The sequence below is a fragment of the Fusarium proliferatum genome (assembly GCF_900067095.1).
Source record: "Fusarium proliferatum ET1 genome assembly, contig: FPRO_scaffold007, whole genome shotgun sequence".
Taxonomy (NCBI): Eukaryota; Fungi; Ascomycota; class Sordariomycetes; order Hypocreales; family Nectriaceae; genus Fusarium; species Fusarium proliferatum.
In genome coordinates, this window is record NW_022194796.1 from 1,074,818 (window position 1) to 2,141,690 (window position 1,066,873).

At 49.0% G+C, this 1,066,873-nt stretch overlaps 381 protein-coding genes and 10 non-coding genes across 391 annotated transcripts in view; 198 read left to right on the forward strand and 193 right to left on the reverse strand.

Annotated features, from left to right (window-relative positions):
- Positions 1 to 5,545: 5,545 nt before the first annotated feature.
- Positions 5,546 to 6,325, forward strand: FPRO_07849 (uncharacterized protein; the record flags this gene model as incomplete). The annotated part of the gene is made up of 1 exon (XM_031234051.1): positions 5,546 to 6,325. One exon carries the CDS (start codon positions 5,546 to 5,548, stop codon positions 6,323 to 6,325), a length of 780 nt encoding a protein of 259 aa, XP_031083826.1.
- Positions 6,326 to 9,079: 2,754 nt separating this feature from the next.
- Positions 9,080 to 10,951, forward strand: FPRO_07848 (uncharacterized protein; the record flags this gene model as incomplete). The annotated part of the gene is made up of 1 exon (XM_031234052.1): positions 9,080 to 10,951. One exon carries the CDS (start codon positions 9,080 to 9,082, stop codon positions 10,949 to 10,951), a length of 1,872 nt encoding a protein of 623 aa, XP_031083827.1.
- A 1,710-nt stretch (positions 10,952 to 12,661) lies between these two features.
- FPRO_07847 (putative Calcium_related spray protein) lies at positions 12,662 to 14,970 on the reverse strand (the record flags this gene model as incomplete). The annotated part of the gene is made up of 2 exons (XM_031234053.1): positions 12,662 to 12,695; positions 12,749 to 14,970. 2 exons carry the CDS (start codon positions 14,968 to 14,970, stop codon positions 12,662 to 12,664), a joined length of 2,256 nt encoding a protein of 751 aa, XP_031083828.1.
- A 3,362-nt stretch (positions 14,971 to 18,332) lies between these two features.
- On the reverse strand, positions 18,333 to 20,936 carry FPRO_07846 (uncharacterized protein; the record flags this gene model as incomplete). The annotated part of the gene is made up of 1 exon (XM_031234054.1): positions 18,333 to 20,936. The coding sequence occupies one exon, from the start codon at positions 20,934 to 20,936 to the stop codon at positions 18,333 to 18,335; it is 2,604 nt and encodes an 867-aa protein (XP_031083829.1).
- A 2,363-nt stretch (positions 20,937 to 23,299) lies between these two features.
- FPRO_07845 (uncharacterized protein) lies at positions 23,300 to 24,634 on the reverse strand (the record flags this gene model as incomplete). Its single annotated transcript, XM_031234055.1, has 1 exon — positions 23,300 to 24,634. The coding sequence occupies one exon, from the start codon at positions 24,632 to 24,634 to the stop codon at positions 23,300 to 23,302; it is 1,335 nt and encodes a 444-aa protein (XP_031083830.1).
- Positions 24,635 to 26,642: 2,008 nt separating this feature from the next.
- FPRO_07844 (uncharacterized protein) lies at positions 26,643 to 27,519 on the forward strand (the record flags this gene model as incomplete). The annotated part of the gene is made up of 2 exons (XM_031234056.1): positions 26,643 to 26,908; positions 26,961 to 27,519. The coding sequence occupies 2 exons, from the start codon at positions 26,643 to 26,645 to the stop codon at positions 27,517 to 27,519; spliced, it is 825 nt and encodes a 274-aa protein (XP_031083831.1).
- A 1,692-nt stretch (positions 27,520 to 29,211) lies between these two features.
- FPRO_07843 (uncharacterized protein) lies at positions 29,212 to 30,780 on the reverse strand (the record flags this gene model as incomplete). The annotated part of the gene is made up of 3 exons (XM_031234057.1): positions 29,212 to 30,309; positions 30,362 to 30,571; positions 30,616 to 30,780. The coding sequence occupies 3 exons, from the start codon at positions 30,778 to 30,780 to the stop codon at positions 29,212 to 29,214; spliced, it is 1,473 nt and encodes a 490-aa protein (XP_031083832.1).
- A 1,057-nt stretch (positions 30,781 to 31,837) lies between these two features.
- FPRO_07842 (uncharacterized protein) lies at positions 31,838 to 33,015 on the reverse strand (the record flags this gene model as incomplete). Its single annotated transcript, XM_031234058.1, has 3 exons — positions 31,838 to 32,365; positions 32,447 to 32,479; positions 32,530 to 33,015. 3 exons carry the CDS (start codon positions 33,013 to 33,015, stop codon positions 31,838 to 31,840), a joined length of 1,047 nt encoding a protein of 348 aa, XP_031083833.1.
- A 933-nt stretch (positions 33,016 to 33,948) lies between these two features.
- FPRO_07841 (uncharacterized protein) lies at positions 33,949 to 39,287 on the reverse strand (the record flags this gene model as incomplete). Its single annotated transcript, XM_031234059.1, has 5 exons — positions 33,949 to 34,505; positions 34,607 to 34,745; positions 34,798 to 36,411; positions 36,465 to 38,531; positions 38,871 to 39,287. The coding sequence occupies 5 exons, from the start codon at positions 39,285 to 39,287 to the stop codon at positions 33,949 to 33,951; spliced, it is 4,794 nt and encodes a 1,597-aa protein (XP_031083834.1).
- Positions 39,288 to 39,878: 591 nt separating this feature from the next.
- On the forward strand, positions 39,879 to 41,948 carry FPRO_07840 (related to PET56-rRNA (guanosine-2`-O-)-methyltransferase; the record flags this gene model as incomplete). Its single annotated transcript, XM_031234060.1, has 1 exon — positions 39,879 to 41,948. One exon carries the CDS (start codon positions 39,879 to 39,881, stop codon positions 41,946 to 41,948), a length of 2,070 nt encoding a protein of 689 aa, XP_031083835.1.
- Positions 41,949 to 42,772: 824 nt separating this feature from the next.
- On the forward strand, positions 42,773 to 44,111 carry FPRO_07839 (uncharacterized protein; the record flags this gene model as incomplete). The annotated part of the gene is made up of 2 exons (XM_031234062.1): positions 42,773 to 43,346; positions 43,396 to 44,111. 2 exons carry the CDS (start codon positions 42,773 to 42,775, stop codon positions 44,109 to 44,111), a joined length of 1,290 nt encoding a protein of 429 aa, XP_031083836.1.
- Positions 44,112 to 44,367: 256 nt separating this feature from the next.
- On the reverse strand, positions 44,368 to 44,893 carry FPRO_07838 (DUF636 domain protein; the record flags this gene model as incomplete). The annotated part of the gene is made up of 3 exons (XM_031234063.1): positions 44,368 to 44,448; positions 44,501 to 44,712; positions 44,776 to 44,893. The coding sequence occupies 3 exons, from the start codon at positions 44,891 to 44,893 to the stop codon at positions 44,368 to 44,370; spliced, it is 411 nt and encodes a 136-aa protein (XP_031083837.1).
- A 1,581-nt stretch (positions 44,894 to 46,474) lies between these two features.
- Positions 46,475 to 47,962, reverse strand: FPRO_07837 (uncharacterized protein; the record flags this gene model as incomplete). Its single annotated transcript, XM_031234064.1, has 2 exons — positions 46,475 to 47,317; positions 47,363 to 47,962. The coding sequence occupies 2 exons, from the start codon at positions 47,960 to 47,962 to the stop codon at positions 46,475 to 46,477; spliced, it is 1,443 nt and encodes a 480-aa protein (XP_031083838.1).
- Positions 47,963 to 48,847: 885 nt separating this feature from the next.
- On the forward strand, positions 48,848 to 49,354 carry FPRO_07836 (putative multiprotein bridging factor MBF1; the record flags this gene model as incomplete). The annotated part of the gene is made up of 2 exons (XM_031234065.1): positions 48,848 to 49,003; positions 49,052 to 49,354. 2 exons carry the CDS (start codon positions 48,848 to 48,850, stop codon positions 49,352 to 49,354), a joined length of 459 nt encoding a protein of 152 aa, XP_031083839.1.
- Positions 49,355 to 50,202: 848 nt separating this feature from the next.
- On the reverse strand, positions 50,203 to 51,252 carry FPRO_07835 (uncharacterized protein; the record flags this gene model as incomplete). Its single annotated transcript, XM_031234066.1, has 4 exons — positions 50,203 to 50,311; positions 50,372 to 50,610; positions 50,659 to 50,801; positions 50,859 to 51,252. The coding sequence occupies 4 exons, from the start codon at positions 51,250 to 51,252 to the stop codon at positions 50,203 to 50,205; spliced, it is 885 nt and encodes a 294-aa protein (XP_031083840.1).
- Positions 51,253 to 51,631: 379 nt separating this feature from the next.
- On the forward strand, positions 51,632 to 52,365 carry FPRO_07834 (putative RPL42B-ribosomal protein L36a.e; the record flags this gene model as incomplete). The annotated part of the gene is made up of 3 exons (XM_031234067.1): positions 51,632 to 51,634; positions 51,995 to 52,272; positions 52,326 to 52,365. The coding sequence occupies 3 exons, from the start codon at positions 51,632 to 51,634 to the stop codon at positions 52,363 to 52,365; spliced, it is 321 nt and encodes a 106-aa protein (XP_031083841.1).
- Positions 52,366 to 52,703: 338 nt separating this feature from the next.
- FPRO_07833 (uncharacterized protein) lies at positions 52,704 to 53,777 on the reverse strand (the record flags this gene model as incomplete). Its single annotated transcript, XM_031234068.1, has 3 exons — positions 52,704 to 53,314; positions 53,366 to 53,609; positions 53,658 to 53,777. 3 exons carry the CDS (start codon positions 53,775 to 53,777, stop codon positions 52,704 to 52,706), a joined length of 975 nt encoding a protein of 324 aa, XP_031083842.1.
- Positions 53,778 to 54,216: 439 nt separating this feature from the next.
- On the reverse strand, positions 54,217 to 54,960 carry FPRO_07832 (uncharacterized protein; the record flags this gene model as incomplete). The annotated part of the gene is made up of 1 exon (XM_031234069.1): positions 54,217 to 54,960. The coding sequence occupies one exon, from the start codon at positions 54,958 to 54,960 to the stop codon at positions 54,217 to 54,219; it is 744 nt and encodes a 247-aa protein (XP_031083843.1).
- A 659-nt stretch (positions 54,961 to 55,619) lies between these two features.
- Positions 55,620 to 57,191, reverse strand: FPRO_07831 (uncharacterized protein; the record flags this gene model as incomplete). The annotated part of the gene is made up of 4 exons (XM_031234070.1): positions 55,620 to 55,983; positions 56,033 to 56,220; positions 56,270 to 57,072; positions 57,149 to 57,191. The coding sequence occupies 4 exons, from the start codon at positions 57,189 to 57,191 to the stop codon at positions 55,620 to 55,622; spliced, it is 1,398 nt and encodes a 465-aa protein (XP_031083844.1).
- Positions 57,192 to 58,526: 1,335 nt separating this feature from the next.
- On the reverse strand, positions 58,527 to 59,494 carry FPRO_07830 (uncharacterized protein; the record flags this gene model as incomplete). Its single annotated transcript, XM_031234071.1, has 3 exons — positions 58,527 to 58,601; positions 58,651 to 58,943; positions 58,993 to 59,494. 3 exons carry the CDS (start codon positions 59,492 to 59,494, stop codon positions 58,527 to 58,529), a joined length of 870 nt encoding a protein of 289 aa, XP_031083845.1.
- Positions 59,495 to 60,370: 876 nt separating this feature from the next.
- On the forward strand, positions 60,371 to 61,501 carry FPRO_07829 (uncharacterized protein; the record flags this gene model as incomplete). Its single annotated transcript, XM_031234073.1, has 2 exons — positions 60,371 to 60,415; positions 60,467 to 61,501. The coding sequence occupies 2 exons, from the start codon at positions 60,371 to 60,373 to the stop codon at positions 61,499 to 61,501; spliced, it is 1,080 nt and encodes a 359-aa protein (XP_031083846.1).
- A 245-nt stretch (positions 61,502 to 61,746) lies between these two features.
- FPRO_07828 (uncharacterized protein) lies at positions 61,747 to 63,545 on the reverse strand (the record flags this gene model as incomplete). Its single annotated transcript, XM_031234074.1, has 2 exons — positions 61,747 to 63,218; positions 63,269 to 63,545. The coding sequence occupies 2 exons, from the start codon at positions 63,543 to 63,545 to the stop codon at positions 61,747 to 61,749; spliced, it is 1,749 nt and encodes a 582-aa protein (XP_031083847.1).
- Positions 63,546 to 65,640: 2,095 nt separating this feature from the next.
- FPRO_07827 (uncharacterized protein) lies at positions 65,641 to 66,195 on the reverse strand (the record flags this gene model as incomplete). Its single annotated transcript, XM_031234075.1, has 3 exons — positions 65,641 to 65,847; positions 65,900 to 66,004; positions 66,061 to 66,195. 3 exons carry the CDS (start codon positions 66,193 to 66,195, stop codon positions 65,641 to 65,643), a joined length of 447 nt encoding a protein of 148 aa, XP_031083848.1.
- A 1,069-nt stretch (positions 66,196 to 67,264) lies between these two features.
- FPRO_07826 (uncharacterized protein) lies at positions 67,265 to 70,534 on the forward strand (the record flags this gene model as incomplete). The annotated part of the gene is made up of 1 exon (XM_031234076.1): positions 67,265 to 70,534. The coding sequence occupies one exon, from the start codon at positions 67,265 to 67,267 to the stop codon at positions 70,532 to 70,534; it is 3,270 nt and encodes a 1,089-aa protein (XP_031083849.1).
- Positions 70,535 to 72,160: 1,626 nt separating this feature from the next.
- FPRO_07825 (uncharacterized protein) lies at positions 72,161 to 74,316 on the reverse strand (the record flags this gene model as incomplete). Its single annotated transcript, XM_031234077.1, has 3 exons — positions 72,161 to 73,803; positions 73,857 to 74,166; positions 74,236 to 74,316. The coding sequence occupies 3 exons, from the start codon at positions 74,314 to 74,316 to the stop codon at positions 72,161 to 72,163; spliced, it is 2,034 nt and encodes a 677-aa protein (XP_031083850.1).
- A 5,777-nt stretch (positions 74,317 to 80,093) lies between these two features.
- On the forward strand, positions 80,094 to 82,116 carry FPRO_07824 (uncharacterized protein; the record flags this gene model as incomplete). The annotated part of the gene is made up of 5 exons (XM_031234078.1): positions 80,094 to 80,895; positions 80,952 to 81,087; positions 81,139 to 81,245; positions 81,294 to 81,688; positions 81,739 to 82,116. The coding sequence occupies 5 exons, from the start codon at positions 80,094 to 80,096 to the stop codon at positions 82,114 to 82,116; spliced, it is 1,818 nt and encodes a 605-aa protein (XP_031083851.1).
- A 61-nt stretch (positions 82,117 to 82,177) lies between these two features.
- Positions 82,178 to 82,580, reverse strand: FPRO_07823 (uncharacterized protein; the record flags this gene model as incomplete). Its single annotated transcript, XM_031234079.1, has 2 exons — positions 82,178 to 82,396; positions 82,446 to 82,580. The coding sequence occupies 2 exons, from the start codon at positions 82,578 to 82,580 to the stop codon at positions 82,178 to 82,180; spliced, it is 354 nt and encodes a 117-aa protein (XP_031083852.1).
- A 379-nt stretch (positions 82,581 to 82,959) lies between these two features.
- FPRO_07822 (uncharacterized protein) lies at positions 82,960 to 83,427 on the forward strand (the record flags this gene model as incomplete). The annotated part of the gene is made up of 2 exons (XM_031234080.1): positions 82,960 to 83,048; positions 83,133 to 83,427. 2 exons carry the CDS (start codon positions 82,960 to 82,962, stop codon positions 83,425 to 83,427), a joined length of 384 nt encoding a protein of 127 aa, XP_031083853.1.
- A 611-nt stretch (positions 83,428 to 84,038) lies between these two features.
- On the reverse strand, positions 84,039 to 84,499 carry FPRO_07821 (uncharacterized protein; the record flags this gene model as incomplete). Its single annotated transcript, XM_031234081.1, has 3 exons — positions 84,039 to 84,224; positions 84,275 to 84,322; positions 84,380 to 84,499. The coding sequence occupies 3 exons, from the start codon at positions 84,497 to 84,499 to the stop codon at positions 84,039 to 84,041; spliced, it is 354 nt and encodes a 117-aa protein (XP_031083854.1).
- Positions 84,500 to 86,920: 2,421 nt separating this feature from the next.
- On the forward strand, positions 86,921 to 92,297 carry FPRO_07820 (putative kinesin; the record flags this gene model as incomplete). The annotated part of the gene is made up of 2 exons (XM_031234082.1): positions 86,921 to 86,984; positions 87,037 to 92,297. The coding sequence occupies 2 exons, from the start codon at positions 86,921 to 86,923 to the stop codon at positions 92,295 to 92,297; spliced, it is 5,325 nt and encodes a 1,774-aa protein (XP_031083855.1).
- A 3,411-nt stretch (positions 92,298 to 95,708) lies between these two features.
- FPRO_07819 (uncharacterized protein) lies at positions 95,709 to 96,168 on the reverse strand (the record flags this gene model as incomplete). Its single annotated transcript, XM_031234084.1, has 3 exons — positions 95,709 to 95,810; positions 95,866 to 95,978; positions 96,012 to 96,168. 3 exons carry the CDS (start codon positions 96,166 to 96,168, stop codon positions 95,709 to 95,711), a joined length of 372 nt encoding a protein of 123 aa, XP_031083856.1.
- Positions 96,169 to 97,053: 885 nt separating this feature from the next.
- FPRO_07818 (uncharacterized protein) lies at positions 97,054 to 98,382 on the forward strand (the record flags this gene model as incomplete). Its single annotated transcript, XM_031234085.1, has 6 exons — positions 97,054 to 97,149; positions 97,209 to 97,225; positions 97,289 to 97,368; positions 97,421 to 97,688; positions 97,742 to 98,204; positions 98,254 to 98,382. The coding sequence occupies 6 exons, from the start codon at positions 97,054 to 97,056 to the stop codon at positions 98,380 to 98,382; spliced, it is 1,053 nt and encodes a 350-aa protein (XP_031083857.1).
- Positions 98,383 to 98,803: 421 nt separating this feature from the next.
- Positions 98,804 to 99,475, reverse strand: FPRO_07817 (uncharacterized protein; the record flags this gene model as incomplete). Its single annotated transcript, XM_031234086.1, has 1 exon — positions 98,804 to 99,475. One exon carries the CDS (start codon positions 99,473 to 99,475, stop codon positions 98,804 to 98,806), a length of 672 nt encoding a protein of 223 aa, XP_031083858.1.
- A 1,462-nt stretch (positions 99,476 to 100,937) lies between these two features.
- On the forward strand, positions 100,938 to 102,161 carry FPRO_07816 (uncharacterized protein; the record flags this gene model as incomplete). Its single annotated transcript, XM_031234087.1, has 3 exons — positions 100,938 to 101,466; positions 101,524 to 101,966; positions 102,018 to 102,161. 3 exons carry the CDS (start codon positions 100,938 to 100,940, stop codon positions 102,159 to 102,161), a joined length of 1,116 nt encoding a protein of 371 aa, XP_031083859.1.
- Positions 102,162 to 102,732: 571 nt separating this feature from the next.
- Positions 102,733 to 103,044, forward strand: FPRO_07815 (putative cytochrome b5; the record flags this gene model as incomplete). Its single annotated transcript, XM_031234088.1, has 2 exons — positions 102,733 to 102,829; positions 102,887 to 103,044. 2 exons carry the CDS (start codon positions 102,733 to 102,735, stop codon positions 103,042 to 103,044), a joined length of 255 nt encoding a protein of 84 aa, XP_031083860.1.
- Positions 103,045 to 103,566: 522 nt separating this feature from the next.
- On the forward strand, positions 103,567 to 105,183 carry FPRO_07814 (uncharacterized protein; the record flags this gene model as incomplete). Its single annotated transcript, XM_031234089.1, has 3 exons — positions 103,567 to 104,407; positions 104,456 to 104,577; positions 104,644 to 105,183. The coding sequence occupies 3 exons, from the start codon at positions 103,567 to 103,569 to the stop codon at positions 105,181 to 105,183; spliced, it is 1,503 nt and encodes a 500-aa protein (XP_031083861.1).
- Positions 105,184 to 105,698: 515 nt separating this feature from the next.
- FPRO_07813 (uncharacterized protein) lies at positions 105,699 to 106,832 on the reverse strand (the record flags this gene model as incomplete). Its single annotated transcript, XM_031234090.1, has 1 exon — positions 105,699 to 106,832. The coding sequence occupies one exon, from the start codon at positions 106,830 to 106,832 to the stop codon at positions 105,699 to 105,701; it is 1,134 nt and encodes a 377-aa protein (XP_031083862.1).
- Positions 106,833 to 108,877: 2,045 nt separating this feature from the next.
- Positions 108,878 to 109,141, reverse strand: FPRO_07812 (uncharacterized protein; the record flags this gene model as incomplete). The annotated part of the gene is made up of 1 exon (XM_031234091.1): positions 108,878 to 109,141. One exon carries the CDS (start codon positions 109,139 to 109,141, stop codon positions 108,878 to 108,880), a length of 264 nt encoding a protein of 87 aa, XP_031083863.1.
- A 428-nt stretch (positions 109,142 to 109,569) lies between these two features.
- Positions 109,570 to 112,172, reverse strand: FPRO_07811 (putative protein kinase family protein; the record flags this gene model as incomplete). Its single annotated transcript, XM_031234092.1, has 7 exons — positions 109,570 to 110,679; positions 110,726 to 111,020; positions 111,071 to 111,433; positions 111,509 to 111,642; positions 111,691 to 111,801; positions 111,857 to 111,994; positions 112,050 to 112,172. 7 exons carry the CDS (start codon positions 112,170 to 112,172, stop codon positions 109,570 to 109,572), a joined length of 2,274 nt encoding a protein of 757 aa, XP_031083864.1.
- Positions 112,173 to 112,900: 728 nt separating this feature from the next.
- On the reverse strand, positions 112,901 to 113,194 carry FPRO_07810 (uncharacterized protein; the record flags this gene model as incomplete). Its single annotated transcript, XM_031234093.1, has 1 exon — positions 112,901 to 113,194. The coding sequence occupies one exon, from the start codon at positions 113,192 to 113,194 to the stop codon at positions 112,901 to 112,903; it is 294 nt and encodes a 97-aa protein (XP_031083865.1).
- Positions 113,195 to 114,243: 1,049 nt separating this feature from the next.
- Positions 114,244 to 115,818, forward strand: FPRO_07809 (uncharacterized protein; the record flags this gene model as incomplete). Its single annotated transcript, XM_031234095.1, has 1 exon — positions 114,244 to 115,818. One exon carries the CDS (start codon positions 114,244 to 114,246, stop codon positions 115,816 to 115,818), a length of 1,575 nt encoding a protein of 524 aa, XP_031083866.1.
- A 477-nt stretch (positions 115,819 to 116,295) lies between these two features.
- FPRO_07808 (uncharacterized protein) lies at positions 116,296 to 118,859 on the reverse strand (the record flags this gene model as incomplete). The annotated part of the gene is made up of 3 exons (XM_031234096.1): positions 116,296 to 117,823; positions 117,876 to 118,732; positions 118,815 to 118,859. 3 exons carry the CDS (start codon positions 118,857 to 118,859, stop codon positions 116,296 to 116,298), a joined length of 2,430 nt encoding a protein of 809 aa, XP_031083867.1.
- A 417-nt stretch (positions 118,860 to 119,276) lies between these two features.
- On the reverse strand, positions 119,277 to 122,601 carry FPRO_07807 (uncharacterized protein; the record flags this gene model as incomplete). Its single annotated transcript, XM_031234097.1, has 2 exons — positions 119,277 to 120,170; positions 120,217 to 122,601. The coding sequence occupies 2 exons, from the start codon at positions 122,599 to 122,601 to the stop codon at positions 119,277 to 119,279; spliced, it is 3,279 nt and encodes a 1,092-aa protein (XP_031083868.1).
- A 1,282-nt stretch (positions 122,602 to 123,883) lies between these two features.
- FPRO_07806 (putative alcohol dehydrogenase (FDH1)) lies at positions 123,884 to 125,327 on the forward strand (the record flags this gene model as incomplete). Its single annotated transcript, XM_031234098.1, has 5 exons — positions 123,884 to 123,901; positions 124,000 to 124,129; positions 124,214 to 124,349; positions 124,406 to 125,043; positions 125,095 to 125,327. The coding sequence occupies 5 exons, from the start codon at positions 123,884 to 123,886 to the stop codon at positions 125,325 to 125,327; spliced, it is 1,155 nt and encodes a 384-aa protein (XP_031083869.1).
- A 1,144-nt stretch (positions 125,328 to 126,471) lies between these two features.
- On the forward strand, positions 126,472 to 127,714 carry FPRO_07805 (uncharacterized protein; the record flags this gene model as incomplete). Its single annotated transcript, XM_031234099.1, has 2 exons — positions 126,472 to 127,163; positions 127,219 to 127,714. 2 exons carry the CDS (start codon positions 126,472 to 126,474, stop codon positions 127,712 to 127,714), a joined length of 1,188 nt encoding a protein of 395 aa, XP_031083870.1.
- An 834-nt stretch (positions 127,715 to 128,548) lies between these two features.
- Positions 128,549 to 128,823, reverse strand: FPRO_07804 (uncharacterized protein; the record flags this gene model as incomplete). Its single annotated transcript, XM_031234100.1, has 2 exons — positions 128,549 to 128,623; positions 128,680 to 128,823. The coding sequence occupies 2 exons, from the start codon at positions 128,821 to 128,823 to the stop codon at positions 128,549 to 128,551; spliced, it is 219 nt and encodes a 72-aa protein (XP_031083871.1).
- Positions 128,824 to 131,639: 2,816 nt separating this feature from the next.
- On the forward strand, positions 131,640 to 131,721 carry tRNA. The gene is given in 2 exon segments: positions 131,640 to 131,676; positions 131,687 to 131,721. It is a non-coding gene; the product is annotated as a tRNA-His (tRNA).
- A 97-nt stretch (positions 131,722 to 131,818) lies between these two features.
- tRNA lies at positions 131,819 to 131,901 on the forward strand. Its single transcript is given in 2 exon segments — positions 131,819 to 131,855; positions 131,867 to 131,901. It is a non-coding gene; the product is annotated as a tRNA-His (tRNA).
- A 621-nt stretch (positions 131,902 to 132,522) lies between these two features.
- Positions 132,523 to 136,693, forward strand: FPRO_07803 (uncharacterized protein; the record flags this gene model as incomplete). The annotated part of the gene is made up of 3 exons (XM_031234101.1): positions 132,523 to 133,554; positions 133,599 to 134,857; positions 134,905 to 136,693. The coding sequence occupies 3 exons, from the start codon at positions 132,523 to 132,525 to the stop codon at positions 136,691 to 136,693; spliced, it is 4,080 nt and encodes a 1,359-aa protein (XP_031083872.1).
- Positions 136,694 to 139,171: 2,478 nt separating this feature from the next.
- FPRO_07802 (uncharacterized protein) lies at positions 139,172 to 140,191 on the forward strand (the record flags this gene model as incomplete). The annotated part of the gene is made up of 3 exons (XM_031234102.1): positions 139,172 to 139,273; positions 139,318 to 139,930; positions 139,977 to 140,191. 3 exons carry the CDS (start codon positions 139,172 to 139,174, stop codon positions 140,189 to 140,191), a joined length of 930 nt encoding a protein of 309 aa, XP_031083873.1.
- A 953-nt stretch (positions 140,192 to 141,144) lies between these two features.
- FPRO_07801 (uncharacterized protein) lies at positions 141,145 to 143,161 on the forward strand (the record flags this gene model as incomplete). Its single annotated transcript, XM_031234103.1, has 3 exons — positions 141,145 to 141,241; positions 141,297 to 141,513; positions 141,559 to 143,161. 3 exons carry the CDS (start codon positions 141,145 to 141,147, stop codon positions 143,159 to 143,161), a joined length of 1,917 nt encoding a protein of 638 aa, XP_031083874.1.
- A 162-nt stretch (positions 143,162 to 143,323) lies between these two features.
- Positions 143,324 to 143,818, reverse strand: FPRO_07800 (uncharacterized protein; the record flags this gene model as incomplete). The annotated part of the gene is made up of 1 exon (XM_031234104.1): positions 143,324 to 143,818. One exon carries the CDS (start codon positions 143,816 to 143,818, stop codon positions 143,324 to 143,326), a length of 495 nt encoding a protein of 164 aa, XP_031083875.1.
- Positions 143,819 to 145,026: 1,208 nt separating this feature from the next.
- On the forward strand, positions 145,027 to 146,826 carry FPRO_07799 (uncharacterized protein; the record flags this gene model as incomplete). Its single annotated transcript, XM_031234106.1, has 2 exons — positions 145,027 to 145,853; positions 145,899 to 146,826. The coding sequence occupies 2 exons, from the start codon at positions 145,027 to 145,029 to the stop codon at positions 146,824 to 146,826; spliced, it is 1,755 nt and encodes a 584-aa protein (XP_031083876.1).
- Positions 146,827 to 148,758: 1,932 nt separating this feature from the next.
- Positions 148,759 to 149,134, reverse strand: FPRO_07798 (uncharacterized protein; the record flags this gene model as incomplete). Its single annotated transcript, XM_031234107.1, has 2 exons — positions 148,759 to 148,890; positions 148,949 to 149,134. 2 exons carry the CDS (start codon positions 149,132 to 149,134, stop codon positions 148,759 to 148,761), a joined length of 318 nt encoding a protein of 105 aa, XP_031083877.1.
- Positions 149,135 to 152,707: 3,573 nt separating this feature from the next.
- tRNA lies at positions 152,708 to 152,797 on the forward strand. The gene is given in 2 exon segments: positions 152,708 to 152,744; positions 152,763 to 152,797. It is a non-coding gene; the product is annotated as a tRNA-Glu (tRNA).
- A 4,188-nt stretch (positions 152,798 to 156,985) lies between these two features.
- Positions 156,986 to 157,901, reverse strand: FPRO_07796 (putative NADH-ubiquinone oxidoreductase 19.3 kDa subunit, mitochondrial precursor; the record flags this gene model as incomplete). Its single annotated transcript, XM_031234108.1, has 3 exons — positions 156,986 to 157,490; positions 157,580 to 157,754; positions 157,859 to 157,901. 3 exons carry the CDS (start codon positions 157,899 to 157,901, stop codon positions 156,986 to 156,988), a joined length of 723 nt encoding a protein of 240 aa, XP_031083878.1.
- Positions 157,902 to 161,413: 3,512 nt separating this feature from the next.
- On the forward strand, positions 161,414 to 163,096 carry FPRO_07795 (uncharacterized protein; the record flags this gene model as incomplete). The annotated part of the gene is made up of 1 exon (XM_031234109.1): positions 161,414 to 163,096. One exon carries the CDS (start codon positions 161,414 to 161,416, stop codon positions 163,094 to 163,096), a length of 1,683 nt encoding a protein of 560 aa, XP_031083879.1.
- Positions 163,097 to 163,674: 578 nt separating this feature from the next.
- On the reverse strand, positions 163,675 to 165,823 carry FPRO_07794 (uncharacterized protein; the record flags this gene model as incomplete). Its single annotated transcript, XM_031234110.1, has 7 exons — positions 163,675 to 163,932; positions 163,993 to 164,876; positions 164,932 to 165,380; positions 165,439 to 165,579; positions 165,644 to 165,653; positions 165,720 to 165,735; positions 165,794 to 165,823. 7 exons carry the CDS (start codon positions 165,821 to 165,823, stop codon positions 163,675 to 163,677), a joined length of 1,788 nt encoding a protein of 595 aa, XP_031083880.1.
- Positions 165,824 to 166,860: 1,037 nt separating this feature from the next.
- On the forward strand, positions 166,861 to 169,816 carry FPRO_07793 (putative heterogeneous nuclear ribonucleoprotein HRP1; the record flags this gene model as incomplete). Its single annotated transcript, XM_031234111.1, has 5 exons — positions 166,861 to 166,904; positions 166,980 to 167,294; positions 168,448 to 168,488; positions 168,542 to 168,705; positions 168,758 to 169,816. The coding sequence occupies 5 exons, from the start codon at positions 166,861 to 166,863 to the stop codon at positions 169,814 to 169,816; spliced, it is 1,623 nt and encodes a 540-aa protein (XP_031083881.1).
- A 1,022-nt stretch (positions 169,817 to 170,838) lies between these two features.
- Positions 170,839 to 173,665, reverse strand: FPRO_07792 (putative ubiquitin-protein ligase; the record flags this gene model as incomplete). Its single annotated transcript, XM_031234112.1, has 7 exons — positions 170,839 to 170,938; positions 170,992 to 172,996; positions 173,056 to 173,192; positions 173,246 to 173,351; positions 173,404 to 173,442; positions 173,503 to 173,525; positions 173,643 to 173,665. The coding sequence occupies 7 exons, from the start codon at positions 173,663 to 173,665 to the stop codon at positions 170,839 to 170,841; spliced, it is 2,433 nt and encodes an 810-aa protein (XP_031083882.1).
- A 2,945-nt stretch (positions 173,666 to 176,610) lies between these two features.
- FPRO_07791 (putative RRM-type RNA binding protein) lies at positions 176,611 to 177,337 on the reverse strand (the record flags this gene model as incomplete). The annotated part of the gene is made up of 3 exons (XM_031234113.1): positions 176,611 to 176,857; positions 176,910 to 177,166; positions 177,224 to 177,337. The coding sequence occupies 3 exons, from the start codon at positions 177,335 to 177,337 to the stop codon at positions 176,611 to 176,613; spliced, it is 618 nt and encodes a 205-aa protein (XP_031083883.1).
- Positions 177,338 to 178,238: 901 nt separating this feature from the next.
- On the reverse strand, positions 178,239 to 178,970 carry FPRO_07790 (uncharacterized protein; the record flags this gene model as incomplete). Its single annotated transcript, XM_031234114.1, has 1 exon — positions 178,239 to 178,970. One exon carries the CDS (start codon positions 178,968 to 178,970, stop codon positions 178,239 to 178,241), a length of 732 nt encoding a protein of 243 aa, XP_031083884.1.
- An 861-nt stretch (positions 178,971 to 179,831) lies between these two features.
- On the forward strand, positions 179,832 to 183,406 carry FPRO_07789 (putative ATPase component of chromatin remodeling complex (ISW1); the record flags this gene model as incomplete). The annotated part of the gene is made up of 5 exons (XM_031234115.1): positions 179,832 to 179,915; positions 179,983 to 180,147; positions 180,204 to 180,884; positions 180,935 to 183,220; positions 183,272 to 183,406. The coding sequence occupies 5 exons, from the start codon at positions 179,832 to 179,834 to the stop codon at positions 183,404 to 183,406; spliced, it is 3,351 nt and encodes a 1,116-aa protein (XP_031083885.1).
- Positions 183,407 to 183,956: 550 nt separating this feature from the next.
- FPRO_07788 (putative translation initiation factor eIF3 p39 subunit) lies at positions 183,957 to 185,150 on the reverse strand (the record flags this gene model as incomplete). The annotated part of the gene is made up of 3 exons (XM_031234117.1): positions 183,957 to 184,322; positions 184,370 to 184,967; positions 185,101 to 185,150. 3 exons carry the CDS (start codon positions 185,148 to 185,150, stop codon positions 183,957 to 183,959), a joined length of 1,014 nt encoding a protein of 337 aa, XP_031083886.1.
- Positions 185,151 to 187,201: 2,051 nt separating this feature from the next.
- FPRO_07787 (putative C1-tetrahydrofolate synthase) lies at positions 187,202 to 190,239 on the forward strand (the record flags this gene model as incomplete). The annotated part of the gene is made up of 5 exons (XM_031234118.1): positions 187,202 to 187,325; positions 187,385 to 187,405; positions 187,465 to 187,502; positions 187,555 to 190,082; positions 190,131 to 190,239. 5 exons carry the CDS (start codon positions 187,202 to 187,204, stop codon positions 190,237 to 190,239), a joined length of 2,820 nt encoding a protein of 939 aa, XP_031083887.1.
- A 2,034-nt stretch (positions 190,240 to 192,273) lies between these two features.
- On the forward strand, positions 192,274 to 194,625 carry FPRO_07786 (uncharacterized protein; the record flags this gene model as incomplete). The annotated part of the gene is made up of 1 exon (XM_031234119.1): positions 192,274 to 194,625. One exon carries the CDS (start codon positions 192,274 to 192,276, stop codon positions 194,623 to 194,625), a length of 2,352 nt encoding a protein of 783 aa, XP_031083888.1.
- Positions 194,626 to 195,943: 1,318 nt separating this feature from the next.
- Positions 195,944 to 197,185, forward strand: FPRO_07785 (uncharacterized protein; the record flags this gene model as incomplete). The annotated part of the gene is made up of 3 exons (XM_031234120.1): positions 195,944 to 196,129; positions 196,183 to 196,264; positions 196,311 to 197,185. 3 exons carry the CDS (start codon positions 195,944 to 195,946, stop codon positions 197,183 to 197,185), a joined length of 1,143 nt encoding a protein of 380 aa, XP_031083889.1.
- Positions 197,186 to 200,768: 3,583 nt separating this feature from the next.
- FPRO_07784 (Glutamine synthetase) lies at positions 200,769 to 202,449 on the forward strand (the record flags this gene model as incomplete). The annotated part of the gene is made up of 7 exons (XM_031234121.1): positions 200,769 to 200,771; positions 200,827 to 200,949; positions 201,233 to 201,567; positions 201,615 to 201,697; positions 201,798 to 201,884; positions 201,966 to 202,075; positions 202,126 to 202,449. The coding sequence occupies 7 exons, from the start codon at positions 200,769 to 200,771 to the stop codon at positions 202,447 to 202,449; spliced, it is 1,065 nt and encodes a 354-aa protein (XP_031083890.1).
- A 2,727-nt stretch (positions 202,450 to 205,176) lies between these two features.
- Positions 205,177 to 205,973, forward strand: FPRO_07783 (uncharacterized protein; the record flags this gene model as incomplete). Its single annotated transcript, XM_031234122.1, has 2 exons — positions 205,177 to 205,239; positions 205,284 to 205,973. 2 exons carry the CDS (start codon positions 205,177 to 205,179, stop codon positions 205,971 to 205,973), a joined length of 753 nt encoding a protein of 250 aa, XP_031083891.1.
- Positions 205,974 to 207,140: 1,167 nt separating this feature from the next.
- FPRO_07782 (uncharacterized protein) lies at positions 207,141 to 208,159 on the forward strand (the record flags this gene model as incomplete). Its single annotated transcript, XM_031234123.1, has 6 exons — positions 207,141 to 207,269; positions 207,328 to 207,482; positions 207,534 to 207,594; positions 207,649 to 207,762; positions 207,814 to 207,864; positions 207,923 to 208,159. The coding sequence occupies 6 exons, from the start codon at positions 207,141 to 207,143 to the stop codon at positions 208,157 to 208,159; spliced, it is 747 nt and encodes a 248-aa protein (XP_031083892.1).
- Positions 208,160 to 208,589: 430 nt separating this feature from the next.
- Positions 208,590 to 209,311, forward strand: FPRO_07781 (uncharacterized protein; the record flags this gene model as incomplete). The annotated part of the gene is made up of 2 exons (XM_031234124.1): positions 208,590 to 208,741; positions 208,945 to 209,311. The coding sequence occupies 2 exons, from the start codon at positions 208,590 to 208,592 to the stop codon at positions 209,309 to 209,311; spliced, it is 519 nt and encodes a 172-aa protein (XP_031083893.1).
- A 1,426-nt stretch (positions 209,312 to 210,737) lies between these two features.
- FPRO_07780 (uncharacterized protein) lies at positions 210,738 to 211,679 on the forward strand (the record flags this gene model as incomplete). The annotated part of the gene is made up of 1 exon (XM_031234125.1): positions 210,738 to 211,679. One exon carries the CDS (start codon positions 210,738 to 210,740, stop codon positions 211,677 to 211,679), a length of 942 nt encoding a protein of 313 aa, XP_031083894.1.
- A 1,143-nt stretch (positions 211,680 to 212,822) lies between these two features.
- FPRO_07779 (uncharacterized protein) lies at positions 212,823 to 214,944 on the forward strand (the record flags this gene model as incomplete). The annotated part of the gene is made up of 2 exons (XM_031234126.1): positions 212,823 to 213,005; positions 213,049 to 214,944. 2 exons carry the CDS (start codon positions 212,823 to 212,825, stop codon positions 214,942 to 214,944), a joined length of 2,079 nt encoding a protein of 692 aa, XP_031083895.1.
- Positions 214,945 to 215,305: 361 nt separating this feature from the next.
- On the reverse strand, positions 215,306 to 217,539 carry FPRO_07778 (uncharacterized protein; the record flags this gene model as incomplete). Its single annotated transcript, XM_031234128.1, has 5 exons — positions 215,306 to 216,414; positions 216,463 to 216,950; positions 216,997 to 217,181; positions 217,236 to 217,444; positions 217,512 to 217,539. The coding sequence occupies 5 exons, from the start codon at positions 217,537 to 217,539 to the stop codon at positions 215,306 to 215,308; spliced, it is 2,019 nt and encodes a 672-aa protein (XP_031083896.1).
- Positions 217,540 to 220,371: 2,832 nt separating this feature from the next.
- On the forward strand, positions 220,372 to 221,730 carry FPRO_07777 (uncharacterized protein; the record flags this gene model as incomplete). Its single annotated transcript, XM_031234129.1, has 1 exon — positions 220,372 to 221,730. One exon carries the CDS (start codon positions 220,372 to 220,374, stop codon positions 221,728 to 221,730), a length of 1,359 nt encoding a protein of 452 aa, XP_031083897.1.
- A 656-nt stretch (positions 221,731 to 222,386) lies between these two features.
- On the forward strand, positions 222,387 to 223,120 carry FPRO_07776 (uncharacterized protein; the record flags this gene model as incomplete). The annotated part of the gene is made up of 3 exons (XM_031234130.1): positions 222,387 to 222,435; positions 222,523 to 222,887; positions 222,938 to 223,120. The coding sequence occupies 3 exons, from the start codon at positions 222,387 to 222,389 to the stop codon at positions 223,118 to 223,120; spliced, it is 597 nt and encodes a 198-aa protein (XP_031083898.1).
- Positions 223,121 to 223,632: 512 nt separating this feature from the next.
- On the forward strand, positions 223,633 to 224,598 carry FPRO_07775 (uncharacterized protein; the record flags this gene model as incomplete). The annotated part of the gene is made up of 2 exons (XM_031234131.1): positions 223,633 to 224,118; positions 224,164 to 224,598. The coding sequence occupies 2 exons, from the start codon at positions 223,633 to 223,635 to the stop codon at positions 224,596 to 224,598; spliced, it is 921 nt and encodes a 306-aa protein (XP_031083899.1).
- A 208-nt stretch (positions 224,599 to 224,806) lies between these two features.
- On the reverse strand, positions 224,807 to 225,991 carry FPRO_07774 (uncharacterized protein; the record flags this gene model as incomplete). Its single annotated transcript, XM_031234132.1, has 1 exon — positions 224,807 to 225,991. One exon carries the CDS (start codon positions 225,989 to 225,991, stop codon positions 224,807 to 224,809), a length of 1,185 nt encoding a protein of 394 aa, XP_031083900.1.
- Positions 225,992 to 226,867: 876 nt separating this feature from the next.
- On the forward strand, positions 226,868 to 227,888 carry FPRO_07773 (putative SCL1-20S proteasome subunit YC7ALPHA/Y8 (alpha1); the record flags this gene model as incomplete). Its single annotated transcript, XM_031234133.1, has 5 exons — positions 226,868 to 226,874; positions 226,931 to 226,990; positions 227,086 to 227,180; positions 227,233 to 227,445; positions 227,502 to 227,888. 5 exons carry the CDS (start codon positions 226,868 to 226,870, stop codon positions 227,886 to 227,888), a joined length of 762 nt encoding a protein of 253 aa, XP_031083901.1.
- Positions 227,889 to 231,446: 3,558 nt separating this feature from the next.
- FPRO_07772 (uncharacterized protein) lies at positions 231,447 to 232,070 on the forward strand (the record flags this gene model as incomplete). Its single annotated transcript, XM_031234134.1, has 3 exons — positions 231,447 to 231,667; positions 231,725 to 231,890; positions 231,942 to 232,070. The coding sequence occupies 3 exons, from the start codon at positions 231,447 to 231,449 to the stop codon at positions 232,068 to 232,070; spliced, it is 516 nt and encodes a 171-aa protein (XP_031083902.1).
- Positions 232,071 to 232,726: 656 nt separating this feature from the next.
- On the reverse strand, positions 232,727 to 233,335 carry FPRO_07771 (uncharacterized protein; the record flags this gene model as incomplete). The annotated part of the gene is made up of 3 exons (XM_031234135.1): positions 232,727 to 232,791; positions 232,838 to 232,930; positions 233,044 to 233,335. The coding sequence occupies 3 exons, from the start codon at positions 233,333 to 233,335 to the stop codon at positions 232,727 to 232,729; spliced, it is 450 nt and encodes a 149-aa protein (XP_031083903.1).
- A 2,341-nt stretch (positions 233,336 to 235,676) lies between these two features.
- Positions 235,677 to 236,024, forward strand: FPRO_07770 (putative conidiation protein 6 (con-6); the record flags this gene model as incomplete). The annotated part of the gene is made up of 3 exons (XM_031234136.1): positions 235,677 to 235,794; positions 235,841 to 235,901; positions 235,949 to 236,024. 3 exons carry the CDS (start codon positions 235,677 to 235,679, stop codon positions 236,022 to 236,024), a joined length of 255 nt encoding a protein of 84 aa, XP_031083904.1.
- A 423-nt stretch (positions 236,025 to 236,447) lies between these two features.
- Positions 236,448 to 237,565, reverse strand: FPRO_07769 (putative LST8 protein; the record flags this gene model as incomplete). The annotated part of the gene is made up of 4 exons (XM_031234137.1): positions 236,448 to 236,861; positions 236,912 to 237,407; positions 237,466 to 237,487; positions 237,544 to 237,565. 4 exons carry the CDS (start codon positions 237,563 to 237,565, stop codon positions 236,448 to 236,450), a joined length of 954 nt encoding a protein of 317 aa, XP_031083905.1.
- A 3,301-nt stretch (positions 237,566 to 240,866) lies between these two features.
- FPRO_07768 (uncharacterized protein) lies at positions 240,867 to 241,200 on the forward strand (the record flags this gene model as incomplete). Its single annotated transcript, XM_031234139.1, has 2 exons — positions 240,867 to 240,958; positions 241,011 to 241,200. The coding sequence occupies 2 exons, from the start codon at positions 240,867 to 240,869 to the stop codon at positions 241,198 to 241,200; spliced, it is 282 nt and encodes a 93-aa protein (XP_031083906.1).
- Positions 241,201 to 242,061: 861 nt separating this feature from the next.
- FPRO_07767 (putative nitrilase (NIT3)) lies at positions 242,062 to 242,967 on the forward strand (the record flags this gene model as incomplete). The annotated part of the gene is made up of 1 exon (XM_031234140.1): positions 242,062 to 242,967. One exon carries the CDS (start codon positions 242,062 to 242,064, stop codon positions 242,965 to 242,967), a length of 906 nt encoding a protein of 301 aa, XP_031083907.1.
- A 295-nt stretch (positions 242,968 to 243,262) lies between these two features.
- FPRO_07766 (SPE-3 spermidine synthase) lies at positions 243,263 to 244,843 on the reverse strand (the record flags this gene model as incomplete). The annotated part of the gene is made up of 4 exons (XM_031234141.1): positions 243,263 to 243,540; positions 243,869 to 244,402; positions 244,458 to 244,493; positions 244,807 to 244,843. The coding sequence occupies 4 exons, from the start codon at positions 244,841 to 244,843 to the stop codon at positions 243,263 to 243,265; spliced, it is 885 nt and encodes a 294-aa protein (XP_031083908.1).
- Positions 244,844 to 246,214: 1,371 nt separating this feature from the next.
- FPRO_07765 (uncharacterized protein) lies at positions 246,215 to 249,031 on the reverse strand (the record flags this gene model as incomplete). Its single annotated transcript, XM_031234142.1, has 1 exon — positions 246,215 to 249,031. The coding sequence occupies one exon, from the start codon at positions 249,029 to 249,031 to the stop codon at positions 246,215 to 246,217; it is 2,817 nt and encodes a 938-aa protein (XP_031083909.1).
- A 1,990-nt stretch (positions 249,032 to 251,021) lies between these two features.
- Positions 251,022 to 252,725, reverse strand: FPRO_07764 (uncharacterized protein; the record flags this gene model as incomplete). Its single annotated transcript, XM_031234143.1, has 1 exon — positions 251,022 to 252,725. The coding sequence occupies one exon, from the start codon at positions 252,723 to 252,725 to the stop codon at positions 251,022 to 251,024; it is 1,704 nt and encodes a 567-aa protein (XP_031083910.1).
- Positions 252,726 to 253,550: 825 nt separating this feature from the next.
- On the forward strand, positions 253,551 to 253,992 carry FPRO_07763 (uncharacterized protein; the record flags this gene model as incomplete). The annotated part of the gene is made up of 3 exons (XM_031234144.1): positions 253,551 to 253,610; positions 253,771 to 253,815; positions 253,942 to 253,992. The coding sequence occupies 3 exons, from the start codon at positions 253,551 to 253,553 to the stop codon at positions 253,990 to 253,992; spliced, it is 156 nt and encodes a 51-aa protein (XP_031083911.1).
- An 837-nt stretch (positions 253,993 to 254,829) lies between these two features.
- On the reverse strand, positions 254,830 to 255,709 carry FPRO_07762 (putative 60S ribosomal protein L10, cytosolic; the record flags this gene model as incomplete). The annotated part of the gene is made up of 3 exons (XM_031234145.1): positions 254,830 to 255,065; positions 255,118 to 255,502; positions 255,665 to 255,709. The coding sequence occupies 3 exons, from the start codon at positions 255,707 to 255,709 to the stop codon at positions 254,830 to 254,832; spliced, it is 666 nt and encodes a 221-aa protein (XP_031083912.1).
- A 288-nt stretch (positions 255,710 to 255,997) lies between these two features.
- Positions 255,998 to 256,579, forward strand: FPRO_07761 (putative ribosomal protein L30, cytosolic; the record flags this gene model as incomplete). Its single annotated transcript, XM_031234146.1, has 3 exons — positions 255,998 to 256,076; positions 256,136 to 256,290; positions 256,481 to 256,579. 3 exons carry the CDS (start codon positions 255,998 to 256,000, stop codon positions 256,577 to 256,579), a joined length of 333 nt encoding a protein of 110 aa, XP_031083913.1.
- Positions 256,580 to 258,425: 1,846 nt separating this feature from the next.
- Positions 258,426 to 260,348, forward strand: FPRO_07760 (uncharacterized protein; the record flags this gene model as incomplete). The annotated part of the gene is made up of 2 exons (XM_031234147.1): positions 258,426 to 259,026; positions 259,081 to 260,348. 2 exons carry the CDS (start codon positions 258,426 to 258,428, stop codon positions 260,346 to 260,348), a joined length of 1,869 nt encoding a protein of 622 aa, XP_031083914.1.
- A 5,744-nt stretch (positions 260,349 to 266,092) lies between these two features.
- FPRO_07759 (uncharacterized protein) lies at positions 266,093 to 268,669 on the forward strand (the record flags this gene model as incomplete). The annotated part of the gene is made up of 2 exons (XM_031234148.1): positions 266,093 to 267,209; positions 267,264 to 268,669. The coding sequence occupies 2 exons, from the start codon at positions 266,093 to 266,095 to the stop codon at positions 268,667 to 268,669; spliced, it is 2,523 nt and encodes an 840-aa protein (XP_031083915.1).
- A 1,024-nt stretch (positions 268,670 to 269,693) lies between these two features.
- On the forward strand, positions 269,694 to 272,486 carry FPRO_07758 (putative pre-mRNA splicing factor prp1; the record flags this gene model as incomplete). Its single annotated transcript, XM_031234151.1, has 1 exon — positions 269,694 to 272,486. The coding sequence occupies one exon, from the start codon at positions 269,694 to 269,696 to the stop codon at positions 272,484 to 272,486; it is 2,793 nt and encodes a 930-aa protein (XP_031083916.1).
- A 363-nt stretch (positions 272,487 to 272,849) lies between these two features.
- Positions 272,850 to 273,368, reverse strand: FPRO_07757 (uncharacterized protein; the record flags this gene model as incomplete). Its single annotated transcript, XM_031234152.1, has 3 exons — positions 272,850 to 273,020; positions 273,092 to 273,207; positions 273,257 to 273,368. The coding sequence occupies 3 exons, from the start codon at positions 273,366 to 273,368 to the stop codon at positions 272,850 to 272,852; spliced, it is 399 nt and encodes a 132-aa protein (XP_031083917.1).
- A 1,494-nt stretch (positions 273,369 to 274,862) lies between these two features.
- Positions 274,863 to 276,403, forward strand: FPRO_07756 (uncharacterized protein; the record flags this gene model as incomplete). The annotated part of the gene is made up of 4 exons (XM_031234153.1): positions 274,863 to 274,966; positions 275,018 to 275,241; positions 275,293 to 275,466; positions 275,532 to 276,403. 4 exons carry the CDS (start codon positions 274,863 to 274,865, stop codon positions 276,401 to 276,403), a joined length of 1,374 nt encoding a protein of 457 aa, XP_031083918.1.
- Positions 276,404 to 276,827: 424 nt separating this feature from the next.
- On the forward strand, positions 276,828 to 279,368 carry FPRO_07755 (uncharacterized protein; the record flags this gene model as incomplete). Its single annotated transcript, XM_031234154.1, has 1 exon — positions 276,828 to 279,368. One exon carries the CDS (start codon positions 276,828 to 276,830, stop codon positions 279,366 to 279,368), a length of 2,541 nt encoding a protein of 846 aa, XP_031083919.1.
- A 965-nt stretch (positions 279,369 to 280,333) lies between these two features.
- On the reverse strand, positions 280,334 to 282,458 carry FPRO_07754 (putative protein phosphatase 2C; the record flags this gene model as incomplete). The annotated part of the gene is made up of 8 exons (XM_031234155.1): positions 280,334 to 280,578; positions 280,639 to 280,734; positions 280,802 to 281,062; positions 281,115 to 281,321; positions 281,374 to 281,458; positions 281,557 to 281,630; positions 281,743 to 282,037; positions 282,423 to 282,458. The coding sequence occupies 8 exons, from the start codon at positions 282,456 to 282,458 to the stop codon at positions 280,334 to 280,336; spliced, it is 1,299 nt and encodes a 432-aa protein (XP_031083920.1).
- A 2,148-nt stretch (positions 282,459 to 284,606) lies between these two features.
- On the reverse strand, positions 284,607 to 287,318 carry FPRO_07753 (uncharacterized protein; the record flags this gene model as incomplete). The annotated part of the gene is made up of 1 exon (XM_031234156.1): positions 284,607 to 287,318. The coding sequence occupies one exon, from the start codon at positions 287,316 to 287,318 to the stop codon at positions 284,607 to 284,609; it is 2,712 nt and encodes a 903-aa protein (XP_031083921.1).
- A 1,575-nt stretch (positions 287,319 to 288,893) lies between these two features.
- Positions 288,894 to 289,892, forward strand: FPRO_07752 (uncharacterized protein; the record flags this gene model as incomplete). Its single annotated transcript, XM_031234157.1, has 3 exons — positions 288,894 to 289,135; positions 289,274 to 289,441; positions 289,547 to 289,892. The coding sequence occupies 3 exons, from the start codon at positions 288,894 to 288,896 to the stop codon at positions 289,890 to 289,892; spliced, it is 756 nt and encodes a 251-aa protein (XP_031083922.1).
- A 2,415-nt stretch (positions 289,893 to 292,307) lies between these two features.
- FPRO_07751 (uncharacterized protein) lies at positions 292,308 to 293,186 on the forward strand (the record flags this gene model as incomplete). Its single annotated transcript, XM_031234158.1, has 1 exon — positions 292,308 to 293,186. The coding sequence occupies one exon, from the start codon at positions 292,308 to 292,310 to the stop codon at positions 293,184 to 293,186; it is 879 nt and encodes a 292-aa protein (XP_031083923.1).
- A 1,171-nt stretch (positions 293,187 to 294,357) lies between these two features.
- On the reverse strand, positions 294,358 to 296,755 carry FPRO_07750 (uncharacterized protein; the record flags this gene model as incomplete). The annotated part of the gene is made up of 2 exons (XM_031234159.1): positions 294,358 to 296,331; positions 296,387 to 296,755. 2 exons carry the CDS (start codon positions 296,753 to 296,755, stop codon positions 294,358 to 294,360), a joined length of 2,343 nt encoding a protein of 780 aa, XP_031083924.1.
- Positions 296,756 to 297,634: 879 nt separating this feature from the next.
- Positions 297,635 to 299,147, reverse strand: FPRO_07749 (uncharacterized protein; the record flags this gene model as incomplete). The annotated part of the gene is made up of 2 exons (XM_031234160.1): positions 297,635 to 298,135; positions 298,188 to 299,147. The coding sequence occupies 2 exons, from the start codon at positions 299,145 to 299,147 to the stop codon at positions 297,635 to 297,637; spliced, it is 1,461 nt and encodes a 486-aa protein (XP_031083925.1).
- A 1,267-nt stretch (positions 299,148 to 300,414) lies between these two features.
- FPRO_07748 (uncharacterized protein) lies at positions 300,415 to 302,139 on the forward strand (the record flags this gene model as incomplete). Its single annotated transcript, XM_031234162.1, has 1 exon — positions 300,415 to 302,139. The coding sequence occupies one exon, from the start codon at positions 300,415 to 300,417 to the stop codon at positions 302,137 to 302,139; it is 1,725 nt and encodes a 574-aa protein (XP_031083926.1).
- Positions 302,140 to 302,426: 287 nt separating this feature from the next.
- FPRO_07747 (putative NADH-ubiquinone oxidoreductase 24 kDa subunit, mitochondrial precursor) lies at positions 302,427 to 303,462 on the reverse strand (the record flags this gene model as incomplete). Its single annotated transcript, XM_031234163.1, has 3 exons — positions 302,427 to 302,795; positions 302,931 to 303,221; positions 303,340 to 303,462. 3 exons carry the CDS (start codon positions 303,460 to 303,462, stop codon positions 302,427 to 302,429), a joined length of 783 nt encoding a protein of 260 aa, XP_031083927.1.
- Positions 303,463 to 305,460: 1,998 nt separating this feature from the next.
- FPRO_07746 (uncharacterized protein) lies at positions 305,461 to 307,295 on the forward strand (the record flags this gene model as incomplete). The annotated part of the gene is made up of 3 exons (XM_031234164.1): positions 305,461 to 306,063; positions 306,126 to 307,145; positions 307,212 to 307,295. The coding sequence occupies 3 exons, from the start codon at positions 305,461 to 305,463 to the stop codon at positions 307,293 to 307,295; spliced, it is 1,707 nt and encodes a 568-aa protein (XP_031083928.1).
- Positions 307,296 to 307,579: 284 nt separating this feature from the next.
- Positions 307,580 to 309,056, reverse strand: FPRO_07745 (uncharacterized protein; the record flags this gene model as incomplete). The annotated part of the gene is made up of 2 exons (XM_031234165.1): positions 307,580 to 308,749; positions 308,802 to 309,056. 2 exons carry the CDS (start codon positions 309,054 to 309,056, stop codon positions 307,580 to 307,582), a joined length of 1,425 nt encoding a protein of 474 aa, XP_031083929.1.
- Positions 309,057 to 310,199: 1,143 nt separating this feature from the next.
- FPRO_07744 (uncharacterized protein) lies at positions 310,200 to 313,695 on the reverse strand (the record flags this gene model as incomplete). The annotated part of the gene is made up of 3 exons (XM_031234166.1): positions 310,200 to 310,910; positions 310,960 to 311,579; positions 311,814 to 313,695. 3 exons carry the CDS (start codon positions 313,693 to 313,695, stop codon positions 310,200 to 310,202), a joined length of 3,213 nt encoding a protein of 1,070 aa, XP_031083930.1.
- Positions 313,696 to 314,429: 734 nt separating this feature from the next.
- FPRO_07743 (uncharacterized protein) lies at positions 314,430 to 316,366 on the forward strand (the record flags this gene model as incomplete). Its single annotated transcript, XM_031234167.1, is given in 5 exon segments — positions 314,430 to 314,777; positions 315,460 to 315,594; positions 315,754 to 315,847; positions 316,045 to 316,112; positions 316,118 to 316,366. Coding segments are annotated over 5 exon segments (894 nt in total).
- Positions 316,367 to 318,765: 2,399 nt separating this feature from the next.
- On the reverse strand, positions 318,766 to 320,073 carry FPRO_07742 (putative dCMP deaminase; the record flags this gene model as incomplete). The annotated part of the gene is made up of 3 exons (XM_031234168.1): positions 318,766 to 318,810; positions 318,905 to 319,998; positions 320,052 to 320,073. The coding sequence occupies 3 exons, from the start codon at positions 320,071 to 320,073 to the stop codon at positions 318,766 to 318,768; spliced, it is 1,161 nt and encodes a 386-aa protein (XP_031083932.1).
- Positions 320,074 to 321,732: 1,659 nt separating this feature from the next.
- FPRO_07741 (uncharacterized protein) lies at positions 321,733 to 323,961 on the forward strand (the record flags this gene model as incomplete). The annotated part of the gene is made up of 4 exons (XM_031234169.1): positions 321,733 to 321,932; positions 321,977 to 322,100; positions 322,146 to 323,441; positions 323,494 to 323,961. 4 exons carry the CDS (start codon positions 321,733 to 321,735, stop codon positions 323,959 to 323,961), a joined length of 2,088 nt encoding a protein of 695 aa, XP_031083933.1.
- Positions 323,962 to 324,813: 852 nt separating this feature from the next.
- Positions 324,814 to 325,132, reverse strand: FPRO_07740 (uncharacterized protein; the record flags this gene model as incomplete). The annotated part of the gene is made up of 2 exons (XM_031234170.1): positions 324,814 to 324,886; positions 324,945 to 325,132. The coding sequence occupies 2 exons, from the start codon at positions 325,130 to 325,132 to the stop codon at positions 324,814 to 324,816; spliced, it is 261 nt and encodes an 86-aa protein (XP_031083934.1).
- Positions 325,133 to 326,426: 1,294 nt separating this feature from the next.
- Positions 326,427 to 327,227, forward strand: FPRO_07739 (uncharacterized protein; the record flags this gene model as incomplete). The annotated part of the gene is made up of 2 exons (XM_031234171.1): positions 326,427 to 326,756; positions 326,808 to 327,227. 2 exons carry the CDS (start codon positions 326,427 to 326,429, stop codon positions 327,225 to 327,227), a joined length of 750 nt encoding a protein of 249 aa, XP_031083935.1.
- A 2,620-nt stretch (positions 327,228 to 329,847) lies between these two features.
- On the forward strand, positions 329,848 to 330,327 carry FPRO_07738 (putative RIC1 protein; the record flags this gene model as incomplete). Its single annotated transcript, XM_031234173.1, has 3 exons — positions 329,848 to 329,864; positions 330,033 to 330,139; positions 330,278 to 330,327. 3 exons carry the CDS (start codon positions 329,848 to 329,850, stop codon positions 330,325 to 330,327), a joined length of 174 nt encoding a protein of 57 aa, XP_031083936.1.
- Positions 330,328 to 331,486: 1,159 nt separating this feature from the next.
- FPRO_07737 (uncharacterized protein) lies at positions 331,487 to 334,579 on the forward strand (the record flags this gene model as incomplete). Its single annotated transcript, XM_031234174.1, has 1 exon — positions 331,487 to 334,579. One exon carries the CDS (start codon positions 331,487 to 331,489, stop codon positions 334,577 to 334,579), a length of 3,093 nt encoding a protein of 1,030 aa, XP_031083937.1.
- Positions 334,580 to 334,681: 102 nt separating this feature from the next.
- On the reverse strand, positions 334,682 to 335,636 carry FPRO_07736 (uncharacterized protein; the record flags this gene model as incomplete). The annotated part of the gene is made up of 2 exons (XM_031234175.1): positions 334,682 to 334,851; positions 334,898 to 335,636. 2 exons carry the CDS (start codon positions 335,634 to 335,636, stop codon positions 334,682 to 334,684), a joined length of 909 nt encoding a protein of 302 aa, XP_031083938.1.
- Positions 335,637 to 336,400: 764 nt separating this feature from the next.
- Positions 336,401 to 337,007, reverse strand: FPRO_07735 (putative IMP3 (component of the U3 small nucleolar ribonucleoprotein); the record flags this gene model as incomplete). The annotated part of the gene is made up of 2 exons (XM_031234176.1): positions 336,401 to 336,796; positions 336,852 to 337,007. The coding sequence occupies 2 exons, from the start codon at positions 337,005 to 337,007 to the stop codon at positions 336,401 to 336,403; spliced, it is 552 nt and encodes a 183-aa protein (XP_031083939.1).
- A 285-nt stretch (positions 337,008 to 337,292) lies between these two features.
- On the forward strand, positions 337,293 to 337,981 carry FPRO_07734 (uncharacterized protein; the record flags this gene model as incomplete). Its single annotated transcript, XM_031234177.1, has 2 exons — positions 337,293 to 337,739; positions 337,790 to 337,981. The coding sequence occupies 2 exons, from the start codon at positions 337,293 to 337,295 to the stop codon at positions 337,979 to 337,981; spliced, it is 639 nt and encodes a 212-aa protein (XP_031083940.1).
- A 187-nt stretch (positions 337,982 to 338,168) lies between these two features.
- FPRO_07733 (uncharacterized protein) lies at positions 338,169 to 340,598 on the reverse strand (the record flags this gene model as incomplete). Its single annotated transcript, XM_031234178.1, has 2 exons — positions 338,169 to 338,337; positions 338,392 to 340,598. 2 exons carry the CDS (start codon positions 340,596 to 340,598, stop codon positions 338,169 to 338,171), a joined length of 2,376 nt encoding a protein of 791 aa, XP_031083941.1.
- Positions 340,599 to 341,641: 1,043 nt separating this feature from the next.
- FPRO_07732 (uncharacterized protein) lies at positions 341,642 to 342,755 on the forward strand (the record flags this gene model as incomplete). The annotated part of the gene is made up of 2 exons (XM_031234179.1): positions 341,642 to 341,986; positions 342,039 to 342,755. The coding sequence occupies 2 exons, from the start codon at positions 341,642 to 341,644 to the stop codon at positions 342,753 to 342,755; spliced, it is 1,062 nt and encodes a 353-aa protein (XP_031083942.1).
- Positions 342,756 to 343,626: 871 nt separating this feature from the next.
- Positions 343,627 to 345,294, forward strand: FPRO_07731 (uncharacterized protein; the record flags this gene model as incomplete). Its single annotated transcript, XM_031234180.1, has 1 exon — positions 343,627 to 345,294. The coding sequence occupies one exon, from the start codon at positions 343,627 to 343,629 to the stop codon at positions 345,292 to 345,294; it is 1,668 nt and encodes a 555-aa protein (XP_031083943.1).
- A 484-nt stretch (positions 345,295 to 345,778) lies between these two features.
- FPRO_07730 (uncharacterized protein) lies at positions 345,779 to 347,116 on the reverse strand (the record flags this gene model as incomplete). Its single annotated transcript, XM_031234181.1, has 1 exon — positions 345,779 to 347,116. One exon carries the CDS (start codon positions 347,114 to 347,116, stop codon positions 345,779 to 345,781), a length of 1,338 nt encoding a protein of 445 aa, XP_031083944.1.
- Positions 347,117 to 348,421: 1,305 nt separating this feature from the next.
- Positions 348,422 to 349,423, forward strand: FPRO_07729 (uncharacterized protein; the record flags this gene model as incomplete). Its single annotated transcript, XM_031234182.1, has 2 exons — positions 348,422 to 348,923; positions 349,137 to 349,423. The coding sequence occupies 2 exons, from the start codon at positions 348,422 to 348,424 to the stop codon at positions 349,421 to 349,423; spliced, it is 789 nt and encodes a 262-aa protein (XP_031083945.1).
- A 458-nt stretch (positions 349,424 to 349,881) lies between these two features.
- FPRO_07728 (putative SnodProt1 PRECURSOR) lies at positions 349,882 to 350,357 on the reverse strand (the record flags this gene model as incomplete). Its single annotated transcript, XM_031234184.1, has 2 exons — positions 349,882 to 350,240; positions 350,297 to 350,357. 2 exons carry the CDS (start codon positions 350,355 to 350,357, stop codon positions 349,882 to 349,884), a joined length of 420 nt encoding a protein of 139 aa, XP_031083946.1.
- A 2,731-nt stretch (positions 350,358 to 353,088) lies between these two features.
- FPRO_07727 (putative homoserine kinase) lies at positions 353,089 to 354,261 on the forward strand (the record flags this gene model as incomplete). Its single annotated transcript, XM_031234185.1, has 3 exons — positions 353,089 to 353,506; positions 353,557 to 353,855; positions 353,908 to 354,261. 3 exons carry the CDS (start codon positions 353,089 to 353,091, stop codon positions 354,259 to 354,261), a joined length of 1,071 nt encoding a protein of 356 aa, XP_031083947.1.
- Positions 354,262 to 355,272: 1,011 nt separating this feature from the next.
- FPRO_07726 (uncharacterized protein) lies at positions 355,273 to 356,310 on the forward strand (the record flags this gene model as incomplete). Its single annotated transcript, XM_031234186.1, has 2 exons — positions 355,273 to 355,724; positions 355,779 to 356,310. 2 exons carry the CDS (start codon positions 355,273 to 355,275, stop codon positions 356,308 to 356,310), a joined length of 984 nt encoding a protein of 327 aa, XP_031083948.1.
- Positions 356,311 to 356,492: 182 nt separating this feature from the next.
- tRNA lies at positions 356,493 to 356,582 on the forward strand. Its single transcript is given in 2 exon segments — positions 356,493 to 356,528; positions 356,547 to 356,582. It is a non-coding gene; the product is annotated as a tRNA-Ala (tRNA).
- Positions 356,583 to 357,271: 689 nt separating this feature from the next.
- Positions 357,272 to 358,362, forward strand: FPRO_07725 (uncharacterized protein; the record flags this gene model as incomplete). Its single annotated transcript, XM_031234187.1, has 2 exons — positions 357,272 to 357,481; positions 357,535 to 358,362. 2 exons carry the CDS (start codon positions 357,272 to 357,274, stop codon positions 358,360 to 358,362), a joined length of 1,038 nt encoding a protein of 345 aa, XP_031083949.1.
- A 1,583-nt stretch (positions 358,363 to 359,945) lies between these two features.
- On the forward strand, positions 359,946 to 361,131 carry FPRO_07724 (putative SONA; the record flags this gene model as incomplete). Its single annotated transcript, XM_031234188.1, has 3 exons — positions 359,946 to 360,212; positions 360,267 to 360,718; positions 360,774 to 361,131. The coding sequence occupies 3 exons, from the start codon at positions 359,946 to 359,948 to the stop codon at positions 361,129 to 361,131; spliced, it is 1,077 nt and encodes a 358-aa protein (XP_031083950.1).
- Positions 361,132 to 361,751: 620 nt separating this feature from the next.
- FPRO_07723 (uncharacterized protein) lies at positions 361,752 to 362,421 on the reverse strand (the record flags this gene model as incomplete). The annotated part of the gene is made up of 2 exons (XM_031234189.1): positions 361,752 to 362,225; positions 362,287 to 362,421. The coding sequence occupies 2 exons, from the start codon at positions 362,419 to 362,421 to the stop codon at positions 361,752 to 361,754; spliced, it is 609 nt and encodes a 202-aa protein (XP_031083951.1).
- A 4,156-nt stretch (positions 362,422 to 366,577) lies between these two features.
- FPRO_07722 (uncharacterized protein) lies at positions 366,578 to 367,595 on the forward strand (the record flags this gene model as incomplete). The annotated part of the gene is made up of 2 exons (XM_031234190.1): positions 366,578 to 366,623; positions 366,673 to 367,595. 2 exons carry the CDS (start codon positions 366,578 to 366,580, stop codon positions 367,593 to 367,595), a joined length of 969 nt encoding a protein of 322 aa, XP_031083952.1.
- Positions 367,596 to 368,158: 563 nt separating this feature from the next.
- On the reverse strand, positions 368,159 to 374,906 carry FPRO_07721 (uncharacterized protein; the record flags this gene model as incomplete). Its single annotated transcript, XM_031234191.1, has 3 exons — positions 368,159 to 368,176; positions 368,226 to 374,666; positions 374,733 to 374,906. The coding sequence occupies 3 exons, from the start codon at positions 374,904 to 374,906 to the stop codon at positions 368,159 to 368,161; spliced, it is 6,633 nt and encodes a 2,210-aa protein (XP_031083953.1).
- Positions 374,907 to 376,081: 1,175 nt separating this feature from the next.
- Positions 376,082 to 377,895, reverse strand: FPRO_07720 (uncharacterized protein; the record flags this gene model as incomplete). The annotated part of the gene is made up of 3 exons (XM_031234192.1): positions 376,082 to 376,962; positions 377,012 to 377,597; positions 377,743 to 377,895. 3 exons carry the CDS (start codon positions 377,893 to 377,895, stop codon positions 376,082 to 376,084), a joined length of 1,620 nt encoding a protein of 539 aa, XP_031083954.1.
- Positions 377,896 to 380,140: 2,245 nt separating this feature from the next.
- On the forward strand, positions 380,141 to 381,855 carry FPRO_07719 (uncharacterized protein; the record flags this gene model as incomplete). The annotated part of the gene is made up of 4 exons (XM_031234193.1): positions 380,141 to 380,962; positions 381,018 to 381,294; positions 381,360 to 381,468; positions 381,519 to 381,855. The coding sequence occupies 4 exons, from the start codon at positions 380,141 to 380,143 to the stop codon at positions 381,853 to 381,855; spliced, it is 1,545 nt and encodes a 514-aa protein (XP_031083955.1).
- A 2,560-nt stretch (positions 381,856 to 384,415) lies between these two features.
- FPRO_07718 (uncharacterized protein) lies at positions 384,416 to 385,581 on the reverse strand (the record flags this gene model as incomplete). Its single annotated transcript, XM_031234195.1, has 8 exons — positions 384,416 to 384,564; positions 384,617 to 384,743; positions 384,793 to 384,914; positions 384,962 to 384,976; positions 385,039 to 385,052; positions 385,103 to 385,137; positions 385,194 to 385,213; positions 385,527 to 385,581. 8 exons carry the CDS (start codon positions 385,579 to 385,581, stop codon positions 384,416 to 384,418), a joined length of 537 nt encoding a protein of 178 aa, XP_031083956.1.
- Positions 385,582 to 388,873: 3,292 nt separating this feature from the next.
- On the forward strand, positions 388,874 to 390,763 carry FPRO_07717 (uncharacterized protein; the record flags this gene model as incomplete). Its single annotated transcript, XM_031234196.1, has 2 exons — positions 388,874 to 390,464; positions 390,519 to 390,763. The coding sequence occupies 2 exons, from the start codon at positions 388,874 to 388,876 to the stop codon at positions 390,761 to 390,763; spliced, it is 1,836 nt and encodes a 611-aa protein (XP_031083957.1).
- A 688-nt stretch (positions 390,764 to 391,451) lies between these two features.
- FPRO_07716 (uncharacterized protein) lies at positions 391,452 to 392,681 on the forward strand (the record flags this gene model as incomplete). Its single annotated transcript, XM_031234197.1, has 1 exon — positions 391,452 to 392,681. The coding sequence occupies one exon, from the start codon at positions 391,452 to 391,454 to the stop codon at positions 392,679 to 392,681; it is 1,230 nt and encodes a 409-aa protein (XP_031083958.1).
- A 20-nt stretch (positions 392,682 to 392,701) lies between these two features.
- On the reverse strand, positions 392,702 to 394,997 carry FPRO_07715 (uncharacterized protein; the record flags this gene model as incomplete). Its single annotated transcript, XM_031234198.1, has 2 exons — positions 392,702 to 394,470; positions 394,520 to 394,997. 2 exons carry the CDS (start codon positions 394,995 to 394,997, stop codon positions 392,702 to 392,704), a joined length of 2,247 nt encoding a protein of 748 aa, XP_031083959.1.
- Positions 394,998 to 395,575: 578 nt separating this feature from the next.
- FPRO_07714 (uncharacterized protein) lies at positions 395,576 to 397,444 on the forward strand (the record flags this gene model as incomplete). Its single annotated transcript, XM_031234199.1, has 1 exon — positions 395,576 to 397,444. The coding sequence occupies one exon, from the start codon at positions 395,576 to 395,578 to the stop codon at positions 397,442 to 397,444; it is 1,869 nt and encodes a 622-aa protein (XP_031083960.1).
- Positions 397,445 to 397,898: 454 nt separating this feature from the next.
- FPRO_07713 (uncharacterized protein) lies at positions 397,899 to 400,031 on the forward strand (the record flags this gene model as incomplete). The annotated part of the gene is made up of 2 exons (XM_031234200.1): positions 397,899 to 397,986; positions 398,041 to 400,031. 2 exons carry the CDS (start codon positions 397,899 to 397,901, stop codon positions 400,029 to 400,031), a joined length of 2,079 nt encoding a protein of 692 aa, XP_031083961.1.
- A 1,093-nt stretch (positions 400,032 to 401,124) lies between these two features.
- On the forward strand, positions 401,125 to 404,111 carry FPRO_07712 (uncharacterized protein; the record flags this gene model as incomplete). The annotated part of the gene is made up of 5 exons (XM_031234201.1): positions 401,125 to 401,790; positions 401,839 to 402,660; positions 402,711 to 402,817; positions 402,874 to 403,036; positions 403,092 to 404,111. The coding sequence occupies 5 exons, from the start codon at positions 401,125 to 401,127 to the stop codon at positions 404,109 to 404,111; spliced, it is 2,778 nt and encodes a 925-aa protein (XP_031083962.1).
- Positions 404,112 to 404,809: 698 nt separating this feature from the next.
- Positions 404,810 to 405,412, reverse strand: FPRO_07711 (putative ubiquinol--cytochrome-c reductase; the record flags this gene model as incomplete). The annotated part of the gene is made up of 3 exons (XM_031234202.1): positions 404,810 to 404,905; positions 405,028 to 405,190; positions 405,300 to 405,412. 3 exons carry the CDS (start codon positions 405,410 to 405,412, stop codon positions 404,810 to 404,812), a joined length of 372 nt encoding a protein of 123 aa, XP_031083963.1.
- A 1,739-nt stretch (positions 405,413 to 407,151) lies between these two features.
- FPRO_07710 (uncharacterized protein) lies at positions 407,152 to 408,450 on the forward strand (the record flags this gene model as incomplete). The annotated part of the gene is made up of 2 exons (XM_031234203.1): positions 407,152 to 407,608; positions 407,669 to 408,450. 2 exons carry the CDS (start codon positions 407,152 to 407,154, stop codon positions 408,448 to 408,450), a joined length of 1,239 nt encoding a protein of 412 aa, XP_031083964.1.
- A 550-nt stretch (positions 408,451 to 409,000) lies between these two features.
- On the reverse strand, positions 409,001 to 409,377 carry FPRO_07709 (uncharacterized protein; the record flags this gene model as incomplete). The annotated part of the gene is made up of 4 exons (XM_031234204.1): positions 409,001 to 409,057; positions 409,111 to 409,150; positions 409,260 to 409,309; positions 409,366 to 409,377. The coding sequence occupies 4 exons, from the start codon at positions 409,375 to 409,377 to the stop codon at positions 409,001 to 409,003; spliced, it is 159 nt and encodes a 52-aa protein (XP_031083965.1).
- A 595-nt stretch (positions 409,378 to 409,972) lies between these two features.
- FPRO_07708 (uncharacterized protein) lies at positions 409,973 to 410,718 on the forward strand (the record flags this gene model as incomplete). Its single annotated transcript, XM_031234206.1, has 2 exons — positions 409,973 to 410,351; positions 410,402 to 410,718. 2 exons carry the CDS (start codon positions 409,973 to 409,975, stop codon positions 410,716 to 410,718), a joined length of 696 nt encoding a protein of 231 aa, XP_031083966.1.
- A 709-nt stretch (positions 410,719 to 411,427) lies between these two features.
- Positions 411,428 to 412,194, forward strand: FPRO_07707 (putative NADH dehydrogenase (ubiquinone) 29/21K chain precursor; the record flags this gene model as incomplete). Its single annotated transcript, XM_031234207.1, has 3 exons — positions 411,428 to 411,478; positions 411,620 to 412,116; positions 412,170 to 412,194. 3 exons carry the CDS (start codon positions 411,428 to 411,430, stop codon positions 412,192 to 412,194), a joined length of 573 nt encoding a protein of 190 aa, XP_031083967.1.
- A 903-nt stretch (positions 412,195 to 413,097) lies between these two features.
- Positions 413,098 to 413,988, reverse strand: FPRO_07706 (uncharacterized protein; the record flags this gene model as incomplete). Its single annotated transcript, XM_031234208.1, has 2 exons — positions 413,098 to 413,885; positions 413,937 to 413,988. 2 exons carry the CDS (start codon positions 413,986 to 413,988, stop codon positions 413,098 to 413,100), a joined length of 840 nt encoding a protein of 279 aa, XP_031083968.1.
- A 639-nt stretch (positions 413,989 to 414,627) lies between these two features.
- On the forward strand, positions 414,628 to 415,356 carry FPRO_07705 (uncharacterized protein; the record flags this gene model as incomplete). The annotated part of the gene is made up of 2 exons (XM_031234209.1): positions 414,628 to 414,940; positions 414,989 to 415,356. 2 exons carry the CDS (start codon positions 414,628 to 414,630, stop codon positions 415,354 to 415,356), a joined length of 681 nt encoding a protein of 226 aa, XP_031083969.1.
- Positions 415,357 to 415,800: 444 nt separating this feature from the next.
- Positions 415,801 to 417,996, reverse strand: FPRO_07704 (uncharacterized protein; the record flags this gene model as incomplete). Its single annotated transcript, XM_031234210.1, has 1 exon — positions 415,801 to 417,996. One exon carries the CDS (start codon positions 417,994 to 417,996, stop codon positions 415,801 to 415,803), a length of 2,196 nt encoding a protein of 731 aa, XP_031083970.1.
- Positions 417,997 to 418,764: 768 nt separating this feature from the next.
- On the reverse strand, positions 418,765 to 420,234 carry FPRO_07703 (uncharacterized protein; the record flags this gene model as incomplete). The annotated part of the gene is made up of 3 exons (XM_031234211.1): positions 418,765 to 418,852; positions 418,901 to 420,073; positions 420,137 to 420,234. The coding sequence occupies 3 exons, from the start codon at positions 420,232 to 420,234 to the stop codon at positions 418,765 to 418,767; spliced, it is 1,359 nt and encodes a 452-aa protein (XP_031083971.1).
- Positions 420,235 to 422,024: 1,790 nt separating this feature from the next.
- FPRO_07702 (uncharacterized protein) lies at positions 422,025 to 423,672 on the forward strand (the record flags this gene model as incomplete). Its single annotated transcript, XM_031234212.1, has 2 exons — positions 422,025 to 422,823; positions 422,882 to 423,672. 2 exons carry the CDS (start codon positions 422,025 to 422,027, stop codon positions 423,670 to 423,672), a joined length of 1,590 nt encoding a protein of 529 aa, XP_031083972.1.
- Positions 423,673 to 425,193: 1,521 nt separating this feature from the next.
- On the forward strand, positions 425,194 to 426,731 carry FPRO_07701 (uncharacterized protein; the record flags this gene model as incomplete). Its single annotated transcript, XM_031234213.1, has 2 exons — positions 425,194 to 426,523; positions 426,580 to 426,731. The coding sequence occupies 2 exons, from the start codon at positions 425,194 to 425,196 to the stop codon at positions 426,729 to 426,731; spliced, it is 1,482 nt and encodes a 493-aa protein (XP_031083973.1).
- A 1,630-nt stretch (positions 426,732 to 428,361) lies between these two features.
- On the forward strand, positions 428,362 to 428,873 carry FPRO_07700 (uncharacterized protein; the record flags this gene model as incomplete). Its single annotated transcript, XM_031234214.1, has 2 exons — positions 428,362 to 428,679; positions 428,739 to 428,873. The coding sequence occupies 2 exons, from the start codon at positions 428,362 to 428,364 to the stop codon at positions 428,871 to 428,873; spliced, it is 453 nt and encodes a 150-aa protein (XP_031083974.1).
- Positions 428,874 to 429,702: 829 nt separating this feature from the next.
- Positions 429,703 to 430,481, reverse strand: FPRO_07699 (uncharacterized protein; the record flags this gene model as incomplete). The annotated part of the gene is made up of 2 exons (XM_031234215.1): positions 429,703 to 430,118; positions 430,172 to 430,481. 2 exons carry the CDS (start codon positions 430,479 to 430,481, stop codon positions 429,703 to 429,705), a joined length of 726 nt encoding a protein of 241 aa, XP_031083975.1.
- A 530-nt stretch (positions 430,482 to 431,011) lies between these two features.
- FPRO_07698 (putative ubiquinol--cytochrome-c reductase chain VIII) lies at positions 431,012 to 431,734 on the reverse strand (the record flags this gene model as incomplete). The annotated part of the gene is made up of 4 exons (XM_031234217.1): positions 431,012 to 431,069; positions 431,122 to 431,299; positions 431,514 to 431,539; positions 431,682 to 431,734. 4 exons carry the CDS (start codon positions 431,732 to 431,734, stop codon positions 431,012 to 431,014), a joined length of 315 nt encoding a protein of 104 aa, XP_031083976.1.
- A 398-nt stretch (positions 431,735 to 432,132) lies between these two features.
- FPRO_07697 (putative prohibitin PHB1) lies at positions 432,133 to 433,026 on the forward strand (the record flags this gene model as incomplete). Its single annotated transcript, XM_031234218.1, has 2 exons — positions 432,133 to 432,462; positions 432,514 to 433,026. The coding sequence occupies 2 exons, from the start codon at positions 432,133 to 432,135 to the stop codon at positions 433,024 to 433,026; spliced, it is 843 nt and encodes a 280-aa protein (XP_031083977.1).
- A 309-nt stretch (positions 433,027 to 433,335) lies between these two features.
- Positions 433,336 to 435,294, reverse strand: FPRO_07696 (related to REX3-RNA exonuclease, member of the family of 3`-5` exonucleases; the record flags this gene model as incomplete). Its single annotated transcript, XM_031234219.1, has 1 exon — positions 433,336 to 435,294. The coding sequence occupies one exon, from the start codon at positions 435,292 to 435,294 to the stop codon at positions 433,336 to 433,338; it is 1,959 nt and encodes a 652-aa protein (XP_031083978.1).
- A 1,318-nt stretch (positions 435,295 to 436,612) lies between these two features.
- FPRO_07695 (uncharacterized protein) lies at positions 436,613 to 438,080 on the forward strand (the record flags this gene model as incomplete). The annotated part of the gene is made up of 3 exons (XM_031234220.1): positions 436,613 to 436,690; positions 436,752 to 437,051; positions 437,124 to 438,080. 3 exons carry the CDS (start codon positions 436,613 to 436,615, stop codon positions 438,078 to 438,080), a joined length of 1,335 nt encoding a protein of 444 aa, XP_031083979.1.
- Positions 438,081 to 439,204: 1,124 nt separating this feature from the next.
- Positions 439,205 to 439,903, forward strand: FPRO_07694 (related to UPS1 Mitochondrial intermembrane space protein that regulates alternative processing and sorting of Mgm1p and other proteins; the record flags this gene model as incomplete). Its single annotated transcript, XM_031234221.1, has 1 exon — positions 439,205 to 439,903. The coding sequence occupies one exon, from the start codon at positions 439,205 to 439,207 to the stop codon at positions 439,901 to 439,903; it is 699 nt and encodes a 232-aa protein (XP_031083980.1).
- A 2,544-nt stretch (positions 439,904 to 442,447) lies between these two features.
- FPRO_07693 (putative LTP1-protein-tyrosine-phosphatase) lies at positions 442,448 to 443,042 on the forward strand (the record flags this gene model as incomplete). The annotated part of the gene is made up of 3 exons (XM_031234222.1): positions 442,448 to 442,586; positions 442,639 to 442,730; positions 442,785 to 443,042. The coding sequence occupies 3 exons, from the start codon at positions 442,448 to 442,450 to the stop codon at positions 443,040 to 443,042; spliced, it is 489 nt and encodes a 162-aa protein (XP_031083981.1).
- Positions 443,043 to 444,605: 1,563 nt separating this feature from the next.
- FPRO_07692 (MAP kinase) lies at positions 444,606 to 446,158 on the forward strand (the record flags this gene model as incomplete). The annotated part of the gene is made up of 5 exons (XM_031234223.1): positions 444,606 to 444,718; positions 444,838 to 444,970; positions 445,042 to 445,108; positions 445,159 to 445,473; positions 445,530 to 446,158. The coding sequence occupies 5 exons, from the start codon at positions 444,606 to 444,608 to the stop codon at positions 446,156 to 446,158; spliced, it is 1,257 nt and encodes a 418-aa protein (XP_031083982.1).
- Positions 446,159 to 446,556: 398 nt separating this feature from the next.
- On the reverse strand, positions 446,557 to 448,396 carry FPRO_07691 (uncharacterized protein; the record flags this gene model as incomplete). The annotated part of the gene is made up of 5 exons (XM_031234224.1): positions 446,557 to 446,669; positions 446,720 to 446,860; positions 446,912 to 447,568; positions 447,618 to 448,029; positions 448,079 to 448,396. 5 exons carry the CDS (start codon positions 448,394 to 448,396, stop codon positions 446,557 to 446,559), a joined length of 1,641 nt encoding a protein of 546 aa, XP_031083983.1.
- A 1,142-nt stretch (positions 448,397 to 449,538) lies between these two features.
- FPRO_07690 (uncharacterized protein) lies at positions 449,539 to 451,150 on the forward strand (the record flags this gene model as incomplete). The annotated part of the gene is made up of 4 exons (XM_031234225.1): positions 449,539 to 449,658; positions 449,721 to 449,824; positions 449,887 to 450,934; positions 450,992 to 451,150. 4 exons carry the CDS (start codon positions 449,539 to 449,541, stop codon positions 451,148 to 451,150), a joined length of 1,431 nt encoding a protein of 476 aa, XP_031083984.1.
- A 514-nt stretch (positions 451,151 to 451,664) lies between these two features.
- FPRO_07689 (uncharacterized protein) lies at positions 451,665 to 452,467 on the reverse strand (the record flags this gene model as incomplete). The annotated part of the gene is made up of 2 exons (XM_031234226.1): positions 451,665 to 452,281; positions 452,338 to 452,467. 2 exons carry the CDS (start codon positions 452,465 to 452,467, stop codon positions 451,665 to 451,667), a joined length of 747 nt encoding a protein of 248 aa, XP_031083985.1.
- A 2,604-nt stretch (positions 452,468 to 455,071) lies between these two features.
- On the forward strand, positions 455,072 to 455,711 carry FPRO_07688 (putative dynactin Arp1 p25 subunit RO12; the record flags this gene model as incomplete). Its single annotated transcript, XM_031234228.1, has 2 exons — positions 455,072 to 455,110; positions 455,160 to 455,711. 2 exons carry the CDS (start codon positions 455,072 to 455,074, stop codon positions 455,709 to 455,711), a joined length of 591 nt encoding a protein of 196 aa, XP_031083986.1.
- Positions 455,712 to 456,418: 707 nt separating this feature from the next.
- On the forward strand, positions 456,419 to 457,516 carry FPRO_07687 (uncharacterized protein; the record flags this gene model as incomplete). Its single annotated transcript, XM_031234229.1, has 2 exons — positions 456,419 to 456,859; positions 456,905 to 457,516. 2 exons carry the CDS (start codon positions 456,419 to 456,421, stop codon positions 457,514 to 457,516), a joined length of 1,053 nt encoding a protein of 350 aa, XP_031083987.1.
- A 1,612-nt stretch (positions 457,517 to 459,128) lies between these two features.
- Positions 459,129 to 459,683, reverse strand: FPRO_07686 (putative protein involved in intramitochondrial protein sorting; the record flags this gene model as incomplete). The annotated part of the gene is made up of 1 exon (XM_031234230.1): positions 459,129 to 459,683. The coding sequence occupies one exon, from the start codon at positions 459,681 to 459,683 to the stop codon at positions 459,129 to 459,131; it is 555 nt and encodes a 184-aa protein (XP_031083988.1).
- A 1,189-nt stretch (positions 459,684 to 460,872) lies between these two features.
- On the reverse strand, positions 460,873 to 462,385 carry FPRO_07685 (putative methionyl aminopeptidase; the record flags this gene model as incomplete). The annotated part of the gene is made up of 4 exons (XM_031234231.1): positions 460,873 to 460,929; positions 460,980 to 461,066; positions 461,116 to 462,254; positions 462,343 to 462,385. 4 exons carry the CDS (start codon positions 462,383 to 462,385, stop codon positions 460,873 to 460,875), a joined length of 1,326 nt encoding a protein of 441 aa, XP_031083989.1.
- Positions 462,386 to 463,554: 1,169 nt separating this feature from the next.
- Positions 463,555 to 464,731, forward strand: FPRO_07684 (uncharacterized protein; the record flags this gene model as incomplete). The annotated part of the gene is made up of 2 exons (XM_031234232.1): positions 463,555 to 463,992; positions 464,051 to 464,731. The coding sequence occupies 2 exons, from the start codon at positions 463,555 to 463,557 to the stop codon at positions 464,729 to 464,731; spliced, it is 1,119 nt and encodes a 372-aa protein (XP_031083990.1).
- A 215-nt stretch (positions 464,732 to 464,946) lies between these two features.
- On the reverse strand, positions 464,947 to 465,823 carry FPRO_07683 (putative panthothenate kinase/uridine kinase-related protein; the record flags this gene model as incomplete). The annotated part of the gene is made up of 3 exons (XM_031234233.1): positions 464,947 to 465,551; positions 465,600 to 465,629; positions 465,748 to 465,823. 3 exons carry the CDS (start codon positions 465,821 to 465,823, stop codon positions 464,947 to 464,949), a joined length of 711 nt encoding a protein of 236 aa, XP_031083991.1.
- A 630-nt stretch (positions 465,824 to 466,453) lies between these two features.
- FPRO_07682 (uncharacterized protein) lies at positions 466,454 to 466,884 on the forward strand (the record flags this gene model as incomplete). Its single annotated transcript, XM_031234234.1, has 2 exons — positions 466,454 to 466,612; positions 466,663 to 466,884. The coding sequence occupies 2 exons, from the start codon at positions 466,454 to 466,456 to the stop codon at positions 466,882 to 466,884; spliced, it is 381 nt and encodes a 126-aa protein (XP_031083992.1).
- Positions 466,885 to 467,157: 273 nt separating this feature from the next.
- Positions 467,158 to 468,936, reverse strand: FPRO_07681 (uncharacterized protein; the record flags this gene model as incomplete). The annotated part of the gene is made up of 4 exons (XM_031234235.1): positions 467,158 to 468,311; positions 468,369 to 468,457; positions 468,506 to 468,762; positions 468,892 to 468,936. 4 exons carry the CDS (start codon positions 468,934 to 468,936, stop codon positions 467,158 to 467,160), a joined length of 1,545 nt encoding a protein of 514 aa, XP_031083993.1.
- A 1,145-nt stretch (positions 468,937 to 470,081) lies between these two features.
- FPRO_07680 (uncharacterized protein) lies at positions 470,082 to 471,227 on the reverse strand (the record flags this gene model as incomplete). Its single annotated transcript, XM_031234236.1, has 4 exons — positions 470,082 to 470,335; positions 470,389 to 470,718; positions 470,768 to 470,921; positions 470,970 to 471,227. The coding sequence occupies 4 exons, from the start codon at positions 471,225 to 471,227 to the stop codon at positions 470,082 to 470,084; spliced, it is 996 nt and encodes a 331-aa protein (XP_031083994.1).
- Positions 471,228 to 471,947: 720 nt separating this feature from the next.
- Positions 471,948 to 472,038, forward strand: tRNA. The gene is given in 2 exon segments: positions 471,948 to 471,983; positions 472,003 to 472,038. It is a non-coding gene; the product is annotated as a tRNA-Pro (tRNA).
- Positions 472,039 to 472,651: 613 nt separating this feature from the next.
- FPRO_07679 (uncharacterized protein) lies at positions 472,652 to 473,911 on the reverse strand (the record flags this gene model as incomplete). Its single annotated transcript, XM_031234237.1, has 2 exons — positions 472,652 to 473,280; positions 473,383 to 473,911. The coding sequence occupies 2 exons, from the start codon at positions 473,909 to 473,911 to the stop codon at positions 472,652 to 472,654; spliced, it is 1,158 nt and encodes a 385-aa protein (XP_031083995.1).
- Positions 473,912 to 475,197: 1,286 nt separating this feature from the next.
- Positions 475,198 to 476,023, forward strand: FPRO_07678 (uncharacterized protein; the record flags this gene model as incomplete). Its single annotated transcript, XM_031234239.1, has 2 exons — positions 475,198 to 475,328; positions 475,615 to 476,023. The coding sequence occupies 2 exons, from the start codon at positions 475,198 to 475,200 to the stop codon at positions 476,021 to 476,023; spliced, it is 540 nt and encodes a 179-aa protein (XP_031083996.1).
- Positions 476,024 to 478,868: 2,845 nt separating this feature from the next.
- Positions 478,869 to 481,695, forward strand: FPRO_07677 (chitin synthase class I; the record flags this gene model as incomplete). The annotated part of the gene is made up of 3 exons (XM_031234240.1): positions 478,869 to 479,090; positions 479,158 to 480,923; positions 480,972 to 481,695. The coding sequence occupies 3 exons, from the start codon at positions 478,869 to 478,871 to the stop codon at positions 481,693 to 481,695; spliced, it is 2,712 nt and encodes a 903-aa protein (XP_031083997.1).
- A 420-nt stretch (positions 481,696 to 482,115) lies between these two features.
- On the forward strand, positions 482,116 to 482,487 carry FPRO_07676 (uncharacterized protein; the record flags this gene model as incomplete). Its single annotated transcript, XM_031234241.1, has 1 exon — positions 482,116 to 482,487. One exon carries the CDS (start codon positions 482,116 to 482,118, stop codon positions 482,485 to 482,487), a length of 372 nt encoding a protein of 123 aa, XP_031083998.1.
- Positions 482,488 to 482,871: 384 nt separating this feature from the next.
- FPRO_07675 (uncharacterized protein) lies at positions 482,872 to 484,596 on the reverse strand (the record flags this gene model as incomplete). The annotated part of the gene is made up of 1 exon (XM_031234242.1): positions 482,872 to 484,596. One exon carries the CDS (start codon positions 484,594 to 484,596, stop codon positions 482,872 to 482,874), a length of 1,725 nt encoding a protein of 574 aa, XP_031083999.1.
- A 487-nt stretch (positions 484,597 to 485,083) lies between these two features.
- FPRO_07674 (uncharacterized protein) lies at positions 485,084 to 485,734 on the reverse strand (the record flags this gene model as incomplete). Its single annotated transcript, XM_031234243.1, has 1 exon — positions 485,084 to 485,734. One exon carries the CDS (start codon positions 485,732 to 485,734, stop codon positions 485,084 to 485,086), a length of 651 nt encoding a protein of 216 aa, XP_031084000.1.
- A 1,072-nt stretch (positions 485,735 to 486,806) lies between these two features.
- On the reverse strand, positions 486,807 to 486,888 carry tRNA. The gene is given in 2 exon segments: positions 486,807 to 486,841; positions 486,853 to 486,888. It is a non-coding gene; the product is annotated as a tRNA-Gly (tRNA).
- Positions 486,889 to 488,727: 1,839 nt separating this feature from the next.
- Positions 488,728 to 489,570, forward strand: FPRO_07673 (uncharacterized protein; the record flags this gene model as incomplete). The annotated part of the gene is made up of 1 exon (XM_031234244.1): positions 488,728 to 489,570. One exon carries the CDS (start codon positions 488,728 to 488,730, stop codon positions 489,568 to 489,570), a length of 843 nt encoding a protein of 280 aa, XP_031084001.1.
- Positions 489,571 to 490,299: 729 nt separating this feature from the next.
- Positions 490,300 to 492,393, forward strand: FPRO_07672 (uncharacterized protein; the record flags this gene model as incomplete). The annotated part of the gene is made up of 2 exons (XM_031234245.1): positions 490,300 to 490,377; positions 490,444 to 492,393. The coding sequence occupies 2 exons, from the start codon at positions 490,300 to 490,302 to the stop codon at positions 492,391 to 492,393; spliced, it is 2,028 nt and encodes a 675-aa protein (XP_031084002.1).
- A 121-nt stretch (positions 492,394 to 492,514) lies between these two features.
- FPRO_07671 (uncharacterized protein) lies at positions 492,515 to 493,104 on the reverse strand (the record flags this gene model as incomplete). The annotated part of the gene is made up of 2 exons (XM_031234246.1): positions 492,515 to 492,837; positions 492,888 to 493,104. The coding sequence occupies 2 exons, from the start codon at positions 493,102 to 493,104 to the stop codon at positions 492,515 to 492,517; spliced, it is 540 nt and encodes a 179-aa protein (XP_031084003.1).
- Positions 493,105 to 493,529: 425 nt separating this feature from the next.
- Positions 493,530 to 494,569, reverse strand: FPRO_07670 (uncharacterized protein; the record flags this gene model as incomplete). Its single annotated transcript, XM_031234247.1, has 2 exons — positions 493,530 to 493,836; positions 493,890 to 494,569. 2 exons carry the CDS (start codon positions 494,567 to 494,569, stop codon positions 493,530 to 493,532), a joined length of 987 nt encoding a protein of 328 aa, XP_031084004.1.
- Positions 494,570 to 495,040: 471 nt separating this feature from the next.
- On the reverse strand, positions 495,041 to 496,816 carry FPRO_07669 (uncharacterized protein; the record flags this gene model as incomplete). Its single annotated transcript, XM_031234248.1, has 7 exons — positions 495,041 to 495,283; positions 495,332 to 495,407; positions 495,458 to 495,633; positions 495,683 to 495,825; positions 495,879 to 496,304; positions 496,353 to 496,589; positions 496,639 to 496,816. 7 exons carry the CDS (start codon positions 496,814 to 496,816, stop codon positions 495,041 to 495,043), a joined length of 1,479 nt encoding a protein of 492 aa, XP_031084005.1.
- Positions 496,817 to 497,199: 383 nt separating this feature from the next.
- Positions 497,200 to 498,291, forward strand: FPRO_07668 (uncharacterized protein; the record flags this gene model as incomplete). Its single annotated transcript, XM_031234250.1, has 6 exons — positions 497,200 to 497,267; positions 497,324 to 497,797; positions 497,846 to 497,903; positions 497,956 to 498,008; positions 498,059 to 498,181; positions 498,231 to 498,291. The coding sequence occupies 6 exons, from the start codon at positions 497,200 to 497,202 to the stop codon at positions 498,289 to 498,291; spliced, it is 837 nt and encodes a 278-aa protein (XP_031084006.1).
- Positions 498,292 to 498,843: 552 nt separating this feature from the next.
- On the forward strand, positions 498,844 to 501,238 carry FPRO_07667 (uncharacterized protein; the record flags this gene model as incomplete). The annotated part of the gene is made up of 6 exons (XM_031234251.1): positions 498,844 to 498,929; positions 498,985 to 499,515; positions 499,565 to 500,001; positions 500,057 to 500,316; positions 500,364 to 500,720; positions 500,774 to 501,238. 6 exons carry the CDS (start codon positions 498,844 to 498,846, stop codon positions 501,236 to 501,238), a joined length of 2,136 nt encoding a protein of 711 aa, XP_031084007.1.
- A 329-nt stretch (positions 501,239 to 501,567) lies between these two features.
- On the forward strand, positions 501,568 to 502,404 carry FPRO_07666 (uncharacterized protein; the record flags this gene model as incomplete). Its single annotated transcript, XM_031234252.1, has 1 exon — positions 501,568 to 502,404. The coding sequence occupies one exon, from the start codon at positions 501,568 to 501,570 to the stop codon at positions 502,402 to 502,404; it is 837 nt and encodes a 278-aa protein (XP_031084008.1).
- Positions 502,405 to 502,431: 27 nt separating this feature from the next.
- FPRO_07665 (putative beta transducin-like protein) lies at positions 502,432 to 504,063 on the reverse strand (the record flags this gene model as incomplete). The annotated part of the gene is made up of 1 exon (XM_031234253.1): positions 502,432 to 504,063. One exon carries the CDS (start codon positions 504,061 to 504,063, stop codon positions 502,432 to 502,434), a length of 1,632 nt encoding a protein of 543 aa, XP_031084009.1.
- Positions 504,064 to 504,639: 576 nt separating this feature from the next.
- Positions 504,640 to 506,238, forward strand: FPRO_07664 (putative beta-xylosidase; the record flags this gene model as incomplete). The annotated part of the gene is made up of 1 exon (XM_031234254.1): positions 504,640 to 506,238. One exon carries the CDS (start codon positions 504,640 to 504,642, stop codon positions 506,236 to 506,238), a length of 1,599 nt encoding a protein of 532 aa, XP_031084010.1.
- Positions 506,239 to 506,924: 686 nt separating this feature from the next.
- FPRO_07663 (uncharacterized protein) lies at positions 506,925 to 507,212 on the forward strand (the record flags this gene model as incomplete). Its single annotated transcript, XM_031234255.1, has 1 exon — positions 506,925 to 507,212. The coding sequence occupies one exon, from the start codon at positions 506,925 to 506,927 to the stop codon at positions 507,210 to 507,212; it is 288 nt and encodes a 95-aa protein (XP_031084011.1).
- An 801-nt stretch (positions 507,213 to 508,013) lies between these two features.
- On the forward strand, positions 508,014 to 509,625 carry FPRO_07662 (uncharacterized protein; the record flags this gene model as incomplete). Its single annotated transcript, XM_031234256.1, has 2 exons — positions 508,014 to 508,130; positions 508,189 to 509,625. The coding sequence occupies 2 exons, from the start codon at positions 508,014 to 508,016 to the stop codon at positions 509,623 to 509,625; spliced, it is 1,554 nt and encodes a 517-aa protein (XP_031084012.1).
- A 961-nt stretch (positions 509,626 to 510,586) lies between these two features.
- On the reverse strand, positions 510,587 to 510,847 carry FPRO_07661 (uncharacterized protein; the record flags this gene model as incomplete). The annotated part of the gene is made up of 2 exons (XM_031234257.1): positions 510,587 to 510,670; positions 510,716 to 510,847. 2 exons carry the CDS (start codon positions 510,845 to 510,847, stop codon positions 510,587 to 510,589), a joined length of 216 nt encoding a protein of 71 aa, XP_031084013.1.
- Positions 510,848 to 512,091: 1,244 nt separating this feature from the next.
- On the forward strand, positions 512,092 to 513,188 carry FPRO_07660 (uncharacterized protein; the record flags this gene model as incomplete). Its single annotated transcript, XM_031234258.1, has 3 exons — positions 512,092 to 512,667; positions 512,719 to 513,060; positions 513,111 to 513,188. The coding sequence occupies 3 exons, from the start codon at positions 512,092 to 512,094 to the stop codon at positions 513,186 to 513,188; spliced, it is 996 nt and encodes a 331-aa protein (XP_031084014.1).
- Positions 513,189 to 513,452: 264 nt separating this feature from the next.
- On the reverse strand, positions 513,453 to 515,621 carry FPRO_07659 (uncharacterized protein; the record flags this gene model as incomplete). Its single annotated transcript, XM_031234259.1, has 5 exons — positions 513,453 to 513,612; positions 513,665 to 513,790; positions 513,954 to 514,535; positions 514,586 to 514,818; positions 514,866 to 515,621. 5 exons carry the CDS (start codon positions 515,619 to 515,621, stop codon positions 513,453 to 513,455), a joined length of 1,857 nt encoding a protein of 618 aa, XP_031084015.1.
- Positions 515,622 to 518,038: 2,417 nt separating this feature from the next.
- FPRO_07658 (uncharacterized protein) lies at positions 518,039 to 518,952 on the forward strand (the record flags this gene model as incomplete). Its single annotated transcript, XM_031234262.1, has 4 exons — positions 518,039 to 518,213; positions 518,272 to 518,368; positions 518,420 to 518,565; positions 518,621 to 518,952. 4 exons carry the CDS (start codon positions 518,039 to 518,041, stop codon positions 518,950 to 518,952), a joined length of 750 nt encoding a protein of 249 aa, XP_031084016.1.
- A 335-nt stretch (positions 518,953 to 519,287) lies between these two features.
- Positions 519,288 to 523,721, reverse strand: FPRO_07657 (uncharacterized protein; the record flags this gene model as incomplete). Its single annotated transcript, XM_031234263.1, has 2 exons — positions 519,288 to 522,029; positions 522,081 to 523,721. 2 exons carry the CDS (start codon positions 523,719 to 523,721, stop codon positions 519,288 to 519,290), a joined length of 4,383 nt encoding a protein of 1,460 aa, XP_031084017.1.
- A 2,292-nt stretch (positions 523,722 to 526,013) lies between these two features.
- Positions 526,014 to 528,335, forward strand: FPRO_07656 (uncharacterized protein; the record flags this gene model as incomplete). The annotated part of the gene is made up of 5 exons (XM_031234264.1): positions 526,014 to 526,053; positions 526,111 to 526,327; positions 526,378 to 526,763; positions 526,813 to 527,656; positions 527,708 to 528,335. The coding sequence occupies 5 exons, from the start codon at positions 526,014 to 526,016 to the stop codon at positions 528,333 to 528,335; spliced, it is 2,115 nt and encodes a 704-aa protein (XP_031084018.1).
- A 728-nt stretch (positions 528,336 to 529,063) lies between these two features.
- On the forward strand, positions 529,064 to 530,140 carry FPRO_07655 (uncharacterized protein; the record flags this gene model as incomplete). Its single annotated transcript, XM_031234265.1, has 2 exons — positions 529,064 to 529,245; positions 529,309 to 530,140. The coding sequence occupies 2 exons, from the start codon at positions 529,064 to 529,066 to the stop codon at positions 530,138 to 530,140; spliced, it is 1,014 nt and encodes a 337-aa protein (XP_031084019.1).
- A 1,279-nt stretch (positions 530,141 to 531,419) lies between these two features.
- Positions 531,420 to 533,074, reverse strand: FPRO_07654 (putative IDP1-isocitrate dehydrogenase (NADP+), mitochondrial; the record flags this gene model as incomplete). The annotated part of the gene is made up of 3 exons (XM_031234266.1): positions 531,420 to 531,844; positions 531,920 to 532,456; positions 532,648 to 533,074. The coding sequence occupies 3 exons, from the start codon at positions 533,072 to 533,074 to the stop codon at positions 531,420 to 531,422; spliced, it is 1,389 nt and encodes a 462-aa protein (XP_031084020.1).
- Positions 533,075 to 533,529: 455 nt separating this feature from the next.
- On the reverse strand, positions 533,530 to 534,085 carry FPRO_07653 (uncharacterized protein; the record flags this gene model as incomplete). The annotated part of the gene is made up of 2 exons (XM_031234267.1): positions 533,530 to 533,544; positions 533,957 to 534,085. The coding sequence occupies 2 exons, from the start codon at positions 534,083 to 534,085 to the stop codon at positions 533,530 to 533,532; spliced, it is 144 nt and encodes a 47-aa protein (XP_031084021.1).
- A 1,392-nt stretch (positions 534,086 to 535,477) lies between these two features.
- Positions 535,478 to 537,339, reverse strand: FPRO_07652 (uncharacterized protein; the record flags this gene model as incomplete). The annotated part of the gene is made up of 3 exons (XM_031234268.1): positions 535,478 to 536,581; positions 536,637 to 537,227; positions 537,283 to 537,339. 3 exons carry the CDS (start codon positions 537,337 to 537,339, stop codon positions 535,478 to 535,480), a joined length of 1,752 nt encoding a protein of 583 aa, XP_031084022.1.
- A 722-nt stretch (positions 537,340 to 538,061) lies between these two features.
- FPRO_07651 (uncharacterized protein) lies at positions 538,062 to 540,248 on the forward strand (the record flags this gene model as incomplete). The annotated part of the gene is made up of 1 exon (XM_031234269.1): positions 538,062 to 540,248. The coding sequence occupies one exon, from the start codon at positions 538,062 to 538,064 to the stop codon at positions 540,246 to 540,248; it is 2,187 nt and encodes a 728-aa protein (XP_031084023.1).
- A 1,470-nt stretch (positions 540,249 to 541,718) lies between these two features.
- Positions 541,719 to 542,481, reverse strand: FPRO_07650 (uncharacterized protein; the record flags this gene model as incomplete). Its single annotated transcript, XM_031234270.1, has 2 exons — positions 541,719 to 542,118; positions 542,174 to 542,481. 2 exons carry the CDS (start codon positions 542,479 to 542,481, stop codon positions 541,719 to 541,721), a joined length of 708 nt encoding a protein of 235 aa, XP_031084024.1.
- A 3,614-nt stretch (positions 542,482 to 546,095) lies between these two features.
- FPRO_07649 (uncharacterized protein) lies at positions 546,096 to 546,373 on the reverse strand (the record flags this gene model as incomplete). Its single annotated transcript, XM_031234271.1, has 2 exons — positions 546,096 to 546,254; positions 546,308 to 546,373. The coding sequence occupies 2 exons, from the start codon at positions 546,371 to 546,373 to the stop codon at positions 546,096 to 546,098; spliced, it is 225 nt and encodes a 74-aa protein (XP_031084025.1).
- A 908-nt stretch (positions 546,374 to 547,281) lies between these two features.
- Positions 547,282 to 549,328, reverse strand: FPRO_07648 (uncharacterized protein; the record flags this gene model as incomplete). Its single annotated transcript, XM_031234273.1, has 4 exons — positions 547,282 to 547,342; positions 547,395 to 547,902; positions 547,953 to 549,006; positions 549,074 to 549,328. The coding sequence occupies 4 exons, from the start codon at positions 549,326 to 549,328 to the stop codon at positions 547,282 to 547,284; spliced, it is 1,878 nt and encodes a 625-aa protein (XP_031084026.1).
- A 1,017-nt stretch (positions 549,329 to 550,345) lies between these two features.
- Positions 550,346 to 551,095, forward strand: FPRO_07647 (putative DTD1-D-Tyr-tRNA(Tyr) deacylase activity; the record flags this gene model as incomplete). Its single annotated transcript, XM_031234274.1, has 5 exons — positions 550,346 to 550,352; positions 550,432 to 550,610; positions 550,683 to 550,725; positions 550,791 to 550,984; positions 551,075 to 551,095. 5 exons carry the CDS (start codon positions 550,346 to 550,348, stop codon positions 551,093 to 551,095), a joined length of 444 nt encoding a protein of 147 aa, XP_031084027.1.
- A 1,818-nt stretch (positions 551,096 to 552,913) lies between these two features.
- FPRO_07646 (putative CPR6-member of the cyclophilin family) lies at positions 552,914 to 554,089 on the forward strand (the record flags this gene model as incomplete). The annotated part of the gene is made up of 2 exons (XM_031234275.1): positions 552,914 to 553,271; positions 553,329 to 554,089. 2 exons carry the CDS (start codon positions 552,914 to 552,916, stop codon positions 554,087 to 554,089), a joined length of 1,119 nt encoding a protein of 372 aa, XP_031084028.1.
- An 840-nt stretch (positions 554,090 to 554,929) lies between these two features.
- On the reverse strand, positions 554,930 to 558,643 carry FPRO_07645 (uncharacterized protein; the record flags this gene model as incomplete). The annotated part of the gene is made up of 1 exon (XM_031234276.1): positions 554,930 to 558,643. One exon carries the CDS (start codon positions 558,641 to 558,643, stop codon positions 554,930 to 554,932), a length of 3,714 nt encoding a protein of 1,237 aa, XP_031084029.1.
- Positions 558,644 to 563,260: 4,617 nt separating this feature from the next.
- Positions 563,261 to 564,451, reverse strand: FPRO_07644 (uncharacterized protein; the record flags this gene model as incomplete). Its single annotated transcript, XM_031234277.1, has 1 exon — positions 563,261 to 564,451. One exon carries the CDS (start codon positions 564,449 to 564,451, stop codon positions 563,261 to 563,263), a length of 1,191 nt encoding a protein of 396 aa, XP_031084030.1.
- Positions 564,452 to 567,238: 2,787 nt separating this feature from the next.
- On the forward strand, positions 567,239 to 567,859 carry FPRO_07643 (uncharacterized protein; the record flags this gene model as incomplete). The annotated part of the gene is made up of 1 exon (XM_031234278.1): positions 567,239 to 567,859. One exon carries the CDS (start codon positions 567,239 to 567,241, stop codon positions 567,857 to 567,859), a length of 621 nt encoding a protein of 206 aa, XP_031084031.1.
- A 412-nt stretch (positions 567,860 to 568,271) lies between these two features.
- Positions 568,272 to 569,965, reverse strand: FPRO_07642 (uncharacterized protein; the record flags this gene model as incomplete). Its single annotated transcript, XM_031234279.1, has 4 exons — positions 568,272 to 568,833; positions 568,887 to 569,119; positions 569,196 to 569,487; positions 569,637 to 569,965. The coding sequence occupies 4 exons, from the start codon at positions 569,963 to 569,965 to the stop codon at positions 568,272 to 568,274; spliced, it is 1,416 nt and encodes a 471-aa protein (XP_031084032.1).
- Positions 569,966 to 571,772: 1,807 nt separating this feature from the next.
- On the forward strand, positions 571,773 to 572,484 carry FPRO_07641 (uncharacterized protein; the record flags this gene model as incomplete). Its single annotated transcript, XM_031234280.1, has 2 exons — positions 571,773 to 571,866; positions 571,958 to 572,484. 2 exons carry the CDS (start codon positions 571,773 to 571,775, stop codon positions 572,482 to 572,484), a joined length of 621 nt encoding a protein of 206 aa, XP_031084033.1.
- A 3,427-nt stretch (positions 572,485 to 575,911) lies between these two features.
- On the forward strand, positions 575,912 to 578,428 carry FPRO_07640 (uncharacterized protein; the record flags this gene model as incomplete). Its single annotated transcript, XM_031234281.1, has 1 exon — positions 575,912 to 578,428. The coding sequence occupies one exon, from the start codon at positions 575,912 to 575,914 to the stop codon at positions 578,426 to 578,428; it is 2,517 nt and encodes an 838-aa protein (XP_031084034.1).
- Positions 578,429 to 579,647: 1,219 nt separating this feature from the next.
- On the reverse strand, positions 579,648 to 581,379 carry FPRO_07639 (uncharacterized protein; the record flags this gene model as incomplete). Its single annotated transcript, XM_031234282.1, has 3 exons — positions 579,648 to 581,095; positions 581,146 to 581,171; positions 581,225 to 581,379. The coding sequence occupies 3 exons, from the start codon at positions 581,377 to 581,379 to the stop codon at positions 579,648 to 579,650; spliced, it is 1,629 nt and encodes a 542-aa protein (XP_031084035.1).
- Positions 581,380 to 582,395: 1,016 nt separating this feature from the next.
- Positions 582,396 to 582,896, reverse strand: FPRO_07638 (putative 3-demethylubiquinone-9 3-methyltransferase; the record flags this gene model as incomplete). Its single annotated transcript, XM_031234284.1, has 1 exon — positions 582,396 to 582,896. The coding sequence occupies one exon, from the start codon at positions 582,894 to 582,896 to the stop codon at positions 582,396 to 582,398; it is 501 nt and encodes a 166-aa protein (XP_031084036.1).
- A 2,446-nt stretch (positions 582,897 to 585,342) lies between these two features.
- Positions 585,343 to 586,394, forward strand: FPRO_07637 (uncharacterized protein; the record flags this gene model as incomplete). Its single annotated transcript, XM_031234285.1, has 2 exons — positions 585,343 to 585,818; positions 585,872 to 586,394. The coding sequence occupies 2 exons, from the start codon at positions 585,343 to 585,345 to the stop codon at positions 586,392 to 586,394; spliced, it is 999 nt and encodes a 332-aa protein (XP_031084037.1).
- Positions 586,395 to 587,384: 990 nt separating this feature from the next.
- FPRO_07636 (uncharacterized protein) lies at positions 587,385 to 589,844 on the reverse strand (the record flags this gene model as incomplete). Its single annotated transcript, XM_031234286.1, has 4 exons — positions 587,385 to 587,767; positions 587,818 to 589,385; positions 589,451 to 589,662; positions 589,800 to 589,844. 4 exons carry the CDS (start codon positions 589,842 to 589,844, stop codon positions 587,385 to 587,387), a joined length of 2,208 nt encoding a protein of 735 aa, XP_031084038.1.
- A 1,249-nt stretch (positions 589,845 to 591,093) lies between these two features.
- Positions 591,094 to 592,855, forward strand: FPRO_07635 (putative fatty acid transporter FAT2; the record flags this gene model as incomplete). Its single annotated transcript, XM_031234287.1, has 5 exons — positions 591,094 to 591,611; positions 591,661 to 591,685; positions 591,738 to 591,774; positions 591,824 to 592,692; positions 592,757 to 592,855. 5 exons carry the CDS (start codon positions 591,094 to 591,096, stop codon positions 592,853 to 592,855), a joined length of 1,548 nt encoding a protein of 515 aa, XP_031084039.1.
- A 269-nt stretch (positions 592,856 to 593,124) lies between these two features.
- On the reverse strand, positions 593,125 to 593,490 carry FPRO_07634 (uncharacterized protein; the record flags this gene model as incomplete). Its single annotated transcript, XM_031234288.1, has 1 exon — positions 593,125 to 593,490. One exon carries the CDS (start codon positions 593,488 to 593,490, stop codon positions 593,125 to 593,127), a length of 366 nt encoding a protein of 121 aa, XP_031084040.1.
- Positions 593,491 to 594,887: 1,397 nt separating this feature from the next.
- Positions 594,888 to 595,791, reverse strand: FPRO_07633 (uncharacterized protein; the record flags this gene model as incomplete). The annotated part of the gene is made up of 3 exons (XM_031234289.1): positions 594,888 to 595,151; positions 595,209 to 595,488; positions 595,541 to 595,791. 3 exons carry the CDS (start codon positions 595,789 to 595,791, stop codon positions 594,888 to 594,890), a joined length of 795 nt encoding a protein of 264 aa, XP_031084041.1.
- A 1,378-nt stretch (positions 595,792 to 597,169) lies between these two features.
- FPRO_07632 (uncharacterized protein) lies at positions 597,170 to 597,693 on the forward strand (the record flags this gene model as incomplete). The annotated part of the gene is made up of 4 exons (XM_031234290.1): positions 597,170 to 597,270; positions 597,324 to 597,379; positions 597,446 to 597,600; positions 597,652 to 597,693. The coding sequence occupies 4 exons, from the start codon at positions 597,170 to 597,172 to the stop codon at positions 597,691 to 597,693; spliced, it is 354 nt and encodes a 117-aa protein (XP_031084042.1).
- A 373-nt stretch (positions 597,694 to 598,066) lies between these two features.
- On the reverse strand, positions 598,067 to 599,634 carry FPRO_07631 (uncharacterized protein; the record flags this gene model as incomplete). The annotated part of the gene is made up of 5 exons (XM_031234291.1): positions 598,067 to 598,240; positions 598,290 to 598,689; positions 598,736 to 598,902; positions 598,957 to 599,360; positions 599,418 to 599,634. 5 exons carry the CDS (start codon positions 599,632 to 599,634, stop codon positions 598,067 to 598,069), a joined length of 1,362 nt encoding a protein of 453 aa, XP_031084043.1.
- Positions 599,635 to 600,789: 1,155 nt separating this feature from the next.
- FPRO_07630 (putative RPP1A-60S large subunit acidic ribosomal protein a1) lies at positions 600,790 to 601,347 on the forward strand (the record flags this gene model as incomplete). Its single annotated transcript, XM_031234292.1, has 4 exons — positions 600,790 to 600,858; positions 600,948 to 601,025; positions 601,109 to 601,244; positions 601,301 to 601,347. The coding sequence occupies 4 exons, from the start codon at positions 600,790 to 600,792 to the stop codon at positions 601,345 to 601,347; spliced, it is 330 nt and encodes a 109-aa protein (XP_031084044.1).
- A 445-nt stretch (positions 601,348 to 601,792) lies between these two features.
- FPRO_07629 (related to chicken h-caldesmon, Uso1p and YKL201c) lies at positions 601,793 to 602,897 on the reverse strand (the record flags this gene model as incomplete). The annotated part of the gene is made up of 4 exons (XM_031234293.1): positions 601,793 to 602,299; positions 602,349 to 602,499; positions 602,557 to 602,770; positions 602,816 to 602,897. The coding sequence occupies 4 exons, from the start codon at positions 602,895 to 602,897 to the stop codon at positions 601,793 to 601,795; spliced, it is 954 nt and encodes a 317-aa protein (XP_031084045.1).
- A 596-nt stretch (positions 602,898 to 603,493) lies between these two features.
- On the reverse strand, positions 603,494 to 604,243 carry FPRO_07628 (uncharacterized protein; the record flags this gene model as incomplete). The annotated part of the gene is made up of 1 exon (XM_031234295.1): positions 603,494 to 604,243. One exon carries the CDS (start codon positions 604,241 to 604,243, stop codon positions 603,494 to 603,496), a length of 750 nt encoding a protein of 249 aa, XP_031084046.1.
- A 2,246-nt stretch (positions 604,244 to 606,489) lies between these two features.
- Positions 606,490 to 607,681, forward strand: FPRO_07627 (uncharacterized protein; the record flags this gene model as incomplete). The annotated part of the gene is made up of 7 exons (XM_031234296.1): positions 606,490 to 606,529; positions 606,585 to 606,655; positions 606,707 to 606,729; positions 606,788 to 606,846; positions 606,897 to 607,012; positions 607,066 to 607,194; positions 607,247 to 607,681. The coding sequence occupies 7 exons, from the start codon at positions 606,490 to 606,492 to the stop codon at positions 607,679 to 607,681; spliced, it is 873 nt and encodes a 290-aa protein (XP_031084047.1).
- An 847-nt stretch (positions 607,682 to 608,528) lies between these two features.
- Positions 608,529 to 609,771, reverse strand: FPRO_07626 (uncharacterized protein; the record flags this gene model as incomplete). Its single annotated transcript, XM_031234297.1, has 3 exons — positions 608,529 to 609,206; positions 609,260 to 609,538; positions 609,604 to 609,771. The coding sequence occupies 3 exons, from the start codon at positions 609,769 to 609,771 to the stop codon at positions 608,529 to 608,531; spliced, it is 1,125 nt and encodes a 374-aa protein (XP_031084048.1).
- A 1,383-nt stretch (positions 609,772 to 611,154) lies between these two features.
- Positions 611,155 to 612,757, reverse strand: FPRO_07625 (uncharacterized protein; the record flags this gene model as incomplete). Its single annotated transcript, XM_031234298.1, has 2 exons — positions 611,155 to 611,426; positions 611,482 to 612,757. The coding sequence occupies 2 exons, from the start codon at positions 612,755 to 612,757 to the stop codon at positions 611,155 to 611,157; spliced, it is 1,548 nt and encodes a 515-aa protein (XP_031084049.1).
- A 4,612-nt stretch (positions 612,758 to 617,369) lies between these two features.
- FPRO_07624 (uncharacterized protein) lies at positions 617,370 to 618,719 on the forward strand (the record flags this gene model as incomplete). Its single annotated transcript, XM_031234299.1, has 2 exons — positions 617,370 to 617,891; positions 617,943 to 618,719. The coding sequence occupies 2 exons, from the start codon at positions 617,370 to 617,372 to the stop codon at positions 618,717 to 618,719; spliced, it is 1,299 nt and encodes a 432-aa protein (XP_031084050.1).
- Positions 618,720 to 619,573: 854 nt separating this feature from the next.
- FPRO_07623 (uncharacterized protein) lies at positions 619,574 to 620,633 on the forward strand (the record flags this gene model as incomplete). Its single annotated transcript, XM_031234300.1, has 2 exons — positions 619,574 to 620,111; positions 620,158 to 620,633. The coding sequence occupies 2 exons, from the start codon at positions 619,574 to 619,576 to the stop codon at positions 620,631 to 620,633; spliced, it is 1,014 nt and encodes a 337-aa protein (XP_031084051.1).
- Positions 620,634 to 620,664: 31 nt separating this feature from the next.
- Positions 620,665 to 621,463, reverse strand: FPRO_07622 (uncharacterized protein; the record flags this gene model as incomplete). The annotated part of the gene is made up of 2 exons (XM_031234301.1): positions 620,665 to 621,223; positions 621,270 to 621,463. The coding sequence occupies 2 exons, from the start codon at positions 621,461 to 621,463 to the stop codon at positions 620,665 to 620,667; spliced, it is 753 nt and encodes a 250-aa protein (XP_031084052.1).
- Positions 621,464 to 621,792: 329 nt separating this feature from the next.
- Positions 621,793 to 623,838, reverse strand: FPRO_07621 (uncharacterized protein; the record flags this gene model as incomplete). Its single annotated transcript, XM_031234302.1, has 1 exon — positions 621,793 to 623,838. One exon carries the CDS (start codon positions 623,836 to 623,838, stop codon positions 621,793 to 621,795), a length of 2,046 nt encoding a protein of 681 aa, XP_031084053.1.
- A 773-nt stretch (positions 623,839 to 624,611) lies between these two features.
- On the forward strand, positions 624,612 to 626,333 carry FPRO_07620 (uncharacterized protein; the record flags this gene model as incomplete). Its single annotated transcript, XM_031234303.1, has 3 exons — positions 624,612 to 624,622; positions 624,876 to 625,353; positions 625,425 to 626,333. 3 exons carry the CDS (start codon positions 624,612 to 624,614, stop codon positions 626,331 to 626,333), a joined length of 1,398 nt encoding a protein of 465 aa, XP_031084054.1.
- A 2,454-nt stretch (positions 626,334 to 628,787) lies between these two features.
- On the forward strand, positions 628,788 to 633,642 carry FPRO_07619 (uncharacterized protein; the record flags this gene model as incomplete). Its single annotated transcript, XM_031234304.1, has 10 exons — positions 628,788 to 628,925; positions 629,058 to 629,192; positions 629,271 to 629,300; positions 629,353 to 629,417; positions 629,466 to 629,907; positions 629,956 to 630,283; positions 630,338 to 630,831; positions 630,883 to 631,377; positions 631,430 to 631,573; positions 631,621 to 633,642. The coding sequence occupies 10 exons, from the start codon at positions 628,788 to 628,790 to the stop codon at positions 633,640 to 633,642; spliced, it is 4,293 nt and encodes a 1,430-aa protein (XP_031084055.1).
- Positions 633,643 to 633,996: 354 nt separating this feature from the next.
- Positions 633,997 to 634,091, reverse strand: tRNA. Its single transcript has 2 exons — positions 634,054 to 634,091; positions 633,997 to 634,032 (listed from the first exon to the last, which is right to left on the reverse strand). It is a non-coding gene; the product is annotated as a tRNA-Ile (tRNA).
- Positions 634,092 to 635,116: 1,025 nt separating this feature from the next.
- On the reverse strand, positions 635,117 to 636,775 carry FPRO_07618 (uncharacterized protein; the record flags this gene model as incomplete). The annotated part of the gene is made up of 1 exon (XM_031234306.1): positions 635,117 to 636,775. One exon carries the CDS (start codon positions 636,773 to 636,775, stop codon positions 635,117 to 635,119), a length of 1,659 nt encoding a protein of 552 aa, XP_031084056.1.
- Positions 636,776 to 645,716: 8,941 nt separating this feature from the next.
- FPRO_07617 (uncharacterized protein) lies at positions 645,717 to 646,631 on the reverse strand (the record flags this gene model as incomplete). The annotated part of the gene is made up of 1 exon (XM_031234307.1): positions 645,717 to 646,631. One exon carries the CDS (start codon positions 646,629 to 646,631, stop codon positions 645,717 to 645,719), a length of 915 nt encoding a protein of 304 aa, XP_031084057.1.
- Positions 646,632 to 652,168: 5,537 nt separating this feature from the next.
- tRNA lies at positions 652,169 to 652,250 on the forward strand. The gene is given in 2 exon segments: positions 652,169 to 652,204; positions 652,216 to 652,250. It is a non-coding gene; the product is annotated as a tRNA-Gly (tRNA).
- Positions 652,251 to 653,111: 861 nt separating this feature from the next.
- On the reverse strand, positions 653,112 to 655,417 carry FPRO_07616 (putative MBP1-transcription factor, subunit of the MBF factor; the record flags this gene model as incomplete). Its single annotated transcript, XM_031234308.1, has 4 exons — positions 653,112 to 654,694; positions 654,740 to 654,913; positions 654,964 to 655,159; positions 655,343 to 655,417. The coding sequence occupies 4 exons, from the start codon at positions 655,415 to 655,417 to the stop codon at positions 653,112 to 653,114; spliced, it is 2,028 nt and encodes a 675-aa protein (XP_031084058.1).
- A 669-nt stretch (positions 655,418 to 656,086) lies between these two features.
- Positions 656,087 to 657,378, forward strand: FPRO_07615 (putative centractin (ro-4); the record flags this gene model as incomplete). Its single annotated transcript, XM_031234309.1, has 4 exons — positions 656,087 to 656,395; positions 656,444 to 656,899; positions 656,951 to 657,265; positions 657,316 to 657,378. The coding sequence occupies 4 exons, from the start codon at positions 656,087 to 656,089 to the stop codon at positions 657,376 to 657,378; spliced, it is 1,143 nt and encodes a 380-aa protein (XP_031084059.1).
- An 879-nt stretch (positions 657,379 to 658,257) lies between these two features.
- FPRO_07614 (uncharacterized protein) lies at positions 658,258 to 658,680 on the reverse strand (the record flags this gene model as incomplete). Its single annotated transcript, XM_031234310.1, has 1 exon — positions 658,258 to 658,680. One exon carries the CDS (start codon positions 658,678 to 658,680, stop codon positions 658,258 to 658,260), a length of 423 nt encoding a protein of 140 aa, XP_031084060.1.
- Positions 658,681 to 661,126: 2,446 nt separating this feature from the next.
- Positions 661,127 to 662,670, reverse strand: FPRO_07613 (putative DFG5 protein; the record flags this gene model as incomplete). Its single annotated transcript, XM_031234311.1, has 4 exons — positions 661,127 to 661,693; positions 661,743 to 661,987; positions 662,044 to 662,523; positions 662,580 to 662,670. 4 exons carry the CDS (start codon positions 662,668 to 662,670, stop codon positions 661,127 to 661,129), a joined length of 1,383 nt encoding a protein of 460 aa, XP_031084061.1.
- A 972-nt stretch (positions 662,671 to 663,642) lies between these two features.
- FPRO_07612 (uncharacterized protein) lies at positions 663,643 to 664,117 on the forward strand (the record flags this gene model as incomplete). Its single annotated transcript, XM_031234312.1, has 2 exons — positions 663,643 to 663,803; positions 664,063 to 664,117. 2 exons carry the CDS (start codon positions 663,643 to 663,645, stop codon positions 664,115 to 664,117), a joined length of 216 nt encoding a protein of 71 aa, XP_031084062.1.
- Positions 664,118 to 665,673: 1,556 nt separating this feature from the next.
- On the forward strand, positions 665,674 to 666,899 carry FPRO_07611 (uncharacterized protein; the record flags this gene model as incomplete). The annotated part of the gene is made up of 3 exons (XM_031234313.1): positions 665,674 to 665,761; positions 665,809 to 666,396; positions 666,445 to 666,899. The coding sequence occupies 3 exons, from the start codon at positions 665,674 to 665,676 to the stop codon at positions 666,897 to 666,899; spliced, it is 1,131 nt and encodes a 376-aa protein (XP_031084063.1).
- A 2,106-nt stretch (positions 666,900 to 669,005) lies between these two features.
- Positions 669,006 to 671,716, forward strand: FPRO_07610 (uncharacterized protein; the record flags this gene model as incomplete). Its single annotated transcript, XM_031234314.1, has 3 exons — positions 669,006 to 671,223; positions 671,276 to 671,595; positions 671,708 to 671,716. 3 exons carry the CDS (start codon positions 669,006 to 669,008, stop codon positions 671,714 to 671,716), a joined length of 2,547 nt encoding a protein of 848 aa, XP_031084064.1.
- A 1,123-nt stretch (positions 671,717 to 672,839) lies between these two features.
- FPRO_07609 (uncharacterized protein) lies at positions 672,840 to 673,067 on the reverse strand (the record flags this gene model as incomplete). The annotated part of the gene is made up of 1 exon (XM_031234315.1): positions 672,840 to 673,067. The coding sequence occupies one exon, from the start codon at positions 673,065 to 673,067 to the stop codon at positions 672,840 to 672,842; it is 228 nt and encodes a 75-aa protein (XP_031084065.1).
- Positions 673,068 to 673,655: 588 nt separating this feature from the next.
- On the reverse strand, positions 673,656 to 675,003 carry FPRO_07608 (uncharacterized protein; the record flags this gene model as incomplete). Its single annotated transcript, XM_031234317.1, has 3 exons — positions 673,656 to 674,733; positions 674,786 to 674,874; positions 674,926 to 675,003. 3 exons carry the CDS (start codon positions 675,001 to 675,003, stop codon positions 673,656 to 673,658), a joined length of 1,245 nt encoding a protein of 414 aa, XP_031084066.1.
- A 1,240-nt stretch (positions 675,004 to 676,243) lies between these two features.
- On the forward strand, positions 676,244 to 678,862 carry FPRO_07607 (putative pre-mRNA splicing protein PRP2; the record flags this gene model as incomplete). Its single annotated transcript, XM_031234318.1, has 1 exon — positions 676,244 to 678,862. The coding sequence occupies one exon, from the start codon at positions 676,244 to 676,246 to the stop codon at positions 678,860 to 678,862; it is 2,619 nt and encodes an 872-aa protein (XP_031084067.1).
- A 421-nt stretch (positions 678,863 to 679,283) lies between these two features.
- Positions 679,284 to 680,227, reverse strand: FPRO_07606 (uncharacterized protein; the record flags this gene model as incomplete). The annotated part of the gene is made up of 2 exons (XM_031234319.1): positions 679,284 to 679,600; positions 679,648 to 680,227. The coding sequence occupies 2 exons, from the start codon at positions 680,225 to 680,227 to the stop codon at positions 679,284 to 679,286; spliced, it is 897 nt and encodes a 298-aa protein (XP_031084068.1).
- Positions 680,228 to 682,262: 2,035 nt separating this feature from the next.
- FPRO_07605 (uncharacterized protein) lies at positions 682,263 to 684,056 on the forward strand (the record flags this gene model as incomplete). Its single annotated transcript, XM_031234320.1, has 5 exons — positions 682,263 to 682,585; positions 682,638 to 683,029; positions 683,082 to 683,187; positions 683,238 to 683,597; positions 683,651 to 684,056. 5 exons carry the CDS (start codon positions 682,263 to 682,265, stop codon positions 684,054 to 684,056), a joined length of 1,587 nt encoding a protein of 528 aa, XP_031084069.1.
- A 247-nt stretch (positions 684,057 to 684,303) lies between these two features.
- On the reverse strand, positions 684,304 to 686,218 carry FPRO_07604 (uncharacterized protein; the record flags this gene model as incomplete). Its single annotated transcript, XM_031234321.1, has 3 exons — positions 684,304 to 685,375; positions 685,422 to 685,908; positions 685,954 to 686,218. 3 exons carry the CDS (start codon positions 686,216 to 686,218, stop codon positions 684,304 to 684,306), a joined length of 1,824 nt encoding a protein of 607 aa, XP_031084070.1.
- Positions 686,219 to 689,035: 2,817 nt separating this feature from the next.
- FPRO_07603 (uncharacterized protein) lies at positions 689,036 to 689,505 on the forward strand (the record flags this gene model as incomplete). The annotated part of the gene is made up of 2 exons (XM_031234322.1): positions 689,036 to 689,331; positions 689,388 to 689,505. The coding sequence occupies 2 exons, from the start codon at positions 689,036 to 689,038 to the stop codon at positions 689,503 to 689,505; spliced, it is 414 nt and encodes a 137-aa protein (XP_031084071.1).
- Positions 689,506 to 689,653: 148 nt separating this feature from the next.
- FPRO_07602 (uncharacterized protein) lies at positions 689,654 to 690,559 on the reverse strand (the record flags this gene model as incomplete). Its single annotated transcript, XM_031234323.1, has 1 exon — positions 689,654 to 690,559. One exon carries the CDS (start codon positions 690,557 to 690,559, stop codon positions 689,654 to 689,656), a length of 906 nt encoding a protein of 301 aa, XP_031084072.1.
- A 262-nt stretch (positions 690,560 to 690,821) lies between these two features.
- On the reverse strand, positions 690,822 to 691,982 carry FPRO_07601 (uncharacterized protein; the record flags this gene model as incomplete). Its single annotated transcript, XM_031234324.1, has 1 exon — positions 690,822 to 691,982. One exon carries the CDS (start codon positions 691,980 to 691,982, stop codon positions 690,822 to 690,824), a length of 1,161 nt encoding a protein of 386 aa, XP_031084073.1.
- A 723-nt stretch (positions 691,983 to 692,705) lies between these two features.
- Positions 692,706 to 692,985, forward strand: FPRO_07600 (uncharacterized protein; the record flags this gene model as incomplete). The annotated part of the gene is made up of 2 exons (XM_031234325.1): positions 692,706 to 692,754; positions 692,810 to 692,985. The coding sequence occupies 2 exons, from the start codon at positions 692,706 to 692,708 to the stop codon at positions 692,983 to 692,985; spliced, it is 225 nt and encodes a 74-aa protein (XP_031084074.1).
- A 135-nt stretch (positions 692,986 to 693,120) lies between these two features.
- Positions 693,121 to 693,531, forward strand: FPRO_07599 (uncharacterized protein; the record flags this gene model as incomplete). The annotated part of the gene is made up of 3 exons (XM_031234326.1): positions 693,121 to 693,124; positions 693,171 to 693,225; positions 693,276 to 693,531. The coding sequence occupies 3 exons, from the start codon at positions 693,121 to 693,123 to the stop codon at positions 693,529 to 693,531; spliced, it is 315 nt and encodes a 104-aa protein (XP_031084075.1).
- Positions 693,532 to 693,800: 269 nt separating this feature from the next.
- Positions 693,801 to 694,778, reverse strand: FPRO_07598 (uncharacterized protein; the record flags this gene model as incomplete). Its single annotated transcript, XM_031234328.1, has 1 exon — positions 693,801 to 694,778. One exon carries the CDS (start codon positions 694,776 to 694,778, stop codon positions 693,801 to 693,803), a length of 978 nt encoding a protein of 325 aa, XP_031084076.1.
- Positions 694,779 to 698,085: 3,307 nt separating this feature from the next.
- FPRO_07597 (uncharacterized protein) lies at positions 698,086 to 701,547 on the forward strand (the record flags this gene model as incomplete). The annotated part of the gene is made up of 2 exons (XM_031234329.1): positions 698,086 to 700,301; positions 700,347 to 701,547. The coding sequence occupies 2 exons, from the start codon at positions 698,086 to 698,088 to the stop codon at positions 701,545 to 701,547; spliced, it is 3,417 nt and encodes a 1,138-aa protein (XP_031084077.1).
- A 235-nt stretch (positions 701,548 to 701,782) lies between these two features.
- On the reverse strand, positions 701,783 to 702,175 carry FPRO_07596 (uncharacterized protein; the record flags this gene model as incomplete). The annotated part of the gene is made up of 1 exon (XM_031234330.1): positions 701,783 to 702,175. The coding sequence occupies one exon, from the start codon at positions 702,173 to 702,175 to the stop codon at positions 701,783 to 701,785; it is 393 nt and encodes a 130-aa protein (XP_031084078.1).
- Positions 702,176 to 703,615: 1,440 nt separating this feature from the next.
- Positions 703,616 to 705,386, forward strand: FPRO_07595 (putative PHO89-Na+/phosphate co-transporter; the record flags this gene model as incomplete). Its single annotated transcript, XM_031234331.1, has 2 exons — positions 703,616 to 703,691; positions 703,735 to 705,386. The coding sequence occupies 2 exons, from the start codon at positions 703,616 to 703,618 to the stop codon at positions 705,384 to 705,386; spliced, it is 1,728 nt and encodes a 575-aa protein (XP_031084079.1).
- Positions 705,387 to 705,556: 170 nt separating this feature from the next.
- Positions 705,557 to 706,840, reverse strand: FPRO_07594 (uncharacterized protein; the record flags this gene model as incomplete). Its single annotated transcript, XM_031234332.1, has 1 exon — positions 705,557 to 706,840. The coding sequence occupies one exon, from the start codon at positions 706,838 to 706,840 to the stop codon at positions 705,557 to 705,559; it is 1,284 nt and encodes a 427-aa protein (XP_031084080.1).
- A 1,313-nt stretch (positions 706,841 to 708,153) lies between these two features.
- Positions 708,154 to 708,707, forward strand: FPRO_07593 (uncharacterized protein; the record flags this gene model as incomplete). The annotated part of the gene is made up of 2 exons (XM_031234333.1): positions 708,154 to 708,334; positions 708,385 to 708,707. 2 exons carry the CDS (start codon positions 708,154 to 708,156, stop codon positions 708,705 to 708,707), a joined length of 504 nt encoding a protein of 167 aa, XP_031084081.1.
- Positions 708,708 to 713,983: 5,276 nt separating this feature from the next.
- FPRO_07592 (uncharacterized protein) lies at positions 713,984 to 714,191 on the reverse strand (the record flags this gene model as incomplete). The annotated part of the gene is made up of 2 exons (XM_031234334.1): positions 713,984 to 714,043; positions 714,093 to 714,191. The coding sequence occupies 2 exons, from the start codon at positions 714,189 to 714,191 to the stop codon at positions 713,984 to 713,986; spliced, it is 159 nt and encodes a 52-aa protein (XP_031084082.1).
- Positions 714,192 to 715,842: 1,651 nt separating this feature from the next.
- FPRO_07591 (uncharacterized protein) lies at positions 715,843 to 716,358 on the forward strand (the record flags this gene model as incomplete). Its single annotated transcript, XM_031234335.1, has 3 exons — positions 715,843 to 716,002; positions 716,054 to 716,220; positions 716,272 to 716,358. The coding sequence occupies 3 exons, from the start codon at positions 715,843 to 715,845 to the stop codon at positions 716,356 to 716,358; spliced, it is 414 nt and encodes a 137-aa protein (XP_031084083.1).
- Positions 716,359 to 720,338: 3,980 nt separating this feature from the next.
- On the reverse strand, positions 720,339 to 720,543 carry FPRO_07590 (uncharacterized protein; the record flags this gene model as incomplete). The annotated part of the gene is made up of 2 exons (XM_031234336.1): positions 720,339 to 720,440; positions 720,508 to 720,543. The coding sequence occupies 2 exons, from the start codon at positions 720,541 to 720,543 to the stop codon at positions 720,339 to 720,341; spliced, it is 138 nt and encodes a 45-aa protein (XP_031084084.1).
- A 338-nt stretch (positions 720,544 to 720,881) lies between these two features.
- On the forward strand, positions 720,882 to 722,935 carry FPRO_07589 (uncharacterized protein; the record flags this gene model as incomplete). Its single annotated transcript, XM_031234337.1, has 3 exons — positions 720,882 to 721,058; positions 722,093 to 722,311; positions 722,369 to 722,935. 3 exons carry the CDS (start codon positions 720,882 to 720,884, stop codon positions 722,933 to 722,935), a joined length of 963 nt encoding a protein of 320 aa, XP_031084085.1.
- A 538-nt stretch (positions 722,936 to 723,473) lies between these two features.
- On the forward strand, positions 723,474 to 724,509 carry FPRO_07588 (uncharacterized protein; the record flags this gene model as incomplete). Its single annotated transcript, XM_031234339.1, has 5 exons — positions 723,474 to 723,640; positions 723,687 to 723,727; positions 723,814 to 724,191; positions 724,267 to 724,280; positions 724,327 to 724,509. The coding sequence occupies 5 exons, from the start codon at positions 723,474 to 723,476 to the stop codon at positions 724,507 to 724,509; spliced, it is 783 nt and encodes a 260-aa protein (XP_031084086.1).
- A 143-nt stretch (positions 724,510 to 724,652) lies between these two features.
- FPRO_07587 (uncharacterized protein) lies at positions 724,653 to 726,247 on the reverse strand (the record flags this gene model as incomplete). Its single annotated transcript, XM_031234340.1, has 2 exons — positions 724,653 to 725,994; positions 726,045 to 726,247. 2 exons carry the CDS (start codon positions 726,245 to 726,247, stop codon positions 724,653 to 724,655), a joined length of 1,545 nt encoding a protein of 514 aa, XP_031084087.1.
- A 1,633-nt stretch (positions 726,248 to 727,880) lies between these two features.
- On the forward strand, positions 727,881 to 729,625 carry FPRO_07586 (putative endo-1,4-beta-xylanase; the record flags this gene model as incomplete). Its single annotated transcript, XM_031234341.1, has 3 exons — positions 727,881 to 728,208; positions 728,259 to 728,484; positions 728,530 to 729,625. 3 exons carry the CDS (start codon positions 727,881 to 727,883, stop codon positions 729,623 to 729,625), a joined length of 1,650 nt encoding a protein of 549 aa, XP_031084088.1.
- Positions 729,626 to 729,811: 186 nt separating this feature from the next.
- FPRO_07585 (uncharacterized protein) lies at positions 729,812 to 730,232 on the reverse strand (the record flags this gene model as incomplete). The annotated part of the gene is made up of 3 exons (XM_031234342.1): positions 729,812 to 729,838; positions 729,888 to 730,115; positions 730,176 to 730,232. 3 exons carry the CDS (start codon positions 730,230 to 730,232, stop codon positions 729,812 to 729,814), a joined length of 312 nt encoding a protein of 103 aa, XP_031084089.1.
- A 2,227-nt stretch (positions 730,233 to 732,459) lies between these two features.
- On the forward strand, positions 732,460 to 732,876 carry FPRO_07584 (uncharacterized protein; the record flags this gene model as incomplete). The annotated part of the gene is made up of 2 exons (XM_031234343.1): positions 732,460 to 732,684; positions 732,736 to 732,876. The coding sequence occupies 2 exons, from the start codon at positions 732,460 to 732,462 to the stop codon at positions 732,874 to 732,876; spliced, it is 366 nt and encodes a 121-aa protein (XP_031084090.1).
- Positions 732,877 to 733,459: 583 nt separating this feature from the next.
- Positions 733,460 to 733,548, reverse strand: tRNA. Its single transcript is given in 2 exon segments — positions 733,460 to 733,503; positions 733,512 to 733,548. It is a non-coding gene; the product is annotated as a tRNA-Ser (tRNA).
- Positions 733,549 to 733,794: 246 nt separating this feature from the next.
- Positions 733,795 to 734,262, reverse strand: FPRO_07583 (uncharacterized protein; the record flags this gene model as incomplete). Its single annotated transcript, XM_031234344.1, has 2 exons — positions 733,795 to 734,153; positions 734,202 to 734,262. The coding sequence occupies 2 exons, from the start codon at positions 734,260 to 734,262 to the stop codon at positions 733,795 to 733,797; spliced, it is 420 nt and encodes a 139-aa protein (XP_031084091.1).
- Positions 734,263 to 735,574: 1,312 nt separating this feature from the next.
- FPRO_07582 (putative IPP1-inorganic pyrophosphatase, cytoplasmic) lies at positions 735,575 to 736,857 on the forward strand (the record flags this gene model as incomplete). The annotated part of the gene is made up of 7 exons (XM_031234345.1): positions 735,575 to 735,709; positions 735,757 to 735,916; positions 735,972 to 736,155; positions 736,203 to 736,263; positions 736,315 to 736,381; positions 736,427 to 736,488; positions 736,534 to 736,857. The coding sequence occupies 7 exons, from the start codon at positions 735,575 to 735,577 to the stop codon at positions 736,855 to 736,857; spliced, it is 993 nt and encodes a 330-aa protein (XP_031084092.1).
- A 98-nt stretch (positions 736,858 to 736,955) lies between these two features.
- Positions 736,956 to 738,593, reverse strand: FPRO_07581 (uncharacterized protein; the record flags this gene model as incomplete). Its single annotated transcript, XM_031234346.1, has 4 exons — positions 736,956 to 737,098; positions 737,146 to 737,897; positions 737,947 to 738,259; positions 738,359 to 738,593. 4 exons carry the CDS (start codon positions 738,591 to 738,593, stop codon positions 736,956 to 736,958), a joined length of 1,443 nt encoding a protein of 480 aa, XP_031084093.1.
- Positions 738,594 to 739,970: 1,377 nt separating this feature from the next.
- On the reverse strand, positions 739,971 to 741,295 carry FPRO_07580 (uncharacterized protein; the record flags this gene model as incomplete). Its single annotated transcript, XM_031234347.1, has 3 exons — positions 739,971 to 740,653; positions 740,706 to 741,112; positions 741,174 to 741,295. 3 exons carry the CDS (start codon positions 741,293 to 741,295, stop codon positions 739,971 to 739,973), a joined length of 1,212 nt encoding a protein of 403 aa, XP_031084094.1.
- A 2,688-nt stretch (positions 741,296 to 743,983) lies between these two features.
- On the reverse strand, positions 743,984 to 745,404 carry FPRO_07579 (putative protein BTN1; the record flags this gene model as incomplete). The annotated part of the gene is made up of 2 exons (XM_031234348.1): positions 743,984 to 745,212; positions 745,263 to 745,404. The coding sequence occupies 2 exons, from the start codon at positions 745,402 to 745,404 to the stop codon at positions 743,984 to 743,986; spliced, it is 1,371 nt and encodes a 456-aa protein (XP_031084095.1).
- A 386-nt stretch (positions 745,405 to 745,790) lies between these two features.
- FPRO_07578 (uncharacterized protein) lies at positions 745,791 to 746,400 on the reverse strand (the record flags this gene model as incomplete). Its single annotated transcript, XM_031234350.1, has 2 exons — positions 745,791 to 746,121; positions 746,171 to 746,400. 2 exons carry the CDS (start codon positions 746,398 to 746,400, stop codon positions 745,791 to 745,793), a joined length of 561 nt encoding a protein of 186 aa, XP_031084096.1.
- A 633-nt stretch (positions 746,401 to 747,033) lies between these two features.
- On the reverse strand, positions 747,034 to 751,855 carry FPRO_07577 (uncharacterized protein; the record flags this gene model as incomplete). The annotated part of the gene is made up of 6 exons (XM_031234351.1): positions 747,034 to 748,395; positions 748,449 to 748,625; positions 748,674 to 748,745; positions 748,807 to 751,064; positions 751,569 to 751,707; positions 751,760 to 751,855. The coding sequence occupies 6 exons, from the start codon at positions 751,853 to 751,855 to the stop codon at positions 747,034 to 747,036; spliced, it is 4,104 nt and encodes a 1,367-aa protein (XP_031084097.1).
- A 116-nt stretch (positions 751,856 to 751,971) lies between these two features.
- On the forward strand, positions 751,972 to 753,309 carry FPRO_07576 (putative homoserine O-acetyltransferase; the record flags this gene model as incomplete). Its single annotated transcript, XM_031234352.1, has 3 exons — positions 751,972 to 752,014; positions 752,066 to 752,438; positions 752,493 to 753,309. The coding sequence occupies 3 exons, from the start codon at positions 751,972 to 751,974 to the stop codon at positions 753,307 to 753,309; spliced, it is 1,233 nt and encodes a 410-aa protein (XP_031084098.1).
- Positions 753,310 to 753,506: 197 nt separating this feature from the next.
- On the reverse strand, positions 753,507 to 755,226 carry FPRO_07575 (uncharacterized protein; the record flags this gene model as incomplete). Its single annotated transcript, XM_031234353.1, has 4 exons — positions 753,507 to 753,790; positions 753,845 to 754,043; positions 754,109 to 754,672; positions 754,729 to 755,226. 4 exons carry the CDS (start codon positions 755,224 to 755,226, stop codon positions 753,507 to 753,509), a joined length of 1,545 nt encoding a protein of 514 aa, XP_031084099.1.
- Positions 755,227 to 755,784: 558 nt separating this feature from the next.
- On the reverse strand, positions 755,785 to 756,806 carry FPRO_07574 (uncharacterized protein; the record flags this gene model as incomplete). Its single annotated transcript, XM_031234354.1, has 3 exons — positions 755,785 to 755,904; positions 755,960 to 756,423; positions 756,479 to 756,806. 3 exons carry the CDS (start codon positions 756,804 to 756,806, stop codon positions 755,785 to 755,787), a joined length of 912 nt encoding a protein of 303 aa, XP_031084100.1.
- Positions 756,807 to 757,272: 466 nt separating this feature from the next.
- On the forward strand, positions 757,273 to 758,751 carry FPRO_07573 (putative O-acetylhomoserine (thiol)-lyase; the record flags this gene model as incomplete). The annotated part of the gene is made up of 2 exons (XM_031234355.1): positions 757,273 to 757,581; positions 757,636 to 758,751. 2 exons carry the CDS (start codon positions 757,273 to 757,275, stop codon positions 758,749 to 758,751), a joined length of 1,425 nt encoding a protein of 474 aa, XP_031084101.1.
- Positions 758,752 to 759,350: 599 nt separating this feature from the next.
- FPRO_07572 (uncharacterized protein) lies at positions 759,351 to 761,430 on the forward strand (the record flags this gene model as incomplete). The annotated part of the gene is made up of 2 exons (XM_031234356.1): positions 759,351 to 759,402; positions 759,455 to 761,430. 2 exons carry the CDS (start codon positions 759,351 to 759,353, stop codon positions 761,428 to 761,430), a joined length of 2,028 nt encoding a protein of 675 aa, XP_031084102.1.
- An 855-nt stretch (positions 761,431 to 762,285) lies between these two features.
- On the forward strand, positions 762,286 to 763,431 carry FPRO_07571 (uncharacterized protein; the record flags this gene model as incomplete). The annotated part of the gene is made up of 1 exon (XM_031234357.1): positions 762,286 to 763,431. The coding sequence occupies one exon, from the start codon at positions 762,286 to 762,288 to the stop codon at positions 763,429 to 763,431; it is 1,146 nt and encodes a 381-aa protein (XP_031084103.1).
- A 498-nt stretch (positions 763,432 to 763,929) lies between these two features.
- On the reverse strand, positions 763,930 to 764,788 carry FPRO_07570 (uncharacterized protein; the record flags this gene model as incomplete). Its single annotated transcript, XM_031234358.1, has 2 exons — positions 763,930 to 764,633; positions 764,692 to 764,788. 2 exons carry the CDS (start codon positions 764,786 to 764,788, stop codon positions 763,930 to 763,932), a joined length of 801 nt encoding a protein of 266 aa, XP_031084104.1.
- A 1,504-nt stretch (positions 764,789 to 766,292) lies between these two features.
- Positions 766,293 to 767,513, forward strand: FPRO_07569 (uncharacterized protein; the record flags this gene model as incomplete). The annotated part of the gene is made up of 1 exon (XM_031234359.1): positions 766,293 to 767,513. One exon carries the CDS (start codon positions 766,293 to 766,295, stop codon positions 767,511 to 767,513), a length of 1,221 nt encoding a protein of 406 aa, XP_031084105.1.
- A 507-nt stretch (positions 767,514 to 768,020) lies between these two features.
- Positions 768,021 to 769,583, forward strand: FPRO_07568 (putative O-acetylhomoserine (thiol)-lyase; the record flags this gene model as incomplete). The annotated part of the gene is made up of 4 exons (XM_031234361.1): positions 768,021 to 768,293; positions 768,346 to 768,536; positions 768,586 to 769,085; positions 769,147 to 769,583. The coding sequence occupies 4 exons, from the start codon at positions 768,021 to 768,023 to the stop codon at positions 769,581 to 769,583; spliced, it is 1,401 nt and encodes a 466-aa protein (XP_031084106.1).
- Positions 769,584 to 769,719: 136 nt separating this feature from the next.
- Positions 769,720 to 771,114, reverse strand: FPRO_07567 (uncharacterized protein; the record flags this gene model as incomplete). Its single annotated transcript, XM_031234362.1, has 1 exon — positions 769,720 to 771,114. One exon carries the CDS (start codon positions 771,112 to 771,114, stop codon positions 769,720 to 769,722), a length of 1,395 nt encoding a protein of 464 aa, XP_031084107.1.
- Positions 771,115 to 771,586: 472 nt separating this feature from the next.
- Positions 771,587 to 772,708, forward strand: FPRO_07566 (uncharacterized protein; the record flags this gene model as incomplete). Its single annotated transcript, XM_031234363.1, has 3 exons — positions 771,587 to 771,888; positions 771,947 to 772,016; positions 772,079 to 772,708. 3 exons carry the CDS (start codon positions 771,587 to 771,589, stop codon positions 772,706 to 772,708), a joined length of 1,002 nt encoding a protein of 333 aa, XP_031084108.1.
- Positions 772,709 to 773,857: 1,149 nt separating this feature from the next.
- FPRO_07565 (uncharacterized protein) lies at positions 773,858 to 774,436 on the forward strand (the record flags this gene model as incomplete). Its single annotated transcript, XM_031234364.1, has 1 exon — positions 773,858 to 774,436. One exon carries the CDS (start codon positions 773,858 to 773,860, stop codon positions 774,434 to 774,436), a length of 579 nt encoding a protein of 192 aa, XP_031084109.1.
- Positions 774,437 to 774,903: 467 nt separating this feature from the next.
- FPRO_07564 (uncharacterized protein) lies at positions 774,904 to 775,746 on the forward strand (the record flags this gene model as incomplete). Its single annotated transcript, XM_031234365.1, has 2 exons — positions 774,904 to 775,424; positions 775,473 to 775,746. The coding sequence occupies 2 exons, from the start codon at positions 774,904 to 774,906 to the stop codon at positions 775,744 to 775,746; spliced, it is 795 nt and encodes a 264-aa protein (XP_031084110.1).
- Positions 775,747 to 775,931: 185 nt separating this feature from the next.
- Positions 775,932 to 777,335, reverse strand: FPRO_07563 (uncharacterized protein; the record flags this gene model as incomplete). The annotated part of the gene is made up of 2 exons (XM_031234366.1): positions 775,932 to 777,170; positions 777,228 to 777,335. The coding sequence occupies 2 exons, from the start codon at positions 777,333 to 777,335 to the stop codon at positions 775,932 to 775,934; spliced, it is 1,347 nt and encodes a 448-aa protein (XP_031084111.1).
- Positions 777,336 to 777,798: 463 nt separating this feature from the next.
- On the reverse strand, positions 777,799 to 779,026 carry FPRO_07562 (putative MVD1-mevalonate pyrophosphate decarboxylase; the record flags this gene model as incomplete). The annotated part of the gene is made up of 2 exons (XM_031234367.1): positions 777,799 to 778,912; positions 778,965 to 779,026. The coding sequence occupies 2 exons, from the start codon at positions 779,024 to 779,026 to the stop codon at positions 777,799 to 777,801; spliced, it is 1,176 nt and encodes a 391-aa protein (XP_031084112.1).
- Positions 779,027 to 780,576: 1,550 nt separating this feature from the next.
- FPRO_07561 (uncharacterized protein) lies at positions 780,577 to 782,057 on the forward strand (the record flags this gene model as incomplete). Its single annotated transcript, XM_031234368.1, has 2 exons — positions 780,577 to 780,937; positions 780,985 to 782,057. The coding sequence occupies 2 exons, from the start codon at positions 780,577 to 780,579 to the stop codon at positions 782,055 to 782,057; spliced, it is 1,434 nt and encodes a 477-aa protein (XP_031084113.1).
- Positions 782,058 to 782,815: 758 nt separating this feature from the next.
- On the forward strand, positions 782,816 to 784,459 carry FPRO_07560 (uncharacterized protein; the record flags this gene model as incomplete). The annotated part of the gene is made up of 2 exons (XM_031234369.1): positions 782,816 to 784,293; positions 784,342 to 784,459. 2 exons carry the CDS (start codon positions 782,816 to 782,818, stop codon positions 784,457 to 784,459), a joined length of 1,596 nt encoding a protein of 531 aa, XP_031084114.1.
- A 1,187-nt stretch (positions 784,460 to 785,646) lies between these two features.
- Positions 785,647 to 787,047, forward strand: FPRO_07559 (uncharacterized protein; the record flags this gene model as incomplete). The annotated part of the gene is made up of 1 exon (XM_031234370.1): positions 785,647 to 787,047. One exon carries the CDS (start codon positions 785,647 to 785,649, stop codon positions 787,045 to 787,047), a length of 1,401 nt encoding a protein of 466 aa, XP_031084115.1.
- Positions 787,048 to 787,311: 264 nt separating this feature from the next.
- FPRO_07558 (uncharacterized protein) lies at positions 787,312 to 788,271 on the forward strand (the record flags this gene model as incomplete). The annotated part of the gene is made up of 1 exon (XM_031234373.1): positions 787,312 to 788,271. The coding sequence occupies one exon, from the start codon at positions 787,312 to 787,314 to the stop codon at positions 788,269 to 788,271; it is 960 nt and encodes a 319-aa protein (XP_031084116.1).
- Positions 788,272 to 788,409: 138 nt separating this feature from the next.
- On the reverse strand, positions 788,410 to 788,811 carry FPRO_07557 (uncharacterized protein; the record flags this gene model as incomplete). The annotated part of the gene is made up of 1 exon (XM_031234374.1): positions 788,410 to 788,811. The coding sequence occupies one exon, from the start codon at positions 788,809 to 788,811 to the stop codon at positions 788,410 to 788,412; it is 402 nt and encodes a 133-aa protein (XP_031084117.1).
- A 339-nt stretch (positions 788,812 to 789,150) lies between these two features.
- On the reverse strand, positions 789,151 to 790,585 carry FPRO_07556 (uncharacterized protein; the record flags this gene model as incomplete). The annotated part of the gene is made up of 2 exons (XM_031234375.1): positions 789,151 to 790,195; positions 790,248 to 790,585. 2 exons carry the CDS (start codon positions 790,583 to 790,585, stop codon positions 789,151 to 789,153), a joined length of 1,383 nt encoding a protein of 460 aa, XP_031084118.1.
- Positions 790,586 to 792,468: 1,883 nt separating this feature from the next.
- FPRO_07555 (related to 2`-hydroxyisoflavone reductase) lies at positions 792,469 to 793,368 on the reverse strand (the record flags this gene model as incomplete). The annotated part of the gene is made up of 1 exon (XM_031234376.1): positions 792,469 to 793,368. One exon carries the CDS (start codon positions 793,366 to 793,368, stop codon positions 792,469 to 792,471), a length of 900 nt encoding a protein of 299 aa, XP_031084119.1.
- Positions 793,369 to 794,580: 1,212 nt separating this feature from the next.
- Positions 794,581 to 796,653, forward strand: FPRO_07554 (uncharacterized protein; the record flags this gene model as incomplete). Its single annotated transcript, XM_031234377.1, has 4 exons — positions 794,581 to 795,150; positions 795,199 to 795,294; positions 795,344 to 795,507; positions 795,555 to 796,653. The coding sequence occupies 4 exons, from the start codon at positions 794,581 to 794,583 to the stop codon at positions 796,651 to 796,653; spliced, it is 1,929 nt and encodes a 642-aa protein (XP_031084120.1).
- A 396-nt stretch (positions 796,654 to 797,049) lies between these two features.
- On the forward strand, positions 797,050 to 797,742 carry FPRO_07553 (uncharacterized protein; the record flags this gene model as incomplete). The annotated part of the gene is made up of 1 exon (XM_031234378.1): positions 797,050 to 797,742. One exon carries the CDS (start codon positions 797,050 to 797,052, stop codon positions 797,740 to 797,742), a length of 693 nt encoding a protein of 230 aa, XP_031084121.1.
- Positions 797,743 to 797,891: 149 nt separating this feature from the next.
- On the reverse strand, positions 797,892 to 798,494 carry FPRO_07552 (uncharacterized protein; the record flags this gene model as incomplete). The annotated part of the gene is made up of 1 exon (XM_031234379.1): positions 797,892 to 798,494. One exon carries the CDS (start codon positions 798,492 to 798,494, stop codon positions 797,892 to 797,894), a length of 603 nt encoding a protein of 200 aa, XP_031084122.1.
- Positions 798,495 to 798,531: 37 nt separating this feature from the next.
- On the forward strand, positions 798,532 to 799,740 carry FPRO_07551 (uncharacterized protein; the record flags this gene model as incomplete). The annotated part of the gene is made up of 2 exons (XM_031234380.1): positions 798,532 to 799,305; positions 799,363 to 799,740. 2 exons carry the CDS (start codon positions 798,532 to 798,534, stop codon positions 799,738 to 799,740), a joined length of 1,152 nt encoding a protein of 383 aa, XP_031084123.1.
- A 129-nt stretch (positions 799,741 to 799,869) lies between these two features.
- Positions 799,870 to 803,353, reverse strand: FPRO_07550 (uncharacterized protein; the record flags this gene model as incomplete). Its single annotated transcript, XM_031234381.1, has 4 exons — positions 799,870 to 799,905; positions 799,976 to 801,984; positions 802,032 to 803,191; positions 803,241 to 803,353. The coding sequence occupies 4 exons, from the start codon at positions 803,351 to 803,353 to the stop codon at positions 799,870 to 799,872; spliced, it is 3,318 nt and encodes a 1,105-aa protein (XP_031084124.1).
- A 3,127-nt stretch (positions 803,354 to 806,480) lies between these two features.
- On the forward strand, positions 806,481 to 807,857 carry FPRO_07549 (uncharacterized protein; the record flags this gene model as incomplete). The annotated part of the gene is made up of 1 exon (XM_031234382.1): positions 806,481 to 807,857. The coding sequence occupies one exon, from the start codon at positions 806,481 to 806,483 to the stop codon at positions 807,855 to 807,857; it is 1,377 nt and encodes a 458-aa protein (XP_031084125.1).
- A 275-nt stretch (positions 807,858 to 808,132) lies between these two features.
- Positions 808,133 to 811,411, reverse strand: FPRO_07548 (uncharacterized protein; the record flags this gene model as incomplete). The annotated part of the gene is made up of 7 exons (XM_031234384.1): positions 808,133 to 809,105; positions 809,161 to 809,439; positions 809,485 to 809,596; positions 809,653 to 810,288; positions 810,334 to 810,786; positions 810,836 to 811,034; positions 811,085 to 811,411. 7 exons carry the CDS (start codon positions 811,409 to 811,411, stop codon positions 808,133 to 808,135), a joined length of 2,979 nt encoding a protein of 992 aa, XP_031084126.1.
- Positions 811,412 to 811,826: 415 nt separating this feature from the next.
- Positions 811,827 to 815,332, forward strand: FPRO_07547 (uncharacterized protein; the record flags this gene model as incomplete). Its single annotated transcript, XM_031234385.1, has 10 exons — positions 811,827 to 812,074; positions 812,125 to 812,449; positions 812,510 to 813,126; positions 813,179 to 813,510; positions 813,560 to 813,593; positions 813,642 to 813,829; positions 813,888 to 814,788; positions 814,832 to 815,017; positions 815,067 to 815,217; positions 815,264 to 815,332. 10 exons carry the CDS (start codon positions 811,827 to 811,829, stop codon positions 815,330 to 815,332), a joined length of 3,051 nt encoding a protein of 1,016 aa, XP_031084127.1.
- Positions 815,333 to 815,876: 544 nt separating this feature from the next.
- On the forward strand, positions 815,877 to 817,569 carry FPRO_07546 (uncharacterized protein; the record flags this gene model as incomplete). The annotated part of the gene is made up of 5 exons (XM_031234386.1): positions 815,877 to 815,916; positions 815,965 to 816,139; positions 816,193 to 816,470; positions 816,518 to 816,989; positions 817,044 to 817,569. 5 exons carry the CDS (start codon positions 815,877 to 815,879, stop codon positions 817,567 to 817,569), a joined length of 1,491 nt encoding a protein of 496 aa, XP_031084128.1.
- Positions 817,570 to 817,821: 252 nt separating this feature from the next.
- FPRO_07545 (uncharacterized protein) lies at positions 817,822 to 818,204 on the reverse strand (the record flags this gene model as incomplete). Its single annotated transcript, XM_031234387.1, has 2 exons — positions 817,822 to 817,876; positions 817,921 to 818,204. The coding sequence occupies 2 exons, from the start codon at positions 818,202 to 818,204 to the stop codon at positions 817,822 to 817,824; spliced, it is 339 nt and encodes a 112-aa protein (XP_031084129.1).
- A 274-nt stretch (positions 818,205 to 818,478) lies between these two features.
- FPRO_07544 (uncharacterized protein) lies at positions 818,479 to 819,342 on the reverse strand (the record flags this gene model as incomplete). Its single annotated transcript, XM_031234388.1, has 1 exon — positions 818,479 to 819,342. The coding sequence occupies one exon, from the start codon at positions 819,340 to 819,342 to the stop codon at positions 818,479 to 818,481; it is 864 nt and encodes a 287-aa protein (XP_031084130.1).
- A 1,474-nt stretch (positions 819,343 to 820,816) lies between these two features.
- On the reverse strand, positions 820,817 to 821,366 carry FPRO_07543 (uncharacterized protein; the record flags this gene model as incomplete). The annotated part of the gene is made up of 3 exons (XM_031234389.1): positions 820,817 to 820,866; positions 820,919 to 821,093; positions 821,163 to 821,366. 3 exons carry the CDS (start codon positions 821,364 to 821,366, stop codon positions 820,817 to 820,819), a joined length of 429 nt encoding a protein of 142 aa, XP_031084131.1.
- An 890-nt stretch (positions 821,367 to 822,256) lies between these two features.
- On the reverse strand, positions 822,257 to 823,686 carry FPRO_07542 (uncharacterized protein; the record flags this gene model as incomplete). Its single annotated transcript, XM_031234390.1, has 4 exons — positions 822,257 to 822,283; positions 822,550 to 822,773; positions 822,825 to 822,836; positions 822,894 to 823,686. 4 exons carry the CDS (start codon positions 823,684 to 823,686, stop codon positions 822,257 to 822,259), a joined length of 1,056 nt encoding a protein of 351 aa, XP_031084132.1.
- A 970-nt stretch (positions 823,687 to 824,656) lies between these two features.
- FPRO_07541 (uncharacterized protein) lies at positions 824,657 to 825,800 on the forward strand (the record flags this gene model as incomplete). The annotated part of the gene is made up of 2 exons (XM_031234391.1): positions 824,657 to 825,324; positions 825,389 to 825,800. The coding sequence occupies 2 exons, from the start codon at positions 824,657 to 824,659 to the stop codon at positions 825,798 to 825,800; spliced, it is 1,080 nt and encodes a 359-aa protein (XP_031084133.1).
- A 333-nt stretch (positions 825,801 to 826,133) lies between these two features.
- On the reverse strand, positions 826,134 to 826,931 carry FPRO_07540 (uncharacterized protein; the record flags this gene model as incomplete). The annotated part of the gene is made up of 4 exons (XM_031234392.1): positions 826,134 to 826,388; positions 826,523 to 826,608; positions 826,657 to 826,748; positions 826,801 to 826,931. 4 exons carry the CDS (start codon positions 826,929 to 826,931, stop codon positions 826,134 to 826,136), a joined length of 564 nt encoding a protein of 187 aa, XP_031084134.1.
- Positions 826,932 to 829,687: 2,756 nt separating this feature from the next.
- Positions 829,688 to 830,293, reverse strand: FPRO_07539 (uncharacterized protein; the record flags this gene model as incomplete). The annotated part of the gene is made up of 2 exons (XM_031234393.1): positions 829,688 to 830,085; positions 830,137 to 830,293. The coding sequence occupies 2 exons, from the start codon at positions 830,291 to 830,293 to the stop codon at positions 829,688 to 829,690; spliced, it is 555 nt and encodes a 184-aa protein (XP_031084135.1).
- A 1,722-nt stretch (positions 830,294 to 832,015) lies between these two features.
- Positions 832,016 to 836,077, forward strand: FPRO_07538 (uncharacterized protein; the record flags this gene model as incomplete). Its single annotated transcript, XM_031234395.1, has 4 exons — positions 832,016 to 832,979; positions 833,039 to 833,543; positions 833,595 to 835,025; positions 835,084 to 836,077. 4 exons carry the CDS (start codon positions 832,016 to 832,018, stop codon positions 836,075 to 836,077), a joined length of 3,894 nt encoding a protein of 1,297 aa, XP_031084136.1.
- An 852-nt stretch (positions 836,078 to 836,929) lies between these two features.
- FPRO_07537 (uncharacterized protein) lies at positions 836,930 to 837,265 on the reverse strand (the record flags this gene model as incomplete). The annotated part of the gene is made up of 1 exon (XM_031234396.1): positions 836,930 to 837,265. The coding sequence occupies one exon, from the start codon at positions 837,263 to 837,265 to the stop codon at positions 836,930 to 836,932; it is 336 nt and encodes a 111-aa protein (XP_031084137.1).
- A 54-nt stretch (positions 837,266 to 837,319) lies between these two features.
- On the reverse strand, positions 837,320 to 837,694 carry FPRO_07536 (uncharacterized protein; the record flags this gene model as incomplete). Its single annotated transcript, XM_031234397.1, has 1 exon — positions 837,320 to 837,694. One exon carries the CDS (start codon positions 837,692 to 837,694, stop codon positions 837,320 to 837,322), a length of 375 nt encoding a protein of 124 aa, XP_031084138.1.
- Positions 837,695 to 838,484: 790 nt separating this feature from the next.
- Positions 838,485 to 839,053, reverse strand: FPRO_07535 (uncharacterized protein; the record flags this gene model as incomplete). Its single annotated transcript, XM_031234398.1, has 2 exons — positions 838,485 to 838,774; positions 838,819 to 839,053. 2 exons carry the CDS (start codon positions 839,051 to 839,053, stop codon positions 838,485 to 838,487), a joined length of 525 nt encoding a protein of 174 aa, XP_031084139.1.
- A 1,649-nt stretch (positions 839,054 to 840,702) lies between these two features.
- FPRO_07534 (putative benzoate 4-monooxygenase cytochrome P450) lies at positions 840,703 to 842,291 on the forward strand (the record flags this gene model as incomplete). The annotated part of the gene is made up of 2 exons (XM_031234399.1): positions 840,703 to 841,010; positions 841,058 to 842,291. 2 exons carry the CDS (start codon positions 840,703 to 840,705, stop codon positions 842,289 to 842,291), a joined length of 1,542 nt encoding a protein of 513 aa, XP_031084140.1.
- Positions 842,292 to 844,653: 2,362 nt separating this feature from the next.
- Positions 844,654 to 844,809, forward strand: tRNA. The gene is made up of 2 exons: positions 844,654 to 844,690; positions 844,774 to 844,809. It is a non-coding gene; the product is annotated as a tRNA-Tyr (tRNA).
- A 425-nt stretch (positions 844,810 to 845,234) lies between these two features.
- On the reverse strand, positions 845,235 to 846,556 carry FPRO_07533 (uncharacterized protein; the record flags this gene model as incomplete). The annotated part of the gene is made up of 3 exons (XM_031234400.1): positions 845,235 to 845,273; positions 845,321 to 845,662; positions 845,708 to 846,556. 3 exons carry the CDS (start codon positions 846,554 to 846,556, stop codon positions 845,235 to 845,237), a joined length of 1,230 nt encoding a protein of 409 aa, XP_031084141.1.
- An 863-nt stretch (positions 846,557 to 847,419) lies between these two features.
- On the reverse strand, positions 847,420 to 848,387 carry FPRO_07532 (related to aryl-alcohol dehydrogenases; the record flags this gene model as incomplete). The annotated part of the gene is made up of 4 exons (XM_031234401.1): positions 847,420 to 847,749; positions 847,799 to 847,888; positions 847,945 to 848,305; positions 848,362 to 848,387. The coding sequence occupies 4 exons, from the start codon at positions 848,385 to 848,387 to the stop codon at positions 847,420 to 847,422; spliced, it is 807 nt and encodes a 268-aa protein (XP_031084142.1).
- Positions 848,388 to 848,989: 602 nt separating this feature from the next.
- On the forward strand, positions 848,990 to 850,259 carry FPRO_07531 (uncharacterized protein; the record flags this gene model as incomplete). The annotated part of the gene is made up of 6 exons (XM_031234402.1): positions 848,990 to 849,148; positions 849,208 to 849,286; positions 849,348 to 849,488; positions 849,541 to 849,654; positions 849,700 to 849,894; positions 849,964 to 850,259. The coding sequence occupies 6 exons, from the start codon at positions 848,990 to 848,992 to the stop codon at positions 850,257 to 850,259; spliced, it is 984 nt and encodes a 327-aa protein (XP_031084143.1).
- Positions 850,260 to 850,628: 369 nt separating this feature from the next.
- Positions 850,629 to 851,345, forward strand: FPRO_07530 (uncharacterized protein; the record flags this gene model as incomplete). The annotated part of the gene is made up of 2 exons (XM_031234403.1): positions 850,629 to 850,752; positions 850,810 to 851,345. The coding sequence occupies 2 exons, from the start codon at positions 850,629 to 850,631 to the stop codon at positions 851,343 to 851,345; spliced, it is 660 nt and encodes a 219-aa protein (XP_031084144.1).
- A 300-nt stretch (positions 851,346 to 851,645) lies between these two features.
- Positions 851,646 to 853,605, reverse strand: FPRO_07529 (uncharacterized protein; the record flags this gene model as incomplete). Its single annotated transcript, XM_031234404.1, has 4 exons — positions 851,646 to 852,115; positions 852,180 to 852,325; positions 852,377 to 852,726; positions 852,778 to 853,605. The coding sequence occupies 4 exons, from the start codon at positions 853,603 to 853,605 to the stop codon at positions 851,646 to 851,648; spliced, it is 1,794 nt and encodes a 597-aa protein (XP_031084145.1).
- A 368-nt stretch (positions 853,606 to 853,973) lies between these two features.
- Positions 853,974 to 856,675, reverse strand: FPRO_07528 (uncharacterized protein; the record flags this gene model as incomplete). The annotated part of the gene is made up of 2 exons (XM_031234406.1): positions 853,974 to 854,819; positions 854,879 to 856,675. 2 exons carry the CDS (start codon positions 856,673 to 856,675, stop codon positions 853,974 to 853,976), a joined length of 2,643 nt encoding a protein of 880 aa, XP_031084146.1.
- Positions 856,676 to 857,761: 1,086 nt separating this feature from the next.
- On the reverse strand, positions 857,762 to 859,549 carry FPRO_07527 (uncharacterized protein; the record flags this gene model as incomplete). Its single annotated transcript, XM_031234407.1, has 5 exons — positions 857,762 to 858,143; positions 858,195 to 858,799; positions 858,851 to 859,038; positions 859,095 to 859,270; positions 859,329 to 859,549. The coding sequence occupies 5 exons, from the start codon at positions 859,547 to 859,549 to the stop codon at positions 857,762 to 857,764; spliced, it is 1,572 nt and encodes a 523-aa protein (XP_031084147.1).
- A 716-nt stretch (positions 859,550 to 860,265) lies between these two features.
- On the reverse strand, positions 860,266 to 861,136 carry FPRO_07526 (uncharacterized protein; the record flags this gene model as incomplete). The annotated part of the gene is made up of 2 exons (XM_031234408.1): positions 860,266 to 860,855; positions 860,905 to 861,136. The coding sequence occupies 2 exons, from the start codon at positions 861,134 to 861,136 to the stop codon at positions 860,266 to 860,268; spliced, it is 822 nt and encodes a 273-aa protein (XP_031084148.1).
- Positions 861,137 to 861,628: 492 nt separating this feature from the next.
- FPRO_07525 (uncharacterized protein) lies at positions 861,629 to 863,892 on the reverse strand (the record flags this gene model as incomplete). Its single annotated transcript, XM_031234409.1, has 6 exons — positions 861,629 to 862,414; positions 862,461 to 862,744; positions 862,795 to 862,905; positions 862,961 to 863,375; positions 863,422 to 863,587; positions 863,642 to 863,892. The coding sequence occupies 6 exons, from the start codon at positions 863,890 to 863,892 to the stop codon at positions 861,629 to 861,631; spliced, it is 2,013 nt and encodes a 670-aa protein (XP_031084149.1).
- An 890-nt stretch (positions 863,893 to 864,782) lies between these two features.
- Positions 864,783 to 866,952, reverse strand: FPRO_07524 (uncharacterized protein; the record flags this gene model as incomplete). The annotated part of the gene is made up of 5 exons (XM_031234410.1): positions 864,783 to 865,580; positions 865,632 to 866,006; positions 866,058 to 866,187; positions 866,240 to 866,436; positions 866,485 to 866,952. 5 exons carry the CDS (start codon positions 866,950 to 866,952, stop codon positions 864,783 to 864,785), a joined length of 1,968 nt encoding a protein of 655 aa, XP_031084150.1.
- Positions 866,953 to 869,888: 2,936 nt separating this feature from the next.
- FPRO_07523 (uncharacterized protein) lies at positions 869,889 to 871,002 on the forward strand (the record flags this gene model as incomplete). The annotated part of the gene is made up of 2 exons (XM_031234411.1): positions 869,889 to 870,675; positions 870,725 to 871,002. 2 exons carry the CDS (start codon positions 869,889 to 869,891, stop codon positions 871,000 to 871,002), a joined length of 1,065 nt encoding a protein of 354 aa, XP_031084151.1.
- Positions 871,003 to 872,010: 1,008 nt separating this feature from the next.
- On the forward strand, positions 872,011 to 877,794 carry FPRO_07522 (uncharacterized protein; the record flags this gene model as incomplete). Its single annotated transcript, XM_031234412.1, has 8 exons — positions 872,011 to 872,204; positions 872,251 to 873,088; positions 873,197 to 874,902; positions 874,958 to 875,311; positions 875,358 to 875,978; positions 876,030 to 877,188; positions 877,240 to 877,548; positions 877,600 to 877,794. The coding sequence occupies 8 exons, from the start codon at positions 872,011 to 872,013 to the stop codon at positions 877,792 to 877,794; spliced, it is 5,376 nt and encodes a 1,791-aa protein (XP_031084152.1).
- Positions 877,795 to 878,419: 625 nt separating this feature from the next.
- FPRO_07521 (uncharacterized protein) lies at positions 878,420 to 879,784 on the forward strand (the record flags this gene model as incomplete). The annotated part of the gene is made up of 1 exon (XM_031234413.1): positions 878,420 to 879,784. The coding sequence occupies one exon, from the start codon at positions 878,420 to 878,422 to the stop codon at positions 879,782 to 879,784; it is 1,365 nt and encodes a 454-aa protein (XP_031084153.1).
- Positions 879,785 to 880,671: 887 nt separating this feature from the next.
- FPRO_07520 (uncharacterized protein) lies at positions 880,672 to 881,488 on the forward strand (the record flags this gene model as incomplete). Its single annotated transcript, XM_031234414.1, has 4 exons — positions 880,672 to 880,761; positions 880,822 to 880,927; positions 880,973 to 881,413; positions 881,460 to 881,488. 4 exons carry the CDS (start codon positions 880,672 to 880,674, stop codon positions 881,486 to 881,488), a joined length of 666 nt encoding a protein of 221 aa, XP_031084154.1.
- A 304-nt stretch (positions 881,489 to 881,792) lies between these two features.
- On the reverse strand, positions 881,793 to 882,681 carry FPRO_07519 (uncharacterized protein; the record flags this gene model as incomplete). Its single annotated transcript, XM_031234415.1, has 2 exons — positions 881,793 to 882,189; positions 882,239 to 882,681. The coding sequence occupies 2 exons, from the start codon at positions 882,679 to 882,681 to the stop codon at positions 881,793 to 881,795; spliced, it is 840 nt and encodes a 279-aa protein (XP_031084155.1).
- Positions 882,682 to 883,431: 750 nt separating this feature from the next.
- Positions 883,432 to 884,986, forward strand: FPRO_07518 (uncharacterized protein; the record flags this gene model as incomplete). Its single annotated transcript, XM_031234417.1, has 3 exons — positions 883,432 to 883,522; positions 883,606 to 884,583; positions 884,676 to 884,986. 3 exons carry the CDS (start codon positions 883,432 to 883,434, stop codon positions 884,984 to 884,986), a joined length of 1,380 nt encoding a protein of 459 aa, XP_031084156.1.
- A 1,397-nt stretch (positions 884,987 to 886,383) lies between these two features.
- FPRO_07517 (uncharacterized protein) lies at positions 886,384 to 888,164 on the forward strand (the record flags this gene model as incomplete). The annotated part of the gene is made up of 3 exons (XM_031234418.1): positions 886,384 to 886,661; positions 886,714 to 886,951; positions 887,001 to 888,164. 3 exons carry the CDS (start codon positions 886,384 to 886,386, stop codon positions 888,162 to 888,164), a joined length of 1,680 nt encoding a protein of 559 aa, XP_031084157.1.
- A 229-nt stretch (positions 888,165 to 888,393) lies between these two features.
- On the reverse strand, positions 888,394 to 889,569 carry FPRO_07516 (uncharacterized protein; the record flags this gene model as incomplete). Its single annotated transcript, XM_031234419.1, has 1 exon — positions 888,394 to 889,569. One exon carries the CDS (start codon positions 889,567 to 889,569, stop codon positions 888,394 to 888,396), a length of 1,176 nt encoding a protein of 391 aa, XP_031084158.1.
- Positions 889,570 to 889,791: 222 nt separating this feature from the next.
- Positions 889,792 to 892,185, forward strand: FPRO_07515 (uncharacterized protein; the record flags this gene model as incomplete). The annotated part of the gene is made up of 2 exons (XM_031234420.1): positions 889,792 to 890,048; positions 890,109 to 892,185. The coding sequence occupies 2 exons, from the start codon at positions 889,792 to 889,794 to the stop codon at positions 892,183 to 892,185; spliced, it is 2,334 nt and encodes a 777-aa protein (XP_031084159.1).
- Positions 892,186 to 895,618: 3,433 nt separating this feature from the next.
- FPRO_07514 (uncharacterized protein) lies at positions 895,619 to 895,953 on the reverse strand (the record flags this gene model as incomplete). Its single annotated transcript, XM_031234421.1, has 2 exons — positions 895,619 to 895,648; positions 895,708 to 895,953. The coding sequence occupies 2 exons, from the start codon at positions 895,951 to 895,953 to the stop codon at positions 895,619 to 895,621; spliced, it is 276 nt and encodes a 91-aa protein (XP_031084160.1).
- A 4,678-nt stretch (positions 895,954 to 900,631) lies between these two features.
- On the reverse strand, positions 900,632 to 901,024 carry FPRO_07513 (uncharacterized protein; the record flags this gene model as incomplete). Its single annotated transcript, XM_031234422.1, has 1 exon — positions 900,632 to 901,024. The coding sequence occupies one exon, from the start codon at positions 901,022 to 901,024 to the stop codon at positions 900,632 to 900,634; it is 393 nt and encodes a 130-aa protein (XP_031084161.1).
- Positions 901,025 to 902,374: 1,350 nt separating this feature from the next.
- FPRO_07512 (uncharacterized protein) lies at positions 902,375 to 903,595 on the forward strand (the record flags this gene model as incomplete). The annotated part of the gene is made up of 2 exons (XM_031234423.1): positions 902,375 to 902,520; positions 902,584 to 903,595. 2 exons carry the CDS (start codon positions 902,375 to 902,377, stop codon positions 903,593 to 903,595), a joined length of 1,158 nt encoding a protein of 385 aa, XP_031084162.1.
- A 626-nt stretch (positions 903,596 to 904,221) lies between these two features.
- On the reverse strand, positions 904,222 to 909,002 carry FPRO_07511 (uncharacterized protein; the record flags this gene model as incomplete). Its single annotated transcript, XM_031234424.1, has 3 exons — positions 904,222 to 906,615; positions 906,669 to 908,301; positions 908,599 to 909,002. 3 exons carry the CDS (start codon positions 909,000 to 909,002, stop codon positions 904,222 to 904,224), a joined length of 4,431 nt encoding a protein of 1,476 aa, XP_031084163.1.
- A 1,092-nt stretch (positions 909,003 to 910,094) lies between these two features.
- On the forward strand, positions 910,095 to 913,064 carry FPRO_07510 (uncharacterized protein; the record flags this gene model as incomplete). The annotated part of the gene is made up of 2 exons (XM_031234425.1): positions 910,095 to 911,199; positions 911,245 to 913,064. 2 exons carry the CDS (start codon positions 910,095 to 910,097, stop codon positions 913,062 to 913,064), a joined length of 2,925 nt encoding a protein of 974 aa, XP_031084164.1.
- A 263-nt stretch (positions 913,065 to 913,327) lies between these two features.
- Positions 913,328 to 914,746, reverse strand: FPRO_07509 (uncharacterized protein; the record flags this gene model as incomplete). Its single annotated transcript, XM_031234426.1, has 4 exons — positions 913,328 to 914,286; positions 914,340 to 914,503; positions 914,550 to 914,643; positions 914,689 to 914,746. The coding sequence occupies 4 exons, from the start codon at positions 914,744 to 914,746 to the stop codon at positions 913,328 to 913,330; spliced, it is 1,275 nt and encodes a 424-aa protein (XP_031084165.1).
- A 3,553-nt stretch (positions 914,747 to 918,299) lies between these two features.
- FPRO_07508 (uncharacterized protein) lies at positions 918,300 to 918,569 on the reverse strand (the record flags this gene model as incomplete). Its single annotated transcript, XM_031234428.1, has 1 exon — positions 918,300 to 918,569. The coding sequence occupies one exon, from the start codon at positions 918,567 to 918,569 to the stop codon at positions 918,300 to 918,302; it is 270 nt and encodes an 89-aa protein (XP_031084166.1).
- A 6,727-nt stretch (positions 918,570 to 925,296) lies between these two features.
- Positions 925,297 to 927,082, forward strand: FPRO_07507 (related to DAL81-transcriptional activator for allantoin and GABA catabolic genes; the record flags this gene model as incomplete). Its single annotated transcript, XM_031234429.1, has 6 exons — positions 925,297 to 925,778; positions 925,849 to 925,888; positions 925,961 to 926,079; positions 926,132 to 926,460; positions 926,521 to 926,715; positions 926,784 to 927,082. The coding sequence occupies 6 exons, from the start codon at positions 925,297 to 925,299 to the stop codon at positions 927,080 to 927,082; spliced, it is 1,464 nt and encodes a 487-aa protein (XP_031084167.1).
- Positions 927,083 to 927,372: 290 nt separating this feature from the next.
- On the reverse strand, positions 927,373 to 928,941 carry FPRO_07506 (putative Maltose permease; the record flags this gene model as incomplete). Its single annotated transcript, XM_031234430.1, has 1 exon — positions 927,373 to 928,941. The coding sequence occupies one exon, from the start codon at positions 928,939 to 928,941 to the stop codon at positions 927,373 to 927,375; it is 1,569 nt and encodes a 522-aa protein (XP_031084168.1).
- Positions 928,942 to 929,562: 621 nt separating this feature from the next.
- FPRO_07505 (putative maltase) lies at positions 929,563 to 931,269 on the forward strand (the record flags this gene model as incomplete). The annotated part of the gene is made up of 1 exon (XM_031234431.1): positions 929,563 to 931,269. The coding sequence occupies one exon, from the start codon at positions 929,563 to 929,565 to the stop codon at positions 931,267 to 931,269; it is 1,707 nt and encodes a 568-aa protein (XP_031084169.1).
- A 2,477-nt stretch (positions 931,270 to 933,746) lies between these two features.
- On the reverse strand, positions 933,747 to 934,561 carry FPRO_07504 (uncharacterized protein; the record flags this gene model as incomplete). The annotated part of the gene is made up of 2 exons (XM_031234432.1): positions 933,747 to 934,426; positions 934,477 to 934,561. The coding sequence occupies 2 exons, from the start codon at positions 934,559 to 934,561 to the stop codon at positions 933,747 to 933,749; spliced, it is 765 nt and encodes a 254-aa protein (XP_031084170.1).
- A 2,354-nt stretch (positions 934,562 to 936,915) lies between these two features.
- FPRO_07503 (uncharacterized protein) lies at positions 936,916 to 937,384 on the forward strand (the record flags this gene model as incomplete). The annotated part of the gene is made up of 2 exons (XM_031234433.1): positions 936,916 to 937,192; positions 937,251 to 937,384. 2 exons carry the CDS (start codon positions 936,916 to 936,918, stop codon positions 937,382 to 937,384), a joined length of 411 nt encoding a protein of 136 aa, XP_031084171.1.
- A 224-nt stretch (positions 937,385 to 937,608) lies between these two features.
- FPRO_07502 (uncharacterized protein) lies at positions 937,609 to 938,526 on the reverse strand (the record flags this gene model as incomplete). Its single annotated transcript, XM_031234434.1, has 1 exon — positions 937,609 to 938,526. One exon carries the CDS (start codon positions 938,524 to 938,526, stop codon positions 937,609 to 937,611), a length of 918 nt encoding a protein of 305 aa, XP_031084172.1.
- Positions 938,527 to 938,985: 459 nt separating this feature from the next.
- Positions 938,986 to 941,063, reverse strand: FPRO_07501 (uncharacterized protein; the record flags this gene model as incomplete). Its single annotated transcript, XM_031234435.1, has 3 exons — positions 938,986 to 939,578; positions 939,627 to 940,254; positions 940,317 to 941,063. The coding sequence occupies 3 exons, from the start codon at positions 941,061 to 941,063 to the stop codon at positions 938,986 to 938,988; spliced, it is 1,968 nt and encodes a 655-aa protein (XP_031084173.1).
- Positions 941,064 to 943,590: 2,527 nt separating this feature from the next.
- Positions 943,591 to 944,197, reverse strand: FPRO_07500 (uncharacterized protein; the record flags this gene model as incomplete). The annotated part of the gene is made up of 3 exons (XM_031234436.1): positions 943,591 to 943,645; positions 943,775 to 944,034; positions 944,084 to 944,197. The coding sequence occupies 3 exons, from the start codon at positions 944,195 to 944,197 to the stop codon at positions 943,591 to 943,593; spliced, it is 429 nt and encodes a 142-aa protein (XP_031084174.1).
- Positions 944,198 to 952,614: 8,417 nt separating this feature from the next.
- Positions 952,615 to 954,462, forward strand: FPRO_07499 (uncharacterized protein; the record flags this gene model as incomplete). The annotated part of the gene is made up of 2 exons (XM_031234437.1): positions 952,615 to 953,020; positions 953,132 to 954,462. The coding sequence occupies 2 exons, from the start codon at positions 952,615 to 952,617 to the stop codon at positions 954,460 to 954,462; spliced, it is 1,737 nt and encodes a 578-aa protein (XP_031084175.1).
- Positions 954,463 to 956,515: 2,053 nt separating this feature from the next.
- FPRO_07498 (uncharacterized protein) lies at positions 956,516 to 957,077 on the forward strand (the record flags this gene model as incomplete). Its single annotated transcript, XM_031234439.1, has 4 exons — positions 956,516 to 956,594; positions 956,650 to 956,859; positions 956,914 to 957,003; positions 957,052 to 957,077. The coding sequence occupies 4 exons, from the start codon at positions 956,516 to 956,518 to the stop codon at positions 957,075 to 957,077; spliced, it is 405 nt and encodes a 134-aa protein (XP_031084176.1).
- A 9,294-nt stretch (positions 957,078 to 966,371) lies between these two features.
- Positions 966,372 to 970,392, reverse strand: FPRO_07497 (uncharacterized protein; the record flags this gene model as incomplete). The annotated part of the gene is made up of 4 exons (XM_031234440.1): positions 966,372 to 969,757; positions 969,808 to 970,148; positions 970,201 to 970,272; positions 970,340 to 970,392. 4 exons carry the CDS (start codon positions 970,390 to 970,392, stop codon positions 966,372 to 966,374), a joined length of 3,852 nt encoding a protein of 1,283 aa, XP_031084177.1.
- Positions 970,393 to 971,823: 1,431 nt separating this feature from the next.
- On the forward strand, positions 971,824 to 972,462 carry FPRO_07496 (uncharacterized protein; the record flags this gene model as incomplete). The annotated part of the gene is made up of 1 exon (XM_031234441.1): positions 971,824 to 972,462. One exon carries the CDS (start codon positions 971,824 to 971,826, stop codon positions 972,460 to 972,462), a length of 639 nt encoding a protein of 212 aa, XP_031084178.1.
- Positions 972,463 to 972,810: 348 nt separating this feature from the next.
- On the reverse strand, positions 972,811 to 975,737 carry FPRO_07495 (putative F-box/WD-repeat protein; the record flags this gene model as incomplete). The annotated part of the gene is made up of 2 exons (XM_031234442.1): positions 972,811 to 975,473; positions 975,524 to 975,737. 2 exons carry the CDS (start codon positions 975,735 to 975,737, stop codon positions 972,811 to 972,813), a joined length of 2,877 nt encoding a protein of 958 aa, XP_031084179.1.
- A 1,293-nt stretch (positions 975,738 to 977,030) lies between these two features.
- Positions 977,031 to 979,073, reverse strand: FPRO_07494 (uncharacterized protein; the record flags this gene model as incomplete). Its single annotated transcript, XM_031234443.1, has 3 exons — positions 977,031 to 978,301; positions 978,357 to 978,589; positions 978,646 to 979,073. The coding sequence occupies 3 exons, from the start codon at positions 979,071 to 979,073 to the stop codon at positions 977,031 to 977,033; spliced, it is 1,932 nt and encodes a 643-aa protein (XP_031084180.1).
- A 1,177-nt stretch (positions 979,074 to 980,250) lies between these two features.
- On the reverse strand, positions 980,251 to 982,294 carry FPRO_07493 (uncharacterized protein; the record flags this gene model as incomplete). The annotated part of the gene is made up of 3 exons (XM_031234444.1): positions 980,251 to 981,291; positions 981,338 to 981,805; positions 981,860 to 982,294. 3 exons carry the CDS (start codon positions 982,292 to 982,294, stop codon positions 980,251 to 980,253), a joined length of 1,944 nt encoding a protein of 647 aa, XP_031084181.1.
- A 489-nt stretch (positions 982,295 to 982,783) lies between these two features.
- FPRO_07492 (uncharacterized protein) lies at positions 982,784 to 984,251 on the forward strand (the record flags this gene model as incomplete). Its single annotated transcript, XM_031234445.1, has 3 exons — positions 982,784 to 983,033; positions 983,081 to 983,362; positions 983,416 to 984,251. The coding sequence occupies 3 exons, from the start codon at positions 982,784 to 982,786 to the stop codon at positions 984,249 to 984,251; spliced, it is 1,368 nt and encodes a 455-aa protein (XP_031084182.1).
- A 921-nt stretch (positions 984,252 to 985,172) lies between these two features.
- On the forward strand, positions 985,173 to 986,030 carry FPRO_07491 (uncharacterized protein; the record flags this gene model as incomplete). Its single annotated transcript, XM_031234446.1, has 1 exon — positions 985,173 to 986,030. One exon carries the CDS (start codon positions 985,173 to 985,175, stop codon positions 986,028 to 986,030), a length of 858 nt encoding a protein of 285 aa, XP_031084183.1.
- Positions 986,031 to 986,296: 266 nt separating this feature from the next.
- FPRO_07490 (uncharacterized protein) lies at positions 986,297 to 987,442 on the reverse strand (the record flags this gene model as incomplete). Its single annotated transcript, XM_031234447.1, has 3 exons — positions 986,297 to 986,867; positions 986,927 to 987,280; positions 987,333 to 987,442. The coding sequence occupies 3 exons, from the start codon at positions 987,440 to 987,442 to the stop codon at positions 986,297 to 986,299; spliced, it is 1,035 nt and encodes a 344-aa protein (XP_031084184.1).
- A 1,970-nt stretch (positions 987,443 to 989,412) lies between these two features.
- Positions 989,413 to 990,792, forward strand: FPRO_07489 (putative homoaconitase precursor; the record flags this gene model as incomplete). The annotated part of the gene is made up of 4 exons (XM_031234448.1): positions 989,413 to 989,533; positions 989,677 to 990,053; positions 990,090 to 990,486; positions 990,566 to 990,792. 4 exons carry the CDS (start codon positions 989,413 to 989,415, stop codon positions 990,790 to 990,792), a joined length of 1,122 nt encoding a protein of 373 aa, XP_031084185.1.
- A 2,144-nt stretch (positions 990,793 to 992,936) lies between these two features.
- Positions 992,937 to 993,560, forward strand: FPRO_07488 (uncharacterized protein; the record flags this gene model as incomplete). Its single annotated transcript, XM_031234450.1, has 1 exon — positions 992,937 to 993,560. The coding sequence occupies one exon, from the start codon at positions 992,937 to 992,939 to the stop codon at positions 993,558 to 993,560; it is 624 nt and encodes a 207-aa protein (XP_031084186.1).
- A 3,540-nt stretch (positions 993,561 to 997,100) lies between these two features.
- FPRO_07487 (uncharacterized protein) lies at positions 997,101 to 1,000,226 on the forward strand (the record flags this gene model as incomplete). Its single annotated transcript, XM_031234451.1, has 5 exons — positions 997,101 to 997,592; positions 997,644 to 998,186; positions 998,234 to 998,476; positions 998,525 to 998,711; positions 998,758 to 1,000,226. The coding sequence occupies 5 exons, from the start codon at positions 997,101 to 997,103 to the stop codon at positions 1,000,224 to 1,000,226; spliced, it is 2,934 nt and encodes a 977-aa protein (XP_031084187.1).
- Positions 1,000,227 to 1,001,295: 1,069 nt separating this feature from the next.
- FPRO_07486 (uncharacterized protein) lies at positions 1,001,296 to 1,001,648 on the reverse strand (the record flags this gene model as incomplete). The annotated part of the gene is made up of 2 exons (XM_031234452.1): positions 1,001,296 to 1,001,462; positions 1,001,537 to 1,001,648. 2 exons carry the CDS (start codon positions 1,001,646 to 1,001,648, stop codon positions 1,001,296 to 1,001,298), a joined length of 279 nt encoding a protein of 92 aa, XP_031084188.1.
- A 1,105-nt stretch (positions 1,001,649 to 1,002,753) lies between these two features.
- On the forward strand, positions 1,002,754 to 1,003,378 carry FPRO_07485 (uncharacterized protein; the record flags this gene model as incomplete). Its single annotated transcript, XM_031234453.1, has 3 exons — positions 1,002,754 to 1,002,766; positions 1,002,824 to 1,003,127; positions 1,003,183 to 1,003,378. 3 exons carry the CDS (start codon positions 1,002,754 to 1,002,756, stop codon positions 1,003,376 to 1,003,378), a joined length of 513 nt encoding a protein of 170 aa, XP_031084189.1.
- A 280-nt stretch (positions 1,003,379 to 1,003,658) lies between these two features.
- Positions 1,003,659 to 1,005,312, reverse strand: FPRO_07484 (related to structure-specific recognition proteins; the record flags this gene model as incomplete). The annotated part of the gene is made up of 3 exons (XM_031234454.1): positions 1,003,659 to 1,004,806; positions 1,004,857 to 1,005,174; positions 1,005,228 to 1,005,312. 3 exons carry the CDS (start codon positions 1,005,310 to 1,005,312, stop codon positions 1,003,659 to 1,003,661), a joined length of 1,551 nt encoding a protein of 516 aa, XP_031084190.1.
- Positions 1,005,313 to 1,005,717: 405 nt separating this feature from the next.
- On the forward strand, positions 1,005,718 to 1,006,444 carry FPRO_07483 (uncharacterized protein; the record flags this gene model as incomplete). The annotated part of the gene is made up of 4 exons (XM_031234455.1): positions 1,005,718 to 1,005,834; positions 1,005,913 to 1,006,170; positions 1,006,216 to 1,006,274; positions 1,006,324 to 1,006,444. The coding sequence occupies 4 exons, from the start codon at positions 1,005,718 to 1,005,720 to the stop codon at positions 1,006,442 to 1,006,444; spliced, it is 555 nt and encodes a 184-aa protein (XP_031084191.1).
- A 619-nt stretch (positions 1,006,445 to 1,007,063) lies between these two features.
- Positions 1,007,064 to 1,007,807, forward strand: FPRO_07482 (uncharacterized protein; the record flags this gene model as incomplete). The annotated part of the gene is made up of 1 exon (XM_031234456.1): positions 1,007,064 to 1,007,807. The coding sequence occupies one exon, from the start codon at positions 1,007,064 to 1,007,066 to the stop codon at positions 1,007,805 to 1,007,807; it is 744 nt and encodes a 247-aa protein (XP_031084192.1).
- Positions 1,007,808 to 1,008,052: 245 nt separating this feature from the next.
- FPRO_07481 (uncharacterized protein) lies at positions 1,008,053 to 1,008,913 on the forward strand (the record flags this gene model as incomplete). Its single annotated transcript, XM_031234457.1, has 1 exon — positions 1,008,053 to 1,008,913. The coding sequence occupies one exon, from the start codon at positions 1,008,053 to 1,008,055 to the stop codon at positions 1,008,911 to 1,008,913; it is 861 nt and encodes a 286-aa protein (XP_031084193.1).
- A 4,313-nt stretch (positions 1,008,914 to 1,013,226) lies between these two features.
- Positions 1,013,227 to 1,014,444, reverse strand: FPRO_07480 (putative YVH1-protein tyrosine phosphatase; the record flags this gene model as incomplete). Its single annotated transcript, XM_031234458.1, has 2 exons — positions 1,013,227 to 1,014,340; positions 1,014,398 to 1,014,444. The coding sequence occupies 2 exons, from the start codon at positions 1,014,442 to 1,014,444 to the stop codon at positions 1,013,227 to 1,013,229; spliced, it is 1,161 nt and encodes a 386-aa protein (XP_031084194.1).
- Positions 1,014,445 to 1,016,793: 2,349 nt separating this feature from the next.
- Positions 1,016,794 to 1,018,846, reverse strand: FPRO_07479 (uncharacterized protein; the record flags this gene model as incomplete). Its single annotated transcript, XM_031234459.1, has 3 exons — positions 1,016,794 to 1,017,262; positions 1,017,359 to 1,018,363; positions 1,018,458 to 1,018,846. The coding sequence occupies 3 exons, from the start codon at positions 1,018,844 to 1,018,846 to the stop codon at positions 1,016,794 to 1,016,796; spliced, it is 1,863 nt and encodes a 620-aa protein (XP_031084195.1).
- Positions 1,018,847 to 1,030,760: 11,914 nt separating this feature from the next.
- Positions 1,030,761 to 1,031,084, reverse strand: FPRO_07478 (uncharacterized protein; the record flags this gene model as incomplete). Its single annotated transcript, XM_031234461.1, has 1 exon — positions 1,030,761 to 1,031,084. One exon carries the CDS (start codon positions 1,031,082 to 1,031,084, stop codon positions 1,030,761 to 1,030,763), a length of 324 nt encoding a protein of 107 aa, XP_031084196.1.
- Positions 1,031,085 to 1,033,334: 2,250 nt separating this feature from the next.
- FPRO_07477 (uncharacterized protein) lies at positions 1,033,335 to 1,033,646 on the forward strand (the record flags this gene model as incomplete). Its single annotated transcript, XM_031234462.1, has 1 exon — positions 1,033,335 to 1,033,646. One exon carries the CDS (start codon positions 1,033,335 to 1,033,337, stop codon positions 1,033,644 to 1,033,646), a length of 312 nt encoding a protein of 103 aa, XP_031084197.1.
- Positions 1,033,647 to 1,034,595: 949 nt separating this feature from the next.
- FPRO_07476 (uncharacterized protein) lies at positions 1,034,596 to 1,036,345 on the reverse strand (the record flags this gene model as incomplete). Its single annotated transcript, XM_031234463.1, has 4 exons — positions 1,034,596 to 1,035,268; positions 1,035,319 to 1,035,769; positions 1,035,816 to 1,036,190; positions 1,036,255 to 1,036,345. The coding sequence occupies 4 exons, from the start codon at positions 1,036,343 to 1,036,345 to the stop codon at positions 1,034,596 to 1,034,598; spliced, it is 1,590 nt and encodes a 529-aa protein (XP_031084198.1).
- A 1,005-nt stretch (positions 1,036,346 to 1,037,350) lies between these two features.
- FPRO_07475 (uncharacterized protein) lies at positions 1,037,351 to 1,038,420 on the forward strand (the record flags this gene model as incomplete). The annotated part of the gene is made up of 2 exons (XM_031234464.1): positions 1,037,351 to 1,038,255; positions 1,038,306 to 1,038,420. 2 exons carry the CDS (start codon positions 1,037,351 to 1,037,353, stop codon positions 1,038,418 to 1,038,420), a joined length of 1,020 nt encoding a protein of 339 aa, XP_031084199.1.
- A 1,018-nt stretch (positions 1,038,421 to 1,039,438) lies between these two features.
- FPRO_07474 (uncharacterized protein) lies at positions 1,039,439 to 1,039,879 on the reverse strand (the record flags this gene model as incomplete). The annotated part of the gene is made up of 1 exon (XM_031234465.1): positions 1,039,439 to 1,039,879. One exon carries the CDS (start codon positions 1,039,877 to 1,039,879, stop codon positions 1,039,439 to 1,039,441), a length of 441 nt encoding a protein of 146 aa, XP_031084200.1.
- A 1,201-nt stretch (positions 1,039,880 to 1,041,080) lies between these two features.
- FPRO_07473 (uncharacterized protein) lies at positions 1,041,081 to 1,043,856 on the forward strand (the record flags this gene model as incomplete). Its single annotated transcript, XM_031234466.1, has 3 exons — positions 1,041,081 to 1,041,200; positions 1,041,297 to 1,043,603; positions 1,043,653 to 1,043,856. The coding sequence occupies 3 exons, from the start codon at positions 1,041,081 to 1,041,083 to the stop codon at positions 1,043,854 to 1,043,856; spliced, it is 2,631 nt and encodes an 876-aa protein (XP_031084201.1).
- A 454-nt stretch (positions 1,043,857 to 1,044,310) lies between these two features.
- FPRO_07472 (non-ribosomal peptide synthetase) lies at positions 1,044,311 to 1,051,779 on the reverse strand (the record flags this gene model as incomplete). The annotated part of the gene is made up of 2 exons (XM_031234467.1): positions 1,044,311 to 1,049,221; positions 1,049,269 to 1,051,779. The coding sequence occupies 2 exons, from the start codon at positions 1,051,777 to 1,051,779 to the stop codon at positions 1,044,311 to 1,044,313; spliced, it is 7,422 nt and encodes a 2,473-aa protein (XP_031084202.1).
- A 1,337-nt stretch (positions 1,051,780 to 1,053,116) lies between these two features.
- On the reverse strand, positions 1,053,117 to 1,057,342 carry FPRO_07471 (related to SAP190-Sit4p-associated protein; the record flags this gene model as incomplete). Its single annotated transcript, XM_031234468.1, has 4 exons — positions 1,053,117 to 1,053,746; positions 1,054,477 to 1,055,130; positions 1,055,176 to 1,056,624; positions 1,056,677 to 1,057,342. 4 exons carry the CDS (start codon positions 1,057,340 to 1,057,342, stop codon positions 1,053,117 to 1,053,119), a joined length of 3,399 nt encoding a protein of 1,132 aa, XP_031084203.1.
- Positions 1,057,343 to 1,058,996: 1,654 nt separating this feature from the next.
- On the reverse strand, positions 1,058,997 to 1,060,279 carry FPRO_07470 (uncharacterized protein; the record flags this gene model as incomplete). The annotated part of the gene is made up of 3 exons (XM_031234469.1): positions 1,058,997 to 1,059,548; positions 1,059,594 to 1,059,944; positions 1,059,992 to 1,060,279. The coding sequence occupies 3 exons, from the start codon at positions 1,060,277 to 1,060,279 to the stop codon at positions 1,058,997 to 1,058,999; spliced, it is 1,191 nt and encodes a 396-aa protein (XP_031084204.1).
- A 798-nt stretch (positions 1,060,280 to 1,061,077) lies between these two features.
- Positions 1,061,078 to 1,063,444, reverse strand: FPRO_07469 (uncharacterized protein; the record flags this gene model as incomplete). Its single annotated transcript, XM_031234470.1, has 1 exon — positions 1,061,078 to 1,063,444. One exon carries the CDS (start codon positions 1,063,442 to 1,063,444, stop codon positions 1,061,078 to 1,061,080), a length of 2,367 nt encoding a protein of 788 aa, XP_031084205.1.
- A 1,893-nt stretch (positions 1,063,445 to 1,065,337) lies between these two features.
- Positions 1,065,338 to 1,066,873, forward strand: part of FPRO_07468 (uncharacterized protein) — a gene marked incomplete at both ends in the record, with an annotated part of 2,692 nt that continues 1,156 nt past the window's right edge. The window contains one exon of the mRNA XM_031234472.1: positions 1,065,338 to 1,066,873. This exon is cut by the window's right edge and continues 1,074 nt beyond it. Coding sequence (XP_031084206.1) covers positions 1,065,338 to 1,066,873 — 1,536 coding nt within the window.

Sequence of the window (1,066,873 nt, forward strand, 5' to 3'; positions counted from 1 at the left end):
TAAGGGTACCAACTGATGAAATCATCTTGAACCTAAAAGTTAATGGTCAGGGTATTGACCGGCCATACCAGATCTGACAGAGTATCGTGGAAACTGGAGGCACGATCTAAGATCGACACGGTGGAACATGCTGAAGGTTGACTCGCCCAATGACACTGAGATGGTACATGCTTGTGACGTTGATATGGCTCCATGACCCGGGAATATCATGCCCCGGTAGTGGCGTTTGTATCTGATGTGGAAGTTACCTTGTGTTTCTTGTGAACAGTTAAATTTTGGCTGACCTATAACAGGCTGCTTTGCGAAGATATCTCTTTGTCCTTCTACCCTTCTACTATGGCTGAACCACCTCCGGGTGTCCCATGGTGGCACTCCAGGCGCCACAATGCAGTGATTCCTACAAATTGGATGGACGCTCCGTTCCGTTCCGCTTTGTTTTGCAGGACATGCTCTCCTGCGGTAGCTGAAGAAGCACCATGGGCCTTTTTGGTTGACACAACAGCCTGGGGCGATTCAAAGGGACCTATGTATGTCTCTGGTTCTAGAGTGCAGCAAGGATTCTCCAGACGTTTGAACAACATGGCCCTTGCGTCGAACAAACCAACACCACCGTTGATTCCTTACGCCGCTCAACCTCTTGGCCGTTGGCTTCGACATGGCAAGGCGAGGCTGGACCAATACGGCCATAGCTAAACTTACGAGATACCCGAAAGAGAACCAAGGCGTCGTATATGTATTTTAAAGTTTGACTATCGAAAGCACTGTTGGGACCGATGCGTGTCGGAGAGACTTTGTCCCTTACTGACAGGTTTGATAACCGAAGCCCAGACGCCATTTGTGCACAAAGATGGTATTATGGCTGGTGGTGTTTCAATAGCAGCCTAGACGTTCAAGTTCGCCGAACCACTTCTCTGGCGCTGTGGATGTTAAGCTGCGGCTACTGTTGACGATAACGCTTACCAAAGTTTGGGTGCGAGGGCCACTGGAAACAGCTTGTACTAGAGAATTAACACCAGTGTATAGAATGTTAGATCGTATTACAACCTGTCAAATGAACGGCTTTCAGCCTTATGCAGGGACATCCACAAAGGATCAACATCATAGCGCAAAATCCATGTAATCTCCGTCGAGGCGAGAAGCATGCTTTCCCGTGACGTCGAAAGATCAGCACTGTTCTCGCATAAAGGTTTAGCACACCATCACCAGGGTCCAACAATATCGTCTTTGGCCAGAGAGTTCATCTCACAATTCCCCGAAGAATAGAGTAAGCATCTTTCAAGAAATCAAAACGTCACAGGAGTTTCATCGTCAAGATGGCACGCAAGATTCGAAATATCTCCATCAAGCCAGCGATGAATTTTCCCAAAGAAGGCGACTAATATGATATGTCATAAGGATAGCTGATAAGGCTCGTTCAGCAATGTGACCTACCTGCTGCCCAATTTATTCCTCTAAGCCCAGAGGCGTGAATAGTTGTCCTGTTAAGCTGAGGTCCAGGCATGGTTAATAAGAATGGTATAAAAAACCTTTGATAGTTTGACCAATCCTAAATCCAGTAAATTGCCTTCCTTTCCTGAGTCGAGAAATATCATTTTTAGAGTCATCATGGCGATCGAGATGCCAATTCCGAAAGACTTACCGCTCCCCGCTAGATAATAGAGGGATGGCGCTTTTCACAGAAACCAGCTCTCATCGAATAGAAAACTTCTGCAGGGTCTCCGGGTCAAACATTTGCACGGTATTTGCGCCCGCTATACTACAGCCAGGTCTTCCCACGGGCTGCATCGTTATATCAAGTGCTCAACTGATCTCCGCAGAACAGCCTAGCGTCGATATTCATGCCAATAAGCATAGGTGGCCTAGAACTTCCCGAGAGAGATCAGCGGGCTAAAGTGGATAGCAGATCGCAGATGAGTTTCTTCCAGATTAGCTCAAGTGGTTGATAACTTTACTTCCCAGTGCCTCCTTCTAGAGGACAGAAATCATAAGACTGGCCTCCACTAAGATCCAGCTCCCTGCCACCAATCTGATTCTGAAGTTTTGTGTCCCCCCCCCTTGCTTTCATCTTGCGCATCATCCTCCCACCCCTGTCAGACGAACGCCTCTGGTCTTGAGAAGCCTGAAAAATCAATCCTGGGTGAGACATGATCGGGCATCTTAGTCCGTGGGTCAACAGCCCGAAGCGAACTGATTTCCTTTTCCAGATGAATTGTCTAACATGTCTTATTACCGACGTAGGGGAGGAAAGAAAGTTTGGGATCTCGATCCTAAGTGATAAAATGATTTTGGGAACTTAGCATAAGCTTAGAATACCTTTTGCTGAGTTTGTTTCAACACCTTATGTCAAGGTCTGATGTTTTCTGGCTAGCGACCGTACGAGAAGCTAATCTTTTTGGATCTGAGTAACACAAAACCCGTATACCAGTAACCGTGACAGCAGCACGTGGAGTCAGTACGCCAAATCAGGAACATTGATTGCGACAGCGGCCGCTCACTTACTGTCCCTTCAGTTGCGCGAGAGGCCCAGACCTCCAACTCGTTCAGAGAATCGAGGGCGAGAGAATAGCCTAGGCCCTTGCGGGCTCATTCTAAATGTCATCTACTTCATATGTTCTTGATCATTACTAGACAGAATCCTTCGAATCGTTGGCACACCACAATCCGAGCCTTTGGATCGGGTTTGTCTATAACGGCTGCATTACTAACAACGTGGTCCGGAGATGGAGCCTATTGTGCGTATGTCGGTCGACAATACAGTAGGGCTCCAGGACCGTGTCTTTGGATCCGTCCTAGAACGCTGAGACTGGCATTGGTGTCGGTTGGCTCACAAAGGGCAAAAATAGGTCCTGTCGTTCTGGTGCCGAAGAGTGCTTTAGAAACCGCCTCATGCGTTTCGAAATGCTGACCTGCGTAGGCCCCATTTGAACCTATAAGCACGTGTTCGTCTCACCCAACATGCTTTGAGTCGTGTTGTGGAAAATGTCCATCCTTTTGCGGGAAGCTCATCCATATGTAGATATAAACTGATCAGCATACATATACCGGTCGTGATCGGTATCTGGCCATCGCGGTGCATGCAAACAGGGAATCAGCTCCTTCAAGGTGCGGTCAGTTAAGCGTACGATTTGGTACTGCTACAGCATCGGATTGCCAAGTTTGATCCTACTCCGTCACATGCCTTCATGTGATGGCTGATTATCAGCACGCCAATTCTTACATGCAAGTTCATGAGCCAGAGCCACGGATTTGGAACCTAATTAGGCCTCATCAATCCCAATTATTTTGAATTCTGGGAATCTTGCGAAACTTGATAAATAGCTGCTGGGAGGTCGCTGTTCTTCTCCTGACTCATTAATAAACACTCGGCACCGAGACGATTTATGGCTTCGGAGATTCAGCTCACAAGAGTTTAGCGCTGAGTGCTAATGGAAGCCAACAGCCAGGCTCTTCCCTGGTTCTCCGTGTTCAGGGACGTGCTAGAACTTGCGCTAACAGACACTGGATAGCACATCACTGTTTCAGGTAACTTAGTAAGGTTGCTCAAAAAGATAGGTGTTAATGAAAGTTTTCTTCTATTTTTTTATATTTTTTTTTTGAGGTTATCTTGGTTTTTGATCAAAGCGGATGATCTGTTGAGGGAACGGCGGAAGGCTGAAGATCTTGGCGGGGGTGGACCCAAGGAAATGGAAAGATGCGATTGGACGTGGAACCGGGACATTTAGTGTCTGTGTCTGCCCTACGAGGACGATGGATCTGTTGGCTATGCTAGATCGTGAGTTGAAGACGCTGGGTATTGTAGTAATTGTAACTAACAATGTAGCAGACGCCTGAGCACATGGGATCATGGATGTCTGTGCATCTCAGTGCCGTATCATGTATCACGCAGCTGCTGTCAGATAATGTACTGTTTCTGTTGTGGCATACCAGTAGGCGATAAATGCTCACGGCACAAACATTCCAAGACCTTGTCAAGAAAATAGCAACTCTAGCTGCCAGCTTTACCGTATGGAGATATGGTTGAGATGGCCTTGTTGAAACATGATCCGAGTCTCTACGATTGAGAAGTCAGAATCACCAGCCCAAGCCCAAGCAAAGTGACCTGAGCCTGGGGAGCTTAGGACTGGGTGGCACCAGCCTTTGAGATAGTTCAATTACTAGACAACGCCGAGAAATATAATCTTTTCCTGCTGAGATGATGGCGAAGGGGAGACACGGGGTGGTATGGATGGAAACAGCAACAGTTGCAAACACAGGCGGTATTATTAAAGGCTCTCCTTGGGTCGAATCCCGCGTCGTGGTGCAGGCGCTGACGCCAGTGGGCGGTCAGTACTCGAGCTGACAACCCTCAAAGACGGTCAGCCCTTTTTCATGTATGTATGATTTCAGGGGTGAGATTAAGATCGGACTGTGCAGCTATAGTTTGGACTAGGTGGTAAGATCTGCAGTACAATTCATATGTGAACGAATCATATCCACTATTTCCGACAGACTGGACAGTGATATTACCGGACAGACCGATTGACGTTCAGTTGCGAGAGCTGATTCGACTTGATTCGACTTGAGCGTGAACTGCATCGAGGCGTGCAGAGACTCCTGATAGGCTCACCCTTGGCAAAGAGGACATAAACATGGGCTGATGTGCATTTGCATCCATGTCAACCCTCGCCAACAGTGAGAGCGCCAAGGAAGGGCCAAGACTACGATGAGCGAATCGCACTTGTACGAAAGACCGGGGCTCCACTTGCACCGCAACTGGGACCACCCTAGGACACGCTGTCGGGTTTAAAGACCCGGCTGTCGGTACAACCTAGAGCAGTGGAGGAGGCTTGATTGCTCCGGCTGGGCGGTCACTGGACGGGCGTAACACCTACGCCTTCGGTAGAGACATCCATGGATGCAGACAATCTGCCAGAAACAAAGAAATACAGGCATGCATGTTACAATACGTCGACAGCCCGAGCTACATGCAGTACCCAAGGTCGTTTGTCCAGCGGTATCCAACGGGCTGTGCACTCTAATAAAACCCCCTACCATCCTGTCGGATCATTAAGCTGAATCCAGTAAAACATGACCTACCCAGAGTTAGCAACTCAGATAGTCTACTAAACCTCCGCTACCATAACAAGTACTGTACCAAGGCTAACCTTAAGGTACTAAGTCTACTACCACCACCATAGAGTAGTCCGCTCCACTGCCCACCCCAGCAATGAAGCGGCGTCAACGCCGCCTGCTCTTCTAGCGCAGCGAGGATACCTTCATATTACCTGTCCTGCCCTGGTTCCCTTTCCGTCTCTGTTCCCTCTGATCTTCCTTTCATCTATTCCCGTCTTACATCTCGTCTTTCATCTCTCAAGTTCTAGCCACTCTGTCTTCTCTTTCACTCAAACCCCATGGGGCAAGTCATCATCCCCAGCTGCCTCTAGCGATGTGCGAGCCTCACACAGGAAACCAGTGGAGAGACTCGCCTTTAGAGGCACACCAACACCAGCACCAGCACCAGCAGGACATTAATATCACTGCTTCATGCCCAAGTGCGATTACAATAATGCCACCTGAAAATGCGCGAATAGCCCGACAACCATTATCACCCCCGAGTTCACCACCCGCCTCGTCATTGATATCATCATTAACCTCTGGATGCCAATCTACTCGACCTCTTCAATCTCCATCAATTGATGTCCTTGCTTCACAACTTGGGAGCTCTTCTTTGGAACATTTCCATCACGATTCTTCCCGCTCGACTACACGGCTTCCGGAAACCGCTCTATCACTTATTTCATTACCCGACGGTGACTGCATCAATGTACAGTCGATACTCAACCATCAGGGTTCCGACATGGAGCTTGATCCCCACAAAGAAATGAAAACTACGAAATCTCGTAATTGTCATCCGAGAAACGCCCAAGAGCGTTTTGCTTGTGCTTTTGATGGACCTTTCAATCCATTTATGCCCATTACTGTTGATCCGACAACTCTTAGTGAAGGTCCGGGGGATGCCACAAGGTCAATGTACAGGCCCAATGCAAACGGCGGCTTTCAGGTAGATGAAGGATACTGTGAAGACGAGGATGATTTCTCTTGGCTTCAACCACTTGTACCACGAAGGACGACTAGTACACCCGATGGAATTAAGAAGCGCTACGAGCTTGGGTATCGAAGATCCGCTGATGCTGCAAGTCGTTGTCGCAACACCATTCACAGTGTACCTCGAATGCGACGACGCGACAAGAAGAGAAGCAGGCAACCGCAAACCCACTTTACGGCAAGCTCCGTCAGAGGCCGCTCGGATTCACAAACCTCGCAGATGGCTATCTCAACACAGTGAAGGGCCCAAATTCCTGCGGTGCTTTTTCAACATACTTTTCTTAACGGCATACATGGTGGGCGCAGGCTTCATGTTACAGAGTAGTCTTTCAAGGACGACTGACTCACGCATCACGGAGTTATACGGGTGGAGCATTTACAAGAGCGAAGCATCTGCCTTCTGAAACAAGGCCATAGATGACTGGGCAAAGGCGTTGCATTAGTTTTGGGGTCAGACAGCTTGGGACTTTTTTTTGTTTTGTTTTTAGGATCACAGCCTGGAGTTATGGTATCACGACTGGGGATATTTTGTTCTTTCATGGGCCATGTAGTGAAGAGGCGTTCAGGTTTTACATGCTTGGAAGACAGGACCAGCATGGGGCACATTATTATCTGGGGAGCTCATGACCAAAAGGCTCAAAGGTCATGGGCAGGGAAGCAAGACAAGACTGTTGCATAGTATTGTACCATGGACAAAGTCGATATCGGTATTTAGCACTGTTGTACGTTAGTAGAGCACCACACGGCGTCTGGTCTTGAGGAGCAGACGAAACTGTACCCCGTGGGATACCACGAAAGAAATCAAATAAACCGTGTATAATTCACACTGGACAAAGTGTCTGGCAGGGCGTTACTTTTTGTGTGAAGCTCTGAACCCACGAAGAATGGAAGAATGGCAAGAAGCACAAATGAATTGTGGGCCAGACTTCAATCGGACGACTTGTAAACTCTATCGAGCACGGCTGGTGAAGCCATCACCAACTGAGCTGGGCAACTATGATGCCGGCCCCGCAAACCCATGAGCGTCGTCCACTGACAAATCGTCAAGACACGTAAGCAATGTCTAGCGTGGCAGTCGGCAAAGGCGTCTTCATTTCCCACGCATCACAGTGAGGGATCTCTGCCTATCGTATGAGCGACTGTCGCATATGAATCGATTCATCGGTGCCGTCAACAGCCGCGCGCCAGATCAGCGCAAGCCTCTGGAAAGAGGTTCATCGGTCTGTGCTCGCCAATGACGCGGGTAAACGGGGGAGGGAACCAGTTCATCCAGGTACAGCGTGTCCGTAATCTAAGAGGCTTCAGACGAAGCAGAAAATTCATTTGTTTACTATTGAGAGTCATGAGGACTGGGGCGTTGATGAGGCGACGAGCTCAGACAGGCTGAAGGAGCATTCTTGACATGAGACATGAGACATTCACGGAAGAAAGATCCATGATGAAGATGTATTTGTTTTAATTGAATGTGTCGGGTGAGGGCGATGATCGATCGGAGGGGGGGGGGGCACTGAATGACAATCATAGTGGAGGGAAGACGGGCCTAGGGGGCCTAGAGCCTGTCAGATCTGATCAACCCCCCTGTATTGGATGTCATGTCAGATGCAACTATGCAATGCAACCAATTTATTTTGCCCGGGCTGCAAGGTACAGTGCACGAAGCCAGGATCAGGGCCAGGACCAGGGGCACTAGAAAGCAGCCAGGGGCTTTGTTAGTCTGAACGAGAATCAATATCAGAAACTAAAACCAAGATAGATGATGCGATGTGCTGCAAGAGGACGTAATGTGATGCGATGCTCTCGTGGGGAGATCATCGCTGGACGTCATACCGTCAATCTTTTGATCGATTCGAACGAGCTCTTAAACTCTACACTTCTGTACCTGTGTCCAGTGGAAAGCAACGCTCCGCTCATGATTAACCGGCCCAACTCAAACTTTCGCACGCTCTCTTCCCATCAACGCTCTCGTCTCCTCTCTTCTCTCGTCTCCCCTCTCGCCTCTCGCCTTCGCCCTTCCCGCCCATAAATACTAATACTAATGCTAGGCTAACGTAGGTACACCCGTAAACTCTACTTTAGCCCATCCCAGCGCCTCTACCACTTAGTCTTGGGTGGCTTCGGGCGTCCAGAGCATCACCACTTGCCGTCTCAGGAGAGCCGTATCAGTCATGACTCTTCACTCACGCTCAATCATCAACCCATGGCGAATGTGATTGATTTCCTCAAAATTGATTTCAATTATATAAACAAACACATCACTCGTTCGATTAATTAACATTTGCAACACGGAAGAGATCGTCCTCTTTAAATTCCCATTTGGAACAGACAAAGGGGGGTCAATCATCTGTCAATGACACGAGAATCTTTCTCAATGGAATGCTCCCTCATAGCCCCGTGCATTCCTCCCACTGTCGCACTCAAATCGCCCTCATCCAAGTAGCAACCCGACCCAACGGTCTCGTTGCTGCGCCAGAGTGAATTCGTAGTCCTCTCTTTCTTACTCTCATGACCCTGATTCTGATCCTGTTCATCAATATCTTGCTACTATTCTCAGCGCAGACCAACCTTGATTTTTGTCCCTGTGTCTTGCGCGTTTCTCTGGTACCCGTTGCTAGCTTGTCCGTTGCTCCATTGACTTGACTTCGGCCATCTCCACGCCTTGCCAGGTCTCGTTCGCTTACCGGCCGAGTCCCTTGTTGCTCGTCTTGAACTTTGTTTTGCTGCCTCTGACTGGCCCAGGCCTCTCGCCTCTCTTCTCACTATCGCTCAAAGACTCCTCAGGCTCCGGGTCTGGCTCCTTCTTTTCATTCCCTCCGTTGCCATTCTTTTGGCTCTCACCTCATTCATGCCATCAATCTTCACTTCCACTTCGACATCTTCGTCGTCTTCCGTAACTCTCTCAGCCAGCCCTAGGTGACTCGCTTGGCTGACCACGCCTCCATTGCATCCTCGCCCATCAGCTTCAACTACTATTGCAGAACAACAGTCTAGTATCCCAATGGCCTCTTGGACCTTGCCCTATCGGGTTGAAGCTGTCGACCGCGACCCAGGCTTCTACTGGCAGGATATCGACAATGGACCCAACGATGGATCAAACGACTTCTTCGGTCAGTTTCTCAACTTTGATGGCGAAATCCCATCTTCTATGGCCGATCCACACGGTCACAACCCATCAATGCCGGCCCTAGCCAATGGACTTATCCTCGACCATCCCGCCGAGTCTACTGCATCTGCCTCATCAGGCGTTTCAACAACTGAAGATGAGTTCGATTTCTTCTCCTGCAGTTCCCAGGTCGACGCGACAATCCCCTCTCAGCCAGCCTCATCCGCTGTCGCAAGTGCATCGCATGAGGTCGATCCTCGAAGCCTCGCACTTGCGAGTGCCGTTGGACTGACGGACGAAAAGCCTCCCCTGGTACCTCGAGTTTCCATGTCGGACCCAGAACTGCCCCGAGTTGATGGCATTTCACTACACTCTTCACCTGGAAAGCGGGTGCCTATTTCACAACCATCATCGCCAACCCCACCCAACACAATGGCCAGGAAACCCAACAAATTCGTCGAGGCACTCTCATCTACGATTCGTAAAGCCAGTAAACTTCGCAAACCGAAGAAGCTCGTTGCCATAGACCGCCCAGGCTCTCCTACCATGGACAATCCTCCCCGGGCCTTGCGACTGCAGCATCACGAATATAGCAACGGTAATGACGCATTCCCCCCATCGCCGACATGCGGGCCGGATAGCACCAACTTTGTTCATGGGTTTTGTGACGATCCCTTTAGTGAAATTCCTCAGCCGCCTCCAAACAACTCTCTCCGCTTTTTCAGCGCCAACGGAATCCACACACCAGCAGAATCCCCAGGAGTCAAGACTGAACCTGGCCTTTATCATCCCGACATGGCAGGACAGGTTCCTCAGTCAGCTTGGCAGCACCAGCAACACCCGCACTCACACCCTCATCCACACCAGCATCCCCATCCACATCCCCATCCCCATCCCCATCCCCATCCCCATCCTCATCCTCATCCTCATCCTCATCCTCATCCACACCCACAGGCCCATGTTCATCCTAACCCACACCAGCAACCTGTTACTGTTGTGGGCGCTGCACCCGAGACATGGCCCGGGCAAGAGTACATGGCTCAAAATCCTCATCAAAGCGGGTGGTGGGATCTAAATCTTTTAAACCAGAATGGCGAATATGTTGTAGCCGATCCGCAACAGCAGAAAAACGCCAGCCTCAACCTTGCCATGCATGCCCAGCATGCGGAGTTGCCGTACGAGTACCAGATCCACGATCCCAATTCGGCTGGCCTCATGATCCATATGCCACAACCGCGAAACGCCTCGGCTCCTAGTCACGACCTTTCGTTAAACACCCAGACCTACCTCCCTCCACCGCCTATCCCTCCAACATCAGAACGCCATCGTCCGCCACGAGCCCCGTCTTCTGGAGCACGACACTTGTCTTGCTCTCCAATCCGTAAGACACGCCAGCCGTCCATTCCACCCACGCCCGCCACAGCACACTCGCGCCATAGCTCGAATGGGTCCGTCGCATCAGCTCGCAGCGCCTCAGGTCGAGGTATAGTACCGGGGACTCCCACGGCAATGCGCAAGCAACGACGGTCCCGAGATGCAAGCGGCAGCAGTGGAGGTGGCAGCGAGATCGGGTTCGTCAATTTTACTCCCAGCGACGGCGGTCTCTTAATGACAGGTGTCGCGCCGAGCGGCAGTTCTAAGACCAAAGCGCGAAGAGAGCGTGAGGCGATGGAACGGAGGCGACGATTAAGTGAGGCGGCCATGAAAGCGGTGCAAGCAGCAGGTGGTGATGTCGACAAGCTGATGGAACAAGGCTTTGCATTTTAACCCCTCAAATGCAATCCAAATCGGGGCTATTGAATTTTGGTTCCTGGTTCCTGCATGAGGCCACGTATGTGGCTGTCGGGACTTGCCGCAGCGTTTCTCAAATGCGACCTCGCATTTTATGCTATCAATAAACATCTGATGATGCAGAGTTGAAAGAAGGGGTGAGGGGAAGAATATGAAATGGCACGGGAGGACTAAGGAATCAAGTGGCAGGTGTTGGTGTTGGCGGTGAGACAATCCCAATTTGCATCGGAGCTAAAGGAAGGGTGGGCGTTGAAAGGGAACATGGAAAGGGGGTATGGAGGGACCTGGAGCTTTACCTCCACGAGGCTAACAAACATTTATCACGACAACAAACGACATCTATCGCCAACTGCGACAGGCACTGACCTTTTCATTATCATAACTCTCAACGACGGTGTTTCTCAATAATCTTCTATCTCTCTTTTTTCTACCCTCTTAACTTTATCTCAAGCCTTTGCGCACTTCTTTTTGTCGGACTTGAATCGAACACGAGAGATTCTCACTCAGTCTCATCAGTCAATTAACTATATCTAGGTATCTATCTACCTTGGTCATCCCTTTGGCAATTCCTGTCAACAAGTCTTGTGGCTTTCAACGCCTACTAGTCCAGAGACATTCATGGTCTCACAAAATTCCATTTCTTTGAATTTGATCTTTTTTGCCTCGCTTGTTTGCTTGCTTACCTTATATACCATTCGTCATGTACCAATAGTCATACCACAGGACTTAGAGTAGTCTTGTTTTGCCTCTTCCTCACTATATCTTGAAGCCTCTCGTTTAAACGCAAAGCCTTGCTGTTCCGCTCAGATATGAAATAATCATTGTATTTGTACGGATGGTTGGGGAGGCTGGGTATTTGGTGTTTCCCTCTTCAACGTCCGAGGTGTTTCATGGAAGTGTGGATGAGTATTTAAGGCTTTCAATCCCTATGATGGCTGGTTTTGCATCGTCCATACTGAGCACTGAGCTTAGATACATTGGATACAGACAGTCCCCATAGATAATTACTTCCCAGCCAGCCACGGAAGTTCCAGCCACTAGAAAGGCCTTTTTCAATAGATAAATAAAGTAACGCACTTTTCATGGATTGTATTTGCACTTGAACCTCAAGCTGACTTAGGAGGCCATTAGAGGCTACTATGTTTTCCCTGGACAACAATCCGGTTATTGAAATTTTTGTTTTTTGTTTTGGGTATGAGTAATGGGAAGTCAAGCTCCCCACTGCCACAGCTTCTAAGCTGTGGCGTACTACCTCGGATATCGAACGTGAACTGGTGCCTGAGCCATCCCAATCCAGTGAAAAAAGTGCATTCCTCATCCCTTCCCGATACTGTTTATATATACAAAGCAAATACTCGTAAGAGCACTAGGGTTTCGATAATCGCCAACGCCAGGTCTCAACGCAGACGCCATCGTCATGCTTTCGACAAACCATCCAAAAAGAAATTTGAGTAGGACGAAACAAACAAGGAAAAAGAAAACACGGTCTTGGCGTGGTCAATATCGATTAATGGCTCAAGTCGGGAGCTAACTCTCATCATCCATAGCAGAAAATTCGATGTGCTAAGGCTATTGGGCCGGCTCGCTTTTGACTCAAAGCCATCAAACCCGAAGCCTTCGCTGATGATATAGGCCTCGGGTGTAAGCTTGTCATGAGATAAATGGATAGATCCTCAATTACATCGACTAGTGCTCGTATCCAGCACCACGCTGCCAAGGGCTAAAGAGGGGTCAGCATGTGCATCACTCTACTCGTCAATCGTGAAAGCTTACCTCGCATTGTTCTGTGACCTGTAACCGCCTGGGCTACTGTCACCTGCCGACCGTTGTTGAGAGAGATTGGATGTCGACTGTTGGTATGGGTTTGGTGACGCATTGCGGAAAGGGCTTGCCGGTCGCTGTCCGTCCGCAGGGAAAAGGGGCATGGCGGGGTTCACAGGAGACCGGGGAGGAACATCGCCCCGTTGAAATGATGTTTGAGACTGGTTGTTCATCTCCGCCCGCCTTCTCAAACTCTCCGACGACACCGAGTCCTCCTCATCGAGATCGAGGTGCTTGTTGCTATAACCAGCCTTGTCACCTCGGGCAGTAGCGGCAAGAGCATCAAGCTCGGTTGTGGCATTGACCTGGGTTTGAGACTTCATGAACGAGGCACGATCATCGGCCATGAACTGGTATCGTGCATCAGGATTCTTGCGGAAGAAGACCAACGCCGTTGAAACGATAAGCATGAGAAGAAGAATAAGTGCGAACGCAGCATTCAAAACGAACAACACGACACCAACGACACCAACGACAATCTTAGGCAGCCCAAACACATTAGAAAAGATGAGAAGAAAGATGGCGTTAATGAAGTTGATAGCAGCAATCGCGATGTTGAACGAGTTGGTGGGTTTGTCCATCCAGGGTCGAAGAACCGAAGCAGCAATCAAGAAACCGACCTCAATGATAATAAACCCAACTGCCTGTGCTACATCATTCTTCTGAGCCAATGCAACAAACATGGCCTTGACCACAGTGTAGACAAGGACGGGAACAATGAAGTAGTAAGCAGAAGCTCGGAATTGAACGTAGAGGAAACCCCACTTGTTGAGGGCCTGGGGATCCGAGAAGAGGATGTAGGCTGGGTTGCGGTGCATGGCAACAGAACGGCGAGCGATGCGAATGACCTTGCTGGCGCCCCAAGCGAGTGTGAAGGTCATTCCCAAGAGGAAGAAGACAGCGAGAACGACCTCAGCGGGCGAATCCTGTTGAGTGAATTCCCACAAGCAAAGGATGACCATCTGCGGGAAGCCAATGAGTGTCAGACGGAAGAGAATGCCCTTAAGGACAGTCATCCAACCGTTTCGAAATTCCAGAAACTTGTCTGGGGCCATCCACTTCTGACGAACACACAGTTCGCACACGCCCTTGAAAGCAGCAATAGCCAGACATGTGATAACCACAAAGATGCAGAAGAAAGTGAGGCCGGTCATGAACAGGTTGGTGGTTTCAATCCTAGACTTGAAAGCAACTCGCTGAATACCGTACACGATATAAGTGCCGTCCTCGGTTTGGATGTTGGCGCGCTTGGCGAGTGCCCCAGCAGCATGACCGATGGGCTCCGTGATACTTCGAGGCATCATGGCGGCACTACGCTTGAAAAGATCGATACTAGTAGAAGCAGCCTGCAAACTTCGCTTCTGAACCTCAACCGACACTTGACGAACATTGTACAGAATAGACTCGGGTGTGCCGCCGGTTGCTCGTTGATACCACGTAAAAATGTCCTGCATGAAGCCCACGCGGATGATTCCCATTGACCACTGGAAATCCTGAGTCCAAGAGGAAACGATTGGGGGGAGTCCGACGCTGGTGAGACCAAGGATGGCCTGTGCCTGGAAATAGCCAAACAAGGAAAGCGAGTTAGAGGCGACATGAGCAGCAGTGTTGGCGTGACCGACCCCGGAAACAACGGCAGAAGAAATCAGACCGAGGCCAGCAATGATGGCAGTAGCCCACTTGACACCTTTGAGATCAACTGTTTTTCCGTTGGAAAAATCAGCCTCGACGCAAGCGACGCTCTCGCCAGTGCTGGACATGTTGACATAAACACGGACGGTAGCGTCGAGATCGGGGACACTGTAGGCGATTCCGGGTACTTGTTTGAGATTTTCTTTGCCGACTGGCAAGTTGAACTTGAATGGAATTTTTCCGGAAACCATGGGACAGAGACCAGCAAGATTGATTGTACAAGGGTCTACGGTCTGTTGAAGGAACTGGTAGCCGTATGCCGAGAGTCGAATGTCGAAGATAACCTTGCCCTGGATTGATGAGGTTGCCACAGCCTTAACAAAGGCGGAGCCGTTGTTCGGTGTCAGGGCGACGTTGAAGAGCGTAGCCTTGAAACCATTGTCCTTCTGGCAACTGTTGAGCGAGTTGGAGTAAAGAATCTTCTCTCCAGAGACGGGTGAGGCCAGGGCAGCCACTGAGGCGAGAACCGCCAGTGGTTTCATGATACAAGACCACATCGTAACCACGTATCCCAGTGATGATCGGATTCGTTGTCGATCGAGTCGTTTCGTTCGGTCGATAGTTGGTTGTCGTCGTTACAAGTCCAGGGTTGTTGTTGACAGTGCACTTCCAATCCTTCCAATAGTCCAAGATTACTAGTATGAGTCAAAACAAAGCCCACGGCAGAGGTTGTCGACAAAGTATCGGCAATGGCGACGGATTATGGCTTTCCAAAGACGTGGATTTCTTCCAGATTGACTTTGAGTGGACAAATAGCGAGAGTGAGGCCGCGGCAATTGGCGTAGAATTAGGAACGGAGTAAGGCGATAATAAAGAAAGAAGTAAAGTTAATTAGCGAAAGGCCGAGGCGAGAAATCGTCTCCGCGACGAGGCGTGGCTGAAAGAGACAGCGTTTGGTCGTCTCGTCGTCGTCGATATGGGTTGGTTTTTCCCGTTGTCGTGGATGATGAATGAAATGGATTTGTTGTGTGGGGGAAGACGAGAGGGAAAAGGAAGACCAGCGGCAACAACCAAGGGGATGAGTGAGGTGGAAGGGAGAGAGGGAGGGATCGGGAACCTGGGTACCTGTAATGGCAGCGGCAACAGGAAAGCAGGTACGACCTTGCCTGGTCAGCGCTCGTAATAGCGGCAAGTACCTTTACCCAGCGAGTAAATTGATACGTACATAGGTACGTACGCGGTGCAGTCGAAGGGGGCCAGGGGGCGGGTGGCCCTTCACGAGTGCGGTGGAGCGGGGCCTGGAGGGACAGGTTTGGTTTAGCTTGGTCTTGGGCCCTGCGTGTGATGTGTGATAGGGGAGTCGTTTTGGACTTGGACAGAGACACGGCCTTGTCTCTGAAGAACCAGTTCATCTGATGAGGGTTTCCTTTACTTTGCTGGCAGCAATGGTGAAAGTGGTTTGGCAGTACTCAGCCATTGCAAGGGCGAAGCCAAAGGCCAGAAATGATAGGCTTTGTCGTATTCACATCCGTTGCGTCGTATTCAACCATCACACGCGGTGTATCAATGCTAGCACGTCTCAGGCGCATGCCCCCTAGGTCAAGAAAATGGAGGCTGTGCAGGTACTTGGAATGTAGGCCAAGCACTGGGCCAAGTGAAAGTCAATACCACGGGTGCATGCGTGGGTATGGGGTGACGATCTCGTATCGACTCTAACAGTATATACTTTGTGGGTACGCACTTTGTTCCCCATCAGCAACAAGGCCTTACCCCTGGAAGACGAAGTCCCAATTTGTCTGTTCACTCCGTGTACAAAGCGATATGCTATACGTACCGAGGACGGATGTTTCGGGCTGGCTAAAACGTCGATTGAATGAAATGTGAGTGACGACCCATTGTTGCCGTAGATCTTGATGGCGCCGTCACTACTCCGTACAAACGCAATCAATAGATGTTGGCAATCAAGAGGCTGGCTGGGCTGGCTAGCTGGGTAGTTGCTATAGTAGAGGCGGCATCACGCTGCATAAGATAAACAAGGTCAGCAGGCGTTCCTTGGTCTTTCGATGCATGATCCACGGTTTGGGCATTGAAAAACATCAGCGTTTCCGGTTTTTGTGCCATAACCATGCAGTAGTGCAGCTAATCTTTGTGTCAACGACTTCTAGAGGTCGCGCGTGGTTTGTCTTTAGCAGGCTTGTCAACAAAGCCGTCAAAAGCCAAGACCTGGGCGATTTCCCATGCCCTCAGAGCAATACGAACAATAAATGTTGTAACAATAAAGCAGGGCAAAATTATCATGATACGGATGTCACCTCCGGTAACCATGAGCTATCTCGCATTGTTACAGGATGGGTTTAATTAACAGAGGCTTGCACAGCCTCAGGGCCTCCCTCAAGGCAGTCTCTGTAACTTTGCCGATGCCCGAAGGGGTGTGGCCCTTGCTCCAAAGCCTTGCGTATGTATCCTAACTTCGTTCCCTTCAGGTGTGCCAATTCAGGTGTCAGGCTTTTCAACCGGCACCGATTTCAGTAAAGCACGCACAGTGACAGTAATGGCGAGCGAATTGTGATAGTCATGTGTGAAGAGGCTGTGTACTCAAGTGCAGTCGCGTCCTGTCTTGGTTGTTCTTGGGCTAAGATCATGTTTTTCGCGGAAACAGTACTTTCGGCATCTCCGTCTGTCTGCACTGCAGAGAAAATCTTGCATGAATGTAAGGCACTCACTATTAGGCACGGTTGGGGGAATGGGGTCAATATCTGTACTGAGACAGTGAAATTTTGCCCCTACCAGAGTCATATCCCCATCTGCTTCTGAACTCGTCTGAAGAAATGTCAAAATCAAGCTCAGTTTTTGAGTTATCGATAGACTTTGATGAAACCAATCTCAATGATGATGCCAAGACTCGCGTTCTTCTGTCACCTGCAAATCGTCCAGGCTTCACATTGAGTAAGCTCATTGGTACATGAGATTGGCGGGCACCATGATCCTTAAGGGAACACCACGCAAATGGAGGACGACACTCCTGGCAACTGTCTACTAGCTTGGGTCAGCCCCCTATAGTTGGAGAATATCTGACCAGAATTATCAGATGAGTCTCAAACTCGACAACGATGCCAATGACCACAATTGGGTTTAGATGGTCAACGTCCACCGTTCCCACACCATCGTAGTCAGTTTCATTTTAACAGTGGAAATTCTGCTCATCAAACCCAGAGTCGTCTACTCTCTTTCCCCATTGGATATATCACATTCCAGATCTCCAACCACTCACAGCCCCGATATTCAGGGGTACGCATTCCAAAGGCCAATAGTATTTGATGATGTGCCACTATAATGAACGCTGTACGGATACAGAAAGATTGAGATTAAAGAGAAGGAGATCCATTACGCGTGAAAAGGCCAGCATAATCCACTGGGAATGTCACAGGTCTTGTTACTGGACGGCGACACATTTCTCGAACATAAGTGTCAAAAACTACTAATATGGAGCATGGACGCGTCAACTCGAAACCTTCTGACACGAAGATAGTAAGTATGATCGACGCCTATCCATTCAAAATTCATGCCCAGCGCGTGTTAGACCAAAGAGCATTACACTAAGCGAGAATATGAATCGTCCACCATTCCGGTTCATCTTCATCCGAGTCTCATTCCATGTTTCGCTCGTCGCATTCCTAACAAAAGCTATGCCTTTATCTTGACGTCCTGTTTCGAGAGATCCTTAAACTCCAGCGGCATGGGCCTCAAAGAAGAAATGGATAAAACGGAACCATAGAATTCATTGCCAATGCCCAATGTCTAATTTGCCAAAATCCAGCCTTGAACCGTCCAAATGTTGTGTATACCTGTTCAACTATGGCCATACACAGATCTGGCTCCATAATCATAACATATATTGCGCATTCTACAGCACATCCCACTGTGCATTCCACGGATTGTTCATCGTCGTGTAGTCGACACCATGTTTGTAAGAACTAGTCAGTTCCTCCTGGTCCACTCCGCAGTGTGTCTGCCCATCTCTTCCAGTAAACCATCCTAGTCCATACGTCTTACCGTCATCAAGCTTCTTCGCCATCTCTGCGTTGTTTAGCTTCGAGGTTCCCACAAAATTGTACAGCATCTTGCTCTGGTGGATAAAAGCCAGAATTGACGCAATAGTGTTGGGCTGACGCGGCAGGAAAGGATGGCGTCGGCGGAAGAACACCATGTTTGAGACAACAAACATGTAGATCAATATGAATAATGTGGCGCCGAGGGTGATATAGAATGAGCGTATCGTCTCCTGTCCAGAGTTGAGTAATTCACTGTTCTCCTTATCATCCTTCCACTTCCCTTTGTTCATTCCATAGCCTGTGATAAAGCCTTGCCCATCCACCGTTGCAAGGCTGGTTACAAGGATTGTCAGGAATTCAGCCATGACACTACCGAACCCAACAAGAAACACCAGAAAGTGGCCGTTCAAGAGCGCTCGCAGCGGCATATAAGCAAACGGCAGTGCCGTGTAATCAAGGGTGAGAACTTTTGAGTGCGCATGTCGCTTTGAAAGGATATAGTAAGGCTCCATCATACGAACGGATGTCTCCATCGCGCCCCAGCAAAGCTTGAGGATTACAGCCAACGCTGTGACGACCCAGGCAGCCTTGTCTGTGATGATCTGGGCGGGAGTGAAGAGAAACGTTGGGATTAATGCTACGAAGAGGATCAAGCCAATGATGAAAGGGATACATCCCATTGGACGCAGCATCAGGGGATGCGGGTGCTCCGAGAGATGGGTGCCGTCATCCTGTTCACTGTCCGTTTCCACCTTTGTGCTTGTGCCCTCGTAAGGTGCAAGAGAAGAATTTCTCAGCATGTATCGACGACGCTTCAACTTTTGGTGAATGTCTTTATGTTTGGCTGTGTCCATATCTTTAAAGTCCATCAAGACATGGCTCACTACAGCCATGCTGGCAAGACCAGCAATGCCTCTGACATCAGAGAGGAGGCCTGATCGTCGAGTTTGTAAAACATATAGTAAACCGCACCCCATGGCTGCACACAACACCAAAGTAACCGTCAAAAGTCGCGACCAGACCGAGGCCACAAAGATCTCCTTCATGTCATCGGGTTCTTCCATACGCTCCTTGCGGCTCGGTGTGAGTATGATCGACGCAGCTGCACAGGTTGGTACGAGGGAAACGGCAAGTGTTGAGGCGAAAGAAGACAAAGCCACCGCATAGTGGCCAAGCTTGATTGCTCGAAAGGGTCGCCAGAAGCTGTAGCTTGTGACATAGTCGGCATTGATTGACTTGGAAGCCAGAGCACCCTGCTGTCTGGATAGCTGGTAGAAAGCCTCCAGGCGGCGGACTTCGAAGTCTGTAAACTGCCAGAACACGCCAAAAGTAACCGCAACTACTGTCGGTAAAAATTTGATTGCAAAATAGACAAAGGTGTCTATATCTTTAGGTGACCGGAATTTCACTATGGGCTTTTCGTGAAATCGTTGGAAAAGGTATTCCTGCGCAATAGCCAACCCGACCGATATTACAATCAGTAATGTGAGGTAGGGCCATCGCATTGTTGGAGGCTTCCAATTCGGTTGAGGATAGAACACTTCCGTCTTGCCCTCCTTAGTCGGGAACGTTGATCGGCGGAAATCATTAGACGCAACCGTGCTGAGTCCCTCGATGCTGCTCAGGTCGGCGCCTGGTCCCTCCTCTAATATCACCTCAATGACTTCTCCTTTCCGATTAGCTTCGTCCTGTCCTCTTTGTCGGATCGTCTCGAATCGACCAAGATGCTCAGACGGCTTACGGCGCGAAAAGGACCGCGACAGACTCCTCTGAACAGATGGGGTCGACGACAGAAGTTCGGCATCACGCATCTTGACGTCCGCATGAAACCCTTGGCCCAAACCTCCAGTCAACATCCCGCTAGCCTCTTGCGCCTGAAGCTTCTTCACGAAAACCTCATCGTGGGAGGTCATTGGCCCTAGCGCGGCGCTCAAGTCGAAGCCAGGAGACACGTCATCCTCATCCTCCTTTATGGGATCATAACGGCTAGAGTGGCCCATGGGAGCTGCACCACCAAGCAATGACAGATCGTATGCTTCGTCTTCAGTGTTTTCCTCTGGAATGGTTCTTCCGAGAGATGAGCCGTATGCACGCTTAGCTCTAGATGGAAACCTTGAAGGAGGAGGCCCAACTGCAGGCACAGGCGCATACGATCCCCCAGCTCCATTGTAGCCAAATGATGCGGACCATCCAGACCCAGCAACGTACGAATGTCCGTCATATTCTTGTTGGGGGGGACTCGAGTTTCCTGCATAGGAGTCGAGAGACACCATAGATTCGCGGCCGTGGAGCTGAGGGTACGAATTGTCCTCGGAATATACTGTCATGGCAGAGACGCGATGGCTCAGATGTGGTTGGCTTGCTGCGGGCCTTTGTGATGCGGTCACAGAGCCAGTAGGATGATATGGCTGGTAAGTTTGAAAGGGCTCTTCAGCCCGGTCATCTTGGTATGCCATGTTGCGCAGCTCTTTTCATTATTGGGTATTGTTTGTGACTTTAGACAATGGCTCTAAACCTGGGATAGCAGTTCCAGCAGTACGCTATGGTATGGAATATGGATCGATCGCTCGCGGTATGGTGGGCGGGGCACGACGGGCAAAAAGAGGGGCGGTTGATTAGAGAACGAAGGAATTGACGATAGGCACTGATAGTTTGTCGGTTATCGAGGGGGAACGAGAGATACCTAGATAAACGAGAACTGCACAAGGCAGAAGGGATGAGAAGAGAGGATATGATATGGAATGGACAAGCCTCCCCCTTGCTGAGCAACTTCAGCCGTTCAGCCATGAACGGTAATGAACGTCCTATTGACTTAGGTTCCATTAGTACCTAATCCATGGTTACCTACCAACCTTAGATGGGTCAAACTAGCACTGGCTAGGGACGCCTTAGGCTTCCCCGTCCAACCTCTGAGGGGCATGGTTGGGATCGGGCGGATCATTAACCTCTATAAGGCTGGGGCTGGACCTGTTTTCTGGGTCTTCCCCCCACGAAAGAACCATGCGAGATCTCATATTCTGTCCAAGTGCCGTAATAACCCTCTTCGACCTCTGTCTCATGTGCTGTAACACAACGAGATAATTAGGCAGTGCTACTTCTCGAGTCGCTTATTGACCCTCACTCAAGCGCTTGAGAAGTGCCTATCTTTTATGAGCCACTGGAGGCAAAAGTAATCCTTCGTACCCAGGGGCTTTTCCTTTCTTCGATCTAACCTTGGATGCATGGCTGCACTCTCTCTCTTGGATTCGATTCGATCCAAACCCCTGCAGTAATCATGTATCCAATAGACACTTACCATGGGCGGCCTCCGCTCTTGGCTCTCTCAAACAATCTTACTGACTTTCTCGCACAAATACGGATACTGTATCCAAGACATCGAGGTGTCATTCAACTTCAGCTTCAAGCCTCAGAGGCGCAACTAGGTTGAGTCTAGCTAAACAGCCTTGTCATCAGCTACCGGAGATTTCCACAATACCTGTGTTCTTCTTGGCAAAGCTGAAAGGGGCCCTTTCTCTCCCCTCTTGAGCACTGAGGGCATCGGGGAGAAATTGCACAGCTGAGTTGCTTTGTCGCCGATGCTGTAATGCAACCCTACACAATGTATCTTTTTGTGAATCCTCCCTCTCTCCCGCTGTTGTGGTACCTGTCTTGCTCACGGCATGTTACCTCTGTCGCATTCGTTAATGCACAAGCCAGGCTTGGCTTTTGGGTCCCTTCCCCTCCTGCCCTCGTAGTGAGTTGACCGATGCAAGCCACAAGAAGTGCATGCATGACCAGTTGTCTTGAATGGTGGGCTGTCGGCGGCTGTCTGCAGACCCTTGATTTATCGACGACGCTTGTCTAGCTATGGTATAAATAGAACAGATCTGACCAATCATTGCATATTCCATGTAGGTCCTGTACTGCCAGTCTTTGCGCAATGGTGTCTGTAACGAGCTTTAGCGTGGACACCTCTTCTACCTTGTTTTAAGACTCTCAACCCGAGCAGAGAACAACAGCAGAACACTCTTCACTCGGCAGCATTCTTTCCTTGTTTTGGGGCAGTTCTGATATATCACTCGTGATCATAGATTTATCAACCAATAATTGTACAACTAGTGCTCTTCTTCTTCCTCCTCTTCTTCTTTTTATTTTTTAGCTGGACAACCCAAAAATGTGTTTCGCGGAAATCAAATATCCACTATGTAGGGTATATGCACATACCCCTATATGCTCATTCTGTTTGGTATCAAGACAGTTACACGCACAAAGTAAACACTGTCATATACACGCGAGGTTTGCCGTGAACAGACTCGCATGTGAGTATCACGCATGATCTTGTGCATCCATTACAATGCGCTGCACCGGTGCGAGACCCATTGTCTGCCTGTTGATGTGCATTTTGAGCACATTTGAACGTAAAATTGAACCTAATATCCCGATGCCACACCGAATTTACACAGCATCTCACCAGAAGAGCAGATAATTTATCCCTGAAAGATGAGACTATGCTCCAAGGAAATTGTATCTGGAAAAAAGAGAGGGCCGATCTAAGCTGACGAAGATATTCATGCTGGTGTATACCGTTTCCAAAGTTTAACAGGGCGAGCTACGCGGTAAATCAACTGAATCTAAAACAAGAATATCTATTCAGAAAATGAGAACTTGATTCACACCTGAGAGCCCCATCCTCAATTACAAGTTTGTGGTGAGGACTGAACCTGCCTATATGTCCTTGATCCCAAAACCTCCAGTCTATGCAAAACAAAAAATCAATACGCTTCTATCGCTATGCGAACAGAACCAGTAACAAATGTGGCCATATATCCCATGCGCACATCTAGAACATGAGGTACGCTGACATCAATGCAGCCAGCAAAGCTGTCATAGACGCAGCTTGATATGTATGTGGAGCTAGGCTCGCGGTACCGCAACAACTGTCACGGTTGTATGTCACGTTGTTCATCTGCGCAGCAACCTCAAAGACAGAGCCAGGGAAGCCACCGTAATTGTAATAGTCCACGTTGAGAATATTGGGAGCCCGGCCCCAGTCAGAGCGGCAGTTGTTGGCCGCAACACCCAGGCTGCCATAGCCCGTGACGTTATTAGTCTCGTTGAGTAGTGCCACAGCGGGAACCAGAATTTCGGCACCAAAAACGTTGAACTCGGCGTTGAGGTTGTGGTTCATGAGGTATAGGCGGTTCTTCGCTGATTTCTCGCTGAGGTCGGGAGGTCGCTGGACAGTGCAGGGAAAGTCGCGATCCAGGGGATCAAAAGGAGTCTCCCACATCTGTGTAAACTCATCAAGAAGCCAGGGATACTTCTTCTGGTCCGACACGTAGTCGATGAACATGATGACTCGCTTGCCACGAATGATGAGATCTTCCAGAGTGGGCCAGTCTTCAAGGGCCATTGGGAGGTAAGGCGCTTGGTAGACATACTTCAAAATGCCGGTCTCTCTGATGTACGGTACGTAAAGATCGGGATGGGAGTAGTTTCCATTTCCAAGAAGAATAGTGACAACATCGTATGGGTGGTCGTCTACCCACTTTCGTACTCTGGTTAGCCAGTCGGTAATGGGACCCGCGTCAAGAAGATCACAGGTCGAATGGCAAAAGTGTGGTACTGATGAGTTGCTAGGGAACTGGATCTGGGCCTGAAGGAAGCGAATGCCATCATTAAGTTGTGTCTCAACCTCAAGCTCCTGGTTAGAGCCAGAATTACCCGGTCTTACGAAGGGTGAGTTGTGGCAGCCAACCATCGTGATATTGCCGTACTTGCGCTTGCAAAGCTCGACATAATTGTTACAGGGCTGTGTGTTTGTAGGCTTTGCTTTCGTCGTGGTAGTCGAGGTACCATTTGCTGTGGCGGTTCCTGTGCCAGTCTCTGTCAGGTTGCTGGTAATGGTAGTGCTATCTGTGACATCTGTGGGGAAAAGGCCTGTGAGGGTGCTCGTGAGTTGGTCCGATTCGGTGTCGCTGGAGCCCTGCAGTGTGATCTTAGAGGCGTAGGAAGAATATGCGCCTGTGGGAGGACCGGTTTGTCGTGTAATTTTCTGTGTTCGTGTACCTCCAATGAAAGTGAGGTCTGAAGACGCTGATAAATCGACCGTCTGACTTGCTACTTGACTGGAAGTCAAAGCCAGAGCCGCAAGTACTGAGCCCCAGAGCTTCATGACGGAAAACTGATCCTGAAAGAATTTGTGACAGGAGAGAATATCTCTGGTAAGGCGCAGGATAAGTTGGAAGGGCGATAGGAGGGAGCTCGCTAGTTGCAACAAGCTTTACAACTGGAGCTCAAGGTCCACCTATTACAGCCGGGCCCGCGTCGATTTAAGGTGGTACAAGATCAAGGGAGCTTCTGTAGGCAAAGCAGGCCGAAGAAAAAGAAGAAACAAAACCGAGTTGTGCTCTTGATGAGGTAGTAGAACAAGATCCAGCCTAGTGCGATCTGCGACGACTCGCGCAGTCCTGTCCTTGATCCCTGCTCGAGAAACACCAGACCGACCAGTATCAAGAGAGTCCACTTTTGCGAACAACAACAGATCGACGAGAGGAGGTGGGTATGTCACGTATTGTAGGAAGAGAAACCTCAAGCACCAAGTCACTGTAGAGACCAGTGGGAGGATGTGATACGTGCGGTGGTTGGAAAACCTTCTTTTGTGCACTGCCTTGCTTGGCTTTTTAGTCAAGAGTACCTGTCCCAATCTTAGACGAGATTACGAATGAGAAGCGATGAAAAAATGAAGGACCCAAGGAAAAAGGAGAGCGACTGAATGATAGTTGCTTTGTCGCGGCTTGGCAAGAGAGCAGAAATAAAAATAAAAATACCGAACAAACTGGCTAAGGTCAGTAGTAGGTTGGTTGTTAGTGCTTTATTTGATGATGCGGCCTCACCCGCTGTGACATAATGACATGTGTCTATGAATAAACAGTTAGTCCTAACCCTCTTAGCGGTAATAACGGCAGCAATTGACAGTGTCAATTGGCCAATGTTGAGCCGCAAAAATAAACGCACAAGTCATGCAAAGTTTCTGACTGTTTCCGTAGCGCTAAGAGAGTGTCAAATACCCGAAAATCCGAGCGTACTAGGTAGTTACCAAAGCGCTTGTTGTTCACGAAATTTTGCTGGATGGTGTTGAAACGCGTCATCATGTTGGGCCGCAGCTAAGACCCAGCCGGTAACGCGGCACATCACTTCCTTTTCTTCACCTGAGGCTCGGTAGTTTGGGGCTAGAGTAGAAATGGATTGGATTGGATACCAGAAGACAAAAGCGAAAGCCAAGCACCAATAACCTATGATAGTGGCATGGCAAGTCGTAAATCCAAGAACTTCTTCTTAGGCGCATATTCGAAAGGATATCATTCTGCTTGACTTGCTACTTGATATGCACTATACTTAGGCTTTCACCAACTGTATGTATCATAATACGGGCGGCTGTCCAGGCTCTTCATTCAGCTTCAATAGACAAATAGAGATCTATTCGCTCAGCTTTCCCAGGTTCTGCTGCCCCCTTACCCACGGACCCCAGGTAGGTGTGTATAAGCCTTCCCTTTGCCGCTGCATTGTCGCGCCTAGGCTCCCCAGGGGTGCTGTGTTGCAGGGGCATTCCACCAAAAGCACATAAGCTCTCCACTGATGGAGGCCGTCTATCCCTTTTAGGTCAAGGTTTCGGAAGGGCCCACGACCCTTTTGGCGCCTCTTCGATCATGGATTGCATGGATCCATGCCGTCTGGCAAGATCCTTGGAATTGGGATTTTCCCTTCATCATGACGATTGCTCCACCGTCTCTGTGAAAGCCGTCGCTCCTTGCTCGCTCCTCCAAGAACCTTGCAGCTGGCGTTGACCATTTGGCTGGCCCACTTCGCAACGCATTTCTCTACTGCATACTCCGTACAACTTCTTCGTTATCCTGTCGCTACCTTTCTTTTGTTCTCCGGATTACGAAGTCTTTCGTAACCCTATTTGTTTCTTATGTTCTGTTTGTGGACTGTGTTGACATTCAACCGCACACCACTCCGCGATTATCCTTTCCTTTCATCTTTCTTGTTCTGTTCGTTGTTTGTTTCATCGCTGGTATCCTGCAGCACATCACGCAATTAGAAGGCATCACCATCAAACGAAAGAGTCTTTGGATAGCTCACTCCGATACCGCAGTGCCTACCTACCTAGGTACCTCACCATGGCGAACGTGCATAGGCGAAACACGGCCTTTGCTGCTAGCACGCTATACTTTCTATCAATACCCTTCTTGATTCTCGTCATAATCGGCAATACCCATATCAATTCGACATTAAACGACATATACTTCTTTAAGCTTGATGTTTCTCAAGTTATACCGATCTCGGTCGATAATTCGAGACTGCTTAATTCTGTTGCTCGGAGTTTAGGTCTGCATGATTTCTACCAGGTTGGACTATGGAACTTTTGCGAAGGGTACAACGATGAGTATGTTTCCAAGTATCGCCTGTAGCATATGATAGCTAACAACACAACTCAGGGGCGTTACATACTGCTCTAACCCTAAGCAATGGTACTGGTTCAACCCTGTCGAGATTCTTGTGAGCGAACTGCTGGCCGGAGCTCGGATTGCACTCCCTGCTGAGGCCGTCACTGTCCTCAACTTGCTCAAGATAGGCTCTAGAATCATGTATGGATGTTTCATGGCCGGCATATGTATCGACTTTGTCCTTATTCCGCTGAGCCTCCTCGTTATTCGCACCCGTTGGTGGAGTCTGGTTATAACGGTTCTTGCTTTCTTCACAGCGGTTCTTATTTCGCTCGCAGCTATCATTGCAACTGTCATAAGTGTTGCTGCTAAGGTCGCACTCACGGCGCAGGATCAACTCAACATCAAGGCAAACATTGGCATCAAGATGTTTGTCTTCATGTGGCTGGCTGCTATCTTCACCGATGTGGCATTCCTGCTACATGCTGCCATGAGTTGCTGTTGTAGACCTAATAGGGATAAGCCGCAGAGTCCCCAACCAGAGATGAGGGCAGCGCACCCAAGCCTTCGTCATCGAAGAGGGCATAGGTCATCATCACATTCGTCATGAGAAGTTATGCGGATCTAGCTTCAAATTTGAGGCCCTGCTGATGAACAAATTTGGTATGGAAAGAATACCTTTGGCCCAGAATTCCAAGATGGTCCAGAAGCTAGACCTCTTTGAAGTTCTAGGACCCAGGCAATGAAATCAAAAGCCTGCGCGATAACCAGGATTGCGCGCCTATTTAGACTGTTTGGCTCATGGCATTACACAGAGCAGGGAATAATTGCCTAAAGCATGCTCAGTTCAGGTGTATTTCAACTTGAGCACAAGGGATGCATAGTACATAGGATTTCACGGTATAGACGGGCGAGCGAGGCCAGGGAACAGGCCATTCAAAATGAGTGTGTTGGGCTGTTTCCCATGCAGATGACATTCTTCCACGGCGCTAAGGCTTAAATAATAGAATACATACTATGGAGAAAATATAGCGTTGTAATAGTCGTTTCTGGACCCATCTGATCCTTTATCATGTGAAGATTACTTGTTGGTCTCGTTGGAGTGCCTCATAGAACTGTTGACACTACTTTGAGCTCGAGGCACTCAACTTCTAGTTATCATGATAATTGTATTGCAGCACAAAAGTTGACAAACGGATGGCCATGTTTCCCGCACCCGATTATGAAATGATGATACGACCATTGCAAGAACAGGTCTTTACTTGTTTTGCGTTCTGCTAGCACAATTACTCATCCAAGAAACATCAATGGCTTCACACAAGACCAGAAGAAAGTCTACAGTGACTGTCACACCGTTGGCCAATATTTCAGTCATGATGGCCGTATCCTTGCCTTATGCAGTCTAAACAGAACTATACGACATGCCCAAAGCTCGAGCTCATCGATATCCTTGAAAGGAGCGTCGATAGCATTGACTTTAGAATACTTGCTTTTGGAGAGATATTCACAACTGTAAGATGAAACTTGTATTTTTCGCATAGAGGATACTGGGGCGATAGGCAACTATCGGAGAAGCGCTCTCGAGGCACTGCGCACAGAATAAGACTTGAAGACGTCGTAAGAACCAGTGCAAGAAGGGTCAATGAAGGGAAATGGGATGGATGCACGACCTGAGCCTATAGTTCTGTACAAAACTTGCAGACGATGACAAATTGAAACTTCAAGACAGCCAAGAGCTTATCATGCGCAAGATGATGCGTTGCGATCACTACTGTTACCCCAGTGAAGGTATATAGGGCGACAAGATACATAAGAATATTGAAGAAACGACATTCGAGGCCAATGGGAGAATTGGCAAACCAGAAGCGGTATCATAGAGAAGACATGGTAGTTACTTGTCCTACACTCTATGATGGGATCCAGGATACGGAGAAATAAGCATGAATAATAGTGACAAATGGTAAATTGAGCTCAAGACACGTCCTTCAAAGTTGAGAATTCGAACGAAAGGAGGAAGAGATAATCAGGGGCAGAAGACGGAATCCGGGGGTAGGAAACCCCCATCAACTGGTGTTTAACCACGGCCAGTCATCATTTGATTGACTATCTAATGAATACAAAGTAATACGCCGCGCCTTCATCTACCATAACCCTTGCGAGCAGCATTGTCGCCAACTATCAATGAATATGTCGCGTCCAGTGATAAGACAGTGAACTATGTATGGCTAGTTTCAGAATAATAAGCTCATACTACTGACCATGGGTATGGCCGTGTGAACACGCCTGTTTCTGAGCGATCGACTTAGGCAGTTGGTGTGATGCCTGTCATAAGGTCCTCATCTTCTATTAGAGAATCGAAGCCCACTCCAGGATCTGCGGGGTCTTTATCTGCCCGCTTCTGTTCCCTAACAGCGTGTTTCACGTACTCCTTGCTATTACCCAACCGTTCGTTGGCTGCCTTGTACTGGTTTCCAAGACTTTCAATATTATGGTAACGCTGGGCAATCTGCTGGGCAAACTTTGCCTCTGTCATCGCCTCATTGTCGTCGTGGAAGTGCAGATAGAGTTCACCGCCATTGTTGCCCGGCTGTAGCTCGCCTTTTAACAGACCGGAATCAATCATATCTTGAACTAAGCATGTGGTGGCATCGTCGTCTGCGAGGAATTCCCCTGTCTCGGCACTGAGTGTCGAGAGACGCACTTGAGAAATGGACACCCGTACATATATGTCGCAGAGGTTGATGATTTGCCACTTTGGGTACGCCGCCACTACCTCGGAAATCAACGATGAGGTGCCGTCTTCTTCCCAAACCTGTTGGTTGGCCTCAATGTCTGCCTTGAGCTGCGCTGCATTCGTTGTTGTGAACCAAGTGGTAATACTCTTGTACGGCGTACTTAGTGTGGAGAAGGTATTCTTGGATATCGTCGCAGTGTATGATGGAATACTTGGCTCTTTCCCATCCTTGAGTAGCCCGACCAGCAACCATCGCTTATACGCCTCATCCATGACCTTACTGACGCCTTTGTCTTTTGCTGGGTGTGTAATGACGCGCTCGAGAGCCCGGTAGGCTTTGGTCCAGTTTCGTCGTGACATGTAGCATTGCGCCGCAAGGTGATTATACTCCAGGACGGCAGAGCTCTTCACATCCCCAGTAAGACCTGTGTCAACTGAAATGAAGGAAGCGGGATGCAGGCTACTATCACATAAGAGTTTGGCGTCCTTCTGGCCCGCCATACCAGGGTAGAACGTAAGATCGCAATCGAGAACCTTGAGAGCGGGCTCAATCCAGGATGTTGAATAGGCAATCTTGGCCAGTGTAAGATGGGTAGATGTGAACATGCTTCCTGTGGGATCGAGTCGCAGTATAGCAGCAGCCAAAGCCTCTACAGTAACCCTTGTCTAAGTGCAGGAAAGTTAGCGCCTTGCTATGTCATGGAGGGGTGGCGCGTACCGTAAATAGCGTGCCTGCTGCGACGTATTCAAGAAGCTTTCGGAATTCCGAGCCCACATATCGTATCTGGAGAGGGTTGAAGTTGAGAAGGAATCGGAGGATCTCGTCCAAGAGTGTGCTTCGTTCGCCACCATGTGCGGGGTTCGATGTTTGTAGTGAGAGAAGGAGGATGGCTTGAAATGTGATAGAGTCGATCGAGGGGTCAATGTTCTGGGAGTGTTAGCTAGAATTAACAAATATACTGTGAGATTTACTTGTAGGATTTGGCTAGCATTGGTACTGATGACCTCCCGCTGGTTCGCCAACAGCGACGTCAAAGCTGCGACATGATCCCGAATAGCAGCATCATACTTCTTGACGGAATGAGCGGCGGCCTGAGTTGGCGTGAAGGCAGCTAGAACGGCCGCAACGGTGTCCATCATCAGCTGGGCTCTGAATACTCAGGCTGATTCTCAGTGTAGTGGCTGGTTATGTGAAGTGTGGAGTTTGAATTGATGAAACTGTTACACTGATCATCTCCCTATTATGCTCGTCAAAAACTCAGAGTTATGACGAAGAACTTTGTATTGTAAGGCCTCGGTCTGTATTGGGGGACGAAGAATCAGATGATATGAAGTTTGTTGTTGCTCTCCAAGCTCACAGGCAGGCAACACTCATGAGCACAGCTCTCGCATTGGAGGGGTGGTGACGTTGTAGGTCCGGGAATTAGCCGACTGAGCTTATCGTCTAGCGGATCTCGATAAGAAACTGCCCCACTACCACCAAAGGTTAACTCTAGACTAGTAAGTGATGGGTTGGGGATAGCTTCATTTATTTGCCTTACAGTCTGTTCTTCACAATTTTGTTTGCCAGGCAAGAATGAACTGACGGAACTTTTACAGGAATGGATTTTGGTCTAGAAGTCGCTTGGTTCTCTACTACATGCTGTTCTAGCCCACTTGCGCAAACTCCTGTGCTAGACCTGACATCGCACAAGGACTAGTATAGCATGGCAAGGTACAATTTTGACATAAGCGGGACAATAGATACAAATCTAACTTATGTCTCACCTAAATTCTGCCTGAGACCTGACTCGCATGGCCAGCTCACTAAAGCCTATGTGACCCCATCGGAGTGATTTCTCAAGAAGAATGGTTGGTTAATGACAAAAGAACTCAGAGATCATTCAGCTATCTACGAAGCAAGCCTCAACGTAGCGTCTCAGAGATCGCCTTTCAAAGATTATACTAAAGATTGGGTTCGTATCTAATATGAAATGATCAAACAGAAAAGAGAGTAATATCTAAGTTGCTGAACAACACATCGATCGAACAGCCTTAGGGACCGAGCTTCAACAAATTTCCAGCAGGTACATCAAAACAGAGGATTCATTCCCATTGCTTGTCTTTCTAATACATCGACTTTTCAAAAGCCTAGTCGTTGTATTCCTTTTTCTTTGCTCTCGTATATGTAGCTTGTTTGCCCAACACACAATCACTATCGAATATAACGGCCAGCTGAGACCGAAGAGCGGCGAGGCGAAGATCCGTTCCAGTTCTGGACTGCTGGCGAAGCCATGAACCATTCAGTCTCTGACCCTGTCAGTGAGCGCTTCTCAGGTGCCGGAGCAGCAAGTAGTCCCTCGCAAGTCTGAGGGATGCGATTTTTCTTGCTTGATTTCTGATTTCTCTCCGGGCCAATGGGAGCCAGGACTGTCGCGGTCTGAGGGACATCCTCATTTCCATCACCTCGCCACCCAGACTGAAGGATGGCTTGGTTGCTACTGGCAGGCAGGTCTCGATTGCGGTGCTTCTGAAGCTCTTCCTGGTGATCTCGCCACCACTTGGGGAACCCATGAAACAAGCCCAGAGATTGCTGCGTAGCCTTGTCGAAAGGCATCTCGTGTTTGTATTTGCAGCCCTGCTGAGTAAAGGCGCAGGTGCCGTCGTGGATCCATTTGTCACAATAGATCTTGGTTCTGCGTTGCTGAGTAGGTGATGTTGCAACAATACGATCAATTCTGGTCTATAAAATGACGTTAGCCTTGCTCCAGGAAAAGAGAAAAAGCACAAGGGAGGTAGCGAAATACTCCCAGAGGCAGATTACCTGGAGGATATCAGATGCTGGGCCAGTTGGAGCCTATACACTCAGCATCGTTTTACTGTGTGCGGCGTATTCAATCCACGTACCTTAAATGTGACAGGCTGATTCATCCCAGGAACTCCTTGTGGTGGCTTCATGTGCAAGTCCGGAAGCAGTACCATTCCTTGGGCGCTTGTCTGGGTAGCAGGCAGCTCGATGAGGGTTGGAACCATGTCTGCCGGAATCAGTCTTGTGTACAGCCCGTCATGTCGCTTTACACAGTACGCATAGCCGTTGAGGCAATCAGAGATGCTCACAGGCCCGCCGTCGTTGTTGGAAGGAGAGGGATGAGTTGGAGAACTCATAAGCGAGTGCTTAGTACCGGGGACAGCGCTGTTCATGGGGTTTGCAGATGGTTGAGAACCTCTCCAGTTGCCAGATGTCATGCCTCGTGGAGCAGAAAGCTGGGAGACTTGGGTGTTCTGCTGCCAGCCTCCATAAGACACTTGAACAGGATAACCGTTACCGCCAACCACATGGAAGTGATTGTTGGAGGACGGTTGAGAAAGATCCATAGAACTTGGCCGATTCATAATGTTGAGAGCTGAGATGGTGTTGCGATGAAGTTTAAGCCCAGCGATAAACACGAGATCTTTTGACAATGTATTGAAGAGAAGGGTTGTTTCTGATTTGGTGAGAAGCCGAAGGAGGCTAGTTCTTCACCTAGGATGATCGAAGTTAGGAGTGGTATTGGTAGAGACAATCTTTTCCTAGACGATTTAATAAGTGTAGCATCCGATGACTATAAGAAGTCTTGGTCCCAGGAGCATCCACAGACGGCCTATCAAACGGCTAGGAACTGGGACACGGGTAACGGAAGACGGGTTATAACTTCGAGACATGCGCTGGCAAACAGCAAACGGAAGACAGCGTCTATGTTTAACAATACTGTGTGGAAGTCTACCAGGGTGGCTCGAGGACACGGTATAGGCAAGAGGATGGGAACAAGTGCTTAATTCTAGGTGGACGGTCCAAGAGGCTTGACCTTATCTTATACTTGAGAATACGGTCATCAAGCACCATGGCATGTTTGCTTGACGTTGAGGCGTACTCTACAATACACATGCTACGGCTGCGGTTACCTGCAGCGACAGTTTGCCGGCACTGACCTTCAAACACTTGACCTAAAAGATCAGCAAGGCTCATGTGTGCATTGATGAAAGTTTTCATTCAAAAGTCCTTCGTCTGTGCTATGCTGCCTATCATCTTGCCTAGCTATACTGAGGACGTTGGCCGTCTCGCCAGCCTCCAAGGTTGCTTGCTTGTCAGCTGGCCGTCCTCCTTCACTGGGTACCCAGCTCAGCGTGCATGATGCCGCCTGGCATGCAAACAAGCATAAATCAAAATGTCTAGCAAAGCAAAGGGCTTGTTGTTCACCTTTAATTCACACCAAAGGTGGGGGAATTATTGTATCAGCGCGGCTGCTTGCGCTGAGGAACCACGTTTTCTTTATGTCCAAAGTAACATCATTTGTGCTGCGTTCCGCTTTTACCGGTAAGCGACCTTAGACGGTTTAGTAGAACCGCCTTGTATTGTTTCCTGACCTCAGTCTCAGGTTCCGAACGTTGGACCCAATCAAGGGCTACTCTTACTTCGGCTTCTGAGCGGAGGCGAATGTTTCTGTAATCAACTATGTGGCTATTAGGAGCATGAGGTTGGGTGGGAATCACCCGCTCAGGTGGTACAGGGTCTGTAGATTTGCTCTCGTAGAGGTAATTACCCTTGATATATCGGGTGAAGTCAATGGGCATTCCGGTATTTACTGGTCCACTGCCTTGACGGTAGGAGTTTTGCATGGGGTAGCTGGGGGTCGCTGTGCCATTGTCTTGGATACTCCCTTGCTGCTTGGGGTTTTGGGTGTTCCCGATTTGCCACGTTGGCTGCTGCTTTTGCTGTTTGGTGTGGTTGTTTGGTGTTTCTTGCTGGCTCTTGCGACTGGCTTTTTGCTGTTCGCCAATGACTTGCTGCGGTCTGGCGTTACGGGCGTTCGATGCTTGGAGGGTTTGGAGGTCTGCTTCGGTGTCTGTGTTGCAGTCTTGTTAATTTTACCTTTGCGGCTTGAATCTTTCACTGGTGTCGTGGACGGGGTTCTTTGTTTAACAGATGGGATCTTTTGGCGTTTACCTTTTGCCAGTGACGGATCTTCCTCCTCAGACTCTTCTCCAGAGTCACCACCAGCAAAGTCATCAGAGGAGTCTGACGGCTCAGCTTCGGCATCGCCAGGGATAGGGTTATCTAGGACGTTCGTCTTGTAGTTGATAGCCTGTGAGGTGGTCAGCTGTTGATATCTAGAACTTTACAAACCAATAGCCTACCAGTCGACGTCGACCACCGCGACCCAGAACCTCCCGATTTACTTCAGCTTGACGCTGTGCTTCTGCCTCACGTTGAGCCAGAATACGATCCCAGACGCTTGAGTTGATAGCTTCTGGCTCGGCCATCTCTTCGGTAGCAAGTCCAGCGTCGAAGCCGGACTTATCGTTGGACCACACCTTGGTGTAAGAGAACGATGCGCCATCATCAGGTTTGCTTTCTGTGTCGTCTGTTCGATCTAGAAGTGCATCCACAGCAGCAGAATCATAGTGGATAGACTTCTTTTCATAGTCATCGTTAAACAAGGCTTGGGCGCCGTGTTTCAATATTGACTCTAGATCATCACCGGCAAGTTCGTCGTCGTCCATGCTTTCGATCAGAGCATGATCCAAGGCCATCTTCTTCTTACCGATTTGCATAATTCTTTCTTCGACCGAGTCTACAGTCATAAGTTGGAAGCAAAGGACCTTCTTTTTCTGTCCAATACGGTGAGCACGGGACAATGCCTGGATATCCTGGTGTGGGTTGAAATCAGGATCGAGGATGATGACTGTATCTGCAGTAGCAAGATTTATGCCAACACCACCGGCTCGTGTCGAAAGCAGAAACGCAAAGATAGGCGAGTCAGGGGCGTTGAAAGCATCAATGCGGCGTTGTTTTTCCAGACTACTGATACTGCCATCGAGGCGGCGAAAATCGTAGCCTAGGCCACTGAGGAAATCCTCAATGATATTTAGTTGTTGTAAAAACTGGCTGAAGATCAACACGCGATGTCCTCTTTCCTGGAGTTTGGGAAGCATGACTCGGAGAAGTAGGAGCTTGGCCGATGCCTCGATCAGGTTGCGTTGAATTACTGTTTGATCATGGTGACGCTCTTCAATAGCTTCGGAGTACATGAAAGGGTGACAGAGGCATTTCCGCAGCTGCATTAAAATATTGTTGAGAGATCCACGTTCCTTCTTGTTCATCTTGGTGTTGGAGAACATGGCCTTGATGAGCTCTGGATTTTTGGCCATGATACTCTTTGAAAGCTTCTCTTGAATCACAGTCATCGTGACCGGCAGAATGATTTGTGTCATGGGAGGCAAAAATTTGAGAACACCTGCTTTGGTTCGGCGGAGGAAGTATGGTCGAATCTTGTTGTGCAACTTGGGTAGCGTCTCCTTATCAAGAACCGCATACTCTGCGTCCAGTTCTTCGGCATTCTGCTTCTCATCAATGAACTGTAAAAGATTGAACAGCTCCCTCTTGTTGTTCTGGAGTGGTGTGCCAGTAAGTAGAAGTCGAAACGGAATTCGCATTGAGCGAAGGGCGCCATACAAAATGTTCTGGTCGTTCTTCAGGCGCTGGCCCTCGTCAACCACAAGCCCTGCCCAGTTGATAGACTTGAAGAGAGCCTTTGTCGCGGGGTCCTGCGCTGAATCATAGGACATGATCACAACGTGTGCCTTCATGTCAGTAGATCCGTTGGGGAACAGCTCGTACTTGTAAGCAAGTGCCTGTGGTTCTCTCCCGCCATGATAAGCGACCACTCGGAGCTCTGGCACCCATTGCTTGAACTCACGTCGCCAATTCGGACATGTAGCATTTGGAACAACGACAAGAAAAGGCCAGCACTATTGTCATGTCAGTATAATTGCCATCGGCTTCTTAGATGCTGGTGATTTACCTTAGGGCTGTCTTGGACTAATGAAGTCACAAGGCCTACGACTTGGACCGTCTTTCCTAAGCCCATCTCATCTGCGAGAACCACACTGCGACCTGAGTGGTAGTTCCCCAACAACCAATTAACTCCTTCAATCTGGTATCCCATGAGCTTTCCACGTTTGAGGCCGGCAGGTTGCTCTTCCAACTCCTCGAACGGCTCGGCTTTGTAAGCCTTGACTCGTTCTCTGATCTTGTGCTGAGATTCACTCTTGAAGTGTTTGCCCTCAATATACTCGTAGTAAGCCTCCACAAAGGAGGCATAGATATCGCATGCATCCTCTGATGGCGGCGTATCCCACACAACATCGTCGTAGCCAAGACCTTGAAACTTGACAAAGATTTTGCTGACGTTGGCCAAGTTCTCTATTTCGTCTTGTTTTGTCTTTGGTCTTGGGGCCGATGGGTCCAATCTGGCGTTGAGAACTATATCCGGTATAAGAAACTCATCTGGAATAGCCTCTCGCTCGCTGAGTTTCATTAAACCCTGCTCGAGGTCTCTTTTGCCGAAGGAAGTGCGCATCGTGGGCGCTGCTACACCGTACACCCACGCGCCCGGCTTCCAGTCACAGTGAGCATAAGATCGACTTTCCCACTTGATCAGATACTCCTTGTCGTCCTCTCGAACCTCAGTATACATTGGTCGAGGATCTTGCTTGGCAAGCTCTGTTGATACCGGACGCCATGCCACCAGCCGATGAATCTTGTGCCTGGCATTTGCACACTCTTTGCATTGCCAGTCGATGGAATGGTCTTTCAGGCGCTCGGACTTAAGATCTGTTCCGATTGTTCCGCCTCTAGCGCCCGGAAGATGATCAACGTGCCAGCCCCGACGACACAAAGTACATCGGAAGAGGACCGCATCAGCGTTGTTAAGAAGGTCCGGAGGAACCTGAGTGACTGGGTCAACGCCACCGTTCTGTTCACGAAGCTTCTCCTCCTGCCGAGATGTCTTCTTTTCAGAAAAGGCAGCGCAGCTGCGGCCTGGAGACTTGCATGCCTGACACATGCTATACCTGGGAGCACCATCATCCTTCTTATTTAGGACGCCAATGCAGAACCTGCACTGCATGACGAAGTCATCCTGACCGACCTTGGTAACCATATGCTCGCGAGCACTGCGGTATCCCAGGCAATTCTTGTGGTAAGACAATGTGCAGCCCTGACAGTGAATCATTTGGCCCCGTTGTCGTGAGCCTCCGCAGGTGTGGCAGGTATCCATGTGCATCGAAGCAAACTCTGAGTCGGCAGGAAGAGGTTGAAAAACCTCTCTGATTGAGATAATCTTCGGAGCGCCTGGGGCCCTGTCATCGGCAATATAGAAGGAATCCTCATCCATTTGGGCATCATCTCGCATGTTCAGGGTGTTCCTTGTGGCTCTGGAGGAACGTCGAGGTGCTTCAAACTCAATATCTGAGTCAGGGGACTTCTGGCGCAATTGAGACCGAGCCTTTTGTCGCATACTCGCAGTGCTAAGACGTTTTGACTTCTGTCGCGACCTAGTAGGACGACCTTTCCTGGGTGCAAGATCGGAGACAACGATAGGCATGAAATCATCATCTTCCTCGCCTGACGAAACAAGGGGGGCATCTCCGAGCAGTTCATCCTGGTCTTGACTATTGATGCCGTTCTTAAAGGACATACGAGTCAGTTGTCTTGGATGTCGAGTTCTCAACGATCTGGTGGCCCCTAAAGGCTCTGGCTGTAGATCGTCCAGGTCGTCTTCGTCTACCACCGGAGCAGGACTACGGGAAAGTTGCTTGGTGTTCTCTCTAGAGCGAAGGCATCGGGATACGCTTCGAGACGAACGCTTTCTCTGGACGGGCTCTTCGTCATCATCATCCTCCACCTCCTCATCAATGTCCATACGGTCGGAAACAGCAGACTCCTGTCCAGAGTCCCACTCATCGTCCTGCATGTACTTTCGCTTGCGGGCAGACATGTCATCAAGTTCGTGAGGCCATAGGCCTTGGCTGAATCGGGCCAATGCAGCTCTTCCGTTCTCAAGGTTAACGAGTTCAGCTGTAGATATCTTGAGATAAAATTAGTACCATGCGGTGGAAATGAAACAGAAGATTTTGAGAGTGCGTGCAAGTGTGTTGTGGGCAAAGAAACAAAATGTAAAAAAAGCCGTGATGAAGGAGGAGATGCAGCTGTGGGGGCACAATAAAGAAGAATAGGTTTGCGAGGTAGGCAGTGAATAAGGCACATTATAAACAAGAGCTCGCATATTATATTTGCGACCCCAGCTTTGAAGCTGCAGGCTAATAGCTTGAGCGGTCTTCAGGCATATAGATAATAGCGTTTCTAGGCCATGCAGGAAGAGCAGCTTGGCATCTCCTTATGAATTAATGAAAGAATGCCCACCTACCAACTCTTGTCGCCCATCTGTAAACTCAACACGATACTTGATCATGCCACGAGTTGGCGGGAGCTCCCCAGATATGAACTCGACGATATTGCTATGAACGGGCGAGTGCTCCTTACGCTTCTCAATAGGCATTTCCGGTATCGCAACCTCAAACCTGTAGTTAGGCTGAGAAAGTCTGGAGATGCTTGATCCATCTTCTTCGATTTGGTGAATGTCTTGATCCTTATCCTCGCCTCGAGCATTCATATTCCCACGTGCCGTTGGCTGCCGTTCCGTATTCATCTCGGTGTGTGCAGGCAGAGAGCCATTGTTTCCATTGAGGTCCGCCAGAAGCCACTCTAGCGAGCGCTCAATAGCGTTATCATCTTGGTCAATAAGGCCCTGGAGGGGCTCGTAGGGAGAGTTCTCAGTGTCCATCTGGCGGCTGCCGGGCGCGTCGCATTAATCGCAAAGGAGATATTCGTAAATCGGTCGAGACCTGGCGGGGTGGGGTGAATGACCCTTGGGGATACGGTGCCGTTCGTCAGAATCACTAGATATATAAATGGTTTAGTTGAGTTTGACAAGCTGGATCGTAACTTGGTAAGTTTGGCGGCATGGCTGAAGCTTCATGACAGAGAATTTGGTTGCTGCCCTGAGTTGGTCAAGGTTAAATTCATTGGTAACTATCGGGAAACGCGACGATCGCATTCAAACGCGTTAAAGTTATGGCCCAATTAACACTCCCTGGGCCAGGGATTGCAATGGCCCCGCCATAATTAATGCGCTCCCATCGAGTCTCACCGCCCAGCTGAACCAGCTACCTAAGAAGCCCAGTCAATTAACTAGCATGAGAGGGCAGGAAAATAATTTAGCGGGGCCGCTGATAATTATTGAAACTTCCATCTCAGTGTTAACTAGAAGGGATTTTTGAACAAATCGGACTACAACCTGCAATCCGGCAGGCAAGACAACCACATCTAAGAAAAAGGCAATTTATTGTATAGCGATATATAGACACGTTATTCAATGCTTGCCCCTACACAACTGAGGGTTGTTGCTCTAAACCACCCATTGGCAAGGCTTCATCCCGCTACCAGGAGTTTCGCCCCCATCTTTGTTCGAGCAAAAGGTCTCTCAGCCATCATCCGGGGATCGATCAGATCTGAACGAATTCAAAACGGCCCAGACAGCTTCGACACCCGCAATGCCTATAATGATACTGGTCGACGAAAAGCAGGAGGCGAGCGCCTCACTCGTCCTAAAGAGTCCCCCCACCGACCCCGAGACGATTTTTTCGCAAAATTCAGTGCAAGAGCCGTTGACTCCGGTGGCACACGAAATTGGCGTCAGGAACAGAAGCTGAAAAAGAAATTAAGGAAGAAGGAGGAGGAAAAGAAGGAGCGAGAAGACAGAGAAGAATTAGGCATAGGCCGCCGTACCAGGAGGAGACGATTCGCCGATCCTGAAAACGAATTCGGAAATCGCAGCTTCGTACACCGAATGAAGTATGGCGACCTCAAGGAGGTGGCCGACAATTTGAATGTAAAGCAGCCTGTTCGACCGCGACCATTCCCTGAAGCTCAAAAGGAGCGCACGTTTGGTTCCAGAAATGGGGATAATGGTGTTGCACGACACGAACGACGAGAGCCATCAAATGAGAAGTTCGAAAAGTTAAATCAGCAATTCAATCGCTCAATACGACGCCCTGAAGATCCGCAACAAAGTTTTGGCCGGTTCGGCCATCAAGGTCGTCAGTCAAATATCTCTGGTAGATCGTCCAACGATGAATTTAACGGAACACAGCGGAGATTCGATCGTTCACAGCCTAGCGACTTTCGTCATGACAACGCTCGAGAAGACCGACAGAATGACCAAGGACATAGTTCTGTCGATGTTAAGCGCGGAAAGAAGAAGGAGATGATGGCCATGACCCTCGAGTACACTACCGCTGCTTCACAGTTCCTATACGGTCGATCAGTTGTCAAAGCAGCACTGGGGCAGAATCGACGAAAGTTGTATAATCTCTACATCCATGCCAATGAGAACCGAAAGTATAACACGGATACTGTTACCTTGACGCGAATGGCGAAGAAACTCAACGTACCCATCAAAATCGTGCCTCCTGAAGAGCAACGAATCATGGATAAGATGAGCATGGGGCGACCTCACAATGGCTTCGTGCTTGAAGCCTCCCCTCTACCCCAGATCCCTATCAAATCTCTTGGCAAGTTAGAGGAAAGTCCTGGTCGCCTGGGCTTTCACGTGGACCTTGATCACCAAACCAAGGAAGAGGCAACGATCAATGGCACCGACACATTTATTCGTCGGTCCAATGATGTAATGCCCAAGCCTTTTGTCTTGCTGCTCAATGAGATTCTCGACCCGGGAAACTTAGGCGGTATCATCCGCACTGCGAGCTATCTCGGTGTTGACGCCGTCGGTATCACGAACCGGGGATCCTCCACCCTCACACCTGTTGTTCTCAAGTCTGCTGCTGGTGCAGTGGAGGAGGTTTCATTATTCGCGGTGGACGACCCTGTGAGGTTCATCCAAGACTCCCAGAAAGCTGGCTGGAAATCATACGCTGCGGTGGCGCCGCCTGATCGAAAGCTTATTCGAAAGCATGGGAGCAAGTTCGTGTCAACAGATACGATTGAGGCACAAAACCCACTAAACGAACATCCGTGTCTACTAATTCTTGGTAATGAGGGCTATGGACTTTCGAAATCTATCAAGGTTGCTGCCGACTATGAGCTATCAGTACCTCGGTTTGTTCATGGAAGCTGTGTGGATAGTCTGAACGTCAGTGTTGCGGCAGGCCTCTTGTGTCATTCCTTCGTTAAGGAACCTGTGACTGTTGCACCAGAGCCAGTTGAGCCCACGACCAGACTGGCTGATTCGGAGGCCAGTTCTGACGATACAGAGAGCAAGACGATAGCAACGAAGACTGGGGCGAAGCTTATTGAAACTGGAAGTGATAATTCTTCTGAAGAAAAGACTACTGGTGAGGAATATGAGGTTGATGCTGCTACGGAGGCAGACCAAAAACAGCCTGACGATCAAACGCTGGATAAACCTGACGATTTGGTGTTCTAAGAGCATTGGACTAGGCCTGGGTGCCGCTATTGTAATAACTTAGATATGTATAACACGATGGTTGGGTGGCGCTTGGGTGTTAGGCATTGGGAGCATAGAAAATCATGTACAATAACGATGTATACTAGACGAAACACATGTGGAAACAATCTAACTTATTCAAAGTACATACTGGGTAAGCAATTATGGAGAACTTACTGGATCGCTGTCGTCGCTGGAGCACAGAGTACGTCTCATGAGGCTAGCTTGTGAGACCCTGCACGACGTTGTGCGCCACGCCGCCCGCCATCATGACTACTCCTTGGCCATACAGACGACTCTCTTACAACTCTCAGTCTGATACATATAACTTTTAGCGCTACGGACTACGGAGTATTCGTAAGATTGATGTCCTCACTGTAACTTAACCGAGTGCTGGAGCACGCATTTGGACCAGTCTACCTACCTAGGTAGCGATAGAGCCAGCTTGTGGCCCCATCATATCTTCCACCTAACCGTCGCCCAGCCACCCAATTAATTATTTACAAGCTACCTAAAAACGCTGAGTTGTCGCTGTCATTCCCCATCGGCAGCATCATGCTCTGTCTCGTCCAACGTGTACCTTATAACCTGAACAATAGCCCAGTGGCATTTCCGGGCAATCTTTAACCTGTGTCTGGCAACGGCATTTGGCTCGTACTGTGTGGCGGTGTAGGCAAGAATTCATACCACACATCACACATTTATCAGTTCACCGCTGTCGCTTGAAATTCTATGAGCCCAACGAGAGTTCAACGCAAAACAAGTTGAGCCTGAGCTTTCCACAATCTACTCAGTGTCCGGCAATGCGATCCATATCGGCTCTTCTGTTGTGTCTCGCTACATTACTTCCTCCTCAGGCCCTCGCTGAGTCGGGTTCACCAATAGCTATCCGGAAGGTTGCCCCTGGTTCGCACGACAAGCTCCTTAGGGAGCATCTCGCTTTCGCACCACTACATGGTCTTACTCCGCGCGAAGCTGCCGCTGCTGCCATATCATTTCTTGACGAGCAAGATGACAAACTTCTAAGCCTCAATGGCACAGAGCGCTTCTACCGTCCAGCGTTTGCTCCTCACAGTGAAGAGTCCCACGAGAGCCTGCTGCGCCGAGCCGCAGAGGCACTGGCGTTGCTACAGAGGAGGTCGTCTTGTCCTAAGGGGATGAACAGCTGCTCTGACATTGATTCCGAAGTCAAATGCTGCCAAGAGGGAACCTATTGTGTGAATGTTGGCGATACTGTGGCGGGAGGCATCGCCTGCTGCCCTGACGGTGCGTCTTGTGGTGGAGGTGTTGGAGCGTGCCCTGATGGAGCTACGAGTTGCTCTGCAGAACTTGGCGGAGGATGCTGCATTCCAGGATATGTTTGCCAAGGATTGGGCTGTGAGTGAATACTCGCAATGCTTCGCAGACCAATGTTGACTTTAATCAGGCGTCCCAAGTGCTGTTGCTACACAGACGAGAACCGCAACTCAAGATCAAACGACAGTCCGCACAACTTCCCAAGAAACAACTTCAGAGGACTCCACAGTCGAACCTACTACCAAGACGGAAACAGAGGTTGAGACCACGGGAGAACCTACGACGACTTCCGAAGCTGGAACCACAACCGAGTCCGAAACTGAAATTGAGTCTGGGACAGAAGATAGCTCTGTGACCGCGACTCCTACAGCTATAGGCTCGGCCACTGGAATCGCTCCATATCGCCCAACTGGCACCTCGGTAACATCAAGCGACGATGGAGAGATCCAAACAGGCTGTCCCACGGGCTTCTACGGCTGTCTCGCCACTCACGGCGGCGGGTGTTGTCGAACAGGCCGAAACTGTGATGTTCATGATTGCCCTGCTCCTTCGACAACCATCGTCTCAAACGGCGCGACTGTGGTCGTCCTTGCAACCGATGCTCCACCTGCCCCAGGACCCTCATCAACTTGCGCAGATGGCTGGTTCCTTTGTGGTCGAGATGCCGGCCCAGTAGCTGGATGCTGTCCAGACGGATATGATTGCGGCACAGCGAGTTGCTTCACAGCACAGGCCAGTGAAACCGGCCGTGTACAGAAGGAATTTCCCAAGGCCGATTCAGCTGCCTACGAGAATCCCGCTATCACAGTGGTGATGATGGTGGTGCTGTGTGTTGCGCTTGTATGAGGGTGTAGACTTACTATCATGATTTAATGTCGGATGGCTTCTGGGTTTAACGAAAAAGAATTTGCTCGATTCGATCGCACATAGACTATCTAGAAAATGAAATATTAGATAAACTTGCTATAATCACATCAATCCTTATTTTACAGCTTGTGAAGATGCTCGGACTTTTTGTATTTTTGTGAACTATTTTAAGGCACGTAGCCTTTCTTTACAACTCGCTAACTCTTCCTTGTCATATCTATCCAGTGTCATGCGTTTACTCGGGCATGTGGGAAAAGGGTTTAGCAAGGTGCTCCTGGCAGAAGGGCAGCTTGCTGACGGTCCAGATCTCGGTGTCCTGCGGTCAATGTTAGTTACCAGTAGCATCGACATGGGCGATTTATACTCACAGGCTTCAGGTTCTTCTTGATCTCAGTGTCGAGAGTACCGGCCTTGAGCGCAATGATCTCAGGAGCAGCGTCGGGGTCGTGGGCGATGGGAGAGCCGCACTCGGGGCAGAAGAGACGGTGGACAATGTTGCCTGAAGAGCCCTTACTGCCAGAGTAGGTCTTGACGGGGCCGCTGATTGTGAGCTTGTCCTTCTTGACGACAGCCACGAGAGCTAAAGTAATAGATGTCAGCCTGACCTATTCAAGCACCGTTGGCCTGTGGAGCTGGAACGTACAGTAAGTAGAACCACTCTGGCGCTGGCAATCGTCACAGTGATCGTAGCCAACCAGAAGAGGCTCGTCGTCGACCTTGTAGGTGACGGCTTTGCAAAGGCAGTGTCCAGAGAGAGGCATTGTGATTGTTCAAGAGTGTGTTGATAGGATGTTATACGAAGTCGAGGATTGATGTCTGAACTAAAAACTAACGTCTAGAACGGGGAACAGAGAGCTTTTAAAATCTCTAGAGAAGCTCTCGAAAGCTCCATGAGGGGCCATAGCGGGGTAAAGGGAAATCCCGAGCTCTTGTCAGTGATGGGGAGTGTTGGGAGTAACGGTACAGTATGATGAACGAGGACCGGGAATTTGGTGGTGGGGCAGTGATTGGATGACGTTGAGAATGATCTTCAGGTTAACGAAGGATGTGTTGTCGAACTAGGAACGACGGGCGTAGACTGGAGCTGCATGCTTCGACTATTTGTGTACAGCTTTGTGTTGGTAACAAGGCTTGACATGAGCGCTAGCCTATTAAGAGGTGTTGCATCCTTCGTCTGACACTCCCAAATACTCAAATTCTGTCCAAACCATCGTTCAATTCCAGATCCTTAGGTCGTTGGTATACCGTTACCGTTGCGCAGCCATATCCTATTGGCGAGTCCCATCGTCAGCCTTAGTTCATCGGGTCCCCCCTGGCACTCTTACCAAGTGCTGTGTGACGTTGACAGAGATATTTGTCATTCTTCAGGGAGTAGTCTCAATGGAGACAAAGCATGAAGCGGGGCTTCATGCGTGTAGTATTTGGAATTGAGACAATTTGAAATACCCATACCCAACACATGCAGGGGTAAGCTATGGTTATCGTATAGTCGGTGTTGCAATGACATTCTGGCAGTAGACCACTGTCTCTCAAGCAACTCCTAGAGCTTTGAGAAGCTCTTGATTTCAAATTCGAGACAGCAAGCTCACATCAGTGAGAGCTTGATCGGAACGATGATAAGATCCGCGGGGTAGGTGGAGACCCTAACGCCGGGCAGCTTTATGGTTCGTGGTGCTGGTTGGTCAGCGAATGGTCTTAACTCGTCGTGGGTTTATAGCATGTTCTGAAATCGTCTCTCAATCGTATCAATATTGGTTGACCCGGACGTATGGTGTAAGCAGGATGTTGACCCGCGAATAATCGATGACTTTTTGACCCGAATTTCCTATTCTTGGACTCATCAATAAGGGATGGGTGCTTCCCGTACTTTTGTCCATGAAATTATAAGGATCATGAGAAGCTCATGATGGTCTGCGTGATGAGCAATGCTAGCACCCATGAGACACCCACTCTTCCTATGAGCTCCATTATGCCAAGTAGGCTGACACTACTCATAGCAATGCGATCAGCCACAAAGAGGCGGATCACAGACCTCAAATACGCGTTTTTGAGTTCTGCATCTCCTTGTTCAAGAACAAAGGCGTCCATTGATGAAATTCGAAACTCCCGGATATCGACGCCCTTCACTGAGGACGAATGTCCATTTGTAGATGTCAATGGTCTCTCAATCTTATCAGGCCGGCGTCTGAGGTTTTTGATGAGCTGGAAGTGCATATAATCAAGCAGATTGGAAGCATGAATAGGTGGAGAACCCTTCTTCAAAAAAAACCTTTGTCAGCTGCACCGGCTTGTCAGTCCAAAGGGTACAGCTTTCAGCCACCTCGCAGAAGATGGCCTCAGAATCATGCGCATAGTAAACGAAGCGTGAATAGAAAATCGGCATCAACACTTTGATCTTGATCTCGAATAGATTCTCCAGGGCCGCACGTGGAGGGTGAGATAAATGTCTGCTTAGACGCTTCAGCAACTCCCCTTGGCGTGTATAGAATAGTGACAGGGGCGGTCGATCGTTGGACAAGATGCTTCAAGTATTCACGAAATACTTGTTCGAGAATTTTCTCAATCCAATTAGCTGAACGTCCTATACTTTCCTTGTAAGGTTCAGGCCGATACCAGAAATGAAGACTAGGTTTGAAGAAGAGAATGGTTGATTCCATCATGAATCGGGGGAGAATGGCTAGAAGCGAACCGAGCCAGCTTGAGGCGAACCGAACCCTCCCTGAAATGCTTATTTTATAGGGGTCAATAGCCTCGCCTTCGGAGAACAAGTTTGTCAAAACCTTCGGCTGGTCTTTTGACGACGAGAGGGTGATGGAAATATCGAGACCTCGAAATCCTCGCATTCCAGGCCCAGGGGGATCCTTGGCAAGCATAGAGTACGATCCCGTTCGCGAGTTGAAAGGCGATACATGAAATCTCTTTCGCCATGTCGTTCTTATTTGAGCGCACAGAAGTCCTTGGTCGTTCTCGGTCATGTTATGAACATGCTTATCTTCTGCCTGTACTTCTCTCGTGACAAGATAGGGATGCCTTTCCCCGAAGACATTGTTCATCTCCAGGATGATTGCCTGAAAGACCTTGTCTGGTGAGTAAAGGAACCAAAAGGTTGCCGGATTAAAGCGCAAGCCTGGCAACTGTGCGGCAGTCACGAGATAGGCATACGGATACCGCGAGGCATCAATACCCTACGCCTGTCAGTTTGAGTTCGGCTGTGAGATGGCATAACAAACCTCAGACCCCAGATATGCATCCAATTTTCCACGCAAGCCATTGTCGGAGCGTATGCGTTGTAGATGATCAGCCGGACAAACCTTAAACAAGGCTGTCAATCCGGACAATTGTATGAACCAAGACCATGAACTGTGAACATTTGCAAGCATAATGTCATTGGCGTTATCCGAGACCTCTATCGGGATGCCAAGCAGGAGGTATGGATAAGAAAAAGAATGCTTCTGGGGATACAACCTATGGTGAGTTATTCGACCAGGAATCAACAGTCGATGAGCAGTACTAGCAGTAGAGTTGACCCTGCGATTGACAATCCACCTTGAGGCATAGTAACCAACTAGAAATATTCCGCATATTCCAAGGGCGGCATCCGTGGTATACCGTGAGTTGAGGAGGCTTACAAGCGAGGTCATTACAGAAGCATGCTTCCAAGCGACAAAGCCCAGGGTAAACAGAATATCGAGTCTCCTTGCAAGTACAAGATATACCCAAGCTGTAGCCAAGATGGTAAAAAGATCCCACCATCTCTTCAAGAGTACATCAACGAAGTCTGCCGCGAGGACGGCCGATAGAAGCGGCGAGCCATCGAACAAGCCGTCCATAGGCAAGTCAGGGGTCGATGATGCATCTCTGTTTGAACAGCCGCGAAGATGAAAATTCCTCAGCTTCGCAGGTGAGCGATACAAGAGAAAAGGCAAATGCGGACCGAAGTGCCAGAGCCTGAAGGTCTTTTGTTCAAATATCTACGAAGGAAGTCCGAGGTTAAAACCTGTCCATCAAGGTACTGTAGTTAGCATTATGGGATGGACATTTTGTCGACACATGAGCCAGTAAGCAGCTGAGCTGCAAGGACCGTCTGTCATTAGTCATCATATCAAGAACGATAGAATATACGAGTTATCCATAAGGTAGTTTAGTGTGAGATGAACAAGCACGAGAGCACGAGAGCACGTCAGTTTGTCAGGCACGTCAGGGTCCCGCTTCATCGTCATTGAGTCTTTTCGCTCAGTCAGGCCGGACCCATCTTGCATCGTCTTCGTGCTCCGGTCCCTGGCCCGTCTCAAAAAAGGGTTCCCGTCCAGAAAGTCTAGCACCTTCTATGGGCTGAGAAGAGGCGACACATGGGCCACCAGTGGCGGTGCGAATGAAAATTAGCACACAGACGTCTGGCCGCACTGTTATCTCCAGGGCTTGGTAACCAAATCCGAGGCAGCCTTACCACAGGAGTAACAAGGCGCATGCAAGAGGCCACCGATGCACGGTGCCAATTATAGTCCCCCGCCGATTGACTCAGTGACCCAAGGCCAGGCCTAAACCCCTCCGCCCATTCCATCACCATCCCCATAAATTCTTTGTCGCCCAGAACTTCAGCTTGATCTATATTCCATTCTTACATACCCAACAAACACATCTTCCACATCGTCACGCCGAGTCAACCCTCGCTCTAAAACACACGTCTTCCTCTGACAAAATTTCATATCTTCAAAATGGATGACTGGGATACCACCACCAAGATTGGTAGCCGCACCCGTGGCTCTGGCGCCGCCCAGCGAGAGACTGTTGTTCGAGGAAAGGCTGCTCTGAACGCTGCCCAACGAGCTGGCGGCCTCACTACCGAGAAGAAGTACTCTTCTGCCAATGCCGTACGTACAGCCATCGTCTCTCCGTAGCACACACTAACCATTTTGCAGGGTTCCGCACCAGAGGGTCAGCGTATGACAAAGGTCGATCGATCCGACGACATCATCAAGCCCAACACCATCGGCAAGACTGTTGGCGATGTTATCTCCAAGGCTCGTCAGCAAGTTGAGCCCAAGATGACACAGAAGGATCTTGCTACCCGATGCAACACTACCCAGGCTATCGTCGCCGACTTCGAGCGAGGCACTGCCGCCCCCGATCAGAAGGTGCTTGGCGCCATGGAGCGAGTGCTCAATGTCAAGCTGCGAGGTAGCGACATTGGCGCTCCCAAGTTCCCCAACAAGAAGAAATGAGCAATTGCGTCCAATGCTTAGACAAAAGATTTTGTAAGAGGGCTTCAGTGCCGAGTCGAGCGTTAGCGAATGATGATGACATCTTGGTTGGGAAATTCGGGAGTTTCGTGTGGGCCGTCATGATGCTTTATGACATGGGTACATGAGACTTGTTCTCTTTTCATCGCGGGGTTTAGGATTGACGGCATAGAAAGAATGGACGGGCCCTTTTATGATATGGATGCTCTAGTCTCTGAACTTTTGAGCGAGGCAACTTGCCTGCTCATCCGAATAAAATATCCCCTCGTGCATTATGAGCCTGTTTTAACAATACATCCTGTTACTGGGCACGACCAATAAAGCGGGATCCAACAATGCGGACTCGTGTAACAAGTAGTCATCCCTACTTGTGTCTCGTAACGACATTACAGATAATATATGTTTTGGAGACTCAATAGCTAGAGAACACTAGATGTTCATTCGCCTCGTGGCTCCGTCCTTTAGTCAAGGGACCAAAGGAAGGTCTATTGGCAAAAGTGGTCTTCAGACTCAAGCCAATCTTACAATAATAGCTCACCTCATATTCAAGAAACAACCCTCATTCAGAAGGTTAAGAACTACAAGTCCAAAGTGGCTGCATATACCCTTGCCAGCGTCAAATATAATTCTTTACTTCTTTGCAGTAATATGCCCTGATGTATTTTGATAATCCTCGCTTTCCCGTTGTTGCTTTTCTGTGACTTGAACGTGCTGTCGGTTAACATTGGTAAAATACATTCAAGATCTCAATAATCATTGCCAAGGGGGTCCAATCCTCCATGAGTAATGCGCCGGCCATTAATTTCAGCAATTGATACGCCTAGTCTAAATCATGCCGACACCTTGGGGCTATACTTCGTAGCAGCCTTGTCAAAAAGGGCGCTCTTCTCCTCCAAGTCGGCCAAGAATTGATGGTTAGGCTTGATGCCCCTCAATTTCCTAGCAGTACATGTCAGTATAATTCTTGTTTCAAGATTGGAATCAGACAACGGGACTGACTGTGCGAATTCATCGGACTGGTTGCCGGAAATAACATTGAGAACCAGCAGGTTGGCAATCGCGTCGGCGTTATTAGCGTCCTTCTCCAGGGCCTGTTCGAGAGCAGCTTGGGCTTCCTCTGTTCGGCCGAGGTGCAGTTCGCAAACAGCTTGCGAGACAAGACTTCGAACTGACGAGGTCGAGGGAGCTTGGGCGAGCTCCTCAAAGACGTAGAACGCCTGCTGATACTTCTCACCACCCTGTATCTTCTCAGTGAATGTACTTCCCCAAACATGTAGAACACTTACGACTCTTAATCCAACCCAAGACTCGGCCAAGTTGACCAAGAGACTATCTTGCGCCCATCGCCTTGCGGCGGATACTTCCTTGAGAGCGAGGTCGGTTCGGTTTTGTTGCAGATGAATCTGGACGATAAGAGAGACAGCATCGACTGAACAATAGCGGTCAGCGGTATTCTAGGCATCCTCCAACCCCTGGACGATCTTACGGCTTCCCTGGTGTTGAGTGAGAAGAGCAAGAGCCTCTTCAGATTTTCCAGCAGCTTGGAGAACCGTTCCTCCGATAACCTGGACCGTTGTGTTGTCGGCAGCTGAAGAGGCCAGCTTCTCGATCGTCTCCACCGCAGAATCGGCCTTGCCCAAATTGAACTCAGCAAGAGCACCCAGAGCCTGGAGCTCAGGCTGAGAATCGCCCTTCACATCATCGAGAACATCTTCTGCCTGTCCAAGAGCCAATCGAGCTCGGAGGACAAGAATGCGCGCGGGCAGAGCGTTGTCAGGGGAGAAGGAAGAGGTATCAAAGTCAATGACCTCCTGATACTGGCCCTGGTGGAAGTGGTTGTGAATGTTGATTAATTCGCCTTCAGTCGAGTAGGGGTCCATTGTGGTTAACGCTTTGGAAACGTCTTTTGTATGCGGATAACTGTTGTCCCTGAAAACGTCCCTTGAGAACACCTTGGATGCGCTCAAGATCCCGATGGAATGGTGGGGCCGGTCGTAGTCTGTCCTTTCCAGTGTGGGGTGAGATCCACGGTACGTATCTTTATCGTCACCTCACCGAGATGAGGCGCCACTCATGATTGCCCTAGATCTCAGGCGCCTAAGTGTGGCTGATGCAAGCGAGTGCCACACCGCCCGATGGGGCTAGGTAGGGTCGGCTGCCCACAAAGTGAGAAATCACACCAAAACCTCAATTTAGCCAGTCTTTGGAACTTGCATCACCAAACACACCCAAAGAACGGCACCGTACATCGTCGTCAAAATGGTACGTCGCTACAGCCCAAGACCTCACTATCAGCATCAACAATAGCACCATCGTATTGTTGGGGTTGGAATGCCGTTATCTCAAGCTATTCGAATATGCGCGCACCATGACAGTTACTGGGAGAAAGTGGGATGAATTTTCGGGGTAACATGAAGGGGCACGAACTCGAAACGACCACCTCTAACCTCGAACCGACGATACTTCTTGAAGGTGTCACTTTTTCCGCCCTTCAAGCCCTTTCCGACGATTCAATCTTTCTCTCAAACTGTCTTGGGGGCGTGCGACTCGATATGCTGAGATCTGGATAGAGGTCTTGATCCTCGAACAATCACCAGATGGCTAACATTCTGGCTCCTACAGGTCAACATTCCCAAGACCCGCAACACCTACTGCAAGGGCAAGGAGTGCCGCAAGCACACCCAGCACAAGGTCACCCAGTACAAGGCTGGCAAGGCCTCCCTATTCGCCCAGGGTAAGCGCCGATACGACCGCAAGCAGTCCGGTTATGGTGGTCAGACCAAGCCTGTCTTCCACAAGAAGGCTAAGACTACCAAGAAGGTTGTTCTGCGATTGGAGTGTGTCAAGTGCAAGACCAAGCTCCAGCTGGCGCTGAAGCGATGCAAGCACTTCGAGCTTGGGTACGTGACCTCTTGGCTCCATGGACTCTGCAATATACTGACATGGAAAACAGTGGTGACAAGAAGACGAAGGGTGCTGCTCTGGTTTTCTAAGTGCTTTGTGTTTGGGGTCTCAGGGTCACCATTTCTATGCTTACCTCGGCGGCAATTGGGCATCATGGATGGACACAGGCGAAAGGAGGTACACGCTCTCGATTTGAGGCATGTTTCATAGGGAACGAATGAAAAAAAAACTCTCTGTGTTGCACCAACACGAATTTTCTGAAGCAAAGCACAATACAGTGCATTCATGGTGATGAACCATTTTCAACAGTTGAGCCATTACCCCTCAACGTCAAGTAGGATAGGGCCCATGAGTCTTGGTCATGGTTGAGAAAGCTTCCAAAAAGCAACGATGTATCTGTCTATAGATATAAAGCTCTGATACTATTCTAAAATCCTTCTCCCAGCATTATAGTCTTGCCGCCTCCATACCAGAGTGTGCCATTTCGTGCATCCAGTCCTCTCTCATGGCCGACTAGCCACTCGCCAGCATTATACTCGGAGTCAGGATTGTCCCAGACCTCCTTCTCTAGCCATGCATTGACCTCATCAATGGCCTTAACCCAGGCTGCCCTCTTTTCTGGCGTGTCATGGTCATCGTGATTCAGATAGCGTCCAAGCGTGATATGCGCGCTGGGAACTTGATATCTTGACCCAACAACGACGCCGCTTTCCTGCACCTTGTCGTACACGTCTCGACGCAGATGGTGATATGTGTAATCGTCTCCCTGCGTGATCCCCTCTGTAATAACAGGTTCGGTGAGAGGAGGGGATAGTGCTGCTTCGCCTGACGCTGGAAGAAACGAGAGGGCAAAAGCAGACAAATCATAAGAAACCATAGGCTTGACAAGGCGAGACCTGTGACGATATGGGTAGTTCACAATATCAGGGATAGCTGGTCTCAGAGTCGTTACAAAGGCAGCAATCTCTTGGGGCGTTTTGGAGAATGCAACCTCGAGGGTTGTCAAATGCATCCTATGCGAAGGCATGAGCCAAACACCTTTTTAATGGTCAGTATATGTCAGTTGACTATGAAACAAAATCCCCTCACTAGGTGCGGCCTTCATGAGCAACTCATTGACCTTAGAGGCCAAGCGGATAACGTGGTCTGGGGGTCTGGCCCAGATGACCAGGCAGTTCCTATTGTCACGAAATCCCGGCTCTACAGTCGGGTCTTCAAGCCGCAGGAGTGTCTGGTCAATAACCAGTTCCTTGAAGTCAGAGGACAAAAACTTCTCCGCCTGTTGGCCGTTCCTCTTTGTTCGGTGGACAGAGTACAGAGTTTGGACCTCAGCCTGACATTGTAAGTTTGGGCACAACAAGTTTGAATGACAGTCACTTACCGGATCATCATTGCATGCTTTGATCAAGGCGTTGTATGGGTTCTCGCCCGGCTCAAGCTGAATTCCAGAGAGATCCTCCAGCTTGTTGCGAGCCTCTGCAGCTTCAAATTGGGCTGCCATTTTGGCTCAGGATACAACGCAGCTTGTTGTAACTGTCGACTGATTTGCAATATTGCCCGGGATTCTACAGGAATGATAGAATTGATAAACGCATGGCCCTAAGTGCCTTTCTCGTCAAGCTACTTATAAGAACAGTTTAAAAGACATCGTGGGATGATAGGAATGCACGATGACTAAGCTTTTGACAACGTGGTTGTCTATGGATCTGAGAACTATGACTCCGTATTACCATATGTATTATTACAGTCATTATATTGGCCAACCTGAGCTTGTTCGATTCAAGATTAGCTGAAACGTTGAAGCCCAGGGGCTTCGCATCACAATATACAATCCTCGGGTAAATGAAGCATACATTTAAATTGCATGCTCAGCTATCTCTACTCAGCCACTTTCCAGTTACGCATTGTGCCATCCTCAAATATCCCGTGTCTTGGTTTAGCTACAGTTTGGGGGTAACGGTTCCGCCTCGCGGAACGCGTACTTTGATGTCAGGTTCTTGAGAGTCATGCCCCTCAAATGTGACGATCTGACAGTCTTGGATGTCAACGCCAGAGGAGAACTGAACAACCAGGAAATCCAACGTTGTCTCCTTCTTACCAAGAGCTACCATTGGAGCGTGCCATGTTCCAGCCGCATAAGTCACAGCCTGGCGGTCTGTTGCAACAAACGCACGCAACCCCTTCAGATTAGGGAGACCTCTACCGGGTAGCCCCTCTCCACTTGGTACAGGTAGACCATCGTCTTGGGGAGATGGGGGCAGAGATGGGGCCACGATGACCAAGTAGCTTGAAGCGGTAGAGGCGAGTGGAGCAAATGTTTGAGAAGTGAATGGGTGCCGTTCAAGAATGTTGACGGCGAAGTCGTTCTGCGAAGCGTCATCGCTTGCAGGTGCCAAAGTTCTTGCTTCGCAGACGAATTGGCTCATGATCAGCCGGCCATTGCTATTGGGAGCCTGTGAGAGGAGGTCCTGAGGCTTGCTGACATCGGCATAGCGAATTGCTGTTCCTTGATTGGCAGTAGTGCCGTCGTATGGGAGAGAACCACCTTCAGATGCGTGTTTTGATGGAAGAAGGCTTGGTCGTGGGTTGGAGACAACGTCTCCAAACGGCGCGAACTCCTCTTGTGTCAGGGGAACGGCCCCGATACGGAGGCTTAGGTTTCCGACGTTAACTTTAACTGACATGACTGCCGCCTGAGAGTTGTTATGGTGATTCGATGTTGATGTGGGAAACGTCTTGCCGTAGTTGAGTTAATTTTCAGATGACGATAAGTTGTAGTAGAGCATTGCGATCCGAGGTCGGCAATACATCACTCCAACTACAGCACAACGTAAAGCACCCACTCCAAGTGTGACCAAGACACCATTCCTCTGAAAAGTTAGCCACTGAGTTTCCGTCAGGTCAAAAGAGAAAAGAGAGAAAAAAAGAAGAAGAAGCCTAATGCAGTATTACTGCAGCTGCTACGAATGACCTTCAAGTTACCCTAAACCTCAAAGTATCATGATGATTTTCTCTTGCAAAACTTATATATATCGAGGCTCCATTTGACCACGTTCAATGTAAGCTTGAGCTACTAATTTACATCGATTATGTTCTTAGGCGAATACTTTGTATTCGACTAGGGTGTTAAGTCTTTGCTATTCAAATTCCACCTGGTCTTGCCGCCAACAGTGTGTTATTTCCCAATTTCAGGCCAAGCTGACATACCTAGGTAGACAACTAGTCACATCTCACTCTTCATCACCAATGCCGATCACCAATGTTTCGATCACTCATGTTATTCGTTTTATTGCATGAAAGCTAACATAAACGCCAACTCCAGTACCCAAACTCAAAGTATTGATTAGAACTCCCTCGGTCGCTGCTCACGTCCCAGGTTCAACTCTGCCTCGTCATCTTTGTCATTTGATTGCCACGGGGATGGTGATCGCAATGCAGGTGACATCTGGCCAAGTCCGGCCTGGTTCGACGGCGGTTGGTATCCTGGCGGAGGATCGGATGGGTAACCCATGTGTTGCGGAGGAGGTTCCCGCCATGGCGGTGCGCTGTATTGCTGAGGGCCTGCCAGACCAGGGCCACGGGGTCCAAGACGGCGCTTGTCCATGTATCGACGACCATAGATCAAGATGAGGCTGCTTATGCATATGAAAATGATGAGAAGAGCGAGGAGCATGCCAAATTTTCTGTTCAGAGCAAAGGTGAAGCCGCTGATGATGGTTAGTGATGAGCAACCGATGTGTGCATGTAATAACTTACAGGAAGGCGTTCAAAGTGCCTAAGAATAGAATGATACGGCCAACCCAGAGATGAAACTTGCCGTACTTAGTCGGGGCCTGAGTTCTCCTGTACTGAGTATGGTGCATTACTCCTAATCCAAACTGTCCGAGCAATAAGCCAGTGACGACGAATCCAATAATTTGGTGAGGGTCGTCAAAACTTCGAGACTATAACATTCGTCAGTGACAGGCCTCAGAATAACCGGGATGGACTTACTCTTTGGTAATAGAAACTGTTCGCGACACCAATACCGAAACCTGCAAAGACACCCAGAGTCGCAATGGACTGGTTCAGAGCATGCCACTTGACCCAGCCTCCAGACCTCAGCAGAACAACGCCAATTGGCATGAGGAATATGATTGACAAGACCATAAAAACTCCGTGAAGCGGTGATGCCCAGTTTGGCTTGGCCTTCGTCGCGTAGATAAGCTCGGATCCAACATCTTTTGTTGAATCGCTAAGAGATGGCAGCTCGGATTCCCCGTGTGTTCGTTTGATGTCGAGCGAGAAACTGCCATATCCTGCATGATATTTCAAAGGTGCGTCCGTATCGTCACTGTAGTAGTCCTCCTTTGGCCCAAAAGCGAATACGGCCTTGCTGTTGTGATCGTAAACATCGAGGTATCCCTTCTGTCCGCCATGCGATGGCCAACTGCGACACCCACTCTTGCAGCGAATTGTGGCCACCATGTGATCGTCAATAATTCCTGTGGTATTAAGAACTTCGTAATCCATCTCATCCCAATAATAAGGCTCGTAATGGCCGTAGGCGAGTCGCGGGGAGAATGTAACATTGTTGGTGGTCCGGCTCTTGTATACCATGAGGAATAGAGCTCCGGGCATATCCTCGCTTCCAAGACCAACAGCGCCCCAGGATCGATTCTTCTTAACGCGGAGACTGAAGTAGACTTCGGTGTTGGTGTTCTCGCCAATGTCAATCGCAAACGCTACGTCTCCGTCTGGGGAAACGAAGGTGGATTGACCACCTTCATCTTTGGCAAAAGCGACTGGAAAAAGGGCTGCCGAAGAATGCTTGTCAGCAGCAGTAAGAAAAAGATAAAAGACCTCGTCTTTTAGAAGAGAGGGCAAACTTACCTGCTGTCGCAGCCAGGGCATGCCCGAGCTTGCGAAGCAACATTGTATGGGTCTGGGTGTGGGGGAGATATAAGATGATGGAAAGAGAAAACAAAAGAAGGCGAAGAGAGAGGAAGAAAGAAAAGGGAAAAAAAGAAAGAAAGAAAGAAAGCCAGAGATGCCAGAGGAAATCACAAATTGGATGCTTAATTGAACATTTGCTAAGGCTGGTAGGAAGATCAGGGAGACAAAGCCGGAAAAGGAGGCGCGCCACTAAGATGAGGTGTAGGTAGATTTGTAGAGGGGACGGCAAATGATGGAAGTGTGATGTTTATGTCCGCTGGGCTGCCAATAGATAGATGAAGAGTGGATGTGAAATTGCAGGCTCAATCAGGAAAGTTAAGATTCCATTTTGTCTACCTACTTAGGCTGTACAGTAGTCGACATAGGTCTGGCCAAGATATTTACTCAACTACGTGCGTCACAAGCAAAAGCCCAAGTGATTCAGATTCGGCATTCCGACTATGAAAAGGGGCTCTTTGAGACTTTGACGAGGGCTCTGGCATGTCTTGTCTTGGTTCTGTGCAATGCATTATCACGAATCGTGTAGCCTTTCCTCGGATCATGCCCGTTTTGGCACATAGGCAAGTGAAGAACCTCCCGACTCGTATTCTGGGGTATCCATTACATCTTTCTTTGTTTTTGCGGGCCAAGTAAACAAAATGAGGCATCTGACCATTGGGGTTTAGGGGAGGAAAGAAAAGTTAGGACTTTGACCCAAAGCGATAAAAGTGCTTAGGTAAATCTAGCCTAATCTTAGGGCGCTCTTTGCCGAGTTTATTTTTGACACCCTCTAATAAGTCTGGTGTTTTTTTGCTCCCTAAGGGGGGTCCAAAGGATGTAATAGAGTTTGCTTAGGGGATGACTGCGCTAGCCAGGAACATAATCCCTGGATCTTCCCGCTAGCAGCCAAGGTACTTTTAGGCTACCAATCAACAGCTAGCCTTTACATACCGTTTTGCAGTCTTCATCAACAACATAACAACATCATGTCAAAACAACCACGATATGATGACCTCGGCCGAACGGAATTATTCCAAGGTACATATGCCAAAAATTACATTCACGATCCGGGGTTAGACATCTTTTGGGGATTTGAAGGAACTCCTGACATTACAGGAACAGGCAGATGGGGGTTCTCAGTACTGAAGGACGGTACTACTGGAATGGCAACCGGTACCACCAAGCGAATCACACTGATAGTCGATTAGCCCGTCCGACTGTGACTGTTGGATCGCAGTGCGTGAATGTAAGTCATATTAATCTGTAGATAGTTCGGGGGATTTACTGGAAGATGTCTGTGTACATGACTCTTAGTACGGCCTTCGTTTGCGGGAATTCAACTGTGCGATCCTCGTAAACCATTCAGAGATATCTGGGCGTCCATTGCCTCTCCAACGTTAACCCAGTCCAACTGTGCCATTCAATTAGATACAATTTTTTAAGATTTATTCGCCACTTACAAGAACGACATTCGGTCGCCTGCCCCAGCTGCTCTCGCAAAGGTCTACCTGTTTTTGGATAGAATACTCTGAATTCGTCTTCTCTGCATCGGCCTGATTTGGGACGACGACACCCATGATGTCGTAGTTCAACATATGGTTCATAATCCCCATGAGTACGGTTGGATCCCCCTTCTCCGGGCGGTCAACCTTGCAGGTTGGAAACGAGGAGTCGGTTTCACCAAATGGAGTCTCCCAGAAATAGTGGAACTCATCAAGTATGTAGTCAACTTTGCTCACATCCATGTTGAAATCTATAACAGCCAGTAAGCTCAAGAAACGAATCAACAGAACAAGGCATACCCATGAATACAATAAGCCGAGTTCCATCATCAAGTAGCTCTTGCAGAGTTGGCCACTCGTCTCGAGAAACCCTCTTCTTGGGACGAAAGACAAGGTCTTTTAACCCTGCACAACTGAAAGCTTCGTCGAACTTTTCAATCGGTAGGTCATCGACGTTCGTCAGTAGTATCGTCACAACCTCATCTGGGTTCTTCCCGACCCATTCTGATATCTCTTCTAGATAGTTATGCAATGGTCCAGCGTCCAGTTGCCAGCAGTGAGTGTGGCACATCTGTATATTGCCATCCTTGTCTTGTGTCTGAGCCTGCAAGAACCGTACGCCTAAATTGAGTTGTTCTGAGACTGAGATGTATTGGTTGTTAATTGGAAGCTCTCCAACAAAAGCGCTGTTGTGTGTCCCAATGAAAGTGATGTCAGAATATTTTCGCCCGCAGAGTTCATCATGACCATTGCACGCTGCTAAAGCTGCCGTAGCAAACGCTAATATCAATGAAAATCGCATGGCCAAAAAACCAGAAAGGCAGTGTCTGGGGAGACTGCGAGTGAAAGCAGAGCCCTCAGAGAAAGCTTAAGGCTAGGTACTTATGTATATAAAACAATATCCCCACACTCGTACTGACTGACTGCCAGCATGTTGCTTCAAGCCTTCGCAGCCACAAATTATAACAGTAATTCTACCACAAGTTGAATAATACGATCAATAGCTCGACGATTTTAACGTCTGTTTTCGGCACGTTCTTTATGCATCTACTCGTTGTGAGGGCTGGTAGAATGCAACGATGAGATGGCTGGCTCAGAACCCCAGTCGCATAGCTCTCGCCAGGCACACAGCGTTCCTTTGGAGAGCAATGCAAAGAGTAGATGCTCGGTTGGCAATAGCATCTAAGTATATGAAAGATAGGAAGTGATAATTTGATGTTTACTCAAGCCTCACGAGAGATGACTACATTTTGACACCGAAACGGGGATCAACGTCCAAGCCAGACTCTCAATTATTTATAGCGGTTATTGTGTGGAGGTAAGCATATAACAAAGGCATTCAAGATTTATTCTGCTATTCCGTACTAGGTATGTCAGCGAAAGTGCTTGTATGAGTAACTGAAGCTGAAGAGTCGTGGACGCAATGACAAAGAAATGGCTTCGGCTTGTAAGACTCTAGACCCACTCTGACGCACTGGAGCTCGAAACACCAACTAACAATTGCCAGCGCGAGCCTTTGCAAGCTTCCTTACTACGGTACAATCTGGCCACATCAAATAACAACCTACTAACTCGGGTATTCTCAACTTGGTTGATGCCAGAAATTTTCTTGCTCTTTAACGCATTCGCATATAATTCCGAAACTCACTAAACATCTTCCAATGATCCGCTGCCCGCCATGTCTGGCTATTTGTCCATGCTAGGCTGGGCCTTTCTCCCAAATGTATGAGATTCTTTCTCGGAGAATTTGCTTGACCTGCTAACCGCTTCGTAGCTTGCAACAGGATGGCTCCAGTCCATCTATTACGGCTTTACCATTCGCGCCGGCGATCCAAAGCCTGCCCCTGGCTCTGCCCGCTATAATTCGCATCGACGCACCATACATATTCTCGTTGTCGCTGCCTACCTCTGCTACACAATCTTCGAAGCGGACTATGAACAGCGCCGCATATCCTCATACTATGCAGATCTCGGAGTGCCACTCGATGCTGCCGATCGCGAGATCAAGACGCGCTTCCGTCGCTTGGCTGCTATGCACCACCCAGACAAAGCAGGCAAGGACGCTGGCGATTCTGCAGCCTTTTTCATGCACCTCAAGGTTGCTAGTGATACGCTACAAGATACCGCGAAAAGATTTGCATATGAACGCTTCGGACCTGAGATTGCGCGGTGGCAGAAATGCGTTACTATCAGAGATTATGTTACCCGTGGTGTTGTCTCCGGCATCCTGCCTCACTACGTTGTGGCTGCCGCATCAATTTACATTCTGGGCTTATTTGGCTACATGGAGTTTGGCAAATACTATCGGTGGCTAGTCCTGATCGCCCTTTGCGTATTCGAGCTCCATGCCGTAACACGTCCCGACTTCCCACCTTTTGTCAGTGCCATCAACGCCGTCCTCCTCCGATTTACATCTTCGCCACCATATCTACCTTTCCAGATCATCTCTCTCGCCCGGAGACTCACGATCACTTTCTATATTGCTCTCAACCAGATAGGACCTCTCATTGCATTCATGATCACGGGGCCAGAAAAGTCTGAGGAGGACGACGAAAAGGCTCTAAGACAAAGCCTACATCGCCTTGAAATGCTGACAAAGCAACTTGACGGAGATGCTGTAAGACTATTGGATATGGAAATGGCTCCCTTTAAGGGTGACAATGATGCAACGTCCAATCTACAGGGCAAGATGAGGGAGTGGCTTGTACAGAATACTATTAGAGCTGACCCTATGGTTAGAGATGCCATGGGAATGTCACTGAGGAAGAGGAGAGTTGATGCACCGGCAGGTGCGAAAGGTAACAGATAGACAAGCGTTATCAATATCTATTGTAACTTTAAATAAGCACTAGTTAATGTATGCTCTATGCAGACAACTTTATGGACAGCATGAAATACAAAGCACTGCCAAACCCCGTTGTAAATGACATCAGAAATGCAAGTTATACCCAAGACCACTCTTTGACTCCAGGTCGTTAGTATGTGTGTGTTGTAACAAAGGTTGTGCGGTGTCTATTATGCTTGCAGGGCCGCATTTAATTGAAAGTCGAGGACTCAAAGTCGTGAGGCACCTCTTGTCTCGATGGGAATGAGACAAATGCCAATAAAAGCAGACAAAATAAGGACCGCAGACATGATAATAGGTGTAGTAGCACCATCGCCAGGAACGGTAGCGGCAATGATGGGTGCCATGAGGCCAGTAATGCGGTTCAGGAAGCTGGCCACGCCGGTGCCAGCGCCTCGAACAGGAGCAGGGAATATTTCAGGCGTAAAGGCGTACAGAACACCGTACATGATGTTTTGGGCGAAAGCCTCGACACAAGACATTAGTAGTTGGGCAGTTGATGTAGTGCCGTAGAAGACAAAGAGGAAAAGGAACACCGCGGAGAGGAGGGTGGAACTAGCAAGCGTTCCTCGACGACCGAGGAATGGGGACGGGTGATCAACGAGGTATGCAGCGAGAAGAGACCCAGGGACGCCCATGACAGATGCGATGGCGTAGTTGCGGTATGTGTCTGATGAGATGGTATCTGTTTCGGACTGCATGTTATCCGATGCTTCGTTATGTGCACGAGCAAAGTATTGAGGAAGGAAAGCATTGAAAAGAGGATATCCCATGCCGATCGTAGCCCAGCAGAACCAGATCAAAGAAGTTGCCATGCCAAGGGTCTTGTTCTGGAATAGAGGTCGCAGGCGCTCTCCAGAAAATGACTGGAACTTCTCACGGAGGAAACCAATAGTCGATGGAGCAGGAATCTTCTTCTCTGCAACATGAGCTAGATCTTCGCCATCCTCGCAAGCAACCAAGTCGAGAAGCTCTGAAGTAAGCCACGTCTTGGTACCATTACGGTATGCCAGACCATGAATGACAGCCACTGCTTCATGTTGGCGACCCTTGTTAAGAAGGAACTTGGGTGACTCGAAGAGATGAAAGACGAAGAATCGGACAACAAACATGGCGAAAGTAACAATGCCGATGGTGACAATGAAGTATCGCCAACCCTGTTCAACTGGCCAGTTGCCGATAAAGTACCATGCAATCAGAGATGAGACAAGTTGTCCAAAGGGCCACCAGACGGACAGCAGAGTGAGCAAAGCGCTGGAAGCATCAGGGAGGAATTCCAGGAAGAGAGCACCATCAACAGGAAGATTGCCGCCGACGCCGAAACCAAGGGCACTGAAGAAGAAGCAAACACTGCCCCAGCTTTGGGCATAAGCGGACATGATGCCAAAGACACTGGTAATAAGCAAGGTAGTGTTGAAGGCAATGCGACGACCAAGGAAATCGGACCCAATTCCCCAGAAAAAACTCCCAATCGATAGACCGACGAACAGGGCGCTGGTTGTGTATCGAACCGTCTTTTCATCGACACCGAATTCGCCTGATAGAGATGGCAGACAGAGTGACACTCCCTGCATCCAAAGGTTGTCGGCGAACCATCCACATCCACAGAGAACGAATAACTGCCAGTTATAACTGCCCATACCGATATCTCCAATTGCCTTATTCATGAGCTTTGATTTGACTGAAACCCCGTTAGCTCATAAATGCACCAGTCTTAAATGTAGCACTCACTCTCATATGTCGTCCATTGACCTCGTCGCCCTTCTCTCATTTCTTTGCGTAGGCCATCTACCGTATACTCAGCAGCATCACCTTCAAGCATGCCCTCGCGTTCTTCTTTCATCTCCAAATCGTCCATCTCGCCCTCCTCCCGCGTTTCCCCATGGCCGGCGCCCTTCGCTTTAGCCGCTTGGCTGTAAAGATGAGCTTCCTCTAGTGGCACTAACACGCCGATATAGTCATCCACTGACTCGACGTATCCAGAGCCGAGACGCCATGAAATGCGCATTTCAGAAGCTGGTGTTTGCAATAACAAGATGATTATAACTTTAATAGCACAAACATCAAACAAAAATAGGATATTTTCAGATAGACGTGATGCTGCCGCTCACACACGAGAGACAAATTGGATTTGAAAGATTAGATAAACCCGTGGCTTGATGGCTGATGAAAAGAGCTTGAACGGGAAGGATTATAATGGTTTGTTGTTGAGCTGCGTCACTGAGCGGAAGAGCCGATCGTGAGTTCCGGTAGCTTTGTTAGGAGCAGAAACCTGTAAAAGAAAACCCTCGGGCAAAACAAATAAAACAAAGAGTGACCAGAGTGATGATAATGTAAAAATCAACAAAGGAAAACGAGGAATTCAATTGTACAGTTGATGAGAGGGTGAAACAAGGCACAGACTTGGAGATGAGAGGACAAGTCAGTAGGTAGTTAAGGTGGATAGAACCAGCAAATAATATTGGATGTTAAGCCCGAAATAGGAGGCCGTAGGTCCGATTTTTGCTGGGTCCAGGGGCTTGGGAGGCGCTAAAGCTGGGCATCCATCAGCATCATCACCCATCCATCTCCCGTTCTATGGGGGCTTGGCATCAGGACTTGTGTTACCGCCATGATCTTGTATAGCACTCGTAATGTTCCTGATAATAAGGCATTTCTAGAAAACATGGCATTGCGTCTTCCCCCAAGATCACTAATACTGAAGCAGCAACCCAGCAAGTCTCTCTATCTAGGTTCTTTAACTTCTGATAAGGACTGCAATGCAGCTGAATCCTCAAAGCGACCAGTGTTGAAAGAAAGTCTGGATACGGAGTACAGTGGCTGGCTACTAATCACCATTGCCAGGTAGCCAGGCCGCAGCCGACATTGCCATGCTGTAACTTAGAGTTGCTGATCAACTTCATGATACTTGGTTGAAGCGTGAGTGAGCGGGGCGCAGTCATTTACTATTCGAGTTCCAGACCTGATATTTTCTCCTAATCACAGCCGTGGAATTGTTCCAGACTCTTAATATTTAACTGGAATGAGAACTTTGATAGGCGAATGTTGACTGCTAAACTTTGGATTGCAATAAGTTTCTTATCGAGGACAAGCTAGCTCGTCGGGAATAAGGCTTGCGCGTCGATCCGCCCCTTTCGAGATTTGAAACCAAGGACGAGCATGGGGTTTGTTGGTAATGTTAAGCTATCCGTCTAGTCCGTATAGACACAAGAACTCCCGTCTCCAGAAACCATCCGCTCATTAAGCCTATCTACCAGCCGGATTCGAATCTCGAGCTAGCTACAACCCTGCCATGGACTGCATACAAGTTCTAAAAGCGCACAGTTCTCATTCATTAGCGTCGGATGCTCTCCTGAGAGTATTCCCTGTAAGTTAATGGAAGGCTGACGGAGATCTCCTCAACCTCCGAGTGACAAAGCCAAGCGGTGCGAGTTGGACATTGGAAAACTGCGTAGTGCAGTAGTTGGTAAAGCTGCGCTGCCCCATATGATTGCGATAGTCCGAACGGCTGAGCGATAACCCGGTGTGACATACATATTTCCATCTTACAAATAACGTGTTCCCAGTAAGTCATTTCTTGAAGTTTTGCTTGTTCACATCGTCGTATAGGCTCTGTTTCAGATCGGCAAGACTCTTGCTGCAGATAAACCCCCCATGACCCCATGGCTTTACCTTGATAAAGCAGGACCGTTGCCATCAATGTGAATCTTGATTTTGATATATTCCAGTAAAGCTTATCTGCTGCATAACGAGACCAAGTCTTTCGCTATGCTAGATGTTGTAATTAACTTGAGTTACCTTGTTTGCATGGTATTTGTCATCATAGGTCCGATGCGATTATACATTGACCATTCTGGATTTCATGTCCGCTCTATGAGCCTTGATTATATTACTATTCCTCTCGTTACTTTGCTGAAATCTATCATTCTGACATAGAGCCAGAAGGTGATCCCATGCACAAATCACCGATTGGGCCCCACGGGCGTGATGACCGCGACTCCAAAAACTCCATGTGTGGTATACGTAGTGCTAACACAAGCCCTACTCCAGTGCGAAAAGACGTTAGAAAGAAAATTCGATAAGAAAATGCCGGATACGCCGCTCTAGTCCTCTTCCTCACTGGTGGTCTCAATGTTCGCCTTCGGTGACTTCTTTCGCTCTTTCTTAGCCTTGGCAGCTGGAATCAGAGCAGTTTCAGGCTCGTCTGCAACGTCACCCTCAACTACGAGACCCTTGGCGCGAAGAACAGCATTGATCTGTGGAACAGCCTTAAGGAAAGCATTGTACTGCTCGATGGAAAGCGAAATACCCTACTCAACTAATCAGTGAGATGTCCAAGGTGAATGAAACCTCCAGAAATACCTTCTTGCCAGGCAAAGACTTGCCATCCTTATCATAGAATTCGCGAATATTGACAAAGGTTTTCTTGCTGAAGTCTGATACACCAACACGGCGCTTGTTTGAGAGCTGAACACGTCCTATTAGCGCACGAGCCCAACGGTAGATGCTTCGAACTCGCGTACCTCCCAGAATGGATTTCCATCATCATCTTTACCGTCCGACTCAACTGATGTTCCACTCTTGACTCTTTTAGAAACAGTCTCGGGCTCACTGTCAGAATCGGCAGCGCGCTTTTTGGCAGCAGATGTGCGGGCCATTTTGAGAATCGTAAAAGTCTTTTCAAAAGTTGGACACTCTAATACTGTTTCGTTCAGAAGATGTTGAGATGTCTGTCACTTGGCTTGAAAGTTGAGCTTGAACTAGACCTGCCTCCTAGCCTGGAGGAGACGCGATTGGTAGCTACGCGCGATGTGACACCAATGCACGTGATATATCAAGATTGGATCCACTCGGCAAACCACCTCAGGTACGTATTGGATCTTATCATGCGGTCGTAAACTTTCCGGCACGATACCTTGGGCTTGCATGTTTAGGTAGGTTCAGGATTATCCTCTCTCGTCACCTCAGATATTCACTCAAGTTTTCACCATCTTACATCAAGTAAATTAAAGATCGACTGATCACGTCAAGGCGTCCTAGGGTACATAAACCTGGCAAGGGTAATCAAACGAAACAAGACATTACACAAGAAAGATTGGACGCCGTAACTCTGCAGTGGAGATAAATCAGGGGCAGCATTAGACTTTGTTGCCGTTTTTAGTGCACGATGGCAGTTGAAGTCCACTATTTTGTGACACGGACCGCACCAGCATGAACTTGTTACTTCGATCTTGGGTGATAGAAAGATTCGAACAAATTTAGGATGAAATTGGCATGCCCTCTCACAGCGTATTTTATCAAGCTTTCTCTTCAGTTCTTGGTCGCAGCCCTACCCTTGGGTTTAGGGGCCATGACCCCTGAAGACTTGAAGACAAGCAATTCCAATGCTCGGCAATTTGAGGCTAAAAAAGCCCACCTGGCACCTCAGACACGCGACACCAGCTATTGCGCCTGCTGTAATTCGACCACATCCATTACCCCCAGCGTTCCAGACAAATTCCAAACCTTGCATGATTCCTTCATTTCATTCCCTACATTTACCTAGTCTACTGCTTTACTCCTCTTGCTCTCGGTTTCACTTTTCTTCACGTTTCTCATCCAACTCTCTATTTCCATTGGCTATGCTTACGGGAGCTCACCTGGGTTCCAGTGTCTCCTTCTTTCGTTAGGAGAGCCTCAACATCTGGATTGCGTACCGAAACGACCCTAGACAGCTTTCCATTCCCCATGAGTCCAACCGCATTCCCCAACCAAAATGCGCCTCAGCCAGGTGCTTCCTTTACGAACCCGTCAAAGCCGAAGGTTATAGCACTCAATGGATCGCCATTGCCTACACTTTCACAGACACAAGACGACGACAAGCCGCTGTTAACAGATAAGCAATCAGATGCAAATGATCTTGCTAACAAGATGACTGCAACAAACGACGCAATGACCTCTGACAACCCCATTACGAATTCCACGAGAACCGAAACGAGCAATACAAGAACTGCAACTGAAGATGGCACTCCAATTGCAAAAGTCATCCACTTCTTTGCCACAGCGACTTCAGAGTCACTTGCCGGCGTCGCAGTTGGGTTTGCTGCTTTCACATACTTCACTATGGGACGCTTAGGTCTCGTTTTAATCGGCGCCTTGGGCGGAGTTGCCGGATTCATTTCGTGGGAAGCGCGTAACCCAGAGCTCGCCAAAGCTGTGCGACGAGAGCGAGGGATCGACGTTATAGATAGGCTTCTGGAGGCCAAAAACAACCAGACAGGAGAGAAGCGCGAAGACAGCAGCGATGATGAAGAGCCGGCTCTGAAAAATTTCGACGAGTTCCGACCAGAGACCCGTGAGGCACTTGGGGGCCTTGTCGATGCTATTGTCAGGGACTATGTTAAGTGGTGGTACAGTCCGATTGTTCCGACTGACCACTCGTTTCCTTTGGCGTGTCGCAAGACGCTCACATCTTACCTTCTCTCCGTTTCTAGCCACCTGAGCCGAAAGCGGCCTGCGGATGCCTTTCTCGATCTTCTTACCAACTCATCTTCCATTATCATCGTGTTCATGTCCGAGCTCGCATCCGCTTTCTCTGAGCTTCCTCCAGATAGTAGTATGACTGCCGCCGACGCCGTTTACAACTACCTGGCATCCAACCCCGACTGCCATTTGGCCAATCTCTTGAATCAACGTCAGCAAGCGTCAAAATTCAAAATGGTGGCCGAGGACCTTCTTGGTTTCCTGGACCGAAACGCGTACAACTGCGACCCTGCCCGGGTTTTCTTACGTGAGATCCTCGCGAACTCGGTTCTTGAAAAGACACTTCATACCTGCAGTCAAGCAGATTGGATTAATGGATGGATCGTGTATTTGCTAGAAGCTGGCGAACCAAACCTAAATCAGGCTATTGATGTTGGCATGCAGCGAGCCCCGGAATCGAGCGTGGTGGCAACCAACGCCTTCGCGGATTTGGATGGAAATGTCGGAAACGTTGGGATCGCAAAGCCAGGGCGAAGTTCTTTGGAGACAGAAAGGGCTCGGCGCAAGGAACCTCTTGGCCACAAGAAGAAGCTGAGCAAGGCGGAGGAAGAGATGGATGAAGCCATGCAAGAGATGAAACGCATGAACGACATGATTGCGGAAGAAGAAGCACGACGAAAACACGCGTCGGTAGTTTCTTTCCATCATTCACCAAAGGATTTAAACATGGCTGAAAAAAGGTTGTCTGGTGCGCCAGATCTCTCAGCTGCTACGAAACATGATGTGCCTCTCCCATTGGCGACATCAACGGAAGGGTTCTCAAAGAGTGACATCGTCCAAACTCCTGTCACACCTCGATCACCGATGGATTCCTCCAGCCCTGAGTCGTCCCCTCGTCAATCTGACGGAACTCGCTTCACTAGCTTCGATCAAATTGTACCACGAGGACAAGTAGCAGATGAAGGAGAAGAGGATGCCCCTAAGAAAGCTCCTCTGACCCTTCACAATGCCACAATAACTCTCCACGATGATACCCCTGGCGAGCCAAACAGAATTCGCAGCAAACCTAACTGGGACTACTGGGTGCAGGTTGAGCCGTCAGCGACTGCGTATCCTGGATGGATGATCGTACGAAGATACGCAGATTTTGAAACCCTGCATGAAATCCTTAGACGAATTGCCAACATTTCTGGTGCAACTGCTTTCACCGAGCTTCATAAAGACTTGCCGGACTGGAAGCTTCACACTCGTGAATCTCTGCGCGGTGAACTGGAAAGATACCTTCGAGATGCTTGTTGGTACCAGAGCTTAGCTGAAAGCGAAGGCATGAAGCGATTCCTCGAAAAGTCAAAGGGGCATACCCACAGCGAATCTAAAGCAGGCTTTGGATGGGAAACCATGGGTAAGGGTATGTTAGACGCCCTAACATCAGGGCCCAAGGGTGCCATGGAGGGTGGCAAGAGTCTCGTGGGTGGTGTCACTGGAGTTTTTGGAAGTACATTTTCTGGTCTTAGCAGGAAATCTACCCAGTCAGTAGATCTAACTGCTAACTCTAGCCGGCTGTCGATCTCGACACCTCCCAGCCAGCTAAGCGGTGTAAGATCTCCCGTCCGCTCTGCGAGAGATAGCATGGATAGCCAACGCTCGTCTATTGTATCATTGCAGCCAGGGAAAATGCCACCCATGGAGCGTCGTCCTAGTTATCAGTCACAAAGTGAGTCGGATGCGGACATTCGTACCAGCCGTTCGGAATGTAAAGAGTCTGCTTCAGCATCGGCAAGTGCTCTTCCTAGTCGGGAGCATAGCCGTGCACCTAGCCTTGCTCAGCTGCGATCCCCATCAGCTGTTAGCCTCGACTTTACAAAGCTCCCGCCTCCTCCCGATCAGATCCCGGACGACTATGGTTTGCCTGAAGCCAATATTGATAGCCAGAGTGCAAAGGGACAGCAGGACCGCAAGGCCCCCCCGCAAATCCCAACACCTCCCCCTTCAGTGACTGACGGCAAGAGGGCGTCATTGAAGCCTGGTAAACAGTATACCCCTCTGTCAGAGCCCGAGACTCGTGTTGCAGTTGAGCTCCTGTTCGCTGTCATCAACGAGATGTACACCCTGTCATCGGCCTGGAATATTCGACGTACTCTGTTAGCGGCTGCAAAATCCTTCCTCCTGCGTCCTGGCAACCCATCTCTCTTGACTGTACAGTCACTGATTCAGAAATCCGTTATTGATGCCAATACATCGGATTCAGGCATCGCGGAACAGCTTCGCAAGATACGAGAAAATATGATGCCAACAGAGCACGAGCTCGCGGGCTGGCCAGCTGAGCTTACAGCCGATGAGAAGGAGAAGCTCCGCGTCAAAGCCCGCCGACTGCTAATCCAGAGTGGTCTTCCAGCTGCCCTGATGGGTGTCATGGGCCAGGCGGCGACTGGCGAAGCACTTGGCCGAGTCTTTGACTGTCTGCAGATTGAGGAGGTGGCAAGAGGGCTCCTCTTTGGCCTGATCTTACAGGTTGTTCGAATTGTGACGCATTAGAGCGTTGGTACGAGTAATATTTAATGTGATGGGACAACATGAATGGTGTTCGGTGCATTCGGGGGCTGGCTCATCTCACGAAGTGCACGGTGGAGTATACGAATTTGGAAGGGACAGCAACTGGCAACGGAATGGAGCAAAGGAATTGATGGTACTCTTCGTTATTGCACAAGGGGCGAGCATCTTGTAATGATAGATACGCAGACGAGAAAGGCCTAGATGGTCTCCGTCGTTATTAATATGGAACACCCACAGACACGTTAAACTGACTCGAGCCAAGTGCCATCGCACCTGAACGCCAAGAGACTGCAACATGCGTTTCGGTCCAAGCCCCCATTCTACCGTCGTTGAAGTATCCGCGAAGAAAACTCAAAAAGGATCACTCCACGGATAATTCGACCTCCGTATAATCACAACATCGGGAGTGTCCACATTGCGAGCTTTACAAAGAATAGCCCTTGTTTCCGAATGATGCAGATCGTTTTCCGATCATGGTCCTTCACTAATTTCCGACTGGTCCTCTCCACTGCGTGCTCAATGGGGCAATGTTCGGCATATCGCAGATGAACTAGAGGCGTTGTAAACCATATCGTACGATAATTGTCGATGATTGACCGCTCACTTGGTTTGCACGTGGAGAGGGAAAAGAAGACCCGCAGGGAAACAGGGGTTTGGGATGAACGGTATACAGGGGCGGGCGTGGATGACAACAACAGGAATAGAGGCATAAACGATATGTTTGGCGGTAGCCGCGGGCTGCATCACCAAATTACAACATCTACGTACTTATTCGGCCTCGAGAAGCAGTTCCATAGGTCGCTATACGCTTTGGTAATTAATGTCTCGGTCAACTTCTAACATGAGTTAGATTCGAGAAACTGATTGCTTTTGCAGGATGCACGCATGGTTTGTTTGGGCCTCAGTCTGTCACATCTGGCCATCTAAACTATCACATATCATCTTGTTATAGCCGACGATCCTGCAGGCTCAATTTCTAAAACCTAAAGTTGCTTGGCAATTAAAGGCGTATGCATAGTACGTACCATGCATGTCTCCTTGCCATCTTGGTACGGACAACCCCAAAGGCTGCATAATACCCTTGTCTATGCCCACATCTCGCATTGTATCACAAGCCCACAAAGAATCACTTCAATACTACATGCCTCTTTGATCACATCGCGGGTTTCTTCCGTGGTGACGTTAAAGAGGAGAAGATAGGGAGTTACGTTGAAAGCGCCTTGGCAGAAAACATGCCAAGATAATATCATTATGAAGAAACTAAGAGTAGTACTATGGTAGGGCGATATATGCAACAAACTAACAGTGCATTAATACAATAAAGGAAGTGAACTCAGTTCAAGAAAGGAAATACTGTGATAAATGACAGAAGGCTCCAGCTTGCGCCGTATGATGATACATAATAAAACAAGGAATGCATGATATGCTGTTGCAGCCGTAAAATGTCATGAGTAGACGTAGCGCAAATATGCAAAAAAAAAAAAAAATGTAGAAAATGCCGTAGGGGTATCAAAGGATTGTTGTAAATGGTTTGGCCGTGAATCGTTGAAATGCGATACAGTTTTGGCAGGACTATGGTGACAAATATCAGAGATATGCTGAAACTCATCAAGGGCGATAGACAACATTCGTCAGTAGAGGCAGGTCATCTTCGGCCTGTTCGTTTTGTTTGGTGGATGAGGTTGGTGGAGATGCAAGAGGAGAAATGGCACGGCATTCAGAAAAGTCCCGTTTCTTCATTGCGTGTGCCTCTCCGGAAAGTCCGTTCAGTAGCTCGTGGCTTCTCTGACGGTGAAGTTCGATGCGTTTTGTTTCGATCAGGTTGTTTGGGGGCATAGGCTCATATACCGGCTGCTTGCCCATCTTGGTAATTTCATCCTCAACATCGGCTAACAGAGCATAAACATCGTCACCGGCATAGATGCGAATGCTCTCCACGTCAGAGCGATTGAGAGATCCGGTGCTGGTCACGCGTTCAGCGCTTTCTTTCGTAGCCTCTTCCTCGATCACAGGCTGTTCCAGGATCGTACTGGGTACTTGAGCCACAACACGTTGAGGAGAAGGTGAACTGGCAGTACGAGGTGAGATAGCGGTCTCTTTCGAAGGACTCCGAGGTGGGGTTGATATATTGCCAATGCCAGATGAGGATGGGCCACTCACTACGGGCTCACGTGTCATGCTTGGTCCGCCAAGAGGGAGACAAGCAGCTGCAGCAACGTGTTCAAGCAACTTCTGGCGAACACGAGTACGTCTGTTCTCAGCCTGCTCCAGCTTGTTCACCCAGTCGTCAATTGAGGCATCCAGCTCGGTAAGTGCCTCTTCCTGCTTCAGCATAGACTCGTTACTGAACTTGGCCACGCGAGGCGAACGCAGGTACTGGCAAATGCGGGAGTGGAGATTTTTGCGACCCGAGCGAAGGGCAGTGTAAGTACGGCGAAGGTACTCGGTCTTCTCATCCAAATGGCGAAGTTCCTTTGAGAGCGCCTCAACATCTTCGGCCCTCAGAACCTCGAAGCGTCCGACCTGTTCATAAGCTTGCTTCTGAAGCAACGCAAGTTCTGGCATTTCGATTTTCTCTAAAGCCTCCGAATGTTTCACACCAACTGGCAGGTTCTCAAAGGCCTTTTGTTCTGAAGTGATCCTACTCTTCGATTCTGTCCTCTGGATGATCGGTCCGTTATTGGTACGCTGATCACGCCTCTTCCTAGGACGACCTCTGTCCATCACGGAAGATTCTGAGCCACCTCTTCGATGTCCTGCCCGAATTGAATCAACGGGAGGGGTATAACGTCCATCAGAGAGTTGAGGGGATTCAGCTTGAGGCTCCATGAGTGGTGCAGACACTGGGATGGGAGTCGTTGAGCCTGTTGATGCGGACTTTGGTGTTGTAAGATCGGGCATGGAAGAGTTCGGTGTGAAAGAGGTGCAGCTTTGGGGAGATGACTCGCTGGTGCGGCCCCTTCGAAGAGGCTCGTTCTTTACAGGGAAGCAGTTCAACGACTGTTGGCGGCGGAGTAAGGGCGACTGTCCTCCTCGTCTAGGGATGACCAAAGGGGCCAGGTGTCTTGGTGAAGTTGGAGTTGCGCCTCTAGAGCCCGCCTCGGTCTCACCCTTCATCGAAGCCTGAGGGTCGGGGCCCTCGTCATCGCTCGATGCAAAAAGAAAAGTATCGGTAAGATGGTAGTTTCTGGACGAATTGCCAGGTGCGCTGATGGAGCGCTCGTGGAAAGGTGGGCGGCCAGGAATTGTTGCTATGAGGACATTAGTCTAGGATCCAACAACCTTTGCCAAGCGTGCTACTTACGAGAGTCCATTGAAAGCTCCTGAACGGTTGTCATAGGTCCAACTTCAGGCACACTGATCTTGCGTCGTCGAGCCAGGCTGTGTTGATTCAGCCGCTTCTTCAAGCCATTGAGTGTTGTCTGTTGGTTGTCTGTCTTATCACTTGCTGTAATTGAAGGTCCCATGGTTGCCTTGTCCGGGTCTACCGCTTTGCTGCTGTTGAGAACGGGCAATTTCCTCTCCTTTGGAAAAAGTTGATACTTCTTCGACGGATCAGGTTGTTGCATTCTCCAAGTAAATGGTTTCTCCTGTGAAGGTAATGGTGACAATTTCTGAAAAGGAAGCATATGTAAGCTTGGGTTAAATAAGAGGAAAGTGAAACACAGGAAGAACGTTCATACCGAATCGTTGGGTGATTGCGAAGACTGCTTGGTTATATAGGTGGTGTCGATATCGACGAGGCACTTGGCAATATGAGCCATTGCGTCGAAACAATGCTACTAGATCGGGCTGCCACAATGGGAAGTAGGAGGGTGTCAGAGATTAATTGCCACGGCGAGATGGCACTACCGTGGAGATGAGAGCAATAAGCTATAGCATGAAGCACAACAATACTGGTCCGGTTTAAGTGTTTCGGATTCCTGGGACAGATGGTATATAACAGTTCTAGCTGTGGAAGGGATCCCAGACATTGCTTTTGCGCCAAGCTGTGAGCTCTCCGGTTAGCTTTCTTCGTTTGTGGTTGGACATGCACTTAGCGGAGAGCAGCCTCAATCAACCCCTTGTTCTGGACAGTCCATGATGGGAAATCAGGCCCTGGGCCTGAATCCTGGTTAGAACTCATGGCCCCGCCTGCAGGATATGGTGTCACGCCCCCAGACACTAGAGACATCCAGAATAGTTGATATCAGCATGGGATAGGAGCACAAAGAGGTCTGGGGCACGCGGGACCAGGAGCTAAGATGAAGTTGACGAGCAGACGAAGGTCATGGTTCTTTGACGGATGGTCCATGCTCCCCGCAAGGCACAGGACGGCCTAAACTTTCTCAACCGGGCTCGGGGTGGGTTCGCAAAAAGGAATAGATCAACAGGGCCTGTCAGAAATCTGAATTTGTTTTTGTGGCTGCCCACGGTTTTTACTCGACGCCTCGTTCGGCGGTTTTGCTCTTTGGTTGCTCTCCATCACTTCCTGAACTCCCTAGAACTCCTTAGTCAACCCATGTCTCATACTGCCCCTGGACCCAACCTCGGCTACTACGTTAGCGGAACCGGGACAGGGGTGTCTTCTCCACCATGACGGGCAGAGATCAGACCCTAGACGTACTGTGACTAGTTGAGCCGGAGGGTCTTGGCACGCAGCTCCCAAAGCAAAGACGGAAACTTCCCATCAATCATCGTCCACGAGGAAATGAATAACTGTGGCTCGTGCGATTGTCTATCACGGTGATGCAGTTAAGACTAACAAATTCAACAAGCGAGAGGAAAAGAAAAGGAGGGAGAAAATTCCTGATGAATTTATCTCGTCACAAGGGAAAGACGAAAGCCCAAGGCACCAGTCCTTCCAAGTTGGGCAATGGCTTTTTACAAACAGAGACACTCCCGGTGGAAGGCGTGTTTCAGTTTCCATCACGTATCAAATCTGGAAGGAGAGGTCAAAACGGACGGGAGGCACGCCCCACGGGTTAGCGGTGCCGTTGGGTTGCTTCGCTCGACATGTTCTATGGTTACAGCAGATGTCTCCTGGAGGGTAGGGTTTCGAAAATCCAATCTGGCATGAGCCAATTGCAACTATTGCACGAGTAAGCTCAACCTGCACTGCAACTATATCATCATGTTGCTTATCAGAGTTGAAGGCTTCATTATTCATGTTCCCTCACGTGCGGTGCGGATAGTCGACTATCCGATGTACATCATGGACGCGTCTCTGTAGGATAGGGTCCGAATACTACTCTTAGAGTTTTCCAGTTATCTTGTGTCACATATTGCAAAGATGCCGCTACATGCCGTCTTGTTTTCCTAGCGATCATTTTACTGGTAACTATTGCAGAACATGTTTGCCCCCACCATATTAAGATTTTGATAGTCGAGGTTCCTTTGTCCGTCATATAATTGTAGTATGCATATTAGGGATATCACATGAATATGACGACTTGACAAATGATAGTGTTTTTGTCTTGGCTAGAGCACGACTTTCTTTGCTTTTGTTCTCCCTCCAACGGCTACAGGGATACCAACGGTGGCTTTATCCCCGACACAAGGCAACGTTGATCACTTAGACGCAAAATCCGGATGCAACGTCCATTAGAACAAGGGCGAGCAGAGAATTCCCGCTTGATCTACAGAGTCGATCGGCACTGACTGTAGTATTTGAGAATAGAGACCATACTAAAGTGACTTCCGGCCAAGATGAAGACCCTTCGTCCCATCCCTCGGCACTACTTCCATAGGCTTTTGGCAACGTCTCGAAACATGCTGACAAGTGTGGACTGCTGCATATTGCATATTGCATATGATATGTTTCCGGTGTTTCCTAAAGTTTCTGAACTGTATTGTACGTCATTCAATCTTACATAACTAGGTACTTTGCCCTTTTTTGTTCTTTGCTTTTCCCGCTTCGTTTCCTCTTTCCACTGTCCGCCGGAGTTCTCCTTGCAACCCTGGCCGGAATATTTAAATAACCTTACCTATAGTATGTTGTGAACTCGTGTTGCCTCTTGAAACATAACCGATTTTGGAGCTAGTCGACGATTCATTTCGTATCCGGTGCGGGTTGTTTTGGTCATCAGTAGTTTGTAACCATACGTGGCGAATCTCCTACTCCCTTGGTTCATTGATGTTGATCAAGTGGCTGGACATTGATCATTTCCGATAGGCATATCCTTTACTACTGTGTTATCCGGACGACGCTATAAAGGGCAATATTATCGTCCATATAGCTATACAATGGCTTAATATGCCATCTCGAGGGACTGGTCCACTGCACTGCAACATCGTGAAGCTGTTGCACCATCCCCTCACCATGATGGCATGAACCGTCTTTGATCTACGGCGCTGTGCCTTTTTCAACTCTCGTAGCTGAGCTCGCTTATGTTGAGCTGCCAGAAAGCATGGGCCCCTTGTTCTGTCCCGTGCTTGCGGTCGGTCCGGGTTATCCACCCGGTCAAGGGTCAATTAGAACATATCACCCTTGCCGATGGTTTTAGAAGGTCTCAGATCTAGGCACACATCCTCAACGCCGGTGTTTCCAATTGAACCACCCATGTTCGTATAGGTGAATTTTTCCATCAAGGTGAGTGATCGCAAAGCAGAAATGATAGGTGTCTTGAGCCAACAACAGCCAGTATTGGTCTGTGTTCAGACCTCCGGTGTCAGTTTCAGCTGTCACTGGGTGAAGATCATTTGCCTTACTCATTGATCATAGCCATGATTATACTCACTGAAAGATCGTGCTCTCAAGGCAAGTGCAGGACCTGAATGAGACAAATTGACATTGTTCCTTGTTGGGGAAAAGTATCAGCCAACTGGTAGTGTTCTTGTTCACCCGCCTGGGCGGCCCAGTTATTATCTGAAGCATCAATACTGGTCTCGAGGCATTGGGTATTCCCGTCACATCTGCCCTTCAGCTATCCCTGTGCAATAGCACAAGATCCTGCATGTCTGATATGGTTCGTCAGTGATTCAAGCCAAGCCATGAGGCAAACCAGACTCGCCCAGCCCCTCGACATGAAACAAGCTTCAACCTGGCATCCTATTCAGGAACAGATATCTGAACAATCGGGTAAGCACAGCGTCAAATGACAGGGGAGATGGCGTCCATAGACCTTCAGTAGTTGGTCCGGATCTTTCCTACCCATTTGCCCAACCCGTTAAACCTGAACAATTAAGACATCCAGCCGTCTGGGTGACTTTGTGGCGCTTCACTTATGTGCCTAGGGTAGAACACGTGGAAGTGAAAGTTAGGTGCAGCCCTACATGCCAACTTAGATATCGCGGATCATTGACCACATTGTAGTTAGATATCACCTCGTGCACGGCTAGTCGGTTTCATTCTCCTATCTAAGATCTCGGCTACAGATAATTACAATGGGTATTGACTTCGTAGGCAACACCAGGGTATTTACCTATAGATAATACATGCACCAACTCAGTGGTGGGACACCTTCAGGAGTGATCACCAAGGGACAATAGATCTGCTCTATGTTATGATCCTTTGGTGATATCAGAGTAATGATAGTGCAGTTGCAGGCAAAGAAAAATGTTGAACAGATAGCCGCAGTGGACCTATCGGAATGATTCAGCTCGGTCAATGAAGAGCATGTTTCAAACAAGAATGAGGCCTCGTCGTTGGATGAAGTTGCGAGGATCTTCGCTGATCAATCAACCACTTGCAAGTCTTCAACACATACGGAGGCTTGGCAGCGTGGCAACCCTACCTCTTACTATTTCTAAGACCGCTTCATGTAAAAGCCGGTTTCGTCAGGTCAAGACGTTGAGTAGCAATGCCCATGTTGACTCAACTCGATAGCACCCGCATGCTAAGACCAGGGTAGAAGCTACCAAACAGGGCTACCTAGGATAGCTTGCAAGAATCTAAGCCTCCACTGCTTCTGCACGTCCCCTGCATTAAATCAACAGCTGGGATCCCCCACCCGTCAACTCGCACCGTTACCACCGCAGACCCGGCCCAGGCTCGCTTGCGGTTTGGTGGTTTCGTGGGGTGATATTTGCTCCCTCACCATGACGCCTCCTGCAGCAGCGTCAAGTAGTTTGACCGGGAGGATCAACTCCAAAGACTTCTTCAGTGCCGTCATGACGTCCTATACGGAGTGTCCCCAGCACAGCATTGACCTAGAAAGGATTCCGCTATCGCGAGGTGGCAATTTTGATCAAGTGAGCGAAGGCCTTGTTTGTGACAAAGGTTGCAGCCTGCTTGTCTCTCTAGAGACAGAGACTTCCAAAGTATTGTATGGTGAGGGCCTCAGTACCCTTAATGATCCCTTGTCCAAAGTTGGCCAAGGATCATGAAGGGTCCTCAATTTTGCTCCTACTGAAATACCGGTACATCGGAGAACCTGTCATGGCTCGGAGATGACAATATCTGCCCAAATATTACCCACGATATCGTGTCAATTTGACCGTTAGGACAGAAATATTCTCGAAAACCTAGCTCCCATCAACGGCTGGTCTAGCCCGATTAGACCCTAAAGTCGAATTCGTTTTCCAGCTCAGGGGATTCGAATTGAAAAACCATATTAGCTCCCACTCAAGCAAAACACTACTCTTAGCCTTGCCGTCACAGCAGTTGCTCGTTTTATGTATCTATTCTCTAAAACGCTATGTATTTCAGAATAAGGGCGTATAATGATGAGAGCTTCGGACCTATCGTATTCTACACAAGCTTTGGCTGGTGCCCTATCTGCTTTAAGATATAATTAGAACGGATATCAGAGTTTCTCTCTTCCGGACGTTTTCTCTCGCCTCTGACTTCCATGATAGCCCTGTTCAGGTGTGCCAAGCCTGTTACCGAGCCTAAGCCTCCCAATCCCATGGCCCGTAACTGGGGATAAACAGACTGGCTGGCTATACTCCGTAGTTGGTTATAGATATCTGTCGGCATCTTGGGCCACGAATAATAGCACATGATAATGGTAGGAATGCCTTTGTGAAGATAGCCAGGTTTTTCCAATTACAATGAGTATCCGGACTGAATAGTCAGTCGTGAGAGGCATTTCTGGCAGGAAAATCGTGACTTCTACTACAGATCCGGCCTGACATTCCGTGCTATGGGGAATTGGATGTCATGCCAATTCCCGAAGGAGGCCATTTTCGATCATCGATTGCATTACCATAGGTCTGTTGCACGTGACTAGACCTGAAGAACAGTCACACACAGGCATGGCATCACTTGACTCGAAACTGCTCGATCAATTTGTTCCAATTTGGTGTCGTTAACGGACCTAAGGCAGTTCACATACAAAAGTCCCTCTGAGAGAATGCCACTATTTTCATGTTTGATACGCCTTTTGGAAGGTGGTCTACTGCGCGGGCCATCTCACGTGATGTTCTAGAAGAGGAATCTGAATGGAAACGCCTTGTTGTCATACCTCACTGTGCCCACTGGAATAAAGCTGTGTCATTGGCGATTCGACAGACCCTCATGTCGTGGTTCTCGTCACTCAAGAAACCTGCCATTCTGCGAACTTGTCAAGTCAAAACCACCCACAATCGCAATCTAAAACGAACATTCGCAACAGTCAATATGGCGGCCAATCGTGATCCCAGCACCCTCTCCAACTATAGCGCATGGCGAACTCGCCATACGACTGCTAGCTTCAAGATCGACTTTGAGGAAAAGGCGCTCAAGGGCTCGGTTATTCTTCAGCTTGAGTCACAGACCGAGAAAGAGAGTAACGAGATCATTCTTGACTCTCGATATGTGGATATCTCTACCATCCGTATCAATTCAACAGAGTCCAAGTGGGAACTGAAAGAGTATAATGCACCCCTCGGCGCCCCTCTTCATATCCATGTGCCAGGCGGAGTTGCAAAGGGTGAACTGATTGATCTCGCCATTGACCTCAAGACGACGAGCAAATGCACTGCTCTGCAGTGGCTTACTCCTGCCCAGACCTCGAACAAGAAGCATCCGTATATGTTCTCCCAATGCCAGGCTATCAATGCCCGCTCTATTTTCCCGTGTCAAGACACTCCTGATGTGAAATCCACTTTCACTTTCAAGCTCACTTCTTCCCTACCAGTTGTTGCGAGTGGTGTTCCTGTGGGAGACCATAGTGCCACGCCTGGTGAAGAGAAACTCTATGAGTTTGAGCAAAAGGTCCCTATCCCCTCTTATCTCTTCGCCGTAGCTTCCGGCGATATTGCAACTGCGCCTATTGGCCCTCGAAGTATTGTCGCCACAGGTCCCAATGAGCTGGAAGAATGCAAATGGGAGCTGGAGCGTGATATGGAGAAGTTCATGGAAGTGGCAGAGAAGCTCGTTTTCCCCTACAAGTGGGGAGCTTACAACGTACTGGTCTTACCCCCAAGCTTCCCTTATGGAGGTAGGTTTTGCTATGAGTCAAAAGGCAAGAAAATAAATTGACCTATATGACTCTAGGTATGGAGAATCCCATCTATACGTTTGCTACACCTACTATCATCAGTGGTGATCGTCAAAATGTGGACGTCATTGCCCACGAATTGAGCCACAGCTGGAGTGGCAACCTGGTTTCCAATGCCAGTTGGGAACATTTGTAAGTTCAAAATGACCAATCGCCTAAAGTGATGATGCTAATGAGGCTCAGCTGGCTAAATGAGGGTTGGACGATGTACCTTGAGCGTCGTATCCAAGCAGCCATCCACGGTGATGCCGAGTTTGATTTCTCCTCCATCATCGGATGGAAAGCTCTTGGTGCGTAACGCCATATTGCTATTGAGATTTCGGCTGACAATATCACAGAGGATGCTGTGGAGCTCTTCGGTGAGGACCATGAATACACTAAACTTATCATAAAGCACGAGGGGGTCGACCCTGAGGATGTCTATAGTACCGTTGCGTACGAAAAGGGCTTCCACTTCCTCTACTACCTAGAGGGCGTTGTTGGTCGAGAGAACTTTGACAAGTTCATCCCTTTCTACTTTACCAAGTGGTCTGGCAAGTCTCTCGACTCCTTCGAGTTCAAGCAAACCTTCCTTGACTTCTTTAACAACCTCGGGGATGAAAAAATCTCCAAGAATGTTGCCGAGATCAACTGGGAGGAGAAGTTCTACGCGCCCGGTCTACCCCCTAAGCCTGAGTTCGACACTACATTGGCGAACCAGTGCTACGACCTCGCAACTAAGTGGAAAGACGCTGTAAGTATCGCCGTCTATGGTGTAGCATCTCTACGCTAACGTTTTATCAGAACTTTACACCAAGCGCCAAGGATCTTGAGAACTTTACTGCCAACCAGAAACTTGTCTTCTTGGCTGAGGTGCAGCAGTCCGGTGAGCTGAGCGCAGACCGAGCGCGGCTCATGGGGAAAACCTACGATTTCTTATCGTCTAAGAATGTCGAAATTTTGTCAGCATACTATCTAATTGCTCTCAAAGCTCATGATTCTGCCATCTACCAAGACGCCGCCACTCTGCTTGGACGAGTTGGTCGAATGAAGTTTGTGCGCCCTTTGTTCCGCGCCCTCAACAAGGTGGATAGACAGCTGGCATTGCAAACATTCGAGAAGAACAAGGATTTTTACCACCCCATTTGTAAGGGTATGGTCGAGAAGGATCTCGGCCTTTAGATATGTGATTACGGAGAGGCAGTCCCTAGAAACCCACTCCTCACAAAATAAAAGAACATATTCAATTCAGCCATTCTGACTTTGCCATCACTTCACCCCATGTTTGACTCTCTTGACGAACAAATTTCACAGTCGAGTCGACATTGTCAGCCCCGAAATTACCATACAGATGAGGAAAACCGCCCTCCCATCTGATGGAATCAGCAAACTGCTTGAATTCAAGTTTGATGACCCAAAGTGAAGATGATCTAGCAAAGAACAAGCCAGCGGTTTTGGGTACCTGTAAGCTGCATTAGTAAACAATAACACGGCCTACGAAAAGCGCTCACTTGAGTGGATGTGCTCAGATGAACGAAGCCATCATTCTCATCAAGTTCTGATAATGGATGCTCCTTAGGAAAAGGGTCACCAGGCGGCGATGGGACAATTTTGTAAATAAACCTTGGAGGTGACTCAACAGACATTTTGGTAGAATCGACCAGTACGCGACTTGATGAAAAGAAGAGATGTGGTTGAACCCCCACCACAATAACCTAAACACTGGTGATATAGGGTACATGAAGATAGTGCGAATTTACACTGTATTACCCATATCCTTCGAGCAATGACGAAGGTGTAGAAAACTCGCACTGTACATATAGTTTTCCGTGTCCCATTTCACGTGAAGTCAACATCAAAGATAAACTGCATCTTCAACCTCCATTAAATCCCTTCATTACCCCGTATCTTTTATGTCACCAGTAGAGTTGATTGTGAGGGATTTCTTCTGGAGCTGCAGCATAATCACATCTTTCGGGCCTCAAAATCCCCTAGCAAGGCCCCCAGTAGCCACGCGCAACGGGCATGTCGCGGGGCCCAGTTTCTTCTCAGCTTCACTTGCTGTCGAATCTCCCTGCTGTACCTGTCGGTGACAAAGTCAGATTCCTCGGATGGTATGACCGGTGAACACTGTTCCACTCTTTGTGTGCTTACTCACAAATTCATTCACGGTGTATACTGTTGGCTAACCAAGATAGCGTCACTTCTTACTCAACCTCTTCGGCCTGTCTCTTCCTCAGTCATCTTTATCCAAGAGATAGCAATGCCACTGCTGTGGTGGATGTCAGCCTTCTTCTAGAATCCCTCACAGCTGAGCAAACACGTGTCGGCGAGTTTGTCAACGTGATAGGGTATATCACAGAGCAAAAGATGACTCGTGATAAGAAACAACCATACCAAGAGTCGAAACAGGTGTGTGTGCAAGCCATAGTCCTCTGGTCAACTGGTCCCATGGACCTTCAGAAGTACGAAAAGCTTCTCGATTCAAAATGAGTTAGCATAAGGCATGTAGCGCATGCAGCCAACAAACTGTGGGATTATCAGATCCAGCTTTCATTCATCGCTATTTACCTAAACTTGCGCACGATCACACAAGCATGGCAGCATACAACTTAAAATCCGATTGGAACACGAAGACTGCCGGGTCCCGAATATGACGACTCCACTCCTATGCTTTCGTGCAGCTCCAGACCTGCTACATGCCCAAAACAAATGAAATTTGGGCAGTATTTGCACTCATATGGTTTCTGTTGGGTTGGAATCATGCCAGATGGCACCGTGTCTGTGGACAGACATGGCAACCATCATGACACTTGCTTAATTTGACTCAATTGGGTATCTCATCCTCCACATATCTATATTGGGCACCGGACAGCTTCTGCTTCATGGCTATTTGCAGCCTGCAACCCTTCGCTTCACCGCACTCTAGCATTCCAACACAAGTTGCTTCACGGGCCTCAAATTCGGGGGGAGGGGGGATGATGGCTGCAGCTGCCAGCCCTCGATGTGCAGAAAACTCCCCCACAGATATCTGTCAGGCTTCCCTCGGAGCACTGGAGAGGTGGAGAGGTAACACGGTCTTAACTGCTGAGTCATGCTGGGACTCAATCTTCATCCTGCCGGCGTCGGTCGTGGTAACGTCGATGAGAGTCTCTGGACGACCCTCTCGAAACAATGACAGGCTGATGTAACGGTCGTTTCAGCAACTTCTCGGGATTCTGTTGGACCTTGGCTGCGGCCTGTCGATCCCACAGATCTTTCGACTTTCGACAAATATCATCGATTTGTTCCTATCAAATGTCAACCAACCGAGGGCGTTTACAAACCAGCAGCGACCAACATCTGTCAGGCAGGATCCGGGAGTGGTGATGAGGAATCCATCCTCTCCCTACGTTCGAATTCATGAGCAAAGGATAGCCGTTGGGCTAGCTTGACAAAGAGATACCTCCAACGTGTATGGGCGAACTGTAGCCTGGGGTCCTAGATAATACTGGAGTTCTTGAGTGATGACTTTTCTGTGAATGTCTTGATGCGGGATCCAGTATTTGTTCATTGAAGAGGACATGGTCGCACAATCGATTCTACTGAGGAATCTACGAATATCGAGACAGGCTGGGAAGGATAAAGCAGTATGAACTGGGCCAAGGGAGGGTATTTATCCAAATCTGGCACAGCCTGCTAAGTTACAAGATATGGTTACGATGTGCCTGACGGTTAGAGGGTACCTTTCATGCTAATGTATGCGAACCCAAGGTATGTTAATCTGATGCGTGTGACTATGCTCACCGCTCCACAGCATGATATCCCAACACGAATTTGAAGGTCTTCAAGGGGTACCCAGATTTGATTTGCTGCATGTGTTTTTTGTCGCTCCTTGTAACCAGAACAGATACGGCAGGAAACCCCTGCCATACGCCGTGAGCCTTTGAAAGTGAGGCGAATCAGGTGTGGTTGGTCATTGGTGAGCGGTGTCCAGCGTCCGCCCTGCCAGCGTGGCAAATATCAAACGGGTGCATCTGGTGCCAATAACGCCGCGCGGAGGGAGTTCAAAGGACCCTTGTTGAACCCAGACTTTACTACTCCTCGAATACGTGCGTGAATAAGTTAATATGGGGGCTGTGGTGGATGTCCGTAAGGCTGATCACGTCGATGACAGTCATGCTCTATTCAGACGAACCCAGATCTGCGCTTACCACAGCTCAAGCTTTAGACGATCGTGGGACTCATTGGGTGAAGTAAGCGCCATGTGCATCTCTTGATCTAGGGGCAACGGGCACGCAAAGCCACTTGACCAATAAGTCTGCAGGTTGCCGATCCTGTAAGCGACACAGAACCCCGTTCTCTTTCTCGAAACTGTCAAAAACCAAGTAATTTTGATCTTTTTTTCAAAACTTGCTAGCACGACCATGCCGTTGAATTCAGACGATCTCCTGCAAGGCGAACTGCTCTGCTGCAAATGCCAATTGGAGATCTCAAAACCCTTGTCCTAGTCGCAGCGTTGTGATTTGCACTCGAAAACTGGATCTACTACTAACGCCAGAGCCTCTCGAAGCTTCAGTTCATCATTCCTGAATGATGTTGCAGGCGACCGAGCATCAGACACCAATTGCTATCCCCAGTCCCTTAGCCTTGATTTGAAAAGAAGTATCATGAGAAACAGGATGGCTGATCCTGGATTCTGTGAAGCGCCGCGGCGCCTGAAGGATTACGTTACGGCATCCTGGATATGTCTCGAGTTTCTCATTCATTCTGTGGTGACAAGCCGCTTGAGGGATTCTTAGCCAGGCAGACGCATATATGAGTTCGACTGTTCGAAGGCATTTCAAGGATTGCGTTTGCAAACGAGATGTCTCTGAGTAATTTTCATTTCGGTTCATATGCCCCAACTTCCGGAGTAGCGAGGCGAAGAGGTCTTAGTTGCTGGCAATTATCAGGGGAGTATTTGCCAATCAAGACACTTATTAATCTCACGATGAAGAACGCGTTAATCGGCTTTGGCATTATTGACAAAGGGCGCCACAGGGTTCTCAAGTGTTCCATGTTTCTCTCAGAGGCACGCAAGTCCGTTTTCGCCTATATCACTGAATTAAACAGCTAGAGAACCACAACTAACGTTGAAGTTGAACAAGATTCAATGAATGCCATGGCTGGTGCACGGAGGTGATCCACAAATGAAGCGCGGGGAACGGGAGCAGAAGCGAAAGTAAAGGCGGAGGTCAACATTAGGAGCGTGAACTCAAAAGCGAAACGAATCGGGGAGAACATGAAGTCCACGGGTTTCATGAAATTAACACCATCAGACCCATTGGCATTTGAACAGACGCAGCTGTTTCAATGCTGACGAAGACCGGATGATGGCTGGCTTGCGGTTAATGCTCGGCAGTCAGCGTACCCTCCAACAAGATTGGAGCTATCTGTACTTCCACGTGAATCCCACTCCCAGCTTCTTACTAACAACCCCAGATCCCCTGCTCATGCATCAGCTGCCAATCAAAGCACGGGACTCGGACCAAGCAGCTTGCTGCGCGACCTCCGACCGCGCCCACCAAATTTGTTGACAAGCAACCATCGCAAGGTATTCTATTCACTTGTGCTCGACAACGAACAGGCGAGCATTCTTGCAGCTCAGCTCCCAAGAAGGTAGCCCCAGCGAAACGAGCTTTACCCCCCAGCAAGCCCCTGTCGAAACCCTGAATAGCGATACCAAATCCGACACTGTCGTCATTTCTGGATACGTACCTCTTAGCCCGTGCCTCAACGGACGGTGAACCCCCTTACGTAGCGATACCTACCGACGAGACAATGCGCTGAAGTTTCGGACGGCGACTACACCGTGGAGACACATGCTGTTGCAATAAAGTATAAGCTGCCGGTATATATATCGTGTTGGGGACAGTCTTGATCCCTTCCAAATCCCGCGCATTCTCAACAACCAAGCTTTTGTCCAGAGGGGACCGACTTGGGTCCCCTAGACAAATCGCCAGCCATGCCGCCAGCGGGCGGAGGAAATATTAAGGTGGTGGTGAGATGTCGACCTTTCAATAGTAGAGGTAAGTAGCGGGTTTCTTACATAAGAAAAGAGCGGTGCTGAATGGGATGCAGAAATCGAAAGAGGTGCAAAATGTATCGTGGAGATGAAAGGGAACCAGACGGTGGTCACCGCACCTGAAGGGAAAGGCGTGAAAGATGGAGGACCAAAAGCCTTTGCATTCGATCGTTCGTACTGGTCATTCAACAAAGACGACCCCAACTACGCCGGCCAATCGAACCTTTTCGACGACCTGGGACAGCCCCTTCTCGACAATGCATTCCAAGGCTACAACAACTGTATCTTCGCCTATGGCCAAACCGGTTCAGGAAAATCATATTCTATGATGGGCTATGGGAAGGAAATAGGGATCGTTCCCTTGATTTGCCAGGATATGTTCAAAAGGATCGATGAGCTAAAGAAGGATAAAACAACGAAATGCACAGTCGAAGTCTCTTATCTCGAGATCTACAACGAACGTGTCCGAGATCTACTCAACCCATCGACCAAAGGCAACCTCAAAGTCCGAGAACATCCCTCCACAGGTCCCTATGTGGAGGATCTTGCTAAGCTTGCAGTCAACGAATTTCAGGAAATTGAACATCTCATGGATGAAGGAAACAAGGCCCGAACGGTCGCCGCAACCAATATGAACCAAACATCAAGTCGAAGTCACGCCGTTTTCACCCTGATGTTGACACAGAAGAAATACGATGCTGACACAAAGATGGAGATGGAAAAGGTCGCTAAGATCAGTCTGGTGGATTTGGCAGGTTCTGAACGAGCCACATCAACGGGAGCCACTGGCGCGAGGCTGAAAGAGGGCGCTGAGATCAACCGATCCTTGTCGACATTGGGTCGTGTCATTGCTGCTTTGGCTGACCTGTCAACCGGTGGCAAGAAGAAAAAAGGCACTGGTCAAGTACCTTATCGAGACAGTGTCCTGACGTGGTTGTTGAAAGATTCACTAGGTGGTAACAGTATGACAGCAATGATTGCCGCCGTCAGTCCGGCTGATATCAATTTTGATGAAACGCTCAGTACTCTCCGATATGCCGACTCCGCTAAGCGAATCAAGAACCACGCTGTTGTCAACGAGGATGCTAATGCCCGTATGATCAGAGAATTGAAGGAGGAGTTATCGCTATTAAGAAGCAAACTTGGGAATGGTCCTGTTCCTGGTGGAGCTGCTGGGGGTGGACTTGTCACCGGAGAGACTTATCCTGAAGGCACACCCCTAGATCAGCAGATGGTCAGCATCACTGGCTCGGACGGTGTTCTGAAGAAGGTCTCAAAGGCAGAGATCGCGGAACAGCTGAGCCAGAGTGAGAAGCTGCTTACGGATCTAAATCAGACATGGGAGGAGAAACTGTTGAAAACTGAGGAAATTCACAAAGAACGTGAAGCGGCCCTCGAAGAACTTGGTGTCAGTATTGAGAAAGGTTTCGTTGGCCTGCATACGCCGAAGAAGATGCCGCATTTGGTCAACTTGTCCGATGATCCGCTTCTGGCCGAGTGCCTGGTCTACAACCTCAAGCCGGGTACCACAACAGTCGGTAATGTCGATACCAACGCCGATCATCAAGCGAACATCCGACTCAACGGATCCAGGATATTGCACGATCATTGCACTTTTGAAAATGCTCCCGATGGGACAGTGACTCTCACCCCCAGTGAAGGTGCTTCGGTCATGATCAACGGAAAGCGGATCACCGAGCCATCACAGCTTCATTCTGGTTATCGTGTCATTCTGGGTGATTTCCATATTTTCCGATTTAATCACCCTATGGAGGCGAGAGCAGAGCGGGCTGAGGTACCAGAGAGACCACAGAGCTTACTTCGACACTCCATCACAGCTAGTCAGCTCCAGGCACTGGATCGAGGCTCACCCTCACCAAGTCCCCGACCCGGCCACGAAAGATCATTTAGTAGGGTCTCCGAATTTGGCGACATCTCGAGACCAGAGTCTCCATCAATATTCCAGAGAAGTGGCAGGGAATCGGACTGGTCGCTTGCAAGACGAGAAGCCGCTGGTGCAATTCTTGGATCCGATCAAAATCTCACCAGTCTTACTGACGAGGAGCTCAATGCTTTATTTGAGGATGTGCAGAGGGCAAGGGCGGAACGAGTGAATGGTCGCGAGGATGGGGACGATTCGGAGTCTTCTTACCCGATCAGGGATAAGTACCTATCGAACGGCACGATGGATAACTTCTCGTTGGATACCGCTTTGACAATGCCCTCAACTCCAAAACAAGGAGAGCCCGACGATAGATTGAAAGAGGTCCGCGAGGAATTGCAAAACAAATTGGAGAAACAGAAAGAAGAATACCAAGATCAACTAAAGAGCGCTGAGGCTGCTAACGTCGAGATTGAAGAAATCAAACAGGAGAAGGTCAAGATGGAGGCGGCGTTGAAGGAGTTAAAGGAAGACATGCAGAAACAGCTAAACCAACAACGGAAGCAATTCGAAGAGAAAATCGAAAAGATGGATCCCCTTAAGATGCCAAAGAAGAGCCCCACCCTCTCAGAAGAAGAGATTGAGATGGCAAAGAAGACTGTCAAGACTTGGCGAGGCCGACATTTTGTGAAGATGGCTGAGGCGGTGTTGCAAAACGCATCCATTCTCAAAGAAGCTCAGGTCATGAGCCACGAACTTGACGAGCACGTCGTTTTCCAATTTGCGGCGGTAGACGTCGGCCATGTCTTGTGCTCGTCCTATGATATGGTGCTCAATGGACTTACTGGTGAGGGCGATGATGTGGCGCTGGAAGAAGCTCACAAGCCGTGCATTGGCATTCGTGTGGTTGATTATAAGCACAGCGTGGTTCATTTATGGAGTTTGGAGAAACTACATGATCGCGTAAGGCAGATGCGGCAGATGCACCAGTATCTTGACCAGCCGGAATATGCACAGCACCTCAGTCTCGATAACCCGTTTGTTGAGACATGTATGCCGTCATATACTCTTGTGGGTGAGGTTGACGTGCCACTGAAGGCAGTTTTCGAGTGCCGGGTTCAAGATTCCACTCTCGATGTCTTATCGCCTTACACATCACATGTTGTCGGTATCATCAAGCTTTCCCTTGAACCATCACATGCTCGTGCACCAACAAACACCCTCAAGTTCAATGTTGTCATGCACGAGCTCGTGGGGTTTGCTGAACGAGAAGGCACAGAAGTCCACGCACAGCTCTTCATCCCAGGCATTTCTGAGGAGGATGGCATTACCACGACCCAAATGATCAAAGACTTTGATGAGGGACCAATTCGCTTTGAGAGTGTTCATAGCATGAGCATTCCTCTATTTGCCCCCCAAGATGTCACCTTGAGAGTCGCCATCTTCGCCAAGGTCTCCACGATGCATCTGGATAAGCTGCTCAGCTGGGATGACATGCGAGATGCTGTGCCTTTAAGAGAAGATAAAGCCAGAGCATCCCGAATCAATGAATCGCAGTTCTACACCCAAGAGAAGCACGATCTACTCTCCCGGATCCAAATCATGGAATTGAACGAGAATGGCGAATATGGCGCTGTTGAAGTCACACAAACCAGCGAGCTTGACACGGGGACTTTCCAACTTCATCAGGGCTTGCAGCGAAGAATCGGCATTAATATCTCTCACAGTTCTGGCGATGCTCTTCCATGGAGTGGCGTCACTGCTGTTCGCGTTGGAAAGATTAGACTTGTTGATTCGGCTGGGAAGACACCTGACATGGGAGCCAATGAACCTGATATCTCTCTGAAATTGTCCCAGAGCCCGATCTTTCGCGAGAATGCCAACGGTACTAAAAGCCTTACAATCTACGCTCAGTGGGATTCCAGCTTGCACAACTCACTACTGCTTGATCGAGTGACACAGGATAAGTATCGAGTTCAAATGACAATCTCATGGGAGATCAGCTCTGAGAAGCTGGCTGAGCCTATGAAGTTCTCGCAAAAGGTTTGCGTCCAGATTCTGTCAAGAACTTTCGTGCGGCAGACCTCAATGTTCTCGGCACTCTGGCAGAACGTTCGCTTCGTGCGCTCATCGACTGGCATCTTCACTCTTGCCATGCGTCCTGCTCCCGTGAAGAAAGTCGGCGACCTGTGGAGGCTAAATAGCCAGCATGACTACGTCAAAGGCGAGGAAGACCTAACAAGCTGGACACCTCGAGGGGTGTCGCTGGTCAGCGATTTTCTCACGGCTCGTAAGAAGAAAAGACGCGCCGCAGATATGTCAGTCACGGAGTCTGTCTTAGCTAAACTTGGTTTGGACGGAGCAAATACCTTGCCTGAGAAAAAAGAACCCGAGCCTGAACCTTCCCCGGAGCTAAAGCCAATCATTCCAAGCGACGATGACCTGCTTAATGATACACCAGAAACTTCACAGACTCCTTCTCTCGATGACGAGGAGCAACCTCCTGCAGACGAATCTCAACCACAACTCTCCAAGGAAGCACAGCAACCTGAGACGGATTTCTCTAACCCAGAGCAGCCTGAAATAAGAGAGTCCCACGTCGATGAACAGGGCAAGCCTGTCAAAGAAGAGCTAGAGAATGAATATACAGAAGAAGCCACATCGGAGACACCAGAAGCTACGGAAGTCGAGGAAGAAGAAACAATTACTGTGGAAGAGCCACTGCTCAAACCCGAGTATGATGAAGACCAGACCTATCTTTTGACAAAATGCCTGAAGTTATGGAAGAAGTATCCTGATCCATCTAACAATATCCTCAGCCCGACCAACATGGCACCTCCAACAGACGGTCTGATGACAGACGGCCCAGCGCAGCCGACACTTATCGCAACAGTTATCCGAGTACCAAAGAACCCCAAAGTCCTAAAAGGCGGATACCTGATGATTCCGAACAGCGACTCAACTCGTTGGGTCAAAAGATTCGTCGAGCTGCGGCGACCGTACCTTCATTTGCACTCTGCAACTGACGGTGACGAGGTTGGGCTCATAAGTTTGAGGAACTCTCGTATAGACAGTCAGCCTGGGGTATTGGGCCTGCTTCAGGGCCCTGATGATTCTGGAGTGCGAGGTCAGGATGGGGGAACTGATTTCACACCAGGACATCGACGAACTGCTTCGGGCCGTGTTATCTCTACTATATGGACAGGCAGTGGACCTGGTGCCTCATCAGGAGGGCCAGGCCTTCAGCGACTACCAGAGCGGATGCAGTCCGCAGTGTTTGCCATTTATGGGACAGACAACACTTGGCTATTCGCAGCACGGAGCGAGCGTGACAAGATGGACTGGATCTTCCGAATCGATCAAACATACATGTCAAGCAATGACAGCGCCCCCGGAAGTGGGATAGCCAGCCCCTACCCCGGAAGCGATTTCTAGAGCAGGGTGAGCCTGCTTGTAATGAGAGTAATGACTTGCAACGTCCTCTTGGGGAAACGATTTTCTTTGTAACTATTTGATGGTGAATTAGATGAGATGACTTATACCCCCACAGGAGTAGGAGGGCAATCATGTAGATTTGCTTTAAGATTTTGGATACATCTTAGATAAAAGAATCAATTGAGAATCATGGGCGAATCCAAGTGCAATGGCCTATGCCGAGCATGCGACGTTCTGTTATACATACCTGTGTTGTTATCCCTTATCGGCGATTGTGAGGTTACCTATGCTAAGTCAAATACCCAGGAGCTTCAATGGTTCTAAAGCTAGGGAGACCAATGCTGTGAATTAGAGGCTCTATTATGCTCATGCCGTGAAAAAGTCGACATGAAGATCATCAGAGCCAAGGGCAGCTACTAAAGTTCACCTCATATAGATATACAAATATATTGGATCTCTCCTTGTCACAGCCAGATGATGATGCCCACCTACAAGGCATGCAACGATGCAACGGTGTTTCGGCAAAGTAACATGCACAGCACCGCAAGTAGTTGAACTTGCCATGCAGCGCGTATTCAAAGCCGTGTAATTAACTACCTACTTAGTGAGGTTACAAGATACGTAAATCTCAGCAAAATAATGGCGATTTACCCTTGACAACGCATGAATGGCTCGAATGTCTTCCATTTTGTGATTCTAGTGCGGGAGCAGGGACGGAACAGATCATCCCATTCCGCTAACCAATAGGACATCTTCCACAGATAGTTAGAAAGTTGGTCTAAGGCCAGGGATGCCCGGGGAAACGGCTTCGGAGACAAGCAAGGAAGAGTTAGGGGGCTGCCCCAAGAATTTCTTGAGAATTCGGTTTCGGAGGTATAACGCTGGGCATGGGAACTTGCACCGAGATTATCACGTTTTGGGTTTAAGTGCTCATGGCGTCTCTGGGGATGGTATTAGAGAACAAGACTAGGTCACTAAAAGAAAACAAAGTTGTTATGCCTACCTTTGTCCCCTGGGCATCGGAAATGAGCCTACGAATTTGTGATTCTATTCCTATTGGTCGTGACGAAGAGATGTGTTTCCGAGATGCGTATAAGTTGAGTATACTATGTAGTGAAGCCTTGAGTAAGGCGCCTGAGTATTAGTAACGGCCAAGGAGCATACATGATGGTTAGCAATATGACAATGTCTAACGATTGGTTCGGCGATGCCCAGAAGATATCCCCATTCATTGTATATTGGTATCCTGTCATGTGCTGGGCCATTGATTGCTCTGATAGCACTCATTGTAACGACGACGACGGTGATACAGGTGTCGGGACAGATTCCGCAACACAGACATGTGCCGGCGCTGGATAAACATTGGAATTCCTCAAAGCTAATGGAGGCTCCTTTTTGGTCGTGAATGCTACTGCGTATATTTTACCTGTCCAGCAAAGTCTTGTTCACCCAGACCAGTGGATCGTCCCTCCACGTGTGGTCTAGCCGTTCTCGCCAAGGTAAACTTTATCAGAAAGGCCCTTGAACTTGGGCTGACTTACCATTTTATCATTTAGGATTCAGGTCATGGATTTTAAGTGGCGCCCTGAGCTACTGTTACTTTTGTATCTCGATTAATGCCAAAGCGCAGGTTGGATAACAGCCTTGATGTCAACGCGTCCCTAATGTTGAAAGCAAATACAGTTGAACCAGGATGAAGGAAGAAGAGGGCAAAGAAAACCGCCGAAGGTGGAAGTGTTCACGGGACAGGGCCTTATTTGGCCCGCTTATTAATAGCAACTCAACTCAAAATGAAAAATGAGAGAAGAGGTTTCTGAAAGGTGAAGGCAGACCCTAGACTCATGGATCCGCAGAAGCATATCTTCCGGGCCCAACGTTGACAAGGACAAGGAGTGTTTGAGAAGCCAGGTATAGCAGAAGTAATTAAACTTTGCGTACGAAGAAATACGTAAAGAGGTGGCGCCTCTGGCGGTAAAACGTCGACTCTGAGTTGCCAAGTTACGCAACAGCATATGCATGCATACTACGGAGTACCATAAGGATGATGCATTGAGTTTGGAAGAGGCTACTGACTTCACGTCAAAAACTGCAGCTAACAAGTTGACGTGAAACACAGGACGGTGCGATGGGCAGCAGTAAAAGGCCTGTGATGACAAATATTTTAGCTACTGGGAGATGTGTGCCCAGGTAACTTTTTCCAAATCATGGCGTTGATTGTGCTCATGGGCTGTCCCTTATTAGTGAGTTTATCACGGGAGGCAGATTGAGTTTCCACCAGTTTCAGAGTTAGAGCTAACTTTAGTTGCATGACTAAAAGAATCGGGGTCAGAGTAGCCCATACTGAAAAGGGATAAAGTATGTCATCTCATGTTAGATCTTGAACTGAGAGTAATGGGCGATGTGTTTTCAATACAGAACGAAACGGAGACTGTTCTATTGACAAGCTCGTTCTGTGACATCTGTACCTTGACATGCCCAAGGGTAAAGTTTACAGATATTTCTGGCCTTTACCATCCTTGTCATAGGCGCCCAGTCTTTTGACAGTGCCTTATGGAGTACCTAGTCCCAGGAGATTTCCATCACAAAGCGAAAATTGAACTTTAGGTCGTACATCCAATATTGGCAGGTCCTGTCGTGACCTGTGATCTCATCGACTTGTCCCCTATTTCATTGATCAAAAGCATGCATTTCTCATCCACTCCCCACGGATCTCAGAATAAATTACTAATTTCCTCCTATTCAACTCTCCCCTGATAACTACCCCCAGAATCACATCCCATCATAACATCATATCATTTCGTATCACGCATACAAGGAAATTTTCTGGCATGTGTCATCTATTTCGTTGATGTGGCTTGAACCTTTGTTGTGGCTCCTTATGAGCCGCAGTCTTCCAAGTCCATAGGCGTCGACCTAGGCTGAGAATCGACCAACTAATAGGTCCTAGAATGAAGCCTGATGAATTGGCCGAACGCTTCCCTCTTCACAATTCGCACAGGACATTCGGTGGACAACGCTACAACAGAAAGCCCTCTCAAGATACACGTCCACCAACATGACGTACACCAACATGAGAACAAGGATCGTGGCCATTCCCAAGCCGTCGGAAAGACGGTTGGTTGCACCTTGTCCGACCCAGGCCACCGGGTTTTATCCCAGCGCCCGGTCGTTAGGCTTGAGCTAGCCTACCCACGTCGTTGGGACCGCCCGAAGCCCCTTGATGAATGAGAGGGATGAGGGACCAGGGTCTCGACGGGAGTTTGTTTTGCGTACCCGAAGCCATTTGCAGGCTCATCAGAGGAACTACCGTGGCCAATGGCATCTCCTTGCAGAACTTGATACAACGCGAATACCGAAAGTACCTTTGTAAGGGTTTAGTAAACGACGCCAGAAGGTCTTTTCCGTCCTGGCTCAGAGCATTGCAATGAGACCAGCCTTGCTTGTTTCCTCACGTTGTCTCCTCACAACGGTTCCAGAATGCCCGGACCCATTTATCGGAATATTACCAGTGAGCTAAGGGATCGTATATGCGCGTTTGTGTCTAGTGGACAGCCACATAATTGCATACCTTTGCCGACATACCTCTTCCTCTTTTCATATCCAGGTACCGGCGCAGGACCTTGGCGAGTAGTTGGTGAATCAGAGGTAGCAAGCTCCCTAATTCATATAGGGTGCGATGGGCTGTATGTATTACAAACACCACTCAGAATTCACCTTTTTGGATCCCAGTTCCCGACTGGATGGGTCGCCTCTTGAACATGTACAGGCGCTCTAGACCGGGGTAGTCACCACACCAAGACAGCACAACATCCAATGCCAATGACACATCAGCAGCAAGCGCTTGTTCCACTTCCACTTGCAGGCAGTTCATTTGTGGTAGGGCTTTGTGGCTTTGCCAAGAAAGCCGAGAGCTAGATACCCGTCCCAAGCTGCTGGGTCCCAAGCTGCTTGACCCCGTCCTCGTCTCTTGTCTCCATCCTCTTGGTCCCCTTTGCTAAGTTAGCTACTCTGTCTGAATCCACTCTTCAGGCCTCGGTCGCACCAGGTGTTTGGGTCGCTTCCCGTTCCCTTTCAACTGGCCCTTGTCCCTTGCTTTATGCATTGCTCTTCTGGGTTTGGCTCCTTTTCTTCTGGTGTTTCTACAGAGCGGGGATTTCATTCAAGCTTCTTGCCCTTCTCCATTTCCATAACTAGCTTCTATTTCCCGACTCTCCTACCTACTCTAGCTCCTGGTCTCTCTTGACGTCGCTGGTACTACATAGCACTTCTTACTGATGCCGCTCCAAGCGTCCCCCTTAGAGAGACGGGTCAGTAGTTAGTGTCGATCGTCTTTTGCTCCCGTCTTCCCCTCATTGTGCTGCACGATCCACGATACCACCAATAACCTCTCTGTCGAATTGTCTCGTGTTGCTATCCGCGATTACCACCCACGCACATATTCGATTCATGTTACCATTGGATTTTGACTCCGCATCGGTATCCATAATTGACTACCAAGTCGTTAATCAGAACGACTTTAGGACTTTTCAACCTTTGGGACAGTCGGCAGCGCGAAGTCTCAGCATTTCTCAGCTCCAAGTCCAAGTCCGAGAAGCGCAGTTACTCGCAGCATCGGGTTGAGTTGCCCTTTCTCTTCATGATTTCAGCTAAGAGCCGCTTCTGTTCTTTTGCCTGATACTCAGTCCTTGTCATACATAACTGTGACTGCCTTATGGCGCCTGCTGTAATGGCAGCGCAGTCACCAAGTCATGGCAATATGCCTGACTCTTCACCTTCAAGTCTTCACCATTTTCAGTTTACTTTTAACTGTTCCGCTTCAAATTCTGGCGGGACCAGTTTCATTGAGCCGGATGTATGTACTTTTTCTTCTGTACCTCCCATTTAGCTCGAGGGCATGCTGACTTTGTGTAGCCTGATGCTCAAGGCATGTAAGTTGTCGAAGCCCATAGTGCACCTTCACCGTGTTAATCCCGCCTAACAAGAACTATCAGAGACTCTGAATCTCTCACAGACAGCGTACAGAATTTCCCAGAAGAATTTGGGCGAACGTATCATGCCTACCGGGCTGGCTGTAAGCTTTGTCTATTCATTCACCAGCATGCACCACTAATGACGCCTTTTAGCATACGCGTTCCCCAACGACCAACTAGAGCGTGAGCGACTTGATTTACAGAATGAAGCATTAGTAAAACTCTTCGGTGAGCGTCTTTACTTTGCACCACTGTCAAGGAGAGCACCGCCTGTGAATATCCTCGATATTGCTACTGGTACTGGTGACTGGGCAATCAAAATGGGCGACTTGTTTCCGGAAACAGAAGTAGTTGCAACCGACCTTTCACCAATACAGCCTCGAAAAGTGCCCCCGAACGTGAACTTTTACGTCGAAGATTCGTATGTCAACATCCAGGCCTCATATGACCCTTTGGAAACTTACTACCTTCTAGCTCTGAGCCTTGGGATTACTCTCAGCCTTTCGATTACATTCATACCCGTGTCACATCTGGCTGCTGGGCTAGCTTCAAGGAGCAGATTGCGGACCAAGCCTTTCAGACACTGAAGCCAGGAGGGTGGTTCGAGTCGCAGGAATACGATGCCGTTATAATGTCTGATGATGAAACCCTTCCACCGGACGGACCTCTTGCAACATGGTTCCGCGAAATCAATAAAGCTTCAGAATTGATGGGCCGGCCCACCAATGTTGCTGCCCATGTTCGTGAGGCATATGTGCAGGCGGGTTTTGTTGACGTTCAAGAGCGAATCTTCAAAATGCCCATGAATGGCTGGCCAAAGGATGAACGCCTAAAGGAACTTGGGCGCATGTGGGAAAGGAATTTCTTGATGGGCCTCAGCGGCTTCTCTTTCACACTGTTCAACCGCGTCTACGAGAGAACTCCTGCGCAGATTGAGGTAAGTATACTGTCAAGGTTTCTCGGACTTATTTGACTCAAAGTCACAGGTGGCACTGGTTGATGTCCGACGAGAGCTGATCGACACGCGGATTCACGCTTATATACCAATACACGTCATCATTGGCAGGAAGCCATTCCCAGGTGAACGGCCTGTCACACGAGTGCCATTTACATGAAGGGCAAACACTGGGGATTGGAATGAACTACAACCACATATTGAACCTGAATAGTTCAGGAAAGGAGCTGGGCAAACGGTTCAGAAGGACTACTTTTAACACCTATAAACCACCTCACGAACGATGCATAGCGACACATGGGGACGACTTTGGCTTTTCATATCCACGATACCCAATAACGTCGATACGATGCACATGACTAGAATAATGTATTGATAGGGGTTTGGGTACAACATCGTACCGACCTGGACTTTTGATAGCCGCCTGTTTTGAAGCCTTGGAGTCTGTAATTAATGGCAATGAGATTGTCAGACGACATAACACGTTTCCAAAAAAAATGCTACTGAGACGACCCGTTTCGTTTCTTATACAAGTGTCTCCTCTTTCACAAATGTCAGGCCCAATCACTGTCCTCAAGCATTTACTCCGATCTTCTCACGAGCCAGTCCAGTTCGCGGGCTTGCTCTTCGCTGAGTAGTTCACGAATTCCTTGTTGAGTGAGGAATGCATGGTCGTGATATTCAAAGCCAGGAACAACCGTCTCTGAGATCAGCAAGCCCCCAGTTTCCTCCCTCTTTGATTCATGGCCGGTATCTGGCTCGTCGGGCAGCAAGTAACTTGCCTTCCAGACATCGCCTTCAACGATCCATTGTATACGCTCGCCTCGTTCAACCGCATTACCGACGATAAAAGACTCGATGCGCCCATCAGGGTGGATGAGTACATAGCGTCCCCTTCCACGATGCAAAGTATGAATCACACGGCTGCGGTTGCGATGGAAGTTCCCCTGACTATGGCGCGGGGTTAGCAGGTAGTAAATGGTGGTAGAGAGACGTCGTATGTCCGCCCTGTAACCTTCACGAGCAGGGCCCGAAAGAGCTAGAGTCTCGTGGGAGAGAGCTTCGGATGGATACGGTGAAGGAATGGTAGTAGGATTTGTATCGGTTTGACGGAAGTAGCCTCCCTCGATATGAGGCTCCAAGGATAGAGCCTGGATGAGGGACTTTGACTGAGAATTTTCAGGTTCAGATGAAGAGGTGAATAAAGGTTTGATGGTGCCCAAGTCAGGCTCGCCGTTGACGAGTTCGCCCATCTTGTGTTTGGTATCAAATAAAGCAGGCAATCGTTTTGAGAATATGATAGAGGATGAGAATTGTTTCTGGGTTGGCAGCAATTGAAAGATAGACTGCTCCTTTTATACCCCTGAATAGAGAGTGAGCAAGGGACTGATAGCGTAGCGATAGAGCTTACACATTTTACTATAAGACGTTGAATGTATGGTTCGCTGCCGTTGCGCCCACACCAATGTGATGGGATGTTTGATAAGAGGGCCTGCAAAACGGGACCCTCTTGGTGTGATGCAGGATTCAAAACTACTCAAAGAAGCTAGTATCATGTTAGCAAACGATGATGGTGTAAGCCAAAGTCTGACCTCCAGGGAATGATTACGAGCTCAGAACTCAGAGTAGGATAAAGAGGTGCAAAATTGGCGTTTGGGAACTAGCAGGGAGTTTGTCCTGAGGTTAGGTTGCTGAGATGATGTCAGAGTTGCTCTGAAGTGAGCTACCCATGGTGAATATGCTCCATCGCGTGGTGGTCAGGCCAAGCCCGTAGTTTCCGGGTCATACGCCTACAATAACAAGCCGTTGATTGCATACGACAAAGGTTTCTGTGTGATAGCAAAGCTTGAATCTGGATGTCAGCTGTTGGGTTTGTGATGGGGAAGCAAATATGTTAGTGTAGTTCGTGATACTATTCGGAAATCCCAAGCAACAGACACCGGCCACTAGATTAGTACCTTATGAATAAGATCTTCTTGGTGCAGATGAACAATGGTGTGTCAGTCGCTAAGTACTAGGTGCCAGTGATGATCAGACTGGTCTGTTATTCATTGGTAATAACTGCAGAGCTATACGCTTGTGCATTCATGAGTGGATGTTGAGCCCAAGGGTCTCTCGAACGGACAGAAAATTAAGGAGGGCTGCAACAGCTGCCACCAAAGAATACCATAAAAGCGGAGTCTTCCACCTCATGGAAAGAAGTACTTTGACTTCTGTTTTCTTTACTTATCTATGAAAATTTATGAAGTTTGAGGATGAAAATGAAGTAAATATTTCATTGCATATTTCTTTCTTAAAAGCGTCGGTGTAGTACATGCTCTCAGGTTATTGACGCAGGAGGTGCCTCAGCGTTTTTAGCCGGGCCGTCTTTAGAGCAAGACCTTCTTAGTTACTAACCAAAATACATTAGTCTAAAGACCCACTAAACTTATCAAATCTATCCTAAACTTAGGATACCTTAGGTCCCCGATAGCGGGAAGGCTGCAGACTGACCATGACGCAAACCATGCTCTGGAGCGTCTTCTCACCTGTGCAGCTGTGCTGGACCAATAACTATCACGAGACAAAGCAACACAAGCCAGCACACAATCGCCAGCTCTGCGGCGCGCTTGCTTCGTGATATTTGCTCGATCTATCCTTATTTTAAATTGAAGAACGAAATCCGGGGTAGCAGCACGACAATTGACCGAATCACGCCGGCCGCTGAATCCGACAATGACTGCCCCTCGTTTGCTTCAAAAGCCGTCACTGAGCATTAACCGTCCTACCATTTTCCTTATTCATCGCACCGCCATATCCTCTATCCCTCGTCGCAGGACCTTTTCGCAATGCCATTATCGTCCCCAACAACATTCCGAACGAGAACTACAAGAGCGCCTACAAGCTGCGCGACCCCTCGTCCCACATCGCGCTGCGCGCAAGTTCACACAAGCGGGCAGCAGCCGTAATTCGCGTCTCACCGTAATAGCAACCGTCCTCGCTGCAATTGGCTTCTACTTCTACAACTCTCAAACCGTTCCGGTTACAGGCCGTCGAAGATTCAACTTCCTCTCTGATTCCATGGTCGCACGCGCGCATTCGAAAGCAGCTGCACAGGTTATCGAGCAGGTCAGAGCGCAAGGTGGCCATTTTCTATCAGAATGGGATCCAAGGACTATCCTGGTCAGGAGGGTAATGAAGAAGCTAATCCCCGTGAGCGGCATGGCGGACCTCAATTGGGAAATATTCGTGATAGCTGATAATAGTACGTTTTGGCGATCATGTGCAGCGAGACTGTGGGTTTGCTGACCTTTGGCCATAGGAACAGCAAACGCCTTCGTCCTCCCTGGGGGTAAAGTGTTTGTGCATAGTGGTATTATCAACGTCTGCCGCAGTGAGGATGCCCTCGCAGCAGTATTAGGGCACGAGATCGCGCATAATACAGCCTCTCACGCAGCAGAGCGCCTCTCTGCTGCATGGGTAGGAAATCTTACAGCCGGAAGTTTGTTCTTCCTCGCTGGAGCTCTGCCCGGTCTTGCACTCTTTGGACTCTGGAATGTCGTGGGAGGATATTACCTGCAAGATCTACTCTTCTACCTTCCCATGGGTCGAAAGCAGGAGAGCGAGGCAGACTACATCGGCCTAATGATGATGGCCGAAGCATGTTACGACCCACGCGCAGCTTTAGGCTTCTGGCAGCGAATGCATGCGCTTCAGCATGCCAGTGGAGAAGAAGCCCCAGAAATGCTGAGCACTCATCCATCCGTAAGTTTAACACATATTGCTGAGAGAATCGGGCGAACTGACGAGACGTAGAACGAAAATCGGATTGTAAAGATCAGTGAATGGCTGCCAAAGGCTCTTGAGAAGCGAGCGGAGAGTGATTGTCGTGGAACAGCAGCGTTCGCGGACCGATTCCGTGACGCGATCAGAAGACGATCTACTACAGTTGTCGTATAATAAGCAGACCAGCATTTATGAGCCAACGAATAAAGGGTATAGAGCGCCAAAGTCACATCAGAGTACAGAGAAGCGGCATGGTACCAAGGACGTTGAGTTATAGTTTAGAAAGCATTTTCTCGGTTTCTGCAAATCATCAGGAAATATATATCAGCAATCTGTTACAGTGTTAGATAGCTCATCCCTTCAAAGTTGGACTCTAATAAGGCCATCTTGAGTAATAGGTGCCGACGGGACGAACTGGGGCTTCAAATCGAGTGCTTCCTTGTGAAAGTTGACAATTGCTTCCCTGTGATAGGTGCAGACTACCCGGCTTAGTAGCTTTCCTAGCGCACTTCCCCAGCTCCCCCGGTCCCCGGGCTTCTGCAATGGGTGAAGGTACTGCTCGTGACCGTGAACCGAGGCAAGCCCCCACCTGCCGACGGCGCCCCGGAAAGAACTCCTTGTTTCTTTTCCAAGCTCATCAACTCAATTTATTCATTTATCACCTACACTTTCATCTACAGCTCATTCTTTCGTCAACTTCTCATTCCCCTTGTAACTCGACTTTTATAACCACCTACCTTACAAAATGTCCGAGACATATACTACCGCTGAGGTTGGAAAGCACAAGGATGAGGCCAACGGTTTCTGGCTCATTGTTGAGAATGACGTTTACGACGTGACCAGTACGACTACCGAACCCAAACTCGCAGAAACAAATGGAAGCTGACAAACACCCGTAGATTTCATCGACGAACATCCCGGTGGTGCCAAGATCCTGAAGCGCTGGTCTGGAAAGAACGCTACCAAGGCCTTCTGGAAGTACCACAACGAGCATGTCCTGGCAAAGTATGGCAAGGACCTCAAGATTGGCGCTGTCGGCGAGAGCGCCAAGCTATAGAAAGATGCCAACTCTGGGACTCGAAGGCGGCAGCGTGCACTTTTTTCTGATTTGATTTAATTTGATTTTGGCATGGCGCATACCACATGTTGGATTAAGCTACACTATATAGGTGGACTTGTATCGAGTTCAAAGATCTTGGTCTAGAAGCAAGTGGCGGATGGTCATACTGGACATACCAGGCCATTAGAGTAAAGAAATATTCATATAGACCGAGAACTTGCATCCGTCGCGTGCCATCATATAAGTCTCCTTTGAGTCCGGAGGCATCTGCATCGGACTAATCCACCTTCCGAAAGGAGTTGGCCGAGATAATTGTAGGAGTCAACACCATGGCAATCATCGTCTATCGTAGAAGGATCTTGCCGCAAGTTGCGGCTTAAGCGGCGAAGACAAGTGGGGAGGCTTACATGAACGGTGTGAGATAGCGGTAAATTGAGTGACTCATGTTGTTCTTCAGTTAAACAACTTCTCGAGGCATTTATAACATTACCATCATCTTGAACTACATTCTGGGCAAGAATGAGCGACTTATACAATCTCGACCTTCAGCGGACCCGTTTATCCCGCCGCCACGGCCCCGAGCCCGGCTCCGCTCCGGCACCTACTCTCCCCGAGTTATCTGCCATCGAGACCGCTGAAGCCAAGCTCCCTCGGCCTGAATCGGAGGACTACCTTCGAGGTGTCTCACAGGAACATGTTGTACGACACATCATACAGGACATTGTTCCCGCGTGTAACGGCCAGGGCAGTTCGTCCCGTTATTACGGGTTTGTCACCGGTGGTACTCTTCCTATTGCTGAGTGGGCAGACAATGTAGTCTCCCGCCTGGACCAGAATGTCCAGGTTCATCTGCCAGCACAGACAATTGCAACTACCTTGGAGGATGCAGCTTTGGAGATGCTCGTTTCGCTACTGAGACTTGGGGATTGGAAAGGACGGACCTTCACAACTGGGGCTACGGGCAGTAATGTACTTGGACTTGCATGTGGACGCGAAGCCATCTTGGAGAAACGCGGGCAGAGTATCGGTGAGGTCGGCTTGCTTGCGGCCTGTCTTTCTGCTGGCGTCAGGGAGCTCCAGATCCTCACGAGTGCAGGTCACAGCTCCTTGTCCAAGGCAGCGAGTGTCGTCGGCTTCGGACGAGGAGCTGTGAAAGAGCTGAGACTCAGCGATAGCGAGCCATGGAGATTGGACCTCCAGGCTTTGGAAAGAGAACTTCAGAAGAAAGACGCCGCAAGTGTTATTGCATTAAGCGCCGGAGAGGTCAACACCGGGCGATATGCTTTAACGGGGGTTGAAGAGATGCGTAAAGTAAGGGAGTTGGCGGACAAGTATGGAGCTTGGATTCATGTCGATGGAGGTAAGAATCCAACCCTTTTGCAGGATGCCGTTCATTCTAACATCTCAGCCTTCGGTATCTTTGCTCGCGCTCTTCCCGAAGAGGACGACTACAACATTCTTCGTGATCGTGTTGGGGGGATCGAGTTAGCGGACAGTATCACCGTTGACGGGCACAAGCTTCTCAATGTAGTGAGTATTTCATATCATTTCAGCCTGACTTTAACTAGTATTGACTTGGGTCGCTAACTTGATTAGCCCTACGACTGCGGCATGTTCCTCACGCGATCACCTACTATCCTTCAATCCGTCTTCACCAACCCCAATGCAGCATACCTCTCTACGGGAGGGGCGTCCACCATTCCCTCGCCCCTGAATATTGGCCTCGAGAACTCACGGCGGTTCCGTGCCCTTCCCGCATATTCTGTTCTCCTCAGTGAAGGTCGACCAGGTATGGCAAATTTGCTGGCCAATATGACCGCTTTATCCCGCCGAGTCGCTGCGTTCCTGAGGGACTCGGGGCACTACGAGCTACTCCCCGACGACGGTGCTGACTTGAATGAGATCTTCATGATTGTTCTTTTCCGTGCTAAGAATTCCACTCTGAACGATAAGCTAGTTCAGAAGATCAATGAGACCCGGCAGATGTATGTGAGTGGCACAAGCTGGAAGGGAGAGAAGGCTGTGCGAATGGCTGTGTCCAACTGGATGGTGGATGTCGCCAGAGACTTCATGGTGGTGACTTCTATCTTGACTCACGTGGCAGAGGGAAAGGTGTTCGACATTAACAACTGTTGAGTCTGTGGGTTATAGGGGCAAGATCGTTTTTGTTTTTTGGAATGGATAGTTAGCCATAAGTCGACTGTGCCATTCGGACTGGTGATCCTGCAGTTGTCAAGACAAAACATCGCGGTATGGAATAGCTTCACTGGAATGAACTATGAGGCAACAAATGGTGGTTCTACTAAAGTATCTTAAGCCTAGGGAGACCCATAGAGTAAAGTAGTTCGTTGCAGTTACACATGAACCATGTCCTTGGGTAATATACCACTAAACCCATTCTTAATGTGTCTGATCTCCATAAACCCTTACCCAAAAAAAAAACTGGCACCAGATACGTCGTCTGTCCTTCCCATGGATGTCGACGGTCTATTATGCCCCCAGTAGCTGCTACCTATCAGCGTAGGCTCAGTCCCTAGCCAATAAGTTAGTGACGCAGTCAATGATAGCCAGCTGCATTAACTTACACATTGCAGATCTCAGTCGACTTGCCATTTTCTAAGGCAAAGAGGTATCAGTTCAGCGAAGCTGGCTTACTGAGTATCCTCATCCAAGGCATTGTTACCATCGTCAACTGAATGACTGATGCGTGGCTGCAATTTGGCGACAGCTCTCTCGATGACAGTCTTGAAAACGTCGGACTCTTGAAGGGCGCCGAGGACTGCCTGTTTGTATAGTTCCGCCCCATTCTGTATAGAAGCATTGATCTTCGCGGGAATCTCAGCGATGGTCTCATTGAGGCGCTCCTCCATAGCATCGATCTTCGCGGAAGTCTCAGCGATGGTTCCAATGAGGGTTCGTATGTCTGCCTCGATCACCGATTGGGGACCAGAGTCAAGGTCCTGGACCGACTCATTGGAAGTGACGTGCTGGCTGTCAATACCCATTTCATCGCCCGAGAGGTTGCCGTGATCACTGAGGCCTGCCCAGCCGGAGTCAGAGTTGTCAGAGTCGTCAGACACAAGAGAACAGCCAGAGTTAAAATACTGGTCAATCTCACGCTGGAAGACTGAGTCATCGACAGAGTGGCTCTTAACACAAAGATATTTTTTCCCTCTGCGCTCAATAAATTCGCTCTGACGCCCATCATCAAGGTCGTAGTTGTCGTCAACCGAGATGTACATGAGGCGGGATTGGTTCCTCTCATAGATATGAATGGCGAGGCGTAGCCACTTGAGGAATTTTTTGGTGCAGAACATCGAAATGATGTCCTTGTCAGGACTTCCCGTAGGTGGCTTTCGAAAAATGGCCAGAGCAACATATGACAAAAGGACAGGTGCAGAGGGGCACGGGATAAGATTCTTGATGTCTTCAGGGAGATCTTGGCCCTTTCCAGCGATGTCTTTAGCCAGTCTGTCGCAAGCTCTGTAGCCGGTGAACTTGGTAAAAGAGTCTGTCCAAATCAGACGATGATTCTTCATGAGAAGCGTGACAATGGCTTCATGACAGTTTGGAAGTTGTCCAGGGGGGTACCAGTCAGTGACACCAATCTTGTCGTAGATTGCCCGGAGTATTTGTTCGTAGAGTGTCTCCAGAGTTTCTTTATCGAGGTCACCCTCGGAGACCTGGCCAGAGACACCAAAGCGGACGTTCTCAAGGTCAAACGGGGGATCCTTGAAGAGATCTCGGACAGAGCCGTCAGACTCGACCTCAATCGGAGCAGCCATCATGAACCGCGTGCGTAGATATACTGACCGGCCGGCGATTGTTAGTCAAGATAACCAAGAAGCAGCGCGCGGCGCTTGCTTACCTTTGCAATAATATCGCTATCAAAGCCGTAAAGTATGATTTCTCAAGTCTACTGGTTGAAGTTACCGTGCATATAGTGTTGTGCTGGTGAAGAGTTCAGGTTGAAGTAGAGGTGCGGGGTATGGATAAATAGTAATAAATCACACTGGTACTCCTGCTGGCTCAGGGGCAAGTAATTATAAACTCTGGTTTTTCATAGCAAATGCATACAAAATAAGGAGTCTCAAAAACATTGCACTCAAGGCTACAGGTGTTGTCCATTAGACCCACTTAACCGCCGCTGACTTCGAGTTCCTTCGCCATAGCCCTTGGATATACTTGGGTGCACTGTTGTAACAATTCCTGCGGAAATTCAAAGACATTCCAGGTTGGATAAGGGGACGGCAGTGCTCAGGTTTGTCTCCCTTGTTTAGCGACTCGAACGATTTCGTAGCATTGATCAAGTAGTTGCGTACGCGACCTGTGATTCAGATGTATACTCTGTATGCTGCGCTTGACCCGACGTAGATTCCGCGACCCTCTCCGAGGCTGCCAGTGACAGTGTTCAGGCATACACTCAAAAGACAGAAAAGATCATCTACTCGAGGTAGACCCAAGAGACCAGCTGGTTGAAGGTCTCTGCGGTCTAGTAGTGACATAACTTCGGGTGCGATTGATCCGAAAAGGGGTTTTGTAATATCTGATACTTCGAGACGTTCGAACAGCTTCCAGAACCCAGCGGAAAGGGCACGCTATTTGAAGTCTTTTAATCGAATATCAGAAAGTTCTTGTGCCATAGTGTATTTCCACACCCTCTCTAGCATAGACATAACCGTTGACTGAGAGAACTGTTGATCGGCTTTAATATCAGGCAGCGAGATACCAGGCATAAGGAAAGGGGTGATATCCTTAGGGGGCTCTTGTGTAATCTCCAGGAGTCGGGTTACCCGGTATTGTGTAGCACCATCAGTGACTTAGTTTTCTGGGTTGTTATTGTCCACAAGCTTTTCAGTATCTTGTGTAGCTCATCTCTGCACCTCTCTCCAGCATAGGGCCGACTGTCGAGTTGAAGAGTGGGTAAACTTAGGACCTCTATCCTAAATAACAAAAAGACTTAGGTAGACTTAGGTAAGGCCTTGCTAGCCTTTAGACTACTTTAGTTGTTTCTGACACCTAAGCTTGGGTTCTTGAAATTTTCTTGCTCCCTGAGGCCTGGGTCTTTTGTGATTGCTAGGAGCCGGGTTACCTATCGGATACTTGATGACACCATTCATTGACTTCGTCTTCTGGGTCGTCATTGTCTGCAAGCTCTTCGGTATATCTTCTGTAAAATCGATCACTTCGTATACATCAATCAAGTTATCGCCTTCCCCATCAGAGTCAGAATCGGAGGGATGATTGTGTGCTTTGGAAGGAGCCCAAGCTCTGTCTTTATATTGTAAAGACAGGGGGACATAGTGCTTGGGTGCCCTTGATTGAGTAGTAAATATATTTGGTAAATAGCTTTGCTGCTGGCTTTAGTCTATAGCAAAAAAAGAGCAAGGCTGCAGGATTCGAACTCGCGAGCAAAAACGAAGAGTGGCCGAGGGAGGAAGGTTTTTCAGGAGCGGATTTTAGATTCATAGGTTTATAGGTAGATACCACTCGACCACTCTTCGTGGAAGGGTAGAGGATGACTTTGGTATATGTCCTTTCCCCTAGGCATGCCCTTGAAGCAGCAGCAAAAAAGTGACGGTGACTGGTCCTCCAAAAACAAAGAGCCATTGTGCGGGTAGGAATGAATTTCAGGATTCCGAGTTGCAAAATGCTCGAAAAGTCTTGGGAGATATCCCATCGAAAAGTCCGTTAAGTGAGATAGCCCGCGTATTTAGTCGTGCCTGTCTATGGCGGCCGTCATTGGTGCGCAGTTGTGAGGGAAACCCAGTCACTCGTTTAGACATAAAAAGTTCGATCATCGTCCGCCTTCGGTATCATCACATAATCCTTAACCAAATTTCTTCGAGCCGCCCTTTTGAGTCGTCTTTTTATCCGTCTTCTTCTTTCCTTGTCCAAGCAATTCCAGATGTCCTGCGCGCTCACCGAGGAGCGCTTCAGTGCGCGCCGTCATGCCGCTTGTGAATTTCTTGTGCACCTTGTCGACGCTTGCTTTTGTCTTCTTGGGTTTATGCACCTTCGATGCTTGTCGCTTTGAGTGTGTGATCTTGGCTGGGGTTGCTCGACCGAGCTTTTTGACTGTGCCTTGAGCCATTTTGAGGGACGTTGAGATATAATCTGGTGATTGCGCAGGAAGAAGGTTGGCGCGAGATAGTCGAACACTGTTGGGTCTGGTGGGGAAAAATAAAAATCAAGGTGAGCGATTTTAGTGGGGCGCAATGCTCACCGAGGTCAGTATTCGGTCTGGAGTCGGAATATCGATTGACCCTCATCATAAAATAGGGATTAAATGTATTTTTCAATCTCGAACACTTATAGCTAGTATCATGAGTGCTATTAGATGACGGTGTCTATATGTGTCCAACTAAAATATTATGAATGGCTTCAATCAACAATCGACATACCAGTGTATGCTCGAGAATGGTATCCTGATGCTCCCTAACGAAGAGTGGCGGTTATTGCAAAGCGATATTTCATGAAAAGTGTCGACTCCTCAAAACTGATAGACTCTCGAGTCTATCATTACCAGCCATCGCCCCAACCATCATCGTCATCTGTTTCCTTCGGCTTCATATCGATCTTTTTCGCGGCAATTGGCTTCGTAGCCGATTTAGCCGCGGGCTTCTTAGCTGCACTTGATTTTGATAAACCCTTTGGCAAAGCCTTGGTGGGCTTTTTCTGTGATTGGGCAGCCAACCATCCAGCAAAGTCAGGCTCGCCATCATCAAAAGCGGCAGCAGATGCAGTCGTTGTCGTAGACTGTTTGGAGGATTGGCCGGGAGAGTCGAAACTGTCGAAGTCATCGTTCATATCTCCCCATGAGTCTCCAGCATCGTCACCATCGTCGGCAGGTAAAAATGAGTCGGCTACCACACTTGCGGTATGTGAAGAGTTTCGCGAGAGTGTTGCTGGAGGAGATTTGACTGCTTGGCGGTGAAGTGACGAGGCGGTGCTCGTTGCCGGCTTCTTTGGCTCGGAGCTGGGTGAGGGCGTGGGTCCAGGTGAAGCAGCACGGGAGTCTGATTCGGCGTGAATTTCGCCTGCAGCCGCAGAGATTTTGTTCGTAAAGGAAGAGATTGCCCAGCCTGCCCAGCCACCTGGGGTGTTTTCGTTTGGCTGTGGGGTGCTCATCCGTGGAGCTGAGCCATCATTCGTCTGAGGAGGAGGCAAAACGCTTTCAGGCATGGCAGAAGCTGCCTTTTTGATCTTTTGGAGGTATATATCCATAGTACGAGTAGCAGAGTCGCGAACAATCTTCTCCTTATCAATCAAGACAGGAGAGATAACGGGCAAGATCCTGCATGCGCTATCCTCATCAGTGAAGTACTCCGCAGTGGCACCCAAGGCCATTAAGGAAGCATTCCGGGCATGTACAAATGGATCCCTGAGTGATCTAGTGAAGGCTGCAATGAGAACCTTTGAGCGGGACGAAGTACCCAAGTGCTTTGCAATTTTTCCCAAGCAGATAGTTGTATTTGTTCGAATGCCCGGTTGCTCATCATTTGCGGTTCTTGCAAGTTGTTTGAGGAGATCACCATTGATCGTGCGGTCCGAGAGCTTAGTGATGATGACCAAAACAGACTTTAATGTTTGTTCTCGTACCACCGGTGTTACGTCAGTGAAGCCAGTGATCTGTATATGTTAGTCTTGCATTGAAGTAGAGTAACAGAGACTGTACCAATTGTGGAAAGATCTTGTCGTTGACGATCTTCTGTGATAGCTGATCAATCATCAAAGGAAGGCTATCCAATAAGCACACTCGAATAGCTCGATCGGGATTTCCGAATAGGCGAATGATGAAGGGTGTAATCTTTGAATCGAAGTCGTCCTTGGGAAGTTTAGATGCGATTTTGAGAACTACGGATACAGCCCTAGGGCCACCACCACCGAATTCAGCTGACTTCATCAGCTCCGGCATAACCTTTAGCTTGAAGAACTCTTCTGGAAAGTCATCGCTCAGTTCGTCCAGTCCACTGTTCAAATGATTAGCAATTTGGAGGTATAAAAGGAGCTGAAGATGTACCTAAGGAACTCTTCTCGTTCATCTGGCGTCTTGATGTCCAGATTATCGATACCCTCGGTCAGCTTAATGAGAGAACTGTCAAAAAAAGAGCCATTTCGGTTGCCTTGATCAAGGAAAGCTCCCACACTGATTCGGGCCTTCGGGTTCGCGTTACACAGACGCTTATAACTGGACTGCATTGAAGGGGGGATGCTCTTCGTTTGGCCAGCCTGATCAGCTCCATTGTAATCGCCGTTGAAAACTTCAAAGATCAATGTTCCGAGATTAAATGCGTCTACTGCTGTATGGGGATTCTTCTTGATAACATCCCATCCGCCTCGTGCCAACTCTGGAGGAGAGTATCGACCCGCATCAGGTACCAAGCTACCGTATGTCTATATATATGTTAGTCTGATTATACGGGTACCTGTATGGGGACCTCTTGCATATATTATTGACTCATCGTCCTTGAGGCTGCTGAGAACATCAAAGCCGCCGAGCTTCCACTCGCCACTCTCCGAAGTATATATCGATCCAACTTTGATGTTGCCGTGGATCGAGGAAGCGTCTTCGTTGATGAATTTTATGGTGCGCTGTAACATCATTAATATCGATTAAAAGACTAACATAGCAAGCCGTACCGCAACGCTATGCAAGCCCCATTTTATCGTCTCAGGGCTGAGACTCTTTCTTCGAACGTGCCATCGTAGGGGTACTACTCGTTCGGTCGCAATGTAGATATACGTCTCCGTCTGTCAAATGCTATTAGCGGAATGCTCTTAAACCGACCGGCAGTCTTGTAGATACCTCGACCGCATCTAGAAGTTTGATCACGCCTGGGTGCCGTAGTGTTCGGAGCTTCTTTAGGGCATTCTTGGCTAGGGGGAGTTGGGATCGGTTGGTGGTGATATCAAAGGAAAAGATGCTGCAGTTTGAACCATCTTCCTATTCAAAGATTGTCAGCAAGTCCACGTTGTACGCTCTGCGACGTTGAGCTTACCCTCCTGGTACCATTATACAGGGTCCAGATGGACTCATCGATATCAACCTTGTCGCCAAAATTGTATGGAAAGGGAGGGCCTTGCGCGATGGCCGAGGCCACGGCAGATTTGAGAAAGTTCATTCCAGTGCCGCAAAGTCTAGAACTTGTACTGGGACTTGAGCATTTAACACCCTACTTGTCGAGAATCGGCATATGTACAGGTCGGAAATATTGTTGTTTGTACTATGTAGACGAATGATATATTGGTTCCAGAGTCGCAACGTGGTTATTGGCGCTGTATGTCGGGGAGCTCAAGACCCCCGCGCTAGTGCCTGATAAATTTAACAGGGGATGGAGGGGTGTCAGGGTTACCTAATCCATCTGACCATGTAAGAGCCCAGAACATACTGAGCGCCAGCAACATACGAAAGTTCGGGCTTTGAATAGGTCATGGTGTATATATGTAACTCCGTGGGAGCTAACATCCAGGTAGGTTTGATTAATTCGCCACTGACTGGACTGTAGAGGGAACTAGCCCCTGTCATCGAACTCGAAAAGACTTGGACATGAATACAGATTAGGTACATATTTGGGCTGGAACAGTTATCTAAACCAAAGATGAGTGGTTTTGTTAAAAAATCTGAAGAACAATTAGTTGAGGCAAATCAACACGGTACTTGAGTACCTGGATAAATGAATTTTGAGGCGTCTTGTTTGCATCACAAAGAAGATGAAAGAGATATTGGGTTTGGACTTGATCTTTTATCTTTACAGTGCGTTTATGCTCACCAACTGCAGAGTTAGCAGTCTTGAATAAAACCTAGTCTTCACTGAGCTTCTATGAATACAAGCATAAATCGGTTTATTTATCACCTATGCCTTGAGTCAACAGGCAGGCGGAGCAGGATATCTCGCTGGACACGCTCATGGGTGTAAGTTGGCCTGGTTGGCTTGTGGGGCTCCACTGGTAGGCATGGCAGCCGGGGCGGAAGAATTAGTCTTCCAGCTCGGGGCAACTCACCTCGGGAACCTCCCCACCAGGGAGGTCTTCCCGGCGCCTCTGCATCCCATCCTTCATCGTCATCAATGGTTGGGCCAATAGCGAGCCAGTAGCAACAGGACCAGCCCGCAATGAAAGGCGCGAAACCAACGACCACAGTCATACGCCTCTCTGCCTCTGGCGGCTGGAGATCTCTTCCATTCTTTCCCTGATCCTAATCCTATTCTCTATTTGTCCTTTACTACCTGATGTCGGCTGGCTCGTCAACCCATACATAAGCTCAGAACGCACATAGTCACTCCTACTCTTTCAACACAGGACAGCCGTGGGGAACTGTCTCGGACGCGACCTAGCTCCCTTTGCTTCTTTCTACCTACAGTATAACACTGTCCTTTCGCCTCCGTCTACATAATACAAATCATCGACTGCACAGTATTTTCGATTAGCACAACAAGCATAACGCACGGATAGGGCATCAGAACTCTTCTCTGGGTGGTCTCAGACCTCGGTAAGATATTTCGATTTCGTTTTCTCTGTCTTACTTTATGCTCGTTAAATGATGCCTATGGTAAAAGGTCTGACTGAACGGAACCCTTCTGGTTGCGCCATCTTCTCTTCTGACTCTGTCAATAACATTGTTGCCTGAATCAACCCTGTCATTCCATACTGCACCTCAGCTGTAACTGCTCTCCTACATTCTAAGCTTGTTTGTAGAGCGCTGGGGCCGGTTGCCATAGAGTTTCTATTGTCGCACAATGGAGTCTTCTTCCTCGTCTTCGCCACGGATCTTGACCAAAGGCCGCGACAAACAGCAGATTCACTGAATCAACACACCTGTCAGAAAAGATTATGTGCCAACCGATGAGGTGCCTAGCTTGACGGCCATTCAAAACTGAAAAGATCTGATTCGACTTCTTATACAATACTTGCTCAGCATTGCTGATTTAAACGCATATTGCTAACATGACACCTAGGTAATCCTTCATCTACGCGCCTCATGACTCAATCCAGTCGTAAAAGCCTGCGTGTGGTGGATCAGTTCTGCGTTTTGGCCCATCAACGAGGTTCTGAATGACTGCCTCCACACATGTCGGCGGCACTTGTGCCGTTCTCACTTGTGAAAGGATCATTCTGCTTAGTTCCAGGCATTACTGTGATGAACACTCATCATTAGAGCCAACTGCGGCCAGCAGAGATTCCTCTGCTACGAATATGGCCAAGGGCTTCCGACCCGCTAACAGGAATTTTGTTGCTAAAAGAGGTCGAGGCAAATTCGTGTTTACACCTTCACGGCACTTTTCTAGGCATGATGCACCATCCCAAGGCGCCTCTAGTCCGGATACCAGCGCTCCCGTGACACAGTCTCCAAAAACAAATGAGCGAGATGCCCCTCCTTGGTCTTTGGTGCAAGACAAATCCATTGATACAAATGACAGAAACCTTCAATCCGGGCCAGAGAACGGAACCAGCCACGTTGCATCGACACCCGAGTTCGCGCAGATTAAGGCAGCCCAAGATTTAGCGAAAGCTGATAAGGGCTCTTCTACCAACCAGGTAAATTCGCATACTGTAACGAACATCAGGACGCCATTGGCTATGGACTTGCAAGCCGGGACAGAGGAGGTGATAAACCAGCCACTTGGCCTCGATCGTGCCACCAAAAAACTGAGTTCTTGTTCAGATATTGGATCGGCAACGCACCCCACGGAGAATCCCAAAATGGATACGCGTCAAAATGGGCAATTTGTCGATGCAACTGACAGTCAACACTTGGCTGGGACGGCGCAAGCGGCTTCTGAAGGGTCTCCTTCAAACCAAGGGTTTAAGAAGACCGAGCCTTCCCTAGGCCTTGACTCTCAGTCACCCGTTCCTTCCACCGCTCCTGTGAATCATATGCAGTTTACTCCTGAAGACGGTGTCAAATTTAGGTCTTCTCCTCGGACATCCAAGCCAAAGAAGGACAATACACAGAAGAGTTCGGAGCATCATTATCCAGAAACACGAACGAGTTCGAAGGCGAAGCTCTTATCAACTCCCACTAAGCGATCGGCTCCCCTGACAAGTAAAGAGCTCCCAGTCAGGAAACAGAACTTTCAAGGTTCCCTGCCTGAATTCAGCGCCGGAATCGATGATGAGGTGAATATGGCCGATGTTAGTGACATTGACGAGGAAGCAAAGCCGGCCAAACCTGTGCCGCTCTCCTCCCGTGCCAAAGCAGAAGCTCGCAAAAAGAGGCTTTTAGTCGAGTTCGATTCTGAGGCATTCGACTCCCTCATTTATCGACAGTCGAGTTTGCAACCACCCCCGCATGTTACTATATCTTCGCGTATTGTCAAGTACCGCCCAGTTTACGGCGACCAAAAGCCACTTTATCTTCCGGTGAATCCAGCAATCCATCACATGCATAAGCGATCCCGTGCATGGTATAGACAGAAGTGCGATGAAATCAGAGGGCGTCCAAAACGCAAAGAGTGGTTTGGCAAGGTTGTGGAGAGACAACGCTGGTTACAGGCTCTAGAGGTGAAGAAGCAACAGAAAATGAAACAAGCTCAGCAAGACGGGACTACTCCCCCCTACATACCACCAGAACCGCGGGGTGTCAAGCGTATTCTTGACTTCGGTGACTTGCCCGAGGAGGAACTGCCTGAGTACGTGCGGAGTAATCCTGCTTGGTTGAAAGCCTGCGCTTGGTTCAGAGAATGCGAGGATAAGGCGACTGTGCGTCAGCGACATGTCAACAACAAGACCAAAGAGACAGAGAGTTACTTTCAGAGCTTGAACGCTTGATGAATTCACACGATATATGATGACGGTGCATTGCAAACTAGTCAAGGAGACTGTCTTCTTGGGTTTTGACTAGTGCATCTTAGGCAAACGGCCATCTTCGTTCTTGTCAACGAAGGGCAAGTGATTCCAACAATCCAAAAGTATATATATGCCACAGGAGTTCATGGGTTCGAATTCGGAGTTACACAATTAGGAAATTTCCATTTCTTTAAGAAGCAATACAGGTATATTATCAATTGATGACAAAAAGCGTATATATGCATGTGGTTCATTTGTAAATCGTAGGAGTGGCTAGAGAACAGAAACAATTGGTATTGCTGGTATAAACAATCTATCATTCGGCATTTTTCCCCGACCAAAAACGCCCTTTTTCTCCAGCCCAACACATAACTCGGGCATTTTTGGGCATCGCAAGAGGAACCTATCCTGTGGCCCGAAAGTTGTATCTACTAATGCTCAGAAAGGGAGCGGCTCGTCTTATATGCCCTTAGACAGCAGGTTGAGAGCACTGCCAGCAAGAATGAAACCAGCCTGGTCCTTGGTAACCGCGTGTTTAGTGGGAATGAGGATCTCTTCACCGGAGGCCTTAGTGACATGAAGTTGAACATCGCCCTTGCCACCATTCTGGAGCATCTCATACAGACCGACAGTGGCAACCTCGTCGCCAGCGGCGATCTTATCATAGTCAGCCTCGTTCTCAAAGGTCAGAGGTACAACGCCCTGCTTCTTGAGGTTGGTCTCGTGAATACGGGCAAACGATTTTGTCAGAACAACACGGGCACCAAGGTAGCGAGGCTGCAGGGCAGCGTGTTCACGAGCTGAGCCCTCACCATAGTTGTGTTCAGCAACGACAAGCCACTCTTGACCACGTTCCTTCCAGAGTTGGCCAAGCTCAGGGATAGTGTGCTTAGAGCCGTCGAGGTCGTAGGCAGCGTTGACCTCACCGGTCTCCTTGTTGATGGCGGTGTTGAGGGTGTTAGTGCTAATGTTAGGCAGATGGCCCTTGTACTTGAGCCAGGGGCCGGCTGCGGAGATGGTATCTGTCGTACATTTGCCTGTGACCTTGACAAGAACACGGAGGCCAGAGAGATCAGACGAGGGGAAAGGGGCAAAGGGCTCAAGGAAGGCCAGACGCTCAGAAGTGGGAGAGATGGCGATCTTGGTGTTAGGGTCAGGGGCCTGGGATAGTACACCAAGCTCGGTGTTGCCAGACTCGAAAGGAGTCTGGGGACCCTCAAGACCATGAGGAGGAGAGAACATGAAGTCCTTGCCATCAGGTGTCTTGATGCTATCGGTCACAGGGTTGAAGGTAGTGGATCCGGCGAAGGCCATGGCGGTGACGATCTCGGGAGAGGCCAAAAAGTTCATGGTATCAGGATTACCATCATTTCGGCCACGGAAGTTTCGGTTATACGAGGTCAGGATAGCATTGCTTGTGCCCTTCTCAACGCCATCCTGTCGCTTCCACTGACCAATACAGGGACCACAGGCATTTGAGAGAACAATTCCGCCGGCCTCCTGGAATGTCTCAAGGGTACCATCGCGCTCAAGCGTGGCGCGGATCTGTTCACTTCCGGGAGTGATGTAGAAGTCGGCAGCAGGCTTTAGCCCAGCCTTCTTGGCATCCTTAAGCAAACTCTCGACACGGGTCATATCCTCGTAAGAGCTGTTGGTGCAGCTACCAATGAGACCTGCAGAAAGAACCTGGGGCCAGTCCTGTTCCTTCACAACTTCCTTGAACTTGGAGAGTGGTGTGGCCAGATCTGGTGTAAAAGGGCCATTAATGTGAGGTTCGAGAGTCGAAAGATCGATGGTGATGAGTTCGTCGTATTCAGCGCCCTCATCGGCCTTGAATTGCCATCGAGCATCAGGGTCGGAGCTGTTGCTGGCAAAGGTCTCCAGAGCTTCAATGTTCTTGTTGGCCTGAGATCGCCGGGTCGAGTCAAGGTACCTAGCCGAAGCCTTGGTGTAAGGAAAGATAGAGGTTGTGGCACCGACTTCGGCGCTGGATTAAGTCAGTATTTTCCCAGATACCCTGGTTTATAGAACAAACGTACCCCATGTTGCAGATAGTAGCCATGCCGGTTGCGCTCAGGCTTTCGACACCTTCACCAAAATACTCAATGATAGAGCCAGTGCCACCACGGACTGTGAGATGGCCAGCAAGCCGGAGAATGACGTCTTTGGGAGAAGCCCAGTTGCTCAGCTTGCCGACAAGTTGCACGCCCAAAATCTTGGGGGCCTTGAGTTCCCATGGAGCACCGACAAGGGCCTCAACAGCATCTGCACCACCGACGCCAATGGTTATTGTAGAGAGGCCGCCAGCATTGGGGCTGTGAGAGTCGGTACCAAGCATCATCAATCCAGGAAGAGCATAGTTCTCAAGAACGGTCTGGTGGATGATACCAGCGCCAGGAGGCCAAAAGTCCATTCCGTACTTGCGCGCTGCAGACTCAAGGAAGTCAAAAACCTCCTTGTTAGTCTGGATACCAGCAGACAAATCATCCTCAGCACCCTTGGAGCCAACAATCAAGTGGTCACAGTGAATGCTTGCAGGGATTGCAGGCTTGGCGAGGTTGCAGGACATGAACTGAAGAATAGCCATCTGAGCAGAAGCATCCTGCATGTTGACACGGTCGGGCTTGAGGCGCAGATTGGCCTTCCCGCGGATGTTTCGTCCATTGTCGGTGTTGTTCAGCAAGGAGTCCTCGGGGTTGTCGAGATGGCTGTAGAGGATCTTCTCGGCGAGGGTCAGGCGCTGCTTGCCGAGAACTCGACGGACATCGGTGTACTTGGTGTATAGCTTTTCGTAGGTAGGAGGAAGAGGCTTCGCGCTTGAGAAGTTTCTCCTTGTGTTATTAGATACAACGGTGGTTGATCGAATGGCATTAGGACCGGAACGTCGCAAGAGTTGCTATTGCCGCGTGGAAGGGTCAGCTTGTGCATCTATGTTTTCCTGCGGAGAGGCTCTCAATGGATATAATGGTGTAGCTTACCGTCATGGCACCGCCTGAGCGGCTGGCGACCTCCATTGAAACCATGTTGGACTATACACGGCAACAATGAAAGATGACTCTTTTGGTCCTCTCGTTACAGATGTTATTCCCTTAATTTGTGGTGGGGGCGAAGTCGGGGCGGAATTTTTTGGTCAATTGTAAATTGACAAGAGCCGATTGGCGTTAACAACCGATGTCCGGGGATGTGGGGGTCTCCGCCATCCGAACACCGGCGGAGATGGGTCCCATCCATATCATCTGTATAACCTAGGAATAGGACGGGTATGTGTTCAAAAAGTCGGGGTTATAAATCATTGTTTGGATCTAATGCCCATTCTGAGAACATAGGGGCATATAGTACATTCCGCTCATGTCTTGTATTACCAAAGGCGCCTTCCATTCGCCAATCCGGACTCATGTATCAAAGCATCAAAAAGTCATTCTTGTTCAAATACACGCCTTCTAGTAGGCAACGGCACCATCTGCGTCTTCCAGCCACAGTGTCGCCAGGTCCTTTGCCAATCCCAGTCGAAGTTTTCGAAGAACGTCTTCGCCCTTGCTTGTTGCAAGCCAACCCTTCCTCCAGTCCCATCCTCTGTTGACCTTTGTTCCCGCCGAGATCGACTTGTGCAGATGATTCACCAACACGGAGCTTCCGGTCATCATGAAGCTTCCGCCTAGAGAGGCTGTTGATTTGGCCATTAGATCTTGTGGTGTAGAGCCCTTCAGTCCCTGGGCAGATGCCAATACAAGATTGAAGAAATCGTCGCACGCCGAATAGACTCGATCACCAACTGTTTGTAAATCCTCGATGGCTTTGAGCAGAACATCGATCTGGGGGAGTGTGACGATGGCTGGGGATTGTTTAATAAAGACAGTGGCCTCTCCCAGCAGGGCCAGGAGGAAGTCCTCGCTGACTACTGCATCCCGCGTTTCGTCGTAAAGCCCACCACGGATGTTGTCGTCGGAACTGGAAATAACAGCAACTAATGCAGATGCCGCTTGCTTTTTCAATTTGAGGGCCTTTGTAGGCGAAATATTCTCCAAGTCCTCAGCATCGCGGAGCTCGTAAAACTTGCGTAGTGTGGCGTAACCGCTGAGCATTCGGCCAAGCAGTTGAGCTGCTTCAAGATCCTGCTTGGCCCGTTTCTCAAGGGTCTCAGTTCGCTTTCGTAATAGATCCTTGAGGTCCTGGTCTAGATCCTTCTCCGAGGGGTAGACTGTGGACTGGACAAGCGAGTAGCACATTAGTAGATTCAGCACCTCCCGGACCCTGTCTGAACGATGTGAGAGTGCATAGTACCAGAGAGCCTCGCCGTAGCGATGAGACTCCTTGGAAAGGATCTCTGCGAATGTCTGCTTCGGGTTAGTTTAGTTCAGCATTATAATCAAGATTACTAACCTCTGCGGTTTCCTCGGCGTAGTTAATCATGCCAAGGTCATTCAGTATTGTCCAAATCTTGTCCACGGTCCGTCCTGAGTTCTCATTCAACGTAGCAAGGAGATCTCGAAGGAGTTCGCCCACTGTCTCCTCTGATCTCTCGGGCGAATCCATCCGGCCCAACACCTGTATGGCCATTTCCCACCCATCACGCTCTGTTGACAGTTGCTCTATACCTGCCAGTTCCCTAGCATACAGGACAAGAGTTGTGTCTTTGATACCATCCAGTTCATCAGGTCCTGGCTGAGTCACGCCTAGTAGCGCAAGATCGTCCATATCCAGACTATCGGTAGGAAACAGGTTGGGTCCGGTAGGAGCGGGAAGCCATTCGCCTAGAGATGCGACTTCTGCCACAGTACATGCCAGTGGCAATGACCATATTCTCAGGAATCCCAGCACCGCGTTAACGTTTCCTTCAAAAGCGGAGGCTACGGCAACTTCGACGGGGTTTAAAACATTAGGGTTAAGATCTGACTGCACAACCATGTGAAAAGAAGTTGCCAGTCGATCGAAGTAGTCTTCGGAGCCAGCGAAGCGAGATGATGCCCGCAGTAACTGCGATTGTGAAAGTCTCAGGGCCTTATGCCGCTGATTCCCATCATCCCACCACCCAAAAAGGCCTATCGTTGCTTCACACCAATCCTGGGCGACTTCCAGGATGGCCTCATGGTTACCGAGAACGATACCATACACGGTTTGTAAGTTCTCGTAGATATCCCAAGGGATTTGACTTGAGGCCTTCCGAGCCATGGTGGATAGTGATTGTTGTTGGGGTGCAAACTCATCGTCCATCAAATCCTGGATATCCTGTTCCCTTCCTTCGGCGAATAGGGTCATTCGATTCAGAGATCCGCGAGCCTGAATTCGGAAAAGAGTCCAGTTGCTATTCCAGATGTCCCACTCTGATCTTGTACCTGGGCACTGGTCCAGGACTTCGCTAGTGGCTGCGGCAAAGCGTCTGACATTCTCAAGAGCTTTGCCCGTGTACGCATAATCACTTCTAGGTCCTCGGCGAACATTTTGCCAACCAGCTTCTTTCAGTAGATGGGATGCGCTGCCAACATCCCCTCGTAGCAAGGAGCATCGGACAGTCTGCCAGAATAGAGGGTGGCATGCAGGGCTTGGTATGTAGCGGCTGACCTCACGCACCTGATCAGGGTACAGGTTATGGTTCTTATGCATCCAGTCGAACAGGATTTCGGGCAGCGGTGGTGCCTTCTCCTCGTCGGTATTAGTGCCGAAGCGAGTGTGGTGCATTCGAAGTATCAGTTGTGCGACATAGGCGGCTTTCTCAAATGGGTCACTGTTGAGACCAGGACCGATGGTTGCAAAATCTTCTCCTTCTGGTTGTGGCAGTCCATTCATAGTCTTCTTCCATAGTTCAATCAGGCGGAATGTGATGTTAGACAAAGAATTGTCCATCTTCTCAACGTCATCCTCAGGTCCAACTCCCTCTTCGTATAGCCTACATACGAGCTCTTCGGTTTCGAGTATCATATCTGCGGGTTCGACAATTTGCGCATGTTCGTGCTGACTGTAAAGATTTTTGGCAATCGATGCAAAATGGAAACCCTCCTGGCGCCCTGACATGCCAAGATGGGCTGATGTTTGTCTGAAAATGCTTTCTGCTTCTTGGCGCACTCGTTTTGTCGCGGCTGGTGTGTTGAGCATCATGAGGTCGGATTCATCGCCAATCATGGGCTGGCCATAGGGTCGATCGTCGTGTCTCATGTTCAAGAACATATCGGGTTCTTCAGATTCTTCGCGCTCGAAAACATGGTCGTCTTCCTCATAGCTTTCTCTCTCATCTTCCTCACCGGCAATGTCTTGGTCGATATAGCGTTCGATCTCGGCGTCAACTTCGTCATCCTCGAGGCGTTCGTCTGGAGCAGCAGACATGCGAAAAAGATTACCTCGTGGGGGTGGAAGCTCCACATCTCCTTCGGCATCTTGGTCTTCCTCTAGATCCTCATCTTCCTCGTCCGCTGCGCTGAATTGGCGACTCAATCCTGAAGGCTGTCGTCCTCTAATGGATCGACCAAGCGGGTTGCTTGAGGCGCCTGTGCGACCAAAAAGATTTCTTCCAGAGGATGAATTGTTGGACACGCCAAAGCTCAGAGGCTTTGTATCAGTCATGCCACGCATGAAAGAGCTTCCCATGTATGAATCAGACGGGGCACCGGCGGGTGTAAATGAAGCGACTGAAGATGGAGGTGGTCCAGCTGGAGTCGTTGAAGGATTATCGGCAAGAAACGAAAAACCAGTGCCGCGGCCGCTCTTGTCTGGCGTCGATGGCGCTGGGCTTGCTGGAGGACTAGAGTCCGGAACAATAAAGCGAGATGACATTATGCTAGACAGAACTCCTCTGCCTTCGAATTCGGCTAGGCCTTATCGGCGCGTGAATTAATCTGGGTTCTTCGCTCCCTCGATTTGGCTTGCGCTATTTTCGCATGGGATGATCGTATTTAGTGGTGGAATGGATATAAATTGTTAAAGCGGTGTTGAGTTGCAAGCTCCTGTTTGCTTGAGCTGAACGCGCTTGGGATATTTTTTGGAGCTATCGCGATGGGTAACACTAGCCGTTGTTTATCCGACGCGACCCCTGCACATGACATCGGATGGGCTTTCTCTAGTAACTCAACCAAGCCAATAGTTATCGTTCCAGCAAAGTGTGAAAGCTGGTCCGTCATGTTTGTTTCATTGAAGGCTGACTTTCCTGCTCCTTTGTCGCATGTCTGTAGGACTGGTAAGACTTCAAATTAGTCGAATGTTGTGCCCACAAAGGCTGCATGCAGTACTTGAGCTCTTGCAAATCAAGAGGAATCATTAAGCATATATCGAGACAAAACACGAATGCTCGATCACATTTCGAACTGTGGTTTTTCTTGGTATTATGAGCGATAACAAAAGCAGAATGTAAAGAGAGAGCTTCACTGAAGGTGGGTCCAACTTGTTTGATTGATGGAAGTTTTGGAAGGGTCTGAATTGCTTCTTTCCAAATTCTGAAATGCAGTACCAGTAATCTCTTATCTTCATCTTCCCGAGCGTTCGGAACCAAGGCCGCTTTAACCTTTTGCCAAAGATCACGTCAAGTGGGCACGGCGTCAAACGGAAGGTCTTCCGACCCCGTGAAGCCACAAAGAGCTCTCGTCCTGACTCACAGGTGCGGCTTCTCTCCCTAACCGTCGGCCAGATCGGTCTCATCTGCCGAAAGAGTATTCCGTCTTTGGGGCAGTCTGGCTATCTCTGCCAATGCCATCTCAGCACTTCACACCAATGGCGCAGTACCTTGGCATACTCTGCCAATGTCCCCGCACAATGCTCTCACGTAAGGAGAGTCAAATTGGGCGTCATATGCCCAATGAACATTAATCTCATGGCCGAAGCCGCGATTCTTTTCCTATCTTAGTGAATGTGGATTGGAGCTCCAATTGCGGGGTACGTTGTTGCCCACCGGAGTTGCTCGGTGATCGGGATCTGAGTGTGCGGACGGTTTTCCTACTGTTTCTACGTACATAAACAGATTCCCCTTGAAGATTCATCTACCCCTCAAATTGGTTTGTCTGTCTTGTTATTCACTTCTTTCCTTCTTCATCGACAGTCAATTTCATCCTCGTAACACAGAAACATGTCTACCGTGGGCAAGGTATGTGCCTTTCACAAGCTTTACTACCCCTCATCATGCCCAGTGCCCCGCCCTGAACGAGAACCATCATGAAGACGCGTCGCTGATGCCATCACTAGACCATCACCTGTAAGGCCGCCGTCGCCTGGGAGGCCGGCAAGCCTCTGTCCATTGAGGACATTGAAGTTGCTCCTCCCAAGGCCAACGAGGTCCGTATCCAGGTCTACTACACTGGTGTTTGCCACACAGGTATGCTCTACCCATGTCATCGAGCTCCCGTAGCTCTTGAGTCGTGCAAATCTGCTCAAGATTAGTGTGTTAACGTGATTTTAGATGCCTACACTCTCTCCGGTAAGGACCCTGAGGGTGCTTTCCCCATTGTCCTCGGACACGAGGGTGCTGGTATTGTTGAGTCCGTTGGTGAGGGTGTCACCAACGTCAAGCCTGGTGACCACGTTGTTGCCCTTTAGTATGCATTTTTCATACCTTCATCAATCTCGCAAAAGCTAACGTATTCCCGAACAGCACCCCCGAATGCAAGGAGTGCAAGTTCTGCAAGTCAGGAAAGACCAATCTCTGCGGCAAGATCCGAGCCACTCAGGGCAAGGGTCTGATGCCCGATGGTACCTCTCGATTCAAGTGCAAGGGCAAGGATCTGCTTCACTTCATGGGCACTTCCACCTTCTCTCAGTACACCGTCGTCGCCGACATCTCCGTAGTCGCCATCGAGCATGATGCTCCTATGGACCGAACCTGCCTGCTTGGCTGCGGTATCACCACTGGATATGGTGCTGCTACCATTACAGCCAACGTTCAGGAGGGTGACAACGTGGCCGTCTTCGGTGCTGGATGTGTCGGTCTTTCAGTCGTCCAGGGTGCCGCTGCCCGTAAAGCTGGCAAGATCATTGTTGTTGATGTCAACCCCTCCAAGAAGGCCTGGGGTGACAAGTTCGGTGCTACTCACTTCGTGAACCCCACCGAGCTCGGTGACCAATCCATCCAAGACAAGCTCATTGAGATGACTGACGGTGGTTGTGACTACACCTTCGACTGCACTGGCAACGTCGGTGTCATGCGTGCTGCCCTCGAGGCTTGTCACAAGGGTTGGGGTGAGAGCATTGTCATCGGTGTTGCTGCCGCCGGTCAGGAAATTTCCACTCGACGTAAGTTCAGTCCTAACAGCATTGGAATTCGAAGATACTAACTTTCGAAAGCATTCCAACTTGTTACCGGCCGAGTGTGGCGAGGATGCGCATTCGGTGGTGTTAAGGGCCGCTCTCAGCTGAACGACCTGGTCGCCGACTACAAGAAGGGCGATCTCAAGGTCGACGAGTTCATCACCCACCGCAAGACTCTCGGCGAGATCAACAACGCCTTCGAGACGATGAAGCAGGGTGACTGTATCCGTGCCGTCGTCGATATGCAAAAGCTTGAGCCTAAGATTTAATGACCCAAAATGTAGTATAGATGAATGATATCAAAAAAATTTATGTTAAATGGCAAACTGTTCTCTCTGCACCAGAAACCGCTCTTATTATGTGTCAAATTTGAGGACCTTGATAGATAAAGAATGCCCTGTGCGATTGATACAGTGTTATATATGATGCGTACCTGTCACTCCACCACTATTCGCGGCGTACGAGGAACGAGTCTTATGAAGCCTTACAACCTTGCATGATGGTAGAACCAACAACCACTGTCAAAAGTCTGCCAGTTTGATACCGAGTTGAACTACTACGTAGTAAGTTATCCTTAAATTATTTATAAAGCTTTGGTAAATTATGGTCAAAGTCCTTTAGGCGTTTGCTAGGGCCTCGTAATCGTGAGGTTATCTTGACAGGGATATTGAATCATTCTACTAAGGTGACCTATATCTATGGCGATAAAGACTGTGCAGTCGACAGCCGACAAACCTCAGGAAATTGCCAGACGCGACTATTGAATTTTTAAGTACTAAGGGTAAACAGTTCGATGTTAGAGGGCAAGAAACTACCTGGTCTTGCAAGGGGAGGCAAGCAGGCAAGGAACCTTAGGATCTTTATCCTAAGGGATGAAAAGACTTAGGTAAGTTTAGTGTACTTTAGTAGATCTTTAGATCAGATTTTGGCACCGTGTTTTATCAAAAGCTCTATGGTCCCCGAAGTCTAGGTACTCGTACAAAACGGTACCTTGATGGCCGCAATAATTGACTGCTAAAATTGCTAGGCATCTATCTCGCGAAGCTTCAAGCTGCCTACTATGCTTACGTGCCACATGGCAGCTACTTAAGAATCTGCTTTCCGATAATTAAATCTCTTATATTTCCTGTAACACAATATATACTCGAGGCCTAAAATCTCGGGTACCATATGGGCCTACTTAAGACCTAAGCAAGTAAAGAGATTTTCTTCAGATAGTGTTTGCGCTCCAGGCGTGTTTTGAAGAAGCATCACCCTAGACTCTGGGGTATCTCCACAAACGTTAGCACCGTGGGTGGGGACAATCTTTGCAACTCGTGAGATCTCATTTGTCAACCTATGAAAAGGGGACCATGATAAGTCGCGACTTAGAACAATCTACAATTACCAAACGAATCGGACGAAACAAACAAAATGCGCTCATCACGGATATCAAGAGATGCTTCGAAACTATTCGATCATGCGGCGGAGCCTATTTCACCTCCAAGACGACTGACAAGATCTGCACTGGCCAAATTTGCCTTCACCTCAACAGAAGAGTCCAAACACACGCTCGCCGATATCGAAGACAATGGAGGTCCTGCTCGTAAACGAAGGCGTGCCGTAGTGAACAAGACTGAAATTTCGACATCCACCCAAGCTGTAAAGCCTGAAGTGGTCGACGAAGCCCTCGATGATATCCCACCACCCCCAGCAAAAGCGCGACGGGTTCGTAAGCCTGCTCGCAAAGCCTTCGATGCAACAACTGGCGAAACGAAGATGGAACCTCCGTCAGATTGGGAGGCCGTTTATGATACTGTGAGGAAGATGCGGGCACCAGGTGGGCGAGCTTACGGTGCAGCTGTTGACACTATGGGATGCGAACGCCTGGCGGATCGAAACGCGTCTCCAAAAGACCAAAGATTTCACACACTAGTGGCGCTCATGCTGTCGAGTCAGACGAAGGACACGGTGAACGCCGTGGTTATGAAGAAGATGCAAACTGAGCTGCCACCGTTTGAACCTGGGGCGCCCCCAGGACTAAACCTAAATAACATACTGGCAATCGACCCTAAGCTTCTAAACGAGTTCATCTGGGCGGTCGGCTTTCACAACAACAAGACGAAGTTTGTGTCACCCGATCGGTATGGACTGATCGAGATTGGACTGACTGGTTTTCAGGTATATCAAGCAAACAGCTGAGATACTCCGCGATACATGGGATGGCGATATCCCCAACACCATCGAGGGCCTCGTATCGCTACCGGGCGTCGGACCCAAGATGGCTTATCTCTGCATGTCCGTAGCATGGGGTAAACATCTGGGGATTGGTGTTGATGTGCACGTACATCGTATCACAAATCTTTGGGGTTGGCACAAAACGAAGAACCCAGAGGAGACACGAACAACACTTCAGTCATGGCTCCCACAAGATCGATGGCATGAGATCAATCATCTTCTGGTGGGGTTAGGACAGTCGGTGTGTCTTCCTGTCGGTCGCAAGTGCGGTGAATGTGATCTTGGCCATGAAGGACTATGCAAAGCTGCCGATCGAGCAAAGGTGTCTGCCGGACGTCAGCTCAAAGCCGAAAAGGTAGAACCGGAAGCTCAGAGCGATACACTGGTCGAAACGGAGGTTTCACAGAATATTGTAATCAAAGAAGAGGGTGATGTATGATGGGTTCCCAGGCTCTCATGACAGATGAATAACCCCATCCACGGCCCCGCCCCCGGAACCAACCACCCCATAATAATCCCCAGGATCGAGTTGCCTGAAGTCGCTGGCAGTAGTCAATTTGACCACGTATATGAGCGCTTGTGAAGGTTGGCGTTGAGAATTGACAGAAAAGATTGACCTCCAGACGCATTAATACCCATTGATACCCTATTCTACAAAGACAAAGTTATTAGTCTCTTGCTGACACACTTCTGTGGTCCAGCCTAAGCGGCACTATCGTATGCGCGGTCTTGACAGACGCTCACGAGATCAGTCATGGGCCCGATACGATATCGGAGATAAGCCGGTAAAACAACCTAGGCAGGGTCCTCGTGGTTCTCTGAAGTCGTATCGGAGACCAGGCTCGAACAACACGTAATCAAGCCAAGACAACGGATCTTCACTCCATTCTGAGTCAAGTAGTCAAGCAATGTCACCGCCTCTACAGCAGCAGTCGACTGAAACCCGTCGATTGATCGACGAATTCTAAGGATTACCAAATCTCAATGGACACACTTCGCTTTGAGATTGCGATGAAGAAATGAATCAATTCAGAGCCCGCTAAGGGAGGGGACAATGTCCCCTTATCATATCCTGTACGCCAACGCACCCTCAACTATCCGAATAGAAATATACACCGGCGAATAACGCTATGCATCTGATGATGCTGTCTCGGAATCCAATCTCATTATGTCGTGGCCGTCAGAATGCGCATTGCGGACTTTAGGAGTGACGGCAGTCTCCAGTCCGAACCATGATAGATATGTTAGGTGATAATGACTCTCGTTGGTCGATTTACACGCCCCGGATAACCTGGGTTCGTTCCGACTCGAGTTGTGCAGCGTTACGCTCGTGAGACTGCTTCTTGCACTGCATGTGGGTTAGCGGGTCTGCATCCATGGGTTTGTATGAGGTGCTGAACTTACGTCCTCGAGACCGGTACACTTGTGGTCTTCTAGTAGACGGTGCTTGCCGCAGAAATGGCCTTGGCAAAAGGTGCAGTCGCCGACGATCCGTTGAGCGGGCTCACGGCACGAGGCAGCGGTGCAACGGATTCGCTTAGGAGGCATGGCGGTGTTTCTTTGTTGAATTTGTGGAAAAGGTAGACTTCTGAGAGATGAACTGGACAGGTCCTTGGGTCGGTGAGAGTTTATGTTGGAAGCGGTAAGAAGTTGAGCCAAGTAGGCCGTCTTTGTAGGAAGTCGGATGCAGTGACGGCGTTTCGAGAAATGCGTGAAAAGCAAGAACCAAATCAAAGACTCATTCACACAACGACAGTGACAGAAGATGAAGCGATCAAAACAAAACAGGAGTTGGCGGTGGAAAACGAATCTGGTCGGGGCTTTATAAAGAGCGGCGAGGCGAGGCGAGACAAGGCGGCTGATGAATGAATCATGCCTTGGTGGAGCCAGCGGCTGGTCAGTTCGCCTCCAGCTCATCGCTCTCACCACATTCAGGCCGCGGCCATGAGCAGGGGGGAGGTGTGCAAGTTTGATTGTTTACCTTACCTAGTTGAGTCCCATCGTTAAAGAAGCTGTTGTCACACAGTATAAATGCATGTGCAGTAGTCAAGTTTGTCCATCCATGCTCAGTCAGATACATACAGGGACCAAGGCTTGCTTGTTACAGCAGCAATGAACAACGTTGGCCAGCCCGTCGTTTGTTTACACATGCACTGCATATGCACAAGTACGATCCCTCACTTTTTTAGACGGCATATAACACAAACTCACAGACGCATGTGCACCACCAAAGTTTGCTATGCGATTTCCAATTCGATAGGCAATTAGAAGCAAAATGACAAAGACACACAACACAACTGCAGAAGCTCGTGGAAACGCACCCCCCTCCATGTCTCTCCCGTTTTTGGCTTACTGATTATGGGACACCCATTAAATTCAATGGGCCACTTTTACCCGCAGAGGCGCTGGGTTTTGGGGGAACTGGAATGACCAAGCTGGACCCGTCTCTCTTAAATCAACAGCGAGAATAAAGGGTTCTTGTTCGTTCACCGCGAGGCTCCGAAAGCGGGCGGTGGAGGCAATAGAATTGGGCGGGGCTGGCCGTGACTGTGCTGGACTGAACTGGACCCAACTGAGACTTGGGAAAAGGGTCCGGAGCGCGAGAGATGTGACGTCGATCAGGTGGGCTAATAAACTTGGCCTGTCTCGTCTTTTCAACCCGAGGCACATGGAAACACAATTGAGGCCGACGATGACGGCAGATGGGGGAGTGAGTAACTCTCAACTCGGGGCTCTTTCAGTCTTGTTGCAGCCGTGTCGTGTCGTTCGTTGTGTTGCTTCTGTTGCACTGATGAGATATCTATTCTAAACAGAGCGCCAATGGCTTCATCTGATGCACTGCTGCTGCATCTGCATTGCTATAGTGTGCATCCTCGTTCCTCAATTACTCTCATCCAAACGCTTATCGCCGCGCCTGGCGCTCTAGATGCTCATCGCAGTTACTGGGTTGGTCCCCTTGCTTTTCGAGCCTGAGCTTCGTATCCACGAGGTCTAGGCCTACCACGGCCTACGTAACGTGCTACGGTTCTACCGCCTGTGTGCTTCACTGTCTGTGTTTCCGACAAATTCCTGGGGTTCCATGCCGTGGGACCAAGAGGGACTGGGATAAGGGTCCGTACCTTGCGAATGCCCGCTACCCTGCATCTTGAAGGTCTTTTCATCTCCAATCGGTTAACCGAAGGGATTTAAAAACATGGCCTTAATGCATGGGGATCGCCCCCCAACAAGCATGGAGGTTCGCGCTGGCAGTTAGTAACCTAGCGTCCTAGCCACTGCATCATTGGCACAAGTCAGAGCCGGTGTCCGACGAGTCAGGTTTAGCTCGATTGTGTCTTGGGCCATGAATCGAATGGCTCAGCTGTTCTGTAATACCTATCAACAGATCGCTCCAAGCGCTTAGAGGAAGAGGCGGTGGGAGTGTGTTGTCAGTGAATCACTCGATGAGAGACACCATTGAGAACCACGCCTTATCCCAGCAACTCCAATCTCGAGACGTTGGAGATGAGATGAGCGTTTGTAGTAAGCCTCATTAATCAATGAGATTTCACTTCATGCTGATCTCGTGAGTGGGGCACAGACAGTTCCTTCAAGTCTGAAGTTTTCACAAGGAATGACGCCAGACGGATGAATGTATACGTCAACACTACAAAGCCCATCGGTGAGCTCAGATCCGAAGCTCCAATATGCTGTCGTCTTGAATTTTGCAAACTACAATCCTTTCGAGTGCCAGCCATGCCATACATATTGTGTGACTAGTGGCCTGTTTCATGACAATCACAAACTCTGCCTTCAACGGTCGATCAAAGTCTTGTATTGACTTGTCCTTCAGTTTCCACCTACCGGCAGATTGTTAGCTGCATGATATTCTTCCCATTCCGTGACACGTTCGAGCCGTCCGGCGTCCTCCGCATCCCATGTCTCCGGTAATCTGCTCCGTGCGTCTCCGGAGACGCCGGACCCGAGACTCCGGCTGGAATAGTTCTCGCATATGTAACGGCAAAGACATAGAATGAACCTCAGCTGGAGCAGAACCTTTTGCAATACTGTAAAAACTCTATGAAGCTTTCCGGTGTCTCGAAGCTGTTGATAAGCTCGCCGCTAGATTGAGTCAGGATCCGCCACTCCCGATAACTGGGGTTTCTAGTGGTTTCCTCTTCTCTTTAGTAACTACCTATACTTTACAGGTGTCCGGTTTTGGTATTGCCAATATTTCAACTCCATGTGTCTTGGTCATTGGGTTAAAGGAAGCTACTCTTATTCTTTGATCAATTGTTGCCAAGAACGTGGATGAGACCCAAACACCTCAAACCATGCTTAGGGTATAGTGCAATACAATCGACAGGGATTATATCAACTGGAAAATAGCCGTCATCGTATAGGGGTCAGTACATCAGTTTGTGGCTCTTCGAAGCACTGAAAACGCAAGTTCGAGTCTTGCTGACGGCAAAGCTTTTGGCATTTTGCTTGATTTTTGCTTCATCCAATGCTTGCCACTGTATCCATAAACTTCTTTTACGCCTCGTTTCCCAACAAACAACTGAAAGCCGTCATCGTATAGGGGTCAGTACATCAGTTTGTGGCTACTTGAAAGCACTGAAAACGCAAGTTCGAGTCTTGCTGACGGCAAAATCGTGATCAACAATTGATTCATGTGTTTCTTTTTGCATGGGATTGCTCTCCGCCTCATATAGGCTTTAAGGCATTGCTCCTCTTTGTTCATAGGGACATTGCAGGCTTATCAAAGTAAGGTTTCTTGGAATCGTTTAACGGACACAACTTGACCGGGAGTGCAAACCATAATTGCGAATGGCTGTTGTTAAGATTATGGTTGTAAAACTTTGACTCTCTTCCACTCTTTTGGTGTTTTTGTTATCCTCCCCAGCAGTCTGTAGTTGTAAAAACACACTATCAAAGAGAACATTGTACTCAAAAATACCTTACATTGATCTCGGTGAATAACTGTCCTTAAAATTGCCTATTCGGGTGATTGAAGCTATCAATTACCAATCACGCAACGTGGGGTTTGTGACGACATGACAGCGGCCTGAGAGTCTCACCCAAGTAGTTTCAACTTGCACAAAGAGCGATGCATACTTGTTCTGGAGGTCGCTAACTGGAATGTAACTGACCTTTGTCGTTTTTGGCAACATCTATCTCAATCATTAAACGCACACGCACGTTTTGATGCTCTTGAGACCTTCGCTTTAACCCCTCTTCCCCTCACCAACATTCCGAAAGATATCCGCCATGACAGCAACATCACAGCGCGGTATTAGAATCGCTATTGACAGAGGTGGAACTTTCACCGACTGTGTAGGAGAGAGCAATGGGAAGGAAATTATCATCAAGCTTCTGTCCGAAGACCCGGCCAACTACAAGGATGCCCCGCTTGAGGGTATTCGGCGCATCATGAGCCACTTCCTCGGTAGAGATATTCCTCGAGGCGAAGCTTTGGACACTTCTCAGATTGATTCGATCCGGATGGGAACAACTGTCGCCACAAACGCCTTGCTCGAGAGAAAGGGAGAAAAAATCGCCATGGTCGTTACCAAGGGTTTCAAGGACTGCCTGACCATCGGAAATCAGTCGAGGCCCAAAATCTTTGACCTTGCAATTCGGAAGCCCGACGTCTTATATGAGAAAGTTATTGAGATTGACGAGCGGGTTACACTCGAAGATTACGCTGAGGACCCCGAAAGAACGCAAACAGAAGCAGAGGCTCGAGTCGGCACCAAAGAAGCCGAAGGCAAGGCTCTTGTTCGAGGGTTGTCTGGAGAAACAGTCAGAATCCTCAAAAAAGCCGAACAAGAAGACATTCGATCGAAGCTCAAGAGTGTCTACGACCAAGGCATTCGCAGCATTGCTGTTTGTCTGATGCACGGCTACACCTATCCTGACCATGAAGCTCTGATTGGGCGGATAGCTAAGGATATCGGCTTCCAACATATATCACTAAGCCACGAACTCATGCCTATGATAAAACTGGTTTCACGAGCTACATCTGTCTGTGCTGATGCTTACCTCACACCGGCTATCCGCAAGTACATTGATGGCTTCCAGGCTGGGTTTGAAGGCGGCCTTGGAACTCGTAGTGTGAAGGAGGAGAAGGGTGCTAAGGGAGCGAGATGCGAGTTTATGCAGAGTGATGGTGGTCTTGTCGACGTGGAAAAGTTCACAGGACTCAAGGCAATCTTATCAGGCCCTGCAGGGGGTGTCGTGGGATACGCTATCACTTCGTATGATGAAGAAACAAAGACACCGGTCATCGGCTTCGATATGGTGAGTTAAGCGATGCGTTCCAAGCAGCAGACTAACTCGAGTAGGGTGGCACAAGCACTGATGTTTCGAGATATGGCGAAGGCCGTTACGAACATGTGTTCGAGACAACAACTGCTGGCGTTACAATTCAGTCACCGCAACTCGACATCAACACGGTCGCTGCTGGTGGTGGCTCTCGCCTCTTTTTCAGGAATGGACTTTTCGTTGTTGGACCTGAGTCCGCAGGCGCTCATCCAGGTCCTGCGTGTTACCGTAAAGGAGGTCCAGCCACCGTCACAGATGCAAATTTGGTACTTGGCCGCCTACTTCCTGAATTCTTTCCCAAGATTTTTGGAGAGAATGAGGACCAAGGGTTGGATATCGAGGCCAGCCGAAAAGTGCTTCAGGAGCTCGCAGATCAAGTGAACCGGGAGAATAACAAAAACCTGACGGTAGACGAGGTTGCATATGGATTCTTGACCGTGGCTAATGAGACAATGACTCGCCCCATCCGGTCGATTACCGAAGCCAAGGGACACGATTCTTCAAAGCATCGACTTGCAACATTTGGCGGTGCTGGAGGTCAGCACGCTGTCGCCATTGCAGAGTCCCTGGGCATTCAGCAAATCCTGGTTCATCGATATTCTTCAGTTCTTTCCGCATACGGTATGGCTTTAGCAGATGTCGTTGACGAACGACAAGAGCCCGATTCCTTGGTATGGAGGGACGACGACAAGACAGTTGATGAACTGAAGAAGAAAATGGAGAAGCTAAAGGACCAGTCACGAAACTCCCTACAAGATCAAGGCTTCCAAGAAGATGAAATTGCGTTTGAAGAATACCTCAACATGAGATACCGCGGCACTGAGTCAGCCCTCATGATCGTCAGACCGACGCCTGAAGAGGCCAAGGAACATTTCGATGGGAGAGAATGGGATTTTGGCCAAGCCTTTGTGAAGCAGCACCGCTATGAATTCGGTTTCACGCTTGACGAGCGAGACATCATCGTTGATGATGTCCGTGTTCGTGGTATCGGCAAGAGTTTCCGACACCAAGATGATACTGTTGACAAGCAACTCAAGGAACTAAAGCAGCAGAAGGTTTCCGACAAGAAGAAGATTGACAGCCAGCAGGTATACTTTGAGGGTGGTAGGAAGGAAACCCCTATATTCAAACTTGAAGATCTAGATACTGGCGATTCTATCCCTGGACCAGCCATGCTTGCCGATGGTACTCAAACGATCGTTGTAACACCAAAGGCAACCGCGATTATTCTCAAGACTCATGTAGTCATTAATCTGGAGAAAGAGGGGGCAAAGTCCGAGTAAGTCGTCTGTCGACTACAATTTTGTTGTATTCTAATGGATTTAGGTCTGCCAAATCATCTGAGGATCGTGAGGTTGATCCCATCATGCTTAGTATTTTTGGTCATCGATTTATGGCAATCGCTGAGCAGATGGGACGTGCCCTACAAAAGACTAGTGTTAGCACGAATGTCAAAGAGAGACTTGACTTTTCGTGTGCCATTTTCGATGCCACAGGCGGCCTTGTAGCCAACGCTCCTCATCTACCTGTCCATCTTGGTTCGATGTCTACTTGTGTACGACGCCAGGCTGAGATTTGGAAAGGAAGGCTGGAGAAGGGCGATGTCATAATCTCTAATCACCCTTCGTATGGAGGAACTCATCTTCCGGATGTGACCTTATTGATGCCAGCGTTTGATGAGAAGGCAGAAAACATCCTCTTCTACGCTGCGTCTCGAGCTCACCATGCTGATATTGGCGGTATCAGCGCCGGAAGCATGCCCCCTCACTCGCGAGAGCTCTACCAGGAGGGCGCCTCCATCAGAAGTGAGAAGCTTGTGAGTGGTGGCAAGTTCGATGAGAAACGAGTTGTCGAGTTGTTCTATGAAGAACCCGCCAAGTATCCAGGCTGCAGTGGAACCCGTTGTCTGGCTGACAACATCAACGACTTGAGAGCTCAAGTCTCGGCTAATCAAAAGGGAATCTCACTTATTGAGACTCTGATTGCAGAGTATGGCGAGGAGACAGTGCAGTTCTATATGGTTCATATCCAGAACAATGCCGAGCATTGTGTGCGCCGACTACTCAAAGATGTTTACAAGCGATTCAAAGGCAGAGACCTCTCGGCAGTTGACTTTATGGACGACGGTTCTCCCATTCGATTGAAAATCCGCATTGACCCAGAAAAGGGTGAAGCGGAATTTGATTTCTCGGGTACTGGCCCCGAAGTCTACGGAAACATCAACGCCCCCCAGGCCATCACATTCAGTGCTATTATTTACTGTTTGAGATGCTTGATTTCCGAAGACATCCCACTCAACCAAGGATGCTTGAAGCCGATTCATGTCAAGATCCCCCCCAAGTCCATCCTGTCGCCGTCGCCAGGGGCTGCGGTAGTGGGAGGCAATGTCCTTACCAGTCAACGCATCACGGATGTTATTTTCAAAGCATTCCAGGCTTGTGCTGCCAGTCAGGGATGCTGTAACAACTTGACTTTCGGGTTTGGCGGGAACCAAGACGGCGCCGAAGCTGTCAAGGGGTTCGGATACTACGAGACGATTGCTGGCGGAAGTGGTGCGGGTTCTGACTGGGAGGGAACCAGTGGTGTTCACTGTCATATGACAAACACTCGAATCACAGATTCGGAGATTTTCGAACGTCGTTATCCTGTACTTCTCCGTGAGTTCTCTATTCGGTCCGGTTCAGGAGGGCGAGGCCAGCATCGTGGTGGTGACGGCGTCATCCGTGACATTGAGTTCCGGATCCCCCTTCAAGTGTCTATCCTCAGTGAGCGTCGCGTCTATCGCCCATATGGGCTAAATGGTGGTGGCGATGGAGAATGTGGTCTGAACCTATGGGTGCGCAACGTTGAAAAGGCCAACTGGCAGACTTCTCTGAAACAGTTTCACACAAAGGAAGATGCAGGGGAGGTTGAATACGAGGAGCGACGTATCAACATGGGGGCTAAAAACACAGCTGCTATGAAGGCTGGAGATCGTATCATTATCTGCACACCTGGAGGAGGTGCATGGGGAGCTGAGGGGTCTGAGAGTGTGGCTAGAAAGAAGATTGACCATACTGAGGGCTGGAGGAAGGGTAGTGGTAACACGAGGGATGAGACTGCACTCCAGGCTTAGACAGGGCGAAACACGATATTGGTCTGTTGCCTAGCAAAGTGCTTGCCCTGAATGGTTTCAGCTTGGGACTGGAAGAACCGAAGTCGAAGATGGATGAATACAAAATTTCTGTACGTGAGTCTTGCTTGAAACCCCAACTTGTGTAGCCTAGAGATGTCTCAGGCGAAGCCGCCATCGACGACAGAACTGAGCTACCGTTAACTCTAAACACGTCTCACTATGAAAATTTAACCTGAAGGTTAAGACATTCACAGGTCGTTTACTGAGTTGACTCATCACGTAATTGAGATAATGCTGGTCACATTCTTGAGTGTCAAAAAGCTAGCAACGAGTCTTGTTGGCAACTCGGTGAAACCTCGACAAGGCACCCATAGTGCTGTTATGCCGCCCAACTAGTATATGGTTGGGAGATGTAGGTACCCCGGTATTATGATCATTTGCATGCATCCATGGTAGTGTTCATCCTTTCCAAGCTTGATGTTTTACTGATAAAATCTAACAGTTCGGGCCTTACTCAGATAAGGACTTCAAGAAATATACCCGAGTCTTCTCATTTGAAGTTTCAAGCTTCATGTTGGTACCTTAGTGGCTTAGGCGCCTATGTAGAACTTGTGAAAAGTGACTTGATGCATTGATCACCAGGGGAAACCTTTCGGAGGCTCCCAACGACACACATTAACTGTATAGGCAAAATGTAGCGAAACTCACGCATTGCAGCAAAAAGCTTCTTCTGAAGGAAACTGAGGTGGTGAATTGGCTCCCTCTGCATAGAGGTACCTGAAAATTCTGTGTTGCGATGCAGCTTACAACCTCCAACACAAACAATCACACACAGACACACTTGCATATGGCCAATCTCAATCGCAGATTAACCCCGATAGACTGGTACGATAACGGCCGTTTCCGATCAGACCCTTCTGATCGCCAAAAATTACACCATCACTACTGTCTCTCGAAAATGGCTATGCAAGTCACCGGTGCCACACGGCAAGAAGAACGTTAGAATAAGGCTTGTCTTCCACCGAAACAATATCTATAATATCCAATGAATACGCCCAATTGCTCGCCACTCCTATCAACCCCAGTCAGCCCTACGGGGAATAGACATGGATAATGGGGGCTGCTGCATTAGCTCAACCACTGATGGGCCAGGGTCTTGGCCCCCAATCTCCATATGGGCCCTTGGAGTTGTTGATCTACACTCGATACTCTTGCCCCCGAGAGCCAGAGCCTCGCTGCGATCTCACCCTAGAATAGGCTACAGTGTCTTCTGCCTTGCTAGCATCAGTGTAGCCTATCTTCAAGCCAATGACGGCTTGTCCGATGCAGTGATGCAGTGATGCGGATGGGGCGGGCGTTGAACTATATCTGCATGCCGCGAACCATGAATTGCCTCCGCTTCAACTTCACAAGGCATTCTGCGTGCCTTCTAGGCGTGTAATCTATGAGCCGAAGTTGATGTATCGTGCTTAAACACCCTTCCCCATAAGTCCAGGTTAAAGATTGGTCGGTCAACTCCTACCGTGACCTTGACTGACGCAGAGTTATGCACCTCCTTTGTGGCGGAAGCATAGAACAAGGATAGAAGATAAACAATCGATCAGGTGGGTGTTTGTTACTGACCTGTCAGTTTGAGGGTGTTGGAATGCCATGATTAGACATCGAGTTCCCAAGAACGAAACATCCATATCCACCGTGAACCTCAACTCAGCCATGCTACATCAACCAAGCGGACTAGCTCTCGTAAGGCTAACGAGGCAACCAAAAAGCAGCATGTGATCACGATAGGTCTTGTGCTTCAATGTGCACTGCCCTTGTACTCTATGGCTATTGACCAGACAAGTGCTGTGTAGGATCTCAGGGGGATATTTGTCCCTTCTTGTAACTTGATCTGACCAATCCGCGATTGGTAGTTAAAGTTTTCTCACAACTTCTTGGGCCCTTAAACTCGTTAGGCACCCTTATTCAGAGACCCCTGACTTCATACGGCAAAGCAACACCATTCCGGACCTATTACTTGAAGCAGGAATTCAAGTACACCCCACAATTGTGACCAAAAGGAGGTTGAAGATAGCTTTCCAAAGCTATACTGTGTGAGAATACGTGCAGACATTCGTCCGTTACTAACTCCACGGCAAATTATCAGGAGCCAGTAGAGGCTCTTGGTTGGACCTCGAACCGCAGATGTCTTATTCCCTGCTTCTGCCTGTAACCGAGGCCTCTCCGACGAGCCTTGTTCACTGAGTTTACCGTGCAATGCTTGTTGCCGTACTCAGCCATGCATCTGTTTAGACTTGAGGCTCAACTGCACCCCCAATATCTAGAATCAAGAATTCAGACAAGAAGCTATTTAAGCAACGCCAAGTTCTTAAAAGTTTAACCTCAGTCATTCCTTCTCTAGCTCTTTCTCGACTATCTTAACATCTATACACTGTCCTGGAAGACTCTACTGAAGCTGCGTGTAATACTTTCACGACGATGCGAATAGCTATAGCTGGGGGCTCCGGCCTTGGATATCTCCTGGCAAGCCATATATCCAAAGCAGCAAACGCTTATCAAGTTGTTGTTCTCTCACGTTCTGTAAGTATTACACTTATGTGTACACGATGTCTCTAACAACACAGTCACGTCCCGAATATGCAACACTTGATGTTCAAGTCATGGTTGTTGACTACAATGACGAAAATAGCCTAGCATACGCACTTCACGGAGTTAATCTTGTCATCTGCACCTTTTCGGGGGGTGAACAGATCAACCTGATTACTGCAGCTGTCCAAAGCGGTGTACAGTTCTTTGTCCCATCCGAGTTCGAAGGAAGTCTCGAAAAGCGGCCCGAAAACGATCCGCTCGACCCCTTTTCATACTCGTCCCAAACCAGGCAGCATCTCAGACGTTGTGCAAGATCATCCCAGATGAAGTGGACCGTATTCTCCTGCGGTATCTTCATGGAGAGATTTCTCCCCCGGGGGCTCGGAAGTTTGGCCATTGGTTATGGTTCAAACTTAGCCAACGTGGGATCCTACATTCTTGACATGAATACCTATACCGCTGAGTGCGTTGAAAAGAACTCTCGAGGGCATACTGTCCGTGTCTGCATGACATCTGTATATGATGTTGCTCGATTCATCGTTGCCGCCATTGATTTGGGACCTGCGAACTGGCCTCGGGAGTTTACGATGAGAGGAGATCGTCTGTCGCTTCGTGACATTGTTGGGCAGTGCTCAAGAACCCTGAACGGTAAGTTAACAGTCTAAGTATACAATGGTTATGCTAACTCGTTAAGCGGCATTTTCTCTGTCTCAATGGCAAGCTTCGGATATCGCGGGACTTATGAGCGGTTTCTATCAACAGGGAGACTACGCAAAAGTTGCCTTCTATCGGCAACTTCAAGCTACTGTTGAGGGACGTTACGATTTTGGGCATACATCGTTGAATGGTCTCGTCAACATCCAGCCGAGAAGCTTTCGCCAGTGGTTGAGTGACCATTTTACAGGATAAATCCACTATGAGGGTTTCATCTAGGTTCTTAACTATAGGTCAGCAATACAGTCTTTGACTAGGTTGTGTCGATGGACATTCACTTTCTTTAGTTTACAGCTGTGCTGTATGTTGGTACTGGTAGCAACAAGGCAACAAATTAGCGGCTGGTATCGCGGCTTTCATATTTTACTGTTTCTAGGTAGCTAAAAGAACTAAACTCCGCTCTTCACTCTTTACTGCAATTGCCCATAGAACGTTTTGTGGCCTTTATCCTTATTGCTATAGGTCCTGTTTGAGAACGTACTGTATGGAGGAAATACTTATGAGGGACACCAGGCCTGGCATTGGAAGATCCTGTCCGACAAGCGGCCACACCGAGTCTAAAGACTGAGACGCTTGTCTTTATGACTTGATACTGATACCATTATTTGTTCAGAGCAATCCTGGCCGAACTTTGAGGAATGATTTCATGATTTACGACAATCTTTCCCTTAATTACTAAACTTAGTTCCCGTAATGTAGGCTTGCGTTTCCCGTGACAAACTCCGCCTTCTTCCAAGAATATGACCTTGTAGTTAGTCTTTAAGATCGACAACAGGTCCGGGAATAGGTTCATGTGGAGGCTGGAAAGCCAAACCTCGGGACAAGGTATGACCCCAGTCCAGAATGCGGAGAAAACATGCATAATCCCACCAACGATCATGGTTCACATTCCGTTTCTGGCTCTTAGTTCCGCGGTGAAAACACCAGAAGTCCATGAACCCGGAATCTCTTCCGCACGACTTACCCAAAATGGCGGAATACTGGCTCGAGTTGGAGGTCGGACCCCACTGGAGGTCCCCGATGAGATGTAGTCGATGGCTTGTGATTGAATGCTCTGACAAGTGTTAGCAGTGCAGACCAACAGTGATAAAGCAGCCTCGGGCGGGATCCAACATGTTCAAATTTGTCTTCTCTCACCCCGTTCAATCATGGAGGCTTCAGGCGCAGATAAGGGCTTCTTTCAGAAGCCTCCCGTTCTGAACAATCAGTTTCATGATGATGTGACCTTTCAGAGATGCTTTAAGTGTCAGTTTAAGGCCAACTAATATTACTCGAGGCCTGTGCTTACTTGTCTTTGCAGTGTTTCTTCCACATCAAATCGTTCAGCAAGTCCAAGCTGAATTGGCTTCACTTGGAGCTGATGTCCTCTCCGACCAAGTTTTTGCTTGGATCACGGATGCTGAACATAACAAACCCTTCCTTAAAGGATCAGGTCGTGATGTTTTCGGCCAGTGGAAGGGTGATTTAGTCACTGGTGAAGGGTGGCGTGGTCTTCAGAATTTTGGTCTGTCCCGAGGGTAAGACATCTACGTTGTTGACTGATCAGCTATTGACATGTCTAGATTTGTCGCCGCTGGATATGATACTCCATTTGGGGCATTTGCAAGAGCATACCAGTTCATGCGCATACAACTTTGGACGCCATCGTGTGCCAATGTCGGTTGTCCTTCCGCTATGCAGGATGGCGCTGCTCGACTTCTACAAACACACCTTAGTAGCCCAGAACTCGTTGCAAAACTCACAGATGAGCAAAAGAAAGTATTCGAGAACGCTTTCAATCATCTAACCACACGTGATCCACAGAGTGCCTGGACCAGTGGCCAGTGGATGACTGAGCGAACAGGGGGCAGTGATGTGTCGTTGACCGAAACAACAGCAGTGCACATGCCAACTTCTGAAATCCAGCTCGCCTCGAAGGATGAAGATATACCATTAGGACCATGGAGTATCAATGGCTTCAAGTGGTTTTCGTCAGCAACGGACTCAAGAATGACTGTTCTCCTTGCTCGAACATCTAGAGGCGGACTGTCAACCTTTATGGCTCCCATGTACAAGCACGATGCGAGTGCTACCACAGCTACGGGACTTCCGAAAAGCAACGGGGAGCAACTTAATGGAGTTAGGATCCAGCGCTTGAAAAACAAATCAGGCACACAGAGTCTCCCAACAGCTGAACTAGTCCTCCAGGACATGCGAGCATGGCTTGTAGGGCAAGAAGGCCGAGGCATCCAGGAAATCGCAACAATTTTGACCTTGACTCGAGTTCACTCTTCAGTTGCTGCTGTGGGTTATTTAGGAAGAGGACTTGCCATCGCAAGAGCATATGCTCAAGTTCGAGAGGTTGGTGGCGGAAAGGGAACTCGAATGAAGCTCACAGAGAGTTCATTACACATGAGAACCCTTTCAAAGGTATCTTCCGAGTATCGCGGCCTTATGCTTCTTACCATCTTTACATCATATGTCCTTGGAGTTTCGGAGCATGACATGGCGTCAGATGCAAATCTTTCATCTGCGCTAGAGGCGTTGACACCTTCTGCACAACATGCTGCGCCATTGATTCGGGTTCTTACTCAGCTCACAAAAGCTTACGTTTGCAAAGCATCGGTACAACTACTCTTCTCTTGTATGGAGGCGCTCGGTGGTGTTGGGTACCTTGCCAATGAAGAACAAGAGTACCTCAATATCGCCCGCCTCCATCGCGATTGTGCTGTACTGCCTATCTGGGAGGGCACAACAGATGTGTTGAGCACTGACTTCTTGAGGGCTATTAAGCATCCAAAGGCTGGTCAGGACACTCTGAACGCCCTCGAAGACTCCATTAAGAAAGGTACGGCATTTCAAGGAAAGGTATCTTGGCCTGAAGGCTTGAACCCTTTGGACGTTTGGAAGAGCCTGAGGCAGCGTATTGAACGAGAATCGCCGGCAGACTTAATGGGAGATGCTAGGGAAGTTCTCTGGGCTGTGGCAGACTTACTGGTGTCTGTTCTGCTCTATGTTGACGCTGGTAGTGACGGTGATCAAGTGTCACTGGACATTTTCCATCGGTTCTTGGAAGGGAAGAATGTCACTACGAAGCGAGAAAAGGTCTCAGCTCGAGAACAGCTTGCTAAGGACTTCGCAGTTGTGTATGGAGGTACTGGAAACGAGATCTTTGCCAAGCTTTGACAGCACCATTGGCATTAATTTATGGCCGTATCATGTCACTCATCTTTGCGAATCTAGGGCCAACACTATTCTTGTTATATATAAAATGAAAGCTCAAGAGGGATCAAGAATGTTGAACCAAGTGTAAAGAATGGGTATCAAATTGTTGTGCGCCTATCCCCATCAACCCTGCAAACTCTTGCATGTGCCCTTAAAATTCTTCGCCTTCAGTGTAACCTTCTTACACGTCGTAGCATCTGTGTGTTTCTCTCCATACAGAACAGTACCCTTTGCACTCGTAGAAGTCTTTGAGCAGGAGTTGAACGTGCTTCCTCCATCGTGCTGAAGAAGCGTATTGCTGCCACTCTTTTGTAACGTCCATGATTGGAAACCAGGCGTTGGATCGACGCATTTGAGAGCACCGCTTGGGCTGAGAAAGCAAGCGTTGAAGGCGTTGTCTCGAAGGATGTCTTGAGAATTGGACAGATCGATACAGTAGAAGCCGTTGGTTTTGCCGGCATTAAGCAGCAGGTTGCCGTCGCTGTTTTGTTGGACTGTAGCACTAGTTGCCACATCTTGTAACGTGAAGCAGCAATGGCCATCGAAGACAGTATCACGAGGGATAACTGCAGCTGTGGCCATGGAGCACAAGAGAGTGACCAGAGTGGACGACTTCATCTTGAAGTGAAGGGTATGATGGATGATGTGAGCAGTGTAAATTAAGTATAGGACGAACTTGTAATATTATTGAGTCCAGCTCAATTGTTAAAGATAGTAATAGAGAACTCAAACATCGTAGACATCACAAGAATTCCCTCACCTTTTATAATTCTGGAGACCTCATTATCCATCACCCGTCGGGCTCGGCTTCATTAAGGATCAGCAGAAATAAATCCATTCAAAGGCATCCAACCGAATGTGAGAATGCACGTTGGTCGAAGGATTGAGTCAGAAAGGAAGCCACTTGGCTCATGATGGTCAGCAGAAAGTCACATTTATCGTGAAAAGTCGGTCTCTAGAGCTGTGATGTCCCGTGCAGGTGATTCCAAGTGATGGACGTGACGATTTCCATTGGGAGTCTCGGGGTTTCGCGCTATAGGACGAACAAAACTAGGGCCATTCTCAGGAGCGAATGGCTTGTCAGGAACAGCCGCGAACTAATTACCAGAGTGACATTCGACGTGATTGTTGGTGCTATGCCGTTCATGCTCCGAGATGCAAGGCACAAGGTGGGTGACAGGCCAGGGATATCCTTCTTCACCGCAGTATAGAAAGCGGGGATAGCTTCATTTCATGCGTCCAGCCACAGACTGCCAGGGAGAACATCTTGAGGAGAAGATTGGTTGCAGGGAGTCAAGTGTGACGATGCATGGATCCTGGAGGTGATAAAGGTGCGTCTACCTACTGGGAGCTGTGAGACTAGCTCAGCCAATCAGAGGCCGTAAAACGGTTAATCACGCTGCGGGTGGAACGCCTGTACAGTCACGTGAAACAAGATGTCGGTCATCGGCGAAGGCCTTGGAGTGATGCACCGTTTGTTACGCTCAACTCAAAGCGTAACCGTCTGTGCCTCTACGTCACATCCTCTACTCTACATTCAACGCTTCACTTTACCTCTAATAGTGTGTTTTTCTACGTTGATGTGCCATATTCTTCATCAAATCATGTCTCACCACATCTGACGTGTTCTTGTTTTGATCCTTCGTTATCATAAGCAGCTCATCTGACTTCAGCGATCTTCTGCTTAGCACGCTTCCCCGACCTGCCTAATCCACCTACAGTATCCTACCGTTTCACCGCTCGCGGGCGACTTCCAGCTCTAACTTATTCATAAACCTCCACCGAACACTTGAGAGCAACTGCTTCCTCCAATCAATCAAGGAATCATGGCGGACGAACATACCATGTCCAATGAAGAGTGGGAGGAAGTCTCTCAAGACATCCCCTCACTCTCGGACCCCTTCCTTCAGCAATATCTCACAGGCCGAGCAAACCTCATGAGTCAAGAACAAAAGTCTCGCACAGATGCTTCATTCAGAGCCTCTCTTTCACCTATTGCCAAGCGTGCGAGTGACATTGTCGACCGCATCCGCGACCAGGAGAATGACTCCATCTGGACCCCTCAAGTTGAGGAAGAGCTAGCCCAAGCAGGAAACGAGTGCATCTTTCCCGGAATGATGTTCATGCTGGCAAAAGATCGCATGGAGAAGACCAACCTTTGGAAGATTGTTCGACGCATGCCAAAGGGAGCCCTGCTTCATTCTCACATGGATGCCATGGTCAACTTTGACTTTCTCTTTGACGAGCTTCTGAAAATGCCAGGAATGCACATGTGTAGCGACCGACCTCTCAACACTGAAGAATCTCGAGAGGATGCAGTTCCTAGCTTCCGATACAGAACCAAGGCGGACACTGATGGATCTATTTGGGAAGAGAGCTACAAGCCTGATGCTTTTGTGCCACTTCCAAAGGCGGCAGATGAGTTCCCCCATGGTGGACGATCCGGCTTTCTCAAGTGGCTGAAGGGTCGATGCACTCTTTCCGTCACAGACAGCCATGAGCAACACCATGGAGTCGATGCTATTTGGGTCAAGTTTGGGAAGTGTTTCCTCGTGTGCGCCACCATCATTCACTATGAGCCCATGTTCCGTATCTTCCTCCGCGAACTCATGAGGAACCTCAAAGATGATGGTGTCAACTGGGCTGAGCTTCGGTAAGCCATAAGTCAACAATTCCGATCTTGTTCTAACAATCATAGATTCACTTGGCCACTTAACTACTGCCGTGATAAGCAAGAGGAGCCTGAGAAAGACTACATTCACATGTTTGAGGTTCTGCGCGAGGAAATCGATAACTTCAAGAAATCGCCGGAGGGAAAGGGTTTCTGGGGTCTCACCACTATTTGGACCTGCCTGAGAAGCTGGCCGACCCGTCTGATCGTAGAGAACATGGACTGCTGCATCGCTACCAAGATCGCTTTCCCTGACCTCATTGCTGGTTATGATTTGGTTGGACCCGAGGATTTGGGTCGACCCCTTTCTGATCTACTCCCCGAGCTTTTCTGGTTCCGCAAGCAGTGTGCCATGGAAGGCGTCAACCTCCCCTTCTTCTTCCATGCAGGGGAGACACTTGGGGATGGCACTGATACTGATGCCAATTTGTTTGATGCGATCTTGCTTGGCACCCGACGCATCGGCCATGGCTTCAGTCTCTTCAAGCACCCCCTGTTGATCGACATGGTCAAGGAGAAACGGATTCTCATCGAATCGTGCCCCATCTCGAACGAGGTCCTCCGCCTCTGTGGCTCCGTAACAGCCCATCCCCTGCCCGCCCTTTTGGCCCGTGGTGTTCCTTGCAGCCTGTGTAACGATGATCCCGCTATGCTCGGGCAAGACACAGCCGGCATGTCACACGACTTTTGGCAGGCTCTCCAGGGGTGGAAGAACCTTGGTCTTGCAGGCCTTGGCAGTCTCGCGGAGAACAGCGTTAGATGGGCCGCTTTTGAGGATCAGAGCCAGACTGACTGGATCAACGACATCAAACAGGCTAGTCTTGGGACGAATGTCAAGGCCAAGAGAATGCAAGAGTGGCAGATCGAGTGGGAGAAGTTTTGTCTCTGGATTGTTGAGGAGTTTGGAGACGAATTTGGAGATGAAAAGGAGAAAGAAAAGGCCAGTGATGCCTAGACACTTCTTTACGACAAGACCATAGACTAAGATGAAGGGAAATTTGGTGCATATCGGCGTTGCATACTGGTATTTAGGTGCGTTCAACACAGACGGTTGGGGAGTTCAACCATTATCTCCATGGATAGGGGCGTATCAGAGGTGTACTTCATAAAGATCTTGTGCCTAGAAATGTCAATAAGACTAGAGAGTCAACATCACCCACTTTGAGTCGTATTTTCGTGATGGGGATGGTGGCCTTCGTCACGATGCGAGCCCTTTGGTCTCCTACAGCCAATCGTACATCATCGACATTTGAAGATTCCGTGTACAGCGGAGCAAGAAGAGCCACTCCGGATCCTATGAATAAACGTAATACATTAGATTCTAGAGGTGACACAGGAGATTGTGAAAGTGCACAGGAGTTAGCTTTTGTCTGTCATTAATTACATTTCATTTGTATCAAGGTTCAAATATCTACTGGTGAATGGCTTTTTATCTTCGTATTTGGCCCAAGGAATGGGCGGTTCAAAAAATGATTAGGAATAGAGGCACTGCAACATGAACAAGGAATGACAATTTTAGGGCAAGATTTTGATTCAAGTATAGTCTGTAATTCGGAACACCTGTGTAGTCTTCGTGTATCTGTAGTTGGATGATCATCTGTGCTAAATAGTAACCCCTTCCCTTCAACCCCGATCCGATCGATAGACTCGCATGTTTTCTATATCTGTCAACGCCTGGTTGTCTCCAACTTCGGTGTGCTTATCGGCACCAACGACACATGCTTTCTCAACTCCATCATGAGCTATGGTTGATAGTAGAAGCAGTCTACGCGTTTACCTGGGTCTGGATGTGTTTGATGTTGAACTTGATGTACCACTTGGCGTCGGAGTGTGCTTCATGGAGTATCAATTGTCCAGACGCGAGTTCAATTTCCTGTCATGATCTCCCAGCGTTGCGCATCATGTACGGGATCTGGATGTCGCAGCAAGGAACGTCCGATTGATATCAGTTGCCGTCGACAACCCGGAAGAGGCGAATGTGTCGAGCCAGAATCGGTCCGCAGCAACAACTCGTGGTTGTCGATGCAACAAGCACGCGAGTGAAGCTGAACTGGAGATGAAACAAACCAACAGGCTAGAGTTGAAATCACTGAGGGGAAGCACATTAGATATACGAAAGCAAGACAAGACTGCCACGGCGATGACTTACAAACAACGGGCAATTGGTTGGTGAAGATTGAAGGTGCAGCCAAGGAGACACAGTACGTGTCATCAAGAATTCTGCTGGATAAAGGTTTCCATCGCCAGCCGATGCGTAACAGAGATTGTGTTGGTTGACTTGGGCGTCCAGCAACCCGTATTCAGATCCTGGCAATTCAGATATAACATCCGTTCCGTCATAGCCAGCTGAGTCACGTACTCCGAGCCCTTGAGAGTGTTGGCTTGGAATGTAATGAGACAATCAGCGATTGAAAGAAAGAATGCGACTTGGCTGAACAAGACTGTGGGTGTGTGTCTTGCTGACGAAGGAAACGAAGGTCGAGTCCCGATACCGTGAAAGAACGTGCAACCGCAGACTATATCCCGAAGCTGAGCACATCACTCTGTATGACCAACTTGGTATTGGATGCAAGCCTGGGAGAGGGATGTATTTGAGTTTTCGGTAGAACAATGCTGTTCGATCATTCCGACGATGGTCTAATCTCCTTGGTTGAACTTGGCGAGGTTTGTGGGTAATGTTGTGACCAGGAACTCTAAGCTGTATCCAGTCCACCGAAAGCGAAAATGCTAGGATGCCAAAGCATATAGCTCTGTTCGACAGAAGGCAACCTGGTTGTATAAACTCGTGCGAGGGCATTGCACTCAAAACAGTTCAGTCTCTTGTCTCATGGAGAATTGACCAGGATGGCCCAACAGGAGGTTGGTTCCCATGAGTCTCCTAGTCCAACTACCACGATGAAGGAAGCCAGATGATCTGGACATCGATATCTTGAAGAAGAAAGGCATCGTGTCTCCAGACTTCGTTGCTGTTGACTGTGCCCACCATGGTGATGTAGCGCCAGCCATACCGGTTGCTGAGCTACCCGCCTCTGTATCAATCTCACCCAGATTGCGATTTATCTTGTGACAAAACACACCTTGGTGGAAGCTATGGCGAGTCTCGGGATGTAAAGAGCTTGAATTCCATACAAACGATGACAGAGATGAGTTTGTGAAGGGGCGGAGAGGCGGAGGAGGAGGGACGGGAAGGCATAGAAAGTTATGAAAACAGTGGTGGTATTCGATGATCCATACGGTAGCTGTTCGCAGTCGATAATGGTCATAGAAGGCGAAAAGAAAAAAGAAACCCAAACACCAACCCAAAAAGATTAGGGGGCAACGTGGTGATGGACGAGGTACAGTTAAGCGCGTTTCGTCCGACGCGCGCCTCAAACCTGGTGCAAAGTTTATTATTGCATGAGGTATACCAGAGACAATAAGGACGAGTCTCTGGCTCGTGTTGCTTTTTGAGCCAACCAACCAGCAGATTTCATGCTATGCAGTTTATCCTCAGGCTGCCGTAGATACGTAGGTCCGAACTGGGTTTTGTGAAGGGAATTTGTGAAAGGAATACTTTGCTGCTGATCTTGGAAACAAAACGGAAATAGAATTTCCATGTAAAAGAAGGAATGCTTTGTGCGATAACCGCGGTGTGAAAACCGGAACTGGGGAAGAGGTCTTTTTGATGTTGGACTTGATGTTGGGTATAGAGATGGAAAGATAATGCTAATGTGAAGGGAACGGAGTGTTTTTTGTCGCAGGATAGGTGTCTGAAGAATCGACATCTGCTTTAATCTGATCAGATCAAATCCTGAGATATTAGCATTTTGAATGTATTCATCATTGGCTTGGTGTACTTACAAGTTTCTTGCTTGAGCAGGGTGTGTCTCGGTAGAAGAGACATTGGAAAAAGAAAACTCCGCAATTGATGCCAGCACGAAATGCGGTACGCTTGGTTGCGTGCCGGAGGGGACCAGTTTCTTAGGCCCTGTCTTTTACTCAGAAATGAGTGGCGATTACCAGAGGTGACTCTGGCTGGCTTGGGGGGTGCTCAAGGTGAAGAAACGAGATGGGAAAGGAGAGGTGTCAGTGACAGAGAATATTCCGCAGTAGAGTAGCATGAGCTCTGGTTTGTGATACACATTCGAGTCAGTTGCTTCGAGTAATGAACCGTCGGAGCAGATTCTGACTGTTTGGGGGTGCTCAAGGAGGAGAAATCGCTATGGCAAGGGAGGAGGGTTGAGAGGATGTTGGAAAGGGAGAGATATTGAGAGGAAAATAAAAAAAGCTCCGCATTCGATGCCAGCACGAGATGCGGTGCGCTTGATTGCGCGCCAGAGGGGACCAGTTTCTTAGGCCCTGTCTTTTACTCAGAAGTGAGTGGCAATTACCAGAGGCGACTCTGGCTGGCTTAGGGGTTGGCCATGGAACTCATTCTCCTCTTCTTGAGCGACCCCCAACATCACGGGGCAGAGTAGTAACTGTCACTGTTATTTCGAAGCGTCAGAGTCATGTTGTCCTCAGTAAGTCCGGGGCTCGCGTATGGGAACACTGTACTTACCAGGTTGTGGTGATGCTGATGCTGAGGAGAAGGGGAGAGGAGGAGGGAAGGTGGAAGGAAGAGGTCTTATAGCAAGAGAGGCACAGTTTCTCAACTCTGTGCGCACACGAAAAGGGGGTTCGTTTGCCCTAAGGCTGAGGTTGTTGGCCGTGAGTGATTCAATGAACAGTTGTTGGCAGTCGTTGACAGTGCCACAGCACCGCAAGGGTAAGAACTCCAAGAACTTGACATAATACGTGTAGACTTTGGCGGTATCTCATGTGCATAATCTCAATTCTGTTGTTTTCCAGCTAAGGTAGTCTTTGTGGAGTGTAGTAGGTCTTGGCTTACCCCTGAATCACTTTGCTGGCCAATTTCCAATGGCTCTTGAAACTCGGGAAGATATTTTGCAATATCTTGATAATGGCTTACTTCTCGGAAATAAGGCTGTCTATTCTTCGACAAAAAACACTTCAGTGACATATCTAGGCAGTAACATGAGCTCTGTTTGAGAGAACCTTCGGCAGCATAAAGGCGCAGAACTCATGTCATTCCAGGTTGACAAAAGTAGACACATGGTGGTAGGCGTAGGTAAAAAGGATGCCGCCCACGTTTTTTACCGAGAATTCCCTGAGTAATCTACTAATGACACAGTCCCAATAAAACTGGTCTTCATCTTTGCTCTTATGTGGTCCTTCTGCGACCAGTTCTTGATTGCACGGCAGGCGTTGGCTTTCACATTGTCTCTGCTGTAGCTTCAAATCGCTCCCGCACGGATCCAGACGCACACTGCCAGGACCCAGGTTCAAAGGGTCCTTGGAGCTCAATACAAAGTGTTCCATCCGGATAATATGTCAGTCAAAGGCGGCTCCAGTCTGATAATGTGACAGTTGCTCGTGGGGTGAACGCTTAATCTAGACGAAGAGCGAGGGGGCCGAGGCTTTTTGGGCAGTAGTTATGGAAGAACTACAGTCTGGTGGGAAAGATGCTTTCAATGCTCTTGAGCACGTCACGAAAAGCACTACCTTAACTAGCCATAGTGTGTGGCATTAGTTGTTAGTCCCAGTTTTTTGTGAAAACGGACATCGTTGACAGTGAGGATGTGTAACATATCAACGTCAACACAAACCAAGCGAGCTCTTTCTGTAGCAATTAGGGTCGACGTAGCTGGTTGAGTAGGACCAGTGCCACCAAGTTTATCAGCAAAGGGGTCGCGATCGGGTTGCGGTGCTAGTTTGTTCATGTCAAAAAGTAAGAACCCAAACTTCTCGGTCACGGGGCAGAATCAACTCTATTTTGACATCGACTTAACAGGACATAAAATAGCTTAGTCAGGGGTTAAGCCTGTTGTAGGATCATCGCTGTATAATATGTAGGTAGAGTTATACATCTTCGTGGGACATACCAAAGGGGCCATCGTGGCGTCTCTTGCAGGGTTTCCGTCCTTGTCGACTCAGTACATTCGCTAAAGAAAGCTGACCTCTGTCAAGTGTTCTGAACTTCTTGTGTGTGTGTGTGTGTGTGTGTGTGTGTGTGTGTGTGTGTGTTGTCTCTGGCTAATGGCCAGTTGGGGTGATATGTTGGGTGGGAGGGATAGTGGTATGTCCTAACTATCAAAAGATTGATCCATTCAGACCCAAAAAACAAAGAAACTCCAAAGCACACCTTGAATCTCATTCAATATTGCTTCAGTGGTTCCTTTAAGGCAGTCCCAGGCCCCCCAAGGATGTCCCTGAAGCAGTGCTCCTATTCTACCAGTCGGCTGTGTTCATGGGTCGGTCGTCGAGGACTATAAAGGTCCATTCAATGTCCTCAAGTTTGATGGGTTCTCTCATGCTTTTGATAGCGTCATGAAGGGGTTCTGTCTAGGTGTAGCAACTGTTCCCCATGCGCTGCAGGATCATCGGACTTGACTGGTCGTGACAAGTTCATGTCACGTACCCCTGAACTGGCATGGTTTCAAAATATTGTCCTGTGACGAAGTCTCTCAGGTCCAGCTATCTAGTGTCAACAGTGAAGGGCAGGGGAAATGAAAGAGTTCCCAGTGTTCTTGAGCTAGGTAAGATCAGGCAAGCATTCAAATCTAATCTGCTGTAGCACACTTGAATAAGTGACAATCGCCATTGGACTTGAGTATCTAAGCCCAGTCGACAATCAAGCCAGAGTCAGAAGTTGCAGTTTTCATGGCCCCATCCCCAAAACAGTATTGAGCATTGAGTAGAACTGATCATAGACCTCTCGCAGGTTAGCAAACTATGCAATCAGTTCGACTTGAGGACCCGTAATGTGGCCCTTTCTTAACAAAGCCTCATATCGATCCGGTATGGTGTAGTGGCTAACATTTCGCGCTCTCATAACCTGAGAGATCAGTTCCGCGGAGCCCAGGGTTCGATTCCCTGTACCGGAGTCCCTTTTTGCTATTCCTTCCATCCAGATAGCTGTAGTGAATTAATCTTTCTTTCTTGGTTGTCTATTTATCTGGATGCACACACACAGGTGCCATGTGGCTAGACCTTGAGTGTTTATTTATAGCTTGTCTTATTATAGTTATTATATCTTAAAGGCTATAAGAGCCAGTCTTTAGAGTCTGCAAGCTGATTATGGAGCTTTGAAGGAAGCCTGCGAAAGGATGAGTGAGATGTGAAGTTAATGACTGGATGGTTTAAAGAGGGTAAAGAATGAGGTTGAAAGTGATCTCCAAGCGGTGGAGAACAATAGGAGAAATTGATAATAAGTGCCGAAAAATAAATGCAACTTGTGATCTTTCTATTATGCTCTCCTCATATGGGTGGCCAGGAGAGGAGGCTTTGAAGTCGGCCCCTGATGGCCCAGGTTTGCCGCTACGCAAAGGAACTCCATAAGCACAATTCTTCCATTTGTGTTCTATCGGATCCCCGCGAGCCATGCTCGGTTGATATCTACGTTGGCTCCAGGACCTATTAGCCAGAAATATGCGGACACTCGACGTGATTTCAATCAGTAACAGTAAGCAACGAACGCATCCAAAACCAAAGGTTTTATTTGCTTAGCAGAGGATAACTTACTTGAGCGAATCCATCTTCCGTGCAGACACCTTCAATAACGGCCCTGTTTTGTACCTATCTTGAAGAGAAACAACATAACGATGGATCACTTCCCATTTAAGCGACCTGATGTACATCTTGAGAAGAAACCAGATGTGTCTTGCGTGTATACCAGTGAAAATGTTGTCTGCCACGATGGACTTGGCTTTCTCCATGATTAAGCCACCATCTAGCTGTCTTTACGCTTTCCCACCAAGATTACTTACAAGCGTAATTCATCAGATGGACTACTGCAACTGTCTATCTTGAACTTCGTTGTTCCAGTAAGGCACCATCGGAGTTCACCTCCCATTAGAGAGGACCGACAAGACGATGGTGCAGCCCGTAATCGAGGAGATATTGACAGAGCCAACCCCTACGAGGACATAGACCTGGCTGAGGGGGTTTCTGACGATGAAATTTCCGATGAACCACAGGATCCAGTTGTATCAGATCCCTTTGCCCAGAAATGGGTAGCCCGGCTAATATCTGCAACACAAGAGCCGCCAAGAGATATCACCCAATTCCTCATACCAGGTATTACGCTCCCTATAGTCAACTATCACAGCCATGCTCCAGAGAGCGAAGGGTTTCGCAGAGATCCAAGATTTAAAGATGCTCAAGGGAGAGGATTTCAGGGATGAGCGACGAAAGTAGGCTTTATAAAGCTTTTTCGGCATCTTGAGATTTCAGTTTTAATCAAATCACTCCTTGGGTCTATATAGCCAAAAGCTATCTCCTTACTCGGTAGAAAGGGCCTGCCAAAAGTTCATGATGGCTTTCGTCTGTGGGGTGTATATCTTGACTGCTCCCGTCGGTAGGGTATGAGTGTTGTATTGTCTGGTGGGGAATTAAAGAGGATATTAGGATGGTTTTAGGGTACCTACTTTCAAATTTTAGGATAATTTATGATGATATTAGGATACTATCATCTAATGTCATCCTTAAAATAGCAGGGAGACTTCTCCGCAGGAACTGAATGCGGCTTGTTTGAAGCACAGTAAGAGCCTCACAGATAGAGGTACCTATCAGTAGCAATGCCAAATTGCTTGTATCCTGGCTCTCTGCGGTACTAGAATAGATGAGAGCCGGTTTTGAACAACTAAGGGACGAAGAATCTCAGTAGGCATATGACTGAATAGCGCATTTAAATACCATAAACTTCGATACCAGCACAAAGTATATTGCGAGATTGAAGCATATAGCTAGCCAGACTACTGTATTAGATCTATCATATCTAGCTAACTCAAAATCTGTTGGCCTCATTGTCTAGCAAGTCACTTGCCTAGCGAAGAACTTTCATATCTTCTAAGCTGATGCCACCATCTTCAACACTTGGATCGACTGAGACTTTTGATCCAAGAGTTCTATCTCACTGCCGCATTAAAACCGACCAGACTACGTAATATCATTGTGGACCAAACACAACAAATACAGTACCTCCCTTCTCGATGCTTATCGAGCAGTTGGAAGAACATCAGTCACTCATAGAAATCTCCGGCAAGGTCGATTTCACCACAAGGGCCATCACTTGTGAGAATTGTATCCAGCCAGGTCAGTTCAGGGAGAAAAACCTTTGCACATCTTGTTGTGTTCGATGCAAGTGTGGGTATCACGCAAGTCGCCGAATGGGTTAATGCTAGCTGAGCGGTTTTGCTTCTTGAAAAGGAGGCTGGGTCTGTACCTTTTAGTTATTTCTTCATCCATTATGCAGGTAGAGACGAAAGGGTAATAGCATTCTACCAAGTTGAACAACTGCTTGAGGGGGTCCATTGTCGAGAGGATCACTCTGGTCAAGGAGTCCGACCATCGGAAATTCACTATCAATTCAATACCAGAGTACTGAGAGGGATGCTAGTCTGGCGAAGCATTCAAAGATAGCTCATCGCCAATATTCTGGTTCTGATCATCTCGCGCAGCAAAATGCTCGGCACCTATTTCCATTGCTATATTGCTAACAGCCTAAACTTAGGATTAACTTCACTAAACTTTTATCTAGATCCTAAAGTCATCATAAGGATTATCATAAAGATTATCATAAGCCTAGGTTCAGCCCCGGACATTTCTTCCTGTGATAAAAAGGTTTCTCTGCTTCACATCACCACGATCACTTATTATACACCCACACACCCGATATCAATCATGTAGACTGTCATTCTCCCTGCTCGACCATTTCTTGTATCAACCTCCACTCCCCTGATCACCGCCCTGTCCAAGCCTCTTCCACTATAGACCTCAACATCCAAGGTCTCCCCCTGTTGAGATCGTGTACTTACTCCTTGCATGACCAATTCTAAAAGAAATCTCAGAACTGAGAAGCAAGCAAGCCCTCTTTCAGATTTAGGGACCGAGTTAGCCAAGTCCAATCTTGAAACTGAGAAATATTACCTCATAACAGGATCTATGTCAACCTCCCATCTCATCAACATGGTCCGAGACATGGTTGAAGACAGCACTTCTGAGAATCCTTCTCCAGATAAGAAATATCTCATAGATATTTCAGCAAATTCGAAAGACATGATAGCCACATTGCTATCTACACCTTTACGAAATCAACCCAATTCTTACGGAAGAGATGGAGTCAGAGTTATATAGAGCCTATCTTCGAGGGTGGCTGGGACAACTCAACGTATCTTCTTCCTTGCCCCTTCTTCCAGTAAGTACTATCGTCGCTCAAGAACGCGACCTGACAATCGATGGTATCTACAAGGCTTGTAAGGATCGTCTGTACGAACCAAGGCGCGGTTGAGACTCATCGAGTCTCGGACTACAACAAGAGTTACGCCAGAAAGACCGCCTTTTATTAGATCACCAAATGGACGAAGACTAGGGGGAACGAAGAGATGATGGCATAAGAAGAGTAAGACCAGTTAACCAGTTGCATTTCCTTGTTGGAAACTAATTAAGACCAATCTTGCTCCTGTCAGCCAAATGCCATTCAAGACGGAGAAATTCTCACTGCTGATATTGCCATGCTCTGAACCCGGGACCGATCTAGAATTTCATCCTTACACTTCAAAGCTTATGGAACCAGGATACTTGTCGACATAGGATTCTTCTGATAGGACTGCTCACATTAAGGGGGACTCAAATTCCCCTTCTATCAAACTCACTTGATAGTCAAAGCCGACACTTACCAAAAGAGCACGGTCTTAATCAGCGCAGTGGTCGTGGATGGCAGCCCATTCCCTTGAACAATAAGCATTCGGCTTGGTGTATTTAAAAGGTCGCGCTACTCCTTTGAATGACATGTTTGCGTCAGGTATAGACCATCCATAACCACAAAGTGCATTGAAGTTTTTAATGAACTGGGAAGAATGCCTTTGATTCCTTGTCCTCCAGCAAGGAAAGTAAATACTACAAACTTTAACATAGGAGATGGAGCTGCTTAAATTGTACATGCTTCCATGGGCGCCATCTTCCTCAACGACAACCATTCCACTGCATTTCCCTTGAATAGATCCACTGAGAGTACTGCCTTGACGCAATTCGGCTGAATCTGAATCTCTGATCAACTCCTCTGCTCTGAATCCTTACTTTCTGTACCAATGTCGGGTAATGCGAGTGTTCCTCATTTTCCGTTGGAGTTGGAAGATTCCGTACATCAATGCTTCACTCGTAGGAGGACAGCCTGGAACATAGACGTCAACAGGGACTACACGATCGCAGCTTTCTAGGGAGTTAGCCGGACTGTATGAAGGAGGGGGGGAGTTGGGGGACATATCTCGGACGACAGAGTAGCTGTAGTGGTAGTATCCACCACCATTAGCACATGAACCCATGGAAATAACCCAGCGGGGATCAGGCATCTGGTCGTAAACCTGTCGGAGAGCAGGGGCCATCTTGTTTGTGAGAGTTCCAGCAACAATCATGACGTCGGATTGTCGTGGCGAAGCACGGAAAATAATACCGAGGCGATCCTGATCGTATCGGGGGGTGGAGAGGTGCATCATTTCGACGGCACAGCAGGCCAGACCGAAGGTCATGGGCCAAAGGGAGGACTGACGAGCCCAGTTGGTGACGGCATCAAGTGTGGTCCTGTTGAATGGAACAGGTTAGTGCTGGTCCAGTATTTGGGTAACGAAAGCGATTTTCTCGACACAAGTAAAGTTGCAGGATTAACATACAGTGCATACTGCAAGGCACCCTTAGGAGCAACCTCGCTGGGCAGCGGAACCTCTCGGCGAACCTTTCCTACACCAGTTGCGGAATGAGTCTGGAGGGCGCTCGCATCGCGGCGAGAGTTGGTCGTGAAGGCGGCAGCGGTAGTTCGGAAAGGAACAATGGCAGTTTTAGGCTTGACTATTGTGACAAGTGAAGTCAGTAACATGTATTGGCGTCGCGATGATCGAATTCGTTGTTCGAGCTATAAAGCTCGCCTGGCCGGAAGAGTTCAAGGCACGCACCTCGAAGGGCCATTGAAGCCGCGGACCGCGTGGAAGAGAGCATTTCGGGCGAGATAACGATTCGGCAGAGGAGCGAACCTCGATCGCACGATATCAGAGGGCCTGAGGAGGGGAGATTGGCGCGGGCGTGGTTGACGGCGTTGGCGGAGCGAAGCTTTCTTGGTTGATGTTGAATGATTCGCCTCTTTGCTTGCCGGCCTGGAATAAGACAATTCTGATTGGCTGAGATGGGCTGCTGAAAGCCGTGAATTAGCCGACGTGGTGGGGCACCTCTTCTGGCGATAACCTCGGGGACCTGAGTTTAAGAAAGACAGATGTCGAAACTAATTGACTTTTGGAAGTTATTCCTGCGGTGGGAGAGAAGAAAGTTCGAAGAGTTCAGAGCTTTTTTTCGTTGAGATTTTCAATGGGAATCGTTTTGCCTCACGCTCTGTCATTGGGTTCATAAAGTTTCATGCTCCCAAATCCATGACGTTCACATTGCCTCTAGGCCACTTGACGGATAGCAAGCGAGTTCTCTCCAATCGACATGAACTGAAATGAAATTCGGTGTTCCCGCTCCTAAAGCCAGTGGCGAGAACTCGGTGGTCGTTGGTTTGTGTCTTGATTGCGTTGGCAAGGAGATGGGGGATGTTGCTGGCTTAACACTAGATCTTGGCTCGACGACTACTCAGACGTATCAACATGTCAGGGTGGGTTTGAGAAACTGTACGGATAGTTCCATTGTTCTCGCCTATATGTTGGCCTCAGTATGAATTTAGAGGTCTTTGATACAGCTATTGTCATAATCAGTGTTTGCATGACGGTGTCAAAATAGATATTTCAGAAACATCTTAATAGCTAAAAGTTGCCAACCATGGTTGATAATAACTAAGCTGCTGGAGTTGCCGATGATGTCTGGCTGCCCTAGTGTACGGAGAATTTTGATGTGAATATCAAGCTGGGATGTTGGGATATTCAAGAAATTTAAATGAGATTCGGTAGGGAAGTATGAAATGTGCACTCCGGGTCTGATCAACGGGTTGAACACTATACGACTATAAGGCAATATTATTGGTTTCCAAGCTAATATTGTTTATTTCTGTGGGTGTTGCTTCTTGGTTTGTATAACTGTAACTGAGCCTTTAACTTCTTGTCTTGGGTCAAGCATCTGTTAGCTACGATTTTTGATCGACCATCAGTTAAACGGGGAGTAAATAATAATCGTTTCGCTCGTAATCTAAATATACGATAAAAATAAACTAATAAACCTACTCGGAAGATCTTCCCCAGAGTTTCTCTCCCTTACCACGCGAGAAAGGGGTCGTCCGTTGACTACTGGTACAAAGTTTGTGAAAACCAGTTCGTGGTTGGCTCCAGCGATTATACTAAACAAATGAGTTGGCCTGGATCAGTGACAGGGGTCGTCATTTCGGAGCCGGGGATAGCTGCATCTTCAATCACAGGTCGGTTATGCACAAAGCATGTATTGTATCCGTAGGGTCGCAGTGATTTCATTTCAGATCTTTACAATTAAAGGAAGAACCAATTGAGTCTTTCGGTTTCAGGAATCATGTGGGTTCGTTTGTTCGATTTATTTCATGATCCATGTTTGCGGTCTCGGTTGCTGCCAGCATCGACCCGCCGCTCAAGGATTTAACACACGAGGATACATGAAGCGATTTTGCGTCTGTACATATCATGGCTGACCGTAATGACCGTAGCTAGACCCGTAAGTGATTTATTATGTGACAGTTGGTTGATAGTGCACCCTTGAACTGAATGTCGGCTAAGTGACAAGCATTACCAAGGGTAGTTTACTTGGCGTATTGAATGCCAGAATGCTTAACATTAAACCCTGAACACATACTGTACTCCGTACAGACGGGAGTACAGACACCGCACGCAGTGTAGTGCAAAAAGAAGGACATTTTATGGTTACGTTTACACGTTCCTCGTCATCCGCTATTATGTCACTTTGCGTATGCAAATGGACAAAAGTCAGCCACCACGCGCCAAAGCAAAAACTAGACGCGACTAAGTTTATATGCATAAAGGTGTATCCCAGGTAGTCAGTAGTGAAGATGCTGATGTAAGTTAATATCTTATCATCACAATGACAAGATCGATTCTAAGAGATTGACAACACATAAGTAAAAGACTCACAAGAGCGTGGATTCAATTGATAGCTGCTAAAGCCATAAATAGCATTCCAGACTAAAGTCAGTGGATAGAAACCCAGCCTGCGATCACTAACATGGACCCCAAGCCACCCCGCTAATAGCTAGACGCGGGCAAGATAGTAGTTTCCGTTCTGAGACTCTGGTTCCCCCTTTCTGGCTGCAGACTGTCAATTCATCATTTCCTACGGAAGGTGGGCGTCTCTTGAGGATGGGTAGTACTACGTGGAAAGTGTTGTGAGAGACCAAGACTTGAAAAATGGGAATATCCAGAGATAGTTAACAGGTCCAAGGTTTAGGTTAGACTTTGGGTGTTGCTGAATCACATGAAACAACTTAATTATGCTTCTTGACCACGACCTCAAGACCCTCTATACTCACTCCTAAACTGTATACATAAACTGTTCGGTACATGGTACTCCCCTGAAGCGAAGTTCTAACCCACCTGGCTCAGGAAATGTAGCATGATGCATCATCTCTAGAAGCGGACTTCATATGGTGACTAACATGCAGATGATCTGGCTAGAGTTTGAATATCCTGATAAGATACAACTTTGGCCACTCGCCCTAGAACGACAAGAACTAGAGAGAAAGCCTGGCGACGCTCCTGAGTCTCTCTATGTCCCTCGAGCCCCGGTCTCTTCAATTGACAGTACAACGACAAAGCTCCAATACTACCACCCTGGCTTTATAGCACCTTGCTCAAGTTAGCAAACTGCACAGGTGGCTCCGCAAATCTCCAAGTAACTTCTCCACGCTCCAACGCCCCCCTCCACTCAGGACCAATTCTTGGATTTGACTTGCGACTTCCCGGCGATTTCCAGTTTCCACCTCGACAGGGCAGGTACTTGTCCTGGAAATCGTTCCCGTTCCACCTGACCTTTCTCAACACCACAACCTCAACTCACCAATTCTCACGTCACTTGTCTGATCTTACCCTTCTCTACCTTTCCTTTCCTCTTGGTCTCTTCTGTCCAGTCTACTCCTGCTCCTACATCTCTTCCTGCGACAAAAGCCACCGCGATCCCTCGAATCCTTACCAAGAGCAACCTCGATCATATCTTTCTCCGTCGCAAGTCCGAATAATATCCTGCTTAAAAATGCACTCTGGCCACGCTCTCTGAGCTTGCATTCGTTCGTCGATGCTTCGTTTTCCCGCTCCTCCGTGGCGCGCATAGACTCTCCGACTCCTCCGGCTCCTGCATTATCTCACATCATAATCGTATCCGTGGCCATGATGTGGCCTCGGTTCAAACAATGGCTATCGAACTGGCCCTCTCGATTAGTCTTCCGCTACCTCAGCACCCTATTTCTCATATGTTTCGCTATCACCAATTATATATTATGGACCAGCAGCCAGGGCTGGGATGTGACAGAACCCAAGGGCCCAGTCACTATGGGCCCAAAACATCCAATTAAGAAGCTCATGGCAGATGCCCGCGCTCGCCATGAGAGCCTCCTTTTAAAACGAAGCCATGATCTTTATGATGCTGCTGAGCGTTATCGCGCCCGCCGAGGACGGCACCCTCCACCAGGCTTCGATAAGTGGATGGAGGCTGCGCTCGCTTCCAATAGCATTGTGGTTGAGGATTATTTCGATCGTATATACAAGGATCTTGCTCCATATTGGGCGCTTGACGCTCACACCTTAGCCAGGCGTGCATCCGCCTGGCATTGGGTCGTGAAAGTTCGCAATGGCGAGGCTACCGGTGTTGGCGATGCAACCGATCGTGTGCCATGGCTTGAACTATGGACCAATCTCGTCAAAGAGTTTGCAAAGGATTTGCCCGACGTCGACATGCCAATCAACTACATGGATGAACCTCGGCTTCTTGTTCCTTTCGACGAATTATCCAAACTTGTCGATCAAGAACGCGACAATCGGCGCATTGCTCCTATGAAAGAGGTCTTCACAAAATTTAAGACTTTGTCCAAGCTCGACGACGAAAAACCTCAGCCTTACGACCCCTACTGGTACAATAGCTCAGCTAACTATTGGGAACTCGCGCGTGTGACGTGTGACCCCAACACTCCGTCACGCAATGTTCAACAAGTCTCAGACTTTAAGGCTCCTGTTGAATATCCCTCAAATTGGAACCCCGAGTACGCTTATAAAGGTTATGTCAAAAACTGGACTGCTGCTCAGGACCCTTGTTTGCAACCACATCTGCGCCAAATGCACGGGAGCTTTGTTGCGCCTCTCAGTTTGTCTACTTCTACCGAATTGATTCCATTGTTTGGCGGATCCAAGCTTCCCATGAACAACGAGATCCTTATCCCTGGCGCCATGTACCTTACTGCCGACGAATTCTACTCTGGGGGGGAGAAGATGGGTCCAGCATGGCACGCCAAGAAAACCGGCGTTGTTTGGAGAGGTGATGCTTCTGGTGGTGAGCCGAGAGCTGATGTTTGGCATCGTTTCCATCGTCACCGTCTTATCCAGATGCTGAATGGCTCATATGTTGACAGTGTTGAGCGTCAAGGCGTCAAGCCCAAGACATTTCAACTGCCAACTCCTGATCATTACAACAGCACCCATCGCGCCTCCAACACTATTGGTCAATGGTTGATGCAGATCTCTGATTGCGGGTTTAAGCGTCTTCTGTGTGAAAAAGTTGGCTGTGATCCCGTCGCTCCTTATTATCGCGAATTGAAGCATATGACCATGAAGGAGCAGTACCGCTACAAATTTTTGCCTGATACCGACGGCAATTCATTCAGCGCCCGTTTTCGTGGCTTCTTACGTTCCTCGAGCATGCCTCTCAAGGCTACTATCTATGCTGAATGGCATGACGACCGCCTTACTCCATGGGTTCACTTTGTACCCTTCGATAACACTTTCCAGGACCTTTACCCCATCCTCGAATTCTTTACAGATGAAGAAGCCGGCGGAGATACCGCCGCGCGATTTATTGCTGAGAGAGGAAGAGACTGGGCCAGCCAAGTCTTGCGTCGTGAAGATATGCGCCTGTACACTTGGCGTCTCTTGCTTGAGTGGGCTCGAGTCTGCGATGAAGACCGCGAGAAGCTTGGATTCATAAGAGACTTGATAGAGCCCAGAAAGGATTCAATACGGTAAACTGAGTTGAGTCTCGACAGCACATGTTTACAGCACACTGATCCACCACCAAACTGGATGGTTTAGGTGCTCACGTATATATTAATATTCACGGCCTGGCGTTCCGGAGTTGGATTGTTTCTCTTTGAGTGGCTGGATATCTGAGATAATGTGGATGGCATACAGGGCGTTCAAGACGCTTGACTGTCTAAAAACCGTTCTATACCTTGGGAGGTAAAACCATGTAACTGAGGCATACCCCAAAACAAATGATGTTGGATGAATGAAAGATAAGGACGAGATGGAATAGAAAGGGTCCTATAATTCTTAATTCTCGACTGTAGGAAGTTGGGCTAATCCACCCTAGATAATAAATATGATACCAAACCCTATCACAGAGACACATGCTTTGCCGAGTTTGTACAGTCTGGAACCAGATACAAGAGGCAGATGCCGGTCATAGTTTCACATCCTCATTACGATGTCAATATATTGTAGCAATGCCTCATTGCTACAACTCCATGCCACGCCCGTTATGAACCAACTCCAAAAGTCGCTCCCATATGATCATTTAACCTTGTACAAGACAACGGGATTCTTCACAGCTGTAGGTTGGTAACAGGTTCGCGGGCCGGTTGACCTTTGAGGTGTGCGGCAGAACCCTTGAAAAGGGACTGCCAAATGAAGGCTTCACTCAGGAGTAGCTCGATATCCTTCTCCGTCCAATCCTTAGTGGGAAGGCATTGGAGGAACATCATGATCTCCTGAAAGTCCATGCCCAGGAGCTTATCGGACCATTTCACGAGGAAGGCCGCACACACATATAGATGGAACTCGGAAAATCCTTGCTCTTCAGCCTGACAAGTAGTTAGTTTTTTGTTTTTTTTAGAGTTGCCAGCAGATAGGTGTTGACAAACCAAATAAGTGTCCCACATGCGAACTGTGTTTTTGACGCTGATCTCACGCATCAAGAGACAATTCATCCAACGGAAACTAAACTGTATGAATTCAATGCCTTCATTTTCCAAATGCTTGGACAGGTTGCTGTCTATACGTGCTGTTAAATCGCGGAGAGCAGCAACCTGGCGTTGAATCCCCGGTTGCGCCACGATATAGTGGTCCTGGATGCCATCGAGAAGCTTTGTCAGACACCAAAAGGAATCGGCCTCAACAGCGTCTAGCACAGACTTCGGGAGCTGCCCTGGGTCCATCCCAGACTCGATATCAGGATCTCCAATATAAATACCCAAGAAGACTTGCCAAAAAGGCGTTACAAGGTCGTTGATACCCTGCACATAGCCACTGGCAGGATGTCGTACAGCCCATACATAGAGAATGCGCTCAAGTGATCGCTGCGTAGCTTCGTAGCTGTATAGCTCAATATGCGGGTTTGTCCGGGGTACATCGATGCTGATTTGGTGCCAGATGGCCTCATCCAGACCCCTTGTTCGGCCAGCTGGGGCTGTGTTGGCTGCAGTGGTCACGGCGTTCCCTCCTCTCTCAAATGCCTGTCGTACACCATCCAAGTATTCCTTCCGTTTTCTCTCCAAGGTGGCGACCCGGCGCTCACTGTTCGCAGGAAGATAGCTGAGGAGGAGTTGCCAGGTAATGGCGCGCACCTCTTGTGGTACGCCAGACCAGGCGAGTGACCTCAAGTCAGGCAGTGAAATAGTGGAAGCTTGTAACAGCTTCTTGAACTTATTAATACGTGTAATTCGGGAGTTTATGGCATCGGCTTCCTTGGGAGTGGCATTGGCAGGAACCGTGGGATAGTTGATGAGATGCAGAGCGTTCGCGGGGTCTGATAGTCATCGTCAGTACTTTTGCGACAGCGCTTTGAAGTGTGATCAGCAAACCTTTTAAGATTTCTTTATATTGAGGCCGAAGAATCTTCCCCTCACTCTTTTTGGGCATGGGATATGTGGGCGCGGGTCGCTCTATTGCGATGTCGGCACTATTTGAGTATCGTCTCGCTGAGAGAGCATTCGGAGGCCCCTCTGTTGTCGGTGATAATGTACTTGATTCGGCCTTGTTCTGTGTGGCAATGCGCCGTGTTCTCCTCTTCATACTCGACAAACTTGGCAAGCCAAAGTCATCCCCATCATCATCCTCGTAGCCCATCATGTCGTCCTCGTCTGCTTTCCAGTCATCGTTGGTATTGGAGAGAAAGTTGATATAGCTCTTGTATGGAGGTGAGCCATTCTTTCCAGGCGTGGTCTTCGGCGGTGGAGAAGCTTCTTGAATCCGGATCTTAGCTGAAGAAGAAGAAGGAGGTGTTCGTGGTCGAGACGAGTTGGAGAGGTTTCTGGCAATTGACATCAGCAAACAAGAACTAAGCATTGAGCAGGGTCAAGCCAACGAACAAAGAGTCAAACTTGAGCATGTCCGCATGCGAATACGAGGCACCAACAACAAGCCCTGAGCCATGGCCTGTGGGCGATGTGATGTTTCTCTTTGGAGTAGAGCTGTCTCGTGGTGGCGGTCTCCAAAATGGTGATACGGACCTAGTTGTATAAGCTTCAGCGCACAAGCTTGGGGGGATGGAACTCCATATCAGCGAATACATACTCTGATCGGTCTGCCTCAAGCAATCGAGCTTATATCAGCAAGTATTCAACATCTCACGACTCCTAGCTGAACGTACCGACTTGGACCATCTCCTGCGGCGGTGGGGCTGTTAGCAGAGGCGGGCACCATTACGTCGAGTCTCGTGCGTACAGAGCAGAGAGCTTCGACACTGATAGTCATGACTTACAGATTGCGCGGGCTTCTTGCCGCTCCCAGATGACGACCACATGGTTCGCTGAAGAGAAAAAAAGGCCGTGGACAAGAGCCTTGGAAGGTATTTCACATGCTGCGATGTAACGCGACGCAATGATGTTGTGAAGTGCAAGAAAGTCAGTAGGTTTGGGTTGGTTGACCTATTCTACTATGGATCGATCAAACATAATGGAAACGGGCTTAATTAGGCTGCCCTGGCTCAACCACGAGATCACCCCGCAAACAGCACTACATGGCTTGGAAATAGCGGGTTCGGACGGGTTGATAGCGGGGGTGTCCGCTACTTGAGGACTGTGCCTTAACGCTGTGGCCTGAGCTCAGCTGCCCGGCTACGGGGCGGATTTCTCGCCCAACAGGCGGTACCTACGACCTAGCCTTGGTACGGAGTACGAATACTTCGTACAGCCCAGAGCAATTCACCAACGAGCGCATGTGGTTCGAGCCAGATTAACAAAACTTACATTTCCATGGATGTAATACCCAAGGAACAAGGTAGGCTTCTTAACAATGGAGCTTGGAGAGTATGTAGAGGGGAATTTAGGGGTTGTAACAGAGAAGCATGCAATTGTAAGGGCAAGATGCTCTCAAATGGTAGGCAAGAGTTCGATTTTGAATACCATCTTCAAGATCATTACCTATCTTCCAGATCTCAGTGATCCATATTAGCATTCGAGACTCGGGTTCTCGTTTGTTTGTAACTATTGGCGCTGATATTTGATTGGTTCACTTTTGGCTTAGTCAGTAAAGTCAGTTGGGCTTTAGCTCCGCGGCTCGATAGCCTAGCACCTTTCTTCACCTTCATGGTTCAGTCGCCTCCTCGCCCTTTTCTTTGACTCTTGGTTCGACTTAGTTCTCAGTATCAATTGCGCATCTGCTCTCACCTGCCCCTGTTCACCCATTACAGCTTTTTAGTGTCGAGTGCGCGAAACCCGTCGGTGGCTTATTTCGCGCTCCCTCAACTTTCGAACTTGTTATCAGGAACGCGCCAAACCTCAACTGTCGCCATGACTGAGCCCGAGAACTTCGAGGATGATCTCTTCGCCGACCTGTAAGTATCCATCGCAATATAAGCCGCGAGCATAAACACTATATGCGTCTACCTGGGATACTGACTCTTAGACAGCTACGACGACAACGATGCCGCAAAGCCAGCGTCTGCTCCCCCTGCAGCAGCCCCCCCTGCCCCAGAAGTTCAGCCTCCTACTAACATTCACAACAACGACAATGATGACCAGAATGGGATGCAACAACATGAAGAAACTGGAGGCGATGAACACATGGCTCAAGATCAAGATGAAGACGATGATGATGTCGACTTCAATCTCGGTGGAGGAGGAGGATACGGCGGATCTGGTCACACAGGCCAGACTGATATGCATGACGATGCTCCGACACCTCCATACGGAACTGTACACAAGGCGAGTGCCAAAGAAGATGGGTAAGTCTACACTGTTTCTGCATTGTGATTACATTTCTTGAATCCGCTTTTGCGAGAATATCATGGTTCGCCTTGCGTGTTTACAACCCTGAATCCTCATGGCAACTGCCACGTTGCCACGTAGTAGTGGCCATCGGCTTAGCATTTGCATACATTTCGGAAGTTGGCTTGGCTAGAGAGGGTCGTGGTCAAATTAAGGAAAAGAGGTTTTGCTATCAGAGACATCAAACGGCAAAGATTCAGATTGGAAGAGTTACCATTACTCATTCAAGAGGATATGTGGATCAAGAGATATAACCAGTTTGAGGCGAGTCCGCTGCTATTGTCTATGGGCTATGAGAGGAAGAGGAGGATGTCACAATCGGTACTGGGACACGCCCTGTGGACGGACATCCTAGGATGAATCATTCGGCACTAGTCCAGGCGAAAGACACTACTACTTGAGTCTTCCATAGCCCTCAGTCGCAGAGATCTTATTGAACCGACGGGAGTGGTAAACACTCTCGAGTGCTATAGCGAGATTCGCAGCGAATAGCGCTCGAGGCCAGTACCTAGCATGAGACAGAGACAGAGAGAACAGTCAAGACGATAGCACAAGACGAAATTTTATTCGACCAAGCTGATCTGGCATCTCTCATTGCAATGTCTGCGCCATACTTTCGACTGTCATGGCCGTTTGGTCAACGTTTGTCAGCCATGGTCCTTGTTATGTTGGCCTTGATGCATCCACACGCAGGGATCTTACAGAAATTGCCGCCAACATCAAGCAAGCCGAAGAAACGGGAACTTCAGATCAATCGACCTCCCGTTGGGCTGTACCCTTCTCTGCATGCACCCATATTGCCCTGCACGACCCATTTTTTCAAGGATACAAACTCCTTTATCACATTGCAATCACCAAACCGCAGCCATCTGTTTTTATGCTGTATCAGGCATTCAAGTCTCGATCGCCGATTCTTTTCTCTAAGCCAGGGTTAAGCTTTCAGCAAACTATTGATTATTCGCAAACCCTCAGCTCTTTCTAAGCAAGCCACTTCGCCATGAACCTGGGTCCTGTTGTTCTACCAAGCCTAGGAGACCCGTGTTTAACAGCGTTGATATTCAGGATGCATAAACAACTCTAAAATGAAAGTATACTGACATGTTTGTGTAGTAAAATGTTCATCGGCGGTCTCAACTGGGAAACCACCGATCGTAAGTGTCAAACACACGCAGCTCTCCGAACTTGTACTAACGATTTCTGGTAGAATCATTGCGGGATTACTTCTCACAGTTTGGTGAAGTCGTTGAGTGCACAGTCATGAGAGACAGCAGTACCGGCCGGTCGCGAGGTTTTGGTTTTCTGACTTTTAAGGACGCCAAGACAGTCAATATCGTCATGGTCAAGGAGCATTTCCTTGATGGCAAGATCGTAAGTCATATGTCTTAACATGGCCAAACTCACCACTCTAATTGCGTTGCAGATCGACCCGAAACGTGCCATTCCCCGAGACGAACAAGAGAAGACTAGTAAGATCTTCGTCGGAGGCGTCAGTCAGGAAACCACCGATCAAGAATTCAAGGAATACTTTGCACAGTTCGGCCGCGTTGTAGATGCGACTCTTATGATGGACAAAGATACCGGTCGTCCACGAGGATTTGGGTTTGTGACGTTTGAAAATGAAGCCGGCGTTGATGCCTGTATCAACGTGCCACTAGAAATTCATGGAAAACCCATCGAGGTCAAGAAGGCCCAGCCTCGGGGTAACCTTCGAGAAGAGGAAGAGGCATCACGACGCGGCAAGTTCAGAAAGGATGGTGACCAGTCAAGCCAGGGCTCCATGGGCCAACAGATGGGCAACAACGGCATGACACCCCAAGTCATGGCCCAATACTTTCAACGTATGCAACAATACTTTGCTATGATGCAGTCACAAATGGCCATGAGCCGAGGAATGCCCATGAACCCAGCCATGTGGCAGAACATGATGCAGATGCAACAGATGCAACAACAGATGATGGGTCGAGGAGGTGGTGCCAATGCTCAGAACATGATGCAGAACATGAACCCACAGATGATGCAGCAGATGCAACAAATGCAGCAGCAGATGATGCAACAGCAGGGCCAGCAAGGTGGTCAAGATGCTGCTTCCGGTAGTGCTAGTCCCACTGCTTCTGCCAGCGGTGGCGGTGGTCGAGGATACGACAACAACAACTATAATCAGTACCAACAAGCTCAAGGAGGTCGTCGTGGAGGCCGTGGAGGCTACGGCGGGCATGGGGGACATGGAGGTTATGGTATGGCTGGAGGAGGGGGGGCCCCTACTTCATGGGAGGGCATGTACGACGATGTTCCTCAGCCAAACTCCAACCAAGGCTCAGGTGGCTTTAATCGTGCTGGCAGCGCCAGTGCGAACTCTGACCCGCAACACGCACCGCCCGCCAATGCGCCTACGGGACCCAAAAACGCCGGTAAACCTGGAGCTAATTATCGTGGTGGAGGACGGGGTGGAAACCGCGGCTTTCACCCTTACTCACGATAAAGACTCCTCATCAGATTTTGCTCGTAGCAAGAAGGGTTTGGAAGACTGTGGAACGCCTTCCGAATTCCGGCGAAGTGATGGGAAGGAGATGATGGTGTCAACCATGTATAATAATGCGGAACGGTGGTTCATTCCGCATATATTTTGTTTTTCTTTTTTCCCCCGGTATTTTGGTGTCATTGGGCGGCTTTCCAATGCGTTTGTTCATCAAAGATGCAGCCAGGTTTGGCTGATACAAGGGGCCCAAATAGGGGGGGTGGTCGATCTTGCAAGGGCACTGCAATAATTAGAAATCAAATAAGCCCAAAATTGGTCTATTGAGTCATATGTGTACACGCATTCGTTTTCGTAATGTTTACTGGCATAGATAGGCTCTGCCCGGCATGCGAAGGCGTTGGACATTGGTCATGAGACAGTCAAGACAAATACGTTCAGAAAATAAGGTAGCTTAGTAGGTACTAGATAGTGAAAGTGATATATGTGATAAATAGTTGAATGAAGCGCTATAAACCATGTCATTCTTCTTAAAACTTCCAGCCCTTTCATCCTGGCTTCGGTGCTACTACCGACGTCACACGTAATACATAGCAAAGTACAGTTTCTTTTTTTCTCTCTTCGTCTGTCAAGCATCATCACATCCAAGGACTCGTCTATCCCGGCGTATGCCCGGTAATTCCACAATGCCTGCTAATGCTTCCTTACGAAACAGATCACAAGGTGCGTCTGTAATAACGGCAACACTCGAGTTCTGTTAAATCGTCTATTTACTGGGCTGACAGGAAGAAGCAGTTGTCGCATCGCATGTTGAAGGCAAATTAATCCCACCAGCGCCAAACGACCCAGGTCTGTCCACTCTTGGGACTGAAGCAAATACCCAAAAGTTCGTGTATGTTAGCAAGGGTGTTCCCTATGGGGGCAGACAAAAGAAGTCGCTGTCTCGCGGAAACTACAAAACAGGAAAACTGTGTGCAGTTTGGCCCTTTCCAGTTCAATGTCCCTGCTGAAAGTAATATCGTTATCGTCTACTCTTGACCAAAGCCCATAGTTTCCTCAACCGCGATGGTAAGCTTTTGTTGAAGCATTTCTAGACTCTTGTAAGGAGGCAAGTCAAGTCGATTGAAACTGTTGATGAGTCAGTGATTTGTTCTCAGAGTCAATTGTCATAATCAACTTACCATGTGTGCGCCTTTGGCAGATTTGTGATTTCTCCAGCCTTCTCAATTGTAAATCGTCGTGGGCCGTCGCTACCTTGGAGATCCTTGAAGCCATTGACTGGGATTCGAGAAGTACCTGTAGTAAATTGGAGTAAACGGGACTTCTGCTCGCCATCCCATGAGCGTACTGTTGCCCAGAAATTCTGCACGACCTCGTCGGATTCGGTATATCCTCGATAATCGGTGTGCTTCTTCCAGTCGTCGACATCAATTTCGGCAATACCTCCAATCAAAAGCTCCAGCTCGCGCTCATCGAAGACATTAATAAGGTCCTGAGGGATAAGCTCTTGGAACCCTTCCTTGAAAGCTTGGAACTGCTCGGCGATACGTTTCTCGATGCGCCACTTGACCATGAGATCAACGTATTCTTTCTTGTTCTCATTGGTGACATCAATATTGCGGCCATCAGGGATGAGATCCTCGGTAGTCATCACTCCAAATCTCTCGTCTTCGGTCGAGAAAGTCTGCTCAAGAATCCCGCCTGATATATCGTTGTCCAGCATCCACTGCAATGATCGGTGGAAATCGGCGTCCACACCCTCCATATCGGCCAAAGCTACCGCCTTGCCAAGCATCATCTTGTATAAAGCGCCAATAAAGAAGGCGTCCAAAAATCGCCTGTGGAAGATAGCCAAGCCGACAACACGGCCGATGAACTTGAAATAGTTGAGATGCTCCGGGTTGATGCCGGAATGTGGGTTAATCTGAAGAGTGTAATTATCGTGGGCGGAGTATTCGAATAGACAATAGAAGGGGTTGAACATTTCATGGGAGAGAAGGAAAAAGAATTCTCGAGAGAGACCACCGTAATCCAAACCATCTTCGCCATCGAACTTGATCATAAGTCGTTTCTTCAAATCCGTTGCTGACTGGCGTGTGATCTCGGCAAAGGAGTCCTCGAAGATGTGAGATCGTCGCACCTTGATGTGGCATTGTCCACTGAGAATCCGCATGGCTGGCTGTGAGCGGAAGTAGATGAGCTTCCGTCTGAAGTCTCGCTTGTACTGAGGAACATTTTGGTCAAGAGACGATGGTAGTCGAGGATCGTCCCAAGTGGTAGTCTTGGTGTTATGATCAACAAAGTATACTCGAGCAGTGTTTGTCAAGCGCATCTCCCAACCACTAGGCAGAGGACCAAGTTGTGATACGGGTTGCTGCTGAATCTGGCCGTTCGCATTATTCTGACCGCCATACATGCGGATGTATTGTTGACGACGTGGATCTACCCAGGTCGTTGTTCTTGTATTGTGATCAACAAAGTATGGTCGACCTTCTGGGGTCCACCGTTGCTCCCAGCCAGGTGGGAGTTCTCCCGTACCAGGGCTCGTCGCTCCAGTATGCATCACTGCGCCACCATTAGTAGCTGGTGATGCTGATGGCTGGGGCTGCTGGGCGTGCAGCGTCGGTGAATTGGAGCCGGTTCTTTCTTCGGGCAAAGTGCGGTTCTGATGTCTCTGGCGCTCAACCTGGGTAGCTGCTTCTCGATCGTTTCGCTGTTCCTGGGCGCCAGAAGCAGTGGGTCGATTCCAGCTCGTTGTGCGGGTGTTGTGATCAACGTAGTAAGTACGGCCGAGATTGTCTTCTCGGCGCTCCCAGCCAGCCGGTAGTCGCCCCTGGGCATCCTCAAATGGGCTGAGTTGATTGCTTTGTCGAGTTTGTCCGGAAGCATTCGGTCCTGGAGCGCTGGCACCACCAACAGAGTTGATGCTGGATGGACGATGGGCCAGGTTAACTTGCGAGCCGCCCGCGCCATTTGGTCCAGAAAGTGAAGATCCTGGTCGGTTTTCCGGCGGAGGGGCGGAGAGGTTCGAAGCGTTCGACGGGCCGGTGCCGAGAGATGGTCGTGCGGTCGATGCCTGGCTACCGCGGGCTGGTGCACTGAGATTGCAGGACAGGTTAATAATAAGTTTACCGTGGACGACGAGGTTATCGGTTGATTTTTTGAGGTCTCGAGTAAGCATCTGGTCTGAAGCGCATGTCAGAAAGCTCATTCACGTTTTCTGTTATGGGATCAAGTAAACTGACCATCGGCATCTGGGCTCAGCTCAGGGATGACATCTCCAACGCGAATGTTTATGACACCTAGGAAACCCTGGTCCTTCTTCTTAAACTTCTTTTGGTCGAAAACCTGAACTGCAAGAATGCCATCTTCGTTGGTACGACTGATAATCTCGAGTTGGTTAAATTCTTTGTCTAAAGCGGCGGGGTACATTACAAGTCAAAGCTCTCGTTCCAGTATGGGTTTAGAGTTCTTTTGCTGACAGTCGTCGTTTTGGTTTGCTCCCCATTGATGGTCGCAACAGCGAAAGGGTCAGGAAAGCCTGATTCAAGTTAGCGAATAGGCCGAGCGAAGTTTCGGATTCTACTACGTACGGAAAACATCCCTCTTGTACAGGCCATCGGCGGCGATAACTTGAATGATGTCAATATGTCAAGTCGAACGGTGGGGTAGATTGATTAGCTGTAACTCACTGGTAACCCGAAGGTTGGGCCTGCTACAAGGAGCATTAGTACGTTGACCGTAGTAGCAGTGAAGAGGGAAATGGGTAATGGTCAGATTCAAGGTGAAGCTGGACGCGATGCGATGGACGAAAGGCTGGGAATGGACTTACTTAGAATCGGTGCGACTGGTCATGGTGTCACCTCTTGCGCAGCGCAGCGAGGGACTAAGTCACAGCGACGACAATGATAATAATCGATATTTCCGAGGTGAAAAGGTAGGAATAGGTTTGGGGCCAGACAAATGCAATGAAGCCTTGTCGTGGAAGGCGTTCGCGGAACGTGATCAGTGGAGGTTGACGGGTTCACTGAAGAAAGTTGACGACGCTTGGTTTGGGGCAATGGGGGGAGGTTGAGGCTGTGCACGGGCGGCCCAAAGACCCAAGACTGGGAGGCTAAGGCCAAGACACGGACTCCCCGCTTCCAGAGCGAGAACGACAGCGGCCGGAACGGGAAAATCCAGGGTAGGAGTAGTGATCCTGAGGCTGTTGAGAGAAGCACTGCAAGGTTAACCACGTTGCTGTAATGGAGTTGGTAATGTTCGTGAATTAGTAACGATAAACGGTGACAGAGAAATTGACTGATCGCTGCGAACTCTTTTGTGTGGGTTCAGTCTCAATACTCTCTGTCTCGTGGTTAGCGTTGATGGTGCTAGAAGGATAATCAATCGTCCCGACCTGGCGTGGGTAACCTTGGAGCCTTGTAACTCGAGTACGGTTTCATGGGCTGGGGTACAGTCGGTGGGGGTACTCTCCTGATACCTTCGTTCATAGTCCTGCCAACTTGTTTATACAGCTGCTGTGTGCGGTAATCGTGCTACTCAAAGTCCATGCAAATGTAGAATACTACGGCCATACTTAAATCTAGCAGTTTATTAGACACTCCACCAAGCAAACGCAACAAAAGGCAGCTCCCCAAGTGCCCATATTACCAAGATTGGCGGAACCCTCCCAATGGGACGTACTCCATCAGCCAGGAAACAAGAAAGCCTCAATCCTCAAGATAGGGTGCTAAAATTAACCCATCATAATTCCTCATACGCTTTTACTAAGCTTACTGATATACTCTTGTCTCTTAGAATCAAGTCCCCGTGTTTTCTTTCATCCTTGACTAGCCCGTGCTCTTTAATCAACCCTGTATTGTGTATCCGGGCCTTTTAGTGGGCTGCAATGGAGGCCTACAGCTAGACGGCACATTATTACCTTGTGTTAGTGGCTTAAAGTAACCAAGAGAGGTTCTTTTGCCTCCGCTCCTTTGAACCTTTCCTATGAAACCCGCGATCAGAGATGACCGTTCCAGAATCGACATGTGTACTTTGTTCGAAGGTATCTAATCGGTATTGCCTAAATATTGATCTCTCGCACGTTCTAGTCACTTTGCTAGGCTGAGCAATCATTTCAAAGGTGTTCAAGAGCTCCGGAATTTTGTTGCCACTTTGGCTGAGAAATTGTCAAATAATGCTTATGACATCGGCCTTCCTGGGCTGCGGAATCCACGGCTGCGCTTTACGACGTATTTCATACAACCTCGGCAGTAAACAAAGCGACAGTGCCGCTATGGAATCATAATCTCAGTCACCTGTAGGGGTTTGTAAATGGATGTTCTGAGCCTAATTACGGCGTACGGCTTACCGGCACAGCTTTCGTCAGGCATCGGGCGCTTAAGCAGGGTTGGGATGCCTTGCAGCTACGTCGCTGAGTTTGATGCTTGTGCTTCAAGACTGGAAACATGGGAATCAAAAGTCTGCATTTATCAGGACACAATTTGAAACATGCCCCATACACGCATATGCTATAGGATTCAAGATGTGCCTTTATAAATTTCTCCTTTTCTAGATCCGCCCAATCTTACCATTCAGCCGTAACTTAGTAGTTACATTACTTGATCCAGGTGTTTACAGTATTTGCACCTCTGTGGCTGGGCAACTGCTGAGCCACTGGCAAAGCGTCAATGACACCCTTGTTGATTGCGTTGACAACACATATCCTAAACAGCATCTATAAGTTGGAGTCGTCGAGAATGACGACTCATATCCTACCTAGTTAGGGGATGAAAGAAAACACAGGACCTCGATCCTAAATGGTAAGAAGACTTAGGGTAATATAGCCTAAGTTTAGGATGACTTTTGCTAAGTTTATTTTGACACCCTACGGTAAGGTTTGCTGTTTTCTTGCCCCCTAAGGCCTACCTAGCCATGCTAGTATGGGTTTACAATACCAAATTAGGTGGCTGAGCAAGAATATCAGACCTAAGCCTTACTAAAAAACAGATTTAACTACATACATATTAAATAAAACGCCTGTTGCACTACACGATAGTGTGACTACATGCCAAGAGAGCATAAAGTTCGAGCTCTAGGGTAACCGGTGTGATGTTATGGATTGCCCAACGTATTAGCTTATTTAGCTTGGGATCTTCAGTGAGATGTCAGATCTTCCTTTCCATTATGCACCCTGACACTAGATTTGTCCTATTGCAATCACGTATCATTCCCGCCAAATACCCAAACCCTGGCACGAACCGATGTGGGGTGGTACCACGCGGGCGGCCTCACACGCATATGAAGCTCTAAGAGGAACGCGTGGCAACATGTCACTACTCTAAGCCTCCTACGAACCAACATAATCGAAGCTACTTGTAGAATCGGCACCCTAGCTCAGTTACACCTAAAATAGCTGATTAGATTGCGTTCTCGCCCCGAAACATTTCAGGAAGTTCGCACTGAGTTAATGAGAGGAACAGACATTGATGGATTACTGTGATTTTGCTAAGACGAAAGAAACGTCAATACCGGAACTCCTATCCCTCCCCTCGGTGTTCTTGGCTATCTGTGTGTTTTCCTGTTCCCGGATAATCGATAGTATTACACTGTTCCTTCTCTGCTAGTAAAGCACCCTTCTCCTTATTACCATAACCCTAGATTCAAGGAAAAAATGGATGGAAACTGTTCCATCACAGGCCAACATATCCATGCGCGTAGGGGTTGTTTTCAAGCCCGTGAGATTCCTCAACTTCGATCTCGAAAGGCCTAGGTTGCTCAGATCGTCGACCATGTCCCAAGGGCAAAGTGCCTCCCTGCTCCTAGTAGGGGGCGAAACCTCGTCCGCGACCACGGTAGCCACCGCGATAGCCACCACCGCGAGGGAAGCTGCCTCGGCCATGAAAGCCTCGGCCACCACGGAACCCACCGCGACCACGTCCACGGCTCATGCCAGGGACATTGGTGCGCTTAGGGGTCACCTTGATGTTGCGGCCCTTGAAGACACTCTCGTTGAGGACAAGAGCCTGGGCGACCAAGCTCGGCTCAGTGAACTCGACGTAGGCGTAGCTACAGAGCGATATGTTAGCAATGCTCAAAAAGCTCCCGTGTGCCAACATACCCCTTCGGTTGACCTGTGAACTTGTCAAGAAGAATGGTCACTCGGTTGATGGAGCCGCAGCTCTGGAAGTGACTCTGGATATCTTCAGGCGAGGCTGAATAATCGACGTTGCCAACAAAGATACTGCGTGCATCGATGGATTCCTTGTCATCCGCAAGGTCCGCAGATTGCTGCTCCAGAGTTGCTTGCATCTCGCGAAGCTTCTTGGCCTCCTCTTCCATCTCTGCCACGCGGCGCTTCATGGCAGTGATTTCTTCCTAAGGGTGTGGCGTCAGTTTCCTTCTTAAATCCACCTCTTTGCGCGCCTAACACACCTCCTCAGCCCCTGACATTTCAGTTCCTTGCTCATGTTCATTGTCGTGCTCGCGGTCATGATCGATCTCGTGCTCGCCCGTAGGCTTCTCGTCTTGCTTGCCAGAATCCGACATGTTGACTAGTTTGAAGGAAAGCTAGTAGTCTCTTGCGCGTGCGATACTCCTACGTGAATCAGTGTTAGTAAAAGGTTGGGTGGCTGCTGAGATAAGAGAATGAACAAGGCACAATCGTTCAAAACAGTCTTGACATCATTGTATGAAGGGGCAGAATAGTGCAACGATGGATTCCAGAAAGAAGAAGACGAAGAAATATTTACCTTTGTGGAACAAATCTTTCGCGATGCAAGTGGAAGAAGAGAAGTAACAAAAAAGGTATAAAAAAGAAAAGCGCGAAGAGGTTCAAAAGTTCGCGAACGACAAAAATGCACGATTAATGAGGTCAAGGCCGGGGTACGCAGCTACTAACTGTAGGTACCTTTCATCTAGCGCCTGTTCCGAGTCTCGGGCTGCATGAAAGTTCCCTGCAAGCCAGTCCAAAACCAAGCTCTGGTGTTCCTTTGATAAGTTTCGGACCGAAGATAACCCGGCAAAAGAGACGACAATACCTTAGGATTCTACATGTGATTAGGTTAGTAATAGGTACGAAAATCTAGCTGTTTCTCTCTCATCGAATCCAGGAAGTTATAGGGGCTTTCCCATGCCATGATAGAATGACAATTCACATACAGCCATACAAGAAGTTTCGTTGGTTCAGAAGGAAGAGTTAGAGAATCATCATCATCAAATTTATCGTGTTATGAAAAATGTGGCAATCGCCAGACACAAAATGAAAACCAGACACCCCCAAATGCAATCGTTACGTCCTCCAAACGCCGCCCATGCTCTTCGCTAGTCAATGCGTCCGTCTGTAAACATGCCTCGTTCCATCCCATCCATCTAGTACCCAGTGCTCCGAGACAAATATGCTTCATGTTGTGTGTAGAGATAAAGGAAAGGTGATGATCTCGCTGGATAATCAAGCATGTCGGCCACGCTTCCCTCCCTTTTCGAAAGGATCCTTTCCGCTTAGACTGCCGAGATCGAATATTTCCTCAAAGTTCAACTTGCGCTTGCTACCAGCCCGCTGTACCAAATGTCCCGGACCCCTTGGGCAAGACCGACTCGGACCACCCGCAAGCCTAGTTTTCGTTGGTCGTGTGGGAGCAGGCACATCATCGTGAGGTCTTGAGTCAGACAGGTCCAGAGTAGCGATATTCGGGTACGGGTGTGATGACTGGAAGGTGAAGTTGTCTTGAGAAGGGACGACTATCGGTGTAGGCTGCTCGACAACAGGAGGAATACTTGGTGGTGCGGAGTCGGTTCGCACTTGGTTCGCAGGATGAGGAGGGATAACCGTTCGAGTGAGTTCAGGTGACGAGGCTGTTTCAGCTTTGTCGACCTCGTCCTCACTCTCCGTGTTCAGAGAGCTGCTTTCACGCCCATCGAGTCTTTCTGTGGCCCATTTCCGGATCTTCCACCCTTCTCCATCACCCAGACCCATGCCCTCTTTATCCAAGAATTGTAAAAGGTCATCGAGGCAATCCTGATATCCATCGGCACGTGCCTTTGACTGTCCTGCAGCCGAGATCTTGTAGAGCTTGGTCACCGACAGGGCGGCTGCCTTGAAGACATCGAGGAGTTGTTCAGGGCTTTCTTGTTGAGCAGGCTGCTTGCCCATGCTACCAGAGACGCCCCTCATAGGCTCCATCGTGATTAAGCGACGAAGAGATGCGGGAAACTGGAAATGAAGAGTCAGATATGTTTGAACACGTCAAGGGGGAAATCGCCTCACTTGATAGTCAGAGGGAAGTAGTATTGGTATCAGAAGAGGCTCCTAGATCGGAGAGAAAATGCTATGTATTCGCGGTACACCAGAGTCAGACAAGCTGGGTATGTTGCTCCTGAAGAGCTATGATCTCAAAGACAGTTGGGCAAGGTAAAGGTTAGGGTCACGAAGCGTTTGCCCAGGTCATCCACTCGAACGGAGCATGGGCAGAGCCTGATGGACGGCACTAACCGAGGGGTCGGTACCTGTAGATGTGGGGGGGGATTTCAGCCACGTGACCTGATACAACTATCAGAATTGCTTTCCAGCAACTCGCCAGAATCTCTTTCAATGGCGTACTTGTACGAGTATATAAGATAAGATCAACTTAGAATAATCAACCTGGGTGTTTTCAGATTTACAGCGACTTCGTCACACAAGATCAGTAAGACAAAGTGACGTCGTTAAAAGCATCGGAATATCCTTTCTTCCCTTGCAGCATCGTGGGGCCCAATGCCATTTACAAGGGTCTATGCACGCCGCTAGCCCAGATTGGCCCCCTTCGAGGTGACCGTTTAGATTCTACCGGCCAACACCTTCTCAACAGCATTCACACTTTCTTTTCCAATCTTTCAAGCGACGTAACTGTGTTGAATACACCACATACCCCTCAAAATACACTCAAAATACGCGATAACAGCCAACAGACTACTTGAATTGACTTGTGGTTCACATTGCAAGCTATCGAAACGCGTCTTCTGGACGCCAGTCGCGTAAAGAGGTTTATCCTAATCTCGACTCACAATGGCACCTCGCTCTCGAGCCAAAGCTGTCGATACTGACGCGTCTATGTCTGACGCGCAGGAGCATCGGCAAGAAGAAGAGATGGTGAGTTCCCATATTCACAAAATTTTGTTCGTTTGTGGGTGAGAACTTGTGCTGACGGGTTGTTAAGGAAGTTGACGAGACTCCCGACTACACCGATACCGAGAACCCTAGCACTACTGCTAGCAGCGTCGCCGGAGAGCCTACTGGGGATGGCCGTAGGCGCCGCACAGAAGTTAACCAACTTCGTCGTAGCATTTTCGGAAAGAAGCACGATCGGTTGGGCGAATCCAAGGTATGTCGCACTCCAAGAGGAGGGTATGATGCGAAACGATCTAATCGAACCTCTAGGAAGATGACACTATTCGTCGATTTCGATACCTCCTCGGCCTGACCGATCTCTTCCGCCATTTCATTGAAACAAACCCCGACCCCAAGATTCGCGATATCATGACCGAAATCGATCGACAGAATGCTGAATCTGCGCGGGGCAAGAAGGGCGCCGGAAGGCAAGGGGGCGCCACGAGCGAGCGACGTCGACGTACCGAAGCTGAAGAAGACGCCGAACTCTTGAAAGATGAGAAGCACGGCGGCTCCGCTGAGACGGTCTTCCGAGAATCGCCTCCGTTCATCCATGGCACTATGCGAGACTATCAGGTTGCCGGCCTCAATTGGCTGATTTCCCTGCACGAGAATGGTATTTCGGGTATTCTTGCCGATGAAATGGGTCTTGGAAAAACGCTGCAAACTATTTCATTTCTTGGCTACCTGCGACACATCCTTGACATTACTGGACCACACTTGGTCATTGTGCCCAAGTCCACACTAGATAACTGGAAGCGAGAGTTTGCCAAATGGACACCCGAGGTCGATGTTTTGGTGCTTCAGGGTGCCAAAGATGAACGACAGACCCTTATCAACGATCGGCTTGTTGACGAAAAGTTTGATGTTTGCATTACCAGCTACGAAATGGTGCTTCGAGAGAAAGCGCATTTGAAGAAATTTGCTTGGGAATACATCATCATCGACGAAGTATGTAATTTTGAAACAATTGAGAGTTTCATCAGCTAACAATTATCCAGGCGCATCGTATCAAGAACGAAGAATCATCGCTGTCACAGGTTATCCGATTATTCTCCTCCAGAAACCGATTACTTATCACGGGCACACCTTTACAAAACAACCTGCACGAACTCTGGGCCCTTCTGAATTTCTTGCTTCCCGATGTTTTCGGCGACTCTGAAGCATTCGATCAGTGGTTCTCTGGTCAAGACCGCGATCAAGACACGGTCGTACAACAACTACACAAAGTCCTCCGCCCCTTCTTACTGCGCCGCGTGAAGAGCGACGTGGAGAAGAGCCTGTTACCCAAGAAAGAGGTCAATGTTTATCTTGGCATGTCTGAGATGCAGATTAAATGGTACCAGAAGATTCTGGAGAAAGATATTGATGCTGTTAACGGCGCCGGTGGCAAACGAGAGTCAAAGACGCGACTACTCAATATCGTGATGCAGCTTCGAAAATGCTGTAACCACCCCTATCTGTTCGAAGGCGCCGAGCCAGGACCCCCTTACACAACCGATGAGCATTTGATTTACAACGCTGGCAAGATGGCAGTCCTTGACAAGCTCCTCAAGCGGCTCCAGAAGCAGGGAAGCCGCGTTCTCATCTTCTCTCAAATGAGCCGATTATTGGATATTCTCGAAGACTATTGTGTCTTCCGAGAGTACAAATATTGTCGAATCGATGGTGGCACAGCACATGAAGATCGAATTGCTGCCATTGACGAATACAACAAACCTGGCTCGGAGAAATTTGTCTTCCTCCTTACAACGCGTGCCGGTGGTCTGGGCATTAACTTGACAACTGCCGACATTGTTATTCTCTATGACAGTGATTGGAATCCTCAAGCTGATCTTCAGGCCATGGATCGAGCCCATCGTATTGGTCAGACTAAGCAGGTTGTTGTATACAGATTTGTCACAGACAACGCCATCGAAGAAAAGGTTTTGGAGAGAGCTGCCCAGAAGCTACGATTAGACCAACTGGTTATCCAACAAGGCCGTGCCCAACAAGCCGCTAAAGCTGCAGCCAATAAGGATGAGCTTCTTTCCATGATCCAGCACGGTGCTGAGAAGGTCTTTCAGTCCAAGGGACCTACCGGCAATATGGCCTCCAAGGACGGCGAAGTCGGTGATGACGATATCGACGAGATCCTTGCAAAGGGCGAAAACCGAACAAAGGAGCTGAACGCAAAATATGAGAAGCTGGGAATCGACGATTTGCAAAAGTTCACCTCGGAGTCTGCTTACGAATGGAATGGTGAGAACTTTGCCAACACAAAGAAGAACATCAACATGACCTGGATCAACCCGGCCAAGCGAGAGCGAAAGGAACAGTCATACTCGATGGATAAGTACTTCCGACAAACTATGTATCCCAATCCCAAGGCCGATGCTAAGCCAAAGGCACCCCGAGCACCAAAGCAAGTTCCCGTTCATGACTACCAATTTTACCCCCCACGCCTGCGAGATCTCCAAGATAGGGAGACTGCTTACTATCGGAAGGAAATTGGGTATAAGGTCCCTCTACCAGACGGTGAAGAAGAAAATCTTGAAGAGCGAGAGGCCGAAAGAGCCCTTGACCAGCAGGAGATCGACAATGCTACGCCTTTGACTGAGGAAGAGAGGGAGGAAAAAGAGAAGTTGTCGCTACAAGGTTTTGGAGACTGGAACAAACGGGACTTTCAACAGTTTGTCAACGGATCAGGCAAATACGGACGAACTGACTACGAAGGCATCTCCAACGAGATTGACAGCAAGTCAGCCCCAGAAATCAAGGCTTATGCAAAGGTCTTTTGGCAACGCTATACTGAGATCGCCGACTACTCCAAATACATCAAGACTATCGAAGATGGCGAGGAGCGGACTCGCCGTATTGGCCACCATCAAAAGCTTCTCAGAAAGAAGATGCAACAGTATCGAGTCCCTCTGCAGCAGCTCAAGATCAACTATTCTGTGTCGACTACAAACAAGAAGGTTTACACTGAAGAAGAGGACCGATTCCTTTTGGTTCTGCTTGATCGATACGGCATTGATTCGGAAGGTCTTTACGAAAAGATGCGAGACGACATTAGAGAATCACCTCTGTTCCGATTTGACTGGTTCTTTCTCAGTCGAACACCAATTGAGCTGTCTCGTCGATGCACTACTTTGATCACTACTATTGTTAAAGAGTTCGAAGACGTCCCTGCTCGTGGCTCAAACGGAGTGAACGGAAAATCCAAGCGAGAGCCTGATGATGAGAATGACGAAGATAGCATTCTTGGTATGGCGCCCGCAAAGAAGAAGGCCAAAAACGGCGTCAAGGTGAGTCAATAACTAATCTCGTGCATTGTCTATGACTAACATGTTTTGCAGAACAAGGCACTTGATAATGTCAAGTCCGTCAAGTCTAGCAAGAACAGCTCCGCCACTCCATCAAGAGCATCTAGTGTCGCCTCTACCGTATCCGCAGGAGGTTCTGCCAAGGGCAAGAAGGGTAAAAAGAAGTGAGGGAATATGGAATTGCCTTTAGTACGCTGGGTGGGCAAAGGGATAGACTTTTTGGCGTTTGGTTGCTTTGAGGACTTATATGAGAAGCCAATGTGTACGTATTTGCTTAATCTCGCATGGCTGTTTGTACCAGGGGCCAGAAAATGCATCACACGATGCCTCGACAGGTGGGAATACAGGCGTGAGAATGGCTGATAGTACAATGAAGAAAGTTACTTGAGCAGAAGAACCATCTGACTGATTGTCTGCTTGATATCTTCAACTTGACGTGTTGTGAAGTAGCGACTATGATGTTCGTGACTGCATGGTCATAAGGATATCCAAAGTCGTAGAAACGTGATCAATCGTGCATCTCGACCTTTCCTTAAACCCTGGAGAGATGGTAAGAATTACAAGCCCATTTGTCAACCTCTTATCTCCCCTTACACACCCAATTCTTTTTTTCCATCACGTCCAGCTCCCGTTTATTTTTTGCCCCATTTGAACAAAAACATTTATTTGTTTGTCCCCCAAACGCCGTACTATGCAAGCACACAGGAAAAGAACGCATCTACTGCATTCGGTTGATTCGTTCCCTCTCAACCTCGTAGTTGAAGTCGAAGTAGCCCTTGTCGAAGTGGTGAACTCGCACGTATCCGTCCTCTCCGCCGCTGGCGTAGCTCTTGCCTGTAGGGTCGGCAGCGACAGTGTTCAGAGGACCGAAGTGACCTCGCACACGACCAATCTCGTCCTCGAAGATCTTGTGATAGAAGCGAGCCTCGAACTTACCCTGACGGGCAGAAGTTCGGGTAACATCCATAGCGGCCTGACCACCACCGAGGATGACGAATTCCTTCTTGGGGGTGATAGTGGCACTGTTGAGGGGTGTGTCGGCCGTATAGGTCTTGAGGACCTCAAGATCGCGGGCAGAGATGAGCTTAGAAGATTAGTATTTGTCATATGTGATAGTCTGATCTGACATACCTTGGCGGTCTTGTCCTTGCATGCGGTGATAAAGTAGGTACGGTCGGGAGACCACTGGAGATCGACAATGGGCTGGTTGAGTTCATGGACGGGCACGTTGTCGAGGAGATCACCGGTCTTGGCATCGTATCGGCTTACGCTACCATCCTCATGGCCAGCGATGATGTACTTGCTGAGAGCACTCCAGCCCGCAACGGTGGCCTTGCTCTCGTCGCAAACAATAGTGAGAGCCTTCTCGTCGGTCTGCTCAGCGTTGAGATCGGGGTTGATGTCGATGACGACGATGTTGGAGAGGTAACCCATTCGCTTCTCGGTAACTCCCAGCAGCTTGGTGGCATCTTCGTTGAATTCGACTCGCTTGACGGCGGTGGGGAACTCCCAGGTCTTGATGAGACGGCCAGTCTTGACTTCCCAGAGACGGATGGTGTTGTCGGCAGAACCGGAGGCGATCATGGTTGAGGTGGGGTTAACATCGACTGTCCAGATGGCGCCGACATGACCGTGGTAGGTTCCAAGTCGCTCGCCGTTGTGGGAGAACCAGGCGCAGATTTGCTGATCCTTTGCGACGGAGAAGATGAGGTCGCCATCTTTGTTGAATCTGTTGAGCGAGGTTAGTCGAGGGTACCGGCGAAGTTGTTCCCAGGCTTCATAGAGGTACAATATTCTCCCTCCTCTTCCTCATGGCTATAATACAGACAGATGTATAGAGATAGAACACGACTCAGACATACCTGATCTGGGTGAGCGCACGCTCGTGCCCGGCAAGAAGAATGGGCCTCATGTTGTCGATGTCTGGGGGGCACTAGGAGGGGTTGATGGCGGAGGCAGATTCGGAGCGGGTGGTTATATGGCGAGGGCTTTCGCGATGGAATTTTTGGCGGTTGTGCGTTTTGGTGGGGCAAAAATCGAAATCACTTCCCCCGCCTTAGCTGAGCTGTGAGGGGCACATGGCTGATGCCTGATTTGTAGGGAGAGAGGTGTTAAAGTTGAGTTTAACCATGTTTGGCACTGTGATGCCTATTATTGATATGAGTCTAAGAAGAGTCACTGAAGGATTCAAGAGTCATAGTCTGAGTAATTCTTTGATTCATGTCATGGCTCCCATCTAGTCTCATCTCACTTCTCGGCGAATCTCCTGAGGCATCAACAACTTTGGTAGTCTGGAACGAAACCCAGGCGTGCTCTGGCCGGGCCGGGTCATCAATATTTCTATGCTGTAGCCGAATAGACTCTAGCTCAGCTGCAATGGCCACGAATCTAATCGTCCAAGTAGCCCTACTGCTTTTAACAACCTGTCAAAATCCAAAAAAAATTGTCTCTCTGAGGCTCTCAGCGATATCGGTTGATTGGAGTTTGTGGAGGTTGTGTGGCGTATACCTGACTGAACCATAGTGGCCCAAAAGGATACGTATGGGCAGCAAATCACCACACAGTGCTACACATTAAGTTGCTAATTATTTTAAGTGATATAAGTATAAAACTAATTAGTTAAAACAAGACAAGAATCATACTTGTAATACTAGTCTTTAGGTAATATATTTTTTTATACCAATATCTAAATCTTATAAGTTATATAGCTTAGAAGAAGAATAGTAATAAGTGTGCATATATGGGTAACAAAATTTTATTAACACTGTATTTCTGGCAGTGCACTTCGGTCACCTCTGCTCAGAGTCAAGGAGCGACAGCTCAGGTTTAACACCGTGAAGGTAAGATCTGTCGGGTGTGACTAACTACTTTACAGGTAAGGTTCTAGAACTCTGGCCTTTGTCAATCTCAGTATAAGGCCACTCTACCTGTTGGAGGCATCGCCACCAGACCTATTCGATCCCATTGGCCTTGAATGTCCGGTTCGTTGAGAGACAGATTGATGTCCCTTCTTCAAGGCAGGTACTTGAAATCAGATTCTGCGGTAATGCAAAGTCAGTCACGCGAGACCAACTATATGGACTGATTGCAAGTGTTCGAATATGGACGAGTGCAAAGAGGTTCTCAACCGGCTCAATATTCCTTGAAAGACTAAGTCTATCGATTGAGAGACTAAGTCTATCGATTGAGAGACTAAGTCTATCGATTGAGAGACTACGTTGCTGTACAATATTGTGTTATTGCCGTCATCATCACCCAACAACCTTGCTGGCTCGCTTCCTCTCTTTTCTACAACTCTGGCTTAGAGCATTTCCTCACGGAAAGGTTTGCATTGCATTGCATAGATCTACATGTGTATGCTCTCGCCATTGATCCGTCGGACATCAGGAGATTGTTCGGCATTGGGTCTAATACCATACTCATCTACATACAACTAGGGATATAATCATATTACAGTTGATCATGTACGGCGCGGTCCTCCGTTGCGCCGGGTGGCTTGAGTCGAATAGTTCCCGAGTGATCCCGAGACAGCAACCGCATTTGCGGTCTCTATCTTCAACGTTATCGATACCGATATCACGATATGCAACGAGAATAAGCCTTGGACATCAACGGCTGAGCTGCCGATTGTATACGCACCAAGCCGAACCCGCAGTAGAATTAGGCGGGTCCCAGCAAAGTCAGATTCTCACCCACCCACAGGCGTATTTACGCACAAAGTCGCACAGGCAAACTCCCCTTCACACGTGTTCGGTGGTTTCTCCCGTGTCGACCGTGCCTTTCGTGGACGCCGCTATTCGGGCTGCCCCTCCTCACAACCCGACAGCCCACTTCTTATACAGAGACTGCCTCTCAGTCAACAAACGACGAAATAACTTTGCTTCAACTTCTGTTGTCGAGTCTAAGTCTTTGTCTTTCATTAACCCATTCTTACATCAGAAAAGACTCTTTTCCTCGACTACAATGGTTGCTGCAAAGCTCGATGGCAATGCCATTGCCAAGTCAATCCGAGAGAAGCTCTGCGCCGAGGTTACTGAGAAACAGAAGCTCAACCCTAGGTTTAAGCCATGCCTCAAGATTATCCAAGGTATGGCCAAGTTGCTCGTAATACTCTACTTGCTCAACGCTGACTCAATTGTCTCACAGTGGGTGATCGTTCAGACTCCTGTTCGTCACAATCCTGTCCCGCCATCATGAGATCATCTCACCACTAACCCGCGATATAGCTACCTATGTTCGCATGAAGCTCAAGGCTGCAGCAGAGGTGAGTCAAAATGAAATTTTAGCCGCGTGCGTTTACTGACTTATCAAAAAAGGCTGGTATCGACAGCCAACTGCTGCATTACCCTGAGTCTATCACGGAGGCGGAGCTTCTCGATCATATCCGTCAATTCAACCATGATCCTGCCGTTCACGGTATCCTAGTCCAGCTCCCTCTCCCTAAGCACATCTCTGAGTATACTGTCACATCTTTTGTGGCAGATGAGAAGGATGTTGATGGCTTTGGCACCAAGAACATTGGAGAGCTGGCCAAGAGGGGCGGCAAACCTCTTTTCGTGCCCTGCACACCCAAGGGTGTCATGATCCTTCTCAAGGAATCGGGAATTGACCTGAAGGGAAAGAACGCAGTTGTTCTTGGGAGAAGCGACATTGTCGGTAGCCCCGTGAGCTACCTATTGCGAAACGCTGACGCTACTGTCACCGTTCTGCACTCCAAAACGCAAAACATCGAAGAGTACGTCAAGAATGCAGATGTAGTTGTTGCTGCTATTGGGCAGCCTCTGTTCGTCCAGGGCAGCTGGATCAAGCCTGGTGCCGTTGTCATCGACGTCGGAACCAACTTTTTGCCCGATGCCACCAAGAAGTCTGGCCAAAGACTTGTTGGTGATGTCGACTACGCTGCCGCAGTCGAAGTTGCGTCCGCCATCACCCCCGTTCCTGGTGGAGTTGGACCCATGACTGTTGCTATGTTGATGCAGAATGTCGTTGATGCTACAACGTGGTATTTCGAATCTCAGAAGCTTCGAAAGACCATCCCCCTACCCCTGAAACTGGAGGATCCCGTTCCTTCGGATATCGCTGTGTCACGAGCACAAACCCCAAAGGAAATCACACGCATTGCTGCCGAGATCGGCATTGCTCCCCACGAGCTGGAACCTTATGGCGCATACAAGGCCAAGGTTGACCTCGGTCTCCTGCAGCGATTGGAGCACCGTCAGAACGGCCGCTATGTCGTTGTCACTGGCATCACTCCAACACCCCTGGGCGAGGGCAAGTCTACCACAACTATGGGCTTGGCTCAAGCTCTCGGCGCCCACGTTGGACGTTTGACTTTTGCCAACGTTCGACAACCCAGCCAGGGCCCTACCTTTGGTATCAAGGGAGGTGCTGCTGGAGGAGGCTACAGTCAGGTCATCCCTATGGATGAGTTCAACATGCACCTAACTGGTGATATCCATGCTATCACCGCCGCTAACAACTTGTTGGCTGCTGCTATTGAGACTCGGATCTTCCACGAGAATACCCAGAAGGACGGACCTCTGTACAAGCGGCTTGTCCCCACAAAGAACGGCGAGAGGAAATTCGCTCCCGTCATGTTCCGCCGATTGAAGAAGCTCGGAATTGACAAGACCAACCCTGATGAATTGACTGAAGACGAGATTCACCGATTTGCCAGACTGGACATCGACCCCGAGACGATTACGTGGAGACGAGTTCTGGATGTTAATGACCGTCACCTTCGAGGAGTTACAGTTGGAACCGCCCCCACTGAGAAGGGCCAAACCCGAGAGACTGGCTTTGATATCACTGTTGCTAGCGAGTGTATGGCTATCCTGGCACTTAGCAACAGTCTGGCCGAGATGCGTGAGCGTCTGGGTTCAATGGTGGTGGCTACATCACGAAATGGCGACACTGTTACTGCCGATGATATCGGTGCGGGCGGTGCTCTCACTGCTCTTATGAAGGATGCTATCAAGCCCAACCTTATGCAGACACTCGAGGGTACTCCTGTATTTGTCCATGCTGGTCCTTTTGCTAATATCAGCATCGGTCAGAGCTCTATTCTTGCTGACAAGCTCGCTCTGAAGCTTGCCGGTACTGAGCCTGACGAGGACCATGATGAGAAGGCTGGCTTCGTCGTCACCGAAGCTGGTTTCGACTTTACCATGGGTGGTGAACGATTCTTCAACATCAAGTGCCGTACTTCTGGCCTTACTCCTGATGTTGTTGTCGTTGTTGCTACTGTCCGAGCCCTCAAGGTTCACGGTGGTGCACCTCCCATCGCTCCCGGCGCTGCGCTCAGCCCCGTTTACAAGGAGGAGAATGTTGACATTCTGCGTGCTGGTTGCGTGAACCTGAAGAAGCAGATTACTAACGCCAAGTCTTTTGGCATTCCTGTTGTCGTGGCGATCAACAAGTTCTCTACCGACACAGAGGCCGAGATCGCTGTTATTCGTGAGGAGGCCATCTCCGCGGGCGCTGAGGATGCCATCCTTGCTAATCACTGGGCTGAGGGTGGTAAGGGAGCCGTCGACCTGGCTCATGGTGTTATCGCGGCTTCAAAGAAGCCCAAGGACCTGAAGCTGACCTACGATCTGGAGGGTACCGTTCAGGAGCGCCTTGAGGCTATTGGCAAGAAGATGTACGGTGCCGAGAAGGTCGAGTTCAGCGAACTCGCCCAGAAGAAGGTTGACACCTACACCCGCCAAGGATATGGTCATCTACCTATCTGCGTGGCCAAGACACAATACTCTCTGTCCCATGATCCCGACCTGAAGGGTGCTCCTACTGGCTTCACAATCCCCATTCGTGATGTCAGGATGGCTGCCGGAGCAGGATACCTGTAAGCTTATTTACTTTTTTGGACGTAACGTAACTAACAAACTACCAGGTATGCCCTTGCTGCTGATATTCAGACAATTCCTGGTCTGCCAACAGCACCTGGCTATCTCAATGTTGATGTCAATGTCGAGACTGGCGAGATCGAAGGTCTCTTTTAAAACCAAAAGAAATTCTGGTGTAATGGGTTTTGTCGGAAGCGAGGTACACGGGACTGTACACCCTCTACTCAACGTGGGAACGGACGGATGGGAAGGCGAAGCATTAGGGCGTGACATTTCAACATATGGTGCGGGACTGGTTAGCGGATATCATCATATGCCTATTGGCAATTAAATCAAGTTTTTGGTTTGGACTATTTACAAAGTGTCTTGTGTTACCATCGTGTAATGAGTGTCTGTGTCTGAGTTGACTCGACCAGAACATGACAAGCATGTTTATTTCCGTCAATGCGAATGCCATAGCTGAAGAGGGATTCTGCCTTGGCTGGAAAAGCAGTCTCATCATGCATACTACGTGGTAGGCGTCGACGGAATTTGCCATTGTGCATGTTGCATACAGCCACAAAGTTGACTGGTAGGGTCCATCTAATTAATGTCAGGCAAACCGGAATCGGGTGGTTGGCCAGTAACTCTACCACCACAATATCAAGCCTTTTTTTATTAGTGTGAGGGTGAGTGTGACTTGACAGCATCGGCATTTCCCGTTGATATCTCTGGAGGGTCTAGAACTAGTCGAACCATGGGCTCCCGGCATGACGACGTTCCGTGTGGGGGCTGTTGTTGGCCTTGTATCAACTTTATTTGAGCTACGACGCTTGATGAAGTAATGCTCAAAATATGGATGGTTGTGCGCTGAGGGAACGGGAACTCTTCTGCTAAGCCCTTGCGCTACATGAATGAGTTGAACTGCCGAACTCAACCGTCGTAACCTCATTACAGCATCCATGTTACAAAGCAAACATATCACTCAGCTGAGGGTCCTATTACAAGGGGACACAGATTCGCATCTCATCATTGGTCACAAGCAGACAGCCACGAGAAAGCCATGTAAGACTCAGCCCAACTAAACTAGCAATGCGAGAACCAATGGCTCGGCGCCACACCAGGACTAAGAAACGGCACCGTTTGACCCCTTACCGCCCATTGAGGTCATCCTTGCTCTGTGTTAGATGCCGAGTGAGATCAACGCCGGAGGATTAAATCACTGGCCATGTTTCTCCTCTCTGATGGCAGTTTATCAGGTCACAGCCCGGATTGACGCATTCTCCCGTACAGTGTTTTCTCTTGAACTGCGTACAGGTTCGGAGGGTCTAAATTAAGTCGTGGTGCGAGACATTGACCTATTTTCAACTGATCCGTAATAGGCAGCCAATGCGATAGGCTTCTCTGGAATAAGTTAAGTATGATCCAAGAGAGTTAGCATCGAGTATAACTAGATCACGATCCTGTTCCTTGATTCACAGTAAGGTTTTCGTGTTGTTGCAATCCAGTCTCACTTACGAGAGGAACACGAAGAACAGTAAGACCGCCGAGCTTCGCGTATCGATAATTTTCGTATATAATAATGCAATGTAAGCCGTGTCCATGACATCGGATCCACCGAGATGCCTTGCCGGGAGCCTGGCAGCGTGCTTGACGTTCTTGTTCAGTATGATACCCTCAAAATAAGAATAAGCATCTGACGCTTGTCAACACTGCCTCCGGCCTGTGTCATCTCTAGCTCCGCGTTTAGTCCATCCAATACATGCATTTTGTCTGTCAGTTCACGTCGGGTCTCTCCCTCCAAGTTACCAGCAGAGTGGTGCTTCACTTGACCCAGACACTGCCACTCCCACCCTATTGAGGCTATCAGCCCTAAATGATGCAGACCTCTGACATGGATGCTTGACAAGCTTTTCGGCTACTACTAATATTACCTACCAATGAGAGGGGAAACCTTCTTGGAGGCCCTGAGCGTTGATCTGATCTAAACCCTACAGTGTGGGCTTGTCTAGCTCCTGTTGAGGCTACTCTAATTCGAAACTAAACCCAGGCAGCCGACGCCATTCAACCTCATACAAAGATCGTCTGCTCGGCGTTTCTACCGAGATCAGATCCCTTTTTGGCAAATTCCCCAGAGCTGCCAGTTTCTCTTGGCCCCCAGATTTGTCGACATATGGTAACTGATCCTTCAACATTTACACCTCGAGCAAGATGAGCTCCAAACATCCATTGAGACGATCGTGTGCATTTTGTCGGGCGAGAAAGATCAAGTGCTCAAATGAAACCATCTGCGAGGCTTGTCGTAAGCAAGGTGCCGACTGCATCTACGACTTTGAGCCTCCAAGACCAAAGGGTCGGAACTTGAGCTTCGACAGCACAAAGGCCAACAATCATCTACAGGTGCGGAGTGAACATGAACTACCTGACAGTAAGAGAAGGAGATCGTGCTCTGCCAATTCTGCCTCTTCTATGTCTCCTGGCAGAACCCACGAAGATCTTGCCCCGTTGGCAGATGGCGTTGAGAGCCTTGCTGCATCCCTTGAGCAGATGTTTCAGGACAAGTTTTCCCAGTTGATTTTTGGAGAAGTAGGAAAAAACCAGCAGCAGCAAAGCACAGAGGTCAGGTTCACTGGCCTGTTGCCCCTGATTGCCTTTGACCTTGTCGCTTCTGTTGGCCAGAGATATAGCGACTTGGGGTCTCCTCAGTCCAATGAAAGCAACCAATTGATCCGGTCTGGATTATCCAACGATACTTCTACCAACATGTTCGACAATACTTCAGCATATTGTAGCCCTTTGTCTACCTTTAGCCATCGACAGAGAAACCAGCTTATCGACGTCTGGTTCTCCGCACATCCCCTAACATTTCTCATCTCCAAGACTCTGCTGCTTCGAGAAATCCGAGAAGATACCTGTGATGAGATCCTCATGGCTGTGATGCTAGCTGATGCTAGTTTCGTCGTCGGAGAGGAATCGACAGTTGCTCGTGGACATGAACTCCTGCAGTGGGCCAAGACTCAGCTGCAGATGCGGCCCTGCTATCACCCTTCCGAGGACAACGACGCTGTATACTCTGGTGTCCCTACGAGAGTTTATAAAGGGGTTACCACAGCACAGACTTTGGTCTTGCTGGTCTGGAACGCCCTATCTTTCCACGAATTCCGCCGAGCGATCTGTTATATCGAAGTCGCAAGCAAGTTGGTTACCGAGATCAAGGATTGTATGTCGAAGGATGCCTCCCAGCCGAACTCCAGCCGCATAAATGGTGTTGACGTCCTTGATGTCGAGAAAGAAGTTGTCTCCAATCTTTGGTGGACAACATATTCTCTTTACATCTGGACCTCCATCCAAGCAGGAGTGTTGCCCAAAACCACACCGTCAACCTTTGACCTCGAATCTCTGCCCGCGACCTCAGCCTCATCGGTTACCATTCAGCTTGACCTCGTCTCTGAGAACTTCAACACTTTGCAAAAGCAAAAGGGTAACATTCGAGAAATGAGGCCTCTTGCGCAGGTTGTCAGCACTGTTGCATACCTGTTCTCACAAATCTCGGATCAAACTGCATCAAAACATGGCGTTGGTATCTGTAAAGAAGCTATCCGCTCTTTTGGTACTAATACAAACGATCCGAAAGCAAAAGGTCAAGATGATGACAGATTGTGGCAACTTCTTGTCGCCTTCCACCATACCATGATCATTCAGTTCCTCTTCCCCAAGAATGGCTCATTCTACGACCAAGTGGTGGTTCCAGCTGAGACTGTTCATCAATTTTGCGCTTCTGTAGAACAAATCATACAGTCCCTTTCGCCAACTACCAGGCAAATCAATCAAAACTCAGCCTCAACATTCCAGCAACCCCTCTCTAAAGCTCTGTGTACTCTCATGGATACTTGTTCCCGAGCCTTCAACTTGCTTCGGGATAACCTAGGGCTTAGCCTGGATCATAGCTACTTCCGTCCAGAGTGGGATAACCGTCTCTGTTCGTTGGCAAGCTCCTTGTATACAATCAGCAAAGACGAGCGATTCTACCAAGGCACAACCTTGCGCAGTGTGCGGAAGCAGATCAAGTCATGTGCTCGTGCTTTTGGCAGTAATAGCAATACCAACGCGCTTGGGTTGTTGGAACCGAGCATGAACTCTATGCGATCTATGTCGCACTCTCCTCGGAGCCAAGCCAGGCCTCAGAATGGCTTCATCGCGAGTAATGAACCCTTGACAGATATGCCATCGCCCTTTCAGGCTGAAGCTTCTTCGGGGGTATCTTCATCTATGCCATCCTCGTCAGGCTCATCTACTAGTGTGTCAACTCACTCGTTCACCCAGTTTGAGGAGATGAACAAATGGCCAATCAACGAGACTTTTCCCCATGGTATAATGTCTACCAGTATGAACTCTCCCCCAATTGTTCAACAAGGGATGTGGTACTCACAGGCACCCCCTATGGTGAACTTCGAGGCCGCGGGTCCTGTCTCTCTCCAGCATAGCCAGTGGGCTTGGCCACCCACAAGTGGCGAAGAGGCACCATACATGTCTTTCCAAACACTAGATATGGATGAGACCTGAATACGAGTTTTAGGATATCAGTTTCGATATTGGATGAATGTAGTTATGATGATAACGAACAAAACAGAATGAAGCGTGTTATTTGGTTATTGGCGGACTCTAAAATTGGAACTCGCCGCTGGCGGCATCGATGTTTGCTATTGAGCATTGCGTGCGCTGGGTCAGTGTTTTATTATATATTTTAATTAAGTGTCGGGGGGAATTCGAAACTTTGATAAGGTCGCCAGAAGAGCATGTGTGTCATATCTATAGTTCTGTCTACCTTTCGTAATTGATCAATAGTTATCGTCACTAGAGTTCATCCTTATACTTTCGTGACTGTACTAGACAAGAAGTGAAAAACGTATTCCTTATCATACTTACAGATGCTCCATCAACAGATACTTGTTGTTAAAAGAGCTAACATATTAATGAGAATTGAGGTTCCAGCATGAAGAATCTGGTTTAAGTTGATATAGAAGGACAGCCCAAAGACTCAAGATAAATATTTAGGTCAATACTGAAAATACTTTCATGGTATGTCTTCTCCTTATATGATAAAATGTCGTCTTATCGACCTTTCGGCTTCGGATCCGATCGCCCGGGACTCTCGGACCGGAAGACTGGGAATCCACCGAATACTTGCGCAAAAGGGTTATAAGAAATCAACTCAAAAAACGGTGATTGTGAGAGGCTGATAAGATCAAATCCACCCTGAATCAAGCTAGGAAGTAAGGCCTGTATGACAGATAGTATTCCAGCACCATTCTTTAGCCTTATACTTTCCCCTCAGATAAGAACTCCGAGTTTCAGGGTAGCCTCTTTTGGCATGGATCTTTACTCGAGTGCCTATTTACAACTTGATCTGCTTTTCCTCTGGATATCTTTGTGTTAGATACCAGGCCTTCTTCCTGATGCTTTGCTTCCGATTCAAAATTTTGGTGCAACCTCAACCCATCATCTCAAAGAGGGGAAACATGAATGATGTGCTGGTGATGGAAGCCATTACACAGAATCGAGTAGTAGTTGAGAAGTCGATAGAGACCGCTTAGACATAGGTAGCTTGGAAATTCTTGTCTATATAACGCGGCGTCCCCTCTCCTATTCCAAAGCCGGACATTTTATTATTGTCGAGCGACGTTCTTGCTCAAGCTATTACACGTGGTTGTATTTCTCCTTCCACGCCATTATCGCTGACGTCAGCTGACGAGGGTAGGTAGCTTGATGCCAAATTGACTAGCTCTTGCAATTAACCACAAGGAAGCTCAACAACGACAAACCTCAGCTCACTTTTTGCGCCCTGAAACTTCAGTATTCTAAGCGCCCAAGTCCATCAGCCATGAGATTGCTATATGCTCTCCCCGCAACTTGCGCGCTCATCTACCGCGCCAAGAGCAGGAATTCTTTAACGCCCGCTGGCATCTTCGCTGCGACTCTGACAGCTGCCGCACACGCCTACCACCCATGGAATCTTCCATTTGCACTCCTATGCGTATTTTTCCTGGCCGGAACACGCGTAACACACGTAAGTATTTGCGCCCGCTACAAGGGCAAGGGAGATGTCTGACAACGCCCCAGATCAAAGAGGGCATCAAGGCCAACTATACGCTTCGTTCAAAGGGTACATCTGGAGGAGAAGGGCCTAGAACACATGTTCAAGGTAAGCACTTGAAGCCATTCATGAATCAATTGACTGATCTGTCAAGTCCTCGCCAACAGTTTGATGGCCTCTGTCCTCTCCGTCCTCCACGCAAACCAACTACGAAAACGAGAAGCAGCACTCGCCGATCATAATACTCCGGATCCCACGGGATCACTATGCTTTTCATGGGGCGGTGACCTCCTGGTCGTTGGAATCATTGCCAATTATGCGGCCGTCGCGGCCGATACCTTCAGCTCCGAGCTTGGTATCCTGTCTTCAGGACAACCTCGACTGATCACATCACCAACACTCCGAAAGGTGCCTCGCGGAACAAACGGTGGTGTCACCTTGCTAGGTTTAGGTGCAGGTTTGCTGGGGTCAATGATTATTGTCACCGCATCCATGATATTCCTACCGTCCTGTAGTGAGGAGTCATCTCAGACGCCCGCAGGCGGTGCCCCATGGACGATGCTGGAGCGACGCAAGTTCATGGGGTTCATGGTGATCTGGGGTGCTCTTGGCAGTGTCTTGGATAGTTTCTTGGGTGGCCTATTCCAACGGTCAGTCAGGGACGTACGGTCTGGTAAGATTGTCGAGGGAGAAGGAGGCAATCGCGTCCTAGTAGCCGAATCCGGCACGGACGCGGCCGCTCATTCGAATGTCAAGACCGAGATCATGCAGAGCGAAGCAAAAGAGAAGCTTGGTGGTTCCGCTATTGTGGACGATGACGATGCTCATGCTGGTGTCTACGATCATAAAGACAAGCACCGCAAGTCAAGTTTTGGTGATCAGCGACCGTCGCGGGCTATCGAAAACGGGTGGGATCTTCTGGACAACAATGATGTCAATTTCCTCATGGCAGTTACGATGAGCGTTGGCGGCATGGCAGTAGCGAGCTGGTACTGGGACGTGCCCATACAGAGCGTCATGGGTGTGTAGAAACGCAGTTAGCGACGTCATTTTGAGGGTCAAGGCAATTCTTGACCTTGGCCACTTCCTGCCAAGACCAATGAGAATAATGTGATGTAAAGAGCAACTCCCTTTCCCTTCTGGCGCCCTTTGATCCATCACGAGATTTAAACCACCATTACCCGTTGCCACTGGGTGGTGTTGAACTGCGTCAAGACGCACGCAAATGCTGAGTGCTCCAGCTTGGCACGGTCAACCCCCGGTGAAAGTCCGTCACCCCCCGTCAATCACCCCGCCGGGTCTCGGCGTGAATCGCAGCATCTCGGAACGCCAAACCCGGAGTTGACTCCGTGGTGGGTAAACTTTTGAGTCCAATGCGAAATCGGCAGATTTTGATTTCAAAAGCCGGCGCGGTATCTCAACAATTAGACTTAATCTCATTCGCGCAACGAGTTATCTGGACGTGATTCCATCACCCAATTCTCCAGATCTCGGAGGACGGGAGGGTGGGAGCGAAAAAAGCCAAACGATTTACATCCCCCTTCTGGCGATCCAATAGACATGAGGCCTTTAGTGATCGAGATTAATTACTCTTTCTCTTCCAGAGATAGGAAGATATCGACAGAAACCTGGGGTAAGCCCAGAATCGGATCAGTTCCTGTTGCTCATTTAAATGTGTAATAGTCTCAAGCTTGAGTCTGATTGGTCTGGTAATTTTCTAATGAGTCAAAATGGGGATTGCGGGGGGCGGCAGATCTCCATCTCAGCAGTGTGGGAGCCTGGGAGGACATTGAGCAGGAGCATTGCCTCTTTGAGTGACTATTCTGCTATTCTGAGGCAGTAGAAACCTTTGATGAGTTTTGAAAAAGGCAGTACCATTTTAGAAGAGTATGATAAAGTTAGGATGACTCTAGTCTAAGAAAGCAGGCGCAACTGTGGTATTGGGGTTTAGTCATAGTTGCCAAAGTTTCGAGCACTTGCACCTGCGCTGAGATAATATTCTTCCACTCACAGAGTAGGAACGATCTGCATAACTCTGGTGAACCTCACACGAGTCTCTACTGAGAAGAAAATTTCTCCTGGACATCTTCAGACGCGCCCTCTAATCGCTTTGGTGTTATTCTTCCTCTTGGCCTGCCTTATCATTACCATATATTTACTTGAGAGCATGTCAATTAAGTTGTCGGAATATGCATTACCCCTGGCGTCGTCAGGGCCTCTACCAGTATCTTTTCATGGTCTCGTGCGTGTGAGCCCACTGACAAGAACCGTTCGTTGCAGCCAGTCGGATTCAGCTCGGGAATAATTGAACCCTGACACCGGCAGAATGGAGTCCTCCAGTTCTAGCTCAATTATGATTTATCCAAGGAGAAATGGAAGAGGTGAGTAAAATCGACTGACACGACCGGACCGACGCTAACAGTTGACGGCAAAACCCCAGCAATTCAAACATTCAACTCATCGCGTATCCCGAAGCCGGAGACTACAGCCTCTCGATCCAGGACAGGGCAGACCTGGAGAAGTGCCTCAAAGTCTGGAGTGTTCCGAAACCGACATTGCAATTTCGTACAGTCTGGGGAAATGGAAGAAGACCTGAAGATCCGAATTGATGAGCGATTTACACTTCGGTAAGTGATGACATTAGCCAACCAGAGACGAAGATATCTGAAACGGCTTTGAAGCCGTCGGTCGAAACCCAACGTGAGATAACAGGCATTATGCAGAGCATGCCTTGAGCCAATCATGACTCAATGATAAGAACCTGCAAGTTGCTGTCCATCTCGGGTGTGTGGCTTGGGTTCGTTGGGTACGGTATTCTTTTTTGGGGTGGCGTTGGTGACAAGGCTGGGTGTGCTTGGAGAGACACCGACTCGTCGCCGGGCAGCGCTGAGAACGAACCCCAAAAAAGAATCAGTGATTGAAAGCACTACACTCCGGCCGAGGTGTTGCTGCCCATGGTTGGATAACTTAAACAAGAAACAGGGCGTTCTTACCAAAACGAGTATGGTTCGCCTGGGGCTCAGGAAACGATTTGGTAACAGATCAGGGACAAACCGGAACCACCGAGGCTGTCGGGAATTCTGGAGAGTCACAAGCACCAGGCCTTAAGCGGTTCTCAAAATAGCTGGGCTTGGCTCCTGAGCATGGAGTATTTTCGGGACATCCATGGCTCACATCAGAAGGGCTCAGGGCGCAGTCTGGTCCTGGAACGGCTTCTGACGCCTGTGTGCACCTTTGTTGCTTGTGTCCTACAGCATGTGCGAATGTGGGCCAGACGTACCTGGTTACAAGGATTGCACTTGTCCCACCCAACCCCAGAATCTTTGCCCACGAAAGCCGCGGGCACCATCAGATAGCCTCTACTTGAGAGTGGGAGGGACATTTGGGGGTTCAATTTCCTGGGGAAGAAGACGGAGGTGCGACGGGATGCCTTCTTATCTATGGTTTACGGATAAAATACTGACCTACTCAGGGACGATTGCATAAAGCTTTTGAATGCAGGATATACAATTGGTCTGAATTGCCAAAGCTGGGAACACATGGTTTTCACCTTATCTCACCCCCACTATTCCTTATCCGGGCATGCGTACCACATACGCACAACCACACGCGCAATTAACTCAACTTTTAACGTGTTAATGGGCCATTGTTGAGATAAGACTTTGGGTCAATGAGTTTGCTCGTATACTGGACCGCATTTCCTCAATGGAGTCGAGGCTCCGTAAGCGGAGCAAAGCGGTTTATATCCGCCTATTTTCAGATAACTAATTGTCAAAGAACAGATTAAGCCGGCACTGAGCCGAATCGTCATCTCAATCAGCGACCAAACCTCGCCGGCCCGGTGATGATTAGATACGGAGGCTGATGAAAAGCACCGCCTTATGCCGCTGGGGATACCCGCTGAGCGGCTGTGTCAAAAAAGTATGAGTACCTTGCACATACACCGTCTCCGCCGAAGCCGCCCGTTATGTCATACTGTTTTCAGCACTATTACGAGGCGGGAGTACCCTGAAAGTTTCGCTACCACAGCGATACTACCCACTGAAAGAGGCAATGTTGCAATTCAGCCGGCAGCCGGAGAAGCACTCACGAGCTGAAGACTGGTGGTGCAATTATGGAAAATGCGTTCCACTTGTTGAGGTTATTGGCTTCTTCTTGAGTTGCTCCTGAGTACGCAGAGTCCAGTTGCGGTAGGCATGTAGTCTTTCTATAGCATGCACTCGCAACGAAAAGCAGATGATTTATGTCGAAAACAAGTATCTTTCCTGTGCGTGGTGTCTTTTTAAACTATAAACCCACGCCCCCCTCCATAAAGAGGTCGTCTCGACGGCCAATCGAGGATTACATCAAACCCCACTCTGAAAGCCGGTAACATTCACGCCCCTGCATCCGGCCACAGGGAATCCTTATCTTTTGGCGGGCGAGAGCGTCAACCTTTCTTTAGAGGACGGCTCGAATCCGTAAACATAAAACCCTCGACGCCCCGACCTCCCCAGAATTCTTTTTCGATCATCCTACACATATTCATTTGATTGCTTGATACATTTGTATCTCGTTTCGTATTTCCTCACTCGCAATCCGCCTTATTCCCCGTATCACAACCACATTCACAATGGTTCGTCATTATCAACAAGATTCGACGTTATGAAGTCAGCTAACAATATGTACAGGCTACTCCTATCACCTCACGGACGGAGACTCTCCAGAAGTATCTCAAGCTTGATCAGAAGGGTATGATCATGGCTGAGTACGTCTGGGTTGATGCCGATGGTGGCACTCGTTCCAAGTCTCGCGTAAGTCCATACCGATTCTATCTCCCGGCCCCACTCTTGCTCTTCCGATCCGAAACGACGAGGCCGGCCGATCGCCGACCTCCATCAAGTGGCATTGTTTTGAGCCTCGGAAGCGGTGTCGCGCCTGCCTCGTGGAACGATCCTTAAACTTGCGATTAAGCTTGTTTTCCACGATGCGGGGATGCGTGGCCCGATCTCTTGGGCCCACGCTTTCGATACCAGATGGAAGGAGCAAGGGAACAGGAGCGACGTAAATTTTGAACATCAACTTACAAAGTCACAGACATTGCCCGAGAAGGAATATAAGCCCGAGGATCTTCCCGTTTGGAACTTCGATGGTTCTTCCACTAACCAGGCCCCTGGTGACAATTCCGATGTCTACCTCCGTCCCTGCGCCGTCTACCCTGATCCCTTCCGCGGCTCTCCCAACATCATTGTTCTTGCTGAGTGCTGGAACGCCGATGGCACTCCCAACAAATACAACTTCCGTCACGATTGCGTGAAGGTCATGGACACCTACGCCGACGACGAGCCTTGGTTTGGCCTCGAGCAGGAGTATACCCTTCTCGGCTCTGACAACCGACCCTATGGCTGGCCCGCCGGTGGTTTCCCTGCTCCGTAAGTCAATCCCTACATTCTTTTCGCATTGACTAACGATTTCATAGCCAAGGCGAGTACTACTGTGGTGTGGGCACTGGAAAGGTTGTCCAGCGCGATATCGTCGAGGCCCATTACAAAGCCTGTTTGTGTAAGTCACAGCATCAGAAGCTGGGTATCAGACTGTAAAGTTTTGGTGCTATAGCTATCATTTGATCAATGCTTCTCGGTCATATCTAACTCGATTCCAGATGCCGGCATCCAGATATCTGGAACGAACGCCGAGGTCATGCCTGCTCAATGGGAATATCAGGTCGGCCCCTGCACTGGCATTGAAAGTAAGTTTGATGGAGGCCCCACTTAAACTTCGGTATTCCCCACAAATCGCAAGATTCCCGCTAACCACCAAATCTCATCAGTGGGCGACCAGCTTTGGGTTTCACGATTTTTCTTGCACCGCGTCGCTGAGGAATTCGGCGCAAAGGTTTCATTACATCCTAAGCCAATCCAAGGTGATTGGAATGGGGCTGTGGGTATTTCCTTCCCATTTTTTGTTACTCAATGCTAATATCTTTACAGGGTTTGCACTCCAACTTCTCCACGAAGGCTATGCGCGAGGAGGGTGGTATGAAGGTCATCGAAGAGGCTCTGAAGAAGCTCGAGCCCCACCATGTTGAGTGTATTGCTGAGTACGGAGAGGACAACGAACTGCGGTTGACCGGCCGTCACGAGACGGGATCTATCGACAGCTTCTCTTGGGGCGTAGCCAACCGTGGCACAAGTATTCGCGTACCCCGCGAAACTGCGGCCAAGGGCTATGGCTACTTCGAAGATCGTCGCCCTGCTTCTAACGCTGACCCCTACCGTGTTACCAAGGTTCTTCTTCAATTTTCCATGGCTTAGAGCGAGTTTTAGAAGTTTAGCATTCATTCTGATGAAATGGTTCACGGCGCGACGGTTTGGGAAACTATTGATTACATAGATAGCATGAAAGCTTGTCCTGAAGGACAGTAATGACAACCAATCAGTAAAATATTTCTTCAATTCTACCAATACGATTACTGCGAAACAAACAATGTGGCAGATATGTCGTTCAAATTAAGCTTATTTTAAGAACGTGGAGACAAGTCACGTGATATCCTCAGTTTGTTAATCGCCCGCACCTGATGGATATCCGACATCTCTAACTGCTGGAAGGTGCTTCCCATGAACATATGTATTCGGTAGTCCAGCGGTACATCACCAGTGTTGCAGTAGCTCGACTTGGCGCCAGCTACCTAGTTATTGCTTATTTGCCGTTGTTGCGTTGGAGACGCCGGCTGACTGTGGTGGTTATCCTTTGGCTAATTTAGTGAGCAATCGTTTGAGACTTTGTTTCCTTCAACAATATTATGTGGTGGTCTGGGGTATCACATCAACAATACAATGATCTTTCTGAACCCTCTCTTAGTGGCAAGTGGGACCACGCCAAACCCCAATTTACTGAGCAGGAAGGGACACTTGATGTGGATGGACTGGTAAGGAAGGAATAAAAAACAAGAATCATCAAAGATAAACAGCAGCAACGGTGAATGACTCTTAAAATTAGCCACAATTTCAATGATAAGTTGAGCCTGTTGCCATCTTGACCAGCGCACTCAAATCTTTTTCCGACAATTATTTATCCCACGTTTCGTGCAAAGAACAAAACATGATACCGAGAAGAAAACAAAAGGGCAAGAAGGACCAGGCGTCAAGAGCTCGGGTCAACTTGCCAATTCTGCCTCAAAACGTCATCAACAACAACGTACCTTCTCTCGATCATAGCCATGGAATAATTTTAACCCAAAATTTTCATCATATCCAGTTTGACCCCCATTATCCTAGTCAATCATGCAATTTCGATATGTTAGCTGCAAAATCTCACAGATTATCCCCTGAGGACCATTAGTGGCTATCGAAAAACCACACGCTGCCACGAAAATTCCAGATCGAGCGGTTACCTGAAGAGTTGGCGTGACGAATAATAGCAAGCAAGTTTAATACTCGGCATAGCCTCCATAGTGATTCATTTCTGACCATACAACTAGACCACGATAGAATTATTAATGGTAACTACGGACAAGCACGAGCGGCCAGTTGAAACCCTGGTTGTTGCCACCTTTAGAACCATCAATTAATATAAGCGACAGACACGTTGACCTACTGAATTTATCACAGTCATCACAGATCATGTTGAGGGTGAGGGACAATACCCTTCAGAAATGTGAGTGCTGCACACCACAAAACCTAGGATCTGACTTAGCCGTTACCACCACCAGACCTGCATGTGCCCAAGTCAAGGCTCCTCTTCCATTTTCCAACATCATCTTAGACGACTGAGTATAGCCGCGTTGCTTCCTCCAACTACTCAGCCTACTCCGAACCGTTGAAATGTATGCTGGACGGGCATGGGGGCGAGCGGTGGGACCTCCAAGCCCCAAAGACCGTGTAAATCAGGCTCAACCAGTACATATGTTTACAGATGCAACTACTATTACTATACTGCAGCTTGCTCCGGCTACGACGAGCTCGTCTGACGACCTCCCCTTCCTTGGACGTGGCTTCGACATTACAACCAAACCCGGAGGACACCTTCATATACCAAGGTCGGCACTATGAACACGGGACCTCGCCGACTCTGAGGTATGTTTTGAAATGCCGCTATTTTGACCAATAAATAAGATTCTCGCTATCGGACTGAAGAGACACACCAAAATGCTGATATTCGAGCAGATCAGAAACCAAAACAGTCTCGATCAGAAACACACCATGCCACCATACGAGCTACAGTCGACGCCCATGATATCTGTCCTATGATACGAGCATCATTGGCGACAAGGCTAGGTCATCTGCAGTTTTCTCAATTTAGTACTCGTATCAACGACACGAGTAGTGTCTTTATACGTCACAAAGGTGTGAAATATAAGCGAGGCCAGTTGCGTCACTTAGGTCAAGGCTAAAGTGGCAGCTAATATGACATGGAAGTTGCAGGCACGACGTCCAGCAACTGGATCACAACAAATCACATCTCAGGATGATCATTCCCATGGATTGCACATCAATATACGCATATTAACGAGCGCGTCCGTCGTCGTGACAAGCTGTCATCATGGTAGAAGGCATAGGGAAGAGCACAAGGATCCCATCCTGCCGAATCTATCGCGACCTTGGTTGGCTCTATACCCCGGCTCGACTAGTAAGGTTCGCTCTTTATCTTTCTGCCTATTCGTTTGTCATTCTGACATATGCGAGTCTTAGGAGATGCTCTGCGTTACGTCATGGCAGATCAATCATCATCATGTCGCAGGAAAAGAAAGTGGAGGAGAAACCGGCATACCTCGTCTGATCGTCGAATCAAGGATCCCTCTGCGCAAAAACCGGTGCCGCAAATTGATAGGACACATGACTAGGTAGTACACACAAAAAAGCGACACTCCGACGCTCCGCATAGGGACGAATGGTGACACTTGTCCAGATGAAGCAAGAGAGCGCCCAATGGCACCAGAAAGTCTCAGCCATTGGCAAGGGTTGGCGCCTCAAGCGCTCGATTATTCAACATTAACGGCGACAACGCATATCAGATTCGACGGCGTTGAATAGCAGCGAAAGATGAGGTCTAGACGCCAGGCAGTGACCGTAATTCGCAAACGTGACGGCTTTGTTGATACGTCAGTTGGCAGAAAGAGGTAAGGCAATTGTCATCACTTATCGCATAGGTCAAGTGCAATATCACCGTCACCATCCCCGATAACGTCCTGTTGAACGTCGATGTTAATAACCCGGGGTGGAAGGTCGGCCTAACCCCTAGGTACAGGAACTCGCTCTGGCTTATGCGAGTCATCGCGATGTGGGAGTATAGGACTATAAACAGGGAACCGGCAAGACCTACACTTTTATATTACCCTCCGGATTTCTCTTTCGTGGTGCTCGACATCGAGGTCAGCATATACACATGGAGCGGTAGCTTCCCGCCCCTGGACGACGATATGATCCCCATCTGCACCACTAACGTGGAGTGGTACGAGTCTACAGAGAAGGACGTGTGCTTCTGCATCTACAAGTTAGGGAAACACACGACGTTTGAATATCGAGCTCGGGAGGACACCTTTCGCGAGCAAGGCAAGAACTCGCTTGAGGCGTGCGGAACCGCGTACAAGATCTTGAAGAGGCTCTCGCCCGAATTCCTCAACATACTCAACGGCTTCATCCTCAACTTGAAGAGAATAGCCACACATATCGTGCGAAATCTTGGGGCTAATGTTAGAGAAGAAGCCATTGGGCAACAGCAGATCCGGGATGCACTGGAACTTACCCAGCGGGACCGTGACCATTGGGATTTCGGTGTTGAAGACGAAGATGATGAGGAATGGCCCTTAAGCGTGATGAAGTTCTCCTGCCTTGGCTAGATGATCGATCCTATTGGTAAGGTCATGAGCCAGTAGAGCACCGTCATAGACAACGTCAAGAGAGGCGCGTCGAACCTGATAGTCCCGTGGAGGCATTCGAGGGTCGAGATAGACATTTTGTCGAAGCACGTGACAAAAATGGTCAGGATATTGTCGTTTAAGACCTCAGTGTCGCAGGACACGGTGAAAGACATATTGAGCCTGATCTAATAATACAATACGACGTAAATGTCCACGATCAACAAGCGTTTACGTCTATAAGGCCTATGATGATAAATCTGAAAAATAGCTCAAAACCTGAGTGTCAACAACTTGATCCAAAGATGTCACTGTTAAGTCATGCCATCCGTTTTTGACGGTAAACCTCCATCACACCTCCCGTAATGCACATTCTCAAGTGCAAAAAATGGGAAATGACTATATGTAGTACTCACTTCTGAAAATTGAATCGTACGAATATGACTTTCTCAGCATGGTCCAGGCGTTATCTTGAACAATAAAGGGGGAATGACGGCAGCAACTATCATCAGGAAGATGAACAGAATCTATCTATGTAGACTAGAGATTCCGCAAGCTCTTCTCTGTTAGCACTCTTACTGTTGGCAAGGGGCAAGAACTATATAGGCCAAGTCAGTGTCGAAAATGACAATTGACGTCGAATAGCCACTTTAAAGAGGAAGATAACTACAAACCTTGACGCGAGGCTTGCCTGGACGAAATTTAGTAGTGTTCTACTGTTGCTAAGAAACAGGATCGGCTTTCCAATAACATCACAAACTATTTACTAGGTTCTTATCGCGGACCTAAAATGAAGAGTAAGCCTAAATTTATGAATATACAGTCCTAAACTTTAGAAGTGTATAGAAAATGTTGCGTTATCTTTAGGATAACATAGACAAGATTAGCATAAATTTAGACTACCTTAAGCAAGACTGCTAAGCTTCTCACCTGTGTTCAAGCCACGGAAACGCCCCAGTCCAACTGGTCATGAACGAAATAGAACACTTTCAATACATGTGAGCTCGATCATTCGTATAGAATGATAACGACCCAAAAGCTTACGGTTTAATACTGAGTGATATACGCCTCAGCGACCAGCAATTGGCATGCTCCTTCTATCTGAATGCTTTTTCCTAGACCTGGGCCTGGGTAATCAATACATTAAGAATGGCTTGTCTATATATGCATTCCGCAGTACTGGGTCGCTTCGGAATCACTACCTTGACCAGCACGACCAAAACCTGGAGATCCGCAGGAGTGGCGATAACAAACGGCAGCCACAAGATGACCTTGTCCGTAAGTCGGAAATGGGTCGACATCGATCCTAAACTAGGTATGTGCTAAATGTTTCCAGGGTGGTATTCCCTTTTCGCTGGTAGAATCAGCCATAATTGGTCTCCACGGAAGGCCAAGGAACATGGCTTTTCGCCTGAACTTGGTCCCAGGCCAAGCCTCCGACCACTGCTACCAACGGGGCCACCAACGCCTCTTTATGGCCCTCGAGCTCTCGTATGGAATCATTTAATCATGGTTTCAGAACTGCTCCTTACTATTCTCTAGGGAAACCGCCACGTCATCCGGGCGCCCTCGCCGATCGCCACGAGAAGCAGAGGAGGAGGAGGTAAGCTGGAATAAGTTTTGAATTGAAGCTGGATGGCATTCTAATTAATTACAGTACGAGTCCTCTACTAACTGGGAAGGAAATCCCGACTTGTTCGAGTCCACCGCCCCCGAGTCCGCCACTGCTAAGTCAAAGTCTGCGCCACTCAAAGCAGGAAACAATGTCGAGGTATTTAGAATCATCTCCTCTATGGTTCGACAATAGACTCAAGGAATCTAGACGTTGCCCAGTGAGCTTCGTGCTGCTCGGCGTGAAAAACAAAAAGCCATAGTAAGTTGGTGATTACTTTCTAACTGTCTTACCATTACTGACAAGTTAATTCTTATAGAGAACCCCGACAAACACATCTCGTGGCCGTGGTCGTAGTGGTAGCGGTGGTCTTGGCTACCTGCCGACTCCTCGATCAAACGATTCAAACGCGGGCCCCTCAGTATGTTTATATGGAATCGTTTACTGGGTACTTGTTTCATTAATAATTCTGGCCAGAGACTTCCTGATGAGCGCAGCCGGATTAGCAAGAAGTCGAGGAAAGGAGAGCGCTGCGTTTTCGGTAGTTGTAATCTAAACCCTGCTACGGTATGTCCGATATGCTTTCTGTTTTTTCCCCTCTTTACCTATATACTATTAGTGATAGTATAATCGGAGTCAAAAAGTTACTCCTTTTTAACACAAAGATAAAATTACAATGCAAAGTGTCGTGTGTCCTAGCAACTAATAATTAATATGCTCTCCCATTAAGTATTTCTTCGACCTGGTGATGCTGCCCCTGAGTGATGCTCCTCCCTCAGCATGCTCCTTCTGTTTAACAATGCCACCCTGATCAATGCCCCTTCCTTGTGGGTGCTCTTCCCTGGATTTGGGCCTGGGTCATCAAGACACCAAGAATGGCTTGTCTGTCCTGATTTCTCTTCTACAAAGACTGAACAACAACTATTTCTTATTTCTTTTTAAAAAGCCTTCTCTCAAAACAACAAACTGCCCCCCGCACTACTACAATGGCCCCAAACAAGAACAAGAACCACCAGCCCAAAATCCCCGGTACTGTGTCCAACGGAAGCATACGCTTCAACTCTCAGGCGGCAAGCCTTCCTCAGAAACGGGGTCAATCCTTGGTGATTGAACAAAGCTCAGTTACAAAGATTCCAAGGTAAGTAAGAGAAACTTGATGCACCCGGAACATATGGAGCTTCTACAGGTGTATGTTGAGTAACACTACTCCCTGGCACTTTAACTGCACCCCAAGGTTGTCCTGAAAACATCGACACAACTCGGTTTCCCTTTCCCCTATACCCCAGAGCACATAAACACAATGGAAAAAGAAATCAATAAACGGCTCGATAAGCTCGAGAGCTTTGCCATCAATACTAACGCCCTTGCCAAGAACGCTCGAGAGGAGTTCTACAAAGACACCGTCGTCCTTCGCCTTCGCGGTCTGGCACACCAAGTTACCCTCTTCAAGATCCAATCTCTGAACCAAGCCACCATCGCCCAGATCCTCACTGAGGTTCAAGCTACCAACGCTTGCATGGATGGAATGGAAACTCACATGGATGAGATGAGTAACATCATCTCTCAGCGCAAACTCGGCAATGTCCTGGCAGGTCTCAGGTGGGCACGACCTTGGCTTCAGAGAGTCCTCTACGACATCCCCTACAAAATCTTCAGGGGCATTCGGAATGTACCTCTTGGCTTCTACTATCATGCCGTTTGGAGTTAGGCCGCCCTCTGGTGGCTCGTTAAATACTAGTAGTTTGCCTAGCAAGGTCCTATGGCCTCATCTTTCGCCTTCTAGCAATTTCTAGGGTAAGAACCAAAAGAGGGTCGTCTCCGATGGCTTCTCCCAGTGAGCTCAGTCTGGAAGTAGTGGTTTGCTTCATGCGGCATCTGCAACCAGTGCGATTGTTGGCCGTAGTGCGCCAAAAGTGTCTCCCGACGCTACTGTTACTCACGCCCTTTCAAGCGAGGATGAATTTCCAAGCCTCGATATGCGAGAACTCGATGGGGTCGAATTTCAGCAGCTGAACATTCATGTTTTGGGGAAGGCTTCAGTGGTTGGCGAGGATGATGGACCGCCGTTCTGCGAAAGCGAGGTTATCTAATTACTTGGTTCTGATTTTAATGGCCTGGCTAGGGGAGGAAAGAAAACTCGGAGCCTTGCTCCTAAATGATGGAAAGATTTAGGTAACTTGATATAAGCCTAGCCTAAATTTAGTATACACTTAGGATACCTTTTGCTGAGTATATTTTATATTACGGTCTGTTGTTTATGATCAGAAATCCTTTGACACCTCCGTCTCCTCCATCTGCTCCACATCCATCTCCTTCTCTGTCTCCACTTCCATTTCGTCTCCAGCAGGTTGTCCCTGTTCCTTCTTCTTCTTCTTCTGCTCCTTCTTCTTGTCCTTCTTGTCCTTCTTCTTCTTATCAGCCAAGCTGATCCAAGAGACGCAAAGGTCAATCTTGACCTGACTCAATTTAAGCTCATCTTTGAGCTTTTTGGCCTCCTTGGTCTCCTTTTTGGCTTCCTTAGTGGCCTGGTTGGCAGCAGCTACTGCTGCTTCACAAACTGGAAGTCTACCACTGAGGTCGGCAATCTTCTCTTTCAATGGATTGACAACCTAAATAGAAAGAAAGTTAGAAAATATGGTTTCCTAGTAGCACAAATGGTTGAAGACCATTTTGATTCCAGCTTCTTACTAATCAGGAAAGTTAAAGAGCTTACATATTCAACGACCACGTGGGCAAGGGAGATACTCTCTTCGTATAAGGGATTTTTCGAATCTGCACCTGACTCATTATCCTCAGAGTTGTGATGATAGCTTCTAAACTTATGAGAAGTTTTAAGACATTTTAGGGAAGACGATAAAACTTAGGGCCTCGATCCTGAATGATGAAAAGAGTTAGACAAGCTATCAGAAGCTGATGGGCCCTTTAATGAGTTCATTTTTGGCATTCTTTGTGAAGATTTGAAGTTTTGTTGGAGCGTACTTTCAGGATGAGACCCCTGTCCCCCGTGTAAGTGGACTGTGCGAAATAACTTCCAGATAACACTGCCTTTATCTGATGTGGGACCAAACTTTTTTTCTTGATTGCTTCAACCTGGACCCATCATACTCTTCCAGTTGCTCAACCACATTGACAATATGTCTCCCGTTGAAGAAACTGGAGACCTGTTCTCCATCCTCCCAATAAAGATCCCTGGCACACCTTCATACCCAGAGACCGCCATTCACGAAGTTCGTATACGGAAAAATGCACCCAAGATACCTACCGCCAACGACTCACGAAGTGTATTCCTCAAGAACATTCCCGCAGACAGTACAGAACCTCACTTTCGCGCTGTCTTTACACAACTTGTAGGCGCTGGGCGTTTTGAGAGTATTACCTTCGAAGACGAATTACGGACGCTGCTACCTATTGATCCTGCGCAAGCCACAAAAGTTGCAGGGTTTGCGAAAAAGAGGAAACGCGGCGACGTTGAGGCGGAAGAGCGGGAGCGAGAAGAGGAAGCTGCGCAATTACCTCAGATCTGGTCGCGGCGCGTGCAACGGAGCAGCAGCACAGCAATTGTGCTTCTCGCAGACGAGAAGAGTGTGCAACTAGTCCTCAAGGCTATCGCAAAGCTACAAAAGACTAAAAAGTATCCTACGTGGGGTAGCGATCTCTCCGACGACGTCCCCTCGCTCGGCTCATCGTGGATCGCATCGCATCTGCAACTCTCGCGCGTCGACAAGCCAGCCACCCAAAAGGCTGTTCACGCCTTCTTCACTGCATTCAACCGCAAGGAGAAGGAAGCTGTTGAGCTAGCTAAGCGACTGCGCAATGAGCCAGACGAGGATGGTTTCGTTACAGTGACTCGCGGTGGACGGGCCGCTCCCGCCAGCCGAAACGAGGCTGAGGAAGCCAAGCGCAGAATGATCGAGAGGGATACCAAGAAGAAGTCTGAAACCAAGGATTTCTACCGCTTCCAGATGAGGGAACGACGCAAGGCGGAGCAAATGGCCTTGATGAAGAGATTCCAGGAGGATAAGAGAAAGGTGCAAGCGATGCGGGAGAAGAGGGGGAAATTCCGACCAGAGACATGAGATACTTGATAAAGCTCTATTTCATGTAAGTCATGATGCTCTTTTTGTTTGTCTTCATGATGACGTCGCGGGGCCATCGAACATGATGGGGTAGCGAGGCCTTTGGTCTCCCATCTTGGGTGCCGAAAACAACCGCGTTACAATCTTCTCAAATTTGTCTGAGACAAAGCCACTGTTCCATATTCTGTCAGACTCTATCCGTGAACCTCACTAACCAGCCAAGCCGTTTCTAGAGTATGCCAAGCTTGGTCTACACAAAGTTCAAAGACATCCATGTTGACGCACAACTTATACCCGAGTCATTATGGCTTCTCGTATTCTAACCATTACGACTCAACACATCCTGTCATCGCCGCTCGGATCAACACCCTTAAGTCTGATAAGGGTCCAGGAGATGTAAAATTTGCCATGGGCAATATTCGGGCCTTTGGTTTCTACCACGTTTTAACTCTGTCTCGCCTCGGCCAAGAAGCTATCAAGGCGGGGAGGACCTTGTCGGAAGGAGGGGATAGAAAAATAGAACCAGTGCGGCTTCAAAGCCTTGAACATGTTTCAGACTGAGACTTTGAGTTGACAGTGCATGTGCCAGCAGATGTCTGCTTCAACGTCAAGTTGTCCATGGAAACAATGCACAACACCATTCCTGTGACATTTGGCCACTTTCCGACCACATCTTCCCCTCATCCATACCTTGATCAGGCTGTATACTGTAAACATGCCCAATTTCGGCCCATCAACATTGTCTTCGAGGCTTTCTAGTTTAACAGGTGGAACTGTCGACCCAGACAACGACCCTCACCAGAAACTCCAAAACCCTCACTTTTGGCCCAAAAACAGAAAAACCTTGATCATCTGCATTGCCACCTGTCGAGCGCTGTCTTGTCAAAAGGATGACCCTGGCTGGTCTCTCGTTAAGGCCCGCCTCACTTTTGCAGGGATCTCATTGGCGGACGCATTGTTTACTTTGCTCCCCCACATAGCAACCAGCTCTCCCCACCAAAACAATTAAAGGGACCACAAGCTTGTACACTTATACAGGAGAGATAGTACTAGTACCTTTGCGCAGGAAATTGATGAGAAAAAGTCAATCTCTTCAAGATTCGAGGATATGTGTATCAACTTTGGACTCGCTCACCTGTCACAATGATCGATACCGATAATCTTCGTACAGCATCGCTGTATATCAACAATCAGCTTCTATCTAGAGGTTTACTTCGTGATGGCCAGAGTATCGATTTCGCCGGCGCGGCCTTCAATGGCGATGAAGCTGGAGCTACCATGGGACGGATCGTGAGCGTCCTAAACGATCTAATACTCCGACGAGATGTACGTTAGCCCTCATGTGTCTCGATACAACTAACAATCACAGCGTGATGCAGAACATCGCGAATCCCTCTCAACCACCATGCGCACCCTACGCGCCGATAACCTCAAACATACCAACGACATCGCGCGACTCGCAGAGAAACATACCGAGGCCAAGAGGAAGCTGGACATTGCAGAAGCTTCAGAGGCTGCTCTCAAAACGCAAATGAAGTCGGCAGACGCCGCCATACGCGGTTTAAAGGAAGAAGTCGCCCGTACAAAGGGACTGGTCGCCCAGGCACGAGCTGCGTGCGCAACAGACGTCCGTAGACGAGACCGCCAAATCGATACCTTGAAGAAACAGCTCGCCGAAGCTGGACGTGCGCGAGGATCCCGAGCAAACCCCGGCGTGACCTCAATCCTCGTCACAGGCGATGTTGGCGAGGAAAAGTCGACAGGTCGCGGAGGCATCACCGCAGCAGATGACTATGATCTGCGCAACGAAACAAATGCATTCTTGGCCAAACTGGCTCAAAATCTTAGTGAAGAAAACGAAGCTATTCTTTCCGTAATGCGCAAAACGATGCAGCAACTGCGGGACATGAGTGGGTGGAACAACGAGAACCAGGATAACCTTGTTATCCAGCAGCAAGGGTGGCAGGATATGGCTTCGGAGCTGGACTCTGTGCTGGAACACATGCGAACTATCCTAACGAACCCCTCATTCGTGCCAATCGAAGAGGTCATGGTTCGAGAAGAGGAAATCAGCCGCCTCAAGGATGGTTGGGTCAAGATGGAAAGCCGCTGGACTGAGGCAGTTCATCTGATCGATGGTTGGCGGAAGCGTATGGTTGCTAATGGACGGCCGATTTGCGACGAAGAGCTTCAGATGGGACTGCGCCTTAGCCCAGTAAGGGTACGAGATGTAGAGGAGACAAGGCACGCATCTACTCTCAGACTTTCTGCTGTTGCTGAGGAGCCCGAGGATGAGATGGACGTTATCGACTCGCCATGCCCTTCGCGCTGTTCCCCTCGCGTACAACTCGTCCCAGAGTCGGACCCTGAGGATGAAGTTGACCAGGAGAGTGACATCGAATCCGACTACGAAGAAAACATACCAATCGACGACTATGACGTTGAGGAGCCTAATGTGCAGATCCTTCAACAGTCCACAGCGGCTCCCCTCTACCACCCAGACCCAGACTCATCGCCACTACCAGAGCCTCCCCAGCTCAGCCCCTTGAAAGATTCTGCATCAGCCGGAAACCGAGGCTCTCAACCACGCAAACATGGCAAGGGAGATTTCACCACTATTGTGGAGGAAAACACATGGGACCTTGCTGCAGAAGGAGGCTCCATTCCTCTTAGATACGATCAAGAACCTCGCGATCGCGTGTCATCCTCTTCTTCACTCGATGAAGTCCTCCTTGTCAAGTCACCGGAAACTGCCCCCCAGGTTAACGAGATGAAGATGTCTACTCCCCGACGCCAAAGCTCCCACCGCAGTAGCGACGACCAAAGTGAGACCCAAACGTCACCCAACCGTTCCCCTCGTCGAACAGCATCACGTCTCCCCCTCCCACGGAACATCGATCCCGCTCCTCAACAAAGTCCTCTCACTATGGCGACTATTGCCGCCAAGTTGGCCGCTTCAGAGCGCGAGGCTGATGCTGCTCGTGTTCGAGCCAAGCTTCGAGCTGCCCGTGGAACCCGTGGAGTCAAGAAGCCAACCATCACTTCATCTCAGCCAGATCAGGCTACAGAATCTACAAACGAAACCGAAAAGAGAAATGATTTTGAGAATGTCGACCCTGTAAAGAGGGACCCAGTACCGACTGATGATCAGCTGAAGCCTCAAAAACGACGCCGTGAACGCCGAATGAGCAAGAGTGCATCGCGACGGAGAAGCACGTTGAGTCCTTGGGAGCTTGAAAGCTTGATGAATGGAAGCGTACAGTAATGAGAATTTGTCATGATGGGCGGAATCCTGGAAAGCTTACTTGGGCAATATTGGTCTGGCGTTTGGTGCAGAGAAGCGGTAACCCGAGAAGGGATCAAGTTTAATACATTTCTAATGGATGGATTTTATACTTCACGCGAGAACGGTCTGCTTGCAAGTTGTGGAAGAAAACTGTAGATTCATATAAACACAGCTAAAATACCCCCTAACAACATGCCTTTGGTCCCTCAAGTCAGGTCCCTCAGCCAGCAAGTGGAAAAGCAAAAGATAGACTGAAGTAAACAACCGACTCCCTGTCCTTGATTCCGGATCGTAAACTCCAATAAAATTTCGTAAGTCACCGGCGTGTCCTGTGTGTAAATTACAGAGCAGGCGCCGTAGCAATGAGCACCGACATGACAGCAGCTCCTCCAAGCGCGACATACCCCACCGCTTCTGCCATACGACGAAGACGTTTGGTTGGTGGGGGCCCCAATGCTGCAATGTGGCGAGGTCTTGCACTCGGCTGCGCCTTTCGACGGTGCGCCTCTGGGCGAGATTGGCGGTCGTTGGAAACTTGTTCTTCTTCCGGCGTAAGTTGGGAGATTTCATCGGCCTTTCTCTTGGTTGCTGTGGATTCTGGTGCCGGAATCTCCACGGGTTCAGCTGTCTTTGCGGCGACCGGTTTTGCTGGCTCCACGTCTTCGACTGATTTGGCCAGTTCAGGTGCTTCTAGAGCTTCAGCTGGCTGGGCACCACCGTCCTCTGCAGCATCTGCGTCATTCTCTTGGGCCACCACTTTCTCAGTTGTCTCAGTTGTAACTTTGACACCAGATGACTTCTTGCTCTCTTGAAACGCCCAGGCGGATGAGTCGTCCAACTCTGGCTCCACAGAGGTGGTGATTGTTTCGACGTGCTCAGGGGGCGTTGCCAGATATCTAAGACCGGAAGATACCAAGTCGGAATCGCGAGGTTCAATTTCATCTATGGGCGACTGGAGTTCATCTTCTATGTGCACAGGGATTTTGTTTTCCATCCCTGCTCGCGAGAGATAGGGTTCCTGGACTGGTGCCCGACGGACGGGGTCCATGGGTCGAGCTTGGGGTTGTGCGCGGGCAGCTGCAGCATTGGCTTCCCTAGCAGCAAAGAACTCGTACTTTCCATGCTTCCTGCCTACAACCTCAGCGGTAGAGTGTGTGATCGTCTCATGGTTGTATTTGTCAAAGACAGCTTCTGAAATTGGGGGAAGCTTCAGGGACGACGTGCCATTAATCGACATCATTGGAGCAAGGTCTGATTTCCATGTATAGTGGCTCTTGTCCAACTGGGTGAAGTTGGCACTATCAAGTTGTTGAGGAGCATCCCGGGTCTGGGTGCTCACAGGGTTGACCAAGGGCTGCGCATGGGTCTTCTCGGGGCTCATGACAGATGCCATGATAGTAGCCTCGTCAATGTGACCATTCTCTTGAGGAGCAGGTTCCTGATTGTGGACTGGAAAATGGTCAAAATGGTCTAGAGCGCTGTACCCCATGAACATACCTTGCTCTTCTTCAGACTCGTCATGCTCTGCAAAGTCTTCTTCTTCATCGACAATAGAGTCCCCTGCAACGGATGACATTGCATAGTCGACACTCTGACAATCTTCTGAAATGCCACCATCAGAGTCGTCTGTGTCCATAGAGTTTGGCGACAAGTCGTTTTCCGCTACTTCAGGCTCTTCCTCCAGATCAGAGAACTCGTGGCCCAAGACAGAAACAGGCTCTGGTAGCTTGGGGGGAGGTATCTCTAGAATATGAGGACAGTTGTCGAAAGTCTCAGTTCCATTTCTAACATTGGAAAGAGGACACTGATCATCCATTGTCAAGTCGATCGGACCATGACCAAAAGATGAAGTAGCCATTCTAGCAGGGACAAATTTGTTTGTGCGCAATATCTCGTAGCTATTGTTCACTTGGTCTTCGTCACTGATTAGAGATTCGATGTCGCTATCTTCAGGAACGCGGAAGCTATTGCCGCGCAGTTCGGGGCTGGGATAATTAGCAAAAAGACAGGAGACATTGAAAGATGACATACTTGATGGAGCCGTATGTCTGACGGACTATCATAGCGCAAGGGTAGTGTTTATCCTGGGGTCGTTCAATGAAAGCACCAAACTTGAGCTTGTCACCACTGGTCACTTCATGGTTCACGTTCGTTTCGAGGCGGACGTCGTTTTTATAGGTCCCATGGAGAGAACCCGTGTCCTTGATATAAAGTTTCTAAGTGAAGAGTTAACACAGGGTTACTGGAGAGTTTGCCTCCATAAAGCTTACCTGTTTGTCGGCGTCAAGGGTGAAGAGTGCATGTTTTCGAGACATGACTGGTGAATCGAACCAAGTATTACTCTTGGCAGCTTCAAAGGCTCCATTTCTTTTGCTAGTTCGGCCGACCTCGATGGTCGGATTCTTTTTACTCAGAAAGATGCGGCGAGTTGGATATGAGAAGCTGGGCGGGGGGTCGGCGATGGAGAGTGTGATGGCGACTATAAATGTTAGTTATCATCGAGGTTCAGGGAGTATGTTTATTCTGCTGTTTGGGCATCGCCTTACCTTCGTCGCGATACTCGGGTACCGCCATTTTGATTGCTTGTTGATGGCCAAATGACGAGCTCGAGTGAAGATGATAGTGTTTGGTGATTCCTTTGGTTAGTGGTGCACACTGTCTCATATACCTGCGCTGGGCCCACTTCTTGAGGAAGGATGTCAGCAGGGCAAACGCAGACTCGAAAGCGTGCGAGTTAACGAAGGAAGAAAGAGCAAGCCTATTAAATAGGGCTACCCTTTTGGTTCGATAGGAAGGTTGAAAGATAAAAGTTAAAGGTAACACAGATGAAAGGTAAGTGGTGTTGGGAAGCCCGGAAGGTGAATGCAGGCATTGTAAGTACCTTAGCTCCGATAAGTGGCGGGGCTTATCGCTGCCTGCCTTGTGGGCTGCTGTCACCTGTCCCCGTCTGCCTGTTACGGCAGTGGCCTTGCTCTGCTACCCCACTTCGCGGGGTGAAAGGAACCCCGCCGGAACCTTCAGTTGTGGGCTTCTCTGGTAGGTGATCGTGAGTAAGTTGCTCACAATAAAACTCAGAAAGATATAGAATTCCTTCAAGTGTCTTTGGGTATCCTTCAGGTGGAACAAGGTATCACAGCTGATGGTGAAGCAGTATTATCAGTTTCAGGGTCTGGGTTGGATCTAGTGCTCTTAGGTTGGTGTTAATGGCAGCTGTTTCAAGTGGGTCGCACTGTACATTGCCGAAACACCCTGGACCTGAGTATCGAAGCAACTGTTGTGATGAGACACCACTTCACCAACTTAATGAACTACTGATTTCCTTCAAGCAAAGCTGTCAGCCCTCGAAGAAGCTCGTAATCAAATATAACCCAGTGTAAAGGCAGAAAATCGGACCGATGGGAAGATGGCTTGAGTGAAGAGGTCATGGATAAATAGTGTAAGAGTTAATTTGAACTGTGTAAATTGGGCGGACTGCTTTGCTAAGCCCTTCAGCTTGGCACCCGACCCTGGCCTTATCATGCTAGGGAAATGCCAGAAAACTTGGGGCCGTTATCCTGAGTAAATGGAAACACTGAAGAAAGTTTAGTTTATATTAATAGGTCTTTAGACTACTTGTTTTTGGCACCATCATCTTCACTCGAGAGTCTGCGTCTTTATCGGGTACGTACGCGCAATCAAATGGCGGTACCCAAGCATCGTAATCAAGGTACTCGTATTAGGGTCATGCAAGTGGTTGAGCTGGCACGGTGACTAGCATTTTAACTCACTGCCTAAAGAATAGCAACATGGCGTCAGGTGGGAATCTTTCCATTGGTACCAGCGCTATCAGGAGTGGTCGATACGGCGGGTGTGGGTTGGCTTCCAACGCATAAATGTCAGCTTGGTTTTGTTTCAACCCTCCTGGAAAAAATATCAATAGAGTCTGAGCCGCATGGCATTGGATGTTTCTAACATGGTGAGTATACGATTGCACTTTTGCGTAAAGCATAGTACATTGTGTAGCTTAGACTTCAGCTACCAGGTGCTCGTAAATGAGAAGCAGGCAAGGAGGGCATTTTTGTATGGCTCGCACAGAACTCTTCGTGGTTCAGCCAGCCAAGGCAGCAGTAAGGTAGTTGCACAAAGCGATGTTTTCTATCTCGTCTGTGATACTCAATTTATATCAGTGAAGAGCTTCATTATCAGATCTATTACAATCTATTCCTACCTATTGCATCTCCATGCGAGCTCAGTCAAGCCTGGGTTTATGATCATGTTGTCCGTTTGGCTCAAGCCAACAAGCCGCCTCTGCCTAACCCACAGGCACGGGTATCAGTATATCAAATGATTGGCGCTTACCAATATTAAGTGAAACTCTTCGGTTGTTTTCTCGTTTGTCAGATTTCACATTCGCTTTTCCTAACCACATTTGACTTCGGAGGAAGCTGGATCCTTTATCGCACTACTTCTTTAATTGCGAAATTATATTCAGAAGTTTGAACTCAAAGCGCGATTCGACATTGTTCAAGCACCAAGAAAACACTCTGATTAAGATACCAATCAGCAAGGGACTAAGCGAGTTAGATCGATGACGCTGACCGAGACAAGGATTCAAGTGGAGAATAGCTAAGCGGGTGAGTGGGACGTTAGCATCCTTTCCTTGTCCCTTTTCTGGGGAGGCTACCCACTATGCTGTCATTTGAAGTATTGGAACAAACATGTGATATATACTTCGGACCTCAGGAACTATTGACAAGAATGCATGAGATTCCTCAGATGGGAGGTAAGGTAATACCAAGAAGCATCTAGCATGTAGCTCCAAGTAATATTCAAGCCTCTGAGTCACAAACCCCTTAACCGTTGGCTTGCACCTGCATGTTCAAGGCACTTTAAGCTTCACGGCTAATGATTTGCCACTTAAAGTGCTGGAATTTCTCAGCGGCGCCTGATCCATGTTCCACTCAGACTGTTCCACTGTCCACAGGGCTGCTCATACTTCTGGTGCCACGCCACAACCCGGTTCTCGCTGGCTTTAAACAAATATTTATCGCCGTTCGTCCACTTCCTTCTCTTCTCTTTCCTTACTTTGCTCAAATCCAGGTGCAACCATCTTGCTAACACCTATCTCCGAACTCCTCCTATTGTCGCGCGAACTTCCCCATGGACTTTATGCCTCGATACGCCTATAAAGTAACACCAACCTCCGCCTACTACACACACATCAGTCGACCCAGACCCAAAACCATACCCAAGTGACAGAATTTTCAACTAGACGAGGATCACTTGCTGCACAGCTTTTGATCATTTGATCGTTATAAACTTGCCTAGATTCAAATTTTGCAAGTTTTCCTCGTCGATTAACCTCCATACTTTTTGCACATTCTCATTTACAACACCACTTTTGGACTTAACCAAGACTTCAGCAAAATGATGAACCACGCTCGAGTAAAGGCCCTCAAGGGCGACGGAAAGACTACATCAAAGAAAGCCATCAAGTCAGGTCGTGCTTCCGCTGGTTTGACTCCTCGAGGCTCTCCTTTCGCTTCGCTTCTCACGTCACCCGCGCATTCCGCAGCCCCGAGTCGGGCTGCTTCTGACGAGAGTGAAGATGACTTCGAGTACGACGATACCATGAGCATTGCTTCCGGAAGCTCTCTAGTCGACACCAACGAAGATGGCACCAACACATTCGACGCCAAGCAGTTTATGGAAGAACTTCAGGATCGCAAGCACAATAATAGCGATGCCCGAACTCAACTTCTAGAACTCTACATTAAGGTTTTGCGACATCGATTCGCCCCTGCCACCCACGAGTGGCTTGACGATTCGGCCAACGAACTCGCAGAGCTTTTCATTCGTGGCGCTAATCGCGGCATGGAAGCCAGAGAGCGTCTCCTCTATCTTCAGGCATATCTTCTGACTCTTAGTTCCTCAGAGGACGCAAACATTCACGAGCATGCCGAAGGAACACTCAAGCAGATAATTGCCGACGACGACGATGAGGAATGCAAGGCCTTTGGCATTTACGCATTGTGCTTTACTGTGCTTTATGGCGGCGGTGGCGAGACGGAGGCCCTTGAGCTGCTCGACTACCTGTACGCTATTGTTGAGTCTGATGGAGACAATATCGATTCCTATGACAATGGCTTCATTGTTGCGGCTGCTCTTCGAGGTTGGGCCTTTGTTGCTAGCCATGTGGACGACTTTTCATATGCCGCCACCATGGCTTTGGATGGCTTTTACGAACAGCTTGACAGTGTTGATGTTGGTGTTCAAGCTCAGGCCGCTGCCTGCATTGCACTCATTTTCGAGGCGGCGCGCAATCATGAGGAGGAGACAGGGGAATCTTGGGATCTTCCCGTCAACCCAGAGAAGCTCACAGGCCGCATGTCAGAGCTCGCCAAGCAGAGCTCCAAATCTGTTTCAAAGAAGGATCGCCGAGACCTTCGAGATAGCTTGATGAGCGCTATCACCTCACTTGAGAAGGGTGTCGGACCAGGATATTCGTCAGCTGGCTATACACCTCAGAAGGGTGATAAGCGCCCAACCTCCAAGCCCAATGAGGATGGTGTCATTGAATTTGGATACCGTCACAAACTTCGCCTCGGCAACTACGTCGCCGTGATCGATTCGTGGTCACTCTCTTCCAGAATCGACATGATGAGACTTCTTTTTGGAGGACACCTACAAAAGCACATTTTTGACAACCCTGTCGTTGCTGAGTGTCTAAGTGACGCCGACTTTAGCGACCAGGGACCAGTCGCCAAGAAGTCCCCTAAGAAATAAGACAACTACATTGCATTGGGATTTGCGGTTTAGGCGTTTTGTGGGCGTTTTAATACAGACATTATACCTGGGGGATTATTACATGGAGGGTTTGAGAAGGGCATACGTATTTGTCGGTCTTTGACGATATTGTCGGAATAGACGAGTGGATGACTGTGCTAATGTGCTTTTTCTGTCGCACTCTTTCAAGCGGCGATATTTGGTGGGTTTACTTTGCCTTTCATCTTTATCAATACAGCGTTTTCACAGTTATTTGTCATGTGCTTGCTTGGTGATTCGAGTGTTTCAATCTTGTAGTAAAAGAAGAGAATGATATTTTTGGAAGATTTTAGCGCTTTAGGCTCGAAGCCACCACATTAACACCTTGAGGCTTGTTTCTCCCATGAGACATAGTTCAGTTCTTCTCAATAACTTGTATCATATGCATCGTGATATTCTATTGGTCGCTTATCATTTGTTATATCGCAAACTAAGCCACAATTTGATCCCCGCTAAACCCATTAATGAAACTTGGCATCAACCACTCATAAGCTGTAGCACATGAACTGGGCTGTTTTCAAGGCAGGCCACCACAAGGCATCGACATTTCTTCTTCTGTCTACCACATAACCTCAATCTATTTCATTCGAACTCGACGGCAAATTGCAATATACACCATGACGCGAGTCTCGGTATACACTTCGGCCCTGGCGGCTTTTGTAGCTGGTAAGTTTTCCGACATTCTGCCCACAGCACGCGCCTGCAATGACGTATGCGACCGGTTCTAGTTCATCTCGAGTTGACAAACAATAGCCACGGTCATGATAGTAATCCCGATATGGCTCCCTAACTGGGTAACATACTCCGTCACTTCGGCCACCGGCGAGATAGTCGAGAGGCATATCGGCTTACACAAGAGCTGTTCAACGCTGGATGATCCATACTGTCGACCATTTCCCCCCAAAGATCTCTGTCAAGGAGGTGAACGATACTTCTGCTCCATGTGGAGGACCGTTGGGTTTCTAGCATCATTTGCTACTCTGTTATGTTTGGGCGGTTTGGTGACCTTTGTTGTCATCATGTGCGGTGGGAAATACAAGCGCGAGACTGGATGGCCTTTTGCCACTGGCATGCTGACCCTAATTTCTGTTATGGAATTTGCGGCTATTTCTATCGTGGTGAGTTGTTCTGCTACGAAAGTGTTTCGATACAAACTAATCTATGCTAGGCGTACCTTTATGATCATGATGATCAGTTTAATATTCCTGGGTGGTCGCTCGATACGTCGTTCTACCTCAGCACCACCGCGGCAGTTATCTGTCTTCTGACTGCTACTGGTATTGCTTTCTCCGCATACCTTCTCCCCCCCGAGGAGGGATACGATTTCTTGTCGGACCCTCTCGATGCTTAGGAAGTCTACAATAACTAATGCTTGGATTTGTTGGCTGCGTATCTTCTAGTCTGATGTTCTCATGGCAGGTGTTTTGTTTCAAGTAAAGAGTCTCTGGTGTTGGATGTCTGGTACATTTCAAGGTGCTGATCTAGAATAATACAAGGGGCTCTGCTGTAGCTACCTTAAATAGATTTAGTTAATCAATAGATTATTTCGCCTATTGGAAGTGACTAGTACCGTGAGCTATAATCATCACAAGTAACTGTGTCTGTCCATAGTTAACCCCAAACTGTCAGAGTCTACAAACAAGTCAGCTTACAATCCTTCTCCTAGTGGTACAACTGCTGTGTGTGTTGTAATTACCTAGTATAGCCGTATGAGGCATGTGGTGATGCAGGCGGGGTATATGTAGCTCCCCACCTTTGCTCTTTATCAACATCAACTTTATCTCACACAACCTCGGTTCAGATAAAGACAAATCACCTCAAGTTATACCCAAGCACTACTTAACTCTTCGAACCAAAAGCACTATGACTACCAATACCCCAGGACTCTCGCCAGATCAGCTGGAAACCTTCAATCGCGATGGCTACCTCATTCTCCCTGGCGCCCTCTCCAGCTCAACTGTCAAATCTCTACTCGACGAAACTCACAATCTTCTCGAAAGTTTCTCTCTAGATGATCACCCTCTCACACGTTTCTCAACCGGCGAGAAACGTGACCATGTTGGTGACGACTACTTCCTGACTTCAGGTGACAAGATTCGGTTCTTCTTCGAGGAAGACGCTTTTGACGATGATGGAAAACTCACCAAACCCAAGGCTCGTGCTGTCAACAAAATCGGCCATTACCTGCACGCTCTATCCCCTCCATTTGCTCGTCTTCTGGACCACGATACAAGCAAGGTCAGCCCACCTGCTGTGGCACGTAGCCTTGGCTTCAAAGACCCTCGGTGTCTCCAGAGCATGGTCATCTGCAAGCAACCAGAAATAGGAGGCGCCGTACCTCCGCACCAAGTATGTCAAGCTGATGCTGTTTTATGACTGACTAACATCCACCAGGATAGCACTTTCTTGTACACCAACCCTCCATCGGCGGTTGGTTTCTGGTACGCACTTGAGGATGCCACGCTAGAGAATGGATGTCTAAGTTTCCTCCCCGGTTCACATCTCTGGGCACCAGTTGAGAAAAGACTTGTTCGCAAGGCAGGCAATGTGGGCACAGAGATGGTGGACAATGACGGACCAAAGTTCCCTGAAGCAGCAGGCTATGGACAAGCAGCGCCAGGCGGACCACATAAGTATGTCCCTGGAGAAGTCAAGGCTGGCGATCTAGTCCTTATTCACGGCAACCTGTTGCATAAGAGCGAGAAGAACACCAGTCAAAAGGGTCGGATTATTTACACGTTCCATATCATTGAAGGACAAGACAGGGACTATGATGATAAGAATTGGCTTCAGCCACCAAACGAGGGGTTCACCAAGTTGTATGCTTAAATGAATACAATAATCTCTAGATAACATATACTATTGCAACGCTCATTAGAGCCCCTTTTTACGTCCACAGATAAGTATGCCGATAGACATACGTTGAAACATGATGCGTGGGTATGTCGATAAAATTAGTCTGCGAACATGGTTTTACAGTCTATCCGGCTCCATCTTCGTCCTAATCCTGTGTCATCAAAGACGGGTATCATAATCCTCACTCAGAGTCCGATTCATCCTCACTCGAACTGTCGTCAGAGCTCGACTCATCCGAGGAAGACGAGGAATCGCTTGAATCTTCCTCGCCGGGCTGTCGATAAGCTCGTGCCGGGGCCTCATTCTCGGATTCGTCCTCAGACGATGATGAGCTCCCGCTGCTGCTGGTTTCGGAGTTACTATCTGAATCAGAGTCCGAGTCCGACTCGGAACTGCTGGAATCGCTGTCTTCGACATTCACACGGAGCTTTCGTCGACGTTTTCCGGCAACGCCGTCGGTGATCTTCACAGTCTTCTCTGCATCTGGAGTTGATGTGACGTTGTTATCGCTTGCAGTGATGGTCTGTGATGATGCGATGCTGGCCACAGTGTCTTCGCCATCGGAGAGTTCGTCAATGACAAGTTCAGCTCTCATGCGCTTCACAAGTCGGCGAATGATGACATCCTCCTCTTCTGAGTCCGAGAGGTAATCGACCTCGGTGAAGCCCTTTCTCTTAGTTCCCACTGGGTGATTTTCAAGAATTTTAGCAAGAACCTCCTCATATCGTTTTTGAGTAGCCTCAAGGTCTTTGGTTCCCTCAGGGAACACCTTTGCTCCATCCGATTGGTCCTGATCCCTAACCTCGCGAGCATTCTCCAGCAGCCGCATCCTGACAAAGCCCTTCAAGTCTTGGATGTAGTCGTAGAAGGTTTCAATGTCAGAGGCGGGGATTCCATCGGCATCGAAAACGTGCTTGATGAGGTTTGATTGGTGGTTTTTGTTGAACTTCCAGCTATCGCGAGCTGTCTTCCAGAGCCTCAAGTATTCAAGCGCAGGCTTGAGATCAGTAGGGACCTGGGGTTGAGGCTTCTTTGCGGGGCCTTTGCTCTTGGCCTTGCTCTGTTTAATGGGTCTTGATGGTGTCCTGGTAGAGTGGTTGTTGGATGGTGAATCGGCAAAGGTGACTGACTTCTGCCTCTTTAACTGTCCCGGTGCATTCCAACTTGTTGTGGCTTCATCCTGACGTGGTCGCTTAGCAACCTGAGAGGAATTGGAAGGTGGCGGGGCGTCGAATTTTCTCTTTGTACTTGACTGGATGCTTGTGCTTGTACTGCTGGTTGGGTGCCCAAAGCTGGGCTCAGATGCATCAGAAGGCTGCTTGAGCTTCAAGCCCAATTTCTTCCAGGCGGGAGTTTGACCAGACATTGTGAGATGATGTTTGTACAGTTGGTTTGAAGGAGAGGACAGAGAAACAGCAAAAAGAACGTGAACGGACTTCGACTCTCAAAAAGTTGACAACCTGAGATTTGTGTTTTCTTCAACTTCCTCAGATTTGCTGTAGTTGCCAGGGTCCTTGAATTTTCTTCTAGCTGCTGTATTTGCGGTGGATTCTCTGTTGATTTTCAAAAGGCCAATAGCAACAGCGCAAAGTCTAAAGGGGGACTCTGAGTTGTCAATTCTGCAAGTTCCTTTTAGCGCAGCGCAAGTGCAAGGCCGATATGCAATGTCGTGTTGTTGCGGGCCGGATCTCCTGGGTTGTCGAGCAACTTTTTTCTGAGGATCATCATGAGTGGATCCAGAGATGCGATAAGATAAGAAATATGGAGAGCTTGAGCGACAATATTATGTGGAAAGAGCTTCAGGCTGACCGGGAACTGTATCATTCAGACCTCTCCGGAAGGCTAAAATTCTGAATGGTTTTGATTTCATACAGCGCCTTATATAGTTTGAGATCGTAGTATGGTTTTTCGCCCATAAAGAAATCCCAGGCTTCTCTTATGAGAAAGCATCATAGTGTCTGTCTTTTGTGTCACCCTGCCACCCACCACCTTCTGCCTGAGGATTACATAATGCCAGCGAGGCATCAACTCAGCCTTCCCATTGAGCTCCGTTGCCTCACTGTGCTCTAGGCAAGCTCCTGCTAACGCGTCGACTATCTCAACCCACAATAGCTCCCCTCAACCTTCGTAACGTCAACCAACATCTCAAACTCGCCTCATTCAGTACTTGACGAGTTCTTCTTGAGCTTCATCTGCTAAATCTACCCAATCCCGAACCGATAGATAACACAAATCCTCCACAATGTCGGGTATGCTATGCTGCCAATCTGGTCTATGGCATTCTTGCTAACACACAAGCAAACAGCCGGCGCATACGATCGACACATTACCATCTTCGCTGACAATGGTCGGCTGTACCAAGTTGGTATGCGAATCCCGGTCGTCAAGAGCACCGAACCTTACGATTTCTTTGACCGATGACGTTGATGGATACATGATTCAGGACTGACATGAATGCAGAGTACGCCTTTAAGGCGATTACGGCTGCCAACATTATGTCCGTCGGCGTGAGAGGCAAGGACTGTGCTGTTGTTCTGTCTCAGAAGAAGGTCCCCGTACGTTGATAATGTCGGACAATCTCATGATCAGGACTGATGAAGGCAATAGGACAAGCTTATGGACCCCGCCTCTGTCACCCACATCTTCCAGCTCTCTCCCTCGGTCGGATGCGTCATCACAGGATCCATCGCAGATGCCCGGGCTTTTGCTCAAAGGGCTCAGGGCGAAGCAGCAGAATTTCGATACAAATATGGGTATGAGATGCCAGCTGATGCACTAGCCAAGCGTCTTGCCAACATCAGCCAAGTCTACACTCAACGAGTAAGCATATTCTCATCCTCAAAATTGCGACCAACCAAATACTGACCCTACCCCAGGCTTACATGCGACCTTACGGCGTTGCGACCACTCTGATTTCGCTCGACTCCGAATATGGCCCCCAGCTGTTCAAGTGCGACCCTGCTGGATACTACATCGGTTACAAGGGAACTGCGGCAGGCCCGAAGCAACAGGAGGCGCTGAACCACCTTGAGAAGAAGCTCCGTAACAAGGAGCATGCGGAGGGATCTTGGGAGGAGGTTGTTGAGCTGGCCATCACAACACTGAGCACAGTTCTGAGCATGGATTTCAAGAAGGGAGAGATCGAGATCGGTATCGTGGGTGGACCTCGACCTGACGGTGAAGAGGGAACCTACTCGGGATTCCGAACATTGACTGAGGACGAGATTGACGACCGGTTACAAGCTATCGCAGAGAAGGACTGAGCGAGTGGAGAGAATGATATGGAACATGGGATGAAACATATCGGCTGGCCATAGTAAAAGGTCGGTGCACTTTGTCGCGAGGAATCAGAGGTCTGATTCGTGGACTGCAGGGACGACGTTCTGCTCCCAGGAACGCGGGCCATGCAATGTCAATGCAGGGGGGTGGATTATCAAGATTAGAGACTTGGATGCCGTCGTGGGCGTGGGTCCTCGCCAGTGTGTCACTAGCCGTCCTGACCATGTGCAATAGAAACTGATGAGACTTTTCAATTGAGCAAATGACAACAGTCGCGCCTGATGACCCAATTGAGGACGAGTATGCCTCGCACCAAGTTGCTAAGAGCCTACGACGGGCCTAACATATGCCAGTTAGTGGGTCATGGATGCATGAGGTAGTGCAGGTTTGAGAGTTGAGAAAACCAATATTTCTCAATAGTGGATCTATTTCAGACATGAACAAAGGCGCAAGCCTCGCAGCGAAGCCAATTCGATTTGGTGCAAGTTTGTTCTAGCGTGGTTTGTTCTAATTTTGGTCAATGCGCATACCTGTGTCATTTACTTTCTCCAAAACAAGCTCAATTGGTATGATCTCCAAGTCATACGAGGATCTAGAACGTGAATGACAAAAGAGGCTTCTTGACGACTGACTGCAAGTACATATGATTTCCAAGTTTGAATGAATTTGCAAACAGAGCTATCTCGAAATATGCTAGTACCTTCATCACATCCTTGGAAGTGATAATCATATGGGATCAAATATGTCAATGCACAGATTTGAAGGAAACAAGTGGCTGGTAATGAATGATTCTCCTGGCATGGACAAGCTCGTTGACAAGGCTTGTGAAATATGATCTGAAAGTGAAAGCCATCCATCTGGTCGATCGGATCTACTACTACGTCCTTGCAGGGGGCCCTGGTTTACTGGGAAGCTCCTTGGAGTTGATGGCTGGCTACCCATAGTAAGCGCCGATTTGAGCCTCCCAGGGGCGCTGAAAGAAAACAAGCCACGACCAATCCAAAAACAGGGTCAAGTTCTGATGTAGTTAAGTTGTCTACAGAACCAAGGCGCGGGAGCGGGAGCGGGAGCGGGAGCGATTGAAAGTAACCGAGACGGAGGAGTTCATGTTGAGGATGGTATGGGATGGGAGGCGAACGTTGAGAAGGCGAACGGTAGAGAGTTCGTATGTAGATTAGGGCTTTGGTTTGGGTAAGTCAATAACGGTTGAAGAACATGAGGAATGGTGTTGGTTGGGGGAGAGAATGTGAGCGGTCTTCAACGGCGCCATGCAAAGAATAGAGGACATGACGCCACAGCGTGGACCAGGACCAGTTCATTGGATTGTGGATGCTTGATAGTGAGTGAGTGAAGATGCGGTCAACTGACGATTCTGTGCCTCGTGGTTTCGAGCAGAGCCCAATGTTTTGCAATATCTGCGATATGCCTTGTTGAAATGAACCTGGACGAGCTGGAATTGACAAGCCAAGTAAGCAAGCTAGGTGCTAAGTTATTAGATGTGATAGATGCAGCATGCCCTGGGCTGGTCTCAGATCTGACTTGACATGGACTACCACCTTGACCCCCCATGTCAACCATCTGGTAGGCAATCTAGCATTACATTCTGTATCAAACCTGGAAGTAGGTGACAGGAGTCGTCAATCACCCGGGTAAACAACATGAATCATCATCTCGATAACTCCTCATATCGGAATCACCGCTATTGACTCAGCCTTTTGATTTTGTCTTGTGTCGTGTCATGCCCATGTCTTGTAGGGTTACATTCACTTTTCAGACGGCCTCGTGTAGATAGGCTTGACCCTTTACAGCCATCCAGCTCGCCCCGGACAGTTGTGAAAGCTTCATCCGCGCGCCTATTGGCCTCGCTGCCCCGATAGAGCTACAGGGCGTTTCCTATTCGGGAACAACTAGTGAGTGGCTCATGGGTAGCCAGGTAGCTGAGCCGGCGCCAACCCACCACATCCACCTGCGCTATTCAACAACCTACACATTTATTTTTCTCTCGCAACTAATTGCCCATCAAATACTTTGACCGTCTCTTTGCTTACACGCCAAGGCAGGTACTGTATCTCAAGCTTAGCATCTCTCTCATTGCGGAGACTTGTTTCTGACAACCACACCCACCCCTGCAGGAAAGGTGACTGCACGTTTCCTAGCGTATAACGTTAACATACCCGGTGTATTTTTACTTTGTTCTGCTCGGACAAAGATGCTTTTTAGGATGGTTTGGTCCGTCGGAAAAACTGAAGATATGTGAAATTCGCAATGGCTTGAGTCTTGACCTACGCCGCTCTGTCTAAAGACGGAATACGGTATCGTGCTTAAACTACAAGCCGAGCCGAGAAGAAAGAGAAACGCCTCTTTGACGCCTCTCAAGTAGAACATCACGGATCCTCGACCCTATCGGGAGAGGAGAACCTGGTGTAGCTGGACACACACCCATTGATTTCATCCTCACCCTCAACACCATGCCATGCTCATGACGTGCCACACACATACACACTACCTGCCTACCTAGGGCTCTTTACTCTCCGGGCCCTGCAGTACTCTGCATATATCCAGGGGCAGGACAGGGTAAGGAGTAGGGCTGAGGGTAAGGCTTTGGCCTTGTGCTTGGGTTCCATTCGATAGCTTGATGGTTTGCCACCAGCTGGTCCGGGGTCGTCGATGTTTTTGAGCTTGCACTTGAACATGCGCTTGCAAAGGGCCGTCCTGAGTGGAGGCACATCTTGACTCTCTCACTGGTGGCCCAGGATTCTGTCTCAGAAGGCTGGCTTTAATTGCCGAGCCTCTCATGTGTGCGGTAAGGGCTCTTCGACTAGGAAGAGAGAGGGGGTGCTTGATGTCGGGTGGTATCCCCCCTTGGACCTAGTAGCCGTTCGCTTCCCGTTGGTGGAGCATGGCATGCCTTTGGCAAGCTTAGGTCGAGCTGTAGACTGAAGTTAGACTAGATGGAGACTTTTCTGGAGCAAGAGCTTCTTGGAACTCTTCTTGTTGTCTGTGTCTGTTTCTAGTTTCTCGATGGAGTATCTGGGAGGCCTTCGACAACCATCACGATAATACAATACAAAAAGGATGCCCGGTTCTGCTACTTGTTTCGATTGTTCAGTCAATCAAGCAAGCAACCAAGCAACCAAGCATTGAAGAACCGGCTTCTCTCAACTGTTACCAAGTGATCGACATGACAAAGCTCTTATAATATTTCCTTACCTACCATTTTCGTCAACTTTTTCATCACCGACTATTTCACGATTCAAATCGATTTTGCTTTGATTCCAATACATCACGAGTCTATTTCCTAACTCTTCTTCCTTTTTGGCTTTGTTGTCTTCGTGTCCCAGCTAGTCTGATCACCTTGACCTTTCGAAAACAATTCCAACTAAACACTAAGAAATAATGGATGGATGTAAGTTATACCTGGCCAGCTTGGCAGCTACCTACAGTGGTCAATTGGCATCTTTGCACCACCACGGCCCCCCTTAAAGACTCAGAGACACTGACACGTGAACTTGTTATCTCCTACAGTAAACGAGTTCCGCACAATGCGAGTTGCTGAAGTTCTCTCTGATTTCCGAACACTGCAATACTACATAGCTGCTGCTCCTGTCGATCCTGAGGACACTGCAGACTATTACACCGAAGGATGGGCTGCTCTTCGACAATGTGCGCTGGATGGACAACACATTCTGGAATGTGGTGCCGACACCAGCGTGCCAACTCCCCCTGGTGGGGAGCAAGAGCAGATGAAGGCCGAGCTTAAACAGTAGGTCTTCAAGTTGGCTAGACAGGAACTCGGGACAAGATCACTAACACCTTGGAGGGTTCTCCTGGACGCGTACGCGAGACGACACGAGGGTCAGAAGATTTACCTTCGACAAGCGGCGGCTCAACGATGGGTTGAATACAGGAAACAGGTGCTGCAGGGCGGCGTACCAAACTCGAGCAACCAGTCTCAGCTTCGAGCATGCGATCGTCAACTGCGAGCGGTATGATAGCCTTCAATGCTCTAAGCCCTCCCAGACTAACTCTTGCTACAGGAGCTCTCAGCCATCGCCGACGAAGTAATCTACGCCGAGCTCAAGGCCTCGGATGAAGGAATGGGCCGCTGGACGGCAGAAGATCCCAGTCTCCGAAGCGTGCTCCGCTGGCTCCGAGCACGCCGGTGAACGATACGCCAGGGAAACAGAAACAACGAAGCTACCACGTACGATCTAAGATACCCCCAGGACCAATGGTTGTGATGAACGAGAGACGAAGCGAAGAGAACCAAAAAGCAAGCGAACGACGTCTACGCTGATCATGAATACTTTCTTCCTATTACTTCTTTGACGCATACGATTCTTTGACGAACACCCTTGACGACCGGATATTTAAGGGGGAGAGTTGAGGTTTGGGGTTGCGATTTTGCAAAGGATAAACATGTTTGTTATATTTTCTTCATGACCTGATGAGTCATGGTTTGTTTTACTGGACGTAAACGATACACATTTGTGTTGCTTGGGCACACTTTGAGATAGATGGAGAGCATCTCCTGGGTCTTGCAGGACCTTGGTTAGGAGAACGGGGCTGGGCTCCATTAACTGCCTGGAGCAGGACAATAACATAACTATTTACTCTACCTCTTCTCGTACATTCTTTAATAACCTTATATTCACTTTACCACTTACATGCCTCGCCCATGACTGTGGTTCAAGTTTCACCAAATAATTCTTCCAGAAGTGGAGTCTCTTATGCATGTTCCTCCATTGTTTGGTAACCAATCCGAACAAAGTATTTGTTGAATACAAAATCATTGACGTTCAATTACATATAACCTAGTCTATCAACGCTTGCTCTGAACACACAACCCAATTCCAACCAACATAAGAGCCATTCCAGCCGCAGTATCTGAGATGGTCAATACACAGATAGCTGTGAACGAACACAAACTCACCTTTACTGATCACTTTACCATCAACGTACCAATCACCCAGAACGGTAAAGAGGAACGCCAGTGTGTTTACAATGGGCACGGTCAAGCTCAATTCTGGCTGTCGTCATTAGTAACTAACACCTTGGCGTGGCAAAGATTCACTAGACTATCCGCGATCGACACCCCCTGACAACCTTTGACAGGCGAGTTTAGGAAGCACAACTTACCGGCCTGTCCAATAAGCAAGAAGAACCAGATGCTTCCCGTAAGATTAAGAACCAATGGGATTGCGTAGCGAGGGTTCTTCAAAAGGTCAATGACGGCAAAGAACGCTCCGTATAACTTTGACTTCAGCCAGCTAGATTGAACTGATGGGCTCTCGAGCACCGGATGCGTAGGTGGATTATGTGATTGAGCGGCACGACGGATGAAAGGGGTTGTGAAGCCCCACGCGAGGCCGACAAGAACGAAGCTGAGGATATAATTGAAGACTGGTGGCTTCTCGTCTGCAGATGCCATGATGGTGATGATGATGCAACACAAGCTTCCCCTGCGTTCTAGATTTTCAACATCAAGGGATCAAATAGAGGTGTGAACGTAGGCCAGAGAACATGAGGCTCGTGCGTTCGTCAAGAAAGGGCTGATACTAGTCCACGAGGCCTATTAGTCGTCGGGTTGTGATGGTTGTGTGGAGGTTGAGATTGAACCAAGGGCAGAATCTCGCAGGAGATGTGCGTTCTAAAAATATTACTGGAGGCTAAGGCGTCAACGTGGCTGGCGGGTCGTGAACTCAGCCTCGCCCTAGGGAATTTCTGTCCACAAGGACGCTATCCTTACAGGGGGCTGTTAATGGAATCCAGGGGGCTTTGGCCAGCTAGTGTGGCGCTTTCTGGCTCCCCGCATGGTCAGTGCTTTTAGCCGCATTCCCGCGCTGACAAGCGACCCGACCATCCATCATGGACATCTTTTTCTTCACACAGACACATCGCTTATTCTTTTTGGTGCAAGATGCTGTCACCGCTTGCTAGGAACAGCCCACATGTCGTCCCGGCCACTCGGGGCTTCTTGGCGATGACCCCTGTTCAGCTGGACATGGGGACTTAAAGTTCTGATGCGACGTCATCAGGATGTTGGACATGAGGCCTGTGGTTGGCCTCCCTACCTCCCTGTGATCAACATAGGCCCTGTAGGGAGAGACCCAGTTCCGACGATGAGGAATTTCGATAGACGCACTGCCAAGAGCCGCTCAGTGGAGGTCCATTGAGTTTGATTCGCTCCCTTTACCGCGGACACGCCGATGAGCCACTCGTCATATCCAAGATGGATCGACATAACATGTCTCGCTGTCCCACAAGGACGGTTCAGCTATATGCTAGAGCCAGTTAGTGTCTTTACAGTGGTTTCGTCTAAGTTTCGGATCGCCCTAGAAAGCTGGTACGCTCCGTGATTGGCTTCTCGGTCTCGGGACTATTGTCAAGCTCAACGACACAGAAGACATGATTAAGTGATCGTCAATCCGTATGTCGGCTTCAACTTGACCGCATATGCACATAATTCGGCCAGCGCCGGTTGAAATTTTGTATTCATACCTTCGGAATTGTCCGAATCATACCCAACGTCTCAGCTTGCCGATCATGTAGAGTTTCTAATGATCAACCTACCCTTGGCCAACCACAAGACAAATGACAGAATTGATATATCAGTCAAGTTGATCTTGCTTACAGAACATTGTCAGGTTGCGATTGGATCCGTTAATATTAGACATGTTTCTATTCAAGATTGTTCCTCGCCAATACTTCGAGAGTTCAAATTTGGCATAAGACTTAGTGGTCGGTCAATATCTATCAGTTGATCCAATCACCGTAACCCAAGGCTTGAGCAAATTCAAACAACGAATATTCAACCCCTTTCTCTCATTTTTCTCTCACCTCCTCATATGTCGCTCTCCTTATCCAGCGTTTCACGGGACCTCGCAGATTCCTCGTGGCCGGTCCTATTCTTGCGACACGTTCTGATGTCATGATCCGCGTCAATGATTCATTAACTGGCACAGACCGTCTTTTCAACTTTGTTTGCTTTGGAATCCTCACTTAAGCATATTCCTGTGATTTTAGGGAATATTTGTTGTAATTAATGATGAGTGCCTCGCAAATATGAATTGATGCGTCAGAACAGCTTTGCTCAGGAATTGTGGTATTGTTGTTGATATCAACCAATAACTTGCCCTTTTCGAACTTCGCCTGCAATAAGATTGATCTAGACTACCTATACACTTTGCCTCTCATGATCGTGGATGATCTGCAAGGGGACCATTAAAAACTGAAAGTTGGTTGCAACAAGATCGGACTCTACAATGGATCGACCCAATAACTTACTTCCAGGCTCTCCCCATGATGTTTCCAATTGAGATCTCTGATATCGCACACATGTCAGAATGTCACTAATCATGCTTCAACACCATGATCGAGCATTTGTCCGTGACGAGACACTTGCTCAGGGGCAGCCTACACGTCACCACACTACAAATCGTGCCCGTAATAATTTCTCACCAGAAGCAAACAATCCCGTCGGGTATCAGGTCAATATGCAAGCTTCCTTGTGAGAAAGCAGCTTGCCGACAGCAATATCGTAGTAAGAGGGGACTGTATGACACCCCGGCTCATCAATTTTGATGTTTTCAAGTTGATTTTCATCTGGGATCGGCGATGAGAGGCCAAACAAGGACTGAGAAACAGCTATAAGAAGCTCCTGTTGTCCGCTACCAACCCAAGAGTTCTCATCAACACATCGACGACTCTTAAGCAACAGCTACCACAAGACCTCCTATTCTTTACAAATTTCACCACACACTTCCTTCAAAATGACCGATGCTCAGGTTGCCGGCGGCCACAAGGCTACCATCAACAACCCCAACACCTCCGAGGAGGCCAAGGAAAACTCACGCCAGGTTCTCAAGAACGAGTTCAACGGTGGTGATGGTAAGCTCCACGCCTCCCATTATAAGTCCTATTCTGAACCTTACAGTCATGGGCGCTGAGGAAAACAAGGAGAAGAACCCTGGCAATGTTGCTGGTGGTCTCAAGGCGTAAGTTCCAACGTTTCTTAGACTTGACTACCGGCTGATAGCAATAGTACCCTGAACAGCCCCAACGTCTCCGACGAGGCTAAGCAGAATGCCAAGGAGCGTTTTGACAAGGAGGATTTCTAAGAACTGTGAGGCTGCCTGTCTAGCTAGCGACCTTATTACCTACACGAATGTTTTGAAGGCCTTGGAATTTACCAGCGGCATAACTTAAACGTGAGCAATTGAAACTGTAAACAGATTGGATCCCTTTGTGAATACATTGTGTACCAAGATGAAATCATGTAAGATCTGTTTCATCATTCCATATTCGGAGTTGGCCAGCATTATTGCCTCTTCACTGCCACATACTTGATGTCATGCTCCAGGGGCTTGCAATGTGATTTCTGTTGACAAATGGGTGCATTTTACTATCTAGGGCACATGTCCGTATCGAAACTTCAATCCTCAAACAGTAATATCCGAACCTTGTTGAAAATATCGTACCAACGCCATTCTCCCGCCAACCTGGCATGAATCTAGTGATATACCGTGCTCCATATAACCCCTTTATCGTGTTTCTGAGTAATCGTTCAAGGCAACGCAGACAGCCCCTCTGTGATGTCCATTGTATTGTCGGATAATCTGCTGGCTATGCAATTCCCACAATCTCGCATAGTGATCGGAGCAAGCAGTGACCAGGTATGCAGAATCGGCGCTGAAGGCACAATCCCAGACCCAGCGCTGGTGCCCGGTAAGAGTGGCTTCTAAGGGATACGGCTTGGGTTCTAGATCTGTGCTTGGTTCGATGTTCTTCACCTCCCAGATCTTGGCTGTATGGTCTGCACTACAAGTGGCGAGTTTCTTGACGTCTGGGGATAGAAGAATACGGGTGATGTATTCCTTGTGGGCATTGAAGTGTGTTACCGGCACTAACTGTGTGCGATCAAAGCTCTGAATAAGATTCCACACAAATACGTTGCCCTAGCGAAATGATTAGAGATTAATTTCCAGCACCTCTGATTGTTGCTTACAGCATTATTCGCAGCGCATAGCAAGGACCCATCACTAGCGACAGTAACGCTGGAGACTGAGACGTCCTCTTCTGGGATGAGCTCATGGGAACAGTTGTTCTCAGCCAGATCCCACACCCTGACACTTCCAGACCTGTCGCAGCTGATGATCTCACCCTGGTTGGGGTGAATCACCACGTCGTTGGCTGGGCAGCCATGGTTGTAGCTTCGCTGAATGGATCCGGTCCGCGTCTCCCAGATCTTGACGGTCCCGTCCTCAGAGCTAGTTACCATCCATTTCCCCTCGCAGTGGAACGCGACGCCTGTGATATTCCCGGTGTGGCCCTCAAATGTCAACAACGGGTTAGGATTCGTAGACTTGATATCGTACAGCTTGACGGTATGATGGCCAGCGGCGGCAAGGTATCGCTTGTCGGGGGAGATGCAGAGGCGGTTCACCTGGGAATCAGGGTGTTGGATCGTGCGTGAACAGATACCCGACAAGGCCTCCCAGAATCTAAAAGCTGCATGTCAGCCATTTGCGATTACCAGTCGAGAAGCGCATCGGATCGCACCTGATAGTGTGGTCATAGCCAGCTGCGAGGTGAGTTAGCTTGTACTGGAGGATATGTGGATAGCAAAGTCGCATTTACCTGTGCAGAGAATAACAGACATTTTGAAGGCGGAGAATCAATCGCGTATGCTCAGCTCATGGTCTTGATAGTTGTCCCAGGACTTTTCTGTACAGGAAGGTCGAGAAACAAAGGATTCATTAAGTTCCAAGCTCCGATTCCCTACTCGAAGGCCTCCTCCCGTCTCCACCGCGAAGAACGACTCGCAAGGAGACGATATGCAACAACCAAGCTATGCATTTAAACGGTACTATACTGCCTCGCATCCCCCTTCCATACCCAGCTTGAACAACGGGTTCTCTGACATGAACGTCAACACCAAAGTTGATTCTCAAGCATTAAAGAATACTCCAAGTATTACCACGATGCTCTCTCCGTGCTTCCGGCTTGATCCGTGGCAGCGTCTGTAAACTATTATGCCCCAATGTGGACACTTGCAAGTGCATACCACAAAGATCGTGCAGACCAAGTTCAGCCGAACGTCCGAAAAGGCCAGAAATTTCTAGCAGAACCTCGCCAAGCTACTGCGAGACACATACTGTCTAAAAAGGGCGTCATTTGTGCGACGGGCTTTGTCTGTGTAACTGGTCGCACAGGCTCATCGTGATTTCGCTCATGCCATCACCCGTCTCTGCAGCTCGTTCAGCAACACCGCCTGCCCACCGCATAGAGCATTTGCATCAACAACAGCTCCTGACAGGGCAGATGATATGACTGACCCAACCATTTTTGGTCACGTCAACTTGTCATTCTCGCGTGGTCGGGCTGTTGTAACACAGCTACAGGAAAATGGGCGTTATGCTGGAGGGAGTGACGAGAGTCTGATGTTAGAGCAGCTGCAAGTGCAGTAACCGTCTATTGAGCAGCAAGTCTATGTCCGCGGAATCACGATCTCATTCTGTCACTGAGTTGTATATCTGCGTGCACTAACTGGGAGTTATTGCACAGTCTCCAAGGCGAAGAATGTCACCCCTTGCTTGCGTCAATTTCAAACCGACTCTGAATGAATTATCAGATCATTTCACGAAAATATCACCGATGCAGGTCCAACTGTCGTGTGACGGCGTTGGAGGTTCAATATGGCCTGTTGACATCGAGACCTTCGGAAGTTTTGAGACATACACGACATATCCTACGTGACCCTCAAAAGAGGAGGAATTTCTTTCTCTTCACTGTCATCATACTTGAATCATCAGGTCCTGTTGGGACTGACTGCAGACTTCCAAAACAGAACGGAGTCTGGCCGACAGCCCCTGACGGCTCCACCCCCTTCAATAACAGCAAGGACCAAATGCTGGTATGGTTCAGCCGACTTTCATGTTCTCTGAATCAACACATCACCGATCTTGGGGCTGAGATACAATGATAGATACAATCAGAGAGATAAGAAAAACTACTTTTCGAGTCATTGCTTACCTTCTCTGATTGGTGATCGAAAAGTCTCCCGCGTCGAGGTCATCTGACAGTCTTTTGATGAGCTCAGACATCATCGAGTACGAACAAGCATGCCGCGGTGAATGTGCATGGTTTGAGGCTCAGGATAAGAAGTGTCCTGTTCAATCGGCAAAGGTGTCTGCAAGGCCATCTGTGCAACAACCCCAGGCTCAACGTCTCCGACCTTGTTATCTTTGACTATTCTTTTCCTTAGCAATGGATAATGTACCCGTTATCACCCATTAGCAACGATGCGGGATGGATTGGGTGGTCAGACTGTGAATAGTCTCGTCCTTGCAAGATCTTAAGCCGAGCCAAGGCAAGAGACGGCATTGATCGATAAGACAGCCAAGATTGGTCGAGGCTTCTGTTGGCCATGACTTTCCCGATTACAAAGCGCTGGTGTGCAGACACTTGTAGGCTCAACAGAGAAGGGCTGAAGTAGTTGGGGGTAACACAAAGGCAGAGCTAACGAAGAGGTGCATGACTTTGCGTATCGAAAGATCACAGCAAGCTTACTGTTTCCTTCCTTATTTCCAGTCTTGGCTTGACCGATGGATAACATATGTCTTTTGACCGGTCGAGTTATTGATGGGCGTACAAGAGTGGCATGTTGACAACGATGTCGTGGCTGCGTGTACTTGGTTCTGTCTCTTGGAAAACCTTTGGGCTCATTTGATGCAGCAAATAACGACAAACGCGGCTGCCATCAGGAAAGTCGGTCAACTGGTGAACTATGCCAGTTGGAGAGGCCCGACGCTCATCGGGAGGTTGCACCGGATAAGAGGCAGGATGGGCACAACATGATGGCTAAGACTAGGATTCTCTCAGGATCTCGGTTTCATACACCTGCACTATACATCAACGTGATATCAAGATCGCAGGTGATGCGAATATATCGCCTTCTGCATCCCCCTTCCAAACAAGGCTACTAGCTGACTCCCCACGAGACGCGAGCAGTCTGTCGCTCAGAGTCCATATGTGACACCCACCAGATGAGCGCTTTCCAGAATTCCAGCATCTGTTAGGGGTGTTGGGCAAGTAATATGATGGCTGCTGCAACTACTTAGGCATGCACGCAATAGCACAGCTATTTGAGAAATGGCGTCTTTTAATGCCCGCGAAGCTGCATGGGTTCAGCCGAAGTCACAGAGTCCGCTTAACCTGGTTCGTCGCAAAAGCACGGGGTATGAGGCGCAACCTTGCGATCATGCAGCAAACCGTCAGAGCTGGTCAGCATGGATTGTGATTTGCCGGACACCTCCGCAACCGGTCAACAATTCGAGGCATTTTACCTCCATATAAGCACCGACGACGCGGTCCAGGAGGCGCTCTTGGTACAGACCGAAGGAGAGTTGCATGAAGTACAGAAGCCACAAATCGCAGCTATTCGGCCAAGTCTGTGCTGTAGTTCGGGGCCGACAGGAGCTGGTGTAGGGATGTGCGTCTGGAAATGAGGCCCAAACCCAGGACCCCAGATATGTGAATTTGCATCCCGGCTCAGATGAGCGCCGTTGAGTTCGGGCACGAAACAGATTGTCTAGGGATTTGAGCCCGATTAAGGCAACCAAGCATCCTTGACCCGATCGCCATCACAAGACCCGGTTGCAGCCGGCATCTTGACAACGGCTACCAACTCTGACGGACATGTTATGACGCTCCATGTCAATTCACGCCTTCGTCCTGTTTGTGAGGCGGTGTGTTGGTGGCCGTTCTGAACGATGAACATAGCCTCTGTCGCATTGGCTGTCTGATGTATACTATGGCCGAAGCTGATGCTCTCTAGGTTGAGACTATATATGTAGATCGGCCTTCCTGATGTTGCAATGAAAGATTTGGAAAAATAAGAAACTCAACTGACTACCAAACTCAAGCACCACAAACGGCAACAACTCCTGACATCACTTACGATGGCTTCTTCTCTATCCTCCTATGTCTTTGATGATGAAGGCATGACTTGGATTACCTGTGATCTGTGCGCTGGATCCTTCCAACGTGGGTCGTATGTTCACTATCCTCTCTATTGTATCTCAGCTTTACTGACGCTGAAGCAGTGGGTTATGCCAGGCCTGTCATGGAACCAAACTTCGTCGGGTTTCCTACAGCTATCTCGCTACAGGATCCTCCCCTCCCCAGGTTCAGGGAGGCACCACTCCTCCACCTCCTCCTCCGTCCAGAGGTGGCCAGCATGACCGTTCTCACGGAGGCTCAAGTGGTTTCAGTGTCTATGGTCGCCGTTCTTGATCACTCTACCTCATGGCAGACTAAGGTCAGTCTTGCTAAGAAATGTCTTCCAGGACATGTACAAGAGGGGACAGCCGTATCAGGCTACATACAAGTGTGCACACTCAATCGTTTGAGATACCATGTGATTTGCTTTTATTGGTGTGGATATCTATCTATGGAGGGATTTTGGTTATGGCCGGCATTTGTCTGGTGTCACTCGTTTTGAGGCTTGACTTGATTTACTCTGGTCTTTGGTTTGGAGGATGAAGCTGTGCTGCTACAGGAGCAACAATTGGCAGCTAATCTCACTCCTTAATAAATGAACTTTGCTCGAAATATGACATTTGCAGCTGTGCCGATCTGTTTTTTTAAACTCGTATACTCGACATCAAGCCTAGAGCGCCTGGGATAGAACCGATTTGCCAGGGTCGTCGACTGTTGAGTAATTCATATGAGGTTCTGTGTAGCTCATGGGTATCTCCTCATCTTGAGTAACACTGTGGTTCCCCTAAAATAGTCTCTCAAATTATCGTGGCAACAGTAGGCTATTCAATGGTTGTCTCATGGTCAACTCGATCATGAATACAACTTTTGACGAATAGCATCTCCTCCTCTTGCCCCGCGTCATCCCGAGAGCTCTGTACTATTTCGTAATGGACCCCACCCCCACTTCCATTGGATCACATCACTCGTACCCCGATGCCGGCACCAACCCTCATCAATCTTTCCATATCTTTCGCCATCTTGATAACTTGCTGATTTTACTCATAAACGATGCGAACTGTCCTTGGCCGACTCGCACTAACATCTCGATCCTTGACGACCTCAGCATCACCGTTCTCACTATTCCAACGAAGCAGCCCTTCCATCACCCGCAAGATGTCGTCCATCACTGAACCAGTTCTTAAGCAGCGTGTTAAGCTGTCTCTTATCCAACTCGCTTCTGGCTCTGACAAGAAGGCAAACCTCGATAGTGCAGCTTCACACGTCGCCCGAGCAGCTTCTTCGGGCGCAAAGATTGTTGTTCTGCCAGAATGCTTCAACTCGCCTTATGGGACAGATCACTTCCCTCAATACGCAGAGACTCTACAGCCTAGTCCGCCATCTAACGATGCTGCGCCCTCTTATCACGCCCTCTCTGCAATGGCCGCCGATAACAAAGTCTACCTCGTTGGTGGATCAATTCCAGAGTACAGCCCGAATACGAAGAAGTACTACAACACAACTCTCATCTTTGGACCCGACGGTGCCTTGTTAGGTACACATCGCAAGGTGCATCTTTTTGATATCGACATCCCTGGCAAGATCACATTCCGCGAGTCAGATATTCTCAGCCCTGGTAACAAGGTGACACTTGTTGATCTTCCCGAGTACGGCAAGATTGCTGTTGCTATCTGCTACGACGTTCGCTTCCCTGAACTAGCCACCATTGCAGCTCGAAAGGGTGCCTTTGCTCTTATCTATCCTGGTGCTTTCAACACCACAACCGGCCCTCTTCACTGGCAACTGCTCGGTAGAGCTCGAGCTGCCGATAATCAGCTCTATGTGGCTCTCTGTAGTCCCGCACGCGCTGAGACGGGCTACCCTGCTTACGGCCACAGTCTTGTTGCCGACCCAATGGCGCAGGTTCAGGCTGAAGCAGATGAGAAGGAGACCACTGTCGATTGGGAACTCGACCCTGAAAAGATTACAGAAGCGAGAAAGAACATTCCATTGAACACTCAACGAAGGTTTGATGTATACCCTGATGTGAGCGAGGGCAAGATTCAGTTTGAGGAGCCTTGAATCTTGAGACTGCTACCCCTTTGAGCGGTATATGAAAGCCAAGATTGGAATGCATCACGGGACAATGACGGAGGATATATTGAGCGAGGGATCAAAATCCTTTATTTCATGACTCCACTTGCAGTAAAACTCCAGAGTCTTTTCCTTTTTGAACACATATATACCTTTGCGTCCGTGTTAATCTATTCGTGACCGCCTTGGTCATCTTTTTTATATCTCCGTTGATCCCTATCCTACGTAAACTCATAAAAGAACCAGCCATCCTGCCCAAAGATCCTCGACATGGTAAATAGCTTTACTCAAGAGCCTTCTGGGCGAACTTGGGAAGGACGAAGCTGGCCTTGTGGATGTCAGCAGAGTAGTATCGGCACTTGGCGTCCTCCTCCTCCTTGGTCCAGGATCGGAGAGGTGTCTTCACATCGGCCTTGGGGTCCTTGGAGCAGACCATGAAGCCAATCTGACCGGAGGGGTAGGTAGGGATGGTGGTGTAGGCGTACTCGGCGACGGGGAAGATAGCCTGGCAGTCCTTCTTGAGGCGGGTGATGAGGGGGAGGTGAAGCCAGGGGCTCTCGGCTGTAAGCAAGTTAACGAGTTAGTGTAGTCCCAGGAGAAACTGCTATGCAATACTACAATAACATGGCGGATCAGGAACAGCAGAACTGAACGGACGAACGCGGCACACGTTAACCAACAAACGAAATGCATGCTATCGCGGGACTACCGGAAGCAGAGCTGGGAAAGCAGCACTAGCTTCTGGGAGCCCCTAGGAGGGAAGCGGCACCAAAATGTACCCATCGAGGGAGATCCCAGCCACAGCGATCAACTTTGATCCGGGAGGGTTCCCCGATTCTGCCGTTCCTAGGGACGCCAGTTACTCTCCTCAAGAAAATAGGGAACATACAACCTTGAGTAGTAATGACACCGCCCTCACGGAGAGCATCGTGGAGGAGCTGGAAGTAGCTCTTCTGGAAGAGAGCCTCAGCGGGACCATCGGGATCGGATGAGTCAGTGATGATGACGTCGAACTCGTTCTTGTAGTCGTTGAGAAACTTGAAGCCATCGCCAATGTGGGTCTTGGACTTGGGGTGGTCGAAGCCGCAGGCCATGGAGGGGAGGTGCTCCTTGGAGAGGCGGACAACAGCCTCGTCGATGTCGCAGAGGGTGGCCTCTTCAACGCAGTCATGCTTGACGATCTCACGGAGAACACCGCCGTCACCACCGCCAATGACAAGAACCTTCTTGGGGTTGGGGTGGGAGTTGAGGGCGAGGTGGGCGATCATCTCCTGGTAGGAGAACTCGTCACGCTCGGTGCACTGGATAACGTTGTCGAGGACCAGGACGTTGCCGAAGTCGGTGGACTTGAAGATGAGGACATCCTGGTACTTGCTCTTCTCGTGGACGAGGACCTTCTCGACGCGGAGGGTCATGGCATGGCCTATTGGGTAGGGTAAGAATTGAAGGCCGTTTCTGAACGGATTGTATGTGCCTACCGGGCCACATGTCCGAGATCTCTCGGAACCAGCCATCTGAAGAGACTGTTAGCTTTTGCCGACAAGAAATGAAAACTCTGAGGTAATTGGAGTGCATGCGAAGATCTTGGTGTATGGAGGGGAAGCGTGGATTGAAGAGCTGAGACTATCGCCATTGTATAGCGATAAGCTCAAGAATTTGAGCCCGAAATCTTGTAAGAATCAATTATCAATTCATAGGCTTCAATCTTGAGAGAAACCGCCAGGAATTGAGTGACCAGACATGTTCATGATGATCATTATCATGAGAGAGGGGCAGGATAACGTGGGGCAGTAAAAAAAGATAACATGAACAGCAAGAAGAACATACCCTTGATGGTAGGGTGGGTGATCTCCTCAGAAGACATTTTGTTGTTGGAAGAGTAGAAGGAGGAACAAGAAAAGGTTCGACGTGACGTAAATGCAAGCGACGAGCCGAAGGAGGAAGTGGTGATGTTTCGTGGAGGTGAAGAAAAAGGCGGGAGTCTTGACTTTTTAAAAAGGTGCATCCATTCCTGCTTCTGGAGCAACTGGTGTACACGGTTGTACAGGTACCCGCGTCCGCGCCTGCGAATGTAAGAGCTCCCGGACGTAAGTATTAGTGGAGACATAGCCATTGGATGGCTTTAGCGGGTAAAAAATTTGACGCCCACACAGAAACAGAACCAGAACCTGGTGATGGCACTGTCGTTTTTTGGGCATCGATTGGGGCCCCAGATGATTATCAGGCGGTGACTTTCAAGGTTGCTGAGGCATTACTGGGTACCCTAGACAGCTTTGTCTCACTGTAAACGGTGAAATAGACTCATGATACAGCGCATTGGTCGTTTAACCCATGTTGTACTGTTCTTGTACTTGGTCAACGCTAACTAACGGTAAATCTTCTCATTATTCTGCCCAATTGCTGCCATTTTCGGCTTAACCGCGCTGACAGGTACGTCAGTGGGACAGGACAAGAGGCCAAACAGTGCATAGCACAACGTGGGGTGGGTGGTGGAACGATGCTTGGAAGGATAGAGAGAGTTGAATGTCAAAAGTAAAGCTGATTTAACCTCTCTAATTATTTCCTTTTCTGGTAACTTGAGCTTTCACCCCAGCATGGCCCATATTCGAAGCGGGCCATGGAGGTCTCAGTTCTGAGCTAAAGGGCCTATTGGCAGTCCAAATGGGGATATATAGCTACGAGACGCTTCACATTGGTGACTTGAAATATACCTCGGAGAGCAATTGGTAACTGAGTGGATTTATCTCTCGAAATCATTTCCCTGTCTCGTCTCTCATCATAAGGCAGAGCATAAGGGCCATGGGCTCAAATAGGACAATATACATCGCTTGTTTGGTATATGTTCTAACAAGCTCAGACAAAGAGGAGGATGTGAGCTGGTATCGTGGTACAAAAGATCCTTCCCAGATTTACAAACTTTTCCCGCTATCAAGGCACAGTCTTCCAACATCCAGAATCAGAGGACACCCAACTTCATCTGAATAGCATTGACTCATTCAGCCCATAGAATCATACGCCCTTGTTAACCCCCTAAGCGCCATTCACCCCGAACCTTGATTGCAGGAACGCCTCGTAAACCAGAAACTACCCATGAAACGCCAAGCATATAATTATAAACACATAGAATAATGAAAATGCCAGCCATCGGTGGAGATGGACATGTGTACAGAGAGTTGAAAATGGGGCTACCTTCCTGTTGTTTGGCAGCAATCATATATAACGTACTTCGAAAACCTCATGATCTGTTATCGTCATCTTCGTGAATGTGAAACTCGGCCGCGTTGTTATCTGGCCACGCATTTTGTGTACTGGGATACTCAGAAGGCTGGCTGCTGACATTGCTGTCAGGATCAGTCTGGTGAGGATCAACGTTTTCGCCGTCTGAAGCCTCGCGCTGGTCCTCGATCCCAGGCCACGGCTCATCTTCTGGAAGCTGCCAGCCCTGCGAACCTTGCTCTACGAGAGCTTGGTTATGTGTGACGATCTCCATGTCATTCACACTTTCAGCGTCTTCCATGTCTTCGGACCCGCTCTCATAAATCTCGATGTTAAAGTCAGAGTCATCGTCGAAGTCATCCTGGGCGGGAACAGGAGCAGCACTTCCGGCGCGAATAGGTCGTTCTTGGAGAGGAGCGTTGCTGTACGGCGTGGCATAGGCAAAGGGAGTAGTGCCACGCGCTGGTTGGCGATCATGAATTCCAAGAGGCATTGGACTTGGTGAAGCAGTCCATCTGGGTGTAAAACGATGGCTAGGTGATCTTGTGCGGCGACGCTTCATGATAGCCGCCTGGGAGTTGGCATGCAGAGCTGGGGACGAGCGACGGCTCTGTCCATATGACGCAACGCGGCGTCTGCTGAGAGCAGGCGAGGCTTGTATGGGGGCAGACATGGGCATTGAAGAAGTTCTAATGTGAGGTGGGCGAGAGCCCCGTCTGCTGAGCAAAGGCGACTGAGCACGTGTCATTGACGGACTTGCAGATTTAATTGACTGCAAAGCTGGATAAAAGGTCTGTGATGGTGATGATGAGTTTGGTGCCTTGTCAGGTCGCACGCTCATGGAGCTGCTTGCACTTGGTGGCTCATCGAGCTGCTCAACCCAAGACCAGCACTCTTCATAGGGTTTGCCTTCATCTAGTGAGGCTGATGGATCAGGAGCGACCGGGCTCATTTCCCTGAGCATCTGCCACGTCCAGCCCATTTCATAGGCTTGAAAGTCCTGAAGGTAGGCATCAGGATGAGTTACGAACAACCTAGGCTCAGAAGCTCTCATCATGACTTGGCTCAGGAACTGAACATCCCACACAGCTGGAGTCATCATCTCAGCGGGACTGAGGAAGCGTAATCGTGAGTCCTTATGGATTTTGCGAAGAGGGACCCAAGTGGATTGAAGTCCCAAAAAGGATGACGAGCGAGGGTCTGTCGTTTGTGGACGAGAGAAAATGTTCATCTCGCGAAAGAGGTGACCAAAGGCTGCATTCATAGCCATGGTAACACTACGGGCGTCTGAGCCCTTGACAGATATCGTCTTGATTAGACCACGGCTGCGCAATCGTCGATCAATAACGCCTTTGTCTGCGCAAGCTTTAGGCAGAAGCCATTTCGTATCTTGATCCGAGACCATCCAGTCAGGGTAGAGCGACATCTCAGACCGGAGAGTTGCTGTGCTGTGCGTCATGGGTAATTGCGTCCAGTCATCATTGGAGATTTGTGGCTCGTTCTTGAACTGCTGTGCCTCCTGCCACACCTTTTTGAGGGGGAAAGGCAGAAAGACTACTTCGATCTCAAATGGATGATTTGGGGATGGCATCAGCGACTGTAATTGCACCACCTGTGCTTGTAGAGATTGGACCTGACTCCAAAGCTCCTGTGAGTGAGTTGGCCGACTCGTAGTGCTGGTCGATACCGATATCACACTTGCATCATCGCCACGACGAGACGTGACGCTATTGCTGTCGTTGAGAACGCTCTTGTTATCATTGACAAGTTTTTCCACTTCCTCAACGCGACTTTCTAAATCAGTCATACGAATGTCGGCGTGATCATGCTTTTCGTGGCATTCCTCGTGTCCCGCTGCTGTGAATGAGACCGTCTCCAGCCGATCTAAGCGCTGGTCGTGGCCGCTGACAATATCAGATAGATTCTTGAAAGCGCGACGCGAAACAGCGGCACTGAAAGCTGTAGCTCGGGGTTCGGACTGGGTTGGTGTGGTTGCGCGGGGAGTGTCAGGTGGTTTGTAGTCCTGGGAAGTCCACGTAAAAGAGTCAGCTGGTGGCGCCTGGTTCTGAGGCACAGAAGTTGGAGGAACATCCTGGGTATTGGCCTGAGTCGGAGACGGAGGTGTCTCTGCTGTAAGCCCATTGAGTGTGTGGAGTCCCTTTCCTGCAAACGGCCGGAGATATTTGGCTTGGGCGGATGAGGTTGTCGATGCGGTCTGAGAGGCAATCAAACACTGGGCAGGTATTGGTGGGATAGCAGAAGGGCAAGACTGAGACTGAAGAAGGCCACCCCAGCTTAAGGTATCCGGGATTGAGGCAGAAGCACCGAGGTTTTGGCTGGCAGGAATCCGTGAAAATGGGGCGGTATCCACGGATATTCTCTGGTCCGGCAATCTCTGGTCTGGTGTCCTTTGGATGAAAGAAAAGGCTCCTGCATTAAAACTCGAGAAATCCATTCCGGGTATCACAGGGGGCGTCTTGATGGCAATGTCCACTACGGGGCTTAACGGTTCTCTTCCGGTCCTGGGTCTTTCGTTCTCCTGGCCTGGTATACCAACCTCGGGCTGCTGAACATCACGAGATCCCTCCTCATGATAGCAGGCGTGGTGATTGCACATACACCATTGGGATTGATCCGGTACAAGATTGCCAGTTGGGCAACGACTCCAGAACCTCCGGCATCCACATCGGGCTCCATTGGCACCAGGATTTAGGTCCACGAAACCGCAAGCTCCTCCTGGCAAGCTGGGAGTCGGCGCCCTTATCGCGACAGCATCTGTGTATATATCGAAGGCATTTGGGGCGAAGTGAGACGGGTCGAACGGGGTCGTTGCCATTGGAAGCTACACGCGCTCATGTCGCGAGGTTGGGATCGAAAGCTAATGTGTAGATAGACTCCGGAGCCTTCGATGATTGAGGTCCAGGGTTGGGAGGAAACGCTATATAAGAGAAATATATATGGTATGGCAATTGGTCGCTGACAGCCGTGATGATGTGTCAAGGGCCGCAACCAGGCCCAACTGGACAGGGTCGCAGGCAAATCAGCCGCCTAATTTCAATTCATCGCACTATAAGATCAATTAGAAGAGCTGTCCAGGTCGTCGAGGTTGAAAAATATCCAGGCGCAATCTATAAAACCCGGGCGAGGAAATGGAACAGAATCCCAAGGCATGGATGAGACTGACCAAAGCGCGAACAGAGGAGGGAAAGCACACGAGCGCAGATGAGGGAACAGCGCAATATATACGATGGAAGCTCAGGAGACGATGAGAAATCGCAGGCGAACGGGGGGGAGTGGGCGAGAAGCACAGTCGCAAGAGCACGAGGCACAAGATGGAGGGGACTCGAAATGTCTGCCTGCCTATGGAGGAGGGAACAGGGCGAACAAGGCGATTGCTTTTCGAGTGGTTCACGAGATGAGATAGGACAAGAGGGGACGGGGATAGGGAATCATATTCCCCCACAGCAAGACACGCCTCGACGGTGGACACGCGCGAATCCTGTTGATGCGCTATTGCCATAAACGGTAAGTAATCATAGCTGCCTTTACAGTGGAAAATAGACCAGAAATACAATACATCCAACACAACTCAATCGCTCCAATCATGAGCAAAAATAATGAGTTCAAGCTTCGTAGTAAGGGAATTAATTCAGCTTTACCGGCCAGATATTCTTTTAGGTTTTAATAACGATAACCGTTGAAGAACACGAAGCTTCACATCTGCCTCTAACGTCGTCTTGGTTAAAATGCAAGGGAGACACGAAACTTGTTAAAGCGGCACCACTTGTCTCAGAGCGCGCTCCTCGCCAAGTCACTTTCAGAGCTGCCTCTCTTTTGACCCCGCCTAATTAAGTGCTCCCGCCAGTGCACGCTCACTAACAGTGACAAAAGCACAAGGAAGCGCTTCGAGATAAGGATTTTCTAGCCAATAGGGTATTTCCTCACTTGACGAGTCCCGCCTTGCTACGGGAGCGAACGGCGCCTCCCTCTTCTCCCCGTTGGTCTAATTTGAGTCAAATGAACGGTTGGACAATGTGCTCCAGAAAGGAAAAACTCAGTAGTCAAAACACAGTATATCTTGAGGAAAAGGAGTCATAATTGTCAGAACTTTTGATTGAAGAACCATCCTAGGCCCGTTACTGCGTGTGAATGATACGCAGTTCAGGACTTACACCACTTGCAAAGAACCCCTCTGGACTCAGGTACAGGTTGGAGCTGTGTTCACAAAAAATAATACACCCCGTGCAAAGAATTAAAGATGCCTCATTGAGGCAAATTTCGCACGAGGCTGAAAATTCAATTGGCTCTCAGCCTCTCCTGATATTACTTTCTTTTCAAGATTGACGTGATTGTCATGTCCCATTGCGTTCTGATCTCGACTCGTTCAGTGAGGCGATGACTGGGCCCTTCGCCTCGATTAATGGCTGGCTGTGCAACACACCAGAACATTTAGTGACAAAGAAAATACATTCATAGTGAACCAGCATTAGGACGATGGAAGGCAGTTTGTCTGTAAAAGAATGAAGGAATGGTTTGTTTTTTTTTTTTCTTTTTTCGTTTGAAGTGAGTAGGTATTGGGGACCTGCCCAAGGACAAGTCCGTAAAATCATAAAATAAAACTCTATCATGTCCCAGAAAAACTCCAACCATCATCTTTGAATAATTTTCAATAGTGGTGATTTCCTTCGTTTAGAACTTACATCATGTAGTTAGCCTGTAACTGGGCAAATGCTCATTATACTCCTGATGCGACCGTTATAATGCGCCCTTCGTAGCTCATGCGTCAACATCTGTCACACTTTCATCTTCACATACATCAGTTATCGTCACACTTCGCCCCAGCTACCCATCGGACCGTTAGACGCGATTACAGAGCCTGTACCCAGAGATCCACCTATGTCCCAGTAATGTCGAGATGAGACACTACTACGGCGAGCGGATCGTCTGGTGCTCTGACTCGCGCAGCTACTCGGATGCCGAATTGCCACTGGACTTCCGGGCGTTGTAGCTTTGAAAGTTCGGCGTTCGGCGGGAGGTCGCATGCGTGAAACCAGCGGGTGGTGTTGACGGACGCGTGCCAGCTTTGCGGCTGTGTCTTGGCTATTCGACGTAGCCAGATGAGCTGGTGTTGATGGAGCCGGATTGCTGCTTCGTGGCATGAAACGAGAGCGTAGATATCTGAACACCAGTTTCATATCAAGATCTTTCTCCCATTCTTCCTGAGTGAAAGTGTTGCTCATAGGAGTGTCTTGTCGTGATGTTTGTGTTGTTTCGGCCGATGGTTCAGATCTGCCATGAATGTTGATGGGTTGTGATGATGTCTGGATTGTTGGTTTGAACTGTGGGAATGACGCGTGTTCGGGTTCTGTTGGTCGAATGTTGTCTGTGGCGGAATGAGACGAGTTTGACTCTGGGATGATTGGAAGGCCAGCGTAGGGGAGAGGCATCTGCTGGACTCGTGTATAGGTTGAGAATGCGCCAGGATGGTGCGAAATATGGCTGACAAGGGAACCAAGCTCCCTTGACATCCTCTCCAGCATGTCCAACTGCCACTCCTCTCTAGAGGCAAAGTGTCGCGACTCCCACGCCAAGGTTTGGGAGGCGCGGGGTGTTGACGATAGATCTTCATCATCTTCAATTACCGTTTCTCCTAAGAACACTGAAATCGATCGTTCGTCCATTCCCACTACATCTCGCAAGAATCGTCTGGTGACTTTAGAAAAGAACCCCTCTGAATCTGATGATGTTCCAATAGCATCCTCATCGTGCCATGTCATGTTGTCTGATTCTCCATCATACGCAAGGGCCGACGGTACAGAAGGCACATTGGAGGACGGACGTTTCTGAATAGATGCCTGCGAAAGTCGTCTCCTCCTTGTCTCGCGCTGAATCTCACCTAGCAATACTCGACTGTGTTCCAGTCGCCAAGCTTCGATTCTTTGGCGCTTCTCTGCCTCATGAACCTGGTCGTGTTCTACATCGAGCTGCCGCAGATCAAAACTCTCTCTTCGCTGATACTGCCGTCTGGGATTGAATCGTTCGAATTGGTAGATGTGATCTTGTGCTTCGGCCCCCAAGGTGGGCTGGTCAAGGTGGAAGGATCCCAGACCATCGTGGCCGGGAAACACTGGCCCAGATCCCTGCTGTTCGTCTTGTGGCTGATGCTGCACTGCAGATATTGAGCGAAAGCCAGGCAAGTGGCCATCTAGACTATCTAGTTCGGCATCATCCTCTTCATCAAGACCAGATGCTGAGGCAGATTGGCGTGACTCAGCCTCCGATTTCGCAGCCGAGTTCAAGCTGCCCAGATCCCCTACTCGCGATCTCCCAGGAGTTTTCAACGAGTGATCCGTTTCGGTGAGATATGATGTTGTTGTCACGTCAGTGGGCGCGAAGAGCACCCATGTCTGCGACTGTTCTGGTTCACGTTCTTGGGTAATTGGCACCTCTCTCCGGGGGATCTCTTGCTCGTCAACAGGAGCCCGTACGACGCGCTGGACCGACTGTCGAGTCGGCTGATGGAAAGCCATGATTGTTACGCTCGTTGTAACTGTCGTGAAGCGACGATGTTGGCGCCGATAAGGAAATGGCGGACAAGATAAGATGCGTTGATGATGGAAGTGGACCCCCTAGATAACTGTATCCGCCTGTGTCGGGGGGCTGGCGGAGCTGGAGGTGATATGCGGTAAAGTGGAACAAAGCAAGTAGTATATGGATTTGGATACTCGCGGTTGACGACCTCGAGCAGTCCAAGCAGTGAAAAAGATGAAGGTATGAAGTAAAAGACAAGAAGATTCGAAAAACAAGGATGTTGGGGGAAGAAAGGGTTTGTAGTATCACTAAGAGATAGGGAGAAGAGAGGCGGGAGGATTGCAGATGGAACCTTTGGAGGGGCCAGTCAAGCACCTCAGCGCAAAGCGAACTGCACCAAAGGAAGCTAGGCCAGTATCCGTACCTTAGAGGGATGCTACGCTCATGGGCGTCATCTAGACGCTGTAGTCGGGGGTTGATCGGCGGGTGGGGGGGAGACGCTCGCGTGTTCACTTGTCCATCCATCCGCCGTAGCCAGTGAAGCTCAGCTGCCTTTTAGACAGAGAGAAACAAACATGTGCAGTACCCGGAAAGACGGGTAGAAAGTACCACTGCATAATGCTGGGTATCGAATGTTAAGAGTTGAGACGTCTTAAAACTATGCGTTCCCACTCAACAGAGTCCACCCGCATGAGTCGCGAGACGCGGATGGATAAGACAAACCCAAGGCCGCATTAAGACATACAACCCTGATTCTAGCTCTGGCTCTTCTGACGTGGACAGGCGTAGCAATCTTGTTAACGAAGCCCGAACAAACATCCATGATGGAATTTCGGGCCTGCTTATCACTTCATGCCGTGCTGACCGATATTTCAACCGCAGCCGTAAGTTGAAATGTCTAATAAGAAGTCGTACGGTTAATAAACGATTGTTACATTCTTCGAGAAGGAAAAAGGGCCCGGCACATATCCACAGCCAAGATCAGATGCAGGGTGATAAGTTGCTGTCCATCAAAGACAGATCTGAGGTACCTATGAGCTATAGGTACCTAGTCTGCCCGTTGTCCCGCCCAAGGTGACACAGCCGCAGGTGAGGTGCCTTCATGATCCCCCAGGTCCTCACATTCCATTTGTCCAATGCCAGCTTTAGCCAGCCACTTCTCATCTCATACTGCATCTGACTGTGCTAATGGATGCTACTAAACCCGACCTAAAGGAACAGCGCCACACGATAGACACCGACTATCAAGTCTCTCGCTACAACTGAACCAGCCTAGGTACCAAGTAATTTTCACAAAGAAAGAACATACAAGTCCCCAAGCGATGATTAAAGGGCTCCTCACCTCATACAACCTTACGATTCATGTTTCTTCGGCCTAACCAACGGGGCTCCCGCTCGTCCAACGATAACCCCTGGTGTCTTCTGTCAGACTGAGGAAAAAAGGCGTGCGCTACCTGTGACCTTCATGGCGTCAGAAATCACCCAAGTGAAGTCATGTGGTCCGAATCCAAGCGTAGCCATATTACGAGACTGCCCCAACAAGACATTGATGAATGTCTCTGCCAACACTCTTGAAGTACAGTCTTCGATATGCACAATCCCAAGTACCTTGGAATGAGATATAATAAGCAACAAGAAATGGTAGTATTCCTCCTGCATCAAGATTCCCCCAAAGGTAAGCGGGAGTACACCACCATAGTCGGTAGAGAGGTACGAGTGGGGATGCCGACAACACAACCCGCCAATCACCAAGCCAAAACGTGAGAGGAATGCCAGGCTTGAGCTGATCGATAAGCAACTGTCTGACTACGGCAAGCCAAGAAGTGCATGACTTAGAGATCGAGAGGCACATTTCACAGTGTTACGGATCTTAGAAAATCATATCCCGTGCTTAGATAGACCTATCACACTACCTAGTCAAAGTCAGAAATTCTTTGAATGATATCATCAATGATGAGGTGCACGATGAGGGAACACAATTCTGAATGCAAGATTTCAATTTGCCTAACCGGCACCTTTCAACTAGTAGAGTATCGAGAGGTCCTTATTTGACAAGCCATTTTGACGCCAGAAAACCCAGATTCCATCCTGTCCATCATTTCTTTAAGCCTCAGACTTGAAAGCATCGGGGAAGCGGCGGATGTTGCGCTCCAGAGAACCGTGGTTGGAAAGGAACTGGACGTAAGCACCGTCGACCTTGACGCGGCCAGCAGCTTTCTTGTCGAGGTACTCCTCACGTCGGAGAGGGGTGAAGCCCCAGTTCTTGGAGACAATGATCTTTTGTCGGCCAGGGAACTTGTACTGGGATCGTCGGAGAGCCTCGAGGGCGATGGCACGGTCTGGTGGTTGATTAGTAAGATGGTTCAGGGTGGCAAACCGGATTACACATACTGGCATCACGAGTGCGGACGCTCATGAGAATCTGGCCAATGTTGACACGGGCGACAGTGCCGTTGGGCTTACCCCAGGCACCACGCATACCGGTCTGCAGTCTATCGGCACCGGCACAAGACAACATCTTGTTGATACGGACGACGTGGAAGGGGTGGGCGCGGACTCGGAGGTGGAAACCCTCCTTACCGGTGTTCTTGACGAGGTACTTGTTGGCGCAAATACGGGCGGCCTCGAGGGCCTCGGAGCTCAGCTGCTCATACTCGTTGGAAACGAGGTGAATGCAGAGAGGGAAGTCGTCAACATTGGCGCGCTTTCGGCCAAGATCGAAGATTCGGATCTTGGGGTCGGGGACACCACGGTTGAACCGAGACTTGGGGTACGGCTGGAAGAGGAGTCAGTATGATATGATCTTGAGAAGTTGGTGATTCATAATCAGAGAGACCACCCCGCAGAAGCACGGCGCTGGATATTTCGTGACGGAAATGAACCAGCGAGGTCAAAATCACAATATTTCTGGAGATGATTCTAATGAAGAAAAACTCACCTTGTTCTTGCAGTACCGGTAGCAACGAGCAGGACGGCGCGCCATTTTGTCGGAGGTTTTGATGGATATCCGGGGTTGATGGTGTTGGTGTAGGAGAGAGCAGAGCTGCACACAAAGAATGTCCCAAACAGCCTTTGTCGCAATGTCTGCTAATTTGTCAGCGAATGAGGTCAGCGGGTAAATATCGGCTTAGGGCTCTGAACGACAGGAACGTATCGGGCTTAGCGCACTCCACGCACTTGCCTTTCAAAAACCCATGCAACTTTTTCTTCACACATTCAGCTTCCATCAACGAACGTCAAGTCACCGCCAACCCGTCGCCCAACAGTCACAATGGCCCCCCAGAAGAAGAGCAAGAAGGATGCCAACAGCATCAACTCTAAGTTGGCGCTTGTTATGAAGTCTGGAAAGGGTATGCGCAGAGTCCCGAGATACGATCAAAAACGAACTTTGGACTGACAAATTTTGCAGTCACTCTTGGCTACAAGTCTACCCTCAAGAGCCTCCGATCCGGCAAGGCCAAGCTCATCATCATTGCTGGCAACACTCCTCCTCTCCGCAAGTCTGAGCTTGAGTACTACAGCATGCTGTCCAAGGCCCCCATCCACCACTTCTCTGGCAACAACGTAAGTCCCAAATCGCTAGGTCTCTTTACAAATACCGTCATGTTGCGGGAAACTGCAACATGATCCTTCTCGGAAATGTTGGCTTGCTTGACAACATTTCTTGGTCCCAAGAACTTGAGTTCTTGCGGCCTACCCAGAGAAGAAGTCATCCGACTTTGGAGGGTTCATAGGCTTACACGTCCCTCCACAGATTGAGCTCGGTACCGCCTGCGGTAAGCTCTTCCGTTGCTCCACCATGGCCATCCTTGACGCTGGTGACTCCGACATCCTCAGCGACCAGCAGGCTTAAGTGTCTCGCTGATAGAGAATGTATTTTATGGCGTTTGGGGTAAAATGGGTCCAGGGCATTTGAGGATATACCAATCTGAGTAATGAAAAAGCGAAAACTCGTATTGAGAACATGCGATGCAAGAAAGCAGGCAGTTCTCCCCTTGACCTATGTGTCTTGGGCTTCGTTGGACTTGGTATTGATTACCAGTTCAAGCCAATAAAAAATAAAGCTCATGAACATTGTTCCCCGCCAATATTTGTCTTGTCCCTGTGATTGTAACATTAGCTGTCATGCAATTGGATTTGTTAATGCCGCGCTCAGTGTTGCAAAAAAAAAGAGCACTAGTGTACGAAGTCTGTCATCCCGTTGTCAAGGACTCAATACGGAAGCACTCCTCTTCGCCTGTACATATATTTATATCTACTCTTTCGTTGCTCATTATTCTTACCTGAACAAGGTTTCCTAGTTCTTAAGTCAACATGTAATCTTTGTGTCATCCCTGCTCTAGATGCATTAAACCTTCGATGGTAGGATTGCACGGGTTGTTGAGGAGCAACAAGTTGCTGGGAACGCATGACTTTACCAACTTCAAGAGCCACTCAGTTAATTGTAACTCACAAGGTTCAGGCCTCGGACCTGCAGTGACCACACTAACTTTGTGTTGCGATCAGGATTCGAAAGCTCGGGTTAGCTGGCTGTGAGTCAACCACTACGTGGCATACATATAACATGATCAATTTTGGAACATATGCTCTGACGCGGCTCCTATCACTTGCTTCCTGTTGCTCATTCCTGAGCCACTCAAGTGATACATTGACTGGTAATTTATCCAAAACTCAATTGCCAATCTCCCAGTACAATTCTTCCTAATTTCCAGGCGCATCATTAAAGGCACGTTGCCAGAGGCCATGCACATTACGCATGGATCAAGTATGGCCCTGTTGTTTGCGGGAAAACCTCCAGGCACAAGCAAATGTCCCCAATTCCTTCTGGGGAAGATCCGTGGCATTCATTCATAAAAGGGCCCATATAAGGAGCTGTTCCACTCATTGACACGACAGAATAACATTGAACAGCCACACATTACCTCTTACGACGCTACCGCGCCAGCAGTGTTACGGATATAGATTGGCTGCTACAGTATGAGTAAATAATTAAGATTAATTAATGGCTATATGTACATGTGTACCTCGAAACCTTCCTCATGCTCCATACCTTAGGTAAACCATAATAGAGGGAGGGCTGTTGGCAATAGAGTGTGAGTCCCTGCATATCAGGCCAGCCAACACCCGCCAAATCCTTTATCCTCGACTGGCAAGTTTTGCAGCTTCGTCCCTCAAAATCTGCACAACATTCACGTTTCTGCAACAAACCCCAAACTGAAGTCGTTTCTTGAGACTCATCGCTATCAATACAATTATACAGTATGGCACAGTATTTCCTGGCCTGGCGTAGCCTCCACTGTTTCAGCAGTTGAATGCTTGGATGCCCCAGAAATATCGACCTTCTGGACGCCGACGCCACACGCTAAAGTGCAGGCCCCTACCCCGTACCTGGCAACGTCCCTTCTGAGGCGCAGACGGACTGTCCATTACTGTATTGGACAGACGAGACACACTCCTATTTCAGCTTCGACCCTTCTTGTTGGGTTTATTTTCTTTGAATACGTTCCAGATCACCGGGCGAACGTGCAACACAATCGGCCGCAAGCAGAAGACACTACCGCAGATTTAAGCCGTACAATATCTATACTCGACCTCGAACAACCTGGTGTTGCTCTCGCTCCCTTGAGACACCGCCAACTCTTCTTACGCTACATCGCTAAAAGCATACGACCCAACACAGCCCAACCAAACAAAACAATATGTCCGCTGCTACAAAGAAGCCTCCGGCGGGTGGTGTTGGCCGAGTTTCTCATACCGAATCTAATTCTTCAACAAGTCCTTCTCCCTCACGTTCCAACTCTCGATCTACTACTCCTACCAGCAATGGCCATACCCGCACTCGATCGCTACGAACAACTGCGCCTGTGTCGGCCCGTGCTGCTATTGCCAGAAGGGATACTCTGAGTGCTGCTGAATCGGACGCTCGAGCCGAAGCTGCTGCTGCCGTTGAAGATCTTCAGAAGCGCCTAGAGAATGAGGAGAAGTCTTCCCTTCAATACAAGCGTCAGGTCGAGGTTCTCCAGTCCAAACTCGATGAGGCGGTCAAGGAGTCGGCGAAGTTGGAGGAGAAAGCGCACGAATACGAAGAACAAATTGAGACTCTGAGTAACGAGAAGAGGGAGATGACTCGTCAGATGCGTGAGATGGAGTCCATTTACGAAGCGGAACGCAGTTCGATTCTTAAAGAGAAGGAAGAAATGGCCAGCCGAGAAGAGGAGATGCAGGCCATGATCCAGCGGCTCAAGGACAGCCTTGCCCAGCGAAACAACACGGCGGAAGAGAGTCGCCCCTCGAGACAACGTATGTCCACATATTCATTCTCTCTGCCATCTTCCCCGCTCACTGGTTATCCAGATTCTGCCGGCTCATCGCCATCGCTCGAAAACGGCAGCTTCGCACCTCCATCCTCTATACAGCGCAGCGATTCGCGGAATAGCTCGAAACTCATTCTTCAGAAAGATAAGCTCATTGAGTCTCTACGACTGGAACTCGCTGAGGCTCAGATTAAGCTGGTCGAGTCAGAGAACCAGGGTGGCGGTCGCCTACACGAAGTCGAACGACTTCTCATGGAGGCTCGCATGGCGAACGCTCGACTTATGGAGGACAACGAGAGCTACCAGCTGCTTCTACAGGAGCGTACACTCAAGGGTGACTTTGGACAGAACGACTTCAGCTACATGGGCAGCAACTCCAACCAGGATGCCCTGGCTGCACTCGAGGGCAAGGCGGCTGGTTCTAGTCTTGCTGATGAGTTGTCTGAAGCTACTGAGGGGGAATCTGTCTCCGACGGTGACCGCCGTCTTGAAGCCGAGCTGAAGTCCATGAAGGAGCAGAACAAGGCGCTCACACTATATATTAACAAGATTATCGAGCGCCTTCTTCAACATCAGGACTTCGAGTCCATCCTCGACCAGTCGAGCGATTTGAAAAGCCTCCCAGATACCAACAAGGAGCTTCCTCCAGCCCCTGCCGACAAGCAACAGTCTGGGGCAACAATCCTCCAGCGAGCCAAATCCATGGCGGTCGGGCCTACCAAACCGAGGCCTAGGCCAATCTCCGTCATGCAGCCCTCCACCAGCTCAAACCACACCGACCCTGACAAGGCACCTAGTATACCGATCGGGTTATCACGTTCAACCAGTACAAGACGGAATCCACGGCCTCAGAGCGACCAATATACTGGGGCTGCCAGCCTGGTCAGCCAGATGTATCGGGGGCCAGACGGCCCCGTCTCTCCACCACTTGGGACTCCACGGCATTCCCAAACCTTCTTCTCCCCGCCGAACAACTCGGGCAACCCTAACGCGGCCGCCCGGGTGCCTAGCGGAGCCTCGGTGGCCACCTCCGGCAACTTTCCTGGGATGCGGAGTGAGACGTCCAGCTTGAGCGGGGAGTCTGGAGAGTTATCCATGTCCACGCCGCCCTCGCAATCACCACCCCGAACCCACAATGATAGGCACACAACGTCGTTCGCGGGAGGCAAGCCGAGGCCACTTCGACTGGTCCAGGAGAACCAGGAGGCTGTCAAGGAGAATAAGCGAGCCAGTTGGTACTCGCCATTCACCTGGGGGGCCAAGAAGGAGGACCAACAGGTACCGTCTGGCAACCCAATTCCCGAGTAGAGCGGGATACGGCTGTAGGAAGGGTCTGAGACTGGAGAGAAGATGCTACGGAGTGACACAGAATTAATGAGATGTGACGCTTGGATATGTATGTTCATGGGGCATCCTTAGGGACTGATGACTGGTCATGTACGATTTACGTCATTAGATATAGCGGCGTTTGGTTCATGGATTATCGTTGGCTGTATCGACGCCGTCTCGCAAGCAATGGGTGGTGTTTTAAGGATTGTCCTGTTTGTGCTTGGGATAGGTGATGGACAATTCCAAGCTAGTATTGGAGCACATGACTGTTGACGACGAACTGAGAATGGAGGCATGATGTTTCTAGATATAGACTTACGGAAAGCACTCGTATAGCGAGGTTACAATCATGAATATAGTTGACGATATTGGTTTTGCGAATCCAGCGGCCTCTTTATTAATCTTAGATAACTTGGAATAGTGCTCTGTCTTTTCTAGGGCTGGCATTTCAGGGGTATTATAGACATGGATGAATCTACAGCGACACAGCCTGAATGGGAATGTCATATTTGATTCCGTAACTTACCGATTATCGAATCCTGAAGGTTATGGAGTTGCGAATATTTTCCCCATCTTCCTGGCCATCGCTGGCCTCATATGCAATAGAATACTACATACCAAACCTGACCAGCCGCAAGTTGACCGGCTGCTGAATTGTCAAGTTTAGTGAGATGACGTTCCCTATCAGACCCTACATGCATCCTGTACAGAATCAATAGTCCTTCCCATGGCAACTCTACGATGTTACTTAAACGAGCAGATAAGTGTACAAACATGTACAAGTTGCGCGATTTCAGCAAGAGCCATGATGTGTAAAGCAGTCATTCGTAAGCGCGCGCATATACCACGACTGGACAACACAGCATACATATATACTACAGTCCCAGGGGAGTCAGGGTTATTGTGATAAGACGGGACAAGTGGTCCGTGGCACGAGGAACATCCCGTTGACAGCTCAGACGGCGCGACGCGGGATGATCATCTGCGCAGGAACCCGAGGAGGCGATAGGCCGTGTTCATGACATGTCAGCCCTGGGAATGGGGGTAGGTGATACAGAACAAGCAGGACAATGAATCAAAGAAATAGCGCATGTGGAGGGTACGTATTGTTTGTGATTCAGAGGGTGCACTTGGGATTGTGACTGTGATTATCATGATGCGTTATGTTGATGATGATTTGTGGTTGTTATTTGTCCACCACCAACTAGGGTTCAGATTAGCAGCCGACTCTGATCTTACTTCCATTCTCACTAAATCAGCAGAAAGCATCGAAGCCAAGCCGGTTGAGGTGGCCAAGCATTCTATTTGGAGACTGTTTAGCACCAGTTGATGCCTATCAAGGCTGAATCGAGATCCAGCTTTTCTTATTGTAGCATCTCGAAACTTGTATTGTCTGTCTGCGTGAACTTGGCTACCCTCGTGTTACAAACCAGGGTTGGAGACTCTCTGGCAAGTTTTGGGGTGTTGAGGCGAGGCACTTTAGTGAGTGTAAGAGAGAGAGAGACTCAATTCTCTACTCCTTATCGGTAGTTATAGGGTTAATATAAAGGAACTTATAAACATATCAGTGCATACAAGGTCAAGCGCTGGGCCTGCGTTATTAATGAAATTCATCATAAGATAAACTAGAAAGGTGTATGCATTCCCTCCTTCATTTGAGCCAAAGGAGGAAGATAGACAGGAAGTATGTAGTACACAGGCCGTTCATACCCTGTGTCTTCTTGCTTGGCTATATCGATCTTGTTCGCCGTAATTGAGCTTGTTCTGACCAAGACATTGGAATTTGTGGCTTGAGTCTTACCCTGAACTTGAGCATCTGCTGTCCAAGCATGTGGCACACTTGCAACCCTGGTGGAGAAGGATGATACTCGTGTCAGACTGTGAGAGGCTGAGGAGATGAGAATAGTGGCTGTGACTTGAAAGGAGCTGAATACTGACCTACATTATTACCTTTACTGTTTCTTGCTTGCTTTTGGTTTTAGGCAGGAGGTAGTTGACGTAGGTCAGAGTATAGACTTTTACTATGTAGTGAACGGAAGCCGAATCTCAGATCCGAGATACTAACAGCGAAGGTCTTCATCGGCGTCTTGGAAGGGCGAACGGATGGTACCCCTCTCAAGTTACTGTTACTCATCCATGCATGATGAGAGGATGCCGACGCGTGCATTATGTGCATGGCTTTCAGATGATGCTGGTCCATGTATGAGACCGAGGTTCATTGACAGGATCCAGGGTAGTTCGAGTGAGAGGGAGTTTGATGGAGCATGATTAATAATGCAGAGAGACACAAGACTTTGCAGTGATTCCGGATTTAACAGATCCCAGCAACACATATGAATGTGTTTCTCCTATATCGATCAGTCTCAGACCATTCTCAAGGCAAGGGCCGAGGCATTGTTGTCATGCTGAGGCCAGCGACACGGCCCGAGCAAAGAACGTGAACTTGGCATTGTGCAACAACCACATTGGTACCTACATGCCTTGTGACAATATGTAGCAACGTTGGCGATGACCATCTATCTTGCATATTCATCTTCCGGGGAAACATGGCTGACAGCATCAGCGGCATATACTTACATATGTACGGGATAACTGTGTTAACTCCGTCCTTCGCAAGCATCAACCAGGATCTTTCACCCACAACAAAGTGGCTATGTACAAACCTTCAGCATCTGACAGTCCCGGACAATTCTTTCCGGTCCCCGAGTAGCCGAGATAGGCAAGCAGTATTATCAAGATGTGCGGTCAGAGCAGTCACGGGGTTTGAACCGCGATACCCAGAGTATACCTGAAACTGGTATTCAAGAGTCGGTGAGGTATTGTAGTGTCAGTGTACTAGGGCTAGGACCGCCGCCGTGCCTGAGATTTGAGCACAACGAGGGCCTCTAGAAGCGTTCTCCGGTCTCCGGGGGACTTTGATGATTGTTTCCGCCTGGTTTGGCTGGTCGAATGGGGCTTTCTTTTTGCTAGCGGATTTGCCCCGGTCAGAACAGAACGGTCTGCTGGGACAGCGTGTCAGGGGATGACCGGCTCTTGTCATTGGGGGCTTGTCCTACGACGGACCAAAGTCCATGACGTGCAGGCTGAAGATTGGGGCATGTTCAAGGCAGATTCAGATTCGTGTCTACCCAATGCGAATGAGTGAATGAATGTCAAAAAGAGAAGATGATGCAGGCTTGAAGTGTCCACATGATCATGCTGATGAGCCGTGCGGCAACACCACACATAGCATCCCATTGCATCCCACGACCGGCCCACTAAGAACCGTTGCCAACGTGGCTCTGGAAACTCTAGCTATGCTAGCTGCAGTCAACAAGACAAGCCCTCGCTGGGGTGTCACAAACACTGCATCGCATAGTACCCAGGAGTACGGAGCAGCCTATCGTGCAGTGGAGGAATAGGGCTAGAAATGTTGAAAATTTCACTTCTGACCGTCTTTGTAAGGTCCAGGCCCCTTCTCAAGAGCCACTGCTGCTCGTCTTTATAATCTGCGGACCCTGCCGATGCTTCTGTGTTGCCCTGATGATAGTGACATTGTCTGAGAATATCCGAGACGTGAGACTTGGCGTTGTTGCGAAGCTTAGATTTAGACCAGAAACACCGATGATTGAGAATTGGTAGGACTCTTCTATTCTCTGAGTCTCGGTGTAACAAACCTGATGACCTATGAAGAGAAATGGAGCTTTGTAACTGCAATAAGTTAGCTACTCGCCCAAGTCCACTGCCTAGACAAAGAAGCGAAATGGAAGTCCTCTTGCGACGATCTGAGAGCGAGTGGGCAGAGACGACATTTTTGGTGTGTGAGCAATCAGGTACCGGCTACAGGGATGACTTCCGCCAAACAAGGGCTCTCCGCTCTGCTTACGATTGGATCCTTGATGTCGCGCCTGGTGCCAGGAACCGGTTGCAGGGGCTGTTGCAAGTGCGAATTTGAGAGAGACAGTGCTTTGCGGTTGAAGAAAGCATTTTGAGGCTTCAGATGTTGGGTTGAGATATTATAGAGAGATCCAGACAAAGGAAGCTATTCACTAGGGGCAACAATTAGAGTTAATAAGAAGTGGCTAGGTAAGTGCTTTATTCTGACTCCCATCGTCATCATCACCATCGCTCAGCATCACTTGGCTAGCTTGAGCTTGTTAGGCTTACCATGTCTGTCAGGGAAAGCTGTCAACATCGATCGCCTTACTCGAGAGACATGAGCATTTATCACGGCGTTGATCTTTGTGAATCATAATTGATTTTCAGGAACCAGTTCTAATGACCAAGGAGTTGCTGAGAAACAGCCATCAGCCAGCGAGTAGGCTACAACGTTGGAAGGATTATGGAGTATCCTATCCTTCAACTGCGTTAGTCGTTCAGCCCTGCTCTTAGTTATAATGATGTAGAGAGAAGTACAAGTAATATTACTTCACCGTGCATATGACAGTCGTAGAAAACAAACATTTCCATCATATCAATGTCAAAGGCGGCACAATCCGTCAGTCACTTACAGCCCCAAAGCACACCTACTCAGACTCAGTGAGAAGAGGCGGAAGAAGATATCCTTGCCAGGATCCAATAAAATGCAAAGAATTGCGACATTATCGTGGTTGAAAACTCTGAGTAGCTCGTGAGGTTTGCTTTCTTTTTCCGTCTTTTCTTTTCCTGTTGCTCTATGTACGTATGTATGTATGGATGTCAGTATTCTCTGCCCTACGTAAATCAGTGTCAGCTTTAGCACCCGCGCTATCCTCCCTTCAATCTAGACTCGTCCAACCCAACAAGACATTGACTCTGTGTCTCCAGGGCTTTCGTACCAAGACGACCCGACAGATTGTGTCATGCTTCAACGCTAAACGCAACTGACCAATCCAATTGATTTACCCCAGCCAGAACTTGCCCCTACGTGATTCCTTTCTGGTTCTTTTCAGGCCCCATCCCGGGAGCCAGCCCATGTCGCTTATTTTGGGGGGGGGGGGGGGGGGGTCGTTGCTCTTCCGGAAGACTCTCTGAGTGAGCGAAAAAAAAAGAGGACAGGAAAAAAAGGTACTTTGATCTACGTACCCGACTGCGTCAGTAATCGGATTTTTAACCAGGACGACGGGAGTGCGGATATAGGTACGGCCGGGTACAACACCAGCGTCACCTTTTCTCTCACATCCACATCCATCACTTTACGGCCAAGACTACGTCCACCACCATCTTCTCGCCTACACCCACCGTCACTCCCGCCAACCACTACCATCATACTGTACTCACTCACTCAGTTGCTCGCTCGTTCGCTCACCACTACTTACTCTCGACCTCAACACCACCACCACATTTACAACAATAAACGATACATCTCGTCATCGCACCGTTTTCTCTATCCTGTACATGTCGACTGTTTCGCCCTCGTTTAGTTCGATACCCTTCCCACCTGTCTAGTCAATCTGCATCCGCCCTCACCCTTTGTCTGCCCAGCCATATCCCCCCCGTCCGCTTGTGTCGTCTGCCATATACTCAACAGACAGGTGCCAGCAGCCGTCCGGAATAGGTTGGGTTAGCTTCTCTTTGCAGGCTTTCCCTCTTGGACATTCTCGCGGCCCTCGATCTCGGCCATACGCCCATTCTGTTCCAATGACGAACTAACCACAATGATCTATTCTGATATCTGCTTTGCAATTCATTGTCCCTGCTAAGGCCCGTCCCGGTGGTATGCTCGCTAGGCATTCACTCCACCATTCCCACAGGCCACCGTCATCATGGACAAGTCATCTGTCGTCTTAGACGGCACATCTGGCGTCGGTCGTGCGTCTCGTAACGTGACCGACCCATCTGCAACATCATCAAGCGCAACAACAGGCAGTCAGAACTCAAAACAATCCTCTGCCAACAATTCTGTAGGCCCTTCGCCCTTGGCCTCAAGAGATTCTTCCCCCACGCGACGCCCTCGAAGGACTGCTTCAGCAAACCGCTTGCCTGGTAATCGATCTCGAAAAAACAGCCAAACCGATAATAGTCCTTCACGCACGACACGACCAAGCTTGTCCTCCGCTGCCCCATCACGCTCATTGTCTTCGACCAACACTCCAACACTTGCACCTTCCCAAGAACAACAACAACAACAACAGATCCAAGCACCGACCCCACAAAAGCCAGTCTTCAACGCAGAACTTAAAGACAGCCCGCGATGGCCCGTATCGCCCCGCCTGCGATCGCCTCCCCCCCAATTTAGCAACAGACCAGCAATTCCTGCACGTCGCAGCGAGCAGGATCTTCCTTCCATTAGTGTTCAGCGACCTACGCCGTCGCCGCAGCCTATGGAGCAACAAACAATATCAGAGAGCGAGATGGAGGAGTCACAGTATCCATCTGGTATGCGAACTCCAGCTCGCGTAGCGTTGGAAACGGTTCAAGAAGTCAGTTTACCAAACTCACCCAACCCTCCCAACGGGTCGGCCTTGGTGGAAAGGGTGAAGGAAAAGTTATCTAGCACCGACAACTATTCTGATACCGCACTTCCCGATGGACGGGCTCTACGAGCAAAAAACAGCTTGGTTGGTCAAGAGAGTGGTAGCGACACCAGCAACAACAAGGCGGAGACAAGAAGACCGACATCCGTTCCTCCACCAATAATTACTCGGCAGTCTAGTGCCATGTCGAATAAGCAAATGAAGTCGAAGCAGGATGGATCCATACAGACCATGACAGTAGAGACCGAGACCGTTCCAAGCGTGCCACAGGTTGCGCTCACAACCGCCCAGAAAAGTGAAGGCACAAATGGAACTCTAAAGACCAAACAGAGCACGGAGACAATAAAACCGAAAAAGGATAAGAAGAAGGTTACACGCAAACAACCCCCAGTAAATGCAGGGAATGGTGAGCCTGAACTAGTGACACTGACATTGCGGGATGTTGCTAACATCCATCCAGCATCCTCCAAAGCTGATGTTTTTGAGGCAACAATTGCCAGCGCCGTTGACGAAGCAAACACCTCGGATTCTGAAGAGACCTTTGTTTACGACTCTAACCCTCCAGATGGCAATGATCGGGCTGGACGGCGATTTCATTCAAGGACTCCCAGTGCTACATCTATGGCTAGCCAGGCTGATCGACAGAATCTGCGATCTATTTATGGTATTATGGAGAGTGGAGGACCTGCTCATGGACCCAAAAAGACGATGAAATTCGTCAACACTTTTACCAGCAACGGAAACGAGAGCTTAGCAGTCGAAACCGAGGATGGCAAAGGCTCTAACCGCAGTGGTGGCAGTGGGTCAACACGAGGTACGACGAGACACCATCACCACATTGGTCGCTGGGGTAGACAGCCTGGTAACGGCCATGCATCGCTATTTGATAATGAATCCCCATTCCCGAATGCTGCGAGGTCGAAGCTCACTGGACCTAATTCTCGCAATTCCTCTGGTCCACCGAGCCCTCGCAACGCTCACTCCAACGCTCCACGCCATTTTGGACATAAACGTTCTGCGATGCAGATGTCGTCCAGTTACGATATGGATGACACGACAGGAGCAGATGATGAACGTACACCTCTTCTCGGCTCGGTCCGCTCAGGTCGTTCAGGTCGAAACCGGCGTGGGCCGCACAACCTACGACAGGCTGAGTCACAAACTTTTGCAAGACGGTCGTCATACTTAAACCGGTTTGCGGCATGCTTAGTACTTACCATGATGTTCATGCTTGTCATTACCGGCGCTATCGGCTTCATGTTTGCCACTTCGCAGCCGATGACTGGAATCGAAATCACTGCTATTCACAACGTGGTGACCAGCGACCAAGTGTTGATGTTCGATTTGACCGTCAAAGCACACAACCCTAACATCGTCGTCGTCACAATAGACCACGCGAACCTAGAGGTTTTCGCGAAATCTGAATATACAGGAACAGATTCGGACTGGTGGGCTCGACCTTTCCCTCACGGCCCAGATGATATACGCGTGTCAGATGACCCCGAAAACGACCCTCCGCTGGATGATCCCGACCCAGATGACGACCTTCGACCCAATGTTCTTCTGGGACGGATCACAGAATTCGATAGTCCTCTCACCTTCGAGGGCTCTCTGTTCCATCAAGGCACCTCTTCTTCAACTGGAGAGATGCAACTCGAATACCCTCTGAACAATACAGTGGGGGGCTCACGACGTTGGGAGCGAATTTACCAGAACGAATTTGACCTAATCGTTAAGGGCGTGGTTAAATATACTCTTCCGATGAGCGCCCGTATCCGCAGCGCCACTGTATCAGGGAGGAAGGCCGTTAGTCCAAATTCTTCAAATGATCCTTCGAACAGCACCAAGGTTGAACCTTCAAACTAGATGGGAGGCTGCCCCGAGAGAGGCAGAAGCCCTTCTAGCCTTTCTTTTGTCAAGTCACCGTTTGTCTTGTGTATTTTGAGCGTGCATAGCATGTCATATTAGGGAGCAGCGGCGTTGGATGTCAACCTCCATCCACATTATGGCTGAACATGATAGGGACATGGAGCTTCAAGATTTTGTTTCATTGTTTTGTTCATTGGTTTATAGACAGGCTCAACACCTATGCTTCCTGTCCGGTGTTTCTTGGGTTGTTTTCACTCCAAGCCTGACCTGGTGAGCATGTACAAGTTGTGCCGTGTGGTACGGTACACAGTTGCTTGCTGGGAGTAGTCTTCGAGAATGGTTAGGGATGGAGTTATTGCTTTGATTTCGTTTCTCACAACCCATAGAAGGAAAAGCGGCAACTATACGTTGTAATTTTAACGGCTTATGAAACACACAAGAAGAGAAAAGAACGTCAGGCCGACTTGAAGAGGAAGATGTGGATGGGAGCACATAGCAAATGCTTCGTAGTTAAGACGGGTAGAAGAGAGTTATTATATCGTTGAATGCAGAATTCAACAGAAAGCCTGTTACTGTCATGAAAGAAACATATCCATGCAAAATCTATATGAAAGTTATCATCGTGGTTTCTTGGTTACCTAAAGGACATAAGAGGTTAAGACGCTTCCCTAGTTGAAACAGTATCACGGTCCTGACGGAGGTGAAGTCTTATTGTAGATGTTTACAGATGTAAAGCCTTGTGGAATTTTTTATAGTGGCATTTCCTGGGATATCTATAAAATTGATTCTGCCAATGAACGTTTGGCAGAGTCGTTCGTAGAGGGTATCAGATTTCAACGGAAAGTGGCGGACTGTGGAGCCTAGAGCTCTCTGTATAATTTCGACCCGCATTTATGTTTTGGGCTGCTTCCTTTCTCATCTGAGCTCTGCGCGACCTTGATCTTCCCCCTTCAAACCTCGGGATTCGATTCAGTCGACACACTCATTCATTTAATAGAAAGACAAAGGACTCGCCGTCAGAATGTCGGGGCGACGCGATTTCCTCAACCAGGCTGCCCCTGAGAACTATGTCGCTGGTCTCGGACGAGGCGCAACAGGTTTTACGACACGATCCGATCTTGGTCCTGCTCGAGATGGACCCAGCGAGGATCAGATCAAAGAGGCTCTTGCGAAACGTGCCGCTCAGCTGGGTCTTGCGCCGGATAAGAAGGGCAAGGATAAGGAAAAGGATGAAGACGAGGGAGGTGACGAAGAACGATATCAAGATCCTGACAACGAAGTTGGGCTCTTCGCTGGTGGTGTGTACGACAAAGATGATGAAGAGGCCGATAAGATTTGGGAATGGGTAGATGAGAGAATGGACCGAAGAAAAAAGCAGCGTGAAGCACGAGAGCAGGCCGAAAAGGACGAGTACGAACGAAACAACCCGAAAATTCAACAGCAGTTTTCCGATCTAAAGCGAGCTCTGGCGACTGTTACTGACGACGAATGGGCAAACCTACCCGAAGTTGGCGACTTGACAGGCAAGAACCGACGTAGCAAGCAAGCGTTGCGACAACGATTCTATGCTGTTCCCGATAGCGTTATTGCGGCAGCGCGCGACTCGAGCGAGATGGGAACAACAGTTATGGACGAGGGCACTTCTTCCAACGCTGGAGGCAGCGATGCTGCAGATGGTACAATGACCAACTTTGCCAAGATCGGCGCGGCTCGCGACAAGGTGCTCAAGTCCAGATTGGAGCAAGCTGGGAGCGATTCTGCTGCGCCAGGCACATCAACTAGTATCGACCCTCAAGGCTATCTTACTAGCCTCAACAAGATGCAGATGAGTGAAGCGCAAGCTCAAGTCGGAGATATCAACCGTGTTCGCGAGCTTTTGCAGTCTGTTGTCAAGACGAACCCTACAAACGCTCTGGGTTGGATCGCGGCGGCGCGACTCGAGGAGTTGGCAGGCAAGAGTGTAACGGCACGAAAGACGATCGACAAAGGCTGTACACAGTGTCCTAAAAGCGAAGATGCCTGGCTTGAGAACATTCGACTTAACAGCGATTCTCCAAATGCAAAGATTATTGCGCGAAGAGCTATTGAGGCCAACAACACATCAGTCAGACTATGGGTCGAGGCGATGAGGCTAGAGACAATTCCAAGCAACAAGAAGCGAGTTATCCGACAAGCACTCGATCACATCCCAGAATCGGAGGCTCTATGGAAGGAGGCAGTGAACTTGGAGGAAAACTCCGATGATGCCAAGCTGCTCCTAGCCAAGGCCACCGAATTAATTCCTCTCTCTGTGGATCTCTGGCTGGCCTTGGCACGATTGGAGACGCCAGAGAACGCCCAGAAGGTCCTCAACAAGGCTCGAAAGGCCTGTCCTACGTCACACGAAATTTGGATCGCGGCTGCACGGTTACAGGAACAGCTCGGACAGGGCACCAAGGTCAATGTTATCAAGCGTGGTGTCCAGGTTTTGGCGAAGGAGTCTGCGATGCCCAAGCGCGAGGAGTGGATTGCAGAGGCAGAAAGATGCGAAGAGGAGGGTGCCATTATTACCTGTCAAAACATCATTCGGGAGACTCTAGGTTGGAGTTTGGACGAGGATGATGATCGCAAAGACACATGGATGGAAGATGCGAGGGCAAGTATTAACCGAGGCAAATATGAGACTGCCAGGGCCATATACGCCTACGCTCTACGGATATTCGTCAACAGTAGAACGATGTGGATGGCAGCAGCAGACTTGGAAAGGAACCATGGAACCCGAGAGTCTCTGTGGCAAGTGCTGGAGAAGGCTGTGGAGGCGTGCCCCAAGAGCGAGGACCTATGGATGATGCTAGCCAAGGAGAAGTGGCAGGCTGGCGAGGTAGACAATGCTCGTCTCGTTCTCAAGCGTGCCTTCAACCAAAACCCCAACAACGAGGATATTTGGCTTTCCGCTGTTAAGCTAGAGTCAGAGAATGGCAATGGTGAACAAGCCCGGAAGCTTCTGGAGATTGCCCGCGAGAAGGCTCCCACAGATCGTGTATGGATGAAGAGTGTTGTATTTGAACGAGTGTTGGGCAATATCGAGGCTGCTCTAGATCTTGTCCTTCAGGCTCTTCAGTTATTCCCTGCAGCGGCCAAGCTTTGGATGCTCAAGGGACAGATCTATGAGGACCTCGGCAAAACTGGCCAAGCGAGAGAGGCTTATTCCACAGGAGTCAAGGCAGTACCCAAGTCTGTCCCCTTGTGGCTTCTGTATGCCAGACTTGAGGAGCAGGCCGGCCTTACCGTGAAGGCTCGATCGGTGCTTGACCGTGCCCGACTTGCTGTGCCAAAGAATGCTCAGTTGTGGTGCGAGTCAGTACGATTAGAACGTCGAGCAGGTAACACAGCCCAGGCCAAGTCAATGATGGCAAAGGCACAACAAGAAGTCCCCAAGAGTGGTCTCCTTTGGGCAGAACAGATATGGCATCTGGAGCCTAGAACGCAGCGCAAGGCCCGCAGTCTCGAAGCTATCAAGAAGGTGGACAGCGACCCCATCCTGTTTGTGGCTGTGGCGCGCATCTTTTGGGGTGATCGTAAGCTGGAGAAGGCGCAAAACTGGTTCGAGAAGGCTCTTGTGCTGGATAGCGACTATGGCGATTCTTGGGCTTGGTACTACCGGTTCTTGTGTCAACATGGTACGGAAGAGAAGCGGGCAGATGTGGTGACGAAGTGCGTGCTGAATGAACCTCGACACGGCGAGGTATGGCAGACGATTGCGAAGAAGCCCACAAATGCGAGAAAGAGTTGTGAGGAAATCCTGAAGTTGGTGGCTGAAGAATTGGAGCAATAGGGTCGTCTGATATTATAGACTGGCACCTAGGGATCACCAGGGATTATATCGATAAACGGATTGGAGTTCTGGATTTGGTTATATGGAATCAATGAGCTTAGACAGCATTCGAAGCGGTGGATAGTCTTTAAACACCCGCATGTCACCAGAGCATGTACGCCTCCTTGTTGACCGTGATTCATTGCTCTTATACTATCGAATTACGTTGCATGCAGAGACCCAGAGCTATCTCACGGCCAGTCTCATGCTGCTGGGCTATGACCATTCGCCCGCTCAATCCCAAATGTGATACCCCAGGCTCCGACTTTGATTAAATAAGTAATACAGTTGCTTCATCTTGGTTCTTGATTGTTGAGAATTCGCTTATTTGCCGCCACCGAACCAGCTCGAGATACCGCCCTTGGCCTTTGCAGCTTCCGCCTCGACACGGTGGTCGAACTTGTCGACTACTCTCATGGCCTCGGCCTTTGCGTCCTTGGCAACAGACTCGACATTGCTCTTGATGACACCCGCCTGACGGTCGGCTTCGGCAGCCTGCGATTGGGTTAGGACATGACTGCAGCCTACTGGAACACAATTGTAGTGTTTTGGGCAAATAAACGTACGACACTGTCAATCTTGGCACCGGCGGCAGCACCAGCTCCCTTCAGCTCACCCTCAGCATTAGGGGAACGGCCGGGAAGGTGGCTCTTGATATCGGCAGCAACGCTATGGGCGTCACCTGTTGAGACGTTAGTTGAATTATTGGCATTGGGGTCGAGAGCGCATACTCTCGGCCTTTTTCTCAGCAGCTCGTGGGTTGCCGCCAGCGGCGTAGAGGTAGTATCCAATACCAGACACAGCAGCGCCGCCAAGGATGAGAGGAGTGCGAGACTTGGACATGTTGAATGATTTGTAGTTGTTGTTTGCGAAAATGTGTGTTGTTGTGATGTGGGTTGTAGAGAGGGTTGAGTTTGGAGTGACAAGATGCAATGGCGGATGAGGAGATGATGGCCGGGTATTTATCATGAGGGAAAGGAAAGCAAGCTCTTTTCTTCCTTAGGTAAGGTGGTTACCTCGGAACTACCTCATACCTCATAGGTTAGTAGGCACCTGGAGGATTCCCTTGCAAGTCAAGATTACTTGGTAGTGCCCCTCTTCTTCGTCAATCAAATTTCCATGTGCTCATATGCGAACCTGGAAAGGATGGTTGCAAGTACATGACGTAACGAGGGCGGGGAGAACCAATTGCTCGGATCATGAGGTGATGAGTGATGGCTGATGAACTGAATGCGGATACGCACTATGACCTTGGTGAACGGATACTGTTTAATACTGCCTATGAGCTTCAATTGGTGAGTAGACTGCTGCGGTATATATGGTTGCTTGACGGACAAAGCATTATCTATTGTGCTGTTGAAGATGTCATGACACTAGTATTTCTGGTCGTGTAAGTAAGTGCCTAGCTTAATTCATCTTCACTGAAGGTGTGATTATATATATAATCTCTGTGACGATTCTCAGACGCATACCCCAACTGTTTATACTGGCAACAAGGTGTCCTTCAGTTTGCATCTAATTCTTGATGTCGTAATATGATTTACTTCGAGTGACAGAATTGAATCTAGACCTTTTTTGTTTGATCAAACATTCCACGCTAAAGTGATGAGCCGCCGACGGAGCTGCACTCGATGGATTTCCTCCAGGGAACGGCCCCACCGAGAGATGCAAGTACCCGACCTGCCGTAAATCGGCATTACATCATCGAACTTTAGTAGCTTATTCTTCTTGGACCTAGCTTAGTACTAAGGTTAAGCTGTGACGACGATCGATCATGAACAACACGGCTTACTTGTCTATCTATATTTTTCCAATTGAGTAAAACTTTACATTTATTTAGGCCATTAGCTTCGTGTCTATGCTTTCTGCCACTTGTTTTTTTTCCGTCCCTAATCCGAACGAATTGTATTATTAGCTAATGAAACTTCCCACTGGATATTTGCTGCAATAATAGAACATCATTATCAACACGGAAGCTGCCTCAGCTGAACGCCCCGCCACAGCCTCCCAAAGCAGGTTGGAGCCCCTAACAGTCAGTAGTAGCGCCTCCTCTAAGCTCACAACGCCATCATGTCTCTCCTAGCCTGCTTTTTTGGACACTTCACGTTTTTCATCTTTTGCTACAATCACAGCGTTACCTTATTCCAAGTGACACTCTGACCATATAGTGTCAGCTGTCTACATTGTTGTCTGGAGACGAGACGCGGTTGAACAGCCTCCCACGTGCCATCATTCGTTTCAAACACTAAACGTAATTCCTCTCCGTCATCATTAACAACCTGAACAAGCTCTCTCCCATCTGTGACCGGGCAATCAGCCCCGGGCGGCACAGCTGCAATGCTGAGGGTCAAGAGCTCGCGTCGTCCCGCGGGACTCAAGCCTACAGACTACGATCATGAAATTGCCCTAGTCGATCACGACGCCGCCGCGACACCGACAGGGTCAGTTACGCCCGAACCTCATAATATAACAAGATACTCAACAACATCAAGATTGCTGGACCTGGGGGAGGAACACGAGGAGGAGCAACAAGAGAACTGTGGCGAGCAAGATGGCGCCCCAAGGAAACCATCAAGCAATACGCTCAATGCCCACACCAATGAGCATGACGGTTCCCCTACTGAGGGTGAAAGCCAAACCCATACATCATCGAACCACATCGAGAACGGTCAACCTTCAATGCCCCCGCAAACAAGGCCATCCATTGAAGTCCAAGGTCAGTATGACTTGCAATAACGAATCTCAAATTAGCCTGACGTATCAGCAGAACCAACTCCCGACGGCTTTCATGGAGATCATCCACATGTGAAGCCAAAGAAGCCTCATGTTGAGCGCGAGACAGCGATAGACATCCTTTACGAGAATGAAAGGGGTGGGTTTCTCTGCGGCATTCCTCTGTTTTCTTCGCAAGCTCTTGGAGGACTTGATCCACCTGCTTGGAGTAAGTCGTCAAACCTAGAAACACAAGTCACCTTTCTCTAGTAGGCATTGACATTTTTGCTTCAGCCAACGGGTACCATAAAGCTTCACCAAGCAACATCCATAATGCACAAGTTCCTGACCCTACATGGGAATGGGCGTGGCCCGAGTGGCGAATTAACCATCAAAAAGGAGTCGACGAACATGGCTGGGAATATTCCTTCCACTTTTCAAAAAAGTTTTCCTGGCACAGCGGCAAGTGGTGGAATTCGTTTGTTCGAAGACGTGCCTGGATTCGAAAGCGGGTGCGAAAGAGACCGGAGGAAGTGTCTGCCGATCCGCACATGCTCAACACGGATTACTTCACGATACGGCCGGCTACTCACAAATCACCAAAGTCTCGCGCGAGCGTCACTAGCAGTCGTCTCAGTCGCTCGAGTATGAGCCAGATGTCGACCGCGGACGCGGACGAGAAACCTGCCGATATTGACAACGTGGATGACCTCATGCGCGCTCTTCGACAAGCCAGAATAGACCGAGAGAAGCTTGACGCTGTCAATAACTACATGGAACATGCAACGGACCTCCAAAACCTCCAGCACGAGATGCATGAGATAATGTCTTTATTTGTTTTCCAACAATCACGCCGCATATTGCTCAGCAAATTGATGGAGATTCATGACGAGACGACAACTCAGATGAAGAAGACGAACACTTCTGAATTACGAGAGCGAAACCAGGCATTGAAGGATGCAGTCCATCATGCCGACGAAGAGGTTCGCAAGCTAGCCTACTGGAGCGATGTAAAGCAAATGGCCGAGAGCGGCGAGGCGAAAGAGGCAGTCAAAGGAGATAAAGGTTGGGATGAAAGCTGGGAAGGTGTCGACCAGAGCGGCGGCGCTCATCCAATGCAGGAAAAGGCCATGGTCAACGGTAAAAAGAAGGAATCGGAGACATGAGCGAAAACGGTTGTCAAGTTTCAATCTTTTGATAAACAAAGAAACATGGGCGTCTGATGGGAAGCAGACAAGGCGTTGTTGCATTGGTGCAGCTGGAGATTTGATGCTGGTAACTACAAGCTACCTGTTCACTATTGTAATACCTTTATAAGTTTACTTCATACATGATTCTTTGGTTCATCATATTGACAAGGCCTTGTACACGACAAGCCAAGTCGAGAAATGATATTTCGGGTGCCCACGTGATGCAATGGCCGACATCGCGGGTCCATTATCGCGATAACAGATAACGCCCGCCCGCGCCAATCTTTTTTCCGCCATGTTTTGAGACTGCTATACCTGGGTATCTAGTAGCCAAGGACCCAGCTCTCAACGAGTGGCCTCTCGAACAAAGACGCCTTCGACGATGCGTGAATTATAACAAATGTCCCTGGCGATCAAGTCAATATGGCGGGCTCGGTCGCGATGCTCTGCCTTCTCAGGACCTTTTCCGAAATCAAGAGCCCCATTTCCCTCCAGGATATCCAATCCCTACGCTATCCGGCTCGAGTCATCGACACCATATTCTGATGGGACAAACTCAACTGAACCCCCGAAAACAGCCCTTGTAGCCCTTCCTGAAAAGTCTCTCGAAGTGAGCGAACAGCAGCCCGAGCAGGTTATTGCCAACCTAGTTACGGACGATGCTCACGAGTCCCGCAATCGAGTCTTTAAAGATGCGTTCAGGATCGATGCGCTTCGACTGGTTGAAGACAAAGATGCCATGAAGCTCTTTAAACCTGTGATCGGAAAAGCACACCAATATCCAAACGAACAGGCGAACAAGGCAAGCGAACAGGAGCATAGGCGGGACGCACGACGACAGGCTGGCTTAGGTGTGGTCTGGAGCCACTTCGACAAGACCGTTCCGCAATGGATAGAATGTTTTGGGCTAATGAAGCGCATGACACCACAATGGAGCGAGAGAGCCAACATGTCGGCTGTAAGGATCGTCCTACCCAAAACGTGGGATATCGAAGTCAATAACCAGAATCTCGAATATGTCGACTCTGCGACGGGCGTGCTCCAGAAACTGCGGGCAGTCGTGGATCGTAATCCTTCTGCCATTGTTCTTCGTGGAAAGAGCAAGATATTGGTCAAGGTGGCCGACGAGATTGTGAGGCATTGCCAAGACGCTGAAATCTATGAGCTGGGAGAAGTGGCTGCATCGGATTACAAGACGAGGCAGCTGTGGCCAACCATTGAAAATGCGCCAAACGGAGGTGCCTCGCTCCCTGATGACCATAACGACAATATCTGGGTGCACAAAGAGTACCAGCCTCACTCTCTCCATGTGCCATACGAGCAGATCCCACGACCGTCCTTATGGACACATGACAACTTTGAGCACTATATCTCAACGCTGTGCTATGGCAAGGTGCCTCCTCATCTAGCAATCAGGTTCTACGGCCAGAGGCGAGTGAATGGGAGATATATCGATACGGATGGCATCAGGATCAAGCTCATTGTTGATGCTTTTGATGACCCTGCTGCAAAACCATTCATTACTATCCCTGTCTTGAAAATGGCTATTTCCATGATGGCTTTCCGAGGTGGACATCGTGCCTCTGCCAACCATCTCATACAATTGGGAGAGGAATTGGGCATCCCCATGGACACTGATATATACAACATCATGCTTGAAGGCTACGCTCACAAGCGTGATATTGGCTTCTTTTATAGGTTTCTCCGAAGGATGCAGGCGCGCTATCATCACCCCAACATTCGAACATGGCTACTTTTCCTTCGACTGGTCAGGGGTGAGGACGAAAGGAGGCAGGTCATTGTGGCCATGTACCAATTGGGCATGTTCAATCATCAGGCCACGCGTCGCGGGATCGCCGATGTAATGGGCTCTCTTGATGCATATGCTGCTTTCAAAGCTGGAATACCTCTGAAAGGCTTCCTGGACGAGCAGAAGGAACGATATGGTGAGGGCTGGCTAGCGATCGATGGCCTCAACAGTATTGTCACTGAACTACTTCGCTTCCACCGCCCAGAAGATCCTCGAATCGAAGATTGCAAGGAACTGATTAGGATTCATACGGAGTCAGGCCACAGGGTTGAGCTTAAGACCATCAACATCTTCCTCAGCTACGCGGCCAAGTCCAGAGATTGGGATACTGCTCTCTGGGCTATGTCACTCTTCAAGGTCGCCGGCTGCGAGCCTGACCAGGAGACTTATGGTGCTCTCCTGTCACTTGCGGTCAAAACACGCTGCCCGCATGCCCTCGGAACTGTCTACTTCTACGGCGTCCTCCGTCGTCAGCTCAAGAAGGGGTCGAGAGACTTGCTGAGCCAAGTCCTCCTTCGCAAGCACAAAGACCCCTTTTGGGAAAAGCTTGAGCATCAGCCAGGCATCTTCCCCAGACAGGCAATCCCTGATCTTTTGGCCAATAAGATTCCTCGCCTCTGGGTTGTCATGTCCCGAGTCGAGCGTGTCATCCTCGATAAGTGGGCGAGCTATGCTCCCCTTAAACCCCTCGAATATGCGCTCGGACTTTCATATCGCTCCAATGACCTGCCCATGCACTCCCAGATCAAAGCCGGTAAACCCATTCAGGTGCAAGATCTCATCGTCAAGCTTCGCAGAGCTGACGGTCAACCTGGGAAAATCAACGTGCGTCTCAAGGGCCGTTTCGACCCGGCGCATATGATTCAGGGTTGGGATGAGTCTCAGGCAGATGCAAACCATCCGAGCGTACTGCAAGAAGAAGAGGAGCCTGACAGCTGGCCTGATAATGATGATGATGTTGATGATGATACTCCAAAGCTTTTGTCGGCAGGGCCCGAGACGGACCCAAAATCGCCTGGCGGTGGTCAAGATGGTCCTCCTGAAAGGCCAAATTCCACCCTTTCCTCTGAATTTGCTTTGAAGGAGGTCGAGAAGAAGATCAAAGAAGCTCGAAAAAGAGACCAGATTTAAGTCTTGCTGAACTTCTGTGAGAAGCGCCACATACAATCCCCATATTAACAATATCGTATTTTCAGCACCTTGCATCACTCCAGCCTGTATATTACAATTCCTTCTAGGATGCCTACCCATTTTACCTGTACTTTCAAGATCATATTATGATAGAAAATCACGGACATACCATGTACACTAGCAAAAGCACATTTTTCAAGAGGATGGGCAAGACGGAAACCAGAACAACGATAAATAAAAACGAAGCTATCAGAACACCTCAAATCTTTACTTCACACACTAAATTACGGACTGTCTTGCCCTCGAGATCAGTTCATATGTTCACCTACATTACATAAGTGCCAAGTCTGTGAGAGTGCAATGATAGCTCCTGGAGAAATATGGATTGATGTTTCCCAACTCACGTCTGAATAATCGAGCCTACCGTTCAAAAAAACAAAAATGGACCGTCAGTTAGTGTCCTGTATATGCTATACTGCCTCTTGACCCCTCTAAAAGCAATCCAACCATACTCGAGCATATCATCCCAGCGACTGGCATTCGCAACGGAAATTTGGAATGAGACGGATGATCTCATGGCGACGTGAAGAAAATGGGAATCCCATGCGTGCGTAAACATCAAAAAAAGGTTTCTCTCGCTCTTCTTTCTTTCTTTCTCTCTTTCCTTGTATCCGCCTCAGCCCAGAACATGATATCCTTTCCGAGTCTCGCTCTTCTCGTGATGCGCCTCGGCAAGTCGATGAAGAGCGCACGATCCAGATCCAGGTTTGACACCAATACACCGACAAGTTGAGATGCAAGACTTAACAGGAGAATATCACAACCCCCTCTCATGACCACCATCTACCACTTGCCCTTTAAACTTCCCAGAAAGCTGGGATCCGAGAAACATAACCGGAGGTGCAAGGGAGAAGCGACACCTAGGTTGAGTTCAAGCCCGTTACCCCGTAATTTCAGACCACAACCTATTCTTCCTTCTTGATTTCCTGGGCACTGGCCTCCTTCTTCACTTCCTCCGCTGCGTCCTTGTCGGTAGGCTTCGTAACGGTTGCATCGGCGGGTTTCGTATCGGCGGAAGCGTTATCGGCGGCGGCGGCGTCGCCAGGGGCAGTTACAGGAGCGGTGTCCTTCTCGGCGGATGACGGGTTTTTGGTGACCTGGCTGGCGAGGTCTTTGTCTTCGTCGGCGTTGTCAAACATTTCTGTATCATCTGAATCCGTGAGAACCTCAGTGCCATCGCCGAGGAAAATGATCCGGCCTCGGTACCCACCAACTCCAAAGCTTCGTCCCTTGTTTTCAGGATCCATCTCATAGCCACTGTCGCTATCCTCAAAGTTGTGGTGGACTCCAGGTCCTCGGAATTCGGCTACCGATTTCACGTCAGTCTGTGTCCAGACGTCCAATTTAATTCGCAGAGCGGGTATCATCCTTACCGTACTCGGGAGGAGCACATGGGCCATCTCCGTTGGCGACCCGGCGGGCGATCTCCTCGTACCACTCTTCCTTGGTTTTTCCGTTGAGGAAGCCGATGATGACCATGGTCATATTATCGCAGCCAACGCCACCGGTCTCGGAGTTGGAGGCAAGACAGTTGTCCATCATGTTCTCACAAATCTTGTCGAGCTCCTGCTTGGCAGCGATGCCTCGTCGGACGAACTCAACCACGGCTTGAGAGGATTGGCAATCCCAGATACCTATGCTAGTGAGTACTGTTATTCCCTCATCACTCGAGCCGACGTAGCTTACCATCACAAGCAATAACCAGGAATTCATCCTCATCTGTAAGATCATGTTGCTCAACATCGGGGTAGGCTGTGACAATTTGGTTCTCGGGGGACAACTCAGCACTCTTCTTGAATTCAAAATCACCAATAGCACGCGAGAGGGCGAGGTTTCCGTTCACTCGGCCGAAGTCGACAAAGCCACCGGCAGCTGTGATTCGGTTCTTTTCGTCTAGTGTGGATGTCAGTACTATCGCTCGTGTTGCGTGAGTGATGTGACTGACTCTCGAGTTGGGGCTTGTGGTCCTGAGATAGAGGCTTGGCACGACCCTTGATACCAAGAACACCTCTCGAATCACCAGCGTTGGCCTGAATTTACGGGTCAGCTTCTTGCCGTATGTCATCCACCAACGGGATGTGAAGGTGAAAGCCAAAGTGAGGGAAACAATGACGAGGGGCGAACTGACAACATAGAGCTTGTTGCCAGCGATCAAGCTGACACAGGCTGTGCAACCGGAAACCTCTTCTTCGTACTTTGGGTCTGATGTTGGCGAAACATGACACGTTAGCAGTTGTTATTCAAGAAGCCAGGCGACGATTTGTCTATTATCGGGCATGGCGGAGAACGGAAAAGACCAAAAGCTGAGGCATACCGTTGAGAATAGCGCGATCGGTCGCGAGGAAACCGTCCTTCAGACCCTGAGCATAGTCACCAGACTTGAAGGTGTCCTGCTTGAAGATAATGTTGTGAATGTTTTGGCCGGTAAATAGTGCCACCTTGTCACCACCGTGTCCGTCGAAAACACCGAAGAAGGACAGCTTGCTGGAGTGAGACTTGGCTGAGTCGAGGTCGAGTACTGCGGTGTGAGCATCCTCCATACTAATGCGCCAGCCTTGCATGGCCGAAACACCGTAGATGAGGCGCTCATCCTCACCCTTCTCCGAAGTCTGTAGGATAGAAAAGAAGCGTTAGCAGGACTTGCTTGGTCTGACGACAAAGCAGCCAGCGGAAACATCGGGGAAGCGGATATCAGTATGTGAACATGGGCGTGGAAAATAATGATCGCAAGAGCCAAGTTACAAGCCCAAAGCCTCTGGTGGTCGGTGCATATTCCCGACAAGGCTGAGGATATAGGCGCGGCTGGTGAAATTGGTATTCCGTGGGCTCCAGCGCCAGTGCTGGGTGAGGGGCTCATGACTGAGCAAGATTGCCCCTCTCGCGCCAGGTCCGAGTGCTAAATCCCAATGGCCGAATGCAAAACAAAAAAAAGACCGAACAAAGCCGCGCAGATGATCGAGACGAGTACATAAAATTCATAGGCACAAGACGCACCTTTTCGACAACGGGCTCCGATAGAGTCTGACCCATGGCTATAGTTTGTTATGGCCGGTTCGATCGAAAGAAAGCCTAGGCGTTGCTGGGACGAGACAGGACGGCGAGCGGAAGGAGGAGAGAAGAGATGAGGAAGATCGACCGACGAGGGGTTGGCGGGGGGGGGAGAGGGTCGTTTGAAGAGGGGGGATGACGAGATAAGATCTCGCTCGACAAGAGAATTTTAGTTATTTGTTAAGAACAAGAGGTACGAGTATGAGTATGAGTAGTATGAGGAGAAGAAATTATAGCAAAAGCAAAAGGTAGAAAAAGAAGATGAACGGGGTTGACTACGATGCCGGCGCCGGGAGCGTGGTCAAAGGTGGATTCACGCTTTCTGTTGATGCGGAAGAGGGAGATTTCGACGTGCGAGAGATGGATCTGGATGTGTGGATTGTTGAGTTGAGGTTAGGTGAGGTGATGTCGGGCGGGAGGTCGCACCTATGGCGGGGGGGCTAGTGCTGTAGCTAGCTCTACTATCGCTAGGCTTCAGCGGTGGTGATCACCAAATTTGGAGCTCTCCAGGTGAGCGGCTGCCTAACCGTTGCACCCTCGGTCGGCGCCTTTCCCTGAGGTGGTGGATGTTTTTAGCTGGGCTCGACCTGAGGCGCAGGCTTTGAAAATCAGATGAGGCCGGGGTATCGCATATCCTGGATTAATATGGATTTATGCATTCTCTCGGGGAACTATCAAGTGTAGCATCCATCTACGGATATCCGCCTTGCGTATTGCTGAATCTTGTGCTCCTCGAGGCATAATTAGTACCTATCTTAAGGGGGACCTTAGGTACAGCCCAGCTTGATATCAACCAGCATGTGCCAATCAAGGTGTTTTCAACCGTGATATCTCGCTCCTCCATCCCATCTGAAAGGCAAAGAGCTCAACTACTTTGGTCCTAGCACCATTCTAGTCCAAGGCAGGGGCGAATATACTGAACTGTTCCTGTCCCTACATCATCAATCTGGGCTGCTCTTCTGCTAGTTAACCCCTGCTCCCATAGGAATGGGACCGCCACTGACAGCCACGCTTTGTATGAAATAACTCTAGGTGATACAATGACCTCACGTCACTGGCTATGATATATGCATCCATACAAACCATCACCCCATCGATACACTGAATAAGTTGAGCCTTTTTTAAAACCACCCACTGCATGCATGAAAATTACAGTTGAGAGGGGGAAAAAACTTTGCATGAGTATGTCGTGTCGTGTAAGAGTTCCGTCAGCCGCTGGCGCCTAAACAGTCCCCTCTCGTTCGCTCCTTTTTTTTTCACTGTCACGCGTGAAAAAATTCCATGTTCGTCCTCGCCACTTCTAGCCGCGTGTGTTATTCATCTGTGCTACTCTGCCAGCTTTGAGTGGCTGTTGAGAATTACCTGTTCAAGCACCTGATTTGATTTGATCGGATGCTACACATAAGCCTCAGATCAGGTCGCGTGCCCTTCCCTTGATGACGGTCCGGTCCGGCTCCAAAAAATTACAAAACCCAGTTTCTTATCCCCATCCGTGCGTGCTTGAAGTATTGATTGATAGCAGGTAGGGCTGTGCGGTTGTGGCTGATTACTTTTTTGTTAGAGGATGATGCTATCTCTGAGGCTTGAGGTTGAGAGAAATTGCAAACCGTGGAGTCCATCTTTAAGTGAAGGGTTTATGTTATCATGCAGGTAACTCTCAATTTTCAAGAGGGATAGATCTGGAAATTACGCCGTCAATTCTGATGGTACACAATACCTAAAAGACCATAATTGTATATAACATATCTGTATAGCCAACCGTTTAGCTTACCCTAAACCGTTGGCCATTGAGTACCGTTTTCGCCCATCTGTCCTTACAATACAAAATAAATTGGTGTCATTTCGTTGGTCACTTGCCAGTATTAAAGGTATTTAAGATTTCTTATTTATCCAATGAGATCATAATTGTCCTTTGAGGACTTGTGCTACTAATCTAGACCAAACATAATTTTAGAGACCCCATCTACAAAAGAAAAAAACACCTAAATTATCCTTTCCCAAAGAACACGCCAAGGGAGGAAAAAAGAAAAGAAGCAAGAAGAAAAAAATTATCAATATACCAAAACAAATACGAAGCGCCAGGGTATCTCATGCTCCAACATATACATCATCAATACAGGACTTCAACTCTCAGAGAAAGGCATAGCTGCCACCTTCTGACTTGCCTGAATCTTCTCTTCTCCAATTCACAGATGAGTTTCCTGCTGGTTTCGAGTGTCTACTGACAGGAACACTGAGCGGATCGACACTTAAGCGAGACAACTTGCTCATCGAATGCCCCAAGCCTTGCCGTAAAGACGCCAATGATCCCCTGATGCTGTTCTGAGCATCTCCCCATTGACTTGGGGATATCAATTCCGAGCTTGCCCGCTCTCCAGGCTGTGTTCCACAGCGGCTCGAACTCATCACCGTGCTTGGCCGAAGTGGATGGAAAGGCGACTCATCAACTAGCTGGTGATATGATGCACCTGTTCCATCGCGCTGTGGTTCGTACACACGCCAGTTCTCCCCGGACCCAAACGAAGGATCGCTGACATATCCTCTGGGTGCCTCCAAATCATACCATGGTCTGCTACCAGGGCCAACATCCTCTCCCAGTAGTTCCTGGGTGGACAGACGTACTAGCTCCGGTCGTATCAATACTGGAAGGCTCTGAGTTGCCCCCATTGAGGGGCCCTCACTATCACCTACTGAGGCATGAGAACCGAGCCCAGCATCTGGCGCTCGTGTTGGAACCCTAGTCAAGAGCCTTGGACTGGAAAGATGTGAGGAAGCGAAAGCCAATGAGCTTTCATTGCCGCTTGTGTAGTAGTCAGAGCCCTGCTGGAACAATGCTCTTTGCGATTGAATGCTTGGGAGACCATTGAGCGAGGAGTCGGCTGCATCGTTACCCCCCATGAAAGACCTTCGTCTTGCATCCGATAAAAACACTGGTGGTGGTATCAGTTGACTGGTTGACTGCGATAATGTTGAGTTCGATCGTTGGCTCCTCAAAGAGTCACGACTTGGCCGCCCTGCAGTTGTAGTTCCAACTGTGACCCAGGATCTTCTTTCGTCCTCACTGTTAGATGTGCCAAGGGACCGAGATACACTGGTGTTGGAATTCTCAGCGACGAATCTCGGGGGAACAAGAGGTGTCGCCATGAATCCCAATGTTGGAGATGTCATAACCAGCGTCCCCGAATCCATCTCAGAATGGAGCGTCCTGATGGGGTGGCGTTGTTGTTTACCTGCAGCTGCTATAATCTCGACCTTGTCGGCCTCTCGCATTGCCGCTGAGCCCCCGTTAACACGAAGGCTGTCGAGCACGGGCCCGGAGATCTTATGGCGAAACTTGGACGAGAGATATGTTTGTCGTTTGCGGCGGCGGCGAAGGAGACAACAAACAAGCAGCATAGATAGGAATATGACGACCAGAAGAGGCAGAAGAATCGCGAGGAGGAGGGTACCAGTCGTCAGACTCCCATCCGAATCAGACAACTGTACATCAGGCTCTGAAGAGCTTCCGGTGGGCGCGACAGAAGTAGACGTGCCCGTAGATGTTGATGAAGTGCGAGATTGAGTTGTCGACGAGGATGTGGACTCGAACGGTATGACGCTCAAATTTAGAACCTCGGTCTCTGTGTCATCCAAAGTCTTTGACGAAGCTGTCACAGAAATATTTAGATCTCCTGAAGCGGATACTGGGATCTTCCCGGTGATGTTAAAGCCATCAAGCTTTAGCCAATCCTTCTTCGGGTTGGTTGAAATCTGAAGGTCAATGTCCTCAGGGTCCCAGAAATAGGGCCGCAAATCAAGATCGACATCTTTTCCAGCCTCGACCTTGATACCGTCAAAAGTTGAGCGAAACAGAGCAGTCGAGACATTGACAGTGGCGTATATGTTAATTGTGTCTTGGTATGAGTCGCGGAGCGTGATGGTGAAGTTGGTTGAATGATCGCCTTTCCCTGGTATTCCCTCGATATCCCATGTATTCTTGTCCAGCGACAGCCAGTCCGGCATACCATCTGTTGAAATATCAATGTCGTCGATCTTCACAGGTTTATTGTCAAGCTTGATGCCATCTGCTAGCCCGCTATATGCAAGCTTCTTCCCTCTGGTAGTGTTCAGAGTGATGTTGGGGTTGTCAACACTAAGTTTGTGTCTACCCACAATGACAGAGAAGGCAACTGACACGGCAGAAAAGCCAACAATGTCCGAAGCGACAAGCTGGAAGTCAAACGTTTGAGGAGGCTGGATAAGTGACTCGAAAGGAGGTGTCTTGCCACTAAATGTCAATGAGCCAGCATCGAACCTCATCCAAGCAGGTAAGGGACTGCCATCGCCCGAAGTCGCATAATAGTTGATCATATTGGGCTGGTATTCAAATGTGTCGGCATCAAAAGTAAATCTGAGCTCCGTAGAAGGATATGAGATTAGTGATGACGGCGGCGAATAGTCGCCAAAATCTTGAATCTGCTTCAGAAGTGGTGTTTTGAGGGAGGGGCCTTTGTTCCTAGACACGACCAGAGTCGAACTTAGCAACGTTGAGCCAGAATCATCCTTGGCAATGATCTCTACTGTCTGGCCTACCACATCGCCACTGGGAACGGTGTCGTTGGTCGGGATGCCATAAAGACGGCGATCTTTGCTGTCGATAGAAATCCATTTTGGCGCATCTCCGAGCGAGTATGATATTTTGGAGTCTGATCGAAATGTGTAACGAGAGAAGACGTAAGAGAAGGGCTCATCTACCCGGGCTACTGGTGGTAACTGAGAGTTAATCGGGTAGTTGATTGTTGGCTGAGAATTTGTGAGTCCTGAGATAGTGAGAAGGAGAACAGCGAGTATGAAGGAAGCCATCATGGCATGACAATACACTGCTCAGTGTTCAAGTACGAATAGAGTAACATGAAACGCCATCCAGGTGAATAGCAAGTCGCTGAATAGAGTCGAAAGGATGAAGGAAAGAGAAGTGAGAAACAGGAAGGCCGGGAGACAGACGACCGTACGAAGGCATATCGTGAATGACATGATGATGGCTGGCAAGCTGCAGGCTTGAGCTAGAGGAATACTGAGCCCTTCATTCCTGTATAGCTTCTCCACTGAGCCTTTTTGAACCACGGGAGAAAAATTGGTGGTGATAGTCAGTTAAGGGAACGGGTGCTGAATCCATTTCAAGAGGAGGCAAGATGTCTCAGGTTGACTAGAACTTCCCGTGAGATGGAGAGACATTGACGTGTGGTGGGTATAACCAAAGGAACGGTACTCCAGGCTGACACCACTGTAGTCACATTCCTATGGAAGGCCTGGTAGCCCAGAGAGATCGGTGAGACACCGTAGCCACTCGGCATGATGATTATGGAAGACTCGACATGGTGATCATGAAGGTTGACAGGATACTGGCTCCATCGAGCTAAGGGAAAGAAGGCTGGAGAGGGAGAGTCAATAATTAGCAATGGTGTTGTTGAAAGAGCATATATTGGTTATGATATCATATAACGCCTCCCTTGCGCATTTAACTCAGTATGGCCATTGAGTATTGATACTATCATATGAGCCATTCCCTGGGAATCGTCAACCTGATGCAACATGAATCGACCCTTGAATCTATCAGCTTTCAGCTTTCTTAGTAGCAACACTCACTTGAGTGAGGTAGCAGTGGATCACACCCGACTTCTCTTGTTACAGAGCAACTCGGCGAATTTATTTGTGGAGGAGCCCTTATCGAAGCGGAGTACTCCGTATGGGTTTAGGGATAGTTTAGTCGTTATCGCCAGTCCCGCAGAGCCTTTAACGAGCCAATCGCTCAACTATTTCGATGACTCTTTAAGCGGAGGATGGATGTATGTAATAGCGCACCCTTGATCGGCGGCGACGGCCAACAAAAATAAAAGGGTCTATTTGAGTCTGGATCGCACACGTATACAAATGGAAAAAACGTAGTATAATCGGCACCAAGTGGCAGAGGCAAAGAGGAGCAGCCGAGTACCTAGTACCTACCTAGGAAGAGATGCCATAGGTTGATTATAGGCACCTTAGAAGGGAAAAAAGTCTGCAGGTGACACAGGGCAGTTGTGCTTTTCACAGATACTCGATCGAAGGCTATCTTATTCTAGGTTAGCAGGTGCAAGAGGGAGTAGCCTACCTAGTACCTAACCTACCTGGAGGGGCGGAACAACAAAGTCATAGAAAGTTATTCCTCTTGCTTCATTTGAATAGAACAGAACCATCTTCCTCGCTTTATTGCAGGGCAGCGCCTCTCAAGCTCCACTGCATCGGTATCCCTTCGACTTTCAACACTATCCCTTGAGGACAACTTAGGTAGTCTAGTCGTGATAGATCCGACTACTTCGTGCAGTCTATTTTTTCCTTTGACCCCTCAGCAAAAGTCAAGGGACTGAAATCGAGGGCCTGAGCAGCGACAACTCTTTCGCAATGAGCAGTCCGCCGTCGTCCCCTCTGATAGACGCGGTCACCATCAGCGAGGATATCGCTCCATTGCCGTCCTTCAAGGCCAGTGGCGTTGCGACTGTCGATTTCGATGGCGTTCTCTCCAGTCCTCTCAAGGTGCACGAAGATGTGCGATCTGGTTGTGGTGGGCAAACGTGGCCCGCGGGAATGCTTCTCGGCAAGCATATGTTGCGTTACCACAAAGACCGACTTGCTGACGCTCGGATGTGAGTTTCGCGTTCTTTCTTCAACTTCGACACTGCTATCGCATGCATGTGACTTGGACCGGGTCCTTTGTCTTGGTCTGCATAGACAGTGTGAGTATAACCAAAGACGGAGTAGACTTGCTGACTCGTTGGTCGTAGATTGGAACTTGGAGCTGGCGGAGGTCTCATCGGTCTTGCCGTCGCATTAGAATGTCAGCTTCAGAACCAGTTGTTAGTGACGGACCAGCTGGAGATGTATGAGTTGATGAAGCACAACATCGAACTGAACAACCTACAAGACAAAGCCAAGGCGATGGTGCTCAACTGGTACGTGAAATCGACTTTATTTCCATGTGTAACATTCTCCTCTGCCGTACCAATCCCCTGGTTAGATGAGGGTCAGCCACCAAACTGACTGGTCTGTTCATATAGGGGCGAAGACTTGCCAGCTGCCGTGCTAGAGCAAAAGCCAGACGTGATATTGGCTGGCGAATGTGTCTATTTCGAACCTGCTTTCCCTCTGCTGATGTCTACGCTTAAGGCTCTATTAGAGCTTAACCCCGCAGCTGTCGTGTACTTTTGTTTCAAGAAGAGGAGACGCGCGGACATGACCTTTGTCAAAATGGCCAAGAAAGCGTTCAAGGTCGAAGAAATATTCGACGAGGATAGGCCCGTTTTCCAGCGCCAGGGCCTTTTCCTCTTTTCTTTCACCAGCCGCCCAACCACAAGCCAAACCAAGACTACCAGAAAAGAAAGTCAACCTCAACTGTCAAGATGATGAGAAAGGTCAAGGAACGCTTTGTTTACACAGCATCTTTGTTGGCATGCGCCTGAAAACTGTCCATGCATTGTTGAGTCCTGGTGCGGAGACCTGGTGAGGAAACACAGTGATGCTGACCGGACTGCATACTGGTAGTAAGTCTGACCAACAGGACTTCAATGTAACATCGCCAAGGGTTCTTGAGTCGACTCAATGATAGTCCGCCTCAAGTATTGCTCCGAGTATGTGTCGTTATGATGGAGGTATATGGGCCCTCAAACTGTTGACTTTCTCACTGATCCGAGGGTTCGGAATTCGTGGAAGAGAGAATAGAAATGCAGAGCACCCACACCTGCGTTACTGACTATCCTCCGAGCGACATGTGTCTGAGACTTGTCTATTCTTTGTTGCAATACGGAGCACTCCGTAGTAGACACTGTTCAAGCTGGACCAATGAAGTCTGTGCTAGCAAAGAAAACCAAGTCATGGTGGCCTGCATCTTTCTCAAGAAATTTCAAGCACACCGTAACTAAGATTTTCATCACGTCGCATCACAGTGAAAGCGCATATATGTTCACACAGACAACAGAGGAAAGGGATTAATGACTTGGAGCACGACTCAATAAGTGAGAACGTCACGCATGCATTGGCGCCAACATTATGCCGAACGACCCAGCAAAAGAAGGCGGCAAAGAAGACTTTTTATTTCCCTCACACCACCGGGTTTCTGGTACTTTCTCACGCTTCTAGACTTCTAAACTGCTCCTATGTACTGCTGCAAGCCATGTCAGCAAGCCGTTGGGTTGTTGTTGAGTGGATGAGGTGGCACCCAGATTAACGTTGCCCTGAACCTGGGAAGAAATGGGTCTTGTTTCAACTTGGCGGATGGCGCCCTCCACACCTCCCGGATGCACGTTGACTCGTTGAGTGCATTCAAGCCTCTCAAGCCTCTGCGTTTCGGGCCAGGCACAGGCGCCAGCGAACAGGACAACTCAGAGATCGATTTCCTATGCGTGTCCCCCCCCTCCACCAACTTTGGTCCTCTTGTTTTCTCGCTCCCGCCATCGTCAGGCACATATAGACTGTCATTGGCTGCCCCTTAGCCCTGACAAGATCTAACTCGGAAGCTGACGACAGGGCGGCCCCTTGCAGACTGACCAATCACAACATCCTGGGTGAGAAAATATGCCTTGAGTTGGACCACTTGACTGCGTGCATTCTCTGTAAGGGTGGTGAGGGATCTGAAAAATCACGTTGCTCGGTGATATGATTCTGATGATTCCGTTTAAGACCTCTCCAACTTCGCTATACTGGGATGACGCGACCCGCAATGCGTGAGTCGCTATTCCCCGCAGAGCTGTCCTCAGATGAGGCAGCTAGCTGATTGAGGACGGGTTTTGAGGTTCTGTTCTGGACGAGGAGGCTGGCGATCAACTTTGTAGCACAATACGATGAATGCCCTTGATGGTGCCACGGCACCCCTGAAGGGCGGCGACAGGGTTGATTTTGCTTCTCCTTGTCCTCCGCAGGCCTCCTTCTCAGGCTGTGTAGCGCTCTGGCTTTTTTTTACGTAGCTGTTAGGGCAGACCGTTTGCATGGTTCAGGGAAGTGTTTTATGGCTGGCTCCAGCAGATCCCAATGGCCCGGTGAAAACCGCCTGAGGAGCGAAAGAGATGGCAGCCTGCCACGTCCGTGCTGTGGCCCGTTTCGTCTCCACCATCCACCTCAGAACAAGGCCAAGCATGAGAAAAGACTGGCTTGGAATTGGGTGTGTGGGCTATGCTTGTAGGTGGATTTCTTTGGAAAAAACCACGCGTGGCCAGGGCCCCCCCAAAGCGGAACTCCCTCTCAGCTCCCACTACCGGGGATGAATCCGGTACGCCGCCGCCTGCGGTTCTTTTGCCTACAGTTGCGGTACCCTTGACTCACAAGTTCCAGCGGGTTGCTTGCGCACACACACTGCGTTCAGCGCTGGTTATGGATGGCACACCTCCAGTCTTCGGTACCTGGCTAGGAGTAAGGTACTAGTCTAAAGCCAAGTCTTTTTAAGAGCTAGCATAATGAGCCGGCGCCGTCTTTTACGGCGAGGCGTAGTATTAAAGGAAGAGTCGGTTCCTCCCCTTGTTTCGTTTCTTCACCTACGATCTCTTCGAGTTCAAACACCACTCATTCCCACCTGAGCACTGAGCAGGACTCTTTCTCTCTCACGCACACACTCCCTCACACGACGATCAACGTCCATTCCTTCAATTCTTTTTTGAATAGATTCATTCCTGTGGAACAGAATCTAAACCATCCTTTGCCTAGCAATCCATCGCGTCGAGATACCCTTTCGTCTACACACCAGACGCATCACAGCTACAGCCACTCTTTGGTTGAATAACAGAACTCGGAAACAACAACAACAACAACCACCTATATCCATACATCAACATGAAGTCTTTCACTCTTGCTTCCGCCTTCTTCGCCGCTGCGGCTGTTGCTCAGCCCCATGCCAACCCTCATGGAAACCACCACCGCCGTCACCACCAGAACGAGAAGCGCTCTGTTGTCACTGAGGTTGAGTGGGTGACTGAGATCGAGTACGTTACCAAGATGGTCGACGCTACCACCACCGTCTGGGTCCGACCTGAGGCCGAGCCTACTACTGCTCCTCAGCCCGAGACAACTCAGGCCGCCCCCAAGAAGGTTGCCCCCAAGAAGGAGAAGAAGCCTGCTCCTCCTCCTGCCCCTACCACTACTCTGGTCACCAGCGTCTACACTCCTCCTCCTGCTCCTAAGCCCACCACTGAGGCCGAGGCTGCTGCTGAGCCTACCTCTCAGTATGTCGCTCCCGTCGAGCCCACCACCCAGGCTCCTGCCCCTCAGCCCACCACTCAGGCCCCCAAGCCTGTTGTCTCAGCCCCCAAGAAGGAGGCCGAGCCCGAGACTGAGGTTGCTCCCGTTCAGCAGGAGAAGGCTGCCAAGCCTGCCTCCGGCGGTAGCTCCTCCGGCGGTTCTGACACCAAGCACGGTGAGTTCACCTACTATGATATTGGTCAAGGTGCTTGCGGTGAGAACGACACTGGCAAGGATGACTCGATCAACATTGTCGCTCTCTCCCACCTCCTGATGGGCCCGCTCTCCAACAACAATCCCATGTGCGGCAAGACCATCACCATCAAGGCCAACGGCAAGACCTGCCAGGCTACCGTCGCCGATAAGTGTATGGGCTGCGCTATCAACGACATCGATGTCAGCCGAAAGGTCTACGAGGAGATCTGGGGCAGCCTCGACTCTGGCCGCACCGAGGTCGAGTGGTGGTTCAACTAAGCGCCACGCCAAACACGTTTTCTTGAATCATGAAAACAATACGAAGGATACCCTTTTCTTACGACTTGTACTTTTCATGAAGCGGGAATCTCTTCACCCCCGAAGGCGCTGGGGCGTAAGACATAAAAAAGGCACTTGGGTACCACTTGGACCTAGACCTGGAGATTCTGGATTGGGGTGTTTTTGGTTTCTTGGGCGAATCAGCTCCGGTTGACAGTCGTTGACTTCTATGTACATAAACTTTGGATACGCCGTTCGGATAGACAAACAATACAGTACCCTCAATCAGGGACTGCACTTTGGATTACATCACGTTATGTTAAGTGATTTCCCCTCAATTGCTGTGACATGTCGCCTAGAACTGTTTATTTTGAATCTATCCGTAATCTTAGGGCAGATGAAGCGAGTGGGTTTTAATTTGGGATCCTGGCCGTTTGGTCGCTACTCCATGCCTACAATGACCTCGTACTCAGCCAACCCATGTCTTTAACAGGGTCTATTAGCGACCGACTCTAATGAATTCTCGTTTAAGCTGAAACCTGGACATTTAACGATCAACCAACAGAAATGGGGAGCTTGGCTCTGCTAATGAATATCGCTCGGATTCACAATGACGAACTACTGCACTAAAACAGATTCCTTGTCGGTGGTCGATGTCATAGCACGGTAAGTCAATAAAAAGCTGGTATCCAGGGGTGAATGAGAAGGTACTCTGTCTTGGAGCAGTCTAACGAAGTCACTCCCTTCAGCTGTAGTAGGACTTTACTGATGATCTCGCAGTGAGGATTCATGTTAGCAAGGGCTAGAAAGCAGGTAGCGTCGCACGAAGGGATTCCGGCCCCTCTTGAAAAGGAGAAGGGAAGGCAGAAATAGACACAGTTGGCTACTAGTTAATGATTCTACGCCTTACAGAGGCGTTATGAATACGAGCTATCGATACGGGTACAAATATAGGCATTGTCAGACTCTCAACACTCCCGTCCCAGCCGCGCGTATTGTGTATGCGTAACATGCATATGTATGGATACAGGACGTCTATCGTATTGCATTTATCATTTGCGTGTTCTCGTGCTCATCCAAGAAGGCGGCTTGGTACCTGGAGCACCGCCTCCGAAGTCAACCACAAGTCGTAAGTCATGAATTTAGTGGAATGCAGTGTATTCTGAAACCTTCATAGCAGGTTCAACAGTTCCTCCACATAGCGGCGTGTGTCGACGCCGATGCCCTGAGCGAGCTTACCTGCACCCTCCGCGGAATCTGTACGGAAGCCGACGTGATCGCTTGCGCGGCGGATGAGGAAGATTTCCTTGGCAACATCCGGATGTCGGGGATCGGGTCCAGAATATTTCCTCTCTCCGTCATCTTGAGAGGTGTCCTGGTCTGTATCTGGGCCAGGTCCGCCTTCGTGAATTGTAGAGAGATTCCCCGTGGCAGCATCTTCTTGACGGTCGAGCAGACGTGTCCAGACGATCCACCATCCACGGCTGGACTTTTCGGTACGCTCAAGAGCAGTTGAACGAGACCGCGTACCGATGTAGAGATTAACCAGGTGAAGGTGAGTGTTCAGAGCATCAGGACGGGACCATGGTTCCGTATTATCGTAGACTCCTGGTATGTTTGGTATTGATGAATAAACCGTCAATGAGACGGGATCCCAGACGAGATCATATATGTTGTTTCCAGAGTGGTTACTGCCAGAGCCTGCATCGGTCCCAGGACGCTCCGGACGATAGCTTGTGGAGAGGAGAAGAGGTTTGCGTAGAGGAGCGAGTTGATGATGAAGGGAGCGATAGAATGATTCCATAGCAAGGGAGTCGGTCCGTAGATTGAACAAAAAGGTGAACATGAATGGTCGGTTGACGTAGACAACAACGCGCAGTTTCTTTGCCTTGTTGAGATCGTGGGAGTCGTAGCCAGGTATCATATTCCCTACCACCTGCGACTGCGTGAGAGCACTGGCCGGATGCTCAAAGTCGCGCACAGTTATGGCCTCTGGTCTATCCAGAGCCTCACTTTCAAGCTCAATGTTTACAGTTCGCAAGACAGTACGAGAGTTGTTTGCCCCGTCGCCAGCATCATCGGAACTTCCACTTTCTGTCCCGCTATAATCTTCATTGATCTCCCCCTTTAAACCAATCAAGTAGTGGCCAGCAGCTTCATATGAAGGCGTGCGTTCCGCGAGGCTGGGCCGTGCAAGTTTGGCTGTGTCTTGGGCAGGTTCAGGATCCTGCTGCGGACTCTCAGGCTGTTTGGCAGGAGAATCGCCACTACCAGTGCCGCCAGGAAACGACCAGTATGTGCCATATCCGAGCTTGAGATAGTTAACCATCTTTTCCAGTTTGCCATCTTCAGTCACTTGGATTTGGGGCTGGTCTTTGTCGGAACTCTCCCCAGCCTGTTCTCCGGCTGAAGACTTCGCGAGTTCACTCGCTGGTGCTTGTGTTTGATCTTGGGCCGCTTGCTGGCGTTCCGCTGCCCGTCGCCTTTTTGCGCGCCGAACCGATGTCGGGCTCTCTATGATACCATAGGCGTGATTGCCCCAAGTGTATAGATCCTCCATCCAGTGAGTAACGTCTCTCACTGATTTTCTTGACAGAGCGCCGGTACCCAAGAAGATGGCACCGTCATCGGGACCAGGTTCTCTTCCTGTTCCTAGCCATTGCTCAGGGTCGCCATAGGGGTCATTTGGAGGAGGCGATTCGGGGTTGAAGTCACCGAACTTGGAAACAACTAGATCGACGAGCCCTTCTATTCTCCCTACCAGTCCTTCCAATACGGCTCGCTCGCCGCTACCTCGTTCTTCCTCGCCGACGCCTACGCCCAGCTCACCAGAGGCCGCAATGGGGATGCCCCCAAAAATGTCACGAGCTGGATTTCCATGCATCATGACATTCCAGGTCGAAAGATAGAGATCCCAGTATCGACTCAATATAGTGACGAACTTGGTTCTCTTGTTGCGCACGAAGAGGGCGCTCAACGAGGAGTCATGATGCATGAGGAAAATGCTATGGGCTCGTAGCAGATCGCGCAGCAACAGGCTCGCGGGTTTCATCTCGCGACTGGAGTATTCATATCGTTCTTCGGCGGCTTCGCTCTTCTTAGTAGTGAGCCGAGGAGGGAGAGGTAGTTTGGTGAGGTCGATGCTCTAGTATCATTGGTGAGTATGGCGTTGAAGACAACAAAAGCCATGGTGTTCTTACTGCTAGAATCCACCAGCCAGGTTCGAGCTCGTGGAGTATGACTCTTGTCTTCTCGGTGTCGATAGTGTCTACTGTTGAACCGCTTGCAAAACCTCGGCTGAAGCTAGCCATGCCCTGGGCAAGGCCAATCTGTCGTAAACGCTCGTTTCGCTCTTCTGGAGAGATGTTCTGGGTCGGTTGGCCACGAGTGCGCCTGCGCTTATTATGCGCGGCCTGTGTTGTAACAGAGGCATAGTAGACGATCTGATCCTCGATGGTTTCGTCGGTATTGCCAAGCGTTGGGTTGAAGATGGCGAGAAACCCGAGCTGCGCAGGCACGACGGTCCCCGGTGCTGGGTTAGCAGTACCTGAAGCTGAACGCGAGGCCATTGTTGCCATGTACCGCGTCCTGTCGTATTGCGAAGGCCTCGGGAATCGTGCTGCTTTGTGTTTATTTCTGCGCTGGGGCTGATGTGACTAGGTAGTTCGTCACTCCCAATCAAATCTGACGTAGATTGGGCGATCGTAACAGCACAAGCATCCAATGAAGACCGTCACGGCGCCTCAAAATAACGGGCACAGATTAACATAAACAGCCAAGATAAGAAAATTGGTGTAAGGGAGAAAGGAAGAAAGAAAGAAAGAAAGAAAAGAGGAGAACAGAAGAGGAAAGGGAATGAGGGGAAGAAGGGATGAGGCTAGATGTTGGTTCCTCGCGTGTACTGTACCATACATCTACTGTATCTATCAGTTGGTTAGAGAGAGACCCAGGCCTCGATCATGCGGGCGGATATGTTTGTGGTCGGAGGTTATACCCCGACCTCAACACGATTGGGCACACTCAAATGGCCACCAATTGAGCTGTTATTTACCTAAGGTACCTATGCCCGTCATGTGGGACTCGAGGAAGGTAAGGTAGATGGGATCGAGATTCAACGGCTGGACCGAGGAAATGGAAGAGGGAAGGTCTGGGCAAGAGAATGCCATTGTATTGGATGCCCATTTCTATTGTTGACTGTTAGAATGTTACATGGGCTAGAGTCTCGACCGCGGGGCAAAAGAAAAAATCTCGAACTTTAGATCAACATGGCATTTCCCCTGTTCCTTTCATGCAGATTGTGCTATTTCAACAATGCCATGATCGAGACTGTCGCCCCCACCGTCATATTCCCTAGCATACCTTACATATCATCAACCAATTCCCCAAACGATCCTATCACACAATCCAAGCAGTAGACACAAGTGGTATCTCAATAATCAGTACTTGGCCTACTCATTCCTTGCACCTATCGATTCATCTTTATCACCTTGTCCGAAGACAGTCTGTCTCCTCTTTGCCATCGCATACGCCTCACTAACACGTTCGCGCTGGTCTTTCAATACCTGCATTGGTGATCGGGTTTGATCTTGAGCTTTCATACTCTCAGTTCTGGGAAAACCCCACCTTCTACGCTCTCTTCTCTGGCTCCGATCAAAGCTGGAGAACTCAGCCCACATAAAATATAGTATAAACGTGATGAGGGTAAGTGGTATGGTCACGGCCCAGTATAATCGAAACTGCGGTGTGGTTTTGACCCCGATGTCTCCTCCATCAGCTTGCGCACTGTCCCAATCAAAGAGGTCGGTTGAGAAGAGAGCTGAGATGAAACTGCCTGGTAAAAAGAACATTGTCACAAACGCCAGTGTCTTCATCGACGCAGCATCGCGAAGAGTGGATATGGAGATGATATAGTTGGAAAGGCTGTAGTTCTCTGATATGAGATTATTCAACTGGCAAGCCGTCAGTATCACTGTGATGCATCTCTCTTTAGGGCCGGCATACCACATCAATTTGGATTTGCACTCTCTTCAAGGTATACTCCCTGTCCATGGCCTGCATCATCAACCGTTTCTGGAGAACGCCGACGTGGTTCTTCATCAGCTCGTCTGCTTCGGGGTTCGAGCTGTGGCCAACGCTCAGTCGTTGCTGGACAAACTCGAGAAGCTTCTGTAGCGTCTTATCCTTCCTTTCTGTACTCGCTAGGCGGACTGCGAATCCGCTCATCTGTGCGCTGAGTGTGCCTAGCTCACCAGCCGCGATGTGTTTCCGTTCGGTCTTGAAGTCTGAATACCCTGTCCGCGCTTCTATCTGTTGGATGCCAGGCTTCATGTTGTTCTGCGTTACCTCAATCTCTCCATGGAACATGAAAGCAAAGAGGAATGCAGGAAACATGGCGTGGCTTGCTGTGCTAAGGCTCCATTTACTTTTGCTCTTGAGAAGCTTCTTTAGACAATGCTGCTCTTTATCGCCAGCCAGAATCATGCCATATGTGACACCTGGTCGCAAAGAAGGTGGCCTGAAGCGAGTATATGACCATACAGACGCAAGTTTAGGCGCATAGCAAAAAGTGTATGCCTGCTGGTTTGCTTCAGACTTGACAATCTCAGGAAAGGCATCGACGCCCGCGACACAACTCGAGAAGTAATTATATGCAAGCTCAAGACCAAACTTGTCTAGAATCTGATTCTTGGCATCTTCGGGAAGCTCAACGCAGTTATCGTCGAGGATAAACTTGGGCCATATCAGGCGCAGAATTAGCGATTCTGGTCCTGTTGTTCCTGTTCGCGTCTCCATGGCCAGCCAGGAGGCGACATCAGGTATTGTAGTGACTCCTTCATGGTAGTCGACAATGCCAGTATCATCCCTGCTCCAAAGCTCACTAAACTTGAACGAGAGGACGTCGTGCGTTTGGACGATTCGCCGTGAATTGAACTCGGCGATCTTGTAGTATATCTCATCCATATGTGTGGAGCGTTAGCGTCACAGAAGGCAGACTGGCGGCTCGGCGCATAAGAAGAGAGGCTTATGAGGCTGATTGCGGGAACGATACAGATGAACAGGCGTTTTTCATGTCGGAATCGTCTGTATATATGGCCTGGAGGGCCGAGAAATGGGAGCTGAAGGCGTCCAGTCTGCTGATACTGGCGATCTGCCGCTTCAGCTGCTCATTTCACCTGCATCTCATCGCCCAGAGTCTGAGAGAGAATCTGCCCGTTTCGGGGGCAGCCAATGACCCAAGAGCATTGAGACATGGGGGGTTGATAATCCTTGTTTCTTGAAATGGGCGTGGGCGCCAATTACAAGTTGAGTCAATAACGAGGCAAAATAAAGCATTGTTTCTCGAGTGCTGTTTATTCCGATCTTGTTTGCTTTTTATCCACCCTCTAATCTTCTGCTGCCCTATTCACGATTAGGATAATCGAGATTCAACAAGAGTCGAGGCCCTCGAGAGCCGAAGCTTCAGCTCCGCTTGAATGCGGTATGTCAGCTTGTTAGCGTGCACTGCCACTAGGTAGTATTTTCTCTGGTAGTTAGTCGAGGCTTCGATGCCTCACTTTGTGAAACAGGACCTATCCGACTCGATATGTTGTCCATTCTCTACGAGGGAGTGGTCTAAGAGAGGAGAAGAGAATAGCCACTGAGAACAGTTTTTACACTACATCTTGGCTGAGCCCGAGCTCTTCAGCTTTCCGCCACTAGACTACCTAAAGGTAGCAGGCTACTAAGCTATAGCCTATAGGTGAACTGCGTTAACTAGGTACTAAGGTAGGTCCCTTATTAGGTACTGTACCCAGCAGGTCCCTTCAACGTCCGTCTTGGCCGCTGTAAGCTCACCCCGTCAGATCCAATGCAAAGCATGGCCTGCATCACATGCGTCGACAAAAAGAGCCCAGCTACTGGATTGGCATGAAGGAATTAAAGAGTCGAGCTTGTTGTAAGTTTTGTGCCGATAATAAGTGCCTCATTATGATCCCCAAGATCTATAATTATCCATAGAGACCCCTTGTAGATGGGCGTAAATGCGCCTACGTCATCCCCGTCATTAGGTATCGCCAGCATCATCTCACTTCGTACTGTAAGCTCCCCCCGCCGCTGACTGGGTTTGCGTGTTTCATTTTCTCCTCCTGCATCATCTCATTCATTCAGTTGATGTGCACATAAACCTATAACCTCAGCGAAATACCAATATTGCTCACACCTATCGGCCCTCAGGCCCTTATCCATCATCATGGAATCTTTCTCTCTACTCAAGCGTCGTACCACCGACCTCCTCCACAATGTCCAGCAAAACCTCCCCTCTATGCCTATGCCTTCCGTTCCATCCGCTCCCTCAGCAACTCACCAGAAGAAGAGTTCTATGAAAGGAACATGGGAGCGCATTGATGCCCCTGACGTTCCCCGCTCTTCCCATTCTCTCAATATTGTCCACGGAACCGCTTACCTCTTTGGCGGAGAGATCGAGCCCCGAAAGCCCGTCGATAATGATATGCATGTCGTAACTTTGCCCTGGTCCTCGGCTGGGGCCGACTACTTCAAGATCAAGGCATCACCGGTCAAACCAGACGCCCAGCCGAAGAAGGCTGAGGTTCAGCAATCCGTTCAGCCAAAGGCTCCGGAGCCAGTCAAATCCGACGAGAAGCCAGACGAAGAGGAGATTGAGAAAAAGCTCGACGAAGTTTCTCTTGCGGAGGATGATGATGAAGAAGACGGCGAAGAAGAAGAAGACGAATCTTCAGATGAAGAGGTCGAGAGCAAGTCCAAAGGTAAGCAGCCTGCTGGTCCAGAAAACCCAGAATTGGGCGATGTCCCAGCTTCACGAGTCGGCCATGCTACGGCTGTCATCGGGTCCCGTATCTTTCTCTTTGGCGGTCGCGGAGGTCCCGACATGCGGCCTCTGAACGAAGGTGGCCGTGTTTGGGTCTTTGACACTCGCTCCAACACATGGACATACCTTGACCCTGCCCCTGTCGTTCCAGGTGGTGCAATTGTGCCCCAGCCTGCCCCGCGAAGCTATCACACAGCCACATCGATCGACCGGCCCCGGGACTTTGCTCCTAAGCGGCCGAAGGAACCTGAGACTTGGGGACAGTGGGCACTCGGAGACACCTCTAAGACGGGCATTCCTCAAGCGCCTGTAGTTGGTAATGTTGCTGAAGATGCTGTGGATGAAGAGTCGGATGGCTACGGTACCTTCTTCATTCATGCTGGATGCCTCGCCAGTGGCGAGCGCACCAATGATATTTGGGCCTTCAACGTCCATGACCGTACTTGGACTGAGCTTCCAGCTGCTCCAGGCCCTGCTCGAGGCGGCAGTGCCATCTGCGTGAGCAAAACCCGCCTCTTCCGCTTCGGGGGCTTTGATGGACAAAGCGAGCTCGGAGGGCAACTCGACTTCCTCCACCTCGAGGTTGAGACCTTTGACGATAGAGGCACCAAGGGTGAAGTTGCTGTTCGCGCCCGTGGTGGTTGGCAAACTATTCTCGAGAGTGATCCAAATACCGAGTCAACTGAAATCCACGCCGAACCAGCTCAGATCTGGCCTGAACCCCGAAGTGTCGCATCTTTAGAGGCAATCACTTCAGGGGCTGGATACGAGTATCTTGTTCTGACCATGGGTGAGCGTGACCCAAGCTCAGACGGCCACGAAGGTGCAGGTAAGTTCTTGAACGATGTCTGGGCCTTCCAAGTTCCGCCTCTGGGCATGACAGCCGCCAGCGTCACCGCTGCCATGTGGCAAGCTGTAGGCCGCAAGACTGGTGAGGGAAAGTGGACAAAGCTTGATCTTGAGCCATACGACGATGATAACAGTGATGAGATGCCTGTGGCGAGAGGCTGGCTTGCGAGCGCCCCGATGGGTGAACTTGAGGAGAGCGGTATTCTGATATGGGGAGGTCTAGGTGAGGACAATCAGCGTCTTGGGGACGGTTGGATCTTGCGTGTGGGCAACTCCTAGGTGAAAACGATGGGAAGCTGAATAGGTAGTTGGTATGGATGTAGTGTTCCTTTGGCGTAACATGTTTTTGGCGATTGTATCAAATGAACGAATGGAACAAAGAAACAGCCCTATGCAGACACAATACTTCACACAGCATATCATATTGCGATTGACGAGTATCCACGCGTTCTATACCTGGGAAAGCATTTGACATGATGTTATGTACAGTTGAAGCCTCCTCCCGCCGGACACTTTTTGCATTTCTTGCTATTGAACTAAAAAGGAGAGATAATAATGTTATAATTCTACAGGTCCGCCCTTGTGGTCTCGGTTCCCCAGGGCTCCGCGTTAAGGCTTGTTTGACCAGCACTGTTCTCACATGTGTCTCGGCTGCTCAGAGGACCAGGCTTGGGGACGCTGACAGTAGAGGGGTCGGAAGCAGTGGCCCGGGCCCGAAGAGACTTGAGGAGGTCCTTCACGGAGGCGGGGGTGAGATCCTCGTAGTAGTCGTCGTTGATCTGAATCATGGGGGCGTTCACGCAGGCACCGAGGCACTCGACCTCGAGAATGGTGAAGAGACCGTCGGCAGTGGTCTGGCCCTGCTCAATTCCGAGCTCCTCCTTAATAGCCTTGACGATAACATCAGATCCACAGCCTCCAAGTTGGCAAGGTGTCTATTGGTGCCGTTGTTAGTGGGTTGTGCTTTTAGAGTATTCAGTAATCTTCAATGACGTCTAAATGTCATTGCCAGACTAGCGTGAAGCAATTGCAGTCGACAAAGGCGTGCTTCATACGGGAAAACAACATACGGTAGTGCAGATTTGAACAAAATATTTGCCCACGGGAGTTCTGTTGTACATGGTGTAGAAAGAGGCAACCTCGTACACTCGCATGGGAGGCATCTCAAGAAGACGGGCGACCTCATTCATGACGCTGATGCTGGTAAAGCCGTGCTGGCGTTGGCCGAGGTCAAGCAAAGGCATGACAGCAGCCTTCTTGTACTGGGGAGGGTATCGCTTGAGGATCTCGGCAATGACGGTCTGGTTCTTCTCGTTGAACTTGAAGGGGATGTCGGGGTTGTTGTCCTCGGTATTTCGATGCTGTCATACGGCCAGAGGTCAGACAAGTTGGTTCTCATCGCTAGAAATTGCGCACCGATAGATCTACCATGATCTATGGCCCAGGGTCGCAATTGACTGCGCCAATTGGCCTACTTACCACCATGAGAGTGTCGCTTCGTCGGCTTGCTGTGAGAGAGAAGGCGGCGCGAGACTGAGGGCGGGCAGCCCGGCACACCGGCCGGATGGCGGAGCGGATGAGGGGAGTGAGCTTGCTCGCCATCGTGAACAGTTTGGTGGTGCTTTTCCTGAGCGAGCCGAGCGGGTGTTGTCGCGAAGGCGGGAGGGCTTCTGAGGTCGTCGGGTCCGGATCTTGTCAAAATGTCGCCGTCGTAGCGAGCATTACAATTCGAGTTGGAGCTGCTTGCAAAATCAACGTCGATGATTGGTGTGTCTGGCCCAAGGTTTAGCCGTGCCGGTGTGGGCCGATGGAGAGGTACGTACCGTCCTCTATGAGGTGTAAGTGGAGGGACCTCTTCCATTACGTCGCCTATCTCGAGCTGCCTCACCTTGAATTCAGAACAGCTCAATCATCAATGTTTTTATGGTTAACTTACGATGATGAAGATTCTTATAAACCGCCATTGTTGATAGAGCCACACAAGAACTCGAACCAGTCACCGACGTGAACAAACAATAATCTAATCCTTTACTCGTGACTCGATCGAATACACCCATATAGAACCGCTTTCGCGCAAAGACCAAATGGCATTGGGTTTGATAGACCTGTGTTAACAGAAGCTCTGCAGCCTTTCGCTGCCTGAACTTATCCCGCCAACAGATAAACTATGTTTTAAACACTTACAGACAATTCGTTATGAAATCAAGTTTCGTGAATTTGGTCGTACCACATGCTTCTCTGTTGTGCGCAATCTCCATACATCCCTCTTGGTATGTGTATCTAACCACAGAGCATGTTGTGAATCACGATTCAATTCAATTTCAATGGCCTATGGCCCAACCTGCTGTGAGTTTAGTGTTGTTAAACGACGATCAGCATTCGTTTTGGAGCCTTGAACTCGAAATCAGATCCAATTGGATTCGTTCTATCATGGCACACAAGTAGGATCCAACCCCGATCTCTTTGATGCTCGTCAAACAACCGAAACTCAAGCCATCCACTGCCAAATTTGTCTTCATACATGGTATTTCAGGTGGGACAACCGAAGAGTTGCAGCATACTCGATTGTATGCGCAAGAGTGGCTTTACGCTCGATTCCTCACGTGCAGATGACAAACGAGACGGTACTCCGTACATGGTCAGGGCAATATAAGCTTAAAAGGGTTTTGTTGTTGAACCTTCTTTAACCGCAAGACAAACCCGAGTCAAGGTAACTTTGCCACCTCGCATTGGTACAGAGCCTGCCACTTGATGTTTGGGGAAGCACAATTGTGTAATTCGGCTAGAGGCTTACTTCTTGCGATGAGACACCAACAGTGGATTGGGTGCTGAGGTATCACCACCTTAATGCTGTGGTTCTGGCGGCTTATAACACGAGACTACCGATGACAACTGGTCCTCTAGTTGGCAACTCACCGGGCTGGGCGCATAAACCCAGTAAATAATTTGCTGGCCATTGAGAGGATATCGATTGTTGTCGTCGTAGGTTTCAGATGGCGGGGACAGAGAAAGGAGCCGGCGTTGTGATGGCTGGAATCCAGTAATGAGTGTAGCTAATTTTAGTTAAGCGTCCTCATCACTCTCTGAAAAAAGGCTGAGGAACTACAGCATGTACAAGCGGTTCATGTATGTATATAATATTAAGTCTGTTCGCATCAATAATTCAGCCACGCTTGTAATTATTGAACCTGTCGTTCATTTGTTTCGGTGCCATCCCTCTCCGTGAGTTGATAACCCCTGGCTCAACTCTATCGTCGGGCTTGATCTCAGAGCGAAAGACCCTTGTTTCTAACTAACTTAAGAGCTAGGATCTTTCAGCTAATATCTTAGTTCTAGAGCCACTTTGGAAGCGCCAGATCTTAAATGAACTACAGAAGGAGGTAGGTAGATGGCGCACCTCCTTCCTGGTGTTCAGCTTGGCTTGGCTTGATGCTTCTAGTCTTTGGTAGGCAACTGCTACCTAATTACTCTTCTGAGCTGGACCTCTTTCCATCTTACACACAAAGAGAACCTCATACTCCATCTGAATTGTTACATACCTTATACTGAACTCCATCCTCTTAAAACATTGATATCTCGACTTGTCGACAACATCGCACCATGCCAATCGAATCGCGATTTTCGGTGTCGGTTCCTAATTGCTCGATTCAACAATGGATATTTGGCTCGGCTTCGGGGCCATTACCGGATCAGAAGGCTTTCATCGATGCCGATAACCCTGAGCAACGTTATTTCACCTACAACCAAGCTCGATTGTTTGCGAAGCGTATCGCCGTCGGTCTTATCAACAATGGTCTTAAGCCAGGTGATCGTGTTCTCCTCTTCGCCAGTAACAGCTTATTCTTCCCGACTATTGTGATGGGCATTTGGATGGCTGGGGGCATATTCACAGGAGCTAACCCAGGATATGTCACTCGAGAGTTGGCCCATCAACTTCAAGATAGCGAGGCGTCCTTCGTCGTTGCCGCGGAGAGTGGTATGGAAGTGGCATTAGCTGCTGCCTCACAGGTTGGTATGAAAGCTTCGCAAGTCTTTTTGTTGGATTCGACATGGCCAGACTCACTTGTTGAGACACAACCTAGAGAAGGCAGTCGACACTGGACAGAACTCATTGCATCCAGGCCAGAGGGCGAGAGATTCGAGTGGACTGAGCCAAATGATTCTAATGACTCTGTCTGCTCTCTCAACTACAGCTCAGGCACTGTAAGTCATTCTTTCAACTTTTTCTTGGTCCTAGCCAACTGCTGCGAAGCTAATAACATTAGACTGGAATACCGAAAGGCGTCGAGATCTCACATTACAATCATGTTGCGAATAGCTGCGGTGTGACTCTTTTCCATAAACTCCATCCCGACTACGAAGCCCACCGTCAATGTGCTGCTGCCTTGTGTTTCCTCCCCATGTATCACGCCTTTAGTCAAGGCTACTTCATCACCAGCTTCCCTTGCGAGCGCGTTCCCGTATATATCATGCCTTCTTTTGATTTTCCTAAGATGCTCGCACATATTCAGAATTTCCGCATCACGAAGCTTCTGGCCGTTCCCCCTATTCTTGTCCTTATGTCGAAACACCCACTTGCACGCCGTGCCGACCTGAGTAGCATCGACATGATTGCATCCGGTGCTGCCCCATTAGCGAAGGATACACAACGCGAGATAGCCGGGATGATACCTGGGGGCGAGTCAGTAGTACGACAAGGTTGGGGGATGACTGAAGCAACCTGCACCGCGTTGTCGTGGGACCCTAACAAAGCTCCCAGCTCTGCGGCTGGTGAGCTGACCCCAGATTCCAAGGCCAGGTTGATCCATATCGAAACTGGAGAGGAAATTAAGACTGCAAATACCCCAGGAGAACTCTGGATCACGGGTCCTACGGTGATGCGTGGCTACTGGAGAAACCCAAGTGCAACCCAAGGCGCATTTGTTACTGACGCTGAGGGCACTCGGTGGCTCCGTACCGGGGACGTTGCATATGTGGAGGAATACGAAAAGGGGTCTCTCTTTCATATCGTGGATCGTGTCAAGGAGTTGATCAAGGTTAAAGGCATGCAAGTTGCTCCAGCTGAACTCGAGTCTCTCCTACTTGAACGAGAAGATGTTGCAGACGCTGCAGTTATTGGGGTCATAGTCAACGGTGAAGAGCTCCCACGAGCCTATGTCGTCAAATCAACAAACGCAAAAGACACATCTGAACAAGACATCGCGGACTGGCTGGCTAGTCGTGTTGTCAAATACAAACAACTTAAGGGGGGAGTGGTCTTCGTCGACGCTATCCCCAAAGTTCCTGTAAGTCTATCATCCTTCTCAGTAAGAGGCGCTGCAAGTTTGAGGCTTACATATTGTCACTCCAAGTCGGGCAAGATCTTGCGCAAGGCTCTTCGTGAGCGAGCCAAACGCGAAGTTAGCAACGGCCTTGAGGTGCGCGCCAAGCTGTAGGTCAGCGGCGGCGACGGGCGCGCAAGCTAATCAATATATTGCATCACTTCGCAAATCATAGACTTCTTTGTGTACGCGATGGTCTGTGAAGTACGGGCAAGTCGATAAAGAAGGTATATCACGTTGGCGAGAAAAAGAATTCTTCTTGCTAGGACCAGACTGGGCACAGTTTACTTGTATCAATATGTTTGCATAAAATTCTTAGTGTAAGGGAGGCTGTCCCAACAAGCAACAGCAGCATCTCTCATGGCTTTCCAAAAGCATAACTTTGTTTCCATTGATTGTTACACACAGGCCTCATCGTGGTCCTTGCCATGAGACATGTTTGAGTTTCCATCACCAATCATCATCATGACTTCGTCCAAGAGTGTTGAGGGTATCTTCATATCTCGAGCCCTATCAACTCGCCCTCCATCAATTCGATATTGGGCTGGCAGCTTCACGCCATCGGCGATCCCCAATATCTCCTGGGCAACCGCTATTCCACATCTCGCTGCCACTGGCATACCATGCCCCGTATAAGCAACACTAAGCCAGAGGCCACCATCTTCACCGCCCAGAGAAGCGGGTAGTTGACCAACCCACGGATAGCCATCTTTCGAATAGCCCATGATGCCAGTCCACTCATGAGTAGCTTGAAGAGTAGTGTCCTCGGATTCTTCTGGTGCCCTTAGCCTGACGGCCTCATGAAGTGAGGCACGCAATCGCTGAGCTATGATTGGGTCGATCGAATCGTCCCGCGATAGTCCAACTTGGCCATCGGATGAGCCTAGTCTCTCACCGCCAGTGATAAGTTCACCCGAAGGTCTCTGGACGAGATAGTCGTCTCCTCCATCTGGTGTCCACCACACGTGGCTATGCTCCAGTGGTGAGCTGCCTTCTGAAGGGGTGAGAGCAGCAACTTGACCTCGCACGGGAACTATGTACCCAGATAGCTTTGGAATAAGGTGTGAGGTATAAGCGTTTGTTGCTAGGATGGCTTTCCTGGCTGCTATCTGGCCACGAGGGGTGTGGAGAACCCATGAGCCCCCAATCCGCTGAATGTGCTCCACGGGCGTCTTTGTTTGGAGATTGAAGACGCTTGAGTCGTTCGCTTCAAGGAGACTCTCGAGAACCCAGCTAACAAGCTTATACGGCCATAGCTTAGCAGCGTTGGGCTGGTATATGGCAGCAGATGCCCCTGAAACTCGCAGCTTCTTCAGTTGCTCCTGATCGGTTATGACCTTGATGTCGTCCGCAAGCTCAGGGTTGGTTTTCTTAAGACGGTCTAGATGCTGGGTCACAATGTCGAGGATTTCTTGTGAAGGAACACGGTGCACACCTCCGACTGTCTCCCAGTCACAAGAGATACTGTGCTCCGATACAAGGTCCTTTAAGAAGTTAAAAGTATCCAGTTCAAATTGAGCAACTGGAGCTTTGGAGGCGTAAATAAGGGGCTGGCAATGACCACCATTCTAATGACAATCAGAAAGCCCGTACAAAAGAATCTCAGTAGACTTAACTCACTCTTCCTGTGGCCCCCCAACACGCCTCTCTTGCCTCGAGAAGCACCACATTCTTACAGCCCCCCTTAACAAGCTCTCTCGCGGCAAATGCCCCCGTGATACCACTGCCTACGACCACAACATCAGCTGTGGAAGGGAGCTCAGCTGTGGTGCGATGCCCGAGGAGCCTCTCAGAGGGTTTGTGATGCCAGTACGATTTTGTGCTCTCAGTGCTAGGCAATTCAGCCTGTCCTGGTAGTAGCGTGGGGATTGTCATTGTTTAGCTGAGGTGTTTTTTAGTGTATACGTGGGTGCTGATGTGAGACCAGGTATAAGTTTGAGATAAGTTGCGGAGATGTAAGTTCAAAGTCTGGTGGGATATATATCGAATTTGAATCCGTCTTAGTAAACCCCCGCCTTGAACGGCAGTTATCGGAGGGCGTTGGCATAACATTAGATGTATTACGTCGTGCATAGGAGCTATAGATAGACTGATATGATAAAGGGCTGCAGTATCATAGGCTTCCGGATATCACGCATACACAGCCAAAGCCAAGTGTTGATTATGAATTGATCTTATCATGTTCATGCCATTTCGTCGTCAGAATCATCAGCAGCTATCAGATCAAGCTCCCCCATCCAGTGACCTTTCAATCCATCCCATTCTGCCCTGCTTTGGCAGTGGGCCTCTAAAGTATCCTTCCACCATGCTTGCTCGTATGCTTGCTCAAAGAGCCATTACTATAATTTACAATATTCCAGCGTCTCATGTAGCAAATCCTGCACTTCCAATGACTCGATACAATCATTTCTCAAAGACAGCCGTCTCTTTTTGGCTCCTCCATATGCTGTGTCCTGTGCTGTTGCCCCTCTCTGCTGAATCCTGCAGAGGTTTGCCGGAACTTTTGATTATTACTCCCACCCAATATGCGCTGTAACCACAGCATGTCTAATGCTTTCCGGGGTATTTGGTACACGCAGTCTCGCTGTTGAGACGCAAAATATTCAAGCCATCTTCCTGAGAGGGGCACATTCTTCAAATCGTGCTCTCGCTCCCTGTGGTGTACAAAGAAAAGTTGACAAAGGAAATAAAGGTCGGTCCGGGGAACAGTCGTGGCATGCCTAGTAGCGACAGCCTCCGAATCGAAGGTTGAATAAAGAACTCAACAAAACGCCATGGGAATAAATTTCCCGTTAATGGCTTCCATTCCTCGTGGTATTCGTGTCGTGTCGTAGTAGCAAATAATGTAGATGTCGTCAGAGCACATAATTCCTCCTGGTCGTGAGTGCTATGTTCCTAGTTCGAGCCAGGGTCTCCAACATCAGTTCAGCGTGTTTCTCCCCATAAAAAATCGCAAAAAGCTCCTTTTCAGTAGACCTTCAGTGCTATCCAGAGTGAAATGCAACCAGGTAATTCCCTCTAGACATCAGTCATCTCTGTGTCACTGTCACCGCCCTCTGCAATGGAAATAGGGATCAACTCCTCGTCGGGTCCCCAGTTTCCTTCATAAACAGTTGCTGGTGCGGCGCGGTGATGGCCAACCCACTGCAGGCCCTCAAGTTCCAAAACCTGATGTACCGTTGGTCGCTCACTGGGCTCTTGAGCTGTCATCCATCGTACAATCAAATCGAGAGAACTGTTGTGGGTGGCATTAACCATAAACTCGGGAGGCTGCAGTAGTTCCGATCGCTTGGATGGGCCAAACAAGTTGCTTGGGTCGTGCGTCTTGCCACTTGTGAAATCATCGCTATGCATTATCTCGGTAGGGTTACCAGTGGCATCTCGCTGGACCTCAATAGAGGGATTCCAGGTAAGACTTGGCACTTCAGAAAGATCTCCAGAGCGGAGGGCGATCCACGTAGGTCCATTGTCAGGTAGGACAACGTTGGCGGCTGTCTCAAGGATAATGAGGCCCAGAGAGAAGACGTCGGCGGACTGGCAGGATTTACCCTTGAGCATCTCCGGGGCCATGTACTCACGATCGCCCTCGACGTCCACGCCTTCGGCAGACGAACAGGATTGGGCCAGACCGAAATCACCAATCTTGAGAACACCTTCGAACGTAACAAGGATATTGGCCGGCTTGAGATCCAGATGCATGAAACCTGAGTCATGGATATCCTTCAGGCCCTATAGAAATGTGAGTACGTATAGAGAGGCACAGTGGTTTACAACTTACCAAGCACATGTCCTGGAGGATCTTGAAGATGCGAAAGTCGTCTAGTCGTCCACCTCGTCCAACAGTACCCAGGAACTTGTCGAGGGTACCCTCTTCGCAGTACTCTGTTTGAATATAGAGATGGTTATTGTAGTCCCAATGATCGAAGTACTGGACCACATGTTCAGAGTAGCTGAGAGTCCTCAAAATCTCGGCCTCTCGGACCTTTGTATCCCGATCCTTCGGTCCCTGGAACGCATGCTTGCTCTTCTTTACAGCATAGACTCTGCCCTTGGTGGGGCTTGTTGTCGGGGTTGTACTGAGGTTGCCAAATGTCATTTGATGGTCCGCCTGAGTGACACGATAGACAACAGAGAATTCACCCTTTCCAATCTGCTCCACTTTGTCGAATCGGGAGGATAGGCTTGCGTCAATGTCAATGTTACTAGTACGGGCGTTCACGGGAGTAACAAGGAGGCTGGTAGATGATCGCAAGTCCCGTCCTGCTGTTGGGGTAACGGGAGGTGGCATGCTATCAGAGAAGGCATCGCCAATCTGAGAAATAGACAATCGGCTGGTGTCGAGAGGCAGCAAACTCTCACGCGGCGTTTGCGGTGTTCGTCGTCCATCAAGGGGGCTGGCTGATTCACAGAGTTTCGATTTAGTAAATGTCTCATGAGGAGAACTGAGGGTATGACTCAAAGAAACTGTGCTTAGTGGAGAAGGAGAGTGTAATCCTCGTCGAGCCCTGGAACGGCCAAACGAAGATAGAGGCAGATGCGAAGATGGGGAATACAGACGTCCAGCATCGGTAGGCCGACTTGAATCGTCGACTGTTCCAGCTGGTCCGTCCGTTGTTGGGACTTCCGACTTACAAGTTGCTTCTCGAGGGATAGAGGTGCCGAGAACCGGAGTAGTAGAGTGCAATGTTCGGTTGGCAGTTGGGCTATGGTTATCATGGGGACTCTCGAATGAGTACTCGCTGACCTTGCTAAGGCTGGGAGTTAAACTGTTCTTGGTTGGAGTAGGGGGAGCATCGCCTTCCATGGGTGTCGAAAAGTCAATCGTTTCACCAAAGAGCTTGTGTTCGTCACCATCCAGGCTAAGGACACTACCGCGACGTGCACTCCTAGAAGCACTGCCACGCTGGAATATTGACATGCCCTTTCCTGGCCTACCAAAACTGGCTGTGCTGTTACCAAATGGGGTGGAAGGGAGACCGCCAAAAGAATTCCGGTTGTTACCCCTCTTCTTCATGGCACTCCCAGCCGGTGGAGGGAAAGTAGCGAAGGGGTTAGAGTGCTTCTTGCATGGTGTATCAGGAGGAGCCATCTTCTTGTCGGCATCCTCTTCGGGATTTCGGTTGACCTTGGAAATAAGTCCAGTAGAGTTGAAAGCGCCCACCCACAGCTGCGAGTTGCTGGGCGTCGCCATGGCCTTGGACATGTCATTTGGGCGATTGGGTCGTGTCGCATTGAGAGGGAGGGATCGTGAGAAAAGGTGAGGTCTGGGTCGATCTGGCATCCGGGCCACAGGAGCATAAATAGGTGCTTCCTCGGTTAAGCTGTTTCCTGAAGACGACGTCGTCAGTGTCTTCGATAGAGGATGTGGTTGGTGGGCCTTGTCGCCAAAGAAAGTAGTGGGTGGTGGTTTCGAGGTCGGCGTTGTAGAAACAAAGGGACTCTCTTGAGGCACAGGAGGAGGAACAAATTGGTCCAGAGAAAGGCGAGGTCGACTTCGGACAGGAGAATATTCGGAGCTCATCTGAGCCAGCTGTCGTTCACCAGATCGTCTTCCCCAAGATCCTCGCTCCCCATATCTTTGTTGTAGAGTTGACTTACGTAGGGACGATGACCTCTTAGGAACATTCGTCGTCGCAGGTGTTGGTGAGGGGACGGGATCGCGGAATGGTGATCCGCTAGTACCCGCAATCTCATACTCGGTAGATGAGTCTTCATGTATGTAGAAGCTCTGTGAAGATGTCGTGTTGGCACCAAAGATATTTTGGTCCTCGTTCTGGACCAGCCCCGATATTCCATGCAAGCTCCGTCGCTTAGCCACTGGGCTTCCCTGACTCGGTTGGTCCAGATTCATGGTTGCGTCGCTGCGCTTTAATGACCCGTTGTTTGGGATCATCTGACCATCATTGTTGGAATCAAGAGACTTGAGAAATGAGGTCGGCGAAGATCCAGCGACGTCGAGAGTGAGGCTGCGTCGCTTGACGGGACTGACAGAGATGGGGCTTGTAGCTCCAAGGGCGTTATTCTCTTGCCCTGATGCATCAATAACTGAAGCCAAAGGTACCGCAGGTAGTGAGTTGCCGCTATCGGGAGCCATGTTGAGCGCCCTCTTAAGAGGGCTCTTGGGAGATGCGCGTGCTCGTGTCAACGGTCGTGAGGGCGATGTCTTACCGGCCTTGGCGGAACGCAACGAGAGCCTAACGCTGGGGCGGAAAGGTGTAAAGGCGGTTGAATGCGGGCCGCCGTTGATATGAGGAGGTGCTGAGCGGGTGTGGGACGGTAGAAGTTGTTGGTTTTGCGGTGTTGCGCCAAATCGACGACAAGGTGATTGAGGTGAGGTTTGGTGGGGGCTTTCGGGGCTCAGCGAGTTTTGGGAGTTGGAACGCGTCAAGAACTTGGAAGGTGATCGTGAAATAGAGCGTCGGAGAGTGCGAACTGCCGATGTGACGTCGATGTGGTGTGCGTGGGTTGGTGATGGTAGGGCGAGTGTGCCACCGCTGCTGTTCGAGTAGGACATTGTGAGGTTGCGAAGTGCTGCGCGCTGCCGTGATGCGCGAGCAGATGACGCAGTAAGGCTGATGGGTATAAACAGTTGAATAACTAGGCCTTGTCGATATTTGCTGCTAGTGCGAGATACAGTGACCGATGAAGAATGCAGTAGGTGAAGTATAGGTTGCGGACGTTGGTGAGCCGAATGTGCAAGCCTTTAACGGTGTTGCGTGAAATGGCCAAGTCGAAGATGTGAGAAGCAGCTCGACGCGATACCCAACAAATCGCAAAAAGCTATGCCAGTCTCACTCGGATGTCGAAGGTCATATCATGACTCGACAACTGAGAGTAAATCAGACGCTAAAGTGAGGGAGGCAGAAGGCAGAAGAGCGTTGAGTGTAGGCTTCCTTTTAAGTGCCCGAACGGTGATGTCGTCGACAAGGCAGCCAGATAGATACCTTAGATAAGAGTGGGTCGACGTGAGTTCGCGTTGATTGAGTCAATACGAGTGATTGTCGACACGTATAAAAAAAAATTATAAAAAAGTGAGGTTGAGTAGAGGAGGGAAGTTGGTGGAAGTTGGAACTGCTAAGCAGTTGTAGGAGTAGTCGTGCTGCAGGTGGTGGTGTCGTGTTTCGTACGGGCAAGATGGACGTCCGGGTTGGAGTTGGGAGTGGGCGGGTTGAAGAGACGAACGGGAAGACGAGAGAGTTGGGTTAGGTAGGTGAACTAGGCAGTTAGTTTGGGTGTGGCAGTTGGACCATGGCGCTCGTGAACGGGCATGGGCTACTGATCCTGACACAAACTAACCAAGTTGTGTTTGTGTGTAAAGAAGAGGCTAATGAAAAGCAAATTGTCCCTGCAGTTGTCGTCCGGTCTCGTCTCTCCTTTTACTTTGCTCTTGCTCGTCGAGTCTTTTGTTATTGTGGTTTGTTTGAATCCACAAGCAGTAGAGTTCAGAGCAATAATACTATCCTGCCCCCTCGTGTACAATACCCCTCGTGTGGCTGCGTTGAAACCCAAGAACCCTTCCTCAGGGCAGAACGTGGATACTCAAACTGGGGTCTGGTGACTCAGAATATCAGGTCGAAAGGACAACGACTGGTAGTGGTAAGTCAGGCTGGTATGCACTCGTCTGGGCTTTCTTGGTGTCTGTGTTGGAAAGTTGGTGCAGACCAGAGTTGACTTGCAAGTAAAAAAAGACCCAGAGGGTGTGACAAAATACTAGTGAGAGATAGGACAGGATGGGATGAGAGTGGAAGGGAGGGCGCGCAAAAAGAGGATGGACAAGACAGCCTGGAGTGGTTGGAAGAGAGGTCCCGCCATAGACGGATGAGGATAGGGAGCGTGGGAGCCCAGGGATGGCGCGTGTTGGCTCTGTAGGCTAACGATTTGGTGCACGCCCCGTGCTGTAAAAATGGTAGGCTCAGGCTGAGTTAGTGGGGGGTTTTCAGTTGTCTACAAGCCTACCGTCTTCAACCAATATTCAATATATCAATTGATGAGGAACGGGAGAATCACTAGAGCAGTCATTATCATAACAGGGGATCAAGGCGCGTACTTTGCATCAGGGAGGCAAATTCCGTACTCGTCTTCTACCATACAAAAATCTCTTCGTCATATCAAAGAGGCTGGACAACAACAAGCTGGGGTAGAGGCGCGCGACAAAGTGACGCATTTGTTTACACGTTTACCTAAAGGGGGATAGTGTAACACGAAAAGACGCGTTTCTCCAAGCAAAAGCCAGGGGTGCAACAACATACACACATCAACTCACTAACACACCCTCCAGGCTGGCCCTGTTAGCAAGTGGCTTCCTTCAAGGGTGGCGCCGGGAGCTGGTCCCCGTAACTCAACCCGCTCATGGCCCGTCCATGTTCCATCTCAAGCCTCTGAGCTAGCTATTGATTCTGACTCTACAGGCAGAGTAGCACTGATCTCTCTGTCTCATCGATCATGGCACGTTCATCGGAACAATCACATTCCTTCGTGGCTGCGTGGCTTCGTCATATCCGAAGATTCTCTCTCCATGTCTTGATGCTTCCTCCTCGTCACCCGTAGGTAGGACAACCGACTTGTTGAATAGCGACGATCGTTGATCTTCAGGGAATCACGTTTGTCTGTGACTGAATGTTTCTGTGAACTTATTGAGCCTCGATGCTTGTTGCGCTGGGACTCTTGTAAGTGATGGCCACGATATATCCACGGGTATGGAGTAGAGAGTCTGGAGTGGTTCCTGAAGCCGACCTCTAACTTCAGACTGACCAGCACCTCTTCTCCGTCCGAGAGAAAGAAAGAGGCATACGGATACCAATACAGTACCTAGGAATTACCCACTTGTAGGAGTTTCTGACTTTTTCTTGCTCACATCTTCCAGGTCGAAATGGCATCTATCAACAACACCAAAGTTCATGTGGATATCTTATTCAAGAGACTGACATGTATGTAAGTCGAACATCCAAAGCCCTGGTTCGTCGATACCCCACTGGGCGCCTCTCAGCGCCAGTGCTCAGGGGTATTCCCGTCCTCTCAAGCCATCGCAAGCCACCTCACCCCTGAGACCTCCCCTCTGGCCCAGGAACTTCTCTGTTCTTTCCAGCCAGGGAGGATCCCATGGCACTGGCAGTTGGCATGGGATGGCGCCCGTTGGACTGAAGATCGCCTCTAACATGGCATGGAATTCTGGTGGAATGGCATGAGGTCTGTTCTCGATGGAGCAAAAAAAAAAAAAAGACGAGCGCTTCTGCTGGTCAGTCTCGAGGTCGCAGTCGTTGTAGGACAGCATCTACTTAGACGCTGGAGTAACTGTCCCAAGACAGATCGGAGGTCGCAGCTCGGGCACTTGCACTGGCACTCGCAGGTTGCAGCGAGTCCAAAGCAAGATACGATTGGGACGGGGGGTTGGGGCCGTGTCTAGAGCCCACCCGTTCGCTGGCTCCCGTCCCCTTCAGACCATTCAGCGTCATGATCGTCGCCGTCACTTGCTCGTGGGCATGCTTTATCCCGGGTCCCATCACTTGCCTCGTACAGGACTGGGCTACCTCGAACAAGTGAGTGAGGTGTGTTGTACGCGCTGTAAAACAGAGACAACGTCAGCCCTGGCTAGTCAATGGGTACAGTACAGCTTAGTTTTCATTATCCAGCGAGTTTCTCGTACCAGCCACTTCCAATGGATGAGTCTTCTCTCCTTCTTACAGCCGCTCAGTGGCCCTCTGGTTCAGGCCCTCTCTGCCTCCACCAGCAGAATCGGTAACAGTCATGACATGGCCATACCAGGCCAAGCCAGCTCATCGCATCGGGCACAGGTACCTCGAGGCTAACATCAGCATCAGTGTCAACCATGTCCTGACCTACATCCCGATAGGCCGGCCCCTCTCATGACGCGCAGGAAATCTTCCCGTTCTGATCAAAACAAACAAACGATTGCTTCCCCTATCCTCTTGTGCACTCCCCCACTAGCTGACGGTGGTAATTTGAGCTTTAATTGTGCTCTTTATGCCAACCAGCCCATGTCATCTCGCTTCTTATGAGTGAGTCCGGGGTGGCCCCCGCTATATGCGAGAGGGCACTGCGCTAACAATTCAATTGTGTGCGCTCGTCAGTTGTTGGGCCTGCGTGTGGACGAGAAGAGGCACAAAAGCCCTGCTCATAAGCCTGGGGCCTAGGCCAGAGGGACCACAAAGCGCATCAAATCGAAAAGCTACGCATCGTACTTTTGAAATTTGAAGCCCCTAGCATGTCGTCCATCTGATCAGCTGCCAATCAAGGCCATCAATCGGCATTGCCTCTACCGTTGCTGCTCCGTGCTTCTTGATCGGAGGTTTTAGATCAACTCACATATCGACTTACGCGGAGCATCATCGTCACTTGCACTAACATAATGGAAGGTCCTTTATTGTTCACATCCTACTCCGTACAGATCAGCTCAACTCAATTCACTCACGTGCATCCCCCGCGCTCGCATATTCTACACTAGGCAGGGGATGCAACTGGCTGTGCACAACATATCAGTGCCAACTTTGTTGACCGCCTGACTTGGTTGCATATTTTATGGGACATCGCTGCAGCTAGCAAGCCGTTGAAGCACACCGCACAAGTCTGCGGCTCTGTGAAATGAACCCCTATGCAGTTCATATTATAAGGGCCGTGTAAGTGGCCTCTGGCGGCAGCGGTCTACAACTTTCAGCGCAGCTTCGCTAACTTTGACATGCTCCTGAGCCCCTATTCGCAAACTATTTCCTGCAGGTGGCAATCGTTGTCCTGTTGTTGCGATGCAAATGCACGATGTGTTCAGGCGTGATGAAACAAAGCAAGAGTTTGTTACAGCCGACAAATTCGAGAACTTGGACCGACTTTAGTTAGTTTGTAGTCGAAATCAAGCGCTCAGATAAAGGATGCAGAGACGAATTTATTCATGTGCGTTAAAATGTTGGTCTTGCATAAGAGACCGTCGAGAACAGAACCAACTTGAACCCAAGCGCACCGTTATCCGAAACGGAAGACACAGACAAACGCCATGACGCAAAGTGGCTTCATTCTCATGTTCCCATAACTGCGGCCAAGTGGGCTATGACTACCCTGTAGTGTTCTAGAGTTCGGCGTCATTGGGGCTTGGTAACCTGCTGGCCTCAATAACGGGCCACGCTGGCAATGCAAAACGCACCTCGACGGGCCGTCTGCTTGCCTGCTTCTGCCTGTGAGGTTTCGGTGCAGCGATGCAATGCTTCAAGTGGACTCGGGGCAGGGCGGATACTGCATGAGAGAGCGTTGCATATACTATTTGATTGGACAATTGGACAACACATTCGCAAGGGACTCAGCGAGGGGTACAGTAACTTTGCATGTCAACTCCAGCCTTTGACCAAAGTCTCATATGCACCTCCTCGCTAGGGAGGATCGAGATGAGCGAATTTTGCATGCCAACTGGTGTGGGTGATCCTGAGCATGTAGTCTTCTGGCATCAAATCTTGGTGAAGCAATTCCAGTATCGTGTTCTGCTTCAAAAAGCCACATCCTAGGCAAAATCCAGTGTGTCTCTCAAGATTCCCCACAAAGGCATAGCAAGGGATTATAGTGAGACGGCCGAGATACCGAAAACCTAATAAAGCTCCATCTTCTCGAGATGAATCAGGCCATTAGGCGGCTAGATCTGAGTCAGTATCAAACTCTCAAAAAGCACTAGTGAATGGCAGAATTTCGTCCAGATCTGGACTCGAAGGGAGGATTCATGTACTCACTGGTATGAACTGTCTCAGCTTCACGCCGGCCTCCCTAAACACCCGGGCTGTATCGTTGTCCATGCTGTATGTGTGAGCGTAGACAACCTCGCTAATGCCCACCTGGCAGATTTTGATACTGCATGTGAGGCAGGGACACGTGTCGCAGTATAGGACAGAGCCCTCGCGTATTCTTTCTCGTCCCGCTTCCAAAAGCGCGTTCTCTTCGGCGTGGATACACAGGCAAGTCGACAAGCCCACTCCGGAGCTGTTGCCATCATTGCACCTTGGACAGCCTCCCTCAGTGCAATTCTGTAGTCCCCTTGGAGTCCCATTATAACCGGTGCTAATGACCCTGCGTTCTTTGCCAACAAGCACACATCCTACTCTACGCTTCATACAGTTGGAGCGTTGTGCAGCAAGGGATGCCAATTCCATAAAGTAAGTGTCCCAGCAAGGGCGAAGGCGATCAGGATTTGGGATGTCCAACTTGCCAAGGGTAGCATAGAGGTGCGCTAGGGAGGATGATGTGTTGAGAAGTCTCACAACAGCGCGCGAGATAAGGGGCGAGAGGCCTTTCTCTGCGTCGTATAGGTGGATATCGCTCTCTCTGACAAAGTCTTCTAGACTCATGTCAGGCTCTCCCGCATGCCTCTGCCTCGCGCGGTCCTGGAACCGTCGCCAGCGGACCGTCAATGGCGCATCGACGGAGAGCAATAGGAAGAAAGGTCGACGAAGAAAGACATCTAGAACTGCCTCCGTGGGAATGTCAGTAGTGACAAAGCGGCTGCGCCAGCGTTTCGTCACAAAGTCAAGAAGTTCCTCGGCTGTGGAAAACACGTGTTGCGGACCATCCCGGAGAGTCAGCGTGTTTTCAGAAGAAGACTGGTAGGCATTCTTGGTGGTGAGCGCTATTGGGGTCAGAGCGCCTTTGAAAGCTGTCGAGTCAGTAGACTGTGATGGAGACTCTGCATCGTGTTCCTCGGATGAAGGGGATTCGGCTCCAAGCGAGGTATTGGACGGTCTTGGCTGGGATTGTGGCTGTAGATGGAGGAGTTTGAATCCATGATGCTCAACGAGATATTGGGCCACCGTCCTTTTGCCGGAGCAAATACCTGATCTATGTGAGTTTGTGACTTGACTTGGGAAGTTTGCGATATGTTCTTACTGCCGCAGATGCCGATGAGCATGCTGTGGATCAATGCTGGTTTTTGTTCTGGAGTCTGTAGAGGTAAGGTAAAGTCAGCATCAGGCTTTGGATGATGTATCGTGCCTCACGTTGAGATTTTCCGTATGGTCATTTAACGCGTACGGCGACTATTCTAAGCGCGTCGCAGAGTGTGGGGGTGCACTGTTCGCAGCTGTGACCGTTGTTGTTCTAGAATGTCTACGGAACCCGTTGAGAAGTGTCGCAAACTCAACTTTGAAAGCGGCCGACAAGTTGACAAGTATGTTTCTCCATCTTACGAGTTATCACGGACATCTCGATCTAGTTAGACATTTCCTATATATAGATGCTGTGAGTTTTGATCAAAGCGTACATTCCAACAGTCCCAAGAAAGCTTGAACCCTTGGATGTTTCAGACACAAATCTCTCGTTAATGAGATTGCGTCTTCACGAAGAGGGTCACATTCTTTAAGTGAATGGTGGAGATAAATCTGAACGGGTGTATTCTTGATAACTTCCGATATACCGAGTCTGCGGTTGTGAAGAACGTGTTTCTCCTGTAGCTGAGGTGATAGTAAATGAGTCTGAAGGGTCAATGTTTATGATGGATGGAAATAATGGGGTTTGCAGTATCGATCTCCTTTTCTTGGTAAAATTTGAAGCTGTATTACTGACGATGATAGCTCACTATTTTTGGTCATCAACTTCATATCATGAATCTTCAACGGGATGACATTCATAGCGTCGATTTGAGGTATGGATGTGACCACGCTTTAAATAGAAGAACCATGACTCTATTATGACGGCATAGTCAGAATACCAAAGTAGAAAACATTAATACTGCCATGTCCCTTTTGATTTTACATGCGCTTTCGGACTTACACGCACGATTGCCGCATTGCAGCTACCGACATCTCGAACTTCCACTTACCCTATAACGACCTGTACTCTCCGACGGACGTCTGCGATAAGACCTGGTCCGATAGGAGGCTGCGTGACGCCGCCCAGTACCCCGCGGTGGGGCTGAAGGGAGACAAGAAAACTTCAGACATTAGTCCTAAGTGATAAAAAAGTTGACCTAAAGGCTTCCTAAGTCTACACTAAAGTTGCTTAAGTATTTTCATCACTTAGAGTAGAGGTCCTAAGTTTTCTTGCTCACTAACGCCTACCTACGACCTAAGTTGGAGCTCCACTCATGGTCACCAGTGATGGTCATCTTATCCGTTCAGGTGAACCTTCCATAAGGTCACTGATGAATACATTACACACAACGATCTTATATAGGTAGGTATTCAGCTATAACAGATCACGAACCCTCAAGGAGACACTTGCCCGTCAAAAAGAAGTTCACCTTGCTCGACCACCTACAGTAGCGACGAGGAAAACAACAGACTCTTTGTTGAACAGGACCAACAGATCGAACCCAAACCAATCTCACAAGAGCTTCTCTAGCTGTAAATAAGGTAACCATAGCATCCAATACCTTTAAAAACAGTGATAAGCCTATGAACGGCCGGCATCAACTTTCATAAGATTTACCTGCCTCAGAGACGCAGTCGCTGCCTTAACCAAGAAGTATAAATACCTACCTAAGGTATCAGCAGCTGGGACGAACCTTCTTCCTTCAACCCCAAAGCCTGCCTCACCAGCGTCACACAAACTTGGCAGCTTCACCATCACGATGGCGGCACCGCTGCAATTTGCCCCTTTCGGGTCAGAGATCGAGCTGTCGTTCTATTCGGCGCTCTTTGCTTCGAAGCTTGAGCATGACAAGCTCGACGACTCAGCGCGGAGCATTCTTGGTCTTTACGAACCCCGTTTGGAAGAACCAGAATCCAGCTGTCGCATGCAGATATTAGGAAATGCTCTTACGAGTAGCAGGTAAGTCCACTGTTTGATTTATGCACAGTCTCTGACCATGGCAGAACTAATGCGCCCAGTCCGCCTCTTGGGACAATGAGGGCCGAGGGAATCATTAGGAACGTCAATACACTCGAGGATTTCAAGAACACAGACAAGTCTGCTATGCTCAGGACTGCTGGCCGACAGGTATTTACAGGCCCACCGAGACTGGAGCACCGCTGACAACTCTAGATCTGGGATGCGATCAAAGATGGTAGTATCTACTCTGTTCCATCCCTGCTCTCGTCATTCATCATACTTTCATACGCGGACCTGAAAAAGTACAAGTTTACGTACTGGTTCGCTTTCCCTGCTCTGCATTCTGATCCTTCGTGGAAGCGATCCGGTCCAGCCGAACATCTCAACTCCAGGGAGAGCACGGCGCTTGTTGACAGGGTAGGGACTTGGAGGTACAGTGTCGACTCCCGCGAGCATGGCTTCTTTCTGGTCAAGAAGGTACACGGTGAAGATCTGGATACAGATGATCCGGATTCTTCGCAGGGACTTCCCTTTCGATGGGAAGTTGCCTCGCTACGAGAATTTGAGAATGGTTTCTTCGACCAGGTGGCTGAGAGAGACCGTTACGTTGCGTTTGTTGATCCTTCGACGTACCCAGAAGGCCCTGGGTGGCCCCTGAGAAATTTCCTGATCCTTATCCGACAAAGGTTTCATCTGACAAAGACCAAAGTGATCTGCTACAGAGACATCCAGGCAAAGAGGCACGAAGCTCGCAGCGTCATTCTTCCAATCGAGATGGATCCAGTCGAGAGCATAGAGATCACTGAAATGCCCAAGGTTACTGGCTGGGCACGGTCGAATAATGGCAAACTCCAGGCACAGCAAGTCAACCTAGGAGAGTACATGGATCCTGCACGACAGGCAGACGGCTCTGTCGACCTGAACCTGAAGCTCATGAAATGGAGGATCGCACCCGAACTCGACTTAGATGCGATTAAGAACACGAAGTGCCTGTTACTTGGCGCTGGTACGCTGGGAAGTTATGTCTCAAGAAATCTTATGGGTTGGGGCGTCCGGAAGATAACGTTTGTGGATTACGGGCGAGTGTCATTTTCCAATCCTGTCCGACAGCCACTGTTCAGCTTCCAAGACTGCCTCGAAGGAGGGAAACCAAAAGCCCCTCGAGCTGCTGAAGCGTTGAAAGAAATTTTTCCAGGCATAGATAGTGAAGGACACACGCTGTTTGTTCCTATGCTCGGTCACCCTTACATAGAGGAGTCGAAGACAAGGGAGGAATATGAAAAGCTGGAGAAGCTTATCGACGAACACGATGTCATCTTCCTCCTCATGGATTCAAGAGAATCTCGATGGCTGCCAACGGTTATGGGAAAGGCCAAAGGAAAGATTGTCATGAACGCTGCCCTGGGTTTTGATTCGTATGTTGTTATGCGACATGGTTCTGAAGGCCATGTCGAAGGGCAGACACCGCTTGGTTGCTATTTCTGCAACGACGTCGTGGCACCAGCTGATGTAAGTTCTCACCCCATTTCCACTTTCGAGACCGTATCTAACCTTCTTTTAGTCTCAAAAGGACCAGACCCTGGATCAGCAATGTACTGTCACTCGACCCGGTGTTGCAGCTATTGCGTCTGCCCTTCTTGTTGAACTTCTATCAAGCTTGTTACAACATCCTCTCGGCAAGGATGCACCAGCACCACAGCCAAGTCCCGGTGTGGTTCCAGAGAGAGATCCACCTGATCATCCTCTTGGTTTGGTTCCGCATCAAATAAGGGGCTATGTATCGACATTTCAGAACATTGTCATACGCGGTCAATCTTACGACTGTTGCAGCGCGTGCAGCCCCAAGATTCTTGATGCATATCGCAGTGACGGATGGGGCTTTGTGAAGAAAGCGTTGCAAGAGAAGGACTATGTGGCAGAGCTATCGGGTTTGGCCGAGGTCCAGCGAAAAGCAGAGGAGATGGCTGCCCAAGTTGACTGGGATGACGACGACGACCTTGTCGAAGATGGTGACGGAGAGCTGATTTAGAGTATACTGGCCTAAAGGCGTCCTAAGTCTATACTAAATTTCCCCAAGTTTACTTAAATTCACCTAAGTTTATTAAATAAGTTTATCTAAGTTTATCTAAATTTACCTTAATTTCCTAAATTTATATAAGTTTATTTAAGTTTACCTCTATTACTTAAGTCTATAATAAATTTACCTAAGTCTCCTAAAGTTATATAAGTGTACCTAAATTAAACTAAGTCTACCTTAGTTTACCTCAATTACCTAAATCTATAATAAATTTGTTTAAGCTTCCTAAATCTGCATAAGTTTACCTAAGTATTTTTTATTTTAGGCTGACAAATTTAAAGAATTTGTGTTGAAGCGGTCATGCTGAGGGACATTCGGAGTATAGCTCGGCGTATTTGGGGGGGAGGTTCATGAGATATTGCCAGGGAGTTGTTTCATTGCAAGATAGAGTTCCCAAGGATAGATCGCTAAGGTACCCCATATCGTTGATGCATCATGCATGGGATGATTTGTGTAAGTGATGTAATATAATCTGAACATCAAGCGGGGTGCCTGAAATAAACTGCGAGTATTGGAGACAATGGGCAGTGATCACAAAAGAAAGAAGCTACGGCGTTATAACGTATGGAATTATATAGTTCTAGAAGATAATCGTATGTAGTCGTAGATGGGTTGCTTTAAGCACCCTTCCTGCAATGCACCTCAACGCCATTCCATGCTATGTACAAGTGACTGTGCATTGTCACAATCGGTTCCCAACATCCCAGTATCCATGCGTGCATGTGTTTATCGAGTAGTGGTACCGTCAAGTCTTGCTCGGTCGATGTTTATCCAAGAGATTGGGTGTTTCTGCATATCTATCCTTTACAGTCGACCGTCGAAGGCATACTGGGCAGCGAGGGGCCAGCCGAGGATGACAGCGAAGCCAGGGAAGAAGCTGAGACGGCGTTAGTTGATATGATATTGGCAAAGTCTTGGATGTCAGAACAACTTACAAGAGAGCTTGGCTTCCAACTCGCTTGAACATCTTGGCGTAGTCTGGCTTAGCAGGCTGCTGAGTGATGGGAAGACGCTCGAATGGGTGAGACTCCATGGCTCGGCCAGCGTTTCGCATAGCAGTGAGGAGAGAGAATTGGCGGCGCTGAACCGCGCGGGCGGCAGATCGAACAACGATGGGAGACATGTTGATTGATTTTAGAGGAGTTGAGTTGGTGCAAGTGGTTTGGTTGAGTTGAGTTGTTTCTTAAGGTAAATCGATCTCAAGTTGTCCTTAGAGGAAGTCCACTAGTAATATACCCAAATAATTGAATTGAGTGGTGAAGATATTTGTTGAGTGGAGAGTTGTTATTGCTCTGTTGATGCTTTAGATGCTGGTGATGAGAAAAGAGACTATCTTTGGGAACGGTAGATAGCATCCTCTTATACAGAATTGCCATGCCGATCATTTTTCACGAGAGATCAGAAATTTGATCAAGGATTCCTTTAAACGGCGACCTCCCAGAACCCGTGCAGCCGGATACATCCATTGTGGTCAGATTCCATCTGGTTTGGCGACCATCATGCCATAGTAGAGACCTGGATCCTGGGGTATTAGAGGGTGTTTTGATAGCTGGCCAATCATTGTTCACCGCAAACTATCAGTCAGCACAACAGCCCAGAGGTGCATGGCACGATTTCTAGGTCGTCAAGGGTGTTTGTGGTGCGATTCTGATTTGGTCGGCGGGGACCGGTGACGCTGGCGATTGGTCAATTGGCACACCCTTACCAACACCCTGTTTCTCCCGTCAACACTTGTCGTTATCGACTGATTCTAAAGGATCCCAAGAAAGGATCTTGGAATTTCTGGATCCCGAAGGAAGCAATGGCCTGCGCTGTTTCCGGGGAACGGCGAAGAGCAAGTGGTTGCATTCGTGAGCTTGGATTGCAAATAACACCAGGGTTTGCCATGATATGATAGTCATTCAACCACTCACGAGGCTCTCACGCTACCCCAAAATGCACATGCCCATGTTTCTAGTCACATTCTAGGTTCTGGCCCAGATTGACAGGACAGACCAGATTTGATCGCATGAGATCCAGATGATGATAACCATGCCATGATTGCCTTGGCTCTCGCCGATGCCGATGCCGATACCGGTTCCGGTTCATTCGTTCCCGTGGTTTATTCTTAGTCTGTCTATTCCCGTGCCCATGACAGACATCTTTCGGAGAATTCTAGCTCAAAAGGAATCATCCAGTTGGTGTTTGTGAGTGAAACCATGAGGCAACGGCGCGGAGCAGAGAGTTTTCGGAGCCGAACATTGGGCCAACTTCCAATATCATGTGACCTAAAACGTGATGTGGTATCCAGCTACAGCTGTCAGCTCAAGCTAAGCTAAACCACCCTGTTGGCGATCGCGACGAGACAAGCTACGAGCAACTGCTCAATACACACTCATTTTACGATTCTCGTCAAGCCACTTGTCGACCCCGTCGCCATGTCGACAACACTTGTCAAGAGCGGGACCCTCGCCCAACAGCCCGCGCCCAAGGCCGCCGTGCCCGCGATTCCGCTCGTCAATTCTCCTGCCGCTCTGCCCGCATCAGTCGCTCATCAGCTGTTGCTCGCTGGCCTGTTCTACTGGCGCTTCGATGCCCTGGTGGCCGATCCCGTTTCGACTCTTCAGACTGGCCTTCCAGTTGTTGCTGCCATTCAGGCCGTCTATCTTATACTGAGTCTTCCACCAGCGGGATCCTCGGGGTCGTCAAAGAAGCCTCGTCCTGGTGAGAAGAAGAAGTCGGATGGACGGGAGGCAAAGGCCATTCCTGTAAGTAGATCTGTTGTGCATTGAAGCCATAAAACTAATGTCGATGGTTAGACCGCCGTTATTTCATTGCTCCTAGCTCTAATCCTGACACCGGCTCTTCATCTTCTCCTTGTCCTCTTTGGCGCGCCATTCCTTACACACGTGCCTCACACATTCTTGTGCTGCGCACATATCGCCGTCCTCGCGATTTATCCTGTCTTCTACGTTCGTGGTTCCGACCCTGTGCCTCTCCAGGCTGTGGTGGGTGTATCAGCTCCATTTGACCAGACATTTGGCGGCTTTGTTGGAACAGTGGTTGGGGCTTGGCTTGGAGCTGTTCCCATTCCTCTTGACTGGGATCGCGAGTGGCAGAAGTGGCCCGTCACCATTGTTGTTGGTGCTTACATTGGATACATCGTTGGATCTCAGATCTTGGGCACCGTTTTCTTTGGAAAGCGATGGGAAGTCACTCCTGAAATCAAGGAGGAATAAGCCACTGGTTCTTAATAAGAACACGGCTCGTGTTCCAAGTCGCTCGTATGATAGGTTCACTGGGTTTTGCAGAAATATTTATGGCTTGGGTGCATTGTAATGTACCATGGCAAAAAGTTTCATATGATGAAATCGCCTATAGCGATAAGACTACATAATGATGAATACAGCATTAGCTTGCTGCTGCTCCACTAATATAACAAGAATTCATAGTCTTAGTAACTAAATGCCTCTTTGCTGTACTGTTGCCGAAGGTGTCTTGCTTCATCCCTATATTTCAAGTAATGCTCCATGCCGTCTGGGGATGATATGAGGTAGTCGTGGCTGTGAAATACCCTACACCTTATCGACATCTTGTTTGAGATCAATGTCTTCCATATTCTCATCATACTGCGGGAATTAGGTGATGAGCACTGATATCATCGGGTTGAGAAATTAGGCCAGATCGCTGATTTAGGTATTATTTATCGTTTTTCGTCCAGTACAGGCGGCCGTCTGTGTGCTTGGCACTACACTGGAATCGATCGATATGACACTATCAGATTAAGTCTCAGCATACGTAAGTGGTAGTTTTCCCTCAATATCTCGAGATCAACTGGCCCTTAGCGGTCGTTTTAGTTACCTTGGCTCAGACGTAATTGGTGTATACATAGTTAGACGAATCGGACGTATGTCAAGGCATCATGTTCATTTGCCAATGGCCTTTCACAAGGCCATATTCAGAGGTTACTAGTGGAACAAACACTGATAGCTGCAAAGTTACCTGATATATGAAAGGATGGTATTGGCTTAAAACTGATGAACTTGCAATTCCGGCACCAAGTTCAATAGTCTGACGAACGCCGTTCTGACACTTTTTTGACTACCTACATTGATGGACTGGAACCATTGAATAGAGAGCGGTGATGCTCGGCTTGCTTTTGTCAGTGCGAAAATCCTCCAGGACTGATCGCCATTGGGCGAACCGTATTCCACAACCCTGCATGTTCGGCACAGCTGGGGCCAAACTTTACAAACCCCGGATTATTGATGCGTTAACACTGATATCATCGTATCATCTTCTGAGATCATAACCCAAAGTTTGACTTTGAGACGGACTCATCCTTATCGTGACGCTTTCCTTGAAAAGACCGCAAGGGGAGAGAGATTGCAGGCGAGGACCAGACTTGTCGAAATGGGGTTGGCGACTCGTCCTCTCTTGGCCCTCCACCTAGCAAGTGCTGGTGAGGCCGTGATAGAGGGCTTGGAACTTCAGTTCATGCTTGGCACTGACGCGTGCGCTCGAATCTTCTGAAACATGAGATTGACCAGCCAAGAGCCAAGCTGAGCCAGCGGAGACCATGACAAGCCACGCCAAAATCAGGTTAATCTAGAATCTGCAGGCCAGCTCGGGCGCTTATTCCTAGAGCATGACCAAAGAAAATTTTAGCAACAATCATGTTTCCCTTTCAGGCAGGGCATTTTTAATCGACCCTGTTGTAAGGACTTGGGGGTCGGTAGACTCGGCATCTTTTAGTGGCAGTCGCCCAGTAACGTGCTGATTACGACAATTGGGTGTCAGGTAATCTTGCTTGTCAGGCACACTGCATAACATCAACATCCAATCCATTCTCGAACCATGAACCGTCAGTTACGATATCAGAGAGGCTCAGTGTGGCCACAGCACATGATACACAGATCTATATCGAGATTCGAGGTTGAATTTGGCATCGAGAATGAAGGATTGCGATAACTCAGCCACAGCGATTAACGAATCCTTCACATCGTCAATCACGTCGCTAAGATCATGTCCAATTGGCGATTGATTGAGGCTCGCCCCAGCCACACTGCGGCATTCGCCTCATGACGTAGCCCGAGAAACCTTGTCAGTTCCGCGACAAGTTGGCTGGGGTGATGGAAAGAAAAGCGAACTCACTTATACCATTGCCCACTGTAGTATATCAAGCACATACTGATAGAGAGTGATACAAAACTTATTTACAAAGAAATATGAGTCCGTAGGTTCATCTAGATATTTGATTTTTCTCAGTCCCAAGTCTATAATGCAGTCCAGCGTAGCATTTATTGGTGATGTTTGTGAGGTAACCAGCTGTTTTTCTTTTCTTCCCGGACGGGCTCACCCGACTGCTAATCTTGTAAACTCATGTACCCAAGTACAAGTCTACAAGAGGTCAGGCGGAAAAAGCGAAAGCAGGGCACATTTTGCTTGGCCCACGCTCTGTTCCTCTTCGTCGTCCCTGTGGCTTGCCTCATCCTAGTCAGTCGATGACGCAGTGCCCAGAAAGTAAAGGTGCGATTGAGGTTGCGTGGACGCTTGATGTTACTTGGTCAGGGAAAGTTGGAAAGCTACGGAACGAAATTGGGTTGGCAGTGAGTACCTGCTAAGGTAGAATGGGTGTGTATCCGTAATGAGTGATGTGATGCCATGCCCGTCCTTGGCCCGCCCGTTTGTGACGGAGCTTGTATATAAGACAAACCATCTCCCTCTCAACCAGAGTCTTGTTCCCAACATCTCATACAAACTCTGTCTAACGAAGCTATCCAATCTTCTCACTCTCAACCACTACCACTACCTACTATACACATTTCCGAGTAATACCTCGCCGTGACAACCGACAACATGCCTTTCACTGCTAGGTAAGCTCGACATCTTCAACCACACTCGACTTCACGACGTCATCCCGAGCGATCCGCTGTTAGGGCCGTCGCAACATGATTGCCAGTAGCTCAGGACGAGACGCTTGAATCGTCGTGGTTGACTGAATAATCACCAAGATTAAACCCACTAACACTTTTTTTAAACAGCGATATCTGCAAGATCCTCCTTGCCATCATCCTCCCTCCCGTGGGTGTCTTCCTCGAGCGTGGCTGCGGTGCCGACTTCTTCATCAACATCCTCCTTACCATCTTGGGTACGTTCCTCTCGTCTCTCCTCATCCCAACCTCCATCATCCAGCCGCATCCGACCCCTCCGAGGCTTCGGGCTTACCCATCATCCCTTGACCGTCCCTTCGCACATTGCTCAGCAGTTTACTAACGTTCCGCTTCAGGTTACATCCCCGGTATCATCCACGCTCTGTACATCATTCTGAAGTACTAAGCCTCTTCGCACCTCGCACATCAGCGTTGCGGCGCTTCTCGGATCGCTTCAATGATGGCTGCCCCGCTTTCTAATTGCCCAAGACTGGTCAGCCATCGGTTGTCATTATCCATGCGACACTTTGTCTGACGGCCAAGGCCAAGACACCAATGACTGCCGAGCAATCCGGGCGCATGCTGTATGCCGACGACGCTGTGACGAGCTGTGCAGATTGTTTTCCTCGCTTTGATACCTCACGCCGGTGTTCCGCGCTCGGCGCTGGATGCTGATTTTACGACTGGCACGGGCGCGATTCAACTTTCTTGTTTTCCTTTGTTTAGTCACGACATGATGGAGGCGCATGTTGGGTTGGCTCTCAATGCAAAGATGCACTGGGCTTTTTAGTAATTAATTCGATACCCGTCAATCCAACAATTCCTTAACACGTCAATGCTACCGTCACCTCGACACTTTCTCTCCGCGACATGAAGCTGAAGCTGAAGCGAACAAGTGACTGCTCTTCGTCCCATTGTACAGACAGACTTGCATCGGCAGATGTGTGTGACATGGGTCCCCTGTTCTCGACGGACAATGCGCTATCCATAGGCGGACACTTTTCAAGACACGTCAAACTCAAACTACTGATTAGATGAAAACAGTAGCACCAAAGTACAAATTTGGTTATATTTGGCAGTGTTCGTCTTGTCTTACATTCATGTTTGGAACTTGTGGTATTATCGAAATTTTGTAGTCTCATCGTCCAATCCCAGATAGAAAGGGAAAAGGATCACTAAACTCACGATTACCGACTCAGGATCATTTGGCATTGTCGAGCCCCGTTCATTATGGGCGATCGCTGTGGCTGTGCGTTCAATGGATCCAAATGGAAACAAAGGTGGAGCTAATATTTCAGCTTGGACATTTTGATTGTCCGCAAAAAGACAGAATTAGAATAACGAGTACGCGTATCTAGCTTTGCGATTAAGATTGATTCCATCATACATAACTCTAAGCCGTTTGTTGAGAGCATGGCGGAAGTTTGGCAATCGAGGTCAGCTTAAGAATGACATAATGCATAAATGCTTAAATATAATCACGTGCTTTCGCTCCCTATGACGCTACAACGCGTCGCCACGCGTTCATCATACCGTGTACTTCACCATTGACCTCACTCTTCGTTATGCCTCCTGCACCATCAGATGTAATAGAAATACCTGACGATGAAGGCACGTCCTCGGAGTCTGAGGGCCACACTTCATCCTTTACAAAAACCGCAGGAAAAAGAAAACACGACACTGAAGCTGACATTGAAGAGAAGGTAGAATGGACTGGAGACGAAGAAGATCTACCAGCAAAGCCCAAGAAGCGTCGTGGCGGGCGAAAGCCAACTCACAAAAGGAAAGGGGATGATGTACATGGAGAGGCCGAAGTACCCAAAGATGATTACGAACTCGCAGGTTTACCTGATTACCTGATCGAGCGACGGCGCAAGTTTGACACCAAGAGGAAACTTCACCACGATAATGCTCTTATGGTGCCTCCTGATTACTCGGGGATTCACTTCGAAGAAACTAGAAGACTCAGGGAGCTGGAAGAGCGACCCAGGTTCAGTGAAAGCAGTGGCATAAAACCTTCGAGACCGTACCAAGATATTGAGCTACCCCAATCAGCAGGTCTCATCCCAGCGTCGATCGCACAGTATCTTCGAGATTACCAAGTCGCTGGTGTCTCGTTTCTGCACAGGAAGTTTGTCTACCAAGAAGGCGGTATCCTGGGAGATGACATGGGTCTCGGAAAGACGGTGCAAGTTGCTGCGTTTCTAGCAGTTGCATTTGGCAAGACTGGCGACGAGCGTGACGCTAAGCGGCTGAGACAAATCCGACAATATCCCGACAGGTGGTATCCGAGAATATTGATTATTTGCCCCGGGTCTCTCATCGTGAACTGGAAGAACGAGTTGGATCGTTGGGGCTGGTGGCATACTGACCTGTTCCACGGATCCCATAAGGACGACGCATTGAGTACTGCCCGTGCAGGGCTAGTCGAAATCATGATCACCACTTATGACACATACAAGAACAGCCGAAGCTCAATCAACATGGTTCAATGGGACGCAGTGATTGCTGACGAATGTCACCGGCTGAAAGACAGATACTCAGAAACCACCAAGGCTCTCAATGAGATCAATGCGCTCTGTCGCCTGGGCCTCACTGGTACCGCGATCCAAAACCGATACGAAGAGCTCTGGACACTACTGGACTGGACTAACCCTGGTCACTTCGGGACTTTGGCAGAATGGACACAAAGAGTCACCAAGCCCCTGACTGTTGGCCAGTCTCACGATGCAACTAAAGCTCAGCTCAGCCTGGCAAGAACAACAGCTGATAAACTGGTCCACAACCTGCTACCACAGTATTTCCTTCGGCGAATGAAGTCCATCATAGCAAAGCAACTACCCAAGAAAACCGACAGAGTCGTCTTCTGTCCACTTACAGATCTCCAGAGGGAAGCATACGAGAACTTTTTGGAAAGCGCGGACATCGATCTCCTTCGCAGCCTTTCTGATCCCTGCTGTGGAGACAAGAAGAGAGGATGGTGCTGTGATCGCCTTCTTTCTAGCGGCGTGCGCTGGCAGAACATTGTTTTCCCCAGCATGATCGTGCTGCAAAAGATGGCAAATCATCTTACTCTCCTTGTGCCACAAACCACCGACTTGGAGGGGAAACACGAGTCAGATTTAAACACTCTTCGAACTTGCTTGCCCGAGGACTGGAAGTATGTCTACGATAACCGGGATCGGATTAAGAATCTTGTTAATCCCGAGTTTTGTGGAAAATGGAAAGTTCTGAAGAAGTTGCTCAAATTCTGGCACTCAAATGGAGACAAGGTCCTTGTCTTCTCTCACAGTGTGCGACTTCTTCGTATCCTCCAGCATCTATTCACCAATACGAGCTACACTGTTAGCTATCTGGATGGCTCCCTGAGTTATGAACAACGCCAGGAAGTTGTTGACACATTCAACTCCGACCCGACGCAGTTTGTCTTCCTCATTTCGACCAAAGCTGGCGGCGTGGGACTCAACATCACATCTGCGAATAAAGTCGTTATTGTTGATCCTCACTGGAATCCGTCTTATGACCTTCAAGCCCAGGATCGAGCCTATCGTATCGGCCAGACTCGCGATGTCGAGGTTTTCCGCCTTATATCGCTCGGGACAGTCGAGGAGATTGTGTACGCGCGTCAGATTTATAAACAGCAGCAAGCAAACATTGGCTACACTGCATCGTCTGAACGTCGCTACTTCAAGGGTGTCCAACAGGACACTGATCGAAAGGGTGAAATATTTGGTCTTGCCAACATCTTTACCTACCATAACGATAGTGGTTTATTGCAGGAAATTGTGAACAAGACAAATATTGCCGAAGCAAAAGCGGGCGTGCATCTTGTGGATGTCAACATGGAGCAGGCGGCCAAGGATGGAGAGGACCTTGCGGTGGTGAAGAATGAAGAAACTGATGCTGAAGATGGTGGTATGAGTCAGCTTGCCACTCTGCTCACAGCAGAGAATCAGCAACGAATGATTGAATCCAAAAAGGCCAAAAAGCCAAAGAGCGACGCGATCCAAGCGATCCTCACTTCTGCGGGTGTCGAGTATACACACGACAATAGTGAGGTGATTGGAACGTCCAAAGTCGAGGAGCAACTCTCACGACGGGCTGTCATGACGACATACTCATCTGGAGATGTTGATGGACAGAGCGCCCTTTTCGCGGACAGCGATGACGAACAAGGGGACGGCCTACACAGCATGTACAACCCCCCTGAAGAAGTAATGCTCCGACATTTCTGCGAAATGGCTAGAGAGTTTGGCTTCAGGAATGCAACAGACTTTGCGCTTGTTGTGGAGAGTTGGAGTCAAGAGGCAAGGAGAAATTGTCTAGACACTTTTTATAAGAGGAGGGCTGCGAAGCTTATACAAGAAGGCATCATCAAGGAGGAGGATGTGAAAGACACTGCTCAGGTGGACACTAAGCACGACATCGATGCCAAAGAAGAGGTCAAGGATGAGAAGAAGGATGTTGGGCTGATCCTGAAAGGGGAAGGCGTCAAAAAAGATGACACCAAACATGCTTCGGTGAAGACGGAGACTACAAAACTGGAGGCCGTTGACACCAAGATGGAGGGTGAGAAGAAGATCAAGACTGAGGCTCAGGGGTCGAGTATAAGAACCTCGATATTCCTCTCAGATGACGATGATGATGACGAGCTGTGACGGGTGTTGGCGCACCGATTTGATACCCATAATGCATAACTCTTGTTTTGATTCCCAGCCGCGACATGGTCCCGGTAGTCGTGAAATATTATGGACACCCGCTTATTTGGTTAATGTTCCAACAACATGGGGAAGGATGCCAAATCTTGCCTCTCCTTCAGGCTGTGCTAGGTCAATCTTCTCCCATGGCCCGGCTTCTCTTAACGATTTCCCCGTCGATCGGCAAATGCGGCACGACCCCATGACCTGTGACCACACAAGACCAGTAACCCCTATCGTTATCAGCAATTGCTTTTCTGGGGTGGATGACTGACTCACATTGATAGGCACGCAAGAGGACGCCCCTGTTCTCATTGATGCGAACATGCTCATAGGCATACCATCGACCGCCTTTCTTGAGACTCTGATACAGAAGCTTGATGTTCTTGTCAGGCTCAGGAATACTGCAGAGACACAAAATTGTGACGATGCAATCGACACTCTCCGGCTCAATGCGCCCATCCCACGCCTCCGGATCGTTGAGAGATTCAATGCCCACGGGGACAACCTCATAAATACCATCAAGCCCAATCTCCTTCACTCGTTGTCGCAGGGTTGCCGCAGACTTGGGATTTGGCTCAATGCCATACACGCGAGTCAAACCGTTGCCTCCTTTTCTTCGCCTCAATTCTCCATCAACACCTCCTTGGTTGTTCACTCCAACGTTGACTTTGGCAAACACATCCGCCCACATTCCGGTTCCCGCACCGATCTCAAGAACAACGCCGTTAATGGGCTCTCCAACAACTTCGTCTCCCATATGGCCATTTCTCACACGGCCTTCGAGTAATGGAATGACACGGCTCTCGGCATTGGCTTTTACCTGCGGCCCGATGAACGCCCAGAAGTTGCCGAACCAAACATCCTTGAAGCGGGATGGCGAGAACAATGTTCGGAAGTCCTTGTTTCTGATAACCTCGAGAAGAGTGCCGGGAAGGAAACGCATGGCGATTCCCATGAAAAGATAGGGGCCAGTGAGGCACTCTATGAGCTCCTTGAGGGTTGAAAGAACTGCCATGAGGGGCAATGAGTCACAGTGATCTAAGCACGGAGACCGTGAGACATGCGTATACGTGTGCTATATAAGGAAGAAGAATTGCTTTATATAGAGTAGGATGGGGGACTTTTGACTTAGACGCCAGCAGGGGACTCGGCTCATTTTGTAAGTTCTCCGCCTCCCGGATACGGAGCCGAGCGGGGCCGAAGGCACCCAACAGCAATCATGATTGTCACTGTATCGTTCTTAGTATATGAATTGTGTGGTGTAGCATGATCTTGTTTCTGCAGAGTGTGGGTGTACTGTTGCAGATGCTGATCCTGGGAACACACCTCCTAAACAGAATTATGGTCCTGGCTTATCTTATACCCAACTATCTTAACCAACCTCTATTTGAGATTTGAGCTGCCGACACAATTATTCTTATCCAAGAAGATCTCTGAACAATGGCTCAGGGCTTGCCCTCATGTCGTTCATGACGCCATCCATGTAAGATTTTGGTTGATCGAAGGGGACTATCAAGGCAGAAAATCGGAAAACATTGTCTGGAACACCAAAAAGGAGCTGCCCATGTCATCTGCCACAATTGTACGTCCCATACAACAAAAACACTGCGTCAAGATTTGGCCAAAAGTCTGTTATTGCAAATAGAGCCATTCTCAAACTTTTGAACCATCATGGTGTAATCCTCCAATGAAGAACACATACAAAGACGCCCAAACTCCCAATTGCCCATGCATTCGCCTCCCCTCCCCTTTCCACCTTGTGCCATCCAAATAGCCACATCATAGCAATTCAAAATCGTCTAGCTGGTCACGGTACTTCATGATGTTCCTCTTGATCTTGCTGCCCACAGTCCATGTCACAAAGTCCTCCATGCCTCTAGTGACCAAGTACGCAGGATCCGTGACTGTTTCTGTGCCCACACGTACATGGCCCTGCTCAATCATCTTCGTAGCCGCTTGCACAGTCTCAGCCATGCGCAGTCTTGTCATCAGCACAGGCAAGCGACGGCGCGCGAAAGCGCTGACGGTAACGCTGTTCTCGACAGCAGAGAGCTTAGAGGCGCTTGAAAGGACGCCCATGTCGTAAAGCTTATTGAGGAGGAGTTCTTCGTGCTTGCGGCGTGTTGCATTCTCGGGAGGGAGGAGGGAAAGGCGATGGGCGAGTTGGCGCAGGGACTGCGATTGTCAGTACAATGAATGTGCGCCTGAGATTGAAGTGGCCTAGACTTACACCGCAAAGACGGTTATACTTGTGATAGTCCTCGGGCTTCTGGATCATGTACCGTCGCATGACGGCCTTGTCGCGATGGCCATTGTCGGATTTGTATGTGATGAAGTCTGTCTTTCGGAGGAGCTTCTGCTCATGATGCTTGAGTTTTCGGACCATGATCGCGGTATTTGTTCGCCTCCAAGTACTAAACACTCCGTATTCCTCGCTTGATGGGTTTTTAATGTGTCGGCGCAGTTGTTGGTAGAGGGGATCGTTGCTGTCCCGCGATATAAAAGTTCAAGGTTGGATGAGAAAACGATAAAATCTGGGTGGAGTCGCGGAATCTGCCCCGCCGCATTCCGCTTGGTCGAAAAACCTCCAACGGTCGAACATCACCAAAATCCGCTCTAGAGCCTCTCAACCGCCAATTCGACCGGCGGCTTCAATTGCGACCGCTAAAAAATGTCCCCTCAACTACCAACGGCCTCGACGGCCTCGAAAATTGCGCGCAGCGTCTTCCGTCCCTTTTCCACCACAGCAGCTACTGCAGCTCCCGGCCGACAACCCCCCTCCGGTGGACACGCCAGTCGGCTTGCTAGTCTAAATGCCAGCAACAGCAAGGGGCCAGTTGGTCGAGGAGGTCGAGGAGATGCTGCTGCAAGGCTCCTAGAGAGATTTAAGACGCGGACAAACTCGTACACTATGGAAAAGACGGCGCAGATGGAGTTCCTCAAGAACCAGAAGATGTCAAACGACTTCCTCAAGCAGATGCCCAGGCGATGGGAGGCTGGTGACGTCTACTCGCCGCATGATTTGAGTCCCGTCGAGATGCAGAAGTGGAGGAAGAAGACTGTGCGGAACAACGATGTTATCGATGCTCTTGGAATCAGCCCTCTTGATATGTACAAGGTGTGTTCATATCGCTCATCAATTGTTATGCATACTAACATTTCGTCTAGAACTTCTCTCTCATCGAGCACTTCACATCAACCTCTGGAATGATCAACCACTCCAACCTCACACGTCTTCGGCCCGTCAACCAGCGCAAGGTGGCCAAGATGGTTCGCCGAGTACAAGGCATGGGTATCTACCCCAGCGTGCACGCTCACCCTGAGATGCTTCGAGACCAATTCTTCTCGCGCCACAAGTAGACCAGTCGTATATAGAAAGGGAAAAACGACTTGTTCTGTGCCGGCGTTTATGTTGTCTGGGATGATTGATGTCATGGTCATTATTTTTTGGTCATATGTATAACAGCCTCAACCTCTATGTAACATATTGATACAATTGTCTACATCCAAACATCTCTTCGTTTTATGCAAAATCTTTGTGATACACTCAAGCTCTTATTACTCTGTTGAGCTTGTATTGGCACAGCGAGTCTTTATTGAGTCGCTTACCCTTGGACTCGAGGCTAGCCCATGCTTCAGGATACCTCGCTTGAGCCCAGCTCTTGAAATTCGATTGCAGCGTCTGCCCTGGTAAAGCATTGAAAGCAATTCCCAGTCTAGTTCATGTTAGCGATCTGTTATATCAGTAGGAGGATGGTAATGGAGCTCACGTCATTGCATCTGGTTCGCCCGCAGTCGCCAAGCTCATTCGCATAATAAGGTCTTTAACCCCCGCCTCCTCTCCACTGCCAGCAACAGCACCAACATATGCGTTGTATACTGCCGGTGGCACATCAACGTCCATGCTCTTTATCCGCTTCCAGATGATGTGTGCGTGGCTTGCACCATTCGGCGTACGCTCAAGAGCCCAGAATACAGCTTCTAAACTGGCATAAGAAGGTCCTTCTTGGGAGGCTGTGATCGCTTGCCAAAAGTCCATTGCCTGGGTAGTCTTTCCGCAAGCCGCATGAGCTAATAGGAGAGAGGTATAGAGCTGGGTGTTGGGCTCAACTGTTGTATCCATCTTGAGCATGTTGTGAACGATGTCCAGAGGCTCTTCATCAGGACATCGTGATAAACCCTCAAAACATGATATATATGTCTCACGCTTGGGGTGGTAGTCGCTATTTCGGTGCTGTCGCATGTGGCCAAAGACATGGGATGCCATGTCTGGACGTTTTCGCTCAAAAAAGGCCTCCATCAGCTGTACACGGTGCTCAAAGCTAAGATCCTGGAAGAACTGCCGTAAAATCTGATACCCATTCCATGCTCGTGAAGTGCTGGTTTCGCGATTCACACAGAATTGGGTGAATGCATCTTGAATGACCTCTCGCTCCGCTGCGCTGAATTGGAACGAGTGGACGGATAATATGTCCATAACCTCGTAGTGCTGCTCGTTCTCTAAGAATCGGATACACAGCGAAGCAACTGTCTCTGGCTCAAGGAGCACCTGGTTCTCCTCACACATCTCGATAATCTCTCCGATGATCTTGAAATTTGGTGTCGATTGCGTCGTGAGAGTCATCATATACTCGTTTACAAGTCGACCGAAATCCCACCAGAGATCAGGTTGAACATGCCAGGGCTCGTGGTGTGTGACTTTCTTGTATGCTGCATGAACTCCTGGCAGATAGCCTGCATGAAGCCGCATCTCCATAAGGATGAGGTGAGATTCGCCGTCCAGCGGGAGACCCTTGTCTGTAGCAAGCGAGAGAATCTCCTCAGTTAGTAACGAGTCGTTCATTCCCAGAGCAGCTCGGAGAAGACTGTTAATGGTGGATGTGGTGGTCTTGATAGCTTCCTGAGAACTGTCCATGTGGGATATCATCTTTTCCACCTCTGGTAAGCCTTTACCAATGATGAGAATCGCCTGCAACAAGCTATCCCAGTAATGCTGCTCCGGCTTCTCGTTGAGTTTGTTGCCGATCTCAAGGAAAAAAGGGATCGCCCATTCTTGCAGGTTGTTGCGGGCAGCAAAAGAAGCGACCAAGGGTATAATCTTGTTTGACGGACTTCCTGATGAGAGTGGTTTCTCGAACCATTGCTTTGTCTCGGAGACTCGGTTATTCTGGGCATAATAAGTGACTAGCACGCGCTGAAGGTGCTTGTCATAGGGATAGCCGCTCTTCTCGGTATAATTGATCAGCTCGACAAGGTCCTCTTCACGGCCGTCCCTGGCAAGTCCATCCGCCAAGGATAATACCGGATTTTTCGTCTTCTTCCTGCAGAATTCCATCACATCGTTCCATTTTGCGTAGGCAATCTCGAGAGCTTCTTTCGACCCACCAAAGGTGCATAGTACAGTGAGGTACTGTGACCATAGTGTACCACTAGTCACCCAGTTTGGCGTCTGCACCTTCGGGTTATTGATAGCGGACCAAAGGGTTCTGGCGAAATCTAAATGATGTTCGGTTCTCTCGCGAGGCCGGAGGCTCTCGAGAGCAGTGAGTGCCTTCAGAATATCCCATATCTCAATCTTGGCCTGGGTCGGAAATTCGCGTTCTTTAACAAGATATTCGAGGAGTCGACGGCATTGCATCGCTTGTGTACCGTTCAATGCCATTCGACTAGACAGCTTTCCTTCGAAGAAAGATTTCCATGCCTGGATAAGCTCTTCTGTGGGCGGCGGCCGTAAGTTGTCGAGCATGCGACTCCTCCAAATCATAATCTTCTGCCATCCTGGTTCGAATTCGGGTTGGCGAATCTCGCGGGGAGCTTTGGCGAACAGGCCGTCGAGGAAGAACCGTCTTGAGAAACCATTGTTGATTGCTATAGGTGCACATCTTCGTCGAAGGGGGGCCGAATAGACGGCGCAAGACGGGGATCGGACTTGTTGGATAAGGACCCGTCGAGCATGGCGGGCCAATTGCGCCCTCATAATGGAATTAGTCTATGAGGAGGAGAGTCTGAGGGAGTTAGCCGTTGCTCATTGCCGATGATATCTTTTATTCCTACAAAAGCATGTTTGAAACGGCACATTCGCAAATGGTAGCGGGAATGGACTCGGCAATTGGGAAGCTCAAAATCCGATCGCGACACTGAGATTTTGGAGTTGAAGGCGGATTATCAGCCACCGATATTTATCCGATATTTAAAGACATGGAAATATACCCCCACCTCAAATACATTATTCAAGACATGCTCTTCACAAGAGCGTCTCTTGTTGTGTTTCTAAATTCAATGGGTTTTCTTAATGGGAAGATTGATTACAGTAGCCATATAGGCTCAAACTTGTTCAGATTCGTGGGAGCTCGACCTCTGGTCATTGTCTATGCAACATTTTAAGTTTTGAGGGCATCCAGCACATAGGTTGTGATACCCAGCGAGTCACTGCGAGTTCCATGATGGATCCTTGGATCCAACTGTAGCCCAGACTTGATAAGATAACATCCTGTTGTTCTGGTCAGTTCAATGGACATATAGTTCTACCCGGGCCTAAGTCCGATGATGCTCTGGACCAAAGCACGACCGTGGATCTACGTCATGAAGCTAACCCTGATGAGTAGCTTATATGTAAGAGCTTCAACTCCTTCAACTCCTTTCGTTATCACGGCATCGTGATCGTCGGTCAAAGGCTGAAACGCATGTACAGTATTATTAATCCACCAATGCCTTGTCCTAGCCCGTAAACAAATTTCTCGGATGATGATCCGATTGTTTAAACTCTCATGGCGCTCATTTGGCTGTAACTGCCTACTATCTACCGAAATCATACCCCGCCCGAAGCCGCAGACGTTGGTGGGGTGCTATGATGAGCTGTAGGTCGCGGAAAGGCACGACAATAAAGAGCTGGAGTTTAAGAGTCACATCTCCGAAACAAATCCTTTCCGAGGATCTATAAAGAGCTTGACCCCTCCATCTTTCATTTGCTTGTAGTCTTAAATTAAATTCAAACACCAACAAACACCATCAACCGTCGCAATGCCTCTCGTAACCCAGAACGTCAAGCCTCGTGTTATCCTGGGTCTAATGACCTTTGGACCCCCTGGTAGTGAACAGCTCGACGCGCGTATCTTTGACCCTGAAACTTACAACAAGGCTCTTGACCTCTTTCAAAGTAAGGGCTACAACGAAGTCGACACTGCCCGCATCTATGTTGGCGGCAAACAGGAGGGCTGGACCGGCTCGCAGACCAACTGGAAAGAGAGAGGACTTACAGTCGACACAAAGGTCAAGTATCCCGCCCAACCTGGCGAGAATACATACGACAAGGTCATCGAGTCGGTTGAGACCAGTCTGAAGGAGCTGGGAACTGACTGCATCGATGTAAGTGGCATCTCCCGATAAGCTTAGTTGCATGCACTAACATGCCCATTAGCTGCTCTACCTCCATCGTCCTGACCGCGGCACTCCTTTCCAAGAAACCCTCGGGGCTATCAACAAGCTACACAAGGATGGAAAGTTTGTCAGGTTCGGCATCAGCAACTTCACCGCGTACGAGGTCGCAGAAGTTGTCATGATTTGCAAGTACAACAACTGGGTCCGGCCCACGGTCTACCAGGGCATGTACAACTGCCTCACCCGTTCTATTGAGGCAGAGCTCTTTGTAGCATGCAGGAGATACGGCCTCGATATAGTCGTGTATAACCCAATCGCTGGTGGTCTTCTTTCTGGCAAGATCAAGTCAATGGACATCAAGCCCGAGAGTGGCCGTTTCTCTGATCAGAGCAAGATTGGTACCGCATATCGTCAGCGATACTTCAGAGAGAGCACATTCAAGGCTCTGAAGGCTATCGAGGAAGCGACCGAGAAGAATGGACTGAGCATGCTTGAAACAGCGTTGCGATGGATAATCCACCACTCCGGACTAAAGGTCACAAATGGCAACGATGGAATTATCATTGGTATGTCCAACATCCAGCAGCTCGAGCAGAACCTTGAGCTCGTTGAAAAGGGACCTCTGCCCGACGAGGTGGTAAAGGCACTTGACCAGGCGTGGCTGTATTCCAAGGCAGATACAGCCAACTACTGGCACGGGGATTTGGAGTATACATATGATGTGCACGAGGCTCTGTTTGGTGCGTCGGCCAAGTAAAATAGCAATAGGCAGAAGTAATACAGAGCTTGGCATAAAATACCTACATACCTAGGTACATAGGTAGACACCGGAATATAAACTCACGTGCTGCCAGTCATTTCTGTTGGTGGCATGGTGATACCGCTCACAAAGGTTGTCTTTTGGTTTTGGGGGCGCGTGGAGAGAATGCGGAGGGCACATGACCGAAGGCGTCATTGGTTTGCAGGACAAGATAAGAGTAAGGTAAGCATCTAATGCAATCAGATCTTACAGACAGGTCAAAACCTGTTGTAGGTAACAAAGTAGGAGTGTCCTTTTGTACCACGCATAAGCTTATTCCCGCACGTGGGAGCAGAGAGTTGAATTTCAGTTGCGAGTGAACACTTTCAACGGTTAACGGTAACTTATTCGCCGTAACCTTTCTCCTGTAACCGCGATAACCTCACTACCTCACTGAGTCGCTAGCAACAAACTCGCCGACCAACAGCCATGATTCTACCTAAAGAATCACCTCATGGTTTAATATTCTTAGCCTGTCCTCCAGTGGATTCCAGGTTCAACAATGACGAACCCCCCTGCCCCGTGCCATCACAACTCCCCGCGCTGTTGGTCCCCTGCGCTACAGCGGAGTAAGCCCCCTGCAAAATCGGGGTCTCGAGACCCGCTTGTCTCCACCCAGGACCATCCATGGCTGTTTTTCAACACCACCTTTACATACCACGGATCCAATACCACGCCTCGATTTGCCAAAAAGACCAAACCCGGTGCAGCCCCAAAATCAGCTAAGCCGTTTCACTCCTTTATCGCACCCCTCGCCTATTGTATTCGTAATTTTGTCGAGGTTTTTTTATTATTATCTGCAAGTACCCCTTCCCTTCCCTCTCCCTTCATGCCTCGGCGTGATACCGGTGACCAAGAAGTCCGCCTTCTGCAAGGTCACAATCGATCGTCTACAGACTCCGATTCCTCAACATCATCTAGCGACGATACCACATGCGAACCAGGTCCATCTTCGACTGCCAGACCAAACGTTGTTGGCGCCCGTGGCACCGCCGACCATCCGAGCGACGCTTCCGATCTTGACACGAAGCGCTACGATCCTAAGAATACAAAGATCCATAGTGACAGCGAGTGGTTGGAATTGGACAATATGGATCCCAATGACCTTCGCCGTCCAAATTACCATCGTCATGGCGATGGTAAATCCGGCACTCCTCTCCTTTACAAGGAGGATGACCCAGAACGCGGCCGCGCTGGTTACTCTCCTCCTAATGACGGATCAAAGGGGTCAAGGGAGTCCAGCGAAGATGATCTCCCATATCATCCCAGAGAATCAATGGGAAGACCAGGTCTCAGTCGGCGATCAACGATGCGCAGTCGAAGCCCCCAAACTGCCGCCGCTGCTGCCGAAGATTCGACCAAGAAGAGGTACACGTACGCAGGATTCTTCCTCATTATCAGTCTGATCGCATTCTGCGTCCAGACAGAACTGAGCGCATACATCCAACACGACCTTGGCTGGGACAAGGCTTACTGTATGATGTACTTTACCCACGGTTCTTGGATTGTGTTATGGCCAGTTCAGCTCCTTATTCTGCGCTTCCAGAAGCGTGATGTACCATGGCCAGTATTCTGGAAGCGACATAAGCAGCAATTGCGCACAACCGCCATTATGATCGAAAAGCAGACCCTGGATGTGTTCCATATATCGATTCAACATCGCGCGAGACCCGTTCGCTATTTTGTTCGATTCACTGCCATCATTACCTGCTCACTGACCGTCGCTGGTTTGAGTTGGTACATTGCCGTTAGTCTGACAACGCCATCGGATCTGACGGCCATTTACAATTGCTCCGCCTTCTTCGCATACGTATTTTCCGTTCCACTTCTTCGCGAGCCCCTTCGACTCGACAAGTCGGTTGCTGTTCTGATCGCCATTGGCGGTGTCCTCGTCGTTGCTTATGGTGACACCAAGGAAGGAGGCGAGAGTGTTGAGGCCGGAAACCGATTCCTTGGCAATCTCGTCATTGGCGTTGGCTCAGTTCTGTATGGTCTGTACGAGGTTTTGTACAAGCGCTATGCTTGCCCACCCGAGGGCTGTTCGCCTGGTAGAGGTATGATCTTTGCCAACACCTTTGGTTCTTTGATTGGGCTCTTCACTCTCACGGTGCTCTGGCTTCCTCTCCCAATTCTCGACTGGCTCAACATTGAAAAGTTCGAGATCCCAGCTGCTTCTACCTGCTGGCTCATTCTCCTCGCGGTGCTTTCCAATGCCACTTTCAGCGGCTCATTCCTCGTTCTTATCTCGCTGACTTCGCCTGTCCTGTCATCGGTGGCTGCGCTGCTCACCATCTTCATTGTTGCCATTGTGGATTGGATGATTACCGGAGAGCCTCTGAGCTTTGCCGCCATTGTCGGAGGCGCCATGATCATCGTCGCATTCTTGGGCTTGACTTGGAGCACGTATCGAGAGATGAAGGAGCATGCAGCGATGGAGCCTGTTCCAGACTTTTCGGACAGCGACAAGGATGGCGACATCGGTAGTGACGAAGATTAGACTTTGTGTATTCAAGATGGCGTTTTGGGTTTCATGGGATGGCTAGGGACTAGGTTCCGGCGGTGTGTCTATTATGTACAGGCTCGACCAGCTCCTTTGTGCATTTAGAGGCGTTTGTGTTTGGATTTAGGGTTTATCTACAAGAAGCCTAGGAGGCTGAAGATTCAATAAGGATCCTGCTACTTGGATCAGGATAGTCGTGGATGAGTGATAGATTTCATATTCTGCCAAGATAGAGCATCATGTAGATAAATGATGATTAAAGCCATCCGTGTCATTGTTCTTATCTTTTGAATCCCTTCCTTTGTGGCTGAATTGAAACCCAGATTCTATGGGCTTATTGGAATTCGGGCAATATTCTAACAGTGCCAATGAGTTTGCAAGGCAATTGGAATTGTTTCATATCCCGTAAACTTAGGTACTATAAGATACTGCCCTCTTAATTATAAACTTGACCTCTGTCAGTCTTCCGGTCGCGTGCTTATCACTCTTCCGCCATAGTTTGTTCATCACTACTTTGAATATCATCCTTGACAAAAACACCCTCGCTATCTTCTCTCCACCCATTTGATCCATTTATATGGCCATCATAAGTATTCATCTTCCATACTCCTTCTGCGGGTGTGTCACCCGTCTCGAACACCTTCAGCTTCTGCCAGCCCGGCTGAGGAACAGTTTGCAGCAACTGACGCACAAGCAATGCGTATGACGTGTCGCACTCGAGCCACAAGTCGGAAAGATTCACCCGTGAAAGACTACTGCTCTCCCAGAAATCACGATTCTTGGGCATCAGCTGTACATAGAGATGCTCCACGGGCGGGCAATTGGGGATGAGATGGTCAGAAATATGGTGAGAAAGGGGGAATGTGGCGATGTAGGACAATGAATGAAGGTTTGCACATAGAGCATCGAAAGAAGGATCCGAAGAGTCAAATATTGCAGGAAGAAGAGTAGCTGCTGAGTAGTGAAAGAATTCGTAGGTTGAATAGACTGGGGCGAAGGATCCTTCATTGACGAGGACTGAGCTCCAGTCTCTGATATGGAACAAGTCACAGGGGATGCGATTCATTGGTCCTGGAATATGCGAAGGCAGGACCTGTACTCTTTTAGACTCGGCAATACTTCGCGATGGTCGTGACAATGATAGAACATAGTAGGTGCTGTTGAAAGCCCAGTGACTCGACAAATCGACAGTTCGGCTCAAGAGCGAAGCGAGAATGTCTATTGAGCTGATCATGGTGATTCTCAAGGGATCAATGACATCAAAGATAGTATGCCAAAGCCAGTTGTTATCCCAAAAACACCGCGCTCTGTCTTCCTCAGTCCTTGTGTCACTACCCTCGGCGTCTCGGTCTTCTTGATTCAGAACAGACCATAACAAATTCCAGGACATAGGCGTCTCTGGCTGTTGAGATACAGGAGGCAGAATACCCCAGAATTGGCCATCCGGATAACGATTCTGGCCTGATCCGAGAGGAAGATCGATCAGGATAGTGAAGTGGTCAACGGAGGATGAAAGGTTGTTTCTTCGAATGAAATCCAGGAGCTCAATTTGTGATGCGATATCTTGTGCGACTGGCTTGTGAAATCGCCAAAACGGCCAAACAACATAACGAAAGAGTATTTTCATCACAGAACTTCTCCAGAGACGACATACCAGCGAAGCGTTCTTGAGGGGTGTATTTGGACCGGATGATACCGGCCTGGTGAGCTTTGCAGGGTCAAAGTAAATGCGTCTTTGTAAATCAGATTCGGAGTCAAGGGAGCTCAGGATGTGAGCGACGAGCTCGTTTGGAAGATTCTGCATGTTTAGCGAAGCCATGGTTCAGTCCTGAAAGTGATTTGTTTGATTGCGGCCAAAACGAAAACAAAAAAACAGGTTGGAGTTGCATTTTGGAGAGTCGGGAGTTTGCAAGTCGTTGTTTAGAAGGAGTACGACGATCCGACGACGGACTAGGATTACCCCACGTCACGTCACTAATAACTTCGGATACAGTGCATCAACTCGGATTCGCTTAGATGTCCCGGGAATAATGATGATTTGATTGGGTGTTTGTAGATCGAGACTAGGTGTGCATCTGAAGAATTCTGTAAGTCTGTAACTCGAGTGCAACTTGTGAGCTGAGCTGAGCTAGCCTATGAGAAGACTTATTGGAGACTTGTAAAACAAATATACATACATCAGTGTTGATAATCCGCATATGCTGTTTCATTTTCATGCAAGGATCCAAACGGATACTAGCGTTCGTTGGACGTATCAAGTGTTTGTAAGTGACTACAAGGAATTGTTTACCTATGCCCTCCGCTCCCTACGGCTACCAGAATACAAACAGCGGACTGTGCAACACTAAGCGCCTTTTTGGAGCTTGTTTATTGCAAGTATCCGCTTTTCTTTTACCTTGGGTGCCCTGTCACTTCAAACTGTTCTGACGATGATTTGTCTTGTGAACATGCAAGAGACATTAGATTTCCTATGGTAAGGTAAGGTGTATTACTCAAAAGTATCATTCGAGAACTCACATAGATTATAAGAGTCTGATAGTATATTGTTACTTCGCTTTACCCCTTTTTGTCAAATCGAGTCCTTGGTGTATGAGCCACAGCGCATCGGGACATCAATGCTGTGCTCTTGCGGTCCGTGTACGCTACAAACGAGTATATCAACATACAAATTGACATTAGATGTTTATAGCTGCGTGGAGAGGTGAGTTGCCTGATTTGAAAAACAGATGCTTAGGATAAGAGACTCTTGATCTCGTCCGTCCTGACCCCCAGCAACTTCAGCAACTTGTCATGCAGAAACATAAAGGTGACTCAACTCCATTACACACTTGATGAATTTTATAAAACTTAGGATATCCTTTACGAGACTACCTAAGGATATTTATGATAATGTGGGCAAGGGAAGCTGATTTTCCTCAAAGAATTTGCTCCTTCCGTTTGGACCGTTTATTGTTTTCTCTCCTTGCCTGGTAGGTTCCTCCGATTGCCAGCCCTTGACAGGTACATGACAGTGTCACTCTTAGGTTGCTGCCTCAAAGTCTGCCATAAATGCTCTTCCTTTAAATGACTAGGCAATCTCTCACTTCCCTGCCTACCATACCCATCTCTTTTACCAACACTCAAAATGGGTGCGATTGTCGAGGACAGCCTAGATTCCTTGCTGGCAGGGGATCTTTCTGATTTCACACAGAAAAGAGCTGCTATCCTCGAGCCGGCCTACAAATCGTATCTCATATCCACAGATTTTCGCCAAGACTCACCCCATCCCTCTTCAATATACCTGCTTCCATCATCCGAGGTTGTTGTCTTGATTTCGCGCTGCCCTGAGACTGAAGCAGCAACCGACCTGTACATCACCAAACTATCAGACACCTTTGCGGAGAACTTCATAGGATACTGCCCCGAAGAGAAATGTGTCGTGTTCAAGGGTGAGAGAGGGTTGATAGACGACTTCATAGACTTTATCGAGTCTGTCGCAGGTGAAAAAGAAGTCACGGTGGTCATGAAGGCCCCAGAACAAATTCGGATACCTCTTGGCGGACTAGAACAGGGCCTCGAGTATGAGGAATTTGTGGCTCGTGTCGAAATTCTCGAGTGCGCTCTATGGATTGGAAACTCGCCGAGCGGTATGTACTCTTCCTCTTCCTCTTCCTCTTCCCTGTGCAAGTAAAGAAGAGGCTCTCAGCACTGTGGAGTTAGAAGTACTCAGAGAAAGTGGCACTCAACTCACCCGTCATTTTCTTCACTTGTTCTTGACCCCCAAGACCGGGCCTCGATCTTCACGGTACCCCTTGAGCCTTGCAGATCCGTTAATACTCATATACTAACTTTGTTTGAAGAACAGGAAGAAGGTGGAATCCGGTTCACCAGAGTTGCTACAGACCCTAAACTTCCCGAGCCAGTCACATCCGATCGAATGCCAACGCCCGAATATGCTTCGGGTGCCTCATCTCCTTTATCAGACGCTCCACCATCTCCTTTGATCCATACTCCATCATCCCCTCTATCTGAACATCCCTCTGACATTGATGAAATTTCATTAAACAACTGGGACGACCTCGATGCATCATCGTCTTCTTCGTCCGAGGGTGTCGAGACCCCTCCCTCACGCCGGAAGTGGGAGTAAAGGCCGATGTCAAGCTCAGTTGGAACGAAACAGAAAGGCTGCCGAAAGAAATGAAATAGGATGATTAGGATTACACATGTACAAAATTAGCTACGGTAGGAGGGCCAGCTTAACGAGCTACTTTCAGGCGACTGTAACAGCTTGTCAGTCGGTTTTTTTTTTTTTTTTTGCAGAAAATCTGACCAAGGCGCAAACCACATGGCTAGGTTAGGGTCTCGAGTTATCAAACACTTCATCTCATGGCATTTCAAAGAAGAAAATTGAAGTGAAAGCAATTAAGCTCTATGTTCATTCAGGTGTTGTGTAGTGTAGTATCTAGGTAGATTATGTGTAAAATCGTAGTCTAAACGCCAACCAATGCCAAGTATTAAACCCATAGTTCTAAGGAGGGAAAGAATAAGAATGTCCGCTATCCAGAAAGCCTCATATGCATCTCATAAATCGTAGAGTTGCGCCGTTTAGTTCTTGAGACCGCAGTCAGAAGGCTTGGCGTGGTAAACCTGGGCGTTGATGCGGCCGAGCTTGACAGCCTGGCCATTTGTGAGGGCGTTCATGGCATCAAGGCCAATGTTGAAGCCAGAGGCAGCGTGGTCGATAGCGAGGACGTTGATCTTCTTGCCCTTGTACTCGAGGCGGTAGCAGCCACCACAGTTGGCAGAGTTCCAGCCCTCGATGATGTTGACACCACCGACGTACTTGGTAGGGACGTTGCCCTGAGTCTTCCAGCCATACTTGGTGATGAGACCATTCTTGCCATCAGAGCAAGAGACAGCGGTCATGGGGCGAGACTTGTCATCGTAGCCAGTGTCGTAGGAGACTGAAATAATGGTTAGTGAGTGAAGATACATCAGAGAATAGTGTCAGTAGACTCACCAGTGGTGGCCGAGACGGCGGAGGTAAGAGCAAGAGCAGAGAGGACACCGGACAGCTTCATGTTGATGGTTGTTGTTGGGTTGTTTGTGTGTAAGTGAAGAGGGAAGTCGTGGTGGTGTTGAGGAGTGTTTGGCTGGAAGCTCGAAGTGGAAGAGAGTGAGTGGTTGATTGTTGTTGTTGAGAGTGATGATACAAGAGAGGAATGGGAATCTGGACGAGACTGAGGGCTCTTCTTATACTTGAGTTCTCACAACGATCTCTAAGAAATCGAACGAACGAACCATGCATACATGCATCTAACGTTACCCATCACGGCCCTCGGGTGATCAGCCTCTCCACAGCCAAATCGAGAACACGACCGGGAAGGCTGGAGGCTGGACAAGCCCAGATTGTCTCCATACAGCGTCATAGTTGGCATTGAATGGCAGATGGACTATCACAACCCGGCCGAGAAGCTACCCAAGCTCCATTCGTATTGACCGTCTCTCGGTGCCATCGCTGCCAAAATTGGCTTTAGCAACGGATGCCAGAGCAAGGCTAGGCCACGCCGTATGCTATTTCGAGGGGCGGATACAGAACCTAGGTACCTTAAGATAGAGCCTAAAGGTAGGACGTGGCGTGCGGAAAGGCTGCTCGCATTACAGTTGAGTCGACTATAGACAGGCCCAGAACCTAGGATCCAGAATATTTCCCGTTGCGCAGGGGTGTAGGGGTTGATTTCTGCCGGTCATGGCCCCCATTTTGGGGCATTGTGGGGTAACGGGATGTTTTTGGCGAGGAATATCTCGTATTCTCAAGCTCAGCTTGAAGCTAGTGTCGTCTTGTGAACAGCACGACGTAACGTAGCTCCAGCGCATTGAGGAGGCTCAGGCTCACTAAGATCTGTAAGATCATACTCTGTAGTAAGGCCCCATTGAGGCTATCATGATGATGACCTTGTTGCGGAATGGCCGGTCATAACCTTACTGCTGAAGCTTCATGTTGAATAACTAGTCTAGTGCCACGGATTAGGATATCACCTCGTTCGATCAACGTGCCGAGCCCGTGATCCCATGACCTCACCGCCGAATAGCTGCATTGTCTATTCACGACTAGTCACGTCTTTTCAACAAGCATGACTGATCTCAAGGGTCCTGCCTGTCTATCTCAGACTAGTCTCGTATTCCTCCCTGCGTTGTCGACGCATCAAAGAACCGTCAATAACTGGAAGCCCAAAGAGGAATTAATTGACAGTATGGTCTGAGCTATTGACGTTGTATTGCATCGTGAAAACAACAAAAACACCAGGCCAAGAACATCGGGTTGTGGATCGATGATAAAAACTCCGCAAATGGGAGTTTTAGCAACATGGATGATCCCACGGAGCATCGAGAGAACACGAGAATTTGAACGTCATGGGCTCAGCGATCTTCCTGGACAAAAAGACCTCAAGGATCCATTCATTCATTATTCAAGTGCCGGAATTTCCGGTACTGGCGCAGTTACGAGACGGATCCAGGATCTACTACTAATCTGGCCCTCTTCTGCTTGTGCCCGAAAAGTGAATCCGATGTGAGAACCCGTGATGCACTATTGACGTTGACATCATGGTGGTGAGATGGATGCTAATTGAGGTTCTGTGCTATTTTGGGATATGGAGCTTGGGTGTTCTGGAAGCCTCTGAGTAGTGGGCTGTCGGCATAACCGGTTGGGTTGGGGTCGCACGGCCGGTCACTTGCTTGTTCACAGAAAACACCATCGAAATGCTAAAACAAAGGCTGGGAATGTGTCATTTATTGAATAGCTAGCTCTCTGAGACAATTGATCCCAAACCCCAATAGTGCATATGCCTTGACTCAGAATGCCAGATCATGAGAAAGAAATCGCCCAGAGACGGGATCGTCAAATTCAACTTAGACAGGGCATGCTAGTTTGCACAGCAGTGGACTTACTAAAGCCAAGTAATGCACACACGGAGTTCTACAATCTTCAAGATATCTCTACTAAGCAAGCTGAGGCCCACAAACATACAAATCACAAACAATGCGTTGGGCAGAGAGAACAGTGCAACATCGTATCCGTTAACGTCAGATATAGAGGATCAAGCTGAGCCTCATACATAATAATAGAGGAAGCCAAGAATTAGAAAGAGTGGCTCTCCTCGTATCGAAAAACTCCGTCATTGCAACAAACAGAATTATTCCTCATGCATAATAGCTCAGATAAGATTATCATCATCAGACTTATAACCCGATAGCCCGAAGCAATATCCCAGCGCAGCTCAGACCATTCAGTGTCCATATTTAGCAATCAGAATGAATCCCTTTGGCCTTCAACAAACTCTGTTATCGACCAATAGATAGAAGGCCCGCCTCAACAGCTCTGGACTGAAGAGCCAGAGTATTTTACCCCGCCAAATGCCATTCACTCTGCTGGTGTTGAAGCAAATTTTCAGTAATAAGACCTAGGGCGCCCAAACCGCATGTTTTTTTGCTCAAGTGGTGGAGAGCTCCGTCATCGGGGAGACTTCGACCATCATGTCAGTCACAGTAATAGACAATTCCACTATCGGCCAGACTTCCTTTGATGTGACATTTCATCCTTGACTTTGCAATTCGAATTCCTCTGTCGTGAGAAGTTAGGAAAAGGCGTTGGAGTTGTACTAGCCCCGATTTGCTTTTGCTTCGCGCCGTTAGGCCCTCTCCTCGCTGGGTATCTTGTCTCAAAACCTTCCTCCAAATAACAAGCTCCAGTTCCGAACTTCGGCATACACCACAGCAAGCAAGCAAGCAGCAGTAGCAGCAGCAGCAGTCATGGAATCATTCATCATCAAGACCCCCAGCTCCAGCGCAAACATTGGCCCCGGCTTTGATGTCATTGGTCTTGCTCTGTCTGTCTACCTTGAGCTTCACGTAACCATCGATCGGTCAAAGACAAAGTCCGAGCACCCACTCAACTGCAAGATCACCTACGAGGGAGAGGGCGAGGATGAGATTAGCCTTGACCCCCAGGTCAACCTTATCACACGTGTAGCACTCTATGTCCTGCGCTGCAACGACCAGAGGGCGTTCCCTGTTGAGACCCACGTGCATGTCAAGAACCCCATCCCTCTAGGTCGTGGCCTTGGTAGCTCAGGTGCCGCTGTTGTTGCTGGTGTTGCTCTGGGCAAGGAAGTTGGAGGATTGAAGCATCTCGACAATGACCGACTATTTGACTACTGTCTCATGATTGGTAAAACTTACCCTCCGATAGACTCAGTTGCACGCTAACCGCAATTCCAGAGAGACATCCTGACAATGTCGGAGCTGCCCTCTACGGAGGTTTTGTCGGAACATACCTCAAGCCCTTGACTCCCGAAGACGTTGCCCGAACCGAAATTCCGCTTAGCGAAGTTCTACCTGCGCCAGCCGGAGGTGAGGACACGGGCAAGAAGCCGCCGAACCCTCCCTACGGAATTGGTCACCATATCAAGTTCCCATGGGCCAAGGAGATCAAGGCTGTTGCCATCATCCCTGATTTCCAGGTTGCTACACATGCTGCACGAGGAGTGCTACCTGCGAACTACACTCGTCCCGATGTGGTATGCCAAACCCCGAATGTCTGGTTAAGATGAAGCTAATCCACGGCCTTAGGTCTTCAACCTGCAGAGAATTGCTCTTCTGCCCGTCGCCCTGGGCCAGTCCCCTCCCGATCCCGAGCTCATCCATCTTGCCATGCAAGACAAGATTCACCAACCCTACCGCCAGACTCTCATCCCCGGTCTGACTGAGATCGTCGAAACAATGTCCCCAAAGACTGACGAAGGCTTCCTTGGTGCCTGTCTGTCTGGTGCCGGTCCTACTATTCTGGCTCTTGCCACGCACAACTTCGAGGCTATCGCCGCCAAGATTATCGCCAAGCTGCGAGAACACAACGAGAAGAAGGATCTGCCGTGCCAATGGATGGTACTTGAACCTGCTGAGGGTACCCATGTCATTCGCTCATGAGTATGAAATCGTGAGAACAAACACCATGAGAGGAATTAGTATGACCGCACGATTAAAATCGTGGCTGGGACTGCATGGACATGTGTATCACGTAAAAGGAATTATGTTTGGCTGGCAAACTTATGAGGAACGAGGATAGAGGGTCACGCCCAGGCATGGAGTATGCGAGAACGATTCAATGAAAATAACGCAATAAGAGGGAAATTTAGATATATTCGGTTTATGAAAATGGTTGGTGGGCTAGGTGTATGTCAGTGTGATATCCTGAACTAGACTATGGAACCTGCACCGCATCGTTGTTATTACGATGTTACAGAAAGGTACAACTGAATGTCATCATGGGATACATTTTCAAGTCCAGAATAAACTCAATAAAAAAATCTTCAAATACAAGGATACTGTAATGTTAGCATTCTGTTCCCTGAGGAAAGGAATATCGGCCGAATATCTCGTGTGGCTATAGGTTAGTTCCGTTGTGGGATTGGGGAGAAGCCATTTATTGGCATTGCACTTGGCCATATTATGTTGTTCAGAGTAGCTATTTACTAGCAGGTCAATACTCACAGCCGAACATCAATATTGAATTCAGATGACAGGAATTCGATTGCATTCATAGACAACATGAGCTCTGTTTGTTACGATGTTAGGAGCCTCTATATGGGAGTAGGCTTCCTGTCTATATAACCATTGGCTAGCACCCAACAACTCACAACCACTTCATGATTCTATCAACCGAGCCGGAAACTATCCCGTTGTTTTCCAAGATTGAGGGGAAGGTTTCCACCGATCTCGGCGGGTGTTACCATCTTTTTATTTCGATAGGCCGAACCGTTGCCTTTCCCCAACTCCAAGACTCTGGTTTCGCTGTAACCTACCCCGAAGAACCGAGGCTTGGGTTGCACGACGGCAAATGCGTGCTTATAATAAACAATGTCCTCAGTGAACCCCTCACGAGTTGACAATTCCCCTGCTCTTCTCATTTCATTTGTGACCTAGAATTCACTGCCAAAAATGTCTGCTCCTCCGCCCAAGGGTATCTACGTGCCCGTTCCCACGTTCTTCGCTTCTAAGAAGACTGCCAACTACAATGCCATTACCCCTCCCATCGATGTTGAAACACAGGTTGCTCATTCTGTCTACCTGGCCAAGAATGGAATCAAGGGTCTAGTCGTCCTCGGTAGCACAGGCGAAGCTGTTCATATTCACCCTAGAGATCGCCACGCCATTCTCAGTGGTATCAAGGCTGGTCTTGAGAAGGAGGGTTTCAAGGATTATCCCATTATTGCGGGCACAGCGACAAACAGCGTCGAAGAGACTGTTGAACAACTCAAGGATGCTCAAAAATCGGGTTCCCAATGGGGACTGTGCCTCGTTCCTGGGTACAATGCCGGTGCAGTTACACAGGAGGGTATTATCCAATGGTTCACAGCAGTTGCTGACCAAAGTCCCATTCCTGTCATGATGTAAGTCGTCTCGACCCAATTATACCAAAACCCCGGACTAACCAGATTGCTCAGCTACCATTACCCCGGAGTCTCAAACAACGTCAAAGTTGCACCTTCGACATATGCCACGCTTGCAAAGCACTCCAACATTGTCGGCTGCAAGCTCTCCCATGGAGATGTCTCGGTAGCCGCTCAGGTTGCTTCCAACCCATCCATCGATCACACCCACTTCCACTGTTTTACAGGCCTCGGTCAACAGCTCCTACCTGTTATCTCAGTTGGCTTTGCCGGCGCCATTGATGGCTCAGCGGGTTTCTTCCCCAAGTCACTGGTGCGACTTTTCGAGCTGTCGTCCAAGACACAGCCTACAGATGCTGAGATCCAGGAGCGAAGACTGCTGCAGTTCAAGGTTAGCTCAATGGAGGAGCTTGTGGTCAAGTTTGGTACTGTGGGTATCAAGGATGCTATTAGCAGGCTGAGAGGCTTTGGAGATACAGACGGTACGAGGTTGCCGCTCGTCGGTGGTATTCCTGGTGGTGATGCTGAGTGGGCGAAGTGGAAGGGAGTCATTGATGCAGTTGATGAGGTTGAGAAGTCGCTATAAGCATTCAGAAATATAGAATAAAGAAGAGCATAAACCTCGAATGTTAGGATCATAATCAGTGGACAAATCAACTTTAGAACTGTGTGATCTTGAACCATCATCTTGTTCATAGCATCTGATCCTCAGGCTTGTGAACTATCGTCATAGACTCAAATTTGTGCATTAACTCTCAACAAATAACCGGGCGAATGGTTTAGTGGTATAATACTCCCTTAGCATAATTCGACCGAATAAACTGGGAGTGGTCCAGGGTTCGATTCCCTGTTCGTCCATTGCAGGTGGTTAGATTCCACTATTACATCCTCTTTTTGCAACAAGCTAGTTCATCTTTTTGTCCATACAACTGTTAATTATAGAGTTACCTTTTGTGATGCTATTTGAGACGGCTGCTGCTGATATAAATCCTGCTTCTCCGCGTGCGGTAAGCTGACGTGTGATAAATAGACAGAGTCACAGTCATGTTATATATCTTGCAGTATCTTGCGTATTGAATGCTTACCGTGTCAGAAAGCATGTCGTAAGAAAGCCAGCATAAATCTGACGAGACCTCCCTGCTAAAATGCTCTTATGCTCTCCCGTTCTCTGCCTGTTATTCTCCGGCAGGATTGTTCTATTTGTCCTTTGACTGTCGTAACATTTTCGTCGCTTATACAAGCCGGCCGAGTCGCGTTCCCACCAAACTTCCGTGCCTCGGCTCCTTCAATACCTACGGAGTAATCGATAGTGGCATATCGCAAAATAGCCTTGAACTTTTCAAGGGGCAACTACCTAAACTTCAGGGCCTTGGACACTCACTAGGTACCTACGGCATCCTCGGCGTTCGTCACAGGCCTTGATTGGCAAGTCTCTGTCACACGAGATTGGGCGGGCTTTAATTAACCGTAATCGGTTGAGATAAATACCGGGTGAATCCCATCCTTCCAATCCCTCAGGGTTGTCGCAAACACCAGAATCGCTCATCATGGCTGGCGCAAGTAAGAAAATGTTTGGGCTTTCTCATGTGGTGCCTGTCATCATGCCTCTCGCTCTAGGTTCTGCTGGATACGCTGCCTATCGGGTCAATTGGGGTCCTCTGATCAAGGCTTTCCTTACAGGACCTGGCCGCACGTCGCGGATCTTCTTGCTACTGTTCATAGTGTTCAACTGGAAGAGCATGCCCTTTGCTTGGACTGTAAGTCTCGATGGTCTATCCTGGCTTTGGTATAACACCCTGACACTCTATAGTACCGAGTCTTCTACGTGATCTTCTACCATACCTTTTGGCGCAAATCGCCAAATCTTGGACCCGAGGCCCTCTTCAAACCCATGATCTCTACCACCCACGCCCCTCTTCTCGAGATTGACTACAACTTCCACAAGTCTAATTCGACCTATTTCGCCGATCTCGACGTCTCACGATCTCACCTTGTCACATATCTCTGCCGCGCATCCTATATTACACTCGCCCAAAACACGAAGACGAAGATTGTCCTAGACCCCAAGACCGATCAGCCTATCAAGGGCCAGATGAGCATCATACTTGGTGCTGTCGAGTGCAGCTTCAAGCGCGAGATCCCTGCGTATAAGAGCTTCGAGATGTGGAGTCGCATTCTATGCTGGGACCGCAAGTGGTTATACATCGTGACACATTACATCCCCAAGGGAGCTGCGAAGCCAACATCATGGCTGGACCCCACGTTCAAGAAGGTTTCTGTGCGAGGCCCTCAAGATGCTGCCGGTGGATGGGAGAAGAAGATTTATGCTACGGCCATAAGCAAGTACGTTTTCAAGCTGGGTCGCTTCACTGTGAACCCGGCTATCATGCTCGGCGGCGCCTCTGGTCTACTGCCTGAGCGACCTGGAGGTTGGACCTCTGGTGAACAGCAACTCGGCGATCTTTCTGCTGATGTCTCAGATGTGGACTTGAATGTCCCTGGAGAATGGGATTGGCGACGTGTTGAGGCGCAGCGACGTAAGGGTATGGAGTACGCAAAGCACTTCCAGGAGCTCGATAACTTGCATGACTTGTTTGACGGAGGCAATGAAGGCGCTCTTGGCAAGTTCACACCCTAAATCAAGCGAGACAGAATGTGTCAGACCAGACGAAGTCGGATAAATAGAACTAGAACATATACATGGGCAGCAGCCCGCCCTTAGATATCGGCGTTGTATAGAAGGATTGTCAGAGCTAGAAGGGAATCAGGGTAGTATCTCGAGTGCTTCATCATCGGTAGGCACCTTCAATGAATGTATGACGCTTGGAGACCGCATCGAAGGCTACCAAGACGTAGACTAGAAGATCATAAGAAAACATATTCGTCTGTGATCCAGCTTCAATGCATTGTCGAGTCGAATATGCGGAAGGAGAATGCAAGATTTTCAGGTAGGTTCCTTTGCAAATCACCCATAAAAAAGTATGGTAGCCTGTAGGTCGGCTCCGTTGAACAGGAGGCAAAAGACCTCGCAGCCTAGACCAAGTTCAATATCACATCGAAACGTCAAGAGTCAAAGTTGCAGCTACTATCTATCTTGGCATCGACGCCTGGCCAAAACGAGAAGTTTGAAGTTTTTCAGTTGACATAATTTGGTGGTCCACAACGTCAGATTTTCTGACTCGGTGCTTGACTCTATGTTTGGTCATCATCATAAAAACTTCAACCCATCTCATCCAAGTTCAGGTCTCTCCCAAAGAGGGGAACTTCCAGTGAAGTTTAGAGTGTAAAAAAGGAAAAGACCGTCACCCAGAAGGTCAACGGGATGCCGGCCCCTCGCATCAAGAATGAGCCCCATCGAGTAACCCAGCTTTCGCCGAGCAATCGCATATCTATCAATCTCGACAACAAATCCTCTGCGACCCGACACCACACGTGCGAGCACCAAGCGTCTACCAACCATCAACCTGCCAGACGACTCGTCTGTCTCGAAACCAACCAATCTCTCGGCAGCGGACTCATATCTTCATCCAAGGGGACCGAGAGCGGCAGAGAACGTGATTCAGAGCCTTTAACAAACTGATGTAACGGAGGGCAGGGCCGGTGTAGGACGTGGGCCTGGGTGCAGAAGTCAGCCGCTGTGCTTCTATGGCGGCGCGTTTCCGCAAGCTCCGTCGAAACGAAGATGTCCGGGGACTTTCTCCCAAAGCCAGAATGAATGCGAGACGCTGCGATTAATCGCAGTGTCTCTGTTTGTAAGCTTCGAATGGCGATTTTTCGAGCGAGGGGCGCGGATGAAGAGAAGAAAGAAGAAGGAAAAATCGTACCCAGCTCAAGTTGAATTTTTATGCACGAAATGGGGCTGAAGTGTGGCGTCCTGAATCAGAGCTCCCAGGTGTGGCTGTACCTCAGCTTGCTGCCTTTTTTGTGTGACGCGGGTTGGCCAATCCGAACTTCGCGTTGAGAAGGCTGGGTCGCTGCCTTCGTGCCTGTTTATTCATTCTCAGTACAAAGCTCGCGGCGCAACCAGTTTCAACAGTGCAAACATCAATTCTCTACTCCGTAAAGATCTGTTTTTCGTCCGAGATCAGTCGCTTGGCCAGTTGGAAGCTTCGCTCATAAGCCGATTAGTTTTGAGTCTCAGGAGCGGGATCCCAAGGACAAAAAGACAAAAAAAGGGCCACCAACTGGCTTTCAACTTCTCTCCTCCAACACACCGCAACCATGTCGACCCTCTTTGGCGGCGCTTCTGCCGCAGCAACAACAAGCAATACTGTAGGCGATCTCAAGCAAGACGTGGCGCTTTCCGACCCCCCGACCGATACCATCTCCGACCTTTCTTTCTCCCCAGCGCCAAACGGACCTGACTTCCTAGCCATCTCCAGTTGGGATAACAAGGTTCGCATTTACGAGATTGCCGCCAATGGCCAGAGTCAGGGCCGACACGCCTACGAACACAGCCAACCTGTGTTGAACTGCGACTTCTCCAAGGTACGAGGATATGTTGATCCGGGGAAACGAAATGGCAACTAACTAGGTTTCTAGGATGGAACAAAAGTCGTCTCTGCCGGCGCTGACAAGAACGTCAAGGTCTGCGATCTTGCTTCCCAGCAGGACGCCGTTATCGGCACACACGATCAGCCAGTGCGAACATGTCGATTTTTCATGAACGATGGTAACCCCATGGTGGTTTCGGGCTCATGGGATAAGACGATCAAGTACTGGGATCTTAGACAACAAGGACCTGCGGCAACCGTACAATGCCAGGAGCGAGTTTATACGATGGACGTCCGCGATAATCTCTGTGTTGTCGGCACCGCCGATCGATACATCAATGTTATTGATCTCAAGAACCCTACCAAATTCTATAAAACCCTGCAGAGCCCTCTCAAGTGGCAGACCAGGGTGGTTAGCTGCTTTACAGACTCTGCTGGTTTTGCTATTGGTAGTATCGAGGGTCGTTGCGCTATCCAATACGTTGAAGACAAGGACTCCAGGTAAGAAGCCTCTTGAACACGCATCTTTTGACCAGCTTAGACTAACACATTACAGTTCCAACTTCTCTTTCAAGTGTCATCGCGACCCCCCGGCCAACAGCGTCACCAATGTCTATGCCGTCAACGATATTTCTTTCCACCCCGTTCATGGCACATTCAGCACTGCCGGTTCCGATGGAACATTCCACTTCTGGGACAAGGACGCCAAGCACCGTCTCAAGGGCTACCCTAACGTTGGTGGCAGCATCACTTCCACAACCTTCAACAAGAACGGTTCCATCTTCGCCTACGCTGTAGGCTACGACTGGGCTAAGGGCTACCAGCACAACACTCAGAACTACCCTATCAAGGTGATGTTGCACCCTGTCAACCAGGACGAGTGCAAGCCCAGACCATCACTCAAGAAGCGATAAAGGATCACACGAATACCAAGGGGACGGGCTATAGGGGAGGGAATGGATTTCGTTGGTCGATTAATAGTTAGTTGCGATTATGGACTGTACCACAATTAGTGAAGACTCCAAGATTGATAGGAAAGGGCCGAAAAGGATGGACGTTGAGTTTGGACCAAAAAGAGCAAGGCAATGCAGGTGGTGGTGTTTACGAGAGATGATACCATAGATGCAATAAAACATCAACACAAACCTGACATAGTATCCAATGGCATTCAACTTGACACATGTCATCGTTTGGTAACGCAAAGAGATGAGTCAGTGGGCTTGTGAACGAATACGTCGATTATCTGATAGTCATTATTTGGAGTTATCAAGCTTGAGTTGCAAAGATAACAAAGGATCTATTGATTCCAGTCTGCCACTTGGGCTTTCACTTTTATCATTGTGTGTCGATATATGTACATAAAAGGATGGCTCTTAGCCACAGGAGCCTCTTGTAACGGGCTATTAATTGATGCAACCGCACCTTGCTTCGCATAAACAAATTAAAACGCTTAAATAGATCATCAGCTCTCTTTATGAGTAGCTGGCATAACAAGACCCCGCCCTATCGTCCCTTTCATGTTTTTGCTTGATTCTTAGTTTTTGCTGAGCGTGCGTCCAGGAAGAATATCCTGGATCATTCCGCCAAAGACGTCTCTGAGAAAGGTACTTCGGTCAGAGTCATCAGCCTTTGTTTCTTGAGCAGGCTGCTCATGAACAAACTTGACGTCAATGCTGTCCATGTTCACAGCATCCATGGTAGCCATGGGAGCACCGGGAACGACGACATCAGGATCAACAGCGAAGATGACGGGCCGCTTGCTATACAAGTCGGCGGCATCGGACATTGAGCTGTGGTAGGCGCCATAGTTGTCAGGGAGAAGGGGCATACGAGGGAGAGGCTCGTTGAAGTTGGGAGTAGCATGAATCTTGGGCAAGACGGTGCTGTCGACATGGTTGACAGGAGCACGAGAAGGGGTTGAGGAATGGAAGCTCTGCATCAATGGCCTTCGGCGACCAGAAAGAGATGGCTGAGGAGTAGGGCGGTGGGTAGTCTTGAGACCACGGGACTGGAAGCATTGTTAGTACAAGAGCTGCAATAGCTACTTAATTGGAAGAGTAGAAACTTACCTCAGAGTGCTGGGACTGCTCTGAAGAAGCTCCGAGGAGCTCGGCATACTTGGGCATGAGAGCGATACCGGCATGGCGTTGAGACTCGGCCAGAGAGCGAGTGAGCTTTGAGACGGGAGCGGTGATTCTAGGCATTGTGATAGAGTTGGATGTGACAAAAGACAGAAGTTTGTTGTGGTGGTAGCAAGGTGAAGGTGTTGGCGGTGTCCAGCTACTTATACGTTTGGCGTAATAGGTAATGGATCTGATGGAGTGTGGTTGGTAGGGTACCTTAGTGTACGGATAGCGGTGACCAAGTCTAATCAGGCGATGAGAAGAGTGGAGGGTCCACGGATGCAATGGATAGATGATACAGGCAGGCACAGGTATAAATGGAAGCAATTGGATGGTTCAATTGGAGGGAGGGAAGGAGGGTTTATGTATGTATCCCAAGTGTGACTGACAGGAGACACCAGGTACCTAAGGTAAGATAAGCTAGAGGAGGGGAAGGCGGGAGGGAGCTTCTGGTAGCTTGACCTCAAGGTGAAGCAAGCGCGGATGCTTGTCCGAGAGGCCCGTGTCATCTGGGGATGGAATGAGCAACAGCAACAGCAACAGCAACGGGTTGAGGAAAGACTCACTCACAGACTCCACACCTCATCCTTGGAAGGTACGGTACCGATCCCGCCCTGTTAGCTCACCTTATTTTAGCGACTACAGCGTTGATCCCGCTAAAGGTAATGGAGTGTGGAGAGCAGGTCCAAGTCGGAAGCTGATGGTGCTTCTGATAGAACCGAAACAGAAGGAAGGGTTGTGTCAAACAACTTCACCCTGCAGCACATCCATTCCAGGTATTGTAACGATTGATGGGATTTCAAACCGCTCTCTTCGCTGCGAAATATCACGCTGTCAGAAACCTCTAAATATATCTCTTCCGCTTCGTTGCAAACAAACAAAGGAATATGGGCATCAGCACCAAAATCAGCAAGGATGCAAAGCAATGACCATACCATAATATCATGGCAGTTCCCGACTCGGCGACGAAATACCGAATGCCGCCCGGTGCGAACAAGGTCCCTCATGCAAGTGGCACATCATTAAACACACCAAGGGTTGCTAATAAATACATGTTGAGATCCAATCAATTGCCTTGAAATACGCAGGCTACTACAGTACAGCACTTAGCATTCACCGTACAGGTCAGCTCATATGGGGAGGGTATCACTGTGTTACTGATTCCTCATCAAGCCTCACGATAGGTAGCCGTCCCCAGCTTTCGTTCTGCTGAGAAATCGGGTCCTTGGTCCACCCCCGGGCTAGAAAGGAGGCAACAATGGAGCTTCTTCAAGTCGATTTCCAGCTCGATCACTTATCGGATCATAGCTTGCTTGAGCCGTCAAAGCCCGAAAACATCAAGAGAGAAGTAGAGTCGAGGTTGAGGTAAACAGCTATGGGTGCCAATCACATCAATACCCTGTGCCTGGCTCAGTGTTTTATGAAGAGATAACAGTATCAGATCAGAGGAACAGTGGCGCCAACTTACGACAACTTTAGATACTGTGTGCAATGCTATGCAAAGAGTGTCGCAATGTGCCGCCGGAAGAATCGACATGGCACCATCCTCACAACCTCCAAAACCATCACTACAACGAAACAGATACGTGAGTGGAACTCGTTGAGCTTGCAGCTACGTACTCTCTATCTAGGTGCTGTAACTTTAGGTGGGCCAAGGGTTTGCAGAACAGAACAACGCCGCTTTAACACCCCCTGCCTTACACTCAACCTTTCGTCTACAGCCAACAATTTCCAATGGCTGCTGACGAGTCTCGGCAGGGGACTCTGATCTGACGCACGTGGATTGTGCCTGTCGCTCTCAAGATCGCCATTCTTTGAACCAATTGTTGATCTAGCATTAACAGGGCGGTCAGAAGCCAGCTGTATGTACTGGATACACTGTTTTGAAGACGCCTCTTTTTGTTACGCGTTGATCATTTTGCTGTTAAGTTCGGAACCCGATTACGCAAGACATAGTCTTAGTCAATCTTGCTGTAATATCATTATGATCTCTTGAAATGAAGCCAGCCACTGATTACTTTCCGCTTCGCGTTTCTGACTATAGATCACGCTGATCGTGTAGCTTAAAGCGGCATGGTAGGGATTTAGTGTATGGCAGAGCGGCACTGAGCAAGGCCTGAAGAGCGGGAGAGGACCCGTGACACCCCCAAAGCTGTCAGTGAACAGGGAGTAAAACGTCTCCTGGTCCACTTCTAGAAACCCGCCAACTCGGTCGGTTGCTTGAAGGTCAGAAGTCCCCCTTGGGCCGGGGAGACAGAGCGGACTCCGTAACAGATAGTCCTGTTTCCTACACCTAGATTGGGCTTTCTACCGGCAATTACTCCATACTTGATCCCTTTCTTGCGAATTGAGATTTTGAATTGCCTCGGCTCAGAGCACGGAAAACCTCCGACGTCAGAGGTTCGGCATTTAATGTTATCAGATGAAAGATCTGGAAGTCACAAGAACTGATCAGAGCGAAGAGCAAACACAGTCGAGGCCTAGACTGGATCTTGCTCCTGGGTCCTGGGCTGACCCGTGCATAAACTGAAGACCGTGTGAATATTGGGATTCGCGCGCGTCTGAGATTGTTGAGCTGCTCTGGCGGCTGATTTCAGCTGCACAGTTCGGATTCCAGAAGGAATTCTCGAGCCAAATCCAAATGAGACAGAGCTAGAACCTAGACCATGGGGGCTCAAACGAGGGGGCGATTGCTATTGTTGGAATTACGGCGGCGCCGGTCAACAAAAATTGTTGAACGGGGCCTGCCTCTAAATCTTCCTCACCTTGCCCTCACCGTAAGAGCTAGGCCTCGGGGGTAAGAAAACAACGAACCTTGCTGTGGGGTATCAAAATAAACTTAGCAAAAGTCATCCTAAACTTAGGCTATATTACCCTCATTCTTTTTGTCATTTGGGATCGAGGTCCTGTGTTTTCTTTCCTCCCCTAGCTAGGGCCCCTAGTTCTCCAAGGATGGCGGTGTCAAGGTCACAGCCATGTGCTTGACCGAAAACAGAGGCAATCGGATTTCCTCACGTTTCTTGAAGATACACGATTACGAGTTGATTCAGGGGCTGATACCAGGAGGTCATGACGACGCTCAACAAAAACAGACACAGTATTACATCTTGAGCATAGACAAGATCTGCCAATCAATCTGTGGCTGTATGCCTATCATGATGCACCGTTGTGTTATCTCGGAACTTTGTCTTTGGTTGTCAATGTCAGGGACTGCTATGAACCCAAATGTGAGATAACGACTAGAGGTTGCCGGGATACGATATCAGTCTCTCGACGTCGAACAGCTACGGAGCTGCAGTCTATCATTTTCTGAACATCGGAGGGTTTATCTTGTGTTGGTGGAGGTCATCGGTGCACCTAATTGCAGGCTGAAGCCCATGATTGCTTCAGTAGGGATGACCGTGTAACGACCAAGAACTTATTGCCGTCAATGACCATGACAGGCCGACATAGGACAGTCATCGGACATATGGCAGCTCTCTAGTCCAGGACCTCGGCTTCTGGCCGAAAGCCTAGGACGAACAGTTCAAGAAGAAGAACATGACGGACATGATGTCCGATTCGGAAGACAAATTACGGAAGAGTCACATCTGATGCTCTTGGGCTGCGGTATGATGATGGCACTGGACCCTACAGGGTATGATGAAGAATTCGAGGTTCGATCAAGACGTGACAGCTTGGGCTACCTATGCGACGTCGATTGATTAGATTCAAACTTTGTGCCTTGCATCTGCTTTGCATACGCGAAACTCTCTCTACAAATCTTTTGAAACGATAGGAACCACATCCTTCAAGTGAAGAAATAAGGATGAATAGTTCCACGGGACTGTTGACTCTGGTCCCTGATTATTTGCAGGATCTGTGATTCTACATTTTCTTCTCCAATCGAGGCTACGGACCAGATCGTCAATGGCGTCACTGAAGAACCCCAAAAATACCCCGCCATCGTCAGGTACAGCATCTAGATTTGGACATCGACGACTCATGATATGCGCCTTTTTGTGTACAAGAGTGGGAGAAGATGACTTCTAAGTAGAAAAACATCACAGAATCTGTCTTTTTTCACCCTTTCATTGAAATCCAGCGTCTTTCCGGGTTCACAAGGAGAATATACTGTTGCTTATCAATTCTCGATTCTGCTATTACCCCTCCCCCACTCCAACTAACTCTTGCGATATCGCTTGGAGGCAATACACAACAACAGACCTTTCTAGGACAAATCTTCAGGCTTCGCAAGATGACAGACTCAGAATCTCGGAAACGAGCTGTCGACTCGCCTAAAGGTAAAGAGGCCAAACCATGCGCAGCACAAGTTCTAACCCACAATCTCAGTCTGGACGAGTCTTATCACGAACCTGGATTACTTGCCCGGTCTTCTCACCCTCGAACATTCTCTTCGCGTCGCCAAATCTCGCTACCCTCTTGTGGCGTTGTATACCGATTCGTTCCCACCTGAAGGTCACGCAGCTCTCCGTGCTCGTGGCATTGCCGTTCAGCACATTCCATACTTGCTACCAACTAAAGGCAAGGATTACTCCAATGACCCACGGTTTTACGATTGTTGGAGCAAGCTTGCGCCTTTCTCTTTGGTTGAATACGAGCGCGTCGTCCAGCTCGACTCGGACATGCTTGTTTTGCGCAATATGGACGAGCTGATGGATCTCGAGCTGGATCCTCCTTCGATTGCTGAGACTGGTGATAAGACCGTCAGCAAGCGTGTCTTTGCAGCCGGTCATGCCTGTGTATGCAATCCCCTCAAAAAGCCTCACTACCCAAAGGACTGGGTTCCTGAGAATTGTGCATTTACCTCACAACACTCGAATCCCGATGCCGCGCAAACTGAGGCTGCTGATCCCTCAGTCGGACCCTTGGGCTTTATGAACGGTGGTTTGCAGGTCGTCAATCCTTCTCAGGGCCTCTATGCGCAAATTCTGGCGCATATGGAAGCTGACGCCGCCAATATGGATTTTGCAGACCAGTCACTTCTCTCAGACTTGTATCGTGAGCGATGGGTTCCTTTGCCGTACATTTATAACGCGCTCAAGACGCTACGATGGAAAGGAGTCCATGATGCTATTTGGAGGGATGAGAGCGTCAAGAACATCCACTATATCTTAAGCCCCAAACCTTGGGATGAGATTAACGAGAAGGGTGAGTGGACGGGTAAAGAAGAGAGTCACAAGTGGTGGGTTGATGCGAACCGTGTCAGAAAAGAGTCGGAGAAGGAGAATGGCGTCCCTGACGATGGCTTTTAAGGAGATTGGGACAGTGATGGTATTATGAGCATGGCGTTTGTGGCTAGGCGATAGTTCATGCGAATGAGCTGAAGGATACACAGGTGTTGAATGTAGAATATAAACAACAAGCTTTGGGTAATCCACCCTTTCATTCTGTTACAGGTATCTATAGTAGTAGATCCAGTCCCAACAATAGGAAACATCCATAAAACAAAGAACCCTCCAAAAAGTAATAATCCAACTCCTAGCTAAATGTGAAAAGAAAAATCAATCAACGCATGCCTGTCCACTCCAGGGTCTATGTTGTGCATCTAAATGCATGTCCTGTTTTTACCGATCTATCACAGACGAGTGCATGCAGAGACATGCCCCTCTCTTAAAGAACAAAATATGCCTTTGGCCCGAGCACCGTTATATGTAGAGTTGATGGGAAAACATCGAGATGAAGATGGAAAGGACACGGAAGATCAGAGACACCTGTGATACTCCGATGTGATTGGTATCTCAATATCATTGCGCCATAATATGTTGCCCACGTTCGTATCGTGTTCTGGATAAGTTAAACGAGCCGACGAAGCGACTTAGTATCGTTTGTATTTCTGGCAGTTTGTTAGTCAAGCTCGTTGGAACGAACTCACATTGACTTACCTCCTCAATTCTTCGTCTATTGTTGGGATCAATCGAGTTGGTGGCTCCCATTAGAGTCTGTCCGATTGCTCGAGTGACGCCGACTGCAGGTCTGAAAATGATCGTTGGTGCTCGCTTTAGCACAGCCTTTGCGGCACCAGTAGCTGAAGAGCTCTCCATGACCTCGCCAGGAACTGCAATGATGGCATCGCGCACGAGATTCACATCTCTGGCAAGGGATCGGTATCCGCCCCGAATGCCTGAGATGACGCCCGTAGGTTGATCTGCATAGAGAGAGATTTGCCTCTGTTCTTCAGGGTCCATGTCATCCTCATCCCAGCCCTCGTATGCTTGTTGAGGATCTGAAAGCATGCCCTCGGCACCTTGTAATGCGTATTGTGTACCAACAGCGAGCTTGGCACCCAGCTTAACCAGTTCGGTACCGGTCGTGCGAGCAAAGGCTGTGGCACCCTTCGATATACTGCGTATCACGCGCCCATCCTTCTTGTACTCGCGAATAGGCACCTCAACAAGGTCTCTGAAACCGCTGCCCACATTGACAAGGGAACGAACAGGCGCCAGACCAGCTAGAATACCAGGAAGTTGGTTTGCCTTGACATCAGGCATCCAGATATCGTTGAGAGTCTTACCAAGCTTCTCAAAACCCGAGATACCATAGATGATGACATGGCGCAGAACCATTCTCGCCTCTTCGAGAACGATGAAGTTCATGAATTCAGTGGTGTGCCCAGAACGGAGACCAGCATAGTCGACTCGCTTAGGCTTGAAATCGAGCTTCACTGCTACATTGTTGACCTCAGCTCTCTGAAGGAAGGGTACATCACTTTTTGACGTGTGAACAGGCACCTGGTCATCCTTGAACTCGAAAAATCGGGTGATGAAATCAAGAGCATCTTGATCCACATGCAGCCTCAAAGGGAGTAAGGTCGCTCTGAGCACAATCTCAGACGCCTCGAGTGAGGGCTGTGGCTTGACATTGAGCAGTTCAAGATGAACCATGCTAGTGCCCATTTCTCGCTCTCCCATGTCCTGGTCATAGGTTGCAAACTTCTTCCATGTGGAGGTTGGGACGTGGTCGAAAATGTCCAGGTTGTCAATGCGGATATCTATGCTGTTGAGAGTTTCCCCTGAATTTGGCGGGAAAACAAACAAATCTGCATCAACACCTCGCAACTCGAAGGTGATCTTGTGATGCTTGCTGCGTTTGAGTTTAAGTCGCTTCGACTTTGGTTGACGAGCACGTGCTGTCCTGTTGGTAGCAGAAGTGAAAGCCGTGGTTGCAACCGATTCAGTCTCTGTTGCATTGTCGTTCAGGCCTTCATTGATAGCTCGAGACAGTTCTTGGGGATCACGGTTTGCTGGGATGCCGATGTAAATAGAATTAAAGAGAAAGTCTCCGATAGCCTCTTCATCCTCGAGCTCTTCCTCATAGACCTGGACTTGGCCAGCACGGGCTTGTCGTTCGTATGCTTTGGCTTCAACGTCCTGAACTGCCTTCGTTATGACATCTCGTGTGTGAACCCAGTCATAGCCGTCAAAAAGGTTCCAGATAACGTGGACATCTCGTACGGATACCTTGACAGGGCTGCGCTTCACCAAGTCGCCGGGCGCCCGATCATAGCTGTTCTTCTTCGAATTCCAGATCCTGGCTTTGCTGTCCTTTGAAGCACCGCTGCCATAGTAGTCTTCCTGAATCACAAGATCGTCAGAGTCAACTGTTTGCTGGCTTGCTGAGCCAAACCCGGTCAGTAGTACACCCTCATTGGTGTCTTTCATCTGGGGCCCAGAGCGATGTGACCCATGTGAGATAATAGAGCTACTCGTGGCATCGAAAAGCTCCTCGGCGACTGGCTCCTCGTCATAAAATTGTGACTGGACTTGCAGCGGGCTGTCTGTGTTAAAGTCGGCCTCTGAATCGCTCCCAGCCATCTCCTGAGCACCAGCAAAGTCTTGGTCAAAATCGTACTCTCCCTCAGGCCTACCGAAAGCTTCAGCCGAAATAGAAGCGAGCAAATCCTGCATGGGGACCACATCTGTAAGATACTTGTTCTCTTTACTCGGCGGAGTTGGTGGTTTCAGCGCATTGGCCAAAGAGATCAGAGTTTGTGTCGAATCAGCGCATGTCTCCAGGACAAGGAGGTCATCCTTGAGTTCAACACAAAGTTGCTTCTCTCCATCCTCGAGTTCCTTCACATCGACTACAAGCTTGGCGGATGATATGTAGCAAATGTCCACATAACCTCTGGCGCACATATCCACTACCTGACGAGATGTTGAAGATGAGGCGCGCGGTCTTTGGGTGGCCGGAAGTTCGCTTGTTGCAACTTCGGCAATGTCGTTGATCAGCAATATGGATGACTTATTGATGGTGAAAACAGCATTGGTCTCCACGTCTTTGGGCAACGCGGCGACAAGATGAGCATCTGTTAGAGCGATCACCATCTTCGAGGGTTGGCCTAGCGGGTTCAGTCCCAAAAGGCAATCTCGGAAGCCAATATCCAGAGTCATAGGCTTCCCGCCCGTGCTCTTGTCACTCGGAGAGCCAGGCTGTCCAGTTAAAGCATGATGCGCTTGGTCACCAAGGTTTGCTACCGAGGCAGCAAGGCTGGCTTCGAAATCTTGGGGTGTGGCATCTTCTCCAAGCTCGAGAATATCCATGATCGTAGGGACGCGGTACTCAATACACAGATCTTGCATCTTCAGCTTGATGACAGGCTCGATCTCGTCACCAATCATCCGCGCCATCAAGACAGGGCCACGAACCGAGATTTCCTTGACTCCATATGCTGCCGTGCTAACCAGCTCTTCTGACCTATTTCTCCTCACGGAAAGATCGTGTATAGCTATGGCAACAAGTGAAGGGACTGTGATATGACCTACGTGAAGATCTTTGATGTCCGCACCGAGGTGGCCAAGCTTGCCACCAAAGTCTAGACTCAGCGCAACCTTTTGGATCTTTGCCAAGGTCAATAAGCCGGGTCGGTCATCTTCAGGCAAGTATTTCGCGACTGTAGAAAGCTTTGCAACTTCCTCACCAAGGTTCGGTAGAACTGAAAGCTGGGACATGTTTTGAACGCGAACATTCACACCATCAACCGACAGTCTGAGTACGGAGCCCTTCCTTCGCTGACGCAGCAAAGTATCAACCATGATCTCGTCGTTATCGCCATCGAATTGATGCTTTGAAGGGATGATTAGCTCCAGGAGTTTCTCGAGATCTGAATCGTTAGGGGTTGTCAAGAACTCGACTCGAACTGTGGTGATCTCCGTGTTGATAGGAGGATCTGCAGTTGAGTTCTTCAAGTATGGCCCTGTTATTCGAACCATGCCGCACCCCAATCCTATAACCTCGTCACGGCTCACAGCCTTAATGGAGCTAGTTTCTACCAGCATGCTGCAGTCTCTGCCGATGAGCTCCACGTAAGAGCCTCCAATGCGCACGTTAATCTTATTCTGCGATGCCATGGATTTGTCGTTCGGATCAACTGGAGTATCGAATCGAACCCCTCTAGGCTTTGGTGTGGGAGCAGCTGGTTTGGGTGTTGGTGCAGGGCTTGAAGCCATCGAAGCACTCATGTTAAGGAAACTACTAAGGCCACCGAACCAGCTGAAAGTCTCGTCAAGCCGTCGCAAATCAAGTTGGAAAACCAGCGGTAGAGTCTGGACATCTATCTTGGTTTTGTCGCCTGATTGAAGGATTTCGATTCCAATATCAGAACCTGCCGATAGAAATGTTTCTCTAACAGATGCACTCATGGGTTTGCCCTTGTCGAAGGATATGATGTCGCCATTTGCATACCCAAAGCGGAACTTCTGCAAGTCAATTTTGGTCAGAATAGCTGGCTGTGTCGCTAATTTACCCTTAATGACTGGCGGTGTTGATATCTCAGTCTCGGAGATGGAAATAGTCAAGTTTTGCAAGGTTGTGTTGAGTAGAACTTCCTGGTCGAAAAATGGCGATGGATCTAGATCCATATAACGCTCAGGTGTATCTGAGATCCCTCCCAAGCGATTGATAAAGTCGAGTTTGATCTCCTCCAATGTTATTTTGAGGTTGGGCATCTTCTTTGAACTAGTCTCCTGCTTTGTGCTCTCAACTGGGGGCGCATTCTTGTCTTTCACAGCATCCAGCAGCTTTCCAACAACCATCGCTAGTAAGAAACCCAACGAAGCGTCGAATTTAAGGTTAATGGACGACAGGTTCACCTCTAGTGTTTCGTCATTTTGCGACGCTCCTGATGCTGCCTTGTTCTGTTGCGTGGAAGCCCCGCCATGCACTGAAAAAGCACCTGGAGCTTGAGGGTATGTAGACCGTCCCATTGACTGCGAGAGCTGGGCTATAGATTCTGGTGATACAGGCTGAACATGCAAATGCTGGTGTTGTGATGGGATATATATCGAGATGGTTTTCAGATTTAAAATCTCCTTTACTAGACGCGTTGGTCCTTTGGGAGTAGCAGCACCTTCCTGTTGTCTGGTAGGCGTACTGCGATTTTCTGGCTCAGCATCAGTAAGGCATGCCCTTGAAAATGCAGGTTCTGAAGATTCGCTATCTGAGGCATCCAGTGAGAGTGAGGTATCATCCTTCCGATACATCGAGTGTCTCAAGGTAGTGGATGGTGCTATGGCATTCCCTGAAAGATCATCTTCGTCGTCGTCATCTTCCCAAGCGCCGGGAATGAAAGGCTTCGACTCTTGTTCTAATGGTATAGTGGCTGAAGCCTCTTGTAGATCTGGGCTCGGAGGCTTGGCATCTAATGTCTGAGGAGGAATCGCTTCTGACATGTCGGGCTTTGTATCTATGGTGTCTGGCTCACGCTCTTCGTTTGCCACAGGTGTATGCGCCGTCGTAGGTGGAGTTACTGCCGCCTCGACTGGCTCAACAGGTTTAGCTGGCCCAGGAAGTTGTTCCACCTCTTCGATCAAGTCATCTTGGGGTTTCGGTGAAGGTGTATGGCCATGAGAAGGAACTGGTGGCAGAAAGGCCGCTGATTGAGCGTTAGTCTGTGAGAAAGCGCTCATGTACATGCTCTCTGCTTCTTCATGTGTGTACATATGAGACTGTGCCAGGTCTTCGGCCGATCTCGCACCAAAGCTCTCACTTGAAGAAGTCCGACTGAGGTGCTCATTCAAAACACCCCTCCTAGAAGCTTCCAAATTACCTTGTGTCGCTGGCGTCTCGAGTGTAGGTGCAGACCTGGCTTCTCGTTCTGCGATCGTCCACTGAGGTCTCTCATTCTCCAGCGCTGTTGAATGAGAGCCAGGCTCTCCAGGAAGAAAGGTTGAGTGAAATACAGGTTCGTCGTTGGGACTGTTACTGAAATCGTGATACATCGATGCCCGGGGGGTTACGGGGCTATCTTCTGCATCATCATCCTGAGGGCTTGAGAATTCGTAAGGGATTCCAAGTGCGTCCTCACTGTCTCCAAGAGGATATTCGTGCTCTGGAGACTCGTGATCGATGGGGTATTCGTCTCTGAGGCTCTGCTGTGAGCCAGCCAAAGAATTATCGGACTGAAGACTCTGGTGTGAATCCGTGAGACGCTGATCGATGCTATGTTGCGAAAGAACTGAGGGTTCTACTTGCGAAAAAGCTGGCCGTGGCGAAGATTCTTGCACTTCTGATCGTATGCTTCCCTGCGATGATGTCGCGGATTCTTCGTGAAGGCTGCTCAATGAAAGTGTAGTAGTCTGGCGTGACGGCGGATTCCTAGTCATAGCTGGAGAAGAAGCAAGCGATGGCGAAGTGACGGAAGGCGATCGCGCCAATGCAGAAAAGACATTTGCTTCTGAAATGAGGTACGCCCGTACGTTTGACAATGAAACATGACGCTTGCCCTCCTTTGGTACAATGGTGGGAGACCCTTGAGCGTTATCAGACGCCGTGGTAACACCTTCGACATCTATGCCCTCAAGTGCAACTTGAAAAGACACCAACTCAGTCGTAGTGGTGTTTGGTTCAACAGGCACCTCAACGTCCAGCTGAAAATTAACACCCTTTATCCTTACCTGCGTCCGGTCGACGATGCCCTGCAAAAAGTCGGCCAAAAACGCGGGGAGAGAAAGGGCTTGGCCTGTTCCATATGCCAAATCGTCTTCACTGCCATCATCGCTCATAGCGATGGAAGCGCCAAGATCCTGAGTTTCGGCGGCCAAAGCATCCTCGAGTTTCCTTCGCTCCGATCGTGGCTGCGTTTCAAGGAATGATTGCGCAAGGTCGACGGTGTTCGGTACAGTGGTGGCCTCTTCGGGTGTTCTGGTGCCTGATGAACGAGGCGGTTTAGATTCCGCGCCTATGACTTGCAGCGCAATATCAACACCGTCGACCTCGACTATTATAGGGCTTGTGTAGAAGTCCATCGGGATAGTGACTCGCAGAAGCAAAACCTTGGCTTTTTGCAGCCTGAATGTGTCTGGAAGCTGCAACAGCTTGTTGAGTTTCTATGGCAGAGCGTCAGTGACCATGATCTTCTAAGCCGTTGATGGATGCACGGTCATTAAACCTACCTTTAGCTTGATGCCAACATCGCGAAATTCGAGGACTGTATTCCTCCCTATCGCCAAATCTAAATTATCAATATCGAGAGCCTCGGCGTCGAGAAGTTCCAGTCGAGAAAGGGCATATCGTAGCAACCTCTTTGGCATAGAGGAGCTCCGGAAAGACTGGAAGAGGGTCGCCATGATGTCGTCTTTCGTGGGATGCGATCGAGTCGATGGGCGGCGGAGTGGCGATGACTGCCCACGCAGCCCGAGAGGGAAGGATGATAGAAGACGACAGATGAATATCGACTATCGAAATGGTGCAAGTTATCGACAGAGTATCGCTGCTGTCTACTAGGCAGAGGCCTACGTCGGCGTCTATCAGTCGGTAGCTTGAGGACCCCGGCCAGATGCGGGGCCGTAGAACATGTTTAGAGGGAATGGATGAAGGCCATGAGAAGAAGCTGTAAGAGGTCGGGTAAACTAATTAAGTTTGGGAATGTGAATCGTGGCAGAAGTTAAGGGTAAGGCACCAACGAGGCTGAAAAGGTTTGGTTGATACAAATCTGAGTTGAGTTAAAGAAAAGAACCGTAATAAAGTAAGGTCGGTCGAGGCATACTTCCCAAAGAGTCGGGTCACCGTCACAGACAGCGTCACACAGTCACGACTTGCATGGGCATGGACCATCGCTGAGACGGCAACGCGCGGGCGAGTGGGGGAGATAGACCTCCAGTGGACCCTCTACCGCCAAATCCATGCGAGCTACAGGCGGTAGAAGGCCTGGAAGAGACCCTGTCTATCGCCCCTCGAGGCGCTAAAACACTAACACATGAGGCTCGTGACTCGATTTCAAGGATCGTTTCGAGCGGTGCACCAAAGCAGCTGGTCCATCATGTATCTCCCGGGGGCATCTCGTTGGGCGTCATTTGACCCGTGAATTGCGCTTTTAGTGGGTGATACGACTCGCGCAGCCTCTACTCTACTGTAAATTGGGGAACTCAATCGATAAGGTCGGCGCACCATCGATCAAATTGTGTGCCGCCCGCGTCATGGATACTACAATCAATGTCTTGATCAACTGTGACGTGGTTTGCTCTGACACGATTTGTTGCGAAAGATTGCCTTTGCTGTTTTGGGTAAATCGGGTGAGTCAAGGCTGCTGCAACTTCACCTCAAACAAATGCATCGTCGATCTCTATGCAGTCCCTTTGATAGCCTGAGACAACGACATATTCACTGCTTATCACGCGCATACCCTTGCCAAGATTTCTTTAACGGCCGTTTTAGGCATCTTGTCTATTGCTACCCTAACCACAAACGATTGACGGTGTCTCTTCTCACTGAAGAAACCATCATGTCTTCAGAGGCCCCTTACTTACTTGGATCGTCCATAATAAGCCTCCGCTATTCTCTTACCAACAGCCTCACCGCTCCAGTAGGCTCCAGTCGCCGTGCCTAGGCCAACAAACGGCGCAGTGTGCTCGCCTGCCAGCCACAATCCATGATCCGGCAAACCCTCTCGCATTGTCCGGATATCAGCATCACCTTCTTCTAAACCAACCTGGAAATTACTATAACTTCCGAATCCTGACAGCTCATCGTGAAGCCAATCTGTAGCCATAAAGCCAGACGGCTTGCAGTCAGGGTTACTATCCGAGTAATGCGGAAGTCGTGAGTAATATGGTTTAAAGAAGTTGAGGAGGAACGCATCCTTTTTCTGGGGATCCGGTATCTTCAGTAGCTCGCTCGTAATATACTGCGACTGCTCGCCGTATGTGTAGAAGAGAAGTGTTGGATGTGAAACTGTTGGGTCCAGGCTAGCAAGTTCCACGACCTCTTGATTCCATCGTCTCGGGTTCAGATCAGGAACGTAATTTGGTGAGAGCCATTGCACAAAACCCTCTGCTTTTCGGCTGCTACCTTCTGTACCGAGCCAGTAAGGGTTGGGAAAGTTGATGTAGACCTTCTCAAGGCATCCGTAACCAATGGCATCGATTGCCTTGGTCATTCGAGCAGGTAGCGCAGGCTCAAAAGCGTCAAGGTTTCGTTTCAGCCAGCCAAGGGGTGCAGTGACAACAACTTCGTCAAACTCGAGTGTCTGGCCGCTCTCTGTTGTGACCTTGGCCTTTTCCTCAGGATTTGATCGATATGATATCCTATCTACCTTGGTCTGGAACTTGATCTCGGCTCCCCCAAGAGCGGGTTTCGCAACTTCGTCAAGAACCTTCTTGTATGTGCCGGCACAAAATAGATTCTCTGGTTCGAGTTAGATGATCGTTTTCATTTAAGTTCGGACTCAACATACCTCCTTCTATACACTCTTCTAACCAAAAGAACTTCAGACTTTGTCTATAGACAGGACTTCCGATAAAAGCACCCCACATCTCAGATATTTGCATGACAATGCTTCGTATCCTTTCGTGGTCGGCTTCAGTATCAGGCACCCTCTCCGCGACCTTTTGAACAAAGAAGTCGTGAAGACTTTCTTTCGAATCGATGGCTGACGAGTTGCTATTGGAGTGCTTGAAGGCGTCCTGGATAATATCCCACATGATAGTGGAGTATTTTTCACCATCTTTGAGGGACAAGAGCTCGCCAGACTCGTCAAAGACACAAGACGTTGACTCCCAGTCGCTGATGGCAGTATTCGTTTGCTTGGCCAGATCTAGCATTGGGTTGTCGTTGGTTCCATGAATCCAATTGGGACCGACATCAGCCAAGTGGCCATTTGGAAGGACCTCTTGATGCAAGCGGCCACCAACTCGATTCCTAGCCTCAATGATAGTGACTCTGAAGCCATTCTGAACGAGAATATCTGCACACCGAAGACCAGCAAGACCAGCACCGATTACACCAATGTGTGGCTTTGAGGTCTGATCACCACCCCAACGCTGTAGGCTTCTTAATCAGCATTGGCTTCAAGGTGTGCAAGAGGCTGAGAATGAAACTGTCACCGTTGAATAGTTGAATAGCCATAAGTGGCGTCCAAAATGAGACATTTAACAACGGCATGTTTGGTGCGAATTCTGTACATACCTGTTTCAAACTATCCATGGTGATCAATTTCTTCAAGATCTTATCTTGATCATACCCAACCCGAGTATGTGGACGGGTAGACCAGAGATCCTGGTAGATCTTGGATGTGTGCCTAGCGGCAGGGCTAGTGCAACATATCGAGTAAGCATCCATGCTGAGATATTCAAGATGTATGGTCGAAAGATATGCGTTTAGGAATGGATGTAGAGCAATGGTAAAAGAAGGATAGCTGGACTTCCAGTAGAAAACAGGATCGAGATACGGAGATATAAGAAGGGTATGATAGGGCGGGGGATACAGATGTAGCCCAGAACGGAGGGATATAAGCCTCAACGGTTGACAAGGAGGTCACCAGGTGCCAAAGTCATGTCAGGCAAAAAGGCCTTTGGCCACTAAAGTTCCCTGAGAATAGATGACAACTCTTAACAGGCTAGATACCGTGACGATGACGATCACGAGGGAAATATATCCACCGCACAATGGAGGGAGGGAGGGAATGACCGTGTGGTGTCTCGGGTGTGTTAGCTCCTACGATGTTTAGATCAAGGCAATTTCTAGCCAATGACCTAGTTGGAGATAGTTGCGGCAACCCGAGCGGTTTGCAAACTTCAGATAACGAAGAAGAGCCAATCGCGAAACATCAATAAGGACAAAACCCTGGTGTCAACTGGCGAAACCGATGAGAAGCGGGCGCAGGGGCAGACGCCGCCATGCACGCCTCGGTGCTTTAGCATGAGCTTTAAACTCGACTTATTCACATCGCCATTGGAGCAACCTCTTTGATAAGGAGGCTCGGCAGTATGCAAAAGACCAAAGTGAGGCGGGCATGGGCATGGCTGTCACGGATGCAGGCCCAGGGTTCGCAAAAGAGCAATAAACTGAGAGTGAAGATACACAAAGAAAAGCCCGCAAATAACCAAGCCAATGGCCGCTCTGAACTGCTGCTCATGGGAACATGGGATATGACAAGACCCGTCGTTTTGATATAGAACCAAGATGCCCCTCAAAAGGCCTGTGCAGATCCAGATTCAAATCGTGGATCCTCCCGTTTGCCAAGCCAGACTAGTTCAGAGAAACGGCGGCTGTAAAAGCGGTTCATAGGTTTTGAGTCGAGCGCAAGCAGGGTCATGTAAGAGCGAGGCAAAGTGATAAGAGAAAAACGAGGGGTGAGAACTAAGACTGACTGGACTGATACCTACTTGAGTAAGAATCGAGGGTGCAAGCGAGATAGAGCAGGATGAAAGAGGGAATATCGCATTACTCTTCAAAGAGCTTATGCAACATAAAAAGAATACATTCAGGCTCAGAGGAGAAGATTTTGAGGCAATCCCAAGTTTTATCTTTCATCGGCTTCTAGCGGCGTGGGGCCATGACTAACGCGATTCGTCGCAAAGGGCAAGAAACTTGATTGCCTGCTTCGTATTTTGGCATCCGTCTATGAAGCGTTGACATTATCGCAAGATAGAAGAATTCTCGAAAGTAAGTCCTCGAAGGATTTGCCTACGAACCCATGAGGCTGTCAAGCCGTCCGGTCCAAATACCCAAAGCCCCTGGTCAGGTTGAGCTAAGCGGTACGGAGTTTAGGATATAGAGATACCAATTCAGGAAGCATTGTCCTTGATGACAATTTGTTGCTTGAGTAATGAGAGCGAGTCAGAAGATGCTATAGCGACTATCAGGTTTCGAAGGATGGAGTTGAGCAGCTTGTAATGAGCAAACTCAGCACAGTCCCCTCGAGTGCTTAAGCTGCGTCGCCTTTTAGTAGCCAATCAGGAATGAAATCAGACGAGCGGAACATGTATAGTCTCTTGATGATTTCTTGCGAAAAAAAAAAAAAAAAAAAATACCTAGGGGATCAAGCAGATCCTAACAAGTGTTAGTTAACGACAGTTCCTAAGTTCCAAGTTCCTCGTGTAATGAAGCTCAAGCCCCATAACATCAGACCATTCGAGAGAAGGACGGTGATGGGCTTTTAACAAGCCGCGGGTAGAGACCTCGCTTATTACTGGTAAGGAGTTGTCGAGCTTCACTACCGAGCTGCCCGAGGAAAGACCCAAACTTCAGTGACCCTCTATCTATGCCTTACCTTTTTTTTTGGTCAAGATTCAGGCCATTCCATCATGTGCAAATGCGTCGGCCCCGCCCCCACAAAATGGAAGTCATGCCGCTGAAGCCAATGGGAGACTTTGTATTTCATCACAGTAGGCCCACTTAGTCGGTGCCGAGGTTCAAGGTCATCCATCGTCTGGGGTAATGTGTGAGTGTCTGTCTGAGGGCTTGAGAACAGCTAAAGCGAGCCAAACTCCATCCATTCAACTTCAACTTCAACTCTGTTTCTCACTTGTTCTTCTATACTCTTGCGATATCTCGCCTCGCCTTAATATTCCAAACCACAACCATGAGCTCTCCTACAGATACATTCTCCCGCGAGGAGGTCCGCTCCCATACAACCGACGAGTCTCTCTGGTGCATCATCGATAGCACGGTCTACGATCTCACAGACTTTGTCGACGCTCATCCCGGTGGTGAGACTGTCCTAAAACAAGTCGCCGGTCAAGATGCCACGACCGCTTTCTACAATCTCCACCGACATGAAGTTCTCACAAAGTATAAGGACCTCGCCGTTGGCACCATCGAGGGCGAGAAACCCCAGGTTATTACCCCACAGCCTGGTGACCTCAGCAAGGTCCCCTACGCCGAGCCTCTATGGCTTGCTGAGCCCTTCCGCTCACCCTACTACAAGGACAGCCACAGGCGGCTGCAGCGCAAGCTCCGAGAATTCGTCGATAGTGAGCTCTACGCGGAGGCGCAAGAGTGCGAGGCGACTGGACGATACATTAGCCAGAAGATGATTGATCGCATGAGCGAGCTGGGCATCTTACACATGCGTATCGGGCCTGGCAAGCATCTCCACGGTGTTGATCTCATGGGAGGCGCCGTCAAGGGTGAGGAGTTCGACTACTTCCATGACTTGATCGTGGCACAGGAGCTTGCGCGAGCTATGGCTCGAGGTTTCGCTGATGGGAACATGGCGGGCATGACTATTGGACTGACAGCGGTTCTCAACTTCGCCCGCGACGAGGCATGGAAGAACAAGATTGCCAACGAGGTCTTCAGCGGCAAGAAGAAGATCTGTCTCGCCATCACCGAGGCCTTTGCTGGTTCAGATGTCGCTGGATTACGCACAACTGCTGAGAAGACACCCGATGGCAAGCACTATGTAAGTCAATTGCTGCTTGGAGATGAAAGATGAAGCGCTCACACAAACTACCTAGATCATCAACGGTACCAAGAAGTGGATCACCAACGGTGTATGGTGCGATTACTTCGTTACAGGTGCCCGAACCGACAAGGGCTTGAGTGTCTTCCTTATCGAGCGTGGCGAGGGTGTTGAGACCAAGCAGATCAAGACCTCTTACTCTACAACAGCTGGTACAGCTTTCGTGACATTCGACAACGTCAAGGTCCCCGCCGAGAACATGCTGGGCAAGGAGAACAAGGGTATCCAGGTCATTCTGAGCAACTTCAACCACGAGCGATGGTACATGGTTTGTAAGTTCTACCGCCTCCCAGCTACGGTATAACCATTCAGATCAGAACTAACCTCTATTCAATAGGCGGAAGTCTTCGTTTGTCACGATCCATCATTGAGGAGTGTCTCAAGTGGAGTAATCAACGTCAAGTGTTCGGCAAGTCGCTCATTGATCAGCCCGTCATCCGCCAGAAGTAAGTTCTCCTAGACCCTCCATATTTCCTCAATTCCTAACACCGTCCAGACTCGCAAAGATGATCGCGCTCATCGAAGCCAACCAGTCATGGCTCGAAACCGTCACCTACCAAATGTGCCACATGCCCTACTCACAACAAGCACAGCACCTTGCCGGCCCTATTGGTCTGCTCAAGATGAGCGCCACTCGTGCTGCCCACGAAGTTGCCGACGAGTCCGTGCAGATCTGGGGTGGCCGTGGTATTACCCAGACTGGGATGGGCAAGTTTATCGAGATGTTCCACCGAACATACAAGTTCGATGCCATTCTCGGCGGTGCCGAGGAAGTGTTGGCAGATCTCGGTGTGAGACAGGCCATGAGGAACTTCCCCAAGGCTATGTTGTAAGACTACGGTGCAGTGTTTCAAGGTGGCTATACTTTAAACCATGTATTATTGGAAAATATCCAGCAATTTATTTCTTCTTGTCGAACAGAAGGACATGTGATAATAAATTACTTGCTTAGCTCCGTTAACGCAACCTTGTAGGTAGATCCCGAGCAAAACTGGTAGATATTTCGCATCGGTGCTTACAATGTTGTGTTAATGCACCTAGAGTCGAAGGACTTGGCTTTCTGCTATGTGTTTCAGTATTTGTTGCCGCCGCCTGCCAACCTAAAATCGACAAATGAGTTGACGTACCGGGTTTCTCAAAGTTTGCTCGTTAGGGTACCAGCTGTCCAGCTCTTTGAAGCCAACGTCCTTACATTATGACTGAACATGATCTTCTTGATAAGTTGAATTACTTTTGAGTGTATTGCATCTGCTGTAAGTAAATATTTCCTTCACGGCAGTGTTTTCAAACTTGCTATATGTGTAGATAGGCTCCATCTCAAAGGCAGCTGGTCCATGAAACTGGTCCTCGCATATCCAACGTCTTTATGAGAATGGCCAACATGCGTCCTGGCTTCTTCATTCACTGGATCTCTGTCAGTACAAAACAGATTTCAGTTGCAGCTGCCGCTCGTGGTGGACGATCGATGCCCAGGAGGAGGACGCGAAGGCCAAACTAGAATTATAACCAAGCATTGGTAACTATGTACGTTTATAGAAGCTCTTCCACTAAGTAGATCAAAACCGGGGAAAACAGTATGAAGTAGTATATGTTTAACATGAATGGCTTGGCCATGCAGTTCTCACAAAACAACCAAAAACTCGATCTCAATCCGGCGATCGCAGCCCCTGGAAATCCCTCTTCGCTCTTTGAAAAGCCCGAAAGTAGTATTATCCAGCCAAAGATGTCGAAGAGTGATCTTGCATACATTACTTATTCCAAAAGGTAGATTGAAGGGAAAGGGACGTGCAGAATGACGGTTAGTTCTCTACCAACAATGAAGGATTATGAAAAGAGGCGTTTGAGATGTTGTTAGAGAACAAGGGGTCAAATACTAAAATATCAAGTGGCTTTTGAAAAGACACCAAAAAGACCAAACTTGGATTCAAATTGCATTTATATATTATCAGCCTGAAGCTATCTATGTTAAGACATGCATGTGTGGCGACTCTTCATAGATTTCCAGCCACGATGTAAATGTCAAGGAGACAACTCAGCTCAACCAACTCAACAAAGATTGATGGAGAAATCTACATAACGATTTCCTTGTGTTACCAACTCAAAAAATGATTGCAATGGCGGCGCAATTGAGCGGCTTCGCCTGGAAATGAACAGCCTTTGCAGAGGCTATATAGATAGTGTCCAGCTTCTAGATAATAGATTTGGGTATAGTAGGCAGCAAAGTCTGAGTAATGTCCTTGCTATCGTGGTGCTATCCATATAAGCAACCTGGTATAGAATCTAGAGTCAGGCTGGTAGCACTTCCGACCCTTTGACTTTCATTTCAACAGCATGGCAGTCAGCTTGATTCTATATATTCTCCCTATCTGCAGTCGACCTTAATTATCAGACCCCCAGATTTTGAAATTACTGGGCCAAGCCAACAGCCTAGTTCGTTGAACATACATGTTTAGGCCGCTAAAGTGCTTGCTGAGTTTCACCTGTATCGGCTCGTTATCCAAAAACTCAGCCGAGATTGTTGTAAAAGGTCTTTCATTCCGGATCCGTATCTTGGCCCGTGGGCGTAATATGAGCCGCAACGGGCCACGCCAAAGACCCTTGTGCACTCCGCATCGGGAACCATTCTAGGTCTGAACCTTCGTCACACAGCTACCCCTGAAGGGTTCCTATCTGCGTGACCAGCAACGAGCTTGCCATTTCGTCACACCAAGCTGAGTGAACATGCTATTGTCCGAATAGCATGCTACTAATCGGAGACTATCTTAATAGCAACAGGCCGATTGTGCTGGTGCGTCCAAGAGGAACGACCACCCTTTCAGCCTTGTTCATCTTCATTCTACACACCCGCTTCTGCTAGTAACGCAAAGCATAGGTCGACAATATCGAAACACACAGTCACACCAGGTTAGAGTTTCCACAACGTCGGGATCAACGCATTTCATCTCGACTTGACTACCAAAGGAGCACACCCAGCTCTCCTCAGCTTGGGTTCTCCACTTGCAGCGAGTAAGCAGAGCACCAGAGGTGTTGTAAAATATTGCATGCAAGACACCAGATATTTTCAGTTTGATCTCGTCACACCCACCCGTCACCATCCGTCTGTCTCAAAGTCGAGTCGATTTCATGGTCGTAGTCGTTCGTTCGTTGTGTGACGAAATCCAATGCCGACATGTTCCAATCAAAGCTGGTCGCCGCCAGCCACTCGTCGAGAATTGCGCAAGGTCTGTTTTGTGAGTCTCCATTCTGCCGTGATGATCATAAGAAGTCGTGCGAAGAAGTTGAACTTTTGTCGAAATGCCGTAAAAAGAACTAGGAAATAAATCGTCCGTGGGTATCAACGAGTCTCCACGTCCACCTCGCCTCAGTCACGATGCTGAGTCACGAGTCACCATTTTAGTTGCTGGGGCATTGAGACTGGACGTGTCCAGGCTGCTGGCACTTGTAGCAGATCTTCTCACCACCAGCGGACTCCTTGGGGCAGTCGCGGGAGTAGTGGCCAGACTCGCCACAGTTGTAGCACTTCATGCCGTTGACACACTCGCCTGTGGTTTGGTTAGCCAAGATCAGATGCTCCCGGGTAAAAGTGCAACTCACGAGACATATGGCCGTAGCCACCGCAAGAGTAGCAGGTCTTGCCAGCGCCACCACCGAAACCACCACCATAGTTGTTACCGTAGGAGGACTTGGAGCAGTTGCGGGCAATGTGGCCAATCTCACCACACTGAAACGTTGTTAGCCGCAGCCGTAGCCTCAAGGACAAATAAACTCACCTTGTAGCACTCGGTAGCCTGGCCGCTGCCGCCGCTCATGGGGCAGTCACGGGAGATGTGGCCGGGCTGGCCGCACTTGTAGCAGGACTTGTTATCCTTCATGGGCTCGGTGCAGTCACGGCCTGTGATGGATTAGCAATGGTCAAACAAGAGTGCTGAGATGACATACTCATGTGGCCCTCGCCTGATAGCAAAGAAGGTTAGTCGACAAAATTACAGCATTTAAAAAGAGCCAGTAGGTCTTACCACCGCAGTTGTAGCTAGATATCAATTAGCAAAGAAATACTCTAAACTCGAAGAGAATACTCACCACTTAGCAGGACCCTTGGTAGGGCAGTCACGGGCCTAGAGTGAACAGTGAGTAGGCTGACAGAACGAAGATGTCGAAATGCGTATCATACCTGGTGGCCAGTAGAACCACCTAGATATCATGTCAGTCATTGTTCAAGTGTACAAGTCAACGTATGCGAAAACGAGAAGCCGCAACCGAGGCTCAACGGGATTCAGAAGCCACTGTCAAGCCAGGTCTGCGGTGGCCATATGGCACACGATCAGCTGTGCATAAACACGACAAAGGCAAGCCACCGCATCAAGCCTAGAGCCTAAAGAAGCAGCGCAGTATTTTGGGTCGCCTTTGGAGCCAAAGCAAGCGCAGAAGCTTGCATTGGTCTGAAAACAGGTCTTATTGTGCAACATGTTGAGGAAAGAGTCTGAATGAGATAGATCAGACTTACAAGAGTAGCAAGCGCCACGGGGCTGCTGCTGTTGTTGCTGCTGAAAAGAATCCATTTTGAGAAATTGAGTAGTTGTGTGAAAAGGTTTCTGAATTCTCACAGTCAGTCTAGGAAGTGAGGCACAGATATGAAAACATGAAAGTGTGTTAAGGTAAACGCTAGAGTGGTCACCCGCCTCCGAGATCCGATAGAGGCAAGAGATTGGCGAGGGGCTGATGTGTAGTGACGGAGTTGCAGGAAGTAAGAAGAGGGGCAACTGGAGGAAATTGACAAGGTTTTCTTTGCGGATGAGAAAACACAGACTCTTTGAACCAAAATGGCCGAGAGGCGTGAGAAAGTCATGAGGGCGATTCAGAAACTCTTGAGCTAGGCAATTGGAGCTGTAATCGCATTAAAACAGTGATTGACTGCCGACAATGGATGGAATTCAACGGCTCGTCCCAGCCTGTGGCTTGTCATGAGAGTGGACAGTGAGTTTTAAGCCCACTGACAACGTTCTCATAGCTGAAAGTGGTAGGCGGGGGCGGGGTGCAGAGATTTCCCAGCTAATTTTGCTCCAGGATTTTTTTTCCAGGCGAGCGCTGAGAGATGATGATGACGATGCGAAAGAACGGCAGTGAAGTGGGAGTTGCTGGTAAAGAGGCTGCGCGTTGAATTCTGATAATGTGAAGCCTTCAACTTACCGAGAGGTTTGATTTGCTTATGTTCGCAAGAGGAGAGGATCAAACGAGAATTTGAGGAAAGTTTGTGGTGATGTGTGAAAGAGAGAACCAAGGCCGAGCTCCAGAGTTTGAGGGGAGTTTTCACGCGCTTTGACGGGTTGAGTAAGTGCGGGTCGAATCTGCATGCCTTACTGCCCGCCTTCCTAGTCTAAAGTCCCTGGCCCAGTGCGTTTCTTAATCCACAGTGGAGGCCTGGCTTCTCGCTTCAGGGCTCAAATCGTTGGCCCTTCCGCTGCAAGGGACGACTTGCAGCGAGCCATCCACTGGGCTAGCATCGTGGATTTGGATCTAACCGGGGCACTGTGCAATCACCCGATCACATTTTACTGCAGATATTCGTATTCTCACTCCCATTCACCTGTAACTACCCGAGAAATTGATTTAGATAAATTGGTCCTGTTATTGTGTTCAACAGGCATTGGCTCGCTTGTCGTTGTTCTCGAAAGCCTCGAGTCAAATGAGGATGTACAATGTCAGTCTGACAAGGCCTAGCTTTATCATAGATGGGTCGTGATCATCTGAGTTGGCTGTTGCACAACATTTAGAGCTGCTCTATTGGTACCCAAGCCTTATATAGCGACGTTGTACAGAGATGATGCAAGATACCAAAGCCGGTCAAGATGCGACATTGTGGCTATCATCTCTTTGTATCACTCGACTTGTGCTTGTGAGGCTGAGTGTGATAGGTCATAATCATCTACCAGAGCCGAGCCAAGCAGATAGGCACAGCAGTTGTGATCTTTTGAGGCAACAAGATATGTCAGATGAGATACTCTGAAACCTCTTGATCGCAAATCTTTCTCTCAACACACTTACCAACGTCGTCAAATGACCTTGCATCAGACGCTGTAACGTGATAAAATGCAGTTGCCCTAGTTAACCATGCACAATCAGGCGAGATCGCCAAAGACGCGGCGGGACCGCACAGATGGGGCAAGGTGGAACGTTCTAGCTGTTTCAGGTATAGTCTGTAAAGCTATAATTTGAGATCAGATCGACGCAACATAACCAAAGACCAGCCAACATCGTGAGACGACTTATCAACGGAGGCCTGATCAATGCTCTCAACCGGGGCAAATACACGAGGGGCAATACCTCTCCAGGAAACCGAAAACAGGGGCTTTTGTTCCAATAAATTCATCCCTCGATAGTCTTCAGCCCTCTGTTGGCTAAGAGCTCACTAGACGCAAACAATCAAGGCCAAAGGATGTTATCTCCCTCGACGAGACAACTCGGTTATCTGACGTTCTCTGATTGGAACTTGTGTTCAGTCTCAACATGGACGTTGTGCGCCCTTGTAGTCGGAGAATTGTACGTACTTGGTAGTTGAGTGTCACACAAAGCTACTGTGCACCCTCGAAAAGCCTCCTCGATAACGACGAAATTCGATCGGTCTGAAGCACCGACTTGTTTTCTATGCTGAGATTTCTCCTTCTTTCTCTGTATCAAACACGGTTGTTCTAATTTTTTATGAAAGGTTGGCCATCAGGATCGCTAGTAGCGAGAAGAAATCAAACGATGTTATAGCGTGGACGTTGACGTTAAGAATATCGCCAAAGGTCCCGGAACTGTTTCTAAGCACCATAATGCCCATTTACTAACTTGGTTGAATTATAGGATATCTATTAGTTCCTGCGTCGGTCCACTTATAAACCTGACAATGAGAGGATGTCGGCTTCGCTGTCAGCATCAACCTTTTAGGAAAATTTCGTCCTAGAAGACATGGATGCTGCTTTCCTGAAAATAACTAAACGGAAATTTAGTAAGCCCTTGCTGTATTATATTTGCTGAATGCCCAGTTTGCCGAGCACCTGTTGACTGGGCTTGAGAGACCTAGCTACTACCGAATTTCAAGCCATCAATAATCTTGATGGGAATATACATCATTCTGTTGAGATCCAATCACGCTGGACTAACCCATGAAATTTTGATAATTCAGTAAACTATTATCGTCTTCCAGGCCAGTCATCTTCTTGAACCCACCACTATAAATGCTTATCGTCAAACCCAAAATGTGAAGCACTGCAGGTATAAATAGAATCCTCTTTCGTTTTAGACTATTCGCCACAATGAAAGCCTTTTGAAACCTTGTAGATTTGCAACACGCCAATAGGCCGCGAGAACTACATCTCAGGACGTTCTTGAATGGACCAAGCGAGGCCGAATATGAGATATAAGGATGATAAGAGTTGGCGGTTGACACTAGAAACCTTCCCTCCATGTCTACATCTACAGAACGATATGAGATACTTCGAGACGTGCCAAGCTTATGTAGAACTGACTTTAGCAAGCTCTCACTGGAAAAGAATGAGAATGTATCTTGTCCTGTTCGCTCTTCTTTCCCTTGTTACCTACTACTTCAATTCACACACTTTTATTCCTAGAAATATTTCTAACAATCGTCAGTCCGATAGCATCATAGCAGTGCTAAGTCCTCAGTACTGTCCTCTAATGCATTCACGATTGATAGGGTGCCTCTTGGCAACCCTCCTGTCATTGCACGGATCAGTGACAGCTAGCGAGCATCTCAAAACGCCCCCCTTTCGACAGTCCCCTCCGCAGTTTGAATACTACCATGGTTTCCCCGGTCATAAGCACTCTGAAAGACTCCACCACCTTTTGAAAATGGGCTACCGACCAACTTCGCTGAGTTCTTATGGGCCTCCTCATGACGCCCGTTACTCTGCAATTTGGGTTCATGAGCCACTTGGCCCAGATTTGCAGATGACCCACGATGTAGCCAAGCCAGTCTTCGATTCTTGGGTCGAAAAGTTACGAAAGAGAAACTATGTTCTCACCCATGTTACGGCCACTGGTGCTGAAGAGGAAGCTATCTTTGCTGGTGTTATGGAAGAAGACAGAAAGCCAAACAAGACCGTCTGGAAACTTGACTGTGGTATCAAGAACTGGAAACCGTTTACTGAAAGAACCGAATCAGGGTTAAAAATGAAAACACAAGGCTTCAGTTCGTACGGCACGCCTGACAAACGGAAGTATTGCATTCTGCGTCACGAGAATCGTGGAAATGAGAATTTCGCTCTGTACGCCGACTCAAAAGAGGAGGACTTCCAACGGATCTTCAGAGGGGAGATTTCGAAGCCTTTCTGGCGTCCCAAGAAGCTCTTTATGTCTAACGATCTCAAGATCGCTGGACTCTTCACTGACACGAGTGTTGGGGATTGGTACAGCGACACACACTTGAATGAAACAGCCCTCGAGGCGACTATCAAGGAACAGACATCAAAGGGACTGATCCTGACGGATATACAAGGCGGTGTACACGAGGGCGAGGAGTTTTACAACGTCATCTTTCAAGAACTTCTAGAACCAAAGACTCGCCACTGGCACGTCACAGGGAAGAAACCAGAGTATCGTCACTGGTACGCCACATGGAAAGGAATTGTTGAGTCCCCAAGGAAGGCCAAATCACTGGACTCGATCATGGAGAAGTTCATGAAGACAAATGGTGTCAGACAAGCACAAGTGGCCATAGCATCAAGGGGCGTAATCAAGGCCGAGAGGGCCTATACTTGGGCCGAAGACGACCGTGAGACTGTTGCAACTAACGATACCTTTCTTCTAGCCAGCGTGAGTAAGATGTTCACTGCTGCTGCTGTTGACCGCCTCATAAACAGCGGCAAACTCTCTCCTGAGACAAAGGTTTATAAGCGACTGGGTTACTTCGACGCAAAGGACGAGCGGGCCAATGATATCACTTTCAAACAGCTACTTGAACATAAGGGAGGATATGATCGACGTGAAGCCGGCGAGGATATCTCACTAGGCTTCAACAAGGTTACCATGTCCCTCCCTACAAAGGGAAACAGAACAGCCACTACCCGCGATGTCATTGAGTATATGCTCGCTCACCCTCTACAATTTACCCCAGGCGAAAAGAAAGCATATTCAAACTATGGATTTATGCTCCTTGGGTATCTGGTGAGCAACGTCACGGGAATACCATACATGGATTTCTTGGAAAAGAACATCTTTCGAGGCTTGGATGTAGAGCTGTACAAGACCTCTCCATACGAACACTGGCATGATCGCATTATCCAGGAAAGCCGCCTGACTGGATTGGATACGCTGCGCCCGATGTCAAATAGGTCAGTTGCAGCAGTCTACGGGGGATACGGTGCTATAATGGAAGAGTGCACCGCTGCATTTTCTCTAAAAGCAAGTGCCAGCACCATTGCCAAGTTTGCTGGGTCCCATGGTAAGTAGCACGCCTGTACCTTATAACTGTCTCTATGAACTAACACTGGCACAGCTGTGAGCGGAACTGGGCGTCGAAAGAATGGTTATCGTCGAGGTAACTTCGAAGGTGCCCGCACCCATGTCGAGAGCAATGGGGATTTTGACTTTGCTGTGGTGCTCAACACCAGAGACTTTGCTTTCGACCAGGAATTCGAGGACCTTACAGAGAATAAAATTCGTCCGCTATTAGATGACATGGTGCCCCAATATCCTGGCACGAAGAATAAGAAATGGGAGTATTGGCGGGGGTGTGGTTGACAGAATGGTTGGAATTTATACGAGGCCTGCATTTGTGTTAAGCCCATTTGGAGCGTTGCGAAGCAGATCACTTGCTGGATCCCGTTATCAGTATCAAATTATTTAGCAAGCTTGAGATAATTGCAGGCTCAATAGCTGGGTATTCAGATTTTTACGGTGTAGCTTCAATCAACGAGTAAAGTATGCAGGATATCTAGGGACACTGTCCAACATTATGTCTTGCAAAAGGCAGATGTACTCAGCGGCTCCTTACTTACAAATGAGCAAATCGAAACTACCCGCCTTCAATTATTTGTACATGGAGCGTTATCTCGGTAGCTAATGGATGTCTGCTCCTCATGAGCTGACATCATCCCATTCGCTCGTTGAAGCGGGAGATGTCTCACGCTATTTCAATCAACCTCAAATAACTTTTAGTACAACGCCATTAAATAACCTTTGATCAACGCTCGACACCTTTAAAATCTCACTGGACGCGTTTTAATGATTGGCTTATCAAGAACCTCGCATCTCAGCCTCCCTGGCCTAATCATGACTAACGATGACCCATCACCAACTTAGACTTTCGTCACGACCTTGATCAACAAACAAACAGTGGACCTTTTCCAATTACGAGCTCAACCTTTGTCAACTGAACCCTCCACCAAGCTTCATCTTTCATGTTTTCACACTCTGTTTCGGCCTCATAATGTCTTTTTCTGCAGACGGCGATGGCCGTCTCGACCTCAAACGCCGCGTCCAAGACATGGACAATGATAACTGGAAAGAAGGCCATACACGAGTGGCAGGGCAAAAACGCTTCAAGTCCACAGCCAACGTTCGAATCGTGGAACGTCTCAAGCACATAACATGGGCATGGTTCACATTTGTCATGAGCACAGGCGGTATTGCGCTACTGCTACACTCAACGCCACATCAGTTTCGAGGTCTGCAGGTTATCGGCAAGATCTACTTTATCCTTACGTTGGTCCTTTTTGTTGCCATCGTATCTGGTCTTGGTTTTCGCTTCATGAAGACGCCGTATGCGCTGAGGAGTAGCTTAATGCATCCCACTGAGAGTCTTTTCTTCCCGTGCTCTCTACTCAGCGTCGCTACTATCATTGCGAATGCAACTGTATATGGTATTCCCGCTACTGGGCCGTGGCTAGCTACTGCATTGCGAGTGTGTTTCTGGTTGTATGCTGGGCTTTCGATCTTATCCGCCATAGTCCAGTTCTATGTCCTTTTCACCGGGGCTCATTTGCCTATTCATTCCATGACACCAGCATGGATTCTACCAGTATTTCCAGCAATGCTCACTGGGACCCTCGCTTCTGCCCTCATGTCCTCTCAGAGCCCGGAACATCGAATGTCAATGCTAGTAGCTGGCCTGACTTTCCAGGGTCTTGGGTGGACAGTATCTCTGTTCATGTATCCGTTGTACTTGGGCAGGTTGATGCAGGATGGTCTCCCAGCACCAGCAATGCGACCTGGCATGTTCATCGCTGTAGGCCCAGCAGGATACACAGCGGTGGCCATCATCGGTATGTCGAGATCGCTTCCAGAAGGCTATGGCTACTTTGCAACATACCCAATGGCGAACGAAATCCTTCAAGTGTTGGCACTCTGGACTGGCGTATGGATCTGGTGTGTTGGCTTCTGGTTCCTTGGATTCAGCCTCTTCGCCGTTCTCGCCTCTGCATTGAGATGGAAATTGAAGTTCAGCATGAGTTGGTGGGCTTTTGTCTTCCCGAATATTGGCTTCACCCTAGCCACAGCGTACATTGGTGAGGAATTGCAGAGTGAAGGGATTAAGTGGGTGTCAAGTGTAATGACAATATTGCTCGTGATCATGTGGTTTGTTGTTTTATATGGAATGATCTCAGCGGTGATCCGTAGGAAGCTTCTATGGCCTGGACGGGACGGCGATGAATCCTGATGAGACTGCTCAATGATAGACTAGACAATTCGATAGTTGTAGATTCCAGGTCGATTCCCCATACTGAGAAATTCTTCCTCGTCTGTAAGAGGTGCAAACTTGCTAAAATCCCTATTCTCAGCCCAGGGCTCTATGGTCTCTCCAGTCATGCCAACTTGGCCAATTCGACGGAACTCTCCTTTCTCGATGCCTCTAACAAGAACCAATGCTTGGCCAATAGGACTTCCATCGCGATTGAAGCGGCAGTAGAAGACTGAAAGATAAATATCGACAACCTCTTCAGCCAGCACAGTTGGGATAACATCATCGAGTAGAGCTCTGGTCGCCGACATATGTGTATATGCTCCCATGGTTGCCACAGTTGGACCTCCTGGTACTGTAACACGATTTTGGACAAATCGCAACTTCCCGCCTGGTACGAACTCCAAAGCCTGTTCTTCCGTGAGACGATTCGATAGGTCGATCATGTTCATAGAAAGCCGAGCCTTGATTAATGGCCCCTGGAGGACAATGTATCCTCCAGAAACAGACCCAAATTCCGACCCCGTTATCGCAACAGATGCCTCAATAACAGTGGCTGTACAGACCCAAGGCTGTTCCGTCTCTGACAATTTTATGTTTATCTCCTGGCTCCCTATCAGGAACTTCTTTTTCGTATCTGGTGCTGGCTCAACTGAGGCCCAGGACCACGATGGGGCGCGGTAATTCTGTGGCGGCGAGACTTTTCTACCCTCACTTATAGTCCATAATAGATCTTGAAGGAGAACATGGCGCCATATTCCCGCCAAATAAGAGTTCGCTTTAATCTTCGTATGACTCTGATAAAAGCTAGCAATACCGGCAAATGCTACTAAGCGATCGGACTCAAATGTGAGCGAGCGTGACATGTATTCTTGCAGTAAAGTATGCCACACGAGCTGTAGACTCTCTTCACTTTGGCTTTCCATTGAATATAGGGTCCCAGGGGCCATTGTATGGATGTATTCTCGATGAACATCAAAGTCAAAGCCTTCACATGTCTCGTTTGCAGCAAAACCTTCAGAGGTCATATCTGAGGCTGAGGTCCACCAGAGCTGGTCTCGGGCAACGTGTATGGTCCTTGGTGATAGAATCCATTCTTGGAAGACCCATCCCCTACGGAACAGGGGCTGGGCAAGGACTGCGTCGCAGAAAGCAGATCTGTTCACGATCCTGACAGGCACAGGTGGAATCTGATTCTCAAACCCTGTCCAGGATGGAATGACCTCACAAGGATGTTTCAGCATCGGATGTTGTTCTCTAAGGCCAGCTGCAGAATCTTGGGCAGCAGTAGCGGAGATTGTGACATAGGACAGGGAGTAAATAGAAGCCATCTGTGCAGCTTCGGTCTGCCAATCATCCTTGGAATCTTGAATGATACAGAGCGAGTCAATCCAAATGTACTCAACGTCCAGCGCGTTGGCCAATCTGATGGCGTCTTGAAATGTTGGGGGGATCGTATCGAAGGGGATGTTCTTAGAGAATGTATCTCTCAGAGACTCCAACAACATGAGCGGTTGTACTGCACCCCAGCGGTGGCTGAGGGCGATGTAACGAGTAGACACGTCAAAACCAACCGTATTGACTAATTTAACTGTAGGATCTCCTCCTGGATTAGCTGACGGTCGGCAGTGAAGCAGCCTTGTTGGCAGCCGAGGAGTCAATCTGGATATCGTTGACGATGAACTAAGCCAATTTTTTATTCGTAGCAACGATTCTTGTCGATCGTACTTGGGTTTCCATATAAATCGGTTATCTGCTTTTGAAGTGTCTGGTCGCATTAGAATAGTTTGTGTCAAAAGGACGAACCTGGTACTGACCGACTGTTAAAAAAGCTTGGTATATTTGAAAAGTATGGCCCTGCCACTTCTGTCCACTCCAAGTGACATACAGAAATCCAAGAGTGAACATGCCACAAAATGTCCCCGGCTTTGGCTTGATAATCGGGATTCCAATGATATTCTTCCCCATTTCCTTCACCTCTTTCAGTCTCTGAGGAATGGCCGCTGGCTGTTTATCCGACTGTATCCTCTCCGACATGACAGCACATAGACTGCACTTGTCCGCATTTTTAGCCAGGTCATGGAGGCTGTGATGGAAATATGGTGTTGGTTTGTCTTGGCCTGTTGCGTACTCCAGTCTGACTTTCCATTCAGTTACGTCTTTCGTGAAGCCAGGAATTCCAAAATCAGTGTCTTGAACATCAACCATATCTTTTTCGGACAGGACATTTGATGGGACGTAATGCCCCTGAAAGATACCGGAACATGCTTTGCAAAAGGTCGTGGACATGGCCATTGAGGATATGCTGCGGTGTACAATTTAGTGCCAGATATGAGAAGCTGTTAATTCAGTTCAGGCCGAGATGAGGTGAGATAACAGAGGGAATGTCAACTTGAGCGCTTATAGGGACCATGTGGTCTGCCGGGCGGCTGCTGGCTGCAGGTTGTTGACCTGGGCCTAGACAAGGGTCATCATCCCGCATCTCTGAGCAGTCCATGTTCAATACTCGCAAAGGAAGCGGATTTACAAGAGGTAATGAATTGCCGAGGAAACTCAACTTTGCGTATTAGGTTCTGTTGACGTCGCCAATACTGAAGAATCCTAGGTGGGAAATATGGATGTCTCGGTCATGGGCAGCTAATTTGTTAGGCTTCGGGAGCGCTAAGTTTAATTAACCCACCCACGAAATCTCGACGGTAAATACTGCAACACCACGATCATTGACGTCTTTTTCTTTAACAGTTTTTCTACGAATACTTTTGTTTTTCCTCGATCCAATCATGTATCACCAATAAGAAAGGCTTTCTTGTTACGTTCTTTCTTTAAAAGCGCATCCACTTTCACTCGAGGGACTGTTAAGGAGACACGACATCATGGACAAATTCCTTCAGAAAACACAAGCGCGAGCAACGCGCTCAAGCGCAATCAATCCATCGCAAAAATTCTTATCCCAGTTGGAGCCTGAAGATGATAAGAATTCCTTAACTAAGAATCTCGCGGCTAAGCGCCCCTCGCCTTCTCATGACGAAGACTTTGACGCGTCTGAGAGAGACGCGACGCCAGAAAACGATATCAAGCTGCCTGTAGCAAAGCGACGGAAAACGCAGCCCGCAAAAGGCAAAATTGCAAACTCCAAGATTCATGAGGCTCTGTTCTCAAATGAAGGGGAGACATGCCAGAACCCATGCACCCCTCCGTCAAGGCATCATCCTCTCTCGTATCACCGACCCCTATTACTGAAAGAGTCTTCTTCTCGCCAGGCACTTCTCAGCTGGTTTGACGGCGTGAGTACCAAGCGTTCGATGCCATGGCGCAAGTCCTGGATAAATCCAAAGGATCATGGTCAAACAGAGCTTCGCAACCTCCTGGAACGACGAGCTTATGAGGTCTGGATCAGTGAGATCATGCTGCAGCAGACGCGAGTTGCTGTGGTCATAGACTACTGGAACAGATGGATGGAAAAGTGGCCCACGATCCACGATCTCGCTGCTGCAAGTGCCGATGATGTTCTCAGTGCCTGGCGTGGCTTGGGATACTACAGCAGAGCAACAAGAATTCACGAGGCGGCAAAACTTGTGGTGAACGATTCTACTATGGAAGGACTTTTGCCTTCCTGCACACAAGATCTCGAGGCAAAGGTTCCTGGTGTTGGGCGATACACTGCCGGTGCCATTTCAGCCATTGTCTTTGGGCGAGCTGCGCCGATGGTTGATGGAAACGTTCTACGCGTGTTGAGCCGACAACTTGGGCTATTCGGCAACGTGAAAACCAACAAAGTCGTGATCGATACACTATGGGCTGCTGCCGATGCTTTGGTCAAAGCTATTGCGCGAGACGGGACTGATGCTCAAAGCAACGAAGAAGTCGAAACAAGCGATCGCCCTGGACGTTGGGGACAAGCACTCATGGAATTGGGAAGCACAATCTGCATACCCAAGCCAAACTGCTCCGAGTGCCCCATTACTTCGACCTGCCGTGCCTACGCTGAAGGACAAACGTTAATCCCAAGGGAAGGCCGTGATACAAAGATTGGGGACATCGAAGATTTGTGCGAACTCTGCGAGCCCTTTGAAGAATCAACAGCTTTAGACGAGCCAGAGGTCAAGGTGGAAGCCAAGGCCTCCAAAAAGGCCAAGACGAATGGAGGACAAGGCAAGCAGATGACTTTGGCCGCATTTGCCTTCAAGGGACCATCTGGAGATAAGAAGGCTTCCACGAAAGTGGAAACGGGCCCAGGTCCTCGTGATATGGAAGTTATTGTCGATCATGCACGCAAATTCCCGCTCAAAGTCATCAAAAAGGCAGTCAGAGAAGAAGAGACATTAGTCTGCGTGATTCGCCGCGGTGACGGGCAATATCTGGTTCAGAAACGTCCAGAGAAGGGACTTCTCGCTGGTCTGTGGGAATTCCCCAGCTATATTATGGAAGACCCTAAGGAGGGTAACACGCCGGCAAAGCGAAGATCGAAGGCATTGTCATACGTGTCCAAGCTGGCAGGTGAGCACGGAGGTAAAGCAGTGAGACCTAAACATATGGAAGAGCTTGGCAGTGTACCGTGGCTTTTTTCTCATTTGAAGCTTACGATGCATGTCCACTTATTCAGCCTGGAAGATGGTGACTTGAATGACACAAAGTCGCTTGCTTCAAGTCGACTGAGATGGGCGACTCCTGAAGCTGTTGATGAAGAGTCTATGGGTACAGGGATGCGCAAGTGCTGGACACTTGCTAAGGATGAAGACTAATGAACAATATCAGTTGTATAATTATAGCGAGTGTATTTTCAGATGCACGTCACAAGCAGGGCGCACATATAGTTGTTGGAACAGAACAAGCTTGGAGCTTTAGGTACCCAGTAGTTTTCAGAATACCATTAGTACCACAATTGGACTTCTCCATCTTTCACATCGCTAACCTTCTAATGAGCCTGCTATCAATAGGAGATTCTCCAAGCTCCTCAGATCCCCTTTCATCTCATGATTCAAATTCTTGATATCTCATCATGAGTCTTCCAAGGGTGGTCACGTGTGTCCACCGACAGCGGGCGTCCCTTAAGTGGAAATCGCCGCGTCGGTAAACTGTGGAGACGCGTCGAGGTTGCATCAGCCCAGCCTGCCCAGGTACATCACTACTTCAACGTTATACACATTCTCGGAAAGACGAGTCAACAGAAATGTCATTTTGTTTGTATATAAAACGATGACGAGTTGGCTTGCTTCTGGTCGTCCGGCTCTTTTTGACGCCATAAATAATGCGTGTGATTTAATTGACCAGCAGATCGCATCAGGTACGTCATTTATCTAAGAACATGAGCGTGAATGAGATGTCTAACACGCTTTAGATCTTAAAAGTGCCCAGAAGGAGCTTCATGAAGCTCTTCAGCAGCGGGATGATTACGCGTCTAGAGCGTCTGAGTTGATGGATGAAAATGCAAGATTAAAGCAACAGCTCCAGCAAGCAACAACCAAGACGGCAGAGAACTCACAGGCATCAGCCCGGCGAGAATCCCCGGAGAGCAAAACACCAGAAAACGAGCCAGACTGGAAGCTTGAATGTGCTAAAGTTAGCCACAAGTTTAAGGCACTTTCGGTAAACTTCAAACAGGCAAAGGATGCCTTGAGGAAAAGAAAAGAGGAGCGCGATCGATGGATTAATCATGCGATGATGCTGGAAAAAAGGATCAAGGCAGCTGAGGACGAGCATCGAATCAGCATCACGGATCGTCAGAACAGAAGCTCTCGGGCAACCACGCTCCCTGCGGCAAGGACAGAAGATGCTGCTCCCAGCCCCAGCACCAGTTTCGCTTCGGAAGCTGGCCTAGAGCAAGCGGATCTGGAACTTCCACCTCTAGCCGCGGCGTCTCTCCATGCTGACAACAATCAGCCTGTTCCTGACACAAAAGCCGCCAACCCTAGCTCGGATTCTACACAAAGCGAGGGGGAATCGAGGCCCCACGAGGAGGATCTACTGGACCTACCAGAGCTACCACTTCAGGGCTATGTCAGCGAAGTGAAGATTAAGCAAGAACCGACATCCGACACACCAGTTGTTGTGTCAGAAAGAGAGGTTCGCAAGAGGAAACGCAACGATGCAGATCCCAATGACTCGCCATTACAAAAAGTGAAAGTTGAGCCCAATGAGCGATCCTCGAGCCCCATACAACCGTTGGGGCCGGCTACTCTCCTCGCACAAGAAAGTATAGACTTGGGAGACGTTGCACAAAGATTGTTGACGCCCAGGAAACGGCGTGAGCTAGAAGAGTCACAAAAGTTGGAACAAATGCATAGGGAAGCATTTGATACAGCCACGACCCCCCAACCTCTCTTCGTTCGTCCTGACCATGTATCTCAGATGGCTCGGCCAATCGAGAGAACCTCAGCACTCACGCCATTGAGCGTAAATCGAAGGGTGGTGCAGTCAACTCGAGAAAAACCAGACACTCCCCTCAGAAAGGGGTTGGGACGTGGTATCTCGACTCTGGCTGAAGATGGCGAGGCCTACAGAAAGGAAAAGGATGCAAACACAACCCCTAGAGGGAGACTTGATACACTTTTGAACAGTCCTGCCGCCCAGAATTCACCTACTGGTCGACTTACCCCCAGAACGGCAACAAGACCAAGCACAACCGTGGAAGACCTTGCAATTCCAGGACGGCGAGTATTACCTTTCGAACAAGGGAGTCGAGCTAGAGACAGAACTCCCGCTCAACAGCTTGATACTCCGAGTCGAATTACAGATCTAGGCGCTACCTCCAAGCTTACACCCCAGAATACGCGGTCTCCTTTGGGCTCCAAGGAAGGGACTCTGCGACGCAAACCGATATCGGAACTACGCCCTGACGACTTCAAAATCAATCCCCAAGCCAACGAGGGTCACGATTTTGCTTTTTCTGATGTGGTACGTGACAGAAACGAGAGGTCTCGCATGCAAGGCTGTACCGATCTGCATTGTTGCGGCAAGGATTGGCGTGCCCTCGCTTTATCTGAACGTCCAAATTCCCCTTTAACAGCTGCCCAGCGACAAGAGGAGCAGAAGTTGCTGGAGGAGTATCTGGGTGATTTTGCATACCGCCTGGGAACCATGGACAAAAAGGAGAGAGAAGAGTTATGGGTTGAAGCCAAGACCCAGGAGCTTGCCAATAAGTATGGGACGCACCGATTCCACTACTCAAGAATGCGAAGTCCTCCAGGCTTTTGGAACGCCGACTTTCCTAACACGCAGGAGTTGGAGCAAGAGAGATCAGAGGCTGCTCAGCGAGAAAAGCAGACGGTCCGGGACAGACACCGGGAAGCTATGCGCCCCGGTGGTAGATGGCTGTTCCGCGATGAGTAGAATTGGAAGAATGGGAATGATTGTATTGTAAGGATATTGAGCGTATATCTTTTGTCTTTGTGGGAGTTCAGGTATCCAGGCTACAGGGTGGGATATGAAGCATTGGTACAGGTACATGGAGTAAACTGGATCATAATTGAATATCTATACTGGTAGCTTAGCCGTTATCATCATGGCTTGGTTATGCTGTATTTTCTGTGATAAGGTTGAGAGTTTAAAAGAGGCTTCAGCCCCAACGGACAAAGGTAAAGAACACTAACAGCAACAGAGGGCATTGCACTCACTCATTGCCCTCTATTGCCTAATAGTTGTAGTTTCAATCCAGTGATCTTAGCCAGGGTATTGATATTGGAGAGCGATGCCGGGGCTTGGCCTTAAGTGAGTGGATCCGAGTCCCCTCGTTTGGAGTCGACTTTCTGCCTCAGACAGCAACATTTGCCCCCAATCAATGAACCTTGTGCTTTTAGTTTGTACCGGCTCGTGCAGTGCGTGCTGCTGTCGTGCGTGCCCTGCGTTGCAGCTTGAGTTTGTCAGTGCTCATAGGTCATAGCCATAGAAGCCCGCGCCTTGAGGTGGATAATTTTATTCTACGCTGGACGGACTGACATCCGTTTTACGCTACCACTTCACCTACCATCGCAACGCAACGTCCAGCGTCCCCTGTTTTGCCTGACGCAACTCGGCAAATCCTCTCCCTCTCCCTCATCCTCTCTCTCAGTGCGTCTACTCTTCGGCTTCGACTGCGCTCATTGAACCAAGTCATTCAATTTTTATTTCGGAATTCTTTGTTGCACTTCGTTTTCCATCCTTTGTTTGTGCGGCTTTATTGGCTTGAGTCTGCCGCCTTTTGTTCACCCGTGCCGACTTGACAAATCCACCCATCAACTTACTTTTTCCCGGTCAACGTTAGGCCGCCCACAGCTCGTGTCGCGTCGCAAACGCCCTCGCCGTATCGACCCGAGAAACTTCGTCAAACTGAAGCCTGCCGCATACGAATCCTGTACCGTCCGCGAGAGGAGGCTCACACGCTGTTCACACGGGTGTCGCATCAACTGGGCGACTCCCGTCCTCACTCAATCCCCAAGCCGGCACGATGAGTAACCGCCATCTGCCGGCTGGGCAGAATATACAGGGAGGAGCTCACGGCGCCGATATGGTCGGCGGTCCTGGAGCGCCTCGTCGGAGGCAGCCTCCTCCCTATGTTCCGTACCAGCAACATCACCAGCACATGAATGCTATGTATCCTAACTACATGCCCTACAACCAGCCGTACTACGGTTATCAGCCACACTACCAGGGTCAACACTACCAGAACGCACAGTATCCGAACGCGCAGTATCAAGGCGGACAGTATCAGGCTGGACAGTATCAGAATGGTCAATACCCAACCGCACAGTATCAAAATGCTGGAATGCATTCTCCTGGATATGTGCCTTACCAGAACTTCGCACGATCACCACCTGCCATGCCTCAGTACATCCCCATGTCTGGCGTGAGCGTTCCTCCGAGCTATACTCCTCGACCAGCTCAGCAACAGTCACCTGCTTTGTCGAATCCCTACCAACCTCCGGCTGCGGCTCCAATCCCGCCCCAAACTCCGACCTCCACCCACTCGTCACAGATGATTCCTCCCCCAACTCCCCCGGTCCCCCAGGAGACTGAGCCAGTTCCTCCCGCTCCTGCTGCGCCTGTCGAGCCTGTTGAGCCGACCAGGGTGCCTTCGCCTCCTCCCGCTCCCAAGGAACCTTTCCGTGCACCTGTAAGTTTTTCGACTGATATCAAATCTTACTCAAACTGACCCTAGCAGCTACCGTGGTCATCTCACCCCGATTTCAAGTTCCCTGCTAGGGCCGCAAAGTCGAGAAGACGGAGGAGGCAACTCAATGCTGACAGTGAAGCTTTATCTTTACCAGTTGAACAGCAACAAGCGGCCACAGAGCATGCCAATGCACCTGAAGCTAATGCCACTCAGCATTCGGTCACGGTTCTCACCCCCGCTTCCTCGGCTGCTCCCTCTGAGACAGCTGAAGTAAAGGCTGCCGATTCTCCCATCTCTCCCGTCCAGCAACGATCTCGCACCAACACTGCCACCAGCGCTACCTCGACTGCGACGAACCGCCCTGCCGCTCGTTCCTCCACCGTCCCTGCCCCAGCTATTCCTTCTCTCCCCAAGGCGAGTCCTAAGGAGGCCAAGCCAGTGCGTGCTGAAAAGCCGGCAAACGGCGATGTAGCCCCTGAGGCTGCTCATGAGACGTCAACGAAAGCTGAAGCCCTCGAGAACGGAGCCCCTGAGAAGCCTGCTGAACCCGAGCCCGCCGCCGAACCTGCCCCTGCAGTTAAAGTTGCCCCTGCAAACTGGGCCGACCTTTTGAGGAAGCCTGCTGCTGCTACTGCTTCTGGAAAATCGAACGCGGTTAATGGTACTGCCTCTCCTAGTACTCCGGTCAACGGCCATAGTACTGATGGTGCTGTTGGAGCCACCAACGGCTCTGCCTCCAGCTTTTCTAAAGCCAACGCAAGCTCTGTTGCGGAGGCTATTCACTCGTTCCAAGTTGGTCTCGCCGACCAAGTTTCTTTTCTCGAGCCTCGCGGCCTGATCAACACTGGGAACATGTGTTATATGAACTCTGTAGGTCTCGATACCTTCTTTGGTCGCACTGTTAAGCTAACCAATGCTAGGTATTGCAAGTTTTGATGTTTTGTCTTCCCTTCTATGATTTCCTCAGCCAGATCAGCAAGCGTGCTGTTCACAGCTTCAAGAGCGATACTCCTCTTATCGATGCCATGTAAGTTGTGCATCCATGCTAAGTTCTTTGACTCAAAAACTGACTGACTTTTCAAGGATTATGTTTATGCATGAATTCAAGACCATCAAGTCTGCTGCTGGCATTGAATCTTTGCGAACTTGTCTCAAGAATGAGGAATTGGAGCGCTATGGTGATCCTTTCACCCCTGAATTCGTTTACGAAGCTATCAGACAGCTTCCAAGATTCGCCAGTATGAGGGTATGTTGTTCTTGACCGCTTACAATATTGACGAGTTCTTGCTGACTGGTTATAGCGAGGCCATCAGCAAGATGCTGAGGAATTCCTCGGCTTCCTGTTGCAGTCTCTTGATGACGAGTGTACTTCAGTCCTCAAGAACTCCGCATTATCTGATCAAGAACGCAGGGCCAGTTCTGGTTCAGGTGCTGGTGGTGAAGATTGGCTTGAAGTTGGCAGAAAGCAAAAGGCCGCCGTTTCTCGATCCTCAGGACCTAGCTCTTTCAGCCCCATCTCGAGAATTTTTGGTGGTTCATTAAGGTCAGAGTTCCGTGTACCAGGCTTGAAAGACTCTATCACCACTGAGCCTTATCAGCCCCTTCAGCTGGATATTGGATCTCCTGACGTGCGCAATGTTGTAGACGCTCTGCGGGGTCTTACTCGTCCGGAGCGTCTTCAGGGAGACTTCAACTCACCACGTGGCAAGGATGTCACGGCCACTAAGCAAGTTTTCATTGACACACTACCTCCCGTCCTCATACTGCATCTCAAGCGCTTCCAGTTTGATGCAGAAGGTAATGGGACCGTCAAAATTTGGAAGAAGATCGGTTACCCCTTGGAGCTTGAGATTCCTCGTGAAGCCTTGTCGCGGCAGAAACGCCAGACGTACGGTGACGACGGTATGCCCAAGTATAGGTTGATCAGCGTTGTATACCACCATGGAAAGAACGCCAGTGGTGGACATTATACTGTTGATGTTCGGCGTCAAGAAGGACGTGAGTGGATTCGCATCGACGACACGGTCATTCGCAGGGTCCGAAGTGAAGATATTGCCGAGGGCGGCGAGGAGGAAGAGATCAAAGATAACCGCAAGGATGGTCAATCATCTGGTTCTGCTGGAAACCGATTCGGAGCGGTTCTCGACGAGGATGCCGGAGATGATGACGGCTGGAGCAAGGTCACAAGCCCTGCCGGAGGAGCGAAGAAATGGAGCAGTGTTGCCAACGGTACTAGTAATGGCAGTACCAAGGCTAAGCAGGTCAAGGACAACATCAAGGACAACAAGGTTGCCTACCTGCTCTTCTATCAGCGAGTGTAAGGATTTAATCACCTTAACCTATTCACTATCTATCACACTCACTATGCCGCCATGTTGAGCATTGATCATGGAGGGCGTTATGTTACGACTTAACACGAGCTTAACGGCCATATTTGGATGGGAAAAGCAGCATTTTCAGACGGAGTCGCATGTTGGGAGGTGAAAAACTAGGGAAAAGCTGCATGTCGGAGATATTCAGTATCCAGCTTGATGCTCGGCGTATGGCGTCGAGGAAGGGATACCTACGGATTGGACTGGGAAAGAAGAGGCGCTGGCGAGATGATGCCTGTGAAAGGCTGATCATCCAGCGTACATGGGATCCGTGTAAGAAGCTTGGGACCTCTGGATGAAGCGGTATATCAGCATCTTCTGTTAGAGTTCCTTGGACACCGACACAAGAGGTGCCTGGAGATGAACTTCTCGCGAGGTCATTCTCAGCAGGTACATTGTAAATTACAAAATTGTGCATGAGACAGTTTTATGAAATATTCACATGCGTACAATTATTTTGGGGGTCATGAAGATATGTGCAAAATGAGTCAAGTTAGACGACGTCTATACATAGGATACACGGGAACTGTCTAGTCCGTTGAGGTGTGGCCACCATTCTTCTAGGAGGCGCCAATTCCCTCTCAACCACCGTCCTGCTACTATTCAACCTCCCCCGTCTGATCTCTCAACCCGAGACCAATAATGATTTAGTGCTTTCGGACGACGGCGATGGAGTCGAGCTCGTTCTTCTCGGCCTTCTCAGAGGCGACCTCCTCCATCAGGGGCTGGAGGTAAGGCTTGTCCTATAGAGCGTGATGAGTTAGTCGATGACGTTCCATCAATTCGTGATATCTCGGGATCGTCAACTCTTGTTTGCCGAGGAGGTACCGGCAGAGATTCGATCGCAGGGTTTCGTCGTTCATACCGTAGCGGTGGTGATCCACTGATCCTTGGGGAGGAGCTTGTGCTGGTAACTGCACTGAACAGCACGTCGGATGCGGTAGATGCGCTCGTAAGACTCGACGTTGGAGAGACGCTTGAGGGCCTTCTGGGCAACTTCGTTCTCCTCTTCGAGGAGATCATCATATCTATATCAACCAATTGAAGACTCTGGTCAGCCAAAAATTTCCGCAAGTATCGCCAATTCCAACATTTCGAGGTCCAATTGGCGTTCGCAGGGGGAGGGAGATCGCATACTTGAGGCCCAGCTGGCGGTAGCCGGCGGCGTTGACGTACCAGGTAGCGGCGGGCTTGAAGAGGCGGGCGAGCCACGGCCTGCGGAGGATGAAGGGGGCGAGCGAGTACTTCATTTTGGAGGAGGATCGATTGACACGTTCCGAGGCTGGGGTTGGAATTCGTCGTCGTTTCGTCGGAAATGGCGCGAATTGGGGATGGGCTGAGCGAGCAATTGCAAAACTTCCTGGGAGAGCTCGGGACGTCACGTGGTCTTGATGACCATTCCTTTGTCGTTCTCTGGCTGGCCTACCAGGTTCCGATCGGGCAGACGGACCCCAAAACTCGATGACTAAGATCATTTGTGGCGTTTAAGATTAGATTGTGATGTGGCATAATCTGTGGCGAGTGATGCACATGGCATGGAGAATGACGATGTGGGGGTCCCTTGAAACGACCCTGTCCCGTGGGAAACCGGTTCGGGATGAAACGGTCAATTTGAATGAACATGTGTAAATGAAGCATGAGTTTGTGACTGTCAATATCTTTCATGTTAGATAAACACCTGATACCACTTATGGAATATGAAATCACACTCATCTCATGCCTCGGATAATATCACCCTGCACCTCAAGCCTCGGAATACAACCGCCCAACGTCGTCATCCCACGTCGAGCAAGGGTTCAAGATCGGTATCGGAGCTTGTCCTCGAGAGATACCAGGCCTTGCACGCAACTTGCAGCTGTCAATGCTCGTGCTCTCATGCCATATGCAATCACATTGCCCTTCCCATATGTGTATCTCTCTCTTGCACATAAAACTATCTATTTTTCTCTAGTGTCTGTTAGTTCACACTGCGTCATTTTCATTTCGACTGTAAAGCTATCTATTGTCTCCGCTAATACCGGCTTGCAGCGGTGCAAAAAAAAAAGATGACAAGTCCGGATTAGAAGAGAAATTCAGCCAGATAACCAATATGATAACGCTTTGTGCCCTGGATTATTAGGTAGTTCGGTATTTTGTTGAACAAGCATTCAGCGGACTCCATATCAGCAAAATAACACAGAAACAAACCCTGGAGGTGCTGTTTGTAGTGCATTTATAGTGGGTTGTAGTGCATCTAGGGCGTCCTCCAGTTGATCAACCGCCCGCCCCGTTCAGTGCAGGGCCTGTCGTTCCCTCCGCCGTTGCCCGCGCTGCTTTCTCCATCCGCTCCGTTTCGCCATCGGGGAAACTTGATTCTTCTTTCCCTCTACTTCCTCTCACTTATTCTAACTTCATACAACTCTTTTCTCTCTATCATCCCAACCTCTTTTTTCGTCCTTTTTCTGCCTTCACTCTCAGCGTCAGCCTCCAACTACCATCGGTTTCTCTGGTCCCCAGGCTATCGCTTTTTTCGAGTTTATAAGTCAATGGCCGGCGCCATTCGCTGAGCGGGAAGCGGTCGGTCACGGCGCGTGGGAGCGTTCCCCCGCAGTACCTTGGTACCGGCTGCGAGATTCCAACAGTAGCAGACGTCAGTTCCTCTCAACAGGCGGAACTTTTTGATTTTTTGGGGGCGGAATCGGCTTGGGACATTGAGGGATCACTGTGATAGCGGATTACTAGGTTGCGAACAATCTACGACCCGTAGGACTTGTCGTAGGATTGATCCCGGCTCCCGAAATACATCAACTTTGACGTCTGCGCCGGACCGGGAGACAAAAGATATATCGAGTCGAGATATCTGAGGACGAGCACCCCGGGATAGTCTACACGATTGAGCGATAACGGCAGATAATAAGTCGGTCACATTTCATCCTCGAGTCCATATCGCACGCATCGAGTTATCAAAACCTACGACTGGTGACAAAATCTTTGACAAAGGACGACTGGGATGTCGTCAACTGATCAGGTCCCTCCCGAAGCTGCCCAGTCGCCGTCTTCAGACTATGCTGCATCATCTTACGGTTACGCATCCTCCAACGCTCCAATGCACTCCACGACAGTCACCCCCTTGCACCGATGGGCACTCAACGCCTCAGATACCCAGTTCAACGCTGTCGCCGGCGCAGTGGGCGGTTTCACATCAGGTGTCGTGACATGTCCTCTCGACGTCATCAAGACCAAACTCCAGGCACAGGGCGGCTACGCCGCCTTGAATAAGGGACGACATGTCGGCCACCCAAAGTTGTATAACGGTCTCGTTGGTTCAGCAAAGGTCATATGGAGAGAGGAAGGGATCAGAGGCCTCTATCGCGGTCTGGGACCTATTGTAATGGGTTATTTGCCAACATGGGCTGTGTGGTTTACTGTTTATAACAAGAGTAAGGGGTATATATCACAACATTCTGGTAAGTTCACTTGGTCCAACGGTTGAGGGGCGGTATATTGACCTTGTTTTCACCAAACAGACAACAGTCACATAGTCAACTTTTGGTCGTCTATCGTAGCAGGCGCCAGCAGTACAATCGTCACCAACCCAATATGGGTCATCAAAACTCGGCTCATGTCACAGAGCAATATCCGTCACAACACACAAGACCACCACTCTACATACTACCCGAAAGCTGTGGGCACACCAACTGCCCGACCAACACTGCACGACTGGCATTACCGATCAACGCTAGATGCAGCTCGCAAGATGTACACTTCGGAAGGCCTCATTTCATTTTATTCAGGCTTAACACCAGCTCTCCTTGGCTTAACACATGTTGCTGTGCAGTTCCCGACCTACGAGTACTTGAAGACCAAGTTTACCGGCCAGGGAATGGGTGAATCGAATGAGGGGGATGATAAAACACATGTCATTGGAATATTGGGGGCCTCTATTCTATCCAAGATTCTCGCCAGTACTGCCACATACCCTCACGAAGTCATCCGAACCCGTCTTCAAACCCAACGGCGCCCACTTGCCGGCGAAGAGTTTGTTCAAGGGATGGGGGTGACAAGTTCAGGCCCCAGGAATAGGACTCCTGTGGAGAAGCCCAAGTATCAGGGCGTCGTCCACACCTTTCGAACCATTCTAGCTGAGGAAGGTTGGCGAGCGTTCTATGCTGGTCTTGGTACTAATATGATGCGAGCTGTTCCAGCAGCAACAGTCACGATGCTGACTTACGAATATGTCATGAGACAATTATACCATGCCAGAGCTGAGGCACGCCATTTATTGCTCGACCCTACGGCGGAGTCATAAATTCTTCATAGCCCTCAGCTTGAGCAGACGTCAGAATCACAGGAGTTGAACGATCATGTTGAAGGAATGTACACATGAATTCACGGAAGGTATAGGATTAGGAGATGGGGCAAGGCTGAGATACCCTTAGTCGGCTGAAGGCTTAGACAATTTTCTGGTTCACAATGGGACATACGTGGCGAACGTTACGGCGACTTGGTTCCTATCATTTCCATTTTTCACATACACAGAGGAATGTATACAGCAGGCGCATATGGCTGCACAACCCCTTTCTTCTCTTATTTGAAGGGCAGAGAAAGCTCGACTTTCTGAGTCGCAGTAAGGGGCTGATGAGTCGAGGCATGGCGAAGTCGGAGCAGCACAGGCATTCAAATGGAGTTTGTTTCATGATGTATCTCCGAGAAACTAGACAACAAATCATAAAAAATACTATACATTCAAATTCATATGCTTTGCAGAATGATTGACACTCAGGTCTAGTGGCAGGGGACAATCCATTTCCTTCCTATACGCCGATGCTTGCTACAAGTTACTCTGCTCCAGTGGACTCTCATGACGAACCACGTCTTGGTGCATGTTCTCCATTCCCTGGTAGTTTTGACGATTTCTGTCAAAGGGTTCTGTTAGTTGACATTGATGAAGCTAAGTGGAGGGACGTACTGCTTGGTCTCGAGCGGAGTGAATTGATGAGCGGGTGTATCTGCGAATTGTCAGATTACGGAGACTATCAAGAGTCTTTTTGATCTATTTATATAGAAAAAGTATGTGATATCTTCACTTCTGAAGAACACGCCACTTTCTTTACTCACACGAGCAGAACGCATGCCATAGTGAAGGCAGCCCCTGGGGCCATAAAATTCTGTAAATATTGAGTTAGCACACAAAACTTCTTCAATTTGCATAAGAAACACCTACTCGGGGATTCATATCATAAGTCTTGGCATTGCAGTTTAAAGTTAAAGGTAAATGGTGAACATCTCACCTCATCTCATCTTATTGGAAGTAAACGGATGATTTCGGCATGTATTCTATTGGTGCGCAGTAAAAGCATAACTTCAATTGATGCATCTCTTCAACCGTTACTTCTTTCAGCTCCGCAATCGCAGAACAGAGAGTCCCCACTATAAATCATCTAAGCGAAAGGCCATGGCCCGTGCGCCATCCGCTGCCGAGCAGCTTGTGGTCCAAGCTCCCGGAAGCTTGAAAGGGCCTGGAACAGCCTCTATTGGTCCCCAGACGACACCTCCCAAACCGGGGTGAGGCACCTCATTCGAATGCGACTGCGACGGACGGGCAAGTCCCATTTCCCCCAAGCGCCCAACCTCACCTTTTGTTTTTGTCTCCTTCATCCGCCTTTTCTTTACGCGTTTCGTACTCTTCACGCCCGTGGTTTTTAATCATAAATTCATCTGCGAACTCTGCAGGATACAGGCATTGCTCTTCATTTGTTGCATTCAGCGCATCGCATTGCATCGCATTATCGCAAACTACGTTGATCCTCTCGCTTCATCCACATATCACCATGCCTATGGAACTTCGCAAGCGCAAGGCATCTACTGCCCCTCCCCCTCCTCCTGTGAAGAGAAAGTCGACTACCAAGGTCCCCAAAGCCGCTGCTAAGGTGAAGGAGGCCGCAGCCAAGGTCACAGAGAAGAAGGAAGAGCCTGAGGAGGCTAAGGAGGAGGAGAAGACTGAAGAAGAGCCCAAGGCTGAGGAACCTAAGGCTGAGGAGTCCAAGAAAACCGGTGGCAAGCCCAAGGTTGGCGATGTCGTGGACCTTGATGGCTTTGGAGGCGAGATAGAGACCAATGATGGCGACAAGACCACATTGAAGAAGCTTGTTGATGAGAGCAAGTCTGGTGTCGTCCTCTTCACCTACCCCAAGGCATCAACTCCTGGCTGTAAGTTGACAAAGCCTTCTCATCCGAATATCCATCTGACTCTTCCGCAGGCACTAAGCAAGTCTGCTTCTTCCGCGACTCTTATGAGCCTCTCACCAAGGACGGCCTTGCCATCTATGGTCTCAGCGCCGACTCTCCCAAAGCCAACACAACCTTCAAGGAGAAGCAAAAGCTCCCTTACACACTGCTGTGCGACCCTAAGGCAACGCTCATTGAGGCTATCGGTCTCAAGAAGGCTCCCAAGGGAACGACGCGCGGTGTCTTTGTCATTAGCAAGGAGGGCAAGATTCTGGTCGCTGAGGCTGGAAGCCCCCAGGGCACTCTTGATCGTGTCCAGGCACTGGTTGAAGAACTGGCAAGCAAATAAAGACGATGCCTCTGATCAGTCACACGCCTACGTATGATGGTGATTAGTGGCGGCAATCGGGACTTGTGATATGCCTTGTTTGAAGGGTTTTTGTTTTCGTTTCTTGCTGCAGATTAAAAGGGTTCATAGACCAGTAGTAACACTGGTGATTACTACATTTCACGCTTCAGATTATGGTATAGGTTCGATGATGCCTTGAGAACTATTTAGTCTTCGATGACTAGGTCTCCCCGTGGAAATGACAGCCATTGGAACATATCCTTAACCATAATTTGATGGCACAGTTGTTTCTTATGGTCCAAGCTTGATTTTAGGGCAAGTCTTTTCATTTTCACAAATGGGTGACATCGGAGCTCGAAGACATGGTATGAGATAGGTAGCCAGTTCGAAGTTGCAGATGGCTGCGGTATCGTTGTTGTCATGGCAGTAGTCACCAAACGTACAGCAATTTCCTTTCGTCACAACATACCTCGCTGTAAGAAGGACTCAACTTTCGACATAATAGTAACACTATAAATTCTATAGTCATTTATGACACCGAAACCATATATGCGGAAGCAACGTATATGTCTATAGGGTAGTTCATTCTCTCGGTGGAGCCTCGGCTAAACCAACTTGGTCAGCCAATAATCACGACGCCATTTCAACTTGGAATCGATTCCATCACCCGAACCTCAACGACAGCCTTCATCAGCCTACCACCGCCATCATGTCGTCCCAAGCGGCCAAAGCCGCCAGCAACGTGGTCAGCATCGCCAAGGTACGACTAAAGAACACACCTCCGAACCCAATGCCTCCCAATGGCCCCTCGATGGCAACCCCTACGTTCGAATAACCTCGCACATACATCATGAAAACCAATACATGACATACAGCCGCTAATAGAACCTCTGTCGTACAGAAGCAAACTCTCCAGTCGACGGGCATCTGGGAGGCCTTCCGTCGCTTCTTGGCCATCGACCCTGAGCGATCCAACGGTGTCCCTCTGAACCCTCACTTCCGAAACCCTACGCCCGGCGCCAACCCTCCTCTTGAGTACGACGACCCTGTTACGCTGCCCGCCGGCGACATTGCCGACAACCCCTACTGGAAGCGCGACAACCGCAGAAACTACCCCCAGCTCAGCGTCGTCAACCAATCCCAGTTCGCCCAGCTCCTCACTGTCGGCAGCGCCGCGGCTCCCAAGGTCGAGCTCATCGGTGAGGCTGGTGAAAAGCAGCTCGTGGCTGTCAAGCAGGAATCCGAGACTGGTTTGGCAAAGGCTCTCGAGAAGGTGACCGACGCGACCAAGGATGTGTTCGTTAATGGCATGCCTCCTCTGCCCAGTGGCCAGACCTTGGCAACTGGAAAGTGGGATGTACACAAGTATGAGGTGACAGAGACATCTTATGGTGAAGGGTACGTTGCAGATGCTGGTGACTTGTGAAGAGAAGATGTGCTGACTGTTGCAGATACCCTTGCAGATCATTCAAATAAATTAGAAGCGAAGAGGGTGGTTGTGGATACAAATTATGAGGTAGTGAGGGTATAGAATTTCCATTGACAATGCAGATGATTTTCCTTTTTCAAATATGCAAGTCTTTGATACCGATGTCCCTGATATCAGCCCTCATACGCCAAACCAAACTCCGAATCCATTCCGATGTTCTCAGGATGTTGGTGATGCTCCCGCTGCCTCTCTTCCACCATTGCCCGCCATCTTTTCGACAATCTTGGCCTTTCCTTGTGCCCGTTTCACCCGGTCATCAAAATCTTGAACTGCATCATCCGAGTTCTCAGTCGAAAGTGTATCTGGCTCTACGAGAGCATACAGAGTGTTGATGTTCTTCTCCAGTCTTGCGTTCCTGGGTAGTGGTGGCAACGTGCAAGTATCTCCTGAAGAAGTACCGTCCTGGTGTGGTATTCGGTTCGCCCATACGATGGCTTTGCTGGCAAGACGGCCACTCTCGAGGAACTTCTCAAAGCCCTTTTGCATACCAAAAGATCGTCCTTCAATTCGCCCCGCTTGAACGCCGTCTTTGATGCCTTGTTGGTAGCCTTCTGAGTAAAAGCGCTCTTCGAGGTTGAGGACATCCTCGAAGGGATCAGAGGAGTCTGTTTGTCTTGTTTCCATGGTATCTCTATGTCTTCTTTAGGTTGAGTCTTGACTCACTGATTTGTAAGTGAGTTGTGAGACTGAGTGTGAGGGAGTGGCAGAATTTGCGTCACCGCCCACTAATGGCGGGGCAGTTCATCTTATCACAGTGTTCCTCAAGGTTGACTTTCACTGCAACACAATTACTGGCTAACATGAATTTGTACAAGTTGCGTAGAATTTACTACAAAAGAGCCTCGAGAAACACCTGACTTCTATTTTCCTTTACTCCATGATGAAAACCTCTATTGCATACCAAAGATCATACCGCCATTGGCGCAAATGACTTGACCAGTGCACCAAGCACTCTCAGGGCTAGCAAGCATAGCGACGATGCCAGCAATCTCATCGGCTTCACCTGCTCGACCACCGGCAGTCTTGGCCTCCTCGACGACCTCGGGATCGTCAATACCAGGACGAGCAGCCATGAGAGGCGCATTCTGGATGAAAGGCTTGATGAGACGCTTGAACTCGTCCGAGTTGCGAGAGTACATCTCGGAGCGGACGGGGCCAGGGTTGATGGCGTTGACGGTAGCTCTCTCGCTGAACTCACGGGCCCAAGTTCGTGTCATAGCCTCGAGAGCAGCCTTTGTGCCGCCGTAGACACTCTGGCCAACAAAACCAAGACTTGCGCTCACACTGCTGAGGTTGATGATACGGCCGGAGCGGTCTGTGGGTAGGTAGGGATGTGCGGCCTGGACGAGAAGAAGAGGGCCAAGTACGTTGACGTTGTAGCTCTTTGTGAAGTCCTCAGCCTTGATGTCAGGGACCTTGTCATTATAAGCAACGCCCGCATTGTTGACGAGGATGTCGATGCGCAGTGGGCTGAATGCATCGGCGGCTTGAGAAATGAGTGAGGCAGGGCCTGACACTGTACCGAGATCTGCTTGCACGGGAACGACCTTGATAGAATGCTTGGAGGACAGCTCAGAAGCGAGCTTAGCTGTTGAATCAGCAGAACTGGCGGATGTGTAGGCGAGGACGAGGTTTGCGCCTCGGGCAGCAAGGGCCTTGGTAATGGACAGACCAATGCCTGTTGAAGTCAGCAGAGCTCAATTTATCGTAGAAAGGCAATGGAGCATACCTCGAGAGGCACCAGTGACAATGGCAAGTTTGCCAGTAAGAGGAAGAGCCATGATAGTGATGTGTTGGTCTAGTCGGTGGTGAGGTGAGGCACTTTGAGCCGGGTATCAGGACAACAGAAGAATAGAAGTTAAATGGAAAAAAGAACACATTGTCTAGAAGACGGGAACAACAACTGACGATGATCTCCTTATATATTTATCTATCTATGTCCTTAGACCATTCTTGTCGTGGTCCTCTTGCACGTTAGTTTACACAACTGACACAACTCAAGAGTCCACTGCAATTGTCGCGCCAATAGAGACAAAGCACCAACTCAAGAGTCCACCTTCTGCCCAAGTCCCGTGGCGGCCATTGCTTGTCGTTGACAGGTGCGCTTCCACGGGGGGGGGGACATTTCTCGTGTGTTACAGTGGAGGGGGCAGTCAATTGGTGCCTGGCTTAGCGTTCTAGGTCTTCTGCTTCAGAGCATCGTAGTGGGGTTGTCCCTCTGCGGCGCGGGGGACTTTACTACCGACCTCCGGGCTGACTTTTGACCGCAAACTCGAGGTGTTGGTTGACCCGCCGAGTAAATTGAGGGGCCGATTCCGCTTGATGAATTGAAGTGGGCTGAAGCTATACCATTCTCTGTCGACGTCCAAATACTACCTACGTACATTCTCTTGAGCCTCACAACAGAACCGCAAGCAGCCATGGATATCCGCCTCCTCACAAACGCAGACTTGCCCCTCATTCAGCACGCAAACCTCGAGAACCTCCCCGAGAACTACTTCCTCAAGTACTACCTCTACCATGCCCTCTCATGGCCCCAACTGAGCTACGTCGCCGTTGATGTCTCGCGACCCAAGAAGGATCCCTACGAGTACCCCAAGATTGTCGGATATGTCCTCGCTAAGATGGAGGAGGAGCCTTCAGACGGCATTCCACATGGCCACATTACGAGTCTGAGTGTCATGAGAACACACCGAAGATTGGGTATTGCTGAGAAGTTGATGCGCCAAAGTCGTAAGTATATTGAGACACTGCTCCCAGAGTAGAAACTGACATTTGCAGAACTGGCCATGGTTGAGACATTCCAGGCAAAATACGTCTCCCTCCACGTCCGTGTCTCCAACGCCGCAGCCCGCCATCTCTACGAAAACACCCTCGGCTTCACCAACGAGAAGACCGAGTCCAAATACTACGCCGACGGCGAGGACGCCTTCTGCATGCGGCTAGATCTTGGAGGCATCAAGAAACAAGTCGACGATGCCCTTGCAGAGGAAGAGGAAGAAGCCGAGGACGAGGGTGAAGCCGTGGGTGAGGTTGGCCGTGACCCTGAAGCCGGCAAGGACAAGGACAAGAAGAAGAAGATGAAGGTTGCCGTGGGGAGGAGCTTGGGCGTTGGTTCGTTGGTGGAAAAGGATGACTCGAAGCATTAAGGAGAAGAGAATGCGGAAAAAAGGGGAATGTGTGTTTTAATAGACGGATAGATAAAAAAGTTGTGATGTCCGGGTGAAATATGTCATGAGTAGCCGGAAGATAAGTAGTTATGATGCCGATGAGTCTACGCTTGGGACACTGTTGTGCAAATGAAGAGTGAAAGGTTGGATCTGTTGGGAACTACGATGAAAAGTAAATCACGAGCACTGCGCTAGGTGTAAAAATCCAAGTAAAGAGACTTAAGATGAAGATATCTAGCATAAAGACAGCAAGGCTAAGTAGACTGAATAACGGTGCCGAAGTGAGGTATGCAACCTATATAACCCCATATAGTAGCTCGATATAGCTGGTTTAGAGACAGACAATCGCTTTGATGATATATACTAATACAAAGTTCAAGAAATGGTTGTCCATATAAATACATAAGAATCTGAAAATCATCATTAACCATCAATTTGTTCAGCCAACTCTCGGGCATAAGCCTCATCAGCTTCAAGCCTCGTTCTCTCCATCGTTTCCGTCAGAGCCTCAATCTCCTTTTCCAGCGCCCTGCGCTCACTCAAAGTTATTTCTTTAACCTCCAGATCTTTTTGTTTTGTTGCAATCTCAGTCTCTATTCCAGAGACAGTGTTGTACTTTGCAGCTGATGCCGCACCTGGCGGTGGAATACTGCCATCTTTGTTGGCGTCTGCTGGCCATGACCCTGGAGGACCTTCTCCTGAGCGAGATGGCCACTCTCCGCCGCCAAAGAAACCGCCTCGACCGGGAGATCCAAATGAACAGTGGTTTGGCCAGCCTCCTTGGAAGCCCCCTCGACTTCTGCCCCAGGAACCTTGACTTTCACAACCTCCCCAGCCCCGGCCTCTGCCTCGACTACGATGGCCTCGATCTCCTCGGCCGGCTCCTCTGCCTGACCATCCCCAGCCACCGAGAGCGGGCGGAGGAACTCTGACACCAGGGACGTTGACAGGAGGAACGTGAACGTTGACTGCAGGGACATGAACGGGAGGAACCTGGAAAGGAGGCACCACAGGAATAGGAGGTGTCTCAACATGGCCTCGACCTCTTTGACCCCTTCTATGATCTCTGCGAGCGGCCTTCATCTCCCTCTTCTGCTGTCTCCTCTCCCTCTTCTCCGCCTTTTTCTTCTTCTTAAGATCTCTCTTTCGGTCTCTCCGTTCCCTCTTCTGTTGACGCTTCAAAGTCTTCCATTGCTGTGAAAGGGCTTTGCCTTGCACTTTAAGAGCCTTTCGGTCGATATTGGGAGCAATGCCATTTGTGTTCGAGGCTTTAAGTTCAGCTTTCAATTGCTTGACATCGGCCTTGCTGCGCACTTCGAGAGGATTGGCTGTCCATTGTTGTAGACGAGCGATGTAAACGGGTAGCTGCTGGTCCTTGAGATCGTCGTAGTCAGGGAGAGAACCAATGGACTCTGAGCTAGAAGAGGAATTTGAGGACGAGGAAGAAGATGAACATGACGATCGAGAGCGGCGTCTTTGATGATCATGGCTAGCTGCTCGTCCTCGCTGAGGAAAGGTGTGGGCTTCAGGAGGACCTTGGTGCCATGATGGGTGTCCAAGCATAAAAGGGGGCATGTTGCGAGCATTTGGAGTTGGTGGTTGGGATGGCCCAGGGCCAAAAGGGGCTCCCACTGGCTGGCCGTTCATGCGAATTCCCCTACTATCCATAACAATGTTTCCTATGCGAAGCCCGTTGCTATCAGCAACAAATCTGTCTCCCCACCGGACGCTGTCATTATCGACTTGGAAGCCGCCCCAAGATCCTGTCCAGCCGCTAGGTCTGCGCTGAGGCATTGCCTCTCTGGGAGAGGACGATCCAGCCTGTGGTGGTAGTTGCACGGGAGGATCGTCGAATGTGGTCTCCCATCCTCCTGGCATATGCGATTGCTCCTCGGGCTGAAGTCTTACCATGACATTTCGGGGAGCAAAGAAGCCAGAGTTCCACTGTTGCACGATAGCTTCGACCTCTGCACGCTTGCGACGTAGTTCATTTGGATCAGTTGTGTGTCGTTCTGACTTGACGCTTCCGTCGCCACCAAAAGATGACTTGATATCTGAGCCATCTTCTGATTTGCCCTTTTCACCCAGGATAGCCTCATTCCGGACGGAATCGTGGTCGGGGAGGAGAAAGTTGACAAAGGTGGCCCAATCTTGGGCTGTGATATCGTATGAAGTCGCCCAATTCTCCGGATAAGGAATGTCATCTGGCACAGAGTTCGGCTTCACCGTGATGCTGTGGATCTGAGGCTCCCATTGAGACGCTGATGTTGGAACAGGCCGGGTCTCAAAATAGAGAGCTACACTGGGGGAGAGGGGGATCTCGTGCGTTGTAGGTGTTGTTGCGTTGGCATTAGATTCGGTGCGAGGTGTAAGTGGCGGAGTGAAGATGGGTTCTGTAGTTGAACTTGAGGACATGCGGGAGGCGGTATCGTCACCGGGAGCTGCGGGGCCGTGCCCGGAGCCGGCGACGGAGCCAGCATGCGGTGAGTGCGGGGGCTGAGAAGAGGTAGAGTAGATATCAGTCTCTGAGTAGGGAGGCGGTGGCGCATCGTCAGCTGTTGCCGGGGCCTGGCCGGTTGTGAGATATGGAGGATTGTTTCTGCTGGTAGAAGAGTCCATGACTGGTGATGGAGCTGTCATGATGAGAGGAGGAGGGGGAGGGGTATTAATGAGGAGGGAGAGAGGGAATAGGTGGTAGTTAGGTGAGTGCTGATGGTGTGATACAATAGCACACTGATTAATCTACTGTAAGCTCTGAAAGCTTTCTAGTGACTGCATCATAGGCAGCCTGAAATGAAGGGTATTATCTTTTATTTAACATTTGGTAGTGACCCTCAGCTATCACCTCACATCATGACCAAAGAGGAAACGCTTTCAACGGCCTGATCAAATCACCGAACTCCATGCGAAAATGCCCTACAGCGAGAGCCTTACAGGGGGTTACGCAACTCGCATTCGCAGCCCTATGACTCCCCAGGATCCCCTGCGTCCAATGGCCGAGCTGGTGCTTACGCGGCCGAGCGAGGGAGCCTAGACTAACTGACAGCTGTGGTGCCGCATTCCCGGCCTCTGATCACTCTGGCAATACTCTAAACTTATGCTTGACTTGGGCCGTCGTCGTCATTGCTTTCATACACCGCATGCGACTCCATACGATGCATACGGCTGTGGCGTAATCTGATAATTTGTGTGAGGCTGATTTCAACCCAATATGGTTGAAATTCTACAACGCTGGTGATATGTGCTATCAAGCAAATTCTATGGTACCTTCACTCCTTGACTGGATAATGGAAGCCCTGTCTCGCCCAACGCCGAGAAATGAATCAACGAATGAATGGCACAACTTTTGCGACGTTCTCTTGTCCTTTGGTTTTTAACATTCCTACGTCATTCGTCGTTCAGAAAAAAGTCGACATCCTCCGACTTGTAGTGATCTGCGATGAGACTAGACAAGTGATCTCTCGAGTGTGTCCCCCTGTATAGAAATTAGTTGGTTGCATTGCACAACGGCCTCTTGACTCACAAATTGGTGATGTATATGTCAATCAACTCTGGAGGGACCATCTCATTCAAGGCAGTCCGAACCTCGACACTGTTCACCATGTTCCCATCCGCAAAGTTGACAAAGCTGGCAGAGTCTCCCCACTCAATCAAAAGGTCTCCGCTAAACGGGTTCACAGGGCTGAGTTTGTACACGCCGCCGAGGACGATAACAGCACGTCCTCGCTCTTTTGCGGCGCGAGCAATGGCTGCAGCACCTGCATCGGCCATAACACCGCCGCTGGCGACAATCGAGTGCGCCCCCAGGATGACCTTGTCCACTCTGGACATGTATGCCATCAGCCCTCCATTCATGATGTTGATTGCTGTAATACCAGCGGAAGCAAGCTTCTTGCGGAATGAAGTATTGGGAACTTCCGGGGTCTGCTGCTTCGGTGGCTCGGTCGCGATGAGAACTGTGAATCGGCGCTTCAGGGCTGCGCGAAGAATGAATCGCTCGACCGTAGGTGAGGGTTGATGAATGAGCACGTAGTCACCAGGGTGAATTTGAACATCGGCCAAGGCTGCGATTTGATCGTCCACAGAACTGATCTCATCCTTGATTTCCTCAATACCGTCGATGACCTCTGATCTCAGAGCATGAACCTGAGCCGAAGGAGCCCTCCATGAAGGAGTTGATGCCCCTGAAAGACCTAGGGGCGAGCCCTGGCTGCTGGGCGCGAGCTCGCCGGGTGTAGACACTGAGAGGAGGTGGAAGAGAGTCTTAGGCACGTTCACGGAGCTGTAAGAGGAGAGTGGGCCTGGCCGAGCGGGAGGGGGTTTGGCGCTGTTGGTGATATAGTCGCCGGCAGAATCTTGCTTGCCATATGTCGAAGGAGGCCATTGGTGAGAAAGGGCATCTGGGTTCGGGACAGCATCGGTTGGTGTGATCTGGGCGTCACTGGGAGTTTCGCTCGCACCCTCGTTTCTATCCTCGGCAGCTTCGTCGCGGATGAGGCCTAGGACTCGGCGCACAATATTGGCAATGACGAGCTCTTTGGGCTGAGCCTCGACCAGGCGACGGCCAATACGCGAGACGTTGTCGATCAAGCTGTCGACGTTGAACCATTTCGACCGGGCGACGACTTGGAGTAGAATGTGAGCTGTAGCGACGGCGCAGGGCTCAGAGCCCTTGATTTGTCGTCGCTTGAGGAGACTGAAGGTATCGCGAACACTTTAGTAACGAAAATCTTGGCAAAGGACTTGGCGGGTGTCTCACCAGATGAGGCTCTCAACAGAGGATTCCAGTGCTTGACCCTTGAGAGACCGGAGATATTTCTCGAGATCAGGCGCGTAGCCTGTAGAAAGAGGGGCCATATCTACTAGGAGATGTATCGGACGGAGTCACAGTCGCGGGCGGTCGTAGCTGGGTAGGTAGTGAAGCCGGGGTGGGACGTCTGCGATTCGCGGGGTGAAATGGAGGGGCGATTTGTGAGTCAAACACAAATATCGCCCAGGAGAAGATATGCTTTGTGATCTGAAGATACTGATTTATTCTCTGTTTAGTTTTGACTGATAGAATTCGCAGGCGTTGTGCGAAGCGTCGGCGTTGTTGAACAGGCAAACGATTGTTGCTGGGCCGAACGAATTGTACGGTTTGTGAATATGAGTCAATCAATTCCTCCTCGCATCGGAGCCTTTTTTTGTGCAAGGCTTCAGGTTCAGGTGGGGGCCATCAGCCTTGTCGCTTTGTGGGGCTATACCCCGAGCCCCGGGTACAGGCCATGACGACAAGGGGACAGGGGCCGATTCTACTAAGAAGTAGCACTAATTCGATGAATTTGGTTATTGATAGAATCTTAACATGGCAGATTTTCAATCAAAGGTGGGATATATGTAGTTTATCAATATTTGCTGTCACACTTGGAGAGTTGGGCTCACCGCTATCATCTAGGACCTATATGTATGAGCTGTCACTAACTTCAAGAATGGCAATTGATGAGCTGGCAGTGTTCAAGGTCTTATGGAGTAATCTTCCGAAGCTCGATTTATTTTCTTCATTGCCAAGAAAGTGATCAAACTGGTTCGTCTCAACCATCAGACACCATTATCCCAGTGACATGTTCGATGCGCAGGAATGACTTGCCATGAGCGTACTGCTTTATTTCTTGGCTGCTCAGACATATTCAGTCCTCCTAACCTAGGTATACATGATCGCCAAGTGGTCACGTAACTAGTGACCATTTATAGCTAACAAATGGTTGTCGCATAAGTTGTCCACCAATTCCTCATGGCCATGGAAGATGGTCAATTCTAGGGTCACATGCCGAGATAGTCAGCCCCCAACGGCGATAGGTTCACGCTGAAGTGTCTCTCGTTCATTTACTTGTACTTATTCCTAAACGACGAGGAAGAGTTCCCGCTACCATATACACAGATCTAGTCACTCTTTGTAATATGAAACATCTTCTCAAAGATGCATAGCATATTAACAAGGGTACTCCTCTTCACATGCAAAGAGACATCGCGTCCAGAACCATTGGTTATAATGCAAATTCTAGATAAGAAAACGAAAATGCGAACCCGACAGATCCACTAGCTGGCCAGGTCTAACAAGATGCCCTTGCTCTCAACCCTTGTCAACTGTCAACCAACCTACAACCGCCTTATGAGAGACACGACGATGCTACTATCGTTTGTCTATTGGAGGATTAGAATATGAGTCAAATACCAGGCTCGATGAGACCTTTAGAATTTTGTTTGAGCTCTTGTGTTAGTTCATCTAAGTGGGACAGTAGCTGAGTTCATCTTATTCCATGTAGAGGTACAGAGATAAGCGCTTTGTGTAAGTGGAATACTTGATCTATCAACACTCACCATGCTGATTTTTTCTTCAACAAGATGTCGACAGCTGAATGGATGATGTTAATTTCTTGGTTCTTCATGAAACTTTGTAGCATCTACAAACCATAGTAGCCTTTCTACAGCCTTTCCATGTACCAATAGCCTCACAACTTGATGAACCATGTTCAGTGTCTCCAAACTTAAGATAATAAATCCGGTGTTCTTAAAAAAAAACTCAGATACAGGCCCCCCAAAACTGTCTGTTGTCGCTTTTCCTCTTCTCCTCTTCTTCTCTTCTCCATGTCCCAACCTTATCTGTCATCATGGTGACGCTCCGTAGCCACACACGAGAGAAGGCCAGACGCTCGACTTGGGCTTTCCTCCCCCCAGAGATCCGCCGCATGATCCTAGAGGAGATCTCTCGCCAAAGACGATGGAGTTGTGCGTCCACTGTCTGTAAAGAATGGCATGCCATTGTTGCAACGAAAAACCTCAACCGACTTGAGTTGAACGGAGCATCCGCCGAAGGCCTGTCGAAAATCATTCTGCAAAGACACCTCGTTCGCCAAATTTACCTCAACATCGAGCTCCCTGCCTATACCTGCCCCCAGTGTCGGGGTTTTGCTTCTTCGAGTGAACACGGCAAGCTCACCAGAGACGCACTACAAAAGCTATCCAAGGCGCTCGCAGCCTGGGAGCCTACACATCATATAACGTTGGAACTCAATGCGTACTCACCGAATGACACAGATCACTGTTTCAAGAACCATCTTTACGGATTCAAACACGAAAATGATGAAGATCTTCTCGAGAAGCAGGAAGCCTGGGATGATCAACGCCACGGCTGGGTCAAAGGGAAGCAGGTGAGGCTTCCAACGACTGGAGCTATTCAACAGCTGTTCAGTACAGTCATCTCAGGTGCCCAGGGCGAGAAACCCCAGAAAGTTCCTGCAGTCAAAGGGGTTGTGATCCGCCGACAAATGCGACGTAAAATCGACCGGCTCGCGCTCCCCAAATTGCTAAAGCAGTTCCCAAATCTCCAGAGTATCAACTACGAGCCATGGCGGGTTCTGTTCCACCAACCAGATCTACTTGACTCGAGTTGTGACAGATGTGACCAGAGTAAGTCGACGGCAGACACGACGGGCATATCCTGGTATCTAACACTCTTGTGCAATAGTGTTGCAGAATGGGCTTCCAAAATGGCCCAAGCACGTCAGATCAGTGACTATTTTCGAGGACTTCAACGAACAGATCATGGAAGCTATTCGGAGCGGCATAGACCCGACCACTAGTAGTACATCCATGGAAATAGAAACCGGCCGGCGTACAAGATATGAGCTGGGAGATGCATTTGCCGTGAAGAGCCGTCACCTCGAACATCTTTCTGTGTCGTTCATGATCGATGCTCGAGATTTCTTCACATCTTGCAAGATGCTCAGCGACTGGCCTCGACTCCGATCGCTAGTACTCACAACGCCGCTCATGACGAAAGGGTCTCAGCACCGTATATCGGACTTTTTGGTGAAGGCTGGCCAAGTCGCGCAAAAGATGCAGTGTTTGAAGAGTCTCGTGATCTGGCACTGTTCTCACGACGAGGCCAGTGCGGTCATCTTCCACAAGAACAAAAAGAGTGGCAGGAAGGTACATGGCTCAGCGACTCTCACATGGCGAGGAACACGCGATTTCGATTTCAGTGAAGAGGTGGTTGAGACATGGCAGCAAGTTGTCTGCACACGTAATTCTCATCGAGGATATGTTGGCCAATGCGACTCTCACCAACTCCTTTGCAGGATCGAGCGAGTGGAGGGCGAAATCATATCTCACGGCGATGCCATGCATCATCTTCGTTTGCCTGATGGTGTAATTGACCCTACATCGCTGCGGCAGATACGCCAGGAAGGGATGTTGCAAAGAGAGGCCCGGGCAGTGGAAGCTGAGTCAGTTGATGGATCTGGGGAAGATCCATAATGAAGCTGCTATCAAGGGAAATATGATTGCTGTGGTGACACGAGCTGTTTGGGAAACAAAAGGGATACTTGCCTTGATTGTGATACGCCGTTGGCTCGGGGTGGCAGAAAGCTTATGGAAAGGTTATGTCCCAAGTAGTATCAAGGATTAGGTAGTTTAGGAGAAACTTGGTATGATCTTTGACTATTTTATTTTCACGACTGATGTACGGTCTCTAGTCTTCAGACCCTTAGGCCATTTATGATAGTGGAGGACATAGGAATTCTGAAAGCCCAGAGCATATGTGATTGATACGAGCCGCGGTATCCAAGAACCCCTGTAGCGCTACTGTAGCAGGGACCACCTCAGTGATGCACTGGAAACCAGCCTAAGGGAGGAAAGAAAACTCGAGACCTTGAGGTCTGGTGTTTTCTTGCTCCCCGAGGCCAGCCTACAAACTCGAGTTCGCAGGCTAGAGCCCCTCCACTCCAAAGCCTGGCAGTTCCCCAGCATCTCGGCACCTCAATCCCCAACACGTGCCATCCCTCTCAACCATCATCCGTCGTCAATCGAGCCACCCATCAGCAAATTCTCTCACATCTCACTCCCTTTGTGATCTACTCACTCCTTTATGAATTGATCTGATTTGACCAGATCCCTCACGCTCTCTTTGCGCGCGCTCAGAGCGGCTCGTAAACTTGCCCCCCTCATCTTATCTTTATTCCTCTTGAGCAGTCAATCGCCACGGGCTTCTTTGTCCTTGTTTCTCACAAGCCAGAAAAAAAGACTCCCCGCCTCACCCGTCGATAGCCCGCTATACTTACGTATTTGCTACTGTTTTACACTAGCGCTGCAGGGCTGCTTATTTCTAGCTTGGAAGAACCCGATCTTGGACCTAACTTAGTTGACCAACAAAAGGCTCTCCAACCTTAGAACTCTCTCCAGCAGCCAGCTCCCCTCTCAACGCCACGAAACAGTTGATAACTACTCGTTGACAACCGTGCGAGGGCGGCTTGTCTCTGCTCTGCTCTGTCTTGCCTGTCTCGTCTAACAGTTTATACAACCAACCGACAGGTTACTAGACCAGGCTAACCTAATCGTCTCACCACTCAAGACATCTGTACTTTTGGATTGGATTTGTTTCTGCTGCTTGGGCTTTGTCGTTCAAAAAGTGCCCTTGTTAATTCCTCCCTGGCACTTTTATCATTAGGCCATTTGTACATTCCCTGGCCCTACCATCGCGATTGTACTGCGCCCCTGTCCTAGTCCTTGCCTCTATCCTTATTTTTTTTTCGCTTGGCCTCACGCATTCGATGCCTTCTTGACATTCGTTTCACTTCCTGTCAATCAGCTTTTGTATTGACGGCTTCTCCTTCCCGCGAAACCAGGCCGGCCAATAGCCCGACGATCCGTTCCTCGGGACTGTTTCCCTTCTTTCCGTCCGCCGTCACAGAATTCCGAACTCTTTGCACCTACATTCAAGACTCGAGCGTATCCCCTGAACTGCTCCTTCTACCTCATGGAATGCGATAGCCTGTGGCGATGAACTCCCTCAACATCCTAACGGCCCGCGTATCGCCGCCCCCGAGTCCAACTCAATCTCGTTCGAACAGCATAGGAGGAGGTCCCATTGGCACAATTGGATTGGCCTCCGACGACCAGCACAGCGACGGTAGACCTTCCGGTCACGAGACTGAATCCTTTGCCCAGGATACTATCGACGAATCGCGATTCACCGAAAAGCCGGCTGACGAGAGTACACCATTGCTCAACGACACAGGCGACAGCCAAAAACGAAGCTCATGGTGGCACTCTATCCCTCGACGCTTTGCTTCTAGCATTATTGGTTCTATTAGATGGGTTCTTGCGACACTGGCATCTCCAGGTGTCTATCTCATTGCATGTTTCTATGACGAATACGGCAACTTCGCACCCTTTACGCAGCTCGGAAAACTATTTGGATTTCACGGACATCGGCATAAGACGATGGAAGAACCTGAAAATGTTTCTGAAAAGGACTACGGCAGGACTACAGGATATAGGAAGCTAGCACCAAGACCGAGGCCCGTATCATCATCATCGACGTCATCAGGCCTTTCATCGGAGTCGGAATCAGATGGATCGCGGTCAGGCAGTCTCAGTCGACACGCACGATCGAAGTCACTACAGCCTGCAGAGGAAACCGGTCCGACGAGAAGGTCAATTCGCATCAAGCTCAACAGCGACGAAGATCTCAGGCAGCGGAAGCATAGGAAAACGCAATCGGCAGTCGCGCGAACAAAGGCTAGTGATTTGGACGGCGGCGACCTCTCGGCGCATCTGAAATCTCCTACTTCTCCCATCGCAGCGCTCACCAAGTACCCAAAGACACCGGCACCACCTCGACCTTTGATCCCACGCAGGCAGCCGTCCTATATCAACCTCGAACCGCCGACGAGCCCGCAGAAGACCTTGATTCTAGATCTGGACGAAACCTTGATACACAGCATGTCCAAGGGCGGCAGGATGAGCACCGGACACATGGTTGAAGTGCGCTTGAACACAACGTATGTGGGGGTTGGTGGACAGACATCGATTGGACCGCAGCATCCGATTCTATACTGGGTCAACAAGCGACCGTATTGCGACGAGTTTTTGAGGCGGGTATGCAAATGGTACAATCTGGTTGTTTTCACGGCGTCCGTGCAGGAGTACGCAGATCCAGTGATTGACTGGCTAGAGGCGGAGAGGAAGTATTTCTCGGCGCGATACTATCGCCAGCACTGCACGTTCCGGCAAGGCGCTTTCATCAAGGACCTCAGCTCGGTCGAGTCAGACCTGAGCAAGGTGATGATTCTGGACAACAGTCCGTTGAGTTATCTGTTTCACCAAGGTAAGGCGCCTCAGTCTGATTATTCCGGGGAGAGGCTGTTAACATTCGTTTGTCAGACAATGCGATTCCCATCCAGGGCTGGATCAATGATCCCACGGATACAGACTTGATGCATTTGGTGCCGCTGCTGGAGGGTCTGCAGTATGTTCATGATGTCAGGGCGTTATTAGCCCTAAGGGGTGGTGAAGATGGTCAACATATGGCATAACTTATGATATTTTAGGCATAACATATGATAAGGTACTTTAATCTGGAGTTGATTTCTCGTTTTCGCAGTAGATTACGTGGGTCAAGTTGGTCCCTTGTTAGGGAGTAGATGTGGCGGGAGAGCAACCACCATGTTACCCCAGACCAGACGAGTGGCTGGACGTTGTTGAGGTAAACTTCTGATGCTATTATGCATATCGTAGGTATATATGATGATGTAGTTGTCTCACACAATTACCCAAACTTCTGAACCTTTAGGGCAACCCTAATAATGAGCAAAGCTCCAGTTACAACACTTTTAGAAGGGTTGGAGGACCAAGTGCAGTATTGTTTTCTTTTGTCTTGTGATGCATCAAAATATTTACAGTTAGACACAAGCTGTTCGCAAACAAAGAACAAGGAAAGGGTCCATCCACAATCACACGTCAAATCCGTCATGACATCCCAATCCTCTGTACTCGAATTGTGATGTTCAGGGACAGGGTCTGGTGTCAAAGGCATGTGGTGAAAGTCTGAGACAAGAGTTGCAGGTTAGCTCGAAACGGAATGTGTTGCTGAGCCGGCTGTTTTCGGGAGGCCAGGACCGGCTTTACAAGGTTTGAAGATGGGAATTTGTTTGAACTGAGAAGTTGGAAACGGGGAATAAAAAACAAGCTTTGGGCCGGCTTCGGTTCCGCGGATCACATCAGGCACTTTTCAGCTGGGGCCTCTTTGAGGGAGTTCGGCTGGAAAGGGAGACAATGGCAGAAGCAAAAGTCAATGGCCGGCTTTGATATTGCCGGGGTTCATTGTGAGAGTGAGAGAGAGCCAGCCGAGGGAAAGGAAAGCAATAGATGCAAATGACGCCGTGACACCGTCACTCGTCACTCGTCACTCAGGTCACTTCTGAGAATGCTAGAGATTGGTTATGGCGCTGTTCCCCGCTAAGACTTGCTTGCTTTCATGGAAATGAACTGAACTCTGCTGGAGTTAGTACCTAGGAGCAGCTACAAACCCTGGTCACCAAGAAACTTGCCCTGGACCTGGACCTACAGCGGACTACCTTAGACCAAGCTTCCCCATCTTTTGCCCCGCCCATAGGAGATCAAGCTCCTGTAGCTCCAACTGCAGACAGGGCAGCTGTGAGCAGGTATGGAACAGTGAGTGAGCTCTGCGATCATGCTATGGCATCCAGTCTGAGTCGTGCACGTCAACGTCAGATCAGGTACAAAGTTGGCAGGGGAGGAAAGGAAAAAGAGATGCACCCCGCAATAAGTGAAGGTCAGTGAATTAAATCGGTTAGTGGCAGTGAAGAGAAGCTGCAGTGGCTGGAACATGGAGGAAAACGGTCCAGAGTTGAAATTTGTCTCACCAAATGGTGACATCATCACATCTGGTGACGACACAAGGGCAGAGGGAGGAGGGGAGAACCCGAGAAACAGTCAAGGTAATGGAAGGGCAAGCCACCCGGAAGCGCTTTTCTCAATGATGCGAGATCGAGATCTGTGACGAGCTCGAGAGTACAAATACTGGGAAGGGTCCAATCCAACGAGCTACCTGGCATCTTATTCTTTCACACTCTAACTCAACTCATCTCAACCAATTGAAGCTATACCCATCTCTCAACCACAAACAACCACATCACATCAAAAATGTCTCTGCACTACCTTCCCCCCGTCAAGCCCTCTGCCATCGCCCTCGGCACGGCCTTCAACCACGGCATTGAGCTCGCCGTCCTCGCTCCCATCTTCGGCCAGACCTACCAGCGCGCCAAGGCTGCCAACACCAAGGAGGAGTTCATCCGCTCCAAGGAAGCTTCCGGTGCTGCTCTCGCCTGGGGCTCTTCTCTCATTGGCTCTGCTCTTCAGTCTTATGGTGTCGGTGCTCTCATCAACGCCACTGGTACCTTGAGCTACAAGGGCGCTGCTTACCTTGGATCCCTCATCTTCTTCGCTACCTCTGCTCCCGGCGTATGTCTTGACTCTTCTCTCTCACTGCATCCAACCATTCACTAACTAAACTTCTATAGTACATTGCTCAGATCTTCGTTGAGAAGCGACCTCTCGACACTGTCGGCGTCAGCCTGGCCACCAAGCTCGTTGAGACCCTCGGTCTCTCCGTCTTCCTCACCTGGTGGGGAACCCGAACCAACCCTTTTGAGTAAATCCTCTCTTGATCAAGGTTCCTTAATCTCCCCATGATCGGGATGGGGTCTTCATGATGAATTTGTTATACCGCGGCTTCGGGCCTGTGTGAAATACCTAGGGATAGGGACGATGTACCTATAACAGAAAGCCAATAAGGCAAAATAATACCACACAAATGAACAAAACTGCACCCTGATAATATGAAGTCGATTATTTGAATACATGGTGTTAGATGACCGGAAAGCTATCAAGCGACGTGTATATTAAGGTATAAAGGGACTTGCCGGCAACTGCGAATTGTAAATATGTGGCTGAGGCTATCCACAGACTCGTATTGCGCCGAGGCTATCGCTTGTCCTAAAATCTATCAATGATGTGATCAGGCTAAGGTAAGTATCCAGAGAAGGGTCCAGCTGTGGCAATGCTTCGGTATTGAGCTGTCACATTTGAGTGTATTGTGGTGGTGTTGCGGATTGGGTCGCGTGCCGTGGCTTGACGAATGATCTGTATTCGTGTTCCTGTATTTCGCGAACACATCAATATCACGAGCTCACAGGTTACAGCTCAAGATCTGCCATGTTTCAAATTCAAGGACCCTTGATAATCATGTCCCATTTTTAATGCAATAGCTAAACCTGAACGCCGCCAAAGCCCTCATCCAGCCGTTGGTTCTCCGGCTGGATGTTCTGGTATAATACATCCAGACTTATACTTGTTCTAACACACCACACCATTCGTCCCAGGCTACACTCGCTCTTTCTTGATCTTTGGGGATCCCCGCTCTCTCTTCATCTTTGGGACCTTATTCAGTCCCGGCACTGTCGAAACGGGATAGACCTTGTCCCCCTAGTACTTGGTTCCACCCTTGACCCAGAAAGCCTGCTTGCCATACTCCTTCTGCACGTACTTGACGAGGGACGCGTAGCTCTCGCCGAATGCCTCACCGTCATCCTCGCCGTCCTTGTCAGCAGACTTGTCCTTTGACTTCTTGCCCTCGGCCTTCTCCATGATCATGACCACGGATGTAGGACGCTTAGTCTTGGCGGCAGCGCCGAGCTCAGCGCGAGACGTGACGAAGATGAAGGGCACGTTGTGGTCCTCGCACAGCACGGGAAGGTGAGAGATCACGTCCATGGGAGAGATGTCGCCGGCGATGATGACAACGCCGGGGAAAGAGGTGTTGCCGGGGGCGGAAGGGGGAGACTTTCGGAGAGTCTTGACGACCTCCTTGACACCGCGCTTCAGGGTGTTGTTCTTGGCAGCTGTGAAAAGTTAGCGATTTGTCCGAAACACATCGTTCTCTGTAATCGCATACCCTTGCGAATGGTCTTGTAGACCTTTTTCATGCCCTTCTCATCCGCCACGGGGAGGGCGAAGGGAACGACAGTGCGCTCAAGAGGCAGCTCAGCGGCCTTCTCCTCCTCAGCATCAGAGTCCTCGTCCATGTTGGCAGCAGCAGCGGCAGCGACGGGGGCATCCTGCTGGAGCTTCTCCTCAAGGGCAGCGGCGAGCTTCTCCTTCTTGTCCTTCTTATCCTTCTTCTCCTTCTTGGACTTGGAGACGCCGGACTCGTCGCTTCTCTTCTTGTCCTTCTTCTCCTTCTTATCGGGCTTCTCGGCGGCCATTGCTGCGGTTCTCTCGAGGAAGCTTCGTCGAAGTTATTACTTGTGTCTTCTTTGGGTTCGCGCGGAGATTTTGTGTGCGAATTGAAGGTTCCGCGGCAATGTTGGTGGTCGCAAAGTTTCAGTGTTTTCTTTTAGCACTCCACTGACCTCGAAATTTTCCAACTTTTTTTTTCTTCAGCGAGTCGAAGAAGAGCTACCGCGAAGCGTTTCGGCGTTACGTACCGCCGGTTCCGATAGACGATTCTGCTTTCACGTGACCAACACCGACAATCCAATCATACTCTCGGCAATGACTATTACCAGTGGATCCGATATCGATTCGAATCATTAAGAGGTATGACATTGATGGGGGTTACTGGGTTAGACTTCATTTCAATTACAATATATGGATACCGAAAGGCCAAATAACAAAGAAATAGTGTGACTACCGTCTATTGCACCTCCTGATCTAGGTATTGATGATGTACAATGAGTCCAGAGGACCTGCTCCAACACATCCGCCATGGTTTTGCTCCAATAATTTAACCAATTTACTCTTCCTCATCACCGAACTCGGCACGGCCAGCCTTGGAGTTGAGGTACTCGCTTCTATAAATGGAATTAGTGTTTTATCGTGGCTGAGCGCTGTGCATGAACGTACCGCTCGACAGCCCAGTTCATGATGTAGTAACCGGCAATCATAGGAGGAAGCCAGTAGAAGATTTGGCCCTTGGTTCGGCGGAAAGTGTTGAAGATGGCATCATTGAAGGCACCGGCCCAAGGGTTCTGTCGGTTGGCGGACAGACCGTAAGTGATGATACCACGCTGCTTCTCACCACCTGATATCGAGTTAGTCTCCAGTTTCGTCGATGACGTTGATGAATCCCCGAGAATATTCTATCGATGAATTTCAAGACCGGCTATGCGCATGCATCAAGTTTTGGTGTTGTATCGACCCAATTGCTTCCACCTCGTGCATCGTCATTATCCGTTGGTCCGTCGCGCTCATCGATCTAGTTTCCTCGTTCGCACATCGTGAGAGCAATCACTTACCAAAGTGGCCCCAGTTACCAATGTAGCTATTGAGAATCCGTTAGCATATAATTCCGTCTCGATTGGTACATTTTGAAGGCCTGGGGTTGTTCGTTCGACCATGAACCATTGGAAAAGCCGCACGCAACAGAACCACCAATTGCCCTCGTTCAATCGCAATCCACGTACTGTCCGTTCTTGGGGTCGGCGGCGCCGCTTCGGAGCATCTGAGTCGGTCTCATTTTGGCGGATTTGGCACGAAAAGTCGAGATCTCTCGTGTGTGGTTTTTGGAGTCGTCGGTTTGGAGGCGAAAGGCAGAAAAGGGCCACTTGAGGATTTCTCGGGTTGGAAAGGAAAGCGCAGACGCAGGCTTTCCCCATCAGCCGAGCTTTCCCGAAGGAGCCTAGCTCCGAGCAACAACCCACCCGACGGAATCTAACAGCCAACCAACGAATCGCACTGGGAATTTGTCCAAAGGTGGACTACATAGTAAGAGCTTCAAATCATCGCCGTCCGTTGACTCCGAAAAGCTTCAGCTACGCCCCAGTTCCCATCGATATTTGGGTTCTAACGACCACCATTTTTGACCGACGTCTTGTAACGATACGCCGAACAAGACTTTAAGCAAACCCCATCAAAATGGCGGCCGCTGCGAGAGCCCTCAACTTCATGTACCGCATGGCGGTCCCCGCTTCAGCTGTCGTCTTTCTAGGCAGTCAGTCCATATACGACGTCAAGGGAGGAACTCGGGCTGTCATCTTCGACAGATTGTCTGGTGTTAAGGAGACCGTCGTCAATGAAGGAACCCATTTCCTTGTTCCCTGGCTGCAGAAGAGCATCATCTTCGATGTCCGTACCAAGCCCAGGAATATCGCAACAACCACAGGCAGCAAGGATTTGCAGATGGTTAGCTTGACACTGAGAGTGCTGCACCGACCAAATGTCAAGGCTCTCCCCAAGATTTACCAGGTAAGATGAACCAGTAAACTCTGGTTCAGGTCATATGACTGACTCTGATAGAACCTCGGTGCCGATTACGATGAGCGAGTCCTCCCCTCTATTGGTAACGAAGTCTTGAAGGCCATTGTTGCCCAGTTCGATGCCGCTGAGCTCATCACCCAGCGAGAGGCTGTCTCTGACCGAATTCGAAACGACCTTACTCTTCGTGCTGCCGAGTTCAACATCGCTCTCGAGGATGTTTCCATCACCCACATGACCTTTGGCCGTGAGTTCACAAAGGCTGTGGAGCAGAAGCAGATCGCCCAGCAAGATGCTGAGAGAGCCCGATTCATTGTCGAGCGTGCTGAGCAGGAGCGTCAAGCCAACGTCATCCGCGCCGAGGGTGAGTCCGAGTCCGCCGAGGCCATCAGCAAGGCCATCCAGAAGGCTGGTGACGGCCTCATTCAGATTCGAAAGATCGAGGCCAGTCGCGAGATTGCTGCTACTCTTTCTTCAAACCCCAACGTCGTCTACCTACCCGGTGGAAGCGGAAAGCAGGGTGGTCAGTACCTGTTGTCAGTGGGCAGGGCTTAAAGTAACGGATTTTGTATGATGTGAAGGATGTTGAGGAAATGACTGGGAAATCCCCGCTTATCGTTGGCGATGAAAACATTTAATCATGAGCGCCAACTATGTATTTCTAGAACGAGACCAGATGGGAAAATCAACCCTATCTCGCAATGTATAATCGCCGGTGGCTTCACGGCTTCCCCCGTTCCAAAACGGCATTAACTAAGCTGGACCAAACCAGCACCCCAAGATCTATGATGCCAATGCCTTCCAGTCCCATGAAAACCCACATGCGTATCTACCCGTCTTGAATATGGCGCCCAGGCTCAAGAGCTATGCCTCGATGAAAGCCTCCGTCAATCCTGAAGGTTTCCCGGGAGCCACGAAATTACCGTCCACCAGTTTCCAACCTTCTCTCTGCATATCCATCCACTCATTCCTAATCTTTAGACGAACAAGGTCTCCTGCTGCCCTTGCATCCTCGGCAGAATCATGGCCTACCATCTTTGGGCCCGTCTCCTGTTGAATCTTGCGGTTGAGATGAACATCCATGAGCATCTTCAGGCTATACCGATATGGTAAACCAGCCTTGTGAGGGAAGAGCAGCACGGTGTCAATTATGGTCGGATGCACAATACGGACTGAGTTGAGATCGTTCTCAAGACCATGTCCGATCAGGGGTGTAGTTGGGGAGATGAGTTGAAATAATAGGTCTCTGGCAACTTCAGGAGATGAGACGATCTTGAGCTGCTTCTTCTTAGGCTTCAGCTCGCCGTCTTCGCTCACATCGTCGTTGCTACTCTTAGTTGGCTTCGTCGATTTGTCCGCGATCCATGATTCAGCTTGAGCGAGGTCGTCTGGCCAGACACCGGAGTACCGCGAATTGAGATCGAGTATTTCTCCCAACGGTCGAACCAGGACATCTAGCAGTTCCTCGCCTGTAGGCCATGATGTTGCAGTTAGACGGATAAGTTCCATGCCAAAAACTGTATAACCCATCTCGCAATCAAAAGCCACTGCTCTATCCGCAGGAACAACAGGGTTCTCGGGGGTTTCTGCAAAGTTAAGCACGGAGGCAAGTCTCTTGGGATCTGAGGTCTTGAATACGTGGTGATCGCGAGTGAAGCAGCCAACAGAGTCGCCGACTTCTTGTCCACAACACTGATATCGCTTGGGCTGCCTAGCGTTGTCGCCTGGAGCCTTGGGGGCGATGAAGGTCTTTCCCCAGTGGAACGTGCATGTCCCACCAGAAGTGAGTGCACCGTCTTCTTCCCGTCTTCCAGGAAAGACCTGGAAGCGTTGTTGGCAACGGTCACATTTCTCCCATCCTGCGGCTGTTGCTACACCTTGTCTCCCCTTATCAATATCAGCTTCTGAAGGTATACTAGCAACGTAACCATGATTTGTTAGCTTGTCGATGGGAGTCAATATGCGTTTCGTAAGCTCAACCTCCTGAGCAGGGGTCAGGCCGGTCTTGATTTCCGTGGGTTTCTCGTTGGGATCTTTTCCAGCTGCTTCGAGTTCCTTCTTCTTTATTTCATCCTCTCTCTCAGCCTTCCACTGATCAACCTTCATTCGCTTGTATTGCATGACTTTGTTCTTCATAACATTAGAGTACACGGCGGTCTTGTGGACGGCAACGTATTCCTCTTCGTCTAGTGTCCGGACGACAAGATCTTGATCTGATAGTAAAAATTTCGTCTCGTCTTTCTTGACCTTGGCTTTGAGTTCTTTGTTGAGACGGGTAAGTTCTTGGTGAAGCATTTTGACTAGCCTGAGACGGACGTCATGAGCAGCAGGCAATCGTTTAAGGAGTCTCGGATTCAGAGTCTCGGCCTTCTTGGGCTTTGCTGGTACAAGTTTTCGGGTAGAAGATGGACGTGATTCCGTAGCAGAATGGCTTGTTTTGGCAATTTTTGAAGAAGGGTTTGGAGTGTGATCTTGAGTGTCCATTTTCCGTTTCAGTGGTGGAGGGGAGACTGTTCGAGCTGCTGTTTCAAGCTTCTTGGCTACTGGCTTCGGGATATCATCCGTTGGACCCCCACGAGATGTTCCAGAAGAGCTGGGTGCCACATCCTGGGGAGTTTTAGGTGAAGGAGGCGGATGAAAGGGATCTGTCCTCACACGCTTGGGCGGTACATCTTGGTTTGCTGCGGTGGTCTCATTGCTCGTGTCATCTGATGAGAGTCCTTGTGACGGCGGTTCATATTTCTCCTTTGGGTGGTTGAATGGACAGAGGCTCGCTGCGCAATCATCGCCCTTGGGACAGGGGATGTGTTTAAATAAACTCATGGTGACGACACCTCAAAGTGACGTTGAGGGTTTCCCAATATGAGCTCTGTGTCGGCATTCGTGATGATGTGAACTTCTAAAGATGCCAGCGAGATCGTTGAGCATGAATGAATGATCGAGGTTGGAGGTTGAAGCCAGGTTTAGGGTGGTTGTGCTTGGTGAGACGAAACAATCAATAGGAGGTTATCCACTGCACTTCAGTGAGGTGAGTTGTTGTGGAGAGGTTGAAGGGAAGACCGTGCTGATATGAATGCACGTGAGCTTCTTGAATGGTCGGAGGGGCCAAAAGAGAAATGTATTAAATCATCTCCGTTTTGATTCAATTGAGATTGTATTAACTGTAGCTTTTGATGAGGTACAGATGAGGCTCAGCTTGAAAGAGCTGCAGATAGCCTAAGCCTTCAGCTCTCAAGCGGTTGCTCTCATGGTGAGACCCACTGTTAGCAGTACCTTGCGCGCTCCAGTTGAACTCCGCCATGATTTTAGAGGCTCATGCACGCCATGACGCTTCGTACCATCTTGAATAAAGGGATGGATTTTGTTTCTTTTGTGATAACCACCGAATTGTAAGAATGCAGCTGACTATCTGTGTACTAGTTTTGAACAAATACTGAAACAGATCTGGTTCTCTTTACATTGACGACAAACTTGTTTTCAGTGCACTTATGCCCTAAAGACGGCTCGCACTCGGTTTCGCACCCCTTTGTAGGCGTCATGATAGGAATTCAGCTCTCCCAAATCTAGAACCAACCCGCGATGGTGTGGGAAAGCGCCACATTTGAGTATCGATCAAACAGATCAAGTAAGATCCGTAGACCAGTTGGTTAGTCCATGCAATCTAAACCGAAGCCAGCTATTGGCAGTAGTCGGAATTCACATCTATCCGAGATATCGTGTAACTACCTACCTATAGACTGCGATAAGTCCGCAACTATAAAGACTGAACGAAGCCTCTGCTGTTATGGCTTCACACGACCGCGTCCACAACTCAGCCCCACGGCATTAATACTCGTTAAAAACCGTTGTCAGCAACCAGATTGTATTCCTAAAACGGCATATACTGTCGCGTGTTTGGTCGACGTCGATAGTTGTCATCGATCTTTTGGTGGGGACTTTAACGGCTTAACTCCGTGCTGCCTCCGTATTCTTGCAGTTGAGCGGACTTCAGACAACCCGACTTTACGCAATCCGAAACTCCGTTGGGGGCTGCATCTCCTGAGAAACCTCAACTAATTTATTCTTAAAAAGACTGGCAACTTTTCTGCCCTAGTCTCTTTTTTTATTCTGGCCATTTTACTTTCATCGCACATCCTTCACCATGTCTAAACCTGTTGTTCTTGAAGATGTTACTGGCGGAAGCGCAAAGGCTACTCACCTCTGTGTTTTAGTTCACGGCGTAAGCATCATCCCCTGACGATCAATCCTTATACGTCATACAGCGCTGACCATAGAAACAGCTTTGGGGAAACCCAAGTCACATGCGCAATGTTGCTAAGGCTTTGCGTGACGAATATTCCGAAGACGAACTATATATCCTGCCTGCTGAGAAGAACCGCGGCAACTTCACATACGATGGCATTGAGCTTGGTGGCGAGCGCGTGTGCGCAGAGATCGAGGACAAGTTGCGCAGCATTGAAGAGCAAGGAGGCAAGATCACCAAGTTGAGTATTGCAGGATATTCGCTCGGAGGTCTAGTTTCGCGATATGCGGTTGGTTTGCTATATGCGAAGGGAATTCTCGATGATCTCGAATGCATGGTAAGTCGCACGTCGCATTCAGGGGAACAGTAGGAGGAAAAGATTGGATGAACTAACACGGAATCCTGTCAGAACTTTACCACATTTGCATCCCCCCATCTCGGAGTGAGAACGCCACTTAAAGGATGGCTCAACAACGTCTGGAACGTCCTCGGCGCCCGAACGCTATCAATGTCCGGTCGCCAACTTTTCACCATCGATAAATTCCGCGACACCAACCGACCTCTTCTCGCAGTGCTCGCCGATCCAGATTCTATCTTCATGTCTGGTCTTAAGAAGTTTAAGCGCCGTACACTGTACACAAATATTGTCAACGATCGAAGTGTGGTACACTACACATCCGCCATTACCAAACATGATCCTTATACAGACCTTGAAAAGGTCAATCTGAACTACCTTGAGGGATACGAGGGTGTGATTCTTGACCCTGACCATCCTATTGCGCTTCGACCGAAACTTCATCAAGACACCCTATTGACAGACTACGAAGCTCTCAAGAAGTGGGTCAAGAGCATCCCATTTATGGTGACAGTCGGTGTTATAATTCCGATCGGAGTTGTTGTCTTCCTCGCCAACTCTGCCGTCCAAACAGTCCGAAGTGCCAATCGAATCAAGGCGCATGAGTCAGGAGAGGCTGGGTTGAAGATCGAGCAGTACCGCATGCCCCTACGGATTAAGGAGATCCGAGAAGAAGTCGAACAAGCTTACGAGGTCCTTAACAGCTCACAGAACCAGCAATACCTGGCAACGTCAGATTCAGAAGATGATCTGGCCTATGATGTCGAGGATCGCAAGCTGCTGAAGAAAGAGCGCAGAATGTCGACCCCAGGACAGCCTACGCTTGCGCTGACCCCTGATCAGTTCGAGATGATTGAGAACTTGGATGCAGCTGGTTGGCGCAAGTTTCCTGTTCACATTCAGAAGCATCGACATAGTCACGCGGCTATTGTCGTGCGTATGGATAAAGAAAGCTTTGCAGATGGTTGGGTTGTTTTGAAGCACTTTGCTGGAAGTGAATTCCTCATGTAAGGGGAATATTCTATTGCAATGGATTATAATGGATTTATGCGCGATGCATTTGCGAGGCGTTGGGAATATCTTTAACACGGTTGGGATATATGGATAGAATTGGAGTTTTTACAAAATGCCTTTCTCAGATACAGGCAAGGGAACTTCTAGGACATATTAGCGAGTTTAGCGATGATACTCATTAATTCATGGGATAACGATGATTTATTAGAACTGTGTAATCGATCTCTAGGCAAAAAGTAGACCTAACACGGAGATATTGACTTCCATGTACGCTATGTCATTGTGCAGACCAAGTGACATTGATTCGTCATACTCTTACACCGTGGCATCGTGAGTCCCAGAACTGTCGTCATCTCACTGAGCCTTGGTGTTGCAGTCTGATGACGCTGTGATACAGCATCACGTGTTAATCGCCACATTCTCTCCCCAGATCAACCGACCCCTCATCACGGCCCAATCGGAAACTTGTGAGTTTCGTGATCAAGAAGCTCTTAATTGGCTGAACGGACCTCAATCAGCCGATTGCTCGTCCTTTTGCCTCCACTTTCTTCTAAGCTCCTCCTCTTTTTCTTCTTCCACAGCGGAGAAAGAAGCCCAGACCAGTCGAGTACTGCTACTGCTGCCAAAGTCTCGTGCTGCTTGCTCTGTTCTGCTCTGCGCTTGTCGAGGTCGCGAGGGTCTCCAGATCTAAACTTGATCACTCCATCATCAGCTCTTCTTTACTGTATTATTCTTCCCTTGTGTAAATTCTCTCGCGGCCCGACATAGCTGCGAGCTCCGCTTCTGACTTTGTCTTACTGCTCTCTTGTCGATTTCCCATATCCGGCTCTACGCCCCCCGGAGATAAGAAAGTGCTGGTGCTTAAGCCGAGGCGCCGGCTCAATTTTCCGCAACCACCAACCTCTTAGTGATCAACTTGATCCAAGAGCATCATCGAGCTCACGGGCTCATCTGGATAGGAATTGGGGATTCAATCAGCTCTACGATTTGTTTTAGGGCTTCTTTGCACAATTGATAGGTCAAGCCAATCGCCACTTGATCAATTGGACCTCTTCTACGTCGCTTCTCTTCGATTCTTTTTTTTCTTTCTTGACGAGCAGTATTTGCTCGAATCCGCGACAATGGTTCTCACTCATACGACAAACCATAACTATAACCATCCATTCCCGACTGTCACTCTCGCCTACTTTCTACGATACTCCTCGCCTCAACTGAATCCCTTCGCCGCCCATGTGCTCAGCACCGATACCATTGAGAGCTATGTCGACCCAAAAACCCGTCGACTTCACACAACTCGCATCCATTTGAAGAAAAGTCGAATGCCTGGTGCTGTGTACAAGCTACTTCCTGCCAGTGTCACCGGCGGTGGCTCTGGAGACAAGGCTTCATACATCCTCGAGACAAGTGTTGTGGATATCAAGGAGGGTTGGATGAAGACGGAGAGTCGAAACCTCAATTTCACCGGCGTGCTTTCTGTCATTGAAAAGCAAGAGTTCAACATCCCTGCCGAGGGCGCTAATCAGAATCCTAACGAGACTGCTGTGACGACTATGGTTCAGTTTAGGTCAAGACTTGGTGATAAAATTAGGGGCAAGCTGGGACAAGCCCAAGAGGACGGTTGGTTCAAGAATGGTATCATTGGTGGCTGGGGCACGAAGGGTATTCAGCGCAGCATCGAGAGCATCGCCTCTACCAAGACGCAGGATCAAATGGGAAAAAGCCGAGATGGCATGAAACTCGTCCTGGAACGATTGCGCAACAATGGCGTAATGGGAGTCCTCGAGACGATACGGCGAGAACGTCAGCGACAGCTCGCTTGAACGCATAACGATACGACCAACTGTAACAATGAACGACAAAGGCCTTTGAGCAGCACAACCTCGGGAGGGAAAGGTTCCTGATTGGCTGTGGACGCTCTGTGTATTATTATTGCTTTTCACCTGAGCCTGGCGTATGTGTCTTTTTTTTGGGTAGGGGAATTTGTGGAAAATCTGGAGATGATGCTGGAATTGGCCAGCGAAGCGGATGAGGGGACAGAATAACGTGCGATGACACGGCGCCTCTACTATATGTGGCATCCCCTCTCTTGTATTGTGTATGAAAAATGAATGGAAACCGAAATTCAAAGAAGTTTATTCACCAGTGATTGGCCGGTTGACTGTGAGATTTGAGCTTGCCTGACAGCTTAAATGAGGTAACAAGCTTTTGTCGTGTACGCCAATGTATGAGACAGCCTATGGACTTACCATATAGCAAAGGTATATATACATGCGATCCTTTTTTTGTCATATCGTAGACTTATGCATTCCTGCTCACAATACCAAGTGTATCTTTCAGTCGTACGTTTCGCCGCGTGGTTTTTCATGAGTGGTATCGGGCTCTTGCGAAATCTCTAAGACAAGCTGGCAAGTATGCCACACTGCAAAGAGGTATGGTTTTTTTCCAGGAAAGATCCAATCGCACCTGGTCTCGCAGGAGCAATACTGATGCCTGCGGGTATCAATGCGGCATAAGAGAAAGGGAGATGATACCGACGAGTTTTGCCACCGGTCCTGGTACGATTGGTCTACTGGTAAAGCATACCATGGCAAAAGGCAAATGGCGGAAGCTTTGAGTCGTCCTTATCATGTTGACTTTTTACGATGGCTCTTTGCAGCACAATATCAACTCCTGTCTTTGTTCCTCATTTTCCCTCAACACTGGTGTATACACTGCTATGGAAACCGTCTCCCCCTGACTGGCTTTATAATCCTCGGTGCACCGGCAAGTGCCTCGAATTCGACCCCTTGCCACTGTTCCAGAGACCTCCATCAGATACCCTGTTCCTAGGGCGGTTGTCGTTGCATACTTGTATCATATGAGGAGAGGATTGAAGTAATAAGTAAAAGGAGTGTGGTCAATTCAAGAGCACAGATTGGTCATCCTAAGTATAAGTTCAAGCCATCTGGTACACGGCACCAACAGATCCCTCGGTATCCTCAAAGAATCTATACAGGCCAAAATCTCCCTCCTTTTCCTTCTCAGTCAACATTTTACCGCCAGCTTTCTCAATGACAGGCCCGATGTTATCAACGTTTTCGACGAACCAGTAAACACAGAGACCTCCTTTACCGGGGTGGAAGTTACCAGTGTGGTCAGGAGCCTGCAGAATACCACCAGTCAAGCCAAGACTAGGGTTGAAGTCGAATTTCCTGAACTCGCCAGGATTCTTGTGATCGGAGTCCTTGAAGTTGAAGTTGAAAACAGTCTTGTAGAACTCTGCGGCTATAGAGGTGTAAGAGCAAGACATACTAGCAGTTGGCTAGGACATACCACGGCTAACATCTGTAGCAGGGATGCTCATCCAGACGGGAGTACCAAAGGCCGGTGGCTTCCATTCAGACATATTGGGCAATTGGGATGATATGAAGACGAATAAAGAGTTGTTTGAGAGCAAAGGCTGATGAGGAGAGTTCAACCTGAGGCCATTGAGATATCGAGGCCCTTTTTATACACCATATTGCGCGGTGGCTGCATCTTCAGACACTGAGATCACGCTTATTCACACCTTTCTGTCGCATTTGTAGCTGTGAGCCGTGAAGAAGGGAAGACTTTAGGCCGATGGCTTGAGCTAAGTGACGATGCTGGCACGTTCTCAACAATCAGAACGCGTTGGAGAAGCCTTCTTGACAGGGGTAGCGGACGCCAGCTGAGCACGAGAGCACGTGTTGCTTAGTAAAGGCCATACAGTGTTTGATTCACTGAAACTTGTTTAATTTTCGGATTATGTACAGAAGACTAAACTAAATGATTTGATACAATGCCAGGCGATACTGAGACACAGTGACAGTTGGAGATTGGGAGGTGAAGTTTGGTTGTGCTATAGGTAGCTTGTCTATATCACCGGAAAATATTGTTGATTATAATCTATCCCCTTCATTAGTTCAGCTTCTGATGGCCATGGCTTTTAATACTGTGCCCGTGCTAGGTAGGGGGAGGAAAGAAAACTCGAGACTTTGATCCTAAATGATAAAAAGACTTGAGTAAATTAATACAGTTTTTAGCCCAAGCTTAGGATACCTTTTGCTGAGTTTATTTTGACAGCCCATATCAAGGCCTGATGTTTTCTTGCTCCTCGAGGCCGTGCCCCTCCATCTCTCCACTCCAAAGCCTGGAATTGTGAGATGGTGGGGTAGACCTGGTAGTTAGATTACCTACCTTAGATTATGCGCATCGGCCCGTCACGTCACTCAATCCCATTGCGATCATCAGTATTTCGGTTCTTTCATTTTCCCTCCTTTCTCGATAAATAAGCTTATTGGTATTTTTTTCTCTTCTCGCGATCGACCTACTCTGTTTCGTATCACTGGATCATCGTCGAAATCATGCCAGAACAAGTAAACGTCCTCTTTGTGTGTCTCGGCAATATTTGCCGCTCACCCATGGCTGAGGGCATCTTCCAGAGCCTTGCCAAGCAGCCGAATCTCAAAGATAAGATTGGGCGTATCGACTCTTGCGGTACAGGTATGAACATCGGAACAACTGACCAGAATTCAACTGATTGTTCTCACTGTAGCTGCCTATCACAGCGGAGAACCCCCGGATGACAGAACCATGGCTACCCTCGAAGCCAATGGTATAAATGATTACGACCATCTCGCGCGGCGCGTATGTTGCCCATCCATCTCACCCGCAGCGCAATCTTGCTGACGCAATATCCAGTTCCACCCGAGCGATTTCAACACCTTTGACTACATCTTCGCCATGGACAGATCAAACCTCTCTGATCTTCACAGACTACAGAAAAACGCCCCAGACTCCAAAGCTAAGGTTATGCTGTTCGGCGAATTCAGCGGGACAAAGCGACCCGAGATCGTCAACGATCCTTACTACGGCGGAGACGACGGTTTCGCAAAGGCGTATGAGCAGTGCACGCGGTTCTCTAAGAACTTTCTGAAGGAGACTTTCGGAGAAGAGTAAATGGATGATATTGATGGAGTTGGGGGGTGGTGATGGATTTAATACCCGATACTTGTACATACAGATGATCAATGAAGGGGAACGAGGGAGGCTACACATTAGAGCAGACTAGGTAGATTAGAATATTTATTGACACTTCAACAAAGTTGATGATTATTGGCTGAATGATTCCCAGCAAGACGGTTCGATTAAGTTGAGGGTAGGTTATTCTATGTCGATCCTACAGGTTGTGTCTCAGAATCCATGAGGTCGGTTTCAGATAAACACCCATGGATGCTGGTTTCGAAGCAAGAAAACGAAGGAAACTCGGCGAACTTTTCTCTGGGCCACTTGTTCTGGAATACTGCGATCACAAGCTTTATGAATATTTCTGATACCTTCACAATGATCAAACGAGGCCAGGAGAGTTGCCAGAGACATTAGAAGCAATACCGTACACCACAATGTCTGAGAGAGTTCTGTGACAGTCCCACTTGGCAAGCTTCAGCCCTATGCTCCCAGGGCTGACGATGCAGCGGCCTAGTGGGCGGCCTTGATCTCGGGCTGAAGAACAGCGTCACTTAATTTGTCTGATCTCACTCAGAGTGTCTCTCATCTCTGTCATGTTGCGTCGGTGATGCCGGACCCAGAGACTATGATAACAACACGAGGTCATATTGTACACCTGGCAACTTGACGGCATTGGATCCTAATTCTCAGTGGAGGCTTTACGTGAGGCGGATCTCCCAGATGCCGGGTGAGATTGGATGAGATTGCTGACCATCGGTGATGGCCTTTAACAGACTCAGCCCCTTGGTGGCACAGGACGGCGTGCGGCTGGATACACGACCTAACGAAGCGGGAGGTGAGTGCCGAGATACCTTTGTTAGGCTGTCTCGTCTCTTGTTAGGAGGGGATAAGCTTTAGACTTCGTAAAGAAACGCGTGTTTTTAAATCATCAAATTTGAGTCTGTGTCCTCTGAGAGCCCAACACGACAAGTTCCCCTTTTTGCAATAGATGAGGCCGAGCCGTTGCATGCATCACTGCGACTTGAGAACCAGGGTCGTTGTCGCGCGGCTATCAAGTGAAGAGCTTGATTCGTCCTCTCATTGGCCCAGTGCGAGTGGGGGCCGCAAGCCGAGCAAATCAGCCACATCACCAGGCGGTGACTTCGCTGCGGGGTCCCTTTTTTCATACCTTAGCGGCTTCGGGTCACTGTGGATCGGTTCTAGCAGCCCTGAAAGCCCCTGCTAAAACAGCAACGCAATGCTTCGTCCAGTAGCAGTCCAGAGACGGGCTCAGCAGCTGAGGGAGCTATTTCCCATTCCACTCGTTCAACCCGCGGGACCCAACCAACCAGCAACTTAAGGTACATACATATATCGCAAACGGCGCTGACTGTTTCTTTGTCGTGTTCTTACACAGCATTTCTAAACTCTTGTTCTTTATATACCTTGTCTTTCCCTATAATATTCACTCCTCAACCGACTCAAACGGTCGTTCCTCTTTGACCAAACCTTGTCGCATTCGAAGCTTCTACCTTCCATCTGCCCCGCATCCAAGATCATATCAGAACAGCAACCATGTCGGACCTTCAAGGACGGAAGGTCTTCAAGGTCTTTAACCAGGACTTTATCGTCGACGAGCGCTACACGGTCACCAAGGAGCTTGGGCAGGGAGCCTACGGTATCGTCTGGTGAGTGCGCATCCTGTTACTGCTCGTAGCACTCGTCTCTTGCTTGTGCTGCGTGCGACTCCAAACTCGTCTTCTACCCCGCCGCCTCTGCATTTGCTGACGATAACCCCGCCTCTCAGTGCCGCCGTTAACAACCAAACCAACGAGGGTGTCGCCATCAAAAAGGTCACCAATGTCTTCAGCAAGAAGATTCTCGCCAAGCGCGCTCTGCGCGAGATAAAGCTGCTTCAGCACTTCCGAGGCCACCGCAACGTGAGTTCTGCCGAGGCGCAACGAGTACCAGGATCAAGCAAGGACGCGTATGCTAATATGCTCACAAATAGATCACATGTTTGTATGACATGGACATTCCTCGACCCGATAACTTCAACGAGACGTATCTGTACGAGGGTCAGTAACGAGCCGAGAAGAAACAATGACCATAAGCTGACACAGCGTAGAGCTGATGGAGTGTGATTTGGCTGCCATCATTCGATCTGGCCAGCCTCTTACCGATGCCCATTTCCAATCCTTTATCTACCAGATTCTTTGTGGTCTGAAGTACATTCACTCCGCCAATGTGCTCCATCGAGATCTCAAGCCCGGAAACCTGCTCGTCAATGCCGACTGCGAGCTCAAGATTTGCGATTTCGGTCTTGCCCGAGGTTTCTCAGTCGATCCCGAGGAGAACGCCGGATACATGACGGAGTACGTTGCTACCCGATGGTACCGTGCACCCGAGATCATGTTGAGCTTCCAGAGCTACACCAAAGCGAGTATGTATGACCCGAAAACACTAGAGCTAGTGGATTGTCTTACTGATCCGATGTAGTTGATGTTTGGTCTGTTGGTTGTATTCTCGCTGAGTTGTTGGGTGGCCGACCTTTCTTCAAGGGCCGTGACTACGTCGACCAGCTCAACCAGATTCTTCACATTCTTGGAACGCCTAACGAAGAGACCCTCTCTCGCATTGGCTCACCCCGTGCCCAGGAATACGTCCGCAACCTACCTTTCATGCCCAAGAAGCCATTCCCTAGCCTGTTCCCTCAGGCCAACCCTGATGCTCTCGACCTTCTCGACAAGATGCTCGCTTTCGACCCCTCGTCTCGTATCAGCGTAGAGCAGGCTCTCGAGCACCCTTACCTCCACATCTGGCACGATGCCTCAGACGAGCCCGACTGCCCTACCACATTCAACTTCGACTTCGAGGTCGTTGAGGATGTTGGCCAGATGAGAGGCATGATTCTGGACGAGGTGATGCGATTCCGACAGACTGTCCGCACTGTTCCTGGCCAAGGTGGCCCCGCCGGTCTCCAGAACCAGCAAGGTGTGCCCGTCCCTCTGCCTCAGGGCAACGGCCAATGGACAGCGGAGGACCCCCGACCACAGGAGTATCAGGGCCATGGAAATACGGGGCTCGAGCAGGATCTCCAGGGAGGACTTGATGCCTCTAGGAGATAAGGAAACGTATTCGCGTATGATAAGAGTCGGATAGTGTCTTAGAGGAGGTTCAGAGACGTTGCTTCAAGTTCAAAATGAGAGAGGTACTTTAAGACAGGGAAACAAGGATAAGGCTTGGTGATATCAAGAATTTAATGCCTGATACTGGGAGGATGGGATAGGGAGGAATCCGCCTCTAGAAGCTGATGAGGTATGCTTGTACATGGGTTGAGGGTTGAACAGCGATTCCTCCGCCTTCAATTTCCATGTCTGTTTTTCCCAACGAGAAACAAGATGAATACGATATTTCTTTATCTGTTATATGCTATGTGCCGGTCCCAGTAGTGATGTTACTCTATATGATGAGCACAAGGTCTTCCAACGTCTAGATGCTTATGTCTACTCTACAATATTTCCCTTCAGCCAACAGTCTCATGTACGAGCTTGGCCATAGCGATGACCTTTTCTTCTTCTAATCTACGTGCAACGATTTGGAGACTGACTGGTAGTCCATGGACTAGCTCTGCGTCGTCTGTATAGTGTTAGTTATATTCGGCCTTATGGCTGGAGCGGGCTACTCACATTCTTCATTGACAGACTTGCACAACGGACTCAACGGCTCATACGAAGCGTCAAGCTTGTCAACGTCCTTATCGACGTTGATACCGGTAGCAAAAGAGACAGCTGAGTAGTCAACGACGTTGAAAACACCAGTATAAGCAACTATCAATCATTAGTATGTCAACTCGTCTCATCAATGACCTAAATACTTACCATGTCTTAGGCTTCCATGCTTTCCGGTACTGTAAGGGGTTGTTGCACTGACGATAGCATCAATGCCCGCCTTGTTCCAGCGGTCGAGATAGTGGTTCTGGAAAGCTGTTCGCTCGAGCTGAAGCTTCCACATTTCGGAGGTACTCAATTCTCTCGCGACTCGATAGGCTTCCATCTCAGGTCTCCAAGGCTCATCTGTACGCTCAAGTTCCTTTCGGATAGTTTGTCCACCATCGGCAGTGAACATGCGCTGAAGAAGTTCACTGCCTTCCTTCTGGTCAACAGGATCCCATTCGATGATGGTATGCCCCGCCGCTTCGAGCTTCTTCTTGGCGACCTGGAGAGCTCGAGTTACTGGCGGTGTTGGCCGGACCATGCCGTCGTGCCACATGAATGCGATCTTTAGCTTTTCAGGGAGTTGGGCTGGGCGCCAGGGGATGGGGAGACACTTGGGGTCGACGAGCCATGGCTGAGAGTCAATGACGGCTCTGCTGTAGAGCTCAATGTCTTGAAGAGTTCGCGCTAAGGGGCCGTTGACGGAGAGAACGGCCTCTTGGCCGGGCATGCCGGAGCGACAGTTGCGCACTGGGAATCGGCCTGCCGAAGGACGGATGGTGAAGATACCGGTGCAAGCAGCAGGAATACGCAATGATCCGCCTATGGCAGTGTAAGTTTATCGTTGCCAACTCGAGAGCGTGGAACTTACCGATATCAGATCCAACACCAAGAGGACTTCCCTTGAATGCAATAAGGGCTGACTCTCCACCTGAACTTCCACCGCTGGTAGTATTCCTATTCTTAGGATTCACAGTTCGTCCAAAAGTGTTGTTGACGGACTCTGCAATCATCATAGCCGTAGGTACATTTGTCTTGACGTAGAAGACAGCACCGGCATTCTGAAGAACTGTTGCAAGTGCAGAGTCAGACTTGGCTGGGTCTCCAACATGAGCCGTGAATCCAACTGTAGAGTCAAGACCCTCAAGGTTGAAGTTGTCTTTAAGAGAAATGGGAAGACCGTGGAGAGGGCCAACAGGGGTTCCAGTTTTGGCGAGATGCTCGTCTAGTTGACGGGCTGTTTGGAGCGCGCGCTCAAAGCAAGTCTCTGCAAGACAGTTTGTCTGTACATCGTGTTAATACGACGCAGTTCTCGTTGTGTGACTGGCTTACAAGTTGATGAGCGGCAGATGCTCTTTTACAGAATGCCTTGGTAACATCCTCAGACTTGTACTCCCCTGAAGCAAGTTTCTCAAGAAGTGCAGCAGCAGTCAAAGATGTGATAGCGAGCTCTTCCTTAGTGAACCATCCTGAGGACTCTGGCCAAGTTGTGATATCAGCTTGATCATCAGGGGGGAGAATATCTTTAGGAACGCGCCATTGTTCAGGGATAGACGAATTCAGAGCCTTGATCTTCTGGTCGCTGATATCCTTCCACGCAGGAGTGGTATCAAGGGTGGCTGTTTGTGTAGTAGTCGTTGTGAGAGTCATGATGGGCGAGACTATTGGTGTGCAGTATCTTGGGTTAGCCAGGGGAAGATAGAGAACAGAGGCAGCTTAAATCTAGTCTGAGATATCTCAGTCGAGGGTGTCAGTTGAGGGTTGTAGCAGTGTAATAGATATCTTTCCTATTTGGGTTATTGCCGGCCCGGAGTTAACTATGGTACACTAACGTTAGTTAGTGATTTAGGTTCCCTTCCTGATGGGGAGAGGTATCAACGGGGTGAAGTGTGGTTGTATGAGGGGAAATGCAGCTTATCACGAGGTGTTGACACTAATGAGATATGCACGAATGAATATCTGGGGTAATTCCAGATACTCGGTAATAGAACAAGGATCCGAGTTTGTTGCTGATAGCTATATCTTTGATATGTTTTGACTTTTTTGGGTGAGTATATCCGGCGAATGCTCAAGATTCGCCTAACTATAGTAGATAGACATGGTGAACTACTCCAACTCTAACTCCAATTATTATATATACAGACTTGCTCTCTATAACGCTGACAATTTGTGTATCTAAGAACAGAAAAATACAATTCTTGGCATCTATCATTCCTGTCACTCATCCAATCAAGCTATCTTTAAGATCAGCTGTCTACATATCAAACCCCTAGTCTCCATCGAGATACTGTAGATACCTCAGTAGCATCCGCCAAACTTCCCCGGCATCTCTTATCTCACTAACAAGGAACTTATCTACCAGGTTCGTGTAGATACGTTTCCGAAAGAGGAAATGAATCAAGCAATCAATTGCGGAGAGAAATCGTATCTTCAGGGATGATCAACGCCCTGCACGTTCTAGCCTATCGCTTCCCCGCAAATTCCCAATTTTTTTGGTTGCTTATCGTTTCGTTTCGGCAGATTAAGACTACTTTAGACTTGGCCGAAATCGTTTGACTTGCTCGCTCAACACACGCGACTTGACTCTGATACTGCAGCGGAATAGGAGCGTTGCCAAGGTCGGTATAATTGAATCTTGAAGACTAATACTGCCAACGGCTGACTATCTTTGTCTGCAGCTTCACTCGGCATGTATAAGTAGACCAGGTCTCGACCCCTTGGTTGTCACTCTTGATCATCAACATCATCATCGGACTCTCGCCACTTCAGACTCTTTCTTACAAGTCGCAAATATGTCGTCGAAACTGAAGGAGTATCTTCATGTTGACTACAAACCCGGGGAGAGACGCCTTGTTCAAAAGATTGACTTTTTCATCTTGACCTTTTGTTGTTTGAGTTACTTTGTCAACTACGTACGTTGTCATACCCTACTTGTTTGACTCATTCATTCAACTGACTGACTCTGTAACTATAGCTTGACCGAAACAACATCAACAATGCCTATGTGTCTGGAATGAAGGAGGACCTTGGGTTCGAGGGCGACCAGCTGAACCAGATCTTTACTTGCTTCACTGTTGGGTAAGCTTACACCCATCTCACATTCGCTTCTCGCCATAAATACACATTCTAACGAGTCGCAGCTATGTCATCGGCCAAGTTCCCTCAAACCTCTCCCTTCAATACATCAAGCCTCGCATCTGGTTCCCTCTGATGATGGTTCTCTGGGGCGGCCTCACCATGGCCACCGCCTCCGTCCAAAGCCCCAAGTCCATCATGGCAATTCGCTTCTTCCAGGGCATCTGTGAAGCGTCAACCTTTGTCGGCACACACTACATCCTCGGATCTTGGTATACAGAGAGAGAACTGGGTAAGCGAAGTGGTATCTTTACGGCTTCTGGCCTGGCGGGAACTATGATTGGAGGATTCATCCAGACGGGTATTCACTCAAGCATGGATGGCCGAAATGGCTTGACCGGTTGGCGATGGCTTTTCATTATTGATGGTCTCATTACCATCCCCGTTGCTCTCTACGGCTTCTTCCTGTTCCCCGATACGCCACACACAACCACCGCCTTTTACCTCTCCGAAGAGGAGCGAGCCCTCGCCAGATCCCGTGTTCCTCCCGCTGAAGAACGACCTAAACTCACTTTTGGATATGGAAAGATGGTTCTTACATCATGGTTTTGGTGGGGATTCGTCATTCTTTGGATCATCGCCGGTGAGACCGAGTCCTTCAGCACCAACGCCCTCTTCGCTCTCTTCCTCCAAAACCATCCGACCGAAACATACACTGTCGCTCAGAAGAACAACTATCCTAGCGGCGTGCCAGCCGTTGGTATTGTATCTACGCTGTTTTGGGCAACATTGACCGACTTTCTGTCGGGAAAGCGTTATCTTGTTGGATACTTCATTGGCCTCACTGGTGTCGCTACAGCTATCATGGTCTTGGTTGCTTCCAAAGATCCTACAAACCCACATTCTACCACGGTTGTATTCGCAGCCTACTACTGGGCCGGTTCTGTCTATGCGTGCCAGGCTACCTTCTTCGCTTGGTGCAACGATGTCATGCGTCACGAATCAGCCATGTTCCGCGGTATCGTGTTGGCTGGTATGAACACGGGCAGCAATACCATCAATGCTTGGTGGAGTATCGTCTTCTATGGTGCCTCGATGGCTCCTTGGTTCATTGTAAGTTTCTGTCATTCAATGTTGACTACCCTTGAGAGAGTACTGATATTTCATTAGCGAGGCATGTGGGCAATGATTGCTGTCAGCATCGCCATGATCATCTGGTGTACGGCGTTGACTTACAAGTGTCACAAGTATATGACTAATGTGGTTATTGCTTGCGAGAGGGAAAGCCTGGAACATGAGAAGCAGGTTGTCGGCAAGGAGGATGCTTAAGTGGCGTGTTTTGTACCATCTTGCCTTCTTGATGATGGATTGTCTAGCGTTCTTTGCGATGGGAGTTGGTTGATATACTTGAAGCGCCTTTGTGCATCTCAGTTGCTCACATTGGTTTGCCATATCATTCACGGTTATGTGAAAGTTCAAGATTTGCCTAAAGGACTCGATGCAATGTATTTCCATTTGGCAATGGCTAACTACTAACCTATCTTCGTTCCACCCTATCTTGAGTATCCAATACGCCCTCCAATTCCTTCATATCAAAAGCAAAACGCCGAATGTTGTTCCCTAAATGTCCTCTGGGGCAATGATGCATTCACACCCGTAATAAACCATGGTATCTGTTCCCAAAACCCGAGATTTTGTACCAGTAAACGATCGTCGTGAAACGTATGAGTATCCTATGTAAAGCGATTGTGACCTTTTATAAACTCCGATGAACCGCCGTTCTATCTGACTAAGAAAATATGTGATTAAGAAGTGAAAGATGAAAAGTCGTGACTGGTTTGGTTTAACCATAGAACCAGTAGAGGGTGGTGTAAGAGGTGCTGTCGGTGCCCTTGGCCTTGCAGCCGTGAGAAACACCTCCAGCAGTCATGACGCGGTAGACGTAGGAGACACCAATGCTACCACCAGCATCGCCGAGGTAGAGCCAGTCGACAGCGCCAGTACCGTCAGGGCCAGCGGAGGCAGTAGAGGGAGCCTTGATACCGTCGAGCTTCTTGCAGACGAGAAGCTGGTTGGCCTTGTCAAGATCAAAGGTAGGGACTCCAGCAGCGTTGAAGAAGTGATGTCCGAGGTAGGGGAGCTTCTTCTGGAGGCCCTGGACCTTGAGATCCTGCTTCTTGGGGAAAGGGTTGGTGGTAGAAGCTCCGACGCCGTTGGTGTTGAGGTTGAGAGGGACCTTTCCGGTGCTGAGAACGTCACCAGTGAAAGAGGCCCATTTGTCGGGAGTTAGAGATGAAGGGCCTTGGCCTGGGTAGAGATGAGTGATGTCGTAGAGAACAGCCAGAGCACCGATGGCAGCGGGAGTGGCAGCGGCATCAGCGCAGGTATAGTTCTGAATACCGAAGCCAAAAGCAATGTGCTTGAGAGCTACACCTTGAGGGGGAGCAGGGAGTTCAGAAGCTTTAAGTAGTGTTAGTGAAGCTGAGGATGTATAAGTCGGTTGAGTTAAGACTTACCACCACCATTGACTGGGAGGACAGGAGCAGGCTTTCCAGGTTTGCAGCTAGAACCAGGTCCAAAGGTAGCAAGAGGAGAAGCCAGAGCCAAAGTGGCAGAGGCAAGGACGAGAAGGGAGTTGGCGAGCATGGTTAATGATGATGTATGTAGGAGACCGAAAGCAACTTTCTGAGACACCGGACTATGACAATGCGTTTGAGGAGGTAAAAGATGGTGTCGATCGTGAGTGAGTAATGGGAATTAAAGCACCAACAACGACTAAAGAAGCAGTGATAGTAGAACAGAAAGGGTGATAGAGGAAGAGCAGAGCGCAGTCTTGTATACAATCGGCGGCAACAACGAGTACAAGGGCGGCAATGCTAATAATAAACGCAACGAGCAAGGGGTCTAAGTGGACGGGGCGTTTCCACCTGGGCGCTTATATTGAGAGTTGGTGTGGTGAGTGCAGAAGAAAGAAGCGGGGATAAGAAATGCAGTGGTTACCAGAACCAGACAAGACTTATTAGTAGCGAACAAGAATAGAAGGGGGACTAGATAGAAAAGAGTGGTTGGAGCTGTTGGTTGTGGTTCGAGAGACGAGGTTGTGATAGACTTTATATACAATACAAAACAAGTCAAACTCTACTGCGCCCTATCTAGGCAGATTTTGAGATAGACACGAAACCCAACAAACGGAACAGAACGAGATAGTTTCCCCTTCGTTTCTGTTTCTTTGCCTCGCCAAAAACTCAGACGAAAACAATGCAGGCAAACATCCATGGACTAGGCCTCGAAACGCGGGCGGAGGCGAGAGAGAGCGAGAGAGAGACCCTGGCAATCCTTGTAAGTGGAGGAGGGTGTAGGGGTCAAGTCTAGTGCAATGCAACGCTGTTCGCTTGGGCTAGAGGGGAAATAATCTAAATGGAAGGGCGGCCGCGTTGAGAGGCGACCCTAGCGCGGGCGGAAGCGTCGTTTTCTGGGGGTGTAAGCAGGGATCATAGTTGTATTCGGCTTGGTGTTGCCGTCAGCAAGAGTCTCAGTTGAGAGTCAGAGATGTCAGAGGAGGAATGAATAGGAAATGGCTAAAGTGGTTAATTAGCAGAGTGTTTGATGTTTACGGTTTGGTCTGGTTTGGTCTGGCTCGTTTTGTTTTCATCCTCTATTACTACCCCAACGACGAGAGGATCAGCCAGTCGCCGTCGATGAAACGCAGAATCGCCCACCGTCGTCTGAACTTGTAACCTCTCAGGTATCAACTCTTGTAATCCTTGGCTCAGATCGGAGATAGCATCTTCCGCCCTGCGCCCCGCGGGCCAAGACGGCAAGCCATCGTCTACGTGGTATGTGTATACTACTACTAAGACAAGGACACGATGTTATAAGCGGGAAAGGCCAAGGATGCAAGAATCGTAAGAGAAACAAACATAGCTATCCAATATTATAAGCAAGGTCCGGGTTCAGGTCCCCGGGGCTCAACCACCTGCATCTAGAATGTGGTATTAGAGCATGTAACTACGAGTAATGTAGGAGACACGGAGGAATCTAATGGTTTCCAAGAGTCTCACCTGAAGATGAGAAACGTAGACAAAAAGTAAATAAAAAAAAATGAGAGAGACAGAGAGAGTAAAAAGCCATCTCATTTATCTCAAACATCGGGCCCTGGCAGTTTCAGCTATGTTCTAGTGTACGCTACTGCACGAAACGACCGAGTCACTTTATATCTCATTTCCACTGCATTCGTTATTAAATAATTGAAATTAAAAACCAATATTTCGAAAATGCAATAAGTAATCAAGAATACGGATACAGAAAGCAGAGACGAGAATAGAGAAGGAATTGGGGAAATTAACCGCTTACAACCGCTCCGAGAGCTATCAGTGGTTCATTCGGCCGCACCCTTCTCTTGGCTTGCGGCACGGGAAGAACTGCACTTTTTTTTAGCGGGAGGTTGGAGTCCGTTTTTTCTTTTATCGTTTACAAACTAAACCGTTTGCGCTTAGCTTGAAGGATTCTTCAATTCCTTAGCTTACGGTTGGCTTATGGTCAGAGTATCATTGGCTATCCAATTCGAGGAGTTAGGTTCAGTTGAGAGGTTGGGTGTAGGACAAGACTTAATCGGACCAAGTGTGGGAATTACCTATAGCAATCTTGTGACACACTCTGGATGTTTGTTGTATGCAGATAGTAGAATATGGAGATGATGCTTGACTTAGTAGGTGTTGGTTGGTAATCTACTGATTGCGGTTGGCAAATGCTTCGCTTGTTGGGTCTACCAGCTGTTGGTCATGACGGCGCTTGAAAGACCCCAAGATATTCAATGTTGGCTCTAACGTCTCTCAAGGCTCAGCAAGGCTTCCTTTGTTCTGAAATAGCATCATGTTGGTAAGATTGTTGCCAGTTATACCAACCATAGTTAGTTACTGGGCTAGTTTACTCGTTTGGTTGTCTCTTTACTCCTCCATTCAACAGCAAATTGCATTCCGCTACACAGCATATCTGTTAGTAAGTCATATATCATATGATTCTATCTACCTGTTACGCGTTGCCTTGCGTGCGTTGTCGTGCCTTGGCTTCACTGCATCTAATTGAGGCCCCCGTGCTGTAAATGCGGCCCCACTTGTCCATGGCATCGGCCTAGCGAGCGACCGGTCACCAAAACAACTCCAAACACCGCCCGATCTCTCCTCCATCTCCGTCTCCGCCTGCGCCCGCGCCTCCGCTCCGGCCATCCACCGGCTTCAAGCACCGCCCACCATGTCTCGCCGAGCCCCCAAGGGCGAGTACATCGAGACCGTAAGCTCCCTATACTATCGGGGATCAATCGATGCTAAAATTGTTATAGGACACAGGTAACAAGGTCGCTCGTAAAGCTGTCCTCGTCGGTACTCAAAACATCATGCTCGGCGGCAAGACCGTCATCCAACCTGAAGTCATGATCCGCGGTGATCTCGCTCGAACAGCCACATCGTCATCCTCTGGCACCTCGCCAGCGAACAACACAGCCGTCGCCATCGGCCGATACTGCTTCCTAGCTCGAGGTGTCCTGCTGCGTCCACCGGGCCGCATATACAAGGGTGCTTTTACATACATGCCCCTACGCATAGGAGACCACGTCTTTGTTGGCCAAGGGACGGTAGTGCAAGCCGCAGCTGTAGGAAACCACGTACAGATCGGAAAGGGGTGTACGATTGGAGAGTTTGCTATTTTAAAGGACTACGTCAAGGTGTTGGATGGAACGGTTGTGCCGCCGAGTATGGTCATTCCGAGCTTTTCTATCGTTGCGGGACAGCCGGCCAAGGTTATTGGGGAGATTCCGGAGGGAGGTTATGATGAGTTTGAATTGAGGGATATGTACAAGACGGTGGGGAATAATCCCCATCCTCCAGCGTCATGAGAGTATCGCGATAGGTCATGGGATCAGGTCGGTGTGCAAATGAGCAGAGAGGAGAGGAGAGGGGGCAATGAGGTTGATACAAACCAGGACCTGAAGGATGGGTCACCTCTGAAGACGAGATAATCTACAGCTCGCACCTGCGACTCTACATACTCGATGAGTCAACGGGAACTTATGGATCCAGGCAGGATTCATTTGTGAGGTTCAGTTGGGACAAAGGAACCTGTCCATTCTGTTGACTCTGATGGTCAAAACCAGGCTCCAAGAATCTGCCTGGACCTCTAGAGCATATAAACAAACAGGGCAATGTTCACGGGAGGATCAAGTTAGTTATTTAGATAAATGTCAATGATACCCTTTTATGTGTATTTCTTCCATTGTTGGCATTTCTCATCTCCTATTGTTTCCACGCCCTGGCTTCACTCTCGTCAAACGTCATCTGACCAACAATCAACAATAGAAAGCTCTATACCGTAACCACTACGATACAGTCTCAAGTTGATAATACCCCCATCGTCCATCTGCAGTGCCTGGCCTTCACTCTTCTGCCCTGTTTTTCTTATCCTCTCGCACATATACTCGCGCCGTTCTCCCTCCACCTCCCACCATCAATTCCATCCAGACACATATCTCAGCCAGATCCCATCACTCGCTAACAACAATATTTTACTCAGATCCACGACATCAACAGTCAGCAAGCATTAGCCATGTCTCCCCCAGAACTCCCCTCCAAGCTTGTCACCGTCCCCTGGTCCGAGGCTCTCAATGTCGAGGCCAACCCGCGCAGATCCGACTCATCTCCAGGCCCATTCTCTCTAACCATCCCTCACGCTATCATCCGAAACACCCATCTCTACAACCAGCTCCGATATGCTGAAGAGCTCGACAACCGATCCCTCAGGGATGTCATCAGTCCTCTCTGTGAAGAGATCGCGCACTATCAGAAGCAAGACAACAATGAGATGTACGGCCTCTCCAAGACCATCGTCATCAAGTATGGCGAGACTTCTCTCCGCGTCATCCGTCGCATGTGGGACCTCAACCTGGTCTACAACTCTCGCCCTGAGATCCCTGGCGACATTCCTCTTGTCTTCGCTCAGGGCACTTGGTCTGGTACTCTCCGCGACACGGTTCTGTACCGTATGCACGTCCGCCTTCTTCGCAATCAGCTCAACAATGCCCTCGCCGCTTAGTATGCCGAGGACTTCAAGATTGCGAACCACAACCAGTTCAAGAACGGCGCTTACGTCACCAACGTCCTTACTCAGGATCACCGCGACCAAGTCGAGCGCGCCACCAAAGAACGTGAGGTCCTGTCCGCCGTGTGGCAGGAAGTGACTGAGAGCTCTAAGCTCAAATTCTCTAGCTCTACATGCCTAGGCATGACAAAGGAGTCTGCACTAGAGCTCTGCCTCGAGACTGTCGAAACCTTCCACGAGACTCTTGATAGGGTCTCAGATGACAAGGAGTATGAGATTTATAACGGGGATACAGAAGAGGTTCATCACCATCAGGCCCGTCAGCTGTTGCATATTGCAGCCCGAGCTGCTGCCAACTGGGAACCTCGGCAGCCTGGATCTTCTGACAATATTCTTGCTCTGTACTGTGAAGACATGCTCCGACGCCGTAGGAACGAGATCCGCAAGCAGAACGCAGAACTGCGACAGCAGCTTGAGGCCATTCTTGGAGATACTCGTGGAGGACAGGTGGGGATGGGCAGCGATGGTGAGAGCGAATATGACAGTGACGATGAGTCTGAGGATTCTGAAGATTCTGATCTTCCTATGTTTGGCCACTACACCTAAGGATCACTCTTTCATGACTCCTTACAATTGGTGTCTCGTTTGCATTACACATCACCGAAGAATGATCCATTTCTTGACAAGGGATTAATATTGAAGTTCAACAAGGTACTTCCGCAAGGATTTGATAGCAGATGGCAAAGAACAGAGTATAGGTCTGGGATTGGGGCAGATCAGTGCAAATTGTACAGTTGCTACATCATGTAGATGGCAACACTGGCTAGCGAACCTCTCATGGGTTTCACGGTATGTTCCCAATAAAAGGCTTCGGTATATGTTATGTGTCAGGACCAACGAATAGTATAAAAAGAGTCTTCTCTCGGCAAGGTGTGATTGACGAAATATGCTGTGTTTAAGATACAGAGACTTGGGTATGTTTAGCATGATCCTAGGTGATTTTATTGACACTGACTTGGTCCGAAATCTTACTCCTCCCCACGGGCTGGCGGCCTACCTTGTGTAAAGTTCACCATCCTTACTAGGTGCGGTCCTTTAGCGCCTCTGATATCATGTCAAAGACGGCCAATGGAGCGGGACATTGTCTTTCAAGGAATATTTTTAAATCGTTAAAAATTGACACAACTCAGAGTTCTTTAATAGTAACAAGGGAGTTCTATTGGTATGTGACGCACACATGCTGCCACTATGTATTGTTGAGATCCGAGAACTAAGGAATTTGGTGATCATTAACATGAATATCGTGATATCCCCTTGACCTCTACCAAAAAGTCCCAAACCTCAGGATTTGTATGACCTGAACTTCATGACACTCAGGAACTTCTCATGATTTACTTGCTCAGTACTCGGACCAACATCGAATTCCGTCTTTACTCTGTAAGCCACATCCAATTCAGAAGACTATAGAGTTTTATCCAAGCCCAATCTAATCATAGAACAAAGCATCGACTTCCGACAATCCCATCTTTAAACTTCCCCTAGTCACCCACCCCCTCGAAGTCTTGCACCGGGCTGCTGCGGGGAAAGAAGGGTCACGAACCACCGATGCTCGGCCGGATGGGAACGGATAGACAAAGGTGTGAGCCATTCGGCACTAGAAATAGCGAATGCCGGGCAAAGGCCGTTGAGAAGCGATCAAGTGTGGGTGAGTGCAAATGCTCAGCCGAAGCTGCTCTGTTGGTACCAAGATTGAGAAACAGTACTGGATTGTCATCACTTTGATTGGAAAAGCAGTTGTATGTAGTAATAGGTTTCATGATTAAGTATTCTAATCAGTGACTCTATCAAGAAGCCCGTTCTAGGCGATGAACCCGAGGCAATTCCTCGGGGTCCATGTGCTCTCGACTGTCTAATAGACCGGGGGTATAGTCCGAACAACTCCAAAACGCAAGGCATTGATGTAATGTAATGAAATGCATCATGCCGAAATAAGCAAAATCCTCTTTTTGTGTATAACTTTTGAACAACCTTCTAAACGCCAGTAAAATGCTGCAAGTGACATCTACTCCTCTTTTTTAAATATCGCGCGCCCGTCTTTTATGCCGTGTCGTCGTTAAATAGTGTAGCGGTGAGTAGTGGAGATTGGTGTCGTGTGCGACCCTTGGAGATAAGGTGTTGCGGGTCGGAGATAAGGCGTGATTCATACGTGATGGTCAACTCATAGAATCTGGCGCGCCTTCTCCTCAGCGAAAGCCTTGCGACTCATCATCAGAACGCGCTCGAAGCCCTCACGGCCCTTGACAGCGTTCTCGCGGAAGCGGGACACCATGGTGTCCTCGATGCTGTTCTTGATTCGCTGCCAGCCACCGCAAAGAGCAGTGATGTTGGCGTTCTGGATGAACTGTGTTTGGTGGTCGCCGAGAGGCTTGTAGACTACTTCCTCCTGAACGTTTACGAGGTTGCTCCACGTCAAGTTCTGGCTAACCATCGTCACGGTCTTGTTGATGGGGTCGACGTAGCTAGCCTCATACATGAAGCTCTCGTCGCCAGTACCGCCGATGATGGCCTTGATCCAATCGGGCACAGTTTGCTTGCAGGTGATCAGACGCTCGGTGCGAAGGATACCGGTCGCGGGGTCGACTTCGCGGGAGAGGGTGTCGACGGCAATGACATGCTCAGACTTGTTGTTCCAGGGGCCGTACTTTGTCCAGTTTGCTGTGGACACCTCGTCCCAGGAGTAGTTGTATGTGACCTTGTTGCTGAAGACCTTCATTTTGATGGATGAAGGCTCGTTGATGTTTGTCGGAGGTTGTTGTGGAAGAGAGAAGTTGCTCGCGTGGGAGTCAGAAACTTTTTTTTCTTCAGGTGTAGAAGCTAAAAGCTTATCAAAGAAAGAGGAGACTCGTTCGTGTGAAGAGTCAAAAAATCAAAGATGTAAAAGAAAGTAGACGCCTTTCTTATTATATCAGTCGCAGAAAACGAAGATATACAAGATGCTCCAGTGGCGATGGAGAGCAACGGAAGTGAGGGTAAAGATGAGCGCTGGACGGAGATGGATGGCAATGGATGGCGATGCGGCCTTTTTAATTGGGGACACCGCCCTGACTCCTCCTTCCACAGGCCTCTAAGAAAAAATTATTCCATGTGAAGGAGGGTACTCGCTATCGCCGGCCATCGGCTCTGGGCCCGAGCACATCCGCGTTCAGCGACTAAGCCCGATATGACACAGAACTAACTCTACAGGGCAAAGCCTCTCGATCGCGATAAAGCCTCGGGATATTGAGAGTCTGTGATTGGCTCGGTCTGCAGGAGGTCGGAGCTCGATTTCTGGTCTCGTGCATTGCTGGGCGAGCGACTCTAGCGACTGTGCCACAGAGTGGCGAGTGCGTCAATGATGGGGAAAAACCGGAGAACGATGAAGCTAAGCGTTGGTGATCCAACGTCAAGCATTGGTCAACTTGTCGCTGTGCGGCTCGATATGGGGAAGGGATTAACGCGGGTGAGAAGATCAAATTTCAAGGGTCTTGGTCCGTGGAATGTACAAGAATCGATACAGAAACTCAAGATACATAGCATCAGTCATTTTCTGTGGTATATGTATGTACGTGTTCCAAGATTAGATACCAGATCGATCGATCATCTTGCAGCCGTCAGAATGGGCAGTTGATTGCATTGGGGGGTCATAGCTACGCAATTTATACCCACGTAGCAATGCATAACCTGCCAGGTTCTTGCATACACAATGTTGCTGGATATTCAGGCTATTGGCCGCTGTAATGCTTCATCATTCATGCCATGAACCAATCTACAAGTCTTCATACAGAGTTGGCTATGCCATATATTCCTAACGTAAATCATATTTTGTGCTTATTTACATAGTCAAACTTGTTCGCGTCGAAAGAGGAGAGTCATTTTTCAGAGTCCATCTCGCAATTCGCTCCATGACATAGTAGAAGATCCGTCTAGTAGTCATCTCCACGGCTGATGACCTCCTTCACGGTGGGTCGAATCAGGATGGTCTAGGATCTGTTAGTCACTATCACCAGCTACACATCAATGAATCACTTACATGCTCAAACTGAGCAGTGTACGAGCCCTTCTTGTCACACAAGGGCGGGTACGCTTCGACGATACCAGCGTTGACCAGATTGTTGAGCTGTAAACTGTTAGCAATAGTTCTTTTTCTTGTTGGCATCAATACATACTCCAAGCAGATACTTGTCCTGGCCAAGGCGGTCCAGATACCGACGGCAGAACGGCAGAGTGCCAAAGTTCTTGTTGATCACGTTGAGCAGCGACTTGGCCGAGCTCAAGCGGAGATCAACGTGCTGCGAGTCTCCTCGCTTAGCATAGTGCGACGTCTCCATATCGTCGCGGACGTATCCGTTACCAGTGCTTCCAAAGGTCTCAATGGCAAAGACATCGCCTTCCTCCATCTTGGTCTGATCGTTACTCTTGACGATGGGCACGGCCTTGGTTCCGTGGATGCTGTAGGGCAGAATGTTGTGGCCTGTGAGGTTGCGGATACTCTTGACGGGGTAAGTGGTTCCGTCGATCTCAACCTCGAAGCTCTCCATGGTCTCCTGGATGACACCACCAATTTCACCGACGCGGGCATCAATACCGGCCTCGCGAATACCGGCGTTAGTGGCCTCCTGGACGGCCTTGAGAAGGTTGTCGTACTTGTTGTCGAAAGACATAGTAAAGGCAGAGTCGACAATACGGCCGTTGACGTGGACACCGAAATCGACCTTCATGACGTCCTCTTGCTGGAGAACCATCTTGTTACCGGCATTGGGAGTGTAATGCGCAGCGCAATGGTTGAGACTAAGACCACAAGGGAAACCCATGCCAGCCTTGATGCTGTCACCCTCCTCTAGTCCAGCGTGTCCAGTAAGAGCACGAACACCATCCTCAATTCCCTCAGCGATCTGAGTCAAGGTCTGTCCGGGCTTGACATTCTTCTGAGTCCACTGTCGAACCTGGCGATGGATCTCAGCGGCCTCGCGATAGTCGGCTAAGAAGTCGCTATTCAAGTTATCGAGATGGCGCTTCTCCTCATCGGTAGTTCGGTAGTTGTTCTCGTCCTTGTATTCAACCTCCTCTCCATGAGGGTAGGACTTGTTAGGGAACAACTGGCTGACCTGGACTCGAGGAGGGTCGCTCTGGCTGGTGGGGTTCTTCTTCTTCTTCTTGGGCTTTCTCTTCTTCTTCTTTTTGGCGGCTCCCTCAGCGGGAGCAGTGCCGTTGGCTTCGTCTTCGGAATCATCTTCGCCGTGGTCGTCTCCGGCAGCGTCGGTCTTTGATTGTGTGTTTGCGCCGGGCTTCTGGGAGCCATCGGCCACTGCGGGGCAGCAGTGTCAGTCTTCTTTGGTCCAGACGTTTTCACATGATAGTTCACCGCTGAGTAGACCGTATACGTAGGAACTTACCGTTGAGCTCCTTGAGAGCTTCAGTGGGGACTTGAGCTGCCATCTTGGCTAACTGCGCATGAGTGAGAGCTGCAAAAAAAAAGAGAGAATTTGGTGGGAGGGTTGGATGAGTGGGAAGATGTCACACCCCACCAAGAATTTGACTTCTATTGACAGAAATGCTTGGACAGTCTTTGGTCTCGATAGGGATAAGCATTTCTGTCTGGTCTAGTCCCCGCTGACAGATTTTTGACATGACGAAAGTGGATTGGACAACCATGCCAATGATACGCGAGGCGGTTAATCGTCAGAGAACGACTGAGGCCTTGAATATGGATTGGATCACAATTGCTGCTGTTGATGTTTATAAATAGAGCTCGAGCTGTCGTAATCGGCAACTACTTACAGCCCATGCCTTCACCAAACATCAAACACTTACTAAATCTTGTGACAACCTATTGGATATAAATGATGTTTGATGGATGATCTATGTCACTCCATGGCTTGGTTTCACAGCTGCCCTGCCCTATGCTGTGACGTTTGCCATGCCCGGCTGTCAAGTGTGTTGTGGTGAATTCAGAAGCACTTCTGTTCCTGTGACAAGACGCCGATCTTTTCTCACGCCGCGACCCTGCAGTACCCAATATATACTAAGTGACCTTTAGGACCACTAACAAGTTGTTCTTCAATATAATTACTCAGAATGGACGTATTTTTCATGCCTTCAGCCACTACAAAATGGCGGGTTCACGACATCTCTAGGGTATCCAATCCCCTGGCAGTTCGATGTATGACCTCACAAGCAGCCAAAAAAATCAAGCTAAAACTTACCCTGCCGCTGAAATTCAGGGCATCGTCAGCCAAACAAGGGTAGCCACCAGGTCATAAGTCAGTTTGCCGCTTCATGGATAGGAAACCCGACCCGACCTAAAACGCCACGTCTCCCCCCTTTTCCCAGAACCAGGAATCTCGTGATAACTTCATACAACCTCCCTCTTCACGAATCTAAGCCACTGCCATTCCGTTTACGCTTACGACGCAACGAAACTCCTTCTCCACTGCGGCCGGTCCCTTATAAGCTGGAGACTGTTCTGTTAGCGGCGCCACTTACGGGCCGTTTGCATGCCCCTCTACAATTGGGTTCTCTCGTTTAATTAAGCTCAACTTCTACTGCAACTTTGGTCTTTCAGGACTCGCGATATCTTTTAGATTCTGAAGATCTCCTGGACCAACATGACAGACAATCATACAGAGGCTAACGCCTCAACAACCACGAAATCTCCCATTGAGCGCAAGCCCGTGGGAGGCATCCCTCCTGAGAGTCCCTCCGTCGAACGAGCCCCGACTCTTCCTCCACGACCAGCGCAAGACTCTGACGAGAAGACCTCTGAAGCTCCAAAATGCGATACTTCCTCTGTACCTAAAAAGGCTGGTTCTACAAGAAGCAAATCTCCTCCGACACCGATCAAGGTCGACAAAACGCAACCCGAAGACTTTGAAGGCGAACTTGCGACCAACAACGACCTACCCTCCGCCGAAACCCTCAAGAAGATCGAAAACTACATCGTCCTCGACAGACATGGAAAATCACACCCCTTTAAGACCCTTTACACTGGTAGCAACGTTGCACGACGCGTGCTCATCATCTTTGTTAGGCATTTCTTCTGTGGCGTATGTCGTGACCCCTTCGTCTCGTGGTCGTTTCAAGTTACTGATATTGTCTTTCTAGAACTGCCAAGAGTTTCTGCGCTCTTTATCCGATGCTATTACTCCCGAAGCTCTCTTGCGTCTACCAGTGAGCACATTCATTGCGGTTATTGGGTGTGGTGATCCTGCGCTCATCGATATGTATGTCAATGAGACAGGATGTCGCTTTCCCGTGTATACCGACCCGACGAGGTCCCTCTTCGACGCTCTTGGCATGTCAAAGACGCTGCAACTAGGCACCAAGCCAGCCTACATGCGCCGAAGCATGATGCACAGCATTGTAGGCAGCATAGTTCAAGGCGTGAAGCAAATTCCAACCGGAAACGTTCTCAAGATGGGCGACCAGCGTCAAGTCGGCGGCGAGTTCCTCTTCGAACCGCGAGACATTCTCACGCCCGTCTCAACACCACGAGACGAAAAGGCGAAGCCTATTAGCGCATTCGAAGAAGCAGAAGAACGAGGCCCAGACCACGATGGAAACGAGGAGAAGAGAGTCACATGGTGTCATCGCATGAAGACGACGCGCGACCACGCTGAGATTCCTGAGCTCATCGAAGTGCTGGGTCTAGACCAGACCGCTACCGCTGGACGGGATGTGAGCCGTGGTTCAATCACTTCAGCACGCAAGGGCAAAGGGCATAGCATGGCGCAAGAGATTCGCAAGCTAAGCGCGGAACGATCTAGGACATCGAACGAAACATGATGCGCCTGCCAACTGAGTGGGCTATTGGATTTGAGTGAATTTGAGCATTGCTGGTTCTTAATACAGCGTTGGAGTAGGTTTTGGTTATATTGGCATAACTTGCATTTTGGAAATACTACGATGATATGGCTAGAGAGATTTAGAAGAGATATCCTTTGACACTGGTCGATAGAATGGAATGCACAAAGTATTTATTATTTCTCTTTTCAGGTCTTCTATTCATGGACCCAGCTTCCATCTTCTCGACTTTGGATCACCTCGTCTACTTTGAGCCTAAAGTCAATGATCTCTTTACCATTAACTAGATCATTCTCCATGGCCCTTCTATCCCCTTCTTCAAGATCCTTCACAATCCCTGCTCTTACATGCCTCTCCCTAAGCCGCCTCCGCGCAACCTCAAAGTCCACTTCAACGAACCAAACCTCATCCAGAAGCTTCGCCGCATCTCGCCAGATATCTTGATCTAGCGCAAGGTAGTTACCCTCAAGTACAACGACACGATGCTCCGGCTTGACGACAATATCGTCGTCTCGGGGATCCTTCAGCGCATGATCAAAAGATGGCGCAAGAATTGGCTCTGATGGAACTGGTCTCTTGGAGAGTGCTTGGACAAGGGAGAGGAACTTGGGCGCATCGAAGGTAAAGGCTGCACCGCGGCGGAAGTGGGCTGTATCAGGGTCTGGCATGGCCGAGAGAGCGGCGCGGGTGAGATGGAAGCCGTCCATGGGAACGAATGTTGCTGGAGGAGGAGAGGAGGGATCTGAAGAGGAGGCGCGAGCATTGATTCGATCGGTGATGATTTGTGAGAAGGTTGTTTTGCCTGAATAGTTGTGAGTGTCGAGGCTTGAGGCTGACTGGGTTTACTGACCTGAGCCGGGGATACCAGCAACGCCGATCACTGAGAATGTTAGCCAGATGATCCAATTGTTCCGGTGAGAAGTATGTCGATATAGAGAAGCGTGACGTCTCTGCTCATGAGAGCTCTATTGAGAAGATGAGTGCTGAAGGGTACTCACATAATCTCTTGTCCTTTGGCGTTTCCTCATACTTCTTCCACGCCTTCTCGACAAGCCTTCCAACCTGTGTCTCCATATTTACGAACTATGTTGTAAAATGAGAATGAAATGGGTTGAAGAAGTGATCAAGAGCTTGAATGTCGTTGGAATATGCCCCGCGTCGAGACGTTGCCCCACGTCGTTACATCACAGCTACCCACCCCTGTAAGTCTAAGGATTGATAACTGAAGTACTTCACAATCAAGTGTAACTGATCTCATATTTATTCATCATTACTCGGACCAAACTGGCGCCATGTCTGTGAACTCAGGTGAGGCAACAAAACTTAATGCATTGAATTATAAATAATAAAAGGATTTAGGCAAATTGGCCTAGATTTAGAGGCCCCTTCAATAGTTTGAGCTTAACACTGAGCTTTCCTTGCTCATCGGGGACCAGGTATACATTCATCTTCTTTACAAGATGAGAATCATGCCAGATGCGCAGTATGAGGCCTAATACTCCATGTTGACCTTCGTATCAGCCCGGAACTTAAATTTGAAACTACCTGTACAGAGATCCAATCGACAACAGTCAAGTAATCAATGTCCTTTCCATCCAACCATTACCCATCATATCCAAGTGGGTCCTGTCTATCGTCGACCCAAAAACTCAGTCTTTGCTCTCCTCCCTTCATCCTCATTCACAGCCAAAACTAAACTACAAAATGGATGAAGAAGATCCCCTCGCCAACTTCGCCTTCGCAGATGTATCTGCAGACGAAGCCGATGAAGCAGAGGCGACAAAGTCCCGCCGCACAGGACAGTCAGAAGAAGCTTGGCGAGTAGTCCAGAAGCAGTACAAGGCAAAGGTTGAGAACGGCGATGTAAGTGAACCTTGGCGTTAATAGGGATACCCAGCACTGACTTGGACAAGATTTATCAGAAAGTTAAGCTCCCACTTGGCCCTGACGCCACCAAGATGGACATTCAAGAGGTTATCCATGCCGTTGAAGAACATTACTTCTTTCACCGTTATAGAGAAGCTGAGCAACTAGCTGGTGAGGCCTTGAAGGATGGCCAAGGACTCGACCGTGACTCCAGACAGTTGCTGGAAGCATATAGAGACAGATGCCATGAGAAACACGAACAATTCTAAACATATTCACACAACCAGCAACCGAAAGGATCCAGACAGTTTGCTTCATTATGCTGGATACGCTGGGACTATCTCAATTTCTACAAACATGCCTTAGTCGCTGCCATTGCCTGTTGATAGGCCGATCTCCAAAATTACCCTTGAAAGCACTTGTTGAAGAACCTCCATTGCAGCCAAGCCCCAACTACCAGGCCCAAAAGAGAGATCCTCTACACCAAATTAAGTCACCAGCCTTCCTCAAGCTTTCTGTTCTCGTACATGGCGGCATCAGTCTCAGTACTTGATCGGGCCAGTGAAGTTGCCTTGGTATGCCGCTGGTTTCTTGGCGAAACGTGAAGCACCCAAGCCCTTCGGCATACCGAGCACAGGGCGGTTGGTTGAATCCTCCACCTGCTTCGAATTCTCATCCTGTTTGATGGTTGCGCTACCAAGGCCCTTAGCATTGCCATTGACAGGGGTTTCGATTGCATTGGTATCTGCGAGGCCCGAAGCAAACTCATGGGTGACCGGCTTGCAAACTATGTTGAGCAAGGAACGAATGATGCCCAAGAGACCCTCTCGCACTTGCTTGCTACGCTCATGCAGGGAACCGTGGCTGAGAGCCTGTTCAAGGATTTCATATTCGATCCCATTCATACTCTCACCGGAGTGGTTCCCCAGGGCAGTGGCCTGCTCCAGAGCCTGGTTTAACAACTGACTCAGCTGTAAGGTTTCATGGTCCAGGCTGGGAATGTTGTTGTTAGCTGGTGTTCCCCAATCGTCGTCCACCATGATAAGGGGCTCTTGATCCGCGGTGGGCACCTGTTGAGATGTACCGTTGAAGACAGGGATCAAAGTGTCGGACGCTGTGCTCGCAATGGGGCTGGCAGCCATCAAGAAGTCGCCGTCCTCCTCCTCCTTGCTTTCCTCGACCTGAGACTTGTCCATGTCTTGTTGCTTTTGCTGATCCAGCAGAGCTTTCTGAAGCCTGACTAACTGGATCTTAAAACCTTGCGCGTCGCTAACTGTAGCAAACCGAAGCCTCTCAGAGAAGGGCCTGGTTTTCACTTTGATAGTACAAAAGACGCCGTCAAGGATAGGTTGCTCGATTTCAAGAGCATTGTGGATTCGAAGGCCCTTAGAGTCGTTTCGAATCTCCAGAATGCCGTCATTCTCGGCAAGGATTTTGACGGCGACATGTGTGACGATACTAAGTGCCTCGGCCTTCCCTGGAACAAGGTGACACTGGTTTTTGTACAAGATGTGCTCCGACGCAATAAGATCCTGGTCGTCCTCATCCTGCTTTTCCGTAACTAAAAGCGTACAAGAGGTGCCGTTTACCGAAGCAGCATCAGCAGCGGTAGAGTTGCCACCATTGACAGCAGTAGGCGAAGTCTCTTGACGAGTTGGTCGAGAAGCTGTCTCTGTAGGTCCCGGGCCCCATTTCGCTGTGGCCATATTAATATCATGCTGTTCAATAATCTTGGAGACACAGGACTTCTAACCGAGTGTCGTGGGTTTGAACTGAACACGAGTTCCTCGAGACTGATATGAGGAGGGCGCTCCGCTGGAAGCAGGGACAGCTGGAACATCTCTATCGAAGGAGTTAGAAGATCTCAGTGGTGTAGGCAGAAAGTCTTACTCGTGGACTATGATATCGGGAAGTCTCTCTCTTTTCTGACCTTTTGCCCAAGGTCGTGAATCTTCGAGCTCAAGGCCTTCCATACTTTGGGACTCTGCATCGTTGATCTTGGCACCCCATTTTTTCTTGAGATCAACCTTTGTAGAGACCGAAAAGTGGCTGGTTCCATTCTTTAGGCCCGGGGAGTAACTTGGGCGATCTGGTCTCACTTGATGGCCCAGTGGAAGTTCTTCCTGACGAAGGCGAGAGAGGTCGGCCTACCAGAATTCGTCAGTTATAGCGATGCCGTATGTAATTGAGAAGATGATAACACCATGCAACAGCAGAGAAAGCAAAGCGAACCCCATGATGTGAAGGGAACGAGGAAAGAAATAAGGAAGTCTTACCATTGTGGCCCTCTTGACGGCTTCTAGGTCAATATAGTTGCCCATTCTGATGAATGCGAGCAGAACGAGTTGAAATATATGATAGAAGGGTGAAGAAGAGCGTATATTTATTTCCCCGTAGCGCTTGATGCAATGATAGACTGTGATGGGCGTGCGAAAGAAATAACAGGTGTTGATGGATAGTGTTGTGGAGGAAAAGGTGAAAGGCAAAGACTCTATTCGAGTCAAGAGAGGAGGGAGGATTTATTGTGAAGCTCCAAGGGAAGAGAAGGGAATGTGAAAGAAGAAAAGCCGTAGTCTCGCTCCTTCTCTCCGCTGTGGTGCGATGCCGGGGCAACCACGAAGAGGAAGAGGCAAGATGCAGGTACCCGAAGAACTTTTCGTCTAATAGAAGACAAGATGCAAGGAAGGTAAGACAGAAGGGAAATAGAAGAAAGAAGACCAATGTCAAACACTCTTTGACAAGAAAAGAGCTAGGTATTTCTTGATCTTGCGGAAAATTGTTGGAGGAAGGAAGGAGGAAAACCGAGAAGTGGGTGCGGGTGCAATTTATACCTTAGGTAGGCACGGAAGTGTGGCTAGGCCATGAGTCTCTGCAGCAGCAGAGAAAAGCAGAAGAGCCCAGAGAAACCACAGAGTGAACTGGCCTAAGCTTTTAGAAGCTAAGGGGTCGTTAATACTGAATAGAGGGGTGTGAGTCCTCGTTTTAGGGGAGGCCATCTACTACGTATGCCTGAGGTGGAGGTGCTTGCTTGCCCACTGGCTGTCATATGTACCCAGGTGATGCTCATTTCATGTGGCTTGGCCAAGCTGCTTCTCCTATCCATTCCCGCATCTGCCTCCCAGATTCCTGGCCCGGTATATGCATGATCCATCTTTGTTCTCCTCTCACTCGTCCACTGATTACACCCCATCAGATGCACCGACCCTTAAAGATCGTCCTGACGGGAAGCTGCAGCTCGCTTCCTTAATTTTATCTACCAAGCAGGGATACATCAAAGAATATGTTACAGCTGCACGTTGTGATAGGCCAACTAGACATAAGATATCGACAAATGTTGAGCATTAACTTTAAGCAACAGTACAAACTACATATGGTCAAGACTGATGACGCACTATTACAGATCAAGGATTGAGCTCTCCCAAATCATACCGCATTTCATGGCATCCAAAAGCACCGTTGCCGACGTTCAAGAAGCGAAATACTTCTCCCAGAATCCCTCGAGAGTCATCAACTGAGCATCGCCCGACTGTCCCTTAGCCTCAGCCGCCTTCGCCTTCAGCTCAGTAGCAGGGATCATGTCGTTAGGTACCCCATAGTACAAGCCGCCAGAGTACTGACAGAAACCGAACATGTACTTGACAGTCTCAAAGGATTGATCGCCATAAGTCTCCATCGTCTTCCAGTCCTCGATGGGCACGAACCGAGCCTTCTTTCCTGTCACTGACAAGCCATTAGCTGAGAGAACTCAGTAGTTAGAACCAAATGGCGCTCACATTTTTCGAACTCGGAAACAAGCTTCTCAGTTGTCTCGCTGGCGCTGATACCTTGCACAAGACGCCCGTTGTGCTTCTTGGGATCGAGAAAGATGCCATGAACAAGATCACCATAATCATCTCCGATCGAAATGAAGGGAATCTCTTCATTGCCGCCCCAACGTGGAACACGTAAGGTGAGGTAACTCTCTTCATCAGTGGTAAAAGGGAAACCACCCAGAGCTGGGGCAAATTCTTCCACGAGATGATTCTCCAAGTACCAGCCTGGGCTGACAACGTTGACAGTCTCAAACCCCCGACTCTTTGCATATTCCCCAACAGCATGCTTCACTGCATCGAATCAGTACAGAGAATTGAAGTGGAAGAGAAAAGAACATACTGTCGAAAGCCTTGTTGGGAACCGCCCCTCCAGTGGTTTCAGAGGCAGAGGCCATACCGCTGTACACAAAATGACGGACCCCGGCCTCAGCGGCCGCATCCACGAGACTCTTACCGATATCAAGTTCGGTTGGTCCATCTTCTTGGTTCATTGACTGCAACTGTATCAGAGGAGAATCAAAATACTTACTTTGCTAACTTACAGGATCATCCGAGTTTGTGTTGGCAAAAACTCCCCAACTGCCCCTGAAAGCTTCAATCACCTCTCCCTTGACCAGACCATCAGCCTTGACGACCTCAACGCCATGCTCAGCGAGAGACTTGGCCTTTTCGGACTCAGGATTGCGAGTGATTCCTCGGATCCTGAAGGATTGAGACTTATTCTGAAGCAAGGACTGCACCACACTACCGCCCTGAGAGCCAGTGGCACCAAAAACAGTAATGAGCTTGGGAGAAGACATTATTTTGATTTAATAGCTGGAAGAAGGGTATGTTCAAGATATTGCTTCTTGTAATTAAGTGTTTATGATTTGGATGCTGATGATGAGACCTTTTTCGTTTTCACAGATACGACCACGTCTTATATATCTGAACGATGCCCTTAACATCACAATCCAACTCCGCAGTCCACGATGCCATTGTCGTCACAATTTTGCGAATAAGTGATCTCGGGGTACGCGGCCACCGTAAGAGTCGGGGGTTGAAGATATTGATTACGCCGATTGTCCATTTTCAGCAGCTGGGACAGCAAATTGACCAACCAGAGGACAGCAGGTTGGAATTGGAGTTTCTCATCATTTGTCTTGGCACTACTTTGCGGCTGTGGCTTGCAAGACACCCACTTTGTACGGTGGTGGTATGAAGTGGATGTGATTATTAATTCCGCCCTCAACACTTCCACAAGAGATTCTTGCGGAGGAGCGGACTTGCACAGATGGACTGGAGAATGATCTGATGTTTATTATCTAATGAACACTGAGTGAGATACTGACGACTGAGCATCCCATGGTAATGTCTGAATGACTTCTGCTGTTCTCAATTGCTGACCACCCTTTCTCACACCTCAGACATGATTATTCTACTGAAGATACTCATTTCTGGACAGCCTCAACTCTTAGATCACATTACTGAATCTGCCGTCCATCAACAGCAGCGCCTAATGTTCTGCTCCAACACTGACTGGTCTGGTGGTCTAGTGGTATGATTCTCGCTTAGGGAAAACCCTACAGCATAGCTTGCGAGAGGTCCCGGGTTCAATCCCCGGCCAGACCCTTTCTTTTGCACTGTTATCAGTAAATGACATCTTAATATTTCTTTTTGTATCAGGACTCTTCTTGATGATGACTGTTGCACAACTGCCAATGTCAATATGACGGAGTGGTTTGTCATAGTGTCAATTTGTCTTGAACACGTGTGTCAGTAACGATGTTGATTGTGTTGATATTCCGAATTGCAGAGGCCAGGGGAGGGAGGTAAGTAAACTTGAGACCTTGACTCTAAGTGATAAACGAACTTGGATACGAATTATGCACTAGAGTTGAGTAGATCACCTCGTGAAAAAGTCATTAGATGCTCGAGTGTTCAATCTGTAGGTATACTGGACGGCCTACCACGAAGTAACGAGCAAGAGAATGAATACTGTGTCTACTACCCTGACGAAACACTAGCTCTTGATTAGACACGCGGCAACGTAATAGAGATACAATATTCATTAGTTTGATCCTCTACACCTATCAATAACATCTAGCCCACGATGAGGCCCTAGATACATCTTTCCCTGGCCCAACTCCGCCGCCGAAAAGGAACACTGAGCCTAATGAAATGACAACTACTAAGAAGAGAACACAAAACAAAACAACATATGACGGCCGTCAAAGCCTTCATCCTATCTCTGACGTGAATTATCGGGAAGTTCCCATCGCTGAACACTCTCATGAGGTGTGTACGCATTCGCTGAGTTGGTGTAGCCCGGGAGCTCAGGAGGCCTTGCTTCACCAGACATTTCCACACGCGCATCACGACCATACATCTCCAAATCTGGCCTCCATCCTTCGCCCGACATCTCATGTTGTCCTGCGACTTGGATCGGCGGACTGGGTATCATGTTGGGAAAGGGATGAACTTCACGCCCAGAAAGTTCACGTTGAACGCCAATACCAGATAGCTCGTTAGTCTTGGATAGAGAAGAAACAGAAGAGATTGTTGAAGCTCCGACGGGCTTTCTTGGCAGAGTGTCCCTCCTCTCAGGCGTTGAAGGGGAGACAGAGGCCACGACAGCAGGACCGCCGCCAGTTGTAACTTCGCTGAGAGGTTGAGTATTATGGGGGTATTGTGTCTTTTGTTGTCTTCTTCGTCTGATGAACCACCAAGCAAACAAACCAGCGGCGATAATTACCACTGGTACAGCGACGCCAACACCAATCTTGACAATAGAGGTGCCATCATCCTCGTTCTTGGATGATGCCGGGGACCCATCCGAGCTGACCCAGTAAGTGGATGTTGCTTCGACGATTACTAGTGGCCAGAATGTTAGCAGAAGCTCTAGATAGGGCATGCACAGGAATAGTACCTGAAGCAGCAGCAAAGGCACCATCACCACGAGCAGCAGGAACTTACCCTGCGTCCTGGAAGCACCATCCTCTGCCGTTTGTGTGACAATGGTCATGTGCGTTGAAGTCGCGTCACCGCCTGAGTTGGCGGTTCGACTGGGCTTCGCATCACTGTCACCACTGTTCTCTGCAGTAGGCTCATTCGTCGGTTCCTCTGTAGCTTCAGCAGGGTTGTACCACTCAGTAGCACCAGGCTGTGTGAAGCCTGCACCCATACAGTACGAAGCGTAGTAGGATTGCATGGAAGTCAAGTCTCGAGAGCGATCACCAGCTGAGCACAAGGAGGTGGCACACTTGGACATGAAGCCATCAGCCTTGTTGGCAGATGCAGCGGCGGTAGCGCAGTAGCAGTTGTTGTCATAGGGGTCATCACACCCCATCGCCCTGCCCATATCGGACAGAACGGTGTAGTAGAGACACTTGCTGATGCATGTGTGGCCAACATTGTCGAGATTGGCACTGATGGTCACGCTTTCAAAGTCTGCTGAGAGGACGAGGGGGAGAGAAAGGAGAAGGACTGAGAGAAGTCGAGACATAATTGCTGGTGATGCTCCAACTGGAGATGGTGGGAGAACATGTAAGTGGAAACAATGGGACCCGAACTGGCTAACAGAACGAAACTGCTCACACAACTGACAGCAGGACATCAACTCTATAAGAGACCACCACAGCCATGACTAGAACCCCCATATAGCGGCATATCTTTACACCGTATCTCATCTATTCTCGTCCCTGCTTGCCCTCGGGAACTGGCCTAGCTAATTTGAGGAGATCTACATCGAAGCCATACACGCCAATGCATGCCCGTTTATGTTCATGCCAGGGGCGAAATGTTTCTATTGGTTCTTCTGAAAAGATAATGCTCTGATAGGCCCAGAGACTGCACGAGCTGAATAGGGTTGGCGGGTATATGTGAAGTCACGATGGAAGATGAAACCGCCATGTCTGCAAGGTGCCTCGGTGAGTGGGAGAATATTTGAGTGGCATTTAGAGCCAGCAGTGGAACTCAGACAGGACGCAAGGGGTACATGTGAGAAGACATAGTAAGTAGGTCTTCCAGTGAAGAACTTTCTGTCATTGATCGTTGAAATGCTGGTGTTGAAGATGTCGACTCTTGAAGAGAAAACTCGAGAGAGCGGAATTGGACAAACAACTTGCAAGCCTGCTGAGAAGCCATTGGCTAACACGGTGACAACGTCCATATCTAGTGCGGAAGAGGTTATCTTGGCACAAGGATCAGGTATGCTGGAAGTTCAGCCGCAGTCAACAAGGGACGGACCGAAACCGCATTGTATTGGTTGGCGATAGGGTCTCTGAGACCTCTCGTGACCAAGGCACCCTGGCTAATTCAAGCGTTTTCCACGGCTTGCATTAGTTTATTGCCTCGCTGATCAGTTATTCGGTATGGGATATTCGTATATGGGACGGGCATTAGTCGCCTCGACGTTGAGAGGAGGGCGCTTCGGCATTCAATAATACGCCGTTGCCAGTACTTGGCTAGGCCGCCTGGCGAAGATATAAATATTGCAATATTTTGGGAAACTCATACAATTGCGGTGTACTCTATTATAGTGCTACGTAATAAGTTTCACTTTTAAGTAGTCATTCTTCATATCTGAGTTGTTATACTCGTGCCTAGGTCTTGTTCGCTGGAGACATGACAATGGATTGAGAATTAAGCTTAAACTTCCCCGCACCAGCTACCGTTAGATAGAACTCTTCCTGCCGGTCCAAGATAATCAATGTGATATATTTCTTCTCGACATTAGGTGCCTTTTCTAGCCTCACTCGAATCTCTTTGAATCAGTCTGCGTAATTTAGAATGCATCTCTCGGATCGGGAAGCTGCCCATGCTATCCGGGCCATACTCGAGCCCCTCGGCCGAACAAGCCTCAGCATCGTATACGCAGCGAAGGGCAACTCCAAGTCTGCTTCGAAGGCAGCTGGTTTTTGGTCAGACGGCTAAGTGTACGACCGCGCCGCATTTACTGAAGATACGAGCAACTTACTGAAGCGCGAAGCTACCATATAGGAAGCTCTCGGCTCACATCCATACATCCTCAAATGTATTGGTGTCGAATTGATGCCTGATGGAGAAGAAGCTTGAGCGTTGTGTCTTGAGAGGGCGCCACATGGTAACTTACGAGAATTCATTGGGAAGAACGAACCTCAAGACCGGCTCGTCGCTTGCAGATAGCCGTTGACTTCATGGAGGCTTTGAAGTACGTTTATGATCGAGGGGTCATTTGGGCGACGTCTCACCTCGAAATGTTCTTGTCTTCGATGATCTTCACGCCAAGCTCTGCGATTTTGCTGGTTCGATTCTGAAGGGCAAGTTCCCCGAGGTTCTCTTTACGTGTGAGCCCCGTTGTTGGGTGCCAGGACCAGAAGGCGACTCTACTACTCGAAGTATACTCGAAAAGGAGCTCTGTGCGCTTGGTACTGCAATTTGCGAGATTACAGAATGGACTGTCTCTTATGGGCCAATAGAGATAGACGAACTCCAGCAGAAACTTATGGATGGAGAGTATCCTTACGTTGATGATAGTAACCATGTCAAGCATGTTATCCAGAAGTTATGGCATTTTGAGTATAGTTCTGCACAAGAGGTGGTGGAAGCTCCAAGGACAGCTCTGATCGATACATAAGGCGGAGTTTAAGTGTAATGCCAATAAATAAAGCCCGTCTCCAAGGACTGCTAAAGCCTGGTCACGCGATTCTCCGACATGAAGTTGATGGCTGTAACGAGGTGCCCAAGCATACCTGGGTTATCTATCACCAGGTTCATGCTCTAAGACAGGCGTAGCCAGGAGAGTGCTGGCTCACTCTGTTGTGTATACGGAGGAGGAGAGCTTGACCTTTCGACAAGTTCTCAGAGTTGCACCAAAGTCCATATGTACTGAGGAGACCCAAAAGGACAGTACACAATTTAATGGTACAGAGTATAGGTACTTGTATGCATTCCGCTTCTTGTGCATCAAACAGAAGCGGTGCCCAGAGCAGCCAATTTTAGGGCTGATGGCCGACGAAAGTGCCGAGCTTACGGAAAATGCTAATCTTGGGTCATGATTAAGCCCTTACGCTGTCTAATTATTATTTAACTGTCTCCCGTTCCTGTATCGTAGCTCTTATATTGACGGGCTGTCAAAGCGGTCGTGGGAGGAGACAAAAGGTTTGTCCCGTTGGATTAAGCTCTTTTGAGTTAGGTAGGTCGTCTCCACCGGCAGCGGGTCATTTTTCAGCTACACTGCAAGTATTGTAAGAAACAGTCATGTGCTGTATCTGCCAAGATCCAACGGAATGGAGCACACAGTCCAACAGTTCGGAGAGAAAGCCAAATGGGAATATGAGAAGATGATGGCAAATCCGAAAATACGTGTGAATTCGTAACGATCTGAATCCGAGGTCTTGGCAAATGGGAACGGGGGTTCTCATTGAATTGACAGGTCGTGGCGCAGTCAATTATTGTGAGACTGCGGCATTTCTAAACCTGACTGATGAACCAGCCAAGAGCCAAGGAACATTCAAACTGTGGCGATTCATGTACCGTTGGAGATATTTTTGGATTTCTGCTGATCAGGTACTGGCTGCATCAGCAACAGCGACAGCACAGCACAGAACAGAACAGTGGAGGGACGGGACCCAGATGTGATTACTTCCATCTAGGGCTGCATGCGACTGTCTGTAAGCAGGTTAACGCTGCTCGGGCGAGAGAGAGAGAGGATGATGGAGGCTTGGGCTAGTCAGCGTTGGCGATTGGTTTAGTCTCCTAGTCTCCTGGAACTCAACGGCAAGATGCGATGATTGTGTCGCACGAGAGAGCCTTGTGGGTGCAGCTGAAAGGCACATTCTCTCTGAAGGCTTGAAAGGCGCGAGGTTAGGCCTGGCTGGATCTTTCTGGGCTGGATATTTGGCGGAGGCGCGGCTTGGGACTAGGCTGCGAGAGGAATTGGAGGATGGATCTAAGCTGCGGCTGGGCTGACAGAAAGTAATCGGGCTGAGGTGTGATGAGACAGACAAGCTATTGTGCAGTAGCTTGCTAGTAGCTGCTAAGCTTCAGCTGCAGGACAGGACTCAAGTTAGGTCAGCCTCTTTGTATAACCACTTGACCTGCCTCTCGTCGATATTTGATTCTCATTTCTCTTTTGCACTTCATCATTTCCTCCAGGACTGGACAGACAAGACCCCCTGCCACCTGCAACGTCCTATCCCCGCTGGCGGTTCAAGCCGAGCCCCCCCCCCCAAACCAACGTCACTCGCTCATTCATACCCTTATCCGTCACTGGGTCAGTGGAGGATCATCCTTTACTATCCCACTCGGGCAGAGTGTGAAACACAGAGACCGTTGCTCTCGAGCACGCCAAGTTGGACCCTCCAACTCCTCGGTCCTTGGATTTAAACGGAGTAAACGGATCTGCCAAGACAAGGACAAGGGTTTTTGCCATTCATTCGCAGAAGGGGACGCGCATATCGAGCAGCCGAGCCACAGACCAGACGCAACTGTTAGCCACCTGCAGACTCTCGCTCTCTCTCGCTCCCCTCGCATCTTGAGTTGGAGGTTTAGCTAGCGCCTGTTCGATCCCTGTCATCTGCTTCTGCGGCTGCAGTCAGACATTGACACTGGACTGACATTGGTTTTCGTCAGCTTTGAAACCGACCAAAATCTTTTTTTCTTGTGCAACCATCTCTTTTTTCTTGTCCTCTCCTCTTTGTCTACCTACTGTGCATTCGTTTCACATCATCATTCGTTGGCGCATTTATAACCGCTTCTCCTGCGTCTGTGCATCGTCGCATAACGTCACTCAGGCCTCACAAACACTGGACTTATCGCCCGCCCGCGGTTCCTTGGTCTCTAGACTAGACTCTCAGAGAGTGGGAACCGAAACCCGGGGCAACCACCAGCGCAACAGCAACAGCATCAACCATAAACCGTCTTTTGCGCAACTGTAACCGCGCTCAAAATAAGACCCAACCAAATACATACATACCTCAGATCTTTGTGTGTATAGCGCCTCTTGTGCGCATAAACAACCGCAATCATGTCGTATAATCGCCTAGGCAAGTACAACCACCTTATCCCTCCCCATTAGCTTTCTTTGATCATCGTCATCTGCCCCTTTCTCTCCCTCAATATGAGACAGTCGAGACATACCCCTCCCTCTTAAACACCCCTGGCTACCTTAGAATTGCATTGCATTACATTGCGACTCGGCATCTGTTCGCCTCTTTGCTCTTGATACTCGGCAAGGTTCAAACCTGCAAAAAGTGGCTATAATCTCATCATCATCACCTGCTACAAACTTTCGTTGTGGTGATAAGCTTTATTGCTGTTGCGTCTCTTTGCGCATCACCGAGGCCCCATTCGCAAGTCTATTCACCTGCGCCCACTCACAATCCCTTTCACTCCAGTTGCCAACTCAATCAACAAGCATACTCCTGAACATATAAGTCTAACTCCAATTGCCTTCAGACGACGATTACTATAACAACGAAATGGATCCTCGATACGGGGCACAGCCTCAGCAACATCCACACCCTCACCGGACACCTTCGCCAGGTCAGCCGCTCCAGCAGGGCTACCAGCTTGACGACAACCCCTTCGACGATGGCCGATATGGACAGTATGGCCCTTCTCAGCAGCACCTTCATATGCCCTCGGGCCCCGACCAGCACCGGTTACCTACTCCAAGCGATCATCTGAACCTCAATGCCGCTGTAAGTCTTCCTCGCCACATTGAACGTTGCGCATGTGGTAGCGAGAATTGAACTGACTTTGTCGCAGCAATCCGTCGACAACTTGTCTGGCTACGGACCTCCTGGTGATTACGCCGTAAACCCTGAAGCGCATCACGATGCCTACTACAACCAACCTTACGAGCCTCGTCCCCAGCAGCAACCCTACGATCAGGGCTACGACCAAGAGTACGAGCAACCCTACGATGACCACAGGCCTATGCTGCAGCACCAACCATCAGATGCGCCAAGCGAACCATACCAAGATCAACCGCAACAAGGCGGTGGAATTAAGCGCTGGAAAACCGTCAAGCAAGTCCTCTTGTACCGCGGTAACCTGGTTCTGGATTGTCCTGTTCCTCCAGTTCTGTTGCAACAGAACCCTCACGGAGAGCGTGATGAGTTCACACATATGCGGTATTCCGCAGCTACTTGCGATCCCAATGACTTCTACGACCACGACTTCACACTGCGACAGAGGCTCTTCACAAAGCCTCGCCATACCGAGCTGTTCATTGTTGTGACTATGTATAACGAGGACGATATTTTGTTTGCCCGAACCATGACCGGTGTTTTCAAGAACATCGAGTACATGTGTAACCGTCCCAACAGTAAGACATGGGGTAAAGACGCGTGGAAGAAGATTGTCGTCTGTGTCGTCAGTGATGGTCGCTCCAAGATCAACCCCAGAACCAAGGCTCTCTTGGCCGGTATGGGTGTGTACCAAGAGGGTATCGCCAAGCAGCAGGTCAACGGAAAGGATGTCACGGCCCATATTTACGAATACACCACGCAAACTCACCTTCAGATCAAGAATGACGTTGTTCAGCTCGTCCACCGACGCCAGCCAGTTCAAATGCTGTTCTGTTTGAAGGAGAAGAACGCCAAGAAGATTAATTCACACAGATGGTTTTTTACGGCCTTTGGTAGAGTCCTGGACCCTAACATTTGTGTACTTCTCGATGCGGGTACTCGACCCGGTGGCAGCTCAATTTACCATCTCTGGAAGGCCTTTGATCTCGAGCCTATGTGCGGTGGTGCTTGTGGTGAGATCAAGGCTATGTTGGGTACTGGTGGAAAATACCTTCTGAACCCACTCGTCGCTGCTCAGAACTTCGAGTACAAGATGAGCAACATTCTCGATAAGCCATTGGAGTCCGCTTTCGGCTTCATCTCTGTGTTGCCTGGCGCCTTCTCAGCCTACCGCTATGTTGCTCTTCAAAACGACAAGAACGGAAAGGGACCTCTTGAGAAGTACTTCTTGGGTGAGACGCTCCACGGTGGAAGCGATGCTGGTCTTTTCGAGTCCAACATGTATCTCGCCGAAGATCGTATTCTTTGCTTCGAGTTGGTCACTAAGCGCAACTGTCATTGGATCCTGCAGTACGTCAAGTCAGCTACTGGCGAGACCGATGTTCCCGATACAGTTACTGAGCTTGTTCTCCAACGTCGCCGTTGGCTCAACGGTTCTTTCTTCGCTGCTATCTACGCTATTGTTCATTTCCTCGACTTCCTCCGATCTGATCACACTTTCTTGCGAAAGTTTGCCTTCTTCATCGAATTCATCTTCAACACTATCAACATGATCTTCGCTTGGTTTGCTATCGGTAACTTCTTCCTCGTTTTCAAGATTCTCACAACAAGTTTGGGAGATGATACGTTACTTGGACGAACAGGAGAAATTCTGGGTGTCGTTTTCACCTGGCTCTACGGTGTATTCCTAATTACTTGTTTCGTCTTATCTCTGGGCAATCGACCAGCAGGTTCTGGTAGGCTCTATACCGCCATGTGTTGGTTCTGGGCTATAATCATGATGTAAGTTCACTGACATGCTTTTGCTGCCTGGCACTAACAGCCGACCAGCTATCTATTGTTTGCTGCTATTTTCATCGCTGTCAAAGCTATCATAGCTGACGTTAACGACGCAAACGGCTTTAATTTTTCAGACGTCTTCAAGAACAAAGTCTTTTACATGCTTATCATCTCAGTCATGTCGACATTTGGTATCTGGTTGATTGCTTCGCTGATCATGTTGGATCCCTGGCACATGGCTACCTCTTTGGTCCAGTACATGCTTCTCACGCCCACCTTTACAAATGTTTTGAACGTCTACGCCTTCTGCAACACGCACGATGTTTCTTGGGGTACCAAGGGTGACGACAAGGTTGAGAAGCTTCCTTCGGTCAACACCAAGGATGGTACTGGAAAAACGGATCTGCCCGACGAAGGAGATTTGAACGCACAATATCAGCGAGAACTTGCTGTCTTTGCACAGAAGCACGTTGAAGTCAAGACTACTCCCACTCCCAGCCAGCTTCAGGAGAAGCAAATGGACTACTACAGAGGTGTTCGTACTGGCGTCGTTCTCATCTGGATGGTGTCAAACTTTGGTCTGGCAGCGCTTGTTCTGAGCTCTGCAGGTCTGGATCGAATCAGCCCCAACAAGGATAAGGACCATGAAGCGGAACAGCTGAGCCGATCCAACATCTACATGTCTATCGTACTTTGGAGTGTGGCAGGTCTGAGCGCGTTCAAGTTTATCGGTGCGATGTGGTTCTTGGTGGTGCGCATGTTCCGAGGTGTCTAAGCCGAGAGGCGCAGCGCAAATTGGCTCGAACTTTTGGCGTGCAGGGAACGAGAAAGTTCGTTTAGCTTTCACATTATACCCATTTATGACGAAGAGTCCCTGGAGACTGAGGGACTTGGTGTTGTTGAATAAGAATAACGTACGTGTATGTAAACAAACTTTGATGTTGGTCATGTCATGATGTTTTGACTCGGCTGCGGAGGATACGATACATACCAGGAAGGCGTTTGGTTTGCTTAGGCTAGGTTTATATCCTTAGATGTGCACATACGAGGATGAATTTTACGTTGACTACTCTCTATACCATTTTGTCTCTGTTTTGTCGTGATGCGGTTGTGTTTTTCATCGGATCCATAAAAGTCCGAGTGTGATATCATGAAACTCCTCACTGACGTCTCTCCAACACCACCTTAAAGCATCATGTCACGAACACCCTCACTCTTCAACTGTCTAATCCGCACCCACCATATAACATCCCGCAAAAAGCTCTCACGCGTCCGTCGTGCGGCACAGCAACTAAACGTGGACTGGCTGTATGTGCGAAGCGGCGGATCACCGGGGATAATGTTTGCAGAGGGGCGCGATGAGGCTGGTTTGACAGAGTGGGTATCTACGGTACAAGCGCTGCGGTACAAAGACTTCAAATGTGTTGCGAAGCCTGCGAGGGCTGAGGGCGTAGGAAGCAAGTCGGGGTTTGATGAGACCGAGTCGGTGAGAGAGTTTGGGAGGGTCATGGACGAGAGGGGCTTGGGGGGTTGGTGGAAGAGGGCGATGGGATATGAGGGGGAGTGATCGACGCAGTTTACTGTGGCCATACCAGAACATGAAAGAGGAGGATAGAACATCTGTTGGGCAATTGAGGGGTGGTGAGAGACGCGTCATACGCGCGGCCTTGAGGATCGTGAAGGAGGCTAAGACGGTGAGTTGAGGCAATGGTTTTGTCATGGACTGATGTTAATGCCTGTTCAGCTGAATCATTCAAGGCGAGGTACTAATCGTTGATATCATCTTTGACTTCATTGACATCACACCTGCAACGCTGAAGCACACGCCTTAACCGGCAGTTCGATCGTGAGTCTCTTGATGGACATGGTATCCATGTGTTACATGTACTACGAGAGTAAAGCCTCAGGCCATCCACCTTTCCTAGAATCGATGGCAGTTTATGCCGTCTTCTCAAGAACGGCCACTCTTCCACAACTCAGCAGGATACACGGCCAAGCAGTCCATACACTCTCCGCAGCCTTCACAATCCGGGCCCCATTCGCCAGACTGCAAATTCAACCTCCACGATGCGGGCCTTTCGCCATAGCAAGGACCAGTCTTCAGTTCAAACCCATCCGGCTTGGCAGGAAAGCTTTTCCAATAACCGCCATCATCTCTATTCATCAGCGTGCACACATGCACACCAGCCTTGAGTCCTGCAGCAACAGACTTTTGCAGAATCGGTTGCCCTGGGTCCGTGTCCTTGATATCCCCATCGATGTGTTCTTCAAAAGCGATCTGTAGCATCTCAAAGTCCGCGAGGTAGACGACCTTAAGGTTCTCAAGGACGCTAGATTCGATGAGTGACGCAAGTGTTGAGTCGAGGATATTTGATGGCATATCGTCAGATGCTGGGACGTCCACATACTCGTCCGACCGTCCCCAGATATAAAGAGCTTCAGTACTAGCAGGGAAAGAGCCAGAGACGTATTCCGCAAGCCGCTCTACATTGGGAGAAGTATGCATCAGGTAAAGCTCTTCAAGCGCTAAGTCGTAAACCGACAACGTAAACAGCTTCAAGTTTCGAAATTCGTCAAGGTCATCGAGTAGATAGTTGCCGTATTGATCGCCAAGCATACCGCGCGGGTTGTAAAGGATGAGCTTTTGTAGGGTCTTCCCATTACTCAAAGACAGCGAGCCCACGAACATATCCACGTCGTAAATATGTTGCTGGTGTTCACTGGCAACTCTCAAAACGACCGATTCTAATTTCTTTGACGCATCTGCTATGGCTCGGTAATAATTGGCAAAGGAGCCCGAAGCGCCATCTATAAAGAGATGCTTTACGCTCGAAGTGCCGCATGGAAACTCATATGGGGCAACAACATCGTAGTATACGTCGTTTGCGTCGGCAACTAGATCGCAGTGCAAATCATTGAAGTAGAGACTCTCAAGGTTTGGCATGTAGAATAGGGCTGCAAAGTCGCGGGCATCGCGTAGGGGACTTGTGTTGTTCCACAAACGTTGATCTGTCTCGATACCAACTGCGATACCTCGCAGGGATTCAAAACCATGCATCTCATGTGGTCCATTCCATGCCCTACGGCTGTGTTTGATGACTTCTCTCATCCACTCGAGAGTCGTGTGAGGATCGTAACCTCTTTTGACGAATCGCAGACTGTGAAGACGAGGACACGTCGCAATGAGGAGGAGCTTGAGGAACCCGTCCTTGCCAGCCTCAAGCTCCAACTGGATAGCTTCAGAGTCGAATCTCCAAAAGGTCCATAATTCCAGTGCAGTGCGGATGTATTTTTGTATGTCTTGCAAATCCAGCCCATGCCTTGTGGGGGAGCCACCAGCAAGACTGCAAGTCCCAGGAAATTGGGGAACCCATGGTCGCCAATCTTCCCAATCATTTCGGCTACCCCAGATCTCCAGCTCACGGACATGCCACCTCTCGATTTTGGCTCTGGTATTATCTTTAAGTAGATCAATCATAGTTTCCGGACACAGGTCCGATGTGACTCTGTACTTTGCATCGGCTTCACGGTGAAGATCTAGAAGCTTCCGGCACTGGTGGTGGAGGGTAGTACAAGTGAGTGCTATGTCAAAGCATGTTGACAGTGGGCTACAGTCCAAGATCTGGAGAACGAGATCCGTTGAGAGACGGAGGATATAGCATTCGTTTTGGGCCATCGAACTGCGTTGTGTTGTACATGGAGTGGTGAATGGAGGAGTTGTAGGAAGGTGGAGGGGCTCGCGATGGCATTGTATAAACTAAAAGGCAGGCAGACACCTAGACATGGGGGGGAATGTCGCCGGGAGGAAGCAATCAGAGATTGGATCATCCAATGAAAGCTACCTACCTAACCAGGCCGAAAGGGCACCTGCCGAATTGTGAGTGAATCAGGGACATGATCATTGTTTAGGTGCCTAGGTACCTATATATGAAAATGAAAGAGTTGGACCGACAAGAAAGGTAGCTGCATTTCAGAGAAGCATCGAGGAAGTCAGGGAGGGTACAGTAAAATGAAAGATTCCATAACCATTAAATATATAGTCTAAAGTAAAAGTGCACATTCCGCACGGGATATCATACAGAAGTCAATCCGTTCTATCCATCATCTAAGCATGACAATTCCATAGCGTGTGTATTCGTCCATTAAAGCCTGAAGCCATGTCCCTAAGCAGCAATCATGAAACCAGCGACACCGACGGCGGCAACAGCAGCGAACAAGTTGGCGCCACGAGGAGCAGCGGCGTTGGTCTTCTCGGTGTCATCAGAGCCGCCAGCGCTGCCAGTAGAAGAAGCACCAGGAGTAGCAAAAGTCTCGAGAACAGTCTTGAGCTGGACAGTCTGTGTGGTGGTAGCAGCAGTAAAGATGATCGTTCCAGGAGTAGAGCAAACGCCCAGTTCGGCGTCCTCGGCGTCCTCTCCATCAAGACACTTGTCAACAATCTCCTGCATATCATCGGCCTTCTCGTTAGACCACTCAACCACGGCGGTCATGTAGCTCAAGAGGTCGGAAGACAGCGAAGAGGGAGCAGTGAGAGTGCAAGGGTCGGTGGTCTCAGCAGTAAGAGCCCAGGACTCGAGGTCTCTGTTGGCAGTGGGTGCGCTTCGAAGGATAGAGATGGCAGAGCTCTGGCACTCCTCCTTGTCGTCACGCTCAAAGATGGCATTGACAGAGCGCTTGTTGGGGGTGAAGCTGGGAATGTGCTTGCCGACGTGGAGAGTCTCGAAGATGTGAACGACGTCAACGCGCTTGACTTCAGCAGCAGAGACGGTGGTAGCAGCCGCAGCGGCGAGGAGGGAGATGTACTTGGTCTGCATATTGGTGGTTGGTTTGTTGTAAGCGAGTGAATATATTCGAGAGTGAATAAGTAAGATGTTCTAAGAGAGATGCTTTGTGAATTATGATCCTAACAACGTGTGAGGATACAGGCTACTTATAGTTGACGCTCACGATGTGATGAGTTGGGACATGGCCGCTACAACGTGCCATTTCCGACTGGGCAAAGAGTCACCGGCCAGACCAAGGGAAATTTTGCGAGGCACAGTTAATGGGAACCGCAGAAGCATCCAATGAGGAGAATGGGATCGATCTTGGCGGAGGATTCAGACGATCACCCCTGGCAAGGCTGAGTGGGCGCTCCAGGTTGATCGCGCCGTAGAAGCGAAGCGAGGTTCCAGAGGATCTCCACTAAGTTTGTTGGTTCATTGCGGTCTAGGTCAATGCGTTGTCTAGCCTAAAGACGAAGAAGAGGTTAAATGCTTACTTATGACTCTTCCATTCTATGCAACGTTCCTCGCGAGTGCATAGTCTGGGCCATATCTCACCGTTGCATACATCAACCAATACACCGCTCGTCACCTCAAACAGGAGACGATGCTAAAATTAACCTTGTGTGCAGCACTCTTGTCGGGCTCTAGCTGCCTGGCCTAGCCTGGCAAGGCTAATGTGGCGTATGGGACCTCGCTGTAGCCAATCGCTTAAGGCGGGAAACCTGCAACTCTATTCGTATCGTTTCCATCTGTCGGCCGTTTCCTATCTCAGAAGGTGGCTGAGTCTTCTCTGATGTTGCTTATATCCGTTTCATTAAGATCACAGCCATCAGATCTGCTTTTGATGTCCATACACGTGCCCCTAGGGACATGCTCGGTGACTTCATTCAGGGGATCGGCGATATTTGCCTCACAAGGTGGGCGAAGCAAAAGTCTTGGCAAGGCAGGAACAGTCGATTTGCAACTGCATTGCTACCACTGGACTTTTGGCAGAATCTCGACCAGCGAAGAACAAAGCCATGCTTCAACAACCAGTCAATGCCAACATCACACCACCACCACCAAAAAGAATAGATACGACACGGCCAAAAGCTTAATCGTTCAAAAATAGGATTTTGAATGCGTAATCTGGGAATCGAACCCAGGGCTCCCCGACGCTGCTCGAATGGCAACGGAGAATTTTACCACTAAACCAATTACGCCGTTTGATTGTTGATAACTTAATTGCCAATCTAATACTATGTTCGATAGCCAGAACCCGTGACTGAGCTGTCGGGTGTAGAACCACGTGTGCAGCGATGAGGAACACCAAAGAGAAGATGATTCCCAAGGGGGGGAAATCAACTTACCAGTTTAAAAGAAATGAATATTGACTTTAGATATTTTTTTCAGTTACGTCATTCTTGCTCCCGCTCTTTTTATATCTTTCATTGACAGAGTCCCGGACTACCCTCCGCCATGGCTTGCCAATCACAGTCCAGGTTGCCCTTTGCCACAACACTCGTCCTAGCGAGTTGTCTAATCACAAGCCCGGAGCTGTAAACTCTACATAAGTGGTGTAACGCTTAGGGGCCTGAAGGCGCATACCTTTAAGTATGCCGTCTTTTGCCCGTCTTATGGACACGGGTCACCCATCATTTACATAAATCATCCCCGCTTGAGTTTCTCGTTTCCTGAGACGACGTCTCTCTACCGCCTGGTGAGACTTGTGGACCTCAAGCTACAACACTCTCATAAATTCAGTATCGCTTTATTCTTGACCAAATCTCGCAGTCTTTACTGCATTGTTCAGCCGAGTAACAGAGACCTTTCCTGGTGAACTTATCCTTTAGGAGAAGGAACCTGACGTAAGTAAGACAGGTTTCTCTTAATACCCCGTTCATGATCACCGCCATCCCAAATCAGAGAAGCTGCCATTGGTTCTCAAAGCGCTAATGTTAAGTTGCCATCCTTTATTCCGGTACTCATCGCTTAATAGTATAACTCTCCCTGCCGATAACGAATTCAATATGAAGTATCAACCGGCAGATATAGAAAATTTGGAGGTTCCCATCGAGGTAGCGATAGCTGAGCTTGTGGAGGGAATAAAAGTTGTGGAGCAGGAAACAGCAATGTATGTTTCCATTATAGAGTTCATGCATGCTGGAAAATTGGAGGACGCTGTTGCTATCCTGGGGCTTATCAGAGCCCGCTGTAGCCTCGAGACGGTGTATCAGGCTGTTTGCCAACAACAAAGCAAGGTATCAGACAAAAAGTAGCGGCCTACCCCAATATGTGGTTAAACCTGTAGCAAATAGCACAACATGAGCTTTGCAACACAGGGACCCGTGGAGTTAGCAGAAGCTTTTGACGCAGTAAACAATCTTTGGACAATTCAAAAACATGCCGGATGAACTGGCTCGTGATCCATAGTGTGAAGCAGAGACTTGTGCTGTCGCCGGTAGCTCATAATAGCATCATTCATGCTGTACACTTATAACGACTTTCGAAAGTTTGTTTCTTGTGATAGAAGTATAAATGTAGCGTATGATGAAAGTAAGACATACCAACAAGTGACCTTGTATGATTTGGGTGTTTCTTTGATACCTACTAACTTAGTGAGTAGTGACACATTTTGTCAAAGAATTGCATTCACCAAAACCCTCCCTTCAGCAGATTTGTTTTGCTCTCCTAGTATAATTATTTTCATTGCACAACCTTCACGATAAACCTCTATCCCCTTATGCAACTCTGAAGTCTGAGGAGTCTTATAACCTTTTGTGTGAGGATACCACTTGTTTCTAAAGACCAAGGTAGGCTGTTCTTCGATATTCCTCACAGCTAGGTAGTCACTTATCTATCCATATCTATAGGTGTATATTCGAGCAGTTCGGCCTTAAAATCTTCTATCATCTTGATATCAGATAGTAATGTCTCAAGCCTTGGTCAGAACCAACGAGAATCGGCCCCAGGCACGGCATCAGCCATACTACTTTTCTTCTTAGAAGATACTCTGGACAGTTGACATTTATTTCTTTACCCGCCGTAAGGCACTTGAAGAAATGGGTCCCTCCAACGCTGACATCCTCGACTATGTCACCAATATGCCCGCACTTCAGACGGTATTGAGAGACGCTCATGAAATCTTCAAAGCCGCTATTACGGTACAAGATTGCTCTTGGGAAGAGAAATTTCTGCGAAACATTGAGTTTGACATTCTTAGTATCAGCGAGGCGCACGTACTGAAGAATCAACATCAAAAGCACATGAGAGGATTCGTAACAGAAGCGGAATCGACAAACCGGGCTCGACACCTGAGATCCCGACCTGATTTCATCTATGGATGGATTCCCCCACGACATGTTATCGACGATGATGAGATACCCGCCTGGTCCAAGCAAGAGGCAGAGGCTGTGGATGGAACAAACCTGCTCTATCCTTTTCTAGTGGTCAAAGTTGCCCCTGATAGCGACGACTTCGAAAATCTATGTGACACTATTGGTGAGCCAGCATTCAACTATCTTCAAGGCGCTTCCATTGACATCAGGACGGTCGATAGACTGTACCGCCGCTTGGAAGCGTGCGGGTGGACTGACCCAGGGCTCATTAGCTCTATGTACAGTTTCGTGGTGAATCGGAACACAGCCTCCATCTATTTCAGTTACGCATGGGGTGAGACCAAGGAGTATTTTCATCGGGTAGCACGCTATAATATGAAGAATGAGAACGACCAAAGAGAATGCGAAAAGATGATCAGCAATATTCTTTCCTGGGGCACGACAAGTCGTCTTCGGGGCATTCAGATAGCTATCGAGGTCATTCGCAGTAATAAAGCGGGTTGGTATCCACGATATCAACAGGAGAACTGCGACTTCTCGGAATATCGACTATCTTGTTCATATTGAATTAGTCGACCATTACATTGGTCGAGCTGAAGTGGCGGTTGGATGAGACGCAAGTGATACTAGGTATCAGCTGGATGACAGGGCGAAGAGACTTGGGATTTTCTTTTCAGTTGGGAAATGGGGAAAGAGTTCAAGATCATTCAGTGACCATGAGGTATCTAAGATACGTATCCTGCCATAGAATTCGTGATGAGGCGTAGCAGAGGTCATGACGGGTTATATGAGCACGCGTATGGGTACCGGAGTTGTATTATTTACTTGATTTTGATTGCACATCTGCAGCGCCAATGTGAGAATAAATCACTGGCTGTTTTTTAATGACTTGTAACTCTTCGATTGTACCCAGATTGATTACATGATGTGATTGTTATGAAGCTGAGGCTCTCTTGGGTGCTTCAAGTATCAAGCGGTCAGCCCGTGCACATGCACTTTATCCAGCCTGGTTGTCCTCTCCCAATGAGATGATGAGTTGTAAGCCTCATTTCTTGTTCTGGCATGGATGATATAATTTGGAGTCACGACAACCAATGCTTTCTGCAGGGTTTCTCAATTCAAAAAAAAAACATCCAAGACACAGGCAAAAAAATCGACAAATTTTGAATTCAGTTTACCATAAGAAGCTGAGCTGTCGCACAATGAATTCCACCTCTCCCACTCTTTTAATTATGCTTTTCCCTGGATTAACTACATCTATCGTGCCTTGAACGTCCATATTGAGGTTCCTATAGTATGTCTGACTCGGTGGATTCCATCAACCCTGGCGGTGCTGGTACTGGTGATGCACCCCCAACAAAGTCGTCGCTAAAAGTGAGTTGCTTCCATATAGGCCACGCCTCAGTGCGAAATTCAATGATACTGATATATTGAGATCAGACCCTGGAGGCGGCCCGTACCGGTGTGGCTAACCCTGAGGAAGTTTCACTCTTCGGCATAGGTGATGGCCAAGGTGACCCATACACTGGTTTTACCTGGGAACAGGTGGAGAACAATGCTCCACAAACAGGTGTACCGTCGTTGTATCCATTGGGAATGATCCAGGCAAGACCTACAGAGGCAATGCCATCTTCTGAACCTTCGCAGTCAGGACCTTCCTACACTGCCCCAGCCCACAGCGTCTCACATGCAAGCAATTTGCACCGCGAGGAGGATATACAGAGTCTAATTGATCATCCAAAGGTCAAAAAGTCCTTGTCATGGATCCCTGAGTTTTCATGGCATGACTCTCACCTATTGTTTGATGGTCAGCCACTGGAACTGCCCGAAACACGCGATGGCCAACTTTCGAGAGGCGGCCCTAGCTCAGAGCGTGGACTTTCGTTATCTCAGTGGTCTGTACCTCAAATAAGAGAGCCGGACTGTGGACATGAAAGGTCTCAGATATCTGCAATCCTTGGAGTTGGAAGTTTTGTCAATTCAGACAAACATTGGGATGATAACAACCTCCCCGAGAAACTGGAGGTAGCATCAGAAATATTGTCGGTTTCAACCGATATCTCACTATCTGTAACCACTTTCAAGGGAGAATTCATTGAAGCAGGTTTGCCTGCTCAAGTGGAAATTGCCTTACAGAAGACCGTCAACAACATAGTGGAAATACTCGTCGACTACTACTGCAGATCCTATGCGCCACAGAAACAGTCTCTCGCAGCAAAACGCAAGCTGGCTGATAAAAGCTCCAGTACTTCGACCAAGAGCAGTCGGGCTTCAATTAAACGGAAAGGTGCCAAGCCTGGAAGCCGCAAAGGTCAGGCTATAGATGGAGATGGAGAAAGTGAGGATGAGGAGTCTAGTGGCAATAGGCAAAGCCCGTCCGAAACTGACACACCTGTCGAAGAAATCCTCTTTTTGGCTTGTCCATTCATGAAATGGAATCCCAGGGAGTACAGACACTCTTGTATCAAGAAGCTCAGGGATATGCATGGCCTCAAAAAGCATATCCAGGAGAAACACTTCCTTAATCACTGCCCTAAGTGCTTCATGAGGCCCTCAGAAGACACGAAGGTCATCCCTCCTCACCCATGCATCGAAATGTCCGGTCTTTCGTCACGTCCAACGGCAGGACTGATTACGGTTGATATGCAAGCTGCGATCAAAGAAAGACCTGGCGCTAGATTGTCTCAAAAGGAGAAATGGGAGAGACTTTTCAAGATTATATTTCCCCAGGAGCCGATCCCATCAAGCCCTTACCTCGATCATGAGGTGGCGCTATTTCTTTGTGGAATTGACGAATTCGTTTGTCAGCCATCTGTGAAGCACCGCATTCGCGGAACGATACAGGAGTCTCAGCTTGAACATTGTGTTGATAGTTTATGGCAAAGGATTGATGAGCTTGTTCTTGAAAGACTAGTACCAGAGATTCTAGGCGTCCTTAATCCCAATGTCATTGGGATGAACGCCTGTCTAGCTTCTGACCAAATAACAGTCGATCATGCACAGTCCATTTCGACTTTGGAGAGAGGCATACCTGGTAATCTATCCGAATTTGATTCGAGGGGCTTCGGGTCTGGCCAGAACGAATCCACCACAATTCATTCTGGTGTCTTGACACAAGTTGATGACGCCACCACTCCGATACCAACTCCATTTGCCAATCAGCCAGATATCGGAGTATGGGAAATCAGTAGTCGCCCCGAAGCTACTGATATCTACGGGCTTTCCGGTCCCGATGTCGCTGGAATTACCAACTTTGAGGCGATTAGCAGTGGTACCTTCTTGAGGCCTGGGGCAGGGGATACTCCTTGGTACAGTGCACAAGAGACGTTTGGAGCGGATCCTGGTCAAATGAGGGGTGATCGGACTCTTTTCCAGGAGTTTAGCTCTTGATCCATTGCTCTCGACCTCGTTCAATGCCCTCAGTTATTTCCTGTTCTTAGATCATTGTTCTGAACTTGTTGAATTATAAAATTATGTTGATGTATGCCACCCATTTGTAGACATCTTGATATTAATCTAACCATGGAAAAGCAAAGTTATAATCCAGACTCTGAGATGGCTCAGACAGAATCCCACTTGAACACGAGTCCTCCGAATCTATATCATCGCTGTCTTGGGCCCTGAGCCTCAGCCCCCAAAGTCTTGACTCCTCCGACTCAAGCTGGAATGCCCTTTGTTCCACATTAACCATATCGTCCAGTAACCTCTTCAAAGTTCGTTGTGTTTCTATCGTCGATGAGCAGAACTCCATGTCTCTGACGCCTTCTAGTAGGCTTTTTGATAGCGACCGCCGTTGAAGATATAGTTGTTGTTTCTCGTGCAATAGTTGATGAACTGCCATTGATATTAGAAGAGTCACAAGAGATCTGATGTTGCCGACTCACGGTTCTGTTGCGCATTCGGCCAGTGGCAAGTCTGGCATAAAGCCGTGCATTCAGAGCACTGTGCTTGTCCGTTTACTCGTACACATCTTCTGCGGTTTCGGAGACAGAATAGACATGATGATGGCGCTGTGCTCTTGGGCTTTAGCTGTTTGGTCGTTGTGCTTCTTGATTTGCGGACTCGAGCCTTGCTGGGCTGTTTTTTCGTTTGGGAAGACATGGTTATGTGTGTGTGTATGTGGTAGTAGATTGATTCTGGAAGAATAACTTGGATCTCCCCGCGATGTTCTTAGCTTGTTGGGGTAGGTTAAATGGGCGACGGCGTATGAAGAGCAGTGACTTGGGGTAAGAATCTATAGGTATATCATTTACCGAACTTCAATTGCCGTATGATTTAAGAGCCGAGGTATTCGCTATAGACTTTTGCTCTCGTGATTTACTGAGACTGTTTAGGGAACGGCCGGCTTTAGCTTCAGATGCCGGGGCAGAGGCCGAAGATCGGCAAACGGCAAATACCTCATAAATAGTCAAGCTTCTATCGGCACGCGAGCACGTGGCATGAAGAATCATTTGCCGTGATATTAATAGTGATAAAAATAATGAATACAGTTTTGTGGCCGTTAGTCCCCCCAAGTAAACATGTCTTCAAATGCCGAGCAGCGCCCCCTTGACGCCGCTGGCTAGCTGAGCTCTCCAAATCTTGTGCTCGTTCAGCATAAACAACTCCCCGTTTCTGCCAAAACAGAAGTTCGCAACACCTCCAGAAATAAGGATTTTACCAAGCAAGACGCCGCCTGGTGACCAGACATTTACGCCATCGCCACAGCCACTGTAAACGTTGCCCTTTGTATCCAATTTGATGCCGTCGGGGATTCCGGTGTCTGCCATGGCGAACACTCTTTTGTTTGTGAGGAATGGTTCACCTGAGATGGTTGATATGTCAAAAGCATAGCTGTGGATTATTAGTAGGTTGTCTCGGTGATACTTTGACGTCGGGCGACTTACATGGTCCTCGCTCGGGTGTCATCAGTAGTTCCATCGCCATGAATCCAGTCCGTATCAGTGATGTAGACGACCTTCTCATCAGGACTGAATGAGATACCGTTTGGTCTGCCAAATCCATCTGCAACAACTCGAATTGACTCGTCTTTGGGATTATATCGATAGACTTGGTTTCGTAGTTGGGGGGTTGGCCTTATACCCTGCTCATATCCATAAATTGGATCTGTGAACCATATAGAGCCATCAGAATGAACAACCACGTCATTCAGAGAATTGAAGTCTCGCCCGTAGAACGACGTAACAATCGCTGCGCATCTGTAAGGTGCGATAGGCTGCATAAATACAAGACCACCTGGTGTAGTCAGGGATCCTTGCGAGCAGAATAGCACGCCGCCGTTGTAGTTCACACCACCATTGGCCATGATAACATCAGGCGCGTTGACCTCTTCGCAGCCGATGAACTTCCCATCGGGGGAAAGTTGAACTTTGCTTATTTTGATCGTCTTCTGGCCGGTCTTAGGGTCCGGAAATTGGTTGCTCGTGATGAACAGGGCATTTTCTTCTGGAATGAAGACGCCAGCTTCGTGGGCGAAGGGATATTGGTCATTCTCGTGAATCACCTCGACTGTTGAAGAAGCACCAAAGATGGCACTGGCACCTTCGTTGTAAATCTTGAATGACATCGTGCCGAGTGGTAGTCAGGGTTGTATGCCGAGGTTGAAGTGCTGGGGTAGCTAGACAAGCGGGATATTGAAGAAGAGGATGGCATAACACAACAAATATTGGGGCATCGGGCCCTGGAATTTGGAGGTCGAGCTGAGTTACGTGCCGTTACCCCGCAGCGGCTAATGCTGAACTTGATTCAGTTCCCAATGCGGAAATGTCTGCAGCGGGTGGCTCATATGCCGAAGCCACGCAGTGAGAATACGTAAACTCTGTGCATATGACCGATAAGACGCCCAATCAAGCATTATTTGGCAGTAAGTGCTATTCATGTAGCTTTCCAATGACATCATTGAAGATGTATCAATGACATTGATTACTATTCGCTCCTTTATCCTCTCTGGAGCCGTCAACTAAATCTTCAAGACTATTTTACAACTCATGAATAGTACATCCTCAACTCTCAACTCTCAATAGTAATTCTGAGTAGATTAAGCGGCAGTCTTGTTGCCAACAGTCTCCATCATAACAACAGCAGCATTGGTCTTCTCATCAACCTGGCTGATAATGTCCTCTCCACCAAAGAGGTGGTCAACATCCTCCAACTCGAGACCCTTGGTTTCGGGGAAGAAGAGGAAGATGACAGGAACCCAGAGACTGTTCAGGACTGCAAAGATGATATATGTCCTCCAGCCAATGTTATCAATGGAGATGGGAGTGATTTGAACAATCATCTGGAAAAGAATTAGCAGAGCTCTGTGTTGGGGAAAGGGGTGACATACATAGTTGAAAATCCAGTTAGCAGCGGTAGAGATGGAAGAACCACGCTGTCTGAGGCGAAGAGGAAGGATCTCAGAGCTGTAGCCTGTCAGTATTGAAACATAAAACTTGATATGGGCATTACTTACGGATAGACCCAGACTGTGGCCTGGAAACCAATGGTAAAGGCACCCTGGAAGACAAACAACATAGCTGCAGCTGCAATACCCGCGGCGTGTGCTGTAGAAGTGTTGTTCTCGACCTGGTAGATCAAACCTGCCTGGACAGCCATAGTAGCAGCCATGACACTGATCATGGATAGGAGCTTTATCAAGTTAGCTTAGTGTATAAGGAGAGTATTTCACTATACTTACAAGAGGTCTTCGTCCAATGCGATCAATCAAGACCCAAGGAATGAAAGAGGCAACAAAGAACCAGGTCTGGAGGAAACCTGACATGAGGGCTGACATGTGAGCAGAGAAACCGACACTCTTCTCAAAGAGGGTGCTTGAGTAGTCTACAGATCATCAGCATATCTCATTAGCACGATAAAGAAGGGCCTAAACGTACAAATGATGGCGTTAATTCCTCCGAGCTGCTGCGCTGCCTGAAGGAAACAGGCCAAAAGAAGTCGCTTGCGAGACTTGATGCTATCTTCCTTGAGAAGGTCCTTCCAGGAACCTGCACCAATAGATGTCTCATATGCGACAGTCTGAGTGATGACACTATGAAGAACTTGAACTTGAGGATCATCAGTAGAAGTGCCCTGGATTCGAGCAAGGACTTTAAGGCACTCCTCAGGCCTGTCGTGTGCTGCCAACCAACGTGGTGTTTCTGGAATCACAAACAGGAGACCCATGATAGCCAGAATAGGAACACACTGAAGAATGACAGGAACACGCCAAGCATAGCTGCCGGTGTGGGATGATAGGGCATAATCGATCCAGTAAACGAGGAAGATACCGAAGTTGAGAGTCGAAAGCTGAGCGCAGACAACTATATGATATTAGGGGGTGATTTCTCATGGTCAGGGACCAGACGTACAGATACCACGACTTGACTTGGGACTAAACTCAGCCTGCATGACAGGAACAGTAGAGTTGACAGTACCCATGCCAACGCCCGCGACGATACGACCAACGATCATCATAGCTCGTGTATAAGAAGCGGCTTGGAGAACGGCACCGATGATCAAGAACACGCAACCGACGAAAACAGAGCGTCGACGGCCGAGCTTCTCACCCCAGATAGAGGAGAAGACGGCACCAAAGAAACATCCAACTAGTAACTGTCAGTGACCAACATAGTGCATTGGCGAAGTGGAACTTACTCTCGTAAATGGCGACAATGACGCCGATCATGTCAGAATCGGGACTATCAAAAGTGTCTTTGAAAGCCGTAGTGTTGACGAGACCTCCCATGAGGCCATTATCATAACCGATGAGCATAAAGCCCAACGACGTCAAGACACTAACGGTCAAAATGAGGCTCTGGCCCTGCAACTCCATGATGAACAGTTGATCGACTAAAGAACAATGAAATAGAGTGTTTGATATGCCTTGTATCGTGGAGAACGAAAATTAAATCCAAAAAGTAGAGACGGAGGATGGGTTAATAAAGACCAACCCACATTCTCAAGCTTAATACGACTCTACTCCATGGGGACCCCATGTTTGCGGGGGAAATGGCTAGTGACTCTTTCTCCAGGATCCATTAGTTAGAGCTAATTTCAATAGCCGTCGGTGTTTGAAAAAAGGAGTCGCCGATGGTAAATGGCTTCGGAATAGCGGCAGAGCTAAGTTTTAGCTTCTCGCCCTTTATAAGATGAGCAAGTAAAGTCAATAACGAGCACTTGCATGATTTGCGTAAACAAGTTTGGAACCATACAAGGATGACGCTTCGATTGCAGACGATAGACAACAACCTCAAAGGCCGATTGGCTTTGGTGACGGGTTCAAGGTGAGTTTTTGCCATTTTGTCGGAGGTGTATTGTCAGCCAGACTAACGATTTGTAGTGGCGGAATAGGTTCCGCTGTTGCGAGAGCCTTTGCTGCTCAAGGATGTGATGTTGGTCTGCATTATTCTTCTAGTAAAGAAAAGGCAGACAAGCTTGCACAAGAGCTGAGTGAGACATACCCGTCTCAGCTGTTTGTGCCTGTGCATGCAGATCTTTCACAACGAGAGTCGACAAGAGCTTTGGTTTCAAGCTTATTGAGCCAAGATGTTGTCTCATCTAAACACAAGACAGTTTCCATCCTAGTGGCAAATGCTGGCTTGGGAAGACGAATCCGTGATGTTGCGGAGATTGGAGAGGATGATTGGGATGAGATGATGGAGGTCAACAGCCGAAGTCAGTTTGTCGTTACCAAAGCTTGTCTTGCTGGGATGAGACAGCAAGGCTGGGGGCGAGTTATACTGGTTGGAAGTATTGCTGCTCGTGGAAGCGGGTTGAATGGATGCCATTATGCTGCTTCGAAAGGTGCTTTGACGTGAGTAACACAGAAGATTTCGTGTGGTCACACGCTGACAAGTCATAGTTCAATGGGTCAGAATTTGGCCACTTTGTTGGCACCTGAAGGCGTTACAGTCAATATCGTAAGTTCTTCGAGCCATCTATCAAACTCTGTGAAACTAACGGTTTATGTAGGTCTCGCCAGCTATGATTGGCTCAACGGGCATGATCCCACCGCCCATCTCAGAGTAAGATCTTCCCGTTAATCCAACATTGGCTTAGCTAATATTGGTCGTAGAACCTGGAATAAAGGATGTGACTTGGACGAGCTGAAAAAGACTGATCCTGGCCTTGCCATTGCTGCATCTATTCCAGTCCATCGTCTCGGCTCACCCAATGAAGTTTGTGAAGCGATCATCATGTAAGTCCCGTTGAACTCACTTATTTTCATTGTCTAATACGTGTCATAGGTTGGCAAGAAATGGATACATGACTGGACAGGATATTCTGCTTAGTGGTGGTTTGAAATAGGTCACTAGACTCTGACTTCACCAGCAACTGGATCAACTAAAGTTAACTAGAATTGAAAATAGATATTTCTTACAGTGTAATTCGTATAGATTAGAATCAAGACATTTTGGCTGCAAGATATCCTCTCATTCCCGATCCCTCGTTAATATCATGTGTTTAAAGTCGGGGCAAATGTAAAATCCACAAATTATTTCTTAGGCGACCCATTCCCTTGGAGAAGCTCGCGATTTAGTGCTTTAGTGTGATACGATTCAAAGGCCGGGGCCTTCAGCTTCAATAGCCATCACCAATAATTCTCAGCTTCCATGCCATTTTCTAGAATCTAGACCCCCTAGTCACGTCCTTTAGCGGAATATTCCGTTGTAGCTCAGTATCTTCAAGTCCTGTGACATCGGTACATGTCCATAGCTCAAAGCTTAACCCAAGCCATGCCATTCTAGGCCTCCTAGGCCGATGTCGTCGTATGATTAGTTAACCAAGACCCTCATCATATTCAAATGCCGCGTTCCCCCTCTCCTCTCCCCTCGGTGTTTGAAAACCATCCCACGCATGATGACACCGCCGACGGTACCAGAGACCGAGAAGAGGGTTTCGAGAGCCTGCGTGAGCTGCAGATCTCGTAAGACCCGATGTGACCTGTAAGTCATGCCGATTGCCGACTCTGGCTGAAGAAATCAATTGACGTGTGAGAAGTGACTCTAGTGGTGTACCTGGAGATCCTCCATGTCGGCGATGCATCGAGAAAAATCAAGAATGTATCCTCGCTACATCTCGACGCGGTGGTCGTCGTATCAAAGGCCAGCGTCTCGGTTACTCTAGATCAACAAAGGATACCCATCAAGCATCGCCAAGCAGACCAATCAACCGAATGAATTCAGCGCCAGCACAAGAACCCCGTGAACCAGACCAACATAGTGAATGGTTATCATCTAATCTTGGGTCACCTCTAGATCAACAGTCTGAGGATGATGAAGAGCCCACAGGTGATGCGGTGCGACTCAAGGGCCACTTCACGTCATCGGATCTTTTAAATCCGTCTGATGCTTTGGATCTGTTGGCCCATGTGGCTGATATGGAACCCGAGGGACACGCACAAACACAAGATGCTGAAGGTGACCCTGAAAACTCTACAAGGATGGCAAACATATCCCAGGGTGTTTGTGACTATCCTCCTGTTACTTCTGGAGCATTGACACTTTCTGAGGCATCCTTTCTCATCGAACAGTAAGCTCCTCTACACACATACTCTAAGATCCAGACTAACCTAGGAAAGCTACCATGACAACTTTCATATCTTCTTCCCTATCGCCTACAGCGCAGTCTTCGACTCCAGCCGTATCCTAGAACTCATCGAGCACGAACCATATCTCATCACAGCCATCCTCACCGTCGCCACAAAAGATGATCCCTCGTGGTCCAGGGCCCATAATTCCTGTGCGAGACATATGGAGACTCAAATCTCCAAGCTGATATACACCGGCTCTACTACCGTCGGTGCAGTCGAAGCGTTATTGATACTCGCCGAGTGGGCACCTCAGCCACTCGAGGAGAACCTCATGATCGGGTGCGGCAAAGAGGACCAGGGATCGTGGATGCTGGTTGGTGTTGCTATTCGTCTTGCATATCTGCAGAACCTCGAGCAGACTGGTCTTGTGCAGAGAGTTGAAGGTGCACCGGATCATCTTAGTAGAAAGCGAATAGCTTGGGCTGGTAAGTAACTTCATCTTCACCATGCAGCGCTTAAAAGTGACTAACGGGAAGGCAGCTTGCTATATGAGCGATCGCCAAGTTTCAATAAGACTCGGAAAAGGATTCTGGTCTCGTGGTCCAGGTCCATCCGTGAACCTTCGAGCTGCTGACTTTCCATATCTCCAAACACAAAAGCTGGGCAACGATAACCTAGCTCTACTATTTCAAGCACATCTTGAAATTACTCAGTTATTCAGTAACGCACATGATATCTTGTATTCGTCAACAAGTCATAGAGAGCAGCTATACATAGGAGGAGAGTATGTGAGATACATTGTAAGCAGCCTTTCTCGATCCATGGTGCTATACAGCTAACTATGTAGGATGACTTCTCCTCGGTCCTCCGGAGATGGAAACTCTCTTGGGGTGGCCTCAGCTTCATACCCCGTGTCAAAGCATCTCTTATGCTCTCATATGATTTTCTTCGTCTATACATCAACGCGTTTGCTTTTCAAGCAAACTTAAATCGCATTGTCCGACGATCAAAGAAAAGACCATCGGGTCCTTTATTCTCGGAACTTGCCGCTGCACCAGATGCAAGGTTCATTTACGAGTCTATCGACGCTGCGAATTCTATCTTATGCACGCTCAATAGCTTCATAGACCCTACTGAAGCTTTTAAGTATATGCCACTCAAGTTCTATCTTTATGTCATCTACGCTGCAGTATTTCTCTTCAAGGTAAGCATATCTTCAATTCATTCGGGAGCAAGTCTGACAATAATCATCTGCAGGCCATTTTTGCCGGAGCCATCAAACCGTCCGAAGCACGAGGTGTGCGTCGTGCCATCTACGAGACCATCTCCCGTCTACAAAAAACTTCAAATAACCAACAAGGTCTCGGTCAGCGCTACGCTAGGTCTCTTAGGCTTCTGTGGCTGAAGATGCTCGGAAAGTCAAGATCACGGAACCCCGAAGTTGAAGGACGATCAGACTCTTTGGCCTTGACCAGCCACGGAGCTTTACAGTCACAAGCTGAATCAAGTGAAGGGCATATGAACTCTGATCCGTTTAACAGCTTCTCGTGGAAAGATCTCCATTCTTTGGGGGAGTTTATATCCAATGATGGAACCTCACTTTTCAATGACAATTTCATCATAAGCCCAGAACAGGACTCGGTACAGGGAGCTGAAGGGCCTGAACATTTCAGCGGGAACTTTTATTCGGGCTCGTTGGGAGAGATCGATATAATATTCTAATGAACTATCCACGAGAATGCAAATTCCAAGGAACATAGTCAAAAGCTTTGTAGCATGGTGATATCTGCAGCCTCGGCCATTGGGTTCACATCTCACTTCTCACATCTCACTTCACTGGCGGGAAATATCTCCTATTCTCGCTCTTCTCGCGCTGTTCGGCTTATTGCGTTAAAGAGTCCTAGTGCTTATTATCTGCTGTCATGACTCCACTGAAGGCTCTTTCAACCCCTCAACCTCATAGAGCCATTCTTGGTATAAAAAGGCTTACATTGTCAGCTTACAGTGATCTCAAATTACAACTCGACAGCTCAACAAATCAAACTTTCAAAATGGCGGTATCTCAAAGCAAAGACCTCCCTTCTTCCTCGTACTTTTCTGCTTTTGCGGCAAATTATCTTCAACAAACCGGAAGAAGCACGTACCGTGTCCTTGACTTGGCCATTGATAGTATTCAAGCCACAAAACCTATAACCAAAGACTCGGTGGTTCATGATAATGCTGCCGGTCCGGGAATCGCAGCCTTGGTTCTTGTTGACAGACTCGCGGCTGATGAGCTGCCTCAGATACTGGTGACGGATAATGTACCTCCAATGGTCCAAGCCGCCAAAGATCTTTTTACTTCGCTCCCACAGCTTGAAGCGAAGGTTCTTGACTCGCAGAGTCTAGAGGGAATTCCTGATCAGCACTTCACACACAGCATCCTCAACTTCAGTGTTTACACGCTGGCCGACCCCGTAAAAGGCGTCAAGGAGATCTACCGTACGCTCCAGCCTGGTGGGCTAGCTGTCATCTCCTGCTGGAAACGCTTCGGTGTTGGTGAGCTCATCCACGCTGCCCAAGCCATTGTCCGACCAGACCTTGCACCTCTGAAAATGCCCCATCCTGAGTTCTTTGAACCAGGTGTTCTGGAAAAGACGACGATCGAAGCTGGGTTTGACTCTTCCAAGTTCAAACTTGTGGAGGACAGTATCGTCGTCAGTGGGCCTGAACTGGAAGAGGGACTGAAAAAGTTTATGCTTGGAGATCTGATGCGTCCTGCTCGAGCGGGATATAGTGGGGAGGAGGAGAAGAAGTGGCCAGAGGCTGTTGATGAGGTACTCAAGAAGGAAGTAGGATCTCACGGGGGAATCAGATTTGAGAGCTGGGTTCTTCTAGCTCAGAAGTAGAGGGACTGGGGTTTTAGCTACCCAGCTTTAGTTTTTGAGGATTATCTGATCATGAAGAGCCATCATAGCCACCATTTCACCATCACGGATATGATATGTCGACTGAGGATATATCTTGACCATTCCCGATCGAATGCCATTCTCCCAAAGAGTATTCGGTCGATATAAATCATTCTTCTCCTTGAGAATGGCAAGATGAGATTTGATACCTTCTATATCATCCTTCCTGACTATCCATCCAATAGTCAGTGGAGACGAACCTTTTAGGTTTGGCTTGCAATGAAATGCAAGCCTGGCATAAAAGAGTTCATCCTTAGAGGGGAGAAACGTAAGTGATTCTGAACTCCAGCTCTTGGACCCTGATGCTTCGAGAATTGTCAATGACATCGTCTCCATAGCGCAACTGAGGACAACCGTAGAGGGTTTGTTTCTGCCATATAGCGGAGAGTTGTGGCGAATGAAATGCTGAATATAAATATGTGTTGACTTGATTGAAAGTGTACGTGTCGTTTCAACCTCACGAACTAGTTGTTCTCCCGTGTTGATTCGAGCGTATTGGCCACAACTGTCCAAACGCCCTAGCTTGATGCCATACCATATATTTTTCTTTGGATCTGACTGATGGGTGATATCCAAAATGGCGTAGAACTCATCGGATCCCGGTTTATGCTCAACCAGACGAACTTGTAAATGCAAGCCCTTGTTCGTCATTTCATATGGTATGTCGACCTGCTTTGGTAAAATACCACGGCAATGATCGCTGTAGAAATTTCCTGGTGAAGGAGCAAGAAGACCGCTGAATGTTGGTGTTGGTGAAGTTGGTTCTGAGCGCCATGCGAACAGTGTATGGTCTGGCTGTTTCTTGACGATCTCCTCTTGCAGTCGTATAAACGCATGATTACCTTCACCATAGAGGAGGGGCATATGAACATCAAAGATGCCTAGTAAGCAGTATGCTTGGTCTTCTATGCGAGTTGTTCGTCGCCTTGCTGCCCATGACATTCTTGTAGCCGCCGAGAAGGATCCGAGATCGCCGACATAAAGGACCTTCCTGGGAATCCCAGTGATTTGGGCTACTTGACTCGCCAGACTCATGCCCTCAAGCTCTTGAGGATCTCCTTCTTCATCAGCAGTCGTATCCATACGAAAGAAACCATTAACGAGGTGTTCTCTGTAACGGTTCTTTGATATCTCTCCTATCATGGTCCAGTTTGCATCGAAGAATTGGCGAGCTCGAGGAGCCAAGAGTTCTTGTAATGTCCAACCCCGTGTAAACCACCGTGCTTCTCCGAGAGACTCGTCAACTTGACCCGAATGTTCCTCGTAGACCACGTCTTCAAGGTATATATAGCAGACAGCCGAGTTTCGATACCAAGAGAACATGGAGTTGATGGCTTCTGAGAGTTCTGCACTACTGGACTTGTCAATGCAACATGTGTCGACCCAACAGTAGTCGAGCCCGTCTTTTTGAGCTTGCTTGGCGCATAGTTCAATCTTTCTAAACCCTTTTTTGAGCTTTATGTCGGATGAATTGATAAGCATCTCTTGAAAGAGGACCTCCTCACTAGCTTGACCCCATGTATGCGATAAGATCGCATATTCGGGGACACTACTATAGAACTCTTCCAGTTTCAACGTCGAAACGTTGATGAGATACATATTGTCAATTGTTCTGATGTATATGGAAAAGGAAGGTGGTAAATCATGGGAGTCAGCTCGAGGAGCTGGCTAAGGTTGCAGAAAATAGACGCATGGTCGCTGTGCTGTGGCTATGCAAGATGGCTATTGGCTATACCACTTATAGGCGACCAGGGGAATTCTCCGCATCCAAGCTAGAGGGACTCAGGACATGACCACCACACAGAAAAGGAATAGTAGTTCCCTTTGCCAGGTTATATCAGAGATATGATCCTAAATAGACGTGAAGGCAGTCGCGGGAGTTGGGTGACCGTCTCTGTCATGGGTATAGTAAGGAATTTCCTAGCGCATACAGAGTATCCGTACACTTAGGAGCGATACTCCGCGAGAGTGGGGAGGTGGTCTGATGGATCTGCATCACACCCAATATATCTTTGGCTTGATGCTCGACCACATTCATCAGGCTAAAAGGCTCGTTTTTAGTCTATCGGTAAGGTAAACCGGCCATTATTGCCGGGTCAGAGTATAAGTTCGTGTGGTAGCCGACCTGTATTCTCACTTCAGCTTTTTGAAATTCAAGTCTGCAAAATCACCAAGATGCCTACTATTCAGAATCCCATCCTGCCTGGATTCAATCCGGATCCTTCTATTGTCAGAGTGGGCACTGATTACTATATAGCCACCTCGACGTTCGAATGGTTCCCAGGCGTCCAGATTCATCATAGTACTGATCTGGCAAACTGGAAGCTCATTGCTCGTCCCCTGGATCGCAAAAGCCTCTTAGATATGAGGGGAGATCCAGATAGTGGTGGAATCTGGGCACCTTGTCTTTCACACGACGGTCACAAGTTTTGGCTTGTATATACCGATGTCAAGAGAAAGGATGGGACATTCTGGGACTTGAAGAACTACATCACTTCCTCAGAGTCCATCTATGGTCCTTGGGCAGACCCTATCCATGCCAACTCTTCAGGTATCGATCCTTCACTATTCCACGACGATGATGGTAGAAAGTGGTTCGTCAATCAGAGGAGAGACCACCGTTTTCCAAACAGAGATCATTTCTGTGGCATCATGCTACAGGAGTTTGACCCAGAAGATGGAAATCTTGTCGGTCCGCAGAAGAAGATCTTTGATGGGACTGAAATTGGTATAACGGAGGGGCCACACATTTATAAACGGAACGGGTGGTATTATCTTCTTACAGCCGAAGGTGGAACTTCATACGATCACTCATGCACTCTTGCTCGATCTCGAAGTGTCTGGGGTCCCTACGAGCTGCATCCGGACAAGTACATTCTATCCTCTCGAGAGTCTCCATCAGCCGAACTTCAACGTGCAGGCCATGGCGATCTTGTCGAGACACCAGACGGAAGAACATATCTTGTTCATCTTCTCAGTCGACCAATAACAGAAAATCGCCGGAGTGTTCTTGGACGTGAGACAGCCATTCAAGAAGCATCCTGGAAAGATGATGGGTGGTTGTATGTCAAGAATGGACCAGTTCCTTCAACACTGGTTGATGTGCCCGGCACACGAAACGAAGACGATAACTGTCAAGAGATTCGATACATTTTCGACAACGGTTTACCTATCGACTTTCAGTGGCTTCGCACGCCAGAGCCAGAGAGAATCTTCTCTACAAATGGAAAACTGGTTCTGTACGGGCGTGATGCTATCGGCTCCTGGTTCGAACAAGCCCTCGTAGCTCGTCGCCAAACTCATTTCTCATATGATGCCGAAACTGTCATCGACTTCAAGCCTGAGAACGAACGCGAGTTTGCGGGTCTCACTGCTTACTACAGCCGCTTCAATTTTTTCTATCTTCACATCACAGCCAATGAAGATGGCGAGAGACTCTTGTCCATCATGAGCTCGGAAGAATCGTGGCCTACGGGGTCGCTCCGGATTCATCATCTTGATCCGATCAGTCTCCCACCAGCAGGAAAAGTCAAATTGGCGCTCACTATCAGGGAGGTCGAGTTGCAATTCTATTACTCAATTGAAGATAAGCCACTTGAGAAGTACGGACCTGTCTTGGACGCTTCTCAACTCTCAGACGAATGCAGTTGTGGTCCACGAGGTTCTGGGGGTTCTTTCACTGGTGCGTTTGTGGGTATGGCTTGTTCGGACTTGAATGGGAATGGCAAGTCAGCAGAGTTTGACTGTTTTGTGTATCGTCCTGTAAAGAAATAATAAGAGGGTGTTTGGTAGTTGAGGCTTCAGAATAGCCAAGAATGATGAATACGGCTACTGTTGTGCTCGACCTAGAGTATGTCTCGAATGACGCAATTCCTGAAAGTGCCGAGAGTGACCATCATCTTGAGTTTCGTCTCCATCAATTAGTGAAATCTAAATTCTCCATAAACTTAAACATCATCGGATTCCTCCGCGGAGCCCCCGGCCTCCGTTTCGGAGCAACAGACAAAGAGTCGAATCGCAGCGGTCGCAGCCGTTGCCCAGAACAGCAACTATCCTCGATCGAGCTCATTGCGGCGCGTCTTACGCACTATCAGGAGAGTGTCAGCCTTATCGGGATTCCGCAGCACACCAATTCGATACGCGCGTTGAAGGATAAGCCTCACTCGCACTTTGCGATTGGCGAGCTGGCGAGTGGTGAAGGGGCGGAGAGGCCGGAATCGGAATATTGGGCGAGCTAAGCCACGACGACTAACATCGAGGCTACGTAGATGAGATGATGTTGCTGATCAGTCGAGACGACGACTCCAAAAATAACGGATTTGTCTTATATAAAGTCTTAGTCTTCGATTAAGAAGACAATATTTCCAATAGACCATTCCATTGTATTCGTCACTACCACTTTGTCATTGGCATCACCGCTTCCCTTCTCATAAACCCTGTTCAAATCTGACTTTGCAACCATGTCGATCGTCATGAACCAGATCAAGAGCTTCCTATCAGGAAACTCTATGACAAACTCACCGAACCAATACTACTCAACATCTGAAAAGAACGCAAACTCCTACCAATTGCAAACTGCATCACACAACGACCCAACTCCTCCACCCCCATACTCTTCAGGGCCTACCTGTGACCAGCACACGCCAAACCCAGTTATCCTAGAATTCCAGCGGCCGTCGCAGCAAGGCTACCGGGTATCTCGGCCAGAGGGGAGGAATGATCAGCGATTTCTATATCGTCATGACTGAAACATTCTTCTGGCATCGGGAGAAATGATACCTTGTCTCTGGAGGGCTCAAAGCTCTGTTAAAATTGCTTTTAGAGACTCTTCTCGAATATCATGCATTTATAGCGAGATACCCCGCTGTGGGTACTGCTTCAAACACCATCATCACTAAATCGGCGGCGGAAAGACAGTGGGGTCCAGGGCCAACATGAAGACGGAAGGAAAAATCTGAAACTCGAAGGAATAGACAATCTCAATCTCGTTCCAGGATTGATCGGCATATAGGGTCGATGCTACAGGGTGCGGGACCCTAACAGGGCTATAAATTAGAGTGTAACTGTAACGTCGAAACAGGGCTGAAGTTTCGTATCAATTGAACTCTCGTCATACTCGTCCACTTTTTAAAAACGGCTCTTTTTTTTCCTGGAGAGAGAATCTCTTTGGCTCAGACGCTATCATCACGTGAAATATTAAAGACCCTGTACTTGTAACGGCTGAGGTCGGGTGCACTAAAAAAACGCCAACGGGCGTGCTAAGGACGCCATGGCACGCTGACAAGACCCCAAAGACCGCTACGTAGCGAATCTTAGAGCTTACATCAGATCTGAAATTGGACAAGTGGGGTATTGTACGCCATCCCCCTTACTACGTAGTGTACTATCGATTTCTCTCCCTGATCAAGTTTAACACGCAACCCCTATCTTTATCTATATTTACCTGGGGAGATCCTTACTTAACACAATGTTTTAAGTCTTCCGGGTCGCTCGTTTCTTGCATCATTCATTCATTCATTCATTCATTCGCTTCTTGTTTGGTGTAAAAGATGGCCATCGCTGCCATGTCGGAGAAAACATCGCCATACCGCCGAACGGCGATGGTGGCTGCATGCGTATTGGTCTTTTTTATCCTTTTTGAGACTTATTATCTTTATTCAGATGCCGTGGGTTCCGTTCTGGCCTCGCCCTCATTTGCTGCCTCGTAAACTGACACTTCCGCAGTGGACACCTTCACATGGGTTATCGTCTGGATCCAAATCGACCGGGGCTTCACCATCGGTCCATGCGCCATCGAAGCCAAAGAAGAAGGTCGTCAAGACGTCGCAGCTGCATTTCCTGCTGCCCGCCTCGAATCCGAATGACATGTTCTGCGCCATCGTCACCGCCGCCCTTGTAAACCGATATCCCGCTCCGTACATGGTTGGCTGGAAGGGTGAGGGCAAATACAACGCTTCCGCCGCGCATACAGCTAAGCTGTACTCGATCAAGAAGTACCTCGACGAACTCCCCCAAGGCGGTGACGATGACGACCTCGTGTTCTTCGGCGATGGATACGATGTTATGGCCCAGCTGCCCGTCGAGGTTGTGATTGAGCGCTACTTTAAGGTTGCTGCTGATGCCGACCGCCGGTTGGCTGACCGTTTTGGCATAACCGTTGAAGAAGCCCACAAACGCGGACTGAAGCAAACTCTATTCTGGGGTGCCGACAAGATGTGTTGGCCAGCCCTAAACGAGGCCCAGTGCACCAAGATCCCCGGATCGCATCTCCCCGGTAATGTCTATGGTCCCAAGACTGGCGGCGGTGATGTCACATATCGCGACGCCAAGTACTTCAATTCAGGAAGCGTCATTGGACCTGTCGGGGACCTGCGCAACTTCATCAACGCTGGTATTGCAAGCTTAGAGGAGACTTTCGACCCCAACTTCAAATACAAGACGTCGGATCAGATCTACCTCGCTAGACTTTATGCGCGCCAGGAACTCTCGCGCGCTGAACAGGTTGAGAATGAGTACATGATGGCCAGCTTAGGCGACAACGCCACCGCTATCGAAACAAAGAACATCACCGAGTACCATGCCGCCATCGATTTCGAGTCGGATTTTGTGCAGACCGGATGCTTCGCCCATAGATGGATGAACAAGCTCAACTACAACAACTCGGACAACACAGCGACCATGTCCAAGGATGTCTACGACGTGGGCAAGAACTTCAAGCCCTATCGCATCCAGATGCCAACGAACGTCTACCAATCTCTCATCAAAGTCTTCAAATCTCTCCCCGCCGAGCTGGCCACAATGTCCGCCCGTGACTGGGTAGGCAGCCTAGCTCTCGACACAAACGTCGCTACACGCAGCATCTTCGGTTTCTACCACGCCACATGCAGCAAGCGAAACCTTATCTCCGACTTCAAGAAGTACTGGTTCCATCCCTACGCCGTGCCTCTGTTGCAGGCTAGCTTTAAAGCTACCAGGCAAGATGAGCCCATTACTGAGAAGCTCATTGACGGACGCAAGTGGGTTTACAAGACAGTATACCCTGATTCAGGAGCACCAGAGGACCAACTTGGTGGTGTCTTGACAGACTTCAAGAACGAGACATTCATTTCCTTTTCGACCCTATGCGGCGATTATTTAGACATTCTTGAGCCCAGACACTAAAATATGAAATTGTAATGAGGTTGGTTAACGGAGTCAAGGTGCATCGGCATAAAGGATCAGGACAAATTGGGATTACCTACTGTATAACACTACACGGCTTCAATGTTTTTTTTTTTTTTTTTATATCTTCAAGGAATCAGGAAATTACGGTTAAGAATATACCACTAGTGACTTGACGAACCTTAGCAACATATATCGTGACTCAACATTCGCCATATGCCTCTGAATGTATACAAGTCAGTAACTCTTCAGCACGCCTGTCCCGTGATCAAGTAGCTTCACATTTCTCTTGGAGTCTATCGCTGGGTGCTACTTTGTACCTTGCAATATTCTTTTGACAAAAGTTCATGTCAACCCGAATTGTCTAATTACCGGAGCGGATGTCTGATCTCCGAGCTTGACCTGGCAGTCTAGGCTATCAGCAGACGTCTGTGACGGCCTGCGCCTCAGTCTGGAAGTTATGATGCAACAGCTCGATCATAAAGGTTGGCAGATATCATAACGCCTATATGATATATGCTATGGGAGACGCGGGGGTGGATACGAAAACCCCAAAGAGGTATGTATGTAACATCGTGACAGGCACATGACCAGTCCGTTGATACGGTATCAAAAGGCTATCGGGGCGATTACATGTCAGATGGTGACATATGGCCAAGGCTTGATGGAACTGCCTTCTTGCGGGAGTAAGCAAGACGTATTGAAGACAGGCCAACGCTCCATCTTACCAGAGCCGCCCTGGAACGATAACGGGAAGTGGGAGCGGACAAGGGTCGCTTGAGCCCGCTGCTGTCCACGTCATTCACGCTGAGACAAGCAAAACACTGGCACTAACAATTTAAGACTTTGCAATTAATTAATTAATTAATATCTCCTATGTTGCAAAAGTTCTAGATTACGAATCACTGTGAGGACTCGCTATTGTCTCCGCCCCGACCCTCATATCCATATCCGCTCTGTATCAAGAGGCGGCTTGAATCAGGTGCTCATCACCCTTCAAGACACCCTTCTCCTGCAGGTCCTTCTTCAAGTCTGCCGGCGCCTCCTTGTTTGTTTCAACGACATAATTCCCCTCTTTCTTCTCGCATACCCATGTCCATGCGCCGAATTTATCACAGAGAGCTTTATAGAACTCTTCTTCCTTCTTTACCAGCTCTTGGGGAATCTTGTGGGTCGTAAAGGGAAGAGTGCGGCTAAAGGTTGTTTCGTACTCGGGAGCCATGGCGATAGTGTTTGCTTTCAGTTGGTGGTTTAGTGGTTTGGTTAAGGTTGGTAGGATAGAAGGTTGTGTATATACAGTCGACGCGATATTTATACTCAGTTCAAGGCAGTGAATCTCTCGTTCTACTATAGTTGACATATGATCAAGATGCAGTTGTTGACGGCTACCAATACCTTCACTATTTGACTATATGACTATATGACTATATGACTATATGCCTTCCTAGTGATCGACTTCACTAATCAGGGCACGCATACAAGCAATATTTCCATTGAATCAACGACACTGCTGAATCAAGCGACTCTATTCCATTCTCACTATCAACAAGGCTAGTCTTGCTCCAGAGTCCCCTTCTCTTGTAGCTTTTTCTTCAAGTCTATCGACTGATCATCATTTGTTTCGACTGTGATCATTTCCTTTGTTGCGTCATAGCGATTGACGAATGTAAAGTCCCAAGCTCCAAAAATTTCAATAAGCGCTTTATCAAGCTCTGTATCGTCTTTCACCAACTTCCTTGGAATATCGTGCTTGTAGATTGGAAGTTTGGGGTCAAAGGGCTTTTTGTACCCGAGTGCCATGATGAGACTTCTTTTTGGCTGTATGCCTTTCAATAACTATTTATTCGTATTATTTTGTGCTGTTTAGCTAAAGCTATTGGCGGGAGATAATTGCTGTGTTGCTGGGAAGTTGAGCATTGCGGTCCCTTTTATATCCAGCTTCAACAGACTGTGATTCACCATTGCACACTGCTATATATTCATCTGAACCATCAAGAGCTAGAGTGACAGAGTCTATCGGCTAGATCTGTGAATGCCATCGATCAGGTAAACGCAACTGCAGACAATCACTCCCCATATCAACCACGGCGAATCGCCCACGAAAAGAACTGGGATAATCGGGGGTTAGTTCCTCCGTTACTCCAAAACGATAATGCGCACGATAATGAGATTGAGTTTATTGCGCCGGCTCTGGACCCACTCTCGGAGCGGCAGAGCGGACAATTATGGGGCCAAGAGCGGCATCCGCTGCCAGCAACTTCAATAACGACACGACAATCGATGGCGACAGCAAGAGACTCTGTTGATGCTGATAAAGCAGGCTGCAGATTTATCATAGCAGATATGCAGTCATTGTCATGAGATTGGCTATATAAGGAGGTCTTCCCTCGACCTAGACAGCACTCATCAACTTCACTCAACAGCATTCTATTCACTCAACTTCAACTCTCTATAACAACTTCAACAATGTCTTCCAAGCTCATCGTTATTCTCGGGGCCACAGGCAATCAAGGTGGTTCCGTCGCTCAAGTCTTCCTCTCCGAACCAGGCTGGAAGGTCCGCGCCCTCACCCGCAACACCTCTAGCGCCAAAGCCAAAGCTCTATCCTCCAAGGGCGCTGATGTCGTCCAAGCAGATCTCGACGACCCTTCTTCTTTGAAGGCAGCACTTGAGGACGCTCACGCCATCTTCGCTGTCAGCGACTTCTGGGGTCTCTATTATAACGAGGCCAACAGATCCAAGACTAAGCCTGGTCAGGCCCTCAATGACTGGGCTGCTCAGCATGAAGAACAGCAGCTGAGGAATGTCATTGACATTGCTGCCAAACTTCCCACGCTCGAGCGCTTTATTCTCTCGTCTCTTTCACATTCGGAGAAGTGGTCAAAGGGCAAATATACTCGCGTCTACCACTTTGATGGCAAGGCTCGGGCGACAGAGTATGCTCAAGAAGAGCACCCTGATCTGTGGGCCAAGACCAGTGTCTACCAAGCTGGGCTTTTTCTCAGCAACTTCGTTCTATTGCCGCCGAACCAGCCTTTCAAGGTCAGTCCATGATTTATTCACAATAAGTAAACCCAACTAACGTATGTCTAGAACGTCGATGGAGTCGCTCAATTCGTCTCAACTCTTGACGTCGACACAAAGTTCCCCTACATCGCTCCTGAAGAGGATACCGGTCCCTTCGTCAAGGCTCTCATCATTGATGAACCTGCAGGCCACAACCTCATCGCCTACAGAGAGTGGCTGTCCGCCAACGACATCGCTGCTGCCTTCACAAAGGCCACTGGTATCCCGTCAAAGGCCATCAAGGACGATAATGCTATTCCCCCAGGTATATCTGACGAGCTTTTGGGCGAGATGATTGACTGTTTTTCCTACTTTAACGAGTTTGGCTACGAGGGTCGAGATGACCCAACTGTGGTTCATCCTCGCCATGTAAGTTCACAATTGTCTTTACTCTCACACAATCACTTACTCCAGTTTAGCTCAAGTCTGCACCAAAGCTTAGCACTGCTGAGGAATACTTCAAGAAGCAGGACTGGTCCAAGGTCTTTGGGTCTTAATAGGGGTCCCTGAAAGTTATTTACTAGGTACTATTTCAATCACTACAGAAGATGAAGTGTGGGGATTGTTGTCGCAAAAATGTTCTTGTTGCCTATGTAATATCTCTTCGAGATTAGCTAGAATCGAATTATGTATGCACCCTGACCTCCTCTTATACATTGTAGCCACCTTACATCACCTCTTCAGAGCATATCGCTACAATCACCCCCTACCTCTGGTCGCTCCTTGGACAATCCGCCATCCATCTTGGGAACCAGCTCTTCCTACGTGGCAAGCTTCTTCAACTTGTCAAATCGCGGGGTTCCAAAGCCAGTAGCGGGATCCCACCCTTTGACGGCATCCCATCCCGCATTGGGAATTTCGGGAGAAGGGAATCCTTCGAGACTAACACCGGGGCAGCCTGACGTCTTTCCTTCCAAGATGCTAGAGGTTGGGTTAGCCACTTTTCAACGATGCCAACTATTCGGCTACTTACTCGGTAAACCCCGCCTGGCCAGTTTTGTAGAGCCAGGGGTTAAGGAATCCCATCGCAGACTTGCCCTTCTTGAACCTTTCGTTGTTGAGCAAAGCAATTATCGCGCCGACTGTAGGGGCCGCCGCACTAGAGTCATTATGTCAGCTACGTTGGCTGGGTAGGGGAGGAAGAAAACCCGGGGCCTCAATGCTAAGTGACAAGGCTTAGGTAACTTAGCATAAGCTCAGGATACCTTTTTCTGAGATCGAGGTCCGGTGTTTTCTCGCTCCCCGACTAACACACAACTTACCTGGTTCCACCTGCAGTGAATTGTTGACCATTAACCATAACCTGATGGCCACTTGCGAGAGCAGAGACATCGGGGAATGCTCTTCCGTCCTTGTTGATATAGTTCTTCCATTGCTTCCATTTCTTCTCATTCTTCTTCAGATAGTCTTTCACGACCTTGTCCTGGTACGCAGGGCGGGAGAAGAGATCTGAGAAGCCGCCGCCACCAGACTGATCGTACTCAGTATCCAACCAAGCCCTTTCAGGGTTGTTACTCTCTGTGCCACCAACGGACGTCACATATGGGCAGACGCTGGGCCAAGTTGGGAGGAAATTGGTAGTGTTCTTTCCATCATTTGACTGGCATGAGACGCCAACACCGAAATTGCCAGCTGCAACTAGGATTGAGACACCACGTGTGCCGATCTGCCCAAATTTGTTGCAAACCTGTCGGGCATACGTCTTGGGGATATGTTGCTCGTAGTTACCCCACGAGATGGAAACAACTTGTGGGAGCTTCTTGTCTGGCAGGTTCAGGAGATACTCCGCCAATCCGAGCCAATTCTCAATGGATCGAGTGAAGTCTCCAGGTACCTTGAGCAAGCTGTGATATTGGTTAGTGAGGCCTTTTAAGATGAGTCCAAAGATACTCACTCCAAGTCTGGATTAAAGTCATAATTAAAGCCTCTAACAGTAAGGTGTTCTACTGGGACTTGGTGGGCCAAGGAAATGGCATACTGGGTGTTCAAATTCCCTTCGTTGCTTCGAATTCTGGCACTCTGTGGGTTCTCTCCACCTGCCGCAGATGCATTGCGGAACGTGACGCCTTCGAGGTCAGGGACAAAGCGTCGGAAGAACTCTTGAAGCTGCGCGTTTTGAGCAGTCATCTAATATCCGTCAGTAAAGAACCTACTAGAACGCCAAGTATACTTACGTTGAGGAAGCTGACGATTGTGTATAAGGAGCCCTTCTCCGCCTTTGGATAGTTCTTTGGCATCTTGTAGATCTCTCGGATGCAGGCAGGCGTCAGTTCCGTCTTGCACTTCTCCAAGTTGATGGGTCCCGGGCCGCCATTATTACCGTCCTTCGGTTGCTTTTTTCCGTTCCTGTCGTCTCGCTTCGTGAGTCTGAGTCCGGAGTCATCGACGTTTCCTTCTTTATCGAAGACAGGAAAGAATGTGGTGGGTTGGATAGTTGCAATATGGTGAACGATCTCATGAGGAACTGAGTACTCTTTTGTTCTGACAATTCGTTCATTGTCGCGAGCAAAGACAGAGAAGCGGGTACTCAACATGCCTTCGGCTTGACTGACAGTCGTGCGCACATGGAGCCATTCGCCCTCGTCACGGACATGATGCTCGGGGATTCCGGCATCTGTAAGCCAACGCTTGACGGACTCGATAGCTTCTCCAGATGGATTGAGGAGTGCTTTGGCAGATTCTCGGGAGAGATATTTGCCGTAATTGGGATGGTCAGGATCGGAGACTCCATAGAGAGCAGTATCAAGTAGCTGGCTATCTTCAGGCTGGAGGCCAATAGAGAAGTCGATGGTCTGATCAGGGTTTGGTGAATCGAATTCCTGCCAGTCGGCAGGGGTCTCATCCAGAGATTCGAGGACAATTGGGCTTGCCAGAACGGAGGTAGCACTAAGGAGTAGGCCCCAGAGCTTGAGAGACTTAGTCACCAACATGGTGACAGAAATTGAATCGTAAAGAGATGTCGATATGAAGATTGCAGGTTTTCTCGTCGAGTTGAAGTCGAGAGCTTGCTGAGATGTTCAATCATCGGAGGAACTGGCTGTTTTTATATCGAATTTGAATATCATGTTATGACATCAAAGCCAAGATATTAATCATATATCACAGCTTCAATCGTGAGAATGTTGGTGCTGGAGTTGTGGCTATTCTTCAGGTTCCCATTCTGGAGATGGGCGCTGAAGAACAATACTAAGCCACTTTATATTATTCATGGCAGGTACCACCAACCAGCAGCAACAGAATCCTTCCCAACCGTTCCGACAGAGCGGGTCCTGGGTATTACTCCTTCCCAAACAGCCTTTCAGTTTCTGAAAGTGTGTTTCCCTTTCTTCATGTCGAAGATCATTTGCCATATCAAGAAGCACGGACCTTGAGGTGTTGACAACCCTCAGCCATGGAACTGGTGAACCCATCTATTCTAGAAGGGCGGGAGAAGCCTGTACTACAGACAAACATTGGGACATTCACATGTGATTGGATTTAGGCTCGCAAATTTGCTTCCCCTATCAAAAGATAATGACTTCGTGCTTGGAAGTCCCGTCAGCTTGCATCCTTTGCGAATATGTGAACAAACCTTGACCTCGCGTCTTTCATTCCGTCCACGAGGTGCTCACAAGCAAAAACGGTGGTCGTTGCGCCTCTCCTTGCGTTTCTCTGGTCAAATATTGTCCAAGCTTGACCTGTGAGTCGACCATTTGGTGTCTTCCAGCTTGAACAAGACCATCACTTGACCAATGTTTCGCCTGTTGGTCCTTAGGTGCTTGATATTTCCTTGGCAAGGGGTTGGGCGTTGCTCGTCTATATCTTGCGGGGAAGGGATTCATGCTTTCGTCAAAGCTAATCCATTAGCTGAGGTCAAAGGCCAATGATGCCGCCCAAATATTGGAATGCGTTGGTTGATCACTTTTAGAGCCAACGGTGTCTCAGGCCAGAAACCCACCTGCGGGCCGCATCGGGAGTCTTCAGACCATCTGTTTCGAGAACGCATGAAGCATAGAAGATAGTAGCCGATATCAGAGACTGTTGGGGAAGCTAGGTATGCATTTATCGGACTGGTCGGTTTTCTCATGAGAAGTTCTTGAAACGGCAACACACGATGGGCATTCCATCAGCACCACCAACAGTCGGCGTTGAAGCCTGGCGAGCATTGGAACTCGGAGCACATTTAGACCTTTGTCAAATACAAGCTAACTACAGATCGTAAACATGAGAGTAGTCTCTAATGGCCAGGATATTGGATTTGGATCTTCGTTGGTGTGGAAGAAGCATAGCTCGAAGCTTTGGGCAAGCAGGCTGCATCAGGGCAGCATCCAAGGAAAGGAAGTTCGAATCGACGGAATGAGCTTCGCCTTGGCTGCTGGAAAATTGGGTTTTGACGTGAGCCAACATTTTGGGTTCTTATTGGGAAATTTGTATCTATGTTCTTCATTCTTTGATTCGGAAAAGGCTTGTAATGATTATACTTCAGTACGAAAGCGACTTTGTCACTTGCTCTCTTATTTGTGTATGCCAACACACACCTCACAGATGAGCGCTCGTCTCGGCTTCACAGAAAGCTTCTTCTGGTGCCACCATGCAATTCGCTTCTGAGGCATCAATTCGAAAAGCGTCTGCAGCCTCAGGCCTTCACACGAAGCTTTTCTGTCTGCGCACTCGCCCTTGGTGGAGCGCTCCTACCCACCGTGAATCAACAGGCAGCACTCTCAGCCTGCCCAATCCCGATTTTTCATTGGCTCAAATTCTGCCACTCTTCAGATCACTGGCTCTCTCACCGCATTTAGGTCCAGTATATAATCTCGCCCTTCCCCTCCAAGCTACGCTTTTCCTTTTTTCCTTTCTCCTTAGCTCTCTTTGCCTTTTGGCTTAGATCAAGTGTAGTATCTGTTCTTTTCAGTTTAATCTCTGAAAGATGTCTAAGGACATCAATCGTGATTATTCCTATTTTTGAAACTCGGGTGGTCTCCGCTGTGCTTGCACATGATTCCGCCCACAGTGTCCCTGGTATTACACTGCCTCCAGGTGACGCGAATGCACTTTTTGAGCTCCTTGTTTTTCGTTGCTTGCTCGGGCTTGCCTGGGCAGTGAGGAAGAACTGTCTCCATTGTGATTTTGCGTTGTGATTTGTGATGTCGATGACTGAATCAAAGTGATGCTGCCAAAATAAATAAAAATATGCCTTGACACCTCCATTCCTTCGCTGTAGATTCCTTTCGTGATCATCGCAACCTTGGGCCAGGCAAATATCTATCGCCCATCATTTGAATAAACAAACGATTAGCGTAGCTCCAACCTCCACCTCCTCCAGAGCCTCATCCGCAGAGCCTCATTCACCCTCCATCAAACCGCCATCATGTCCTCCGACACTCCTCTGCTCGATCCGTCCATCTTCTCCCACCTTCAGGAGAAGCTCGATGAAGAGACCGCCGTTCGTGATAACCTCACCCAGATTATCCAGCGTCTCGAGCGCGCCGTTGCCACCGCTCAAGGTCTTCTCTCTCGCGTTCACTCTACGCCCCGCGCTCGCTGTCAGTTTTTTTTCACGTCCCAGTTGGTAATGCGCAAAGCTGATTAGAGGAAATGCAGACCCTGCGCTTGTGTCACAGGTTGAAGATGCTATCAAGGAAGAGGTCACTATTGTCATGGAGCTGAATGAGGTGGCTAGCAAGCACCCATACTACAAGTACGTTCTCGCAGCCATGTCAAAGAGCGTCAAAATCTGATCCGGCGATAGATACAACAGCAAGTGGGCGAGAACCGTTCAAAGTGCTATCGGCTCCGCTGTCTACACTGCCTGGCTCGGTGGTCTGGGCTCTGACGCTCAGCCTGCTTCTCTCGGTCGCCTTCTCACTCTCGAGCAAGTTGGCGAGGTTTTCCAGGGTTCGCGAGCCTTCTCCAAACTGATCTAGAAACCTCAACGCTAACATGCCCCCAGTCCCCACAAACCTCAAGGACCGCGATGCCTTCCACTTCACCATCGAGGAGTATCTCCTATCTCTGACGGACCTCACCAATGAGCTTGCCCGCCTGGCTCCCAACGCTGTCACCCTCGGGGACTTTGAGCTTCCTCTCGTTATCAGCGGGTTCATCAAGGATCTCTTCGCCGGGTTCCAGCTTCTCAACCTCAAGAACGACATTCTCCGCAAGCGAGCTGATGCTGTCAAGTATGACGTCAAGAGAGTCGAGGATGTTGTCTATGACCTGAGCCTGCGTGGATTGGTCAAAAGGGCTGGCGAGGGTGACACAGAGATGGCTGCTGCCGAGTAGATCGTTGATATAGGTAGAGTATCCGACATCTAAAAGCTGAGAGCATAAACCAATGATTAAAACTGGCAGCAGTTATCAGGCCCATCCATGTGCAGTTGAAATTAGAATCACAATTATGTAAACGACGTTGAAATATGAAATATTTTTATTCTTCTTGTAATGGCGCATATCGCGTCCTCGGGCGCATGATGTAAGAAATTCAATGTCTTGCTTGACCCCCGATTGACCTTGGCTGATGCTATTTTTTGGTTACATTAAAAATACACCATGATATATCCCACTTCTAAACTCCAAGCCAGGTTCAATATAGTAAACAAGCTTTATATAGCTCATCGTTAGTCGTGTCGGAATGTACACTTGTCTCCTCTAGCACACTTGCCCTGCTGCCAGAAAGTACAAGGCTTGGTGCCAATGAGTGCTTTGTTAGCAGGCTTGTGTGGTGGTAGAGTAGGCTTCTTTTTCCTTCCATCTTTTCCATCACGTTCTCCTCTGCCACCGTGATGATCATCACGGTCGCGGTCATACGTCCGTTCACGGTCCCAACCTCGATCTTGGTCTCTATCTCGGCTGTATGCTCTGTCTCTGTCCCATTCTCGTTCCGCTGCGGGTGGTGGAGGCGGAGGCGGGACTTGCTGTCCTTGTGCCATTTGGGTGAGCATCATGTACTGCTGATATGATGGGTCGTTGGGGTTGAGATATGAAGCGACATTTGGGGCCGCGGTCGAGGCTTGGCCTGACGCCTGCGACGGCTGGTTGATAGCGGCCAGGATAGACTGGAGCTGGGTATCAGGAATTTGCGGCTGCTGCTGCACAGGTGCAGTTGTCGTCTGGGGCTGCGGCTGAATTTGCTGCAACAAAGCCATGTAAGGCGCATAAGCCTGTTGTTGCTGAGCATAATAGGCCGCCCAGTCCTGAGGGTTGGCTGGGGCTTGACCAGACGAAGCACCGACAGCTGCTGCTTGCAAGGCGTTGGCCTCCGCTTCTGCACGCGCACGTTCTTCATCTGCTCTTTTCTGTCGGGATACCAGTTCTTTGTTGTGCCCCATTTGCCATTCGCGGACCTTCTCTTGATCATGGAGAATCCATTCTGGAGGTGAATTGCTGGGAAATGGCATGCCTGCGAGAGACTTGGCCACACCTTCAATGGCACCTCCGCAAAGGCGTGTAGGCGTGTCAGAGTAATGGAACATACGCCAGGCATCGGTCGTGATCGGGTTAGAGTCTCGCCAGCTCTTGACCTTGTCGGATTTGAGCATTGCAATGACCTGTTCCAATACGGCACGGCCAGCGATAAGAGGTAGAGTATCATTAGCTAGAGCCGGATGGTGCTGTGATTCAGTGGCATGTTGAGGGGATGTGCGGGCCGCCGAAGAGACGCCTCGGAGGTTGCCCAGAATCGAATCGAGACGAGTTCCTGGATTGTTCTTCGCCTCGATGCGTTGTAGGGCTGTGTAGAGAGCTCCATCAGATCCCATTTGCTGCTCATCGCGCCATCGAACCTGGATCTCTTGGAACTTTGAATCATCGGGCAGATATTGTGTCTTCTGCTGATCAGGTCCAGCAACCTCAGGTATAGGCGACTTGGGTGAGGGCGGTATGTCGTCGGGGTCGGTATAGATAGCCATGAGCTCTCGTTGCTCTCTATCCGCAATGCGCTGCTGTTCGTCTGTTGTAAAGGTGACATTTCCGCCTCGGGTAACGAAGTTCTTGTTTCGGACATCTGTTGGCAGCCTAGAGAAGTCGATCGCGACAGGTCCCATCCAAGGTTGATAAGGAACGTCTTCATCATCCTCTTCTTCCTCTACGTTGGCACGCTGTTTGAGTACCATTCCTTCAGATCGATCGTCGGCGGCATCTCGGGTCATGTTAGACTCTCGTCCCTCATCCTCAGCTTCTTCCTTCTGGAAGATCCTAATCTGAACGAGCTCAGTTTCAGGCTTCCAGCTGACTCGAAGCTTACGGCGAGCCTCTTTCCGGAGACGCTTCGCCTTCTCTTCAGGTGATTCGGATGTTTCAGACCCATTTGTCTCCTTCGGTGCAACAGGAGCCTCGACTTTTGGTGCATTGATTGAGTCCAAGAGCGAAGCGATACCGGACAAGGCGCTGGCTGAGCTTGAGCTTGGGGCGGTTGTAGTCCCATTTCGAGGTGCCGGTGGTTTCGTCTCAGTTCTTGATGGCTTCGCTTCGGCTTTTATCTTGTCGTCACTTATGACCTTCACATCTGCTTTGGTTTCAGGCTTTGGTGCAGGTTTGGCTACTGGTCTGGGTTTGCCAGGCAGAATAGAAGCTGCTGCTGCCTTTGCTGCACTAGTCTTGGATGCTGATTGAAGTTGAATCTTGGGCTGCGCAAGTTTCCTGCTAAGAGCATTGCCGCTGGATTCTACTGCAATCTTTTTAACCGTTCTTGTTTCAACCTCTTCGTCTCGCCCACGCTTGGCTGAAGGCTCCAGGCCTGGTTTAGCCTTCGCTCTGCTAGAGGCAGAAGTGCCTTGATAGCCTGTGCTTTCGGACTCACTGGCCTTGAGCTTCTTGACTTTGACTGTAATCTCTGATACAAGCTCTTTGACCTCCGAGTCTCCCTTGTCGGCAAACCGTTTCCTCACTGTTTCAAAGTTTGTTGTCTCAGCGATCTTTTTCGTCATAGGAAAATGTGTAAACATCTCGAGGACAATCTTGGGGAGCTTTCCCGAGAAGTCACTCGCTTTGATACACATGATAAGCGCATTCACCAAACTTAAAACTAGCTTTTGGTGACCACCGAGGTTATCCAATACCGCATCATCTGCATGCTCGATAGTGGCATCCAAAGCTCGGTATAGTATTTCTTTCTTTTGCTCAAAGTCCTGTCGGTCCCTTGCAACCACGCCATCCGGCTTCTTGTCCTTGATAGCTTGGTCGAGTTCCTGCTTGGCACGGTTCATTTCGCTGCGAAGTTTGATGAAATACTCGCCTGCTTGTTGAACGCGGGATGCAATGAGGGCATTGGTGCGTGCAACAGACTGCTCGATGTGCACCATGCCGATGGCATCCCAGGCAGCAGCTTCAGCAGGGTCGGCTGGGCGGGTAGCTGCGCGGATCTGGATATGGTTAGTCATACAACCTACGAAAGACTGCACCGGATAACTTACTGGCTTACCACGCTCTTCCTCAAGCTCTTTTTTTGCCTTTTTCTCGGCTTTATTCTTCGACGCCTCATCAGATTTAAGTTGCTCTTTGAAAGCATGCGGGTACTCCGTGTATTTGGGACGACGTTTGCCTAAGCTCTTCATGGAACGATCAAAGTCATCCAAAAGCACCTTAGCCTCCATGCGCCTCTCATCAAGCCCACCCTTGTCTGGAGAGGGGCGGTATTGGCTGGTGAAGCGCCCCTGGACTTCACATGGAAGACTGTAACCAAGTTCGGGGACCATCTGTCTTCCACTACGGGCTGGTAGTGCCACAAGAGGGGCAAGCTTATCATAGCTCTTAGGTGCGGGAAGCTTAATTGTTCCCTCATGAACCAAATGAGGAAGCCCTTTGATAGCAGGAAATTTGGCTTGGGTGGCCTTGGTGCGCTTATTAAACTGATTGATTAACTGGGCTTCTTCAGGGGTAGGAGTCGGAGCTGAGAGGCCATCGAGATCATCAATCTTTTTCACAGCAGGAGACCCAACAGGAGAGTCGACATATGCTGCAGTGGGCTCCGGAGTGGGGGTAGGGGTGTTGACTTCAGTCTTCACTACTCGCTTCCTCTTCTTAGGAGGCGGTTCGTTTGTTGCGGGTTGAAGGGCCCCAGTATCTTGATTCGTGCCTGGTTGTGACAAAATGTATTGCGTGTTAGCTGTGGGCGGTGATGCGGCGTTGCTGATGAAGTGCGGTGGCTGCTGATGATGTATCGATTGCTGGAAGTTCTGCCCAGGCAAAGGCTGCGAGGTCTGGGAATAGGCCACAGGTTGTTTGGGGGCGAACTGGGGCTGTGGTGATGGTTTTTGCGGTTGATTTTGCTGCATCTGCTGTTGAGGCTTAGGATGTTGCTGTTGAGGCTGAGGTTGCTGTCGTGCTTGCGGATGGCCTTGTTGGAAGTTCAGTTGATCATTCGGTCGTGGCTGGGGCGTCTGGCCATTCACTGGAGGAGAAAAAGCAGCTTGGTTGTACTGCTGCTGATTCTGGACCGGGGATGGCTGGGGTCGTCGACTGAAGTTATGACCTGGGGTATAAGCAGACGGGATGCTGTCAAACTGCTGCACTGGCGTGTGGCTCTGCTGCCTACTTGTTTGTGGCATTACATGCTGCTGAGAAAACTGCTGGATAGAAGGTTCGAAGGATGACTCATTTTGTGGTGCCATAGAATATGGGAAATTGGTAGAATGAGGATGACTTGATAGTTGTCCAATGCCAGCCATGGCGTTATCCAGGTTCATTTTGCCGTGTTGACCGTAGATATCAGGATGAATTCCACTAAAGTCTGTATCCATTACATCTTGTGACTGTTGTGAAAATTGTTGGTTCATGGAGAGAGAGTCATGGCTTGGGTGGTAGCCTGCTTGGTCATGTTGAGAACCATGCAGAGTGCTTGAGAGGAAGGGGTGGCTTTGATCAGAGTCGAAAAAGTTTGATGGGGAGGCATCTTGAGGATTAAGTTGTGAGTAGGCTGCCTGCTCGCTCACAGGCTGTGACCAAGGCTGATGAGGGTCAAATTGGCCGTTTTGGCCTGCAAAGGCATAGTTATTGTGCCATTGATGCTGTGTCTCATCAGCGCCGTTTTGGCCATTGTTTGACCAAGACTGCATCTTGTGATAGATGCTGTGTTTAGAAGAGGCAGCTGCTACAACAGCAATACGACCACAGAGACCAAGGGTCAATTATCCTGGGCAGCTTTAAGAGCTATTGCATGGTATTAGCAATCATTGCTACCTTAAGATGAGGTGCGAATGTGTAAACGCGAAGGATGTGATGAAGGAAATGAGTAAGGGCAGTCACTTGGGCCTCGTGCAACACAACACGAGGGTGTGGCTGGGGTTGACGTAGCCTTATCTGAAAGGCGACAAATAATGTACTGACATACAGAAATTAAGCTGACAAGAGACTTATGCAAGTGTCTCACTGTTAGGGAGAGGCCTTCGGCTATCACAGCTGCAGGTGGCCCACCATAGAAATACGCTAGTCGATAAACGGACGGACAGACAAGGGTCGAGATCTTGGGGAAAGGGTCGAGGTGAATGAATCTGAAAGTCTAGAGAAAGCAAAAAAAAACCATCAGCAAAGTCTATAACAAGAAACTAGAAGGTCAGTAGTGTAATAAGTGATGTGAATAATAGTACAAAGGGATTCTCGTGGGTTTCCTGCATGATTGATGCGTAGACAGCGTTGAGAAAGAGCATCCATCCATCTTCCATTAAGAGGCCGTTGGTTTAGAAAAAGGGTGTATGGCTGATTGATCAAAGGTTGGACAACGAATTGAGTGCGACAGGCTCGTCGACAAAGAAACTCGAGAAAGAATCGAGAATGATAAACTCGAACCCAAGTTATAAAATTGGCTTTGTCGCAGTAATTGATCTCTGAAGCAATTCACATTGCTTTGTTGGATAACAGGTAGTAGGTAGTGGCATTCTGGAATGACTTTGGTGGTGGAGCCACTGTTTCCTTCAGATGCGTGTGCACCCGCATTTTAGTGCAGCGCAGTCCCTGTGATGTTGCTCTCTTGGGGTGCCGCTGAGCAGAAGTTGGAGCTGAAGACAGCGTTATTTCCAGCCCCTGTACCCAAGCAAGCGCCTGAAAAGACAGGCGCCTGCAACGTCGCAAAGACCATGATCAACAGCCATGACGCCCTTTCTGACTCTGTATGAATGAATGAATGAATGCGCTTTATATCATCAAATACTCGTGCCGCAGCTTTTTTAGGTGCGCGTTCGCCTGCAAAACTGGCCAGATTGTAGATGCCTGGTTTTCGTCACCTGGACCTCTCTGGGTTACCCAGCCGCCACAGCTCTTCGCCCCTAGAAGACGATGCTGAGGAGCTTAATCTCCAAGCAAGTCTCCACGACGGTAACCATCTCTTCATCTCGCAATTTAAATGCTGCAGAGAGTCCAAGTGGTGGTTGATTCCATTGTTATAGAGAAATCACATATACAATGCTGCTGCTTTGATTCATGATGGCGGTATAACCGAGCCATGCAGAATGACGCGACAGAGGTAAAGAGGTTGATTGGTGCAGGGTGGAAAAAGGGAATGGGGTCAAGTTTGGGCATACCCTTTGATTCGGATAAGGCTCCTTCAGTACAGTAACTCTGTCCGTCTTCCTACCAAAAGATGCGGAGCAACTATTGCCATCTGTATATTGAGAAAGTCGCGTGGTGTTTACAACATTATCGAACGGAGGTGTGACCTGTCGGAGAGGCAAATAGAGCAGCACAAGGGTGACCCGTTGGTTCGCCGGGACAGGCGTTTGACGCGGGCGCAGATCCGGAGGATGAGCACAAAGATGGGAATTAAAATACCAAGCGCAGCTTATATATAAACGCGTTTGACCTGCTGAGCGCCCGTCAGCGTTTGTCGCGATGGTTGATGGTGGTTGATGAAGTGTTGTCGGATCAAAGAGAATGAAGAGAAGTCCCTGGCGATTTCGCATGGAGCTCAGAGAACGGACCTGGACGTGTTTGGCTATGATGTGGCCCCATATTTCAGGCACAAACACGATCATGACGGTGGGCAACTGAACTGGCAAATGCCCCTTTGGAACCAGCCGGCCCAGCACCGTGGCACTTTCCATGTCCAATCGTGTCGGCGCTTGTATCGGCCCGTGCTTCCAGCTTGCGCGCCATCGGGGAAGCTTTCCAGCAACCGTAGTCTTGGATCGTGGCCTCAAGCTGCCAACAACCTAATTGATACCAGTACGTTTTCTTGACTTGAAGATTGGCTCAAGGTTCTGTACCTAGGATCCTCTAAGGCTACAATATCTTGTTTCGACTTACGTTACCTCCTACAATCGAGTCCTTTGTGAACAAGCGACCTGGCAATTCTCCTGAATTACATCCCACTATCACCACCTTGAGCTCTCGACGCCCCGACGTCATCTGCCAGTATGGCAACCAAGGGTAACTCTCTGCGCGATCGCCAAATAGGTTTGTGATGCTCAAGGCTCAGTGCGCCCCTCGTTCTCTTACTCATGCCTTTCTCAGCGTCGCTCAAGAAGATCCTCAACTTGAACGAGAGTGTCGAATCCTCCGAGGCCGACGAAGCCCACGCCAACGGTCTACTTGCTCCTGTTGCACCTATCCTCGATGCAGATGGCAACCCTATCTGGAAGGTACTAGTCTTTGATGATCTCGGCCGGGATGTTATCAGCAGTGTTATGCGCGTCAGCGACTTGCGCTCAATGGGCGTAACCATGCACATGTAAGTCGACGAGCCTCAAAGATATTCAATGTTTAACATGAGCTGCGCAGGCACATTGGCGGCGCAAGGCACCCTATCCCCGATGTCCCAGTCATCTACCTCCTCGAACCGAATGCGCAAAACCTCCAAGCCATTACATCCGACTTGCAGAAGGGGCTTTACACTCCCGCTTACATCAACTTCCTATCCTCCCTCCCTCGCGTCCTTCTCGAGGAGTTCGCTACACAAACTGCTGCTGCTGGAACATCCGAACATATTGCTCAGCTTTTTGACCAATACTTAAATTTCATTGTCGCTGAACCAGATCTATTCAGTCTGGGCATGCAAAAAGAGCATACGTATTGGGCATTGAACAGTGCAAACACCAGCGACGAGGAGCTTGATCGCGTAGTGGATAAGATCGTTAGTGGTCTATTCAGTGTGATTGCTACTATGGGTATGCCAGACATTCTGTATTCAACCCGACATGCTGATAAATCTTACAGGAGTCATTCCTATTATCCGATGCCCCAAAGACGGTGCTGCAGATATGGTCGCCGCGCGACTCGACCGAAAACTCAGAGACCATATCCTCAACTCGAAGGACAACCTCTTCTCTGGACCGCGAACGAACGCTGCATCCAGTACTCACTCTTCTCGACCCGTACTCATTCTTCTCGATCGAAACGTTGATTTGGTGCCAATGCTTTCTCATTCTTGGACATATCAAAGTCTGGTTCATGATGTTCTCAACATGAAGCTCAATCGCATCACCATCGAAAGCCCTGCGGAAGAAGGGAGCCCTTCCAAAGGCCCCACGAAGAAGGGTTATGATTTGACTACGAACGACTTCTTCTGGGCCAAAAACGCTGGCAGTCCTTTCCCTCAAGTAGCGGAGGATATCGATGCCGAATTGACCAAATACAAAGAAGAAACAGCTGCAATTACGAAAAGGACTGGTGTTACAAATTTCGAGGACTTGCAAGCCGATACCAGCGCGAGCGCTCAGCATCTCAAAGAGGCAATAACGTTGCTTCCTGAAATGAGAGAACGTAAAGGCATTCTCGACATGCATATGAACATCCTGGCAGCTTTGTTGACAGGAATCAAGGACCGCCAGCTTGACAACTATTTCCAATTGGAGGAGAATGTTGTGAAGCAGACCAAACCTCAGATTATGGAAATCATTAGTGACAGTACCAAAGGTTCTGAACCCGTTGATAAGCTGCGATTGTTCATCATCTGGTACTTGAGTACAGAACAAGAAGTGAGCCGACAAGAATTCGAGGGTTTCGGAAAGGCCCTCTCGGAAACTGGCGTGGATGTGTCATGTTTGCCCTACGTTCGACAGTAAGTTCTTTAAAAGCATTGATTTTGTCTTACGCATACTGACCAGGACAGGGTTCGCGCTACAACCAAGATGACACAACTCACTACCATCAACAGCACTGCTCAGCCTGCTCAAACTTCAGATCTCTTCGGTCGCTTCTCATCTATGTCATCTCGTCTCACCGACCGCCTCAAAGAATCAGGAGTGCCCACTGGTCTGTCATCAAACTTTGAGAGTCTCATCAGCGGTGTGAAAAACTTCCTCCCTGCCGATCGCGATTTTACAGTTACGAAGATCGTCGAATCGATCATGGACCCCTCGTCAGCCTCCTCTTCAGCTATTGCCAAGACAGAGGACTACAAGTACTACGATCCTAGATCCGCCAATGCTCGAGGCAGCATGCCTGCACCTAGTGCCATGCGGTCTGGGGCTGGAGCTACTCCAGGTGGCATGCCTGGTTCCCAAGTGTCCGGACAGACAGCTAGCTTTGGTCAAAGAAGACAAGGATTCAGTGAAGCTGTCGTTTTCACAATTGGCGGTGGCAGCATAGATGAATATGGTAACTTGCAGGAGTGGGTGAGTCGAGCAGGAGGCGACAGGGCTAAGAAGAGGGTCGTATATGGAAGCACAGAGATGATGAATGCTGCCGAGTTCATTAAGGAGGAACTAGACACACTGGGGAAGGAGTTATCAACATGATGCTTTGGCTTTGAGCAATAGATAATGAGATTTTCAGGTCATAAAGGCACAATAAAGGCTTTTGAACTTGGCTCCAAACTATTTTTTGCAACATACTCTCGAACAACTCGCCGACATTGATATGGTATGCTGTTGGTGTGTTCATGAATCACTGAGTACCTTGTGACTGAATCCATGTGTGCTGCTCAGAGTAATGATGAGTAGCCAAAGAAAACAAGCAGTCACATACAGAGATTTACTTCAATCATATTCCTTCATCAATCTCACACCTCTTGTGACATCCTCAAGTTTGCATTTTACTGTCGCGTGCTACCCTAAGCCTTTCTGAGTCGGTACGCGGAACATTTTAGAACCGGGCTTGTGAAGCTGATCTGGGGCAACCTAACCGCCAAGGGTGCCTGAGCTACTGTAAGGTACGTACCGATCTAATGTGAGAACAACACCACCTGAATTGAAGAGACCCGTAGGTCCCGTCACAGCCTGGTTTGGTTTGGCCTGGCCCTGAACAGAACTGAATACGCCAAAACATCAATTCTTATTGGCAAACCCCTGCCACTCTCTACTTGTCCCATCGTTTCCTTCAGCATCGACAAACATCGCCAACTCGTATCATCATCAAACACCACGCGATTGATCATTTCGTATCTCGATTATATTCGCAAACCCTCAGCGCGTTTCATTGACCATATCTCTCGCCTGATCGCGCGTCCATCATAGCCTCCCTCGCAATGGACGAGTCCCCCGTGAAAACAGAGGGCGCCACTCGTCATCGCGCTGGATACAAATCATGGAAGAAGAAGTATAGAAAGATGCGCAGAGTGTTCGATCACAAGATGCATGATGGCGAGGAGTTGCACAAGCAAGAAGACAAGGCTGCTGCATTGGTCAAGCGCTTGGCTGTAGAGAATGAGTAGGCTATTTCCAGTTCATCAACTGTTTACCGGCAGACACGATACTGACCTGCTATCAATAGCCGCTTATTGGATCTATTACTCGAAATCAACAATTCTCCCCAAATTCCTCCCGAGAAACAAGTCGATGTATCCCTCGAGCCTCCATCCCAAGCCGATGCGCTTGTCCATCCCCTGGATGAAGAACATGAGCTACATAAAGACACACCCAAGAAGAAGCTTGAAGACCTCGTCAAGAGTGTACCGCATTCTTCATACACCAGCGCCAAGGAGACATTACCGCAAACCGTCAGCGACCTTAAGGCTGTCGATGGCGAAACCTATCCTGCCGATTTCTTATCTGCCGATGACATCGACAACTACATTTACGAAATCGATATGGCCCTCGACCCTGAGAATATGCTCCCTACACTCGCTCCCCGCGCTCATCCTGGCAACCATCATCAGTCACACCCACATCTTAAGAATCCTACAAGTGTGACAAATTGGCTGCGTAAACATGCCCCTAAGATTTTCCTTCAGGACGGAGAAGCACATGGAGACGCAGACGATGCTGAAGGTGGTCATACCGGCGGGCGCAAGACGCGTGGATCACGAGGTGAGCGCGGTGGAAGAGCCAGCACAAGGGGCAAGCGTGTCAGTGCTGCAGCTCGCTCAGCAGCAGCCGCGGATCGCGATGTGGACGCCAGCATGGACGAGGATCAGGAGCTTGCATCAACACCTGCTGTCAGGGGTAAGCGCAAGAGAAATGCAGAAGACGACACAGGATACAAGCCCCGTGGTTCATCAACGAGGCCAACGAAGAAGAAGCGTAAGAGCGAAGCAGCAGAAGGCACACCAAGCGCACGCAAGTCCAAGAAAGATAAGGAGGCTCCTCTAGCTTCTGCTGAATAGGCCCGGCATAGGGCTGATCAGATACGTCTGTATTCAGACGCAACCTTGCAATGAGAGGTGCTGTTCTTAGAGCGAGAGTAACCGCTCTCGACTGTATGGTCAAAACTTGCAAAATTGTATTACTACATATCGAAATCGAAGAACGGAACCCTACGGACAGAATCCGTATGTATGCGAAATCCCCGGCATCAGAATAGCATGCTTCAACAACCGCGGGTTTCCTTCCGGCCAACCGAGGCCATCTCGATCGGGTCAACCCGGGTCTACGGGTGTGTTTATCCTCTGTACTTGTCAGTCTTTGATGTCAGCCTTTTATGCGATCCTTTTCATATTTTTATATACACGTGCGGGCTTAAGCCGAGGCATTCCCCGCCACGGGGCTGCATACAGACGCTGAAGCTAGGAACACGCACATCTGTTTTCTTTGGAACGGGGGAAAATGGGAAATAGGGAGTTGGTTGTTGTTGTTGCTTTTCTGAAACAGGGAATTATTTTGGAGATTGGGTGTCGGTTACGCTAGCTACGGACAACTACCGAGGTTTGACAGCAAGCAGTATGACAACAAGAGGCGTCTGAAGCGCCATCTACCAAGAGCAGCTGCGCATTGATGTATCGTACATGTGAGAAGAGGTCCAGGGACATGTTTCAAGGTCCAATAGATTTGCTTTAAGCTCAATTTGAGCACATCTTATGACTCTATCACCCATTGACCCGCGACTAAAGAAGCACTAGGAGGAATGCACTATGGGGAACGAGTGGTCACAATGCGAAGGGCCGGGGAAGATCTAGGTGAAGAAAACTATAAAGCTGGGTATCCCATCTTGTCTATTTGCTAAGAACAAGCTTGCTTTCTACATGGCATCTGCTTTCCAATACTCGGTGGCATGATACATGCTGTCTCCTCTTCAAATCTTTGCTTTTACATATTCAGAAAACCCAACATCCTATCCAACCACAATGACGATGGAGGAATGCTTTTTCATAAGTCGTTAGCCAACTGCGTGTGTCTGTGCAGAAGGTTCCGGTTCATGGTTGCTCTTGACGATGTCAACTTCCTTTCTGTTGAGGAAGTGAGTGGCCAAGAGATCGCAAGAGGTGACGCTCTTGTGGTTCTCAAGACTGTGAGATGCTATTCAAGTTGTGACAACATATTCGACGCCGATTGTTTAAGAGTTCATAAAATAGTGGCTACTCTTTGCGGAGGCATAAGAGGCCAGAAAAGGGGAAGCGGAATTAGATGCTAAAGGGAGGCTGCGAAAAACGGCAGATGGCAATGCATTTACAGCTTCTCCTTGAGAGTTCGCTTGAGGCGGCGCTCAACGGCATCCATGTACTCGTTGGTGGTAACATAGTCCTTGCGCTCAGACTTGCCAGTGGCAAGGGCAAGATCCTTGGTCATGATACCGTCAATATCGACAGTGTCAATGCAAGCCTGCTCAAGGCTCTCAGCAAAGGCGACAACCTCAGGGGTGTCGTCGAGCTTGCCACGCTGGACGAGACCACGGGTCCAGGCGAAGATGGAGGCAATGGGGTTGGTGGAGGTCTCGTTGCCCTTCTGGTGCTCACGGTAGTGGCGAGTGACAGTACCGTGGGCAGCCTCAGACTCGAAAGTCTTGCCATCAGGGGTGATGAGAACGGAGGTCATGAGACCAAGAGAGCCGAAGCCCTGAGCGACAATGTCGGACTGGACATCACCGTCGTAGTCTGTAGATGTTAGGTCTCATGCGTTTCCAGTAGAAAGAGCCTGAACAAGTGTTCAGACCACAAGGATGGACTTACTCTTGAGGGCCATGATGTAGCCGCCGGAGCTCTTGATCATCTGGGCGACCATATCGTCAATGAGACGGTGCTCGTACCAGATCTTCTTGGCCTCGAAGTCCTTCTTGTAGGTGGACTCGTAGATCTCCTGGAAGATATCCTTGAATCGGCCATCGTACTTCTTGAGGATGGTGTTCTTGGTGCTCATGTAGAGAGGGAGCTCCTTGTCAAGAGCCAGCTTGAAGGATGCATGAGCGAAACCGGTGATGGACTCGTCGGTGTTGTACTGGGTCTGAGCGACACCGCCGCCGTTCTTGAACTGGAAGACCTCAATCTCTTGAGGCTGGCCACCCTCGGGGGTGTAAACCATAGAGAGCTTACCAGGGCCGGGGAGGACAGCGTCCTTCGCGCGGTACTGGTCACCAAAGGCGTGACGGCCAATGATGATGGGCTTCTTCCAGCCAGGAACAAGACGGGGAATGCGGGGGATGACAATGGGCTCACGGAAGACGGTACCACCAAGGGCATTTCGGATGGTTCCGTTGGGGGAAAGCCACACTGGACATGCAAGTTAGCCGAGTTCACTTTTGTTAAGCTGACTACTGCAGGTTTCATTCGCTTCTGCTGCTTGCTTGTTTCCCCTCATGTTGCTTTTCCTGCATGCCTCATGTATGCGGGGTTGCGATTGGCGGGGTGAACATCGAGGCGCAACGCGAACTAAGACAGGGTCGGAATGGGAATGAACTTACTCTGCTTCAGCTTGAACTCCTCGACACGAGCCTCATCGGGGGTGATGGTTGCACACTTGACACCGACGGAGTACTTCTTGATAGCCTCGGCGGCATCGATGGTGACCTGGTCGTTGGTCTCATCACGGTACTCAAGACCAAGGTCATAGTACTTCAGGTCGATGTCGAGGTAGGGAAGGATGAGCTTATCCTTGATGACCTGCCAGATGATGCGGGTCATCTCATCACCGTCGAGCTCGACGACGGGGTTCTTGACCTTGATCTTCTGGTGGGAAGCCATTGTGCGGACGGCGAAGGGAGAGATAGTTTGGATAGCACCGAAGGAAGCTCGGATAGGGCGGACGGCGGATGAACTAACAGCTACACGGCGCAGCGAAGACGAGAGAAGAGATCGCTGAACGGAAGAGGCGAAGACAGCGGCGGGCATGATGGGCGAAAAAAAAGAAGAGGAAGAAGCTGGGAGTTTATAAAAGAGGTATAAAAAGGGTCTGGGTACGGTAAGGCAGCAAGGTACGGGAACTGGACTCGGGAATCGTCGCCGGAAGTTTGGCTCGACTTGGGACTTTCCCTGAGTCGCTAGTCGTTACAAACTGCAAGTGCAAGTGCCCAGCGCGGGGTGTAATTGCAACACGGACGGGCAAGCGGTTGGTTTGGGGTCGGAAGTGGAGGTCGGAGGTCGGGTTCAGGAAGGTGCTTGGGGTGTGGTTTTGCACCTTCTAAACTTCAACCGAGGATAGGTTTTCGGTTGATGTGCGGCGTCCGAGAGGAAAACCGACGATGCGACGGGGGAAGGAGAATATGGGGTAGGTGTTGGGTAGGCGGGTGTGATGGATGCGTGGTTTCCCCCCAATGAGACGGGGTGAATTTGATCAAGAGGCGCCGCTAGTCGATTGGAAGCTGGGGGATTTCGTCAGGTGTTAGTTACAGATGCGCGCGTAAGCAAGAATGGGAAGAGGGGAAATGGTTTATGAGGCGATTCATGTTTTGAGTGTTTTCTTTTGCCTCTGGCCTCTTGAGGGGTGTGAGTTAGGAAATGTTTGTCCTGACAGGACCACGAGGGCTTGGGTGGTGCATCTTTAATTCAGCAGAAATAGAATGATCCAATCCGAGATCAGATCTATAGTATCTAGCTGCTAGAATCCTCAGATCAAGCGAATCTAGAAAAGGCATTGCGGTCTTCTAAATGCTCATGAGGAATATCGTTGGTCAATGACGATACAACTGTATCATGACACCTGTTGTGGCTGACAATTGACCACTGACAACGAGCGAAGCTAGCAACGACATGACATATAAAAACTGCACTTACAAGACTCGATTCGATCGAAACGTCGTTTTCTTCTGATGTTGGAGCTGTTGATGAGAAACAATGTTGATGATGTAGAGATGGGATTTCAGCCAAAATCGAGAGAGAGAAATAGGAAGGACAAAGGAACATTCAAATCCAATTCTTCCGACAACGGACTGTTCTCTTTTCCTTTTAGCCTTGTAGGGTCCAAGGCCGAAGACGGATGATGCGGTGCGGGATATCAAACGTGGCTGACATGATCTTTTTAGACAATCGCATGCTGTGATATGACAGGGGTCGAGTCTCCCTATCTAAAGTGTCTACATATGACGTTCTTGTCCAACATGAAGCTCAAATTGACCTCAGTTGACCATCTCACGATGATTTTCGAGAGTCTTTAGACCCCTCGTAGCTTCAATTACGTCCCCCCAACTCTCAGGGTGTGTCTCGAGTATTCATTTCCTCTTCCTGCCAGGTTCTTTTGGGGATGAGGCTCGGTACCTGACCGAGCTGGGGCACCGCATCAAAAGCTGCAAGCAGAGAGAAAAAATGCCCAGCCAGTCCCAGCCTCGACGGTTAACACTAGTGTCGATGGGTTCCGCACTTGGTCCCCCGCTCAGTGGGGGACGACGACTACCGCCGGACGCTATGGCTGCTTGGCTTTAACTTAGGCGCTACATCTCGTGCATGACAGCTGCTCTCGTTTTTTGCCTCATCTCGGTGTTACTGTCGCCGAGTGCGGGAAAGCTTCTCTGTTACATTTTGATACGGCTATAGGTGGTCGACCTTGAAACATGGGCCGGAAGTAAGCGGGTCCGATGCAAGCCTCAGATCTTCCATTTGATGTAGGTTGGGTGATGATGCTTTGAGCTTCATATTGATTGATTTATATAAACCCTTTTGGCACACTCTACCGGGAATAACACCTACCGGCCTCTTGTATCTCGGCGCGGAGCGCATCTCCGTTCTCCAACTCGGATCTCCGGTCGTGGTATCCACTCTCCGCGCCGTCATCGGGGGATGATATTCGGTTGATGTCCGAGCAAAAGGAATGAGATACCGACATTGGATGCCGGATTTGAGAGTCGGGATATGTTGTGATTATGAGCTTCCGAATAGTTCCAACTCAATCATTGCTTCTGGGTAAGCATATTTCCAACAAGTCTCAATACAGCTGTGTGTGTCTGATTCCGTTGTTCGAGTCGGATACGTACTTGTCCCGCGGGAATCATCAAAGTTCACGGGCCCTTCGACAGCAAAGGAATGAACAGGCATTTAAATACCTCATTCAGTCGAAACCAATGGTTGCTGTGGTAGCACCGAGATGCCCTTTCATTCTGTGGTGCTTATCAAGCTCAGGGTAGGAGACCAACTCATATTTCATCAAGTCTCGGAAACAAAACCGGAAACAGGTATGCCACAGTGGCTGGAAATAATCATGGATATCCCTTCCGTTTATCGCCCCGGAATCTCTTTCTCTATTCTAATATACATTCCTTGGGCATCGTCCACCCAGCAACACTGCAAACATCCTGCACCAGCTCAAACGTCAAAGATTTCACCAACGCCTTCGTTTCCTCCCCTTCTGTTCTCAACAATGTCCAACCTCCAACCTTCCCAATGCTTAAGTGATCTCTTAATCTCCTTGATGCGCTCGATCCGTCTCTTTGACTCCTCCTCTTGCGCCTTGCGGAATGCATCCTCGTCAAAGTCCATATCGTCGTCCTCAAGGAAATCATCATCATTACCACCGGCCAGAGCGTTGAGGCCACTCGTAAAGAAATCACCAATTCCTCCCCCAGGTCCTGATTTCCTGCGTTGGGTTGGAGACATCGCATGACCAGGAGAGAGGTCGACATCATGGAAGCCTGGACTAGTTGCCTCCAGTTCGCGGCGTTTCTCAATCCATGCTCCACTTCGAAGCTCATGCACTTCGCTCTCCAGCGCTCGGATCTTTCTCTCAAGCTTCTGGCGTTCCTCGTCCTCAAGTTCATCAACACCTTCATCATCTAATCCGCCGCCACCCTCCATGGACTTCCTGCTTCGGAGCTTTGCATTTTCGCTCTCAAGCTTCTCAACCTGTGCCCTCAACTCCGTGACATCGTGTTCCGCCTTCTCCTTCTCCTTCTTGATTGCCTGTAAGCGAGAATCTTGCTCCTTATGTAATGTAGTCAGGGTTGTCGCCTTCTTATCCAATGCCTCAACCTTCTTCTCCAGCTCATCACGAACGCTCTTCACCTCTTCGAGCTCATGCTCGAGAGTCTTGATCTTGGTCTCAGCACTTGTTCGTTCGCTGCCTTCGCGGACAGCCTTCTCAGCTGTCCTCTCGAGGTTATGCTTGAGGTCTTGTAGTTCACGCTGAGCCTTACCCGCCGCAGCTTCAGCACGAGCTAGTTTGTCCTCCAGAGCAGTAACCTGTTCCTTGTCGGACGATGATCCACTGGCGTGTCGTTCTGCCTGTGCTCTCAGTTTCGAGATTTCAATTTCCATAGACTCAATGGTTGCGGTCTTAGCCTCAAGCTCAGCTTTCAGATCTGCTGGAGGCGAGGCCACAGACATGGAAGGACGGTGGCCATGACCAGGTCCTCGCGATACCTGTTGTTGGAGCTGGGTGTTTTGACGTTGAAGCGAGGCGACCTGGCTCTTCTATGGAAGAGTTAGCGGATTGAGAGCGGTTGTGGTTGCATGCATTGTAGCCTACCAAACTATCCAAAAGCCCATCTTCTTGTCCACCTGCTTTTTCTGCATCTTCACCATCGGCCTCTCGTATGTCGGCCAATTCGTTTTCGGCCTTCTGCCATCGCTTCTCCGAGTCCGCTGCCTCTTTAGATAGACGTTTGTTCTCCTTTTCTAATTCTTCGATCCTGGCCATATGCTTTCTGTAGATATCTGGAGCAGTTTCGCCATCGGGACTGAAAGGGCTACCCGGCGCAGCACCTCCTGAGGCAATGGCGCCGGCACGAAATGAGGTAGATCTAAGTTTCGACTGTTGGGCGAGAGAGGGGGTAGCGGAAGCCGACGTCTCTTCGTCACTGCTGCTGTCCTCATCGCTATCGTCATCTTCATCGCTGCTCTCCTGGGTTTCCACTTTAAGCGGTTGCGCGGGTTCCTTAGCAGATGGCTTCTCTTGAGCCTTCTTCTTGGGTTCCTCGACGGCTTTCTCTTCGCTGGCTGGGGCAGCCTCAGCCTTTTCAGCGACGGGCTCGGGCGCGGGGGTTTCGGCTGGTTCTGGTTTTATTTGCTTTGCTGCTGGAGTGGCCTTCTTATTGTTCTTCTTCTTCAACTGCTCGACCTGTGTAGCAATGTTAGCGAAAGCAGCCAGGATAAGAAGGGAGGGGTAATCGAACACGCTTCTTGGCCGCAGCAATCTTCTCCTTGCGGGCCTTCTCTTCTGCGTCGGCCATGATGAGGTGTCAGTTGGCTTAAACGTATATGATTCAATCCTGTATGGGGTGTGTTGTCGTCCTTGTTGAGATGTGTCGTCTTGGCGCTAAATGCTAATGGAGATGTAGCTCCACGTTCAGGGACTCGATTCATTCAAGGGAGCTCCGTCATCACGTTGTAGCTTAGCTGGCCTGTGCTTGCACCGTGTGCACGTGCCTCACATCATTAATTAACACCGTATAGATGATCGTGTAAGTTACATCAACAAAACACATTTCCTAGCATTAGATCAATAGCACAATGATTTATTATGAGTATCAGGGATTCTGAAAAATGATTATACAGAGTCCTAATTCACTGAGCCTACATCATTCATCCACTAGTATACCGCACACTGGCTTACGGATGACAATCCATCGATGAGTCCAACAATGTTACACTTGCCTATCGCGAGCTGTGATCGACCCGAAAGATCAATCTTCTGAAATTTGGTTTGAAGGATTGAGGCTATCGATTTTCTATCAGCCAACAGATGCCATCAAATTCTGGACGCTTACTGTGCAATCCAAAGTTGGCAAGTAAGCTTCCAATGCCAGCAGATAGTAGGTACGTTGTTGATAACTGCCATATTGCATCAACTTTTCACATGCCCCATAAAGCAACTACCTAATCAAGGACGCAATATTCTGTATCTAGCCACCAAACTTGAACACTCACTTAAGGGCCGATCTCATAATCCACGATGAATTGGACCGAAGGCGCTCTCGCCCGCCATTCTCGTCGAAAAGGCTGGGATAAGGACGCTGCCCGACAAAAACAATACTTTGCTAAAGCCAGAGCGAGAAAGAATGCGCCGGCTACAAGAAATGGCCTTGATATTTCATCCTTCGTACCTGATTATATTCCACAGCCAACTTCACCTCAAGCTCGCCAGTCAAATTCCTCGACCCCGCGCCGGAAGCAAAGAATACCAAGAGGAAAGCTCATACATAGACAATACGAGACAGAAAGCTCACACAAGAAAAGAAACGGAAGAGGGAGAGAGTCAAATCTCGGAAATCAGGGGCCAGAAGTCGAGAGCTCTCTGACAAGTTCGCAAGACAAAGACAAGCAAGAGTTGGACATAGCATCCAAAAGACGCAGGCTATTGGAGAAGGCTGATTGGACCGGTGTCATTACTCAAAAACCTGTAACGGTTGACTTCTCCCAACAAAGGGATCGATTCACAAAGCTGCTTGCGAAACCAACCTCCAGGAGTGGCCACCGATCGATGTACAGTCCTGGCCCGAAGGATCAACTCAACAAGAGAACCTTAGGTCGACTTTCAGAGAACGACATTGAGATTAATATTGGAAGTCAGAATCTGCGATGGAGTAGGGATAACAACTCAGTACGAAGCTATGCCACACGACAAGATTTTATATCCCGTCTCGAAATCCTACAATCCCATGATACTACGAGCCAGGCGTCTCTATCCTCCTACCAGCAATCTCGTAGTATTCGTCATCATCGAGAGAGGCCACCAAGAGCCCACGACTTTCATGTATCTCAAACCCATGACGAACGAAGTCATCCACTCACGAGCATTTCAACGGCAGCACATTCCCCAGACCAGGAGGAATGGTTAGCAAGAGAAACTGATGAACCAAGATACGTTGTACAAACTCATGCGCCTATCATCCATCAGCCACAGCCAACTCGGCGACGACACCAGGTGATTGAAGCTAAATCTCCTGACTTGGATGAAGGTGCAAGTGTTGTAGCTGTTCTTGGTACTCCAAGACCTTCTGATAGGCCCACAGCCGAAGACATTCGATGGAACATGTGGTTGGCATCAACTACCAAACCGAGACAACAGCAGTCAGTTCAGCTAAGTAGAGAGAAAGGGCCTCAAAGACCCACCAGCTCAAGTCTAAGCAACTATATGGACACCTTCAATGACAAGTCGCATATAGGGAATCTGATAAGCAGCGAAAATCAAGGACAGAACTCATCACATGCGTACGAAGAGCCACAACCAAGGTCTTCGGAAACGTACCCATCTAGCATACCTCCATCTGAGAGCCAACACGAGCCATTAGACGACGAACAAGAGCTACCTGAGCTTCAAGCAAGAGAGCCTTTTGCTGATATCCCACCAGCAACAAGTCCTCACGCTCTACCTAAAAGCTCGAGCTACGAAAGAAGTGAGAACAGTCTCAAAACTAGAAGCGACCTGGTTCTCCCAATGGGTTCCTTCATGCCTGTGACTCCCAATGTTCAAGACCTACTAGACCTCTTGGCTGCTAGCGAGGAACAGCAGGAGCCAAATATTGAGGATCAAACACAACAAGAAACAACACCAAATGCTGACGACGAAGACGAAATTTGGAAGAAGTTCGTTCTTGATAACGATAGCGTTGAGACCAGCCGAAAGGCTCGAGAGGAGGCACATGAACAAACAAAATGCGCACTGGGTTTGAAGAAGCCAAATGTGCCCCGGATGTTTGAAGAATCATCTTTGTGTTCAGTCTCGAGCGCACCACCAAGCGATATCGCAGAACCCCCTTCAGCATCCCGAGGAGAAACACCCACAACGGAAGGACGTAACTTTATTTTGGCAGATGACCAAATTCAAGATATACCGGGCGTAGAGCTGGAAGCCCCGTCATCGGAAACCGCCGCAAGGGTAGATATCGCGGACGCGACCGACTCTATCATTGCCCAACCCTCCTCGCCTCAACCGCTGCATGCCGAGTTCAAGTTCCATCAACCGCAACTCTTTGTTGGTCGATTAGCTAGTGACGTCCCCTCCACTAAATCGCTGGTTTACATGGATGCGCCACGGAGCAAGGGAAGACGGCAACGATCTAGAAGGCGCAGGGATAAGGGGCGGCCTGATTTCCGCACCATGCCAAACTACAATGACGATCCAATCGAGGAGGATTAACTTTAGGGATTCGGAGATAAGATGATTAACGGAAAGTTAGCTAGAACCCTCAAATCAGCCACTTTCTTCAAAATAGGTCTATATTTTTCGAAAGATGCATGTAAACAGACCAAATCGACAAGACTTGTTCTCTTTTCCCCACTGAATCTTCTTCCTGCGCTTCAAGCTGATTTGGAACCTTGTTTATCGGATCAGGTAAAGCAACTGCAACCTTGAAGATTTGGGGCATCCTAGCGCATCGATACACAGTGAGTCAGAGGACGTCCAGGGACTCAGGACGAGAAAAGCCGCAAACTACGTATGTGGTCACGAGCTGGAAATGTAGTGCGCCATATGGCGCAATGTACCTGGGGAAGACATCCGACTGCTGTGGAAGCCATCCACTACATTTGAGGTATGGCGGGGAACACGGCACAACATCCACGTACCTTAGACAGGGGGCCCTTCAGGATGGATCAGCCTCCTGATTGCAACTCGTCTCTTGCCCCGTCGCACATGCTTAAGCCAGGGGAAATACCACAGCAGATGTGTGTCACATTGAAGGGTAAATAAATAACAGCAATTCTAACATTTCCGAGCTAGGGCACTGTAGGCATCATGGGATCATATGTACATGTAAAATACAACAGGGGTGTATACAGAAAAAGAGATCCTCTAAATGCGCCAGAAACGAAAACTGTGTAGAACGAACAAAACTCCCACCGTCTATGTAAAGAACACCAGCCTCTAATAAATAGGATCGACCTCATATATCATCATAAACGTCACTGCGTGATCATCCCTCCAATAACCAAGACGTCTTATCTCGGTGCCTTCAGTAGAGTTCTGGGACCCCAGTAAGACCCCAGAAATCTTAGCCAAGAAAGGAAACTCGAAAGAAGGAATGGAAGCATGACAGAAGTATCGTACATGACACACACAGCCACGCTGAAATAATCCCCGCAGACAGCCCCGCTTCTAGAACAATTCTCTCAAGTCAGCCTCAGCGTGATGCAACCCCCCAGTGGGGATAAGATCTGCAACGCATAGGCGTTTTTGCTGATCTTGAGGACGACTTAGAGAGTGTGAGTGTGGATGAGCAGGAATGAGGAAAGGAAAAGGCCAAGGCTGAGAAAGCCTGGCATCGAAGATGGTTGCAGAAAATGGGTTCCTCGCTGCATGTCTTGCAAAAAAAGCAAAAGATGCCTTGCGTAGGTTGTTTTGCTGTCCTTGATGTAACAATATGTATACAAGAGCTGCTGGCTGCTCAGCTAGGCTGATGGCGAGATGGTGTCCAGTGTCGGTGAGCGGGCCAAAGCAATAATGCAGAGCTGGCGGTCAGTACTATGCCAATGGTTTGTCTGTGTAAGCTTGCTCACAGAAGAAGCCCAGAGTGAAACAGAAGTGTAGTTTCAAGCCATCCAATGCGATACTTGGTGTGTCGTGGTTGGCTGGATTGTATGGGCAAGGCCGTATCTCTGCCCACACACCTCAAGATCGACTGCGGCGCTTCTCTTTGCGCTTAGACTCGCACGATGTCTTACACCCGGGGCATTCGTAGCCGTGCTTTGAGATGTTGACTCTGACAAGGCATCGGGGGCAGCGCCACCAAGTAGAAGGAGTGTAGCGACCTTCGAGCCACTCTTCGTTGACAGTGGCGCCTCGCTTCATGATGTCTTCACAGTGGTACTCGCGAAGATGGTCTCGGAAGTGATCGCGACGGTGGAAGGGCTCACGAAAGCGAGTGCATCGAGGATAGTCACATAGATAGACATCCTTGCTCGATTCGGGAGCATGCGTGTTCTTGTAGTGACGAATGAGGTCGGCAGTACGTTTGAAAGGGCGAGAAGTACAGCCAGGATGAAGGCAAGAGACTGGCCAGTCATTTCCACTTGAGAAACACAAGAGTTAGCAATGTACTATCTTACAATAGGGACTGGACTTACGACTCGCCCCGTGGCACAGAAGATTCTCCAGCTCTTGTCTGACCAGAGGTATAATGCTGTTGATAGCTATGGCTTTGTTGATAAGCAGTATCGTCCATAGTTGGTGAGCCATACAGAGTGTAGTAGCTGCCGTCTATAGGTGACTCGGGGCCCCTGGTGGAAGCCTGGGAGTTACTGCCAGAACTACCATATCTGACCAAAGGCTGTGACTGATAATAGTCGAAGGAGTATCCAGTTGGCGACGAGGCCTGGTCCTGTGGTGATGAGGCATCATACCAGCTGCTGTTGTTCCAGTAGTTGGATCCCATTATGTATGATGAAAACTTGTCCTGAGATGGGGGAAACTTGAGCAAAGAAGATGGTATAGTATAAGTCAATTAGGGAGAAGGCAGCAAGCACGGGTGTTTAAGAGGACGAGCCAAGGGCTTGTAAATAAGGTTACGGAGGGAAGTAGATGATGTAAAGATAGAACAAGTATAGGCCGCAACCAAAGTAATATCTTGATGGCGGTCCTGGAATGGAAGAGAAGAAGTTTGGTGCATGAGACTTGATGTTATGATAATGGTCTAACAATCGAAGCAATGGAAGGGACCAGAGAGGTGGTTATATGTTTGGAAGAGTAAAGGAGTGAAGGAGGGGGGAGACAACTAGTGCAGCCCAGGATGATATTGGCCAAGGTGAGGCTCAAATCGCACATTGATTAGTGAGGCGAGGGTAGGAGTCATCTGTGTAATACACAAAGGTAAAAGGCAGTATGGACTTGAAACTGTAAGAGACGCCGATTTCCAGAAACAGCCGCGGTCGGAATTGGAAGAGAGCACCAGCTTGTACTGCTAGAGCTCCAGAGTAGTGTCCAAGGATCAATGACATGGCCAGGGTAGCTGTCGGGGAACGCAGCGGACTCCACCCGGGCCAACCTTCGAACAGATAGAAACATAGTTAGGTAACTTGATAGAAGGACAGCCATAAGATAACCAGTTCTGGGACCGGCTACTGGAGAAAGGCAAGGGTGGCAGTACACAGGGCAGGCATGGGTCTAAGGCGAAGCAGCATTTGGCGCAAGCTGGCTCGTGATGCGTAAATCGACACTTGTCGTTTGGGTGGGAGACTAGGGTAAAGTCAAGCTGAATGGAGATAACAGCAACGAGCATAGAGAACCGAGTCAAGACTGGAGACACCCTATCAAGTGTGGTGTGCTCCTGGCCGGTGTCCCAAGGGGGAAAGGGGACATAGATGGCGATGCAACAGTAGCAAATATAGGTAGCTAAGATAGCTCACTCTGAGGTCAGCTAGAGGTCCCCAGGAACAGCAATCGTTGGCTTGCATAAAAAGCTACGAGGTGGTGGTGCCCTATAGAATACCGGCTCAACCGGGATCTGTGAATGTCGCAGTAGCATGGAGGTACAAGCCCGGGACAAATCCAATGGGAGGCGTGTAATATGTGCATTTGTCGGTCCAGGATATGTATCCATAAGTCGTGGAACGAAGCTTTCAAACTGCAGGCTTCAGATTGGAAACTAACCAGAAGCCAGCCTTGACTGCTTCTGTGGAATTAGGAAACTGGCCGAGTGCCTGTTTCGGTAAGAGATAGAACCATGAGTCTAAGTGGTTGCGCCCAGCAATTGACGGCTAAGAGTGTTCAACGGAACAAGAAAACTTCAGACGCCCAGCCAGGGCGCAAAAATAATCCAGTACAAGGGCTTGCTCGGAAACACTAAACTTACCCAAGTCTTTTCAGCACTTAGAAAAGAGGAACTAGGATTTCTTGCCTCCCTTTGGGTGGTGATCAAACTTGCTTCTGGATGGGCAAGTTCCAACAGGGCGTGGCGATGCTCTGGGGCTGAAGATCATGGAGCAAATGATTCTGGCACGGGCTGGCGGCAGTGGATGCGGGAATGATTTGACATGCGCATCCCTAACGACAAGCTGTCCTTGACGACAGATAACCGAGAAACCGCACAAAGGCAGGACTAGGATAGGGGCTGTGCCAGGCCAGCTCAGCAGTTTTCGGTCACTACCAGAGGGAAAGTTGGCTTGGCCAGTGCGCTTTTGCGTGCATGTGCCACTGGAAGCTCACTTGAACGGTCGTCGACAACAGCGGGACAGGACAAATTTGGTGCTCGGTAACGGGAGGATTGAGTGCGGTATTCGATCGACACGACAAGGAATCCGTCCATACCGCTTCATCAGTAATCGGTCAATTATATTGGGTTGAAAGTTGGATGGAACAAAGGTCTTCAGGACTCTTGACGAGGCAGAATCCAATACAATATGCAATGGGCTTCCATCACCTAAGGTAGGTAAGGTACCTGTAGCTAGGGGAGAAAAGAAAACTTAGGACCTTGACCCTAAGCGATAAAATACTTAGGTAAGTCTATCCTAAGCTTAGGGAACTCTCTGCTGAGTTTATTTTGACACCCTGTATTAAGGTCCGGTGTTTTCTTGCTCCCTGAGAGGTAGGTCCACCTTACACAGGAAAGGCACTGCAGAGCGGAGGTAGAATTCCATCCCAGCGGAGGGCAGTACCTGCCTCCTGCTCGCACTCCTTACCCCTCCTGCTCCTGCCCTGTCGATGGCCCCTGCTACGGTAGTGGAAACCCCAGCCCGGGGTTGCTTGCTCCTTCTAAACGTCGGCGTTGTATTGGCCAAAGTGCCATCTGACATCCTGACTTCCAGGTTCTTATCCATAGAATCATCTAACATGCACTTTTATGCGGTGGCCTAAATCTAATGCTTCGCATTAGCACCAAGACAACCGCTGGGTATGGATAATAGCTTGTCGATCTCGGCGGCGCAAGCATTAAACAACTTCTCGAAGCTCACGAGCACAAGCACAAGCACGAGCACGAGCCTCAACGCTATGGAGAAGTCAACAAATGCACCAATAACGCGGCGATCCCTTTGCCATGTGTCGATCAATTAACTCAACCAACAACGATATTTTGCTGCCTAGGCTCGGACCAGCTCAGGAATTCTGATTTTTGGTCATGGCACCTGTGAGCCAGTCCCAGTGCTCAATTGGCAACATGGGGCAAACAGCCAGCAATAGAAACCTTCGAGGTCTCCAGCAGAACAGAGCACAGACAAAAATAAACCCAGCATCGTCATTCTAGCATCTGCCACACATCTTTCTGATCCCACCTATCAGCTTGAATTACAAGGTTGGAGGTGGTCTGGGTTGTGTAACTCGCTGCGTCTATCATAGCCTGGTGTATCATGGTCAATCTGACATGTCTCAACAATTGACAAGGCGGTTCTTCAGGGCACCCAAAGTGATGAGCAAACGTAGCAAGCGCCTGAACGAAAACCACCCTGAATGCCCTAAAAGGCCTTGTCTCTCTTCGAGTCCTACCGGATCCCTACCCGGAATCTGCAAGACAACGCTGGGGAAATCCCCCGATACAAGTGTTCGACTTACCAATGTATCTTACCTGGCAAGTCAACACACCGAATAGTGTAGAGCCCCCAGGGAAAAGCTCAAGGAGTCTTAATAGTGAGGCTGACTGGAGCAGCAAGTGTCAAATGCAGGAAGAGAGGAGCAGTTGAAAATGGTTCGCCCGTTATGAGATCATGATCGTTTTCGACAGGGTCATCAGACTCACTAGAACCCTTTCCCCATCCGTGACAAGCTCGCAGGGAAGCCAATCCATGCCACCCTAGCCACGAAATTGACACTCGCTTGCCAGGAATCTCGTATCCGAATCTTTGCGAAGTTGACCAGCATGGAAGCATTCTAGAAACCTTCCTGTTGTAGCCTGCATTGGTTTCGTTTCAAATCCCAGTCGACTTGTACGGTGACGCCGATGCAGTTGGGGGCGACAATCTTGTTACCCAAATGGCTACCCTTAACTTTGAGTCTTGGACGATATAGAAGCAAGCGCAGAGCTGTGCCGCAAGCTTGTCATTCGAAAGAGGGTATGCCTCACCCACAAGAGCGCTGGATGGCGAACGCTGCTGAAAGTCGCCTCGGCAGAGTCTGATAGGCATAATGACGATGGCACAAGGCACCCGCGTCACAGGCGACAAGGCAATCATTCCGCCAGCCCTGAACAACTGACGACGCAATTTGGGCAACCTTATCCTTGAGGAAGTGTGTCATCAAGTCATACACATGTCAGCTCAGGTTTGACAAACCAAAGGAATTGCTAAGAGGAGAAACGAAACTGCAGCTGTGTCGCCTGGGGCGGCAAGGGTCCTCATCTTGTGCTTTGTCCACTCGACTGTTTTCCCATATCCGAAAGCCACGTTGTCTGCGATGACTTGAAATGTGCTACAGATGTAGCATCGCCTCGATGGCCGGTAATGCGACCAGCCCACGCCGGTTGTGTATAAATCGCTGAGACAACAAGAAGAGGAAACTTGATGAGCCCAAAGAGTGTCTCACCGTCTTCCTATGGAGACGGGTCTATCTACATTCAAGTAGTCGCGAAATCCAATGCTCTTAGGTCACTTCTCGCCTTTTGGGCAGCAATGCAGCAGCCCTCAGAAATAGGGTTGTTCACCCAACTTGTCCTCAAATTTCACCAGTCTGAACGCTTCACCTTGACTACGCTTCAGGACGTGCCACGTCAGTGCAGACACTGGGCATTCAGCCACGGAGGAATGAAACACCTCACATCATTGTGTGCCACTAAGAGAGCCTTGCCTTAACGCCTACCGAGTCCGAGGCTGCGCTGGCTGAAAGAGAGGCTGTCGAGCTGCACAGGGTGGACGATCCGAGGAGCCAGTTCCTTTCGGAAGACATTGATCACGGGTATAATGAGGCAAACAAGCCACATACATTTGACCATACACTTCAACAGAATAGTCGTTCAGGGCGACAATGCCCTGCACTCGAAAGGCTCGTATTCATATCTCAAACAATGAGGTTGGCAACGCCCCGCGTAGCATGTTGCATATTTACCTGTTCCAGAAAGTACATCAAAAGCTGATGATAAAAGCAAGATGAGGTTGCCGCCTAAGTCCTTTCTTACTCTCTCTGTGCTCTTAATACGCCCTCTCCAGGAGTTCACAAAACCAAGGTGCGTCCAACCAAAACCGATAGCTCCGTCCCATATTTCTCATACACGGTCAATGGACTCAAATCTCCATTAGAGAAGCACCGTTGATTAGACCTCATCCTCAAGGAACTTGTAGACAAACTTGAAGTCAGCCTTGCGTCGATTCATCCTGCGCAGTCATGTCAGCATGCCCCCCCTCGTCATTTCGTCAGTCCACTTACCATGTGCTCTCATAGTCGAAAAATCGATATGTGCCTTGCTCAAAGTCTTCAGTGATGTTCTTAGGTTCCTCATGTCTTTGAAACCAAGTCTGATACTGCTTATGGAATCGCCAACTTTGATCTTTCAGAGCCTTGGCTGCCATGTACTGTTGGGCAGTACCCTGCTTATAGTAGAATACATAGAACAGAGTGTCAGGGTCCATACGGGAGTACAACCGCGGGTCATCGAAGATAGCGAGTGGCTCGCGGGGAAATCCTGACCCTGTTGGGGGTACCGGTTGGTCGGGTCGGTATGATCGTGGAACATCGGCATCCACAATATCGGGGCAGCTGGCCTGGCTGGCAGTCATCATGCGCAGAGCTGATGGCGCAGATGGAGGATACGGTCGCTTTCTCGATGTCTCATATGTATCAACAAGATCTTGTAACGATGCTGGTAAATGGTAGATGCATTCTTCCTCTTCCTCGGTTTGCTTGACACCATTGGCTGTACCATTTGTCCGTGGAGCTACATCGAAGTCAGTTATTCGAGCATACAAAACTGTCTTGCACACGTACTCTTTGAAGATGGAGTGGCCTCGGGGACTGCTGCTTGTTTCCCAGCAGCCTTTGATCGCTTGGACTGTTTCGTAGCGACAGGTACAGGGGCTGGCGCAGGTACTGGATCTGGCTCAGCAGGAGCAGGAGCTGGCGTGGGCTGCTTTGACTCTGGTTGTTGAGAAGCTGGCTGGGCAGAGGATGTCGCAGGAGAGTTGGTCGCGCTGCTTCGGGCTTGCGGCAACGGGGAAATGCTTGATGATGCGGCACCAGGGGGCGGGGGTAGTGGAGAGATACCAACGTTGTTCTTATCACTCGCGGCGGCGGCAGCGGCAGCTGAAGCGTACTTGAGTCCTTCTCCGGCGGGCCTTGTAGGTACTGATGCTGGCTTCATAGCCGGTGTACCCGTATTGCTATTGCTGATAGTCGGTAGCGGAGCATGGAGTGTCGCGAGTGCAGGTAAAGGTGACTTTGTCTGAGAAGATGTCCTCCGTACTGGGTCAACTTCCTTCTGCGCCTTTCTCGTCAGTGTCTTTGGCAAGTCATTGTCGGTCGTAAGGTCCTCTTGCACAGACTGCGCATCCAGGGAAGAGTTCTTCTCGTTGTCCGCGCCCATGCCGTAGGTACCTTCCTCGTCCTCAAGGTCGAGCTCCTCATACATCTCCTCATCTTCCATAAAGTCTTCGTTCATGCCATCCGACACATAATATCGAATGCTCTCTTCCAGGTCGGTCACTTGCTCGGGCTCGACTCCGCCATTCTCCAAGGATCTCCTGATAAGTTCCAGCTTCCCCTGGTGCCACTTATGTCGTTCGATAATGCGTTCAACTTCGGCGATGCGTTCGGCCTTGGCGGTGTTGTTTTTGCCCTTCTTCATGGTCGCTTGTATCGACTCGCCTTCTGCCTCGAGTGTCTCGATTTGCTGTTCCAGCTCATCGACCATTCCGCTTAAGAATTCGCTGGCCTCAACCTTTGCCTGCTCCTTGGGATCGAGCTTGGCGGCAGCTGATAGACCTTCCTTGGAGTATGCTTTCGTTTTCATGGCCTTCTCCACGGCCTTGAACTTTTCCATTTGCTAAAAACCCGATACAACCGTCAATAAAATACTGGATGACAATCCGTTGTCAGTGGCGGGGACCAACCGTCTCGATCAGCTTGCGATGCTCCAGCAAGGGAGCTTTATCCTTGATATCGTTGCTGGCGGCCCATGTTTTGATTTGATCCCTCAGTCGCTGGAGCTTCTTGATCTCGCGTTTCAGGTTATCTTCTAGCTTGTCCTTCTGGGCAGGATTACTCGATTGTTCAATCTTTTCGTAAATAGCTTCGAATTCGGCCACACCCTCGGAGACCTTTTTGAAGCACTTGTCGACCTCTTGGGCCAGTTTCCTCGCCGCCATTATGAGTAGAAAAATGCAGCCACTCGGGCGCAGCGTCTAGTCGCTCGTATAGATCTTGTCGCCCGACTGTTGTTGTCGATTCGGTTTGTTGTGCGTCTCTGCCAGCACAGTTCGGAAGGATGTGGCAGCGCAGGGAAGGGTTATTATGATATAACGGCGCGTCGCGGGGGGCGATCCGATAGTCGTCGTTAATTATAATAGGGTGATAATACAGTGTCCGTCGTCCTGAGCGTCAATGCCGGGAACCGATGGCAGATGAGATGTGGTTGTTGGAAGTTAAGGCTGGCCAGCACTGATTTGGTGGTTAAGGTTAGTTCAAGGTGGGAGGTGCAGCCATCCAATGAGGCTAAAGAACCGCGGTGTCGTGATTGGCTATGGGGCCGCGATTCACTGGGGCGAGGCGCGGTTAGTTGCTGAAACGTGTTGCAGTGGGAATTGAGGGTTGAACAAGTATTTACAGGCTTGAAAAGGCTGCAGCAGTTGAAGATGGTTAGTCAATCTGTAGGCATGACATTTCTGTGTAATATTGAATTGGCAAGCCAAACAGTGGTGCAAATTCAGGCCAATATTTCAAGGTGCACTCAATGACGTGGTTTTTTTTCTTCGCTAAGCGTCTACCTTCGTACCACTGAGATACCTTGCTGGCAATTAAGTGCCCTCCACTGCCTCAGTGCTTTGCGTACCTAGGTAAGGTAGGCCATACCTAGAACGTCCAGTCTGGAACTCAATCGCCAGTTGACGTCTCTACCAAGTAATGAATATTGAAACTATAAGGGAATCCTACACTTGGTGGCTTCTAATCCATCCAAGCCTCTCCGCTTGAAAAAATTGAGGTTTTATCATCAAAACTAATCTTGATTGTCTTTCTCTGCTGTGATACACGGTAAATCGGGACCGATGCCGATCCGACTACGGAGTAACGTCTAGATACAAAGAGCTTGATTTAATCCAGTCAAAACAGACTGATATCTTACTCAACTTGCATCTCCCAGTCACAAAAACTCACACATCACGAATATGAAGGGTACGTGCAGTACAGTGTGATCACCGACACACACAAACCAAAGATAAATGAATCATAAGCTCACCGACAACTCAAATAGTCATATTACAGCGAGTCCTGTCGGCGTCCGTCACCGTCGACAAGGAGATGATCTCTTCCATCGGCAAGGGCGTCCTGGCATTTGCAGCGGTGGCCCCCGGGGACACGGAGAAAGAGGCTGACCTGATGGCTGCCAAGGTGCTGAGGATGAAGCTGTGGGATGACGAAGAGGGCGGCAAGGTAAGGAAGATCAAAAGAGGCTGGACCGATAATTTCGTTTTGTGGTTTCAAATCTGACTGGCTTTTGTCAAGTGGAAGAAGAGCGTCAGCGATATTGGCGGCGAGGTTCTCTGCGGTGAGTCTCCCCTTCTCCTCTCTGGTCGTGTGAGGGTAGCAGCAGTGGCTGAGACCCAGAGGCAGTGTCGCAGTTTACGCTGCTGGCTAGTACAAAGAAGGGAGCCAAGCCTGACTTTCATGGTGCTGCCAACCCGGAGGAGGCACGTCGGCTATACCACTACTTTGTGCAGAAGGTCAGAGCGGGTTACATGGAGGAGAGAGTCAAGGATGGGCAGTTCCAGGCCATGATGGAGGTTGCTCTCGTCAATGACGGGCCGGTAAGTTTGGTGAAAGGCTTCTTTTCCTTGTATTTGGGGGTGTCGGTGCTAATCACGGGGGGGACATCATAGGTTACTCTGGAATTGAAGAACGGCGCCAAGACGGAGTGAGTGGCTGCTATAGAAATGAGAAATATAAGGTAGGGAAATAGGCTATTGAAGATACCTTAGACAGGACGGGTAGACAAAAGAGAAAGCAAAGGGATCACAGCAGGTGCATTGACGGATCTGCTATAGGTTCGGTAATAGAGACATGTTTTGGAATCAGCCCTGGCGTCTATAATCAACATGATATGATTCTTGAAGAGTTCAGCTTCCCCGGGCTGTCACATCTTTGATATGTGTGTTACAGCATACAACCTGATAGGGTCAGTTGTCGACGGGACTGTATCCGAAAGTGCAATTATCATACAGCAAACAGCAGCCAACACAGCCATTTTTCATGTATTGGCAGTTTCTAATTGGATGCGTTAGCGGAAGGGCTGCATCATGTGCTGTGCAACCGAGAGCGGCTGAAGTTCCGTGTTGTGTTTGTGATTTAAAAAGAAGCAATTCAGATCAGAGATGGTCAAAGCGATAGAGAGAGTGTCTCTCCTCTGTAACGGACGGGATGGATCCGATATAGGCAGGCCAGGGTTTGAACGGGGGAGTTTGGTCCGGGCGATTCAATCGGATTGGTCGTTGATTTCTTGCATCGGGATATCCCCAGTAGACGCTACAATGGATGTTGTGCGTTGGTTGGTGGAGGCGGGCAATAGTTGAGTGGGATATAGGCGAGAAACGGTGGGATTTGATCGGTAGCAAGCAAGACCTGTATTTACTGTAAGTGGTTCTATAATTTGTGTAACCATTGTTCAGTCATGATTCACTCTCCTTTCGATATTGGGCCTTATTGACTCGGATTACAATGCCCTGAAAGCGTTATTGCAAGGAGGCTTAAGCCCTCTTTGACCCCTGTTCGCTCTCCCCCGCCTTGATGAGAAGTTGGTTAACCATTAAGAGAGAGTTTTCTCTTTTCTCACTTTTTACTGATCGGATTGGATTGGATTACAAGAGAGACAGTTTGGTCAAGGTCATGCAGTTATCGTTACACAAATTGTTATGTGTCCTCTTTAATTGAAACACATTTTCAGTTGCTGCATGACAGGTCATGTATGGATGTATCTGGGGCGGAATTGAGCCTCACACTGCAGAGAGAGTCTGGTTAGGTAGAGAGCATCTGTTTGGGCTTCAAAGTTCTCGGCTGAACCTGTCTCGTTTCAGTTGATGATATTTGTTGTTTCTATTAGTATCAGCTGATCTAGTTGTCCCGTCTTATCTCCTCTGCTCATCACCGGTGAAGGAAAAAGAAAATACACCCGCATGCGCAATTGTCTTCTTGGTTATGGTATTCACATCCCGTCCGTCTCCGTCCATGCTTGACTTAGTCCGAGGGACATCGGAGCTGGAGCTTGTTCGCGAGTGATTGTGATTCATGAGACATGATCTGATTGAGTCGATTGCATGAACGATAGGCTATTAATGTACTCATTGTGTAGATATATATGTAGTGATGTTCCCGGCAATAAAGAATTGAACCCTCAGCTGTCACTCAATTAAATCGGTACCTACCTACTAAAATATAGGTCTGGGCTACCCACTTATAAGCGGCACGATCTTCGGGCTCGCTTGCATCGCGACTTTTCCTCAATTGGCAGGGTAGCTCCCCTCTTCTGTTACCTTCTGTTTGCTTCTGCTCCTCCATAGCAACTCAACACCCAAATACCAAGACTAAACCCCCACGCCGTGATCCCCCGTCTTACTCTTCAATCCTCTCAATCTCAATCTCAATCTCGAGCATCTCTTCTCTCTTCCGGCGCCTTGATTTAATTCATTTCTATTTCCTTTCCTCTCCTCTCTTCACTCAATTCCTCCTTACAAACTATCGCAATGGCTACCGAAGGCGACTCCCCCGCGCGACCCCGCGTCTTCTTCGATATCTCGCTCGGCGGCAAGCCCGTTGGCCGTATCACCATGGAACTCTATGCCGACCTTGTCCCCAAGACTGCTGAGAACTTCCGTGCTCTCTGCACCGGCGAAAAGGGCATCGGCAAGTCAGGAAAGCCCCTGCACTACAAGGGCTCCATCTTCCATCGTGTCATCAAGCAGTTCATGATCCAAGGTGGTGACTTTACTGCTGGTGACGGTACCGGCGGAGAGTCCATCTACGGCAACAAGTTTGACGATGAGGCTTTCCCCATGAAGCACGAGAAGCCTTTCCTCCTGTCCATGGCCAATGCTGGTCCCAGTAAGTTCCATGATGCCCCTCATTTTGGGCCATGACGCTGACGAATTACCCCGCCAGACACCAATGGCTCCCAGTTCTTCATAACCACCGTTCCTACCCCTCACCTCGACGGCAAGCACGTCGTCTTTGGCGAGGTGCTCAACGGCAAGTCCGTTGTTCGACAAATCGAGAACCTTACCACCCAGTCCGGCGACCGTCCCGCAAAGGAGGCTCTCATTGCCGACTGCGGCGAGCTCAAGGGTGATGCCGCCGTCGCTGCCGACGTGAAGCAGCCTGACGCCCTCGGCGACCCATACGAGGACTTCCCCGAAGATTGCACAGACACCCTCGACGCCGTAGCCATTGTCAAGATCGCCACGGCCTGCAAGGAGTACGGCAACACTGCCTTCAAGTCTGGCAACTATTCTCTCGGCCTCGACAAGTACCAGAAGGGCCTGCGATACATTAACGAGGATCCTGATCTTGAGAACCAACCACAGTCGATCAAGGACGACCTGAAGGCTCTGCGCTTTTCCCTCAACAACAACTCGGCGCTCCTGAACATCAAGCTGGAGGCCTGGGACGACGCTGCTCGCTCCGCTTCTGCTGCCCTGGACGTCGAAGGCGTTAAGGACGCCGACCGTGCAAAGGCTTTCTACCGCCGTGGCCTTGCCAACATCCGCCTCAAGGACGAGGAGGCTGCTCTGCGTGACCTGAGTGAGGCTAACACCCTTGCGCCCAACGATAGCGCCATCACCCGAGAGCTCAACGCCGTCCGAACCAAGGCTGCTGCTCGCGCCGCCAAGGAGAAGGCTGCCTACAAGAAGTTCTTCGCCTAAGCGGCTGCAGAGAAGGCACACCGCAAAATAGAGAGCGTCATTTTACTCATTACGAGCGGGATAGAACGCCAGTTGTATTTGAAAATTATAGCCAAGTTTCATATGGAATGAGGGCGGAGGACATGATCACACTTTCTGTAACATAACCCATGCGAGGAAAAAGCGGGTTACTTAGGAGTCGGCGCTGAATGAGAGATACCATCGAATTGTAAACATTGCAATACTCTATGACGAAATGATAAATCACTGGCATTAGCTTTGTGATTGACTGTGTCCGCCTTCCAGTTCCCATATTCATGCTTCATAAGTCAGGCAAAGCATCCACGCATGAATCATATATATATGGTTTCAGTGAAGAGGGACTGATTCTAATTATGATTTGAGTTTATGGAGGAGAGTCATTATATCATCTGTCGTCTTTTCCTCCAAAGTCTATATAGTACCTTATAGATCAGTCATGCCGACCATGAAAGGGGTACCTTGGACTGAAGCCTTCCGACTTGACAGCAAATAAATTTAGATAAAACAAGCAAACAAAGAAATCCAGACATATATAATACAACGACCAAAACGAGGCGATCCCAACCTTCTGCTATGCGAGTATGAAGAAATGGCCTGCCATATCCAAGATCTGGGTAGTAATGACAAAAGAAAGGACAAATATGAATAAGAGGGATAAGAAAAGATGAAAGTGGTGTTTTTTTTGTTTTTTTTTTTAAAAAAAAAAAAGTTGTATTGTTCATTCAATCATGAATAACTAGCTCTCCCATCTAGTCATCAAAAGGTATATAAAATGTGTATATGTATATGTATAGATGGATATAAATGGCTTTTTCTCTCTTACTTAAAATGCTTCGAGGAATCTTTTCCCTCAGGACTCTCACCACGGCCTACTATGCGTGTGATGCCGCTGAGGATCGTACGTCCTACACGTCCATTCTTAGACTTGATAGTGTTACTTGCGCTCGCACTCGCACTTCCACCTGTGCTTGCATGTCGTTGCTTTCGTTGATCCCAGCCTTCTTTGTGGTGATGATGGTGACGGCGACGCTCTTTGCTTCGTCTGCGGTTGCGTATCGTGTTGTCGTCGTTCACTTCGCTGCCTGAGCTACCGGGTGTGGGTTCGTAGACGTCGTTCCATGCTGTTGAGGAGCCGCCGTAGGAAATAGAGAGTGATTCAATCAAGGATGCTTGTTCGATAGACTCGGCGACGTCCTCTGTGGTAGCGCAGGTTGCTGTTTCACTGACACGCTCAGTTTCGACCTTGGCGAGACAAGCGTCGGCGCGTTGTTGTAGAGCGAAGCACACGTCGTTAAAAGCGAGAAGCTCCTGATCCACCTCCTCTTTCTTGTCGTCAACCGGTCTAGCGTCCACCCATAGCTTGACAAGACTCGCCAGGTTTCTCGTGTCGTCAATCAAGTATGGAAGACTGGGGAAGCCCTCCTTGGAAGTAGGACTTAGACGGCCGAGAATAGTGACTGGTGTGCTGTAGCCTGCAGGAACGAAATTGGCGTTGCGGTCTGCTGGGATACTGCACACTTGGTCAATATAATCACGAACAGATTGTCTCTGTACATTGAGGAATCGGTTCATTGGCTCCATCCATTCCTCTCGCTTTCCAAAGTTGGACAAGTTTGCTAGCTTTTGTAGTGCCTTTGCGATAAGTGTGAATGTTCGTTGGGCATGAGGTCGAGGGTGGTCGCGTAGAAGGTTGAAAAGCTTGGGCGACAGAATAGCTGGACAGATGAAGCGGAGGAATAGGAAACCAGAGACTGATGTGTATGTGACAGTGCGCAAGAAGTCTCCATAGCGGTCTTCAGCAACTGCTCGGATGTACTTAAGTATATGTCGTAGCTCGGGAGGTAGTCGGTTGGCTGAGTTAGCAATGCACTTCCACACTTCAGTCGTGTAGTGGATGAGCACAGTCCAATGCTGGTCGAGATCCGATTCGTGGGGGATCTTGCTGGGATCGACTTCGCAGTCTGGATTGATCTCATTTATCTCAAACAGCTTCTCCTGTAGGATCTCCTCAAGATACTCCTTGCCCAAGCGGCGCATATGAAATTCGAGTGACTGTGTGAGGAGAGAGTTGCCTCGAAACAGCAGGTTCGCTTCTCCGGCAAGGGACTTGCTCATATCTCGTACGATGAGTTCACGATCAGTTGCTGCGTCAATAGAGTCGTTCGACTTCAACCGGCTACTGAATCGATATTTCTTCATGGTGGTCTGGTTGCCAATGCCATCAATCTCATCCTCAACCAATGCCATGAGCCATTCGCTAGCGGATCCTGACACTTGGAAGATATTGAGGAATAACTCGGCCAATCGACGTAGCTGTCCCGGGAGAACCGCCGATACCTGGTTCGTCAAACCTGCTGGAAATCGGTGCAATAAGTCCGTGAGAGGTTGGTATTCCTTGGACAAAAGCACAACATGCTCATCGTGATTCACTTTCACTAGCATCTGTCCAACCGATTGGTGCTTCTCGTCAAATATCTGAAGCCATTGCTCGCTGTCCTTCCCACGGTCTAGTTGGTCGAGCGAAATGTCGACGGCACCTACTACAAACTCCTGCAGATTGCGTGTTCGAGGCAGTCCAACGGATGCTTGGAGGAGATTACTCGAACTGTCCAGGTTTCCTTCCACTCTCTTCAAGACGATGGATAATAATGGCGTGGTTGGTGGTAGATCGGTGAATTCGCACTCCTCTCTCCAAAAGGGGTTCTTGGTGGCTGTCTTTGTTGTTGTTCGTGCCCTCACTTCGCCGTCTAAGATAACTTCCGCAAGGTAGTTTCCAATCAGAGGGTCAGGTTCCGATCGTCCGGGTCGCTCTGGAATTGTCGGCTCAGTCCCTCCACCACCGCTGGGCCTAGCCTTGATCTTTGCTTCAGTAACCCTAACGCTGATGGTCTTTTCAAGCCTGAAAACTTCGCCCTCATACTCTGATTCAATATCCTCGAGTTCCACAATTTGTGACGTGTTAGGGTCATCAAGCCGGTATATGTCGGGTACCGCAAATGCTCGTAGTAGACAAAGCCAAACTTCGAAATGAACTCTGCTGTCGAGGGCTAAGTAAACGGGTCGGAAGATGGAGAGGTGAGTAGATGTAGAAGAATAGATTGGAAATATGGCAATGCAATATTCTTCGTCGAGTACTGTGCGGTCAAGTTGTTGAACTGCGCACCGGGAAAGCTGTGAAAGATCGATGATAGAAAGAACAGTGACATCATTCTCTGTCATGAGCTTGAACTCGCCACTGTCCTGTAGAATGCAGGAAACTCTCCTCCAGGATGTCGTGGGTGATCGGAGGTCTCTCGTGGAGGGTCTCTTGACAATCGCCCGTGGTGACACAGCCAAACCCTTGTCCCAAAGCATCACCTTGCCAACCTTGATGATATTCGTAGGCTTGTTCTTTTCCTGTGACCAACCATGTCTCTTCAATTCCGGCCTCATGGGCATCACCTGGTTGGCTGGTTTCCCATTGGCAAGCTTAATACCCGTTGGACGTAATTGCTGCCAGCATAGTAAAGCTGCAAGCCACAAGTCGAACTCTTCTGTCACCAAAGGACATATTAGGATTTCCACTGGAGGTGACAGGCACACCAACTCCAAGCATTCCTTGGTTAGTTCCGGATAATCGACAGGGAGGACCCTGCAGCCGCGCAGATCAGAAACAAGAGGGATATGAAAGGGACCATTCTGCCCTGAGTCAAACATGAGACAGCCCTTCTCCTCTTCAATATAAGCAACGCCACTATGCCAAGGACCGCCCGTTTCGCCTTGATATTCGATCTCGCCACGCATTCGACCGCATAGATTTCTCATAAGAAGCAGGACCTTGTTTGCGTCATCAGTGGCTATGGGTAATGGGAGTGAGTCGACGGTAGGTGGGGGAGCAATGAGAGGTGAGGTAGGCCTGGATGATTGTCGCTTCATAAGTCTTCTTGACTTTTTGTCTTTTGTTGGTACTAACGATTCTCGCCCCGTTATGACAGCGTGGTGTAGCGAGTCTAATGAACTGAGCTGTGGCCTTAGCTCGTCTGAAGGATGCAATGACCCCGAAGAGCTCACACTGCCAACCCTGTGTCGCTCTGATGTCGGCGGTGGGACACTTCTTTGTGCCAGCATAGAGGTATCCATCGTGCGCGTCCTTGGCCGGAGGCTACCGCTCGTATGCCGTAGATGCTGTCTCGGAGGGCTAGATTCGCTGCTCTCGTACGACTCGCTGAAAACTTCGTTGAAAACCATGCCTTGTCTTCTTGTAGGGCCCGGAGGTATAGTCCGGGGCGAACTCTGCTGTGAAGAAGCACCTCTCTGGGACTGTTGAGACTCAGCAGTGACACTGACAGTTGGAGGCTCGACGGGATCGGGTGTGACAGCGCGAACGGTGGAGGTGGCATTTATCAGCGTATGGCGAAAGGCTGACCGCAGGTTGGATGCGCTGGAGCGCTCCATCTTTGGGTCCCGGGGTAGGTTGAGGTCGGAGGTGGAGGCCTGGTTCCAGGATGTGGCATCACTGGAGGTGCCAGATCGTGAGTGGTCTTGTTCGTCCATGTTTGGCGGTCGCAAGCCTAAGCCATTGTGTGTCCACGTCCACATACAAGCGCCCGTTCCGCATTGGGGAGAAGAAAGCAATGGCAGTTGTGGTTTTTGTGTGAAAAGGTCGGTGCTTTTGGTGATTGATTGATTGATTAATTGGCGGGTGGAGGTGTCGAGGGTTTTCTTTGTTGCTAGTCAAGAGAGAGGATTTAATCGATGTGATGGGTTCGAGTATGTTGACCTCGGTAATTAATAGCTTGAATATGGCCGTCGATTGCAGCAAGATAGTGCGACTATCTTGGTTATCGTCAGATGCAGTAAAGATTGTTGAGATGAGGGATCTCTCGCAAATCAGTCAATGACTGGTTGCGGGGAGAGGGCTTGTTAGTCTAGAGTCTGGGCGAGAATCGCAATGGAAGCTGGGAGGGGAACACACCTAGTACACCTAGTCTTACACAGCAGCTGTACCAGTACCAGTCCACTACAAATGAATTGGACATGCACTAATCGACCCGATAAAAAGTTGAAGAAGAAGCCAAGAGTCGGAATGATCCAATAAAGGAATAAGTAGAAAATAGGTTAGATGTAAGTAGATGTAAGTAGATGACGATAAGTGCGGGTGCGCTCAGACTAGGAATGGGTTCTATTCTCTCTCGTCGGTTGTTTTAGAACAAGAATCGAATTGCGGTGAGTTCGATTACCTATGCTGCTTATAGAAGCAAGACAAGACAAGGCAAGACAAGGTCAAGGCCAGGTCGAGACAATGGCGGGAATTGGAGAGAGATTAACAAGGCTAAATCCAAGTTAAACGTCGCCACACACGCAACGCACTTCAGCGACACACTCACTTTAAGTTAGTGAACGCCTCTTGTCTGTCTGTGTCTTCTGTAGGTAATAATGAATCCAAGCACCTCCACAAAGGAACCAATGACTTTGCCTGTCCTTAAGCTCAGGCTTAAGCGCAACTGGCCCTTGTTTCTCCAACCACCCTTGAACGCTGTCAGTCCCAGAACTTGGCTTGACTTGACCTGTAGGGGTCTTGAAAGGGCTTTTGACAGGATGAAAACAGCCCGGGTCTGCCTTGCTTGGGCGATATTAGACAGGAATACGTATTTGCAACTGCCGGAAGTTTAAACCATAATATCGTGGGATAACATCATGGTTGTGCTCTTTTTCTCTCCGGTTTGCATATGGCCAGGCACATTTTGTAATCAGGTCGACTGACCTGCTTCTTCTGTCTTGGATCCGGCTTCGAGAAGCGGGGGATAACTAGGGACGGTTTTCGCTGCCGATCACAGCGCAGAATGGAACGCCATGCAGCCTTTTCGGCTTTAGTTTTCGGGCGAGCCATCATGTCCAATCGTTTACCTGAACAAAGATGCCGAGACAAGACGGGCCGTGACGATACCCAAGTATGTACCTAAGCTATCGTACGTACCTAATTCCGTGAGGACACTATCAAGTAGGTATGTCAGCTGCTGACGAGTCTACCTGTGACTTGTCTCAACTACACAATGCATAGTCATCTTCAACTTCCTTTCATTCCTTTCCTTTCCAGAATCTCAGACTCAGACCCGACGCAGTGGGGGGGAGCAGCAGGGTCTCCCTGACAGATGTGCCCTGCAAGTCGGATCCCACTCTAGGACCTGGCCTTGTCCCGGGCACGCAACGCAGCACGCAACAGTGGAGGACGAGTGTGGAGTTGGTTAATGGAAGAGAGCGGATCTTCTTTGATAGAGAGTTACAATGCTAAATTAGGAAGTGGCCTAATTCCTTTACCGTGATTGTATGATTACAATATCAGCACATATGATGTATGTAGTACGTATGAAAGCAATAGTCAACTGAGATATTACTAGTATTGAGGCCGCCCGAGTATCCTATCCAGTTCTCATTTCAGAAACGAAACCTTGTTGTCCTCAAAGCTTCTCTGTATCATGCACTGAGACTCTGTCCGACATGAGAATGGAACCATGGACCCGTCAGACTGGTTATGAGTTGTCCACCTTATTGATAACCCAACACCAGCACCAACAGCACCAGCACCTACAGCGTCACATCAAATTCCCTGCTCCCAGGTTTCATCCCAAGTCGTCTAGCGTTTCTAGTGTTTCCATCATATCCCGGGCAATCACCCTGTCCCGCCGAGCCAGGATCTTCGGATGCTTTCCTCCCTCCCCAAAAGAGAACATTTTTCGGATGAGCTTTTCCAGTAAAGGTTCTTCTTGCGATTGTGTAAGTGGCCCTTATCCTGGCTGCAGACCCGCTAGCTGGGGACAGGGCTTCAGATGATTAATGGTGGTCGATCCATCTCAACGTTCATTAGGTTTTCGTGGAGAGAGCTGATGATGACTGTCAATGACTCGAGTTGATGATGATTCTCGGTGTCAAGATGCAGAAAAGAGCGCCTCAGAGACACGCGGGACAGGGAATATGAGTTCCTAGCATGACAAGGCGCAAGCCATAAGACGGCCATAACATGGGAATAGTCAGAATGTCACCCGGCAAGTACCAGTCTTCGCCCGCAACGACGGGCTGATATCCCACGCATTTAGCTTCTAGCATCAGCAAAACTCAAACTTGAGCGCCGCTAGTCCAAGAATTCTCTCGGAACCAGCTTCCTAGCACCAGAATTGATCACATCTCCCTTCAAAGACAATCTCTGAGTGGTTCAGGGTACGAGATCTGCAATCAAAAGCATGCCGGGGTTGATGACAGCCAAGAAGCAAGATCAAGCTGACAAAACCATCAGCCCAACGGTCAGATCCAATGAGATGATGGGAGTTCGTGTTCCTGGCATTATCGTAGAGAAACTAAGATTTGAGGCCTGCCCTGCCCACATAGATATCTTCTCTTGTGACCAACAGTTCTTGGCAAGGCTAATAAGGAGGAACCCCCAAGGTCTCTCCAAAAGCAAATAGGCCCGTCAAAGCGTTCTCCGTGGTCTAGTTATCTCCGATATTCACGATACTAGTTGCCTGTGCCCTTATTACTCCTCTTTTCTCCTGAAAATCTCATCCGGATAATATCTGTGACTACGGGAATAGCTTGATGTTGGGTTGCGGTTCAGACCCCTGAGCTTTGTATGATCCAACGCCCGCTGCTGATATCGAGCATACATATGCAAGAAAGATGTGCATAGAATATTGGATCATATGAGGCTGTTGGTTCCAACAACACTGGGTTGGCTGTCCCGTCCCGCTGGTGTGGGACGATCCCACGTGTGGCATCTAGAAAAACTCTCATCTCCATATTCTTTGCTTTTGTCAATGCCTGGGTTCTGAGATGAATCTTACGTGTCATCGGGGAGCCCTGTCTTTTGAGTCTGTGCTATTGCTTCTCCATGAGTCACCAATGTTACCATGTATCTGATCCATTGATGCAAACCTTGCTTACAAGAAAGCCGCATCTTACATACGTCCAAGATAATTGTTTCTTTTTCAATGTCAGTCAGGGGTCAAGACCATCGTGCCAACGTGTTCCAGCGTGAGAGAACCATTTTCGAATGCCGGGGACCAATCATTCGAGAACATCATGGTTCCCAAGTTTAAAACCTGCCTGACATGTCCCCATTTGTGACCTCCTGCGACCCCGGGTAATCAAGCACAGTCCATCTCTTGACCTAACCCAAGAGTCTTTCGAAACATCAGCTCACAAAGTGCAACAATTCAAGCAACACAAGTTTCCGAATCACACCGCTTCTATTGACGAGTGTCTATTCGAGGAGCCTAATTGTGTTTCCATACATAGCCTTCTCGGGGCTTCGTCATGATATTACATCCTTGTCTCATGTGGTGCCATGCAATCGATCCAAGTGATTTATGTCAAAAAAGGAAATCATCTTAATCTTCCAAGATATACGACTGTCAATCAGGGCTTAGAACCGACATGTTGTTTTTTGAGGCCAGCAACAAGGTTACATATCGTAGGTATTCTAGAAACTTGTACCATTGCTCATGAGACGAGCCCCACTACCTGCTAGACCATGCTGAAGAATATGATTTCACCAAGAGAGCCACACACTTCTTCATCATGGTCCACAACAGCTGCAGTCACCGTTTCAGAACTTCCTCATGCCAAGAATGGTCATATTCGTGCTCATCTTGTACAGAAAGACTTCCTTTGATCGACAACAAACGCGGTACTGGTTACACATAGCATGTTAACATGCCATCTCCCTTCTCTCAACATCTGATGCTCAAACTTTCCATGGATATGACACAACGTCATGATTCACCGTGTCCTTTACCCGCAAGAAATCACCCAGGCGAAAGTGAAACGAACAAGATATGTTGAATACGTAACTACCAATTTGGGCAGTTTCTTTGTATTTTCTCGCGTCAGAAAAGAAGATGAAAAAAAGACCAAGAAAGCATGATATGTGCATGGTGCCTGTATCGCGCAAAGTCTCGACGCCTGGTAAAAACTCTGTCTTCCAACTCCCATTGCCAGATTCCAGTATCCTCATTCTCAATCCCTCCCAAAAAATGTCGATCCCCATACGGTATCGAAGTCGAATAGAATAAAAGTTAACTAAAGTCACCAAATTGTATAAAATATTGCATTTGCTGTGTGGATATCATCATTTCTCCTGCTTGAATAGCGTACTCCTGTCGTGCCAAAAAAATGCAATTAACGAAGGTGAGTTATCTCAATTGGGCTTGCAGGGCCACTGCGAACATGGCTCAGATCACTGCTACCGGTTCGTCGTAAGGCTTGGCTCATGGTCTCGATGTTCAGATCACCCCCTGAAGGGTTGAGCTTGAGGTTGTTTGTGCTTGTCGGGCTACCAAGAGGTCTTCGAGTTGGACTCAAGTCGATACCCTTCATGCTGCCAGGATTGCTTGTGGGAGGGCTTGTCTCGGGTCCTTGGCTCGACACGGGTGATCGAATGGGCGAAGGCGAACGGTTGACCGCTGCTGGGAGAGACGTAAGTCCTGCAAGGTGGATGCTGTCGCGGGAGCTCGCAACACCGGAAAGAGGGTTGTGTTCAGCCTGTACAACATCGGCAAACGAAATGAACGAGAGCCGGCGGACATCGGAAGAGTCCAAGGAGCCGTAGTTGGAAGCGTTGTCGGCCGAGACAGCCTCTCGATCAGCAAAGGAAGCGAGCTCGGCTGCCCACTCGCTGGCTCCAAGGTCGTACGAGGGAAGAACATTGCTGGCTCCTGTAACAGTCACAGCCGCGGGTTGATGCGAGCTGTGGGTTACAATCTCGACTGTATCAGGGTCCAGCTTTTCGTTCGTGATGGCCTCGGACGCATCGTCAAGAACGGGAGGAATGTAGTTTTCGGTCTGAATATGTGTAGGGATGGCCGGAGAGTTGGGCTTGAGCACAGTGCTATCCTGGACATCACGCTCAAAGATCTGTGATGTGGCTGGCGAGGAAAGTCGTGGAGAGCCGGTGAAGCCGCGACCTGGAGATGAGGGGAGGGCAAAGCTCTGCTCGCTAGCAGGAGGCCATGATGGCTGTTTCGAGGACAGCTTGGAAGCATCTCGGGATAGAGGTGGACTGGCAGGGTTGGAATTCGCGTTGGAAGGAGTTTGTGACTCAGAACGAGATCCCGGTTGGGATTCAGACTTGGAGTTGTTTGTGTCGGGTTTGATATCAGACTTTGTAAGCACAGAGGGCTTCTTCTTGCCGAGGCCGAACAAGCTGCGCATCTTGCTCTTCCCGTCCTTCTTTGTATCTTCTCTTTGATCGGCCTCGTTGTTGAAATCGCTGGCTCGAGGGGTTGAGTCACCTAACCGCTGGTCATCGACAGACTCGGTGTTGGCGAAACGGTCATCGCGGGTGATGGGGGCTGCTTCGGCGAGACTCATGTTGACAAATGAGCCTAGATGTTGAGCGCCAGATTTTAAGAGTCGTCGACGGTTTTGGGTGATAAACTATATACGGTAGAACGTTTGCAGCTGCAAAAGATTGTACGGGACTGCCCAATAAGGTCGAGTCAGTAACGAACGTCGTGGAATGCAAGTCTATATCGGCAAGTGGGAGGAGCAAAGACAGATGACAGTCAGGCGGGCGGGCGGGCAGAAGAGATATTTAAGTAGCAGGCGTGAAGTATCGGATGAGAAATTCGGGAAAAGCAGAAAAAACAAAGTCAGATGTGATGTGACCTTGTGTAACTGAGACTTTTGACTTTGAGTTTGGCGTTGGTGCTGCCCTTTGGATGGGAGAAACATTGAATATTGGATTAGATAGCACCTCATGGAACTTACCTAGGTATATCCGCCCTGTAAAACAGTCCGTAGCTCCCGGTACAATACTGGGGACTCCGTAAACAAAGACCCGCAACGGCCAGCGCTAACTCCTAGGGACCTGCTAATCGCGGCAATGCCGTTGTCCGCTTGACGCCGTCTAGGTCTGAGGGTCTGCGTGATGCACTTGAGTTTTTGTGGCTGATGCTCTAGAGAGTGGCCGAGACAACGATTCCAAAATTTGCTCGATGCTGGCTGACTTGAGTTGAAGAGAGACAGAGAGAGTCGGAGATAGATTGTGGGTGAGTTAGGTACAATGCTCGGCAGGGCAGAGCGGGCTGAGACTTTGGGCGCGCTATGGCTACCGCTGTAGCGTATTCGTAGTTGCCAAGGGACTCGGGAGGGAGGGAGAGAGAGGACTGGAGGCGCAAGCGTAGGTGCAGGTGCAGGTACGAAGACGATAAACTAAAATAAGTTTATTGCTTTTGTCGGATGTCGCTCGCCTCGTTGCCCGTTGTAGGTAAGTTGCAAGGATGCTTCGAGATGGATCTTCTATTTATTGTCTGCCGAAATGAACAATGAAAGGGAGACAAAAGTCAGAATTCGTGAAGAGGGGGATGAATGGAAGGATGAGACGAGCTTCAAAAGGTTAAGAGAAAAGTAAATGGAATTGATAATGACTGGGGGGGCTGACGGGCGGCGTAGGTGGCTTTACAATTCGTTTTGGAGGTCAAGTCAAGCTTCAACTTCTCCCAAGATCAGCGCACTTTGATCAAGGCACGGGACCAACTGGAGGCGGGATGATTGCACTATCCAGGGCATTTATGGGGCAATTTATGTGAGTCGCACAGATGAAAGCCTCCACCGTCTGCAGGGACGAGAGATTTAATTCCATGGATGGATCCAATGTAAACGATGGATGCAAGCTGGGAAAGGGTTTTGAACCACGGGACCTTTGCCAACTTGGCCAACGGATGATGGACGATGGGCGATGGACGAGAGAGGCATTATTTAGTAAAACCTGCTTAAAACGGTAGACACCGAGATGCTATGCCGTAAAGGCGATACAAGGCCCCAGACTGTGACCACGTTTTAGTATCTCGTCCTCCCAGATGCTCTTCTCTTTCTGTTGGGTCTCCATGTTGTGATCCTACGTTTGGTGTTACGTCTGTCTCCAATCCATCCATACATAATATGCATGCATGCACTCGACATGGGACTCTCGTCAATGCAAGTCAGGCACCATAGCCTGCTTGTATCAAAGGGACTTTCTCCCAATAGTACCAAGGTCAGCCCTGGGCTGCCTATCGCAGATGGTGAGGGACTGATCCGATGGGTTCAAAATATCCCTTCACCTTGAAATGACATGATATTGCCTTCGCTCTCTCCCTCGTACAGTACAGTCACGGCATTGATAACATGTGATGCTATATCAGTCTTTATGACTCCATTTCCCCCTCAGCCTGCATAATTTCTCTCTGCCTTGGAACAAGTTGGTTGGGTGTTCATGGTCACCAAGTTGGTCACCTCTTATCACATCCCATTACTGTCAATCACCAACCCGGCTGCAGCCCCGCTACCAACATGGACCCCGTGACTACTCCTTCAGGGCACTTTCTTCATCTTGCCCTGGCGGAACAGGCTAATAAGGGATAAAGATCCGCGCGTATCTGCATCAGAGTAATGACCAACGAGGAGGGAGAGGGGAAAGTCTGCCTTGTTTTATCCACCGCTGATTGCTCTTTTGGTTCCAAACATCAACAACACCAAAAACCCAATCTGAGATGCATCATTGGGCTTCCAATTCAGCCCCGTTTTGGCTACTCAAGCTCTGACAGGCCCCATGTGCCGACCCCGTTGACCCCCTTTTCCCTGCTATAATTTGCCACTGATAAGGGTGACTGATTGATCTTCCACAATTTCTCCATTGCTCTGGAATTTTCTGTAGATCTCTATGGCCTTGGAGAAATGAAACAAGGGACTCGTCAGCTTGAAGTTTCATCTCATTCCACTGACTGCATGTAAGCGGGAGTTAATAGCCACGAGGGGTCAATGCCGAGGGGCATTCCTCCTGGTGAAGGGCCGACGTCATCAGCGGATAAGTTTGGAGCTAACGCGAAGAAGGCCGGGCCAGTTCATGCCATGTGACTTTGTTGCTGAACTAAGCACGTGACTTGAGCCATCAGGTAAGGTGCCTTAGGTAAGCGTAGCTGTGGGTGGCAGAAACTTCAGATCGTCGACTTCAGGTGGTTTGCAGGGTCCAGCGGTAACCACACGATACGCCAATTACCGCGGCCAATCGCTTTCAGCCCGGTCCTCGAGGTCCATACATAGTCAAACCACATCTTCAGTTACTTGTATAACTATATCCTCGTCACAGGACCCTCGACGACAGCCCATCAAGTCACAATGGAGTTTCGAAGCCTCGTCCGACCAGCCGCCAGGCTATTCAGCCCTCGTGCTGCCCTTCCTATCGCTCCTTGCCGTGGCCACAAGACAACAAGCCGAACAAAACGATCTTTAAAGATTGCCCCTCATGAGTCCTTTCTCCCAGACCGAAAGGCAGCATTCCCGGCCTCCGACTCTATCATCTACAACCCGCCTTCTTCCGAGGCCTCTCCTCTTCACACACCTTTCATCTTCCTCCCACATAGCGACCCCCGCCGTGCCGCTCTCACACGAATGCGGCATACCCCAGGATCTCCTCTAGAACCTATCACACCCGGCAAACTTGCCCCAAAGATGGACTATCCTCGCCGCAATCCTGTATACAACCTCAAGGCTGAGGATATCAGGGAGATGAAGCGACTAAGGGCAGACGATCCCGTTACATGGAGTGTGAATAAACTGGCTGAAAAGTTTGGCTGCTCGCCTGTTTTCGTCAAGATGGCTGCTCCTGCACCCAAGTCGCACCTTGAGGGTCTTAAGCGCAAGCAGGAGAGGAGGGAATCACGATGGGGTGCTATTCGAACCGCCGCAAGAGAGGACCGCAAGAGGAGGACAGACATGCTGTACCGTGGCGAGTTGTAAGGAGTTTATTCCTCTGTGTGTCGGCGTGGCACAGTCTATCAGACTTGTACAAACATGGAAAATTACCTGAGTTGATGTAGGATTATGGTCATGGAGAATGAAGTGAAATGCGAATAGTGTTGATTCCTGCCCAACGATAGGATAAAATCTGTATAATTTCCAAATACCAAAAACTCCCTGAATACAATAGGCTATTGTATTTTTACCCGTGTCTCACTATCTCGTGTATCATGAGTGGCGTATGCCGACGAGTTTATGATATTCAATGCCCAACAATTCTCCAATTGTGTCCCATATGTACCCCTTGTTCCCAGATAGCAAACAATTAAAGCCAATCCAAGATGTCGATACACACCTATATACGAACATTCGTAAAACCAACCAAGTAAAACTATACGGGGTAACTTTTGTTTCAATCCAACTTCATCTCAGTCGATCTAGTAGTCGACGTCGATGTGCGACGGCTTCCTCCAGCGCTTGAAGACGATGAAGAGGGTAGCTCATTCAAGAGATCCTTTTCACCAGGGATCACACGGTTACACCAGCCGCACCACGAACGACGTTCTCCTCTAACCTCTCGGCCGAGGATACGACTACCGCTGGTGCGCTCATCATCCCACTCAGGGACACAATGGCCGACACGCACCATGCGAACACGTTTGCGCTTCACAACACCGCCAATGCCCTCGATCTCATGGCGAAGGTAGCCAGGGCCGAGTGACGGTGACGGTGTGCGCTCATGTGTAAGCCGGAGCTGGTCGATGAGTGCATCAACCGTAGCTTGTTGCGGGGCCGGAGTCGGAGCTACATTGCCGTCCCGGGCGTCCTCGGCGTCGCAATCTACCTGATGCTCGACTTCTTTGGCGGCACAGCAATCTGCTTCGCGGCCACACACGACGCCACGAACGCCCTCGCCTATGCCTGTTCCAAGGCCGCCGAGAACCTCACCGTATTGGTTTCGCCAACGCCATATACTAAGCCATCGGTCAGTATGAGAGTAAGCTTCCTTTGGAAATTAAACACATACCGCTGGTAGTCATGATCTGCGGCACGAATGCTTCGCCCACATGGCTGGCAGAGCCAAACGCCCTCGTCGGCGCACTTACAAACGTCACGCGACACCAACTCAGATGACAGTGGTACATCTGAATCTACAGGGGCCTTGATAAGAGTGGCTACAGGTGCGTGAACACAAAGTTTGCAGAGTCTCCTATGCCTCTCCTTGAGGGCGACGGAAGCCGGTGGCTTGATGGCGCAGTTCTGCAGAATTCATGATCAGTAACACGCGATTGGGCCAAAACTCGGCAGCTCGCAGCTCGCAGATCGCTGTACATACCCGGCATATCACATCGCCGCATCGACGGCACTCGCCAACCATGTCGCGAGCGCAGTCGCCTGATTTGCCATTGTAACTGCGCCCATCTTCCATGTAGAACCAATTGCCAGCGCGGGCGCGGTAGCGAAAGGTTTCGGAGCCATCAACGGGGACTTCTTCGTTCTGGCAGTGGAGGGTAGAGTTGATCAGAGTAGTACGGTACTGAATGAGGCCATGATGGATGAGTCGACAGGTACGAGAAAGAGCGTCGAGTGTATTAAGGTCGATAGATGCTGCAATGGCTTCGACGACACTGTTTGGGGGGTTAGTGGGAGTTGTCATGACATGTCAAATTCGGTATTCAATGAAGCAGCAGATATCATGATGAAGGTCAACAGCTTCAGCCACGAATCACTCAAAGCATTTGGACAGAAAATTGATTGAATAAGGGATCGCACTCACGGATAACATTGAAAGGCGTTGGTAATAGGCGCCTGAAAGGTAGAAGAGTCCATGGTGCCTAGCGGCTCTGGGTTATACAATGAATGAGGCCAAGGTCCATTCCGGCTGTTGGCAGACAACAACTGGAGCTTCCTGAGAAGAAGAAGATGCTGATCTTTTTGAGAAAGCTCACTCTGCTGGGGGTCGTCATGATGAAGAGGACCAGGAGGCGGAATGGGCGGCACGACCTCATGATGAGGTGCAGAAGCGGCACGAGGATCGTTGACGGTAAAGCCGCCAGGGCCCGCTCCAACATCCTCATCCTCCTCCAAATCCACAAAACGCGCCATGGCTTTTTTGGGCGTGTTTCTTTTGTTTCTTTTACTAGTGACTTGCGTCTTGGCACATGGAAAAACAGTAGGTACAGTGTGAGCCCACGATCCCCAGGATCTGATAAGCAGAGGGGATAGAATGGGATGGGTAGGGGGGCTCGAGTCGGTAAGAGGGGGGGGGGGGGGGGGTTCCGAGAATGATAGAACCGGATGTCGAAGGCCGGAGGAGGGCCCGGGATGCGGAACTTTGTCTAGTCGGGGCTAGACACGGCAGACAAAGGTATGCAAGAAGGGAGAGAGATCGAGAGTAGGTATGAAAAGAGAAAGGTGATGTTTAGTTACAGAATAGGACTAATGATGTCTGCAGGGGAATGAACTGGAACTGGGGCTATGATGAGTGAAAAAGAAGTGGGTTATGTTATGTTATCAATGTTACCAACGGCGGCCGGGAGTTGATGAAGCGGGGAGACGGAGCGGGACGAAAGAATCACGGAGGTAAAAGGAAGAATGAGTTATGATATGAGCTTAGAAGCAGCCATTGAAACTTCAGAACAGAGTAGTTCTCGGTGGATCCGCGTAGAATATCGTGAGTGAGATTGAGGAAATGGAATGGAATGTGAGTGAGCGAGTGAGTGAGCAAACGAATGAGTGAGTGAATAGTGGCAGTGAGATCGATTGCATCAATGAGATTCGTCGATGATGCGTCAGTCACTTGATACCAGCCACAGCTCGACCCAGACTCGAATCAAGTTAGATAACGACCCCAAAACAAGAAACTAGTATATCTACGGTAAAGTCCAGGACCAATTCCTGAAGCTTGTCAGAATTGCCAAGAACAGCATAACCCTCGAGTTCAGAACCCGATTCAAACCTATCATGGAAGCGAGTCTCGTCGTGTCTCGTCTGCCCCTCTTTGTTCCCGAGAGCTCAAGTGGATCTAGTGCTGTCAACTTTTTACTTAGACATGTACAAAAACAATTGGATACATGCACCTGATACGTATGGTATAATCCGGCGGTGACGGCTATGTCGTGCTCGAGCTGCAATGTAATACTATTACACCGAATAAACAAAACAAAAAGTACAAAAATACCACTCCCTCTTTATGGACTTGTGCAATGTCACGAGGATACCCCACGTGTTTTTTTTACCCGTCATGAGACGAGAAGATTTCACTTGTTTGCATCATGCCAATCATGCAGGGCGTTCACCGTTCAGTTCCCAACAACGATCTCGTTACGTACAACAACGCTGAATTCTAGAAAAATACCCAGGTCTAGCTTGGATTGCATTGCAATGTGCGAGCAGAAAATTGCGACACGGCTGTTTAGATCGTTCCGGTGTCGGGGGCCACGACAATCTCATCTTATCAATCTAATCTCTCTTGCAGCTTACCCCATACCATCATGACTTAGAGACCTATTAGGAATAGTTGGGCGGAGTTGTTTGACACAGAGATATTCGGAAATAAAGGGGAGTTATCCTTTTATCAGTCTGAGTTATTTCTTTTGCATTGTACGCGTAAGTGGAAGGTTACGGTGTCATATACCCCGAGCAATGGAAATATGCCAATTTCTCTACCTGTTGTTAGCAACACACAACCCTTGTCACGTTGTTTTCGCTCTTTTGGATATCAAAAATTCGAAACATGGAAAATTCCGTCTCTAAAATGGCTACAAGATACGCCCCCAAAAGCAAGAGTCTCGTGGAATTGCGAATGCCCTTTGATAGATGCTTACCAACATGTCATTATAGACCTCAACCAACAGACTCTTGGAAATGGAGTTTTATATGATTCACAGCAAAACAACATAACAACCATGAAATGACACCTACCCAGTCCGCAAAATTCTGCCAAGATAAACAGTCTGGGAAATGCAAGATGCAATACGGCCCAGCGAGCAGGCTGTTCGCGCCATGTATGCACGGAGATATGGCACATGGCTCAACATTCGAGATTTGGCGTCCGACAATGACCAGCTTAGTGGAGACTGTCTATCAAGCATCCAGGGGCATATCCAAAACACCCAGTATTTCCTAAAGATACCAAAGTCGATGATGTCTTTACAAATGTTGCCATAATTCGAGAAAGATCAACCTGGGCTGCCACGACGGATACGAATCATGTACCGCCATTTGGTCAGGGAGCAATAGTTCAAGTAGCTTGGGACAAACCGACGCAAATAAACGCGGCTCTAATGCCCGGAAACTTAAAAGAGTCTCGAATGGACGTTGACGGTAGAGAGAAGGACCATATGCCAATATTGATCCGGGCGTGGGCGTACATCCTCTCAAAACGGCGGACAGTGTTGATTCACGAGGCACAACTATCTCAGTCTTGGTCATGTAACGTTAACCAGGACTCCGGAACACACTTTAGTACTGGTAATTCTACTATAGAGGTTGATATTGGCGAAGTTGAAGCGGATGCTGCTCAAAGGTGGAGTGTGCTGTTCTATCAAATGATGGTAGCTGGGACCCGACTATTCAAGGCTCGAATGGCACGCTCCTGTATTTTCTGTGGTCTATCAGACTAGCTAGTACTGAACAGGTCTATCGAGTTATCAAGATCAGTTTTGTAGTATGGTAAAGGCGGAAGGGATTATAGCTGAAGCAAGCCATATCTCATGGATGAGTCTCAGTTAGACAAACTCTTTACCCTCAGCCGCAACACGAGAGGGTTGAAATCAATCATATGCAGCGTCTTCTACGAACCTAGTAATGAGTGCAAAATATATGGTATCTAGTTACAATGTTCCTTTACATTTTTGAACCAATCAAGTGATGACAATGCCCTTTTACGAACCCTCATCAAACGCGATCAGGACATTAGTGCCCTTTAGACCAGTACGTTTTTAACATATGCCCGACAAAAGTGTTTAACGAGGGCTCAAGCAGCTTAATGGGACATCCATCTCAATGCAACAGCCTAGACAAACACATATATGTCTTTCGTTCAAGAACAAATCTCAGCCTTCTAAGGCCTGGAAGGTCAAGTTTCTCTTGCAGACGAATGCCGGTTACTATCCCTGAGCCCTGGAAGTTCCTATACCAGCCATCCCATTGTTGCCTTCCTCCCATTTGTACTCACAAAGCGGACTGATACCAACTTGGGTATCCGTGAGCATGTACTTTGTGGAGGCGATCACCGTCTTGTGTATCTTGGATTTACATGAATATCTAGGGATAAAGCAACGAGGAAACAAGGCTCGGAAACTGCGACATCGTTCCGCTTAAAGTGTAGCCCAACAACTGAGAGTTGCGGGATTGCTGATATTGATTACGACGATATTTACACTGAAGATGAAGACTCAGATATGGTAACACGGAACATATTCATATGGTTTCGGGTAGCGGATGGCCTCAGGGCGCAAGGAAACATCGGACCTTGATATAAGATGTTAAAATAAACTTAGTAAAAGGTATCCTCAATCTATCCTAAATTTATCACAAGTCACCTAAATCTTTTTATCATTTAGGTTCAAGATCCTAAGTTTTCTTTCCTCCTCTAGGATGGATTCCCTGCCGCTGAAAGGCAAACTCGAGAGCATCTTAAGATAGATAATTTCGAGGATGGTGACGACGATGACGTTCCCAACAACAGCTATACTGGCTCTACGGCAGGGATGTCAGGTGTTGATAGATGGTTGTTGAGAGCATCAACTCAAAGATCAAACTCAATATGGGTGGACGTAGGATTCAAACAAAACAAACTCCATTGAGACGCGGCCCATATAGTGATGCAATTTCCGAGATATCCGCATCCAAAGCAAATGGTGTCACAATCTCAAGTTCCCGTAATTCGAACAATATCGAGCCGTGTCAAGAGCAGAAATCATGTTGATATTGATTACGAAGGATCATGAACCCCCATCCCGTTTCATGAAACAGAAACAAGCCGATCCAGGGAAATAGCAAACAGGATGAGAAGCTGCAGCTACGTAAATTAAAAATGCGGCGATCCGGCCGTGCAGTATCATAGCGGCATCCAACGAGTGGCTCTCGCAAGGTAAACGGGCATCCAAGCGTGGTGAGTAGCGCTGATGCATTGATTCAATCCTGGGCTCGAATCAATTTATATTAAAAAGTCATCTCATCACCGAAGTGCATCCATCCGTGTAACTGTGTGTGCCGTTATGTATGAGCCTCAGAAGATTTACAGTCCAAGAAAGTTAGTTATAATCCCTGTTGACGAAAACACACTGGCCATGCTACTAAAATAACACTCTTTTGATACAAACACTCGGAACATGCCTATTACTACACCATGTCCCCCCCGGGGGGGCTGTGTTTGTTTGGAGGGAAAAGGGTGAGGCACAATTGCAGCATCTTCAGGAAGAGATTATGCTTGTTTTGAGTGTACATACATGGACGAAAGAGCGCCATTCGTGTGAAAACAGAGACAAATTGCATGAACTCTACAACTCAATTCGGGTCGTGGAGCTGTTTCTGAAACAAGGGTGAGGCAAGGTTGGGGAGTCATGAAACTTGGATTTGATTCATCTACAGTAAGAGACGAAGCGCTTGGACCAGGGCCTCTCTCAGCATCACCAATCTCGTCACCTGTCATCCAAGGCTTTGGTCTCTGAAGAGGAAATCTTTGCGGACGGTCTGTCCGATCTGTTACTTGGCATTGTTTTGTGTGAGAAGAGAAGTTGAAAGAGGCTGAGTATCTTGTAAGTGGTTCAGGTTGAGATCGTCAAAACAACGATGCAACTGAACCGAGATCCAAAAGTAATAGTATCGATAATTCATGATCTACTGTAATACATCGTTTACTCGTATTTCTGATATTCCCGTCATACATGGAAAAGCAAACGATAAACCCTTGTCTCCCCCATGTCTCTCGGAGTCTGGTGCGACGTTAAAACCCCGCCCCCTTGCAACCTCCACTTTATGCATATTCCCATGCATCGCATCCCTGCATACGATCCTTTCTAGAGCAACCTAGCCTTGACAATTATTCCGTTAACCTCACCTCACCTCACCTCACCCGGATCTCATCACATTGTCACATCACAAACAACGAATCTGTTTGAGCGGCAAATTAAATTACTAGGAGGATCGGCACTGGACCGAATAAACAACTTCAAACTTAGCTCTTCTCTCTAATCATCATGAGCCGTCTCATCCATATTGTTTACCAGCAAGTGCTGGCCCGTCCTATTTTTGGATCTGGCGGGAATAGTTTCACCGTTATACAGTCGGCCGTATACCAACAACCGGTGAACGCTTGCTGATTCCAAGCGAACCGAGGCAACCGGACAGAACCATCAACAAGTCCCCATCATGAGAGAACTATTTGGCTTGGCTACCATTGGCTCCCGGATAATTCATCATGACCAGATGGACGGTGACAGGGGCCGTCAATCCCTCCACTATCTGCTGAGGACGCGAGCCTTGCATCTGGGGCCCATGCTATTCTGCGTCTATCATCCAGTCCACAAGGCAACTCGTCCTAGGCCCTCGAGCCTAATATGGTAATGTCTGTCCATGCTCAGTTATCCACTTGCTTGCTTCCAAACCACGTCTCGTCTATACTGATCCTAGAATCTCGCTGAATCAAGGCACATGAGGGGGCGCCCATATCCATCACGTCTCATGTTGAGACCACTTTAATTAAGTCCCGATCGATGTCAAGGATGTCCGTTTGCTCCGCCACCCGTCAGAGTTTGACGCTGAGGTCTTTGATACTATACTGGCAAGCAAGATGCCTTCTTAAAGACAAAGCTGTCGCTGCTTCTTTGGAGTCCAACTCTTCTTCATACTCAACTCTCATTCAGTCTCTTTCCGTTTTGTTCCCAGGTTTGGGCTTCTTTTCTCAGTCGTTCCCTTTGACAGGTGCTTTGGCCGCCTTTTCCCCAAGTTAACAAGAACTTTGCTCTTTGATAGAGTATTTTCACTCATTGCCAAATCAACAAAACATCAAACCAATCTACGACTTTCCGATTTACTTCCTTCACCATGTTCATGCGCAACGTTCTTATCGCGGCTGTCAGCCTGCAGGCTCTCGTTGAGGGTGTCATTGCCCAGGAGAAGGTCACACTCACCAGGACTGTTACTCGTCAGAAGCCCAAGACTTCTGCTGGCAACCCTTATGAGGTGCCTGATGTTCCTGAGGTGACCGTTGTTCCTACCTCTTACATCACTGACGGCACCACTATCTTCGTCGACGAGACTGTCACAATTCCTTGCTCTCGATGCACAGCCTCCACTGCTGGTGATGCCGACGCTGAGGTCACTTCTGAGGTTATCACGACTGTCATCACCAGCGATGCTGGCAGTGTTTCTGACCAGACTGCTGAAGTAACTGTCATTCCTACTTCTTACATCACAGACGGCACCACTATCTTCGTTGATGAGACCGTCACCATCCCTTGCTCTAAGTGCACTGCTTCGTCTACCGCTGACGCTGGTGCTGAGGGTACTTCAGAGGCTATTTCTGAGACCGTCTCCGAGTCCGAGACTCTCTCCACTGCTGATGCCACTACTTCTGGTGATGCCGCAGCCGCTGGTACTTCTGAGGCTGTCTCTGAGGCTTCCAGCGAGACCGTTTCCGAGGCTGCTACTACTGAGGCCGAGACTCTTTCTACTGCCGAGGCCACTGACTCCGGTTCCATCACTGAGCAGACTGCTGACGTGACCACTGTTGTCCCTACCTCTTTCATCACCCGTGGTACTACTCGCTTCGTCAACCAAACCATCACCATCCCTTGCACCAAGTGTGCTGGTGGTAAGACCAAGACTGCTGCCACTGGAGTTGTTGGCGAGACCACCCTTGACACCTCTGCTGCTCTTGAGAGTACCGGAGCTACCCAGGACGCCGCCGAGACCTCCGCTCCTGTTGAGGAGACCACTGATGTCGACAACGCTACTCAGACTGCCAACACGGCCACTAATGAGGCTGACGCCAGCACTGAGACTGAGGCTCCTATTCCTACCACCATCATCCTCACTACTGGCAAGGGACAGAGCACTGTTTCCACTCAGCCCGGACCCTTCGCCAACACCACTGTTGCTGCTGGCGCTGAGACCACTGGTTCTGATGAACTCCCCGGTGCCGTTTCTTCAGAGGCCGCTACCAGCAGCGCTGTTGTCAGCAAGGTGAACAAGCCTGTCATCGTTGTTATCCGTGAAGTTACCATCTTCCACCGCACTGTCGTTATTGGTGCCGCCTGCCCTCCCGTCAAGCGTGGCAACAAGGGTGACTTCGTTGTCGGTACCGGTTCTGACGAGAAGACCTTCCCTGAGCTCGGCGAGGCTCTCACTGATGCTTGTGACAAGCAGTTCAAGGACTGCTCTGAGAACGCTGGAAAGAACTTCGAGGTCTCTGATTGCCAGAAGCAGCGTGAGATTTGCCGTGCCGATGCCTCCTCAACTGCCAAGGCTCCTACTCCCATCACCAAGGAGTCCACTGAGACCGCTTCCGTTATTCTCCCCTCTGACGCCGAGGTCACTGGCAAGACCAAGCCCGGTGTTGGCGGCCATGTTGTCATCTCTACCCGAACCCTCACTGTCTCTGAGTCTTGCGCCATCTCCGATGGTACCCCTGTCATCGAGGGACCTACATCCACTGGCGCTGTCAAGACCACCGAGACTGCCGCCGCTGAGACAACCTCCGATGCTGAGGCTGCTGGCTCTACCGCTCTTGGTGCTGAGACTTCTGAGGCTGCCACTGAGACTGCCCCCGGCGCTGTCGAGAGCTCTGAGGCTGTCACTGTTGTCACCATGACCAAGTCCGATGGCGAGATTAGCACCATTGCTATCACTCTCACCAACGGTGTTCCCACTGGCACTGGTGCCACCCCTCCCGAGACCCAGGTCGAGTCCTCTGCTGAGGTTGCCCCTACCTCCGAGGCTGCTGAGACCACTGGTGACTCTGAGGCCGTTGGTTCCACTGCCCTTGGTGCTGAGACCTCCGAGGCTGACGAGACTGTCACTGCTACTTCCACTGGTGTAGTTATCATCACCATGACCAAGTCTGACGGCGAGATCAGCACTACTGCTATCACTGTCTCCAATGGTGTCCCTACCGGCACTGGTGTCGTCACCGTTCCTGGCGAGGGCGAGAAGACTACAGTGGTCGTTCCTCCCGCTGAGACTTCCGCCGAGACTTCCGAGGGCGCCATCGGCCAGGAGACTACCGTCCCTGCCGCCGGTGAGACTGTCATCACTAAGACTGTTACCAACCAAGTCACCTCCTACGTCACCGTTGGTGTCAACACCATGACCGTTGGCGTCGAGACTGTCACCCTTACCAACCAGGTCACCGAGACCGTCACCGTCCCCTGTGGTGCTGGCAAGGAGACCGCCAAGGTCATCACTTCCGTTGTCACAGCCTGCCCTGCCTCCACCACTCTGGCCACTACCCGTGCCCCTGAGCCCGAGACAGTTTACGTGACCGCGACCGTCGAAGCCGCCCGCCTTCACAGCGACGTGCCCGCTCCTGAGCGATTCCGCCGCATGCTCGGCTTCTGGTAAACAAGCGCAGCTTGGCCACAGTTTCCTTTTTTCTATTCAACTTCAGACAAATTTGGGATAAAAACAATGCACAAGGGTTTTAGAGTGTAGGATATTTTGGGGGAGGAGTTCTTTTCAAAGGGTGGCGACTGTCATCCTCCTGCGGTCACACTTCCGTCTGTGACTGGAAATTCTGTGATTAGGGGAGGATGATGGTACGCAGAGGAATGAGAAATATTGAGATTTGGAGTTGAACTTTTTGTCCCTTTTGTTATCTTCATGTGCTTATGATATTGCCTGCGGGCGTGTAACACGATGTATGTACCGCCCGGATTAGAGAATAAAAAACATCACATCCTGAGATTATGTATCTTTGCCAGTGAATATATGAATGTGATGTGTGGCCTGGATGTGCTCGCTTCCATAAGTGTACAGACGAAAGGTTTAATGATAGTCTCACCAGTATTCCCCTATATCCCCTTCCCCATACAAGTTGTGAATAGTCACCAAAGGCATTGGTTGGATAAAGCGCGAGGGCATAAATCTTGTTCATATTATGTGTTAACCAAGACTAGGTGATAAAGATCGAATAATATACCATCACTGTAGCCAAGATCAAAGAGTCATATGCAACCTTTCCCACCTAAAAAGAAACACAAAACGCCCACAGAACTCGCCAAACGATAGCGTAACAAGCATTGTCGCCGCGAGCTCTGGTTCAACACACTATCCGCAAAGCGATGGCGTAGAAGCACTTTCGCTGCCGAGGGAAATGGGGAAACTCGTAGGACAGCGTGTACAAACGCTGATGGGGTATCATTGTAAAGAGCAAAACAATGCGTAAACATCAAAGTAAAACGATCAAAATAGTCCGATGGGGTAAATACTCGAATGGTCTGGACTTAAGAGGGGAGCAGGGTGATAGCGCTGAAGCATTGTCACCGAGCTGTTCGCAAGACCAGGGAGTCCTCTGAGCATAAATCGTAGTCGAGGCCGTCATATTAGTGGTATGTATACCAGATCGAAGACTTGGCGACGTCCTAAGGCGTAACGATTGATCCCACACGAATGAGGATGAGAAGTGAATGTCGTCAAGGCTTGTCATGAATGAATAGCCATGCTGATACAGGCAGCTGAATCAGCAGGTTGGGCTGCTGCCAGCTGCTCAATTAAGAGACGTCAGCCAGGGCGATTGTTGAAGATGCAGCTTAGGTGGACGAATCTAGGGAGTTCCGTAGACTTAAATGCGGCTCGACTTCTTCCAAGGAAGAGATCGGAATCCGCGCTCCTGGCCCTCTCGTCGGGCTGCACCATCCTCAAACTCACTGGACGAGTCTGACTGAAGCTTGCTGCTGGCTGGGTTGCCGAAATATGTGAGAAGAGCCTTCATCGCGAATGAGCTGAGAATGCTCATGCACAGAATTCCGATCATGGTGTAGTTGCTCTTGCGGTATTGGTGAGGGCCAGGGGCGGCGTCCTCAGGCCAGCCAGTGTAGAGGGCATAAGTTGTCATGACACTGCCCAGATTACCGAGACCAGAGACCAGCGCAGTCGCGGCAGCAACTCCGACTTCGCCATGGCGCTTCTGGAAGATCTCAGAGCTCCAAGCCATGCAGATAGGGACAGTAGGACCAAGACCAAAACCGACCATAAGAAGACCTCCATATCGAGCCCAGCCGTTGCGAGTTGCCAGAGTAGTGGTAAGCAGACCGGCAATCTGGATGCACACAGCAGCGGAGAAGAAGTACGGGCGAGATCGGTGGAAGCGGTCCGAGATAGGAGTGACAATGAGAATGGCGATGAGATCCATGATCCAAATTGGCGCAAACAGAAGACTCACTTCGACGCCGCTGGCCTCGGGTCGGATAGAGGCGATGATGACGGATCCGTACATCTGGGTACCAATACCGACGCCAACAACACCGAAATACATCAAAGTCAGGGGCCAGAGACGCCAATCGATCAGAACAAGGCCTAGGTCCCTGAAGTTCCAGGGTCGAGCGTGATAAACACGTCGAAGGTCGTGGTAGTGAATGACTGCGTCTTGGCCCTTGAGAACCTCAGGGGTAGCGGGGAGCCACTTGAAGATACCAGTCTTGGGTCGGGTCTGGCCAGGTGCAAGAGGACGGTCGGGGAGCCACCACAGGAGGATGACGCTCAGAACGACACCAACAAGGCCATAGACCATGAACATCCAGCGGAAACCCACAATATCCCTCTCTCCATCCATGAGTTGGAATCCCGCAGACACGAGACCAACAACGGCAGCAGACACTTGAGACGCAGTGAAGTAGTAGCCAATTCGCTGGCCGGTACGGGAAGGAGGGTAGAACAAGGTGAGGTAGAAAGCCATACCAGGCCACATGCCAGCAATGACGAGTCCAAGCAAGAATCGCAGTAGCTTCACACTCCAAGGATCATTGACAGCAGCGAAGCAAGTTCCAATGACACTGGTAGCAAAGACAATACGTGCCATCCAAAGACGAGGGCTCAGCTTGCTCATGATGAGGTTGGAAGGACAGTCAAAGATGACATATGCAACGTAGAAGAGGGCCAGAGCAGTTGAGACATCCTTTGGAGTCATTCCAAGAACAGTCATGAGATCGTGTCCCTTGTCCTTGTTCATGGTTTGAGCAATACCAATGTTGGACCTGATGGCTGAGCAGAGGAAGTATAGGACCCAGAAAGCTGCAACATGATGAGTGAATGGTTTCACAGGTGGTACAAAGCAAACTTACCAGGAATGATACGACGATCGATCTTTCTACAATCCATATTATAAGCATATATCGATTTGAGAAGAGATTAGTCACAAACCTGTAGATACGCTCTACCGTCTCAACATCATAATCACCCTCTCGGGCATTTCCCTCTTCCTGATTCTCAAGCCCAGTAGAAGCAAGATGAGGCTTGGACGCGGGGTCATCATGCTGGCCACCACTGGCGAGCGAGCTATGAGCTGACTCTGCCATTGGAAGTACGAGACTTGAAAGCAATGGAGGAGCGTGCTATAAGTCTGACCTGATTCAGATACTGCAAGTGACGACAGCAGATTTGGATAGGAAGAGAGTCAATGCCAGTCGAGAGGGTTTTGGTAGTGAAAATCAAAGTAAGGATGAAGGAGAACCTGATGTTGAGGGGAAGAAGGAACAGAAAGAGGGTGGAGGGGATTTATTTAATGAAAGAAAAAAAGTTGAGGGTCCGAATCAATCATTGGATAAGATCCGTGGTTTGTGAGCCGATCTAGGCCGCTAAAACCGATGCACATTGACTCTTGGGGGATAGCTTTTGCAGGTTGGGGTAGCTATAGCCCACTAAATGCGGCTACCTAGAGCTAATTATCAACCCTTGACCCAACCCTTCTTGTCTTGTTTGTCCGCCGTAGACTCTGCCAACGTGGTCGGCTGGTTTTTAGTCACCTCGGACGTGGATATGAAGAGACACGGACAGTGTTATATTATCGAGTGATTGGTGACCTATAGACACCAGAGGAAAGGTGATTAATCCAGAGATAAGAACTGTATCCCAATAATTGTAGGCATAGAGCTCCAAAGCTCCGGATGCGACACGGCCCCGGTAAGAGCCGCCTCGGTACTACCGCCGTATAAGAGCTTATTCGGCAATCTACCGAGTCCAACACCGACGATCGGAACAGCAATAGTCGTTCAAACTTGTATAAAACGACAGGGTGATCTTTACTAGCCTATCCTCGGCTTAAAGGCAGTGTCTGGTATTCTAGAAACGCTCGGTGCAGTCCGGAGTACTCTCGGCTTTGCGGCCGCTGGTCTGATGTCTGGGGGAAAGGCAGAGTGCCTGCAGCCAGGGTTTAACGACTCTTGTAACGAAGACAGCCTAGGTAGTTCGACCATAGGCTCAAGCTTAAGAATCTCCAAATAATAGCATCGTCCTATAAAGGATACTATGATAGACACCACAGCTAGGATTAGCTTACATCAAATCGCCTACTGGCAGCTTCACCTTGCGTACATTAGCCCTTATACGCCTTCTCCAACTCAGCAATATCAAACTTCTTCATCTTCATCATAGCTGCAGTCGCTCTTCCAGCTGCAGCTTTATCCTCGGATCCCATCATCTCTTTGAGCGCTGAAGGCACGACTTGCCAAGCAACTCCAAACTTGTCGGCCAACCATCCACACTGTTGGCGGGTCTCATCACCACCTTCGCTGAGCTTCCCCCAGAAGTGATCAACTTCAGCCTGATCCTTGCAGTCGATCATGAGGGAAATAGCTTCACTGAATTTCCATTTCGCCGGACCGCCATTGAGAGCGACAAAGGAACGACCTCGGAGCTCAAATTCGACAACCATGACCCTTCCGGGTTCCTGGCCGTGTTGGTCTTGACCGGCCGGAGTGTAACGTTGGATGGTGTTGATCTTGGAATCAGGGGCAAAGATTGAGACGTAGTGCTTTGCTGCCTCTTCTCCTTGGTCCTCGAACCAGAGACAAGTAGTGAGTTTTCCGAAAGACATGGTGTTGAGTGATGATGGGCTGTTCGACAGAGTATTGAATTGTGTGTGTGTATGATACGGAGGGTAAGAGGGAGAAATACCATCTTCTTTTATAGACCTGTGTGTTAATTGAACCAACACCGTGAACTCTGGTGGCTTATGCCAGGAGTATTGTTCACAGATTGAGGCGTAAGACTTGGGTCAATAATCATCTGGGGTTAGCAAATGGAGGAAATGCACAGATGAAGGCTTTCACATCGTAACACAGCAAACTGTTGGAGCACCGTGAACAAAGACATTTGCCGAAAGCCACTTCATCTGGAGGCGTTAGCTATCGCATTATCGAACCAATTGTCTCTGTTGGGTCTGAGGATCAAGAGCGGGGAATGCTTCAGGTTCAGTAACACAAGCATAAGACGGAAGACAAATGTCCGACATGATATTTTGCTGTTATCCATAAGGTACTGATAACATTACATCAGCTTGGGCCTCAATCCCTCGAACTGTTCTGTGGGCAGAGACGATGATGTTGAAGCATTGCCCAAGGGTTAAGGTTGAAAGGAACCTTCAAATACGACCTTTTATTTCTTCAATTGATAAGCTCTAACGAGGTTCTTGAGATCGGCTCTGATCGTCGTGATAAACCAATAATGATACGCATAATTCGTGTGGCTCATGGTCATGGTTCACCCTCGCAAGCCCAGTATTAGCTGCTTTAGGCCTGGCCCTTGTCAGGTCGCATCCCATCCCGTCGTTGAATAGTTCAACCTGAGGTTCAACCTCATATTTCTGGTGCAAATGCACAAATGCCTTAGAACTCAGATCGCTCCTTCCCGTCCCGTCCCCTAATCTATCTAAACCACAAGGCGCCCGAATCTCCAAATTCTCACCCAATTTCAATTTCCCCTCTCTCAACACCCAAAACCGTCACCACCAGGGACTATCTGCGACTCAAATGCTATTGAATCAACAGGATCCCCACTCCTTACTCGTTACGAACTGACTCTCTCATCCTTAGCGATCTTATCGATCTTCGGTAGTCTCGCCAATGCCTCACTTGGGATTATCGTCGTCACCACCAGCGTCATCTGCTTGTGCCACCCACATGCTGGGTGCTCTGATACATACGCAACAACTCCACGCCAAAGTCTGCGATACGCTGGTAGTCGCAAGCCTGTCGCAAACTAGCATTGATTTGGACCATCAATCTAGCAAGCCGCGACATGTCCCGCCCAAGACTCGGTGGTCTAGACGTTGATACATTCATCCCTTTTGATATTGTTCCTGTTGGATAAAGCTGCCCACTTTATGTTCAACTGTTGCCACCTGGAAACTAAGGTTGTGAGGCCTCACAACCAAAGGACCAACACCAACCTGGCACGATGAGTCAGGTACCTATGGGAGACCAACTTGGACGAGGCCGACCAGTCATCGTTTGCTTCATCCATTTTTGGAAACTGCCTTGATTTATCTCATTATCTCATGCCCAGTAAGTGCACACTATTCGGAAACAGAGATCCTTCACTGGGCCGTTAGCGATTTGAACGGTAGCAGCCTGACGCCTATTGAGTCCTAAGAGCCAGGGTCGGACAAGTCACTTCTCAGTGCACGTCACGGACTTGAACTTAGAGAATCCTGGCAGATGATACGGATCCTCCAATAAGCAAAGTTGGCTTAAAATCCAGAGACTGTGAACAAGATCACGAGATCCTATCGGAATGCATCTGCAAAGGATCCATAAACGCGGCCCGCACAGCCTCATGCCTAACTCTACTATCTTCGAGCGAAGATCAGAAAAGGCAACGACTACGATTAATGGGCGGGCACACCAAGGAAGTCTACCTGCGTGCTGTTAGTCGTCGTCGTAGCCTTGCACTTCCCCACGCCTCCATTATGCGACGCCACCAAAAGAGGCACGGCGCGTGAGTCACGATTTTTAACGCTTCCGCATAAGTCCAAGGACTTTGCTTATTATGGGACCTGCCGTATCGAGTCATCGTTACCCATTGTCTGCCTGGAGTAACAGCCAAATACTAATAAAGTCGTGTTCGCAACAAACTTTCACCCAACAATTCGGATCTGTCGGCGCCACAATATTTGCTTTTGCTGAGCCACGCACACGCGATGTCACGTGTCATCTCTGACTAATCCTAGATTCTGCTCCACCTTGTTCTACCCGTTGCCTTCCGCTTTTTCATACCAGAATTTTCAGGCCTCCAACCTTCAAGCTTCATTCATCATAACCAAGCCGATCCGAGCGAGCAGTCATCGGCATAGCGATTTACAATTACGCCTCCTCTACTACAACACCAAATTTCGCCCACGATCCTCTATAAAGCGCACTCTCGCCCCCCGACCACAAACACCGCTTTTAATTCACGCGCCTCTCGATTACAAACTCTTGCGACCGCGATTCTTGCGTCGCCTCCCAATTGTCGCAAAGCAATATCAGTCACCCACAGGCACCATGAGTGTCGCATTCGAGCCTCGTAACTTTATTCATGATGGGAGCTATCCTCCCATCGGCGACGACCACGATCATGGTGCGGATCAAAGATTTACAGACAGTGATGTCGCCGAGCAACTCAGTCATTACACGACCGAGGCGTCCATGCTTCCGGATACCACAGGCGTTCTTGGAGATGATAGAGGGATGATGCCAGAGGATGCTGCTGCTGTCCAAGAAGCAACGCGACTTGACCTAGGACCCCACTCGTTTCCGTCCCCGATCGAGGATGCTTTGCAAGCACCATCACTCGACCCTCTACCCGACGACAAAGATCTTTCCCCGAGTATCGAATCTCCTCCTCCCTCGTCTTCTCGAGTGAAGTCCATTCCAAAGCCCGAGAGAGATGCGGTCAAGGGTGCTGACGGCAAGTTTCACTGTACCTTGGATGACTGTAAGGAAGAAGTCCGAGTATTTTCGCGCAAATGCGAATGGAAGTAAGTTCCTACCCAAATTTTGCACTTGTAACAATTTGCTAACTGTTTTGCAGCAAGCACATGGACAAGCATGAACGACCGTACCGATGCCCTGCTGAGGGATGCGAAAATCTCCCCGGTTTCACATACTCTGGCGGTTTGCTTCGGCATGAACGAGAGGTTCATGGCAAGCATGGAGGACCCAAGAACACGGTCAATTGTCCTCATCCTAACTGTAAGCGACACACCGGCAAGGGATTCTCAAGACAAGAGAACCTGAATGAGCACCTACGTCGGGTTCATACCAATCCTGATGGGTCTACTCCTACCGAAATCGTTCAATCACCCGGGGACAACGACAGCGAAAAAACGGGCATGAAGCGCAAACGCCACTCCAGCGAACAGGCCACTGAGGAGCTGACCGAACTCAGAGAAGAAGTCAAACGCCTGAAGGAGGAGAATGAGAAGCTGAGGGCTGAGATGAACCAAAACTCCCAACATTCTCTGTCTATGATGGCCCAGATCGCCGAGTTGCAAGACGCTCTGCGTGATGGTCTCGGACATCCCCTGGGAGCTCCCACTGCGCAGATGATCTAGGATTCAATCTTGCCTTTGACAGTCCTCAACTTCGGTGGACCATAAGCAGGACAAGGTCTGATGAGCATCATCACAAGCGGTCTGGACCAGGCAAAGTTCTGACATTCTCGGGAAGTTCATTTCCTCGACAGCTCCATCTTCTTTCACTTAACATATACACACTCCACTCGGCGTTCGGCTTTATGCATGGGGCTCATGTTTTCACATCAAGTAGTCTATGAGTCCTGGCATGACTCTTTACACTTTTACTCTCAATTTTCTTTTTGGCACGGCGTTTATTCCAAGGTACTGGAACTGAAAGAAATGATATCCCCCTCCTGTTTGATACACAAATACAATGCACACGCACAGTTTACATGATAAATGAAAGAATGGCAGATGGATTAGGGGCTATGAAACGGGACGTATACCAAGCAGTATGCATGAGAAATGAATCAAAGGTGTCGGACGGTTGAGCTTTTTTTATCTGTAATACCCCTGTAATATACTACTAGATGGATGCTATACGCATCCCTTTTCTTCTCATATGAGTGCGATTAGAGTTCTCATGTTTAAACCAAGCTCCTCGTCCTATAACTCTCCTTATGGACTTTCTTGTGTGCTTGTGATGCTATGACTCTTAATGTCCGGAAACTTCGGTAGAGTGGCAAAGACACCACAAATTGCTTCGTAAGCTCATACCGATGCGATGCGGCTCAGCGTGTCTTCCATTTTGAACCCCGAGTTCATGCACCATGTACCTATACCCTATGAATGCATCCCTAACCCAAAATATACACAGCTCCTGTCTTGTCTTGTCTCCTCCTTACTCTGGGGAGAAGTTTGAAACAGAATCCCAATCATGTAGCTCCGCTTTGCCCTCTTCATATATACATTCGAACCCGGTTTCATGCTGAGAAACCAAATGGGTACAAGGTAAAGTTGGAACTTCTTTCAAGGCGACTTCATTGTGCGCTGACAAAACCCGCACCTGCAACCCCTGCTCGTTCCCTAGACGGCCTGCACGTAACTCGCAGGCACACTTCCCGTGACGCCCGCCTTCTCGACCTCGACCCAGCCATCACCCGGGTCATCCTGCACAAGGACAAAACGTTCACCTTCGGCCATGGAGTGCTCTGACTCAGCCTGTGCCGTGTATTCGTATAGCGCTTCTACGTAGCGGAGCTTCTTTGCGCCACGCTTAGGCGCTACTGCGGGACCCTTCTTCTTGGTTGATGGTGCTAGGGAGGATGTTGTTGAGGTGGAATAAGTAGATGATGGTCGGGCTGCGGGGGTGGGAGCAACCGGAGTAGTAACGGTGGTGAATTCGATATATGATGATGGAACGAGGCCTTCCTTGTAGCCTGCGCGGACCTTGACCCAGCCAGAGCCGTCTATAATACAATTAGATATCGTCATTAAGGTATCGGGGGTTCAGACTTACCGTCAGGTTCCAGCAGTACCACATCTCGACCATCTTGTACTGTAAGTTCACCCTCACCACTAGCTTCGAATGCATACAGCATCTTGCCCTTCTTCTCCTCCTTTGCGCCACCATTTGTCTCGCCTCCACCGGACCCTGTGATGTAAGCTGCTGGCGGAGGCGCCATGATTCTGTTCTTGCGCATAGTGCCAGATGACTTGGCCGAAGACAAGCTTGGCCGTCCAGCGTCTGGCGGTGTTTCCTCTGATGGGCTAAGCTGCCCAGATATGGACCCCGATAGAGATGGGCGTGCTGAGTGAGAGCTTAGAGACGTCATGGTATTGGAACGGGTGAGTTCGGGTCCATCTGAAGCATTAGAATGTACCGATGTCATCGTGGCACTGGGCTTGAGTAGCTTATTCGCGGCATCCTGGCGTTCGGCCTTGAGCTTCTTGCGCTCATCCTTGGACTGTTCGCCAGGACAGTCGGGAGGCACCTTCATCTCACACTTGCTATGGCATGTGTAGCCACAGTCTCGACAGTCGAAGCCTTTTGCGCTCAGTCCCCAGATTCTCTCTCCACACAAATCACAATTCGTGGGTATCTTGAACGTTTGACTCTTGAAGTTGTGGTTCTTCGCACCCAACGTCACATCACCCACCACAGATGTGATCGTTGATGTTTCGACTTCGGCCGTCAGTCTTTGACGGTCAATAGAATGCAGATCTTCCTGCATTGAGAAGAGTATGCGAACAACTTCCACCTCGTCCTTCTTCTCTCTTCCTTCCCTTACTCGTTGCTTGAGTTGTTTGAGACTTTCAACCTCTCGTCGCTTCTTATCAACCTCCCTCCGCAGTTCTCCCAGTTGCGACTTGGACTTGCCCAATACGTTGCGCAAAAAGACCTTTGCGGTCTCATCAACCACCATGGTGCCATCATCGTGCCAAACCGGACTGGCCTCGAAATGCTTGTCGGGTGGTTCGTTAAAAGTTCCCATATTGTGTTGGATGTACATCATGGAGTCGAGATGGGGCAAGTTCCTCAGAATCTCGGTGCCTTGGTGCTGGACCATGCCGTTGCTTTGTTGCAGCATGTCAGACTCGAGGTTTGTCGCAACAGTCCAGAGACTGTTCAGCTTGGTCGTTCGAAACTCGCTAAGATCCTGCAGACTATCCATAACCTCGGGGACATATTCGTGGTAGTATTTCTCCTTCTGCTTATTGGTAACATTGATTGCGATGATATAGGTGTTCTTGGCGTTGTTCATCTCGAATAGCTGTTGTGTGTAGGCATTCTGAGCCTTGGCCTTGTCATAATGCGACTCGGTCTTCTTACGCTTAGACTCGACCTCTTGGCAGACTGTGTCGTATTTACCCTTTGTCTTGGCGAGCGAGGCATATGAAGCATCACGCTCCTGCTCGAGCTTGGTGGCGTAATCGGAGTGTCGTTTGCGCAATTCTTCAAAACGGCCGCCAAAGAACTTGAGCGGCTCAGCAACCTGAGAAATTAGATTGTTGGCGTATCGGTCATGTTCGTTGGCGCGGGATTCGAGCGTCGTAAGCTGGGTTGTCCATGTGGTCAAAGAAGCACTGTAGTGGTCGCACAGTGATCAGCGTGTGCTTTCATGCCAACTCATGAGATATTACGTTCGTACCTTTCGAGCGAGCCGGGCGTCATGGCAGGAGTGTCTCCTACACTGAGCTGAGCCGTCTTTTTGTTCTTCTTGTCAAAGTATTTCTTGGCAAGTGCTGTAAGCTTTGCGCTATATTCCTTCTCGATGGCTGCGCGCTCGCGGTAGAATTGCTGTATGTCTTCAAGCCAGGCGATGCCGTGGCCGAGCCATGCGTTCGCGGGTTTGAAGCCATCCTAGGACGCTTTCTGTTAGCCATGCGAATGCTGAGAGAGCATGCAAAAGGAGCTTCCAATGCAGGCGCAAGACAAAAAGGAGGCCAAAACGATGCACTATCAATGGCAGGCTATATTCAGCCAAGTAGGCAACCAACCTTGAGCTCTGAGCCAAAGGTGGGCATCGCGTCCACCTCAGCCATGATGGGCAACGTGTGTATTCAAATCGATCTCAGGAGCGAGGGGTAATCGGTCGGCGCGGATGAGACGGAGACATGTACGAGATCGCAGATTCGAGGCTGAGGATGTATCAAGAGAAAACGGCCTCAGCTATGGAAATAAGTTTGGAATTGAAAGTTATTTGTAAAAGTGAGGTTATAACGGACAATGACAGCCAACGATAGCGGGGGAAGATGAGGCGCAGCTTATGAGGATACAGTATAAGGTAACTAAATGGAAGGTAACTTTCAATTGAAGAGTAGAACTAGACTAACGAAGAAGGAAGAAGGCGCCGCCGCACCGCGCCGCGTGGGCAGCCGATAGAACATGCCCGTTCAACCCTGCAGGTGGTCAGTTTAGGCTCTAGCGTCACTAATCTCCAGCATTGAGAGCCTAAAACCCCGCCAATGAAGAAATATTGGGGGCGCCCCCATCATACCAGCGAGGAATTGATGGAGAGCCCGACTGTTGGAGCAAGCTCGAGATCCTTTTCAATTTAGGCTTGGGAAGACTTTGCCGATTTCCGGTCTGAGCCGCATCAACCTTTGTCAGAGTCGCATTCATGTAGGTACAGACAGTTTGACGTCTTGACTCTTGACTTTGTTCTAGAAAATGTGTCATGATGGGTATGTCAGGGGTCGAATCGGGCATCACCATTTCTCATTTGCATCAATGCAACGGACTACAAACAAGATATATTCATGCTAGATATGCTAACTAACTGCTACCAGTACGGAGTGTGCTCGTCTGACAGCTTCGACGCCGCAAGATTAATGCCTAGCAGCCAAGAAGTAATCAGACTCAGGGGCTACGATGATACAGGGTCCTCTATGACAATCTGCTTCAGAATATTCCGCCGATACATCTCCAAGGCAACACTGACCTTCAGGACCCAAAACCAAGAAAAGAGAGACGCGTAAAACTGGCTGATAATCCACTTGGCAGTGGACATAGTTCGGCGGGTGGTCGGCTCGGATGGAAGCCGAACGACCCCCGGGACATGGCCCAGCAGTAACAATTGAGTAGTAGCACGTCATGTAAACTATTCCTAAAATTCCCCTATGCGAAACTAAAACTATCAGACCGTTGCTACTATCTAAAACCGTTCTCTCAACTCTACTTGTTCATCATCAGTTGTTGTCCTTTTCAGTTACTGCCTCTTCTTCTTATCAGCGATACCCCTGCCAAGACCAAAACCTCAATCTCTCTCACTTAACTAACTACCTAATCACCATGGCGCTCACACTTCAAACAGCCATTGACAAGAGCAACCCGCTCGCAGAGGCCATTATCGTGCCACTTAAGCCCAAGGCCCTCACCATCAGCTACTCCAACCTCGAGGCCGACGTGTCCGCCTTCCAGCGCAAGCTCGCCGATCTCGGCATCACAAAGGCCGCGCCTGTTTCTATCGCGCTCGTCAACTCGTACGAGTTCATCGTCTCTTTCCTCGCCGCTTCGTGGCAGCGCGGTATCGCGGCCCCTCTCAACCCGGCTTATAAGCAGGATGAGTTTGAGTTCTACATCGAAGATGTCAAGAGCGCTATCGTGCTTGTTCCCAAGGGAGCTTGGGCTGCTAGTGCGGCCAGTGTGAAGGCTGCTAAGAAGTTCAACGCTGCTGTTGCTGAGTGTTATTGGGATGCTGCCAAGGGTGAGGTTGCGCTCGATGTCAAGGACTATGGTCTTCTCAAGGGGCAAAAGGAGAAGGTTCTCACAGCTGAGCCTGATGATGTTGCTCTTATCCTTCACACCAGGTAAGTTCTTATGATAGCCATGATAAGCTCAGAACTAACAAATTGACAGCGGCACTACCTCGCGGCCCAAGGTGGTGAGTAGATTTACTTGTGATTCTCATTGACATCTTATACTCACATGAACAGGTCCCTCTCACTCACCGCAACCTGACCCGAACCATGAGTATGCTATACTACACCCCATTTCACTTCGTTTACTAACTCTGCCATAGACAACATCAAGAACACATACCAACTCACACCCAAGGACCGAACCATGCTGGTCATGCCTCTGTTCCACGTCCACGGCCTTCTCTGCGGTCTCCTCGCTCCTCTCTTCACCGGTGGCTCTATGATCGTTCCCACCAAGTTCTCCGCTTCCGAGTTCTGGACCGACTTCAACACCCACAAGGCCAACTGGTACACTGCCGTTCCTACGATCCACCAGATTCTTCTCAAGAGCCCTCCTCCCAGCCCCAAGCCCGAAATCCGCTTCATCCGATCATGCTCCAGCCCTCTGTCACCCACCGTCTTCCAGCAACTTGAGGAGACTTACAACGCCCCCGTTCTCGAGGCTTATGCCATGACTGAGGCTGCTCATCAGATGACATCCAACCCTCTCCCTCCCGCCAAGAGAAAGGCCGGAACTGTTGGTATTGGTCAGGGCGTTGAGGTGAGGATTCTCAATGAGCAGGGCGAGGAAATTCCCCAAGGCTCTGAGGGTGAGATTTGCATCATTGGTGAGAATGTCACCAAAGGATACCTCAACAACCCTTCCGCCAATGCCTCTTCCTACCACAAGAACGGTTTCTTCCGAACGGGCGATCAGGGCAAGAAGGATGAGGACGGATACATCATCATCACCGGCCGTATCAAGGAGCTTATCAACAAGGGCGGCGAGAAGATCAGCCCTATTGAGCTGGACAACGTCTTGACCCGTCACCCTAAGATTGGTGAGGCTGTCAGCTTTGCTATTCCTGACGAGGTCTATGGTCAGGATATCGGTGTTGCTGTTGTTCTCAAGAACGGCGAGAAATTGACTGCCGAGGAGCTGAAGGCTTGGGTAGCTGAGCGATCTGCCAAGTTCAAGGTGCCCAAGAAGGTGAGTTTGTTTTTCTTGCAATATGCTTAAGAAGTAGGGAGTGGAAGTGCTAACAGTGGCCTAGATCTACTTCACCGAGATCATGCCCAAGACCGCAACTGGCAAGATCCAGCGAAGAATCGTTGCCGAGACCATGATGAGCGCTCCCAAGGCGAAGCTGTAAATGTTGTATTTGTTTCGCAGTCGCATTAGATTTCACATATAGAAGGTTACAGAAAGAGAAGTTGGATAGAAACTGTTTCCAACATTGATAGAGCATCGCTATTTAAATGCGGCTAAAATCGATTTATCCCACGCTGTCTAGCATGTTTGTTCGCTGGCCATGATCGCGACCAATGGCCTCCCCCATATCCCCCTCGTTTTATATCCCGTCCCGTAAGATGCCGACCAACTCCTCCACATTAATCGCATAGTATCCAGTATCTTTTTCCCTTAATCGTAGTGTCCATCATGGTCCGCAACCTCAATGATATCATCGTCGTCGTTGATGTACAACCGACTATCATTCCTCTTGAGCCCGGGCTTCTCAGCACCCGGCGCCTGAACCTTTCTGTTGTTCACGGTGTGTCGCTCAACCCAAGCCGTTGTGCCATCGGCTGCCTCCCATCGCAGCGGTGCCTTGGTGAGTGAGTCCTCGGCGTCTCCGTCTGCGAGCTTGGCGCTAGCAGGGTCAACGCCAGCTTCTTGTGCTGCGTGGAGTAGAGCAGCGTTGGCGTCTTGAAGATCGAGGAATACAGAGGTGACTGTGACGTTGGACTCTGTATCGCGCTGGAGGAGGATGTAGACTGAGGGAGCCATGATGGGTTGGTTCCGCAGTTTGTATGGGGATGGGAGGTAAGTATGGTTTTCAGGTAGAATGTATGGCATAGGTTGTTGTGTGTTTTTGTTTGTAATTGTTTGTGATTGTTGAATAGTAGTGGTATGTTTGTTCAATTGTGTGAGTATGGTTGGGAAAAGAAAGAGGGTGAGGCTGAGATATTATATCACATTTAGATCCCACCTCATGCACGAGCCTCCACTGACACAATCCAATTGCCAGGTGACCTATCCGTAAGTACTATAGATGTCTAAATGGGACCCCTCCCCCGCCAACAATTGCGCGACTTCTGGCTTGTCATAAGTGGTGTGACTGGACTACTCGTAAGGCGAAAGAAGGGCCAAGATTAGCAAGCAAGACATATTACCTATTCAGTTCTTCCTCGAGTCCGCTACGGCCAGACTCACTCGGTTCATCTCGAGACCTGAGACGCGCAGTACGGAGAACCAACACCGAAGCCTTCGGAGCTGAAGCGGAGCCAGCCCGGGTTTAACAACTCCGGCCCGCCCGGTAGTCGCCGATCAAAACAAGTTATGATGTAAATTTTGAACTCATGATATGAAAATTTCTGTGTCAAAATTTTGAAGACTGAAGAAGAGATACAATTTCTGCTTTCATGTGGTCTCCGTCCCCAGATACTGGGACCCCAGAAATCTATCATGGCACGATATATCCACCATGTCCATCTTACTAGCAAGGATATCACATAGCATGATGACATACGATACAGACAAACCTCAACAAACCGAAAATAAATCACATCCTAAAGCTCAAGCCATAAAAGTATTACAAGTCAACTCCAGTGACGTTGAGTTTTCGGAAAGTTTTACAATCTCGGGAACAAGATAGAATCAGGTTCGCCGAGTTTCCCGATGGCATGCATCGACTGCTTAAAAACAGGGTCTCGTTGTTAGGTCAGGGTCCAAGCAGGTATTCGCTCGCTTAGCAGAGCTACCCCTGGAGACAAATACATCATCATTTGACCTCATCGATGGGGCACGGCTCCAGCTTCGTCTCCATCATCCTCCGTATATCGGCGATCTTCTGCTTTTTCATCATGAGTCAATTGCTCATGGGAACAAAGCCATGGGACATCTATTTCTAATGAGAAGTGTCGGAGTAGTCGGACATCTGAAAGGACAATGGTTTATGTCGACAAAAAGAATTGCTATTCTAACAAATAATAGAATGTACATTGATACTCCGTACACAAGTATTGAATACAGAAATAATCTCCTCCCACTTACACCAGTATCTTTGGTTGAGGCCATTGGCCCTGGGTTTCCATTATAGACAAATCTATCGAAACTCCATATCTACCCCATATGTATATCGTTCAACATCATAGACGCTGTGCTCATCACTACGCCTCGACTAGTCACCTTTGGATCTCGTACTCGTCACCAACTGGAAGAGCAGAGTCAAGTTTCTTGATCTCATGCTTCAGATTTCGCGTCATAACTCCAGCCAAGAGGAATATCGTTGTAATCAACATCTCTGGTACAACACTTAGGCAGACTTGAACTGCTTTCGAGGTCAAGAAACCTGAAGTTGGGTGGGATATCTTGAGCTGGAGGTATGCGATACCATAGGCAAGGCGTAATCCAAGGAGAGGAAGGTTGATAAATACTGCATACATGAGCTTGCAAATGTTAGTATCCACGTCTCGGTCTTGGTGATGGTAGGGGATTCAACTTACTAGCTTGCCGCCGCGAAAGGAAGATACACAGTTGTTCGTAGATAGTCTTTGACACTTCCCTAAGGACCACAAAGCCCAGATCGCGAGAAGGAACCATGCTAATGCGATGAGTGCAGAAGCAACCTTGAGCAAGGTCTTGTTGGTGGAGACAGAGTCGCCATTCTGCAACCCGACAACAGACACGATGATTAGAGCCATAGCTGCTCCAACAAGACCATGATACTTGATCTCGAGAATGACATCAAGTTTTCTGTTGAGTCTAGGGTTTGTTCCACGACGGCTAAATGACTTTTAACAAAGACAGGGACGTCAACGGGAAGAGGAGTACTCACGCCTCATGCAAGATGCCAGAAGCGGCCAAAAGTAAAGGAGAAAGGCCAATACTATTAAGTATAATCGATCCAGTTGAGCTGTTGGTTTCGTGAAGACCAATGCCACCAGTGACGATTCTGAGCACGCAGAATATCTGGACGTAAAGCCATCCTATAAATCCGGTCTTTCCATGCTTAAAGAGGCAGTACAGGGCAGGTTGAAGGAGAATAATGTAAATGGCTAGCTTAGCCGCTGAGATAGAGTCTGTCATTTTGAGAGAATGAAACAGATTGAGATTGTTATAAGTGAGCTGTGATGTCCGTCTGATAAAATTGCCAAGAGCACGAATGTTGCTACATTATTATACTACTGCAGCAACTACATTTCTGGCTGCCTCTTCAACACTGCCTCTCTTCACTATAGGAGCCAATTTCGACGTCGAATCCCAATGAGGAAATGAATTCGATGAAACCATCTCTCGGCCAATCATAGGTAACCTGGAGCAGGTGTAAGCGATGATGATAGTGTAGTGGCGGAGTTGCACTGGTGTCGACGATCACGACTAACAACTTAAGGTTCTCACGTAATTTCATATCATCCTGTATCGTATCGTCGAAGCGTTTTTGTAGCACTGCAACCAGGTTACGTGCAGTAAAGCAGGGTGTCAGATGCGAGTTAGACGACTCAGAGCCGTCACCCAGAAGGGTCTTGCGATTCCATCGAAAGTTAGTGAAGGCCCCGTGTCGGTGATATACTGATGGAAAATCCTGACCTCTTGTCTTTTTGGGCAATCTGATCCTGGAGATTCAAAAGATAAAAGAAAAGAATGAGAATCTTGAGCTGTTATAAACGATAACGCGGGAGTGCTGAAGGAGATTCCGCCAGCTTATTCCGCTTTCCGATCTGGAACGACCATGTGAGTACCTTGGATGCCGTACTTGCCGAGCACTGATGATATCTAATGTGGCTTGGGTAAATTATTGTCTTAGTAGTAGTCATGTTAGTTCTCAGAGTACGATAAGTCGCCAACAAGTTGTAGCTATAAGTGACGATCCTACCCTAAAGACATAGGATACTTTACAGGAACAAAACCACAGAGAGAGCATTCATGACGACCAGAAACGTTTGTATTTTCCACTTTCCTGCTATACACAGTAGTTGCCCCAGCAAAACTATATAGTCAGATAAGTATAATATTAGTCAAGGTTGACCTGACAGCGTGACCACCAACACGCATATACATTTGCTAATATTTCTCACCCTTGAGCTTCGTAGTATTCTCAGGATGATTAAAGTGTTAGTGTAGATCTACGAGTACCTTACACTTAGCCATTGAGTTCATTATTCGTGCCCATTCAAGTAAGTCCACTGAGAAGAACAAACCCCAGAACTAGAATTATAAGCCAAGACACGATAATCCACTCCTTCACCCCAAAGGCGCACTATCGTCGTCAACTCCTACGCCCTTCTAAACTTACCCCGCCAATCACGGCAATCACCACCCCGCAACTCGGAGCCCATCTCCGTATCACCTCATCCTCCATTCGATACATAAATACAACATCACCATAACCCAAAGCATGAACTCTCGTCTTGTATTCTCACTTTCTAGAGCTAGAATTGCACCTCGCCTCGCTACATTCCGAACAATGGCTTCCTCATCTGTTACCGTCCCTTCCGGAAAGTACGAGTTTCTCGTTGTCGTCCATGACAAGCCCAACGTTCGCGAGAAGAGACTCGAGGTTCGAGGGTGAGCTTTGTTCTGATATTGTATCATATGTGGCTTGAGCTGACAGGCCGAAGAACCCACTTCAAGAACATGGTTCCTAACGTCGAGAATGGAAGCTGGAAGATGGGAGGTCTGTATTCTCATCCACCCAGGCCTCGGAGCTGGACCCTAACAATGAGACTAATGTTTTGTCCAGGTGCCATTCTAAACAGTGTTCCCAAAGACGACAGTGTCGACAGCCTCGACTTTGCTGGCAGTACCCTTGTCTGCATCGCTGAATCCGTAGAAGAGGTCAGAGAGCAACTCAGCAACGACATCTATGCTACATCAGGTGTCTGGGATATGGACAAGGTAAATAGAACGTGAATCCATTCCAAAGCAATTTGCTAATCTGATATACAGGTCCAGATCTACCCATTCAAGGCCGCCTTCAGAATGAACTAATGCACAAAGTCAATACCTTTCGCGTAGAGCCACGATAGAGACCCTTTTCAAAACAGCGAACTGATACTATTTGTGCTAGTTATCATGGTCCGCTACCATGATGTCCATGTCCATCCGTAGATTGCTGACCTCGAATCTTTGTGATCATTCGTTCCCTGCCGCTTTGCTAATAATACCCAGCCCTCAACAACCCCTGCATACCAATGTCATTACCAGCTCAATGAAAGCGAGCTAAAGCTATTACCAAGAACCGCGAGGAAGAGCTATCTGACCTATAAAAATTCCAATCCCAATTCAAGTGATAGTAAACGCCATCGTACACTGACATATCCATGCTCCTTTGGTATGGCCAGCCACCAAAATCATGCGTGGACTAAGCTTCGTTGCCATTTGAACCATTCTCAGCTGCTTCTTCGGCTGCAACTCTCAGTTCGTAGTTCAGATCAAAGCATTCGGCCAACAGTCCGGTAACACTGCCTTGTCCTTCGGGGATGTCGCCATTTACCACGAACTTGCCGTCAACTTTCATGTTATCTAACGAGTTAAGCTGTTTCATGTTAGAAAAGCCCAGGTTATGCCACGATGTATCGACATACCTTCATGCTATAGGGGTAAAGCTCCCGCACAGAGGATACACCCCCATTCTTCTTGACCTCAACGAGGCAACGCTTCAGTGTCTGAAGTTGGTTGTAAACAGGCAACAGAGCCTCTGACACTGGTTCGGATGCCAGCATAAATGAGTAGATGTACGCATACGACCTTCGGATCAGATAGAGCAAAGTTCGCTGTGTCCAGAGATCAGCTGGTCGCCCCCGATCGTCCACCCAGTTTCCGTTCTGTCGGCTCTCATCAATTCTGTCAAGTTGCCGTTGGAAATCGTACAAATCCGTCTCTCGAAGCGACCATGCTTGTGTAAGAGAAAGTTTCTCGAGGTCGTTGCGAATTTGGATGAGCTGATCGTAGATTGGTCGCCATTGCTCAGCTACTTCTCCTTGTCTTTAAAGTATCAGTGGACATTCATGTAAAGTGTTGGTCATCTCACCTCTCAAGAACCATGTCCGACCAGCGGACGCAGCGATGATACAAGTCTTTAAGCACTTCACCTCCCTCCTCCAAAGTTCCATCCTCTGCGGTAAAGGTGCCGTTGTTGTGCTTTTCGCCAATTTCCAAGATTTGGTTCCGTAACTTCTTGACCTCGGATGTGGAGAACTAGTTGACGTTAGCACATCTCGGAACATTCCATTCCATTCCAGCTTCGCTTACCTTGGACTTGGTGTTGGCCAACGAGATAGATCGCAGGATCGAAATGAGCTTCTCATGAGCCTCCAACAAGTAATCTGGCAACCGCTCCAATCTTTTCTGAAGTCGCGACAAGGTTGAGTTGCAGAGCGCAACGCGGTTCTCAAGTAGTGCAAGCATGTATGGAGGGTGTCGCTTGTCGGGCGATGGGTCAGTAGCGGCATCTTTGATGCTTTTAGACAGATCTTCAAGTGTAGACTGGATGCTTCCAAGATCCTTGGCTGAGTAGAGCTCGGCTTCAGTGAGGTGGTCGAGTAGTCGCTTGACAGTTGAGGTCATAGCGTATGTTGCTGGTGCCTCATTGTTTCGTCCGATCGTCAGGTAGAATAGGGACAGCAGCTGGAAGCAGCTCTCCAAGACCTTGTCCACTGGAAATAAACTTGTTAGCATACTCGGGGTTGGATGCGACAAAGACGGTGACATACATCTGTTCTCCTCCTTATCGCCTGTTTCGGCGCGCACAATCGCCAGCTCCTTGACCTGATCCATGGTCTCATCAAACAATGGCATGACATCTTGAGTTCGAATGTAGTTTGTGCGATCCTGTTTCAGAAGCAGTAGGCGATCTCGGACCAGCTGTAGCTTCTCGAGGATGACTTGCTCCCGGGGGTCCCGCGGCATTGGGATTGCTGGAGTCTCCATGCTGATGGGTGCCGTTTCCGAGCTTCTTATGGGGGTGTCGTAGAGGTTTGTGTGATGTAAAGGGTCGAAAGAGTAGTAACCTGTCGCTGTTGAGCTTAGACGTGTATTGGCTTGTTGTTTGTGCTTTGCGCAGGTCTCCGAGGCTCCGATGAGTGACGAAAGTCGACGAGTGGCGGCGGGGCTCACGATCCAGGGAAGTTCAGTCGGCTTTTGGTGGGGAGGTCGTGATGAACTAACTCACGTAGGCGCGATACAAGTCACAAGATATTAATTAAGCGGTGGATGAAGAATGATAGTCTTGAGAGAGAATGCGGAGACGAGAATGCAATTGGAGATGAAATAGTTGATGACGGAAGAAGTTGACTAGCGGATGGTAGATCGTGGAGAAACGATATCACGGTTACAGTTTATTCACCTCAGTTCAGCTGGACCTGCCATTCCCATCTTTGCCTTAACAAAGAACAGATGTTGTCACTTAGTTAATCATGGCAGCTGGGCCCAGGGAAGGCCTAGACCGACGCCTCCACCAGGTCCTGCAGTCACTTCACCTATTACCGTACGCGGTACGCCCTACGTTATCGCTACGGCATTGAGCCAGACGGCAACGGCTAAGCTGGACTGTTTGCTAGTGGGGGTTTCCCAACAAGAGATGGTGGGTAAGGGAGAGACAAGAGGGAGTTGAGGGGGATTGATCTTGAATAAAATCAGACGTCAGTAAGGCTGAATACTTTCTTACTTACTCAGAAGATTATAGGTCTGGAGACTTTACGGTTCATGATATTAAAACTGTAAACACTCTCACCATCATATCTTCATTGACAATGCTCTTATGATGTCTTCTGTCAAATCTGTCTGGTTCCCTAAGGTGGGGTAAAAAGCGCCGCAATTCACTGCATTCCTGGAAACATATTTCATTGGTTCGTTACCTTGCACCCAATCAAAGGCGTGACTCACACTCTTGCACCCACGGAGCGGATTAATTCATATCGATCGCTCATGCCTCCACTTTTCCTTTAGGTCTTGAAGCCCTCCAGCCGAATTTCGACCAGATTTTCTGTGGTAAGCCCATTTGGTGATATCCCGACTTCAAACTACAACCGACTCGACTTCGTGCAGACTTTACAATCTCCCACTCGCACGTCAAAATCATTCACAATGTCTCACGCCGAGCTCGCTTCGTCCTACGCGGCCCTGATCCTCGCCGACGACGGTGTTGAGATCACCGTACGTTTTAACCCCGCGATTCCGTCGACGTTTTGTGTGCCCGTGTTATGAGGTTATTGATAGCTAACATCGCCATCGCGACTTTACAGGCCGACAAGCTCCAGACCCTCATCAAGGCCGCCAAGGTCGAGGAGGTTGAGCCCATCTGGACCTCCATCTTCGCCAAGGTACGAACCGAATAGCCCCAGCGATTTTAATGCGCCCATGCATATCCAGGACTTCGATTTTCTGACGGATTTTATTTGAATAGGCTCTCGAGGGCAAGGATGTCAAGGACCTTCTCGTGAACGTCGGCTCCGGTGGCGGTGCTGCCCCTGCCGCCGGTGGTGCCGCCGCTGCTGGTGGTGCCGCTGAGGAGGCTGCTCCTGAGGAGGCCAAGGAGGAGGGTATGTCTACCCACGACGCTCGACGACTGACTGCGGATTGCTGACAACCACTACAGAGAAGGAGGAGTCTGACGAGGACATGGGCTTCGGTCTCTTCGACTAAGAAGTTACGCCGCTACGACTGTTTCCTTGTTCTTTGTACTTCGACTGCATGGCTTCGGGGTTTCCAATCGATCGATCGTACAGGATGGAGAGCGGGCACTGTAACCTGCGCCCTGGACAGAGTAGCTTCTTACATACGATGCTATGAGGAACGCACTCAACGGAGTTTGCGGAGGGAGAATTGGTCAATTCATACGGCTCTGATAAAAAAAAGTCCCGCCATGGGTGGTTTGAGTTCAACTGGGTTTTCTTCAAAGTGTGACTATCTCTCCAGAGTGCCAGCGATTGTGATTGTGATTGTGATCAGGACGAATATTGTCGTCCTCTTGTCTGCTCTAACTCTACCTAAAGGACTTTTTTCTGTTCATCGTAGTACGACAGATTCATCTCTCATTTCCCCCACCAACGCCGCGCCATGCACAATCTTTCATGTCTACGTCATAAATTTATTTGACGATCAGGACGGACGACGGAACTAATCCCGCTTCCTTCAGAGTCTTGGAGAAATCGAGATCACCCTCAAATGTCTTGCGAGGGAACGTAGTCGTAAAGCTGGACACAGCATTCCCCGTCTCACTCTGTAGCTGTTGCGCCAGCTCGAACAATGTGGTCTCAGCGGGCAAGGTCTTGGTGATGTTTCCGCCATCGGTCTGTAGTCGAAGTCGGGCCTCATTGTGGTTGGTCTTTGGCTTGGATGCGGCCGCGACAGCAGCAGCGCCACCAGGAGTTGCAGCTTCGACTTGAGGAGCTCGACCCTCACGGGCTGCCTTGGCCTCCTCTGCCTTTCGGCGTCGCTCAGCTTTGTCGGCCTCGATCTTTGCTTTGATGCGCCTCTTGGCTTCCAGGTCCTCCAGCTTCTCTTGTCGTTTCTGAGCTGCTTCCTTGACTGCTTGCTTGCGGGCCAGCTCTTCCTTTGCTTCCTGGCTCTCCTTGGTAGACTTTTGGCGAATTTGCTACGACAGGTTAGAACTGAGAAGGGGTGCGACTGGATGATTGTATTACCTCGTTGCGCTTGTGGTCTTCCTTGTCCTTGACAGATTGAAGAGCTCTCTTGGCGGCGAGGCGCTCGCGAAGTTGTTCAAGCTTGGCCTTCTTCTCGTCCTCAGTTAGGGGTGCAATCTCCTCTGTTGACTCCGAGAAGTCAGTATGCTCACTGTAGTCTCAGTCAGCCAAAAATACCCCAGAAGATAGTTGTGCCAGTTTCACATACGTCTTGGTCGCGTGATAGGTAGCCAGATCATGGTTCTTGAATCTCTTTCCACAATCATTGCAGATCAATGACTTGGCAGTACCGGTCTCGAGCTCTGCAATCTTGGCTTCCGTGTCCTCTTCGTCGTAATCCTCTTCCTTCGCAGCGGCAGCAGCCTTGATCTCATCAATAGGCTTGTCCTGGTTATCCTCAAGCCACTGAAGAGCGCCTTGGACTAGCAAAGTTAGCCTGACACGAGTCATCGAAATGTGTGACTTACGGCCTCCGGTCTTCTTGACGGCAATCTCAGCACGCTCCTTGTCAAAGCCCATATCGAGCAGGGTATCGAGATCAGAAGGCATATTGGCGGTGTTGTTTGGTAACAGTTGGTGATAGTGGGGTTGGATGAGGGGCAACTGTTGATGAGTTGAGTAGATGAAGATCGAAAGGATGAAGAGATTAGATCTTGATTATTTTAGTATCAGCAAATTGGTGGACAGGCAAAAATTCCCAGTCGTAAATAAGTTGTGGGATATGCTTTTGCACTGAGTTGTCATTTGATGCTGGAACCAAAGCTTAGGTAAAGCCTGAGAACGTCATTCAAGCCGCTGCTTCAGTGACGTCGCCGGGTTTACTACGGTTAAGCACGGGCGTAATCATGCCTGATGTTTCGATTTCTCTCTCTAGGTTCTCATGATGTAGTACAATTCGAGACCTTATTACATACAGTCCCACACACTCGAGAAATGGAAAATCTATGCTCGCTCGAATAACGAACATCTACGAGAGACAAGCTTCCCAAAATCACGGTTCACAAACATCAAATATGCAAACGCATCTATCGATTCAAACAAGTATTATCATTAAGTGGGCTCGCTAATGAGCTTTGGGTATCATCATAAGTTCATGCCGTCTATATCTAACATCCAACAAATTCTTAATCCTCCTGTAGCCGTCTTCACCACTGAAGTGGCCAACTACCGTGTTTTCGAGCATATGCCTCTCCGAGACGATTCAGCACCTCTCGCGAAACATCTTGATGGTACTTCCTGCACCAGTCGTTTACTTGGTTTCCATTGAGGGACTCCTGGCGAGTAAGAGTCAGATATCGATGTAGGTATGCGACTGCATCCTCCATATCATCGGCTCGAATGTTGTCGTAGAGACTGTTGAGTTTGCTGCACAGCGCATAGTCCCACGGAGCAGCGTAAACTGTCAAACCGCCGTAGTTACCGCGATGCTCGAAGATGACTTCATGCTGGTCCTTGGCCCATTGAAGAATATCGACCTGGACATTTCGAGGCACAAAGAATTGCATCGAGTTGTTGAACCACTGCTCCCCGAGAGTTCCTTGAGCCTTCTTGTTGGCGAAACTGGCAGCATTGCTGAGTGTGATGTACTCTTTCGAGGCAGGATCGTGAAGGAGGAACTCGACATCAGGTGTTGTCTCTCTGTGACGCAGATAGAGTGTGTTCACAACACCGCCAACGACAGCACAGTTCACATATGTACCACATTCGTTCAGGTACTCGGCCATATGTTGGAAGGCGTCGATGATCTGCTGTCGACTCAACTCTGAGGTTTCAGGGAAGTCTTGAAAGATGGACGAGGGAGCCATGACAGAGCCAACTGAATGGCTTGAGATGGTCACAGGACGGATAGGTCGAGACTCCATCTCGAGGATGTGGCGAGAGTTGTTGCAGCCCATGATGAAAGTGGTGAGAGTTGTGCAAGGATAAGTTGAAGCAATATTGGGTAAATATCGAGTATTATACTGCAAGAGATACGAGAGATCTATCTAGATATCGTATAAAGAGGTGATCTTCTCAGATCTAGTCCACCTGACTCTGGAGATCTGTTCGTATAAATACCAAAGCCAAGTGCCGAATAGCCCTACTGCAACCTTTAAGACAGGAGTAGCACACACACATTTGCGCCATAAGCGGTTGTTCCAGAAGAATTCAGTCAGCCGCAGGATGATTCTCTACTTCTACTGTAACGTAGGAGCAGAGAAAATGGAGTAACCGCCCGTGGCACCGCCTCGTGTCGATCAAATACGAGGGTCCTACCCGCAGATGGCGTTCCTGTGAGCCTAGCTATCCACCTTTTTGTTGGCTTTGGAGGACTGTGGTAGGCTGAGTCTGACTTATCCGTAGCGTCGGAATTCAATGTTTAGGATATTTTTAGACTACTTATCCCTCTATCAGTTGCTAGGCTAGGGGAGGAAAGAAAACTCAGGACCTTGACCCTAAACGACAAAATTATTTAGGTAAATCCAGCCTACATTTAGAGGATATTCTACCAAGTTTATTTTAGCACCTTCTGTTTAAGTCTTGAGTTTTCTTGCTCCCTGAGGCTATGGTGGTTTTGAGTGTGAGCGGTTGGTTAACATATCGTGATATTTAGTCAAGTCGTTCATCACGCCAGCCGCGAAACTTCATCAATAGCACACTCCCTTGCCTGAGTTGAGTAACGCTTGGTGATGTTTGCAATACAGCCCAAGCCCTATAACTACCAGCCACCACCACCCACCAGCTGACCACGTTCTTGTCAGCATTTAAAGTCAATAAACTGCACTGTAGGTTTCACCACTTTGAAGATTTTTTTCCCTTCTGGAGTTGCACAGCCTGTTGAGTCTCAAATGTTGGAGAATATGCAGCGAACCTTGGGCAGCAAATTCCGAATTTCCGTGGATGAACGACTCACTCATACAATCCATGACTGATGCGCTTGAGGGAGCTGCTTCAGCTTAGAAGCGGGCAAACTCGAGACCTCGATTACAAGTGACGGGAGTGCTTAGACAAGGGAGAGTAAATAAACTGGGGGCTTGCTGAACAGTTATTATAGTCCTCGGGTCAAATGGTCTCGAGTTTCTTGATTCATGAGTTGCAGATAACGACACATTCTCCCAACTCCTTTGGCGAATATTGCAAAAGTCATGTTCATTTGATGGCCCCAAACCATTAATGCAACTTGCTCTCCAAACAAGAGATCATTGTGCTCATCACTTGTCTTTTAATCTGTCAATGAATATGGGGATAGAGGTGGGTATTAAAACTGTTCGAGATGGTTTGTCAATGCTCAACAAAGAATTGAGAGTTCATGACGGCTGCGCTCACGAACCTGCCAAGCTCTGACGCTACCTTCCGTTACCTCGAGTTTGCCTCGGCCCTCCGCATCTGTTCTAAGTCCATGTGCCATGATGCCCTCACTTCCCTGATTTGAGACACTTAACCAACCATTCAGGTGCTTACCAATACAAGGAGGACCTGCATATCGTGGACCAGCTAGACCCTTTTTTGTGGACAGAAAACGGAGACTTGCAAAGATAGTGGACAACTGCAGGACAATGGAGTAAACAGAAAAGGTAAAATGCAAAGATGACGTTTGATCAAGAATAAGGTATGTGCTGCTTCAGTATGTTGAATCAACCGATTACCATGAAACCAATGGCGAGCAGAGGTCCAATAGTGACTGATAGCGGAGTTTAAGCCCCCTGATGGCTCGTGCGCCCTGTAGCAACCACCTGAAGTTGAACCGACTCAACTGGGAATAGGGCGCCATAGCAGAAGCAATTACGTCGTAGGTGATCCCCAAGACACAGGCAAACCAACGTCAACCTGCCTTCCATAGGTTCCCCTTCCAGGTATAATCAACTCAACTCACCACACTCCACTGCTACTAATCTTTGATTTCGTCACCAATTTCTTCCTTCTCCCACGCGACCAACTTCCTCAAATCTTATCGACTCGGTGCAGCCTCGTGTTGCTATACTTTTAACTTACCTTTAATCAAACTCGCCCCCCCTTTGCTAATCAACGAACGACATTTCATACTGTACTCTACCTCCCGTTGCCACGTTTCCACTTGGTTACCGCCGAGGAACCATCGCGCGATACCACAAACCATAACAACTTCAACATTTTATTACCGCTACCACGATAACAAGCCAAAATGTCGGTCGATATCGAGCCATTTGAGCTGTCTTTTAGACGTGCGTGATCTGCGATGGACGATGACGGGTCTTCGAGTATTGACATGATTGCTAGGCCCCTTCACCACCGAGGTCTCCCAGACCTTGACTCTGAAGAACCCCAACCCTACCCCCGTAGCTTTCAAGGTCAGTCGATCAGCGATTCCCATGCGACGGATTTGCTAACAAGAAGAAAAGGTCAAGACGACTGCTCCTAAACAGTATGCTTGCCCCTCTAGCCAAGCCACTCCGATCGCATACCTGACGTCTCCTCACTAGATACTGTGTTCGACCAAATGCAGGACGCATCGAGGCCGGTCAGAGCTTCGATGTCTCTGGTGAGTCTGCTCCTAAAAGCGGATGCCGGCAGCCGTTAACGATCACCCAGTCCTCCTCCAGGCTATGAAGCAGGATCCCCCTCCTGACGCTAAGTGCCGTGACAAGTTCCTTGTCCAATCCGCCCCGATTACCGCCGATAAGGAGTTTGCCAGCGTTGCGAATGTCGTACGTAGTCAGCCGATCTCAAGATCCGGACTTTAAACTAACTCAATCACCAGCTTGAAACGACCGAAAAAGCCCACCTTGTCGAGCGCAAGATTCGAGTCAACTGGCTCGCGGCTGGTGAGGCCGACCAAGCTCCTAACCGACCTTTGTCCACTCCTAACAAGCAAGCTATTGCCAACGGCGTAAGTTCCACCGACTCGGATCCGGAAGTTGACAACTAATGGTGAAATCTAGATCAACGACACTCCTGATGTTTCGCGTACATTTTCTTCACCTGGCATTCGAGACGAGTCGCCCTCATCCTCGGCAGCGCCCCCTCCTTACCAATCGCCCAAAGAATCCGCCTATGAGGATGAGAAACCCAAATCTACCTACGAAGAGTCCGAAGTCAAGAGCACTATCGCTCAAGCTACAACGGCTATCAAGGAGACTGCAGAGCTGACCTATGAGGAGCTCAAGGCTAAGCTTGCCCAGGCCGAACAGCAGCTTGTGGCTCTCAAGGATAGCGGTCTTCGACAGCGCAATGTCAAGTCCGCCTCCAGCGATGATGAGAAACGACCTCTCGCCCAGACCGCCCAAGCTGTCACCCAAACCGTCGAAGGTGTTCCTGTGCAAATGGCGGCCATTCTTTGCTTGGTCAGCTTCTTGCTTGCCTACTTCTTCTTCTAGAATTAAGGAGAAAGTGACAGCCTTTGGATCTTTTCGACAAACGAAACTAATAGACAGGCTTGACGACGCTCATGAGAACTCAGCCGGAGACTTGGGATCCCCGGATGCATAAATCTTCAACGTACGGCGAAGCTAAAGCATAGGATCAGGAAGCATATCATACGATCGGCGGAACACTGCAGGATTCGCAGCTCAGCATGAATCGAAACTCACTTGGAAGGGTACCTTAGGGACAGTGGACCATGTCCCTAGGCCAGCGTGGATTCGGTCAACAGGACTTCAGACACCTTGCAACTGAGGATGAAAGCCTCGCTGAGGAGTTTAAAAGCGATGGGAGGAGGATGTGGCTTCCGGGGCGGGAGCTTTGACTGTACACTCTTACCTTGAGCCTTTCACGGCTCTCGTATTTTCTTGTGTCGTATTATTCTGTTTGCGTTAACTGATAAATTTGGAGTTCTAACTTGTATCTCTCGTCGACTCTCCTTTTCATCTTTCATGTTTCCCGGTCATTTGCAAGCTTAGCCGCTTGATTATTTACACATTACGGACTTAAAGTCTGGAGCCTTTACACATAAACCAAATGGTGATGGCTCATTAGGTCACAGAGCCGGATTCTGAGTTTTGTGATCGCTCAAAAGATTGTATTGCATTTTTGTCCATACCCTAAACGCCATGCCATATCTGTGTTCTATGGTATATTCATCTGAATCTATGTTTCCTGGCTCAGCCAAAAAGCTACCAATAGCAGCAAGTTTTCGGTTTGATCATGGCCTTGATATACCATAGCCCGTATCAGAATATCAAAACAGCTGCATTACAACGACTTATATGTACTTTTGCGTTGCTTCTAAATCGACTCGATCTCAGACTGCTTCCAGTCGGCTACAGCACCGCCACCGACAAGGCGGCCTCCCTGCTTACGCTTGACACGGCAACTCATGCCAACGTTCTCATCGAAGATGAAGCGCCAGATGGCATAGCACCAGCTCTCGTGGCGGGGCAAGTCATCATAGAATTCGTGAGCAATCTCGCGCACTTTATGAAGACGAGTCCAAGGCACTGCAGGGAAGTCGTGGTGCTCGTTGTGAAGTCCGACGTTGTAGGTGAACCAGTTGAGGGGCCCATAGTAAGAGAAGGTCTCGGGGACGGGGATCTTGTTCTCTGGGTCGCGAGCGGAGGGAGCAACGGTCTCGTACACGTAGTGCTCGGCGATGAAGTGGCCAGCCAGAGGGTGAAGACTCCCAGCCAAAAAGGAGGAGAGCAGCAGGTAGAGAAGAGAGTTGACAGAGGCGTACTTCAGGAGAACGAGATCAAAGGCGACCTGGACAGCGATGTTGAGGGCGTGAACTCCAGTCAAAGGAACGCGGTAGACGGCCATAGGTCGCAAAGCGTAGAAGAAGATCTGGAAAGTGCAGAAGAAGGCCTTTCCGAGAATCGAATCCAGAACGAAGGCCTCGAAGGCAGTGGGAAGATCGGTATCAAGGCCATCGACACCGAGGGACTTGTGGTGGGTAAGGTGGTATGGCTGTAGAGTGTTAGCATTATGTCAGATACCGAAATGCGATCTGGGTCACATACTCGGAACGAAGCGCTGTAAGGAATGCCAATGGGAAGGTTGGCAAAGATAGCGATCAGACGGTTGAGACGGGCGCTTCGGAAAGCCAGGTTATGGGAGATCTCGTGGATGGCGAGGAAAAGATTCTGGTTGGCAGTGGCGCCAAAGACGTAGGCGACAGCCCAGAACTTCCATGAGAAGAAAGGAGTCGACTGGAGCATCCATGCGAGGAAGACCTGGAGGGAGACGACACCGAGGACGACCCATTTCGTGAGAGGCTCAGGACCGCAGAGCTTGGTGATCTGTAGATGGAGGCTAGATTAGCGACATGCCATGACACAGCGGGGCCAATCAGCAGAGCACAAACCTCGGGGTGAGCCTTGATAATAGCGAGACGGCGAGTTCGATGAGGCTCCTCCGTGTATGTCCAGAAGAAATCGTGGCTCTTATCAGCACCTTCGGCTGCAGCAGGAGCTGGGCTTGGGCTATCACCCTTTGCCCTCGAAGTGACCGTAGATGAATTCGTCGCAGGCATCTTTCCTTCAATAGTTTGGAAAAAGTGAAAGAAAATCTAAACCCGCGAGGAACAAAAAAGTGCAAGGACGGTTGAATTAAAAACGAATGTGATACATTTGCCTCCTTGGTAGCTGCGGCGCGGGAAACAGGGGGCAGAGAAAGCTACGTGGAAGGCGGTGAAAATCCAGGTCCAAATGTTAATTGGGAATCTGGCCAATGATGGGTTGGTTAGGGGCTAGATTTGGCGGGTGGGGGGAAAATTCAGGGGACCAGATGGATGGTTTTTGAGGGGTTCAGGAAGGCGGGGCATGTTCGGGCAGACCATTCAGAGAGGCGAATTGTATGGCGTGGCATTTGAGGTCAACTTTATTTGCGTGTATCATGAGCAATTGAGCAGCATTGCCCAGCAGTGATAGTTCAGATAATTCCAATTTGCACTGCGCTGAGCTGACTGTGATGCTGTTTCTTATAACCTCAATGATAAATAAATAAATAAAATCTATAATAAAAAATTGAAAAACCCCCTTCATCCTTTGAATAATATTGTCGAACGACAAGAGGGGAAATGGTTCGAGTAGTGCCATTCGGGACCGTCAATTTCCGTTGATAAACACCAGGACCATACGATTATTCGGTATTTCTTGGAAACTCCCTAGCTCTATCTCTCTCGATTCCGTTGGCGAGATGCGTAATTGCGGCAATCTGGTAGGGCTTTTCCCTTGATAGGTGGACCACCACGATGAGGATACAACAGAATGCGATTCTTGGTCCCCATGAAGTGCGAATACGAATACTATATTGCCAACGTGTCTTTCCCAAATACTCAACCTGAGTGTATATATGGTGAATAAAGAAGGCTTCTTCAGTGTCACTATCAATTCAATGTTCAAGCTTAAGGAAATAAGGTTCCATCCGAATACACCAGATGCCAAGGTAGGTCAAAGCTGTCAAATTCCTAGAATCGACATATATATGTTGGAGTGAGCAGCAGCGTTGCCTCACTAATTCCCGTTCAGCTCGAGCTGCATTAGCAATTTATGATATGAATATGCTTTAAAGGAAATGCAACAATGGGGAAAGCGCATGTGACGACAAGTTCTGGGCGTTCTTGGCAAGAGCTGGTTGGCGTGGGTGTCGAGCTAAGGTTCAGCTCAGGCAGAGCCTCAACCTCCACTTCAACTTTACTTCAACATCTACGACATGTCGACTTCTATTTCAATGATTTACCATGCGGGATCCAATTCTACAATTCCATGTACTACGCAACGGGACCGATCGTGGCTGAAAGAAACCCACCATCGTCTCGATCAAGAAAGACCAACTCCGCGTGTATTGTTCCGGCTCGGGTATCATTGCATAAGGTAACGTGTTTCCCTACAATTTCCCCCTTCTCTCCTCTTCTTCAAAGACCGTTGGATGCACACGAGAATACGCCAGCCACGGTGCCAGCCTCGTACTGGTCGATAATACCCTGTACACTGGCATATGTACCAACAGTAAGAAACATAATACCAATCGCAATCAAGATGAGGTTAACAATGTTTCCGGTGAGATCAGCGATCTTGCCATGTCGTCGACCAATCTCTTTATCAGCTTTGCGCATTCGGAAATAGGCAACTCCCCAGAAAATGAAGCCAAACCAACTATCGAACAGAGACGACATAACGGAAAGCACTGGAAGGTGGCGGTTAGCAACGATCGATGCAACAACTCTCCGTCGAGCACTTACAAGAGTTAAAGAAGGGGATGACCATGGCGATGATGAAAGCAAAGATCCAAGTCACAAGAAGAATTCCACTCCAAGATCCCCAACCAACAAGGGTGTGACTGTTCAAGTGCTTGGAGTTTCGGAAAAGTCGGAAAAAGACGAAGCGTGCTGATACTGAGGCATAGAGAGTGCCAAGGAAGATGATGGTAGGAATCATAAACGAGAAGGCCGCCTTCTTGTACACGTTCTCGAGCGAACCAAAAGCCGGCGCGGTCACATACTGGTTGCCGGTATAAGCATATACGATGGCTCCAACGAGACTGAAAACGATGATCTCAGCAATCGTACACGCCCACAGAGCCTTGGGGAAGTCACGGGGATCTCGCATCTCTGCAATGAAGCTGGGCAGGGTAATCTGGCCGATGAAGGTGTAGCTGATGTTAAGAAAAGCGGACATTCCGTTGACAAAGGTCGTGCCCTTGACAGGGATAGCTGTAGCAATAGGCTCGCCCAGCTTTGCAGGATCATATCCAAATGGGTGGTCCTGGATACCAGCGAAGATGGCGGCGAGCAGAACGGAAATGAATGTGAAGAAAGCCGATGCTGTTCCGAGCTTGGCCATCATGTCGAACGTCCTGGGCAGGGAGCAGACCCAGCTGATGACAGCAACGATAACCGAAAACATAACGGTGCGGCAGCTGCCAACATCATCGGCTTCGGTCATGGTGTTCAGGTACTTGGCACCAACCAAAACGTGAAGACCTTGAATGAAGGTGTTGTTCAGAATGAAGCACACAGCAGTTGCCCACCAAGCCCACTTCTTATCCCAAAATAGCATCTGTCCAATATCGCAAACATCGCGCATCTCTGGGTGGCGGAGGCAGAATTCCCAGAGGACGAGACTGGTGTAGAGAACGATGAGAGCAACAATAATCGTCAGAATAATACCAGGCACCAATCCGAGAACACTGTACGACCAAGGGAAACTCATGATGGCAAGACAAATGTATTCGCTGAAAAGCAGACCAGCAGTTTTTTGCCATGAGCAAGTGCGGTACTGGATCTGTTCTCCCTGTTCCGCAGCCAGCTGTTTGTTGAGAATGGCAGAGCTTGAGTCCTCAGAGTCTGAGAGATCACGCCTCACAAATTCGGGCAATTGAGCAATTCGAGGTCCAGCAGTGACACCCTCGCCACCAAACAGAGACGCCCATCGTGACGAAGGAGTTTGGAGTTCAGATTGGCGACGTTCTGGGTCAGGGCTTCCACCCCCAGAACCGAGAGATGTCTTTTCAGCCATTATGACAGTGTATGAGGAGAGGGTGAGCTTGTCAGGACTGAAAGGTGTGTTGTGTTGAATTGAAACACCACGATAGTTCAAGATGTAACGGTATCGCAACAAGAGCAAAAGAAGAAAGGTGGACCAGGCACAAATCGCAAACCAGGCAAGTGCTAGGTGTGGGCGAAAGAAAATGCTGGGAAAGGAGCTGCATTTAAAGAGGGTGAGAAGATCTCAATTCTCAGACATAATACCACACCAAGGTTGCGATCCTACGATCCCTACCAACTTGGCTGTTGGTCACACAAACAAGGTTCAGAGCCTGCTTCCATCCTCGGCGTAGAAGCTCAACTACTGAACTAGATATGGGGTCTTTTAGTCGTCAGTCTCTTCATTGACCCCCTCGGACGTCGCCCATATCGATCCTCTTTGGCCCTCTCATCTATCAAAGCTCACGCTAGGATAGCAATTCACGACAAACTGCAACACAGCACACCACTCACGATGGATCAGATGTTCCACACACCGGAGTGTCGCCAAATACCTACCAACGTTAGATATGAGCGGACAAATGAAGTGAAGCCAGAGGCCGCAAATCTATCCGGAGCGGCGAACGGGGCCCCCACCCGGTCCACGCCATGTGCCGAACATCCGTACCAGACCTCTAACAACCCCGACGACCCAGACTGAAGCTGCACGTCAGCCAGTAAAGGCCCATTTGGGTCGCATCATCGTCCAAGGTGCAAATCCACCGGAATCTCCGTCAGGTCGATCCCAGATGTATTCCCTGCTGCCTGGCAGGGGCTCAAAACAAGGTGATTTCAACATTCCTGACTGGATCACTGTCCTCCAACACGTGGGGTCTTGAGCTGTGGTGCATGCGTAACGTAGCTTTTACGTACATGAGCGATGGAGGCGAGTCCGACTTTGCAAGCCTGTTCCTGCAAGCTAATACCGATAGATCGCACGTAATTCAGCCGGATAGTGAGCAACAATCAACTATTGATGAGGCGTCAACCAGATGGATGATCGGATGTGATTGTGGTCAGCTGTGATAAGATTGATCTGAGCTCAAAAGAGAAAGATGCTTGAGCCAAACCAACAACAAGCAATTGAGGTTATGATCTTCGCTGCAGGGTTATGCAGGCCCAACGTCACAGCGATGTCAATTCATCAGAAGGTTGATGCTTGTGAACCCTTTTTCTTAATGAAGACTTCCCGAGTGTTTCGATCGGCCTATCTTTCGATAGCCTTGTTCTTCATCGCCGTTGCTCACGGGGAGATGATCAAGAATGGTCCGAGTCTTCAGGAATGATGCAATCGCTAGTGCCAAAGGAAACCAAAAATGGCAACAGGCTTGAAGTTTGCCTAGACCAACGAACCACGTCCCGAGGGTCCGGAGCGTTTACCCCCTCTCCATGGAAATAAGAGTGGTGCCATTCCCGTCCTGGTCGTTGACTTTAGACCCTGCTGTCGCATCATCGAATCCCTAAAAGGCGTCATTTAGGCTAGGAGAAATAAATTGCGGCTCGTCGGGCTTTTCTTGGGGTTGTGAGCCATATCGTATCGTTTTGTCAGTCTCTCACGTAAGAACGTTCCACCATTTGCCCATTGCTCTGTTTTCATTTCATTTTGCAAGTCTCGGGGAGTTCGGGGATTCATCTCCAGGACGAGAGAACGCAACGTCCTGTGCGCATGTGGGGCCTTTAAGCTTATTTCGCAAAGGAATTCGTGAGCGTCTGTGGTGTTGTCTGAGGTGATTGATATCCACAGCCAGCGAGGTTATCGCCAAGCTAGTGCCAAGGGCTAGGCGATCTCTGGGCGATCGACTCTCCAGCCAATAATGAAGCATCACATTCAACGTCAATCAATCATTATTAATATCAAATGTCAAGAGAAGCATTCAAGCGCTAATGCTTTATACTGATTTAATCACAATTGCTTAGTATGTCTTTTCGCGCATCGCAATACCATGCCATATTATTTCGCCTATATCATTCCATACATTTACACAGCGCATCAACATATATTATCCACTTTAGCTCCAGTAGCAATTTCATTTTATAACAATTTCCTCTAATATAGAAGTCATTTTAATTTAGTAGTTTTATTTCAGTTAATTTTAAAATCTTGTAAAAGGAGAATATCACAATGCATATAGTAAGCTTAGATATAAAAATAAAATATGCCAAAATTGGCAAAAGAGTTCGGAGGCTGGTGATAAGCCTCCTACATCTCTTTGTCGTCGAAGTTTATCGTCGAGCCATTTCCTTCGGCAGGAACAGTTTGACCTGACCAGTTGCTCTGGCGCCTTCTATTCCCCCACCACTTAGGGATTTTTCGGGTTTTTTTTGTCGTCGGGGTTGTCGTCGGGTATGTCGTTGGGGTTCGAACTCGGGGTGTCGTCGGATTTTCGAATTCCTTATCCACCAGGCGAGAGCAGTTTGTCCTGACCGGTTACCCCGGCGCCTCCTGCTCCCCCTTGGAAGAGAGGTGATTTAGATCAGACTATATCCCCTCCTCTTCTGATGCCCTTCCTGGTGCGAGTTTGAGCGGTGGTGCTGTGAGCTCTGGTGAGGCAAGCGGGGTTCTCAGCTGGTGGGCAGGCTTCAGCGGTATTGTGAAGCGTTAGCGACGTGAAGCTCTTGATACCCCGCCCAATACAGCGCTGCGATGATTCCAAGGTGTTTTGAAGTCATCGCCATATGTCCTCCACACTAAAGGCATTTCTCAAAATGTGTTGAGGCTGTCGCCACTACCCAATATGGTCACGAGCATATCGACCACCACACCCATAGGGACAACACATACACAACAGCAAACATGTGAATAGATAATTCTCAAGCTATTGAGAAATAGGAATGTAAGATAAATGCACTTGCATCATACTGATAAATCTTCTAGCATCGCAGCATCTGTGCAGCTGTATGTCCCAACGTCATGAAATCTGCTGACTTGATAATACAGACACCATGATTTCGCGTTGGCCAAGATTACTCTCTCTCGCATCAGGTCCACGTTACAGTTTCCTGCTCATTACAATGGCAACACTTGGTACAATTGTTCTGGATATTATATCGATATCGCGTCGGGTTCTCGATCGGCAGGGGGCAAGTCAACGTTTGCTTCCAGGTCATTTGGCGCGAGTAGGATTGCAATTGAAGGAAGGCGATGTTGCGTCACTCGAGCAGCATTTTCAGTTTCAAATCATGGGCAAGCAGGGCCGAGCAATTAATGGATGGATACAGATGTTGTGTTAGATTGGGAGGAGGATAATAAGACACGAGAATCTGCGCACTAGCGCAAGAACACAAAACAGCCATGGTCATCAAATCACAAGGGATCAAAAAGAAGATTGTTGGGGTCGGCGATAGGAGGAAGTGGGTGACTTTCGACGGGTGGATGGTTGTGATGATGCAGGAGTAAGAATGAGGAGGCTCTAACACGACGTGGAGACAAACTCTTACCTGAAGTGGATGCGTAGGGCTTTGGCCGTGTTTTGCAGATCACGAGGTGGGGTCGGTTACAGGCATATACGGATAAGTACAAGACGCGACTTACGCCCAACGTGGAAGGCAAGCAAGCTAAGCTAAGCTAAGCTGAATGAGTCTTATCTTGAGGTTGTGAATAATTAACTTGTTATTCAGTTGATTTTGGTTTCATGACCTTGGTTTTGTTGAATCAAGATTTCGTATGCACGGCGATGCATCATACTTAAGACCTTGCAGATTTTGGTGGTTGATAACACTTGGACCGGAAGATTTGTCAGTGCTGAGGTTACCCTCTGATGCTGTCATTGTCCCAGATCTTGCTTGCTTGCCCTGCTTTATGTAGGTACTGATCGACTCTCTTGATTGCGAGATGTGCTGCGAACCTATCATGTTGATGTGACGCTATGCACCAGCCAACCCAGGTCATCCTAGCAGCATCTGTTTGGTCGATCGGTCAAAACTCACAACGCATAAACCTGCCTTTCTTGAAACATGAAACTTGGTCTGTTGAATCAGCACAAAAAAACAAGAGAATATCAAGATCATTAGCACGTGCCAATAATCAAACGAAATGGTAAACTTTACCTGGTTTTAGCGGCCGGGTGACTACTTTAGACCTGAGCTGCCTCTGCCACGTGAAGATAGCAGACGATAAGCAAAATTTGGCCGCTACCTCGATTGGCCACATTGCATTGCTGTGTGCGCAAGTCACACTCAAACATCAAGCAACAGCCGAACCCAGATTTGACAGACGGGAGCTCCAAATCACTACGTACCTTTACCCTACCGCCGTGAATTTCAGACCGACCAACCGCCATCTTTGGGGAACTGACCGTTTTATCTTGATCTTGAACTCTTCAACCCCAAAACTGCTTCATCTTGTTCCGCTCGAGCTCTGCCGCTTGTCACCGACCTTCGATATATTGCACGCACTTTGACGAAATCGAGACGAACGAGTCTTATCGATGGGTGAATTCTCCCCTTGAAACTCCCTACTCCGCACACCGGGCGACATCTTAGCTGTCACGATATTCTTCCCTATCGCCTGACCTATCGCACTTGGATGCCCAACTGCTGAACGCAACCAACGACCTCGATACCCTCCCCTCGGCGCGGCCTACGCCTGCCATCTCTTCGCTCCGATGTGGTGGTTATTCAGGGCGCTATTCAGCTCTATCTTTCTGCTCAGCATCGTCCTCTCCATCCCCGTCGCTTTCGATGTCGGCGGTCGCGATAGTGGGCTGGCTTATAGTCTAGCCCTGTTCCTCTTCTACTTTACATATTCCAGCCTCGAGCTTTTGACGCCAGAAAAGTCACGCTCGCGGTATTTCCTTTCTGGATTTCTACGATTGTCGCAGTGGATCATCATCCCCGCCCTCCTCATCTGGGCGCTGGGACAGTTCGCTGTCGATGCCGACAACACAAATTGGGTGGAGCGAACAGTGGGTGGTCTGTTCAACTCCAAGAGCACAAGCTGGAGGGAATGGATGTTTGGCAAGGACGGCTTGGTTGAGACGATCACGCTGGGTGGGTGGGATAACCTGTTACGGTATTCGGGGCCCGTGTTCCAGCTTCTGGAGGGCTTCTGTACCTTGCTGGTCATCCAGGCAGCGGGACAGCTCACAAGATGGCTTGTCAACCGTGGAAGAAGCGATACTTGGTTGGTAAGTTTTATATCAAATCATCGAATCTGGCACTTGCTAATCCTGGCGCAGATCGTTCTTCTGGTTCTCTCCAGCTCCATCATGGCTAGCGCCGTATATTTCCTTTGGAGGGTAGCACAATTCCCTCAAATCGGCAACCTTGATGCTACCCTTATTGGCATCGCGATGACAACTGCCGTGTTCCTGTGCGCTTTTGGCATCGGCAGTGGTCGCGGCAATCCTATTGAGTCGTCGCTTCTGTTTGCCTATATTGTGCTCTGCATCTACCAGATCTTCACCGATTATCTGCCATCAGAAAATGCAGATCATACGCAAGATCACGATGGCTCAGAGTCTGATATTCCACCTTTACCGCCTGTCATCATGGCATCTTACTCGACTTTCCTCCACATGCTGGGCTCATTGCCATCCGCTGTTCACTCGTCATTGGCGCTACTATATGCCGCCTTCCAGACTATCACGCCATCGGTCATCATTTCGCTAACATACCGCTCTTTGGTATTCTACTGCGCTACACGTATCATCCCCTCAATCCGCGAGTCGGGTGCGCAAGCCATAATGCAAGAACCAGATTGGGAGGACTCTGAGACTGCAAGTAAATTCTTGGGATTCCTCAGCTGGTTCTCGCCGTCAATTTTAATAGCAGTCTATACCAGTCTGCTCTTACAGCATTTCTCCACCAGTGACGGTCCAGATGGCTGGACTCTCCGAGGTGGTGATGTTGAGGGCAGTAACTGGCAGTGGGCCAACATCGGCCTGACAATGGTTTTGTACGGTGTCGAGCTCTATCTGGGCTCTGACGAGCATGACCACTGGAAGGTTGATTAAAAGTCACGGGCTCCAGAGTTACAAAACTACAGATGTCTGCTCGGCAGACCATTACGCAGGAGTTCAATGTACTTCTCAGGGAGTACTGAGCCGTAGAACGGGCTTAGAAGTTGGACGACATGGAATTTCTTTTTTCGAATCAGCACACATTATTTTTTTTCGCAGGCAGCATAAGGAACTGGACTGGGCTGGACTGGGATAGGGCAGTGGACAACGGGACAGGCACGATACCGACATGGCGTTGAGGAAGGGCTTGGCAGGTTTTTGTTTCTTTGTTTACTGCTTTACAGCAGCATGGCGATGGATGATGATGTTGGTTTCATTTAACCCCTTTTTTATATAAGTTAGTTTGCGTGAGGCAATAGCAGCACGACGTGAATTAATAATTCCTTTGAAACCTTGAGAGGTGCAGCATTTTAACGTAAAATATATGTTGTCAATCTTATAGTCCCTGCGACAATATTCCTAAACCAGGTCTTGCGTTTGTGGTTTTTTGGGGCCGAGGGTTTCTAAGAATTATTGTTTGACTTCAACGTCAATTGAGAGAGGTCTTTATAAGATTACCACGCACAATCTTCCCACAACCGCACAATGTACCTTTTGGAGTGGAAAATACCAATGAGATATATTCTGAATACGAATAACCATTTACATCTTAGTGCTTTTGATCCTTGTCTATGATATGATGCTTCTCCGAAATCATGGGGCCGACACCGGCTCGCTACCCTAGACCCACCGGCGATCCTGGGGAAGATCGGATATAATGAATATCCATGGACATCACTTCAAAACAGCAACTTCAATCTCTGCTCATTCTTCTCATACGAAGGTTTTTTTTCTCATAATATCTCGCCATGTCTGTCAAATACGTCACCGAAGGCCTTCCGGCCGCCCCAGAAATTTCCCTCAAGACCATTCATATGGCGGGTTTGCGTGTCGATGTCTATGGCCTTGATGAACTTCCTCCCAATGTCCCCGTTTCGTGCCTGTGGCTTCTGCACCCTCGTACCAGATCACGAGACACCATGAATGATATTGCGAGACGTACCATAGGAGCATGGGGCACGCAAGCTGGTAGCAACTCCAAGCGCGGTCTCATCGCCCTGGCATTTGATATGCCCAACCACGGAACTAGAAGGGTTAGCATATCAGCAAACCATCCCTGGAGCAAGGGAAATCCGACTCATGCGCTTGACATGTTTTCCATGGTGAAGGGAGGCGTATCAGATATGAGTAGTCTCATGGACCTTGTTTCGGGGTACCTTGGCCTTGAAATTGATGGACATGTGTGCCTTGGCTGGAGTCTGGGTGGACATGGTGCCTGGCAGGCATTCTTTGGGGAGAAGAGAATTGATGCGGCTGTGGTGATTATCGGGTGTCCGGATTTCGCAGGTGAGTTATTCTGGCCAAGTGCGACAAAAGTAAGCTGACGAGACAGGACTCATGTCTGGTCGCGCTGCTGGATCGAAACTCGACTGCGGCCCTGATTTTATCGGAAGTAAATACTTCCCCAAAGATCTCATCGAAATCTGCAGCAGACACGACCCTAAGGCTATTTGCTTCGGTAATTCGCCCATCCCATCTTCACTATCATCTGCCGAACAGGGCCGCCTGAGGGCTATTCTGGATGAGCGCGTCAAAGACAAGAAGCTACTTCTCTGCTCCGGCGGTGACGATGAGTTGGTTCCGTACGCCAATACCAAAGAATTTTCGACGTTATTGAAGGAAGCTGTGGGTGAAAAGGGCTGGTATCGCGATGGTGGGTTGGAGGTGGATGATAGAGTATACGAGGGTATTGGACATAAGTTCAGTCCCAAGATGGTGGAGGATGCTGTGCAGTTCTTGGTTAATGCAGTGGAAAGGGGACCGAGAGGCAAGATACATGTCAGAGAGGGGGAGAAAAGTGTTCTGTAGATTTGCGGCATAGACATAGATGTGATAGAGTTCACCAAGGCCGTGCTACTTCCTCGTCCATAACTTCGCTTCCGTTCTCCATCTTGATGACCAAACCACCACGATCGCCATCTTCACCTGGAAACACGCCCTGCCATACACCCCAAGGGTTCCTCTTCGCTCTCTTCCCAGCAAGACTCTCCCCTCGTCCATGAGGATCATCCCTCCACTCACCCATCGCCAAAGCAGCGCCCTTCATCGCCTCTTCTTTGTCTTGATCTTTCAAAGACGCTGCCATACCGGGCGGATCTATACCAATGAAGGTGACTCGGTCGAGAGGGAAGCCAATAGCTGCGCAGTGCCCATCGACAAGTCTCTCTTTCTTAAAACCATGACTAACAATAGTCATGTGAGCTGGCCATCTTTTGTAGTGGGAATAAAAGAGCGTGAGGGAGAAGAGGACGTTGTGGTACGAATCAAGCGCACGCTCTTCTAACAACACTGCATCGTTGATATCTTCATCCTGTAGCAGTCCCCAGTAGTTGTTCTTGGCTGCGATATTTTTGTAGCCACATGCCTCGGAAATTCTCGACTCTTTGCGCGTCGGTCCTCTATCATGGTTAGAAAAATGCGCGAAATGATAGCCGGGTTACATACCCAGAAAACACCAAAACAGAACCACCACAATTCTGAGCGAGGGCATCTACGCCAGCTTTAATATGCTGAACAAAAGTCGGGGTTTCGCCACGCTGAAAGTCTGCGATTAGCCATTCGCCTTCATCTTGGCCGAGGGTTGGGCCACCGAGCCAAACTCCGTGGCAGCAGACGATGATAAGATGTGACGGTGGCATGGCGGTGAGATGGAAGGTGAGGGGATTCAGAAGTTGGAAAGATTGGATGCAAAGTGAGGGTCTGATCATGTGATACCTAGTTCGCAAGCAAATCAAGCAAACAGCGAATTGAGATTGTCAAAGTGTGATGAAGAAGATATGAAGTGGGTTTTACGGTGTTCACATTAGAGGACTGGTGCTTCATGATAGATTGAGATAGACTTTACCCCTCTACCCTGGTATTGTACATATAGATCCTACCAAATCTCCCAATCCCGTTTCCCCTGCCAATAGGTAAATCGCTTTGTGATAGTACATTTGCGTTATAGATATTCAAACATTCCAAGTCATCATGAGTTTCCCTCCGTTTTCCTGTTAGCAGCCACCTGTGCTTCAAAAGGATCGCTGCTATCCCTCGCCTTGGCCTGTTTTATCTCCAGTGCTCTTTGCTTCTCAGCCGCAGCGAGTTGGTCTTTAAAGCTTTCCTTGTTGTCCTTCGACGAGTGTTTAGATTTGCCTTTGCGCTTCTTCTTTGACCCTGCCGGTTGGAAAGGGGACTTGGTTGGGGGCTTGGGGGTCGCTGGATACCCAAACACTTGTCGATGACTCTTGTACTTCATGTGCGGTAGTGCACGATATCCCCTAATTTTGAACATGGCATCTTCATATTCTGCCTTGTGCTTCGCAGCCTGTGCCTCCAAGTCTGCTAGACGGGAGGCAACGTTTTCCACGGCCATTTCAGGCTTATCTGTTTTCTTCTTTGGGCTTTCCATATCCCTCTTAATGGCGGCGATAGACTTCCGATATCCCTCTGCCTGTTTATTATGAAATGCAGCCATCCTTTGCAGCTCTCTTGTCTTGACGGGTACTTTTAGTGGTTGGATAGGGCCGCCGTCGTGTACTTGGGCAAAGACCTTACTTCGTTTCGGTGATAGGAAGTGGTGTCGTCTCGCCTGTTTGAACTCCCGTGCCTCCTCGTCTGTCAGATTTCTCTCCCGAGCAATCTTGGAATATCGGTAGAGCTGAGCTCTGCCAGGTCTCCTCGTACCTAGTTCTCTTCTTCGACGAATACCTTTGAGACCCAATAATTGTCGAATCAGGTAAAGACTCCCCGTGACCACTAAAGGACCTCCACCACTCTTCTTGCAAGCCCATGGCAGAGCACTCGCGATGTCAGGCGTTCCAGAGTATACATTGCCAGGAGCGATTTGTTTCATCTGGGCGTATTCGGTACCGAATGAGGCGGGCAAAGGCTGAGGATCATTGGGACCTTGAGTGAATTCAACCATAGCAAAGTTGTCCTGGGGCTCGACAAGCCTTTCCATCATCTTGAAGAAAGGCTTGTGCTTGCTTTGGGACATACCCATAACCCAGGTCACTGGTTGGTCACCTTTTCGTAGTCGTTTGTTGACATGGTTGCGCAATTCTGTGATTCCCAACATGTTGTGAGCACCGTCGACCAGGATTTCCCGCGGCTGAATACCAGAAAGTGGCGCGTTGACTTGAACTGTTTCCAATCGGCCTGGTAAGAAAGGATCGGTTTCCATGAGCTTGTCCAAGTTGATCTCCTGCAACGGGAAGAGATGACGGAATGCCATGGCTGCACACAACAGATTCTGAACCTGGTAACTCTCAAGCATCCATTTTGAGTTGTCGAGAGTTAACAGTAATGGTTCGCCCTTCCATGTAAGGATGATGTCTGTTCCAATTTCTCGAGCATGTTTTCGTAGTACATGGATGACAGAAGGCTTGTTAGTGTGGTCAACAATACAAGGAACGTTCCTTTGCATAATGCCAGCTTTGACCTTGGCAATGTGTTCGATGGAATTTCCGAGGTACTCTTGGTGGTCGAGGCCGATCTTGGAGATGATTGTGACAGACTTTTGCTTCATGGCATTGGTTGCATCTGTGGCACCACCCATGCCAACTTCGACGATACCATAGGGAACATGCATTTTGTTGAATACTCGGAATGCTGTTGCTGTTTCGAACTCGAATGGTGTCAGATTCGGAGGCTCCTCTCCGTGCTTGTATCTCCAACCAGCAGCAATACGGTTGTACTTTTCCTCAACATGCTTCATTTCCATCTCGTACATTCGCGGATTCACATAAAGACCATTTATTGTGACACCATTGTGCCTCTCTGGAAAGGCGGGGGATGTGAAGCTTCCATAACCGAGACCAGCAAGCTTGAACATACCAGCAAGAAAGGTGCATATTGAGCCTTTACCATTGGTGCCAGCAACGTGAATACCCTTCCACTCTTGCTTGTCTGGTATGGCACGGTTGATACGATCCAGGCCTAGTCGAATATCTCTGTAACCTGGTGTCCTCTTGCTGGCCAAGACCCGATTAATACGGCTAATGGCGAACTGGATTTCCTGAATGGAAGACATGATGAAGATTTAGGTGAGACGGCATCTCATCGGAGCCCGGCGCTGGGGAGGAGAAGTGCCGTATGAGGCTCCTGAGATGCTGATAGAGTCAGACCCAGGGCGAATTGGCGTATTTGGTGATGATTATGAGTTGAGTTGAGTTTCGTTATAGACGTCACGACGTGAGTGAGACTACCATGTTCATTATTTTTCACTTTGGGGCAATTCATGTCGACATGGGGTGGGGTGTTGAAAGCCACATTCACCCGCTCTCCGAACGCCTATGAAAGTGGCATGATGTGGCTCTGTGGCTGTGCAATCTTTAATCTGTTCAGCGGATGGTTAGATGTGGTATGTTAGTGTTGATTGGCTGAAGCTATTCGTCCACTAACAGTCCTTATCGCGACACGTTAGAAAGCACTATCAAACGCGCACGCGAACTGAACGCCCTGGGCTCTAAGCCTCAAGAGCTCTAGATCCTCTGATTGGTCAAATAATTTCATCGCAGTCTCCCTGCCCTGGAGCTGCATCTTGAACCCCCCGCACCCCCTTTGCCTGTTGCCCACTCCGTTCTTTCATCCTCTCCACTGGTTAATTACCCGCTTCACGCTTCACGCATTTGTCGCTGGCTTTTATCAACCTTGCTACTCTAGGCAGCATCGTCATCACTGTTCTATCGACTTTTCATCAATGATAACAATTTCTGGTCTTTGCAATCATCTCGACTTAATTCTTTGATTCCTTGATTCACTGTTTTCGCTCGTTTTCGTCATTCACTTTCCACTAAAGCAGCCATGGGCCTCCCGTAAGCGCATCCTTGTTTTTTTCCCTACCTACCCGTCCGTTACCTTCGTTGCCATCGCGCCAACGTAGTGATGCCCCGGTCGATCGATCTTGTTGTTGTCGCCATCGCTTCACTATCAATGCAAAGGCATGCTGCAAATGTCGCGAATGCGCACATCCGTTGCTTGATTGCGCGCTTCGTGCTTTGCATATTCGTCGCAGTAGTGACGACCTCGTTCTCTCAACATCGTGCACTTGTTAACCTTGCCTTGCAGATTGTTTGTTGCCCCCGTTGAGTCAGATCTCCCTTCCAAAGCTGCAGAGAAGAGCAGTGCGACGTCGCCACCCCGCTCGGCGATTCGTCGCACTATACGCACAGAACGAATTGAACGCCGCGCCGCGCATCGCCGTATTTTCTCAATTCGCGACCGCTTAAATGATGGTTCGCTACAACAGTCCGGTACTCTGACCGGCCGAGACGGCCGCTCTGTACCATGGGCTGAAGCTGGATTCCCACCTGATCTAGAGACTACGAGAGGTCCTGATGGGCTGCGCCGAGCGAGACCGTTTCGCGATGTTCTTAGAGAGATGGCTAGATCAGATGATCGCAGAAGGGACATGCTTGAAGAGCGCATAAACTCTCTATTTAGGGATGGCAGCAACACGCAAGACCGAAACAACACCAATTCACAGCCGTTATACGATGATTGGGATCTGGGTTGGCACGAGGGCCCTCGACCTCGTCCTGCAGTGGTAAGTTCTATCATCGATGATGTTTTGTCCCAGTTGTGCAAGTTATATGATCTTACTAACAACTAACTCAGATTGTACCGGTGTCTGCGCTTCCCGGACGAGCTCCTGAAGAGAATGGAGCTCAACCGCAGAGACTTCCTTCTGCTGTAACGCATCCCGTGATTCGCACAGATGACTCTGAAGAAATGAGCCAGCGCCGAGCTCACCGCTCCGCAATGCGCGAAGCTCTCCGTGCGTCAAACAGGATTACGCGATTCGCACCTATGCAGCGTGTCGACGGACTTGGCGACCGTGATAGGAGCCTCAGTCCAGAGGTCTGGGATACTCTCCTATCCACGCTTACCCCTGACCCTCAACCACCTAGCGCAGGTTCCTCTTTTGCATCAAATGTTGCATCTCAGAGCGCCGGTGCTACATCAGGCACCTCTTTCACCACGCCCGATCAAGACCCTGACGCACTGGCTGACCAGGCCTGTGAGTCGGGTTGCGAAGGCTCCGAAACTGAAGACGTTGACCAGACTCTGAGCGTCCTGGATCGAATTAGAAGACGCCGGGCAGAGATGCGACGTGTTCACGTAAGACTTCCTGAAGCTGGCCAAGACTCCCCAATTGATGGAGGCGCCATTCGGGATAACGGAGCAGTTGGTTCTGATCCTAGACAACGAAGATCCCCGGATGGACTAGTGCCCAGTGATCGTCACCACAGGCTCAGGACCTTCCGCCGAGAGCGCTCCCTCCGATCACGTTCCGCCTGGGTGGGACACTTGTCCGTGGGCAATTCAGACGATGAGCAAGGACCGGAACGAAACAGACAGAACCGAGAGGGTTCAACAGCATCAGGCAGCAACACAAACGTTGAAGATGACTGGATGGGAATGCAGCGCATCGTGCGTAGCCTAGCACGACGTGAAGATATTCCCGATGAATGGTGGGCTGAGGCTGGCCTCAGTCGAACCCTACCAGGGGACGGGACAGAATAAAGAGGGCGCACGGTACCAGTTTGCATTCGATTTGAAGCGGGATATAAAATACCGGGATTACTTGCTACAGATTTGGTCAGACGGCGTTAAAACGGAAAACTGAGCAGTGTCAGCAATGGATTGTATCATAATTGTACGGTTTTTAACATTTTGGCTCGACAATGAGCATGGAGAAGATCTAATGAAAGTTGACGTTGAATGAACACATACTTCTGGACCGTTGCTTGTGCTACCACATACTGATATGATGGATAACTGCCGGGATTGCTGGTCCATAAAGCGGCCACGATTAGACGCACATCATCGTGAGATCCTGGTCGATCTATCTTGATGTGGCTTGAAGGACCTTGTCTTCGGGGCGGCTACGTGCTGCCAACTTGCGATATGTACAGCTACGGTGAAGCAATACGAGGACATAAGGTATCAAGTTGATATGATGCTCTTTTGTCGTCCAATACATGCTGCTCAGTTAGTGAAATCACACTCTATTTGCCGGCATAAGCCTCCCCTGAGGCAGTGTAAGGGATTGTTGAGCACGGCTGCCGACATGATATATCAAACTCAAGGACGACCCTGCGGCCGAACTATTAATCAAGGGAGAAATCGAATGCCATAACTCATAAATTGCGATATATAGTAGTATTGGTGAATGTCTCAGCTTCAGTGTCTGTAGAGGGCGTGAAGTATCGTCATGGCAGTGCCACGTAATGCCGAGCCAAGCGGAGGCGCTTTGAACAAGAAATGAGATTGCGATCTCAGTTTAGTTTACGGTTCAGCTTACATACAAGGGAAACAAGAAAAGAGAGTCTCCGTGCACGATATCGATCGACGGTGAGATACGATATCTTTCCCAGCTTGGCATTGACGCCTTGTAACTTAACTCTATCAAGCAAGTCAAGTCGAGCTGACTTGACTGCTGGGATGATATGAGACGCATTGACTAGTGGCTTCGAGGGTTGGATCGGTGCGGTCCTCGAGAGCAAGGTATTTCGATTGGGCTGTTGGTCGTTGCTGACAGGGAAAGACATAAGTTGACTAACTAATGGGTATTTGAGGCGTCGGAGGAGCTGGCTGAAAGAGAATAACCCGGATGGCTATAGAGTTTGTGTGACGGATGAGTTTCCAAGTTGATCGTTGACGGTGAGGCTTGTTTTGAAGTGTGGTAAGCATGTTCGGCCGTTGTTGGAGTTTATTAGTTTAGAGGGCGTAGTTATGAAGTCGGTACTTTTGTTTAATGATAAGCGGAGATGAGATATGTTGTTGACTTGGAAGAGAATACTAGAATACCGACCAATATTGGGTTGCGTGTGCCTGTCTGTGTCTGAATGCATCCACTGCCTTGGCTTACATGGCATGGCATGGCATGGCATGAACATGAACTGTTTCAAAAGGTGGAGCGTTCCTTGCAAGTGAAGAATTCCAAAACATACCAAGAACTTTGCCTCTTGAAACTGGTGCTGATAATCGATGTTGACATCATCATCGAGTCCTACTAACAATGAATTGTTTTTATAAGTCGGCGTGTTGTTGCTTGCATTGCTTGCTTGCTTGTGTCGAGCGAGTGTGGAGAATTGAATAGCGAGCGAGCTAGTGGGGGATGGCCCTGCAAGTTGAAGCTGGGCGTTGAAGAGCGCTGGACTTGCAGGCGGCACGGGCCCCCCGGGCACCCCGTCACGCAACGAGCACAGCTCAAGGTACAGTACGAGCAGTCCAGGGCCACGAGGATGTACCGACCACCCATCACCTTACGGGGCTGGCCCAGGCCCTGGGCCGATTCGGGTTGGGTTGCGAGCCTCCACTGCCTGATGAGTTGAGTTAGTCTAGTGAGATGGAGGTGAATCTGAGACGAGAAACAACACCTTCAGTCGAGTCCAGTCCAGCGCATGATTGATTGGAGATCAGTGGCTTTTTGGTCCTGCTCCGAATTTCCACCCAGTTTCTTACCTTGCTTTTTTTTTTTTCCCTGTCTTTCTCCAAGTTTACTTCATTTTATTTTTCTACGACCCTTCCACTCACTCTCTCTCCCTCTCTTAACAACAAACTCACGCAATTCAATCCCTTGCCCTCCCGGGTTATTCATCCTGTCCCTCCTTTAACCCTGGGCTGTTCTGTTAGCGACCGCACGAAACGAAACGACCGAACGAACGGGCCCTGTCCATCCCATTCCCCTCCTCGATCACGCTGACGACGTCAACCAAGCTTTCAACGAGCTCAACTACATTCACCAGGCTCGACGACAACAGCTCTATACCGAACCCGATCTCGTATGTAGAAACGAATTACACTGCGCCGCTCCGCTCCCTTCCTTCGATATTCGCCGGGAATGATATCTCCGTCTTGGCCTGAACATTGTCCTTCCTCCGCCAAACTGCCTCTGCTTTCACCGAGGAGGCATAACCCAGCTTGTCCCGGCCAAGCCAGAGCATTACTGAGTTAGAGAGCGCCTGAGAGATAATGCCCGAGCGGCAGTACCACGCCAATGGCCGCGCTGCCGTGGCCTCCCGCGAACGACCCTATACACCAGGAACGCCCTCACGAAAAGACAAGATACGAGAAAGCTCTGCCCTTCAAGATCCAGGGCTCAAGGACTACGTGCGTATATCCAACTACCGATATCACCGGCGCTCGATCCCGATCCCTGGAAAGTCGGATATCGTGATAAGCGAGAGTAGTAGCAGGGTTTAGTAGAAAGTTGTCGCTAACGTTTACCTTTTCTGCTTTTAGCGTTTAGGTGAATGCCTCGGGAAAGGCGCTTTCGGATCTGTGTACAAGGCTTTCAACTGGGGAAATGGCGAGGCAGTTGCTGTGAAGCAGATCAAGCTCGCAGATCTTCCCAAGAGCGAATTGCGCATGATCGAGGTGGGTTGTTTCTGAGCTCTACCCTAAAGCTCAATGGTTTGTGATTCAGGCGAACTGACATGAGTGAGTGCTGTTTAGAGTGAAATCGATCTGCTCAAGAACCTTCATGTAGGAATCCTGGTCTGAGATGGTATCATATCTGAAGACTAATAAGAAGTAGCATGACAACATTGTCAAGTACATTGGCTTTGTCAAGTCCGTTGACGCCCTCAACATTATCTTAGAGTATGTGATTCGATTCTACTTTTGAAGCTCTAAAACTAACAAACCCAGATACTGTGAGAATGGCTCTCTGCACTCAATATGCAAGGCCTATGGCAAGTTCCCCGAGAATCTGGTTGGGGTCTACATGACGCAAGTCCTGCAGGGACTACAATACCTGCACGACCAGGGTGTAATACATAGAGATATCAAAGGCGCCAACATTCTCACCACAAAGGACGGCACCGTCAAACTCGCAGACTTCGGCGTTTCAACCAGCACTCTCGCTGGTGGTCAGGATAAGGAGGCACAGGTTGTCGGCACACCATATTGGATGGCCCCTGAGATCATTCAGCTTTCCGGAGCGAGTTCCGCATCCGATATCTGGAGTGTTGGGTGCACGGTTATTGAGCTTCTTCAAGGCAAGCCGCCATATCACAACTTGGCTGCTATGCCTGCTCTATTCGCAATTGTCAACGACGATCACCCCCCGCTGCCTGAAGGCATCTCTGCTGTGAGTCTCCCCAGTTGTATTTGGGGGTATTTTTGCTGATCTTGGCAGGCCGCCCGTGATTTTCTCATGCAATGTTTCCAAAAAGACCCCAATCTACGTGTGACTGCCCGAAAACTACTTCGTCATGCCTGGATCACAGGCTGTCGCCGAACTGAAGCACCCGTATCAAAAACACCAGCCAATTTCAGCGATGCCGTGGAGGAAGTGAAACAATGGAACAAAGCTCTAAAATCATCCGGACCAAGGCTTCGACAATCGACTGGCTCTGATGCCGGGCCTTCGTCAAGATTTCTTGGTGGAACTCCCGCCAAGGGAGGACTATCACTTACAAAACTACGTCCAGGCGCAGGAGCTTTCAGTAAGCCTGAACTAGCTGGTGCGTTAAAGTCTCGGTATCTGAGTATTTTGCCTAACCCTGACCGTATCACAGATGATGACAACTGGGACGATGATTTTGCGACAGCTATTTCACCAAGCGCACTACAACTGCCTCATCTCAAGCCACAAGACAACTTCGGTGGTCTGCTATCGAGTGATCGTCTCAAAGCCTTTGCCTCAGTGAATGACGGAAGAAATGACAGTAATTCGTACGATGACGACTTTGAGGGCGAGTTAATGACGATAAAGGGGCCGGGCCACTGGCAAGACATTGATCCACAGGAGCAGACTATCAGACCGTTGCCGAAGAAGCCCACGAAATCTTCAGAGCCCGCGAAAACGCACAGTCGAAATAAGTCAAGCTCGAGTAAGGTCGCTGGCGCTGGCCGGACCAGATCGCCGACAAAATCAAATCTAAATACGAAGTTCGAGCTTCCTCCAAGGCCTGATATCATCTATCGGGAACAAAGTATGGAAGACTTCTCAGATTTATTCGTGGATAACGATAATGTCTTCACCCACAATGCGAACCAAGCTGTTAGACGAGTAAGTTACATGTGTTTGCACCCCATGCGATCAAAGCTCACATACCTACAGAACTCACGACAGACTGATGCACCACAACTCTTTCACCCATCTGATCTTACATCACTACCAAGGTCAATGCAGGAATCTAGCTCAGGTAGTATGAAGAAGAAGCCTTTGTCTCGACCATCAGTTCTCCCTGACAGACCAATGCGACGAACACGATCATCGATAGAAATCCAGAAGTTCGCAGAAGATGACGACGAAGATTTTAGCGACGTTTTCGGACCTGAATCATCGATAGCGGAGAAGGAGGAGAGTGAAAAGGGGTCCGAGGATGGCGGTTTGATGCTCATGTCTCGCGTATCGAGCAATTCCTGGTTAGGCGACGACGAAGACGAAGACGATCCCTTCGCATCGATGGACCCAGGATGGGATGAGATGGATCTTGAGGCCAACATTGCCAGAGACCGACATGCCAGGTTAGCCGAGAGAGTAGAGGACTTGGTAAGATCTCTCAAAACGACTGAGGGTGAGGATGCCCTGGCTGAGTTCTCGGAAGATTTGGTAAGTTCTTGTTGTCCTTCACGCACAGGACCGATTTGTTAACGTATCACAGCTTGCCTTGCTCTGGGAGAACAACGAGGTGAAGAATCTAATCATCAGCGCTCACGGGTTGTTACCGATTCTTGAAATTTTGGAGCCTTGTACAGTCAAAAGCAGGCAGTACATGATCCTGCAGCTCCTCAAAGTCGTCAATGCAGTAAGTTTTAGTGCCCGTAGTATACTCGCGACCTGCTAACTCTTCAGATCATCCTGGACGACGTGGAAATTCAAGAAAACTTGTGTTTTGTCGGTGGCATTCCCATTATTACCAAGTTTGCTGCACGCCAGTATTCAGATGAGATTCGTCTTGAGGCGGCTGCTTTTGTCCGTCAAATGTATCAAACGTCGACATTGACCCTCCAGATGTTTGTATCCGCAGGTGGTCTGAACGTACTGGTCGAGTTTCTTGATGAGGATTACGACGTTACTCGAGACCTTGTTCTTATTGGGGTCAACGGTATCTGGAACGTATTTGAGCTTCAAGGGCCAACCCCCAAGAACGACTTTTGCAGAATCTTCTCACGAAGCAAAATTTTATATCCACTGGCACTTGTGTTGCACCGAGTCTTAGATGAAGAGGGTGAGGACGAGCTTGGTGAACTCGTCGAAGGACGAATCGTCAACATTTTCTATCTCTTCAGCCAAGCAGAGAACTACGTCAAGGAGGTCGTAGCAGATCGGCAAGTTCTGAAGAGCGTACTAAAGGATCTGCGGCGCATGACGCCGATACATCAGATCACAATGCTCAAGTTCATCAAGAACCTCTCGATGCTTTCCACAACGATTGAGTCGCTGCACTCAGCCGACGCTATAGAATTCTTGATTGATCTTCTGAGCTACAGCATGAAGAAGGGCCAGACACATTTCCGCGAGATATCTAATCAGGTTCTCAACACATTATTTAACCTCTGTCGCCTGAGCAAGGAACGACAGGAGGATGCTGCTGTCGGTGGTATTATTCCTCTGCTCCTACGAATCATGCAGACCGACCGGCCTCCGAAGGAATTTGCGCTACCAATACTCTGCGACATGGCACACTCAGGGTCCAAGGGCCGCAGATACTTGTGGCAGAACAAAGGTCTCAACTTTTACGTATCACTACTCACAGACCAGTACTGGCAGGTTACTGCGCTCGATGCCATCTTGGTCTGGCTACAGGAGGAAACAGCTAATGTAGAGACTCACCTTGCTGATGGTAATTTCACACGAGCGATTATTAGCTGCTTCAGCACCAACAGGGTGAACGCCTTTGATTCCAACTTACTGGAACCACTGCTCAAACTGCTACGCCTGAGCCCGTCAGTCGCGGCCTCGCTGGCGAAGCCCGAGATGTTTGCGGGGATTGCGCAGCGTTTGACTCACAAGAAGGCCGTTGTGCGACTTAACCTCCTGAGACTGGTGAGGACTATCATGGATGCCTGTGAGCCCGGCTTGGGCAGTGGCGATGGAACGAGATCCCTCAACAGCTCCCAAGTGCGATCTCTCATGGCTGCCATTCAAACTCTATCAGAGAAGGACTCGGCTGTCCTCGTACGAAACCTCGCTTCGGAGTTGGTGCGGTCCAATATCGAGCCAAGTGGAAGATCAGGTGAGGGAGTGTCCAGTGCTGTACCAAGCTCATCGTCGTCAAGAAGACCAGGATCCCGACGGGGTGCAAGCTACACGCCCCCTGGCTTACATTCGTCAGCGTCAGTTCCGCAGACACCTACGCATAGGAGCCGAGGTAGTCTAGCGAGTAATACTTATATCGAAGTAGCAGCGAGCCCACGGCGAACAGCTGCTGTCGAACGAGAACGAGAGGGAGCACTATACAGGCCCCGAAGTAGGGATGGGCCAACAGGTATCCCCCGGCGTGTCAGCGGCGAATTTGTATCCGCAAAGAGTCGCCTCCCTCGCACTTCGCTAGCTACGTCGGGTAGCTCCAGGGCAGCTATTGGGATCAGTGCCAACGGCAACAGTCCAGCCCTAAGCTCCCGCAACGATATTACCATGAGCGCGCGAAGCGACAGCAGCTTGAGCAATAAGGAGAATGTGGGCCGCGCGCCGAGCAGTCGCGATGGGCTCAGAAGCAGAGATGGGTTGAGCAGTAGAGATGGATTAAGTAGTAGAGACGGGCTCGGCAGTAGAGATGGCAGCATGGCATCTCCGGGGTTGCCTGAGGTAGCAGAACGAGTGGGCATAAGTAAGAGACGGAGTCGAATGCCTGGAGAGCCCAAATGGACATGACGAATTGAAAGGAAACGAAAGGATGAAGACGAAGATGAGAGATGAGCGGAATGCATAATATGAAGAGCACGATATGATAATTCAGGGGCTGTACATGATAGACATGAGTATGGGCAAAGAAGCAGCGAAACTGCGATTGCATGAAGAACAAACAAGACAAGACAAAAAATGATAAAGCAACTCATTTTGCCAATCAATATTGCCTTCTTGCCGACCTTTTTCATTTGTTCTTCCCGTTCCCTTCCTCTCCGCTCCTGCTTCCAAAACATCCACGCAACCTCAACACCACAACGCAAAAAGACATCACACTATTGCCAGAAACGGCAAAAGATTAATCTGGAAGGCCTTTGGGATTGCTCCCGCCAGGGCTTGAACCTGAGACCTTCGCATTACCGAACACTCGGATTGAAGTATTAGTACGACGCTCTAACCAACTGAGCTACGGAAGCCGTCCAGATGTGATTATTGAAGGTTGAGGTCGAATTGGGTAACTTGAGCTAGTCGACGATAAGCGGAAGGCAGACGAGAATTAGTCATGACTACTCATCATAATATCATCCTAAATTTATAAAGAGTCTCCTAAGCTTAGGATAAGTCTGATAAATGTTTAGGTTAAATGTGAGGAGTTTAGATTAGGCTTCCTCAAACATATATGCATCTCTGTATGAATTGTTTGTGTGAGGGACATATGGTTGGTTCTTATATCCTTTACATGACAAATTCATCCTCACAAAGACACGTCATTATATGAACAAACAAATATCAAGTGGCTTTCAAATTGTGATTGTGCCATTGTAAAACTAATCTATGAATATGCCTTTCCCATGCCAGTTCACATATCGGTCCATGATAGCATACCAGGTTTCCTGGCTGCCTGCATAGCATGTACGTACCCCTTGACATGAAAAGAACCAAGTCTCCTGGGACCTGGTCCATGACCAGCAGAGAAAGACAATACGTGGTACCTTAAAGAATGCAAGAAAGCAAATATCAAATTTGCCGAAACATTGTCCCCGTAGGAACGCCGGCCGTAAATCACATCAGGGGCTGGCTGAATGCCTCACAGAGGCCGCCAGTCCAGACTTTATTCCCCGGTGATGGTTTCTCATCCTCATTGGTATAAAGATTCCTCATCAAACCCACCCCAAATAACCCATTCGTCCATCTAGGCTGAGACAAGATTATCCCCGGGCGATCCCCCCAATGTCGTGACGAAGAAGAAGAAAAGTCTGAAGGAGAGACTGTGAAGTGAATTATAAAACTTCTGTAATGGTAAAATTCGCGGAAATAGATAAGGAAAACGTGTTTCATCCACCCCATGCAGATGGTAACAGGACTCCCAGCGTGATCAGAAAAGACTAAACGACAGCCATCAAAATGCAGTCCGCCAGTCCAAGCAGTCGTGTGAACAGAAAGAAAAGTCCGGGCGCGTAAATCGTGACAGTGTTAAGGGTTCCGGCCGAAGCGTCACCTTTTAAGCAGCGGGAGTGCTCTTGGTGAGCACCAGTCTAGGTGCCTTACGCTGGCTATCAGCCGAGTCTTGTGCCTTGGCGGCTCGCAGAGCGCCGTTCTTGAACACATTAGCAAAAGAGCTGTTCTCGCTCTCCGTGTTCGAGGCAACACTGTCCACACTGTCCACACTCTTGCGAGCCTTCTGTCGCGAGCTGGGACGATCAGAGCCAATAGCTCCCCAGCTACCACTAGCAGAAGTGCGCGAGCTAGGGCACTCCATATCACCAGCTAGGCTGCCGGATCCACTGCGGCCGGAATCGGACTCATTATCGGTGATTGGTGTCGAAGACTCCTCGGCAGTCTCGGAAACGGGGCTCATGCTTCCACAAGAACTACCGGTTCCCTTGCGGCGTTCAAGGCCGGCACGGACAAGATTGTGCACAGCGGAACGACGAGTGCGAGCAGAGAAGTTCTTGCTCCCCTCGTGCTTAGCAGTGGGCTTGGCCTTGAGCTCGTCCAGGGAGGGAGGTCCACGGGGCTGACGGATAGGATGCTCTCCAGCACGGGCCTGACCAGGTCCGTATCCACCAGTCAGGGGAGTGATTGGGAAAGTGGAAGTCTTGGGTCCAGCAGACTTGGGAGCGTCAGAAGACAAAGAAGCAGCTAGAACACTGTTGACGGGAGCCAAAGATGAGGCCTTCTTGTGTCCACGGCGGAAGGCATTAGCAGAAGGTGGAGGAAGAGGGGCAACCTCGGTGGGGGACTCGTAGCGCTTGGGAGGCGAGTTGCTGCGGAACGAGAAAGGCTGAGACTCAACGGGAGGAGAAACCTGAACAGAGGGTGTGTTCTGTTGGTGGTGAAAGCCACCAAAGCCGGGGGTCGAGGGCTGCTCGTTGTAGGGCGAAGTGACCTGAACAGAAGGCTGAGGATCTCCAACAAAATACTGACCAGTCATAGGGTTGTAGTAAATTTGCTGTTGCTGCTGCTGTTGAATTTGCTGCTGAGCCTGTTGCTGGGCTTGCTGCTGTTGGTTGAAAGCAGCCTGGACGTTAAGTTGCAGGTTCTGAAGCTGCTGCTGCTGCTCATATAGAGCAATTTGCTGTTGTGTGAACTGAGAGTTGTTTAGGTTCAGCTGCTGAAATTGCTGAGCAGCTGCCTGGACATTCCTAAGCTGCTGCTGAAGGCGCTGCTGCTGCTGAGCCAGGTACATGTTGGTAGCAAGAAGCTGGGCGTACAGGCCAGGATCGTCATGGTTCTGCTCATCCATAGCAAGCTCAGGGGGCGCCAGAACCTGTTCAACAGTGTACTGCTGGCCTACCATTGAGTTGTAGTTGTTCTGAGTACCGTATTGGGGATAGGCCGTCTTGGGGGCGTTGTAGGCGTTGTCCTGGCCCATGCCATAGGCATTTCCAGCCATGGAGTTCCGGGCATACTGCTGCGTAGGACCGGCGGTCGTGGGAGATTGAGGGCCGAAGGAAGCAGCAGTAGCGGACTTGGGGGCCGTTCTGAGGCCAGCAAGAAGGTGTGAACGACTGGTGCGAGGGGTGGGAGCACCAGAGTCCTGATCCTTTGTCTGGTTGATGAGATCAACCGAGAGGGGCTTGGGGTTTTGGCCACCGCGACGGGCAGCAAGGCCGCCAGTGGGCATGGAGAGGCCGTTAGCGAAACCGTTGGAAGACATTTTGAGCGAGACCGCCTGCGTCCTTGGCTCAAAGCGGGATTCGTAAATCTAAAGATTCGAGAGATAATAAAAATAGATAGAGAATGTGATTCGACTAGTTCTTGCGTTGAAGGAAGTAGCCGGTCGGATTAGAAAGTAGCGTTTGTATAAATCAAGGCGAACAAATTAAGCGATGTGGGTATATCGATAAAATCGACCAATGTTGGATTCCGATGAATTGTCGATGCAGAACGTATGCCGAGGAAGCGTCACGAGAAGCCAAAAGAGGCAAATCCAAGAAGCCGGGTGATCGAACAGAACAAAGTTGAGAGAGAGTCAAAGATTAAATCCAGAGTAGTCGATGGAGTAAACAAGTAAAAATTGATGAATGAAAGGGCGATGCGAATAGGCGATCGATGAAAGGATATCGAAATGTCGAGCAGTAGATCCCTCAGCGAAGAGCCGTTGAAAAGGATCGAGGGAAGCAGGCTTCAACGAGGTTGAGTACTTGCTCAGACCGTGATCGTGATCAGGTGACAAAAGGGCCTGGAGTGTGGTCGGTTTGAAGTGTATTCACGCTCAAGCGGCGAGTCGGGTGATTAACACACGACCTGAAACGCGAGCACCAGCTGGTTGTTGTCTTTCCAAGACAGTTTCAGCAGACAACGTCCTCCAAACGATGCCTATCCAGATGTGAATAGTCCAGGTATTACCTTCTATCGAAACCTCCTCTTGTGGAATTTTGATAAAAACTTTTTGATGTTTTCGATTATTCTGTGAGTGGAAATTCTGTTCGCAGTCTGATTTCGATGACGGTGTGTCGAGATTAAGCTGTGGTGGTGACGATGTATCCGAATACCGAAGGCGGAATAGGCGATAAGGCAAAGAATCGACGAAAGAATAATACAGAGATTAAAATGTGAGTTTTCAGGTATCAATCACCAGTAGATAGATGCGCCTTCCAGAGCCTCAGGGTTTGGTCTTGTTCCTACAAATTTCCGTTCCGTTCCGTCTCGTCGTCGTGGTTTTTATTTTTTTCTCTTTGTGATGTGCAAAGCGGGCAAACGGACGGACTGAGAGCGAGAGCGAATGCGTGCGGCAAATTGAGTGGGAATGGAGTTGACTTTGTCTCGCAAACGCGGAAGCGTAAAGCTTGCTATGGGGAATTGCGATGCAGCCGAAGCGACGCGGGAAAGAGGGAGGAGGGAAAGAGGAGAGAGATGGAAATGAAGGAAGGGCGCAAAATAGTAGGCGAAGGGGAGAGGAAGGAGGAAAAAAGGAAGTAAGTGGTGGAGTTTAAGTCTAATACGGATACTAGAGGAGAGGAAGGAAGGAAGGAGTGGAGATGGAGAGGATGAGCGAGCAGACGAGAAGGCGCGAGTGCCAAATGGAGAACGAGCAAGAGTGGGAAGTGTGGAGACCACAGAAGCCCTTTGCTTGGCGGGCGGGTGTGCTTGGGCGTGCTGGGGAGGAAGGAAGGAACGGAGGCGATACTGTATGCTCACTGTGCGATGACCCGATGAAGCCTGCCACGATACAGTAGATCTTTAGGGGCCTACTGTACTCCCCCGAACCTTCCCACCGCCTTGAGTGATGTTCGTTTCGAAGACTGTGAATGGACAGAAAGCATACAGTGCATCACACCCAGACTAGAGGCCATCTTGGCCAGTGAGAATACGTGCCAGCCCCTTGGGCCAATTTTGGATATTCCCTATTCCATCATTTCTAACCCTCCATCTTCAGAGTCGACACGACGGTAGAAACGCCCGGCAGCAGTCTAAAGGTGTTGGATGGATGGAATGAAAGCTACAGGGCTAAGGCACGTTCACCTAGCGGCCAACGCGCTACTGAGAGCCCAGTTGCTCACTAACAAACCAGGCAAGGGGGGCATGGCCTGTATCGACAGTGCCTGAACACAGTACGAGATCGATCACCTCATTTATGCCTGGGGGACATGGATTTCTTCTGATGCTCGCGCACTCGGCTGAGTTTAATCCATGTATGTATTTGGTTTCGGGCACTGACTCACAAAAAAGATATATTGATGACGAAGTTGACCCCATCAAACATTCGCTTGACCGCAGCCCAGGGAAGAAGTTAGGGTACGTATGCACACAAAAGCAAGATTTTTTATTAGGATACGAATAGCTAAACGGAGCAGCTCATTTGAAATGCCAAAAGGGAAAGCTTCCACAGCAGGCAAAACCTCCCACCTTCCGGTGGTGGCCAATCGTGGCTCGAAATAACACCTGAATATGCTAACTTGGTCGCGCAGTAGTCTCTGACGAGATAGCGCGTGACAATCCAGTAAGGACCTTAGAAGGACCTCCTTCTGGTGGGTATGGACTGGACAGCTCATCCACAAGGACGCCCCCCTGGAGCTTACATGCAAGTGACAAGGGGTCCTCGAAGGCTCATCATCTCCAATCAGAGGAGGCTGCGGGCGCCGCGACCGACATGAGGCAGCCTCCAAGGGGTAGACGACAGGGTGCACAGTCTCAAGGCGGCGTTTTGGCGTCTGATGCCGCCAATCATACGAGGCCTTTCAGGGGATCGAAGCATCGGATGTGATGGGAGAATGGATCCTTGCCGCTTTTTGTAACGGCCTGATCGGCATCCATTCATTCTTTTTCGAGGGCCAGTCTCTTTGAAGCTGTGCCTCTTTGTTGGTTTGATTGTTGCTATATCTGGCTGGCAAGATCAAAGAGATCACGACACGTTGATGAAGGATTCGTGAATTGTCATGGTAGCATACCGACACGCATGCACGCAAAAAGGTCCGAGTGTCGCTTCTGTTACTCCATAAACGAAACATTATGGGAAGCGAGACATCGGAGATGACAGCAGCCACAGGTTAATATTCAGCGCCTTGAGGAATGAACAGAGTCCCGATGAACACAGTCGTCAAGAAGCCAAGAGCGAGCGCCAGACTGATTGCCAGTCGCAATTAAGAATCCCGGTGAGCGACAGGGAAATATCTGGCGCGTTAGAAATTTCTTCGCTGTCAATGTGAGTGTCAACATCAATGTCAAATTGAAACCCTGCTACGGATCGCCCGCAGTGGGCTTCGTCCATGCAAAGCATGTCTACTTGCTTTTGTCGTCATGGCTGGACTCATCCAACAGGGCGGCTGTTGTTTATTATCGTCGCTTTGCTTATAGCAGGGTCTTGTTATTCTTTGACGCCTGGCCTGCCTCAGCTTGCCCAGAGTCTGTATTTGGCAGGCAGTCGTTCTACCGGAGTGACCGTTAGCTCTGCCTTAGCACCGACAGCTGCTGCTCAATTCATCCACACGACCCAACAGCACAGCACAGGGCCTATGGCCACCTATACCTGAATCTTGGGGAACGGACCATCCCGTGTTGCTTGAAAAAGCATAAACATGAGTATCAGTGTTGTAGCACATCCGTTCTCCTTGTTTGGGCTATCAGTTCGGGAGGTTCATGCCCATCGTGGTCAGCATCGCCCGAGGCCCCTTGTCGGCGTCCAACTCGATTCGTATTTTCCCCACGTCTCGAGATGTTTCATCACCGCAGAACTCCTTGTCCATTTCCCATTTCGTTCCATCGTCCTGCCCTACCCTACCCTGTCCGCTTTGGGGGCTAAGTTCGATGCTAGGCCCAGCACTAAGAAGACCCTGGCTCAACGCGACACGTGCCGTGAAAAGATGACGCGCTGCCTATTTCTCAGACGAACCGAGGTGATGGATTTTTTTGTTTATTTGATACTAAATTAGTATCTGTATCTTTAATGGATGCAAGTGGTTGTTGTTGTTATGAATAGCTCAGTGGCTTTCTCCATTGTTTCTTCATTCTGGTCGAGCTGCAGCTTGAGAGACATGGCGCAAGTTTTGGAATGAACTTTGATGTACCACGGACTGGACCCTTGTCTCGAGCCATTGAGAAACGAAACACTACGGCACCGTAGCCACCAAATAAGTCGATGGGACAAGCGAGGATACTGCCTGCAGCCTGTCCAAACGCAGGTACATGCAACCGTACGGACACGCACAAACACACACCAAGAAACTTTTTGGGTTTGTGTCAGTGTAGGCTAACTTGAACCCTAATGCCATACGTGGTCGTGTTCGTCTCATTCTTATGCAGGGGCTTTGATGATAGGAGACAGCTTGCAAGACGCGATCACGAACAAGATAGCATAACCCAAAAGTGAACTAGGTTATTTACCCGCTCCATGTCTTGAGCCTAGCTGGGGTTTACCAGAGGCATACGGAGTAGACATGTCTTGATCTCCCTTATTCTACTCTACGCGGGGAGATACCGAAACCCATCCGTCATTCTTGACTGGCGCCGGAATAGGAATGTGTTGGTTCTGTGCTGTTTCAATCGTGTAAGCTGTTGGTTAAACATGCAGCTTCGAGCTATAGGCCACCGTCGGCTCTCTTGGTTCTCTGCATATTTTTGACAAATACCATGCTCTTACTGTGCATCTAGTATGCATATTGGCGCCTGGGCGCAACTAACACTGGCTTCAATTATAATGTTTTCGTCTCCCAGCCCACATCACGAACCATTCATTTATTGCCGCACATGCATCCCTCATCCTCGCGCTTACGTGCAGACCTCCCTCTTCATACAGTACAGCTTTATCAGGTATACAGTCGGCATTTCTTGCAGATCGCGTCTAACAACCAATATCATAACCTCCCAACCGCCCTTTACGCGCTTGCCAACTGCTCAGCACCAATAAATCAGCACCAAGAGACGCAAGACGCACAACATCACAATGTGCAACCGCATGCAGATATGCAGCCATCATGTATTGCTCACGGCGCTTACAAAAGGGGCTTCTGCACTGTCTACATACCGTATTTAGTATTTTAGCGTCAAGTGCGTATAACCGAAGGTCTAGAGCTTTTGCTTGTTGTGATTTGCCAGTCTGAGACCCTGCAGCCGCCTTCGCGGTTATGCCCGAGTCGTTGAATCGATAGCGTTGAGGCTATTGAATCAACAAAGTTATTTTCACAATTGGAGGAGCATATTTAATTACAAGGGCAAATTATGCTTTTGGCCGTTGAGATGGTTAAACTACTTCATCGTCTCCTCTGATCTCTTACAAGGCCAGTTGCGGCATCGCAAAGTCAATCTACCTACCCTGCATCACAAGCGCTCTGAGTCTGAAATGTGCCACAACTTGATGGCAAACTTTTGTTGAAAGTCTTTTTGAGTTCAAATTAGCAATAATCTTTCGACTTTGTGACATTAGCTGCTTCGCATTGCTCGTACGCCAGCGACTTGCAGTAGTTTATGTCGTAACTGCGCCAGACATAGTCATGCAAGTTCCACGTCCCTGGTAAACTCTGTATAAATTGACACGGAGCCTCACTCGATAGATCGGATGGACACGCTGTCACTCAATACCTAGTCAAACTTTCGTAGACTGGTACTTCAATCAAAGGAAGCGGATACCGGCAGTTCGGTAGAGTTTAGACCAGATCTTCGGGAATGTCTTCAGATGTGAATGAGATGAGTTTCTACTGGGCTTACCGAGGCTGCTCTCGTGGCAGGCCGACAGGCTATCGAGGCCACTTGAAGAAGACATGGCCAAATGAAAGTGATTAACTGTGTTGAAAAGCTCCGAGTCCCTAGAAGGTCATGACTGTTATCATGGGTTGTCGAACTTTTACTTGTCTATGGCCTGTGTGGACGGAGCGTTGATGAGCTTCGACTATCACCTCACCCACATGGCACGAGTCAAGATCCCAACAGAGAGTCGCCCGGCAATTCGCCGCTATCACTGCCCCCGTTTGAACAAAGGAAAAATAGCTGTGGTTGTCCTCTTTAGATTGTGATAGACTCTGCAAGTAACCCTGTAATATAAAACTCAACAACCTGATGTGATACCGGAAGCTTAACAACAACTCTGTGATATTTAGTTCATATAAGACTAGAGCCTACAAAAGAAGAGCAATTAACTAGAAATTGGGCAATGCGTTTGTCGGAGTTGTGCCTTGGGTGAATAAGAACCCATCACGTTGGCAATTGAAGTCACGAAGTCCCAGCATGTACCTTACATCTATCGTAAGGCCCCAACTGTCTATTATGGGAAGCGGAATCAATACAAGATTGTCTCAAATCGCCGCCAAATCGCCAGATTTTCGTTCGATATACTGCAAAGTTGTTCCGGAGCGTTGTTAATTTGGACCTCCGCGGTTCCAACGACTTCCAACAACATCTTGAGAAAGATCATAGAGAGTGTTAAGAACATACCATAACGCCAATTATTAAAGCAATAGAGTGCTATTCGAACGGAAAACTTGGGGAGAACTGTAAAAGAAGATGTTGAAACGTGTTTTGCTGCATGTGAATCTGAGAACATCAGTGCTGCAAGAGGACTTCAGACTAGAATCCTAGTAACTAAATTCCGAATTTACAAAGGACGCATAACTATCAATGAGATATTCACTCGGTGAGTGGAATAATTGAGTAAGTGGCTACCTATAAAGGCTAATATACTCATGCTTGGCTACCCATGATCTTCGCTATTGTGTTGCATTGCTGAGTTTGAAGAGGCTAGTCCAGCACATTCGTATTATTCGGGTCAGAAACATCTTTTTGAGAGACGCAATAAAGGCAAGAGAACAAAATAACGTAAAGCCTATGTGTACCATCTAGCACAATTTCAAGGTGGGATAATAGCCAGCATCAAACTGGCATAATAGACGGAGAAGGACCTTGTCATCCTAAGGATTACTCCAGGATGAGAACCACGTGATGGCTAAAGTTCCCTCCGACATAGAGTTTGTATCTGTACATATAGGACTTACCAGAATGCAATGACCTTGTCTGGTCACCTCCTCACACTGGCTCGCTTGCTCTTAGATAGCTAACCCCCAGTTCAGCCCTAGGCCGCCAAGCATGACTAGAACCTTGGCGAGATCGACCTTGACCATTTCAAGTTCCATCTTGAGCCGGGCAATAAACAAGACAAGTAACCCTCGCTCACATAGTATCACACTCTTCAGCAATGACGACAAGCCTACAAACAACCTGATGGGAGCTGCACTAGGAACAATACACTGAGTTCCCGATTCGCTGTTCCTGCTCATCACCACGTGGCTTGCTATCAAGGTACTAATCAAGTCATGTCATAAACTCCGTGTCAACTCGGACCGAACGTTGGTCGCCGGAGAGAAATGTATCCTGCAGAACCTCAAAAAGATGCAGTACAACGCACACTAAACAGATACACAAGCTGCAATGCGTCTGAACCAATAAGATCCCCTCACAAAACAGGGAAAAGGAACACCAAGCGGCCCTATGTAATGTATACAAGCTGTAAGCTGTCAGTGACACCACAGTCATGCTCGACCTCTCACGACGTTCCCCAATGACACTTGCCCTTTCGAATCTGCAAACACCTAAAGCATACGCGCTAGAAGCATCCAAAAGGGGCATCATCTTTCGACCATCCCAGCCGTCCACTTACACGGCCAGGCCAAATCCGCGACCATGTCAAAAGAGTGTTTCAATATCCCAGGTCCTATAGCATATGCAGATGCACCAAACACGTCATGCGGACATGGTACAAAAGTCCCACAGCCGGGCTTTGTTATACATCTTTCTATCCTAGACCAAGCGCATCTCTCCCCACAAAAGCCATCAGCAAGGGGGTTAGATAGCCTGTTCTTGTTTCTGACAGATGTTTCTGACAGAACTAACTCCGAAGACTAGGACTTCGATTCAGTTTGGTCGTATCCCGTACCTAGCTCTCACTCCATGTGACAACTCAATCTCTCAACATCAGCCCTATAAACCCCCTCTTCTCACGAGCACATGTCCTCATTCCCCGTCATCACCCGCTCACCGCACACGACCTTGGAGGTAATTTCCTCTCATCTGACGTGAGATCTCTAACTTCTTCCCAGCCGCCTTTATACTATCCTATCCCGAGCAGAAAGAAGCCACCCCTATTCCTTCAAGAGCTTACCGTGCCAGAGCATCATAGGCCAAGAGAACTCGGCACACATCGCCGATCATGGACGCAGGGTAAGCTTAGGGACGGGCGGGTAAATCACCTGAATTCGGTGAAAGGTGTATAAGTCGTTGGTTTGATCTTCAGTCCTAGACCTGCATAGGCTGCATGACGCGCGAGTGCTCCCCTCCCGCACGAGGCTTTGCAACGGCTCTTAGTCTTGGGTGATCTTCTATGTTGTTTCTGCATTTGGTGATCCATCCGGACATCGGGTATCTTCTCTGGGATGCGTCCGAGGCTTAGTCCTACGATAAGCACTTGCAAGGTATGGACTGTGGCAGACTCCTCTGTAAGGCTGACGAGAGCTTCATGGTTCAAATCCCGTGATATGCTCTCGAGGCTGCTTACTTTTACAAGGACTGGAAGACGTGTTCGAATGGCGACCCGAGCAGTCCGAGTCAAAGTCTCCGTCAATTATGGGGCTTTGTTGAGGGCATTCGCGAGTGGCTTTGGGTATAATATCAATGTGGGGCTCTGCATTCAGTCATCATGCTACGATGCCTATGTTCTGGTAGAGATAGCAAGAATAAGATACTGTCATTGAAAGGAAACAGGTCATTATATCATCATGAGCCAAGATCTAAACCTCGACATAATAAACTTTATGAAATACACCTTCAGTTCCATGCGCCCTTAGCCTAATAGCCAATAAAGTAGATGAGTACCTTAAGGGGTATATTATACTGAGCAGTGCAAAACAAAGATCCAACCCAAATCCAAAACCGAAAACAATTGAGACAATACATCGCTTCAAAACAGCGGCGCAGGCCGCGGGTCATTGAAGTAAGACATGAGAAAAGGAAAATTTTGCCCAGAAGCGCAGTTGTTGCACCACGTCCACCTCTAACATAAGTCGTAAACGGTCGTTACACATGGGCCCCTATACCGGACCAAAAGTGCCAATCACGCTTGGTCGGAACAGTCAACTGACAGTAGTACACATGGTCGTTACGAAACTGTCAACCCGTCATCGCATTTCCTCAGGCCGGACTGTTGCTCCGTAGAAACCGCCCCCGTGATTGCCACCGGAGGCCGCACATGCAAGGCAGACTCCGCCGCCATAGACACGCGTATGTCTCGTCCATCCGGCGCCTTCGGAGTCCAGAACACCAATGATCTCGCCCTGGACGCCGATCTCCACGGTTCCTGCGTTGGGTGGGGCCGGTGGAAGCAACGGGCTTGCAGGTGGGTAGGAACTGGGCGAAAAAGTCAGATCGGCAGTATCCGGCATCCTTTGGGATGGCTGAGACACGGGAACTCCGATAGGAAGAGTCTTGTTGTAAGAGCGCCGGCGGGTGACCGATGTTGAGGGTGGGTTGTCAGGCAGAACAGCGTTGGCTGTCGACGACATGTAATCGGGGTTAGGCTGACGAATAAAACTGTCCTCGCCTGGTCGTGGGCGGTCATCAAAAGTGAAGACGGCAGTGCTCAGTTCAGGCGGCGTCAGAGGTGGTGCAGGAGGTGGTCGCGACATGACATGCCTGGACATGAGATTGTCTGTACTTTGCCAGTTGGGGTCGATGACCAGTTTCTTGTCTTCTTGCTTGGCGTGCAACATATCCTCAGGGGCCATATCCTCCTGGTTAGCAGGCGGCGTCATAGTCTTCTCATTCATAGCCCAAAAGGGTTGCGACTGAAGCCGTCGAGTATGCGACAACGATGAGATGGGTAGGGTATGCTGATCCAAGCCGCGCATCTGTCGTAACCATAGGGAGAGTCGCAAAACGCAAAAGCGTGCGATGACAGCAACAGCAAAGATTGCGAGGCCAGCTTCAAGAGTCTGAAAGGAGGAAGACGACCTGTTCAAGTAGTTGCTCTGAGTTGACCTTGAGGTGGTGGTGTCAGGTGTAAGTTGTGTTACACCTCGATTAGTTACGGGCATGGTGCGTCGTTTATGTCAGTGATTGATTGATATATTCGCGGAAACTTAATTTTGGCGCCGTCGTTCACTTGGCGGGGCCAAAGGTCACTCTACTTTCTGCGGTCAGACGGTGACTTTCTGGGGGTATGCTTGCCCGTTGCGTTGACAATCCTCGTCTGGGCGGAGTCGACTATGTAGACAAGAAGGCTGGGCTGGGCTGAATAGACAGGGTTGTTGGTGGTCTTGAATCCGGTCGATCCAAGGCTATGCTTCAAACACCCGCGGTTAAGGGCGCTTGGTAAGAAAGAGAAAACGAGTTTTGTTTGGAGAAAAGCGGCGCCTGAGTAAGCCTTGTGTGTCTCCAGACTTTGGTAGTGGCTTGTATCAGATAGATTATCTGGTTGATGACTCGGTCACGAAGTAACTCCCGTCGCAAATCTCAACACTCAGTAGATGCTGGAGCCGATTAGGTCGACTTATACCAGGGGATCGCCGTCGGATTATTTCCCAGCAATGCGAGTATAGTAGATGGCCTCTTGGTCGTCCTTGGATCACCAAAGTGATGCTCGAGTTGTGATTGAATAGACAGGGCGTGGTGTGAAGCCTGTTATATGAGATGCATATAAGAGAAGTCAAAGGATCAAAGTGCAAAAGCAATATTGGCTATTTGTGTAAGGTTACGTAGCTGGGGGTACTGAGTCTTATATGATGGTTGTTCATGAACTGATGGAAACTCTCGAGTAAGGTCAATGTAGCAAGCCAAGCCAAGAGCATCACTTGATGAACTTCGGGCCCAATGTCGAAGGATAGTACGACACCCCTCTTCGACCACACCCTGCTCTTCAAGGGTCTGGGCTAGGAGTATGGAGAAAATGAACATGGATTCTCTTTGCAGAGGAGCGGAAAGAAATGCTTCAGACAGCCTCTTTCAAAGGGGCTACTAATCGAGACTAGCTGTGGCTTCGGTCCCGGGACGTGGGTACAACGTTTGACTTGTAGGGGTGGCTTTGACGAGTGGAGAGATTTCTGGAGGTGTTGGAAGGATTTGAAAATGACCGAGTAAGTGTGGCTCTGGTTAAGGTTGCCCGAGTTTGAAGAAGCTGTCACTGAGGACATCAACAAGAGCTGCCAGTGGGACGAGCCTTTTGTTGATCGCTCCGTGCGACATTTTTGGCATGATCTCATGTGTAATTCAGAAAGGACCGGGGTTTTCATGATGAAACATTAATTGGGGGCAGGGAATGAGATCCTAGAAGCAAGTGTGAGATTGCAATGTCATCGCAAGCTGAGCCGGGCTGGATCGTGTCAATCAAAGTTGATCAAGGAAACTCGATGAACCGGGTGCTCCAAAAAGTCTCCAGCCATCAACAGCTGGTCATGGGGCCGTCGAATAAAGTCAGAGCAAATTGGTTGATGGGTCGTACTGGACCCCGAGGGCGTGTTGTAAGAGTCGTTTCCTGCAGTCTGCACAAGATTGGCATCCCTGTTTTCAGCCCGAGATTTCCAACGAAGGCGTCAGAGGCACAAAAGTCGCTTGGCCAAGCCGGGCGTCCCTGGGCCATGATGCCCCACGATCGCACTGCAATCTGCTTCGAGCCCCCAGGGCCCAAGCCCTGCAGATTAGTTGACTGACCAAACCCAAATCTGACCGGTTTGGCGAGGGAGTGACGCCAGAAGATGGGCTAAATTGAGCATTTCAGCTGAGGTGAGCCCTACTTGTAGCGACAGCATGGACTAGAGACAGACCCCTGCGGCGAGCTTGTTCCAAGCCAGGGGTGTATCTTAGCGGCCATTGGTTGAGCTAGATGGGACGATGTCGAGCCTTTGGCCTTTTGGGCAAGACAAGGCTACGTTAGTGGCATGGGAATCCGGCAAGTCTCAAGCCTCTGTAGAGAAGGAATCCCTACTGCATCTATCGAACCGTTTTCGAACGATCTAAGGCAGCGACAATTGGCTTGGTCCGACACGTACTGGCGCACGAGATCGACGAATGTGTCCACATCGCAATAGAGCTTCTCAAGAAGCTTTGCGAATCTAGATCGTCAGGCTGAGCGGTGTGGTACATTTATTCAATACTGGGTGTAATGGCGCCGACTATGTCCCTGCATGAGGCGCTGCCAATGCAACCTTGAACAACCGATATTTGTAGAGTAGCAGTAACGGTCGCGGTCATAGAGGTTATTACGAATTCTTTTGCTTGGAAATTTTCTCTGTCCACTGTCGGTGTAGGGCGCCTGACGAAACTGGAGTGGTCTCTCCGCGAGGAGAGACAGGCAAGCCCGCCTCCGCGTACTGTAATCGATACTCCAGCAGCCAAGCCCAGTGGAAGTCATCATAGGAGCATCAATGGCGGGGGTATTGTCATTATTCGACTGCCTCTGCATTCGGTAGAAAAGGTGTAAGTGATATTGCATATGGAGCTAACCACGATGGTTGCCATGAACTTTTGTTGGGCTGGAAGAGTCTATGCAACTCGACTTCCCTTTGACTGGTGAAGCGCCTCATCATGGGTTTCTGCGTCGTTTCGGGAGCTTCTTTGGAGGCTGAGAGGGTCTCGTATTGGAATCTGTTCGTTTGATAGGTTTCTTGGTCCAAGCATGCCTGTGCTGAATGATGACGATTAATGAGCATTTCTCCCCGATTTGATGCATCATAAGGACGTGTCGCGTGGCTGTATACCACCCATGCCACGCGGAGATCGATGCCTGCCGCTGTACAAGACACGGCACGACGCGGGACAGCATGTCATTGCAGCTGGAAGTGCTTGCTTCCGAACTAGAAGGTTGAGTTTTGGTCAATGCATCCATCGATGGATGGAGATCCCCGTCCTCCCGATATCGTTGCCCTTGGGCTGTGGTGGATGCTCTGGTCTTGGGGATCGTCCAGTGCAGTCCTGATTGTGACACTGAAAAGAACCGACCCAGCTGAAACGATGGAACCACGACCCGTGATTGGATACAAGAATGGAAGGAATGGGACCGCCTTCCCTTGTTTGGCGCCGGGCTTGCAAGGGGCGCCTGAAACTTGACGTTCACACCCAACCACGGAAGGAAGGAGACCGACCACATTGTATGTACAAGTTCAAGGTTGCCGCTTAGATCTTGCTTTATCGAAAAACTCAACCAAGGACGTGACTCAGTTCGTCAATGTATTGCATGATGCATGATGCATCCGTACTGTATGTACTATCATGACAAGGATTCGCAATTATGATATCGCCGCGCATTATTGCCCAGCGTCACATTGCATTGCGAAGCGACGGTTGGCTGTGGTCGTCTCCGAATACCCTCTCTTAACTCGGCTAGGTTCTGACATTCAGTCGAAGCAGTTCGAAGCCTGTTTGATTACTTATTTCCAATACCGAACGGGCCATCGCATGCTAGTTCATGATATCTCACAAGCCACACAGACGCATGGTTCAGGTTGACCGTCAATATAATATTGTCTACAACAATTCATCAATCTCGGCCAAGCCAATGTCTCTCTTTTCCCCTGCTGGCGCTTTAGACCTTCTCCAGCGTTTCGGTAGCCAATCATAGACCCAGGATCGGCGACGGCGGTAACCTTGCCCAGCTGGACTCATTGTCAATACGATGGGTCTGGGCTGCTGTCAAGGGCCATGGAAGTGAACTGTCAGTTGCCATCAAAGAGAGTCGCGGGTAAACCGCTAACAATAAATTTTTATTCAGGCTCTCTTTACCTTCCGCAGAATCTCGGATTCAGCAGCTTCCTGCCGAGTCAGTCGTGACTACGACATGAACCCACCCCAGGGTAAACCGATACCCTACTGTTTTCTAGAAGCCACATTAGGGCGTCTCGTCGCATTGCAAGAGATGCGGCTGCGCCGCATGCAACGCAATCTCTTTCGCTAGGTACAAAGGCTCAGGCCGAATTGAAAAAAAAAAGGTTCACCTTGAGGCCAGTGAAAATACGGGGGTGAACCTCGTCTTTACAAACATCAATAGGATAACCCCGCGCGTTCCGAAGAGCCCCTTTCATTCAGAGAGGTGCATGCAATCCTACTCTGAATGGGTTTTCAGCCGTGATGGGATTCGTTTCCTACATCATCATGCTTGCTTGGCCATAGTGCACATCAAGCAAAGATCTTCAGATACGCATCAGTAGCGTTTCCATTGGGCTGTCTGGGGTGGTGACCGAGATTTCTAGCGTTCTTATACGATGATTATCGCCTGCGATTTGATGATGACAAGACAAGGATGTAATGCGAGTCCTATGCTTTCTCTCCATGTGGGTGGCTGTCTTACAGGCTGTGGATGCAACATACGCCGCATCTCAACACAACGTCGATTTTCGCAAAGTGCAGCAGGCAGTCTTCCTCTCATACAACCCTGGTCTCGGCAAGTACCTCTAGCAGAAATATTGGCCGCTCTGCAACTTAATCAGGCGGGATCCTTTCCTTCGTGGATCCACGCCGACATTCTGACACGGGGATGTAAACTCCGCCATTTCGTCCTGGCCTGGCTCTGGGACTAACAAGAACTCCTAACCACTCTTGGTCAGTGTTCAAAAATAGCACCCTGTTCAGCCTTACGAGCCAGTCCCCACCACCTTGGTCAATATCCTTGTCAATGTCACATTCAAGTCCAGTCAAATCCTCGCCAACCCTGCAAAACAAACAACTACTGGCGGAGAACCTCCTACGAATACGGAAAGCTCCTTCAAATCATATCAAGCATCACAGATATGTACCTTGTCTAGGACTTTTCTTCCTCTCTTCTTTCGAACCAATGCTTTATGCGTACAGGGTATAATACCCGCCTTATTCCACTTCTTGGTCTCGAGTCATCCAGCGCCATCGCTCGAATTGCCTTTTTGAGGGTTGGCAAACTGTTGCCTCCAGCCTCGTGTTTGAACGTGGGCCTTGCTGGCAAGGAATTGACTTACACAAGTCTGACTGGCGCAGCACGACAAAAAAATACAGATGGAGAACAAGCTCGGCGCAATTCTCCAGCAACGGATTGCTCGGCCTCATTGATTGCGCAAGATACGCGACGACTCTTGCCACTCTCACAAGTCAATTACTCGCGTTCGTGTCCAGTTTCAGATAATTCGGGCGCGTCTAACAGCATCCCAATCATCATCATCACAAGCTATGGTTCACGATGAAACAATGACATTCGCTCCACCTGGGATGTCCAACCATGAACCGGCCATTACATCTCACCGCTTGGCCTAAGCGCGGATCTAACCAACCTCTTGATATCACACACCACTAAAGCCCAGATATTGAGCTTCATCATTGACTACGCAACACCCGATTCTCGTGGCCGTTAATTATGCTTACTTCAGAAAGCCTCAATCTCGGCTGGTCCTGAACCCACTTTGATTAGGTTTCCACTTCACATGAATTGATGAACTCACATGATTTAGACTCATGCGGTCAGCTACATTAGTCGATTCTCTTGTCTTAGGAAAAAGCAAATAAATCTCAAGATCCTTGTACTGGAGAACGAGACGCAAGTCCACTGACGATGAACTTGATCCACAGAAGCCGAATATAATACTTGCCAACGACACGCAAGACATGGAACACCACAGCGTAATTGGTTTAGTGGTAAAATTCTCCGTTGCCATTCGAGCAGCATCGGGGAGCCCTGGGTTCGATTCCCAGATTACGCATCGCAATGATCCCTCCGATGAGGGAGCAATTCTTTTGCTTCGTGGCATGCAAAACCCTTTTTGCTGTTCTATGGGAAACTTTTTGTACGCAAGAACTGAAAGATGCTGGTCTGTTGAAGAAACAGGTGATCTGACTGCCCCGATATCTTCTCATCAAAGGAGGTCCCCTTACACATCATTCGAACCATCTGATTCGAGGAAGTTTTGTCCCGAGCATATTTCTCAGGTGGAACGAAGAACATGGCTTGCGCATGACCAAGCCTCTTTGAGAATATAACTCATGGATCACCGCTCTTAGAAATCAATATCAGCCGAATTATCGGTGCTGGAGCCTCTCCTGTTGGTGTACTATGGTCAAGTTGAGCAAATCGGTAAGGCACAGAAGCATGAGGCTGGCTGACAAGCCTCGGCGCTATCCTCACAACTTGGAAGTTAGTGAGTGCCTCGGTTCCGATAACTTGGAATCCCCCCTCTATTGAATGCCTTGGCGTCAAGCCGTCTCCGGCAGTGCATCTTAGTTTGATTGACCAACTCTGACCGTTGACCTGGTGGTTGGTTCTCAAGTGCCACTGACAGACTTCCCCGGAAAAAGCTAGTTCTGAGTTCAAGAGCAAGTGTATTTCATAGGCAACTATCAACTCACTTGCGCTCAGGTCTATCGCGCAAAATTGCATACACCCATCGCCCATTCCTTTAGAAACTCTGCTTCTGCTAAATCCTCCTAAGACTAGCAGAGGATTAATCAAACCCGTAACTATGCGCGCCCCTAACCAATAAGGATATATATAAGTACCTTCGTCAAAACAAAAGAGCAAGAGAATAGAGGAGCTAGATCCGCAACGGAGAGCCCAATGATGTTCACTAGATGCCACCTGACAGCTCCATTGGTTCGGACTCCATAGCGCCGACCATACCATCCTCGTCCCGCTCTTCCTCCATCATCTCGATCAGGCTGTCGAGATTCGTGTCCAAGCTCTCGCCCTCCTTCGGATCCAGGCACCTCTTGAGAAGTTTCCTATACTTTTCAATCTTCTCACCCGTGCCCACCATGCTCAGCGCCTCGACATAATCCGTCTCGGCTGTCCTTTGCTCAGCAAGCAATGTACTTAATTGGCGGGCGAGACTCAGCCTCTCTTCGTATGACTCCTCCTGCACGCCTCCATCGCCATTGATGCGGCTGAGTTCGCTGTCCACTGACCGCTGAACATGTAAGCGGTTCTGGTGTGTGATGAGTGACAGCACCTGATGCTTGGCTAGGTTGGCTTCTTGGTTGTTTTTGGACGCCGCTTCTTCTGACTCGAGCTGCCCCTCAGCGTCTGTGATGTTTTGACGGAGGGCATTTAGATCTGCCTGGGTGTTGGCTAAGATTCGCTTCGCCTCTGCCTCTGCTACATCCTTCTCCCGCCATTCCTCTTCGTAGCTCTTAGCTAGATCCTGGAACTTCTCCATAATCAGGGGTGTGATCCGAGACTGAACAGTGTTAGCTGCCGCAGACTGGAAAGCCACCGGGGGGTTCCGGTTCGCCTTCTCGAGCAGTGCATCCTTGAAAGAAGCATGCCGTTGGGATTCAGGGGCAAAAGGAGACGACGATCGTTGAGGTCCTCGTTCTTTCTTCGTCGCGTTCAAGTCCATAATAAGATCCTCTGCCCTGACTCCTTTGTTATTCGTAAGATCCGATGAAGCGTTGCGTCCTAATAGTGCTCTTATGCACTTCCTAGCGTTCCGATGCGCCGCAAGGTGTAGTGCTGTATTTCCGTCGTTATCTTGAACATCCAGCAATCTCTGAAATGCGCTTGGTTCTAGGCCCTCCTGAAGTTTATTGAGAATGTTGTCCAAGTAGTATCGTGAGCATGATGAGTTGAATACTCTGCCGTTCTTCATAACAGCCGCATGATGTATCACTGTACAGCCCATATTGTCACGAGCATCGAATGTTTCGAATAGCTCTTTCATCACGACGGGAAAGCTCTGCTTCTCGTAACAGTTCGTAAAGTTTACTGAGTGCATGAACGGTGTCTCGCCGCGTATGTTTCTGACAGTGGATGATGCGTTAAATCGCTTGAGTTGTTTGACAACATCAACATCTCCCATTGCAGACGCCCAGTGAAGCGCCGTATGATCCTCCGCATCGATCGGCCAGTTCGGTTGAAAGTTGGCGGGTGGATCAGGCTTCACGGCAGGTTGGTCTGTCTTACTGAGGAGGAAGTAGTCGAGAAGCTCGTCGCCGTATAGCGCATGCTGTTGCTCGGTAAGGTCTTGCAGGTTGCTGTCGTCTCTTCTACGTTTCCGTCCTGTGCCTGGCACTTGGGGCATCTCGAAACGTTCGTCTTCGGCCATGTACGATGCTGATGCCACTGTAAGATTATCCGGTGTGTCTTCGTCACCCATTACCGTATCGGGATCATCGTAAATTACGGGCGCAGGAGCTGGAGCTGGAGGTGGATCTGATAACTGTCAGCTGGATCCTAACTGAATCACACTCGACATACTGTTCCATTTCGGTAGCGGAGGCTTAGACTTTGGTCCCTTGGGTTTACTAGTATGCCTGGGAGCAGGAGGTGGGCTCTCCGCACCAGCGACATATTCAAAGATGGGTCGCAATCGATCGAAGACACTGTGCCGCTCTGCTAATGCCTGTCCGCTCTCAAGTGGTATCCAAGTACCTATGTAATGGCGTTAGAAGACAAGCGGCGTGTTTGAGGAGTTGGCGAACCTTGATATTTTCCATAGCCACCTTGTATTTTCTCGTGAACGTCCTTTTGCACATCTCGCTCGAGAATTCTGGTTCGAGCTGGCTTATCGAACCCAGCAGCCTTCAGAATATGTGTCGCATTGATCCAGTTGTCGTGCCTCCTTCGCATCACATGTTCTTTGAGGTCACCACCAAACTGGAATTCGTATACAGGAATCTGAAGGAGAATTGATTAGTAAAGGCATTGTATAGATAGTACTAGTGGGGGATGGTAGTATCAGGGGCAAGCTCCATCAGAGACTTCTGCTGCTCATGACGCCCCATCCTCAAACGAATGTTGTTCAGAAGAATGCACCAATAGAGTCACATAAAAGAGGTCGCAGCGACTGAAAACACTTACACCACTGTATACTGCGCTGTAGACGCCAGGTCCAGAAGCAGCAGCAGCTGCTGCATTAGCATTGGCCTTGACCATGTGGGCGGCTAAGATGAAGCAATTCTGGGACCATGCGTGGTGGTGATGGGACGAGGGCGGAGAGGATTGATCGGGAGGATTAGCAGGGCAAGATAGAACTCGTAACAATCATCAACGGCAAAAGAGAGGCCGAATTGAACGTTGCAAATGGGCTTTGCAGTATCGTCGAAAGCTCTTCCCAAGGTTCAAGTTGCCTAGGTAATATGAGTTCACGTCAAAGACGCGGTCCACGGTTGACGAGACGCGCCTTCACGCGAAGCACTTAAAGTGCTGCTGCCTGAGGCGCTGAAGAGATCCCTCGGACTCACGTGACTTGAGTACTGCCACGGGGCGCCTCCTGAAGCTGGCAGATTGCTAAGTAGCGGGCGAGGCATTGGCCTCGACGGGATTGATTGGCAGGGGTACAACAAACAAATAGACAATACCAACCAACACTCGGAACTTTCTTGAAAGACCCTTTATGGATACGACGAGCTGCAGACGCACTGTGGGTTTCTTTGTTTGTTAGTTAATACGCGAGGCCTCGAGGCTATTACTCGCTGCGAGCTCAGAAGGACCAACACTGGGGAGCTCAGCCGGGACTCGTATGGTAACAACAAAGACGTCGGGAACGATATATTACAGCGACGACATACAACACCCAGGGAGAAATTCTAAAACCGACACGCCATGGCCGACTCTTTACATAATGCGCCTATAGTCCTCGACAACGGATCTGGCACCATTCGAGCTGGTTTCGCAGGCGATGATCTACCAAAATGCTACTTTCCCTCATGGGTTGGTCGACCGAAGCATCTGAGGGTTCTCGCGGGTGCGCTCGAAGGCGAGGTATTCATAGGACAGAAGGCTTCCACGGAATTGAGAGGGCTGCTCAAAATTCGGTATCCCCTCGAGCATGGTATTGTCACCGACTGGGATGATATGGAGAGGATTTGGGAGTATGTTTACGGTGAAGGTTTGAAGACTCTCAGCGAAGAGGTTTGTTGCTCAAGTGCTTAGCCGTGCAATTGTACTGATATCTTGCAGCATCCTGTTTTATTGACGGAACCTCCTTTGAATCCCCGAAGCAATCGCGATACGGCCGCCCAGATCCTCTTTGAGACATTCAACGTCCCCGCACTCCACACATCTATCCAAGCCGTGCTATCACTATACGCCAGTGGTCGAACAACCGGCATTGTTCTCGATTCCGGTGACGGTGTTTCTCATGCTGTGCCTGTTTACGAGGGTTTCGCCATGCCCAGCAGTATTCGCCGAATCGACGTGGCAGGCCGAGACGTGACTGAGTACATGCAGACGTTGCTACGGAAGAGTGGATATATATTTCACACGAGTGCTGAGAAGGAAGTGGTGAGGCTAATCAAGGAGAGCGTCTCTTATGTCGCTCATGATCCACGGAAAGAGGAAAGGGATTGGGTTGGCGTAAAGCCCAACGAGAGCAAGTTTGCCGAATACGTGCTTCCAGACGGCTTCAAGCTCAAGGTGAGATTCTTTGTTCTCTGCTCAATGTTGGGACAAGCTAACGGATTGAAGATTGGTGCGGAACGTTTCAGAGCACCCGAGATTCTCTTTGACCCCGAGATTATCGGCCTCGAATATCCTGGTGTACACCAGATCGTTGTTGATGCTATTAATAGAACAGATCTCGACCTACGAAAATCTCTCTACAGCAACATTGTGCTCTCCGGAGGTAGCACATTGACAAAGGGCTTCGGTGACCGTCTTTTGACAGAGTTGCAAAAACTGGCTGTCAAGGATATGAGGATCAAGATCTTTGCGCCACCAGAGAGAAAGTACTCTACCTGGATCGGAGGCAGTATTCTAGCTGGATTGAGCACATTCCGAAAGGTCAGTGATTTTAACTTGTTTCCTTTCATTACTTTACTAACGTGTGACAGATGTGGGTGAGCATTGACGACTGGCATGAGAACCCCGACATTATCCATACCAAGTTCACGTAAGAATGGCGTATGCGTGTCACCCTTTGACTTCGCACCTTTGTGATGCAGCCATAACGACGAAACAATCGGACATGAACATGCCTGAGCTCATCGACACTGATTCTTTTTCGCCGTCTGGACCTTTATGATCGAGATGACCTTGACCCTTTGTGATCGCAAGCCCTCACAACCCAAACCAACCCCCTTTGAAGCGCTGCTGTTGGTGATAGAGCGATGCAGAAGCCTTGCATGGAATGGAAGATTTAGTGCTGCTTGGTGTGTAGAGACACCAGTGCAGTTGTAGACAACCTTTGCTAGATAGAGGAAGCCTAATGATACCCTGATGTGTTGAGATTGTGTTTAGTTTTGTGAAGTTCTCTCGACCAAAGAGTCGCTGTTTCTGAACATGCTATATACAAGAGGACACAAGAGAACCTAGCACTTCTAGTCCGAGTGATGAAAAGGCTTGGGAGAGTTTATATATCTTAAGATGCCTTGAGATCGGCTTATTCTGGCACCCTGATATTCATTAACGGCAGTGATTTTCTTGCTTCCTGAGTACATATAGATCACGAGGGGTGAGGAGTAGGCGTGATAAGTAATAATGCTTTTATAATAGAAAAGAGCTGCGCTTGGGGGTATATAAATCTTCACCAGAAACAAACATCATACAGGCAAAGCAAGAGTAGAAGGGCAGTTTCATATCGCCCCTCTCAATTGTCAGTGCCAACCGTACATCCGGGGTATAATCGTCAACCCATTTGCTCTGAGGTCCCCGTTATATTTTTTCGCCCAATATCAAATCCCTTCAACGCCAGTCGCTAATTCATATCTTTTCGTACAAACACCCTCGATCATTCTTTTCTTTTTCTTATGTTATGTCTTGTCTGGTCTTGTTGTTCAGTCTCGGCTGAAAGTGCTGCTGACACGAGCCCAAAGCTTCGTCTTGGAGCTCATGGAGCTGCTGTCGCTAGCATCAGAGCCGGCATCGCTATCCTTGCGATGGAAGACGTTGCCGGCGCCGCCAATGCCGACATGTCCAGCAGCCATTTGGTCACGGGCAGCAATGCGGTCGTACTCGTCGTCGAGAGACACAGAGGGCTGCTCGCTTGCGCGGTGGACGTTGCCAGCTCCGCCGATGCCGCTGAAGAAGCGACGAGAAGGGGTAGTAGTGGTTGTGCTGGGGGTCACGACGGTGCGGTTTGACGAGGAGGATGATGTGGTGTCCTTTGAGGCACGAGAGATGTTGCCGTAACCGCCGCGGCCAGAACGTACGAAGACGTTTGTGGAGGGGGAGGGCTCAGTGAGGATGTAGCTGGGCATTGTGGATGTAGTTGTGGTTGTGGGCGTGTAAGTGAGGTGGGTTGCAAGTTGTGATGATTTCTCAGTGTTGAGGATGAGAAGAGGATGCAATTGATTCAATGTCAAGTTGTAGATTGGATTGTCAAGAGTAATAAGTAGAGCTTGAGAAGAGAAAAGAGGTTGTCATGATGGGAAGAGCTTGGGTAGTTATACCACGACTCAAGCTTATTCAAGGGGGCCACAGCATAACCTTACCTTGGCTTGGACACAGCCAAACCAAGCCAAGGCAAGCCAAACAAACACAGCACAACAAACGCAATTGCTGATACTTTTTGAGCTCACCCCACAAATGGACCCATCTTTAGATTTTTTTTTCTCTTCCTTCTCTCTTGTTCCTTCGCTTCTCCCCGCATTTTAGATCGCCATGTCAATACCCGCCACTCCCTGATCCCATAGCCGCCAGACGGACAGGAGACGTGATCACTCAAAGAGTCAGCAACTCCGCCAGTCTAAGAGCCTGAAGGCAAAAAGTCAGAGCTTTTTTCTCGTCTCCTGACATTCTTGGTCAATTGCGCTTTGCAGTTAACGGCAAGCACTGTGCGTGTGATCCAGAGGCCGTTCCTTGCCCAGAGAAATGGCGCTGTCACGCGGTCCCCCCAGATTTTTAACCAAATTGTGTTCCTGGATCGTCGAGAGTTTTTAGTATGTAAAAATTACCCCATCGAAATGCACTCCCCCCGAGCTATTGGCCAATGCAGGGATGCGAGGATCCACGACTAGGACGTCTTTGCGTTAGCGTCATCTTGGAAGACGACGACGTGCTTTGGATATTGGATATGACAACCCAGACCCAGACCCAGTCCCAGTCCCAGTCCCAGTCCAGATAATTCCTTGCAATTTTGCCTTGTGATGTCGTCGTCATGAGGGGAAGCGTAAGTGTCAGTGTAACAGAACACGTTGTCAATGGGACTCTGTAATTGAATGGGGCCTGTTGGTGGTGAGACCTTGAGACTCTCAGCCAGGTCGATCAGAGCGATCAATAGACTCCAAGCCGTGCATCGTGAGTTTGGAATTTGTCTATAGCACAGTTGGCTGTACGGAGTAACAGCTCTCCACTTCAGACGACAAACATGACCTCAGTCTGATGTACAAACACTCAAGGATAGTGACCACATCTTCATTCAACATCTTTAGACAACAGGCTAGCAACGGCCACTCCCGCCCTAGATCTAGGTCGTGTCCCTCAAATCTTAACTCAACAATGGTCTTTCTCATTTTCGAGAGCCAATTCCCATCTTTTACGAGATAGAAACGTTTGATATCCTATCGTCTCACCAACTTGTGCTATGTTCTGACCGAGATCTCGAAGCTCCCCATGTTATCAGATCCGAGCCCTGCTTGGCCCGTCTCTTCCCCAGATCTTGTTCCAAAACGGATATGCTCCATCTGAATAGACTATTCTGCAAGTAAAAATAGACACACCGAGTACGAGAGCAGTCCCATCAACACCGAACTTTCCGGCTTTCCGAGTATTCCGAAAATGTCGCTTATACTGACCGATTTCGAGGTGTTTCGTAAAGTAGAGCGTCTACTTTCATCTCATGCCATTCCATCTTTCGACGTGAAAATGAACGTGATCTATATGTGGCATGTTGTTGCCGTTCCGAATTGGCACTAGATAGTTCCGTATGGTCGGTCATGTGCCAGTTTGTCAAAGCCTCTAGAGATCTTCGAGAAAGAAAGTTTCACCCCACTATTAGCCTCATGACAGTGGTTTCCAACGACAACTGGTATCACACTCGAAGACGCAGTCATCATTCTTTCAAGGCTTCTCCTCGGTGTTAAAAGACCTGTTAAGAGAAACACAGCTTGTCTCAGTCCCATAGTGGCACAACCCCATCACCAATCATACCGTGCCCGAACCATTGACGTTTCAAGGTGACCGTTGAAGCATCAGCTTCCATACCGCCTCCGTTTCATGGCGGTGTTCAAATTGCCGAATATCCAGAAGCGAGATATTCTATGGAGATTATCAGGATCTGCGCGAGCACGGTGCAAAACATACCGACTTTTGTCAAGTTGGCAACAAACTCTATTGTGCTGTGATAACAATTTTCTGAGTATGACGCAGCTTCTCAAATTAGACTTGCGTGGTCACGACGTCAATTAGACCGTGTTGTTGATGTGCTTGTGTCACTCGCTAGTTGTATAGCAAAGTGTCTGGGCCTTTGAACATTAGTAGAATTGTGTGGATGTTCTCACTAGTTGCAGGGCATAGAGTAAATGGTAAAACATTATAACATTTAGAGAATAGATATCCAGCCTACCAGGCTATTTAGGTCAAGTATACTCCATCCAACGCCCCAGAGATCATTTCTTCAAATTCCAAATACAAGGCTGCAAAAGAAGCACAATTGTGCATGCCGGACTTCGTCTTTCGGCATTTTCAGAAATCGAGAAAGATCCTCTATTTGCCCATGCTCATCCAGCCAAAGATGCCGCATGCAAAGGAGAGAACCAAGAAGGTGATGATACCAGCACCAGCCCTGTCTGCAGTGGTCAAGGGCTTGTAGGTCCTATCAATCTTGCCGTCTCCGACATTGCCGGCGTTGGGGTTACCCTTGGAGGTACCTCCAGTCTTGGCCGTGACAGGAGGAGGAGTGTTCTCCATGAGCAGAGACGAAACGGCAGCAAGGACGTTCATCTGCTGGCCGGCACCTGTCTTGCCATCATAGACACCGCTGGCCCACTTAAAGCCACAAGCACGCTTTGTGTCACCTCCAGTACATTGCTTGATGGCAGCTTCGGTTGATGTCTGGAGAACAGGAAGGATCTTTGGCTTGATAAAGGGAGCGAGATGTGTTGCCTGAGACATCCAGCGGTGGACGTAGCCCTTAAATGAGTACATATCGGTGGTGCAGGTGCCGTGGTTCTCGCAGGCAATCTCGACAGCGATATCCTTGGGGAAGAAGTTGCTGATGGTAGCGTCGACCAATTTATCCAAACGTTCCTCCCATTTCTGCGAACCATTGGTCTGAAGAAGTTAGTGGATTGTCATCAGATTCATGCTTAGGCCAACCTACATGGTTGTACATGAAAGCAGCGCCTTGGAGGAAGACGCCAGAGTTATAAGAGAACTGAGCCTTGTTGATATCGGTACAGTTAGTTCCGACATGAGCACCGTCATAAATCTTATAAGTGGTAGGGTCAAGGAAACCGACGCCCTCAATCCAGTCCCAGGTCTTCTCAGCCCAGTCGGAATAAGTCTTGTTGCCAGTGTAGCGAGCAAGTCGGGCACCCAGGTTGAAGAAGCATCCATTAGCAATACCTTTGACAAGTTAGTACAGAATCGAGCGAGGTAAATATCTAAAGAGGAGCGCTGACTGTTTTTGTAATCGTAACCGTTGTTAGTTCGAGGAATTTGCCATCGAAGACCACCGTTGCAAGTGCTATCATGTCGATCGGGATTGGCCTGGGTGTTGAAAACGGCCTGGGCGAGGGCAAGCCATCCAGGCTGGTCTGAAGCAGGGTTGGGGAAGTCCAGCTCGGCAGCCAACATGGCAGACATTCCCCAGAAACCTTGGTCGTCGTTTCCGAGGGACAGAGTAACGTTGGCGGGCTGATAGTCCTGATCATCGCCGACTTGGAACTGCATGCCCTGCATCACCATTTTGTTGTAGGTAGAATCGCCAGTGCACTTCCAGTAATCCATATACGTCCCCCACATAGCACCACCTTCCCACCAGTAGTAGTCACCATTGGGGGGAGGACCAGGTAGAATACCAGGAATACCGCCGGGGTCGTCTCCGTGGTAGTATGTGATCAAGTCAGCGGCGAGTTGCTTGGCTGACTTCTTGATGTCGGCTGTTGCTAAAGTCAATGTCTGTTTACCTCTGAGCCAACCGTTGGAGGGACCGCACCTGTGGATGCAATGCTATAAGGCGACTGGGCGTTAACGAAGCCCGTTGAGGCCAAAAGCGCAACGGCGCCGGCTGAAAAAACGGACTTCATCGTGGGCGAATGCGAGTGAAATGAAGCGAGCGAGATTGAGAGCGAGCGATGCAAATCGACGGGAACGAGCGGTAGACGCGCCCAGTGAGGGCTTGGTCGAAATATCGATAAAGCTGCGAAGTTTATCGAAAAACAGACCGAGCAGTCAAAGAGTGTGAGTCGATCTGACGGATTAAAAGGACAAACGGTCGACGTAAAGTCTGCGATGAATCGATGTTGTTGAAGAAGTCAAAGTGCCAAGGAAAAGAAATGGAAACGGGTGACGGGGGTTAATGCGTGCGTTAGTAGGAATAGGTACTTGCCGCAAGGTAAGGTACATGCAATGCAATTAAAAGGGAGTGAGGAGGGAGGGAGAAACAAGAGGCTCGAACCAATGAGATTGACGGTGGATCGCGAAGAAGGAGGGTGACACGAGCTGTTGAGTGGCTCAAACGGAGTGAGCGAGACCCGGAAAACCGTCACATTAGCGGCGTCAGGTACCTATTTTTGCTGCGATGGGTGGGCGGGCAGCATGATTACGCATTGATACGAAGTAATCAGGGGTTGGGGAATGGTTTGAGCTGATGGATGGTTCGTTCTTATTTTGATCTTGCGCTGCAGCTCCAGCGCAGTTGCTCAACCGTATACGCTCCCTTTACTCTGTAACACGAATACTATATGTCCTCAGTTATTCCATCCAGCAGTCAACAGAGATGACCGACCGTTGTGTTCTGGAAGGTTTACGCCGTTGCAAAGAATGGTCTCCATTACAACCAACGTACGACGCCAGCCCTGGAATCCAGACTTGCCGTGCCTTGCCTGAATGGAGGAGCCCGCCCTGCAAGCTTATTCCGCCCCGATTCACCCATTTCTTTCGCTTTTGCCGAAAACCTAATTGACACTGTTATTTGCCTCTGCTAAATGCTCATCTCCATGCTATTTTCCTCTTCCTTGAGCGCGCTTTTGGTGTCGTTAATGCTTCAAAAACAAAACATGTCGTCGATATCTTTGTTCAATGCCAAGGCGCTTATCGGCACACTTTTCCGATTCGCGACCCAGGGTCTGGTATGCCAAGATGCCCAGATGCCAAGTTTACCTTGTCCCGTTGTCGTTCGCGTGGTCTCCCGTCTCGGCGCCGAGATGATTGCCTTCAGGTAGGGGAGCACGTGATTCGTATTCCCGTTGATCGGGTTTAACAGGCTTCAATTACAGTTGAAACCGTACATATCTAAACATGTGAGCTTGATTTAAGCAATCTACATCCATGCACACCAACGCTCGACCCATCTACTTCTCCATATTCTCCATTTACTTTATCTTGGAGGATCGAGATGGTGGGGAACTGGTCCGAACCAACTCTGCCCTTGAAAACCCCCCAGAAAATGGATGACGGACCCAGTATTCATTCAACAGTGCTGAGATGATCGACTTTGTCGAGATACAGTCGGACCGAGCAGGCTCCTATTAGTGGTGTTTCCTGTAATCTTTTGCCTTTTTTCAGTTGGTAAACATGGCGATCGTGACGAAACATTATGGTATTTTGGCTCCCAAAATCTCCGTTAAACCATACTCCTGCACTTGATGAGTAAATGGGACCTAAGTGACCAATATTTCTCAGGCAGTATCATTATCATAGATAACTATTTGGATATTCGTGTATCGGTGTCTAAACAATCCCAAAGACTCAGAATAGTCAAGACGGCGCAGCCCCTATCGTTGAGCAATTTCTTACGAAGTACAGCATAGATATGAGTTTGATTCCGGGATACTGGATTTCTCGTGTTAAAATGGTATCTTCCTACGATTTCAAGCATGACTTTTCGTTCTACAAATGACTGAGAAAGATGATCTTTGCTTCAGCTCTTGTAACACTGTCGAGTATTTGTCTATTGAATCTTTATGGTCTGAAACGCATCACAATTGAGCGGCCCGAAATCTCACAATAGGTTCTATGAAATACCCAAACATTGATTTGCCATGAAAGCTGGCTCTATTAATTCCAAGCCCAATTTGGTGGCTTACACTTCCTCCAATAGACATATCAGAGCCCGTCACCCGAAAACGTACCTTCGATAGACACCTCCACACGTGGCCCGATATCTGCACTTGAATCGTCTTGAATGAAATAAAGGCGAATATTTTATAAAGTCAATTCTGCCAAGTTCAAGGAATGGTCTCCGTTCCGGCCGCAGCAATGAGAAATAAGCATCGACAAGGGAAATGTCTGTTCAACTCTAACACTCATCATGCCCCTAATCCAAAGCAGTTTAGACACATTCTTGTGGCAACTTCGGTGACAATATCCATACTCAAGTATGAGTCCCGGGCGTATATCTTCTTTTATTCATTTGAAATTTCATACTTGAAATCGAAATCTCGGTGCGGTCTGTGATGATGCTCGATGCAGCCGTTATCCTAGCTGGTGCCTCAAAGCTACCCTCTACCAGCCTCATGATGGGTGATCACTAGTACCATATGTTATCATGAGAACTGACGATGTTAAGCTAGGAGGCTTCGAAGACGCAGTGATGTCGCCATTTGTGCTTGTAGTGGAACCGCTACTGGAGTAAATCCGCTTTAAAGCCGACCTCGATTCAGGAACAAGCTCGGTTCGGCGACACTTTATCCCATCTTGGCTTTGTCCACCAATCAGCGACTGGACCCTGACGACGCTGCTTCAGGGGGATGAGTTTAGTTACAGATAGCTGTCCTTTCTGATTGCGGCTGTCAGCGCAACGAAGCGACGACATCGAGAACTCCCAATTTCGTTCACCAACAAATTCTCGGTCGACTTTCGAACAAACCTCCCAAGACCACTGAAACCGGTTCCAATTGGTTTCCAGTCCTTCGACCGTTATTTCACCAAGGCATGCGGCAATAGGCTCAAACACCTTTGCGCCTTTGCTGTCGATCAAGCGGCTCTCGACCATAATTTGCGACAGGACCGATTTCGCGACGTCGCAACATCGAAACAGCTTTCATTGTATATATTCGACCTAGCGGGACTAGAAGACTTTTGCAAAGATGATGAACGGAATGGAAAAGTCGGATTATGACGAGGATAGGTTTGGTCCTAAGGAGGGAAGTTTGGTCAGCGCTTTCGATGCATTCCGTATGTCTTTCGTTGCTGCTGAGATTACGTGCGCTAACTTTCGACAGCCAAATCGAAGCCGCAATACATCCAACGAACATCGGGAGGTGGAAAATGGACAGTCGCCGTGTCCATCATCTCAATTGTCCTCATCTGGGGCGAACTCGGTCGCTGGTGGCGCGGCGCAGAGTCTCACAACTTCGAGGTCGAGGCTGGTGTTTCGCGAGAGCTTCAGATCAACATGGACATCGTGGTGAAGATGAACTGCGACGATATCCATGTCAATGTCCAGGATGCGTCTGGCGATCATATCCTAGCTGCTAAGCGTCTCAAAGCCGACAGGACACTCTGGAGCCAATGGGTCGACAACAAGGGCATGCACAAGCTCGGGCGGGATAGCCAAGGCCGCGTCAACACTGGGTCTGGATACAATGAGTTGGGATACGAGGATGAGGGTTTCGGCGAGGAGCATGTTCACGATATTGTTGCGCTTGGCAAGAAGAGGGCCAAGTGGGCAAAGACACCCAAGTTCAGGGGCAATGCCGACAGCTGTCGTATCTATGGAAGTTTGGATTTGAACAAGGTTCAGGGTGATTTCCATATTACTGCGCGAGGCCATGGTTATAGGGGTAATGGCGAGCATCTCGACCACAGCAGTAAGTCGGACGACTTGTAGTTCACATCATGTGCTAACCAGGTCCCAGAGTTCAACTTCTCGCACATCATTTCGGAGCTTTCATACGGCCCATTCTACCCGTCGCTGGTCAACCCTCTCGACGGCACCGTCAACACAGCTCCCGGCAACTTCCACAAGTTCCAATACTACCTCTCTGTCGTGCCTACCGTGTACAGCGTCAACTCAAAGTCCATCCTTACCAACCAATATGCCGTCACCGAGCAGAGCAAGGCAGTCGACGAGCGATATATCCCTGGTATTTTCTTCAAGTACGATATCGAGCCAATCCTGTTGACCGTTCACGAGAGCCGCGACGGTATCATCAGCCTGTTGGTCAAGATCATCAACATCATGAGCGGTGTCCTCGTTGCTGGACACTGGGGGTTCACAATCAGTGATTGGATTCACGAGGTGATCGGTCGGCGACGACGCAGCAACGGTGGTGTTGGTGTGTTGGGAACCAAGGAGGGCTTTGATGAGTAGGTGGATTGATGAAGAATACAAGCATGTAGCATACAGCGCTGCTGGAGAGCCAAGCAGAAGCAGTTATGGCTTGGGGTTATATACAACTGATTTATGGAGTTTAGGTTAAAACATGGGTATTCGATTTTAGCATAAGAATTGACAACAGATTTGCATAAAGCAGCAGCCAATATTTGTGAATTTGCCAAGATGTTCTGGTCGACTACCCTGTAAAGCACTCGGCGATAATTCGTCTGCTCGTAGCAAGGATGCATTCTTGAATGTGGCTTGGAGAGCGCAAAGCCAAACGCCTCCTTCTCTACAACAAAGAACCAATCCTTTTCTTGCCCACCCCTGGAGTTAAAGTGCTTTGCCCGATTTCTTATGATGGCCGTATTGAAAACGCCGCCATGCTGATATGGGAAAAGGCAGAAGCATGGAACATTCCAGTCATGAGAACACCACGGAACTACGGAAAAGGCCATCAGACGGAGACCTTTCTCGACGATGGTAGTGCGTGGAATAAGGCTGTCAGCATCTGATTGTGCATGTGGTCTCAACAAGGAGAGTCTGGTGACTCAAACCTCAAGAGACCGCGTAATCAATTGACCTTGGAAGCGGAGCCTGATGACTCTGGAAATGTCTCTCCTGACGATTTGTTCTTTTATTACTTTCTTTTTTTATTACTGTTAATAATGTGATGGACCTGGGCTGAGGTGAGGTGTCTCCGCTGGTAAATAAGGATAAGAACCAAGATGTTGATCGTTGATGGGTCAAGGGTTTAAAGAGGTGGGGTTCTTCCATTAGAAGCCTATGACGACACCAGCGACAGCCCAGTTCGAGTGGAGACAGACTTGGACTGGACTCGTATGTAGCTTGCTCACGATGATGCATGCTCATGCTCGAGCTTATTGATTCGCATGAGATCGACCAAGGTTCACGGTTCGGCACGTCCAGTCTCTACTAAGGTGGTAGGCGAATGGAAAGCTTCATCGCCTCATTCCTTTCATTCCTCGAGCTCTAGGAAATGTCCCTGTCGATGAAGAACTGGGCCTTGGCTTGATTGAGGTGGGCTCTTTAGATCCCGACCGGGATGGAGGGTGACCCCGTGCGAGTTTGGTCTTTCTTTGTCTTTTGACTTTTCAAGTTTGTTGGGTTTATTTAATTGAGACAAGAGACAGGGCGGGATAGGCCTGGATCTGTTCAACTCGAGACGGGCGTTTACATGGACCGTTTCGTGTAACAAGGGTTGAAAGAGACGGGACAAAGAGTGAATTCGACAATTGGGTACTACGATAGATATTGGATGCTTGTTTGCAGTTTAAGTCAATGCATTTGGTGAGGCTCTGTGCCCAACTCGACTGTTTGGACTCGATATTCTTGGTATCATCTGTGGATCTTGGAATCATATTTCGGGCATACACGAACCCTAACAAATGATCAAGAAACTGCCCGAGATAACCCAGAAAATGACCATTCTCCTCTCCCCAAGACTACAGATTCTACCTGAGGTTGCATTGAAGTTGACTCTACTAAAGACCTGATTGGCTTCGGTCTCAGAACGCCCAGCATCAGCCGGGCAGAACAAGAGACCTTCTGCCACCCATCACGATATCTCGCCCAATCCCGTGCCATGCTCTACTGCACAAGCAGCATCATCTTCCATCATAGCCACAGCAGGCAGGCTTTCACTCCCAATCCCTGTCAGAAAAAGCCGTCCACTGAAGTTTAAGGGCTCCACGCACACTCACGCGCTGGAGCCGGGCACTGATGTCCATGCCCATGCCCATGCCCACGCTAACTGCGCCTGGATGAATCAGAATCAAAGCCCAGCCATTCATTCATTCCGGGATGCCCAGTTCCTTTCTTCTCTCTCTCAGCAGGTTCCGTCATAGCTCATCTTGGTTCCTTCCCAGCTTTTTCCCCCTCCACCAAACCACTTGTCTCCCGTCCCCTTCTTTCTCATACAAACATACAAGCAAACAAACATAGATTTCGCTGTTGATTTCTCTTTAGGCGTTTTCTATACTAAGCATTTGGATTTACTTCCATTTTTGATGAAATTCCCTCTTTTGGATCCTCATAACTCTATCGCACAGCCTTATACCCCACTTGTCACACCCCGCGATGGGTGACGTCTACAGAGAGTCTCGAGTCTATCGCGAGAGGGACTGGGAGCGAGAAGATGGCTCTTCAGACGACGAGCGCTATCGCAAAACCACAATCAGACGATACAAGGTCGCACCAAGCAGGTCTGATCGCTTCGAACGGGGTTCCGAATTTGATGATGGACGTTCCCATTTCTCCCGCTATGGTCGCTCTTCTGGCGACTTAGCTGAGCACGACCGACGCTCTTTCGTCCCGGATCGTCCTCGCTCTGCCTTTGAAGGAGCTCCCTCCCATGCTAGTTTTCATGAGGATCGTGGGCGAGACACGGCTCCTCGATCTTACGTTTACGAAAAGGAAACTGAACGAGAGACTTATCCTCCGCCGCCCCCGCCTATGCCAATGCAAGCGCCTTCTCAGGTCGGAGATCGATCTCGTGCGCCAGCTTTCGTAGAGACGAAGGAAGTTGAGCGTGATTGGGACCGACGATCTCGCTTTGACGCTTTGTTCGACGAGGATGTCAAGGTTGAGAACCAAATGGTCAGGACTGAACGCCGAGATAACGGCGAATACCGCGTTGAGAAGCGTGTTGAGGAACACATCGACGACACCCATGGATGCGACGTTGAGCGATACCGCAAGGAGACGGAATACTACACCCCTTACGACCCACCGCCTCCTCCAGCTCCCGTCATCATTCGACAGCGCGCGCCTGAACCACAGAAGATCATTGTTCAAGAAGCTCCTCCTCCGGCTCCAGTCATCGTTTCCCCTCGCCAGCAACAGCAGCCTGGTGTAGTTGTCATTCGTGAGAGAGAGCCTGAAAGACAACAGGTTGTAGTTAGAAGGGAGCATCGAGAGCATCGACACGAGCACCGACATCGCCCTTCGGAGGAGGAGTACTACTATCGCCACGAGCACCGCGACTCCCGTGGAGACCGTGACTACGCCATTGAGCGATATGACCGCAGACGTCGTGATCACGGCTACCACAGTGATGACGATGATTATTACGTCCGACGCAAGGTTATTCGTCGCCGCGAAGGTAGCGAAAGTCCCCACCACAAGCGACACTTGGCTGAAGGCGCTCTTGCTGGTGCGGGTGTCACAGCTCTTCTCAACAGTCGCCGCGACAGCTACGGTGAACTGCCTGAAAACCGTGGCCGCAAGGTCATTGCTGGAGCTGCTCTTGGCGCTCTTGGTACCGAGGCCTTGCGCCGAGCTCGTAGTGCTTATGGCGATCGCTGGCATGGCGACGATGATTCTCCCGACCGCTCCTCTCGACTTAAGCAGGGTCTCGGAATCGCTGCTGTTGCTCTAGCTGCTGCTGGTGCCGCCAAATACTACCAGTCCAATAAGATTGAAAAGGAGGAGGCGATTCGAGGTAGAAGCCGCCGTCGTGGTTATTACTCTGATGACTACTCGCGCTCTCGTTCGCGGTCCATCATTCGAAAAACCACGACGACAAAGAGCACTAGCCGCGGTAGCCGTCGTCGTAGTTTGTCGACGGCAGCCAAGGCAGCTCTGGGAACTGTTGCTGCTGCAGGTATTGCCAAGCACATTCGCAATAGGTCCAAGTCATCGCGCGGCCGCAGCAGCAGTAGGTCGAGCAGCTCGCGCAGCCGCAGCCGATCAAGGAGCCGCAGCAAGTCTAGACTTCGCCGCGGTGCCGAGATCGCTGGTGCCGCTGTAGCAGCCAAGGCTGCGCACCACGTTTGGAAGAAGCGCAAGGAAAAGAAGGATGGCAGTGACAGTAGCAGCGATGATGAGTACTACCGCCGAGGCCCCTCGAGAAGCCGGAGCAGGAGCAGGTCCAAGGCCAGATCCATTCGTTCAGAGCGCGGGACTGATCCTGAGCTAGGCCCCGTAGTTGAATACGGCACCGATCCCCTCGCGACGCAACCGCCAGCCTCAACGTCGCGAGGCTACGAATCCGAAGCGGAGGCAAGACGTCGACGCCGTAGACGACGCGACCGTAGTCGATCCGCGTCGTCTGCGGGATCTGACAATAACCGTAAACGCAGCAGAAGCAGACTCGGGGCCGCCGCAGCCGCAGGAGCTGCAGCCCTTGGCATCAAGGAATACAAGGACAAGAAGGACAGGGAGAAGAGAGAGCAGCGCTCTAGGGAACGACGACTCGAACTTGAACGAGAACGCGAGCGGGAAGATGAGCGAGACCGTCGTGGTCGAGCTACCAGATCTCCTTCGCGAACCCGATCTCGAAGTCGTTCCAGGAAACGTGAGCAGTCCTTGAGTGACCGTGACTGTGTTGACTGACCACTATGAAATAGGATTCGACGACTATGATGATCGTCGCCCTCGCTCACGCTCACCACCCATGGCTTCTGGTGGCGCTGGCTTCCCACCTTATCCTATGGACCCTACTCCTCCACCTGGAAATCCTTACACCAATATTCCGGACCGTTCTGCTGACTTCCAGCCGTACGTTCCTCAAGACTATACGGGCTATCCCCCGCCGCCTCCTGGACCCCCTCGAGGACTTTCCACAGGGCCCGCCAACTATCCACCGCCAGGACCTCCTGGGCCACCACCGCCCCCCCCAGGACCTCCGGGACCTCCACCGGCTGGCGGTCCAAGAGCGCCTGACAATGTGAGTAATCCTGTCCACAACCTTGGCTCAAGAGGCCTTGATGAGGGTGCGTTCGACCGTAATGGGAGGGTTGTTGGCACAGGAGAAGAAATGGAAGCTGACTCTACAACAGATAGTCTAGACTCGTCTGATGAGGGCCAACCGGCCAAGTCGGTAGTGTTTGGCCCTTTGTCACCGAAGAGCTCTATGACCATGAGGCGGCACCGTGAGGAGACAGCAGCCAAAGAAGAAAAGGAGAGACAGGAGCAGGAGGCTCATGACATACTTCAGGGCCTTGTACATGCTAGGCCACGTTCGAAGTCTACTCCTCCTGCTACGGAAATGGATGACTACTTTGGAAGGAGACGCCGTCATCGAGATGATGACTCCAGCTCGGATGAATCTATCGAAGAACTACCTGACCGATTTGACGGACATGGTAGGCCCCTAGATGGAAGATCGAGTAGGAGTCGTGGTTGGACACGCAGACAAGGTGATTTTCAGTATAAACCCAGACATCGGGATGATTGGGACATCAAAGGAGCTTGGCAGGTAGCTGGGACGGATAGTCAAGCTGTGGATCAGCTCGTTCGTGGTGTCACTGGAGCACTTGAAGGCAAAAGCGGATGGCTCGGTCTAATTGGGAATATTCTTGGAGGACTTCAAGAACCGGAACAGCGGGATGCTATTGAAGATGGAGGTCACGAAAGAAGAAGACGCAGAAAGAGACACAGAGACTAACGACTTGACGACTGTGATTGTGGGAACGATTTCTTTGGAAGGATATGATTAATGGTCTGCTTTTCCAGTCGAGCTTTATGATATGATGTTATGACTATTATACATTACGGCCAATATAGAGAAACACGGTTTGATGTCCTTTGATATGATGTCCCCATTCCGTTTATGTGTGTTTGTCTCTAACCTTTCTAAATTGTAACCCTCTATATGCCCTGCGAAAGGTGATGCTTTATAAGAAGACATGATGATGGAGCCGCACTGCAGCTGTATAGCAATGTTGATTGAGTATTGCTTGTGACTGAAGTGTGAGTTTTTGATGAGTTATTTAGAGTGGAGTTTGTAGGAGAGCTGAAGCTCGATCCTTTGTATTACCTCGCTCGAACTGTGACGAATGGTAGATGAGACAGGCGTCTCGTTTTGAAAGTAACGTATGTGTATGCATCTCGCTTGTTTCGCCAGAATCGTCCCCCTCAGTCGTACCAGTAACGTACGTCTTTGGCAGACATTGGGGTAGTATAAACCAATCAAGCAGCGCGAGCAGCATCAGAACCATGCTCGCACATGCAGCTGTATTTAGCGACGTTCAAGACGCCGCCACATTTCCCGCAGAGGATAACATACTTGTCCGTGTGATAGTCCGTGTCTTTTACTGTGACAAGGTCTGAACGGGGAACTTCTATCACGTCTGGAGTCGACGTGATGGGGGTGCTGTCACCAGGAGTGTTTGTGGTGGTTGAGTCTGAACTTGACATGTTCTAAGGAGTGTTCACTGTCATGATTGTTAAGGAGTGAAGAAGAAGAAAAAGGGAAAGGGAAAGAGACGAAAAAGAAGAAAAAGCCGAGATGTGATTGATTGCATTGAGATTTATATAGCTATCTGATGGGCGCTGCTGTTAGGCTGTGATGGCTTCATTTATGGAGAGGTCTAAGCCACATTAGTTAGGACAAGGATGTCGTAGAAGTTTCGCTTAAGCTTCGAGATCTAGTCGGTTGGAGGATTGGTCCCTTTAGGTATGTGATTGAATGATATGAGGTTGTGACTACTGTGAGAGCGTTGGATTGTTCTCGGTGGTTCCTTGTAAGTCGACGTTACATTCTGTGGGGCACATCTTTACCATTGTCAGTAACTGGAGGTTTTGTTCCGGTTCCTGAATCTCACACCAACAGACACTTAAGCATCTTGTAACCGATACTTTAAAACACACTTCCATAACATCTATAATATTCTGAAACATGCCATTGGTATCCTTTCGTATCGACACTAATACACATCATATAGCCCCCCTCTTATAAATCATACAACTAACTCCTCACCCTCGACGCCGATCACCTTTTACTCATTATAACTCGTCTCTAGTGTGCGCTGGCTCTGGTCGCCCGCTGTCTTTATGTAAATCGACGCCGCTCTTGAGTCGCCACTTCTCCCAGAGGCTCCAGAAATCGCTTTCCATGTTGGAGTCCATCTGATCGGGTAGCACGACTGCGTACTCGACGTATAGGTTTCCGAACTCGGTCTTGTGGTATACGCTGTCGCCATCCTCGTGCCAGATGGGCATACCCTCTCCAGCCACAGTCTCGACATGGCCGGGCTGGATGACCTTACCGCGGGGTCGACTTAGCTGCACGACGTGGTTATCGAGATGAGTGAGGTTGCGAGTCCAGCCGCCCATCCAGGCTTCCCGAAGAGAGAGAACCTCGGTCCAGTACAGATCATTACCCTTGCGACGGAAGAATGCGCCATCGGTCTTATCGGGGTTGTTGTCATATGATGGAGCCCTCTCAGATAATGTCACCAGCAAGTCGCCAGGGACCCAATCAGGACTCTCATCAGCTTCATTCTCGTAGACAACGCGGGAGTCGCGAGCAGCTCCACGCTGGACGTTGAGTTGAACAGTCGTCGCCTTCCTCTCCACCCTTTCGCCCTGGCAGACCTTGCACTTGTGCTTGATGTTCTTGCCCCTACCGCCACAAGCATCGCATCTTTGCTGAAACTGTTGAAACATTCCAGGAGCGAGCTGGCGCTTGACGATGCGTACACCATGGCCTCCACACGTATGACAGGTATCGACTTGTCCATCTGCACTTCCAGTGCCTTCGCAGGCTTCACAGATATGTTGCTTCTGCCAGGAGAACTCGGTGGTGGCGCCGTTATAAAAGTCGCGGAGGGAGATTTCGACACGGACTTCGACATTGTGTCCTCGGGGCTCGCTGGATGCTCGTCCGAAGTGGCCATGCCCACCGAAGAAGCGGCTGAAGAGATCGAAGGGATCATGGCCACCACCACCTCCACCTCCTTGGCGGCGCTGTTGAACACCCTCGTGGCCATATTGGTCGTAAACTTTGCGCATTTCCTCATCGCTCAAAACATCGTAGGCTTCGGAAACCTCAACAAACTTATCGTGTGCTGTATCATCGCCACTGGAAAAGGTCAGTATTAGAAATCAAGCAGAGGGTGGATGGAGGGGCATACGGATTCTTGTCTGGATGGAACTTCTTCGACAATTGACGATATGCCTGCTTTAATTCCTTCTTCCCTGCTTGCCTGCTTACACCGAGAACCTGCATAACTGTCAGAACATGCATACTTGTGGCATATGGGAATTGTTGTACCTTGTAATAGTCCTGGGCGCATACAGCTAGCTGGACCAGAGCTAGAAGGACCACGAGGGCCGCTGTATGGAATAACATCTTGTCTCTCTTCCTGCAGATATAAAAAAGAAAAAGAAAAGATTGAAAGAGACTTTATATAAAACAAAATCAAACTTCCGACCTTGAGTGGTAAAGAAGGACAGACCTCGAGATGTTGCGAGGGACTAAGGAGGGTGAGTTGAACTTGATAAAGAACGAACAAAGGAAAGTCGCCTGAACCTCGAAACACCAGCGTGTTATCAAGTGCTACACTTTTTGGGACAGTAGCAAGCTTATCAGTAGACCCCTGTCGAGTGGTCTCTTATCGAGAGTATGTGACTGGCTGTGAGGCTTGACTCACTATCGGATTATGCTTTCTCCGCTGCCTGACATACCTAATGCCACACCCAGCTCTGTACTCGACGGTACAGTTAACTCACAAGAGCAGTCACTTCTGGATATCAGAAGCATCCTCCTGTGGTCGGTCTATAACTCACATGCCAAAGTTTCTAGCATGGTTTTGCAAGCTTAAGAAAATTGCCCTGTTTATTCAGCACTTTACTCGGTCAAATATTTGGCTGGCTGCAACCTCTCAGTTTAGCAGCGATACCTGAATTCGAATACGTTACTTATGAACGTAGTCGTAAATCTATCCTTATTTGAATATGGACACTGGATTTTGATGCTGCACTATAGACTTGGCTCGCTGCCTGTTTTCCAGTGAAAGCTTCAGTCTTTGGCCACAGCCCGGGGCAAACGGAGTATAACTTTTGCTTGAATCATCCTCGAGGAGCAAGAAAACATTATATTGCTTTAACCCAGTAACGACCAATAAATGGGATTCAGGTATTCCAATGCCACAGAAGTATCAACAATAAAGTCTCTGGCTAGACTGAAGTCTCAAATAAACTTGTTCAATAAGGTTACCTTTAGGCTGCAGCATCTCAGGAGCAAGAAAACACAAGACTCTAGTAGAGGATGTCAAAATAAACTCAGTAAAGAATCCCCCAAGCTTAGGCTAAATTGCCTAAGTCTTTTCATCACTTAGGATAAATGTCCTAAAGCTCCAAGTCCCTAGTCTAAGTTAAGTGTAACTCTTAGACTTTTAGACTACTACAATAGACACCTAACGCAACCAACCTTAATGCGATTTTACATATATAAGGAGACTGCCGCCCTGTCTTTGACAGCGATTCAAGCTTTGGGGAGTCACGTGACTTGGTACATACACTACATACAGCCTTTAGTACAGACCCAGACCCACCTATTTCCACCTCAACCTACTCGACACAAACATATCATGAGCGCCAAACGCTATGCCTTCCTCCCTATGGAGGATGAGGCGGAGTCATCGAAGGAGCCCTCGAAAAAAAGGAAGAAGACCGAAGATGCGGCTTCACGGAATAAGGCGGCGCTGCCTGATATTCGAGAGCGATCGCGACAAGAATACCTCAAGAAAAGAGAAGCCGAACGACTTGCTCTCTTGCGGAAGCAGGTTGCTGAGGAGACGGATGAGTTGAGGAGCGGCGTGCGACTTTCGGAGAAGGAGAAGGCCGAATTTGCCAAGAACAGAGAGATCCTGCGCCTGGCCGAAGAACGACTTAATATTGATGACCATCGAGATGGATACTACATGCCTGAGGACTACATCACCGAGAAGGGACGCCTCGATCGTAAGAAGAAGGAAGAGGTACTCTATAAGAAGCACATTGAAAGAGACCAATTCGGACGGGAGAAATTCGTTACTGAGCATGAAGAATGGGAACGGGAACAAACCACAAAGGTGAAAGCGCAAATCCAGCGCGCCGAAAGAGAGAACGATGATTACGACTTTCTTATGGACGAATCACAGTATATTCAGTGGAAATCGGATGCGAGAAAAACCGACGATGGTCGAACATTGACCAAAGAACAACAAGCCCTGAATGCGCGGATCGACGAAGCCGAGAAGAAGGCGCTGTCAATACAGGAGACGCGAAAGAGTTTGCCCATTTACCAATATCGAGACGAGTTTCTCGCTGCACTGGAGAAGTACCAAATTCTTGTCATTGTCGGAGAGACTGGTAGTGGAAAGACGACTCAGCTACCTCAATACCTCCACGAGGCGGGTTATACCAAGAACGGCATGAAAGTGGGATGTACACAACCTCGGCGAGTGGCCGCCATGAGTGTAGCAGCTCGTGTGGCCGATGAAGTAGGCGTCAAAATCGGTAGAGAGGTCGGATACACGATCCGATTCGAGGACTGCACCAGCGACAAGACCATCCTCAAGTATATGACTGATGGAATGTTATTACGAGAAATCATGACAGACCCAGAACTCTCGTCGTATTCAGCGCTGATGATAGACGAAGCTCACGAACGCACAGTACATACTGATATCCTCCTGGCGCTACTCAAGGATCTCTCGAGAGCGCGACCTGATTTGAAGCTGCTGATTTCGTCAGCTACCATGAACGCCGAGAGGTTCGCACAGTATTTCGACGACGCCCCCATCTTCAATATTCCTGGTCGACGATATCCAGTCGACATTTACTATACACCCGCTCCCGAAGCGAATTATCTGACCGCGGCCATCGTAACAACATTCCAGATTCACACAACACAACCCAAGGGTGATATCCTAATTTTCTTGACCGGACAAGACGAGATTGAAGCCGCTGAGCTTGAACTTACCCAGACAGCAAAAAAGCTCGGCAACCGCATTAAGGAACTTGTCATCTGCCCAATTTACGCAAACCTACCGTCCGACTTACAGGCAAAGATCTTCGAACCAACACCAGAAGGAGCTCGCAAGGTCGTATTGGCCACAAACATCGCCGAAACGAGTTTAACCATTGATGGAATTGTCTACGTTATTGATCCTGGTTTTGTCAAGGAAAACGTTTACAACCCCGCCACCCGTTCGTCTAACTTGGTTGTTGTTCCTTGCTCGAGAGCATCTGCAAACCAGCGAAGTGGTCGAGCCGGTCGTGTTGGCCCAGGAAAGTGTTTCCGTCTATACACAAAATTCGCATACATGAACGAAATGGACGAATCAACTACACCAGAAATCCAGCGAACAAACCTGAACGGTGTTGTGCTTCAACTGAAGTCCCTGGGCATCAATGAACTGCTTGATTTCGATTTCATGGATCCTCCGTCTAAAGACTCTCTTATTGGCGCTCTGAATCAGTTATATGCTTTGCAAGCGTTGAATCGTCATGGGGCATTGACCAAAGTTGGCCGTCAAATGGCCGAATTCCCTACAGACCCTTTGCTAGCCAAGGCTGTGTTGGCTGCCGGCAAGGAAGGTTGCGTCGAAGAGGTTCTGTCCATTGTATCGATGCTTGGTGAAGCTTCCACGCTGTTCTTCCGACCCAAGGACAAGAAGATTGAAGCAGACAGCGCCCGAAACCGATTCACCATCAAGGATGGAGGTGACCACGTCACACTCCTCAACATCTGGACCCAATGGGTTGACAGCGGCTTCTCCCCCATCTGGGCGAAGGAGAACTTCCTTCAACAACGGACTCTCACAAGGGCACGTGACGTCCGTGACCAACTGGAAAAGCTATGCGAAAGGGTCGAAGTTGCGTTGTCTTCGTGTGGTGCCTCCAACCTTACCCCCATCAAGCGAGCCATCACATCGGGGTTCTTCGTCAACGCTGCACGGCTGCAGAAGAGCGGCGATGGTTACAGGATGGTCAAGACCAACACATCCATGTGGATACACCCAAGCAGTGTCATGATGTCCGTCGACCCCCCGCCGAAGATGGTTATTTATTTTGAGCTCGTGCAGACGACCAAGGATTATATGCGCAGTGTGATGCCTATCGAACCTAAGTGGTTAGGGGAGTTAGCACCGCATTTTTATAAAAAGGATGATATGGAGGACTTAGTGGCCAAGAAGATGCCGAAACAAAGGACATATAACTAGGATAACTAGGTAATAGGCAGTATTGCGGCCATAACTTTGAGTAACTATGATAAGCTTAGGATTGTATATTCATAACTTTAAGTAGTTATGACAAGCTTAGGATTGCACATCCAGAACTTTGAGTAGCTATGAGAAACTTAGGATTATACATTCATAACTTTGAGTAGCCTTATGACAAGCTTAGGAATGTTGCTCTGACTAATAAACATAATTAGGCAAATCCTCACTAAAGATAGCATCAAGGAGAAGAGCTATAGTAAGGAAATGCATAAGAAGTGGACTGGGATTATCAAGGTGGGAGCATTTGATGATAGCCTGTCAACATTAGAGTCTTGTTACCCATAACTTGTACTAAATTCACTAGATATCCCTTCAATTTTTCCATTCCTCAAGATCGAGGCCCTAAGTCTTCTTGCCTCTCTTAGTTGGCCTCTTCCGTTTCCTCATCAGCCACCCACTCGTAGAGAATGTCTGTCCTCATGGTGTATTTGATCCCCTTGTGCACCGTTGCTCCTTCATGGAAAAGCCCTCTGTGTTGGAAGATGAGAACACTTCCAGTTTTGGGGTTTACATCGACCCTCTTCTCTCCTTTTCTGTCAAGGAATGACGTTGCGCCACCTTCAAGTTCCGAAGCTGGATCATTCTCAACAGAGTCATTGAGGTATAGGTGAACAGTGTAGAAAGTCTCAAACTCTTTGCCTGGGCCTTCGGTATAGTAGAAAGGACCGTCGCAGTGGGCTGAGATACGTTAGCTGTGAATACAAGAGATAGGTGGTCACGCTTACGTTTGAAGAACTGTCCTGGTGAATACTTCAAGAACCTCATCCTCTCGTTAAAGCGACTAAACACCCATTTCCCACCCTTCATATAAGGTTGCGGCGGCACCACAGCCAAGAGTTCCCGCAAACCCTCGGAGAGCATGCAGCGCTCCCATAGGCGATCAACAACTGTCTGCTGATTCCAGATAATCCTATCACTCTCCCTATACCCCGGCGCCGGGGCCTCCCAACCCGGACCGGCGCTTATCAAAGCAGGTCTCCAGGCCGGTGCACTTTCATCAGATTTTGGAACGGACGCTTCCGCTAGAGAGAGAAGCTCTTTGCATTCTTCTGGTGAAAGGACGTTGTCTAGCACGATAGCGGTGTGGCCATCGTACTGAGGAAGGGGAGAGTTTGCAAAGTCGATGGGATGAGTCGCTATTGGGTTTTCAGGCGGAGAAGAGAGGAAAGTATCAGGGATGGGAATGTCGTTTGATGTGTAGTCTACTTTGGTGAGCATGTTCTTGGAAGGGTCGCGTGGCTTGAGGAAGGATTGGGAGGCGGGTTTGGAGGTGAGGCCTAGTTTTGAGGCGAGGTTGGATAACATTTTGTAAGCACTGTAACAGGGGTATCTTGAGAGGATGGGAAATGAAACAAAATAGATTCTACTCTGAGAAAAGAAATACTGATGCCTATTAAGTAGATCTTTCTAAAAAAGGACAGTTTTATGACAAGATATTGGCGGTTTCATTGTTGGTGTTGCTGCCTATGAGCCAGGCTGGGATGGGAGGGAGTGGCTGTGGGGAAATGCAGCCACCACAAGTCCTACGCCAGTGACAGCTAGGCTTTCACCATAAATTAAGGCAGACTAACTTAAGTAGAAGACTGGCTAATACACGGTACCTTGATGTTAGTAGATCACGACAGATTGGTGATGGTGATAGTGATGCTTGGTTGGGCTATGGTTAACTTGGTAGCCTTGAAGGATCACAGCAGACTGGGTCCAGTGTAAATTGGAAGCCTGTAGCCTGTGACAACGGAGTCTGCCAAGGCCAAATGTTTGGTAGACACATTTGACGGATTGTTGGTCACAGCCAGGTCCGTTGAGATACGGATATGTGGCCATTGTTTGGCTCTAGGGTCATATTAGGCATATTCTCGGAGTCATATGTGCTATGAACTGACTGTAAGAACACATCACATCAAAAGACACGCATTGACTGGACATGATGAATATTTCTTGGCGCATTTCCCTCGAGAAGATGTTTGAGCCTAACTTGTATCGCACGAGACACAAATTTATTTTTGTATCATGTGCTTATCCTCTAGGACATTGAGGTGTCTGAGCCTAGGTTGGCATAAGTTGGCCAAACTAAGTCATGTAGAGTGGGCATAAGAGAAAAGCCACAATAGATTCAATCTATCCAAGATCATGTTATGTGGAAATGAGATCCATGCAAATGAACAGTCTGTAAAAAACGTTGTTTATGCGAGCAAAGAGTCTGTGAGTAAGCCCGCGAGGCCAATTATGATACGGTGAGGTGGCATTTTCAGTGTTGAGTACAGCAACAAAGACATTAACAAGTGAGAGGGTCGCTAAGTGGCGATATAGGTAGAGTCATGGAGTGAAAGAGAGGCAACCACACGGGAATAAATTACATGATTTCGGAGCTGAACTGCACTGCTTTCTGCTTATTAACCCAAGCAAGCTTCTAGAAGAGGGCGAAAGCGAAAAAAAGAGATCTTGGCGCTTCTTGGCTCAGATGTTAATTCCCGGCTTGGCCAGACTAGACTATACTTGACCCATGCGGAACATCATGAGAGCCACACAACGTCTCGTGAGTGTTAGCAGCATTGGATAATTATGAGACGAGGTAGACATGGGCAGTGTTGTCATTGAGAAAAGAATTGCGACATTGAAGTTTATATACAAGATGTCAGATGTAAGATGATGTTGGCTGCCTTTGAACATAACATGCCACCGAACCACGAGGTTGGAATCCTTCAGACTATACCTAAGCAGAGATTTTCTGGAAAACTCGGCGACGTAACCCAACTTGTGTATAAGCCGCCAGCCGGCATGATGGGGCCGAGAGTGACCCTCCAAATCGCCGTACTGACTTTGTAGTGGGCTACTTGTAATTTGATGTCCACGTTTCCGTTCAGGGATATCTCAGATATGAATGAGCTTGAGACTATATAGAAATGTTCGAGAACAAGTCGAGAGTATACTGTAATCATATCTTATTGTTACCTATCGTCAACAGGCTGAATTCAGTTACAATGTGGGTTCATGCGACGTTACCACGGAATTTTAGTGCTTAGCCAGATCCAAACTTAGCGACCTTCCCTTAGCGGGTTCAAGTTTGTCACTCTGAAGATCCCATTGACATGGTTCAGCAAGGAAGGGATAGTAATAAAATACCACCCAAATACACTTTGCTCGTACGTAACTGCAACTCTCCTGACATTGGAGAGTGGATTTGCCTCTGAGCACGCAATTCCTCGTGCCTCGTTTTTGCGGATCTCGAAGCCAAGTATATCATCTATCTACCTATTCAAGAGATGAAACTTGTATCTCTATAGATTCCAACTTACATGTCTTACTTACTTTCGCAATTGTGATCAAGACGACAGTCACAATGGACTTCCCACCGGAAAAAGAACATCGGAAGTCTCCTGACGATGACGTCGAGAATCTACCGCACAGCGACGTCCCGCGACCCACGCAACAGGATCTGCTGCAGCGCTCGCTCTCAGCGCGCCAGGTGCAGATGATTGCTATTGGCGGCACCATCGGTACTGGCCTGTTTCTCGGTACTGGAAAGTCCCTTGCCACGGGTGGGCCAGCGTCGATATTGATCGCCTATGCCATCGTGGGCGCTATCGTCTTTACGACCATGTTGGCTTTGGGGGAGATGGCGGCGTTTATACCCGTTGCTGGAAGTTTTTGTACCTTTGCAGGGTGAGTTGTCTTAGTGAGACACTTGTAGGCGGGATCATTGCTAACGAGGTAGACGTTTTGTTGATGATGCGTTTGGCTTTGCTCTCACTTGGAATTACTGGTTCAACGATGCTGTATCCACTGCCTCAGATCTCGTCGCCCTGCAGCTCGTTCTTCAATACTGGACCGACAACTTCCCCGGCTGGGCCCTCAGTCTCATTTTCTGGGTTGTTCTCATCGGCGTCAACATTATTTCCGTCAAAGCATATGGCGAACTCGAGTACTGGCTCAGTCTGCTAAAAGTCATCACCATTGTGGTTTTCATCGTCATGGGAATCGTTGTCAATTGTGGTGGAAATGAGACGGGAGAGTACATCGGCGGAAAAAATTGGCATATCCCTGGTGCACCTTTCGTTGGAGGTATTGGTGGCTTTGCCTCTGTTTTTGTCACGGCTTCTTTTGCTTGTAAGTTGAGATGTGAATCTCTAATGGTATGAGATGAAACTGACTGGCGTAGATGGAGGAACTGAGAGTATTGCCATCACGGCTGGTGAGACCAAGGATCCCACGAGAAACCTCCCCAAAGTCGTCAAGAATGTCTTTTGGCGAATTATCCTCTTCTAGTCAGTCTCATTCACCCACACTCACTTACTCATCTCGCTAACAGAACCAGTCTCCTTTCCATTCTTCTCATCGGCCTCAATGTCCCATACAACTATCCCGATCTCAACTCCAAGGAGACCCGCACTTCTCCTTTCACCATCGTTTTTGAAATGACGGGCGCCAAAGCTGCTGGAAGTGTCATCAACGCCGTTATTCTCACTAGTGTCCTGTCTGCTGGAAACCACGCTCTCTTTGCTGGAGTGAGATTGATGTACACTCTTGCTATCGAGGGTCATGCCCCCAAGGTCCTTGGAAAGCTCAACAGGAACAGAGTACCCTGGGTTGCTGTCCTTGTGACAGGGTTTGTGGCTGGTCTCTGCTTTGGCTCGAGTTTCATCGGAGCGGGCGATTTGTGGAACTGGCTCCAGAAGTAAGTCAAGCATCGACATGTGCGTACATCTTGGGCGCAGCTAACATTCATAGCATCGTCGGTGTGTCGAACCAACTCAGCTGGATCTCCATCGGCATCACTTCAATCCGCTTCCGCCAAGCCCTCGCATTACAAGGCAAAACTCACCTTCTTCCTTTCAAGAACTGGACGTATCCCTACGGACCTTGGATCTGCGTCATTCTCAACAGTTTCCTCGTTCTCGTTCAGGGCTGGAGCTGTTTCAGTCCCAAATTCGACGGTGTCAGCTTTGTCAGTTTTTACATCGAGCTACCGGTCATGCTGCTCATGTTTGTGGTGTGGAAGCTTGTCAAGAAGACAAAGTTCGTGGGGCTGAGCGAGATGGACCTTGAGACGGATGTTTATACGATTGAGGAGAAGGTCACAGAGGAGACGGGGTGGAAGTCCAAGGTGAAAAATGTGGTTACTTGGTTGTTTTAATGTAGCGGGATATGATTTGCATTTTTGTTAGGATACCATGATGCATTGTAATTTGACGAATTTCTTGATCCCTCTTTAATCTTGCAATTCACAGACCTGCATCAATGGATGAGCAGGACATCGCGATTCAAGCTCCAATTGATTATACTCGAAAAGTATTTATTAACAAACAATAGTTGAATGGTGAGACCTAGTCTCGATGAGAAGTCAAAAAATCGCTCGCTTCATAAGCGCCTTCACCAATACTTCACTCTCCATCGCCACCCTCAGCATACTCCTCAGGAACCTCCGGCCACGCATCAACACCATCCTGAATAACCATCATCATACCACCAACCATGTGATTATTGATATGGCAATGGAGAAGCCAAGGTCCAGGATCGGCAGCATGATATCGAACTACAACCCAACTCGGCTCCTTATCCGCCGGCGCCGAAAGAAACGCATCTCTTCGAGGCGGATTCACAAAATTGAACTGATCGGGAATTTCCTTGGCAGCTTCTTCAACAGAACTCCACCTGAAAAGCCCAGTTCCCGTGCCTAGCATGTACATCTTTGAACCGTGCTTGTGAATCGGGTGTGGAGGTTGGGGAAACATGGCTGCTACAAAGACGAGATCTACCCACTGTCCCAGTTTTGTCGAGATTGTAACGTTGTTGTGGACGTAAGGCTGGGGGTTGAAGAGTGTAGGTCTTTGCTCGTCGAGATCCTTTGACATAAGACCTGTGCTGTTCAAAGCCCAGAGATACGAAGCACCTTTGATCTCCATGCTTAGATTAAAGGTGACATCAGCAGTTGGCGAAATCGGAACTGGGGGGTAAGGAAACGCCACCATCTGGTTAAACACCACGACGTTCTTTGACACCGGAATGCCCACGAGGTTGATCCATGGTTCAGCCTCTTGTGTGTAACCGAAGCCGTCAACTGAGAGAATAGCATGGCCGGTGATGATCTGCGGCGCACTGTTCGAATTGAATCTCATTTTGAAGTCCCCAGACTTTTCAACCTTGACAAGAACGGAATATCGGTCTCCGTTTGTGGCGGCAATGGCTTGGACTTTCTGAGGTTGGATGTAGGAGCCGTCCATGGCGTAAACCCATATATCATGGCCATCTATGGAGAAGACGCCGTTGACAAAGTTGACTGCAGCAACAATGTCGAAAGCGACCCATTTTGAGGAAGCGTGGTGTTTGTTGGAGACTTTGATGACTTCGATTTGACCCTCTGTTTCTTTACATCCGGAGAATGTTCCAGGGAGGAGAGCCTCTTCGTTGCCTAGACCACCGGCGAGGGCGTTAAGAGCAGACGCAGGAAGACAGCTGTAAGTGTCAGCAATTGACAGTGGAATTTGCCTTGGAGACTCACGACTTATCAGTGAACTCAGCACCGCCTGGTACCAACTCGAGGTAGCTCTTCTGAATCTCATTGAGATTGGCTGCCACGAGATCCTTAGGTAGACATTCAACTCTTCCCTTGCCATTAAAGAGGATCGAATCATAGCACGAGTCCTCTATCCCAGCTGCCACAGTCATATCCCACTTCTCAGTAGAAGTAAGGTGCACAAAGTCAGAAATAACTACTGGCTTAACATGCCTCGTTGCCTTTTGGATCTCATACAATGTCTCCTTATCATCGGAGATCAAGTGAAACGGGTTCGGTTCGTGGGGTCGTGGATGAATAATGATAGCTCCGTAGAGGCCATCTTCGATTTGGCCTCGATGATGAGAGTGATACCAGAAACTTCCGTATTGTGTAGCGTGGAACTTGTAAGTGAAGCTGCATCCTGGCTTGATGGGATGTTGTGTGACGCCGGGAACACCGTCGGTCCATGGTGTGCCTTTCATTTCCAGTCCTAGCTTGTTAGTACCTCCAAGTTTACTCAACAAGAGAGACATACCATGGTAGTGAATAGTGAGTTCTTCTGGAGACTGATTGTGGACTTTCACCACCACCAAATCATCCTGGTTGATCTCAAGCACAGGTCCAGGGGACTGCCCATTTACGAGCAGCATCTTTCGTGAGAATCCATCTGGTGCGTAATTCTCCCATGTTATAGTAAGGTCAAACTTCTTGGTGTTGTTCCAGTAGGTAGCCGTTACTGAAATAATGAACGATTGGAGGACTAAGGGGAGAAATATGAGAGAAGATCGTGTGAAGTACATATTGCAAGTACCGATTCAGGACCTGCGCCCAGTTGAGGAACGAAAGGATAAATATCAAGTATCTGTCTTCATATTGACCAAGATACTCGGGTTCCGGCGCTGTAATATACTGAACTCGGAGACTTCCTGTTCTCACAATATCCATCCGACGGTGAATGCACACTACAGCAACATCATCTTACATGACAAGACCCTCTGCGCCACGAAGTCACATTTTGGCTCCCCCAATATCACGATTCAAACCAATCAACAGAATCCATTGTTGACTTTACCTGGAATTGAACAGGATTGGGGGCCATACCAAGACGGACGCTCTCAGCTCAGTGGCACACCACGGAGTTGGCACCGGAATAAGCATATTTTCGCTAATTCTGTCAGCGCTAGGTCCAGCACTTGGGACGAGTCTAGAAAATCTGTCAAGATATGGTTGGATAGCATGCGATGTACGTTGTCTGAGATAAGCGGGTGCGGTTGCCGTCAAGGTCTCGATGTTGGTCAATATGATGCTGTACAGAGGACATGCTAATAGTTTAAGGACTTACCAAGTGTTGTTTTACTCAAAATAATTACATAGAAAACTTGTGGGAACTCGACTGAAATGGTGATTGAGTGTAAGTCTGTTCGTCGAGTTTGAAATAGTTCACCGATACTTTGGTAGGGCTGACATGTTATGAGGCCTCGATTTAGCTACCAACTAACAAGCTTGGCTGTCAGCATCTACAGATGACTTGGTCTTGACCAACAGCCAATGCCTGGTGTTCTCTTGAGGTGTTAGCTACTGGGTCATTGACTGATTGGTCAAATGCTTGAAGGGCCAGGGTAAATTGATCAACCTTAAGATAGCCCCCAATTATGAAGTTTCGATAACTTGTTTTGAGCCCGAAATAAAATAGAACAGTAAATCAAGCAATCTAGCTTTTGAATCAGATAAATTCGAGCCATTAGTCCCTTCAATTTACGTGAAGGTTCATTACAAACTCACTTAACGGTGGTATCAGCTCAGACTAATCATACATGCATGTCATAGTATAGTAGACCTCTAGATATACTAGAATAGTTTTAGAGCTGACCCTCCTGTCCTTCTCAGTCGCCCATTGGCACGCGAGCCAGCCTTATATGCACATCTTACTACTGGTCATCAATGCCTAACAGATTATTTATCGCATCCCGTGGTTATACAGTCATCCTTTGTCAAGGTTGGACTACCATATCCATCCGAACTACAAGCACAGATCTAATCTTCCATGTGTTACCGCACAGAACCGACTGAGTCAGACGTCAACTGCAATATTGACAACAGTCTTGGTCAGCACATCTTAACAATTTGCAAAAGTCCCTGACATGTGCATGCTTCGGTTACCTTAGTTTAGGGTCTTGCTCTTCGCCTGCAGCGTTTGGAGACTCCCACTTAGCATTACAAACCTGAATGAAGGGCCACGAGTAGTCGGAGAGGCAGAGATGGTGGGCCGATGGGTTCTCGAAATCTTCTTATGAGGCCAATTCATAAGAAGAGGCAGAGGCGACGGAATGATATATATATGTACAGTATCGAGCTCGTGACAGATCCAATTGCTGCTGTGCGCTTGAAAATTGTTTCTTGACAAACCCAGGCCTGAGCCATCCGGTCATTCTACTTTGTGAAGTACTAAAGAAAGAGTTTTAAAATCTTGGGTAAGATATTGAAGTCTGACAGGTGTTAACTCGTGCTCTAAGCGCAGAAGTTGATTTCTCAGAGAGTACTCTATGACCTGGACAAATTTTGTTCCACAAAGGAGTCATGAAATCCTCCACGCTCTGATCACGTCGATTCCACTGTATGTTTTCCTTCGCTTTGTGACACAGAAGGCACAGGTACGTTCTTCGCGTCCTGGTGGCCCCTCTGGTGTCTCGTTGCTGATGTTCGATGCCTGGTTGACCTGGAGTTAGTGGGATTCCCGTCGGTCTAGTATCGATTATTATAATAGTGGCGGATCTTCATCCTTTCCTTTTTGCTCTTGTGCTTTTGTGCCCATACTGGTGAAGCGATGAGTTCACCATAGCGTGTTAGTGTAATTGTAGAAGGTGAGCTTCTTCGATGATCCTAAGGCTACAGAGTTCGGGGGAACTATACCCTTCGATCTTCATTGTCTGTGCTGTTGATTTCTATGCATCATGATGATTAAAGCTTAGACAATGCTTGTGGTCTTGATCGAATAGTGAGCCAGTTGGTTCCTCTGTAGTCTCACATGTATGAGTCTGCGGACAAGTCCATACTTTGAGGGAAGACAAGAATTTTCGGGTTCACAGCATGACCTCTTCCACGGAATCCGATCAAATTCCGCCATCGACCGATTCCCATTTCCGGATAACTAATACAGTCCCTGACCGTGAACTTCTCATTTTCCCAAATAGGAAAATAAGCAACCAAGCTAAATGTGGATCATTGCAACCTTAATATGAACCTCAAGACTCGTCCATTCGTTCAGACACCTCAGAAAACAATACCAAAACCCCATCAGTCCATACAAGATCTTTAATCTTTCATTACCGTGTGAGTCACGGTGCAACGATCCATGCATTTGATGAAACACTTGTACATTGGCATTCGGATAGGTCGCGGACTTTATCTCAAGTCCGGGTTGGATCATCGCTGGGAAACGCCACGGCCGTGAGGGGGGTTCACGCTGAGGAGGGGAAATGTGTAGTTGGACCGTGAACTAGGGATATGTAAGAAATAAGTATATAAGAGCTGAAAATTCCTCCTATCATTCGATCTATTCATCGACTCATGCCATCAAAACCAACAGTCACTTCCAAAGAATAGTCAATCACTTCATCATGCCTTTCAGCCACGTTGCCCTCGCCGTCGGCGAACACTACGTCGAGATGCGCGACTTCTACAAGGCCGTACTCGCTCCTCTTGGCTATGAATTCAAGTTTGAAGGCACAGGCGCCAAGGGAGCTCAGTACTGCAGCTTCGGCGTCAAGAATGGCGCTCCAGACTTTTGGCTTGGCGGCGGTGGCCCTGCGTTGAAAAAATATGACGGCAATCTTGAGAACAGAACTGCACCAGTTCATGTCGCTTTTGATGGTGAGAATCAGAAGCATGTCGATGAGTGGTATGATGTGGCCATGTAAGTCAAATTGTCAATCTGAAGATGTGATGAAGATGCTAATTAGGTTGGTGTAGTAAAGCTGGAGCGACTGATAATGGAAAACCTGGGCTGAGGGCGTATAGAGATGGATACTATGCGGCGTTTGTTCTTGATCCTGTTGGGAACAACATTGAGGTACTTCACATGTCTTGAGCGGTGTATTGGGTGTGAAGGGGCTGGCGTTGGTGTGATGGGATGAAGAATTGAATGAAGCGAAGTCATTGAATGAGTCAATAGTATGGTAAAAAAAAGTGTTGTCTTCATCAACCTCCCTATCCGAGTCCTTCCTTGGTTGCAGTGCCTAAGATTGAAATCGTTGAACCTGTGGGTTCTCCTGTGTCTCTGGAATGCCATCCCTTATCAACCACCAACCGATCACTTCAAGCGGATAATGCCCTGCACTTTCACGCTCAGGATCCTCCTCAAGACCCTTTTCGATATCCTTCTTGACCTCTCCCCAAGTCACCATGAGCGGTGTCGTATCTCTGTTCCCGTGCGACGCATTGAACAGGAACTCACTCAGCATCGCTGCCCGGTCATTTCCCCGATTCCGCGTCGTCTCCCACGGGATCTTGACCCTCTCCGGTAGCGGGAGAAGCACAGCCGTGTAGCTCTGCGCCTGATACGGTTCACGTCCCCAGACCATACCGCCCTTGTGTCGCAGCTCAGGGAGAATGTAGTTCAGAGTGCGCATGCCCGGCATGAAATCGTACAGCGACTCTATAGAAGATCTCCAGTATTCCGCCATTGTCTCACCGGCAGCTGGACGGGGAACATCTCGAAAGAAAGCGCGCCATTCAATGCCGACGTTGAGGACTTTGTCATAGCCATGAATTGTAACTATTGAATTGTGCGGTTTGGCCTTGAGGGTGACACGCTGGTTCCGGTCAAAGTAGAGGATATCCTTTTCTGGCCTGAACCACACGCCTGGGTTGTCTCCGTGAGGTGAGAGGAAGAAACCTTCACGCTGTGCAACAGCACGAGATTCCCGACATATTCGAAGAGCTATCGGAGGCGCATAATGGATGTGGAAGCGGAAGAAGAGTTCGTCGACTGTAGGGTTGGTAGCCGGCTCTTGGGTTGAAGTCTTCTTTACATGGAATAGACGACAGTCAGGGAGGGAGAACTTCCAGATGAGATCTCTCAGCTCAGGCGGGAGACCTTCCAGTCGGAAGTGGCTTGAGCTCGAATCCTCAGTAGAAGTCATGTTGATTGTTTGAATTGTGAACGAAACACGAAATATCCATGTCACGGGACAGTTTTCGATGAAAGACGCACGTTTTATAAAAGGGCGTCAGGCACCCGAATTCGGTGATACGAGAATGTGAGTCTGCCTTAAGCTACCTTGGTTAGCCCAATCGGCTTCGTCAGCATTATCGTCACCTCGACAGGCACCGAAATAACAGCACGACCTCTCAAGTTAGGTTACGCAATTAATTCATATCATTATTCTGTCTAATAGGTATCAGTCAAGTTTGGGCCTCGTAAATGTATAAAGTGCTGTTATGCTGATCAGGCAGTAGGTACAGCCTCAGCTTGCCATCCTTGACGCTAACATCCATTGGATTCTGCGTCAATCTCACGCCAAGCTTACTCTCCAGCTCAATTGGCACCTCAGCTAGAGGAACCATTGTTTTGACGTCCACGAGAGCAATGCCGCCAAGGTCGTAACCGCCAATTGTCGCGACGCCAGAACACAGCATGATACTCTTTCCGCCGTAGAAACCACTGTGGCCCAACCACTTACAGTCTTGGTAGTCGATGAAATAACTTGGATTTCGTACGACTCTTTCGGGCCTCGGTGCTGCGTCACATCCTGTTTTGGCACTCTTCAGATCCCATGTCGCAGCGTCTCGTGCGCCCCAATTCAGGGCCGTAATGAGATTGTCGCGGGTGTCGTGAACGATGCCTCCGAGATGGTCTTTATAATTGAGGACACGCTCTGGCACCAAGGTTGCTGGGTCTGTCCGATATACATACGCGGTACTGTTGGGCCGGTACTGCGCGATGGTTCCCCAGATATACTGACCATCATAGTCAATTCCTCCATTGTGATACTCATCATTCCCTTCTTTCGTGATGGCGGCATCAGCGAGTAATTTTCCTTCACCGTTGTACACCATCAGATGAGCCAGCCCTGCACCAGCTGTTCGGTCTGTTCCATTGATGATCTTGCCGTACTTTTCAGTCGGCACGGTCCAATGCCCTGAACTGACCACGTAACGGTCATCGCCCAAGCGTACCATTCCCTCAGGCTCAAACGTGTCGCCCTCAAAAGTAATGTTCGCAATGCTTTTCCATACAGTTGTGCGACTCAAAGACTGGAAGGCGTGTATGATATCCGGTCCATCTGAAGCTGCATGAGCCGGAGGTAGTGGAGTCGGAGCCAGGGCATCGTCCGTATAAAATGTGACGTTCCTCGCCATAGCCAGCGCCGGACAAACCGCAATTGAGCTCGTAAGCTTCATATCTATCGATCCAAGATCAAAGAGAAAATGAATTTGAGGTGCAAGCATAACAATCGTCAAAACCACAATGAGCGGAAGGGTCAGTTTAAATGCGATGCTGGCACACCACGGCTTGCCCGGAGGGCGATCGCGGTCAGGATCTGGGTCTCCATCTTCACGCATGCTCGACGAATGTGAGGAGAGGTGATGATGATTCGATGCTGTTGATGGTGCAAGGTAAACAAATAGAGACTCCTTAAGTTAGACCAACCCGATGGCTCGGCGCCGTCACGTGGAGCTTCGCCGATCCTCCGCCGGCAGTTGGTGTCTTCGGGCCCGGGCATTTAGTGAGGGTCCACCTTCCGGGGGACTAAACTTTAACTTGAGTGCCCCCTCGATCCTGAATGGAAAAAATACTCAGGTAACATAGTAAAAGTATAGGTTAGGTAAGTTTAGGATGGGTTGAGGATACCTGTTGTTGGTTTATTTCGACAACCAATATCAAGTTCTTGTGTTGGCTACTTGCCTGCAGAGGAAACGAACATGTTCAAAGAGAAAACAACGGGGGCCGTCGCATGCAGGCCCCAGGATCTCACCACCATCTCAAGAATCTCTCGCCAATCATGCGCGCTGACAGCACGTGTTGGCCCGTTATACCAGCCCGCGAGGCGTGTTTCGCATTGGGAGATTGGTCGGTGCCAATGATGAAATGGCCGGCCCCCAGGTTGAAAGTGAGGCTATGGTTGGGCGGTGATAAGATCTTTGGACTGGACATCGCAAGGCTAATTCATGAGTAGGAACCCAGGCGGGTATTTAAACTTCACTCAGTCGCGCGCATTACACTCTTTCAATGGAGTCGTTTCTCATTGTTTCGCTTGACATGAGCTAGGCGTTTTGAGTTGCACGATGGGGCTTTTCAACGACATTGACATTGAGCGAGACTTTCCTGACCATGGTAAGATTTCTCTTCAGGATGTCAGCCACTTGAAAAGAAGCTAACTTGGGGCCAGAGGTCAAGTCTATGGTGAAGCGTTCCGAGTGGGCAGCTCAGCAGCATCAAGACTTCCTCCATCACCAATACCCAACCCAAGAGTACAGCACTATTCACTCTTACAGTCCAACTTACTATGGCAACGAGCAAACTTCAGCCAACACTTCCTACAGCACTCCCAGGCCTCAGATTTAGTCTGGGAATCATGCACGTATTTATGGCTTTGATCCACCCGTCAGTGGACTGGCCGATCTACAAGCGGGATTGTCGTTGGATGGTAGTGGTTCCGAGGATGATAGGTCTGAGAGTAGGAGTGAAGACGAACACGCGATGGGTAAGTCAGATCTCTTCTAACGTCAACTTCAGCTAATTAGTATCAGGCACGAAGGAGGTAGTGTGTTGTGGAAGATCTTGGAAGCAAGGAGCCAACTTCAGGTCAGTTCATCCTCCCTCAGTACAGTAACAGGTTTTCTAACTTTTATCAGGAAACATTACAATCGTAAACATAATCGTCGTCTGAATTGCGTCTTCCAGAACGACTGCGACTATCTCGGGGCAGACAAGAAGGAACTTCATCGTCACTACTGGGTATCTCACAAGGAATATGCTCGAGCGAACAAGATCCCTGATCCGAGTGGAACTTGCGAGGCTTGTGGGAAGTATTTTAGTCGGAAGGATCGTATCCCTCGCCATCTTTCACGGTCGCTTTCATGCCGTATTAAGTTAGGGCTTAAGAAATAGTTGTAGCTTACTACGGCATGGGGGAACGGTGCAGGGTCACGAGGGATACAGCTTCTGACTTTACTCGGGACATCACTGCTGTTGGGACATATGTTTCGTGTTTTGTTGCTTTGTATTTTGCTCTACTATACCACTCACTCTGAGAACTCCCAGCGCCTTACATATGCTACTGCTTCATGATCAGCTCCAGATCAACTCCATCAATCTATACAGGACATCGTCAGCAAATCCTGCGAGTCCCCTCAGTACAAATACATAAGCCTCTTTGTTTACCAAACAATGCTTTCCCACTGCTTCTTCGCCAGATCTTCCTTCGACTCGGCGGCAGGCTTTGTAGGCGGAGGGAGCTCCTTCAGGTACTCAACTAAAAGCTTCGGGTGGAGTGCGATACTCTTTAGCTTCTCCTCCCATTCTTCCTGGGGCGAGCTCTCAATGATCTTTCGAATCTTTGTCGAACTAGGCGCATCTTGAGGTCGTCGGTCCAGATCACAAGGCACGAATCGGATAGTGCCCCTGGGCCGAACCCGGTTCTGGCGACAGATCGAGATTCTGTTGTCGAAGCGAGGTCGGCCATCCTGGAGGTTTACCCAGGGCGTGCAGCCCGCGAGTTGTCGAAGACTGTTGGGATAGCGAAAGTCGACAGGGCGAGAGATATCACTGGTGATAGCGTCGCCACAGTTCCAGCCAACTGGATTATAGCCGCCAGCTGCAGTAATGGCATCTGGACCGAGGAGAAGAGTGAACTTGAGGTCTACTCTATCCCTCTTCAACGCATTGACAAGCTTGGCACGGAATCCTGGCCAGCTGGCTTCAGAGTTATCGTAGGCCCATGCCCAGTCAACAGGAATGCCGTCTCCATGCCAGAGGTTCACTCGCTTCTCACGAGAAAGAACAATACCAGACTCTCTCCCATCCATTTTCATCTTCAGTCTCTCATCGTCAGTGGTAATGATGATAGCTGCGATGATATTGAGGTCTGCCCCTGCATTATAGAAAACATGCTTGAGGAGGTCAAGATGACCTTGGTGAGGAGGGTTGAAGGATCCGGGGAATATTAGGATGCGGTTGACTCGACCTCGGATAATAGGAGGCTGTGTTGCTGTGCCGTTGTTGAAAGGGCGAGCGGTAGTCTGCGATGAAGTCTTGTCAGCCTCCTTGATGCGCTCGATGTAGTCAGCGAGACGTCGTGGAGCCATTGTTTCTCCTTGAGAGGTTGCTTGAGGGCTTGTAGAAGAGGAAGAACTCATGATGAAGAGAAGCAGTGTGAGATACCTTAATATAGGGGTATAGTCGGTTGTTCAAACGAATGCGCTGGTAGCAGGTGCTGTGATTCACGGATGTGGCCTGCGCTCAGAGTAGGGATCTTTACGGCTGACTTGGATAGCTTTTTTATATACATACATGAAATGAGCAAACTTGTTTGAATCAGAAGTGAGTCTCCCTCTTGGTATCTCAACCGATTCGAGGTGATCTTGTTGATGTTAGTGTATTCTGCGAGGAAAATTATGAGTGCTGGTGAGAAGTCGTGATAACTATCGTGAAAGTGATGTCCGTAGGAGATCTGATGTATTGCTGTACAGTCTATGCGACAATTTATATACACGCTGGTGCAAGCTATTGCTGGTGGTACCCGATTCACAGTTCCACTACGTGCTCACTGAACGGAGTGGTATTCATAAAGTGTTATTCTCATACACTAGAAAGAATTGGGGAACGCTATGGGAGTACAGGGGGTAATAGGGTGCCAGCGTATATAAACTTGTATGCTGGATTCAAACAATCATTTGCTCCTATGAACAAGCACAGCATAATCAACAAAGATTATAAGTCGGGAGTGCTTAGCTTTTCGGTGTTGCGATGTTCTCTAGGGTAGCACTTTGAAATCGCAGGACCATGACGTTGAACAGGGATATCCACCGATCAAGCTAAATATAGAAGATCGAGCTATGACACATGATCAATGAATTTTGCATCTGAGATTTACGGGAACATTCACTTGTAGATTGTCATAAATGAACAATGATTTGTTTGTTCGTACGCGACCCAGCAGAGCCAAACGGATAAGATGAGCAATCAATTTGTTTCCAACACAATAGTCACTGAACGTCTCAGCTGATCAACAAATAACCAGGTCGCGAAACCCTGTCAGCATCTGAATCAAGCACGGTCGGTAATGGTTCGTCAATCAGAATCAGAATGGGATAGTCGCAGGCACAGCTGCATGGGATCGACACCGCACAAACACCACATTCACCTAAGCACAGCACAGCATGAAAATAAATACGATATGGTGAGAAAACGGTCGGACAGGTGCATGAGAACTGAGATTTCCGCTGGAAAGAAAAGAAAGAAGGGAAGAAAGATTTGCTGATCTTGTTCCTGAGTAAGAACCTTGCATGAGCGGAACAACGGATGATGATGCCGCGAATAGTAATCGTAAGGCGGTGAAAAATGAAAACAAAAAGAAAGAAAGACAGAAAGAAAGGGTTTGCTCCGCTCATCATCTCGCTGAGGTGTGCCATAAATGGAAACAGGCCAGGGGTGATTGGATGCCGACATGGCAGCTCTCAACCAAAAGATATGGGGTAACGTCACTACAAGTCATGGCAAGACGAGAACAGCACCAGCCCTGTATTTACTGTCTGTCTTACAGTGCAGTAACACTCACTCACTCAGTGATCTGACGGGGCATCTCACCCGGTCAGAGTCAACACATTCGTGAGCTGTGTCTCTCCTCCATGATCTTTTTATTACTAGCCAATTACTCTAAGACCAGTCTCGGGAATGTGAGGATAAAACAAACGAACCAAACCAGACAGCGGAACACACGACCCCTGTCATGCTGATATGGGAGGGTATTTCAGGTGTCGTCCCATTCGTCAGGTGGACCGCGGCCACGGCAGACAAGGCTTGGGGCGAACTGGGACTAGTTTAGCTTGAAAGCTTTTTGTTGGAGATTTTCATTCTCTGGCGTCATGGGCATGATGAGATGGTTTGATCATGAAGAGGACTCGGGAAGTGAGCTAGAGTTCCAAGCTGACTGAGCACTTGAAGGCGCTCTGATTGAGTGCCATGCTGAGGGGTAGAATATGTAGCGGGATATTCCCTGAGCTTAAAATATACGTGAGACTCGAGTTTGCTTGTGATAATGAGAGCTCCAACCTCCAACCTCTAACCTCCAGCTCCCAGCTCCGAGTCAGCTGTCGCTGGGTTCAGTGTTGCATCACATCAAGCTCCCTGTCTGCCGTTGCCGTTCTACTGTACTTACTCGCTGTGCAGAGCCTTTCTGACAAACATCTTCCCCCTCCCCCTCTTGACTCTCTCAAGTATGTACCTACCAGCCATCGGATTGAACCTGATTCAAGCAAAAAAGACCACCAACAGGGTCTTTTGCCCATCTTGTGTGTGTTGTGTGTGTCACTCGCCCATCAATGTCTCACTGTCCACTTAGCGCCCACCGCTTCCCAAGGTGCCCCCCCCTCCCCCTGGCGCATTCTCCCCATGCCCCGATCCCTGTCCATCTTTTTCGGCGCGGGTCCTGGGCGTTCAAGCCATGATGAGCTAGACACGGTATTCATACAGTACGGTATCATTGTGCAGACGAGGTGAACGTGATGCATCCAGTCGAGGAGATATCTTTGGTTTTGCGACAGATAATACCTAGATAGGAGAACAAGGCCTGAGCTCATAGTTGTCATGATATCGACTTATAACCCTGCTATTGCTTCTCTGTTAGTCTCGATCTTAGTACAAAATCGGATTCTTATTACACCCCAGCCGGGGCACAGCAGTGTAACAACAAAGTCGATCTATTGGGTGATGTGATTGTTTCTGATCACGCCTCTGTCCTGCTTTGAGCCAGCCAGCACAACACCTCAGTTTCAACTGTGTGTGGTTGAGATGCGCGAGTGGAAGAGTGGACTTTGCTGTCACCTCGTGGAGCCATCTACTACCCTTTACTCCTCCAAGATAAACATCGACATTTCCAACATTTGCACCATTTCTTGTGTCTCGTCGTCGGTATCACGTTCTTCTCGCATCTGGCACGCGTCTTATGTGTTTGTCCGTCCCTTGCTTTTTGCGTGTTCGTGTGTGGTAACCGTATGTACTTTATGCATGTATGTACCTAAGTCTTTTTTGCTTACCGCCGCGTTTTTTTGTCGCATAATCACAGCCGTTTTGCTTTTTCGCTTCTGACCTTTGCGCGCGCGCTCTTGTAACGATCTGATTCACGGCGGATACATCAGTTGCGCATTTTCCCTTTTACCTTGCACTCCGAGGCACAACATTTGCTTGCTTGTTCTTCACCTCCGCGCAAACTAAACCCAATTATCGCAGACATGAACTGACAACTCAAAACGTTGATGAATCCAATTTGCTAACTGCCTTAGTACCTAGAGTTAGTGGATTCGAGTCGACCTGACCTCCACTGACTGGCATTTTTTTTTCTTTGGAGATTTCCTGGGGTGGGAACAGGATTGGGTGGATTCAGGCCAAAGAGGAAAAGCGCCTTGTTAAAGCGAAAGGGAATTTTGGAGCTAAAAAATTGGCGCCATGGATCCACGGCATCCGCCCAAGCTTCCCTTTTCGCCGTCGCCATACGCTATTGTTTCTCCTTTCCCTCAAGTTCCAGTTCCAGTTCCAAATCCAAATCCAGCTCCGTTTCCCGCTCCTCCAACAACAACAAAGCAACCATCGTCAACACCAAACGGCGCCATCACGATCCCTTCTGCAGACAGCGCCCCGGCCACCGCGACTGCGGCTGTATTCTATCCCATCGCCTCACCTCCTCCGCATTCTTATCGAATCCCGCGCGCCGAATCTTATCATCATCCTCATGCTGAGAATTTGAGCCCCGACCAAAACCCTGCGTATGCCGCTCCTCACAGTTTGGCCCAACGACGACCCTCCGATACCTCCATCTACGTTCCAACGATCCGCCATACAAGCCACGAATCAAATCACGCGCGCTTCCAAAACTCTACGGCCATTAACTCTCTTGGAACTCTCAATCGCGAAATGCCCCCTCCGACGTCGCCTCCACAACCGGGGGCGAAGCCGCCGCAACCTCAACCTCAACAGGTGCACAGCATGATGGGCTACGGGCCACCTCCTCCGCAACCTGGTCCTCCTGTCGCTGTCGGCCCCCCGATGTCCTTTCCTTCAGGTCGCGAACTTCCTGCCCTCGGCGCGCTGGCGAGATCAGGCAGCAGTAACAGCTCCATGTCGATATCGTCAATGTTGGGCGGTCCACCTCCAGCAATGCGCGAATCGCAACCTCCGCCATCGCATTATCCTCCTCATTCTGGGCCACCCGTCTCTGGTCCTGGCTTCGCGACGGCAATGCATGCTTCACCGCGAATGCACTCTGCAAATTCCAGCTACCCGCCATTTCGTCGACCTCACACTCCCGATCATCAGCGACCTTACGAGCCCAGAAACTCACCGCCTGGACACTACCCCACCCCCGAAGTCCCTCGCTACAGCACACCTTCTGCCTATTCAAGACACCCTTCAGGCTCTGCAGATCATGCAAGAGAACCTAGCAGGTTACCACCAGGGCCTCCCCCAAGGCCGAGCAGCCAGCCTAAGTATCCGGGAATGCCTCGACCGATGGAGATGGGACGACCGCCAGGGCCAGAAGAAGCATATGGGCGACGTGATGAGATGGGCCGACCTCCGCCTGGCATGGAATACAACCCTGAAAGAGTTGGTTTGCGACCTAATCCGTACGAGGATCGATACAGGGCAGAACGCGAGCGAATGGGCGAAGTAGAGCAACGTGAACGCGACAGAAGAGAGCGCGCATACTCTGGCAGCGATTCAGGAAGACACTCGATACATCCCGGCGACTATGGGCACCGCGAACCACCTCGTAATCCTTTACCGTATGGCCGACCGCCAGATCGTGACCCGAGGGACATCAGAGACCCCCGAGACCCTCGTGATCCCCAAAACCGCGATCCTAGAGACATGCGAGAACGGGATCCTAGGGATGCACAATGGGGCCGCCCAGGCCCTGACCCTAGCTATCGAGCACCCATGGATCATCAGCGACATCCCGATTACCCCCCTGGCGCGCCTTATCCGCCTCATGGTCACTCTTATCAAGGGCCCCCACCCGATCGATACGCGCCATCCTCACATCCGCCAGCTCAGAATATGCCACCTGGACCAGCACCTTATGAGTCCCCAGATCGAGCGCGTATGACTTTAATCCCTACACAACAACCGCAACATCCCCATCGAAGGCCAGAGGAAGGGCCACCACCACCAACAATTGCGTACAATGGAGCCCATGGCCCTGGGCAATATGACTCCCCACGACATAGGAATAGTGACGATGCCTCAGCCCCGAACGGCCAGCGTAACTTGTTAGCCATCCAGGAGATGAACCGAAAGGGTAGAATCTCGCCACTCCCACAAGCTGTACAGGGCGCGCAATTACAGCAACCTGGACCAACTGGCGAGCCGGGAATCAAGAGCGAATTCGGTCGCATGTTTGCGGGTATTGGCAATGGAGTCATGGGCGTCTCAAGTCCCATCGCTTCTACAGCCATGCCTTTCACAAACGCAAGTCTCGCTAAGCGCGAGGACTCGGAGAACATAACACCCGATTCAGGTACAGAGGCAGGAGGCAAGGCCACCAAGGGCAGAAGAAGGAAGCTGAAGGACGATGATGGAAAGGGCGATGATGACAGCTCAGGACGAGCAACTCCAGCAAATAGGGCAAAGCGTCCCAAGACTCACCAGCATCACCACCATCATCAGTACGTTGGCTTGCCGTTTTCTCTTGATTTCGCTGACCGTAATAGTCACCCGCATCACCACCATCATCATCCAGCCGACTCCGCGCCATTAACTGGTGCTGCGCCTTTCAAGAACTTCAAGACTGGTGCCCCTCCAGGTGAAAAGGGCCTACCTGTTCCTCATCACCACCACCCTCCGCGACCTGTACATACACACCAGCACCAGCCAGCGAAACAAGCTGCCATGAACTCGGCCCCGGTTATTCCCCCGAAATCGAAAACCATTATATCATCGAAGGCTGTCTTGGAGTCCGTTTCTGACCGACCTAGGCACCACCTTGGAGATTTTATCTACGACCCCGGACTGAAACCGGGGCGTTTGGTACCAAGTACTTCTACACACCGAGCTTTTGCTTCCAACCCGAAACCATTGCCATGGGATATGATTAAGAACAAGGAGAATTGCATCCTAACAGTCAAGGTCGCAAGAATTCATCTCTCGTCAATCGCAAGGGAAGAGATCACTTCACGAGGATATCTATGGGGTACTGACGTTTATACTGACGATTCTGATGTTGTTGCGGCGTGCATCCACAGTGGTTGGATCAAGGGAGAATGGGCTGAGGACGTTGACAACTCGGTTTTGGACATTGATCAGGGAGTCACCGACAAGCGACGTAAGAAGCCAGCGAACTCGACTGTCGATCTCGAATCCGAAGACCTCATCATCGCCCCTCCACCCAGCGGCCCCATGTCGATCCCTGCGCAACGCGATCTGCACGTCAACGTTCTGATCCTTCCTCGATTAGTCAAATATTACTCTTCCACACGGCATGGGATCTCCAGCCGGGAATTTGGTGGCGACTACGGCCATCGTCATTCGGTTCACGACGGCATCAGTTATATGATCAAGAGTGTACGATGGGTTGAGAACGGCGCACAACCACAGGCTCGACTTCGCGGCAAAGCTCGACGTGAGCGCATGCGTAAAGCTATGCGCGAGGTCAAATGGGGCGTTGACAACGGCACTGATCTCGACAAAGACAAAGAGGGACAACTAAGAGGAGGAATATCTGCCACATGGAGAAAAAAGGAGCCTGAACCATCCACATCGAAGTCTAATGACCCTGTAGCAGAAGGCGACAAGGAGAATCAGTCATCTGCAAACGACGAAGAAGAAAAAGAAAAGAGCGAAGAAAAGGCTCAGGACGTGGATATGGACGATGTCGCCGAAACTCCAGCCACAGAGGAGACGACGGATCGATGACCTGGTCGTCACGATTTATCACATGTTGATTAAAGGCGTTGGTGTCATTGCATTGCAAGGCAGAGAAACCAAGGTCTTGTAGCATTAGAATACCCCTCTTATGATAATAACAAATTTAATCAGAAGGCGTTGGCCTTTGAGTCTAAATCGCCTCGTCTAATTTTGATACAATTTTGTACAATTGCCACCACATGGTGAACCAAATTCCCTTTTGAAGGCACAGCTTCGATGGCATTTAGAAATCCGTAACTCGTCCATTGTAAGACCAGTCGCCCTCTCCGCCCCATCTCAAGGGCTCATTCTTTGGACCTCCAACCTCTCCGGTCTTGGGATTCCTATCCCCCTCAAACTCAGGCGGCGCACCACGGAACAAGCCAACATTCACATCATCCGTCTTTTCGGGGGTGGTTGTGTGACGAACCTGCGACGTAGCAGGTGTAGTAGCAGCGGATGTTGCTTCTTCGGGCTGGAAGGCAGATGATACGGAGGCTGCGCGCTGGAGACGCTCGAATTCCGCTTGTTGGTCGGCGGGGAGTTTTGGTGGTGAGGGGCGGGTCTGGAAGGTTGAGGAGAGCCGGGTTGTGCGGAGGGGGGTCAGCAGGATGCGTCGTGGGAGAAGGCGTGACATTGTTGCTTGTGTTTGGGTGTGGGTTTTGAGGCGTGAAGTGGTTTGTTTGGTGGGATTAAGTTGGAGTGGTTTGGATATTGAGAATGCGATGGCGAATTGATAGAGGAAGTGACGCAGATGGGATCGGGGAAGAGACGGGCCGAGGTTAGATTGACATGATTGATCGGTCATAAAGTGGAGAATGGTCGGAATGGAAAGATACGTATTTTTTGAAGTGGTGATGGCTTCATTTACGATTTACGGAGAGAGGTGCCTGAACCGAACACCTCTAACGGCTCACACAATGAGGATGGCCTAATCTGACGAATTCTATCAGAGCCGGAAATTCTCTTACTACGTATAGAAGAATAACATTAATTAGCTACCCCTGAATCGAAAGATATCACGAGAACTTCGCCATCAACACATTCGCTTCTTCTCCTTGCGACCTTGATAGACTTTACACTGCTACAGTCACGAGTTTCGACAGAGGCACCCACCAAGTCAAAAACCGCCCTGACCTCTGACACATCGTCTCATGATGTCGGCCACTTCGGTCGCCCGATCGGGTGGCTTCAATGGCACGTGGGATTAAGGCTGTTCCTGGAGCCTCAAGACAAGGGGCTCTGCAAATAAAGAAGTAGCCGTGACGCTAAGATACTATTGACGGTGTCAATATGTAGGTGTGGCGTTGTTAGTCTGACGTTTGAGCTCGGTCAAGGATATCGAAGTGATGTGCTATCTTCGATTGCTGTTTCGGTAAGGACCGCGGTGAGATCATTGTCTGAGAACTTGACTCACTTTATAGAGATGCTTATTCGTGGAGGTGCTGGTAGATATGCCTCGTTGTGGTGGTGATGAAATGGCTTCACTCAAACCAGGCGAGGATGAAGTCATGATATGCGAGCCACAATGACACAGAAAAGCCTTGACTACCCGTTGATTCCGTTGAAATAACCTTCTTACTAGCTTCTAAACCGCCAAGTCTCTTGAATTGTATCATCCTTCTTAGTATCGCCTCAACACGCGTCTCTCGCCAACCTCGTGCTCCATCCTAATCCTATCATTGGCTCACCAACATCTTCATCACCACAACCCACAAATCACGACGACATCTTTGATAAGTCTCGCTCGGTCCTCAATTCGATCAATTTCACCCCCTGCATCGCCCGTTTCTTCACCAGAAAAAGCCAAGATCGGGTCTGGCATCTCGCCTATCGAATCATAGCTTCGCAAGGACGCACACTTTTTGCGGGAGCGCGGATAGCTTAACCAGTCCTTTGGGTGTTTAAAGGGAGCTTGGGACCCACGATCATCGAATACGGCTTATGTATGCTTTGGCTAGTGCTTGTCGACCTTTGTTGATGGTTGTCTTGTCTTGGTCATGGATTGAGAACATCGCTGTCGTGGAGACAGCAGCTAAACTCTTGATCTTCTATTATTGTTGTTACCCCGAATGAGATGGCGGTGCTTCATCAGTATGATTACATCTTTGCTCTTACTGTTATCTTTGCCTGTCTCGATGCCTGGAACATTGGTGAGTCTTTCGAGTACCTTGTTGAATAATGCTGACATTGTAGGCGCCAATGATGTTGCCAATTCCTTTGGGACGTCAGTCTCTTCGAGATCGCTGACCATGAAGCAAGCAATGCTCGTGGCAGCAGTTTGCGAATTCAGTGGCAGTGTATCAGTCGGTTCTCGAGTAGCAGATACCATCCGAACAAAGATTGTCGACCCTCATCACTACGACAGCTCACCTGGCGTTCTACTTCTTGTCATGATGTGCACTATCATGTCGTCCTCACTCTTTCTGACATTTGCGACTCGGCACGGATTACCCGTCTCGACGACACATTCGCTTATCGGAGGACTCGTTGGAGCTGCTACAGCATCGATAGGCATCACGAAGATCAATTGGGGGTGGCATGGCGTGTCGCAGATCTTTGCTGCGTGGATCATTGCGCCATTGATCGCGGGCTGTATGGGCTTTGTGCTGTTCATGTTCACCAAGAAGTTCATCTTGACGAAACCGACAGCTGTTAGGAGGGCATTCTACTCGATTCCGTTCTATACCTATTTGACAGTAGGTGCACTTACGATGCTTCTCGTCTGGAAAGGGATCCATACTATCAACTTGTCTACTCGAGATATCGTCATCTCAGTCTTTGCGACAGCTACTGGAATGACTCTTCTCCAGATCTTCTTTCTCCTCCCCTTCCTATGGACGAGAATTATGCACGAAGATTGGACTCTCAAAGGGTATCATGTATTTCAAGGACCACTTCTCCTCTGGCGATCACCACCTCCGCCAACTCCAGCTGGATTCATCAAGCCTCGCATCAGAGACTACTACCAGGGACATCTCACGCGAGAGGAACTAAACCATCTACGTACCTCCGAGACTCTTCTTCAGTCGATTCAGACTCCAGACGGCCAGTTACCCGATCTCGACCGCGACGATGAATGGATTCTCCCACCACCAGCTCAGACACCCCCCAAAACACCCCCAGGCCGCTTCGAACCTCGCGCCTCATCAGAATTCATACCTCCCCGACCCGACGGCTCATGGAACAGTCCCAAAGTAATGGCATGGAAAGTGAACCGGGTACTACTCCGCGGACTGGAGAAGGACGTGGTGGCAATGCAGAAGCGGAACAACATCCTCAACTGGGACTTGGAAGACATGCATGCTCGATCAGCGCACTATGACAACCGTGCAGAGTACATGTATTCCGCTCTCCAGATCCTCACCGCCGCAACAGCGTCTTTCGTCCACGGCGCCAACGACGTCAGTAACGCAGTCGCCCCGTTCACAACAGCATATCAAGTGTGGTCCAGCGGAGAAATCCCCCAATTCGTCGCCATACCGATCTGGATCCTCGTCGTAGGCGGCGCATGTATCGTGGTAGGACTCTTGACTTACGGCTACCACGTTATGCGGACGCTAGGCAATCGTTTGACACTCATTTCACCAAGTCGTGGTTTCTGCATGGAACTCGCGAGTGCAATTACTGTGCTTATGGCGACGAGGCTGTCATTACCCGTGTCTACTACGCAGTGCATTACGGGAGCTACGGTGGGCGTCGGGCTGGCAAATGGGGATTGGAGATGTATTAATCCGAAGCTTGTGCTTTGGATCTACATGGGTTGGTTAATCACATTGCCCGTGACGGGAGTCATGTCGGGATGTTTGATGGCACTGATCATCAATGCGCCGAGATGGGACGGGTGATTACATCAAAGTGTTTGTATTTCTGGGCTTAGCGATGATACCTATTCTATGTTTTTGTTTGCGCCTATGATAAAATGACTATATTTAGAAGTATGTACTAGAAATTTTCAATGCTTGAGACGCAAGCAGCTCGTGCAAGCAGAGACCAATGCAACTCGCTCGTGATGGCTTCATGGTTGTTTGCCACGGCTAGCTTCCTGCAACAAGCCTCGCGCATGGCACCTATTCCGCTCCAACATCTCCTCAAGTTGATCCCACAACTTGCAAACATCAGATTCGTCAAGTTCAGGATCATTGTCACCCACGGCTTCCCACTCCTCCACAGGTACGACATCGTGCTTCGCCAGTCCAACCACGAACCTCCTCATTTTGACATCCGACCCATCTGAGTGATCGGAAAAAGGGTCTCCGATGCGTTTATGCACTGGAAGCACTGTGGTCGTAAATTCAAGTAGTTGTTTGGGCTGTCTTTCAAGGAAGAGGTTGATGATGTTGATCCATATTTGCTTGGCTGGGGCTATACAGTTCCGCAGACTGATCTTCTCAAGTGTTCCTGTATGTTTGGAAAGAAAGGCAACGAGCTGGCTCGAGATCTGAGAGTAATCCAGCTCTAATGTTGTCAGACATGGTAGATTGATGAATGGAGATGCCCAGTTTATGGGTTCCACGAGTTGCTCATTGCCCATGACTGCGTTCGCCTTCCCAGTGAGTCGTAAGACCTGGATATTACGCAGATTCTCCAAAAACATCTCGGAGAACAGAGTTATGAACGCCTGGTGTGCTGAAGTCATCTTTCCATACATATAGCTCCCGCCATGTCCCATGTGTCCGACACCAGCAAGCGTCATCTCAAACGACGTCAGGTGTCTAAGAAGATCTTTCCACGTTTCTGACTTGCATGCACGATATGTTTCTCGTCCAGTTGGCGGAAGACTATCGATCTCAAGTCGAGAAAAGGAACCAGCGCTTTTGCTTAACGCCAGTAGACTCTCTTCGATAAGAACTCTCCAAGGCTCTGTATCATGTTTTCCATGCCATAGATGAAATTCCCACCGATTCAGACACTGTGGTGACAGAGCCCATTCTGATAACTCCCAGTGGCTCAGGTCGAACTGAAATTTGTCCAAGGACGGGAAAGAGCTGAGAAATTGTAGCGCTGTTCGAGTCTCATCACTGAGCTTGATCTCAGGCTTGTGCCTCCTGTCTCGAGCTGGCCAAGGATGATGAGGCCTGTATCGAATTTCGCGAACAATATCCCTTCGAGGTCCAGATGCGAGGGCTAATAAGGCACTTCCAGATTGTGAAGACTCGTTTAATTCAATGGTTGAGTAGATTTGATGCTCAAATGTTGACATTAGACGATGAGATACGGCGCAAAGTTTTTGCAGATCTTCATGATCGACGTGGTTAGAGATTTCGAGAAGAATCTCGGGGGCAACTCGATTAAGTGCCATTTTGACTGTGTGCTTTAGTGAAGCAACATGTAATAAAAGAAGAAAACAAGTGAGAGATGTAGAGAATCTCAAGTGAGTGAGAGGTGGAATAATCAGCTTCAGATTAAATTGTTATCGAAATCTGACGTTGGATCGTGGCTCTTGGCGTATGAGGCTTGAGTTGAGATGACACTAACAGATAAGAATCTCTCTGACGACAACACGAGTCATGCAGTGCCATCCGGAATGACATCAACAAAAATTTGTTGAGAGTCTTCTTAGTCAAGCCAGTGCATCAAACTTGGTATCTGTGACAACGTAATCAGAATCGCGGACGACTTCTTACATAACTTGCTGTTGAACTGAAGCCCATTGCCCATGAAAGACATGGCTACGGCTTGTGAACAGACCCAGGTACTGTGCCAAAAAAAAAAAAAAAAAAAAAAGAAAATGGACTTTGATATCGCAACCTTGTAAACTGACTACCTGCTGCGCTAATAAACGGCACTTTTTACGTGTGAAGGCATGGATTTGAAGAACACACTGTCTTACACGGTGGCCGACTACCCTGTACCCTCTACGAAGCCAGTGAGGGTGGCCTAACTCAGCTAGCGACACCCTTTGTCTCAACTCCCATGGCCATATCAAAGAACAGGATCATCATATAAATACTCAAGAAATTTATCAGATAGAATGTCTTCAGTTTATTTCTATTCACTGCATGTTCTATCTTTGCAGGATTGGCAGCTCAGATAAGATGAGATGAGATGCGAGTGGAATGCAGATTATTGGGACAAGGGTGAACCAAACTGTCGGGTCAATCGAGTGCGATCATGCTGAATGTGAATGGGACCGTGTTGAGGGGCGAACATTTTTCCTCCACCTCCCACCAAGGTTGACTTTCACTGCTGCCTTCAGTACTGAACCCATCGAGGGATAATAAATTAACTCGTCTGGTGTTGTATTGGCAAATACCTATTCAAGGTTGATATACGCTCAGTTTACGAGTTGAGTTCGGCATAATTTCGATTCCAGCAATATTGACTTTTTACGGCTTTCATGATAGCCAACCCCAGCTTCAGATGTTCCATTTATAGTTTGTAATGAAAATCTATAAGGAACAGATAAGGTCACTGACTTGCGAGTCGAATCCATCCAATTGTCTCATTGTCATCGATATAATTGCAGTCTTCACAACCCCCCGGATTTACACACCAATATCCATCGTCATCTCTCATATCGATTCAGCTTTAACGATGCCGACCGCAATAAAAGCACCTGTGGTGTGGATAAACGGCTTCCCAGGCACAGGCAAAAAAACAATCGCAGACGCCATGAAGCAACTGGACCCCAACATCATGGTGCTAGACAACCACAAGTTGATCGATCCCGTAGACGCAGTACTCTCCAGAGACCACCTAGACTACAATGTCCGGCGAAAGCAATTACGACAGGCTATCTTACAAAGAGTTGTACGCCATCCTTCCAGCCACGGCCGTCTCGTCGTCTTCACAGGTACACCCCCTCCTCCGTGTCATCATCTAGCTAATACTCACACTCCCTAGACTTTCAATCGGACAACGAGCTGGGCCAAAGTGTTGCACAAGAGTACGCAAGCGCTGCAAGGCATGCAGACCGCCCCTTTCTTCCCGTGTACTTGACTTGTGGCCTTGAGGCAAACATTCAGCGGGTAGACAACGCGGAGAGGGTGGCGAGCGGCACGACCAAGTTACTCGATCAGGACCTTTTGCGAGATATGAGGGAGCGGTGTGAGCTGTTTAGGTTTCAAGGATATCCGGGCTTGATGATTGATTCAACGGAGAAGATGGCTTTGGAGAACGCCAAGAAGATTCTTGACACAGTGGAGGGATGGCGAGATGCAGAGTAACCGCAAGTGACAATGGCGGGAGAATATCATGTTTTGGCACGGCTACGGAAGGCTTCCATGAATCACATAACGGGAGAGGCGTTTGGTATCGGGAGTAAGTCCAGACTTGGTGCATTTGGGCACTTTGACGTTTGGTGGTCGAAGCGTGGGCAGATATGCAGACTCCCGCATAGAGGAGGTCAATACCCGTCGGATACAGCGCAAAAATGATGACGAGGCATCAAACAAAAATGGAGTCTTCATAGAATTCTGTGTATTAAATTAGTGAATATAGTGGATGTTGGCATCGGATCACACGTTTCGTCCTCGGATGGGGAGGCTGGATGCCCTCCCGCGTGGATGTTGAGTATCATATCAGTGATAAAAGCTGCGGAATCCAACAGATATGACTTCACAGAAATCATCATGACGACTCAGTTTCCCCAAAGACAATCTAATCACGTGCGAAAGCTGCTGCTCATTCTATCTCAAATACTCGTTCCTCCCCTCTATTTCCTTCTCTTCTCTTTTTCTCCAGAGTTCGCCATTTTCCCTACTTGTTACTATGTCTTGCCTTCTCGTCACCTTCGTCCTCCATCAAGTCTTCTTGCTTGGGTACGAGCTGCACCTCTCGCGCCGGCAGTACTGGCATAGAAGCACCATCCCATCTCATGATATCTTCTCCTTCATCACTCCCCTATGACTCGGAGTGCCTTTACCCCTCAATGTACGAGCGGACTGATGGTATCGCCAGATGCCAGTCTCGTTCTGTACAGCTTGATGTTTTTCCTGAGGAGCCGTGATCTCATGGTTTCCAAAGGCAAGATATCAGGCACCCGAGGACAACGAGTATATTGCCCATCTTGTTAGTTTGCCTTCTTTGCCTCTGTGTTGGGGCTGAAGACTCTTCTAGCATCACAACCTTACCACACTTATCTCAAGGACCGGACACTACTGTCCTGTCGAATAACGATCACCCCTCTCATCTGTGCAGTGAGCCTATGTTTCCTGCCCCATACCAACCGCACCTACATTCTCCCAACTGCCCAAGTTTGCACATCGTCAAACTAGCGGCCAAAGCCATGGAAGAGATCATGACAATCAAGACTTGTCTGTCTTGGTGTCTTTGACTGGACATTCATATTGCCCGGCTTCGAGCCTGAGCTGCGGGATTCACTTCGCACTTCCCCTGGCAGCGGTGCGACAGAACGCCAACCAGGACAGCCTTATTGCTCCAGCCAACATGCGAAAAGACAAAGAACAGGACAAAGTTGTCGATCCTCCAAAGCATTATCATTCAGCTGGACAGCATACTCTACTTCTATGCCAGAAGCCACCTAAGTACCAACCGCATGCATTGCGACAACGGGAATTATCCTTATATCCTTGCACCCTTCGCCGCATGAATGATTCCTTGCGGTTCTACAAAGCGAAGGCCAACTTCTCAGACACTCTGCATTTACCACCACAAACCCTATGCTGTTGCCTGTAAAAGCAAAGTTGTACTCAGGAAAGCCATGCCAGGATAAGCCAAGCTGCAGTCAACGAACAGCAAGGTGTGTCTAGGCTTCGGTTACATCCTCACAGACAAAGACTTCAACATGGCTGCGTGGAGAGGAGACCACTCTTGTCAAATCCGTCTGTCATCCCGACACGTTGTCCAAACAACGAACCTTGAGCAAATGTCTGATTTCGTCAGCGGCACTGAGATGGCGCGCGTTGACATCGAAGCTTCCACGACCTGATTAGTGTCAGGTCACAAGGGAAGTCGCTTCAAGGTGTAGAAGCTGGAAGCGCGAGCAAAACTATCGAGTGTGATTCATCCTTCCCTTAGCTCTTTCTACCTGAACCTCACTGGTCCTCGCACAAAAGGTCAACTTTGCCAATGAGGACGAACGGGCGAAGTGAGCTAATACAAGTTACGGACAAGAAGGCAATCACTGCCAATGATATCAGAAAGAAAGTACGGTCACATGCCAACTTTCCCAAGGCTTACAAGCCGGCGGAAACCGAAACGGATACGAAGCAAAAAGACTCATCGGTCAAGTATATCTCTGTATCCTCCGGCTTTAAGTGGAACTTTGGCTTATTTTTTGATGCTATGTCAGTCTGTGAAGTGGCATCGAGTGCGTTGGGGTTGTACCTCCTGCTGGTCTTGAGCCAAAGACAGCTCCCCAATCTCCCCAGTGGCTGTCTAAGGCCCCTTCGATCTGCCCAGCGACGCCCATTCCCTCTGCTCAGCAGAGCCCTCCTCTGCGATGGATCAAATGACACTCATCCCCCTCACCACACAAAATGACTGTGAAAAGGCAGCGCAGATCCTGACCGACATGTCAGACCAGGGTCCTCCTCAGCATCCGCATACGTGTTATAATATTGCCATTGAGTGTACCAGCTGAACCGCTATAAGCTTCTTCCTAAAAATATCAGAAGTGCTAACTAGAGTTTTCTCGGCAAGATGGTCGATAACAAGAACACAACAGAAAGCGCAAGCGCAGCGCCACGGCTGCCGACCAACAATCCCCGTTATCCAAGTTAGCAGCCCCCCCAAACCAGTTGACAAGTCTGGGGAGGGAGCTGCGAAGAAAGTGAAGACCACGAAGATCAAGACTGTGGAGTCCAAGGCGGAGTCCAAAGGGGAAAAGTCTCTAGCCGTAACATCCACTCGCCTTAGTGAGTCGGATAGAATGGCTCTCACTGCTGCCAAGCGAGCTATGTTCGCTGTTTTCTCGTCCAAGGGCAACGGTCCCAAGACACGAATCGCCCCTAACTCCCTGCGTGACTTAATCCAAGAGTGCCCTGACGAAGGTATCGTTAACATCATCACCAATGGGACCTCCTACATGGCGATTGTATGACAGTAGCAGTCCTGCTGTGGCCATTCCAGACTCAGTGGCCTCTCAGGATAAGGAGGTTCCCGGATTTTCTACACAAACGCACATCCTGAACCACGATGATGGATATTCGGAACATTGACTAGTTCAGAAAACACAGAGGAAACATCTCACCGACTGTTGAGTGTTTGCTCGAAGAACATGTGTTATGCACTGTACCTTGTCAGATGTCTCCTTTCATGAGTATCGCAAAGATCCACACTGGACTGGTGATCAAGAAGCCACGGTCAACGTTCGGGCCAAATGGCGAAGCTCGGTGAACAAGAATCACGGTGTTTTGCCTAGAGGATATGAGACAGTACCACTTTTGCTGATTGAGGTTTCTACTCTGCACCCAATTACCCCAATCACAAACACCGGGAAACGACCAGATCAAGCATCTGTCCACTAATGCATTTCAGGGTATGGGCTCTATTCTCAAGCCATGGACTCACCTTGCTTACTCAGACGAGCTGTTTCAATTGCCAACCTTTTGATTGCCTTTCGAAGACAATCAGCCCCGGGAGGAAGTACAAAGAGAAACCCATGTTGAATTGTTGGACCTGACGATGGGCATCACAGACAAACCCATACTTGATTGATCCTATCAACTATTGTAGTTCCAAGTGAGCCATGGGAACAAAGTCTTCTCAACTTTGCAATGAAGAACCCATCAGGGAAGAGAAACAACGGTTCCTCGGCGCCGAAATAGTCGTACCCATGGCAAATCACGATGCGGCCCAAAGGAAGCCCGTTGAGCCAATTACCACTGAAGCATCTTCGGCTGTCCAGTTATCCATCCAGCGGTCCGCGACAGCGTCCCTAAAGCGAAACAGAATTCGGACGAGGAGGACCGCAACGCTGAGCAAGCAGAGGCTGAAGATAGGGTAGAGAAATCCGTGGGAAAAAAACTAGTGCTCTAGACCGAAGTTGCGCTGATGACGGAGGGCATCGAGGCTTGTGCGGAGATTGGAGGAAGTCGTCGACCACCAAAACGACATCAACAATGAGGCGATCCTGAACGACATTTTCCCACACTCATCAACCCGGCTTTTATCCTAAGGTTAAAAAGGACCCGCTAGGGATCAAATTGGTGAATTGGATGAATTGAGCTTGAAAGGGAAGACGCCAAGGAGAGTCAAAAAGGTTGGAACCTGGAGTGCAAGCGGGCCAAGTCCTTCATGGCTGGCTGGTCTCCTGCCTCTATCTACAGCAACTTCAAAAGACAACGCCGGTCCTATTCAGTAAACGAAAGCTAGACGACCATGAGGGCAATCGAAGAAGAGAACTCGAAATCAACCAGCAGCTCTTAGAGTGATCTTATTTATAATGGCAACCAGATCTATCCATCACACACGACTTACTGAACTAGCCTACGATATCAACTGAACGGCCAGCCTTGTATCCCTCAAACCAAGAGACCAAGAGCTTTGAGCCGAGAATAAAGAGAGGAACGAGATCGACGCGCAGGTAGCTATCGATGACTCCATTCACTGAGATCCGCTATGCTCGTACGAAAACGAGGTCACGATTATCCTGCGAAGAATTGGCTAACTGGGAAACGCGATCGCGCTATCAGCCATTTGCAGATCCTTGTCTTGGAGATATCTTCTTTTTATACACGGCCTTGTATCCCTGGCATGATGGGATGCAAACCAACGCAATTTGGCGTACGACCCAAAAGGCACTCAGGCAAAGGAACATGATCAAACGCAGAAAAATCGCCAGCGTGTCAGAGAGACAGAGACCGAGGCCGAAAAGGAACAGCGCACTCAAAAGAGAAAGGAGAGTCTCATGGGCAGAATGATCCAACAAGTCGGGGTTCTTTACAACTGTAAGCCCAACTCAAGCAGCCATCTCTGAATGCAGAGACAGAGAGAGGCAAGCAAGCAGAAAAATATGTGGAGGGAAAAACCGAAAAACGAAAAAGGGAATTTTTCAACTTTTGGACTCTAACACGCTTAGTATTTCGACGAAGCTTTCCATCATAGAGTCTCTCTCACGTCACAACCACCAATACGTCCGAGCTCTAGAGCAAGTTCAGGCAGAGAAACAATACTTAGAATGGTATAAGCAATGGAAAGACCCCCTTAATGTTTTGAGTACTGCTAAGATCTAGATGCGCAATGCAGAGGCCAGAATGGAGGCACTTGGGCTGGTCCCGGATGCACTTCACCGGTTCGACGACATTCCCATCTCAACTGCCATCGAAAGCCATCATATCTGGTTTGCTCCCTGGTCGAGGTGAAGAGGTTGCAGCTGGGTTGCGATGCTGCTCGCCTCCTCCTGCATGAGGCGCAGATGGCATATAGATCTATATTGCATTCGGATGTAGTGGTTGTCGCACGTCCTCCACCGAAATGCACGCCAAGATTGGTTGAGCAGACCAAATTCGACGACTTACACCCGGCGTCGGCTACCATGTTAAAGGCCTTCAAATTTGCCGGAAACGCCAGGAACCCTAGGGTTATCTGGAGCGATGCCCTGACCAATCAGCACTTTGCCATTGCTTGTCGCTATACTCAAACACAACATTTTGCTGAGGGCCACGTCTCATGAGGCTGACAACCTCGACGAAGCGCGTGACGAAGATGGCAGCCTTGACCTGGAGGAACAGGATGATGCAGTCCATGGCTGAGCCTAGCGTGTTCTCCGTCCTATGTGCTGCAGAAATCCTGGGTGATCTTCGACCTCCAGGACAAAGACGTTAGACAGGACGGCCAATCCTTCTACGGAGTCCATCAGGCATGTCTTGACCTCAGTATCGGATAGACTATCAGCGCTCACATGCATATAACTGACGAGAGGCAAAAGCTTAACGAACTCGGGCCTGGAACCATTATTTCGGCTCCTTTGATTACCAAATTGCAAATCGAAAAAGGCCAGAACAGGTTGCTTCTGAAGCCGGCAAGCTCCAGCCCCGACCTAGTTGTGGCAAAAATATCAAGTCAACTTCCAGTGCCGCGAAGACGACGCTGATAGACCCCAGTACAAGCCCATCAACAAGGCGAACGCCATCTGCAAGATTCTGGGGCTCAGCACTACGTGCCTTGCCTACTCAAGGCCAGAGGGGTCAGAGAGAGTTCGATGGTGTTAGGTCTTCCAATCACACCACACCCAACCCAAGACAAAGCATGTATGACTGGATATCACCAAAAGAACGTGAGGCACTAGATCTAAGCGCCACAGATATCGTTGTCATGAACTTAAAAGGTCTCAGATGACCAATTCATGCCCAGAAAGGCATGTTATATTCCTCGCCTTCTTCATGGGGGCTAACTTCAGGAGTGATCCCTTCTGCAGGGTCAAATGGCGCATACCAGAGATACGAGAAGGATAGCCTTGTGCCAGAGCAAGATTACAACAATATCAGCCAAGCACACTGGGATGTTGTCTCCAGCAAGCTGGTATGATCCCATCAAAATGCCCTCAAGCGGGTATACCTCGCTGCTTATTTTTTTTGAGATCTCCCGCTGGGTGAGAAAGAACAAATGATACACCCAACTTTGCCCTTGAATATGAGCGTTTGGAGAATGAACTGTGGCATTAGCAGGCCAAGTTAAAGGGTCATTTGAAGACAGCTGAGGTTGAAGTGGATAAGCATCGTCAGGCTATTTGGAAGTTGGTGGGAGAGCAACTATCGGTCACGAAGATTTGGCCTCGGGTCACGAGGGGCCGAGTTGGTGAGGTCTTCCGAGGGGAGAAGCTTCGTCAGTCAGCAAGCTTGAAGGAAGCCCCCGTATGTGATCTGGCCACCATTCCTGAGACAAACTCAGAATGAGTCCCTTGTCGCCATTCGCCATCAGCCCTAATCTGCGACCTGTACCCGCAGAAGCTCTCCGCCGAGAACACCACGACAGAAGAAGCACAGAAGAAGCCGAGCCTCGAAGATTTGCAACCTTCCAGCGACAAAACAAGTCAAGAGCCGCTTCATGAAGCCTAGGCTTCAATACCGGCAGCAATCTACACAGCTTTCCCCTGACCAACAGCTGAGGCAATTCACACTAGCTCTGTCTGGAGAGACGAGGGATTCAGCGTCCCGCATGATGTTTCTGACTCGGAAGAAGACGATTCATAGCTCGTATGAACGTCTGGCCACCGTGAGCGATTTCAACCGCAGACTCCCAACTTAGAACGATGCTTAGACTCGGATCTAGCAACGTCTGTCGCTCATCCCTCGCGAAAACAAAAATTTCATCTTAACGAGTAATGGTGATTGAAAGGCTGGATGTTAAAAGACGATCGCAAAGTCAACCACTGAAGCTGAATACTATGCTCTTTCCATGGTGACATGTGAAGCAATCTGGATTCGAGGATTTATGGAAGAGCTTGGCCGGCCGATAGACGGACCAATTACCATCTTCTGCGACAACCAGAGTGCGATTAAACTTGCGCACAATGCAGAATTCCACGCGGTACTAAGAAGCTGTCTACCTTTCTCCGGTGAGATCACCTAATGCGCCTCTATCTCAATTCAACAATACAGACGAAAAGATAATCATCACCGAGATGGTGAAGAGAGTTGGCAGAAGATCCTCAAATGGTGCAACTATAACCAAGGAGAGGAATTTCTCAGCATTATCGGAAACCTCAGTTGCTACAATCTAGCTTTGGAAGAAGCAAAAGAGAATCCGGGGGTAGACTCTATCGTTGCCGAGGTGGTAGGTGACATTAGTCTTGCTGTGAAATATATGGAAACTGACTGTTATTAGGTGCAGAAGATCGAGGATGAGCGCCTGGAGAAGATTATGTTCCACCAAGGCCATGAAGACACACGAATCCATCCGTCAACTGATTAAGGAATCCTATGATGGACGTGACAGGGTGCCCAAGATCAAAACAGACATATCCCTAGAGATGTTCGGCTTGCAGACCATCTTCATGGCCCGGGAGAGGTCCACTACGGGAGAATGATTTAATGACCAAGAGATGAAGAGATTTGATTAAGACGATACTGAAAGCCATACCACGCTTGTCCTGTCGACTACTTGAACGTTGAATCGTGTTGCTTCATATTAGGGCCTAAGGAGAGAGGTTGTGCACCAACCCACTATAGATTCCTGCGACACAAGGACAGGCCTGTCTGCTTGACTGCCCGAGGGTACGAGTGTTTGACACCACTCTCACCTTTGTCGACAAGGGTATGATGTACATCATAATCGGCGGATATATATACGCTGAATCACCAACTCCCTTGGTTTTGCTATGCAAAGACCTCCAATGACAACCAAGGAATACCTCGACCTTCTTCGATACGCGATTCGATCCGCGGTCGAGGATTACAACACAATGATTCATTTCTCAGTTTCTGTCACCATACTATAGCACAGCAGGTCACTGGAAGCCAATGCCCATCGAAGCGTGTCTTATCTTATATATTGGGACAAAAGCTCTGAAGGAACAAAGTCTCGGAGTCGAAGTGTAGCGCTTTTGACAACAGCCAAGAAGAACAAATAGCCAGACTCGGAACCGGGAGCGCTCAATATTGTCTCAGCCCAATTCACAACTTATCCCACGCATTTTCCCCTACGTCCTATCCTCCAGGGTTGCACACAATCGTTCCCCGACAGAGGTGGAACTGCGATGAGAGCTTTGTTTGCTTTGACAAATGCTAAGCCCGTGCGACCATCTGATGTATGGAACGGGACAAACCAGCGCCGCGAATGGGTGCACGACTGCAAGAAGACCTTACAACCACGACCACTGGAAAGAGGCCGACCCAGTCCCTCGGATCTGATAGACGAATACAGCTTCCAAGTCACGGCTGCCATAGAACAGGCGAATCGGGAATTTGAATCGCAGCAGGACACGGTACCCGGATATTTCTCAGTCGTCTTTACGCATTGGAAAGGCGTTTATCAAGGACTTTTGTTATGTGGGACCACCAATCGGTACGATTCTTCGTCAGCTACGTCCGCTATGGCGGCGTAAACCCGTGGAGCTTTGATACCAGAGATATATACTATATATTGGCCAAACGACTTTCTGAACAAGAAGGCATTGATTGTATCTGACAGAGGAACTCAAAGAGGCACTTACGAAGACAGACCAAAGGGCAGAAAAAGCAGATATCTGCACCTTACGAAGACACTACACGCTCGCACTCCGAGAGAGGAACGATGGCCTAGACATAGAGATGCGGAGAGATTCGAGCATACACGCATCTGAATTACCTGATAAAGAATAGACTCCCGAAAATGGAGATCGGCTTGCGGAGATGTTGTATTCGAATGTTCAATTGGACCCTGGAGTGTCAAGGCCACGCATGACTCCCTCTACGCAGTTCTCACCATTTGGGGATGATACTTGTTTTTGAGAACTTCAGCTTCTCACAAGGAAATCTCCCGCAAGGCCATGATCACCAGTGGCGAGCATCTGTCTTAAAGAATTCGATGAGTTGGGAATAGGCATGTGTGTCATGGAGTGTTCTAGAGAACAAACAGAAGAATAACTCAATGCTTCTCTTCTTTAAACATCAAACGGCGACTCTTTCAAAGAATCTCACTTGTACCTCGGCATTATGCAGACGGCAGAGGAGGGATACAGTAGAGGCTGGCAAATGATCTGACACAGATCACGATTCTATCTCCTCTGGGTGCCCAGTTGCTCACTTATACAACGCCATGCAACAGCTGCAGATGCTCAAGGCACCGTCGGTGTACATGGAAACGTTTCAAAAATGCTTTGAGGAACACGGTCTATTTCTCGCTGGCACGGAAACACGGGAACAACTGCCACTTCTTTAGGACTGAGAATGCGACACCTTGGAGGAATGACTACACCTTGATCATAAATTTGAGAACCTCGAAGAAAATCTCATTCTCATTCTCGCCACCATCGTGATCGTCTGGGTCCCTCGAATACTCGCCTTTTTCTGCCGAGAGGTTGATGCCAATTGCAAAAAGGATGGTAATGCAAAGAAGTGTCATAGATGCAAAGACGAAAACCTCGAATGCACGAGTTTCTCAGATAGACCTGGTGCAATACCTCTTAAGTCAACAAGACTTAACGGACAACAGTTTCGAGGATCTATCTAGCTTGTATAAGTCGGCGAAAGATTACAAGAACATTGATACCAAGTTGTGGCAAGCCTCGATCATCGTAATCGGAGAGCATCGTGGGACGGAAAATTACCGCCCATAACAATAAGAAGATATTCAGCTGAGCCCGAAAAGACCGGCAGTGGCAAGTTGTTTGGAAATCCAGGCACTATCCCTATGTCAAGCTTTACAGCCACACAGTATAGCAGCTCAACCCAGAAAAGGATTCTATACGCCCAAGTCGGTTTGGACTCTTTGCTGCCTTTTGCGGTATGAGAGCTCCATGCCACAAGAGAATCCCAGGCTCAAGGAAGCATTTAGGAGGGAGATTTGGAAGACGAGGGATGAATATCATAAGACACCTCTTATACCTTATCAGTATTGGGCTGAAAATCCCGGCTTTAGAGAAATGGAGACTTCAGCAGTCAGGAGTCCCACAACAAGCCCACATTGACGAACTTATATAGACAAAGGACCTCGTGATGAAATTGGAGATCAGCTTGAGCATGAATACGATGGCTCTGGAAGACACCTCAAGCATACACAGGAGAACGGCAGTGCTTCTTGACATCCTTATATGGCGAACTTAGCACCAAGCTGTTCACGCCCTTTGCTGAGAGGAAAGACCTTCGAAGAGGCCGAGGTACTGTTTTTATTCAGTGAACCAGCCAAGTCAGCGATCAAAAACTATACCGATGCCCGATCGGTCGGACGTGACTTCGTGTCGAACTTCCAAACTACACGTCGTCGACCTTCTGATCTAAGCGATGTTCCAACCTCTGGGCTTCACATTGGGCTGTCAGACCCTCAACTCGTACAGCGCAAACACGATAGCATCGCTGCTAAACTTTGAACTGCTAATATCCCTCTTGATCAGAATCTCGACTCGGCAAGAAAGATAATCATGACTTCTCATTACTCGCTGATGCACATAAAAGTCATTTCGAATCGCCCAAACGAGCTGGTAGCAAGTGCGGGAGGGATATCCACCAGTACAAGCTCGAAGAAGACCTGAAATTATGCACCGGGAGTGCGGCTTGTTCGTGAATTTGGTGTCGCTCTTCAGGCGCAGCAGCCCACCACTCATCCGACTCAAAACAAAACATCTTTCATCTTCACGAGTTCCAAATGCCCAACTGACTGAATCAAAAGAAGCAGCTCTTGCGATTGATTTCATTTACTTATTCCCCGATTGGTCTGACAGTGGGTCAACTCCTATGGCACTGACTCCGATTCTCCTCCTCAAAAACCTCGCTGAATTCAATCTTGTTTTCCTGTATCATCTCAGTGAATATGAAGCAACCTCCACTGGACCCTGACATGGAGAGAGGTCTCACGGTTGCCAGCGTTCAGTCCGCTCAGACAAACTCAATCTACTTTCAGTGGTGCCTACCTTGAAGATGTCCTTTCTGCCCAGTAGCGAGTTTAAAAGACTTGTGAGCCAGATCTACCTGGACAGCCAGGGTTTCCTCTCGACAGTAAACAAGATCGACATGAGATAGCCTTTCCAATCTCTAGGGTCTGGAGCTTCACCGTTGCCTTACAATCTGACCAAGATACAAGTCTCCAACATTTTCAAGATCGCCATCTCTTCTACCAAGGCTGACCGATATCCCTCTATCTATTATATTTCAATACATCCAAGTCTCCACATGAAGGCCTACGGAAAGTCAATGTAGGACCACAAGTGACGATATATTTTGCATTCATTTAACAGTTCAACCCAAGAAATGTGTCTACTACAGGATAGGTATCGCGGGCACCTTCCATAACAGCATCACCATCACTTCGCATTTGATCATGTCTCGATCACCCAAGACGATGAGCGTTCTCGCTGCCCCCTTCAACGTTTGCAACAATGCAGCAAGAGAATCCGATGCTGAAGGAAGCGTTTCGAAGAAAACTTACTGAGACAAGAACTTCCAACCAAAACATTACCAACATGTTATCAACCGGCCATTCCTAAGTCGATTGCAACAAGCTAGTCAGACGATTCAATGCCTCCAAGTAAGTGCTATGTGGAGGATATGGGCGCCAAGGCTCTAAGCACGACGCCTCTAGAGGGAATAAGACGACTATTGCTATCGAACTCGTTCAACACTACGGAACACTTGATATGCTGGAGACATCTCTCTAGGCTACTCTACGTAAATCTCACTCAATGTTTGCTGAGTTGGATATGAAGATGAAGATTATGGACAGGATGAAGTTGTCCAGAGGATTCTGAGAGCGACGGAGGCTTTTGTGAAAGCTGTTGGGGTAGGGCTACATAGGAGATCATCATGACAGAAGGGATGAAGCTCATCGAGCCTACCAAGCCTGAGGCCAAGATGCGTCGCATCGGAGACCAATTCACGAAAATCCAGATCCATATCTTGCTCGAGCTACACAAATCTTGTAATGGCCCGATCTGTTATACAATACGAACGTGGGCTGCTTCGTCTACGCGCCATGGTAAAGTTCGTTTTATATACTCATCAAGCCCAAGATTAGTCTCGTGGCTGAAGTTGCTGCTATATCTGATGCGTTTCTTTTATCAGAACCAAAAAGTTTTTTGGGGCAACTGAGGCCTTAATATCAACTGACTTTCATGACACTTGCCCTCTATAACATCGACCCAGACAGTCTACGACCTTGCACGATGAATTCCGCAGCAGAGTTCTCCTTCAATGCCAGGGGTTACACCACGAAGGAAGCGAAGTGCTGCCATGAAGTATCTGACCTCGTTCCTTGACACACCAGGAAATGCCACAACCGTTGATGATGGACACCCAGAACCAGATTGAGTACAGGCAGCTTCGTATCTGTATGAACGGGGTGCTGTCCCGTTGAATATGGCGTGAGGGTGAACAACGGTTCAGTGAAGAGAACCGCGTGATCTCAAACGCGAGCTGTTTTGTTGATTGTTTCGGAAAACCCCAATGGTGGTATTTTCTACCTGACACTCTATGGCAGCCTTTCATTATAGCCAACAGGATTTCACTACGATGTCTATTATACCAATTCCTTCCAGTCATCCTGGATAAGAATCCAGTCTAGCCCCATGGTCGTTCATGGGGATATGGACAGTGTCTACAAGCAATGGCCGGGTGACGTGATCCCGATGGAAGAGCAGTTCGTTCGAAAGTGCCCCCGACATTTGCATGCATCTAATTGTTCTCTTCGCTTTCAATTTTCCAGCACAGGGGACATATGTGAGGTGCTATGAGCACACTGCATTGTTCGCCAGAATGTGTGCCCGCCAACACCCAGGGACGCCTACCGGGCAATTGAACTTTTCATCGACAGCATGTTGCTCATAGCGTGCTCTCCAAAGCAGAATGACTATAAGTATAGTTATACTTCTATCTGTAACTACAACAACCAACAGATCTACCAAAGTTCTACAGCAGTCAGACACACGGAGATACAAAACAAAATGTTCCAACTCGTCAAAAAGCTCTTTACACGACAGAGTTCTAACTCTGGCAATTAATCTGACAATGAACCCAAGGGCGCATTTCATAGATTCGGTCAACTGTCTCAGGAAATCCAGAATTTGATCTGGGCTTATGCTCTCTGCGTTGATGCTCCACGGGCCTACTTCGTGGATGTCAGGAAATTGGCTGTCAACCCTCGAATACTCGAAATAGCACACTCTTTCCCAGAAAGTCTTGGTAATTTCCCTCGCCCGCCTGCTTCAAACCCCAAAGGTGATTATGACCTGATGCGAGTTTGCCGTGCATCGTATCAAGTGATCACTCGCTGCTGGACCTTTTATCGGCCATAGGTCCCCATACGCATGATACTTGACAACTCGCATGACAATTCTACGAGGGCGAAGGAAGTAAGCGGCCTTGACATCGACGCAGCCAGCGATTTGGTCATTGTCGAGAGATGGTGTCACGGTAGTGACCGTGTAAGTGGGTTCCACGGCGCCGAAAACTACTGGCCGCATTGGAGGTACATGACATACGACGGTCTAGGAGGCATCCGAAGGGTAGCTATACCGGTTGACGAAAACCTTGATTACGCCGATGATTCCCGTTATCTGGCATGTGTGAAAGCCGTGTTTCCTGATATACAAACGCTTTACTTCTACATGCAGCCAGCTCAGCTAGTTCCACTCAAGAAGCGCCACAAAGGGATACCCAACTTCCTCACCGCTCAGCCATGGCCAGGTGATGAAATCTTCAGGACTCGCGGCCGCATATTCTACGACATAGATCCTTGGGAGATGAGACGTGCTGGAATCGACACGGATGGCTATGTTGAACCGTGGCAGAGGAAGAGGTGGAGGTGGAAGCGGAAGGGCATAGCTTGTATTAAGTTCATTACTTGGCAATGGATCCAGTGATTTATTCACTGATAGATAAGTTTGGGGCATTGAGGTGGTACACTTGGGTTGGCGTCTGAGTCTGGTGTAGTGCATGTTTAATGTTTTGGACTTACAGTCTTGGGCCTTATGATGATAGTTTGAACATATAACCAAACGAACAACCATAACAATACTTCCATTGCTCTCATAGTATATCTTTTGATCAGGAATAGTGACTCTTTTTCACTATGTTCCGAGGTCAATCTGTTCACACTAACAGCTCATGTAAGTGGTGCACGTGATGCGGCAACCAAACCGCAGAACAGTAGTGCACGTGATCGCATGGAAGCTGCTGGGCAGTCCTGCAGCACCTCTTTATGTACCTCCCCTCCATCGCTATTATACACGGCGAAACCGGAGCTACCTTATTAACTTTCGCTTCATCGCAACACATACAATTTCTCGAAATCAATTACTCTCTGTTATTCTCTCTCTAAATTAGATCGTTGATTTTGAAAACCGCATAAACAATACACGAGACGCCAGTTCCTCTACATCCGAGGCATCGAGAACCATCATGATATCGACCCCGCCACCCCGCTCCCTGCGCGACAAGTGTCTCGAGCTGCAGCAAAAGGTCGAAGCGTTCATTGCTGAGGAGGCTGATACGCAGACACTGCGCGATGTACAGAATCAGGTTCGCAAGTCGATAGAAGTCGTAGATGAGGCGTTGCAGAAATATCGGTGCGTTTGTCGGATGGGAAGGTCGGATAAGGGCTGACGGAAGCAGACCGGAACAAATATCGTTATCATATAATGGCGGAAAGGACTGTAAGTCGCATTATGAGGGTCTGGAGCTTTATCAAAGTCCCTTTTACGATCTCTCATGTCTCAGCGACAAATACTAATCATTCTAGGCCTTGTCCTTTTAATCCTCCTCCTCGCTCGCATGGGCCGACATTACTATTCCACATCCGACACGACCAACGGCACTTCCGAACTCACACCCCCCGAGAAGCTCCAATGCGTATACATCGTCGCGGCACATCCCTTTCCCGAAGTCGACACCTTCGTCGAGACGTCCAGCGAACAGTACGGCCTCGAAGTCGCGCGCTATGTTTTACCGATGAAGAAGGGGCTAGAGATATACCTCGAGGAGCGACCGAGTATCAAGGCTGTGTTTGTGGGAACGAGAAGAACGGATCCTCATGGTGAGAACTTGACGTTCTTTGATCCGACGGACGCTGGCTGGCCGTCGTTTATGAGAATACATCCTGTGATTGACTGGCATTATGGTACGACCTCCTCCCTGGCTTTCGACTCTATTTTTGCGAGCTACAGCGAACAATTGCTAACATGCCTTCTGACAGTTCAAATCTGGGCCGTAAGTCCCCGCCACCAATATGCGCCGAACGGACTAACATGACCAGTTTATTCGACACCTCGGCATTGAGTACTGTCCTCTATATGACCAAGGCTACACGAGTCTAGGCGGCATAAAGGACACACATCCAAACCCCCATCTGAAGAAGCAGGGTCAAAATGGAGAGGGTTTCCGACCAGCGTATGAATTAACTCAAGATGACGAAGAGCGACTGGGTCGTGATTCATGAGGTGACTGTATTTGTAAGGCATGTTGATGTTGCATAGGAAGGCATTTTATAGAGCATAGACTCGTGGCGTTTGGGTAAATCATCTCACCATCTCATCGCATTTAGCTATCACATTGCTTCTGTGCCTGTCCATCATGTGCTTGTCAGACCTCGTCTACAGGCACCTGGCCTACATACTCCTCAAGCCTCTTATACGTCTCCCTCCTTATGTTTGCTGCTTCAGCTACATGTCCTTGTTTTTGCAGAAAGGCTTCTAGCTGCCACATATCATGTATAACCTGCGGCGAAGTGCTCGAGTAGCCAAACTCTCGCAAGGCGATCTTGTTTCGCATTCTGTCTGCCACATCGACATCCAACCCTAGTCCCATATCAACGTCCATAAGTACCTTCATCAAATAGGCCATAACCCTGGCCTGAAACCGTGTATGGGACTGCAGTATCTCATCGCTTGGTTGTCCGTCAATCTCGTCAAGAACCCGACTCTTGAGTAGACCCAAGCGCACGAGACTTGCCATGTTTGACTCTCCAAATGTCATTGTGCAGCGATGTTGTATTGCCGAGACGCAAAGCACTTTTGTGATCTCGTAGTCTCTAGGTGGTTCTGTTTTCTCCTTGGAGTTGGAACTGTCGAATAGAACAGCCTGTTGGAAATAGGAATCCTCGTGCGGAATCTTGCTCTTCACCGCTGAGAACCACTTATCAAGACCATCCAGTTGATCCTCGCCAAGTTTGATACAGGAAGATTCCCAAACGAGGCGGTAGTACATGGCCAACAGTCTCGAGTCGTAGTTTCTGCATATGATATCTGCATTCAAACTCCAAGCCTGCTCCAGAAGTTTCATTTTCTCAAGTGTAGCATGCTTCTCCCAGAGATACACCGCTTTTTGCAAGCTTTTCAGCATCTTGATAACCGGATGCTGCATCTCGTGGGTATTACTCGCCAGTTCGACTAGTTGCATGAGAAGCATGCCAAGAAGCTGCGTCTGACCAAGGCGAACCATGTGATACATGATTTCCAAGACATTCCAGATGAATAAAGGCGCCTCGACCTGTAGCATATTCTCGATGTCTAGAAAGGCCTTTCGGGTCAGGCGGCCTGCTAGAACGCCTTTACCACGTTGGATCAGCTCAACGATGGTCCGGAAGGCGAAACTTAATCCTTCTGGATCATATCGGTTGATTTTAGCAGTTCGTGGTGGCGAATGGATGTTTTGTAGGTATAAGCCATCGGCATAGAGAGATTCATAGAATGAATTGCTCCAGTCGTGTATACTTGTGAGAAACTCAAGACTACTTGTCTCCAAAGGATCTGGACTCGGAGAGAGAATAAGTGACTGGCGGTGACATGGCGCAGCGTTTGGCTGCTTTTGAGCCTCTGGTGTGTTTTTTGGAGTCGTTGTCTTGTTCTTGCAAGCAGTCTTCACATTTCTTTGTTTTGATTTATAAAACCCCCATTTTGTGAAGCGCCTCTTATACATCTGAACTCTGATTCCCATGTGAGCTTGCGATAACATCAGATAGATGGGTGATCTCACGATGCCTTGAAATTATGCTTCTCCTCCATGATCTGCATAATATGTCGAAGTTTTCTCCGGTCTTTCATATACAATCTCTCGATGATGGGATAAACGGCCGTCCATTCTGCCTCTCCGTGGTGCATTGATATGACCGGCTTGTTCGGAGGTGATGGTGGATCAGAGGGAGGTTTGGCTGCGAGCAGGGTGGTCTGCAGCACCATTTTTGCAGGTTTCATTGATAGCTATTGAATTATGAGTTCAAGAGGAACGAGAGGCGGTATATCTTTTCAAAAGATGATGATGAAGAGCATTGAAAGGCATGATGAAAGCGGCCCATCTCACCTGAGGAAGTTAAGGTGGCTGACTAAACGCGGATAGGCCAATAGGGTAGGTTCAAGCAGTAGCTCATAAGGATTTAGCAAACATTCTTCACATATGACAATAGAATTTAAGAACATGCTTTAAAATAATGATCACTCTAGTTTATCTCAATAATTAATTATCTTCTCGATTTACTTAATGGCATCGACACTTCCGGTATCTTGCTGGCAGGTATGTTGTGGATGGACGAGACAGGGTCTTCATTCTGCACTGGTCCTTGGAAAGGAGAGCCAAGGGACGAGCTGTACGACTGGGCGATGCTGACTATATGATTGCTAACAAGACCGGGTATCCTGTGCTTATGTATACCGAGTCAGGATAGAAGATTACGGAGACTGTATGGAACAAAGGGTTGGAAGAACTCGAGATTACAGCAGCTCTTGGCAGGGCAGACTAGCAGTTTAAATGCCCACTTGAAAAAGCCACTTGTACGAATTGGATACTGTACAAGACTTGATCGTGTAAGCTAGACTGATCAGCTTGATGAGATTTAGCCGGGGCTGATGATATGATACTTGACAGATTCACTCCCCAACCAAGGACATCTAGACATTAAGCGAAATCACAGACGTGCCATTGAATACCCCACCCAATAACCCCATCATCACGTTGAGATGAGACGAAAAATAAGCTATTACCAACGGCTTCTAGCGCCGGGTATCTGAAACATGAAAGGGGTGGATCAGGATCATCTTATCTTGTCGGCAGATCGTGGTTCAACGCAGGAATTTGAGCCATTTGCTTGCTCTAATCATCTATATCACAGTTTGTCTATTTATCAAAAAGACCAAGAAGACGCTAGATTGCAGACAAGAATGGGTACCCAAATGACTGTGTCTATGTCGGTGATCATCTGCATATTTAACCGCCATGCTCAGATTTATCCGCCCTGTTCCTGAACTAACACTCTGTTCCTGGATCCCTCCCTACATGGATAATTGGTCAACAGCAGGGCAATATGCAAGGAACCAACAATTTTGACACTGCCGAACATCCAATGCCAATTTACCCGGGTAATCAGTACAACCTGGGTCGATCTTCTCGTCACGATACGCTATCTCCATTACCAGTTTCGGTCCCTGGCCCGACAAAATATGCATCCCTGTCACAGACCTGAGACGAAGCGGGACATGCCAGGGGACTTACACCACAAACTACTGACGGAAGATATTTTACCGTAAGGTTAAAGGACACAAGGCTCTCGTGTAGACGTATACAGATGGGACGATCTACATGGGCTTTAATGATGTTGCAGCGGCTAAGCTGGAGGTGTACGCATGGCTAAGCTAACGAATGGATATATATCATGATCTCGGGTCCCGCATCTATACTCGCTTCTTTCTTATTAACAAACGCGAGTCGTTTATTAACATTCCTTCCTTCTTTTTTCCCTTCTTTCAGTAGCTCAAGAAAAGCAAAATACACTCATTTGTTTGCCTTTCTAACCCTACTATACACTCCCTTTTCACAAAAATGCACAAGACTACCCTCCTTGGACTTTTGGCCTCGAGCCCCGTCTCGGCCCAGCTTCACAGCCTGGCGCAGGCCGCTGGACTCAAGTACTTCGGCTCAGCTGTCGATAACGGATATCTCAGTGATGCGCCCTACAGCAAGCTGGCTGATGACGTCGAGGAGTTTGGACAGCTCGTTCCCGAGAACGGACAGAAGTGGGAGACTGTTGAGCCCAAGCAGGGCGATTTTGTTTATACGACTGCTGATGTTGTTCCGGATCTTGCGAAGAAGAATGGTCAGATTTTGAGATGTCATGCTTTGACTTGGCACAGCCAGCTTCCTACCTGGGGTGAGTGATACTACATGTTTGGGCTGGGGGTGCTGTGCTAATGGGTATAGTTTCTTCTGGTGCTTTCTCTGCTGAGGAGCTCACTGAGGTCATCGAGGCTCACATCGCCAACGTTGTTGAGCACTACAAGGGTGACTGCTACGCTTGGGATGTGGTAAACGAGGCCATCGATGACAACGCTGAGTGGCGAGACAGTGTCTTCTCCCGCACTCTAGGAACTGACTTCCTTGGCATCTCCTTCAAGGCTGCCCGCAAGGCCGATCCCGCTGCTAAGCTGTAAGTCCTCCCCTCCTCATGATATGGATGTGTCTGACCGTTTAGGTACTACAACGACTACAACCTTGAGCAGAACGGCGCCAAGACTGACAAGGCCGTCGAGCTTGTCAAGCTTCTCCAGAAGGAGGGCGCTCCTATCGACGGTGTTGGTTTCCAGGGCCATCTGATCGTCGGCGAGACTCCTTCTCGCTCTGAGCTCGCTGCCACTTTCAAGCGCTTCACTGATCTCAACGTTGAGGTCGCCATCACCGAGCTCGACATCCGCCACGAGTCCGTCCCCGCTTCTGCAGCTCAGCTGAAGACCCAGGGTGATGAGTACGCCGATGTTGTTGGTGCTTGTCTCGACACCAAGGGCTGTGTCGGTGTTACCGTCTGGGGTATCACCGACAAGTACAGCTGGATCCCTGGTGTCTTCGAGGGTAACGGCGAGGCTCTTCTCTACACTGATGACTACGAGAAGAAGCCCGCCTGGACCAGTGTCTCCAGCCTTCTCGCCGCTGCTGCCACTGGAGCTCCCGCCACTAGCTCTGTAGCCCCCGTTGAGACTACTGCCCCTCCTACCACCCTTGAGACCAAGACCAAGCCCGTCTACACTGTCCCTGGCACCACGAACTACATGAACACCACCGCTCCTCAGACCGAGCAGACCCGCACTGCTCTTGCTACTGAGACTGATGATAATGATGATGACTGTGCCGAAACCGAAGCCCCTTTCCCTACCTATGCTATCCCCACCAACGGAACACAGGTCTACCCTACCAAGGCTCCCGTCGACGATGACTCTGATGATGACTGCGCCGAGACCGAGGCTCCCATCCCTACTCAAGCCCCTGTTCCCTCCGGTGACTGTGATGAAGATGATGGCGAGTTCGAGCCCACCGTCGCTGCCGTCGAGCCCACCACTCGGGTCCCCGTCATCCGTAGCAGCTCAGCCTATACCTTTAAGTGGAACACCGAGACAACTGCTCCTCAAGTTCCCGCTCCTACAGGCACTGCCCCCGCCTACCCCGTTGGAACTGGCTCTGGCGGTGTCGTCAAGCACTACTACCAGTGTGGTGGTAAGAACTACAAGGGCCCTACCGAGTGTGAGAAGCCCTTCAAGTGCGTTGAGCACAACGAGTACTACTTCCAGTGCGTCTAAGGTATATAATTGAATGGGATTTGGGTGCTTTATTCTTCATTACTACATGTACATAGTTATCTCTACATAATTTAGAGTTCCTTGCTTGAAGCAGGAATTATTGCAAATTTCGTCCCAAACATGTAGTGATTTCGGTGGCACGAAGCATCTTTGTCGGCGTCTTGATTTAGCGAGACGTGAGCTCGTCTAGGCCGTCAGTGTTCCATCGCCGATCTACATTGAGAGTCAGTACCGGTAGTTGGTCTCGAAGTATTTGACTTACTAGTCTGACCCACAACTTGAATACGTCCATTATGAGATGAGGAGGGAACCCCGGTCTTAGTCTCGCGACCTCATTTACAAACTTGTTGAAGTTTGTGTCCGTCATGTACACAGAGAGGTCTTCATTGTTCATGACTTCGAGTTTAGCAAGGATGGTACCTGTCACATTCCTGGTCGAGAGCTCGCGCATGTCCTCGGTGGTGAGATCCATTATATCTGTCTTCGGTTCCTATTTGACATAGTTAGCATTTCTGTCTCTTCCTCTTAGCAAAACCATAAATTAACTTACACCGTAGACCTCCTCACGTACTTCTGCAGCCCAATTCTTCATGAGCCAGTACGCCATCATGTCTGGGGTACCAGATCGGACCCTCACAACACAGTACATGAACCTGTGAAACGCCCAGTCGCAATGGAATCATTCGCTGAACTTGTCCGCGTCCATTTTATAGAGCTTGTCGAGGAGATCCTTGCTTGGTCTGAAGTGGGCGAGGCTCGATAATTCACTGTTGCTGAGGAAATATGGTGTCGGCGTGAACAAAACACGATTCTGGAAGTCTGGAATTAGATTGGATGTCTAACGAGCTTGGGGGAGGGATTCATACCATGTTGTGTACGAGTTACGTGGTGCGACATCTTGATCGAGAAGAATGGAATTCGTGTTGAAGAACAATGCGTCAGAAGTATTTTAAACAATCAGAAGCTATGAGAGAATGCTAAAGTGCTGAGTTTATACATCTAGCCTTATATCCTTATAGATTTCCTCTGAAGCTTTTGTGTACTTATTATATTTTATATGCGTAGGCAAAATAGTTTAAAGTGAATCAGAAAACTTTAGGCCTTTCTGCTCCCCTTCTCTTGCTGTCACTCTGTTTCAGTTCCCTTTCTTGACGCAAGAATACATGTTTCAGGAAAGGCCCCAGAGGTCACTCTCCGTTTCATGGTTCATTATCATCGGCTTTGAGCTAAGGTTGATGACTTGTCCACGAGCGTATACAAAACACTCTCATCTCTAGATGGAATTTGCCAGATTTTCATTATTTTCAATAAACTCAAACATCGTAAGGTTCGCATAGAGTGAAGCCCAGCAGACTGTGGGGTGTGAGAGGGCTTCAGATGTCTTCTATAGCGATTGTCCAGCCCAGCCAATATATCATTTCATAAACCCTTGTCTTCTAGTTAATACCAAAAACTGGCAAAACAAGCAGCATCAGTCTCGAGCGAAAGAGTAAAAGAATCCTCAGTCAGTTCTGGGATGAGAAGAGCCTTGTATCTTCCGACTGACATTCCAGAAGAATCCCAAGGCTTATCTTTCAGACAACCTACAGTCTGGGAGATACCATGACACTACGGATCACAAAGCTTTAGCTTAACAAGCTTTCTCCTTTGCATCAGCACTACACTGAAGCCTGTGGAAAGAATGTTATCACATAACTTCGCCCTCATTTATCGAGCCATGCTATCTGAGTGTGGGCATCAAAATTTGTTACAAGCAGAATGCTAATCAATAGATAGATATCCTGATAATTTTTAACATTAGCTGAAATTATCCAATCACTATATATGCTTTAAGTGTACGCATGTGGGTGGCATTATGACTACCAAATAAAATCAGGGGCGAAACTTTATGACTTTTTAGGTTTCTTTATTTCTTTCTAAGAAGAAACTTTCGTTGTGTGCAGAAATTGCTCTTTTGTCTTGGTAGTCTATTCGCTTTCCCGTCCGTATTTGGGCTCGCTGGGTTTGTAAACTTGCAGAGTCCAAAGTTTCTGATCACCATAGGGCAGACCTACATAAAACTTTATGTATAATTGGCACTGCAGCTTCTGGTATGCTGATTGGCAGGCCTGTCGGAGGATGGCTCCTCGTTTCATCGACCTTGAAGGATGGAATCTGGAGTGACCATTGATAGCTTCATCAGTTCCCAAATAAGGACGGTAAAGAGTTCAAGGTTCAGCTTTTAAGTCGTGAGTCTCGTTTACAGTATCTCAAGTCTGCCAAGCGCGTTCGTCGTCGTCGACCACCAGGTGCCTTCGCAATGTTCTCGTGCGGAAGTGAACTGTAAACCGATACTGAACTCTCCAGCATCCTATCAGAAATGTTCTCTTTCCAGTCTTAGAGAAGTATAAGAAAATTAAAGGTAAGCATTCATTGCCTGCCACTGGGTCCCTTCATGTCAGTTGACATGTAATTTTTGAACACACAGACAGAGTCCCAAACCTCTTCAACTTTTGCTTCACGTCTCAGATTATTCGTTCAAATGCTCAAATTAAAATTCACGATGTTATTTAACCTCTATTCTATTGGATAAAGGCATTATACTTGACCTTCTGAGTCATCCCATGGCAGTGTCTTTTATCTATCTACATTCCATAATGTACACATTACTCCCCTTTTAACTTTTCTTATACTTATATAATTCCCTACTGTACCCTCCTTCCACATCTTTTCTTCTTTCCTTCTAACTATTCTCCAAATCCCACTACCCAATCTTTTTCTGTTTATATACAGCCATCCCACCTTCATCACCTACCACTACCAGTCCAAGACATCACCTCTATAAACAAGCAACAATGTCTTTATCAAAGCAAGACATGAATTACCTTGCCAACGGCAAGTTCATTACCGAAGAGGCCCTCATTGCCATCGCGGCAGCTAAACGCGATGACTTTGGGAAATGGTGCGGGACTCGCCAGTTCCAGCACTTTCTGATGAGAGCTCGGCTCGGGAGCCCATCAGACCCAATGAACCTCCCACGTCTTCAACAGTGGGCAGCTGATGAGATGTTCCATCTCAGAGTTAGTCTCATTTCTGCGGTGCAGTATACTCATGCTAACATTTGCGTGCAGAGCTTGGAAGAGAGCCAGACACATACTGGCGGGAGCCTTGGACAAGGGACAACTTTCAGGGTTCCCACACACGAGAAAGACATGGCAGATGTTGAAGAAGGCCCTCACTTTGTGGGCGATGACCTCATCGCATTTGCTTAAGAGTCTGGGCGCATCTGTTTTCTTCTTTTTTCTCTCTTTCTGTTAGCAGGAGTTCAAGTCTGGTGGTATTAATCCCATTATGGGATCAGCATTATGTTTTACGAAATTATGCCAAACATTGGCAACTGCGCGCAGATCACTCTATGTCTTTACATACTTGAATACATTTGAACACCGGTTCAGTTGTACAAACTATGAAGTTCTTCATCAAAAAGGTGTATTGACGTTATGAGGGGGCGGGTACAGGCGAACCCCATAACATTAATCGGGTGTAACGACCCGTACGCTGCATATAATGTCCCAAGCACGATATAGTAGAAGCATAATGAAAAGCCATTTGGTTCTAAATGAGCAAAAAAGGCATAAACCCTTTAGGGGAGGGCTGCAAATGTCGCCTGTCTGTCAAAGGCCAAGGTTAGACAGAGATGAATAAGGTAGTACTTAGGCTCACTAACACCAGCATTGCGGATCTGGTTCGGCGATCTTCCCCACTCAAGTACGACGAGAGAGGCCTAGCGCCGTCATCAGCTGGTTGGTTAGCTGATAAGAGGCAAGAAAAGATGAAAAATGCAAAAAATACATGCGACGGAGACAGGATTCGAACCTGCGCGGCCGAAACCAAAGCATATCGTCATTTCGAGTGCTTCACCTTAACCACTCGGTCACTCCGCCGTCATCTTTGAACTTTACCTCAGCAGTTCACATTATATTGGTGAGTCAGCCAACCGAGCTCGAAGTGTCCAGAAAGCCACCACCCAGAATTCTCGAACATCCAATCACTTCTTCATCTAAACTACCAAAGTTGTTTCGTTTACTGGACTTATTATATATAGGCACATGAGACAGCAAGGTCCATTCATAGATAATCGCCATACTGGCAGGTTTCATAAGAGGATTTACCCCCAAATAGTAGTTAATCTAGAGGTCCAAGACGACATCGTCGTCTTCGCAGCACAGAGCCTTACTACCAGTCCAACAGCACTTGCCATCACCACATTGACTGCGTCCCCTCTCACTCCAGCCAGATTCACATTCGCCTTCGCAGTAAGGAGCGGTGCCCTCCCATCGACAGCTAGCAGCACCAACTTTGTCCTCCTCCTTTACCAAGTTCTTGACGTAATCCTCCTCTTCACAGCAGAGGGCTTTACTACCAGTCCAACAGCAGCTACCATCACCACATTGGCTACGTCCCCTCTCTTCCCAGCCAGACTCACATTCGCCTGCGCAGTAAGGAGCCGTGCCCTCCCACCGACAACTAGAAGCACCAACTGGTTTGTCTGGCACTAGTTAGTTGAAAGCGCCACTGAATTGAGCAGGTAGCTTACCGATAGCTGTTGCTGTAACTGCAACTGCAGCTGTGATAGAAACAAGGATCTTGAGAAGCATTGTAGCTCTAGTGAGTTGGGCGATGCGGTAGGTTACACTTGTGTGGCTTTAGATATAACGGAGGCAAAGATGCAAGACTGCTAACAAGTTGCAGTGTATCTTCTTCCCTATTTATACCCTTGAGTCTCTCTTCTCAAAATCGAGGATCAACACTTCATTGTCGATCGTATCAAAGCGTACAAATGTGGCTGGCTGAATATGACCGTTTCGTGCATGTATCAGTTGCTTGGACCTCGAATGAGGCCAACCCCGCTTCGGTGAGAATCGCTCAGCGAATGGATCTCAATTCAAGATGAGACAAAAAGCCTGAATGGTATGTGATCAGCTCTTCTACTCCCTGAAATGCCGTTCATGTCTTGTTTGGGTCGATCCAGCTGAGAGCTGAAGCCTATCGTGACGTTATTAGCCTTACCTGCCCTGTGATGATAACGCACCTGTCACTTCTGCCGCAGACACTATTGATGAACTAGTAAGGGGGGTTCGGCCACGTCACACGGGCCGTCGGCAAGAGGCTTTGGCCTTGGACATGAGCCTGTAAACACATACTTGTTATTGGTTGCCGTATTATTTATTCACTTGCTTCCGCCTCGACATAACTCAATTGTTGTGCTGTGAGCAGCCCAGCACTCTCTGATTGCTCAGATTAAACCCACTGCGCGATTTAGGTAGCTTGATAAGGTCAAACCGACCGCCACCTTCAATTGAAGAAAACAAGGCTTCTTTCAATCAAAGCTGGAATGCTCGTTGTGACCAATCAATCTACGCTTTGTACAACATCAATTCATTAGCGATGGGGCTCACTTTTACCCCGCAAAATTGACGGGCTGAAGCATGTGGGACAGCCAGTCACATCACTCGCTGGAGATACCCAATGAGATGGCTCAATTGACAAAAGCCATCAAAGAGCAGCTACCATTCTTCTATGAGAGAATAGCCAAGTCAAGATGATATCTTCATATGGAATTATTGGTGTTCAGTTCAACTTGGCCTGCAGTAACTCATGTTCGACGAAATTACCCATCTTCACCATCCCCACGTGTATCCCCCCAAACCACCAACGGGCTTACACCAAAACCCCCTCCGAGATCTACACTCCAACTCCACGTGCATCAAATTCGCATCGTCGTTGGATCTATAACCAAACCTCCCGATCCGCGCCGATAACGATCTTCCATTTTTGGTCACCGAGGAGCCGCAAAAGTACTCACGCGAGTTGTATCCGTCTTGGCTTTATTTGAATCAAGCTTAAAAGGAACCCAATGTAACTTTAACTTTTTTCTCCGGGCTCAGCGGCGCTTGAACATCTCCCACCATGGTTGCTACATCTTTCATTGTTCAGTTGGCTTTTTTGCCTTGTCTAGTTCTTGGTTCTTCGCTTTCGCCGAGGGTGAAGGAGTTTGACTATGATTCCTTGACGCTTCGTGAAGTTGGTGCTCGGAACACTCTTGTAAGTCGTCTTCAATGGTTAATTGAGAATGTCGCTAAGTTATGCAGGACTGGCGTGTTTGGCTGGAGAAGGATGGGCAGCCTATTTCCTTCTGGCATGATATTCCATTGTACCCTGAGAAGGGCAACAATCGCATCGTTAGCTACGTTGTTGAGATTCCTCGATGGACAGACGGCAAAATCGAGACTCGTCGCAGTGAGCCTCTCAGTGAGTCTTGTAACCATATTCTATGGACCAATTGCGCAATACTAACCAATTCCAGACCCCATCTTCCATGATGACAAGAAGAAGGCTCCTCGTTTCGTTGAGAGCGTCTGGCCTCACAAGTCTTATCCATTCCACTATGGGTCAATCCCCCAGACTTGGGAGAGTCCCAATTTTGACCACGATTTCACTGGATACCCTGGTGACAACGATCCTATTGACCTGTTCGATATCACCGAGTCGTGAGTCTTCTTTCCTGAATGAGAAGCAAAGACTGATTTGTATATAGACCTGCCCATGTTGGACAAGTTAAGTCTGTCAAGGTCCTTGGTGGCCTTGCATTGAACGATGTAGGTCTAGTACATGGCTGACACAAAACGATTGCTAACTGATGCCTAAAGGGTGGCGAGACTGACTGGAAGGTCATTGGTATTGACACCAAGGACCCTCTCGCTGCTCTGGTCGACTGTAAGTACCATCATTCCTATGATCAACACAGGCTAACATTCCCAGCCGTTGAGGATCTCGAAAAGTACCGACCAGGTCTAGCCAAGACCTTCTACAACTGGTTCACCGTAAGCTCTCCGCCCCTTTAACCAAAGTCTCACTAACTCTATCAGTACTACAAAGTTGCTCGCGGCGACAGTGTTCTTGAGATCGTTGGCGGCGACTACCAAAACGCCAAGTTCATGGCCAAGACCATCAAGAGCAGCCACGGCGACTGGCAGGATCTCGTGCGCGGAAAGGTTGACTCCAATGAGATCAACTACAACCAGACCAGCACCAAGAGCTACAAAAGCTATGTCAAGAGTAAGGATGCTACTAAGAAGTTCGACATTCCTGCCAAGTCTAATATTCTTCCTGCTGCGGAGAGACCGGCGAAGTACGATTTGTGGTATTACCTTGATAAGGACTACAAGTTGATTCAGCTTCCTAAGAACTAAGCCAAGGGGGCACGGCTTGGTACTTGCAACATATATTAGAGTATTATAATTCTATACAAACTATTGAAATACATTTCTCATATCTTACTGCCTCTATCTTAATTGAATTTGACCGTCTCATAAGCGCTCTTGGCCCTGATGGTCGGGCCATATTTGAACAACACCCACGGAACTGGCAGCAAGGCCAGCGCAACGAAGGCCAAAAGGCTGCTAGCCCAGTCAATACCCAGCTTCTCATACACTATATATGTTAGCTATTGTTCGCGCAATATCGGGATGGCAACTCACTCTGGATCGTGAACAGCGGAAAGACTCCCGCAAAACCATAGCGTGCCAGACTGTTGGCACTAGCAGCGCTTGCGACAACACTTCCATGATAAGTATCAGTGATATACTGCATGGTGCTAACAAACACACATAGGTTTCCCCAGGCAAAGATGATCATCGATGCTGCGGGACTTGCCCAAGAAACACCCGGTCGTGCCGTCCAAGCAAACCAGAACAATCCAATTGGCAATCCGATACTTCCAATCATGGAAGGGTAAAGACGATGCTCAGGTGGGATCTGATGAGGGGGATATTTCGGTGCTTGCTTTCTGTACAGGAACACGTCGCAGAGAATAACGGTGATGAGTCCTAGAAAGCAGCCGATGACGATGGACAGGAAGACAAGACCTGACTCTTCAATGGAGAACTGGTAGACTCGTCCAAATGTATACGGCACGGCGGCGAAGAAACTGAAGAGTGTTCCAAATTCTGCTGAAACGTATAGACAGATGAATCCGGTGATAGGCTCCAGCAGAAGCATGCGAATAGGCCTAACAACTGCCACGAGGGCAAACATCTTGAGTCGAGCAGCCATCGGCGGCGGAGGATCAACCTTCATTCCCCTCTTCTTCATAAGTCGTCGCTTGATAACCGGATGAAATGTCTCGTGTGAGAACGCAGTGATGATCATAGCCAGTATCGAAAAGAAGACCAACGTCCACTGCGTCCATCGCCAGCCCTTTCGATTCACCACAAAAGAGCCTATGACCGGTCTAAGCAGAAAGTCAGTCGTGTTCTTAACATTTCCTTTCCGGAACTTACCCCAATCCTGGGCCCAAAAACGGCATGAGGATGAAAACTGCTGAAACAGGCCCTCTGTTCTTCGGTGTGAACGTCTCCGACAACGTCCCCGGCGCAACAGCCAAAACAGGCGCCCAGCATAAACCCGCCATGAATCTCAGAAAGCTTAACCCTCCGATATTGTGCACGAAGCCCGCACCCATGGTGAACAGTGCGCCAAGAGGAATACTCGCTGCGTAGATGGGATAGCGGCCTATAGTTTCTGATAACGGACCGCCGATTACAGGGCCGAAGCCGAGGGCCAGGACGTAGAGTGTTAGAGGTAGGAGGGCGACTGTACTGCTGACGTTGAATTCGATCATGAGTTGTGTGCGAGCGGGACTCATTATTGACGTTCCGATTGATCTGAGATGTTAGTTTGGGGTAGGTATACTTGGGATGGGGTGGACTTGCGATAGAAGACCTGCTGAGGATAGCATCACGACTTGGAGGGCTTTCTTCCATGCTGGCCAATTGAAAGGATTATGAGGACTATTATTCCAATCCAGCTCATCAGTCTCACTCTCGATCTGCTCCTTTGGTCTCGCAGCCTCAATCTCGCCCTCCGTCGCAGAGTCGTTCCCAAGCGATGCATCGCCCATGATACCAGTATCGTCAATCTTCTCCATGATGAGATATTGTTCAGTTCCGATGCTTCAATCCCTCAATTCCATTCTTGACGCTTTCCTTTATCCTCCACCCAAAACCCCGACGGATTTGTAAATCTGGATATTATTATAAATTGCGGAACTGGTGCCGCCTTGGAGATTTATGTGATTTCCCCGTGCTGTTTGTATGATTACTGATCGGCTTCTCAACGCCCATTGGTAGCGCGCACCCTGTCGCTGCGAATAGCTCGGCTTTGGGATTAATGATCATAGTCGCGGTAGTAAGCTTGACCTATTAATTGTGTTGATTCGCCCGATTATAAAGCTTTGGGGTCAGTATTTGAGGTTGTATGCCTCGGTTATCCATCATTGGAAGGATGGCATCATTGTCTTTGCGATATAACCAGCAGCCAAGCACTATTCCCGTCGGTTAATACTATCTCTGAAGGGCGTATACAACATTCCATCATATTTCGTTCTATAGAGCTTAGAAATCACCTCCGTGAGATCATGTAAGAGTTGGTATTGACTAGGATAGTCGCATTCGCATCAACGCAGATGCCTCGAAGTATGAACAGGCAAGCAAAACTCCAACGGAGAATAACCAGCTCAAACTTCTATATTCCCGCATTTGGCCTTGACTCTTATGGAACTGCTCGGCAGTTGGTCATCGTTGGACTTACTATCCGTAGTCACAAGAGCAACATACTCAACAGAATAATATCTTCACAAGAAGAGAATACCTCCGTACCCTCATTGAACACTATAGCGATAGGCAGCTATATTATAATGACAATGAAGAACAGAGACAAGAAACATCTCCAATAGCCACATTATTGTCTGCTACTGGCAAGTCACTGAACCTCTACCTCAACCCATGACAGGGACCTACCCTATATCTAGGACAATACATTCTAAACTTCTACTGACGCAACAACAGTTTCAAACCATCTCTCGATTACTTTGGACGAACTCTACCCCTTTTCCTGGTCCTAAACTCAACTGCCTCCACATTCAAAAGTTGTTTTCACTTACACGCAGGGTAGCATCACCAGACTCATCACGCAACCTGAACTTTTATCCTCAACGTCAAAACTCATGGTATCCCTATTATTCATAACGAGATCATGCCAAGCTTTCTTCCCCTCATGCACATTGAACGAACATACAAAAAATTGTTTCCGATTTCAGGCCATTTGTTTAAAAACCCTTAACACTCCCATAAACACCATTTCAAGTAACCCCAATTTCAGAGGGAGGAGAAGAGGTATTGCCTACACCTCTCTCCTGGATGGTATAAGTTTTACAGTAAAATTATTAAAAAAAAAAGATTTCAAAAGCCGTCCGTATCATGTCCGCCTTTTCTAGTACTCGGTCTCATTAAAGCATTTTCATTACTTAATCCTTCTGGGCCATCAGGTCTCGCTCGGAGATGAAGAACTTTGGCTTCTCGTCCATGAATTGTTTGTGGAACATCTCCAGCAGCGCACCGGGGACCTGCTGGCCGATGACCACCTTGATGTGGTCCTTCTTGCCGGTCCAGAGATGCTTGATGAACTTTCCGTCGCAGCCAGATCGACTCTCGGGGAAACCGTTGGCCTCAGTGCAGGGAAGATCCTTAATGTCCTTGGGGTAATCGTAGCGGATGTAGGTACCGAAGCCACCCTGGTCGGTGGGCTTTCCGGGGCGATTCTTTCGGAACTCGACACAGTCCGGGTGCTTGCCACCCTCGTTGGGGCAGTCCTCCCACTCCTTGAGGATTTCAAAGGTCTTCTCGTTGTTCTGGAGAACGATGAAGCCGGTGTTGAGGTAGACCTTGTCGAACTTGTCCATGTTGTTCTTGTGGTGAGGATCGTAGGCAAGGGCGAGAGAGTTGGTATCGGGGTGGAGCTGCCAGTAGTTCATGAGCCACTCAAAGGGGAGGTCGAGATGGTGGAAGACGGCATCGGAGTCAAGGAAGATGCAGGCCTTGTGCTTCTTGAGGATCTTGGACAGAATCGGGGGCTTCTTCCACGAGTTGCGGCGATCCTCAAAGGGATCGGTGATGTCAACGTAGTAGTACTTGTAACCGTGGTTCTTGGCTATTGAGGGGTTAGTGACACAGAAAGGTGACTCGGGTAGGATTGTACGCACCATAGAGCCAGTGGTTCAGGACACCGAGGGACAGACCATGGGTCTCGTCAGCGCGGTCCCAGCTCATCAGACCAGGGGAGAAGATCTGGCCGGGCTCGTCGAAAGGTCGGTTGTCAAGATCGATAATGCACAGGTCCTCGCCAATCATCTCAGTCCACTTGGGCTCGGCGGGGAGCTCCATGGGGAAGGCGCCGTAGGGGGCGTACTTCTTGTCGGCAGGGCTGATGCGGGCCTTCATGATGTAGTTGAAGTAGTAGTCGCCGAGCTCGGTGGAGGCGTTGGAAGGGTGGTCGGGTTTCGACATGGCGCCGTGCTGCTCGGGTTGCTCGGGCTCAGTCTTCTTGGGCTCGTCGTGGTGAGGCTCATCGTGGGTATCACCAATGATGGATGTCTCGGTGTCGGTAGCGCTATAGCGAATTCGTCAGTTTTTCGGTCTTCGCGGAGATTAGATTACGCAAGTCAACTTACACGTCAGCGGGCGGCTCCCACTTGTCGAGATGGTTGTAGGCCAGGCTAACAAAAGCGACCAGGAAAATAACGGTGCCGGCCATAAGGACCGTCGACCGGTTTGTGCGCACTTGTCCAAACATTGTGGGCAAGCTTCAACGCTTTCAACGCGTGAATCTCAACGGGTCCGAAGTATAAAGTCAAAACGACGTAGGTTCAGGGACAAAGAGTTGAGTGAGTGAAAGGTGCCGACAAGGACACAAGAAAGCAGAACCCAGAACCAGAATCTCGAACCTCTCAGCGCACGCGACGTAAAATAAAAGAATTACGGGAGGTTGAAGAAGAAAGAAAGACGAACGGTGAAGAAGGAAGAAGGCGAGGAGAGGAAGGGGAAGAGAGAAGCTGAGTAAAAAAGAGGAACCTGGTTTCTGATAAGGCCAGAAAATGAGCAGGGGGGACCAGAGAGAGAGAATGGCCTTTAGGTGGGATTAAATTAAATAAAAAGCGGACAGGGGTGGATGGGGGGCGATGGATGAGAAGGAGGAGGAGCTGGAGAGGTTGAGGGTGAGAGTGAGGGAAGCGAGTTATGGAGGCGGGAAGATGAAGGCCCGGGCGTAGGTTGCAGGTTACAGGGGCTCACAATTAGCGTGTGTTTGCGCTAATGGATGGATCATGGCGGCTTTAAACGTGTTTTTGGGAGGGGCTGAGTCCAAGTGGCGGGACACCTCAAAAGACTCAACTCACTTTTTGCGGGAGCCAATCCAATGCCAAGTGAATCAGGGGGCTTGGACTCGAAAATTGTCTCCTTTTTTTTCTCTTGTCTGTTACTGTCAAGGTTGGAGAAAGTCATCTTGTTCAATTCATGCCAGCCCCTTTAACAGTATAGTCAACCAATAGACTCTGTTCCTATGGATGTTAGTGAGGTAAAAGCTTAGATCTGGTAGAGAGTCACCCCTTTCTTTATTCTCGGCTTGAGTGCGTCATCACGTTATCCTCTCCAATGTAACAAGCCAGTGAGTTAATCTACCAAGCAAGGCTGGAGAATTGAGTTTATAAGGCTTGCATCTCACTGCTGATGGATCAGCACCATCAACACTGCCAACCACTGTGAAGAAAGATGCAACACAGCCAAAGAACCAACAATATTCAACAACTCCCATATTCTTTCCCCCCTGCAGAATGCATCTCGATCAACCCATTGAATGGCATTCCCCCTCCGGAGAGCCGCTTGCATGGTTATCCATGTCGGTATCTAACCAATCAAACAATAGCTTATCTGCAACGTCTCGCTAGGCGGAAATTTGGCTTGGCTTGTAATTTTGAATAGAGGCCAAAAAAAATCGCCCCTCGCATTGAATTCCTTCAAGGACAATGTCCGAGGCTATGGTTTGTTCAGCGGAGAATCCTTACTGTTGAGAGGAATGAGGTTATACTCCCTTGCAAAGATTATCGATGTTTGGCGGTGCTGGGAGGTATTCAGGCTTGATCTCCCTGCTGGAGGGCTGAGACAGAGGGTTAAGACAAGACAGTCCCTTGAATATGCATGTCTTGGAATATCGTGAGTACTTTCTACAGCTGTTGAGTTTTGTAGATAAACGAGGTATTGTATATCGACTTGATGGTCCATACAAACAAACGCACGGCTGGCAGAACGAACCTGAACCTGAACCTGGACAAACGACCTGTCACTGATAACATCCATTGGACTTTACTTGATCTCCAGACTCCACCGACTCGGCCCTCCTCCTCAGCCCCAACCTGGAACGATTTCCGACGGGAATTAACAGCATTTGAACGACCATGTTTGGTCTCATCCTCCCTCATGAGCCTGTCTTTGGCTCAGGGAACTCTTCAGCCATTAACTCCCACGTAGCATGTACCGTACTGCATGTACAGCATTATTTTGATCAACGTCGTCACAAGGATGAAACTTGCCAAGCCGGTCAGCACTAGGCCGTTATCCGTTGATGTGCTTATCCTTCTCTTGGCGAGGTCGTATCTCTGCACCTCGACTTCGTATAGAAGAGCAACGAGCAACGTAGCAGACAGACATCGCGTGATATTCTTGATAATGCCCTATCCTATTCTCCGGTGTCACTCTCGCGCCGGTCTTCCCGTCAGCCCATCTGCCGGGCCACGATCTAAACATGGAAGCTCCTAGCCCGCCCGATGCATTGATTCCAATCAGATCTCATGTAACTCATGCGGACGCTTATCATTGGTGAGTTTTATAACCTTTTTACGAAACGTAACCTTTTCTTATTTAAAATATAACCTTCTTCAACAAGTCTATCGCCCGTGACCGCTAGACAGAGAAAAATGCCCCGCCCCGCCCCGTCGCGACAAAAGATCCAGATTTTTAATTTGCCCATCTTTCGCAATTTAACGTCGCCTTACAAGGGACGTCCCGGGACTGTTTCCGATTTATTGGTCATGGCTCCCCGTCGCTTGTCCACTTTCTGTAGGCTGTAGCCTGTCGCTGCTGTAAGCTGACAGTGACAGTATTACTGGGGGAGCCCTTTTAGTATAAAAACTTATCTTGGAGCCCCTGAATCGTTCGAGAACAGAGTCTTTTGAGAACTCTGTCTCCTCACTCGGGCCAGGTGGGATATCGCTTATCGACAGTGAGATCAGTGACCATGACATGGATGAAGAAAAATGTAGTTCGCTTATTGCGCATGTTTCTTCAGATTACGTGTCGAGCTCACGTCAACGGGGTGATAGACATCGCGAGACACGTAATGAATGTAACGGAATTTCTATACCAAATGCCGACCGATATCTACAACTCGCTCTACCCAAAGCTCAAAAACGCCTGACGAACCCAACAATCAATGACCTTGCGCAGAAATACGACGGCACCAATCCCTTCCATGCGCCACTTGATAATTACAAAGCTTCGTCTCCATCACGATACTAACAAGTCCGGCGATAGAGATTCCACCACTGTCGCTGACAGTCGTTGCTCCAAGACTAAATTCTCTATCCTCAGGCGGCACGTTCTCCATAATCTCAGCGAAGCAGTTGACGTAGACACCTCCCCCTAGCAAACCTTCCCAGAATATTATGATAAAGACAATGTAGACCGATGGAAGGAAGAAGTATACGGCGTGGAATGTGAGAAGAACAAGGTTCGCTACTTGCAACATCGAGGGGAGGTATAAATGGTGGATACGTATAAATGGCGTAGATGATCGGGAGATGAAGACGCCGAGTTGGTATAGGAACCCGTACATGGGGTAGAAATCTCGAAACTCATCGAATGGCGACTCGTCCAGGGGGAATAGCAATGTTGGAGCAACCCCTTGGTTGATCGTGTACTCGGCCACGTATACCAGTAGTAACGGGAGCATATATGGGACAAACAACACCTTCACTTTCTTCAACCTGTCTCGCATCGTGAGTGTGTCTTGCATGCTATGCGCAGAGTACGCAGTCGACGCGACGGACGGCCCAGGAGCCAAGAGCGCCGACGAAGCAGTTCCTTGATCCATGTGGTTCACGTCCTCATCCTCCAGATCCGGGATCGCATCGTAGTCTTTCCGAGTCGTGCCCTCCCTCAGAGGCCCAAGCGGCAATATCACAAAGAAGCTGATGAACATAATCGCAGGGAAACACGCCGAGATTAGCAAACTGCTCCGCACGCTCAATCCCCACCAGTCCGTAAACATCACGTAGAGGCCTGCGCCGACCAAGCCTGCAGCACCAGTCCCGGATCCCCAGCCCGCAAGACTCATTGGGCCGTAGAAGTGCGTCAAGCCAAGGAAGCTCAATTCACCTCCACCAGCGCTTATACTCGCGAGGACTACACCGACGAGCTTGATAGCGACGGACTGCGTGTGTGGTGTTAGGGCTACCATGAGCATGCCAACCACGGACAGAGCTATGAAGATAAGGACTCGCATGCGATATGGTATTCGATGGATGAAGTACGGTGCGATCAACTTGGTGAGGAACGAAGGAACGACATCAGCGAGGAGGACGACGCCTTTGGGGATGGAACCGACGAGGTCCTGGGCGGCGGAGAGGATGATCACGTAGAGGACATTATTGATGAGACCTGACGCGACTGTTAGTTATAAGCCGAGGATATTTGAGGTGAAGTCATACCAAAAAGCCAAAAGGCTATAATTACCTTCGTATCATGATGGCCCATGATAGCTGCAGCTCTGGCTTTGTATGCAGCCCAAGATGACGAAGGCGCGCCTGGCATAGGGAGCAATCCAGAGGCAGACGGTGAGATACCGGACATGGCGGCGACGATCAGCACTCTTGTATCAGCCTTGAGAGCACACACGACATCACGTCTTGCGAAGAAAGGTTGAGGTTATAATTGCAATGTTGCTGATAGGAAGTCGTCGAAGTTTCACATTGAGCGGCTGGTCACGAGATAAGGCCAAGGCCTCATGACGTTGATCATGCTTTAAATGATGGCGGCTCTAGCGGGAGCCACAGTGGGGGCTATTTTATTCACCGAAGCTTCACCTCAACTTATACAGCGATCACGGTGCAACAGAGGCACAAATATTGTGGTCGTAAATCATGGCGGTTCAAATTATGAACATATCATATCATACAAGCGCCCGCTATTAACTCATCCGTACCATTCAATCCTTTCCATTCCATTTTTCGTGTCGCTCAAGGTCGCTCAGCTTCTCTGCTAGCCTCAATCACACTCTCGGGAGCAATGTTACCCTCAGCAGAGATGCTGTCAGGAACACTCTCGGGCTGGTAGTAGTCCTCGCCCTTGAACTGAGAGCCACCGGGACCGGGAGGGTTGTGGCCTACATTGGCGCGCTGGGCTTCCTGGCCCTTTGAGGCGAGATCGTCAGCGGCTCCGAGGCCGGAGGTCTTCTTGACGTTGGCACCGACAACATCGTTGTCGTTGTAGCCGCCGCGCTCGTCGTTGGCCCTGGAGAGCTTGTCGAGAGGACCGCCCTCACCCTCGTAGTGCTGACCACGGGCTTGTCTGAGGAAGTTAGAAATTGAAAGTGATGTTTTAGGTGGGTGATGCTTACCGGCCCTTGTCGTCGACGATGCCACCCTCGCTGGGGGGGATGCGCTTGTTGTAGCCAGCGTTTGTGCTCAGCTCATCGCCAAACTCAACCTGAGCGCTCTCAAACTTGTTCTCAGCATGGGGGTTAACACCAGCGCCCTCAACGTCCTGAGGACGAGCGTTGCCGGTCTTGGCTTGATAGGTGTTGAGGTCCATCTCGGCCTCCTTGGCGATCTGTTCGTAGTTGGACATTTTGAAGTGAATTTGTTTATGACGAAGTTGAAGACGAGTTTGTGAAATTTGTAATGATGAGATCGTAGTGAAGATTGCAATGCAGACAAATATTTGTTCCTAGAGGTCTCTTATTTGTAGTGGTGAAGAGGTAACAGTGATGTCATTCATATGAAATCATATCCTTCACTCGATGATTTCATCGCGACGATTGAAATGTGGGAACTGAGAAAGCACAAGCCGTTTTTGACCCATTTTGATGGAGACGAAGGAATCGTTGACCTTGAAAAAAAATGAGTTTTGCCTACAAATCGAGATCTATTGTGAAGGGTGCTCACACGACATCGCCTTGGCGGACAGTGCTTATCCAGGTGCACACCAGGAACCCGAGCGATCTCCGGAGAAACAAGTGCAGCTTGACTCATTAATTTGGGCAGTAGATCTGTTCAATACGATCTTGTCATATTCCCCAGAACCTTTTCGTATAATAACTGAGGCTCGTTCCAGGTTGAACGAAAGAAGTATTATAAAGAGGTCGGCTGATAATCCCTTCAGACAACAAGTCGACGCCACCTCTAAGATACAGGATGATGTCGAGATACATGCTGCTCAATATCCATCGTGCTAATATCTTTTACATGCCATCAGTGCTAACTAGACACTCGTGAACATCTCTCGCGTAATGCCATTGCTATCACACATGGCCCTGAAAATGCCCCCTTGCTCCCATAACTCCAACGGTGGCCCCAGCTCAACAATTTTACCCTTATCCATGACGCACACTCGATCATACTGGATCACGGTACGAAGACGATGCGCAATAGCAATCAATGTCTTCCCTTCCAAACCAGTCGCCAGCGTCTCTTGCACGAGTGCATCCGTCTCAGGATCAACACTACTCGTCCCTTCGTCCACCAGCACAATACGCGTGTTCCGAAGCAGTGCTCGAGCAAGCGCAATCAGCTGCCGTTGTCCAAGAGAGAAGTTGAGGCCTTCGGTTTCCACGGCCGTGTCAAGTGTCACACGCGTCTCTCGAGGCTTTCCAGAGTCAGTATTGTCTGGATCCCCCCTCTCCACGACACTGCTTGTCTGGATGTCTCCCCCGGGTATGGCGAATGACTTTTCGCTGTCTGGGAGAAGATGTGCCTCGCGGAGAGCATGCCATAGTTCAGTATCTGTGTGGTTGTTGAAAGGGTCTAAATTCGAGCGGATAGTGCCCTGGAAGAGAGTGGGATCTTGTGGAATAATAGCCAAAGCGCTTCGGAGCCGGTGAAGACCAATCTGACCTATATCGATACCATCGATGGTAATCCTCCCGCCAGAAATCTCTGTCAGTCTGAAGAGGGTTGATAGAATGGTGCTTTTACCAGCACCGGTGCGACCAACGATCCCGAGTCTCTCACCCCCAGCAATTTTCAGGCAGAAGTTACCGACCACCAGCGGAAGACCAGGGCGGTAGCGCATCTGCACAGCCTCGTATTCTATGGCTCCGTGCTCGGGCCAAGAAGGATGCACGCTGGCGCCGTCGAGGGGGGCTTCCTGGTGCAGAGAGTTTGTGTACTGGAACAGACGTTCTGTATTCGACATGGAGTTATTGACCTCGATCAGATACTTCACCACGACCTGCATCATGCCAACCATGGACATACTGTAAGTCAGCAACAGACCCGAGATACTGAGAGCAACAGGTAGTGCGTTGGTGACCACAAGAATACCAGTGACCAGGTTCAACAAGATGCCGATGTTGTCAAGCCGAACAGACAGCCAATTGTGGCTGGCGAAGGTTAGAAAGTTGGCACTGTCCATGTCATCGATAGCTTCATGGACCAATTTGACGAACTGGAGCTCCCGATCATAGGCGCGAATGCAGGCGGCTCCAATAAGAGCTTCGTTGAGACGAGCAAAGACCACACCGTCGAGTATCAGTTGGTGTCGCCTCAGCTCTCGTGCACTGCTCCTGTAGTAGGAGATGCACCACCAAAGTGCCGTCGCGCCAAATACTAGAGCGATGGCAAACTACTATTTGTCAGCTTGATTCTATGGCAAGTAAGTAGTGAAAGATAACTTACATAGTAGAAGTAGGCAACGATGAGAACATAGGAGCCCAACAGCGCTGCTACATTGATTAGCAGTTGCTGCACAGCAACGACAAGGTTGTTGTCCAACGCATCAATGTCTCTTGTGAAGCGATATATGATACGGCCAAGGGGGGTCGTGTCGAAGAACGACATGGGAGCCCTAAGAGTCTGCCAAAGCGCATTGTTCGACATGACCTGACTCGATTTGATACATACCAAGCAGGTGATGAGAGAAGACGAAAACACTAGTACGCATTGAGCGAGACTCAGGCCGGCGTATATACCGATCTGGTTTGTAATTGTTAGTGAACCTGCTCAAGCTTGATATGAAAGGAAGATTTCCTCCTACATTCTGACCGCGGGTGAGGCCGTACTTGTTATCCACCCACCACGAAAGCCATAAGCCCCCCAAAATGCTTGAGGCCCGGAAAAGGAGCTGTCCTACCACCATTGCAAGGCCATTCCACAGTGAGCCGGAAGCCTTCAGCCACGAAACATATACAGAGAAGGGAACACTATCAACAATTTTGGCCTCTTCCTGCATCAACACCTCGGCTTTCGTCGTTGTGTTGTCGGGGCCAACGGGTTCACCCTTCTTGCTTTCAGTGCTATCGGCTTCCTTTTGCTGATGTCCTCCAACGGCAACCAGGCTGGCGAAGGCAGGGTGAGACTTCGTCATTTCCTCATAGGTACCTATCGACTCGATACGTCCGTCGACCATCCAGATGATCCTGTCGAGCCGGGACAGTAGATGCAGGTGGTGTGTTGCTAAGAACCGACATTTGCCCTTGAGCAAACCGCAGATGGCCTCGTTAAAGATATGCGTACCTACATGCGCATCAACAGCTGAAAGAGGATCGTCGAGTATCACGATGCCAGCGTCAGAGTATATCGCGCGGGCGATGTTGATGCGTTGTTTTTGGCCCCCTGAGAGGGTTACACCTCGTTCACCAATTTCAGTACTATCGCCGTGTGGAAGGAGTTCAAAGTCCGGCAATAAAGCGCAGGCATGTACTACATCGGAGTAGAGCTTCTGGTTGAAAGGCTTCCCGAAGGTGATGTTGTCTCGCACGCTGGCGTTTTGGATCCAAGCATACTGTGGGCAGTACGCCCTATCAGCGGCAAACTGTAGAGTGCCCCCGGTCTGCCTCATATCTCCGGCAAGAGCACTAAGAAGAGACGTCTTTCCGGATCCAACGCTTCCGATGATGCCGACCAGCTCGCCTCTCTGGCATTCCAAGGAGATATTGTTCAGCGAGAACGGCTCGTCACTATCCTGGACTGGACGGACTTCTGTATCCGAAGTTTCGGCCCCCTTCTTTTCGTGCCCCGCTCGTTGTCTTCTCAAAGCCCTCGACAGGCGATTCTTGTTCTCTCTATCCTTTGGTGATTTACCCTCCTCGTTAGATGGTGGGTTCTCCCACGTGAAAGATGCATTGCTGAGTTTGACAGCTGGAGCAAGAGTAACGTCCGGAACTGTATACGCTTGTACTTCCTCGGCAAGTAAAAAGCCCTCAATCCTCTTGATCGATTGGACTGCGTCCGCAGCAAGGCTCAAGGATACGGGCAACCAGTTGGTCGGGACGCGCAGTAGGTACAGCATCGCTAAGGATGAGAAGACAACCGCTGGATCAAGACTGCCATTCACAACCGCGTAGACAATGAATGTGATCATGATGGCAAGGACAGGTAGAAACTGAGCGAGGGTTCCTACGGCGCACCTGATCAGGTGCATGATGCGTAAGGCTCGAGTTTCAGACGCTCTGATATTTCCAAGTCGGCTCTGGAAGAATCCTTCCCAACCAAAGTACTTTACGAACCGGATACTCTGGAGGATCTCCTGAGTAAGTGTGACGCGCTGGTCAGTGACTATGTTGATGCGATTCCGGCTTGCCACCAGCGGTCTCGTCGCGTATGTCACTGCGGCGAGACCAAAGATGAGAGTGGCTGCTCCTGGCAGAGCTGTCCAGCCCAGGTTGTAAACCAAGAGCGCAACTGTTAATATGAGTTGATAAAGTGATAGCCATGAAAGGTGGAAAGCTGCCAACGCCTGCTCGATGCGGGCGGTGTCATTGGAGACCAGGCTCATCACACGTCCGTTGGACCAGCCTTTCTCATCTACACGACAGGGAACATCGCCGTATGAACCCGGGCCCGAACCCTCACTCCCTGTTTGACCTCCAGCTTTAGCTCTATTGGACAGTTTCAGTGACTTATTGAACGCCATGGCTATCAAAACGCTGCGTGTCTGTCCACCGAGTAACATGCCCCGATAGTAAAACTGACTCGAGGCAAAAGTCTGAAGCATCTGCAAGATTGCAATACCGATGACATATCCTACGCCAACTGCTACTGGCTTGGAACCTCGTGTGTCGTGTCCGTCGGGGTAGGCATGCTGAACCCACTCAATGAGGAATCGCAGCGTGAAAGGCGTCATCACCTGTAAAGTCGACACGACGAACTGACTGACAGCACCAAGCCAGAAGTCAAACTTGAAGACCTCGTAGAGCGCCCATAGGAGAGGAAGGCGATTGCGAGCCACTACCCGTTTTCGAAAAGCGGTGTCAAGACTGGGCTGGAGCGTATCCATCAGCCTTGCGTCTGACACTGTCCAGATGTCATTGCGTTCCAGGTGACGCCGGTATCCGATCTACATCATCAGTTCTCACGGTCAGCACGTAGAAGCATAGTAAGTACAGTGTAGATAGATAGGTGGGTATAGTCTCACGGTCATGAGCGGACTAAGCCAAGCAAACCAAAGTTTGCTCAAGATACCTGCATCTTGTTCCGCAGTCACCTCCCTCTTCTCCGGAATGTCAGGCACATGGTGTTGGCCGAATGGCCTCAGCCACCGAGAGCGCATCTGTCAGACTGATACGCACAAGGCCTGTAGATATCACGTCCACAGGGAGTGGTCGCAGTGGATGGAAGAATGGGCGACAGCAACAATATCCGCAAGACCTCAAATTGTGACTGACTTTGGCGCTTTACCTATATGGCACGGCACAATGCCATCATCACATCACGTATGTTTGCGACCACGTATTTCACGTGCCCGTCTCCCCAACAAGACACCGCTCATAAGTTCCATTGTTGGTTGTGTGCTCGTACCGGTTCGGAGCTCATGCTCCGGAATAGCTGTTGGCTGGTGATCGACACCTCTTCTCTCGTGAGAGCTCGAGGCTTGACGTCGCCGCATACTGGGCTCCTCCTGCAGGGTCAACATCCCCGTTAATGCAAGGTCATCGCGCTAATGCACAGTCACTGATAACGGACCGAGCCGTCTTGGCCTCACAACCTACCTGAGTCTTTGCCATCATACACATCCATACATGCGTTTCAATCGAAATGATCTGGTAGAAGAGTTCGAACCCCGTGCCAGCGAGTACTCCAGGCATGTGCTTCAAATGTACATTGTCATTGAGCTCTATTCATGCATTGAAGTTGGTGGATCAAAGCAGTTGCGTTGCCCGAAACATTCAGCGATCTGAAACAGTCGTATACAACTGGTACAATGACAATAGACGAGCCATTGCCCTCACCAATCACGTCAAACAGTACGTCTCTGTAGCTCTCTAATTAGATGTACATACTGATTCGACGTCAAGGCGGTCAACATGCGATGCAAGACCAGCTGCCAACGCAGCTCTACACAACAATCGATAGGTTCACGCTTGAGTCAGGAGAGGTCCTGGCCAACGTGACGGTGGCCTTCACTGTTAAGGGTCGGCTCAACTCTCAGAAAACCAATGCTATTGTCATCTGTCACGCCCTTTCCGGCAGTGCTGATGTTGCGGAATGGTGGTCACCACTTTTATCATGTCCCGAGAGCCCAGTCCTCGATCCCAACAGGTTCTGCCTGATCTGCTGCAATTCCTTAGGAAGTCCCTATGGTTCATCGAGCCCGCTATCTGTTAGACCAGGCAGTGCATCTTACTATGGACACTCGTTCCCGAAAACAACTATCCGTGATGATGTCCGGTGAGTATACTCACGACTCTAGGTGCAGACAAAAGCTGACTCGCTACCAAATAGAATCCAAAGAATCGTCGTTGAATTGCTCGGGGTGCAGTCGATATATTGCGTTATAGGAGGCAGCATGGGGGGTATGATGGCGCTGGAGTGGGCATTGCTTGGCAGGCATTTCGTACGATCTGTGGTTCTCGTTGCGACCGCAGCCAGGCAAAGTCCTTGGGCGATAGCGTGGTGTGAGAACCAGAGGGCAACCATAAAGTCTGACTCCAAGTTCCGTAGTGGGCGCTACGGTGACGATCCTCCTCGAGATGGCCTCGCGGCTGCGCGCATGGCAGCCATGATTTCGTACCGAACGCACTCATCTTTCGAAAAGAGATTTGGAAGACGCATACTGGAGACTTATACAGCGCCCAACAAAATGCTCTCGAAAGTCAACGGCACCCGTGTGCCATTCGCAGTCGATGTGCACTGCGTGGCACGAGATAACGGACATTACGATAAGTCGGGCATATTCTTGGCGCAAAGCTATCTGCGTTATCAGGGAGAAAAGTTCAATGCTCGCTTCGACGCCAACTGCTATCTCCACATCTTGGACAAGATCGACTCCCATGACATCGCCCGTGGTCGGTACCCAGGTCTTTCAGACGACGAGGCTCTACTCAAGGTCCTCGGTCAGATCCGACAGCGCACACTGGTTGTCGGGGTCCCTACAGATGGCCTCTACCCACTCTCTGAGCAAGTGTTTCTGTCCCAGGGCTTAAAGAATGCAACTTTCGCAACGCTTCAGAGCGATGATGGGCATGATGCGTTTCTTATCGAGGGTGAACAGCTCAATGAATTGTTGCGATCATTCGTCGGCTTGGATCTTGACCTATAAGTATCCATAGAGTCAACGTTCCACTTGTGTTGATAGACCAAAACTCGTCCCGCAGTCGAATCGATTGGGGATGGCATTATGTTGTCGTTGGCGATTGTGCATATTGTGACCGTGGTGATAAACGCAATCATCTGCATAGTTTCCAAGTTAGTATTGTCATATATCTATAATCGAGTTATACCAAGGCCCCCACCATTTTAAATCTTGACGCCGAATACAATTGTCGAGACCAAAGCGAAGAGGAAAGCAGCAAACCCAAAGGGCAGTCCGAGCCAGGCTTGACCCCAACTCATGCCCATGCGGAAGGCCAAAGCCATCCCGGGACCTGCCACCAAGCTTCCTATTCCTTCTGCGACGGAGATGAGCGCATAGAGCCGCCCGATGTCGCTTGTTGCGTTGGGATGCCGAGACTCTACAAGGCTGGTTGCTAGACTGCGCATGGTTGGCGCGAAGCCTGAGCCTAAGGTAGATACGACGAGCCCTAAAGGATGCTTAGTTTTCTAGACATGGCATGCCTTTGCAATTTTTGGCTTACCAATTATCATGCCTACTGAGGTCTCTGACAAGAATATGATCAAACTGCCTAGAATCAAGAGGATGATGCTTGTTTTGCCGATCCAAAGGTCTCGAGAGGTTGCACTCCAGCTTGCGAGTGCGTACGTAGCAATGAGAGGGAGTATGACCGTGAACAGCGCAATGTTTACACCTGCCCGTAGTGAGATGAGAAATCCTGCCTAGTAGGTGACGAAATGTGTTAGAAAGGCATCCACACCAATGGATCCAGGAAGTATGAATTCACCTGGGCTAAAGTCCATCCATATCGCTTCGATACATATTGGAAGAGCATATTAGCAGCTTGACGCCCGACCTTGGAGATGAGGAAAGTGAAGACAAGGGCGGATAGGGCTCTGTCTTTTATGACGAAATCGAACGAGTCTTTGTTTCGAGTAAGCCAGCCTCCCCATGCGCCACCATTCTTGAATGGTATCTCTGCTTGTTCACTGATTGTGTAGTCGGAAGATAAGTCATCTGTGTTCTCGCCGGCCCTCTTGGAGTCAACCACTGGCAGCGTTTCCGGCAACCCAAGTGCTAATATGACACTAAGTCCTTGGAAGGCCACTGCCAGCAGGAGAGGGATCCATGTGTTCTTGTTCATCAACATCGAGGCGATTGGAGGGACAATGAGATCCGCGACGAGGTCGGTACAAAAGCGATAAAAGAATACGGTACTCCTCACCTCCGCCGGCACTACATCAGCAACCACAGTGGTGAGTAAGGTTGTGCCCGTCGTTGGGCCACCGCCGATAATGAAGAAGAGTGATGATAGCCAGACTGCGTTCAAAGGTAAATGCAGTACCCCGACCTTTGAAAACATGGTTAATACTACTAGAACGTGAATAGAGGTTTGGCAATACTTACAAAGAATAGCGTCGACGCCCAAGACAAAGTATACCCAGCCAAGGCTAATACCAGGATCCATTTACGTCCACGCAAGTCTGCCACATAACCATAAGGGATTGGAAGCAAAATTGCGGGAATAGCATCGAAAAAGTACTGCCAGCCCACAACCGAAGCGACCTTGTCCTGCACTGGATCGATCTTACAGAGGCGCTCAGGAACGGACCCATCACGATCCACTAACGACGGATCGTGCCGCAGATAGTGGCGGGTACAGGCAACGGACTCAAAGAGCCGCACTCTTGGCGCAGAGTAGAGAGATTCGCCAACGTCTGAAACGACGGCGAGGACGATGCAGAGGAGCACGACGTAGATCCACGGCCATGAGCAGCGAGTGCGGTGCGTATTCAAGTTGGCAACTGGCCTGGACTCGCTGTTTGGTGTTTCGGACTGTGGTGAGAGGAGGGCCGTCCTTTCATTGACGTGGGTTTCATGCCCATTTTCGCGATGTTGGTGCATCTTTACTTAAGAAACTCATGAGGATGTAGGAAGAGAGAGACGGAGAAAAACGTGTTGCTGGAGGAGAGTGCATGGCGACTAATGCTTTGACTAGGGCGGTGACTGAGACGGGAGATAAGACAAGCATGGGTGCAATTGAAGTGACATCACAGCCAACAGCGATGACTTTTGTGGGTGTGTCAAGGGTGAAGCTGATTACAGCCCGGATACGTATGACAGGTCATCATCAAGCCGCGGTGTTATGAGAAACGTCGTGGATGTCACGTGCCGTCTTGCATACCTTAGGAGTTTCTCTCATTTGGATAGCGCACGCCGTACTTTAAGAACTACCTGATACATATTGGAATTAGGTCCTGCCATTCCCTGCTTGCCGCTAATCAGATGTTGGGCGATACATTGGCCAACGCTGGTACTGACTGGTCCTCACATTAATTGACGTGCTAGTACGGGAACCGACATGACTGAGTACGCCAATGCTGTCATCAGTCTACATTCAACTGAGGCTCAAGCAAAGGTAAACACTCCATACAGGCATCCAAAATGTGAGAACAACTCATACTAAACTACCCTGGAAATGATAAAACTCGCGTTCGCGTTCTTCCCAGGCTCGCCATTTAGCTGGCATGTGAGGACTGGCCGCAACCTCTTCACTAGCCGCTGAGTTTGGATCTTGGCTGGCTGCATTAACGGTAAGCAGCTTCTCGCTCCGTTCAACTTGTGTGACACAACTTACAGGATATGCCATGGTTTTGATAGAATGGGTGCTTCGGGTCAGCACAAATGCCCCGGGCCGCATACGAGACACCACGCTAAGCAGAATATTCTCCTTCTCCAGCGTCGTTGATCCAACTGCTGCGTTGAAGTAGACAACATCATGCTGGCGGAGGTCCCGAGGAGCCTCTTTTATATCGCCCGCCTCGAATGTACAGTGTTGTGTGTCTTCGCAGAGTCTGCCAAGGACCTTGATGCTCTTCTCTAGACGATCGGGAAGAAGCTCTAGACTGTGGATTCGCACAGTTTTGGCTTGTTTCTTGGCCCAGTTGGTCACCCAAACAGCTGTCTCTGGCATTGCACCAGATCCTAGAATGGCTATGGACTCGGGAGCCTTTTCCATGATGGATAGGAGGCCCGACCACTCTGCTTTGAGCACATATTCATAGAATTCATGAATCGGGGTGGTGTTGAAGATCTGCCAGGCTAGATGCGATACGCCAGTCAGCGAGTGATGCACAATCTGTGCACAGATTCATACCATCAGTTGCGTCTTGTGCAGCTGCAACCCTGTCGGCCCACGTCACTTCCAAGGCGCCCTCGCACTCTCCCATGACATATCTAATGTCTGGCATGAGGCCTAAGATGTCTGGATGAGCGAGAACCGCCGTTTCCAACTCAATGTCGAGGGTCGTGAAACCTATGACTTTGTAAAACTTGGCCCAGAATGGGACGACCTGATCGGCCTTTTCGGGCGTGTCCAAGGGGCACAAGGATTTTGCTGCCTTAATGTTTTCCACCATGGTCTTTACATAGACTTGACCTTCGGCTTCCAGGTCTCGACCCGGGGTTATTGAGTCAGTCGTCATTGTTTCGGAGGTAAGAATAAGATTGAGGCAGAATGGTGGATAGAATGTGACGAAGATTTTACAAGGAAGCGTTTGCAGTCGGTCTGTAGATTGCGACGAAATGGTCGTTCAGTCCTCTTTCGCTGATGTCTTCAACATCGTAATTGCAGGGGAGCTGGTTTTCAATTATCAGTTATTCGCCCATTTAGGAACAGTATAGCTGCACAGTCATATCGTCCGGGGACCCTGCAAGGTCTTTTGACCCTCCGTAGGTCGCTTTCAGGAAGCTTGCCATCGTACACACCATAATACCAGATACACATCCGAATCTGCAGGGTCATTCGCCACATCAACGTCTCATCCTGCATAGTTAGAACCTATGAATAAACTGGTGGATTTATGGCTCTGATACTGCTGCAAGTTGCCTGTCTGCGTTTATGTAACTGCGGATTTCGGCCAAACCAACATCGGTAAAAAGAATATCAACATGAGCCCCTCGAGTACCTTAGATGAGGCTGCAAGAGCGCATACAAGCAGCCACAGTACCAGGAATGGCGAACACAATTCCAACGGGGCAGCTGTTTCCAAAGCAGTGTCCAAGAATACACGCAAATGGCATTTCGATACTCTTCAAGTCCATTCTGGTCTTGAGAACGAGACCGCCCATGGACAATGCTCCCTGCCAATCTACAACTCGGCATCATTCCGCTTCAAGTCATCAAAGAGCATCGAAGATGCCTACAGCTTTGCAGATGGTCCGAGGAGTCAGTTCTACATGTACAGCCGACTTTCCAACGTGAGTAACTCCAGGTCATCTGCTCCAGTAAAATGGCGACTGACGGATGTGAAGCCTAGTAATGTCGGTTTCGAAAAGCGCATGGCGGCTCTGGAACTCGGGAAAGACGCTCTTAGCTTCGCAAGCGGTGCCGCTGCAATCTTGACAGTCGCGCAGTCCTTGGTGACTGTTGGCGATAATGCTGTTGTGAGCGGTTCTGTTCATGGTGGAACGTATCATCAATTCGAAGTCATCCTCCCTGCCATGGGTCTAGAATGTCGCATCATGGATACAAATGACCTAGAAAAGGTTGAATCGGCGATTGATGAGAGGACCAAATTCGTCTTCACTGAGACCATCAGTAACCCCAAGTTCGCAGTAGCAGACTTGGAGGGTCTTTCAGCCATTACCCGACGTGCAAAGATTCCTCTAATCGTGGATGCTACATTTTCAGCTGCTGGCTTCTTCTGCCAGCCAGCCAGATTTGGTGTCGACATTATCATCCACTCAGCTACTAAATGGATCGGGGGTCATGGAACGACATTAGGGGGAGTTGTCATAGAGACAGGTGTTTCCGAGTGGCAGTCCGGTGCAGCTCGCTATCCTCATCTTCACGCAAAGCGAGGCCGTGAGGGCACCGATACTAGCCTCTACGACCAGTTTGGCAACGAAGCATACATGAGCTTTCTAAGATGGGAGTTCATGCGCGATACAGGAGCTTGTCTCGGTGCACAGGCCGCCCAGCAGCTCTTCATCGGCGTCGAGACCCTTTCGCTTCGCTGTGAGCGCCAGCACCGCAACGCTCTGTTCATATCGTCTTGGCTGCGCAACCACCCGCGCATCGCTTGGGTCAAGTACCTGGGCTTTGAAGACCACCCGTATCACCAGCTCGCCTTGAAGTACCTGAAGGGATTTGGAACTGTTATGACTTTTGGGTTCAAAGGGACAGTGGACATGGCATTTGATGTTGTTGATTCGTTTGAGATTATCTCGAACACGCCTAATGTCGGAGATGCAAAGACTACGGTAGGTCATCATTGGTCAACGACGCACAAGGGATGTTCGGTTGAGCAGAATGAGGCAATGGGTGTGTATGAGGACCTCTTCCGGTTGTCACTTGGCATTGAAAAGGTGGACGATCTCATTGCCGATTTCCAACAAGCATTTGAAGCAGTGCCACTCAGAACTTAATTGATCTGTTTTGTATTATACGAAAATCATTCATTCTAATAGTGGTCACAAAATTAGGAAGCACGAAAGCAGAAGACATGTCAAATAGCCGTATTCTTTTGAACAACAATATACTAGAGAACTAAGAGTGCCTCGCCCTGCTGCAAGCATACATATTTGGCAAAACTATAAGTCCTTAAACCTACTGCTACGGTTACTGGAGAGCACGGTTGCTGCATTGACTCCTGTATAACGTGCCTTACGGTGACGAATTTAGGCTTTCGTCGCCAGAATGCTCACGGAATGGTTATTCGTAAAGAAACAACCATAAACGCAACGTCAGGTCGGTCAGAGGCTGACTACCCCCAGAAGCCCTCTTGACTAGTGCTGTTTGTGCTGTTGTTGGTTGTGCACAAGTCAACGTGCAGCATGACCATGCAGCGTCAGAATGCCCTGCACGGACAGAGCCTCTATGGTACCATTACCTAGTAACTTATTGTGCAGTGAAACGTGATGTGTGCTTGCGACGCAGGGTGGACTTCAAACATAAGGTCCCCGGGAACAACTATCTGAGTCTTGATATCCAAGCACACGCTTCTCACTTACGTACGATTTCCGCAATGGCCGAACAAACACGGCTCTACATCTGGCTGAACTTGCCAGATAACCAAGGTCAGTTTATGTGATCAGAGCACAGACATCCATGCTAACAGGTTTCTGTCAGTCTCACTCGAGTGTGAGTGGCGATATGTACAGCAAAATGGAAACGAGGCTCAGCAATTCCACAATTTGTACATTGCGCCCAAAGTTCGCAACTCAGAACCACTGGAAACCTCCCTCGGTCCCGGGGTATGGATCTCACACAATGATTCTCAGTCGGAGGCTTCTCAGCTCAGAAAGAATCAAGATTCAGCCATCGCTGCGCTTCTCCAGGAATGCATCGCGCAAGAAGCCCTGTGCGTGTTCCAGGTTCCTAGAGTGAGTGGCTTCGTAGGGCATGCCGACCCTTGGGCGTTTCGGGTGGCAGACTGTGCCCTTGTTTCTTCGACCAAGACACTTCTCTCGCCACTTCAGGAAATAGCAGCTCCTTCGGACTCCACCAGTACCATTGATGGCGTATTCAAGGCTTTAGACGTGTCGATCGGTGCTATCCTATCCCCTCTGGAACTATGCAATGAGGCTATCGACAAACTTGAGTTTGAACTCACACGAAGGCTTTGCTTTCCTTTCATCTCGCCAGAGCCCATCCGCAAGCGGCGCATATGCTTCCTGATATGGAGTCGCATAGCGGCCAAGAGAGCGTCATGGGCGAAGGCAAAGGCGCTCGGTATCGAAGTGGTAGTTATGAGTTCCGGCGCATGGTCCAAGGATGACAAGCCACCGCATGAGTATCTGATAGATGGCTACATCAGTATGGACTTGACGACAGACGATGGTTTCTGGAGAAGAATCGCCGATGCAATCAAGGCATACCCAGATTCAATAGACGGCCTCTGGGGACCGTGGGATCCGTTCATGGTGTCAACGGCTATGGCAGCGAGAGATTTGGGACTCTATACACCAGAACCAGAGGCTTTCTCGGTTTCAACAAACAAGTATCGCACGCGCCAGATGCTCGATCCCGATGAGAAAGACTTCTTCACGGTGCAGAGCCTCAAAGAGCTAGAATTTAGACTGCAGTCTACTAAATCCGTCAACTTCCCTGTTGTATGCAAACCAGTCGCTGGATTAAGCAGCTGGGGAGTCTACCGGGCAAACAACGCCGCACAACTGCGTGATGCCGTCGAGAAATCTCTCATCGTCAGCCAAGAGCTCCCCGATCTCAGTGTTGTGGTCGAGCCATACATCGACGGGCCTGAAGTGGATTGTAATGTTGTCCTCTTCAGGGACCGGGTTCTGTACACTGAGATTGTAGACGACTTTCCTTGCTCCGCAGACCTTGCGGAGGATCCGACAGGAAAGCTCTTCACAGAGTCGCAAGCGGCTGTGCCCTCGAGACTCCCTGAGAACGAACAGCGGGCCATCACCGACGAGGTGGTCTCGGCAATTCGTAAAATGGGCTTCGATACTGGCGTGTTTCACTGTGAGGCGAGAATTTGCAACTCGTCCATGGAATACACTTTCACGAAAGGCGCAACGATTCCGGACCTGGAGCCTATATCGAAAGCCAGAAGTTCCGGGGACACTCCGGTATATCTTCATGAGGTCAATGCCAGGATGCCGGGGCCAATGAGCTCAGCCTCGAGCGTCATCGCGCGCGGTATCGACTTGTGGATGTTGGGTGTTCTCTGCGCCGTTAGTGATTGGACTCGATACGAAGCGTTTTCAGCTCCATTTCTCCATCAAGAGGTCACCGACCACACGTGGCTCATCAACTGCATCGTGCCTGTCAGCTTGGAGCGTATCAAGCCCCTGTTCCCCGATCATCCAGCGGATCAGCTTGCACATCAGGCGGTGGATAGCAGTTATAGTCCTATATTGGAACTGGCCAAGACTCATCCCGACTTAACGAAGCATGTGGCACGACACCATGTGTACATAGAGCCTGCGACGAGATTGGGTGGCAAGGAGGGTGACTGGCTGTGGACTATGTGTATGGTGTTTCATACTCCGCATAGTCGCGAGCACGCATTCCAGCTGGCTCAGGAATTCCCGGAGGTTTACGAGGCCTTTGTGAGGGACAAGTATGGCCATGGATAGAGTCATGTAATTACGCTGAGAAGTCGTGTTCTGTGAGAGGTAGAGAGAGAAAGTCTGGTAGTCGGGGAGGAAGCGTAGTAAGCATCTGAGATCGAGTTGGTGTTGTGAGTGACGGTGTGCCCAAAAGAGAGCTGCCATGAACTTCAACATTCGCTCAACTTATTTAGATGAGGAGACTTTTGAAACTCTTTATAAGTGTATATATATATATTATATATTCGATCCTTGCACATAATAAGGTAGCTAGCGACTTTCAACAACTGCGGCCGATTGATCCGCCCCACTCTGGCTGCCTTGACGTTGTCGGACTAACTGTATTGCCGAAGCCGAGCCTCTCCTGTTCATAGTCCACAATTCACGCTCACTACCATCATCGTTCAATCTCTCTCTCCCTCTCAACCGTCGCCAGATTTAACTCCGCTCCCGAAACCTTCTATTTCTTTCAACCCTTCTAATTTTCACGCACATCCCCCAGCAGACTTTCTCTCATTTTTCCTTTGCCTCACGTCGCCTCGACCCGACCGAACCCTTTCTCAACAATGCTCACCGAGAGAAGCCCGTGAATCGCGCTACAGCCGTTATAAAATTCCGGATTATACCCACCCAGCAAGCGCATTCTGCCTCGCTCTGTGGAATAACCGGGGCTTGTAGAAGGGACCTGCTCATATCTCGCAGTTCATCTGGAGTTTGGGGCGACCTAGCAGTTTCATCTGGAGGTCACAGGTAGCCTGGCAGCGAAGCCGGCTTCTCTTTGGTGTGCGTTGTCGAGTTTGGGGATTTGTAGGTAAGTGCCGATTTTTGTGATACTGACCATTTAGTATTTCAGTCAGCGGTATGTGATTCACTGCACGAACTATGGCGACTCCATCATGTATCGATATTGAACAGACACCGGCCGTCGTCGAGTGGGAATGGGAGGGCGCGACGCGTTCCTTAGCCACTCCAGATCCAGACAATGTCCCAATACGATTTACGATACACACCGATTCGACCCACGACAAACATCGCGCCCATTTCGAGATAGTTGTTCCTGTCAAATTTAAAGACAAGCCGAGTAGTGCGGCGGTTTTCTTGCGAATTAGCCCTTTATTCATCACATGTTTCCGCTTCTCCACAAACATTGACACTTTGGATTCTATAAAAAACCAGAGGTTTGACTCTGCCACATGTCTCGAGTTTGAACTGAGCAACTCTATCGCCGTGCTCGTCCCCAGCTACGTCAAAGAGCCAGTATCAGCCTCCCGACCACGGTCTGGCAAGGTTCTGGACTCTCTCTACGAGCTATCCCATGCCATTGCTCTACGAATATATATCCAAGATTCTCTATTATCCCTCGACCAACTCAATTCCATCAGCGACACAGTAACCAAAGGTCATCTCGAACCCTTTTCTGGCCCCGAGTATGATATTTCGCGCATGTTCAGTGGCAGCGGAGCAAAAGCTACAAACCTCGCTGCACCCAAACCTCCATCATATGAGAAGGCGACGAGCCCACACTCACAACCGCCGAGCGCTCCCTCATACCAACGCAAACGACCTCGACAGGACAGTCCTCAAGGACCCGATAGTATCAGCCAAGTCTGGGATAAGCTACAGAAGCTAGAGTCCTTGTTTCACAACAAGGTTGGGGAGCTAACAGCTGAGAATGCTAAGCTCCGAGACCAGAAGCCAAAGCCTGACGAGTCACAAGCTGAGACTACCCAGTCTACAGACCAGTCACAGGTGGTCATAGAGCTGAGAGCTGAGAACGCTCAGCTCCGTGAAGAAGTAGAGCGTATGAAGAAGAGGCAGGAGGATCTTGAGGCAGAGGTCGCATCACTACAAACCGCGCAAAGAAGCGAGAAGGATACAGAGGAGGTTGCAATAATAGAAATTCGAGACGACATTGAGTCACTGGAGCGTAGATTGTCTTGGGTCGAGAATGGAAAAGACGAATACTTCGTGAAGCAAATAAAGCAAGAAATCTTTGACGAGTTAGCGACGCGTGTCTTGGGTGGCTAGACGCTTGTATCAATGTACATTATCAATCCAGGAGACCGAGACACTTTACTGATACACATCAGGAGTGAACAATGACCGAGATGCGACTACATGACGTTACGATCGCTTCTTTTTCAACATCACACAAGAAACCTGAGCAACGGGAGGTAACCTCTTGCCGCGGACGCCGGAATGGTAGAAGCGGCGTGCTGCGTCCTCTGCTTGGGGCCCCTAAGCCACACCTCCTACAAACTTTACAGGACGAACAATCTTGATCGTCCCTGTGAGCATTTGTGTCTATGATACGGCGTAACCAATCATGCTCCATCACCGCAAAGACAAGATGGTCCTCAATAGCGAAGGAAGATCAGACGCTCAAGAGCACAAGTCGCATACCATCAAGATCAAAAAAGGCATTGCTCGTTTATTGCTATACGCCCATATCTAGTTATGCTGCCAGCCCCGATACTAAAAAGAATTATCTGTCTCAAATAGTGATTGTTCTAGCCAATCAATTAATCAATGAAGCTCAGCTCCACCAGAGAGGAGAATGTTGACAAGCTCTTCGTCTTGAGCCCTCACAGCTACTTCGAGGGCCGTCATGTTGGCCGAGTCTCGGGCATTGATATTTGCTCCGTGATTCACTAGCAGCTCGAGAGCACTTGCACGTCGAAAGCGTACAGCGATATGGAGGGGAGTTGTGCCGGAGCAGTCGCGCGAGTTCACATCTGCGCCGGCCTTGATCAGCGAGAGCAGAATGCCGGTTGTTCCATTGCGAGCGGCGATGTGTAGTAATCTAGATGGTCTGCTGTTGGAATCGTTGGAGTCGGAGGTGAGTGAACTCGAAGACGTAGGCGGTGCTCGCGGCTCTGGGTTGGATATTCCCGGGACTGAGACTGAGACTGAGAGCTGACGAGGGCTAAGCGTATCCACTAGTGAACCACTAAAACCAGGCCAGTCCTCATCAAGAGAAGAGGGCCAGGGCAGGGCGGTAGGGTCGTCTAGGGGGCCGTCTAGTGCCCAGACGCCAAGGTCTTCCGACGCTTCGGCCCGTACACAAGCGGAGTCAGAGCCAGAACCAGAGCCAGAGCCAGAACCAGGGTGTTGTGGCGGGTGCAATGGCACCGCCAAGTCCTGCGAAGTTGCTTCTGCAGTTGGCGTTGGCTGTACTGCGACGTCTGCAGTAGTGTCGTTGTGCTGCTCACGCTGCCGTTGGCGCGCTCCTAAGGCTTGTGAGCACCGAGAAGAGAAGGTAGTTGCACTAAGATCGTAGTAACATACTCGATGCCCTCTTGGCAATTCTGTTGCGTTCGCGGAGACGCTGCGTTTCCTGCTGCTTCGGCGATGGGAAGAGGACGCAGGCTTCAAGCTCTTCCATTTCAATTGAGAACCAAGAGGTATTGACCCTGCCAGCGACATAGAGCTTGTCTTTGATGCACGCAGGCACAGTAGAAATCCGACTTCCAAAACCTCCAGACTGGTTAGAAACCTCCCACCCAGCCTTAAGAGTGGCGGTCCATACTAATAAACAATGGTGATGGCGTATACTACGGCTCCACGGCATAATCCTTGGCGATCAGGAACGCGCAAACTACGACTCTGAACGTGTCGACGGAGGAAGTTTTGCGCATTTTGGACCCCGGACACTCCCTCCAGGCGTCAGCAAAGTAGAGCAGCAGGGTTCGTGGCGTGGCGAGAAGTTGGCTACAGCCTTAAGGGTATGTTTCTTGCATGCGCATAATATCATATACCTACCAAAACAGGCAACTGGAGTGGCTCATGAGATCATTGAGGTATCATAATCGCGTTTGTCGGCCGTGCCGTACACATATACAGACTAGACAGATTCCTTCTGGCAATCACCCATATCCCAAAACAACAAGATGCCGGCGCACCTCGTATGTATACGAACTCCACTGATAAGAGGTCATTAATGGGAATTAACGGGCATAACTACCTTGGACTGTGATCTGATCCTAACTGTATCGATCTGGCTGATCTCAATAGGGGCCTAGTCAATCAATATTATTCTCCGGAGCCCGACAGCATCTTAGGTCCCGGCTTGGCTTCCCAGTACCGTCCGTAGTGTAAGATTGAGAGTAAGCTTAAATAGTTTGTAAGCTTACGTCCGGTTGTACTGTATCAATTGACGGTGAACAATGAATGGTACTGGATATAAATCATGGTCCAGCCAATGATCAAATTTTGTCCTGGAAACAAAGCATGTCAAAGACGAATGGGAAGGCTGCCTGCGTCAGGACCTTTTGTTGATGTCGTTGCAGCCGTCGATGCATGGTCAGAACAGCGGGCGCAAGAGCAGATTATGACTGCGCGCCTCGCCTGTCACTTGTGTCAGTGAGTTAGCCATGGACTATTTGTCGGGGAAAACAGATACCGGAGGATGTGTTGATCCTACTAACTGAAATGAGTAGTGATGGCCATCTACCTAGTTAGAGCATAGCTATCTGATTTGAGCCAACAGCCCTGCAATCAGCCACCTTGCTAACTAGCACCATTGCGTGATAGATAATCCTTGGAGCGTTTGCATGTGGCTCGGGGGGTTAACACGGGCGGCACATCACTACAATTCTTACACAGCTGCACGGCAGGAGGATGGCAACAAACTAAACTTGACACTTGGAAGTGGTGTGGCAAAAGCACTAGACCGGCAAAGTGCTGTACCTGGATGATAGATACCGCTTGACCTAGGGTACCTATCAGGTCTCTTGACACCCTGAGGCATGGTCAGTATGGCTCTGACCTGGTGTGTATATCATGAGCCAGTGTTATGAGTGTAGATGCCTCCCCTTTTCGAGCTGTCGGAAATCACCAACAGCCCCTACAGACATCTATCTAAGGTATCGACTTTCGTATTCATCTTCATGTCTAGTTATGCGTCCAAGGCCAAACAACCCTCTCAGACAGATCAGCCGCCACCAATCGCGACTATCAAGTATCAGGTCGATGATGGCGTGCGACATACCTCGGAAGAAGCTTGGAACAGGGGCTACACGAACAACCCCAACATAAAGCAGATTCCTGTGCCATACGCTCTACATGATCTGCGCGCAGTAGCTTTTCCCAACGGCGCAGACTGGTCTTGGTCGCATTCTGCAGAGATCTTGAAGGATTATGGCTTCACTGCTATTAAGTTTGACCCAAAATGGGCCAAAGTCGATGACGAGGTGCAGGCCGGAGATTACGATGACTTGCAGACTTTAGAGGAGACTTATTTCCCTGAAGTGAAAGAGTCTGTCCTCAAATTGACAGGGGCGAGCCAAGTATTCATCACAAACAGCATCGTTCGAAGAGGTGATGCGCCGGTTAAGAAACCTGCGAATGGAACCGGTAGCTCGGTGGTCGTCAATAGCAAAGACCAGAAGAGCGTGCCTGATGCTTACAAAGCATCAGATGAAACTCGGCCAACTCATCTTGCATCTTTTGACAACTCGAGGCCTGCGAGAGGAGCACATGTAGACTATACGCCTGTTGGTGCTCGGCGCTCCATCCGCCGCTGGAGGCCAGACATTCGCAAAGCCGCGCTTGAAGCCGGAATCATCGACGCCGAGGACAACATTTGCGCCTCAGCTAAGCTTGACGCTCAAGACAAGGCGAGCAACGATATCATCGATGCAAAGTACAACGCGGGCGGCAAGCTGGGACCGCGTTACGCAGCCTACAGTATCTGGCGGCCCATGCGAACAGTTACGCGGGATCCGTTAGCAATGGCGCCTCGATGGTCTTTCCCCAAGGACGGGGCTTTAGGATTTCTAGGGTATGAGTCTCGAATGTTAGCTGCGCCTTCTATGGGTGGTGACTTTCTGCGAGAGCTGGAATCTGTGGTTATCAGTGAAGCGGATGCAAGAGCATACGAGAACTTGGGGTTGACGGCGAGTGGATTGGAGAGTCCGCAGTGGTACTATCTCCCGGAGCAAAAGCCAGACGAGGTCATTGTGCTCAAGTTTTTCGACAGTGCTGCTCTTGGGGGAGGTTTGGTGTCTGGTGATATTGGGGGCGCGCCTCATGCGAGTCCTGATCTTGGCGATGCTGCTTACGGATCTGCTCGTTGGAGTATTGAAGTTAGATGTATCGCCATATGGTGAGGGGTCTCATGTATTTCAGCAGTCACAAGTGTTTTATATTCATACAGGAGTTGCTCAGTCAACCTTGGTGTTTTCGAAAGACGATGACTGGGATACACATATCTCGTAGATACTAAAAGAATGCCAGAGCAATGTTACTATCCAATATCCAATGCTCATCCTCATACTCTCATGCTTCTTAAATGATACAAAGGCAATGCCACCCAATCCACGTAATACATAACTTGTATCCTGATTACCTTACCCATGAAGATTAGCTTATGCATGTAATACTTACATAAGGAAAGACTTGAAAGGGTCAAGATCCGCCTATGACTCTGCAGAGTCAGAGGCAATGGCACCAAAGTGGACGTGCTGGTGCAGGCCGCTCCCTCACATGGGTGGCTATCTAGCCAAATTCCCAGCAGTTTGGCTCCTTAGTTCTCTTCGCCCTATACAGTCTCCCTATCTTGATATTATTCAATTTCCAAGACCGCACACGCCAGATCTGTCACTCTACAGCCCAGCATGAAAGAACATAACACAAATGGACACGCCAACGGGACCTCGGAGAAAAGGCCATCGCGGGCCTCAACTAATGGGATTGTCAAGAACAAGCCAAAATGGAGATTCGACACCATCCAGATCCATGCAGGGCTGGAAGAAGACCCAAAGTATGGCCACTGCACGCTTCCCATTTATAACACCGCCTCGTTCAAATTCGGCTCTTCAGCAGCTCTGAACGTAGCCCTCGGTGACATATCAAGCTCCCAAAACCATTTGTATACCCGGGTATCTAATGTGAGTCTGTCTCCTAATGGTACGTACGACTGTTTCTAATACAGGTACGCAGCCGACTCACGATGGACTTGAGAAACGCATTGCCGCCCTCGAGGATGGCAGAGACGCCCTCACTTTCTCATCAGGCAGTGCGGCAGTCTTGGGCGTCATTGCATCGCTAGCAGGAAGGGGAGATAATGTCATCGTGTCTACAAGCATTCATAGTGGAACTTATCGTCAGTTCCGCAAGGCTCAAGCCCAGCTGTAAGTCTTTTGTGTGTTGGGAAGCCTGGGGACTAAATTGAGCTCATAGCGGTATCGAATCACGTTTCTGTGATGTGAACGATCTTGAGCATGTCAAATCACTTATTGACGACAGAACCAAATTCATCTTTGCCGAGTCTCTCGGAAACCCCATGTTCTCCGTCCCCGACTTTGAAGCTCTCGCGGCAATCGCACATTCAGAACATGTCAAGATCCCCCTTGTGGTTGACGCAACACTCACCGCAGCTGGTTATTTCTGTCAACCTGCTAAATGGGGCGCCGACATCCTCATCCACTCCGCCACCAAGTGGATAGGAGGCCATGGCACTACTCTCGGCGGTCTCGTTATTGAGACTGGGCGTTCGGATTGGCAGACCAACAAGATTCGCTTTCCAGGTCTCTATGGGCAGCTTCCGGGGCTGCAGGGTGAGCAGGACGATTGGTATGCCGCTGCTGGTGATAGGGCGTATATGCAGTATCTCAAGACTGAATACATGCGTGATACCGGACCATGCCTTGGTCCATTTGCAGCTCAACAGCTTTTCATTGGTAAGAATCAAAACTGTATCTTCTCATGAAGACGAGCTCTGGTCTGACTCACTGTGTTCAGGGGTAGAAACACTCTCGGTTCGCTGCGAGCGTCAGTCCAAAAACGCCGAGACCTTAGCCCTCTGGCTGCAAGCCCATCCTCGAGTTGCCTGGGTGCGCTATCTAGGCTTCCAAGATCACCCTCACCACCAACTTGCCCTCAAATATTTCCAGCGGGGCTTTGGCACTGTCATCACGTTCGGGCTCAAAGGCGGTGCGGCGGAGGCTATCTCGCTGATCGACTCTTTTGAGATGATCATCAACACAACGAATGTTGGCGACTCTAAGACACTGGTTGGGCATCACTGGTCAACAACGCATAAGCACTTCACCAAGGAGGAGAACCTGTCTATGGGGGTGGACGAAGACCTTGTGAGGTTATCGCTTGGGATAGAAGATGCAAGGGATATAATTGCGGACTTTGAGCAGGCTTTCGAAAGGACTGAAGACAAATTTTAGTTAGGTCTGGAGTCTCGGGACTTGGCAGGTGGTCAAGAGTACCAGGAAGATACGCATTTTTTGAAGTGCTGTCTCATACGTACATAGTCTAGTTTGTATAGTGTCCTTATATATATAAACATACAGTATTCAAGGTCTACTCCTTCGTCAACCGTATGCCCCTTCCAGCAAGGATGTCATTCCTCTCTGACTCCAGCCTATCCCTAGATGTCTTGAACAAAGATGGCATTCCGGTCTTCTCGTACGCCAGCCCCTGAGTCATGGCCACAATGCCCTCCGCGGCTGAGAAGATAAGAGGCATACCATGTCCGTGGAACCCAGCAATTACGAATACACCATCTCTACCGGGAACCTCGCCTACGTGAGGAAGCGAATCAGTACTATACCCCATTATCCCTGTCCAAACACGGTCAACACGCGCGCCTGACTCCTCCCATCCAACAAACGTCCGCTGCATGTAGTCATCTGCAAAGTACCGTCGCGCCGGCTCAATGAGTTGCGTGTCGTCGACATTGTTGTACCAGCTCTCTGGGTCATTCTCATCGTACTTGTGGTGAGCGCCACCGACGATTATGCTATGATCCTCCAGTTGTACCATATAGTTGTATCCGGTCTTCTTAGAGATGGGGTCCTGTTCCATTATAGCATAACTTGCGGCGAGGAGTTTCGGCAGTGGCTTGTCCTTAGGACTTGTGATGTGGCATACAAGTCCCTTGCAGGGCACGATACAACTCGCGTACTCGGGGAGAAGTGCTGAGGTATAGGCGTTGGTGGCAATGACGACTTTTTTAGCTGTCATAGTTTCTCCCAAGCGCATTTTGAGGGCATGACCGTCTGATTCAGCATGCTCAACTGATGCCACCGTAGTATGGGTCTTTAGTGAGAGCCCCATTTCAACACACCGCGCCAAAAGAGCCGTGAGAAGCTTGTAGGGCGATACCCGAGCTGCAGGCGTGGAGAAATAGCCTTTTGCACCTCGCAATCCTGTACGCTCAGGTGCATCATCACCCTCGTAGAACTCTACCACCTCTAGCAGGGTATCACTGAAAGGCGACGCTTGCCTTAAGTCCTCATATGCCTCACGCACCATGGTGACTTGTCCAGTGGTTGTGAGAACAGCGAGACTCTCTGTCTCCGCAAAGTCGCAGTCAATAGCTTCCGCCTCGATGAGAGCCCTCATCACGTCGAGATGACGGGCTTCGAATTGCACAATCTCGGCCGCCGCAGAGGCACCGTACCTCTTGGAGTTTCTCGCAGCTCCCATCAGGTAGTCAGGGCGCAGGTGTCCTCCATTCCGTCCTGTAGCTCCAGAACACGGGTCCTTTGCCTCCAGGAGGAACACACTTGGTGGCGGAGATGCCGTCTTCAGTATGTGGTATGCCGTAGCAATGCCTGCATAACCGCCGCCCACAATAGCCACATCGCATGAGCTTGGGAGAGGTTCAGTGTTTGGAGGTATTTGTTGCTTCTGGGCTTCATGCTGCCAGTAAGATTGCGGCGATCCCTCTACGGGGAGGCCTGGGATGCTCATTGTGATCTGTGCCGCAATAGCATAGACGAAGGATTGGAACTGGGTGCGGACTCAAAAGACTCCCACGGCCAGGGCCCAGTAGGCGATCCCTATACCGATGTCAACCTATGATAAGCTCATGCGATGTAGTGTCAGAATCGATCTTTTACAGGAGTGACTTGCACGAAATGGATACCAATGACCCCGCAGAATGTTGACTTATACCGACTTACACCAATGATGATGCTGGTTGGCGAACCCTGCATGAGTGACACTGCATGCGTACTCAAAGCACAATATGGGTGGCGTCCAATACTTGTGTCAAAGGCGATTGATTCTTCGCTTACGGGACATGGACATATTCGGGAATCTTAACGGCATTCCAGCCGTTTAGTATCATGATATATCAGAGGCTCACAGTCTCTGGAATCCTATGATGCCGGTTCTCGACCCCTTGCCTCAAGAAGTATACTCACCATCTAAGCCGGCCAATATGTCAACCACAGCCACGATCACCAACACAACTGAGGTCCCTTCACCCGAGTCCGCTGACTTTACAACCATCTCGTATATAAGGATCAAGCAAGGAAACGCCAATGAGTTGTCCGCTCTCCGAAGAGCATGTGAAAAGGACGGGTTCTTGTACCTGGATCTCCAGAGTGCTAACAAAGAGCCTACACCAGTCACCAAAGAGATACCATTGGTATATAAGGCCGTGAACAATTTCTTCCAGCTGGACGAGGATACGAAGATGAAGTATGACGTCGACACAATCGGCCCCTGGAAGCTCAATGGGTGAGTTCATCCTCAACTCTGCGGCATTGTTGTGTTCGTTCTGACTTCTTGAGTGTAGTTACACGCCTTTCGGGAGGAACGCGGGCCTTGCTGGAGATGGGAAGAAGCATGGCGTGGAAGGATACACCGTAAGTTTTCCAACGAGTTCACTCATCGGTGAACTGTGAATAACATAACGCTATCCTACCAGTTTCCCCGAGATGGCATATGCAACCCCATCGTAGACGGGCATACCCTCTCCCTACCACATGTACCGCAAGATGAAGCTACCCTTCTGGTCAGCGTCATGGACAAGCTCCATGAGATTGGTCTAGGACTGCTCGATGCCCTGGACCAGATCAGTCACGACGCAAGGCGCAACACAAGCTCACCACTCGCGCCCAAACATCTCCCCACGGACCCGTCAACCTCGTGCATGACCGTCCAGCGATACCCCTCCCTCTCAACCGAAGGTCCCAACGCCGGCCTCAGCGCCCACACCGACGTCGGCAGCCTGACCATCCTTTTCTGCGGCGATCGCGGTCTGCAGACGTTCAACCAGGACACACAGGAGTGGCGCTCCGTGGAGCCTCGCGACGGCTGCGCAGTCGTCAACGTAGGCGACTCGCTCCGCTTCCTCTCGGGGAGAAAATTCCGGTCTGTAGTGCACCGCGTTGCTCCGTACCCGGGTGAGACGATTGAGAATAGGTTCTCATGCGCGTACTTTATGAGGCCGAGAATGGACGTTGAGTTTGAGGATGAGAAGGGCGAGCGGTGGAAGAGCATTGATTGGCATATGAGGAAGTATAAGAGTTACCGTGAGGTGGGCAATACGGCTTGATCTCGGGGTATGCCTTGCAGAATGAGTTGCAACTAAGGGAGTCATTGGTCTTCACATACCAGTAGAAACCACATCGTATGGATTCATTTGCATATTTACACGTAGCTATCACCAGGACTTTCCAGCTAGAATAAAACCATTCATGATATCCCGAGATCGTAATGTCTGAGCAGGTATCTATATCCAGACACAATACTGACTTCTCCTACACGTGCTATACTCAGGGGGGGCAAGATGCTTCGTAGTCCAATGAAATGAAGTGAGGGGGAAGCTGCGTTCTATCACATTGGATGCTTTGGGGTTTCCCTAACAGCCTGTTGACTGCCACAGTGCTAAATAAGTGTTATAATAATAAGTAATACACTGCTACTTTTTGGTATAGTAGTTTAACCGTCCATGGTGTTGTACCTAACTTGACATCTTGTACCAAGATAAAATGGCTTTTCTAAGTTTAGGCCTCACTCATCAAATCTTTCAAAGCAACCCTAAGATTTATGGTTATTCTTATAAACTTCACCTAAACTTTGGCGATTGTAAGGCACGGTGCCTTCCTTAGGTGGTAATAGAGGTACGTAGCACTTGCCATGTCCAGGATGTCAAATTAAACTCAGCAAAGGTCATCCTGAACCCAACAAAGGTATCTATACTAAGCTTATGCTAAATTACCTAAGTCTTTTTGTCATCTAGGGTCAGGATCCTGAGTTTTCTTTCCTCCCCATCTCAAGTTGTACACATCCACACCCACATCACACATCACACATCACACATCATCCACATTATCATCATCATCATCATCACAATCATCATACAAACGATTGGTTCATCATGTCTTTCACGGTGTTCCCCAAGCTCCCTTCAGAGTTACAGGAGATGATCTAGGAAATCCCCGCGCGCAGTCACTTGAACGAGCCAACCGCCCACTTCGCTGAGTTCCTGGCATACCCCGTCATAGATAAGCCACTGCGACTTAAAGTCACTTCGAACGAAGGCCTCAACATACCTCCGAACCCGCTGGGAACATATACAACATTGATGGAAACCTGTGACCTCTCAGAAGCAAGAACGAGGGAGATGAAAAGGCAGTGGCAGGCTAGCAAATCCAAGTCTTTCGATTACATGGATTTCAATAAGATCGGTAACTTCACCGATATGCACTTCAATGTCAAACCCGACACGTGGGCAGGAAAAAGGAGAGAGACAATTGATGCCTCTAACGACCTTTTAATCATCTGCAGACTTCACGACTCCACCGCGCAGGGAACATTCCCCTCAATCAAGTTTATAGGCGCTTTTTGGGAAACTGGTACTGTACGCCGCATAAATCAGTATCTACCCCTACAAGCCATCGACCCTGGATGTCCTTTTGAACATCCGACGGATCTTCTACGACGATTTCCCCGACTTCGAGTTCTGTACATCATCGTCAAGCCCCAAGATATCATCATCAAGCCAAGGAGGGTCACCGGCGTTACGACGAACTACTATAGGGATTACATACAAACTGAAAATCAGGTCCCTCCCAAGACATTCAATGCGCGACAGAGAATCTACTACGAAGTGCCCGGAGCAATCGTCAAAAAGTACGCAACGGGCGTGGAATGGGTCTACTCAAAGATGAAGCAGGCTTCTATTGCGTCGCGAACGGGCAGAGATTTGCCCCCGCTTGTTATCCGGGTTATGACGTGGAAAAATGCTCCAGGAGTTCGAGGGCGTTTCGATCGCGACTAAGTCACTGAGTGTATTCCGAGCAAGAGAGTAGTGAGATAATAGAATCCATATTTGTTCTGGTAAAGTTTGAGTAAGTGAGGCCTAAATTTCGAAGAGTCATCATAACTTCAAGAAACCTCTCCTAAACTTGGATAATATGATACAAGTGAGGCCTAAAGTCTGAAAAGTCATCATAACTTGAAGAAATCTCAACTAAACTGGGATACTTTAATACAGGCCATTCATTGGTGGAGTGAAGTCGGCGATGTAGGTTAGCCTCCGGCCCGGACCTCCCTGCCCGTGCGGCTTGCGGGAAAAACACGGAGCTGGCCCATTTTATTTTTCTTTGCAAGCCTCCAAACCAATCCGTTCCGGCGCATTTACGATCCGATCCATCCATGATCAATTACGCCATTTTCTGAATCCTTGCAACTGAACCTCTCGAAACCCAACCCTTCCCAACGATAACACCGCGTATCATCCTCGTCATGGCAGACAAAGACGCCTGTCCCGTCGATCACAAATCCCGCGAAGCATGGCTCGCTCAAGCCCGTGAAGCCGAAGCCGCAAAAGCAAAAGCAGCTGGATGTCCAGTCGACCACACAGCGCAAGCACAGTCCAAGTCATGGTCTCAAACATTCTCGTCATATCTCCCATGGCCCTCGAGCAAACCTACACCGCCGCCTACGCAAATTCCTTCCAACGACGCTCTTGACACCGACCGCGTTGTATCCACGATTCCACGAACCTTTAGCGGACCTGCGGCGTGTCCAGTAGATCATGGGAAAGAACCTGTAAAGCCTGCGAATCACGAAATGGAAACAGGTATAGATCCCTCCGGCAACTGGGTCTATCCTTCGGAGAAGATGTTCTTCGATGCAATGAAGCGAAAGGGTTACGATGCGAGGGTAGCAGACATGAAGACCGTTGTGCCCATCCACAATGCCGTTAATGAAAGAGCTTGGAAAGAGATCAAGGAGTGGGAAGCGCCGTATCTCAAGGGCACCAAGTAAGGCTACATCATCTCCATTGGTAGGAGGGAAACTAATTGTGTTAGATGTGGTGGCCCCAAGCTCGAATCTTTTGCCAACAAGATGGATCGTATGACTCCCACCGCCCGCTTCAATACTATACTCGGCTACACGGCGCCGTTCGACCGACACGATTGGGTCATCGACCGGTGCGGTACGAGGGTTGACTACGTTATCGACTTTTACGCCGGACGACCAGACGGAAAAGGCGGACCTAGCTTCTATCTTGATGTGCGGCCGAAGTTGAATACATGGGAGGGCGTTAAGATGCGAGCCAAGAAATGGGCGTTCCTAGCATAAGGACGAACTGCTGTATAAAATCTGTATGATGTATGAGTGATTCATCGGAGGGCGTTTGGAAAATGTACAACATGGGCAAAAAGCATAGAGAGGGTTGGATGACTAGCATAAATCTCCATTGAATCAATTTTCATGTTTTAGGATATTATTCCCTTTCGCCTTGACGCCGAGAACCACTAGTCTAACTACTGATCCTTCTTCCCCTCCAGCTGCGCAAGCAGACGAACAGGCGCACCTGTCTCAAAGGCCTGCGACTCGATGTTCCATCCCTTAGCGAGCATCTCATCCCAGAGCTCACGCTTGTCGTACTTCTGTTCGTAGCCATCGACGGTTTCCTTTACGCGGAAGATCTTATCCAGCTTGTCAGTGTAGCCCTGGCTCTTCTCAAGAAGCCAGGCCATCTCCATGGCCATGAACCAAGCACTGATGGCGTGGACGGCACTGGCGTCCTGCCACAGCATGATCTTGATGGGTGTGTAGCTGCGCTTCGAGTGATACCAGACAAAGAGTGAGTTCCGGGCCCCGTCGATAATGACAATGTTGCTGTCGGGAGCTTTGGCGCCCATGGCGTTCCAGTAGCTTTTGGCCATTTCGATGCGTGCGATCTTCTGTCCATGCTGGTTTCGGACGACGGGTCGCCAGAGAAGAATATTCTCACGGTGGGCGACTTGTTCGGGAGAGAGCACGTTTCCGGTCTTGAGATACTCTTCGAACAGGATGGTTGCACGCTGCTGGTTAAGGTTGTCCATGCACACAGCTCGAACTCCAAGGTAATTCATCCAGAGATGAGCAAAGACGAGAATAGTCATCAGGAATAGAACGCTATGGTGGTCCTCGACATACTTGACCACGATAGTTCCAACAAGAAGGCCGATAAGGCCCACGGCGGTCTCTTGGCTGGCCTCTTTGGCATTGAGTTCAGAGAGGTTGTCATGCTTTGCAAAGTGTACACTAAGAGCAGCTTTGCTGGCGCCAGCGGCCACGCCACACAACGCCCGCAACGTCTCTCCAGAAGTCAAAGCAAGGATCTTTCCATAGGGCCCAAAGTACGGGCTGTACAGCTCCAGGAAGAAGGCAGTGTCGTTGAAAAGATCGGCCAGGAAGCGGAAGCGCTTGGCATCGGGTTCGATACGAAGACCGAATTGTTGGGCAAAGACAATAGTGGCAATGCGAGACATGGCGTCCTTGAGGACTGTGAGCAACATCGCGAATGTGGCGGACGAGTTGGCATCTCCGACGCCGAGACCTTGGAGGAGAGCTCGGTTGGCGAGGAGGGAAGTGATGGTTGAGAAGAAAGCTTGAAGGGAGTCGAAGAATTGGTAGTTTAGGTAGTCGGATGACACAGAGTGAGGGTACCCGACTGGCATGAAAGCTTCACGCAGAGAGGGAATGAGTGGGATGCTAGGTTTGGACTTGGCAACGACCTGAAGCTTAGTTAGCCATGATACTCATACTCCAAAGGCGAAAGTAAAGCAACGTACATGGTTGTCAACGGTGTGATTCCAGGTACGTGAGACATTTCCCGATTTATCCAGCTCCACGATCTCGACAGGTTCGCCCCGACCCAGGAGGTTCGTTAGGCCATCCATCGCGATGGTGTTGTGAGGTTGTAAGGATGAGAGTTGGAGGCTGTGAGCTACAGGCAGCTCACAGCGGTGTTACGCCACATGTTGCAGTGACACAAGCAGTGCCCCGCAGGGCGAAGACGTGTCAGTGCGACCAGCAGGTACAATGCGCCCTTAGAACTGCGGCGTGACTAGGATTTAGAAAACCCAAAGATGTCTCTTTTGTAGGCAGGCATTGATCTTTGGTGGAGACTCGTAAAGTCCCCGGAGCCGATTGAAGGCGTGGAGGTGAGTTTGGACGGCCCCACACGGCGATGTGGAGGATCAACGACGTTTCCTCATGATCATGATGGGCAGCAGAGATAATGATGAATGGGATCACTTCCAGAACGTAAAATATTATAATTCATTTTGTTTCAACTTCAAACTTATCTGTATATATCATTCCAACATGCTATTTACTTCACTAGATCTTTTGCATCCCCATCTATCGTCGAACAGCCTGACCATCCTCTCCAACAAGGAACTCATCAGTCTTGATAGGACCCTCGCCAACACTAGTGGAAATAACTCTGCTCACGCCCTCCTTCAAAGTTGAAGCCAGAGCACTCTCAAGCTCAACGCTAGACTTGGCGCTAGCAGCACCCTCCTTGAAGCCGCAAACACCCTGGAGCGCTTGGTAGAAAGTACCGACAACGGTATCAGCGTCCTTCTCCTCGTAGTAGACAACACAGTTGGGACCAGCGTCGAAAGTGTAAGCCGCAATGGTCCTGCCGGCCTTCTCGTTGATGTACTCAACAGCACGAATGGCGGCGCGGGAAACGTCGTTCATGTAGAAGATGGGAGGGTAGGTGTCGGCGCAAGTAGCGTGGAAAGAGTTGGAGTCGCGCATGGTGACCTCGGCGAACTTGGGAAAGTCCTTGTTCTTGATAGCCTCCTCCATAGCGGTCATGTTGGCGGGGACAACGTTTGCTATTCTCTCCTTGAAGAGACCAGATGTAGCAACGGTCTGCTGCATGCCAGAGGTGGAAGAGACACCCTTCTTGGCGGCGCTGACAACGAGGATCAGAGCTCGCATGTCAGGCCAGTGTGAAGCGGGGGCGACAAGGTCGGCCTTGGAGTCGCTTCCATCCTCCTTCTCGCCCATTCTCCACGCGACATATCCACCGAACAGACTGCGGCAAGCAGATCCAGAACCTTGTCTAGCGACGAGCGAAAGATCAGAAGGTGAGTCGGGAAGCTCATACAGAAGAGCGATGGCCTGGACGAGCGCAGCGAAACCAGCAGCTGAGGAAGCAAGGCCAGCAGCAGTGGGGAAGTTGTTCTCGGAGACAAGCTTCAGGGGATATGTAGACAGCTTGGGGAGCGAAGAGTCGGCGGCCTCGAGAGCTGCGCGGCGGGATCGAAGCTCGCGGAAGCAAGCTTGGGTTCGGGCGCCAGAGATGTCGGAGGACTCTCCGTTGAGAGTGAGGCTGTCGCCATCGGTGAAGGTGCTCGAGCACGAGGCTGTTGTGAGGGTTCGGAGATCGGCTTGCGAGAGGGTTACCGAGAGGGAGCTGTTGGTAGGGAGGTTGAGCTTAGCATCGCGCTTTCCCCAGTATCTGTATCGTATGAGTGAAGGCCTTCAAGATGCGATGGAAGTGTAGTGTTTACTTGACAACGGCGATGTTGACAGGCGCAGTCGTGCTGGCGTGGTAGACCTTGGTATCGGACATTATGAAGCGGGGTATAAGCTGATGGAGGAAGGTTTGGGGATGTTGAAACAAAAGTTGGAGCGAAACAAATCAGACGCTCAATTGATACGAGAGACGCAAGATTTGGGCTTGACGAAAAGGAAAATTGACTTCACCGACTTGTTGTACCTATGGGGAAATGAGCCGTGGACGGGTTGCTCAGAGAATTGGTCGGATTGTAACCTCAAGCAGTCTAGTGCGGGGTCCAAACCCCTCTGGACCCCTGAAGCCCCTCAACACCAAGGGGAGCTCTTGGGGATCAGCCAATGTGGTCTGAGCGAACTTGCCAGTGAATAGTTCGTTTCGCAGTGGAAGTGGATATCTCTATTAAGAATAACCTTTTGGAACGGTAATCCAGAAACAAAGAGTTAGATATCAATTGACTTCCATTGTTACATTGTCTGTCTGTATGTAATAGAGAAAGGTAATTTAGTAGGCGAGATTGCAGATGAGTAGCGGCTCAACATAAGAACAAGAGCCTTGGCAATTGCATTTGAACTTGATCATGAGCGAAGACAAAATAGTTGGCTAAACATATAATAAGAAAGCTTTATGGACTTTTGCATAGTGCCTACTAAACTGGGCTGTGATAGCATGGGCGCTTGAGACTGGACTCTAAACCCATGATGCTGTTTAACTCGACTTCAAACTGGAGTTAGTCAGAGACTACAGGGTAGGCCACTCTATTTTGAACCTGCAAAATAACACAACCATGATGCAACAATTCATTATGTGTTGAGTGTCATACAGCACGAGAACTGAAGTTAAAGGATGTGAAAATGGTTGCCCTTTATGTTTTGTTTTTGCTTTTGAACGTTGTTTGACATAATTCAAACGTTAGAAGTGTAACTAGGTGTAATAGGTAAGGTCCATATCTAAACAACTGCATCCAGCGTTTGAAGTCATGACCCATTTATTGCCGTTCACTCAGGTCAATATGATAACTACAGGATATTCAAACTTGCTAATAAACTTTCATGATGGCTCAACTTTCCTCTACATTTCTTGTTGTCACCTCTTCGTTATTGCATTGCCTTTTGCGTTCTCCTTGACAAGAAGCTCTGTGTAACTTGGAGGCGCACGTGGCAATGCATAAGAGGCTTGAAACCAGGAAGTTAACCTCCGGAGCGAATCATCATAAGTCTCATACAGCGCCATGTCTCTGATATCTGTGTTCTTGGCTGAGCTGAGAATTGTGGCAGTGATACTGCGTCAATGGTGAGCAGTGGGTTCTCAACCAATCAGAACCCGAGTGCATGAAGCTTCCAGGGACAGACAAAGCTTGGCTTAGGTCCTGACGTCACAAGCCACAGCTGATCGATTGATCGATGAGATAGTGGTGACCGCACCGGGCAATGGATTCCAAAACAAGCAAGGCAAATCTTGGCTGTCAATGAATGACACGACCTTATTTCTGTGTCCCCCCTGTGCATGTGCCTCCCGCCTTGGCCAGAAAGCTTAAGCTTACTTGCACCTTGATCTGCTGCTCCCTCGACACACGACCTCTACCTTAACTTCGTAAAGGTGCAGTCATGAATCACGCTTTGAGGCGCGCTGCGCTTGGAGTTTCTCCTGCTTTACGAGCATCACGACCACATACACAATTTGCTTCCCATCAATTACCAGCGTTGTACAGATGCGAAACGAAACAAACAGCTTTTAGACGCGCTTTCACAACGACAAGATGTTTCAACCAAGAGGCTGCTGCTGTTGAGTCGGAAGAGGAGACAGCGCGGAAAGAAGAGTTGAGCGAAAAGGCGCGCAAGAGGGATATGAAGAAGGTCACATCTGGTGCCAGCGCTCAGACCTTGGAGAATGACCGACCATGGCATAGAGTGGACTCGGAGGCTGAGAAGGATCCCGACATACCTGACAAGACGGAAATGAAGAAGGGTGAGCTTGATACGATCAATCCACAAGGCCTATACTGACACGCACAGGACGTCTATTGACAACCCCAACGCGTCTACTGAAGCTCATCCTACCAATGCCTTTTCATCCCGAGCAAGAACACGTCAACAGACCAGTGCAACAAGACGTCGAAGACAAAGGTGAAACAGTTGAGCCATTAGCTCTTCTCGTGCATCCTCATCAACCTCTCTCTTACCTCGAGCGATTGATTCAAGCCGAAATACCTCCAGTCCAGTACAAGGGCCGCGAGAAGCTACCCGACATCGTTTTCCGAGCCGAAGCCGACCAGGAAGAACAGCATGGAAAGAAGGAAGACAAGAAGAACAGCAGCGGTAATGTTGCGTCATACTCTGGTCTTGGCCATGAAGGTCCCTCCCGTAAAGAGGCGAACTGGGTGCGATGGAGTGGCAGCACCGAGATCGGAGACTTTATTCGAGATGCTGCTCGCGGTCGAGAGTTTGCTATTGATGTTGAGGGCTTCGACAAGGAACTTCGAGTGGCAGTGCCCAGTTTCAGAGACCGAACTTACTACATGCGCATGAACTTAAGACGCATGTCACGCGACATTGAAGGAATGTCAAAGGTCAAGAACGAATGCGACGCACTCGCGCACAAAGGAGCTCATCGACTGGCACAAGGTGGCTTTGCTGCATTGGCTGGATGGTGGGGAGTTGTCTACTATGTCACTTTCCACACACAATGGGGTTGGGATTTGGTCGAGCCCGTTACGTATCTCGCTGGTCTGACAACTGTCATGGGCGCTTATCTCTGGTTCCTCTACATCAGCCGCGATCTAAGCTACAAGGCGGCCATGAAGGTGACGGTGTCAAAGCGACAAGCTGCACTTTACCAAGAACGAGGATTTGATCAGAATCGATGGGAGCAGTTGGTTCACGAGGCTAATCAACTTCGAAAAGAGATCAAGGTTGTGGCTAGTGAGTACGATGTTGATTGGGATGAGAAGAAGGATTTGGGAGGTGAGCAGGTACGAAAGGTTCTCGAGGAGGAGCAGAAGGGCCGAGACGGTACCAAGATGACTGAGGGCAAAGACGACGACGAGGAATCCGGATCGACCGAAGAGGTCAAGAAGAAGAAGCAGTAAACGACGAGATCTAGAAGTGAGTAGATGCAAAGTTTGTACACTAAACATCAGATCATGGCGAATGGCTTAGCATTGGGGGCTTAGAACACGCGACAATTATTGATGGTGGGTGTGGTGACACCTTCAGAGTGAGACCGCTGTAAATTGAACTGGTTGCGATTTCGGATGTATTATGGAGTACGCATAGCGATAGGCAACAAACAATTGATTTAATGTTAGATTTATGTCTTGCATAAATGATCTGTAACATGGAGATTCTGATAGCGCGATAAACGAAAACCTCAGAGATAACAATCTCGTATTGGGATTAAAGCTGTCGAGATAGGTAGAGTCAAGCATTCCAGTTCATGGCGGGGTATGATGTGACAGATGGGCTTATCATGACGTACAAGAATAAGTGCATTTTCATATTAATACTGTGTTAGACCCTGGGGCTCAGGCAGGGTACAGTGCCCATATTTACTGTCCCTCACCTCCAACCACGCCTATATAACATCTCTCCACCACCTCCATCAGAGCATCCAACCATCGCCTCGGCGTTTGTCACGATCGCCTCCTCAAAGGTCAGCATGTGAGCCAAAAGAGGCAGTCTTCTGGAACTCTTCTCCAGGAGCTTTAGCACCGACCTAGGACCAAGTTAAACATAAGTCAACTTCCCCCCTCCCGCCTCCAGCCGATCCCCCGCAAGCGCAACACTACAGCGCCCACCCCCCGATTAGTCGACGGATAAGCCCCGAAAAAGGAAGAAGCGCGCGATTATGGCTCCCCAGGTCATTCGCCTGCCAGACGGGCAGACCTTTACTGTCACACCCGTCTTTGCAGGTCTCGGCTTCAAGAGCCATGAGTTGAACACGCATCATAATGCGTTTCCTGTGGGGTGGACTGTTGTGCTGAACACGGAGAGCGATGATGGATCTGATGATGATACGGAGAAGCAGGATGTTGAGAATAGAGAGAACGGTGTTGCGCTGGATGGGAGAGCGAGGAGGCAGATTCACTCTTTCGCTAAACCGACGCTGCAGGGCGATAACCTCTTCATCTCGTCCATCGCGAACCCTTCGAGCTCCGAGTTTAAACCCGCTGCGAGTCCCACAAGACAGATTGCCATGATGCTGTGGATTACACTGTACTGGTACTTTCACCAGCCCGAGCCAGCGCCGCAAGTTCCTGCTCAAGCAGCGGCAAAGACGCCCCAAGCTGCGAAACCTCGTGGTGAATGGCGAATCAACATCAAGCGCGATGGAGTGCTCCGAGGTCGGAATTTGATCCCCAAGCTTGAGCGCATGGGACTTATAACTTCGGGCAGCAGTGCTGTTGGAACGAGTTTAGATGATAATGGGGAGGATTGGTCTGACATGTTTGTCTCGAGACGCATGTTTTGGCAACTCCCCGGTCGGCTTTTTCTCTTCTCTTTGCAGCCTAACAAAGCTGGAGCGAATTACGATTCTGTCCCCGGATCACCTATTGGGAGTCGCCCGAATTCACCTTTACCAATGGAACCACCATCGCCGTTCCAAAAGACTTTCCAGCGCCATTCACCGCATTCATCTCTGAATCGAATAGATCATGATCTTCCTGGTGGACCAACTCCAACATCGATGGTGAACCCGCCAAGCTTCCCTATTGGACCTTTCTTTTCGAGCTCTCATCTTCCGACTTACTACCCGCCTGCTCCTCTTCAATACATCTTTACGAATAATATCCGTCACCCTATGAGACCCAAGCCACCTAGGATGGGCGAAGTCTTCTATACGAGATTTGTCCCGAGTGTTAACCAGTACCTTTCGTTCCGAGTTGCTTCCATTTCACCCAACCCAGTACCTTACCTTGGACCCGTTGGACCCAAACCTCCTGAGCAATCTCATCTTTCTACGATGAATGACGCAGCCCTGTTGGAAATGTGGATGAAAAAGCCTCGAGTGAGTGCTTTCTGGGGCGAGTATGATGAACAATTCCTCACCAAATCACTAAACCAAGCCAACTCGTTCCCTGTAATTGGACAATGGGACGGCGTACCATTTGGCTACTTTGAGATTTACTGGGTCAAAGAGGACATCCTCGGCCAGCACCTGGGCAGCGATGCGGCAGATTGGGATAGAGGCCTTCACGTGTTCATTGGAGAAGAATGGGCAAGAGGACGGGTTCCAATCTGGCTGACGGGATTGGTGCATTGGTGCCTGACATCTGATTATCGAACAATGAGTATATGCCTTGAACCGAGAGTGGACAATGCGAGGTGAGTTTGTTCCTTCGAACATGGCTGGTCAGCGCTGACAATGAGTAGGTTTCTGCAGGGTCTAGAGTTTACGGGATTTTCGCGTGAGAAGCAGATTTCTTTCCCGCATAAACAGTCTTGGCTTGTTAGACTGCGTCGTGAGCAGTGGGAAGGACCGGCGCTTTGAACATGGATGCGGTGAGTAGGGAGAACAGGGTAATTTGGCGATGAGAATACGAGAGATGAGTCACGACGGAGATGTTGGATAATACGAAAAATACATGAGACGCCTTTTGGGAACTGAATACGATTGTTATGAACGATGGCTGAAAATTTGCTCCAGTGATTTATGTGGTCTGTTCTGATTACCTTGCTCGCCAGCATAGAACGAAAGTGCTTTGTGTTGAGTAAACGGAGTATGCTTGAAGAACAAAGCATGTCGCGTCTCAACTGAACAAGACCTTGGTTCACTTACACACTCAAGAACAGGAAAATCGACGATCAATACCTTGTTTCCTATAAGATTAACTGGTTCTTTATGTCTGAAGCTATCGACGTGTAACGACAGTTCCAACATTCAACGCTTCAACATAACGGTTTCAAGATAAAATCACCACTCACTCAGTTCAAAATGAGTCAACGAGGTAACACTCCCCAATCACCCGTCACAATGACTGACGAGAACGCATCCTTTATCCGCCAATCCTACCTCCGTGGTTATCTCGTACCAGCATTCAACCCCCCATCACGGACCTGTCCCCGCTGCCACGCCTCATTCACTGGCTCCAAGACAATGTGTCTCCGCTGCCTCAAAGAAATATACATTGAACAAGCCGCCTCAAAGCGTGAAATAGAAAGAGATACGTTTCTCTCACACTGCGGAAACAAAAAGTGTAACGAAATTACTCATCACCTCGGCCCAGGGTGGTGTGTCCTCTGTAATGCAGAGGGGAAGAATGTGTATCAGGTTATTTGCTTGCAGTGTGAGATCGTGATAGATGTGCCATATAGGGTTAGGGATGATCAGGGGGGATCAGTGGATATGCTCAAGGTGAGGAGTTTGTGGTGTGTTAAGTGTAAGGGCCTTGCGGATTCGTGGGTTAGGATGGACGATTAATCGTGCTGGCGCGACTTGACCTGACCTTGGGGAATGGATATGTGAGTTAATTAGCGCTTGGGATAATACTGCTGATGTGATATCGTGATATTACTACGGCTTAGAAGTCGGGTATCTCGGAAGTGAGTATGTCAGATATTCAGAGAAAGGTAAGCACTAGATCCATCGCCTTGAAGGACAGGGTATAAGAATGGGACCTAGTCCGGCAAATAAGTAAATAATGATCCATCTTCTTGTCTCCAATTGTCTTTGTTAATATGCCTGCTCAAATAAAGGGTATTGAAATGCTTCAATGCGAACATGTCGTCCCTGACAATGATACACCGCAACTCCCTCGCTGGTCCGACACACACATCGAACATCCTGCTCTGATAGTCACCCCAAAGACTGAGCAAGATGTGAAAGATGCCATTAGCATCGCGAAGGAGAACAAGCTCACAATCGTTGCTGCTGGTGGAGGCCATGGAACATTCGTCAGTGTGGACTCAGCATCTCTGTACCTTGACATGAAGCTCTTCAAGAAGATTGAACTGAACAAGGATGAAGGAACTGTGAAGATTGGTGGGGGTGTCATCGTCGGAGAGGTACTGAAGGCTTTGGCAGACGAGGGCTACTACACCCCCATTCCCAACTCTGATGCTGTTGGCTTTGTGGGATGTATGCTTGGGGGTGGAAACAGTGCTCAAATTGGCGTTCATGGATGGATGGTAGACAACATGGTTTCGTTCCGGCTTGTTGCTGCTTCAGGTGATGTTGTTGAAGTCGATTCTTCTTCAAAGGACAAGGAACAAGCTCTCTTTAACGTTCTTTGCGGCGCGGGTCATGGACTCGGCATCGTCACGGAGCTGACTGTCTCTGCCTTTTCACTTTCCAGTCTCAACATGGATGACAACAAGATCTGGACGCGGTCACTCATCTTTCCTGCTCCAGCACTAGACGTCGCTATCAAGACTTTTCTGAGTTTGAGCCACCCTCCAGCAGACGGATACACGAGCTTGGCCTTTGCACGAAGTCCTCCCGGTACTCCAGCGGCTGGATCTCCCATCATAATTCTGGGATATCAGTATTTTGGTCCTGCCGAGCAGGCTGAGAAAGCAACGGCCTTGCTTTTCCAGGATGACATCGTCAGCAAGACTGTCGTGGCAAACACAGAGCTGTTACCATTTGAGAATATCAATGCCAAGATGAACATCTACAACTCTCATCACGACCACAAAACGATAGCATCCTGCCGTCTTCACAAAACCACAGCCGAAGCCATAAAAGCTGGCTTCAACAAATGGCGCATCGCAACGGAGGATTATCCAGATGCTCAACAATCAAGCCTCATCATCTCAGCTTACAACACCGACAAAACTTCAGCGATAAAAGATGAGAAGTTCGTGGAGGGCAGGGATAGAAACATCAATGCGTTTATGGTGATGGTGGCCAAGGAGGATAAGACACGAGAGGCGTTTGGGCCAATTCTAGATGATGTTGTTGCGGGATTCAGGAAGATTGATGAGGGGAGAGTGCCGAGAAGTTTCCCGAATAATTTGAGGCCTGGAAAGGACTTGAGTGATATGTATGATGAGGAGAGGTTGGAGGTTTTGAGGGATGTGAAGAAGACTTGGGATGCTGAAGGCGTGTTTTGGTCGCCTTACTTTAAGACCGTTTAATTGGCATAATCCCATTTATGCCCTGAAATTTGATGTTAGCTGTAATTAGAAGCTACACATCCTTAAAATGCTGAAGCCTGATGGTGAGTTCTTGGTGCTGCCCCAGTTGAATGATGGTGGCAGCTGATTGGCCTCGTATTCCGTATTCTCGTATCGCGTATCCCGCGTGTAAGCCTTGACCCGCTATATAACATAAACCTGAGATCTCACAAACAAACATTTCCCGACTCGCTCCCTCGTTATTTCATCAATTAAATGCTCAAAATGTCGGTTCAGGCGGTTCGGAACCGCTCGACGTCCTCAACCCAACGTTTACTCTCTACATCTTCCCGAACCCACCAAACCTTTCGCCTCTCGGATGGCCGAACACTAGGCTTTGCAGAATTCGGAAAACAAGATGGAAAGCCTGTGTTTTACTTCCATGGATATCCTTCCTGCAGACTTGAAGCTCAGCCTATTGATGGGATTGCTCAACGCTGTGGTGTTCGTCTCATAGCTCTCGACAGACCCGGCTTTGGCCTGTCGACATTTAAACCTGGGTATCAGATCTTGGATTGGCCAACTGATGTGATGGAGTTTGCCCAAGCATATGAAATTCCTCAATTTTCTGTTTTCGGTCTCTCGGGCGGCGGTCCGTTCGCTTTAGCTTGTGCTTACGCGTTGCCAAAGCGTACGGTGACCAGCGTGGGACTCTTTGCAACTGCACCGCATTGGGCGGCTGGTACGAAGCACGTTGAATATTACCGCCGAGTCTTCAAAGTCTGGGCGGAGCATTCTCCATCGACTCTCAGGGGAGCGTTGTACATGCTGTACCTATCTATCAGATGGGCTGTCCTATCCGGCCCTGTTTCCAGAAGACTCAACAATTGGCTCGAAGCTGAACGCAAGAAAGAAGAAGCTGAGAGCGAGGAGTCCAAACCAAAGTCCATGAGCTTAGAAGAGTTGGTAGATATGGTTCTTGATGAGCCATTTCGCCAGGGAGCTGACGCTGCTGTGCACGAGATGAATCTCCTCACGTCGCAGGATTGGGGGTTTGATCTTGAGAAGGTTCAGTATGATGATATTCAGATATGGCATGGGAAGAAGGACGTGAATGCACCTATTCAGATGATTCGGTATATGGCGGAGCGCATACGAGGCAGCAAATTGCATGAGTTTGAGGATGAGACTCATTACACTATGTATAAGCACTTTGAACCAGCGTTGCGGAAATTGGTAGAATAAGGTTCTACTTAAAGATCTAGGGTGTTGGTTGAGAAGGAGATGAGATTGAATTGGGATCGAGGTGATAGAGGGGAATAACTAGATTTTGTACAATAGAATAGCTGAAGATTTCAACTCCGGATGGCTTCCATACCCCTCTCATATATCACTATTTGAGTTCCCATTCCCAGACATTTGATGATATTCTTTCAAAGAGCTATGGGCCCGTGAAATATCAAACACTCCTACCCTCTGGATCTTGCCCCTCTTCTGCCCGCATGTCTGGCACATCAATTTTACGCCTGGTCGACCAAAATCATTCTTAGCTGGACTTGTTGTCGATTCCTGAGGACTTTGCAGTATGAATACTTCGTCCGCTCCAAGCATTCGCTCTTCAATCATGTTCGTGGTGTTTGTTGTCTTTGCGATAGCCTCTCCAGCCATGATCGCCAGAACTGGTAGGCCTCTCATAAGAGGTGGTAGACCACCTTGGATATTGGATAGTCTGGCTAGTTTGGAAACTTCTGTTCGAAGAGATTGTGATGATTTGTTTGAGGACATATTGGGACTGTCAAGAGACGTTTTTAAAAAGGAGATAGATTCAGCTCGGCCTTGAGTAACGAGCGACGAAAAGTGACAGTGGGAGGTACAGAAATCTAAAAGGACGTCGAAGAGAATATTCTAGACTAATAACCAGATTGTTGGTACACGGGCAGACGGGGCACCCTTTTGATGCTTGGGAGCCAAATCCATGTCCTGCCGTGGAGTAGTATACGGAATACGCAGCCAATAGCAGAGTCAGCATTACGCCAAGTTTCAGGCAAGTAACTACAGTTTGGCTGTAGATAATAATACTGGAACTCTTCTTTTCTTCATTTTTGGTCTACCTTTGGAATCTCTCTATTGGTTCGTCTTCAAGTCAACCACCAGCTTTCCTCCACTAATCTCCCCTTTCCTCATCCTATCCAGCCCCCTGTTCACGTTATGCAGACCATCCTCGACATCGATAATTCTGGGTGGTACAAGCGCACGACTTGACAGCAATCTCTCCAGCCATCTCGATAGCACTTCGCCAACCTCCGGTACCTCGTGATACAGCTTGAAAGGGATAGTATGGAAGATAACACCCGCTGACTGGCCCGTTTTGGGGAGACCACTCATACCGACTAGATGAGCGGGCACTATGGGCTCAGCGGGAGGAGTGCTAGGCGGTGAAGTGACATTCGCTGCACTTCGATGAAGTTCTTCAGGGCCGAGAGCGCGGAGTAAAACTTCAGCTGTATCTTTACCTCTTGTGTCGATACCGAAGCGAAGTTTTCCTTTTGTGTTGGCACGAAGAACAGCAACAGCTCGCTCGGGATCATGGCTATCAACCAGCAAGTCCGGCCGAAGAACAGGATTCTCGGAAATTCGAACGCCATGCTTTGCGTTATCAACAACCAGAGCAACCTTCAGTCCAACGAGGCGAGCTAGTTGAACAGCTAGAACAGCCGAGGTTGAAGAGCCGCCCCAGATAGCGATCCAATCTCCAGCTTTAGCACCCTCATTCGGCAAAATGCTATTCAAGCACTCTCCCCTAATATCTTCAGGGAGCGCTTCCTCAGGCACTTCTCTCACAAGGTTGAGAATATTAGGACCATCCTTAACAGGTGTAAAATCAACGCCGAGACAAATACCAAGCGACAGAGCTGCAGCTACGTATGCGACTCCGAGTGTAGCGCCTTGCTTGATTGTGATTTCCTTTGGAATTCTCACGACGTTGAAGTCTGATGCGACTACGTACTGTTGGTATGTTGCTTTGCGGAGATCGCGGTAGTCGGTTGATATGACGATTACTTTGTCGCCGGATTTGATTCTTGAGGGGGTTTGAGGGGCGAGGACGACGGTGCCTGATGCTTCGCGGCCGGAGATGTATGGTAACTCAGGGATGGCAAAACCGTAGTCACTATGGACTGTGTCAGTAGCTATAATTATATCATATACGTCGATCTACTTACGGTGACTTCCAGTCGATGGGATTCAGTCCAATAGTATCAGTGCGGACTAGCAGCTCATGGTCGTGTTTTGTGCTAGGGACTGGGTGCCCGTCGGTAATTTGGTATGGTTGCCGTAAGCCATGTAACAACAAAACTGTCTGAGAAGATGGTATGGGATGTTGCTCTCCAGAATCGCTTGCTTGGTCTTGTGCTGCTAAATCGGTAGGTGGTGTATATCGAGGCTGAGAGTCTGATGTTGTCTGAGACACGGGATGTTCCTGCGACGAATCCGTTACGAATGATAGTGGTATCCGTGCTCCGAAAGCCGGTTCGGCCGAAAGGGACAGGTATGCGCTCATGGTGTTGATATCTGTGCCGTATATCTATACGCAATATCAGACTGATTAGGTGGTCCAAGTCAACAAACACAACACGCCTTGAATCGAATACCAGCACTTCTCTTCACAAAGATAATTATAAACCCAAACTTTACGAGGGGTAAACGAGCCTTTTCAATAATCTACCGTCCATTCGACAAAACAGGCAACCCGATCCTTTTCAACGGATGCAAGTAACCTAACAGACTCCCGAAGAGCATAGCGCATGGCGTCATGTAGGTTTCGTCGAATCACGCTTGGGTATGTTATACCATGCCCGCAATTCTTCCAATGACGTGACGAGCTTTTTCTCAAAGAGACATCGTGGGAGAGACCGGTGTCGGGGTGATCCCCACACGGGGCGATGGTGTTATTTGGACTATCAATCACTCAACTCCAGGGATGTAACGTGCGGAATTACTGCGACAGTGAATGATATGAGAGACTTGATGATTAAAGGGAATTATAGATGATGATTGGATGTATTAAAAGATTGCTGATTGGATTATTCTGAGCTTGATCGGGTGTAGCCCGGTTCTGTGTCTGACAGGCGGGAGTCTATGTAAGATGGCCAAGTACCAGGCAAATTCATCAGAAAGTTATTTTACTTATTATCAATTTGAATAGCTACAGTATAGCGGTATAGATTCTCAAAGTGGTAGCCATTTGGTCTCTTTCCTGGTGTTCCAGACACCGTCTTCCAGCGATCACCAAACAACGCATTGACGATTGAAACTCAACATTGCCGAGATACCGGCAAGAATCCGTGTTTGGCACTCAATGTCTGCGGGGAATATCCATACAGATCGACTCGTGGGTTACTCTCGGTTATAAAAAGGTTCCAGGTAACCGAATTGTCGATGGTGCAACCCCTATCAGAATCACGCAATCCAAGATTCGCCTATCTCGCAACTTCTGATTTTGGATACCCCGCGATTGCGGCAGATAACAGTTAATGGATGATAAAGGACCTGGTGGAAAACAAATTGATTTTCAAGTCATTCTCTTGCTCTATCGCCCGTTGCGTTTGGATTTCGACTTTTGAGAGGCTGAGGATGTCATCGTGATGCATCACGATTGAGACAGCGAAAGTCCTAATCTGAGAGAAGACTTTCGTAATGAATTTAAAACCAAGAGGAATGGGTTAACCTATGTAAAAAACAGTTTCAAATTGCAGTTTCATAGGAGGGCATTCAAAGGTAGTCTAAAATACCTATATAACGGGAACTCTAGCTGGGAATTTGATCAGAGTTGATATGAAATCCATATGACTAAGTAGATTTAAAGAACAGAGGATAATAAACGAAGATGAGATAATTTTTGAGAAACTCAAATGAGTATTGAAACTCCTGAATATATCTGCACTCTAGAAGAATAACTACACTTATTTTTAGCTCTCACTTGTTTGAATATACTATCCTATTGCTAGAGGACTGAATTGAAGATACATGAATTATTTTGTAATAGCTATGTTACTTTGAAAATTTAGTATTGATTGAAATCTAAAAGCGGCCAATTTCTGAGAACGCCACTTGCTAGAATGCTCTCTGCACTCACATAGTGATAGAGCCTTCATCCAACAAACAAGACCCGAGATGATTTCTTGCGACCCATTATATCATATGTTGTAGAAGCCTATGTCCTGAATGCTCAAGAGCCATTAGAATCTACATATGTTTATTTGTAGATCTGATTGTGGATATAAATACTTTTAAGAACAGGTTTCCAATGTAGATCTAGCTAGATTATGTATCAGACTCTCAAGTATCAGTTTGATACTACAGAAATGTGATCATGACGGTCGAACAAGAAAATTAATATTAAATGATTGGATTTGTAACTATCTATTAATATTTTATGTATCTCTACTGAACAAAAGGCTTGACAAGTTCCTTGATCTCCTCATCGGTAACACCCTTGATACCAAGAAGCTCATTATCAAGCTTGGGGAACTTGGGAACACTAGTGGGGTCAAAGATAGCCCTGTATAGGTAGGCGGCAAGGGTAGGCCAGTCAAAGATGCCCTTTGCGATATTGGCATCAGAAGCAGCAGTAGCATCGTCGATCTTGGCCTCCTTGACCGTCCACTGCTTGCTGGGGTTGAGCTCTTTGGCGATTTCGAGGAGCTTCTTCTGAGAGATGACAGTATCCTGAATATAAACAACGCGATCCTTTGTCTCGGCAGGATGTGTCAGAACGCCAACGACAGCTTGGCCAACACTGGCGAGAGTGGTTGTGCTGAACTCAGTGTTGCCACCATCCCAGAGCGTAGCCTCGGCCTTCTTGAAGTCAAGGAACAAGCCGTGGCCCAAGCCCCAGTCAAGGAAAGCAGAGTTGTAAACAAAAGTATAGCTAATCTTGCCCTCGCTTGCAAGAGCAGTAAGCTTGTCCTCGATATCAACCTTTGTCTTGAAAACAGGAAGCTTTCGAACGCTAGGGATGGCAAGGTTTGAGCCAAACTCTGAAGGGAGGAAGCGCTTGACACCAGTGGCTACTGCGGCGTCGATGAGTAGTGATTGGCTGGGGATGGCGAGACTGCCGAGGGCTGAGACGACGGCATCTTGGCCTTGGAGAGCGGATGTGAGAGAGTCGAGAGATTCGTAGTCGACTTCGATGACTTTGATATCGGAGGGGAATTTGGAGGTTGATCCGGCGCGAGTCAGGACTGTGAGGTTGAATTTGTTGGAGTCGATGAGGGCCTTGAAGACTGCGGAGCCGAGGTCACCAGCGGCACCAGCGACAGCGACGTTTTTGTAGGCAGACATTTTATGTGAGTGTAATATGTGATTGGTTGATTGGGGTTGTTAAGGCAGTCAAAGTAGTAATTGTTTGAGAGAATGATTGATTGATTGATGAGTGGAATGGATGGTAATTGAAGAGAGATGGCCCTATCTATATATGTTCTTGAAATCAACAATTATCGACATATTTGGCGTCATTTACACAGTTACAATGCTTAATCATACCATTAGTCGTGCTGCAGACGCCATCGAAGCTCCGCTTAGTTAAGGTAGAAGGTTCGGAAGATTGGCGATCATAAGGCTGCCTGTCAAGCCAAAAAGAGGTGCATCCCACTTCATTACATGAGCAATAGATTGCCCCGGAATATGTCTCCCGGCACTTTAATCTTTGGCCCCCAACTTACAGAGCTTTTCTTTCTGATTCTGACCGCCACAGATGGCTGTGCTGTCTGTGCTCTGTTGTGGCTTTCAGTTGGATGGGATGGGATGGGATAATTGGAGGTGGGATACTCCGTGGACAGATTTGAGTGGGATGAGATGAACCGAGTGGGATAATGGATCTATCCGCGGGTTCCATTAAAACCTTAATTGTGCATATGAGGTTCTGACTGGTCGAATCTTATCGGTTTACCCCAATTTTCTGTCCCATCCGCGGATGCCGAGCTGAGATATCCCACTTCAACATCGGCAATCCCACTCACGATTACCAAGTCGACCTTCAAGGGATGGCCCCCAATGCAAGGCATACGTAACAGCGCATCGGCTTCGGTTTTTTCCCAGCCAAACTATTCGATAAATAATACACCGAGTTTTTGGCTCGCAATCCAATCCCACTCGGTTCGATACCCTCATATCAAATCAAAGGCAGTCATAATCCACCACCATGGAGATATCCCACAGTGATCGTGATAGAAGGTATGTAACGGCCAGCCACAGGTGGGATCACCGAGTGGATTGTATGTATCATGACTAACACTGGTGAAATGATGTATCAGATCCTCCGCTGACAGTGCTGAACCAACGCCCAGTCGACATACATGCCACTGTGGGAAGAGCTTTATCAGAAAGGAACATCTGAGGCGCCATCAAGCGACCCATGGAGAGCGCAATTTCGTTTGCCCGATTTGTCAACGATCCTTCACACGCAAGTTAGTACATGTCTCGTATTCTTTCCCAGTTAGAGTGTTGATTTCTTTTCATAGTGACTTGTTGCGGCGCCACCTGACACGGCATGATATGCCTACAGCTCCAGATCCAAGAAGAGGAAGAGCTTGCGATGCGTGCCATGCGAACAAGACAAAGTGTGACGGTGGTACAAAGTGCACTCTCTGCGTCAAGAGGGGAATTAACTGCACTTATAAACATGCGTCCAAGAGTAGCAGCGGGAGTAAGAGTCCAAGCGAGGACACTGCAGATCCTAGAGCGGTGGCCAATGGTTTTACTTCGCCGTCCCTGATACAGAATCTCACACCAGGAACACCGCAAATCTCACCAAATGACGAAATCAAAGCGGGCTTCAAGCGAATCGCTAATCATGTTCGATCTGGAGAGATTCCGATTGGTGAGGATACTCCGGTACCTGCACTTGACAAAAATTGGATCGAGGGAAATTCAAAAGAATACTTTGGGAGGTTTCATGATACATGGCCTATTCTCCATGGACCTTCTTATGTCACTATGGATACATCACTGCTAGTATCTGTATCAATAGCCATGATCAGCTGCTGGCTGAGAAGTCCGGATGAGTTTGAGGATGTAGTTCTACAACTGCACGACTCGTTGATGGGCGCGTTCTCTGATTGGATCGTAAGTCATTTAGCCTGACAGATGTTCCTAGATTAACAAGGGCTTTAGGCGAACCCCAGATTTCGACATGAATATGATGAACCATGGCCTTTTGAAACATATCAAGCCATCCTCATGAACATTATCTTTGCTTTTTATCACGGTGTAAGTGACCTTCGTACTAATACAGTGTACCCGCTGACCTCAATTCTAGAATGAGAAATTAGTCTCGAAAGCATCATTATTACGAGGCACATTCGTTGTAGCTCTTCGAGAAGCAGAGTTCTTCAACAGCGACAACGCAGCTGAGCAGCAACGCGTTCACTACCCCGGGACATTTGTCCCATGGCTCATGACTATTCGAGATCGTTGGAAGCGGTAAGTTCATTGTCCCCGCTCCATTGATACAATACTGACATATTTAGACTCATCGTTTCTCTCTTCAAAATCGACACATACCTCTCAATAGCCCGCTTTCAAGCCCCAACCCTCTTCCGAGAAGAAATCGATCTCACAATGCCAGCAACCTACTCTCTCTGGAACGCCTATGGCCTCAACATCTTTTTCAAACGCATCACCCTCGAACCAACAGACCGCTCAAATTTCAAACTCTCAGAGGTCATCGCCAATCCCAACACCCCAGCAAAACCTCTTCTCCTCTTTGAAGATATCCACCTCGCTCTGTGTGGCTTATTACCTGCAATTTGGAATCAGACTCAAATTGTACGTCGGAGCACAGAAGCTGGCCGATCAACGCAGAATTCCACTTCGTCTCTGGCATGGCAGCTTGAGGCGTGGAAAGCTGACATTGAGAGATTGAAGCATCAATGTTTTCATGCTGTTGAGGTTGGAGAGTTTCCTTTTACTGCTTACATCGGTGATTATGATGAAGATCCGGTGAGAGCTAAAGCCTTGGCGATGTCGAATATCAAATGCCTGATCTCGGAATGCTTGATGACGTATCATCTTCAAGGACTTCAGCTCTATGCTGATCCTAGGATGATCAACTCAGTGGCCATGGCCTCAATTGTATCTCCGGACCATGAAGCTGGAGTTCGTCCAAGACTACAAAAGCTTCATACCCAGCTAAACATGTGGGCTAAAACTCCTGAGAGTCGAAGAGCCTTACTGCACGCCCTCGCAGTTCTTCGTCAATGCGAATCTGATCTCCAAGCAAACGAGCCCCAAACCCAGTCCATCGACCCAACATCCTATCTCACCATTTCAATGAGTGCGTTGGTAGTATGGGCGTGGCTAGTATTCTCCGAAGCAGCATGTTCTTGCGTTCCGACAATAAACCACATAAACATCGGTGATGATCCACTGGATTTACAGAATACAGCGAGGCTGGAGACGTGGATTCAGGCAGAGGGTACTGCGGGTATGAATAACATTCCGCTGTGCAGATGTGTTTCGGAGGGATGGATGGCGAGGTTTAACGCGCTTTTGCCGTTGGGGAAACGGAGATGGGAGATGAGTGATGAAGTTGCGCCGATTTTGAATTCTCTAAGCGCTGGACGCTAGAGATTATTGATACCCTTGTATTTCGGCAGTGAACTTAATGGATTCATCTTGATTTGGAACTCACTTTGCTTTTTGCTGCTGGCCAAAAGTGAGCTTGTGTATGGCTGTGATTAACATGCCGATGTGAGATATGCAATGCACCAGATTTCGAAATGGGCAAAAGAAAGAAAAGAAGTCAGTAGAGAAGGGACATTGATGTACATGGGAAATGATCCTACAGACACTGGCATTTGTCAGCTCGTCCTGGTATTGACCCGAAGGGCGTTGCTATGACGTTGAAAGGACAGATTGCCAAGTAGCGCAACGTCAGCCGCCATGATATATAAGACTCTGCAATACGACAATACACGCAACACAATTGAAGCATGCTCTGGCCCGTGTGATCAAGAAGGAAATATGGGGTCTACCACCGAATCTATCAATATGCCCAAGTTGACACTCTATCGAGCCAATGGATCCTGCTCTCTCATTCCTCACGCAATTCTTCGTCACTACAAGATCCCCTTTACTGCAGTTCGACTCAAGTTCGGACCCAATGGAGTTGAGGCAGTTGACGGAAGCTTCAGTAACGCTCAATATCGATCTGTTCATCCGAGAGGATATGTACCGGCCTTGGCTGTTGACAACGAAGTCATCACCGAGATGCCGGCCATTCTGAGCTATATGTCCTCACTTGTCCCTGAGGAGAACTTGTTTGGCGTTGGTACTATTCAACAAGCCAAGGTTTTGGAGTGGCTTGTCTTTCTATCGGGCACACTGCACGGCCTTGGATATGGAGCTTGGCTGCGTCCTGGGAGATTCAGTGACGATGTTGCAGACCACAAGAGGATTCGTGCCAAGGGAAGGGAGGTTATCCATGAATCTTTTAAGAGGATAGATGATGCGCTGAAGAATCGGGAGTATATCGTCGGAAATGCTTTAACCTTCGTGGACTTCAACGTCTACATCTTTGCTCGTTGGGCGCAGGAGGTGGAGATTGATCTGGAGAAAGAGTACAGTCATTATTATGAACATGTTAGAAAGGTTGAGAGGATGGAAGGTGTTAGGGAAGCTGTTGAAAATGAGGGACTCAAGTTTGCATTTCCTTAGACTTCACTCGTCAATGCTGGGGTATAGCGAGCCTTTAATGGAACACATATCGCATTTCAAAAGGAAGAAACTTCATAAAGAATGTAAACATGCAGGTATTTGTCTATATGGACCGAACTCCAACTCCAAAAACTTACTGCCTACCCACCTCAGAATCCCTTCGCATGCCGTCTCTTATGCTTCTTCAAAAACGCCAAAGCCGAAGACTTGTTAATATACAGATTCATCCTAGCCAACCCACCGCAATATGCGAGATTATTCCCAGGACAGCCGATGTTGCAATCCGTCATGGAAACATTCTTGCCTTGACCAAAAGTTGGTAGAAGACCTTGCCAATTGATGGTGTTGCCGCACCAACATTCGCGACCGTTCTCGACACCTGCGTATTTGTACATCCAGCATTTTTCAAGACACGTATCAATCGTCATGGAGTTACCATCGTTCATGACAAGTTGAGGCAGTAAACGGCCGAGGAAAGGCTCCGAAACGCACGAGTAGCTTGTGAAGTTCTTGTTACCCTGGTCCACAGATGGTGTAGTTGTAGTCTTAGCACCAGCCTTGTAAAGCTGTAAGCGAAGAGTTCCACCACAGTAGTCTGTCTTGTCACCTGCGCAGGTAGCAGAGCAGTCCTTTTGGTTGAGGGCTTGATAACTTCCGAAATTGAGCTGATTACCACAGTAACACTCTCGACTGTTCTCGGTACCGAAGTAGGTGAAGCCACTACAGAAACTAGCGCAGCTTTCGAGGGTCATGTCATCACTGGCGGTGGCCTTGGAGTTGAGGGCGCGGATGAGGAAGCCTTCTGTCCAGCAGCCTTGGAAAGCCCACGTTCCGACCGTGTCGGAGATTGAAGGGCCTGTTGCTGTTGGCTTGATTGATGTTGAGGTGGTACTGGTAGTACTAGTAGTAGTTGAGGAAGCCCTCGAGGTTGTGGAGCTGCTGGTGGTTGAAGTACTGGAGCTAGTTGTGGTCGTAGAACTGGCTCGTAATGTCGTGCTAGAGGTGGCCGATGTCGATGACGTGGACGAGCTTGTAGTCGAAGACGTCGTTGAGGAAGGTACACCGGAAGTCGAACGAGATGTAGCGGTTGCAGAATTGACGCTAGATATGCTAGAAACACCAGCTGGACCTCCCACAACCAAGGAGCTCAACGAAGAGACAGCCGAGGCACCCGATGATATGGTAAGAGATGAGGAGCGGCTAACGATGGAAGACGTCGTCACTGAGGATAGCGCACTGAAGGAGGCGCTTAAAACACTCGAAGGCAACGTGTTTGACGATACCACGCTCGAGAGTACCGAACTCGAGATTGACGAAGTCGTGCTGGCGGTCGTAGTAGTGGAGACACGCGAGCTTGTTGAAGAGAGTGTGGCGAAGGTCGTCCATGTTGTTGAAGAAGTACTTGAGCTTACACTAGAAGTTGTCGTCGACGAAGTAGAGGCTGTAGACCTAGAAGAAGAACTGGTGCTACTGCTGCTGGCAGTCGAAGAAGCACTCGTTGCTGCGCCGCTCGTGGAAGAGCTGAAAACCGAGCTGCTCGAGCCTCCAGAGACCGAGAGACTCGTTGCAATACTTGTTGAGCCTGAGCTCCCATAAGAGGATGTCGCTACAAAGCTGGAGGCGGAAGAGGATGCGCTGTTAAGGCCACCGGCGAAATTGCCAAACACGCTCAGAGAAGTGCTGAAAGAGCTCGTGGAGCTTGTGGATATACTGCTAGAGACAGGAACTGAGATCGAGCTGCTGACTGAGCCTGTGCTAGTCGAAGCGCCGTTCGAGGTTGAGCTGGACACCCTACTAGAAGACGAGCTTCCACTTGTTGAGGTCAAGGAAGATGGGAGAGAGGCGCTTGAGGAGCTAGACGTAGCTCCAATGCTGGTCGATGCAACTGAACCAGAGCTCGACACAGAGAGAGCAGCACTTGAAGAGGTAGCGATCGAGGAGCCCACGCTACTAGCTGATGAAAAAGCTCCCATTGATGTGGGCAATGAACTACTGTAGACGGCATTGAGTTCATAGACGTTCAGATGGCTAGGGCCACCACAGTATTCGCTCGAGTTACCTAGTCATGTCAGTATGTCCCTGAACAAACCCAAGTATGAGTACCCACCATTGCAAAGCATACCGCAATCAGTGATCGGAGCAGGTACCGATCCATCGCTGAAGCTATTACCGCAATAACACTAATCTTGTTAGCACATCTCTGGAGACCAGTGCCGGAAGCTGGGCAACTCACCTCTCCACCATATTCCACACCAGCATAAATGAAGTTCTCATTACTACAAGCCTGCACACAGTTCGCAACCGTAGGCGGATTATTCCCCCTCCCATTAGGAAGTGCTCGAGCATTAGTAGCCTCAGTATAGCACCCAATGCTCGTATACCCACCAACACCAGGGTTTACAGACGGTCCTTGAGGCGTCGCAGCGCTGGCACTACTACCCGTAGTAATGCTTGCATACGACCCATCCCACTGAAGTGTATCAGCGAAGAGACTGATATAAGCTCCACTGCCGTCAATGCCATTTCCGCCGCAAATCTGGTTCAGACTACCCGCACAGTCGAAGTTACAGTTTGCATCGTCGACCTTTTGCGTGGGGATTTTGTTGCCTGCCCAGCATTCACTTCGATATTGCGTTCCGCAGAATGTGAGACCTTCTGAACCACAGGCATTGATGCACATCTCATTGGTGTTGGAGCTATTAGCATAAAGCTGGTTGGAGAGCTGGCGGCCGGGATTGTTCTCCTTGAAGCAGCCGACGTATTGATACCGTCCTTGTCCATTGGGGAGAAGGGGAGCAGCTTGTTCAGAGACAGCATTGCAGAAGAATTGCACTGCACGCTTTTCGAAAGACCATGTTGGATCGTTGGTGTTGATAGTCCACTGGGCGGTACCGTTGTATGATGGGAGGTTCCATTGGCTTTTGGGGACGGTGCATGTCAACGTTGCTGTCTGGCTTTGACCTGGAGCGATGAGTGTTCCTTCGGCGAGATCGATTTGGTTGGCGGATTTGATGATTCCTGGAACACCGAAGGGTGGTTTGGAGACTGTGAGACCGAGCTTGACACCACCGGGAGCAGCAGTGTTTGAGACGCGGAATTTGAGAGAACGAGATGTGTTTTCTGTGACGTTTCCGAAGGTAAAGGGATTGTTGGCATCGTACTTGACCCAGCCGCTTCCATCTGGTGTTTGGAACTCGAGAAGAGCGGTTGGAGGATCGCCAGCGGCAGCAGACAAAGACACAGTAGCATTGCCTCCGTTGGTGACAAACTTGACCCAAGCTGTGTAGTTGCCCGTAACGGAAGTATCTGGCTTGACAGAGATGGCAGTGTCGTTTCCTCCGGGGACTGTGCTTGGGATGCCAGTCAGTGTGAACTTACCGACGGTGAGACTACCAGTGCCAGACCAGGTGGTGAATGGACCGGATGACGAGGTATTGGAGTACAAAACTGAAGAGATCTGCAGATCACTCGATCCATCGTTGCCGATAAGAACGCTCTGGGCTTCAGCTTGTGTACCGGTGACGAGACCAGTGAACACCACAGCTTTGGGACTGACATCCAGCAGAGCATTTGAACTCTTGCCAACGCCCGTAAGCCTGACCTTGACAGACTTGCTGTACGATGCGTCCGAAACGCCCCAGGTCTGAATATTGATGGTAGTGCCCAATCTTCCAACACTCTTGGGCGTGAACTGTGCCGCGAATTGGAACGTATCCCCCGCAGACATCGACAATGGCAGACTCGGTGTCTGACTGATGTTATAATTCGTACCATCTGCAAGCGCAACACCTGTAACGCTGAGATCAAAGCCCGCCGTACAATTAACAAGCTGCACTCCGCTTCCCTGAAAGTCCACGGTCCCAAAGTCAATTGAACTCGTGCAGTTGAGTGGAAACTTATTCGTCGACCCAAGACCATAAAAGTATCCCACCGTCGTGCCGATATACGCCATACCATCACCAAACACAGGCCTGCTGAACTTGGTAATGCCCACAATGGTGAAGTTTCGAATGACGTTGAGGTAACCATTCTGAGGAACGGCGTCGTAGATCTTGAAGTTTGTGTTTTGGACGTCGGATACCCAGAGGAGACCTGTGCCTTCTTGGTTGTTGAGGGATGTTGTTGTGCCGTGGCTTACGCCGAGGATGTAGGCGTTGTTGGTGGGTGAGTCGGCGACTTTGGTGAAGTAGGGTGTGTTGTTGAGACAGGAGAATTTGAAGACGTGCGTTGGGTATTGGATCACTAGAATTGTTAGTAAGAGGAGTAGAGGGAGGTTTGAGTGGGCGTACCGTTGATGTAGATGTAACCTCCCTCAAGAGGATAAACACCAGCGCCCGCATACACAGAATTCTCATTCTGAAATGTTTGGATGACTCTATCCTTGGAGTTGGGACCATTGCGATAACCGCCAAGATCATCCAGATTAAGCCAATACGTCTTTCCAGACTTGCCCGTAACAATACCCATTCTCTTAATATCACCACACGAGAATTGACTCGGCAGAATCTCAAGCGGACTCGTTCCCAGATCCTTATCCGCACCATCAAGCTCCTGCTTCTCAAAGGGCATGAAGAAATCCACAATTGAGAGCGTACCATCACTGTTGATGGACATGTGAACAGCCGCTTGCTCCATCGCAGTCGGGGGCGTGAAGCCATTGACGGGAATGGTGGATAACTGAGAAGCGTAGCCGTTTCCAGTAGCGAAGAACATTGATCCTGCGTCGTCAGAGGCAAGACCGCCGCCAGATTGCCAGATTCCTGCGCCGGAAATGTTACTGCTTACGCCGAGACCTTCGGAAGCCCAGTGCTCGACGATTTGGCCGGTGGTCTTGTCCCAGCCCATGATCCAGCCTGTGAAGTTGTACTGCACACAATGTGATGCGAAGCCGGCGTAGACGTATTGTCCTGTGTGGAGTAATCCGGGTCGTTGGTGGTGGATGCCGCCCGTGAACATCCTCTCCGGATTATTTCTTGCAATTGTACCCTCAAGATCGACGGGGAAGTTCTGTCGCTCCGAAAGATCATTTACATTGATAGCGTGTATCTTATACCTTCCAGCCGGTCTGCCCTGGGGAACCTGACCCGCATTCTGATTAACATAAGTCTTTGATGTGATATACCACGTATCGGTATCAGGATCAATAACACCAGTTGCTGTGACACCAACAGTAGGGTTAACATCAACACAACCGTCCAAATCAGCAGTAAGGAACGGAATGCCGATGTTGCGCGATGCAAGAATAACACCAGTCTTTGCATCGAGTTTATAAATATTATTCTGAGTCGTCGCGAGATAAACATATTGTGCCGTCCCGCCTGAAGGAGTGTAGACGAGAGGTTGCGAGAAGATCTGTTCAGCGGCGCCGACGTATTTTCCAGGGAGGGCTGTTTTGAAGACGATGTCGAACTGAGGACTTCCTACGATTGCGGGATCCATGTTATGGTTACTTAGAAGTCAGTTAGTGTGAGTAAGGGCAAGGGAACTGGGGTTTGTACGTTTGGTAGCCTGTTCGGGAGTTGTCGCCTCCCCAGGTGATGGTATCTGTCGATGCGAGACCGCATGTTAGGCCAACCAGGGCCGATAGAATGAGTGTGAGTAGCAGCTTCATGTTGAAAGGAGTGGTGAAGCGCAAAGAATGAGTGAATGAATGAATGACGATGTCAAAAACGTTCCCCTAGGGACGCTGCGTGATGGCAAGGCCCGTTCTATATACCCTCTCCCCCACCAACACTCGCTCAAGGCCATCCCGAAGTCCAGATCGCCATCAAACTTCAATTCAACAGTCTTGGCTCGTCCACTCCGGGCTTTCGGATCACTTCACGGTTTGAACATGCCGATGCGCCGTTAACCTTTCGGCAGACCGTCCAGACAGAAGATGGGACGTCGCGCCACGAGTCGAATACATTCCAGGCATGATGCAAACTCTTAGAATTGATGGTCTGTGGATTCAAGGTGTCGTGCTAGGGTGAAGCCACAGGGGAACGAGGCTGTTGGTGATGCCATTTCTGGTGTCTCTAGACTATTTGCGGTGGTGGTTGTGGCGACAATGGCTTTGTTCCTGATCGCCGTGTGGGGAATGGTGCCTTTCCAGATCCGATTGTGTCGGACCCTGCATCGACCTGCAAGAAGTGTCGAGATTTGATTTGTCTGGAATGTTGCAGGTTTTAGTGTTTTGCCAAAACATTAGCGGTTTCGTGCCTTGCATTTATGAGCTTCGTACCTGGCATTGCCTTCACTGCAATTATAACACTCTCAGGGGGCCCGTTAGTGACTACCAATCACACAAAATGTGCCGATTTGCAGGCAGTTACTGGCCTACTATAAGAGTTGTCATGGATGCCGGTATGAATAGCTCGACAGTTATTTTTTACCAAACGGAGAGATGTGCTCATTTCTAACTATCGCTTTTTGGTTTTTTATTTATTGTCTTCGTTTTTATTAAAAGTATCGATTCGCTGAAAATCCATTGGGATCAGGGCAAGCTGTATTACAGCGCCTCCCATTGCGAAGATAATAACTAGAGCGGCTTTTAACACCACTTTAGAAATGCAACTCATTATTATTAAGAGTATAACTTCGCAGCGCAGACTCGTAAAAGAGTCCGAACAGACGAGTTTCACTGGCGTGCTAATTCTTGAATAAGTCATTTTAACAATCATAGATACCGTAAAGTGACAATGGCCTCGCGGGTGGGGGTGGGGGGGAACACGGCCCTTGATGGGTTTGTCTTACACCAAAATTCGCTAGCGATCCACCGATTTGGGGTCTGTGTTTCGTTTCCCCCCTAGAATCACCCCCTTGAAGTCAGAATTTCGCAGTGCATGGCGGTGCCCTTCACTGCATTTTTAGTCAAGCCTGACCTGGCTGTCTTAGCGAACAAACAGCGTCGCTCTCGATCTTGCATGGAGATTGGGAGGGAACATTTTCACTGTATTTTTAACCCATCCTAAAGTCTTCCTCTCCTGATCAGTTAAGATGAGTGAGCATTTAGTTGAGAGCCATGGAAGGCTTCGACATCGCCCAGTCGACCCTAAGTCCCTATAGCCCTGGCTGCCAAAATCACAAATATGAACGATTCACTGTGTTTGCTAACTTGTCGCGAGGTCATATAATAGGCAGTAGCTGTGATAATTTTGACTGGTTCCCCTTTGCCTGCTCTGTCTCTACCCATAGTGAGTGATGTTTATCGGGACAATTTATCGGGTTTCATCAAGAGAGGTACTTCATATCCAGCTACTGATCCAGGTCTCAGGTAACTTATAGTAGCAAGGTAGAGTCTAAGAGAGTTATTCCTGGATCTGTGTAAAGCGGGCAAACTTCTTTGTATGTCTATTGAAAGCTGGGCTTTTATTGGGTAATATTCTCAGACTCATTTCCGTCAAATTGTGTTCTTTTCAGTTACCTGCCTACTTTTATCCTTTCTACTAAAAATGAAGTAGCTGGCAGATAAACAATTCATCAGGCCATGGTTGGTCAAGGGGCCGTGCCAATAGAACACGAGACTGGATATGGTGGTACCCCTACGGAGTAGATCGGTGGATTTTGGTGCAAGCCAGAGGTCAGCTAGTGGCCCGCCAGCCAGTCTCACGTCACAAACGGGCTCTTGGGGCTCCAACTTCACTGCAATTTTAGCCCATCTCATGGATGTATTCCACGCGAAGTAGGTACAAAGGCTATGTCACCCAAGCATCACCAATGTGACAATCTTTATCTTCGCCAACGCATGGCCTGAGATGGGTTGTTGGCATCACCTTCACATCAAATTCACTCTACATAGGGACTATACACACTTCCATGGCTAAACCCCAAATGTTAGTATGATGAGATCCCAGAGCACTTGTCCTTGGATATTCACCACATAGCCAGGTAACACTCGCATCTCCTTCAACTAGGATCATCCTTGCAGAGCCTTTTCACTGCATTTTTAACTCATCTGGACACGCCACGCCCCACTAGTTTTTCAAGCTCCATCCTTAATTTCTTCTTAAAAACTATCGAGCCCTCGAGGGAGCGATGCTCACTCAGCCTGATCTTGCGAGCTTTCTTCTGTAAGCTATTCATCAGTTTCATTGCTGCTTGACCCTGATGCCCAACATTTTCGTGGGGTAGTGATCTATCCTGGTCGACTACGCATAGATATCAACTCTGCATAGTCCATACCAGCCACATACAATCTTACCCGGAAATGGAGAGGCCTGTCGATACGGGCCACGCCCTGCCGGCACTTAAAAGAACGCGCGTGCAACGATATGTATGTCGATGCGATGCTTGTACAAGTTTATTTTCCCGACAGGCGCTACATAATCTGAACTCCTCTTCTGGTTATGGCCATAAAACCCGGCAGGGTCTCTTGACTTCAGCCAGAGCTGGCTGTGACCTGTGCGAGCTCATTTTGGAGGCTGGGTTGAAAGAGTTTGGACACAATATCTGGAACAATGAGGGACTTCTACGTTTCTGGAACTCGAAACCGAATTCAGCAGGCAGAAGCTCAGATCTCAATACCTTGACTGGTCGAGTGAATGGTCTAATTGGAAGTATCTTGCTCTATCCATTTGTGAAAGAAAGTTCGGGATAAGCCCTATTCTTCTTGCTTTCTCGTCTAACATGCCTTCCCAGATGATCCCCTCTCCTCCTTGATAAAACGGCGGCCACTACGCAGAGATGTTTCAAGCCCGGAGGTTTATTCATCCGCTAAAATGTTGATAGAGGCTTGTATGGGTCCACATGCATCAAGCATGGGTCATCAAAAGTGTCAATACTCAAGAGATATTGTCCTTCCCACGCGCGTAATAAATGTCAGTGGCCATACTGCGCAGCTCCAGATCAATGATACAGAAGCTCGAGGAACATACCTCGCCTTGAGCTACTGTTGGGGTAAACCGGACCCGAAAATGCAAAGCCGACTATCAGAACTACGCCTAAATAACGAGCAAGATCTCGTAAAGGAGATCAAACTTCAAGAATTGGAACAGTCTGTCCAAGACGCAATACGTGTGACTCGGGAACTGGGGTTTTCTTATCTCTGGGTGGATAGATTGTGCATCATTCAAAACTGCACAGATGATAAGAGACGAGAGATTAGCAAGATGGCGACGACATACAAGAATGCTGCTATAACATTGGCTGCTGGGACTGCTACAAGAGCATGTGAAGGATTCCTGGGAAAATTGCCTGGAAAGAATGCTACGTATTTGCCGGAGAATCAGTTCGACATACCGATGAAGGATGGAAGTACAGGGACTGTCTATCTGTCAGGAAGCCCGTATCAGCCTAACCATCCTTTAGACAAAAGGGGGTGGACTCTTCAAGAGTACATGCTTTCGTCCCGTATGCTCATCTTCTCAGATTACCAACTCCTTTGGCAGTGCCAGGAAACTGAACTGCAGAGCGTCACAGGAAATGATATAGGTATAGAATACCAGCAACATCTTGAGTCATTGCCGTGGGCTTCCTTCGACGAGGATGGTGAACCATCCTACGGAACACATGATTCAGAGAAACTCTATCTCTGGAAGACAATCATTGTTCAGTATACACAACGGCAGCTGAAAGACCCCGAAGATAGGCTACCAGCGGTCACGGGTATCACAACTGAGTTACAAAAGGTCTGGCGAGACTCTCATATCTACGGTCACTGGGAGCGATGGTTTATCCAACTTCTGGCATGGTACAAGCCTGATAACGGAAGAGTGAAGGAAAGACACCCTAAGAGAGCTCCCAGTTGGTCCTGGGTATCAGTCGATGGAAAGATCCGATTCGAAGACCCGATGGAGGTTGAGGATGCTAAGATCGAGGTTTTGACAGCAGCCAAGGTTAGGCTATGTTGTCGAATTCTTCAATTCAGTGATATAAGCCCCCATAAGCGGTGCACGCTGTCCACAATGCTGGATCTTGTGGAGTCAGCTTCAGATGTTGAATTCGGAGGGAGGAAATGCGAGTATCTTCTCCTGGGCAAAACTGGCAGTTATCAACAGGAAACCGGAGTTGCTATAATGATACTCAAAGCCCCTAGCGGAAGTTATAGGAGAGTAGGCTTAGCCCTGTTCGAAGACATGGCAGTTTGGACTGGCGTAAAGTTCCAGAGTGTTGATCTGGAGCCAAAAGAAAAGTAGGCCATCCTTTCAATGCCAACCTAGTGTTCCCAGATCAAATTATCACTGCATATTCTCTTGGAAGCACATACTTTCCAGCGAGGCAAGAAATTTTGGGCCGCAGTCCCCAAATGATGTCGGTAAACTCAATACATCTTACATAGCTGTAAAATTGCTCAAGGAATGTTGTATAAAAGTTCAAATACTGAGCTAGATGTGTTACCTGCAGTCGAGTTCTCTCCCTGGGAGCCTATACCAACACGTAGAACCTAGAATCCAGCTTCTCTCCCTCTGTATCAATATCCCCTCTTCGCGTGTATCTTCTCATGCCTTCGACAGTCATTAATCCTAGCAAAGGCTTTCCTACAGGTCGTGCAAGAGTAAGGCCTGTCCCCAAAATGACTTCGCTCGTGGCTCTTGAGATTGATGTTTCTCGTGAATGTCTTGTTACAAATCTGGCAAACGAATCTTCCGGAGACCTGTCGACGGCTCAAGGTCTCAAAGATGGCAGGGCCTTCGCTAAGTTCCGCATGGTAAATATTGACATGCCGTTCCCTGTCCTTGTTGCTTACAAAACCGAGAGGAGCAGCGTTGCAGGATACAGGGCATTGGAAAGGTCTCTCGTGTCGCTTTCCGTGATTATCTCGGTCTAGCGTGTTGTTGTAGCCCGCATGGAAGAAACGACAGAGTGTGCGATCACACTTGTAGGGCTTTGAGCCATAGTAGTCCTCCACGGTATCCTCGTCACCGACTTCTCGGTGGACAAAGAGAACTTCCAGCTGCGTTCTATTGTCCTTGAGCCCATTCTCGATCTGCTTAATGCCAACTGTGTTTCGTGTTGAGTAATCCCCTCGCTGGTGAGTATATATGTGGTTCCAGAGAAAGTAAAGGTCTTCATAGAGTTCCAAGTCGACGAACTTCTCTATGTGGTCCGCGACTAATTCAACGTGCTTGATGGTAGTTAAGTCTGCACGATGGGTATTGACAAAATGCTTCAAAGCAAATGTGAATTCTGCTGCAACATTTCGAAAGGTCTCAGAGGTAAAGACCTCACTGCACTCTCTGATCAAGGTGTCGGTATGATGAAGCCAATGGGCGCACGCGTAATCCTGGAAAGAGAACCAGCCCAATTTCGCATGCTCGCTTCTTTGGTGCTCTCTGTAGTTGATGTCCTGGATAAAGCAAGGAAGGGTCAAGTATCTGAGACACATAGTGGTCAGCTGGCACTGAACTTGCTTCTCACTGATATGCCTGTTCTCTATGATATATCTAAAAGCACAAAGAGTTAGTCACTTGCCATTAACGATTCTCAGTCAAGACTAACCTGCATGCGGTTGAATGAACCAGTCGAATATAACCTCCGTCAAGTACATGAACGATGGAGCCGAGATACGTCTCCATATCTTGTCGCAACATGTCATTCTCAAAATCGATATGGAGTTTATGAGGGTCGAAGCATAAAATTGCTTGTATCTCGTTCCATCTAAGTGGTCGCTTGGCACATATGAGCCACCCAAAGAGCAGCTTTGATCTCTCCCACCTCGCAGAACCTCCTGACTGGGCCGTGAGATTGCTCTTGACAGAATCCAGCAATTTTTCATACCTGAAATGGTAAGTTGAAGTCAAATACTAGGATCAGAGTACATACATATCTCCAAGCTTCGGGGGTAGTATCCCTTTTCTGAGTAGGGTCAACAAGCCACCTTTGGTATCTTGCTGTAAAAGAAATTCAATGGCCAGATGTGCGTAGAGAAACGAGCCTAAAATGTTGGATCAGCCTGAACCCTCCAGTGATACGGTGTCAATCCATATTGACCTTGGCTTTGACGGCATATTATGCGTTCAACGTCTAATTTATCAGCTTCAGAAAGACTGAAACCAATACTGTGACTTGACTTCGAGAATTCTGGAAGTTTCTTCTGCACAAAAGCCCTAATGTCGTCGTGGTTGTCCTCGGGCCTGAGCGCTATACTGATGCAATCATCTCCAGGGACATACTTCTTAGTATCAGATGTTTCTCGGCCGATGAAAAGGACTCTCAAATGCCCCAATCTAATTTGCGTATCGTATGCCGACACCAGATCCTTGAAGAACTTGGCAGTTTGGTCAATCTCGGCTCCATGACATTCATCTACTCCATCTATCACGATGTAGTGCCTTACAGAGAACTCAATGAATGTCTTGATGAGCTTTTGAGCTAGCTTTGCATCAATTAGGATGGAGCCTCCACTGGAGACCTTTTCCTGGTAGCAATATGGGATTATATAGTCCTCGGCCTCTACCATCTGCAGGAGTATGCCCTTCAGAATATCAAGATGGTTTCTGTGTTCAATGTCGTTTTCTTGGCAGTAAAAGTAGCATGTTTTACTGTCGTCTGGAAATGAGGGCATGGTATTATGGAGTTTCGATGACTTTAGTTCATCAACTATTAGTGATGCAAGTACCGTTTTGCCTGGATTCATCAGCATCGTATTGAATGTCTCTGGGGAATACTTACCATATCCGACGTTCGCATGCAGCCATATGGCTGAGTGAGGAGGGTCTTCCTCTCCCATCCATTCTGAAATATCGCTGTAGTTTCGGAAAAGCCAACGGCCACTCTTGGGGCAGATCGCCATCTCGCGAAATTCGTTCTGCAATCGTTGCATCTTCCGAGAAGAGGTGATCCATTCGGTCACTTCGTACTTTCTTTCTCGGCGCCGGGCTATTTCGTCGATCTCGAAGTTCTTCCAGGCTGACTTGTTGCCATACGAGTACTGCTGGAAAGGCGCATGTAGGGTATCGGAGTCTTTGGAATTAGACGATTCTGTTGAACTGTTATGACTTGGAGGCTCACCTTGGATAGAATAGTGGTCTTTGATAAACTTTGCGTGTCTGCCTAAAGAGGCTGATAGTTTTGAGAATAGGCCACTTGCGTCATCCCAAACCGATCTCTGAAGCCGTTGCCATACTTGAATAAGTCAGTAGAGTGACACTCGTCCTTTTAAAGGATATCTTACGCTTTGCTGTAAGTGAGAAGAGTTTGTATGATGTGAAATGAAACCGCTGTATGTCATCGTAGATATTGACTATGCACTCTATGGCGGGCGGGAACTTTTGGAATAACTCTTCGAATTGAGTCAAGGCCAGGAGTTGGGCTCCAAGGAGTCCGTAAACATCGAGCACTCCGTCAAAAGCCCTTTCAGAAGTGTTGGTAGTCTGTGAGCGTTTAACTGAGTCCCGTGCATGAACCAGAGCCCAATAATTACCCTGAGTAAGAACTTTACTGAGCCCCAAACCATTGACATCACACCTCTCGTGCCAGGAAACTTGAGCTGCAAGAGGACTTTCTCGAGTTCTTCCATGCCGTCAAGAAACATCCGCAGTCGATTCATATCCATCATGTTGTTTGTTTTATCTCGCAGCAATTGAATATCTCGGATTTCTTTTCGCATGTCTCCATCAGTCGTGCTTTCGAACTCTTCTTCGTGGTGGGATTTTAGGGACCTCCTGAAACCTTCAGCTAATTCATAAAGCCGGTCCATCTTGATGAGCGATTGAGTGACAATGGCTAAAGCCCTTGGAGATCCAGCCATGAAAGGCCACTAAAATAATGAGAAAGACAGGACCAGCGGTGAAGGACCCAAGGGCAACTGTAGAGAGGAGAGCCTCAAAGTCGCCTTGCTGGGAGCCTTTAATGGCGGTGTTGCATTTTCAAGCCTTACCATCCAATCGCTGGGTAACACACCCGCACAGCGAACCAGATATGATGATGCGGGTCTGCCTTTTTGGCCAAGCGAGCTGCAGTTGGCTGAAAACAGAGATTCTGATTCGACGTTGGGTCAAAGACTTCAGGGATCTCCTGCATGGAACAAGCGCTTGCACAGCCTGATTCTTGTATTTTCCGTGTGTCAGCAAGGACTTGGCCGTTCAAGTTCTGATACTTCAGCAGGACGCGGTTCAGAATCAGATACTTTCCATTGCGTTTGAGTATTTCGAAATATACACAATATGTCTAACTTGCGGGATCTTCTTAATCCCTTAAGTGACGACAAGCAGCATGCGTCTCACTCTAGCGACGAGCTGGGAGTAGACCGAGACCGAGACCAAGATCCCTACATGAGCGATGCGTTTAGTGCGCAAGTGCTCGGCAACAATGGGTCGATTGATGAGACCTCACAAGCATTTTGGTGGGCTCTAAATGGAGACGTTACTGAGGCTGATAACTACCTCCAGTCGAGTCTTACAAACACCCAGATGTATGTAGTTTTCCATATCAATTAAATCTATGACTAATGATAAAAACCAGCGATTCTCTATTTCCAGAACAAGGGCTCTCTATGCACCAATATTCTCAAAATCATGGTCTAGACGTTGACCCACAACTTGGAAGGGTAGATTTTGATATGGACTTCGACATGAACGGTTTTCAGATTACGCCTCACCCCAATGATGAAGAGAACTTCCCCTTAGATGTGCCTACTTCTCTTGAAAGCTTCCAATTCCTTCAGTTACCCACCGAAAGCTCTCGGGAAGGGTCGGCTATGACACCTGAGGTTTCTGTGCCAAGTCGGTCAAATGCAACACCTATAACACTACCGGAAGATGTCGACGTCATAGTTCATTACGGCATGGTAATTACATACACCTCCGATCATGTTACTCAGCTAAGGCCTGTCACTAATTTGATTTAGCTTCATAACATCGAAGTGAAACTAGTGCCTGTCGACATGTCATCCATAGATGAAAGACTGGCAGCAGAAACCTCAGCTTATCAGTGCTTTACGCCAACGGAGTATCAGAAACAACTTATGCTTCGCTTTCCTGGTGATGGGGATCATTTTGGACATCTGCCTTTAGCCGCAGGCCAGACTCTCTTACTTCTGATGACGCAGCCTTCAGTTGATATTCAGCCACTGGCTCTGAGATGCGATCTGAGAGAGGTCATAAGCCGCGCAAACAAACCCGCGGATGCTAGGGTGAAAGTCGACATAAATATCTATGGCCTCCGATCTAAGGCGTTGGATATTGGCAAAAGGCTCTCCAATGGAAAGCTGTGGCTTCAGAGATCTAGCCACGGAAGACATGGTGTTGCTTACGAGAATCCGCACTTCTTGAGCATTAGCGTCCAAGATACCGGGATCGATGAAGTCCAGATTACGGGACTGGTTGTCACTGATAGCGCCCTGAAGAAAGTTAGCAAGGAAGATCAGCTACGGAAGATGGTGGATGAGGTCTACAAAACAGTCGAGAACAACCGCGAACTCGAGATGGTTGAAGGTGGTGACAGGGTGACTCGTCGGTTGCTAAGGTAGCGTACCCGAACTAGAGCCCAGTTGACCGTGGTGCTAATAAGGTAATAGACATCAGAAGGAAGCACTTGGTTTTATGCTTGAGAGAGAGTCTGGGCACATCAACGAGAGGTACAGACTTTGGGAAGAGATCAAGCATGGCGATGGGAAAGTCCAATATCGACATAGAATCACCAAGAGACGTAAGGATATACGGCCAGAGGAGAAAGGCGGCGGTATTCTTGCCGATGACATGGGGATGGGAAAGTCGCTTTCCATCCTCGCTTTGATCATGAAAACTCTTGAAAATGGCCGAGAGTGGGCCGAGGGCAAAAATGCAGAGCATAAGAGCAGGAGGTCTCTCAAATTCTCTCGTTCTACTCTGGTTGTAGTCTCAGCAGCTTGTGAGTCTCTCCTCATTATCACGCTTGTTTCAGTTGCTGACGAACTCAGTATTGGTCGATGAGTGGATGAACGAGGTGAAGAAGTAAGTGTCACGAGACTTCACTAGGGGGAAATTTCTGACCCCGTACAGGCACCTACAGAATGGTATCAGAGTGGTCAAGTACCATGGCGAAAAGAGGCCAAAGACCGCCGAAGAGCTAGAAGACCTAGATATCGTAGTGACAACATACCATACGCTCACTGCCGAGTATCTAGTAGGGAAAGGAAAGAATTCACCGCTATACCAATTGGGCTGGTATCGAATAGTCCTTGACGAAGGTGAGCCATCTTGCTGCTGCGCTTATCGAGATGCCTGACTAACTGGGGGGGCTTAAAGCTCATATCATCCGTCGTCCATCCACCAAATTCTTCCAGGCGTGTGAATATCTCCACGCCAACTCTCGGTGGTGCCTCTCTGGGACACCCATCCAAAATAAGCTCACCGATATTGGCTCACTGTTCCGCTTCATTCGCGCCGAACCATTCGACAAGGCATCCGAGTTCAGAAAGTGGATAGAAACACCATTCGATAACTCATTCGACGAACCGGAGCTCGTAAGGGATCGCCTAGTCCTACTCCTTGAAGCACTGTGTCTTCGCCGGACTAGAGAGGTCCTCAACTTACCCAAAACAAGGCAGTTTGTCCGGCATTTGGATTTCAGTCCGAAAGAGCGAGATCAGTACGACAAAACAAAGGCTGTCATTCTACGTAACATGCAGCATCGTATGGGTGAAGTCAAAAAGAGCTCCCAGTTCGGCATGTTCCAGATGTGGCTTCAGCTGCGAATTGTCTGCAACCACGGAACATATCAAAAGCTCTTTTCCTGGCATCGGAGAAGCCTTTTGGAAGAACGAGAGGCTATAGTTGGAACTGCTGGTCAATATGGCGAGATATCCTGCGTGGGATGTGAGGAGCCGATGCCGATACTTGGACGTGACTTAACCAAAAGAATGTTTGATGACGAATGCTCACATATCCTATGCTCGAAGTGCATTGAAGAGTCAAATATGAACTTACCCGAGGCACAAAGACGGTGCCCCGTCTGCATCAGATGGTTCAAAGAATCTTCAGTTCCTCGAGATGAGCAAGCTTTGGCAGACGGTGAGAGACCGAAGAAGCGGAGAAAGGCTGCTGTTGCAAAAGATGATCACGAGAGTTACTTCAACGAACAAGGGTTTTCAACGAAGATACGGGCTTTGGTGGAGGATGTTCTGAAGGATCTATGGAAAACAAAAAGGTATGCCTATCTAAAATTCCTGTTATATTCTAACAATCAACAGTATCATCTTTTCTTGCTGGACACGAACGCTGTATTTGATATCAAGACATCTGGAACAGGCTAAAATTCCATACCTTCAACTCGACGGTGAGAGCCCACTGCACCAACGACAGGCTACGCTCCTTAAGTTTGAGAAGGAGGATGAGACTCCTGTTCTTATCATGACAACAGGAACCGGAGCATTTGGGTGAGTCAATTACTCTTGTAGTGGCATCTGTAGACTCACACTATTCTAGGCTGAATTTGACTTGCGCAAATCGAATCTTCATCACAGAACTACAATGGAATCCCAGCGTCGAGAGCCAAGCGATTTCCAGAGCTATTCGCCTCGGGCAACAAAGTGAAGTTCGAGTTACAAGATATATCATCAACAATACTGTGGAAGAGGTACGAGGTTCCATTAATAAAAATGGAGCATGACTAATAAGTGCAGGACATACGGCAGCAACAAGAGTACAAAAAGCAAATAGCAGCACTAGGCTTTGAGGAAGTAATCAATTAGATGTCATATATACCGGCCTACGGATGGTTTCTTTTCTCCCTTTCAAGATCAATAATGCTTCACCATTATTATTGCCGTGGACCCTGGACAGGAATGCCTAATCCGGAAGGCTCCAGAGCGTGTTAAAATTGCAGTGAAGGGGCAGCGCTTGTTCCAACAGACAGAACTTAGAGCCTCAAGGTATATGCATCCATACTTAGCGCCGAAGAGACTTGCAGCTGCCCGCTCAAGACAGCCACCAGTAACCTGACTGAGTCTAGCGTACCACTGGTGCTCTCATTTTACCCTCCACTTTTGGCTTAGTGTCCATCCAATCTCTGACTAGCGTTTGCGGAGACAAAGCTCCAACCGATTCCCCGCAACGTCGGCCATAGATTTCCGGATCCTCAACATTGATGCTTGCAAAATTCTAAAGACAGAGGAAAATTTCCCTCTATTCTTCCCCAGCCACGCAAGTACCAGCCGTTATCTCGCCTGAGATACCGAGTTTTGTGTGCCGAGCGTCGATCATCTTAGCTCATCTCGGCTTTATCCGATGCCTGCGATGCCGCCAAAGAAACGTGCATATGTACCAAAGACGAAGGGTCAGTACAACCTCATCTTGGCTTAGCAATGTTTTAACGTGTGACTAGGTTGCCATGAATGCTCGAAGCGACGTATTCACTGTGATAGGAATGAACCAAGTTGCAACAAATGTACTTCCAGAGGCCTGAGCTGCAGTGGCCTTGGTATTCGGCATCGGTTCAACAAGGGTGTTGCTGCGAGAGGAAAGTGGGCTGGCAAGACTATCGACAGGGTTTATGAAGAGTATGCACGAACATATGTCTGTTTTTGAAGCATGATGCTAATAAGATTCGCAGGAATGAGTGGAAGGTCCCTTCAACTGACAAGGACGCATCAGCATCGTCGGCATCAAGTTCCGCCGCAGATACAAACCCGGAGACCACGGATTCTCATCATGATGACAACGGAGACTCACACGACGATGATATCGAGAATATCACATCAGACACAGGGATCTATGACCTTGTGCTCGCAAATTCACAATCACCTGTAGACCGTGAGGTTTTTATGACACTCTTCTTGAAAGGGGTTCCAGACAACATGCCAGCTTGGAAGAGGAACCTTTTCATGACGTGTAAGTCCAATTTTCACTTCCTTAGTACAGGCACTTACACATTCTAGTCTCACGCTGCATATCGACTGAGATGGTAGCCATAGACGGCCTTCACAACGACTGGCGACACGTCCTTCTTCCCCTCGCCCAACAAGATGATCTCGTTATGGATGCCGTCCTCACTGTCTCAGCCTTTCATTTTCACATCAATAAACTCGATAATAATTTCAAGAAGAATCAAAAGCAGTACTCTACTTTCGGAACAAACACATACGATACTTACGTTCCCGATCCATATCAACTTCTGGGTCGAACGCTCCAAGGCCTGCGCCAACGTCAGGAACTCATATGCAACAGCCAAACTACACAGCACTCTGTGCTAATCAGTCTTCTGCTACTAATGACATCTGTGCTCGTTACCGGTGGCTCCGACTTTCCTGTCCTTCTTCGAATGCTCGAGTCAGCGCTGGACGCTATTGGAGGAAAGGAAGGACTTGGTACGGGTATCTTGGCTGGTTTCATCATGCGAGAGCTTCACAAGTAAGTACATACAACTAATACCGAATAGAAACAGGCATTCTAACAGTGTCACAGGATCCGAGTATATGCCGCTCCGCATCTTGGTGAAGAAACAGGTCTCCAAATGATCTCATCCCAAGCCCGAACCGATCAGCTATTTGGCTGTCTCAACCACTGCCTTCAGCTTTATCCAGAGCATACACCACTCTTCTCACAAGTCACAAGTCTCGTGTATCAAGCTCGAGATATTTATCTTCAACAAGTCCTCTCCGACCATACCTCCAATTTCTTTGACCTAGATCCTATACCCACCAATCCCGAGTCGGTAGCACGCGTACAGCGCTTTATCGAAGCACTAGAACAATTTCCAGAGACTTCTCCTGTGGCTCATATGTTGGTTTGGACGACATTTGTGGCGGCATCGGATGCACAGCTTGAAGAGCACAAAGTTTATTTTGAGAATGTTTTGAGAAGACATCATGCACGAAGTGGATTTGGAAATTTGCTGAAGGGTATTGAGGCGTTGAAGAGGATGTGGAGCAGAAAGCCTGGAGAGAGATGGACGACTCTCTTACCACAGACAAAAGTTCTTGTTGCATGATGTTGGAACTTTAGGTCAAGATCACGAAAATGGCGATTGGAGGACTTGGTTTTTGATAATACCCTAATTTCGTTTCTTTATTTTGATACAATTTGAATGATAGCTGCTATGATGATAAACATGAATTCTTCCAGTGACAAACCTAACTCATTTGTTCCGTGAGTCGCAAAGGACCATCTCATCAAGTCCGAAATACAGCATGTTGATGCAGATTCACTTTGCCGCCGTACCAACCAAACACAGATGTCTTCATTAAAAGTCCTCAACCCGATAGACCTGATACGGACATTCCTCATACGGATGGGCCCTACCGAAATTAGCTTTGTTTTTCTCACAAACCTTGGAACTCACTCTTTCAACGCCGCAACAGCCTTCCGCACCGTCTCCTCCCCAACAACTAACGTCTCAACTCTAACCTCCGGCGTCTCCTCCAACTCCCCAACCTTGCCAATAGCCGGATTCGCCGCATCTCCCGGCCTAAACTGTCCAATCCCCGTTGTCTGCCACGCGCACTCAGTGTACCCGCCAGGACCAGGATAGCGGCCCGCGCCGGCTTTGAAGATGGCGGCTTTGCATGCGGAGGCGCTGGCGGGTGGGACGTAGAAGACGAGGCTGAAACGGCGTAGTGATGCCATGGTGTTGCGAGATCATCCGGGACCGGGAAAGAGATTTGCTTCTGGTGATGGTTCGAGAATGTTTGGTGAGGAGCCAATCAGTGGGGTTGTGTTGAAGATGATGTGCATCATGTGACGTTGTGAAACGGAAAATAATCTCGCAGCCTGATCTGATATCTGCATCTCGGACAGCGCCGATATGAGATATTACATGAAAATATTGACGTCAGAACCGGAACTGTTCCCGGTCAATGTCAACCCTATAATATAATGAGAATTATAATATTATTTCTTATTAAAAGACTTTTGAGCTGCTTTCGTCCATTATAGCTGACCACGCATTTTCCACCTCGGTTGGAATGCCAATAGGTGACTTTGCTCTGATAACTCCACCTTGCTCACCAATGATTCTGTCCAGAAAGCGATCTATAGACCAAAGTTCCCTTCTGACATTTTTCTCAGGTCCCACCTTTTCTTGTTGAGCCTCTCTTGTTTGCTTCAGCCGTGGCCAGCACGAAATCTGGACGGTATCATTCTGGTAGACTTTTTCAAATGAAGACATCGTCCGGCAGCTCATAGCTGGGTCCTGCACAACAACCATAGATCTTGGGGAACGAATGCCATTCTCTTCTAAAACCTTTTGTGCCTCCGATGCATCTGCTCCGCAGTTGTTTGAACGGTCGGCCACCAGGATCCGAAAGCCATGATCTTGGCTTCCAGTTTCGTTGATCTTGAGTTTATAGAAGCGTTCCGCCATGACTTTCAACACCTCGCCTTCAGGTTTGCCGTTAATCGTGTCAAATATCGTGCAGTATTTCTTGCTCGCTCTGATAGCGTCGTAAACAAATGGCGTACAAGGTCCGATACCTCCACACAGCACTAGTACTGTGTTTCTCTGCCTTTCCTCATTTTGGCTCTGCTGCTGCACTCCCCACTCAAAAACGGCCTCAGGGATAGCCAGGATTGCCGATGCACAAAGAACGATGACATCAGTAAATCCATTCTCGGGATCTGATTTGTGCTCTTGGTTTTGTTGCCGTGACTGGAGATATGAGTCTAATTCTTTGGCGCTGTATATTTGCTGCAAGGCTAAGAACCGCGAGATGATATCCGCCGGTTCGGAACCCTCATTTGGAAATTCACTTGTTCTTGAAGGCATTGTGATAAATCAAAACTGATGGAAAAAGTATCGTAGCAGACGGAGCACACCTAAGGGGCATGTGCCAGTTGATATATCTCGGTGAGCAATAGCCCGATTCTTCAGCCTCCATGCACGCCCAGAAACTCAACGCTAGATTTCCCCGCTCCAATACCCATCAAAACCGAATTAATGGATGATTTTCTATGGTGTTAACCAGTGGGAAATTTTCCCTTACACATATTTTAATCACTAATCTTATCGCAGCCAGAGTTACTAACACGAACCGTACGTAACGTGGATCCTCTATGCCTATTTAGGAATACCACAAACATGGACACCTCAACGTTACGTCAAATGATTTATTTTGCGGCAATTTGTAGTAATCAGATTATCAGTCATGACTGAATCCCATCAATGATAATGGTTTTTAACTTTGCCATGTCTCAGCAGCTTGTGACAGAAGCAGCCCAACTTCTAAGACTACGTAGAAAGGTTAGTACTAACGAGATGATCGGTAGGAGTTGGAAAAGAAATAGTTTCCATAATATTGCCTGTTTCGATATATGAAAGACGCTGCGAAAAGGATAGAAAAGTGTTCTTTCTTCTATTCCTCCTTGATGAAACAATGTCTAAGTGTTCGTATCAAAGGATAACCTCATCAAACATGCAGCTCGGTAATTTAGACCAGACGATCCCATTCAGCCAACAACCTCGCTACCGGTGATTAAGGCCTAATCATTACTAGAAGGTCTCTTTTCCAACCTGGGCTGAAGTGAAAACAAAATATTACATTACTTTCGATGGTAGGCAGCCTACAAAGACGGCTTAGGATTATCTGTACCTCAGGTGGTTGCGGTATCGGTCTTGTTTATTATGACAACATCCTGTAGTTAGCTTATCAGGCACAATTTGATATGATAGTGTGTCTGCCACATGGCTCCTTGTTCTATGTCTTGGTTCGTGACGACTACATACAAATCGCGAATTGTCTCGGCCGGTCACGTGTCGTTTGGCTATCGTCTTATTCTGCATGATATGACGATCAGACCACTACGTCAGTGGTCAAAAAGCAGAAGTCTGTGTTGCATAGTTGACAGAAGCATGAAGGCATATTTTACTTATCAAAACTTGAGGTTTTCGTATTTGATCCGTGCTTCGGAGGCTGAGAATGCTGTAGAATGGTGGTATGGATGCTCGGTATCTGACTCCGATCAACTGGTTAAGGTTACACAAGGATAAAATTTCGTGATAAAAGGCATAACACGACGATAAAGACAATAAATAACTCCACGTGGTGTAATCGGAGAAAGACGGAGCATATTGATTCATCAATTTAATGAAGCTGTCTCTCAGTAGTGACAAGATAATTAGTTGCTACTAGGCCTACCCATTACAATCTGGGCTATAAGGTTGAGAATTGCTAGGGCAAATGCTGCAACCGTGATTTTATGGATATATCTATCACGAACTTCCTGTTCACGACTTCCGGAAGTTATCTGAACTTCCAGTTGTTGGTAGGCGAGCTGAATGTCCCGCAACCGGCTGCATAACGTATGTATGCGACGTAGGAGTGTTTCCATATCATTTGGCTTACTCCCATCCACAAAACCACCGCCATGAGGGACACCCTCAAGGTCCTTTCTGGGATCATTTGATAAGAATTCTTGAACATTACGTGTCAGAACTGTTACCGAATGGAGCAGTTGACAGATGACCTCTTTTAGCTGACGGTTGTTGTGTGCAGATCCATTGCGTTGTTTAGCACTCTTCTGGGAGATAGTTAATACCTTTCCAAATCTTATTTATGATATCATGGGGTTTCCAGAGAACAGACTTACCGATGAGTAACGCCCTCGCCCCTTGATGAAATCCTGGAAGACTTCCAAAATCTCGGCGTGCTGGTCCAGGACCCGATCAAGACTTAAATTCATGGCATGAAGAAAATAGGTTCGGGGGGAGTGTCTGAGCATTTCTTCGGGCATTTGGAAATCGCTTTCGGAACCGGATTCTTGGTCTTCGAAGTCAAATCCAAAAATCGACATGTCCGCGTCACCTTCTTCAAAGCAGTATACGTCCCAGTAATCAATGCTATGTACAGCGATCCCAAATGAGATTACCGATTCACAGAGAGTGACTGGTCCATGTTGGCTCAACAACGTCTCCCCAGAGCATTGGGTAAGAAATGAAAGGCTCAATCGAGTTCTGAATGGCTCTCCCGCCTTGGACATGGTTCGGGGATCATTATAACCTTCAGAAACGAGTGTAAAGAAGGGAAATTGAAACCTGAGATGATGCTGACATGATCCCCACCATTGCTATATTATTAAGTTATTAGTCAAAGTGTTCTATAGTTTTAATGCTATATTAACTTACAATTTCATTGATCTGTATGTACGGGTCGATGTTTGTCGTGACATAGGACATAATTATCGGACGGAGAATGGCTACTTGGCGGCAGGACATATTCCTCATGAGAGCCAGAATACTAGCCCCATCTGGGTTATGGATATAACTGTTTCAAGCTATCAGCTCAGTGACACGCTGTGATGCTTGTCCGTTGCCTACATTCTTCTGATTTGCCTCATCAAGCCTGGGCCTGGGCCTGTGTGATGAAATCGCTGTGAAAGGATAAGTCACAAGTCCTCTCCACATATTAATGAAAGACTCCTGAGTACACACCTTTTCTTTCAGAATCTCATGTAGCCTGAGGCTTGATGCAAGTGGTTTGTCTCGACTGATATAGGAATGTGTATTCTGGCACCAACCTACATCAGTGACGACCGCAAAATAGGGGAATCCCAGTCTCGAGTTTGTGGCCGTTGGTTTCGAGCTGGTATCTGAGCTGGAGTATAGACTTGAGCTAAGTGGGTGTGATACAAAATTGTCTAGAGCGAATGAAGCACCACAGCAAAAGTCCTCGACACGTTCTATACTACGTTCTGTAAACCTTGAAGGTGAACTCGGATAGTCGAGTAAAAGGGCCGGAATTTCGTCTCCGTCATCCAAGAATCCTGATTCTTTCATTTTTTGTAGGTACGAAGTGTCCTCCTTTTCTGAATAAAAAAGTCTTCGAGGCCCATTGAATTGGCCTCTGTGGCTTCTCGGATCTTCCGAATAATTCCATGTCTGCGTGATCGAGGAAGATCTCAAAGAGGATTCTGGGTGAACGGGATGAAGATGATTGAGTACGGCGGTTGACCGTGGTTCGATAGGAGAAAATCCTACCTGAGTAGCAATGGTATCTTCAGATATGTTGTAAGATGGCAGGATAAGGTTCTGTGAGGGAAGGATCACAGTGGTTGCATTGAAAGCAACTCGGACTTGTTCAATAGTGTCCGAAAGTGGAACAACGAAAATATCACCGATAATGTTTGATCCGACAACATGACCATATATATCGAAAGTAGCCTGGTCAATAATGATTGAGCCGCACTCTCCTGGCTCGAGACCTAACACATCGATTTAGTCATAGTGGAGTAAGATTCAAACACATCTCTCACCTTGATCAGAATCTAGTATCATTTTCCAGGCTTTACACGGACTTCGATCCTGTAGTGGGCCAAGCTCACTGAGGCCACTAAATAGACGGCCCTTTCTTGTGCCATTTATCCCCGAAATCATGTACACCGAGGTGGTATGAGACGGCAGTTGTTTCGACACTTGGTGAAGGAGTACGGGGCTTGAAATAGAGTCTAGGGTGACGATGTTAGGTAGTTGGAAGCTCGCTGAAGAGTCGTTCAACTCGACGAATGCCCAGTCCAGGTATGATGCTGGCGGATCCAGCGTATGTGGGAAAGGAACGGGTTGGCCCACCAAGCACTCGGCAAGACGAGACTGAGGAATTTCCTTCCTGTGCGACGCATTGAGGTTATCCTCTGCTGCACTCTCATGCGCTCTGCTATGACCAAAGTCCAAAGTCTGTTTTTCCTGATCTGGATGATTTGGTGGAATGACAGAAGTGTCCTGAAGCGCACTTGTTGACTCCCCGCTAGGGCGGCTGCTGCGATAAACTGGCTCATCACCACTAGTGAAAAGCGAATTTTTATCTCCCATGCTGTTATTGAAGAGATGGTCGACAGTCATCATGTGGCTTATGCCATCTACGATAATTGTCAGGCCGATGGTGGCTGTGCGACCCTCATACTGGACCAGAGAACCGCAGAAGGTATCTCTGGATGAGTTGCTGACAGCTACTGAAGTGTTTGCAGCGTGTTGTATCGTGGGGTGATATGGGTGCGGTAAATAGATGAGTTGGAATGACGGTTTTGACGATGGGAGATCGTGATGGACTAGGTTAGGCCAGTTTGAGTCCTTGCGACAACAGAGTGTCGCAGCGTGCTTGTTAAAGAGCTCTCTCAACATCTTGAGATCTCGTTTTCGACACTCTATAAGTATAGAGGGTACGGCTGTATCCCTCGAGTCGCCAATCATATGACGACTATAGTTAATATGTCGACCGCACATACGAAGTTCATTATGTTCAGCGACGACCTTCCTCAGTTCATTCGTGACGTATTCACACCTTTTCCGGAACTCTTCTGCTGAGAAGTGCGTCGAGGACACCGGAAGGTCGTAAAAAATCATATTGCGACTTTGAGGCAGCGCCTTGACGCCTGTGCTTGTCTGTTGGCGGGAAGAATCTGCAGTGGGTAGTATGCCAGTGTAATTTGAGGATCGCTGAAACACCTGAGGTGGTGCTGCGCACTGTTCAAAAGATTGTGACTGTATCGACTGAGATGATAAGAATGCTTGACGAGCGACTCTTCGGTGCGATCGTCTCAAGCTCTGGGAAAGGTATGTTCGATGGATGTTTATAGGATCCTGCAGAGGTTGGATTACCTCGGAGCCTTTCTTCTTTCGAAAACCCTTCTCAAATAAAGTCTTGAACTTGAGTGCAAGTTTATCCTTGAAAGAGGCGTTCTCGTCACTTGGAAGCCCCCATACCATGGTATGGACGCATGTCTGATTGCTGGAGGCTGAATGATGTCAAAGAAAGATGTTCAGAGATCGATAACTGATGGGGCGACATATGGTAACTCCCCGTCACTTAGAGCTTTGAGGCTCAACTAAGAATTACATTGTAATTGTGATTATGTATTGATACCCAACGAGGCTTGACGGGCGGCCAATGGAATATCGAAATATGAGTGCGGTCAGATTAGGATTTGTGGTCCTTGAGGCAATGCTGACAGGCGAACTGGGCGAACCTTGGAGTGGTGGGATCAAGTGCAGGTAGCAATTCCGTTGAATATTGGCCTGGTAAACGAATATTTAATGCCCTGATCCTCGGGAACGTGAGATGCGGCTCATACCATTTTCCTTCTCGCAAAAAATGAGACTAACAACGCCCGAGGAGCAAGATGAGATTTCTCTCAAACTTCTCGGAAGGAAGGGCAAGTTTGAAGCTTACTTCACGCTCTTCGACGAACTATCTCTCAAGGAAAGCACATTTAGTTGCAATTATATTTCCTCCTCACCTACCCATCAGCATGTGCTATCAACCGCCATACTGCTCAGAAATAACATAGAAAAGACAAGACAAGAGACCATGACCCAAATATCTCATGAGAATCGGGCGATTGGACAGAATGTCGGCAACATCATAAACAGGGCAGTACAAGCAATGGTGATGATTGACTCGGCGGCTCAAGAATGGCACCCTGCAAACTTCGTGCTTGGAGGATACCATCCCACTTCATGGCTACCACAAGAGTCATTTGTTTCGTTCATCGAAAGATCAATTCCCTGTGCCCCCGATCAATCATACAAAAGATTTGAGGCCATCATTGGCCACAAGTCAAAGCTCAAAGCTTGGAAGCTGAAAAAAAGGCTGGGGATCTGCTTTCTGCCAACAAATGACCTTGCATGTCACCTTCTTCTCAATGAGAAAGATAACACGCTCTATCTCTTCCATCAGGTGGCCTACTTGAAAGCACATTTAGAGCAGTTTCAAAGCCATGCGAGTCCTCTAGATATAACTGCGCTAGAAAGTCTAGGCCGGTATGCTCATTCAAGTTACCTATTACAAACGGGAGAATCATTCCGTAGCTAATATTGATGGCAGTGGAACTCTGCCGCCCCAGCTCCTGTTTGAGACTTTACATTCGTTGCAAGACATTCTCTTCCCTCTCACAGATCATCGGTCTGAGAAGATCCTCCGAAATCTGATTAGTAGGAACGGTTTTGACCCTGAATGTTGCGAGTACGACGGCTATAATGTCTTCCACAAGGGAGTGAGATACATGTACTGGGGAGAACGGATTGCCAGGTTGTATGAGCTTGCGAAGAGACGGCCACCAAAAAACAAACTGGAACGTTGGTTTGACCGTAGAAGTACCGATGGAAATGCTTTCTCTATTGCTCTGCTGGCTGTTGGTATCTCAATATTGGTCGGGATTGTAACGATTTTGATGAGTGGATTCCAGTCATGGATTGCATGGATGGCTTGGAAGTACCCCGCAGTAGTACAGGCGTAGGGTTATACAGATTGTATCTTTCATTTAAACGTTGTTGCTATGACAATTTAAGTTTACTTCTCAATCAAAAGCGACTGGAAAGGCCATTTCAAGAAATAAAAGGCTATATAATGTACTGCCGACTCTGTTAACCTATAGACTATCCATGCAGTAACCGTTTTCATTCCCGTGTTGGTCTCCTTTGCGTCTGAGTGAGGCTTATCCCTGCAGTTACTTGCAGCCATATACTCGCTTCCTCGGCTAGGCCTGGCAATACCTGTAAACTAAATAACTCCAAACGCTCGCTCGCTTTCCCGAATAGATATCCTACATATTTGCATGCTAGAAAAAGCCCTAAGGGCTAGAGCACTCAGAATCAGCCCTCTCATCAACCTGCTCAATCCGACCCGTCTTGACATCATAAACATATCCAGTAATCGGAACATCCAAAATCAACGGGCTCTTGCGCAAGAAGGCAACGTCATCAATAACACTCTGCCGCAAATCAGAGAACGGAAGAAACGCCATGTGGTCCACGTCTTCTTTTAGTTCTCGTCTGATCTTGGACCGGAAATCTGTGTCGGAGAAGCTCTGCATGCCGCAGCCGGTCTAGAAGCGTGGGGTGTCAGCCGGGCCGGTCACTATCTTCCATTGGGGGGGGGGGGGGGCAGCTGAAAATATGGCCTTATGATATTGCCGTGGGAATGGAAAACATCGAATAAAATTGAATGAGGCGGTCTTACATGGTGCATGACAATAATCTCACGCGTGCCCAGCATCTGCTGAGAAATCAAGATTGATCGAAGAGCTTCGACAGCACGACCACCAGCTGTAACTGTCAGCTTTGCAGGTGAGACAAGAAAATTGGAGTACGTACCATTTCGGATGACATGGGCATCGCCAAGGTCTAGGCCCAGTACTTTCTCAACGTCCAATCTGCTGTCCATGCACGCTACCACTGCTACCTTTCTGGGAAAATGTTAGGCCCTCGATCCTAGGGCGCGGGTGTTAGATCACTTACCGACGGGGCGGAGATGGTAAGTGGGACTGTGTAAACTTTGCTGCATATTTGCGATTCGCAGCTTCAAAGTCAGAAGTGACGGAGGGATGGAGGACTGGTGAGGATACGGGTGAAGTGTCAAGTGCAGGCATCTTGGTCTTGAAGAAGGCCATTGAAAGAAGCTGTACAGATGGAGATACAAAAGCTTGTTTATCAAAGAGGGTCTTGTCTGTTAAGTAAAGAATAGAGCCAAGAGCCAAGAGAATGCCAATTCTTGCGTTCCATGCACGACTTCTTATCCTCGAGTCCGCACCAATATATAAAACCCTCCGTTTCACAAGACCAATCCAGCTGGCCCGTCCGGACCGTCATCCCCAAACAGCGGCGTCCTCCGACCCCGAGATAAATCCCCGCACACACACTTTTTCTGCAGTAATATTGTCTGAGATTCTGCACATGGTGTTGACAGATCATGCCATAAAAAGAAATGTTACCTGGCTGTCAGGTACACCCACCAGGGGGAAGGGAGACCGGATGTAAAAGGTGGCAGCCATTAAGAGGCAGGCTATTGCATGCCATGGCACCATAATGGCTCGGCGATAGCTCACTTGACCTCGATCTACGACTGAAAAAAGAAAGTCTTTCGGATTTCCAAGGAATAACCACGACTAGTGAATTAGCCAAGGGTGTGTGTTTGCTGGCTATGGTGCTTGGCTTTACGAGGCGGATTGTTAGTGGTTGGGAAAATCCGGGGTAAAATGACTATGTCACCGCGTAGATCCCGGCATAACACCGTATCACTATATCTGTGATAGCCAAGACGCTTTTTCTTTATAGTGGTGTACAAATGATACTCTGTTTCCTCTAGTTTTGTATATCCCCTCTTTCACTTCTCCTAGATAGAGCCGAAGATGATGCTCTTTTCAAAAGTGACGAGCCTGCTTGAGGTTCGCTCTCGATCAGCAGAGTATCACCGCGGTACAAGAAGGCTACCGTCGGCCCGGTTGAAGTCCTGTACAGAAATCCCGGCGGTCTAGATGCGCATGTTGGACATGGCTGTTGCAAAATCTCGCAGCTAGGCGTTGAAGATTCGAGAATGATTGCGGCAGGGGACTTGAGCTGCACCCCGCGGATTAGCGTCACCGTTGTGAGCTCGTGTAGCCAAGGAATCTTACGGGATTATTACGCAAGCCATAGAAAACTGTAGCCTACTCCATCTCACCACTGTTCCTCAAGATCCATGTCGTAAATTCATCTGGGGGGTGAGAGGCTTGAGAGTGACCACGCTATTGGTTTCGTTGCTAGCACGACGAGTATTTCACCCCGAAAAGGCATGTCGACAGCAAGCACCGCTGTTATATAACAGCTCACTCACGGAGGGTATGACTTGTACCACCAAAAAGGCGTAGCAAGCTGAGTCCGACGGGTTCCGAGCCCTGCAGTGGTCAGATATCAAATCTAAGCCGCTCGGACCAAGATACTCGACGTGTCGGGCTGTCGATTAAGCATCCAGCTTTTACCAGGGTCGTCTCAGATCACCCGATCGACCATCTTATTCCCCTCCATTTAGGCAGGTCATCAAAAACTCGAGAGTGACAGCTCTATAATGTGGGTTGTTAAATACCGCTTATCGAACCACCCCTGCTTTCTTTCAAACAAGCTTTTGATGTTGGGGTAGACTCGACTTATTCTATACAGCTGTAAAGTTGATATCACGTTTAGTCCAAATATTTCAATGTAAAGAATACGAAAATGATCAAAGTCTATTGGCCTTTCGGTTCCCCACGTCTAGATACCGTAGTGAATAAACGGAACCCAGGCCGGTGATGGCTCGATCTTGTGTCGCAGGAGAATAGCTAAGGAAGCCTCTCTAGACCATCTCTGACCCCGGGTCTCGACCCCGGACATGATTTTCTTGCTTACCCGAACACCTCTAGATGCTTTGGTCGCTACTCTCCTCCACCTTGTCCCCAAGGATCTCGACATGCCTTTAGCGTTTGCTCTACTCCGAACTCGTCTTCTTTCAAATCTAACTCCATGAACCATAGGCTCTCTGATGACAAAATTGTTGTGAGCATCATCACTCATACCTCTACTATGCCCTTCTTGATCCATCTTCTCCAGCCACTTATCCCTCAGTCGACGGCTCGCCTCATGAAGCCCCCAAGCTACAGAATGATCTGACATCCGGCCATCCTTGATTCCTTCATATACTACCTTGTCATTGACCTCCCACAGAGTACCTATAACATGTTGGAAGCCGGCGAGTTGAAAGGCACTGATGAGATGAACGCTCTCATCCATGAACTGCTCCTGTTGGATACGGCCCGTTCCACAAGCCGACAGATATGCTAGAAAAGGTGGCTGATCCTTTAGATTCAAGTCCAGTAGACCACCGACCCGCAGTGGATTCGTCACGACATCTTCGAGACACAAATAGCTCCTCAGCGGGTCTTGAAATGTCAGTGCATCCGTGACCTGCGAAATGAAAGAATTTGCACTGGCGAAGCTGGTCGATAAGTGCTGCTTTTCGTCGCTCAGGCTCAAGAACCTCTAGTCCAATCGACAAACAAACATCTTTGACGGCTTCCAATTCCTGGTTGGCAAACGCCAAACGTGATAGCGTTGGTGTAGTCTCCATAGCCACAACTACTGCTTTGTTTGTTTCTCGTGTTGGTTTTCGTCTCTTTCGAGCTTGTATCATAGCCTTGACCGAGGAAGCATAGGATGAAACAACCCTATCAAGTGTCGTCTCCTTTGTTCTTTTCCTGTGATATCCAGCTGCATGTAACGGGAACTGTTTCAGAAGACCAGTAGGGATCCACCAAACATGCGGCCAGTTGTCACCTTTCGGAGTCTCTGAAAAGCCAATTCTATCTAATACAGGACAGACAATAGTGTCCCAGAGCTATTCAAAGACATCAGGACTACCTCTGTCTCCGTTCAAGACTTTCTCTTCGATGTCGGCTCGGCTCAAGCCGTCTATCGGTATGATCTGAATACAGTCAGGCATGATGACAATAGCATCACAACATATAATGCTGATGTTGATGATAATAATCGGTCCTCGATCTGTTATGTCCTGCATTTCGTCAAGTCCCGGTGCCTGTAAAAAGGTATCGAAGTTCGGTAATTTGCGAATCTTTTCAACTAATTCATCAAACTCCTTTCCTGCGTCATAGAGGCGCAGCGCCAGTGCTTCTCTCAGTCCAGTACTTTGTGTGGCAGAAATATCAGGGTCAACTGGGCGATTGATCTCCTTTCGAAGACGTTCGAATTCGGCTGCATGTTCTGGATGCGACTTTTCTAGGTCCACGATATCCGTCTGCATTTACTCTGTGGATACTCCAAGTAAACCTTGGCCCTGTTCAAGGAGCTCCAAGGCATCTACCACCTGTCCAGCCTGTATAGCAACAGCAACCGCATCTGATGTAAAACCAGCCAATTCAGCGAGAGAACTCTGGCGATCGGAGTTGTCTTGCTGCCGTGGTATGATACGTGGAATGAGACCCATGACGAGTTTCGCAGCGTTTAGGCTTCGCTGTCTATCGTGGCATATTGGTAACAGACACATACAGGCCTGGATACGGCAAAGTGGTGGTGCGTTTGATTGCTTGATAGCTTCTTAGAAACAAGGTATCGATTCGTCGATGCCAGTTGGAGTCTTGCCCGTTGCCTGAGCTGCCAGAAGACCAAGACCTAAACCGTAGAGTAACTCTCCTCGATCTGGATGAGATTCCGGTGTAGCTTCTAATGCTTCCTTCACAACGGATATCCACTCATCAACACCATCGCCATCGAACGTTTCAGAGCCTTTCTGTATCGGTCCATTTGCAAGGCGATGGAGAAAGATAGCTCTATAAGGATGCGATTTTGGTGTGCTGTTGACTGCTTCTCTCAGTGACTCAATTCCAGCATCAAGGTCTTTCATATCCTTCGTGACGGTGGATTTGCCAAGTCGATTCTCCTTCTGAGGCCTCCTCGACCGCCTGCCGAGCCAGACTAACGACTTCGTCCTTGTCGGCTAAAGAAGTTGTTCTGTGTGGCTTGTCCCCCGGAAACCTGAGAATATGCGCTAGCAACTGCATCGAATGGTTGTTGCCAGATACCTACCATACAGTAGCCATACAGCCCGTTGAAATGGCGTCTTCAACAATATCCACGACTCCAGGGGCGAGACTTGAGTATTTAAAGTGAATTGACTTGGTACATCTCGTAGAAAACATCATATGTCTTGCCTTCAATCAATCAGGACTCTCTACAGTAGAAGCGAAATACAGCCTCCCAGGCGTATTAGATAGTCTCTAGACCGTGTGATATTGAGGGTAAACTTCGTCGAGTTCGTTAGCAGCTGTGCTGACCTCTTCTGCTGGCTTCATAGATTGCCAAGATCCTCAGTCTTATCCTCTGCCAAATATATGTTCTTCATTAGATTGGGAGGGTAAAGCAAGCAGGTTGTCCGAAGCCCAGGTTCATGATCATGGCGAGTGAGTCGACAGCTTTTAAACGATGTACTGATCGCCGCTTCGTTTAGATCATTCATGTCACCACCACATTCCCGGTGCTTTCTACCAAGCTCTCTAGCATAGCTAATTAGATGGTTCAGCTTTCCATACTCAGCATCAGGATCAAAAATCTTCTCCGATTGTGTCCCACGAGGCTGAGGGCAATCATATTGTAAGGAGGCAGAGAATGGTTTTTATGAAAATCCGAATCAAGTTTGAAAATCCTGAGTTGGTATCGCTTAAAGTCACACTGCGTTGTCCTTACTGCACCTACATGAGCCTCAGGCTTGAAAGTCAACCTCAGCTGAGATGCCTTGGCGCTTACAGTGGCATGCCTTATTTGCGGCTGTGTCAACATGCCTTGGGCACGGTTCGCATTTCGACCCTAGCTCACGAAAGGAGAATGAGGTATGGAGGATACCACGCATGAAAAGGAAGAAGAAAAGGAAAAGAAAGAGCGCTTTTTTTCCTTGAAGACGGGGCAGGAAGAAGTTGTTATTCCTTGGGTAATTTCTTCAGTGACGTCAAAGCTTTTAGGGGAGAGAAGAAGGTTAAACCGTCCCACTGTTCTTATTTCAACGACCATCAGTCCAGTGGCTAATGCCGCCACGCAGCCTTGATCTCGCCTGTCAGACTGCATTGCATTGACTGCCCGCGCAGGCTCCATCTCCCGTTCCTCCCTATTTCTTTTGGTTCAAAGTCTTCGTAACCGGACCCAGCGTAGGTAAACTATGGCTTGGGCCACGCGCCCATCTAGCCGTGGCGACTTTGAGATTGCTGTCATATGCGCTCTAACGATCGAGGCCAATGCCGTCGATGCTCTTTTTGACTGTCACTGGGATGACGAGCGCTCCTATGGTAAGGCTCCCGGCGATCCCAATGCCTACTCTGTTGGCTGCATCGGCAGCCACAACATCGTCCTGGCCTATATGCCCGGCATGGGGAAGGCTAACGCCGCAGCCGTTGCAGCCGGGTGTCGTGCTAGCTTCCCTAACATTAAGCTCGCTCTCGTCGTTGGTATCTGCGGGGCGGCGCCCTTTTTGCGTGGAACTGGAGATGAGATTGTGCTTGGCGATGTCATCATCAGCGACGGGATCGTCCAATACGACCTTGGACAACGTCTTCCCGAGCGCTTTGTACGCAAAGACATCCTTTCGCAATCTTTAGCAAGACCTAGCATGGAGATCCGCTCGCTGCTAGCTAAGCTCAAGAGCAGACGCAGCCGAATGAAGCTCAGAAGTAAGGTAGCTACCTATGTCCACAAGCTTCAGAAACTGCCAGACTTGAAAGCGGAGTACCCAGGCGCTCAGCACGACAGGCTTTTCGAATCGACTTACCGCCATCTTCGCGACGGGATGGCATGCGAAGAGTGCGGCTGTAGCGGTGAACTGGTGTCCCGCTCAAGCTTCAATCAGAGCAGTCGACAGCCTTCGGTCCATTTCGGCTTAATCGCGTCCGGTGATACAGTCATGAAGGCTGGGGAGGAGCGTGATGATATCGTTCAACGTGAGGGCGTTGTCGGGTTCGAGATGGAGGGTGCTGGGATATGGGACATCTTCCCTTGCGTGATAATCAAGGGGGCTTGTGACTATGCAGACAGCCACAAGACTAAGGGATGGCAGAATTATGCTGCTGTGACCGCGGCGGCGTGCGCGAAGGGTTTCTTGGAGGACTGGGTGCCTTCAGTTACTTCTGGTGTGTGATACCGTTACAAGCGCAATGCGTTGAATAGGTTACTAAACTTGTGGTGATAGACATTCATGGCGCTACCGGTATCCCAGTGCCTCCGGTACCTACTTTCAATCCTCCCTGGCAAGCCAAGTCAATTGAAACCAGCCGTCCTCGGCCAATGGAGCCACTTTCTGTAGCAGCATTCGCCATGCAAATCGTCGATTTTGGTGCCAAGGTTCTGTCCAAGGCTGATGAAAGTATTGGGAGAGGTAAGACTATTGACAATAAAGCATTGGCAGATATTACCAAAGACCTGGAGAACTCCTATGACAATCTCCGAAAGTCATTGCGCCCAGCCCATGGATCGATATATAACCCTCTCATAAATCTCGCGAATGAATGCCAAGCGGTCGCCTTTGAATTGTTAGAGGCACTGAAAAAGCTGCCCGGGGCTGAGGACCAGAGCCAATGGCGAAGCTTCCGTCAAGCCATGTTGGGGATATGGAAAGCGGAGCACATTGAAGCGATGGAACGGAAGCTTGACATATTTCGGCAGCAGCTGATTCTTGGAATGTTGGAAACTCTGCGGTAAGCACGTGAGGTCCATCTTTAAGCGTATGCAAGTCCAACTGAGCCCAGAAAACAACTGCGAGAACTGTACGGACAACGCATGGCCAGTGAGAAGTCTTTCGATGTCGAAATCGGCCAGTCTTTTCTCAATCGTCTCCAAGAAACCGAACTTATGCAGCATGAGCTAGTAAAAGACATTGAGGGCAGATTGCGTCAAGTAATCCAGACGCAGCATGAAGCGATGCAAGCTTCGGAGTGGATGACTAGCCCAGACCCGCCTCGGCAAGTTTTTGATCGACTGAAAGTGAGATTTCTTTGGACTCTGAAATTCTCGGGGATGACAAATAGACGCGACAGAATCCCCGTTGCTACTCGGAACACTTTCGAGTGGGTCTATCGAGTCCCTGAGGATGGCCAAATATGGTCGAGCTTTGTGGACTGGCTCCGCGAGAAAGACGGCGTTTACTGGGTAACTGGTAAGCCTGGGTCTGGGAAGTCCACTTTGATGAAGTTCTTGCAGGAGGATGCAAGGACAAAACAAAATCTTGGGCAATGGTCCCAAGGTCACCCCTTGACATGCGCAAGCTTCTACTTCTGGAACTCGGGAACGGAGATTCAAATGTCAAATGAAGGCTTAACTAAATCCCTACTCCATCAGATATGCGAAACAGCACCTGACCTGATCCCCCAAATCTTCCCCGACCGATGGGAGGCCTTGAATCTATTTGGAGCAACAAATGAGCCATGGACGACGTCCGAACTACTTGGCGGCCTTCGAACGATTTGTACACCCGAGTTCTCTAATAGGAGGTTTTTCTTTCTCATTGACGGGCTGGATGAATTCGATGGGGATGAGAGCGAGCTTATCGGCCTGGTAGAGGCAATGCAAGCTTGTAAGCACGTCAAAGTCTGCGTCTCAAGCCGCCCTTGGATCCAATTTCAGCAAGCCTTCGGGTCCAACCCGAATCTACGACTGGAAGATCTCACTTTGCCGGACATCAGGATCTACGTTGAAACAAACTTCAACGCCAGTCCAGGATTTTCTGAGATTCGACGACGAAGTCCTACCTCGGCCGTTGACCTTTTCAATGAAATAGCGGATCGAAGTTCCGGAGTCTTCCTCTGGGTGCATCTCGTTGTTAAATCTCTACTACGTGGCATTTCGAATGGCGATAAGTTTTCTGATCTGCAAAAACGACTTGCTGAGCTTCCGAGGGACCTAAAGGCTTTGTTCCAAAGGATTCTGGAGAGCATCGAGCCCCGATACAAATCTCACGCCTCGCAGCTATTTCACATCCATCGTGAGCATGGATCCATCAGTCTCTTACGGCTTGCCTTTGCAGACGAAGATGACGATTTCCTGAAGGCAAACGACGAACACACATCATTAACAACGGATGAGTTTTTCTTCAGATGCGAGCAGATGAAGAATCGGGTTGATAGCAGAACTAAGGGTCTGCTAGAAGTCACGAAATGGTCACCGGTGGAACGATCTCAAAGGTATGATTCCTTATTCGACATTCTAATCTACAACGAAAAGCCTCATAACCATGACTAGGACGCTGGAGGTTCCAGCAGGCCTTAGATATAAGTGGCAGGTTCAATATCTACATCGGACGGTCAGGGATTTCTTCTCGCAGCCCCAAATCTGGTCGACACTCTCAGAATCAGCTCCCGGATTTGACCCCTATCTCTCGCTTTGCCGTGCTTTTATACTTGAGATCAAATACTTATGGTCTGTAGACGCGTCGACTACTATTCTGCAACAATACATTAATTCGGCGATGATGCTCGCCTCGATGGCCGATGTCAGGAGCCGACAGACCCTGATTGCGCACTTGGACGCTGCCAATAGCATTGTAGCGTCTCTACAGAAGAAGGGTAGTATCGCGCTTATTCCTCTGGACTCCCTTCGGACTCCTCAGCACGCCGCTCTATTCCCCATCGCCATTGAATTCGATCTTGATTTCTACGTTGAGCATCTGCTCTTGAAAGGCCACCCGGTCAAATCCAGGAAGCAGTTCGACCCTTACATCTCGTTCGGTGTAGAGAAGCAATTCCCTAAAACCTGGTATTCTGGAGATGTCCTGTGTCTAAAGACTATTGAAGTCAAGGACGGCTATCACCCAGTCAGTAGTCAGACTTTGCGACTTCTCGTCAAAAATGGAGCAACGCTCTATGAGAAGCGTAATGATGAGCCGTACCTCAAGCATCTTCGACTCGAGTTTGCAGAAACTTGCTGTAAGGTGGTGAGCGTTATCGGGGGAGATGTTCCATTGATGGAGCGTTGGTTGGAAGTGGTAGAACTATTCATTTCTCTTGGAGCAGACCCTTCCTTCTTCTGGCGCATTCTTCCGGAGCGGAAGGTAAAGGAACTTGCTAGGTTGGCACCTGATCTCGAAGTTAGACTACGGGAAGTCCTCAAGGTTACAGATGACCAACCGTACTCGGATAGTCCAGCTAACTCTCCAAGACTTGGAGCATTAGAGAAACTCAAGAGGCGAAGGATCGCCAACTTGGCTGCCGCCGCCGCAAAGCGTACAAGGCGATAGTGGATGTATTAGTCAGCCTGAGTTGTCTCAGGAATCAAACATCAGGTGGAAGGAACAAGAATGGAAGAATCATAAGTATACTATGTTATACCTCAAACGCTTTTGCTCGTCTCAAGGATGGCTTTCCAGAGACATCTGCATTGCAAGAAGTGAAACAGGGTTCCTCAAGAACTACAATGATTTACTATCTTTATGTCCCAGAGAAGACGGGAGTATAGCATGTTCAGAAAGAAAATGCGATAAGATTGTCCGTCGATTTATCAAGGTAAGCAGATTCCATATTGACTGCTCCAGACTAACACGACCTCAGAATTCTGACAATATTTACAACGATCCTCATGTCCAAATCTTCTCTCGTTCCTCGACGATCAGAGTAGCTCAAGCGATCTTGAGCCCGCTCATCGTGTTCTTATTACTGGCACCAGTGGTGATCTGCAATATTATTGATAGTTAGCCAGCGAGATTAGCCATCATGATAATATCGACTGCTGCATTTCTTTGTTGCATGTCTTTGTTGACGAATGCCGAAACGGTTGAGTTGGCTGTAGCTGGAGCAACGTGGGTCTCCTGTCCCATGGCCTGGGGAAGTACTAAATTCAGAGGCAGCTACACAACTGTTAAGATAGTTTTTGTTAGTAGTACTGATTGAAACTGAGAGCTTTGGGTCTTGCCTTCAACAACCATATACAAATTTCAATTTCCCTAAAAGGCATATTCTCGAACTAGTCTAACAAATATCATAGTTGGACAGCCAACTACACAACTCCATCTTCAACTTACAGTGAATAATTGTAGCCTGGGCCGCAATAAGGAGCATACATATCTTGGGCCTATAGATACAGAGACAAATATTTATGCATAACACGAGTCGAAGAAAAATGTAGGGAAAGTGAGCGGAAATAGCTCCACAGCGAAGACGATAGGTGTGTGAATCACAATTGGATAGTAAGTCGGAATAATGAGATGGAAGACGACATTGCTGTTGTCACCAGCAGTTTCAACAAGCGCTTGCCTGTCCGCTCTCATTCTGACACAAATCGTGGCTAGGTCGTGATGATAGCCACCGAAGTTGGGACCCAGAGGATCATCTCTCTGTCTTCCTTCGAAGTCTGGATACCAATTGGTATTGGGGTTCCAGACATAGAAGAAGTGACTCTCTCCGTTTGTACGCGACTCCAACGGTGCCATTTCGTTCCGAACAAATCAGTGTACATATGTCCCGAAGCCATCGTCAGCCCAGCCTTAAACCTTGGCTATGTTTGAAATCGCGAGCTCGTCTTTGATCCCATCGAGACTTGCGCCAATTCTTTTGATAGACTGCGCAACATCCAGGAGAATAAGAGGCACGGCACCAACGGTGGCGGCTTGGAAGTATGCAATGACTTCTGGGGTTGAGTTGAATGCGTTGGCGACGTGTCGAATCTCTTTTTGTTCAATAAGCTCAAGGACCTTGGGTATGGCTTTCTCCATTTCCTTGTACGTCGTCTCCTTCTGCGCCGCTGCCTTTCCTTCTTTGAGCTCAGTTGAGATGGCAACCAAGCTTGAAATAGCTGGCAGCCCATACATCAAAAGTTTCCCTGCGATCTGTCCGGCGCTGATTGTGCTGATTACGTCCATTTTGACGGTACGGTTCAGGGATAAGATAAACTATTACAGTATGATTCGGAGAACCGCAAAATGCTTTCTTTTCGTTGGTTTTGTCTTTGATGAATTCGAATCACTTATGAGGCTAGAGGATTAGATAAAAGCGATTGAAAAATGCCTTGCCGGTTGCCTCCTTTTCTTATGGCGCCCGGGGGACGGCGCGAAAAGGGCTGCAAGCGCCAGTCTTGCAAAGCTTGACCTTCAGGTCACAGGTGAGGCAGCCCTTTCAATAGCCTTTATCATTTTTTCTATTTTGCTTGTTATTCGTTGGTTTGTGGAAGATGGTGGTTGTTGGCCATTCTATGGGCCAACACTGGTCCTACGTGCGCGTCTGGCCAAAACTCGGACCCAGAAACGGGCGTCGGCCGTACAAGGCAGACTTTTACCCATAATAGAAGAACGCTGATAATATTTGAATAAATACTACGCTTCCAAGACAGTGATGAAATGCCACCTACAAGCTGGCCGGTGAGGCTGAAAGCAAAGCCGGCTGACCAACATCCTAATGCAGTGATGTATCCACCAACTACTCCTGAAACGATATGAATACATATTGGAGGCCTATGAAGGGTTGTTTAACATGTGTAGCTACATCATTGGGATACAGCGAGACTCGAATTGGCCCCCCATTCTCCAGCAAGGGATCTGTTAGACAAGAGATGAGAAAACTGGCAAAGCTCTCATTTTACCCTCGCAAATCTCGAGAGCTCCAAATTTTTCTTTTTTTATCTTCTCCGTGCACATGTCATATTGACTATTGAGGTTATCCATATCTAGGTAGACCCTGCTGCACGCCAGCTTGTTGTCCTTGATTCCAGCCTTGTTTCTGCCGTAACGTCTCACTGTGCCAGTAATCATGAACAGCTTGGTTCTTATCCCCCATCCTGGGCCATATCGACTCTGGTAACACTGCTCCCGATGGTGGTTGGTGTCCTTCTAATGGTGCACTCTTGTCTGTCATTCTGTTCTGAGATCTCTCGGCAGCTCGCTTTCGCTTGGATTTTCGTCGTCGGTCACATAGAATGATGCTCATGATGAGGAGTAGTACACCAGCTAAACAATTAGTCATGAGCGTATAGATGAGAGGACTGTCTTACCTAACACACCAAGAGCAATGATAATCTCAAGTGCTCCAAAGATCTTGGTTCCAGGCTGACCAGGCGAGCCATTATCTGAGTTGCTTTCCTGTGTAACTGTAACAACAGGTGAATCTGCAGTTGCCGTACTCTCTGATTGGGCAGTTGGCTTGGGTACAATGGTTGTGAATATCGTGGTCTGTTCGACGGCGGAAATGATTCGCGAGAGCTGTAGATCCAAGGCCGCATCTTCCATATTCATTGAAGCCATTCGATATACCGGATAAGACGGGGGACTGAGATGCTTTGCGAGACTTTTTTTTATCGAAGGGAATGCTACCAGAGCTGAACTGTCTGAATTAAAATTAAAGAATTAATAAAAAAGACCGTAAGAATGGAATTATTCGAAATGAAAGTCGTGTCGCTTCGTGATACCAGATCAACGTGCGCGGGAAAGGAAAAGGGACCAAAAAGAGCGAGGGTCTCGCAGATATGGAGTTATATTCTCCTCGTATAGTTTCTGTTAATAAACACAGCCATAATAGCAGGTTGAGGCGAAACCGGGTGGTGCCTGAGGTGGCATTGTGAGACGGGAGATCAAACACGCCCAACCCCTGGTCACAGGCGGTTTCAGTGGGATTTCGGTAGAGCACCAAGCCGGCTGTCCTCTCTTCCGGCGGCTGCCTCTGTACAGCTGACGCCCTGGTTTCAGAAATGTCAGCTTGGCTGGACTGCTTTTTACGAGCGCCAAAACATGAAAGTCCCTTATTCTTCACCGCATATGAATGTTGCTGAGATCTGAGGTGTCGATTGAAACCCCGCCATGGCTTGTGCTTGACAGCGGTTATCGGTTGTTCGGAGCGCACTGTTTCCATGGTCAATTGATGGGCGGTGCAGGTGTCAACCGCGTCAGCTGTTTCATTTCCATCTTTATTTTTTGTCGCTATTGGAAGAGATTTGGATGCTCAGATCGGGTAGAGTAGCACGCGACTGTTGTGTGAGGGACTGTAAACAGAGCCAAGACGGTCGTGTTTCTGCTTGATGCGGGGCATCAACTTGGCAGAGATCTAGCCCTGTAGGCCTCGGATGGGCTTCGGATGATGAGTCTCGGAGCCGTCGTTGTAGCATGGAGCCGAGTGGTAAGCATCCTTTGATGATTGTATATCTGGTTGAACCTTAAAAGGTTCTCAACACTGGAAGTTTTCCGGCAACTGGGATACGAAAACTGGGAGACATCGTAGAAGATTATGCCCACGAATGTGATGGGCTTCTCTGGAATTTGTTTTACTGGAATTCTGCTGACTTTAATAACAAAAACGTGATAAATGATAATGAAGTATTATTTTTATATATAGATCCTAACAGATCTTGAGTTACGCTCCAGAACGTGTCTAATCTATAGTCTTTTATTAATCTGGTTGCCGCCATAGGGTAGATATTCATTCATGACGCACTCCACACTGACCACCAAACGATCTTTGCACTCTAGCTCCAAAGACAGCAGCATGGTATAGAAAGATATCGGCACTTCCGGAGGGCCGAGGCCGAATGTCATTATCTTTACTACTACGTCGTAAGTTCAAACTAAAGAGATGCCATTGGATCCCGGGTAAGCTCTCGAGAATATCCCCATCTTCACTTAACTACCGATCCGGGAAAGCCGCAAGAGATGCGGGGGCGAGCGGAGGTTTAGCTAGCCCAGAATGCGGAAGTTTGGAGATGGCCGACTTCATTCTTCCGTCCTCGTGGTGATTCAATTGCTTAAATACTGCTCTGCTGCTCGAATTGACCGGATGAGTGTCGCGCTGTCTCTAAACACTTGCGCTTCTTGAGCTATCAAAGGTGAGCTTGCGCGACAGTAGACAATGAATACGGCTAACCATTTGCAGCATCGCAATCGGCGTCATGGCTGTTGTCGACATCCTCTTCACCTGGTGGTCAATCCCCATCGCCGCAGGTGTCCTCATTGCGACCTATCTCTACTCATATTTTGTGACCTACGGCCATCTGAGAGATATCCCGGCGCCTTTCCCAGCGCAGTTCACGAATCTGTGGCTTCTCTACGTGTGCAGGCGTGGTGAACGATATCGCGTCGTGGATGAGATTCACAAGAGATTAGGTCCTGTCGTACGAATCCAGCCTAACCACACCTCCATCGCGGATCCCGATGCAATCGCCACTATATATGGCCACGGAAATGGCTTCTTGAAGTCGTGAGTGTCCCGCATCTTCAGGTCTTCTCATAACTAATAAGCGGTAGTGATTTCTACGATGCATTTGTCTCAATTCGTCGCGGTCTCTTCAACACGCGCGATCGCGCTGAGCACACACGAAAGCGCAAGCTCATCTCTCATGTCTTCTCCGCCAAGTCAATTAGCCAATTTGAGCCGTACATCCACGCCAACCTCGAGCTCTTTGTCAAACAGCTCGACAAACTTGTCGCATCAGGCCAGACTACCGATAAGAACGGAAAGCGACAAGCGCTTATGGATTGTCTCCCGTGGTTCAATTACCTCGCATTCGATGTCATCGGCGATCTTGCGTTCGGGATACCCTTTGGCATGCTCGCAAATGGCGCCGACGTAGCCGAAGTTCGAGCGACGCCTGATAGCGCGCCTATTTATGCCTCCGCGATTGAGATTCTGAACAGGAGAGGTGAAGTCAGCGCGACGTTGGGTTGCTGGCCGCAATTGAAGCCGTATGCGCAATGGTTGCCCGACCCGTTTTTCAGCAACGGCCTCAACGCAGTCAAGAATCTCGCCGGAATTGCGATCGCACGTGTAAAGGCAAGATTGGATAACCCGCCATCCGTTGAACGAAAGGATCTTCTCGCGCGACTCATGGAAGGCAGAGATGAGAAGGGTGAGCCGTTGGGTCGCGAGGAGTTGACGGCCGAAGCTTTGACGCAGCTCATCGCTGGCAGTGACACCACGTCTAATTCATCATGCGCTTTACTATATCATGTCACGCGAACTCCAGGCGTACTCGAGAAACTACAGGCCGAGCTCGATAATGCGATCCCTGCTGACGTCTCGGTTCCTACGTACGACATGGTTCGCGACCTAACCTATCTCAACAACGTCATCAGTGAAACCCTCCGATACCATTCAACATCCGGCATCGGCCTCCCGCGCCAAATTCCCGACAACTCGCCCGGCGTCACGATCAAGGGCCATTATTTCCCGCCCGGCAGCGTGCTCAGCGTGCCGACGTACACGCTGCATCACTCGAAGGAGATCTGGGGCCCTGACGCGGATGACTTTAAGCCGGACCGTTGGGATAGTCTGAATGACCTGCAAAAGACGGCGTTTAATCCGTTTAGTCATGGGCCGAGAGCGTGCGTGGGTAGGAATGTGGCGGAGATGGAGATGAAGTTGATCGCGGCGACATGGGCGAGGAGATACACTCCGGAATTGAAGCAGGATGTTATGGAAACACGTGAGGGGTTCCTGAGGAAACCATTGGGGTTGGATATTGCTTTGAAGATGAGATAGATTGGCTGTTGCTCGCTTTGGAGACTGGACACTTGTAATGATATTGGATCAATGCCAATCGTATTTTCGCCCATTTGCGTACATCATGGCCGTGGTGCTTTGGGCTCCCAATTGCACCTTCGTGAATCACTAGGCTCATTTGTGAAAAGTGGGGAACGCTTTGGGTTGCCTCATAACTCTAATTCGAATTCTGTGATGCTCAAAATGCAACCATCACCAACATCATCGCCAAACACCATCAACACCATCATGGATCCCAACATCCCCCCACCTCCCAACATCGATGACCTTCTTGTCATCGTGGAACGGTTCATGGCCTCTAATGATGCAGGTCTTCCGGGAGGAACAGCGACCCAAAGCGAAATAGACGCAGCGCAGAAGGACTCCCCCGACAAAGGGGAACCGGTTAAGCCTGGGCCTTGGCCGACCTCCCAGAAGACTTCCTCCTCCTCCTCAACCGCCCCCAAGGGCTAAACAACGATGGTCTTCTTTTTTGGCGCTCCAACGGGCTTTAAATTTCTCTTTTCATTCCTTTTTTTTGCACAGCGAATCGGTCCCTGGGCTTCGCGTCGCCTTTGATAGCTCTCCCGGGAGCTGCGGCCGCCCTGACCTTGCTCAAGAAACAAGGGCTGTTTTGTAAAGGCCCCAGGTATGTTCTTTCATTTACCTGCAAGCATTGATGACACGTAGGTTGCTAAGTATTGGCAGACCACGCGCAGTTCGTACGGTATATGCCAACCGATAACCTTCACCTCAGGCCATGACTTGCGAGCTCTTCTGCAACACTCATAATTCCGCTAGCCACTCTAAGAACCTCCCGATACTCGAGCTATCACCTTTTACGTAGCAAAAGTGGTAGGTGTTCTTAAAGATGGTCAGTCATTCAAATAGTTTCCACACAGGAGTACGTGACTGATCAATCGAAGCCCCAGACCCCAAGCGTGACGGAGAATTCCCACCTTAACAGCTGCCGGCTACCAGAACCCCCAGTTTGGGCCAAGATTTTCTTTCTTCTCCTCGACTACAGTCGCGGGTTTCACCTCACTTTTCTGACCTTGCTTCCTCTTGAGTTCAGAGCCATCTGTACTATGTCAGAGCTATAGAGACATGCCAGTTCCTCACTACCCCACGATCGCCTGGCGAAGGCCTCGCCGTTACTTTGACGACGAGGAGTTGATGTCTTGTCCTTGCTTTCACATCAAACCTCAATCATCCATTCACATCCTACGGCCATTTAGCCATGAGAACACCAGCGATAGGCTCGAGAACCACCACCATCATGGCCACTAGAGCTGAGAAGCGGAACCGAACCACGGCGAGTGATTGCCCTCAGTGAGATTGGGGTCGCCTGTGAGTTGAGACGGATGGGTATTGACGGTTCAGGGATGGGGCTGGACGAACTGGACTGAGAATATGGACAGATGTTGTTTATGCCAGTGATGATTGTATGGGAGATAACTACATCATGCATACAATAATTACCCGTCAGCGCAAGAAATATCACCATCTTGATTGTCATTTCAGTGCTAGAAATGGTACCTGTGCCAGTGTGTCCCGCCAATATCGAAGCAAGGAGCAAGCCAGGTTCCCGACAATGGCCGAAGCGATTGTCAACAGTCCCCATGGCGACATTCTTGGCGGCTGAACTGTTTTAATTCGATTTTGGTCGATCCACTTTGTTTGGTGGCAGTACAATGTACTGAAGCCCAGAGGTTGGACTGTGATGTTGCTTCGTGGATTGCTTTCTTGCGGTTCATGTTGTGCTCGTTGCCCTTGACCCTTCTTTGGTCACACTTTTGGAAGAGGATGCCCCCCAATTTTTTCCTCAACCTTTGAGATAAAGTTCACTTATAGTAATCCCGATAAATCGTCGACTTGATTTAAAAAATTCCAAGCTTGGAAGTTGATGAACATGAGTTGTATGGAAGTTCTACAGTGGCGTTGTCTGGACCATCGATGAGATCACAGATGCGCAGTTGATGCAGTCATTTGCTAAATTGAGCTGTATTTACATGTTAATATCTCAATTTATGATTCAAGATTAGGAAAACTTTCTTGGTAATGACATAATCGAGTAAAAAAGCCAGCGTTGACTGATGACCGCTGACTAGAGCGAAGCAGCAGTGAAGGTAGTCGCGTGAGTGGTTATCGAGAAAGCCGCAGAGGTTGGATATTGCCTTGGAGATGAACAGATGTGAATTGAGCTAAGTTCTGCCTTGAATTTCTGCTACTGTATCATAAAGTAATATGTGAGATGGCAAACAGACGTAGAGCGGCGAAAAAAGCTTGCTGAAAATCAGTGAGAAATGAGAAAGGCTGTATAACTAAAACAAAGCCCATGGTTCCAACCAAACAGGCTAAGGCCCGCGTGGCCTAATGGCTAAGGCGTCTGACTGTAAGATTTCCCCACCCTCAAAGTCACCTTTCCGAAAACTAACATCCCCTCCGTCTACCTAAAATTTCACAAGAAATTCAGAAGTGAATCAGAAGATCGGGAGTTCGAACCTCCCCGTGGGCTATCGTTAGATTTTTTGAATTGTTTTCTTATTTGGATATCGAATAATCGTTGTTTTGCTGTTCTGGTGATGTTTTCATGTTGTTCTGAATTTTGGCTACGGGCGCATGCGGCACAGATCGTCGGGAGGGCGGGAGACCCACATCTCTATTTCTCAGCCTTGCGATTTCATTGGGCGCAGAAAAGCTTGACCGCGATCCCCACGTGACGCATCGGCCCAATCGCAGCCTTGTCTGTGTCTTTCCGTTTCTTGCATGAACCGCCGATTAACGAGATTATGGGGAGTACAAGTCTATTGTTCTAATTGAGCTTAAGCTCCGGGAATGATTTTTAAACCTGAGTCTCCACCCAAAAAGTCTACCACGGCATGGGGATATCCTATAGAAAAAGCGACAGAAGATAAGAACAGAGAAGCGCCATTGTTGGCCTCACTTTCCGATGGCCTGCAGTTGGTTTCTGTACCAGGTCTGGGAGGGATTAGCTTTGCCATCAGTTTATGCAGAGAATGACTCACAATTTCAACACCGGATCCAACACTCTTGGGTCCAATCTGCTTCAGAATCCAAGGCGTATGGATCCTCTTCGCATAGAGCTTGGCATCCTCAGTCTTGACCTCCTTGTTCAAGATGATACTTGCAGGCAAAGAGGGGTTGATAATAGATGGCCTGCCAATTCCAATCAGATCGCAAGCGCCTTGACTCAAGGCGTCTTCTATACCCGCCCGCGTGCGGAATCCGCCAGTGACCATCAAAAGCACCTTCGGAAACTTGGCGCGCACCTCGTGAGCGAATTCGAGGAAGAACGACTCTCGCGCAGCTGTACTAGCGGCCTTCTTCTCACCAGTTCCAGTAAACATCTGCACATGTTAGAAAAGTTCTAGAGGATCTGTCTTCTGACTTACAGTTGGGTTCTCATAGCTTCCGCCGCTGACTTCCAAAAAGTCCAAGCCGACCTCTGTAATCAGAGAAATCTGCTCTAGACACTCCTGGAGCTCAGTGGGAGACTGGTGGTCTGCAGAGTTCATCTTCAGGCCGACGCAAAAGTTCGCAGGTGTTGCTGCTCGGATTGCCTTGACCACGTCGACGATGATCTTTGCCCTGGCTGCTGCTGATCCTCCATACTCATCGGTTCGCTTATTGGACTTGGCAGACAGGAATTGAGACAAGAGATATCCGTGTGCGGCATGAATCTCAACTCCGTCGAAGCCGGCGGCCGCTGCGATTCGGGCTGTATTAGCGAATCGCTTCACGACATCATCAATGTCTTCGAGAGTCATCTCCTTTGGACATCCGAAGACAAAGGTCGTCACAATCTTTGAAATAATGTCGTTCCCCATATCTAGTGGAACAGCACTCGGGGCGATATTCTTAGCCAAGAATGACTTGCTGCCAGCTCCAATGGGTGATTGTCGACCTGGATGGTTGATTTGCATGATTGTCGGCGTTCCCTTTCTTCGGCAGATACCGACGAATCTCTTATATGCCTCGAGAACCTTTTCTTCTGGCAAACTCCCATTGATAGAGCAATCAGCGAATCCACCGAGGTAGCGTTCGTCAATCTGAACATTTCCAGTCAAGATCATGCCCCAGCCTCCATCAGCCCATGCACCGTATGTACGTTCCATCTGCTCTGTTGTAGGGAGATTTTGGCGATCAGCCATTTCCTCGGCGAGGGCTGCCTTGACGAGGCGGTTAGGCAGCGTGAGACCGCATGGTAGCTCAAGGGGTCTTGAAACGAGTAGGTCCGTCATGATTTCAATCTGTGTCTATGGTGTCTATGGTTCATGAGGTGACGTTGGCTGATCTCAAGTTGTTAAATATGAAAATCTCGCCTTGTATTAGTCGTTGAGCCGAGGCCCGTGTCCGCGGACAGAGTGGACTATTGCCCAAAGGAGAAATACCTCCAGTAGACTCGGCGAGTCTTTGCTCCGATTCCATTCCCTTTGGCGAGTTAATTGATCCGCTCATTGTTTGAATCGGGATTATTTCAAACTATTTAGTTGATGGTATGTGAACATCGAGAAGTTTTTTGATATTGTTATGGTTGAGATAATTAGGTGCTTACGCTTACATGACAGCCTGCGCAGAACCGTTTCGAGACCCTCAGCTGTCAGCTATACATGACGTATCAGCGCGTCTAGAACTTGACTATCTGCGACTATGAACCTACGATAATTAATTTTAGGATATCCCGAATGTGTGCAAAGAATTTGAATTTTTTTGACGAAGCAGTTCAAGGTCGCGATTCCATATTTTGCTGCTTTTTGCTGAATTATGAAAGGAGATGAGGCGCAAAGTCTTGATTGGCAGCTCGGAAGCTAAACTTGATCTGATCGATTTGCAGCGTTAATCATTCGATTAAGTTGTTCAATATTCTCATCATTTATACAATTGGCTAGAAAATGCTTAAAATTGGTTTAATTCGGCAGGTCTTTGCCCCGAGTCCTTTTCCTCTTGAGAACTAGATCTAGGCACCCTCTAGGCATCCTATAGTACACGAATAATGAACGTCATAGAATTCATGGGGACCATGATGGAATTTTCACATGTTGTTTTAACAGATGAATTGAGATTTTTGACTTCCATATCCCTTCGAAAGCCTTGATATGTCTACTCAGAAAGGGAACGACATCTTGGGAACATAGAGCTCTTCGATATACTTGATCTCCTCATCGCTTAGTGTCACCTGAAGTGCTTCCACTGCCTGATCAATTCTTTCTTCACTTTCTAAGCCGCAGATAGGCATGAATCCCTTTGCAATCAACCAAGACTGCGCGATCTGGGCCATGGCGACACCCTTCTTCTGAGCCAACTCCTCAACACGGCCAACGACGGCTCGATTGGTATTTTGGTCTTCACTGCGGAATAGAAGCTTGAGGAATGGGTCTTTCTGTTCTCGAGCATCTGTTCTGTCTGTCCAGGAATGTGCAAGAACTGCCATCTTCTCGACTGGTTAGCTTTTCCAAATGATAGCATGGCCGAGGTCAACAAACCGAGCTGGCACCAATATAGCGAACCTTTCCACTTTCGATCACATCATTGAGTGCTTTCATAATCTCCTTCGGAGGAACATCATGTCCATCCTATGGATCTGTAAAACGTCGATATAGGTTCCCAGTCGTTCGACGCTCTGGTCCACCGCGTCAAGAATATGCTTCCGAGAGAGACCAACTCTGTTGACACGAGGACCATTGTTACTGGTGAGAGTTGCTGGATCTATAGGGCCTTTCTCCTCGTCGACAAACTGGAAGCACTTGGACATAATGACCAACTTGGAGCGGGGAATGTTATAGTGCTTGATAGCCGCGCCGAGGATCCTCTCCGACTCTCCATTCGAGTATGTATCGGCGACATCCCACGTGTTGATGCCTTTGTCGAAGGCATACCTGAGGACCGGGAGAGCCTCGTCCTTATCGAGAAGCCAGGGCTGCCAGTTCTTGTCGCCGAAACTCATGCATCCTAGGATGATTTGGGAGACCTTGAGACCGGAGTCGCCAACTCTGAAAGCTGGGTTAGTTGGCATATCCAGGAGGAGAAGGGTTCTTGAGATGCTCACCGGACATGTTTCATTTCGGACGTCATGGGGATAGAAATGAATTTAATGAACTACTCCTTCATGATTACCATGTATGTCAAACTTGGGATGGCAGTAAATGCCACTGATTTATATACATGTTCATTTCACTATTTCACGATACAAGTGATTCAAAGAATGATTTTAGCTGCAAGTCGTGGATTAGCACAATAAGCCAAGTGCATACATCGCCGCTGGTTGAACTCTCATATCTCAATCCGCGTATAGACGCAGAGAGACTAGACTAGTGAGAGCTGATCCGATCCGTATGGTGCTAATGCAACTGGCTTATCCCCCACTCATATCCAGAATCAAATCTTTAAACCTTATGCGACTGGCTTACTCCGAGGACCGATGGCCCCACCATAGATTCTCGATGGTTGCACGGCGTCATTGTGGATTGCTTCGTTTATCTCCTGATGGACTTTACTGTTAAGTCCGCAGCCTCATTGAATATGGGGTACTTCACCATTATCCGATGAGTATTAATAGAGAGAAAACGCTCTCGAAGAATTTTGCATTGAACCAACACTGCAATAAGCACTCAACAGTATCCTGTCAACAAAATATCCATCTTTCAACTTTTCAAACTACAAGTATTTCATTCACAATGGTCAAAGAGATTCAGTTTGGCGGCATCACCGTCCCATCACCTGGCTTCGGAGCCATGGGAATAAGCTTCGGTCTGGGATCCAATCTGTCTCTAGAAGAAGCTGAACCCGTCCTGCTCAAAGCCATTGAGTTAGGCTGTACCTTCTGGGATACAGCTGTACGTCCAATGAAATGAAACCCACGACATGCCATGGGCATGCTAACTTCTCGTGGCAGGTAGTGTATCAAGCTGGCGTCAATGAAAAGCTTCTTGGGGACTTCATCAGGAAACACAACGTGCGAGACAAGGTTTTTAGTAAGTCGATAAGACGTTCTCAAAGACTTGAATTTTGGCTGACTTGGTTTTCAAACTATAGTCGCTTCAAAGTGTGGTTTTGATGTCTTTGGCAAGGGAGGAGTGACCAATTCTGCCTCCCATATCAAGGAGTATATCGAAGGGACCATTGAAAGACTTGGCTTTGCCCCTGATTTGTACTATCTGCATCGAATTGACCCCAGTAAGCTTTTCTCTGCTCATGTTTATGAAAGATATCGACTCACCTATATTAGACACTCCCCTCGAAGAGTCTATTCCTGCTCTAGATGAAATCCGAAAGCAGGGAAAGACAAAGTACATTGGTCTGTCTGAATGTTCTGCAAAGACCTTGCGCAAGGCGAATTCCAGTAAGTATATCGCTGCAACCAGTGGACTTGGCTTACGAGTAATAGTTGCAAAGATCGATGCTGTCCAAGCTGAATACTCAGCCTTTGAGACACTGCACGAGACCGACGGTCTTATTGATACGGCGAAAGAGCTCGGCATCGCCTACGTCGCCTACAGCCCACTCGGACACGGCTGGCTTGTCGATGACTTTCCTTACAAGAGCCCAGATGATTTCGCACCCGACGACTTTCGACGAACAGGTACGTTTTCCTCACCGCTGCATCCTATTGCAGTTTCTTGTAAATCCCGTTTCCTGACATGTCATGCAGTCCCCAAGTTTCAAGGCGAAAACTTCTACAAGAACAAGGCTATAGTAGAAGAAATCAAGAAACTCGCTGTTCGCAAGGGATGCACCTTGACGCAAATCGCGCTTGCTTGGGTTGCTTCCCAGGGAATGATTGCTATTCCTGGTACGACCAAGGCGCACCGTTTGGAGGAGAACTGGGCATCGAGAAATGTTGACTTGACTGAGGAAGAAAAGGCTGAGATGAGGAGGATTGTTAACTCGGCGAAGCCCCAGGGAAATAGATATAGTGCTACTCATCAGGCTATGGTTGGTCACTAGATTGGTTCACCAGCAGAGTTAAAATAGCAATTTTAACTTGTTACTTGGAGGTTTCTCAGATAATCCATAACTAGACGGCTTCTTGTACAAAATATAGCCTGCAAAGTCGCTGTTATCTGATAATGAGGGCCTTCGTTTTTAGTGGCTTTGCGCAACCTGATTCTCTGTGGACAGCAACGTCATCACCACTAACTCAACTATAAGGCACGCTAAAATTTGCTTTTCTCCCACTGAAAGTTATCCCAGTGCCTTTCCCTGATTAACCCCGCCTTTTCAGCATTCGGCCGAGACAGTAAATATCACTGCTGCCTGTAATCAATTATAATTCGTCACTATGGGGATTATATTGGACTTCTGCCCTCAATCAAAATGGATTCGAGCTCAGCGATCAAGCCTCTTCCCGACCTCCGCACCCATACAGACGACTGGACTGGTGTGACTTTGAGGCACAAGAGAAAGCGGAGACAGAATAGGCTCAATCAAAGAGCATGGCGTGCGTAGGATCCATGACATGACGGCATGGCTTTACTAATAACAAGACCAACGGTAGGTCGGAGAAAGGCTACTCAGGATACATCGGATGAACGGACTGCTACAGCAGCATCTACTCGCACTTCTCACGATGATTCGGTGGTGTTGAGAGACACTTGCTCTTCAATCTTTTCCGGAGTACTGACAATTGGCGGCGGTATCTTACTAATACCCGATAAATGCGAGGCGGAGAGACTTCGAAACTTGATACAGCAGTCTCTCGAGGACTATTCACTACAAACTCTGCGCCCATCCAACTTACACATCATTATCCGCCTAAATGTTCTGAACGCCATAGCCGATAACGCCACTATAATCGGGTTTCCGAAAGAAAGTCTATGCCGCGACGAGTTCATATCGCCCTTCTGCCAGATCGGCCCAATCCGAATACCCTCCTCCAGCTGTCCCACGAGCCTTCGACCAACGTCGCTGCAGCGGTCGACTGCACATCATCCCTGGATAGACCTGTTCCCTTTCCCAAAGTTCCGCGACAATGTCATTTGTGGTGTGCAAAAAGGATTGCTCGATGATGATGAGCTGTGCGGTGACTGTTAGGCACTGAAGGAGCGGGTGTGGGAGAGCAGCCGTCGCTTGTGGTATGGACTGTCGCCTGGGATGCAACAGGTTGGGAAGTCAATGCGACGCTTGTGAGGAAATGGAGGAGCTTGATTGAAGATTGTCCTGAGATCATGGAATCGACGAATTATTGGCGGAGAACGAGGGGACAACCTGTGCTGAGGTTTGATGTTGATCCTGGGATGGGTCCATAAAATAAGAAAGGCTCTGCACAAAGTCGATAATGGCGCATTCTGATATTATCGGGCAATATGAACTGTGACGTGTTTGAAAACTAGGTTACCCCTTAGAAGCTTCTAGCTGTTGCGAGCTATCCCTCTTGGTATCTGACGGCGCCATGGGAGTAGATGCTGGCTTGGTTGTCTGACCTCTTTCTCTCATTCCTCCCTGACCCGTGTCACCCTTTAGAACAATATCATCTACCAAGAAACTGGCCAACAGACATAAAGCCATGAGAGGTATCGTGGTGATGAAGATCACTCGGAAGCCTTGCATGCGCGCATTGATGATAGCGCTTTTGAACTCTGCAGTGTTGGAGTCCCCAACAGCCCATGTGCCATCCAAGACACGGTCGCGAAGCCATTTAGGAACCGCGTTGGATTGCGAAAGATCTTTGCTTAGAGTAGCATAGTATGCCGCTGTGGATACAGCGATACCAACAACGCCGCCGAGGGAGCGAAAGACGTTGCGGGTTCCGGTAGCTACAGCACGATCTTGGTCTGCAGAGTTGGCTTGTAAAGCAACAAGGCCTCAATGACAGTTAGTCAATCAGGTCCATTGCTTGTTCAACACCAGAGAGATCGGTCAACATACCTGGCTGATGGACCCATCCTATCCCTGCTCCTTCAATAGCTAGGACTATTACGTAGACGGCGACATGAGTGTGCTCATTGAATAGAAGCTTGAGACCGGCACCGATGGTCCAAATAGTGAAGCCGGTCCGTAAAATGGGCATGTATCTGTAGACAAGTGAGTTATGCCGTCGGGGTTTCAATCACGGGCCTGCTCACCTTGCATACCGAGCCATGATAGGCCCTGAAGCAGCGCCAGCAAGTCCTTGCGCGAGAAGAAACGGTACAATGAGCGTCGCGCTCTTCAACGGCGTAAAACCCCGAACAGTTTGGTAGTACAGAGGAACAAAGTACTGCGTAGACTGCCACGCGAAGTCGTGCAGGAATCCGGTAAGGATGAGCACAGCTGGTGATCTTTGCTTGAACAGCCTCAAGGGGATGATGGGGATTCGGGCAAAGAAAGCTTCAATAATTATGAAGGCAAGCAGCATGAGGAGGCCGATAGTGAGGATGGAGATGGTCTTGACATTTTCCCAGGCCCACATGCTTCCACCAGAGTTGATGGCCATCTGTGTCAATTGTCAACAGAGTGTGACTCTTGGGATGCTTAGGATACTCACAACCGTTAGCACGATACCAGCAATCGAAGCCAACACTCCCATCCGATCAATCTTGCGAACTTTCTCTCTGAAGCTCCCGGAAACGTGCTTCAGAGGCAAAAGTAGAAGAAGAAGCACAAAACATACGGCTCCCATTATCGACGGGGTCCAGAAGGCCCATCGCCACCCGTCAGTGGTCAATTGTATTAACCCAGCAGCGACAAATGGGCCAGAAGCAGCTCCAATCCCAATGGCAAGGCTAATGAATCCTTGATACTTCCCTCGTGATCTTAAACTAACGAGATCGCTGACGATGATAGCCACTGAAGAGCTTATGCCGCCTCCGCCAATGCCGCTGATTGTGCGACAGACGTACAACCAGACGGGCGTGCGGGCGAAACCACAGAGGAGACCGCCAATTAAGATACAACCCATTGAGAATAATAAGACAGGTTTCCGTCCGGTGATATCGGATATCCTGCCATAAAGTGGCTGGAATGAGAGTTGGCCGAGAAGGTATGACGTTCCGACCCAAGTAACAGTCGGACCAGCATCGAGAGCCTCAGATATGGTGGGCAAAGATGTCGCGACAGAGTTCATGTCGAGATAGGAGATGAAATAGCAGAAGCATAGACAGAGGTAGGCGAGGATGAGTCGGAAGAATGGTAGACGCTGTGATTGATCTTGGAGCTCTACATTTCCGCTGTTGCTTTCGGTGTCAGAGCCACCTGGTTGGTTTAATGAGCCAGCAATAGCTTCAGCAGTCGTGGCTTTCTCAGCATCTGGAGTTTGCGGATAATTTTGAGCTTGTGCTGGCTCAATTGCGTCTATATGAGGCAGTGAGGTCATGATGAAAATGGTCCCGAGGTTACAGGTGAAGATTGGAAGAGAAGCTGATCTTATGGAAAGCGGCTGCTCTTTGCTATAAGACGGGTTGCAGTCGGAGAACTAGCAAGTGCCACATTGGTTGCAGGAAACAAGAAGTGGATTTCTCTTTGTTGTAAATGAAGGTTTGACCGATCGCTCATCGAATCATTTGGCTTGGAGTTGTGTTCCCGTGTTGCCAAGATGATCCTTCAGAAACCCCTCACGATAGATCATATCAGGGCGCTGCGATGTCGGCAATGAATTGACACGCAATAAGTCACATGAAGTGCAATTTAAATAGTGACTGGAAGGGAAAGACTTTTTTAGTGTCATCTTGGATCAATCTCGTACTACACGTGCCGCTTAAAAGACCATTCTCCGTGCCCTACGACTTGGACGTCAGAGTCGCCATTCCCAAGTACGACTTCCATTTCTGTAAATGGCGGCACTACCACGTCAAGTTGTACCCCTCCTCCTTCGATCACTTTCCAAGAGACTGAGACGTTTCCATGCGGTGTCGAATGCGACGCCCTCGCAGACGTGATACCGCCGCCAACACAAGGATCTACGCGACATCTCGTCCACGCAGGTTCCAATTGCTTCAGACCTGCGACGCGCTCGACCATAAACTTAGCAACTGTGCCGTAGGCATAGTGGTTGAAACTGGTCATGTCTCCTGGATTGATCGATCCATCGGGCAGCATACTATCCCAGCGTTCCCAAATCGTTGTCGCGCCCATGGCCACTGGGTAAAGCCAAGAAGGACACTTCTTATTAAGAAGCATGCCATACGCGACATCCATATGGTTTGTCTTTGCCAAAGCCTCACAGATGAATGGGGTTCCTGCGAAACCGGTACCCACGCGGTACTCATTGGCTTGTACAATCTCAGCAAGACGATCGCCTGCCAACTTCAACTGAGAAGGATCAGCGACTAGGTTGAAGCAAATGGCTAGAGCGTAGGCTGTCTGCGAATCTGAAGTCATACGACCAGTTTCTGAGATATATTGCTTGGCGTATTGTTCCCGGGCAGTGGCTGCTTTCGCTTTGTAGACAGAGGAGTCATCGTTGCCAAGGATCTCTACAATTCGAACCATGATGTCGTATGAGTGTATCAGAAAGGCGTTGGCGACGAGCATCATGTCAGTCGCTGACTTCTGAGGAGCATCTGGAGGGGCACTAGGGTCAAGCCAGTCCTGATATTTATGTCAGCACAGAATCATCAACGAAAAGGGCGGTCGAGCACGGTACTTACTGCAAGCTGGAACACGGTTGAGTCCCATAAGTGGTCTTTATCAGCTTCCTTGCCCATTGGCACAGCATTCAGCCACGCCACCATCGAGTCATACTGCTGAGCAAGAATCTCACAGTCTCCATGTTCCTCCCATAACGCCCAAGGCGCGAGCACAGTAACATCATGCCAAATAGCAAAGGGGTGGACCTGCGCAAAGAGGCCGTCCACTATGGTATTAGGGGAGACCATCGGCGGGATACCATTGCGCTTCTTCTGTTCGTAGTACAGGCCCTTGAGCCAGTCGTTCAAGATACCATGGCACCCATAGAGGAATGTCACTGTAGGGGCAAAGAGAGCGATGTCGCCCGTCCACCCGAGACGTTCGTCCCTCTGAGGGCAATCTGTAGGGATGGAGAGGAAGTTCCCTTTTGTTGACCATCGGACATTGCTCCATAGTTTATTGAGCATGTCGTCTGAGCAAGAGAAATAGCCTGTTTCTTCCATATCAGTATGGCAAACAACGGCTTCCACTTTCTCCAGAATATCGTCTTGGGACCCGGGCCAATTGTCGATTTGGGCATATCTGAAGCCATGGAATGTGAACCTGGGTTCATAGACTTCTTCGCCCTCGCCACGAAGAGTGTAGGTATCTCTAGCTTCGCAATGTCGTAATGGCCTGGTTCCAAGTTCGCCGTGTTCAAGGACCTCGGCATGATAGAGAGTTATCTTGTGGCCTCTTGAGCCTCGAACACGGATGCGAAGATAGCCAACCAGGTTTTGCCCAAAGTCCAGGACTAACTTGCCTAAAGGCGTGTCAATTTTGGAGATTGGCTTGATGGTCTCAATCCTTCGAGTTGGCTCTGCTGATCCAGCAATGAGGGCAGTCTCTTCAGACAATGGCGGAAGGACTTGTACTTTCTGCCAATCTCCTGACACAGACCCTGACATTGACCATCCTTCTATTTCAGCAGTGGCATCGTATTTCTCCCCGTCGTAGATTTCAGCCATTCGGATTGGTCCTTGCGTTGTAGTCCATGTCTCATCTGTCGATATCGTCGAGATAGTTCCATCTTTTGATGTAATCTCAAGCCGAGCAAGCAGCGCTGTCCGTGTTCCATGAATATTTCGCTTTCCACCCTCAAATCCTAGACGGCCTTTAAACCACCCTTCAGCCACGCGAGCTCCGATGCAATTATAGCCATCGGAGATAAGTTCCGTCACATCAAAGGTCTGATATCTCAGGCGATGCTCATATACTGTCCAACCAGGTGCAAGAAAGTGATCTCCGACTCTCTTTCCGTTGATCTCAGCTTCGTAGACACCGTGAGATGTGATATATAGCCGCGCGGACTGGATACCGCAATTGATGCTGAATTGCTTGCGGAACAAGTCTTCAGGCAATGACTTGTCCTGGTTATTGGACCATGGTGCTGAAATGAGCTGGGTTCCTGACCAATCTTGTCGGTTCAAGAGACCGGCTTCGACAAATGTAACGTCACTCCAAGGCGTTGGTTCAGCATCATCGGAAAGGTATGCTCTTACTCGAATCTCATAGCGTTGCCGAGAACTTAGCGGTTCGTCACGAGGCCAGGGAACGAGGTACGCTTGTGATGACTGAACCTTGTAGGTTTTTGCGTCTTGTGGCTGTCGCGACTTCGGGTTGACACCTTTCAGTTCAATCTCATATGTATCTTGTTTCGAGTCTTGAGATATTCCATTGAAACGCCACGAGATATGAGGCCTCGTATCGTCAATTCCAAGAGTATTTCCAGGCCTGTAATGCTCGAATCTGACGTCGACGACTTTGACGTTTGCCATTGTGACGGTGGCTAGAATAGAAGACCACCTTGACAAGTTAGTCAACCTAACATAATTTAATGAGAGGAGAGCTTTTGTAGCGGTGCTATATCATCGGCATCTTCAGCTTTCGTTCATTTGTTAATGTCGGGTCAATGTCAACCGATGAGGCTCTTGGCTAGACAGGCTTCCTCCACATCCCGATGGGGAGACGTTCCGCTAGGTGCGGTTTACGGCTGAACTTCGCTTCACCACGTACGCCTCAGGTGGAAATATTTCCAGTTTTGGAATCTGGGATCGATCTTGAGCGGTCTAGAGCTGGATGAGTGCATTGACAGATCCGAGCTATGAAGGATCTAATGGCCTGATGATCAACTGTGGCTCCTAGCGGGTGAAAGTATGGGTAAAGTCCGGTACATTATGGCTTGGTGAGTCTCACACGAGCCTATGCAGATGATGCTTGGGTCTCACTATTTCGTTGGCTCGGCACAGTGTAATTTAGAACGGGTTTGTCCAACAAAAAACACGATGGCCCATGCCATTACGAGAAGCTTCCAAGCAAGCAAAATGTCTAAAGTCAACCTACAGTGTTGAACTGAACGGTCATCCAAGATTCACTAAACTTGCCTAGAATCTTTCTACTAGTTAGAATGAAGGCCCTGAACTTTCTTACCTCCCCGGACGATAAGCTTCTAGCTCACCCGAACATTCGTTCTACATCTAACTCTCCTTGCGGTAGTGCTCAATCCATTCTAGTTGGTGGTCAGATCCGAACCAGAGCATGTTAATACTCTCTCCAAGAGACTAGGCTAAACAGGCACGGGGCAATAAACAAGTAGTAAAGTACTTCTTACATAAACCCGACCTCAAGCGAGTATTCTTCAACAATGATCAAAGAATTGGAACATCGCTCACTTGAAAAAATATCATCGCTGTATTCATCCGTAGAGTATGCTTGATTCGAATTTTGCTATCAACGCAAGCTATCTCGAACCCCATATCAATACGTACCAAGGCGGTAGCCCCGAGTATAATCGCCAGAAATATCAATCAGCAATAATAACATTCCAAGTTCCTATCCTTGCTAAAATCTTCGAATTTGAAACATTATGCCTCCTCAGCGATAGCAGTAGTAGACCTTTCCTTGAATTTTCGTGGCGGAGTCTTAGTCTGGAAGAGATAATCGATCTGGGCATAAGTAATGTTCTTGGTCTCGGGGATTTCGATCCAGGTAAGGATGAACCCAATAACACAGAAGCCAAAGAAGACGAAGCCAATCTTGCCTCCCAGGTTACCCTGATCAGCATTGAACATGTACGGAACACAAAGAGCAAAAGCCCAGGTCATGAAAGCGTTGACGAAGAAACCGATACCAAGAGTCTTAGCTCGAAGCACGGTTGAAGGGACTTCGGCTGCCACAATAGGATATGCTGATCCTGTGCCCAAGTTACCAGTGCAAGCGGCCAGAAGAAGAGATACACCGATGAATCTATAGATGTTTTTAGTATTGAATGCTGGTAAATCAGGTTGTGGAACTCACCTCAGTGCTGTTTGGTTATGCGGCCAGAAGCCAGCAATGCCCATACCAATAAAAATGGCCCCAGCAACAGCAAAGCTTGCTAGGATAGCAAATCTTCGGCCAACTTTGGACATGATGACCCAAGAGACAAGGGTGCATGCCATACTAAGACCAACGCCGATTTGGTTGAGAGTGAGAGAAAAAGTTGGGGTCATGCCAGCCATGATGAAGAAATAAGTCGAGTTCGAGACCAAAGTTATGCCCATAAACTGCTGAAGGGTATTGAGAAGAGCAACAATACGAGTTCTTCGCAAGTTGGTGCCCTTGAAGCACTCCGAGAAAGAAGGCTGCTCCGTGTTCATTCTCTGCTCTTGCTGGATTGTAGCTTCGATGATGGCGATTCGTTCGTCGATGTTTTCGCAACCGAGTGTCATCAAAGCTTTTCTGGCTTGGTCGATCTTGTGCTTACTGGCTAGGTATACAGGGCTTTCGGGAACGACTAGGGCTGCGATGACTGAGTAGCCGGAGAATGCCCACTGTGAGGCGAAGGGGATCTTGAAGGCCCAGTGTGTCATTGTAGCGACCTCCTTGAAAACGACGGTAATGGCAATCATTTGGCCAACAGTCTAGCAACACCTTGTTAGCGTCGTCGGTACTCGGTAGGTAGTAGTACTCACAATCATGAAGGGATAGAACCCTAGAAGTATAGTTCGAAGCTTGGGTGGTGAAATCTCAGATACGTATGTCTGACACGTCGACATGCTAATACCCATGGCCAGACCAATGAAGAACTTCCCGACCAAAAGAACACCGCGTCTTTGTTCGACGGTCTCGGGATTACCAGACACAAAGGTTATAGCCGTTCCTAGAGAAATCCAAGTTAGACTGGATCAATATTCAGAATACCTTGTCTCGACTTACCAACAGCAGATATGAGGCCTCCAACTCCAAACATGATCTTTCGACCGAATCGATCCTGGAGAAAGCCGTTGCTTGCTGAACCAGCCATGATCCCCATTGCGCTGAAGGCTTGCCAGAGACCTTGCCACAGGGCTGGAAGGATGAAAGTCTCGCCAAAGGGAGATCCAAAAGTGATTCTCCCTGTTCAGCTATTTGTACTGGAGACGTGTAGGGAGGTTTTCAACTCACGAGAACATAGGGAGTGCATTGATAGCTCCCTGAACGAGAACATCGTATCCAAAGAGAAACGCGCCGCAGTTGGCAAACCAAGTGAAGATGATCACACGAACATTCTCTCGCAGGAGTTTCCAAACAGTTGTGTTGCTCTCCTCCGCAGCCTCAACAGCCAGGATAGTCTCCTTGTGGTCAACTCCAATGGAGTCGGCCTTGCTCGTAGTTCTTTCAATGTTCGACATTCTTGAGATGCTCAATGATGTTGAGAGTAAACATCCACGATCGAGTCTGATATCAGGGGCTACTTATAGGAATAGCGTTATGTTGAATCGTCTGGCCCAGTGCCGTGGTTCAACCGGCACGATACCATTTAAGCTCATGCTGCATCTGGGGCCCCAGACAATTGATAGGTCTCCCCGCATTAGTAGGGATGGTTTTCGGATCCGTGGAGGAGGAAAAGTCTGGGGGCTCGATCTGTAGTACGCTTGGTCGGGAAAGTGGAGGGAATTCGGTGCATTTACCGCCGAGAGATATTGGCTGATGGACCATGCGGACCGTAGAACGCCGCAACTAAAACCTTCCATATGTGAGATATCTTGGAGGTATTTCTGTGCTTTGATGAAATAGACATGTGGAAGAATGTTGGTGGTGATGCTTTGTCCAGACGATTTGATTTATTGGTACGTCAAGCTCATCATGCACTTCGAGCCAGAGCACTAATAAAGTACCCACTACGCTTGTGAGAAAGTCAGTAGGGAATAGGGGCAAAGACTAGGTAAAGTTCAAGGAGGTGCATCAGTAATTCCCCTTTTCCTTTTCGTTGACCTTTTAGTAACAGTTAAACCAGGTTCTCATAACCAGCACGGCCTAATGGATGAGTATATGAATACCCAGGAGTTAGAGATGCCATAGATAACAGATTGTCGAATTCATTCAATTTTGTTTCAACTTTTTGTGCCTATGGTGCCTCATGCAGTCCATATATCGTCCGTACCTTGTTCTCATCCCCAAGCTCTCCAGGCTTTTGCGTATCCCAAAGTTCAGCTGCATCTCTCGTGCCATCAAGCTCTGAACTTCCTATCTGTAATATTTGGGTATTCCCCAGCTCAGACTTTTCAAAATCGGACTTTTCCATGCTATCCACTCTCTCCGTCGTTCGTCTACGCGTGAAGCGTCTCCATAGGCATAAGCCTACACCTCCGGAAATCAAAAGCCCCGCTACTGTGACACCGACTGAAATTCCGACCAATGCTGCTGTTGATAAACCAGTATTGTTCTCTGACTTTGTCACTGAATGGTGTGTCGTCTCTGTGGAACTCGTCGAGGTTTCTGATGCTTGAGACGCTGTAGAAGCTGGTGTTGAATTTGATGCCGATGTTGCTTTGAGCTTTTCAGAATTTGTTCCCGAGATATTGAACGAGCCGGAATTTGCGAGCGGGATATCCTTGTCCGAAGAGTATAGCGCAAAGTGAAAGACAGTGTCTTCGGACTCTGGAGAGAAACCGCTCGAACTTGCGTTCCAAACATGGGAAGTTTCAGTCGTGTTTTCTACCTTTTATCAGCCTCTTGGAATCAGAGAATTATCGGTCATGTTTACCTAACAATCTGCTGTACCATTCAACCGCCAATTTCGGATAATCCTGCCATAGGAAGAGATTGCAGCCTTTATGATCGGTCTTCCATTTTATTTCCAATTCGTCGTTAATTCCGTACACTTGATTCTCTGACCACGGTGCACTCGATAATTCAGGTGTAATAAAGTCGGAACTACACTGCACGTGGCCCACAAGCGCGACAACCGCAAGACACGTGGGGAATAGGCCAAGCATCGTGATAGCAGCTCAGCTTGAGGCTCAAAATATTAGAGAAAAAGTTCAAGAGGGGAATTACAAAGATAAAAGTCCCATGCTGCGCCTCAATGCACTTCTTAACAGGACCTCTATGTTTGTCAGATTATAGACCCTTGTCCCGCTAGCCAGCCTCCCCAGACAGCACGATACCACGATGTTAGGCCGAGAACTCGATGCGAGGTGAGGATGGATGAGTAAGCAGCGAGCCAGCCAATGAATAACCATGATAGTTTGTGAGCGTTGGATTTAGGTGCAGGTAATGACGCACTTGACTTTTCATAAACCGTTGAGTAAGCCAATAGAAGCTCAATGTTTAAGAAACGGTGCGTTCAGGGAGTTATTCCCGCACTTTTAACGCAGTGAGCTGGGTTTAAACTTCAGAAGGATGAGAGACTAGTAAGGATATCCTGAGCGGTAAACGATTTTCGAAAGCCTCGATACTAAGCCGTGTTGTCCCCAAATCTTCTGACTCTATTGTTCTAGATAACGATAATAGTCAGACTGCCGACTTTTAGCAACAGAAATGAAGAAGCCAAGAACAGCGAAATAATTACAAAGAACAGGAACGATAAACAAAACAGCACGACTTCCCCTCGAAGAACCAAGAAAAAAGGCAAGGAAAACCCCCAGACAGAGCCCTGGCAGGACAAGATCGCGATCCCCGGCATCGTACAGCAAGAAGGGGAAACTTAAAACAATGGCTGTTAATAAAGTCAATAGCCTCTGTCGATATGTCTTTCCTAAGGCACATGAGATAATCATGCTTGCGGTGGCGTACAAAACAATCGCCATGCAGAAAGTCCCTTTATCGAAGTGGTAATATAGTCCATCAGAGCGAAGAATGTTTTCCAGGCAAATGAAAACAACGAAGTATATGCCTTCTACCGGACGTGATTTATGCCTCCACATCCACCGCCATACACTGAAATGTCCTCGAGGTAGGGTTTTCTCTGGCTCGGATTCTCTCGACAACCTAGGAACTGGTCCCCCAGTGAGAAGATGCTGAATTTCGCCATGTAGCTCTTTGTCTGTCAGATCCTCCCAAATGATACCAGCAGACTTTATTTGTTCTTTGATGTTATCCGTCAATTCGAGAAGGCCCTTCCAGCCTTCAGATGATGCTCCGATGTCATTTCGTTTCAGCGTTTGTTTTGTGGTTACCCACAACACAAAAACACTGATGCTCCACAACTGAAGAAGGATAGCCATGACGAACAACTGGAGAAATGAAAACCCCCATTGATATTTGATAGATTCCTATGAATGTTAGCATTTGTTCTGATCACTGTTAGTATAAACATACTCCGCTCTTTATTGGTTGACAGACTCCTCCCGCTTGGATATCTTTCAAATTGTATATCTCATCCTCAACAATAAATGCCGAGGCTGAAATGTCTTCATATGTCCCAAGGGTTGTTGAAGATGCCACATCAGTAAGGTAAGTCCAGTTCCAGTAAAAATTGTTAGGGAGATAGAAGGCTTTGATGTTGAGGGGTGGCCAGTTCAGTGTCTGGTTACGAAAATAAGTTTTCTGACCGTTTCGAGTTTCACGGCCGCCTTTTCCGTCGAAACCGTAGAGTTGAGCATCTAGCGGAAAGTCAATATTCGAATGGCCAGCCAGAGCTGAGACTACATACACTCAGATACATCTCTTTGTAGCTGGCACTCAACTTTCGTGTCATTAACATCCCACTCATTACACTTGTCAAAAATCTCAACAGAAGAAGATTCGGCAATAGTCTCTGAGTCTAATAACCTAATCAGCTTTGTCCTTTGCGTTTGTTGCCTGTTCAATGATCTTACTGCCTATCCATAATACAGGATAGTCCTTGCTCAGGCCATCGACTCTATTCCCATCTTTTATCAAGTAAGCGACGGGGACGATTTCCGAAAACTGCACTAGCCTTCCGCTGGTGCTGTTAACATAAGCCTTGTTGTACGGCGTATATCCGGTCATTGAACTAGCGAAGGTCGGAAAAGCAAGAATGAATGATGCTGTCCAGATAATGAAGCACATGACCTTTTTGGATGCGAGGCCAACCTTGAAGAATCCCGAAGCAAGTTCCCAAGTTGCAAGAGCTGAGTTATTTTTTTGCATCTTGATAAGCCACACTGTGCTGTAAGACGCCGGCTTCATAACGAGAGAGAGTTGGAGATATTGGACAAACACTTCCCATGATACAAGAGCCATGACTGTTTGGCCCCCTCGACCAACAACCTGTTACTTTAGTGGGTTGATAAGAAACTTCGACGTGGGCACTTACCAAGTCCCAAATAACATCAATGAGCTTCGCAGTGCCAAAACTAAACCGACCCCAGCCAAGTGTGATTTGAAAGAATCCCCCAGGCGCCCACCAATCAAAGCCACCAAGTTGATCTATGCCATCTAATCGAAACTCTCCATCAGGCTGGCACCTATCTTCTCCGTCGCTGAGTTCCATCAGCGGTACCAGACATAAATAAACCAGCAAGCCTAGAACAGACAGGTTCCAGCAGCTGGCCCAGAGGACTCGCCGGACGAAACACCAATCAAGTGGGCGACTATCCTTGCTCTTCTTACCAATACGCGTCAGATCATAGAAAGCGTCTTTGAATGCCCTAATCACTGACGAATCGTTTGATAGCTTGTATCCGAATATTCCTCGCCGGCTTGAGGCTTCCTGCAACAAAGATCGCTCAGCTAAGTCCGGCTCTGCATCGCAATTCAGTAGCAACGGGTTCGTCGGAGCAGACATTGCAGATTTTGGCTACAGGTCAACGCGATGAGAAATGGGAAATCGAAAAGCGTGGCCAAAAGTGCGAGAGCCTGGTTTAATACTGAAAGGACATCGCTCTTTATTCTCATGCTATTTTTATCTCCCTGCAGTTCAGCTGTTCTGGATCGTTGTCCAATTTGCCAGAGGACAAGCCCAGCTGAACGCTGAAGGTCTTGAAGTGGCTGGCAAGGTGGATTTATGCAGTCCTCCAAACCAATCACGTACCTTCGACACAGATCAGACTGTGATATTAAACCCGTCATTGGGTGATGAATACCACTTCACCGGCACAATCAAGCCTATGATGTATGTGGCGGCGAAGTATTGGTAAGTGAAACAATTATAACACAGCCCCTGACTATGCATGTTTACACAAGTACAGGATTTAATATACGGAATAAGGCAAGGTAGCAACCTGTTGACTCGACCCGGAGGGCAACTAAGCAAGCTCAACGAATAATGAAATAGACTTCAAGATGTAAGAGATACAAATATAGTAGGCTCTTATATACCTATATATATTTTTATAATAACTTTCATAGGATAGCAATGATTGCACGCTTCCAATGAAGGTACCCTGCCATATTATCATAACCTCGCAAACAGTCAAGAGGTGTATTATTTGAAGTTTCATGTCGACGATATGTAAGAAAGTATCGCCACAGTATCACGACTATGCTTTTGTCTGATTCAGTTATGATCATTATATCCTACTTATTCTCCTACGGAACTGCATATAACTCCTACTGTTCATTCAAGCCAACAACCTATTTGGTTTTGATTAAACACCGGACACAAACAGCATAGCCAATATAATGTTCGTTCAAAGTTTCTCTCCCCCTTATCCAGACACCTCACGGCTGAGTGACTCATCGGGGTCCAGGGAAGAGTTCCTTATCCTGAGTACCCCCAACAGCGTTGTTGCCCTCAATGTGGCTGGCATCAGGCTTCTCGTGAGGATAGTTTCCGTCATTGGCAGCAAACTCATACAGTGGAGGGAAAGGAGGAACATCCTTGCGTAAAATGTACTTCTTGAGGTACCAGGGCAGCTTCCTCCAGTAGTATGAAGCATGCTCTCTGTTGGAAACACCAAAAACGTTGTCAAGCTCCTCAAGGGTCAAGTTCTTGGTCTCAGGGAGGAGGAAGTAGCAGAAGATCCAACCAAATATGTTCCAAGCACCATACCAACCGAAGGCACCAGTATTAGAGAAGGCGTCTCGTAGAGCTGGCCAGGTGAGACTGATGATGAAGTTGAAGCCCCAGGTGATAGCTGTACTGGAAGCCATACCGATGTCTCTGATGTGGAGAGGGAAAGCTTCAGCGCTGTAGGTGAAAGGCACTGGTCCAAGGCCGGGAGAATAGACTGCCATGAAGAGATAAAGGCCCAGAGTGATAGTGGCGATCTTGGGGTCACGAGGTTCGTCGGGAAGTTGGAACACTCCACCAGTGAAGAAGAGGCACGCTGCCATGAGAGGGAAGGTAACCAGAAGAAGGTTTCTGCGTCCAAACGTATCAATGGTGTAGATTGCAGGAATAGCGAAGAGGAAGTTTATGATGCCGCCACCCATGGAGACGAGCAGGGCCTCAGAAAGACTGTAGTTGGCATCGGTGAAAATTGAAGTAGAGTAATATGCGATCACATTTACGCCACAGAACTGCTGCATGAACTTATGTAATCTATTAGCATTTGTGGCGCATGTTGGGGCTGGATATCTTACCATGCAGAACCAGGCACTTTGAGCAGCACGTCTGTTGCGGCGTACAGTGAAAAACTCCTTGAGAAGATTCCGGCCTTCACGTTCCCCACGCTCAATCTCGAGTAATTTGTAAGCGTAATACATATCGCGAGTAGCTTGGACAGGCGAGAAGCGAAGCTTCCTGACGGATTGGAAGGCCTTGTCAAATCGACCGCGTTCCATGTACCAGCGGGGAGATTCGGGGCAAAAATACACTTGGAGCATGACAACCAGCGGGGGAATAGAGGTCGAAGCCATCATCCATCGCCATGGAGAGTTCGGACCGCCGATTATAGTGACGTTTTGGAAGGCAACGCATACGATAAAGCCGAGGGCGATACCGAAAGCAGTCCACATCTGGAATGTTAATCAGCTTATGATCTTCCACCACTATTGAGGGTTTCTCACCTGCCACATCATAGTTAGGGCTCCACGAATGTTCTTCGGTGTAGATTCGGCAGAGTAAACGGGTGTTGTGCTGGACTTTGCGCCAACAGCGAAACCAAGCATGAAACGGGCAAACAAGAAATTCCAGAGACTAGCAGACGTCAGTAAGATCTCGAGCCTTGAGACAGTAATCGAAAACTTACGAGGTAGTGATAGACATCCAGAATCCAGTGATCGTAGAGATGGCGCAAGAGATAAAGATGGTTCCGCGGCGGCCGGTGTACTTGTTGAGAATCGGACTGGTCCAGCAACCGACAACGGCAGAGCAAAGGTAAGGAGCACCGTTCGTCAACCCTTGCATCCATACGCTCTCGATTTTGAATTCTTTAAAGTAGAATTCCTATAATTGTTAGAAACTTTCAGAGTTCCCAAGATGGTTTTAGCATACCTGCGCACCATTCACGGTGGTCTGATCCATACCCTGAACAATGGCCGATCCAGCACAGAGAGTACAAAGGAAGTACAAGGCAAACGGCTGATGCCATCGAGACGTCTCTTCCTTTCTCAGGATCGCCTTCTCATCTTCGGAGAGCATCTCGATTTTCTCAAAGCCCCCGGGGGTGTTGTTGACTTGAGCAGCAAGTGCTCCCTTTCGGAAATCCTCGCGGTGCTCCGTGAGGCCCTTGGACTCCACAAAAGCGTCAACATCGGCGAGGATCTCTTCTCGAGTCATGCCAGCCAAAGGATTGCGAAGAAGAGTTGCCTTGGAGACTCGTCGCTGGCCAAAGCCGGCGCCATCATTATCGTTGACGAAAGTACCATTGCTGCTGGAGTTGCGGTAGCTGTCGTTGTTGGGGCCAATGTGATCCGTGTCGTAGGCGGGCGGAGCCTCGCTGTCGGCTCTTGGCAGAGGCATCGTGCTTATCTCCAAGAAGCAAGACAGCAGATAAGGAGCAGGCCACTCAGAGGATGATAACGTTACTGGCAACTGAGTCTGGGGAGAAGTTGGGGCCCCCGGATTCTGTCGAGAGAATACTTTGGATGCAACAGAGTCACAGAAGCTGGGGACGGCCCAATTATTATATGTCTTTTTAGAAAGGATTTGAGGAGACTTACTCCACACGATGAGCAAACGTTCAAAGAAGTTCGAGGATGGAGGAGTGGAGGCTGCCAAGATGATCGTCGGGTTCTTTGGCTGTGTGCGGCTCAAACCTCGGTGTATCCCTGTCTCGGCAGCATATTTTATGACGTTGTCCAAGAGGTGAGATGAAATGAGATGTCTCTTTGCTGCTGCCTCTCGAATCCTTCAGGGGGGGCTGTGTGATGATGACGCGTTGCATATAACGGGTGTTGAAGTTACAACCTGACAGCATGCGTATTTTCACTTGGTGGTTTCCCCATTGAAGACCGCTTCGATGTACTCCATATCAATCCTGTCGTTCTTTTACAAGCAGGGGTGCTCTCGTCTGTATCGTGACCGTGGTCGGGGGCCGGAGAATTCTCGATTTAGTTCTGTTCAAAGTCAATCAGCGGTTATCATCCACAAACTCAAAAAATGAAGCCAAAAGAGCCTCACACAAACCTGCTCCAAGCCGCCGACGTTAAATCGTCTGCCAAGCCCGTTATGTCTCCCCCAAGAACGATCATCGGCGCAAAGACCCTGGTAAGCCGTCTCGATTAAGCTTAAATGGGCGATCCTCCCACGACAAGGATGACTTGGCGCTAGTCTGGGCATGCGTCACACTCTGCCGACCCAACATTGCACTTGACGTCAATTCTTCAATCGTCCCAAGAGCAAGTTTTTGATGGTAGCTGTGAGTTTTTGGGTGTTTTTCGCTTACCCCGGATATTGAGCACGTGGATTTGAACCAGATATGGCCAGCGTTTGGTTTGCTAGGTAAGGACAAGCTTATCTTGACCTCGGCTGAGCTTAAATCTTTGATTGGCGGCGTTGGGATTGACTACATACCTCGGAGCTACCAAGCATTGGCAACTTGACTGCTCAACTTCTGATACTTCGTGACCTGTATACCACTCGGATTACCCTTTGTGGCCCAAATAAACTCAATCGATCATCGAATACTGGGAGTGGCTGACCGGTAGCTGAGATATGTGGACCTGGCCCAATTTACCCCGAAGTGCAAGACATGTTCCACAAGAGCTTCTTGGTATGGAGAAGACCCAATCTTTAATTCTGTTGCCTGTTGACTTGGCCGGACTTGTCATTGTGCCAAGGTCTGAGCTTCTGATCAGATGAAAGACAAATCTTTCAATCCGCATGTTGTTTGCTTGGCTTCGGTAAAGTTGTGGACATTGACCACGAATCTTTTGAAAGAACAGTTTGGGAAGCAAAAGGGTTCCTGGCACTGAGCCAAGCTCTGAATTTCGGAGCACTCCATACCAATGGAGCTGTATTACCGGAAGCTTGCGGTGCAGATGTTCTCGTGGCTAGGGGCTCCGTGCTTGGTCGATAGAAAAAGCAACGATCGCCGGTAGCAGATCTTTCGGCTATCTATGCTGTTAGCTCTGCATCAGGGGTCTATCTGAAGTGAACTGACTTGCTTTTCATGCGTGTGACTCGAGAAAGGCTGCCGAAAACCAACGTCAAAAGGCAATCTTCAGTGTTTGTAGGGAGACCATCGTGAAATAACTCTGGGTACCATCGGTGAATTTTGAGATTTCCTATCTGTCTCCGTAGAAGCGTGGTTTTTATGAATAGCCAGAGGCGGTTTTATTGCCGTCGTCAAAGCAGAGGGCGAAAGGTCGTCGAGTGTCACCATGTAGTGTTTTGCCAACGCACAAACATATTTCTTTCATTGGGTGCATTTCCCACGACCGCGGAAGCGGGGCTACGACCCCTGTTTGTGGGCTGTTGCTTTGGTAATGCAGGTACGGCAATCAAAGGTGGAAAACATCGATTATCCTTCTGGAATTTCAAAGGCATTAACCATGCACTCGACAACACTCGACAACGGGCACAACAAATGTGAGCCTGCACAAATGCGAATCATTGACCTTCGTGGTGTAAATGCACTTTCTGTTTGTGTATTTTTTCGGGAGGTAGTCAGGCGTGGAGCTGGAGAGTACATAGGCCTAAATACACATATCAGATTGCTACCAATCCCAACCAACAGATACACTATCAACCAATATCTCCTTTGAGATATGATATTCATTTAGTCTTTTTATTTTTTATAGTGGCACTCAACTCGAGCATTGGAGCTCCACATGAGTCTCCGTGTGTCAAAATATCAAGAGCAAATAAGGAGTTCCTCAGGAGCTGCACCACCACCTTGTCTTTCTGGTTTACATTCCATCTTCGCCTTTGGTGCACATGCAGGGCATTCTAGCACTCACTTCTCGCTCTTCGATCTTTCGCTTGCTCGCTTCGTCCCATTTTCATCTCTATTTCAGTGCTTTCAGGCCTCGAGTCATGGGAGGACCCCCTATCGCCCACTGTAATCTTTAGGAATTACAGCTGGTTTCTCCTCAGTGCCTTCATTCCCACTAGCGCCTTCTTTCTCCTTCCTCTTCCTTCTTTTCTTTTGATTTCACCCTCACGGTTGCCTGATCTTTAGGGCTCACACCTGAGGCACTTCACTTGGCCTTCTCCCCTTCCTGCCTTCCCCTTCCTGCCTTCCCCTTCTCCGCTTCCCCCTCCTCTCTCTTCCATCCTTCCTTCTCCTCTCCACCGCACTCAAGGCACAAGAGATCTTGAGCTTTTCGCTTTTCTAACCGACGGTAAGTATCTCTTCCCTCTCTCCTTCATCTCCCCTCTCTCATATTCTGTCTCTGCAGCTCACCCTCACGCGTCTTCCGCTTTCCCTCGCGTGTTTTCTTTTCGCCGTCAAGATGTGCTCTGAGACTATCACCGTCGCCCAGTGCGCTCCTAAGGTGTCGCCTGTTCTTGCCTTCTATTGCGCAAAGCTTCACCTCGTTGCAAAGGAGCGTATCGTCTGTGAAGCTGCCAAGGGAAAATGCATTTGCTTCTTCGGCTCTTGTGGCGCTATCGACCGTGAGATTCCAACCAAGGGAATCAATCTCAGCGATGTTGTCAAGGCACGCTGTGCTGAGTGTACTCCCCGGGAGCACCGAGTTGGCAACGGCATCCCGGCGCAGCAGATCCTGGAGTCTGTTCTTCTTCGCTCTGCCGACGCCCAGAATGGCTGGGAGGAGCGATCCAAGCTCGTCTCTGAGCTTTGGCTCAATAAGACTGCATGCCCATATCACGTCGACAACTCCACCGAGCCTGCTACTCCTGCCGCCGAGGTCATCAACATCACCGAACACGTTCATCTCGACACCGAAGTCGGTCACTCTGGTACTGGTATGAGCGCTGAGCCTGTTGTACCTACCGATCCTGCTCCCGAGTCTTCTGAGCTCAAGCCAGGCTTCGAAGCTGCTGTTGAAAAGGACCTTGGTGATTTCTCCAGCTCCGACAATGCTGCTATGAAGGATGCCTCTTCATCTCCGGCCAGGCCTGTTTTCACCGACTCCTTTGTTGCTGAGCCCGCTTCTTCTCTCGTTGATGAGTGGACCACCAACGCTGACACCGCTGGCAACGCTGATGAATGGACCACCAACACTGCTCCCGCTGGTGGACATGGTGACAATGCCGAGAACCATGGTTCCGACTCTGGTAAGAAGATTCTCTCTTAGTCTTAACAGTCACTGACATCAAGCTACAGGAGTCAAAGACATCCTGGACCCTGAGGAGGTTGGCATTTCCACCAGCCGCTGGGCCCCAGGCAACTCTCCCACTAACTCCACAAAGCCAACCAAGCCAGCTGTTGACTTCAAGGAGAATGAGAGTGGAGAGGAGCGGGAGAAGGTGCAGACTCCTGTTGTCGCTGTTTCCCGACGTGCGGTCAACTTCTCCTACAATCCAGACAATGCTGAGAAGCTTCTTGAGACCGCCGAGATGTTTGCCAACGTGAAGAAGGCCTTCCTCATGGGCAAGGCTTAAACGCCAATCTGGGTGACAAAGGATTGTTGCGGAGAGGATGAAGAGTATTACGGGTAGTCTTGGTCTTTCCAGAGGGATGATTGGAGTGTAATTGAATGAAAAGTAGTCAGCCGTATTTTGACTCAGCAGACAAGACAGAACACAGTACTCAAGTATCCTACATATCCATGCAGACAGTGACGTGACCAGATGATCCTTAGTATACAACGTGACTTGTAGTATCACTCAGTAATGCAAAATGCGAAAGACTTGACCTAAAGAAGTCCCGATTGTGCTTGACATGCCCCAGTGAAGTCTGCGTATAGCCTCCAGCGTTGTCCCTCTAGGGGAGGAAAGAAAACTCGAGACCTTGATCCTACATGATAAAAAGTCTTAGGTAAATTTATGTGAGTTCAGGATATTTTTACTGAGTTAATTTTAATACCCTATATGAATGAGGGTCTGGTGTTTTCTTGCTCCCCGAGGTCTCTCGCCAGGGTTTACGGGCACTAATGTAAATCTCCAGCAGGCGAGCAGGGGTCTCCCCCAGAATGTCTCATCATCTCACAGCCAGTCTCCTCCATTGACATCTTCAATCTGGCGGAGAGACCACCAATGAAGCACTCCATCTGCTTGCCATAATTGAGCTCTCGGCAGCTCAACTAAAGCTATGTCAGAATTTTCGCTACTCAATGCGTTTCATGGCAAAAGCAAAACAACAACGAAATGCCACTTGGGCTAGGATTAACGTGGGAGTCTGACACCTTAGCGATGTTTTGGGCCAATCATTCCCTCATCTGCGTCTCAAGCTGAAAGCCCCTGCATCGCCTTCTGACGCGCCTTTCCGGCCTCGTACGAGGAGAGCGGTAGGAGAAATCGCACATTTCAGAGCGAGGCGGCTAATAAACATACAGATCTGGCGGTCGTTTCCCCCGCTTGTCTTTGCTTCTCTTCGCCGCATGCTGCGTCAATCTACTCACGATAACTACAGGGTCTTGATAGATCAGGCTCCGCTGGGCCGCGCATAAGATGTCCACCGATACTCTGCAGCCCGGGCCGGTCCAGCGCACGGCTCAGGATCTGGTGAAGGAGATTGCGAAAGAGCGCGGCTATCTTGGCGAAGAGCAGCTTGCGCGGATTGGAGAGATTAACCCTGAGCTTAGGCGCGAGGTGGAAGAAGCTCTCCTTCGAAAGGATGAGATGATAGGCTCAGCTGTCTTGACGTATGTACTTTATCTCAAACACGGGCTTTTATTGACGACATTGCAGTCTGGCACGAAACCTTTACACAAGTAATGCTAGATTTGTTTTTGAGCTGCTCCAGAATGCCGACGACAATAACTACAGCACTGCTCTCTCAAGCGGTCAAGATCCATTTGTGTCTTTCGAAGTTCGCCCAGACAAGGTCTCGATTGAGTGCAATGAGAACGGCTTCACACATGAGAACCTCAAGGCCATTTGCGCAATCGGCAAGAGTTCCAAAGTCGGGGCAGCTGGGTACATTGGCGAGAAGGGCATTGGCTTCAAGTCTGTATTTATGGCGGCTTGGAAGGTTCACATTCAGTCAAACGACTTTTCGTTCTCGTTCACGCATCGCAAGGGGGACTCTGGTCTCGGCATGGTTACACCAGTATGGGAAGATGCAGATGAGTCACTAGGGGGCTCTTCAACTCACATCACGTTGTTTCTGCATACGAGTGATGATGCTGAAGAGGATGCGAGACAGCGCGAGACCATCCGACTTCAGTTCCAAGACTTGCAACATACGATCCTGCTTTTCCTTCGCAAACTACGCAAGGTGCAGGTCTCCTTCTTTGATGAGGATGACACTCGGACATCAAGCACGACTTATTCTCTGCATGGGAGTAACCCGGTTACTGTCAAGAAGGAGACATCTGAGGGGGTGGAGGAGAGGCAGTATCATGTCACGAAGCATGTTGCGGAGAATATTCCCAGGAGTGAAAACAGAACGTATTCCGATGAGCAGGATCGCGCCGATTCGTCTACGGAGGTTGTGTTGGCATTCCCATTAGCTGAATCAGGTGCTCCAATTGTCGAGAACCAAGATGTCTTTGCATTTTTACCCATGAGGCCGATGGGCTTCAAGGTATGTTAGAACCCACCCCCCATCATGACAGAACTATGACCCATGGGGGCTCTGTACATACCGTCAACTTAAACAATTCTGTCCGGAGACTAATAGCGTTTGACACAGTTCCTCATCCATACCGATTTCGTCACCGAAGCCAGTCGACAAGGCATAGTTACCGGATCACTCCGAAACCTTGGTCTCTTGAACGGCATCGCAGACTGTTTCATCAAAGCCATCCGGGATTTCTGTCAACACCCGATACTCCAATATCAGTGGATGCGCTGGCTCCCCCAACGTAACTCTTATCCTTGGGACAGCTTCTGGTCCGGCCTCCTTGACAGGATCGAAGCACGCATACAAGAAGTCCAAGTACTCCGCACGCTCGGTACTGGAAGGTTGGATTACATTCACAAGCTTTGCCGTCTTCAGCCTTGGTTGCAAGATAAAAACGGTGATCCCCTTTTCACTGATCTTGACGAGGAGATTTATCTTGCGAAGGAGTATACACGTGATGATCAGAAGTTTTTGGAGCCGTACGGGCTGGAAAGCATTTCTCCCTCGGATGCGATCACTCGTGTTGAGATGGACCTTGAAAAGGACATCGAGGATTCAAGGATGAAGAGTTCTGTCACTGACAGCGAATGGCACTCGCTTGCAGCACGTGCACTAATCTTGTTGAAGAACACTGCAACTGCAGGTCCCGCTCAAGACCGCCTCAAGCAACTTCGATTCATCCCCCTCGAGAATGGCACCTGGGTATCGTCAAGCAGCGGGCCACTGTACTATTCGCATGCTTCTGGCAGTCTCGCAATTCCTGACGACCTTGATTTGAGTCTGGTCGATTCGGAAGCAGCCAGTAACCCTGATCGGCGTGCTCTATTTGACAAGTTCGGCGTCATTGAAGCTCTTGTGAAGGATGTACGAGCTTTGATTCTCAAGAAGCCAATCAAGCCGGTCGCAGACGAGACCACACTCGCAGCATCCATCGCACACCTCAAGTTTTTATACCTTTCCGAGGTTTTACTGGAGGAGAACGAGGATCAAGCGAAGTTACGAGGGTATCATGTGTATGACCAGAACATGAGAGCACGGTTACCAACTAAGCATGATGTCTACCTCACAACAGAAGACGAATATGGACCCAGTGAACTGTTCAGGCCTGAAGGAGATGCGCCCGGCTTTCCAGCTCCTTTTCTCCATCAAGGCTACGTCCAGGAAAGGCCAGCTACACCAGCAGGTTACTCAAGGGGATGGAATGATTGGCTCCAGTTACGCCTCCGACTTCGGCATCAACTTCGACTTACCACAAAGGGTTCAGACCGAAAGTTGGAACTGTCATCCGCCTTTCGCTATATAGAGCAGCACCGACCGGAATGTCTTTTGGGCGCGCTCCAGAGAGCCTGGGATGTCGAGAGAACAAAGGTCGTTGAATCTGCTGATATCATGGGAGAGTTGCGTGAAGTCGAGGTCTTGTGCAAAGGAGGGGATGAGTTTACTTTGTCTGAGCCGCTATCGACTACTTACTTGCCTCTGCCCGAGCTTGAAGGGAAGCATTCGCGCTACGCTGAGGATGAAGTTTTTGTGTTTCTGGATTTGGGTGAATCGATCATCCCGAGCACCTATCGTGCGAAATGGGGTTTCTTGGTTGACGATCTTGGGGTCGGGTGTACTGATGACCTCCAGTTCTATCTGACCATTCTGAGAACTATCCGGTACAGTAATGCTGCTGCTGGAGTGCGTCGGAATACCAGAGTGTTAGATCTCTATGAAGTCATTCATGCTCGGTGTCGGGAAGCTGATAGCTTCCTCGACGCGCAGGTGGAAGCAAGGTTCGTTTTCATTTTGTGAGGGACCTGAGTCTACGACTGACTAATGTGTGTATAGGCAAGCGATCAATGACGGAAACCTCATATACATCCCCGCACACGATTTGAGCCCAGCGACATGGACATCAGCCGAGAAATGTTTGTGGAACGCTCGAGAAGACATGCAGACGGCATACCCCCTCGCCCACCTCTACCGAACCGTGTTCCATCGCTCAGAAGAGGATCTCGATGTCTTGCGACAATTCTTCAAGACAGCACTCGGAGTCAGAGATTGTTCGTGGGAAGATTACCTGAGCGAGATACGGAGATTGAAGGACTTGAAGTGTGAGGACTTTGACTGGGTTAATGACCTGTACAGATCCTTGGACTCGGACAGGTTTGGTATGATGGATGTGGATACTACAAAGCTTAAGTATGAAATCTCTATCTTTCTACGCTATCAGCTAACAGATGCATAGGAAAACTTTCGTCGAAGAGCCATTGATCTACTTCAATGTCGGCAACGTAAGCCGCTGGTACACAGTCGGCGAATGCCTATGGTCGAGCGCTACACAAATCCGAGGCAGAGTAGCTCTCAATGACCTTTACCCCGATCTGGAAAATTTCTTCGTCAGTTTCCTCGGCGTACAAGAGCTCACGCTGGACATGGCCTACGACGAACTCAAGGAGATGGGCATCAGAGTGCCGCCACCATCAGTCGCTGCTGTCAAGGAAACCATCTGGGCGCTCAACTCTCTACTCGACACGACAACTGATTCACCGGATGAAGAACCTATTTTTCGAGGATCGGTCTTTCCTGTGAGGTATCCGAATAAGTCAGTGAAGTTGCAGTCTGGCAGGACACAATTCGCTATTGCCGACCGAAAGGCTCTGGGTGATATCTTCGCTCCTCAGGCCAAGATGCTTGACTTTACGCTGGATGAGGTTCGTCGCTTGCGGCCATTTCTTTCATGGCTTGGCCTAGAAAAGCGGTATTTGTCTACTTCTGTGCGGGAGATTTCTACTGTGGCAGATGGACGAATGGACGAGCTGCAATACCCGGACAGGGAGATCAGGCAAAAGGCAGCTGGTCTGTTCAGGTAAGCTGCAGGCGAAGAATTACTGCGGATAACTGCTTAGTACCTCTACAGAATCGCGGTGCATTTTAACAGTCCTCGGACTTCAGAAGACAGCTCGGAGCTTTACTGGACCCTCATGGTTGCAGAGGTCTACGAAACGGATGGCATCTCCTCCGAGCTCCATTTGTCACAGGATGGCCATGGCCTGGTGCATGTACAAGATAGGAGTGAGCTTCACATACGCGAAGATGACAGCGGCCTCAAGATTTACGTACCACGTGATCCCAAAACACAAGGATTCTGTTTCTTTTCGACTCTTCCAAGACGGTTCCTAGAATGGATGATGACAGACCCTGTTACTTTACAAGTCAAGCATGCTGAATCCAAAGCTGTCCAGATCGTGAGTGCAGTCTTGAATGCACCTCTCATCAACATGTTGCAGATTCTAGAGGCGGAGGGTGTTGTCGACGTGGACATCCCTCAAGGCTGGTGTCGCCAAACGACCGAGGAGGCTGGAAATGTCGCTGGAAGAGAGCATGGTGATGTCGAAGAGGAGGATGTGCATGATGCCACTGTGTATCATGAAGCTCAGGAGACAAACGATGAGACTGTCTCTCACGAGGCAGAGGAAGACCCCATTGCTCGATTTCTGGCACAGCCAGAGATTCATGAAGACGACATTTCAAGCGATGAAGACTCTATGCTTCAAACATTCGACAACCTAAGATCTCCTCCGAGACTTTCTGACCTCCCTGTTCGACAGCGAAGTCCAGCGACTTCAAACTCATCCGTCACTGGACGACGACTGTTCACCCCAACTTCGTCCACGGCCGAATACTTCCGCCAAAACAGGCGAACATCATCAAATGTTCATCGGAACACAGGCAGACATGAGTCCTTGCAATCGACGCCAAGATCAGCAAGTCAGCCAGCATTTATCTTTGGCTCTTCCCCTACAGCACAGCCCAGTTCAGCGTTCCTGTTCCAAAGCTTCGGCGAAGCATCACAACATCCTACAATCGAAGACGAAGAAGAATACCTAAGACTAGTCAACAATGTCATTTCTGCGGCAAATACTGCAGCACTGTCTAGCAAAGGTGCTTATGATATGTCGGGTCTCTTTGGTGCATTGCCAGAAGTCGATGAAGAAGAGGTTGAGCTATCGCGGCAATTCCGGTCGCACGGTCTTCCTGAACGAGACATGCGAATTGGAGCTCTGGGCGAACTATTTGTAAGTTGCCACTCCTTATTATTCTGAAATACAATACTTACACGATCACAGGTCTTTGAGCTTCTTCGCAACATGGATCCTCCCCTACCTCGCTTCAGTCGCGACAATTGGCAAAGCCAAATGCGAAAGTTCATCACCATCCATCCCGACTACTCAGACATGCTCCCCTGGACCGCCCAAGAAACCGCCGACATTGTATACTATGACCGAAAGCGGGTATTGACGAATCACCTGGCGGACAAAGGGTACCTTGACAAAACAGCCTGGCAGAACAAAAAGCCATTGTTCTTGATCGAGGTCAAGTCTACAACGGGACATAGCCGAACACCATTCTATATGAGTAAGCGACAGTATCAACGGGTAAGTGTTCACAGCTTTGCTTCTTAGGATTTAAATTGATGGGTTGTGCAGATGCAGGAGAATTCTAATACGACTCTCTCGCCAGCGACGTCGCCTACGATTTATTTGATTGCGAGAGTATCGAATGTTGATAAGACGAATGTGGAGGTGAAGATTTATCTTGATCCTGAGAGGTTGAGACAAGATGGGTCGTTGGTGTTTACGGGGGAGACGTGGTCAATCGTCCCAGGACCTGGATCAACTTGACGATGTTGACTTCCAGGTCATCAATATTTTATCTATCTCAATGAGAATAACATATCATTCAATTTACTTCATGCTAATTAGCACCACCTCGATGCCCTTCCGTGTCCATTTGATTTGAACTTTTCGTTTGCCAACCTTGATGATCTGCCACTGCAAGCATCAAAGCGATCGTGTTCGATGACTATCAACAAACGGGAGGTTCTTCCTGCTTGAGGTACCCAATGAATGGAGAGCGATATATCTGCCACTGCCATATATATGTGATACAAATTCAGGCTTCCACTTGAACGGAAAGGGGAGCACTGGCAACGGTTCCAATGTGATGCATTCCCCCCTTTTCAGCTTCCGAGTCCATTTCGCAGTGGTACTCGAGCATCTCGAGGGCTGCCAGTGAATAACAAATCCATCCTTTATAATCTGAAGTTCAGTCTCGATCTCAATCTTCTTCTTTTTCTTCTTCCCTCCTCACAAGCTTCCGAGCACTTCACATCTCATTCCATCTACTCTTCATCCTTCTTCTATCTTGACAACTATCAACAAACACTACCGCAACCTCATCAACAACCCTACCATACTGAAAACCGAAAGAATCAACAACCTGAAGAGTCTCTTGACTACCTTTACCATGTCTGACCGTCTTTCTATCCTCAAGGGTGACAACCTTGTTCCTACCAACGACATTCAGCCCGAGACATCTAGTCCTTCCACCACTAACCCTCTCGAACTTCAGACAGTCACTCCCCTATCTCTCCCATCTTCCCAGTCTGAAGGTATCAACATGGTTCCCAATTACTCCAACCTACCCTTAGGTCTTCAACCCTCCGTTGTCCCCCCTCGTGAGGATGTCCCTCCTGGACATGTCCGTCTTCTTGGCGGATTCATGTCTCCTGTTGACCCTGCTGAACCCAAGGAGGGCGATGACACTGAGACTAATGTGGATCACTACCCAGGCGGTCCTCTCGAGCCTGAGGATGCCGATGACTTCCCCGGTGAGACCTTTGCGGATGATGGCGAGTCTCCGTATGTCCCTTCTCCCATTGCTCCTCCGCGCCGTATGCTCTATCTTCGCGATAATCGCACTCCTACAGCTTCAGATGGCCCGGCACCTACACCCTTTATGGAGTATAGCACCCTGTATCAGGCTCTCAACTCTACTTTCCCTCAGTATGTTGGCCCTGAGCACCTTCAGCCCATCGATGCTTCAACCCGACTTCGTATGACACCTCATCATGCGATCAACACCCCCAGCCCTGACTTTGTTCAGCCCATTATCCCATATCATCCCAAGCCAATCGTGCCTGGATTCCTCCCTCAGCCTATTGGCCCACCTTCAGCTCAATCTATGGTCTACCACCATCCTGAGTCTGTCGTCCCTCATGGCCAGACTCTTGGTTCCCCCCCTGTCCAGCACATGGTCCCTCACCATGCCGAGCCCATCAACCCGGACTTTGTGCAGTCTCCTACTTCTCATGACCCGCAGACTGTTGGTGTTCATCATCCTCAGCGTATCGGCTCCCTGGGTGAGGTGCTCAGCCCTTCTCCCAAGCAGGTTCCCACCCCAGTTGCCCGTCGTCGATCGACCATTACTTTCAACCCAGCGGCGGCTGCGTTCACCCCCAGTCCCACTAGTGCTGGCATGGCCAACACTGGGGCGAATGAGATTGCACTTAGCCCTACCCCTACCGGTGCTGGAATGGTTCCTTATGAGGCGAGTGAGTTCACTCAGAACCCTGCCGACCTTGGCATGGTCCCCTACGAGGAAGCTGGCGTTGAGGATTCTGGTGCAGATGCTAATGCTCAACCTCCTATGGTTGACGCGGTCCAAGAGACCTACAAGAAGATCCTGGCCATTGAGGATGATCGTGATCGTGAGGATGCGATCAACGAATTTTACTACATGCAGGCTAAGCCCTGGACTGATGAGATGACCCGTCTTGAGAAGGAACAGCAGGAGCTGGAGGAGCGTAAGCGACGATTCGCCCGCAAGTAGGCTTGTGAGTTGCTAGATCTTGAGTTTTGCAGTTTGGAGTTTGTGATATGCATTGGACACAGAGTATCCTAGAATACTTTGGACCAAGTACGACAGAATGTTTGTTTGGATGACTATTGTTAGAGGATTGTTGCTATTGAGAATTTCTTGCTGTGGGCAGATTTCTTGTATAGTAAAGTAGATACCTCGGATAGTCAATTGTTTTAGATTAGACCAATGAATTGAAATCTAAACCTGACGGCTTTGCACACCTTTTGATGGGTTAAGTGAAATGTCAATGTTATGTCAAGAAGTCGGCTTCTTGTGATGTGGATCTCATTGTGACAGAAGCGAAAAGCTCCAATAATCTGAAATGTGATGATAAGTTTTCTATATTGAGGCCGTGTTCTTGCATATCCATACTATTGAGAAAAAGAAAGACACCGTGATCATATGCCGGGCTTCAGGGTAACCTCCGGTCGCCGGACCCGAGAAAGTGGATCATCGGCGCCGAGCCTCCGCGGGCTAGGAAGGAAAGAAAACTCAGGACCTTGATCCTAAATGACAAAAAGGCTTAGGTAAGTTTACATAAATCTAGGATAGGTTTAGGATTTATTTTCCTGAGTCTATTTTAACACCCTGCATTAAGGTCCGGTGTGGTGTTTTCTTGCTCACTGAGGCCGGGGAGGTCATCACCTCGTCATACTGACGCTTCAACAAATCATAATGAATCTCCAAGAATCTCATATTGACGCACCGCAAGAAATCCCAATGAAACATCCCTTATATCAGACAAACTCACATCAGTCTATGACGTAATCTTGATTGGGCTGTATTTAGAGGTACCAGCCGTTAATCGTCACACTCAGATCTGGCGATCGCAAAATCTTAACTTGACGACATTCGAGATGGCTGAAGAAAAGAAAATTCCTGTTACGAACGAGAGCATGGGAAAGCCTCTTTCGGCTAAGAATCAGGTCCTCACTGCTGGTGCTGCTGTGACGCAGGCAAGTTACCTCTCTAGAGTGGTGGAAGAGCTGCAACTCATTCGATGGTAGGAGTTTCGACCTGTGAAGCATATCTGCGCTCATCTCAACGCCTTTCACGCATACGCCGATGATCTCTCTCGCTTTGTTGAAACAAACCACTACTGCGCCCATCTAAGTACGTCCCATGCCATCCTCCCAACTCAATCACTAACGCCAGCAGACGAGGACGTCCGCCAATGTCTCCTCTACGATTCCGACGAGCCCAACGCGCGCCTCATCGGCATCGAATACATGATAACCCCCAAACTCTACGAAACCCTCGACAAAGAAGAGCGCAGACTCTGGCACTCGCACGTCTACGAAGTGAAATCCGGAATGCTCATAATGCCGAACCGCGCGGTGCCCGAGAGCGCATGGCAGGTGGCTGAGAACTACGAGATGGACCAAGTTGTGCAGCTATACGGAAAGGTGTATCATTTGTGGCAGACGGATCGCGGTGATACGCTACCGTTGGGGGAGCCGAAGCTTATGACGAGTTTTACGGCGGATGGACAGTTTGACTTTGAGAAGCATGTGGGGGAGAGGGATCGGAAGTTTGGAACGGATTGGAGGGTTAAGAAGGAGGCGAGGAAGGATATTCCTAGTCCGGTTGTTCATGAGGGTGAGTATGAATGGAGTCGTTGAGGGATTGCACTAACGATTTGTAGATGCGGATCAGGCGTGGAAGAACAATTGAAGCGTATGTGAGAGGTTATAAATGGAGCTGAGTGAAGGCGCGGAGATGGCCACGACATAATGAGTTTACGGAATCCAAGCAAGAAAACATAGCCGGCTGAGCGGTTTGATGTGATCAGAAGGTAGTGGATAGTTAGCGACCATACCGTCTATCATACCGGGTATCATCTATTAATTGAGTGTGACATTATTGTATGCTACGTGCCCCCATGTCTCTGCCCGAAATCTAGTCAGTGCCCCGTCAACATTCGGGAAGTGGGCAGTCTTCAATATCGCACGCGCGGCTTCTTCTGCTTGTGGACATTCTACTTCCCAACCATCACCTTCTGCGGCAACTGCTGAACCCCCTGCATCTGCTGCATAACCCTGGTATCGTGAACCTTGCGATCGATGCCCCGGAACTCGAAAACGCCGTCGAGCTCTCTACGCACAGATAGCAGTTGATCCTGGGCCTTGCGAATCTCGTCCGGCTTGTTATCCTGGACGACATGTGCCTTGACCTGGAGGAACCATCGCTTCTGCTGATCTACGGGCGTGAGAGATTCCCAGGGTGGTAGACTACCCATTGGGATGGTCGCTTGCTGCTTTGATTCCATGGGAGTGTAGTGTTCTAGAGGTTGGAGGAAGTAGTGGCGTGTGAGACAGAACTCGATGTCATCTCTGTAGAAGCGGTAGACTTCCTCGATTGTTTCCGTCTTGAATCTACATTGTGTTAGAGATAGCTGCGCCGTGGAAGGTTGAGTCTTCTTACATGTGATTGTTGTCGCGCATGACTGAAGGCAACTTCTTCTGATCCCAAAGCTCAACCTTCTTCCGCTGTGTAAGCAAAGGCTGTCCACGCGGCGGATCAGGGAAATCCGTCCATCGCAAGATACCCTGCGTCGCATCCAAGTCCATCGGCGACGAATTGGCTCCCATGTCGCGATCTTTGAGTACATCATATCGGGTTTGCAGTATGAAGGATTGCCGTGTCAAGTTCTGATGAAGCTCTTTCCAAAGGAACCCATTGCTATTCCGTATGGGCTTTTCGATAGAGCTCTGATTTGAGATCCCCGTAGGGCGTTGAGGGCCTTGGAAGTAGAGGACGCGCTGAATTGATTGCCATGGGTCCATGTTTGTGAGACCGCCGAGGACTGCGCATGCTGAGGTGAAGTCTTTGTCCTCGATGAGGGCTGTGAGGAAGATCTCGTGCATTTTGGCGGGAGCGGAGCAAAGTTTTTGTCGCCGATTGTTTTGAATATCGCTTTTTTGTTGTCTTCTTAGCTTATGTTGGTATTGCGACGATGATCGTGGTTAGAGCGTTGATGCTTGGGGGAGAAGTTGGCTCATGAAGCTGGTGAGGGGGTATGTCTTTGACTACTTGTCAATTGACGCCAGTTGGTTCGTCAAGTTCAAACTTTCGCTGTGTCGTCTGTTCGAAAGCTTATACTAAGGCTAGTGTATCACTGAGATGATGCCATGTGATGTGTTCAGACGGAATAACTTTGACTGTTGATGAACATTGCATTCAAAATACCCCACCACAGCTTTGAAGCTCAAGCTTGACTTTGTTCGCCGGCACGTGACTTCGCGACCCTTCACGCGTTAGGACCAAATCCAAGCTAATTGCGCGTCTGAATTCAGGGTCCAACCTTTATTCTCAATAAGATCTGATTCATCACCAGACGGATAAAGAGTGCTGAAGTTTCAAAACTGTACAAATTAGGAAAGAGGAAATTTATTTCATATAAATTTGGCTTTATTTACTTAACTTTACGAGTATTTGTTCTGATATTCCGTGTCAACTGCAAGACTGTAGGTTAAGTGCTTGCATTTAGCTGGCTTGGCGTGGCTTTCGTGGTTGGCTGCTGAACCCGACTAACGCCTCGGCATTTCAACGTCGCTCAACAACAACAACGACATATCACAACACCGCCAGATGCAACCGCTTTGGCCAGCGCAAAAATGCCTTCAAGCGACATACCCAAGCGCAAAGCCTCTGATGCTACTGTTTCTCCGCCGCCCCTCAAGCGCAAACTTCAGAGCGGCACAACCAGTGAGTGCGCAATCCCAGAAGCAGCGTTATTTCCATGCCACAGCATGTTATCGTTGGACGGCTAGCTAACATGACCTACCTAGAGACCGCTGTAGCAAACTTCTTTACTCCAGCGTCGCAGAAACCCAAGGATCCTACTGTCTGGTCTGAGCGAAGCCCCAATGACGATACCCCTGCGACTCTCCTGGTCGGCCGATTCGATGGAATCAAGGAAGATAGAACAATAAAGAGGAGGAAGATAGCGGCTTTTGATCTGGACTCGACACTCATCTCCACAGCCTCAGGCAAGAAGCATGCAAGCAGCGGGACAGACTGGAAATGGTGGGACAATTCGGTCCCCGCCAAACTTCGAGAGCTGTATCAAGACGGATATCGAGTCGTCATCTTGTCGAACCAGGCAGGGTTAACACTACACTTCGATCCCAAGTCCAAAGCACCCAAAGCCACTGCGCAGAAACGAGTTTCCGAATTTAAACAGAAATGCAGCGCCGTGCTCAATAGTTTGAACCTCCCGACATGCGTCTACGCGGCGACCGAGCATGATATATATCGAAAACCGAGAACAGGCATGTGGAAGGAGCTCTGCGACGACTACGACATCTCGGAATCCGAGATAGATCTGGGGAATAGTGTATTTGTCGGGGATGCAGGGGGCCGCACCGCAATGTTGGGGAAAGGCCCAGACGGCGTTGCGGCCGCAGCTAAAGACTTTAGCTGTTCGGACAGAAACTTTGCGCACAACGTCGGAATACGATACCAGACGCCGGAGGAGTTCTTTCTCGGCCAGAAGCCTCGGAGTTTCGCTCGTGAATTCGACTTGTCCGAGCATCCCTTTGTCGACGATGCTGAATCGGGGAACTCCGTGGTGACCTTTGACAGGACCAACGACAAGGACATCATCTTATTCTGTGGGCCACCCGGGGCTGGCAAATCCACGTTTTACTGGAAATCCCTCAAGCCTCTGGGGTACGAGCGCATCAACCAGGACCAGCTCAAGACACGCGACAAGTGCGTGCAGGCGGCGAGGGAGCATCTCCAAGCGGGTAAATCCATTGCCATAGGTGCGTTTTTCTCCAAATCCTGCTACCCCAGGACTACCCCATTCCCACACCACCCCCTCACCCAGAGGCGCGCTAACACGGTCCCTTTGCAGATAATACCAATGCCGATCCAGAGACCAGGACTATTTGGGTAGAGCTTGCCAAGAAATTCGGCATCTCTATCCGTTGTGTGTGGTTCAAAACTCCTCTCCAAGTCTGCGAACATAACAATGCTGTGCGGGCGCTAAACACGACATTGAATCCCGAGTCAAGACAGATCTTACCCAAGATGGCGTTTACAGGTTTCGCGAGCAGGTTCAAACCGCCACAGATGAAGGAGGGTTTCCAGGACATCACGGAGGTGCAGTTCCAGTTCCGTGGTTCTCAGGACGAGTACAAGATTTGGGGTCGATACTGGACGTGAGAACAAAACCCATGAAGAGAAGAGAATTTATTCCCCAATTTATTCACCTTGGCATCATGTCATCTCCGCATAACGCAAATTCTTTATCATCAGCAGCTCCAAATCCTCATGGGGTAGTTGAGGTTCAAATCGCCTCCATATGGCTAGCCATATTGGGGAAGGCGAAGCGAAAGACGAGACGAGTTGACATTACAAGCGAGGACAAGTTAAGTTATGGGGTCTGCTCACCGTATTAGACGGGGCTCCTGGGGTATCCAGGGAGTTTATCTGGCAGCCTGGAGGTAGTGGGTATCACTCCAGCCATCTAGAATGCAGCGAATGTCATCCTTACTCGACAGATTACTCGACCAACCCACACGAACGAGTCTGAATAGAGGAATACGCTCCCGGTCAGTGGAGTCTATCGGTCGTAGAAAAAGAACCGGTCCGAAACTTTTACTAAAGGCCACCCAAACGAACAGAGATGATCCTGGGAGAGCCAGGGGTGGCCCGGTCTCTAGCTTTATTTGCTTTAAGCTAAATTTTACACTTTGTTTGTATGCTTAATATTCTGAAGATCTCACTGTGAGATGTTAAAAACCTGCGGGGGAATGCGGAGTGATCGTCTCTGCTTTTTGTCTGTGGGCGCGCGTGGCATGATTGCGGAGAGAGAGATTCTGGACCAGGCCCATTCTTTAAGCAATGTCGCTAAGAGCTTCCAATGCAACGGCAGTTATTCCAACGAACTGTCACTGTCACTCTCACTGTTGTAGTTGAATGAATTCTCTTGGTATCGGGGAACAAGACCTCGCTGCTATTCCCGCCTCCAATTGAAGTTGAATGCCCAGCCGGGACGATTTGCATTGGCAAAACCTTGGCCCTTGGCGAAAAACGTGGTAAACTTGCCGGTAGCGGCTGGGCATCCCACGCGCCCTACTACAGCACAACAAGCCATTGCCGTGATAATTGATGTCAGACTTTCCCTTTTCTGAACGTGAAGGGGGGTCGAGGCACTCGGCGAACAGAAGATGGGTTGCTAGCGTCATTGCTAACAACCCTCCTCCACATTTCCTCTTTTCCCTGTGAGAGGTTTCTCCACGGCCGCTGTAACGTTCTAGTGCCCCAAACGATGGAGACTCCGCTATTGGATGACATTTTCGAGGACGGTTAGTGATCATCATGTTGTTTATTTGAGGGATGGGGAAAGTTTAGTGCTTGGGTTCGGTGTAACGAAGTCCGGAGAGAAGAGCGGGGTGAACCAGATCAAACCTGTAAATCTCGTGGGGAAACGATCATTGCAATTTGTTATAAAAGGATCCCCAGATTCCTCTTGTCTCTCTCCCTTTCCTACACCAGGCACTTTCTGTCCATCTTCTTCTTCTTTCACCCTTATATCTCTTACCAAGGGCAATTTCATCATGGCTGGAGGCGTCAAGAAACCCGTCAACATCTTCAAGCTGAAGGACCTGGGCGAACCATCCGGCGCTTTCAACTGGCGTCTCTGGTTTGCCGTTGTGTCGTTTGCTCTGCTCGGTGCGGCGCGAGGTATTGACGAGGGTCTCATTTCTGGCTCATTCAACAGCAAGGACTTCCAGGAGACTATTCACTATGATTCTTACTCTTCCGTTGAGCAGGCTAATATCAAGGCCAATGTCTCTGCTATGGTTCAAATCGGTTCTGTTGGCGGTGCTCTGATGTAAGTCATCCTCTCCGCTAATGACTGGGAATTTGGTTGCTGACTGGTGTAGTGCTTTCATGATTTGCGATCGTATTGGTCGTATCTGGGCTACTCGTGTTCTTTGCACCCTCTGGGCTGTTGGTATTGTTATCTTCATGATCGGTGGTGTCAACGGAAACCTCGGTGCTATCTATGCTGGTCGCTTCATCTGTGGTCTGGGTGTCGGTCAGACTCCTGTCGTTGGACCTGTCTACATCGCTGAGATTGCCCCCGCTGCTGTTCGAGGTCTCTGCTCTTGCATGTTCACTGTAAGTCTCCTCCCCTTACGTCTCACATATACATCATCTAACAGATCAGGGCGCCGTGTACATCGGTATCGTTCTCGCTTACTTCACAAACTACGGCTGCCATCTCAACCTCCCCGACGACTCTCACAACCAATGGCTCGTCCCCACCAGTCTTCACATCATGATGTCCGGCATCATCTTCATCCTCAGCTTCTTCCAATCCGAGTCCCCCCGATATCTCGTCAAGGAAGGCCGCCCCGACGAAGCCGCCCGTGTGCTTGGCCGTCTCCGACAGCAGCCCGCTGATGGAGAGTACATTGTTCACCAGATCACTGAGATCCAGGCTGCTCTTGACCATGAGCTCGAGGCTACCAAGGGCGTTGGCTTCCTTGGCAAGATTAAGGAGCTCATCTTTGTCCCCAGCAACCTGTACCGTCTCTACATGTCCTCTATGGTTCAGTTCCTCTCCCAGTGGTCCGGCGCTGGTTCCATCACCCTTTATGCCCCCGACCTGTTCAAGATCATGGGCATTGTCGGAAAGCAGGAGGGTCTTCTCGTCACTGCTGTCTTCGGTATCGTCAAGCTCATCGCCGCTGTTATCTGCGCTCTCTTCCTCGTCGATGTCATCGGCCGAAAGCGCGCTCTTCTCATCGGTATCACTCTCCAGACCATTGCCATGATCTACGTCGCTGCTTTCCTCACCAAGATCCCCCAGCTCGGTGTCGTCGAGGACTTTGTTCTCCCCGAGAGTGACAAGGGTGCTTCTCGTGGCGCCATCGCCATGATCTACGTCTCTGGTTTCGGTTGGGCTCTCGGCTGGAACTCTATGCAGTACCTCCTGACTGCCGAATTGTTCCCTCTGCGCATCCGTGCCCTCGCTACATCCTGGGCTATGACCCTCCACTTCGCCAACCAGTACGGAAACTCTCGCGCTGTTCCTAACATGCTTCTGTCTGTTTCCGAGGGCGGCATCTCCCCCAAGGGAACCTTCTGGTGCTTTGCCGCTGTCACCTTCGTGGGTGGTGTCTGGGTCTGGTTCTCAGTTCCTGAGACCAGTGGACGAAGCCTTGAGAACATGGATGAGCTTTTCGCGCTCCCCTGGTATAAGATTGGTCTTCACGGTAACAAGAACGCCGAGGAGCTTGACCAGGCTCGCGATGAGAAGCACCGATATGCTGAGGAGAGCCACGCCACTGGCATTGAGCTCGAGCACCAGCGAAAGCAGGAAGCTTAAATGAATCGGATATGGAATATGAAATGGTTTAGCTGTGTCATAAATGGCACTTATATATAAATAGTTATGAATCATATGAAGCATTTTGAGTAGTATATTACTCATTCTTAAGATCTCGAGCCTTTCTTTGTTGTGACATCACGTGGTTGCACCAACCAACAACATTCATCCCGTCCCATCCACCTCTTTCTTTGTTGGTTTGCTGTTCTTTCGACCACATTTTCTCAACTCATGCAAAATTGAACACTTGAGTTCCCCCATTCGAATGTATTCCAGTCAAGATGTTACTGTCGGATACGCTTCCATGAAAAACTGGTCCGCCGCATCCCATCCAGTCACTCTCATCTCGCTTGCCAGGTTCTGTTATGGGATACTCTTCAATGAGCACCTTTGACACAGCTGCAGCTGTTGCCGCGGCGAAGTTTTGCCATTCTTTATTCTTGTGGCTATCGCAATAGTCACATATACCTTTGACGACGATGCATGGGATTTCATCCCATACACCGGCAGCTTCCATCTCGAACGCGATGAGACCATGGGCTTTCGCAAGCCTATCGCGTTCTTGGGCTGATTTGAGGACCGTGTCTCCAGAACCGATGTGTCCCACGAAAACATACGGGGCTTGAGCATCTTTCTCGCGCCCGCATCGTTGCAACTTCGACTTTTGGTCCAGTCGATCTCGGACCAGGAGCTGCCTCTTGTCGCAGCCTAGTTCGAGACATGAGGTGTTGCGACTGGCTTCGCAAACTTCGGAGCCACTCATACAGATATTGCAGTCCGAGTGATGCTTGTGAAGATATGAGCCACGAAACAGACCATCTCTATCTGGTCCGGGAAATCGATAGTTTGCAGCTCGACGTTGTCCTCCGGCGCGCAGTTGAAGTTCCTCCAAACGCACTGTCGCCTTGTCTTCGAGCTTCTCACGGGCTCTGTCGGTCTCAAACCGAGCGACAAAGTTGCGAATATTTTTCGTCGGTCTTCCTAAGCGATCATCGAGAGTGTCCTTAATCTCAAGCTTATCGGGATATTGCCGACCGAAATCACGCTGCACGACCGCTTTGCTGATAACAACGTCGCCGAGCAGAATCTCTTCGCCCGACGGAGATGTAGGCACACCGCCGCAAACCCCAGTCACCAAAACCAGTTCGAGGTTGGGATAACTGGCACGGAAACTTGCAGTCGCACTTGCAGCGTTGACCTTTCCCATGCCCGAAAGAAGGACAAGAACAACATTGACTTCCCCCATGCGCCCAATTGAGTACGTGTTCGGGTCGCCAACTGACCTACCCAGCTTGGTTTCGTCCCAAAACTCGTCGACAACATGGCTCACAGCATTATACTCAACAGCAAGGGCACAGACAATACCGACATGGAAGTCATCACGGCTTTTGGGTGGAGCGAACATGAGTTCCTATAATTTCCAATTTGCGCGAATATCGAAGACGATGGTTCTATAACTCGGCTGAAGGATTGCTGACCGAGAGGCCTCACGTGGTGACTGCCTACATTAGTAGCCTGGTTCGCCTTGCAGGGCTCTAGACTTGGCCTTGTTCAGCCGCAATCACCCCTCTCGCGAGGCCAATCGCCTCTCCAAGACTCCAACCAAACATCTATTGAATCATCTGCGATGAATGGCCCTACATTTCAGGACCCCGTCTATGGCAGTAATGTCGTGACAGGGATCACAGCGACAGGCAATGCTCATCAAACTTTCAACTTCAATCAACGCGCCGAGCCAAAGCCAAGGGCATTCTATGCCTTGCCTTATGAGAAGAATGAAGATTTTGTTTCACGACCCGATATCACGTCGCGGCTTGAAGAGCTTTTGCCTATGAATTCAGATGAATTTAGAAGCGCAGCACTCTGGGGACTTGGAGGCTCTGGGTAAGCCCAGTAAAACCACCTAGCGTTGTCACAAACGCATTGCTCACACCCAATTGACAGCAAGACACAAGTCGCTCTGGAATACGCATACAATCGATATCGAAAAAGCCCTTGCTCTGTATTCTGGGTCCATGCTGACACCGAAGCGACTTTTTCCCATGATTATAGCTCAATCGCTAAAGTGTTGGGTCTGGAAGGTCAAGGCAGCGGACCAGAGCTTCTGCAGAATGTCCGACACAAGATTGAGTCGCTGGAAAAGTGGCTCTTGGTTCTCGACAATGCAGATGATTTGTCACTTTTTGGTGTAGGCCCAACAGCGAGCAATCGGACTAGCAAATTTATAGATTTTATCCCCAAAGGCCCAAATGGCACTATTCTGTGGACAAGTCGCGATGAAGCTATTGGTGGGAGTCTCGTGGGGACCCGAAGAAGCATTCCGGTTTCGAAGATGACTTTTGAAGAATCCAAGGCATTGCTTGATTCGACAATCTCTCGACCAACAAGTCGAAAAGAGTTCAAAGACATTTGCTCTCTGATGGACGAGCTACAGCATCTGCCACTTGCTATCTCGCAAGCAGGGGCATACATGCGCAGGACAGACACTTCCATCAGCCAGTACCTCGCGGACTTGAAAGAAGAGCAGGCGCGTTGGCGCGTGTTGAAGGAGACCGAGTTCGACAAACATAGATTGCATGGAAATTCCAACAGCATCCTTGAGACTTGGAGCATTTCCATTCGTCGCATCAGGCAAGAAAACGAGATGGCATATGAGATTCTCCATATCCTGGCCTACTTTGATAACCAGAATATACCCCAACCGCTAGTCGAAGCCGCTGCTGAGCATGGGCAGGAGGGAAATGTAGAGGGAACTATGGAGAGTGACAGGAGAAAGGCAGTTCGTCGACTGAAGGACTTCTCGTTCCTGGTAGAGCGTCGCGTCGATGATGGGGATGAACGGAACTTTGAGATGCATAAGCTCGTCCAAGATGCTGCTCGCTATGGCCTTCGTGTTACGGATATGCTGGAAATAGAGGAGAAAGAACCGACCAAAGAATCTCGACGTCTGAGGAAATGGATTAAGAAATGGATGAAATCCCCCAGAAAGAATACCACAAAAACTGCCGACGAAGAAGAGAAGACTCCAACGAAGGGAGAGAAGTATTTCGCTGGTGCTGCGAGCGACATCATGCTAGGGTTGTATCCTGATGAAACAGAGATGGAAAAGGGAACAGGGCTATGGGTGGACTGCGAAAGATACATGGCGCATGCACAACGTGTATGCCACTGGGCGGAGATGTTCAACAAAGAAGACTCTGCGGTATCAATATTATGGCGCTACTGTAGGTATCTTCAGCACTGTGGTAGAGCAGGGGAGAGTGTTGCACCCTTGACTCACCTCCTAGATCTCACCGAGAAAACTTCTGGTGAGCACAGCTACTGGTTCACTTGGGGTCTGTACTCTCTTGCAGTGAGCTTCTCATACCTGGAAGAGTATCCGTCATCAATTGATAGCTGCAATCGGGCGCTGAAGCTGGTTGCAGAGGGCGACGACAACGATAATCTTGAGGTGGCGTGTATGTCCATGCTCTCGGAATGTTATAAGCACCAAAATCGCTTCGATGAAGCAGAGGAGATGGCTCTAGAAGCAATGAAGCGAGGACGAGAGCGTGGCTGTGGGGACGCAGCAGTTTTCGACAGTATACAAGCATTGGCTGAAGTCTACATCGAACAAAAACGATACGATGCAGCCGTGTCCATTCTTGTTCAAGCTGTGGAAGACCACCAACCGCTGGTTGGAAGCTTTTCTCCGCAGATGATACCGGCCTACAACCACCTTGGATCCATATACACTGAACAGGACAAGCTTCTTGATGCTGAAAGAGCTTATAAAAAGGCATTGGAATTCTGCCTTGCAACATACGGCCAAGAGCATATAGATACGATACGGGTCTGCGACAACTTGTCTATGAATTGGGCTAGGCAGGGAAGGTTTGAGGAAGCGCTGCACAAGATTGATGAGACAGGTCGGTTGAGTGAGAAGATGTTTGGGCGGAATCATGAAGTTTGGGAGAAGGTGAAGGATACGAGGGAATGGATTGAGTATGTTAGGGATCACCCAAATATGGTGGCCCCTTGAGATTGAATTGATTCAAATGGTATTGCGGAAAGCAAGAGATGACATTGATGGGTAGCTTTGTTTGCTTGGGACACACTGCAATGGAGCTCTCTCTTGGTGTGGGATTAATCATGTTTACGTTGATGATGGCAGGCATGTTAGGCGCCATTGAATTCTAATTATTCTTTTTACTTAAGCTACTTCTGTTAATCTAAAGTTATCGTAAAGTATTTATCATAGAACAACACCGGGAAATACCATTTCCTGCGAGTGTATGAGCACTTGCGAAGGATCTTGGCTCAGTCTTCCGGTGTATTGGTCCACTTGCTGACAGCAGCATTTACAACATGACCGATTATTCTTCCCAGGTAGTCATAGCCATCGCTCTCTAACGTGTCCATCTTTGGTGAGAGTTGATTGACTGGTACTCAACCCTCTCCACCAACTTCATCAACTCCCAATGAATTCGAGGATGAGTTATGGTGATATATATAGTCTAAACAGAAAAAGCGGTCTGAGATTAAAGGGCCATGGTTCCCTAAAAGCCAGCTAGGATAGGAGTAGGTTGTAAGTCCGGATGCTAATATATAAGGCGCCGATGAGCTAAAGAGATTTTGCGTCCCTGGCGTAGAACTCAATCAGTGACTCTCTGGCGCCTAATACGCTGGATGGAAAAAGCAGAAGCTCGTCTCACCCTGACAAGCGTCAATCATTTGCTCTTTGTGATCGATTTCTTGTTGGGTGGTCATAAATGTAGTATATATTTCTCCCTTGTGCGAGAACACTGTTTGACAAGTCGTGATCTTTGATATTGTGTATCAATCTTTACCTAATGCTCTCTGTCGAGGAGGAAGTCTGGCCCAGTCTGAATTGAGTTTCTGCTAACTTCTTTCACCTGGGGTTTCGCTCTGGTCTTTCTGTAGGAGAAAGTCTGTAACTACCATAGTCTCGATATATGTACTTAGTTGAAACTAAGAATTCTCAAAGTTCATCTGCCGGCACTTGGGTAAGCAGCTCGGCAATCTCTCCAACTTTCTTCCCTTGCCAGTCGGACTCCTTCCAGTCATTCCCCAGCTGCTGGAAGCGGAATTTGGGCTGCCCGCCATGACTGACCTGGGCAGGGAAGTGCCTGCCAGCCTGGTCGAGGATTGCTGTGGTAATGGAGAATGATGCCTGGGTGAAAAGAGGGAATTCAATGCGGACCGATAGTATAGTGGTGGGACATGGTCCTACGGCGATGAAGGATAGCATGAACCATCTTCCAGGTGGTGGCGAGTTGTTTGACCCAAAGCTTATCAGGCTTGTGTGTGAATTGTGTGTGAAGGTCCGATTCACATCCGTGAATCAGCATCGCACTCTGCGCTACTTGGGTGCTCTTGACTTTATATATATAACAAGTCGCTTTCCCCAATCAAACCACATCGTATCGTGACTTATAGGCAGTTGGGTCGTTGGTATGTCGTTGATGTGCTCGTGTATCACGCACAGACGTAGTTCTCTTTGACTGTCTCGACGCAAGACTTACAGACGCTGATCTGGACAAATACGCTGATGGTGACGGTAGGAAATGTTGCCATGGCTTTGTGGCGAGTCAAAATTGTCTAGAGTTGAGGAAAGCAATGACAGATTTGAAGCTTACTTTGGTACAAGGCTCTATGCATCTAATCCTGGCCTCAGCAATTCTCGCCTTGATGGTCAGTTTTGGCCGCGTTGACTGGGCGGACTCCAATAATGCAGCGCAAACACCAACCATTCCGCCAGAACAGGCTTGTCGTTGATAGGATCATCTAGAATCGAGGGTTAGCGATGATACACCAGTTATTCTTTAAGTGCCTCTCTCACATGCAGAGCACACATCCATAAATCTTCCTCACTGGTAAGCTGCCGGGTCGTGGACAAACTCTAAAATCCCAGTTCCCCTAAACAATGAAAGATATGCTATATATAGAGTAGATTATCTTCCCACGTACCAATTTGAGGTTAAGGGGATTTCATTGCGATTTCTTCAATAGAAAGAGTGCAGGTCGGAACACGAAAATGAATAACGTGAGATTGCTGTGCAGTGGTTGTGTGGGAGCAACGAAGAGGAAAGCCATATATCTGCCGCCGCTCCCTTGTGGCAGTGTTGTCATTTGTGACCCCATGGTGTTGCTTTGATAATCCTTCTGTTGGCCTGGCATATATTAGCCCATTCGCTTTGTCGCCAGGCAAGTCCGAAAATCTGTCAAGTAAAATTATAATGTAGACAATGATTTCCGGCTTAGTTTATTCGTCGGTAAACGAGAGATTTGAACACTATTAGAATGAGTTTCTTATGGGTCGAGGCTCTTATGGGACTAAAACACAGAGCTTAAGGGGAATCTCAAATAAAGGGAAGAAAAGCAGAATTCGGGTGGTAACCTCTCGTTTCCAACTACTGGGAGGAGCTGCCCGGGGTGTGAGCCTCTTTCGGCATTCTTTATCTGAAGTGTGTTGGTAGGAGCCTATGACCGGTTCCGGGTGAGGACTTTGATGTATCCAGCACCACAGAAGACGGTATAGAGTACAAATTGACTTGTCTGCTGGCGTGTACGAGGATCCAATCGTAATACTGACGCATCAAGTATTTCCCTAGGTCTGGCCTTTCGGATAGTAAAGCTTAACTCTCTGCTTTCTTTTCGGTGCGCTGTTGCTTTCGACAGGAGGATGTCGGTGTCGGGGTTGGAGCTAAATAGCGTGGCAGGCGGCTGGATGCTGAGCCTCGGGGGCCAGCTGTGAGCACGTCGATGTTCCGGCTGGGGACCATATTGCTGGAATGAGGAGATGTATCAGCCAGGAGCAGTCTTAATCCCAACATCTATCTCACGAAGAGATCCTAGCTCACTTGCTAAGATTGAGGGTTGCCCGGCCGCTTAGTGTTCATCTGCTTGTTCTTCGACAACCAGCGCTGTCTGGGATTGAGAAGCTGCTCTCCTTCAGTCGACGTAAGTAGATGAATGGTCGCACCCTAGCCCTGACGCTGAGGTCACTGGCTTTTGGGTTGGTGAGGTCGTTAAGGAAAGCTTTCGTTTCATCTATTGTTATTTGGGCTTTTCCCTCATTATCAAGGGGGAGTTATGGCCGTGGAAACTGGCTGAAGTTGACATCTTGACGTGTTCCTGGTAGGAAACAAGATCTCAGTCTGATTATATATACTTCTTGCAGCCTCCTGGGTCCCAATAGGAAGAAAGTGTTATAAATTTTAATACCATACAAGGAGATGTCCTAGTATCAGTAAATCCCCAATAACTATCTCTCTCTCGAGGAGGAGTCGCAGGCTTCGGTCCCTGCCTTTATCACGTGTCCCGCCCGAGTACATATTCGCGTTGGCTACTTGCTGAGCTGATTTTAAGTGTTTGTTCGTGGAAGTGAAGGTGAAGTTTGGAGGATGATATTGGGTGGACAAGAAAAGATGGGAGCCGAGAGCCGAAGAAGTTCATCGGCCATGATGTGTATCGATGATTTCCTTTTCGAGTAAAAGGTTAGCTGCCAGTGTATGTTGATGAGTGAAGAGCTTGCTTATACCTCGCAAGTTGTGACACTCGTCGTCGCTGACTTCATCGAGGTAATCCTTATAGTGGCTGACCAGGTCTTATAGGCCATGGGTCTAGGGGCGGACCTAGGGTTGCCAGCGTTGACGTCGCATTTTCCGGCGGTCTTGAGGTTAGACTCAAGGACCGCAGTTAGGTCCTTTGCCTCCTTGACCTGCATTTCAAGGTCTTGGATTCTGTCGTGAAGAGAACGGAGCTCTTCTTCCTTAAGGAAAGGCATTTCTGTCCCTTGAGTTGGTGGGGCGCAGAGCTTTGTTAAATAATATAATTTCCAGTATAGCCACTTGTGTTTGATCAAATAGTAGTTCGAATTAATCCTCCTGAGTGTAATCTGCAATCTGCAGAACAGCCTCGCGGAGAGGCTTTCGGGCCATGTTGCTGAGTGCCTTGGCATCTGTACGTTCAACGTTAGCAGGAGAGTCACGGGATATTCGAACTACAGCTCGAGCGGGCAGCAGTAAGCATTCTGGAACTGCAGCTCGAGGGAGGTGGTCCAACTCTCCGGGTTGGTCTCCTCGCACAGAGGACGATACTCCTCAAAAGGGAGGAACTCGTCGGAAGAGAAAAGCTGTTGACAATTATCCTTTTGTGCAAAAGGCTCAAATAGTTGGACCAGCCATATCTGCTGAAGAAGATGAGGTTCCACTACCTCATAGAATTTGACTTTAATCGAGTGTTGCTCATCATTGAGCGTCGCCACGCAAGCTCCATGCCGTGGGCACCGAAACCACAAGGTAAAGGCCGGTGCCTTGAGTAGATCCTTCCTGCAAGGGGTGTATTTTCCACAGAGATATGCCTCCCCATACCCCCATACATCTGCAAAGAGCTCCCAAGTTAATGATTAGGTCCCACGCTTAGAAATCAACCCACCGGACCTTGGCTTCAAGACCGTCCTCGGGCTCCTACAAATGATAGTATGGTGAAACTGCACACAACCAATACTCGACATCACTAGGCCTCCATTATGGCTCAAAGCTTCCAGGCATAGGCCTTAGTCTGCAAGAAAAGTAATGTCGCCAGTCGATTCCTGCAAGGCCTTGAAGGCTTGCTCTGAACCATAACCGTGCATCTAGGCAATGTCTGAATGCCAGTAGCGGAATGGTTGCCGACTATAGTGTGTATAAGGTGTCGTATTTAGTGGTGTTTTGCCTTGTTTGTTACGAAATGCCCTCGTACAATCGATGCTTCCTGGTGGATCGACTAGTGAAGGGTGCTTCTCGAGAGTTGTTACTCAACACAGCATTTATATATATGTAATTGATGTTCTCGTTCCCGAGCCTCAGCTTTGGGGATCTTGCTGGTGCTATTTGATGAAGTTGGGAAGATCCTGTTCGGCCCCGATCTTCGCCATACGGGGTAAAGTTTCCACAAAGCGTAGGGTTGGTGGCTGCATTCAAGCGAGTGTTGGTATCTCGTAGTGCAGAGTAGATCCGGGGATCAGCTTGAGGGCGAGGCGGTCGCTGGTCGAGACGATCCTTATGCTTGCAAGAAGTAGTGAGAAGCATCGTCAACGAGTAAATTGGCGTTCCACAGCGAAGTATGTCCTTTAGGGTTTCCCTCTTGTCCTTGGATAGTGCTCTCTTTCTCGTATGCCTTCAGGCGCTCTATCAGTCATGTTCAGTTGATAATTCGAATTAGCGCTTACAAAGTTTTTATACTGCTGAATATAATCTTGTTTCATTTCCTCTAAAATTGAAGCGTGCAGAGTACCACATAGTCACGGTGGTGAGCCGCTTGCTGAGGGTGTCGAGACAGATAGCGCCCTGAAATATTCAAGTCAGTAAATGAAGCTTATGTCACATAATGTTCTTTATTCTTGCCAAAGTGTTATCTTCAGAGATAACTACCCACAGGTTGTTCATTAGGCGCATTGTAGGAGTTTCAGATACTGAGAGACGGGGGCGGGCAGACGCACATCGACTGCCTGAAAGGTGTCATGGAGAGTTCCATGCGGACGGGGACACCGCCAAGCCTCTTAAATGATCCCCCCAGGACTAGATGTTAGTTGACAGCCATATTGCGAGTAGTTTTACTCAAGGATTTTCTTGCCATCAGCGAGGCTCGTAGAGCCCAAACCATTCCGCTTATCACTCCCAGGCTTGTCCAATTGAAGAGCGAAGCGATAGGAATATATTTGCCTTTGTCTTCTGCTGGAATGATCGTATTATATGTTGCGGCTCTTGCTCGTGGCCTCTGGCCAAAAGCTAAAGATGGACATGTGAGTATAGTATATTATGTATGATTCCAGAGTAGAAGTAGTGTGATGTCCTGATGTTCGACCATATCCAGGTGTTTTTGAAGGGGGGCGTCTTGGAACTCGACACACGCCATCTTGAAGGCAGTTCCGGGCTTCATCAAGTTCCACTCGATAGAGACTCGAACAAGGACTGCCTTTCTAGGATGCTCTAGTTCAAAGCGAAGATAGTCATCTCCCCGAATGAAAGCTCGTCTCGTCTACCTAGCCACAGCTAGCCAGTCTCTATTCTACGACCAAGATCCGAATTCAGGATACGCATACTTATCATTGCCCAGAAGACTTATCAGAGGAAAGGTTGATTCATAAAATGTTTACAACCTTTACTTCTGCCTGAATATAGGGATTATGGTGGAATAGATACTCTGCTGGGTGCTAGACGAGGACCTGGAGGGATGGGTACGTTTGAATCGCAAGAAATAATTTCCTGAGAAATAGATGCACCGAGCAGTTCATAACGCTAGCTCTAGTCATCCGAGGCCATCGTGGGCAAGACCTGCTATCTTGACGATACTCCCCGTGAGCCTATGGCTTCAGACTATACTAAAGTATTGTATATAAGTATGTGAATTAATGAAGTCCTTGTAGGAGAGGGGAAGATTTAGGCTTAGTATATTCAAGTCAAAGGTATATATCACAAGTCCACGTCTACCATGGCTGCGCTTGCCTGGTGTCGAACCATAGTGCTGATCAAGGCGAGGTTGAATCCTCCTCTACAAAGCCAGCAGCGGTGCGGGATGTGATAGGAGTGTTTCAGATCAAAGAGGAGATCTGTAAAGGAAGAGATGGATGTCGATAGGCAGTACTGTGAAGGACTATATCTTCTTCTTGAGTCAAAGAGTTATAAAACATGGATGAAAGATACGATGTACCATGACTTCTGGCTTCGAGGACCATAATCGCCTTGCCGTGGCTGTTTATAAGACCCAGTATCCTGGTAGTATAGTCCCGTCGGGACTGGGATACCCTTGTGAATATTCTACAGATGGTGCAGTGTGTATGTAGAGTTACAAGACACTGAAAATAGGGCGTGAGGGCGATTCGCTCACTTGTCTTTTTGGGCTTCCTGGTAGACTCTGTCGATTATGGATGCATCTAGACAATCCAGTCCCACTTTCCTTCCATTTGGTGGGTTTATAGCTAAACTTGGCATGCCTGTTATGAGGTGATTGGGCTCCCATGATGCCTGACGTGTGTCTCACAGCCGTGCATCTTCATCTCGGGTGCTCTCTCTGTATATATAGAATAAGTGTCGTGCTAGTCGTTTCGCCAATTGATGACTTTGGAGTGCGTCAGGGCTATATGCATCCCTAGTACCCTCGAAGTCACCGCTTGGCTACTGCCGGGTCTTCCACTCCCACGTAGGTGCCAGTGTCAAATTTGTTCTGGCTATCTCCTCAATTTCTCAAGGCTCGTTATTGGTTCCATTGACCCACGGATAGTATAGTAGGTAGGTAGAGCATCCGCTCGTCTCGATCAGATTTGCGAATTGCAGTTGACAACAGCAAAAGAGCGAAGCCTCTATCGTGAAGTTGTGCTTGCTTGTTGATTATATAATTGTCTGGGATGGACCAAGATTCGCACAAGCATATCTTATGGTTTTGTTCATCATTCAGTTTAGAAACTTGCATTGGTTGGGGGTGCTGAAACAACCATATGGTAACAGAATTCTGTAGATTCGGAATAGCTCTCCGTTGGTTCGGCTTGCTCTTTGCGCCCAACGCGAATCCTGTAGGTTGCAGTAGATTTCGGCGTACTTGCACTTCCAGATAGAGAATATATAATAGTGCAGCTCCCGCTTGCAACCTTACAATCCAGGTCGTAAGCCTCTGGTACTTTGTTTCTCAGACCCTTGTCAGAAGGTGTTGAGGTGTTCGACTCCTGTTTGAGAGATATACGGTCAGTGCGGCCTTCAGATAAGAGGAAGCTCATCAAGACTGTGGTGGGCAGAGGGGAGAGTCGCACGTTACGAGGAGTCTTTGTGGCTATAGACCTAACAGCCTTATCATCAGAGTCAACTGTAACTCGTCGCGGTCAGAAGGTGCGAATGCCACTTGAAACGGCATCTTGTGATGCTACTTGCCACGAACGTGGAGCGTTGAACTTTGTGGACTTCATGGAACGAGTGTCTATAAACTTTGGACGTTAGTTTCGATGATGGAGCTATATCAAGACCTTAGCTCCGAGACTCGTTTCTTCTTTGGCTTACCTAATTTCTTTTATACGTATCTTATGGAGTAATATGGTCAGGGAGATCTTTGTCTTCCCAGTTCTCATTTGGTCGCCATGACATCAGCCATTGGATGAAGAAATGAGTTTCATCTTGCGAACACATCTTCTGTATATATAGAACGCTTTTTACACGCCATTTGGCCCATGAAAGTCTGCAACATGTGAGTTGCTCGAATATTGTTGAGGAAGGAAGAACAAGAAGACAGGCGGGAGGTATTGTCTATCATTTGACGCCTCCTGGGTAATCGTGTTGGAGACGTAGTCCATTTAAACCCTGTCTTCTCATCCCTTCCCCCTAGAGGTTCCAACACGCACAAGGGAAGATGTGGCCGGAGTTTCGTGCCTTTCTCGCTTCTCGTAGCGCTTGACACTCGTCAGCATGATGCTATTAGGGCCACGGTTTGTGACACGCTCAGAATATTCTCAACAGGTAGAGAATATAGACGGTGACGTCAACCTCATCATGTGTTCGATGTTTGCGTTGGATCGTGGTTTGTAAGGGTATGTTAAGTGAGCAGCCACCAGGTGGGATGTTGGTTCGGACTTCTTGGGCAGTGATGCAGATGAGGGAATCCCAGCTGAACTGGCGTACGAAGTTGTTCACACCACCGGTCACCCGCTTCACAATATGGGCCTCATCCACGATGCAGAACTGGAAGCGTATCCGGTCGATGCCTTCGAGCTTTGACTCGTACACCATGATGTTGGCTTGAGTGTTGTTAGCGTCTATAGTCGGGTGGTACTGTAGCTTGTGTTGAACTGGTACGAGGTCGACGTCCACAGCGTACTTGTATACTCTCCCCATCATGAGATGAACCGCATTTTCTCTTCGTCACAAAGTAACTTATCTGAGACTTTTAAGCCTAATGCTATCACCTTCGACACCGTGGGCGATATCTCTTATAATTGGGCTATTGGCTTGACACTGACTATCCAGCACATAACACTCAGTCACCCCTGCTACTAGGCCCACTTGGACGCAATCGCATTATGATAGAATAAAAAGGGTTAACCTACGTTTATATTGTCACTTAGTGGCAGGGGACTACTAAGAATGTGGGATACTAAGTGTATATACGGATTCCAGTCTTACTCAGCTTAGTTGATGTTCATTCATTGTAGTATTACTCTCATACCTTGTGATTCAATCTCTCCGTACGAGTTGAGAGTCAAGATGGCCTTGAAGCATGGGATCTGGTCCGAGAGAGCTGTTATACCACGACCAGAGTGTTGAAGATGCCCTGAAAGCTTGCTCCTCGAGGTCTTGTGAGGAGACAGCCTTGTTTTTAATAATATATATCGTAAGAAAGAATATTGGTGTTGGATAATGATGACGGACGAGAGTTGAAGGGTGGGAGGAAGAGCAGCTTTTATAGTCAGCCAGACTTATATTTGCTTTTCCATGATATTCTGCCGAATTCTCAGTTTCCCGGGGTTTTCCGTGTGATTTCCTTTTGTGAGCCTTGAATTGTGAAAGTCAAGCATGTTATGATGGCCCAATGTGCTTGATTGTAATACAACAGCTTACGTGTCCAGCTTTACGAATGTCGCTTGACAATTGATTTCATAGCAAAGAAGCGACAACTTCGCTTGTATATGGTAATTATTTTTACGATTGCGCAATCACTTACTGTATCAGGCACGAGGCGGTCTATTGCCTGTTGTTTCCAGAGCAAGCTGGACTTCAAACAAGCTCATCCTCGCTTTGTTTTCTCCCTGCTCTGAATTTGTGACAAGCTTGAATATGAATCACAGCTTGTGTTTGATGTTGATCAATCTTTGGTGATTGCTAGCTAGCAAATATGCGGTGTTGTCCTCAAAACGGATTGCCCTGATTGTCAACACAAGCCTACCAACTCCAGCTTGAGCAATTACCGCCTCTTGCATGATGTCAGATGGCTTGTTATTTATAAATGAAGGCTAATTAAATTATATATACGCAACTAGTAACCCTTCTTTAATTCACTGTCTTTTATTCTCTATGCTTGGGTTGGTTGCTACGTAACATGTTGGAATAGCTGTATACCTGATACATTTGTCATGTGACCTTTTCTGTGTGATATACCATCTAAATCCGCTCAAACTTGTCAATCACCTTGTCTTGCATTTGTTCCATTAGACTCCATGCAAATATCCTGTCGCTTTCAGTCGCAACATGCGCTTTGCACTTCTTTTTGGCCTGGTTGGCAGTGCAAAGGCTTCTGGTGATCATTTTGAGCCTTTTCCCACTTGCGCTGATTGTCTACCCGCGAGTGTTCACGATGCGCCAGGCATTGGATTAAGTCTCTCGTTAAGTTCCGGGTATGTTGACCTTGACTTCTGATCCTAATTATTGGATAATTAAACCAATTAATTAATTACTAGGTCCGCTGCTGTGCACTTTTATAATGGCACTGTCAAAAATATTGCGTCAATTCCTGCAAGCCCGGAATATGCAGCACTTATGAAGCGTCTAGCCAATTCTCCTCCGCCTCCACCATTATCCGGATGGGAGAAGTTGCGACGATCTTTCAACAAAAAGATCGGAAGGCCAGCTACGCCGGATATAGGAATCATCGCTACCATGCTTGTCTCGCTACGCGACGTGACTTCTGCCGCAGTAACGAGTCCCTTGGATAGAGTTGCTGTGTCGCACTCCAGAGTCCAAGGCCTGGCAGAACCAGACCTCTGGGACGCGCTCGAATATGCGCGTATTCGACCGTGGGTGGCTGCTGGTCTGCCCCGTCCAAAAGTTGTACTTCCTTTGCCCGCTGCCGGCGGATACCCAAGCCAGCTTCTTGAATCATATGCTGTTCTCGCGGGACATGGGAAGGGTTTGTGTGCACACTACAAAAACTTATGGCAATGTGAGGAGGAGCAGGACAATGTTCCTTTGGAAACAACCCTAGTCGTGGGAATCACTCCTACCGATTTACGTGGAGAAATTATCAGGACTTGGTCTGCATTTACGGATCTCCAGCCCAGACGCGCTGACCCGGCGTTTGTAGACCTTGACCTAGGTCTATCCACCGCTGAGGACAAACCCGACTTCTGGGCTCGCGTGACCGAAAGGTTGCAGGGTTTCTGCGGCACAGTTACTAAAGGATTCCGCCTCGACACAATCTTGCTGACAGGAGAGAACGCGACACATCCGGCTTTTCTTCAAGCTCTACGAAGCGCTCTCGTGGGTAACGGCTACCTGCAGACAGAAAGCGATAGTGCGGGGGAAATAACATTCGCTCATGAGGGAGGAATGGTAATTGATCCTGTCTTTGCTAGTGCTAGAGGCGCAGCTCAATATGCAAGATGGAGGCAAGAGGCGCCACTCGGGTGTGAAGAACAAGACAGGTGCGAGAAAGAGAGGGGGAGACAAGGCAAGCATTTTGAGCTGAGGTAACCAACAGTAACGTGTTGGTGTCTATCGAGAAGCTAAGCAACGTTGATATCCTCGTGGACAAGGCTAAGCAAGAAAACATCAACCCTTGAAAGAACTCTCGAGTCGCACTCTTTACCACGAAAGTTTCAACTGGGAGCACACTGTGTTCGATCCCAAGTGTATGGACTACATGTACGAACCAGAAAAGGTGGTAGAGTGGGCAGAAATTGGCACGGAGAATGCCATATTGAACGCAGAGAATTTTGCTTCAGCTGGCTTTGCTATCTACGCCCAGGACCAGTTTGGTCTCAAGGAAGCTCCGATCCCGGCAAGACGTGGACCTTGGATAACGAGGGTGAGGGCATTTCGGTACTCAAAAAAGCAACATCTGGCCGGGTGAACCCGAGGGCGTCGGCAAGACCAGCTTCGAGCCTCACCCCAGATACAATGCTGATGATGGTTGTGCTAGTCGGAAGTGGGGGGCTACTTCTATATGAACAGGCAGTCTTCAACATTTTGGATTGATATCTCTTTGCTTTCGGTCTAAGACAACAGGAGTATTTTCCTGTGAGACGGCGGCCTGCTCAGTCAATACTAAGAAAGCCTATTATAACGCTTCACCCCTGTTTATGCGTCACCAGATAATCTCAAGTCTTCTCGATCAGAGGAAGCAACCGTCTCAACTCCTCATCCTCCGAGATCTTAAGAATGGTAACCCGCTGCGAGCTACACCCAAATGCAATAGTGAGTTCCGAATTTGTCGCTACTATGGCAATCCTAACAGCTCGATAATCACGTGGTAGTTCGATCAAATTTTTCTCCCTCCACTGGATGTAATGCCCTGTGAGTCTGAAGGTTGGTGTGGAGTACCTGCTTGAGACATTTCCCAGATTCGTTGGAATAATTCCATGGGTGGTGTTGATTCCAGAGTTATCTGCTAAAAAGGCATCAATGTTCCAGTCGTTTTCAGAAAGACGGATGTCGGCAAGCATCTCCCCAGTCGTCCAATTCCAGATTCGGATGTTGTTGTTAATCTGGCCGGCCAAAAGGGTTCCCGTGGAAGACAGGATTATATGAGAAGCTAGCTTCGTCCACCACTGTTTGGTACACATCATTGACTCAAGGTTCCATATTTGAATCTCAGATTGAAGACCAAGGGCAAGGGTGGACGAATCCTCGGAAACCGCCATCGGAACTATAGTGATCTCGTGTCCATCAAATGGTATCTCATGAAACACTCCACCTGTGTCACAGTCGAAACCTCTTATCCCATTTCCATGATTGACGAACAACAGGCTTCCACTTGGAGAAAACGAAAGGTTATAAGCCGAGATCTCATTCCAGGTATGTTCGAGATCAAATGAAATGCTGGTCCGCTTCCAGATCTCAATACAAGGACTACTTCTCTCCCAGCAGAATCCAACACATACTGCGATACGCTGAGAGTCAGATGAGAAATGCACCCTAGTCCTTCGGCAGTCATGGCTGGAATGCCACACGCAGTTACCATCGCGTGCATCCCACACTGCCGCTCCATACCATCCGTCTGTTGCTATGTATGCATCATCAGGGGAAAACTTGCAAGACCGTATACTGAACCCTTGGCCCTTGGTGCGCATCTCATGGAGCATTTCGCCTGTTGCAGCATCCCATGCTCTCAATTCGTGAGTCCCGTATGACGCTATTATTGTTGATGCATCATGTGATAGAACGAGTGACGTCGTTTCTTTTGAGTCTTCTAGAGGCTCTTTGAGGAGGCTTTGCCAGTCCCATAACTGTATTTCACCGCCACCTGGTCGCACAGAAGCAAAGGTTTGCCCATCAGGGGAAAATAGAAGATGGTGTATATCGTCCTCATGGCATCTCATCATTGCCATACAGGCTTCTGAGTCTAAGCTCCACACTTCAATGTTGCTGTTTGGCCCATCCTCTCTCTTACTTATGAGAAGGATAAGTTCCATGTCGGGTGAGAATGTAATACTGAAGAGGGAGACACGACCCCTGATGTTTAGTCTTGCTGAGCACTTTCCACTCTCAATATCCCAGACCAATGTTGAATTGTTGTCATAGACTATCGCCAAGAGGCGAGAGTCTGCTGAGAAGACAAAGTCCATTATATGGCGACCATCCCCTTCCTCCAGCTCCCATAGACACTGGCCTGTCTTGAGGTCCCAGATCTTCATCACTGAATCTCTTTCTGATGGCGTAGCCAATACTTTCTCATCTGGCGAGAAGCCACTGGGCATAGTATAGGCACCGTTTGATAGCGCTATGTCAAAGGACTTCTCTTCCTCACCACGTTCAAGAGACCAAACATGCGCATCAATATAGTCTGAAACAAGTAGAGCGGTGGAGTAACCAAATGAAAACTTGAACTGGCACTCGTAGTTATCACGAGATTGGGGGTCAGCGTCCATGGTCCATGGGCATTTGAGATCTCTCACGCAATCCCCCGTTGCCACATTCCAGGCTTTCACTTGTCCCTTGATCGAGCATGCCCATAGTAATGCGGAATCTCGTGAGAAGGCCAGATCACCCAAAACTATATCTTGTGTTGACTCTAGAACATGTGTTCTTGTATCCGAGGACAGGCTTATCTTCCACTCAGGGGTGATCACTGCTAGGTATCTTCCATTGGGAGAAAGGGCCATCAAAGAGCTTTTGGCTGTCTCGAGCTGCTCTATACATTCACCTGTATCGCAATCCCAAGCTCTGGCATATCCTCCACTGGATACAGAGAGCAATACTTCAGAGTCAGGTGAAAACACGGTAGAGCGCCTGTCTATGGGATGCCACCCTCTGGGCTGGGCGTTATCGAACGAACGCAGGCGTGGATCCCAGTCGGCTCTTCTGCCTGTTACACGCCTCAAATAGGCCGGTAATTCAGTGACAAAGGTCTTTCGGACGATGCTGTTCGTAGGCGCAAACACTAAAACAGAGTGATATATCTGCAGGGGGGCTAGGTTGATCATCTCTATATTTTTGTCAACAATTCTAATGGCATCGTCAAGAAAGTCGATCAACGTTACGTCAACGGCAGACTAGCAAAGTATTATGAGCGGTCTGGAAGTTCTAAGTATATGCCCTTTCTTACCTTTCTTTCCAGGACAGATTTAAGACTCCTGATCAGTCCGGTGATCAAGTAGACCTTGCCTAGTAAGATCATGGCTTCAAACCAGTGAAGCAGATGCTTCTCCAAAAAGCTTAAGATGGCGGTGGCATCTTCAGGGGCAATTCCTGCAACTCTTTGGTGGTCTATCCAGTAAACGCATGCGTATTGAACCTCAGGGGGTAGACATTGAGCGATGACCTCGGGCTGTATTGTCGAACGGGACATGCTTGGAATCCCCAGGTGACAGATATCGGTTTTGAGGCTCTCCATCGCTTGGAAACAGTCTTCAACTATATCTCTTGACGACTTCTTCTGGTCGATTCGAAAGGGGTTCCCTTCTATATCTGGGTCCATCAGATAGTCACTGAAGGATGAATGAAGCATTCGAATTGGTGCATGTGAAGAGGAAGGGATGCTGAGAACCGAATGAAGAAAGTCCAACCTGACATCAATCGTCTTCTGATCCATTCTTATGAGTCTCGAAAGTGTGGATGATGACAGAGGGGTAGCGAGGTTAATGATGGTACCGATGATTCGCTTGACTTCGTGGATGATCGTCTCCCTCTTGCGTTTGGGACAATGCGAACCAAACAGCTGACCAAGTACTGGCCCGTAAGTAAGCTCCATCCGAGACGGGGTATCCTCAGCCGAAGATCCTAGGAATTTTTGGAGCTGCTCGTCAGGGTTACCATGCCTCCGGTCAGCTATGAAACGGCATACAGTTGCGGCGAAAATGAAGAGCGGCGCTGCTCTTTCTGCGAGGAGCTGGATGCAGGCGGTTCCAGGCCAGTCGGTTGGCAGTTTACGTCTCTCAGGAACTGAAGAATCCCATCTCCTTTTAATTAGGCCTGCTTCGTGTGTTAAGAATATTGATATGTCGTGTTCTATTACTTGAGCGGGTATCTCGTGAAGGACCATATCTTGATAAGTTCCCTGCACGTCTTTGAAGCCTAGGCGAACCGGAAGATCAGGGCGGCTTGTCACAAATATTCTACTTCGCGGTTGATTTATGTGTCTTGTCCGAGAAAATAGGTTGATGATGAGATAGATATCAGCATCAGACTCGCATTCGTCCAGCGCGTCGATGACAATAGTGACGGGCGTTTTATCCTGAGTCTCAGTTGAAATTTGAGACAGGGGCTCCAGAATAAGTCTTTCGAACTGAGCTCTGACGGCTTTGCTCGCAATGGTTGGATCATGCAGGACCGCTTTATAGATATAAGACTCAAGCTCCGGTCGGCTCGTCGCAAGTTGACGCGCAATGGTAGGGACGAGTTTGGATATCTTCTCTCTATTCAGTTCGCCACGTTTGAAGAAGAAGGATGCCCCTAATCTCCCAGCCTCGGACAGGGAGCGGGCAATTGTGCGTGAGATGGTGGACTTTCCAGTGCCCGCCATGCCGTTGAGCCAGTACACCGTTTTCGACTGGTCAGTTGTGTCTTCAGCCCATTCTTTTATTTCCCGTAGAATATCCTTACGGGTATTCTCCAGGCAGGTCGCGTTATGTTCCTCGGCATGTGAATCCCATACTGCATCGCTAACGTAGGGCAACTGATCGATTACTGCTCTTCGATGGCCACCCTCCGTCCTATCATCGATATCAAGGATAATGCTTCTAAATAGCAGTAAGTCATCAGCATTTCTGTTCTTCAGTGGCTTCGAGGTTCCAGGATTGAGAAGTGTTGCAGCCATCTTCATGGGCGTGTTGTGGCCCATTGTTTCGGACCCATTTACCAGGGAGTCTGGGGGAGGAAAGAAAACTCAGGGCCTTCATCCTTAATGACAAAAAGATTTAGATAATATAGCCTAAGCTTAAAGTGACTTTTGCTGGGTTTATCTTGATACCCCATATTAAGGTCTGATGTTTTCATACCCCTGGAGGGGAGTATAAGGAAAAGAAGAATATACTTACGCCGTATCAATCTGAAGGAGCTCTAAGAGGGTCTTTGTTGCATTCTCAATGTTTCTGATAGCGCTTTCGACCCTTTCTTTCCGCAGCGGCCATTTGAGGGTTGAACAGTTGGTCTTGTCGGATAACAAACTTTCGATCTCGCGTAACTGAACCTCACTGCTCCCCATAGCCTGGGCAAGCTTCTGAGATTCTTTCAATTTATGGCTTCTTTTGCCAGAGAGAAGGCCGTGGATTTTCCCGGACTCATAATGCAAGGTGATAGCCGCCTGCAGGAGCCGGGCGCGATCGTCGCTGGAGTCTTTGACGTCTTGAGCATACTTGGAGCACCACGAGATGACTTTGAGAGACAGGTCAACGATGGCAATAACGTTTGCAACGATGCTCAGGCCTTCGATTCCCGACATGGCTTTTGTTGTGATGTTGTGATGCGGAGAACGGCGATCAGCTCATGGATGAGGAACCAGAGGGCTTTTTCAACCTGATTAGGATACTCAGCCCCCGCGTCTCTCACATGGTGTGTTGGACTCCATTGGTAGATCGTCGATGTACATAGACATAAAATTTGATGCGAAGAACTCTGTTAATTCAGTCAGTGTCGGATGTGTGTGTTCGTTTGAGGGAGTGTAAGAGATAAGTTATCGACTAAGGAAATAAGTTTGAGAGGGTTCATCAAGATATGAAAGCGTGACCCGTGGACTGATGTATTGTGCCTGCTTCTCGACGAGAAAAACTTAAGACTCTCGATCCTAAGTTGTTAAAGTATTTAGGTAGGCTATCATAATTTTAGAGAACTTCTTTTATTCTTCATCATCCATCATTTATCAAAGTTTTCAGTTTTCTTGGTCCCCCACGCACTTTACGGTAGCTCCAAAGTTTAAGCTAGTCACCCTTTTCTACTCTTACCAAGTTCTACGGTGCCTGGGTAAGTATTCAAAGATGAATGCATTAATTTTATACCAATTTGTTAGTTAGCTCGCAACATACTAGGTATATAGATGGCTGACACCATCAATCGCTAAAGCCTGGAAGATACTATGCGGCCTCGTCTGAAACTCCATATCGACACTACTCCACTCATCGATAGCGATTCTTTTACAACAACCTACCTCCAGCTACAGATTAAACACAGCGGAACTGTGCCGCATAAACACCAAACATCGGAGACAAACAACGGCAACTAAAAACGCCCTCGTCCCAAATCTGTCTCGAGCTTTCCCCTAAAAAGCAAGATGCATCTCATAGCGCGCCACGAAGCCGGCCAACCTGCGTTGTGAATGGTTGCAGATTTGCGGCTGAGGGACCCTTGCACATACCAGATAGAGGGGTAGAAAGAAAAGAAGAGGAACAACCAGATACAAAATATTCTTTCAGGTCTCGATTGTTAAAGTCCTGTGATGGACAGGGGAATAAAAGCAATAAATAGAATGCATTGCCAAGCGGGGTTCCCGTCTTGTCATTTCTTGTCCTTGTTCTTGTGTCTTCTGGTGTAAGTCGAGATGGCGTCTCCACAGCCTCAGAGTAATGTTGTACAAACGACGCCTCAGCCTTTGATGCATCAGAGGTCTGTCGCTAGGAAACCTGTTGGGAAACCTGTTGGAGCTCCAAGCCAGAGCATTTCACTGCCTCATAGACCTGCTCCCCAGCAGCAGCAGCAGCAGCATCCGCAAGCTGGGTATCCTCCTCACAATCCGCAGCAACCGCAACATAGTCAACAACAGAGGCCTCAATCATATCATCCTGGGCAACAGGTTCAACCTATTTACCACCAACAGAACCCACAGCAGATTCACCAAGCTCAGCAGATAGCACATCCGGGCCAGCCGATTCAGCACCAGCAAGCGCAACCTGCTCAGTACCCTCCCCAGCAGCAGCAACAGCAAAGCCAACCTTATCCTCAACATCCTCAAACCCACCAACAACCAATTCAGTATCAGCAAACCTACCAACAAGCGCCGCAACAGCAATATCAGCAACAGCAACAGTTTCCAAAGCAGCATGTCCAAGTGCAGCACCCTCAGCAACAACCCTTCAGCCCGACAAACCCATCACCAAACCCCGCTCCTCAAACGACTCAGCCAAACACTCACCAAGCACAACCACAGCAATCTCCCGCAAGCCCAGCTCCGCAAATCCATCGGGTTGACACTGCCAACAGCAACATCGGCTCTTTTGTGGCCGATCACGGCAGACCCGGAAGCATCAGCGGTAGCAGCGCCGGTATCGCAACGCCTGCTACCACAGTCGCTACACCGAGTGCTGCGGGCACTCCACGATGGGAGCCAAATGTCGTTCCTACCACGGCTCAGCAACCAGCTGTGAGCCAGCAGCCACCTGTGAACCAGCAAGCCCCGGCAGTTCAACATGTTCCGGGCCAGCAGAATCCAGCGTTTCAGCATGCTCCAGGCGCACAACAACCTCACCAGCAACCTCACCTGGCTCAGTATGCCCCGGTAGCTCAACAAATCCCAGCGGGTCAACAGAATCATCCAGCTCAGCATGCTCCAGCGATCCAGCCGACGCCGGCTGTTCAAGCTACTCCTGCGGCAGACTTGAGACGCACATCTACTGGGCAACCTCAGCTGTGTAACCATTGTCGAAAGGGTAAGGCTATCACGAGTGAACCGTCATTGTCGCTAACACTACCAGGAATCCCCCTCAACGTGTCAGTCTACACCTGTCTCATCTGTAGCACAGCACATATCACGACGAACTTTTGTGTGTGGTGCTTTACCTCCAATGCAGTCAACGCTTCTCACAGCCACGATAAATCCTACTATGCCACTGAATCCGACCCGCGAGTTCAATCTTCCGTTCAAGATGCGACAACCCAAATGTGGACCATTCGAAAGAACGTCTCTGGCCGACTCTGGTACACTCATAATTCGACCGGCTTGAAGACACACCTGAAGCCTACGGCCGCGGCGTTGTTTGGATTCTCTGGATTGCCACCTGGCTGGGATGAGCGCAAGACTCCTGATGGTCGAACATTCTACTTTAACAAAAGATTAGGGACCAGTTCATGGGTGAAGCCTGCCAACTCTCTGCCTGACGGTTGGAGAGAATTGAGAACGCCAGACATGACGCCGTTTTATATCAACGAACAACTTGGATTATCGACGTGGGATCGGCCGGGCCAGCAGCCACGACAGACCAAGCAAGGAAACAAGGTCATTATGAGAAAAGCACGACCTGGTCAACCAAATCAGCCGCAAAACGTCGGCGATAGCATTCTCTCAGCGACAGTCAATGCAGCGAGGCTCACTGGTCAAGGTGTTGAGATGGCAAGTCGACAGGTCGGAAAACTTGGCAAGAAGAAGAATTGGAGGAAGATGGGTCGCATGTTGAACACAGTCAACAGCTTCAGTGGTGTTGGCTCCGGAAGCGATGGCGAGTACGACGACAGTTACAACGATGATGGGGATTTCGGATTTGGAGGTGATGACTCGAGCGGGTTTCAAGACCAGCAACAGGGACAGTTCCAGCAAAGCTTCGACTATCAGCAATCGTCTTTTTCACAGCCTGAGCAGTCATTCTCATTTGAAGATAATCAGCAGTCGATGTTCCAGCAACCCGCCTTTGAGCAACAGTCAACATTTGAGTACTCGGTACAGACTGAGCAGCCAGCTTTCGAACAACCTGCATTTGATCAACAGCCTGCCTTTGGCCAGCAGCCTGAGCAGTTCAGCGTTACGACCGAGGTTTCTTACACTATCAATGAGGGTCAGCCAGCCTTCGAGCAGGAGGTTCAGTACACTCAAACATACGAGCAGCAACCCAGTTTTGAAGTCCAGCAGCAGACTACGTTCGAAGCTACTTCAACCCAAGAGCCAATTTTGGCTCAACAAACAACATCCTATGAGACAGTCATTACTTCTGAGCAGGCCGTCGTTGAGCCTCCCATCCAGTTGACTGAACAGCCTGTATATCAGGTTACTTCGCAAGAGACCTATCCTACCCAGCCGTACGTCTGTGATCCAACTCAAATGCCTCAGCAGCAGGTCACCATCTCGTACTCAGTACCCGACTATGCCGCCGAACCAGCACCACTGTTCACACCCCAGTCCCAAGCGCAGCAACCTGTGTATCCGGTATTCCTTCAAAACAACCAGCCTGAGATCATCACGAGCGACGTTCCTCTGGTCGAAGTCCCAGGGACACAAGACAATACTACACTCATTGTCAGTGGCGGATACGGTAGCAACGACGTCTTGGCTGGTACCAGCCTAGCAACTGGGGACAATACGGCTCCTGTACCTCAGGTGTCAACACCAGCACCACAGGATAGTATTGTGGTGGAGGTGACGGTTCAGTCGAGCCCGACACCTGTGTTAGAGACAGCTGCATCGCCGGCGCCAGTCGTTTTGCAGGAATATGATGCCTCAGCAAAGCCAGCTTCTATTGTGACGGTCGATCCTGTTCAGCCTGTTGACTATGATGTTGGGGCCAGGTGTAACGCACTCATTTGATCGATAGTTGGCGTCTTTGGTTGCTGAGGTTTTGAGAACATGTGATGGTAGTTTGGGATCTTAGCACTTGTATTATAGCAATACGGACGACAGAACGAGGAACGAGATATGAGTACATGGATAATAGCACGCAACCAATGTGACTTCTAGTTCATCAATAATATATATCATAAGGCCACCCATTTGCTTCTCAAAATTTCAAGCTATCCAAGTCACAATCCCTCTATCCGACCATATCATCCGATCCATCCCTGTTCAATAACTCAAGATGATATCTGGGATTCCTCGTCAGTCCCGCCCCGTTTCAGAAACCCAATCAAATCCCCAAGCTTCTTCACAGGCTTCTCCTCCTCCCCAATCTTAATCGGTCTATAAAACCACTGCCACGACAACCACAACCCCCAGGTAAAGAGCGTCGCTGGAACCGCAAACACCCAATACACCCAGAACTTCTCATTCACACTCCAGACTCCCGTGTCATCGTCAACCTTGAAGAACGACATGCTGAACAACGCTGATATAAAAGTCGCAGGCAAGAATGTGAGTGTCACGAAAGCTACGGTCTTCATAGCTGCGCTATCGGATTGAGTCGCCTGACCGATCTTGACGGAGATGCGAGAGTCGTACTGCGCTACTGAGTTGAATGCTAGTTGGATCTCGTTAAGAAGCCGTTCCTTGTTCGCGGAGGCTCTGCAGCGTAGACTTTGCAGGATGTGGATGTACCAGAGCAATCGTTCACCGACATGTCGAAACTTTGCTTTTGCAGGTCTACTCCCCCCAGCAGCTTCGGCCTCAAACGCACTATGCTGCTGTATGATCGCTGTGATGGTCTTCTCCGCAACTTCCAGTGTCTCCGAGACGTGAATAGCATGTCTAGCTGTATCATGCAAAGGTCGATATTCAGGCTCAGGCTTTTTTGTAAGATCTGTTTTCTCAATGTTTCGAACGTGGTCGCGAACTGCCCAGACGGAGTTATCTTGAAGAAGAGAGAGATCTTCGAATAGCCGGGGATAGAACCAGAAGGGGTCGCTGAGCGTGTCGTTATGAGAGTTTCTGAGCAGCGGATCGGGGAATCTATCGCGTAGACGGAGTTGTTTGGGTGCTTCGAAAACAAGAAGGATTGTTTGTTGGGGATCTTTAATCCAGCGTGTTAGGATGTTGAATTTATGCCATTGATGGCCGGTTTTGTTCAATTGCTTGACGAGGAATCGTGACCACGTATCTGCCTCTGTTAGTACTCAGAGCATGAAGTTCGAAGGATAGAGTGAGACTGACTTAATGCTGTGATCATGCCGTTGTTATCGCGGAATGTCTCGCTTCCAAAATAGCCGTTTGATCGACGGCTGTAGCTTGACCACCAGAGCTCAGGCATGCAGAAGACATCGGTGAAGCGTTTCTTACACGATGGGCAATCGCGTACTTTATCTGCATCCGCGAATCTGCACTCATCAGCATTATTCTCAACCTCAACGCAAGAATACTTACACGACTATGACATGCGACTCACTCCACCGCGCAGGTATCTGCCCCTCATAAAAGTCCCCCGGTGGGACATCCTCGCGAAGCCACTTCTCATTCCCTAAACCCATTAGCAACACCCTCAATCTCAACCTCAATTACTCACCTTTATCCCATATTATAACCCGAAAGTCAACGCAATTCTCATGTATTCTAGCCGGCATTTTCAAGGTAGTGTTGCAATTGAAGAAGTGGAAGAAGTGGAAGAATTAACCGCCGCGAGGAGCTGAGGTTCCATTTTCATACTGCGGCTGAACCAGGGTTGGGCGGCAAAAGAGGCGGAGTGTGCGCATAACGTGCATGGCTCTATTGAAGCCTGCGAAAAATGAGTTGGTAGTGGTTTGTACATAGTAGCACAGAGCTGAGCCTCATTCGTGAGAAAGTGACCAATTGTGTTTTTGGGCGTTGGGCAGATGCGCCCGGTTGTAGTGGTGGTTTCTGGGGTGTATGAGGTTCAGGCAGCATTTGTCGCTGGGCGTTTTGTCGTGCGATTTGGCGCAGAAAGAAGATGTCGCAGGCTGTTTGATCACGAGGGGAGGGTAAATCCATCAACATGAATGTGTCGTGGTGTTGGTGGTTGTGTTGGAGGCCTGTGGATGCTGGTGCCTGCTCACGATGATACCCTGGAGCGCTCCGGATCAGATCATGTCCAGCAAGCTTTCCATGGCCTACACCTGCAGGTCGTAAGCCATCAATGACAATATGATAGAATTGACTGAATCAGTATTTATGGTGTGACGCTTAGGTGTCTTTTCACCCAATACGTTGAGGTTCGGAGTACATCTCCAAAGCTTCAACAAATGCTGTTGCTTTTATCAACGCTTCACTGGGCTTCATATGCATCATCACGTTTGTAGATGTAGTTTAGAACATCAGCTATCCAAATTATATTCAGAATGGTCCCTATCATATCATGTAGCTTAGCTCCTCTCTCATTTCCCTAGGAGTCGTGTCTGAAACGGCTTCTTATTTTGAGGGCTGGGCTAGAGCAGAATGTCAGGTAACACTTGCAGCAAACCATCAGACAACGATGTGGTCTTAATGTGTCTTTATATTCCATATGAAGTAGAACTTGTAATATCCCACAGTGATTTCTTTTCGCAAGGATCTGTTCACAGAACTAGAGTGAGTTACGCACTAGCCGAGAAGAAATGGAGGGATCAGAAATATGTGGCTACAAGCGCAGCGTAGGTAGGGCAGCCATTCTCAAAGACACTACGCTATTACATTCAGTCGGATTTTCAACATAGGAAGCCCGTTTTCTTCGAGTGTATTACGACATGGACGTCTTCTGCGGTTACTCTGAGCTCCGTTTCCGACACTAAAGTCTTTCGGCTACACTATGCAAACCATCAGTCAGCCTGAGAGGAGGGACAGTATGGGTTAGCGAGGAATTGTTAGAGATTATTCTTATGGAATCATCAAACAGTCATACGCTGTTCCACAGATACCAGGCTCAATATTTGGATATTGATGTTGACATCTGTCGGGGCAACCTCGAGAGCCAACCACTGAGTATAAACCGAAGGGAGATTACAGTATTCGACCGGAAAAGCGTCCATTGATTATCTCTATTGAGCACATGAATACACAGATGTCTCATATAGCTCTTATTTCAAGTAGCCCTAAGCTCGAACACGATCAACTGTGTGGTACTGATCAAGGTCGATGGCGATGCCCCGGGAGGCTCTCCAAACAATTCGACTCCTACCGCCCGTACCCAATCATACATACTGGCATTCAAGTGAACCGCAGACTGAGATTCATTCAGGTACAATAGCCAGTCACGGAGATGCTCTTCAAGCTTCCCAGCCTGCGCGACATTGCCAAGACTGCTGTCTACCACATTGACACACAGAGCCAACGTCGCAGAAACCCGTCTTGCCATTTCTTCCAAGCACCAAAACGTTTGCGCCAGATCATTCATCGCTCACCTCTCAGGAGGACTACCAGTATCGTGAAACACGGGTAAAGGATCGGCACAATGCAGCATTCTCTAGCGACCGCGGATCATCGCGCAGCCCGTTCCACCAAGCAGATTTAGGTCAGCTTTACCGAGTGCTCGGGTCTGAAACATGGCCAGGACATAACGAATTTAGTGATCTGGTAGGTCTAGATTCTGCGCTGTGAGGGATCAGCATAGGTCGATGTGGTCTAGAACGAGAGGGAGTTGATGAGGAGAAGACGATGGGGCATGCCGATCAACAACAAGAACGTAACGGCTACGAACGGACTTTCAGGTACGAATAGCTTCAATCATTATAGCGGTAAGATAAAAACATCCTCGCTGTAGAACATCGGTCGGTCGGTCGAAACTTTCACAGCTCTTCGGTGGAAATAGCACAAAACTCCAGCATCATCGCATCGCCAGTCTGATCTAGTCCAGTACGCTACATAGCAACGTCCAAATTACATACTAGATACATCAAAGATGATCTCAAATACTAGTCATCGTCTATCCAGAATCTCCCATTCAGCACCTCGAAATGGCATTATCAAAACTGTGCCTCCAACAGTCATGATCATACAAGTTGTACAGCCACGCTCGCCACAACAAAATCCCCAACTGCCAAGCCAATCTCATTTATCCCTCCAAACGAGTCAAAAGCCTCGGAGCCCATCCGTTAAGGATAAGAACAAAACGGGAGAGCAACCATGTCTCGCTCGTCATGCAACAGAAGGTGGCAAACCTATCAAAATCCCATCTTTTCCGACATCGACATTTTGCCATTTCCCCTCCCTCAATGGTTGGAGACACTTTACACTGTAGACCTCGGCATGAAACATACTTTGTCGCTGGGACAAGATCGACTTCACAAGATCAACGACGTCATTTAACGAGCATGGGATTCTTAAAAACCTGAATCGTGATGAAACGTCGACTTTTGCTCATGCACAAAAGTGAATCGGGGTTTCTGATGGGGATTTGCACGTGGCATGACTGTGTGCGTGACCTCATGTGGAGATCATCTGCCATAGAGGGCATGATGCGAACGCCCTTGTAGCTATGTAGACGATGAAGCACTGTAACGTTGTAAAACATGACGCGAGTCAAATGCCACATACTATCTGTCAGTTACGCGATAAGTGCGCTGAGCGCGGTGCTCGTTAGCTGACCGTCACATTCACATCAATTGACACAATGTAGGTATTGTTAAGTTATGGTATTTCTGCCATTCAGTGTGGGTGCTACCTCTTATCGGTCTCACCACCAGTCCCGCGTTCAAATCAACCCTCCTTTATCCCACAAGGAGATTGCCCGTAAAAGCCAAGTCCCGCTCTAAACCACGTTGTCTTGACTACCAGCCAAGTGACCCAACATGGGGGGTATCCCAAATGCAGAAGAGAGGTACTAAGGGAAAAAAACAAAAACGCCAGAATCAAAATGTCCATGAGAGTTGGGTTTGGTCCCCCCCTAAAAAATCTAAATGCGCTTCCCGGTCGTGATGCTGAATGCTATGCCAAAGAATATGTCGGTTGGGAGAGCAAAAAGAGGTGATGCAGGTTTGGTGATATAAGTGTCTATAGTTTCGTTTCATGTGGACATGTCGAGTGATTGAGTTGGTTGTGATGGTGAAATGTATGTGAGGAGTAATGGCGATGAGAGCAAGGTGTTGTCGCGGCGGTGAGTAAAGGTGCAGATGTCGGTTGTCTAAAGGGGTATCATAGTGTCGAGAACCGCATTCGCTTCCTTGCTTCTAGAGGAGAGAAATGTATTTACTTCTTGTGCGACTTGCCGGAGCGCGAGTAGTTTCTTCGCACACGCTCACGGCCACGTCGCTCCTCCTCATCGCTGCCACTGCTATGGCGACGACGATCCTCCTCGTACCAGGTACTCAAAGCCTTTCCGCCAAAAGTGAGATCCTCATCCTCGATGATTGTGGGTTGCACCCAGGCGTAAGCTGAAGGGTCGACTTCGCGAGCTGTAGGGTCGAGGGCCTGAAGATTGGGGACGTAGTAGTAGTAGGTTTCGGTTGTGTGAGCCATGGTGACAAGATTTGATGTAATTTGGTTTGTTTTGTCAGAAGAATTCACTTTGAGTGGATTGTGTGAAGAGTTATATGTTATTGTTTTGTTGTTGTTGTGATTTGTTGGTGGTGGTTCCTTTGTTTTTGTGTCTGGAATGAGATGGCGCCTTGGTAAATAAAGTAGGTGTCACTCTTTCAAAGGGATGGGAGATTTGTGTGTGAGATGGTTTGATTGCGTCAAGCAAAATAGTTTGATGAGGTCCAGCTCGTGAACGAAAAAGCAAAAAAACGCTAATAGCTGGGACGGGATGAATCTCGTGATGGTCAAATATGAAATATCAAGAGAGAGAGGAGAGAAAGCCGGGGAAGGGGATTTCGGGGGGAAGGCTGATGGATATAGACACAGGCAGAGGCTGTACCCGACCTGTAAGTGGGGAGTGAATAGATGGAGCCTCAGGTGAAGCCAGGAAGCGAAAGGAGGTGGGGAGTGTGGCGGGCTCTGTTTTTTCCAAGGGGGGGGGGGTGGCAAACGCCCCCTGCTGCCAAGCTGAGCCGCACTGTGCCGTCAGTGGAAGATAGTGAGCCTCAGTGGCACAGTGGCACAGTATCAGAGGATCATGGGCAATCCACAGTGGCAATCAAGACATGTCTCGCGGTACCGAACAAGGCATCCCGCACACAGTGAAAAGCAGCTTTGGGGGTGGATCTAGCCAAGCAAGGCCCGGAATCTCGTCGTGTTCGTGGGCTCTGGTCCTTTTTTTACATTTTACATTTTGAGGCCTGGGGGGCACCAGAAGGCTGGATCCATTCCTACAGCGTATTTTGCGGGGATGAGCGAGGGCCTGGATAAGAGATGCCCTAGCAGCCTGCATTCCACCAAAATGCTGCTTTCACCTTATCTCGAAAGCGTAGACAAGACTCTTTAGTAACAACGACTAGATTGAAGCTTCTCTCGGGAGCACCGATTTACCTGTGACACGCGCGCCGAAAGTCGGCTTCGCGGGATCATGAGGGAATTTTCAAGGTGTTGTTGAGATCCAACTCGCGCGCGATACAGTAAAGGTACAGTACCTACACACAAACTTTGAGGGGATAAGTCGGGTTGGGGGTGTTGAATCCGCCAGGTTGGAGTCAAGATGGATGGACGGTCTCGAAGACTACTGGACAGCATAGAATGAGTTTTTTTCTGTTTATTTGTTCTTTTGTTTTTCTCTCCCTCTAGTAGGAGAGGATCAGTGCCTATTCGAACGTCCAAGTCATTCTCGGCCGAACTAATTCGTGCAAAACCGTAATGCCTACCGTGACTGGGAGTGTCATGTTTATTTACGATGATTTGTGGTTTGATACGATGTCAAGGCAGGCTCAGAAAAAGGGCCGCAATGTTGGACGATCGGGGCTTGGCTGATATTGCCAAATCAGGGAATTGCACTTCAATTGTCCCGTGTTGACTCGACTTTAGGTATCAAGATTGCAATTTGGTTTGAATCAAAAGGTGATTTTTGCATTTCTCTGCGATGACTTGTCTCTGCGCTTTTGGTGGATCGCGCGGGTCCGCTTCGGTGAACTGATCGATATCATGATGGGAACCGGCCGAAAGAAGAAGAAAAGTGAGGCTGGGCCCTCTCTTCCCCGAAGTGAGTGAAAGAAAGCCTAAGATCTTGATCCTGGATGACAAAAGTATTTAGGTAACTTTACATAAGTTTAGGAAGTCCTTTTCTAAGTTTATTTTGACACCTTGTATCAAAGTCTGATGTTTTCTTGCTCCCTGAGGCTTCTCTCCCCCTTATCGCCGTTCGTGTCCAAAAAAAAAAAGCTCGGGCCCGGCCATGAGTCGATGGTACGATGTTCATTACGCTTACCGAGAGATTGTTCTGGCCCCATGTAGAAAGTTGAAAAGAGAAGATGATGTTATCGTATATGCTTATGGGGGATTGCAATTGCGACACACTGTGCATGCACAAAGATGATGGTGATGATCGATTTTGTGGTTGAAAATGGATTGCTGCGTTGCCTAACACGTGTGTTTCAGCCAGCCCAGCCCCAGCCCTGCGGTGAGAGTCCTGGGCTGCCTTGCGTCAGACTATCGACGAATAAGCCTGGTCTCGCGGGCCTCAGTGACAAAGCATAACTATCGCATGAAATAGAAATATCCTTGGCGAGGAACCATGATCTGCTTTGTTGGTTGAGAAGTGTAACAGCAATCGATTCGTCCTTATCCTCGGTATACCATGGGCCGTCCACTTGGCCAAGGCCAGCAAACAAAATACACCACGTCGCGATTTGCGGGGGAGCAGGCATCTGTGGTGGAGATGTTGTTGTTGACAGGGGATGGGACTAGGGCAAAAAAGAGGGGGGGTGTGGATAAAGGCATGGATGCTTAATCGAGCTACCTATTTGAGCAACACAGCTGCCAGATGCAAACCATCCCATCTGTATTTCCCCGCGCCCAAAGATGCCACATGGGAAGTGAGATACGGGGAGGGCACATATTACGATTGATTGCACTAAAATAACCAGTCAACAGGTTTCGCTATAAGAGCGCCTGCTGACTTTGAGACCAGACCGCAAGAACTACCTCGTACGGAACGGAACGAACAAATGCGCAGCTGACAGTGAGCGCGATACGCACCGGGCTGAGCCATACGCGCAACACAGAGTAAGAAGCATCGATTGCGCCGCAGCTCTGGACCCTGATTTTCCACATGGTGTGAGGGACAAAGGTCTTTGCGCAGAACAAAGGAACAGTCTACCTCTCTTTTCTTTGATCAGAGCATGAGATAGCAGGTCGCTAGGACTGAGGCTCAAAGAATCACCTGCATCTAACAAAGATAACATCTGAGACAATAAAAGTGCTAGCTTGACCAAACCCCATGATTCGATACCGGCGCATGTGCCGCATCTTTTGATACCTTGATATTCCCTATCGCCAAAAAGGGCGGGGGAATGGTAAAGCTGGGGTTTGCGCGCTGCCCGTCACATGTTTGGGTTGAGGGTGGGATACGATAGCTTCGCGCCACAGGAGCCGAGGGCTGAAACGGTGAATAAAGGCGGAGAAAGCAACAATTCATGATTCAGTGCCAAGTGCTTGGGAGTTTTTGGAGAACGTTATCCTGTTTCGCGCCCGGAGCTCAGATTGCAAGGCCGAGGATATCTCGTCCGTATAGGGGAATCTGGGGTCAGAAGGATTACTATGTACATACAGTACAGGGATCCTTGTCGCCGAACTCCCGGAGCCGCGAAATCCTTCTGCATCCGGGCGGACCATTCTTGTTACTTGTATTAGCACTCCGTACATACACATACACATACGTACCTCCGTATAGAATTGGAGTAATGGGACACGTTGGAGTTTGTCTCCGAGTCTATTGAAAAGTTTATCAATAAAGTCCGAGACATGCGCGAGGCTATCGAATTAAGCTGAAAGCTGAAAGTTACCGAATCAGACAGAGTTTTTTTCTTTTCCGTCTTTTGCTTGTCAGACTTGACTCATTTGTCGTGAGTTGTCCGCCACTGAGCAAACCATTGAGTCAGTCATGGGTCACCGTCGTGTTCGGACACGTACAGTACAGTGTGCGATGAAAGCCATGTCTTGAATCATTCCCAACACATCCAATGCACACCCTCTCTCCTTTGGAGCTTCGTTCTTATTTTCTAGTCTGAGCCTTGTCCGGCTCTCGTAAGCCACGAGGTGAACAGATTGCTGACTAGAAGGACACGAACGACACCGCCTTTGGATGTAACACAAATATTGGTCGCGCTCACCGATATCTTATCTCGATCATGATATGATAATAATTGAAAATGAAGTGAATGACCCTATCGTTATCAACCCCGCCAAAAGCACCGGCCTTCCCCCCGCTCGCTCCGGCTTCGGCCCGGTCTTGTAATAAAAACAGTGGGCTACCGTTCCCCGGCCGGCTCATGGGATGCACGGTTCTGTCAAAAATTCATTTTTTAGTAGTGTCCTCGGCCCGTGAAAATTTGTTTCGTGTTTGTATCCTCAATTAATCGCACGGTACTTTAGAATTCTGGGGAAACGCAATTGAGGCCAACAGAAACGGGTCCGTTCGGAAGCCTGCAGAACCGTTGAACAGCTAAAGTGTAAACGCTGCCGGTCGGCATGTTCCTGTTTTTCTCGGGCCTGTCGTGAAATGATCTACAATGCCAAATTCAGGCAAGGCGTCCAGTCACACACAAGATGCAGCATCTGCCTTGCTCGGCAGCCGTGGGGTCCGAATTGAAGAGCGACGGGCTTTGCCTCAGACGACGTCACTTATGCTTGCAAGCCCATGCTATCCGAGACTTCCACCCCCTGTAGAGCAACAGAAAAGAAAAGAAGAGACCGTCATCGGGGGGGAAGAAACAGAAATTGGAAGTGTAGCCTGTTAAAGACTCGTAACCTGTTTTTTGCGTCGCGGGCAGAAATCGCCGGGTTTAAGAGACGGTTGCGAGAAAATGCCCCTCTATGATGTCACTATTTGGTATCGCCCTGGCCTGAAATCTCTTGATCTGTTTCCGAGATCTTGGATAGCACAGGCCGCAGCTGTTACTGGCTGCATCGAAGCTGTTCTCCCAGGGGCGTGTAATTGTTGATCGTTCTGTTCGATTGACAATGCTACAGTATGAATCTTCGAGACCGCAAGTGAGGCGTATTCCCTTGGCATCCTACAACGACGTAATTCTGGTTCCAAGACCTGAAGCTTGTAGCCCAGCATGTTTGGTGATCTTTATGCAAAGCTTACTACTTGCCACTACGAACCGGTCGGTGATTGATTATTCGGAGGTTATGGCTCTTCTTCAGCTCCGAAAGGATTCTGATCAACGTATATGGTCCACTGCGGTAGATAAGATGATTAATACTGACAAGCACTGCCATACCCAGCCTGCCTGATTAATCTATCTCTATTTCCTTTTCTGGTTTAGCTACTGCTCGACTGCAGATTTCCATTGCCAATTGGGGAGTCTCTAATGCTGTAAATTGACATGGTTGGTAGAAACAAGGGCAGCTGAACCGCTTCGCTGAAGTCGAACTGCGAAAGACTATGTTTCTCCTATAATAGCTTTACATCTTATCCCAACGACTTCATTTGCAGACATGCTCTAATACTCAGTGATATTTCCACACTGATGCTTCCAATCATCGATACGAAAAGCGTAATCACCTGACATGACACTCTGTGGACTACCTACAATCCACTCCCATCCGTCCCGAAGTGAGAAGACAGGCTGCAGTATTAAACACAGCCTAGTGTGACGTGGGATCATCTCATCCCCCCAGAAAACCCTTAAACATCCGAAAACGAACAATGCGCTGCATGGCATTGGCTGCAGAACCATCTCTAAACGACGTCATCATCCGACCTTAAGGCCAAGCCCTCTCGCCAGTTCATACCTCCAGGCAAGCGAGGCCATGTAGAGGCTCCCCAATATCGCGCCTGCTCCCTCTGAGCCCGAACCCCCAGCACCACCACAGCTTCAACCGCAGACCACACGCCCGCAACGGCACACATGCGTGGTTCGTAGCGTACTTGCGGGACGATGAGGGCCGGGATGCCCGCGGGTCCGTGCCGCAAGACAAAGACCAAGTGTGATGGGAGATGTCCCTGCGCGAGGTGTCAGTTCAGCAGCAATATCTGCACGTACGATACCAAGGTGTTGTCGGGGGAGACGCTGAATAGACTGACCAATACTGTGAATGAGCAGAAGGGGAGGCTGGATCAGCTTGAGACTATACTCCGGCTATGAAGAATGGCACAGATTCTGAAGCTGCTGGTTATGTCTTGGGGAAGAATAGGCGAATCCGCTGAGTATATTGTTTCGTACATTGAGTCAAAGTCCAGGGCTGTCGTTGTGCCTCAAAGGTATGTTTGTGTTCTTATAAGTCATTTGTGGGATGGTATATTTGAGATCCCACTCTTACGTCTCATATGAGATAGCCTGAGTCATATATCTCCGGTGAAGTGCAGTCTTGCTTACATTACTCTCATTCCAATCTCATTTCCTTCATTATACAGAGAAGATGTCTTTTCACCTGATTCAAATGAGTTCCTGAGTAGTGAGATGAATTTGGTACTAACTGACCAATAAACTGGTCGGTGTAAATCAACAAGCTGAGAGTAGATCCATCGAAACACTATTTGGTAGATTAGAATGGCTTGACGGCACAACCTTTGAAGCCGAAGATATGAACATCGACTAGATATAAGTGCCCTCTACTTAAACTAGTATTAGTCAGTAAACCTATATATAGTTTAGCGTCAAGGCCCTTTAGGCAAACCTGCCTCCAGGCGAAATATAATCTATATTATGCTAGACAACCAATAAAGACTATACAAACCCACAGCGGTTCTTGAGATTGACCCTGCTTAAGATAGAGCAGCCGCCCATCGTCTACAACGCCCGGTCCCCTGGTATGGATACAACCTTAGGCGCGTCTGAACTTGCAGGCCGAGCGCGCCTCAGGAGTTACCGGCGTTCCAAGCGGACAAAGCCATGTAACGCTTGTCGGCAGAGACGAGTTGCTTGTGTGCGCCAGAGGAGCCGATCATGCGCCTTCTGTACAAGGAGAAATCTCGAATGCATAGTCGAGGATGACGATGCTCTAAGCCCTACACAGAACGCAACGCAACGTAGTGAGATATCGCCAGGTACAGTCGATCATGGAGCATCCCAGTCCACTCAGCATATTGGGCCAACCAGTGACCACGATAACTTCATTCTTCGCCATTGGGTGTGGGTAGACTCGAATGGGCCAGCTAATTGCACCTGGTCTCGACGACGACTTGATACCAACTCAGGCAACCCTGTACATTCTGCAGTATGTCCAGTGTTCTTTCTCGGGAGATGACTACATTGCAGTTCTGATTTTTCGCCTGAAGGCTTTCCCAGATGATCATCTTGATGCCCATCCAGCTTATTACCCCAAGGATACCATCAGTGGTGCTGTCGCCTCCTGTCAGGCGGAGCTGATGGAAATGTATTTTGAACATGTTCACCCTGCATTTGCAATTCTTGGCCCGCAGCGACCTTCCTCCATCAGCTCCTCGCTAACGCTTCGGGCCTCTATCTATGCGCTTGCGCTTCAACACTGCCCAACCGCTCGCGATATTGACCCATGGATCTTCACCGACTTCAACAAGCAAGCGCTTAACATCGAGCGACAGGCCCCGAAGCTTGAGACTATCGAAGCAGCACTGTTGTTTGCTCAGCGCCATGCGCACGTGCTGAGGTGAGGCAAATCCAGGGAATGGTGTGCGTCCAATATGCCACGACACAAGAAGCTAAACTGCTTCTGCTAGAGCACCTACGATGCCCGGAATGTCTGCTGAGATCGGCAGTGTAAGTTGCCAACCGTTGCCTTGATTGCTCGTACCCTTGCTGAGACGTATCCTAACTTGTCTCCCTTATCAGATCGTTGGCATGGCACATGACCTAGGTCTTAACATCGACCCAGTCCACTGGGATATCTCTGAACACGAGAAACGACGTCGTAAAAGGCTTTGGTGGGGTGTGTTCATGCTGGATAAATGGTACAAGTCGTTGACCATGCCACCTTGTATTAGGAAGCTAACATAGTTTGAGGAACGCGCTCACCCTCGGTCGTCCATCATTCTTGGTGGACCACCAAAGCAACCATTCCCAGCCCACACTCAGTGATTTTGCTGAGGATTGCTCTTCAACACCTCCGCCAAAGGACAGGAACGCTGCTCTTCAATTCATTGCCATGGCCGGTCTAACCAGGATTCTGTCCAAGATCATGACGTACTACTTTTCGGTTCAAAGTGATCTCGAGGATGTGGACTCGCTCGATACAATGCCAGCATTTTCCAAATTCGAGGAGGAACTGCAACATTGGAGCACCCAATCCCTAGCACCATTACTCGCGGAGAAGGCCTTTCCTGACCCCACAGGTATACACCCGGTCTTCGAACCATCATGCGGTTGTAATGTAGTGCTGATTCTAATCACAGGGTCCCTCGAAATTGCTTACTACACCACTCAGGTCACTCTCTACCGAGGTGTTCTCCGGGAGCTAACGTCTCGCTCGAGTCCAACTGACCAGTTCTGGGAATACCTATCTCAACAGAGCAAGACAGTAGCTCTCTCCGTCATCAATCTTCTGGAATATCTGCCAGTGGCACGCAGCTCGACGTTTTGGTGGGCAAGTACGTTCTTGCGCAGTGGTTTTCTTTTCCCCCGCTACCTGAATGTCAGTCGCTGATGAGTTTGGCAGCTTCAAAACTCAACTTCTCCATCGTTGGAAGTTTTATGATCAGGATGTACTTGTCCTCAACTTCGACTGATGCTCGTCGTTTCTGGATGGGTAAATTTAATTTCTACCGAAAACTCCTGCAAGCACACTCTCCCGGCCGCGGAATCACTACCCATGCCCTCTTGAGGCTAGACCTTCTCACTAATGGACAGGAACTGAAAGATTCTGGGACAGATGATGATTACTTCGTCGCACCGCTTATAGCTGCAAACGATATTTTCTCGGACACATTATCTTTGAGTGGCTTTTTTGTAGACTGATAGCAACCGCGAGGCGTTTTGCCTTGTTATATATACTAGACAGGCTCCGCCTGCCACGTCATTCACATTAATTGTTTATAGCCTAGATACTTAGCGTTTTAGGTCTGCTCAATCTAAAGGAAATCAAAGAGAAAAAGAAGGTCATGTCTCGCGAATCAAACAGAAAGACGGTGCACTGTGTTTTCATCACCACTCTCTCGGGGGTAAAAGCGAGGGCCACTTATAAAATATGCGAAGATTGACAGGGAGTATAATTCTCTACACTTCTTCGGGCCTGGGTTTTAAAAGGCCTAATCAGTGTCCTGATCATTAACCGAGAAGAGTTGTGGACGAGTTGAAGCGAATGCTCTAGCCGGAACCCTGTTCTCGAATAGATAGTCTAGCTCTGCGAAGACACGGCCTTTGATCTCCGGGAGACGGAAGAAAGTCCATACCCAAGCCAGCAAGGTGAAGCCTGCCCAGAAAAAGGCCGTCTTCCCCTGCCATTTCCAGCCAGCCGGGCTAATCATATAGGTGGTCAATATACCGTTGAACACCGATCCAATGTGATATGCGTTGCGGCCAAGGATTGCTGTCTTATTGCGAAGCCTCGTGGAAGGAATTTCAAAGCCAATAACATACGACATTGGCCCAACCGAGAGCATATAGCACAAATAGAACGCCATGATCAGGGCGCCAGTAGACCAAGCTGTGGCCTTCGTGTAGGCAGGCACACCGAGCGCTCCAATCGTCATCTGCAGGACGAAGATAGCCCCTAGACCCCACAGGTAGATAGTCCGCCTTCCCAGGCGAGGCATCAGGAACCACAGAAGGATTCCGGCGACGAAGCCGAGCGAATTCTGCCCAATGCTGAGGTTGAAAGCATCGCTTGCAGAAAGTCCCTGAAGTTGGAAGAAAGATGTGGTCCAAAGCACAAGAGCAAACCCTACCAAAGGCTGCATTGTTTGTGCCAGGCAGCAAATCTCCGTGCGTCGCAGGTTCGTACCCCGGAAGCAGTCCCAATAGGAGGTGCCAGATTGTGCCTCCTTCTCTTGCATGTTCGTCAAGATCATCTGTGACAGCGTGTTGCGGATTTCTTCCTCTGGTATACCAGTAGAGAGGCGGAGCAGGGATTCTCGAGCAGCCTCGACATCAGACTGACGAATGTGCCACCATGGAGACTCGGGCGCAAAATAGACACCAAGAATAATAAATGGAGGAAAGATCCATTGCACAGCCCATGGAACTCTGTAGGCCCATTCTGTGGTGTCTTCGGAGTACGCGCGAAGTACGCCACTGGCAATAAGCTTCCCAATACTCCAGCAGATATTAACCCAGGTCTCCAAGTAGGGTCGCAGCGCCAACGGGGAGACCTCGGCAGTGTAAACAGTCGTCAAGGTGAGGAAGACCCCTAGAGGCATGCCAAGAAGGACCTGTCCGGCAAACAACGTCTCGACGTTTGGTGCGAAAAAGAGAATGAAGATGAAAGCAGCGTTGAGGATACACGCAACGGCTGCTGTACGTCGGAACCCGTACCAATCGGCGGCGTAACCGGTGACAATGAGGCCGAAGAACTGGCCTACCATAGCACCCTGACCGAGGGCACTCTGCCAGGGAGCACTCAGGGAATATAAGCCGTCGTCCTGAAGAGTCCCGTATCTCTTGGCAAATGCCGGAAGTCCAAAGAAAGAGAAGATCAGGGAGGTATCGTAGCCTTCCATGACCACGGCCATGGAGAGATAAAGAGACCAGAAGACTGCTTTGTAATGCGTTCTTAGAGCATCCTTCACAGTCTGTTCATGCTCAGCGGCAACAGCTTCTCGCGCATGTTGGATGTCATTGGGACTATCCTGGATTTCGTCTGCAATCGTCTTCTCCATGGCTATTGCTCTTTGGGAACACTGGATCGAGCTTTTGTCGCGGGATTGATGGTAGCGAGTATTGTGGTTTTAGATAAGAACAAGTAGACTGGCTGGATAGTGTGCACTGATTTGTTGCGATGAACCTCAAATGGGACAGGGCGGTCGTCCGTTGTTTATAGTCTCGAGTTCCAGCAAACCGCTCATACCTTTCAGAGGATTGACAGCTCGCGGAGCCGGCCGCAAGCATTGGGGACGAAGATGATTGCATGATAGATTCGATAACAGCCTACCCCAGAAATCCGCGATCCCCATTACTGGCTGGACCGGACGGTGAGTTTGTGAGTTATGGCGTTGCGTAGCGCACGAGGATCTGTGGGAGGCAAGCGGCGAAAACGCCTTGGAATTCGGCGGATAGGCGGCGAGTTGCATCGGCGAAAGCTTCGACATGGCGGCAGGGCGGATGGTTCCAATTGCGCGGGCGAAATGGAAAGACAATTTCCCTTAAAAATGTTGAAGTCTTTCTTGTAACAGCAGTGCTTTCTCTTGTTTTTTTTTTCTTACTGTGCCTTCTATTGCCCTTTTCTTCTTCTACCTCCATCACATCATCTACATCCAGCTGGCGAGGTTCATTGCCTGACCATGGCTATTTCAAAGCGCGTATGGTGGAAAGATGCCGTTGTGTATCAGATTTGGCCATCCAGCTTCAAGGACGGGAATGGGGATGGTCTAGGAGACCTGCAAGGCATAATCGAGTCACTGGATCATATCCAAAGTCTTGGAGCTGATGTGATTTGGATCTCGCCAGTATACGAAAGCCCTCAGGTCGACCAGGGTTACGATGTCTCCAACTATGAGCGAATCCACCCGCCGTACGGCACGATGGAGGATATGACGAACTTGCTCAAATGCTGTCACGAACGTGGATTGAGAGTCTTGATGGACCTTGTCATCAACCACACCTCCGACCAACATGACTGGTTCAAGGAGTCTCGCTCCTCCAAGGACAGCCCCAAACGCGATTGGTACATCTGGCGCCCAGCAAAATATGAAAACGGCCAGCGTAAGCCACCCAACAATTGGAAGTCTTGCTTTGGCGGCAGTGCATGGGAATGGGATCCCTGCACTGAAGAGTATTATCTCCACCTCTTCGCCGTGGGACAACCCGACATCAATTGGGCCAATGTTGCCATGCGAAAGCATGTCTACCAGAGTTCCGTCAAATTCTGGCTTGATAAAGGCGTCGATGGCTTTCGAATCGACACCATGGGCCTCTTTGGCAAGGACCAGTCGTTTGCAGATGCCCCTGACTCAGATCCGTGCGCTCCCTTCAACCACCAACCCGACGCTTTTCAGGTTCTGGGCGAGATCCATGAACTGATTGCTGGTTATGGTGATCTGATGACTGTGGGTGAATTCGGCGGGCTCGGGGACACCGCGACAGCGCTGCGATATGTGAGCGCCTCGGCGAGCCGCGTCAACATGGGATTTCAGTTCGAGACAGTCTGCCTAGGCTTTGCGCTCAGCTCCTTTGATATCAAGCCACATTCATTGGCGGACTTCAAGCAGTCCGTCATCAAATGGCAACAGTACACCGAAGGGACCGACGGGTGGGCAACTATGTTCCTTGAGAACCATGATGTCCCCCGATCCATCTCGCGGTTCGCATCCGACAAGCCAGAATTCCGCGCCGCTGCAGCCAAAACACTCGCACTGCTTCAAATCGCCTGCACGGGGACCCTGTTCCTATACCAGGGCCAAGAAATCGGCATGACCAACATTCCCAAATCCTGGGCCATTGAAGAGTACAAGGACTTCTCAACCCAGCAATATTGGCAGTCGGAGACACAATCTAGTGACGACCCCGAGGTTCGGCGCAAGGCAATGGCCAACATACAGGCCGCTGCGCGTGACAACAGCCGCACCCCCATGCAGTGGAGCAGCCAGAGGCACGCTGGATTCACGGACTGGAAGGGAGGCCCGTGGATGCGAATAAACGAGAACTACGTCGATATCAACGTTGAAGACCAGACTCAAGACGAGGAGAGCGTCTTGTCTTTCTGGAAGAAGGCGCTGGCTTATCGCAAGGCATATATTGACGTCCTGGGACACGGGTCTTTCCATCCCATTGATGGTGGCGACGAAGCTATCTTCTGCTTCAAAAAGATACACAAAGGGGCTGCTGCTCTTGTGATGCTGAATATGTCCGACCGGGAGCAGGAGTGCAGGCCTAGCGTGCAGCTTGCCGAAATGCCACTGGTTCTAGCCACGCACTCGAGCACTCGAGATAGTACTCTTGGTCCTTTTGAGGGCAGACTATATATCGGGGACGAGTGGACAAAGCCATAAGTACGCTTGGAGTAAACCCAACCAAAAAGATGCTTGTGATTTACATTTTAATTTCCTTTTTTCTATAAAAAAATAAAATAAATGAAATTATCTAGCTTTATTGAGAGGTTGTATATATACTATATAAAACTATTAGCTCTAGGATCTCCCTGACTGGATCCGACCAACTTAGCTCCAAGTCTTTGTCCCTCATATCGATATGCTGGACTGTATATCATGGCCGTACTCCCGAGACTACGTAATCCAACACCCTGAAATGCAGCATGGTGAGATACAATGGCTTGCAGCGTGTACTTCAGGAGTACAGGTGAACTGGCGAGGCACAATAGAGGTCGTGCTCTGTATTGACGGTCCGAAGGGACGGAGGCGGTTCACAGCGGAAGCTGAGGTGACGCGCCAAGCGATTATTTATTACGTTCAAGAACAGATATCTTTCAGGCGACGATTAGAGATCTGCAGGAATGGTCACTTGCTGCATTTTATCGCGCCTTCATGCCTGGCATCGATGGGCAAATTCCTATAAGAACGGCAGAGGACGCTTGCCTTAGACAGTTGTAAATCTTGGATGCGTTATTGTGTAGCGATTGTAATTGATGCAACACCAGCGATTCACGATTTTCATTTCATGCCAGTGGAGTTGATGTTGGACATTATTCTGTACCCGTGGAGTTCGTTATAGATATTGAGGCACAAGTGTAACTGGCTATACATGAAATAACGGAAGGGCTGGTCATATGTTGAAGAGCAGTTCCTAGTTCATCGAATGATGGTTCGCCTGGTGACCAAATCACAACAGTGACTCGGGCGTCACTCACATCGTCTCAGCAGCAGATGTTGTATTCCATGACACTGGGCGGCTCTGGAGCCTATATTGATCGATCAGCTTGGCGAGCATCTCAGCCGGCGACCCAAGTTCGTGAGTCTAGATGAAGATGAAAGATTTTACCATTGGATCTTCTTAAGCTGTTTATATGTCCAGTCAGGCTGTATTCCAATCCAGCAAAAGCTAATCATTGTTCAAATGTACGCCGCTGATAGCATTATTGAGGAAGCTTGTGCATCGAGGCGGCCCAACCGAGGGGTCAAGAAGATCGAATCTGTAAGCTCAACACTGGTGAAAATGATGACGATATACTACACCTTCCAGCATTCTATAGAGGATGAGAATCATTATTTGGTCAAGCGAATCTGTCAAATCTTCTCTGGGGAATTATCCCGTCATCTCCAAGAGCAAGGGAAGAGCAGCGCGGGTCTCAGTTCTCAAGCCAACCGAACCAACACGACGACGTCCCTCCGAAGCTGGATAAGTCATTCTAACTTACTGGCCAGTTAGAAGCCCCTCAAGATCCCAGGCTTCTATCATGGCTTCAAGCGCTAGATGCTGCCGAGTTTGAGATTGCTCGGTGCTGGCAGGAGACAGGTAGATGATGTCCCGTACTGATTCGTATCGAGGGCGTTGAGGGCCGATTAGGGGTACGTTTTATGGCGCTATGTCAGTTTTTGAAGAGTCGGAGTACTATAGAAGTCGATGGCAAGCATCGACACTGCCTGGTGTCATAGCCACGCTCCTGAGAGAGGACTTTCTCCCCATTACCCCTTTGTGAAGCTGCTTTGCATTTCTCAGCACTATCAGACTAATGTCTCTTTGGATCATTCCCCAGCGAGCTTTTCTCTACATGTGCGCCTTTGCGAGGTCAGTATTGCTTCATGGTTCGTTCGCATCATGATGAAGAAGTAGTCTCGCAACATGTTCGATATTGAGATTGAGTTCATGCCTCTCGTGATCAGGAAACTCCCTCATCACTTTTGTCTCGGAGTTCCTTCTTATCGCCGTCGAGAAGCAAGCTGGCGTCGTCAGTCAGTCGTTCTCAGGGTCACCAAGGTCTCAAACTTCGTCGGTTGCTCTTTATCGCATCTCTCGCACTACTTGTCAGCAATTCTGGCATGGGTAGGAGTTAAATCAATCTCCGTTCGCCTTTTCAGCCATCACAAACTTGACATTGTGAGTCATCGGCGAGAGTTCATCTTCCTGGAGCTCATCCCCACGCATCTCAGCGCCCGTTAACAGCAACCCCTCACCGTCAGAATTTAGTAAACAAACAAGCTCATTCAATTGACGTTAAAAATCAGATGCTTCTGAGCGCTACTGTTTAAAGTGCTAACAGGCAGCAACGTTAACATCCATTGACTCTCACTAAGTCAAGCTGCAAACATCCGGTGGCGCCGGTATCAGTGAGCTGACTGCATAAAGCTTAATACCCAGCAACCCGGAATACACAACCTTAATGTCCTAGCTACAAAGGTTTAGGGCTGAGGTGACATGACGGGTCTGGAACGTTGGATCATCGAGCCGCGGACGCCGTGGCTGGGAAGCTCTGAGGTGTGACGACACAGGGTCTTCAGCTCTGAGCCACGGATCATGCCAGCTATTCATTACGTCTTCTAGATGTGGTCTGCTCTGGTAATTACTTCCATAATCATGTGCTGCTTCGTCTGGCCTTGAGTTCAACAGGATGCTGGCTCTCATCGGCATTTACAGCAGACCCGATACCGAGATAAACCCCATTAAAAGCTCCCCTATAGTAATAGAACTGATCATACGTGCCCGGGAGCTCAGAACATATGTTATTCTCACCATCGCTAATGCACTGCCCAGCTTGAGCTTCACATGTAATCTTCCGATCCTCCGTCTGCTCACATGTTAGAGCGCCAAATGCAGGATTTTCAAGCGACTCGGCACTGCAAAGCTTAACACCATTGGGTGTAGTGCCATCTCCGTATGCAACGCATAGGTAGAATCCACCGCTTGTTTGTAGATAGCCTGTTGTGGAGTCGATGGAGATGATCAATGGACCGCTGGCGATGAAGCGTGGTGTTGGCCATACTACTGACGAACCGTCGCGGTCTGCGCCTGAGAGCTCATCGCTAACGGTGTTTTCGACTTCGCCAGTGAGAACGAATGTCTCGAGAGGTCCGGCGATGTCGCTGGTCGTGGTTTCGGCGACTGTGAGTGTTGAAACAGCTGTCTCGGTGCTGGTCTCGACAGTCGTTGCGACGTTGGTAGTGCTTACATCTTCCGCTGTCGACGTTGCGATGCTGGTAGATGACTCGGCAATATCTGTCGCCGTAGTCTTAATCGCAACGGTCGCAGATGTACCTATTGATAATTAGTTCCTCAATTCCGTCAGACATTTTGGGAGCACTTACTTGAATCACTTGACTGGCGAGGTTTACAGACGCTGGCGACCGCAGTATGCGCCGCAAGCAGCGACCATAGAAGCACGAAACGCATCTTGACGATAAAACAACGAGTGACGACTGCCAAAGCAGATGAAAGAGAGAAATTACCCCATCGTCAATTCTGAAGACTTTTTTTACCAAGGAATAGGAGATTGAACTATTGGGTTCTAGATGTTGAGAGGCCTAAGAAGGAGCAAGAAAACTTTTGACACTGAGTTAGGGTGTGAAAATAAATTGGTCTAAAGTACTAGCCAGGTAGAATGCATTCTGCCTAAGCCTTTTTATCGCTGAGACAAGATGGTCTAGATTTTCTTGCCTCCCCTTGACAGGGGAGATTGCAGCTGAGGCTGAATGGGCGAACTAGCAAGCGCTAGTTTGTGACTATTGACGGAGATTATTGCGATTGACTCGGTTATCAGTCAAGATATTTATGCTTCATCATGTTCGAAGATCGATCTGTTTAATGTGAAGCGTTTGAGGATTCTCAGGTGGAGAGTATCTAGCTGCTCAGATGGTGGTGCTTGGGATATGGATGAGAGTCAATAATTGGAAACTGTTCTCTGGCAGCAGCTAACTTACAAGCCATACAAAGCCAATCGAACAAACATGCATGCACCAAGTAGACTCTCTTTCCTTCAGCGATAGGCCAATATCTCAATTATTCGTGATATGATCAGTATTCGAGAGTCTGCTGCAACATGCCATCTGCCAATACCGTGTGGAGTGGAGATTTCCATTCATTCATTCATTTACACTGGCCAAACCTTCTCTCCACAAACCAACTCCCGTCCAAACATTCAGCTTCCACCCGCGAAGTAACAATAGCTCTCCATCGCTAAGAACCTTCTTCACCAAGTCCAAGCTTAACTTCACGATCTGGAACAATGAGATCCAAGGTGGCATCCGGGGAAAGTGCGCCACAACCAAGATCTAACGCCACAAGAGTATTAATGAAATACCAGCTACTCGGAGGTATCCATGCAAGGTATGCTGTTTGCTATATCGAAAACGAGGCACGTGTTTGTTTCGAGGCGCAGTTTTTGTTCATGATTGTGGTTGAGTTTGTACTGCACGCCACGTAATTGTGAATTTGTTGTCTTGGCGGTGAATGTATGTATATCCCTTGCACTGGGAGTGCACCGTTGAGAAAACACTGCCTCGACTTCTTCTGCAGAGCCACAGTCTTGACCGCTTCAACGGATATAGGTACTCAAACGTCTGAGTTATCCGTGAATACCGGCGGTACTTTCAATTGCTAGGGAGTGCAATCGCTAAAAAGGGTTCCTCCGACAGTGGAACCCAGGGTCCTCCCGTGCTATTTGGACCTATTTTATGGGGCGGGGCAACCGGATGTTTCCTCCCTTCAGCCTTAAACCAGTCTTGGCTCAGAATGCAACTGTGAAGTGTGACTGTGACTCGAGTGAGAAGAGTCAATGATGTTTACTGTACCCGGCTATAGCGGCTTTCACGGGTACAGTAACAGACCTCAAATCACGGCTACTCACCTATCCGTCGACCGCAGCAGGTAGGTATGCTTCTGCTATCTTCCATCCCGTCGTCATGGTTCTATCATGCCATGCCACTGCTGTTAGGCAAAAGCTTATCGAAACCGTCCTGTCTTTTGGCGTCTGTCGTTATCACAAGCCTGTCCTTGTGACCCCCCCATCTTGATTCTTGGTCTTGGACTCTTGGGCATCAGATCAGGCTTGCAAGCCTCAATCCGTCCATGGTCCCGCAGATCACATACTAACTTGGCGTCGAGTGACAGGCCCAGTACGTACCCAAACTGCCGAAAGGATTTTCTCTCTCTCCCGTGTCTTTTCGTATGCAAAGTCGATCACTTGTGATGTCTACTCTACCTATTCCGTCAGGCAATGTTCCGATGATGACACCCACCCTCCTCATAACAATCATAACCGTACGGAGTAAAAACTCGCTGATGACACGGAATTAAGCATGGTTTATTCCCACATGTGACTCACTGACGCCTTTCTTGGCTCCATCATCAAGAAGCTCCAACTGTCTCAGACCCTCAAAGTGGCGCTCTCCCGCTGACTGCGCAAAGCTTCCCACCCTCCTGTTTGCTTGCTTTGTCTGCGGTACTCACCGTGGGACAGGTTCGTTAGTATAACTTAATCGGGTTCGCCCTGGTTTTTGGTATTTGTGTTTTGTTTTTGCGCTTTGATATAAATAAGCAGGGTTCTGCCTGTCATATTGGGCCAGAAAGAAAAACCCCACTACAGCAGAGACAACTCACGAGCCTGAAATCAAGAAAAGGGCGAGAGAGGAAAAAGAAAGGAGAAAGTATTTGAGGCTGTTTATATAAGACCTCGATTCCTCCTCAGCATTTCATCAACTATATCACCTTTTGTTACCATCACCAACATTTTATCATCATCACCCAAAATGTATCGCGAGAATCATCCTGGTCCTCTCTCCCTCCCCGGCATGTGGAGTCCCCCCAGCGACGAGGCAATCCCTCTACCAAAACAATCCCACCACGATAACCATCGATCCCGCCAAGCAAGCACATGCTCTGAACGCAGCTGCGAAGGCATGAGCCTTGATGAGACAAGAGAGTTATGGAGATGCATGCTTGAGCTGCAACTTCGATATGGATGCTATAATTCTACAAGGATCGATATGGCTATTGACGCTGGCGAATGCGGCGTCGACTTGATGCGTAAGTTCCCTCTTTCTTTGGGTGACATGTTGAATTAGTGCTAACGAATTGTTTATAGCGAATCGCTTTATTATCGATACGCTCAACGAATCTGTTATCGATCTTCCTGATGAGGGTCGAGAGCTGCTTAACCGTTATCTATGTCCATCGTCGCCGACAAAGCAAAAGTGGAAGTTCTGGAAGAAGGACTGAGCTTTGCATGTTTATACTGAGATTTATGGCGTTGGTGGATAGAAAGACTGAGATGCATGAACAGGAGTTGGATGCATGTTAAAAATTTGGTCAATACCCAGATATCAGAATGGCCCTGATTTAATTATTTACATATCTTTTAATTTAACAACATCATTATCATCTCTCGTCTCTCATCTCTCATACTTGATACCCAACAAAGGAAAGTAAGCATTCATCACACATCACAGCTTCTCCTCAAACTCCTTATCCCCAATAAACCCAGCCTGTATCTTCATACTCTCCAAAACCCTCTCCTTGACATCCTCACTCTCAATATCCATCCCCATGAATCCTCCATGCGTAGCCCTAAACTCATACCCCTTCAGAATCCCCCACATCCTCGCCATCTCCCCGACGCCCAGAGGAATGAAGTTGGGAATGCTCCACAGGAACGAGAACGAGTTCAAACCAGCCGGTCGGGACCGCGAGGCACCCGTGGCGTCTACACTCCAGTTCCCGACGCCTGACGCCGTCGTCATAAGCGTGTCGGCTATGAACAGCCGCGAGTTGTAGTGCAGCACCATGGAGCCTGGGAAGTGCCCGCCGAGCTTGATGGCCTTTGCGCTGGAGATGATGGGCGTTTCGAGGGCCGTGAGGAAGATTTGGTGCGTTGAGGGGAGGGTTGTCCAGATTTTGTCTTCGGCGGAGAGATAGACTGGGCAATTGAATGCGCGAGCCCATTGAACGTGGGTGCTGTAGAAATGCGGATGGCTTATAACAATCGCCTTTAACCCTCCCTCGCTCTTGATCCTCTCAATAGTCTCATCGTCAAGCAACGTGATACAGTCCCAGAGGATGTTCCCCTCCGGCGTTTTAATAAGAATAGCACGCTGTCCAATCGCCAATTTCGGCTGCGACGAAATGAACGTGATGTTCTCATCAGAAGAACACTTTGTCCATTCGTTCGTATGCCTCTTCTTCAAGTCCCCCAGCGTAGAGAACGACTGGCCTGACGCCGGCACGAATTGGCGCGGGTCATCGCAGATGTGACATGTCTTGAGGGCGCTGCGATCAGACGTTGGGAATTGAGTTCCGCAGGTGTCGCAGACGAGCCATGAGTCGGCAGTGACGGGGTCGTAGGGCTCTGGGGTGAAGCTCATGATGGGTTTAGTTTAGTTTAGCTTGCGATTGGGACGATCTTGTACAGAAATAGGGAATTGGGGGAGGATATTCTTGTTTTCTTGTATCACTATCACCCTTTTTATCCCCCACCTTTGAGCGACCTCGGCCGAGTTGTCACTTGCAGATGTGATTTGATCTGTAAGCTCTCCTCTGTATTCAATTGACGTCACCCTGTCAAATTGTCCCACTTTCCCCACGTTTGGCTTGATTGTTTGGAGGATTTAGAGTATTGAGATCCTCAGTGGACTCACGAGATTACAAAGCAGGATCTTTTGTTCACCTCAATGCTTCAGCTAGCAAGGTCTAGACTTGCAATTTAATTGATTCCAAACATTGATTCCACATCGTACTTCGTGTTCCTGGTATCAAAGAGTATCATGATTCCATCACCAAACTCCAGACACCTACCAAATCAAGACTACTCCCAAAAGACGAACCTACCACGCCTCCCACATCTGGTTTCCCATGGAGATCAACCTGTTGAACAATTGATCCCGCATGGAGACCGCCGTGAGATGATGTTCCTGCCCGTCCTTGGTCCTAATCATCAAACCATCCACAATCTCACTCCCCATAGCCCAACCAACAATGATCTTGCTCTTCCACCCGAGGCCACCCATTTTCTTCAGCTCATCGATGTCACCAATAGTCACGGTCCAAGCGGGCTTTAGATCTCCAAGCTCAGTCGTCCAACTGACAGCTGGTGTCGTAGCTGTGGCTGTGATGTACGCATGGCCCTTTTTACCCTTGTATCGCGCGGGGAAGCGAATTGGTCCTGTGAGAGGATATGGTTCTTGACCCTTCACTACACCGAGACGATTCTTTGCATGATGAGCGCCTGCTTTGGCTTTGGCTTTGTCAGCGGCTAGAGCTGTTGTAACACCACCCTTTGCTGTACCGCGGATAAAGTTCATGATGCGATGAGATTTCTTGTGCTTTGTCTTTTCTTCCTCCTCTTCCTGTTCATCTTCGTGGATGATGTTTGGATCAGGCTGGACAGCCTCAGCAATTTCGCTCTGTGATACTCCTTCTGGTGGTGTTAGTATGAGTTGAACTTTGATCAGTGGATGGTACACACCTAAATGCTCCAAGCCCTCTCCAGCAGTCTCGTGGGGAACAGTCGGGGGAGGCACGTCGGATGAAGGAGGCGGTGGCAGAGGAGCCTTGTTCTTCTCGCCAATGCGAAGAAGAGTGATAGCCAACTGCGCATTTGTAGGAACGCCTCGAAGAATGGTGTTTCGCAACTCGACATACTTCTCCCAGCGGGGATATGTCCTGTTGATGAAGTTCATAGTGGGCGTGATGATGGGATCACCGAAGAATCCGAATCCAGCAGCAAATCCCATACCCTTCATGGCCATGTAGGGAGTCGTGAACCAAGCTCCAAGGAGCATGGGAACAAGTACACCAATGAGAATAAACTTGGGTCGATGACGATGAAAAGGCGCTGCGGGACTCAAGGCATTGCCGAATCGCTCCCAGGTATCAACAAAGTCAGCAATCAGATGCATCGTCGGGCGCGCCTTATCCCACACAGCGTTCGAAACCGGCTTCTTGGCCCTGTTATGTTCAGCGTGAGGATTCTCTCCAACAGATTTCTGTCTAGCCTCGGTGGCCACTTCAGTGAGTTCCGTCGGGTCAGGCGCGGCGCTATCATCGTCGGGATCCGTCTGGGGGTGTTTACCCGCGGCCGTGCTAACAACTATCTGCAATCACTCAGTCTTCAATCTTGGGGTTTTAAAAAAGCAAATCTTACACCTGAACATACCGTAGACAAGCTCGTCACAAAGCTATGAGCCTCCTGCTCGACTGCTTCACCCTTGTGCTTCTCCGGCGCACCAGTGACTGAATCATCAGACGCTAGAACACCAGCTGCTGGTTTCTTGACACCTCCTGTCTTGGAGTCGATTATCGAGGGTGGTGCTCCAGGGAAGCAGATGTCGCGGGCCTCGTGGGACCAGATGAGTACCATGAGGAAGACAATGATCGTGGGGCCGAGAATGTCGAGAAGCCATGCGAGTGTGTACACTGCAAGGAAAGCAGATGTTCGCTGATACTCCCTCCACGAACGAAGACGCACAATATGCTTCCAGAACGAAAATAACTGCGCAAACACGGAAACGTAGAGTCGCTCGATCTGTGCCCTAAGCTTCTCAGGCGAAAACTCTTCTTCGTCTGCGATGTTCATATCCAGCATTCCCAGTGGGGGCTCCTCGATACTCCTGACATAAAAGACCTGCTTATCGAAGCGTCGTATCAAAGCCCAGACATCTTCATTCTTCAAGCCTCCCACCAGCGGGGGCACCACGCGAGGAGGTTCGTTCCATCCTAGATTTTTCACCTCAACGTCGCCGTGCTCAAGCTGCGCTGCGCCTTTTTCTTCAAAGTTTTGAGATTCTTCGGCGAGAGCGTGGCTGACGGTTGGGGCTTCTTCTTGGTGCTGTTCTATTATTTCTGGTTCGCTTCCTGTGTTGCTTGCTGTGAAGCTACGGTTTGGATCGTCTGTTGTAGCCATGATGTCTACTGTCGTTCAACTGTAATCGCCAACGTGTGTTGAATGGGGAATTGGAGTTGTTAAGCCTTCATCTCTCTTGAGCTGGAATTTGATGCCCCGCCTCCTACGTCAAAATGCCAGGGAATCAGTATCATGACATCTGCCCTCCTTCCGTGACGTCATAAGATCTTAGATTAACGAGCGACAGCTGCAACCAACAAAACATTTATTTCTTCCAATCACAGCAACTTATTCCCCAGAAAAGCAAACACAGTGTATGTATCACCCGAAGCGTAAAATTCAGTGGATATCGATAGCTGTCGTAAGCTCTATTCAGCTTGTGCAGTACTGGATGCAACCTCCACGTCACGGTTCCGCAAATGACACAAACGGGCCTTGGTTAGCGTCTTGATCTGAACATCGCAACCTTGTTGGTGAGATGCTCGTACCCTGTTTTGATGTGCAGGTTTGCCTGGATGATGAGGCTCGGTCATGGATTTCGTCGATCCCGGGTGTAACCTCCGGCGTGGGGCCGATTGCCGATATCACGGAGGACATCGTCCGGAGGTTGTCAGCTCCAGAGGCGGTGATTTGTTGGGATTTGTAGATAAATGACAGCTGAAGAGTGAATGCTACCCTGGATCAAGCCTCGTCGTCACTGTTTATGTCGGATGAGACTTTTTTGTAACAACAACCGAGTCTGTAGGTGATTCCTGGTTTCAAGACATATCATGAGCACATTCACTGTCTCATGTACGGCGTTTTCAGGCTGACGCCATTTCGAGCAACATCAATTAGAGTATCTAACTTCCTGTATCGCGTATCGCAGCGACTGAGCCTATATCTACTCATTCTCTTGAGAGGACAGATAGACAAGTGTCACTGGACACACCGTTCGAGATTGGGGACTGCCACCTCTCCCCAAGAACAGGCGAAAAGAATGCCAGTTGAATGCAATAAATTCGAGCCAGTTTCAAGTGAAACATACTTGATACTGCCCTCTTTCTCACAGCAGCGCAACAGGATACAAGTGTTTCGAGTGAACCTAACGCCCTTGTCTTGGGCGGTATTCAGAATGGAGGTTCTTGACACATCGCGACCAGGAGATTTCGCGATGCATCATGCTTCTATCGCCAAATTAAAGGCCGAAATATTCATGATCTTCCTTTTTTAAAGTTCTTGTTCGCGATCCCTTCAAATCTCCTTCCAGTGAAGCGATCGATTCAGTAGTCAACTCAACTACCCGGTAGCTCCAAGAACTGACGATACATTTCATCACGAACCAACCATTGAAGCAGGCAGTTTACTCAGAGGCTTGTTCTGTATTTATAAAGCTTTTCTCTTCTTAAATTTATCATATTTTCCCGGACTTAGTCGTGAACTGGATATGACCCAAGCTCAGGTTCACCAAAATGCTGTGGTCTTAGTAAGACCGCCATTACACCAGACTTTACGAATAACATTCGCGACCGGTACCATAAGACTTGTTACCATTCATTAATATCCTTTATAGCACCCAATACTAACACAAGATCTATAGCACAAAAACATGACTGGCAAATGCACAGCGTAGTACTCAAAAGAACAAGCAGCGAGTCTTGCCTACCCTAAAGCTGTAACATCGCGAACAAGCACTGCTCAGATTTAACCGCTTCAACCATTTCCGTTGAATGAACCGGGATCAGACTCTCAGCGCACACCTAATTAAATTCCTGGGACTTCCATCCGTATCACTGACAATTGGCGAGTTTGATTGGCTTGGGCGCTTGGAAGCTCTCCCTCAAATGGACACTCAACCTACGATAACCTCAAACAAACGTTACAAGTGAATCCGCCTAGAGAGCAAAGTCAGCACGTGCGCCCAGATACATCCATTGAGCCATTTCAAATCCTTTCTTCCGAAAAACACCGACAAACGTCTTTGCCCTGCAACGCGCCATCTCCCGGCCCAGCGTCTTGATACCGGGTCCATCAGCCAGCATCACAACACCTCTGCATACCCTCAATGATCTACAACACATTAATTGAGGCATATAGACACGTCGACTTACCTGCCCCGACATCCCATTCCCTCTCGCCACAATAAGGCCTCGTTCTACCCCAGGCGGTAATTCCGCATACTCAACTCATCCCGCAGAACTGATTGGACGAATTAAGTGTGATATCTCGTACAGCAGCGAGGCCAGAACAGCTCTACCCCAGAAACCGGTGAGGCCTAGCTACAGAGCGGCCAACGCAACATAGCATACCATTGAACTTGGCAGCCTCGTGGGGTCAGGTAATGCTATCTGAGGAGACAAATTCCTCCCCCACACGCGCGCGCGATACAACTCATTGATTGTGACAGCCTCGACCACGGGATCAGAATCTGGGCGAATGAGCATCCGCCACACGGCGCGTCAATTAAATGGTGAACAGGGCCCGGGCAAAAGATACTTTCTTTTTGGATGAACCAGCAAGGTATAGCGAAGCAAAGGAAAGAATGGCAAAAAAGGAACAATGCACCAGCGGTGAGGTGAGCTGCAATGGCAGGGATTCATCAGCGCTTTCATTCCGACAACACAGTGACAACGATACCTTGAGTGAAGTATTGAAGCACGGGTCTTTCGACGATTTCAACATGTCAGCCTTGCATTACAGTTGAATTTGGCTTTGTCACCATTGCAGATGCCCCCCGGCTTGAGCCAACGAGTATAGGTCTCTCCATCGTATAGAAATCCTGGCTAACGTACCCTATAGTGTGCAGATCGCAAGTGGCATCAGCACTCTCAAGCTCTGACCAGAGCGCATGACTGCCTCGCTCAAACCTTTCCTTCTTGCCACCGATGTTGCAGATTACGAGGCCCTTGTCGAGACAAAGAATACCCAAGGTGGCCAAGTAGATGTGCATGAGCAGAGTGAGGTCCTCAAGGCCATGTTGAATTAGATGGCGATCGATAGATAGCTCGAAGGCTACGGTTGGAGTACGGAAATCGGCAAGGTAAAAGCTGATCTAATTTTCAGGTAAGGAATAGATTGACAATGGTGATTATGTTCATCACTTTTTGCAATAACATAAAGCAGAATAAGGGCAAGTGAAGAGCCATTGTAGAGATCGTGATAGTGTCAGACATGAAGGCCCAGATGGGTTGAACGTAGCCAGTGCCCGAAACCATGGCCACAGGCCCATATTGGCTGGCGTCTCTGTAGGCTTTCAACCAGCACTCAACAACAGCTCAGCTTAGAGCAGCAAGGACTCAGTTTCGGAACCGAAATGGACTTGGTACCCTTGAGTTCCGTCCCAGAGTGCTGCGGTATCCATGCCATTTCCACCCAGCAGGACCCTCGAGACCACGTGCCTTACCGAGGCGAAGTTGTTTCATCGAAATGACAGAAACATGTCACCAAGTAGTTCGGATGATTTGATGGCGGGATGAAGTGGTATCCGCTGGCGCGAGGAACGACTGACTGGTTGTACAAGCCAGTCCTGCGTTATCACAGGTCTGCAAAAGTCAGACGATTCGGCAGTCAGCGTCGAATACTGCACAAGTCAACTGCAACCGCAACTACATTGAGTTCAGGGCAGGCAAAAAATGCCTGCAGTAACTTCAAGAAGTGCCCAATGGCTTTGCATGCAGTACGCAGGATCCTGAGAGCAAGTCAATGACAACCTCGTGCAGTCAGACCTGAAATGCCGAATATCCCGAGCATCAAATTTCCGCGCTTGCGGTGAATATGAGCAGAATCTTGCTAAGCAGAAGCAGAGACCGACATGTGCATCGCGTCGCGCCGCAGCAAATGAAGGAGGATTGGTCGTGCCTCAATGCCATGTCCCAGTCCAAAAGTCAGCCGCACGAGAAGCCATGGCCACACACAACCCTTGTCGCGATCGTCAGGAACGAGACACACCAAAAGCCTCCGGGCCCCCATGCCCGCTGGCCGCGTCCCTTTTTAGGCATAGCCAGGGCAATTTTGCAGGTAAGCAAAGTGAATGTTGCAGAGGCTGAGAGCAAGAGAAAAGTCAAACAGCCACAGTCGAAAGCCTTTTCCATCAGAGTTGAGACATTATTCCTCTCCCTGCGGCCGCGCAAATTACCTGGGTTCCTTTTCGTGTGTTCCGTTACAACCCATCCAGTGAACCATAACGCCTGGAGTTAATATGCAATAAGCAATTCAAAAGCTTACATCCTGCAGTCGAGTCTGCTTCCATCCAACTTCCAACCACTACGTGTGGATGCAAGGAAAACCCTTCCATAGGCGTGCATATCGACCGATTCCCCCCCCCCCCCCCGCTGACGTTCCCCCACGATACATCGCAGATTACCATCACATTATCAGTTCCCGGTGGCTTCTCTTCTCAGCGATGCACTTCTCACGGAGACAAGAGGGACAAAAAGACGCGGCGTGGGGCCGGTGAAAGACTCTTTCATGATGACGGAAAAAGAAAGGCAAGACTGAAAATTCTGATCCTGTAAGCCCGGTGGAGATGCAAGTGGGAATCTTCTGGCCAAGCACCTAAGGCACACAAACTGTCGTCAGCGTTGTTCTCCTCTGTTCCTGAAAAAGCCCCAGCATCTGGTCTTGGTTGGTCCAATTGTGGTTCAGCTTGACGCCAATCTATTCCATATTCTGTCTGAGGCCGAGTTAACGATGATGTTTTGGCGTTCCTGCAGATGGATGCTTCACGAGCCGGCCGACTTCAAGCACATGGCTTCTAAGCATATCCTCGCTTGATGTAACGGTCAAGCCTTTCGGGGAACAATCAAGTGAACCCGCTTGGATCGTGACGTGCATCTTATGAGCCGAAACAGACTCAACGACGTTACCTCAAAGATGTAACCGGTAGAGTCGCAAGTGGCTGCAGTAGACGAAGTCGTCAACAATTCATGAGGCTCATGCACATTTCCCAGCATTTTGGGGCGTCTCGCAGGCTCTGAGTGGCAGAATGTGTGCTGTAAACTCACAGCTGTGCCTTTTGTGGGTGACATCGCGATTAACGACGTTGACGGACGATGTAACCCACACTGAAAGAAATTGAGGCCATTGCCCAATCGAGTTTTCTTGGGAAGAGGACTAGTATCGCCACCAGGAACAGATGTCAAGGCGATCTCGGTGGCTTGAGACCTGGCTACATCGAGAGATCGTTGCAGACTCACATGCTTCAACAAATCTCAATTGCCAAAGATATCAGACAATATGTTGAGTGCTACACAGTGTGCATTTTCTCGGCCCTGCTCTCATACGTTTTCATTCAGCATCTTCATGAATTGGCAGCCACATATGCAGTCGCATTATGCTGTTGTGAAAGTAGCATTCAGTCAATGGAATGCAAGCCATTGCAGCCGCAGCCGTTGGAGTGCCGTGAAACACAACGGTATAAGCGGCGGCCCGTGTGTCATTCCCGATGTTGATTCTTACACCATGGCTGAACTCTGTTCTCAACAAAGTGACCACAAAGTCATAACGTCCACGTTAAGGTCAAGGTAATTCGCGGGCTTCCACATTGAAGCCCGTGCTTCAATTGTTGTCTTGATCAGAATCTCGTCATAGCCGCGGCGTTTTGACCGTTAGTAAAGAGCGTGCAGGTGTAGTGTGGCGCCCAGAAGTTCAGTTCAATTGGACGGTCCGACACCAGTAAGCGTCGCAAACTCTGCTTTCTTTTCATCCTGGCCACGAGTTTTCAATTTGGCAAAGACACAGACTAAATTCCAAGAGATGATGTTGATCATGATGACAATGACGGCATTTGGTGGATTCTTGCTGAAGCTCTTTCACTCAGGCACCCGCAGCCTTGGTTAAGCTTCTTTCCTTGTTGGTGAGGGATCGTCGCAATCATCATCATGATGGTTCTGCCTTGCGACCGAGGCATCAACATCCTTCGGCGGGCCAAAGCAAAGGTCCTGCTGCAAGGGGCCTAAACGGGAGTGGTCAACCAATCATCAAGCCCTAGTTAACGAAGACTTTTATCAGCCACGAGATGAGAGCAGAAGCAAGCAACTTCGGCGCAATTAATTTGTGCCTCGGATGGGACTCTTAAGCCCTAGTAGTTGAAAGATGGTGGAGGGGTCGGAATCTCTCTCTGCTGGATTGAGTTCGTACGAACATGGATTGAGAACATTGAAGATTCCGAGTTGCACCCGGGGTGTGATAGAGTTGTTGACTTCAACTCTGGGACATTGGCTGCCAGGACACAGCTCGCCATTGGCGGAAAGAGTACCTCAATGGTGTGCCTCGAAAGATCATCACTATGAACTTATTCCTTCATCCACGGACCTCAGCCACATGAACGGCCTTGGAATAGTAGTAACAGGATATGGAACTCCGGCACCGGACGAGCAACTAGCTCTCAGAGAAGGTTCTGTCAAGCCGAACTTCTATCTCCTCTCAACAGTTACGCTTCCATCTTCCTGCGTGTCTGACAGCTCAAGGAACTGCTAAGTGTAAACTCAAACAGACACTTCTAAGCGATGTCTTCTGGAGATTAATAAGACTCGATAGTAGCGCCACTGGGACTGGGAATGGGGCCGAGCCTGTCCATCACAGCAATTCGCGCATTATAGCGCCCATGCCCATACAACGAAGCTAGAGTCTCGGTGTTGGGATTTGCAACTTTGTTCACCATGGCGCAATCGTTATCAATGCCAAATGCAAGCGAGCAAAACCGGCAGGTCTGAACCATTGAGAATGAAAGTCATTGTGTGACTGTTGTAAAGCCTTGAAATGGAACCAACACCCATGCCCATCCAGATTAAAAGGTCCCAACGACAAGGAACACAAGCGCAAGGGCGGAATCCTTGGAAGCTTCCGCGGATAAAACGGTCAGCCTCCCAAAAGACTTCCTGCCAATGTCGGCCCAGGTACCGTGGCGAGGCTAATGCAACAGGGCTTCAACCCGGGGCTCAGGGTCATCGTGGCTGCTGGAGGATGGCTAAGGGTCTGGCAACACGCCGACAACTGGCGGTACACATCACTAGTCGCATCTTGCGTGCTGGTCGGTAAAAGAGGATGCAATCGGTGTATTCATCCGAGAACGGTGATGCTTCAGGACGCAAAATCATGCTGATGGGGCATGTAGTTGCCTCAATACGAGGAGATTTGTAATTCTCCGACGCTCTCCACGAATTGCTTGCCTATTCCCCAGGCGATCAACACTTGGAGATCGCGATGTTGACCGATGCAAGGCGACTGGTTAGGGACCTGGTAGATCGACACAGTCACAGACAATGACTGGAGACAAGTAAAATGAGCAGTTGAGGGTTAAGCTTTTCTTCAAACAACTGTTCCCGGAGCGTTGGACGCCGGTGCGAGTTGGCGTGGCTTTGGCAGCCTCTCGGTGTCAAGCTTTGCAGCCACGCAGACCCGCCGGCGAGGCTAGAGGGACTTCCATGTTCTTCCATGGGATCCCGGCGCACCATCGGCGTCGCTTCCCTTCCGCTGGGAAGCTTGGACTGCGGACGCTATGCCGCGATGGGTAGGCGTGCCCCGTTGGCCACGAGTCTGTCGCGCGACAGGATGCAAAGGCCTTGGAAGACATGACATGACATGACAAAGCAAAGAAATGAAGGACATGGAAGGCCTTGTTCGTCAATGACAAGGTTGAGGAATCGTGGGTTGCGACATTGTGTCGATGTATCTCGATGCATTCACTCGATGTGTCACTCCATCTTGAATATCGTCAAGGGTTTTGAAGGCAGACGAGGACCAATGACTAGGCGAGAATGCGGCCTTTTGGAGGGGCGCGGGACGATTCAATGGCCTCGAACAAGGCGACTGTGAATGACTCTCTGTTGTCCATTGAAAAGAAGCAAATCAATTGAATCGGAAACATCCGTCCTCGCTCTGACGAAAAGGCCGGCGGTTGAAACTTGACCGGTAGTTGACTGTAGGCGGTCAACTCAGCCAAACGGTCAGTTGAGGCCCAAGTCATGAGCTGGAAACACAGCAGGTGGAATTGCGAGCACGGGGACGGGGAAACGGGAAGACCCAGTTGTCTCGCGGAAACAAGACCAACTCAGTCTCTATCTCAAAGGGAAGTGATCGACAGAATGGCTTCTTCCATTGAAGCTGTGAACAACGACGTAATATTGCATAGCCAGAGAGCTCAACAAGTTTATTCAGCCGGTGCCATGGAAGAATAGACGAAAGGTGGTTGCTTTTTTGGCGCATACTGTAGAGTTGAGTTCTGCCGTCAGCGGCTTCGGTCAACGGTTTGGCAAATTCGGTTGCTGGCTCTGGTTTGAGTTTATTGGTGGCGGGATCAAAGACCGAAAATTGGAAGCTCAGTAGAGAAATGCGCGGGCTGGATTTCCGCTTGCACTGGATGGAAAGCCAGCACGCGCGGGGTTTCCACCACGGCACAAGTCGCCTGAGGTGGTCTAGCGAGATATCCTAGAGCCAGAGATAACGGTGAAGTGCAAAGCCAACAAGTATGCAATTACCATACCGCAAGTCCGGTCTTCCCAAAACTCACTGATCTTATGAGAATCCGGGGCAAGGATGGAATGGAATGGCCATGGCAGAATCGAGGCCGACCCAGAGAGGCGGTGCCAGCCCAGCCCAGCCCAGATACGATGCTTCAGTGCAAGGCTACGTACCCCCTGCCGACTCCTCCAAACCTTTCCCATCTGAGCTGTTAAACCCATGTCACCGGCTTCTTGATTCCCATCGCCTATTGAGAGCCCTGGCCGACAGGGAACCAGACTTTGGAAGAGATAGGTCCAGGCCCAAAGCGGAACGAAAGGTTGAATGAGGAGATTTTGGTAAGAATGAGAACAATACAAAGTTTGAACTTCAAATTATGAATTGCTAGCAAAAAAGAAAAAGAAACGTGATCGGCAAAAACGATGAGGTCAATGGATTGGAATGCGGGTAAAGCAAACAAACCCAAAAACCCTCGGAGAGTGAAGATCTTTGCATCCAATGGCAGGAGGAGGAGCTAGAGCTATCGCTTCCATGTGAAAGCAGAGCTGCAAGCTTTGCTTGACTTTCAGGGAATGCATTCCAGTTCTTACCAATTCGGGGGCTACACAAAACGGTTTTCCAACGTTTGAGCCACAGAAGCATAAAACCTGATTGTGCCTTACATAAATAACAATATGAAGTTATGTTTGTGTATAAAGTGCTTATGTGCAAACACAAACTTCGAATTGACTTTTGCACCGTCATCGATTAGCAATTGTTCCAAGGGAAGACCCCTGTAACTAACTCAAAGTCTCTCGGTCATGGATGGATGGATACTGGGTGTTTGGCTGGCTCTGCTCTGGTTTGTTGTCGCTTTCAGGGTCCATGCGGTTCCCCCCAATCGAATATCGTTCGTACGGTCCTGCTATTGCAGTTTGCGTTTGCGTTTGACTCAAAGTTAGGTCAAAGTTCAAGGTTAGGCTCTTCTCTGCCCGTGCATGTTCTGCAGCCATTGTTTCGCCTGTCTACAACGTCAATATCAACGTGACTGTTTCGGGTTGCCGTTTGTGTCGATCATGTAAACAACACAGACAGCCTCATCATCCCCCCTGCGCATCGTGACTCTCTCGCTCTGAATAACCCCCAGCCACTGTAAGCCCTTACTGTTTCATTGAACCTCATTGCTTAGGCTTTTGACCCAACCTCTTCCCCCACTGGAAGTCCACCGCGGAAACAAGGCCCCACTTCCCTGAAGCCCTCTGTAAGAAAAACAAAGAAAAAAAATCACTGCAAAATCCTGTACATGCTGTAAGCGTCCACTGTAAGCTACTGTATGGTCTCACAGCAGGACAAGCAGGTTTTGAACAGCTGCCAGTCTCTGAACCAGTGAATATCCAGTATTCGTCTCCTCATCACCTTATTTTCACACGTCACAGACTGAACCCTTGTCGAGGGTTGCAGCAGAAGAAACAATTACCACCACCCGCGAGTAGAGGAAGCACAGCAGCGTTTCGTCAAGGCTTCTCTTCCCCCGCTTCCGTGCCCCAGAGCCTGAACGTCAGCCAACCTCTTCATCCCTGCAGTCGAACAAGAGGTATACGCAGCTCTCGACTACACTGCATGCATGTTAAGAACGTAACGTCGGGTAGAGTTAATCCATCACCGCCTGTCATTACAGACTCCATTATGCAGTTGGAGAGGGATCATTGAGGGAGGCACAACGGAATGACTCTGTACCGAAGATGAGAGCCACCTCACCGGTCATCAAGTCCACCGCACGGCATCACCTCAGCCTCCACCACCTGTAGACAGATGTACAAACCTTACATTACATGGCATTACATTACATACGCATATTTTGTACATCGAGTACGACACCGCGATAGCAGCTTATCACATTAAAGATACAGCCGCGGTTCTGAGTAGACAGCCAACACTTCATATGTAGTCGCGCCCAATCCTCGGTTCAATAACACGTGGACGACCGAGCGCTTGTTCTCAGTTGCATCCACTGACTTCACCCGCAAGGCCCTGCCATTGCTCTGTGCTGTACTGCGCTGTACTGTGCTCTACCCGCGAAGTGGTCCCAGCCCTGCCCAGCCGCCGCCCAGACAGTCAAGAGTCGCTCACATACACAGAGAGACAGACGTCCGAGAACTCATCAGCAGTCAATCACCCCATGCATAACTTGCTCCCACCCTCTTGATACTAAATAAACAACTCGTCATGCCCGGATAATTTCTTCTTTTCCCTCGTCGACTCCTTGTTTGATCAAACACCAAACATTTGCCGACTCATCTGTCGTCATTGAATACAATCTGATAGAGCCAAACATCGATATCACTTGTTACGAGTCACACCCGCCCTCACGAGGACAGCCAACCAGGACCTCTGAAACGACGAGCTAAAGCCAAAAAGGCAACCGGCAACCAGAAATCGTTTGTTTTTTTCAACCATCCCAAACATCAACAAGAAAACAAGAGTCAGAGGGTCAACCACCAGAGTCAGTCCCCGCCCTAGAGCTAGAGGTAGTCTCTGCCGGACACAGCCCACTTGGAGCAGGAAAAAAATCCACCGTCGGGAACCGTGTCCTCGTTGACTCCTACCCAACGGTACCCCACCATTTTTGGTACCGCTCAGACGCAGAGAAGGGGAAAAAAAGTTGTGTGAGAGGACCCAGACCAGAGAGAGACAGTGGAGGCCAAGAGAGTCTGTCTCCTCTGTTCAAGCTTGGGCTTGGGAGAGACCCGCCTTGCTTTGGCTTTTGCTTTCTACACCCTTGTCTTGTTCACCTATCCACTTTCACCCATCCACATCCATACCCTCCCTCCCAGGCCAGAATCCCACCCCGGTCTCAGTCTCAGTGGGAAAAAAAAGAGAAGAGAGAAGCACCCCCGGTCCCCGGATCCGCCGCCACTTGGCCCGACAGACAGACAGCGACCTAGCCACTACCACGACCTTAGCTCCCAAAAAGACTACACCAGGCTAACCCAACTTGGCTGCTGTGTCACTGCCTCTATCAACCTCCACCTCCCGAGGCATCCCTCCAACTTTCTTGTTTTCCTTCTTCTTCTGTTTTTCTCCCCCCAACACCAAAACAAAACAACAACAACACCATAGACAGGAAACGCAGTCGTTCGTCTTTTACGACAACTTCGCAATCATAACGGCCTCGACCGTCCAGGCCGACATCATGTCGCCAAGGCTCAAGCCGCTGCTTCTTCCGCAGTTGGTAGAGGAGCGCCGCAAGTGGGAGGTACAACAAGTTAGCCCCGAAACCGACCTCTCCTACATCTACTACACAACAAACTCGTCCTCCTCCGACATCACCTCTCCAATCACCCCGACTTTCTCCCCTGGAAAGGGTCACTTTCGAATGTCGAGCTCGACTTCTTCTCTCGATCTGCCACCGCAATTGAACGACACTCCTGTATCGCCCACCCAATCGGTCCACACAAAACCCCCAATGCGGTCATTGCCCGATGTTCAAGAAGAGCCTTTAGAACCTGAACACACCACCACCATCACAGACAACACAGAGAGCAGCAACCGTTATAGTCTTGCCCCTTCGGATCAGTTTAGTCTCTACGACTGTTTGTGTATGTCTTGTCCGTCTGGCCAGGCTGTCGTATCTTCCGGGAAATCGTGCTTGGCCTGTCGTCTTCGTCTTGGTGATCGTCGAGTTACTAACCCATACCCTTCCCGTGTAGGCGACAACCTGTGTGAGCCCCGAAATAGTTCCGAAGATGTCATGTTCCATGGAGACATCGTCCGCGACTATGATATCGACTACGACATGGGTTTCTTGAGTGACGGTGACACCCCCGTGGACGAGCGATCCCGCAAGAAGCGATCCGGCAGCGAGTCACCCTTTGCTGGGCTAACGTCACGAATTGGTGCCCGTTTCCCTAGTCTCACACGCTGGAACCCCAACACCCGCAGGGGCAACCCGATGCTCTCACCTAGCACCGAACTCAGCTTGGAGAGCGTTGTGCTATCTGGAGGTCCTTCTAGTCGATCGTCGTCCATGTCTGCACCCAGCCGACCTGGACAGGAGCGCATGTTGGAAAACACTGGACTTCCCACCCCAGCAGTATCCTATTATGGCAGCACTGAGAGCATCAACCTTCCTGCGCCTATCGACATTGAGAAGGCGCAGGCCCTCGTCGAGCAAGCCGACCTCGAGCGAGAACGAGGACTGGCCACCACCCCTCTACTACCTCCTCTGATGACCAGCCCATTGAGCGGCCCACCGCCTGAGTCACCTTTACAATCACCAACCGTTGCGCCACCCTCTGCGACTACCGAAGTACCGTCACCGGTCCCTTCTGCGACACAGTTCCCTAGACCTTCTCTGAGCACAAAGCCTTCAGTGTCGTCGTTCCGATTTGGTTCCAACAGTCCTGAGGTTCCAATCCCTCTTCCTTCCATCCTGCAGGAGCACGATGAGTGGTCGGATCGCCTTGGTCACGCCAACTTCACCATTACACCGCAGCCTTATCAACCCGAGACTGTGAACATGGAGGCCCTCCAGCAGTTGCGCAACGACTGGGACGCAGCACGATGTAACTACACCAAGCACTTGGTGCGCACTGGCGAGAACTACGGCGAAACTAGCAAGATCTACGCTCTTACCGAGGCCAAATGGGCCGACATCGAGAGGCGATGGAGGTCAACACACGACGGACTCATGTCGGAGATTGTGCAAGCTACCAGCTCTGCTCCTGGTTCGACAAGCGCCTCACGAAGCCGCAGCCGTGGCCGCGGACGATCACGAGCCAATAGCGGCGGCTCTATCCTTGGTCGACCGCCTCCCATGGATGATGTCTTTGCGGGCATGCAATGGAAGCGCCTTGAGGATGGACTGCCCAGCGCAATTCCCCGACTGGTGGATGCGGATGGCAAGTTCCCTTCCCGAGGCGACGAAGACATTGTAGGACCCATGCAACGAGACGAGGTGATGCTACGGACGCACAGTGAAGAGCGCAAGGGAGCACGATTCTGGAAGAACCTCGCAGGCAAAGTCGGCCTGCGAAAATAATGGTCCCCTCCAGCAAACACGAACTGGACCACGGGATCAACGACCAAATTAATGACTGCCACGACGATGACGACTAGAGTAAACTAGAAGTCGTTGGATGATAAAGCCAGCTATCATGGGGTTGCTGGCGTTTCTACTTCTTTCATGTCCTATTTTGCACTATGTTTTACAGAGATACCCCGACTCATGTCATTCCTTTTCCATTTTCTGGGACATTGATCCCGATATAGCCACGACGGCAAAACATACGACCTTGGCCTTCTCCGTGGGGAGGAGGCTTGCACATTATTGTTTATTGTTTAGAAGTGTACATAATGGGAAGTGCGGGGCGTTGAACAGAGGGAAACCTGGATATCGAAAAGCAAAGCGAATCGAGAAGACGAAAAGTTTAGACGGGACCTGGAACTGGACCTGGGGTACAAAAACAAAGAACAGTGAGCAGAGCAGAGCAGGACAGGGCATGTACTGCAGCTCTGGCTTGCAGGAGTTGGATTTGCCTTTTTTACTTTTTACATTTTTGCTTTCCCCACCATGAAACTGGAGTGCACGACATTGGCAACCTGACGCACAAGGATGCAATGCACAAACACAAGACAGCACAGCACAAGGCAGCACAGCGCACATTACAAACATTTATCCCCGGATATTGCGGACGCAAGCAAGTAATGGGTTGATTTGATGGATTTGAAATCAAGGGAGAACATGTCACAAAGGGGGAGGGGGATGAGTGTGTACAATCATGTGCATGTATGTATCATGGAGGGATTGCATTACTATTTGGCGTATCTGGTTTGGAAACTGGCGGAGGGTGAGGGGACGATATTAATGGCTGTCAAAACTTGGACAGCTCTCCGGCCTTGGTAAATAAACCTTGGTGACGAGGAGATGAGTGAAGCAAAGCAAAGCAAAAAGAATAATAAAAAAGAATCAAAATAACCATCTTGCTTGCGTGCGTGTGCGTGTGTGTCTCAACTGTGACTGACAGCCCATGTCGTGGAATATGCCTTGGAGCTGTGGTCCAAACACGGGTCGTCCAAGCGAAGAGGCACAAACAATCCATCAATCGAATCGTCTCTTCTAGTTGGTAAGCACTCTACTCTAGACTGCATCTGAACATGTCGTGATACCACAGCGCGGCATGACGCGACCCTCCACAAGCGGCCCCCCTCTCTCAGCAAACACGAGTTTAGCCAAAAGAGAACACGGTTTTTTCAGCTTGTTTATTGGATAGTTCAGTTTGGAGTGATGACGACACTAGATGTCGTTTTTTAAATTCTAATCATTTATTTGCCAAAAAGAAGGTGGTTTGAACGCCAGAGTGGTACAGATGGGTTACGCAGAGGGGGGGTTTTTTGTTTCGTTTCATGGCGTCGGGGAAGGGAAGGATGAGCCGTGGTTTTGACAGCAGATCTGGTGTTTCACTATGATGCGGGTTTCCGTGAGGGGTTTTTTCAGGTTTGTATTTGTAGCAAGTATCTTTGTGGTGGTGGTGGTGAGGAGTGAGAGGTTGTGTGAGATAGAAACGGGTATGTGCATTCACAATCGGGGATGGATGTGTGCTTTATTTAGACCGTGGACGCGTGGAGGATGGGATGGGAAAGATCCTTGTTGGGAACTGAGAGGGTTTGACAACCTTTTTGGAGTTTGGGGTTGGGGGGTTGTGAGGATGAGGTTTGGGTTTGGTGATGCTTGGTAATGGCCATATTTTGTGGTGATGAAGTTTGGCGATGTTGGAGTTTGGAGGTGATGTGAATGATGTGGTGATAAGAGATTGTAGAGATGCTGCCTGGATGCAAACTGGCCTGGGAAAAGTATAAATAGGGCTCTTGAGAATGCTGAAGACTTTGGACTTTCTCAACTGTTCAACTCAACGGTATAGTAGAACACCTACATCTTGCTCACATCCATTCCCCTTTATATATTATATTATACTTCTCTGTCCGTTCTATTCTTTCACACAGGTCCCGGCCGTCGACGGCGGAAAGGTAAGCCTTGTCACAGGAAGACCTTTGTCTATGATAACTTATGCTAACCTGGTGATGGAATACTTCAGATGTCCTCTGATTACAGTAATGTCGCAGACTGTCAACCTGAGTCGCCTTCCACTGTCTTCTCACACATCTTCCTACCTTGTAAGTACATCTGGCTACTTCCCTGCTCTAGATACCAAATCTAACAGACCGACAGATGAACAAAGCCTGAGCATGCTTTATCTCATCATGTCTATGTTGGAGAACCTCCGTCCCATCCCGAAGGGCCTGACAAACCCTCTCAGCGCGGATCTCGCTCGCTTTGAGAAGCTCCCCAGCGACGTTATGAACAACACCCTTGTTCAACTCGACGTCAAGTCTTTCCGTAGCTTCCGCAATGTCAATGCGCAAGCTCACACTTCTACACGTAACACTTGCTAGTGAACCTCCAGGGAACTGAAAACGGAGAACCCAGCAGTAGGGAGGCTGCAGGACAACGATGCATTCTTTACTACCCAAGCCCTGGTGTATCAGTACGACATGCCTCGTACAGAGTTCAACATTGTTATATGTAAGTCTACAAAAGGCTTCAGCGGCGCGGACTAACAATTGGCTTCAGATATACCTTCCAACAAAATGCTATAAGAAATGGATACATTGTTGGTCTGGCCTTGCGCCTCATGCTTCACATGCAAGCACAGCCAGCATGACTTGTCTCCAAATTGTCATCTACTGGAAGAGATTTTCCAAAGAACCAGTAAATATTCTCACACAGGGGCCAAGAGTTCAACAGCAGTGTATTCTACCGTTGGTCTGGAACAGACTGCGAGGTGAGCTGGAAAAGACTCCTGCTTTCTTTATCTATATATAGCATTATACCGACAGCATGTTTGACAGGGGGGGTTCCACGAACTTTTGCATATGCGAAAGCCAAGCTATCTTTTGAGAAGAACATCCGATAAAGAATTAAAGCTGTTTCCCGAAGCATTCTACTAAACGCGACGACACGACGAGGCAAGCAACTCCTGGATACATCAGAATATACGGCAGCAGTAGCATTTATATACCTACCGCGCAACGAGAGTGCTACACGCAATATCCACAAGTTTTTTTATTCATTGAGAGAACTTATTCGACAACTTGCAGCCTTGTTCTTCAAGATGATGAGGAGCCAGAGACCAAAATGTCTTTTCTACCCGAAATGATCTTGCATTCAGTGTTGTGTGCGGATTATAACCCGCAACGTCCTTGGAACATAGAGGATCTACCTAGTGTAAAGCCTTCAGAAACATGACCTAAACGTCCATATCAAGTACCAAGTTGGCATCATGTTTCAAGAACGTCAAGACATGGCATAAGGTCTTGCGACACGCAGGAGAGGCTCCCTTAAAACCACAGATCTTGGAGGTTTTCTTCTCCATGTCTCCAAAGTGAGATCGCCGAAGCAGATAATATTCTCTTTGGGGGAGTTGCCCAACAAGATGGCAGGTTGACATAGGAGTACGTCGGCGCAGATGAACTTCACTCTCCCTCGGACTCCCAACCATGGGCAAGTCCCATGCCTCACAGAATAATGCTAGTGAGATGATTTTAGGAATCACTCAGTCACCGCAGACATCCATACCAAGATCTTCTCTATATAAATTCTCTCGTTCCCAGATGGTCCCAATAGTCTCGGATTACACATGTACATCCAGACCAAAGTGTACGACGACTGGGGTCAACACCATTTCGAAGCAGACAAGGCTGAGTGGAAGTATCGGGCTACCTGCTTCAAGACATTGGGTCTTGCGACACACCTGACACTCTCCAATTTAGAGATATCTTCTATTACTTCCCCTCCCAGTCTTTATATCTATAAACCGATGAATCAACCGGGCCATCTGTCAGAAAGCATATCCGAGCAGCGAGGAGAAGACCGAACTACGCGGGTCTTGGCTATCACAAGCAAGTCAAGAGCGTCGAAGCTGAAATGTATTATGGGACAAAACAAGGTCTCTTGAACACTCACCACTTCTACAGACGAAAGCGATGCTAAATTCAAGGCTAAAGGAAGAGGAAGCCCAGGCCAGCGAGATCCAGTTCAACATCAAGGGAGCTAATCTGGAAGAGTGCAAGGCAGTAGGATCAAGAATCTTCACCTCAGATGCCACGCCAGCCATGTTGTCCTCAACGAAGCACATTCCCTAAGAATGTGAAGTCATCACCGACTCATCTTATCCCAGAATGCCGCGTCTATACTGAAGATATCACTGTCCTCGAAGGAGGAAGCTGTCGTCGCACCAGAAACCACCAACGGATCACAGGATCCTGATAACACAGATACAACTGTAGGATACGATGAGACCGTTGCTGGAGATGACGAGAGCGTGCTGCTAAAGAGGGCAGCGAGACCTCGCCAGAGCCAACTCATGTGATCCCTGGCTTCAGAAAGATAAAGAAAACTCCCAGGATCTCGATTAGGCTGCCTGCAGGGGTGAGTTCGTCAAGAAAAGTCACTATAAACTACCTCTTTCTTTGGCTTACTAGTTTTTAGTAGTCCTGCGATCAAACGCTGTACCACCGCTCCATGCAGACTCCAAGCCAGGCTTGGTAAAGTTCCAGGCTGACATCGACACACAAGCCATCTTCAATCCTGGCTTAATCCGTCCAGGCAAGAGTCCACGGACTGTATTCTACCGTTGTGATGGCTGGCTAGCTCAAGAACCAATGATCCCCCATCACCTTCAAAAGTCAAGAGGATTATATATTGGATGCCACCTTTAATATCCCCGATCTTGTTGTTGGTAACCAAGTCGTCAACGAAGAGTACCATCCTTGCCACAGAGTAAGTCTTATCTACTAAGAAAATTGCACTGCTAACACAAGATTCAGGCACATGAAGGTCAATTTAGAGCCTGGCTGCCCGTCCCGCAGACCTTAAGTCAAGCGGCCTCTCATACAATATATTGCCACCTCCTCGGTTCGTCCTCCATCAGGTGCACCTCAAGACTAGATCCTCATACAACTGTCCAGATCGACCATTGACTACTTAACATACACAACACGCTCGCCACCCACCCATAACAAGGCCAAGTCGGTCACAATGGGGAGCAACAGCATAATTTCAACTATATGATATAACAGTGAAAAATGAAAGGGAGGCAAATGCCGAGAATGTCGCGTAGCCAGGGGCAACACTCAGCTCCGGCGTTGATCATATAAGGGAATAGCACGATGCCACTCTGGTAGAATTTGATCTAAACCTCAAAACACTTCAGAATTTCCGCTGGGGTCTGGTCATCCTTGACGAGTCCCAGTACTGTCAGAGGGAGGCTGGAGCCTACATCAACATGCTCAAGCTGATCTCGACAGAGAGATATTTATTCGTCACCGGCACACCGATTGTCGGTAGCTAACGAGACCTGCTAGCCCCGTTGTCGCTGGTCGGTTGGGGTTAGGGAGACCTTCCCGCCGCTTAACTTGACGATATCATCAAACTTCTCAGCGCCTTGCAACAAGATTTATATATCCCTCCATGCCCACGTTGTATAGTTGCCAGGCATGAACCGAGAACGGATCTCGATTATGTCTCCGTTTCGCTACGACCCGCCTGCATAGATGGCCAGCTAGCCACTGCAAGGAGTACGTGGATGAAAGGCTTCAAGTACCAAACGAGATCAAAGCTTGAGGGAACATACTATCTTAGGATATTGAGAGCCCCGAATTGGACAGAAAATGACACTGGAGCTAGCAAAATTGCTTCCTCTATGCGACCACGGCGGAGACGAAGGCGTTGACAGCCACAACAGTCAAAAAGCACAATCTTCAATTCATGTTCTCAGGCTCAGTGAGAATCTCTTGCCAAAGTCAAGATATATAGTGTCACTACACCAGGTCATATTGGGCCAGCTCTCTGGTGTCGAGAGCCCAGGCTTCGGCGTCAGCCCAAAGCACTGGACCAAGCAGCATTTCGCTATCTCAGGCTTCTACCTATATGAGATCCAATGCAACGATGCAGCTGCCGCTGCAGGTTTCGAAACACAAGTTGTGAAGCGCCACCTATGAAGCTCAGGACTCTTTCCTAAGCCACGGAATCCGAGCAGACACACGAACACCATGGACCTTCGCAAATGAATGGGATTACCTAAGTGATCCCGAGGACGCCTCATAATATTCTCCTGCTGATGCACGATTCTCGCCGCCCAACATCGGCTTCTACAGGTACAGCCGCCCAGACAGATTCGTCCCCGAGGACACATCTTTAGAGAACCTTTATCACCCACAAATCGGTGTCTTCTTCAACAACTCCTTAGATTTCAATGGCGGATATACTATACATACGGTGAGAGGAAAAAGACATGTCCCGGCAATGGGTCACCTAAGAGCAAGGCGAACCAAGACTGGCCTCCCCTAGGTCTTATATATAACGACACATGAACTTCCACTCACTTGCGAAAAGCCCTCACTTGGTGACTTTCCCCGTCTGTCATAATCTACTCAGACGTGCACCACCTGACTGGTCCTGAGAAGAGCTCACGAACCAGCTCGAGATGACTGAAGACCTTGAGGCTGCAAAGTCAGAACTTTCCAATGCAATGCAAGGCTCAAAGGGGAAAATCAGAGAACGTCAGAGAGTCAATTGATTCTCCCCCTATCCAGTTATAATGGTAGTCAATCATAGCATTTACAAAGACAATCTATCCTATCTCGTCTCGACAGACTGTGGCTGTGGACTGGCTTCCTCAACATGGCGCTGATCCGGATAAGACGCTCGAGGAGGGTGTTCTGATGAGTATGCGGCGCTTGCTCTGGCGTTTCATCGCGGTTATGGGCTTCAGGAGCGGTATGGATGACATCCAGACACTATATATACCCACGGCCAGCCCTTCGACACATGATGGACTGTCGAAGATGCAACTTGACGTCCCGGACATCAAAGGATGATACATGGGTTGCGGTCTTGCTGTCCAAGCCTAACTGAGTTGCATTAACACCACCTATTACATCTTCAAGGGGCCCCGAAGCAGTCCAAAGAAACTTACCACATCATTTCACACTTAGTACCAATTAATATTATCCAACATGACCACAAACAATCCAAACAACCAGCAGCACGAAATCGACTGCTTGATCCGCCACAGAGTGAACCGACAGAGAAAGGAAAGACGTGGTGATGGTGCTGCGAGTGATCGAGTGGCTCGCCGCAGCTCAGCGAAACGAAACCCGTCGTATCCAGCACAAGATCTGGACACTCCATCCGGAAGGAAAACACTTCCGAGCTCTAACCCAGAATTCTCGGATCAAGGTGGCATATATATAACGTATTCCCATAGTCGCAAGACTTCTTGATGAGGCCAAGATTTGGCGGAAACCTTCAGCTCGTTCTTCCAGTAGCACCTCATGATATTCAACCGCAACGTGGGAGGATGTTTCTTTTCATATTCATAGTATACAGACCATGTACAGCGACGATATAGAACCTAAATCTGCCGGTGTTTGGTTCTTGCCTTTTTATCAAGCCCTTCAATCAGAAATTTCTGGACATGGAGAGCTGATCAACACAGCTTCAGTTCCAATGGGCTTGGCTATCATTATAGCTTCCTATATAACTAACCCGGGATGAGCCAAAACATCCAAATTGGAAAAAGTGTGGTCTACCTGGCCTGATACAAGATCGCTCTTAGGGCTTGAGAAACAAGCCATTGGGCGCGCTGATCGAATGCCACAGACCAAAGACCGAGATCGATATGACGGACACGGAGTCCCCAGATGAAGACCCCCGAGCTCCTCGAGCTTGCGAGCAGGGACTCGACAGCGTCGACAGTAGTGGCAGCTGAAATTGCCAGATAATTTCAGCTTGACCGGCTGCTGTCGGACGTCGACCCTGTCTCCAACATACCTCTTGCGGAGATTCTATCGAGATATGAGGTTGGGGCGGACTTCCGCCTGTACGACGACGAGTTCGTCCAGCCGCTCCGCTTACACCAACTCTACGGTAAGTTATTTAGTGATCATTTTATCCCGCCTGAGATTAACTATCCTGGGATCTCGTCCTTGCCTGGATCAGATTATTCTTAATTTCCTCCCATCGATTCCTTCTCATCACTCCCCCGCGCCAAGTCATTCACTACGACACCCGAAAATAAGACACGGCTGCAATCGAAAGCATCTATTATCGCGAGCATGGGATACCAGCATGCCAGCTTCTAATCCTTACTATGCCCCCCGTGGCTTTGCTGCGGTCAAGAATGTCATGGAATGGTGGGTGACGTCTGCCATCAAATGCACCAGCTGATGGTGCAAAGACTCAACCTTCGTCGCAAGATCGACAGATTGGATTTGCAGATGGAGTCTGCACGCCTGGCCGAAATTATGTATCCACACATAATTCCGGCCGAGGTTCTGGAAGAAGTGGAAGAGGAGGAGATGCGTGCAAACGGTCTGGTCGACAAGGTGCCACTAGAAGCACAGGAAAAGAAGCTTGGCTCATCAAGAGCAAGGAGATTATCACTCGAGATCTATCGAACCTTAAGCGATAGAATGCTCTCAAGGCTGACGTCGTCAGTCTTTACACAGCCAGTTCATACGGCCCGGAGATTGGAGAAATGAATGTGTATATGCTCTTCACCTGCCCAAAACCAAGAACTTATCTGCCTTACGAGGGGCTAACGATACTTTGAGACCCCGTTGGCTCAAATATAACTGATCAACATCACATCAGCAGCGTTCAACGGAATACGTCAACGACAGTTCAGTAGTACCAACGCTGTACATGGCTTCAACTTCTCAGCAAAATTTGGCCATTCTTATCGTGCACCGTCGCAAGAAGCCTTGTACACCATCCCTCTGAACCGTAACACCAAGGATGAGTTTACCGCTCAAGCCATAGCTGAATGTCTCTTTACCAACAGGTCCAAATCTCCCGCTCAAGTTCCAATTCTGGCAGAATGCCAGAACCATCGAAATAAAGCATGAGGATGATTTGAGGCGGAGCGGGCCATTCGCAAGAACTTCTGTCAGGGTCAGATTTGGGTTAGTAGATACTGTGTGCAACCTCATAGCCGACCTCCCTACCGTTGGGTTGTCAAAAGTATATCCACACACTCCCCCACGCAAAGATCTAAACAAAAGCATATCGACTCTTTCTTTGCGCGTAAGTGAGAATCTTCAGCCGTCTACTGTGGAACAGCACTAATTAAATTAGTTATCACAGAAATACCTGACTATCCTAACCCCCTCTTTGCCGAGATGAAGAACTTCGACGACATTAGTCATTATACTTTTTTCCAAGACACATCTTCATTAACAGCATCGTGAGACCTGCAGCCCTAGTCGCGTCACTCAAATTCGACATTGGTGTTATACGGGATTGTGTTTTAGATCCGGATATGAAGGATCAGCTGTAGGCCAGCTTCGAATACAGTGACATTTGTCCATAAGGTAAAACATACTTACGCGTGATGGTCGCAATGCGTGAGGAACCTGATTTTTTCGGGACCCAAATTTCGTCACATCTCCTTTTTCTTGGATGCTAAGAAGCATTACAATCAGCGCAAGGTCTTTTCCTGTCCGAAGAGACAGAGGCCGAAAAGTCTTCCTGACCGCCGCCGAAGAGACCACAAACGACTTCTGGTCAAGATTCACACGTGTACTATCACATTTTGGAGTTCTTGATGCTCAGTATGGAGAAAACATATATTATATCACCAACAAGTCTCCAGCGAAGCTTGTTACTGCTCAGAGCTCAACCAAGAGAATCACTACTCCCAAAGCAGACAAGACCGACTCATAGGACCAAGGGGCAGACGTCAGGACATATTCGTCAAGTGATGAGTGCAAAATACGAAAGGACTACCTCTTTGAGCACACCGCAGTATCTCCACGACGGTGAACGTCATGTCCGCCTGACTAATGCGGATATGAACAACTTGAAGCGATGCCCATCAGCTTGTGGCCCCAGGCATGTTCAGGAGCAGTGGCAGGCTGCGCTTCGACCTGGAGCATCCTAGAGGAGTCCCACGATGGTGATCCAGACAGTGTTGAGATAAAAAAGATCATTCACACTCAGAGAAGGGTTTAAATTCTTGCCCTTCCTATACCTATCCAAATATATATACATATATAGCACCGTCTCCTCTCCCCAAGAGATATCCGATGGTTCTAAAGACTGAGAACTCTGATGACGTTCAGATCATCAGTCAGCCCAAGACTTCTCAGCAGCAGAGGCACAACCGACGCAGACCAGCCACTACATCCAGCAGTCCGACTCAGGAAGGGCCTCATCAACAGCGGTACAGCTTACACGAGACCAAGGCTACACTCTACAGCCTACAGGATGCTGAAGACTTCCACGTGCTCAGCAACTGCATCAACAAATCCAAGGCCTCGAAGCAGTGCTAGCTTGCATTCCTGAACGTCCCGTACACCAGAGAGGACGAGAAGGTTAAGAAGGGCAGCGGGGTTGTACGGAAGTAGGATGACATCCCCTAGCACTGCTCTGCCGTAGCCATCATCATGGTCAAGAAGGGCAGCTGGAAACCCGGTATCACCAAGCAGCTCCACGACATCCAATGATGTCCACCCACCTCGGATTTTGGGGATCCTTCTCTAGTATATAACTCTGGATGGTCTGTCGAGATCGCGATCCCGAAGAAGGCTAAACGTGAAGCCGGCGATCATGGCGAGGGAACACTTCCCGCTCCCTGGGAGGAAAGTAGGCCAGCTTTCGTTATCATGTCCAAGCCAAAAAGGTTCAGTTTTCTCCCCTCGCATGGTATGAAGTTGAGCCGATCATCCATCGGCTGGGAGACGACCCCTCGGCCGGTCTACCACTTCCCAACGGGCATCCGCAATTCATCGCCGCCAAAAAAGACGACAGTTGACGAAGCGGCGAGTGAGGCATCAGGGTCGATCCGTCAGGTCGGCAGTTATCAAAGTCCGTGACCCTCTACGCCCTAAACAAAATGGTCAAGGGTATTCGAGGCGTCCTAGTAGACGATCTCTTCTGGTTCCAGGAAGAGTTGGGCATCGAGACATCAGACTTCATGTGAGCCCTCTTCGACCAAGAGTGGCTTCAGTACCGGACTGCCGCTTGCGTTCACTTTCCTTATCTGAACACCTTAACAGGTGAACCAGAGAAAGGTCGCAGATGATGGCGACCAGACATTGATCATGAAGAAACACCCACTTGACAAGATGATGGCATTATACCTACCATCAAGCGTTACGGCTTCCCAGTCCTGAAATGGTTATATGTGATCAGGACATCATCTCCAGCGAACTTGGCCCCGATATTCTTAACATCATACTGATTAATAATGTCTCTATCATGAATAAAGACTTAGGCTTACCAATTAGATAGACATGAATAATAAAAGATTCCCATTTAACTATGGACTTTGTGACTGCTCACCCGTAGATACCTTCTCATCAAAAGTCCCAACACAATAACTTAATGCTTTCCTGCATAATGTTAAGAGACCAAGGCTCACAAGTAACAACCATAACAAGGAATGACTCTTCACAACAAGCAAGTCATTCGTTAAATCACATCTGGCAAATCACAAAGCAAGGCAATATCATGTGTGAATCAAGTCTTATTCTCGTACAATGGCCCATCCGGGGCATCTATGTTTTCCAGCCTCATCCCGAGGACTTTAAACCCCTGCACCGACCTGCGTCGTCCACCGAAAACAGGTCCCAAAAACTTCCAAAATGTGGTATCTTTGCGCAACCACCAACGCCTGGCAATGCATCATGCACTCGTGAAAAGACGTCGGGAGCCCTCCCTCCCGAACGCCGCCAAAAAAAGAAGTCGTCGTCGTCCTTGTTCTTGTTCTTGTGCACCAACTGGTGCCAGAGTCGTCGCCATGTCGAAAGCAAAAAATCGTCAAAACAAAAGCAAAGCCGCCAACCACCAAGGCAGCCGTCTCCATCTGTCGGGAGACTTCTGGGTGCTCAAACCCCAGAGCGTGCGCTGGAACGCGTCACGCGCTGGGGTTTGGCGGGTGTGCCGTTGGCCACCATGCCCAGATCCGCTGCCACCTTGGTGGCCCGCTTCGCCTTGAGCTTCGAAATGCCCGTCTGTCCTTGTGTGGCCTTGCCCTTGGCCCGCCCCTTCTTGGGCTCTTCTCCCTGCACCTTCTCCAGAGGCTGGTTCCACCCCACACGTCGACCACTGGTTGGTCTCTCCGACTCCTCACCATGGTCAGAGTTCTTCTCTGCCTCGTCCGCAATTCTAACGAGGACTTCGGCAGGGAACTCGGCCTTACCCATGTTCCGCTTGGTGTTGGCCCTCGTCTTGCGAGCCAACTCGTCCTCCTCGCTGCGAGCCTTCTTTGGGAGGCTGCGGCCAGCACCGGCTCGGCCGAGCTTGATGGGAGTAGGCAGCGACGACTTGGGAGCGCTGCTCGGGGTGTCCTGACTTCGGAGACGAGACGATCGGCGGGTGGCTGATGTGCTGCTGGCAAGCTCGTCAACCTGCTTGCCATTGGGAGCAGAGGAGGAGGTGGTGGTGGGGTTGGTAGTGGAGGAGGAGGCAGAGGGAAGATCCGTCATGTCGATGGCCAACTCTGCCTTCTGGCGCTTAGCCTTGGTCTTTCGAGAGACCTGACGGATCGACCTTGCCTCACTCGCCGCGTTGTCAATCTTGGACTTCTTCGCGGGAGATTCCTCGTCGTTATCACAATCCGCCTTGCGTTTAGCCTTCATGGGGCTACCCCTGTTAGGGCTTCGGGCTCCAAGAGGCTGGCGCTTGGCTGCTGGCGCGATTGGGGATCCTGCTTCGGTGGTGGTGACGGCAGGAATGATTTCTGCTGCGGGCGTGAGGGTAGTGGTGTTTGTGGCCGCGGCAGTTGAGGATTCGTTGGTGGTGGTGGTACCAGCAGTAGCGGTAGCGGTAGTTCGGCGATTCTGGTTGATGAATGCGCGCAAGTAATCCCGACCTGGGCTGTCCAGGTCTTGGCCACCATTATTGGCAGCAGGAGCGGCTTCTACCTCCTGGATAGGGGGAGCTGCTGGAGTCTCGACCTGCTGAGCAGGTGTTTCATCGTCCCGCTTAGTGGGTGTTTCTTCCATGACCAGTGTCTCGTCGCCATTATCGGCGACCGGCGTGGCGAATTTGGGTGTGTCAGGCCCCTGGGAGATGCCCATTGCGTTTCTTGTAGCACGCTTCAATGGGGTCATTTCACTCTGGCGGCGAGTAGCGCGTCGAATAGAAGAAGGTCGGTCGATTGATGTAGGCTCGCCGAAGACAAGAGTGTTATCGTGTTGAGGAAGTTCAGGTGTATCAAATTCACCGGGGGAGGAGCGGTCGATAACACCGACACCGTTGATATCAGGTGTCTTGAGGAGTGACTCGGTAGATTGAGGTTCGGGGGTCTGCATTACGCTGGGAGATGGGCTGGCAACGTCACCAAAGCTATTGAGATCAGGAGTCTGCGCAGTGGGGTTGACGGGTCGGGGTCTTGGTGTAGAAATGTCGACCGATGGAGAGAATGAGAGAGAATCGTTGAACCCTTGGCTTGCAGGGAACATGTGGGCATATCTGGCCGACACCTTAAATCGGACAAAGAGTCTACCATTTTCCTCAGTGACCACGACCTTAGCGTGGCCATCGCAGGCGTCGTCGGCCATGCGAGAAAGATTCTGGATGGGGGCAGGGGCAGGTGGTGATGAGATTTGGGTCCCGAAAATGTCGGGATTCTCCCGGACATCGATGTTTACAACACCTTCAGAAGAGATAGGAACTTTGGTGACAGGTGAGTCGGCAACAGTAGTGTGTGGCTGGATGGAACTATGTTGCTCGTCCTGACGGTTGGTGGGAGGTACGGTGGTTGAAGAATCCAGGTCTCGCAACCAAAGGTTCTCAGTGAGAACGCTGGCATGGCTCAAGTTGGACTCGCCTTCGGTAGGTTTGGCTGCCTCAATGGGACCAGCCTCGGTGGCAACACTCTCCTCCATAGGTGTGTCAAGAGGCAGAGTGTGCTCGGCCGCGCTTTCAGCTGCAGGCTCGTTGGAGGGGGAGGTAATAGAATCGAGAATAGAAGTCTCGTCGACTGCATCGATGGCAGCGGCCTTCGCAGGTGACTCATAAGTGATGTCGAATAGCGAGGCAATGGAAATATCATCATTGAAGATCGCTTCTTGTTGGTATTGGACCTTCTGAGGAGACGACGAGAGACGACGAGCTCGGGTGTCGAGGAACTTGCGGAGCAGAGGTTCGCTACGACGACGGCGCGCCTGGTTACCGGCCTTGATACGAATGGGCTCAGTGGGCTGAGGAGAAGAAAACATCCACGAGCTAGAGCCACCGAAAGAAGTTGTTTTCCCGAAGTCGAAAGTCTCACTAGGCTCAAGGACTTCAAGTGTGCAACCGTGTGGCTTGGGAGTAGAGGGAGGAAGGATGGCAGGAAGAAGAGCAGCAAGACCGATAGGACTGTCGGTCTGCTGAGGGGTGGCAGGAATGATGGGAGCACTCTGGGCAGCAGGAGTGGCGGGAGTTGAGGGCTCAGCCCGGTTCCACTGAGAGGGAGTGGGAGCGATGGGTCGCGAGTAGTTCATGACAGGCGACGACGACTTGTGAGGGGTCTCTGGGAGACCGGTATCTTCGAAATAAGATGAGTCGCACTCAGATGGCACTCGGAAAGTTCGGCCAGGGCGAGTGGGAGAGTCAGCGACGGACTCGGTGGACATGTTGTCCTTGATAACAGATCCATAGACAGGGCTAGAACGCTGGGCGAGAGGTGAGGAAGCACGCTTCGACTTGGCAGGAGAAGATTTTGACGGGGATGATTTCGAAGGGGACGACTTGGAAGGAGAACCATGGATGCGTTGGGCAAGCTTCGAAAGTCGGCGGACACTCTTCTTGATGGTGTCGCTAGTGATGAGACGACTAAGTCGCTTCGAGGGAGAAGGGGATCCAGGGAAGATAACAGACTCCTCAACAGGCTCCTGAACAACGGTGGGACTCTCTGGTTCCTCCTCGTCCAAGATAGTGGAGAGTTCGGGCTCACCGAGAGCAGCGAGGCGCTTTCGAGGATCCCGACGACTGTTTTGCAGTGCGGTAGTGACCTCTGAGATGGACGCGTCCCTCAGATTGACCGACTGTTTTCCTGATTCGTTGGCAGCCTGGATCTTACGAAGCACATCGTCGTACGTTAGAAGTCGGTTTCCTCTGGCGGGCACCAGGGAAATGGGGGAGCCGTCAATATCGACAACCTCGGTGCTGATGAGGCTAGCAACTCGCTTGAGCGGAACGATTTGTCGGATTCCTTGGCCGATAGCCTCGAGGTCTTCGCGTGTGTGACCAGAGTAAGTTTCGAGAAGGCCGTTCGCAACACCAACTAAATTACATGTCAGTCGAAATCCAGCACATTTTCAAGAAGTTGCTTACCCTTGGCTCTCATAAGATTGTGCATGTGCTGAGCATGCGAGAACATCAACAGATCCTCAAACACTGCTTCTCTAAGGCAAGGCTCAAAGGATTCTAGGCGTTGGACTTTGCGGGGAAGAGTCAGGTCGAAACCGAGCTCCTCACGAGTAGGGACAGGAATGGCGGAGACATTTGGGAAGATGACGAAGGGTGTGTCGGGCTGGAGGCTGTTGGAGACTGTGACTCGGCGCATGATCTGTCGGTTCGAGCTGGGAGCAGCAAGCGACTGTGTAGGAACCCGTTCCCACGCGGGCGGTCGGGTAAGTGGCTTCTTGAACGCAAAGGCGCCAAAATTGAGGAAGCTATAGAACCGTTAGTGAGGCTGTTTTGAGTTCAACGGTCGAGAAAACCTACGTCTTGCTTGCGTCGACACGGGTGTCGCCTGTGGTCGCGAAGTGCGGAATGAAGTCGGCAGCAACGGGTTTACTGCAAATAAAGTGTCAGTATTTCCAAGGGACGACACGATATCTTCACGATCAGGATAAATACTCACATTTGCATGGGCTCTTGCCCAAAGCCCCATTTGGGGACATCCGCAGCCGCCATCGCAAAGATGCAGCGCGGAAGAGAAGACTGAAGTAAACAAACCTCCCGCGGTACGGGGTAACGAAGCGAAGAGGATACGAAAAGTGTGAAAATATAGCTTTAGAAGCTGAAGGCTGTGATGGAAGTGTTTGCGAAATAGCAGTTGAGTTCGTGACGAGATCGTTGGTGAAGTCAAGTGCTGGTGCGCAAAGAAGTTGAGAGTTTGTTTTGTTTTGCGATTGAATTTCGATGTGGGCTGTGAAGACCGAGGCGCTTTGGGCTTAGAGCTAGACGCGTCTGTGGGCACCAGGTAATTGTGGGCCGTGAATGGTCACCGCTTTCAGGGTCCACTGCTGGCAGCTGGCGAGCATTGACGGCCTGTCAATAAGAAGCAAAAGTAAACAATTGAGACTTTCCTTGCTGTGAGGCCAACTATTCTCGTTGCTGTAGGCTATTGTTGTTCAATTGTTGATTCACTGGTGCTGATAACATTTACATTTGGTCCAAGTGATCGGTCATTGTCGAACCACAGACCACCACGATCTACCTCTAGTAAATGAGAGTGCCAAGGATCAATAGGGTCTAAAATGAGATTGATTTTACTCCATATTATTGCCAGTGTTCATTATTGGACGATGATTCCGCCATTATCATGTATCAAGTCTCCAAATGCCATCCAAGACGTTGGAACATGCTTAAAGATATAGATCAGAGTTAGACACTGATAAAGTCGAAAGACCAATCACATTTCATGAATGACACTAGAGTGCAGTATCGCCTTGCCCTGCAGGTTGGCTGTTGCAATCTAATCAACCTATCCAATACCGAGTAATAGCATGTCTCACCCGAGCCAGAAACGGTTCACGCGTTTGCTCAAGCCATAGGTTCGTTTCGAGTACCACAACCTGAACAATAGCATTAAATTGGCATCCGTGATCAAAATCCTGGGCTATAAGCGGGAACCAGCGGTTGTGCTAAACCAGGTCAGGGTCTTGTCTGTTTGACAGGAATGTTTGTTTACTTTCTGCGGGTCCTTCCACTGCAGAATGCGACTATTGCAACAGCCCACCAAGAATGGACTGAGTTAGACTTGGAAAATTACTGTATTATTGAAAGAGAATGCCTAGGTATTCTGAATACATATTTCCATAACTCATTCACTTAATATATCTCAAAATTGTGTCTCAACTCTGATTCTCGAATTTTCGTACTTTAGCTCTAGGGTAGTTCGATTTGAGTCTCAGATAAGGCGGGGTGTCCGTCCCGCCCCGCCCCTCGCTCCATGCCCACCCATTCATTTGAGCCGCGTGCGTAGTGAACGTCATCTCTCCAGGCCACCATTTCCGACCCTTACAATCACCACCTCCACGACACAGACCGCGCATCTGCCCTTTACAACCCACCACCATAGCCAAAACCATCTCTTCATTATTGGCCCCTACAAACATCAAGATGAACCGCTTCTTCGGCGCCAAGCCCGCGGGTCCCAAACCCACCCTCAACGGCGCCATAACCAACCTCGACACCCGCATATCCTCGCTCGACACCAAACTCAAAGCCCTCAACGCCGAACTCGGTGCCTACCAAGAGAAGCTATCCCGCATGCGCGAAGGCCCCGGCAAGCAAGCGATGAAGCAGAAAGCCCTCAAGGTGCTGCAGCGCCGCAAAGCGTATGAGGCGGAGAAGGACAAGCTCGAGAGCCAGGTGTGGAACATGGAGCAGGCGAGCAACATGCAGGACAACCTGAAGAACGTGATGACGCAGGTGGATGCGATGAAGACGACGAATAAGGAGCTGAAGAAGCAGTACGGCAAGATCGATATCGATAAGATTGAGAGGTTGCAGGATGAGATGGCGGATCTGATGGATGTGGGTAATGAGATTCAGGAGAGTTTGGCGAGGAGTTATGATATCCCTGAGGATGTGGAGGAGGATGAGCTGGATGCTGAGCTGGAGGCGTTGGGGATGGAGGTTGAGATGGAGCATGAGATGGGTGGTGCTGTGCCGGGTTTCCTGCAGGATGAGGTCGTGCCAGAGTTTGTGGACGAGCCTCCTCAGACTGAGGACAAGGTGAAGCAGGTTGCTGGTTAACAAACGGCGTTGCATATCATGGTGGAATTCTCGGAGATTTCTACCTGGATTTTACTTGTCACGGCGTTGGTTAGGTTCGTAGGGTCACCCAAGCACATCATTTCGCTCTTCATTATTGTCATGAATGCATTAAACTTGTATTTTCTACTTGAACAACATTGATCCTGAGTCCTCAAAGGTGTCTAGTACGCATTTGAACACACAAGGCATCCAACCGTACTGTCGCCAATGAAACTCCTGGATTATGCAGTTATTCTCGATAAAGACGCTGCCAGGCCCATACAATCCAACTCCCTCGCTCAAAAGAATGCTTTCTGATTTATACATTTATGGTTCAGAATTACAGATCTAATCGACTGTTGCAAAGAATCGAACAGCTTCTTCCAATGTGGGGTCCTTATTACAGAAATCCCATCCGACAATCGTTGGAGTTTGACTACAGCAAATAATTTTATGTGCGTCAAATTGTAGTTTGAAGACTCGTGCTGACGTATTCTCGGCCGCGGCGATATGAGGATGATGGCCTGCATGATGGCCATTATGAATTGGAGGTTGAGCTGGTTGTACAGGAGGCGCACCTTGTGCATGGTTATTAGCTTGAGGTTGCGCAGCTGGCCCTCCTGCAACGGGTACCGCATGAGGCGCTTGACCGGATCTCGGGTTGGTGCGGCCGCTGTCACTGGACATGTGAGAACTACCAGAACTCGACTGCTGTCGCATCGGCATTTGTCGAATTTGGAGGTTGGCCAAAGCATCCGTTACCACCCCTCTAAGCTGGGCTCGGATCAAAGGCGACGTTTCGCGTTCAATGGTTGTTTGTAGGTAGGAATGGTGAGCCAGCGCAATCGGGTATGTTGCAAGCGCATGTTGCAACGAGTTGGGCCCAAGGGGAACCGCCTGGTCAATCAGCACTTGGTATGAGTTTGCCGTTCGCTGGGTATCCCCGTGGTGATCGCGCAGCATCAAAGGCCCAAGAGGAGTGCCGCTCGTAGGCGATGATCGAGGCACGATTGTAGATGCATGTGAAGACCTACTAGCCAGAGATCCGGCTATCGCGACGTTCGATGTTGCGCTCGACAAACTGGCCGCAGCCTCACGCTGGGCAGCAGCTGCAGCCTCTTCTTGTCGGAGATGGATTGCGGGCTTCCAAACGCCTTCCTTGTCGCGTCGCCAGATAATAATGCTCTGATCGTAGGAACCAGATACAATGCGACCATACTTTCTGCCTCCACCACCTCCAGGGGGTACCTTGGCTCCATATGCCTGAACATCTTGAGGTCGAGAGCTTCCAGCATTTGCCCGACGGTCTCTCCTATGCCTCCTATCCATGGCATTATCAATCTCTCCAGCCTCAAGCGCGCGCATGTACTCAGCATCAACCGCCTTGGCTTCCGCCCAATCTTCCGCTGTGCTGTACGGCAGATCACCGAATCCCGCCTGGACTGTACGCACCAGGTGAGCGTGTCCTCGCAACTGAGCAACCTTAAGGCCAGTAGGTGCATCAAAAATGCAGACCTCCCAGTCACTGCTGCCACTTACAATCCTGCGCCCGTCAAATTCCACGCACGCGATTCCCTTGTCGTGTGCTGGAATCGTCCGAGTACAGGCCTGATCTGGCCAACTCCATATCTTGATATGCCTGTCTCCCGATACTGAAACAATGGTCTCGTCACGAACTTGAATGGCGTTCACGGCAGCACTATGTCCATCCAGACGACCGATCATGGTGAATGGAGGCTTGACGGGAAGTTCCTGGGAAAGGTCCGGCTCATAACCATACCTTCGCAGGTGAACAGGCACTGGGCCGACCAGATCGCCACCGTTGTAGCCCAAATCGCCATGTCTCAACGGGCGCCTGTTGAAGATCTTGATTGTCTTATCCTTGGAAGATGTAACCAGAATTCGTTTATCAAAGCGCACATTGAGAACGGATTCGTGATGAGCTCTTGTTAGTTTCTGCACCAGCTCACCAGTCGAAAACTTCCAAATGAAGACGTTGGAGTCACTACTTCCAGAAACAAGGAGATCTTCTTCGGGGTCAGCATCGAACTGGAGACACAGGACAGAGCCCATGTGTCCCGTCAGAGGTGGTCGGACAAGTCGGCGGGTGCGAACATTCCAGATACGCATGGTCTGATCCCTGCTCCCGCTCACCAAGTAGTCTTTGTCAAACTGTAGAGCATAAACGCACTCCTGATGTCCTTCCTCGGGGAAATTGGGATGAGGAAATTGGAAAGTGGTGTATTTTCCAAGCTCCCAATTCGCCTCCAACTTCCGTCGCATACCGTACAGATAGCGCCAGTTGATACGATATCGCGATCGACCCACATCCCAGATATACAATGATGACGGTGGTAATGTGTTGGCGGCATCAGCCAGTGACATTGAAGCGAGAGAGGACTCGGTATCTTCGCTGGGTTCTTTACGCTTTCCCCTACTGTCGGATGATGACGAAAGTGTTCGATCCAAGCTCGTGTTTCTACTCGACAGACCATCAAGGTCCATCTCGCCCATGGGCACGATCGCAGGTCGACTCGACGAGAATGACGAAGAAGGGCTACCGAACATGCTTCCGCCGGCCAAGGTCTCGCTGGGGCCAGGTGTGCGGTCACGATCTGTCATCTCGAGGTCGTCATCCGAATTGACAACAGCACGAATCTTGTTGGGGTGGGCGTCCTGCATCGACTGGAGTCGATTGAGGTGACGAATCGAGTGGTCGAGGCCGTTGTTGACCTTAGTCTCGCAGGCTTCGATCTCGCTCATGATTGTCTTCCACCCTTCCATATAGTATAGACGCTCCCATAGTTTTCGGTCAAGTGCCAATTCGTACCAGGCACGGCATGTATGCGTGACGCTTACGAGGGAAACAGGATCGAGGAAACCTAGAATCTTAAGACAGATTTCAGCGGGGAGGTATTGAATAAAGTCAATGTAGAGTCTTGGATTCAATCGGTGGACGATCTCGGCGATGACGGACGTGGGCAAGTTGTCGAGTAACGCCATGGTCAGTTCTGTCAACAGTCAGCAGACAGGCTCCAACAATCCAATCAACACAACGTACCTGTTCTGACCTCGAGGGGCAGAAGCGACGAGTTCGCGACAAGCCATGTGCTCAAGTCGGAGGGAGAACGCAGCGTAGCAAGAGCGGTCGATAGAGCAGTCGATAACTCTTGATTGACAGTTGGTGTGAGAGGATCTTCGGAGTAACCCTCGTCGGGTTGATGTGCAGGTGAGAAGGGATCCATCGAGGACAAGGCCTCGTTCTTATTCGACATTGGGAACTTCGAGGCCTCGGGCCCCTGTTGATGTAGCAATTCGATCTTCAAGGGATGATCTGGCAGCAAGACAGTTGAGCGCGAGACAGCGGTCAGAGATGAAATGGGATGTGATGTGTATGCGTGGGCGGCGTAAGCCTGGCGGTTAAAAATGTTGAGATGATAGTGTCATAATAGGACGCGCACAGCAGGCAACAAGGAGACGTCGAGATGTCGTGACGCAATCGAGGGAAGGGACTTGAGTCGAGATGCTAATACAAGAAATAGTCTATCAGCCAAAACAAAGACTCGAACAAAGTTGGCGGATGATATGTGACCAAAACAAGCAAAGAGACGGAGGGAGGAATGGATAAAGATGGATAACCAAACATTCAAGGATGGTAATGGGCGGGATGGAGTGCTCGGGAAGATTAGAGAGACAGTGGAGGTGGAGGCTCCGAATCAAGGTCCAGGCCAACCTCAGGGGGCAAGAAAGCACCGGACCTTGGTGTAGGGTGCCAAAATAAACTTAGTAAAGAATCCCCTAAGTTTAGGCTAGATTTACCTAAGCATTTTTATCGCTTAGAGTCCCCGCTCAATCTGAGATTTGGCATTGGCTGGTTGCCCTGGAATGGCCTGGGCCTGCTTCGCTCTGCCGAGAGGGGACGGCAGCCAAAAAAGGGAACCCTTCCCAACTGGCTCTAGCGGTGGAGGAATGGCTGAGCGCTTATGCAACTGAAGCAGCCCTACAGAATTATTTGAAAAGATTCGTGAAAATGAGGCGACATTGAAACATCGTTTACACCGGTATCTGACTGACTCTAAAGGTCAAATGCTCTCCTACAGTCAAAATCTCTGCCAACGTGTTATCACCTCGTTATGCCGAATCTACAGGGTAGTCTAAACTGTATCTCGATTTACCCACTCATATGCGGGAGGCGTCGACGATAAGCTTCGGGTATGGGGGTCTAAACATCGACATCAACCTCAGCATCTGTCAGCATTACATCGCGCTCTCGATCGCCTTAATCAGGCGGCAGCCAGTATTCCTCGCAACTGAGCCGCTTCATTACTAAATGCAAGTCAATTAGGACCTTTTTGCAAACATTGAACAAAGAAAGTTACTACGTCTTTCTTCTTGTCGCGTGACCCACCCTGTGCTTTGCAACCTTGGCACATCATCATGATACGAGACAGACGAATTATAAGACGTGAAGAGTTACATTATTGATTGATTTGAAAACTTTAGCTCTTCGATTTGACCGATGCTCCTGTTTGTAGTGCTGGACTTCAGATTCCCACAGTCCTGGGAAACTACCTTAACTCAATACCCACCCGTCCGCCCTCTTTCATCTTCTGAATATACCTCCCGAGCTCCTCAGCCTTTCCATGTTTATTTTGCTTCTCGTATATATACATTAGTCTTCTTGTAGTTTGCAGTGTATGAGGATGGTTCTCCCCAGCTATCCTCTTCCGAATCTCTAGCACTTGCTCTGCTATCTCCTCAGCTTTCTCTAATTGTCCTAGACCCATATATACACAAGCCAAGTCTGCTTTGGAGGAAAAAGTTCTGGGGTGCTCTTCGCCAAACATTTTCATGTATGCGTTGTTAACCTGTATTGCAATCGCCTCTGCCTGACCCCAATCACTTTGTCGCATATATAAACATTGCAGGTAGGACATGATATTCAGCGTCGAAATATGCTCATCCCGAAAGAGATTCTTGCTTAATTCGAGAGCCTGTCCTATCAGCTGCTTGCTCTCTTCTAATCGCCCCAAGTGCATGTATGCAAGCCCCAGGTCCGCCATGCTTGTCTGCGTGGTGTCGTCCGCTTCACCCCACATCCTCTTTGATATTTCTAGCACTCGTTCAGCAAGCAAAGCAGACTTGTCCCACCGGCGTTGATTCTGATACACCCTCGACAGAAGAATCATACAGAACACAGTGGATCGATGCTCATCACCAAGAGCCACCCTTTTGGTATCAAGTAATTCTTCCAGGAGCTTTGAGGCTTGGCGATAGAGGCCCTGAGAATTTAGAACTCGCCCCAGGAGTTCCAAAGCATCGAGAGTTCGAATATCGTCACCCATCACTGTCTTCTGATAGCCTGCAACCGCTCTACGAATCATTTCTTCGGCGGATGTGTATCTCCCTTGTTGAACAAGAACGTTAGCCAGCATTACCAATATATGGAAGGTCTCAACATGCTCGGAGCCGAACAAGGTCTCTGCCACAGATAGTTCTGATCGTAGACGATCTTCATCAGCTTGTTTGTAGCGATACTGCTGCGGGGCTAATGTAGAAGTTGAGGGTGGATGAACAGGCCTTGTAGTTGATGGATCAGAAGCCGGGAGTTGAGCTGGAAGAGCTGGATAGATAGGCGCTGGACTCTGACCAATGAAAGTACTGCCACGACCTTGAATTATCCCTCGTACGGAGAGTGCGGGAGAAGATGCCATTGGACTTTGAGCAACTGGTGTGATGCCACCAGTGGAAAAGGTGAGACTCATTTCTGATAAGGCTGGGCTGTGGGCTAGGGAACCCCTCTCAGAAATGGTTCTGCAATCGACTGCGGATGGGGTAGCTTTGGTATCTCAAGTCAGCGGCATTGACTCTAGGACTTTGCAGTTCTGACTTACATGCTGCAGGACTCGGAGCATACAGGTCATTTCGTGGGACATTATTTCTGTCCATCCATCTGTCGATCTTACCTGCGTCAACCTCTCTACCTCTGACCGTGAAACGCAGCTTCCTTTTGTCAGTCTCGAGAATCTCCCTCTGCTGATGCTTTCTGGCGATAGCTGTCATCTCAGCCTTCTTTATATTCTTGTCTTTGCCCCATTTGGTTATACGGGTCTGGTACTGTCGAGGCCTGGCACATATCAGTAAGTCACGAGTCTGTCTCGATTCAAGGATGAAATCGTTTACTGGGCAGTGAAGCCGAATTCCTCCTCGATCATGCTTTTGACCTTCTCAAGTGACAACTTTTTCGTCTCATAGAGTTCGAGGATTCGGTCTTTGAATGGTTCAAAGTCTTCATCACGTAGAGTCGGGGCCTTTTTCTTCCTACTCTTTCGGGGAGGGCCCGCTGTAGGGGTAGACGTAACTTGGGCGGCCCCCGGATCACCCATGTTGTTAACAGAGGAGCCATCCTGAAGCCCTTGAATGAAGGAGTCAAAAGCAGGATCGAGTGGAGCATATAAATGGCTCTGGTCTGCGACAAATTGTCCACCAAGAGCCTGCTCGTGCGATGCTGGCATATCAAAACTTGGAGGTAGGTGGGTGTCAGGAAATGGTTGACCGAAATTGTGGAATTCACTGGAGAAACCGTTTGGAGTTGTGAACCAGGGATCCATGGTGAGTATTGGTGACACTTCGTAGCAACCTTGATAGCCGGCGAATCGACCGCTGCTGTTGAGAGAGACGCTGAATAGAAGATGGATAGAATGAACAGAGACTGGAAGAGCGAGAGCGGCGTAGTGAATAAATTTAAAGAAACAAAAAGGAGAAACGATGGCTCACATGGGGGGTCAACACGCAAGAGTCAGCCTCATCATATTTTACAAAACTACTATTTTGCGGTGAAGCAGGGGGGAAACAAAACAACAATTCTTGACATGGATGTACGCCACAAGACTCTCATCCAATCGTCGGGGAGAACAAAACTACTATTTTGTGCTGAGACATGGATACCATGCAAGCAACCAACAGCCACTAATAAACCCGTCACAGCTGTCCTAAGAAGAAAGGTTAGGACCTCTATTCTAAGTGATAAAAAAATTTGAGGCGGGTTTAGTGAGCCTTTGGATCAGTTTATTTTAGCACCCTCATTAAATGTCAGAAGTTTTCTTAACACGCCCAAACATGGTCCTCATGCAAGGAAGCCATATTCACTTGAGCAAATGCAAAACTACTATTCCTCTAAAATATTATTAAAAATGGCTACGCTTTCTTTGCCTCGTATCCGAATTCATTAGGATTGTCTTCACATTGTTTTGATTTATAAGCTCAAAGAACTTATTTATTTTGTCTCAGCAAATTCACGCGGAACCAAACCATCTCTAACAGCAATACAAGCAAGATCAATTGTGCCATGACTCAATCAAAGCTTCCTGCTGAAGTCGTCATTTCCGTCATATTCGGCATCCTCCAATTGATCGTGGGACTTGTTTCACTCTGGCAGCAGCACTACTTTCGTTGGGCCGCACGTAAGTCCTGTATCATTTCGAAGAAACCACAAAGAAGCTGACAAGGTAGGAACTCGCAGACGTGGAAGAACAAGAAACACTTTGTGAGGATTTGGATAAAGACGAAATCCTCAAGCCTTGTTCAAGTTCGGGTGTGGTAGTGTACGAACATGAGTTGAAGAATTCAAACTTAAATGGTGGGCACTGGTGACGGTAGGGCAGACAGTTTTCAGGACGATGGACGCTGGCATTACTTAACATCCAATACAGTATTTTTGCTATGTGATTATTTATCTGTCTCAAGTCATATTACTTCATGTAATCATACAAGCGTCTACCTTACTCCTCAGAAAATCAACGAAAAGTCTTCCAGGTCTAAGGGGAACTCCTCCAAAATCATATTCCAGTCCGGAACAGCAACCTCACTCCCACTCTGCATCCCCTGCATTTCCATCCGCTGACTCTCATTCCACTGTACACCTACACTCTCCCTCTCAACCTGCTGCATCAACAAGAACGCCCTCTCCCTCAACGTCGTGAGCACCGTCCACTTCAGCCCGTTCAGCGGCTTATTCTCACTCGTTTTGAAATTCTCATGCTGGAGCTCCACGGCCGCAAAACCTCTCTTGGCCAGTTCTCCGCGCGGACACACGCACAGGTGACGCAGGATGAAGAGCATTATATGGTATTGGGGATACGAGCGGGCGAGCCACTGGTATGCGCTGAGGTCGTCGTCTTGCCACATGCTGTTGGAGAGCTCGAGGAGCTCGACTGCTTCAGCGAGCTCGGCTTCTGTGGCCATTGGCGGTTGGTCATCGGGTGATCGGAGGATCTGCCATTGGCGACGGGAAACTACATCGACTTTGCAGAGAATCAAACGTGCAGTTCGGATTGTCATTCTTTGTTCTGGTATCACGGGGTTGCAGCGCCGCAGAATTCCTTCGACCTTATCGACGGCATCTTTGATGACTCGCCTCCGTACATCTTCGTCTGGTAAGCCATCCGCAGAGCAACTCATATGGAAGAGCTGAGCCCAGGCCTGCGATGATTGGTTGCAGCACAGCTGCAGCGTCATTCGCGTCCAATCCGGCCTTGAGGGTGGAAGCTCTTTCATCCCTGGGGAAATGTCGCTATCGTGCAAGTTTCGCGGTAGCTCAACACCGGGAACTGTAGTAGAGGCTGATGGATTCTGAAGTCCATAGTCCTCGGCGCCTCTTCCATCTCGTTCTTGGAAATACCACCATACTCGACGTCTCATTTCTGACTCAAAGGGTGATAGACCGAGCTTGCTGCCGTCTCTGTGCAAACCTATTGACTGTGCGGCTCGAAGCGCGAGGCCATTCATGATCCAGACAGCTCGACAAGAGTTGTGGGCCCGCATGGCGGCCTGCGTTGGGTCAGTGAATGTCTTTGATTTTCATCAACGAACTCACCCCATAAATAGCCATTGCCTGAAGAAGAGTGATTGTAGGATTCTCAAGGAAGTCTGCTTGGGCCATTGATTGCTCTAGACACATCCTGTACCGAACGAGAGCTTGCTTTTTGTCCTCACCAGTGATGTCGAGTGCCTCATTGGAGGTCGTGGCTGTGACAGAAGCGAAATAGATGGCGAAACAAAGAGCCAAGTTTTCGCTCGAGGCTTTGGTAGGGTCGCCTATGACCGTGTAGAGTGTTGTCTCGGCGGTGGGTATGTGAAGAACCTTGACGTATGGATCAACACTATCAATGAAGATTTTCCACAGTCGAGCAGCCACGCGTCTTTGAGGGTGATAAACGGCGGTAGACACTGATGCTATCCCAGCTGATAGCCATCCCATGGGGTTCAAGTGACAAGCTGGAGAGTTGAAATCATGAGGTGGCTCGTCCCTGGGCGTTGCCAAAGCCATTCGCACATCATCCTCCTGGACGAGTGTTAGCAATAATGTAAGACACACAGACTACTTGAACGCCTTTACCTGCTCGATGACCCGAGAGAAGAGGACTTCATTGACATAATGACTGCTTGTTCCTTTATTAAGCAACAGGCCCTCACGAGAACTACGTTCCTTAATCTGCAAACTTGCAGCTCTCTCGCTGGTCCCAGCATCTGTACTTGTGCTAGCCGGTGTAGGCACACTATTTGCAGACGCCACTGAACTTGCAGGCGCTGTCGGTTGGGGTGATACATCTTGTCCGGCCTGGAATGCTTCAATCACTTTCTCCATCTGCGAGATCCGACTTGCGACATCATTAATCGTCGTCTTCTTGGCCCGTCTTGCAGGCGGCCCCGCAGGTGGATACGAGCACTCGAAGCCAGACCGAACACACTGAGAGCAAGGGAAGTTCTTGTCACAGCGAACTTTTCGGCGATGACATACGGCACACGACCGATTCCGGGGCCGAGAAGTCATGGTGTAGTTTAGTAATACGGTGACCGAAAGAAGTGACAGGCCGAGTTGCTTATTATTTCACGGCGGACGAGATTTTCGGTCACTGTAGTTGAAATTCACCGGAGATTATCTCCGTGGCCGGGGTATTGATGCAACGGCCGAATGATGGAATGACGAGCATTGATTCGTTCAGCCTGATCTTATCAATATACTAGCGTCGGCTTCGGCGGCTGTGCGAGCTCCGAGACCGAAGCAGCGAATCAGAGGCTTCAGCTCGGCCGCAAGCAGTCAACCATCGTCGGCTTTTGGGACCCTCGCGTCGCGAAATCAACCCAAACGAACAAATGGCCGTGACTAATGTGTCCAAGAAGCCCCATAAGGCGTGCTACGGAGCTCCTTTAAGCTCAGATCTGCCATGCGTTTGCTGTTGTTTATATATCCCCATGCCCTTGCCTCGAAGCAACCTACAACTGCAACTGCAACCTTCGATCGGACAGCAGCATCTTCAAAATGGCAACCCAGGCTAATGTGTCGCCTCACAACTCGGAGCTCACGCTCCAGAACCAAGCCCAGAACCCTAACCAGAACGAGGCTGGTTACAACAACGAAAAGTCGGATCTGGAAGATGGTAGCACGCAGCCTGAGCCAGCTGGTCAAGGTCATGGCCATGGCCCGCCGCCACCTGATGGTGGTCTTGCAGCATGGCTTGTTGTTCTTGGCGCGTGGTGTACATCGTTCTGCAGTTTTGGTTGGATCAACAGTAAGTCTCATGTTGTGCTTCATGTGGCGCTGGCTAAGATATTCTAGGTGTCGGCGTTTTTCAGGAATACTACCAGAACGATCTTCTCAAGGGGTACTCGTCGAGCACCATTGCATGGATTCCCTCACTGCAAATCTTCTTCATCATGGCCATGGGTCCGATCATCGGCACGCTGTATGATAAATATGGGCCTCGATGGCTCATTCTTGGTGGAAGCTTGATGCATGTTTTCGGCATTATGATGACATCCATCAGTACCAAGTACTACCAGATTCTTCTGTCTCAAGGTGTATGCTCAGCCATTGGTGTCTCAGCCATCTTCCAGCCAGGTAAGTCTTGTCTACAATTTTCTTTCATCCCAGACCCTGACTAATGCATCTAGCCCTATCGACGATTCACGCATGGTTCTCCACCAACACAGGAGCTGCCTTTGGTATACTTGCAACTGGCTCCAGTATCGGGGGTGTCATCTTCCCCATCATGGTCAGCCACCTCATCAAGTCACAGGGATTCGGCTGGACCATGCGAATCTGTGCCTTTATGATGCTTGGTCTCCTCGTCATCGCCAACCTCACCGTCAGGTCGCTCCACCCGCCGAATCCTCAGAAGATCACCCGTGCCCAGCTGGCCAAGCCTTTCACCGAGCCCGAATTCATCCTTGTCACGCTCGGATTCTTCTTTTTTACCTATGGCATGTTCGTCCCCATCGACTACCTACCCCTTCAGGCACTTCATGCTGGAGTGGACGCGAACCTCGATCAGTATCTGATCCCTATCCTGAATGCTGCCAGTCTCTTTGGCCGTCTTGGTTCGGGAATTGTTGGTGATAAGATCGGCCGTTACAACGTCTTCATTGTTGTTGGCTCACTTTCCGCTCTTTGGATTCTTGCCCTTTGGATTCCTTGCAACACACAAGACGGCATTATTGCATTTGCCGCTTTGTTTGGTTTCTGCTCCGGTGCTTACATCTCCTTGATTGCACCTCTTGTTGCTCAGATCTCTCCTCTCCCGGAGATTGGATTCCGTACCGGCATAGTGTTGTGTCTCTCCTCCATCAGTGGACTTACCACCAACCCCATCAACGGTTCTATCCTTGATAAGCCAACTGGTTGGCTCGGAGTCAAGATCTTTGCCGGCGTATTCTGCGCGGTGGGAACTGCTTGCATCCTTGCTGCAAGAGTCCATCGTGTTGGATGGAAGATCACGGCTACCTTCTAAGACTACATTGGACTTTACTTGATTTCAGGGATATACCAGGATGTATCGCATTGTTTTTCAATAAAAATGAAAGCCGAGAGCTTTACATGTCACCACTCCACCGTACTAGACTTCTAATAATAGACAGATAGAAAATGATAATTTGATTACTTTCTGGACCGTTTGAGGAACCCAGATATTGAGGTATCAATGGATGACTGCGAGAAGGACTGGTAATAATATCCATTATAAGGAGCGATCTGACGCTTTGATTTCTTAGCTTACTTGAGGTGCTGCTGTTCATCTGACACTCAAACAACCGGATGAATATGCATGTTTAGGCTGCAAAAAGGCTGAGTAAGATACCTACTCACAACCCTGATAACTCCGAGGGAGATGACTCGTCGTCGGATTCAATCTTGACGCATGCCAAGACTGATCTGTGCATGTTTATATCCAGTCTCTAATAATAAATCTGCGCTGACAAGTGGATCAACGTTGTACCGTTCGTCTTCTAAATACTGACTGTTCCATTCAGCTTTGTAAACGCAATTGAACTCACATGAATACGTGTACACATCACTGAGCATATTATATAAAACTCCCCGACGCCATCTCCAAATTTATAATAAAATTCTCCATGAACCTCGGCTGCATATTGTTGGGACGCAGGATGTTTTGCTGGGACCGCTCCAATACCCAAAAGCAGCAATTCTTCCGCATAAACGTCCGACGGACTTTATACGCGGTCCCCAATAGAATCTGACAGGCCAAAAATCCATGTCAGCAATCGACACATTACTCGATCCTTTGAAACTAAAAAACTTAGTTTATTTTAAGGAGATATATAAAATGTCTTTGCCTCCCATGGATCTCTCCCTTGTCAATTCCTCGTCAGCACAACCGATACCTTTTATACAAAGTCTCAGTATAACATAGAAAATGTCGGGCAAAAAACTTCCTGAGCTTGCGGGCTTCAAAACCATCAACGCCAAACTTCTCGTCAGCGAGGAGACTTCAGAGAAAGTGCCTGCGGACCATCCAGCTGCTGTTGTCATCTATGGCTGGGGCGATGGACTTGCTAGACATGTCGGGAAATACGCCGAGGGCTATCGCGCTCTTTTCCCTCATTCCAAGATTCTTATCATCTTGAGCCCTATTTCCGACGCTATGTTCACGGGTCTTGAGACACGAACACGCGCCATGCAGCATGTTATCGACAACCTCGATGGACTTCTCGATGAAAAGACAGCGCCTATTCTTATTCACAGCATGTCCAACACGGGTGCTATCAGCTACGCCACTACGCTCAAGGCTTTCAGGGACAAGAATGGTAGGCAGATGCCTCATCAACTTCTTGTCCTTGACTCAACGCCCGGAAACCCCTTTTGGTCGTGGGAGAGACTAGGTCAATGGTCCCACGCCATGGCCCTCGGTACCGCCAAGTTCTTCCCCTGGCCTTTTGTCATCACCAAGGGCATCTGGGGCTTTGTCCTCACCTTGGACGTCGTTATCAAGAAGCTCACAGGTGGAGAGCCTTCTGGTGCTTTCGCACTGCGAGTTGTGGACGATACAAACTACGAGACACTAGACTCCAAGCGATTGTATCTCTACAGCAAGGAGGATCAGATTATTTCTCACATGGATATCGAGGGCTATATTGCTGAGTCTCAGCAGAGAGGCTATGAGACTCGACAGGAGCTGTTTGTGGATACTGACCATGTTGGACACATGCGTGAGCACCCTGAGCAGTACTGGAAGGCTATCTCGGAAGCCTGGAAGTGGAGTAATGACGAGTAAAAGGGTTATTGGGTTTGATTTTGTATGATTTGTTGTCATGACTAGCGTTGTTATACCACTAGAATAGATATTGGTAATTACAGTTTGAATATTTAACGTATTTTATAAGAAGAATTTTAATGCGTCTGGACCTTTTGGGGCTGGGAGCTTCACCAAGACCTATTGTCCATACAACATAGATTCAACTTGATTTGGATTTCTCAATGTGCTAGCTTGATATGTTTCATTGAGATATCATGAACTCGGAGTATCAACTAATGAATTTCTCAAAGCTCAACAGTAACCGTATACTCATTGAACAAACCCGGCGGGTTTCGATGGCCCGCAACCTCAGCCTTCTCGACCTCATCCCTGATCTTCTGCACATCCTCTGGAGAGAGCTGCACGTTTAGTGCCCCTAGATTCTCCTCCATATACTTAATCTTCTTCGTTCCGGGGATTGGGATAATATCCTCGCCCAAGGCCGATAGCCAGGCGAGCACCAACTGACCCGGCGTGCAGCCCTTCTCATCTGCAAGTGCCTTGAGACGTTCAACAAGAACTAGGTTCTTTGGAAAGTTCTCGGGGCTAAAGCGAGGCAACATGCGACGGAGGTCCTCAGGCGCAAAGTCATCACTGCTTTTGATCTGACCTGTCAAGAAGCCACGACCCAGAGGCGAGTACGCAAAGATGGTGATTCCAAGCTCCCGGCAAGTGGAGAGTATCTCTTCTTTTTCAATATCCAATGTGAAAGGACTGTATTCAACCTGAATGGCATCGACGGGGGCGACGGCGTAAGCTCGGCGGATGCTGCTGGCGGCGCATTCGGAGATGCCTATGGCTTTGATTTTGCCTTCTCTGATACACATATATCAGCATGGCCTAAGATCTGAGGGACTCTGGTTAGTGTAGCCTACTGCTTAGCCTTGACCATCAGCTCCATAGTCTTCTCAACGGGCACCTCGGTGTCAAGACGATGAGCATAGTAAAGATCAACATAATCAACACCCATCTTTTGCAAACTACCCTCGAGACACTCATTGAAGAATTCAGGACTGTTGTCAGCCCACCTAGTCCACGCCCCGTTTTCGTCGATTCCAGTTCTCAAGCCAAACTTTGTGGCAAGAAATATGTCAGCCCGACGCTCCGGGTGCAGCTTGAACCACTTTCCGAGCAGGACTTCGCTATCACCGTAGGCATTTGCTGTGTCCCAGTTCGTATAGCCGAGCTCCCAGGCGCGGTCCAGAACTGCTAGGCGTTTCTCATCATTGCTAAGGTTCGAGTGTCAGTACGGACGATATTCACATATGGTAGGGAGCTTACTCAATGGGTCCATAGACTGCACTCAGACCCATCAATCCGAAACCAAGAGCAGGTATCTGACGTCCTGTTCTGCTAAGAGGTTTAGTGGGCAGAGAGGCCGGAGGTGCCATGATGATTGAGGAGAATAATATGTGATCTGAGTTTGGAAAGGAGAGTAGGTGAGATGGCAAAATGAGATGCGAACCAGGTACCAGCCAGACTTTATATCTGCTCCTTCTTCCTATGTCTCCCTATTTCAATGTATGGAAGCTGTGCTTCTGGACATTGACTTGATTCCCCTCATCAAGTAACACATAACATGATCACTATCACCGGAAACTAACTCCGGATATGTGCAGTGCATAATGGTAGTCTGAGGAGGGGAGTTGCGTCTTAACTCCGAACAGGGAGCCTTAACTCCAGCACATAAGTAAGGACGTTGCCACGTCCAATACTGTCTGACCTAAGGAAAGCAAACTCCGCTTCGATCTCCGCTATACTTCCGCATAAGAGTGACAGGTGTCTCGTCGGGCTCATCCTTAGTGAGACCCTCCTTAGCCTTTTCGAAGGTCAAAACTTCTATATCTCGGAAACACCCATCACACTTTAGTAAAGAGTATAGATTAATGCTAACAGGGCCAATGCCCTGTAATTTTATTTTCGTTAGCTTTCATATCACAAGTGATTGGTTAAGATCACACAGAATCACTAAGTTCTCTGTGCTGACTTGGGTTGTCAGCCACGAGTCTCAGCTGCAAGTAACACATCTAGCTAACAATAAAATCACGCCAAGCATCATGAGTCTATCGGGATATCTGTCAGGCGACTGAAATCCTTTTGTGTTTGCGACGATGCTGCCACTCAGCAGGCCTGATATGCAGGCATGAGAGCTGAGATCTTGGGACGTCAATGTGGTTGCACAAGGTAAGTATGTATTTATACGTGGCACTACTGTCTTGACCTCTCTCTCTCTCTCATATATTCTAAAAGTGGTGTGTTAGCATAAATGTGTTTTTCTGATCGGTTCCTAATGATCTTCATGCATTCCAACTCGACCTCCCAACTCTTGAAAACATTGTAGTATTCTCACAGACCAAGTTATGCTGTGCTGACTTGACATGAATGAGCTGCAGCCATAGATGATATGATCTTCACAGACCCTTCCTATTGGTAGTAAATGGTGGTCATCATGAGACTATGCCCTCATCTAGCTTGACAATGTAACTTCCCTGAAATGATCCAGCTCCCGGACTCTTTTCATCCAAGCCAATCTTTTATCGTCTATCTTTCCCCCCCTCAACTACCTCAAAACGGTGCTTCACACAAGACACAGGTCTTGGGTGTCGCTGACGACACAAATGTTCCTATAATCTCGGCCACCGATAAAACTCTAGATCGTTATAGCCTTGAGGGGGCCGCTTAAGACTTTCTCTTGTGGAAGGCATAGATAAATATCAGGCATTCGTGCCATTCTCAACCCTGTCGAATTCTGACCAAGACGTGCATTGAGGTCCATTTAGAAAATAGTTCGGGAATCTTGCATTTAGGCATCCTTGAACTCACTTACTCTAGGCTTTAGCGCAGGAGGTAGTAAAGTACAGGGTCGTCAGGTTGAGAGCGAGGAAACGTTATAGGCACGTTATAGGCACGATCTTGAGGAGAAGAAAGAATCAAGTTACAGGCAAGTCCTACGGATCTCGCAGCATAAGTCAGTCATTATCTATGACACTCAGCGTCAGAACGAACGCGCCTGAGTGGCGCTCTGCCTAAAGGTATCACGGGAAAAGATTTTATCGTTGCTCTTTGTGGTTTGTTCAGCAACGGTGTTCTCAACCATTGTGTCGAGTTTACGGGATCTGAGGAAAACGATGAGCAGCATCCCTATTGATACTCGACTTACGGTATGTGGTTGAAATGCGACTTCTGGAAGGTCTCGCTAACAAGCCATTAGATCAGTAACATGACAACATAATGAGGCGCTCTGTCTGGATGTGTGATTCCTTGACCGTCATTTTGTTTCTACCGTGTGCTGACATTTGAAGTGTTTCCTATTGACACTACACTCGAACGCTGGCTGCGGTATAAAGCTACCGAAATAGCCATGTTTCCGGACCACTCAGCGAAGGAGCGCATCACACATGAACGAATCGATGAGCTTTGCGCCAGCCCACTGGCTGCTGACTTCGATGCTCTGTGTGCAAAGCAATTGTATCTCAATCTTGGTACTCTCTCTCCTTATGTCTCTGGTCCTGTTTCTGTCGAAATTACTATACCATTGCATGAGCTGGCACCTAAAAACATCAAGATCCAAGGCATATCATAAGTTCAAAGGCCCAATACGAGGTTAGCATGCTAAATTGGGCAGTTGTGAGCTGCACAAACTCTCGACACTCAGACATCCAAGCAGCAGCCGCCGTGTTCAAAGAGGCTGCAAAAGCCAATGGAGGTGTCGTTCCAAAGATCGTGGGTGGTGTTAAAATGTTCATCGCGGCAGCATCGTCACGCGAACAAGAGGCAGCTGAGGACTCTGGTGACTGGCAAGTACTACTTGATGCCGGTGCTGAGGCGCTTGTGTCAGACTCGGCACTGGGCTCCTTGAACCCGGAGATAGGTATCACTGCATCCAACTGTAACTTCAAGGGCAGAATGGGATCGCGCGAGGCGCTCGCCTATCTTGGAAGCCCGGAGGTTGTGGCAGCTAGCGCACTCAAGGGTATCATCTCCGGACCAGGTGCTTATAAAGTACCTGAGAATTGGGCTGTAGTTGACCATGGGTAGGGCAGTGGGCAACCTCGTAGCGTTGAGAGTGATTTTAATGATATGGTTCAGCAGTTAGACTCGTTCATTGGTAACGTTGAGTCAACGGAGACATCATCAAATGGTCCTGCGGTTGAGATCCTCCCAGGCTTCCCAGAGTCTGTTCGCGAAGAAATCGTTTTCATGGACATAGACAGTCAGGATACCGACCAGATCTATCCTAGATCGATGACCTATGAGAGCAATGTGTCCAAGGAAGCTATGGCAAACGCTTGCATGAAAGACTACGACCCGGATTTTCAGAAAGTTAGTCGGCCAAACGACATTCTCGTTTCTGGAAATGGCTTTGGCTGCGGTTCTTCTCGTGAGCAGGCTGCCACCGCTATCCTGGCCATCTCCATCCATTTTGTGGTTGCTGGTAACTTCAGCAATATTTTCTCCCAGCAACTCCATTAACCACGGCCTTATGGGACTCGAACTGCCACATCTTATTCAAGGCCTCCGTGCCGCTTTTCCTAAGGACGCAAAGAGGCCCATCCCTACGTTCAGAACTGGATGGACGCTCAAATGGGATGTGAAGAAGAGTATGGTTCAGGTTCAGGAAGGCGAAGGCGGAGAAGAGTCGGCAGAGAATGTTGGCGACATTCCGCCCAATGTGCAAGAAATCATAGCTCTTGGAGGTTTGCACGAGCGGTGTAGGCATGAATTGAAGAAGGCAAGTTAGGCTGAGGACCAAGTGTCCAGCCGTTGGGTCGGCGGTTCAGAGACCAGAAGGCAACCGAGACAGGAGCTCGAATAAATACTCAGATCGAGGGGAACACTAGGACAGGAGACACTAGACATGTTTCTGGCGCTGTATCTACAAATGTATTAGGACGAAGCGCGACAAGAGGTGAGTTGCTCCCTATCAAGTTGGACTCTGTTGTTCGGGACTTCGCATTCACATCCCATGTCACCAAGATTTGAGTGATACGATCGCAAACAACTAGAACTGGAAGCATACTCGATTCCACCACAAGGAGTCGAGGAGCTTATCATAAAAGTTTTCGAGAACGTGGATATCATAGGTTCTCCTGTTAAAAGACGAACACTATGAGCTCCTTGGTCCCGACACTGGATCGTTTGCCTTTCGCACTGGAGCCGGATCGCTCAGCCTGGATGGGAAGTGGCCGTAGCAATGTGGCGCAAAGTGCCTCTTTCTGATCGGCGAGGCGCTTTGCCTGCTTTTCGCAGACCTTCAAGACCTACTACGAGAGGGTTGCGGGCTAATAGTAGGAATCCACTGTCCATATTGCACATTCAGGATACTGCCAATTAGATATGGACGATAATTCCATGACGATCAGCTGAGCTTGGAGTGGATTCATATATGCATACTCCGTACCGGACTGGAGAAAGATGCCTAAGTCACAGCACATCTCAAGCGCATCGGTGACTCTAAAGATCGTAGCGTTTAGGAGACATGCTCCGCCGTTGCAAAGGCTTTCAACAGACTTTCACGTCAATTGCCGCCAGTTTGACTAATTAATGCCAAAGCCCCCCGATCTCATCTTGATACGCATCGTAAAATGGTGGAAATAGTGCGATTGCATCCATACTTCTTTACGAGCTGAGGAACCTCCTTGGCCTGGGGTAGAAGAACCCCCACGTCTATCCAATGTCGGCATGATCAATTCAAGACAAAAATGACGATCAATGCTCTTCCAGTGCAAAGAACCCCAACCCTCTCTTTGCTTTTTCTCAGTTATCGCAACTCTAGTGTTATATCGCTGAAGATTCTCTAACGAAAGAGGTTTAAGTGATCAGCTATTATGTTCGGCACAGAAGTGCCGTTTACAGCTGCCACAGCTGCAAGCGACCGGATCACATACGCGGTCTGTCTGTCCTGTGCTTTGTAAGTTCGAATAAGCTTAGTATATACTAGAACGTGGGCGACGTTGCGAGTAGCCAAGTCCGCAATCTGGGCATCCTCGGTTGGTTGTTGTGTAAGTGATCATCGGTCAATCAAGACAGCAGCATGTTGCTAATGACCCTACATACTCAGACCGCATGAGCCCAGACTTGGTGCAATTACAAGCAGTGTTTCTCCAGTAAAGTGACTCTTTACGCGACGCATGAATGAGCGACGGTCTCGGCCATCAATTGAACTCTAGCTGATAAAGATTATTGGACTAACCAATGCTTAGACAAGCTGACGCTGAGGAAGGCTGATTTAATTGGTGGTTCGACTGTCTGTACCATACGATGTCAAAGGCTTCATTTCAACTACGTCGGTCAAATGCGCGCCATGATTCCCATCATGATGAGAATGGCTGAGAACCATTAGGAGATCGACAGCATGCGATTCTGGGTTGAGTGATGATCGTAACCAATTCTGTGACCGATCCATCAACCCATATGACGCCGAGGAAGAGACCAATTATCCGGTCACCGAGCAATATAGTCTACAGCAGCAAGCCCCAACATGAGTCAGGAAGTCTGTGTCGGTTGTGAGAGCAGTAGATGTCTTTGTTCATTGTAGGGTAGGTGGGTTCAACAACAGGCATCTACTCGCAGGCTCGTCAAGAGCAGACTGAATAGGCATTCTTCAAGCACTGAGAGTGGCACAAAATCGTGTGTTTCAGTAGCTCTGGTCATTCGTTGCTGTCAATTATCCGGTGCTGATGCTTACTTCCAGATCAGACCTGAAAAAGTGCTCGATCGGCGTAATACTCCCCGCATCACGACGAAAGTCGCCGACGAGCTGACGGGCTACAGGAAATATGTATACGTTGCAGTGAATGATAATCCACTCCATGAACAGAAACAATCAGGGATATGTTGCACAAAAACTTTCACCTGAATCTACTGGTTTTATAGCCGCTCATCATGACCCGCACAGTCACACGAAACCAGGACAAGCTCTTCATCCCACCCGGAGGTATCGACTTCTCATCCCAAACAAACAAGCCGGGAGTCGTCGATATCTACTTGAGAGCCGGCGACGACACACCAGGCACAGGACTTCACTGGCACGAGACTCACACGGAGTACCTCCAAGTCGTCCAAGGCTATGCTCTTGTGACAGTCGGAAACCGCACAGCTGTCTTCTCAAAGGATGACGGGATCATCACCGTACCGCGGTACACAATCCACCAATACATGCGCGCAGACAAGACGGACGAAGGGAAAGCGGGAAAGGACGTTGATCTCGTTGTGAGGGAATGGACTGAGCCTGGCGATGGGGACAAAGAGGTCTTCTTTCGCAACATGATCAGCTTGATCATGGACAAGAAGGATGGCGCATTAGGTACAGTGGGAATGCTTCTCTCTGTCATGACAGTTTGCTGGTCTCATGATAACTATCCTGTCTTTTGGAAGGGACCAGAGGTCTTTGGGGAGGCTGTGCAACAAAGAGTGAGAAGGGCTGTGACATTCTCTTTGATGGGATGTCTGGTTCTCTTTGGCCGACTTGTCGGATGCAAGCCGCAATATCCAGAATATACACCATAGAAAGTTTATTCTCAACTCGGAATCTATACCCTTTGCGCAAACAGCCTCGAGTCTTCACTTGAAGTTTGCATATACCAGGTTAACAAACTCAACCCCGCGTTCAGAACCTTTCAAGATCATCCTAGCTTTCACGGCTCTCGACCTCGGCAAGGCATATCCATGTGCTATTGACAGCTTCACCCAGGCATTAGCGTGATCGACAGTGCCAAAAACAAACATCGTCAAGCCATAGCCCAAAGCTTATCGAAGCGCAAGAAAGCCACGAGAACCCACCCACAAGGCTGTAACATGGAGGAAGAGAAAATGTGGAGGCGCTCGAGTCTCTGAAACAAGAGCGCCGAGTTCTAATTCATCTTGGCACCCGACTTTGGACGGGAGTATTTCCACTTCTGGTTTCCGCATGAACACTATCCACATACAAAGTCGGGATGGCACCTTGTTTCAGGATCGACGAAGTGGAAAAGTCAAAATGGGTACATACATACAGTGGTAAAGTGTCACGGGAATAATACGAGATGGTCTTGATGTAGGCTGCCTATTGAGCTGAGGTTCAAGTTTCACAGCATTCGGGCGATGGCCGATACGATATGTGGAAAGAGATTTGCAAAATTCCAAGGTCTCGGATATTAAACAAGACGAGCACTGGATGACTACGGAGGAGAGGCGCTGATCATGGACAGAATGTGGTTAATCCCCGAGTGGTTTGTGGAAAGATCGTCGATAGTTGCAGCTGAGGCATAAACAGACATACAGTAGCGTACAAGCAGGTCGAGCCAAAAGCGGACAGTTCTATGTTTCAAGCTACGTTTTAGCCTCAATATCATTCTGGCCGATTCTAGCATTCTACAAGCAAGCCTTCTTTGTCCGATGTTCCTCGATTGGGCTTTTACATGATGCTTGACAGTGGGATTCTTCTGCACAGAAGCTTTGTTGCTGGCCTGTGCTTTGAGCTACGCGTTTCAGATTTGCATCAATGCATGTTCTTTGACTATTCCCGAATGGGGAGCGGAAATGCGTAGCAAACCAACAGAGAAACTGCCAAAAGCCGGCTTCGAAAGGTTCCATGAAACCTTCTCTAGAAGAAGCTAGCGAGCGCCTCCCCTGAGCTGGAGAGATTGAAGAGCCTTGGGACCCATGATGTCAGACAGGGGTGATTGGCAGTTGAAGTGTGTAGGATGCGTGCTTGCTTTTGCTTGGAGGGTTCATCGAGAGATTTGTGGTAAAATCTTATGATGAGAAGAAAATACTTCGGATAGCTGCGTTCCTTACCTGCAAAGATCTGCTGAGGAATATCTTGTCGTCAAATCCCATGATACAAGATAGCGGTGATTGGGTGTGTGAAAGTGTGACTAGCCGCCGTGCGTAGTGGGAACATGGCGCCGATTTTGAACTGTAGATTGAGCCCAGAGATAAGTCAAGTTGACGCGAACAAGATACAAGATAGATCTATCAGTGAATATCAGTCATGATTGCTGATAGCGTGTGTTGAAGCTTCTCCTCGGATGTGTCAAACTGATGCAGCTTCCTATATCGAAGTAGACAGGAAAAATGGGATGCCTGTACCGAGTAAGGTTCGAAAGCTTCCTTGCACATTCATGCAATGTCCTTCTGGAAGAGGAGGGGAACCACACCACCCGTTCTGGCGGATTCAGGGGCTTATCCATGTCAAGTCAATCGTCTTTCTCAAGACCCCTGCATCTTTCCTTGTCCCCTCTTTGGGCGTCAAGTCAAAATTCTTGCCATGTGACGGTGACAGCAATGCTTTTCCTTCTCTTCTGTTTTAGCTTGAATGCTGATAGCGATGGCAGGATGGCACTGCAGTATCGTGGAACCCCTGTTGATCCCTGAATCAGAGAGAGGACATGTGGGACTGGAAGTGGTTAGTGATAATGCTTGGTAACATTCTCCTGTTACCATTGGATTTTGGTGTTTTATTGGACCAGGTATCTTGTAGATCAGGGTCTTGGCTGAGCATCTCTCACCTGGAGCACGACTCATGTGCACATTGACCTCCTTCCAGAAGGCTTCTTTTCTTGTGCAAAGCCTAAGTATTAGTTGATGACTTGCTGATGACGATCAAAAAGGCCCGAGGAGGAAGAGTAAGTGCTTTGGGCTTAATTTGAAACATAATGGATAAGGATGGATGGAGATGTGCACCCGGGTAACACTTGTTAATGCCCAAAGAAATGCACGTCCCTCGAACTCATCGCACGGACTCCATCGGTTACAGTTGCGCCCTGTGGTACAGTGTCGACTGTGTCATATCGCGCACAGTCCCATTTACACAAGGGTCTGATCCCCTTTTTCCCCCTCCAGATCATGGGAGGTCTTTTTTTCTTGTACTCAAGCGATTGTGCTTCAACTGTCGTACGGAGAGAAACAGAGAGAGTATCACCTAACATGTAATCACTCGAGTCATAACTAGCCCATCAAATCATCTGCCCCGGAGTGATAATGTCAGCGCGTAGAGACCGATGAGATCCAATCCCTCCAGGTCCCGTCCACTGACTGGCTGCTCCAGCGCCAACCAGCCTCTGAAATGGCCACCCCCACTAAATCATAAATCACTAACTAGACCTCCACTAACAGCCCAGTAGCCTTAGGTACCGCTAAATTGCCAACCGCCCGTTTCCGTTCCGCCTCCTCTCCCCAGCTGCTGCTGTCCTGCACTCGCTGCCCGCTTTTGGTCTTCCCTCCTTTAAACGACTTTCTCCATCTGCCGTCCGCTTCAACCTTACCTTAAACCTACGCCCAGCCTCGTCGAAATCCTTCCTTTGACCAAAACTGCGGCAACAACGGTTTATTCTGGCTCTAATTTCATTCCTCTGCCCTCACCCAAAAAAGTCAAAAACTCACACATCGGAATACTTGGCCCGCCTGCCAGATCAGACAAGAATCTACTCCCATCGTTTCAAAACCTGTCCAGCTTCCATTTCGGCATCGTCGATCCGCTTCACTAAACCCCCCCTTCGATCGCTCCACCGCCTGACCCCCCGAGACCACCACCTCTACACTCTCGACCAGCCATCACCAGGCCCGCTGCCGATACTGTATACGTTCAAAGAGGGACACCCGCCACGATCAATTCTTTGTCGCTCCAACCTTCGAATCACTCCCTCAAACAGCCGCTTCGCTTCGACACTTCCTCCTCAACACCCCCTTACCCCGCCTGCCCTGTCTTGCAGCTGCGAAAACTCAACGTTTGAATCTCACGCTGATTCACCGCCGAATGACGTCGAACCGCTCGTTGAAACGTTCCTGAGTCCAACGCCAAGTGACATCCCTAGACATTTCACACCCAAGACAGTCCCCACGGCGCTTCCACTCGAACCGATCTCCCTCGACAACCTTTACCTCGCTGCAACGTCCCTCTCGCCCTCCCTGCTGTCGGCTTCGTCTCTCTATCTCACTCTCTCCCAAGTCGCTCCCTCTCGACGGATGGCGTAGAAGGCTATGGCCCATGCCCCGTTGCTACGAAATAATACAGCCCCGGTCTTTCAGCCAAACTCCAGCGGATTCAGTGGCTTCTCGCAGACCAGCATGAACCATGCGCCGCGCGCCAGTCAACTCTCGGGCTCGACAGCCTTTGCTGGCTCCTCGGCTTCGTTGAGTTCTCTGTCCACGGCTACGACCGCCACACCACAGAACGGCGGCCCCGTGCTAGCCACAGCGAATATCATTAATCAAAAAGCCGACGCTTCACGATCGCTTTACCAGATTTGTATTTCGCTCAAGCAGCGCTTGGCTCAGGTTCCTGGCTTTGACCCTTATCTGGATCAGCTGGACCCTAATGATCCTGTTGATCCTCTATGGAACCTATTCCGAAGAGGATACCCTTTACTACTAATTTACAATGCCCTGCGACCTAATGAAGAGCTCAAGGTCGAGGACCCTAGCGCTAATGAAGCTAAAAAGTCCAAGATCGCCATCTTCAAATTCGTCCAGGCCTGCATGAAAGACCTAGATATTCCATCTTCCCATAGTTTTGTGATAACTGACTTGATGGGCAACGATACCAGCGGCTTTGTAAAGGTTGGTAGATGCCGTCTATGATGTGTAGACTGAGCTAAAGTGATGAAATAGGTGACTCAAGTTGTTAATTACGTCTTGGATCGAGCAGAGGAACGCGGATATCTCCTTCAACCTTTACCAGAATCTGGGGATGGAAACAACGAGCCCACGGGCGGACAGATGACCTACCGAGACCACATCATCCGTGAACTTGTCGACACCGAGCGAAAATACGTCCAAGATCTCGAGAACCTGCACGACTTGAAGAAGACGCTCGATCAACAAGGCGAGATTCCTGGCGATACTCTCCATCAGATCTTCCTCAACATCAACGCCATTCTCGATTTCCAGCGCCGTTTTTTGATCCGAGTAGAGACAACAAACTCCATGTCCGCTGACGCCCAACGATGGGGGGCTCCCTTCATTATGTATGAGGATGCGTTCGACATTTACCAGCCTTTTATCGCCAACCAGCGTAAGGCGGCTATGGTTGCGAATCAGGTTTTCGACAAAATCCAACGCTCCTCACACCCCGTGGCAGCTGATTTCAACACCCTGGATGGTTTCCTGCTGAAGCCCATGCAGAGACTGGTGAAATATCCTCTGTTGCTCAAGGTAGGCTAGTTGCGCTTTTTCGATGTTCGATAGCTAATACATGGCAGGATTTGAACAAGAAGACCGAGGATGAGGAGGTCAAGTTGGATCTGACTAGTGGTTGCGAAGCCGCCGAGCGAGTGCTGAAGAAGGCTAACGAAGCCGTTAACCGCGACTTGCTTGATGAGGCTCTCGAGGACCTAACAAGCCGAGTTGAGGATTGGAAGAGCCACAAGGTGGAACAATTTGGCAAACTTCTCCTGCATGGCGTGTATGGTGTGATCACCGGAAAGACAGATCAAGAGAAGGATGTAAGTCTGCTGGCCAGATTCCAGGGGCCCGACACTAACCTTGAAAAGTACGAAATCTACCTTTTCGAGTCTATTCTCCTGTGTTGCAAGGAGATCTCATCAAGCAAGAGCAAGGATAAGAAGGATAAACTGCGGTCATCAGGCACCAAGACACGGAACAAGAGCGCCAAGCTTCAGTTGAAGGGCAGGATCTTCATGACTAATGTGACTGATATTGTGTCCTTCTCTAAGCCAGGTGAGTTATGAAACTCTGAGTAATCGACACAACTAACTCTCGGAAGGCAACCACAGTGTGCAGATATGGTGGAAGGGAGACCCCGGTGTTGAGAACTTTGTCATCAAGTTCTTGAACGAAGAGACTTTGAGGAAATGGGTGATGACTCTGGAGACCCAGAGGAAGCATAACGTGCCGCGCCAATCTTCGAACTCAGACTCGCTTTCAACCGACTTTGCCTGGACACGAGAGCATGGGGCAGGACTGGAGAATCCATACCTGCAGGAGGACGACGACGATGAAGACCTCGGACCAGCAACAGCACCTGCTGGGTACCATACTGGACCTCCCTCGGGCATCGTACCTCGAACAGCTTCAACCAGTAACCTTCGTGCTCGAGCCGGAACCGGAGAGAGCTCTGCTTCACTGGCCGGTATGGTGAGAGCGCCTCCGCCTCGCTTCCCTCTACCAGCGCCTCCCGCACCACTCAGCCTTCAGACAGCAGCAAATGGTGCCCACTCACCCGGCGCCTGGGCGGGTGATAGCTACTTCTCTCCTGTCGCCGAGTCACCAGCCTCATCAAGAACCAGCACAGCCAGTGGAATGTTTACAACACCTCACTATGGCCTCCCTAAGAGTGCCACTCCTCAGCCAACTTGGGAGGATGGTAACGGCAACCGATACACCGCACCCGCCATGCCACGTGCCCCCTCTCGCGACGGTCCGTCACCGAACCCTCATGGACGTAACCCTCGTGGACCTTCACTGCCAGCAATGGCCTCAAACAACCAGGCGGCTCTCGCTGCTCAACAGAGGAACCGCTCGTACAGCACTCCTGATATTAACGGACCAGGAATGCCACGCACACGACAGCCTAGCCACGGAAACATTCCAGCAGTCCCTGGCATCCCTCAACATCTGCATCCTGGCCACAACCCCAGTATTGGCCGAGAACAGACAGGTTCACCTAGAAATGAACAGCCAACTCGGGCCCAAACAAACAGCCCAGGCGCTCAACGAGAGCGCATGCACAAGCACACCGGCAGTGTGGGTGGCAGCATGAACCACTTCCCTTCACAACCAGTTCATCCACGATCAATGACACCCGGTGCTGGAGGAAATGCTCTTCGTGTTGACGCTGCTGCCGCCAACTCGCGAACAGTGTCCCCAGCTCTTGGTACAGCAACAATGCCACCTAACTCGAACCCTCTAAGCCCGGAAATGCCCCTCCCAACACAACTCAAGGTCCGAGTGAACTGTGAGGCAGGAAACTACGTCACCCTGGTCGTGGCTTTCAACATTACCTATCAGTCTCTTGTTGATCGCATCGATGCCAAGCTCGCCCGCTTCACTACTAGCAGTATCAGCAAGGGCCTGCTCAAGCTTCGATACCGCGACGAAGACGGTGACTTTGTCGCCATCGAAGGCGATGATGATATCCAGATCGCCTTCATGGAGTGGCGCGAAGGTGTCAGGAACATGTACTCTGGAGGCGTAGGAGAGATAGAGCTCTTCTGCGTCGGTGGCACTTCCTAGACACCCTCTCACAGGCGCACACTCGTTTGTCGATCGACACCCACCACCCGGAGAAGAGGCAGAAATGGTGCATTGTGCTTAGGATACCCACGGATCATTAACCGCATTTTTCGGCGCACGGAAAACAAAACATTCATACATTTACTTGAAGAAGCCATCCATGATCAAAGGCACGATAACGACCAAGGGCGTCTGGACGACTGGGCAAGGCCGATACATTCTCATATAGACGGCAAGCGAACTCGACTTTTCGAACACATCTCTTTTTTCTATCGTCACCATCTAACGAAAAAAACACCGCCTACTCAAGCCACTCATTCGTCTCATGGACATTATTTTTCTTGGGTTAAGACTTCTTTTTGGTTCGAGACAGCTTTTTTTCTTGCATAGAAATGACTCATTCGCATTGTATGCGTCCTTTCTATTGTAAGATGAAAAGCTGTTTTCTTTACTGGGATCATTCATCTTCAGTCACTTACAGCACAGTTTCATGGGATCCGGCGCTACTATTAAGATATGGGGGCGTTTATCATCATTCTCTTGATTTTCTTGTTCTTTGTCATTGAACCTCTTCTTTTTTTTTGTGTCTGTCTTCTCAAGATTCGGGTTTGTCGTTCCTTTTTTTGTTTTTTTTGGGTGTGATTCCCCCCGTGCGCAATAGAGGTGGATGTGGGAAACTTGTGGCATTGGGTGTGCGCCTTATGATGGGTAGAGTTGTGGATTTTAGTACGAGGTGTTTTGCAGAGCGAGGTAGTGAAATGCAAACACTTTGAATGAACTGATTCATCTCGTATATCGTGATGTTGTGGCCATGAGTACGTAAGTTTGCCATCCACATATATTGGAAACCGTTTTACCGTTGAATCAAATTGTCATGACTTGAATTGTACTTGTAACTGTATCGTACAGCGATATCTATACATCTCGCCCTTCTATCCCCCATGCGGGTATTGTTGTACATATCTCGAATCCAATCCCATCCCAGCAAAAGCAGCGCTTCCGACGCCCAAAATGCATAACCCTTCTTCTTCTTCTTCTTCTTCTTCTTCTTCGCTTTATGTGTACGCTCCTACTTTTGCTTCCTCGGCCCGGTCATGTACTTTTGCATTCGTGCGAGATGGTAGTTAATCGTATTCGTGCCCGCGGGGGGAGGAGCCGGACCGTCCATGCATTTGCGGAGCTGATTCTCTACTGCTGCGCAGCCCGTTGCGTTGTATCCTGCTGAGGCCCAGCATGCTGTGCCTTGTCAGTGACATGTCTCGAAACCAGGGATTTAATCGGGAATTGAGTCGTAGAGGAGGGGAATTTACCGAGAACGCTGGACATGATGGCGATGCAGGGATTCTCGACCTGGCGCTTGGGGTTGTGGACGCGCAGGGTCTTGAGAGGTGGAAGACGGATTGCTTTGTGTCGGCCGGTCATTTTGAAGGGGATTGTACGGGGGGATTGGATCGATTGATATGGCGATGGAGGTCGTGATGCGGTTATGGGAGGAGTGGAAAGTTTGGAAGGGGTCACGTGCTATGGAGATGGTGATAAGATTGGTGATAAGATAAGAGCTGTGCTGGAACGTGAAGTTGCGTGGATGAGCATCTTGAGATGAAGTGAGGTTCAAATAAGTTCTTTGATAAGCGATGTGTTGAATCTATCAGGCTGATTTCTTGGAGATCCCGCTGCTCTTATGTTGTCTGCGTAGACGGTGAGAATTAATGCCAGGCACAACTCCAACCCTGGACGCATGCATTCATCAACAACTGATACAGTACCAAGGCTGCAACGAGAATGACAGTCACTGCAACTATTCGCGTTACAGCATTTCTGTCAGGTATATTCTACAGAGGACATTAATAGCAAAATTGACACTCATAATTCTTCGGCATGACTAGAAGCGCCTATCGCTGACATCAATATTTGCATCCATCAACCACGGATATCAACATTCCCACTTATGACTGGCCCCTACAACACCCGTCTTGATATCAGGAAGACACATCCTCTTGTTTGCATGCGCTCTTATGCTTAGTCTTACGATGCATCATTACTCGCCACAAATGGATCGTCACGGACACAGCCACGGACATCTACTACCTTTCTACTCTTTGTGATGTCGGCCAACGTTTCGATACAGCACAACTTACGCAGTCGGTGTAACCTTAGTACCTTCCAATGATTATCACCCTTCAAGAATGGAAGGACTTGTACAGACACACGATTTCACCTTCACTCCTGCTGGCATCACAGCCTCTTTCCCAAATGTTGGGGGCCGCCTTCCGCCCGTTTCGCTCTTGATGAGAAGAGGGCCTTCCTGCCGTGCTTGGTTCTTTCCCTGACCATGGGACTGTGTGACTACCTTCAACTTGGCTCAGTGCAGCCAGGAAACCTCCGACATCATCCTTTCATCCTCATCATCACCCTCAAGCATCATTTTGCAAAGCCATCCATGGGCAGAACTAGACCCTCATCACGCTGAAAGACACCTGATTTTGATCCCATCTCATCAACAGCTTTATCTATATCTATATTCACGATGGAGAGTCCTAGTGAGTTGCGCTGCGTTCCTCATGCATCTACATGGTCATTTTGCTAACGGAATCTAGCATCCAATTCTGAGCATCACAAGCATCATGCTCATCACTCCCTCGAGGACGACAATCGACGGTCGTCAGACCGCAAGTCCATCGAATTCAGTTCACCTCTCGCCAAGCCGCCACTTGCAAGCCCACCTCCCAAAAATCTGAAAGGAGATGACCACAAAGATACCTTGGGGCCAGAGCGGAAGGAAGAGGAGCTTTTCAGTATGCCGCTCAAGAGCCTGAAAAGCGTGAGTGCACCGGTTATTTGCCCAGTTTGTGAAGTAAGGGCCATGACTATCACAGAGACGCGATCTGGTGGTTTCACTTTGTGAGTTTGCTCTTACCTTCCTTGACAAAGATCTGTTCCTGAGACAAATTTTCAGCGGTGCTGCCGGTCTCGTATGCCTTTTGTCCTGCGCTATCCTGGCATGGGTCCCCTTCTTCATCCCCGAAACCAAGGATGTTTTTCATCGGTGTGGCAATTGTAAAGTATATCTTGCTCAGTGGCACCGAGTAGGTCGCACTGAAATCCTCGCCTACCCAGGGGTGAACAAGGATGAGAACAAGGATGGAGAATAAGGATGAGGTCAGGATCGAGGATCAGTCGAGGGAAAGTCGCTTGCCTTGGAGTTCAATGGCAGAATGATATCCTGGGTCTCCTTACTACTTCCTTTGTTGTCGAGACTTTCTTTTCCCTCTAGTTCAGACATCGATAAGATTGCATCAATAACACATTTACATCGACCAGTGTTCTTTTAGCACTGATAATATTCATGTTCCTCGACTCCTATGCTGTGCACATCGCCGTTATTCATATCCCGCCAAGTTTGTTGTTACATATGTACAAGCCCTTGCATCATTAGACAACATCAAACTTCTCCTCGTCCAAGTCCATGCTTTCAGGGGCTGGCGCTCGAGCAACACTTCGTAGTGCTGCCCAGCCTGTCTTCACGACGGGCTGCTGAACGGGTTGCTTAGAGGGCTTTGGTGGTGGTGGTACAGATTCTGTTGGCTGAGGGGCAGCTTTTCGGCTTCTTTTAACCGGCTTTGGCTCCTGCTTAACCTCTTCTTGCTGTTCTTCTTCCTCCTCGCCCTCAGCTTGTTCATCGGCATCTTCGGCTTCTCCTTCTTCATCCTCCTCGTCCTCGTCTTCATCGTCACCACTGTCATCGTCATCATCATCGGACTCTCCTGAACCATCAGAGTCCGCATCGCTTCCAGGATCGTAGTCCTCCTCATCCTCGTCTTCTTCATCTTGTAGCGCTTGCTCAGCGTCCAGCTGCGCCTTTGCAAGTTCAGAAATGCCAGTTGCAGCTGGTGCGTCGTCTCCAGCCTCTTCGCCGTTCTTCTTGGGTCCGCGGTTCTCTGCGAGCTCTAGTTTGGCTTTTCGCTGCTCGGCCATACTGCGATCTTGGAGACGGTGCTTCTTGATGTAATCGTCGATTCCGCTATAGTCCTCCTGATCCAGCATGGAGAACTCAGCTTCTTCGGTCGCATCACCTTCGCCCGCAAAGACCTCGATTGCGATGTTGAATGTTCGTTGGAGAATGTTGGTGTAGCTTGTAGCGGCGATTCTGCTCAAGGGGATAAACATCATTGGCTTCTTGAAACCCCAGAGAATGCCGTTCTCGAGGAAGAAAAGGTATCCATCCTTGGAGCCCCTGAAGGCCTTGACATGCACGGCCTTCTCGCTTGGTCGATGGGGTTGTCGAACCATGCTCTGGAATTTGTTGGGGTCGGCTGAAGTAATGCTGACACCATTAGGCTTGAGATGACGGTTCAGAGCCCAGTGGAACAAAGACTTGTAGTTGTCCGAAACTGCAGCCGCGCTTCCAGCGTCAGGTCCACCTATCGTACCCTGCTTGGGCGGAGTCGCGGGAACCGTAAACACGAGTGGCTCTTCGGTCGGGGGGTTCGTCTTGGAAGGGAGACATGTTCCTCGTGGGAAAATGACATAGTTGTGCTGGACCTGGTTCTTTTCGGGTACGGGGAGGTAGAATACATATTCTGGCACAGGATTAGCATGGAGCACACAACAACAATGCGGTAACGCGTACCAATGTCAGACCACGCGTAGGTTATAGCTGGAATCGGTGCTGTTGTGTTTGGCGCGCGAGCGTAGATGTGGCCGTCGGTAAAACACAACTCAAACTTCTTCCTCTGGGGCACGGAAACTGAAATCTCCTTGATTTCGAGAAGGACAGTCTCGTCTGCGGCATTCGTTTCGGTCTTGACAGTCTTTGCACCATTCGCCGCTCCGTTTGTTTGAACATCAACTCTTCTCTTCTTATGTGCAGGCTCGCTTCCTCCATTTAACAACTGATCATAAACATGAGTTGCAATTTCGTTGAACAAAGCGATTCGACCAGGTGTATCTAGACTCCAGAGTTAGTATTTCGCGAATTACATCTTCAGGGGTATTGTTTACCAGCTGCTCTCTGAATCCCTTCAAGAATATCTGGCCGGGTTCCAAATACCGAACCCAGCTTCTCCGTATCGAGCGATTTGCCCATGACTGAATCCAATCGCCTTTCCTTGAATTGTATCACTGCTTTCAAAAAAGATTGGGGATTGAAAAATTGGGTGCAAGAGAATTGTTAGGAGTTGGCCGTGGCGATCGGATATGCAAAGGTCATCATATTTCCTACAAGTGCGATAAGATAGCGATTCATGACGGCGGGCGCTTATTAGTCAGGGACTGGCGCCAGTTTTGGCGGGTTACAGGCGCTGTTGTCAAACCTTTCAGGGGGTGCTCCGCCCTATCAGGTGCTGACGTCAAAGTTGGACGGGGCGCTTCCCCGCGATACCCAACCCAGCCCAGCCTTATTCACCGAACCTCGTGTGGTACGAGCCGTCAGGTGCCGTAGTAAACAAACAGTCTTTTTGTCTTACAATATTGTCGATTCTGAATCAAAATCATGGCGACTACGTTTCCGAACATCTACACGCTCCGCAAGGTTGCTGAGACAGCGGCCAAGGCATGCGATATCTGCTACAAGTCGAGCACCTCAGTGCTAATCACACCTGATCAAAAGGTATGCGGGATACTGACATAGAGAAGCAAATACAGCTGATCCCTTTGTAAGCTTAAACTTATGTGATTGGTATGGTAGGATTTCTTCTTTGTTTGTCCAGTCCACCTCAAGGATCGGTACTTTTGCACGCCCAAGATTGATGAGGAGGCTGCGAAGAGGAAGAGGGAGAAGGAGTTAGAGGAGGAGAAGGAGAGGGTTAAGAAGGAGTACGAGGAGAAGCAGAAGAAGAAGAAGGAGAAGGAAGAGAAGAAGGATAAAGAAAAGGATAAGAAGGAAAAGGATGGGGATAAGGAGAAAGACAAGGAGGAGAAGGAGGAGAAAAAGGATGAGGATAAGGTGAGTGCATATGCCAATTTGTCTTTGCATGACTGACTTTTGTAGGACAAGGAAGACAAAACCCCCCCTGCTGAGGAAGAGCCCCGTGTGTTTGAGCTGAAAACGTACGTTGTTTGTCAGTTTGCTTGTGGTGCAACGTGCTAACAGAAACAGGGCCTTTTACCAGCAAAGATTGTTGAAGAAGCGACAAGCCGAAGCGGCGAAAGCTGATCGGGAACGAGCGTCAAAGCCTGGGTATTTTCCCTCTGTGCCCTCTGATGCGCCCAGTCGATAACAGGAGACGGCACTGCTGGTGTTGGCATTGCAGGAGATCAGAGGTCTTTTTTTGTGTGGTGGCTATCTTTGACTGTCGTGTTAGGACGGCGATGTAGGTTTGACTTGGTGTATTCACATTTCGAAGCTCAGCAGCTCTTTTGTTTCACATTTTGATTCTACTGCACGCTCTCGGAGAATTCGTGGACGCCCGTCTAAGCGAGCGGAGAGGCAGAAAAGCCTCAGACATTGACCCTGAGTGATGAAGATATTTAGTTAAGTCTAGCCTGAGTTTAGTAGACTCTTTACTGAGTTCATTTTAGCCTCTCAAAGTCTTGAGTTTTCTTGCTCCTACATAGAGGGCAATGACCTTACCTCTGTAAAGAACTTCAGGGGTAGGAATAAGAGTGTGTCCCTTCTTCCAACATGCTATGGATGCCATTCTTTCTGCTTTAGGTAAAAGAGGAAAGAAACCCAAGTACCTCTATCCTAAATAACAAAAATCCTTAGGTAACTTGGCATAAGTTTAGGTAAGTTTAGGTAGGCAACTTCCATCAGCATAAGTTTGGAACACTCTCTTCTATTCCTACTCAAACCTTACATCCACACAGCATCTATCTACCTTTATTCTCATCGATACAATGCCCAGCATCTTTGGGAACGTTCGGTGCGATGGCTGCCAGGCAATGATCGAAGATTCAGAAACATCAGCGGTCCTGTTTTACTGCTCTAATTATCCTACCGGAGACTGGGGCCATCAGATTCTTGGTCGGTCGAGTAGACTAACGATCATGCAAAATACAAGATACACGTTCTTACATCGTCGCTGTTTCGATATATTCCAGATCATGCCCACTGGGCAACAACGATCGCAAGCCGAAATCAACTGCTTCAGGAGAGCTATTGGATGGCGCAAACTCGACTTCATGCGTATTTTCCCGGAAGGACTGGACATTCCGGGACTTCCCCGTGTCAGCCTGATAGCCGTTGCAAGGGCAGCGACATTTGCTCTTCAAAATCCACTCGTCCGCGAACTTTCTTACATCGAGGAACTTCTTGACATTGTTCGATCTTATTGTCCAGATGCCTACTTCTGGAATATGGTGCAGCTAATGGGCTTGAAAGGTTTTGCTTCTACGGGTAACCCCGTGATGGAGGATCTCTCCCGCGTTGAGAGTTGGAAGCGCCTCCAGCCTGCACCAGTTTGCGGGCGACCTCTAGAAGACCCCGATGGCCTGCTCATCAGTCTTGATTCGGACGGTATATGTGAGATTCAGAGACTTGGGAGTCATCCTCACCCACCAAACCACGATCCCCAGGTGAAGCTCAGGAAGTACGTTCTCGCCAACGAGAAAGACCTTGAGTCCGTCAAAGCCTACTTCTAGGTTAGTATTCCCATCCGTGGCATACTTTAGTTAATGGGTCACTAATGATATAGAATGGGCTCTGCTGTTTGACGGCAGGTCAGGACCACCCTGGTTTCCCGACTTGGGACACTCAAGAGCCACCAAAGGTACTCTACTATCCAAATGATGGGAGCCGCAAGCCCTTCTTGCAACTTGAGGGCTGTAGGATGTTAAATAATCAAGTTCCTCGAGCCACAGATATCCGGGTGATACGCCTCGACAAAATGACTGAGATGGATCTCACATTTATCTGCGGGCAAAGAACATCTTCTCTTTTAGGAGGTCCCTTCGCTGCGAGCCTTTTTCGAACAACGTATGCTAAGCATCGGGGCCGTGGTCCAATGGTGATTCCTGCTGCCTTACCACTGGATATTCCGGCAATTAAAGAAGAAACATTGTGCCTGGAGATCCGATTGAATGGGGACGGCTGCAGTGTGCTGCTTGAGACCCGATCGTTAGGCGTTGTACACGCAGGACTACAAGCGAAACCGACCAAGGACCCGAAAAAGAATCCATTTTCTTTGAGGTACCGTGTCACACGTCCACGGCTTTTGTTCCTCTGGAAAGGGCAAGGCGATGTGCTGAAACATACTGTTTCGTTTGCTATCTATCCCGAGGGAGTTGTACTCGCACCAAACCATGTTCCCATGGTCATCGGACCGCAGTTGTCATCATTCAGACCTGATTTTGCCTCTCACCAACCTGCCTGGTCATGGGCTCCCATAGAACACATCCGCAGCATCCTGGTACACGAACAAGATGGCCGAGGATTTATAGGAATGATGATACATTATGACAACGGGTCTCAGAGATTCATCGGCGACTTCGCACGGGCCGACGACGACGACGACGATATCAGATACCCAATATCCATTGAACCAATAAAGCACATGTATGTCGAGAGGTGGCCCCCTTCCGGCCAGTATACGAAGATACAAGTGCATTTTGGACCTCGCTGGCTCCGCCACAGCATGGATACGGAATTGGATGAATATGAATTTGTGGGCGAATTGCATTTCTGGTATGGGCCATGGATGGCTCCTGAATTAAGAGTCCTGCCGTCGGGTAGTTGGCATGCTGAGTAGTTGCTAATAGGATCACTTGAGAACAAAACTTGTTCCTATATCCCAGAGGAGAAGCATGAATAGAACTCCAGACCAGAGGAGCAAAGAAAGCTTAAGACTTCGACCCTAAATAATGAAGAGACTTAGGTACTCAGCAGTAGTGTAGTAAACTAAGTACAAGTTAAGTTACAGAATTCGCGTGGATCCTCGCATACCTTCAGAAAGATATGTCTTGTCACGCAAGGACTGATCCTGCCTTGGACTTAGTACCATGCTGGTGTTGAAGCCATATCGAAGCTCGGGGGAGTCTTTCTTCGCTGTGTCTACGCCGGCTTGGGCTATTACTAGGAATAACAAGACACAAGCAGAGAAGCTTGATGCGCTACACATCTACATGGGCGGAGTCGGACTCCAGCTGCGGGATAGCAACTTATTCTTTAATAACTCTCTTCTGTGCTACGAGGTCCCATGATGGGGAGATAAAAGACTCCTAAGCGATATATCGCCATCCATTTGGCCTTCTACCCACTGCAAAGCCTGGATAATCGATTGAACCAGGCAATGCTTCAAGTCCCCTCGCCGGCTTCCCTCACAGCCTGTCCTTCGGAGTTTATTTTAATACCCTATATCAAGTTCCAAAGGCTCGACAACTCCCATATCCTACACGGGAAGAAACGTTCCATATGAAGGCGAATGGGTGGTCTCAAGTAATGTCTCATATCTTTGATGCTTGTTACATCGACAATCTCGTTGCAACTCTGTGGCAACTCAGCTACTTTGCCGCTCTATAATTAACCTGGATGCATGCCAAACTCTTGGTAACAACTTAGTCAAGCGTCTCATATCAACTTGTCCCTCAGAATCCCCGTCCTTTGAGCCCTGATCTGCTCGTCCTCAATCCACTCTCCACAAACTGCAGAGATTTCTCAATTACACATCACATCACTTAGTTTGATTTCTTCATCATAACTGGCTTCCTATTCAGGCAAGTCAAGTCAAGCCATATCACGGATTTACCAGAGAACCGTAAACTCCGGCATCACGACGCTAGCCTTTTAACGTTCGGTTTCGTTGCGACGCAAGCCACAAGCGTAAAGGACATCCAATCCTGGCGTGCCATTATGCCGACGATTATGCCCTTTTATTGAAACAGCTGCATTGGTCTTCAAGTTTCCCATGCAGACCAACTACAAGATGATTGGTCTCAGCGTAGGGACTGCACACACACGCATCTCGCCCGATGCTAGTAAACACACGACATGGGATTCTTGTACTGATCTCGCATTCTCAACCGTCTGACAGGACAGGATAGCAACAAAAAAAAAAAAAAAGAGCCATGGGATGTGACCCTCAGGGTGCGGGGCGTCTGAGCTACTTAGTGCTTACATCTTTGGGCTTGGAAAACAAGAGCTGGAAGAGCCGCGACAACTCCCACTCAGAGAGCATACAAGTCCAATACTGTGATGATAATGGTGATGTGATGCTCGCTTGTCTCGAGGTCTGATTGATCAGATATCACCGAGTTCCAATGGAGGGTGTATCATGACGACTCACCAATGGCTCGTTCGTGCGGCAAGTAAAAGAAAGAAAAGCCATCGTGAAGCGGTGTCAAGGTGACGATTTCTGGGAGCTTACATCCTTGTGAGAAGCTCCGCAGAATTACGGCATCTAGCTCTTAGGTGTAAGCGTATAGACTCGGTGACCTCGAGGGCTTCGGATCCGAGATACAAAGGCTTTCACCGCGAAGAGCGAGTCGGAGGATTCATCATGTTCAGAATAAGAATTTAGAATCATTCTATTGTTTGTAATATAACAGTGGAGAGAGGATAGGTGATGACTGCAGATATACATGATGATCGAAAGGTTGAGGGGAGTGACATGCATTGAGAGCACTACTTCTGCAAGGACCTGAATCATCCTAGATGCCGTCGCATGCAATGACATGATACAGGATAGCGTCATTTATTCTTTTCCTTGGTAAAACAGCCACAGATTGTGGTCTTTTCAGTCCGTGTCTTGTAGTCCCCAAGTCCGAGATACTCCACAGCGTGATTATAGGGCTGACATGAGACATGCAAAACAAGACATGTGACTCTCCAAGATATTTCTCTCTGAGAGAGAAGCGGTCTACGCCAAGTACCGACCGCTTGGGCTCGTCACAGTGATCGTGCGACAACAAGAGCTCCCATACCATACAATCCAGCCACACAGACCGAATCTCATCGGCGGAGGGCATGACACCATGCAGTAGCTCCCCCTCTCAAAATAGAGTTTTTCCTCATGTTTCTATACATAAACGCTGCCATCAAGTTTCATGCTTTCCCAGGTTTCATAAATCGGGAATGCCGAGGGTGTTTGACAGCGAAGACCCAGGGAGCAAAAGACTTCCCGCAGATCTCTCGAAGGGGTCCAACGGCTACAAATCCTTCCGGTGGGTTGGGGTTGCAGTCAGTGGAAACAAGGCGTGCCTTTCCCTTCGGGGATAGACAGACGAACCTCGCAGGCCGGGTACTTGTATGCTGTCAGACGAGCATGTATCCTTTTCAGGGGTGTGTGTGAGTGTGAGAGACGGACTAAACCACGCCCCTCCTTGTTGGAAAAGCGCAGATGAGTGCTACTCTGCCCTTGTTCTAGGGCCTTGCTGGAATAACTTTGTATGGGCAGGCTACAAGATAGGGCTGACTCTCAAGTGGTCAGTTCATGAACAAGACCGAGGTATAGTTCATATTCCTTCGCTCGCAATGCTCGCACCGTTGCATCTGTGAAGGACCGCTCCGTACTGCGTATAGCATTCGTAGTCAACACACACTCTAGCCCAAGATGGGAAAAACGTGTCATGCAGTAAGATGCATCCGTCGATGAAGCACGCTGCGGGTAGATAGTTTCTAACTAGTTAGCTCCCAGCGAAACTAACTAGCCCATACTATCCAGCATCACTCCCCCATGATCAAGATCAATAACCTCGAGGTCAAAAGCGGTGTCAAGATGCGAGCAAAGACGTCATGAGAATAGACAAGGGGAGCTATGACCAACATCGAAGCTATACCCGCCAAGCATGGCATTTAGATAACTCCAACTTGACACACAAAAGAGGGCTAAATGCAATCCTCAAAAGGCTGAAATGTCGCTGTAAGACAACAAGATAAAGTATATACCCCAAAGGGCAATCGCCGGGCGTAAGCGGAACCGCCAAGACAGCGCTGTCTTCTTTTTTCTCCGCCTTGACGCATCATAGATCAAATGGCGATAGGTGAAAAGGGCTCTTTGGACAAAATGTCCCCGCTGTACAAGCTCACATCCAAGGTTGCTCACAATGAGTGCGATCCTTCAACCAAGACCAAGGTGAAGACGGTGGTGCTGACTGGCTTACGCCCGATGTGGGTTTCAGACCAAGGCGAAACGGGGTATATCAGTAAGCGCAGCGTCTTCAAGCTTCGTGATCTTCTGTGTTTCTTCTTTAGTTTTCCTTTTTTCATGGTTTTAAATCCTAGATCAGCCCTATAGTCAGCAAGTTAGTGGCTGGGCTATGTCGGAATTCCGTGGTGTATCGAGCCATGTAAGACGCTGGGCCACAGAAGGATTCGAGCTAGGCCTGTCATTAGAACTGCGTCGATTAGATTAGATAGTTGAAAGTAGAGCGATTATGGAGAACAAGATCCACATGGGAATAAGACAACAAGACGTCGAATCATGAAGCTAACCATTCGAAGGATCTGCTCATGCAGAGTTGTAAGGCTCTATTGTATGTATAGACAGAGGCGTGCGCATGCTACTCTTTCTTCTGTTTGGATGTTGATCTGAAAGGTGGCACGACTCTTCCAACGAGGCCTAGTGCTGATGCCTTGTGTCTTCTCGGGACCCCGAACTCGGACTCCCTTTTCTCTCCGTCGGACTTGGTCTCCCAGGAACCATCTGCTCTGCGAAGATCCCCTCTTCATGCAGCCCGAGTCTCCCGGCTTATCCACGACGAGATGCAAAATGCACCAAGACACACTTTCTCTTCTCCCTTCCACAGCGCACACCTCACGCCCTGTAAGCCCTAGGGCTTTTGATCCCGCCTGGTACCCCGCCGGCTTTTGCTCCCTCTCTCCCAGTGGCTCGCTCGCCATGAGAGATGCATCATGCCAGAGCGGAATGTATCTCGAGAAGGGCAAAGCTCCATGTCCAGACGGACCTGTCAAGCAGCATGCGGCATGCCTTAAGCACCGGACATAACAACGGATCCGCGGAGGGCGGGTCTCTCAAGGCACGGATCGGTAACATGGGCCTGAATCGGTGTCTATGCGGCGCTCTTGTTTAGTATTGGTTGGTAGTAATTCCGCCCTCACCTGTCCTCACAAGTTTCCGCTCCGTGGAGCTAACCCGGGTGGCATCCGGATCCCCATGCTCTGAGTCGCCGGCCGCTTGACGACGTCGTCGACCCTCGCCTTCTGTAGCGAGAACGCCGGCGTCACCCATCCGCCGCAGGAGCACCGAAAGCCCTTCCAGTCGTACCGGCCTACACCAGCGCCACACTTTGCATTGGGGCATAATAATCTTCCGTTGAGCTCTCCCTGTTCAAGGACCCCGCGCATCCAACTAAGTGGTTCGACAAAGTAATGCTGGCACGTAGACGCCGAGGACTTCTTGTCAGAAGGCTTGTGCTCCACAATGAAGGGTGCCGTGACCAAAGTTCGACGGCACTTCTTACATCGTAGACTAAGACCCGAGTCATCACGAGGCTGGGTCTCTTCATCCTCGAAACGAAGCCTCGTCGGTGCCTGGCCTACTGCAAGGTTCTCGTCGATTTCACGCTTGTAAGCCCACCGCTGATATACAGGGTGTGCTTCAACATCATCCGGGCAACCCATCTCCCACCACAAGGCTAACTGCTCCATGAAGCCCTCGTTAGGTTCAGCCATAGGTCGAGTTCTGCGCACAAACGTAAGTGCAGCATGGACAGCCTCCTTAGCGGTATCCTTTCTCGAACGCTTCTCCCCAGTCTGGGGAACCGAGTGGGCCGGGTCCGAAATGGCAGTCGGCGTGATATTGGGGTCGAAACGACTTGGATATCGCCTAAGCAAGTAAGCAATAACCGCCGAAACAGATCTCGACTTTCCAGCCGCACAGTGGACAAAGACGCCTCCCTTCTTCTTCCTCTTCTTCTCCCCCATATCGAGGTCCTCGACACCCTTCTCTAACGAGACGCCCCCATCCTCCTCATCCTTCGCAAGCCAGCTCGCGCCTAGACCTTCCTCGATAAATCTGACAGCCTTGGGCAGCTCGATCAGCAAGTCAGCGTCCTCCACATCGTCAATGTCGATAACTTGGTGTTGTAGGTCTTTTCCGTAATCGATCCACGGTTCGTCCTTGAAGTTTTTGAGGCTTGATATGTCGAATGGGACGAGGGAGAGGACATGCGTGATGCGACGATCCGTCAGCGAGTCTGAGCGGCGCAAAGCCCAGAGTCTGGGAAATAATTAGCACAGAATGTCCGTAAATTGTTTAGTGGTGGGAGAGACCTACCCTCCAACGAATAGCTCATCCTGGCCGTCGATCCTGCTGAGAGCCATTTGGGCGATACTTTGCTTGAGAAGGTCAAGCTCTCCAGGTTCAAATCTGTGGCCAAATTCCTCCCACTGCTGCGGCTTCGAATCGTCCTCCTGGTTGTCCTTGGATTTGAAAACCTTGTATGCCTGATCGGCGCTTGCGGAATCGTCTTCTGCCAGATTGTGCGCCTGTCACAAGTCGCAGTAGTGGTCTGGATATTCAAGATCCTTCGTAGCTGTTGGTATTCCAAGAATAATGATAGAGTCTGCAGTCAAAAGAAAGTGGTTCTTATAGATCAGTCATGCGAAACTCGAAACCGAGAAAGTAAAATAAATTAAGCTTCAACCTCGGTGTGAATCATGACTTCCACAACTTTTCCATCTTTTTGCCCCTCCTTCCACATTAAACTCTGCGCCACATCAATTTACCCCGCCATGCCATCAAGCGCCACACTCCATCTTGAGCTTCTCACCAGCCACACTCTCCCAAATCCCATCTTCAATTCAAAGCAACCATCGTCTCGTCTATTTCTGTCAAAAAACACAACTATCCCACGAATGGAATGTATCTCACAGCACGACCCGAACAGTGCAATTATACGGATTATCACGTGATCCATATCAATTCCGCGTCCAGGGTGGTGTTAGAGACATCAAACCCAGCCAGCTGAACTTTTAGACCCTTCAGCTGAACAACAGACAAATTTTACGCGACACGAATTGCCCAAATAGGGGTGGTATGCGCTTCAATTCCGCTGTGTTTTGTCTGATAATGGAGTTGCCGGTGCCCGAGGCAACTCTGCATTTAATTCTCATGTTTAGGCTTGAAGAGTGAAGGCCCTTTGGAAAGCCTCGTAGATCTTCCAACTAAGCCTTACAAAGAAATTGGATGTGCCGTCTTTTCCTGGTCCCTGCAACGGCCGCAACCTCAGCGTTGGGTACGCTATGTTTCACAGACTGCAACTGGCTGGTGCATCGCTTCACAATGGTTGAACAGGACAGAACACTGCAGAGACAACTGAGGTATTAAGAATTCGAGCTACAATTTTTATCTTGTCAGACTACTTTATATCTACATGACCGAGTCTGATATGTCCCTAACCTGAAATCCCGAACAATAAATAATAACAATGCCATGTGTCCCAATGCCGCGCCAATGAACCGTGACCGTAACCATGATTGAACCTTTTTGTACCGTGACCCATAAGATGATGCATACGACATCAGCATCAAGCTGTGCCAGCTAATATGTATACGAAGTGAAGCCTTTGTCCTCCCCATTTCACTTGCCGACATCCTCGCTCGCTTGCTGGTGAGTATTAGCTGAAGTGCTAACCTCTAAAGACAACGCCTGGGCTTTTTCTGCCATGAATCTCCTCTTGTATGTACTCCATTCCATTACCAAACTCCGGCAGTCTTCTAGCTCATCCGCGACTGGGTTGTCAGCAGGGATATCAAGCCCAGTCAGAAAGTAGCGCATCCACAGACGCATGGCCCCAGGCCTGCGTCTTCTCATTTGTGCCATCGCCTGCTTTTCATCCATCGTCAAACTCATTTCGCCATGTGCATTTCAGGTTTGTCGGGCAATGATCCTCCCTTCCACCTGAACCCTGGATCAGAAGACCATGGTTGATTGGTCACCACAGGTGCGAGTCCGCACGCAGACAGATTCCATGTCGCTTAGAGCTGCCGGTAAAACGTTAAAACGCCGTTGCAATATTCGTAGATGCAACGGAACATGCCAAGGTAGTATTTGGCCGTTGTCCCTCCCTTCCGACAGCACTGCCACATTCGTGCTTCAGCCCTGGGAGGCAGCCCAATGACTGGGTGCGGACAATCGCATCCCTACGCGCGTTAGGTGCACGCGGAATACCCCAATTGATCCGAAGAGATCAACGGCTGCATTGGAGCGGCACCTTGATTCGTTCTGGACTTGCCGCATCTGCATCATGCGGCAATCCGCCCACGAGATACAGAGTTTTCGCCGCGTCTGTCGTATGCTTTGCCGTTCCATATACTGTTCGGATAGCTGGTAGTCTGTTGCGGGCAGAACGTCGTACAATTGCCGGCGGCTTGTTGTTTCCAAACATCCCAACGGCTCCAGGACTGCAAAACGCTGATCAATTTCTTGGCCAGTGTTTCGATGCTGATCTTCCAATGGAAGCTCCATGGATTCTGACCCACTGATCCTTTTCCTTTCTCTGGGCGCCGGCGATTCCCTTTTTGTACCCCGCCCTCTTCCGACTGATCCTCCACTTATCTTGAATCACCAACACCCACCAGCGCTTTAGCATTGACTCGTCATTTGGCGGCCGAACCTGTAAGTCTTTCTGGTGCCCATCCGCGGCCGAACCTGTACTGTACTGTGTCGATTTACCGGGGAGTTGGGTCTTCCTCCAACATACAGGCATTCTCCAGCATGTTGGTCCACTTTCCACTGGTGCCCGCGTGGCTGTGCTTTAGGTGTTGTCTGAAGTGGTCCGCTCTGAAGAACTTTTTGGACGAGTTGCACTCTCGGAACTTGTGCACTTCCTGCAGGTGCCTGATACGCTCATCCCAGTCCTGGTCCGTGGCGTGCCGAGGCGCATTACCACCACTCAAAGCACCGGTACCAGGGCCACGTCCAGATCGTGGGAATTCATCGCCGCAGTACCCGCAGGTGTCAGCTTCGCCAGGTCTGTTGGTAGAGTCATGGAAAGCCCTATCGTATCCAGAGAGAGCTGAGCATGACCATGAATGACGGCGCACGTGGAGTGAGTTCTGGTGGCGCTCTGCCTCGTTCTTGTTCTTGAAACGATTGCCGCAGAACGAACACTCGTATTGCTTTTCAGCCTCGTGAGCGCTAGTTGTTGGTTAGCATTGAAATATATACGCGGAGTCCTATAATCTCACGCAGCCTCATCTGAAGTGGGGCTGCTGAGTGTGAAATCTTACTTACTTGAGTTCCTCAATCGTCTCGAACCTCTTGGGCTTCTTGGGGCAACACTCGCACATGAAGAAGCCTTGCACTTTAGTTCCGCCAGGCTTCTGCACCTCAGTGATCTTACGTGTGCTGGCACCCGAAACGGTCCTAGAGTGAATTGATCCCCGGCCAGAGATGGAGGTTCGAGGGCTTGGGTTGAGTGATACGGGAGCTGTGTAAGGCGAATTGCAAGATGTAGGTGAAATGCCACCGGGAGAGGGGCCCACAGGTGAGCGTCGACCGAATGAATTGGCAGTCGCAAGACCAGCAGGGTGCATCGACATTGACATGTTGGAGATGTATGAGTTGGATCGTGAAGTTGAGACCGAAGGCATAGTAGCACCTCGAGAAAGCGCGGTGTATCGACCTTGAGGAGATCCGCGTGAGCTAAGGTCCCGGCGTCGAGACATGTCTGGCATGCCAAGCATGTGCTCATCATTAGGACTGGCCGCCCGTCTCTTTTGGCCACCTTGTATATAAGCATCATCAATGTGCAATCGTTTGAGTGATTGTCCATCTTCCATCTCCATATCCTCAGCCCCAGTGAAGTCATAGCTATTTGTTGAAGTGGCATCGTCACTGTTATTCCTCTTTGTTCGTGTGCGAGGTGAACGATCGATATCTGAGCTGTCATTTGGTGATCTATCACCATGATAGAAGGGTGTGCTTCGTGGAGAGATGGCGGAGTGAATTGGTGTGTCGGTCAACCTTGCGGGAGATCCTAGAATACCTCGGGAGTGTATGGGAAGCTGAACTTGTAATGGAACACTGAGTGCTGGAGGGAATCGACCTTCCGCTGAAGGTCTTCGTGAGAGGAGCTCGTTGGCTGATGAGCTAAGAAGTGATCGAGGTGGTGACTTTTCCAAAGGACGAGTTTGGTCAAGCTTCTTCTTGAGGGTATCTCCATGTATATCGGCAGGGGATTGGAATTGGAAATGGTTGTGTAGGCGGCCAAAGCCACTGGGGGCAGATTCTCGGGACCTGTGATCATACAATGTTAGTTCATTGATCCAAAGTTCTTTCAAGCCATTGGAAGCTTGGATTGCACCAATGCCAGGTGCATTATACGCCATACCTATCTGTAGATGAGTAACTAGCATAACCTTCATCTCGTTCGCCGAAGGCGCCCGTGTTGCTTCTTCGCTGGTAGCTTGGGCGATCTTCATGATATGAAGAGGTCATGCTTCCGTAACCACTTGCAAAAGAGCCATGAGCATATTCCCGCTTTTCCCTCATACTTTCAGCCAAAGCACTAGGTTGATCGAAGCCGGGATATCGAGGAGGAGGTAGTGGTGGAGGAACGTCGTCTCTTGGTGGCATGCCAGGTATTGACATGGCAGGGCTCCCACTAAAAGGCAATTCGTGGTGATGACTCGCGTGGCTTCGAAAACGGTCGCCTGAGGTAGGAACTATAATGCTCGGGAGAGCCGGAGCAGGCTCTCTATATTGAGGAGGAAAGGCCATATTGCTGTTGTGAAATTGGAAAGCTTGGCAGTTGGGATGACTCTAGCTGAAGATGGAGCAGAGGCAAGACAATGACAGCTGAAGTTCAGGGAGGCTGAAGCTAGGATGACATAGGCCCGAGACTAATCCGTCATAGAATAGACGGTTGTCGAGAAGGTAACGGTTTCTCGGTTAAACTGTTGATGACCTCTGTTCTTCCCCGTTTGCGGCCTCCTTTTTTTACTTTGAAGATCCGGCCGAAATAAACAAGCGATGTTGTTGGTGCTAGGGTGTTACGATACGGGGTGGTTGTGTGGTGGCGATGATGGCTTCGGGGTATCCGTCTGGTCAGTCCAAGACACAATAGGTGCTCTGCAGAACCTGGTGCAGCTGGGTCCGCGTCCGCCAATGCCGTAGCGAGGAAAAGGTCGACGAATGACAGAGCGTATCGGGGATGCTGTTTGAAAGTGGAGGAATGCTGTTGTTTACTTTGGGAGTATATATTTATTGGTTGTAGATGAAGAGAAGAATCAAGAAAAGGGTAGAAGAAGAATATAGAGCCAATATGAAGAACCAGCAAGTGCGGGATGTGGTATAGAAGAATCGGATGGGAAAAGGAAGGTGGGAGGCAAAGCGGCTAATAAGTTCAATCTGCACCTTACGCATCAAGCACCTCACCTCAGGTTAATGGGAGATCCAGCGTTGACGTTGACGCTCTGGCGCTGTTACACCCACTGTTCCTGGCGTCGGCAAGCGCTGTCGTCAACCCCTGTAGATACGCCTACGGGGGTGGAGCATAGGGGTGAGTCTGAACTGGGCTAGCAGCTGGTAGGGTACGGTACAGAAGGGGGAAGGGCTGAAGATGGGACCCGAGAGTGCAGAATGACAGGGCAAAGCAGCTCTGGAGATGAAAGCCCAGACAGACAAGACAGCCTAACCTTGCAACACAACGCAACGCAACGCAACGCAACGCAACGTGAAAAAAGAATGGGGCGGTAGCAGTGACGATATCTGCACGCCTCATTTCCTGTGTTCACAGCTTATTCCCGTTCTTGAACTATTCGAAAGTGGTAATAAGATGTGACGGAGGGGAACAAGATACAAGCTGAAGAAGGGAAAAAGAGGTGGGAGCATGAGCAAGCAACAAGACGGACGGGGGGAGTGAGCATCTGCCGATGAAGGGGGGTGTGAGGACATCCACCAGCTGCCAAAAGACGAAGCCAAGACGAGTGCAATATCAAAGTCTTTTCTGTTTTGCTAACGAGACTCTCTCTTTCTACCTGCCTACTAGACTGTTCTGTCAACTGCCAGACATGCCATGCCATCGTCACCCGTTCGCTTGCTCAAGATGGGAGCTGCATATCCGTCCCTTGTACTGTAGCATCAGTGCGTTCGTTTTCCCTACAGAGCAGTTATTGAGGCACAGGGACGGAACGGGTGTGCAGTGGCATGTCAAAGGATCCTATCCTATTCATCCACGGACGGGCTTGCATGTGCTACCAACAACTGTCAGTACGAATCACCCACAGATTTGTTAGCTGACATTGTCAAGATCATGATGGGCTGCATCTCAAGAAGCCATGGAAAAAAAAGGTGATGTGATAGCTCCTCCACTTGGCTCTTACATAAAACGCCGTATTACACTCAACCTCTCCAAACGCTGAGAATCGTCTTACAGAGGAGTCCAGCTGCTTACCTTTCCCAACTGTTTCTCATTTGGTCCTCCGTACAGACAAGAGGAGCAGAGCAGAACAAGGGGGTGCGGTATCAATCTGGCTCTGCGTTCCGCTATTGTTGTTGACCAGAGAAGGGTCCCGCAAGTCGTTTACAGGGGGTTACCCCCGCTCCGACGGTGCTCCTGAGAGCCTTTGACTGCCCTGCCCTACGGACTCTCGTTTGAGATGGGCTCCATCAGAATACCACCCTGCCTTGTAGCCCTGCGCTGCTCTCTCTGCCCTGAAGGGCTGGACTGACTGGGCACTTGGGTGTGGGCGGAGCACGAGTTGCTGGGGGTTAGCCTCCCGCGGGGAGAGGGGTGTAGGGCAGGGCAGTCAATGGAGCGTTGTTGGACGCCTTTGAGGTGTTGGTCTAGCAGGGTACCAGATCTTGGCTGCTGGCCAATGTACAGAATCTGACCTTACCTTGCCTTACCTCTCTCACCTTTGAGATGGAGTCATGATCCCTTGCTCACCTGCGCGACCCAGCCTACCCACTGAATCGGTATTGCTATCCGCACATTCGTCCACCCAATCCTGCCTCCTCTTGACGTTGACGGCCATGTTCCATATTCATAGAAACATCCGTGGGTGGTAGCATCTGCATGAGATGCTTCACATTCACTCAATCACGCCCTACGACATTGCAGTGCAGGACAGGCTTCTTCCCTGCTCCGTTGCCGGCTTGCTTCTTTTTTGCTTCCGCTTCCGCTTCTCTCGCCTGCAATGCTCACTGGTCACTCAAGTGCATCCCGTCCGCCTCCCGTAGCTATTCCTAGCCTCAAACCCACCAACAGCCAGCAAGAACCCATGGATATTTCGCCTTGGCCCTATAATACACCTTTGGCCAACGGCAGTTGTGATTTGAATAACACCTCGCAGGTTACAGCCGAGCCAGGGCATTCTGAGTCTGGGCTTCTCCTCTTTCACTGTACGAATGTCGTGGCTTGGAGTCGCCTTGCGGTCGTCTTGGCCCTAATACGCCGTCATTCCTCTATGCCGCCTCGTCATCAACCTCGTGGCCGGCCGGTTGGGCTTTCCCCTAACCCACGCGCGCCACGGCCAGAGTGCTAGAGCCTGAACCTATTTGCGTTAATACGGTGCCGACGGTACTCGGTCAACGGTCGCGACCTGGAGCGAAACCTTTTATCTCATTATCATTGGCACATTCCAGCCTCAAAAGAAATGCCAAGAACGATCCGACTTTGCAATATTGAGGCTCAGCGGTGAGTGGGAGCCTTTCATTTCTCATTCCTTGGTCAGCGACCGATGGCATGGAAGATACGGGGTAAATGACTCGACTACGCTGATTCAATCCAAGATCAGCAGCATCGACAGAAGCCCAATCTTGAGAACCGCGCGAAAGAAAATACAGGACGTTTGCAAATACGCGTTTTCGCCCCATCTCTCGTGCAACCTGCCAAACACAAAAAAGGCTAGGGACAACCGCTTGGACATGAAATGTCGCTGTGTCAGTCTCACTGGACATGAAGCCACGCCGAGCACGCGGTTTCCAGCAGACGAAATGTCATTTTAGAGCAAACGGGAATAAGAGAACGCCTTGTAGTGACATCCCTTCTCGGGCAATTGCTGCAAACGTACGTAAACGTAAACGCACTATCTCTCAGGATTGCAAGTGAATTACGAAATGTTCTCCATGGATAAAACCCCGCGGGTAAAGAAGTTTGGAGATCTTGCCTAACGAGCCAGGATCATCCCAAGCGGATCCCCCTTGAATGATATCTCCCTCAATAGGGATCGCCTGACGACATGCGACAGACAAGACAAGTACAGCACAGCACATGAAGTGAAAGCGGTTAGATAGACAACAGGCAATTCTTGCAGCATGCGTGCGCGTGTGTCCGTCATTGATTCTGTTCATCTGTTTGGTACGTTTACGCAATCCAAGTTTGTGGCTGCTGTCAAGATGCTTCCAGCCCTAGCTAGTCGAGTCTAGTCTCATCCTCCAATCCTCATTGACATCTCATCAATGTTTTAGCGAGTCACTTGCTTTATGATGCTTGGCTCATTAGGTTCCCTCATGAATCTTTACTCCGCCTAACCAAACCAAATGCCAGATCCTAAGGCATTCGAGAATGGATCTGTCTGAGAACGGCGGCCTCCGCCCGCTAGCACGAACAAGCAATTCGGCTGCCTAGACTATCGGTTTCTAGTATAGAGTCTCCATCAAGCCAAACAGCTAGTTTCAGCATCTTGCAGACCCCGTCTCGTTCAGGATCCCACGACCCAGAGAAAAAAAGCTGAGAGCCAACACGGACGGACGTGGTGGGAATCCCTTGGTGGTCGTGTCCCCCCACTTAGACGTCCGTGTTAGTCGTCGTGGCCTGGTCCCTGCACCCGGCCAAGGGAGCGGATAGCGAAAGCATAGAGCATCGACGGTTCGATACGACCTTCTGATGAACCCATTCTGGCTTGGTTCCTCCTGATGATTGATCCTCCCTCACCATGAACGAGCGAATCTAATCCGTCGGGTGCACGACATTCCAGAAGAGGCAGGCAGTTTTGGCTGTGACCCTCTCAAGGCATCAACCAACTGCTGCTGCTGCTACTGCTGTCCAAGGCATTGTTTGTCCAAGGTAAGGGTCTGCATGTATGTGGTGTTGAAGATGGAGTCGTGGTCCTCAGAGCAGGACCGATTCTTGTTTACGATCAACGTGTTACGAGGCTGCAGGTTCAATCTGGTCATGGTGGTGGTAATTAGCTTTGTTACAGGTTACCTCGTTTGGAATACAACAAGTTTCGCAACCTCAGCTACACCAAGTTAATGAGGATTACAAGATGATTACCAACCCGGCACATGAAAGATCGTCCCTGTCTAGAGTTTAAGCCTCCAGAGTCCAAGGGATGACTGGAAATTGGCGGTAAAAGGTCCCTAACTCCGCTCTGCACCTCACCTACCGGTATTGTACTAAGCCCTACAGTATCCCTAACTTCCATTGCAACGCAAGCTGTGCTCTGTCGTGTTGCACTGAGTCGTGGACTTCCAGGTCCAGGTCTCTCTGGGTCCCATCTGTCTCCATTCATGGGAGAATTAAGTTTTTGACCAAGTGGGGAGAGAGAGGGAGAGTACCCGCGTACCCTCGTGGCTTGTTAGTACACGCGCCACACTTTTTCGGACCTCGGCCGGGGTCACTTGGTTGGTGGCGCCTACGGCAGGGCAGGTTAGCGGCCTTTTTTTCTTTTTTGGCTCTCAGCCCTACCATGGGATTGCAGTCTTGGCATCTGTTGAATTGCCTGTCCAGTCCTAGGGCTGTCTTTGTGGTGTGCTGAGATTTGTACTGCCAAGATGTGTGCTGCACTGTACAGTACTGTACAGCCAACACGTCACAACAACAGGAGGCGAAAATGATATTCCATTGTTTCTCACTCTCTTGTCATTTACAGTCGAGGATGAAGCAACGTTACAATCTATTGTTAGCGACGGATAATAAAATAGCAAATACTTACATGCATCTGCCGAACGTGGAGAAAAGCTCGGTCAATCTCAATCCGAATCAGGCTGTGATCTGCTCGAGAGCCAAGAAGACGGCGGCAATTTCAAGACCGTCAAAGCCACATTCAAAAGGTAAAGGAAATGAGAAATTGACCCACGGCGGAATTACAAAATTGGAATTTGTTATGCAGTGCAGAATCAAGGTCAAGCCATTGTCGCAATAGTCATAGGGCTCTCGGTAAACTTCAAGGCCCCGATGGAGGGTGTGAAAGGCAAAAAACTAGCCAACGCCATGGCTGCAAAGCTACCGAACTTACCGGCTTGTGCCACACCTTCACCACTTCACTGGACTGTAGCTAGGGGAGGAAAGAAAACTCAGGACCTTGACCCTAAGCGACAAAAGTGTTTAGGTAAATTCAGCCCAAGCTTAGGGGACTCTTTGTTCAATTTATTTTGACACTCCATATCAAGGTCCTGTGTTTTCTTGGTCCTTGATGTGTAGCTCTCTCTGTCTTACATAGTATCTCTTATTAGAAGGTCTGAGGCCCGGGACACGCATTCGGCAGTTCTGTACCTGCTTCTTTCGTGCTTCCATGCTTCCATGCTTCCATGCTTCCACATGCTACCGTCTCGCCACAAACCTTCACCTGAACCTCAGCGTCATCACCTTTCGTCATCCTACTCAGCCATTCTTGGAGAGAGAATACGTGTATGCGTGTGTACTGCATACGCTCGTTTCATCTCCCGGCAGCGGCAAGTCTCCCACTATCCGGCAGACGCTCAGAGACCATTGACTTTTTGGACGCGGGACGTTCTCTGCTAACGTTTAGCTCTCCATTCCCTCGGACCCTTTTAGGCTATTACGAATATGGTAGTCAGTTCGCCGGATTCACACGCCTTTGCAAGCCCACTCCCTGGGCCGTCAATCTTCGGTAGATTAAAGACTGACGCGCGGAGGCCAGGCGAAACCTAGCAGCCAGGCCGTGGCACGGTTAATACCTTATCCTCTGGGCTTCTGTGGCATGAGAGTACAGTAGAGTTGTCGGTTGTAACGTACGCGATTATTAACGGTGGAGATTCTCTACTGTAATTGTCTGTTTTAGACTTTACAGGCTTATTTACAGCCATGCCAGTTTGTTTTCGCACATTATTACCTTGGATGGAGGGTTTTTCGCTATTCAAAGGCCCACCATCGTCTCGTGAATCGAAATTACGAATAGACAGGCCTCCCGAATCTGAGACTAGCACTGCACCATTGACCCTTAGCATGATGTTGAGACCCTGGAGCACCAATGACGACCTCGTTCAGCCCTGTGCCGCCCGGGTCTAGGTCACGAGCCTGGCCCTGGCGCTGCAGTCACGCACTGCCGTTTAGACGCTCTGCTGCCGTTTCGGATGATCAGAGAAAGGCAAGAATACGACCCTGTTTCAGTGGGCTTTTCGTATCCAAGGGACGTGTGTGCGCGATCGCCCTATCGAACAACACCAAAAGGCCCTGCCTGAGCCAAGCAAAAATCTGGGTACGCCCCCAACTGCCGAGCGGTAAGTCCTGCGAGGTGTCAGCACCTTGATTTCAGAAAGCGGGCACGAGGGGCCCTGCTGATGTTGCACCGACGTTGGGGTTTCAGGAATGGATGGATACTTGTATTTCTTTCCAAGATTGACGCCCTGAGCTACTGCCGGTGGGAGGGAGGATTGGCCTTTGTCTTGGGTGGTTTTACGGACAATTGGTAGAGAATCGATACTCAGAACTCTGATGACGACTCAACGGGGCGCAGCAACACCTTATTTCACATCCGCCAAATGTCCACTGTCGATCTCGATAGCACTACGTTAGTGTGGCTTTTTAGCACCCTTTGCAAGGTATCTCTGGGCAATATTCCGAGGGCTTTGACAGATGCGAGATCCAAGCTCAATCAGCAGTCCATGGCATGACATGGCATCACAAGACCCTTCATGCATTGACTTAATTAATCGATGATGATTGTTACTTTTGCTATATTCCAGATCTACGGAGTACTATTATTGTTTCTCACAACGAGAGTTTGACACTGTAGTATTTCTCTTGATATCGTGTTCCACAATGCTCTGGGCTGCCCTTTGGCGCCCCACAGAGGTATTGTAGAGTCAGTCAAGTAGGCGGAAAATGATATCCAAACGAAGTCTCTCAACTCTGGGCACAATTTACAATTCTGAACACTGTAAAACGCCATGCAATTCAGTTGTCCTACTCCTGAAATTCACCAGTCTCAAGCCTTGTCTAGATCCGTACATCCGCCCTGACCAATAGCGCTCGGGATATTATCTCCTTTGAGTCAAGTCCAGTGGCAATCACGGAGTCGATTGAGCATGAAAGTCTGAACGGTGGGGCTGCCGAGGTTCATCTCTCTGCCAAAACAAAGGGCCCTGTCATTCCCTTGGTCTTAGAGGTTCGAAACTATGGCAGTCCACGTAACTCTTTTTCTCTCTTCCTTACAGGGCGTCTACCGAAACTATTCGGGTTCGCGTTCTCCAAGCCGAGCTGAACGAGGTTCCAAACCTAGAACTTCAAACGAGCTCGTAACTGCAATGCAGCAGCGCAGCACAGCCCTGCGGGTGCGGGAGAGGCGCGCCACAGACCCCTTCGTCTACAGAGCATTTTAGGGATTTCCAAGGCAGTGGCTAAGTGGCTTTCAGCCCATCAAGGCGGGATTGGCTACGGGCGCACTCTTGGCAAATGCGGCTCGAAAACTCTACATCTAAAGACGCCGCTGATATCCTGGTCTTCTCTGTGGCGATACAACGCTGAACGGATTACAAGTCCAGTTGAGAACCAACATCTCGAGACCCTGAATAGCGTTGCTGCACTCGACTTCGTGTTTGATACCAGGAGTTGATGGACTGTTTCTATTTTGGCGGTTTCTGGAGCTGATTCGTTCATAGCCACACGAGATTATCTACACATCCACCGTTTGTTCCGTAGCCTCCGGTCCGTAACCTCCTCCGGCACGGAGCATCGATACATATGCAGTTTTACATCAGAATCTCAGGGGATAGTGTCTCTAGTGACATGATCAGCATCGCATCTCGTCCAATACAATCATGCTCAACGAGCCATGATCAAAACATCGGCGTCGATTAAAAAGTGGGCAGTCAATTACCACGATATCCAATCTGAGTCTCAGAACGGTATGTGGCTGATCAGTAGTCTACGAAACAAATTGAACCGCGCGTCTATCAGAGGGAATAGTCAGAAGCACTTTTGTCTTTGTCATCTTGGCGCCTTGCATTCTCGTGTTGCGACTGGATGCCTTGAGAAGTCTAGGAAGTCTAGTCTAGGGCTGGTCCGGCTGAAGCATTGTACATAGTCGGGTTGGTCATGCGACACGTAACTATTCCTAAAGAAATAGTAATCAATCATATGTGGCTGAGGAACAAGCAAAGGGGTGCTTATTATGGGAGATCTGCTTGGTCTTGTCTCTGATTACATTTCTCTTGATCTTCACCATCTTGGGATTGGTGTTTTACGATTACATCTCACCGCTCTTCATGCGCGGGCAGCTGACTTGTACAAACAAGTTTGAGACCTCATTCATGACTCTTACATGATTTATCCAGAAAGGGAAGTATCGCCTCACTCGGGAGGGTGAAAGAGTCTTATTGACAGGCATCACCAGACAGACACAGACAGAGAAGAGAACGACATGAATTTCACTCCCTCCCCATCGATCCATTTTTAAGGCGTCCTCCATTCATCATGAAAGCGGATCAGCCAAGCGGCCGCTCTAGCTTCTTCATCCGAAGCCTCCAATACAAAGCTCGATGCCTTCTTGGCATGGAGAAGCGGACCTTTCTCTCATTGAATATCTCGGCCCAAAGGGCATCCGGGAAATAACCCAATCGTCAAGACGCTGGGGAGGGGAATTTCCACAGCCCTATCCAAGTTGATATCACTCCACAGCGCCCCCCTCGGCTTCTTTGCCTTAGGGATCGACCGCCGCAGGACGGATCACCAACTGCTCCGCGGATGACGGAATTCCGAGGTGGTCTGGTCTCTTATGTCCGTAAGGCCTCCAACTGGAGGAGACTGGGCGATGCAAGTGCACGAAAAGCGAAACCTGCAACAGGTCCACATGTACTCACTCATCTGAGAGGATGTTGTACGAGCGCTGTCTTGTGTGCCGAGTATATCACGACTGCCAGGCCTATTGTTTTTTCTCTTGTGTCTGAGGTGCAGCAGGCGACATGTCGGTAATAGCTGAGATGTGAAAGCTGACGGGCTGCAGCGGGCCGGGAAGATCTGTGGGGGTTTGAGGCCATTGAAAAAAAAAAAAGAAAAAGAAAAAAAAAGGCAATATTCCCACGAGCCATTGCAACTATCGACATGGTTTAGGCGCTTTCACATGAGAATCGCCACGGAAATAAAAGCCAGGTGGCCTGAGAATATTGTCAGTCCCAATGAGAGCCCGGGGTTAAGCTGGGATGCTGCTTGTTAAGCAAGTCAACTATTGAACACAGATGTCTCACAGAGATGATGTTGTACGACGCTTGCTATTGCACAGCTCATCCGGCAATCCGTGAGCCTCAAAAGTTCTCGACATTGCATTTATTCTATTGATGTTGCCAAGTCTTGTTATTGCCACATAAAGTTGTCTTGGCAGTTTGCGATACCTGAACTTAATGTCTTGTATCAGATTGAGGATATTTACGGTGGGCTATTTTTGCATCTCGACCAAAAATGCTCGGATCGCCCTCAGAATCCTGCAGGACTGAGGATTCAAGCGTCAAGACTTGAATGCTACGCCGCTATTCTTGACTCATAGCCCTGCAAGACTTGACCTCCAATTGATAGCCTGTGCCTCTTTGTCGCGTTGAGGATTTAACCCTCGGCGCCAATACTCAAGGAGCCAAATGCTTGTCGTCTCTTCGCTAAACGTTATCCGTAGGGCTGGCCTTTTTTCTTCTGTCAATTCTAATTTATTCGAGACGTTTCTTATCTCTGTGAAGTGCCGAGGGTGAGTGTCAGTGAAGCTGCTAACCGACGAGTTTTAGCGAGGGCGATCTTCTATCTGAAACCACGTTAATTAAGGTTACGTCGGGCGATGTGCCCTCAACTGGGAATACGGCCTTGCTGTTACGATGACACAGTGACAGGCAGGACATGAATGACATTTCGGCTTCCTCGGGCCTGACGACGTTTAATCTCGATAGCGGTAAGCGGTGACTTACATGCGGTTGACCTACCTGTTGAGGTCATATTACCTTGCTCTCCAGAAGGATGAAGCTATAATAACGGGTGATAAGAGCCTGACGATCGACATTATGATGGGGGTGGAAAGCAAAAAGAGGCGGACGAATTAAACTGCTCACACGCCCACCTTTCGTAGCGTCTACCAAAAGTGGAATGCTTCCAGAAATATTCTCGAATGATTCCTCTTTTGGGCTCTGAAGATCAAGGGATTTTTTGTTCTCTGACCATGTCCCCAGCTGGGCCACGCAACCCCTGCAGGGGAGAGCTCTAGCTTCTTATTCCTGTCTTGGGATTTAAGATTCATTGGGCCATGCTCGTTTCTCCAGATTGGTTTTAAACGCGGTCCCTCTCTCTCTCTTGTTCTGCAGGGCGACACCTCGGTGCTTATGCGGGCCAGACTTGTTTTGGCACGTAAACGCTATATCCTTGCCTTTTATAACATAACAGCGAGCACATATTGGTACAGTACAGCATGTAAACCTGGAGATAGCCGTGGTGGTAATTAACTCGAGACAATCACATGCGGGGCTTTAGAGGAGAAGGTCCGTTCTCATAAAGCTCCAGTTTATGCTTTTTGGTGGGAAAGGGCTCGAGCACCGGTACTATTCGGTATAATTCCGCGCTTGTCAAGAGCTTGGTCGCGGAAGATGAGAGAGACTAGCATAGACTTTACGGATTGTGGGTTTTGTCTAGTGATGGTTCACAATTCAGTTCAATATTTGATCCACTCTATTGCGTTGAACTGAAAGGTATGTTCCGTGAACCATGAATGCATCAACAGAGAGTCTGGACCTTGATGATACAAGTTTGAGTTGAAACTAGGTATTTTTACATATCAACCACGTCTCTCAAGACTTGCCAAGTACGAAAAGAATGAGGCATATTTGTTTGGCTATGGCGTATAAACACATGTCAATGAGATTATCGGCCTGGTAGGATAGGATCATGATCCCTACCTGTCAACCGGTAATAGGATGTTTTCACAAGCAATTCCTACAAAACAGAAACTCTCAAAGGACTCCGTAATGAAGATCAGATCAGATCATGCTTGTTTTTGCGTCGTCAGTATCAGAATCTGGTGCCCACGGCCGAGAAACCTTCTAGAACGGAGATGGTTACCGTTCGCAGGACCTCCATCCGAGGGCCGAATTGGGTCGGAGGGTATTATGTGTGTTTTCCGACCATTCTCCTTCTGACGTCGATAGTTTCTCCATATTAGTTTCACTCTAGTTTAGTCAATCCGCGATGCTAGCTAGCTAGCTAGTTTAGCAAAGTGGTTCCTGGTCTAAAAGTGCCGTTCTTTGACATTCCGTCAGCGGAACGGCAGTACCTGTTGCATTCAACTGAACACCACTAACCACAGAGTTCAGTTGTAACACTATGTATCTGAAGTTTGTTGGTTTGTCATTCCTTATCAATGCTGCTACGCCGTCGCCTCTTAATTTTACTTGTGTCTCTCTCTATCTGCTTTGCCTCCCACTTGAAACTCTGTCTCCCTTTCCATATCACAGCAAACCCAGTGCCTTCCGTCTCGACCTAAATAATCTCCGGCAGTGTTGCCCTTCTCCTCTTCTCCTTCTCACGGAACGGATGTAACCTTGGGACCACAAACGCACCCCACTGCTGGTTCCGGAAACCGAGGCCGTGCCGCGCCGTCGTGAGGGGATCGTGGTCCCTCTTCCCCCTTGACATGCCTGGACTTTTTAGCTTGTGGGGGTGTTCTTGCGATCGAACTTCAGGTTTCGGGCCAGACGGTATGTAAGGCAGGGCAAGGGACGGAGTTTTGACATAATCACCCTTAAAAGTCACTGCGACGAGCAGGGCCAAGCATGGTAGAACGTCATGAACCCACCGAGGCATTACAGCGCACAGGTAGATCATCTCCGAATTATAGATAGTTGGGTACAGTATGGTATGGCTCCGGAGCATTTTGAAGCAAACATGATGCAGCTTGGTAGGGCTAGCCTTGAAGGACTCTATCAGAAACAGGAATGACCGCCGTTGAAAGAGATACCTTATGCAAGTGAATGGGTATTGATCAACAAGGAGCATACCCAAACCAACCACAAGAGTGTCGTTGTCTTCGTTTCACCTGTATTTCGGAGGTTTAGGCAGAATAGGCACGGAAAGGACGGGTATTCTCTTCATGCGTGGTTGCAGAAGGGGGGAAATTTGCCTTGTAAACGGGCCGTTTATTACCAGACTGTCGGGTCGTGCTGATATGCATTCTTCGGAGGATTGAGGGATAAGCAATGATGATGCTGCTTCTGGAAGGGCTTATTACGCCAGGTGTTTGAGGTTCAGTCTCTGACTGAATCGGGTATGACTAGGTGATGAATAAGAGATGGACTCGTAGAAAAGCAGTGTTGATGTAGTGTTGGTATTGGATCTCTGGAGGGCTGTGGTCCCGGGTAACGACCGTGTAAGCCACGATGGTGGAATATCACGGAGATGGCAGAGGTAACTGTACCCGTTGGTGTCCCTCACTGGATCATTACGGTCCCTAGTTGCTTGCAATCTTCTAATTGAGATCGTCGCCGGTGCTCGTCCATGTGGTATACTTATCTGTGCCTGAGACTCAGTCCTGAGCTGATCTTCGGATGCCACGGAGTAAGTACTGCATAGCCTTCTCGAAGCATGACCAAGAGAGACGGGTAAACAGCTTTGAACTTGGCCTTTACTTGATGATGCATGATGTTCTGGACAAAGGAAAATGACCGCCAGGCTATAAACCCGTCTGCGGTGTTCGGCCAGAGTGTAGCATTGGTGGTGTTGAAGGACTCAAGTCCTTTACCATATCGTAAGAAAGCACAAGGATTCGGATAGCATTCGCAGTTCGATCAAAGAAGCCTCTATATGAAGTGCTTATTCCCTGGATCGACTCATAGGCAGTCTCTCACATTCACCCACCCATCAATAGCGTGCGTCGAGGCCGGGACTTGTTCTTAGGATGACTCGCTGAGCCCCTTCGGATTAGAAAGCTGTAGCTGTTGACGGGAAACGTCTACAGCATGAACCTTTAAACGGATTGGTCAATAAAGCCTTCCTAATGTTCACGATCCGCGGTCTTTGCGTCCATACCGCAACTGCACACAGGGCTGTGCTCGTCACGAGCTGTTTTCTCACTGATGTCCTTCTCAATGTTAATTACATGGCCCGTTAGGGATTGCGTCATTCGAGAATGATTCTTGAAATGTCTCGATCAACGTGATGTGATAGAATCGCGCTGCCAATCGTGAGATGTCATAATCTCGAATGGAAAAGCACTGCCTCTTCAAGCATGAGCGGCATCTGAAAGCATAAGAACTTGGATACTTGAGGCCTCAAAATGTCTGACTCTCGAGTGAATAGAGACTCTAGTGTTGAGCTTTAGTAAGGTAGCGACAGGCAAGTTGCATCCTGATGATAAGGCCATGGTCCACCAGGATTTCGATGACAATGAGGAAATACCCGGACATGGAATCACCACTTTCGTCTCTTGCATAGAGTTCATATGCAGTCATTTGAGTGCGAATAAAAGAAAACCCTCGCCACAGCAAGTCCAAGCAGCTGTGTTGAGTCACAGATCTGATGCTGGAATACAGAGGGAACTCAACCACATCTTCACGAGATTCAGGTTCAAACCTTTTATCATGGCAGAACTATTGGATAATCTCGTCTCTTTTATACCTATCGGTAGTCTTTGACTGACTGGCTGGGACGGCGATGGGAACGCACCCCCGCGTTACTCGACCATCACGTTGGCGATACCATCACAAGTAGGCAGCAAGCAAGCTGGCGAAGTTTGAAGGACAGAATCTATTGCAAAGACCTTTCTACGTCTCTCTTTTAAACTTGTGATCATTACTTGGCTTTTCAAAGGCGAGGTGAGTGTGAGTGTATGTACATCATGCCAACAGCACCTCCTGAGCCAGGGTTGGTGAGTGATAGAGTTGAGCCAGAGGTGGTGATGGTATAATGAGCTTTGTGATTATCTCAGCTGAAGCGTGTATCTATGTAACCTAAATACGCACCCATCTACGATTCCTAAACACAAATAAAATGAAAGACTCAGATGTAGCGATACGAGCAATGCCATATCTCGCCTTCATCCCCATGTAGGTCTCCCACATGTTCCAGCCCCTTCATCATCCATCCTATCCAGTTACTTCTTTCTACCACAAAGCCCTTCGAAAAGCCAGTGTCGAAAAGCTACCTGGCAAACCGGTGCCAAAGGTCCCAAGACATGACAATCCCCGGCAAGACGCCCAAAACACAGAACAAGGTTCGATTGCAGCGCCGTTGAGCTTTCAAGTCCTCATTTCGCAAAAGAAGGATATGGTGTATCTCACGATGGATTTTTGCAATGTCACGGTGGATCTCACTAATGGCCTTGTTGAGGCGAGCCTCCACGTTGTTGATGGTGCCGTAGGAGGTGGATGAGGTAAGGTAGTCCGACATGATGGCTATGGTGAGACATTGACTTGTGAGAGTTTGCGGTACGTAAAATTGAGCTGATTTGTATGCTGAAGTGAGGTAGTTGTGTGAAAGGTACTTGGAGGTTTTTCTTCTCTCAGTTTGGCCTTGTAAGAGAAGAGGGTGTGTACAAGAAACTGAGTTGAGGACTATAGCCTGGTATTTATACCTCTCGAGATGAATTCAATGAGATGGTCAAGTTGATGTGATATATCTCTTGCTGGCTACTCCAGTCTAAACTTCTGGAAGGAATTCCACCGTTTCTTTGTTCGCAGACATTCACCACCACCAAACGAAAGCCCTAGCTTTGAAGCGATATCTAGACTCAACAGCAAGACAAAGAATAAGATAGGCAATTGAGGCCTAAGATAGCCTGATTTGACAAGTCATTGTGGGCAGCTGCGTAAATGTAGCAAGCTGCGGTAATAAACGTGGAAAGTTGTCCATAGCTCCATGCTTCTACCCAGGGAACAAAGAACAGAGGCACAAAAGGACTGAAGATTCAGCATCAGCTGACCAACAGCAATTCAGGTTTTGTCAATGAATCTCCCGGAACAGGCAGGCTGGAGTTGTTGGATATTGCTTTTGCGTATATCTGGCTCGTTTGAAGGGTGATGTTTCCATAGCAATCACCAATTGAGGAAAGCTCTTTGACGTTGTTGTCATTCAGTTATTTTCTCAGGATGAGGTAGGGAACAAGCCTTCCTTGTTTATGTATTTATGCAACTCTTGGCTGGGCATGACGTGTGTCTTTGAAGTAACAGCTCGGCCCGTCATTTGTTTCACGGAGAGAATGTCGTCAACTTTGCTTTACAGCACCGAGCTCGTCATAGCTTCTGTTCCCCATAGTATATCTGAGTTTGAACGAGAAACGAACGTGCTGCATAAGCAACCTTTGCCCCGCTACCCTCCCACTTCATATATATGATTGTGTCGCTTCAAAGGCCTTCCGGCCAGACACATCGTGAATGACATCAATCCACATAACCTCCTTCACGCGCTCCCGTACCTCCTCCCAGCTCTGTCGTCCAGTCAAACTGTTTATCGACTGCACAAGCCAATCTTCACTGCTATCAAAGACAATGATAGACCCCACCACAAGAAGCCAAAGCTTGATATTGGCGGTGGCCTCTCCTTGCACGGGTGTTGCCTGAATGGCATCGCGGAACTGTCGACTGAAAGAATCAGACTTTAGTTTCGTGCCCTGTATTTGCAAGAAGATGGTTGACTCGTAAGCAAGTAGTCCAATACGCAGCGCTTCTTGTATCGGCGCCGGATCTTGCGAAAAGTCAAGCTGTAGAAGACGATACTGGATTGACAGCATGATCTCCTGGAACGCTTCGGGCTTGAGCTTCTTGGAGCTTGGTGAGTGTTTATTGGCTAGGGCGGAGAAGTCTCGAAGATCTTTGAAGGTGTTTTGCAATCTCCAGTCCCAGGTGTAGTAGACGTTCATGAAGTCCAGAGATGGTTCTTGGATCTCGAAGGAGCAGGCTACGGTTCCGAAAGCTTCGAGGAGAGGTTCCCATGCTGGCTTGCCGTCATAGATTTCGGGTTTGCAGCCGTTTCTGATGGACCATCCGAGGTCGACACTGACAAGATGTTAGTGGGAGCTAATACTGGAATGGGAGGTAAAACTCACCGGCAGAGTTTGATCTGTAGTTGTCGATTATGTGTATATCCTTGTAAACCACCTCTCATTTTGACAATCCGCCGAAGACCATTCGAGTGGGCTTCGAAAGCCTGGGCGTCCTCCATAGCATCAGCCATCATAGCCAGCGATATGATGGTTGCGGTAGTCGCATCCTCTATTTGCTTGGCAGGGTCTTGCAGTCTTTCTTGTAAAAGTTTGATGGTATGCCGAAGACGATTTCGTGTTGATGCTGAGAACTCTCCGCCCCATCCAGTCTCATACTTTCCGCGTCCCAGTAATGACTGCATGTTGATAAGATCTTGAAAGGCGCTGACCATAAAACAGATGCAGTGCAAATAGGCTGGATCTTCTAGCAGCCAGCGGAACCAGCATACCTTTTCACCGTCAGGATCGAAACACCATTCTGCGGGATACATAGTCTCCTTGATGGTAGTAAGAACTACAACACATTAGCTTCATCAGGGACCAATGGGCGGGAACGTTACATCTATATATATAATACCTCGAATCTTTATCAAGGGGCGTAGCAAAGGTGAAAAGATCCAGATCGGGCGGGGGCTTGACTAGTTGCGCCATAAGAGAAGGCGACTCGACCCAAGCTCTGTCTTGGCGAGCATGCGTATGGCCGACAGTCCACATGGCATCTGTGCAGCGAGTGATCGCCAGGGGTGCAGGGCGATCTAGCTCCTCCACATCATCATTAGCTCTGGGGAGAGCATCAACTCTAACGTCCAGTATTGGGTGTCTTGGAGGTGACTTTTTTGTATTCTTGCCACGCATTACATGGCTGCGAATGAACTTGCGAGATTCAGGCGCTGGTTTACCCACTGGGTCTGAAGAGACGAACTCGAACTTTTTGGCTGTACTTGATCAGCACTAGGTACTGTAATGAAGTTTATCGTGAGTGATCCGGGGATAACTCACGACCCTGTTGATGAGGCTTTCGAGCTCGTGGCTTGGCCCGCACTGGGAGTGATTCCGGGACGGGGACTGGTTGTAAGAAAGGTTCTAGCATGATGACTCGGATATAAGGCAAAGGAATCCTCTTTCAAGCCGATGACTGAGATTGCGGTACGATCCGTTGAATGAAGCTTAGAGTGATGAGTAAAGAGTTGAGTTGAGTTGAGTTGAGACGAGACCAGATGAGATTGTTAACTCTTTACGGAAAGCAATCGAGCTCCCAGAGAGGACCTGTCAGCATCATCTTGCCAAGCTAGGGGAGGCAAGAAAGCTTAGGACCTTGACTCCAAGTGACAAAAATGCTTAGGTAAGCTTAGCCTAAATTTAGGGGACTTTTTGCCAAGTTTATTTTGACACCGTATCTCAAGGTCCGGTGTTTTCTTGCTCCCTAAGGCCAAGACCACGATTGTTTTCCTATTTCGGTTAGAGCACAGGGCTTAGCGTCGGGTTGGCGATTGAGCTTAAGACCGATCGTTGGCTACTGATTCGAACAGAATAATAAAGTCACCTTTGCCACAGAAAATAGCATTCTGCTGCAGTCTGTATTTAGTCTGCATGTCGCCCTAATGTTCGTCCGAGATGCATCTGCCCCGCCTCCTCTATCGTACTCAACAAGCCAACGGTCTCGGGCATTGGGGGCCTGTCCGAACGTCGAATAGGGATGCAGACAAGTTCAAAGAGGCCCGCAAATGCAATGCTTCTTTCGATCCTTCCAGAGATAAACTCTTGACATGCAATATATTGCTTTCCCAAAGCGGTTCCCAATCTGTCTTTGCCGTAGAGATGTTGTCGTCAACGGTGGCTTGTAATACCACTCCAGACTTCATAGAGTTGAGAACTGTTTCCCTTTTTCGGTTTATTCGCGAATATGTGCTTTATCTCCATGTTGTCAAATTTAGTTGTAAAAGACATAAAAGAGATAAATGTCCACACCTTTCGATCATGCTCAGAACATCACAAACACAATCATCAGCTCTTACAATAACAAGACTACAATACCAACCAACTATTATTAGCTCTGACCATCCTTCCCCCACAATCCACATTCGATATCTACACAATGGCTCCCAAGTCTCTTGAACTCACCCCAGACGACTATCGCTTCTTCCGCTCCCAAACCACCAAGCCCGTCCCCATCCCCAAGGACATCTCCCTCTCCGACAGCACCATCATCATTACCGGCGCAAACACCGGTCTTGGCTATGGCGCTGCAGAGCAGTTTCTCGCAATGAACCTCAAGCGTCTCATCATCGCCGTCCGAAGTATCTCCAAGGGTGAAGCCGCCGCAGCAACCCTCCGCGCCAAGTATCCCAACGCCGAGATCCTTGTCTGGCAGGTCGATATGAACACATACAAGAGCGTTCAAGACTTTGCGAAAAAGTGCGAGACGCTTGATCGTATTGATCTTGTCATTCTCAACGCCGGTATACAAATGACAAAGTTCGAACTTAGTCCTGAGGGCCATGAGGTTTCTTTCCAGGTCAACTATCTCTCTACCGTTCTTCTCGCGACACTGCTTCTTCCTATACTCAAGCAGAAGGCTCCAGCAGGTCAACCAGGGCATCTTACAATCGTCAACTCGGGCACAGCTCTGATGGCCGATTTCCCCAATGCCAAAGACGAAAACGTCATGGAGTTCTTCGACAAGGAGGCTTTCTTCACCGGCGGTGTGAATCCCCTTCCTACATATTCTAGAACCAAAGCCCTCGCACACTTTTGGATCGTCAAGTTGGTTGAGCGCGTCAAAGCCGAGGATGTGATCGTCAACCTCGTTGACCCAGGTCTAGTTGGCGGAACTAGCCTAACACGAGGTCAGGGAAACATCATCATTCAATACATCTTTGCTTTCGTCAACTGGATCGCTGCTCGGAACATCAAGAACGGAGCTAGTACATTCGTGCAAGCCGGTGTTGTCATGGGCAAGGAGACCCATGGTTCTTATATCATGGATTGGAGGATTCACCAGTAAGTTCACCGATTCAATCCAGATGGCGTCAGTCACTAACGATTGATAGTTATACCAAGTTCTTGTACACACAAGAGGGCAAAGCCTTTGCGGACAAGGTCTGGTATGAGACGAACAAGCTTCTGTCCTTTGCCAACGTCGACGGTATCTTGAACTCGCTTTGAGAAGCGATGCATCTTTTGAAGCAGTTCTACGGGTTTTATCATCTTGTTGGGTATGAGCGGGACTGGGCGTATGGGAATATAGACGGATAGACTAATAATTAATCTCCTTGCTTTGTTAGCACCTTTAAGTATAAACCAAAGATAAATGCCAAACTACAAGCGCATAAACTATTCCAGACCAGGTTTTCTTAGTGACCTAATTCGAGTTTATTCCTGAAACGGAATACAACCACCTTCTTCGACATGAGCATTGTTCTCTGCTGCCATATGCAGAACCCCCATCGGAGAGCTTAGACTACTTACATGATGTTGACAGATATCGTGACTGCACTATCTGAGGACTCATGGATAAATTCGACTTTACTCTTGGAATTCCAGGTCAAGTCGCATTTTCTATCTGACTGAGGAAAGGCTCATCTTTATCACGTATAATCTGTTATACTGCCACGCATCTAATGATGAGCGGTGCGCACAGCGTGATAGAGCCAAACACTATCTAGACTATGTAACTCATACCGGGATTATACAGAACAGTCCATTCAAATAAGAGTTCTCTGACATCAAATAGAAATGCGTTTGACACAAGCTTATTCTTAGTCTTCTGACCCTTTGTGTGATTGATGGTGTCGTGAAGCGTGCAAGTGGTTGAGTGATGTGAAGTCGGACAAAGCTACCCACCCTATACTACATGAGTCAGCTCAATGCTGATCTGTCGACACACACTAAAAGATCTACAACCAGGTCTTGGATGACTATCGCCAAGAATACTGTCATGTCAGTCGGCATGGCCTTGCCTTGGTGTGCCGTTGTCGTACAGTATGTATCATCCCATGGGCGTACATACGATGCAGCTCGTACCTCACATTGAATCCTACCCCACAAATCAATTACGACAGTTGTGAACAAACAAACAAACAATTTGAATTGAAGAGTCGTGCCGAGACCCGTGTTCTTTTTGAAGTTGTTGATGATCAGTGCGAAGAGACCAATGAGGAGCAAGGGACATGTTTCGTTGATGTTACAAGTGGAAAGGAAACTGTAGATTTCGCTGAGGTGGCTTGATGCCGGGTAATCGGCGTGAGAAGGGGACAATCACTGTGAGAGCTGGAACTGGAGAAAGTGAGAGGACAGCGCCGAGACGAAACAGGCCGGTAGCCGTGCCGTCAGTTCCGAGGAGGTACATACCCGACATCTTTAACCACGACACAACAACAGCATAAGCTCGAAGAACTGTGCATTGATGAAGACGGGATATCATCAATTGAATCTCTGAATCTCCGAAATAATAGATTATCTCAGATTGATCCTCTTCAGTCATCATCAACGGAGTGGCCGTGTAGTTTGCAGGTGGTGGTGGTGGTGGCTGTTCCACTTTGACGATAGCGCCAAGACATGGAGAAGGGGACCAACCAGGAGCCAAGGGGTAGTGACTGATTCCTCCCGCCTCATTCGCAGCCATTGCCAAGTCTGTCTTGTCTTGTCTTGTCTTTCAAGAGCAAGGAATAGAATGGACACAGTGGACAGTCAGTAGAGCCAAGACTGAAATATAGTGAGTATGTAGAGTACGGATAGAGAGACCAGAGACACTGCCCAGCTGCTTGATGATCCAGCTCAAGGTACCTGCCTATATCTCTCACAGAGTGATACTCGGCAAGTATCTTCTGCCGTCTTTGCCGTTGGGTTGCTTGCTTTTGGACTACGGCTCCCTAGTTCCGAGCCCGAGCCTTTTTTTGGGGGTTCTTTGCAAGCCCAAGCCCCCCGGCTCGTGTCTCTCTAGACCAATCAGATCCCATCTACACTCTCCCAATGCTCCACCGAAAATCCTGACCTGCCCTGTCTTGCGTCTGTTCTGTCCAGGTCCCGCCACAGACCAGTCCACTCACTCCCCTAACGCTCCCCGTGTCTTCTCACTGTACTCCGTAACTCTCTTCCACTTCAGGGCCCTTGCTTCTGCTGTGCGTTAGTCCAATTGCTTTGCGAATCTCGTCCATCCCGTCATTTCCATTTTGCTCACTCTCCCTCACGCTTGACTTGGCTCTTTGCCGGACTCCGATCTTCTCCTCCTCTCTTCTTCGTCACCTCTTTCGTACCCTTCACAGGCTCGCTCTCTCTTCTCCTCATCCTGGGCTCGGCTTCGCTCCGCCTTTTGCATACTCTGCTGGGTCTTTCATTTCCCCTTCCTTTTCGCGATACCTGCCAGCTGAGAGAGAGTTATCTACCGACGGCAGCGCCACGCGTACCTTGTTCCACTCATCTAGACTCGACTCGACTCTCGATCCGACCACCCACGCAACGTGCCTACGCTAGAATACCTGCTTTTTTACCACTCACTTCAAACTGTGGTAAACCTACTCAATACCGGCTCCCCCCGTTCTCCTTCACCCGCGAGCCTTGTTCCGTCGCGCCATCTCGTCACTGTTTCGTTTGTAAACCGCTACAATCGCCCCAATAGCACCATCACGAACACCTGGAGTTCCTTGACACGATTTGAATTAACGCATCTACGTTTGTCGCTTGGCCATCATCATCGCCTCAGTCAATTCTTCCGTTCGCGCAATCGACTAAAGACGCATAAAGAGCGACCCCAGGTCGAGGGACTTTGGTACGGCTACTGAGATTGGTGGAATTCAAGATCCATTGCCGAAAGGAGGCCTTTGGCCATGGCCGACAACGAAAAGAGGGTTTCCACAGGAGTGGCTCAAGAGATTCCTCTTGACCCATTGCCTCCGGTTCAGCACCAGCACAATGTCGCCAGCGATTCATCATCCGAGTTTGATGAGGTGAGTCTAGTTACATTGCCTTGCTTTGCGCTTCTTGCTTCATTTGGACCCGAACACACTGCGGATCAATTAGACTGACACATAGGACCTCAACAGTCTTTCTCCTACGATCAGGATGACATGCCCGACTTTCAAACAACCGAGCAGGACCTTCACGTCACCGAAGATGACCTACTCGAGGCTCGCGAATTGGCCTCAAAGTACACACTAGAAGATGTGCGCCACATAATGGCTCGCGTTTATCGCATCCACGAGAAGGATCCCAACTTTCCGCTCGTAGTTATTCAGAAGATCAAGGCCTTCCTCGAGAACGATGAACTCTTTACAAATCCCGAGAAGCACGAGAGTCTGGTGCAGGAGATGAAACTCGAGGCTGCTCTCATCACAAATAATAGCCCTTACGCCGAGGTTCGGGCCGTCGTCGAGAACAAGGATGATACTTCCATCCCTTCATCAACCATTCGAAGTTGGACGATCGGTCTCGTCTTTTCAATGCTTCTTGCTTTTACCAACCAGCTTTTCGATATTCGCCAACCTGCCATTCGCATCATGGCCAATGTCGCTCAGCTGCTCTCATATCCAATTGGCAAGGGTTTCGAGAGGTGGCTTCCTGACTATGGCATCACTCTCTTCGGTGTGCGCCATTCCCTCAACCCAGGTCCCTTTTCCAAGAAAGAGCATATGCTTATTACCATCATGGCCAACGTCGCGTATAACACTCCCTATACCAACTTGATCATCTGGGTTCAGTATCTGCCCCAGTACTTCAACCAGCCATATGCTTCACACTTCGCCTACCAGATCTTGATCGCCCTGAGCACCAACTTTATCGGGTATGGAATGGCTGGTGTTTGCCGTCGCTTCCTCGTTTATCCCTCGTACTGCGTTTGGCCTGCGTCTTTGGTTACTATTGCGCTCAACTCGGCTTTCCATACCGACAACAACTCGGCGGTACAGGGTCCCTTTGGCAAGATCTGGCGCGTTTCTCGTATCAAGTTCTTTTATGTCATGTTCGGTGCTATGTTTGTCTGGTTCTGGTTCCCCAACTATATTTGGACCTCGCTCTCCAACTTCAGCTGGATGTCCTGGATCGATCCCTATAACCGTGACCTCAACACAATCACCGGTTTCAACAACGGTCTTGGCATCAACCCATTCCCAACCTGGGATTGGAACGTTCTCCTCTGGGATTCTGCCGACCCGCTCATGGTTCCTTTCTTCAGTACTTTTAACCGATTTGTCGGCGCCTTCATCTCCATGTGGGTGGTACTCGGCCTCTGGTACTCTAACATCTACAACACTGGATATCTCCCCATCAACACCAACCGTGTCTACGATCGCTGGGGCGAGCTGTACAACGTCACTCGAGCTATCAACGACCGAGGACTTTTCGATGCCAAGAAGTACGCCGACTACTCTCCTCCCTTCTTGGGCGCTGGAAATGTTGTCATCTACATCTTCTTCTTCGGTATTTACACTTCGACCCTTACCTATGCTCTACTGTTCCATCGACGCGAAATCGTTACCGGCTTCAAGGGTCTCTTCAACAGCATGAGGAGGAAGTCAAAGCGCGCTGAGGAGGTTCACGATCTCGATGTTCACACTCGTCTCATGAAGGCTTACCGTGAAGTTCCCGAGTGGTGGTACATGGTTTGCCTTGTTTGCGCTATTGCATTCGGTATTTCTGGTATTGCTGGCTGGGACACCCACACTTCACCAGGTGTCATCTTCTACGGTCTTGCACTTTGCCTTGTGTTCGTCATTCCCGTCGGCATCATCAAGGCCATGACTGGTATCGAGGTCACTCTGACAGTTCTTGCCGAGTTTATTGGAGGTTCTTTCGTTGAGGGCAATGCCCTGGCTATGAACTACTTCAAGTCTTTCGGCTACGTTACCTGCGCCCACGCTGTCATGTTCTCCAACGATCTTAAGCTTGCTCACTACGTCAAGATTCCTCCTCGACACACCTTCTTCGCTCAGATCATCGCTACTTTCATCAGCACCTTTGTCTGCGTCGGCGTCCTCAACTTCCAGATGACCCAGATCGAAGGAGTCTGTACCGAGGATGCCCGTTGGAAGATGACTTGCCCCAGTGTCAACACCTTCTTTACCGCTTCAGTTCTCTGGGGTACTGTTGGGCCTAGCAAAATCTTTGGAAAGGACGGTCTCTACACTGAGGTCTTGATCGGGTTCCCTCTCGGTGTCGTGGTTGTTCTGGCTGTTTGGGCTATCAACAAGAGGTTCCCCAACTGGACCTGGACACGACAGATTCACCCTGTGGCTATCATGTACGGAGGTATTGTTTGGGCACCTTACAATATGTCGTACGTCTGGCCCTCGGTGCCTATTGCGTACTTTTCCTGGATTTATCTCAAGTCGCGCTACCTCGGCTTGTGGTCTAAAGTAAGTTCCTCCTCACTAGAGCTTCTGAAACCAACACTAACAACAGCAGTACAACTTCGTGCTCTCTGCAGCCTGGTCCTGCGGTATCGCCATTGCAGGCATCATCATCTTCTTCTCCCTCCAGCTTGAAGGCACCGAGTTCAACTGGTGGGGCAACACAGTTGGCTACGTGGGATGCGAGGACGACGCCTGTCCCCTTCAACCCCTCGAGGGCACTGATTACTTCGGTCCTCGGGAGGGTGAATTCCACTAGCCGCCTCGACTGGGGGCATCACGATGAGATGATTTGGCGCAATGTATATGGGATTTGAGCGTGCGTTTATTTGTATTGGGTCATTTTTGAATTACCTGGAAGATTTATATACCCCGGTTGCATTGACATAGAGATTGTCTGTTGGGACAGATATTGTATAAAAAACCAAGAGGTTGTAGTTGAGGACAAGTTGTTTGCAAGTTTTGGTGTTTGGCATGTGATATAGTGAAGCCGGGGATTAGCATTGAAGTAAGCTGAATCAGTTCGTTCAAAGTTTGCAGTTTGGGCTCATTTACTCGTACAGCCATGGGTGTTTACAAGCGAGTTGGAGTTGGTTCAATGGGTATCCTTCATTATTATCTACATATTACCAAAACTAAGAAATAAGACATCATGATCATTATCCATCAGCCTCGATAGGCATAGCACAACATAAGAAATCACAATGAGTGCATCATCTCGGTGATCTGTTTCCAAATGGTGACCGTCCTCGCATCGGCAGTTCAAACATACTTCCCCATGTCGACACCCTCCGTCCTGGACTCACTGGGCTGACAGGACTCATCAGACTCCCCTCTTCAGCTGTTCTCCACGATGATCCTCCGCTACTTCGTCTATCACCGAGAACAGGGCCACCGTCAAGTTCATACATTGGCCCGCTTGGACTAACGGGTGTATCCGAGGACCCAATTTCAGGTATGACAATCGTTGGGATGGGCGAAAGGACTTGAACGGGTGCTTCCGGTACTGTCTCCGGGATAACAGGAACAGGCTCATCGTCCGAATGCGCTGTTGAGGGACGCTTGTTCTTGATCCAGCTGCTCTTCAGACTTAACATGCTATTTCTGTTCTTGAGATTTCGCAGCCCGTTGCGAAGTGCTGTTGTCGTTGAGCGCTCAGGACCGGACTTCGACTTTGGACGGAGTAAAGATCCAGAGTCTGACTTGGGAGGGAGGAGACGTGTTACGAGCTCGAGTTGGGAGTGCATGCTTGGATGGGCGAGGACGTCTTCTAGTGTGATGCTGACGGGGAGAACGTTGTTGAGTTCAGCTGTGAGAGAGTGTGCGGGAAGAATGCAGCCTGAGATAGCGTAGAATGGTGTCGTGGGGATTTTATCCTTTGGGATGCTTGTGGAAGAGGGTTTTATGACCTTGTCCCAGGCCTTGACGATAGAGACTTGAAGATCCTTTCGTTGAGATGCATCAAGTGATTCAACGGGCGGCCCTTGAGGGGGTTGCTTCGCAGGTAAAGGGATCTGCCTTTGTGATCTCGAAATCTCATCTGACGAGTGAATCATCGGCTGATGAATCGTCTCAGGGTGCGTGATAGTCTCCCACGCTGCGACAAGCAAACTCAAGCAAGTCTGCACAAACGCAGCAGTAACTCGCTCCTCGGAGTACTTGATCTCCAGAACAACACGGTCATTCGCCTCAATGCTCGACCTTATAAAAAGATCTGGAAAGTCTCTCGTCCACGCTTCCACCATCTTATACGTAAAAGTCGCACCGTCGATGTTCATCGTCGACGAACCATCGTGCGGACCGGGGGTATGATGCTGTACAACGGTGCTGAAGCGTGTGCAGGCGCGCCAGTTTGTGCATTTGTTGACGAGTTCTTGAAACCCGAATGTTTCGAAGCGAGAGTGGGATTGGCGCTGGAGTTGGATGCAGTTCATGAGATCGAGGGGTGTGCTGTGACTAGAAGGGAATTGAACCCGTACAGGGAGGATGTTTGCCATGGGACCGACGATATCGGGGGTTGACGTGTGGATTACTTCGCCGAAGAGAACGTCGTGGGAGGATGAGAGTGTTGAGAGGACGATGGCCCATGATGCTTTGAGCGCTGCGTCGGGAGTCATGCCATAGGAGGATAGATGGCCCAGAGACGTTGTATGCTTGACCGTTCGAATCTCGGATAGAGACGCTGGAGCGACGGGGCGTGTATGAGCGATGATTTTTGTCATCTTTGCGTTTTCAAGTTGAACATTCCAGTATTCTAGACCTTGGGCACGCGTTACTCGTGAAGCGCGCGTGTAGTCAAGATACGAAGATCTCGGTACATCAGTCGTGTCGTCTCCTTCGTAGAGAGAAGTAAGTTCGTGAACGAGTAAATGAGCGGCTACATCGTCGATCTGAGACGAACTCAGACGAATAACCAAGCAGCCTTGTTGTTCTGCATTTAGGAATGTAAAGCTCGTAATAGGAGTTGTTGGGTCAAAACGGAGAGATTGATGCTCCTTGATGAGATTCTGCGTGACTTCCTCAAGAGAGCCTGTACTGCACGAGATGATCGAGAATGGGGGCTTGAAAGAAGCGCAGTGGACTTGATAGACCGTGTGAAGGTGCGAGATGAATGCTACGTTGAGAATAGCGTGCATGTCGCTCAGGCCTTTACAAGCTGTTTCGAGACGCGCTGTATCAATGGGGCCGTTGAAACGAAGGGCAAGACATATTATATCTGCGCGGTTTGGAAACATTCCTAGTTCGAGAGCACGGATTTGTTGGGAGGACGCTTCGGCGAAGTCGAGAACATCAGGGGAAGAAACTCCAAGCTGCGGTGCGATAACTTCCTTGACGAATTTTGTGTCGATCTTCCTCGCGACCTGTTTTCGTGCTGAGGGCTCTTTCGTGGAGGACTCAGCAGAGCGACATATCTCGGTAAGTGTACGTTCGCTCAGGAGATCAGATAACGAGATGTAAACACCGCTTTTACGAGCTGTGATGACGAGATGAGCAGCGAGGTATTTGTTCCCGCCGACTGATGAGAAAGTACTTGAGCCTTTGACGGCGGAGACTGAAATACCAAGGGTGTTTGCCCACATCTCTCGCATGGCTTCTTCAGGACCTGTGAGGGGAAGAGGTTTCTGCGAGAGAGTTACACGTTGGATTTCTCCTGGGTTAGGAACGTGCGACATGAGCAGAACATCGTGGGTCGAGAGATTAGCGACGCTGCGCTGGAGTTTTCGCCGGTTGACTTTTAGAGACGTTGACATGGGAAACGCTCGAACGGGGATAAAGACTGCGGGTATCGAGTGCCGTGGAAGACGGGGTGTATTGGACGTTGGGTTCTCAAGGGATGCTTCAAACATCTTCTTAGCAATGTACGTCCTCTCTCTAGTCTCAGGGGTGAGGTTGTGAAGATTCTCGTTGGGTTGCATAGCGTGACCGAATTGAAGAAACGCAGCTAGCAGAGGACCCGTGTCGCGCATGGTAATGGAGTCAACGACTACATCGATTCCTTGGCCTAGACAACGGCGCATGAGTTGCTCGACTTGCGCGACGTCGACCATTAGACCGCCGACTCTGACCTCGTCGCGAACGCTGGAAATGAATTGGACGTTTCCATCGTCGAGATAGCGAACACGATGTCCAGTTTTGAGATATTGAGGTCTTTGTCGATCACCATCTAATTCAGGGGCAACAAGAGGCCTATCCAGTGCAAAACGATGCGGCGTGACGAGAGGACTGTCGATGGCCAATTCACCGATCGCACCGACAGGCATGAGCTTCTTGTGATTATCAGGATTGAGAACCCAGAAACGACCTGTTACTGGTGGTGTTATGACGTCTAAACTGTTATCCTTTTCAACTTCGGTTACTGAAATACCGAGGGGGCAAATATCCGGTGCGCCGTACGCAAGAAGAATATCATGATCCTCTAGCCACGGCATGTATGTATCAGGGTCGAGTTTTCTCGTTCGAAAGCACAGCGTTCGTAAACTCGGCACTGAATCTGGATGGATGCTCCTTGCGATAAGACTAGTCATGTACGACCACGTAACATCCATTCGAGCCATAGCGCTAGCGATGTCGTTGCTTCGTTCTTCCGCGGAGGGAATACAGACACAACCGCCGTGAACTAAAGTTCCAAGAATTTCCACCAGGGAGATATCGACGTTGAAGGCTGAGAGTTGAAGAACGCGGCTCTCGCTGTTGAGTTTCAGCGCCGGCCCTTGGGCGAAGAACGCAGAGAGGAGTGAAGCATGCGTGAAGAAAATACTCCTCGATTTCTTGGGCGTGACAAAAACACACGCTGCATGGTCGGGACTTGCTTCCTGTCCCATCGTCGAAAGATACGGGGTAAGCATCGCAAAGAATGTATCATTAACGATGACGAGATTAATCGCCAACGAACTCAAATCCTTCCAAGCCGTCTCGGTCGCCAGAACGATATGAGGATTGAGGTAGTCAATAGTCGACTTGACTGTACTAGCATCCTGCGAATCCAACGCTGCGAAACTAGCACCGGCTGAAAGAACAGCGAGGATTATGACAGGCGCCCAATGGCTCTTTTCGAGAACGACGGGGACTATAGTTCCAGGTCCGACGCCGAGATTGACGAGGTATGTTTTCAGTCGTGACACGAGCGTTGAGAGTTGGGCGTATGTTATGTCGCCATCCCAGGAACAGACAGCTTCTGCGTCGGGACGAACAAGACTATGTTGAAGGATGATATCATGAAGACAGGATGAGATTTTTTGAGATTGCGTGGTCCAGTCTTGGACGACGAGTTGGGCGTAGTCACGATCTGTAAGAAGATCTGTCTCCACGATGAGTTTTTGAGGCGTCGTGAGGATTTGCGTCAAGGCGGAGTGAAAACTATTCATAACGCTCTGGATATGAGAAGTAGAAAGATTTCGAGATGTAAAGTTGACATGTAACCGATCGTTGATGAACATAAGCGTAAGCGACACATCACAATCCGTCTTGCGCCCAGACGTCAAAGGCGCTGTTATCAACTCATCGCCAGCAACGAGATTATTCTCCTCATGGAAGTAAAGACACGTATTAAACAACCTCTTATCCTTGAGCCCCAACGCATGCTGAACTTCAGACATGGTGAGATTATCATGCTTCCTCGCATTAGCATACCCCTCACCCACGACAGCAAGACACTGTCCCAGAGAAGCAGGAGGCGGCATCTCGACATAACACGGCAAAATCGTAGCAAAACTCCCGACGAGCTCTTCAATCCCACAGAGGAGCTGTTCATCGCGCGCAGAGAATTGACACCCAAAAGTAACAGCGTCCATGCCTACAAAGGCACGTAGGACGAGAGCCCAGGCAAGTTGGAAGACAGCTTGGGCGTGGACTTGGTTCTGTTGGCAGAACATGCGCATCTGCATGGTAGGGATGTCGAGATCAAAGGGGGTGGTGTGGAATGTATCCTTTGTGTTTGTTGAGAGCGGTGGGAAGATACATGGTCTTGCGTAGGATAGACTCGTTTTCCATACTTTGAGACTATACGCTGTGTCGACGGAGGCTATTTGGTGGAGATATGTGTTGTGAAGCGATGAGTTGTCTTGCGGATCTTGACCGGAGTATACACGGCTTAGCTCAGTTACTAAGAGGTGAAGACTCGGTAACTATCACCGTTAATGCCTTACTTGTCGGTATGAGAATGGGGACTTACATCGCAGAGTGCCTGGCTAGCATCAAGCCGCACCACCATTCTCTCAGGATTATAACACACCGAGAGTCGATGTCTCGGCTCACCAAACCCCATATTCAACCCTGGCAAGGTGCCAATCGCATCTCTCGGGTCTATCGTCTCAATGAATAAAATATTCGGTGAGATCTTCTTGAGCACAACTTGATCAAACAAACCCTCTCTCGAAACAGCATCGATGAAAATACTCCGTAGAGCAGGTGTGTTTGCAACAATGACCTCCCACGCTTCACATAATCTCGTAACGTCAATGATGTGACTCAAGCCTGTGAGTTCATAAGAAACGTGGACGTGGAAGCATTCGTTGTTTTGCGATTGTGCGATGAGGAGTTCTTGCTGGGCTGGTGTGATGGGCTGTATCGTCTCGATGTCCTTGATGTTGATCCTTCGATCTGATGTGAGGCGCTCAAGAGCTTGATACGATGATTGGATCAGAGGTATGTCGGAGAGTGTGAGTTGTGGTTCGTGAGATTCGAGTTTTATGATGGCTTCCAGGAGTTGATACTCAAAGACTTGAATCCACGTCTGGATCTTGTCCTGGAATTTGCAGGTTTTGTTGTACACCACATCGATCTGACCTCCAGAGCTATCCATCATCGCTGAGACTTCAAACAAAGCGATTCTTCCAACGTCGGATCCAGCGGAGGATTTAAAATGATATTGGCCAGGTATGGCGATAGGTTCCAACAATCCGTTCTTTCGTTGAAGTTGTTTCGGGGTGTCGATTGTGTTGAAGATGATTTCGAGGGGGATGTTCATCGCTGCGCCTTGCGATGAAGAAAACTCAGAATTGAAGAATGGAACGCCTGATCTTGGAATACTCCTTCTTGTATCCTTGATCAAAGTAATGACCCCGATCAAATCCGTGTCTGGATTAACAGACACGCCCATGGGACATAGCGAGGCGAACCATCCAACCGTTTCCAATATGTTGAAATCGCCCTCTGAAGCATCCCGTCCATTTTCCTGCTTCCACAACGTCGGAAGCACTCTATCAGGAAAGACCTGACAGAACGAAAGGAGTAACGCAGCGAGTATGACATCTGCCGAATCCGTTCTCAAGACCTGCGCTGACGATTGCTCCAGAGAATACGCCTGTTCCGCAGTGAGTTGAAACGACAAGCGATCCGAGTTTCCGTATGTATTCTCTTGCTGGCCCAAGTCCCAATACTCTAGATCCGCAGAGAAGACATCAAACGGAAGCGTCGGCTCAAACAACCTCTGCTCCATCTCGTGGCCCTGAGATTCAATCCACCGCTCAAACGAGACACTACCCTCGGACAAAAGCGTGCCTTTTTGCAGCAACTCTTCCAAATCGCTGAGAATAATCCTCCATGATAATGAATCGAGGATGAGTTGGTGCGCCGCGAGATATAGCATCTGCTTGTCCTGGTTATGGATGTACATTGCCGCAAAAACCGGTCCATCCAATGGATCAATCGCTTCTTCGGTTTCGTTGATGAGCGTGAGTATCTCATCCTCACCAACATCAACGTGGTGGGAAAGAATGTAGGAATTCGTGCCTTTGGGAGTAACACACTGCATCCACTCATCGCCCTTGACGAATCGTGCTCTGAGCATTTCATGCCTAGCGACGATGGCTTCAACCGCAGCGTCCACATCAGCTGGTTCCGCACCGCCTTTCACCCTAACCATGAGCCCTTTCGTCCACCTCTCACCCTCACTCCCATTCTCAACAGCGGCCAGATAAATCCGCTGTATCGCACTCATCGGAAACACCTCCAGATCCTCACTCCCCACCCTGCCCGCCTCCCTCGTCACCACCCGTCGTCGCGTAGGAATCTGAAGCTTCATGACTTCCTTGTAGGTAATCTCGTCCATGTTCTGCACCCATGTTTGCGCGCCACGTTTGTCGCTGTCAAAGTCAAAGTCGGTGGGAATCCATATCTGGGGCTGCTGCACGGCCATGCGAAGTGAAGAAATCTCGTCCCTAACAGAGTCGATAGGTAGAGATTTACTAGAGGTACAGCCGATCTTAATAAGAGCAACGAGTTGCCCGTCGAATGGGCCTGCTCTGGGCCAGACCATGCACACGCTGCTGACGCTGGGAAATGACTGCAGTAAGCTCTCCAAATTAGGGTCCACTGCTGAGCTTTCCCCTGCAGCCCTACCACTGATAACCCCCCTAACAACACTTGCGCTGGAGGACGAAGAATAAGACTCTACCGAGTCAGACCTAACGTTGGATTTCGGGGTGCATCTTGTCTGAAGCTCGGCTAGCGTTTGACACGCCATTATGTCGTCGCTTTTGATGTCGAAGCCTTTGCTTTGACATGTCTGACGGACGAGTTCCGCTGCTTCCTCATCGCCGCCTAGTTCGGTGAATGAATCAAAGAGAAGAATGTCGTTGAGCGATATTGACAATGTTGAAGCTATCGCTTCTATGAGTTGGTCTGGTGAGTCGTGGGAGAAGTCGGTAATGAGCCTTGATAGGCTTGGTCTTGTGGGAGACATTGTATTGAACTGATGGTATTGTCAAAAGACATCAGCAATTCAAGATGCGATCCTCGAGTTATTCTATTCTTCCTCTCCTCTTGTTTTATGCGCAGTCTTCTATGACATGCCCTCCATCCTCAAACATCCCAAATCTTGAATCCTGTATCCAACTCACAGCCCCCAAAATATCCTTTGTACAAGCTACCCCCGACCCAGCCCAGTTCGAGGAGGTGGCATAAGTACCCGCTACTCAAGGCCACAGCGAATCGAGACCGTGATCAATACTCCATCACCACGCCATGACGTGCCGCAATGCGCGTCTGCTCCTATTTACTTGGCCTTGACAATCATCGAGATTGAGAGCCCAAACTTAGACAAGAGAATTGAGTTGTTTCAAGTTGACAGATTAAAATACTGATGTCCTCTGATCTTCACGACGATGTTACTCTTGCATTATTAACACGGCTGATACCCTCGGGCCTCTCTCAACTCCAAACTTTGTTAGAGCTCGTCATAGCACACTCGTATTGAAGGATCAACCCCCAAATCTACTATCGCAAGTTTTCCCCTTTTACTCTCTATCAACCGCTGTACATACATAGTTTGGCCCCCTCACATCTGCAAGTCTTACACTCTGACCTGATACCCCCAAGTTAACCGACACCTTATACCTATAATTATCAAATCCCTACTCCTTACCTTAGCGAAAAGGAAGAAAAAAAAAGAGAACTTTGGTCCAGATCTGCAGGGCGAACTTACCGAGATTAAACAACTTATCATTAAGCTTTTCCCTAAACACCCTGTCCCTTTCATCCTGTCTCCTCTCCCGCTCTAAACATAAAACAAACTAACAAACCCTCATCCCCATGCCCCGAGATCAACAAAGAACAAATTCATTATTTAAATACGGAGGACGGTTTCCCTTTTAAACAAGGACTTCCCGTGTTTCCGAGACGGGAGTGTCCTCGGTTACAAGCGAGATAAGGCTATAAGCGAGATGAGCTGGGGCCGTTTTAGTGCTCACGCTTCAAGGCCACGGACCCCGTCATATCCAAGCGCCTGAGGGCTCAGCTATGATTCAGGGGATGCAATCCTACTAACTCCAACGTTTTATCTATTATTAATCTTGCTGGGGGCCGGATCTAGAGACGGTGATGATACTTAGCACTGAGAAAAAGATGTTCCTATTCCTGGAAAGTCAACTCCGCAACAAAGCAGCACATCAGATGGAGCATCCTTATCCATCAAGGCACACCACGTATTGAAACAACTGTCTTGATGCAAATCTACATACACATGACCCATAGCAATTCCTATATTCATATCGTACACCATTAATCCCCCACCTCAGGTATCTAAACCACAACCTCATCATCGTCAGGATCCTCGATACTCGTTCTTCTCTTGGCTTCCGTAACTTCCACAGCCTTGACTTCATCATCCTTCCCCTCCTCAGCAGCCTGTCTACTCCCCTCCTTTTCCTTCTCCGCCTTTGACAGTCCAAACGGCCACAATCCACTCAACCCCCTCGTTGAAGCCGAGCCTTCCTTTGCCGGATTCACAGGTTGAGGTCTTATAACGTTTTGAGCATCGTCTTCTGGCATGGCGAAATCTCCAAACTCATCATCATCATCGTCATCACGCTCGTCGTCTGATTCATTCCCATCTGGCTTACCTCCACGATCCCTTACCACATCTCTCCACCATGCGCCCCTTTCAGCACCTTGCGTCTGATCATCATCGTCAAAGTCCTCTTCTGTATCAGCAAATGGATCTGTAGGGTTCTCGTCGTCGTCATCATCGTCGTTACTTAAATTTCCTGATGATTGTGCTTGGTTGTTCTTCTGATGCATCGCCAATCGAGCCGCCAGTTGGAGTCTCGCCCTAGAAGGAGGGATGTTCAGCGGCGGGGGAGGTGGAGGTGGTGGGGGAATCGATGGAGGCTCCATTGATCCTGAGTTCAAGGGGTCCGTGTAAGCTCGGAACTAGATATGTCTCGTCAGTACGAGGCGCTCATGAGTGAAATGATCAGTTGACACTAGGAGATGTGATAGATGAGATGAGATGAGTCGGAGGGAAAGGCGTCCTGAAAACACCGGCATCGAAGCTTGATCCCCCTTTCCATTTCGTTCCTTCGTAGAAGCGTGCACTCCTAACTTTTGTCTCCGTTGCCAATCATTATTCTATACAGATCCCAATCTAGGTCAACCCAGACCTTACATGATAATCCCCTCAGCCATCCATCCGCCTTTCTATCCCACAACGCCTGGTATAAATGTCTCAAAACCTCGGTGTCGTCAGCAGCTTCATGAACTCTTCAACCTCGACGTCATCGAAGGTCTCAAGGTCGTCAAGTTGCAGCATCTCAGGGCGACGCCTGTCTCGCCTCTCTCGTCTGGTACGTGGACGATCAAATGTTCCCCAGTAAGGTGCGCCCTCCTAAGGGTTGCCTTCTGGTTTTGAGACATCCTCAACCTGCTCAGCATGCTGTTGCTCTTCATCTTGAGATGAGCGCTGACGGTGTGCTACAATTTCGTCCAAGTCCATAGGGGACCCCCTCGTAACATCCTCCGGATAATCCAAGTCAGGAAATTGCGATGCAAAGGTCTCAGGAGACCGCATGATGACATCCTCCAGTGTTTCTGCTATGCCAGGGTATCCAGGGATGCCGTGATCCGAACCATCGTCTTCAGCTTCAGCGGAAACACCACTCACCTCGGAATTGACATCCTCCTCGTTTTCGTCCCCATCCTCATCCTCCTCATCGCTGCTGCTGCCAAAGCCGGACATTAATGTGGCCCCACTGATAGTGAAAGGGCCGATGCCATTTCCGCTGTCCTGACTGAGCTCTATTCCCCCATTAAGGCCAGCTTCCGCAAGTGCACTGGAACCACCAGCGCCAGAGCCTCCGCTCAAGCCAGAAAGGCCGACACCGCCAAGCCCACTGCCACCCATTGACCGGTTACCCATAGCTACCTCTGGTCGGACACCTCCAAGAATGGCATTATCTCGCTCGCGTGTCTCGGCAAGTGATCCCTCGACGTAGCTGATCCATTCCTGGCTCATGACTCGGTCAAGAACAGTCTCCGAGAGGAGCTCCGGAGGGTGGCGCTCGGTGAACTTGACAACCTCCTCGGCAATGAGGGTAAGATGACCCATGTATCCCATACGGGTCTTGGTCTTGGCCTGGGACTCGTCGCTGGCCTTTTGGCCGTTGATGATGGCACTTGTGATGTCGGCAGCTTCGAACAGTGAAACGGCCAATGTGGGGTTGTAGCTGCGGTCCATCGGACCGTTGAAAACTTGCTGAACGATATCGTACACAACGTTATGCAGAAAGTTGTTCCAGGGGTATGCAAAGAAGAAGTTCTGCCTATGTCAGATGGCAATCAGTGGAGGGTATGACTGACTTACAAGAATGGTTGGAACAACACGGTGTTCAACGAATTGAAGCTTCAGGAAATCTCCGACAACGGGCTCCTCCGTAGCCTGGCTGGCAGGCTGCTCCTCCTTAGGCTTGTCCTCCTTGGCCTCCTCTGTCTTTGTCTCCGTGGTAGAGGTCTCAGCTTGAGCAGCTTGAGCATCACCAGCTGCCTTTTCAGCCGCTTGTGGTGGGCGATCAGCTCCAGATTCCGGTGGAGGAGGAGCGGAGAAAAGAGGTGCAGGCATATCGTCCGGCTGGGGAGAGATACCTCGAGGCTGCTCCTCAACCTTGATGGAGGCATCCGTAGACTCAGCCTTGGACTCTGGCTCGGATGGAGCAGGAGTTAGGATAGCTGAAGAGTCAGAGGTATCATCCTTTACAGCATCCTCTAGCGTCGTCTTGGGCTTGGTCTCTTCATTCTTTTCGCTGCTGGGCTCCTTAGCTTCGGGCTTCTCTGTTGAATCACCCTTAGCAGACTCTGTAGATGCGGGCTCAGCGGTCTTGGTCTTTGTGGGCGACAAAGGCGCAACCATCAAATCTGGATCATCGAAACGTGTCTCATCACCCTTGGCACCCATTTGAGGAGGACTGAGCGGCTCATCTACAAAGTCATCCTCATCCTTGCTGAGCGATGTTGTTGAAGCGCCAGGAATGTCGTCTTCAGCCTTGACAAACTCATGAGAGGTATCCTCACTCATCTCCTTGCTAGGCTCAACCTCCTCAAAACCATCGTCGTCAGCGTTAGTGACCTCGAGACGTCTCTTCTCCTCAGGTGCAGCGCTTCGCATGGTCAAGTCGTCAGTGGAGTGGTCCTCCTCCTTGAGCGGCGCCAACTTGCCCTCGGTACGAAGACGTTGTCGCTCGATATCACGCTGAGCTGTCAGCTCCTCGGAACCCGGCTCATTTAACAAGCCCATGTTACTGCAGTGTAACAACTCGGCCATGAGCTCGCATGTCTTAAACCGGTCAAAGCCAAGGGGCTCGAGCTTGACGCCAAAGGTCGAGTCGATCTTCTCCTTCTTTGAGGGAACATCCATAATCAGGTTCATGAACTTGGGGACATTCTCAGCGAACATGCGAAGAAGGGTGCCCAGGTAGATGGGATCACGGCTGGAAGGCGCAGCGCTCGCCTCTGTGCCCATATCGGGATCATAATCGGAGTTATTCTTTCGAATCACTTCAATAATGATACCAACACCAACAGTCAAAGGGTTGCCACCGCCAAGCATGTAACCAATAAGCTGCTCGATGCATGGCTTGGAAACAAGCTGACGGGTGAGCTCGTTAGGGCCGATGCATTGTTGCTCATTTTGTGAGGCGTTGGCAGAGATGGTGATGATGGCCTTGATGAAGTCGCCTGCGGCGGTTTGCACAACCCAGTTATTCTCAGGGCTGAGGCATGAGAGGAGGCTCGGGATGATGTCCTTAGAGTACAACCACTAAAGCCATGATGTTAGCACAGATGCATTAGATTAGTGGGGAGTTTCGCACCTCGACCACACCCTGGCCACCCTCATTACGGTCCAGGGCAATGATTTTGAGCAGTAGGTCCATGACCATAGGACACTCAACATGCTTGAGTAAATTAGGGACAGCGTCGGGAAGAGTTGTCAACAATTCCATCATGTCCTCGGTCTTCTTCTCGAACAGAGACTCATTGACTTTTGTGAAGTAGCTCGCCTGGAGGGGATCGAGCGGGGCAGGGCGGGACAAGAAGTTCCAAAAATCGCGAATCAATTGTCTGTTCTCAGCCAAAGCCTCGTAGATGGACCAAGTATCGGAGCTAAGAATCTCGCAAGCTACAAAAGCGTAGCGATTGCGCTTCTTCTCCTGCTCCTCCTCATCTTCGCCCGGGTCGGTGGCGCGGGATGATGCGCGCGGTCGCGAGAGAGAGAGGAAGCGGTTCTTGGCCTTGGCCTCTTGGTCGGTGGACTCGTCGGGAGACTCGACGGTCTCGAGCTTTGGAGCGACTACATATTCGAGCAGGCTATCGAGAACCTTGTCGCTTCGGAGGTATTCGATGAGCTTTGAGTTGTGCTGCTTGAGCTCCTGGATCAAGTCTGTCTCTTCGAGTAGCTCCTCGAGGGTAAAGTCTGGCTTATCGAGGATTGTGTCGATGGTGGAGATGTTGGCGTAACCGCCGAATCTCCAAAACATGGTGAAGGGTCGGTGTTCGCTATCGCTGTCGCTGTCGCGGGACCAGCGTTTGGCGGAGGGGAAAGGTTGAAGATTGGATTGTGGAGGAGTCGAAATGGATCATGTAATCAGGTTTAATCGAATCGAGTTGAGTCAGGCAGACGTATGCGGGTCAGGTCGGTGGGCGGAGAGTGAGTTTCAGCAGCCGTTGCGCACTCACTTACCTCACCTCAGCAGGCAAACTTTGTAGCGGTACAGCTCAATAACAGGTCAAGAGTATAATGTAGTCAGGAGTCAGATTGCAACATTCCCAGAATGCCTAATCAATCAATAATCTGCCTTGGTTGTGGTAAGTAGAAAACCTGGAAGCAAAGCAATAGCAAGATGACGACTGTCGCGTCGCATCACTCGTTGCCAAGAATATGGTATAACACAGGCAAATAATGGCCTGGAAAACAAAAAAGTGAAAGCCTCCGAGGTAGTTTCCGAAGAGTAGTTCAAACAGACAGTTCGTGTGTCAGTTGCGGTGATGTCAGGCTCTCACGATGGAGGAGCTGGGAGTGGTTGATTGAGGAATCAAGGGCACGGGCACAATCACAAGCGGGCAAACAGTAGGTGGCCGACCGCTGAGCACAGAAGGACCTCCAGTGGTTTAGCGAGCGGCAGCGGCAGCGGCAAAGAGCGCCAACGATAATCTGCACAGCACAAGCCAGGCCAGGGCTAGAGGCTAGAGGCTAAGCTGAAAATCCATACCGAGATAAGACCAGGTTCACACGCACGCGACACTCAGCACATGGGAATTGATTCCATCCATTGTTTGTGGCGGCTGCAGCGGCTGAATTGATGAACCTGATGGTGGGTGACATTTGGGCATGCAGAAGCGTCTTTTTCCAGTGATCAAATTGATATACGATACTCTCTCTATCTGAACCAACAATTGTTTATCCGATTACATTATTGTCTTGTGTTTATTGTTTGTTGTTTCTACCAATACCATGTCCATACGATGTATGCGTCTGGCTTATGTGGAGAAGCAGGCCTCGAATCAAAACAGGAAAAGGGGGCAACGCCACGAACAGAAGCAGAAGGATCTGAACGTAATTTACGCTGCATGATGACAGCAGCTAATCTCACAGTTCAACTCATTCAGTGGGTTATACAACATGCTCATACTGTTACACAGGTTCATCAATCATTTTCTCTACTGGACATTGGGTGACATTTACTACGAGCTATAAGATCCCCCCCCCGGAACCGGCAATCTCATCACGGACCTCCTCTTTTCCTCTTTCATCATCCCAACCCTGCCCTGCCACGTTTTCTGTGCTTGCACCATTGACATCGACACCCTCATTTGATTCTGCGTGGCTTGATAATCCGGCCAATTGATGGGCTTGGAATGAAGACACAGCTTGAACACTAATCGAGCAAAGCATGAAACAGTGAATCACATGGCTTTTTAGTTTTCTGATGATGGTGACCGTCGCTGTTCGCTTACCCTATATCTCTCGTGACGATGAATGATTCATTGACGAATTGTATAAATATTAACAGAAAAACATGTCTAAAGCATAGAGACTTAAACGAATGTATCTAAGAAATGAACGAGTGTCCTATGATACCCCAATCGTTTATGTCTTTCACCATCTCAAACACCAAACCACACCTCCTCGATCTAACTCGGCGGAGCGCCATTGTAAGCCAACAAATTCGGACTGCCACTGCCAACGTTCTGAACAACACCAGTCGTCGCCAAATCTTTCAATCTCCTCGCGACACTCTCAGGTGTAGTCAAGCCCTCCTTGGCTCTTAGATACAATGACAAACCCGCAACATGAGGACATGCCATACTGGTACCACTGATGGTATTGGTAGCACTGTTGGCCGTATTCCAAGCACTCTTGATGTTCACGCCCGGCGCGAACAAATCAACAAGCTCGCCGTAATTGGAGAATCCGGCGCGGTTATTGTTGATGTCGATTGCTCCCACAGTCGTGGCGTTGGGGGCCGAGGCGGGTGAGTAGTTGTAAGCGTCGGCGTTATCGTTTCCTGCTGCGACCACGGTATGGATTCCGGCGCTGTAGGCAGCTTGGACGGCGGCGTTGAAGGCGTCTGAGCGACCACCTCCGAGGGACATGGATATGACAGCCTGTTCTTTGCGACCTGGAGTATTGGTGATGTTGGTCACGGCCCAGTTGTACCCATCAAGCACGATATCAGTCCGAGACTGTAACTGTCAGCAGGACTAAAGATCTGAGAGTGAAAGACTTACACTGCCTAAGTGAAACACCTTAACTGCAATCAAGTTTGCTCTCTTGGCCACGCCGTACTCTTTGCCAGCAATAGTACCAGCACAATGCGTCCCGTGACCATTAGCATCGACAAACTCAGTACCAGGATAAGCATTGTAACCCAAAGCCGCCCGGCCCTGGAACTCGTCATGCGCGATGTTGATACCAGTATCAACAACATACGCATACGTTCCAGCTCCAGCAGATGAATCATAAATGTAATCGTTGAAATGAGGAGTGCGATGCGAGATAGAGCCAAGACCCCAAGTCGATTTCTGCTGAGTGACAGTCTCGTAAAGATTGATCTTGCGAACAGGCTCAACTGCAACGACCTGGCAAAATCAGTATCAAGAATCAGAAGCAATAGGGTGTGACTTACATCTTTACTCTTCTTAATCTCCTTGATAGTCTGCTTATCAAAGTCTCCAGAGTAACCCTTATAGTTCGTCTCATTCCAGACCACTTTGACACCATCGTCAGCACGACGGAAAACACTTCCGTTATGGATGCCGTCAACCCAATCGATGTGCTGCTCGACTTTCTGCTCGTCAAGTTTCTGTTTCAAAGTGACGATGTAGGCGCCTTCGATAATATCATCATCGTCTGTCACAGTTGGAGCAGCGATGATTACAGGCAGGAGAACGAGGAGGAGCTTCAGATAATGCATCTTGAACGAGAGGAGTGCGATGAGGATGGTGACTACCAAAAGAGCGAGAAAAGCTACTTCTTATAGGATTTTGGTATCATATTATTCTTCTGTCTTCGGAGTTGGCGATCTGAATTTCTGAGTCTTTAGGACCCTGTGCACCATTCTGCAACTCAATGTCTTTGATTCAACTTGCACATTAATCTCTACCAACCGACAGGAAGAACAATATCTTATAACGGATATTTTAATGAAGATCTGTCTAAATCTGAAACTAAATCTTCTGAATGTCACACCAAATATTGTATTGCTAATGCGGAAAGCGTCTTGTGATGAAGACCCTCGAGAACGAGTGGCAATTGAGACAGCCACGCTTATGAACTCGTACATAATTCTCTTTATGTGATAGATCATCGTGTTGGAGATGGAAAAGCTGCAGTCTTTAGACTTTCTTATATCAGGTCAGAATATGAACAAGGGAGATACGGGCATTAAGATCACTACATCTCTGTTCGTAGGGTCACTTCACAGAGGGATCCGATACATAACGATCACCCCTGAGCTTCCTTGGAAACTAGGTCAAGATCCCTGACCAGCAAGTGCTGCTTTAGGGGCATCAGACAATTAACAAAGATCCTCACAGTCACGGAACAACCGAAGCTGAGGAAAATCATGGTTGAGACACAACCGACAACGTGACGCATCTACCCAGATGGCCATATGATTCATTTCTATAAACCCCTATTCAAATATATAATACCACGCTACATTATCGCCGTTCAGCCGAGACACTCCATCTGCGTATCTCCGTCCAACTCATCACGCCCCTGCCACCGCCCTCGCCATGACCTTCAACCCCGTATCAAACTCCGCCTTCACACCCTTGACCTCCATAACATCCTCCGGCAACAACCCCCTCCACCAAGCATACCAATCCGCCACCTCGCCCAAGTCAACCTCGTCAAGCGACAGCCACTCCGTCAGCGTCTTGTGCCACTTGGGGAACAAGTGCTGTATCAGCACCTCGGCAATAACCCTTCGGCCGAGCGTGGGCGTCCATTTCAGAATACCCCTGAGCACAGGAAGACTCGGTTCCTGATCTGCTGGCTCGACTGCGAAGTTTCGCTGGAGATATTTGCCCATTGACGGGAGGACGTGGGACATTACCAGTGGTCGCCATTGATCGCCGAGAATGCGTTCCCATTTGGTAAGACCGGGTAAGCGACCCTCCTTGAAATCCCATACGTCGATGAGTTGTCTGAACTTTCTCTTGACGTCTGCTACCAGGCCCGTTCCCTTGGGGTCGAGATGGTACGAGGGAAGGTATTGAAGCCAAGGGAAGAGCCATATGTGCGGTAGACTGTGGTGCTGGCGCCTGTTCTTGGGATTCCAGTCTGATACTGCTGTTTCCAACTTCCGGGCGATGTTGTCGATGAACTGCACGCGGACAAACGATGGTAGGAGGTCATCCCAGGCCTCCATGACGCTAAGCATTTTCTCTGGTTCAAAGACATCCCAGGACCGAACAGCCGCGAGTGCTTTGGGTAGCCAATTCTTGTACATCATGCTTTCGTACGGCGTTGTGGATTTGTGATGACGGCGGTAGATGTCGTCCGTATTGACTGCTGCCGAAGAATCCCATTTCCCGACAGACTTGCCATTTGTTGCCGATGGCATGAGTAGTGATTTTAGTTCTTTGAGATCTGAAGCGAAGCGTGTTGGTTCTTCCAAGAGATCCCAGTCTCCTTCTCGAAGGAAAGGATGGATAGCTGCAACAGCAATGTCTGCAATCTCTGATGTCGTAGCTTTGAGTTCGAGGGCCTTCTTCAAGCACCCGATAATTTGATCCCAGTCGGCTGTTGCAAGCTCTCCGCTGACCAACTCAGAAAAGACCTGTAACCTCTCGAAATCCGACCGTAAATCGTCCATCTCCTGTTCCTTTTCCTTGAGCTCGAGGTCTATCCACGTCTTCCTCTCTTGCAAGCTCTTCCATTCGTCAGAAAAGGCTAACAAGTCTGCTTGCGCTCTTTTGACAAGTTTCCTTGCCTCTATCACTTCTGTCGACTCTGGCGTGGCAGTTCCTGTCGTCGGTGTCATGATGCCACTCGTAGATGTGAGCATCTTACTTCCCGGCCCTGTCATATCGAGAATGGGGGCAAATGCATCGGGGATATGAAGACCGGGTGCCGCAGCCTTGAGCTCCTCTGCCGTAAGGTACTTCGGTTTCTGTCGTCTTGGTGTACTTGTAGCACTGTCAAACGCAGCTCCCAAGGACTTCTTCTTTGCTTTCTTTCGTTTCTTCTTTTCCTCTTCGTCCGAATCTATAACCTCTTCGCCTCGTAGCTTTGCCTGTCGCTTTTCTTCCTTTCGTTCTTGTTCAGACTTCTCCTTCACAGCACCGAGACCAATACCCTGCGGTCGGAGGTTCGCTTCGATAATGACATTTCTGCCCTGGCCTTCCTTACCAAGACCTTGTCCCTCTTGGTAGCCCATCTTTGCCATCATTCGGGCACCGAAGGACTTGGGGTTTGTCTTCCCCTTGGCGCCAAAGGCACTCGGTTGTGGCTTATTGCGTGGCGTCGGAGAGCCCTCGTCGCGCGGGTTCTTGAGAACAGGATCGTTTGCTGATGATGGGACAAAACCCATGCCGAGAGGGTTCTTGCCATCGAATCGGGTTCGAAATGGTGGTCGGGATGTTGCTTCAGCACTTGCGCTTCGACTCGAGTTTTGTTTATCGTTCTGTGCAAAACCGCGTGCAACACCTCCGAAGCCTAGTCCTACTCCAGCATTGCCCTCATCCTCCTCTTCATCCTCCTCGTCCTGTTCCATTGCGCTTCCCAACATCGGCCGGTTATCGTCGGAATCTTCATCGCCGTCTTCCTTATCGCTTGCTGCGCCTGTTGACACAAAGTTCATGCCTTTATTTCTCAAGGTTGTCCTCTTCCACTTTCTAGCAGGACCATCGTCTTCACTATCGGAGCCAAAGATGCCCAGCGCAGCCTTCTCCTTGTTATTACCACCGACACGACGCCTCTTCCGGGGGTTGAAGTCACCGAAGTCATTGTCGGCATCAAGTCCTGGCACAAGATGCTCGTCTTCAGATTCGGAGGCTGATGAAGAATATTCGGCTGCGGCCGCTTTGGTGATGCGCGAGGGGTCAAAGGACGGGCGCGATGAGCCGTTCATATTGAGAGCGCATCTAGTGCCTTTCTGTATACTGTTTGTGAGTTTCACGTGCGAAAGCGCACTTGAAGCATGGGAAGCAAGACTTGCGACGCGACAGCCGTAGAAATAAATGAAGCTTGGGCATGACGATGTTGGAGAGCGTTATCTTATCAGCACGTGATGAGATTTCCACAACAATAAGGCTAGATGCGTGAGAGACTTGACGAATGGCATGGTACACTGGGTTCTGATGTTCAAGGCTCCTGGTAGAAATACGCAGAGAAGAAATGACAGAACCATTCAGGAGTCTCTTTGAGATCTAATTATACATTGATCAGCCAACCTGAAGTGACTTGATGTAAACTCTGCCTTTTTAACAAGATCTGGAAGTGAGCATCTGCTTAAGCATCTGTAGACACTAGCCGCTCAACTTTAAGAATAACATTAAACCCCATCAATCACATTTCTCTATCGAGTTACGGGGCCTTCTAGTGCCCTTTTGAGGGCTTGCCATGTCCAGACTTACCCTCTTCAAATATGTCTTGGATTCCTTGTCCAAGCTTGTTGAAGAATGTGGATAGCACACCAACGCACGTCAGTCTTTAGTTTATAGCCGCATGACACGTCAATAGCTTACTAGAAGGTTCATCAGTACGCAATGAAAAGCAAGGCGAACTTCAGTAGGGCAGATTGAATGTTTTGATCAAATGTAAGGAACATTTCATGGCGTTGGAGCTTTGACCCTGCGGTTGAGCTGAAGGCTTGCAGCTACAGTTGGAATGTAAGAGCAGTCCCTTGCGCGTGACATCTGTTCTTCTCAATCTGAAGGGAATATTCTTTCTAAAAAGACAGATTTGTGGCTGGTGATTTGGTGCTAGAAATAATATGGAAGTAATTCTTAATTATTGAAAGTGATTTGTCCCATAATTAATTCTGAACCGTCTCTTGGCTGTAGGTGTTGTTGATCTTCATGCATTTTGACGTTGGTGTGGCTGCAGTCTGTTTCTGGGGCAATGGCGCAGATTGGGCGTCAATAAAGAGAACCGGGCCACTTGAATGACAACACACCACAAGAGTCATAAGCCAGGAACGTCCATTTTGGAGGGTCTGTGGCACAGCATCTAAACCCATTTAACTCTCGATATAACTCTTGTCTTTCCCAATTCGACAAACACCTGCACTGCACTATCAATTTCTCATATAGACAAGCAAACTGTAAGTAAGGTCCCTGAAAATCAGACCCCATATTCTGTTCTGTCCCGCCGTCATCTTAGGCACTTCAATTTCAACCCCTGCAAATCAGGTGACGGGCGCTTGTTGACTTTCAGTCTTCTCCCCTCCAAAAAAACGAACAGGACTATTTGATCGTCCCTCATCCAAACCAAACAAACAAGGATCTGGGAACAAATAGAGTCCCTTGCCTGCTCTTACCTTACCCTGCCCTGCTTCCTTATTTTGGCAGTTGCTTCTTTGTTGCGCATGCTTGTTCCTCTGCAGATTTGGATTCACTAACCTTGCGCTGGGCTCTCCTCTATAGAAAGAACGACGCACTTGTGCTTTGTTTCCTCTTGAACATCCCATCCATTGCCCTTTCACTCACGCGACAAAGCCTCTTCCCTCTATTTGATACCCGCAGTTCAATCCGCTGCTTTAAAACTCTGGTACGTTCAACTTACATTCCCTCGAATATCATCAAGCCAGTTCTTGCTCCTGTAGAGCGTCTCGCGCGCTTATGAGAGCCCAACTAGAGCTATATATATGATGGATCCTCCTCGCCGCTCTCGTTTATTTCATAAGCTAATTACCCGCTTAGTCCGCTTTATAAAGCACAACAAGAAGAAACAACATCATCCACTCGAAAGATACCCCGTCTCGAGCTCTCCCCAATACGAAATTTCACCCTCAAGCATTACCATGGCTGAAGAAGATGATTTTAGCTCCATACCCTTGGCGGACCGCTTCACTCATAAGGTCTGGAAGGTTAGAAAAGGAGCATATGAAGAAGCAACCAAGCAGTTCGAAAAGTCTCCCGACGAGTCCGATCCTTGTTTCCGACCATTTTTGAACGAGCCCGGCCTGTGGAACAAAGCAGTTCTCGATTCAAACGTCGCCGCTCAACAAGAAGCTGTCACCGCCCTATGCGCATTCCTCAAATATGGTGGACGAGACTGCTGTCTACGGACACGAAATCAGACCATTACACCCATGGTCGAGAAGTGTCTATCCTCCACACGTGCCGCGATCAAGCAAAACTCCATCGAAGCTTTGCTTTTGTACATTGAGCTCGATGTCGCTGGACCGGTCATTGAGGACATGCTGCCCGGTCTTTCCAACAAGGTTCCCAAGAACGTTGCTGCGACACTGAACGCTCTTACACAAATCTTCCACAATTATGGCTGCAAGGTCGTCGATCCCAAACCTGTGCTCAAAGCGCTCCCGAAAGCCTTCGGTGCTGCCGACAAGAACGTCCGTGCTGAAGCAACGAACTTGACAGTCGAGCTTTACAGATGGCTCAGGGAGGCTATGAAGCCCATGTTCTGGGGCGAGCTCAAGCCTACCCAGCAGACCGATTTGGAGGCTCAGTTTGAGAAGATCAAGGCCGAAGGCCCTCCCAAGCAAGAACGACTCCTCCGATCGCAACAAGAAGCTCTCGACGCTGCCCCCGAAGGTGGCGAGGAGGGTGAAGAAGGCGAAGCAGAGAGCGAAGATGTTGGCGAGGTCGATGCTTTCGATTTGGCTGAACCTCAGGATGTTAGCAAGAAGATCCCGCCTAACTTCAGCGATCTACTTGCCTCCTCAAAGTGGAAGGACCGAAAAGAAGCAGTCGACGGTCTTCACCAGGCACTCAATGTTCCTCGCATTAAGGAAACCGATTTCAATGAAGTCTGTCGCGGGTTGGCCAAGTGCATGAAGGACGCCAATGTTGCCGTCGTCACCCAGGCTGCTCTCTGTATCGAGGCTCTCGCAAAGGGCTTGCGAAAGGCCTTTGCCAAATATCGCAGCATTGTGATGCAGCCCATCATGGACCGACTCAAGGAGAAGAAGGCTTCTGTCGCGGATGCTCTTGGCGCCGCTCTCGACGCTGCTTTTGCCTCCACCGATTTGACGGAGTGTCTTGAGGATATCACTACATACCTTGGAAACAAGAACCCCCAGGTCAAGGAGGGTACCATGAAGTTCTTGATTCGCTGCCTACGAAACACCCGAGATGTGCCCAGTAAGCCCGAGCAAGCTACCATCTGCGAGGCTGGAAAGAAGCTCTTGTCTGAGTCAAGCCCTGCTCTTCGAGATGGTGGTGCTGAAATTCTTGGTACTATCATGAAGATCATTGGTGAGCGTGCTATGACCCCTAACCTGGAAGGTCTGGACGACATCCGCAAGAACAAGGTCAAGGAATTCTTCGAGGCTGCCGAAGTCAAGGCAAAGGAGAAGCCCAAGCCCAAGGCGGCA